This window comes from Typopeltis vanoorti, chromosome 4, assembly GCF_054136105.1.
Source record: "Typopeltis vanoorti isolate ZY-2024b chromosome 4, IOZ_Tvanoo_1.0, whole genome shotgun sequence".
NCBI lineage: Eukaryota > Metazoa > Arthropoda > Arachnida > Uropygi > Thelyphonidae > Typopeltis > Typopeltis vanoorti.
Window position 1 is genome coordinate 23,343,180 of NC_143552.1, and position 909,321 is coordinate 24,252,500.

General features: G+C 36.0%; 2 protein-coding genes across 4 annotated transcripts in view; both read right to left on the reverse strand.

The window, feature by feature from the left end:
* Window positions 1-30,241: 30,241 nt before the first annotated feature.
* Window positions 30,242-694,609, reverse strand: LOC150107164 (PHD finger protein 12). Its single transcript, XM_090391685.1, has 15 exons — window positions 694,265-694,609; window positions 693,894-694,078; window positions 608,976-609,048; window positions 597,932-598,169; window positions 585,670-585,787; window positions 561,895-562,027; window positions 512,031-512,201; window positions 472,955-473,095; window positions 417,650-418,385; window positions 366,334-366,447; window positions 319,907-320,038; window positions 276,820-276,915; window positions 202,473-202,555; window positions 105,226-105,435; window positions 30,242-32,108 (listed from the first exon to the last, which is right to left on the reverse strand). The coding sequence occupies exons 1-15, from the start codon at window positions 694,310-694,312 to the stop codon at window positions 31,896-31,898; spliced, it is 2,691 nt and encodes an 896-aa protein (XP_090247811.1). The 5' UTR covers window positions 694,313-694,609; the 3' UTR covers window positions 30,242-31,895.
* Window positions 694,610-750,970: 56,361 nt separating this feature from the next.
* LOC150107165 (tRNA (uracil-5-)-methyltransferase homolog A-like) overlaps window positions 750,971-909,321 on the reverse strand; it is a 424,227-nt gene continuing 265,876 nt past the window's right edge. For all 3 annotated transcript variants that reach the window (XM_090391689.1, XM_090391688.1, XM_090391687.1), the window contains exons 10-14: window positions 900,914-901,096; window positions 874,120-874,195; window positions 817,404-817,520; window positions 806,945-807,041; window positions 750,971-751,162 (exon numbers count right to left, since the gene is read on the reverse strand). In XM_090391689.1, the coding sequence (XP_090247815.1) occupies window positions 751,000-751,162; window positions 806,945-807,041; window positions 817,404-817,520; window positions 874,120-874,195; window positions 900,914-901,096 (636 nt within the window). In that variant the 3' untranslated portion in view covers window positions 750,971-750,999. The remainder of the gene's footprint in view (window positions 751,163-806,944; window positions 807,042-817,403; window positions 817,521-874,119; window positions 874,196-900,913; window positions 901,097-909,321) is intronic.

The window sequence follows — 909,321 nt, forward strand, 5'->3', positions numbered from 1 at the left end:
GACCTTCTGATCCAGACCCTAAATTAGAAAACATTCACATACCTACCCCTGAAAATCCTAAAAACTGAAAAGCAATATTAACAGATGCAAGCTGCTATTATAAAAGCCTTTACAGATATTGCTATGCTTAAGGGAATCTGAATTGCTTCTAGAAATTGCAGGAAGCCCACCTTTCAACTAGTATCATGTGAATCCTCACTTCCAATTCTTCCAACTACAAGAAAATATACCACTTTCTCATGTCAGTACCTCCAACTTCACCCTTTGCATATTCATCCATATCCCTCTCATCTACAAACGTGCACATGCCACCCAGTTTTCAGTGGGATCTCCCATACAAATCCAAGTGCACCAAACCAGATTCTGACATACAGTGGAGGCTATGGCACAATATCTTGCCAACTCCTACTAAGTTCTACAAATTTCAACTTAGAGAATTGAATCTGTGTCTCTTCTGTGAAGTTTCAGGTACTTTGGAACACATATAATCTAACCTGTCATGCAAACAAAGAGATGATCATCTATGCCCTGAATACTGCCTCTAGAGACTGTAACTCACACAAAACCAAGAAGACCACTGGAATTTAATCCATACAGAAGAGAAAAGACACAAAACATGCAACTTCTTCTTTATCTGCACCAAGATCATCATCATCTACAGCTTCTACCTGAAGCACACAAGAAATAACCAGTACCCATCAATCACCAAATTAGAACAAACTCTCATGTGGAACCCGCATAAGAAACTACAAAGGAATTTCGCTGGAATATGATTACCACAAAGAAACAAATACTGTAGCCAAATTCATTGAGGAGTGGAACACAACTGGTGTCCTGTTATAAATTGCCAACGATGATACACTCCAACTCAAAGATAGCTAAGGGACTGAACTGTAATGTTGACTCTGTTTCCAAAAAGGCAAATCCTCTCTATCACTTGTATATCATTTGCCTTTCTACTGTATATCCAAAAAGAAAATCCTTTTTCTCTATAATAATATATTCTTATAATATGTAAATAGTCCTTTTGTTGCCTATCTTCAAATGTATATTTTATCAAGTTTAAAAAAAAAATCTCTCTCCCTATATATATATAAGCTAGTGTTGTGCGATTTATTTAAAATAAAATATAGTGTTTCTTTTTGATTGTTAATATTTGGTCCTTTTTATATTAAATATGAGACATTTTCTTTGGATTTTATTGGACCATGATTCTTTATAAATATATGTATATAATCGTCTCCCATTCGCCAGCTTGAGTCTGTCTAGATTCTTCAGGACGAGAATGGTTAAACTAACATTAAATGCTAAAACAGAAGAATGCAGTAACAACCTTAAAATCAGTTTAAAAAATTGAAAAGGACACGTGACATTAAGAGCATAAAGTATGGAGACTTAATCATTGTTAGTAGATCGCGTTTTATAGTTTTTCGCTTAATTCCAAATGTCTTAATATCATGCCTTGATTTCTATTGAGATTGTCTCCTGTCCGGAGTACCACTGCAGCTTCTTTAAAGTTTCTACATCTGCGGCATGGAGCTGTTGTCGCAATCAATGGAATGGTTCAAAATTGAGAATGATGGGCTAATCCTGAAGTGTCTGTTCTGTTTGTTGACATCTCCAATATGTTATTTTTTTCGGATTTCTAGGCTTCGTGATGTTTGGCCTATATAATTCAGTCCACAGGAACATGGGATGTTGAATACTCCTGTGTATTTGTAGAAAGCGATGCTGTCTTTAGGAGATCTTAACATGTGTCGTGTAGTTAAAATAGGTTTAAAGGCACCCCTGATGTTGAAAGACTTCATGATTTTTGCTATTCTATTTTGGTGGAGACTGAGCCTGCATAAGATATGACAATGTGTACTGTGTCACTTGAAGTTGTTGCTATGGGATGTTTCTATAGAGAATCTTTTGAATTATATTTTGTGGATAACCATTTTTGGATAGAGTTTTTGATATGAGTGAGAGCTCATCAAGTAGATCTTTTTCTTGTGTGATGATATTTATTGTTCTGTTTTTGAGCATATGTATGATGCTAAGTTTTTGTGCATAATGATGAGTAGATTTAAAATGAAGATAATGCCCAGTGTCTGTAGGTTTGCAGTGGATTGTGAGCTTGATTTGTCCATTATCCTGTTTTTTTTACTAGTACGTCCAAAAAAGGTAATTGATGGTTGTTTTCTAACTCTAATGTGAACTTAATTTTTTGGTGGAAAAAATTTATTTTTTGAAGGAACTCGTGTAAGGCATTTTCTGTGTCTTTCCAAACAACGAACACATCGTCGAGATATCTCTACCAGACTGATGGTTTTGGAGTTATTTTTTGATAGACCTTCAATGCCTAGACCTTTTCAATGATATTTCTAATAACATAGATAATACCACTTGGAATATAACTGACCGCATGATACAGCAAAGTTTTTCGGTCTAGTAAGGAATCTCAAATTAAAAAATTTGATGAACTTTATCAAAGAAAACACAACTCTAGACCATGTCTCCCAGATGATGTTATTTTCAACCTTTTGGACTACAGTCTTTCCAAATAGGAATTGGAGATTTTTAAAAAACGTTTCAACTTCTCAATAGCTCCTAATCACATCCCAAAAATAGATTTCATAAGTAATATTGAAAAAGGTCTTTCTTCATTTCTAGAGACAGTAGCAAATGACAAGATTTAAAAGTACAATCATCCTCTCTATTGCAAAACCACTGAAACATAATATTACACCCACTGAAAAGAAAGCTGCTTAAATTTAAAAAAGAACAAAGACAGTAGCAGACAAAGGCAACTTGACAGTTATTATTATGAATACCAAAGATTACATAGCGAAGATCGGTGTTTTAGTTTCTGACATGTCTACCTATCATATATTAAATGTATATCGAACCATGAAAAACCACAAAGAGACCAATCTCTTAATAAGCAATATGACTAGATGGCCTCGAGAATTACAAAGAAATTTAAAATCTCTACATCCATTACCACCACGCCTATATGGTGTACCAAAAGTCCATAAAGTCAGAGTTCCGCTTCACCCGATCATGGATGGCAAAAATTCTCCTACATACCTACTAGCCAAACACTTAGCCAGTATGTTGAAAGAGAAGATAAAGAAATCAACCTCATTTATAAAGAATTCTCAGCATTTCATTGAAAAACTAAAAAGTATCAATATATCAAATACAGATATACTTGCACGTCTAGACGTAGTGTCTTTATTCATGAATGTACTAGTCGAAGAAGTAATTAAGCTCATAGAAGATCTCTTTCCAAACGACATTGCACAGGTGTTCTGCCATTGCCTAAAATCAAACTATTTTAAAGTAAACAACTTATTGCATCAACAACTGGAAGGCTTAGACATGGGCAGTCCCCTGTCACCACCGTGCGCGGATCTGTTCATGGAAAAACTAGAAAATGACATCCTATCAAAAATAACTTTGAAACCATCAGTCTGGTGGAGATATGTAAACGATGTGTTTATCGTTTGGAAAGACACAGAAAATGCCTTACACAAGTTCCTTCAAAAATTAAATTCTTTCCACCAAAAAATTAAGTTCACATTAGAGTTAGAAAACAACCATGAATTACCTTTTTTGGACGTACTTGTAAAAAAAACAGGATAATGGACAAATCAAGCTCACAATCTACTGCAAACCTACAGACACTGGATGTTATCTTCATTTTAAATCTACTCATCATTATGCACAAAAACAGAGCAATATATATCATCACGGAAGAAAAAGATCTACTTGATGAGCTCTCACTCATATCAAAAACTCTATCCAAAAATGGTTATCCACAAAATATAATTCAAAAGGTTCTCTATAGAAACAGTCCACACCGACAACCTCAAGTGACACAGCACACATCGTCCATCGTCATACCTTATGCAGGCTCAGTCTCCACCAAAATAGCAAAAATTATGAAGTCTTTCAACATCAGGGTTGACTTTAAACCTACATGGCACATGTTAAGATCTCCTAAGGACAGCATTGCTTTCTACAAATATGCAGGAGTATACAACATCCCATGTTCCTGTGGACTGAATTATATAGGCCAAACATCATGAAGCCTAGAAATCCGAAAAAAAGAACATATCGGAAATGTCAACAACAACAACAGAACAGACACCTCAGGATTAGCCCATCATTTCTCAATTTCGAACTATTGGGACAACAGCTCCATGCCGTACATTGAAGAAGATTTTCAGATGTAGAAACTTTAAAGAAGCTGCAGTGGTACTCTGGACAGGAAACAATCTCAATAGAAATCACGGCATGATATTAAAAACCTTTTGAAAAGCTTAATAAATTCACTATGTTTCGCAGAACTCAATTACGCGAAAAACTATAAAACGCGATCTACTAACAATGATTGTCTCCATGCTTTATGCTCTTAATGTCACATGTCCTTTTCAATTTTTTTAAACTGATTTTAAGATCGTTACTGCATTCTTCTGTTTTAGCATTTAATGTTAGTGTAACCATTCTCGTCCTGAAGAAGCCAGACAGACTCAAGCTGGCAAAACTGGTAGACGATTATATACATATATTTATAAAGAATCATGGTCCAATAAAATCCAAAGAAAATGTCTCATATTTAGTATATAGTGTTTCTCTTTTTATCTCTCAACTTCTAGTCATTTAATCTATTTCAAAAAAAAAAAAAAAAAAATATATATATATATATATATATATAGGATCTTAATAGTAGAATAGTTTTTGATCTAGCACTTGTATGCAGAGCCATACTTATGCACAAGCATCAGCTGAGCCCCCCCCCCCAAAAAAAAAAAAATTAGGGCCAACTTAAGGACCCCAAACAATGAGGGAGAGGCCCCAGAGTGCTCTAGTGGCTCAGGAAAAATGCAAGTATGGCCCTGCTTGCGTGACTACACAGAGAAAGTACTAATCTCCATGCACTTACATTGTTGGTTTTGAATTTTTCTGTTACTCTATCACACTGATGATGGTTTAAAAAACTTAAACTTATACTACTATTATAAGCCTGAAGAGAAAAGTTTTTAGCCATTGTATTCTTCCTATATTGGCTGTGAAACATGGTCACTGAACGTAAAGAAATTCAAAAATTAAGAACACAATTTATTAATGAAAGAAGTATGCTTGGTATCACAAGACTGGATAAAATAGCAAAAATCATGAAGTCTTTCAACATCAGGGTTGCCTTTAAACCTATTTTAACTACATGCCACATGTTAAGATCTTCTAAGGACTACGTGGATAAGAAATCAAACCAAAGTCTCTGATATCATAAGAAGAGTGAAACATCTGAAGTGGCAATGGGCTGGTATATTGCTCGAAGATAAGATCGATGATGGACAAAAGAAGTAGTGGATTGGATTCCACAAGAGGAAAAATGACCACGATGCTGACTTAAATCATGGTGAATTGATGATATCACCAGATTTGCAGGAGTGACATGGGAAAGGAGAGCCATGGACAGACAGTTTTGGAATAATCTTGGAAAGGCCTTCATCCAGCAGCGGATTGACAATGGCTGTGGATGATGAATGCATATGTTTAAACTTATTTATGAGTGTATGTTCCCAAAATAATGGACTTAAGCAGCTCTTACTCCATCAAACAATTCTGAAATGACCTTTATATTATGTTTGTTAATTATCTTTATCTTTCTGGGCCAGTGTGCCTAGTGTTCATCAACTTTTATCTCTTCAGATTAAAAGTATTCAACGTATTATCTCAACCTGAATGACATGCTCTCACAAAATGATCACTCAGTACAGTAATCAACCATTTATCTGACCTTCAAAACAATGACCTTTCAATTAGCTGAGCATGTCAAATGACTTCTGGTGCAGCACTATGTAATTGTACTTCAATTATCTGACTCTTTAATTATCAGAATGGCAAATAGCTGTCCTGATTGAATTGCAGTACAATACAATGCAATAAGGCACATTCATCTAATTTTTTGCTGCATATCGAGTCAAGAGGATAAATCAGGTGAGAAATGAATAGTTCAATACCACTTTTCTCAAACATCCCTTGATACGTGTATTTTGTGCTGAAATCCTTCTATTGCATTTGCTGAAACATAGGATTATTCCAAGGTGCTTCTTAAGTCTATCAATCATCTTCTGTTGTTCCACATATACAGCCCTTCTTAAATGAAATCTCAAGATACTTGGCTATCATGCAGGTGAAGACTGCATGATCAAATTGCAGCTCTCCATCACAAGCTGTGTTAGATTATTCTCTCAGTAGCTGCACAAATTTAATTTTTTTCCACTATTTATCCTTTCAGCAATATTCCCATTAAATAAAGTCTCCTATACTTACTTGTTCTGTGCTCATTTACTTACTGATGATGCATTCCATCTATATGTTTTTAGTATACACAGCCTACTATATGTATTGTTTGACTGACTATCTGATACCAGACTACCCAAATACATCGCCTCCAATATTACTGCTCTGCAGTCAAACTTCTATTTATGTTAGTCAAAATTGTTCTGCTATTAATAGCAATAATTTACCCCCGATTCCAGTTCTTACTGTCTTGAAAATACAACACCTCTTATGTTACTACAATTACACAACCCTAACTTCCCTGTTGTGATGTTTTTGTCATTAACAGACACAAACTGCAATATCCTCTTAAGCCTGCTGATATCCTTGCATTCTTTATCATTCTCAATCTCATACTCATCTGTCTTCAGGGCAGGGTTGAAATAAATATCCAAAGAACAAATGCTTTTTGATCCTCAGAAAATTATTCTGCAGTGGAATGATAATATATATATATATATATATATATACACACACACACATTTTTTTTTGTAAATAAATTTCCACCCTACTGAAACAATTGATATTTAGTCTTTCCTTCATGGTTACATAGTGGAATTCATTATAAAAATTATGGAAACAACCACTGTGTTAGAGTAAAACTTCAGTTTAATATAAACCAAAATAATCACTCGACGTTTCAACCTTCACATTAAGGTCATCTGGAGTATACACATATATACAAAGAAACAAGTTGCACTACAATCTACATGATATGCTAAAGTTACATTGATTTAGTCAACCATTAAAACTACTGGCCTGATCTCTGGTGAAAAATAAAACTTACTACATCAGTGCTAGAGTCATTATTATTAACTATTTGGTTACAAAAAATAAATTAAACTAGAGAGTGACATGTTCACCTCTCCAGTTTCACCAATATAAGGTAAATTATAGGTGCAATAGATATGATAAAATTCTAGGGTGAGCCAATGGGGGGGGGGGAGGAGAGGATCCGTAGAGGAGTTGAATAGGTTTTTTTAAATTTTATTGGTGGTTTAAAAGTGGCATTAAGATTATAATCTTAATGCCACTTTAATATTGGTGAACCTGGACGTACAATCCCTATCTGTAAAAATGAACACAAATGACACATTAAATTTAACAGTTTTGGTGAAGCAGGCCTTTCAGATCACGCCCTTAACACCCTACACCAAATCGATTAGAAAAATACCTGTTCATACCAGGTTTTTGTATCAATGCAAATTTAAAGAAGCCTGTGAAATTTTGATTAACCATCCTAATCCTAACAATAATGGTGGCATAAAAATCACAAGAATTTGGATGGACACATTCAGCCCACTTATTCTTCAACTTTTCCAGCAAACCCCGACTTTAGGACTCTAAGCAATTATTTTAGCTTTTATTGGCCACCATCCATACTGTTTTGTTTTAATTTATATGTATATTTATATGAGTAATTATGGGTGAACATGTTGCTCTCTAGCTTAATTTATTTTTTGTAACAAGTTTTTTTTTTTTTTTCACCATCAGGCAAGTAGTTTTAATGGTTGACTAAATCAATGTAACTTTTAGCATACCATGTAGATTGTAGTGCAGCATGTTTCTTTGTGTATATGTGTATACTTCAGATGATGACCTTAATGTGAAGGTTGAAACATTAAGTAATTATTTTGGTTTATATTAAACTGAAGTTTTTAACATGGTAACTACATGAGAACACATGCAATTTACAGACAAAAATACTAGTTGTTGTGGTGGTGGTGGAGGTGGGCGGTAGATGGCGTTGATGGAGTTGATTCATAGTAGAGGTTCCGTGTAGTGGTTGAGACAGCTGTAGGTGTCCTCCCGTGATGAGTCTTCGGACTCCTTGGAGGTATCAGGAATAATAATAATAATAATAATGGTAGTGGTTTCCATAATTTTTATAATGAATTGATGTTTAAGTTCTTTCAGGATTTAATCTGAGGAGCTTTTTTTTTTCTCACTCTGATAGACTGTTCTGGTTTGGAGCACAAAATTTCATTTTGAAAAGCATGCATGTAGGTGCATGCACACAAGATGATCATGAGGTTGAACAAACCAAAAGTTTGAATTTGTACCAATTGTTTCCAAATCGTTATAATCATTCCTTATGCCACTAGATGTCACTATCATATTATTACAAACTATCAGAGATGCTGACTTCACTGTGACATGTACAGCTTGTTCTCAGTGTATTTTGTTCATTGTGGAAGTAAAATATCCTTTCCCCAGCCACAACGAGTTTTCATTTTGAAAGTTATTTCGCTAATCGTTCTTATACATGCATTGCCATGAATTTCGCGAGAAATATCTGGGTACAGCAGTCCCTCAGAAGTCAACAATAAGATTAGTGCAGCATTTTCAGGAAACTGGATCTGTTGCAGACAGAATCACTCTGGAACATCCTCCATTTTGATTGAAGATAAAATGGATGAGGTAAAGAGAGCACTGCATTGGTCCCCCCAAAAAATCCTCAGGAAACTTGCCATGCAATCGTAATGTCATACGGCAGTGTTCAGAAAGCTGCAAGATTGTTACACCTTCATCAATATCGTGTGTGCACTCAGTCCATAAACTTAAGATAAAGGCAAACAAATAATCTTCTGCAGATGGTTACGCTCATTCATTGAAGAACATGGTATAGAGATGCTTGACACAGTTTTCTTCAGTGACGAGGCCTGGTCTCACTTCAGTGGGTATGTGAATAATCAAAACAGTAGGATTTGGTCATGTGAAAATCCACATGCTTTTCATGAAAAAGTTCTGAATTCTCAAAAACTTGGAGTGTGGTGTGCATATCATGCCATTGTATAGTGGGACCCATTTCCTTTGAAACAATGGTGAATAGTTCCATCTACCAAGACATCACTGACATCAAGGAGCCACATAGCTAGTGGCTCCTTGATGTCAGTGAACTCCATTGTTGGTTCCGGCAAGACAGTGCCACGTGCCACACATCATATAGCACTGTACATTCTTTTTTCAAAAATTTTTCACTGACTGCCTGATCTCTAAAGAATTGTGGCTTCCAAGATCACCCGATTTTTTCCTTTGGGGGTATCTGAAAGGTGTTGTTTATCGGAATAATCCTCTCACACTGGATGAACTAAAAACAAACATTTCAACGGCGATTGAAAACATCATTGTGCATGTGCTTCACAAGTTGGCCACTTTCAACATATGTTATAATGAGGTTCTTCTTTTGTTATAAAGGTCTGATTATAACCTGTATTTGTAGTTGTTTCATTTTTCATATACTGTACTTGTAATTAACCTCGAAACAGACATGCTATTTCTCGGTTGCACAAATTGATGATCACCTGTATATATATAAATATTATTAATTTGAATTTATGACAAAACACACACTGCTTATATCTTCTCTATTATAAATAAAACTTTTATTTTATTTCTATTTTGTATTTCAATAAATTTAAATGATCAATATTCTCTTTCCTTGTTAACAATAGCAATAAATGAAGAAATGCTATTTTTGCATAATATATTTTTATCACTATCATAATTATTAAATTAATCCTGGATAGTTAACAAATAAATATAAATATATATAAATATAAATAAAAAATTATTAAAATAAAGAGCCAAAGGCTTCAGTTCAGCAATGCAAAATTATATATGCAAAATGGATAGTATGATGATGCTGGATCTAATATTCACTTTGCTTAAAAAAAGCTTCAAAATCACACCAGTAACCTTTTGAAAACAACCTATAAGTTTAACAGATTAGTTCTGATCTCTTCATTCTCTTTCTCCAGGTCTACATAGGAATCCCAAAATTCATAAAGAAGACACACCTTTTTGTCAAATGGTAGAAGGGATAGATTTCCCAACATACCTTCTTGACAAACATATAGCTAAACTACTTAAGGGCCTGACGGGACAATCACCATTAACAACTCTGAGCATTTTGTTTTCAGCATCAGCAATATTATCATTGATGAACATGACATTTTATAAAGCATTGATATAGTTAATCTGTTTACTAATGTTTACCTATAGATGATCTTCTTGTACTGCTACAAGATAAGTTTTCAAAGAAGGTTATTGCACTCCTTAAACTTTGTATTTCTTCTGGATATTTCAAATATAAAAACACAATATACAAACAGAACTCTGGTCCAGACATAGGCAGTCCTCTTGCAATGATTTTAACAAATCTTTATATGAAACATGAAAAAAAAAAAAGTCCAAGAAGAATGGCATCATAAACCAAAATTATGATTATGGAAAAGACTACCTTCACTTTTATTTTTCCATAAGTACCTGAATCATCAACATCCTAACATAAATTCACCTATGAAATGGAATGTAATAGTTTACTCCCATTTCTGGATCTTCGACTAAATAAGGAATTAGGAAAATTAAAAGTCTCTATATTTAAAAAGCCTACACACATTGACAGATATCTACATGCCTCTTCCCATCATTATAGATCTCAAAAATTGGGTATTATTTCCACACAACTCATTATTCACAAGGATGAACTAGCTATTATTTCAACATTTAAAAAACACTTTCCTTCAAAATGTCTATAATGACCACATTATTTCCAAACTACTCAACCAACATAAGACCAGAGAAGGAAAACAGAGGCATCACCACACTTCCATATAATAGCCCGTTTAAATATCTGGATGTTTATCTGCTATGGTGGGATTACATCACCAGTTGTCTTACTATGGACAGACAGAAAAATCGATTGAACAATGTATTAAAGAACATGTCCAAGATACTGAATACCATAAGAGTGAAGCCTTAGCTTTTTCATCACATGTGCGCTCTTCAGTTGATCCACAAGATGCTTCGGCAATGAGACATCAAGTGTTATGGGTTAAATCTGAACTATTACACTGTTGCTATAACATAACTGAGAGAAAAATCCGGAAATCTTTGGAAATAGCATACGCCTAAATATAAATCCAACTATCAACCTGTCTGAATACATCCAAGCCATCATTAGCCAAACATGTGCATGCGAATACGTAAACACACACACACACACACACAATGTACTGAACAATGCAATGTATAATTAGAAATATTTTTTAAAAAACATCAGTCTTTTCTACAGCTACATAGTGGTTGTCACCTTTGTTAGTCTTTATTATTTTGTTTAGTAGTTTGCATGTTTACACCGAAAGAAATCCTATGCAATTAAGATGAAACATCGTGTTGTTAATTAAAATAATGGTTATCATCTTATTCTGGTGTTTTAACTTATAAACTCTTTTATATATATATATATATATTAGGATAACCAAGTTATTTAATAAACTTGGTTATTTTAACTCCTAATCCCAAGTATGCAAACAATTAAGTTTGCGCCTGAAACAAAGTTCAAGTCTAAAGATGATACAACACCAGGGCAACTCATTGTAAAGGTGGGTAAAGCTCATCTCACTAGAAGATGTATACTGTAATGCATTATGGGTGGGGTCACTACCCAGACTGGTTTCAACCTTTTTTGAGGTCTCCTCAGTGAGTAGCTAGACCCTAAATACCAAGGTTATAGTAATATGGAGCTTTATCAACTTTACCTATAGAAGCTGCAACAAGGTGTTTTTATTTTTAATAAAAATCTCTGGAGGAGATACAGATGTAATAAATTATTACATCTATATCTCCTCCAGAGATTTTTATTAAAAATAAAAACACCTTGTTGCAACTTCTATATCTCCTCCAGAGATTTTTATTAAAAATAAAAACACCTTGTTGCAACTTCTATAGGTAAAGTTGATAAAGCTCCGTATTACTATAACGTTGGTATTTAGGGTCTAGCTACTCACTGAGGAGACCTCAAAAAAGGTTGAAACTGGTCTGGGTAGTGACCCCACCCATAATGCATTGCAGTATACATCTTCTAGTGAGATGTGCTTTACATTATGGGAAAATACTAAGAATAGTGATCAGAGCTTTACCCACCTTTACAATGAGTTGCCCTGGTGTTATATCATCTTTAGACTTGAACTTTGTTTCAGGTGCAAACTTAATTGTTTGCATACTTGGGTTTAGGAGTTAAAATAACCAAGTTTATTAAATAACTTGGTTATCCTAATATACAATATCCCCAAGGTAAAAAATTTATTACATATATATATATTCCACCTTCATACATTCATTCGTACAAGTGAATAAGCATTCTCCCAAGATGGAGTGGGTCACCATGGGAGAAGTAGACCCAACCACTCCCACAATGAAAGAGGCCCTTATCTCAGCAGTGAGGAAAGTTACAAACTGTTGGGGAAAAAAAAAAAAAATATATATATATATATATATATATTATTTTCTGAAAGTGATCTAGACCAGATATATATATCTTCAGAGGAACAAGTAAATTGTTCCAATCCAGATAGATAAAAAATTCACAATAAGAAAATCTGCCCTGGGATTATTAATTCATGTGAATAGAAAAAAAAAAAAAAAAAGTTCCTTTTGAATTGTTCTAAGAGGAACATTTCAAACCCCTGCTCCAGGGTAATAGTTCAATTTCACTGATTCTGCTAATTCATTCTCTTACTCACCAAATACATTTGCCAAAAAAAGATCCATTCGGATGCAGCTATTATTCATATGCAAATTCTTTCACCCACCAATTTCAATCCATACATCTACAAACTGCACAATGTTCCTAATGCACAACCTTACACATCAACTCAATTCCTATTATGTTTGTGTCAATTCAATCCTATACCATCTTTATTACTATTATTATGACACCTCCAGGGAGTCCAAGGACTCATTGTGAGAGGGTCATTAATTCTCCTACTGCAACACCACTACCATCAAACACCATCTACCTCCCATCATCAGCAACAACGGTATTTTTGTCTGTAAATTGCATGTGTTTCAGCAACAGATCAAGGATGTGTTGCTATGGACCTCAATCACCGCTCCAATTCATCCCAAAGGTGTTCAGTGGAGTTGAGGTCAGAACTCTGAGCATGCCAGGGCAGTCGTTTAACACCCATCTCTTCATACCATTCCATAACAGCTGCAGCTTTGTGGCATGGGGCATTGTCGTCTCGATAGTAACACAAGTCCATTCCATAACTCCACAGTGTAGGCATCACCTGATTATCCAGAATATAAAGGTACTGACCTGCCTTCATGGAATCATGGACAACAACCAGTGGTCCCACTCCAAACCAGCTGAATGCACCCCACACCATTACTCCTCCATTACCAAATTTTACTGTGGGCACAACACACTGTGGTAACAAGCGTTCACCAAGCTGCCTCCATCCCTGCACCCTGCCATCAGACTGGAAACAGGTGAACCTTGATTTATCACTCCAGAGTACTGTTTTCCACTGGTCAATTGTCCAGTTCACATGCTCTTTGAATCAGGCCAGACGAGCCACCTTGTTCATTGTTGTGATGTTCCACTTGCGTGCTGCTGCTCTTCTGTGGAAACACAGTAAATGGAGTTCTTTTTGTACAGTATTAGTGCTCACCATGATATTACTGGAGCTCTGGAACTCATCATGGATGGTCTGTGCAGATTGTAGCTGGTTTTTACATGCCACCGATTTTAACACCCTGTCAGTCATTTTTGGCAGCCACCCTGGGTGTTTTCATGCACTAGTGATACCAGAACATCTCCATTTGTTGATCACATTACCAACTGTTGATTTTGGATGCTCCAGTTGAATGGCATCGACATACCACCAATGTAACAGCCCACGATGACACCTCTCTCGAAGTCACTGAGTTTATCTCGTCTTGCCATACCACCTGTATTTGACTGCTACAATGAAATACTGCTTCTTACTTATACACTGGTTTTTATGCTGAAAGTTTATTTTTCACTTGGTTAGAGTATAATAAATTTAGTTTAATCCTTTATCCAAGTGTGAGCAAACAAAGTTTGCACCTGAAAGTATCTTCAGGACTGGGGTAAGGTGGTAAAACACCAGGGCACTCCTTGCAAAGGTGGAGCAAGCTACCAACACTCCTATCTCAGTATCTCCCATAATGCAAAACACATCTCCTTGCGGATATGTCTAATGTTATGCATTAAGGGAAGAGCCACAACCCAGACTAGTTTCGACCTTTATTGAGGTCTCTTCAGTGGGAGCCAGACCCAAGTGGAGATACCAGGCAGAAGCATTAGCAGGTCATCTCTACCTATTGGAATTGCCAAATGGTGTGCCACCCTTTTTTAATAAATTACTCTGGATTTAGAGAAAGATGTTGAAAGTTTATTTTTCACTTGGTTAGAGTATAATAAATATATAGGTAAAAGATAGGTAGAGATGACCTGCTAATGCTTCTGCCTGGTATCTCCATTTGGGCCTGGCTCCCACTGAAGAGACCTCAATAAAGGTCAAAACTAGTCTGGGTTGTGGCCCTTCCCTTAATGCATAACATTAGACATATCTGCAAGGAGATGTGTTTTGCATTATGGGAGATACTGAGATAGGAGTGTTGGTAGCTTGCTCCACCTTTGCAAGGAGTGCCCTGGTGTTGTACCACCTTACCCCAGTCCTGAAGATACTTTCAGGCGCAAACTTTGTTTGCTCACACTTGGATAAAGGATTAAACTAAATTTATTATACTGGTTTTTATGTTATTAACAAACCTGGAATGTTCCAAAACTTCAAATAACAGCGGCTGGACAATTATTGGTAGATAGTGTATATCCTGAGTAGAAATTCAGCAGATACATACCATTATTATCGTTATCCTTTTCTTGAAATATTCCCAAAACATTTCTGTATGCCTGGTGAGATTCATTTCCTACACTTCTGTTTAGATCTGAGTAAGAAATGAATCTTCATATGGGCTTTTTTCAATTGAATAAGTTGATCTCATATGGTGATGATAGCATGTTTTCTTGCAAAACTCAAGTTTTTCATTCCATAGACAACTGCGAACAAATTAATCCGAATAAGCTGAACTTTTGTCAAATTTTCAGTTTGGTTTTTGTTTCAGTTCATAATAATACTGGTTTTAATTCACTATTTTGGTTGAGTGCTGCATATTTTAACTGTCTCTATGATGTTTATTTGTTGTGCATTTTTAATAGTTAACATTCTTAGTATCTTATTCATTTTGTGTAGTTATAAAATGGATACATCTCCAAGAAAGCATTCAAAAATATGTACTCTTTCTCAGCACATATCCATGACTCAAAGACCAATTGCCAATGAGTGTGGTGTTGGTTTGGGTACTTTTAATGTGATTTTAAAGCGGTTTAGGAAGATGGGTACCTTTTCTCCTGACAGAAAAGGAAAACTACACTAACGCAAGATTGTTTACTAGTTAGGAAAAGCAAAATGAATCCAAGATTGTCTGCTGTAGACTTAAATAGAGACTTGACAGTTAGTGGGATTAATGTTTCTGACACGACAGTCTGTCGAAGATTGTTGGAAGCAGGGAGGGCTGCTCACAGATCAAAAAAAAAAAAAAAAAACTGTTGATGAAGACTATGCAGAAAAAGATGCTCCAGTGGGCTAAAGTGTATAAAGATTGGACTGTTGAGAAGTGAAAGAAAGTTATATTCTCAGATGAGAGCCATTTTTTTTGCTCAAAGAGAGTGAGTATCCTATGTGTGCAAATCAGCAGCTAAGAAGACTTCTCTCACTCACCTTCAACAAGCTCCTAAACACCCAGCCAAAAAGATGTTCTGGAGTTGTTTTACACATGATGTTCCAGGATCACTCGTGCTGTTTACTGTATGATTAAAAGTTACCAATATATAAAAATATTGGAGAAAAAGGTGGTCCCACAGATCCAGAAAGATAAAGAACTCATCTTCCAACAGGATCTTGCACCATCTTTAATTTACAATATATCCAAGTGGAAACACTTTCAACATCTATCTCTAATCCAGAGTATTTTAATAATAAGGTGTTAAACCTTTTGTCTACCTATATATGGAAATATGACTTCTGCATTGCTTCAACCTTGGTATCACTTCTGGGTCTGGCTCCCACCAATGAGACCTCAATAAAGGTCGAAACCTGTCTGGGTAGTGGCTCTTCCCATAATGCATAGCATTACACATGTCTGTAAGGAGATGTGCTTTGCATTATGGGATACTAAGGCAATTGATGCAAAGTTATTAGCTTCTATATATGACTTGCTCTTTCATGAAGTTACTTCATGTGCAAACCTTGTTTTTGCTTGCACTTAGATAAAGGATGAAACCAAGAACATAATTTCTTGGCATCTTTAATTTGCTATCGGTGGTGGTAGTGGGCTGTAGATGGCAATGTGTGTAGATGGTGGTAATGTAGTTGTATGTACTTGGTAGTTTAAGTAGGAAAGACGGTGAGTTGTGTGTAGTAGAGGAGCGTACCTTCCCACTATGAGTCCTTGGACTCTCTTGGAAACATAATAATAATATTAGTCATTAAGTTTGTCCTGCATAATATTTCATCTAAGTGCTATTTCTTTTGCTACTGCTACCTTACCATTCTCTTCATCTACTACTCATTTCATTAAGTTTGTCCTGCATAATATTTCATCTAAGTGCTATTTCTTTTGCTACTGCTACCTTACCATTCTCTTCATCTACTACTCATTTTTTAAATCTGCTCTCTCAACATTTTCATTTTCTTTACTTTCATGTTGCTCTTGCAATCGAATACCTATTTTCATGGTTTTCACTATATTTCTATATCCTTTGTGTATCATTTGCAACTTCACTATCTCTCTTTCAGCATGATTCACCCCCATCTGGCACTCTTGGAAATTTTAAGCCTTTTGGCATACCTCACCATGGTTTACTTTCCACCCACAAACCTCATTACTGATAATGATTGCAAGTCCTGTAAGTCGAAGTTCCTAAATAATACCTTAACTGTTACACTGTTATGCCTCAGTGCTGCCACTGTATCACTAGAATTCATTTGTATATATATACTAAAATATATATTACTCACTTGCTCTTTTATTTTTCATACTCATCTAATTGAGCCTAAAGATAAACAATTCAACTTAGAGGTAACAACAACAACAACAAAAAAACTTTACTTTTCATAATACAATTATGCACATGCACCTGCTCAATTATAATTTCAAATACTATTTTTTTTTAAGAAGCATATTATATATTAAAATTATGCAGACACAACAGTTCATTTGCAAAACTCAAGATAACATGCTCAATGCAGATTAATTATATCTTCATCAATTATACTTTTAACTGTATGATTTAACATCAGGATTTAATTTTCAGTGACTGACTCAACTTAATAAGCCATTGTTTTTATTAATGAATATAAGATAAATACCCAACTCAACTGATTCTTGTCCTAAAGATAGCTAGATCCCTGTGGATCCGTGCATTAATTAATCGAAAAAATTGTACATATACATAACACAAATAAAAATAAAACAATAAAATTAAAATAGCAATATTGCCATCATAAAAACATACCTGTCTTATTTGGAAGAAATGACAACTAGATATCCAGGTGGCAGATAATTTTCAGTGCCCAGTAAAACACTAGTATTATACTTACTTGGAATCTAAAGTATAATTATGTTTGGTCCCCAGAGTAAGCCAAGCAGACCACTAGATAATAATCCTGTTGCCACTTACTCAGCTAGATCATGGCTGATGTCTGAGTATGCAAAGGGCATTGCATCATCTAAAGTCCATGTTATGGCCAGGTGAGCTGGTTGGTTACCTGCAAAATGTATGAGCTGATCTAGTAGCTATATCTACAGTCTAATTTCTTTTAATTCCAATATGGATGGGAATCCAGCACAGCTGAATATCAAAATTAAAAATCTTCAATTTGTGCAACATCTATAAAATCTCGCAGAGAACTGGATGTGGATACACAGGAGACGATACTTGCAAATAACTCAATGAGCCTGCAGTGGTCTTTTTTAAAAGTTAAAACCTATTTTTAACTTTTTAAAAAAGCATATGCACAAGTTGAATTGCATGCAACTCTGCTGTATAATTGCTGCAATCAAGTGGGATCTGATTGGATATGACAGTCAGTAAATACAGTAGCATAACTAACAGAGGTCTCAGATCTTGAACTATCAGTATAGATGGGAAGGATATCAGAGTGTTCTGCTCTGTGTGCATTAAATAACTGCATGCAGATGGACGATAGTTTGTCAGATTTGTTTGGTTGGAACAGTGAGAGGCTGCATGATGAAGTGCAAACCGGCCATGGAGGAATACTGTTATGTATGGTGCAGGTAATGTTATCATGATTCATGCCAACAGCTTGCAGCACCAGGAGTTATGGATAACTCCTTAGGTGCTTTGAATCCTATCCCTGATGATGGATAGGATTCAAACATCACAGACCAGCACATTCGTCACTGCATATCATCCACAAAATGTCATCTACATATCTGTACACTGTATCTGTACAGATATGTGGATGATATTTTTGCAATTTGGAATGGCCCTTCCTCTCAGTTACATCAGTTTCTAAATTAAATCTTAGGATCCAAATTGCCTCAGAAGAAGAAGTAAATAAACAATTAGCCTTTTTAGATCTTTTAATTCTTCATCAACCAGATGGCAGCCTACATTTCTCAGTTTTTTGGAAGAAGACTCATACTCACCATTATACCCACACTGAATCTCATCACCAGACTATTCAATAGTGTAACCAGTGCTTTTTTTCCTGTAAGTACACAGTACCAGCACCTTTTTTCTTAAGTTTTTAAAAATTTGCGATTTATTGACAGCAAAATGTATTATAAATATTCCGGTAGATGGTATGTGTTCACGAATTGAATTTTTAGTTTTGATTACTCATAAGTTGGTACCCTGCCTTCCTGTTTCATAAGTTGGTACGCAACCAGAAACAGGAAGTTGTGTTCACTTCCGATTGCTTCCAATATCAGCTTATCAGTTCTATATTCACTCTGCAACAGGCAGGTTTTCACGTGAGTTTTGAATCAATCTAAGTTAAATCAGTGCAATCATTGTTCAAAATGAGTAAAATAAGTAATTACTTTATGCCAATGAGTAAAAAAAGGAAGTCTGAAGAAGCAGAAATTGTTGAATCAACTTGTGATCCTATAAAACAGAAAACTAGCACCGAAAATACACTTGGTGAAGAGGATCACGAAACCAAGACTGAAGATCCACGTGGTCAAAAGGAAGCAGATTCTGATAATCATTGGAAAGCATCTGCTTGAAGAGATGATGCTGATTTGCCTGAATGCGCTAAGATTTTAGATTCCAAGTATTGGCCAGAAAATCCTGGGAAGCATCTGACATTTGGTGAAGCTGAAATTAAAAACTTAGCATTCGAATTTTGCTTAAATGAAAATGAAGCAGTTTGTGGTTTCCGTGAATATCTTCAAGAAAATAAAGTCTCAGACTTACTACTTCCTCTAAAGCACACTTTGGGCACAATTGCAATATCTTCCAGTGAATGTGAAAGGTGTTTCTCTCAGATGAATTTTATAATAACTTCATCTAGGTCATCTCTGCACTGATATTCATCAGGATAGTAGGACCTCTTCTCATTAAGTTCAACCCTAGCAAATATGTGAACTCATGGCTGCTCCGAGGTCGCCATTCTACAGTTGATATCAAAAGCAAGAAGCGATCTAGAGATGACAAGGGTATATCAGAGGATATACCCTTGTATATATATACCCTTTTTTTTTAATACGAGTCTTGCACTTGATCAAGTTCCTAAAGAGTGGAAGAAGGGCAAGATTGTGCCACTTCATAAAGGAGGTGATCGAACTCAAGCATCAAACTATAGGCCTATCTCTCTGTCAGGTGTTGTGGTTAAGTTGTTGGAGAAACTTGTGAGAACTAGGATCCAGAGTTGGGTTGACAACAATGGTATAATCTTTGATGGACAGCATGGATTTGCTAAAGGGAGGTCATGTTTTAGTAATCTATTTATTTATTACAATAAAGTGACTGCTTCCTTGGACAGAGGAGAAGGATACACAGTAATATACTTGGATTTCGCAAAGGCTTTTGATAGAGTACCTCATGATAAGTTGACAGTCAAACTAGAGCAGATGGAGTTGGATATTAGATTGGTGCATTGGATTGGAGACTGGCTATCTGATAGGTATCAACAGGTTGTGTATGGGGGAGCGATATCCAGGAAAAGGAAAGTCACTAGTGGAGTGCCTCAGCGGTCTGTTTTAGGGCCATCACTATTTAACTTGTATATTAATGATACTGGCAAAGATTTGGATGGAGATATTCAGTTATTTGCAGATGATGCAAAGTTGGGACGAACCATAAAGAGTAGTGAAGATGTTGTGGCCTTGCAAGAAGACTTGAATAAATTGGGTGATTGGGCAAGCAAATGGGGATGTGAGTTCAATGTTGCCAAATGTTAAGGTTTTAAAATTTGGAAAACAAAGATGGGATGCAGAATTTATGCTTGGTGAGAATATATTGGTGGAGGTACAGGAAATAAGAGATCTGGGGGTGATAGTGGATAAGGATCTGTAAATTTAGGGGACACATCACCAAAATTGTGAAGACAACACAAAGACTTCTGGGAATGATGCAGAGGACACTGATGTGTAGAAGTAGGGAGATTCTTGTTCCATTGTATAAGGCTTTGATTAGGCCACACATGGACTATTGTGCCCAGATTTGGTCACCTGGTTTTCAGAAGGATGAAGAGATGTTGGAAAGGGTCCAAAGGCGACTGACTAAGGCAGTTTCTGACCTCTGGAATGTTGAGTATGAGGAAAGATTGAGAAGATGTAATTTGCAGAGTTTGGTGGAGAGAAGAAAGAGGAGAGATATGATAGAGACCTACAAGTTGGTAAGGGGTTGTTATAAGATCAATGGTGGAGAAGTTCTACAGAGAATAGTGGGAGATCAGGGGAGAACCAGAGGTCATCCCTGGAAACTGTATAAAGAGGGTGTGAGTAGGGGATTGAGAGGCAGGTTTGTTTCGTGCAGAGTTGTGAAAGATTGGAATGCCTTGCCTTGCCTGAGAGTGTGGTGTATGCAAGGAGTTTGAGTGTGTTTAAGACAAGGTATAATTAGATGTGTGTGTGATAAAAGGACCTCCCAGATGAGTCTTTGACTCCATGAGGTCTTGGGAAATAATAATATGTTAAAAGTGTGGAAGTTGCTGTAATAACATCTTCATGGTGAGTACGGCACCTTTTTTTCCAGAAAAAAGCACTGAGTGTAACTATTAAGACTTTAGTTACATCATGCACATTCTTTATGTTCTTCAGATGAACTTTTATAGAAAGAATTACGACATATTAATTCCATCTTTTTATCTAATGATTTTAAGTATTCTTTCAACAAAAAAGCTTTTAACAGTTATCTCTACCTCTTCAAATACAGAAGAAATAATTCACATTCCTATTCCTTATGTGTATGGTATTATTGAACACAGTGAAAGTTTTAAAACCAGTTATTATTTTTGTTGCCTTTTGCCCCATTAGAAAAATCTCCACCTTTCTTGCTTTTGCGGGTTATCTTAAGACAAACAGGAAGATCTGTTTTTATTTGTCTGGAAGGACACGAGTCTTATATTAAATACCATGGGCCTGAACAGTTCCAGGCTTGTAGAGCATTCTATCGACAGTAAACAAAGTTCACTGGAACAAGACAAGAGTCCTTCATAAAAGTAGTTTCCTCATGGAACATCTTTTATAAAGAAACATGAAACTTTACTTCATTGTCCTAACTTAAACAGATCTGATAGTCTATGTCTATCCCCTTTGTGGGAGATAGTATTTTTTAAATCTTTCCTAATTTTATTTTGTCTATGTACATATTATTGACCTTTTTTAGTTATATAACATTAGCTACTCAGGTGATGCTTTTTAGAATTGTCTGTTATTGTTTAATTGCCATTCTATGATCTTGTATACTGATGATGCCTATGATACCTAGGCAAAAATTCTACGTCAATAGTTTTTTATATGAGCTTTCTTCCATTTTTATAAGTCTAAATCTTCCCTGATAAGCAATACTATAGTATGTCCCATCCTCTTTTCCTTATTTGATCTCTTCTGACAGCATTATAATTATGCACCGTGAACTATAATATCAAAAAAGTGAAACACTGAGCCATGTTTCAAGAATTTCCCCAAACTGCAATTTCTCCAATTAATAATATAAACCAGTACAACTCATTCTCTCATTCTCTGTAAGCTGCATGCATTAATATAAAAGGATGAGATACAATACAAAATACTCTTTAATGTCAACTTTACTTAATGCAAACATCCTTCTTATAATTACTTGGAAAACTCTTCACAGTTACTTTAAAGTCACATGGCATAAATTTCCTTTTTTTTTTTTTTTTTTTTTTAAATGTTACATATCACCGGTTATGAAATGGACCACAATGGTAATCAATCTTTATAGATCTACTATTACCACAAAAATCAATTCTAATTATTAATAAAAATCAAGTTAATAGCTGCCATTTAAGTACAGTCTACTTAGAATCTAATTAGCTGCTACTGTTTTGACTATAGATTCCTCACCGTCAAACCTAAGCATTATATTAATGAAATTAAATGAGTTCTAAAAAATTTCTCTTTAAGTCATTTAAATAACACTATCATTCATCCACTAGTATAACCACCTCAGAATAAATCATTTTTTTCCTTGCAGAAAGCTTTACTTATTCTTAAGTCAAACATCAAGTAATATTTGCATGACCTGACCAACATGATTATTCCCTACTTTTCATATCACAGAACTTCCATAAATTTTAGTGTCAGCTTAAAGTAGAATCTATGTCTAACATACACAGTGTTTATCAGAATTCTTGTCTACTGGATTGATCCACCAAAAAAAGTCTCTGGACTCCCTGGAGGTGTCAAATAATAATAATAAAAAAGCCAACTTAAAAAAAAAATAAATAAAGAAAGAAAAATATAATTAGGTTTATCTGCTTTTGATCTGTTGCTTTAAATCCTGGAGCACTTATCCTCTGCTAAATCACCTTTATTATTATTATTACCACCCTAAGACCTCATGGAGTCAAAGACTCATCTGGGAGGTCCTTTTATCACACACACAGCTCATCATACCGTGTTTTAAACACATTCAAACTCTTTGCAGACACCACATTCTCAGGCAAGGCATTCCAATCATTCACAACTCTGCACAAAAAAAAAACCTGCCTCTCGCTCCCCTACTCACACCCTCTTTATACAGTTTCCAGGGATAACCTCTGGTTCTCCCCTGATCTCCCACTATTCTCTGTAAAACTTCTCCAGCACTGATCCTATAACAACCCCTTACCAACTTGTAAGTCGCTATCGTATCTCCCTTCTTCCTCCTGTCCACCAGACTCTGCAAATTACATCTTCTCAATCTTTCCTCATACTCGACATTCCAGAGGTCAGAAACTACCTTAGTCAGTCTCCTTTGGACCCTTTCCAACATCATCCTTCTGAAGACCCGATGACCAAATCTGGGCACAATAGTCCATGTGTGGCCTAATCAAAGCCTTATACAACAGAACAAGAATCTCCCTACTTCTACACGTTAGTGTCCTCCGCATCATTCCCAGAAGCCTTTGTGTTGTCTTCACAATTTTGGTGATGTGCCCCCTAAATTTTAGATCCTTATCCACTATCACCCCCAGATCTCTTATTTCCTCTACCTCCAACAATATATTCTCACCAAGCTTTTGCCTAATTATTATTATTATTACTATCAGTGGAGTCAAATGATCACTGTGGGTGGCCCACCATCACACACACACACACAGCGACTTAAATGCATTCACTGTTGCCACACTTTCAGGCAATGTATTCCAACCACCTACCACTCTCCACACAAAAAACCTACACTTCACAACCTCCTTATATAGCTTCCAGAGATGGCTTGTTCTCCCCCCCCCCCCCATAATCTCTCTTCATCATACTCAATTCTCATACATTCAAGAGAGCAGAAATCATCTTAGTCAACTGTCTTTGAACTCTTTTCAAATTTCTTCATTTTGAAAACAAGGTGCCCAAATGTGTGCATAGTAATCCATATGTGGTCTAATTAAAGCCTTATATAGTGGTATCATAACATGTTTACTTCTACATTCAGTGACCTCTGCACACTGCGCTGTGCTGTCCTCACAATTTTGGCAAAATATATCCAAATTTCAGATCCTTATCCATCAACTCCCTGAGATCCCTCATTCTCCTCAACGATATGCCCAACAATCTTATAATCTACATCCAACCTGTGCATCCCAAAATTTAAAAACTTACACTTTGCTACATTGAATTGGTAGCACCATTTTCACTCAGTCTATTCAAGTCCACTTGCAAGGCTACAGCATCCTCATCATATTCTTCCCAACTTTGCATCATCTACAAACAACTGTATATCACCATTCAAGCCTTTTCCAATATCATTTACATGCCAATTAAACAACAACAGCCCCAAAAGAACTTTGGGCACACAACTAGTGACATTCCTTTTCTGGGATATCACTTACCCCCATACACAACTTGCTGATACATATCAGACAGTAATCTCCAAGCCAATGCACTAATCTACTATCCATCCCCCATCTGGGCAAATCTAAGACTCATGTTAAAGAGGTAATGTAAACCTTTTGTTAACTCCTCAAAGGTTTAAATTATTTATTTAACATGAGTCTTAGACTTGCTTAGATGGGGTTGGATAACAGATTAGTGCACCGAATCAGAGATTACTGCCAGGGAGTTAACAAAAGGTTTAAATTCCCTGAACACACATGGTGATATAACATCAAGTCAATAAGTCTTACTGACATGAAGTTTACTCAATTCCTCATATACCTCCTACTCTCTCCTATTAATGGCTCTTTTCTTTTGATATTGCTCTCAAGTTCTGTATGATATTATTTTCACAATGATGAAATACCTTTATGAATTGCTCATTCAACATCTCTATTATATCCTCCTCAGTGGTTATCATTCTACCATTTTCTCCAACTAGTGTCATCCTTCCGTAGTCATTCTTTCTTCTACTGGCTACATATTGAAAGAACTCCACAGGATTTCTTTTGGCTTCATTAGCTAACAGTTGCTCATACTGCACTTTTGTACCCTTACTAATGAGTCATCTTTCTTTCTTGCTCTTTGTACTCCTCATGCAACTGACTATTACTGCTCATCTTGCAATGCCTCCACAATGCCCTATAATTGCATGCTTCACTTGTTCATTCATCCATTTTACACCTACCTTATTTGACCTCTTGACTTTGGGAGTGCATTCAGACATTGCCTCTGCCAGACAGTTCCTGAACAGATCCCAAGTGGCACTGATGTCCTGCGCTTGTCATAATTATCAGCCTTATAGTTCCACTTATATCCTTTTCTGACAGAAGTTCTCACATGGCTGGCCACCACCCAAGTAATCACTTCACAGTCACTTTTACCAACTGGAGAGAGAGAGAGATCTGACACCTCATTTACAATAACATTCTCTGATGAGATTATCAACTCCATGATCCTTGATCCCTGAATATCCTCTGTTATGTAATTTGCCTACATATCTTATTCTCAATGCCTTCTTACCAGGTCTATAGCAATACCCAACTAGATATTTTTATCTGTTCACCTTCACCTCACACCATACTGCTTCAAAGTCACTGTCACTATTTACTCCTTTCACCTCCATCTTAGATGGGGATAATTCCTCTGTCACTATCAGCAGCACTCCTTCTCTGCCCTGTCTATATTCACAAAAAGCATCATATCCATCCATTTCTATTCCTGTCAGAATAACATCCTCATGCAACCACGTCTCACTCATTCCAATAATTTTTGGGCAAATATACTCCATTAATGCTGCAATTTAATTTGCTTCATTTCTAATACTTTTGGCATTTGTAAACATACATACTAGCTTATTTCTTTCTATAACAAGTCCCACCAAACTCACTTCTGAGATATGACTCCCCACTGATCTTACTCCTCTCCTCAAACCTGTCTGTTTTCCCTACATCCTTGGTCATCTCAATCCTTTTTTGTAGACTCACGCATCCTCTCCTGTATCCATCATCCTCTTCTCACACAGTGAATCTCTCATTTTACTAGATAACTCAGTTATTATAGCTCTCATCAATGAGCAGTTATCTTAATTTCTACATTATGTGATATGCTATCAGCTAATCTGATGGCCAAGTAACCTATAATGACTTTCTTCTAAAGTTCATGTTTCATATACATTGTGCTATTCTTGGCTTATTTTTTATTACTTGTTTGTATTTCAAAAATGAGCTTAATATTTTCTTACTACTATGAGGTATTACCTTCAGCTGTTGTTGTTCTTTGGAGTTATGGCCAAAGAGCTACTAAGGCTATGGAGCTAATGTATCATATCTATTAACTGCATGTGTTCTTTTAGATGGTTTTCCAATTTTGTAAGATGAAAAACTCTTCTGCTCTGCATGAGAATAGCTAACTTACTTTCAGCTGAAAAGCTTAGAGGTTCATTATGTCCTATATGGGATTCAAACCCAGGTCATTCCAACCAAAGCACATGCTCATTACTGACTGAGCTAGAGAGATTCCTCATATGGTCAACATAATCTGAACATATGACAAATACCAGAATCAGCTAAACCTGCTCATTCTGATTATTTGGTATTAACTGCCTCCATCTTTTCCTTCCCGAGTATGCTAAGAACAAATAAGGATTATGAACTCAAATCTTAATATAAAGACATTATTGACTTAACAAAGTGGAGTGAACAGATGGCATCAATGGCATATCACCTTAAAAAGGAGATATTAGGAAAGAATTCTTACAATCTACTTTACTAACTTTCTCAAATACAGTAATTCAAGAAGCTGCATAATTTATATAATATAACACAACAATTCAAAATTATCAAGCTCAGAGTAATTGCTTCCACAACTATGCTACAGATCTAAAGGTTACATGGTATTTTTTGAAGGTTATAGCAAATTTTCCAGACATATCTTGATCATAAGGGATGGCCTAGTTACTGACATTGATTATGCAGTTTCTTTGATTATAATATAGACTAACAGTTTTTCCTGTTCATCATTACAAAGAAAAGATATATTTTACTGAACTCTTGTTTTTGAGCTATTCTAGTTGAGTAAATTTTTTGGTCGTTTGTTAGGGTTCCAGTGATCTCTGTATTTTGTTTGAGGTGGTGGTATTTGCAGCACATATACAGTGTGCCTGTATGGATAAATTTTTGATACCCTTCAAAAGTTATGTGTTAAATGTACCTATACCTACATCCCATCAGAATGATGGCATGAAATAAGTTAACACGAAACACACAAAATTCATGCTAGACCAGGAGAAAACAAAATACCTGCCCTTGATGGCCTCATTAACCAATATTAGATACGATTACAAAATTATGGAGCGAGAAAAGATTGCTCTGCTGATGAGAAATTCTAATTGTTTGATCAAAGAGAGAGAATCAGCTATGAGAATTAAGGAGTGCTCTGAAATTTGCATGTCAACACAGGATATTAGAGTAATAATAATTTCATCATTCCTGATATGTACCCTCAAGAGGTATACAGGATAATTATGATACTACATGAAAAAGTTACACCATTACTAACTTCCGATCAACAATTTCCCTCCAAATTAATCTGTTATCTGTTTTTCAAGATTAAAATATTATCAGATTGTATATTTCTGTCTTTTAAGGTGCTTTTTACTGTATCAATCCTTTTGCATCTTGGTCTTCCTCTGGGTTTTTCCCTGACAAACAACACTTTTGCTAATCTTTCCTTTCCCATTCTGTTTAAGTGATCATACCACCTGAGATTAGCTCTACTAACACATTCCTGAATGCAATGACAAGTTCTTTCCTAATATTTCCCTTTTTAAGGTGATACTGCCATTGATGCCATCTGTTCACTCCACTAATCTTTCTCAGAACTCTCGTCTTTGATCAAGTGTTTATTTCTTACCCAGCTTTAACTCATTGATCTGAGATCAGTAAGTTGAAATTGATTTGAAGACCGTATTGTTTACAGCTAATTTAGTGTTTTGACTAATTTCTTTCTCATTTAATATAAATTTATTCAGCTGACCTCCTACCACACCAGCTTTACCAATTCTGTTGTCTATTCCCAGCTTTAACTCATTGATCTGAGATCAGTAAGTTGAAATTGATTTGAAGACTGTATTGTTTACAGCTAATTTAGTGTTTTGACTAATTTCTTTCTCATTTAATATAAATTTATTCAGCTGACCTCCTACCACACCAGCTTTACCAATTCTGTTGTCTATTTCCATATTTAATTTACCTTCTTCACTAAAAATTGCCTAAATAGCTGAAATGTTTTATTTGTTCTGTGGGTTCACCATTCAGGATACCGTTGATGTTTTCAATGTTTCTGCCTATTTTCACTGTCTTTGTCTTTTTATTGCTGATTTTCAAACCAAATTTATTACAACAGTTATTCAATTTAGTCCAGGAATCCTGCATACTTGTACTGGATTTATTTAGAAGTATAACATCATCTGCATCAAGTAAAGATCCAAGATTAACATCGCCAATTTTGATATCAGATTTAATACCACTATCCTTCATAATGTGATCCATATAGATAATGAATAACAGTGGAGATAATGTGCACCTTGTCACACACCTGATTTTGCCTTAACCCCACAACCAGCCAGGATGTCTATAGACGTCCAGCAAAATCTGGATACGATTCTGAAACCCCTATTGAATAACATGGATATGAAGTGCAATTCGGTCTCATTATTTATCCACCTCAGCCAGTAGGGGTGTTAAACCATCTTCCTGTACCTCCTTCAAGTCTAACCGCTGACTAATAGCTTAAATAGAGACTATATACTGCTTGATATAATGCCCGATTTACACCATATAACTATAGTGTTTTGAAAAGATTTCCTCTTGGCAATGCCTTTTCCAGATCAACCAAACTTAAATACAAATCCTTGTTATATTCCCAAGATTTCTCAACTATTTGGATTAAAGTGAAAATCTGATCCTGACAACCTCTATTTTGCCTGAATCCAGCTTGTTCTTCACCAAGCTTACCCTCCACAATTTTTCCTAGTTGTTTCTCAAGTATACTTGCATAAATCTTACCAGGGATGCTCAGTAGGGAAATAGCTCTGAAATTCTCTCATTCAGTTTTATTTCCCTTTTTATAGATGGGTACTATGAGAACTCTGCACCAATCATCTGGAATTCGACTGGCTGATCTGTCCTTCTGAATTATGCAATGCAGCCATTGTAAAACATTTATACCTCCATATTTGAGCATTTCTAGCCGAATTTCATTTACTCCAGCTGCCTTTCCACATTTCAGGTTTTTGATCACTTTTTCTACTTCAAGTATGGATATGTATTCCTGATTGCATTCCTGTGGGAGTTTTCTACCATCATGTTGACACTGCTTGTTTCATTTAGCAGTCTTTTAAAGTAATTACTCCAGACATCTATTTATTTTCTATGATATAACCAAAGTCTTCCCATGACTTTTGTTTAGCTAGTTTTAGGATATTAGAGGAATTTCATAATTTTCAAATTTTAACTGTTTGATCAAAGTTTTCTTCTTCCATCATATTCGCATATGGTTCAGAACATGCCAATTTAACCACAAAGACAACTGCTGGACATCCTCCCTCTATACATTTGAATTCATGAAGGATTATCACTCATAAGGGTAATTTATGAGATTAGTAAGATCTAAGCCTTATAAAAAAGGAATATTATAATCTTCATTCCTATTTATTAGCAATCAGGTCTGCAGGGGTCTCCTAAAATTGAACCTTCTGTCCATTATTATATGTTTCGATTCCTTGATCCTTCAAATCTGTTAGAATACTGTCTACCTGCTAAAATAATCAGCTTGCAATCTCTTTAACCCAAAGTCTTACAACACTGGACTGGTATTGCATGAAGCATAATACTATTAACTACATGTTAAACAAATAAAAAAAAAAAAAAAAAAAAATCTTAAAAGATGGACAAAAGTCTTTTGCCTCAATAATAACCTTTATTTTTTATCAACTTTCTCTGTTCAACATAGATACCAAGTTTATAAAAGTAAATTCAGTTACATTTGATCTTAAATGATATCCCTAGGTCCATTCCTCATAACACCTCTGTACTTCCTTTTATTTATATAAAATAATTTTACATATAGCCTCTTCCTTTTCCCATTGAGAAAAAAATAATTAAATGTTTGAAATACCTCAGGAATGCACAGAATAAATTTATTATCAAAAACACATCTATTGTAAGTTCTAACATAGATAATGCTTAATATACAAATTTCATATGCCATCAATTCAACTAAATTTTGACCAATTGAGAACAGTGGAGAAGCTATATGATATTTTATATAAATAAGGGTTAAAACATGAATGCAGGTGTTTTATTTTAAAAACAACACATTCCATCAGAATATATAATATTTCTTTCTGTATATTTCTGTAAGTTAAATTTTCAAAGTTTATCACATAATGGAACTTATTTTAATTAAAAAATATTTTTAGTGTTCAGGTATTTCATATTTTAATTAAATCAGGCTCAAAAGTGGAACTTATAGAAAGCAACTTTTGTTACTTTCCACAAGTACTAACAGCTGCTGATAATTCAGTCAGCTACCTGAGAAAACAGACACTAACTTTATAATCATGCGATTAAATAATCCTTAGAACATGTTATGTGTTGAATACCTGTGTTACTGGTATCTAAATAAATATCACCCAACGATGTAAAAAAGTCTTCAGATTACCTAAAGTAAATTTCAAGAATGGATGAGCAAAAATATAAATTTTTGTAACTATCATGCGAGCATTGAAATAGCAAGATCTATTTCAAAACAAACATAAAATGTTATTTACTGTAAAAATGCTAAAATCATATTTTAAAATTAAAATCCTTCAACAATCAAGAGATAAGAAATCTTTTTTTTTCTTTCTTTCTTTCTTTTTTTTTTTTTTTTTTTAAATAGCAACAGAAAACTCAATAATACTATATTTCAACAGTATCTGTTTTCCTTTTAACAGCCGACAATTACGTACACCATGAGGTTTTCAGTAATCTTGGTATTTGTTATTAATACCCATGATTAAAATCGAAGGTTAAAATGCATTCTATGAACCATGGGTATCATTCATAGAATGTCCATAGAAGAGACAAAAATACAAATTAATGGTCATATACAATGTGTTTCATAAAATGGCAATGTACAAAATGTACACTCTTCTTCTAGCTACTGTATACACAACACTCCAGTTAACAAATTTTGCATCAACTGTCAAATGATTGTGCAGCAAAATGTCCACATTTCGCTTTCAGTGTCATGGAATTTGATGTGTTAGCAGATGAAAAATGATGGTATAAACAAATATATATATATATATATATGTGTGTGTGTGTGTGTGTGTGTGCGTCTGTGTGTGTGCGTGTACACATGTATTATTATATGATATACAACCAAGAAATGAAACAGCTTGGTTCTACATCATTAAATGCATCAACACGAACAAAATGTTATATAAAAAACTGCCAGCTGGAGGTCTAACACCAGGATATCTCCATTTGTGATTTTTCAGCCAAGCAACTGTCACTGTCTTTATTATTATTATTTTTTTTCCTTTAGATACACTCCTTTCAAGTAGTTTAAGTTTTATTCAATAGAGATGGAAGAACTTCATTTTTTTTCTCTGTTGCAATATCTGGTTTTGTTCCACATTCTGCAAAACTGAACACAAATTGAAGGCAACCACACTTGATGTAACTGCCATGATGAAGTACAGCAGTGCCTTCCCAACCAGCTCCACTACCTCCTATTAAACTTGAACTACTTGTTTTGCAGTTACACGATTTCCAGCCCTGCAAAATATTATCTGCTATTAATTTTTTTTAGTTTATTGATGTGTCAAAAAATTATAAAGTTTCAAGCTTCTAGTGTTAGCTTGCAGTTGAAATTTGCATTCTATAAGGTTTGAAATTTTGCACATAGTTTTTTTCTTTAAGAGTTTTAATATACATATAAGCATAGTTTATGGCAATAATAATACATTTTTCTCTAAAATAATAATAATAATAATAATAATAGCAATAATAAGAGATCTCTACAGCTGTCTCCAAAATTATAATTCCAATGGGAAAATCACATGACAAAAATAAAATCCTTAAAGTGAAATGCATAGGTTTCATTTTCCAAGCTGAATATAACAGAAGTATTCTTTTATTAAATACAGTTGCATAATATCCATCCTAGAACTGGTAAGCAAAACTCATAGGATGTCAGCTGCTAATGGAAAGAAAGTGAGGTAATTGTGGAAAATGGATTTGCTTGCATTGGTAACTGATCTGACCTAATTGCTGACATGGGAGAAATGTTAATTTTCCATTGAAAATGCCCAGGAAAAGTGTCACATTTGCTTATGCTGAGCTAGGCAGCCAGTTATGGATGTCTAGTAAGCAATGACCAGTGGAACATATTAAGGAAAATACTGAAAAATATAAAGTTAGTATTGCAAACATCCAGATTATCAGTGTTATTGCAGACAAAAAAAAAAAAAAAAAAGCTTCATAATCAAAATATGAAAGGAAAGTTATACATCAACACAAATTTGTATTTTCAGCTTATTTTAAGGTGGATGATGATACTATGTGATTATATCATATCATAGCAGCTTCAAAATGGCGTTTCATCAGCTGTACCTACCAAGAAAAGGCACAAGAAACTGTGTAGCGCAGAAAAATTCTTCTAAAGAGATGTTCCTGCTGTTGATATAAGTAGCATTATCCATTACATAATGCTATTTCAAACAGAAACTATCAACAAACTAAAATTTAATTTCAAACAACAGCAACAATGGAAAATAAGTGGCAGATTCTATATCACAATGTGAGCTTTTGTGTGAATGCACATGTGGCTGTGAGAAACTGGTATAGTAAACCAGTGATCGTGATCACCTTCCAGGCATTTAGATCACAAGTTCAACATTGTGGAATTTTTGGAATATTAGTGGTAATCAAAAGTTCTATAATGAAGGTGAGTAATTTCTATTACTACATATCAGAGACAATGAGATATGAGTTTACCATTATGATTGTATTGGAATTATTTCTATCTAAAACAAGGCAACAATTTACTGCAGAGGTAGAGGTTCTCAAACTTGTTTCAATGAACATACACTGAACTGCTTCATCACATTTTTCTGGTACTGTAATATGTTGCCACTGCTGGTGAAAAATTCATAGCATGTAGTTTCTAGATGTCTCCAAGATCTATACTACTATTACTCTTGTTTGAATAGTTTACAAGGTTTCATTATCTATAGAATTAACTACTGGCACCCATTTCATTTATCGTATATGGCTAACAAAATTTCGAAGTATCATTATTATTATTATTATTATTATTACAAAAATCATGTCCACAGAATGAAAGATATTTTTTAAAATGCAAGAATTTCAGATTATCTTTAATTTAGTTGAAAGTTTCATGGCATCTGTTTTGCAAATCAATGGTGTAAGAAATGGCAATAAGTTGGCAACTTTTGATATTTTGTTTTGGTATAAAGAGAGAGACCTGCTTTACTAAAACATTCTGAAGCTAAAAAGGCACCAAAGGGTATGCTAGACAAAGAAGAAATTAACCGAAGAAATAGGTATTTGAAGAAAAACTGTTTTGAATAACATGAATAGATGGGATAAATAAAGCAAAATTTATTCTCTCTCTCTTCTTCTCTTTCGCCTTCAAGATGGGTTGAGTCCCATGTGAATAAGAGCCTTTCACCGTTCTCTGTCCAAAGCAAGCTCATTCATATGCCAACAGCTTTCAAAGTCCAATGCAGTTCTAAGGACTTTATGCCATGTTAATCTTGATCTTCCCCTGGGTCTGGTATCCTCCATAATGCCTTCAATTGGTTTTGATTCTGATGAAATGGAAGAATAAAAGCATGTGCATCATGCATGTAGAAAAAGCTTACAGCACAAAAAACTAAACATCTGTGACAGAGACTGATGGTGAGAGATGGTAAATAATGATACTTTTCTGTCCTGGTAGGCCAAATGGTTAGCATATCTGCTCCCGAACCAACAGGCTGTGGGTTCAAATTCCATCATGGGTTCGGATGTTTTATGAATGTCTTTAGGTGGGAGAATGAATTTCATTGTCAAATGTTTCATGTCAAATGTCAAACTTAATGGGCACCTGAAGTAGCTTGAAAAAGTTCTAGGTTTGGTTTCTAGTTCTCGCAGGCTTTCTGAATTATCTTAGCCTACATAGGATTACTGTCTTTCATGGGTGGGATTCACATATAAAAAAAAAGAAAAAAAATTCAATCTGATTGTTCTCTCCTATACAGAGTCAAGAACCTTCAGAAAGACGAAGATTTTGGAATATTTTAGGAGTACTCCAGATGTGAGAACAGTAGTCTATGGTTAGATAGATTTGTAAATAGTTGTGCAAGAATAAAGTACAACTTGGAACAAGAGAAAACTCAATTTTCTTGGATATGTTTATGTCAAGAGAGATATAAGGGTTGCAGAAGAGAGAGACCTAATCTGGTATAGAAATTCAGATATTATAAAGTAATAAGATTAAACCAAAAGTAATGGATAAAAAGACATTTCATTACTATAAATGGCTAACATGAAACAAAAATCATTCCTTGGAATTATTTCTATCAGTCGGATTCATTTTTACTTTACTAAATTTTGAAACTGAAAATCATCTGATTAAAACAAAAACTGAATCATACGGGCAATTCTAAATATTAAATTTTATAAAATTCCAACCAGTCAGAAAAGATATTTGTAATACTTTAATATTAATTTTAATTAATATTAATTAATTTTGCCAGTGCAAATGGTCTAATTGAAACAAAAATTGTGATAGCATGATATATTTTTGTAAGAATTCCAAATAATAAATATGAAAAATCCATCCATATAAAGTTATAAAATGGCTTTGAGTGGATGGAGAAAATGAATGTAATATGTGTATATGCATTTTGCAAAAAAACTGTCCACCATTTCTAGATACCTCAAGGACGATAAAATTCATGCACTTTCTTTCATTCATGTCTATGCAGAGACATCCCTTACTGGCAAAATAATTCTCTAGTGTTTTTCACCTTAATTTACATGCTACATTCATTGGAGTATACCATGATTGAAAGTAAATGCTGAAGTTTTCTCATAATTGAAGTATCTAGAAACAGTGAACAGTTTGCAATTTCAGAAGTGTTTACATAGCCATTTTTAGGTGTATTTTGCAAAATTCATTAGTATATATTACAATAACAGAGCCTCCATAGCTCAGTTGGTTTTGACTATGCCCTTTGGATGGAAAGACCTGGGTTCAGATTCCAGCAAGGATGTGAAGAACCTTTATCAGGGCTTTTTAAGTGAAGATGAGTTAGCCAGTCTCATATGGAGGTGGCACAGTTTTTAACTCCAGGAAATTTTGATTTTTCATTCCAGAAAACAGGCAAACTAGCCAGAACACACACACACACACACATGATAGCAATGTAGAGATAAGATCATCCACTCTATCAGAGCATTAATTAAGTTTTCAATGAAGCCAAGTTACTTGGCCATGACAGGCCATTGAGACTAACATGCAAGAGAAAATGGGATATTACAATCCATTTACATGCACATTATTTCTGGGATCTGGCTGGAAAGATTTTGCTGAAATTTGTTATTTATAATTCTATGTGTAGTCATCAAAAATATCAACAATTAAAAAGATAACTATTTATAACGAACATTATTACCTTGCCATAGATAAAAAGAGTACAGGAATAATGAAAATCTATATAGAAAAATATATAATCGCCAATTACTGCAGAGAGCCAATGACTACTTTTATTATAAACATCATCAGTGCCTGAATTTGATCTGCTGTGATGCTGGTTGTGCAGTTGAATATTATCCATTTTCCACTTTTATTTGTCAAAAATATTGAACACAACACAATAACTTGCAAATATGTGAAGCATTTAATCCAATTAATCAGACCTAGGGCACTCTGAAAATGACAAAATTTTGTTAATTTTGTGCCATTTTTAGCACATTCAACATATGATGATGATGATAATTCCTCTCCAAAACTCAGCTGTAGTAGTTTGACAGATGAGAGAGGGAAATAAAACAGTTTTTCTTGTCATGGAAGACTGATTAGCAGGTAGTGGAACTGAAGTAGCATGTAACATGCTGGAAAAAATATGGACTAGAGGCCAAAATTACAGAGATACATGCCAGCTCATACAAATTATTGCACATAATCTGAATTTAGCTGCTTTAAATTCTATTAAAAATGTTCTCTTTGTTGCTGAAATTGAAATGGTGGTAAGTGTATGTACATATATATACTATAATTCATACCTTGGGCGAGTAAAATTTTTCTTGTGACTAGTAGATTTAAGTGGTGTTCCTTGAACCCTGCTCAAAATGACGTACATGATACTATGATATACAATGTGAATAAATTTGCATTATTACTAAGTTCCTATCAACAAACTTTCCTCTAAATTAGTCTACTGCTTCTCAATGCTCCAATAGTGTCATATTTCTGACTTCTGGGGCACTTCTAACTGCATCAATCCACCTAGAGATCTTCGTCTGGGTTGTTTTTCTGCAGTCTTGGCATCCAACACCTGTTATTATAATGGTTCAGGCCTCCATGGAGTCACAAGACTCATTGTCAGAAGCCCACCCTAGAAAACTGAAAGCCTATCATACCACTCCTTGACTGTTTGTGCTCTCGTCACTATCAGGCAATGCATTCTACAGTTCAACCATCCTCCAAGCAACAAAACCATAACTTCTAGGGACGGCTCCTTGTCCTCGGTTCTTCTCGCTGATCCACAAAACAAAAGAACTCCCCAGCATCAACCCCGTAACTACATCTCAACAGTTTAACAGTCTCAATCACATCACCTCTCTTTCTATTTACCAAACTCTGCAGTCCACATTCCCTCAGGCTATCTTCATAACTAACATTGTATAGTACTGATACCATCTTTGTTATCTGCCTCTGCACTCTTACCACAGTTAATTTATCCCCTTCAAATCCCAGAGCCCCAACTTTGAGTATGATAGTCCAGGTGTGGTCTGATCATTGCATTACAACTCAGTAATGCATTACTGAGTTGTAATGCAATGCATTACATGCATTACTGATTCTCTGCAGGTCAGTAATGCAGCAATCCTATGGGTCACCTTCACCACCTTTGGAATCTTATTATTATTATATGACACCTCCAGGGAGTCCAGAGACTCATCGAGGGAGGGCACTTACTCCACAACTCTCCGTCTCCACCACTCAATCCAACAATTACAATGAACCACAATTACTTTCATCATCGACACCAATGCCATCTACTGCCCACCACCACCACTAGTATTTTCACATACAATCACAAACGTCCATGCCCATGGCGGGATTCGAACTCACAGCCTTTTGGCTGGAGAGCAGATACTCTCCAGCCAAACATATTCCAACCAGGCCAGGCAGGAACATGTTCCCTGAATTTCAGGTTTCTATCAATCATCACCCCCACTTCCTCCAGTACCATTCCTCCAACAGAATATGCAGCCTCCCATCGATGTATTCCAAACTCCAAGACTTTACATTTAGCTGCATTAAACCAAAACCCCCATTCATTTGTCTATCTGTCCAGTTTATTCAAATCCTCTTGCAGGGCTGCCACATCTGCACTATTACTAATAGCTTCACATCTACAAACAACTGAATATCCTCCTGAAATCCATTGACAATGTCATTTATATTCATTCAAAAGCGGTGTCAACAAAGCTGTCAGTTCTTGAGCACATTATAGCAAAATCCCATCCAGTTCCATTGCTTTAGTGACATCCAGATTATTCAGTATTTGAAACATATTCTCTTCTTGCACTTCTAAACAATACAAGTTCCGGTATTGAGCCCTGTGGGACCCACTTGTAACCTGCTTCCTTGATACCGTTCCCTCATACACAACTCTCTGATACCTATCAGAGAGTCAAATCCTGACTCCTGTTCACTAACCTGACATCTAAACCCATATGCCGTTGTAAAAAAAAAAAAAAAAAAAAAAAAAAGAGGCAGAATATGCCTTTCTCTTATCAATCTCGTCACTTTATTATAAAAGGCAATCATATTACTAAAACAAGAGTGTCCCTTAACAAATCCATGCTGACTCTCACAGATAACATTACCCTCATCTGCCCAATGCTGTAAATGATCCCTCACTAATTTCTCCAATTCATAACAACTATTGATGAATTACAAGCACTTCTCGTCTGCTACCATCCCTATGCAATGGCACTATCTTACCTTCCTTCCACTCCTTGGGTACATTTCCCATGGCCAGACTTTCATTCAAAAGCCAGGTGTCAATGAAGATGTCAGTTCTTTAACACCTTCTTTCAAAACCCATGGTGAAATCCCATCCAGTCCCATTGCTTTATTGATATCCAGATTACTCAGTATTTGAAGCACACTCTCTTCTTGTACTTCTAAATGTCGAACCTGCCCTATCCCTCTAGTATTAAAACCTACTTCTCCAGATGAAATACCCATATAAAGTGTTCATTAAACAACTCCACTATGTCTTCTGCATCAGTCACTCTATTCTCATTTTTATCCCACATTGTCATTCTCGAAAGATTGCTGGAATTTGCTTGTGCTAACAGATTAGTTATTATCAATACCTGCTTCCAGAAACATCCTCGACAGACCTATACTTGGAATCTAACACTAATAGGTCAAGGCACCAGATTGATTACATCCTGGCTCTCCAGCAGTGGAAGACAAACATCTCTGATGTGCATACTTGTCCTGGAGCAGATTGTGGCACAGACCATCAGCTAGTAAGAGCCAAAGTAAGACTACGAAACCTTCCAGGTCAGGCACATCCCACTAGATTGAATGTTAGAGTAATTCCTAGTGGATTCACAGAAGAAACATCAACTCCGTTGGATGATTTTTTGGAGACCAATGAGGAGAACTCACCAGAAATGCTTTGGGAAGAAGTCAAGGTGATAATACAGGATACAGTGAAGAAGTATCTTGGCCCAATAAGAAGACCAAGAGACCCATGGATATCAGATTCAACATGAGAACTAATCAAAAGAAGGTGGCTGGAAAAACAAAGAGACACAGGGACTGAAGAGTACAAGAGATTACATAGAGAAGTCAGAAGAGCCATCAAGCAGGACAAAGAAAAGTTTTATACTAATAAATGTGAAGAACAGAGTTCCAGATGAGGAGGCACAATTATAAAAGGTTGTTTTATTTAGTTCATGACTTAAAGCACAAGTTTAAGCCTAAATTGAATGTCATCAAAGACAGGAATGGAGCATTACTAACAGAAGAGTTGGAAATCAAAAACAGATGGAAAGAATACTGTGAGTACAGCAGAGTGGATAAACAAAATGTGGAGCCCACTCATCAGGAAAATTTTGATTTGGAACCTCCTCCACTTAAGCATGCAGTTAAAAGAGCAGTTAAGCAGCTTAACAGCAATAAGGGCCCAGGTGCAGATGAAATCCCAGCAGAGTTAATAAGGCTACAGGGGATGGAGGGATAAGAGTGTTTCATAGATTGATTACAAGGATATGGGAGACAGGATCATGGCCTAAAGACTGGAAGAAGTCAGTTTTCATAGCACTGCATAAGAAAGGTGATATGAAGGCATGCAAAAATTATAGAACTATTAGTTTAATATCTCATGCAAGCAAAATTTTATTGAAGATCATGCTAAATAGAATTGAGGCCGAAGTTGAAGCAAAGATGCCCGAACAACAAGCAGGTTTTAGAAGAGGTAAGGGCACCACAGATGCCCTTAGACAGATTTGCCTTAGACAGATCATACAAAAATATAAAGAATTCGGACTCCCTCTGGCAATGTGTTTCTTAGACTACTCTAAAGCTTTTGACTGTGTTAAGCATGTGAAACTGTGGGAGGTAATGAAAGAATGGGTTTCCCTCAACACTTTATCAGGTTGATAGCCAACTTGTATAGGGAGCAAGAAGCCATGGTAAGAACAGGTGTTGGATTGATTGACTGACTGGCTTCAAGTTGGAAAAGGATTTAGGCAAGGATGTCTGTTTAGTATATATGTGGAGGACATCATGCATGAAGCATTGGATGAGCTCAGGACAGAAATTAGGATTGAAGGTAGATTGATCAGTAATCTGAGGTATGCTGATGATACAGTACTCCTTTGTAATGACATGGAACTAGGACTAATTCTTGACAAAGTTAACAAGACCAGTAATAACAGAGGACTTCAACTCAATCCTAGCAAGACAAAGATTATGGTTCTCAAAGGAAACACAAACAGAGAAGCTCTTGAGAAACAAAAGTAGCTTAATGGAGAAAGAATTGAGGAAGTCAGCAAGTTTGAGCACCTGGGATCCATTATTAATGTGAAGAATTGCTGTTCAGAAGATGTCAGAAAAAGGTTAGGAATGGCTAAAACAACAGTCAGAGACCTGTCTAAAATCTGGACGAATGGATCTATCTCCACAGAACAAAGTTGAGGATTTTGGATGCAGCTGTTTTTCCAACAGAGACTTATGGATGTGAGACTTGGAACCTAAAGAAATGAGAAAGTCAGCAAGTTTGAGCACCTGGGATCCATTATTAATGTGAAGAATTGCTGTTCAGAAGACGTCAGAAAAAGGTTAGGAATGGTTAAACAACAGTCAGAGACCTGTCTAAAATCTGGAAGAATGGATCTATCACCATGGGAACAAAGTTGAGGATTTTGGATGTGAATTCCAACAGACACTTATGGATGTGAGACTTGGAACCTAAAGAAGTTAGATAAGAAACGGATATCTGCTTTTGAGATGTGGTGTTACAGAAGGCTGTTGAGGACATCATATAATGAAAGGCGTACAAATGAATGGGTGTTAGAAAAGATCAGTAGAACTTTAAGATTCCTTAAGGATATTGACAGAAGAAAGTTAAAATACTTTGGACACATAGAAAGGATGGAAGGGGGATTCTCAGAACAGTAATAGAAGGTAAAGTTCCTGGAAAAAGGGGAAGGGGTAGATCATTAATGAGATGGATGGATGGATGGTATGTGTGGAGTGACTGTTCTTCACAGAGCTGAGCCCGCCAGAAAAGCAAACAACAGGACTACACGATGAGGCCTGGTGTGGCACATCACTGAGCATCGGAGTGCCCATACGGCATCTGTAGATGCCCAGTGAACATAGAGAGAGAATGTCATTCTTCCACAATCATTTCTTCTCCTACTGGCCACATACCAAAAAAATCCCTTATGATTCTCTTTGGATTTCAGGACCAATCTCTTGTCATATTCCAGTTTTGCATTCTTTACCATAATAGTCACTCTCCTGGCCTGAGTCTTATATTCTTCATGCACCTGTTCTTCATCCCTCTCCTTATATCTCTTCCATAACCTCTTTTTTACCCGCAGTTCCGATTTGATATTGTTTGTCATCCACATTACACCAAATTGTGTTCTCTTTTTTCACTCGAGATATACAATTTGCCACTGCTACTAGTAAATATTTCTTAACCAGTAAGTTTTTGTGTTCTTGCCTATATTCATAATAAATTTAGTTTAATCCTTTATCCAAGTGTGAGCAAACAAAGTTTGCGCCTGAAAATATCTTCAGGACTGGGGTAAGGTAGTACAACACCGGGCAACTCGTAGCAAAGGTGGACCAAGCTAACATCACTCCTATCTCAGTATCTTCCATAATGCAAAACACATCTCCTTGCAGATATGTATAATGTTATGCATTAAGGGAAGGGCCACTACCCAAACTAGTTTCGACTTTTATTTAGATCTCTTCAGTGGGAGCCAGGCCCAGAAGCAATGGCGAGGTCATCTTTACCTATAGGAGTTGCCAAAAGGTGTGCCACCTTTTTATTAAATTACTCTGGATTTCAAGAAAGATGTTGAAAGTTTATTTTTCACTTGGTTAGACTATAATAAATTTAGTTTAATCCTTTATCCAAGTGTGAGCAAACAATTTCGCTGATTTTCATAGTAAATTTTCTACAGCTGTTATGCAATTTAGTTAAAGAATCCTGGAGCGTTTCTGTTTATTATTTTAGAAGTACATCATCTGCTTAAAGCAAATAATATACTTCAATGTTTGAGATCTTCATTTTTGACATTAGGTTTAATGCTGCTTTCTTTTATGTGATTCACATTAGATAATAAATAACAGTGAAGATGGTATGCTGCCTTGCTTTACACCTGATTTTACATCAAACTACTTTCTTGTATTTCCTTCAATTCTAACTGTTGAATTACAGTTTATATATACTATACATTGATCTGTATAATCTTTGATTTACTCCTTATAACTGTAGTGTCTTAAAAAGCATCTTGCCATTTTTCCAAATCTGCAAACTTCAGTATAGACTGTTGTGATATTCCCATGATTTATCAACTATTTGTTGTAAAGTAAAAATACTGATCTTAATAATCTCTATTTGGACTGAACTTAATTTGTTCTTCACCAAGTTTCTCTTCCACAATTTTTTTAGCCTAAGGTATGCTTGCATAAATTTTAGCTGGAACATACAGCAAGCAATTTTACTGCAGTTCTCTCATTCAGTTTTATTTCCCTTTTTACAGATGGGAACTATGAGGGCTTGAATCTTTTCACCAGGTTTTCTGAATGGTACAGTGCAGAAAACCTGGTGAAAAGAATGGTATTGTAAAACTTTTATGTTGTCATAATTGAACATTTCTTGATATTGTTTGTCATCCACATTACACAAAATTGTGTTATCTTTTTTCAGATGGAAACTATGAATTGATGAATTACAAACACTTCTAGTCTGCTACCACCCTTATGAAATGGCACTATCATCTACTCCAGTCCCTTTCTTCATTTTAAATTTCTGATGGCTTTTTAACTCATGTACTGATATGCATTCCACTTGAATATTTTCTAATACTGTTCTATTACTTCTTTCATTTAGCAATCATTCAAAATAACAGTTTTTAAGGATTGCTAAAATAGCATACATAAATGCAAAATTAAGATATTTTGCCACATTTATGATATTTACTTCCGTATTCTTACCAAAGTCTTCCACTGACTTTTGTTTAGCTACTTTAATATACAGCTTAGCTCTCTTACATTTTATTCTGCACTCACTCAGGGCACCTGCCAACTTACTTGCCAGGAATATTTAACATGCTTTATTCATTTCAACAACTGCCTTTTTAAACTTTTTGTGTCCACCATGGAGTTCTTAAATTTGCTTTCTTTGCAGACAACTTCATCACATGCTTCCCTAGTTCAATCAATGTTTCCTTCATGTTTACCAATATAAACTCCAAAGTTTGGTTCTAATTTTCCAAGTTTCATTTTTTTTTTCTTGAATAATATTTGTACAGCTGAGTCTACATATATTAAAGATGCCAAGAAATTATATTCTTGGTTTATCCAAGTGTAAACAAATAAAGTTTGGGCCTGAAATATCTTCAGGACTGGGCAAATGGTATTATAGAGGCTAACCTTTTGATTACTTGTATATGGAAATATTTAGTCATATTTCCATATGACTTCTGCATTAATTCAACCTTAGTATCACTTCTGGGTCTGGCTCCCACTGATGAAATCTCAATAAAGGTCGAAACCAGTCTGGGTAGTGACCTTTCCATGATGCATAGCATTATACGACTGTAAGGATATGTGCTTTGCATTATGGGATACTAAGGCAAGTGATGCGAAGTCGTTAGCCTCTATATACAAGTTACCCAGTCCTGAAGTTACTTCAGGTGCAAACTTTGTTTGCTTACACTTTGACAAAGGATTAAACCAAGAATATAATTTCTTGGCATCTTTAATTTATGGTATAACCAAGTGGAAAAACTTCCAACAGCTGAGTCTACAGTCCATCTATAACATCTTATTCTTATTATTTGACACCTCCAGGGAGTCCAATGACTCATTGAGGGAGGACACCTACTCTACAACTCTGTCTCAACCACTCAATCACCAACTGACTGCAACTACACCAACAACATCTAATGCTGACCATCACTGGTATTTCCACAGCCATTCTAAAACATCCATTCCTGTTCCCACGGCAGAATTCGAACCCGCATCCTTTTAGCTGGAAAGCGGATACGCTATCCACTCGGCCAACAAGGTCATTTTAACCCTATATTATGTTTGAAGACTGAGGAGGGGGGGAGCAGTTCAATCTCCACCGATAGCCAATTAGAGATAGCTTCCCCAAGACTATCACTAATTATAAATGGCATTCAGTGAAAAGAGGTGTAGATTAATGCCACCATATTGTGGTCTTTAATCTTAATACAGGATATTATTATTATTCAGGCCTCCATGGAGTCAAGAGACTCATCATGGGAGGTCCTTTCTAGGAAACACAAAGTCTATCATACCATTCCTTGAACTTATTGACCGTTCTTGCTCTCACCACTCTATCAGACAACGCATTCCATGCAAAGAAACCACTCCTCACAGCTTCCTTTCGTAACTTCCAGGGATAGCCCCTTGTCATCTTCCCACTGTTCCACCAAGTGAAAGAACTGCCCAGTGTCAACCCTATAACTTTCTCTCAACAGTTCAAATCCCGCCGTGGGCATGGAAGTTTGTGATTATTATCTGGGGAAATACTGGTGGCGTTGGTGTAGTTGCGGTCAGTTGGTGATTGAATCGTGGAGACAGAGTTGTAGAACAGGTGCCCTCCCTCGATGAGTCTTGGACTCCCTGGAGGTGTCAAATAATAATATCACCGCTCCTTCTTCTATCCACCAAACTCTGCAGTCCACATTCCCTCAGCTGATCCTCATAACTAACATTGTACAGTCCTGAAAAACCATCTTTGTTCAGGGTCTTATACAATGAAATGGTAACTCTTTTATCTCTGCAGGTCAGCATCCTTCTCAGTATTGCAACAATCCTCTGGGTTACATTCACCACCTTTGCAATATACTCCCTGAATTTCAGTTTTCTATCAATCATCACTCCCCCTCCCAGATCTCGTCTCCCCTACTTCCTCCAGTACAGCTCCTCCAATCGAGTATGCAGCCTCCCATTGATGTATCCCAAACTTCAAGATTTGTCATTATTTGTCAAATAATGTGAGTTGTACAATTTTTCTTGATTTTATGGGGTGAAAAACACATATTTCCAGGAGAAAAACCCAATTGCTCATACCCAAGATCAACTAACTCAGGTACCGGTTGAAGAATGGGGTTAGAAAAAGTTCCTACAGTCGACGACTAGAGGAACGAAATGCTACTTCCATAGGGCTATACAGGTTGCTTTCCAATATAAGATTAAGTTTTATCTTGCTTAAAACTCCTCTGTATACTCTTCTGTTTGGAACCAACATGAAGACATTGTAAAAATAATCATAATTTACAATTATGAAATCTTTTTACAATAATTTTTCTATGTTAATATGTTAGTTTTGGTTTCGTAACATGTACATCAGCACTTGCAATATGCCCATTATTAATTGTCAAAATGAAATGTAAACCATTTGACATTGATATATTTACTAGATTCTAATAGTTTATATTAATTTGTAATCTTTATTGTCATATAAAATTGTTAAGTGTTGAGGTATTTTTAGTGGTTTGTTTAGACACTGTTTACACTAACGGAGACAATGTGTCAGCCACTATACATAACTTCTAGCTTGCCATTTACATGGAGTGCACATGCTTGGTGAGGAGATTGATGGGTGATTGACAGGTGACAGACAGACAGAGTGTTTGGTATTGGGGTAACGGGGAAAACAATAGAGATCTAATGGAAATTTTGAGAACAGCAACCGGAGAATTCTGTTCTTAGGAAGTTTTTAAGTTTTACGTGACATCAGGAGAATGTTAATAGAAGATTCCAAAAAGGAATCGTAGAATTGCGAGTTTTTAAACTGGAGGAGTTTATAGTCAGTCAATAAAAGAAGATATTGCAATCGATGTTCTGAATGTTCGAGGAAAAGCTGACTGGAAAGTTTCATCTTCTGTCTTAAGGACACTGGATTACTATGGAAAAAGTAATTGGTGAAATATGAAACTGTAAAGCAGCTTAACATGAAGAGCTCAATTTAGATATATTGTTTATGAAGTAGTAGAAGAAACTTCTTTCTCTGGTACAAAAATTTGTAAATTGCACGTCAAATATAATTGCAAGAGGTAAGAATATTTATACGTCAGTGAGACAGGAGGAATAATATTGTATACTACATAAGGGAGATAAAAAAGGATCCCATGGAAAAGAAGAAGAAAATTTTATATTTACAGAAAGGGCCTAGCAAAGAAACTGACTCTGATGAACATTTTTGTAGTGAAAACAACGTGTTTAGTCTAGTAGATGTAATTAAGTATATGTCAAATAATCCAATAATAGAATGAGTCAGAGAATGAATGATTTTAATATTTTTGGATGAGAAAATCTCTAAAGTGTAGATTTATTTTTGAAGGCATTGGATCCAGTTAATTTTGCTGATGTTTATGCAATTTTATTTAAAATGTATATACTGTTTTAGTTTCATTAAATGTATGTGTGTGTGTGTGTATTTATATATACAGTATATATATATATATATATATATTCGGTCTCGAGTCAATAATTTTATGGATTCTAAAAGAAATAGTTAAGTTATTGCACCGATCGGAATTTAACCCCCTCGTGTAATTAATGAACACTCGGAGTATAAAAACCAATTTACCAAGATTAAAAAAAAAAAAAAGATAAACAATGGTGCAGCTGGACAGATTTTTTTTTTTTTAAATAACTGGAACAGCTGATTACAGAAAATAATAATATAACAATATCATTATCAACAACACTAACATAGTCAATAATTTGTGCACATACTGTATTTACTCGAATATAACACACTTTTTTCCCTCAAAATGAAAGTTAAAAAAAATTGTGGTGCGAGATACATGCGGCGATTTTTGGAAACTTAAGTTTTTCAGGAAAAAACTAAATTGATGTTTATAATTAAATTCTCAGTATTCATTATAATTTATAATTGCACACATTATTTATAAAATGAATGCATTTAAATTTTAATTATACATTATTTATGCGATCGGCCACTTAACTTTATCATGCAATATATCTGAATCTTTAGCAGCAATAAATGGCGCTAAAGATTCAAATTAGCGAATGACTAATGAGAAGTGAAAGTGGAGCGCGAAATATACAGCAATGGTAGGCCAGTAGAGATAGCTCAGCTATAAAGACAGGTGTATGATTGGTGCAGTATTAACAAAAGACTGTGCAACTCAATGAGAAAGGCAAGCCGACGATTGTTGAGTTGATATGCTGATTCTCTTCAACCAAATTCCAAACTTTTTGCAACTGCCATAACAAAATTCACTATCTTTCTTAAAGTTAAAATTTTTTTTTGTGTGTGCGAGGTATAAGCGAAACTTTTTAATTTCTTTTTAATTAAAGTAAAAACAGGAGTGCGAGATATATGTGAGGGCAAGTTATATTCGAGTAAATACGGTATTTATGTTGAAACACTGGTGTGCTGAAAAAAAATCTAGCATGCACTTACCATTATTATTAGCTTTGCCACTTCTCCAAATTTTCCCCAAACATTTTTATATGATTGGAATTAATTTCCTGCCCTGCTGTTTAGATCTTCACCAAGGACCAACTTTTCCATTTTTATTATGTTAGCTGTTTTCTGTAAAAATCCTCCACTTCTTCCTTAGTACAACCGTGTGTAGGACAATATGCATAAAAAGTTATGTTGTCTGATTTTCCATTTTGAAATCTGCCCACATGAATATTTGAAACCACCTACCAATCAAGGAGTTTATCTTCATGTTTGGTATCAAATGTTATTATCCTGATCACCATTGCCTGATTATAAAATTCTGTATTTATTATTTAGCAATATATCATCTGTTTTGAACTGGCAGAAGAACTTCTGCTAGTTCAATATCCTTTCTGTTGATATTCCTTATGTTTTTATTTGCCTAAACCCCTCAGCCAGCATGAAATTTCATCATGTTTATTTTAAGTTCAAGCCAATACTGATTTGAATGTCCATGTCCCAAATGCTAGCCTCTTCTCCTTCATTCAGTACATATATATACTAATGGAGCATGCCACATAAGGAAAAGATTAGACACTACTGGGCAGAAGTCCCAGTCACTTCTCCACTTTCCTTCAAGCAATGCAGAGGTCTCCTGTTATCTGGCGTTAACCCTTGAATGATTCCAACAGAAAATACCCCAGCACTGACATGAGTTGTGAATGTGAAATCCAACAAAGATTATCTCGACTTCAGTATTTACACTGCAGAAAATTAAGCACTAGAATTCAGAGAGCAGCAGAATGCAAGAAAATATGACAAGGAAAATCAAATCTAATAAATGCACTTGTGATCGAAGGAAATGCTTCAACCTCGGAAAATGCAAGGGCAATGCATCCTCCAAATATACTGTCAATAATGCAGTTAATTCCCTTAACTATAGTGTAGCGATAAATAATGAAACCATCAGAGCAATAATCTTCACCATCTTTAATTACAATGTATGCATATAAACTGAAAATACACAAGCATAAAGCAGCTGAGGCCATCATCCACAAAATTAATATAAAGAAAAATGATTTCTTGGTGATGAACATCATCATGAGCAGCAAAAGTCATGTTTGGTAGTACTGCACATTTCAGAACTGTATCACTCTGAACATTACTTACTATACATCTGCTGTTTGTCTAATCCCCTTATGTCATTAGCACAAAATATTGAAACATTGGGTTCTAGGTAATTAAGAGTTTATAATTTTATAAAACTTCACAATATATAAGATAATTAATTCTTAGTAATCAGACAGAGGATAATCCTCGCTCTTTCAAGGTTATACGGTAGTCAGTATTCGATGTGTAGAATTTATGGAGACAAACCACACGTTTTTGTCTCCATAAATTCTATACAATAACCCTGTCTTTTCTTTTTTTTTTTCACAAAAGAAACTTAAAACTTTATCCTGATGTTATCAGATCTCTAAACAAGATTTCTCATCCCTGAAATTCAGGTGATGTCTCTTCAGCATCCAAGAAACTAGGTTATTATCTACTACAAGCATCAAGTTTTCAGAACTCTCAAACTGTCTGACCACTATTGCAAAATATTAGATGGTATCTCTAAAAGTTAACTAAGAGTTCTTCACATGCAGAAAAGAAACCTAGATTGATTAAGGGTCTCTCTCTGACACACATAAATTTGCTCTGTTTGATACTTGTTATGCACACATGATTAGTTTCTTCTACATGAACTTTATAAATAGTGCCACAGAATTTTTATTGAACACTGGCATCAGTAATTTTTTCACTTTTCTTTACTGCAATGGTTGTATGTGGTAACCGGTTACCATCTATTCACAGTTCAATTGATAACTTATGGGACAAACTTTTCTTTCATTCATTTCTGTTCTTGAAATAATTTCTTCTAAGACACTTCTTTAAGAAATGCAGTTATTCAAATCAAATTAGAAAAGTTTTTCTCCTCAACTTTCTTCTTATTCATGGTGCTACTATTATAAAACAAACAAAAATATAAAATAAATACTCTAATACCTTTTATTCCTCAAAGATTGTAGCTCCTTTAGCCTTAGCAGCTAGGCTCCAACTTCCAAGCTTTCTATGATAGTGAGCCCAAGTTATCAATAGATAAAGGACCATATCACTCATACTTGCTCTGTCAGTCAATTATTTTAATTTGATACTTTTAATTATGTGCATAAAATACTGAAATAATAATAATTGTTATTAAAATGCATTTAAGTTTATTATTATTAGTGAATTGATGTCTTGAGTTAAATAGGAAAATAAATATCGTTATGAAATGTTTGATTAATGGTCATTAACGTTTTAATAATTTTTAGAGATAAAAATTATGGAGTATGATGAAAAAATAAATATCCAGTAACTTGAGTAAAAAACTATACAAGTTTATACAGATATGAAAGTTACAAATAGGTAATAAATTAGCAGAAGAAGACAGAAATTAAACTTAGACAGGAATGTAGTGTGGGCCACAATGCTATTCAATATATATATGAGTTGTATCCATAGTATATTCCTCTTTTATTCTGATTAAATGTATGCACATAAGACCAAAAATAGAATAGAGGATTAAATAACAGAACAAGTGACACAAATGCTTAAATGAAATGCACAAACTTTGATATTTGAACTTTAGGTGCAATGTTCCCTTTACTTATTCATTTAGCATTTGGCTAAGAAGAATACATGCATATGCCACCACCACACACACAAAAAAAAGAATGTACAAGACAATAAAATGCATAAAAGATGTATAAAAGAATGTGAAGTAACACTGTAGTCATATATAAATATAAAAATATACAAATAATCATAAAATTAAAATTGAATGTGAAAGTTCGACAGCCAATCAACAGCATCTGTAGAAACTGTTATAAAGTCAGTTACAGGTCCCATGTAGGCTCTGTACTCAAACATGATATGTTATATAGGTTGGTTATCCTCACAAAGTCACAAGATGAGTTTGGTCTTATTCCCAGAGTAAACAAGGAAGCTCTTCACCTACCATGGTTGGTGTGAACCCTATTTAGGGAGGTTCATATTTTTCGAGGCAGGTTGAACCCTGATGGAGGACTGTTTGGGTTAAAGACAATCTGCCAGATTACTGGGGCTTGGGCAGTCGATTCCGTCTGCCATGCTATTGTTGCATTATAGTCCTCAGTGATAAGTCGTTGAGCTGTTATAATAGATGGGTGTCTTGATTTAAGCCTCTGTGATGTAACGTTGTCAATATCAGAGTGTATGGGAAATAGTGGGTTCTGGCAAATATATTCCCTTTAAGCTGTGTGCACACCAGTCAAAAAAGGTAGTGCACATGCCTATCAACTGATCGCACAACTATTATTCCTTTCAGAATTTCTACTTTACAGCCAATACTATTTTGGACATACTATAAAAATGAATTATTAATAGCTTTAATGGAACATGTGCACTAGACATTAAAATAACTTTTAATGTCTAGTCAGTTTTTGTTACAGGTTACACATGTAACAAATATTATATATAATTTATTTGAAAACTACAACCAAGTCCAAATGGTTGAAAACATACATCTCTAAGACATTCTGCTTATATCAGAGAAGATCAATCACCCATTCACTGACTCCCACTTTTACCAAACAATGACGGTGACACTACGAACAAAATAAATCTCCCTCTACAACCAGTTCATTCAAGGAAATTTGAATATTCAATGCTGTATTCAAACCAAATACAATCTTCCAAACTTACCAGGATACCCACTAAAAAATCATTGAACTGGCAAACATCATTCCTTCAGTTGCTGTTAGGACTGTAAAACAACAGCAGCAGCTGTCCAATATCGCTCTACAGTACAACTACAAACTCATTGAACCTGCTTTTCCTCTTCCTCACCTATTTCATCTACTTCTGTACTCTGTAACAGCCATTCCCATGATGTGATTCCCAAAAATTTCAACTGATGTGCTATAGGTTCTTGTACCTTTCATGTGTTGGATAAATAAATAAATAAATATATATATATATGCTCAGGACATGGACTGGTTATTACTAACACCATGTTCCAACATAAAAATGTGCACAAATTAACACGAAGAGAAGAGGCAAGGAATAAGAAAAGTCTCATTGACTATGTTATTGCTGATAGTGATGTTTTCTCCATGGTGCAGGACACCACAGTGTACAGAGAATTTGAAATTGGAAGTGATCACTATTTAGTCTTGAGCAGGATAAAATTGAAAATTGAATTTCATTTTGAAAAGAACATGTAAAAAAGTTTTAAAGCGAATAAAAGTTGAGCAGCTCTCAGATGTGAACTGTAGACTAAAATACACAAATATCATTGAAGAAAAAATGAAAGAGTTTGAGAACAGGAACCAAACCTTAGAGATTCAGTGGCAAGCCTTGAAGAAAGCCCTGATTGATTCAGCCAGGAAGCATGTGGTGAGGTTGTCTGCAAGGATAGAAAAATCAGAACTCCATGGTGGACACAAAAGTTAAAGAGGCAGTGAAGGAAAAGAAGAAAGCATATCAAAAGTTCCCAGCAAATAAGTCAGCTAGTGCTCTTAGAGAATACAGAAACAAATGTAAGAAAGCTAAACACTGTGTAAAACTAGCTAAACAAAAGTCATGGGAAGACTTTGGTAAGAACATAGAAAATAAATATCAAGAAGGTGACAAGATATTCTGGAGATTATTGAAGAAGCTCAGAAATGGAGGAAAGAGTGTTGTAAAAAAATTAGAGATGATAATTATTATTATTACAGTATTAGATAATTATATGGGACTGGATGGTATTTCACCAAGAGTTTTGAGAGAATGTGCTAAAGAACTGACAGCTCCTTTGACCTGGCTTTTCAATGAAAGTCTAATAATGGGAAAGGTGCCCAGGGAATGGAAGGAAGGTAAGATAGTGCCATTGCATAAGGGCGGTAGCAGATTGGAAGTGTCTAATTATAGGCCAGTTTGTGTGTCATCAGTAGTTGTCAAGATCTTGGGGAAATTAGTGAGGGACCGTATATAGCATTGAGCAGATGAGGGTAATGTTATCTGTGAGAGTCAACATGGATTTGTGAAGGGGTGCTCTTGTTTTAGTAATATGCTAGCCTTTTATAATAAAGTTACAAGAGCAGTAGATGAGGGAAAGGCATATACTGCCATTTTCTTGGAGTTAGCAAAGGCATTTGACAGGGTGACACATGATAAGCTGATATTTAAGTTGCAATACATGGGTCTGGATGTCAGGCTGGCCAACTGGATTCAGGATTGGCTGTCTGATAGGTATCAGAGAGTTGTATATGGTGGGGCAGTTTCAAGGAGGCAGAGGATTACAGGAAGGGGGACCCACAAGGCTCAGTACTGGACCTATATTGTTTAACCTTTATATGAATGATATTGTCAGTGGATTGCAGGGGGATATTCAGTTGTTTGTGGATGATGTGAAGCTGAGAAGGGTTATTAGTAATAGTGCCGATGAGGTAGCCCTGCAAGAGGATTTCAATAAGCTAGACAGATGGGCAAATGAATGGGGGTGTCGGTTTAATGCAGCAAAATGTAAAGTCTTGAGGTTTGGGACACATCGATGGGACACTGCATACTCTGTTAGAGCAGCTATACATGAGGAAGTATGGGAGACAAAAGATCTGGGGTTGATGATTGATAGAAACCTGAAATTTAGGGGACATATTTCAAAGATGGTAAAGGTAACACAGAGGTTTGTTGCAATAATGAGAAGGACACTGACCTGCAGAGATAAAAGAGTTATCAATTCCGTTGTATAAGACTCTGATCAGACCACACTTAGACTATTGTTCTCAGATTTGTACAGCCCCGAAACAAAGATGGTTTCAGGACTGTACAATGTTAGTTATGAGGATCGGCTGAGGGAATGTGGACTGCAGAGTTTGGTGGATAGAAGGAGGAGAGAGATGATATGATTGAGACTATTAAACTGTTGAGAGGTGATTACAGGGCTGACACTGGGGAGTTCTTTCGCTTGATTGTACAGCAGGAAGGAGTGATGAAAAGGGACCATCCCTGGAAGTTACAAAAGGAAATTTTGAGCAAGAGGGTGAAGAGTGGTTTCTTTGCATGGAGAGTGGTTGAACAATGGAATGCATTGCCTGATAGAGTGGTGAGAGTGAGAACAGTCAAGGAGTTTAAGGAGCGGTCTGATGGACATTGTGTTTCCTAGGAGGGACCTCCCACGATGAGTGTTGATAGACTTTGTGTTTCTTAGGAAAGACCTCCTGCGATGAGTCTTTTGACTCCTTGGAGGCCTGAATAATAATAATAATTGTGACATGAAAACTGCAGAAAAAGATATCCTTGAAGTATGGAGTAATTACTTCGAAAAATTGTTAAATGAAATAAGCAGTGATAAATGCTAAATGATAGCATAGCGATAAAAAACACTCAACAGGCATATAGTCAAGAATACATATCCATACTTGAAGTAGAAAAAAAGCCACCAAAGGCTTGAAATGTGGAAAGGGAGCAGGAGTAGATGGTATTTGACCAGAAATGCTGAAGTATGGATGTATAAAAGTCTTACAGTGGCTGCACTGCACAGTTCAAAAGGCTTGGAGAGAGGGACAAATTCCTGGGTCTCATAGAACTCATATATAAAAAGGGAAATAAAACTGAATGTGAAAATTACAGAGGTATTTCTCTACTGAGTGTTCCTGGTAAGATTTATGTAAGTATACTTGAGAAATGGTTGAGAAGAATTGGGGAAGAACAAGCTGGATTCAGGCCAAGTAGTCTGTCAGGATCAGATCTTCACTTAATGAAAAATAGTCGAGAAATCATGGGAATATAACAAAGATCTGTATTTAAGTTTTGTAGATCTGGAAAAGGCATATAACAAGGTACCAAGAGAGAAGCTATTCAAAACGCTACAGTTATATGGTGTCAATAGGGTGTTATATCAAGCAATACTTTGTCTTTATTCGAGTTGTAAGTCAGCAGTTAGAATTGAAGAATGTAAGATAGTTTAATGTTATTATCTATATGGATCACATTATGAAGAAAAGTGGTATTAAACCTGATATCAAAATTGGAAATCTTAACGTCAGCTCTTTGCTTTATGTGGACGATGTTATACATCTAAATAAAATAAATAGATATGGTATGAAGGTCAGCAATAAAAAGACAAAGACAATGAAAATAAACAGAAGCATTGATACTGTCAACTGCATTGTGAATGGAAAACCTATGGAACAAGTAAAATATTTCAGCTACTTAGGGACGATTTTTACTGAAGATGGTAAATTAAATATGGAAATAGTAAAGACAACAGAATCAACAAAGCTGGCATGGTAGGAAGTCAATTGAATAAATTCATATGGAATAAGAGAGAAATTAGTCGGAACACTAAATTAGCTGTATACAAGACAATGTTCAAACCAGTTTTAACTTATGGATCTGAGAGCTGGATCAGAAGTAAAACACTTGACCAAAGACTAGAGACAGCAGATATGAGTGTCCTGAGAAAGATTAGGGGCATGAACAGATGGCATGAATGGCAATATCATATTAAAAACGAGGATATTAGGAAAGAACTTGACCTTGTCAGCATCCAGGAATGTGTTAGTAGGGCTAATCTCAGGTGGTCTAGTCACTTAAACAGAATGGGAGAGGAAAGATTACCAAAACAAGTGTTCTATGCCAGGTTGGCAGGAAAACGACCCAGAGAAAGACCAAGATATAGGTGGATTGATACAGTAAAAGGTGCCTTAGAAGATAGAAATATAAGATCTGATAATGTTGGAATCTTGACAAGTAACAGACTGATTTGGAGGAAAATTTTAGATAGGAAGTTAGTAATGATGTAAATTTTTCATGTAGTACTATCATATCGTCTACACCAGTGCTTCCCAAACTTCTGGATGTCAGGGTCCCCTTTGCAAAAATTAAATATTTCACAGCCCCCCCTCGAAAAAAAATCGTAATAGAGATATATTATTATAATATTTATTATATTTATATTCAATACAAAACATACACAGCGAATATTGCAAAAATCAAATGCACATATTACATTTTTTGCCTCTTACTGTTTGGTTCTGAAGACGATGCGGGCTGTTCTGGTAAAATATGAAATATAGTCCTTTTTTTTTTTTTTTTGAGTCTGTTTCTGCTTCTTCTGATTGTTCGTGGGATTTTTTTTAATTTTTTATCAGCCACTTATCCATCTTAGGGTTAAATTTTTTAACGTAGAATAGATCAAATAATAGCACCACTTTCTGATACTGTCACACCACAGACTGACAACATGAAATTAGTGAATATTACCCGAATAAGGGAACCCCCGGACCAGGAACACTTTTCTTTTTTTTTTTTTTTTGTGACTTTTCTCCCTTTACGGTAATTAAGCCTAACGCGAAACAGACAGCAAAGGCAGGTTATTAAAACGTGCATATGATTGGTGCGGTATTAACAAAAGACTGCGCAACTGAAAGATAAAAGCATAGCTGACAATTGAGTTGAAATGCTAACTCTCTTCAACCGAATTCCATATGTGAAACTGCCATAACATTCATTATGTATATATTATTTAGTTTTTATCACTTTTACGAATTTTAACACGTTCGGTTGAATTTTATTGCTGTCTTGGGAAATCGAACTCCCACACATCTAATTAATAACAATAGTTTTTAGTTAGATACTGTGTTTGCCAATGCAACATATGGTTTTGTTTCAATCTATATATACAGCATAGCTTCTGTATGAGGAGACATGTGATTCATTAATTAGTGTTTTTATTCCAGTTGTCTCTAATTGCACTATTTGTTGAGAAATATATATATATTACACAGACTGCTCATACCTTATTCACTGGTATAATAAAAGTACTCGTTTTTATTGCCTCTGCAGTATAGTGGCTGTTAAGGAGGGCGTGTTGTTTACCACTGCAAGCGAGTTACTATCTCCACACATGAACTTGTTTAAGCTTTTTTTCATGTGTGAAGTATATGCGAAACTTTTATTGGTAACAGAAAACTAGCTCGGGTGACAGTGATAATATAAAACGAGTTTTGATATGTATATAAAGTCAATATCAACAGTGCCTGAATACGAACGCATGATGAAAGGGACAGGAAGATTTGGAGCTTCCTTGGAGAGCATTCGAAGTAAATACAATTAACCACTGCTTTGAAATGAAACATATGAATAAGCAATATTTACTAATATTCATTAAGCACCGAAATACGCAGGAAGCAAAGTTTGTGAACCAACACCAATGTGTGAATTTTTCCATTAAAATATAAAAAATAACAAAAAAGAAATAATAAATAATAAAAGTTAAATAAGTTTATTTTAAAATAAAAAAAATCTACTTAGTCTTAAAACATTTTAAATTTGTTTTCATTATTTCACGGCCCCCAAGGGGGCCGCGGCCCACAGTTTGGGAAGCGCTGCTCTACACCCCTTGAGGGTACATGGCAGGAATTTCCTAATGATATATATATATATATATATATATATATATACATACACACAGTAAAATCCCTTTTTTACACTTTTTAGGGGACTAATGGAAAAAAGTGCAAATAGCAGGAAATGTAAAAAACATTAAAAAAAAGGATAAAAGTGGATGATCCATGTTACTTACATGGATCATCCACCACCGCAACTTGAAAGCAACTATCACATGCTACATTACATAGCAGAAATTCTGCAATATACCACGTGCCTCTGAATTGCGACTACGAACACCAACACTGCAAGCTAGTGAAGAGATATTTCGCGAGCTGTGGTTTATTTACTGATATCTGATATTCACAATTGTTACTTGGTAGAAGTGTGAATGTGATTTCACAATTTGTGTATGATCCTTGTTCACAATTTCAATACAGCACTGTGAATGTGAAATCACATCACAACACGTTAGGGTGCCACGAGCTACTGACAGTTTAAAATTACTGATATGAAAACTTCGCGGTATCAATTGATACTGTGATTGAAAAATCACGGTATCGCTCATCACCACATCACTACTGCAAATGTGCAAGTCACTGTGATGGCGGGAAACGAAACTACAGCCGAACCCAATGCCATCTGGGAAGAGAAATGCGCAGATTTCCACAGAAATCAATTTGAATGAGAGGAAATCGATTCAAAAATCAGTGTTGCCACCCGAGAAAAAAACACAAATCATGGAAAATAATGTCCACATCAAGTTGTTAATGGTGAGAAAACAATATATTGTAAGAATAGGCCTTAAGACAGGACCAACGGAAAATGACGTAAATGGCCGGAAAACGTAAATTGTGAGAACGTAAAAACGAGGTTTTAGTGTGTGTGTGTGTGTATATATATATATATATATATAAAACAATTGCTTTATACATAACAACTGGTCTACCAGATGTAATGTATAAAGCAATTATTTTAAGAATCGATTTGCATAAAGAATTTAAAAGAATGATATTTGTATGTACTTCAGAGGACCACGACTAATCCAACCCCACAGATAACTGAGCCCTGGATAGCTGCCATCTTACTGTACCTCTTTGGGAGACTGAAATATGAAAGGGGGAGGGGAGACTTGAAATTTCTGATAAACACTTAGAACAAAAATGATATTAAAGCAACTGATATAACCACAAGAAATAACATATGAGGATATAGGAGGAGAAGTTACCTTTATAACTCTTCTACTAGTATATTCTTCTAATAACTGGTATGAGATCTAACACAGAGTCAGGGAAACTAAATTATAAAGGAAGGAATGGTGAGAATGTGAGTGTATGAGTGACAATGTTATATAACTGTGTTAATGACGGGAATGGGCTTTGTCATGGAAAGATGTTGAAAATTTATTTATCACTAGGTTAGACTATAATAGATTTAGTTTAATCCTTTATCCCAGTGAGAGCAAACAAAGTTTGCACCTGAAAAGAGAGAGAGAGAGAGAGACAGAGAGAGAGAGACAGAGAGAGACAGAGAGAGAGAGAGAGAGAGAGAGACAGAGAGAGAGAGAGAGAGAGAGAGAGAGAGAGATCTTACAACACTATATTTAGTCCTGAAGATATTTTCAGGTGCAAACTTTGTTTGCTCTCACTGGGATAAAGGATTAAACTAAATCTATTATTTGTCATGGAAATGTTGACAAGAAGAGAACGATTTCGATTTTGTGTTCATCCGGTTTGGACCCATCAAACATGTGCAAAGATGTCTACATGTATAAGGCACTAGAGAAGAATAGAGATCTGCAAGTTGTCCAACTGTGTCATGAAGCCTGCAGACAACAGTATACAAAAGAACATGAAGGTAAATTATTACGTCTGTACATGAATGCTAGGAGTATCAGAAACAAAGAGGTAGAGTTTGTTGCCTTAGTCAATATGTTGGGACCTCAGATTGTAGGCATTAGTGAGAACTGGCTATCAGAACAGACATACTAAATGGTATCGAGTGTCAAGGTACAGTATTTTTAGGAAGGATAGAGAGGAGGAGGCGTGTTGCTAATGATATCGGATGACTTGAATCCAGTTAGAGTTGAGATATGACTTTAGTACTACTAACAGTATTTCACATGGCGGTGAGTTTGAAGCCATCTGGTGTGAGGTGGAATCTAACAAGATCAATTACGTAGTGAGATTGTTATAGACCTGGTGGATCAGTTGTTAGTGATGAAGAAATGCATCACCAAATAGACAAGATGAGCGTGAAAAGAGCAATTATAATGGAAGACTTTAATTATCCAAATAATGAGTGGGTAGCAGTAGAATCTCGTGAGAAGAATGAAAAAGCATTTATTGAGCTCATCAAAGAGTGTTAGATTTGATTATAGTGTCAGAGGGCGTTTCAGTCAAAGAGATAATAATTCTGCCTCCAGATAGTGACAGTGATCATGCAGTGCTCACTTGGGAAGTGACTAAGTTTATGAATGTTCCATTCAGAAAATGTTACATGCTGAACTACAAAGCAGCAAATTATGATGACCAACTGAGGAGTATACTAAATTCAGTGGAAAGGGATTGGCTGATGGATGGGAAGAACATCGACAGTGCATAGGAAGCATTTAAACAATACTTAAATGATGTGATATCAGAGTGTGTCACGAGAGTTCAAAGAATAAATAGGGTAGGAGTCAAATGGGTGTGTAATCTTATTAAGCAAGAGATTCGTAAGAAAAGGATGATGTGGAAGGAATACCATGTACATAAGGATGATGTGCATTACGAAAATTATAAGCAGCAGGTTAGAATAGTCACAACTGTTGTACGGAAAGCAAAGTCTGAGTATGAAAAGAAACTGGCTCTGCATGCTAAAGACAACCTACAAGAATTCTATCAATAGGCTGCAAGTAAAAGAATGAATGAATAGGAAAGAATAACTCTTCTAAATGAAGATGGTGTGAGAGTTACAGGTGCAGAAGAGGCTATTCAACTGATGAGTGCCTATTTTGTTAAAAGCTATCAACCTGGTGTACACGACATTGAGCTCACTGCTACCTCTTCACTGGGTGAAGAAACTCAGGAGTATAAGGTATTAGAGCTGTTGCACAAACTAAATAAGAATTCATCAATAGGGACTGATGGCATATCAGCATGTGTGCTAAAAGAGTGTTCAGCTGAACTGGCTATTCCTTTGACCAGGCTGTTTAACATGAGTCTTAGAACAGGGAAGATTCTGCAGGAATGCAAAGAATGTTTTCATTGCACAAGGGTGGTGCAAAGACCGATATATCCAACTAATGGACTCAGGAGTGGTGGTGGTGAAGATTTTGGAAAAATTGTTAGGGCTTACATTCAGAAATGGGTTCACAGTGAATCTCTACTTTGCAACGAGCAACATGGGTTTACTAAGAGAAGGTCATGTTTTAGCAACTTGCTCACATTCTATAACAATGTTACCATTGAACTAGACAAGGGAAATGGATACACCATGATATTTTTGGATTTTGCTAAGGTTTTTGAGAGAATGCAGCATGGCAGTCTGTTGCATAAATTGGAGAATATAGGTTTGGAATATAGAATATTAGCAAGGATAAGAGGATGGCTGACTGACAGATATCAAAATGATCTATGAGGGATGTGAATTTGCAAGATTTAAGGAAACCAGTGGTGTACCACAAGGATCAGTGTTTGGTCCACTGTTATTCAATCTATACATTAATGATATTGGGAAGGATTTGACAAGGAACATACAGCTATTTGCTAATGATGCAAAGATAGGTAGGGTAATCAGGAATACTGCTGATATGCAGTACTTGCAGAATGATTTGAATAGGCTGGAATTGTGGGTACGGAAAAATGGATGTCAGTTCAATGCCAGTAAATGTAAAACCATTCACTTTGGCGTGATTAGATATCCAATGTCGTATTATACTGGTGGGATCATGCTTGAAGAAACTGATGAGGCTAGGGATCTTGGAGTGTTAGTAGACAGGAAGTTGAAGTTCAGGGGCCATGTAGCAAAGACTGCAAATACAACTGAAAAGATAATTGCAATGCTGAAAAGAATGTTCACATGTCAAGATAAGAATATCATTTTGCCTTTTTTTACAAGGCCTTGATAAGATCTCACCTGGACTATTGTGCACAAGGCTCTGGTTCTTCCCCTCTCATCTTCTACTCTTTTTATAATTGCATCTGGATTAATCGATTAAACATCTATCCACCTCTTTTCCTGCTATCCACCTAACTCTGCAATCCACATTTCTTCAACCCCTCTCCACAGCCAGCATTCCAGAGTCTTGATATTGTCTTAGTCACTAGTCTCTGGACACTCTCCAATGTTTCCACATCACATTGAAAACCAGGTGATCAAATCTGAGCACAATAGAGTCCAAATATGGTCTAACCAGTGCTTTGTACACTGGCACAACCAGCTCTTTATCTGTACATGCTAGTGTACTTCTTATCATAGCAGCACTATGATGTGCAGTCTTTCCAAGGCATACAATATGCTCCTTAAACTTCAAATTCACAAATTCTGAATTTCATCCACTTCCTGCAGCACAGCACCATCAGTGTAGTACACAGTCTTTATTTCTGCCTTTCAAAATGCAGCACCTTGCACTTGTTAAAACTAAAACCCTACTCCTCTGTCCAAGTCAAAATTCAAATCTTCCTGAAGGGAATTAACACCAGCAGTGCTACTTATAATTCTTCCCAACTTTGCATCATCAGCAAACAAGATAAACAGCAGGGGCTCAAGAACAGACCCCAGGGGGCATGCTACCAGTTACCCTCTTTTCTGAGACATGTTCCATCATGCACAACTTGCTGGTATTGTTCAGAGAGCTGATCACCAATCCATCTATTCCCATCCTATGCAACTTGTACATCGATTTATCATGTAGTAATCTATCAAATGCTTTGGCAAAGTCCAAGAATATTACTGTATATGATTCTCCCTTATCTAACACACCGGTTACCCTATCATAAAATGTAAGTAAATTGCTAAAAGACCTACCCTTTACAAATCCATAATGACCTTCATAAAGAATACTATGCCCTTCAATCCAATCTTATATTCTATTCCTAACCAATCTCTCCAACACCTTGACTACAACTGCAATTATATAGACTAGTGATGTAACAAATAGAACATACAAGATCTGCATGCATCAGGTTTTTTTTATTTTTTTTTTATGAAAGATATCTAAACCTTATGTGGGAACATAATTTGTTTCCTGTTACACTGATATGGAGTTTTAACATTTCCAATGATTCCTTGATGCTCTGTAAAATTGTAATCAATATCATTCTATTCTTTTACAAGTTAAAAAAAAAAAAAAGAAAGAATGCATATGGAAGAGTAACTCAATTGAATGTAAATGGTATGTGGGTAACAGATGCAGAAGAGATTCTTCAACTAATAAGTGTCTATTTTGCTATGAGCTAACAAACTGATGTATGCAAAATTCAGCTCAATGGTACCTCTTCATTGGGTGAAGGAACTCAGGTGCATGAGGAGATACTAGATAAATATGCTGATGCTAAATATCCCCCCCATTTGACAATGGGGGGGATATTTAGCATCAGCATAGATACTAAAAGTATACCAAGGTCACCTGAACACTATGTTCAGGTGACCTTGGTATGCTTCACCAGATTGTATAATCTGAGTCCCCAAACAGTCATAGGGGTGGAATCCCATTGCAGGGTAGTGCAAAGATTGATGTGTCTATTGACTTATCACTAACTATGGAGCAGCAGTTAAGATTTGCAATGATCAGCATGGTTTTACTAAGGGAAGGTCATGTTTAAGTGACTTGCTCACATTTTATAATAATGTTATGGTTGAGCTGAACAAAGGGAATGGATACACTATGATACTTTTTGGCCTTTACAAAGGTTTTGACCAGATACAGTATGGAAGGCTGTTGCATAAGTTGCAGGGTATGGGATTGGATTATAGAATATCAGTTTTAATAGAATGGCTGACTAATTTCTATCAAAATGTGGTGTACAGAGGTTGAGATTCTGCAAAATAAGGTGACCAGTGGTGTGGTATACCTCAGGGATCAGTCGTTAGTCTATTGTTTTAACATAAAAAACACTAGACTGGTAAGGATACAGCTGTTTGATGATGGTGCAAAGAGAGTCAGGATAATTGGAAATGCAGCTTTCAGAACAACTGAAAAACAAAGGCTGGAATTGTTGATGTGAGAATGGCTGCCAATCCATTGTTAGCAAATGTAAATCATGTACTTTGGTATCATGAGATATCCAATGACACATATTGGTGGGATAATGTTAGAAGAAACTAATCTGGCAAGGGATCTTGGAGTTTTAGTAGATAGACGTTGAAGCTCAAGGACCATATATCCATCATCATCAAATTCCTGCCATGTACCCTCAAGGGATGTACAGGACCATATATTCATTATTATTACTGTTATTATCTGAGACCTCATTGAGGGAGGCTATATGTCACTCAAACCAGCTGTCATACCTTCCCATAAACTAAATTACACCAGATGCACTCACCAGTTCGAAAGGCAAAATATTAAACTCACTCATTGCACTGTGAGAGAGAAATCTGGCATTTATCCCTTTCTTTTCTTAACCATGAACAAACTTAACTTTCATGGATGCCCCTGTGTTCTCTTTCCACTTTCCGTGTAACGAAAAATTTTATCAGAAATATCCTATAACAACCATTCAGAAGTTATGACCTCTATCATATCACCTCTCTTGCTCCTATTAACCAGTTTGTAGTCCACATACTCACAATCTGTCCTCAAAATCTAAATTCCATAATCCTAGTAAAATCTTTATAACTCTTCTTTGCACCCTTTCCATAGCTTCTTTATCCCCTTGGAACCTTGGAGACCAAATCTATGCACAATAGTCCAGGTATAGTCTTATCAAGGCCTTGAAAAGAGGCAAAATGATTTCCTTATCCTTACATGTCAAGATTTGCTTCAGCATCACAATTATTCTCTGAGTTGTATTTGCAATTTCTGCTATATGACCTTTGAACTTCAAATTCTAATCCACATTATGCCACGATCCCTAACCTCATCAGTTTTCTGTAGCATAATCCTGCTAATATAATATGCTGCTGGAAATCTCATCATACCAAAGTGCATAACTTTACATTTACTACCATTAAACTGACAGCCATGTTCGTTTGCTCAAATTTCCAGCCTATCCAAATCATTCTATAAGTGCTGGATATCTGTAGTATCCCTGATTGCTCTACCTGTCTTTGCATCACTAGCAAATAATTGCACATCTCCTGTTAGACCCTACCTAATGTCATTAATGTATAAATTGAACAACAGTGACCCAAGGACTGAACCCTGAGGTACACTACTGGTCACCTTAAATCTGGCAGATTCACACCCACCATATACCACTTTTTAATATCTGTTTGTCAACCATCCACTGATCAAATCAAGAGTTTATATTACAATCCCATTTTCTCTAGTTCATGCAAAAGCCTTTCGTGTGGTATTATATCAAATACCTGTGGAATATCCAATATTATCATAGCGCATACATTCCCTTTATCCAATTTGGCCATAACATTGTTATAAAACATGAGCAAATTGCTAAAAACGCGATCTACCTTTAGTAAAAACTGTGCTATTCCTTGCACAGTATCTGTCTACCTGATACCATATTATTATTATCGTTATTATTACGGGCAACTCCAAGGAGTCCTTAGACTTATCAAGGGAGGCCCTAAACATCATGTCAAGCACTATCGAACATTTGCACAGTATTTATCATACTTTGCTTTGAACTCATTCACAGTCATGGCACCCACAACAGACTCTGGCAACCTATTCACCACTCTTCAAGCAAAAAACCTAGTTCTAACACCCTTACTAACTACAGTTTTACCAAGTTTCCATGGATGGCCATGACTTAGTTCTCCGAACACAACACCTATTCTGAAAAATTTCCTCCGAATTAATCTTGTAAAAACTCCTCAGTAATTTCTATATTTCAATAATATAACCTCTTTTCTGCCTATCAACCAGTTTCAGTAACCCATAAATCTTCAATCTGTTCTTGTAAGGTTTGTTCCATAGGCCTGCTACCTACTTGGTCATGGAACTATTTTCCCCTCTTTCCATTCCCTTAGGACAAACCCAGAGCTGAGACTTAAATTAAACAATATGGTCAAAGGCACTGACAGTTCCCTCATCCCTTCATATAAAACTCCAGCTGGTAAACCATTCAATCCAGCAGCGATATTTACATTAAGGTTCTGCAATATGCTATTCACCTCTATTTCATTTATCTCAGTTCCTGTATAAGCCTTTGGCTCTCTCATTACTGCAATATCACTACCTGGATAATATACTCTTGCAAAGTTTTAATTTAGTAATTCTACTATTTCTACTGATTCAGTTACCTCCCTACCATCAGCATTCTTTAAAATCATTCTGCGATATACATTCTTTCTTTTACTTGCAGTGTATTGAAAGAACTGTTTGCAGTTGTATTGAAAGAATTCTCTTTAGCCTGCACTGACTTCCTTTCATAATCTGCTTTCGCCTTTCTTACCACACTAGTTACCCTTCTGGCCTGTGTCTTGTATTGTTCATGTGCCTGCCAATTCACAATTTCTTTCTTTTTTTTTTTTTGCAGCTCCAGCTTGATGATGATGATATTCATCTATTTAACTCCCACTTGAATTACTCTCCTGACTCTAGATATGCAATCTGCCATTAACTCCCTCAAACACTCCTTTACCACTTCCCATGCACTATCATCAACATCTAGTCCTTGCAGTTTTACATGCCATAGCACCGATTCAAGCAATCTCCTAAGCTTGTGATACTTACCAGCTATGCAATTCCACACATACACTGTCTTAACTGAAAATTCCACACATCTGGCCACCTCCCAGATCAAGGCCATATGATCACTGTCAACAACTGGTGGCAACGTGGTCATATTCGTTACAGACAAATTCTCAGATGCAATTACTAGATCGAGCACTCTCAAACTACTAGTATATTCCATTACATGCTGTCTCAGGTAATTATCCCTTAGTAACTGCATAAAATCCATTTCCTTCCTCCCATCTGTCCTCTCCTCTTCCAGTGTATGTTCCCATAGTTGAAACCCCCCATAATAATTACCTGTCCTCCACTCATTGAGTCAATTTGCTGATGCATACTATCACCATCCCTTGGTCTATAACAGCATCCAACTGTATATTTTGTTCTGCTGGTCTCAATCTCACACCAGATAGCCTCAAACGTGCCAGTTTCACTGGCGTGCCGATGAACTTCTACTCTCTTTGGTTGCAACTCATCGGCTATCATCAATAACACTTCTTCCCCCTCCCCTTCTTTTCTCTCTATCCTCCCTGAACACACTATACCCTTCACATTCTACCCAACTATATCATCTTCTGTTGACTTGAGAACATAACGCTTCTACAGACATAGGATACACTGGGTGGCATAGGGTTAACCACCTATAACCTCGTATAATGGTTGCAATTATAAGGAATAGAAACCCTCGACACTGTAAAGGTAATTCTTGTAGCAAGGCTTATACGTTGGTCATACATAACTGGTCCTACTTTGGCCAAACAGGCAGGACAGCGAATATCAGGATTTCAGAACACAAAGACTACATCCGGTTTCACCAGTATAGCCACTCTGGGTTGGCAGACCATGCCTTAGATACCTGCCATAGAATTCGTTGGAAGAAAACTAAAATAATACACCGCAGCAAGTTCAAGTACGTAAGATTATTCATGGAATCATCAGCAGCTCTAAAAACATTCCAAACCTCAACAAATTTGGGTGCATGAAACTACCCCAAATTTGGGAAGCCTACATCATGAGAACTTCAGCCCAACGGCCAAGACAACCCAATTAGGCTGCTAGGGGGCACCATTAGGACTTTAGGAACAATTTTAGTTTCTTGTCTTCTTCCTCATTTGCTTTTGTTAGTACCTGTGTGCACATATCATATTTGTATGTTCCTGACGATGGCAACATGACGTTGCCGAAATATTGAAGGTATTCATTAAAGTTTGCTTTAATTAATATCCGTTATATGCATTGTTAATTCCTTAAGCTAATTACCAGTTACCGTAAAGGTAAAGAGGGAAGATTAAGAAAAAGAAGATCTGTGTATTGTTTATTTAGATTTTCATAATATTTTTATGAAAATATTTTACAGTTAAAGTAATATTTTATTGATCGGTGAGTTCTGTTTCTGTTTCTTCTTAAAAACATAAATATTCTTTCTTACTTTGATACTACAGGTTCTGTAGTTCTTAAATATGGTGCTCTTTCTCCCTAACCATCCTATCCCAGTTTTTTAACAATTAATGTTCCATCTACAGAGCCTGTAGTAAAAAAGAATATTAATAATTTTATACAGAATAAAAAAATTTCACAACGCTAAGTATAATCGAAATAATAAATAATACATAAATTTTTTTTTTTTTTTTTTTCATATATGGGAATGACATTAAATAGGATTTCAAATTTTCTTGCGAAGAATTTTCCATGTGATGAATTTACCCCACGATGAATTGTCTGGACACGCTCCATTGTATCTGCATCACCTTGGAAAACCAGGATGCTAAATCCATGCACAGTAGTACAGATATGTTATGCAACTTAAAAAGCCTTACAAAGAGATAAAACTACTTCTTATCCTTTCATGTCAGTTGTTGTTTCAGCAATGCATTTATCCTCCGAGTTTTGTGTTTGCAATCTTTGCTATATAACACAGGATGGAAAGAATATGATAATTCCATTGTACAAATGGTGTCATGAGATATCAAAGGTGATTCAAAAACCAATGTTTCTAACTACTGACCTACTGTTATCTCTGGTGTGGTGGTGAAGATTTTAGAGAAGTTTGTAAGAACTCAAATATTTTGACAAAATCATGCTTTCCTGGTGTGAAAATTAATGATGTTAGTGAGGCTATTAGAGCACAAAAAGGGTGAAAGAAATGATCGTAGTGGATGGAACAAATGATTTAAAAAGAGAAAAGTATAGCACGAGAGAGAGGATATGAAAGAATTACTGGAAGTAGCAAAAGAAAAGAGTGAGAGAGTTAGTGAGTCTTAACTTTCGAAACAAAGTACTTATCACAGCTACATATAAGCCCCTAGTGTGGTTATGATATGTTTTTGATGTGTTTGCCATTTGGCCCCATGGACAAGACACTCTGGATGTGTTTGTCACCTACCTAAACAGCCAACATCCCAAAATCCACTTCACAGAGAAAAAGAATCTAATAACTGTTAACCTTTTCTTGACACATTAGTCACCTGCCTTTCAGATGGTTCACTATCTTTTTCCATTTACATAAAGCCAACACACACACACACACACACACAAAGGAAGATATCAACATAAACAATCACATCATGATCCAGCTCAACAGTATGACATTTTAAAAACACTTACCACAAAGCCAGAGCCATTTGTTCTAATGATACAGCTCTGTCCAGAGAACTAAAATATTTACATCATACTTTTTGGGCCAATGACTACAATTCCTACAAAACAGTTAAAATACTACATAGTCCCATTACTTCTCCCTCCTCTAATACACAGTAACACATTACCATTTCTATTCCCTAAGTCAAAGGAAATAGAAATGATAGCCAAAGTACTAAGGAAACATGGGCTCGCACCACTTTCAAACCTCATTAAATTAGCAACTCTGATCTGCTCATCTAAGGATAACCTTCACCCTCTAGCACCATGGAGTGTATGAAGTTCCTTGTGACTGTGACCTAGCATACTATGGACAGACAGGAATATCAGGTAGATCTGTTAACAACCGTCTGGAAGAACATAAAAAAAAAAATACATTCGCTAACATTATCATGGTAAGTCAGGATTGGCAGACCATGCTTTGGACATCCGTTCACACAGGATTAGATAGAAGAAAACTAATGTGCTATTTAGAAATCATTACAGATCTGAAAAAGTATTTTTTGAGTCAGCCATGGCTATGAAGAATTCTCCAAACCTGAACATATATGGTTGCATTAATTTGCCAAATATTTGGGAGACTGTTATCTTAAGAGCAACTCTCACATAGCTATACCCCCCCCCCCCCAACATTAGAGGGTGCCAAAATAGGACTTCAGATCTTTTGTTCATTACAACTGTATTGTTTCACTTACTCACTGTCGTGTATACAAGCTGTGTTGTGCTCAGATGATGCTGATTTGAAATGCAGCGAAATATAAGCAAGTTAATAAAGCATCTTTTTATAAAATAGTTCATTTCGTGTTGTTAATACTGTAGAAATAAATCATGAATAATTGGCAACTTTTTCTAAGTGACAGAGCTAGTTCATTTGCTTCAGCATAAACACTTTGAGTGGGCAATGTGTGAACGGCACCAGTAGCTATCCATATACCTGGATGATGGATGAGATCCAATCATTGCAGGTTATTCTGCTTTGCAGAACCATAGACTTGAGACCCATAATCAGCTTTGAATATATAAGGACACAATCCATTTAGCAGAGGATAGTGTGTCAAGGAGATCAATTCTCTCTTGCACTTTTTTCTTAGTTAACAAATGTGTGAAAGGAATGTAAGTTTTCTGTCAAAGTTTAATTCCAAGAACTTGGCTTTTGTTGCTACTGGAATAACAGCTTGTCCCATTTTTAATTCAGGATCTGTATGAAATGTGCATTTTCAACAGATGAAAACTTGAACACATTACCAAGAGCCCATAGAGAAATATAATCAACTGTTTCCTGAAGTTGTCTTTCAATTACCCTCATGTTAGAAGCGACAATAAATTGATGTCATCAACATATAGGGCATTGCTTACAGTGGGAGAAAGCAGTTCTCTGATTGAGGAAAGTTTGATAGCATCACACTTAAGACAGAGCCTTAGGGAATGCCCTGTTCTTGATGATAGAGCTCAGATTGCATACTTTCCACTCTGACTTGAAAAGCTCACCTTTTAATAAATACAGGAAGGTGTCTTCCGAGACCTAAATTATACAGGTCTTTTATATGCCATATCTCCAGGTTGTGTGATAAGCTTTTTCCTTGTCAAAGCACAATGAAATCAGATGCTCTTGCTTAAAGAAAGCTTCTCTATACAAGTTTCTAAATGAACCAAATGGTTCAAAGTTGAACAATGTATATGAAACGCCACATTATATATTGGAGAGGAGATTGTTGCACTTTAAATACCATAGAAGTCTGGCAATAACCATGTTCTCTAATATCTTGCAAAGGTCAGAGCAATAGTTCAATTATTTGCTCAGGTTGGATCCTTTCCTGGTTTTGGGATAGCAATGATGATTGAATTAAAACAGGAATCCAAACATTCTTCCTCTGCAAGTATTCTGTTGTATATTAAAAGAAGGAGATCTGTAGAAGATGAAAGATATTTTATCATCTAACCATGGATGTCATCAGGGCTTACTGCATTTGGGTGAGACTGTAACAGAACTCTTTTAGTTTCTCCTTAACAAATGGCTGATTGTACAGCTCAAACGCATTGGTAGAAAAATTTAGTTGTCTCTTGTTGCTTGTTCAATAGTAAATATTCAGCAGAAAATGAAACTGTTGCTGAGATTCTAGCAAAATTTAATTCCAGATTGTCTTGGAATCAGCAACAGCACATCCATTTTTTTTTTTTTTAATGTTGAGCCCATACACAGGAGATTGGTTGGTCAACCTATAGTACATTAGTACCGTGTATGGGTAGTGGGTTGGGAAAGGAAGAATTTGTTTACATTTGATTTGAATGACTTTAAATTGTATTCCTTGGGAAACACAACAGGTGGGAGACTGTTCCACAGTTCAGCAGTTGTAGGGATGAAGGAGGAGGAAAAGAAACTTGTTCTATTTGTTTCTAGGTGTACTGCGAAGGGATGTTGTGCAGCAGCTGCACATGTTCCAATGAGCTTAGTACTGAGTGGAGGAATTATTGATGTTATTTCAGATGAGCATCTCCCATGGAAATATTTGTAGAATATACATACTGCAGAGACTGTAGGTCTGTGTGAAAGTGGGGGGGGAGAGAATTGGTAAGGGAAGGATCATTGATAAGTCTAATTGCTCTCCTCTGTATTGAGTCGAGCATTTTAAGAGAGCTTTTAGGGGCCCCACCCCATATGTGGGAGCAGTATTCAATAGCTGGACAGATTTGTGATTTGTATAATGTTAATAGCTGTTCGGGGTGAAGTAACGTCTTGAGCGAAATAGAAATCCTAGTTTTTTTTTAGGCTGAGGATGCAATGGTTGTGATATGTTTATGCCAGGAGAGGTTTGATGTGAGGGTGATTGCAAGAAGCGAGATCTCAAACTGTCTGGAAATTTGGGTATCGTCAAAAAGGATACTGGAAAAAAAATGGTTCTTTCTTATGGGAAATAGTACAGAACTGGGTTTTACTGGTGTTGAGATTTATGAGGTTATCCGAACCTCATTGTAAGATCGCTTGGAGATTAGAGTTGAGGGTGGTGGTGGTTGATGTTCTGTAGGTTGAGGTGAGTTGTGTAAGGTAAGGCTTATCAAATGCAAGCAAGGAGTGTAGTGTGCTGTCATCTGCAAAACTGTATATTGGGTTGGAGGTCAATTGCAGTAAGTCATTGATATATAGCAGGAAGAGGGTTGGTGAGAGGACAGAACCCTGTGGGACCCCAGCATTAATTGAATGGTGAGAAGATAGAGAGCCGTCTACCATCACACACAGTGTGTGTTCAGACAGAAAGCTGGCAATTCAACTACAGAAGTCCTGGGTCAGACCGAATGTTGGTAGTTTGCCTGGTAGGAAGTGGTGTGTTGGGACTAGCTCGTGCGAGCCAGTTGTTAAAATTTTTCAAATTTAGCGAGCCAGTTATTAAAATTCTTTATGAAAGGATAGATGATGAATGGTGGTATATACTTTTTCTCATAAATATTTTGAAATTGTATAATAAACACTTACATATATTATTATTATTATCAAAAATAAATGCATAAAGGAGAATTCACAAAACACAAACTCAATTTACGAACGGGAATTTGGAAACGATTTTATTTACTAAACAATGTCTGTATTCATTAAAACACAAACACGTTATCAAAACTCCCGAACTGGGTATTTGAATAAACAATACTGCCTTATTTTTTGGGGAATTTCCAAGAACTTGCAACATTAAGTTCTTGGAAATGCAACATTATTGCACTATTGATAAATACAAAAATTCGTCGTGACGACTACAGTCTCTGGTCATTTGATCGACTACGAGTGGTAATATTAGTGTTACATTTTTTTTTGTTCAGGATTTCATTTGATAATAGGTAAGTTATAGGTAATATAGGAAAATTTTCTTTAATATATGTTTTTATTTCGGTGTTTTCTTGTTTTTTTTTTTGTAATAATTAAAATAATTTTAATCAGGGTTTGCTTGATATAGCAAATGTCAACTGTGTTGTGAACGGGGAACCTGTGGAACAAGTAAAACATTTCAGCTACTTAGGCATGATTTTTAGTGAAGATGGTAAATTAAATATGGAAATAGACAACAGAATCAACAAAGCTGGTATGGTAGGAAGTCAATTGAATAAATTCATATGGAATAAGAGAGAAATTAGTCGGAACACTAAATTAGCTGTATACAAGACAGTGTTCAAACCAGTTTTAACTTATGGATCTGAGAGCTGGGTCAGAAGTAAAACACTTGACCAAAGACTAGAGACTGCAGATATGAGAGTCCTGAGAAAGATTAGAGGCATGAACAGATAGCATCAATGGCAATATCATATTAAAAACGAGGATATTAGGAAAGAACTTGACATTGTCGGCATCCAGCAATGTGTTAGATCCTGAATGCAGAGCTTTACAAGTAAATTCTTTATTCAGGATTTAACATGACAAACTACTACTTATTAAGGAGATATCTGCACATCAGCTAATAATTATAAAGTATTATTTTATGTTTTGTAATAATTGTAGTCCATGTGTGCCTTATAGTGAGAGTTATTGTTAGGTTATTTGTAATTCCCAAGTAAGCTGTCTAGTACTTTGCGAAATTCTGAGAAAAATTTATAATAGTAATCCGGAATAATCGCGTATAATCGGTACGAGTCGAGCATAGTGATGGAGGCTACACCTACGCGGAAATATGATGTCAAAGCGCCTACCTAGAATAATGTAACCGGACAGGTTAGCGAGAGTGTAGGATCACCCAAGGGGCATGAACGATGGGGTTCGTGGGTGAAAACCACATTGAATAGAGGGCGCCCGAATAGGGCGAATAAAAGACGAAGCACACCGTTTTAAGGGACTTTTTTGACCTTTTGATCTTCGAGTGCAGGATTCGAGTTTTAGGGGGAGTTTGTCGGAGGATTCGTGAGAGAGAGCGGTGGGTCGGCTACGGTAATGACGGATGGCAGGTTCTTTTCTTGAGAATGCTCGAAGATTGTTTCTAATCGTTTCCAACTGTTGCGTGCGGTGGACAGCACGCAACAGTTGGAAACGATTAGAAGAAAAAGCGTAGTACATCGCCAGGCGCAAAGACAGCCGAAGAATATGCAGTACAGTAATCCAGACCTACATGAGATGGCGGCATGAAATCTGAAAGGATCCGGTAATGTAAGAGTTTTCGTTCTATGTTAAAAATTTGTTTAGAAGAACAAGAAATTTATGTGTGTTGTAACTAAAGGACACTAGTAGAGAACACTTTTAGTGAGAATTTGACTGAATTGATTAAGCCCTTGTGGAGCAAAGAAGAGTTGTTAATTAGGCAGTGATTTGTGAATGGCTAGACTTGCTTAGATGAAATTTAGAATTAAGGTAATCACTGACAGAATGTTAATGAAAGTGTTCAATAAGTATTCTGTGAGTAACTTGTGAAGGGAAGTATATAGTAGTAGTACTTTGCTTAAAGCTAATCTTATCCTTTCATAATCGAAGGATTTAACTTGCTCCGATTCATTGTGCTTTAGTATTACCCTTAACTTAGAGTGAATTTTGATTCATTGAGTATTTAAACTTACATGACTGTAAATGTTTTATGTTTTTCCAATAAACATGCTCAGTACCTTATACCTGAGTTATGTCTGATTACGAATTCAAACCACCACTTATGAAATTGAACCTTTTGGCGGGAAGGAATTTAGATATAATTGTTTAAGTGAGATTCGGTCTACGACTGCTAACTGAATCTGCACAGCACTAGTGTGAGATAAATTATTGTGTGTATCCTTTTAAATTTTGAATTATTTCCCTGAACAAGAGTCTCTCCTGTTATAGGATATTGGCTGGCGCAGCGAAATATGAATTTTGCCAATATCCGAAGAGGAAATAAATCTGAATTAGTATTTTAGGAGCAAGACAATGGATTAGAAGGAGAGTTATTATAGAGGTAGAATAAGATATAATATAGAGAGATAGCGACATAACAATAGAGTAGCCGGTAGGACTTTGATTGTACAAAGGTTTTGAGTAAGCAAAAGGATAGATTCTAGAGACAGTAAGTTGATGTATGATAGGATTGAACTTATGATTTATGATATAACATTATATGAAAGTAAGGATATAACAATAACACTGCCGACGAAGTACAGATATAACAAATGCATTAGCAGAGCTAATCTCAGGTGGTATGGTACTTAAACAGAATGGGCGAGGAAAGATTAACAAAACAAGTGTTCTCTGCCAGGTTGGCAGGAAAACGACCCAGAGGAAGACCAAGATATAGGTGGATTGATATAGTACAATGTGCCTTAGACGATAGAAATATAAGATCTGATAATGATAATACTGGAGTCTTGACAAGTGACAGACTGATTTGGAGAAAAATTGTAGATAGGAAGTTAGTAATGATGTAAATTTTTCATGTAGTACTATCATATCTGTACACCCCTTGAGGGTACATGTCAGGAATTTGATGATGATGATTAATCAGGGTTAGAGTTTTGCGGTCGAAAAAGCGGATAGCCGTTAGTTGAAAAAATGAAATAGAACGAAACTTCTTAAACATTAAAAGGACAAAATTTTTGAAGAAGCAGAAACAAAGACATCTGAAGATACAATAGAACTTTGTGAAGAATCAAATTTTTCATAAAGCGAGCCAGTTGTTAAAAATTTACCAACACACCACTGCTAGTAGGCCTTTGTGCCAGACCCGGTCAAAGACTTGGGAGATATCTAGTGCAACCACTTGAGATTCGCCAAACCTCTCCATAGCATTTGACCAAAGATGGGTGATGTATATGAGCAGATCGCCTGTTGATCGGCAGTGGCGGAATCCATACTGGTGGTCATTTATTTGGTGAGTGTCTTCAAGATAGTGCAGGAGTTGGGAATTCTTACTCCATTGGGATAAATTCCAATGGAGTAAGAGAGTATATATAGGTGACATAGGATAGGGGTCAGTTCTGGAGCACAAACTTTCAGAACAATTGGAGGAATGCCATCATGGCCAGGTGACTTTTTTGTGTCTAATTTGGACAGTATTTTTCTCATCTCATCGCATTTTTATGATCTCGTCCTGGCAAAAGGATATAGGGGGGCATTGTATGTTGGGTGTCTGGAATGGTTGGGGGACATTTACCATCGTCAGTTATGCATGAATTTGAAGCAAAGTATGAAGCCAGAAGATTGGCTTTTTCTGTGGGTGATGATGCAATAGAGCCATCTGGGTATGATAGGGGTGGGAATAGTGTTGGACAGAAGTTACGGCCAATTGCTTTGGCAAGAGACTCAACTGCTAGTTTCCTGTTTTTTGCTCTTTCAAACTCTGTTTTGGAAGTGTTGATTGTTTTTTTGCATCTATTAAGGGCTTTGGTGTAAGCTTTGAAGGAGGATGAGGTTCTTGATTTCAGCCAGTTGTAGTATGTCTGGTGGTGTTTCATCTCTACAGCCTTGGCTCATCTTTTGGAGAACCAGGGTTTCGTTAGGGAATGGCAGTTCAGAGTGCTGTATGGAATGTATGTATTCATGCCGATGAGGATTACTTTGGTAATAAGCTTGGTGCATATGTTTGGGTTGGAAGGCCAGAAGCAATAGTCCTACCATGGGAATGTGGCATAGAAGTTGCAGGGACTGTCCCACTTGGCACTGTTATAGTGCCAAACTACTCTTGTATGGGAGTGTCTGCATAAACGTTGTTGCATGGGGGAGGAGATGAGCATGAGGTTGTGGTCAGATTGCCCAGGGGACTCGCTACTTTCACTGTGTATTTGGAGGGGTCACTGGTGAGGAAGAGATCTAGGGTGTTTGGGGAGTGGTTTGGGTTATCTGGTATTCTGGTTGGCATCTGGACAAGCTGTGTAAGGTCGTTAGTGATGGCAAATATTTCAGCATCTCTGCCTGCAAGATCTGTACAACTGGAGGAGGAAAGCCAGCTAGTGTTGTGGATGTTAAAATCTCCTAGGAGGATGATTTTGCTGTTGGGAAAGCGGGATTGGAGAAAGTCGATTTTTAGGGAGAGGAAATTAAAGAGCTCAGGGTGGCTGGTTGTGTTGGGGGAGCAATAGAGACAGCAGATGAATTGGACTGAGTGGGGAAGGGATATTTTCAACCAAAGAAGGTCAGAGTTGGGTGTTCTAGGTTGGGTTCTCTCTGCAAGGTATGTCAGAGAGGATGTATTCACAGACACACCACCCTTAGGACGAAAGTTGTTAAAGAGTGAGTAGTTTGGAGGGTTGAGATAAGTGGACCTCAGGGAGGTGAGATTTGAGTTTCTGCTAGGAAGAGTAGGTGGGGTTTGGTAGACTGTAGGTGGTAGTGGACACTATTCAGGTTGGAATTTAGGCCACGGATGTTGGTGAAATGGATGTGTAGGGTTTTGTGAGTCATATTGTTAAATCTGGAATGAACACTTAAATTGTCTTTCAGTGTTTCATTTAGGATTTAACTGAGATGCAACATCTTCCTAAAAAAAAAAAATGACTTGTAAATAGATAATAGTTGAATCTTTGTACATATAGCATTAATAGTCTTTTCATGTAAAATTTTTATGTATAGGATTGTAAATGGTCCTTAAATAACGACAAGAAAATAAGGTATTGTAAAGGAGACTTTGTAATAAGGTCAAAGTTTAGCGTAAACAATCATAATCCGATTAATAACATGACCGCAGCCATGTGTAAACTAACCTCGCGAAGACACAACGAGAAGAGAAGGTGTGATGTGCAAAATTTGGGTGGCGTCTGCAAAATCAATGACGTAATAGGGAGAACAAATGGAGCCTATAAAAGTTTAGCAAAGCTAGTTCGAGGCTTCTTTTTGGTGGTTATTTTTCAACTCGTTCAAGTTTTGAGTGTTGACTGTCCCCTGTGAATTTCCGTGGGTAGTTGCTTCGATGTGATGGGATCGAGTAAGTGTCATTCGGCGGCAATGATGTGGCTAAGTAGTGGGCTTGTCCAAGCATAGCATTTCATATGAAGAGACGAACAGCGAATGCCAATGTTTTGAGTAGCTCCAAATGCACATTTCCATCTGATGGGTTCCTGAGCATAAGGTTAGAAAGAAGCACGTGTCTGAGGAATTATCGACTGGCCAAGACAAGGAACAAAGAATCGAAAGACAAGAAAAAGATTGGAAGTCTAAAGGAACAGAATGAGAGGAATCGTCTAATTGAATTCTTCAGGCCGGTAAAGTACAGTTTATGTCTTAATTGTATAATATCTTGAAGCCAGGGTGAGCAACTGTGTATAAAATTTGTAAATCGGACTCATTAAGGCAGAAGTCAGGACTCTGATACATATTTCTCTAACAAGGATCTTTGGTATTTGAAGTGTAAACTTTAAAGCATTATTGTTAATTTTAGGTCAATGTGTTGTATTGAAGTTAATTAAGGAGGAAGTGAGACTAAATCTACTTATTTGTATTAAGTAATTGGGATATGGGCTGGTTGAAATTTTGTTATATGTCATCTGATGAGAAATACCTATTGTGAACCTTATGTTGTGTGTTAGTTTAGCTTATTTAATTTTGAGGACATTTCAACTAGTTTAAGTTTTGTTTAACATGTATCGTATTTAGTATGAATAAATTTCTTTGTCTTTTAACCCAAAATACATATCTGATCATTTAGGTCAATGCACCACCTGCTAAAATTATAGAACCTGTATGTGTAAGAAGCATGGGAAGTTAAGATAGGAAACAGTTACGACTGCAGTTAAGAGTAAATTAGTAAGGGCTTGAGTAATTCTGATAGTTTTGGAAATCGTGATAATCTGTGAATCATATCTCCGACAAGAAATTCTACCTCGTATAGGAACTAAGATGGCGCAGCTAAACAAATAAATTCTCTTAGTTCCAAAAAGGATTTGATACCAGATTTTCAATCAGGGAGAAATTGGCTCTAGCTTGAGGCATTCTCTTTGTTTGAAGGTTTTGCACACGACTTTTACTGAAAATAGGACCATTGAGGATTCGATATAAAAAGGTGCAGCGAAAGATCTTATTTAGCAAGGAGTATAAGGGAAAGGGGAATAGAACAATTAACAAGATAAAAAAAAATTAACATAAATTTTACAATATGTTGGACCGCATGGGTCTTGCACATTTTCTATGTGGTGCCTGCATGCTCGTCTCCATGGTGGCGGCTAGTGGCATCATTTAGTTTTTTCACCAGTTTATCTTGTCTGTAGTCAATGGTCCAACTGTTGTCACCATTTTGATTTCTTCGAAGCTGGCGTCTTTGTTCCCTTTGTGCAAATGATAAGTCTGGTTGTGCACGTATTCACGATTGGGGACAGGTGTCTTTGAACTTGTTGTTGATCGCTGTTATTATTTTTGATGTGCTTGTTGGCGTGTTGCAAGGCACTTTTACTAGGCACAGAAAGTTCGTTCCATCCTTCCTTTTATTTATAAGCCTGAACTGATGCCACCAGACGATATTCTTAGGATTGATGTTGCATTCTTCAGCTAGTTTGTTGATGTCTTCTTGTAATGATTTTCCATTTTCCGTTGGGAAGTTCAAAATGATGGCGTTGAGTTTTTTGTGTTTAGCCTCCATCAAGTCATTTACCATTGATGCAATCAGATCACGAAGTTCTTTTGCTGGCAAAGTAGAGCTTGCATTGTGCTGGTTTTCAATTTGTTCTAGCTTAGCTTCGACTGCACGTATTTTGGAGGTAAAAGTTTAATTTAAAGCATTGATGTGCTGTTCGAGGTTTTCGACATGTTTACCTATGCTCAGAAGTTGTTTTACTGAAGGGAGGCACAGCGAACAGAAGAACAGCTGGTTAAATTCGATAAGTAGCTTTTGCGCAGCTTTGTCTAGTTTCGTGCAGGAAGCGTGCATCCAGTGGCAACAAAACTCACAGAATATGCCTTTTTTCTGTCTGTGACACCAGTTTGGCAGCTGCGGCACGTAATAGGTTTGTCGGCAGCGATCGACGGCACTGTGCTGGCGAGACACGTGGTGGTCATTCGTCGAGTATGATAGGTAGACAAACAATGTGTACTGTATCTACCTTCAGTTTTCCATATTTTATCCCATACAATTTTTGCACTAGTTGTTTGATTAATTGATGAGTAAATTGGATCCAAGATTGTTTTTGACTCTGATGTCTCACATAACGTGCTTTGGTCCAAGTGATCATTGGACCAAAGACTTTAAAGCTATTAAGTTTGATGTGTTGAAGTATCCACAAAATATACCCCATGCTCTGTATTGATTTTTTTTTTTTTGGATGCCTGGCATTCAGGGTTCCTTCCACCTAGGCTTTGGATAGAATGGAAATCAAGATGATATTTTTGGAATTGAGACTGTAGCTGTCAGGACAATGCAGTCTGTTACATACTTTAATGTTTCATTGATAGGTGTTTGACTGACTGTATCAGCATTGCAAGAAGGGAAAAAGTATTCCAGTCAACCTGTTCCATTTTCCATATGAACATTTGTGTAGGACAACATAGTTGGTGTGAAAACATTGTACAAATAATGGGAAAATGATCACTTCCATGAATATTATTTTCCAGATCCCACATGAGCATGGAAAAAATGGAAGGGGAAGCAGATTGTAAGACTGATTGCATAATATGAGTGAGTAGGCATATGAAAGAAAGTATTGAGTATAATAATCAAAAGGTTGAGGTCATTATTGTCAAGGATTCGTTCAATGATATGACCTTGTCCATTTGTGTTGGCACTATTCCACAGAGCATTCTGCCCATTCAAGTCACCCATAAGATGTATGGGCTCAGGCAATTGCAAGATAAAGTTATCAAGATCGATTTTGTTTAACTCAGCACCCAGTGTTAAATAAATTGAACAAACTGTAATAAGAAATCCCATGGATAGGCAATTCGCTATTACTTCCAGAGCAGTATTAAGCTGGACATGATGGAAAGGAATATGACTGCCAACTAGGATAACTACTCCTCCATGAGCAGGACCACTTCCAGCTCTGCCCTTGCATACAACAGTGAAATTCCTTAAGGTAGGATCCTCATTGGATCCTACCTTAAGGAATTTCACTGTTGTATGCAAGGCCGAGCTGACCAGCAATATGTTTCTTGCAGATAGAAACAGAAAGGTTTGTGTTTTGGCAGCAAAATTTTGATATTATCAATATAGTGGCACAACCCACAACAGTCCCATTAGAAAAAAAATTCCTATTCTTTTAGCTTTAAGGACTTGTCTGGTTTTTGGCAGGTTGAGGAGTTAAGCTTACCTTTCTCAGGTTTATATTTATCAACTGATTTTGGGAAGAATGGACAGTCAGTGTTTATCTCTTCCTCTGGTAAAATATTCAATACATTTGATGTGTCAGTATTAGTTGGCAAGTTTAATTTACTTTTAGTGGATACCAAATTATTCATTCACTCATGGAGGCATTTGGTGGTTTAAGTGATATCTTTGCCATAATTTTATCAGCAAGTTGGTTCTCATCAAATGGAACCATTTTTGGAGTTGTTTCTGGAAGGAGACTGTAAGTCATATGATTGATGAACTCAACAGAGAAGTACTCATGATCATAAAGTTCAGCTATGGTGAAATTATCAGATGGTGGACTAAACATATGTGTTTGAGATGCTGTTGACATTTTCTTAGCTGCCATCTTCTCAGCATAAGAGGATCTCAAAACAGGCGTAGTGGTGGTTATCTTCTTTTATGCATCCTGATATGATATATTTTGTGCTGTTTTAATTTTTTTTTTGCATTTCTTTTTCATCTTTCCACCTCTAACATGCATGGGAGTAAGCTGGATGATCTCCCTGACAGTTGGCACATTCAGATTTCTTTGTAGAGCAAGAAATGTTATTATTGTCTTTATTATCACCTTGGACATAGGAAGAGCCATGACAGACAGTTTGGGCATGCCCATATTTCTGATATTTAAAGCATCTTAGTGGATTAGTGATGTAAAGTCTAACAGGACAGCTGAAATACCCTGCTGTCCTGTTAGAATGTTGGAAACTTAGGTGTATCAAAAGTAGGGATTATGTTCCTCACACCTGTCACTCCCTGATCTTTAAGAAGATCAGGGAGTGACAAGTGTGAACATATCTGATAAGGAACATCAAGGAGAGATCCCATTCTAATATCACTCATCTACAAGAATTGACTGTTTTATGAGGTGTTACTGTGGTTGGTATTCCACCCACTGATGCTGCACTCAGTAGTTTCTTGGAATGTTGCTGAAATGATGTTTCCACAAGGATATCATCAGAACGGAATTTATTAACAGTTTTGGAAGATAATGTCGGTCAATTCTAAATCATTTCGGAGGGGAAAAAAGTGACATTTTCCTGTTGACTTTTCACCTGTTGCATGGATGATCAGAAACACTGGCACATTCATACTGTTATCACATATCTTTTGTTGCTTACTTCTGTTGCCAAATGCTGTATCTACAGTATCAGTATTTGGTTGGGATCTTGTTAGAGTCCCTAAAATATTTGAGGATGAAGAATCTCAAGGAGGTTTTTGGTCTGGCACCAGAGTTCCCCACCCTCCATGGAGCCACACATGGATGCCCACTGACCAGCAAGCAATGGCTGTGCTCAGGAGTGGAATGCCAGGGCTACCTCAGGCACTACACCAGCACCACAGCAGGCCTTGGGTCTTGAACCAGGACCATGGGGTGAGAGACTTATTGCAACACTGTTGATTTATGCAGGCAAGCTGATTGATCTCGGCCAGGCTATCCAGGATCACCTGTCTTGCCAAAGCAGAGGTCAAAATAGTGCAACACTACTAGAATCCCCCTTTTCCAGATGTCCAAAAGAAAGGATTATAAAAAAGACTTAGTAGAGCAAAGAATAAATGTCCATGGTATCTGTTTGTAGGTAAGCCAGGAATTACTGAAGACTTTGATCTAACAATGTTTTAGGCCCTCTCTATCTGTTTGCAACAAATGGCATTCTTTCCTTCATAGTGGAAAGACCTAACCTTTATGCTTGCCAACAACATCAATAGAGTTGACTACAGTCTGCATTCTCATGCTAAATTTTGGAGCCCCAATAGATACCATGCTACTTGTACTTATAGTTCTCTTGAATTTGCAAAATACCATGAAAAAGTCCACTCTTGAAATGTATTGGTTTAAAGAATGAATGCTGAACATGCTAAATGTTTTGTGATATTATGAGTGAAAAACAACTGAGCCTCATCATGAAATATTTACATTTTCCGAATAACAAGGAACATGATCATGCAACACATCCTTGCTCAGACCCAATACAATTTATGATTTTCAGATAAAAATTCATCAGGAATTTAGATCACACTATACATTCCTGAAAAAGAGAGAGAAAGAAAGAGACTTGAGTATCAATCATGACATATTCAAAAAAAAAAAAAAAAAAAAAAAAAAAAAAAAAGTTTCTGTATAAACAGAAGTGCAGAAAAATTATTTCATACTCCTCAGCTTTCTTCCTTCCTTTTCTTGATAGGACAGTAATTCCATTAAATCTACAATTTGTTTCAACATTTAACTGAGTTGTAATTACTACAACCTCTTACTGCAGTTGTAATTTAAGATCTAAAGTTACTGGTTTGAAATCCAGAGAAATATTACTAATTCTGTAAAAGAATCGCTTTTTTTTTGGTGATGTTTATATTGTAAAACACCATTATGAATTAGGGCTCTAGAAATCCACTTACACAGGCAAGTTATCAGAGACAAGAAACAAGTGAATTTTCAGCATCATTCTAAATGCATTCAAAATATATTATTTTCTTCGCATAATTTACAATTTTTTTTTCATTTTAAAACATCATCTCATTCGCTATGAAGTTATGCAATCATTGCAGCCTCCAATGAATGCAATAAAGAAGTTTTATTTTCAACCAGGTGATAGTGTCTTATGTAATTAATTTAATACACTAATTCCTTCATAGACTGTTTTCCCTGCCAAAAAGTAGTTTACAAGATACTCTCAAAGATGCCTCAACTGCTGTTTGCATAATATGAAGTAATTTCAATATAAGACAATAAGCAACACTCTTTATCACTTGCTGTCTGTTATAAACAGTTAACTATCCTTAAACAACATTTTATTTTTCATAACTTGCAACTCATCACCATTCTTATAAAAATTACAGATACTATTGAACGAAAAAATTAATTTAAGAAGACCAATTTTCATTTCTTTCAACTGCCAACTGTAATACAAAATAATATTTCGATTCTTCTAATTCTCACATCACCCTATTTAACTCTAAGAGTTATGCAGTTGTAATATGGTATTGGTGTAAACTTATACTCACAATTCAGGACACAAAGTAGTTCGGTGATTATAGGAGGTGGTATCAAAAAGTTTCGAGACTAGGTTTGTAACACGCCAACAGATGGCAGCACAAAGCTGCATGTACAGCCACAGGGAGCACCTACCTTCATAAGTCAATGTGCCAAAAGACATTGTCCTGTGTACATCAGAAGCTGTGCAACCGCTCTATTCTGACCACCTGCGTTACCACATCTGCGATTTTATCATGGACAGCAAGTTAGAACAAAGAGCAAACGTGAAATTTGAGGATCATTACCGGTGACGAAACTTGGGTGTACGAGTTCGATCCTGCGATGAAGCAACAGTCTTCACAATGGAAGAGCCCATGATCTCCACAACCAAAAAAGGCGAGACAGGTCCGCAGCTCGACCAAGTGCATGCTCATCATCTTTTTTCGTCATTCGCAGCATTGTGCATCGAGAATTCTTCTCAGGGGCCAGACTGTCAATAGCGAGTTCTATTGCCAGGTTTTAAGGCATCTGAGGGAGGACATTCGGTGAAAGCGACCAGATCTGTGGCGTGCGAAAAACTGGATGCTCCATTACGACAATGCACCCTGTCACCGAGTTCTCCTCAAACGTGAGTTTTTCACCAGAAACAACATGATTTCACTTCCGCACCCACCCTACTCACCAGATTTGGCTCCTGCAGACTTCGCCCTCTTCCAGAAGATGAAGATCCAGCTCAAAGGTCACCGTTTTGGCACCACTGCAGAGATCCAGCGCAAATCGCAGAAGGTGCTTAACATGCTTCAAAAAGATGACTTCCAGGACACATTCCAGAAGTGGCAAGAATGCTGGGAGCACTGTATTGATATGTATTGATATTTTGAAGGTGATAGTGTGTAAACATAGATAAATAAAGTAATTTTTCATAAACAGAGCTAGTCTCGAAACTTTTTTGATACCACCTCGTATACTTGAATATGTTATATGATGAAAGATTTTTTAATATTGTTATTTAAAAAACACAGGTGCAAAGATGAGTCAGAAACCTGATTGTATTATTGACATTGTGAAAAGTTGGTATGGCTCCATTGCTAGTGTTGACCATTTTCTGCCATCTTCGTAAACCTCATTATTTTTCTTTCCTACTGAATTCTTAAAGATACTTTATACAAATTCACCTTTCATTATGAACAGCAAATGAAAGGAAATATAAACTACACTTTTCAGTTTTATAAAATTGTAAAAAAAAAAAAATGAAGGTGAAGGTAACCAGAAAGAATTAAAAACACTAGGGAAAATAGTCCTAGTATGTTATCAAAGCATACTAGGACTTCAAGGAATTCAACTGGGATCTGCTTTGAAGATGAAGTCACATTCTCTAATGTATAAAAAAACATCCTAGGTCTACTGACAGAGACTATAGATTACTACAAGATTTTCAAGGCCCTTTTAAAGTAGAAACATTTAGGTTTCATGAGACATCTCATTCTCACAAGAAATGCTGTGACATAGACTTTGCTGGAAATCACCCGAGTAACATTTCTACCTGCTTTCCACAGAAAGTTGGATTCTAAAATACTTGTACATCTGAAGTGCCTTTTTTAATACACCCTACTATAGATTTAAGAAGAAGAAGAATGCACAAAATTTGTTTGCTTACCCTGGATACAGGATTAAACAAGAATATAATTCCTTAGCATCTTTAATTTAATTTGTAATCAAGTGAAAAAACTTTCAGCAACTAGCTCTAATCCAGAGTATTTTAATAATAAGGTATTACATCTTTTCACTATTTCTATGTGGGAAATATATGAATCTACATTGCTTCGACCTTGGTAACTCTTCTGGATCTGGTGTGGTTTACAATAAATGTGGGATCTACTGAAGTGGCCTTTATCAGGGTCCCTTGGTGGACGCTTTGTCCTGGGAGATGAGTGGTTCTGGCTGGTGGATTGTGGAGGTTGATACATGGCTTAGTGGTAGGTTTTTGACTGCCATTGGATGGAGCAGAGGCCTTTACAGATATTGTCTGGTGGAACCATTGCTGAGATTAATGGATTGTAATGAGTTATAAAATACTCATTGAGGTTAGAGTGATGCAAAGGATCACCTAATTTTTAGAGAAGATCCTTTATTTATACAAAGGTTGAAATTCATCTGGGTAGTGGCCCCTTCCCATAATGCATAGCTTATGCACAGCTAAAAGGATGTGTGTGCTTTGCATTATGGAATACTAAGGCAATTAATGTGAAGTCATTAGCCTCTATATATAAGAGTAGCCTAGTTGTGAAGATACTTCACCTGCAAACTCTGTTTGCTTACACTTTGATAAAGGATTAAGCAAGAATATAATTTCTTGGTATCTTTAATTTAATTTTATAGCAGCATAACACAAATGCTAGATCATTTAACAAAATAATTATTTGTACATACACTATATCATTCACATCATATTCTTAAGATGAAATATATAACGTCCATCATATTCTAGTTCTATGTTTAGTTGTTAAGTGAACGAAGATTAAACATGGTTTAATATGAGACCGATTTATTTTGATATGCTAGGTAGAGATGTGCAACATTTAGTTTCCTTGAACTTCCTGATGTAACTACTGCAGGCAACACAAGCCATCTCATCTTGTCACAGTACTTGATGATGGTCATTCCTTGTGTGGGAACCAAAGCTAAGTTTATGTTTTTGTTATTCTTCACATCTTTGATATGTTCTACCATGCAATTTCTTCCGAGTGACCAGTCTGTTCTAAATAACTAAACAAATTGAATACAAACAGTAGTAGATTTTAAAAGTTATGGATTTTTTAGGGATTTTTGTAGAAATGTGGATAGTGGCTGAAGCCTACCTTTATGTCAAATACTATATATTCTAAGCAGTTTGACTAGGAGAACATCACTAATACAGAGAAAGGTTTAGAAACTGTGTGTGTATTCAGATAATGGCTATTTTACTTGACAATAAACAACCACTGGGCAACACATCTAAAGCAAAGTCATCGGAAAGCCCACCTGTAACATGAGCGTTCCAGGAAGTTACTAGTTGGCTGACTTCCAAACACCCAGTGGTACCAAGAATTTATGGTACTTACATGGCTGATGTACATTTATGTCTCATTATGGACGTCAGAGACTTGTTTATTTCTAATATGTACAAAACTTTCCTACATTTCATTATACACTACTTGGAAAGAAGTCAACAGATACCCCTATGGGAAAAATGTATCATGCCATGTAATAGCCATGGAGGAAAATTATGCTTCCAAGGCAGTGTGCAACTGTGTCTGGGTGAAATGGCTGTGAAAAGGCAACTGATGGAGTTTGAAAGAGGTGTTGCTATATGATGCCATGTTGCAGGCCTATTTGCATGGAAAATTGTTGACAAATTGGGCAATCCCAGGTCAACAACAGTGATACCATACTCAGATGGAAGTGCAGGAAGTCAACCCCCAAGTACTACCCGCAGTGGATGACCCACCACACTCACCAAATATGATCATAGGGAGCTACGATGGATAATATATAAAAACTGTCATTCATCAGCTGATATGTTGAATACTGAGTTCTGAACATCAACTGGATCATGAATCTGCATAAAAACATTCAGAACCAAGGCTTACAACATGGCTTTCCATGATAGGACTGCAACATCAGTAAATTGGAGCAGATGGGGATAGATACAGGGTTGGTGAGATGGATAGGAGGGTGGTTGAAGGAGAGATACCAGAGAGTGGTTTATGCAGGAGTGGAGTCTAAAAGACGGCTTGTGACTAGTGGTGTGCCACAGGGCTCTGTTCTTGGATCACTGCTTTTCAATTTGCTCATCAATGATATAGGAAAGGATTTGAGAGGAAGTGTTCACTTGTTTGCTGATGATGCAAAGTTGGGTAGAGCAATTGTGAGTGCACAGGATGTTATAATGTTACAGGATGATTTGGATAGTTTGGAGGACTGGGCTAGGAAAAATGGATATCAATTTAATGTGGCAAAGTATAAGGTTATGCACTTTGGGGTGAAAAGAATAGCAGCAGTATATCGCATTGTTGGAACCGAACTCCAGGAGATTGATGAGGCCAGGGATTTGGGAGTGTTGGTGGATAGGGAATTGAAGTTTAGGGGGCACATTGCAAAAGTGACTAAATCAGCTCATCAAATCACTTGGCTTCTGAAAAATACTTTAACATGCAGAGACAAACAAGTTGTTGTTCCTCTGTATCGAGCCTTGATAAGACCCCATCTGGATTACTGTGCCCAGTTATAGGCACCAGGGTTTCTTCGTGATGGGGAGGAAGTGGAGAGGATCCAGAGACGAGTGACCAAGATGATAGAAGGTCTGTGGAATGAACCTTATGAGAATAGGTTGAAGATTTGTGGGTTGCAGAGATAGGACGATAGGCGAAGGAGGGGTGATATGATTGAGACATTCAAATTACTGAAGGGTTTCTATAAGATTGATCCAGAAGATATTTTTGAAAATATGACTGGTGGTGGGAGGACTAGGGGTCATGCATGGAAGCAAGAGCGTGGTTGACAAGGGTGTTAGAGCTAGGTTTTTTACTTGGAGAGTAGTGAATGAGTGGAATAAGCTTCCAGAGTCTGTTGTGGGTGCTACGACCGTGAATGAATTCAAGGCAAGGTATGATAGATACTGTGTCAATGTCGAATAGTTGTTCTTGACATGATGTTAGGGCCTCCCTCGATGAGTCTGTCGACTCCTTGGAGTTGCTTGGAACAATAATAACATGCTGTGTCGTCTTCACTGGTGCAAAGAGTGTACAGTGGGACATGGGAAGCTTGCAAAGCTGTATTATGGAGCAATGAATCATGTTACACCTTTTACTGAGCAGATGAATGTGTGTGGGTTTAGCAGATGCCCGGTGAATGTCTCTTATCCTGATTATTTGCATAATCTGCATAACTCCAACTATGAAATTCGGAGATGGGGGTGTGATGGTATAGTCCTGTTTTTCTGGTTTGGCCTCAGATCTCTGTTTGTGGTGCCACGAAAACTGAACTCCAAGAAGTATCTGAACATTCGGGACAATGCAATGTTTCTACTTTATGGCATTTCTAGCTCAAGGGATGTCCATCCCACAACAGTGCAGTGCCTCATTACATGCCTACAAGAATAGTTCAAAATTCCCATCAACCACTAATGTGCACTTGTGGAAAGTATGCCCCATAGGAGATTGCTGCAGTCATCGCAGAGAAAGGAGGTCCTACATCTTATTAAGATGGTGCCATGGCAGTTTGTTACTCACACTATGGTGTCTGTTGACTTCTTTCCAAGCAATGTATATATAAAAAACTTTAGAGGCCTTTGACATCATTAACTTAATTGTTATTAATACGTTTGCTACTGGGTATGTCATCAGTTGCTAAAGACAGTTTCTCTCTTGTCATAGAAAATACGGAACAATGTCAGAATGTATTCTGACATTGTGCTGTATTTTCTGTGTTATTAGTGGTGTCTCTTAATCTGTGTCATCTTAAGAACAGCTCTTATTGTGTTGATTCATGTTTTCTAAATTTTGTAATAATGAAATGTTAAGAACAAGAGTATAATCAACTGAATATGATGTGCTAATGCCAATGATGAAATTTGAAAACTTCATAAAATTACAAATTGTATTTTTCAGCTGCTCTAGTAAGAAACCTGACATTAAGTCATTTAGTGAAGCGTTTTTTTTTCCTGCAAAAATGCCCTGCAAATTTTAAAATACTGTATTTTTCTACCTTACTGAGATTCAGAATACTCCAAAGTTTAATAATATCATTAACACAAGCAGATGCCATATGGTCACTCCACATCTTGATGATGCCTCATGAACTCTCACCAGGTAGTCCTATTGCATGCTTTTCTTGAGGCTTCAACTCCCTGAAGACCAATCACACTCCAATACAATGCATTTCATTGAGGATCTAGCACTTCCTCCTTTTTCAGGAACTTTACTCTCTATTACTGTTTTGATAACTTTTCCAATCTACGTGATCAGCTTTCTTCTGTCAATGCTATTAAAGTTCAACTGATTGTTTCTAGAACCTATCCATTTGTCTCCCTTTCAGTGTATGAGATCTTCAACAGCCTTCTGTAACACTACATCTCAAAAGCAGCCATTCCCTATTAGAATTCTTTAGGTTCCAAGTTTCGTATCCATAAGTAGTTACTGAAAACACCACTGTATCCAAAATCCTCAGCTTTCAATTCTGGATATTTAGGTCTAACAATATTTATAACATAAAAATCAAAAATACTATTTGCATAACTATGACATATTTTCAATAGGAATGGATTAGATTTTTAAATCATTCTTTTTATTAATGATATATAAGGGGGACCGGTAAGTAATCAATTTTTTGAACTACATTTTTAATATAAATTTTATTAAAGAACAAATTAACATTATTCAATTCTATAATCGCCATCGTTAATTATAACCTTATTCCAACGATCTACTAAGTTTAGAATTCCTTTTTTGAAAAAAGTTTTTTCTTTGGAGGCAAAAAATGATATCAAACTCCTTTGGACATCATCTTGCGAATGGAAGGTTTTATTTCTTATGCTGTGTTCTAAGGACCTGAATAAGTGATAGTCACTAGGGGCAATATCCAGTGAATATGGAAGATGTGGTAGAAGTTCCCATCCTAATTGCCTAATTTTTTCTTGAGTCATTCTTGCAGAATGTGGTTTTGCATTATCTTGCTGAAAATTACCCCTTTTCGATTGACAAGCGCAGGACGTTTGATTAACAATGCTTGATGTATTCACTCTAATTGTTCACAGTAGATGGCTGCTGTGATAGTCTTACCTTGTTTCATGAGGTCATAATGAATAATTCCATGAATATCCCACGAAACGCACAACAGAACCTTTTGTGGATGAAGTCCATCTTTAGGTGTTGGAATTGGAGTTTGATTTGGAGAAAGCCACTGTTTTTTTGTGTTTAATATTCTTATACAGCACCCATTTTTCGTCACCAGTTACGACTCATTCCAAAAAGGGGTCATTTTGTTGTCTGGTCAACAATGAATTGCAAATCGCCCATCTCTGTGCTTTATTTTTTCTGATAGTTCATGCGGTACCCATACACTCTGTTTAAGAACCTTGCCACTCTTATGTAAGTGCTCTTGGACAGTTGACCATGATGAATTAAGTTTCTCTGCTAATTCTTGTATGGTTTGTTTTGGATCTGATTCAACAAGTCTTAAGAGCATCGTCATCTAGAGTAAGAGATCTTCCAGATCGAGGACGATCAGAGAGATCAAAATTTTTTTCTGCAAATTTCCTAAACCATCACTGACATTTGTTAACCTTCAATACTTCTCCATAAGTTGAGCTAATGATTTTGGTAGCCTCGGTAGCATTCTTTCCTTGGTGAAACAAAAACAGCATACAATGACATAAATGTCTTCAACTTTTAAGTCCGCCATATTTAAAAAAATAATCTAAAATTAAAAAAAAAAACAGATTTTTTTAAATAGAAAAGCAATGCTAATATTTAAATAAAAATTAAATTTAATAATTTATGTGTTATTTAAGAAGAAATAATCACTAAAAGTGACCTATTAAAAATAATTGATTACTTTCCGCCCCCCCCCTTATAGTTATACTTATGTAGGAGCAGATCCATTTAATACATGGCTATTCCTGGCACAAGTAAAAACCTCTTAGCACACAGCAGGCCTACTCACTGTATCTAAATTGTTCAACACAAATCAGTATCATTGTTTATAGCCACACTTTACATACTGCACTGTGATCTAAAAGAATTTGCAAGACTAAAGGTAACCCTTGTATAACACGGATGTTAGGTTCCACAGAAATGACACGTTATGAGAGACTCAGATCACATAGAAAAAGTAGGGTTAGGTTCCGAAATCGTTTTTTTTTTTTTTTAATTATATAAACAAGAATGACATATCCAACAAAAAAAATATTTTTATTTAATTCATGTAAGTTAAGAAAACATATAAACTATGAAACAAAATACATAGCATAAACTTATAAAAATACAAACATTTTCCTCAATGTTGTAGATGCAACTGTACCACACAGTCCACAGGTTCTTCTCTATGTGCCCTATAGTCATCTCTAGGTTGCATCAATGCCATTATGGATATTATGTTTCATTCTAAAACAATGGTGTCCCAATAGTTATTTCAACTTAATATATTTCACCAAGTGCCTCATACTCCATCACTGTGGAAAAGTACAAGGAAGTAAACATTCAAAAGTAACTAGATATAACAGTATGGAAAACCACAACAATACATTTTTAGGAAACTTAACCCTGTATGGAATAAAAAACAGAAACTTTATGTATATAAATAGCATGTTGGAGTAATTACTTAATACTCAATTTTTGTCTCAAGGGCTAATTTTTAGTGCGTATGGGAGTAGCAAACCTAAGGTACCTGATGCTGGACCATGCCTTACTTCATGTAATATTGGGTTGGCAAATAAGTTCGTTCAGTTTTTCAGAGTGGAATGAAACACATTTAATTTAATTTATTTATTTATTCATTCATTCATATGGAGTTTCCTCCCCCGTCCCTATTGAGGTGAGTTGAGACCCCCCCCTCATAGGAGGTTAAGTATTTATGGCTGTAGATCCATGTGTTCACGGAGCCGGTTTGCCTGCTTGCGGGATGAAAAACCCTGCCTTCCCCGCCCAAGACCGGCTAACTTGCTATGGCTGAGGAAGATCCTTAAGCTCCTCACATCGGTGACGGGAATCAAACCCAGGACACTCCTTCTGCAGACATATGGCTGCAAAGCCACTAGGCTAACCATGCAGACATTTTTTATTTAATATGTATAATACATACTAGTCAGTTATATATTGACCCTCTTTATCAATGACCTCTTGCCATCTGTCCACCAACTTCATTATGCCGCGTTCATAAAACTCCCGAGGTTTACTGGTGAATAACTGATCCAGGTGTCTTTTGATAGCCTCTTCATTAGTGAAGGTTTTCCGGTTCAGAGAATTCTGCAACGACCAGAATAAGTGGCGATCGGAAGGTGCCAGGTCCGGTGAATATGGAGGATGCAGCAAAACATCCCAGCCAAGACGCAACAATTTACTCCAGGTTGTTAAGGATGTGTGGGGTCTGGCATTGTCGTGGTGAAAGACACCTCCTTTCTGATTTTCCAATTCAGGACGTTTTGTGTTAATTGCACAGGCCAGTTGCATTAACTGTGAGCAATAGACAGTTGAATCAATCGTTCTGTCTGACGGTAACACCTCGTAGTGGACAACACCTTTATAATCCCACCACACAGAGAGCATGATCGTCTTTGGCTGCAATCCCACTTTCAAGGTTGTTTGCGGCAGTTCGCTCTTGTTTCCCTACGATCTTTTGCATACCACGTTATTGTACATGACCCATTTTTCATCTCCCATAATCATCCGCTACAAAAATGGGTCGTTTTCTTGTCGACGTCGCAGCGAATCACAGATGGATATGCGAGTAGTCATATTGGCCTCAGTCAATTCATGCGGCACTCAAACACTGAGTTTTGCAACATATCCCAGTTTGTGCAAATGGTTTTCAATGCATGTATGGGATACGTTCAGTACTGCAACAATCTCCCGCATTGTTTGCGATGGATTTTTGTCGACGATATCCTTCACAACACTCGAATCAACCTTGGTCGGGCGACCGGCGCAAGGCATCACTGACGTCGAACTCTTCAGAATGGAATTTGGCAATCCACTTTTGGAATACATGTTCTGTTAAGGCACCATCCCCAGATATGCTGCATATTTTTTTATGTACTTCCGCAGCTCATTTGCCTTTTTTGAAATAAAAAAGCAAAATATGCCAGTAATGTGCATTATTTCCTTCCATTTCTAAAAATATGTTACACACATGCAACTGAAGTAGGCTGAAAGAAAATTCACTGAAAGGTTATCTGAAATGTCAGGCGAAGTGGCATAAACTTGTACTAATGCATAAACGGAATGAACTTATTTTCCAACCCAATATATATATATATTATATTATCTGTAGACTGGTCTGGTCCCTTCTCTTCTTTCTCCTTCCAAAATGGTATTAGATTATTTGAGGGCTAGGGATGAATCTTTTCTATTTTACGATATGTTTTCTCCACATGCAGTGGAAGTCTGCCTTCTCTTCCAGGTATTTGCCTTACCTAGTAAGCTGAATCCCAAGACACCTCACTGGTCAAGCATGGGAGGATTAACCAAATACCCTCCTTTAACAAATGGAGTTTATAAGAACTGAAGGCCAAAATGGGCATGTTATTTCAAATGTGATATCTACTTCTGAGACTAATGATAGAATTGACTCAAACCCAAATAGTACCACTGTGAAAAACATCCTGATAGGGAAACTGAACATCTGTACTTATAATGTCAGAACTTTGAAAGGAGAGAAAAAGAAGAGCTGCATGGCAACAATGCATTGGGACATTCTTGGACTTTTTGAAACAAGAACAGAAGAAAAAATCACTGAAACAAGCAATTATATTTTACATAGTGCTGGAGGAGATCATGGTCAAGGAGGAGTTGGAATTATGATCCATAAAAGATGGAAAAATAACATTCTTGAATTTAAACCAGTCTCCCAGAGGAATTACAACTCTTAGATTGAAAATCAATAAGCAGTGTGATTTATGTATAATACGTACATATGCACCCATTTTCAGTCATTCAGATGAAAAAAATTAATAATTTCTATGAGGATCTCTCCAACACTTTCAGAGATGGTACATGTCACAGCAAAATTATATTGGGAGACTAACTGTAAAGTGGGCATGAAAGAACAGGGAGAAAGTGCTTTAGGTATGGGCCAAAGACTGGTTGAACTGCAGAAAGCGAGGGATTGTATATAGGAAACATGTTCTTTAAAAAGCAAACTAAACAAAAATGGATCTGGAGATCAGCAAATTGAGAATTTTTTTTAATGAAATTGATTATATTATGGTAAACAAGATGGAAATACTAGAAAATGAATCTGTTTAACCAGTTTAATTATGATAGTGATCACACGCTAGTAAGAGCAAGGATAAAAATAAACATCAAGAGGGAGAGATTGAAATTGTTAATGAAAAAATCCACACTAGAAGGTGAACATACAATAACGTATGAAGGAATGTTTAAGGGGAAAAAAGTATAAACGAATCAGGCTTATTAATAGAATGGAGGAAACACTGAAGCTCCAACAATAATAGAAGTTACTAAAAGTTTAAGAAAATCATTACCAGCAAATAGAGCTTCTAGAGGAAAAACTTACTTTATGGACACGTGATCTGATCAAAAAAAAAAAAGAAAAGGATTAAGGAAAAGGAGACACAGAATAACAAAAAATAACACAGAATTTGTGGAAATGTGAAAGTTAGTTGGAAAAAGAAATCAAAAAAGACAGAAAATATAATTTAAGAACAATTCAGATCAAATTAGAAAACAAAATACCTCTGAAAATTATCAAACAAGGATTCTTCTCATTATTATTCTCTCCCATCCTCAGGATGGATTGTCCCATGTGGATAAGGACCTTCCATTGTTCTCTGTCCAATGCAGTTGTAAGGACTTTATGCCATGTTAATCTCAGTCTTCTCCTGGGTCTTGTGCCCTCAAATACCAGGGGAGGAAGTATGTCCAGTTCCATTTGCACAATGTGACCAAAACCAACGGAGTTGATGCTTTTTAACTGTGTTAAGAATTGTTAAGTTAGGGATATTCAATCTTGTAGCACTTATGCATTTGTCTTATGTTCTGTTGATTTTCCTGAAGAATTTCATCTTAAAACAAAAGTTTCCTCTCTGTTTCCTTTTTTATGGTTGAAGTTTCTGCTGTTGGTAGTATTATACTTTCATGTAATTTTATTTTTAGAGTTGTAGGAATTTTGTTGTTTTTCCATGCTATGGAGAGTCTGTGTTTTATTGTTGCTATATTATTTAAATTTGAAGTCAAATATGCTCCTAGGTAATTAAAACTATACCTTGTTCCATGGTTTTCCTGATTAAGTGTTATCTGTATATCTTCTGGATGTTTTCTACTTTTCATTAAACAAGGATTACACGGAAGAAAAAAATGGATTCCAAAACTGAAAAATAAGCAAGGAATAGTACAGTACAGTACAATAGAGAAGAAATAATGAAAATATATTGTAAGTTTTATAGGGACCTATACACCAACAAGGAAATAGATACAAATCCTCTGCTATATTTAGATGAGGCAAATACAGAATCATGGAAAGTCCTCAAGTAAGTAAAGAATAATAAAAGCCCTGGAGAAGATGACATATTACCATAATACATAAAATCAGGAGGTTCACAGTTTCATAAGGTCATACTGGATATGTTTAATGATATTTTAATTGCAGAAAGAATTCAAATGCAGTGGCATAAATCCTTGATTATCTTATTACATAAAAAGGACAAAAGAGATGACATCAATAACTATAGGCCAATCAGTTTACTATCACAACTGTCCAAAATGTTTATACTCATTATATTAAATAGGGTCACAAGGTTTTTGGATGATGCACAGCCATATGAAGAAGCAGGATTCAGAGCAAGATTCTCTACAACAGTTCATATCCACACTATTAACCAAGTAATAGAAAGCAAATGAATATAATCTACCTGCATATTTAGTGTTCTTACATTTTGAAAAAGCCTTTGAACAGACCATCCCAACAAAGTATATCCAATTATTAAAAACTGTATATTAAAACTCAAAGCTCAGAACATCAGGGAAAGGAGTAAAGCAAGGAGATTCTATATCATCTAAATTGTTTTCTGCTACATTAGAAGAAGTCTTTAAGAACATCTCATGGGAAAACTATGGAGTTTTCATCAATGGAAAAAATCTTAATCACTTACATTTTGCAGATGACATTGTTCTTTTAGCAACAAATGAAGAAGCTCAGGAAATGCAAAATTACCTTGATAGAGAAAGCAGGAATAAAGATTTAAAGATTAATCTAACTAAAACCAAACTAATGACAAATTCAGATCAAACTGAACTAAAATTTGATGGATAATTGTATTGAAATTGTGGAGGACTACATTTACAATTAGTTAGTTTTAAGGATAAACAAGATAAAGAAATAAGTAGAAGCATCACACAAGGAAACAAATCCATAAAGGAGAATTACCTATTATGCCTAAAATAAAGCTCTTTAATATATGCATTATTCCAGTATAAATACTGGAATAATGCATATATTAAAGATATGTTTAATATATGCATTGCCTGTGTCTCACTTCTATGGATAAATCCATAGAAGTGAGACACAGGCAACAACTAAAAAACAGGAAGACACATTGCGTGCAGCCCAAAGAGCCTTAGAGAAAAGAATGCTGCATATCACAAAAAAAAAAAAAAAAAAGGTAGGATAAGAAATACTGGAATTAGAGAGATAACTAGATAAGAAGATACTGTGAAGTGTTGTAAAGCAGGTAAATGGAGATGGGTTGGAAAAAAGTGCTGGACATATTAGTATGGACAAAATTAAGCAGTGAGCAGATGCCAAGAGAAGGAAAAGTTGCCAAAGAACAAGATGGAGGGATGATCTACAAAGGCTTCAGAACTTTCCTTGAATAAACATTCATATAGGAAGCAACTTCAAATGCAGCAAATCAATATTTCCCCAGATAATTCTATAACTGGCATTTACTCCATGCTGTGCAAGATGAGATTTATCAACTTTCATACCTATGATTAAAATTAGCCAATTATTCCTATCTCCCAAAAATAAACTAATACACATTTCAACATCTAGAGTTCACCAAGTGCTGTAGAAACCTTAGCTGTGGTGATGAAATAATCAAAATAAGTGAAAACTTCTTCTTCTTTAGCCTCTTTCCATCCATTGCTGGATATGCCCCCCCCCCCCCCAATAAGTTCAGTTCTGTCTGTTTTTAGCCAATGTCCACCATCTCCTGTCAAGCTTTTGCAGATTATCCTCCCTCCACCCTGGTCTTTGGAAACTTTTTTCTCTTTTTATCCACTAAGTGCTTATTCAGTGAAAATTAAACTGCATTAAGTAAGTAGTGTAACCTTTTATTTACATATGTGCATGTGTGTATATATACACTGATTGGAAAGAAAGCAACAGACACCATAGTGCGAGGAACAAGCAGCCATGACACACACCTTAATAAGATGTAGGACCTCCTTTCTCTGTGATGACTGCAGCAATCTCCAATGAGGCATACTTTCTACAAGTGTACATTAGTGATCAAAGGGAATTTTGAACCATTCTTCCTGTAGGCATGTAACGAGGTCCTGCATTGTTGTGGGGTGGACATCCCTTGATCTCACCTGATGCTCCAGTTTATCACACCGATGTTCAAGAGGGTTGAGATCACGGCTCTGCAGAGGCCAGTGAAGTGTGGTGGTATCCATGTCCACAAATCACACAGTTACAGCAACAGCCTTACGATACAGGGCATTGTCTTGCTGAAAGAGACAATGATCAGTTCCGTGGAAATGACACAGAGTAGGTGGCGGCCTGTACATAAGCACTGCGACACTGCAGCACCCCCAAGGAAAAAATGAAAAATTTAAATTTTGTTTGTGTTTATAAATAACAACAATGCTTACAACCTTATATAAATGCAATACAACATGTTAAAGTCTATAGTTTATGTTTTGACATTGATTGAATAGTTAATAATTGGAATTGTTCGATTAACGTTTAAGATTACGAAACAAATGCACTGCGATCTAACGCCGATATTTGTCTGTGCTTGTCATTGCACGTTATATCATTCAGACACTGCCCAAACGGCAGTGTATTTTTAGTACCCTACGCACGTTATTTCTGTGAGATATGAAACGTTTATTATCGGTGCATGTGTGTGTGGTGAACTATTTTTTGTCAATATTATTTTATTTTTTTAAAATAACATATAATTATTTATTTATTATAGATACAAGGCTGAATTATGACGAGTGTCACTGTTGAAAATATGAAAAGAATTATATTTTTTCAATTATCGTTACACGAAACAAATGCACTGCGATCTAATGCCGATATTCATTTGCGTTTGTCATTGCTATTGATACGAAACTTTTATTATTGGTGTTTGTTCGTGGTGAGGATGAAATATTTTTAATGAAGCAATTTTTAATATGTAAATTTATTTATTAATAAATTCGTTACTGATTAGAATTTTTTTTTTTTTTTTTTTTGTATATGCAGCATCAGCGCTAATCACTGGCCGCCACTGCAGTAGGCACTATTGCATTGTCCAGAATGGTCAGAAACCTCTTGGACTTCAATGTTTGTGGCACCACCACCACCAGAGATCCAATGCCAAACCAGAAAAAAACAGTACCATACCATCATACTACCACCTCCAAATTTCATAATGGGAGGTTATGCACTCTAGTAAGAGAAGTTCACTGGGCATCTGCCACATTTACCCATCCATCTACCTATTAAAGATACCAAGTAAGTTTATATAAACTTGGTTTTAATCCTATTTCCCAAGTAAGCAAACAGACAAATAAGTCAAGTTTGTGCCTGCACGTAGTGCAAGTCTGAGGCAACTCATAGTAAAGGTGGAGTAAGCTCCGATCACTTTCTTTAGAATTTTCCCCTAATGCAAAGCACATACCCTTGCGGAGATGTATTATGCTATGCATTAAAGGCAAGGGTCACCACCCAGACCGGTTTCGACCTTTATTGAGGTCTCGTTAGTGGGAGCCAGACCTACAAATGCCAAGGTTGAAGTAATACAGAACTTACGAATTTTACCTAAACAAGTTGCCACAAAGTGCTTCGACCTTATTAATTAATATCTTAGAATCCTGAGATATTAACTTGTTTAGGTAAAATTCATAAGCTCTGTATTACTTCAACCTTGGCATTTATAGGTCTGGCTCCCACTGACGAGACCTCAATAAAGGTCGAAACTGGTCTGGGTAGTGACCCTTACCTTTAATGCATAGCATCATACATCTCTGCAAGGGTATGTGCTTTGCATTAGGGGAAAATTCTAAGCAAAGTGATTGGAGCATACTCCACCTTTACCACGAGTTGCCTCAGACTTGCACTATGTGCAGGAGCAAACCTGACTTACTGTCTGTTTGCTTACATGGGGAATAGGATTAAAATCAAGTTTATATAAAATTACTTGGTATCTTTAATACATTATATACCCAAGTGAAAAAACTTTCTACATCCATCTGCCTGGTAGTGGGTGTATCATGATTCATCTCTCCATAACACAGTTTTCCAAGCTTCTATGTCCCACTGTACATGCTCTTTGCACCACTGAATATGATGCTGCATGCTGGTTTGGGTAATGTGGAGATTGTATATTGTGGTCCTACCATGGAAATCCATGTTGTGAGCCTTAGTTCTGAATGTTTTTGTGAAGATTCATGTTCCAGAAGTAAAACACTTGACCAAAGACTAGAGACCGCAGATATGAGAGTCCTGAGAAAGATTAGAGGCGTGAACAGATGGCATCAATGGCAATATCATATTAAAAATGAGGATATTAGGAAAGAACTTGACATTGTCAGCATCCAGGAATGCGTTAGCAGAGCTAATCTCAGATGGTATGGTCACTTAAATAGAATGGGAGAGGAAAGATTAGCAAAACAAGTGTTCTCTGCCAGGTTGGCAGGAAAACGACCCAGAGGAAGACCAAGATATAGGTGGATTGATACGGTACAAAGTGCCTTAGACGATAGAAATATAAGATCTGATAATGTTGGAGTCTTGACAAGTAACAGACTGATTTGGAGGAAAATTGTAGATAGGAAGTTAGTAATGATGTAATTTTTTCATGTAGTACTGTCATATCCTGTACACCCCTTGAGGGTACATGGCAGGAATTTGATGATGATGATGTTCCAGTTGATGCCTGGAACTCGGCATTCAACATATTGGACAATGAATGGTGGTTTCTAGATGTTATCCTTTGTAGCATCCTATGGTCACATTTGGTGAGTATGGTGGGTCAATCACTGCAGGTAGCACTTGCAGTTGACTCCCTGTGCTTCAATCTGAGTATGGCATGGCCTAATTTGTCAAACAGATAAGTCTGTAACATGGCATCCTATCACAATGCCTCTTTCAAAATCCGTCAGTTCCCTTCTTGCATCCATTTCACCCTGACACAATTGCAATGACTTGGGAGCATCATATTCTTCCAATTTAGATCAGCTACAAACACATGACTCATTACATGGCACGATGCACCTTTCTCATCGGAGTGTCCATTGACTTCTTTCCTAGCAGTGCATGCACACGCACACACAAAATACACATATATTTATTTAATTTAAAAAAAAAAAATCACATATAACATTTTCACTACTTTAATCATGTCACGCCTAATAATGTATTGTATTCCCCAGTAAATACATGCTAACATCTAGATGACAGCATTTATTTGAATGCAGTTCTATATTCAATAACTTTTGGATATTCACTTCCTTATTCTTATTACACACACTTTAATGATCTATAAAACTAAATTCCATTCCAATGTAGGTATACATATTTTAATTTCATTACACCCATCTCTTCCTAAACGTCCAGCCATCTGAAGTATTACAGACTGAACAATCCTTAATGTTTAGATCATAAAAAAGAAAATGAAGTAATAAAAATACAGTGATGCTATTTTAGTTTGTTGAGTAATTATGCTTTACAGAAAAAGAGAAGAGCAAACTACTATTCATGCAATGGCTGAATGGACAGCAACCATACATAAAGAAAGAGTGAAAACTTGTGTTTAATGGGAGAATGCATATATTTTCATGGCAGAATGGTTGATATTTCATGCTACATTATATTCTAGGTTTTTGAATATTATCCTTAATTTATACTTACAAAGAAATCATATTCTTGTTTAATCCTTTATCCAAGTGTAAGTAAACAAAGCTTGCACATGAATTATCTTCACGACTAGGCTACTTGTATATAGAGGCTGATGACTTCACATCAATTGCCTCACTATCCTGTAATGCAAAGCACACTTCCTTTTGGAAGTGCAGTTTCAAGTTTCATCAGTGGCAGCCAGATCAAAAAGATACCACAGTTGAATTAAGTATTTCTCATATAAGTAGAAAAAAAAAAGTTATTATTATTAAAATACTCTGGATTAGTGACAGTTCTAAAAAGTTTTTTTCACTTGGTTAGAAAGTAAATTATACTCACCAAGAAATTATATTCTTATTTAGTCCTTTATCCAGTTGTAAGCAAAGAAAGTTTGTGCAAGAAATATCTTATTTCTAATCATTTACTTTCCAACAGTTTAACAAGTTACTTTCTAACCAAGTGAAAAAACTTTCTATAACTTTATTCTTCATGTGGCAATAAGGATAGAAATTACAAGCAATGCCTGATTTGTGTCAACTTATACATTATTAAGTTTTTTATTAACTTTATTAACTTTAATTTTTTTATTAAATGTATTAACTTATACATTTGATTCGTCCCTTCTGGAATTCAAGCACAAGCAAATGTAAACTATACAGCCAAGGCAATTATATTATACAATTTATATGACTGTGAATGAACTCTATAGTATTTAGTTTTCTTTATCTTTTAGAGAATTGTATAGACTTTATTTTCAAAGTACGTTTCATATTTATAATCTTAATATAATAAAAAGCATTAAAAAACAAGGACAATGAAAATAGGCAGGTTGGTCGATTGGTAGAGCCTCTGCTACTAATGGCTCACGCAAAAAGTTAAGCAATTTGAGCACGGTTAGTAGTTGGAAGGGGTTCGTTCGATGCTGTTGGCATACTCTCCCTCAATGAGTCTTTGGACTCCCTGGAGGTATCACATAATAATAATATCACCTGTATTGTGAATGGAGAACCTATATAACAAGTAAAACATTTCAGCTACTTAGGCACAATTTTTAGTGAAGATGGTAAATTAAATATGGAAATAGACAACAGAATCAACAAAGCTGGTATGGTAGGAAGTCAACTAAATAAATTTATATGGAATAAGAGAGAAATTAGCCAAAACACCAAATTAGCTGTATACAAGACTGTTCAAACCAATTTTAACTTATGAATCTGAAAGCTAGGCCAGAAGTAAAACACTTGACCAAAGAATAGAGACCATAGATATCAGTCCTGAGAAAGATTAAAGGGATGAACAGATGGCATCAATGGCAATACCATATTAAAAACGAGGATATTAGGAAAGAACTTGACATTGTCAGCATCCAGGAATGCATTAGCAGAGCTAATCTCAGATGGTATGGTCACTTAAACAGAATGGGAGAGGAAAGATTAACAAAACAAGTGTTCTCTTCTAGGTTGGCAGGAAAAAGACCAAGATATAGGTGGATTGATACAGTAAAAAGTGCCTTAGAAGACAGAAATATAAGATCCGATAATATTGGAGTCTTGACAGGTAACAGACTGATTTGGAGGAAAATTGTAGATAGGAAGTTAGTAATGATGTAAATTTTTCATGTAGCACTATCATATCTTGTACACCCCCTTGAGGGTGTATATCAAGAATTTGATGATAATAATGATATAATAAAAAGTTGCATAAGTAATGTTTCTGGTTATAAAAAAAAGTTGGTGATTTATATTATTATTATTATTAATTCTTCCATGGAGTTGGCAGACTCATTGTGGGAGGTTCATTCAACTGACAACATATTTATCATATAGAATATCAAAATCTTTAACACTCCTTGCATTAACAACACATTCTGGTAATGTGTTCCATTCACTGACAATTTGCCATGTATAAAAAATCTACTCCTCACACTCCTCTTCACCACACTTTTACATAACTTCCAGGGATGACCTCTGGTTTTTCCCCTCTCACCTACTCTTTTTATAATTCCCTCTGGATTAATCTGATAAAATCCTTTCACTAACTTAAATGTCTCTATCATATCAACTCATTTCCTCCTATCCACATTTCTTCAACCTCTCTCTCCATAGCCAGCATTCCAAAGTCCTGACATCGATGGAACATAAATTTGACAGAGTGCATATTTTGAATGAGATTTGAAAGCATGTTATGTTGTTTCTATGCAGTCAACAATAACAAATAAAATATAAATGGAAGTATTTCTTCCATTTCTATTATGCTCTGATTACTATAAATTCAAATTTATGAAGTGGAAGAATAATTTTTCTTTTTATTATATTTACGGCTATTTTGCCTGCTTCTGTTTAAGAGTGCCCCTGTTTAAATGTCATTGGCTTTTTTACTCACGGATTCTTAGGGCATTGTAGATGTATATTTATCAATAAATATATGTAGCATAAAGGAAGAGAAATTTACACATACCTTTTTCTGGGTGTTGTGGCTTTTCTTCTTTCTGCAATGTCCAAACTACTGTGTGTGTGTGTGTGTGTTGGGGGGGTAGGCAATGTGGGAGAATTAAATAGAAATGGAAAAAACCCGGGTTTTTTGAATAATATATATATTATATTATATTATTAGGGATGGGCAGGGCATTTTTTTATATTTATATAGGGTGGGAAAGGGTGAAGGGGTTGAAAACAGCAACTCATTTTTTTCTTTTTTTTATTTTAGTAAACCTATTTTTGGACTAACTATAAGTTTTAATACATAATAGTTATGTTAAATTATGTTGTTGACATGATTTCACATAGTATTTGTAGGCATGTAAAACTTTCTATAAAATTTGAATGAGTGGCAGTGTATCTTTATTCTATTAAGTTTATACTGAAAATATAGTTACCCATAACTGTTATCCATAATCATTGGTAATCCCATTTCCCTAAATTCACTAGGTTTGATTACTTTACATAATCTCATAGGATTTATATATAGTGTGTTTTATTTCTTTTTTAGTATTATAGAAGACAAATATAAGATCTGATAATATTGGAGTCTTGACAGGTAACAGACAGATAAATAATTCTTATAGTTTTCTGTTAGCAAAAACCAGTGCATATTATACTACAATATGTATTATTCAGAGCAACCTTTTAGTGGTGAGGAAATCATCAAGGACAAGCTTAATATTTTCACCATTTCATTTACATAATACACAATGCTACAACAATAAACATGTACAAACAATTACATATATAAAACTAATACATTTCAATGAAAAAAGATAGGAAAGTGGAGGGATGGGTTGGATAGTTTGGAAATGCAACTGAAGCAACTAAAGCTATGAGGCCAATGATTGTGCATGTGTTTTCTGCTTGTTTTGTAGAATGAAAAAACTGAGCACTTCTGAGAGGCGGGGAACCCCTGCCTCTTCCATTTGGTGTGTGTGTGGGGGGGGATATGTATGTATTAAGTTGTATTGAACACAGGTGTACGGATATGCATACATATCCATACTGATGATGCAATTTGTTAATTAACTTACCTCTTTTGCTCTGGAACTCATAGATAACCTTTCAAGGGATGAAGCATCTAATTTCTGTCTTGGTTTGTTAGAAAGTTTTTGTATGGAGGCAGCCAATGGACTATGAGGTACATTACTTTTGTGCTTGTCTGAGAAGTCACAGGAATAAAGAACATTGTCCACTGTAGTCCCATGCTCACTATAGTTCAGTAATTCATAGTGTTTTGTGACCTGTGAGTTAAACCAGAATCTTTTCTTAACTTGTACTTTAAGATCATCATCTAATTTTTTTGTTTATAATTTAATCTTTAAGAAATTGCATTGCACTGCTTATGTATCTTTCATATATGAAACCATAACTGTTTATTTTGACAATCATGCATTACAATATGTATTAGAACTTTGTTAATTTATCTGCACATTTTGCATGAAGATCAAGTAACAAAAACTGGGAAATTCTCATATAATCCATAAGAATTTCCTTGATTTCATAGTAATTTTATAATAATGGATCTCTATGAATTCCTAAGATTCCTATAAACCCTAATGTACCTCTCCAAAAATTTTGACTCATTTTATTTGTATGTTAGGCTCAATAGTCTGTCACAGCAATTTGCTTCTCTGAACCCTAATTAATTAATACTCTGGACAGTTAATCCTATCTGCAGAATGCATTATGCTTGTCAACTGCATGTGTACTTCTGGCTAGTTTTCTAATTTTTGCAGGAGGAAAAACCTTGCAACCTCCATATGAGACTGGCCAGCTTATCTTTAATTGAAATCTACTTGATAAAGTAGATTTCAGTTTGTATCCTAGATGGAATTTGAATCCATCCCAAGTGCAGAGTGGAAACTGAGTTATAGAGGCTCCACACATTATGTAATGTTCAATAAATTCAACATTCTCTACAGCAATACATAATCCTCATTTACCTTCCCAGGGATGTATCCTTGTTCTTCCTCTCTCCTTCATCCTACTATGGTATGAAAAACACTCTTTTGCATTTCTGACTTATGTCTCCATCATCACTTTAATTTTTGATTCCCATTTACTAAACACTGCAACTTTAAATTCACAGTCTATTCCCATGTCACATTAATCCCATTATATAAACAAGGTTTACATAATGGCATAACAGTTTCTTTCATTTCTTTATCCTCATTTTTTTTCAAGTATCTTACTCATTATTTTCATAACTCTAAATCTGAACAACTCCTCCATTTCTTGCAGTTGGGAATAATGAATTAACATCTGTTCTTATTTGACCACACTTCCATTATTCCAGTATATTCAGATTTTCCCGAAGGGAGATAATTCATATTTACCAAGTGTTGCAATTATGCAATGGCAAACAGTTGGACATTCCTGTAAAATAATTTACATTATAATTGTTTTACAAGTAAAGAGCATTTACTTAAGATTAGAAGTGGAGGTCATGCTCACCCGCAGAAATTTATGCCTCCCCTTTTTTTAAAGACACTGTTTTATAAACAATTTTGTTGTCAGACAGCTATCCAAATCACTAGTCTCCATCATTTATTCACATGAAGTTCAATTTATATTGGAACTTTCAAAATTCTCAAAATTTAGGAATAGTTCAAAATATATTAATTATTGGAAGTAAATTAATAAAACAAGATCCCCCCCACACACACACCCCAACTAGAAATGAACTCTGTATAAGGAATGATTCTGACCAGTCTTTTCTACAACCTTATCCACTCTAGAAGTATACATTAAATTTTTATTCTCTTCTGTACACTACAACTATAGTGACAGTATCTCACTTCTTGGGATTTGACCAATTTAAGAATATAATAATGCCATGACAGTTCTTCTATGCACTCTCTTTAAATATGTGAGTGATGTCTCACGTAATCTTCTGCTGGTCTCACTGGACAAGGGAACAGCATAGTCACATTTACCCAATAGGCTATGGATTCAGATTACATTGGATGTGGTTGTTTGTGAATTAAATGATAGATCAATTTCAACACTTCTTTTCAGTGTATTATCTTGTATTAGACTTGTAGGACTGAAGTGACATTAAAAGTTCTATGTTTGGCCTCTAGAGAAGAGTGTCTGGATTACCTAATCCTTTGCCCACCCAAAGTACTAATGTATTATAGAATTAAAACACTTCAAGGGAAGGATTTCGGAAAAAAATCTTTACCCCCTCTTATCAATCAAAAGATAACATTTCTGGATACTCTAGTTTATTGCTTCTATGTATCAAGTACCATATAATTTTAATCAGCATGATATACTTGAACAAAATAATTACTTGAAAATTCACCTATACATTCACTAACTATATGATAATATACAGTGGAGTAGATCAATGGAAGTGAACATGTGCAAAGTAGAAATAATGACAGACAGGGAGTAAAAAAGTGAATGAAAGTAGAAAAAAAATGCTGCTTAATACAAGCAATATATACTAATGCATCGGTCAATAACAAGTATCTTTGGAGAAGCATATATAAATGGAACTGGACAAAAATTAGTTCTGCATGTTCAATAAGTTAAAAAATAAACCCACAAATATACAGAGAGAAGAAAGATATCTGGAATGATAATACACTATATTATTGCAAATGAAAAACTAGCACACTTCAAGAATGAAGTATATAATATCCATAACAAAGAAAGCTAACTGATTACATGAGGAGCTAAAGTAGAGTATAGCATTTGAAACTTGACTTATTCAAGTATGTTGAGATTTTGAGCATGAAACCGACGACTATTTTTCCAAATTACAAAATGATTCTCCATAAAACATTGCACTCTTTTATATATTCAAATAAAATTATTAAAGTGTTTCATTTCTGGCAGAAAAGTTGAGAACCACATATCTACAGAAGTTATGGATATAATAAATTAAAATTATATGGTATATACAAGTGGTTGGAATAATGAATGGCTATATCAGTGTGAGTATTATTTTGTGTTGTAGTGCACTGTTTTTGCTTCATTTTCAGATAAACATTATGTCATCAAGAGTTTTTGTAAATTCACACATACTATTCATATCTGCAATAGCGAAAGAAGTGGAATATATTACAAAATTACATTATACCAAAGTGGGGGAAAAAGTGTATTATGCATATATCTGTATGAATCTTGGGGATGAAGATAAACTAAACAGTTCGTCATATGGGTTGAAAAATTGAGGAAATAGCTTCTATACAATAAGAAGTCTTTTCCATTTGCCATTTTTGTCTAACCAATGTGCGAGGTTATCATGCTAAAAACAGGAAGGACACACAGGCAAAAAATTCTGTTGGTAGTGGTGATGGCACTGATGATAGTTGTGTGTATAAGAAAATTAAGCAGAAGGGGAGACGGTTAGATGTGTGTAGTGAAGTGTACAGTGCCCTTCCGTGATGAGTCCTTGGACTCCTTCAAGGTGTCACATAATAATAATAATTTCCTATGTAAATCGCCTGTGGCCTTTGGCTCAATCTGCATACATCTTCATCAGTAGGATTCCTGAATACATCTGTTTTTGTCTGCCTCAGTGTGGAGTCAATTATGTAACAAAACTTACTCACTTACAATTTAGCCTATTGCAAGTGATAACAGAACTGCCCATTTTGACTTATGCAGCAAAGACATGGAGATTAACAAAAAGAAACATGAATAGAATACAGGTAATGGGAATTAAAGTTTTAAGGACAACGTTGGCAAAAAAAAGAAAAGAAAAAAGACTGAATAAGAAATATGGACATTAGGAATAATTCAGGGCTAAAACATGTGGAAAAAATGCTTATGAACAATGGCTTGAAGTGGTTTGGATATTTAATGAGAGTAAACTTAGAATACCAAGAAGAAAATTGGTGCGTAAGGATCAGAGCTGTATAACTGAGAGGAGACTTCCACCTTTTAAGGAACACAGAGAACCAACTGGGGCTTCTGACCCAATGTCCAATCCTCATGGACATTAGGTCTTCTTGTGGTGCACCCTGTTAGATATCTACCTGTATACTCAGTGAACAAGGATGGAATGGCAATTTGGGAATTTGCCAACCAAACTGTTCTTATTGGATTAAACCACAATGCAAAATAATGGTACAACATGACAGACTTTCATAACAGTTGGGGTGTCACCCACGTAAACAAGTCCTCCTTCCCCCACATTGGGGAACCAGGGCAAAAAGCGCAAAGTCAGCTACCGGAACAAATCCCAGAACTCATCTCAACTCAGTATCAGCAGAGTTCAAGAATGATACTGTCAATGTAAGAAGCAGTGATGAATAAAAAAGGAACTAGCAGAAGAACTGGACAAACACCAGTATTGAATAAGTATTGATATAACAGACATGAAATAGAGAAAAGAAAAACAGGCGTGATCTTTCTTAGCAACAAATACAAAATGTTATATTCAGGCAATAACAATCAGGGAAAAGAAGAATACAGAGATCCGTCTGGGGCTTCTGACCTAATGTTCAATCCTTACCTTCATGTGGTGCATCCCATTAGTAAGTATCACCTTGATACTGAACAAATGAGGATGGGCTAGCAATTTGAGGCTTAGCCAACCAAACTGCACTCTCTATTGGATTAAGCCACAGATAATGTATAATGGTACAACATTATGAGATATCATGCCAGCTGGGGCATTTCCTGGCTAAACAAGGCCCCAACAGCTTTTGTCAGGGAAACAGGCCAAACAATGAAAAGTGAGCTACTGGAACAAACTCAACATCTACAAGAAGAGGAGTAAATCCAATGTCAGAAGAATAAAAGATAAGAACCATCAATATAAGGAGTATCAATGGAAAGGAAATTGAACTTGCAGAAGAACTGGAAAAGTACCATGTGGGAATGATTGGCATTACTGAGACAAAGAAGACAAAAACAGGTCAGATCATACTGAGCATTCAACGCCAAAAATGAAGATAAATTTCTAGATTGGAAGGCAGTTTCAAATAGTTATGTGGACTAACTTCAAAATGAGGAAATGGACAATGAAACTTTATTTGTGCTTACGGTCCACTGATGGTTCGCCTAAGGAAGGAAAAAGTGGTTCTTGTTGAAGATCTAAACAGCAGAATAGGAAGTGAATCCCACCAAGCATACAGAAATATTCTGAGGAAATTTGGAGAGAAGGGCAAAGCAAATAATAATGGTAAGCATCTGATGAATTTCTGCTCAGGATACAGACTAGTCATTACTAACACTATGTTCCAACATAAACATGTCCACAAGTTCATGTGGAGAGAAAGAGGACACAAGAAATAAGAAAACCCTCATTGACTAGGTCATTGTGGATAGTGATATCTTCAATGCTATACATATTATTATTTCAATAACCTTCATGAAGTCAATACTCATTGTGGGAGGTCAACTCAAGCAACATGTCTATCATAATGAACTTTTAAGTTATTTACACTCGATGCATTCACAAAGGCACTCAAGCAATTCTCGACGTAAAAAACCTACTCACACTCTTCTTCACCACATCTTTATTCAACTTCCAGGGATGGCCTCTCGTTCTTTCCATCTTACATCCATTCTTTTTATAATTCATTCTTTATTAATCTGGTGCAATCACTCAACTAAGTTGAAGGTCTATCATATCACCTCTATCTCCTCCTATCCACCAAATACTAGACTTCACATTCCCTCAAATGCTCTTCATAACCAACAGTCGAATCCTGATATCATTTTTGTTATTCGTCTTTGGACCCTCTCTAGTATTTCCACATGACAATGAAAACCAGGTGACCAAATCTGAGCACAATATAGTCCATGTATAGTCAGACCAATATCTTATAGGTACTTTTCATCATAGCAGCAATACAACGTGCAGTCTTTGCAACATGTGCAATAAGCCCTCGGAACTTTAGCCCACTGTCTACCATCACCTCCAAGATGCCGAATCTATCCACTTCTTGAAGTACAGCCCCACCAATACAGAATATAGTCTTATATCTCAGTACCTTGCATTTATTAATATCAAAACCATAACGACATTCATCTGTCCAAGCTAAAAGTCTCAGATCTTCCTGTAGAGAATTAACATCAGCAATACTTCTGATAATTCTATCTAACTTTGCATCATCAGCAAAGATTTGAAGATATCCCCAGTCAATCAACATGAAATATCATTAACAAATAAGTTAAACAGTAAGAGCTCAAGAACCAAACCCTGAAGTATGCCACTGGTCACCTTCCTTTTCTGAGACACAGCTACATGATACACAACTTGCTGGTATCATTAAGAAAGTCAATCTTGAATCCATGTAACCAATCTGTAATCTCATGTAGCCTATCAAATGCTTTTGTAGAGTCCAAGAAAATCACTGTATATGAATCTCCCTTATCCAACACATTCACCACCTTATAAAATCTAAGCAGACTGCTAAAGCAAGACCTGACCTTCGCAAACCCATGCTGACCACCGTAGAGAATTTTACATCCATCAACCCAATCCTGTATTGAATTCCTAACCAATTTTTCCAACATTATGACCACAACTGTAGATATACAGACTGGTCTATAACTGTAAACTCCTGTCTTGAAACCATGCTTGTGGAGAGGTATTATTTTGCCTTCTTTCCATCCCTTAAGAACTTTCCCCAATGTAAGACTTTCATTAAATAGCCAGATCAAGGACATGGCTAACTCTTTTGCACAATTCTTTAAAAATACATGGTGATATGTCATCCATTCCCACAGCCTTATTAACATCTAACACAAGCAACACTTAATAACATCTCTGATTATTTCACCTTTAATTCTCTTAATCCTTGCCTCCCTTCTATGTGTTGCACAGAATCATTCACATCACTATGATATACACTGATGAAGTGTTCATTAAATAATTCCACCATATCATTTGCTATGGTTACTCTGCTACCATAACTATCCACCAGCATCAACCTGCCATAATTTTTCCTCTTGCTTGCCACTTAACAGAAATATTCCCCTATATTAGATTTGACCTGACTGGCCAATCTCCTCTCATATTCTAGTTTTTTATTTTTTGACCATTCATTTTTCTGACATGCAGTTTATATTCTTCATGCATCTGTTCAACTACAAACTGCACCTACTCCACAACAACTTATAGCATAGAAAGACTTAGGTGTCATTAATGATTCATATTAATGTTTTACAGTATAAAGAACACTAAGAGAGAGGAAAACATGTATATTGATTGAAATCACTGATATTGCTGTGATAGGCACACACCACTAAACTACGTCATTGAGGAAAACAAAAAAGGAAAACAATTAGATACACCAGTGCTGGCTTCCTAATGGCTCATTATCCTTCTCCATTTACAGAAAACCCACTCAACAGTTTGGCATTTACATAAACAACCACTCCATCATCCTTCCAAACAGTGCGGCATCCACAAAATACTTACTCACCGAGCCAAGGCTATTTGTTCAAATGACACAGCCCTTAAAACTGAGCTCGCAGACTTTTGCAACACTACCTTTTTAGACAATGATTACAGCCCATATAAAATAAATATTGCTTGTACCCCCAAATCCTTCCAACATATAGCATCACAGCAAACCATTCTCATCCCATATGATAAAGGTACATCAGAAAAAATAGCTAAAGTTCTCTGCAAATATGAACTCCATGCCACTTTCAAATCTTTCATTCAGCTAGCTACCTTCATACGTTCTCCTGAAGATTAGCTGCATCTTGAATATCCACGAGTGTATAAAGTTCCTTGTGCATGCAGTTTGGCCTATTCTGAACACACTGGTAGATCAGTTAACATCTGCCTTATACAACACAAAAACTACATCCACACTCATCTGTATGGCAAGTTGGGACTGGCATACCATGCTCTGGAAACTCCTTCACATAGGATCAGATGGAGGTAAACATCCTTATTAGACGGAAATTGGTGTAGGTCTGAGAGACTATTTTTTAGAATCAGCATTAGCTATGAACCACTCTCATAACCTTAACAAGTATGGTTGCATTAATGTACCAAAGGAGACTGTCATTTTAAGACTTGATAGCCAGACTTCTCTAAATTAACTTTGTAGTTATCCCACTCATAGGGGGTGCCATGTAAGGACACTGGGTCTATTGTCAGTTACAATTTACATGGTTTTTCTCAATTATGTAGTTTAGTGCTTGGTGTGCTTAGTGCTGGGTGTCTATCACAGTTATAAATGTGCTGTGATGATGCTGGTTAGAAAACCGAAATATTAATGACTTTATTGAATATATATATATATATATATTCCTCTCTTGGTGATGTTTATACCATAAAACATTATTATGAATCTTCATACTAGTACAGGATGCAAGAGTGTACAGAGGATTTGAAATTAGAAATTTCAAATTAGTTTTAAGTATATAAGCAAGTTTTCAAGAGAATTAAAGTTTAGCACTTTTACAGATAAACTGTGGACTCAAACTATACATACATTATTGAAATAAAACTGAAACGGTTTGAAAACAAGAACCAAACCTTGCAATCTCAGTAGCAAACTCTGAAGAAAAGTTGATTGATTCAGCCAGAGAGGCATGTGGTGAAGTTGTCTGTAAGGATATAAAAATAAGAACACCATAGTGGATACAAGATGTTAAAGAAGCAGTCCTGGAAAAGAAGAAAGCATACTCAAAGATCCTAGCAAATACGTTGGCATAAGCCATTTCTGACTCCATGAAGGTCAGATGTCAATAATAATAATAATACAGAGAAAAATATAAGAGAGCTAAGTTATGTGTACTAGTAGCTAAACAAAAGTCATGGAAGACTGGTAAGAATATAGAAAGTATAAGGAAGATAGCAAAATGTTCTAGAGGCTATTGAAAAAGCTTAGAGATAGAGGAAAGAATACTATAAAAAGAATCAAAGATGATGGATATCTTAGATGTCTGAAGTAATTACTTTGAAAGACTGTTAAACAAAGCAAGCAGTGACAGAACTATAGTAGAAAATTTTCAAGAGGAAAGCAAACAGGAGTGCATATCAATGCTAGAGATAGAAAAAGGTATCGAAAACTTGAAATGTGGAAAGGCAGCTGGAGCAGATGTTATCTGACAGAAATGCCTAAATATTGAGATATAAATGTTTTGCAGTGGCTACGTTGCATAACTCGGAGGGCATGGTTCTATAAAAAAAAGGGATAATAATAAGTTTAGTTTAATCCTTTATCCAAATGTGAGCAAACAAAGTTTGCGCCTGAAAGTATCTTCAGGACTGGGGTAAGGTGGTACAACACCAGGACACGCCTTGCAAAGGTGGAGCAAGCTACCAACACTCCTATCTGAGTATCTCCCATAATGCAAAACACATCTCCTTGCAGATATGTCTAATGTTATGCATTAAGGGAAGGGCCATAACCCAGACTAGTTTCGACCTTTATTGAGGTCCCTTCAGTGGGAGCCAGGCCCAAGTGGAGATACCAGGCAGAAGCATTAGCAGGTCATCTCTACCTATAGAAGTTGCCAAATGGTGTGCCACCCTTTTTTAATAAATTACTCTGGATTTAGAGAAAGATGTTGAAAGTTTATTTTTCACTTGGTTAGAGTATAACAAGTTTAGTTTAATCCTTTATCCAAGTGTGAGCAAACAAAGTTTGCGCCTGAAAGTATCTTCAGGACTGGGGTAAGGTGGTACAACACCAGGACACTCCTTGCAAAAAAAAGGGAATAAAGCTGAATGTGAGAATAACATAGGAATTTCTCTGCTAGGTGTTCCAGGAAAGATTTATGTAAGCATACTTAAACACAGGCTGAGAAAAATTGCAGAAGGGAAACTTGGAGAAGAACAAGCTGGGTTCAGGACAATTAGTTGAGAAATCATGGAAAAATGTACTTAAGCTTTGTAGATCTGAAAAAGGCATACAACAAGGTACCCAGATGAAAGCTTGGCAAAACACTGCAATTATATAGAACAATATAGAATTGAAGGAGGTACAGGATGATGTAAAGAATAAGAGGAGACAACTTGGAGCAGTGTTTTAGCACAAGAAACTACATGGAATGAATTAGTGTATGGGAAACAGTCAAGGATTGTTTGAGCAAGGCAGAATCAGAGTACACCCAGGTTGAGTAGGATAAGAGAAGTAGGGATAAAGTGGATTATTATTACTAGCAACATAATGGAGCTGCAAAAAAAAAAAAAAAGAAAGAATTGTGGAAGGAATAGGAGGGTGGTCTGAAATGTTCTCGGCTTCGATCATAGATGGCAACACTATCGGCAAGATTTTTTTTCCAAGTTGGTACATCTGTCATAGGCATCCATGTGAAATTGCAAGTCATTCTATCAAGTACAGGTAACTCTCATATAATGTGGTACTTATACAACACGGTCTACAAATTGTAGTAACCCTTTATCTTTTCATATGTTTTTCACGTGTAACTTGAAAATCTAATTTTATCTTTGTTAATTTTGTGTCTGGCAGTATCTCGCATGTAGTTATAAGTAGCAAATTTATATTAGGGGAAATACCCTTTAGCACACATGTACGTCAATTGTTTACCATAAAAAGTGTTTATTTATTGTTGAAAATTGTCTTTGTTTTCTGCCAGGAAAGCGCATTAAAAATCATAAGTGTGTTAATATCAAGTTTAGCACTTTATTTTCTGGTGAGTTACATACAATATGTAATGCCTTTTTATGTAAAAATTTATTTTTATAGTAATGGCCACAAACTGCAACGAAAGGGAAAAACCAATATTGAAAAGAAAATTAATTTCTCTCGAAGAAAAAATTAAATCAGCTGAAAACTGGAGAAAAACCAGAAGTTGTTGCAGGGACTTTGAATTTAAATGAATCAACAATTCCAACAATCAAACAAAATGAACATAACATCCGAGAAAGTGTTTATTGCTGGGTCAACGATAAGTGCAAAGTGCATTGCTCGTGTAAGCTATATTCTAACGGCAAAAATGGAGAAATCTCCAATGATTTGGATAGAATCATTTGGATTGCACTCAAAAGAAAATTCCTTTGGATGGAAATCTTATTAAACGAAAAGCTCTCAAGTTGATAAACATTTATAGTGCAGACAGGTGTTCAATGCGAATGAATTTTTATATTGGAAAAAAAAAATGCAAAAACGCACCTATATTTCGAAAAATGAAAGATCAGATCCTGGATTCAAAGTTTTCAAAAATAGAATTACTCTACGGTTTTGTAGTAATGCACAAGTTAATTACATGACAAAACCAACGTTTATTAACCGATCCTCAAATCCTCGTGCTATGAAAGATTAAAATATGCACTTTATTTTATTCTGCCTAAAATATTTATGCATTATGGGCAATGAAGTGTACGTACAATTTGTAATTTTTATACTATGTATTTGTTCATAGTTTATATGTTTTCTTAACTTACATGAATTACCTGAATTACGTGAATCGCGTAAATAAAAATATATTTTCGTTAGATATATCATTGTTGTTGATATAATTAAAAAAAAAACAATTTCGAAACAACCCTACTTTTTCTATGTGATCTGAGTCTCGCATAACGCGACATTTCTGTGGAACCTAACATCCACATTATATGAGGGTAACCTGTAGTTTGTTTTATACAGCTGTCTGAAGTAAAAGTGTTGTCTGTATCCTTTGAAATGGATAAAATTCTTTGCAAAAGAAGGTTTAATGCCAGAAGAAATTTATTTGAAGTACATAAAAGTTTATGGGAATCTTCTCCTTCATTTTTGACAATTAAGAAATGGGCTGCTGAGTTCAAACTTGGTCGTACCAGCCTTGAAGATGATCCACGTGAAGAACGTCCAAAAAGTGTAACAATACCTGAAATTATAAATTCGTTTTTTCAGACCACCCTCGTATAAACAAGTGCACGATATGGTATTGGATGACCGGCAACTCAAAGTGCGTGAAATTGCTGAGATTATAGGCATTTTAAAAGAATGTGTAGGATATATTTTGCATGAAGAATTGCAAATGAAAAAGCTATGCACAAGATGGTGCTGCATTTGCTCACAGTAGATCAAAAACACAACCCCATGAAAATCTCTGAACAATGCTTGGCGCATTTTAACAAGAAGAAAACTGATTTTGGATATCGATTTATTACTATGGATTAGACTTGGATTCACCATTACGCACCAGAATCCAAACAGCAGTCAAAACAGTTAACAGAAGCTGGTTGTTCAGCGCCAAAGAAGACAAAGTGGGTTCCATCAGCAGGAAAGTTCACGACATCGAAGTTTTGGGATGCTAAAGGCATTTTGTTTATTAATTATCTTGAAAAGGGTAAAGGAGTAACTATGGAATATTATTCCTATCTTTTAACCAGACTAGACGAAAAAATTCGTCAGAAAAGACCCAATTTGCAGAAGAACAAAATCATCTTTCATCAGAACAATGCACCTGCCCACAAAGGTGTTTTGGCAATGGGAAAATTAAGGGATCTGCACTATGAATTGTTGGAACAACCACCCTATTTCCCAGATTTGGCTCCTTCCGATTTATATCTCTTCATAAAACTAAAACTCTTCCTTGCTGGTCAGCGTTTTTCTTCGAATCAAGAGGTGATTGCAGCTGTAGAGGGGTATTTTGCAGATCTTACTGAGAACTACTACAGTAACGGGATAATAGCGCTGGAATAAATGTATTAGTCTTAAGGGAGATTATGTTGAAAATAAAAAATAATTTTGAAATTATAAATTCGTTTTTTCAGACCACCCTCGTATAAACAACAAGGTGGTCAGCATGATTATGAATAGTAAAAAGCACAAGCAAGGAAGTTAACTAGTATGGTAACAATGCTAAATCCAATTAGCTATGCAGGCTACAGTAAACCCAAATGAGGTTTTATTTTATTTTTTTTATTTTTTGTAATGTAACAAGCAAGAGCAACAATGATTATAAAAAGATAACTTTACTCAGGGGGTGCTTAAGGGTCAAAGCTGTATAACTGAGAGGAGACTTCTACAGAGCCTTTAAAGGAATGCGGAGAGCTGACCAGGGCTTATAACCTAATGTCCAATCCTCACCTTCTCGTGTGCACCCTGTTGGATATCTACCTGGATACTGAACGAACGAGGATGGACTGGCAATTTGGCATTTAGCTGACCAAATTGTATTCTTAAGGTACAACGATAGGTACAACTTAAGATACAATAAGGTACAACGTGACAAAATTTCATGCCAGTGGGGCATCGCCCGGTTAAACAAGGCCCCGTTGTATTCGCCAGGGAACCAGGGGAACAGCGAAAAGTAAGCTATTGGAACAAATCTGAAAACAAACACCAACTCAACATCACCAGAGTTAAAGATCGGTACTATCAACGTAAGAAGCCTGAATGGCAAAGAAATGGAGCTAGCTGAGGAATTAGATAAGTAACAGATCGACATAATCAGGGTCACTGAAACAAAAAGACCAAAACTGGTGAGATCTTTCTGAGCAATAAATACAAAATGTTATATTCAGGCAATGACAATCAAGGAAAAGAAATGGTAGCCATAGTATTCAACACAAAATACGAGACTAATATTCTTGAATGGCAGTCAGTATCAAGTAGAGTAATGTGGGCAAATATGAGAATGGGGAACTGGACAATGAGACTTATTTGTGCCTATGGTCCCACAGAAGGTTCTACTAAGGCTCTCAGATGTGAACTGTAGACTAAAATACACAAATATTTATCTATAGCCACTAGAGGGCTACATGGTGTGTAGTGTATGTGGATAGCTCCTGAACAGATAAATGATATTTTGAGTAATAATAGTGAATTTACATAGTATTGTTTACTTTTTGTATTTTAGCGTGTCTGGGTGATTTCTGTGTGTTTTGTGAGTATTTTAATAGTAAATTGATAGATATGATTATCTGTGCACATAGCTCCCATAAAGAGTAATACAAAGATGGCGTCCAGGTCACCATATTTGTCTAAAAATTTTAACTTAAAGGATTTGATACAGTGTTTCGTTTGCGAAGAGTGGTTGGAGTCTGGTTAAACAATGATAGTGGGGTGAATGTGTGCAAAAAGTGTAAAGAATGCGAGGATTTAAAGAGTGTTTCAGGTCATGTGAGCGATATCGTTGTTGAAAGTGGGAATCTAGATAACAGTGATATGCGAGGTATGAATGGTGATATTTGCGAGATAGTACATGATAGCTGTGAGAGTGGCGTTGAAAGTGAGAATGAAGGTAAACATACAGAACGATTGAATGAATCATCGGAGAATAAAAATGATGACACTGAGGCAATGAGTGAGATCGCGCTACTACGCGGAGTGATACATAGGGCAAATCGGCAGCTGAAGCATTGGCAAAAATGTTTACCAAGCATACCGACTAATAATCGGCAAAAGTATGATAGAAAAACTAAGGGTATGATAGTGTAAACAAAATGAAAGAGCGAGTGTTGTTGTATGGAGATTCCTTAGTAAGAGGTGTGTTAGTTGAGAGTTTAACAAAATCGTACCAACCTGGTGCGAACATTAAGAATGTAAGCAAGTCAATTAGAATGAAAAAGCAGCGGGTGAAAGAACTGATAGTGGTAGCAGGTACAAATGATTTGAAAGGAAACAAAATGGCAATGAGTGAGGATGTGAAGGAATTGCTTGAGGTAGCAAAATAGAAGAGTGAGAGAGTTAGGATGGTGAGTCTGTTGCTGCAGTATGACAGTGAAGAGTATAGAAGGAGGGCCATAATTGCTAATGACTTTATCCGTAAATTATGCATGATGAGTGGTGTGGATGTGTGGAATGAGTTTGATGGGCGAAAGGATTTATATAAAATGGACGGTTTACATTTGAATGGATTTGGTGTACGGAGACTTGAAAAGGTGTTGTAGAATGTAATGGAACTGAATGTACAGAATCAGGGAAACTAGAGTTATTAATGGGGGGGGGGGTAAATATGCAGATTTTAGGGTGACGGTTGAGTGTGTGTGAATGTGTGTAATATGCCCAAGAGAGTAGGAAAGACCATGAATCAGAATTGGATAGTTAGTATAAGGCATCAAGATAGAGATGAGACAAATCATCATCACATCATCAAATTCCTGCCATGTACCCTCAAGGAGTGTACAGGATATGATAGTACTACATGAAAAAAATTACATCATTTTTAACTTCCTATCTACAATTTTCCTCCAAATCAGTCTGTCTTGTCAAGACTCCAACATTATCAGATCTTATATTTCTATCATCTGAGGCACTTTGTACCGCATCAATCCACCTATATCTTGGTCTTCCTCTGGGTCATTTTGCTGCCAACTTGGCAGAGAACACTTGTTTTGCTAATCTTTCCTCACCCATTCTGTTTAAGTGACCATACCACCTGAGATTAGCTCTGCTAACGCATTCCTGGATGCTGACAATGTCAAGTTCTTACCTAATATCCACGTTTTTAATATGATATTGCCATTGATGCCATCTGTTCACGCCTCTAATCTTTCTCAGGACTCTCATATCTGCGGTTTCTAGTCTTTGGTCAAGTGTTTTACTTCTGACCAAGCTCTCAGATCCATAAGTTAAAACTGGTTTGAACACAGTCTTGTATACAGCTAATTTAGTGTTCCGACTAATTTCTTTCTTATTCCATATGAATTTATTCAATTGACTTCCCACGATACCAGCTTTGCTGATTCTGTTGTCTATTTCTATATTTAGTTTACCATCTTCAGTAAAAATTGTGCCTAAGTAGCTGAAATGTTTTATTGTTCCACAGGTTCTCTATTCACAACACAGTTGACATTTTCAATGATTCTGCCTATTTTCATTGTCTTTGTCTTTTTATTGCTGACCTTCATACCATATCTATTACAACAGCTATTCAATTTAGTCAGAGAATCTTGCAGACTTGTGAGAGGATTTATTTAGAGGTATAACATCATCCGCATTTAGCAAAGAGCTGACGTTAACATCTCCAATTTTGATATCATGTTTAATACCACTTTCCTTCATAATGTGATCCATATAGATAATGAATAACAGAGGGGATAATGTACATCCGTGTCTCACACCAGATTTAACATTAAACCATCTTCCTGTACTTCCTTCAATTCTAACTGCTGACTTACAACTCAAATAAAGACTAAGTATTGCTTGATATAATGCCCCATTGACACCATATAACTGCAGCGTATTGAATAGCTTCTCTCTTGGCACCTTGTCATATGCCTTTTGCAAATCGACAAAACTTAAATACAGAACTTTGTTATATTCCCATGCTTTCTCGACTATTTGTCGTAAAGTGAAGATCAGATCCTGACAGCCTCTATTTGGCCTGAATCCAGCTTGTTGTTCACCAAGCTTTTCTTCCACAATTCTTCTCAACAGTTTCTCAAGTATACTTGCATAGATCTTGCCAGGAACACTCAGTAGGGAAATACCTCTGTAATTCTCACATTCAGTTTTATTTCCCTTTTTATATATGGGTACTATTAGAGCTCTACTCCAATCATTGGAAATTCGTCCATCTGTTCAGGCTTTCTGAACTATGAGGTGCAGCCACTGTAATACCACCATATTTCAGCATTTCTGGTCGAATATCATCTACTCCTGCTGCCTTTCCACATTTCAAGCCTTTGATGGCTTTTTCTACTTCAAGTATGGATATGTATTCCTGACTGCATGCCTCGTCAGTGTTTTTTACCACTGTTCTGTGATCACTGCTTGTTTCATTTAGCAGTTTTTCCCGGCTTCTGAAATGCATGTATACTAATGCCAGAAGTATTAGGAACAAGAAGGAAGAATTTTTGGCCTTGGTTGGCACTTCCAGACCACAGGTTATTTGCATTAGTGAAACATGGGTGACAGAGGATGACACAGCTAGTGGGATTGAATGTGAGGGGTATGGTATGTTCAGGAGTGACAGGGAGAATAAAATGGGGAGGGGGAGGAGTGTTATTGATGATAGCTGATGCGCTACAGCCACGGAAAATAGAAGTGGAACTGCAGGATAGAGAAAAGAGCAAATTTGAGGCTATTTGGTGTGAGATTGAAACTAGCAGAACAAAATATACAGTTGGGTGCTGCTATAGACCAGGTGATGGAAAAGATGGTGGTGACAGTATGCACAAGCAAATAGAAGAAATGAGTGGAAGGAGGGTGATTATAATGGGAGATTTCAACTATGGTCGCATTGATTGGAGTGAGGAGAGGACACACGGGAGGAAGGAATTGGATTTTATGCGGTTATTAAGGGATAACTATCTGCAACAGCATGTAATGGAAAATACTAGGAGTCAGAGAGTGCTTGACCTAGTAATTACATCTGAGGATTTGGCTGAAACGAATATGACCAAGTTGCCAACAATTGGTGAGAGTGAACATAAGGTCTTGACTTGGGAGGTGGCTAAAGGTGTGGAATTTACAATTAAGACAGGGTACATGTGGAATTATCGGGCTGATAAGTATGACAAGGTTAGGAGTGTGATTGGTTCAGTGCCAGGGCATGTACAACTGCAAGGGCTAGAAGTTGATAGTGCATGGGAGGCGTTTAAGAAGTGTTTACATGAAGCAATGGCTGACAGTACACCTAGAGTCAGAACAATAAATCAAGTAGGGGTTAAATGGATGAATAACATCATTAAGCTTGAGCTGCAAAAAAAGAAACAACTATGGAGGGAATTTATGGAGAAAGGTAACCGCAGGCACATGAACGGTATAAAGTGCAGGCCAGAAGGGTAACGAGTGTGGTAAGAAAAGCAAAAAAGGATTCTGAAAGAACATTGGCCATGCAGGCGAAAGAGAATCCCAAAGTTTTTTCGATATGTTGCAAGTAAAAAAAAAAAATGTATATGGCAGAATGATTTTAAAGAATGTCGATTGCAGGGAGGTAACCTAATCAGTTGATATAGTTGAATTACTGAGCGAGCACTTTGCAAGAATATATCATCCAGGTGGTGACACTGCAGAAATGAATGAACCAATAGATTATACGGGAATTGTGGTGAATGAAGTGGAGGTGAGTAGTCTATTGCAAAACCTGAATGTCAATACATCTGTGGGATTGGATGGTATACCAGCTCGTGTCGTACATGAAGCACCTAAAGAATTGTCAGTACCCGTGACCATTTTGTTTAATTTAAGTCTCGGGTCTGCGTTAGTCCCAAGGGGGTGGAAAGAGGGGAAAATAGTTCCACTGCATAAAGGAGGTTCCAAGACTGCTGTGGTAAATTACCGACCGATTAGCATATCAGGAATCATTGTCAAGGTCTTGGAGAAATTAGTCAAGAGAAGAATACAGGATTGGATAGATGAAAATGGGATACTGTATCGGGGACGTGGTTTTGTGAAGGGTAGCTGATACCTCAGTAACTTGCTCACGTTTTATAACACAGTGATGGCTGAACTGGATAAGGATAATGGGTTTACAATGATTCTACTGGACCTTGCCAAGGCCTTTGACAGGATACCACATGGAACTGTAATCAGTAAACTGGAGAAGATGGGGATGGATAGGAGGGTGGTTGATGGAGAGATATCTCACACAGATACCAAACATCTGTGTGAGAGTGCTTTATTCAGGAGTTGAGTCCAAAAGACGGCTTGTGAGAAGTGGTGTGCCGCAGGGTTCTGTTCTTGGACCACTACTTCTCAATTTGTTCATTAACGATATAGAAAAGGATCTGAGAGTAAGTGTTCACTTGTTTGCTGATGATGCGAAGTTGGGTAGAGCAATTGTGAGTGCACAGGATGTCAAAATTTTGCAAGATGATTTGGATAGTTTGGAGGACTGGGCTAAAGAAAATGGATGTCAATTTAATGTGGCAAAGTGTAAGGTTATGCATTTTGTGGTGAAAAGATTAGCAGCAGTATATCACATTGCTGAAACCGTACTCCAGGAGATTGATGAGGCCAGAGATTTGGGAGTGTTGGTGGATAAGGAGTTGAAGATTAGGGGGGCACATTGCAAAAGTGGCTAAATCAGCTCATCAAATCACTTGGATGCTGAAGAATACTTTGACGAGCAGAGATAAGCAAGTTATTGTTCCTCTGTATTGAGCCTTGATAAGACCCCATCTAGACTATTGTGCCCAGATATGGGTGCCAGGGTTTCTTCTTGATGGGGAGGAGGCGGAGAGGATCCAGAGATAAGTAACCAAGATGATAGCAGGTCTGTGGAATGAACCTTATGAGAACAGGTTGAAAATTTGTGGATTGCAAAAATTGGTCGATAGGCGAAGGAGAGGTGATATGATTGAGACATTCAAATTACTGAAGGGTTTCTATAAGATTAATTCAGAAGATATTTTGATATCTTGATATTTTGATATAATTCAGAAGATATCTTGCCCAGCTTCCATTCATGGAAGCTGGGCAAGAATGTGGTTAGCAGGGGTATAAGAGTTAGGTTTTTTACTTGGAGAGTAGTGAATGAGCGTAATAAGCTGCCAGAGTCTGTTGTGGGTGCTATGACCGAGAATGAGTTCAAGGCGAGGTATGAGAGATACTGTGTGAATGTCGAATAGTTGTTCTTGACATGATGTTAGGGCCTCCCTCGATGAGTCTGTCGACTCCTTGGAGTTGCCCGAAATAATAAAAATTATAATTATTGAAGAAAAAATGAAAGAGTTTGAAAACAGGAACCAAAACTTGAAGAAAACCCTGATTGATTCAGCAAGAGAGGCATGTGGTGAGGTTGTCTGCAAGGATAGAAAAATCAGAACTCCATGGCGGACACAGGAAGTTAAAGAGGCAGTTGAGGAAAAGAAGAAATCATATAAAACGTTCCTGGCAAATAAGTCAGCTTGTACTCTTAGAGAATACAGAGACAAATGTAAGAAAGCTAAATATTGTATAAAACTAGCTAAACAAAAGTCATAAATGGACATTTGCAATAACATAGAAAATAAATTCTCGTGGAAAGGCTTAGACGTTGCTTATGCATTTTTTACTAAATAATTTAAGGAAACTAGGATATACATTAAAATAAATTTTAATATACTTCAATATTTCGGCAACGTCACGTTGCCATTTTCAAGGAAGTTAAGAACAAGACACGTGCAAGCAGGCACAACAAACAGTAAGTGAGGAAGAAGCAGGAAGCTATTATTTCTCTTAAAGTCCTGATAAAAAATGATGGTACAACATGACAAAATTTCATGCCGGCTGGGGCGTCGCCCGGTTAAACAAGGCCCCAGTTGTTTTCGCCACGGAACCATGGCGAACAGCGAAAAGTCAGCTACTGGAACAAATCTGAAAACAAACACCAACTCAACATCACCAGAGTTAAAGATCGGTACAATCAACGTAAGAAGCCTGAATGGCAAAGAAATGGAGCTAGCTGAGGAATTAGATAAGTACCAGATCGACATAATATGGGTGACTGAAACAAAAAAGACCAAAACTGGTGAGATCTTTCTGAGCAATATATACAAAATGTTATATTCAGGCAATGACAATCAAGGAAAAGGAGTAGCCATAGTATTCAACACAAAATACGAGGCTAATCTTCTTGAATGGCAGTCAGTCTCAAGTAATGTGGGAAAATATGAGAATGGGGAACTGGACAATGAGACATATTTGTGCCTATGGTCCCACAGAAGGTTCTAATAAAGTAGAAGTGGAGAAATTTTTTGAGCCTTTAGAAAAAGCAACTGACACAATGAAAAAGGAAAAGTTGGTCCTTGTTGGGGATCTAAATAGCAGAGTAGGAAATGATTGTGAGACATACAAAAATATTTTGGGAAAAGTTGGAGAAAAGAGCAAAGCTAATAATAATAGCAAATATCTGTTGGATTTCTGATCAGGACATGGACTGGTTATTACTAACACCATGTTCCAACATAAAAATGTGCATAAATTCTCATGGAGAGAAGAGGCTAGGAATATGAAAAGTCTTACTGACTATGTTATTGTTGATAGTGATGCTTTCTCCCTGGTGCAGGACACCAGAGTGAACAGAGGATTTGAAATTCGAAGTGATCACTATTTAGTCTTGAGCAGGATAAAATTGAATTTCATATTCAAAAGAATAACATGTAAGAAAGTTTTAAAGCGAATAAAAGTTGAGCAGCTCACAGATGTAAACTGTAGACTAAAATACACAAAGATTATTGAAGAAAAAATGAAAGAGTTTGAGAACAGGAATCAAACCTTGGAGATTCAGTGGCAAGCCTTAAAGAAAACCCTGGTTGATTCAATCAGAAAGGCATGTGGTGAGGTTGTCTGCAAGGATAAAAAAAAGCAGAACTCCCTGGTGGACACAGGAAGTTAAAGAGGTAGTGAAGAAAAAGAAGAAAGCATATCAAAAGTTCCAAACCAAACAAAATTCACGCAAGGACTTTGGCAAGAATATAGAAAATAAATATCAAGGTGGCAAAATATTCTGGAGGTTGTTGAAAAAGCTTAGGAATGGAGGAAAGAGTGCTGTGAAAGGAGTTAGAGATGATAAAGGTGACATGAAAACGGGAGAAAAAGATATCCTTGAAGTATGGAGTAATTACTTTGAAAAACTGCTAAATGAAACAACCACTGATTACAGCACAGTGGTAAAAAACACTGACCAGGCATGCAGTCAGGAATACATATCCATACTTGAAGTAGAAAAAGCCATCAAAGGCTTGAAATGTGGAAAGGCACCAGGAGTAGATGATATTCGACCAGAAATGCTGAAGTATGGTGGTATATGAGTCTTACAGTGGCTGCGCTGCATAGTTCAGAAAGCCTGGACAGAGGGACGAATTCCCGATGATTGGAGTAGAGCTCTCATAGTACCCATATATAAAAAGGAAAATAAAACTGAATGTGAGAATTACAGAGGTATTTCCCTACTGAGTGTTCCTGGCAAGATCTATGCAAGTATACTTCACAAGCTGTTGAGAAGAATTGTGGAAGAAAAGCTTGGTGAAGATCAAGCTGGATTCAGGCCAAATAGAGGCTGTCAGGGTCAGATCTTCACTTTACGACAAATAGTCGAGAAAGCATGGGAACATAACAAAGATCTGTATTTAAGTTTTGTAGATTTGGAAAAGGCATATGACAAGGTGCCAAGAGAGAAGCTATTCAATATGCTGCAGTTATGTGGTGTCAATTGGGCATAATATCAAGCAATACTTAGTCGTTATTTGAGTTGTAAGTCAGCAGTTAGAATTGAAGGAAGTACAGGAAGATGGTTTAATGTTAAATCTGGTGTGAGACAAGGATGTACATTATCCTCTCTGTTATTTATTATGTATATGGATCGTATTATGAAAGAAAGTGGTATTAAACATGATATCTAAATTGGAGATGTTAATGTCAGCTCTTTGCTTTCTGCGGATGATGTTATACTTCTAAATAAATCCACCACAAGTCTGCAAGATTCTCTGACTAAATTGAATAGCTGTTGTAATAGATATGATATGAAAGTCAGCAATAAAAAGACAAAGACAATGAAAATAGGCAGAAGCATTGAAAATGTCAACTGTGTTGTGAATGGAGAACCTGTGGAACAAGTAAAACATTTCAGCTACTTAGGCACGATTTTTACTGAGGATGGTAAATTAAATATAGAAATAGACAACAGAATCAGCAAAACTGGTATGGTGGGAAGTCAATGGAATAAATTTATATGGAATAAGAGAGAAATTAGTCGGAACACTAAATTAGCTGTATACAAGATAGTGATCAAACCAGTTTTAACTTATGGATCTGAGAGCTGGGTCAGAAGTAAAACACTTTACCAAAGACTAGAGACGGCAGATATGAGAGTCCTGAGAAAGATTATAGGCATGAACAGATGGCATCAATATCAATATCATATTAAAAACGAGGATATTAGGAAAGAACTTGACATTGTCAACATCCAGGAATGTGTTAGCAGAGCTAATCTCAGGTGGTATGGTCACTTAAACAGAATGGGCAAAGAAAGATTAGCAAAACAAGTGTTCTCTGCCAGGTTGGCAGCAAAATGACCCAGAGGAAGACCAAGATATAGGTGGATTGATACGGTACAAAGTGGCTTAGATGATAGCAATATAAGATCTGATAATGTTGGAGTCTTGACAAATAACAGACTGATTTGGAGGAAAATTGTAGATAGGAAGTTAGTAATGATGTAATTTTTTTCATGTAGTAATATCATATCCTGTGCACCCCCCGCCCCCTTGAGGGTACATGGGAGGAATTTGATGATGAACTGCTGATGGTGCCCCCTAGCGGCCAATGTTGGTATTCTTGGCCAATTGAGCTGAAGGTCTTCTGATGTAGGTTTCCCAAATTTGAGGTAGTCTCATGCAGCCAAATTTGTTGAGGTTTGGATTGTTTCTTAGAACTGAAGCTGATTTCATGAAAAGCCTTTCATATTTGTATTTACTACAGTGTATTATCGTGGCCTTCTTCCACCGTATTCTATGGCAGGTATCCAGCGCATGATCAGCAAGACCAGAGTGGCTGTATTGGTGAAACCAGATGTAGTCCTTGTGTTCTGAAATTCTGATATTTGCTGTCCTGCCTGTTTGGCCAAAGTAGGACAGCTTACAGCTGCAAGGAACCTGGTATACACCAGGTAGGTAGGTCTAGGGGTGGATGTTGGTCTTTAGTGGAGCGGATAAGGGATGCCAATTTTTTATATGGTCTGTAACAAGAAGTTAAGCCATGTTTTTTTAGGATTTTTGTAATTTTTTCTTCCTCACTTACTGTTTGTTGTGCCTGCGTGCATGTGTCTTGTTCTTAATTTTCTTGAAAATGGCAATGTGATGTTGCCGAAATATTGAAGTATATTAAAATTTATTTTAATGTATTTCCTAGTTGACGTTGTTAATTTCCTTAAATTATTTAGTAAAAAATAGAAAATAAATATCAAGAAGGTGGCAAAATATTCTGGAGGTTGTTGAAGAAGCTTAGAAATGGAGGAAAGAGTGCTGTAAAAGGAGATAGAGATGATAAAGGTGACATCAAAACGGGAGAAAAAGATATCCTTGCAGTATGGAGTAATTACTTCGAAAAATTGCTAAATGAAACAAGCAGTGATGACAGCATAGTGGTAAAAAACACTGACCAGGCATGCAGTCAGGAATACATATCCATACTTGACGTAGAAAACACTATCAAAGGCTTGAAATGTGGAAAGGCAGCAGGAGTAGATGATATTCTAACAGAAATGCTTAAGTATGGTGGTATAAAAGTCTTATAGTGGCTGCACTGCATAGTTCAGAAGGTCTGGACAGAGGGACGAATTGCTGATGATTGGAGTAGAGCTCTCATAGTACCCATATATAAAAAGGGAAATAAAACTGAATGAGAAAATTACAGAGGTATTTTCTTACTGAGTGTTCCTGATAAGATGTATGCAAGTATACTTGAGAAATGGTTGAGAAGAAATGTGGAAGAAAAGCTTGGTGAAGAACAAGCTGGATTCAGGCCAAATAGAGGCTCTCAGGATCAGATCTTCACTTTACAACAGATAGTTGAGAAATCATGGGAATATAACAAAGATCTGTATTTAAGTTTTGTCGATCTGGAAAAGGCATATGACAAGGTGCCAAGAGAGAAGTTATTCAGTACACTACAGCTATATGGTGTCAATGGGGCATTATATCGAGCAATACAGATCTTTATTTGAGTTGTAAGTCAGCAATTAGAATTGAAGGAAGTACAGGAAGATGGTTTAATGTTAAATCTAGTGTGAGACAAGGATGTACATTATTCCCTCTGTTATTCATTATCTATATGGATCACATTATGAAGGAAAGTGGTATTAAACATGATATCAAAATTAGAGATGTTAATGTCAGCACTTTGCTCTATGCAGGTGATGTTATACTTTTAATAAATCCGCTACAAGTCTGCAAGATTCCCTGACTAAATTGAATAACTGTTGTAATAGATATGGTGTGAAGGTCAGCAATAAAATGACAAAGACAATGAAAATATTCATAGAAATTTCTAAAATTGTGAAGAAATTTTTTAGAAATTTCTTAACATTTTTAGAAATTTTTAAAAATGTTACATACACGCAACTGAAGTTGGCTGAACGAAAATTCACTGAAAGGTTATGTGAAATGTCGCCTTTCAACTGCGCAATAGCGTTGCACAGTAATGCAACAATAGCAACAGGTGAAGCGGCATAAACTTGTACTAACGCATAAACCGAACGAACTTATTTGCCAACATAATATATATATATATATGCCAGCCTGATTGACCAAGTGGTTAGCGTATCTGTTATCCAGTGAATTCTGCCACGGGCATGGATGGATGTTCATGATTGTCTGTGAAAATATTAGTGGTATTGGTGGTTGACAGTAGATGGCATTGGTGTAGTTGCAGTTCATTGTAGTTGGTGAATCGAGTGGTAGAGAAAGAGAGTTGTAGAGTAGGTGCCCTCCCTCGATGAGTACTGGGCTCCCTGGAGGTGTCACATAATAATAATAATCCAACATCTGTTTCAACTTCAATTGCTGAAAAAGCATTTGTCCCCTCTTAACAGCTAGTGCTAAGTCCAAATAGTGCTAATGTGATACAGATTTTGAAATCAGGTGTGTGTATGTGTGTGTGTGTGTGTGTGTGTGATTGATATTAAAAAATCATTAAAATTTTTAACACAGTGATTTGTGCTAATTTCATCAGAAACATAAAAGGATTCAGGGATTCATCGAGGGAGGCCATTCATCCATACTTTCTCATGAACTTAATGATACTTCATGTACTCACCACTTCAACAGGCAAACATTTCCACTCACTCACACTGGTATGTGAGGAAAAAAATTCTAGCTCTTACCACATTCTTAACTGCATCCAGTTAAGTCACACATGATCAAACTTAACTTCCATGGGAGTCTCCTTGTCTTTTCTCCTCATTCTATACAATGCAAAATTCCATCAATTTCAAGTTATAGTATCCTATAACAGATTTTTAGAAGTTTACCAGCAGATGTTGGCCACATACTATCAATCTGTCCTCATAATCTATATTCTATAATACCAATATCATCTTTGCACTTTCTCCACAGCTTCATTATCCCCTCAGAGCCCAGGAGACCATATGCACAGTGTCCAGGTGTAGTCATATCAAGGTCTTGCAAAGAGGCAAAAATCACTTCTTTATTCTTAAACATCAATGCCAATTTCAGCATCACACTTATCACCTGAGCTGTTTTTGTTATGTGACCTTTGAATTTCAACTTCTTATCCACCATAACTTCGATTCTGAGCTTCATTTGTTTTTCCGAGCAAAATCCCCTTGATATATTATTGGAAATCTTATCATGCCAAAGTGCATAACTTGACACTTACTAACATTGAATTGACAACCATTATCATTTTCGCAAAATTCAAGCCAGTTCATTTCATTTTGTATGTGCTGCATATCAATAGCATCCCTCTGCATCTTTAGCAAACAGCTGATCATCTCCTGGCAGATCCATATCCCCCCCCCCCATATGCCACTTTCTAATGCATGTCCATCAGACACCCTATTATCCAAGTCAATAAGTTTATATTCTAACCTCATATCCTCCAATTTATGCAATAGCCTTTTGTGTAGTATCCTATTAAATACATTAGCAAAGCCAAAGTATCATAGTGGATCTATTCCCTTTATCGAAAATGGCATAATATTATTATAAAATATGAGAAATGCTCACACATGATCAACCTTAAACTCATGCTGTTCCTTGCAAAATATAGCTTGTGTGTCATCCTATTTCTGTATGCAAGTTCTTATCAACTTCTCTGAAATCTTCACAACCACTCCAGAGTGATACTGATAGGTCAGTAGTTAGGAATCAGTTTTTGCACCATCATGTATAATAGAATCATACATGCTTTCCATTCCTTTAGCATATATGCTGATATCCCACCTGTCCCTACTGCTGAGGTTATACAACAGCTCTAGAACCTCCTCCTCATATACCTATAACTTTTCATTCAAAGTAGCAGTAGAACAGTGTACTATGTTGCATGCATCAGGTTAACAGATTTTAGTTAAGAAAATACTTATTATTTGAACAATCATGTCCCTGTTGACAAAGGGGTACAATCTGCATTTAGTAAAGTTATTCTTCCAGATTCATTCTTTTACTTGCAGCATAATGACAAAATCTTTTGGGTTGCCTTCAGCATAGACAGGCAATTTCTTTTTATACTCCAACTTAGCTTTCCATACAATACTCGCAACTTTGTTGGTCTGTGCTTTATATATTTCATAACTCCTCTCATTCTTACAATGATCCTATCACATCATCTTATGCATATAGATAACCTTGGGTGTTGGTGGTTATTTACAACAGTGCTTTGCAATATAAACAACACCAGGGGAAGAAAATATAATTCATTTCTTCAACATACTAATATTTTGCTTTCTGATTTTCTACCTAGCATTGTCAGAGCAAAAATTACAACTGTAGCAAGCACACAACTGCATAGTTGTAGAAATAATTTGAATCGTAACTGAAAAGATCAAATATCCTAACAAAGCATCCTCTAGGGCAGTGGTCTCCAAAGTGTGGTATGTCAAAAAAAGTTTTATATTGATAGGAAAAAAATTAAGTAATTAATTAAAGATAAAGAATATTACTCTTTCTTTCATCAATTAAACATATATCTAATATAGACAAAGACGTTATAAAGATCCTGTAAACTTAAATTTGCGAGTAGCGCATATTGGGCGACTTTGCACACATAATCGTCCCTGGCAAAGCTGTCGTGTTTTTTAAAACTTACTTCTCATCATTGCCATTGTAGAGCATCCTAGTGTTGACAAGCCCAACTAGAGAAGTAAAATTGCTTAGTTATCCTACTACCTACAGATAACACCACAGTTGTATTAATTATTTGACTATTAGTAGTAAGTTTAACGATTTTTTAGTATATATTGTTTCTGTGCAATTCCAATGCCTTTTTGTGCTTACTTTTACGTTTACACTAGAAATAGTGAATTAATATTATCAAAATTGCTTACATTTTTTAAAAGTGTTTGATATTATCAATAGTAAATGAATTATATTTAAATTTTACAAATTAACCCTCACAAAATGGATAAATGGTTAAAAAAATTTTATTATGATAGTACTTCTACATCAGACGAACAACAAGGAAAAGATAGGATTGATTCTTCTATTCAAACAAGTTCGTTATCAGTCAAATTAAGTGATAAAAACATTAATCTGAAACTTAACAAAACCTTGCCCAAGAAAGTTTGAAATTATCAAGAAGACTACTTGAAATGGGGATTTACATCGATGATAGTCAACAATGAACCTCGTCATACATGTGTATTGTGTCATAAGACGCTATGTAATGGAAGTGTGAAACCATCATTATTAGTAAGACACTTAAAAACTAAACATCCTGAACATGAACACAAATCTTTACAATTCATTGAACAATGTTTGAAGACGTAATTCTCAATCCAACAACTTAAAAAAATTCACTAAAATTAACGATAAATATTTGGAGGCATCTCTTGAGGTTGCATTCTTAATTGCAAAAGACCAAAAGCCACACACCATTGGGGAAACACTTGTACTCCCAACTGCCATAAAAATGGTAGAAATAATCCATGGAAAAGAATATTATTATTATTATTATTATTATTAAACAAGACCTCATGGAGTCAAAGACTCATCTAGGAGGTCCTTTTATCTCACACACATCTCATCATACCGGGTCTTAAACACATTCAAACTCCTTGCAGACACCACACTCTCAGGCAAGGCATTCCAATCATTCACAACTCTGCACGAAAAAAACCTGCCTCTCACTCCCCTACTCACACCCTCTTTATACAGTTTCAAGGGATGACCTCTGGTTCTCCCCTGATCTCCCACTATTCTCTGTAGAACTTCTCCACCATTGATCCTATAACAACCCCTTACCAACTTGTAGGTCTCTATCATATCTCCCCTCTTCCTCTCTCCACTAGACTCTGCAAATTACATCTTTTCGATCTTTCCTCATACTCGACATTCCAGAGGTCAAAAACTGCCTTAGTCAGTCGCCTTTGGACCCTTTCCAACATCTCTTCATCCTTCTGAAAACCAGGTGACCAAATCTGGGCACAATAGTCCATGTGTGGCCTAATCAAAGCCTTATACAATGGAACAAGAATCTCCCTACTTCTACACGTCAGTGTCCTCCTCATCATTCCCAGAAGTCTTTGTGTTGTCTTCACAATTTTGGCGATGTGTCCCCTAAATTTTAGATCCTTATCCACTATCACTCCCAGATCTCTTATTTCCTCTACTTCCAACAATATATTCTCACGAAGCATAAATTCTGCATTCCCTCTTTGTTTTCCAAATTTTAAAACCTTACATTTTGCAACATTGAACTCACATCCCCATTTGCTTGCCCAATCACTCAATTTATTCAAGTCTTCTTACAAGGCCACAACATCTTCACTACTCTTTATGGTTCATCCCAACTTTGCATCATCTGCAAACAACTGAATGTCTCCATCCAAATCTTCGCCAATATCATTAATATACAAGTTAAATAGTAATGGCACTAAAACTAATCCCTGAGGCACTCCACTAGTGACTTTCCTTTTCCTGGATATTGCACCCCCATACACAACTTGTTGATACCTATCAGATAGCCAGTCTCCAATCCAATGCACTAATCTAATATCCAACCCCATCTGCTCTAGTTTGACTGTCAACTTATCATGAGGTACTCTATCAAAAGCTTTTGCGAAATCCAAGTATATTACTGTGTATCCTTCTCCTCTGTCCAAGGAAGCAGTCACTTTATTGTAATAAGTAGATTACTAAAACACGACCTCCCTTTAGCAAATCCATGCTGTCCATCAAAGATTATACCATTGTTGTCAACCCAACTCTGGATCCTAGTTCTCACAACCTTCTCCAACAACTTAACCACAACACCTGACACACAGATAGGCCTATAGTTTGATGCTTGAGTTCGATCACCTCCTTTATGATGTGGCACAATCTTGCCCTCCTTCCACTCTTTAGGGACTTGACCAAGTGCAAGACTCGTATTAAAAAAATATGTCAAGGCAGGTGTCAACTCTCTGGCACATTCCTTCAGAATACGCGGTGATATATTATGAAGTCCCACAGCCTTATTTACATCTAGTTTACTCAACTCCCCAAACACCTCTTGCTCACTTACAGTCAGTCTCTCCTCCCCATCATCAACTGCTCTTAATCTCTCCATGAAGTCACATTCACAAGATTGAAAGATCTTTATGAACTGCTCATTAAGTATCTCCACCACACATTCTGCAACAGCTGTCTTTATACCATTTCCTCCAATCAATGTCATCCTTCCATAATCATTCTTTCTTTTGCTGGCTACATATCGAAAGAACTCCTTAGGATTCATTTTAGCTTCATTAGCTAACTGCTGTTCATACCTCTCTTTAGCTACTCTCACCAACCAAGTTACCCTCCTTGCCTGGTCTTTGTAGACCTCATGAAATTGGTTACTTCCACTTCTCTTATGCTGCCTCCACATTGCCCTTTTTCTCTGTATTGCATGCTTAATCTCTTTATTCATCCATCTCACACCTACCTTATTTAACCTTCTCACCCGTGGTATACATTTAGACATTGCATCCACTAAATATTTTTTGAAAATCCCCCAAGCTGCATTGATCTCTTTTCCAGCTAACTCCTCATTCCATGCTACACCTGCAAGCTGTCTCCTGAGCTCTTCATAATCACCCCCCTTGTAGTTCCACATATACCCTTTTTTCGCAGGGGTCCTTGCACTGCTGGCAACCACCCAAGTAATCACCTCATGGTCACTTTCACCAATTGGTGGATGATTTGATACCTCATTGATAATTACATCCTCCGATGAGATGACCAAATCCAAGACCCTTAATCCTCTTGTGCCCTCTGTGACATACTGTCTGAGGTAGTTATCCCTCAAAAACTCAAGAAACTCATTTTCTTTACTTCCAGTTGCTATCTCTTCATTTCAGTCTATATTGCCATAATTAAAATCACCCATAATGATCACCCTTTTCTTATTTGCTTGGCTTATTTGACTATACATTTCACTATCACCACCATCCACATTACCAGGTCTATAACAACATTCCACCAAGTATTTCATTCTATTCACCTCTATCTCACACCATACTGCCTCAAAACCACTGGCCCCATTTCCCTCTTGCATCTCTACCTTGTATGGACATAACTCTTTCTCTATCATCAATAGCACCCCCCCGTCCCTTTTTACCCCTTCTATCCTCACGAAACACATCATACCTTTCTATCTCTATTCCTGTCAGGATGTCGTCCTCATCTAACCATGTCTCACTTATTCCGACAATCTCTGGGTGCACAGACTCAATTAGTGCAACCATTTCATCCGCCTTGTTTCTTATACTTCTAGCATTGGTATACAAACACAACAACTCATTTCTGGATCTACAGCTAGTTCCACTGATACCACTCACTCGATGTGATCTCTCCATGCTGGACTGGGGCCATTTCCCTTTCTGCTTCTTCATTTTAGAACCCTTTGCAATTCCATCTGTTTCCTTTTGATCCCTGATCATCCCATTACTTTCCTTACACATGCTCTCACCTCCTCTTGGAGCATCCACCTTTCTCACGCTGTGTATCCCTGTCCACCCTGAGCCTCCTCGTTTCCCTGCTCCTCTTGCACACCTATTCTCTCATTTTCTATACTCATACCACTCACTTCCCCATTCATTTCCGCTCCTTCAATCTCTCCTGTCTTACTCTCCTGCTCTTCCACATCACTCCCCTCTAGATCTGATTCATTCTCTCTATTCACTTCTCCACTTTCCAGCAGCAGTCTCTCCAAGCGACTCACACCATAACCACTCAAATGCAGTCCATCGCTCCCATACAGCTCACTTCGTCCCTCAAACTCATTCCACACATTAACAAACTGTACTCCCATCTCCTCACACATTTCAGCCAGAATATCATTCATAATCCTTGCTCTCCGCCTCATTTCACCACAATCATACCTAGGCAACACACTGACCACCCTTCCTGTCACACTATTCTCCTTTATCTTTCCAAGCAGTCTCCTGACATTCATTTTGACATGCTCTTTGTTCTCTCTCAAATCATTTGTACCAATTAATACAATTAACTCTTTTGCTCGTTCCCACCTCATATTCAATGCCTCAATCACTCTACTCATTTTACCGCCTGGAAAACATACCTTGTGCATTTTATCCTCTAGCACACCTTTAATAATGGAGTCGCCATACAACGCCAGCAGATAAACTAAAATGTATTCCCTTATCAGCAAATACTATTGGTAGACGTATAGAAATCATTGCAGATAATTTAAAGAAGCAACGTATCACAGTATCAGAAGCCATCAAACCAGAATTTCAAGGAATTATGAAAGAAATGCAAGGCCATTGTTCACATTAAATATTGTAATAAATATGTTTGTAAGCTGTTAAAAATAAAAATAAAAATAATGCGTAAAAATATCTAGCATTTTTAATTATTATATGATGATACGAGGCATATTTCCTCTTTATAATACTTATTACAGATTTTTGTAATTTTTTGCTCAATCAATTGGGGGTATGCGCTATTTATTTTTTCTGTCTTGGGGGTACGCAATCAAAAAAGTTTGGAGACCACTGCTCTAGGGGACAGATAACAACCATAATGTTTGGAGAAGTCAGGCTATCTCCAAATCTTTTGCAAATTAATGCAGCCACGCTTGTTAAGGTATGGGGAGTGCTTCATGGCCAATGCTGATTCTAAAAATGGTCTCTCAGACCTATTGTGACTACTATGTAGCACTGTCTTCTTCCATTTAACCTAAGTGAAGGAATATCCAGAACAGCGTTTACCAAACTATGTTCCGTGAAAATTAACAAAATTAATATGAGACTGGAATGGTTTTAAATGCTGAGACAAGTTCAAACATGTTTGGAAATCAGGCACTCCTCACTGTGCATGTGGATTGTGCTATTAAGGCCAGCATGTGCTGGCCTTGACTCAGCTGCCAGCGGTTGTTGACACCTCCGAGCACGAGTGAAGTACAAAGGTATCTATTCTAGGAAATGTGCGGTCACAAGCAAGGGCAATGAAATGCGCTGCAGCCCACCATGGCTGTAGCGTGTGCTGTTGCATTTTTGTGATGCCAATACAGCCTGCTGCAGCGATAATGTATGCATAGCTTTACATTGAATATGAGACCGATGATACTCGACTCTAACCAAGGTGTGCTGTTAAAATTTCAGGATTCATGAAGTATTCCGTTGTAAAAAAAGTTTGAGAAACGCTGATCCAGAACATGGTCTGCCAGTCCCAACTTGCCACACAAATGATTGTGGATATAATTTTTGTGTTCTTCTGTGAATGTTAACAGATCTACCAATCTGTTTAATGCAGGTTAAACTGCAGGAAGAAGAACCTAGGAACTTTATACACTTCAGGATGTGCAAGAGAATTAAGTTGTTCTTTAGGAGAATGGATGAAAGTAGCTAGCTGAATGAGTGGTTTGAAAGTGGCATGAAGATTATATTTGTGGAGAAATTTAGGTGTCCATTCCAGTGTACCCTGAATTTAAGTGATGAGGATAATTTTGCTGTGATCTTGTGGGTTGGCTGCAGGAAGAACAGAGAAGGCATGCAATATTTTATCTATTCTATAAGGGTTTTAGCCATTCACTAAAATAAAGTGTTGTGAATGCACATGATTTCAGTTTGAAGGGGGGTCATTAGCTCAGCTCCCCTGTGTCATGCTGTTGGGCTGTGATATAAATGCTTATGTAAATACTTCCTTGTGTGTGTGTGTGTGGGTTTTCCATAAACAGAAATGGATAATGAACCATTTGTAGTTGAGTCACTAGTGCACAAAAGGGAAGATAATCGCTACTTTCTTTTTCTATTGTGAAGCGTATTTTTGGATGTAGCTGTTTAGATACATTAGACGTATATCTTTGTGTGCAAGTCATGAGGCCCAATAATATACATAGCATAGCCAAACTATTGGTTTATGTGTAGTTGTGTTGAATACTTTGTTTTCCAAATGTTCCATACAGAAACTAGCTAGTTTTATTTTAATTCGACTAGAGGGAGAGTTGTCTGTGGAAAGGGGTAGTGATGTGGTAAATGTTTGGTAGGTAGGTTTGTAAGTGAGGCTGTCTAAACTATCAAGTATTAGGTGTGTGTGTGTGTGGGGGGCGATATTTTAGGTTTGTGAATTTCAGGGATCTCACATATCTTAGACGCTTTGACTTAACGTTTCGTAATTTCCCTGGGCCAGATGCAACTTTTTTAAAAAAAGGAAATATTAACACACTACCATATTTACTCGAATATAACTTGCACTTTGTTCCCCCAAAATTAAAGTTAAAAAATCGTGGTGTGAGATATGTGTGGGGATTTTTGGAAAGTAAAGTTTTTCAGGAAAAAACTAATTTGATGTTTATAATTAAATCCTCAGAATTCATTATAATTTATAATTACTGACATTATAAAATGAATGCATTTAAATTTTAATCATGAACATTATTTACGCGATCGGTCACTCACCTTCATCATGCTACATATTTGAATCTTTAGTGAACAATGCTTCTGTAATTAAATTAAAACAAACAGTTTCATTATTGCTTGTCTTTTATCATTTCGGAATCATAAGATCGCAATGATTTAAAAAAAAAAAAAAAACTGAAATGGGTATGACTTACCAAGAATCTACTATTCTGTATCGCTACTTCCAGTGACTTACATATGTTTTTGGTGTTAACAAAAAGGTATTAACAAAAGGTCAGGTGACTCAACAACAAAAGCAAGCAGATGATTGTTAAGTTAAAATGCTGATTCTCTTCAACCGAATTCCAAAATATCTGAAACTGGCATAACAAACATTCACTATATATTTCTTGAAGTTTTAAACTTTTTCTTGTGTGCAAAGTATATGCAAAACTTTTTAATTTCTTTTTCGTAAAGTAAAAATTGGGATGTGAGATATATGTGAGGGAGAGTTATATTCGAGTAAATATGGTATTTTTTCTTTTGAGATTTGGTAGGATCCCAATCTATAATCTGATATGTAGGGAAATATTCTTAAAGACTCATCCACTGAAATGTATGTAGTATGTTGCAAATCAGGCAACTGAAGTTATTTAGAAATAAATTTGCATCTGGCCTATATATACAAACTTGCACCTACTCTAACAAGAGAACATGCTTGCTTGGCAGTGGCAGAATCCAGTAATCATTGATTAGTTGTCCATTTTGACAAAATTATGGAGACCACCAATATGTTAAGATCATCATCTGGAGTATACATGTAATTACCCATATACACACAGACAAGCAACATTACAAGTCAAACAGTGACATTAATTCATATTGTCTTTTAATACAGCAATAGTGGCCTAATTATAAGTGTCTGTTGTATTAAGACTAAGATCCTGGAGTACTACAGTGCTAATTATAATTTATAATGAACCACTGAACAAACGATTCTGTGGGTACCATCCATATTCTTGAGATTTTTAGCCCACTATTATTGCTGAGATTAGGGTGATTGATTAGACTTTCCCAGAACTCCTTAAATTTGTATGCTCAAAATGAATGCTGATTGCTGTGTAACTTTTAGATATGCAGTTTCTAGACAGCTAAGAAGTTGACTGTGCTCTATCACTTTACAATAAAATAATAAAAAATAAAGTGAGTGAATAGAAGAGAAGAAATCTAACAATAAAGTTTTACCACTCTTCTTAGGAACACACTGGTTGTGAGTCTATTTCCATGCTGTGTACAAGTGCAAATGGAAACTGTGAAAAGACAAACACAAGATGTATAATTCTGGACCACTATAATATATGGAAAAGTACTATCAGGACAAATTTTTTTTTGATATTTACACTGGAAAAACTTTTCCTTTAGTGTTACACAATGATCAGTATTTATTTCAGTAAAATTATGGACTCTAGAACAATGTTAGGAATAATTACTTTAATTTCCCAACATTTCAACCTTCATATTGAGGATACCAACTGCACGCACGGATGCGCACACAAGCTAAATTACCTTTCAAACAGTACGCTAAAGTGACAGTGACTGGATCAATTGTTATTCTACTGGCCCTAACCTCTAGCAGAAAAAAAAAACTACATCAAAGTTATTTTATATTTATAACATCATCAGAGAAAAAATACAGATAGATAGTTTTAATACAGAAAAAGTGGTGGCCTAATCCATAATTTAACATGAGTGTTGTAATATCAGATTTAAGATCCTAGATTTCTTACAGTCCTAATAATAATTAACTCTTAGACCAAAAGTTTATGTGGGTAGAATATGTGCCATCCATATTCTTGGGATTTTTAGACCTCCATTAGGGTGGCCTAAAAATTAGGATTAGGGTGGTTGATAAGAATTTCAGAAGCCTCCTTACATTTATGCTCATATCATGTTTTGGTATGATGTAAACAACAGGTGCCTTTCCAGTCAATTCTATGTAGAGTATTCAGGGAATGATCAGAAAGGCTAGATTTACCATAGTTGTTAAATTTAATGTACTGTTTATGTTCCTTTTTTCTGATAAAAATTGTGTGTCCTGTTTCACTTATTATTATTTGACACCTCCAGGGAGTCCAAAGACTCATCAAGGGAGGGTACTAGCTCTACAGCTCTGTCTTCACCACTCAATTCACCAACTGACTGCAACTACACCAAATGCCATCTACTGCCAACCACCACCACTAGTATTTCCACAGACAATCACAATATTATATGGAGCAAATTACAGGTGCAATGAAAATATGGCATACTCCAGGGTGGGCCAGTGGAGGAAGTGGATCCTTGGATGAGTTGAATAAGTTCTTTCATTTTGCTGGAGGTTTAAAGGTTGCATTAAGGTTGTATTTCTGTAGTATTCTGTTTATTTTGTCTGATATCCCTTTAATGTATAGTATGGCTACAGTTTTATTGTAATTTAGTTTATTTTTATGTGGAGTTTTGTGAAGAATTTTGTTGATAGTAGTTTTGCTGTAGCCATTTTTCAGGAAGGTATTGCTGATAATTTTTAATTCATGTTTAAGTGCTTGTTCACTGGAGCAAATTTTCAAAGCCCTGTTTTGAGTTTGTTAAATGACACCTAGTTTTTTTTTTGTGTTGGGTGATGGCAAGAGTTTATGTGTATACATTGTCCAGTATGTGTATGCTTATGGTAAACAGTGAAGAAAAGACTGGAAGGAAGATGTGTGACAAGTGTATCTAGAAAAGGAAGTGTTTTCTGACTTTCAATTTCAATTGTGGATTGTATGCATTTGTGTTGTTTGCTTAGGTGGCTGAAGAAAGTGTCTAATGTCTGGTGACCATAGGACCAGATAATGAAAACATCGTCAACATATCTAAGCCAGATTTGGGTTTCAGAGTATAGGAATCTAGAGCATGTTGCTCAAAAGCTTCTATATAAAAGTTAGCAACTGGGTGGAGGAAGTATTTTGCAGGTAAAAAGTATTTTGCCACACTAAATAGCCAGAACGTGATACATGGGCAAAGAGCACTGTGATATCGGGTAGGAATTTGTCCTGTAAAAGAAGAATTGTGTCATCAATTGGAACATTTGTGAAAGCGCAGAGATGTCAAAACTGACTAATAAATCACTTTTTTCTAGTGCAATGTCTTTAATTCTATTTACAAAATGTTGCATGGTTTTAATATAGGAGGGGGGGAATAACCTACCAACTCCTTGAGTGTTGATGCTAATTTCTTGGCTAGATGATAATTAGGGCTGTTAATACCTTCAGCTATCAGTGAAGCAGTACAATCTGCTTGTGAATCTTGGGTAAGACGTAAATTCTCATGGAACGAGCATAGTGCACAATTTTTAACTATATCCCCAGGCCAGGATGTGACTGATTGAAGTATTTCTTCTGTTTCCTTTTTAATCCGATTGGTTGGGTTATAGTTCACAAGTCAATAGGTGCTGTTGTGACTTGAATTAGAGACTAATTGATTCATTTTTATAGGTAAGTTGTTCAGTTTAAAATAAACGTGGCACTGCCTTTATCAGCTCTAGTGATTGCGATTTCCTGATTTGCTTTTAAAGATTTCACACCTGCCAATTCAGATTTCGATAGATCGCTAGTTATTGTTTTAGTATTATTTAAAATGTTTGAAGTTTCTAATCGTATTTTATCTACTATGGTGGTTGAGAGAAATCTTATGCTTCTTTATGCTACTACAAAACTACTATCAACAAATTCTTCACAACACTCTACATAAAAATAACTAAATTACAATAAAACTGCAGCCATTTCTATACATTAAAGGGATATCAGACAAAATAAACAGACTACTACACAAATACAACCTTAATGCAACCTTTAAACCTCCTGCAAAATTAAAGAACTTATTCAACTCATCCAAGGATCCACTTCCTCTGCTTGCCCACCATGGAGTATGTCATATTCTTTGTACCTGTAATTTGCCCTATGTAGATGAAACAGGACACACAATTCCTATAAGAAAAAAGGAACATAAACAGCACATTTAATTTAACAACTATGGTAAATCTAGCCTTTCTGATCATGACCAGAATACTCTACACAGAATTGACTGGAAAGGCACTTGTTGTTTACATCACACCAAAACATGATATGAGCATAAATGTAAGGAGACTTCTGAAATTCTTATCAACTACCCTAATCTTAACAATAATGGTGGTCTAAAAATCCGAAGAATATGGACGGCACCTATTTTACCCATTTAATCTTCTGGTCTAAGAGTAATTATAATTAGGACTATAAGTAATCCAGGATCTTAAATCTAATATAAAAACACTCATGTTAAATTATGGATTAGGTCACCAGTTTTGCTGTATTAAAAATATCTATATGATTGGAAGTTTTCCCACTTGGTTATACTATAAATTAAAGATACCAAGAAATTATATACGATTTAATCCTTTATCCAAGTATATAATTTCTTGGTATCTTTAATTTATAGTATAACCAAGTGGAAAAACTTCCAACATCTATCTCTAATCCAGGGTATTTTAATAATAAGGTATTAACTAGAGGTTAATAACGGTTGATCAAATCACTGCAACTTTAGCATACTGTTTGAAATATAATTTGCTTGTCTTTTTGTGTGTATATATATATGTGTGTGTGTGTACTTCAGATAACCATAATATGAAGGTCAAAACATCAGGAAATTCAAGTAATTATTCCTGACATGGTTGTAGTCTCCATAATTTTACTGAAATGAATAAAAGCAAAATTGTTGTTTCCTTTAGTATAGAGAGAAAATGAAATGGAAACTTGATGTAAACAAGCTACAGTAGACTTAATTTTTATCCTATCTTGGATAAAAATTAAGCCTCTATAATAAGTGAAAATGTAAACAAGAATAATATTTTCATACCCACAGGAATTTTTTTAGTGATACGTTCAGAAGAGATCTTTACATCTGAAGTCTTGAAAAATAAAACAATCAAGAAAACCAATAAAAGAAGCCACAAAGATTATCTCACTTGGAATGCCAAATTACACAAAAGCAAGAGCAGCTGAGAGTGACTTTATGAGTGCTGCTTCATGGAAAAAATTCAAATAGGTCACACTAAATTATAATTACCTAGAAGATAAACAGCATTCCACAATACACTTAGAGCAGTGGTCTCCAAACTTTTCGCCGTGAGGGCCACATTGGGTACTTCAGCACTGTTCAGCGGGCCGTAGTAATAAAAACTCTAGAACTAGATATATGAGTTTTATTGAAAGCAGATAAAAACTGATTACAGAGTATGTGAGATTAAATTATCGTATATTAATGACAACGAATACTATCAGCAAATTCTCATATTTTTATCACAAATTATAATAAAACCATTACTGTGAATGATGTAACTGTGTTTGTGTTTTTAAAATCTTATTAAACTCAGGTTCAAATTTTGAAGTGCTAATTACAAGTAGCAATTTCAAATGTTCATCAAATAAATTTGCCCTGTATTTTGACTTGATATATTTCATTTAGGAAAAAGTTTGTTCGCAAAGATATGTTGTCCCAAAAATAGAGATAAATTTACAAGCAAATTTTTTCAAATTTGGGAACTGCTCAGAGTTCAAAAATTTATAAAAATCTATCAAGTTTCCTTCCTTGTATTAATCTTTAATATGTTCATTTGTCTGAAGTTCAATAATTTCCATTTGAAGTTGACTTGGGACATCAGTAACAACAGAGTCAAATGGATTTTGAAACAATCTTATTTCCCTAGCATTGGCGTTCAAATCAGCAAATCACTTCTGAAATTGTTGTTTAAGATCTGAAATAACTTAGTTTATTCGGGTGTAACTTTTTTATTTCGTTTTGAATTCTTTAAAATTTTTTTCTTCGTTAGTCCATTTTAACCGACCTTTTACAGTCAGAAAGACCGTAACTTGGATTACGGTTACTTTTTGCTATTTGGGAATATATTTTGAACACAATTTTAATTAATGCATTTAAAATCTATCAACACCCCGTGTTTTTTTTTTTTGCAGATTCTTATTGAAAAATTAATCCAATTGGCGGGCCGGATAAAATCATATTGCAGGCCATAGTTTGGAGACCCCTGACTTAGAGGAATCACTGGTGAGGAAGGGATCAAGTGTTTGAGGAATGGAAAACACCTATTTCAATAGGTATATGAACAATGTGTGCAAGACTGCAGATGCTAGCAAATGCCTTAGCATTTCAAACTGTTCCATCAGTGGCTGGAAAAAAGGAAGATCGTGAACATTAAATCTCTGGGGAAGGCTCTTTGTTATTAGTAAAATATGAATGAAGAAAAGTTCTCCTAGGTAACTAGGATGAGACCAGCATAGTTGATATAGAATGGTGAACTGATTAGGGCTTATGACCTAATCTCCAATTCTATGCTACCAGTGGTGCAACTCACTAATCCAAATACATACTGAACTAATGAGGATGGGGCAGCAATTCTGAACTTAAGTGACAAAATTATAATTTGTACTGGCATAAATTAATCTTTTATACACAAAATTTCAACATTATCAAAATAAAGATATTCTGAATTCAATGCAAGAATTTTTAGAAAATTTATCACCTTTTCAGTCTATATATAAATAAATGAATATAAATAATAAATGTTTTTTCACCCAAACCTTATCAGCACAGGAAGGATAAAACCTTATCCTTCATGTACATTCCATTCAAACCATGGCTATTTTCCATGGTATTCTGATGTGAAACAAATGGAATTCCCATTATGTTTTGATTCCTTCATGGCCGTCTTCTTTCCCAAAGGAATGTCAACTTCTTTACTCTCTGAAGTAGATCTATTTCTAGAAGAAATCTGCTTCTATATTCTACCCATATACAGTAGTAATGTACCACAGGTTGATCAACCAACCTCTTGTGTATGGGCTCAACATAAAACAAACAAACAAAAAAAAAAAAAAAATCTATTTCTCATGAAGCAGCATACTTTAAGATAATATTTTTGAGCTCCAAAAATCAGAATTATAGATAGGCTTTACCTATCTATAATTCTGATTTTTGTTCAAAACCATCCACACAACTATATGGATAAAATATAGCAAAAATATAAGTTTCATATTCATGTTATTTCAATAGTATCCAAATATTATATTAAATTTAATGGACACTTCATATCCACGTAATTATTGATGTGTAAATATGTCAAGGCTGGTTTGGTAGCAAATAAACTATACCTTAAAGCATAGACCAGGGGTTCCCAACCCTATGCCTGTGGGAACCATGGCGCCCGTCGAACAATTTGTGTGTGTCCGCCACTGTTCAACCGTGTGCCGTATAGTTTGAAATAATCACTCAACAATTCATGGCATGCTATATGATGTATGCGTTAATGACACATGACAAGTATTAAATGCATACAATGTAAAGTAGATGGGCATTCAAAGTTGTTCATTCCAGTTTAAGAACTGGAATATCATCATATTCTCCTAATTATGAAGCACTGGCCAATGAAATGCAATGCCAAAGATCACACTAACTTACATATATATATTTAAATTTTTATATAATGTAAACTTTTAAGTAATAAAACATTTTATTATAATGTAAACTTTGTATGTATTCATTTAACAAAAGAATTAAAAAAATTTACTTAAAAAAATAGATGGTGCCCATCAACGGTATTTTAGAATGTGCTTTAGGAAACAAAAAGATTGGGAAACCCTGGCATAGACCATAAACTTTCAGGCTTCCCTTGGGGGGGAGCATGAAACCCCTTGAGGGCACGTCCCCTGGTGGCAGATAAGGAAATGCCTCTTAGATATGAGTGGTAGGAGCAAAATGAAATACCTCCCCATGGACCAACAGGCATCAGCAGCATCTATTTCCCAGATTTCTTCCCAGTAAAAGAAGAAGAGAAGCATTATTAGAAAACAAACAAGTTAATGAGAGAATAATAATAGCAAGATTTGCAGCAAGACACTTAAACATCACAGCAGCTCAGGCATGTTCACTCACTTAGAAAATACTGAAGAAGAAATACAGTTATTTATATCAACTTGGAAATAACCTTGAAATCAGTACCAAAGAAAGATATACTAATTATTGGAAGAGATTGGAATGAAGGATGAGAAAGTGTAATGGGAAAATATGGATATGGAGAAAACAATGATAGAGGAGAAAGAATGCTTGAATTTGCCATGAAGCATGACATCGTAATTTGCTACACACAATTCCAAAAATAAAAGCTTCATATTCATGTTATTTCAATAGTATCCAAATATTATATTAAATTTAATGGACACTTCATTCTTTTATACACACAAAATTTCATCCTTATCAAAACAAAGATATTCTGAATTCAATGCAAGAATCTTTAGAAAATTTATCACTGTTTCAGTCTATATAAATAAATGAATATAAATAATAAATGTTTTTTCACCCAAACCTGGAGTGAAGTGGACAGTGATCACCAGATGAAAAAATAAAAACATACTAGACATGATACTCATAAGCAAGAGATAGGCCACATCAGTTGAGCAGTGTCAAATATTTCAAGGAGCAGACATGGAATCAGATCATAGCTAACTTTTATAAATTCACATTTGATGTCCGTAGATGCCGTATGGTCACTGCCATACCTTACATGGTTTCAGCAATGTCTTCTGCTAGAATAAGTGGTAGGGTCACAGATTCCCTTTCCACACAAAGTTTGTAGGACAATCACAAACATCGATGCCCATGGCAGGATTCGAACCCACGGCCTCTTGGCTGGAGAGCAGACAAGCTAACCACTCGGCCAACCAGGCCAACATAGCTAACTGATTGCCAATATTAAGTTGAAACTCAATCAACAAGTTAATGCACAGTATCAGAGTCAGTGATATATGAGGACACTGAGCGAGAAAATTACAGGGAAAGTTCTCAAGGATGAAATGAAATCTATTATGGAAAAGGAACTGGGGGATAAAAACAACAAAGAAAGCAGTGGAACAAAAAAGCTCCAAAGACAGAAAAGCCAAAGAGGAGGATTATTTCATGGGAGATATTAAATATAATTCAAGAAAAAAGGCCATTAAAGATTATGAGAGAGAGAGATCTCTGTGGAAATGGAAGAACAGTATAGAGCAAAATGCAATGGAGTGAAGAAGCTTCAGGAGAAACAAATCAAAATGGCTGTGGGAACAGTGTACTATGGTGAATATACAACAAGATAAATATATATGATGATCAGAAACATAAACAAGAAATGGAGTCCAAAGCAGGTAATAATAAATAATGAAAATGGTAAAAGCTGTTTTTGTCAGGGAACCAGGGCAAATAGTGAAAAGGCAGCTACTGTAACAAGCTCCAACTCAACATCTAGAAGGAGAAGATTAAACACATCACAAGAAGAACTGAAAAAAAAGGAATCATCAATATAAGGAGTATTCATGAGACGGAAATCAAACTTACAGAAGAAGTGGAAAAGTACCATGTGAACATAATTGGCATTACTGAGACAAAGAAAAAAAAACAAGTGAGACTTAATAAATAATGAGTATAAGATGCTATTTTCAGGCAATAATCATCAAGAAAAGGAAGGAGTAATGACAGCATTCAACACCAAACACGAAGATAAACTTCTTCATTGAAAGCAGTTTCATACAGAGTTATGCAGACAAACTTCAAAATGGGGAAACAGACAATGAAACTTATTTGTGCCTATGGTCCCCACAGAAGGGTCTTCTAAGGAAGAAGTGGAGGAATTTTTTGAGTCACTAGAACATGCAGAGTAGAAAATGAATCCCACCAGGCATATAGAAAAATTCTGGAAAAAGTTGGACAAAAGAACAAAATGAATAATAATGATAAATTTACTATACTTCTTGGAAGTTTATTTTCCACTTGGTTAGACTATAATAAATTTAGTTTAATCCTTTATCCAAGTGTAAGCAAACAAAATTTGCACCTGAAGTATCTTCAGGACAGAGGCAACTCATAGTAAAGGTGGACCAAGCTCTCATCACTCCTTGTCTATGGGAGATACTGAGACAAGGAGTGATGAGAGCTTGGTCTGCCTTTACTATGAGTTGCCTCTGTCCTGAAGATACTTCAGGTACAAATTTTGTTTGCTTACACTTGGATAAAGGATTAAACTAAATTTATTATAGTTTAACCAAGTGGAAAATAAACTTCCAACGTCTTTCTCTAAATCCAGAGTAATTTAATAATAAGGTGGTACACCTTTTGGCAACTCATATAGGTAAATATGACCTCTCCATTGCTTCTGCCTTAGTATCACCACTTCTAGGTCTGGCTCCAACTGATGAGACCTCAATAAAGGTCGAAACTGGTCTGGGTAGTGGCCCTTCCCTTAATGCATAGCATTATACATGTCTGCAAGAAGATGTGCTTTGCATTATGGGAGATACTGAGACAAAGAGTGATGAGAGCTTGGTCCACCTTTACTATGAGTTGCCTCAGTCCTGAAGATACTTCAGGCACAAACTTTGTTTGCTTACACTTGGATAAAGGATTAAACTAAATTATTACTGTACTTCTGCTCAGGACATTGACTAGGAATTACTAACAACATGTTCCAACATAAAGATGTGCACAAGTTCACATGGAGAGAAGAAATATGAAAAGCTTCATTAACTACGTCATTGCTGATATTCATATCATCATGCTGGTTCAGGATAAAAGATGTAGAGGATTTGAAATTGAGTAACTATTACTTAGTACTTATCAGGATAAAAATGGATATCACATTGAAAAGAACAGTATGTACGAAAGTTTTAAAGAGAATTAAATTTAAGCAGATTTCACACGCAAACTGTAGACTCAACGATACAAAGATCAATGAAGAAAAAGAGAACCAAATCTTGCAAGTTTAAATGGCAAACTCTAAAGAAGACACTGACTGATCCAGCAAGGGAGGTATGTAGTGAAGTTGTCTGCAAGGGAAGGAAAATAATAAAGCTATGGTGGACACAAGAAGTTAAGAAGTAGTCCTGAAAAAGAAGAAATCATACCAAAAGGTCCTAGCAAAAAAAAGTTGTATTCTTTTAAGACATCTGCTGATGCCTTAAAAGAATACAGAGAAAAATGTAAAAGAGCTAAGCTATGTGTAAAAGTAACTAAATAAAGGTTGTGGGAAGACTTTGGTAAGATCTGGTATAGAAAATAAATATCAGGACGGTTGCAAAATGTTCTAGAGGCTATTGAAGTAGCTTAGAAATGAAGGAAAGAGTGCGGTTAAAAGGAACCAAAGTTGATAAAGATGACACAAAAACTGAAGATAAGTATATCCTAGATGTCTGGAGTAATTACTTTGAAAGACTGTGAAATAAACCAAGCAGTGACAGAACCATACTAGAAAATTTTCAAGAGAAATACAAAGAGGAGTATATATCAATATTTGAGGTATTAAAAACTTGAAATGTGGAAAGGCAGCTGGAGTACATTGTATTCAACCAGAAATGATTAAGTATGGAAGTATAGAAATTTTGCAGTGGCAACATTGCATAATTCAGAAAGTCTGGTCAGAAGGTCGAATTCCATGATTAGAGCTCTCATAGTATCCATCTATAAAAATGGGGAATAAAGCCGAATGTGAGAATTACATAGAATTTCTCTATTAAGTGTTCCAGGTAAGATTTATGCAAATATACTTGAAAAGAGATCGAGAAAGACTGTGGAAGGGAAACTTGGAGAACAAGCTGGGTTAAGGTCAATAGAGTTTGTCAAGATCAGATTTTCACTTCAAGCCAAATAGTTGTCTTGAAACAATGAAACTTAAGTTTTGTAGATCTAGAAAAGGCATATGACAAGGTGCCTAGAGAAAACTTTTCAAATCACTTCAATTGTATTCAGTGAATGGAACATTATACAGAGCAATACATAGTCTACATTTAAGTTGTCAGTCAGCAGTTAGGATTGAAAGAAATCCAGGAAGATGGTTTGATGTAAAATCAGGAATAAGACAGAGATGCACATTGTCTCCACTCTTATTCATAATCTATATGGATCACATTATGAAAGAAACTGGTATTAAACCTGATATTAGAACTAGAGATATCAAACCTAGCTCTATGCTTTGCATAGATGATGATGTACTCCAAAACACATCCAATGCTAGCTTGCAGGATTATCTAACTAAATTGAAGAACAGCTATAATGAATATGGCATAAAAATCAACAATGAAAAGCCCAAAACTATGAAAATTGACAGGAACACAGAAAACTCAGGCTGCATTCTCAATGGATATCCTATAGAACAAGTGTAAAATATTTCAGCTATTCAGGCACAGTTTTTAGTGAAGATGCAGGTTAAATCTGGAAAGAGAAAACAGAATAAGTAAAGCTGGTATGGTGCTTAACCAGTGAATAAATTTATATGAAATAAGAGGGAAATTAGCTAAACACCAAACTAGCAGTATACAACACAGTGCTCAAACCAGTTTTAAAATATGGATCTGAGAGTTGGGTTAGAAATAAAGCACTTGATCAAAGACTAGAGACCACATATATGAGGGTTCTGAGAAAAATTAGGGGGAGTGAACTGATGGTATCAATAGTGCAGTCATATTAAAAATGAAGATATCAAAAAGGAACTTGACATTATTAACATTCAAGTATATGTCAGCAGAGCTAATCTAAGGTGGTATGACTAGTTTAATAGAATGGGTGAGGAAAGTTAGCAAAATAGGTGTTTGATGTCAAGATGGCAGGAAAGAGACTCAGAGGAAGACCAAGGTCTAGGTGGATTGATTTAGTCAGAAGTGTCTTAGAAGCACAAAATGTTAGATATGACAATATTGGAGTGCTAACAAGTAATAGACCAATTTGGAGGAAATTCGTTGATAAGAGATTAATAATAATGTAAAGTTAATAATATAGTGCTGTCATAATAACCTGAACCCCCCCCCCCCCCCCCTTGGGAGTACATATCAGGAAATTGATGATAATGATAGTAAAATACTGATGAACACAAAGAAATAGGATAGAATGGACAAGATACAGCTTAATGTTATATAAGACACAGGGAGATGTTGAAGTTTAAAAGAAGTTAATTGATGATTTAACGGAAATATCACTGCCAAGCACAAACGAAGAAATAGATATTCTGAGGAATGAAGTTGTAAAGGCAGTAAAGCATCTGAAAAACCATAAAACTCCTGGGCATGATGGGCTCAAAAGCATCTGAAAAACCATAAAACTCCTGGGCATGATGGGCTCACTGGAGATAAGTTGAAGCATGGTGGCAAGGGGATGACAGACGAACTGTACCAGTTGTGTAAAGTGGCATGGGAGGAAGTCAAAACACCAAAAGAATGGTCAAAATCTATCCAAATACCCTCACAAAAAATAAAGGAAAATGGACTGCATAAATTACAGAATAATAGCTCGAGTCATGTGGGAAACATACTTATGATGATATTAATGGAAAGAATAAGGAAGTTAATGGAAGAAAATCTGTAAGATGAGCAAGCAAGATTTAGAAGAGACAGAAGTACTGTGCACCATACATTAATGTTAAGACTGATTGTGGAAAAAGTTCCACATAAAGATAAAAATATTTACAGATGTTTTGTTGACTTTCAGAAAGCAATTGCCAGTACAGATCAGAAAGTGGCATAGGCTGCATCCAAATCTTATGGAGTAGATAGGAACCTGATATTCTTGAAGAACATCAAGGACAATGCAGAGGGTGCTGTGAGAAACAGTAGAGAAATAGGAAGATGGCTCCTGACAACAAGAGACACAAGAGGAACCCGATATCCTCAAGCACCTTTTTATCATGCTTTTGGAAAGAACAATGGATATCGTGAAGGATAATATAAGGGGAATTTCAATTCAAGGTACATAAATAAACTACTTGTGATTTGCTGATGCCACATATAGTCATTATTGAAGAAGATGAAGAACTAGAAAGCACAGTGTTGAAGCTAACTGACGGAAAGAGATACAGGCAGATAATGGACATCGATAAAACAAAAACAATGATATTCAGAGAGAGAAGAGGATGAAAAAGTAAAAAAAGGTCTATGGCTGGAAGAGGTTAGGAACTTCACATATCTAGGTAGCAACATGATGCATGATTTAGACTGTAAAAAAAAGAGATAAGATCTTGGATAACAAAAGCTAAAGTAAACCTACAGGTAATGGACAAGATATGGAAAATGAAATCAACGAGCCTCCACATAAAGCTGACATTGCTGGACACCTGTGAGATAATGGTCAATGGTCAAAGACTTCAGATGAATATGGGACACAACACTGTGGATAATGCCCACATGAATGGATGAGGCCGTATCATTGGGTGGACACTTGGCAATAATGATCTCTCCCTTCTTAACAACAGACTCAAATCTTCTTCCATATGAGCCTACTCACTCATATTCTTCAGTGAATCTTGCAGTCTGCTCCCCTCCATTCTTCTACAGTTCATTTGGAATGTTGAAGAGAACATATATGGAAGTGATAATTTTCCTGTTATTTGCACTGTCCTCACAGAAAATATGTTCTCCAACATGAATGCTCATGTGGAAAATGGATCAGGCTGACTGGAATACTTTTTTCTATTCTCAAAATTTAGTGCTGAAGCTGTCAGTCGAACAATTATCAATAAAGCAGTGACATACACAACAGACTGTATTGTCCAGGAAGCAATTCTAATTCCCAAACCCTCATCTTGATTTTCACTCTATCAAAGCCTTGGTGGTATCCTGAATGCCAAGCAGCCAAAAAAGATAAGGGTAGAAAATGGGCATATTTTATAGATATTCTACCACGTTGAATCTGATAGCTTTTAAGCATATCAGCTATTAATCAAACTACCAGTGCAAAAATTTTATGGGATAAAATCCAGAAAACAATAGTTGGATATAGAACACACTATTTGTCTACTATGGAACATAATGGATGTGTTGTTGTTGAACTGAAAGCTACTGTAGACAATGTGGAAGAAAATTCTGCCAGAATCTCAGCAATTTCATATCCTCTTGAATTTTTTAATATTGTATGAAGAACATGAGAAACAATGGCTAACCTTTAAATTAAAGATACCAAGAAATTATATTCTTGGTTTAATCCTTTATCCAAGCGTAAGCAAACGAAGTTTGCGCATGAAGTATTTTCAGGACTAGGCAACTCGTATATAGAAGCTAAACACTTCACATCACTTGCCTTAGTATCTCATAATGCAAAGCACATATCCTTACAGGCATGTATCATGCTATGCATTATGGAAAGGGTCACTACCCAGACCGGTTTCGGCCTTTATTGAAGTCTCATCAATCGGAGCCAGACCCAAAGGCGATACCAAGGTTGAAGTAATGCCGAAGTCATATTTCCATATATGAGTAGCCAAAAGGCATCACACCTTATTATTAAAAAACTCTGGATTAGAGATAGTTGTTGAAAGTTATTCCACTTAGTTATACTATAAATTAAAGATACCAAGAAATTATATTCCTAGTTTAATCCTTTATCCAAGTGTAAGCAAACAAAGTTTTCACCTGAAGTATTTTCAGGACTGGGCAACTTGTATATAGAAGCTAATGACTTCACATCACTTCTGACATATAAAAATATGACTTCTGCATTACTTCAACCTTGGTATCACCCCTGAGTCTGGCTCCCATTGCTGAGACCTCAATAAAGGTCGAAACTGGTCTGGGTAGTGACCCTTCCCATAATGCAGGGGTGTTCAACCCGTCGATCGCGGAGCAATTTTTGGTCGATCTCTTGTGTATTCCTCCTTACTTACAAATTTAATTAAAACTGAAAACATAATATTTTATTTATCATAATTTTGTATTATTTTTAATTTGCTTTAAGTGTATTGCTATTGTTTATTTATTTTTCGTTAAAATTGTCAAATCAGTAATTTTCTTATAAGTCCAGGTAAATGAATTAATTTGGATCAGTGGAAGTCAAACAGTGAGCCGAGTGAATATGATTATAAGCAAAGTGTAAAAACTCGATTGTAGCTTAAATATTAAATATTCCAAAGCACATTACATCGATTTTTTATTTTGGTTAAGTCCCAAGTGAATATTGTAAAAAAATAAACTTTGTTTGTCTCGGTATAGTTTGTATTAGATGTTTTTGTAAATAACTCTTTTGAAGCTAACTGTATATACTGCTTTAATAAGAATATGTTAGAGTGTTAAAAACAAAGGCAATGTTTTTGTCGCCGAAGCTGTACATGGCAGAATTAGAAAGACTGTTATTGAAATTTGTATGTATGAGAAAGGCTTGCAGGCTCTAAGTGTAAACATCTCCGAAGTCAGTCAGAAAGAGTTCAAACAACTTTCCGATGGCCGGCAACTTACAATTAAAAGAAAGCAGAGGAGAAACAAAGGCATGACGAACTTGAAACTTAAGATGAAAGACTCATACCGATTCTTTGGGGGTTGCCAAACTTCATGCGAGATCTCAGCGGAGGCCTAATAAAAAGGGATTGAAGCAAGCAGAAGGGTTCCCGGTTCCAGAATTGCTGTCAGAGAGGAGGCCACCCAGTCCAGAGTCACCATCAGAGAGACTGCCTGGATCCACGTTGCTTGAGAGAGGAGTTTCCAGCTTCCAGAAAGGAGCTTCTAAGTTCGAAACGTTCGCTAGACAGAGAGACTACTTCTAGGCTGCAGACAAGGTTTCAAATTGCTGAAAGGAAGAGTTCCAATTGCCAGAGAAAAGTTTCCAGGCCAGAGAGGAATCCAGTTAACAGTTGGCGGCAGTTCAAGCTGTTGAAACGGCAGAAAAAGAAGGCAGTGGTCCAAGCATCTTCGGCGAGCCCAAGCAGAGGAGAAAAGGCAAGGCAAATTTCCCGAAGCACCTTCGCTCGTAAGTTTTTCTTTTTGGTGAGGGAGAGTAACCTTTTACTCTCTACATTCCCGATGAGATGCAGCCGAGCCAAAATTTCCTGAAGAAGATCTGAGACTAAAGAATTGCCATAGAACTTTTAGTGAAAGACTTTTGACTGAATGTGAGATACAGAGCCTTTGTAAGTTTAAAACTTTTATATAATTCCTGTCATAGTTGATATAAGAAAGACTTTTAAGATATATGTTTAATAGTTTAAGAAATGTTCATAAGAGAATCAATTGGCATGTTACAGGTTGATATCAAATGTGTAAAGATAACTTAACACAGATTTAGGTAACCTCTTTACGAGTAAACTTAGAGATTAATAAGTAAAAATTTGTAAACTGAGAGTGGGTAACCTTATGTGTTAAAGTATTTAATGTTGAAGAAAGAAGGTTCTAATTTTTGCTAAAGAGTTTTTATAGATGGATAGAGAAAACAATCTCCCTAACGTTAAAATTGTGTATATTTCATAGTAATGTAAATAATTGTCATTTGACTTTCTTGTTAAAAGAGTGCTGCCTGTTTGTTTATTTACAACTGCACTGTTTCTAAAATAAATCGGACTTGTGGAGTGGGAATCTAAGTGAGTTGGACAAAGCGTGAAATTAAGAAAAAGAATAGACCACGGCTGTTTTTGAAAGTTTTAATGTAGGAATTTGTGTTAGAGAAAGAGAGAGAAATCTACCAGTCGTATATTTGAATTCTTTTTGCTAATCAAAGATATTAGTGGTGCAGTCTCAGTTTAAATAAATTTTCTAATATCTTAGGCATAAGACTCGTAATGCAAAAGGTAGATAAACATAGCACGTAATAAGATAAACAAGAGAGATTCTGAGAGAGAGAAAGAACATTCAGAATAGTTTACATTTAAAATCAATAAACACTGAAGTCATTTGGAAGTATGCACATCAAAAATTCCCAGTATTAACTGATATTGCGTGAAAAATTCTGTTGTGTTTCGGATCGACATACTTGTCGGAATCCGTTTTTTCAAATATGACCGTCATAAAAATTTAATTAAGAAACCAAATTACAAATGATCATTTGGATGATTGTCTGTGATTGGCCACTTCTTCATATCAACTTGACTATGAAAATATTGCGAGGTCCAAACAATGCAAAATTTCACATTAACTTTTTTTTTTTTTTTTAATCAACCAGCATTTCCTGTAACTTGTGAGTTTGTAATCAATCTGTTGTTTTTTCTAACTTTGGTTTTCCAAAATAGAGAAGATATATTTTATTCCAATATATTTTTTTTTTGTTGTATTAAAATAATTAAAAGTGATAAATAAATTTTTAAATACACAAATAAAGTTTTTAGTTGTTTATTTATGCGTAATCAGATATCAGGTTGGGGGAACGTGATCTATATAAGAGAGTAGATCGCTGAATAACTTTTTATAGAAAAGTAGCTCGCGTAGTAAAAAAGGATGAACACCACTGCCATAATGCATAGCATGATGCATGTCTGTAAGGATATGTGCTTTGCATTATGGGATACTAAAGCCAGTGATGTGAACTCATAATTTCAGGTGCAAACTTTGTTTGCTTGCACTCTTTTTTGTTGTATTAAAATAATTAAAAGTGATAAATAAATTTTTAAATACACAAATAAAGTTTTAAGTTGTGTATTTTTTTTTTTTTAGTTGTTTATTTGTGCGTAATCAGATATCAGGTTGGGGGAACATGATCTATATAAGAGAGTAGATCGGCGAATAACTTTTTACAAAGGACAAAGGATTAAATCAAGAATATAATTTCTTGGTATCTTTTAATTTATAGTATAACCAAGTGGAAAAACTTCCAATGGCTAAACATTTTTACAAATTGGCTAGTTCTGTACAATTAGCCAATCATTATGAAGAAACTAAAAGGAGCTCTTTTACTCTCTCATGACAGTGCATGGCATCCATTATGAGATGATAAAACATCTTCCATCACATTCTCTGGATCTCATTCTGTTATCATATAACAGAATGCTTACAGAGGAAGAATTTACAGATTCTTGACATAAGTCAATGGGATTTCTGATCCCCAAACCAGAAAAGGACGCAGTACATGCAAACAATTATTCACTTATTGCCCTGACCAGTTGTCTTTGTAAGATAATGGAGAAAATGGCAAATGTCTGACTTCTTTGTTATTTGGAAAGCAATGTTCTTCTCTTCAACACACAATGTGAATTTCACAGGCATACTGGACCATTTGGTCTGTTTAGAAACATGTATATAAGAGACATATTCCTGAAATGAGAGCATCTGATTTCAATGTTTTAACATGGAAAAAGCTTGACACAACTTGGAGATATAAGATTTTAAGAGACCTCTGTAACCTAGGTGTCAGACAGCACCTTTCCATTTTTATTAAAAACATTTTCTGTCCAGTTGCATCTTCCAAGTGGGAAGCACATTATCTCAGCCATATCATCAATAAGTGGGTGCTCCCAATGACACTCTTTGCTGTCATAGTTAACTGAGTCACTGAACTGCTTCCTCCCACAGTAGGCAATGCTCTATATTTTGATGAATTTACACTCTTAACATGAAGGTAACTGAAAGACAACTTCAAGAAGCAACTGACTGTGTGTCTTCATTGGACCTTAGCATGGGACCTGAGGCAAAATTTCATCAAAAAAAAAAAAAGAAAGAAAGAAAAAAAAAGAGAGTCTGTGTAGACTTCTGCCAAAAATGCAATTTTCATCAAGAGACTGAGTTAAGTATTGAACAAAGTATTATTCCAGTAGAGCAGAAGCCCAAGTTCTTACAACTAGCTGTCGATAGAAATCTTACATTCCTTGCGCAAATCTGTCAAGTAAGGGAAAAGTCTATCCTGTAGTGCAGTGCTTCCCAAACTTCTGGATGTCAGGGCCCCCTTTGCAAAAATTAAAATATTTCACAGCCCCCCCTCGAAAAAATATCGTAATAGAGAGATAAATTATTATAATATTTATTGTATTTATATTCAATGCAAAACATACACAGCGAATATTGCAAAAATCAAATGCATATATTACACTTTTTGCCTCTTAACGTTTGGTTTTGAAGACGATGCGGGCTGTTCTGGTAAAATATGAAATACTGTCCTTTTTTTCTGAGTCTGTTTCTGCTTCTTCTGATTGTTTGCGGGAATTTTTTTTAATTTTTTATCAGCCACTTATCCATCTCAGGGTTAAATTTTTTAACGTAGAATAGATCAAATAATATCACCACTTACCGATACTGGCACACCACAGACTGATAACATGAAATTAGTGAATATTACCTGAATAAGGAAATCCCCGGACCAGGAACATTTTTCTCTTTTGTGACTTTTCTCCCTTTATAGTAATTAAGCCTAACGCGAAACAGACAGCAAAGGCAGGTTTATTAAAACGTGCATATGATTGGTGCGGTATTAACAAAAGATCGCACAACCGAAAGATAAAAGCATAGCTGACAATTGAGTTGAAATGCTAACTCTCTTCAACCGAATTCCATATGTGAAACTGCCATAACATTCATTATATATATGTATTACTTAGTTTTAACACTTTTATGAATTTTAACAAGTTCAGTTGAATTTTATTGCTGCCTTGGGAAATCGAACTCGCACACTTCTAATTAATAACAGTAGTTTTTAGTTAGATACTGTTTGCCCATGCAACATATGGTTATGTTTCAGTCTATACAGCATAGTTTCTGTATGCGGGGACATATGATTCATTAATTACTGTGTTTTTATCCCAGTTGTCTCTAATTGCACTATTTGTTGAGAAATATATTACACAGACTCCTCATACCTTATTCAATGGCATAATAAAAGTACTTGTTTTTATTGCCTCTGGAGTATAGTGGCTGTTAAGGAGGGCGTGTTGTTTACCACTGCAAGCGAGTTACTATCTCCCCACATGAACTTGTTTAAGCTTTTTTTCATGTGTGAAGTATATGCGAAACTTTTATTGGTAACAGAAAACTAGCTTGGATGACAGTGATAATATAAAACGAGTTTTGATATGTATATAAAGTCAATATCAACAGTGCCTGAATACGAACGCATGATGAAAGGGACAGGAAGATTTGGAGCTTCCTTGGAGAGCATTCGAAGTAAATACAATTAACCACTGCTTTGAAATGAAACATATGAATAAGCAATATTTACTAATATTCATTAAGCACCGAAATACGCAGGAAGCAAAGTTTGTGAACCAACACCAATGTGTGAATTTTTCCATTAAAATATAAAAAAATAACAAAAAAGAAATAATAAATAATAAAAGTTAAATACGTTTCTTTTAAAATAAAAAAAATCTACTTAGTCTTAAAACATTTTAAATTTGTTTTCATTATTTCACAGCCCCCCCCCAACAAAACCTATGACCCCCAAGGGGGCCGCGGCCCACAGTTTGGGAAGCGCTGCTGTAGTGAATAGGGTGGGATTGATCTTGGTTGCTTCACCGTTATCATGCACTTGTATGGTCAAACCTGGATTATGGGATCCAATCATTGCAGGCTACGCTATCTTGCAGACAGTAACCAATGCTTTTCACATATTGCCTATTCAGAGCCTTTATGTCAAAGCAAACGAACCTGATGTCACTTAAGATGTTGGAAGTTTATTTTTCACTTGGTTAGACTATAATAAATTTAGTTTAATCCTTTATCCAGGTGTAAGGAAACAAAGTTTGCACCTGAAGTATCTTCAGGACTGAAGCAACTCATGGTAAAGGTGGACCAAGCTCTCGTCACTCCTTGTATAAACAAGTGAAAAATAAACTTCCAACATCTTTCTCTAAATCCAGAGTAATTTAATAATAAGGTGGTACACCTTTTGGCAACTTGTATAGGTAAATATGACCTCTCCATTGCTTTGGCTTTAGTATCACCACTTCTAGGTCTGGCTCCCACTGATGAGACCTCAATAAAGGTTAAAACCGGTCTGGATAGTGGCCCTTCCCTTAATGCATAACCTTATACATGTCCGCAAGGAGATGTGCTTTGCATTATAGGAGATACTGAGACAAGGAGTGATGAGAGCTTGGTCCACCTTTATCACGAGTTGCCTCAGTCCTGAAGATACTTAAGGCGCAAACTTTGTTTGAATAAAGGATTAAACTAAATTTATTATAGTCACTTAAGACAGAAACAGTTGTCTCGTAACTATGCCCTAAAAATAAAGTATTTTCCAGAACATTCAACACGAATTAGTGTCTTTTCTCTATGTTAGGCTCAATATTACAAATATCAGACTGCCACACGTTCCTTTGATACAGGAATTAAAAAATTACAAGCCATGAATGTTGACAACATTACTTGCACCAAACATAACAGAATTCATTCATGACAAGTTTTTACTCCATCATCTATCTACGAGGGTGGTCTGAAAAGTTCTCGGTTTCAACCATAGATGGCAACACTATCAGCAAGTTTTTTTTTTTTCTAAGTTGGTACATTTGCCATAACATTCCATGTGAAATTGCAAGTCATTCTATCAAGTAGTTTGTTTTATACAGCTGTCTGAAACAAAAGTGTTGTTTGTATCCCTTGAAATGGATAAAATTGAGTATAATGCAGTTATAAAATTCTTTGTAAAAGAAGGTTTAACGCCAAAAGAAATTCATTCAAAATTTATAAAAGTTTATGTGCACTCTTCTCCTTCGTTTTCAACAATTAAGAAATGGGCAGCCAAGTTTAAATGTGGCCATACCAGCCTTGAAGATGATCCATGTGAAGGACGTTTAAAAAGTGTAACACCACCAGAAATCATTGATCAAGTGCAAGACATGGTATTGGATGATCAGGAAGTCAAAGAGTGAAATTGTGAGTGAAATTGCTGAGACTATAGGCATTTCAAAAGAACATGTATGATATATTTTGGATGAAGAATTGCAAATGAAAAAGCTTTGCACAAGATGGGTGCTGCGCTTGCTTACAGCAGATCAAAAACACACTAGTGTGAAAATCTCTGAACATTGCTTGGAGCGTTTTAACAAGAATAAAACTGATTTTATGTGTCGATTTATTATTACTATGGATGAGACTTGGATTCACCATTACACATCAGAATACAAACAGTGGACAGAAGCCGGTTGTTCAGTGCCAAAGAAGACAAAGTCGGTTCCATCAGCAGGAAAGTTCACGGCACTGGTGTTTTGGAATGATAGAGGCATTTTGTTCATTAATTATCTTGAAAAGTGTAAAACAATAACCGGGGAATATTATAGCGATCTATTAACCAGACTAGATGAAAAAATTCATGAGAGAAGACCTGGTTTGCAGAAGGAAAAAATCATCTTTCATCAGGACAATGCACCTGCCCACAAAGGTGTTTTGGCAATGGAAAAATTAAGGGATCTGCACTATGAATTGTTGGAATATCCACCCTATTCCCCAGATTTAGCTCCCTCTGACTTCTATCTCTTCCCAAAACTAACAATTTTCCTTGCTGGTCAGCTTTTTTCTTCAAATCATGAGGTGAATGCAGCTGTAGAGGGGTATTTTGCAGATCTTACTGAGAACCACTACAGGGACGGGATAATGGCGCTGGAGCATCACTGGAATAAATGTATTAGTCTTAAGGGAGATTATGTTGAAAAATAAAAATAATTTTGATATTATAAATTTGTTTTTCATTGTTAGGCCAAGAACTTTTCAGACCACCCTCTTAGATACACTTACTTATGCACAGAGCAGAGTACTATGATTTTCTTCCCATCTGATATGCTAACTTCCTGACTATCATATCCAATTTGATCCCACTTAATTAAAGTAATTATACAGCAGAGTTGCATGCAATTCAGCTTGTGCATATAAAAGAAAACTGCTACCAAAAGTGTATGATTTGGCTTTTGGTATTGATTTAAACTTTTGTACATGCCATCTCTCCAGTGTACAATCCACATCCAGTGCTTTGCAAGGTTCTAAAACTATTGTACAAAACGAAGACCCTTAAATTTGATGTTTGGCTGTGCTGGATTCCCAGTCACACTCGAATTAAGAGCAATGAGACTGCAGATGATAGATCTGGTCATATTCCCCCCCCCCCCCCCCCCACACACACATACTGTATGTCAGTCACTTATAATGATTACAGACAGTTTATAAGATCAAATTAACTAATGGCGGTCATCATAGAAAGCACTGACAAATTGCATGAGATTAAGCCATATGAAATACTGGCAGTCTAGTCAATACAGAAACAGAAGGGAAAAAGTTCTTGCTAGGCTCTGCAATCTATTGAGAGCAATATGCAGCTCATCATTTTCCACCAGCATTTCACTCAAGGAAGGAAAGAAAGTCTTACTAATCTAGCTGATTACACTCAGGTAGATCTTATCAGACTCAGATAATCTGCATGAAGATTTTAATTTTTTAATAAAAAATTAATTTATACAAACAGGTTTAATTATAAATTCTATTTATGCATAAATACCCCATTGCTCAACTTTATTTTTCTAAAAATAAAGTTGAGCAATTGGTTCGAGGTTACATGGTGAGTGGTCGGTGTAATTTAGCGCTTGTGTAAAATTGGTGATTTTTGGTGTTTTTTGTGTGTGTTTTTCCTTAGAAAATTGGTTTTATAGTATATTAAAACGATTTTCGTGTTTTTAGAGTATTTTGTGTGTCTTTATAACATATTTTATTGGGGCTGTCGCCGTTAGAGGGATTCGTAGTGTGTAGTGTTCGTGAAAGCTTCGGATAAGATAAGTATTATTTTCAGTTATCGTTGATAAATTTATTTAATATTGCGTAGTTTTGTTTACCTTGCATCTCTTAGTGCATCTTTTTGTGTGTTTTTAGTGTGTTATAATTTATAATTTGATAAAATACGTTGCAAGTAAGTATGGCTCCAGTACGAAGGAAAATGGTGGCCAGTAATGATGGTTCACCATCTTTATCAAAGAACGGTAGTATAAAAGAGATGATTCAGTGTACTAGCTGCGAAATGTATGGTTTGCGGAGTGCGGTTAGATGATAATAAAGGAGTGAATGTGTGTAGAAAATGTAGAGAGAATGAGAAATTGAAGAGTATTACGGATCGTGAGTGTGATATTTTTGTCAAACTTCAGAATGAAGAAAACAGGGATATGACAAGAAACGGCGAGGTGTACCAGAGAATTGTGAGAGTGTGAATGTAGAAAGTGTGAATGATAGTATTAGTGGTTTTACTGAGAATAAAAAAGATGAGATAGACCCAACGAGTGAGATCGCGTTGTTGAATGGTGCGATACAAAGGGCAAAACAGCAGCTAGAGCGTATGAGCAAAAGTCAACTGAATGAACCAGCCAATAATAAAAAGTATGACAGGAAAAATAGACGTATGAATGTAAACATGAACAAAATGAAGGATAGAGTGATGTATGGAGACGCGTTAGTACGAGGTGTGATAGTAGAGGATTTGACAAAATCGTACCAACCTGCAAAAGGAAAGGGTGAAAGAAATGATTGTTGTGGCAGGTACGAATGATTTGAAAGGAGACAAAATGGAAATGAGAGAAGACCTGAATGAATCGTTTGCGGTAGCAAAAGAAGTGAGAGAGTTAGAATGATTAGTCTTTTGCCACGGTATGACAGTGAAATGTTTAAAAGGAAGGCCATAATTGTGAATGACTATGCGTGGGTTATGTATGACGAGTGGTGAAGAATTTGTGTAGTGAGTTCGATGGGCGAAAGGATCTATATAAGATGGATGGCTTGCATTTGAATGGTTACGGTGTAAGAAGACTTGAGAAAGTGTTGCTGAATGTGGTGGATGTGCAAATTCAGGGAAACTAGATTTATTAGGGGGGGGGTAGATATACAGTCCTTAGGGAGGCAGTTGAATGTAAGAATGAATATAATATGCCCGAGCAAATAAGGACAACAAATCAGAGTGGGATAGTTAATATAAGGCATCTAGGTAGGGTTGGGGCTAATGGGGGGTCTTAAATTCATGTACACTAATGCTAGGAGTATTAGGAACAAGAAGGAAGAGTTTTTGGCCATGGTTGGCACTTCCAGACCACAGGTTATTGGTATTAGTGAAACATGGCTGACTGTAGATGATATAGCTAGTGGGATTGAATGTGAGGGGTATAGTGTGTTCAGGAATGACAGGGTGAATAAAATGGGGGGAGGAGTATTGTTGATGATAGCTGATGAGCTGCAGGCAAGAAGAATAGAAGCTGAATTGCAGGATAGAGAAAAGAGCACATTTGAGGCCATTTGGTGTGAGATTGTGGCTAGCAGAACTAAATATACAATTGGGTGCTGCAATAGACCAGGTGATGGAAAAGATGGTGGTGACAGTATGCACAAGCAAATAGAAGAAATGAGTGAAAGGAGGGTGATTATGGGAGATTTCAACTATGGTCGCATTGATTGGAGTGAGGAGAGGACACACGGGAGGAAGGAATTGGATTTTATGCAGTTATTAAGGGATAACTATCTGCGACAGCATGTAATGGAAAATACTAGGGGTCAGAGAGTGCTTGACCTAGTAATTACATCTGAGGATTTGGCTGTAACAAATATGACCACATTGCCACCAATCGGCGAGAATGATCATAGGGTCTTGACTTGGGAGGTGGCTAAAGGTGTAGAATTTTCAACTAAGACAGGGTACATGTGGAATTATCGAGCTGGAAAGTATGACAAGCTTAGGAGTTTGATTGGTTCAGCCATGGCATGTACAACTGCAAGGACTAGAAGTCGATAGTACATGGGAGGTAGTTATGAAGTGTTTGCATGAAGCAATGGCTGACTGTATACCTAGAGTCCGAATAATAAATCAACTAGGGGTTAAATGGATGAATAACACCATTAAGCTTGAGCTGCAAAAAAAGAAACAACTATGGAGGGAATTTAAAGAGAACGGTGACCAGCAGGCACACAAACGGTATAAAGCACATGCCAGAAGGGTAACGAGTGTGGTAAGAAAAGCAAAAAAGGATTATGAAAGAACATTGGCCATGCAGGCTAAAGAGAATCCCAAACAGTTTTTTAGATATGTAGCAAGTAAAAGGAAAAATGTATATGGCAGAATGATTTTAAAGAATGCCGATGGTAGGGAGGTAACTGAATCAGTTGATATAGTTGAGTTACTGAGTGAGCACTTTGCAATAATATATCATCCAGGTGGTGCCATTGCAGAAACGAATGTACCAGTAGATTATACGGGAATTGTGGTGAATGAAGTGGAGGTGAGTAGTCTATTGCATAACCTCAACGTCAATACATCTGTAGGATTGGATGGTATACCAGCTCGTGTTGTACGAGAAGCAGCTAAAGAATTGTCAGTACCCTTGACCATTTTGTTTAATTTGAGTCTCGGGTCTGGGTTAGTCCCGAGGGGGTGGAAAGAGGAGAAAATAGTTCCACTGCATAAAGGTGGTTCCAAGACTGCTGTTGTAAATTACCGACCGATTAGCATATCAGGAATCATTGTCAAGGTCTTAGAGAAATTAGTCATGAAAATAATACAGGATTGGATAGATGAAAATGGGATATTGTATGGGGGACAACATGGTTTTGTGAAGGGTAGATCATGCCTCATTAACTTGCTCATGTTTTATAACACAGTGACGGCTGAACTGGATAGGGGTAATGGGTTTACAGTAATACTACTGGACCTCGCCAAGGCTTTTGATAGGATACCACATAGAACCCTAATCAGTAAACTGGAGCAGGAGGGGATAGATATAGGGTTGGTGAGATGGATAGGAGGGTGGTTGAAGGGGAGATACCAGAGAGTGGTTTATTCAGGAGTGGAGTCTAAAAGATGGCTTGTGACTAGTGGAGTGCCACAGGGCTCTGTTCTTGGACCACTGCTTTTCAATTTGTTCATCAATGATATAGGAAACGATTTGAGAGGAAGTGTTCACTTGTTTGCTGATGATGCAAAGTTGGGTAGAGCAATTATGAGTGCACAGGATGTCAAAATTTTACAGGATGATTTGGATATGTTGGAGGACTAGGCTAGGAAAAATGGATGTCAATTTAATGTGGCAAAGTGTAAGGTTATGCACTTTGGGGTGAAAAGAATAGCAGCAGTATATCGCATTGGTGGAACTGTACTCCAGGAGATTGATGAGGCCAGGGATTTGGGAGTGTTGGTGGATAGGAAATTGAAGTTTAGGAGGCACATTGCAAAAGTGACTAAAACAGCTCACCAAATCATTTGGCTTCTGAAAAATACTTTAACATGTAGAGACAAACAAGTTGTTGTTCCTCTGTATAGAGCCTTGATAAGACCCCATGTGGACAACTGTGCCCAGTTATGTACACCAGGGTTTCTTCGTGATTGGGAGGAAGTGGAGAGGATCCAGAGACGAGTGACCAAGATGATAGCAGGTCTGTGGAATGAACCTTATGAGAATAGGTTGAAGATTTGTGGGTTGCAGAAATTGGTCGATAGGCAAAGGAGGGGTGATATGATTGAGACATTCAAATTACTGAAGGGTTTCTATAAGATTAATCCAGAAGATATTTTTGAAAATATGACTGTTGATGGGAGGACTAGGGGCCATGAATGGAAGCTGGGCAAGAGCGTGGTTGACAAGGGTGTTAGAGCTAGGTTTTTTACTTGGAGAGTAGTGAATGAGTGGAATAAGCTTCCAGAGTTTGTTGTGGGTGCTACGACCGTGAATGGGTTCAAGGCAAGGTATGATAGATACTGTGTGAATGTCGAATAGTTGTTCTTGACATGATGTTAGGGCCTCCCTCGATGAGTCTGTCGACTCCTTGGAGTTGCCCAGAAATAATAATAATAATAATAATAAAAGTTGCTTTATGTACATAAAATGTTATTTACTAATTTACGTACCTACCTGTAAAAGGGGCCCACGGCAGTTGAATCACCATACGAAATAAAAAAAAATAAATAAAAAAAATTACCTTGAGTACTGATATATAACCTTTGGCTTGGCACAATATGACTTTTTATGCTTGTAACTATTGAATCAATCGTGCAATTATGCTCAAAAGTAGACGAATACAGTGTGTTCAATATCTACTCTTCATTTTCTGGATTTTATTCCATATCATTTTTGGACTGGCTGTATGACTGACAGATTATGTAAATTGAATGTGTCCTTGTTTTTAACTCTACCATGTAATGTAACATGCTTTAGCCTGTGTATATTTTTTAAAATAAAAGCTATGGATTTGATGTGGTAAGGTTATTCCTAAAAATACTCCATGCTACATATGTGTGCATGTGCATGCATGTGTGTTTGGCTTTTTGACACTCAGGATTCCATCATGGTTTTGGACAGGGTGTAAATCAAGATGATGCTTTTCGAAATGCAGCTGTCACTACCTGGACAATACAACTTGTTACATTTATCAATGGCTGACTAACAGGACTTTGGCTGATTGTTTCAGGAAATTTTGCAAGAGGTGAAAAGACATTCCAGTCAACCTGATGAATTTTCCACCTGTGTGTTGTGGAGCAAAGTTTCTGTAAGGATGTATTGGAGAGCACAAGAAAGTGATTGCTTTCGTATATTGTCCTTGATATCCACATGAACACTGAAAGAATGGCAAGGAAGTAGACTGGCTTTGCCCATTTGTGTTAACACAACACTATAGATCTATTGTAAAATATGTGCAGGAAGGTATATGAAAGATGGTATGGTATCCATTACAGTAATCTACCAATTTTCTGACCTTAAAAACAATGGCCTTTGCACAATCAATTTCTGGTAGAACACCATGTAATTGTACTTCAATTATCTGAACTTGTCATTCTGATAACAGAAGAAGTGGATAAATGTTAGATTACTGTATTAAGATGAGGGGTTATCAGAAACATGTGCTCAACAATCTGGCTTTGCCTATTTGTGTTAACACAATACCATAGAGTAGGTGTCCATTAAAATCACCTGTACGAAGAATAGGTGGAGAAGATTGTAATATCAAGGTCAGTCTGAGTTAGCTCAGAACCTGGTAGTAAATAAGTGAAACATCTCATAGAGTCTGATGGCTACAGCTTCCAGAGTAGTGTTACGTTGGATTTTTTTTTTTTTTAAATAACGAAATTATGTTACGTTGGATTTTGAAAAGGTTGGTTATGTTCTGAAAAGGGATATTGTTGCCCACAAGGATATTAACTCCATCATGATCAGGTCAATCTCCAGTTCTGTCTTCACGAATAATAGTGAAATGCCTTACTTAGAGTCCTCACTGAGTTTTGAATATGTCTCTTGCAGACAGAAACAGGTTTATGTTTCTGCAAAGGACTTTGATATTTTAGCAGAATTCATGAGTAAGAATTTCCCTATTCCTTTGGCTTTGTAGACTTATTCTGATTTCTGAGAAGTTGAGAGCTTTCTCAGGATTATATTTATATGTGTCCTTCTCTTCCTTTTAAAACATCATCTGATGTGTCACGGTCAGTTCTTATGTTGACTTCAGATTAAGTGGAGATGTACCGATTTTTTCCTGTGGTGGTGGTGGTGGGGGTCCAGAGGTTTTTTTCTTTTTGAAAACCTCTGAATATGATTTTAACAACTGGGTTCTCATTTAGCAGATTAATCATTTTAGTTTTTTCCAGAGTAAAGACCATGATAGCTTGGGTGATTAATGTACGCCAAAAGGAAGAACTCAAGATCATAAAGTTCAGATATGCAATTATCAGACGATGGAAATAAACATATCAGTTTCTGCCACCTTCCTCTTTCCATCTTGGTTCTGTTCAAGCTTTATCTTTTATCTCTCTTTTCTTTTGTCCTGTGACCTTTGGCATGAATGGGAGTAAGCTGAATGGTCTCCCTCCCATATGACCTATTCAGGCTTATTTTTAAGATTTATTATAATTGTTACTATATTGTGTACATGCATTGCTACAAGATGTAGTTTGGGCATGCTCTTATTTTTGACATTAAAAGTATAAAGCAGATTAGGGATGCAAAGCCTAACAGGAGTGTTCAGATATCCTGCTTTTATGGACATTGGAGGTTTAGGTGCATCAAAAGTAAGGATGATATTGCTGGTTGGAACCAGGAATATCACCTTTCTGTCATGTTACTGATATCTTTCTGTCAGGCCAGCATCCATACATATCAGGATGTACCTTGTATCTGTCACTCCTTGATCTTTAAACACTACACACATTTCCTCATCTGGAATATCAGTGTTTTCTGAGGTGTTACCTAGGAGGAAGCGGGGGGGGGGGGGGACAAGATTGAGACAATACAAGCTAGTTAGGGGTTATTATCACGTCGACATGGAGGAGATTTTTCATAGAATGGGAGAGGGGGTAGGACAAGAGGTCATAGCTGGAAACTGCATAAGGAGTGTGTGAGCAGACGAGTAGGTTCTTTGCATGAAGAGTGGTCGGTGAGTGGAATGCACTGCCTGAGTGTGTTGTGGGTGTAGACCAGGGCCGGCTTAAGTAAGCAGGAGATGTGTCACATAGGGCACCTTCTTCAAGGGGTGCTGAAGTGAGTAGAAAAAATAAAATAAAAACAGTTTTTAATATTGGCATTTATTAAATGTGGATATGCACTAAATTTATTGTAATAAATACAGTGACTTAACCTCCCTACCAGCTGATGTGGATGAAATAGTGACACCAAATTGCACTTCTTATCCATGTTATTCAATGGGTGTTAGAGCTTCGTATCCAGATTTAGCTGAACGTCATGGTCGGTTGGGGGGTTAATAACATTTAGTAAAAACTTCAAGTTTTTTGCTGTGTGGTGTAGAGCTGACAGAAGCTAAACGAGCTGGGTGCTCACCCAGGGCGTCGTGTTACAGGAGGAGCCTTACACTACTCACATTCTTTTATACATGCAACGTGCATTTGCCAGTTAGGACGTGAGGCATTCTCGTGTATCCGGCTTAACCTCTATTATGAAGTGACATTTGAGCATTTTTTGTGGAACAGACCTCATGTGTTGTTTGTAAATCATCGAACTGTTGATTACTAAACAGTGAATGTGTACTTAATTCACATTGAGGTAAGTTGATCCAAAATTTAATCTCAGCCTTCACAAATTAGCGAAAATTTTATGTATAATAAAATAATAAGCCAAGCCTTTAATTCCCTTATAGGGAGTAGGCAAGGCCTTTAAACCCTATATAGCTTTTGGAGACTGAGTAGGCAGTTCAATCTCCACCAGTAGCCAATAAGAGATAGCTGGCTATTGTCTATCACTAATTATAGGCATCCACCGATGAAGAGACAAACAAGTGCTGCCATCGTTTGGTACCTAACCCTAACAGGATATGTTATTGTCTGAAATAATGTGGGTTCTATGGCTGATTTTTTTGAGTTTCCGGGAGAAAAAACCAGCTTGCCCGTGCCAGAGATTAACCTCAGGAAGCAGTCACAGAAAGGCTTAGAAAAAGTTCCTCCAGTTGGCGACTAGACTCGAACCATAAGTCTATCTTAGTGCGGCCTAGCTCAGAGGATGCAAGGGCCATTTCCAATGAGCTACGCAGGCCTACTAAGTATTTATTTTCATGTTTTTTTCTGATTTAAAAATTTTTTATTCATTAGATTTTTTACTTCAGAATAAATATGGACATAATGGAGATGAAAAAAATTATCTGGAGATACAAATACAGAAAGAAAAGTGGCAAAAGAACTTGGAAAAGAGAAACAGAAATGGCAGCTAACTGAATTTCTCAAAAAGTCTGAAGGTTTATTCATGTGCCTCTTAGATAAATTAAAAGATTTAAATTTAAATATTAAATTTGCAGAGACAAGGATACACGACTGGGCAAACATAAGAGGAAAACACAGCATGGTCAGAGACATATATTGAATATTAACCCTTGGGCACTCTGTCTCCTGCTCAGCACACACATTAAATTTGGTGATCGCTGATGCTGCTAAGGTTAATGCTGAAACAGTGACCTTTTTTTTTTTTAGCACTATACAAGAAATTTATAATTTTTATAGTGCTTTGACTAAACAATCAGATTACTGTAAAAGACACCAAAATTGCACTTAAAACTTTATCTGATACATAATATTCAAACTGATGACAATGGTACAAAATATGAAAAGCAAATGGCACAAAGCAAAAACATTAGCTTAGAAAATTAAAAATTATGGATTTTTGTGTTCACTTATAATCTGGTATGAATTTTGTGCAGGATCAGTGTAATTAGTAAAATGGCCTGGCTGGCTGAGTGGTTAGCGTATCTGCTCTCCAGTCAAAAGGCTGCAGGTTAGAATCCTGCCGTGGGCATGGATATTTGTGATTGTATGTGAAAATACTAGTGGTGGTGGCCAGTAGATGGTATTTGTGTAGACGATGGAAGTTGTGGTTGCTATAGTGTTGTGGATTAAGTGGTGGAAACAGAGAGCTGTGTAGTGGGTGCCCTCCCTCGATGAGTCTTTGGACTCCTTGGAGGTGTCATGTAATAAAAAAAAAAAAAAAAAAAATTCAAACACAAATTTAAATGAATCTACAAACACATTAAATCATGTAATCGATTAAATCATGTAAAGGACAGCATACAGGATAGTTACAGCTTATACCCACTGAAAATATTGCAATATATATACACAAATGATTTGGATAGTTTTTTTATTAATTTAACAATTTTGCTTCGATTCCAGTTTCAGTAGAAAGTGGCAAACGATCATTTTCAAGACTGAAACTAATTAAAGCATATCTATGATCTAGAATTTCACTGGAAAGACTGGCGCACTGTCAATGATCGCAATAGAAGGTGAGATCTGCGAAAAATTAGAACTTTGCTTCCATAAAATCAAGAAAAGTAAACTTTCATGTCATTTAATTTTTTCATACATTGCTTTTTCCATTAAAAATTAAATTATTCTTATGATTGTGGAATTGTCCGCATGGTTAGCCTAGTGGCTGTGCGCTTCGCAACCGTATGACTGGGGAAGGAGTGTCATAGGTTCCATTCCTGTCGAAGACGTGAGGAATTTGAGGATCTTCCTCAGCCATAGCCAAGTTAGCCAGTCTTGGGAGCAGGCAGTAGGGTTTATTCCAGCAGTTTATCTGGCGTTTTTCATCCCGCAAGCAGGCAAACCGGCCCTGTGAACACACATGGATCTACAGCAATAAATACTTAACCCCCCCATGAGGGGGGGCTCAATTTGCCCCAATAGGGATGGGGGGAGGGGAGAAAAAGGAAAGAAACTCCATACGAATAAATAAATAAAATTGTGCAATTTTTCTAGTTTGTACATCTCTAGTTATAATAGCTCATAGCCAATAATTGGAAAACTTATGTATCTGTAATTCTAGTCTATGTGCATTTTTGTATGTTTTGCAATTTTTGCTGTTGTTAATATATGTATTTTTCAAAGTGTACAATTTTACATAAAAATATATGTGTTCTGAGTTTTTAACCTTTAAAATTTAACCACATTTTAAAAAAAGTAAGGATGCTCAACTTAAATTTGCATCGGGGCACCAGGATCCATTAGAGCTGGCACAGACACATTGCATCAGTTTAAGGCAGTGATTTTCAACTTGTGTGCCGTGGCACATTGGTGTGAAGCAAGAGGTCTTCAGGTGTACCGCGAGATTTATAAAACCAAATTAATTGAAAGAAATAATGTCATAATTTGCGCATTTATTTATTAGTGTTTGGTCTTCCCTCTTCTTGTGTGTGTAAATCAATCAAAATTATGCCTATTTTTTGCCAGATCATCAAAAAAATTAAAAGAATATTTTTAGTGTGCCGCAGAATTTTAATAATTAGTCTAGGTGTGCCGTATTATGGAAAAGGTTGAATATCACTGGTTTAAGGCATGGCTGGATGAGCATTGTGTGCAATAGTGTGTACCTCTCATGATGAGTCGCTGACTCCATGGAAGTCAAATGTTAATAATAATAATAATTAACAAGTCACTGTGAAATGCCAGAACACCATTTCCCAACATACTGGACATCAAATCTTAAAAACTCTGTACCAAATTACACACACCCTGTGGCATATGGGTCGAGTTGAATTTTTGCCATTGTGTGGCAAATGCAGAATAATGTCTGCAATCTTTTTTTTTCTAAATCGATATCTGGTAGTAACCAGCAATAAAATCAACATAGTACCCTTTAAAGTAGCAAGCAATTCCTTTAAGTTATTTAAAGGAAAATAAATATAATAGGCTCTGTGACCTTCTTAACTGTCCTCAAATCAAACACAAACCACACCTTATCCATTTGGATTCTCCAAGGATCATATCACTGTTGATTGTGTATATTTAATTAATATCTGCTTCTAAATATTGCTGCAAAAGTTTCTTGAGTTTTCTGTATATTTTAATGTTGATTAACACTGCTTAATAAAAACTGGTTTATCTCTATTTATTTGCTGGGGAGAGGCCAAGTATTCCCTCTGTAAAGCATGTGCTGAACTTTTTAAAACAGCTTTTTCATAAACTAACAATCTTATCTTTTTACAAATTTGCACTTAAGTAATCTAAAACTATTCAGCAAGATTTCACATGAGATTTAGTTTTATCAGCACCACTAGAGGTAATAAGTTCTGAGCACACTTCCCGAAGATCGGAATCAGAAGAAAAGGAATCATGGTTTTGTGAGCAAAGACTTTTAACTAGATTTACAACATTTATTTCATAATAAGAAGAAAATACCTGTAACACAATCAAAGCTATACCAATAATTCACAAGAAAAGGCTCCTAAAACATGAATTTAAAGAAGGAGTGGGAAATTTCTTGAGCAACAAAATATTCATGTGAAAGTTTTAAATTTAAATCAGGAAAATCAACCTCAGCTTTTAAAACTTGCCTTGCAACTAACTCTTGATTTTTTAATCAAGAATTTAACTTGATTTCCTTCTCTAAATGAATTATATCATGCCTTAAGGAATCCTTAATCAAAAGAAACAGGTCAAATGTCACTGCTGAAACAGGTGCTCTTGTGTCAAATAAAGCCTTATGGAAAACAATAGGTTGTTTCCAAGGGTTGTCAAGAATTCAAATTAAGGACTGGCCAAATCATCTTCAATTTGACATCCTTATAATCTGATTGATGACATTACAAGGATTTCTATGATTAGGAAGACTTGTTAACTAAGCAGTGCAGATCCTAGAAATATGCTTCAATTTATCACACCTATAACACTTGATTTGTTCTCTGAATATATAAATCAGGTGATTATAAATAAACTGAGAAGGAAGCTTGAGGAAGTAATTTGGTATGAGCAACTGCATAGCATAGGAATGAATGAATTAGTCAAAGGATGCTAAAGGAAGATATATCTAACTGCACTCTTAGAGCTAGGAAAAAGCAAGAGTTTGCATAAAAGGTATTTTTGATCTGATATCATAAGAATGATGACAAGACTTTATGGTGTTATTAAGAGAATGCTAGCAATGGTGAGAAAGAATAAATTGTGTTCTTGTTTCAATACTTTACCTAAATGAAAGCAATTAAAGAGTATATGTGAAGTATTGTCATAATTAGGCTATAGTTCGCCCACCGATTAGAGATCCTTTGACACTTCTGCGCATCTCAGAAAAAGGAGAATCCATTCCGATAATAGGGTAATCAGTCCGTATTGTGGGATGAGTTGTTTATTATTACCGGTCGGAATATTAATTTCTCTTTTATGATTATTGTAGTTAACTATGTTGCTTGTATAACAGTTGGAAAATTTTACCTATAAAGCACGTGATTTCGCGTGTTAGCGACCAGTTCAAACGTCCTTCATTTCTTTCTCCCCTTCAGCATGAATCGACTATTCTTGGAAAGATGCGAAGCAGGGACCTACAAACGGTGGGCAAACTATACTTGGATATAGAGGGTTATTTCACATCACTTGCTTCAGTGTCTCACAACATACTCCCTTTTGAACATGTGCACTGCTATGCATTATGAGAAAGCTTATCAATCAGGCCAGTTTTGACCTTTACTAATGTCTCATCAATGACATCTAGACCAAAGATGATAATGATGCTAATTAATGCAGAAAGCATATACATTCCACATACAAGTAGTATAATGGTGCATCACCATATTTATAAAAAAACAGTGATATTATTAAAAAAATAACCTAATAAGGAAGATACTTCATGTGAAGATTGTTTGCTTATGATTCAGTTAAAGCACATAATAAGAATATAATTTGCTTTCTAACTATAAAAATAAGTTAGCTTAAGTCCAAAGGAAAATTTATCACTATGTAGCAAGTAAAAGGAAGAATGATCATGAAAGAATAACCTTAGTGAATGCAGAGAGTAAAAAAGTGTCAAATAAACAAGAAACCGCTAAATTATATGGTGGTAAAGTAAGACCCACTAAAACTCTGGATGCCATGGAGGAAGCTGATGAAAGAATACAGGAAGACGAATTAGAATTATTACAGCTGTTATAAGAGCTTGGCTCAAATACAGCAGCTGGGCTGGATGTGATTGAGCCTCACTACATGCAAGATTTCTACTGAGCAGGAGGGCAATTCCATATACTGGAATTGCCCATTAAGGTGGAATTGAGACTCATGCAGTAAATTATAGAACAATTAGCATCTCTAGTATGGTCATCAAGGTACTGGGATAAGGCTAGTTAGAAATCACACACAACAGTAGGCAGACAACATCCAGATCCCCTATAAAAGACAGCATAGTTTTTAACAAAACCATGCTATCTTGCTTTAGAAATCTGCCCATGTTCTGTAACAGTAACAGAAGAGTTGGATAAGAGGAATAAAAACCACAATACTACTGGGTTTTGCCAAGGCATTTGACAGGATTCCACATCAGGGGTTGTTATACACTCTGAAAGGGAGGAGTTTGCAAAATAAATTTATAAACATGGATTGGAGGGTGGCTGAGTGACAAGTGTCAGAAAGTGATGTATCGAGGTGTAGTCTATGAGGAGAAGGGTAACAAATGGCATGCCACAGAGTTCTGTACTTTGATCATTGTTGTTACTTAACATGTACATGAATAGTAGTGCTAAGGGTCTTGAGCATGATATAGTTATTTGTCGATGATGATATGATGGGAATTAAGTATTAGTGTCCAAATGATGTCTTCCCTCAATGGGTTTCTGGACTCACTGGAGGATCATTCAGAATAATGATAATATTGTGAGTAGACTTAAAATGAGATTGCAATGAAACGGATTTTTTTTTTTTTTTTTAAATACAAATTAATGTTGCCCCTGAGAGGATGCAAAACTTCTCATGTAATGTTAATATGAAAATGCAATGGACTCGGAAAATGAATTTCCAGACAGTTATATCTGTGTGTTCTTTGAATGAAAGCATACATGCTTTCATCAAACTTAAAACCATACTGAGTACTATGTACAAAAATAAATAAAACCTTTCAAACTTAAAAACACAACAATTATAATATGCTGGCTACAAATCACAACCAAAGTGAAAGCCCAAGACGGAAAAGGGTAAGGATTTAAAAGTGTATAAAAAAAAAAACAGAAGGCTATATAAATTATTAAATATCCTTACAAATGGAAGAAATGATCACAGTCTCAGATTTGACTAAAATAACAAAAACAGTGGACAAACAAGAGAGAGAGAGAGAGAGAGAGAAAGAAAGAAAGAAAGAAAGAAAGAACTAAACACTTAAATTTCTCTATAGGAGAACTACACATATAAATAATGCTTGGAAAGAAGTTAACAGACACCATAGTGTGAAGAACAAATACCCATGGTGCACACTTTAATAAGATGTAGGACCTCCTTTCACTGCGATAACTGCAGAAATTCTATGGGGCATACTTTCCACAAGCATACGATAGTGATCAATGGGAATTTTGGACCATTCTTCCTCTAGGCATGTAATGAGGTATTGGACCGTTGTGAGCAGATGTCCCTTGACCTTACCCTATACTCTTGTTCATTCCACAGATGTTTAATATGCTTGAGATAGGCTCTGTGGAGGCAAGTCAAGTGTAGTGATATTGACGTCCACAAATCACATTACAGCAGCAGCCTTGTGACAAGGTGCATTGTCTTGCTGAAAGCGATAATGGTCAGTTCCATAGAAATGTCACAAAGTAGGAAGCACTGCATTATCCAGAATGTTCAGATAGCTTTCAGAGTTCAATGTTTGTGGTAGCACAAACAGAGTTTCAAGGCCAAACCAGGAAAAACAGGACCATACCTTCACCTCCAAATTTCATAGTTGGGATTATGCAATCTGGTAAGAAACGTTCACTAGGCATTTGCCACATCCACACTTGTCCATCTGCTCAGTAGAAGATGTAGCATGATTCGTTGCTCCATAGCACAGCTGTCCAAGCTTTCACATCCCACTGTACATGTTCTCTGCACTACTAAAGTTGACATGCCATGTTGGCTCCAGTAATGTGGGGCTTGCATATTGCAGTCCTACCATGGAAACCCATGTTGTGAGCATTAGTTCTGAATATTTGTTGTGCCAAGAACTTTGCATTCAATGTGTTGACCGAAGAATGGCAGTTTTTACACATTATCCTTTGCAGCACCCTATGGTGAGTGTGGTAGGTCATCTACTGCAAATAGCACTTGCAGTTGACTCCCTGTGCTTCTATCTCATTATGGTATCACTGATTGTTGAACTGGGATGACCCAATTTGCCAACAATTTGCTGAACAGATAGACCTGCAACATGGCATCCTATCACAATGATGCCTCTTTCAAACTCCGTCAGTTCCCCTTTTTCATCCATTTCACCCAAACACAGTTGCACTGACTTAGGATCATCATATTCCTCGAATTTATACTGGCTATAAAGACATCACTCATTACAATGCACCTTTCTCATGAGGATGAATATTGACTTCTTTCCAAGGAGTGTATATATATGTTACTTTCTTTTCTGTGTAAGATATTTCTCAACCCTGCTTTGTCTTTTTTTGTTCTATCTTCAAAACTTCGTGAGATGTTGTGAATGGTCGACTGCTGCCATTTACCACTAGATCTTATGTTCTCATGCTCTATAGTCTAACAAATTTATTTGTTTTATGACTGTGCCACTTAGACTATGTATTGAGTGCAAGATTACAAGATTTGAAACTAAAGATAAAACAGATATTGTTAGCATTCCCAGCTTATGTTAATCTTTACATTTAATTAGTCGTAGATTGACTATTGATCACTTAAACTTAATCTTATGCAGGTTTGAAAATTTCAGGAAGGTGCACTGACAGAATCAGTCCAATGTGTTTTCACAAACCATTTCATAAATGAAAAAGGATTATTTACACAGTCTGATCCACATTAACATATATATATACAGTTGCATTCTTCCTAATTCAGACTTAGTTCTACATTTTTTCCCTAAAAGCTAAGTCACAATCTAGAATATCCTGCCAATTATATATACACAAACTGACAATAAAGCATACCTTGAGCAGGCTTAACTGAATATCAATTTATATTATCGTATTGTACCCATATACAGATGCACTTCATGTACATTCTTGCCTGGAATTATCATATATATAAGTACTTACAATTCTTGTTTAGCACTGCCTTTTACATGAATCCTTTGTTCACATAAAACTGCTCCTTTCTGTCTTTCTTTCCTTCTGCTGGCTTATTCTTGGTTTCCTGCTAAATTTCTTCTTTGACGGAGCCATTGAATATTTTATGCCCTTTAGGACCCTTAACATGGAAGCAATGTGCAGCTCTTTCCTAGTGAGATGTCCCAACGATCAACATAATACTTATTGTGGCAACAGACCAAGGTAAGAGATTGAGAAACTTAAGACCTACGATGCTTCTCTTTCAATTACCGACAGCTGGCCTCAGGTGTGGTGGACCCAGGTAAGAGAAGATTGAAAAACCCAAGACAAAGTCCTTCTCAACGCTTTGCCTTATAAAGGCCCAGACTTGCATTGTATGCATGCATGCATCTCTTGAAACTTACATATGGCAATGTATGGACATCTGAACATGATGATGTCATACTTTGCACGTCTTTTGAAATCGTCATATATGGGCAGTTAACAGTGTTACATAATGACATCATGTGCCACATTATTTTAACAAAGGCTCATGATTAAGTTATTACAAATACAAGATTATTACAGAAAAAAAAAATTGACATTTCTTTAAGTGCAATCTCCTTAGAAAAACATGGAAAAGTAAACATGGTAAGTTATATAGTTACATATCATGAGAGATTTTACATATATAAGAAGATAGAATAAAGACAAAGAATGGAAAAGAGAGATAATATACAAAACAAGGAAAACTATTTGAAAATTATAAAACATATTGTCATACTCAGGCACTAGTGGCACAAGGATATGGAGAACTACTGAAGTATTCGAATAAAATATCTTAAGTTTCTTGATAAACTGAAACATAATTAGACAAATTTTAGAAGAAAAAATTAAAACCATATTAAATAAGGTTCCTGTTATTATTCATGTCTAAGAACATCTTCAGCAAAAAACACTGTGAGGAACCAAACTGCCTACAAACGCAATGAATATGAAGCAATTAAAATTTTGAAGAAAACTGGTGAAAGATGGTAACATCATGGTATAAGGATTATACATGACAATGAAAACATTAGTATACATTAGAATCAAAGAATGGGAGAAAAGGAGTTATATTCACAGAGTCAAATAAGTGCAGTCATGACACTTTTAATTATTGAAATCCATCACAGAGAGTGAAGAGATTAGAATTAGAAACTGCAAATCAAATCCTAAAGGCATTCTGACTAACAATCACTATCAGAGATCTGCAAATCAACCAGCATAAATAAAATGCATGTTTTACTTAAAATGAAAAAACCCAAAATTATAAAGTCTCAAGCATAAAAGATCTCAAAATTCATGCTAAATTTAAAATAGTGAGAGTGAGGTTGAATAATATATCAGTGATAAGTATAGAAGACCAGTTGTCTGAAAGCATGTATATTTTGAGAAGTGAAATTGGTTTTTGAAGGTTTGCCTCCTTTTTCACATGTAATCTATTCTTTTGCTTGTTGACTTGTTTACGTTGTGTGTTGAAATATGGAGATAGAATTTACAGCAACTGATTCTTTGGTAAGCCCCCCCCACACACACATGCAGAACTGCATCCAACTCCTTTAGAAATAGTGGCTTTGGCAGCATTTCTCCATCCCTCTCTCCATACCACTACTTGGATTTCCTTCAGATATACGTAACAGAATAATTTTAGCCCTGCAGTGGTCAAGGCTGATCTGACAGATACAAACAAATTGTTTAATATAAATATTCTTACATGTATCCAATGTATAGCTGGGGGGGGTCATGACTAGCTGCGCATGCATATATTACAAGTGATATTCCACACTGTTTATGTGGTCAGTTTTGGTCAGGTGTTATGTAAAGGTTTGTGATATTTGATAGTAAACTATATCTGAGAGATACCACAAACTCTGTTGTCAGTATAGTATTGGTTTAGTTTTTTTTTTCTTTGTTTCTTTGTTCAATAATTCCTAGATTGTAACTGAAAATAAATAAACCATCATGTATTATATTTGCAGTGTTTTTTTTTATTTTTAAGTTTTATCGCATTTTAGCACATACTAGTAATGAATGTATCTCTCAGATACGCGCGACCAATTTTTTACGACCGTGACCTCTGCCGGGTTAAGAGATTATTTGCTAGCATACACTCCTAAAGTTCCATTAGGAAAGGTCCAGTTATCTATATAGTGGCAGGTCTGCAGAATAATCATTTTAGAGCAGCACCTAAAAAAGAAACGAGGAAAAAGTAAACAGCCTTAACACTGGAGTACATATGTTTCTGGCCACTTCGATGATACACTTTGACCTAACTTACACTATTTCATTCCTAGACAGTTTCCTCTGGTTTGACTCTTTGATGCCTGTTGGTGCCTTTGAAATATATCCAAGGCTATTAACAGATCCATCATAAGCAGAGGATCTGGTTGCTACAGATCAATCAGATTTCACTGAAGTTCAGTGTACTCCACATTGTGGTGGCCAGAAAACACTTGTTTCATCAGTTCTGAGAAGAAAATTATCATAAAAATGATGTCTTTAGCCTCCTTTTTAGGCTCATTTTTTCGTTGTTGTTGAAAATGCAAAATTGTGAGAGTTATAAGGAATGCTGTTCTAGTCCATGCAAATCCTCCTGGAGGAAGGGTAAGCATAAACTAGAAGTGTGAGGCAGCTAGTGAGGTTAGCAATTCAATGGTGCCAAGTGTAGTGTTCAAACCAATTTTATCAGGCTCATGACGTTTTACAATTCAAAAGGCTCTCCCTTCAAAATGCAAAACAGCATGAAGACTGCACTTGTGATATACAGAGAGAAGTGAAGAGATATGGGATCGGAAGGTAGTAGAGGATAAGGAGATGAAATTTCCATCTTTCTTTTTCATGTAAGGATCAATGGTATGGCAAAGCCAAGTAACTTGGCATTTTGGAAACCTGACTACTGCCTATTGACAGGGTGATTATTCCTATCCGCACTGTCTTCTATGTCTGTAAACCGCATGTGTCCTTTTAGCAATTATGCTTGTTTCACAAGATGAAAAACCCTGCCACCTCCCTTTCAGCTGAAAAACCCTGATAAAGAGGTTCACATCACAGATGAGATTCAAACTCCGGTCTTTCCAACAAAAGGACATTGTCAGTACTGAACTGAGATATGGAGGTGCTGGAGATGAAAGTTAAGGGTCATATTGTATGTATGTGTGTGTGTGTGTGTGTGTGAGAGAGAGAGAGAGAGAGAAAGATTACTTGATTGTTATGAGGTGAACAAACTCGAAAGAACCTAGAGAATAATGACCAAGGTAATATCTTAACTTGAGAGTGTTGCACATTAGAACAATAGAATGAATGGAATGAATAATTTTCCATTCATTCAGATATTATATTTGTGTCCATTAAGGCATATTTTACTTTAATAAATCCATCTACATAAGACTATTACACTTTTTTTATATAATCTTTGTCAAGTAGCTTTATTTTATCCTCCTACATGTTTCACCAATTTTTCTATTGGCATCCTCAGGGAATATAAACTAGTAAGCTAAAATGAAGGTTACAGACTAGGTTATAACTGATGGTTCTAAATCATACAAAAAATTGGTATTGTGCGTGACAATGTGCGTGTCTCGTTAACGTGATTTATTTGTTATGGCTCATGACGTAATTGTTATGGAAGTTCATTTCTTGGATGTTTAATGATCTGATAAAACTTTTCCAATTTTCTGGTAAAATTAGACCTTGATTCTTGTTTAGGATTTCAGTTTTACGGGCGACTGTAGCTGCTTCTTTAAAGGTTCTTGAATGGTAGTTATCTTTTATGTATGGCATAAGGCTCTTATCCCACTTAATGTGATGGTTAGTAGAGGCAAAGTGGCATGAAAGGCCTGAAATGTCTTGTCTGTTATTTCTGACATATCCTATGTGTTCTTTCTTTCTCGTTTCAAAGCTTCTAGAGGTCTGACCTACGTAAAACGAGAAAGAAAGAACACATAGGATATGTCAGAAATAACAGACAAGACATTTCAGGCCTTTCATGCCACTTTGCCTCTACTAACCATCACATTAAGTGGGATAAGAGCCTTATGCCATACATAAAAGATAACTACCATTCAAGAACCTTTAAAGAAGCAGCTACAGTCGCCCGTAAAACTGAAAACCTAAACAAGAATCAAGGTTTAATTTTACCAGATCATTAAACATCAAAGAAATGAACTTTCATAACAATTACGTCATGAGCCATAACGAATAAATCACGTTAACGAGACACGCACATTGTCACGCACAATATCAAGTTTGTGTATGATTTAGAACCATCAGTTATAACCTAGTCTGTAACCTTCATTTTAGCTTACTAGTTTGTATTCCCTGAGGATGCCAATAGAAAAATTAGCGAAACATGTAGGAGGATAAAATAAAGCTACTTGACAAAGATTATATAAAAAAAGTGTAATAGTCTTATGAATAATTGTCAAGAAAAAATTCAACATAATCCATCTACATTTTGGTCTTCCTCTGGTTTATTCCTGACAACAGGCAAAGAACACTTGATTGCTAATCTTTTCTCTCCCATTTCCTACTAACACATTCATGAATGCTAACAAAGACAAGTTATTTCCTAATATCCTCATTTATAATGTGATATTGCCATTGATGCCATCATATCCGTAGTCTCCAGTCTTTGATCAAGTGTTTTATTTCTAATCCAGCTCACAGACCCATAAGATAAAATTGGTTTGAACACTATCTTGTATACAGCTAGTTTAGTGTTATGATTATTTTCTTTCTTATTCCATATAAATTTATTCAGCTGACTTCCTATCATACCAGCTTTACTAATTCTGTAGCTTGTTTATATATTTAATTTGCCATCTTCACTAAAAACTGAACCTAAACAGCTGAAATGTCTTATTTGTTCTACAAGTTCCCCATTCAGGTACAGTTGATGTTTTCAATGTTTCTGCTTATTTTCACTGTCTTTGTCTTTTTATTGCTGATTTTAAAACCATATTTATTACAACAGTTATTCAATTTGGTCCAGGAATCTTGTAGACTTGTACTGGATTTATTCAGAAGTATAACATCATCTACATAAAGTAAAGACCTAAGATTAACATCACTAATTTTGATATCAGATTTAATACCACTATCCTTCATAATGTGATCCATATAGATAATGAATAGCAGTGGAGATAATGTGCATCCTTATTGCACACCTGAATTTACCTTAAATCATCTTCCTGTACCTCCTTCAAGTCTAAATGCGGGCTTATAGCTTAAATAGAGACTATATACTGTTTGATATAATGTCCCATTTACACAATATAACTGTAGTGTTTTGAAAAGTTTTCCTCTTGGCACCTTATCATATGCCTTTTATTAAAACTTAAATACAATCTTTGTTATATTCCCAAGATTTCTCAACTATTTGTCTTAAAGTGAAAATCTGATCCTGACAAACTATTTGGCCTGAATCCAGTTTGTTCTTCAGCAAGCTTCCTTTCCATAATTTTTCTTAGCTGTTTCTCAAGTATACTTGCATAAATCATACCAGAACACTCAGCAGGGAAATATCTCTGTAATTCTCATATTCAGTTTTATTTCCCTTTTGATAAGAATGGGAAATAAAACAGAGCAAAAATGGAGCAGAGCTCTCAATCATCTGGAATTCAACCTTCTGATCAGGCTTTCTGAATTATGCAATACAGCCAGCGTAAAACTTTTACGCCTCCATAACTGACATTTCTTTGAATTTCATTTACTCCAGCTGCCTTTCCATATTTCAGATTTTAGATGACTTTTTCTACTTCAAGAATTGATAAGCTTTCCTGTTGTGAGTTTTCTTACCAGAGTGCTGATATTGCTTGTTTCTTTTAGCAGTCTTTCAAAGTAATTATTCTGGACACATAGAATATCTCTATCTTCAGTTTTCATGTCATCTTTATCATCTCTGATTCCTCTTACAGTCATTTTCCCTTCATTTTGAAGCTTTTTCAATAGCCTCCTGAATATTTTACTACCTTCCTGATATTTATATTCTATGTACTTATCAAAGCCTTCCCATGACTATTGCACAGTAATTTACTTTCTAATATTTTTCCTCTGCATTCTCTAAGAGCACAAGCTGACTTACTTGCCATGAACTTTTGATATGCTTTCTTCTTTTTCTTCACTGCCTTAACTTCCTGATTCCACCATGGAGTTCTGATTTTTCCATTCTTATAGACAACTGCACCACATGCCTCTAGCTGAATCAATCAATGTTTTCTGCAGGATTTGCCAAGGAATCTCCAATGTTTGGTTCTTGCTGTTCATCATTTTTTCTTCAATGATATTTATGTATATGAGTCTAAAAGTTTACCTCTGATTCATTTTAAATCTTTCTTACACACTCTTCTTTTCAATATAAAATTCAATTTTGTCCTGCTCAAAATGAAATAGATTCCTATTTCAACTCCTCTGCATATTCTTATGTCCTGAACCAGTAGGAAAACATGACTATCAACTATAACAGTGGTGTTCAACCTTTTTTACTACGTGAGCTACTTTTCTATAAAAAGTTATTCGGCGATCTACTCTCTTATATATAAGTTATTTGGTGATCTACTCTTTTATATAGATCACGTTCCCCCAACCTGATATCTGATTACGCACAAATAAACAATTAAAAAAAAAATACACAACTAAAAACTTTACTTGTGTATTGAAAAATTCATTTCTTCTTCTTCTTCTACAGCTTCTCCCACTTAAGTGGGGTCACTGTTTGCTATGAGTCTCCTCCACACCTTCCTGTCTTGGGCTGTCACCACATCCAAGTTCTTCATCTTCAAGTCCTCTTATACCAGCTCCTTCCATCTCTTCTTTGGCCGCCCACGCTTCCGCCTTCCTTGCACATCCATCAGCATGACCTTTCTTCCCACATATTCGTCCTCCCTCCTCATCACATGACCAAACCATCTCAACCTTGCCTCCTGTATTTTTGCTCCTAAGTTCGTAACTTTCACTGTTCCCCTGACATAGTCATTTCTCAGATGATCCTTTCTGGTCACACCACACATCCACCTAAGCATTCTCATCTCTGCTACTTCCATCCTGCTGATGTTATTTTTCCTCAGGGCCACAGTTTCTATAGCATATGTCATAGTTGGCCTCACTACTGTCCTATAAATTTTGCCTTTCATATTGATCGGCACCCTCTTTTTGCATAACACTCCAGCCATCTCCCTCCAGTTCCTCCAACCTGCTTGTATCCTGCATCCCACTTCCTTCTCAGCTCCTCCATCTTCTTCCACTGTTGAACCTAAGTATCTAAAGTCTCTCACCTTCCTGATGACATTTCCTTCCAGCTCCAGATCTGTCTCATGGCCACCGCCCACTGTGCAACACATATACTCTGTCTTACTTCTGCTCAGTCTCATACCGCTCTCTTCCAGTACTTTTCTCCATCTTTCCAGTTTAGTTTCTGCTTCTTCTCTTGAATCTACACACAGCAAGATGTCACCTGCATACAACATTGTCCAAGGTGCATCTTCTCTCACCTCCTCTGTTACTACCTCCATCACAATATTAAACAGAAACAGACTTAATGCTGACCCTTGATGCAAGCCAACTGTTACTTGAAAACTTTCTGTCTGTCCCAAACAGGTCCGAACACTTGTCTTCACATTTCTGTACATTTCCCGCACCAACCTGACATATTTCTCCGGCACCTTCTCCCTCAGACATCTCCAGACTTCTTGCCTTGGCACTCTATCGTATGCTTTCTCCAGATCAATAAATACCAGATGTAGCTCCCTTTATTTCTCTTGATATTTTTCCATCATCTGTCGTAACCCAAAGATAGCATCTGTTGTTGATCTACCAGGCATGAAGCCAAATTGTTCCTTTGCAATCTCCACCTCCTCCCTCAATCTACCATCAAGAACCCTTTCTAGGATCTTCATTGTATGGGACATCAACTTTATTCCTCTGTAATTTTTACAGTCTTGTGCATCCCCTTTACCCTTGTAGATGGGAACAAGAGTACTCTCCCTCCATTCCTCGGGTATATTTTCCTGTTGGCAAACTTTCATGAACAGGCCCCACAGCAGGTCAATTCCCTCTTCCCCCAGTGCCTTCCATGCCTCCACTGGAATTCTGTCGGGGCCCACTGCTTTTCCATTCCTCATCCTCTTCATGGCCTCCGTCACTTCCATTCTACTGATGTTCTGCACCATCCCCTCAGAAGGCTGCCCATCTCCTCTGTGAGTCCTTGCATTTTCCTCATTCAAAAGTCCCTCAAAGTATATTTTCCATCTGTTTCTTATGTCCACATCCCTCCATAATACTCTTCTTTCCACATCTTTGATCTGCCTCACATGTAAGATGTCCTTAGCTGCTTTATTTCTACATTTCGCTAGTTGGTAAATTTTTCTCTGTCCTTCCTTTGTTTCTAATTGATCATACAGATCTTGATATGCCATGGCCTTCGCCTGTGCCACAACTCTCTTGGCTTCTTGCTTTCTCTCTTTGTACACCTCTCTGTCCTCTTCCACTTTTGACTCATCCCACTTCTGCTTTGCCTTCCTCTTAGCTGTCACTGCCACTTGTACATCATTATTCCACCACCAACCCTCCTTCTGCTCTCTAATCTTTCCAGATGTCTCACCAAGCACCTCAATTGCACAGCTCAGGATTACTTTTGAATTATGTTTCCACCAATCGTGTACACTTTCCAGTCCATCTGAAATCCTCTCTAACACTCTCTCCCTAAATTGATTCCTCACACTCTCCTCTTTTAAGCGAAAAATTCATTTATCACTTTTAATTATTTTAATACAAAAAAAAAAAAAAAAAAATATTGCAATAAAATATTTATTTCTCTATTTTGGAAAACCAAAGTTAGAAAAAACAACAGATTGATTACAAACTCACAAGTTACAGGAAATGCTGGTTGATTAAAAAAAAAAAAAAAAAAAGTTAATGTAAAATTTTGCATTGTTTGGACCTCACAATATTTTCACAGTCAAGTTAGGCAGCCTGGCTGGCCGAGTGGTTAGAGTATCTGCTCCCCAGCGAAAAGCCTGCGGGTTCGAATCCAGCCGTGGGCATGTATGTTTGTGATTGTCTGGAAATACTAGTGGTGTTCGGCGATAGATGCCTTTGGTGTAGTTGCGGTGGATTGCGAGTGGTGGAGAGAGAGAGAAAGTTGTAGAGTGGATGCCCTCCCTTGATGAGTCTTTGGGCTCCCTGGAGGTGACAAATAATAATAATAATAATAAAATAAAAAAAAATTAATTGAGTTGAAAGGAGACAAAATGGCTATGAGTGAGGATGTGAAGAAATCGCTTGAGGTAGCAAAAGAGAAGAGTGAGAGAGTTAGGATGGTGAGTCTGTTGCAGCGGTATGACAGTGAAGAGTATAGAAGGTGGGCCATAATTGCAAAAGACTTTATGCGTGAATTATGCAGGACGAGTGGTGTGGAGTTTGTGGATGTGTGGAGTGAGTTCGATGGGCGAAAGGATTTACATAAGATGGATGGTTAAAATTTGAATGGATTTGGTGTACAGAGACCTGAAAAGGTGTTGTCGAACGTAGTGGAAGTGAATGTGCAGAATCAGGGAAACTAGAGTTATTAAGGGGGGGGGGGGAAGGGGAAGTAGATATGCAGACTTTAGGGAGACAGTTGAGTGTATAAATGTGTGTAATATGCCCAAGTGAGTACGAAAGACTACGAATCAGAATGGGATAGTTAGTATAAGGCATAAAAACAGGGAGAGGACAAACGGGCTTCTGCAATTCATGTACACTAATGCCAGAAGTATAAGGAATAAGAAGGAAGAATTTTTGGCCTTGGTTGGCACTTCTAGGCCACAGGTTATTGGCATTAGTGAAACATGGCTGACAGAAGATGATATAGCTAGTAGGATTGAATGTGAGGAGTATGGTGTGTTCAGGAGTGAAAGGGAGAATAAAATGAGGGGAGGAGTGTTACTGATAATCTACAACCAAGGAGAATAGAAGTGGAACTGCAGGATAGAGAAAAGAGCACATTTGAGGCTATTTGGTGTGAGATTGAAACTAGCAGAACAAAATATATAGTTGGGTGCTGCTATCAACCAGGTGATGGAACAGATGGCGGAGATAGTATGCATAAGCAAATACAAGAAATGAGTGGAAGGAGGGTAATTATTATGAGTGATTTCAACTATGGCAACATTGATTGGAAGGAGGAGAGGACACATGGGAGGAAGGAATTGGATTTTATGCGGTTATTAAGGGATAACTATCTGTTATAGCATGTAATGGAAAATACTACAGATCAGAGAGTACTTGACCTAGTAATTGCATCTGAGAATTTGGCTGTAATGAATATGACCACGTTGCCACCAACTGGTGAGAGTGATCATAGGGTCTTGACTTGGGAGGTGGCTAAAGATGAGGAATTTACAATTAAGACAAGCTACATGTGGAATTATTGGGCTGGTAAGTATGACAAGCATAGGAGTTTGATTGGTTCAGTGCCATGGCATGTAAAACTGCAAGGGCAAGACGTAGATCATGCATGGCAGGTGGTTAGGAAGTGTTTGCATGAAGCAATGACTGACTGTATACCTAGAGTCCGAATAATAAATCAAGTAGGGGTTAAATGGATGAATAACACCATTAAACTTGAGCTGCAAAAAAAGAAACAACTATGGAGGGAATTTAAGGAGAAAGGTGAATGGCAGACACATGAATGGTATAAAGCGCAGGCCAGAAGGGTAACAAGTATGGTGAGAAAAGCAAAAACAGATTATGAAAAATTCTTTAGCCATGCAGGCTAAAGTGAATCCCAAACAGTTTTTTCGATATGTTACAAGTAAAAGAAAAAATGTATATGGCAGAATGATTTTAAAGAATGCCGATGGTAAGTAGGTAACCAAATCAGTTGATATAGTTGAATTACTGAGTTAGCAGTTTGCAAGAATATATCATCCAGGTGGTGACATTGCAGAAATGAATGAACCAACAGATTATACAGGAATTGTGGTGAATGAAGTGGAGGTAAGTAGTCTATTACAAAACCTCAATGTCAATACGTCTGTGGGATTGGATGGTATACCAGCTCGTGTCGTACATGAAGCAGCTAAAGAATTGTCAGTACCCTTGACCATTTTGTTTAATTTGTGTCTCGGGTCTGCGTTAGTCCTGAGGGGGGGGGGGGTGGAAAGAGGGGAAAATAGTTCCACTGCATAAAGGAGGTTCCAAGACTGCTGTTGTAAATTACCGACCGATTAGCATATCAGGAATCATTGTCAAGGTCTTGGAGAAATTAGTGAAGAAAAAAATATAGGATTGGATAGATGAAAATGGGATACTGTAGGGGGGGACAACATGGTGTTGTGAAGGGTAGATCATGCCTCATTAACTTGCTCACGTTTTATAACAGAGTGACGGCTGAACTGGATAAGGGTAATGGGTTTACAGAGTTCTACTGGACCTTGCTAAGGCCTTTGACAGGATATCACATGGAATTCTAATCAGTAAACTGCAGCATATGGGGATGGATATACGGTTGGCAAGATAGATAGGAGGGTGGTTGATGGAGAGATATCAGAGAGTGGTTTATTCAGGAGTAGAGTCCAAAAGATGGCTTGTGACTAGTGGTGTGTCACAAGGTTCTGTTCTTGGACCACTACTTCTCAATTTGTTCATTACCGATATAGGAAAGGATCTGAAAGTAAGTGTTCACTTGTTTGCTGATGATGTAAAGTTGGGTAGAGCAATTGTGAGTGCACAGAATGTCAAAATTTTGCAAGATGATTTGGATAGTTTGGAGGACTGGGCTAGGAAAAATGGATGTCAATTTAATGTGGCAAAGTGTAAGGTTATGCATTTTGGGGTGAAAAGATTAGCAGCAGTATATCACATTGGTGGAACTGCACTCCAGGAGATTGATGAGGCCAGGGATTTGGGAGTGTTGGTGGATAGGGAGTTGAAGTTTAGGGGGAACATCGCAAAAGTGGCTAAATCAGCTCATCAAATCACTTGGTTGCTGAAGAATATTTTGACGAACAGAGACAAGCAAGTTATTGTTCCTCTGTATCGAGCCTTGATAAGACCCCATCTCGACTACTGTGTCCAGATATGGGCGTCAGGGTTTCTTCTTGATGGGGAGGAGGTAGAGAGGATCCAGAGGCGACCAAGATGATAGCAGGTCTGTGGAATGAACCTTATGAGAACTGGTTAAAGATTTGTGGATTGCAAAAATTGGTTGACAGGCATAAAAGGCATGATATGTTTGAGACATTCAAATTACTGAAGGGTTTCTATAAGATTAATTCAGAAGATATTTTTGAGAATAGGACTGGTGGTGGGAGTACTAAGGGTCATACATGGAAGCTGGAAAGAAAGTGGTTAGCAAGGGTGTTAGAGCTAGGTTTTTTACTTGGAGAGTGGTGAATGAGTGGAATAAGCTGCTAGAGTCTGTTGTGGGTGCTATGACTGTGAATGAGTTCAAGGCGAGGTATGATAGTACTGTGTGAATGTCGAATAGTTATAGCCACTGTCGATGAGTCTGTCTTGGATTTGCCCAAAATAATAATAATAAGTTGATATGAAGAAGTGGCCAATCGCAGATAATCATACAAATGATCATTTGTAATTTGGTTTCTTAATTGATTTTTTATGACGGTCATATTTGAAAAAGCGAATTCCGACAAGTATGTCGATCCGAAACATGACAGAATTTTTCGCGCAATATCAGTTAATACTGGGAATTTTTGATGTGCATACTTCCAAATGACTTCAGTGTTTATTGATTTTAAATGTAAACTATTCTGAATGTTTATTATTTCAAGTTCTACTTCAGCTTGGTTTATATCAAACAGCCCACTAATTTTATTTGAAATTTCTGTGATGTTCAAGTTTTCTTGAAATCAATCATTGATAAAAGATACAATAATTTCAGTTTTATTAAAATCTTTAAATCTTGAATTTATTTCTTCCTCAACTAATTCTATTTCACGAATAAATTCGTTTAAATCAGCGAAGCATTTCTTGATTTTGTTCAAAAAATTTTAATAAATATGGGAGATGTCTAAATTCGTGGTCATTTATATTTTTCTTTAATAAAAATAAGTATTGTTGGAAAGTTTTTATTGAACTTAACATGTCAATTAAATTTTTATCTCTACCTTGTAACTCTAAATTTAAATTGCTTAATTTCGTACAGAAATCTACTAAAAATGATAAGTGTAACAACCATCTTTTATCACTCAATTGTGGATAAATATCTCCTTTTTCATCAAGAAAATGTTTTATATTGTTAATTAATACAAGAAATCTTTCTAAAAATTGACTTCTGCTGAGCCAGCGAACATTATTGTACAACAGAAGTTCCCTATCATCATCTGCCTGTAATTTAAATAACTGCCGTTGCAGGGCTCTTCCTCGAACAGAATTTACAATTTTAAATGTAATATCCAAAACATCTTTTGTGTTTAATCTTTTACTACACAGTACTTGTTGGTGAATAATACAGTGATACGTTAAAAAATCTGGATATTTGTCATCGTTTTTACATAATAAAATGAAGCCTGATTTATTACCTATCATTGCAGGAGTACCATCAGTAAGTAATAGACACAAGTTTAAAAAGCAGAAGTTTGTGTTGTTTCACAAATTCATCAAATGCCAATAAAATGTCTTCTCCCCTAGTCCTTCCCAATAATGGTATAATTTTCAAAAGTTCTTCTTTACTTCAATAATCTTGAAATACCATGTGAATAAATACCATTAACTGAGCAATATCAGTGAAGTCGTTTGATTCATCAAATCATAACGAAAACAACACACTGGTGAATGTTTGATATTAACCTGGCCTGGAAACTTTTCTCCGGCAATTGGAATCCTTGTCTGCGGCCTATAAGTAGACTCTCTCTCTCTCTCTCTCTAGCGACGTCTCAAACCGAGAAGCTCCTTTCTGGAAGTGGGAAACTCCTCTCTCAAGCAACATAGATCCAGGTAGTCTCTATGATGGCAACTCTGTACTGGGTGGTCTCCTCTCGGACAGCAATTCTGGAACTGGGAGCCCTTCTGCTTGCTTCAGTCCCTTTTTAGGCCTCCTCTGAGACCTCGCATGAAGTTTGGCAACCCCCAAAGAATCGGTATGAGTCTTTCATCTTAAGTTTCAAGTTCGGCACACCTTTTGTTCTCCTCCACTTTCTTCTGATTGTAAGTTGCTGGCCATCGGAAAGTATGAGCCTGCAAGCCTTTCTCATACATACGAATTTCAATAACAATCTTTTTAATGCCGCCATGTACAGCTTCGGTGACAAAAACATTGCCTTTGTTTTTAACACTCTAACATATTCTTATTAAAACTGTATATACTGCTTCAAATAAGCTTCAAAAGACTTTATAATAAATTTAGTTTAATCCTTTATCCCAGTGAGAGCAAACAAAGTTTGCGCCTGAAAATATCTTCAGGACTGAATATAGTGTTGTACTATCTTACCTTGGTAAGTAGTACCAATACTAGGCAACTTGTAGCAAAGGTGGAGCAAGCTACCAACACTCCTATCCCAGTATCTCCCATAATGCAAAACACATCTCCTTGTGGATATGTATACTGTTATGCATTAAGGGAATGGCCACTACCCAGACTAGTTTCGACCTTTATTGAGGTCTCTTCAGTGAGAGCCAGGCCCAGAAAAGGTCGAAACTAGTCTGGGTAGTGGCTAATCCCTTAATGTATAACAGTATACATATCCGCAAGGAGATGTGTTTTGCATTATGGGAGATACTGGGATAGGAGTATTGGTAGCTTGCTCCACCTTTGCTATGAGTTGCCTGGTGTTGTACTACTTACCAAGGTAAGATAGTATACAACACTATATTCAGTCCTGAAGATATTTTCAAGTGCAAACTTTGTTTGCTCTCACTGGAATAAAGGATTAAACTAAATTTATTATATTCTAACCTAGTGAAAAATAAACTTTCAACTTCACAAGACTTATTTACAAAAACATCTAATACAAACTATACCGAGACAAACAAAGTTTATTTTTTTACAATATTCACATGGGACTTAACCAATTAAATTAATTAACTAATTAAATTTGTAAGTAAGGAGAAATACACAAGAGATGACCAAAAATCACTCCGCGATCAATCGACGGGTTGAACACCCCTGAACTATAAGATAGTCAATGAGACTTTTCTTAATAATAATATCATATAATTAATAATGATTGATTACTTTAATTATATACTTAGCATTGAACATATTTAGCATCTTAGCAATGTGTAAAGACGTTTAAGATGCTAAATGTTCGATTTGCATTATTACGATTCTCGTTTTTTGAACTTTCCAACGAAAAATGGAAAATCGCTAAAAGAAGGCATCATCAAATTAGCAGAAGAATGCAATTTTGATTCCAAAAATATTGTCAGGTGCCATCTGTAAAATCTCGTATAGAAAAAAAAATTGAAATATTTTTTATGTTGATTTTACATGGGCAATTAAATTACATAAAATACTTGTAAAAAAAAAATGTATAACTCACTGTACTGTAATAAATCTGGTAACTAATTGTTAGAATATTTAAGTAAGAACCACTAAAATTAATTGAGATAAATCTTGTAACAAAATGTTAAAATATTTTGAATAAGAACCACTAGAATGGTAACTAAAACCGTCCAGTAAATTCAGGGGACTTTTTGGAAGAAGGGCCAAGGTCGGGAGAATGATATAAAAGACAGAGTTTGAGTGGCTAGGGGTCTCTCGTTTCGAAGTTTTGTTCCTGAGCCAAACCTTTCTGAGGATGGGGATTGTGTTTATGCGAGCAGCAGTTCTGCGAAGATGGGAAGTTCACTAGTAGCAGAGATGGCCTTTTCCAGATATCCCACCATGAGATTCTTCGATGATCTACGTGTGTGCTGAATTATCGCAGCTATATCCTAGTGTGTTCGATCGAAAGCAGAACGTGGCTGTAAGCCCTTAGGATATAGGACTGTGTAATGAACTAGCAAATTGTAAGTAGAATGTTTCATGTAATATCATAGATTGTGAAGTTCAAACAACAGATGTTGGTGCTGTTAACTATTAGCATAGAAGGTATTAGAAAGAATCAAAAAGCCGTATTTAACTTGAAAATGAATAGTAGAATACAGAGATCTAAGGATTTGCTCATGTTGTGTAATGCTAAGAATGAATGTGGTTTAAGTTTTGCCTTTTTTGTTTATAACGTGAGTGAAGTTTAAGTGTGTTAAGTTCCTGAAAAGTGTCTGAAATCCAAGTGTCTGAAAAGTTATGTGTATTTATAATTTCTTTGTCTCAAAGCTTAAGCTAAATGCTTACATGATTATGTGGAGAATCAGACACGTGACAAGTATTGTCTCCATTGTACTCTTGTTGTCTTAGAACCAGACACGTGATATGTGCTGTTTGAATGTTGTATATAATTTGTCTTAGTGTGAATAAACATGTTTGTTTTGTTAATAGCTTGCCTGCTCTTGTTTAGCCAATGCACTGTCTGATAAAAATACCGAACCCGTGTGACCTAAGAATAGTAATAGCCACGACTGATTAATTAACAGGAGTTGCTTGAGATTGAGTAAGATTAAGAGTTAATTTTGTGCTTAGCTGAATATTTCTCCTGTATGTAAGAGAAGGAAAAACAATTATTTTACGCGATCCTTAATGGCCCAGTCGATAAAAAAATAATTTTTTAAGGATCAATTCAAGTGAAATACAACAAACTAGATTAAGGACTTGGCTCCAGCCAGAGGCTTTTCCTAAATCTAAAATTCAAGCACGTGTAAAAGCATACTTATGGCCTTATGAGAGGGGAGGAAACAAAGTTAAGGACTAAAGGATTAAAATAAATAGCGAGAATTGTGAGTGAATTAGAAATTGAAGTCTATAGGCAGTTTGAACTAGCTCAAGCAACTACGATATTAACGGACCAAGAAATAAACATACAATTGGTGCAGTTCAACAGAGAGAACAAAATAATAATAATAATAATAACAACAAGTAAAAATAAAAGATATTTACATATTGTTTTGGATCTATAAATGAAGGAGAAGATGGAACAAACTTTTCACGCCTCGTAAAAGTGACTTGTAACATGATGTGTCATGTAAATCTAAACGAATAACAGTGATCAACAAGTTCAAGGACACTTGCCCTCAATTGTGTATATGTGCTCGACCTGACCTAACATTTGCCCAGAGAGAACAATGTTATCATCTACGAAAACAACTAGAAGAAAAATGCCAAAATGGAAAAAAACAATTGTTTTTTTCCATTCCACAAAAAAAAAAAACACATTTCCTAAGCAGGCACTGTTTAGGAAATGTGCAAGACCCTTGTGGTCAAATATATGCCTCACAGAAACTTGCATATCCGCTTTGCCAATATCCATGGTCTCAACTCCAACACTAATAGTGTCCACTACCATCTTCAGTGTACCAAACTCCACCTACTCTTTTTTGGCATTAACTGAAAATCTCACCTCCTCCAGCACTATTCATCTCAACCTTCCAAACTACACACTCTACAAACTCCTTTCAGCCCAAGGGCACCTGCACATACATCCGCTCTGACATACCTTGCCAGAGAGCAGCCAACCTAGAATCACCCAACTTTGATCTTCTTTGGTTAAAAAAGTATCCCTTCCCCCACTCAATTAAATTCATCTGCTGTTCTGTTGCTTCCCTATTGCCATCAACCACTCTGAGCTCTTTAATTTCCTCTCCTTAAAAATTGATTTTCACCAGTCCCACTTTCCCAACAGCAAAATCATCCTCCTAGGAGATTTTAATGACCACAACACCAACTGGCTTTCTCCCTCCAGTTGCACAGATCTTGCAGAAAGATATGCTGAACCATTTGCCGTTACCAACGATCTTACATGACTTACTCACATGCCTACTAGATAACCCGAACCACTCCCCCAAACATTCTAGACCTCTTCCTCATCAACGAGCATTCCAAATACACAGTGAATGTAGTGCCCCCCCCCCCAGGTAATTCTGACCACAATGCAGTGTTCAACTCCCTCCTCCCCCATGCAACAACATTTACACAGCCACTCCCATACAAGGATTATGACATGAGAGATGGCCTCCACGACTTCTCTGCCTCATTCCCATGGTTGGACTATTGTTTCCGGCCTTGCAACCCAAACATATGCACTGAACTTATCACTACCAAAGTAATCTTTACCAGCATGGAAACATACATACATTCCCGACACTACTCTGAACTGCCATTCCCTAACTAAACCCTAGTTCTCCAAAAAATGTGCCAAGGCTGTACAAATGAAAAATCAAACATACCATAACTGGCTCACAACAAGATCTCCATCCGTATTAGAGCTTACGCTCAAGGCTGAAATAGATGCTGAAAAACTATCCATGCTTCCAAAACAGAGTTCAAAAAAGCAAAAAACAGGAAACTAGCAGCCTGTCCGAATGGCAGCCGAACCTTTTGGTTGCTCACCAAAGCAACTGGTCATAACTTCTGTCCAACACTATTCCCACCCCTATCATACGCAGATGACTCTAATGCATCATCACCCACAGAAAAAGCCAAACTCCTGGCTTTGCAGTTTGCTTCCAATGCACATATAACTGACAATGGTAAATGTCCCTCCCCCAATCATTCCAGATGCCTACTATATCCTTTTGCCAGAAAGAGATCAGAAAAATACTGTCCAAATTAGACATAAAAAAGTCTCTTGGCCCTAATGACATTCCTCCAAATGTCCTGAAAGTTTGTGTACCAGAATTGACTCATGTCCTATGTCACCTGTATTTGCTCTCTTACTCCACTGGTATCTATCCCATAGCCTGGAAATTGGCCTATATTCAATTCCCAAGAAGGGTGACAAATCGCTGCCATCTAACTACTGCATTGTCTCACTCACCTCAGTCCTGTCTAAAGTAATGGAAAAAATCATTGAATCTTAACTCCTAAACTATCTTGAAGGCACCCACCTTATAAACTACGATCAATATGGATTCAGTCACTGCTGATCAACAGAAGATCTGCTTACACATGTCACCCATCTCTGGACAAATGCTATGGAGAAGTTTGGTGAATCTCAGTTGTTGGTTGCACTGATATCTCCAAAGCTTTTGACTGGGTCCAGCACAAAGGCTTACTAAGCAAACTTCAATCATTTGGTCTCTCTCAGAACTTCTGCAGTTGGATTGCCGGTGTTCCACAAGGTTCTTTTGTCTCACCAACTGTCTTTCTTCTATGTATCAATGATCTACTTTAGATGAACTGCAACCCGATGCACAGTTTTGCAGATGAAAGCATATTGCACTCCTTCCTTTCATTTGATAAACCTTACTTTACACAACTCACCCGAACCTACAGAACGTCAACCACTACTGCACTCAATTCTGATCTCTAAGCCATCCTCCAATGGGGTTCAGATAACATCATCAATTTCAATGTGAGAAAAACCAAGTTCTGTCTTATTTCTAACAAAAAATAACCATTTTCTCCCAGTATTAATTTTGATAACACTCAGATTTCCAGACAATGAGATTTTTCTTCTTGGAATTACCTTGACATCAAGCCTCTCCTGGCATACACAAATCACAACCGTTGCATCCTCAGCTTCTAAAAAACTAGGATTTCTCTCTTTTGCTCAAGACGTTACTTCATCTCTGAACAGCTGTTAACCTTATACAAATCATAAACCTGCCCAGCTATTGAATGCTGCTTTCTCTCTCACATTTGGAATGGAGTGCCTAAGAGCTCTCTCAAAATGCTTGACTCAATACAGAGGAGAGCAATTAGATTGAATAATGACCCACCTCTTACCAACTTACTCCTCTCACTTTTCCACAGATGACGGGTTTCTGTATTATGTGTATTCTATAAATATTTTCATGCTAAATATTCACCTGAAATAGTATCAATAATTCCCCTACTTAGTACTAAGTCTGCTGGAACATGTGCAGCTGCCACCTAACATCCCTTCACAGTACACCTTGAAACCCACAAAACAGGATTTTTTCCCCACCTCCTGCAATCTTGCTACTGCTGTATTGTGGAACAGTCTTCTTCCTGATGTGTTTCCAAAGGAGTACAATATACAGCCTTTTATATCAAATGTAAACAAGTTCCTCCTTTCCCAATCCACTACCCATATATGATACTAATGTACCATACAAGAGAGGTTGATCAACCAACCTCTCTTGTATGGACCCAACATAAAAAAAATAAATAAATAAAAATAAAATATTATATTTAATGCAGTTTTAGTGGATCGCATATTGAAAAAAATGACTTTTTTCAAGTCATTCTCAGGCCTCTAATATGAATGGTGGTATTCCCACACCGGATAATGAAATTCATCTAATAAAATTTGAATCCACAGTTTACAGACCAGAAAGAAGCAATGTTATCCAATCAGCCAAATGGACTGGAAAATTGGTATCAGCAAGTCAATATAATAATCTGATTAAAAAAAAAAAAATAAAGATCTCATTTTCCTTTCCCCCTCTTTTACCTTGTGGTGTGAACGGTTTTTTTTATTAATCATCGGACCTCAAACCGTTCACAGAATAAGGTGGTCAAGCCCTACATCCCGGTGATTCCTATGTCCGCAGTGGTGTTGAGTTCTCAAGCCGGTTTGCCTGCTTTGCGGGATGAAAAACCCCAGGATAAACTCGGAAAAAACCTTACTGTCCACGCCCAAGACTGGCTAACTTGACTATGGCTGAGGAAGATCCTTAGGCTCCTCATGTCTCTGACAGGAATCGAACCTAGGACATTGCTTCCCCAGGCAATGGTTGCGAAGCGCACAGCCACTAGGCTAACCGCACGGACTTAATAAAGATTGATTACTTTAATCTGTACTTAGCATTGAACATATTTAGCAACTTAGCAATGCGTAAAGATGCTAAATGTTTGATTCTCTTTATTAGATTAATGCAGCTTTAATAGATCACATATTTCATCTGAGTTCACAGAGACATCATCAGAGATGTAATCTTAAAATTGTAAGAGCATGGGTGGCACCTCTATGGGCTAGCCTTAGCTGTTGGGCAGGATGGCCTAAGAATTAACATTTTACAAATCTTGGGAAATTTAACACAACTGTATTTATTAAGATTAATTTGGTTTTGTTGGTTTCTAAAAAAAAAAAGTCATACTTGTTGCAGTGAATCATAGAAGTTTTTGGTATCCAAAAACTTCTATGATTGGTATCCAAGGCTGCAAGGTATCCAAAGTTGTGATCAGCTAGTCCTGATTGATCAATACATATGGTAGCAGATCTCCCAGTTTGACCATAATATGGTAAATTGCAAGAACAAGGAACCCAGTAAACACCTGGAGGGAGTGGATCCTTGGAATAGTGGATAAGGACAGATAACTTCAGATGATGTTTGCAAGCAGTACAATGGAGAGGGATGTGAGGAGATTGGAGAAACAACTAATTTGTTGATCTTTTTGGCATTGTAACTGGTGGACAGGAAATTTGGTGAATAAAGTATATTTCAGCTATGGGGGAAGCCTGGATAGAACAGAGGATGCAGGCGCTGTTGAAAAAGGTTTTTATAACACCAAAGTGTAGAGATGGGGGAGTAATGGAAAAGCTTATGTATCTACCTGTGTGGGGTGGGTTTTCTATAAAAGAAAGAAAGGGTGCCATTGGATAGATATGTTATTAGAGTAACTAGAAAAGGCAGGCTATTATTATTTTCTTTTGCTATAGTAAACTGGATTCTGGAGTGATAGCTGCTGAGGTGGAGGAAGAAAGTCTAATGTGTCTGAGCATATGCCCATATAGAAAACACATCAATATATCTTAGCCATATAGGTTTCAGAATGATAGAATCTAGGGCATGTGTTTCAAAATTTTTCATATAGAAATTAGCTAGAGGGGAAGAGAATGTGACAGCTTATAACTATTGCCTCAATCTGTTTTTTTTTATGGTGTCCCAGTGTAGTAACCATTATGAATGGCAAAACTGAAAAGATCAATAATATCATGGTGAGCGTTGATGCTACAGTATTACTAGTAATATTATTAGTATATAGGGAATTGTACTGCTATCACTATTCCCTATATCTGGGGACCCTCAGGAAAAACAGCCAGAACTCTAAAGAAATATAATCTCTGCACTGCTCTCAAACCTCATCTGAAGCTAGCTATCCTTATCTCCACTCCCTCAGCTCCAGGTGTTTATTAGTTTGTATGTTCTTGCAACTTATCATATTATGGTCAAACTGGGGGATCTGCCTAAAGAACACAAGAAATACATCTGCCATCATAACTATGGTCAGTCAGATCTAGCTGACCATGTCTTGATAATCTGCATAAAATGAAATGGTAAAAAGCTACTGTGCATTATCACAGTAGTTTTTCAAGCATAAACTTGAAAAAACGTTTTTTTTCAAGTTTAATAAATAAACATAGTTATGTTAAACTTCCTAAGATTTGGGGAACGTCAATTCTTAGGCCTCCTACCCAACAACTAAAGCTCTCCAAGAACAGTGATAGAAGGTAGTCCCTCATACGACTTGAAGCATTTAGTCTATTCTTTCCACTAATTGTTTTGTGTGCTTTGCAATTTTAATATTGTATCCCTGATTATGTCTCTGTGACTGAAATGAAATATAGGATCCATTAAACTCATATTTAATTGTATTTAATTTAATTGTATTCCTGACACACTTAATGAGTGGTTAAAATATCTAGTAATACTTCAAATATAGGCAATATATATTTAAACAAACCTATACAAAATAAATAAAGATTTCATATTTCACTCACCTCATCAAAAAAAACACAGGCATGCTTAGCAGAAACATAGTTACAATGGCCATAGTTTGTGAGGCACACATCCATGTCAGCACCTTGTGAATAATAATAATAAACGCAACAAAATACATTTCTATTACATTCAAATGAAAAACAACATTTTAAAGTAAAAACTATTATATACTATCTTTGAGATAATATGAAACCTCCACTGTTTTTGTATTCCTTAAGCCAAGTTTTAGAATAAAAATAATAACGCAGAGCTTTTTATTTTTAAGTTTCATAATTACCTTACACATATCTAATTAATGCTGATATTCCTAAGAAACATAAACTCGTAATTCAAAAATTTCTAAATCATTATGTAAAAGCTTTACATTATGAAACCAAACACGCAATAACAATAGGCAAACCAATCAAGTTGAAAAGGTAAGTGAAGATTAGAATTCCATGTGATATCCTGTCAAAGGCCTTAGCCAGGTCCAGCTGTCACTGTGTTATAAAATCTGAGCAAGCTACTGAGGCATGATCTATCCTTCACAAAACCATGCTGTCCACCATTTTCATCAATCCATTCCTGTATTTTTCCCTTGACTATTTTCTCCAAGACCTTGACAATGACTACTGATACAATCAATAGAATCAATGGCATAACAACAAATGAGATTATATAATACAGTAATGTGCTTAGTTGTTAAAAATTGCGAAAATATATACCAAATAACAGGAGGACAAAATATACCAGCTACAGTAGTTTTTCTTTTTCTTTTAAAAATGGCATAAAAATAGGGAAATATTATGCATAATAAAGATGTTTCTTAACCGTGTGGAAGGGCTATCACACATGTTGATTGGATTTTAACGATATAGATGCAAACACGGAGTGATACGAAAATAACTATTTATTAAGTTAAATGCTAATATTTCGCTGGTATTATATCCAGCATCTTCAGAGCACACAAACAAAGTTTGTTACTGTAGCGAGGCAACCGCAATCCGGTGTAACACTGGGAATAGTATGAGTAATTGTAGCATGCAACACAAACACTAAAGTCCTAATTAGGCACCATCTAAGTTAAAAAATAAAAAAATTAAAAAAAAAAGATAGTAATTTGGTCTTAGGATGACTGTCTCCCAAATCCTTGGTAGATTTATACAGCCATACTTGATGAGGTTTCTGTTGATTCCAGGAACAACCTCTCTGACTTGTAAAAGCTTCTGTGCAGTACTTTTGTTTTTTCCAATTGATCCTGTGTGCAGGTGTATCCAAAGCATGGTCTGCCAGACCTGACTTGCCATAGCGAAAGTGCCAGATATATTTTTTGTGTTCACTGAGGCAGATGTCCACAGTTCTTCCTGTCTGTGATAAAGGAGAGAATCTGTCCTCAGGTGAAAATTTACTAATTAGAACGGATGAGAGTTGCCAATTTCACATAAGGTTTAAATACAGTGCGTAGTTGGTGTTTAATAAGCACCCTAGATATTACCATAACCAAATCAGACAAAGGAAACACAACTGTAGTGATGGATACAACAGAATATGAAAGCAAAATGCATGCACTTCTCCAAGACCAGTCAACATATCAAATTATAGATCGAGATCCCACCAGCACACAAAAGAATAAGGTATGCAAGTTATTATACAAAGTCACTTCCTGGCCAAAAGAAACAGTCAACAAACTCAAACCCCTCCACGTTAAAACACCCAGAATATATGGAGCTCCAAAAATTCACAAACAAAGTACACCTTTACGCCCTATTGTAGATAGTATAAACAGTTCCACATATAAACTTGCTAAACATTTAGCCAAACTACTAGCCACTTGCACAAACAATTCTTCCTCTTTTGTTAAAAATTCTACCCACCTAAAAAGTATTTTAGAAAACCACACCTTAAAAAGTTCAGACTTAATGTTGAGTTTTGATATCACCTCATTATTCACGAATGTACCATTAACTGAAACTCTTAACTTACTAAATTCACAATTTCTCCCTCATACATTTCAGCTATTTAAATTCAGAGTACAGGTAGGTTATTTTACATGGAAAGATAAAATATACAAACAATTAGATGGGACAGCTATGGGTTCCACCCCTTAGACAACATCTGCATAGAACATCTGGAAAAGCTAGCTATCAACACAGCCACTCTCAAACCTAGTCTCTGGCTACGCTATGGTGATGATGTCTTTGCTGTTTGGCCACATGGTCCAGACACATTGAATACATTTTTAGTGCATCTAAATAGCTAGCACCCTAAAATCACTTTACAATGGAACTAGAAGCCAATGACTGTCTGCTCTTCTTGGACACACTTATCACACGTCTTCCAGAAGGTTCCATATCATTCTCGGTTTATAGAAAACCCACACATACAGGGATATATTTACACAAACAATCACCCTTCTCAACAATATGGAATCTTAAAAAACACTAACCCATAGAGCTAGAGCAATTTGTTCCAATGACATTGCTCTCACTGCTGAACTTTCTCACCTGTGTCACATCTTCCTGATCAATGGCTATAACCCCCCATAAGATAGATAAAATATGAAATGCCCCCCCCCCACTATCTACCACAGGAGACTACAAAACTATCACCATCCCATAGATTAAAGGCACATTTGAAAAGATATCTAGGGTGCTTAACAAACACCAACTGTATTTAAACTTATGTGAAATTGGCAACTCTCATCCATTCACCTATGGACAGATTCACTCCTTTATCACATCCAGGAGTCTATGAAGTGCCTTGTTCATGTCATCGAGCCTACTACGGACAGACAGGAAGAACTGTGGACATCCACCTCAGTGAACACAAAAAATATATCCGGCACTTTCGCTATGGCAAGTCGGGTCTGGCAGACCATGCTTTGGATACCCTTGCACACAGGATCAATTGGAAGAAAATAAAAGTACTGCACAGAAGCTTTTCCAAGTCAGAGAGATTGTTCCTGGAATCAACAGGAGCCTTGAAACATACTCCAAACCTCAACAAGTATGGCTGTATAAATCCACCAAAGATTTGGGAGACAGTCATTCTAAGACCAAATTAATATCTTTTTTTTTTTTTTTTTTTTTTAAACTTAGATGGTGCCTAATTAGGACTTTAGTCTTTGTGTTGCATGCTACAATTACTCATACATTCCCACTGTTACACCGGATTGCGGTTGTCTCACTACTGTAACAAACTTTGTTTGTGTGCTCTGAAGATGCTGGATATAATACCAGCAAAATATTAGCATTTAAGTTAATAAATAGTTATTTTCTTATCAATCTGTGTTCGCATCTATACCGTTAAAATTGAATCAACAAAAGATGTTTATTTTTAATAACTCTGGCCTGACCCGCTTCTCTATTTAACCTTGGTTCTTACATCTTTAATTTTTTATGGTAATTTTGGTCTCAATTTTTCATTCTTTCTTTTTCTTTTTTTTGTAAGTTTCTATCACTTCATTATTATCTTGAAAACTGAGCCACTGGCTCTAATAGCCCACACAATAATGAAACTAACAGAGGCCCTTACAAAATATAAAAACTTCAGTATAAAAATTGGAATTAGACAGATTGATTGACCTATGGTAAAGAAAGGGACTAAGACCATTTTTAAATAACTAAACTTGGAAACATGACCAACAGAGTGATTAATGTTCAAAGTTGAGTAAGGAGAAGACCTCCACATAACCTTAAAAGGCTACATTTTAAGGAATGGTGAGAGCTGACCAGAGCTTCTGACCTAATGTCCAATCCTTACTTTCTTGTGGCGCACTGCATTAGTAGGTATCTACTAGGATACTGAATGAATGAGGATGGGCTGGCAATTTGGGATTTAGCCAACCTCACTGTATTCTCACTGGCTTAAATCAATATAACATGATGGTAGATGACAGAATTTCATGCCAGCCAAGATTGCCCATTTACACAAGGTTCCCATTGTTTTCGTAAGGGAAGCAGAGCAAACAGCGAAATCACAGCTCTAGTACAACAAATTACAACCGAACAAACAGAAGCAGAACTCAAGAATGGTATCATTAAAATAAGAAGTATCAATGGAAAAGAAACAGAACTAACAGAAGAACTGAGCAAGTACCAGAATGACATAATAGGTGTTACCAAAAACAAAGAGCACAAACACCAGTAAGATTTTTCTAAGCAACAAATATAAGATGTTATATTCAGGCAATACTGATCAGGGAAAAGAAAGAGCAGTTATAGTGTTCAACACTAAATATCAGGATAATCTTCTTGAATGGCAGGTAATATCAAGTAGAGTGATGTGGGGAGATATCAGAAAGGGAAACTGGACAATGATGTATCTGTGCCTAGGATCCCACAGAAGGTTCTACTAAGGAAGAAGTGAAAGATGTTGAAAGTTTTTCCACTTGGTTATACTATAAATTAAAGATGCCAAGAAATTATATTCTTGGTTTAATCCTTTATCCAAGTGTAAGCAAACAGAGTTTGCATGTGAAGTAACTTCACGACTAAGCTACTTGTATATAGAGGCTGATGACTTCAATCATCAGTTCCCTTAGCCCAGTCGTGAGGTTACTCCACATACATACTTTGCTTGCTTACACTTGGATAAAGGATGAAACCAAAAATATAATTTCTTGGCATCTTTAATTTATAGTATAACCCAGTGGAAAAACTTTCAACATGTATCTCTAATCCAGAGTATTTTAGTAATAAGGTAAGACACCTTTTGTCTACTTGTATATGGAAATATGACTTCAGCATTATTTCAATCTTGGTATCATTTCTGGGTCTGGCTCCCACTGATTGAGACCTCAGTAAAGGATGAAACTGGTCTGGGTAGTGGTCCTTCCTATAATGCATAGCATTATACAAGTCCATAAAGAGATGTGCTTTGCATTATGGAATACTAAGGCAATTGATCAAAAGAATTCAGGAATTTTATACTGAACTCTATGAAGACAAAGACTGAGACATTTAAGATTCATCTATGGATAACTCGAGTGAGGAAGAACACAATGCCCCTGAGATCTTACAAGGTGAAGTGGAAATGGCACTGCAGGAAATGAAGAATGGAAAGGCTCCAGGAGAAGATGGAATTATGATAGACTTCTTAAAACTGGGAAGAAGTTCTGTTATCAAACAGTTGACTAAACTCTTTAATAAACCTAAAACAGAGAAAAATTCCAAAAAATTGGAACAATTCACTTCTAATATTAATTTTTAAAAAGGGGAATAAGGAAGAAATTAAAAACTACAGACTTATAAGCCTACTCCCCACCATATATAGTCTTCACAAAAATTATAAATAATAGAATAAAATCTAAACTAGAGGGAATGCAATCCTATGAACAAGCTGGATTTAGAAAGAATTACAATACTTTGGACCATATTCATGTTTCTACTCTGTCCTAACATACAGAGGAGAAACATGGACTTTAACAGAAGCCCTAAACAAAAAGCTGAGAACAACACAACATCACATGGAGAGAAGTATGCTAAAAATAACATTAAGAGATAGGAAGACAAATACCTGGATAAGATCTCAAACAGGTATCATGGATATTGTAAAATACATTAAACAGGCTAAATGGAGATGGGCTGGCCATATTGCCAGATGCAGTGATGGGAGATGGACTAGAAAAACAAGAGTGGAGACCAATGGATGGAGCAAGACAAAGAGGAAGACCGAGAAGATGGTGGAGGGATGAACTGGAGCAAATTGCAGGAGTGAGATGGATGAGAGAGGCAGAAAACCGAGTGGTCTGGAAAATCATAGGGGGAGACCTTCTTCCAGCAGTGGACAGAACAAAAGGTTGAAGAAGAAGAAGGCAACTGATGTTAAATCATTAGCCTCTATATATAAGTTGCCCAGTTGTAAAGTTACTTCATGTGTAAACTCTGTTTACACCTGGATAAAGGATGAAACCAAGAAGATAATTTCTTGGCATCTTTAATTTAGAGAAATGAAAGAATTTTTTGAGGCTTTAGAGAAGGCAACTGACACACACACAAAAGTTGTGCTGGATATCTAAACAGTAGAGTAGAAAATCAATAACATACAAAGAAATGTTCTGGGAAAATTTAGAGAAAAGAGAAAAATCTAAAAATAATGGTAAGTACCTACTCGATTTCTATTTAAGTCAGTGATGGTGAACCTATGACACGCATGTCAGCACTGACACACCTTGGATGTTGAAAAATATTGGTATTCCGATGAAAAAACTAATTTCAATAATTTCAGTTTATTAAATTAATTGTATAATATGAATTCATAGATTGTATATCAATGTCCTATTAAATAAATAGCCTAATATGATATGTATAAGTCACAATCCATGATTAAGTAGTTAAATTTATAATGCATGTATGCAAGTGGCACATTAACAACGTCAATATTAAAAAAAAAAAAAAAAAAAGATGTTTGACACACCTGGTAAAAAGGTTCGCCATCACTGATTTAAGTCATGGACTAGTTATTACTAACACCATGTTCCAACATAAAGATTTGCACAAATTCACAAGAAAAGAAGATGAAAGAAATAAGCAAAGTTTCATTAATTATGTTATTGTTGAAAGCAATATCATCACACTGGTTCAGGATACACGAGTATCATTTTTTATTTCGATGTGTCTCCCACCCATGAATGGCTTATTTATAAACCTATAATACCTTTGTACCATGGGCAGGCTAAGGATTTTTTTTTTTTTGTATTTTTTATTTTTTTATATAGTCCAGAAACTCTGCTGTAGAGACTAAATATGAAATTTTTTGAAACCCCTTCATGTCTCTAATGAGCAGGGTGATGGTCTTACACTGAGTGATGAAATTGATCTTCCACTTACACAAAGACTATATCCATAGCAGGATTTGAACTTGCTACCTGTTAGTTGGAAGTGGATAATCTAACCAGCGAGCAATCAGTATATAGAAGATTTGAAATTGGAGGCGATTACCATTTACTTTTGAGCAGAATAAAATTGAACATCATACTGAAAAGAAAATGTGTTAGAGAGTTTTAAAATTAATTGAAATTGAGCAGCTTTCAAAGATTATGAATAGACAATGAAAACATCAACTGCATCCTGAATGGAGAACCTTTAGAACAAGTAAAACATTTTAGCTATTTAGGCATTATTTTTAATGAAGTAAATCAAAAATCAACTTCACAATAAAAAACAAAGGAACAATTGGCTCAGTTTTCTAGAATACTAGTGACACAACTACCTAATAACTCATTATCCTTTTCCATTTATAGAAAACTCACATGCACAAGGAAGTATTTACATAAGCAATCACAACACAACTCATTTCAACAGTGCAGAAACTTCAAAACACTGAGAGAGCCAGAGCTATCTGTTCAAATGGACTAGGTATTAGCTTGAAACTGAGCTCAGGTACCTCTGCAACACTTTTTTTTTATTTTTAGCCAATGGTTATAACCCTATAAAATAGATAAGATACTACATGCACCTTTCCCACCTCCCCTACAACCAAACACTTCCATTCCTTATATTCAGGATATATCAGAAAAGATAGCTAAAGCTTTCTATGCCACTTTCAAACTTTCATTTATTCAGCTAGCTATCTTCATCCATTCTCCTAAGAATCAAACTTCATCCTTTTGCACATCGAGTTTAGCATATTTGGACAGACTGGCAGATCTGTCGAAAGTCTGCTAACCACTCAGTCATCTGCCTTGAAGAACACAAAAATTACATCCGTGATCATCTATATGGTAAGATGGGACTAGAAGATCGAATATCCATGCTCAGGATTTAATGGAAGAAGACATCTTTGATAGATAGTAGTTGCTATAGCTATAGGACCTGAGACTATTTTTAGATTTAGCATTAGCTATGAAGCACCTCAACAAAAAATGGCTGTATTAATTTGTCAAAGATTTGTAAATTCAGTTGAGAAATAAGACATCTCCTGAAAATAAGCCCTAATGCATCTTTTGGAGCAAAAATTAATATAAGACCCAGTCTTATTTTCGGGAAAATATGGCATATATATATTATATTTTCATTAGAGGCCATGCCAGTAGAATAACTGTTGATCAAATCATTGTCTCTTTAGCATATTGTGTGAAATGAAACTCAGCTTATCCTTGTATATTTGTGTATACTATAGATGATGACCTTAATATGAAGGTAGAAATGTCGGGAAATTAAAATAGTTATTTATAACACGATTGTAAAGTCCATAATTTCTAAAATGAATGCTGATCACCATGTAACACTAAAAGAAAGGATAATTTTTGTTACATGTGTGAGCCGTGAAAATTATTTAAATATATCTAAAGATAAATCTGACCTACTGGTATCATTCTTCTTATTCAACTCCTGCACACATGATCCAAGGCATCTCTATCTTTATCTACAACTCCTGTGGCTCCTTCCAACTTTATCTTTCTGGATATCAAGAAGGTTTCTAATTTTGAAAGTTTTCAACTTGGTTTAAAGATGCCAAGAAATTATATTCTTGGTTTAATCCTTTATCCAAGTGTAAGCAAACAAAAGTTTGCATTTGAAGTAAATGTAAAATGAATGACTTGACATTTACTAACATTGAAGTAACAGTCATTTTCACATACAATTCCAGCCTGTTCAAATCATTCTGCAAGTACTGCATATCAGCAGCATTCCTGATTACCCTATCTATCTTTGCACATCATCAGAAAATAGCTATATGTCACCTGTCAAATCCTTCCCAATGTCATTAATGTACAGACTGAACCAAGGACTGATCCTTGTGGTACACCACTGGTTATCTTAAATCTTGCAGACTTGCATTCCCCTGTAAACCACTTTTTGATGTCAGTCAGCCATCCTCTTATCCACGCTAATATTTTATAATCCAAATCCACAATCACCAATTTATGCAGAAGTCTTCCATGCTGCATTCTGTCAAAAACCTTAGCAAAATCTAAGTATCATGGTGTTGATTGGATTTTAATGGTATAGATGCGAACACAGATTGATAAGAAAATAACTATTTATTAACTTAAACGCTAATATTTCGCTGGTATTATATCCAGCATCTTCAGAGTAAACAAACAAAGTTTGTTACAGTAGCAAGACAACCGCAATCCGGTGTAACAGTGGACTAGTACGAGTAATTGTAGCATACAACACAAAGACTAAAGTCCTAATTAGGCACCATTCTCTCCTTTATCGCATGCAGGAGTCTATGAAGTGCCCTGTTCATGTCATCGAATCTACTAAGCAAAGAAAAGTTTGCATGTGAAGTAAATGTAAAGTGAATGACTTGACATTTACTAACATTGAAGTGACAGTCATTTTCACATACAATTCCAGCCTGTTCAAATCATTCTGCAAGTACTGCATATCAGTAGCATTCCAGATTACCCTACCTATCTTTGACAGACAGGAAGAACTGCGGATATCCGCCTCGGTGAACACAGAAAATACATCCAGTACTTTTGCTATGGCAAGTCGGGTCTGGCAGACCATGCTCTGGATACCCATGCACACAGGATCAATTGGAAAAAAACAAAAGTACTGCACAGAAGCTTTTACAAGTGAGAGAGGTCATTCCTGGAATCAACAGAAGCTCTGAAACATACTCCAAACCTCAACAAGTATGGCTGTATAAATCTACCAAAAATTTGGGAGACAGTCATCCTAAGACCAAATTAATATCTGTTCTTTTTTTTTTTTAAAACTTAGATGGTGCCTAATTAGGACTTTAGTCTTTGTGTTGCACGCTACAATTACTCATATTAGTCCCACTGTTACACCATATTGTGGTTGTCTAGCTACTGTAATAAACTTTGTTTGTATGCTCTGAAGATGTGGATATAATACTAGCAAAATATTAGTGTCTAAGTTAATAAATAGTTATTTTCTTATCAATCTGTGTTTGCATCTATGCCATTAAAATCCAATCAACAGATATGATGAACACATAAGCATTTCCACACGATTAAGTATCATGGTGTATTCATTCCCCTTATCTAGTTCAATAGTAACATTATTATAGAATGTGAGCAAGTTGCTAAAACATGACCTTCCCTTAGTAAACTCATGTTGTTCATTGCAAGTTGAAGTAAGTTGCATGCAGTTGACACTGCATTACAGATAACATCACGGATCTCCAAAAACTTATTGACAGAGTATACATAGAAAACCAATGAATGGGAATAAATACACACACGTACAAAGAAATTAGCGCACCAAAAAGGAAGTATAGGATTCAATTGAAATTTTGTTGGTGTAATGATACAGGTGAGTGATGCACATGATGGCAAAAACAGAGCTGAAGGATAATTACAAAGGGATCTGTGGACGCAATCCGTCATCATCAATAGCACTGCCTCGTTCGGCGTTACATGCTGCAATATGGTCCGGCATGGTGGCGAACAGAGATGACTGACGCTGGCCTGCGGCAGACTGGCCCACACATGTTGGATGTTGTGCTCCAAATTCCGGATATTGCGGCACGGTGGGAGCTGGCGTTTCAGCTACTCCCAAACATGCTCGATAGGGGACAAGTCCGGGCAGGCCATGGAAGTGTCTGCACATGAGTTAGGCAGGCCTGGGCAACCCGAGCCGTGTGCGGACGGGCATTATCCTGCTAGTATAGCGCTCCTGGTATCCCGGCCAGGAATGGGAGAATGTGGGACCGTAGGATGTTGTCTACATACCGCTGCCCCGTCAATGTGCCACGTACCACTATGAGGGGTGATCGGCTATCATAGGCAATGGCTCCCCAGACCAATGCCTGCAGTGTGGGAGGTGTGGCGCTCGATAGTGAGGTCAGGATTGTGTCCTTGACCAGGGGTCCTCCACACCCGGACACGATGATCATCTGTCCCCAAGACAAAGCGGCACTCATTGCTGAAGACCACACATCGCCAGTCTGTGGCGTTCCACATCGCTCTCGCCTGGCACTACTGCAAATGGAGTCGGCGATGTTGCAGTGTTAATGGGAGCATTTGGATCATAGATTCGCCTCCTCGAGGGTTGGGAAATGGTTCGTGAGCACACAGCAGCCCCTACATCTGCCTATATAGTGGACCGGATCACCGTGGGATCCCTCTGTGCTTACTACATGATAAATTGATCCTCTCTAGCGTTGGTCCTCCTGATCTGACCAGTGCCGCTCTGCCGTGTGGCAGTGCCGGAACGTGTCCACAGCTCCCAACACTCTTGGACGGAATGGTCAGAACGGTTCATGCGCATGCCAACATGGCACGCCAACCTCCCTCCGGTTTTCAGGCCGATGATCATGCCTCTGTCAAAGTCCATAAGTTGCTTAAATTGACGTCTCTGGCGTCTACCTGGCATTATTGTCACTCTGTACTCTGGCTTGCGTCGGTCGGTGCTTTTCGCTTTAATCGGCTATCGACTACACACCGGCTTTATAAGACTGCCGGTTTGTGCTTGCAGAGCCACTGCAGGGATGTGCAATCGCACCAAACTTGGATCATTTGCATACCACCCTGCACTCTAGCTATTTGCTTAGTTTCACCGTTGTACCATGTTTTCTTCCAGGTGCGCTAATTTCTTTGTCCGTGTGTGTATAAACATCAACAAGATGAAATACATGGTCATCAGCAAACATCTAATCTCATCAATGAAACTGACACTTAATGGGTATCCAGACCATGGATACCCATTGAGTGTCAGTTTCATCGATCAAGTGTTAAGGTATAAATATCTTGGTTGCTGGCTTAATGAAAGGTGGGATCCTGAAATAGATATAAAGACAAGGATTGAAGTTGCCGGCAGTCCTTCATGAAAATAAGAACATTATTCTGCAATAAAGATCTAAACATAGAAGTCAGATGCCAAATGCAGAAATGCTACATCTGGTCCATTCTGCTCTATGGAGTTGAAATATGGACAGTGAAGGTGACAACCATGAAGAAAATTAAAGCCATTGGAGATGTGGATCTATTGAAGAATGATAAAGATATCATGGACAGAAAAAAGCAACCAATGAAGATGTCTTAAAATGCATTTCCAAAGCCAAAGATCTCATACAAACAATAAAGAAATGAAAAATAATTTCTTGGCCATATGAGAAACAGCAAATACCAACTTCTACAAACTATTTTGGTAGGAAGAATTGATGGCAAAGGAGCTAGAGGAAGAAAAAGAATATCTTGGTTTGACAACATCAAGATGTGGACAGGAAAGAGCAATGTACAACTGCTCAGATTAATGCAAGAATGCAGTTTGTTCGCAAAGATTGTTGCTGACCTTCGATAGAAGATGGCACCATAAGAAGAAGAATTTCATTGCAAAGTAGAGATTCACTATCAACCCATTTCTGAATGCGAGCCCTAACCAATTTTTCCAAAATCTTCACCACCACTCCTGAGATGCTAATTGGTCAATAGTTGGATACATTGATCTTTGTACCACCCTGGTGCAATGGGATTACCAAACATTCTTTCCACTCCTGCAGAATCTTCCCTGTTCATAGACTGAAATTATACAGCCTGGTCCAAGGAATAGCCAGTTGGTGGGGGTATGTTGGAAAGCACTGGTAGCTACAGCAGATGGGTGGATTTCAGAGTCCCACTAATTGCGCACATAGTTATGTTCAGATGGGAGTCAATTATGTTTGTGTGAGCACTCCTTTCCCAGACTGGTGCACAGCACTTTGCAGCTGAGTAAATAAGGGCCAGACCTGAGATCCTCAGCTCTGCAATTCCAGCTAGTTCCACTTAATCTTGAGATGAGGTTGTTTCTCATTTTTATTGTTTTTACTTTAAATGTGATTTTTGTAGGTCCAACTTCTATCCAGGTTCACTCCCAGGTATTGTGGATGTGGATTATGTTTGAATGGGCTGCCACAGGAAATTAGGTTCAGTTGGTGGTTTGTCTCCTTGTTGTTAAGATGAAACGGTGTGGACACTGTTTTGGTGGGATGTGGCTTTAAGTGCCACTGCTCAAAATATTTCTTGAGAGTCTCCAAATCTGTGTTCAGTTTTGTGTGTTCTGTGTTTCGACTCAAGAGAGTTGAAAGAAGGCTACTCGTGAAGAATCACCATGTCATCTGTGTACATATATTTGCTTGATCTTGTTGAGGGAATGTCTGAGATATAGATGTTAAAAAGAGTTGGAGCCGAAACAGAGTCCTCGGACAAGCCATTCTCTTAAGGAATCTGAGTGTTTTTCCTTCCTCCAATACGGACTTGAATGTTTCTGTTTGTGAGCATGGATTCTAGGAAGTGTAGATTGTTTTGCATTTTATGATGAAACTAAGCATTTAGAGCAAGCCTCTGATCGACACAAAATTAATAACGGAAAAAACTCACGTACAAAGATTATTTAATAGTATAATTTTCGCCTGTGTGTCACAGGCATCTTCAGTACATTAAGCTCAAATTAAACAATAACTGACAATTCCAAAAAGCGCCACCTAAGTAGCTGATGTAAGATAACTAAAAAGGTAAAACAGATTCCAGAGCATTTTTTATATCCATAATTTCTCTATTTAAGAGGCAAGAGATTTTTTAGCTTCGTGTAGCTGATTATTTAAGAGAGACTTACTGGCTTTGAAGTAGATCCAATGAGCTTTTCAGATCTAAAAAGCTCATCAGATCTACTTCAAAGCCAGTAAGTCTCTCTTAAATAATCAGCTACACGAAGCTAAAAAATCTCTTACCCTCTTAAATAGAGAAATTATGGATATAAAAAATGCTCTGGAATCTGTTTTACCTTTTTAGTTATCTTACATCAGCTACTTAGGTGGCGCTTTTTGGAATTGTCAGTTATTGTTTAATTTGAGCTTAATGTACTGAAGATGCCTGTGACACACAGGCGAAAATTATATTATTAAATAATCTTTGTACGTGAGTTTTTTCTGTTATTAATTTTGTATCGATATGTCTACTCACGGTATACCTCTTTTAAAACTCAAGTCAATGAAGACAGCTCCAGATTTTCATTTCTTTTGGAAGCCAGCCTTAATTTGAGTTGTTAAAGCCAAGATTTGATCACAGCAGTTTCTGCCAGGCCTAAAGCCAGCTTAATCTAAAGGAAGAGCTGTCTTGACGAGCAGGCAGATCCTTTTCAGTATGATTCTTTCCAGGAGCTTGTAGGTTGAGCACAGAAGGGCAACTGGTCAAAGGTTTCTAATGGATCCCGGGGTCTTTCCCTGACTTGGGAACTGCAATTATCTTAGATTCTCGCCAGAAGGCTGGTAGTTCTCCAGTAGAGATAATGGTAGAGAACAGGACTGACAGCCATGCCTCTCTGCACTGGCCAAGATGTTTAAGGAAGTCAGGAAGGAAGCCATCAGCTCTAGCAGCCTTGCCATTTTTGGGCTTCCTGGATTTCCTCTGTTGTGATTGGGATACAGAGGTCTGAAGTTTCAGAGCTTCAAGCTAAGTTGACTAAGTGTAGTTTGTATGTCCTTCTTCCTGAAGGATTCATCTTAGACGTCGAAAATAGACAGGATGCAATTTTGTCTGGAACTGCTTTTGTTGTAAGTTCTGATTTTCCAAGTTTTATCCGTAGGGACCAGCTTTTCCGACTAGATTTAGAGAAATCGAGTTCTTCCTTAGCTGATATCCATCTCTCTCTCTCTCTCTCTCTCTCTCTTCTATCATCATCCAGGAGCCTTATTAGTTCTGTAGCCACTAATGGATCACCAGATTTCTCATGAAGGGCTAGCATATCTTCAAGCTCTTTGTTCCAGCATATGGAGCCAGAAACGGGAGATGGTTGCTTTGGCTGCTGTTTTTAATAATTTGACAAACTGAAGATGGTATTGATGGTTTGATCATTTTTTTTGCCAAACTACCTCCAACTGGTTTTCTGTAGGTTCCACCTAGGAATTGCAACAGTTTTAATAAGTGGAAAAGATAAATCGATCTCCAGAAGGAAGGGAAAATGTTGGCTGTTTGGAAACTGCCAAGGATAAGTCAGATTGTGCTCTTAGAGAATACAGAGACAAATGTAAGAAAGCTAAACTCAGAGTAAAACTAGCTAAACAAAAGTCATGGGAAGATTTTGTAAAGAACATAGAAAATAAATATCAAGAAGGAGGCAAAATATTCTTGAGGTTGTTGAAAAAGCTCAGAAATGGAGAAAGAGTGCTGTAAAAGGAATTAGAGATGATAAAGGTGATATGAAAACTGGAGAAAAAAAGATATTCTTGAAGAATGGAGTAATTACTTCAAAAATTTGTTAAATGAAACAAGCAGTGATGAACAGTAGTAAAAAATACTCAACAGATATGCATTCAGGAATATATATCCATACTTGAAGTAGAAAAAGCCATCAAAAGTATGCAATGTGGAAAGGCAGTGGGAGTAGATGATATCAGACCAGAAATGCTCATGTGTGGAGTATAAAAGTCTTACAGTGGCTGAACTACATAGTTCAGAAAGCCTGCACAGAGAGACAAATTCTAGATGATTGGAGTAGAGCTCTCATAGTACTCATATATAAAAAGGGAAATAAAACTGAATGTGAGAATTACAGAGGTATTTCCTACTGAGTGCTCCTGGTAAGATTTATTCAAGTATACTTGGGAAACGGTTGAGAAGGATTGTGGAAGAGAAGCTTGGTGAAGAACAAGCTGGATTCAGGCCAAATACAGGCTGTCAGGATCAAATTTTCACATTACGACAAATAGTTGAGAATTTGTGGGAATACAACAAAGTTCTGTTGATCTTTGTTGTATTCCCACAAATCAAAGTTTTGTAGATCTGCAAAAGGCATATGACAGAGTGCCAAGAGAGAAGCTGTTCAAAGTGCTACAATTGTATGGTGTCAATGGAGCATTATACAGTATTACACAATACTTTGTCTTTGAGTTGTAAGTCAGCATTTAGAATTGAAGGAAGTAAAGGAAGATGGTTTAATGCTAAATCTGGTGTCAGACAAGAAAGATGTACATCATCTCCTCTCAGTGGCAGCTTGTGGCTTGAAATCGTGGGGGTGCTGCAACTTTCGAAATATACATACATACTGTAAGTACAGTGTATGTATATATACGTGTTTGGAAAAAATATCAAAATTATGGTAAAAATTAAAAAAAAAAATTAAACATGAAAAAATATTGTTTATTATCGATAAAATTATATAGTATAAGACTTATTGTTGTTTATGTGACCATAGGTTTTTTTAATTACTATATATGTTCATATAATAACGCCTACCAGTTTCGCTAGCAACTGTCTAGCTTTCTCAAGGCTTGAACGGTAAACACAAAAAAATGATAAATGCACAAACTATAAGGAATACAAAACCGTTAGTAACTATAAGGTAGCTAAGTTGATACATTCACGTGACAATGTCAGCATATATTGCGAATCTTTAGTCCATGTCCTGAACATGTGTTGCATGAGCATGCGTTATATGATTTTTTGCGTACTGTAGTTCCATCAAACTGAGTAAATTGATTAAATTTTTCCAAGTCTCATTCAATATGGCACCTTGATTTCTGTTTAGGTTGCTGCCTGTTCGTAGGATTACTGTTGCTTCTTTGAATAATCGGTGTCTGAAATCATCGTCTATGTAGGGCATAGAACTATTTTCCCAGTCTATAGAATGGTTAGAAGTTGAAAAGTGATGCGCTAAACTGGAGGTGATCGTCCTGTTATGATTGACATCTCCAACATGTTCTTTCTGTCTGATTTCGAGGCTTCTTGAAGTTTGTCCAATGTAGGAAAGGCCACACGTACATGGAATATTATATACACCTGGATATTTGTAAAATGGAACACTATCGTTAGGAGATCTTAACACCTGTTTAATGCTAGTAGTTGGTTTATATACAACTCTGATGTTATGAGCTTTTAACAATCTCGCTATATTGGTGGAAACCGAACCCATACAGGGGATGACGACCGTTGAAACCTGCTGGGAGACTGTTTCTTGTTGTCGGTGGTTATCTTTATACAGGAATTTGTTGATAATGTATAGAGGATATCCATTTTGAGATAGTGTTGTAACAATTTGACACAGTTCTATCTGAACCTCGTGCATGGGTATGAATTGAATGTTAGTGATGTTAATTGCCGGAATTATTTTGACGACATTTCTAATAGTGTAGACTACACTACCTGGAACAACGTAGACCATACGATACAACATAGCTATGAAAAAACTTTCAAGTTAAAAAAGGTTAACCAAATTAAAAAATTTGAAGAACTCTATAAGAAAAAATACCATACACATAACAGCCTCCCAGAGGATAAAGTGATTTCAACATGTTGGATTACTGCCTTTCAAAACATGAATCCGATACCCTAAAGAAAGGTTTCAACTTTTCAATCACTCCCAATCACATCCCAAAACTGGACTTCATTTGTGGAATTGAAAAAGGCCTTCACCCTCTCCAAGAGGCTATAGCTAAAAATATTAGATTTCAAAGCTCAATCATCCTGGCCACAGCTAAACAACCCAAACTTAACACCACTCCTTATGAGAGGAAAGCGATTCGTAACTTGAGAAATAACAAAGAGCCTCCACAGCCTCCAGAATATCAACTTTTACTACCCTAAATTCTGATCTCTAAACTATCCTGAAATGGAGTTTGGACAACCTTGTCAATTTTAATGCTACCAAAATGTAGTCCTGCCTTATTTCTCGCAAAAACTTACTTTTGAAAAACACTTTAAATCTCTTTTCTTGGGATTAACTTGAGACTAACATCAAATTCCTCTTGACAAATATATTACAATTATTGTTTCCTCAGTATCAAGAAATTAGAATTTCTGTTTGTTCAAGGCATTACTTTATTGCAGAATAGATATTATCTTTATACAAATCACAAATCTGGTCAGCCATTTAATTATATTGTTCTTGCAGTGGAGTGCTGCTCTAAAAAACTCAAGAGAAATTAGATTGATTAATGATCCATCTCTCAGCAATTTACTCCATTCGTTCTCACATAGGCATTCAGTTTCCACAAATATTTAGTGGTTAGTGTTCACCTGAACTGACATCAATAATTCTCCTGCTCTCTAACAAATCTGTTGAAATACATGCAACAGCTACTCATTTCACCCCTTCACAGTTCAATTCCAAACTCACAGAACAAAAAATTTTTGTTCTGTGAGTTTGGAATTGTCCATGGTACTGAAGTGCCAAACCTCATATATATATATATATATATATATATATATATATGGAATCATGAAAAAGCAGTACTGATCTAAGATGGTATAGCTTCTTAAACAGAATGAGAGATGTAAGATTAGCAAAACAACTTAAAAGTCCATCAGATGACAATACTGCAAAACCTGATGCAATACGAGACTAGATAAATAGAACAATTTGGAAAACATTTCATCAGAAATTAGTCATGAAATAATGTGTTAATAGCTGGTTATAATATCTGATCCATTTCATGGAAGGAATAAATTCTTCCTGTAGAGCAAAATAGCGTTACAAAACTGGTATGAGATATAGCAGCAGTCCAGGGTGATACCATATTTGGCATTGAGCTAATGCCAGCAGTAAAAACCTGACAGAGCAGGTTTTTGTCACTGATTAGCTTAAAATGGCAAAAAATTATAGAAGCTTGGTTGATATTATTATTATTTGACACCTCCAGGGAGTCCCAGAGTCATCGAGGGAGGTCACTTGCTATACAACTCTCCGTTTTCAACACTCGATCTTCTAACTACATCAAACCACATCATCTACACCAATGCCATCTACTGTCCACCACTACCATTAGTATTTTCACAGACAACCACAAACATCCATGCCCATGGCGGGATTCGAACCCGCAGTCTTTTGGCTGGAGAGCGGATACACTGATCACTTGGCCAATCAGTCTGGCAATAATATAAAAAGATGTTATCACAGGAATGAAATGTAAGGCTTTTTTTCCCTCTCTCTCTCTCTCTTTTCTACGGAGGAAAAGAAGAATAGGACTGAGGGAGGGTTACTACTAATGATAATGGAAGAATTGCAAATAGCAAAAGTAGGAAGACAAAGTTAGGGGAGGTAGCGCATTTGAAGTTATCTGGTGAGAGGTAAAAGCCAACAGGGCAAAACATATAACAGCAACCAATATGCCCAAGGGAGCAACAGTAGATAATGGAGATGACATGCACTGGCAAATTATCTCAATAAAAAGAGAGCAAGTAATCATTATGGTAGATTTCAACCATGGGGAGATTGATTGAAAGAAAGAAAAGGCATATGGTGAAATGGAATTCATGTGATGGAAGATATCCAGGTTTTGAGAGTACTGGATAACATGATATCATTAGAGAAATTATCCATAAACAAGGTACTCACTTCACCTCTTATTGGCAAGAGCAATCATGTGCTCTTGACTTGGGAAGTGGCTAAGCATGTGAAAATTTCAATTAAGAAGGTTTACGAGGTGTGGCTATGAAATAACAAGACTGGTTGCAAAAAGGTGCTTTATTATTACAACTGTATGACTTAATTGTTATTCCCTTCAACATACTCCCCTCCTCTATTTATACACTGTTGCATAAGAATTTTCCATTGTTGAAAGCAGTGCTACAAATCATCAGGTGTTATCTGCTTCAGTAGCGCTGCTGTTTTCTCTTTATGAGAAAACCTCATCTACTGACTGAAAATGGGTGCCCTTCAATGCAGATTTCAACTTTGGAAAAAGGTCACATGGAGCTAAGTCTGCCAAGTAAGGTGGATAGTCCAACACTGGGATCTTCTTATAAGCCAGATACTGCTTTACAGACAGTTCACTGTGGGCTGGAGCGTTATCCTGATGGATAATCCAAACATTGTTCTTCCACAGATGGGTCTCTTCTTCCTCACTCGTTCTCTCAGCTTGGCCAGAGCCTCAAGGTAATAACGTTGGTTAACTGTCTGATCCTCTGGTACCCATTCAACCATTACCACGCCATTGATATAAAAAAAAAGAACGATCAGCATTGCCTTCAGTTTTGACTTGCTCATTCTTGCTTTTTTTCATTCTCGGTAACGTGGGAGATCCCAGTGTTGGACCATCCACCTTACTTGCTGGACTTAGCTCCATGCGACTTTTACCTTATTCCAAAGATGAAATCCGCATTGAAAGGCACCCATTTTCAGCCAGTAGATGAGGTAAAGGAAAAAATGGCAGTGCTACTGAAGCAAATAACACCTGATGACTTGCAGCACTGCTTCCAACAATGGAAAATTCAAATGCAACAGTGTATAGAAAGAGGAGGGGAGTATGTTGAAGGAGATAACTATTAAGTTGTATTAATTGCTCAGTACTTTGGGCCGCTACTGCTGATGAATTTGTAAATTAATATTTTAGGGAATGATGTGTGATGCTAAAATGCAGAGAGCAATAGCTAACAAACAGACCGATCTTATGAGTAAAGGATAACAATGACTGCCAAGAAATGATATTCCTGGTTTAATCCCTTATCCAAGTATAAACAAACAAAGTTTGTGCATGAAGTAACTTCACATCACTTGCCTTAATATCCCACAATACAAAGCACATATCCTTACAGACATGTATAATGCTATGCATTATGAGAAGGGTCACTACCCATACCGGTATTGATCTTTATTGAGGTCTCATCAGTGAGAGAGCCTTCTGCATTACTTTAATCTTGGTAACACTTCTGGGTCTGGCTCCCACTGAAGACCACAATAAAGGTCAAAACCAGTCTGCATAGTGATCCTTCCCATAATGCATGGTATTATACATCTCCTTACGGAACTGTGCTTTGCATTATGAGATAGTAAGGCAAGTGATGGGAAGTCATTAGCCTCTAATGTAAATAACATCTTATGTACAAAAACAATTAAAAAACAATAACTGAATAATGAAGAATATACATATAAAAGACATTTATGATCAGCTGTATTTGTATAAATTATTTTTCTGAAGTTATATTTTTCATTAAGTTAAAAACTTCATGCAGTTTGCCTGATTCTGGTAAGATCTGTAAGGGTATATATGGCTCAGCAAGATTAGAAAAAACTGCATTATTCTCTCTCAAGTAAACCACTGACACTGCATTATAAGATAATGCATAGTCAGGTGAATGTTTCTGTGTTCATACATAGGTGGATCATCCACCACCAGAAGATAAGATTGTGGAGCCTAGCAAGAACAATTTCATCTATTCTGTTATGACTTATGACTGTCTCTATTCTATTTTTATGTAGAGTGGACTGTTAATGCTTAATTTCATGCTAGGATGACTGCCACTGATCAGTTAACAGTGATTTTAATGTAGTCTGTATGGAGAAACTCCAGGCTAACCAGTGGTCTCATTTCCCTCTATTCCATGTGGAATGAAATCCAGTACTACCGAATATCAAAATTAAGAATCTTATATGATACAATAAGTGGGAAATACCACAAAGCATTGGATGTGGTTGTACAGAAGAGAAAAGATGGTCTGTAAAGAACTTGCTCAACCTGTATAAATCATGCATTTTTGGTAGCAGTTTCTTTAATGTGTAGAAGCGCAAGCTGTATGGCAATACAGTTCAGCAGTACAGTTATGCCATTCAAGCAGAATCTCATTTAAAACAATGTGGTAAGGAAAAACAACAGTACAATCACAACCAGGGACTGAGATCGTGAACTGTCAGTATAAGCATGCAGGAAATCAGATTATTCCATTCTGTGCATATTAAATACATAAGCACATAAGAATTTGCATGATGGATAATAACACACCATCTTCATACAAGGGCTTGCATGAAGACAGTGTGTTATGAAGACAAAGGGATGAATTGGCAGTCTGCATAAGGATGGTTAGGAAAAGATTTTAGTTTTATGGTCTAGTTAATTGATAACTGTTTCTGTGATGGGAGGGGTGGAACCAGTTCATTTGCTTTGACATAAAGGCATTATTGAGTGAGGTAGAAAATGAACTGGTAACAATTTGTATTTCCTGATGGCAGATAAAATCCTCCCTTGCAAGGGAGCATAGACATTACAGGTCTATGCTCCCTTGAAGAAGCATAGACCTGTAATGTATAATCAAGCTTTGAGCAAACAGTACAGGATAAAGAAGAAAAGTAAAGAATATTGATCAGCATCATCTCATTCTCCAGAGAATAAAATACAGAAGATATTTAATGCTTTCTTACACTTAATAGATGATGAATGTGTGAAGCAAAGGTAATTTTTTTGGGATCAAAAATGAGTTCTAATAACTTGGCTTCAGCTGCTACTGGGATAATGGATTATCCCATCCCTAAGTGAATTGTTTTTGGCAAAAGCGTAAACAGATGTTTTTTTTTTTTTTTTTTTACTGAAAACCCGAATCCATTACTAAGAAAGAGCCCATGAGTATATATGATCAATGGCTTGCTGAAATTAACTTTCAATAGCTTTCATTTCACAAGAATGACAGAAAACTGTATAGTGATCAACATGCAGTGCACTGCCTACTATGGAAGGAAGTTGTTTAGTGAAGAAATTTACTATAACAGCAAAGGGTATTAGAGTTAGGAGAGTCTTGGGGAATGGTCTCCTCTTGGCAGTATGGCTAGGAAAATGTGCTTCCTGCTTGAACTTAGAAGACATAGCTAAAGTTTTTAATATAGGGGGAAATCACCCCACCCAGGCCATAGATTATAAAAGTCATTTAATATACCATGTTTCCAGGCTTTGAAAGCTTTTCTATGTCAAAGACAACTGAAAGCATATGTTCCCATTTGAGGAATACATCTCTCAGAGATATCAAATAGTCCAACATCTATCAGTGGCTAAAAGAGTACAGGTTAGATGCAAAAAAATGAGGCTAGGAAATTAGAGGTTAATAATGGACAGAGAACTAATGCACTAACATACATGTTTTATGCTAAGAAACACTGTCAAACATGGATATGGAAGTTATTATCCATCTTTATAAGGCCGTGATACAGCCACATGTGGACTATTATGTATAGATTTTGTTGAGTTGCTTTCTTGGGATACGGAAAAGGTGGAAAGGATTCAGAGAAAAGTGACCAAAATAGTGACTAGTTTGTGGATCACAAAGCTTAGCTAAAAGAAAAAAGAAATAATATAAACACATGCACTACTAAAGAAATTTTATATGGTAGATGTTAAAGAAATGTTTCAACATGTGACTAGACAAGAGAGAAAAAGGACAACCTCAGAAGATAAAAATGCATTAAATATAGTAAAAAAAAAATCACTGAAAATAGCACAAATAGTTGTATTGAAGTTAACAGTATATTGTTAGTGTGTGGAACAACAAGCAATTAAAATTACAGCGCCTCCGTAGCGCAATTGGAAGAACGACGGTACATTGCGCCCTTCGATTGGAATAGGCCTAAGTTCGATTCTCGTCGCGACAGGAGGAATCTTTATCTGGTCGTTTCAATCGATGGTGAGTTAGCCGATCTCATACGGAGGTAGCAGGGTTTTTTCTCCCGGAAACTCGGGTTTTTCATCCCGCATACATACAAATCGGCCCTTCAGAACACACGCAATTTACAGACAAAAATTACTAGTTGTGGTAGTGTTGGAGGTGGGCGGTAGATGGCGTTGATTAGTAGTAGAGGTAAGATGTAGAGACAGTTGAAGATGTCCTCCCGCGATGAGTCTTCGGACTCCTTGGAGGTATCAGGAATAATAATAATAATAATAAAAAGAGACATTGTAAAATCTCTCATGATATGTAACTAATGTTTGCTTTTACATGTTTTTCTAAGGAAATTGCACTCAGAGAAATGTCAATTTTAATAAATTTAGTTTAATTCTTTATCCACGTGTAAGCAAACAAAGTTTGCACCTGAAGTATCTTCAGGACTGAGGCAACTCGTGGTAAAGTTGGACAAAGCTCTCATCACTCCTTGTCTTAGTATCTCCCATAATGCAAAGCACATCTCCTTGTGGACATGTATAATGCTATGCATTAAGGGAAGGGCCACTACCCAGACCAGTTTTGATCTTTATTGAGGTCTCCTCAGTGAGAGCCAGACCTAGAGGTGGTGATACAAAGGTGGAAGCAATGGAGAAATCATATTTACCTATACAAGTTGCCAAAAGGTGTCTCACCTTATTATATATATATATATATAATAAGGTGAGACACCTTTTGGCATATTATATCATCATCATCATCATGACCATCATCAAATTCCTGCCATGTACCCTCAAGGAGTGTATAGGATATGATAGTACTACATGAAAAATTTACATCATTACTAACTTCCTATCTACAATTTTCCTCCAAATCAGTCTGTTACTTGTCAAGACTCCAACATTATCAGATCTTATATTTCTATCATCTCAGGCACTTTGTACCGTATCAATCCACCTATATCTTGGTCTTCCTCTGGATCGTTTACCTGCAAACCTGGCAGAGAACACTTGTTTTGCTAATCTTTCCTCGCCCATTCTGTTTAAGTGACCATAGCGCCTCCGTAGCGCAATTGGAAGAACGACGGTACATTGCGCCCTTCGATTGGAATAGGCCTAAGTTCGATTCTCGTCGCGACGGGAGGAATCTTTATCTGGTCGATTTCAATCGAAGGTGAGTTAGCCGATCTCATATGGAGGTAGCAGGGTTTTTTCTCCCGGAAACTCGGGTTTTTCATCCCGCATACATACAAATCGGCCCATCAGAACACACGCAATTTACAGACAAAAATTACTAGTTGTGGTGGTGTTGGAAGTGGGCGGTAGATGGCGTTGATGGGGATGATTCGTAGTAGAGGTTAGGTGTAGAGAGAATTGTAGATGTCCTCCCGCGATGAGTCTTCGGACTCCTTGGAGGTATCAGGAATAATAATAATAATAATAACACCTGAGATTAGCTCTGCTAACGCATTACTGGATGCTGACAATGACAAGTTCTTTCCTAATATCCTCGTTTTTAATATGATATTGCCATTGATGCCATCTGTTCACACCTCTAATCTTTAGAGGACTCTCATATCTGCAGTCTCTAGTGTTCCCACTAGAGACTGCAGATATTAGTGTTCCCACTAATTTCTATCTTATTCCATATGAATTTATTCAGTTCACTTCCCACCATACCAGCTTTGCTGATTCTGTTGTCTATTTCTATATTTAATTTACCATCTTCACTAAAAATCGTGCCTAAGTAGCTGAAATGTTTTACTTGTTCCACAGGTTCTCCATTCACAACACTGTTGACATTTTCAATGATTCTGCCTATTTTCATTGTCTTTGTCTTTTTACTGCTGACCTTCATACCATACCTATTACAACAGTTATTCAATTTGATCAGTGAATTTTGCAGACTTGTAGCGGATTTATTCAGAAGTATAACATCATCCGCATAATGCAAAGAGCTGACATTAACACCGCCAATTTTGATATCATGTTTAATACCACTTTCCTTCATAATGTGATTCATATAGATAATGAATAACAGAGGGGATAATGTACATCCTTGTCTCACACCAGATTTAACAGTAAACCATCTTCCTGTACTTCCTTCAATTCTAACTGCTGACTTACAACTCAAATAAAGACTAAGTATTGCTTGATATAATGCCCCATTGACACCATATAACTGCAGCGTATCTCTCTTGGCACCTTGTCATATGCCTTTTCCAAATCGACAAAAATTAAATACAGATCTTTGTTATATTCCCATGATTTCTCCACTTAAATTTCTCCAATTGCTGTAAAGTGAAGATCTGATCATGACAACCTGTATTTGACCTGAATCCAGCTTGTTCTTCACCAAGCTTTTCTTCCACAATTCTTCTCAACCGTTTCTCAAGTATACTTGCATATATCTTACCAGACACACTCAGTAGGGAAATACCTCTGTAATTCTCACATTCATTTCTATTTCCATTTTTATATATGGGTACTATGAGAGCTCTACTCCAATCATTGGAAATTCGTCCATCTGTTCAGGCTTTCTGAACTATGAGGTGCAGCCACTGTAATACTCTTATACCACCATATTTCAGCATTTCTGGTCGAATATCATCTACTCCTGGTGCCTTTCCACATTTCAAGCCTTTGATGGCTTTTTCTACTTCAAGTATGAATATGTATTCCTGACTGCATGCCTGGTCAATGTTTTTTACCACTGTGCTGTCATCACTGCTTGTTTCATTTAGCAGTTTTTCAAAGTAATTACTCCATACTTCAAGAATATCTTTTTCTCCAGTTTTCATATCACCTTTATCATCTCTAACTCCTTTTACTGCACTCTTTCCTCCATTCCTAAGCTTCTTTAACAACCTCCAGAATATTGTGCCACCTTCTTGATATTTATTTTCTATGTTCCTGCCAAAGTCCTCCCATGACTTTTGTTTAGCTAGTTTTACATAGTGTTTAGCTTTCTTACATTTGTCTCTGTATTCTCTAAGAGCACAAGCTGACTTTTTTGCCAGGAACTTTTGATATGCTGTCTTCTTTTCCTTCACTGCCTCTTTAAGTTCCTGTGTCCACCATGTAGTTCTAATTTTTCTATCCTTGCAGACAACTTCACCACATGCCTCTCTAGCTGAAACAATCAGGGTTTTCTTTAAGGCTTGCCACTGACTCTCCAAAGTTTGGTTCCTGTTCTCAAACTCTTTCATTTTTTCCTCAATGATCTTTGTGTAATTTAGTCTACAGTTCACATCTGAGAACTGCTCAACTTTCATTCGCTTTAAAACTTTCTTACATGTTATTCTTTTTAATATGAAATTCAATTTTATCCTGCTCAAGACTAAATAGTGATCACTTCCAATTTCAAATCCTCTCTACACTGTGGTGTCCTGCACCATGGAGAAAACATCACTATCAACAATAACATAGTCAATGAGACTTTTCTTATTCCTTGCCTCTTCTCTCCATGTGAATTTGTGCACATTTTTATGTTGGAATATGGTGTTAGTAATAACCAGTCCATGTTCTGAACAGAAATCCAACAGATATTTGTCATTATTATTAGCTTTGCTCTTTTCTCCAAATTTTCCCAAAATATTTTTGTATGTCTGACAATCACTTTCTACTCTGCTATTTAGATCCCCAACAAGGACCAACTTTTCCTTTTTCATTGTGTCAGTTGCTTTTTCTAAAGACTCAAAAAATTCCTCCACTTCTACCTTAGTAGAACCTTCTGTGGGACCATTGGCACAAATTAGTCTTATTGTCCAGTTCCGCATTCTCATATTTGCCCACATTACTCTACTTGAGATTGCCGGCCATTCAAGAAAATTAGCCTTGTATTTTGTATTGAATACTATGGCTACACCTTCTTTTCCTTGATTGTCATTGCCTGAATATAACATTTTGTATTTATTCCTCAGAAAGAGCTCACCAGTTTTTGTCTTTTTTGTTCCAGTCATCCCTATTATGTCGGTCTGGTACTTATCTAATTCCTCAGCTAGCTCCATTTCTTTACCATTCAGGATTCTTATGTTGATAGCACTGATCTTTAACTCTGGTGATGTTGCGTTGGGGTGTGTTTTCAGATTTGTTCCAGTAACTGACTTTTCGCTGTTTGCCCTGGTTCCCTCGCGAAAACAACGGGGGCCTTGTTTAACCAGGCGACGCCCTAGCCGGCATGAAATTTTGTCATGTTGTACCATCATTTTTATTTTGGCATATTATATATATATAATAAGGTGAGTCATATATACTATCTATACTAGTTGTCAAAAGGTGTCTCACGTTATTATATATATATATAATAAGGTGAGACACCTTTTGGCAACTCGTATAGCTAAATATGACTTCTCCATTGCTTCCACCTTTGTATCACAACCTGTATGTCTGGCTCTCACTGAGGAGACCTCAATAAAGGTCAAAACTGGTCTGGGTAGTGGCCCTTCCCTTAATGCATAGCATTATACATGTCCGCAAGGAGATGTGCTTTGCATTATGGGAGATACTAAGACAAGGAGTGATGAGAGCTTTGTCCAACTTTACCACGAGTTGCCTCAGTCCTGAAGATACTTCAGGTGCAAACTTTGTTTGCTTACACTTGGATAAAGAATTAAACTAAATTTATTATAGTCTAACCAAGTGGGAAAAAATTTCAAAATGTCAATTTTGTCTGTAATAATTTTGTATTTGTAATAACTTAACCACGAGCCTTTGTTAAAATAATGTGGTGCATGATGTTATCATGTAACACTGTTAACCCATGTCCATATACGGCCATTTCAAAAGGCACGTGAAATATGACATCATGTTTGGATGTCAATACATGAATATATATATGGAAGTTTTGAGAGACGTGCGCATGCATACAACATAACTCCTGGCCTTTATAAGCCGAATCGTCAAGAAGGATTTTGTCTCAGGTTTCTCAATCTTCTCTTACCTGGGTCCATCATCACATGAGGTCTGTTGCTGGTAATTGAAATAGGAGCATCACAAGTCTTAGGCTCTCAATCTTCACTTATCTGGATCAGCCTCCATGGGAAGTATAATGTCAACCATTGGGATGTCTCGTTATGAAAGAGCTGCCATGTTAAGGACCTAAAGGACATAGAATAATCGACAACTCGGACAAAGAAGAAACTTGTCGAGGGATTAAGAATGAGCCAGCAGAAATAAACAAAGAAAACAAAAGGGGCACTTTTGTGTGGACAAAAGATTCATGTAAAAGACAGTGCTGAACGACAATTGTAAGTAATTATATATGTGATATTTCCAAAAAAGAAAGTTCGTCAAGTGTATTTGTGTATAGGTGGAATAAGGTTGTTTAAATAAGATCAAAATAAGCTCACTAGGTGTGTCTTACTCTCAATCGTGTATAGGTAATTATTGCAAGGGTAAGAAGAGTACTGTACTAGATAATATAAATTAATATTGATTTAAGCTTACTCAAGGTATGCATTATTTTCAGTTTGTGTATGTATGACTAGCAGGATATTCTGGATTGTGATTTAACTTTAAGGGAAGAAACATAAAATTAAGTCTGAATCAGGAAGCAGTGAAATTGACAAAGACTTGTAATCAGTGGTGAGCTATGGAAATTTTAACAAAGGGCTCGCATTGATGAGAAAAAAAAAAGCTATATTTCACACAAAAACTTTTATTAATACAGCTTGTGTACAAATGCCAATCAAAAAGCAATCAACCTGTAAAGGCTATCATTTTTAAACAAATATTTCATGATCTAAACATTAAATATTTGCACGCAATCATCTGTGTTATTTATCTTACATTAGAAAAACATTTTTTAACTATCAAAATATAATAAGAATAAAATCTTTTATAATCGCACATATGCAATAATCCGCATTTTTTATAAACAAAATAAATTTGTTTTTTTTGCGATAGAAGCTTTTATGACAAACAATGTATAAATAATTAATAAATATTATCTAAACACAATAATATTGAAATACATTATATTTCTCTTTTGTTTTTATACTTCAAGTGATAATCAACGGTACCAATCAAAGTGCATTATTTTATAGTCTTATTTATTTATATGTGATTACCAAAAGTGAATTCTTATTTGTAAAATGGTAGTAACAGTAACTATATTATTTTATTTAATAAAATCACTTTCGAGACGATGAGACGATTTTACATGAAAAAAAAAACCAAAAAACTCACTCCTTTACAGGTTAACATTTACAAACAATTACTTTAAGGAAATACTTATGACAATAGCTGCCACACCTTATTTCTTTCCTCCTTCACGTCTTGTGTTCTTCTAGGAGGATCTATAGCTGAGCGATGATTTTCTAGAAAAGATTTGACATAGGGATTCGGATTAAATTCATTCAAGGGTTTCCCATTTATACATATTGTCATTAAATCCGAAAAATATGTTTTATAGTGAGAGAAGATCTCTTCATCGTTACGATATTATTCATCACACTAAAAGCTTGTTCGGCTTCAGCGCTGCAATTGTTCCCATAATCGCTTTGGCTTTTATCACCATGCTGCGCATTTCGTTTTGTAACTTTCCAGTCAAAGCCATTTCCACTAAATCTCTAAAATCATTAATTTTAATTTCATATTTCAAAATAAAATTTAAAGATATTATTCTCTTTTCTCCTTCTAACCATGGACACATACCTTCTTTCAAATTCCATGTTTCAAGATAACATACATTTAAAATGTTTTTCAGTTCTTTATCTTCCAAATCCTCATAATTTTCATTTTTAAGTTTAAAATTACTTTGCAGCAGTGATCTATCCTTTAAAGACTCTGATTTTGCTTTCAATTGCTATTCCTTCAAATCATTTCGATTTTAACATTGTATCAATTTTAGATTCATAAGAACCTACAGAATTTTTAAAATCATTAATTACATTAATTGTTCACATGATTAAGGAGTTAGCCCTTATAATACTTATATTGCGACTTTTGTAGCTTCTCACAGATATGATAATTCCTGTAGGATACCAATCATTAATGCTAGATCTTTTAACAATTCCAAATTGAGAAGTTTGTTTAAAAAGCCCTTATATTAATCATTCGGTGCAAAATGCTTGCATAAAGCTTGCATAATTTCTCCACACAGCAAGAGCCATTTGTAAACTGCAAGCTGCCCATCGTGGTCAAAGCACATGGCCGATCTTTAAAATTTCGATACCAAGGTCTTTTGCAATCGTATTTAATCCTCGTTGATTTTTTGGTGATTGATGATAAAAAGCATATAATTTATCCATAAATATTTCAAAATGATTTATTTCTTTAATGTTTTTTATCGAATCGTCTAATGCTAATTGTAAACGATGAGCTACACAATGCTAAATCACAATGTTGGGAAAGTTTTGTAGAAGTTTGATTGCAACACCTGATTTGTTTCCTAACATTACACTAGCTTCATCAGAATAAAATGCAATGAGATGATTTTTTAAACAGTTATCAGAAAATCCATATGAATTTAAAGTAGCAATTATAGTAGCATGTATACATTCTGCAGTGGTATTTTCTAGTTCTACAAGATCTACAAAAATCATACATGGTTCAGTGAGCTCAACTTGTATGTGAATAACTAAAACACTTATTTTCGATAATGTTGTCGATTCGTTTGCTATTATAGAAATTTTGCAATTTTTTTCTATTATTTTGGAGAATATTTCTAATTTTATTTGTTTAGAAATACGTTCAACTATTCTAATTCCTGAGAATCTAGAATGCAATGATAATCCTAGATCAATACCATTTTTAATTTGTAGCTTGATTAAATCTGGTAAATCAGACATTGGTCGGTTTCTCTTCACCAAACTATAAACAGAATTAAACATTTTTGAAGTTAACCAAATTTCTTTTTCATTTAGTTTGTCAATTAAATTTGGTAATATAGATTTGCTACATTCTTCATTTATTTTTATGATTTTATTATGTGCAAATGATTCATTATGTTTGGATAATTTTTACGCAAAGATGTGGTTCTTGAGTCTGTAGTGTTTCCATTGGGTTCTATTTTTATTTCTACCCATTCAACACTTAAGTTTTTATATTTTGAGCAAACATGACATCGTAATTTACCATTTTTAACTTCAAACCACTTATATTGCGTTTTGAAATACGATGTTTGCTTCTCGTTCTAGCAATCAGGTAAATGATTTTCTTTTTCTCCTCCAACTTGTTGCATATTCATTGATTCAGTGTGCGTATTATCTTCAACTTCATTTTCAACTGCAGTAGAATCAGCAAAATCACTTTTCATCATTTTTTCTTTCCCAAAAAAATTTAATAAATTTGACTGTCTTTTCGTGTTTCACGTGCAAAAATACTTTACAATTATAAAAATAAAATTTGCTGAATATAAGTTTTAAATTTATTATTATTTTTAAATTTTAAACACAAACAATTGTTATACACCAATGTACTGACGAACACAGAACTAATGTCCAGTGGAACAACCTGTTGATGACAGTTTTAAGAACATTTGATTGGCTACTGTTTTACCATATGATTGGCTACCAGAAGGGAGAAGGGTTAAGATTGTGCATGCACTTATTTTATTATCAAACTTGGGCGCATTCGTTATAGAGGAGTTGAAACAATAATTCCAAATAATCTATACTTTTTTTTTTTTTTGAAAAAATAAACAAGAACAAGGGGCTCACAAATTTGAGAAAAATTTAACAAAGGGCTCGTGTGAGCCCTTATAGCTCACCACTGCTTGTAATGCAATTGTGTGTGTGTGTTAATGTTTATCATACCGTGCAAATATTTCTTTTTCATTTAATTAAATAGTTTGAGAACAACACGTTGGACTGATTCTATCAATGCACTCTCATGAAAATTTCCGACCTGCATATTTGGTAATATAGATTTGCTACATTCTTCATTTATTTTTATGATTTTATTATGTGCAAATGATCAATAATCAAGCCACGACTAATTAAAGGTAAAGATTAACCTAAGCGAGGAATGAATGCTAATGTCTGCTTTGTCTTTAGTTTAAAATCTCGCACACAATACATAGTCTAACTGGTGCACTAATAAATTTGTTAGATTACTGAGTATGAAAAGATAAGATCTAGTAGAAATAAATAAATGGCAGCAGTTGACCACTCATGACATTTCACGAAGCCTAAGTAAAGAACAACAAAGACAAAGCAGGGTTGAGAAATACATAATAGAAATGCAGAATGTTATAACAACATGAATACAAGGTAAATACAACTGAGTACTGAAATATGTTTATCTCCTGTGATCATAGGGCCATTTAATGATAAGGAGAACTTTTGGAAGTTGTGTAAACGTGTAAGATTATGCACTTCGGGTTGAAAAGATTGCATACAATGTATGTTATTGATGGTACTTGGATTGAAGAAAATTGATGAGACTAGGGACTTGGGGATAATGGTAGACACAGAGTTGAAGTTCAGAGGTATAATGCAAAAGTTGGTAAAATAGGTCAAAGAATTACTTGAATGTTGAAAAACATGCCAACAAGTAAAGATAAGGAAATTATTATCCCTCTTCAATAAGGCCATGATTCTGCCACATCTTGACTACTGTGCACAAATTTGGTCAGCTGGGTTTCTTGGAGACTAGGAGGTGGTAGAGAAGATTCAGAGATGAGTGACTGAGCTGGTGACAGGTTCTGTGGAATGCTCCCTATGAGGATAGGTTGAAGGGTTGTGGGCTACAAAGTTTAGCTGATAAGTGGAGAAGAGGGAACATCACAAAAAGTCATAAGATATTAAATGGGTTTTATAAAATTGATGGAAAGGAAATTTCCCAATATATGACAGTCAGAGAACTAGAGCCATCCATGGAAGCTGTATAATAGTGTGGACCAGATTTTTGCATGATTAAGAGTGGTGAATGAGTGAAATGGACTGCCAGAATTAGTTATGAGTTCCCTGACAGTGAATGAGTTTAAGGAGAGGTATAATAGGTGTGTTCTAATAGTTAGATTGGGCCTGCCATGATGAGTCTCCTGACTCCATGGAGATACCATTTAATAATAATAATTTTAATAGTTAATATTTAATGATAATCTAATTTTCTTTAATTGCTAATTTTATATGTATCAACTTTAGTATACTATACTATAAGCATATGATATCCCAATATTTACCATTATACATCAAGAGGGAAGAAATGAGGACTACTGGAGTTTAGAAGCTAAACCTTAATTACTAACTAAATATATCACTAATACATTTTTTGTGAATCAACACCACCTTGTTCCATGATAAAAAGACATTTAAAATCTCAAACAGGCCTAACATAGCATGCTGGCATCTGAATTTATGAAATTGACATTTCTAGATGAAACACAGCACAAAGATATCTTTTTTGTTTCTGAAATATCAAAATATCTACATACCATTTTGTACTTACAAGTACTAATATTTTAGGCAAAAAAAAAAAAAACGTGGATAAGGCATGACTGGCTAAACCAAACTTATCAGACTTATAGAAGTGGAACATAACCCTGATTTTCATGTTGTATCCATTAGAGATTACTACAGCTTGAATAAAGGACAGCTCTTTATTTAAAAGAGAGTCAATAGAACATAGTTTATGAGTACAATGAACCAAAGTTCATAATGTCATATTTCTGAAAAGGATGAGGAGATATGATAGAGACTTTTTAAGTCAGTGAGGGAATTTTATCAGATCAATACAGAGGGGATTATAAAAAGAATAGAAGGTGAGGGTGTAAAGATATGGGTAGTAGGGGTAACACCTCTGCCTGCTCAGCAGTTGCATCAAAATATTTGGTGGCTGGGTGGAATTGGTCCCCACTGCTCATGCAACTCTCGCTTATGGTCCAAGTAGTTGGTAGAGTGCACTAGCGGCCACACCCTGGACCGTGCCTCGACTGGCATGCAAAACTAAGTGAGGGTATCAGCATTTTATGCTGTAGTGAAGGAGAATGTCTCCTCCTTGTTGCACTTGAAGACTGAAACGGCTGAGTTAGCAGATGACCAAAATTTAATTTGACAATGGTAATGAAGGCATGACAGCAAACTAGGTGACATAGTCCGGGCACACTCCGAGACAAAACAGAGATGTGGCCAGTCACTGTGGAAGAGATGGGAACCTCACCACATAGCCTTCCGTAGTAAACCATGAAACAAGAACTATGTTGGATTTAAGCAATAGAGACAAGGTTAGACCCTCTGCAACTTTTGTCTCTTGGAAACATTACAGGGAAGAAGAGAAAGAAATTTGGGAACGTAAGATGGATACTATGAAAATAGCATATGACGAAGCTACCTTACCCCCCCCCCCCCCCCCGGAGGGTATCTCCTGATCCTTCACATCTGAAAACCAAGAATCTTCTCTTAAGGCTTGCAACTTGGAATTTAAGGACCTTACATGAAGCTGGGAAGTTAGATAACCTTATACAAGAACTTGAAGCAATGAAAATTGACATTGCTGGTATCAGTGAAGTCAAATGGACTAATAGTGGAAAAATAAACAGAAAGAGCCATTGAATTATATACTCATGTGGAGACAGTCATAGGAATGGAGTAGCATTTGTACTAAAAAATAAGATTGCATAATCCTTACTTGGATTTTGGCCCATAAGTGACAGGATAATTGCAGTGCAACCTTCTAATATTTTATTGTCCAAATATATGCACCTACTTCTGATTACTCAGATGAAGATGTAGAATGTTTTTATGAAGGCATTCAAAATGCACTTAACAATGCTAAATCAGATGACATAACTATACTTTATTTAGCCACCCTCCTAGAAGACTTTACACATGGAAAAGTCCGAGAGACAGCTGTAGGAACCAGAATGACTATATAATGGTTAAAAAAAGATTCCGAAATAACATCTTACAAGCCAAAACATACCCAGGGGCTGATATTGGATCAGACAACAATCCTGTGGTCATTAAAGCAGCAATAAAATTAAAGAAAACAATGAAACCTATAAATATAGAAAAACATGATCTTGGCTCCCTTAAAAATCAAGAAATACAAGATAAATTTTTAAAAGAACTGGCACAATCCACTGCTGTTAATGTTCCTGATTCCACCAAGTATCCTTACCCTAAAGATGAGATTGAGGATAGATGGCAGAAATTTAAAGAGGGCATAAAAAAGGCAGTAAAACAAACAATTCCCAAATTTGAGAAGATGAGTAAACCTTGGATGAATGACGAGATACTGAAAATAACGGAGGAAAGAAAGAAACACAAAAATCGTCCTGAATACAAGAACTTAAACAAGGAGATCAGGAAAGAATGTAGGATTGCAAAAGAACTATGGCTCAACAACAAATGCAAGGAAATTGAACTTCTGGATAAAACGCACAAAACCAGAGAACTTCATCAAATCTTGCAAAAGGGTAGGCTCAATTTGCATCGAAGATACATGGAAACATCTTAATGGAGAAAGACAAAATAAGGGATAGATGGATAGAGTATTCAAAGGAACTCTGCAATCATGATAGAATAGATAAGCCAATGCAAGATGATTTGGAGGGGGGCCTAGTATTCTTACCTGGGTAGTAACAAATGCTATTAGGAAACTGAGACCAGGAAAAGCTCCAGGAATGGATGGAATTATGGCAGAATATCTAAAGGCTTTAGATGATAAGGCTATAAGATCACTGACTGACATATGTAACAAAATATACAAAACTGGACACCTGCCAAAAGATTTTAAGCACTCAACATTCCTACCAATACCTAAAAAATCGAAGACAATCAAATGTTAAGAGTACAGAACAATCAGTCTGATCAGTCAGATAGCAAAAGCTATGTTATATATCATCTTAGAAAGAAATAAACATAAAATCAAAATGGAAATTAATGAAACACAATCTGGTTTCCAGGAAAATAAAGGAACTAGAGAAGGACTCTTCAACATTAGAACTATTACAGAAAGATATCTGGAGAAGCAGAAAGAAGTCTGCTTATGTTTTATTGACTACACAAAGGCCTTTGACAATATACAACATAAACAACTAATCAAATGCATCAGAAATTTAGGAGTAGATGGTAAAGATACCAGATTACTGATAAATCTATATTGGGAGCAAACTGCCTCAACAAAAATATCAGGAGAAATCTCAGAGGAATTCCCAGTAAAGAAGGGTGTCAGACAAGGCTGTGCTCTTTCTCGTATATTGTTTAACCTCTATACTGAAAATATCTTCCAGCAATTAGAAGAATTTAAAGGAGTCAGCATAGGAGGCAGGAATATAAACAACTTAAGATATGCAGATGATACAGTACTGCTAGCTGAAAATAAAAAAGATCTTCAAAACCTACTAGAAGAGACGCTGAAGCTAAGTGAAAAATATAGACTTAATTTCAACTTCAAAATTAAAACCATGCTGGTAACAAGAGAAAAAGGGAAAATACCAGATATAAAGATAAAGATCAGAGGAAATACTTTAGATCAAGTAGAGAGTTATATATATTTGAGTCAACTAATTACAGAGAATGGAAAGTGTGATAAGGAAATACTAAGAAGAATAGAAATTGCTAAATCAACCTTCATTAGCATGAAAAACATTCTGACCTCAAGGGAAATTCACACAAAAACAAGAATTAGGCTCTCCAAATGCTACGTATGGTCAACGCTGCTATATAGAGCAGAAACCTGGACAATATCAAAATATCGCAAAAATAAACTAAAAGCCTTTGGGATGTGGATCCTCAGAAGAATTCTTAGAGTCCCATGGACTGCCAAAAAAAACTTTAAAAATTAGATAATTTAGAAATATTAGAGATGAATGGAGAAGATAGAAATCTGCTGAAAACCATTAAGAAAAGGAAAACCACCTACCTTGGTCACATACTAAGGGATGAATCCCTACAAAAAACACTTCTAGAAGAAATGATACAAGGAAAAAAGAAGAAGAGGAAGACAAAGGGCAGATGGGATGGGAAATATTAAGGGCTAGACCTTTTTGTTCTATGAAGAATGCAAAAGAGAAGCACAAAACCCTACATGGTGGAAGCTCATGGTAGTCAGCCTTCTGGAAGGAGATGACATCTGACAAGACAAAACAAGAAGGTGAGATAAGAACCAGAGATGATACTGGAAGTTGTGCGAGAGCGTAGTGAAGAAGAGTGCAAGAAGTAGATTTTTTATATGGAGAATTGTAGGTGAATAGAACACATTACTAGAATATGCTGTGAATATAGGGAGTGAATGTTAAGGATTTCAAAGTTCAGTATAATAAATATGTTGTTAGATCCTTCGATAATAAGCCTGCTGACTCCATGGAAAGTGTGACGATAATAATAGTAATAATAACAGCATACAGTATACGGAATTGAAGCTTTTCTTGAAGCAGTAGGTGAAGATAGTGCCACCTCTTGTGCTATTTCTCTTGGTCAGTCTATTATGTTGATATATTTTCTGACATCAAGTCCTACTCTGAAATATGACTTGTCAATTCCCTTAAAAAAAATTATCTTCATACCCAAAGAAGGAAATCAAGAAATATAAATGACTGGCTTTTAATAGAAAAGGAAAAAGCCAAAAATTTATATTTCTTGATGTTGTATGTTGTTTTTTTTTTTCAACCAAAAAACTAATGTAATAAAAAATAACCAACACTGAATAGGCATGGTGATATGAGGAAGGCCACTATCCTGCATAAAAACTACTGATTCCAGGCGCCTACACTTCAAGTGTTGGAATCACCTGATTGACTAAAAGAGATGAATATTGCTGGCCATTAACAGTGCAGATAACAAGACCAGTGGGACTGGGCTCCTCGAAAAAGAAAGGTCCGATAACGAATTCCATTGTAAAACCACACCGAATGGTGACCTTCAGGGAATGAAGCAGAATCTGTCGCACTTGTGGGTTTGCAGTTGCCGAAATCCCACAGTTGTGCATATTGCAGCACCATCCAGATGGAAGTGAGCTTAGTCAGTTCAGAAAATGTTTCATGGCTAGTTGTTTTCCAGTTCAGTCCAAGCAAGAAACTGCAGGCTAATATTTCTTGTGCACCCCAGTCAGGATTAAGCAATTGCTGAATGTGGGAAATCTTGTAAGGATAACAGCACAGAATTTGTCTTATGACTTTGTGAACTGTGCTTACAGGTTTGTCTAAAGACCATGCAGTGTGCTGTGCACTGCTGCTTCCTATGACATTTGCTATCCTTTCTTCCTCTAACAATGTGGCTACTTCCTCCACTGTCTGCTGTTCGATGGGCTTCTGCCAGGTTTGACCACTATGGAACCTGTCTCTTCAAATTTCTGGATCATTTTGCATAAACCATTTGCAGTCATAAGACCCATTTTTAATGCCTTTAATGTTCTGAACTTTTGTAGTATTTTCAAGGCGCAGCTGTTATTTTGGTAAAACAACTTCACGAGAAGTCACCATCCTTCAATAATGGTGACACGGTGCTTTAACACATTGTCTGCTCACAGGCAATAGACTATTGCATTCCACAGATACCTGCTTTTATAGAAACTTCTTTCGAAGCATATGGCATTGGGGATATTTGTCATTCGCATAAATGGTATAGTGGTTGCCACATTTCGCTGCATACCAGGAGTAACGTATGTAATTCAGATGTATTGCAGCACCATGTGTCGCTCTAGTGACAACTTTTAGAATTAACGTTGGTTTTTGCACAGAGTAAAATTCCATTGCCGCACACATCATGATGTTAAATATTAAATCATTCTTCTGAATAGTTATCCAGTTACAGCTTTTCAAAATGTGAACTTTAATTTTAATCACCCTGTACCTTAAATAGGTGTTCATGTCTGAAACCTCTATGAATTAGCTTGGTATCCAAATGGATTCTATGGATTTTGATACTATATAGACATTCCAGACTTGTATGATTTGATATAAGTGATGTAGTCTGGATACTAACCAGTCTTCCTGTTTTTTGTCCAAAATAAGAGAAGGTCAAATTCACACTGCCCTTGTTATATGAGTATCAACTGAGGAATTTGCTTGTCTTTGGTAAAAGGAAAAAACAGGATAATTTGTAGTAAGGTTTCATGGTAGAGAATTGGAACTTTCTCAATATCCTGAACATTCATTCCTGATATACTTGCATGATATGTAATTCAAACTCCATTTACAGTTATGACAGGTGGAGATAGTGTGTGGTTATCTTGATTCTCGGGATAACTAGTGTTTTTATGTCCAGTGTATTTGTTAAGGATGATTAAGGAAATCCCTGGGACTTTTGTCTGTGGGAACATCTCAAAGACATTGTCTATCATAGACATATAGCCAATTTAGTGAGCCTAAAGACCAGCATTACATGCCATATCCACAACATTTTGAGTAAAACTAAGTACTGTGGTTGAGCATGTGAATTTGCACTTTCAGCATGTTGCCAACAATAGAGGACAGCATATCAAACAAGTTGTTGTGTAACTACACAATGCGCCACGTGTGTACCCTATGTTTTGTGACGTTTTGAATTACCAGCTACAGTATTGCAGCACCGTGTACTGCCCTAGTAGCAACTTTTAGAACTAACATCGGTTTTTGAGCAAAATAACATTCTACTCCAGCACACATCATCTTAAATATTAAATCGCTCCACTGGTAGTCACCTAGTTACAGCTTTTGGAATGTGAACATTAATTATAATCACCCTGCACTTCTTCAACTTGAAACATAAAACCAATTTTGTGTTATGTGCATACACATTTGTAGAGAAACTCACTAAAAAGAATTCCAGTAGCTAGTAGTGTAATCAATCTCTGGCATGCTACTATTGCCATTAACCGTTAGCTACTTGGTGCATGAGTCATGCACCCCCCCATCCAAAAAAAAAAAAATGTATAGCTGTTCGAGTTGAATTTTTATTACATTAAATTTATAGGAACTACTAGAATAGTTTACTATACTGCCTTTTCTTTATAATACTACTGTGTCTATAGCTTCAGCTGGAACTTTTCTGCAGTTTATTACATAAGATGTAATAAACTGCATAATCAGCTGTATTGATACTGAGGATGAAATGAATCATTCCATCCTGAGTATTAGTTTACTGTTTATAGCTGAAAAAAATTTCTGTAAAATTTTCATAAATGAATTAAAAATCAAGATATTAAGTTGTGTGAAAGTTGGTTTTAGAACTTTGGCATATCACATTTTTACGTTAAGGAATATCACTGAACGAAGTACAGAATTTAGAAGAACTTATATGCCAACGTATCTGAGAGTACTGAGAGATATGGATAATTATTAAAAGCTGAATTACTGACAAAATATGTGAGAAAAAATATATAAAGGAAGCAAAAGTTATGTTTGTGCACAGCAAACATTAGAATGGCTTCAGATAAAGAATGGTATGAGGAATGATGATGTGAAAGAGGTGTGTAAAGTCTGGGCAATTTATAACATAGTCACCAAATGATGGGATTATACAAAAAAGATACAGGTATAGGAAGAGGAATTAAATGGAATAAAGCTTCAAGATTTAGATTATGCATATGACAGTTTGATATCAAATAGGTTGTATAAATCAACGCCTCTGATTCTGCAATATCACTGCAAAAGTTGAACTTATATGAATAAACCAAAAGTTCAAAAACTGAACAATAAATGCCATAAAGAAATTAATATTGACCAACACGTAGTAGAAAAAGTTAAGAATTTTACTTAAAAGTGGAAGTTACAAGGATATAATGCAAAGATTAACAAAAGCAATTACAATGCTTTCAGAAAATTAAACACCATTGGAAATCATCCAGATATAATAATAAAACTTGTAACACATGATGAATTATATAAACAGATAAAGCAAAACAGTATCACCAATGAAATTAAAAGACACAGATGAAAATTGATTAGGCAGATACTGAGATGACAGTAGCGAGAATCCAGTGGTGGCTTTGATATGATCCCAGAAACAAAAAGAAAATCAGGATTGCTTAACCCAGAAGAGAATGACAGAAAAAGAAAAAAAGGGTGGCTTGGCTAGCTGGGAGATCTGGAGAGAAGCAGAATTAGTTGTACAAGACAGAGGTAACTGGATACGACAGCATGAAGAGGATAATGTAATACAGGGTGATTCAAAAGTTGCACACATCAAAGTTGAAGCTGAGCTGCATCAAAGTGTTTCAAATTGCCTATAGATGGCACCTTAGGACTATTGGCCACTATCATGTAAACTATCTGCCGTGTGTGAGGTATTGGTCATTCATTGCATAGTTTTGATTATGAGGAAAGCAAAATGGTACTTTCCCAGGAGTAATGAGCTGTTATTTTGCCTGTCATTCTTACACAAATGTAGTGGAGGAATTTCATCTAAAGAATCCTGACTCTGTTCCTCAAAATTCGACAATTACAAGATTTAATCAAACGCTTTCAAGAAACTGGATCAGTTACGGATAAACATTGGTAAATAAGACCTTCCATTTTGCCTGAAGCTAAAGTGACTGTAGTACACGACAAGTTGCTACGTTCACCTTCAAAGAGTCTTTGAAAACTCTCAACATAGACAGGTATGTCACATGGCAGTACTTGGAGAGCCACCAAATAATTACAGCTTTGTCAATACCGTTCACTCAATTTAGGAATTAAAGTCACCTGATATGGAAAAACATGTATACTGTAGGTAGTTTTGATCATTTGTTGAAGAAAATGGAGTTCACAAGCTGGATGATGTTTTCTTCAGTGACGAAGCATGGTTCCACCCAAGTGTATAAGTCAATAGCCAAAATAGCAGAATTTGCTCAAAGGAAAATCCTAATGTTTTCGATGAAATGCCCTTGCATGCTATGCTGTTGATTTGTCGGACACATTTTCTTTGAGACAACATTAAATAGTACACTGTATGATATACCAAGACATCATCCAGTTCATGGCTCCTTGAGAATGAAGAACATGATTGCTTTTTTCAGAAGGGCAGTACCACTTTTCATACATCAAATGAAACAATACAATTTTGCAAGAGTTTTTTGGTGACAGACTGACTTCTAAAGGTCAATGGCCCCCCAAGGCATATCCAGACAATTCATTGTAAGAAAATTTTAAATCCTATTTCATGTCATTCCCATATATGAAAAAAAAAAAAAAAAAGAAATATTTTATGTATTATTTATTATTCCATATAAAGTTATTAATATTCTTTCTTACTACAGGCTCTGTAGATAGAATATTAATTGTTAAAAAACAGGGATAGGATGGTTAGGGAGAAAGAGCACCATATTTAAGAATATTTAAGGATAATAGTTAGAATAGTTATTAAGGAGAACAAAATATTTAAGAATAGTTAGGGAGAAAGGGCACAATATTTAAGAATATTTATTCCTCTAACTGTTCACTATTTTTCTGTTCAGCACATTTAGACATCCATCCACGTGTGATATATTTTTTATCTGAATAATTTAGAAGGTGACGTGTTTCAGTTATTGAATACACATGTATTTTGAAAATCACTGCACTTTTCCTGCAACAATTTTGAGTAATTATATTAAAGAAAATGGTAATAAAATTACATAAATGCTATCATAATGATGTTAATCAGCGTAAGTAAATCTGCTGCTTCAATTCTAGTCTTTACCTTTTCCTCCAATACTAGTATTTTATGACACTAAGAAATTTGAAATTTTATATTTAGTCTTTTTTACTGAAAAAAATATAGATGGATGCTCCCAAAGTGAAATATGTAATTAATTACTTTTCTTATGAACGTTCAAAAGTAAACTGTAATCAGAAATATATCAGATATGAGGTTGTTAGCCAGACTCAACTGGCTAACAACCTCAGCTATGCACACAATATAGTATTAATAGACTCATCTTGAGCCAAGATGCAATAACACAATGACAAACTATGTCAAGCTGCAAAAATATTTGGATAGACAGTTAAATGAAATAAAACTAAAATACTCACAAATATAGTACAAGGTTCTATCATTACAGAACACAACCAACCTTTAAAAAAAGTAGAAAACTTCCAATACTTAGGCTCAAATATAAATTTGAGCCTAATAATTCAAATACTTAGGCTCAAAATTTCATTATAGCTGAAAATGACATATTATTAAGAATATATACAGTTCTCAATCAACACAGAATCTAAGAAATATATCAAAATCGCCCCTCATTACCTTGGAAAAAAAAAACCAGGCTTTACAAAGCAAACTCCCAGACTATCTTCTTATATCAAGGAGAAATATGGAATGTTTCCACCTAAAAAGCAATAAAAACCATTAATAGCTTTAATACAACCTTAAGACTGCTACCCAGTTACTCTTGGAAGGTTCATATTTGTAATTTCACTATTTTAGAAGAGGCAAACAAACAAACAAACAAAAAAAAAAAACCCTTGATTGAAACCCAACGCATACGTCAACTTGATTGGCTTGGACATCAACTGAGACATCCTCCTTCTCCATAATTTGACATCTTATTTTCATACTCCCCCTCAAATGGACAAAGATGGAGAGGAAGGCCAACTAAACAATTCTGGCAGTATAATAACAACCTTATAAGCACAGATACTCTCTCCACGGGAAATAACTCAACTGGCTCAAAACAAAGATGTGTGGAGAGCTACATATAATAATAATCCACTTTTTCTTATTCTTATTTGTTTAGTTCGTTTCACCATGTACAGATTGTAAATAAACCATGACGATGAATAACTGACTAGATAGCGTACCAAACTCCCACCAGCTGTGATTTAGAAACTTGCAATAGGCATGGATGTTTGTGATTATTATTAGGTGAGAGATGTATTTCTTCATCTGAAATACTAGAATTGGAGGAAAAGATCAAGACGTACTACAGCCAGAGATGGCAATTTAACTTATGCTGATTTACATCATCATTATGATAGCATTTAGGTAATTTTGTTATCATTTTCTTTAATATAATTACTCAAAATTGCGCCAATGATCTTAAACTAGCTCTGTCGATGCTAATGTACAGAGATGCTAATGCTTTCCTATGTAGGAAAAGTAGAGTCATTTTCAAAATATACACGTATTCAGTAACTGAAACACCTCATCTTCTGAATTAGTTGAGATAAAATGTGCATATACTGCGCATATATATATATATATATATATATATATATATATGACTACTACTATTAACTCGGGGTCGGGATATGTTCATTTTTAATATAAACTGACTAAAAACCTGAGAATTATAACAAATTGAGATTTATTTGAAAACGCAACATGTTTCGTCAAGATTGACTTGATCAGGCATTAAGAACATAGAAAGATATTAAAAGACACTGAAAAAACATTGAGACACTCTAAAGCTATACAATTATAAAGTTATGATATTCGACTGTAAATTACAGTTATTATGAACTTGTGCTATAGTCCATGTGAAGGTTCTATTGTTGTACATGTGTGCGTGTGTGGAACCACGCGATCTCCAGTATCTGATAGTAGAGCTGAAAGAGTCAGGCAAATTATAGCTGAGATTATTGTTCACATGAAGAGGGTCCAAGGTGATTTCTTTTGACTCTACAATGTGGCGTTCTACCTCATCATGGGAAATGTGTAGGTTTGAAGTTGTTGTCCAATTTACTTCATGTTGGCGGCTTTCGTTGTTTGTGTTTGTTGAAAACAGGACATGGCCTGATAGGGCAGTTGCTCTGGTTCTCTTATAAGCAATGTCTCTCTGGTGTTCCTCGAGGTGTAGGAGGATAGATTTCTCCGTTTGGCCATAGTAAGGTTTTCTGCACTCACATGTGACTTTGTATATACACCTGGAAATTGTAGAAGGTTGTGAGATTGTTTATAGTTGCTAAAACTTGATCTTATTTTTGGAAGAGTCGAGAAGCACATTTGTAAGTTGAATTTCTTTAAGATTCTACTCAGTTTTTTGGATAGTGTGCTGATATATGGCAAGGAGATATAACCTTTGGAGTCGTTCTGTGTTTCTACGTTGCTACGTTGACGGTGGGGTAATTGTTTGTTGATACTTTTTAAAGAGCAGCCATTGCTTTTAAAGGTCCATTTCAGATGTTGTAGTTCTTCTTCATCTGACAGTACAGATCTTGCACAATTCGCAAGAGTTGATATAATACCCAACTTTTGCGCTGGATGGTGATGTGACGACGCATGCAAATATCTGTCAGTGTGTGTTGGCTTTCTAAATATAGAGACTTTTATTGATTCAGGCGTATTGGTGAGTTTAACATCAAGGAAACAGAGGGAACTATTTGCTTCAATCTCCATGGTCAATTTTATATCCTGATGAAGGTTGTTTAAGTGGTTGACAAACCTGTGAAGATTCTCAATAATAAGGTTTTTGGTCATAGTTCTCGACTCTTCCAAAAATAAGATCAAGTTTCAGCAACTATAAACAATCTCACAACCTTCTACAATTTCCAGGTATATACAAAGTCACATGTGAGTGCGGAAAACCTTACTATGGCCAAACGGAGAAATCTATCCTCCTACGTCTCGAGGAACACCAGAGAGACATTGCTTATAAGAGAACCAGAGCAACTGCCCTATCAGGCCATGTCCTGTTTTCAATAAACACGAACAACGAAAGCCGCCAACATGAAGTAAATTGGACAATAACTTCAAACCTACACATTTCCCATGATGAGGTAGAATGCCGCATTGTAGAGTCAAAAGAAATCACCTTGGACCCTCTTCATGTGAACAATAATCTCAGCTATAATTTGCCTGACTCTTTCAGCTCTACTATCAGATACTGGAGACAGCGTGGTTCCACACACGCACAAGTGTACAACAATAGAACTTTAACATAGACTATAGCACAAGTTCATAATAACTGTAATTTACAGTCGAATATCATAACTATATAATTGTATAGCTTTAGAGTGTCTAAATGTTTTTTTCGGTGTCTTTTAATATCTTTCTATGCTCTTAATGCCTGATCAAGTCAATCTCGACGAAACGTGTTGTGTTTTCAAATAAATCTCAATTTGTTATAATTCTCGGGTTTTTAGTCAGTTTATATTAAAAACGAACATATCCCAACCCCGAGTTAATAGTAGTAGTCATCATTTCCCTTCTGACGAGGGTGTGCACTTACGAAAGCATATCAGACGACACTCAGAAGCATTGGAATTAATATCAACAGACTTATCTTCTTGAAAAGATGTAAGTTTTCCTCAATTATTCCAAAATTCCTACAATTTAAAGAAATCATTACTACAGAAAGAGTGCACAGAATTTACATAAAACTAAACTAGATCTTTTAACGGAGAGGATTTGTGATGCAAAACGCAACTTATCTTTGCTTTTCACAGAAAAAACATCATTAGAAAACCAATTAGCAGCTTGCTTAGACCTTGATTTTGGGAATTACATTAAAGAATTAAGTACACACCACGCATTACGATATCAAAACTTAAACAAACACAAGCTAATCAGAAAGTTCAACTTACTGAAGTCAATACAAGAGAGGTCTACTCTAAATAATTGTCATAACAGACTTAAAAATTTGGTGATTAACAAATCGTCTTACGTGCTAAGTCCTGATGAAGAGAAAATTCTCGAAAAAGGTCTAAATTATGTGTTGGCACCAAAATGCATTCCTAAAGAACTACTTTTAACTAAGATGGAGAAAGCAGGTTTGCTACTTCCTACCGCAGACGCGAGTTTACTTCGCATAGAAGCAATTCTTGCAATCAACAACGCAAAACGTCCTTCTGATAATATATCCGCTGGTGAGAGACTTGCAATTAAAAATCTACAGATTAACAAGGATATTGTCATCTTAAAAGCTGATATGGGGAATGCAACTGTAGTTCTAGATAAAACAGACTACCAAGACAAGAAAAAATCTTAACATTGTTAGAGTCAGATAGTTATTCGGAAATTGAGAGGGATCCAACAAGAGAAATACACAATAGAACCAATAATCTCCTACAAAAGACCACAGAAATTCCACGAAATACATGGCTTTCCATCCGTTCCTTACACCCACTCATTCCAAGGCTTTATGGTCTCCCTAAGGTACATAAAGAAAACTATCCACTGAGACCTATAGTAGACAGCACTGATTCCCCACCTACAGATTATCTAAATATCTCGCGTCATCGTTAAAAGCTTATGCGGGAAAATCTCCTTCTTATATTAAAAACTCAACAGATTTTCTCTCTAAAATCAAAGACTTAAAACTCAAATCTTCTGACATCATGGTGAGCTTTGACGTGGTAGCACTCTTTACCAACATTCCGACACAAGAAGTTCTCCATATTTTAAAGAACAAGATTTCAAATAAACCGTTCTCTCTATTATCTCACTGTGTAAACTCTGGCTATTTTGAATTCGAAGGTAAACTAAACAGGTCAAAGGATTAGCTATGGGAAGCCCCCTCTCTCCTATATTAGCCAACATTTTTTTTCGAGGATTTTGAAGAAAAGGCAATCTCCTCTTTTAGTTTAAAACCAAAAATTGGGCATAGATATGTGGACGATATATTCCTCATATGAGAGCATGGTACTGAGAATTTTCACAGGTTTGTCAACCACTTAAACAACCTCCATCAGGATATAAAATTGACCATGGAGATTGAAGAAAATAGTTCCCTCTGTTTCCTTAATGTTAAACTCACCAAGACGCCTGAATCAATAAAAGTCTCTATATTTAGAAGCTAACACACATGAACAGATATTTGCACGCGTCCTCACATTACCATCCAGCACAAAAGTTGGGTATTATATCAACTCTTGCGAATCGTGCAAGATCTGTACTGTCAGATGAAGAAGAACTAAAAAAAGAACTACAACATCTTAAATGGACCTTTAAAAGCAATGGCTACTCTTTAAAAAGTATCAACAAACAATTATCCCACTGTCAACGTAGCAACCTAGAAACACAGAAAGACTCCAAAGGTTATATCTCCTTGCCATATATCAGCACACTATCCAAAAAACTGAGTAGAATCTTAAAGAAATTCAACATACAAATGTGCTTCTCAACTCTTCCAAAAATAAGATCAAGTTTCAGCAACTATAAACAATCTCACAACCTTCTACAATTTCCAGGTGTATACAAAGTCACATGTGAGTGCAGAAAACCTTACTATGGCCAAACGGAGAAATCTATCCTCCTACGTCTCGAGGAACACCAGAGAGACATTGCTTATAAGAGAACCAGAGCAACTGCCCTATCAGGCCATGTCCTGTTTTCAATAAACACGAACAACGAAAGCCGCCAACATGAAGTAAATTGGACAACAACTTCAAACCCACACATTTCCCATGATGAGGTAGAAAGCTGCATTGAAGAGTCAAGAGAAATCACCTTGGACCCTCTTCATGTGAACAATAATCTCAGCTACAATTTGCTTGACTCTTTCAGCTCTACTATCAGATACTGGAGATCGTGTGCTTCCACACACGCACAAGTGTACAACAATAGAACTTTAACACGGACTATAGCACAAGTTCATAATAACTGTAATTTACAGTCGAATATCATAACTTTATAATTGTATAGCTTTAGAGTGTCTCAATGTTTTCTAGAGTGTCTTTTAATATCTTTCTATGTTCTTAATGCCCGATCAAGTCAATCTCGACGAAACATATTGTGTTACCAAATAAATCTCAATTTGTTATAATTCTCAGGTTTTTAGTCAGATTATATTAAAAATGAATATTTTTACCATATATATATATATATATATATATATGGTGCCCTATCTCCCTAAATCACCCTATTCCAGTTTTGTAAATATTAATATTCCATCAACAAAACCTACAGTATCAAAGAAAAAAAGAATATTTATACCTTTTTAAGACAAAACAGAAATTAGGAAACACACTGATCAATAAAATATTACTTTCACTGTATGAGAATAAAAATATTCCGAAAATCTAAATTAAAATCTAAATAAATGATATATATATATATATTATTTATTTAGATCACCAGTTCCCAACTGGTGGTACACGTACTCCCCGGGGGTACGTGCTGGGCTGTTCAGGGGTACATGAAAAATAATCAATAATGGCGGAAACACAAGTAAAGTAAACAAAGTGCACTGAACAAAAGTGTCAGTATTTAAAAACAGCTATTTTAAAAACAAGGGGGTACAATTTATAGAAATGGATTTAAATAAATAATACATATAAAATAAATAAATATATATTATAAGAAACTATAACACATTTTAGGAATGTTAGTCAAGTGGTTAATATTTATTATCCTACTAGTTTCACCGATTTTTGCTATCGGCATCTTCAGGGATACAATTGGTAAGGGATATGAAGCTAACAGACTAGGTTTTAACTGACAATTCTAATTCATACATAATTAGTACAGTGCGAGACAATGTGCATGCCTCAGAAACATGATTTATTTGTTACGAGACATAATGTAATTGGCGTGAAAGTTCATTACTTTGATGTTTAGTGATCCAATTAAAGTTTTCCAAATTTCAGGTAGGATTAGACCTTGATTCTTATTTAGATTTCCTGTAGAACGGGCAACCATAGTAACCTCCTTGAAGGTTCTGGAATGGTAGTTCTCCTCTATATAGGGCATATGACTCTTATCCCACTCAATAAGATGGTTGGTAGAGGCAAAGTGGCAAGAAAAAGTCCTGAAATATCTTGTCTGTTGTTTCTGACATATCCTATGTGCTCCTTCTGTCTCATTTTGAAGCTTCTAGAGGTCTGACCAATGTAACTAACACCACAGGAACAAGGTATATTATATACTCCAGAGTACTTGTAGAATGGATGAGGGTCTTTTGGTGATCTTAAAAATTTCCGAATAGTATTGACCAGCTTGAATCTACTCTAATATTGTGTGGTTTTAGAAGGATAGCCAATTTTTTGGATATGCCGCTGACAAATGGAATAGTTATAGTACTGATGTATTAGGTGTCATCACGTTGTCTTTGTGGTATATCCGAAAAGAGAATCTTGTTGCAGAGTCTTTTAGGATAACCATTTAAGGATAGCTCTCTGGATATTGTAGTTAATTCTTCTTGTAAGCCATCTTGGTCTGTGTTGTACTGTATAGCTTTTTTCTTAGGCATATGGATAATGCTAAGTTTCTGGGATATATGATGTGACGAGTTGAAATGGAGATAACGTCCAGTATTCGTAAGTTCTCTATACACAGAGAGGTTGATACTGTTATTAGTTTGTTTCTTTATTAGGATATCTAGGAATGGAAGTTTTTCATCTTTTTCAATTTCTAATGTGAATTTGATGGTATGGTGAAAACTATGGATTTGTTTGAGATAATCTATTAGTTCTTCTTTCTCATGATTCCAAATGATAAAGATGTCATCTACATATCTGTACCAAGTTTTAGGTTCTAAAAAGTTTTAATCCATGCACCTGTTGACTCCAAGATTGTATGACGTTCCTAAAATACATAAAGAAGGTACACCATTACGTCCAATAGTTGAAGGAATCTATTCTCCAACTTACCAACTGTCTAAATATCTAGCCAAGATTTTACAATATATTCACAACTCGGATACTTATATCAAAAACTCACAACATTTTATTGAGAAATTAAAAAAATCCCTATCTCTCAAGATGATATACTAGCAAGCCTTGACGTCATATCTCTGTTTACAAACATTCCAGTTGTGGAAGTCATCAATTCGTTTGGCAAAAAACCATCTACAAACAACTTACCAGATTAGCCATGGGTAGCCCCCTCTCTCCTTCTTGTGCTGACTTATTCATGGAAGACCTAGAAGATAAAATCTTATCTAAAATTACCCCAAAACCTAAAACTTGGTACAGATATGTAGATGACATCTTTATCATTTCGAATCATAAAAAACAAGAACTAATGGATTATCACAACCAAATCAATAGTTTCCACCATACCATCAAATTCACATTAGAAATTGAAAAAGATGAAAAACTTCCATTCCTAGACATCCTAATAAAGGAACAAACCAATAACAGTCTCAACCTCTCTGTGTATAGAGAACTTACGAATACTGGACGTTAACTCCATTTCAACTTGTCACATTATATATCCCAGAAACTTAGCATTATCCATATGCTGAATAGCTCTTTTCTTGAGCCAACACAGACCAATGTGGCTTACAAAACGAATTAACTACAATATCCAGAGAGCTATCCTTAAATGGTTATCCTAAAAGACTCTGCGACAAGATTTTCTTTTTGGATATATCACAAAGACAACGTGATGACACCCAATACATCAGTACTATAACTATTCCATTTGTCAGCAGGAGTTTCAAAAAATTGGCTATCCTTCTAAAACTACACAATATCAGCGTAGCATTCAAGCCAGTCAATACTATTCGGAAATTTTTAAGATCACCGAAAGAACTTCATCCATTCTACAAGTACTATGGAGTATATAATATACCTTGTTCCTGTGGTGTTAATTACATTGGTCAGACCTCTAGAAGCTTCAAAACAAGACAGAAGGAGCACATAGGATATGTAAGAAACAACAGACAAGATATCTCAGGCCTTTCTTTCCACTTTGCCTCTACCAACCATCTTATTGAGTGGGATAAGAGTCATATGCCCTATATAGAAGAGAACTAGCATTCCAGTACCTTGAAGGAGGCTGCTATGGTCGCCCGTTCAACAGGAAACCTAAATATGAATGAAGGTCTAATCCTAGCGGAAATTTGGAAAACTTTAATTAGATCACGCCAATTACATTATGTCTCATAACAAATAAATCATGTTCCCGAGACACACGCATTGTCTCGCACTGTATTAATTTTGTATGAATTATAACTGTCAGTTAAAACCTAGTCTGTTAGCTTCATATCCCTTACCAATTGTATCCCTGAAGATGCCGATAGCAAAAATCGGTGAAACTAGTAGGATAATAAATACTAACCACTTGACTAACATTCCTAAAATGTGTTATAGTTTCTTATACAAGTAGTCAAGAAAGAAAATCACATATATATATTATATTCTTACTAAATAGCTTAAGGAAATTACAACATACAATAGAATATACATTAAAATAAATTTTAATACACTTCCAATATTTTGGCAACGTCATGTTGCCATTATCATAGGCACTTAAACACAAGAGACGTGCACGCAAGCACAACACACAGTAAATGAGGAACGAAGCAGGAAGCTATTCTTTCTCCTAAAAGTTTGATGGTGCCCCCTAGCAGGCAATGTTGGTATTCTTGGCCGATTGAGCTGAAGGTCTTCTGATGTAGGTTTCCCAAATTTGGGGCAGTCTCATGCAACCAAATTTGTTGAGGTTTGGATTGTTTCTTAGGGCTGAGGCTGATTCCATGAATAGCCTTTCATATTTGAATTTACTACAGTGTATTATCATGGCTTTCTTCCACCGTATTCTATGACAGGTATCCAGCGCATGGTTTGCAAGACCAGAGTGGCAGTATTGGCGGAAACGGATGTAGTCCTTGTGTGCTGAAATTCTGATATTAGCTGTCCTGCCTGTTTGTCCAAAGTAGGATAGCTTACAGTTGCAAGGGACTTGGTATACATCAGGTAGGTCGGGGGGGGGAGGTTCTTTAGTGGAGCGGATAAGGGATACCAATTTTTTATAATGTCTGTAACAAGAAGTTAAATCATGTTTTTTTAGGATTTTTGTAATTTTTTCTGAGGTGCCTCGGATATAAGGAATGGTGATGGATTTAGAGTAATCCTTGTTGTGAAGGGTGGGAGGGGAGTTGTGGTTTATTGGTTTCAATATTTTCTTCCAATATTAATATACACTTCCAATATTTTGGCAACGTCACGTTGCCATTATCACAGGAACTTAAATAGAAGACACATGCATGCAAGCACAACACACAGTAAATGAGGAACGAAGCAGGAAGCTATTCTTTTCCTAAAAGTTCTGGTGGTTCCCCCTAGCGGGCAATGTTGGTATTCTTGGTCAATTGGGCTGAAGGTCTTCTGATGCAGGTTTCCCAAATTTGGGGCAGGTTCAGGCAACCAAATTTGTTGAGGTTTGGATTGAAGCTATCAAGACAACTGAATCGTCTCGCTTTCCTAAAACGCTGCAGGGATAAACAGGTAATCCCAAACTGTGTCAAATTCAAGCACCGTTTCGTTTCCCAAAAGGTTCTCCGTATTTATAACCGTGACAGTCAATCTTTGCTCAGGGATCAAATCGGCGCTACTCATTGTTCACTTATTGATGATAACTTAGCTATCCAGGAACTCGAAGATGAGCTGTCCAGCACCTTAAACCACGAGATTTGGTCTATTTTATATGACATCTCGTGCACTGCTGTGGATAAAGAATCTAAAAAAGTATGGGAACGACACATTAAAAAATTTGAGAATTTAAAAAAGAACTCAAACTCAAAACCACAACTTCCTACTGACACGGTAGTCAATCTTTCGTCAATTAGTTTGAAACCTGAAGCACTCGAGGCACTCTCACGTGGCCACAACTTCACTACTGTGCCCAGAAGAATAGCTGCTGAAGACATGCCGGATACAACACCTTCCAAACCACGTCACCAACGATATTAGACTGGATGTGGCTTGTATTCTGACCAAAGCAAATCCACCAAAAACTAATATGCCCAGTAAAGAAATTAAATCTCTACTAGAACTAAAGAAAAACAAGGAAATAATAATCACCAAAGCGGATAAATGGAACACAACTGTATTACTTAACCAAAAGGATTACACAGGTAAGCTGAATGCTCTATTGTTGGATCGGGCTACTTACCTCCCTATCGAGTGCAATCTTACCAACTCACAAATTAGAAAACTCCACAGGCTCCTCAAGAAGGTCACTTCTTGGCCTGTAGAAGTCACTAACAAATTAAACCATTTAACTCCATCCCCCCGCCCCCCCCATCCCCATATATATGGACTTCCAAAAATACATAAAGAAAATGTGCCATTATGTTCCGCAATGGATGGCATCGATTCCCCGTGCATACTGGCAACACACCTTCACACATAAAAAAAACTCAGTCCACTTCAAAGCCAGCATAAAAAACCTTACAATCAAACACACTGACATAATGGTCAGTTTTGATGTCTCCTCCCTATTCACAAATGTCCTACTCAAAGAATCCTTAGAGCTAATCCAAGCTAAATTTTCTCCTGATATCACAGCCCTATTTCAGTTCACAATGAACTCAGGCTATTTTGTTTGGCAAGGAAAATTCTACAAACAAATAGAGAGGACAGCCATGGGTTCTCCACTCTCCCCACCCTTGGCCAACTTTTATATGGAGACTTTTGAACAGAAAGCCTTAAACTCTGCCCCACAAAAACCAGCCATATGGCTTCGCTATGTTGTGATGTGTTCGCTATTTGGCCACATGGTTCTGATGTACTGCTTCCTAACACATTTAAAGAACCAACACCCCAGAATCAAGTTCACCCTGGAAGAAGAAAAAAACAACTGCCTTCCTTTCTTAGACACACTAGTTACCCGCTAGCCTGATAGAACCTTGGTTTTCTTAGTTTATAGAAAACCCACCCATACAGGCAGATACATCCACCAACCATCCCCCCCCCCCTCAACAATATGGAGTCATTAAGACACTACACAACAGGGCTAAATTTCTCTGTTCCAATAACAATACCCTAACCACAGAACTAAACCACATTCTCAATACTTTCTTAGCCAATGGCTATCCCCTCAAAAAAAATCCAAAAAATATTGAAACCAATAAACCACAACTCCCCTCCCACCCTTTACAACAAGGATCACTCTAAATCCATCACCATTCCCTATATCTGAGGCACCTCAGAAAAAATTGGTATCCCTTATCCGCTCCACTAAAGACCAACCCCCCCCCCCCCCAGACCTACCTGATGTATACCAAGTCCCTTGCAGCTGTAAGCTATCCTACTTTGGACAAACAGGCAGGACAGCTAATATCAGAATTTCAGCACACAAGGACTACATCCGTTTCTGCCAATACTGCCACTCTGGTCTTGCAGACCATGCGCTGGATACCTGCCATAGAATACGGTGGAAGAAAGCCACGATAATACACTGTAGTAAATTCAAATATGAAAGGCTATTCGTGGAATCAGCCTCAGCCCTAAGAAACAATCCAAACCTCAACAAATTTGGTTGCATGAGACTGCCCCAAATTTGGGAAACCTACATCAGAAGACCTTCAGCTCAATCGGCCAAGAATACCAACATTGCCTGCTAGGGGGCACCATCAGACTTTTAGGAGAAAGAATAGCTTCCTGCTTCGTTCCTCATTTACTGTTCCTCATTTACATGCATGCACAACTGTCTTGTTGTGCTTGCATGGACGTGTCTTGTATTTAAGTTGCTGTGATAATGGCAACGTGACGTTGCCGAAATATTGGAAGTGTATTAAAATTTATTTTAATGTATATGTTACCGCTAAAGTGCAGAAATCAGTTATTCTACAGATTATCTAGGTATTGTGCAGATTAACTACAGTGATCCGTTAAAGTGCCGAAAATTGTTTCATTTCTCAAATTACCTAGGTAATCTGCAAATTACCCACTAGGCACTCGTTAAAGTGAAAATAAGATCTTTGCTGGAACAATAGCAACGTTTCTGTATGCTTAAATTAACATAATGTTATTTATTTATTTTTCGATATCTAAAGAATCAAGTTAATACAATCAAACAATCAACAAATTAGTTGATAGAATCAATCATCAATCAATTAAAAAACTATAATACAAAGAATCAAACGGTTTAAAATATTATTACAATTAAGGTAATGAATTTGCAAAACATATGACACTGGCGAAACCAAACTAAAAGTGGAGGGAGAGGGGGGGGGGGGGGGAAGGAGAAAGAAAAGGAAATGAGAGAAACAAACTTTTGAACTTTAACGATAGAGAAGCTGTTAATGTGCACATTACCTAGGTAAAATGCAGAAAACTCTTGATTCTGCACGTTAACGGAGCAAATCAATTAATCTGCAGATTAGCTAGGTAATGTGCACATTAACAGCTTTCGAGCTTTAGCGGTAACATATATTCTATTGTACGTTGTAATTTCCTTAAGCTATTTAGTAAGAATATGTAACCAATGTCTAAGCCTTTCCACGAGAAATATATATTATATATAATAAATACATAGATCTTCTTCTTAATCTTTTCCTCTTTTACCTTTACAGTGTTGATGGTTTCTATTCCTTATAATTGCAACTGTCATACGAGGATAAGGTGGATGGCCCTATGCCTCCTGGTGTATGCTATGTCTGTAGAAGCATTATGTTCTCAAGGCCGGTTTGCCTGCTTGCGGGAAGAAAAACCCCATATAAACTGTTGATAAAAGCCTTGCACTCCATGCCTAAGATCGGCTAACTTGGCAATGTCTGAGAAAGATCCTAAGCTACTCAAAATCAGTGACAGGAATCGAACTCAGGACACTCCTTTCGCAGGCATATGGTTGGGAAGCGCATAGACATTGGCTAACTGTGCAGACTAATACATAGATACATAAAAAATTATATTTTGTAAAATTTATCTTGCACAGCATTTACTTTTCATATATCGGTATCATTGCAATATCATTTCAATTTTCTAGCAAATAATATTTTCACCAAACTTTTTCCACGATCAATAGTTCAGTCGATGAATTTTTCTGTGATGAACTGTCCGTGAACTCCCACTAGGTTAACAGATTTGTCACCTCCAGATTTCCTCTCATGGGGTTACTTGAAAGGTAAGGTGTATAAAAATAATCCTTACACAATTGATGAACTGAAGACAAACATCACTAACGCAGTCAGTAATTCTATGCTTCAAAGAGTTACCTCCAATTTAATTATTTCTAATGATGTTTAAATTTCCTTGAAAAATTCAGCTCAACTGGACTAAAAGTGAATGCAGAGGAGTGTGGTTTCATCCTATTCAGATGCTTCTACAATTCTGGTGATGTTACACTTTTTGGACGTCCTTCACGTGGATCATCTTCAAGGTTGGTATGACCACATTTAAACTCAGCAGCCCATTTCTTAATTGTCGAAAACGAAGCAGGAGAGTGCCCATAAACTTTTATGAATTTTGAATGAATGAATTTCTTTCGGCGTTAAACTTTCTTTTACAAAGAATTTTATAACCGCACGATACTCAATTTTATCCATTTCAAGGGATACAGACAACACTTTTGCTTCAGACAGCTGTATAAAACAAACTACTTTATAGAATGACTTGCAATTTCACATGGATGCTTATGACAGATGTACCAACTTAGAAAAAAAAAATCTTGCCGATAGTGTTGCCATCTATGGTCGAGGCCAAGCACATTTCAGACCACCCTCGAAATTCATCATTTGTTACATGTTGGGGATATGTGGGTAAAACATTTTTAATATTTTATGTTAAACTATTTAATTTAGCTTCTTATTGGTTTGTCAATTTACATATCTCTGATCCACATAATTAATAATAGGATAACACAGCTATTGAAGATCCTTATTTTGATTTTATTACAATATATTTCCTCCGTAGTGCAATTGGAAGAACGATGGTACGTTACGCCTTTCAATTGGAAAAGGCCTAAGTTCGAGTCTCGTCATGACGGGAGGAATCTTATGTGGACTTTTTCAACCGAAGGTGAGTTAGCCGATCTCATACGGAGGTAGCAGGGTTTTTTCTCCTCCTGGAAAATCGGGTTTTTCATCCCGCATACAGACAAATCAGCCCTTCAGAACACATGCAATTTACAGACCAAAAAAAAAACTAGCAGTGGTGATGGGCAGTAGATGGCGCTGATGTAGATGATTGGTAGTAGAGGTTCGGTGTAGAGGTGGAGACGGAGAGCTGTACAATAGGTGTGCTCCCGCGATGAGTCTCCGGACTCCTTGGAGGTGTCACGAAAATAATAATAATATGGATGATTTCGATAAATTATTCAATTTTCTGAAAGTAGTATTTGCTTCTGCCAATCTTTATTATATACTTGTCAGATCCACCTTCAGTATCAACATTAGCTCCCAATTATGTAAAATTGTTATGCCATCTAGTGCATATTTTTCAATTTCAACTGAATTCTTGGTTCAGTTGAAGAACTTAATTTTATTCATGTTTAACTTTGTTCAGCTGTTCTATATATATTGCTTCTGATTTTGTTTGTGATTCAGGGTGCTTTGATTACATTAAAACTATGTCATTTACATAATCTAGATGAAACCTTGTCTCATACATCATTCTGATGTTTTTTTGCTGCAGTAATATAATTTTTATTTTCTTTATATTTTTATTATTCTCTCCCATATTTGTCAGGAATTTCATAGCTTTTAATAATTATCCATGATGTTCTCTATATTATAAATCTCAGACATACTTGTTCTTTAAGAAATACTTATACCATGAGAAATTTCTTGTATTCACATGCAAAATTTCCTTTTCAACACTGAACAGAACTTATTCACTCTCTCTCTAGTGAGGATGCAAATAAAAATAGTTGATGCTCATTATATAGAAATTATTATTATTATTGTTCCGGGCAACTCCAAGGAGTCGACAGACTCATCGAGGGAGGCCCTAACATCATGTCAAGAACAACTAATCGACATTGACACAGTATCTATCATACCTTGCCTTGAACTCATTCACGGTCATAGCGCCCACAACAGACTCTGGAAGCTTATTCCACTCATTCACCACTCTCCAAGTAAAAAACCTAGCTCTAACTCCGTTGTCAACCACGCTCTAGCCCAGCTTCCATGCATGGCCCCTAGTCCTCCCACCACCAGTCATATTTTCAAAAATATCTTCTGGATCAATCTTATAGAAACCCTTCAGTAATTTGAATGTCTCAATCATATCACCCCTCCTTCGCCTATCGTCCAATCTCTGCAACCCACAAATCTTCAACCTATTCTCATAAGGTTCATTCCACAGACCTTCTATCATCTTGGTCACTCGTCTCTGGATCCTCTCCACTTCCTTCCCCATCACGAAGAAACTCTAGTGCCCATAACTGGGCACAGTAGCCCAGATGGGGTCTTATCAAGGCTTGATACAGAGGACAAACAACTTGTTTGTCTCTGCATGTTAAAGTATTTTTCAGAAGCCAAGTGATTTGATCAGCTGATTTAGTCACTTTTGCAATGTGCCCCCCAAACTTCAATTCCCTATCCACCAACACTCCCAAATCTCTGGCCTCATCAATCTCCTGGATTATAGTTCCACCAATGCGATATACTGCTGCTATTCTTTTCACCCCACCTTACACTTTGCCACATTAAATTGACATCCATTTTTCCTAGCCCAGTCCTCCAAACTATCCAAATCATACTGTAAAATTTTGACCTTTTTTTTTTGTAAAATCCTGTGCACTCACAATTGCTCTACCCAACTTTGCATCATCAGCAAACATGTGAACACTTCCTCTCAAATCCTTTCCTATATCACTGATGAACAAATTGAAAAGCAGTGGTCCAAGAACAGAGCCCTGCGGCACACCACTAGTCACTAGCCGTCTTTTAGACTCCACTTCTGCATAAACCACTCTCTGGTATCTCTCCTTCAACCACCCTCCTATCCATCTGACCAACCCTATATCTATCCCCATCTGCTCCAGTTTACTGATTAGGGTTCCATGTGGTATCCTGTCAAAGGCCTTGGCAAGGTCCAGTAGTATCACTGTAAACCCATTACCCTCATCCATTTCAGCCGTCACTCTGTTATAAAACGTGAACAAGTTACTGAGGCATGATCTACCCTTCACAAAACCATGTTCTCCCCCATACAATATCCCATTTTCATCTATCCAATCCTGTATTTTTTTCTCGACTAATTTCTATAAGACCTTGACAATGATTCCTGATATGCTAATCGGTCGGTAATTTACAACAGGAGTCTTGGAACCACCTTTATGCAGTGGAACTATTTTCCCCTCTTTCCACCCCCTCGGGACTAACCCAGACCCGAGACTCAAATTAAACAAAATGGTCAAGGGTACTGACAATTCTTTAGCTGCTTCTCGTACAACACGAGCTGGTATACCATCCAATCCCACGGATGTATTGACATTGAGGTTATGCAATAGACTACTCACCTCCACTTCATTCACCACAATTCTCGTATAATCTACTGGTTTATTCGTTTCTGCAATGTCACCACCTGGATGATATATACTTGCAAAGTGCTCACTCAGTAACTCAACTATATCAACTGATTCAGTTACCTCCCTACCATCAGCATTCTTTAAAATCATTCTGCCATGTACATTTTTCCTTTTACTTGCTACATATCTAAAAAACTGTTTAGGATTCTCTTTAGCCTGCATGGCCAATGTTCTTTCGTAATCCTTTTTTGCTTTTCTTACCACACTCGTTACCCTTCTAGCCTGCGCTTTATACCGTTCATGTGCCTGCCGATCACCTTTCTCCTTAAATTCCCTCCACAATTATTTCTTTTTTTGCAGCTCAAGCTTAATGGTGTTATTCATCCATTTAACCCTTACTTGATTTATTATTATGACTCTAGGTATACGGTCAGCCATTGCTTCATGCAAACACTTCTTAACTGCCTCCCATGCACTATCAAGTTCTAGTCCTTGCAGTTGTACATGCCATGGCACTGAACCAATCAAACTCCTAAGCTTGTCATACTTTCCAGCCCGATAATTCCACATGTACCCTGTCTTAATTGAAAATTCCACACCTTTAGCCACCTCCCAAGTCAAGACCCTATGATCACTCTCACCAATTGGTAGCAATGTGGTCATATTTGTTACAGCCAAATCCTCAGATGTAATTATAGGTCAAGCACTCTCTGACCCCTAGTATTTTCCATTACATGCTGTTGCAGATAGTTATCCCTTAATAACCACATAAAATCCAATTCCTTCCTCCCGTGTGTCCTCTCCTCACTCCAATCAATGCGACCATAGTTGATATCTCCCATAATAATTACCCTCCTTCCACTCATTTCTTCTATTTGCTTGTGCATACCGTCACCACCATCTTTTCCATCACCTGGTCTATAGCAGCACCCAATTGTATATTTAGTTCTGCTAGCCACAATCTCACACCAAATGGCCTCAAATTGGCTCTTTTCTCTATCCTGCAATTCAGCTTCTATTCTTCTTGCCTGCAGCTCATCAGCTATCATCAACAATACTCCTCCCCCCATTTTATTCTCCCTGTCATTTCTGAACACACTATACCCATTACATTCAATCCCACTAGCTATATCATCTACAGTCAGCCATGATTCACTAATACCATAACCTGTGGTCTGGAAGTGCCAACCATGGCCAAAAATTCTTCCTTCTTGTTCCTAATACTCCTAGCATTAGTGTACATGAATTTAAGACCCCCGTAGCCCCAACCCTACCTTGATGCCTTATATTAACTATCCCACTCTGATTTGTTGTTCTTATTCGCTCGGGCATATTATATTCATTCATACATTCAACTGCCTTGCTAAGGACTGTATATCTACCCCTCTCCCCCTTAATAAATCTAGTTTCCCTGAATTTGCACATCCATTACATTCAGCAACACTTTCTCAAGTCTCCTTACACCGTAACCATTCAAATGCAAGCCATCCATCTTATATAGATCCTTTCGCCCATCAAACTCACTCCACACGTACACAAATTTCTCACCACTCGTCATACATAACCCACGCATAAAGTCATTCGCAATTATGGCCCTCCTTTTAAACATTTCACTGTCATACCGTGGCAAAAGACTAATCATTCTAACTCTCTCACTCTTTTCTTTTGCTACCTCAAACAATTCATTCAGGTCTTCTATCATTTCCATTTTATCTCCTTTCAAATCATTCGTACCTGCCACAACAATAATTTCTTTCACCCTTTCCTTTTGCTCTCTAATAGACTCAGTTACATCCTTTATGGTCGTACCAGGTTTGTACGATTTTGTCAAATCCTCTCCTAACACACCTCGTACTAACGAGTCTCCATACAGCACTCTCTCCTTCATTTTGTTCATGTTCACACTCATACGCCTATTTTTCCTGTCATACTTTTTATTATTGGTTGGTTCATTCAGTCGACCTTTGCTCATATGCTCTAGCTGCTGTTTTGCCCTTTGTATCGCACCATTCAACAACGCGATCTCACTTTTTGCATCTATCTCATCTTTTTTATTCTCTGTAAAACCGTTAATACTATCATTCACACTTTCTACATTCACACTCTCACAATTCTCTGGTACAACCTCGCCATTTCTTGTCATATCCCTATTTTCTTCATTCTGAAGTTTGACAAAAATATCACACTCATTCTCCCTACATTTTCTACATACATTCACTCCTTTATTATCATCTAACCACACTCTGACTGCACTCTGCAAAGCGCACATTTCGCAGATAGTACACTGAATCATCTCATTTACATTATCGTTCTTGAAAGAAGATGGCGAACCATCATTACTGGCTGCCATTTTCCTTCGTACTGGAGCCATACTTACTAGTAACGTATTTTATCAAATTATAAATTATAAACACCAAAAACACACAAACAGACGCATTAAGATACGCAAGGCAAACAAAACTACGCAATGTTAAAGTAAATTTATCAACGTTAACTGAAAATAACGCTTATCTTATCTGGAGCTTTCACGAACACTACACACTATGAATCCCTCTAACGGCGACTTCCCGACATAGATTATGTTATAACACACTTTAGTACACTAATTACACTAATAAAACTACAATAATATACTAAAATTACACAATTAAATCTAACAGAATATTAATAAATCAACAAAAATCACAAATCTTTCAGGAGGTCTCCGACAGTATGTCCTTTCACCAGCTAGCCTCGACACCAGTCCAAATAATGGAGGTAGTTGTTCGAATTTAAGTTCAGATGGTGAAATAAGCATGTTTCAGATCATAAGATATTGTAGTCTGTATCTATTCTGTGCTGTATCAAACCAGATTTCTGAGGTTTCTTGTTGCTAATGAATGACTGGTGTTCTTTTATCCTCTTTACTCCTGAGTGTTTAGTTTGTCTGATTATTCTAATCACACATGACTAAAGTTTTAATACAATTAATAAATAATTAATAATACAATTCCTCAGTTATACCACTGCATTGTTTTATGTATACCATCTGTTAAAAAGTTGTTTCTTATTATTATATCTATGTTCTATATTTATTTATCTCTTTATACTTAATTTTAATCTTAATTTTATACCTAAGATTGTTTCCTCTTTGGATACTGGCGAATTTATATTTTGCTGCGCCAGCCAGTATCCTATAGTAGAAAAGATCCTTACTCAGGGAGACAATACTAGATTCTTAACTTTCTTACCCAATATCTTACTTAATTGCCCTATAGATCTAGATTATTGCAGTCGTGACCTAAATCTATATTTATATTCACTCACTAAATCCTTCACGCCAAAATCTGGTTCTATTTTTATAAGTGGTAATTTGGAATCATAATCAGGCATGACTCAGGTTCAGGAAAATATGACATGTTTATTGGAATATCTAAAACACAATACAAAATTCATACACTTAATTATGTTCAATACTAAATAAACTCGAACTAAGAGATTAACACATTCGAACTAATTAAAACTTATAAGGCGTGCTAAACACTGTAATTACACTTTGGGATACAAATCAAATGATAATAAGTTAAGCTAAATTCCTTCTAGCAGTATTGTTGATAGTTTGTTCTTACGAGTAATACTCGTAAGAACAAACTATCAACCATTCTAATGTTACTGAGACTCTAAATTCTACCTTTCATATTGCATCAAGTTAATTCTATCACATACAAGTTACAAAAATCTCTCCTAAACAATTCTTCTCACTCACAAACGAGGTTAACTTTCTAAATAGTGACTCTCCACAGAGTTCCTTATTATAAAGTTCTTAATTTCATAATTGTAAACAATCTTCTTTCTTCTAATGAACATTCACACAAAATTAGAACAATACCACCTTACCGACCTTTTTTTCCACGTCGTTCTGCACCACGTGTTTGTCTGGATATTTCTCATCTATTTTGGCTGTCTATACGCCAATGTAGGAGTTACGCTATCTTCATTCTTTCTGGCGGAAACGGACTCAAAATCCTTGCATTTCAGGAACAACTCGATGGGGCTTTCCAGCGACGGCTTGATTCTGCTAGGATTGGAATTTTCTTCCTTCAGCTTTGCACAGAATCCAGCTTCATTTCTTTACGAACGCTCACTGCCCGACATCACAGAACTTCATCCCCCCCTTTATGCGAAACTGCCCGCCAACTTCCGAACCACCCAACAGGAAAACGATACGACAAGTGATCAAGAAAAAGCCTCCTTGTTCCAGGCTCAACCCCCTTTTATACTCCTATCGAGCGCCCTCTTTTTTAGCCGCTTTTTGCACACGAACCTTACTAATTTCACCCTTTGGCTTATCCTTCATTTCAACGATGCTGATATCTTCGGATTCATGGAATAAATGGTTACGTGATATTCTGAATAAGCTATACCCGCTAGCGTTACGCTGTACGCGTGTAGCTTTAGGCCTTCCAGGAATTAATACTTAACAGCTTTATGATGACTCACAATAGATTTTACATAGCTTAAGTAAGGCTTAAATTTAATTCACATTATCCCTCTTTTTAAAGACATACAAAATGAAATCTTAAATTAATCTCAATAGCTTAATAAGGTGCTTAAATAAAGTATAAAAATTTTTACATAGAGTGAGGAAGTTTCACTTTTAATTACAACTGATGTGCAGGTATTTCTCTATGTTTGCCTTTTTTATATGTTGATTGCTATAAACTACCCTAAATGAATGATTGCTATCCAAGATTCCTTCATTTAGGATCTAACATATCACATAGTTGTTACCATTTCAAATCAATCCATTGTTTGAGATTTACTATCATTGTTATTAACTATCATTGTTAATGATGATGGCCTGTAATATTCAGGCTGAAATATATGGCTTTAAATAAATACACCATCTATCCAAAAAGAAACCGAACTTTTCGAAAATAGAAGAAACTAGTAGTGCCACTTGTTGTATCTTTTTGTTGTCGAAAGTGGCAACCTTCATTAGGGTTGTCTCAACTGCTTATGACATTTGTTTCATTAGAAGCCGAGTTATAGTGTCAAGAGTGACAGTGTGGTTTGACGAACGGTCAGAAAATGAGTTTCAAACAGAGAGCTGCGATTAATTTTTGTGTTAAACTTGGTAAAAGTTTTACCGAAATGCATCAAATGCTTCAAAAAAGTGCCTGATTTCATCAAAGAAAACCTGAAATCATCCGTGAGATTGATTGAAGATGAATTGGGGATTCCAAATTCAACTGTGCACAATATTTTGACCGAGAGTTTAGGCCTTCGTAAATTGAATTCGCGATTTGTTCCCCACAATTTGACTGACGACCAAAAATGTATTGAAATAAACATGGCAAGGACCCCATTAAAACCGCACGCAAGGACTCAAACTTCCTTGAAGTTTGAGTCCTTGAAACGATCGTTATTGGTGACAAAACATGGTGTTTTGAGTATGATCCCGAAACAAAGTGTCAGAGTATTGAGTGGAGACCACCAGAAGTGGGGCATCCGAAAAAAAGTCGCTTGGAGAAGTCAAAAGTAAAGACAATGCTGATTTGTTTCTACGATTCCAAGGGCATTACCACAAAGAATTCATTCTGCCTGGCTAAATGGTCAATGGTGAGTTTTACCTCGGAGTTTTGAAGTGATTGATATCGAGAATTCGTTGCATACGGCATGAATATTGTGATACAAGCAGCTGGTCACTTTTACACGATAATGCACCATCTCATCGTTCGAACATTATGAGACAGTTTTTGAGCAAAAACCAAATTGGTGTGTTGGATCACTCCCCGCATTCACCTGATTTAGCTTCCTGTGACTTATTTCTCTTCCAACTTCATTTGACGATGAAAGTAAAGCGATACGACACCAACGAAAATGTTCAAGCGGCAGTAACCACGACCCTCAACAGTGTCCCAAAAACCGATATAAAAACTCATTTAATGAATTAATTGACCATGCCAAACGCTGTATCAAAGCTGAGGGCGAGTATATTGATTGAAATAAATGATTTGAATAATTATAATTGGCCTGTTTTATTTTCTATCAAAAGTTCGGTTTCATTTTGGACAGAGGGTGTATTATTACTTATTTCCTTGTTTCATGTTTTTCATGTAAATTAATGAAACATCTCATTGACACACATTCTAAAGTTAATCTTAAATATTAATCTTAGGGTAGTAGTTTTGGCCAACAAAGATATAAACCAGCCAACTTTTAGCTAAAAATCTTTCAATAACATCAAGCATCTTTTCATCATAATTAAATTCCTGATATGTTCAATCAAGCAGTGTAGAGGATACTATGATAATACTACACAAAAAGTTTAAATGATTACTAATTTCCAATCAACAATTTCCTTCCAAATTATGCTTACCTGACAGGACTCTAACATTGTCAGATCCTACATTTTGTTCTTCTAAGGCACTTGTAACTACATCAATCCAACCAGATCTACTTGTTTTGTTAATTTTTCCCTCTCTTATTCTGTTTAAGTGATTGAACTATTACTAGAGTATGGTGCAAAAATAACTGTACTGAATAACTACAACGATATATGTTATAGAGTAAACAGGTTTATTAACAAAAATATATATGTTTACACATGATGATATGTACATCCACAACTGTCAGTGGAATGTCGGTCGAATAAAGCATTAACAATGGTCAATTACTAATTACGTGCTTGAAACGGGCAACCTTGTCTTTCAAGACAGGTTTTTTACATTTTATTTTGTTTCATTTTTGTGTTGAACTGTTTCCAAAGCTGAAGCCCTGCATAGATGTCTACAAATCTATCTCCAAAAAGTCACAACAGAGGTAGGACTCAGATCTTGAACCACTGCTACAGGCTAATAAGAAATCAGGATATTCTGCTCTGTATGCCTGTGTTGTCATTCAAGACAGGTTTTGTAGCATATGCGAAGGATCTCTGTCACCTTGGAGAACAAAGGTTGGGACATCTGCTGGATATTATCACGTAATTTTATCCCGTTCATCACAGTTTGAAGTCGGAACATGATGGAATACCCATTCCTTCAACATCAACATAGTGATGCGAAATCAGGAGAATGCAAAGGGTATGGGAATTCTGTGAACCTTGAAATGAGCTTCGCAGGGAAGCGTTCTGATAAGGCACTGGAACCACATGATATGCGACTAAGGTTGCCACCTGTCCCGAATTAGGCGGGACATTCCGAATTTTAAGAAAATTTTCAGTGTCCCGAATTACACGTAAGTGGGACAATTTATATATTTAAAATACAAATATTATTAAATTACTAATTCCGGTATCAATGTATTCAATCTTTTAATTTTTTATAAGGTTAGAATTACATATTCAACTTTGGCTTTTTCATTTTATACATTTAAAGGAGAGGAAGACTTTCATATTTGATAAGTGTGTTCCTCTTTGGACTTACCAAAAGGTGGCAACCTTATATGCAATAGGTTGCTCCATCTTGTTGGAATACCTGTGCACAAAATGAAATATTTTTTGCTAGACACATCCAATGCAAATCCTAGGTGAACAGAACCAACACATTCTTGATGTAGTACTTGCTATTCAAGGTGAAGAGGTTCTCTTGGAAAAATTCAGGTCTTGAGAAACCAAGAAACATGTAGGTTCATCTGTTTACATGACTGCTTAGATGGAAATGCACTTTGTCTAAGAACCAGACATTATGGAGGAAGGACAGATCTTCATTGGCCAGCACACGTACACAGTATTCCTGCTGTGCAGCATAATCCATTGCTATTAAACACTGACCTACCTGAATGACACACAAAAAGCCACCCAGCTCCTTAAGGATTCTCTGTAGTAACAGCCTTGGTATCCCAAATTTTACTGCAGTTCGAGTTGATTGCATTTCAGAGATGAAACACTTGCTCCAGCACATAACCATGATTCTCATTTGTATTAACAGTTTGTGGTCCTCCTAAATGTTTTTTGCATTGTGGCAAAACATTTCTCAGTATGCCGGAACTTCTTGATTAAGGCAATAAAGACCCATTGCTCAGGAAACTACTACAGAAACAACGAGCAACCTGCTCACAAACATGTTGTTGGCTTGGACCATTTGATCTACCAACTTATATGAACAAAAACAATGCTCAGAATCTTTTCTTCCAATATCAACACCATTGCTACAGCTAAAGGTAATGATGTAGACTCTACACGTGCTCTTCTATTAATGTGCACGCAGTCAAAAAAGCATACACCTCAGAGCATGTACTGAAGGAGATATTGAAGTTCAGTACCGCCCCCCCCCCCGCCATACTGTACTTGAGATTACCTCTACTCAATAATTCCTAAATGATGCTAACTATGTCAAGTTCTTTCCTAACAACTTAATTTTTAATAATAATCTATCATCGGCTATTTGTTCAACCCCCTAAGTATGATCGTTTTTTTTTTTTCCTGTATTTTTGTTTTTAGTGCATTGTCTTTTTCTTTGCATGATGATCTCAAAAGTTAATGTGTATACAGATGTATCTGGAGAAGTAGCTCTCGAAAGTACCTATACATACACATTAACATTTGAGATCATGCAGCAAAATCTGACAATATAAAAAATATATTTAAGAATCATATGTCTAAATAGCAAAAGCAGCAGCTTTATTTTATTTTTCCTATCTTCAGTTCCTTTTGGAAGTCAAATTATCTATACAAAAACTTAGCTATGGAAAATGATATATTCCTTTTCTTTCTCAGAGTACTTACGAGGGTGGTCTGAAAGGTTCTCGGCCTTGGTAACAGATGACAACACCATTGGCAAGTTTTTTTTTCCCACGTTGGTACACCTGTCAGATTAGTTTATATGGGAATTGTGATGAATGTAGTAGAGGTGAATAGTCTATTACAGAACCTTAATGTGAATACATCTGTGGGATTGGATGGTATACCGACACGGGTCATGCATGAAGCGGCTAAGGAATTATCAGTGCCCTTGACCATGTTGTTTAATCTGAGTCTCGGGTCTGGTTTAGTTCCGAAGGTGTGGAAAGAGGGGAAAATAGTTTCAATGCATAAAGGAGGATCCAAGACTACGGTCGCAAATTACCGACTGATCAGCATATCAGGAGTCGTCAAGGTCTTGGAGAAAGTAGTCAAGGGAAAAATACAGGAATCGATTGATGAAAATGAGATACTGTATGGGGGACAGCATGGTTTTGTGAAGGGTAGATCATGCCTCAGTAACTTGCTCAAGTTTTATAACAAGGTGACGGCTGAACTGGATAAGGGTAATGGGTTTACAGTGATACTGCTGGACCTGGCAAAGGCATTTGACAGGATACCACATAGAATTCTAATCCGTAAACTACAACATATGGGAATGGATATAGGGTTGGTGAGATGGATAGGAGGGTGGTTGATGGAGAGATCCCAGAGAGTAGTTTATTCAGGAGTAGAGTCCAAAAGACAGCCTGTGACTAGTGGTGTGCCACAGGGTTCTGTTCTTGGACCACTGCTGTTTAATTTGTTCATTAACAATATAGGGAAGGATCTAAGAGGAACGGTTCATTTGTTCGCTGATGATGCTAAGTTGGGTAGGGCGATAGTGAATGCAGAAGATGTCAAAATCATGCAGGACGACTTGGATAGATTGGAGTTCTGGGCTAAGGAGAATGGATGTCAATTTAATGTGACAAAATGTAAGGTTATGCATTTTGGGGTGAAAAGATTAGCAGCAGTTATACCACATTGATGGAACTGTACTCCATGAGATTGATGAGGCCAGGGACTTGGGAGTGTTGGTGGATAGGGAGATGAAGTTTAGGGGGCAGATTGAAAAGTAGCTACATCAGCTCATCAACTCACTTGGTTGTTGAAAAATACCTTGACGAGCAGAGACAAGCAAGTTATTGTACCTCTGTACCAAGCCTTGATAAGACCTCATCTCGACTACTGTGCCCAGATTTGGTTACCTAGGTTCCTTCTTGATGGGGAGGAGGTTGAGAGGATCCAGAGGCGAGTGACTAAGATGATAGCGGGTCTATGGAATGAACCATACAAGAACAGGTTGAAGATTTGTGGGTTGCAGAAATTAGTTGATAGGCAGAAAAGGGGAGATATGATTGAGACATTCAAATTGCTAAAGGGTTTCTATAGGATTAATTCAGAGGATATTTTTGAGATCAGGACTGGTGGTGGGAGAACTAGGGGACACCTATGGAAGCTGGCAAGAGTGTGGTTAGCAGGGGTGTTAGAGCTGGGTTCTTTACATTTAGTGGTAAATGAGTGGAATAAGCTGCCAGAGTCTGTTGTGGGTGCTATGACGGTGAGTGAGTTCAAGGCAAGGTATGATATATGCGAGAATGTCGTATAGTTGTGTGGACATGATGTTTAGGGCCTCCCTCGATGAGTCTAAGGACTCTCTGGAGTCGCCCATAATAATAATAATAATAATCTTACTGAGAACTACTACAGGGACAGGATAATGGTGCTGGTTAGTCTTAAGGGAAATTATATTGAAAAATAAAAATAATTTTGAAATTATAAATTCATTTTTTCGTTGGTAGGCCAAGTTTAAATGACTTTGAGATGTGTATTTTGCAAAATATATAGCTCAAACAGTAGCATAGTTTATTTTATTTTTCATCTGAAACAGCACCAAATAAAACAAATTTTAAATGACTAAACATTGTACAAAATTTTATTTTATTTTTTTCCTCTTGAAGGAAATTTTAAACTAATGACAACACAATAGCAACTGCATTACATGCACTATATGTTAAAATGCAATAGTCAGGTCTTTTTGACATATCCAAAAAGTTTACAAGATGAAAAATCAGTGTTTTGTCCTGCAAAAATTTGAGTTTTTTTCAATCCATAATGATGTGGGTTGGCTGAAGCATCTGACCTCAGATGCTTCATCCATGATTCCATTTAAACCAAACTCACCTGCTATGGTCAAGAGAACCTAATTTTACTTGTGTCATGTACCTGTATTCTATCAATTTTATTTGGTTATTTTCTGTTCTCATTCTCTCTTCTTAGACCATTTTCGAAATATAATCAACTTCTAGAAAACTCTTCTTCCATCATCTCATCAACTCATCTTTTTTTAGTCAAAGACTAAGTTTCCAATGAAAAAAGCGATATTCTTAGAACTGAACAAAGAAGGAAATTAACTACCAAACCCCATTTTCTTTGTTTCATATTAAGAATAGAATATAAATGATAAGAAATTATATAAATAAATTGCTTCAACAATCAAACCACTTTCCCCATATGAAACTGCTTACTGGAGGCCTGAAGTGTGGCTAGAAAAATAGTATGTTGGGCAGCTAGAGCAAGGCAAGTAGATTACTTATCTGTTTGGTTAGCCAAGAAGTTTATGGATAATATTGAATAAGCTTCAGATATATATGAGGGGGTACCCAAAAATAACTGGAATCTGAACTTGTTGCATGTGCATTTTCTAGTTATGGATGATATTGCTAGGCATCGTAAATGTGCAGTTTTCTGCAACAGTCTGGCAAGTGGCATCATCCTGTGTGAACTGGTCATTGGTCTGGCTTCTTTTTTTGTTAGTGCTTACAAGCAAGTTTGGTGATTTTGTGATAGCTGACCTCAAGGAACGGAGTTTGCATGAAATTATGTTTTCTTTTGGGTAAAACTGCAGTTGAAACTATTGTTATGCTTCGGCAAGCCTTTAAGGACGACACTTTAGGTAAAACACAGGAATACAAGTGGTTTTCCCATTTCAAAAATGGAGGCATCTCAGTTGAAGACCAACCATGATCTAGGTGATCTTCAACATGCAGAAATGATGAAAACATCAAAAAGGTTTGCCAGGCAATCAATGAAGCTCATCAAAAGACTATTGAGCAAGGTTCTAGAGAGACAAATTCGTTGTGGAGTTCGTGCCAGTGAATTTAAACAGAAGATTTGTGAATGAAACGTGTCCACCAAATTTGTGCCTTGTTTGCTCACAGAGGATTAAAAAAATAATAATAATAAATAAATAAAATAATAATAATAAAACAAATCATGTGAATGTTTGACGCGATTTGAGCAAGCAGGTTCTTGATGACCAGAACTTTCTTTCAAAAATTGTGACCAGGGATGAGTCTTGGTGCTACAGTTATGATCCAGAAACACATCAAGCCAATAGAAACATGATGAAAACATGACAAGGGTGTTGCCCACCCTCCTTCTTGCCTGATATCTCTCCATGTAACTTTTTTTTTATTCCTACAGATAAAGAAAACCATAGGGCAGTGATTTGTTGATGTGGATGAAATGTTTCTGGAGACTATAAACAGCACTGAACTCACATGGACAGTACACTCTGAAGGAAACGAGAATATGGTATTATAAACTATAATAAGTATTTTTTACAAACATAATTCTGGTTATTTTTGAGTATCCCCTTGTAAATCCAACTGCAGGAATGAATTTTCGTGAATGTGCTTTGGTGGTGAATGAATTCTAATAAGGCATGTATGAGAGTACCAACTTGTTCATCAGTGATTGGGGAGGGAGGGGGGAGATTGGACTTTAAGCTGATTTAGGAGATTATCCAAACAACCACAGTACTAATGCACTACATCTGGCACCTTGTGGATGGCACTGATATAAAAAAGAAACCTTAGCCTACCTACAGTACTAAAGCATTTCCAACAAGCTTTTACAGGCTTTCTGCATTAGCAGTTTTCCAATACAGTTTTTCGAAACATGCCAATAATGTCTTAACCACCTTACTGGCCATTATGGATCAAATACGCATCCTCATACGCTTCGTATCTATAATATATTTCAATGTAATATCAATGGTATTACAATTTTTATATGCACTTTGCATCCATGATAACCTTGACGTCTATAGATGTCTTGGATGGTAGCATGGTTAAACTGGTTCTCTTGAAACCTCTAGTTAACAATTAAAAGAAATTACGTTATTAAACTTTTTGAAACAACTAATCTTTTGGACCTAGGTTTTACAAATTGCAAAATGGATCTAAACATCTAGCAAACCTTTACAACACACATGCAAATCACATACTTTTATATATCTATCAAGAATATCACATCACACACTTAAAAAAAAAAAAGATTTAATGGGTAGAATTTTTATATGCAAAATTTTAAAAATAATTGGAAGTGGTTTAATATAGTCTGATATCAAATATTATCAGAAGAATAAACACATCAAAGACAAGTTCCCGATTACAAAGCGTTCATGTTCAGTCAAAGTCAGGCTTAATTTCTCATAATGAAATGAAAAGCAAAATCATCATCATCATGCATATCAAGGATTTAGGCATAGCATGGCCTGTTCTGGCCTTAGAAGTCATCGTTGAATCGTTTAAGAGGATGTCCTGGTTTTCTTTTTCCTAATGGCTTGTTTTGGTAATCTTTCTGTTTTCATTCTTTGAACGTGTTCCATCCATTTATGTTTATATTTTTTAATTTTTTCTATTACTGGTTCTTGGTTTAATTCTTTCATAATTTCTTCTTTTCTTTTGTGATCAAATAGGGTATACTTTGCAGTTTTTCTTATAAACGTCATTTCTGCTGTTATTAATCTTTGTTTGTCTTTTTGTTTTATTGTCCAGATTTCACTTCCATACATTAAGACTGGTAGGGCTAATGTATTGTATACTTTTAGTCTGGTTTGTTTTTGAACTAGGTTTGGTTTAAATATAGAGTTAATTACACCGTTATTTTTAAATATTTAGCAATTTTACATTTACATCTTTTTCATTTTCATATGTGATCATACATCCTAGGTAGTTAAATGAATTCACCTGTTCTAAGATCTTGTTATCTATTACTATTTTAGTTCTTGCTGGATCTTGTCCTTTAAAGGCCATAATTTTTGATTTTTCTGTTGATATTATCATACCATAATCTTTGGCTATCTCATTTAGATCTAAAATAGCTTTCTGTAAGTTATCTTCAGAATTTGTAATTATTATTTGGTCGTCGGCAAAAAGGAGAGTGTTTAAGTTCACAAGTTAAGAAAACCAAAATAGCTCAACATATTTTAGTAATGATTACCAAATAGTATATGTCATTACCCGTCGCTCAGGTACTAACCAAATTTTACTATCTTTCAAGCTAGGGCAAATCGGATGTGCATTGAGTCAGGTGGGCAACACAGCGATGCTAACAGTATGCTTTCTTATTCTGTCAAAATTCTTTAAAACTTTTTTTATTTTCATTAAATTACTTTATATAGAATAATTAAGAACTACTTACCCAAACCTATGGTTAATGTCCTGTATGGCATTGGCACAACAGGACCCTTCCCTGTTAATGGACAAACAACTGCTCTTGCCCTCACTTCTGTTGGTCCTAAAATTTAAATATAACAAAATTGTGCAAATGAAAAGAATTTCGAGTAAACAATAATACAATCTATCCTAACATCCTTTACATATTATTATGGTCAAGTGAACTTGACTTTTTGTAAACTGAATTTTGGTAACCAGAACTGCTAATGTTATCTCATAGACTTTTATGTTTGCCAATGCATATTATTATTATGTGACACCTCCCGTGAGTCCAAGGACTCATCGTGGGAGTGTACACTACTCTACTTTGCCAAATACATCTCATCCTCTCCACTACTTACTCCAACTACACTACTACCATCTATGCCATCATCACCAACAATAGTATTTTTTGTCTGTAAATTGCATGTATTCTGAAGACCGATTTGTCTGTACCAGGATGGCAGGATGAAAAACCCTGCTACCACCATATGAGATCGGCTAACTCACCTTCAACTGACAAAGCCCATATAAGGATTCCCCTCATCATGGTGAGAATCGAACCCAGATCTATTCCAATCGAAGGGCCCCCATGTTCTGCTGTTCTTCCAACTGAGCTACGGTGGCTAGTTTTCAAGCTTTGTCTAGAGCAGTGGTGTCCAATTTTTTTATTTTTTTTTTATCATATTCAGTACGATAATTTTTGTTATAAAATGTATATGCCAGGTGTAATAAAATATGAAATTTATTTTTTTGAAAGAGACATAATTTTTATATGGTGAACATCAAAGAGAGAATGGTTGTCATCCACTATATATATTGAAAATGGATAATTCCTTTTCAGTTAAAAAGTTTTTATAAATATTTTTGTATTCACAATGGGATTCAAATCCAGGTCATTATTATTATTATGGGCTACTTCAAGGAGTCCTTAGACTCTGTGGGAGGTCCTAAATATCAAGTCAAGAACGATCCAACATTTGTGCAGAATCTCTCATACTTTGCTTTGAACTCATTCTAAGACTGTAGTGGCAAATTATAGGCCAATCAGTATCTTAGAAGTGGTGGTGAAAGTAGTGGAAAAAATTGGTCAAAAATAGAATTCAGGAATGGGTGGATAGGAATATGATACTTTATGAGGGGCAACATAGCTTTATGAAGGGTCGGTCATGCCTTAGTAATTTACTAACATTTTAGTGATAGCTGAGCTGAATAAGGGAAATGGCTTTATGATAATTGTGATAGATTTTGCAAAGGCATCTGATGGTATACCACATGAAACTCTGTTATGCAAATTAGAACAAATGGGGATGGATATGACATTGGTTATGTTAATAAGAGGGTGGCTGCTGGACAGATATAAAAAAGTGGTATACAAAGGAGCAGAATCCAGGCAAAAGCTGGTAATTAGTGGTGTGCTGCAAGATTCAGTGCTGGAACTACTACTGTTTAATTTGTACATAACCTGAAAGGAAATATTTATTTCTTTGCTGATAAAACATTATGTAGAGTAATTGTGAATCAATGTGATGTGGAGAACTTGCAGGACGATTTAAATAGGCTGTCACTATGCACAAAAGATAATAGGTGTTAGTTTGATGTGGAGAAAGGTAAAGTTATGCATTTTGGGATAAATAGATTACAAGCTGTGTACACATTGATAGAACTGCACTCCAGGAAATTGATGAAGCTAGAGGATTTAAGGATGTGGCAGACAGAGAGTTGAAGTTCAGAGGTCATATTGCTAAGGTAGCTCATAAGATTACTTGGCTATTGAAGAACACACTAACAAGTAGAGATAAAGAAGTTATTACATTTTATAGGCTTTTCAGATGCTAGTAACCAAGATGGTAGGTGGACGTTCTCTATGAGGTGGAATGTTCTCTATGAGGATAGGCTATGACGGTGTGTGGAATGCAAAAATTGGTGGATAGACAAAAAAAAAAAAAAAAAACAATACAATAGAAGCATTTACTTAAAGAGTTTTATAGGATTGATGCAGAGGAAATGTTTCAGCACTTAGGTAGAGGGGGACAGAACAAGAGGTCATTCCTGGAAGTTGAGTAATAATAATTTCAATAAGAACATAGAACATCACAATTATTATAATTTTGCCTATGCCCTGTGGCACAATCAAACACAGCTATTATTTATTTATTTTAAACACAGAATTATAGTCTCGCAGCTGGTTTGAAGTTTTTTGACCATAATTATTTAGTTTAGGAGTATTCTGCAAAGCATAAGGTGATTCTCAGAATAAACTGACATTTTTGCACTGTGGTGTTTAGAGTAATAGTCCCTCTCTGTCTAACTGAATATAGAACATCAAGTAAATGGTCTGCTTGATGCAAATGAACCAGTATGGATCATGACTATATAATTCAGATGTTCTCTTCTGCTCTCCTTTCAGCTGCAGATTGGCCAGATGTGTAGACTTAAATAACTACTAAACATTATTGGATTCAAAATAAGAATTTGAAATTTAAAAACAAGAACCAAACTGTGGATCTAAATGGCAAACTCTGAAGGAAACAATGATTGATTCAGCTTGATTGCAAGGTTAGAAAAATCTGAACTATGCAGCAAACTCATGAAGTTCAAGATGCAATCTCTGATAAAGAAGAGGAAAGCATATTGAAATTTACCAGTAAGTCAGATATACACTGAGAAAATATAAAGAGAAACATAAGAAATCTAATCACTATTTAAAAGTAGTGATTAGATTAGAAACAAGATTAGAAACAAGTCATAGAAGGAATTTGGCAAGCATACAGAAGATAAATATAATGAAGGTGGCAAACGTTTTGGGAGGCTGCTGAAAAAAAGCTTGGAAATGGAGAAAAGAGTACTATAAATGGAATCAAATAATAAAGGTTATATAAAAACTGGAGGTGAAGTATTCTGGATTAAAATGTAATGGAAGTTGGATAAATGAACAAGCAGTGACAGAACAGTGGTAGAAAATTATCAAGGGGAATGCAATCAGGAATATGTATCCATACATGAAGTAAAAAAGGTGAAAAGGTAATGGAGTAGATAATTTGACCCAAAATGTTAAAATATGCAGGTATAAAATTTTTATGGTGACTACACTGTGTAATTCTGAAGGTATGGTATAGCCTGATGGCTGAATTACAGAAGAATGAAGCAGAGCTCTCTCACTGCAGCTATCTGTAAAAAAAAGGAGATAAAACTGAATGCAAGAATTACTGAGGAATTTTCCTGGGTGTTTTCCATGTAAGATTTTTCATATCACAGACTGTTGACCTCAGATCATCCAATTTGTCAATAATTTGCTGAACAGATAAGTCTGCAACATGGCATCTTATCACAATGTCTCTTTCAAATTCTGTCAGTTTCTTTCATGCAGCCATTTCACCCAGACACAGTTGCAATGACTTGGGAGAATCATATTCCTCCATCTTATACTGGCTACAAACATGACTGATTACATGACATGATGCACCTTGGCCATGGGGGGGGGGGGGAGGGTGGAATGTCTGTTGACTTCTTTTTGAGCAGTGTAGGATCAAGATACCTTGTCAGAAAACACAATGTGTTGACTGAGACAAAAAAAAAAAAAAAAAAAAAAAAAAAAAAAAAAAAAAAAAAAGCACATCCATCCAAGCAGAAGAAAAAACACAAGCATTACGCACAAGCTACAAAAATTCGGCTATAAAATAAAACAAACAAACAAACGAACAAAAAAAAAAGATTGATTTGTAGAGATGTTTCCACAATAAATTATAATTTATATTTACATATAACCTACAAATATAAATATACTTTATATTTGCAGATTATATGCCAGAAAAGTAAAATATTTCCCCCCCCCCCCCCCGACTGTGTTTGACAACAGTAATTGCAGTTTTCACTATGTTTAATATTTTAACACACCTCACAAAAATAATTTTTCAGGTTCACCCAAGTACAGTTGACATGATCATCTGATAATAAGAAGGAAAAGTATCATGCAAAAGTTCTGAGTTACTAAAATAAATACAAAGTAAGCATTACGTTCGAGTGTTACACACAATATTAGATGCACCAATTCTAATTTGTACTTCCAAGGTATGAAGTAATTCCCATTCAGGTTAATTTTCAGAAATAAATACCCTTAAATGATGTCATTCATAAATAGAGATTAGGATAGTTAATCAAAATTTCACAGGCTTCTTTAAATTTGCATTCATAATCTTAACAATAATGGTGGCATAAAAATCCCAAGAATTTGGACGGCACACATTCAACCCACTTAGTTATTTCAAGTTTTCCAGCAAACCCTGACTTTAGAACTCTAAACAATTATTTCAACTTTTATTGGCCACCATCCACACTGTTTGCTTTAATTTATATGTGTACATATGAGTAAATTTGCTGACATGTTACTCTCTAGCTTTATTTAATTTTGTAACCAAATAGATAATAATATTAACAGGACTCTAGCACTGATGTAGTAAAGTTTTTTTTTTCACCAGAGGTCAGGTCAGTAGTTTTAACGGTTGACCAAATCAATGTAACTTTAGCATACCATGTAGATTGTAGTGCAGCTTGTTTCTTTGTATATATATATATGTGTGTGTGTGTGTGTGTGTGTGTACACTCCAGATGATGACCTTATCTGAAGGTCAAAACGTCAAGTGATTATTTTGGTTTATATTAAAGTGAAGTTTTACTCTAACACGGTAGTTGTTTCCATTATTTTTGTAATGTCATCTTCTAGATGTTGAGTTGGAGCAATATCACGTGTAATATATAAATCAAAATTCCTCCACTATCCTGGAATTCTTCATAATCGGTTCCTGCTCCAAATATACTACAGATATCATTTCTCCTGTTGGTATGTCAGACTATAAATTTTCTGTTTCCTTTTCTCTGAATCAACCTTCATTCAGCCATTTTCTGGTTCAAGCATTCTGCCAGCAATAAATATGATGACGTTAATGATTCTATGCCCCTTTTCAATGATCTGATTACTGTTTCAAGTGTTCGATTGAAATATTTGCTATGACCAAATAATAAAATAATTCTCACAGGAATGATGATCTTAATTCTTTATCATACACAAATACCTCTGCAAACAATACTCAGCATACTGCATCTATAAAACAAAAGCTGTCTTTAAAAGAGCCATCTGCTAAAATAGCACTTGTTGAGCCGCTCCACGACAGCTGCAACTTCTCTGCTCTTCCATATCCAGGCAGTGGAACTGTAATATCATCAAAGCTAGGGTTGCCATCTTGGTTTAGTCTTCTCCCATTCTGGTACAAAAAATCACTTACTACCATACCAAAAGCAGTTCACTGCATGTTTCCTTTCACAATTAATACTAGGAAAATCCTTAATAGTTTGGATACTAACAAGTTTCCTGGTCAGATAGTACCAATTGATTTTGCTCAAACTTTCTCCCAAAATAAATATGCTTATTTTGGGAGAAAGTTTATATGGGAGAAATGTTAAATATGTTTTTACATCTGTAAAGCTATAAATTCTTATCAGACATCTACAAAACTCCATTGAAAGCAAGCCTATATTTATACCATAAAACAAGCTAAAAACTACCAGTAAACTGATTCCATTGTGCTTACCTCAATCCTCTCAAAAAACAATGCACAAATTCCACAAACAGCCAACTTCTTCAATACCTTGAGGCCCACCATACCAACATCAGGACATAAATCATGTAAGGGCTTGGAGAAACTTATCTTGTCATTTTCAGCTTCAGTTTTTATTTTTATTTATTTTTTTAATTCTTGTATAACTTTTTCATTATCATCAACCACCATCATCAAATTCCTGATGTGTATTCACAGAAGATGTAGAGGATATTAGGATAGTACAACATGAAAAGTTTACATAATTTCTAACTTCCTATAAACAATTTTCCTCCATATTAATGTCATCTATGAGAACTCCAGTATTGTCAGATCTTATATTTAGACTGGAAAAAGTGTTGCTGAGTGAAGTGAGAGCGGATGTGTAAAATCAGGGAAACTAGAACAATTAAGGAGGAGAGGAAGTGGATTTGCAGACATTAGTGAAGCAGTTGAGTGTAAGAATGTTTATAATATGCCCGAGCCAGTACGAAGTACAAGAAATCAGAATGGGATAGTTAATATAACACATCAAGATATGGGTGGGACAAATGAACCTCTGCATTTCATGTATACTAATGCCAGAAGTATTAGGAACAAGAAGGAAGACTTTTTGGCATTGGTTGGCTCTTCCTGTTATTAGTGAAACATGGCTGACAGAGGATGATATAGTTAGAGGGATAGAATGTGTAGGTTATAGTGTGTTTAGGAGGGACAAAGAGAATAAAATGGGAGGAGGGGTGTTATTGATGATAGCTGATGAACTGCAGCCAAGGAGAATTGAAGTCGTATCGCAGGATAGTGAAAAGAACTCATCTGAGGCTATTTGGTGTGAGATTGAGACTAACGGAACAAAATCTACAGTTGGGTGCTGCTATAGACCAGGTGATGGAATAGATGGTGGAGATAGTATGCATAAACAAATTGATGAAATGAGTGGCTGGAGGGTAATTATTATGGGGGATTTCAAATATGGTAACATTGACTGGAAGGAGGAGAGGACACATGTGAGGAAGGAACTTGATTTTATCCAATTACTGAGGGATAACTATCTGAGACAGCATGTAATGGAAAATACTAGGGGTTTGAGAGTGCTTGACCTAATAATAGCATCTGAGAATTTGACTGTAATTAATATGACCATGTTGCCACCTATTGGTGAGAGTGATCATAGGGTCTTGACCTGGGAGGTGGCTAAATGTGTGAAATTTTCGATTAAGACAGGGTACATGTAGAATTACCATGCTGGCAAGTATGACAAGCTTAGGAGAATGCTTGGTTCGGTGCCATGGCATGTAAAACTGCAAGGGCTGAATGTTGACAGGGTATGGGAAGTGGTCAGGGAACATTTGCAGGAGGTAATGGCTGACTGTACACCTAGAGACTGAATAGTAAATCAAGCAGGGGTTAAATGGATGAATAACACCATTAAACTTGAGTTACAGAAAAAGAAATAATTGTGGAAGGAATTTAAGGAGAAAGGTGACCTGCAGGCACATGAACGGTATAAAGCGCAGGCCAGAAGGGTAACGAGTGTGGTGAGAAAAGTAAAAACGGATTATGAAAGGAAATTAGCCATGCAAGCTAAAGAGAATCCCAAACAATTCTTTCAATATGCTGCTAGTAAAAGAAAAACTGTACACAGCAGAATGATTTTAAGGAACGCCAATGGTGGGGACGTCACTGAATCAGTCGATATAGTGGAATTACTGAGTGAGCGTTTTGCAAGAGCATATCATCCAGGTGGTGACGTTGAAGGAATGACCATTAGTTTAGATGGAAATTGTGGTGAATGAAGTGGAGGTGAAGAGTCTATTACAGAACCTTAATGTGAATACATCTGTGGGATTAGATGGTATATCAATACAGATCTTACGTGAAGCAGATAAAGAATTGTGAGTGTCCTTGACCTTATTGTTTAATCTGAGTCTCGGGTCTGGTTTAGTCCCGAAGGGATGGAAAGAGGGGAAAATAGTTCCACTGCATAAAGGAGGATCCAAGACTACTGTTGCAAATTACCGACTGACCAGCATATCAGGAGTCGGTGTCAAGGTCTTGGAGCAAGTAGTCAAGGGCAAAATACAGGAATGGATTGATGAAAATGAGATATTATATGGGAGACAGCATGATTTTGTGAAGGGTAGATCATGCCTCAGTAACTTGCTCACGTTTTATAACACAGTGACGTCTGAACTGGATAAGGATAATGGGTTTACAGTTATACTGCTGGACCTGGCTAAGGCCTTTGACAGGATACCACATGGAAGTCTAATCTGTAAACTGCAATATATGGGAATGGATATAGAGTTGGTGAGATGGATAGGAGGGTGGTTGATGGAGAGATCCCAGAGAGTAGTTTACTCAGAAGTAGAGTCCAAAAGATGGCCTGTGACTAGTGGTGTGCCACAGGGTTCTGTTCTTGGACCACTGCTGTTTAATTTGTTCATTAACAATATAGGGAAGGATCTGAGAGGAACGGTTCATTTGTTCGCTGATGATGCTAAGTTGGGTAGGGCAATAGTGAATGCAGAAGATGTCAAAATTTTGCGGGATGATTTAGATAGATTGGAGGTCTTGGCTAAGGAGAATGGATGTCAATTTAATGTGGCAAAATGTAAGGTTATGCATTTTGGAGTGAAAAGATTAGCAGCTGTATATCACATTGGTGGAACTGTACTCCAGGAGAGTGATGAGGCCAGGGACTTGGGAGTGTTGGTGGATAGGGAGTTGAAGTTTAGGGGTACATCGCAAAAGTGGCTAAATCAGCTCATCAAATCACTTGGATGCTGAAGAATACTTTGATGAGAGGAGATAAGCAAGTTATTGTTCCTCTGTATCAAGCCTTGATAAGACCCCATCTTGATTACTGTGCCCAGATCTGGTCACCTAGGTTTCTTCTTGATGGGGAGAAGGTTGAGAGGATCCAGAGGCGAGTGACCAAGATGATAGCAGGTCTATGGAATGAACCTTATGAAAACAGGTTGAAGATTTTTTTGGGTTGCAGAAATTGGTTGATAGGCAGAAAAGGGAAGATATGATTGAGACATTCAAATTGCTGAAGGGTTTCTATAGGATTAATTCAGAGGATATTTTTGAGAACAGGAATGGTGGTGGTGGGAAGACTAGGGGACATCCATGGAAGCTGGGCAAGAGTGTGGTTAGTAAGGGTGTTAGAGCTGGGTTTTTTACTTTTAGAGTGGTGAATGAGTGGAATGAAATGCCTGAGTCTGTTGTGGGTGCTATGACAGTGAATGAGTTCAAGGCAAAGTATGATAGATACTGCGTGAATGTCAAATAGTTGTGATGGACATGATGTTTAGGGCCTCCCTCAATGAGTCTAAGGACTTCTTGGAGTCGCCCATAATAATAATAATATTTCAATCTTCTAAGGCACTTTTTACTGTATCAATCCACATACAAAGTGATCTACCTCTAGGTCTCTTTTTTCCTGCAATCTTGGCAAAAAATACTTGTTTGCTAACCTTTATGCTAGCAATGTCAAGTTCTTTTTAATGATACTGCCATTGATGTCACCTGTTCACTCTCATATTCAACATTTTGTTGATCATTTTCAAACACTCTCATATGTTTGTTCTCTGGTCTTTGATCAATTTTTTTTTTTAACCCCACCTTTCAGATCCATAAGTGAAAACTGGTTTGAAAGCTATCTGCACATAGTGAGTTTAATGTTTTCACTAATTTCTCTCTTATTCCATAAAAATTTATTCAGTTAATTCCCTACCATACCAGTTTTTCTATTTCTGTTATCTATTTCCATCTTCAGTTTGTTATCTTCAATAAGAATTGTGCCTAAAAACCTGAAATACTTTCTTTGTTCTACAGGTTCTTTCAGAATGCAGTTGAAGTTTTTGTCATTTTACTACTCATGTTCATACTGAATTTATTACAGCTATTCTCCAATTTTGTTAGGACATCCTGGAGTTCCATTGGATATGTTTAGAGGATTATGATCTGCATAATAAAGGGCTGAGTTGAATATCTTCAATTTTGATATCAAGTCTAATGCCACTCTCCTTCATAACATGATCCATATAGACATAGACAAATCCAGAGGAGATAATGTGCATCCAGGTATCACACCTGATTTAACACCAAACCAGCTTGCTGTACCTCTTTCAATTCTAACAGCTGGCTTGCAACTCAAACATAGACTATATATAGCTTCATATAATGTACATAATAATATAATGACATAATCTATACTATATAATTGTAGCATTTTGAACAGTTTTCCTCTTGTAGTACCTTGTCATATGTCTTTTCTGCCTTTGTTCCTTGTTATTATTCCAATGATTTCTCAACTATTTGTCTCAAAGTGAAAATCTAAATATAACAACCGCTATTTGGCCTAAATGCAGATTGCACTTTCAATTCCACAATTTCACTTAGCCTCTTCTCATGTATGTTTACAATAAATCTTACTCAGAATATCATTAAGAAATTCCTCCGTAATTCTAACATTCAGTTTTATTTTCCCTTTTTACAGATGAGTAGTATGGGACCTCTATTAGAATCATTTGGAACTGGACCCTCTGACCAAGCTATCTAAATTATGCACCATAGCTACTGTGAACCTTTTATACCTCCATATTTGAGCATTTCTGATTAAATATCATTCACTAAAGCTGCCATTCCACAATTCATGTTTTTACATGTAGTACTGATATGTATTCTGATTGCATTCCTCTTGACTACCTGTCACTTCTTGTTTTTTTTTATCCAGAAATTCTTTCAAATTAATTACTACACACATCTAGAATAACTTTATCTTCAATTTTCATGTCACCTTTATCATCTCTGATTCCTGTTACTCTTTCCTCCATTTCTAAGTTTTTTTCAAAAGCCATAAGAACATTTTGACACCTTCCCAATATTTATTTTCTATATTCTTACCAAAGGCTTCTTCCTATGCTTTTTACATTTTTCTCTCAAAGCAAATGCTAATATGAATGCTGAAAACTTTCTATATGCTTTCTTCTTTTCTATGAATGCCTCTTTAATTCCTAAGTCCTGATTCATGAAGTTCTGATTTCTCTATCTTTGCTAATAACTTCAACCACATGCTTTCCTGGATGAATCCATTAATGCTTTCTTCAGAATTTGAAAATCAATCTCCAAGATTTGATTTTTGTCTTCAAATGCTTTCATTTTTTTCTTGGAGAATATTTGTACATTTGAGTCTACAGATAATATTTTTGAAAAGATGAAGGATAGCACAGATAATTCCTAGCTGTTGCAGAATAAAAGAAATTTTTCGGTTCACCAAGCACAGATCATATTTATTTTAGTAAATCTCTGCTAGCGTTACACCTTAATGAAACTAAGAAATCTTTGTCCTTGTTAAATATAGAAAATGGTTCTCTTAAAGACCTCATTTCACCGGTGTTATCCACCAAGTTTTTAAATATAGTATTACATTATCCTTGGTTTGCTACAAGGAGTCTTTAACCTTAGTCATATCTCTCTTATACAAAAATTTAATTTACTAGTCAAATACTTTGATTCCACTTAGTAATATTACAAACAGTCAGGATAATTTGGTAGTAAATTTATCAGGACATTTCTTACTTGGGAAGAAACTCTGCATTAGCCAAGGTCACAGTTATGCAATCTCTCCCAGCAGGTTACCTATTATAAATTATTTTCATCTTATAGAGATGGGCTTATGGTCAATTCCTTCAGAGACTGCCAACAAAGTCTGTTGACAAGGGTACAGCAGTAGTGATACAAGATAAAAGATAATATTTTAGAAAGATTTCCTTAATACTACATGATTTCTCCACTTATTCCCCCCTCTCATTTGATCAAACTATCAGCCAAATTAATAACATTAATACATTGATTGATAACATCTCCAACTGGGGTGAAGAAAAACATCTTTTATGCTCATCTACCCGATTATATGGTCTTCCCAAGAACCAAAAGTTTCTACAAGTATGTAGAACCTTATCACATTATTATTTTCCTTTACTAGAAAACTGATTCTCGTATCAAGAACGTTTTGGATTTTAAAACAAAAATTTATTATCTTTATTTAGGGTCATCAGATATTACGATTAGTCTTGATATAGTATCTCTATTCATGAACAATCCTTTGAATGATACTATTAATTTACTTAAACTAGCTTTTCCCCTGGACATTATCAAACTCTCTTTGTTATCCACCCTGAGTATTTCAGTGTCCATGACAAATTATATGAGCAGATTGAAGGTATAGCAATGGGCAGTCTTCTCTCTCTCTCTCTCTCCTATGCTTGCTGATTATTACATGGAGCATTTGGAAGGTCTCCTAAATGACATCTCTCCTAAACCTTTAGTAAGGTACAGAAATGTTGATATTTTTGCAATATGGAATGGTTCTCAGTCATTTGAAACTATTCATCTCTAAAATAAATATGAATCGTCCTAGAATTCAATTTACCTTAGAGGAGGAGAAACATAATAAACTAGCCTTCACAGATATATTGATTCTTCATCAGGTCGGATGGTAGTTTACAATGTTCAGTTTCAAAAAAACATTGATTGAATATTTAACGCTACTTCTCATATCATCATCCCAGTTCAAAAGTTGGAACCAATAAGACCATATTACACATACTGGCCACTAAATTAGAAACTTTTATTTAATACTGTGTTGGACCTCCTTTAGCCTGAATTACAGCACATATGCAGTTTGGTATAGATTCCACAAGGTGTTGGATTGCATCTACTTCTACAACATTCCAGGCTTTCAACAAAGAGTCCTTTTACTAGTTCAGATCTGATAGAAAAGAATTTTACTCCCAGAATCCAGATTTTGTGGTGGTCAGGGAAGATGGTGGAAGTCACTCTCATGCTTGCTGACCCACTGTTGAACAATTCTTGAGCAATGGATAGCAGCATGGTCATCCATAAAACAACGATCACCTGCTGGATAAAAAATCAACGTTACAGGATGGTCTTGATTGGCAACAATATTCAGATATTCCTTGGAGGACACCTAAACCTTCCAGCAATATCCTCTGATATTGCTAGAAGGTTCTGTACCACTGAACATGCACTACACCATAACACTACCTCCAGAACCTTGAGTCGTGTTTACAAGGCAAGCTGGGTCAATTGTTTCATTGGGGTTCCTGCCAAATTCTCAGCCTACTATCAGCACAGTATAAGATGTACCATGATTTCTTTTTCAGCCTTCCAGTGTCCAGGCATGGTGTTCCTGACACCAGTTCCTTGCAGAAATCAGTGGTTTCCATATAGGTATGGGACTGTCAATACCGATCCTTTTCAATTCCCTGTGCATAGTTCTATAGATAATGCACAGATGTGAGTTGGGTACTGCCTTCTTTAAATGCTTTGGTCAACTGCCACATGCAGGAAGTACTGTTTGTCTGTATGAGCCTTCTCAGATGATGGCAATCTCATTCCTGATAGACTGTCTTATAACCACAGTTATGTCTCACAAGCAATGTGGGTTATTTTTCCACTGATTAAACACCCAGGATATCCCTCCTTTTGAGAAACCAGTCAGCTTTGCTGTTTTCAAAATCATGGTTCCATCCAGATGGACATCCACAATAAGCCCTTTATCAAACTCTGAAAAATCCTTTGTTTTTCCCATTGTGATCAACACTGTTTGTGATTACTGATCAGCAGCATTCTTAAATAGTTGCCTAGAACATGTGGCAATGACCAAGTGTTTTGCACAATCACTGCATAAGTGATGTTTACATACATCTGTATAAAGGTCTCTAATTCAGTGGCTGGTATGTACTCATAATATATGTCCCATTGAAGACCTCTATATCAAGAACTGAATTATATCAAATCCAATTTTTTCACATTTTAATGAGTCTTTTATCAAGAAAGCTTTCAATAGCTTCTCTCTGTTCTCCTGAAGGTCTCATGGATTCCACTTCTGAACGTTAAAGGAATTTCTGAATGTATTGCAAAAGTTCTAAGACTTCTTAGCATTGTGGTGTCCTTTCCTCCTGTCATATAATATTTCTACCTTCCTTTCTTCACCTAAAGACAACCATCCTCCACTCAGCTTTCCAGATGTCACCAGATCACATGTTCCTATCTTTTGTCTTACTTTGCACAGTTTAGTTAATCTTCAGTGGTCTGTTGTAAGGAATATAAATAATACATCCAGTATCATGGACTGCCAGAAGATGCCATCTTGACTAAATATAGAGTACTTTGGAAGATAACTAAACTCTTAGACCAAAGTAAATTCCTTGTAGAACAATTATACAAAGAGAGCTGTGAAGACTTTCTACACCATCTGAATTTAAACAGATCTGATGTTTTTGGTTATCTCCTTTATGAGAAATATTATTTTTTCAATCTTTTGTAAATTCCTACTTATCTTTTATTAACACCTGTTTTGCATCTTTTCCACTGTTAAATCCTGAATGAAAGAGAATTTATTCTAAATTATTTCATTCAGATCTAACAAGTAACAAAATTCCAGGAACAATATTTGAAATTAGTAAAATTAAAGTTGATTATGAATTATCGATAAGGTTCATAACTTGAATATTTTACTTATGTCTTGTACTGTTATTAGTTCTTGTGAAGTTATCAGAACTTGGAAATATGTAAGGATTATATTAGTGTAAGAAAATCTGAGTCATACTACTAGCGAACTAAGCGGTTTAGGAATGAAGGCATAACGCAGTCACTTACACAAGTACTGAATTCGTGCGGAAGTTAACCATAAACACACTAGGAGGAGTGACGGCACAAGGTGCAAGAAAATTTAGGTGCCGAGAGAAAGAACGTGATGTAAGAGGGAGAACATCGCAACAAAGATATATAGAGTTGGATGACGCAAACGCGAGACATTTTCTCCCATTTTTCCCAATTGTGCTGGTCATCTAGTTCCAGAGTTCCCGAGGGCAGTGGTAGGAGTAAGTATGATCAAAGTGGATGATGTCGGTAGGCACCCCGAGGGTCAAGCAGAAATCCAGTTCGAGTACAGACCTCGGCTCGGTGGAAAATACAGCGTAGACCGAGAAGTTATGAGGGACCATTTGATCTGATCGCGGCAGACCAGATTTGTCTACACTGAAGGAACCTAGTCATGACTGAACCCGCAAGTCCGTTTTACTAGGAAGTGTTATGCAGGTGCAGGATCAACAAGACCCAGACATCCTACAGACGATCAAGGAGAAAGCCAAGGAATTCCAGAATCCCTGGTAAAGTAGTATCTTATTCAATTTACTTGTATACTGAGAGGAGTAATAGGAGTCTGAGAAAAGAAGTGATCAGTTACTAGATTTACAGTGCGTGATAGCACTTTAGAAAACTAGAATCTTAACGGGGAACCGTAAAGTTATAGGACTGAGAATTATAAGGAATTCTGTTAAATGAAATATAGCATGTATAGCCTGTTAGTTCCTAGTTCTGAGAATTGTTGAATGATCAGCTGGAAATGTTAAGCAATTAGAAGGATTTAAACTTAGCTTTATAAGAGGCACAGAATAGTGTAATGAGATGTGAAGAATGACCTGGAGATGTTTTGTTAACTAAATTAGCCTGCTTGATAGATTTAAGTTTTTAATCACATAAATGTTGTTATTTGCAACTTACTTAGTTCAATGAATAAATCCATTTTTATCAATCAAATAGCCTGCCCGATCTTCGTCTCAATGCACTGCTCATGAAAATTTGAATTTTTCCAGAATTAACGTAATTAAGATAGCCACAACTGCAGAAAAATTTAAGATTTGCATGACATTACAGTTTAGAACAGAAAATACAAATTTAAGGAATAGTGTGCATTTCTGATTGCTAGATCCTTGACAATGAAATTTCCTCTTGTCAAGAATTTTGGATTGCACAGCATAATCACATAAATTTTTCCTAAATTTGAAGAAGGATTAGCACCAGAATTGAAACAAAGGAATTGGCTTTTGCGAGAAGCAATCCCTTTGTCAGATAAGTTTGCACACTCTATCAGTAAATTAATGGTTAATAATAATGTTGGAGGTTTAATGGATTTTTTACAACACTCAGAAAGGATTAAAAGGAATTTAATACTTCCTATATTTCGTCGTAGTCACTAGGACATCTAACGGGATTACAAAAATAACTAATGTAACATAACACAAATATCATACAATACTAAGCCAAACCACGTGGGTTACACTAAAGTCCTATCTAGGTGGAGCGCCCTCTAAGGGCGGTTGTAGGTGGCCTGGAATATAAAGTAGGATCTCTGGTGATGAGTGTTTCCCAAATTTTCAGAAGCTTAATGCAACCGTATTTATTAAGATTTGGTTGATTTCTAAGAGCTGCTGCCTCTAAGAATAGTCTCTCTTTCTTGAATTCGCTGTGATGGAGCATGGTGGTTTTCTTCCATGATACTTTGTGGATGGTGTCCAAGACATGGTCAGCCAAGCCTGAATGACCATAGTTTTGTTTGCAGATGTAAGACTTGTGTTCCTCTAGGCGGATGGATGCTGATCTGCCTGTCTGTCCAAAGTACGCCAGCTTACAGGCACAGGGTACTTTGTAAACTCCAGGCAGAGAGAGAGGAGGGAGCTGATCTTTTGTAGAACGGATAAGGGTAGTAAGTTTGCGGTGGGGTTTATATGCTGTGTGTAGGTTGTACTTTTTTAGAATCTTGGCTATTTTTTCGGATGTGCCACGGATGTAGGGTATGGTGATGGCATTTTTAAATTCTTGTTGACGAGAAGGAGCGGGAATGGGAGAGGAACTAATTATTTTTTTGATACTGTGATCGTTGTAGCCATTGGAGAGGAAAGTGTTGTGTATGTAGTTAAGCTCAGTAGTGAGGGCAGTTCCACTGGAACAAAGATTGTGGGCTCTCTTGGTAAGAGTTTTAATAATGCCATATTGTTGAGAGGGGTGGTGGTGTGAGAGTTTGTGAATGTATCTGCCTGTGTGTGTGGGTTTTCTGTATACAGTGAAGGCAAGTATCATTAGTCAGGCGTGTGACTAAGGTGTCTAGGAAGGGTAAACAATTGTTCTTTTCCTTTTCCATAGTAAACTGGATTCTTGGATGTAGGCTATTGAGATGACTGAGGAAGGAGTCTAATATGTCTAGGCCATGAGGCCAAATAGAGAACACATATGCCAACATATCTTAGGCAGATAGAAGGTTTGAGTGGGGCTGAGTCTATGGCTCGTTTTTCAAAATCTTCCATATAGAAATTAGCAAGGGGGGGGGAGAGGGGGAACCCATGGCAATTCCCTCTATCTGTTTGTAGATTTTGTTCTTCCAAGAAAAATACCCAGAGTTAATGGCAAAGGAAAAGAGATTTAAGATGTCAGAAGGGAAAACTTTTTGTAAGAGAGATAAGGTGTCAGTTAAGGAAATATTAGTAAACAAAGAGGAGATATCAAAGCTTACCAATATGTCTGCTTTATTCAAGGTTAGATTTTCTATGAGGGCTTTAAAGTGGGTCGAGTTTTTTATATAGGAAGTGTACCTTCCAGTGAGGGTGGTCAGAGAGAGTTGGCCAGCTGTTTAGACAGTCTGTAGCAAGGTGCTTATTACCCTTATTCGTTCTACAAAAGATCAGCTCCCTCCTCTCTCTCTGCCTGGAGTTTACAAAGTACCCTGTTCCTGTAAGCTGGCGTGCTTTGGACAGACAGGCAGATCAGCATCCATCCGCCTAGAGGAACAGAAGTCTTACATCTGTAAACACAACTATGGTCATTCAGGCTTGGCTGACCATGTCTTGGACACCATCCACAGAGTATCATGGAAGAAAACCACCATGCTCCATCTCAGCAAATTCAAGAAAGAGAGACTATTCTTAGCAGCAGCAGCAGCTCTTAGAAATCAACCAAATCTTAATAAATACGGTTGCATTAAGCTTCTGAAAATTTGGGAAACACTCATCACCAGAGATCCTACTCTATATTCCAGGCCACCTACAACCGCCCTTAGAGGGCGCTCCACCTAGATAGGACTTTAGTGTCACCCACATGGTTGGGCTTAGTATTGTATGATATTTGTGTTATGTTACATTAGTTATTTTTGTAATCCCCGTAGATGTCCTAGTGACTAGGACGAAATATAGGAAGTATTAAATTCTTTTTAATCCTTTCTGAGTGTTGTAAAAAATCCATTAAACCTCCAACATTATGTCTTCACAGCGCTTAAGCCTCTATACACAAATTCTAATCATTCATGGAGAAGATTTAGCACGCAAATCCAAGCAATACGGTAAGTCAAAACTACGACTATCTAAGTAACTAAACAGGCTGGCCTTTTTAAAAAGATGTTGGGATACAAGAGTGATACCAAACTGCGTTAAACTAAAGACCAATTTCCATTCCAAAAAAGCACTCCGGATATATAACCGTGCCAACCTGGCATTACTACGCGAGCAAATCGCTTCTATTAGTGCCACCCTCTCAGTGACGAACGCCGCCATTGGCTCCTTACATTCAGAGCTCTCCAACGTTCTTAACCCTGAACTTTGGTCAATTCTCTCCGGCATTTCGGAAACCTCCGCACAAAAAGAATTTCAAAAAATAAAAAATAAACACGTCAAGAAATATAACAAACTGATTAAAGACAAACCACAACCACAAATTCAACCGCTCCAGACAGTAGTAAACCTCTCTTCCAAAAGGCTCAATGACGATGCCGTCAGCGCACTTAGCCTCGGCCATAATTTTGCCGTCGCTCCGAAGGAAGTGCCGGTGCTTGATGTAATGGTTAACATCGAACATGGGATCGGTCGCTTACCGTCGGAGATAGCCAACAACATCAGACTTGACGTAGCCAATATCCTTGCTCATTCTTCTCCTCCAAAAAGTAATTTATCATATGCCCAACGCACAGCTCTCCTGAAATTACGGAAAGAAAAAAGTATCGTCATCACCAGAGCGGATAAGGGTAATGACACAGTCGTTCTTAATACCAGTGAATACAATCGCAAAATGAATATTATCCTCCGCGATCTCGCTACCTACATCCTGCTAGAACACGACCCCACAAAAACGCAAGTTAAAAAATTAAAAATCTTACTTAAAAAGTATCTTCCTGGCACCCCGACATCACGAAAAAACTTAAACCTTTCCGCTCCCGTCCCCCCCCCCCGAATTTACGGCTTACCAAAAATCCACAAACCTAATTCCCCACTCAGACCTATAGTAGATGCCACCAATGCACCTTGCTACAGACTATCTAAACAGCTGGCCAACTCTCTGCCCCCCCCTCACTGGAAGGTCCACTTCCTATATAAAAAACTCGACCCACTTTAAAGCCCTCATAGAAAATCTAACCTTGAATAAAGCAGACATATTGGTAAGATTTGATATCTCCTCTTTGTTTACTAATATTTCCTTAACTGATACCTTATCTCTCTTACAAAAAGTTTTCCCTTCTGACATCTTTTCCTTTGCCATTAATTCTGGGTATTTTTCTTGGAAGAACAAAATCTACAAGCAGATAGAGGGAACTGCCATGGGTTCCCCCCTTGCTAATTTCTATATGGAAGATTTTGAAAAACGAGCCATAGACTCAGCCCCACTCAAACCTTCTATCTGACTAAGATATGTAGATGATGTGTTCTCTATTTGGCCCCATGGCCCAGACACATTAGACTACTTCCTCAGTTATTTCAATAGCCTACATCCAAGAATCCGGTTTACTATGGAAAAGGAAAAGAACAATTGTTTACCCTTCCTAGACACCTTAGTCACACGCCTGCCTAATGATACACTTGCCTTCACTGTATACAGAAAACCCACACACACAGGCAGATACATTCACAAACTCTCACACCACCACCCCTCTCAACAATATGGCATTATTAAAACTCTTACCAAAAGAGCCCACAATCTTTGTTCCAGTGGAACCGCCCTCACTACTGAGCTTAACTACATACACAACACTTTCCTCTCCAATGGCTACAGCGATCAGAGTATCAAAAAAATAATTAGTTCCTCTCCCATCCCATTCCCGGTCCTTCTCGTCAACAAGAATTTAAAAATGCCATCACCATACCCTACATCCGTGGCACATCGAAAAAATAGCCAAGATTCTAAAAAAGTACAACCTACACACAGCATATAAATCCCACTGCAAACTTACTACCCTTATCCGTTCTACAAAAGATCAGCTCTCTCCTCTCTCTCTCTCTGCCTGGAGTGTACAAAGTACCCTGTTCCTGTAAGCTGGCATGCTTTGGACAGACAGGCAGATCAGCATTCATCTGCCTAGAGGAACACAAGTCTTGCATCTGTAAACACAACTATGGTCATTCAGGCTTGGCTGACCATGTCTTGGACACCACCCACAGAGTATCATGGAAGAAAACCACCATGCTCCATCACAGCGAATTCAAGAAAGAGAGACTATTCTTAGAAGCAGCAGCAGCTCTTAGAAATCAACCAAATCTTAATAAATACGGTTGCATTAAGCTTCTGAAAATTTGGGAAACACTCATCACCAGAGATCCTACTTTATATTCCAGGCCACCTACAACTGCCCTTAGAGGGTGCTCCACCTAGATAGGACTTTAGTGTCACCCACGTGGTTGGGCTTAGTATTGTATGATATTTGTGTTATGTTACATTAGTTATTTTTGTAATCCCCGTAGATGTCCTAGTGACTAGGACGAAATATAGGAAGTATTAAATTCTTTTTAATCCTTTCTGAGTGTTGTAAAAAATCCATTAAACCTCCAACATTATGTCTTCACAGCACTTAAGCCTCTATACACGAAGGAGTAAATTAAGGGGCAGCCAAGAGTTGATTGTGCGACTGAGAAGAAATTAAATAATAGTGGAGAAACGTCATATAGAGGAAAACTATAAGTGAATTAAAGCATAAAGATAAAAGATTTAAATAAATAAATAAATACACATACATATTTTACAATGGCACAGCCAACAGGACTTGGTTCACTAAATTAATCAAAGAGTGTGGCTGAATCAAAGTGAGCAGGTTTTGAGTTAAGATCAGGCAATTTAGGCATTAAAAAATTTAAAACAAAAATTTTCTAGAGAAGAGAGAAACTAATACTGTAAACTGATATACAAATATGGCTCATCCATCAAGTTCGGGAATGAACGATAGTGAGTTCTTTATAACAATTAACCCACAGCAAGTCTTCACAATTTTCTGGGGAGGAATTCGATGACGTTATTGGCCTTTTTCAGCTATGTCGAGGAATTAAGGAGAGTAGGAAGGTGGACTGACTTTCAGCTTCTTATCTTACTATGGAGTAAACTCACAGGGAGAGCAAAGAACTTCCTATATTCCTCTCCAATATTGAAGGAAACTTTAGACTACTACTCAAAATTCAAGGAAGTATTGATTTCTCAGTTTTCGAGACTAAGAAGTTTAGGGCCTAATCTATGGAAGCTGCAAAGGAGTGCTCAGAAGGACAGGGAAAGTGTGACGGAGTTTTACAATTATCTGCTGACCCTGGCCAAGAGTTTAAACATCTCAAGTGAAAATAGACGTCACCTAAACTGGGAGGCGTTCCATCAATTCAGGCAAGGGTTAAAACTATTGCTACAGTGCCATAAAGGAGAAGGAGCAAATGCTTGGAGACATATGTCCCACATCAGCTACAGGCCAAATTAACATGATCAGAGAAACTAATTATCCCTTTAGTAATGATAAAACAGAAAAGGAGATAAACAAGGAAAATGGAACAACTAAAGATCAAAGGAATATTGAGGGAGAGAAATCAGTAAACTACAATCAAGTGACTGACTTCAAGAATAACTCCACAAGAGAAAAGGGACTAGCTAATATGGAAGAAGTGCATTCAATCATAAAGCAAGAAGTTGAACGACTACAGCAGCCAGTGATGGACAGTCTTGATGCTGTACTACAACAACTGGTGGCAGTTACGGTTAAGACTTCAGAATCTTCCATCCCTCAACCCGAGAAGATTAATGAAATTTTCAGGCAAGAGGTCGAACGACTGCAACAGCCTATGTTGAACTGTCTTGATGATATAATGCTACGGTTGGTGGCTGTGACAGAACGAAAATCCGAAGTATCTCGACCTCAATCACAAGACAAGGACGTTATATACAAGGAGACAGAAGGGAGCCTCCTAAATGCTTTAACTGTAATAGAGTTAGGCACTTTGCCCGAAACTGTTTTGCTAACAGGAGACCCTCTTGGAATAGCACTCGAGAATCTAAGTTTGGGCATACACCTCATAAAAATGAAAAGACTTCATGGAAGAAAGGAAATAGGAGCCCTGCGAAACAGAGAGAATCGAGAATGATAATAAAGGGGAACATTCAGGGGTCTTATTGTGACATATTGATAGATACTGGTTGCAATGCCTCTATTATAAATGAAGATTATTTCCAGAGTATCAAATCTAGTCTGCAAAGGCATCACTGAGTTGAGGAGACCAATCAGACTCTCGGGACTCTCAAATTCAATTTTTTATACCTATAAGAAGGTTCGAGTAAGGATATATCTGCCTCAGTTTGGGTTGTGCGTTTGGCAAGAATTATTAGTTCTTCCCGCATCACTTTATTCAAGCACACAGATTATTTTGGGAACCGATTTTTTGGAGAAGCACCAGTTCTCTTGTAACTTCTCCAGAAATGAAGTATCCCTAGTGGGAAGCAAAGGGTTTAGTAGAAGGAACCGCATGTTAGGTAACAGAGTTAAGAAACATTATGAGGAAGGATGTCAAGACACAAATAGTGTAGGGCCATCTGAAAGAGATATGGAGACTGTTGGAAATAATCAAGATGAGTCTCAAAACGCTTCCAATTCAGAAGTGAGTTGTCAACGAGATACCTACCAGATTTTGAGCATAAAGGTAGCTAAAGACCCATGCGAGTCGGAAACAGAGATTGAGAAGAATGGTCCAAGGAAAATTGGGGTAAACTGCATTGAAATAATTTATGTCTATAAGTTTATGTGATAGAACACGACGGAATAGAGGCACATCACATCAAGTGCACCATAGTCACAACAGAAATCTCACATGTGATCAGAAGATGCTGCAACAAGATGTAGAATATGCATTAGGGAGAGCTGAAACATGGAAGACTTTGAACTAAAGGCAATAATGAAACCCAGACAAAGGTAGAAAATACCCCCTAGGAATTGTTCAGGAACGACATTACAAAAAAAAAAATTATTTTTTTGTTGAAACAAAAAGTTTTTCGGTGAAAGGAAAAGCCTTTGTTAAATCCTGAATGAAAGAGAATTTATTCTAAATTATTTCATTCAGATCTAAGTAAAAAAAATTCCAGGAGCAGTATTTGTACATTAGTAAAAAGTCGATTATGAATTATCGATAACTTTCATAACTTAAATATTTTATTTATGCCTTGTACTGTTATTAGTTCTTGTGAAATTATCAGAACTTGAAAATATGTAAGGATTATATTAGTGTGCGAATATCTGAGTCATACTACTAGCGAACTAGGAAGATTAGGAATGAAGGCCCGAGGCAGTCACGTACACAAGGACTGAATTGCGTGCAGAAGTTACACATAAACACGCTAGGAGGAGTGACAGCACTGGGTGCAAGAAAATTTAGGTGCCGAGAGAAAGAACGTGACGTAAGAGGGAGAACATCGCGACAGAGATATATAGAGCAGGGTGACACGAACTAGAGGCATTTCTCCCTTTTTTTCCCCGTTCTGCTGGTCATCTAGTTCCGGAGTTCCCGAGGACAGTGGTAGGAGTAAGTATGATCAAAGTGGATGATGTCGGTAGGCACCCCGAGGGTCAAGCAGAAATCCAGTTTGAGTAGAGACTTCGGCTATGCAGAAAATACAGCATAGACCAAGAAGTTATGTGGGACCACTTGATCCGATCGTGGCAGACCAGATTTGTCTACATCGAAGGAATCGAGTCGTGACCGAACAAGCAAGTCCGTTTTATTAGGAATAGGTATGCAGATGCAGGATCAACGATACCCAGACATCCTACAGACGATCAAGAAGAAAGCCAAGGAATTCCAGAATCCCTGGTAAAGTAGAATCTTATTCAATTTACTTGTGTACTGAGAGGAGTAATAGGAGTCTGAGAAAAGAACTGATTAGTTACTAGATTTACAGTGCGTGATAGGACTTTAGAAAACCAGAATCTTAACGGGGAACCGTAAAGTTATAGGATTGAGAATTGTAAGGAATTCTGTTAAATGAAATATAGCATGTATAGTTTGTTAGTTCCTAGTTCTGAGAATTGTTGAATGATTAGCTGGAAATGTTAAGCAATTAGAAGGATTTAAACTTAGCTTTATAAGAGGCACAGAATAGTGTAATGAGATGTGAAGAATGACCTGGAGATGTTTTGTTAACTAAATTAGCCTGCTTGATAGATTTAAGTTTTTAACCACATAAATGTTGTTATTTGCATCTTACTTAGTTCAATGAATAAATCCATTTTTATCAATCAAATAGCCTGCCTGATCTTCGTCTCAATGCACTGCTCATGAAAATTTGAATTTTTCCAGAATTAATGTAATTAAGATAGCCACAACTGCAGAAAAATTTAAGATTTGCATGACATTAAAGTTTAGAACAGAAAATACAGATTTAAGGAATAGTGTGCATTTCTGATTGCTAGATTCTTGACAATGAAACTTCCTCTTGTCTAGAATTTTGGATGGCACAGCATAATCAAATAAATTTTTCCTAAATTTGAAGAAGGATTAGCACCAGAATTGAAACAAAGGAATTGGCTCTTGCCAGAGGCAATCCCTTTGTCAGCTAAGTTTGCACACTCTATCAGTAAATTAAGTGGCAGCCAAGAGTTGATTGCACGACTGAGAAGAAATTAAATAATAGTTGAGAAACATCATATAGAGGAACTATAAGTGAATTAAAGTATAATGATAAAAGATTTAAATAAATAAATAAATACACATATATATTTTACACTACCATCTATTATACATGGCTGTGTTACGTCATTGTTTTCTTAAATATTTTACCTCTATTGTTCTCCTTTTGCCTACTGAGATCTGGCTTCTAAACTGACTTTCTGGGGCCGTTTCTCTCTTTGAGCTCTGACGAAATTTATTTGTTTATGCAGCGCCAGTCAGAACTCTAGGATAGAAATTCTTATCCAAAGAAACTTACCCAGTATTCAAGTAATACCTTATATAGATTAAGTAGTTAGGTAGATTGAGTTCTCAGTATACGGTCATGGTCTTGACAATCTTAAATTTCCCTTTTTTCCTCTAAACATAGGTTCGATATTTTTGTGAGTGGTAAAATTCAATCTCTTACTGAGACAAACTCAGGTATACACGGGAAAACATATTTATTATTTATCTAAGAACATTACAATTTAAACAACACATATAATCAAGCAAATCAAGGTTAATACTAAAATACAAGTAAAGCAGGGTAATAATAATCAAAAGATAGGCTATTCAAACACACTCATGAGAATCTTATGTTCATCTATATCACAAACATGGATGTCAGTATTAGACTAGATTACTGCTACTAACGACCCATACACATTAAACTTGGTCTAGACAACTTATGAACGTAGACTACCAGTCCAATTCAATTTTTACATAACAGAGGAAACTGTCTCAAAAATCTCTCTCTTCCTTTCTAAACTCTGTCCATTTTACACCTTCGTCACCAATAGATAACACATAAAAGGGAAGATTTGTACACTACCACCTTGTTAGATGTTTTCTCGATCCTTCTGTCTGTTCTTTGTTATAGATTGTCCCTCTGTACGATGGATTGCCGCCACGTGGGAGTCACGTGCTCGTCCCGAATTAGCCACTTGTTTCTTCTGGGCTTATGAACTTTTCTCGCTGCTTCTAACACGATTTACCTTCAAAGGAATTCTTTGCTGCTTTCTCATCCGTTAGCTCCACACCGATGGTCGAAAACTCGAACACTGCCATCACCTCGTGCTATATTCTTTGATTCGCGTCGCTCAGCAAATGGAAACATGCTGCCGCTTTGCCATCTTCACACGTCTAGTGGGATATCAGACATGCTGATCCGCTCGGGAACTTCAAGCAGGAGACCCACGGGGGGGGAGAACGCGACCAGGGAACACCACAGGAACCAGGAGAAAACACGTAAAACGATGTGAATCCATTTTATACCTCATTATAGTGTCCCCTTTCCGCACTCCAAACTTGTCTACGATTCTCTTCCATTTGCTGTCACCGAGTGACATCCCCTCCATGCTGTGCACGCATTGCTTTTTTTGGGAACTCGAATTTCTTGCGCCTTCCACGAATGCCTACTCATCGCTCGTTATGTCATCCTTGGTAGTCAAACTGCAACCTTTGAACTTTCGTTCGCATGATGATACATGACTTTATACATGGCATAGTTTAACACTGATGTTTTTTGACAAATTAAGATTCCATCTATTTTAGACAATAACCTTAAACATAGTAAAATTTAATATTTATTTCTTCCTTCAATTTCATTTTAATTTAAGATTCAACCTCTTCTTTTATATTTTAATTCCTTTTTTAAGCAAAGTTAATAACTGCATCTTCACATATTATGTCTGTTTTGCTAAGAGTACAAGTGTGCTTTTGCTTGATATTGTTCCCTTGTTAAGAATGGAGCGGTTCTATTCTTGATAGAGCCATCATTCAAGATCTAACAGCTGGCACTTATGCCAATGCATGGAAGCAATCTCTTATCAGCTTTACTCCAAATAAAGAGAGATAGAAGTCTACTGTCAAACTATCGAATAATCAGCATCACCTATCCTCCTCAAAATAATGGGGAAAGTCGTCAACAGCCAACTGCTCCACTACTTCAAAGCCCACCAATTAATCAGTGACCACCAGTATGGATTCTACAATTTAAGATCCACAGTTGACCTCTTAGCTTACATCACCCAATGCTGGACACATGCCATGGAAAAGTTCAGAGAAACTTGTGCTGTCACTGTTGACATTTCCAGAGCTTTTGACTGTGTCTGGCATTGAGGCCTGCTAGATAAACTTCCATCCTCTGGTCATTCTCTGCAAGTCATGGTAGATGGCTCTCTCTTTCTCCTGTACATAAATGATCTACTCCATATTATCACTAATCCTATTCACAGCTTTGCAGACGATAATACCCTCCACTCATTTCACAAACCATGCAGTACTCTGACATCCCAACCTCCTAGATCATCTATAACCAGAGCCTTAAATACTAACCTACATACCATCTTTCAATGAGGTGAGGACAATCTGGTAACAGTCAATACCACCAAAATACCGACCTGCCTTTTCTTGCATGAAAGAGATCTCGGCTCACCTACCCTTACTCTCAGTAATACACAAATCACCAGACAAGATTTCTCTGTTCAGACTAATATTTACATCCAGTCTCTCCTGGTATAAACACTTTGCACCAATAGCTTCCTCAGTATCAAAAAAGGCATTCTCTTTTGTTCCAGATGCTATTTTACACCAAATCAACTCTTAACTATATGCAAATCTCAAATTTGCACATGCTTAGAATACTGCTCATATGTTTGGGGTGGTACACCTAAAATTTCCCTAAAAATTCTTGGTTATGTCCAAAGGAGAGCCATTTAGCTCAAAAAGTATACATGCTATCATCAGTACATCAAGCAGAATTGGTAGACCATGTTCTGGATATCCCTTCATACAGGATAAGATAGAAGCAAAACAATGGGCTACACGGAAGATGTTATAAGTTGGTGAGACTATTTTTAGAGTTCCCTGAATCTCAAGTGTGGCTGCATAAATTTGTCTGAACTTTGGGAGACGGTCATTTAAAGATCAACTCTAGACTAATTACTGTAAAAGCTTATATGTATACAACGTTAGCCAAGTTAGGACGTTGTCTTTTGTCTCTTGAAGTTTGAATTGCTTTTACATTCACTGCCACATGGTATTGTGACATGTAGTTGCACTGTGAAAATGCTGGTTTAAAAAAAAATAAATAAAATAAAAAATAAAAATAAAATAAAAAATAGCCAATGATGAATTTCTGTAGACTGTAAGGGACTGACAAACAGTAACTAGAAAAAGTCCAAGCAGACCTAGCAACTTCATCAACAGTCTGGTTTCTTTTCAGACCAATGCAACAAGGGTTTCATGACAAGCAAACATCTAAATTAAGTGCCTTCATTTGATAGATAATTGTAAAAAATAAGAGAGAACTTGAGGTAAATTGCAAACAGGAGAACAGGCACAGGGAATTTCACCTGTGTTTAAATCTTGCATTTTTAATATTTTATTTTGTTTGTAACACCAGTTACAAATAATTATTGAACTGTTTCCAAAGCTGACCGCTGCATAGATGACTACAAATCTATCTCCCCCCCCCCAAAGTCACAACAGAGGACTTAGATCTTGAATCAATGATATAGACTAATAAGAAATCTGGATTTCTACTCTGTATGCACTAAAAAGCTACAGATGGAGACTGATGTTGGAGTAAACAATTTCCTTATCTGATGCACTGACAGGTAGCACAATGGAAGAAAGCCTCTGGGGAGAGGAATCATTATGCTCAGTGCAGGCATCTTGTCGACATTAATGCTGAACATTAATATAATCTCTTTTAAAATGCAAGACAAAAGAAGTAAATGGTAGTCTGATGTGTATCTTTACTTAACCAAGTAAAGATACACATCAGAAGCTGGTACTGATCACCTGCACAAACACAACTGGTAGGAGTAACAGACTGGTAATTGATGATTCATTTTAAATCTTTTGCCTAGTTTCAAGAAAGCAATAAAAATTTCCTTAGTAAGTATTCTGTCATACAGTAAGGCGACGAGAAGATCCAGAAAAGATGGCTGGATGTGTTTTATCTCATAATGGTCACTATTAGGTCCTATAGCAACAGAAGCAATAGGGTGAAAAGAGTGCTCTTTTCAGTTTCTTGTTAGCAAATGGCTGATTATGCTGTGTGTAATCAGTCATTTGCCTCTCTTGAAAATTCAGGAGGATATGACGCTGCTGCTGATATTCTTGCAAAGCTTTCTTCTAGCATCTGTAATGCACACATCCATTATAGGAAAATTTTTCTCTCTGTTATAAAGTATATCGTATTATTATTATTGCATGACACCTCCAAGGAGTTCAAAGACTCATCGAGGGAGGGCACCTACTATACAACTCCCCATCTCTACTACTTAATCCACCACTACCATCATCATCTACATCAGTGTTTCTCAAGCTGTGGAAAACGATGATGGGACAGGTGGTCTGTAGGCAGATTTAAATTAAATAAATAAATATATAAATTTTAATTATCCAAACAAAACAAATTAAAATTGAATAAGTGAAAATTATTGAAATAAAATGGATACTTAAAAAACCAACAAATAGTGGCAGAATGTTCATTCCATACTGAACAAATGAGGTTGGGCTGGCAATTTGGGATTTAGCCAACCAAACTGTATTCTTATTGGCTTAAACCACAATATTAAATGATGATACAACATGACATATTTCATGAAAGCTGGGTTGTCACCGGGTTAAACAAGGCCCCTGCTGTTTTTGCCAGGGAACCAGGGCAAACAGTGAAAAGTCAGCTACTGGAATAAATCCTAAAACACACCCCAACTCAACATCACCGGAGTTGAAGATCAGTTTTATCAACAGAAGAATCCTGAATGGCAAAGAAATGGAGCTAGCTGAGGAATTAGATAAGTACCAGATCGACATAATTGGGGTGACAAACAAAAAAGACAAAAAAGACTGGTGAGATCTTTCAAAGCAATAAATACAAAACTTTATATTAAGGCAGTGATAATCAAGGAAAAGAAGGTGCAGCCATAGTATTCAACACTAAATATGAGGTTAATCTTCTTGAATGGCAGGAAGTCTCAAGTAGAGTGATGTGCAAAAATATCAGAATGGGGGAACTGGACAACGAGACTTATTTGTGCCTATGGTCCCACAAAAGGTTCTACTAAGGTAGAAGTGGAGGAATTTTTTGAGGTTCTAGAGAAAGCTACTGACACAATGAAAAAGGAAAAGTTGGTCCTTTTTGGGAATATAAATTGCAGAGTAGGAAATACTTGTCAACATACAAAAATATTTTGGGAAAATTTGGAGAAAAGAGCAAAGTTAATAATAATGGCAAATACCTGTTGGATTGCTGCTCAGAACATGGACTGGTTATTACTAACACAATGTTCCAAAATTAAAATGTGCACAAATTTGCATGGAGAGAAGAGGCAAGGAATAAGAAAAGTCTCATTGACTATGTTATTGTTGATACTGATGTTTTCTCCCTGGTGCAGGACACCAGTGCACACAGAGGATTTGAAATTGGAAGTGATCACCATCTAGTCTTGAGCAGGATAAAATTGAATTTCATATTGAAAAAAAGAACATTTAAGAAAATTTTAAAGCAAATAAAAGTTGAGCAGCTCTCAGATGTAAACTGTAGACTAAAATACACAAACGTTATTCAAGAAAAAATGAAAGAATTTGAGAACAGGAACCAAACCTTCGAGATTCAGTGGCAAGCCCTGAAGAACACACTGATTGATTCAGCCAGAGAGGCAGGTGGCGAGGGTGTCTGCAATGATAGAAAAATCAGAACATCATTGTGGACACAGGAAGTTAAAACAGGCAGTAAAAGAAAAGTAGAAAACATATCAAAAGTTTCTGGCAAATAAGTCAGCTTATGCTCTTAGAGAATACAGAAACAAATGTAAGAAAGCTAAACACTCTGTAAAACTAGCTAAACAAAAGTCATGGAAGATTTAAGTAAGAACATAGAAAATAAACATCGAGAAGGTGGCAAGATATTCTGGAGGTTGTGGAAGAAGCTTAGAAATGGAGGAAAGAGTACTGTAAAAGGAATTAGAGATGATAAAGGGAACATGAAAACAGGAGAAAAAGATATCCTTGAAGTATGGAGTAATCACTTTGAAAATTGCTAAATAAAACAAGCAGTGATTACGCAGTGGTAAAAAATACTCAACAGGCATGCAATCAGGAATACATATCCATACTAGAAGTAGAAAAAGCCATCAAAAGCCTGAACTGTGGAAAGGCAGCAGGAGTAGATGATATTCAACCAGAAATGCCAAAGTATGGAGGTATAAAAGTTTTACAGTGGCTGCATAGTTCTGAGGGACGAATTCCAGATGATTGGAGTAGAGCTCTCATAGTATCCATATAAAAAAAGGGAAATAAAATTGAGGGTAAAAATTACAGAGGTATTTTTCTACTGAGTGTTCCTGATAAAATTTACGCGAGTATACTGAGAAACTGTTGAGAAGGATTGTGGAAGAAAAGCTCGGTTAAGAACAAGCTGGATTCAGGCCAAATAGAGGCTGTCAGGATCAGATTTTCACTTCATGACAAATAGTTGAGAAATAATGGGAATATAACAAAGATCTGAATTTAAGTTTTGTAGATTTGGAAAAAGTATACGACAAGGTGCCAAGAGAGAAGCTATTCAAAACAGTGCAGTTGCATGGTGTCAGTGGGGCATTATATCAAGCAATACTTAGTCTTTATTTGAGTTGTAAGTCAGCAGTTAGAATTGAAGGAAGTACAGGAAGGTGGTTTAATGTCAAATCTGGTGTCAAACAAGGATGTACATTATTCCTCTGTTATTCATTATCTATATGGATAACATCATGAAGAGAAGTGGTCTTAAACCTGATATCAAAATTAGAGATGCTCTCAGCTCTTTGCTTTATGTGGATAATGTTATACTTCTAAATAAATCCGCTACAAGTCTGCAAGATTCCCTGACTAAATTGAATAAGTGTTGTAATAGATATGGTATGAAAGTCAGCAATAACAAGACAAAGACAATGAAAAACATTATTTCCAGCAGGACATAGTATTTTCTCTCACCCTGTCAGATGGTTAGGGTGATGGCAAGAGGACTATGATTGCCTCGACATGAATGTATTACTGGATTTGCAAATAAGTTCATTCGGTTTATTCATTAGTACAAGTTTACGCCGCTTCACCTGTCGCTATTGTTCCGCTACCACACAACGCTATTGCGCTGTTGAAAGGTGACATTTCACATAACCTTTCAGTGAATTTTCGTTCAAACTACTTCAGTTGCATGTGTGTAATATATTTTTAGAAAAGGAAGGAAATAACGTACATTACCGGCATATTTTGCTTTTTTATTTAAAAAAAAGCAAACGAGCTATGGAGGCCCATAAAAAATATGTAGCATATATGAGGATGGTGCCTTAACAGAACATGTATGCCAAAAGTGGTTTGCCAAATTTCGTTCTGGAGATTTCGACGTTGGTGATGCGCCTTGCGACGGTCACCCGACCGAGGTTGATTCGAGTGTTGTGAAGGATATCGTCGACAAAAATCCGTCACAAACAATGCGGGAGATTGCTGCAGTACTGAATGTATCCCATACAAGATTTGAAAACCATTTGCAGAAGCTGGGATATGTTTCAAAACTCAATGTTTGGGTGCTGCATGAATTGACTGAGGCCAATATGACTGCTTGCATATCCATCTGTGATTCACTGCGACGTCGCCAAGAAAACAACCCATTTTTGAAGTGGATGATTTATGGAGATAAAAAATGGGTCATGTACGATAACGTGGTATGTAAAAGATCATGGGGACACAAGAGCTAACTGCTGCAGAGAACTCAAAAGCGAGATTGCACCCAAAGAAGATCATGCTCTCTGTGTGGTGGGATTATAATGGTGTTGTCCACTACGAGGTGTTACCGTCAGCCAGAATGATTGATTCAACTGTCTATTGCTCACAGTTAATGCAACTGGCCCATGCAATTAGCACAAAACGTCCTGAATTAGCAAATCGGAAAGGAGTTGTCTTTCACCACGACAACACCAGACCCCACACATCGTTAACAACCCGGAGTAAATTGTTATGTCATGGCTGGAATGTTTTGCCACATCGGCCGTATTCACTGGACCTGGCACCTTCTGATTACCACTTATTCCGATCGTTGCAGAATTCTCTGAATGGGAAAACCTTCACTAATGAGGAGGCTGTCAAAAGACACCTGGATCAGTTTTTCGCCAGTAAATAAACCTCAGGAGTTTTATGAACGCAGCATAATGAAGTTGTTGGACAGAGGGCAAGAGGTCACTGATAAAGAGGGTCAATATATAACTGACTAGTATGTATTACATATATTAAATAAAATGTGTTTCATTCTACTCTGAAGAACCGAACGAACTTATTCCGATCGTTGCAGAATTCTCTGAATGGGAAAACCTTCACTAATGAGGAGGCTGTCAAAAGACACCTGGATCAGTTTTTCGCCAGTAAATAAACCTCAGGAGTTTTATGAACGCAGCATAATGAAGTTGGTGGACAGATGGCAAGAGGTCATTGATAAAGAGGGTCAATATATAACTGACTAGTATGTATTACATATATTAAATAAAATGTGTTTCATTCTACTCTGAAGAACCGAACGAACTTATTTGCCAACCCAATAAAATAATTGTGAAATCACAAGAATATTAGAAAAGAACTGTATTTCAGTTTTGCAGATCTGAAAAAGACATATGACAAGGTGTGCTAAGAGAAAAACTTTTCAAAACACAAATTATGTAGTGTAAATGGGACAGTATATTAATATTTAAGCTGCTAGTCAGATTTATAAAATTTTTACACTGACTGCTCTGCATATTCAGTAGGTACAGATTGAAGGCTACATTCCAGATAAACGCAGTGAGAGCTCTTGTATTAGTCATGTATACAAAAGGAAATTAAATCTGAATGTGAGAATTAGAGGAATTTTGCTACTGAGTATTCCGAGTAAGATTAATGCATGCATGCATACATGAGAAGAATAAGTGCAGTCAGACCAAATAAAGAATTTTCAGGATCACATTTCCATTTTCATACAGACAGATCAAAAATCATGGGAATACAATGATATCTCGATTCATTTAAGGTTTCTAGATATGTAAAATACATATAACAAGGTGCTGCCAATAGAAATGCTGTTCAAACTACTACAATAATATGAGATGAAAATGACATTTATTGAGCAAACTATCTATATTTAAATTGTAGTTCAGAAGTTAGAATTGAAGGACGTAAAGGAAGATTGTTTGACATGAATTCAAGTGTAAGACAAGAATGCATCTCCTTCACTATTATTCGTTACCTATAGAGATCACACTATGAAGTAAGGTGGCATTAAACTTGATATCAAAATTGGAGACCTGGCTCTTTACTTTCTGCAGATAGTGTTATAATAATGATAACCCATAGTATGTACAAGCTGTTAAGGTCCACAACCTGTCTAAGTTGGCTTTTGTAACCATATATTTTGGATATAATGGTTTGTCTCATGTATAATTTTGTGTGTGTGAGAGAGAGAGAGAGAGAGAGAGAGAATGAATTACAGGTGTTTTCCTGGTTTGTTTGCCTACTTGTGGAATGAAAAACTCAGTTTCCATGAGGGAAAAACTCTGCCACCTCTATATCAGACTGTCTCACTCACCTTCAATTCAAAACAGCTCTGAATGGATCAAATTAGGAAGAAATGGCATTGCCTGATATCAAAACTGGAGACTAAATCTCAGCTGTCTATGCAGATGATGTCATACTCTTAAAAGTTCTGGAGGATTCTTTAAATAAACTGAATAGCTGCTATAATAAATTTGCAATATTACTGGTTTCATAATTGGTAATAAAAGATAAAAGAGATGATAATAGGCAGGAACATTCATTGAATCCTAAATGGAGAACTTATAGAATAAGAAAAACATTTCAACTATTCAAACACAATCTGCAGTGAATATGGCTAATTAAATAAGAAAATACATAACAGAACAAGCAAGCAGGTACAGCAGGGAGTTAACTATAAAAATGTATATGGAATAAGAGAGAAATTCATCCAACAAAGAAGTAGTTATACAGAAGTCAAGCATTCTAGCCAATTTTAACTTAGGGATCAGAGAGTTTGGTTGGAGATTAAACAAATGAAAGACCCCAAACATGTTAAGTTCTGAAAAAAATTAAGAAAGTGAACAGATGATATTAGCTTATTAAAATATGTTATAACCATATTAAAAATAAAGATATTAGAAAAGAATTTGGCATAATTATCATTTCAGTAATGCATGAGCATAACTAATCTCAGGTGATATGGTCACTTAAACAGCAAAATGGAAAGGTTAGCAAAACAGGTATTTGATGCTAGTAAGGCTGGAAAGAGACCCAGACTAAGACCAAGACGGTTTAATCACATGTACTAAATGAACAGCAGTGGTCAAGAGCATTGATCACATGTCTTCTCTTTGATTCAACTCTGCCATATACTACTTTTTCCTATCTGTCCTTTAGTCACCTCCTTATCCATATCACCAAATGCATGTTCTTCCCATGTGCTCATAGTCAATAGCATTAAGATTAAGGCAAACCCCAAGTAAAGGATTACTGGGTCTGTAGTACTTTATGATATCAAAATTGGAGATGTTAATGTCAGCTCCTTGCTTTATGCGGATGATGTTATACTTCTAAATAAATCTGCTATAAGTCTGCAAGATTCCCTGACTAAATTGAATAACTGTTGTGAAAGATATGGTATGAAGGGCAGCAATAACAAGATAAAGATAATGAAAATAGGCAGAAGCAATGAAAATATTAGCTGCAGTGTGAATGGAGAACCTATAGAACAAGTAAAACATTTCAGCTACTTAGGCATGATTTTTTGTGAAGATGGTAAATTAAATATGGAAATAGACAACAGAATCAACAAAGCTGGTATGGTAGGAAGTCAACTGATTAAATTTATATGGAATAATCGAGAAATTAGTCAAAACACTAAATTTCATTTAAGTTTTCAAACCAATTTTAACTTATGGATCTGAAAGCTGGGTCAGAAGTAAAACATTTGACCAAAAACTAGAGACCATAGACATGAGAGTCCTGAGAAAGATTAGGAGCACGAACAGATGGCATCAATGGCAATACCATATTAAAAACGAGGATATTAGGAAAGAACTTGACATTGTCGGCATCCAGGAATGCATTAGCAGAGCTAACCTCAGGTGGTATGGTCACTTAAACAGAATGAGTGAGGAAAGATTAGCCAAGCAAGTGTTCTCTGCCAGGATTGATATGGTAAAAAGTTCCTTAGAAGATAGATATATATAAATATAAGATCTGACAATGTTATAACTTTGACAGGTAACAGATTGATTTGGCAGAAAATTGTAGGTAGGAAGATAGTAATGATGTAAATTTTTCATGTAGTACTATCATATCCTGTACACCCCTTGAGGATAAATGTCAGGAATTTGATGATGATGTAGTACTTTAGTACAGAAAAGTTAGAGATATTTATTGTCATGATCACTATAACTTGCTAAAATTTGATAAGGAAACAGCTTGAAAGATGATTCAAATGATGTATTTTTCCTATTACTCAATTCTTCTGTAGCAGCTATATCAGTAAGCTTATCTCTCTTTCTCTTTCTTAGGTGAAAATATGCTGAAGCTTGTACATCTGAAAATATAATAAGCTTTCATGAAGGATAGGTTTCTTTTCCTAGAAGACTTTTTTATTCCTATAAAAGCTACTCTGGACTAAAATTACCAAAACTGACAAACATTAAACCGATGACATATATTTTCACTTGCCCAAATTTTAGTCATACTATAGTTCACCCACCGATTAGAGATCCCTCGACACTTCTGCGCATGTCAGAAAAAAGGAGAATCCATTCCAATAATAGGGTAATCAATCCGTCATCTGGGATGAGTTTGTTTATTATTACAGGTAAATTTAGCTTTTCTTTTATGAACATCGCTGTTTTTAAAGTGTAACTATTTTGCTTGTATAACAGTTGGAAAAATGTACGTAGAGTATTAACAAAATTAAAAAAGGTATAGCATAAAACAAAAATGTAACTAAGTTTATTTTTAAGAAAGTTTTCTATAAAATAAAAATAATTATACAGAAAAACAGAAATTTTTTCAAATGAACTTAGATATTCTAAACTTACAGTTGAGAGAACTGAGACACTTTAATGTCCTTATGACTTGTTGTGACTCTTTTAACAAACCCATGCAAAAAAAATGTTGGAAAAAATACCATTGTCAAATCCTTTTAATCTTCAGAGTCATCTGAATCAGTGTCCGAATCACCATCACTTTCACTTAAACTGATCACCAAAGGTTCGCATAATTCGTTAATAATAACGTCTCTCTCTCTCCCAGTACATATTTTCCAATGAGGTGACATGAGAGCAATATTTTCCCCAGTTTTGAATTGTAATACTTTCAATCAACATAAAACAACAAATACTTTCAATCGCCTGTTCTGAAAGCTTAAAAAGTTTCAACATGTCAATATCCCCAGTTATGTTGTGATGGCGAATGAAACTTTTCACTTCTGCCCAAACATACTCAATAGCATTAATATCGCAATGATATGGTGGTAGCCTCAAAGCTAGAAATCATGCTCTTTGAGCAACATGTCGAATTTAAATAGTTTAGTTGTGGGCGAGTTTCTTTTGACCAAATTAAGCAATTCAATTTTTTGCATATCTGGGGAATGAGAAATGTTATTTGCAGAGAGCCAATCCATAAGAACTTGCTTCTTATTAGACCAATTTGGAACTTTGTTTAATAATTGAATAGAGTGATATGAAGCGTTATCAATTATAACAGCATTTTTAGGAAGGTTTGGAATCAGTTTTTCTTCAGCCCACTTTTCAAAGATCGTAGAATTCATTTGCCCATGGTAATTTCCAATAGTTGAATTGGCTTTGTATAGTAAGTTTGAATTCGGTAAAAAAAAAACATTTCTCCACCCACACACAAAATTATTATGCACCGGGAGGCATTTCTGGTTTGTAGCACTCCACATTCTTCTTTAGACTGCCAACATTTTCCATAAGTTAAATTACTATCAATCCAAGTTTCATCTAGATACACAATCGGTCTTTTCTCCTCCCTGAAATGAATTATTGCTCTCAAATACTGCGTTCTAGATAAAACAATGTCACTTCGCTCCATGATAAGTTTCCTTTTATTCTGGGACTTTTAAAACAAAATCCGATTTCATGAAGTATTTTCCTTAAAGTTTCTCTTTTCCAAAGAAAATTAATTTTTTCTTTAAGCACAGGAATCAATTTCTGAACAGTTGGCACTCTTTTCTCGATCAGTAAAATTCGTGAATAGTTCTTCATATAACATCTACATCAAAATCATTCAAAGCTACGGTTTTGATGGTTTTCTTTCTCTGGTGCTTTTTTTTTAGGAGATTTAAATTTTGGCTTACTTTCACCTTTTGATTCCCTACGAATTCTTTTAACAGTCGACCCCCAATATGCCCGCAATTGCACTTGCATGTTTTATGACTTGAGAAAGGGGAACAAGGAGACGGCCTTCTGATGATTCCTTTTCGCAGAATGTCAGCACATTATTCAATATTCTTTTGCAAGAGCTACTGAAACGTCTAACAACAGAACTTGTTGACTATACTGGATCCATCATACAAATTAATAATAAAAAAATAACGCAAAAAAGCGACAACAAAAATCAAGCTAGTACTAGTACAGCGAGAGACAAGAAAGCACGTGATTTCGCATGTTGGCGACCAATTCATACATCCTTCATTTTTTTCTCCTCTCCCCTTCAGCATGAATCGACTATTCTTGGCAAATTCCAAGGATAGACCTATAAATGGTGGGCAAACTATAACTATGACAACATAAATTGCAGCCTATTATTTACTGACTGATCACACGTGGTGCTGATGTGATAATGGTTAGTAATTATTTGTGAATTGGATTAACACACACACACACATTTTATTTTATAATATCAGTGATATCATAATATGATGTTGCTATTTTATCCTGGATTTTTAACATGAGATGCGAGGAAGAAGAAGGTTGTTCAGATCATCACATATTAAGTTTCATCATTAGCAACAAATACATGAATGGACTACACTAATCAAACCAAAGCAGTAACTTTAAGTATATCAACCAACCTAGATACATTCGCAAAAGAATTGAAACGAGAATTTGCAAGCCTAATCTCAGAGCATCAGTTCATTTGCCAGTGAACAACAGCTTAACCTAGACAAGAACTTAGCCATTTGGGTATCAGCACAAGAAGATACAGACTTTTTTGTTTCCAAACTTTCATCATGTTTGAAAAAATCCTGCAACCAAACACTCAGAATGCCTTAAAAGAAACCAAAGATCGATGGAAAAAAATAAGTACCTTGGTGGAATGACGAACTAACAGTCCTAAGAAAACACGTTAATGTACTTAGATGACTCTATCTAAGAACCTACAACAATCACAATTTAAGGCAGAGTAGGTGACAGAATTATTATAAAACCAAATACAGCTATCAATCCAAAATTACAAAAACAAGATCATGGAAGAAAGTTTGTACTGTGGTGACCGCATCAAATCCTTAGAACTATATATGTAAATTAGCAGCAAAAAAAAAATAAAACAACACCCATATTGTGAACTATTAAAAAAACAGATGGCTATTATACTACAAACTTAGCAGAAACTGCAGTTATAATGATAAACAAATTTATTCTTGATGACACCCAATCAACAGATGAAGACATTCACAAACTGTACAGAAAATGAATGGAAACAGATATAGATACTCCTAATGATGATTTATTTACAGCTAATGAAATCGAATCAATATTAAGATCAATGGATCCAAGAAAAAATCTCTGTAGAGGATGGGATAACTAGCAATATAATCCTAAGAACGTTTCTAAAAATCTCCAAATTTATAACAGCAGTTTACAACAAATGCCTCAAAAAAGGATGGTTTCCCTTATTATGGAAATTTATACTGATAATCAGAAGCATCCAATGAAATTAGTAAATACAGGCCTATTAGTCTCATAAATGTTGCTGCCAAAGTACTAGGAAAAACTTCTGATAATCCTTAGAACTGTATATGTAAATTAGCAGCAAGCAAAAATAAAACAACACCTATATTGTGAACTATTAAAAAAAAACAGATGGCTATTATACTACAAACTTAGCCGAATCTCCAAATTTATAACAGCAGTTTACAACAAATGCCTCAAAAAAGGATGGTTTTCCCTTATTGTGGAAATTTATACTGATAATCAGAAGCATCCAATGAAATTACAATAATTCTTTCACTAGCAAAACCAGTCTTAATATATTGATTGCTGCTCAATGTATTAAGCAGCAATCAATATGCATTTAGCCCTCAATCAAGCACAGTAGATGCTATATGAAGGTTTAATTTACTCAAGACAGTCTACAGCAAAAAATGGCACACTATTGATTTCACTTGATGTGCAGGGTGCCTTCGATGCTGCATGGTGGCCAGCCATAATTACTCAATTAAGAGATTTCAAGTATCCAAAAAACCTACTTCACCTTACAAAAATTATTTCACAGACAGAAGAGTAATCATGACATTGAAAACCAGCCACAACTGTAATGAAGGAAGTCAAATGAGGCTACCCACAAGGGTCTTGCTATGAACCAGGATGTTCTAGGTTTCTGGAACATCCAGTATGGCTCATTATTAAGACACTTTCTTTCACTAGCAAAACCAAAGTCATAGCTTTTTGCTGATGATGTGATGAGTATGATTCAGGAATGTGATGGCCAACAGTTAGAAGTAATGGTCAACAAAGAACTTTTTGAAATTGCAGAGTGGGCAGTGAGGAGAAAGTTAGTTGCAATGGCCCAAACCTAAAGTGCTCCATATCTCATGTAAACAATCAAAAATACCTAGGAGTAACAATAGATGAAAAATTTATTCAACAAGAACATCTAATAAATTGCCAAAAAAAAGCTTACAAACAATAAACCTTCTAGCTAAGTTGGCATGGATAAAGTGAGGATTAAGCCAATGAGCAATGAAAACAATACATACTGAAGCTATACCACCACTGATATTTTATGTTGCATCTGCTTGGAAAGATGCACTAAAATCTTAGAAAAAATGACGAAAGTTCAGAGTTGAACGCCTTATAGCCATATGAATAAAGAATACAGGACACTATCTTTTCAGGAAGCTTGTGTTATTGCTAGTCTAACACTGATCTGCCTGAAGATGAAAGAGTTCTGTCTAATATATGAAGTTGCTTCCAGAAGATATGATGGAAATGCTGACATTGATTCAAACCACTGCAAACCACCACTTCACTACAATGTGTCCTCACCAACAAAGAAAACATATATTAAAGAGAAGGAAAGTGCTGAAAGTGACGAATACTACATACATACTGATGGGAGTAAAACAGAACGAAACAGTGGTTGTTGCCTCATAGTATATTACAGACAGTCCATTATACAAAATTGCTGTTTTAGATTCCCTCTGTTCAAACAACCATGCAAAGCAAGCTGACAAGTTCTGTTGGGTGAAGGCACATACTGGGGTAACAAGAAATAAAACAGCCGATCAACTGGATAAAGAAGTGGTTAAACACGAATAGCTAGAAATAAGTTATCAAAAGTACCCAAATTCAGCTATAAGAATACTGGCAGAAAAAATAAACCTAAGTTTTTGTAAGATGAATGGAAAACATCTAAAAAGAGAACTACAACAACAACAAAAACAAAAAAAAAAAAAATTGTTGCCAAGTACCAGAAGCAGACTCTGGCTGCAAGTGCATGCCATCTCTCAAGGTTTAACCACACTAATAATGAGATATAGAAAATTACGACATTATTTAAATAGATTCCATATTCTGGAATCGCCATTTTGCATCTGTTGTTCACACCTTCAACAGACCGTCGATCACTTACTCTATGACTGTCAGCTACTGGACTTCATCTGGATGCAACAACACATCATCACTTCAGGAAATGAGTGACTATTGTCAAAACAGACTTATCCAAAAGCATTAGTCAAAATTATTTAATTTTGCCAATAGGATAAACTTCCAATCATGGTAATTTAATATAACTACTCATAATTAATTTCAGTAAAATTATGGAGACTGCATTAGGAATAATCACTTTATTTTCCAGATGTCTCGATGATACGTCTGGAATATGTGTATACGAGTATACACAAATACAGGCCAGGTGGCGTGTGCGAAATGTGCAATATACACAGGCGCTGCAGAAGAAAAGGCGCCTAAAAGATGTAAAAAAATATGTGATAAGAGCTTAAACAAACAACGAATGGTACATATAATTATGAATGTGTGTCGTCTTCCATTCGGATCCCTTCAGATCTTCCCGGAAACGAACAAATAAATTCTGAAATTGTATCCTGAACCCGATTATATCACTGTAATTTTTGATTCACATTTATGAAAATATACCTAAAATAGTTCTTTATTTTTTGATGTATCATAAATCAACTTATGATTAATTGTTGAGTTCTGTGTAAGGGCTGTATCCTAATTTTAATCGGATCGGATGCAGAAGCAGAAGAACTGCAAATAGAGCTGAAATTATTATCTAGAAAAATTGAAGAAAATAGTATGCCAGAAATGGTTTTGAAGTGGATTTATAACAACAACAACCTTGAAGAACTCTTTGCAAATTCACTGATTGCATTGAGAATACTATTGACTTTGCCCTTTTCAGTTGCTATTCTAAATTACAATTAATAAAGAACTATGTGCGATCAAGCAAGAGTCAAGAAAAACTAAATGGTTTGGCACTAATTTCAATAGAAAATAATATTGCTCAGTCTATGAATACTGATGTACTGCGACAGGATTTCACTAAAATGAAAGCCAGACGAGTCCCTTTTAGCAAAATTAATGTACAGAATATTTGAATAAATCTCTTAACTTTATATTACTATTTTATATTATTTTGAAAATTTATATAACTTGAAAAAATTTGCATAAGCAGGACTAATTCGTAGGTAACATTATACTGTAAAGCGGTTTTCATTTCCTGTTTGTTTTATATACACTTTATAAAAAAAAAACTTTTTATAAAGTGTGAATAAAAAGTGTTTTATAAAGTGTGAATGGAAAGGCGTTGAACATTAATCGCACACACAAGAAAAATACTATGTGCCGGTCCTGAACATATATATATATACAAAGACAAGCTATATTACATTTCAAACAGTATGCCAAAGTGACAATGATTTGATCAGCCATTATTCTACTAGTCTGACCTCTAGTGGAAAAAAAAACACATCAAAGCTATATTTTATTTATAACATCATCAGAGAACAAATTCATATCGACCTTAATATGAAGGTCAAAACATTGGGAAATTAAAGTAATTATTCCTAACATGGTTGTAGTCTCCATAATTTTACTGAAATGAATGCTGATCACCAGGTAACCCTAAAGGAAAGGAAACTACTCAAAAAAAATTGGATTATATGGTATAAAAGATGTAAATATAAAAATATAAATACGAATACTGATACAAAAATATAAATGTAAAACAGTTATTTAGAAGCTACATGTAATATACGCATTGTATGCAATAGGTCATGTAGGAAATAAATTACCTCCTAGTAAGGTTGCTATTGGGACGAACACAGAGAGAGAGAGAGAGAAAGAGAGACTAAAATGAGTAAGCAACAGGTGTGACTGGAAAATAGAGTGTGAAAAATTCATACCTGTAGCTACAATTCCATTAATTCCTTTTACTACATTTGCTGATGGCGAGTTCTTCTGTGGTAAAAGCTGCTGCAGTCTCTGCCATGCTAAAATGCGGATTAACCTTTCATCCAACTTAGTTAATTCCACTTCTGAAGAAAATAAGTCATCAAAATACTTTAGCATTTAAAAACTAAATTCTTACAGATATATTTAAAATTTTATAACTTGCCTATTTTGAATGTCATTATTATATAGAAAGATTAAATTCAATAATTCAAAGTAAACTGCTGAATTCAAGTAAATTTAAAATGAATAAATGAAAAGTGTCAATAAATACCTAAATACCTAATTTCATCAATCAGTCCAGTTACAGTAGTGTTTAATATGCAAACAGATAAGCACATGCAGAAATGGATATGATATTATTATTATTATTATTATATGCAACTGTTTTACTGAATCAAACATTGGAATGGTTCAAGAACTTTTAGTATGTATCTCAAACATTAAATTTTGTCAAGATTCATCCAGGCAGGAATCTATTATATACAGGCAGCCCTCGGTTTACGCCTCAATTCCGTTCCTGAAAAAACGGGCGTAAACCGAATCAGCGCAAAACGAACCCAATTTTAATGGGAGGTACAAAGTTATGTTCCGCACAGTCAAAAAATATGCACATGAAGTATGTGTAACATTATTATATTTAAAGCTTTGATAATACATACAGATATATTTGTTAAAATAAAATTATTAATTATTAATTACCAAAACAAAATTATATACAAAAAATATGAAACTTCGAAAAGACATTACATATTTCTATGTTGAAGTTCCCGGTTTCGGATCACCTGCATTTTTTTTGAAAACAGTATCCAGTGTTAACTGCCTAGATTTTCCTTTTCTTTCTTTAAGGAGTCAGTGTAAGGTCGAATAGATGCGATTACACTCCTTTTTACGTTAGCACTCCGTTCCCAATCGTGGTCCATTTCGCAGAGTTCATCAGTCAATGTCTCTATGCTTGCAAGGTTATGCTGTAAATCGGCCATTTTTATATCTCTCTGAGGACCTTCTTCATTTTCTTTCTCCTCCTTTGGATGTTGACTTAATTGTTCAGCTAATTCTTTTAAGTCTTCATTAGAAAGCAGTTTATCATGGCTCTCTAAGACTTCTGTCACATCTTCAGCTGTAATATCATCCAATCCCACCTCTCACGCAAGCTTGGTAACGTCTTCAATAACATTCTCCTCTTTCTCTAATTCTTCGAAGTCATGCTGGAAGTAGTTTTCGCCATGCTCCTTTTAAACACTTTGCTGACACTTTGTTCCAAGCTGACTTGATGTTGTTAATGCCCTTCAAAATATCGAATGACCACCAATAGTCTTTAATAGTCCAAGACTCTTACCATTTCCATAAATGTTAAACGGAGGTAATAGGCTTTGAAGATTGATATAATCCCCTGATCCATCAGTTGCAAAAGTGATGTTGTGTTTGGGGGCACGTAAACAACCTTGACAATGGTGTTCTTACTTCAGCAAGGTTTTGAGGATGTTCAGGGGAATTATCCAAGAGAAGCAATGTCTTGGCTGGCAAATCATTTTCATTACAGAAGTGAAGCACTGTAGGACAAAAATAATTTGTGTACCAATCTATAAAAACGTCTTGTGTAATCTAAGCTTTCTTGTTCAATTTCCAATAGAATGGAGTATGGCTTTTAGACCCTTGAAGGTGCATGGTGTCTGTGAATGGTACGCCAACATTGGTTTAAGCTTCAAAGTTCCGAAGACATTTGCACCCAACAAAAGAGCAAGTCTATTTTTTGCAGCTTTAAAATGGAGTGAAATGTTCTTCACAGGAAATGAAGGGGCGTGATGGCAATTTTTTCCAGAATAGTCCAGTCTCATCAACATTAAAAATGAGATCAGGAGGATAACTTCCTTTTCTACACAGTCTTGAAATTCTTTAGGAAAAGCAGCCGCTGCCGCAACATCTGCACTTGATGCCTCACCACATAATTTGACACTATGGCATTTACTTACTCGACTTAAATCTCATGAACCAACCTTTGCTTCCTAAAAATGTTTCTTCACCTCCATCTGTCTTTTTACGATCCTCAAAAATTGTTTTTGCTTTCTCAGTTATAACAGCCTGCGTCAAAGGTATGTTTTTCTGATTCAAGTCATCCACCCATAATGATAATAATTTTTCCATTTTTTCATGAAGTTTACCCCTGCTATAACTTACATGTTTTGCATTTAGTACTGCCATAGATTGTTGCACAGACTGTTTTATTCTATCTGCATTTTTTCATAATGGTAGTAACAGTAGATGGAAGTAAGTAATACTTCTACAGACATTAGCATGTGTCTGCCCATCTTCCATTCTTCGAATCACCTCCATCTTCTTTTCAACTTTGATTGATTTCTGCACCTTCTTAACACCAAGTTCTGCTAACTTTGCTGCACTTCTTTTATCAGACATGGTATGGAATTATGTACTTTATCAATTTAAATATGTATGCATGTAAAAAAAATTAAATAGAACAATTAGGTATATTCAACAGTAAAACTAGGTTTGATACATATACGTCGTAGTAGCTCAGTACACTCAAATACTAGAGTGTCTGCAAGCGTCGTTTCTTAGTCAGACCACACTACAGTAAGAAAGCACGCACAGGCATCCGCCGTTATTGTGAATTGGCATAAACTGAACCGTTGTAAACTGAGGACTGCCTGTACTTGCCAACACAGTAACAGATTCTTATGCATTTGGGGGAAAAAAACTACAATGCCATCATATATCACTTGACCATCTAAAATCCAGCAACCCAAATAGGGAAGTAGTTCTCATCCTGTGTGACCTGAATGTCCACAACTCCAACTGGCTCCCTTTTTCCAACACTACAGATAAAGATAGATGTGATGTGGAAGTTTTCACTATAAGCAATGATCTAATGCAAATCGTGCAGCTACCTACTTGAATTTCAGATAATCCCTTCCACACTCCCATTATCCTATATTTAAAATCTAGTTCCTCTGACTACACCCAGTTGGTCATTTCCAGAACACCCCTCCTCTGACCACACACAACCCATGATCTCTGGCATTACAATGTACAAAGTGGGATGAATTTGGGAACTGCCACTCTTCTTTCTCAATGCATGACTATTGCTTCTGCTCTTCTGACTTAGACACCTGCACTGAGCGAGTGACAGAAATCATCCTCAGTGGCTTGAAGGAATTCATCCCTCATTGCATTCAAAATTTCCACCTACTTTCCAAGTCCTGGTTCAACAGAAGATGTGCAAAAGCAGTCGAAGAAAAATCTCGACATACCACAGGTGACTTGCATCAAGAAACCAAGCTTCATACTCAGCCTATGCAGAAGCATGCAATAAATGTAAATCAACAATCTGCAAATCCAAATCCCACTTCATAAAAGCCACTAGTAGAAATCTATTCTCTGATCGAAACGGTAGCAGTGCCTTTTGGTCCCTCGTAAAACCCATCAGACACAACTTCTGCTTCACCTGTGCTCCCACCCCTCTCTCTAATCCAGTGGTTCCATTGTTACATTACCCAAAGAAAAAGCTAACCTCCTAGCATCACTCTTTTCTTCTAACTCCTGCTTGATTTGACAATGAAGACAAATCACTTTTTTCTATACCAGGAACCGAGCACCACATGCCTCTTGTGGCCTTTCGTCAGAGACATAAGAAAATTAAACAACTTGAGCACTACAAAGTCATCTGGTCCTGATTGCATCACTCCTATTGTATTCAAACATTATACTCCACAGCTAACACCTCTCCTCTATTGTCTCTGCAATTTTCTCTACTCAGCTGGCACATATCCCATCTCATCGAAACTAACATATATACAACCCATTCCAAAAAAGGGAGACAAAAGCATACCATCCAACTAATGACCAACTGCCATCACCTCAATCCTCTCCAAAATAATGGAGAAAGTAATCAATGATCAAGTATTTCCCTATCTAGAAAGCTCACCAGTTAATCAGCGACCACTGGTATGGATTCCACCAATTCAGATCCATGGCTGATATCTTAGCCTACATCAATCACCACTGGACACATGCCATGGAAAGGTTCAGAGAAACATGTGCTTTTGTTCTTGACATTTCCAAGGCTTTCAATCGTGTTTGGCATCAAGGCCTGCTCTGCAAACTTTCCTAACTTTGGTCTATCTCTGTAACTGGATAGCCAGCTTTATCTTTGATTGTTCACTGCATGTCATGGTGGATGGCACCCTTTCTTCAAGCTTTACCACCAATGCAGTGGCCAGCCTGGTTGGCTGAGTAGTTAGTGTATCTACTCTCCGGCCAAGAGGGTGCGGATTCAAACCCCACAAAGGGCAATGGATATTTGTGATTGTCTTACTAACCATTTACCACATGTACCACTGTAAACTTCTGTCCTAACACAGTATGACCTTTGATGTCTTTGTGACATAAAAATCAAACCAAAGCAGTAGTACCTCAGGGCTATGTTCTCTCACCTACCCTCTTTCTCTTATACATAAATGTCTTATGCTCAAAGACCGTAAATCCTATCAATAGTTTTGCCGATGATAGCATGCTCTACTCATCCTACTCCTTTGACAAACTATGTAGTTCCCAGACATTCCTTATACCAAGATCATCAGCAACCAGTGCCTTAAACACTGATAATCTCCATACCATCCTTGCTCCACTAGGGGCAAGGATAACCTACTCACTTTCAATGCTGACAAACTGCAGTCCCACCTTTTCTCTCACAAAAGGGATCTCAACTCAACCTTTCCTCATCCTCAGTAATACATACACACACATCACCAGAGAGGATGAACTCTTTCTCCTTGGACTGACATTTAGGTCCAACATCTCTTAGCACAAACACATCACACCAATAGCTTCTAAAAAACTAGACATTCTTTTCTGCTCAAGAATCTATTTTACACCAACCTAGCTACTAACCCTGTACAAATTCCAAATCTTCCTTAGAATATTGTTCACACATTTGGAGTGGTGCACTAAAAACCTCCTTAAATATTCTTGATGCTGTCCAGAGAACAGCAATTCAGTTCATGTATCATCCTTCCCTCAAAGGCTCACTTCAACTGCTATCTCACAGATGCAATGTTTCAGCTTTGTGTCTCTACTACAAGTATTTCCATGGTCACTCCTCCAGTGAATTGGCAAACATCCTCCACTTGCTGCTAGGCCTGTTAAAGAAGGAGCAGCTGCTGTCCAACATCCTTCTACAGTACAACTGCAAACTCATTGAACCGGCTTCTCCTCTTCCTCATTTATTACATCAACCTCTGTCCTCTGGAACAGCCTTCCTCATGATCTATTTCCCAACAATTTCAACCTATAGTTCTTTAAGAAGAATATCAATAGTATTTTTCTTTCTGATGGCATTGATGTGCTCTAGGTTCTTGTACCATTCACGTATGAAATAAATACACTCATGTTCATAGAAACCGCATCATATGCTTTAACCATGTTTTTTTTTGGTAATTAAATTTAAATGCCTATTTGAAAAGGTCTGCATGGTGAAAAGGTTTGCAAAGCGCATAGCCTAGTGGCTATGCGCTTCGCAACCATATGCCTGGGGAAGGAGTGTCCTAGGTTCAATTCCAGTCGATGACATGAGGAGCTCAAGGATCTTCCTCAGCCATAGCCAAGTTAGCCGGTCTTGGGCATGAACAGCAGGGTTTCCCCTCAGTTTATCTGGAGTTTTTCATCCCACAAGCAGGCTGTTAGATCAGAAATGGGCAACCTCATTTACAATGAAGTCACCCATCCAGATTCTAACAGAATATGCCCCACTAAGAGAGCATACTTGTCATTTCAGCAATTAAGTTCATGTCATAGAAGAATTAATATCATGATCGATAAGATGAACGAAATATTTAGTATGTGTTTTGACAGATCTAAATTAGAATTGTAGATGTGAAATAATCAAAGAGTATATGTAAAGATAATTACTAGCAATTTATAACTACGCATGCAAGAGTGTCAGTACACTGCCTAAGAAAGAGCAAAGGTCGCTCAAATACTACCGTAATATTGTAGGCACCCGTGGGTGCTAGTTCGTGGAAAATATCTAGAGGCACGTATTCCCGAAAATGGAAAGCCCTGTATAGCGGTGTGATGAGCACCCAGTCGTGGACGAATCGAAGGGCAGAATATGCGAAATCTAACTCAAAAAGAGGGCACTGGAAAGGGAGAATATATGCAGCAACACGGGTCTGGATCGTCCCCATTTGTTTGTTCCGATTTTCTCTCCGTGTGCTCCTCAGTGGTCAACGATGTCCAACTCCTATGTTCCCGGAGTTAACTACCATAGGACCCGGCAAGGCATCGCAGCAGACTATGGCAGATAAAATTGCGGGTCATTGGCAAGGAAAGTGCACTGATGTAATTCCTGAAGAAGTGAGCACCAGAGTTGAAGAGTACGTGTGATTCCCACGTGGCAGCAGACCATGAACAACAAAGTTTTTCACTACGAAGGAAGGAACCCCGAAAACCTGTGCAATGTAGATAAGTACTTTACATATTTTTTGTCCCTTAAACATTAGGATGATTGTGAACGGAAGAAATTTTGTGTTTCAGAACAAAAAATGAACTTTGAAGATTAAGCAGATTATAGAACATTTTAAATCTCATTAGACTGACTGTCCGAGAACCGTGAATTTGTTAAGAACCAATGTTTTAACCTATACAAGGAGGAAACAAGATGTGTTTGTGTCTAACGAGCACCTGATCAACTGTATGTAGTATTTTAATCATTTGAAGAAAACATTCTATGTAATGAGAAATTGCATATTTAAGGCATGAGAGAGTGAGTGAAACCTTAGATGAGTATTGCTTACATATTGTCTCTGTCTTGTATTACTAGTAGTTCATTAAATATGTCTCATTCTTTCATATGTGCGTGATCTGACCATGTGGACTGACTCTTCTGACTCATAAAAATTACGAACCTGTTAATCTGTATAAGCACGCGGGGATACCCAAAGTAAGTTAAAAAAGAAATGCTACGACTGCAAGATTAGAACACCTACGGCCTCTGATTTAGTTGTAACCACATTAGTGGCATCTAATTTCTGTGACCTTCCCTGAGTTGAGATATACTCTGTACTTATGCTCAGGCTGGCGCAGTATATAAATTCGTCTGAGAAAAAAGGGGGATGCCTCACACAAGTTAGAGAGTAGGTAATCTAAGGGCCCCACGTAGTATTTGATAGACAAAGTTTAGAGAAAAATTTTAGGAAAAGAATTAGAGCAAGGGGCCACGAACAACAACACACGTAGTATAAGAACAAAAAAAAAACAAAGGAGAACACAAAAGAGGGAAATATAACAAGGCAAACCAGTCCCGTGAACACACAGGCTAGTCATAGGATACCTCCAGGAATACGGAGTAACCAACCTATTCCGTAGGATTTCGGTTCTGAATGCTTACATGGTAAAAAGTGAAGGTGTGCGCGTGAGCGTAAATTAGGTAATCAATTTGAAAAGAGATAACAACAGAATAATTGTCACAAATAATGAAGAAGACAATATAACATTTTCATTTTTGATTAATATTTGGTTCTTTTTAGTACAAGATGTGACATAATTAGGAAATGACAAAAAAACATGACAAATTTGCAAATATTTTCAAAATGGATTGGACAGTGATATTTTCACTGAATAAACAAATACCAGTATCATAATTTAGTTCAACTGCACAGTTTTAGTAACATTCAAAGCTAAAAATTAATTTTTTACTGTTTAGTACTTTGTGGGTCATCCTCTTTCCTTTATTACAGCTTGACATCAGCAGGGGCATTAACAAAATTAATTCCTGATGGATGCAACTGTCAATTCATGGTTCCATACTCTTATAATGGGTACTTGGAGCTCCCAAAGTGTTTTTGGCTTCTTCTTGTGTATTTTAGTTTCCATTTGGTACCAAAAATTCTCAATGAGGTTGATATCTGGCCTGTTTCTTGGTCATGATAGTCGCTGAATCGAGAGTTCAGCAAGCCACTTATTAACCTACAACAAAAACTTAAACTTTTTAAAGTACTAAACTCAGTTGGTATATGGTATACATTTTGGTTGTAACAGCATTACACTTTTTTTCTTATGACAAAGGGCAGAGTCATCTTGAAAGATGAAGTTTGTCATTATAGTAAAGTGATCTCTAATAGTAGGTACCAAGTCTTCTAAAATTTTCTGGTATACTTGTGCAATAACTGAACCTTTTCTGAAATGCAAGCGACCAACACCATGATATGATATGGAGCCCAAAATCATCTGACTAGATGAGAATTTGACTGTTGACACTAGACAGTGATGGTCGAATTTTCCCCTGATTGTCTTCGAACTGACTGTCTGCCATTGGCACCGTGCAGGCTAAACTTTTTCTCATCGGAAAACAATTACTCTTTTCCACTGATCAGGGGTCCATTTGGCATGCACCAATTTAACCAAGTCAATCTCAGTTTTTTTGGTTCACAAGGGCTTCTTTTTAGACTGCCTGGTTATCAGTCCCTGTCAAATGAGTCTTCCTGACAGTTACAGAGCTTGCCACAACTCCCGTTGGTTCTTCCCAGTCCTATTTCAGTCATCCAGATGATGCAAAGTGATTTTAAGGCAGAGCTGCTTTAGAACTTGATCTTGGCACGGTGTAGACAGTGGCTTTCTCCCTGCCCACCTTCTTCCTTTCAACAGATCCTGTTTCCTTCACCTTCAGCAGCAGCTGCATCACAGTAGACTGACCACAGGATACCCTTTTAGCATGGGAGGAACATTTTTCTCTATTCAAAGATTGAATCGCACTTTTTCTGTGAGGTGTTAAATGCACATAGCTAGCCATAGCGATCTCAGCATAAGAATGTAAAAAATAGTGGGAATGATAGATGATGTAATACAATGAAATCTCTAATGATAGACCAATGAAAATTACTATTTAACTACTGAAAACTATATTTATGTAAGGTGATGCAGTTTCTACGAATGAGTGTGTGTGTTTATATATTTAATGAAAACGATACAACTAGTTTCAGCCTTTTACAGCCTTCTTCAGGTATCCACTAAAGGTAGAACACAGTAATAAAAATTGAAGTTACAAAAAACTGAGAATTACAGGCAAAAAATGCAATACATAATTGACACAAAAACGTTGTATTTTTCAAGTTGTTCTATGTAACGCGCTATTGTTTGTTGCATGCGAGCTTGCAAGTTCTCGTGAATGCCAGTATTGAACAACTGCAGCATGGCTATCAGGGATGTTATAACTCAAATTGTTGTTCAAATGTTCAGGATTAAGGAGGATTTCCCTGGACTCCACAATTTTCCTTTCAAACTCATCACTGCAGCGAAAAATGTTTTCGGATTTATCCCAGCAAACTGAGTAACTCTGTAGATCATCATGAGGATTGTTTGAGAAAAGAACATGACTGGATAGGGCAGATAGAACAACTTGAAAAATACAACGTTTTTGTGTCAATTATGTATTGCATTTTTTGCCTGTAATTCTCAGTCTTTCTAACATCAATTTTTATTAGTGTTCTACCTTTAGTGGATACCTGAAGAAGGCTGTATAAGGCTGAAATTAGTTGTATCATTTTCATTAAAACTTCATATTTTATCTCGGTTTAAGTCATTAAATATTTATTTTTTAAAATATACCATTACAACCAAGTAGAAGCTCAGGAACACACACACACACACACACACACACACACATATACTGTATTTGTCGGCGTATAAGACGCACTTTTTTTCTTTAGAAATAGGTCTGGAAAACAGTCTTATACACCGAAACTCACAGAACAGAAGATGTTAAAAATCAACTCAAGGAATTGAAAACTTAGTTAGCTGTAATTCCAGGAGGTCTAACTAGTCAGCTTCAACCTTTAGATGTCTGTATTAATAAATTTAAGGGATTTATGAAGGACAAGTGGAAAAGCTGGATGCAGTCTTCAGATTTTGAGGTTATGCCAACAGGAAGAAGGCCTAGCATTTTGCAAGTTTGTGAGTGAGTCAAAACTTCATGTGATGTTGTGAAAACTGAGACAGTGGTTAAATCATTGAAGAAGTGTGGCATTAGTAATGCACTGGATGGTACAGAGGACAATTTGTTGTGTGAGGAATCATATTCTGATTTAGAAGAGGTTTCAAATGTCTCTTCATTTAGCTCTGGAGATGAATTTCTGGGTTTTGACGAAGAAGATTAAAAGGTGGGTACTCTTTCCTAGTTAAATTTGGTATTTGTGGAAAGTAGACCTACTTATTACTTTAGATTTGAAATACTGTAAATTCATTATAATATTTAGTGATAAAGTTTTTTTCCTAAAAAATGTGTATAAAAAAGGAGGTGCGTCTTATACGCCGGCAAATATGGTATATGTGTGTGCATTGATTCAAAGTATCCATTATTTTTCCAAGTGCTGTTACTACGTTTTTTTTTTTGCACTTATAAAACACACAGGCAAAATGCCATGCTATTTATACAGAGTACAAAAGATGAAATGCTTGCCTGGCCTTATTTTCTCAACTTTTTCTTCTATGTTTTTTTTGCATGATTTACCTAATAGTTCATAAAGGCATCTCTTTTAATCAAGACAACAGCATTTAGTAATGTGAAGCTTATTCAAAGAAAATGACATATTTTTTTCCCTGAAAGAAACTGTGACTATTGCTATAAAACATTTGCCATAAAGCAGCAGCATTTGTAGAGAGAATGCAAATCTGCCATGCCTGTTTTGACAACGGATAGTATTTGCTATATCTGAAATAGGTGAAGAAAAGAATTATTGCAATGGCAGAATCAGTGCATAATACCAAATGTTGTTCTGGGACCACGAGTTGCATGCAACTCATCGTCCCAGGACAATAGAACTTTCTCATTTCATAGCATCTTGTATATTTTTCATTCTGCTATTTGGACCCATAGTGTTTTGCTATACTGACTCAACAATGCAATAATAAAACTTCGTTTATTGTTATTACAGAAGTGGGTAGTGACAAATGCAACAGAAAATTCTTTATTAAATATCTTGTCTGCTGACAACATTAATGGGCTCATGATGTACAATATATAACCTCTTTCAGCTAAGTCCTCACATTCCTGTGGTATGGCCTGTGTCAGAAGATATGCTATTAGGACTATACTCACCACCCAAGGTGAGTATTGCCACATTCAAAGCATACCTTCTCTAAACAGAAGAAATGCCAATTAGACCTGTAGGTGATAGCGACATTCACTGTCTGGTGAAACACAACCATCCTACTTACTGGGTGTGAGGTAGCTATTGTCACGTTCTGTCATTAAAGAGGGGTCTCTGATTTTGTTTCCCCCCCTTTCTTCTTACATGCAAAGTAGGGGTAGTAGTATAAGTGCTGTGCACACTCTGAACACCATGATTATTCAACTAGGAAGCCAGTGCCCTCCTCCATTCAAGCGTATAGCAGTAAACCAGTTTCCTAAGATTGGACGATATTCTGTGCACGGGACCAAACCTGCTGGTAACACTTCAGGAAGAACGCTTCACGATCTTGCTGCTGGTCAAGATTATGCTTGCAGGGTATAAGAGTACAACAACTTGCAAGGCACAATCTTGACCAGCAGCAAGATTGCAGAAAGTTCCACCTCAAGTATTACCAGCAGGTTTGGTCATGTGGAAGTCATGTCCATAATTTTCAAATACTCTAATACTATAAGAGACAGCATGAAAAACTATGGTGTCACTGCAGTTAACACAAACCTCCCAACAAAGATAAAAATGCTAAAACACACACAAAAAAAAACAGAGCTCCATGTAAAAAAACATTTCTACATAGATTCTCATGAAAAGGCTTAGACGTTGGTTATGAATTTTTTACTAAATAATTTAAGGAAATTACAACATAAACTAGGATATACATTAAAATAAATTTTAATATACTTCAATATTTCGGCAATGTCACGTTGCCATTTTCAAGGAACTTAACAACAAGACACGTGCACGCAGGCACAACAAACAGTAAGTGAGGAAGAAGCAGGAAGCTATTATTTCTCCTAAAGTCCTGATGGTGCCCCCTGTTGGGTAATGTTGGTATTCTTGGGCGATTGGGCTGAAGGTCTTCTGATGTAGGTTTCCCAAATTTGAGGCAGTCTCATGCAGCCAAATTTGTTGAGGTTTGGATTGTTTCTAAGGGCTGAAGCTGATTCCATGAAAAGCCTTTCATATTTGTATTTACTATGGTGTATTATCATGGCTTTCTTCCACCATATTCTATGGCAGGTATCCAGCGCATAGTCAGCAAGACTACAGTGGCTGTATTGGTGAAACCAGATGTAGTCCTTGTGTTCTGAAATTCTGATATTTGCTGTCCTGCCTGTTTGGCCAAAGTAGGACAGCTTACAGCTGCAAGGAACCTGGTATACACCAGGTAGGTAGGTCTAGGGGTGGATGTTGGTCTTTAGTGGAGCGGATAAGGGATGCCAATTTTTTATATGGTCTGTAACAAGAAGTTAAGTCATGTTTTTTTAGGATTTTTGTAATTTTTTTCAAGGTGCCTCAGATATAGGGTATGGTGATGGATTTAGAGTAATCCTTGGTGTGAGGATGGGATGGGGGTTGTGGTTTACTGGTTTCAATATATTTTGGATTTTTTTCTATTTTATGCATATCTCGTGCACTGCAGCGGAGAAAGAATTTAAACCAGTACGAGATTGACACATCAAAAAATTTGAAAATTTAAAAAAGAACTCGATCTCGAAACCACAACTTCCTACCAAAACGGTAGTCAACCTTTCGTCATTTAGTGTGAAACCTGAAGCACTCGATGCCCTCGCACGTGGGCATAACTTCGTCATTGCACCCAGAAGAATCCCTGCTGAAGATATTATGATACGAATTGAACGTGGATACGATACCTTCCAAACCATGTCAACAACGATATTAGACTGCATGTGGCTAGTGTTCTGAACAAAGCAAAACCACCAAAAGCCAACATGCCCAGTAAGGAAATTAAATCTCTACAAGAATTAGCAAAAAACATGAAAATAATAATCACCAAAGCTGATAAAGGGAACGCCACAGTATTGCTTAACCAAAAGGATTACACAGGTAAGCTGAAAGCTCTATTGTTAGATTGGGCTACTTACTTCCCTATCGAGTACAATCCCACCAATTCACAAATTAGAAAACTCCACAAGCTCCTTAAGAAGGTCACTTCTTGGCCTGTGGAAATCACTAACAAATTAAAACCATTTAACTCCATACCCCCACGTATTTATGGACTCCCAAAAATACATAAGGAAAATTGCCATTATGTCCCATGGTGGATGGCATTGATTCCCCCACATACAAACTAGCTAAACATTTGGCCAAAGCTCTCTCACACTATACTGGCAACACATCTTCACACATAAAAAACTCAGCCCACTTCAAAGCCAGCATAGAAAACCTTACACTCAAAAACACTGACATAATAGTCAGTTTTGATGTCTCCTCCTTATTCACAAATGTCCCATTCAAAGAATCCTTAGGGCTAACTAATCCAAGCTAAATTTCCTCCTGATATCACAGCCCTATTTCAGTTCACAATGAACTCAAGCTATTCTGTTTGGCAAGGAAAATTCTACAAACAAATAGAGGGGACAGCCAAGGGTTCTCCACTCTCCCCACCCTTGGCCAACTTTTATATGGAGACTTTTGAAGAGAAAGCCTTAAACTCTGCCACACAAAAACCAACCATTTGGCTTTGCTATTATTCGTTGATGATGTGTTTGCTATTTGGCCACATGGCTCCAATGCACTCCTCTCCTTTCTAACAGACTTAAACAACCAACACCCCAGAATCAAATTCACCCTGGAAGAGGAAAAAAAACAACTGCCTTCCTTTCTTAGACACACTAGTCACCTGCTAGCCTGATGGACCCTTGGTTTTCTCAGTCTATAGAAAACCCACCCATACAGGCAGATACAATCACCAACAATCCCACCACCCCTCTTTGCAACAATATGGAGTCATTAAGACACTACACAACAGGGCTAAACTTATCTGTTCAAATGACAATGCCCTAACCACAGAACTAAACCACATTCTCAACACTTTCTCGGCCAATGGCTAACCCCCCCCCCCCCAAAAAAAAAAAAAAAAAAAAAAAAATCCAAAAAATATTGAAACCAGTAAACCACAACCCCAATCCCATCCTCACACCAAGGATTACTCTAAATCCATCACCATACCCTAATCCGAGGCACCCCGGAAAAAATTACAAAAATCCTAAAAAAACATAGCCTGTAACAAGATGTTAAGTCATATAAAAAGTTGGCATCCCTTATCTGCTCTACTAAAGAACCCCCCCCCCCCCCAGACTTACCTGGTGTATACCAGGTCCCTTGCAGCTATAAGTTGTCCTACTTTGGCCAAACAGACAGGACAGCAAATATCAGAATTTCAGAACACAAGGACTACATCCGGTTTCACCAATACAGCCACTCTGGTCTTGTTGACCATGCGCTGTATACCTACCATAGAATACGATGGAAGAAAGCCACGATAATACACCGTAGTAAATACAAATATGAAAAGCTTTTCATGGAATTAGCTTCAGCCCTAAGAAACAATCCAAACCTAAACAAATTTGGCTGCATGACTGCATGAGACTGCCTCAAATTTGGGAAACCTACATCAGAAGACCTTCAGCCCAATCGCCCAAGAATACTAACATTGCCCACTAGGGGGGGCACCATCAGGACTTTAGGAGAAATAAGCTTCCTGCTTCTTCCTCACTTACTGTTTGTTGTGCCTGCATGCACTTATCTTGTTGTTAAGTTCCTTGAAAATGGCAACGTGACATTGCCGAAATATTGAAGTATATTAAAATTTATTTTAATGTATATCCTAGTTTATGTTGTAATTTCCTTAAATTATTTAGTAAAAAATTTCTACATAGACTTTACAATATCTGGAGGTTTAATACCAACATCAACAATGTGCACCATCATTTACAGACATCCAATACAATTCATCACTGAACCTCAAACTAGTATCCCCTACAACTACAGCTCACCTAAACTTTCCACAATACATTATGCATGATGTGTTCCATAAGAAGGATGGAATGTGTGCTTTTGTCAGAACTATATCCATGCCAAAGGTTATTAAGATCTCGACTATCCTTATATGTGATTCTTACTGGCTTAAGATTTCCCTGTCTCATTTTTGATTCCATATGCTGCCTTTACTGCTCTCCTAATTTTGATGATTATACTCACTTTTTTTGTTTATCTGCCTCTGAAAGTTGATCACATACAGTTTAATTAGCCATACAGTGAGAAAATGTACCTTGGCAATTTCAATGTGCAAAATTCTGACAGACTCCCCTTTTCTAACTTCACAGACAAAGCTAGAGGAGAAGCTAAATAGTTTGCTGTCAGTAATGATCTAATGCAACCTAACTTAAAGAATTCCACATTCTTCCAACACCAAGGACTTTTACTTAACCAGCTCTCCCTCAAAATACATTGACATTAGCTGCTCTCTTGGCAACTCTGATCATAACCTTGCCATGATCTTTCTAAAGATCGTCCTCCTACCCAATTTCAGCCTTGCTGAGATTGGGTGGGAGGAGGAGGATCCCTAGGATGACAGTAGGATTTCTCAGCCTCTTTTGTACGGTCTGATTATTGCATCACTCTCCTAATCCAAGTCCTCTGTTCTGATCTACACTGGTGTCCAAAAGCTAAGGACAAACTATATTTTTATATGTATATGAAAAGATTTTCGTGACTACAGCCAAATGTGGACATTAATTTATTGCCAGCACCCTAATAAATTATATTACACAAAAAAATGTGTTATAAAAATTTTGTAGAAATTAAATTGCAATACATCTGTATCAAAAGTTTCAAATTTCCTAAGGATATAGTTAAGGAATTAATGTACAGTGCTTACAGAAAACTATACAGAGAGAGACATTTCAGTAGGGAATATGTCCACCCCAAAATGCAATGCAGCTCTCACAACATTGTGCCATGCTTAGCATCAAGTTATTCAGGAGTTCTTGACATCTCAGATCTCAATCCCATAGAACATATTTGGGACACAATAGGGAGATGCACTGCTGCTCAAAATTCTCCTCCAGAAAAGAAACAAGGCCTAGGGAGTGTGCTTCCCACTCGATTCAATTAATATCCTCAGTCTCCAGAAGTATCTCCACTGCTCATGTACAATGTAGTGTGATATTTATTATTATTATGTGACACCTCCAGGGTGTCCAAAGACTCTGAGGGAGGGCACCTACTCTACAGCTCTCCATCTCCACCACTCAAAATCACCAACTACAGCGAACTGCACCGTCTAAATCAATGCTATCTACTGCCCACAGCCACCACTAGTATTTTCACAGACAATCACAAACTTCCATGCTCACGGCAGGATTCGAATGGGCAGCATTTTGGCTGGAGAGTGGATATGCAGACCACTCGGCCAACCAGGCTGGCTGGCATTTCATCCATAAAAATTAATTCTTTGCCTACAGCACCAAGGAACAATTGAACATGGCATTGAAGAATTTCATTGCAATATCAATCACCAATCATAGTCCCTTTTTCCATAATGCCAAGAATAATGCTTCCACATATCTATCCCTTTCAAGAACATTCTCACAATGGTGAGAAGTACCCTTTTATGCTCTGTGGTAGAGTGAGAGTGACCTCTTAGCAAACATCTAGAACACATTCCATGGTTTAAAATGCTGACCAGAGCCTAGATAGAAAGCTATATGAGATTCCAAACTCTCTGGCAATATCTTCTTCAAGATTTCCAATCATTCTTCCTCGGATGAAATCATTCAAGATATCCAAATTTGCAACTTCATTCCTTCATGAAAAAAATTTCCTTCAAACTAAATTCGCTTAGTGTAGCCTTTTGCTTTTTATACTGTTGATGATACCATGTGACCCCTTGGTGCATGATTTGAAAATTTTAATGTATATCCACTTTCTATTCGAAATAATCAGTTATACAAATTGCCACAACCCGATTCACCTAAATTTGCAGATGTAATCTTCAGAAATAGTGTTCATTCTTAGGTTTTGGACACCAGTGTAAAAACTGATACCATTCTTGTGATATGAGCGACTTTATCCCACATTCATTCAAGATCCCCAACCCTAATCCATACCTTGGTTTCAAACAAATGTCTCAATGCAGTCCAAGTTAAAAATGCAGCAAATACTCAATTGTTCAAACTAAAATCACTGAGCTCACACCACAGCTCATTAACGACTGCAAAAATATTCATCAGGAAATCTAAAGCAGACTATATGGGCCAAATACACTAACCTGCCTCCTGCTCAAATTGCAGTTGAGCCTTTTGGTCCACTGTCAAGGCTATAGGGGGAAAACTTTTACCCTATTAAGTTTCCACCTCTTTCTCTCATCCTGATGATAACATCTACTAAAAAAAAGCCAGATCTCTTGGCATTAATCTGCTCCAACTCTTATTTTGATCACAGAGGAAAATATTCTACAATCCCACAAACCACTTACAGTATGGCACCTTTGATTTTTCATCAGAAGGTCATCATAAACATACCAATGGCATTAAAGTCGCATGGTTTAGATGGTATTTGCTCCAGTTGTACTATGAGCTTGTGCTTCAGAACTAATATCAATCCTGTAGTACCTTTACAAACTGTTACACAGATGCTAGATGAATATGACAACTTGCAAAAGCATCAGTCTCATAATGCAACTGGAGCAATACTACCTAGGACAGGAGACATTATTATTATAATACAACCTTAGAATATTGCTCCCATATTCTGGCTGTTGCACAAAAAATCCCTCAGAATGCTTGATTATATCCTGAAGAGAACTATTTGCTTAATGCATTCTATTCCTAAGAAATAAAAGTCAGCCATCAAAAATACTGTCCCTATGCCCTTATCTTAAGACTCTCAAAAGTGATAGAGGAAGGTCATCAATAACCAGCTTCCTCACTACCTACAGATCCACTGATGATCAAAAATATGAATTTTGCCATTCTCTTTCTACTGCAGACCTGAGTGTAATTGGCTACTCTGAATAAAAATGTCCAGGGAATTATTTCTGTTATAACAGAACAATTAACAATATTGGAAGAAAAGATTTCAAGTTACTTTCCTTCCTTAAATACACACAATTATGACGATACGCAATCCATTGGGCACAGTTAATACAATCAGTTGTGAATTTTTGTCACAAGAACGTAACTCTAAAAATGAAATTCTCTGAAATAACTCTTGAAGAATTTTGGATTTTTGTCCAAGCTGGATACCCAGCTCTCTCTCCACAAGAGCACTGAAAATTTTGTTACAGTTTTCAACATCATATTTGTGTGAGCTCGGTTTCTCAATATTAACCCAAATAAGAAACAAAAGCATGAATTTAGGTCTTACTAATATAGACAAAGAGATGAGGGTAGCTATATCACATATTAAACGTGATATTGCTGAAATCTGCAAAAGCCGACAAGCTTAAGTATCGCATTAAAATAAGTTCCATTTTTATAAAAGGCAAGTGCATGCATATGTTTATTGTTAGTTTTATAATCATAATGCTTTTGGTGTTCCCCAAAAGCATTAGGATTATTTGAAAAGGTTAAGAACCACTGCTCTAAACAAATATGCCTCTGCAACTTGCTGACATCAGCATCAGGTTGACCCCACACATCAGAAGTTCTGAAGTAACTAAAACTAATATGCACTAACTAATAAGTGTGTATTCAGTTGAAATGTGTAAGGGTAATACTGGAGTGGAGACACTATAGAAATTACTAAATAAAATAAGTGGCAAGTATAATTTACTATATAATTTTAATGGCATGTTCAAAAATTAACTATACATTAGAAATTATGAAAGTGAAAATCTTGTTTATACAGTTACTAGCCTGTGTGCTTCCCTTTTTGACCAGCACGTGAACACACAAACAGCTTAGAAGGTTCATTGCATGTAATCATTGGCAACAAAAATCATCTCCTACCATCCTGTATTTTTTTTTTTTAATTAATTATGTCTAGTCTGCAACTGCAACATCACTGGATGTGTTGGCACTGTTGAACTGCTGTGTTGCTGCCATTTTGCTTTGTGCAGTAACCATAATAGGCACATGCATGTGGCTAATATTAAACTGAGAGAAAAACTATTGTGAGGATAAGTACTTATGCACTGCATAGAAATATGCAGCCTTTTAGATCCTGTTGTCATGATTTCATTTGGTGGACACTTTCAGGGAAACACTTTCCTTGAAAGTCTTTATATTTATATTTCCAGTTATGCAGTGTGTGCGTCACCTATTCATTGTCAAGTTAATGACAATTATATTCTGCAGTTCTGATGTAAGAATATCAAAGTTTCTCCAGTCCATTGTGAAACTTTGATGCTATTCCATTTCATCCGATGACTAGTTTAATAATGTTAAAGAATTCAATGGGGTAGCAGCAAAGTTTTTGGCCAAGCTGGACTTTTCTGGATGAAGGAAATGAATTGGCTTGATGTTTAGACATTTTTTTTCTAATCAGTATTTATTTTTTATTTTTTTATTTATTTTTACCAGAATACACTATTACATGAATAGTTTGCATGAAAAGCACCTTGTGGAACTGGGATCACATAAAATTTATATATCCTATCCTTAGAGATGAGAGGTAAAAAGTTGAGATCTTGTTCACTTGGTTCAATGAAATTCGTAGCTAGAAATGCTTAAGTATTTTTAAAGTTCACATAGACGCACCTTTAATTCTATCCACTTCATTTTGAAGTAGACAAAACTGCAAACAAATAAAGAGTATGAGTTTTCTCAAGCAAAATTTTAATAACCATCTTTCTGAGAAGAATGTATGATGAGTTATAATGGATGTTACTTCTAATCAAAGTGGGTTTGCCATATGCTGAGAATTTTCTGCTATCATTTCAGCACACTCCTGCCAAGGTTAAAAAGATTTATTCCAGCCCATCCATAATTATATGTTCTACCTATTCTCCCTCCCTTCCCAGAATCATTATGTTATTTCTATGCATATGATATACACTGAAGATGTTATAAGACCTCAAGTTGAACAGATTACATATAATGATATGTAATACATATATTACATATAATAACATGAAGTAGAAATTAACAATGACAACTCAATTCTTGTACTACTGCAATTCAACCAACTTATTCTTCCATAATCATTCTTCTTTGTAATACCTGTATGAAACAGAACTTCCCAGCATTTCTTTTAGTAAAGTTATTCTCATGATCTGAACATGCCTTCCACTGGGAAGGCACATTCATATCATGAGTGTGGAGTGGATAAGCATCCTTATCAACTCCACTAAAGACAAACTCCCCTCCCTCTCAGTTCCAGGTGTATACAGAGTTCCTTGTTCCTGCAAATTGACCTACTATGGATAGACAAGGGGATCAGCTACCATCCAAATGGAAGAACATAAAAAATACATCTGCACTCATGATGGTGGTCAATCTTTAATCAGCCTATTTGAATAAATAGACTTGCATAAAACTTCCCAAAATATGGAAAACACTAATACTTCAAGATCCCAGGTTACATCCTAGGCTGCCGACAGGGTGTCAATAGAGGGCTTCCTGCCTAGTTAGGACTCTAGTCTTTCTTCCAGATGTTTCAGTCAGTTTCGTGTTGCCTTTATGTGTGTGTGGCACAAGTCTCAATTTGTACTCCGTAACAATGTCTCTGTAATTGAGATGAAATACTGAAAGCATTAAATACTATTTTTAATCATTTCCTAGTGCTGTTTCACTCCATTAAATTTTCATCATGAATTCCTTAGCATATTCTCATAATACACAGGCTGATATACCATCTAATCCCACGACTGTGTTCGTATTGAGGTTCTGCAAAATTTTAAGCGTCTCCATTTCTTCATCCTCTATTCTGCTATCAGTCAATGTTACACCCCTGCAAAATGATTACTCGGTAATTCAACTATTTGCTTTCGTTCTGTTGCCTCCCCACCATCAGCACTTTTTAAAGTCGTTCCATAGTCATTCCTCCTTTTACTTGCCACATAGCGAAAGTACTCTTTAGGGTTGATTTTGGCCTCTTCAGCTAACTTTGTCTCATAATTAGCTTTGGTCTTCCTTACCATACTAGTCACCCTTCTTGTCTGCACCTTATACTGTGTACTGTAGTCTGCACCTTAGATTGTAGACATTCACAAACATTCATGTTTGTGAATGTCTACAATCTGAAGACATTCACAAACATTCATGTCTAAAATGACATTTAAACAACAACCTTCTGGTTGGAGAGAGAAGGGGTGCAATCCACTTGACCAACTACGCCAAAATGATCAAGTGATGGGATTAGGAATAATTTAAAGTTAAATAATTATTAAATTATTTAATGGGCATGCTGATCACCTTTTGCTTTATAATCCCTCCACAACCTTTTCTTTGTGTGCACCTCCTGCTTAATAAAGTTATTCATCCATCTAACTCCTACACGATTTATACTTCTGACTCTAGGTATACATTCAGATACTGCATTCTTCAAACACTCCATGTCTACATCCCATGTACCACCACCATTTCTCCCCCTTCAAATTTTTATACCATGGCTAAGCTAAAAGCTGACTCATGAGCTTGTTCCCTGATTTGTAATTCCACATATATCCCTTCTTAATAGAAACTTCTGCATGTCTGGCACTCTCCAATATCAAAACTACATGATCATTTTCTCCAAGCAGAGACAACACAGATAGATTTGTTAGTGTTCTTTGATGCAATGATCAAATCCAGCAATATTGAACTCTGTGTCCCCCCCCCATTACATGTTGTCTCAGATAATTATCTCTCAGCAGTTGTATAAATTCCATTTCCCTCCCTGCCTGTGACCAGTCCTCCTCCCAATCTATGTCCCGATAGTTGAAATCTCTCATAATTACTTGCCCTGTATTCATCATGCTATTTTGTGAGTGCATGTCATCTATGTTCTCCTGTATACCCCTGGATTTTAGCAGCAACCAATTACATATTTAGTCCTGATGGCCTCTATCTCACACCAGATAGTCTCAAATGAACTGTCCTCTGAATCCCTCTCCCCAAGATGCATTTCTATCATTTTGGCTTTAATTCTTCTGTTATTATTAGCAAAACCCTCCATCCATCCTGTTCCTTATGTCCTGTCTGAAAATACTATATTCCTTGCATTCTATTGCTATGACCATATCATCCTCGGTCAACCACGTCTCATTAATAACTATAGCATTTCGTTAATTTGTGCTAACCAATGCCCCAAAATTCTCAACCTTATTTCCAATACTTCTAGCATTAGTATAAACAATCTGCAATATCCCCCTTCCACAACATCCCTTACACTCTGTGTTACTTAGCTCACTAAAGAACCAGACTCTCCCACTTACTAACCTCTAGGTTGCTAGGACCCATGCTCACCTGCACTCCCCCCCCCAAAAAAAAAACATGCTGATTTCCCTGACTTTGTACCTCCAAACTTTCACTGAACAACTTTCTCAAGACTCCTGACACCAAATCCATTTACATACAAGCCATCTACCATATATAAATCCTTTCTTTCTTTCTTTCTTCCATCAAACTCACTCCCAAACTGCACATTGACTCATTTGCAATCATAGCTGTAACAATAGCTCTGATTTATATAGGTTCCCTTTGTTTTGAGCTTGTGGCTGTTTAAAGTGCCCTGTATATAAATTAGGGTTTGGAAATGGGATCACCACTCCTCATCTGCTAATTTACAGTATATATAGATATTTGAACTACATCCCATTCAACTTGCGAAGTCCAAATATAGCATGCAGTTGATATGTTTAGCACTGGTAGCATACCCACCGCACTAAGCTGCTAAAACTTTGTATCTTTTCTTAACAACATCCATCCTAGAGTCAGTTTTACTTTGGAAATGGAAAAAGAAGGGACTTTAGTTCTCCATGACAGAAAATCATTATGAGGCAACTGTCATGATTGGCTTACTATAAATCCATGCATATTGGAATATACTTGCAAGTTAGATCATATGATTATTAGTATTACAGTGTCCAAAAACTAAGTGATTTCACAACACACTTCCGGGCAGAACAAATCTTAGTTCAATGCCAGGAAAAGCATGTTCACTTCAAATTATGCAAAGAAAATAAGTGTTATCACATTCCAGAAAAAGAATAGGCCCTGCTCCCAAAATAACAGATTACAGTGAGTCAGGATGAAATGTGCCTAACATAGGAGCTTACAGCAAGGATCTGAATGAAAAGAAATTTAACTTGAATCAGATACCCAATGGTTACAGCAACATGAAGTACTTGAATTTTAAAACATGCTTATGTAGTCTTCAATGATAACAATAAGAAACATAAGCATGCATAATTCCAATATTGGGTTTATTCAATAACATGCAATTCAGATTTATAAGAGGTGCTCAAAAATTCCACTTTTACTTACCATTCCTGAAGTAACAAAGTGCATGCACTTTGTTACTTCAGGAATGTCCTTGCTTGCAGCATTCAAAGTCCAGCTGAGTGATGAATGCCAGGTTTTTCACTTTGTCTGTACTAACAGTACATCATTACTCACCACCAATAAGACTTCTGATAACAGACCAATGAAATTATCACAGAAAATATAAAGGTGATTTCATGGCCTGTGACAAAGCTTTCTTTCCAAGCCACTTTGATATCATCCATGTTCTGCTACCATATGCATAGAATCCATCTATTACATGGAAACATACCATAAAAGATCTGAATAATCTTCATCAAAAAATTCAATTTGCCAAAGAAATAGGAAACATACTTCTGTTCTGGATATTTTAATCAGTAGAAAAAACAGAAGGAGGAATATCTTCTATAGTAGATCAGCTCACTTTGCCACTCATAAAAAAAAAAAAGTTTTGAATTATCACAACCTTAAGAACCATGGCTTTCAATATCCTAAAATATGATTTTGCAAAAATGATAAATTTAATCTTCTCTTCAAACAAATTTTTCACACTGGTCGCCCAAAAATGCTTCTGAAAAAAAAAAAAAAAAAAAAAAAAAAAAAAAAAAAAAAAAAACTTGTTTTTCTGAGAAAACTGAAAATGCAGCCAAAGAAGTTAGATTTAAAGGTTCCATCTCCTTAACTTATATCAGAGAGCCACTGGACATATAGCTCATCTTTAAAAAAGAAAAAAAGGCAATATCAACTCCTTTTAAACCAGTACAGATCCATGATAATTTCTTACTATAAAAACCATCATTGCCAAAAAAGACTGTGATATATATTACAAGATCTTTTGCACATGCAGCAAGGACTACACATATCGGACTAGAAGAGTTTCTAAAAAAAAAAAAAAAACAATATCAAACATAAAATTATAGTGCTCGTTGATTCTAGCAGCCATTTCAGCCATTCACAATTCTCCAAGCAAAAAATCTAGTCTCCATGCCCCCTACTAACCACACCTTTATTCAACTTCCAGGGATGACACCTTGTTCTGGCCCCTCTAGCCAAGTGTTGTAACATTCATGCTGCATTAATCCAATAAAGCCTTCAAAGCAACTTAAATGTTTCTATCACATCCCCTCTTTTTCTCCTATCAACCAACTTCTGCAATCCACATACCCTCAATCTATCCTCATAGGGAATATTCCACAGACTGCTCACCATTTTGGTCGCTCACTTCTGAATCTTCTCCATTGCTTCTTCATCCTCAAGAAACCAGGAGACCAGACCCTAGCACAATAATCCAGATGTGATTATATCAATGTCATCTAAAGTGGAATAACAGCTTCTTCATCTCTACTTGTTAGTGTGTTCTTCAATAGCCAAGTAATCTTATGAGCTATTTTAGCAACATTAGCAATATGTCCCCAAAATTTAACTCTGTCTACCACCACCTCCAGCTCTCGAGCTTTAGCATTCATCATTTCCTGGCATACAGTTCCATCAACGTGGAACACAGTTTGTAATCTATTTATCCCAAAATGCATACCTTAACATTTCTCTGCATTAAACTGACACCCATTATCTTTTCCCATACTGATACAGCCTATTTAAATCGTTCTGCAAGCTCTCTGCATCACCGTGATTAACTATACTATTATTCTACCTAATTTGCATCATCAGCAAACAACTGAACATTTCCTTTTAGGGTATTTCCTATATCATTTATGTGCAATTAAACAGTAGTTGTCCCAGCTTAAACCTTACAGCACTAGCCACTATTTTCACCTTGATTCTGTCCATCCATATACCACTTTTTGATATCTATCCTGCAGCCACCCTCTTATCTACATAACCAGTGTCATATCCATCCCTATTCATTCTAATTTGCATAACAGAGTTCCATCTGGTATTTGGTCAGATGCCTTTGAAAAATCCAGCAGAATCATCATGTAGCCATTTGCTTATGCAACTCAGTTGTCACTCCATTATAAAAAGTTACTAAGACATGACCAACCCTTCACAAACTCATGTTGCCTCTCTATAATTTGCTACTGCAGTCTTAGAACCTCCCTTACACAAGGAATTCTTTTGCCCTCTTTCCACTGCCTTGGAACTCTACCAGAGCTGAGATTTAAATTAAAGAGCTTCCCTTGCACATTCTTGCAAAACAAGTTGATATCCCATTTTATCCCACAGTTGTATTTACATTGAGATTCTGCAATATTCTAAAAACCTCCAGTTCATCCACCTCTATTCCCACATCAGCGGCTGTCACATATGTCACAGCAGTAAGCCCACTTGGATGATACACTCGGTAACTCAACTATTTTATCTGCTTCTGTCATTTCATGACAATCAGCACACATTAATTTATTCTTCCACAGTAATTCTTCCTCTTACTTGCCACATAGTGAAATAACTCTTTGGGATTTCCCTTGGCCTGCTCACGTAGTTTCTTCTCATAATCTGATTTTGCCTCTGTTAACATACTGGTCACCCTTCTTGCCTGACTCTTCTACTGTTCATTTCATGAGGTATGCTGGTCACCTTTCTTCTTACACAAGATTTTTCTTCTTCTGCAGCTCATGCTTAATGATAACTCCTACCTGATTAATTCTCTTTACCTTAGGGTATACAATTTAATATTGCTTCCTCTAGATGCCCCTTAACTATCTCCCATACCACTATCATCCTTCCCTTGCAGTGCTTTTTGCCACAGCAGAGATTATCATGACTCGATTTGCCATCCATCTCTACATGAAAGACTACCTCCTATTAAGGACTTCCACAAAATCCACTGAAGATATATACTCTCGAAGCAATTTAAGCAGAATTCAAGCCCTTGTCCTGCATGGTATTTAGAGTATCTCAAGCAATTATGTAACATCTTGCCTAAAATATGCTAGCAATCATCTAAAAGCTATCCACACCAATGAACTGCTTACATCTAATATTCTGGATGATTCACATGGTAAATCTGTATTATCATGTTTGAATTGTTTCTAAATAACTATATTTAGGAGATTCTAGAACTTTTCTTACTATATATGTGTTCTCTAGATTTTGACCTCATGAAGAAGCTAACAGTTTTAAATGACTTATAAATTCATTTTAACTTAGGTGTTTGCAATTATTCATGTGATGTTTTGTGGTATAGTTCACAACATCAAATAACAAAATTTTGGTACTTGTTTAAAACCAGTGCTGTTAATTAGAAAACTAATAATACATTAGCAGCTACATAAATTATAATTACAATTTTTTAGTGTTTTTTTTTCTTTCTTGTGCCCATTACAATTTTAAATTGTTCCTATTAATAATGGAGTGTTTCTACTTGTTTAGAGAAAAACAAGTTGTATGCTGAAGATGCTAGCTAGAAAATTAGCAAAATGTTAGCTGTTAAATAAATTTATCTACTTTGTTCTTATGCTATTGCCAACTGTAGTGCAAAATATCAAAATAATTCTCATTAGTTATTAAGTAAGCATAACCCATTTTTGTCAAAGAAACAGTATTAAGAAACAGTAGTTGTTGGTCTTCTGACACTGGAATTTGTAAACAATTCTGACAACTGATATATATACAAGAAAAATCTCTTGTTGCACTCAAAACACTGAAGCATGAAAGTGCATCTACATTATCCAAACAAACTTATTATACTAACCAACATAGTCAAAAATCTCTAATTCACATAGACAAATCTCAACTCAGTTTAACAGAAACATATCTGATTTCATAGCCAAATTATCATAATTAATTTCCTCAGGCTACAAAGACAGCACTACATGATTAAGTTTACATTATTACTAATCTAATAAACAATTTTCCTCCAAATTAGTCTAGTACTTCTCAGCAACTCCAATATTGTTGTATCTAACATTTCCTTCTTTTCAGGCACTTCTGACTGAAGCAATCCACTTAGAACATTGGTGTTCCTCTGGGTTTTTTTTACTGCCATCTTGACATCAAACACCTGTTTTGCTAATCTTTCCATTCCCATTCCATTTAAGTGATTATACCACCACCTTAGATTAGCCCTGCTCACATATACTTGAATGCACATAATATCAAGTTCCTTTCTAATATCTTCTTTAATATGATTCTTCCACTGATGCAATCTGTTAAGGTCCCTAATTTTTCTAAGAACTCTCCAATCTATGGCCTCTAATCTTTGACCAACTGCTTTATTTCTAACTCAACTCTTAGATTCATGACTTAAAACTACTTTGAACACTGTCTTGTATACTGCTAATTTAGTGTTTTAGCTAATATGTCTTTTATTACATATAAATTTATTCAACTGGCTCCTCACCATACCTTTGCTTACTCTGTTGTCTATTTCTAGATTCAACTTTCCATCTTCACTAAAAAAAACAGTGTCTAAATTGCTGAAATATTTTACTACTGTTCTATAGGCTATCCATTGAGAAATGCAGCAGAAGTTTTCTGTATTCCTGCCAATTTTCATAGTTTTCGTCTTTTCATTGCTGATTTTTATGCCAAATTCATTACAGCTGTCATTCAATTTGGTTAGAGAATCCTGGAGACTTGCAATGGCAGTGTTTAGGAGTAAACATCAGCTGTATAAAGCAAAGAGCTGCATTAGATATCTTCAATTCCAATATCAAGTTTAATGAAATTTCTTTCATAATGTGATACATATAGATGATGAACAAGAGTAGTCATACAAGGGTGGTCTGAAAAGCTCTCAGCCTCGACCATAGATGGCAACACTATTGGCAAGATTTTTTTTCCTAAGTTGGTACATTTGTCATAAGCATCCACGTGAAATTGCAAGTCAAGTTGTATAAAACAAGTAGTTTGTTTTTTACAGCTGTCTGAAGCAAAAGTGCTGTCTGTATTCCTTGAAATGGATAAAACTGAGTATCATGCAGTTATAAAATTTATTGTAAAAGAAGGTTTAACGCCAAAAGAAATTCAATCAAAGTTCATAAAAGTTTATAGGCACTCTTCTCTTTCATTTTTGACAATTTAAACATGGCTGTACCAGCCTTGAAGATGATCCACATGAAGGACATCCAAAAAGTGTAACAACAACAGTTATCATTGATCAAGTGCACGATATGGTATTGGATGACTGGTGAGTCAAAGTAAGTAAAATTGCTGAGACTATAGGCATTTCAAGGGAGATTATATTGAAAAATAAAAATAATTTTGAAATTATAAATTCGTTTTTTCATTGTTATGCAGAGAACTTTTCAGACAACCCTCGTACAATGGAACTATCATATATTCCTTCCTCAGCTGAGACTCAAGTTATACAATTATGTGAAAAGCCTAGCTGGTTCAGATGAACATTCCTTTAGCAAAAGTACTGATATTCCATCTGTTCCTATTCGCAAATTCTTATCCAGGTTATGCAGCATCTCTTCAACCTCATTTTCATGCACCTCTAACTCTACATCCAATGTAGCAGTAGCAATGTGCACCATGTTACCTACACCTATTTAATATATATCTTAGCGAAGTGTGCACTCATTAATTTAACAATCTCATTACCTTCTGACAGAGTACTACCTGCATTCAGCAAAATTATTCTTCCATATTCATTCTTTCTTTTTCTTACGGCATAATATAAAATTCTTATGGATTGCCCTTTATTCTGAATAGCCAATTTCTTTTCATACTCCGATTTATCTTTCCGTACAATACTTACTTTTTTGGGCCTGTGCTTTTTTTATTTCAAACTCTTCTCACTCTTATTCTTGTGTTATTTTTTACACATAATCTTCTTATGGATCCCTTGCTTAATAAGGTTGCACACCCATTTTACTGTCAACCCATTTATTCTTTGAACAGTAGGGATATGTTCAGTTACGGCCTCATTTAAGCACTTCAAAGATTAAATAGAATAAAACTGAAAATAGCATTAAAAAGAACAGTATGTAAAAAAAGTTTTAAAAAAGAATTAAAGTTGAGTGGCTTTTACAGGTAAATTTAGACTCAGCTATATAAATATTATTAAAGAATGAACAATACAGCTTGAAAAAATGAATGAAACTTTGCAGTCTCAGTGGCAAACTTTGAAGCGCCAGAACCGGTCTGGGTAGTGGCCCTTCCCTTAATGCAGAGCCTTATACGTGTCCACAGGGAGATGTGCTTTGCATTATGGGAGATTCTGAGACAAGGAGTGATGAGAGCTTGGTCCACCTTTGTTACGAGTTGCCTCAGTCCTAAAGATACTTCAGGTGCAAACTTTGTTTGCTTATGCTTGGATAAAGGATTAAACTAAATTTATTATAGTCTAACCAAATGGAAAATAAACTTCCAACAGCTCCAATTACAAATGGAGTGTCACCAAATCCTCCCCCATTTTAGGACTCTATTTTGTATAACATACTACAGGATTTTGTGGTATGCGGTGTTTGTGGTATATACGTGTCCCGGTAGTTGGATATGTGGTGGGTGAGAGAAGGAGGAATGCATATATGTGCAAAACGTAGGCAATGGGAGGAACTTAGTGAAATAGATATTACAATAACAGACCTCATTGCATCAGGGGCAGGAGAATCTCAACAGTAGAGATAGATGAGCTGAAATGTCTCGGGAATGAGATGAGAAGTATGAATGATGACATAAGGCGAATCAGAGTAGGAGTGAGAGAGTGTTATGGGAATGATAGAAGAGGAGAGAATAGAAACAGTAGAAGAAAGGGAATGAGATAGTTGTGAGAATGATAGAAGATGAGAGAATAGAAACACTAGAAGACAGGGAATGAGAGAGTGTTATGAGAATGATAGAAGAAGAGAGAACAGAAACAGTAGAAGAGAGGGAATGAGAGAGAGAGAGAGAGTTATGGGAATGACAAAAGAGGAGAGAATGGAAACAGTTGGAGAGAGAGAGAGTGAATGAGAAGAATGAAGGAGTGCTGTCCTGGCACCACTCTATCCCTAGATAGAGTGATGCCAGGACAGCAGATAAGTAGAGGAACACAAAGAGAAAGGGTTAGAGAGAGAGAGAGAGAGAGAGAGAGAAAGAGAGTGAGGGATGTGGGTGAAAAACAGAGTGGTAAGAGGTGATGTAAGGAGACTCAATGATTTGCGGTGTGCAAGGGAGGATGCCAGAGGAGTGTTTTCTTGGAGGAACGATAGAAAATGTGGCTATGGCAATTAAGCAAGATGAAAGGGTGGATGAGATGATTGTGATGGTGGGCACGAATGACTTGAGAGGCAGTGTAAATTGGGTAGCAACAGATCTCAGATTCATGCTTGAAGTTCTACAAAAGAAAATGCAGGAAGGAAAGATAGTGTGTGTGTGAATTACCCAGGTATGCTAATGACAAGCTGAGCAGAAGAGGTAATAATGAATAGCATTATAGCCAGAATGTGTCAAAAGAGAGGATTGGAATATGTAGATGCCTGGAGGACATTTGAGGAGAGAAAGGAGCTGTATGTGAGAGACTGCTTGCATTTCAATGAGAAAGGACATAGGCATCTGGAGAGATTTTGTTTTCTGAATGAGTCGGTGTGTCAATGCAGATAAAACTAGAATTCCCAAGGTGGATGGTAGCAGGGGTGGCCTCTTGTGGAAATGGGTGTTTGGGAGAAGGGGAATGACATCAAGTAACACCGAGTCCAGTGGTGTCTGGAGGGGGATAATGATAGGTATAGAAGCAGTGACATTTTTATGCTTTATACTAATGCCAGGAGTATCCAGAATAAAGGAGACAAACTGGTGGGATTGATAGCATCAGCCTTGCCAAAGATTATTGAGATCAATGATATGTGGTTGGGATGCTTAAGGGTCAAAGCTGTATAACTGACAGGAGACCTCCACATAGCCTTTAAAGGAATGTGGAGAACCGACCAGGGCTTCTGACCTAATGTTCAATCTTCACCTTCTAGTGGTGCACCCTGTTGGGTATCTACATTGATACTGAACGAACGAGGATGGGCTGGCAATTTGGGATTTAGCCGACCAAATTGTATTCTTATTGGTTAAACCAAAATAAAAAATGATGGTACAACATGACGAAATTTCATGCTGGCTGGGGCATCGCCTGGTTAAACAAGGCCCCCGTTGTTTTCACCAGGGAACCAAGGCGAACAGCGAAAAGTCAGCTACTGGAACAAATCTGAAAACAAACCCCAACTCAACATCACCAAAGTTAAAGATCAGTACTATCAACAGAAGAAGCCTGAATGGCAAAGAAATGGAGCTAGCTGAGGAATTAGATAAGTACCAGATCGACAAAATAGGGGTGACTGAAACAAAAAAAACCAAAACTGGTGAGATCTTTCTGAGCAATAAATACAAAATGTTATATTCAGGCAATGACAATCAAGGAAAAGAAGAAGTAGCCATAGTATTCAACACAAAATACGAGGCTAATCTTGAATGGCCGTCAGTCTCAAGTAGAGTAATGTGGGCAAATATGAGAATGGGGAACTGGACAATGAGACTTATTTGTGCCTATGGTCCCACAGAAGGTTCTACTAAGGTAGAAGTGGAGGAATTTTTTGATGCTTTAGAAAAAGCAACTGACACAATGAAAAAGGAAAAGTTGGTCCTTGTTGGGGATCTAAATAGCAGAGTAGGAAATGATTGTCAGACATACAAAAATATTTTGGGAAAATTTGGAGAAAAGAGCAAAGCTAATAATAATGGCAAATATCTGTTGGATTTCTGCTCAGGTCACGGAATGGTTATCACTAACACCATGTTCCAACATAAAAATGTGCACAAATTCACATGGAAAGAAGAGGCAAGGAATAAGAAAGTCTCATTGACTATGTTATTGGTGATACTGATGTTTTCTCCCTGGTGCAGGACACTAGAGTGTACAGAGGATTCGAAATTGGAAGTGATCACTATTTAGTCTTGAGCAGGATAAAATTGAATTTCATATTGAAAAGAATAGCATGTAAGAAAAGTTTTAAAGCAAATAAAAGTTGAGCAGTTCTCAGATGTGAACTGTAGACTAAAATACACAAAGATCATTGAAGAAAAAATGAAGGAATTTGAGAACAGGAATCAAACCTTGGAGATTCAGTGGCAAGCCTTGAAGAAAGCCCTGATTGATTCAGCTAGATAGGCATGTGGTGAAGTTGTCTGCAAGGATAGAAAAATTAGACCTCCATGGCAGACACAGGAAGTTAAAGAGGCAGTGAAGGAAAAGAAGAAAGCATATCAAAAGTTCCTGGCAAATAAGTCAGCTTGTGCTCTTAGAGAATACAGAGACAAATGCAAGAATGCTAAACACTGTGTAAAACTAGCTAAACAAAAGTCATGGGAGGACTTTGGCAAGAATATAGAAAATAAATATCAAGAAGGTGGCAAAATATTCTGGAGGTTGTTGAAGAAGCTTAGGAATGGAGGAAAGAGTGCTCTAAAAGGAGTTAGAGATGATAAAGGTGACATGAAAAAGGAAGAAAAAGATATCCTTGTAGTATAGAGTAATTACTTTGAAAAACTGCTAAATGAAACAAGCAGTGATGACAGCACAGTGATAAAAAACACTGACCAGGCATGCAGTCAGGAATACATATCCATACTTGAAGTAGAAAAAGCCATCAAAGGCTTGAAATGTGGAAAGGCAGCAGGAGTAGATGATATTCGACCAGAAATGCTGAAGTATGGTGGTATAAGAGTCTTACAGTGGCTGCACTGCATAGTTCAGAAAGCCTGGACAGAGGGACGAATTCCCGATGATTGGAGTAGAGCTCTCATAGTACCCATATATAAAAAGGGAAATAAAACTGAATGTGAGAATTACAGAGTAATTCCCTACTGAGTGTTCCTGGCAAGATCTACGCAAGTATACTTGCGAAACTACTGAGAAGAATTGTGGAAGAAAAGCTGAGTGAAAACAAGCTGGATTCAGGCCAAAGAGAGGCTGTCAGGATCAGATCTTCACTTTATGACAAATAGTCGAGAAAGCATGGGAATATAACAAAGATCTGTATTTAACTTAAATATAAAGAGCTATATAAAGAGCTAATTCTTGCCGAATATAGTTTACTATATTCGGCAAGAAACTCTCCGATTCCAATCTTTGAGTTTCTTATTCGGTTTTAAAACTATGTGGGATTTAATATCCCCTTAATTTAAGTAATAATCTGTATTTAAGTTTTGTCAATTTAGAAAAGGCATATGACAAGGTGCCAAGAGAGAAGCTATTCAATACGCTACAGTTATATGGTGTCAATGGGGCATTATATCAAGCAATACTTAGTCTTTGTTTGAGTTGTAAGCCAGCAGTTAGAATTGAAGGAAGTACAGGGAGATGGTATAATGTTAAATCTGGTGTGAGACAAGGATGTACATTATCTCCTCTGTTATTCATTTTCTATATGGATCACATTATGAAGGAAAGTGGTATTAAACATGATATCAAAATTGGAGATGTTAATGTCAGCTCTTTGCTTTATGCAGATGATATTATACTTCTAAATAAATCTGCTACAAATCTGCAAGATTCTCTGACTAAATTGAATAACTATTTTAATAGATAAGGTATGAAGGTCAGCAATAAAAAGACAAAGACAATGAAAATAGGCAGAATCATTGAAAATGTCAACTGTGTTGTGAATGGAGAACCTGTGGAATAAGTAAAACATTTCAGCTACTTTGGCACGATTTTTAGTGAAGATGGTAAATTAAATAGAAAACAAAATCAGCAAAGCTGGTATGGTGGGAAGTCAATTGAATAAATTCATATGGAATAAGAGAGAAATTAGTTGGAACACTAAATTAGCTGTATACAAGACAGTGTTCAAACCAGTTTTAATTTATGGATCAGATAGCTGGGTCAGAAGTAAAACACTTGACCAAAGACTAGAGACCGCAGATATGAGAGTCCTGAGAAAGATTAGAGGCATGAACAGATGGCATCAATGGCAATATCATATTAAAAATGAGGATATTAGGAAAGAACTTGACATTGCCAGCATCCAGGAATGCATTAGCAGAGCTAATCTCAGGTGGTTTGGTCACTTGAACAGAATGGGCGAAGAAAGATTAGCAAAACAAGTGTTCTCTGCAAGGTCGGCTGCAAAACGACCCAGAGAAAGACCGAGATATAGGTGGATTGATGCGGTACAAAGTGCCTTAGAGAATAGAAATATAAGATCTGATAATGTTGGAGTCTTGACAAGTAACAGACTGATTTGGAGGAAAATTGTAGAACAAAGTTAGTAATGATGTAATTTTTTTCATGTTAGTACTATCATATCCTGTACACCCCTTGAGGGTACATGGCAGGAATTTGATGATGATGAGATGTGCTTGATGGAAAATGATATAATAACAGTAATAGAAGTAGCAATGTACAGCATTTTTTAGCAGGATTGGAAGGGAAAACACAGTGGTGCAGTACTTCTTATGATAAGTTATGTCCTCTAAGAGTGGAGGCTTTGGAAGGCAGGGACACTAATGGTTTTCAAAGCATATGGTGTGAGGTAAGTGTGAATAAGACAGGACATTTAGTGGGATGTTGCCAAGGAGCACAGAGGGTGGGGAGCAGGATATGTTTAGGCAGTTGAGCTTGGCAAGTGCAAGAAGAATGATTGTTATGGGAGATTTTAACTACAGCAGTATAAGTTGGGAAGAGGAAATATTTCTGGAATTAATGAGGGACAGATGTGTTAGGCAACATGTAATAGAGGGAACAAGAGATTGAAGAGTTTTGGATTTGGTCATAGCATCAGAAGAGATGACATCTCTCCCCCAGTTGGAAAGAGTGACCATGTGGTTTTGACTTGGAAGATGAATAGACATGCAGGGGTATCAAATAAAAGGTAATGCATGTGGAATTATAAGGCAGGTGATTAATAATAGTCTTAGATATCAACTCAGGACAGTTCCATGTAGGGCAGAATTGGAAGGCCAGGATATTATTATTGCTTGGAAAATTGTGAAGGAATATTGGCTAGCAGCAATAGTAAGCTGTATTCCACGAGTGAAGAAGAGCACACAGTTTGGTGTAAAGTGGATGACAAACAACATCAAACAGGAACTGTAAGTGAAAAAGAGGGTATGAAAGAGATATAAGGAGAGGGGGTGGATAGCAGATACATGAAGAATATAAGACTCAGGCCAGGAGAGTGACTAATATTGTAAGGAAGGCAAAACTGGAATATGAGAAGATGATGGAAGTTTTTTCACATGGCTATGCTACCAATTATATATTTGCAACTCGTGGCAAAGGTGGTATAACTTCTCATCACTTGCCTTACTATCCCATGATGCAAAACACATCTCCTTGCAGATATGTATAATGCTATGCATTAAAGGAAAGGGTCACTACCCAGACAGGTATACCACCTTTGCCATGAGTAGCCCCAGTCCTGAAAATACTTGAAGCACAAACTTTGTTTGCTTACACTTGGATAAAGGATTAAGCCAAATATATAACTGGTAGCATAGCTAAGTAAAAAAACTTCCATCAACTTATCTCTAATCCAGAAAATTTTAATAAGGTGTGACACCTTATGGCAACTCGTATATGGAAATAAGACTTCTCCATTACTTCCCCCTTAGTATCACCACCTCTGAGTCTGGAATCCACTGATGAGACCTCAATAAAGTTCGAAACCAGTCTGGGTAATGACCCCTTCCATGAATGCATACCATTATACATGTCTGCAATGAGATATGCTTGGATTACGGGATACCAAGGCAAGTGATGCAGAGTTATGCCACCTTTGCCACGAGTTGCCCCAGTCCTGAAAATACTTCAGGTGCAAACTTTCTTTTCTTACACTTGGATAAAGCCAAACATATAATCAGAATATGAGAAGAGATTGGCACTAAGATCCAAAGATAATCCTAGGAAATTTTTTAGCATGTGGCCAGTAGGAGGAGAAATGATTGTGGAAGAATGACATTGTGGGATAAAAATGGGAATAGAGTGACTGATGTAGAGGACATAGTGGAGTTGTTCAATAAACACTTTATTGAAGTATTTCATCTTGGAGAAGTTAGTTTTAATACTAGAGGGATAGGGCAGGTTTGAGGTTTAGAGGTGCAAGAGAAGAGTGTGTTCCAAATACTGAGTACCTTGGATGTCAGTAAAGCTGTGGGACTGGATGGTATTTAACCACAGGTTTTGAGAGAATGTGCAAAAGAACTGAAAGCTCCACTGACCTGGCATTTCAATGAAAGTCTGATTATGGGAAGGTACCCAAGGAATGGAAGGAAGGTAAGATAGTGCCATTGCATAAGTGCGGTAGCAGACTGGATGTGTCTAATTATAGACCAGTTTGTGTTTCTTCAGTAGTTGTTAAGATCTTGGAGAAATTAGTGAGCACCCATATATAGCATTGGGCAGATGAGGGTAATGTTATCTGTGAGAGTCAACATGGATTTGTCAACATGGGTGCTCTTGCTTTAGTAATATGATTGCCTTTTATAATAAAGTGACAAGAGCAGTTGATGAGGAAAGGTATGTACTGCCATTTTTTTTGGATTTGGCAAAGGCATTTGACAGAGTGCCACATGATAAGCTGATATTTAAGTTGCAGCACATGGGCTTAGATGTCAGGTTAGTCAAATGGATTCAGGATTGGCTTTCTAATAGGTATCAGAGAGATGTGTATGATGGGGCAATGTCAAGGAGGCAGAAGGTTACAAGTGGGGGGTCCCACAGGTCTTAGTACTAAGACCTGAAATGTTTAACTTTTATATCAATGACATTGCCAATGGTTTGCAGGGGGGGGGATATTCAGTTGTTTGCAGATGATGTGAAGCTGGGAAGGGTTATTAGTAACAGTCTAGATGCGGCAGCCTTGCAAGAGGATTTGAATAAACTAGACAGATGGGCGAATGAATGGGGGTGGTTTAATGCAACAAAATATAAAGTCTTGAAGTTTGGGATACTTCGAATTGGAGGAGCTGTACTGGATATATATATCCTAAGCTAAGATATATATCAACCAGATGTATGTAACATGGTGTACACTGCTACTGTTTCATTGGATGAAGAGTTAGACATGCATAAAAATGAGGTTGAAGAGAGGCTGCATAACCTGGATAAGAATTTGTCAATAGGAACAGATGGAACATCAGCATGTTTGTTAAAGGAATGTTCATCTGAACCGGTTAGGCCTTTCACATAATTGTATAACATGAGTCTCAGCTAAGGAATGATACCACAGAATGGAGGGAATTTATGATAGTTCCATTGTGCAAGGGTGGTCTGAAAAGTTCTCTGCCCAACAATGAAAAAACGAATTTATAATTTCAAAATTATTTTTGTTTTTCAATATAATCTCCCATAAGGCTAATACATTTATTCCAGTGATGCTCCAGCACCATTATCCCGTCCCTGTAGTGGTTCTCAGTAAGATCTGCACAATACCCCTGTACAGTTGCAATCACCTCTTGATTTGAAGAAAAAAGCTGACCAGCGAGGAAGCGTTTTAGTTTTGGGAAGAGATAGAAGTCAGAAGGAGCCAAATCTGGGGAATAGGTGGATGTTCCAATAATTCATAGTGCAGATTCCTTAATTTTCCCATTGCCAAAACATCTTTGTGGGCAGGTGCATTGTTCTGATGAAAGATGATTTTTTTCTTCTGCAAACTGGGTCTTTTCTCACAAATTTTTTTGTCTAGTCTGGTTAAAAGATCAGAATAATATTCCCTGGTTATTGTTTTACCCTTTTCAAGATAATTAATAATCAAAATGCCTTTAGCATTCCAAAACTCCGATGCCATGACCTTTCCTGCTGATGGAACCGACTTTGTCTTCTTTGGTGCTGAACAACAGGCTTCTGTCCACTGTTTTGACTGCTGTTTGTATTCAGGTGTGTAATGGTGAATCCAAGTCTCATCCATAGTAATAAATCGTCACACAAAATCAGTTTTATTCTTGTTAAAACACTCCAATCGCTGTTCAGAGATTTTCATGCAAGTGCGTTTTTGATCTGCAGTGAGCATGCGTGGCACCTATCTTGCGCAAAGCTTTTTCATTTGCAATTCTTCATGCAAAATATATCCTACACATTCTTTTGAAATGCCTCTAGTCTCAGCAATTTCACTCACTTTGACTTGCCGGTCATCCAATATCATATCATGCACTTGATCAATGATTTGTGGTGTTGTTATATTTTTTGGACGTCTTTCACGGGGATCATCTTCAAGGCTGGTACGGCGATGTTTAAACTCAGCAGCCCATTTCTTAATTGTTGAAAATGAAGGAGAAGAGTGCCTGTAAACTTTTATGAACTTCAAATGAATTTCTTTTTAATCAAGGTTGGTATGGCGACGTTTAAACTCGGCAGCCCATTTCTTAATTGTTGAAAATGAAGGAGAAGAGTGCCTATAAACTTTTATGAATTTTTGTTAAACTTTCTTTTACATAGAATTTTATAACAGCATGATACTCAGTTTTATCCATTTCAAGGGATATAGACAACACTTTTGCTTCAGACAGCTGTATAAAATAAACTACTTGATAGAATGACTTGCAATCTCACATGGATGCTTATGACAGATATACCAAACTCAGAAAAAAAAAAAAAAATGTTGCCATCTATGGTTGAGGCTGAGAACTTTACAGACTGCCCTCGTACAATGGTGGTGCAAAAACGAATGTGTCTAACTACCAACCTGTCAGTATCTCTGGAGTATTAAGTGAAAATTTTTGAGAAGTTAAAATTTGTATACAGAAATGGGTAGACAAACATGGCATACTCTTCAAGGAGCAGCATGGGTTATTAGTTATTATTATTACGTGACACCTCCAGGGAGTCCAAAGACTCATTGAGGGAGAGTGTGCCAACAGCATCGAACGATTGATCCCTTCCAACTACTAACCACACTTAAACGTGCTTAAGTTTTTGCGAGCCATTAGTAGCAGAGCCGCTGCCAATCGAGCAACCTTTGGAAGGTCACATTTTCACAATTCTCATATTTTATAACAATGTCACAGCTGAGATGGATAAAGGGAATGGATAAACTATGATAATGTTGGATTTTGCTAAGGCATTTGATAGGATACCACATGCAAGGCTGTTTTATAAACTGGAGAATATGGGACTGGAATATAAACTTTTGACTTGGATCAGTGGATAGTTGACAAACACATATCAAAAAGTGGTATACCTGGTTCAGTCCTTGGGCCATTGTTGTTCAATCTATACGTTAATGACATTAGGAAGGGTCTAACAGGAGATGGGGGATTGTATGCTGATGATGTGAAGATAGGCAGAGCAATCAGGGATGCTGCTGATATCCAGCACTTCCAAAATGATTGAATATTTTGGAAATTTTGGCAAACAAAAATGGCTATCAGTTTAATATTAGTAAGTGTAAAGTTGTGCAGTTTGGCATGATGAGATTTCCAGTGGCATATAATATTAGTGGGATTGTGCTAAAAGAAACTGAATGAGGCTAGGGATCTTGATGAAATGGTGATAGGAATTTGAAGTTCAAGGGTCACATAGCAAAAGCTGCAAATACAACTCAGAGGATAACTGCGATGTTGAATAATGAAGTCACATTTTGCCTCTTTATAAGACCACATCTAGATTATTGTGTGCAGATTTGGTTTCTGGGGTTCCAAGGGGATAAAGGAACTATGGAAATGGTGCAAAGAAGAGTAATCCATATAATCACAATCTGTAACAGGAGAAAGAAGTGATACGATAGAGGTCTATAAACTTGTGAATGGATGTTATAGGATATTGTCTGATGAAAATTTTCACTATATGGAAGGTGAGTAGAGAATAGGGGGGGGGGGGGGGAATCCATGAAAGTTAAGTTTGTTCACCGTCAAGAAAGTGGGTAAGAGCTAGGATTTCTTCTCGCAGAGAAGTGAGTGAATGAAATAGTTTGCCTTTAGAGATAATGAGTGAATCTAGAATGAATGAATTTAAAGGAAGGTATGACATCTAGTTTGAATGATGTACAGACTCCTTTGATGAGTCACTGACTCCCTGGAGGATAATAATAATAATTAAAACTAAGTGATAGTCACTTCCAATTTCAAATCTCTGTACACTCTTGTATCCTGAAGTAGCATGAAGATATCGCTATCAATGATAACAAAGTCAATGAAGCTTTTCTTGTTTCTTGTGTCTTCTCTCTCTCTTCACATGAACTTATGCACATCTTTAGGTTGGAAAATGGTGTTAGCAATAACTTATCCATATCGTGAGTAGAAATCCAGCAAACACTTATCATTATTATTAGCCTTGTCTCCACATTTTCCAACATTTCTATATGCCTGGTCAGATTCACTTCCTACTCTGCTGTTTAGATCACCAACAAGTACCACTTTTTTCTATTTTCTTTATGCCAGCTGCCTACTACAGTGAACCAAAAAATTACACTTGACTTCTTCCTTAGGAAAACCTTCTGTAGGAACCATAGGCCCAAAATAAGTTTCATTGTCCATGTCCCCATTTTGAAGTCTGCACATTATTGCATGGGAAGAGGTTAGGAATTGTTTGAGCGAGGCAGTATCAGAGTTCATACCAAGGGCCAGGAGGATAAACCAAGTAAGGATTAAGTGGATGACTACTAATATAAAACATGACATGCAAAAAAAGAAAGCATTTTAGAAGAAATCTAAACAAAATGGTGATTGACATACTCATGAGGAATATATAATTAACAATCAAATAAGGGCAATAACTATGGTACGGAAGACTAAATCTCATTCTGAGAAAAATTAGCTAAGCACACCAAATTAAATCCAAAAAAGTTCTTTCACTAAGTAGCAAGGGATTTTGATTTTTGATTTGATTATTTATGGCTCAAAGACATCAAAGGTCATACTGCACCAGGACACAGGTTTACAGCAGTACATATGGTCAGCTAGTAGGACAATCACAAACATATGTGCCCTTGAAGGGATCCGAACGCACAGCCTCTTGGCTGGAGAGCAGATATGTTAACCACTTGGCCAACCAGGCCAGCAGCAGGTAAGGGAAAGCATGATTATGGAAAGATAACTATTCTAAGCTAATGGTAAGAAAGTAACCTGAGGGGGGCGTCCAGAAACAGAAGAAATATTTCATTTAATAAGTTAACACTTTGCAAGGATATATCATCCAGGTGACTTTGCAATTATTGACATTAGAGACTGACGTGAGCATTGAGATAGATAATCTTGAAGTATTTAGTATTTAAAAATTTCAATGTGAATACAGCATTGGACCTTGCCAGTATGTCAGCATGTGCTACAAGAATGTACAAGTGAACTGGTAGCCTCTGATGAAGTTGATTAATCTAAGTCTCAGTTCTGGCAAAATTCCAAGGGAGTGGAAAGAGGGTAAGACAGTTCTATTACATAAAAGTGGCTCCAAGACATAAATAGTAAATTACAGACCAATTAGTATCTCTCATTTACTTAAGTATAAAGAGCTAATAAGCTTCATTTCGGCAATGAAAACAATATTTAAATTAAGGGGATATTAAATCCCACATAGTTTTAAAACCGAATAAGAAACTCAAAGATTGGAATCAGAGAGTTTCTTGTCAAATATAGTAAACTATAAAGTATCGGCGACACTGGCGTGAGCAAATGCAAGTGACCCTAGCACGTAGTGCAATACCGGAAGTCTCACAGCAAAGTCGGTAAATTCTAATCGCTATTCTTAGGTATTTTCCATAATGTAAAAACACATTTCCTAGGAAATGTATGCTATTATTACATTATGGTAGGGAGGTCACTACCCAGACCGGTTTCAGCCTTTTTTGAGGCTTCATCAGTGAGTAGCTAGACCTAATACCGAAGTGTATAGCGAAAAGAACTTATGTACTCTGCGATGTGAGTTTCCAAACAGGTGCAATCATTAAGTTACTTAAGTATAAAGAGCTAATAAGCTTCCTTTCAGCAATGAAAACAATATTTAAATTAAAGGGATATTAAATCCCACATAGTTTTAAAACCGAATAAGAAACTCAAAGATTGGAATCAGAATAACAGCATACATTTCCTAGGAAATGTGTTTTTACATTATGGAAAATACCTAAGAATAGCGATCAGAATTTACCGACTTTGCTGCGAGACTTCCGGTATTGCACTACGTGCTAGGGTCACTTGCATTTGCTCACGCCAGTGTCGCCGATACTTTATAGTTTACTATATTCGGCAAGAAACTCTCTGATTCCAATCTTTGAGTTTCTTATTCGGTTTTAAAACTATGTGGAATTTAATATCCCCTTAATTTAAGTATCTCTCATGTCACGAACCTAACCATCTGGTGAAGTGAGCAAAATTACCAGCAATTTCGTTCCTGTGGGTTGTCAGACATGCTGTCTTTTGTGACAGCTTCTCCAATTATAACTAATCCTGAATTGTGGGAGCAGGTGAAAAGGAAAGTTCTTTTCAGAATATATTAAAAAAAAATAATTAAAGAGAATGATATTTTTGATTATTAGTTACTATACTTGATTTACACAAATATACTTGATTAGTTACTATACTTGATTTGCATAATCAATTTTACAGTACTTTCAGTACTGTAAAATGAATCATGAATAAATGAGATCTGTGATATTATGTGTGCGCTTGTGTTAGCTATAACAAATATCTGGGTGGAGTGAAGAATACGTGATCCTATAATCTCTAGACTTGCATATTTGCATTTATGATGGGTATAAAAAAAATAGCTTACGAATAGATGGAAAGGGATTTGTTTGCGAAATATAAATCACTAACCAATAAGAAACAGTGACTGTATACATTGCTAACTCAGTAAATAGCTATAGGGTGGGGCTTATCCTACAATCTAATAATGCTGATCAGGTGATTCGTGTGGGTGTGGCAAGAATACATGTGGGTTAATTCAAGAGAAAATCATCTTGTACAATTTATTGTGCTTGTTATGTGTATTTCTTCAGTGTTTTTACATAGTAGTATAATATACATATAAATAATTTTGTTCCTTACACAGACATTTTATTTTAAAAGCTCACAATATCTATTTTGCTTATGCACAGAAAAAATATCATTTATGGATATTATAAAATGACTCTACATTATTAGACTATAAGTAGTAAATGTTTTAAAAGTAGTAGATGAACATCAAAACAAGTTAAATACATGGGAGGCTGCCCATCACAATTCATGCAGTATGTTGTCACCTTTTTAGATTTCTCTACAGAGCTTACGATCCTGTGAGACGGACCTTCCATTTTTCTTAACTTATGAATGTTTTGCCTTTTCATTGTAATCTCTTTAGATATAGTCTCCCTTGTATCTAAAAATTCTTTTGATCATCTCTCTGAATTGGAGAATGGAAATATTTCCTTTAGAACTGAATTTTATGTGAATAATGCACAAGAGCTATTCCATGGCAATTTTTTATACCACTTGACTGTCTTTCTGAGAGTGGAATAATAAGATGCCATCTTATCTGAGAGATTGACACCTTTCTTAGCAGCATTATAGCTGAGCACCGCATCTGGTTTCTGTACTTGCTGCCCTGCCCTATTCTTACAGGCATTCTCTACTAACTTACAATGATGATCTCTGTAAGTTGTCAACATAGTTACTGATCTTTTGTCAGTCCATTTCAGTATTTTAATGTGTTTTTATGAATGGGTATTATGAGAGCAAGAGCCTCCAATGCTTAGTCAGTACAGATGAAGTACTTTGGTCAGAAAGACCTGGGTTTGATTCCTTACAATGATGTGAGGAACCTTTATCTGATCTCTTTCAACTACAGGTGAATTAGTCAGTCTCATACGGAGGTAGAGGGTTGTTTCACATCACACCAAAACGTGATATGAGCATAAATGTAAGGAGCCCTTACATTTATGCTCATATCAACTACCCTAATCTTAACAATAATGGTGGTCTAAAAATCCCAAATGAACAAATGAACTAATAAAGCCCTAGAGAAACAAGGTGTTGAACCCCAGTATATTGAACTTCTAAAACATATCTATAACAATTCTATTGTAACCATAATGCAAGGGAACAAGAAATCTAAATTCAACAAAAAGAAGAGTTAGGCAAGCAGACACTGTTACCAAAACTGTTCAATGCAGTACTAGAAGAAATCTTTAAAAACTTAAACTGGAACAATAACGGTATAAAGATAAATGGGAAATACCGCTCACATAAGATATGTAGATGATATCTTGATAATAGCCAAAGCTAAAGAACTCTCCAAGGTATGATAGACCAACTTAATAAAGAAAGTCTGAAAAAAGGGCTAAAAATAAATACTGGAAAAACTAAAGTAATGTTCAACAAGTCGGCAATAAAATCATTCATCACTTTGGGAAATAATCAATTAGATATTGTAGATCAATTTGTCTATCTAGGTCGACTCTTTGATTTAGAAAAAGGCATTGAATCAGTAATCAATAGACGAATACAGTTGGCATGGACAGTTTTTGGTAAACTAAGTCTGTTCTTAAGAGCAGCATCCCATTGTGCCTACAAATGAAAGTAACTGATCAATGCTCATGGCTATTGGTAGCGAGACCTGGAACCTAACACTGGAAAACAAATTGAAGATTGCTCAAAGAAAATTTGAAAGAAACATCCTAGGGATCTCTTTAAAAGATAAAACAAGAATCTCTTGGATTAGAGATCAAGCCAAGATAAATGACATTCTAACTCATATTAAGACCAGAAAATGGAAGTTCTGAGAAGAGAGAATGGACGCTGGACCAAGGAGCCTATAAATTGGACACCAATCAGAAGAAGAAAGAGAGGAAAGCAAAAGACTAGATGGGATAATGACCTTAGAAACTTTTAAATTGGAAGAAGACTGCCAAAGATAGAAAGAAGTGGTCAAAAAGGGGAGGCCTTCATCCAGCAGTGGACCAAAAGAAGAAGAAAAAGAAAAATCCCAAGAAGATGGATGGCACATATTCTACCACATAACTTTTTGGTCTAAGAGTTAATTATAATTGGGACTGTAAGTAATCTGGGATCTTAACTCTAATACAACACTCATGTTAAATTATGGATTAGGCCATCACTTTTTCTGTATTAAAAATATCTATATGAATTTGTTCTCTGATGATGTTATAAATAGAATATAGCTTTGATGTAGTTTTTTTTTTTTTTCCAATACAGGTCAGGCCAGTAGAATAATGGTTGATCAAATCATTCGTTTTTGTGCGTGCCTCCAGATGATGACCTTAATATGAAAGTCAAAACGTCGGGAAATTAAAGTAATTATTCCTAACATGGCTGTAGTCTCCATAATTTTACTGAAATGAATATCGCCAATGTTTAGGGATATCAGAAAGTAATGTTATGTGCTAAAGAATGGGTAATGCCAAAAAGTATTATTGTGTAAAGCCCTTGAAGTGTGTATGTGTAATTAACCAGAAAATAAAATAACTTTTTGCACATTGTCAGCAATGAAGCTGATATGTCAGTGAATAACTAAAAACAAAATAAATATTTTCTATGAAAGTAAGAAAAAAAAATAATAAAAAAATAAACAAGACTGGGTCTGCATAATATGTTACAACTATAATGCCACTAACTAACAAATTAATTACATTAAAGTGATCAAATTTAATTTCTGTAATTATGATTTCTTAAGGAAATACATTTGTAGTCAGTAAAGTCTCTATAATTTAAATTTACTGAAAACAACTGCATTTCTACAGTCGATACTATGATTATATCACATACAAGGCACACAGCAAGTTTTAAATTTCAGTGTATAAATCCAGTTACAATAACAAATTTAATTTGGCCCTTTTTTATGCAATACTCATCTAATTATGCAATGAGATAACTATTGGCTTTCAGTGGTGGTACAGTGAAATTAATTTATTTTATAGCAAAATAAATTAATTTCAGAGTGTGCAGGTATGCACACATTTTTGTTTTAAATGTTGCTATAACTCACACTGGAGATGTTCAAAGGCAAAAGTGTAATACACTAAAATGTTCTGCTAGATTATTCTTAGAGAAATATGAGAATGAATTTTTAATATTTATTACATGTAGAACAAATAAAAATAATATCTATATTAAAACTTCATTAACATATAACATGAAACACCAAGACAAAGTATTAATGCCATATAGCCATACCTCCAATTCCCTCTATACATGCTTGCAAACTATTATTTAAGTTTAGGATGGCAGGAGAATTGCTTAGACTAGTTGCAATATTTACTTTGGTAGGTCCTGATGCACCTTGTTTCCCTGTAATAAAAATCAACTAAATTTTGATGCCATATAAAGTTTTTCTTGTGTTCCATTGCATTTGCAAAAATTGCAATGTATAAAAGAGACATCTAGACAAGGCTAATTCATTAGTATTTATAGATGTAAAATGCAATAACAAAATCTAAATTTTAGGATTTATACCTTTAATAGGACATGTGCACTAAATATTATAAAGTAACTTTATGGCTTACACATGTAGCAAAAAAATATATAGAATTTTATTTAAAAAGTCCAGCATATTTCATCCATTACGTGGACTTCATCACATACAATTCTATATAATTCTTTGCGGAATGTGTAAGCTACCATAAAGCTACTATATAAAATGCAGGATGTTTGAGAATAGAGAACTTCTGATGTTTCTCATTTTCAGCTTGTACACAATAATTCATGCAGTTTTCTAATTGTGTGTGTGTGGGGGGGGGGGACAGGTATGTAGAAAAAATTATTTTTAAATCTACTGAAACCAAAAAGTAAGAAGAATAAGTAATAGAAGTCATACTTGCAGGATTTACTCACAGATATGCTGCAATATATATATATATATATATTTTTTCCCCCCTGCCTACTGACTAAAAGCTTTGTTAGAAAGAGATGAACATAAAAGATAATACATTAAAAAATTCTACCCAATTAAGGATGGTTGCTAAACATAAAAGGTCTTATACATATTAAAAGACGTCACATGTCATTAAGTATGAAGCCTGTTCTGGCTAAAGGTGCTATATCACTTCAGAGCATTCCTTAAATGTGCTCAAAAAAGAGATTGCCTCATACATAAATGCAGATGACCAATTCGTTTCATTATGTTTTAAGAAAATGTGTGCAGACTAACGTTACCTACAATATATCTAGAGAAATCCCACATTTGTAGTTTTGTTATCCTTAAATCTGTTTTTAAATGTTCTTAATATAAAACAATGTAAAGAATTAAATGACATAAGAAATTAAGTAAAGATTTCTATTAAAGTTAACAGTTAATTTGAGTCACAAATCATATGCAGGATTAACTACAGCAATAGGCATTATAAATATTTGATAGGCACAAAAATATTTGATACATTTCAAATAATCTTAACTGGAGGAAGGAAATAAAAATAGTACCACCCCCAACATTATTTTGTGCATAATGATCGACTGCTTTGTGGAATGCTCTTTAAACAATTAGTTGCACATTCTCTTTAATATTTTATTTTATTTATTTATTTTTTGAAAAAGATTGATTTCTGTTTCTTTTTTTAAAAAAAAAAAAATGGGCCACTTATTTTAACCTTTATAGACTTCAAAAAAGCCTTTGACTCCATGAATCTGACCAACATCAAATCACACCTAATGAAAACTACGTAATGCAGGCATTCTCTTGATTATCCAGTCATGTTGGGAAATCATTTTGCACCAATTAACTAAGGGTGTGTTTAGCTGGATGATATGGAGACCCAATTCAAGGACCAGTTAAATGACTTTCCAGTTATGTGAAAATTAGATAACCAAGAGAGAGAAAGATCACTGCATTGTGATCTTTGAATACAACTTATGTCCAAAGATAAAATGTGTGAAAGCTAGTCAGCTAGGCAGTTCAAAATAATTTTCAAACAACTCAATTATATTATAATAGGCACTATTATTGCTGTGTGATAATGTTATGTACCTATTAAAATTTTCCACACATATTTTAAAAGTTTTGATATGGTTTGAGATGGAAAAAGCATTCTTAATTTTTTAAATTTCATTACATATCCTAAAGTCTTAAGAAACTTGATCATTTTTGGCTTAACAGTGGACCAACAATGATCCAATAAAACAGAAACCAGTATTTGACAGCAGTCCTATGGCCAGAGATGGATTTCATGCAAAGCTGAATGAAGAATACAAAGAACCATGCAGGACTAACAAAGGAAAACAAATGGTCAAAAAGCAGTACAACTTAACATTTTCACTTCAATAGTTTCACTGATTTCTCTAATTTTTGTAGTTGCAGCAGTGTTTCTGCTGCATATGTTAGTACTGGTCTGATTACTCCTTTCATAAATTTTTATTTCTGTTTCTTTGCTTATGTTCTTATTCTTCCAGATGAGGCTGTTGAGACATCCAGATATTCTACTAGCTTTTACTGCTTGTTCATGTAATTCACTTTATGCAATGCTACAGTGGCTTATTTCCATTTCCTAAATAACTACAGAGGTAATACTTTGCTATCAACCACAGTTAAAATCTACTATAGGATGATACTCAATAGAACAGAAACTTACTTAACACCACTTTTAAGAAAAAACAAGCTGCATTTCTAAAAAAACGATGTGCAATAGAACAGATATACATTGCATCAGAAGAACCATAGAAGGTTCACGTGATAAAAACTTGCCACTTATTTTAACTTTTATAGCTTCAAAAAAGCCTTTGACTCCATTAATAGAGAAGCAATGTTTAAAATACTCAGCTACTATGGTCTACCCTCAAAAATCATACAAGCAATCTCAGCACCTTATAAAGATTACAATGTTACAGTAATCTTTAAAACAGAAACATCTGAATCCTTTGCGGTGACAACAGGAGTCCCGCAAGGTGATGTACTAGCACCTTATTTGTTTTTGGTATGTTTGGAATACATCTTCTGAACCATTAACACAGAAGATCTTGGTTTCAACATTAGAACATCCACCCACATCTTGCTAATAACGGATCTTAGTTTGCTGACGATACTGTACTTATTGATAGAGAACCAAAAAATGCACAAAAACATCTCAGTTTACTAGATGCACAAGCTAAACATATTGGTCTGCAGATCAACACCCTAAAGTCCAAAGTATTCTCAAAAAGGTTATGAAAATACTTCATATCAACAATAAACCCTTAGAAAGAGTAAAGGATTTTCAATATATTGGATCATACATTAGCAATACAGAAAATGATATTAGAAAATGTAAACAGCTGGCTCTAGTCTTCCATAACAAACTTCACCCCATCTGGAAAGCATCATTAATATCTAAATATGAGACATTTTCTTTGAATTTTATTGGACTATGATTTTTTTATATAAATATATGTATACAATCGTCATACAGTTTTGCCAGCTTGGGTCTGTCTGGCTTCTTCAGGACGAGAATGGTTACATTAACATTAAATGCTACAACAGAAGAATGCAGTAAAGACCTTAAAATCAGTTTAAAAAATTGAAAAGGATGCGCAACATTAAAAGCATAAAGCATGGAGAATTAATCATTGTTAGCAGATCATGTTTTATAGTTTTTCGTGTAATTCAGTTCTGCTAATCTTTATTAAGCTTTTCCAAATGTATTTTAATATCATGCCTTGATTTCTATTGAGATTGCCTCCTGTATGGAGTACCACTGCAGCTTCTTTAAAGTTTCTACATTTGAAATCTTCTTCAATGTACAGCATGGAGCTGTTCTCCTACATACCTACTAGCCAAACACCCAGCCAGTCTGTTGAAAGAGAAGATAAAGAAATCAACCTCATTCAACCTCACTCAGCACTTTGTTGAAAAACTAAAAAGTATCAATATATCCAATACAGATATACTTGCAAGTCTAGACGTAGTGTCTTTATTCACGAATGTACTGGTCAAAGAAGTAATTAAGATCATAAAAGATCTCTTTCCAAACGACATTATGCAGCTTTTCCGCCATTGCCTAAAATCAAACTATTTTAAAGTAAACAACTTATTGTATCAACAACTGGAAGGCTTAGCCATGGGCAGTCCGCTGTCACCACCGTGCACGGATCTGTTCATGGAAAAATAGAAGAGGACATCCTATCAAAAATAACTCTGAAACCATCAGTCTGGTGGAGATATGTAGACAATGTGTTCATCATTTGGAAAGACACGGAAAATGCCTTACACGAGTTCCTTCAAAAAATAAATTCTTTCCACCAAAAAATTAAGTTGACATTAGAATTAGAAAACAACCATCAATTACCTTTTTTGAACGTATTAGTAAAAAAACAGGATAATGGACAAATCAAGCTCACAATCTACCGCAAACGTACAGACACTGGTATCTTCATTTTAAATCTATTCATCATTATGCACAAAAACTTAGCATCATTCATATGCTCAAAACCAGGGCAATAAATATCATCTCAGAAGTAAAAGATCTATTTGATGAGCTCTCACTCATATCAAAAACTCTATCCAAAAATGGTTAACCACAAAATATAATTCAAAAGATTCTCTATAGAAACAGCGACAACTTCAAGTGACAGTACGCATCGTCATACCTTATGCGGGGCTCAGTCTCCAACAAAATAGCAAAAATCATGAAGTCTTTCAACATCAGGTTGCCTTTAAACCTATTTTAACTACACGGCACATGTTAAGATCTCCTAAGGACAGCATCGCTTTCTACAAATATGCAGGAGTATACAACATCCCATGTTCCTGTGAACTGAACTATGTAGGTCAAACATCACATAGCCTAGAAATCTGAAAAAAATAACATATTGGAGATGTCAACAACAACAACAGAACAGACACCTCAGGATTAGCCCATCATTTCTCAATTTTGAACCATTCCATTGATTGGGACAACAGCTCCATGCTGTATATTGAAGATTTCAAATGTAGAAACTTTAAAGAAGCTGCAGTGGTACTCCGTACAGGAGACAATCACAACAGAAATCAAGAAATGATATTAAAAGACATTTGGAAAAGTTTAATAAATTGACTATGTTTAACAGAACTGAATTACGCGATCTACTAACAATGATTAATTCTCCACGCTTAATGCTCTTAATGTTTCGGGTGCTTTTCAATTTTTTAAACTGATTTTAAGGTCATTACTGCATTCTTCTGTTGTAGCATTTAATGTTAATGTAACCATTCTCATCTTGAAGAAGCCAGACAGACCCAAGCTGGTGAAACTGGTTGCCGATTGTATACATATATTTATATAAAAAATTATAGTCCAATAAAATCCAAAGAAAATGTCTCATATTTAGTAAAAAGGACCAAATATCAACAATAAAAAAAAACATCATTAATATCATTAAAGACTAAACCATGTAACCAGTAGATCCATCTTCTTGTATGGTTCTCAAACCTGGATAATAAGCACCAAAAAAAAACTACAGATCTAATTAACTCCTTTGGAACTACATGTCTCAGCTGATCCTTGGATACACTTGGATGGACAGTGTTACTAACTCTGCTGTACTGAATCTGGCTAAGAAAGAACCACTTGTCAATATAGTCAAAAAACTATAACTCAGATGGCTTGAACATCAATCAGACATTCTGAAGTCTCACCATTTTTTCAAATCCCTCATCCTGTACAAACCAGAAAATGGCAATCGCAATGGAAGACCATGCAAACAATTTTGCAATACATATGTGAAACCATCAATAGGCTAAATTGTAAAACTCCATCTGACATCTACCAGTTAGCTCTAGATAGAGAGACTTGGAAGACCGTAATTTGCAATCTTTTAATGTAAACCTCTTTTAACCTTTTCACATTGTGAATAAACAATGATGATGATGACTAACTTATTCAATTATTTCCCTTTGATTTCTAATTTACATCTTATGAGTTCCTTGGCAACTGCCATTGTTTTTATTATTTCTGTATATATATATATATATATATATATATATATATATATATATATTTTTTTTTTTTTTTTTTTTTTTCCTGTTACATTAATGAATGAATGTATTCAGTAATCCTTGTAGATTATCTTCATTTTCTGATAGCAAGATAACAAAATCAGTGTATCCAATTATTCTTTAATTTTTTTTCATTCTTAATTTGTATTCCACATTTTTCCATTTTGTTTCCTTCTTTTGTTATTGCAGCCATCACTAATTAAAATGCAACAGATAACCTTAATAAATTCCAATTCTCAACTAAAAACAAACAGGTATGGGTACTGTGAGCACTAACACTGGAGAACAGCAAAAAAAGTCTCAACAGATGAATCTTAGTTCCAATTCCAAAGTGATGAGGTGCAAAGCATAGCATCACAAATCAATGGCCCTAGCATGCCGGATAGCAATTGAGAAAGTCTCTTGTTCAACTCTGATGTACAAAGTGTTTTCTTGGCATACATTATGCTGCCTGACACAAGTTTGAAAAACACCTCTTGCAGTGTACTTGATCAATGTTGCTAACCTAGTGCAATCCTTAGATGTTCACAATTTATCCGTTATGGTATTGGTTACTTCCTGTAGGATAATGGACAGGTTGAACTGTTCCAAAATGGTTTCTGGAACAATCCCCCAAATGAGCATCTGTGAGATAAAATGTTTATGATAGAAATCCACTCCTGCCAATCCAAGGCAATTATGTGATGTAATCATATTTGCATGAGCCAGCATCCTGCAGAATGCTTTCAGTACTTCATGGAATCAATAACCCAAGTTCAGGATGTTTTGATTTGTACTCGGTGTCAGATGGATACCAAATAAAGTGGTCACTTATAGTTTTGTAACAAACATAGTTTCATAACAATAGTTCCACATAGTCATATCAGAATGTTCCTTATTAAGCACCAGGTCAAGTATATTCTCTGACCACATGAAATATCTTAAGTTGATACAAGAAGCAGACATCTGATACATCCAGAAATAACCTAATATGAGACAAATATCCATTCAGCATATCCACTGAATGTCAGAAGAACTGATGTTTATAATTAATATTTATTTTTGCCTGTCTACTGTAACTGCCTGAACCCACTGCCTTTTAACTGAACTCATATGTGAAACATCACACCAATTTGAAACAAGATAATTATCATTATGTGCAAATTTCAATATTTTCATTGTTCAATGGCTTAACCTGACTTCCTTGGTTGAGCTATTGAGTCAGTTTATACAGGGCCGGCGGAAGCGGGCGCCGTCGCCGGGGCACCGTTCATAAGTTCATTTTTAAGAAACAAAATTTTTATCATGAAAACAAAAAATTCTTAGAATGATCAATATTAAAATAAATAAGGTCGGATACACCGAATAAAAATTTTAAAAAATTGTATATTGCCACCTCTTTGATCAGCCGGCTGTTTACAATTTTGCAGCAAGAGCAGGCTAAATGGTTGCCTGCAGAATGTTGTGTCCGCTGCAGTCTATCTAAAGTGAAATGGTGAACGGTTTTTATGTGCAGAAACAAATTTTCATACAAAACATTTGTTGCTAGTTAACCAGTCATATGGTACGCATCTCAGTAGGCTACTGAAAGTAGCACAGTGCGGATTATTATTTCGTCTCTGTGTCAGGTTGTGTAATAATTTCTTGTGGGTATAAAATAGAAATGGAATCAAAAATTAAAAAAAAAGTTATCCAGTGAACAAAATCGTAAGCGTCATGCTGCAAAAGAAGCAGATGTTAAGAAACAAACTGGGGCTCTTAATAAATTTGTTAAAATATTAAAATATTCTGATGCAGGTTGTAACCAACTCGATACATCAGAAATCAGTTGAAGAACCATGCACATCATCCAGTTTGCATGAAAGTACTATTGCAACTATTGAACAAGATAACAAGATGCATGATTTAAGTGAAAAACAGTTAGGAGAAGACTTAGTTGAAGTTGACCACGAAACTAACACATTGTTAGTCTATCAATTTAGAAGATCCAGGTGAATGGGGAAATACTGATGAAAAATTACGAGTTGTTTTAATTGAAATGGGGTCTGTTCAAAAGAAAAATATAATATATCCCAGAGATATATATGGTCGTAAATTTGGCGACAAGTATTATAATAGAAAAATGGAAGACGGTGACCTTGTGCCAAGAACATGGCTCATTTATTCCGAAACTTTAAATTCTGTTTTTTGCTTTTGTTGCAAACCTTTCGCACCTACCGAATCAAGTAGTTTTGTAGAAGGTTATAAGGATTGGAGAAATGTAAGTACAACTTTGCATATACATGAGACTAGTTTAACTCACGTGAAAAATTCCTTAAAATGGAAGGAAGTTGATAAAAATTTAAAAAACAAAACTACTATTGATTGAGAGAATCAATGGAAAAGAAACATTGGATGAGTGTTTTAGAACACTTGATTGAAATTATAAAATTCCTTGGTAGCCAAAATTTAGCTTTTCGCGGATCATCTGATAAATTATATGAAAGGAATAATGGCAGTTTTTTAAAATTAGTCGAACTGTTTACGAAGTTTGATCCCGTCATGGAAAATCATGTTGAAAGGACCCTACAACGAAACAATAGAGTACACTATTTGAGTAAAGACAGTCAAAATGAAATATTGGAAACTTTAAGTAACGCAATCAGGGATACAATTTTATTATCAATTCGAAAATCTAAATATTATTCCATAATTTTAGACTGCACACCTGATGTAAGTAAAACAGAACAAATGACCATTATTATTCGCTTTGTTTCCTGTGACAATGGAATTGTCAAGATCAGGGAAAACTTTTTAGGTTTTGAAGATATATCAGATTCCACAGGAGTGGTTTATGTGCAACAATAATGGAACAACTGGAAAAATGGAATATTTCCCATTGAAGACGTGCGAGGTCAAGGGGGCAATTTTATGAAAGGGAAAAAATATGGGCTCCAAAATTTGCTTTTGAATAAAAATCCTCGAGTTTTTTATGTGCAATGTGCTGCTCATACTCGAAATTTAATAATTAACAATGCAGCCAAAGTGAATGCAGATACAATTAGATTCTTTGCAATTATTCAAGAAATATAGAATTTCTTTTCATTCTCTTACAAACGTTGGGCAATCCTTTTAAAGTTTGTAAAAAAATTAACATTGAAACAGCCATCAGATATGCGATGGGAAAGTAAAATAATTGCAATCCGCCCTCTACGATATCAGTTACGAGAACTTTACGATGCACTTTTTGAAATTTTAAATAATGAAAATTTTAATAGAGAAACTCAGCATGAAGCACAAACATTATGTGCTAAAATAAAGGACTACAAATTTATTTGCTCTCTTATAACTGGGGCATGATTTACTTAACAGAATAAAATGTGAGTAAAATGCTTCAAGACAAAATATGAACATTACACTTAAAAATATTCTTACAAGAGTATCGATCAGATAGAAATTTTAAAGAAGTTCTAAAACGGCAAAAGAACCGAGTGAAGAAGTGGACAGAGAACAAGAATTTAAAACTGGTACAGAAGTCCGACGACAAAAGAAGACACGACAATTTGACTACGAGCATCATGATGAAACGCCACAATCGCCAGAAGATAAATTTAGAGTGAATGTGTTTTACACACTTCTAGATCGCAATGTGTTCGTTAATAGAACGTTTTGAACAACTAAACACATATGATAATTTCAATTTCTTGTATAGATTACTACAAATTAATAACGAAGATTTACAAAAAAAATTGTGACGATTTAGAGATTCTCTTGAAGGACGGCAACAGTAAAGACGTAAATGCAACAGAACTATATGGCGAGTTATGTGCTTTCCAGGATATTTTTCGGAAGGATAATTTAAATATTCAAAACCATTTCGATATTCTTAATTTTATTGTATCCAATAATTTATCTTTCCCTAACTTTTCAATTGCTTTAAGGATACTATTAACCTTACCTGTTAGTGTAGCGAGCGGTGAACGTTCCTTTTCCAAGTGGAAATTGATTAAAAGTAGGTTTTAATTTAAAACCTACTTAAGAACAAGTATGTCACAAAAAAGGCTTGTTAGTTTGGCGTTAATATCTATTGAAAATGATATATGTGCAGAATTAGACGTTAAGACCATTATTTCTAATTTTATGAATATGAAATCAAAAATCCTAAAATTTAATTTAAAAAAATTTCCAGTATATTTATGTAATTTAATTTTATTTCCTGTTATTCTGTAAAGATGTTATTTTTTGAATACTTATATTAAATGTTCTAATTATTTCTGAATTCTTTTCTTATTTTCTCATCTATATTGAGTTTCTTTTATTTTCCTAAAAGATAGTTCCACTTATAAAAATTATTAAAAAATTTTACAATTTACTAAGAATTTAGTAATAACTTCTTAGTAATTTGTAAAATTTATTACTTTGGTTATTACTTGTAAAAGTTATTACTGTGGTCTTACTGTGTAAGACCACAGTAATAACTTTTAATTAGTAAAAGTACAGATATTTCATACTAAAACTAATAGTACATCTTCAGTGTCACACAAACAGTTATAGGAATGGAATACAAGTAACGAACATTCGGTGGATCACCTATTAAAATACAATCGTTGTCGCGTGCTAGAAAATAATAATTAATCTGTAACATAATTGGTTTTGTTTAATTTTTTTTATTGATTACATAAAATGAGAAGGAAGGGGAATGCAAGATACAAGCGGGTTGGAGGAACTGGAGAGAGATGGCTGGAGTGCTATACAATAAGAGGGTGCCGATCAATCTGAAAGGCAAAATATATAGGATAGTAGTGAGGCCAGCTATGACGTATACTATGGAAACTGTGGCCCTGAGGAAAAATAACATCAGCAGGATGGAGGTAGCAGGGATGAGAATGCTTAGGTGGATGTGCGATGTGACCAGAAAGGATTGTCTGAGAAATGACTATGTGAGGGGAACAGTGAAAGTTACGAACTTAGGAGCGAAGATACAGGAATCAAAGTTGAGATGGTTTGGTCATGTGATGTGGAGTGGAAGAAGAATATTGGGGAAGGAAGGTCATGCAGATGGATGTCCAAGAAAGAGGAAGGGTAGGCAGCCAAAGAAGAGATGGAGGGAGCTGGTAGAAGAGGACTTGAGGATGAAGAACTTGGATGTGGTGACAGCCCAAGACAGGAGGATGTAGAGGAGACTCATCATTAACAGTGACCCCACTTAAGTGGGACAAGCTGCAGAAGAAGAGGATTGATTACATAAAATAAAAGTCTCCCAGATTTTCGAGAGAGAGAGAGACAATCATTTCGATTTAAATTTGGTCAGTGTAAAATAGCTTCACAACTTTCTTTAAAAGGGCATTCATATTTGAACCTGTATCTATGGTGGAGAATAGCTTTATCCCACTGGATATTATGAGTAGTGTTAATACTGTGTTGTGTTAGACCAGACTTCTGAGGTTTGTTGTATTCAATATAATATTGATGTTCTTTAATTCTTTTTTTCCACAGAACGGTCGGTTTGTCCAAAATAAGAAACCGCATTCACATGGTATTTGGTAAATGCCAGCCAAAGATAGAGATGACAGTTTATCCTTTGTAGAAGACAATAAAGAGGAAATTTTGTTGACAGGAACATACGTGGGAATCAATTGGTACTTTTTCAAAATTCTACCTATAGGTTCTGAGATTCCTGGAATGTAAGCGATTGAAACTGTGGACTACTGAAGAAACCTTAGGTATTGGAACATAAGATTCAATTATCTTTGGATTTGATTAGGGTTGTAATAATCAATTCCATTAAATTTTAATGATGGAAAGTTCTTTGTAAGATTACTGGAGAAGAGCAAACTTTATGTGCTCTATTAATTAAAGATTTAAGAATGCCAAATTTTTGAGACGTGTGGTGAGCACACTTTTATGAATATCTCTACCAGTAAATGTGGGCTTTCGAAAGAAGGTTGTAGATAAGGTACCAGAAGAAGTTCGAGAGGAGGATGTCCAAGAATGGTAAAGTACCAGAATTTTCATTTTCCATGGTGAATTGAATACGTGAGTGAAGGCTATTTATCTGTTGTAGAAATGTGGAAAGCTCATCTTCAGTATGTGACCAAATAACAAAAACATCATCAGCATAACGATACCAAAGAGATGGTTGAGGATGAATGGATGAAAACATAGTAACTTCCAACTGTTTCAAAAAGTAGTTTGCCAAAGGTGGAGACAGAGGGTTACCCATGGCAGTACCTTCAACTTGTTTGTAGATCTTGCTTTTCCAGCTGAATTAACCTAAATGGATAAGAAATTCAAAAAGCTTTGCAATATCTGGAGGGTAATCTTCATATAATAATTTGACTGTGTCGGCTAATGAAATATTGGTAAACAGAGAAACAATGTCGAAACTGACTAACAATTCAGACTCTTTGATTTTTATATCCTTGATTTTTTCAAGAAAATCTGTTGAATTTTTTATGTAGGATCTGGAATGTCCAGTGAGAGCACTTAAAGAACGTGACAAGACTTTTGCAATTCGATAGGAAGGAGAATCAATGTAATTTGGGTCCCAACTGATAACCTCATCAAGTAATTTATTTAATTGCTTAATTTGTAGGATTATGTGTGATCTCTTGGTAGGTAGAGGTGTCTTCTAAAAGGCTGGATACTTTTGTCTCATAGTCAGTCTTATTCATGATTACAATAGTTTTCCTTTATCGGCCTTAGAAATAGATATTTTATTATCACTCTCCTTAAAGAAGTTAGCCCTTTGATTTAAGCATTCGATAAGTTGCATGGAGGTAATTTGCTTTTAAATAATGAAGTCGCAACTTCAAAACGAAGTTTGTTAGCATCCTCGCTAGAAAGTCCTGACAAATTGCATTCTATATTATGTAAAAAATCAAGATACGGAATGCGTGTAGGAATAACTGCAAAATTAAGGCCTTTTGCTAAAGCACTGGTTTTGGTGCCGGATAAAGGGTGATCGGAAATATTAACAATCCATTTATTAGTAGAAGTGATGTCAGAGGGTAAGTTTTTCTTTTGCTGGTGATATAAAGAATTATATTTTTGCATAAGTCTATGAAAATTTCTTTCGTAACGAGTTAAACATTGTTTTGATAAACGAAGAACAATATCTTGTGGTAAATTCTTTTGGCTTGTAGAGATTGAATATGTCCTTTGATTAATAAGATATTGAGGATGATTTAATATTCCCTACACCTTTTGAGGAATGTGAGGTGGTTCAATAACTTGGCCTTTCTGCATTTCTCTTTTTCTAGGCACTGTACTTTATGTTTCATTTGACTATTTAAAGTATTCATGTCATGAAGTATTAAAATATAAGACTTATTATTGTTTATGTGACCATAGGTTTTTTTAATTACTATATATGTTCAAATAATAACGCCTACCAGTTTCGCTAGCAACTGTCTAGCTTTCTCAAGGCTTGAACGGTAAACGCAAAAAAATGAAGTCTGTGATAAGATAAGAAAAAAGCAAAGAGATTATAATCACTAAAGCTGATAAAGGGAAATCCACAGTCATTCTTAACTCAAAGGACTATTTTAAGAAGATAAACAATTTATTATCAGACAGTTTCACGTGTAAAATCACGTGCAAAAGGTGTAGAACAATATCTAGTAATTCATCATTAAGAACAGCTGAAATTTCTTCTTCAAGATCCAAAATAGACTTAATATTACAAGCTAATTCTTTTTTGGCAGTATGAAGTTGGTTACAAATTAAGAAAAAACTTGCATGAATGTAAATAGAGTGGGCTCCAGGAGACCGAATTGTTTCTTTAAACCTAGTAAATGTAGGAATAACTTTCGTGTCACGACATTTTTAGAGGAAGGCAATCCGTGCTCGAAGCTTTCATATTCTTTTAATAATTATACTACAGGTACCTCTAAAAATAAGAATCATCATCCTTCACAGGGAAGAATTTACTAAGCAAACAGGAAAATTAGGAAAACTATCTGGTTTACAAGGTAAGCTTCGAGCACAGATTGCCTTCCTCAAAAAATGTAGTGACACAAAAGTTATTCCTAGTACCTTATCTGCAAGCGTCTTTTGAAAGCCCACATTTACTGGCAGAGACATTCAAAAAAAGTGTGCTCACCACACGTCTCAACAATTTGGCGTTCTTAAATCTTCAATTAATAGAGCACATAAATTTTGCTCTTCTCCAATAATCTTACAACAAGAACTTTCCATCGTTAAAAAAAAAAGTTAATGGAATCGAATAATTACAACCCTAATCAAATCCAACAGATAATTGAATCCTATGTTCCACTACCTAAGGTTTCTTCAATAGTCTGCAGAGTTCCGATCCCTTACATTCCAGGAATCTCAGAACCTACAGGTAGAATTTTGAAAAAGTACCAATTGATTCACACTTATGTTCCTATCAAGAAAATTTCCTCTTTATTGTCTTCTACAAAGGATAAACTGTCATCTCTATCTTTGGCTGGCGTTTATCAAATACCACATGAATGCGATGTTTCTTATTTTGGACAAACTGGCCGTTCTGTGGAAAAAAAGAATTAAAGAACATCAATATTATATTGAATACAACAAACCTCAGAAGTCTTGTCTAGCACAACACAGTATTAACACTACTCATAATATCCAGTGGGATAAAGTTATTCTCCTCCATAGATAAAGGTTCAAATATGGATGCCTTTTTAAAGAAAGTTGAGAAGCTATTTTACACCGATCGAATTTAAATCGAAATGATAGTCTCTCTCTTTCGAAGATCTAGGAGACTTTTATTTTATGTAATCAATAAAAAAAAAAAAAAAAAAAAAAAAATAATCTTAAAGATTAATTATTATTTTCTATCATTTCCTAGCATGCGACAACAATTGTATTTTAATGGGTGATCCACCGAATGTTTGTTACTTGTATTCCATTCCTATAACTGTTTGTGTGACACTGAAGATGTACTATTAGTTTTAGTGTGAAATATTTGTACCTTTATAAATTAAAAGTTAATACTGTGGTCTTACGTGTTCTTTTAATAGTTTATACATTATGAAATTATCATACTGAATTTCTATATCCTGAACATCAGGGTAAGATTATGTTTCATTTGGAGCTAGTAATGATTATTATCATTAGCTGAAACTAACAAATAGGCTGGTCTGGTTGGCTGAGTGGACAGCATATCCACTTTCCAGCGAAGAGATTCGCATTATGTTAATCTCACAAAAAAAAAAAAAAAATTTCACATTTGACATTTGTAGACGTATGGTCACTCCCGTACCTCACTGGGTTTTGAGAGTAAAGCCTTCTGCCAGAAAAAGTGGTAGGACTGACGCCCCCGAGGATTTGACACCACAATGACACCTCCACGGAGTTATTGTGGGAGTGAATACTACCCCACTACACCTCACCGTCTCCCTAACTTAATCCTCCATCTGCTACCACTAGTATATATTGTCTGTAAAGTGTGTGTTCTCATGGACATTTTGTCTGTATGCAGGTTGAAAAACAGGAGCTTCCAGGGGGAAAATGGTTGGTTGGTTTATGGTTTATTTGACACAAAAACTACAAAGGTCATACTGTGCCATACTAAAGGTTACAACATTAGCATTTACAGAAAAATATTTTCACAAAGCAGCATCTCTAGGTAAACAGAACTGCTGCAGAGGACACGGCAACACACAAGGTCAGAGGTTATTACAGTAGTGCAAAAATAGTTAACAATATAAGTTAATACAAAATATATGAAACACTAAGCCAAGGAATGCAGTATCAACATATATTTAAGATTGTAATAGATGCCTTTATAGCAGTACAAAAATAGGCAAAAAGGTATTATTATACAATATGCATTGATGAAAATATTAAATCTAGCAATGTAGTAGAAACAGAATTTAGAATACATATAAACAGAATTACTAGAAAGTGCACAAATAGGTAAGATGTCCTGCAGCACTACATGATTATTTGAAAAATAAAGTAGTAAATAAGATGCATATACAAAATGCATGTTAAGTGATGCAGTATCTAGACATAAACAAAATTACTGCAGAGGTTTCAGCAGTACATAAATAGATAACTTTGGTTAACATATGTATATACAAAACAAGTCAAGGAAAGCAGTGTCTACATCTAGCAAGATTACAACAAACATTATTATACTAATACTTAAAGAGCCAGAAAGGAATTATTATACAGCATTGATGGATAAAATTTAAGTTTAGCATTATGGTATTTACATATTAACAAAATTACAGCAGGGTGATACAAATATACAAGATCAAGGTCTATGGTAATACATAATCGGTCAGATTTAACATAATGAATAATATGTATGTATAAAAGTTAAGTTAAGCAAAAAAGTATTTACATATAAACAAATTTATGGTCAAATGTGTTTGCATAAATTAATTCTTTCTAAAAAATTAAAAACATCATGCAATTTGCCTAAGTTTATATGGCTTGGATAGATAGGTGGAAATTTCATTCCTCTCTCATCTAAACCGTTGACAATCTACCAGAATATGATGAATTGTGAGATGTGTGTTGCATTTTTCACATATGTGAGAGTCATCAGCTCTCAGTAAATGAGAATGCGTAAGGTGACTGTGACATATGCGGAGCCTAGCAAGGACAACCTCCTCCCTTCTCTTTGTACGTTGACTAGAATGCCAGTGTTTAATTTCAAGTTTAATGTTATATAATTTGTTTGTTGATGTTTCTTGCCATGTTAACTCCCACTGAGCAATTAGCTTTGATCTTATAAGTTGTCTGTAGTCTATATATGGAACTGTCAAATAGTATGTGAAGAAGGTATGGACTGATTTAGCAGCTGCATCTGCAGCCTCATTTCCTTTGATTCCGATGTGGCTGGGAATCCAGCAGAACTGAACATCGAAATTAAGGATTTTCATTTTGTGAAGCAGGTGTAGCACTTCATAAAGTACTAGATGAGGATTATACATAGGAGAAGAGATAGCGTGTAAAGAGCTCAATCAGTCTGTATAAATTATACACTTTTGGTAGCAGTTTTCTTTTATATGCACAAGTGCAAGCTGAATGGCATGTAACTCTGCTGTATAATTACTGCAGTCAGGTGGGATCCGATTTGAGATAATGTCAGGAAATACAGCAACACAGTCAACAGAGGTGTTAGATCTTGAACCATCAGTATAGATGGGTAAGAAATCAGCGTGTGCTGCTCTGTGTGCATTAAACAATTACAGGCAGATGGATGATGGGGTATAAGATTTCTGTAGCTGACAAAGTGAGAGGTTGCAGGATGGTGTGCAAACCTGCCATAGAGGAATGCTGTATTGTTTAGGGTAGCTAATTTTGTAAACATTTATACTAACAGCTTGCACAGTTTCTTTAATGGCATGTAACTCTGCTGTATAATTACTGCAGTCAGGTGGGATCCGATTTGAGATAATGTCAGGAAATACAGCAACACAGTCAACAGAGGTGTTAGATCTTGAACCATCAGTATAGATGGGTAAGAAATCAGCGTGTGCTGCTCTGTGTGCATTAAACAATTACAGGCAGATGGATGATGGGGTATAAGATTTCTGTAGCTGACAAAGTGAGAGGTTGCAGGATGGTGTGCAAACCTGCCATAGAGGAATGCTGTATTGTTTAGGGTAGCTAATTTTGTAAACATTTATACTAACAGCTTGCACAGTTTCTTTAATACGCATACCAAAAGGATGTATAGTAGTTTGATGTGTGTGATATTGAGCTTCCCAATGCAGAGAGAAGATATTGGTCCATGTAGGGTAATCTGGGAGAGATTTTATTTTTAGGGCGTAATTAAGAGACAACTGTTTTTGTCGAAGTGATAGAGCTGGTTCATTTGCTTCTACATAGAGCCTTGGACTGGGGTGAGGTGTGAAAGGCACCAGTAGCTATCCGTATACCCTGATGATGGATGGAATCCAACCATCGTAGGTTGCTCTGTCTTGCAGAACCATAGACTTGGGACCCATAATCCAGCTTTGAACGTATAAGTGCACGATAAAGATGGAGCAATGAAGCTCGATCAGCACCCTACCCAGTAGAGGATAGAGTGCTAAGGAGGTTCAAAGTTCTTTTGCACTTTTCTCTTAGTTGATGAATGCATGCTAGAAATGCGAGTTTTCTGTCGAAAATGAGTCTCAAGAACTTGGTTTCTGTAGTTTCTGGAAAAACAGTAGGTCCCATTCTTAGTTCAGGATCTGGGTGATGAGTGCATTTTTGACAGAAGTGTACACAGCCACTTTTTTCTGTTGAAAACCTAAACCCATTATTAAGAGCCCACAGAGAGACATGATCAATTGCTTGCTGAAGTTGTCTTTCAATTACCCTCATGTTATGTGAGTGACAGTAAACTGTGAAGTCATCAACATATAGAGCATTGTCTACAGTTAGATGAAGCTGTTCAATGATTGAGTTGATTTTAATAGCAAAAAGGGTTACACTTAAGACAGAGCCTTGGGGAACACACTGTTCTTGAAGATATGGTCAAGATAGCATACTTCCCACTCTGACTTGGAAAGTTCGCCTGGACAGAAAGTTTTTAATAAATATAGCGAGGTTTCCTATGAGACCTAGGTTAAAGAGATCTTTTAATATGCCATATCTCCAGGTTGTGTCATAAGCTTTTTCCATGTCAAAAAAAACAGAGACAAGATGTTCTCCCTTCAGAAATGCTTCTCTTATAGACGTTTCTAACCGAACCAAGTGGTCTAAAGTTGATCGATGTCAACAGAAACCACATTGTGTATTGGAAAGAAGACTGTTGCTTTCTAAATACCAGAGAAGTCTGGCATTAACCATTTTCTCTAGTATCTTACAAAGACAGCTGGTCAGAGCAATGGGTCGATAATAATTTGCTTGTGTTGGATCTTTTCCTGGTGTGGGATTGCAATGACAATTGACTTATGCCAAGAATTTGGAAACTTTTCTTCTGCAAGTATTCTACTGTATAATAAGAGAAGAAGATCCATAGAAGATGATGGTAGATGTTTTATCATTTCATAATGGATGTCATCAGGTCCTACTGCACTAGGGTGAGATTGTAGGAGAGCTCTTTTTAGTTCCTCCTTGACAAATGGCTGATTATATGGCTGAAGAATGTTGGTAGAAAAATTAAGCCTTTGTTTCTCTTGATGCTCTTTCAGTATTAAAAATTCCAGAGAATATGAAGCTGTTTCTGAGATTTTAGCAAAAGTTTCTCCTAAAGTATCTGCAATAGCTTTGGGATCAGCAAGAACACTTCCATTATAGTCTAAGGTGGACAAACTACATCTGCCTTTCATTTTCCGGATTTTATCCCATACAATTTTTGGACTGGTCATTTGATTAATTGATGTAGTAAATTGGATCCATGATTGTTTTTGACCTCTGGCGTCTTACAAAATGTGCTTTGGCTCGAGCACGCTTGAAAGTTATTAAATTTGATGTTGTGGGGTATCTACGAAATATGCTCCATGCTCTGTGTTGATCTTTTTTGGCTGCCTGACATTCTGGGTTCCACCAAGGCTTTGAATAGACTGGAAATTGAGATGATGTTTTTGGGATGCAGATTGTTGCTGACTGGACAACGCATTCTGTTATATATTTTACCGCTTGATTGGTAGGTGTTTGACTGATGGCATCAGCATTTAAATTTTGCAAGATGAGAGAAAGTCAGCCTCGTCCATTTTCCATATAGGTATCCGTGTGGATGAACATGATTCCTGTGAAGTCATTGTTCAAAGAATAGGAAAGTGATCTTCCACATATATTCTCTTCAACGTCCCACATGAGCAGTGGAAGAATGGAAGGGGAACAGATTGTAAGATCAATTGCAGAATATGAGCGGGTAGGCATATGGAAGAAAGTATTGAGTTTATTATTTAGAAGGGAAAGGTTATTATTATCAAGAATTTTTTCAATGCTTTGATCTCGTCTATTAGTTTTGGCACTACCCCATAGAGTATTGTGACCGTTAAAGTAACCCATCAAAAGTATTGGTTCAGGCAGTTGTGAGATAAGGTTATCAAGATCAATTTCATTTAGCTCAGCATTTGGTGGTAAATAAATTGAGCATACTGTAATAAGGAATCCCACAGAGAAGCAAATCGCTACCGCTTCCAGAGAAGTATTAAGTAGGACCTGATGGAAAGGAGTATGACTGCCCACTAGGATAGCTACTCCTCCATGAGCAGAACCATCTCCAGTTCTATCCTTACGTACAACAGTGAAATACCTAAAGGTAAGATCCTCATTGGGGTCTTAAGTAAGTTTCCTGTAGACAGAAACAGAAAGGTTTGTGTTTCTGCAACAACATCTTGACATCTTCAATATTCTGGCAGATCCCACAACAGTTCCATTGTAAAAATTTTCCTATTGTTTTGATTTTATTGACTTGTCTGGTTTTCGAGAGGTTGAGGGCTTACCTTTGTCAGATTTATATTTATCCACTGTTTTAGGGAAATATGGACGGCCAGTGTCCATCTCTTCCTCTGGTAGAGTGTTCAAAACATCAAATGTGTTAGGGTCAGTTGGTATGCTTAGTTTGCTTTCAGTGGGTATCAAGGTATCCATTTAATCTGTGCGAGTGTCTGGTGGTTTATCTTTGAGTGAAGTCTCCACCATAATATTTTTGACAGATGAGTTTTCATCGAATGGGACCATTTTTGAAGTTGTTTCTGGAGTAAGGCCATAGGTCTTGTGATTAATGCGCTCAACAGAGAAGCACTTACGATCGTAAAGTACAGATATGGTGAAATTATCAAATGCTGGAATAGACATACATGTTTGAGTTGCTGTTGGCACTTTTTTAATTGTTACTTTTTCAGCATAAGAGGATCATAGAATAGGTGTAATGGTGGTCAGCTTTCTTTTTGCATCTTGATATGTTGTTTTTTTCATCTTTCCATTTCTGATATGCATGAGAGTATGCTGGATGATCTCCCTGACAGTTGACACATTTAGCTTTTTTTTTCACAGCAAGATTTATTTTAATGTTCTTTACTACCACATCAAGCACAGGTAGTAGAACCACAACAGCAGTTTGGGCATGTCCATATCTTTGACATTTAAAACATCTCAGCGGGTTAGGGATGTACATTCTAACAGGACAGCTGAGATACCCTGCTTTTACAGATGTTGGAGGCCTAGGTGTATCAAAAGAAAGGATGATGTTCTTGGTTGAGACCAGGCGACCATCCCTGCATATCAGGATGCGGCTCACACCCGTCACTCCTTGATCTTTAAGCTCTGAACATATCTCCTCATCAGAAACCTCAAGGAGATCCCATTCTGATATACTCCTCTACTGGAATTGAGTGTTCTGTGAGGTGTGACTGCAATTTGTATTCCACCCATTTTTGTTGCTCTCAGTAGTTTCTTGGAATGTTGTTTGCACATTATTTCCACAAGGATATCACCAGAACGCAATTTCTTGACAGTTTTTGGAGATCCTGCCAGTCCTTCTAAACCGTTTTGGATAAAGAAGAGTGACATTTTCCCAATTGGTTTTTCACCTGTTGCATGAATGATTAAAAAGGTTGGTACATTTTTAGTATCCGATATCTTTTGTTTCTTACTTCTGTTTCCATATGCTGTGTCTATATTATCAGTACTTGGTTGGGACTTTGTTATTGTCCCTGAAACATTTTAAGATGAAGAATTCATATTTAAGGAATTTTTAATTTGGTGCCAGAGTTCACCACCCACCACAGAGCCACACATGGATCCCCACTACCCGGCAAGCAAAGAATGCACTCAGGAGTGGAACGCCAGGGTTACCTTGGACCCTACTTCAGCACTGCAGCAGGTCTAGGATCCCGACCCCGGACCATGGTGTGAGAGACTTACTGCAACACCGTTGACCCTTACAGGCAAGCCCACTAGCCAATTGATCCTGGGTGGGCCATCCAGGATCACCCGTCTTGCTGAAGCAGAGGCCAAAGTAGTGCAAGACTACCAGGATCCCCCTTTCCGGATGTCCACGGGTCGCACCGCACGGCAAACACGGCGGCAGGGCGTTGGATCCCAGTGATGGAAAAAGGATATTGAAAAAGACTCAGGAGAAGTAGAGCAAAGAATACAGAGAAAAAAAGCAAAGAAAAAGAGATAGAATGAAAAGGGCCAGTACCATCACTGGGAGGTCCCCTCCACCATGAACAGCTACCCCACATGGAGGGGCCAGGAGGAAAAAGCAAAGCACATATAAAGATTCCTCTCGTCATGACAATAATGACAAGAACTCAGTTATTTTCCAATTGAAGGGAGCAATGTACCATCATTCTTCCAAATGCGTTACAGAGGAGCTTAATATTTTAAGAAATAAAATAGTTTCACTTTTGAACAGATATCATAATATCTGTTCAAAAGTATGTTATAATTATCATAAGTTCTTTTTTAACTGCAAAGATGTCGAAAACCATTTAAAAAAAACAGTAATTGTAAAGTATCAGTCGCATCAGTAGATTTGTGAAGCTGAAGGGGGGAATTTTTTCCCTCCAGTTGTGAAATAACATTGCAGCATGCTTTCAACTTTTCCCGTACTTCTCCTAGCAAAAGGGGAAGTTACTGTAAATATTATTTCTGCTCATTTATTTCAAAAATATCAAAAAGTAAATCTGCAGCTTCTCAAGTCTTCCTTAATCCTCTCACTTTCTTCAAAAGGCTTTTTCCCCTCTTGGCTATTATCTGAGACATGTAAAAGGTAAATGCTGTGGATGTGCTTTGGTAATCAACACCCTTTGGTAAACAATTTTATTTTATCAAGGCTGTTTTTGCTGATAAAGACAGTCGATTTTTTTTTAATTTTTTTAGTTCATTTAATTTCTCTTTTCTGAAATAGAATTGAGTGGAAAGTCAGCATCAATTATAAAATGAACAGTTTTTAAAATGTTTCCCAACATTATTTTCCTTGATAGAAGTGATAGCTGCCTTGCCCAATGAACATACTCCCCTCCAGCTCTGTTCCACCCCCTTCCCTTCAAAAAAAAAAAAAAAATCGTTTTCACATTTATTATGAATGGGAACAGAATGTGATACTTTTTTTGTTTTGTTTTTTTGTCTGCACTCATTCTGGTAAACTTTCCATACATAGATTTAAACTGAAAGTTTTACACACAGTCACATGTAGAAAATACATCACCAAATAAAATAAGTTTAACCATGAAATGAAATGAACACAACAGAAGACAAGAAGAAAGAAAATGTGTGAAACACACTCAATATGAATGTGAAAAGCATAGAAGAAAGATGGACACCGCACTCTTCGAATGGAAAAGATCTAAGTCTGATTCTGGTTGTGATGAGAGAATCTCTATATGGACCTTTTCATATGAAGGTGAGCTAGCCAAAAATTTGAGTGTTTTCAATTCTGCATATTGGCAAATCAGTCAGAAAGCACACACACAATTTATAGAAGTGGGGGAGGGATTACTATTAGTGGACAGTAGATAGCAGACAGTGATGTGCATAAATGGAGGTAATGTAGAAGGTTAACTAAAGGGAGTAGAGCACGACCACAAGTTCTGTGACTGCTTAGTGATGTCACATGATGATGATAATAAATGAAGACAACCTCATGCGGAAACATATAGACTACTTATATAAGTCTAAACAACACTACTTTCATCTTAAAGTTGATTTCCTATGTTTTTTTTTTTGTTTTTTTGTTTTTTTGTTCCAATATGAACTGCTTCCTGCAGTTCTATTAGCACAACAAAGCATACTTCAACTGAATTTACAACTACCAGTTATCTTCACTTCAAAGAAAAGATTAATGTTTCTGTCTTATGCAATTCATGAATATTGAATTTTAATAAGCTCATGGATTTTTATTCAGAAAGAAGAAAAAGTGCTTTAATCCATGGGATATCATAGTTTTAAATGTGGGAAGAGGGCTAGTAGAAACTTCCCTTGGCTTAAATATTCCTTTTTTTTACCCTCTTCATCATCTGGAGATTGGTTAAATTACTGCCAGCAAACTGACTGCCTGTCCTTCTCCCTACTTAATGCCAATGTGGGTTGCCCCCCCCCCCCCCTCCCAATTCTTACACAGTTAGTGAATGTGAATTCCCACAGGATTTTGCCGCTTACCAAATACAAACCTTAATTAAAATTTCCTAACATTTTAGAACTATTCCAATTCAAATGCAGCTCATTATTACTGAAGATATCCAGTCATCCAAAAAATAAATTCCATCTTGACAGCAATTCTAATCCATGTTTTAAGTTTGTCTTTTCAGCTGTAAATAAACAGAAAAAGTATAGGTAATTTTTTTTTCTTTGCTGTTGTACTTAAGCAAAATACCAGACAGTTTGACTATAAGACCAAGTCCTAAAAGGTGGGCAGGTAGATGAATGGGAGATTTTAAAATCCCACTACTAGCCACCAGTTATGTTTAGCATAGGTAATGTTGTCAACATTTATACCAACAGCTTGCACAGTTTCTTTAACACGCATTCCAAAAGAATGTATAGCAGTTTTATGTGTGTGTGTGTGATATTGAGCTTCCCAATGCAGAGAGAAGATACTAGTCCATGTAGGATGATCTGGGAGAGATTTTATTTTTAGGAGGTAAATAAGAGATAACTGTTTCCATCGAAATGATAGAGCCGGTTCATTTGCTTCAACACAGAGACTGAGTGGGTGATGTGCAAAAGGCACCAGTAGCTATCCATATACCATAATTTTTTTGACAGGTGAGTGTTTATCGAATGGGACCATTTTTGAAGTTGTCTCTGGAGCAAGGCTATAGGTCTTGTGATTAATGCGCTCAACAGAGAAGCACTTGCGATCATAAAGTTCAGGTATGGTGAAATTATCAGATGGTGGAACTTCATCATCATCATCAAATTCCTGCCATGTACCCACAAGGGGTGTACAGGATATGATAGTACTACATGAAAAAATTATATCATTACTAACTTCCTATCTACAATTTTCCTCCAAATCAGTCTGTTACTTGTCAAGACTCCAACATTATCAGATCTTATATTTCTATTGTCTAAGGCACTTTGTACCGTGTCAACCCACCTATATCTTGGTCTTCCTCTGGGTCGTTTTCCTGCCAACCTGGCAGAGAACACTTGTTTTGCTAATCTTTCCTCGCCCATTCTGTTTAGGTGACCATACCACCTGAGATTAGCTCTGCTAACGCATTCCTGGATGCTGGCAATGTCAAGTTCTTTCCTAATATCCTCGTTTTTAATATGATATTGCCATTGATGCCATCTGTTCACACCTATAATCTTTCTCAGGACTCTCATATCTGCAGTGTCTAGTCTTTGGTCAAGTGTTTTACTTCTGACCCAGCACTCAGATTCATAAGTTAAAACTTGTTTGAACACTGTCTTGTATACAGCTAATTTAGTGTTCTGACTAATTTCTCTCTTATTCCATATGAATTTATTCAATTGAATTCCGACCATACCAGCTTTGATGATTCTGTTGTCTATTTCTATATTTAATTTACCATCTTCACTAAAAATCGTGCCTAAGTAGCTGAAATGTTTTACTTGTTCCACAGGTTCTCCATTCACAACACAGTTGACATTTTCAATGATTCTGCCTATTTTCATTGTCTTTGTCTTTTTATTTCTGACCTTCATACCATATCTATTACAACAGTTATTCAATTTAGTCAGAGAATCTTGCAGACTTGTAGCGGCCTTTCCACATTTCAAGCCTTTGATGGCTTTTTCTACTTCAAGTATGGATATGTATTTATTCCTGACTGCATGCCTGGTCAGTGTTTTTTACCACTGTGCTGTCATCACTGCTTGTTTCATTTAGCAGTTTTTCAAAGTAATTACTCCATACTTCGAGGATATCTTTTTCTCCCATTTTCATGTCACCTTCATCATCTGTAATTCCTTTTACAGCACTCTTTCCTCCATTCCTAAGATTCTTCAACAACCTCCAGAATATTTTGCCACCTTCTTGATATTTATTTTCCATATTCTTGCCAAAGTCCTCCCATGACTTTTGTTTAGCTAGTTTTACACAGTGTTTAGCATTCTTGCATTTGTCTCTGTATTCTCTAAGAGTGCAAGCTGACTTATTTGCCAGGAACTTTTGATATGCTTTCTTCTTTTCCTTCACTGCAATGAAACTCTTTACCTTCCTATGTCCACCAGGGAGTTCTGATTTTTTTTATCCTTGCAGATAACCTCACCACATGCCTCTCTGGCAGAATCAATCAATGTTTTCTTCAGAGTTTTCCACTGAATCTCCAAGGTTTGATTCCTGTTCTCAAGCTCTTTCATTTTTTCTTCAATAATCTTTGTGTATTTTAGTCTACATTTCACATCTGAGAGCTGCTCAACTTTTATTCGCTTTAAAACTTTCTTACAGGTTATTCTTTTCAATATGAAATTAAATTTTATCCTGTTCAAGACTAAATAGTGATCAATTCCAATTTCAAATCCTCTGTACACTCTGGTGTCCTGCACCAGGGAGAAAACATCAGTATCACCAATAACATAGTCAATGAGACTTTTTTATTTCTTGCCTCTTCTCTCCATGTGAATTTGTGCACATTTTTATGTTGGAATGTAGTGTTAGTAATAACCAGTCCATGTCCTGAGCAAAAATCCAACAGATATTTGCCATTATTATTAGCTTTGCTCTTTTCTCCAAATTTTCCCAAAATATTTTTGTATGTCTCACAATCATTTGCTACTCTGCTATTTAGATCCCCAACAAGGACCAACTTTTCCTTTTTCATTGTGTCAGTTGCTTTTTCTAAAGCCTCAAAAAATTCCTCCATTTCTACCTTAGTAGAACCTTCTGTGGGACTATAGGCACAAATAAGTCTCATTGTCCAGTTCCCCCATTCTCATATTTGCCCACATTACTCTACTTGAGACTGACTGCCTTTCAAGAAGATTAGCCTCATATTTTGTGTTGAATACTATGGCTACTCCTTCTTTTCCTTGATTGTCATTGTCAGATGGTGGAACAGACATAGCTATCTGAGTTGCTTTTGGCACTTTTTTAATTGTTACTTTTTCAGCATAACCGGATCGTAGAACAGGTGTAATGGTGGTCAGCTTTCTTTTTCATCCTGATATGTTATGTTTCATTCTGTTTTTATTTTTTGTATCTCTTTTTCATCTTTCCATTTCTGACATGCATGAGAGTAAGCTGGATGATCACTCTGACAGTTGACACATTTAGCTTTTTTTTTCACAGCAAGATTTATTTTCATCTTCTTTACTACCACATTGAGCACAGGTAGTAGAACCAAGACAGGCAGTTTGGACATGTCCATATCTTTAACATTTAAAGCATCTCAGCAGGTTAGGGATGTACATTCTAACAGGACAGCTGAGATACCCTGCTTTAACAGATGTAGCTTAAGTGTATCAAAAGGAGGCTTAAGTATCAAGAGTAAGGATTATGTTCTTGGTTGAGACCGGCGACCATCCCTACGTATCAGGATGCGCCTCACACCCATCACTCTTTCATCTTTAAGCTCTGAACATGTCTCCTTGGTGTTCCTGATGAGGTTTACCAAGCCTCTTGGGGGTGAGGAGGAGAAGGTTGAGTTAAGTGTGTAGTTAGCATGTGTGTCAGGACTAGATATTTTGCTCGGAAAGTGGTAAATGAGTGGAATAGGTTGCCAGAGTGTGTTGTGGGTGACATGGCTGTGAATGAGTTCAAAGCAAAGTATGACAGATACTGCACAAATTTTGTATAGGGCTTGTCATGATGGTTAAGACCTCCCTTGATAATTCTAAGGACTCCGTGGAGTAGCCCATAATAATAGAGATGTATGACAGAAGCATGTAATAACATTTTGTTTATGAAGATAGGAGGAGGGACTAGAATTTGTATAGCAAGATTCAAGGATATGTAATCCTATATACACATGCATTTTGTGTATATAGGATTACTTGATGTAGTATATATGAAAAAACTTATGTTTCTCCCAAAAAGTTTTTTTTTTCATTGCAAAACAGGCAAACTGGTCAGAAGAACACACAAAATTTACAGACTAAAGACTTCATATATGGCCATATATATGGCATCTCCAGATGTAAATATTGGCATAAATGATATTGTTAGTCATAAAATTGAAAGTCAAATGGAAAGTTCCAACCTTTTCACTGATAAGCTTGAACAATTTTAAAATGGATTCCTTAGAACACTTTTGACAAAAAAAAAGTATATATATATATTTAGCAAAAGAATTTGTAAATTGGTGTCCTCCCTCGATGAGTCCTTGGACTCCCTGGAGGTGTCAAATAATAATAATAATAATATTAATAATAATAATAAAATGCATTTGAATTTCTGGGCATGTGGATACATCTGTTGTGAATATAATTTAATTAAATCCAGCACTTCTCTGTCTTCTTATGCAATCTGGAGGAAAATATTTGCATTTTTGTATCTAGTAGAAGAAAAATCTCCTGGCCAATGTATCACATGGTCATTGTATTTTCATGGTAGTAAAAATAGTGGGAAGTGTACATGCTGACCCCCTCCATGTGGGGCACCTGTTCGTGGTGGAGGGAACCTCCCAGTGATGGTACTGGCCCTTTTCATTCTTCCTCTTTTTCTTTGCTTTTCTTCCTGTATTCTTTGCTCTACTACTTCTGAGTCTTTTTCACTGTTCTTTTTCCAGACCACCATCACTGGGATCCAACGTCCTGCAGCTGTGTTTGCCATGCAGTGCGACCCGTGGACATTCGGAAAGGGGAATCCTGGAAGTCTTGCACTACTTTGGTCCCTGCATTGGCAAAACGGGCGGTCCTGGATGGCCCAGCCAGGATCAACTGGCTATGGGCTTGCCTGCAAGGGTCAACAGTGTTGCAGTAAGTCTCTCACCCCATGGTCTGGATCCTAGACCTGCTGCAGTGCTGGTATAGCATCTAGGGCAGCCCTGGCATTCCACTCCTGAGCGCAGTCTTTGCTTGCCGGGTAGTGGGCGCCTATGTTTGGCTCCATGGTGGGTGGGGAGCTCGTGCCGAACTAAAAACTCCTTAAATATGAATCCTTCATCCTCAAATGTTTCAGGGACCCTAACAAAGTCCCAACCAATACTGATAACATAGATACAGCATATGGAAACAGAAACAAGAAACAAAAGATGTCGAATACTCACATAAGTGTACCAACCTTTATAATCATTCATGCAACAGGTGAAAAACCAATTGGGAACATGTCACCCTTCTTTATCCAAAAAGGTTTAGAAGGACTGGCAGGACCTCCCAAAACTGTCAAGAAATTGCGTTCTGGTGATATCCTCATTGAAACACTGTGTAAACAACATTCCTAGAAACTACTGAGAGCAACGACAGTGGGTGGAATATAAATTGCAGTAACACCTCACAGAACACTCAATGCCAGTAGAGAAGTGATATCAGAATGGGATCTCTACCAAGCCTCTAAAAGAGATATAACCTGTATGTCTCTGTTCGGCAGGATATTCTTCAGTAACCAAGTTATCCTATGTGCTGCCTTAGCCACTTTTGTGATATGCCCTGTAAACTTTAACTCCGTATTCACTAACACTCCCCAAATCCTTAGCTTCATCAATTTCCTGGAGTACAGGTCCATCAATGTGGTACACACCTAGTAATCTTTTCATCCCAAAATGCATAACCTTAAACTTCGCCACATTAAACTGGCATATATTCTCCTTTGACTAAACTGCCAGTCTACCCAAATCATATTACAAAATTCCCATTATTCCAAATTCCCATTCATATTACCATCCCATCGCCTTGCTAAGCATCTCACTGAAACTTTTGGAAAAAATGATATACCAGGGTGGTCTGAAAAGTTCTTGGCTTAACAATGAAAAAATCAATTTATAATATCAAATTATTTTTATTTTTCAACATAATCTCCCTTAAGACTAATAAATTTATTCCAGCGATGTTCCAGCACCATTATCCTGTCCCTGTAGTTGTTCTCAGCAAGATCTGCAAAATATCCCTCTACAGCTGCAATACCTCTTGATTTGAAGAAAAATGCTGACCAGCAAGGAAAATTTTTAGTTTTGAGAAGAGATAGAAGTCAGAGGGAGCCAAATATGGGGAATATGGTGGATGTTCTAACAATTCATAGTGCAGATCCCTTAATTATCCCATTGCCAAAACACCTTTGTGGCAAATGCATAATTCTGATGAAAGATGATTTTTTCCCTTCTTCAAAACGGGTTTTTTCTCACAAATTTTTTCATCTAGTCTGGTTAAAAGATCAGAATAATATTCCCCAGTTATTGTACCCTTTTCAAGATAATTAATAAATAAAATGCCTTTAGCATCCCAAAACATCGATGCCATGACCTTTCCTGCTGATGGAACTGACTTTGTCTTCTTTGGCACTGAACAACCGGCTTCTGTCTACTGTTTGGATTCTGGTGTGTAATAGTGAATCCAAGTCTCATCCGTAGTAATAAATCAATGCACAAAACCAGTTTTATTCTTGTTAAAATGCTGCAAGCACTGTTCAGAGATTTTCATACGTTTTTCTGCAGCACCCCTTTTGCGCAAAGCTTTTTCACATGCAAAATATCTCCTACATGTTCTTTTGAAATGCCTATAGTCTCAGCAATTTCATGCACTTTGCCTAGCCAGTCTTCCAATACCATATCTGCACTTGATCAATGATTTGTGGTGTTCTTACACTTTTTGGACGTCCTTCATGTGGATCATCTTCAAGGCTGGTACGGCCACATTTAAACTCGGCATCCCATTTCTTAATTGTCGAAAAAGAAGGAGAAGAGTGCCCATAAACTTTTATGAATTTGGAATGAATTTCTTTTGGCATTAAACCTTCTTTTACAAAGAATTTTATAACCACACAATATACTCCATTTTATCCATTTCAAGGATTACACTTTTGCTTCAGACAGCTGTATAAAACAAACTACTTGATAGAATGACTTGCAATTTCACATGGATGCTTATGACAGACATCCCAACTTAGAAAAAATAATCTTGGCGATAGTGTTGCCATCTATGGTAGAGGCTGAGAAATTTTCAGACCACCCTCATGCAACAGAATTTCTCCAAGTATACATAACAGAACTCCTCAGGAACAGGCTGGCTTCAAACCTGACAGAAGCTGTTCTGATCAAGTACTGGCCTTGACAACCTTCATAGAAAACAGCTTTGAAAAACAATCAAAAACAACAGAGGTATTCGTAGGTCTCTTTGCAGCCTATGACACAGTGTGGAGAGAGGGTCTCATTTTAAAATTCTTAGAAACATCATATTTGTTTCTGGTTTTGTGGTTTATTGACTATGTTTGAAATGTCCGAAACTGCTAGAATCTTCATTTCTTCAGTATTCAGATGAATACCTAATAATGGGATACACCAAGAGAAAGTGACAAATTAGATCAAAAGTTGGGTTGAGTCTGAAACAAGAAACAATATTGTAAATATATAATGATGTAACAAAGCTTATTGGGTGTTGGTGCTACCTTGTTTATCAACACCAAAGCCTATTTATATTTTAAATAAAATTACCTTTAATGTAAAATTTAGATTATATTACCCAGTATGCTGTTTTGGAAAGTAGTGTAATATCTTTGTGTCATTGAAATATCTCTATTCTTTTACTTTTACATGTATTTATTTATTTAATTTTTATCATCAAACTCTCAAACTGTGCCTTTATATTCTTTTCTCTATCAGTCGTACTACTGAGTTTGTAGTCATTGCTTGAGCTAGTTCAATCACTCTTAATTCTCTATGGCTATAATTTACTCCCCCCCCTCTCAAAGTCGCAAGTATGCTAATTTTCACGTGTGCTTAGTCTAGACCAGGGGTCGGCAACCTTTTTGGAGTGAAGAGCCATTTTTAAAATTATATCTGTTAAAAAAAAATTTAGGGAGCCGCATGCAGTGATGAGCAACCAATGGTCTGCAGGCTGCATGCGGCCCTCTCAGGTTTTTTGTGCGGTCCACGGTGTTCGTTTTGTACGGCAGAATTAGTATATTTAATTAAAAATCTATTTTATGAATGTTGATTTTTACATGTGGATTTATTTCTGCAGGTTAAAAAATTAAAATATACCTAAATAATGGAAAATAAATTAATACTTTCTTATCAAAGAAAAAGAAAATATTCTTTATGCGGATCGAACCGAGTATTTGATTTACTATTTAATTGCTCATCACTGCTTTAAATTTAGAAACTACATTGAAAAATATTATAATTAAATTATTTATTCAGTTTTTTTTTTTTACAGTAACACATTATCATACTTGTAAAACACAGGGGTGGCATGTCACATGAAATTATATGATATTTTTAAATATTAAATAATAAAACAAAGATTTGCTCTTCCTTACAAAAACATATGTATAAAATCCAATAACATACCTATTTCTTTAATTTTTTTTTTAATTTAAAATATCTTCTTAGTGTGACTTTTGTTGTTGAACTTCTTGGGATAGTTTCTCAATATGCGGCGAATACACCATAATTTTCATTTTCAAACATCGTGAAAGACTCACATTGTTTAGTTAGTTTGTCAACTTACTTTTAATAAAATTCATATTAGAAAATATTTGCTCGCAGAAATATGTCGATCCGAAAATCGATAGAAGTCCAAATATAAATGTTTTTAACTGAATGTAAGTGTCTGGCAAACAATTCCACGTGTCAAATACAATCTGATCTAGCTTTTTTTTTAAGATCTTCTATTTCAGACCATTTTTTTGTATTGCAAGGATAGATTTTTGTCTTTCCAACTCCTCCAGGTCGAATTCAACAAATCCTTGGTTTTCAGGTCCTCTAACTCAAGTTGAAATGCAGCCTCATCAATTCCAGCAAAAGGTGAAAAATTTAATTCGGCAGGATTAATTTCAAGTGGTTGCAACAAAAATGACATAGTTGCCTTGTTCTTTCTAAATTCCTCAAATCTCCCATTAAATGCAGATCGCATATTTACCACAATATCTTTGAAAAAGGTTAAATTTATGGAAATATTATCAGCTTGTTTTCTTGTTGATATTTCTTCAACGTAGGAAAACGTAATAATTTGCCTTTCTCTAAGTCTGTCGCAAACAAATATAATTTTTGTTTGAATAACTTCTTCTAAAAGCAAAACTGCTGTATTTCCCTTTCCCTGTAGTTTCTTATTTAGTGCATTTAAATGGAAAGTCATATCCACCATAAAGTAGAATTTTTGTAAAATGTAAATAGAATATAAAGAAGGATTATCGCATATGATTTCAAAGAGTTCAAACATGAAAGTATTAAATTTTTTAGCATTGCATGTACTGTTTTCAATTGTAAAATATCCTTGACTTAATGTAAAATGTCCTTGATTAAATGTAAAATGTCTTTAATTTATTGCAAATGCTAAATTTAGGATTTTTAGTTTCTAATTTAATAAATAACATTCGTTTTGCATTATTCAAAAATAGATTGTTTAATAACGAAAAGGGCCGCAATTATTCATTCAAAGAGTCGCATGCGGTTCCGGAGCCGCAGGTTGCCGACCCCTGGTCTAGACTCAGGAAGTGCTTCAGGCTGGAATCAATTCCCTTGTCTATCTTGCTGACTTTCTCTTGCACTGATCTTTAAAAATTTATTTGTTTTTTCGACTGTGCCATTAAAGATCATGTAGAGGAATTGTATGTCTTTCCCATACATGCAAGAGAAACATCCAGCTCAACATGGAAATATCTCTAAAGTTTAATTCTAATTCAAGCAACGTTTAAAACTTAAAATCAGTCAGTCGTGGCTATTCTATCTTCAAGACACACAGGTTCTATGTTTTATGAGACAGTGCATTGGCAAGTCAGAATCAGGCAAGCTATTAACGAACAAAACTGTTTATTCATTCTAAATCAAGATAATTACAAAGATAAAGTCTACACATGTCAAAATATCCATCTTTTGATAGAAAACAATAAACATGCTCATAACAATCAGACACATGGATAGACATATATACACTCTAACATAACTTAACTCAGGCTAAAAGAGAATTAGGCATAACTAAACATTCCTTTTCCTTCTGGTAAAAACCACATTCGGGCACTAGTTCCCAGCAATGATGATACAGCATATTCGGAGATCGTCTAGATACTTTGCGGTGGGACTTCTGGACTAGACCGTCACTACTGTTACAAACCTCCTATCATCGTTGGACTTCTGCTGGCAGGACATGACTCCCCCATCCTTGGAAAGGCTGGAGACAGGAACTTCTTTGAGATGAGACCTGAAGCAAGAGCCAGGAACAGAGCACTTGGCCCTCTTGATTTCTCCCTTTTATCCTACTCTCCCAACCTTGGAACAGCCTCAGATTAAACTGCCCGGATTTTCTCTACCACCCTGCTGTCGCTAAGTTCTGGCAGGAAAACCTGTACTTCATTGACCTACGTGATTTTTGTTAGCCTCAGGTTTACATGTCTAATCCTGTCTGAGCTATTTCTTTGTTTGTACAATTTCAGTGGTTCTTAAATACTTTAACAATTTACTCTAATATTTTATCAGCATACAGCAAAAAAAATTGAGTTAAACGTTAATTCAATTACAAGTACATTGCATAATTAGATATTTCCAAGTAAAACTGGCATAGAAAGATTTTGTTCTAATTTTTCTTCATACCAGATTTTACAGTAAGTATGACAAGATATTTGGAGCTGAACTTGATGAGATGAAGCGTACATTGTGAGAAAGTTGTTAAAATTGAAGCTCAGTTGCGAGAATTTAAATATATAATACAGCCAAAAATAAAAAATGAATAAAAGTAATAAACAAGTCAGATGGTGAACGGCATGGGATAAAGGTTTAGAATTCAAAATTAGGAAAGGTTAAAATTAAAGAATAACAGGAAACAAAAACCAGTTAAGTATACAGAGGACTAGCAATGTGCTGACCATTTCATCGAAGAAAATGCCAGAGAGTGCAAAACTGACTGAATCTGCCATGAGATTTAAGATTAAATTTTCATACTGTAAATGTATATTTATTTTTGACACAGATAAAATTTCAGAAACAGTATTCTTCAGAACATGCAGAAATGTCATGTTATAATGCCAGTCACAACTAAACAGTTAATAATATACATTATACATTACACAAATTTGAGATTTTAAAACAACTTTTCTTGTTGAAGCAATCTGTGATCTTATAATAATGATGAATATTGAATAATCATTGATCTTGTTGAAGTAGATACTGTACACTCACAGATGCGAGACCTTCGACACTTCTGCACATGTCAAATAAGGAGAATCCATTCTGATATTAGAGTAATCAAAGCGTTTCGTGGGATGAGTGTTTATTATTATATGTTGAAAAATTAGCTTTTCTTTTATGAAAATTCTAGTTCTTAAAGTGGTAACTATTTTGCATGTACAACAGTTGGAAAATTTGCATATAAAGCATGTTATTTTGCATGTTGGCCCAATTCATACATCCTTTATTTCTTTCTCCCCTTGAGCACAAATTGACTATTCTTGGCACATTGCTAGACTCGGTTCTATGAAGTGTGGGCATACAATATAACATGTATCACTCAACCAAGAATATTTAATAGCTTTCTCTGGAAAGTAAAAGGAATCTAAATCCTATATAGCAATTATATTTGTAGATTTAGGGACTCAAAAACACACGTGTTGAACAGATTATTTTATTAATACAAATAAAATAAAACTTGACGTTTCGACCTCTATATCGAGGTCATCATCGGAAGAATACAACTGTATACAGAACCAAGCTACATGCTCATGCTTTCTATAACAGTAAACTAAATCTGCGTAGTTAATAAATCTTTTTTCTAGCCTGACCTCTAGTGATAGAAAGGAAAAACAAAAATAAAGAAAGAAATAAAATTATAAAAATTATATAAAAAAAAAAAATAAAAAAAAAAATAATTATAAATAGATAAATGCAACCAATAAACTGTTAGAGTCCTCATGTATTAATATTCTGGATAGTTACAAAATGATTTCTTTCAGTTGCTATTGAATGTTCTAAACACTTCACCAGGTCACCAGGTTGTCTTCTTGTAGTGGGAATTTTTCTAATGCTAGTTTAGGATGTTATACAGGTTGTAGATAGGTCCTCCACATTCTTGAAATGGTGAGGCCATCATTTTTGTTGAGATTTGGGTTGTGTTTGAGCATTTCACAAGACTCTTTAAATTTTCTCTCAAACCAGGTTTTGGTGCGGTGTAGGGACTTGGTATTTTTCCAGTCAATTCTATGGTATGTTTGGAGTGCATCGTCAGAAAGGCCTGTTTTACCGAAGTGGAGGTATTAAATGTGTGATTTGTGTTCGTCTTGTCTGATTGGGATAGTTCGCCCTGCTTCCCCTATGTATGGTATGTTACATGTGCAGTGTATTTTGTATACCCCTGGGTGTGCTAGGTGTGGAAGAGGATCTTTAGAGGAACTGAGTAGGTGTCTTAGCTTATTTGGGGGTTTAAAGGTGGTTTTAATGTTGTATTTGCGAAGTGTTCTGTCTATTTTTTCCGAAATGCCTCTAACATAAGGAATGGCAATGGCATTCTTGAAATCTTTTTTGTTCTTACTGGTATCTTTATGGAGGATCTTGTGAATAGTTTTTTTATTGTATCCATTTTTGATAAATGTTTGGTTGATGATTTTGTATTCTTGGTTTAGAAAGCCTGTTCATTCGAACAAATAGTTAAGGCTCTGTGTTTAAGGGTGCTTATGACACCTAATTTTTGTGTTGGGTGGTGGTAAGAATTTTCGTGTATGTATTGGCCTGTGTGTGTAGGTTTGTGGTAAACTGAGAAGGAGAGACAGCCAGAGGGAAGACGTGTGACAAGTGTGTCTAGGAAAGGAAGAGAGTCGTTTTTTTCCATTTCAATGGTGAATTGGATACGTTTGTGTTGTTTGTTTAGGTGGCTAAGGAATGTATTTAGAGCTTCGCGTCCGTGGGGCCAAATGGCGAAAATATCGTTGACGTATCTGAGCCAAATTTTGGGCTTTAGACATGCTGTCTCTAGAGCACGTTGCTCAAAGTCTTCCATATAAAAGTTAGCTATTGGGGGAGAAAGTGGTGAGCCCATGGCTGTACCTTCTTTTTGAAGGTAAAAATTGTTTTGCCATACGAAATATCCGGAGCGGAGTACGTGGGCAAAAAGGGCCGTGATGTCATGTGGAAATATGTTCTGTAGTAGCAAGATCGTGTCACTGATTGGGACATTGGTGAAAAGGGAAGTTATGTCAAAGCTGACTAATAAATCTTGGTCGGTGAGTGTAATGTTTTTGATTTTACTGATGAAATGTTGTGTATTTTTTTATGTAGGAAGGGGACTGACCTACCAATTCCTTGAGTGTGGCAGCTAATTTTTTTGCTAAGAGATAATTAGGGCTGTCAATTCCTTCAACGATCGGGCGAAGTGGTGTGCCAGGTTTGTGTATTTTTGGCAGGCCATAAATTCTGGGCGCATGGGCATACTGAGGTATTAATTTTTTTGTCGTTTCTTCGGGCCATGTGTGGACGGATTTGATTAATTCAGTTGTTTTCTTTTTGTTACGTTTTGTGGGGTTGTAGTTAACCTTTTGGTAGGTGTTATGGTCTGATATTAACTGGTTCATTTTTTCAATGCATGTCGTACGGTCTAACAGGACGGTGGAATTGCCTTTATCGGCTTTCGTTATTATAATAGCCTGGTTATTTTTTAAGGATTTAAGGGCTAGATTTTCGGTTTTGTTTATGTTGGTGTTTAGTTTTTTGTTAGAATTTAGTATACACGATGTTTCCATTCGTATTTTATCAGCCAGAATGGTGGGGAGGGATCGTAAACCTCTCTCGATATGATACACGATATCAAGCTTGTTCACTGACCTCGGAGCAATGGCGTAGTTCAAACCTTTCTTTAGCAGCGAGAGTTCACCTTCGGTGAGAATGTGGTTTGATAGGTTGATAACTGAGCATTGATCCGATGGTGGTTGGTGGCTCCTAACATTGTTTGTGGGCGATTGGTTGCTCCTTATGAAGTCGGTTTGTGGTTGGCTGTTCCATTCGTAATGGCGTCTTGATGATCTTGTGCTTTTCTGTTGTTGTAGGGCTTGAAATTTCATTATTAGTTTTTCTTTATTTTTCAGTAGTGAGTGCTTGGCCGAGTCGTCAGTGATTCTATCAAGAATCACCCAAATTTCTGGAATAACGTAGTCAGATAATTTAAAGTTAAGTTGTAGAACTTTGTTTTGGGTGGATGCTAGATTTTTACGTGCCTCGTGGATTTGTTCTCATAACAAGGCTTTTTCCAAACGGGCATAAATGCGGAGCGCTTTGGTTGATTTAAACTTCTTCTTTAGTTTAATGCAGTTAGGAATTATGTTGCTGTCTCTACATCTTTTCAAAAAGGCTAGTCGATTCGTTAATAAAGAAATACGTATCTTCAGCTTACCGTAGAGGCTGCACTGTTTGTGGGTCACATCTCCATGGATTATGATGATTCTTTCTTTTAGGGTTACACGGTGATCAGCACTCATATTTGTAGATTTAGGGACTCAAAAACACACGTGTTGAACAGAATATTTTATTAATACAAATAAAATAAAATAAGCTAAGACACCTACTCAGTTCCTCTAAAGATCCTCGTCCACACCTAGCACACCCAGGGGTATACAAAATACACTGCACATGTAACATACCATACATAGGGGAAACAGGGCGAACTATCCCAATCAGACAAGACGAATCTCAAATCTCAACAAAAATGATGGCCTCACCATTTCAAGAATGTGGAGGACCCATCTACAACCTGTATAACATCCTAAACTAGCATTAGAAAAATTCCCACTACAAGAAGACAACCTGGTGACCAAGTGAAGTGTTTAGAACATTCAATAGCAACTGAAAGAAATCATTTTGTAACTATCCAGAATATTAATACATGAGGACTCTAACAGTTTATTGTAGTTGCATTTATCTATTTATAATTTTTTTTAATTTTTTTTTATAATTTTATTTCTTTCTTTCTTTATTTTTGTTTTTCCTTTCTATCACTAGAGGTCAGGCTAGAAAAAAGATTTATTAACTACGTAGATTTAGTTTACTGTTATAGAAAGCATGAGCATGTAGCTTGGTTCTGTATACAGTTGTATTCTTCCGATGATGACCTCGATATAGAGGTCGAAACGTCAAGTTTTATTTTATTTGTATTAATAAAATAATCTGTTCAACACGTGTGTTTTTGAGTCCCTAAATCTACAAATATGAGTGCTGATCACCGTGTAACTCTAAAAGAAAGAACTATATAAGAATTATATCAGGCTATCTAACCACAAATATATTTATCAATGGCTTACTAGCGCAAACATTTAAGAAATATGATTTTGGGATAATTACTAAAAGTCATTATGCAAACAAAGTTAAAGTTACATCAGCTTAAGCTACGTGGTTCATGAGTATATGCCTGCATTCAGTGATCAGCGTATAGAAACTAAACTACTGTTTAGGAATTATATAGGAAACTACTATATAAGAATTATATCAGGCTATCTAACCACAAATATATTTATCAATGGCTTACTAGCACAAACATTTAAGAAATATGATTTTGGGATAATTATTAAAAGTCATTATGTAAACAAAGTTACATCAGCTTAAGCTACATGGTTCATGAGTATATGCCTGCATTCAGTGATCAGCGTACAGAAACTAAACTACTGTTTAGATTATGCTGAAATTTGATGGGAACATTTATCAAATTTCAGTATATTTCGACAAAAGGAACAAATTAATTTAAAAAAAAACAGATTACAGCTGTTATCTTGGTGTTCATTTTTCAGTGATCTAGTATTGGATGTCTCCTTTCTGAATTGTTTCTTATGGATTTTAATGAAGCAATCTCATAATGGAGGATTATTACTAAAATTTATAATGGATGACATACAATCTATAGCTGAAGTGCCAGCATTTTAATGACATGATGATGGTGGTAAAATTCAAAACACTATAAAAACAAAGCATACCATATTATATAAAACAAACATTGCTATAAACATTAAGCTAGGCAAATTACTAGGATTTAATGATATAAAAGCAATGACAAGATATGGTTGATTATAGATTCATTGTGGTTTCAATTGGGAATGATTATCCCAGAAAATGTCTCCTTAAGAAATTTTTTATGACTTATTTAATATTGAACAGTATGTAACTGAGCTGTAGACATCATACTTAATAAGGAGTTGTGGGAAAGAGAATTAAGGCTATGGATGTCCTTAATGCCATAGAAGAAAAAAAAGTAAATAATGCTATGTGGTAGCAAGTTCTGTGACACCTGCATGTTTTTAGGAAAGTTTGTTTATCACGGGTCAAAATTTAAATTTCCAGAATTTTGCCTTGGGATAAAACCAATTAACTCACCTTCAAATGACAATCCATTACATTCACGTTCCATGTGAGGTGGAAATCTAGTCTTCTTGACTAAAGAGTATCTGTAATTCTTCTGACTACACTCCATAATATTTTTTTCACACAGTAAAAAGGTATTTAGAGTAGAGGAACAAAATTCAATTATCAGAACGGCGAGTTCAGAAAACTGAAGGGTTGCATAATTGCAGTTCTATTACATGTGCTATACAGAGAAGGTAGCTGACATGCAAGGGTTGGCTAATTGAAGTGTCACTGTTTTCAAGGTCAGATAAACAATAGATTACTGTATTATTATTATATGGGCAACGCTATGAAGTCCACAGACTAATCAAGGGAGGTCTAAACATTATGCAAACACTATCCAATATCTATCATACTTTGCTTAAAAATCATTCACAGTCACTGCATCCACAACAGACTATGACAAAACATTCCACTCATTCACCATTCTCCAAGCAAAAATTTTAGTCTTCACACATATGCTCAATTTCCAACGATGGTACCTAGTTCACCCACTACCAGACCTGTTCTGAAAAATTTCCTCTGTATCAATCCTGTAAAAACCCTTCAGTAGGTTGTTTGCCTCAATCATATCACCCCTTTTCTGCCTGTGAACTAATTTCTGCAACTCGCAAATCTTCAAACCTATCCTCATTAGATGCATCCCCAAGAAACCCAGGTAACCAGATCTGTGCACGATAATCAAGATAACTCTGAACAAGGCCTTATAAAGAGGTTCGAGGGGAGGGGGGTTCTGATAAAAACCTAGAACAAAAATGATATCAAACAAATGATATAACCACAAGACAACATACGAGGATATAAGACTATAAGAACATGTTACCTTCATAACTCTGCTACTAGTATGTTCTTTCTTGTGGTTATATCAGTTGTTTTTCATATCATTTTTATTCTAGGTGTTTAATAGAAATTTCCAGACCCCCCCCCTCATATAATAATGTTCTTATCTCTGCTCATCAGAGTATTCTTCAGTAACTAAGTAATCCAATGAACTGATTTAGCCACTTTTGCAATATGCCCTCTAAACTTCAACTCCCTATCAATTAACATCCATAAATCCCTGGCTTCATCAATTTCCTGGAGTGCAATTCCATCAATATGGTACAGAGATAGTAATATTTTCACCCCAAAATGCATAACCAAACTTTCCAAAATAAAACTGACATCCATTCTGCTTTTCCCACACCACCGTCAATTTAATTCATCCTAGTACTACATGAAAAACTTACATCATTACTAACCTACTCTCTAGAATATTTTCCACCAAACCAATCTGTTACCTGTCCAACATTATCAGATCTTATTTCTATCTTCTAAGCCAATTTTTACTGTATCAATCCACCTACACCTTGGTCTTCCTCCTGCCAACCTGGCAGAGAACACTTGTTTTGCTAATCTTTACTCACATAAACCGAAAATCTGATCCTGACAGCCTCTATTTGGCCTGAATCAAGCTTGTTCTTTACCAAGCTTCCTTTCCACAATCCTTCTCAACCTTTTTCGCAAGTATACTTGCATAAATCTTTCCAGGAATCATTAGGGAAATACCTCTGTAATTCTCACATTCAGTTTTATTTCCCTTTTTATATATGGATACTATGAGAGCTGTGCTCCAATCATCTGAAATTCGTCCCTCTGCCCAGGCCTTCAGAACTATGCAGTGCAGCCACTGTAAGACTTTTATACCTCCAAACTTGAGCATTTCTGGTCGAATATCATTTACTCCTGTTCCTTTCCACATTTCAGGCTTTTGATGGCTTTTTCTACTTCATGTATGGATATGTATTCCTTATTGCATGCCTGTCGAGTATTTTTTAAAACTGCGTAATCACTGCTTGTTTTATTTAGCAATTTTTGAAGTAACTATTCCATACATATATGTATGGAATAGTTACTTCAAAAGGATATCTTTTCCTCCAGTTTTCATGTCACCTTTATGATCTCTAATTCCATTTACAGCACTCGTTCCTCCATTTCTGAGCTTCTTCAATAACCTCAGTGTATCTTGCCACCTTCTTGATATTTATTTTCTATGTTCTTGTCAAAGTCCTCCATTGAATTTTGTTTAGCCAGTTTTACACAGTGTTTAGCTTTCTTACATTTGTCTCTGTATTCTCTAAGAGCACAAGCTGACTTCTTCAGTAGGAACTTTTGATATGCTTTCTTCTTTTCCTTCACTGCCTCTTTAATTTCCTGTGTCCAGCATGTAGTTCTGATTTTTCTATCCTAGCACACAACTTCACCACATGCTTTTCTGGCTGAATCAATCAGTGTTTTCTTCAGGGCTTGCCCCTGAATCTGCAAGGTTTGGTTCCTTTTTTAAACTCTTTCAATTTTTTTTCAATCATGTTTGTGTATTTTAGTCTATAGTTCACATCTGAGAGCTGCTCAACTTTTATTCGCTTTAAAACGTTCTTATATGTTCTTCTTTTCAATATGAAATTCAATTTTATCCTGCTCAAAACTAAACGGTGATCAGTTCCAATTTCAAATCCTCTATACACTCTCGTGTCCTGCACAATTAAGAACACATCACTATCAACAATAACATAGTCAATGAGACTTTTCTTATTCTTTGCCTCTTCTCTCCATGTGAATTTTTGCACATTTTTATGTTGGAATATTGTGTTAATAATAACCAGTTCATGTCCTGAGCAGAAATCCAACAGGTATTTGCCATTATTATTTGCTTTGCTCTTTTCTCCAAATTTTCCCAAAATATTTTTGTATATCTGCCAATCATTTCCTACTCTGCTATTTAGATCCCTAACAAGGCCAACTTTTCCTTTTTCATTGTGTCAGTTGCTTTCTCTAAAGTCTCAAAAAATACTCCACTTCAACCTTAACAGAACCTTCTGTGGGACCATAGGCACAAATAAGTCTCATTGTCCAGTTCCCCATTCTGATATTTGCCCACATCACTCTACTTGAGACTTCCTGCCATTCAAGAAGATTAGCCTCATATTTAGTGTTGAATACTATGGCTATTTCTTCTTTTCCTTGATTGTCATTGTCTGAATATAACATTTTGTATTTATTGTTCAGAAAGATATCACCAGATACTGTCTTTTTTGTTTCAGTCATCCCTATTATGTCGATTCCTTATTTCAATATGATATTGCCAATAATGCCATCTGTTTCTCCCTTAATCTTTCTCAGAACTCTCATATCCGTGGTCTCCAAGTCTTTGATCAGGTGTTAGAAATAAAGCACTTTATTTCTAATGCAGCTCTAAGATTCCTAAGTTAAAACTGGTTTGAACACGGTCTTGTATATAGCTAATTTACGTTTTCAGCAATTTCTCTCTTATTCCATAGAAATTAACATACATTAAAATACAAATCAGTTAACTTCCTACCATACCAGTTTTGCTAATTCTCTTGTTTATTTCCATATTTAATTAACTATCTTCACTAAAAAAACAGGTAGCTGAAATGCATTAATTATCCTATAAGTTCTACATTCAGAATGCAGTTGATATTTTTTGTATTTCCTCCTTTTTCATCCAAAATTTATTACTATTATTATTACACCTTCCATGGAGTCAGCAGAATTATTGTGGGAGGCTTATTCAACTGACACAATATCTATCACGTTGTCGGTATGTGCCATCCAATCATTTCTGACTCTTGGTGATCTTGTGAACAAGGGTTCTCCATCCCACTCAGCCCCTTGTCTTTTCTTTTGGCAATTATAAGTTCAAGTTATCCATCTAACTCTTTTGCGGTCTTTCTCTTCTCATTCCCTCAATCTTCCCAAACATTTTCCTTTTCTAATGATTCATCTGCTTGCATAGTATGTCCAAAGTACATCAACTTCTGTTTAGCAATCATCACCTCCAAGCAGCATTCTGTCTATATATTCTCTAAAGCTTTATTGGTCATTCTTGCAGATCATGGGATTCTTAATGGTCTCCTCCATGCCAATAATTCAAGTGAATCAATTGGCTTTCTGTCTTTCTTCTTAACATTCCAGCTTTCACATCCATACATCACTAATGGAAATACCATTGCTTTGACAATTCTAACTTTTGTGGCCTTACTCAACACCTATATCTTTCATAATTTTTATCAGGTTTAACATAGCTTTTTTCCCACGACTATTCTTCTTTTAATTTCTTCTTCACACTTATCATAATTGCTGATTCTGGACCCCAGCAAATCACAATTTATGATTTCTATTTAATCTCCCTCTATTCTAAATTCATTAAATTGCAGAAGCCATCACTTTTGTTTTGCTGATGTTTAAACTAAACCCGCTTCAGATCTTTCTTAGTTTCTGCTATGAGGGTTGTATATTTGCATATTTTAAACTGTTTATTTTTCTGCCACAATTCTTAATTCCAGTTGGATCTTTGTCTAAGTTAGCCATTCTCATAATTTATTCACCATAAATATTAAAAATATAGGGTGACAGTATACAACCCTGCCGCATCCCTTTTCCACTCGAAGTCTGTTTCTCCAAAGACTGTTTTAACTGAAGCTTCTTGGTTGTCATACAGTTCTCTTATCAAGATAATTAGATGCTCAGTATTCCCATTGATCTCAATACAATCGCAGTCTGTTGTGATCCATGCAAAAGTTTTCCTATACTCACTAAAACAGATGAATACTTCCTTCTGAAATTCTTTTGTTCGTTCCATAATCCATTCATGTTTTATATCTGGTCTCTAGTTCCTTTACTTCTCCTAAACCATGCCTGTTCTTGTGGCATTTCTCTATTCACATATGGCTCCAACCTATGCTGGATCACTTTTAGTATAACTTTACTTGCATGTGAAATTAAAGTGATGGTTCTATAATTCTCACAATCTTTGGAATTTGATTATTTTATTATATTTATTTATTTTTGGAATTGAAATGAATACTGATGTTTTCCGATCTCTAGATTTGGTTTGGTTTATTTAGATTTATGGCCAAAGAAACTTAGGCTATGAGGCCAGTGAATTATGTATGTCAATTGCATGTGTTCTAATAGCCACTTTGCCCTGTTCTTAAGGACAAAAAACCCAAGTTTCCAGTAGAAAAGAACTCAATACCTCCATATGAGACCAGCTACTCACCTTCTGTTGAAAAGTCCTGATAAAGGTTCTTCATATCCTAGACGGAATTTTAACCGAGGTCGTTCTGACCAAAGGGCACTGTCAAAACCAACTGAGCTATGAAGGCTCCTCCAATCTCTACGCCAATGTATTTTCTTAAAAAATTTTTCTTCTTAGCCCTTAATTTTAATTTAACTTCAACTATCAATAATTCATGATCTGTCCCACAGTCTGCACCAGGTTTTTCCTGTTTGGATAGCATTTCTCCACCTTCTGATGGCAGCAATATAATCTATCTGATTTCTGTATTCACCATTAGGTGAAGTCCATGTGTACAATCTTCTTTTATGTTGTTGAAAGCAAGTGTATGCAATAAAGCAACTGTTTTTGACAAAAAACTAAAACATCCTTGCTCTTCTTTTTCTTCCACTTCTGCATTCCAGTCACCTAATATCAAGAGAAAATCTGTTTTATCAATACTGTACACTACTTGTTGCAATTTACTGTAAAACTCTTCAACCTCATCTTGACTTCAATCTGTACTGGGTGCATACACCTGTATGAGTATAGTACTGCATTCTCTGCACATGCCTTTCTTCTAATCAGGATTATTCTGTCGGACACTGGGTTGCAACGCAAAAGTATTTTTTGTATTCTTTTTTAACTATGAATGCTACTCCACTTCTTCGAAGGTTTCCATTTCCAAAGTAATACATCATGAGATCATCAGTATCAAAGTGACCCATTCCTGTTCACCTCAGTTCACTGATTTCTAAAATCTTAACTTGAGTTCTCTTCATTTCTTTCTTTACCAGTTGAAATTTACCTTCATACATGCATCTTACATTCCATATTCCTATTTAATTTAATTCTGAAAAACAGAGGTGTCTTTGTCTGAGATTAACTTTATCAAAAACTGAACTCCCAGAAGGCTTTGATCCAGCTTCATCTATCTTGTTAACTTCTCTGTTCTTCTCCAGTAGCCATTTTGATGGCTACTGAATTAGGGTGTCCCATCTTCCAGCACCATATCACAATAGCTTAAGCCACTGTTCCTCTATCAGTTCCCTTCTCACATCCATTTCACCCGGACACAATTACATTCACTTGGGAGCATCCTTATCACTCCCTAAATTAACAACTTTACAGTAATGCATTTCTTTCACTGATAATTCTCCATGTAAAAAATCTATTCCTCATAAATCCCCCTCTTCACCACGCTCTTACATAACTTCAAGAGATGGCCCCTTGCCTTCAACGCATTTTATAATCCTCTCTGGACCTAATCAAATAAAATACCCTCACTAACTTATACATCGCAATCATATCACCTCTATTCCTCCTATCCACCAAACTCTGTAATCCATATTTCTCAATCTCACTTCATACCCAACATTCCATAGTCTGGATATTGTCTTATTAACCCTTATCTGAATCCGCTCCAATTTACACATCACACTGAAAAACAGGTGCCCAAATCAGAGCACAAAAGTCCAAGTGTGGTCTGATCGGTGCTTTATACAGTGGGACAACAATCTCCTTATCTCTACATGTTAGCATACTTATCATCATAGGGCACTATGATGTGCAGTCTCTACAACACCTGCAATATACTCTCTATACTTCAGTTTACTGTCAACCATCACTCCCAAATCTCATCCTCTTCCTACAGTACAACACCATCAACACAGTACACATCCTTAAAATTCTGCACTCCAAAATGTAACATCTTCCACTTACGAATATAAAATTACAACCCCACTCCTTTCGCCAAATAAAAAGTCTATTCATATCTTCCTGAAGGGAATTAACATCAGCAGTGCTAATTATAACTCTCTCCAACTTTGCATCATATTTTATTACAAATTATTACAACAGTTATTATTCAATTATTTACTCAGGGAATCTTGCAGACACTTTTACTAGATTTATTTAGGAGTATAACATCATCTGCATAAAGTAAAGAGCTGAGATTAACATCTCCAATTTTGATATCAGGTTTAATACCAATTTCATTCTTAATGTGATCCATATAGATGATAAATAACAGAGGGTATAATGTATATCCTTGTCTCACACCTGATTCAGAATCAAAATATCTTCTTGTATCTGCTTCAATTCTAATCGCTAACTTACAACTCAAAGATTAGGTATTGCTTGACATAATGTCCCATTTACACTATATAACTATAGCAATTTGAAGAGCTATCCTCTTGGCACCATGCCATATGCCTTTTCCAGATCTACAAAACTTAAATACAAATCCTTGCTATATTCCCATGATTTCTCAACTATTTGTTTTAAAGTGAAAATCGGATCCAGACAACTTCTATTTGGCCTGAAACCAGCTTGTTCTTCACCAAGCTTCCTTTCCATAATCCATCTTAGCCATTTCTCAAGTATATTTGCATAAATTTTACCAGGAACACTAAGTAAAGAAATAACTCTAATTCTCACATCCAGTTTTATTTTCCATTTTTATAGATTGGACACTATGAGAGTTCTGGTCCAGTCATCTGGAATTCACCCTTCTAACCAGGTCTTCTGAATTATGCAGTGCAGCCATTGTAAAACCTTTATATCTCGATACTTGAGCATTTCTGATTGAATTTCATCTAATCCAACTGCCATTCCCAATTTCAGGTTTCTGATAGCTTTTTCTACTTCAAGTATGGATATTTAGTATTCCTGTTGGAGGTTATCTACCACCATGCTGTCATTGCTTTAATTTAGCAATCTTTCAAAGTCATTACTCCAAGCAGGAAAGATATATATTTATCTTCAGTTTTCATGTAATCTTTAACATCTCTGTTGAAAGTTTATTTTTCACTTGGTTAGAGTATAATAAATTTAGTTTAATCCTTTATCCGATCTTTCGACCTTTATTGAGGTCTCTTCAGTGGGAGCCAGGCCCAAGTGGAGATACCAGGCAGAAGCATTAGCAGGTCATTTCTACCTATAGGAGTTGCCAAATGGTGTGCCACCCTTTTTTAATAAATTACTCTGGATTTAGAGAAAGATGTTCAAAGTTTATTTTTCACTTGGTTAGAGTATAATAAATTTAGTTTAATCCTTTATCCAAGTGTGAGCAAACAAAGTTTGCGTCCGAAAGTATCTTCAGGACTGGGGTAAGGTGGTACAACATCAGGGCACTCCTTGCAAAGGTGGAGCAAGCTACATTAAGGGAAGGGCCACAACCCAGACTAGTTTCGACCTTTATTGAGGTCTCTTCAGTGGGAGCCAGGCCCATGTGGAGATACCAGGCAGAAGCATTAGCAGGTCATTTCTACCTATATGAGTTGCCAAATGGTGTGCCACCCTTTTTTAATAAATTACTCTGGATTTAGAGAAAGATGTTGAAAGTTTATTTTTCACCTTGGCTAGAGTATAATAAATTTAGTTTAATCCTTTATCCAAGTGTGAGCAAACAAAGTTTGCACCTGAAAGTATCTTCAGGACTGGGGTAAGGTGGTACAACACCAGGGCACTCCTTGCAAAGGTGGAGCAAGCTACCTTAAGGGAAGGGCCACAACCCAGACTAGTTTCGACATTTATTGAGGTCTCTTCAGTGGGAGCCAGGCCCATGTGGAGATACCAGGCAGAAGCATTAGCAGGTCATTTCTACCTATAGGAGTTGCCAAATGGTGTGCCACCCTTTTTTAATAAATTACTCTGGATTTACAGAAAGATGTTGAAAGTTTATTTTTCATCTTGGTTAGAGTATAATAAACTTAGTTTAATCCTTTATCCAAGTGTGAGCAAACAAAGTTTGCACCTGAAAGTATCTTCAGGACTGGGGTAAGGTGGTACAACACCAGGTCACTCCTTGCAAAGGTGGAGAAAGCTACCAACACTCCTATCTCAGTATCTCCCATAATGCAAAACACATCTCCTTGCGGATATGTCTAATGTTATGCATTAAGGGAAGGGCCACAACCCAGACTAGCTTCGACCTTTACTGAGGTCTCTTCAGTGGGAGCCAAGCCCATGTGGAGACACCAGGCAGAAGCATTAGCAGGTCATTTCTACCTATAGGAGTTGGCAAATGGTGTGCCACCCTTTTTTAATAAATTACTCTGGATTTAGAGAAAGATGTTGAAAGTTTATTTTTCACTTGGTTAGAGTATAATAAATTTAGTTTAATCCTTTATCCACCTTTGCAAGGAGTGCCCTGGTGTTGTACCACCTTAACCCAGTCCTGAAGATACTTTCAGGCGCAAACTTTGTTTGCTCACACTTGGATGAAAAACATTCTGACCTCAAGGAAAATTCACACAAAAATAAGAATTAGACTGTCCAAATGATATGTATGGTCAACACTGCTATATGGAGCAGAAACTTGGACAATATCAAAATATTGTGAAAATAAACTAAAAGCCTTTGATATGTGGATTCTCAGAAGAATCCTTAGAGTCCCATGGACTGTCAAACTAGTTTAGAGATTAGAGATGATAGGAGAAGACAGGACTCTGTTGAAAAAGCATTAAGAAAAGGAAAACCACCTACCTTGGTCACATACTAAGGCATGAATCCCTACAAGGAAAAAGAAGAAGAGGAAGACAAAGAACAGATTGGATGGGAAATATTAAGGACTGGATCCTAATGGTAGTCAACCTCTTGGAAGGAGCCGATACCTGACAAGACAAGAGCACACAAAAAATAAGACATTAGTCATTTTGTCCACTACGATTTGAACTTTTTTGTAATAGATTTCACGGTTTGATATGAACACAGATAATTAAGAAAATAACTATTTATTAACTTAAAAGCTAATATTTCGCTGGTATTATATCCAGCATCTTCAGAGCACGCAACACAAAGTTTGTTACAAATGCAATACAACCACAATCTGGTGTAACAGTGGGGCTAGTAAAAGTAATTGCAGCATGCAACACAAGACTAAAGTCCTAATATGGCACCATCTGGGTTTTAAAAAAAAAAAAAAAAAAAAGAAAAAAAAATTCAAAGTTTTGAAATAGTAGTCCAAATGATAGTCTTAGAAAGAAGAAGCCTTAAAACATAATCCAAACCTTAACAAGTATGGCTGTATAAATCTACCAAAGATTTGGGAGACAGTCATCTTAAGACCAAATTAATATTTATTACTTTTATTTTATTTCCTTTTTTCAAACTTTCTAAGACTATCATTTGGACTACTATTTCAAAACTTTGAATTTATTTATTTATTATTAATTTTTTTTTTTAAACCTAGATGGTGCCATATTAGGACTTTAGTCTTGTGTTTCATGCTGCAATTACTTTTACTAGGCCCCACTGTTACACCAGATTGTGGTTGTTTTGCATTTGTAACAAACTTTGTGTTGTGTGCTCTGAAGATGCTGGATATAATACCAGCAAAATATTAGCTTTTAAGTTAATAAATAGTTATTTTCTGAATCATCTGTGTCCATATCAAACCGTGAAATCTATTACAAAAATGTCTGACGAACACATAAGCCTATCCACTTGTACAATTTGAACTGTTCCAATATTACTTGATTGCTATGGTCATATGGTCTTTGTAGTAGTGAAATGTCAGGCACTAAGCTTTGAAGATGCTAGTTTGAAATCCAGTGAAACTAGCAACTTAATAATTATTTATTATGTTATTGTAATGGTGGGGGGTTTGGAAGACAAACGACTGCAATGCTTAAACCTGTCTACAGGTTTCAACAATAAAATAAATTATGTAGAATTAGAATTTGACATTTATAAACAATTGTCAATTTACTAGCAATTACCATTCTCATGCCACTGTGGAGAATTTCTAATTAAGGCCAATGCAAGTGTAAAGCTTTACAATGAAGAAACGCCTACATATATTTTTAATGATGTAAAAGACAAGCATGAATAGTCTTACAACTGTTATTCCAAATATATGATATATTCATTTATACACATTTGTTTTTGTATATCTTAATGCATTTCAGTATTGATTTAATATACATTTTAGATAAACTACTTAAATAATTATTTGTAAATAAGTTTAATGAAGAGAATGGGAGTTGCAATGAAAATATTCTCATGAGAAATGTACTATGAAAATTTAATAAGAAAACTTAAGGTTTGATATATACATACACACAGATATTAATCAATAAATAAGCTCCTGTCAATTATCTCTTATGTCTGTAATTAATGATTTCCTTTCTTATATGGTGATCGACTTGAAATAATTATAAAGTTATATACAAGAAATAATACTTTTCAAGAGTTATTTATTCTCTTACCTACCTGTCTGGACAGTTACTAATCTGGGTGACCCTGGTGTACCACTCTGCATAAGCGATACTTTAGCTCCTGTAGTTACAACAGATCTTAATGTTGCATTAGATGCAGGGGGAAAAGTAGTTCCAGAGGGTAAAGAAACTGCATGATTTGGAGTCTGAGGCCGAGGCTGTAAAATACTTACAGATGTACTATGAGCAACATTGATATTAGGATTTGTTCCACTCCTAGGAGTTGGGGTTGGACTTCGGACCACTCTAGTCACTACTGCGACATTATTTGGCTTTGGTATGTTATTTGCTACGGCACTTTTGTTCTGAGTTACAAACGTTCTTAATTGGGTAGCTGCAGTTGTTACTGCTGAAACAGTTTTTAGAGCACCATTCTGAGAACCATTGGCACTTGCACTTGTGAGGATACTGTTATCATCACATTCTAATTTTATTTTACACATAGATTCTGAGTCCATATCACCATTTGAAGTCACCGAATTAGAATGGTTTAGTATAGGTCCATTCTGAGTAACACAAACAACTTTACTAATACTATGTGTACTACTAGTAAGGACTGGCTTGACATCTGTAGTCAGATTTTCTGATCCTAAACAAGAAGTGCTTACTAATAAAGTAGAAGGTGGCCTGACTTCTTGATTTTCAAAACTTTTGTTGCTGTTTAGAACTAGCTGTCTCTGAGCAAGATGTTTGGCAACACTGGCTTGGAAATATATTACACTAGAAAGCCACTAATAAATAAAGTAAAAAAAAATATATTATAGGAAATTTAAACAAATAAAATTAACATAAACATCAAAATATGCACCTAATTGACAAGAATATTACACATATAGTGTCTCAAATGTCAGATGACTTTAATACTTTTATTGTTAGAAACTATTTCTAGTATACCGAAGAATAACCTTCTTACCCATCTCAGAGGCAAGCATATTTTTGAGTTATACAAGAAGTGGCTCTGATTCCTAAACATCCATTTTAACAAACTGCTAATCATAAAAATGATTAGATATTAGTTATTCCATAAGTAATGTTAACTGTTCACTCACTGTTTAAGGAAATACACAGACAGTGAATCAAATTTTAATTACACATACATATGGTTCTTCACCAAGTTCTTTTGTCAACTTTCGATTATATAAAATTTCAATTCCAACTTTATAAAATTCCTTCACTTTTATATTAAAAAAATGTAACTGCAAGGTCAGACAAATATGGCGGATATGAAACTGCATTTTTTTAAAAAATAAGCTATATAGTTTTAGCACAATCTACCCCCAAACATACACACCTACAATGAAACAACACTGTGAGCAGTTTTGTTTCTTATAGCAGTTCAAAATTAATCACATAATGAATTTTTAAAAAAAATAAACTACACAGTTTTTTCAGCACGTTCGCTCCCCCCCTCCCCCAATCACACCTTGTAAATACCATTAAGCAAATGTTTATTTAGCTCTACGCTGTAGTACAGTGGTTTTGCTGTCATTACTGTGACTAATGATTAACAATAAGATAGATCACAATGACTCTCATACAACAAGGAGACATTTAAAAAACAATGCTTGAAGTTCATAAGATTGTACTGAAGTACAAATGATTATCTGATCTCTTAAAGTGAGTTTCTCATCTGATAACAGCAGATGAGGAATGCATTTTCAAATTTCTTACCCTTTCCCTTGCCAGTGAGTGCAAGTATTTAAGACCAAGGAATATGAATTTCTTGAGTTTCTGAGAACCAATAAGTAGTTGATCCTTTTATTTATTCTTACTTTTAAGAATAAATCATCATCATCATCTAATTCCTGCCATGTACCCTCAAGGGATGTACAGGATATGATAGTACTACATGAAAAAATTACATCATTACTAACTTCCTATCTACAATTTTCCTCCAATCAGTCTGTTACTTGTCAAGACTCCAACATTATCAGATCTTATATTTCTATCGTCTAAGGCACTTTGTACCGTGTCAACCCACCTATATCTTGGTCTTCCTCTGGGTCGTTTTCCTGCCAACCTGGCAGAGAACACTCGTTTTGCTAATCTTTCCTCGCCCATTCTGTTTAGGTGACCATACCACCTGAGATTAGCTCTGCTAACGCATTCCTGGATGCTGGCAAATGTCAAGTTCTTTCCTAATATCCTCGTTTTTAATATGATATTGCCATTGATGCCATCTGTTCACGCCTCTAATCTTTCTCAGGACTCTCATATCTGCGGTCTCTAGTCTTTGGTCAAGTGTTTTACTTCTGACCCAGCTCTCGGATCCATAAGTTAAAACTGGTTTGAACACTGCCTTGTATACAGCTAATTTAGGGTTCCGACTAATTTCTCTCTTATTCCATATGAATTTATTCAATTGACTTCCCACCATACCAGCTTTGCTGATTCTGTTGTCTATTTCTACATTTAATTTACCATCTTCACTAAAAATCGTGCCTAAGTAGCTGAAATGTTTTACTTGTTCCACAAGTTCTCCATTCACAACACAGTTGATATTTTCAACGATTCTGCCTATTTTCATTGTCTTTGTCTTTTTATTGCTGACTTTCATACCATATCTATTACAACAGCTATTCAATTTAGTCAGAGAATCTTGCAGACTTGTAGCGGATTTATTTAGAAGTATAACATCATCCGCATAAAGCAAAGAGCTGACATTAACATCTCCAATTTTGATATCAGGTTTAATACCACTTTCCTTCATAATGTGATCCATATAGATAATGAATAACAGAGAGGATAATGTACTTCCTTATCTGACACCAGATTTTACATTAAACAATCTTCCTGTACTTCCTTCAATTCTAACTACTGACTTACAACTCAAATAAAGACTAAGTGTTGCTTGATATAATGCCCCATTGACACCACATAACTGCAGCGTATTAAATAGCTTCTCTCTTGGCACCTTGTCATATGCCTTTTTCAAATCGACAAAACTTAAATACAGATCTTTGTTATATTCCCATGCTTTCTCGACTATTTGTCGTAAAGTGAAGATCTGATCCTGACAGCCTCTATTTGGCCTGAATCCAGCTTGTTCTTCACCAAGCTTTTCTTCCACAATTCTTCTCAACCGTTTCTCAAGTATACTTGCATAGATCTTGCCAGAAACACTCAGTAGGGAAATACCTCTGTAATTCTCACATTCAGTTTTATTTCCTTTTATATATATGGGTACTATGAGAGCTCTACTCCAATCATCGGGAATTCGTCCCTCTGTCCAGGCTTTCTAAACTATGCAGTGCAGCCACTGTAGGACTTTTACACCACCATACTTCAGCATTTCTGGTCGAACATCATCTACTCCTGCTGCCTTTTCACATTTCAAGCTTTTGATGGCTTTTTCTACTTCAAGTATGGATATGTATTCCCGACTGCATGCCTGGTCAGTGTTTTTTACCATTGTGCTGTCATCACTGCTTGTTTCATTTAGCAGTTTTTCAAAGTAATTACTCCATACTTCAAGGATATCTTTTTCTCCTGTTTTCATGTCACCTTTATCATCTCTAACTCCTTTTACAGCACTCTTTCCTCCATTCCTAAGCTTCTTCAACAACCTCCAGAATATTTTGCCACCTTCTTGATATTTATTTTCTATATTCTTGCCAAAGTCCTCCCATGACTTTTGTTTAGCTAGTTTGACACAGTGTTTAGCATTCTTGTATTTGTCTCTGTATTCTCTAAGAGCACAAGCTGACTTATTTGACAGGAACTTTTGATAATGCTTTCTTCTTTTCCTTCACTGCCAATTTAACTTCCTGTGTCCACCATGGGGTTCTGATTTTTCTATCCTTGCAGACAACTTCACCACATTTGCCTCTCTGGCAGAATCAATCAATGTTTTCTTCAGAGTTGGCCACTGAATCTCCAAGGTTTGATTCCTGTTCTCAAACTCTTTCATTTTCTTTTCAATAATCTTTCTGTATTTTAGTCTACAGTTCACATCTGAGAGCTGCTCAACTTTTATTCGCTTTAAAACTTTCTTACATGTTATTCTTTTGAATATGAAATTCAATTTTATCCTGCTCAAGACTAAATAGTGATCACTTCCAATTTCAAATCCTCTGTACACTCTGGTGTCCTGCACCATGGAGAAAACATCACTATCAACAATAACATAGTCAATGAGACTTTTCTTATTCCTAGCCTCTTCTCTCCATGTGAATTTGTGCACATTTTTATGTTGGAACATGGTGTTAGTAATAACCAGTCCATGTCCTAAGCAGAAATCCAACAGATATTTGCCATTATTATTAGCTTTGCTCTTTTCTCCAAATTTTCCCAAAATATTTTTGTATGTCTCACAATCATTTCCTACTCTGCTATTTAGATCCCCAACAAGGACCAACTTTTCCTTTTTCATTGTGTCAGTTGCTTTTTCTAAAGCGTCAAAAAATTCCTCCACTTCTACCTTAGTAGAACCTTCTGTGGGACCATAGGCACAAATAAGTCTCATTGTCCAGTTCCCCATTCTCATATTTGCCCACATTACTCTACTTGAGACTGACTGCCATTCAAGAAGATTAGCCTCGTATTTTGTTTTGAATACTATGGCTCCTCCTTCTTTTCCTTGATTGTCATTGCCTGAATATAACATTTTGTATTTATTGCTCAGAAAGATCTCACCAGTTTTGGTCTTTTTTGTTTCAGTCACCCCTATTATGTCGATCTGGTACTTATCTAATTCCTCAGCTAGCTCCATTTCTTTGCCATTCAGGCTTCTTACGTTGATAGTACCGATCTTTAACTCTGGTGATGTTGAGTTGGGGTTTGTTTTCAGATTTGTTCCAGTATTTGACTTTTTGCTGTTCGCCCTGGTTCCCTGGCGAAAACAACAGGGGCCTTGTTTAACCGGGCGACGCCCCAGCCGGCATGAAATTTTGTCATGTTGTACCATCATTTTTTATTTTGGTTTAACCAATAAGAATACAATTTGGTCGGCTAAATCCCAAATTGCTAGCCCATCCACGTTCGTTCAGTATCAAAGTAGATGCCCAACAGGGTGCACCACAAAATGGTGAGGATTGGACATTAGGCCAGAAGACCTGGTCGGTTCTCCGCATTCCTTTAAAGGCTATGTGGAGGTCTCCTCTCAGTTCTGCATCAAAGAGAAAGTGAACAGAGAAATTACTTGTGTGGTGACTAACCACACAGGTAATTCTTGGAAACAACAGCATGAGAGAAAGAAACAGAAAGAAAGGAGATCGAGATAAAGGAATATTTGGAAAAAGGAGGCAGTGTAAAGCAGACAACAATTATTTTTTTCAGGAGTGTAACGAGGAAGACAGGAAGGTGACAATTTGTAAGAAAAGAACAAGTAAGAAATGATCTATGTTTAAGTAAGCAGGCCTAGGAAAATTCCAGGAAATTCTTTCGATACGTGGAAAGAGATGACAGAATGAGAGTACAGTAGAAAAAGAATGATGACAGGATTAAGATGTTAGTTAGGTGATATAAATAGCAGGGGAGAAACAACTGCAGAAGTTATAAGTGCAGTACTTAATGAGCAATTCATTAGAATATTTTGTGCCAGTAAATGTGATTTTGCACAAAACCGAAGTAAGGATAAGATTTAAAAGAGGTATACCGTGAGTAGACATATCGATACAAAATTAATAATGGAAAAAACTCACGTACAAAGATTATTTAATAGTATAATTTTCGCCTGTATGTCACAGGCATCTTCAGTACATTAAGCTCAAATTAAACAATAACTGACAATTCCAAAAAGCGCCACCTAAGTAGCTGGTGTAAGATAACTAAAGAGGTCAATAACTTTCCTAAAAATAAAAAAATATATATAAAAAAAAATAATAAAAAAATAAAAAATCAATACAATAAAAATTTGGGAAAGATTAGCTGATTTGTAAAGTAATATCTCCCATAAAGGGGATAGATGTAAGCCGTCGGATCTGTTTAAGTTAGGAGAATGAAGTAGAGTTTCACGTTTCTTTATAAAGGTGTTCCATGAAAAACTGACTTTTGAGAAGAACTATTGTCTTTCTCCAATGAACTCTGTGTCTAGTGAAGATGTCATGTTCTCCAAGTCCGGACTTTTCAGGTTTAAAGTATTCAATATAAGATTGGTGTTCTTCTAGTCGAATAGAGGCAGATCTTTCCATTTGTCCGAAATAAGATAATCCACAAGAGCACGGAATCTGGTAGATACCTGGATGAGTAAGATGTGGAAGCTTGTCCTTAGAAGTGAGAAAGGTGGAGATTTTTCTAAACGGTCGAAAGGCAATAAAAATATTCAGTGGTTTTAAAACTTTTCCTATATGTTCACTGATACCTTTTACATAAGGGATAGTAATGCGCGTTATTCCTCTTCAAACACTTCTGTGTTTGAAGAGGAAGACATATTAAAACTACTCAAAGTTCTTTTAATGAAGCAATTCTTATAACCATTAGATAGAAAGGAAGAATTTATATATTGTAGTTCTTTCTGTAATAGATCGTCTGAAGAACAAAAGGAGTGGGCCCGATGAACCAGTGTTTTAATAATTCCTGCCTTTTGACTGGGATGGTGATGAGATTCTGCATGGATATAATGGCCTGTATGAGTCTTCTTTCTATAAACTGTGAAATGTAGGTCACCATCTGGTTGGTGCAGAATTCTTCTTCTTCTTATTGTGCTATCTTCTATCGAAGGTCAGCGATCATCTTGGCGAACAAACTGCGGTCTTGTGCTATTTGAGCCCGGAGATTCTTCACACCCCTGTCCCATTTAAGGGACGCCGGGAACTTGGGGCCAATTGTAAGGGTTTGCTCGCCATGGTGGTTGTTCTGGAGATAAGGTAGAGCAGTAGTTTCTCCGTTTGCTTTCTGCTCCGCAGTATTACAGATGTATACAATATAATCATATTGCCATCTGCAAATCTCTGATCACAAGCTTTTCCGTCATCATTTGGCTTCAACCTTATGTCAGTACTGACAATGCTGCTTCCCAATGTCAGGGGCAGTGACCCCAGCAGGTGCGTATTTAATGGCGGCACTACTTGCCATGTCACCGAGTTGTCAGTGGGCTTTGTGAGGTTTTAAGTGAGACAGAGTTGCCACTTCTGCTCCCCCACGCCCTGATAGCTCAGTCGCTGTTGGTCCACGGCTGCTTATTCGCCAGATTGCTCTGCTTATATCGCAGCTAGCCTCCATATCTGAAGGCTGTTCCCCGATCCGCCACCTGGGGACGCACCCGGTGGTAGTCAGCTCTGCCCCGGTGCAGAATTAGAAGATCTAAAAAGGCTAACTGCTTATTTGATTCTACTTCTAGGGTAAACTTGTTCCTAGGATGAAATGCGTTTAACTTAGTGAGAAATTGTTGAAGTTCATCCGAAGAGCCATTCCATACAGCAAAAATATCATCGACATATCTGAACCAATGAGTAGGTGTGGGAGAAATGTTGTCAGAGATACATTGTTCAAAATGTTCCATAAAGAAATTGGAGATAGCAGGAGAAAGAAGATTACCCATTGCTGTTCCTTCAATTTGTTGATACAACTTATTTTTAAAGGAAAAATAACCAGAATTTATTACAAAATCAAATACGTTTACAATGTGTGAAGGAAATTGCTGTTGTAGTAATTCAATACTTTCCGAAAGAGGCACATTTGTAAATAAAGAAACACATCTAAACTGATCATGATATCAGAAACGTCCAAATGAAGATCTGAAAATTTTTTGAAATCCAAAGTATTTTTTATATAAGTATCAGTTCTTCTAGTTGAAGAGGAGAGTAAATTTGATAAAAATTTTGAGATTTTGTAAGTGGGGCAACCTATACAATCTACGACTGGTCTTAACGGAATGCTTGGTTTATGAACTTTTGGAAGACCATACAATCTAGGTGGACGACCGAAGAAGGTTTTAAGTTTTTTCTTTTGATCTTCATTCCATGTAGATACATTATCTATAAGAGAATTAAGTCTCTTCAATTGACACCGGGTAGGATCCGATGTAAGAGGCCTATAAGTTGAATAGTCGCGAAGTAAAAGAGACATTTTTCTCTCATATTCCTTCCTATCTTGAATCACTACAGCCTTCCCCTTATCAGCTTTCATAATAATTAAATTATTGTTATTCTTCAGTAATTTTAATGCTGTAAACTCAGAGTAAGAAAGATTAGGACGAGGAGGCTTGGCATGAAAAAGAATTTGTGCACATTCAAAACGTAATCTGTTGGCTGTTTTTTGGGATAAGGATCGAATACTCCTGTCTATGTTATGAAAAAAATCCATAATTGGCACCTTATTCGCCATAACAGCGAAATCATGTCCTTTTGATAAAACAAAACGTTCACAGTCTGTTAGTGAACGTCCAGAAACATTTATAACTACTTTATCTATATCAATAGTATTATTACTGGATCTAGGTATGCTGACCAGTGATTCAAATTTGCGTTTTAGCTTGTCACGAGAATCATTAAAGACCTTTAAGTAAGAACTCGAAGAAATAACGCGCATTACTATCCCTTATGTACAAGGCATCAGTGAATGTATAGCAAAAGTTTTAAAATCACTGAATATTTTTGTTGCCTCTCGACCGTTTAGAAAAATCTCCACCTTTCTCACTTCTCCTAAGGACAAGCTTCCACATCTTAATCATCCAGGTGTCTACCAGATTCCGTACTCTTGTGGATTATCTTATTTCGGACAAATGGGAAGATCTGCCTCTATTCGGCTAGAAGAACACCAATCTTATATTGAATACTTTAAACCTGAAAAGTCTGGACTTGCAGAACATGCCATCTTCACTAGACAAAGAGTTCATTGGAGAAAGACAAGAGTTCTTCACAAAAGTCAGTTTCTCATGGAACACCTTCAGAAAGAAACATGTGAAACTCTACTTCATTCTCCTAACTTAAACAGATCCGAATGCTTACGTCTATCCCCTTTATGGGAGATAGTACTTTACAAATCAGCTAATCTTTCCTAACTTTTTATTGTATTGATTTTTTTATTTTATTTTTAGAAAAGTTATTGACCTTTTTAGTTATCTTACACCAACTACTTAGGTGGCGCTTTTTTGGAATTGTCAGTTTTTGTTTAATTTGAGCTTAATGTACTGAAGATGCCTGTGACACACAGGCGAAAATTATACTATTAAATAATCTTTGTACGTGAGTTTTTTCAGTTATTAATTTTGTATCGAAGTAAGGATGGAATCGTGGTGGAGTGAGTACGCAAGCAATAGTATACAAAAACTGAGAAAACCTGATTACAAGGCCAAAGAATTTGATGAGTGGAAGAGGAGGTGGAATATTCCACTTCGGAAAGGAGAATGATAAGATTTGGCTTCAAATTATATGGCAGTCTGGGCACCCAGAGTGGTAGTTTAAGATATTAGAAAAGTTAGACAGAAGTAAAATTCAGGATTCATTACTAGAATCAGCAATGAATTGTTAAGAATACACCATGTTTTAACAATTTACTTGCCGGTCACCATTAAAACATGGTGACATGCACTAGGCAAGGGGAATGCAAATATAGTGGTGTTTTAACATTTTGTAAAAGGTGTTGATAGACTGCGTATTAGATTAGTGAGTAAATAAGAGGGTGGCTGCCTGATAGGTGTCAGCAAGCTGCATGTGGGGAAAGCAGCAGTACACCAGAAGAGAAAATTCATTAGTGGTTTCATTATTTCAGGGCCATTATTGTTTAGATTATAAGGTAATGATACTGGAAGAGGTTTAAAATGGGAATATGTACAGTTGTTTGTAGATAACACAAAACTGGGGAGAAGCTATGATCTCATGATGTTCTCTGGAAGGATATGAATCAACTGTGTGTTGGCAACATGAGTAGGTTGAGAACTCAAGGCTGTAAAGTGGAAGTTAACAAAATTTGGTGGGGGGGGGAGAGAGAACAACCATACAGAAAAAAATAGATGGTACACTGAATTATGGTAACAATGATATCAACATATAAAAATAAAGTGGTCATAGTACCACTATACAAGTATTCTGATTGTGTATGGTTCCATTGTACATAGCAATTCTCGTGGAAAGGCTTAAACATTGGTTATACATGCTTACTAAATAGCTTAAAGAAATTACAACATACAATAGAATATACATTAAAATAAATTTTAATATACTTCAATATTTCGGCAATGTCACGTTGCCATTTTCAAGGAACTTAACAACAAGACACGTGCATGCAGGCACAACAAACAGTAAGTGATGAAGAAGCAGGAAGCTTATTTCTCCTAAAGTCCTGATGGTGCCCCCTAGTGGGCAATGTTAGTATTCTTGGGCGATTGGGCTGAAGGTCTTCTGATGTAGGTTTCCCAAATTTGAGGCAGTCTCATGCAGCCAAATTTGTTTAGGTTTGGATTGTTTCTAAGGGCTGAAGCCGATTCCATGAAAAGCCTTTCATATTTGTATTTACAACGGTGTATTATCGTGGCTTTCTTCCATCGTATTCTATGGCAGGTATACAGCACATGGTCAGTAAGACCAGAGTGGCTGCATTCGTGAAACCGGATGTAGTCCTTGTGTTCTGAAATTCTGATATTTGCTGTCCTGCCTGTTTGGCCAAAGTAGGACAGCTTACAGCTGCAAGGGACCTGGTATACACCAGGTAGGTAGGTCTAGGGGTGGAGGTTGGTCTTTAGTGGAGTGGATAAGAGATGCCAATTTTTTATATGGTCTGTAACAAGAAGTTAAGTCATGTTTTTTATGGGTTTTTGTAATTTTTTCCAGGGTGCCTTGAATATAGGGTATGGTGATGGATTTAGAGTAATCCTTGTTGTGAGGGGGGAGGGTTACTGGTTTCAATATTTTTTGGATTTTTTTTTTGGGGGGGAGGGGGGGGAGTAGCCTTTGGCTGAGAAAGTGTTGAGAATGTGGTTTAGTTCTGTGGTTAGGGCACTGTCATTTGAACAGATAAGTTTAGCCCTGTTGTGTAGTGTCTTAATGACTCCATATTGTTGCAAGGAGGGGTGGTGGGATTGTTGGTGATTGTATCTGCCTGTATGGGTGGGTTTTCTATAGACTGAGAAAACCAAGGTTCCATCAGGCTGGCAGGTGACTAGTGTGTCTAAGAAAGGAAGGTAGTTGATTTTTTCCTCTTCCAGGGTGAATTTGATTCTGGGGTGTTGGTTGTTTAAGTTTGTTAGAAAGGAGAGGAGTGAATCGGAGCCATGTGGCCAAATAGCAAACACATCATTAACATAGCGAAGCCAAATGGTTGGTTTTTGTGGGGCAGAGTTTAAGGCTTTCTCTTGAAAAAGTCTCCATAAAAAAGTTGGCCAAGGGTGGGGAGAGTGGAGAACCCTTGGTTGTCCCCTCTATTTGTTTGTAGAATTTTCCTTGCCAAACAAAATAGCTTAAGTTCATTGTGAACTGAAATAGGGCTGTGATATCAGGAGGAAATTTAGCTTGGATTAGCTCTAAGGATTCTTTGAATGGGACATTTGTGAATAAGGAGAGACATCAAAACTGACCATTAAGTCAGTGTGTTGGAGTGTAAGGTTTTTTATGCTGGCTTTGAAATGGGCTGAGTTTTTTATGTGTGTAGGTGTGTTGCCAGTATAGTGTGTGAGAGCTTTGACTAAATGTTTAGCTAGTTTGTATGTGGGAGAATCAATGCCATCCACTACGGGATGTAACAGCACATTTTCTTTATGTATTTTTGGGAGTCCACATATACGGGGTTTAAACGGTTTTAATTTGTTAGTGACTTCTACAGGCCAAGAAGTGACCTTCTTAAGGAGCCTGTGGAGTTTTCTAATTTGTGTGTTGGTGGGATTGTACTTGATAGGGAGGTAAGTAGCCCGATCTAACAATAGAGCATGACGCTTACCTGTGTAATCCGTTTGGTTAAGCAATACTGTGGTGTTCCCTTTATCCGCTTTGGTGATTATTATTTCCTTGTTTTTCTTTAATTCTTGCAGAGCTTTGAATTGCTTATTGGGCATGTTGGTTTTTCTTTGGTCAGAACACAAGCCACATCCAGTCTAATATCGTTGCTGATGTGGTTTGGGAGGTGTCGTATCCCGTGTTCAATTTGTATCATAATGTCTTCAGCAAGTATTCTTCTGGGCGCAATGCCAAAGTTGTGGCCACGTGAGAGATATTTTCACCAATATAGCCGCTCTGGTCTTGCAGACCATGTTCTGGATACCCACCATAGAATACGGTGGAAGAAAGCCACAATAATACACTGTAGTAAATTCAAATACGAAAGGCTATTCATGGAATCAGCCTCAGCCCTAAGAAACAATCCAAACTTCAACAAATTTGGTTGCATGAGACTGTCCCAAATTTGGGAAAAAAGAAAGCAGGAAAAAAATAACAAGCCAATCAAGAATTTGTATAAAGGAGGAGGTGTGTAAGGTTGTGATGATTGGATTTTTAACTTGGAGAGTGGAATGCATGGCCTAAGAATGTGGTGAATGTGAAAACATAAATGAGTTTAAAATGTATTTCAATCAACAACAACCACCACCACCATGGGTTCAACGCCTGTACTTGATATGATTCTTCCATTGCATTCACTTTGTGCAAGATGATGCAGTTTGTGTACAGAGTTATCGCACCATTTGACGATGTCATCGCTCCCATTCTCTGTTTGGCCTTCCTCTTTTGTTCTTTCCTTCAATTATCCCAAACCACAGCATTTTTGATTTCCTTTCATTGTTCATTCTACATGTATGGCCAAATAGACGTAATTTCCCTTTGATTATTTTCTAGAACAGATTTTCTTTTGATCGCATTAATCTATATATTTCCTAATTGTTCACTTTCTGGATCCAGTTTATTCTCAAGATCTCTCTATAGCACTTCCTCTCAAATGCTAATATCTTCCTTTCAGATTCTCTCAGGAGTAACCCAAGCCTCACATCCATAGAGCATGCTGCTGAAGATATAGGTTTCCACAATACGCAGTTTAGTGTATATCTTTATAGCTCAGCTCTTCCATATTTTGTCCATGGCTTTTAAGATGCCTGTTGCTCTGGCTATTCTCATTTTTACCTCTTTTTTGGGTCCAAATCATGCATCATGTGGCATTGAAGATATGTGAAGTGAACCACATTTTCCAGTTGAAATCCTTCTATGGTAAATTTGTTCAGTAACTCCTGTTGTCTGAATATCATTGTTTTAGTTTTTTCAAAATTGACATTTAGCCCATATTTTTTTCTTTCTGCATAGAGTCTGCAGTGTCCATTTCAGCCTTGCTGCATTTTCTTCAATCAGTACAATGTCATCTGCAAAGTAGAGGTAGTTGATTCTCATGTGATTTATTGAAATGCCTTCACCTTTTTCTTTAATCTTATCTAGTGTTCTTCCCAGATGTGTGACGAAGATGAATGGTGATATATTGGGTTCCCTTGCCTTGTGCCTTGATGAGCATTTAATCCAATAGAGAGCCCAATGAGTCCTTTGAGGTATGGGAATCAGATAATACATGGTCGAATAGATGTTGATGCTCTTCTTGTAGCTTCTCTTCCTGTAGAGTGACTGCAAGATTCTCTTTAGGTGCAGACACCATTAGGATATTAAACTAAGGTCAGCTTCAGTGTGCTTCATTGGTCAAGCTATACTCACTACACCCGAAGATCTGAAATTTTCACCACATTTATAACTCATTAGAAAGAGTCTGAATACTTTTAATGGCTGCTGCTTGAATTCTTAAAGAAGTAATAAAATGTGTTCTGATATTCTCATCCTTTTCCTGAACATCTAGGCAAATGGCAAACATTCTTATTATTGATGTATACATATTTAGTCCAGCAATATTATTTGTGGTAGTGTGTAAACAATGCGGATATGTGTGGGGATACAGACAAATATTATTACTTACTCAATGACCAGATAATTAGATACTGTGGTGTTCTCATAGAGCATTTCAAGTCATCATCATCATGCGTATCAAGGATTTAGGGCTAGCACAGCCTTAGAAGTCATCATTGAATCGTTTAAGAGGATGTCCTGGTTTTCTTTTTCCTAATGGCTTGTACTTTAAGGCTTGTTTTGGTATTCTTTCTGTTTTCATTCTTTGAACGTGTTCCATCCATTTATGTTTAAATTTTTTACTTTTTTCTATTACTGGTTCTTGGTTTAATTCTTTCATAATTTCTTCGTTTCTTTTGTGATCAGACAGAGTATACTTTGAAGTTTTTCTCATAAACTTAATTTTTGCTGTTATTAATCTTTGTATTTTTGTTTTATTGTCCAGATTTTGCTTCCATACATTAATACTGGTAGTGCTAATGTTTTGTATACTTTTAGTCTGGTTTGTTTTTGAACTAGGTTTGGTTTAAATATAGAGTTAATTACACCTGTTATTTTTAAATATTTTGCAATTTTTACGTTTATATCTTTTTCATATGTGATCATACATCCTAGGTAGTTAAATGAATTCACCTGTTCTAAGATCTTGTTGTCTATTACTATTTTAGTTCTTGCTGGATCTTGTCCTTTAAAGGCCATAGTTTTTGATTTTTCTGTTGATATTATCATACCATAATCTTTGGCTATTTCATTTAGATTTAAAATAGCCTTCTGTAAGTTATCTTCAGAATTTGTAATTATTTGGTGGTCGGCAAAAAGGAGAGTGTTTAAGTTCCCTGTAGGAGAAAGTTTAATTCCGTGATGTAAATTTTTATTCCATTTTATTATTATTTCCTTTAAGTAGATATTAAAAAGAGTTGCTGAGAGGGGACATCCCTGTCGGACCCCTTGGTTTATCTCTTTCGTATATGATAGCTCATGATTTGTTCTTATTTGTATTTCATTATTTTCATATATACTTGTGATAGCTTTTAGGATATTATTTGGTATTTGTCTTTCTTTTAATATGTTAAATAATATGTTTCTTTTAACTTTGTCAAATGCTTTTCCAAAGTCAATAAATGCAATATGTGTTTCTAAATTGTATTCTCTTCTCTTCTCTATTATTAATTTTAGGCAAAAGGCTGGGTCTAAACATGATCGTCCTTTTCTAAATCCATTCTGTACTTCTAAAATAAAGTTTTTGGAATATTTCATTAGTTTGCTATTTAAGATTCTGCTATATATTTTGTAACAGGAATTTAGTATACTGATACCTCTATAGTATTTAGGGTCATCTCTATTATCTTTTTTAAAGATCTTCATAATCATCAAATTCCTGCCATGTACCCTCAAGGGGTGTACAGGATATGATAGTACCACATGAAAAAATTACATCATTACTAACTTCCTATCTACAATTTTCTTCCAAATCAGTCTGTTACTAGTCAAGACTCCAACATTATCAGATCTTATATTTCTATCGTCTAAGGCACTTTGTACCGTATCAATCCACCTATATCTTGGTGTTCCTCTGGGTCGTTTTGCTGCCAACCTGGCAGAGAACACTTGTTTTGTTAATCTTTCCTCTCCCATTCTATTTAAGTTACCATAACACCTGAGATTAGCTCTGCTAATGCATCCATAGATGGTGACAATGTCAAGTTCTTTCCTAATATCCTTGTTTTCAATATGATATTGCCATTGATGCCATCTGTTCATGCCTCTAATCTTTCTCGGGACTCTCATATCTGCGGTTTCTAGTTTTGGTCAAGTGTTTTACTTCTAACTCAGCTCTCAGATCCATAGTTAAAACTGGTTTGAACACTGTCTTGTATACAGCTAATTTAGTGTTCTGACTAATTTCTCTCTTATTCCATATGAATTTATTCAATTGACTTCCCACCATACTAGCATTGCTGATTCTGTTGTCTATTTCTATATTTAATTTACCATCTTCACTAAAAATTGTGCCTAAGTAGCTGAAATGTTTTACTTGTTCCACAGGTTCTCCATTCACAACACAGCTGACATTTTCAATGATTCTGCTTATTTTCATTGTCTTTGTCTATTTATTTCTGACCTTCATACCATATCTATAACAACAGTTATTCAATTTAGTCAGAGAATCTTGCAGACTTGTAGCGGATTTATTTAGTAGTATAACATCATCTGCATAAAGCAAAGAGCTGACATTAACATCTCCAATTTTGATATCATATTTAATACCACTTTCCTTCATAATGTGATCCATATAGATAATGAATAACAGAGGGGATAATGTACATCCTTGTCTCACACCAGATTTAACATTAAACCATCTTCCTGTACTTCCTTCAATTCTAACTGCTGACTTACAACTCAAATAAAGACTAAGTATTGCTTGATATAATGCCCCATTGACACCATATAACTGTAGTATATTGAATAGCTTTTCTCTTGGCACCTTATCATATGCCTTTTCCAGATCTACAAAACTCAAATAGAGATCTTTGTTATATTCCCATGATTTCTCCACTATTTGTCGTAAAGTGAAGATCTGATTCTGACAGCCTCTATTTGGCCGGAATCCAGCTTGTTCTTCACTCAGCTTTTCTTCCACAATTCTTCTCAATCGTTTCTCAAGTATACTTGCATAGATCTTGCCAGGAACACTCAGTAGGGAAATACCTCTGTAATTCTTACATTCAGTTTTATTTCCCGTTTTATATATGGGTACTATGAGAGCTCTACTCCAATCATCGGGAATTTGTCCCTATGTCCAGGCTTTCTGAACAATGCAGTGCAGCCACTGTAAGACTTTTATACCACCATACTTCAGCATTTCTGGTCGAATATCATCTACTCCTGCTGCCTTTCCACATTTTAAGCCTTTGATGGCTTTTTCTACTTCAAGTATGGATATGTATTCCTGGCTGCATGCCTGGTCAGTGTTTTTTACCACTGTGCTGTCATCACTGCTTGTTTCATTTATCAGTTTTTCAAAGTAATTACTCCATACTTCTAGGATATCTTTTTCTTCCATTTTCATGTCACCTTTATCATCTCTAACTCCTTTTACAGCACTCTTTCCTCCATTCCTAAGCTTCTTCAACAACCTCCAGAATATTTTGCCACGTCTTGATATTTATTTTCTATATTCTTGCCAAAGTCCTCCCATGACTTCTGTTTAGCTAGTTTTACACAGTGTTTAGCATTCTTGCATTTGTCTCTGTATTCTCTAAGAGCACAAGCTGACTTATTTGCCAGGAACTTTTGATATGCTTTCTTCTTTTCCTTCACTGCCTGTTTAACTTCCTGTGTCCACCATGGAGTTCTTATTTTTCTATCCTTGCAGACAAACTGTGTGCAAACAAAGTTTGCGCCTGAAAGTATTTTCAGGACTGGGGTAAAGTGGTACAACACCGGGAAACTCCTTGCAAAGGTGGAGCAAGCTACCAACACTCCTACCTCAGTATCTCCCATAATGCAAAACACATCTCCTTGCGGATAGGTATAATGTTATGCATTAAGATAAAGGCCAGAATAGTTTCGACCTTTATTGAGGTGTCTTCAGTGGGAGCCAGGCCCAAGTGGAGATACCAAGGCAGAAGTATTAGCAAAGTCATCTCCTCCTATAGGAGCTGCCAAAGTACTGAGATAGGAGTGTTAGCAGCTTGCTCCACCTTTGCAAGGAGTTGCCCGGTGTTGTACCACTTTACCCCAGTCCTGAAGATACTTTCAGGAGCAAACTTTGTTTGCACACACTTGGATAAAGGATTAAACTAAATTTATTATAGCATGACCAAGTGAAAAATAAACTTTCAACATCTTTCTCTAAATCCAGAGTAATTCAATGAAAAGGTGGCACACCGTTTGGCAGCTCCTATAGGAGGAGATGACTTTGCTAATGCTTCTGCCTTGGTATCTCCACTTGGGCATGGCTCCCACTGAAGAGACCTCAATAAAGGTCGAAACTGGTCTGGGTAGTGGCCTTTCCCTTAATGCATAACATTATACATATCCGCAAGGAGATGTGTTTTGCATTATGGAAGATACTGAGATAGGAGTGTTGGTCGCTTGCTCCACCTTTGCAAGGAGTCGCCCGGTGTTGTACCACTTTACCCCAGTCCTGAAGATACTTTCAGGTGCAAACTTTGTTTGCACACACTTGGATAAAGGATTAAACTAAATTTATTATAGTCTGACTACGTGAAAAATAAACTTTCAACAGTTCTGAACCTAGCTTATCTTCTCCAGGTGATTTTCCATTTCTTGTTTCTTTCAGGCTGATTTTTAATTCTTCTTTAGTTATTTCCTTTTCATTTTCGTTAACTGTTTGCCAGTTGTCTTTTTTTAAATATTCGTCTGTCCACAATTCTGTGTAGTAATTTAGAAATTCTTCTAATTTCAATTCGGTGTTTAATTTTATGTTTTCTTTGGTATTTGTATTTAAGTGTAATCGATGTAATTTCCAGATTATCTTTTCCAGCTAACTACAAATTATAATATAAATCAAATTAATATAAAGATGCCAAGAAATTATATTCTTCATTTAATCCTTTATCCAAGTGTAACTAAACAAAGTTTGCGAGTGAAGTAACTTCACAACTGGGCAACTATATATAGATAATGAGATATTCTCATTTACTATTCGGACCCTAGGTATACTCAGCCATAACCTCCTGTAAATGCTCCCTGACCGATGGCAGATTATGTGCTCAAAATGGGTACCTTGTCTTTCAAGATAAGTAGCACATGCAAAGATTCTCTGTCATCTTGGAGAACAAGGTAACGTTACGACATCTACAGGATATATGTAATTTTATCCCTTAGGTCAGGGTTTCTAAAGCGGGCCCCACAAATCTTATTTACAAACATTCGCTTTTTTTTTATTTTTAATTAATGAATCGATGATATGGTGCTACAAATTATGTCCATCATATCAGACTTTCAAAAACTCTCCAGTTCAAAACAACTGCACTGTAGCCATTAAAACGAACTTCATTTTTTTAAATTTACAGAGCTAAATTGTAAAAATGGTGAGTGTTTATTGATTTCTTCCTTTTTTCATGTTTATTTTAAATATTCAGTTTTATGCAATAGGAGGGTGCCGATCAGTAGCGAGACTAGCTATAATGTATGCTATGGAAAATGTGGCCCTGAGGAAAAATAACATCAGCAGGATGGAGGTAGCGGAGATGAGAATGCTTAGCTGGATGTGCAGTGTGACCAGAAAGGATCGCCTGAGAAATGACTATGTAAGGGGAACGGTGAAAATTATGAACTTAGGAGCAAAGATACAGGAGGCAAGGTCATGCGATGAGGTCAAGGTTTGGTCATGTGATGAGGAGGGAGGAAGAGTATGTGGAAGAAAGGTCATGCAGATGGATGTGCAGGAGAGGAGGAAGCATGGGCTGCCAAAGAAGAGATGGAGGGAGATGGTGAAGGAGGACTTGAGGATGAAGAACTTGGATGTGGCTATAGCCCAAGACAGGAGGTTGTGGAGGAGATTCACTACGTGGGAAAAGCTGCGGAAGAAGAAGAAGATTTTAAAGATTGAGTTGTGAGGGCTCGAAAAAAAAAATTATGCTTGCTTTACGGCTACACTTCTGCAAGAAGTTTGGGAAACCCTGCCTTAGGTCATCAAGGTTTGAAGACACGTCATGGTGGAATACCTATTCCTTCAATAAACCCCAAATGAAGGCATCAAGTGATGTGAGATCAGGAGAACATGAAGAGTATGGGAATTCTGTGAACCTCGAAATGAGCCTCCCAGGGAAGTGTTCTGATAAAATAGGCTCTAGAACTCTAGATGTGAAACAGGGTGCTCAGTCCTGTTGTAATACCTGTGCACAAAATGGAATGTTTTTTACACAACACATCCTATGCAAATCCCAGGTGAACGGAACCAACACATTGTTGATGAAGGATTCACTATTCAAGACCATTTGCTCTATCAACTCCGTATGAATGAAAATAATGCTCAACAATAACCATGTTTTCTTCCAACACCAATATCATTGCCACAGCTAAATGTAATGGCATAGACACTACACACGCTCTTCTATTAATGTGCATGCAGTCGAATGGCATATCTCATAGTATATGTACTGAAGAGGGTGTCTAAGTTCAGTATTGTTATTTTTTTTGCACCATACCATACTATAGGTTTACTGGCACCGTCTACATCTCTAAATTGCTATTGAAGAAATACCAAACAAGGATATTGTAATATTCCCAGTAACTTAACCTTTTAACTGCTGAAATGCTACATAACCAGTATGACCCTCCTTGCTGAGTTATTTTCACAATTATAAAATATTTTATAATAATATGAATAGTTACTATAATGTAATACACATTTTTGCACTGTTCTTGTATAAATTGAAGTCACTGAACAAAACTGTTATATAGGAATTTTATTTGCAAGTTAGGGATGTCCAAAATTTATCTTGAAATTTATTTGTTTATTGCATGTCAAATAATGTCACACACAACTTCAAGTGAGAAACACCTCCCCAAAAATACTTCAATAGTTTAGGAGTGTGTGGTAATTTTGAAAGCAGGGCTGTACACATAAGGCTATGCACACTTGGCACACATATACCGTCTCTCTTTTCTTTTGATTTGCCCCAATGTGGTATTTGAACACACATGACAATGCCTAATGGGATTTGCTTTCTTGGGTGTTAGGAAATGTCTTTCCCTCAGTCTGAGGGGGTTTGTCACCCTGTGATGGTCATCCAGATGTAGTGGTCGGTCTTGGCATGTGGAACTTTTGAAAAATTTATCTGATGAGAGTCAATTGAAAATTAGCATGTGTGATATTTTCATCAGTATGTACATTATACAAAATACATGAACTGAGAACAGTGAGATCCAAGAGATGGAAAAAGAATTTTCTATACCATTTGAAGGCCTTTCGCACACATTCAAGAGAACTGACCATCATGTCTGTCCTGTCCACAGCCCCCATATTCCTATTATAATCCATGACACATTCAGGTTTCATTATTGCTGTGTTTGTTGTCCTGTCAACTTTCCTTGATTGTTTCATAGAGTCTGTGTGGAGCATGGTTAACATACAAACTTCTCGTTTATCAATCCATTTTACCATCATCATATTATCTGTATCTGGATTCTACCTGTCCTTTGTCTAATTTTTTGTTCAGTTTCGCCAACCCTTTCCTGTTTTTCCTAACTGTCCCACATGCATTGGTATCATTTTTATGTAGCCAATCATACAGAAGAGGGCCAGAATACCAATTGTCTAACCACAATGTGTGCCCTTTCTGCAAATACTTTGCCACTACGGTTTGCACCACAGCCCCAGAAATCCCAAATTCACATTCTGAAATAATGTCTGTAGTTGCCCCTGTGTACACTACAAAATCTAACACATATCCAGTCTCACAGTCACACAACACAAAAACTTTGATCCCGAATCTATGTCTTTTCGAAGGAATGGAGGCAGCATTTGAAAAGGGGTAAATACTTCACTGTAGGTTTTCCTCAGATGATCGATAATTGGTTGTAGTTCGTGTAGTCTTTGTCCCGGAACCCAAGTTTCATTGTCATTGAAATGTATAATACGTAAAAGTAAAAGCAATCTGTCCCTGGACCAATATTCTGGTATTGTTAGTTTTCTTACCCAAGCCATAAGCAATTTGATTCCAAAAAATATATATAATTCCTCTGGGGTAGTATTTTCCATTTTTGCAAACAAGATTGGGGTGCTGGTGGTAGTTTCTGAGTCAAAAATACATAATATTTATTAGTTTCATCAGCAATATGTTGCATTATATGAAGGGGGACAAATAGTTTGAAAAAATCAAAAACAATTGAACCATCATCTATAATTGCTGAAATACCTGAATTATCATTATTGAATTGGTAAATCGTTGGACGAAAATTTGTATCGCGCCATTGAAACAATGAAGCGTCAGTACGATTTCTTTTTCATGGATGCACTGGTGCTGGTGGTTTGTTATCTGAACTTTCACTATTTTCTAAAAAATAAATATCATCATTGTCACTGAAATCTGATAAATTGGAAGGTAAAGTTTCTAATACTTCTACTAATTCCACCTCATTAAGAGAACGCTGCTGTCTGCTTGTCAAAGCCGTTTTTACTAACCCTGGAATCACTGCATCATGTGATCGCCTGGCTCCTATTCTCAAGGATGGCTCTGATAACATTGTGCATGGTCTCACAATTTTTTTACAAAGATAGCACCACAAAACAGACAGAAGCTTGAAAATTAGTTCCTTCTAATTCTAAGAGATGGCACTATAAGCTTGCTGAATTCAAATGCTGTCACAAACTAAATTAAATGAGTATTACAAATTGAAAGTTCAAATAGAGTTAACTCAATCGTAGCAAGGTCGCCATTTTTTTTTGCACTCGTGTTAACTCGACCGTAGCAGTTAAAGAGTTAAATGTTAAGGTTGGTTATAGAAAGAAATGAAGGCAGATGAATATATGGGAGGTTTGGACTTAGAAATCTGTTAGAAAGTTTGCACTGAGTTAGAAATCAGAGAGGAAAAAAGAACACATTTTTCCAACAACATAAGAGAAGACTTTATACCTGTAGTTACTCTGGAGAAAAAAATAGAAATCAAATAGAAGATACAAGATTAGAAACAGATGGGAAAAGAATGGAACAAAATTGAATAACTTGTCCTAGAACAGACTGTGGATCAGATCATCAACTGCTGACTGTCGATGTTAGGACCCAAATAAAAACCAAAAAAGAACAAACCTGTAAATAGATATGATTTTATCAGAATCCCAAAAACATGTAAGAACAATAGTGAAGAAAAATTCCATGAATGAAGTCTTAACAACATGCAGATGAATTATGCAACCAGGCCACAATGATCCTTACTGAAACAGAAAAATTATATCCCAATAGCAAGTAGAAGAGAATTAAATTCACGGGGATGCCAATGGAAACAAGAGAAATCATTACAAAGTAATCAGTAAAGCAATACAGAGATATTAAACTATAATTGCATGAACTTTCCCTTTTCAAAAATCAAGGAGAGCTCTAATAATTTTAAGGCAAAAAAAACTACAACATATAAGATAGTAGTGGACACCTCCTAACTCGAAAAAGAGGAATTTTGGAAATATGGAAAGTACACTATGAAGATCCTGAGGAAATTCAGATATATTAGATAACAAATGTTTGCTGCAAACAATGGTGAAACGAACCTCCCATCCTCAGAAAGGAAGTGGAAATTCCCATTCATGTGTCATCTCCTATAATAAATTTAGTTTAATCCTTTATCCAAGTGTGAGTAAACAAAGTTTGCGCCTGAAAGTATCTTCAGGACTGGGGTAAGGTAGTACAACACCGGGCAACTCGTTGCAAAGGTGGAGCAAACTAACATCACTCCTCTCTCAGTATCTCCCATAACGCAAAACACATCTCTTTGCGGATATGTATAATGTTATGCATTAAAGGAAGGGCCACTACCCAGACTAGTTTCGACCTTTATTGAGGTCTCTTCAGTGGGAGCCATGCCCAAGTGGAGATACCAGGCAGAAGCATTAGCAAGGTCATCTCCACCTATAGGAGTTGCCAAACGGTGTGCCACCTTTTTATTAAATTACTCTGGATTTAGAGAAAGATGTTGAAAGTTTATTTTTCACTTGGTTAGACTATAATAAATTTAGTTTAATCCTTTATCCCGAGCCATGCCCAAGTGGAGATACCAGGCAGAAGCATTAGCAAGGTTATCTCCACCTATAGGAGTTGCCAAACGGTGTGCCACCTTTTTTTATTAAATTACTCTGGATTTAGAGAAAGATGTTGAAAGTTTATTTTTCACTTGGTTAGACTATAACAAATTTAGTTTAATCCTTTATCCAAGTGTGAGCAAACAAAGTTTGCGCCTGAAAGTATCTTCAAGACTGGGGTAAAATAATTCATCTGCGTGTTGTTAAGACTCCATTCATGGAATTTTTCTTCACTATTGTTCTTACAACACCGGGCAACTCTTTGCAAAGGTGGAGCAAACTAACATCACTCCTATCTCAGTATCTCCCATAATGCAAAACACATCTTCTTGCGGATATGTATAATGTTATGCATTAAGGGAAGGGCCACTATCCAGACTAGTTTCGACCTTTATTGAGATCTCTTCAGTGGGAGCCAGGCCCAAGTGGAGATACCAGGCATGTGTCATCTCCTATTTAGGAGGTTGGGTACCATGATGTGGCTTGTGGTTGACTATGGGCATAACAACATGTAGGACCCTATCTCTTCCACATATTGTCATAAGTATTCATGGCTGCAATCTGTGTGTGCATTCACAGGGCCAGTTTGCTTGTTCTGAGAGATGAAAAACTCAGTTTTACGGGTGAAAAACCTTCTATCTCTGTATGAGACCGGCTTGCTCACCGTTAGTCAAAAGTGACCAGATAAAGGTTCCTCGAGTCATGGATGGGAATCGAACCTAGGTCTTTCTGACCAAAGGGCTTTGTCTATACTGATGAGCTACAGCCTTACTTAAGCTGTAAGGCAGTTTGAATGGAGATAGAGGAGATTGTGTGATATAAAAAGTGGAAATAGTTATCAAAAAATATGTAAATTGGGAAATCAGTCAATAACGATGGAATTTATACTGGGATGATAAAGAGCACAGGCAGAGCAAGGATTAAAATAATGCTAAGGTAATGCAATCAGATTTGGACTACTGGTGTCTGACCAATGCACTAGACGAAGACAATCTTATCATCATCATTTATTCATGTATGAATACAGAAATATATACATAAATATTCATATAACAAAAATTCATGGAGATAAAGTCTACTGGAAGAAAGTGAGCCAAGTTGCTCTGTTTTTCCAAATGGTAAATGTCAGATGGATCCATGAACCTCATCTTCAAAAAGAAGTTTGCTTATGTATTGTCAGAACTGTTTTCTTGGTCTTACTCTTTCTCTGTGTCTATTAGTTGGCCTGTAGAGAGCAATTTAAGTGAATTTAGGTGAAGTTGCACATCTAAGTTAGTGTCGCAACAATCTCAGTTGACTTTTTTTTAAATTATATTAGGATGACAGTATTAGGAATGTGATCTTGCCATGTCTTATCATATACTGTTCAAAGGCATATTGTCCCAAATGTATTGATTATATTAACTGCTCATTGAGTAGTGATGTTCATGTCTGGGCACCACGTTTTTTTTTTTTCCTTGCCCAGGCAAATTTCAGTATTTGTGGTGATGAGATTGGATTTCTAGATTAGTTAGACTCACAGAACTGAAGACTTTTGTGCTTTCTTTCACTATGTTTGTTAGAGTATCAATGTAGGAACCAATGTATTAAGAATCCTTTCAAGAGACCACTCATGTGGGTTTACTACTGAATCTTCGAGTTATTCTGTACCCATTTCCTGCGAGTCTGAATACATAATCAAGGATAATGATAAAATGATATGGCACCAAAGAGTCTCCCTTAAAAAGTCAAGTGGAAATGGGAAAGATCTTGGTCATCTTTCCATTAACCATTATTCTTGCATGATAATTCTGGTATGGTTCTGCTATTTCTTTGACTTTTCCAAGTCATGCCATAACCGACAGTTTTAAACATCTTTTGTCTATTGATTAAATCAAAGGCTTTTGAGAAATGTATGGTTTAAGACTTTTGGGGGGGGGGGGGGGGGGGGGGGGTATAAGAATCTAAAGAACATCAGTATCGATCTCAAAAGTAAAATATGTTCTACATAATCAAAGAAAGAATAAATAATCAGCTTAAGGCTCAGGTTTCAAATCTTTCAGTGAGAATTCAAAAGTTTCAACAGCCAAGATTACTTATGCATTATTAACTACACCAAAACCGTTGAATGCATAAACTGGAAACTGATGTGGGAAATAGCGTCTAAACCTCACTTCCCCCCCAACATATTATGCAATTAATAAGTCAACGTTACAACAATAACCAAACTGCTGTAAGAACTGATAATGTGATATCATTGTCTTATTCTTTTACAAAAAAAAAGGAATATAGAAAGTTTAATTCTATCTCCTGAAATCTTCATCACTATGGTGAGGACATCATCAAGACATACTGATTGGGCAGCTCAAGAATAACAACTTAAGATATGCTGATAACACAGTGCTAAAAACAGGGAATGAATTTCTTGCAAAAATAGAATGGCACAGCTTGACATATCGAATCAAGATAGAAATAATGAAAACACTTTGGGAAAGCTTATTAAGATAGAAAAAGTCAATTAATGTATCCATCTGAATTCACTGCTCTTTCCTAATGGATGTCATATGGAGGAAGTAAGAAGACAAATTATAATAGGAAGATGAATGACTCAGTTCATAAAGATCTCGGAGGATAGAAAAATACCTTTGGATACACAAAGATTGGGCTAGTCAGATCCTTGGTCTTCTCTGTGGCTCTTTATGGCTCAGTCTTGGACACTGAGAAGAAGATTAATGCATTTGAAATTTAGGACTGGAGAAGGATGTGCGAGTTCCTTTAACAGAGAAAAGAATCAACCTGAACATCAGAGACCAGATAATGGTGAAATGAGTCAATGCAACATGGTGGAGAGAAGAATCCTGAAATATTTTGAGGACAGGGAGAGAATATTGTAAGCTCTTTATGCAAGGTAAGATGCCAGAAGCTAGATCCCATAGCAAATGACTAGATCAAATCCCTGCTTTAACTGGACTAATAGTGGTTGAAATGAAGACAGAGACAAGTGGAGCACACTCAGTCACTGGAGGATTGACTAGGATTTGAGTCTACAATTCGTCACTGAAAGCAGGTCGAGTGCTTGATTCATTTTAAACTTTCATTTACACTTTTCTTTTCAATAAGATATTCAGTTTTATCCTGCTCCCCCCCCCCACCCCCCCCCCCCCCCACCCCCCCCCCCCCCCACCCCCCCCCCCCCCCACCCCCCCCCCCCCCCACCCCCCCCCCCCCCCACCCCCCCCCCCCCCCACCCCCCCCCCCCCCCACCCCCCCCCCCCCCCACCCCCCCCCCCCCCCACCCCCCCCCCCCCCCACCCCCCCCCCCCCCCACCCCCCCCCCCCCCCACCCCCCCCCCCCCCCACCCCCCCCCCCCCCCACCCCCCCCCCCCCCCACCCCCCCCCCCCCCCACCCCCCCCCCCCCCCACCCCCCCCCCCCCCCACCCCCCCCCCCCCCCACCCCCCCCCCCCCCCACCCCCCCCCCCCCCCACCCCCCCCCCCCCCCACCCCCCCCCCCCCCCACCCCCCCCCCCCCCCACCCCCCCCCCCCCCCACCCCCCCCCCCCCCCACCCCCCCCCCCCCCCACCCCCCCCCCCCCCCACCCCCCCCCCCCCCCACCCCCCCCCCCCCCCACCCCCCCCAATATCAGGGCGAGCACCAAAGCAATGGCAGACAGGCATAATAATACCAGTCTTGAAGAAGGGAAACCAGAAAGATTGCAATAACTATCGTGGCATCTCTCTGCTCAGCCTGCCTGGGAAAGTGTATGCCAGGTGCTTGAAAAGATGGTGCAGGGGCATAGTTGAGTCAAAGTTCCAGGAAGAAAATGTGGCTTTCATCCTGGTAGAAACACAAATGACCAAACCTTCACTTTAAGGCAAGTCTTTGAGAAATCTTGGGAATATGCCAAGAATGTCTACACATGTTTTGTGGAGTTGGAGAAGGCATATGGTCGGGTTCCTAAGGATAAGCTTTGGCAAGTAGTAAAGGAGTATGGAGTGGATGGTCAACTATTAGCTGCCGTCAAGTCCCTGTATGAATGCCCAGAGTTTTGTTTGTCAGGGTAAACAGCACAAAGTCTGAACCTTTCACCGTCTCCGTTGGCCTCCGCCAAGGGTGTGTTCTGTCACCCCTCCTTTTCATAATATTTATGGACTGGATTGTGATAGGCACAGCCGAGGCAGTGAGTGTGTCAGAATTGGAAGATGTAGCACTGGATGTCTGTTTTTTGCAGATGACCTAGTTCTGCTTAGCTCTTCCACAGATGACCTCCAGCAGACCCTGGATGGGTTTGGAGGTGTTTGTGCAGAATGCACAAACACCTACAAATGCTGGAATGAAGATCAGTGTGGCCAAAACTGAAACATTTGTGGTCTCAAGACAACCATACCAGTGCACTTTACATGTAAGTGGAGTCCCAATGAGGCAGGTGGGGAAGTTTAAATACCTTGGGTCCATATTCACGAATGATAGAAAATGGGACGTAGAGCTAGATACTCGAATTGGCTTAGCAAGCTCAATATTGCGGGAGCTTGGCCATTCGGTAGTATTGAAGCGGGAGTTAAGACAGAAGACAAAGCTGGCTGTCTTCAATACATGTCCCCATCCTCACCTATGGTCACGAGAGTTGGGTAATGACTGAAAGAATGCGGACACGAATCCAAGCGGCTGAAACGAGGTTCCTTCGAGGGGTTGTGGGGCTGACAAGACTCGACAGAGTCAGAAGCTCTGCAATTCGGGAAACCCTCAATACTCAACCGCTGCTTCTCCATGTTGAGAGATCACAGTTACGTTGGTACGGGCACCTGGTCAGAATGCCACAAGAGAGGCTCCCTCAGCAGGCCCTCTTTGCCAACCCAGAGGGTGGGAGGCTACGTGGAAGGCCAAGGACTCGCTGGATAGATTATATCCAAAACCTTGGGTGGACACGTTTGGGAATCCCACCAGAGCACCTCAGCTTGGTGGCAGAGGATCGTGACCATTGGAAGTTCCTCCTGCAGCTGTTGTCCCCACAACCCAATTAGGAAAGGTGGGCCTTGAAGATGTATGTATGTACTATCATATCCTGTACACCCTTTGAGGGTACATGGCAGGAATTTGATGATGATGAAACACATGTTTTTATCACCAAGAGTTATTTTGTTTGACCTTAAAGTAAGTACTCAAACACTTGTGTCTGAGTAATTACTCAAACACTTAATCATCTGTAGTTGAGTATTTCTGTTTATTAGTGAAGTGTGTTAACATGACAGTTTTTTAAGGGTGATAGGTGAAACGCAAATAATTTTCATATTTGTAGGTTTGCAGTATACTTCATCATTGAATCTAATGAAGGACAAATTCAAGAAGTTTATGGTTTTATTTTCTACATATTCGACAGAGAAATTTACAAATTACAAAATTTGTATATATTAAAACAGAATATAGAATTATGCTTGTTTTCCAGAAATAGATAGCTGTCTACTTTTTCATATGCAATATTCTATATTCTGTTTTTAACTAGACAAATTTTAAAATTTAATTTCTGTAAATTAAAGGTTTTAGTAGTGCTAGGCTATAAAATAATTGAAAATCACAGACTAAATCCTCACCTACTCTTGGTGCACCTCATTAGTAAATATCTACCTGGACACAAAACATACAACGATAAGCTGGAAATTTGGAATATGGCTGAAATGCATTTTTATTGGCTTGAACTCAAACAAAATGATGATATAACATGATGAAATTTCAGTCCAGCTGAGGCATAACTGGTTGAACAAATCCACTAGGACAAACATTGAAAAGTCAGATACCAGAATGAACTAATTTGACATCAGAAGAATTCAAGATAGGCACCAATGTAAGAAGCATCAACAGAAAAGAAGCAGAACAAGCAAAATTAGAAAAGAATTAGAAAGTACCATGTCATATTAATTGGGATTACTGAAACAAAGAGAAGAAAAAGCAGGTGAGCTTCTTCTAAACAACAAATAAAAGATGTTATATTCATGTAATAATGATGGGGGACAGGAAGGAGCAGCTGTAATCTTCAACAATAACTCAAAGATGATTCTTAAGTAGAAGGCAAATATAGAATTTGTAATAGAGATATGAGGGCAAACATAAAAATTGAACTGGGTAATCAGAGGCTTGTGCCTATGGTCCCACAGAACGTTCTACTAAAGGAGAATTACAAGTTCTGGAGTCATGAGAGGAAACAGCTAACAAAAAAAGAAAAGTCCATCCTTGATGTAGATCTAAATGGCTGAGAAAGAAATGAATACTAAACACAGAATTGTTTAGGGAAAATTTGGAAAAAAGATCAAAGTTAATAATAATAATGCTAAGTATTTGCAAGATTTCTGTTCATGACATGGACTAGTCATTGTCAACATGATGTTCCAGCATTAAGATGTGTGGAAATTCACATGAAGATAAGACAATAGAAATAATACGGGAGGTCTGAAAGGTTCTCAGCCTCGATCATAGATGGCAACGCTATCGGCAAGATTTTCTTTTCTTTTCCTAAGTTGGTACATCTTTAATAAGCATCCATGTGAAATTGCAAGTCATTCTATCAAGTAGTTTGTTTTATACATCTGTCTGAAGCAAAAGTGTTGCCTACATCCCTTGAAATGGATAAAATTGAGTATCGTGTGGTTATAAAATTCTTTGTATAAGAATTTAACACCAAAAGAAATTCATTAGAAGTTCATGAAAGTTTATGGGCACTCTTCTCCTCCTTTTTCGACAAATAAGAAATGGGATGCAGAGTTTAAACATGGCCGCCAGCCTTGAAGATGATCCACATGAAGGATGTCCAAAAAAAAGTGTAACACCACCACAAATCATTGATCAAGTGCAGATATGGTACTGGATGACTGGCGAGTCAAAGTGCGTGAAATTGCTGACTATAGGCATTTCAAAAGAACGTGTAGGATATATTTTACATGAAGAATTGCAAATGAAAAAGATTTGCGCAAAATGGGTGCTGCGTTTGCTCACAGGAGATCAAAAACGCACATGCATGAAAACCTCTCAAGAGTGATTGGAGAGTTTTAACAAGAATAAAACTGATTTTGTGCGCTGATTTATTACTATGGATGAGACTTGGATTCACCATTACACAGCAGAATCCAAACAGCTGTCAAAACAGTGGACAGAAGCTGGTTGTTCAGTACCAAAGAAGACAAAGTCGGTTCCATCAGCAGGAAAGGTTGGCATTGGTGTTTTAGGATGCTAAACACTAGTAATTTCGCCGACATAAATGAGTCACTGCTCATAAAACATGTTTGATGAATGATTAGCAAGTGATCACACCAATCATGCTGTAATTGGTTCTTTTGTCACGTAGCATGACTTTCTGCGGCAGTTTTAATGCGTGCTGGCCGATGTTTTAACATGTGCTAAGCCATGTCCAGTAGTGTGCATTTGTTTACTCACGGTGAATGGTTTATGTACATACGCATTTTCTAGACCTAATCAATATAAATTTAAAATTAGATATGTGAATGGTAAAACATATCTTTGAAACCCTAACCTTAAAATATGGACAAATGGAAAAGAGTTAATTTAATGTTAAATCAAAATTTAGAAGTCATACAAAAGTTGGAATCGAGAGTGTCTGTGAAATTAAACTTTACACATAGAAATACATATAGAAAACTTTTTTGTGAAATTAAACTTTTCACAGATAGAGTACTTAATTTTAATTACATAAAAGTTTCTACATAAGTAAAAGCATATAAATAAGCTAATTTTTCAACATACGCATGTGGAAAATCTACTTTATTTTATAATGGACTTTTGGATATAACGGACACCCCCCCCCCTCGCCTGAATTAGTCTGTTATATCGAGGTTTTACTGTATCTTGAAAAGAGTAAAACAATAACCAGGGAATATTATTCTGATCTTTTAACAACACTAGATGGAAAAATTTGTGAGAAAAGACCTGGTTTGCAGAAGAAAAAAAATCATCTTTCATCAGGACAATGCACCTGCCTACAAAGGTGTTTTGGCAATGTGAAAATTAAGGGATCTGCACTATGAATAGTTGGAACATCTACCCTATTCCCCAGATTTCGATCCTTCTGACTTCTATCTCTTCCTAAAACTCTTCCTCTCTGGTCAGCATTTTTCTTCGAATCAAGAGGTGATTGCAGCTGTAGAGGGTTATTTCCAGATCTTACTGACAACCACTACAGGGATGGGATAATGGTGCTGGACCATTGCTGAAATAAATGTATTATTCTTAAGAGAGATTATGTTGAAAAATAAAAATAATTTTGAAATTATTTTTTTCCCTTTTTACTCTTGTAAAAAGTCATCACTGTGACTATATTATAGCTGATAGTGATATGTTTATATCACTGAATCTATTTCCTAGTGTTACAGGAAATAGATATAGTAACCTCCTATGTTTACCTAGGATAAAAGATCACAGTAGAGGGAGGCTGTGAAGAAGAAATTATATGTAGAATTCAACTTGGTTGGATAGCCTTTGGAAAATACTGCGAGGCACTCAAAGGAAATAACCAAACCTGCCTTTAAAGAAAAATATACAACACTTGTATACTTCCAGTCATGACTATTCAAATGAAACATGGACTATGACTAAAAAAACGACCAACAAGTTGGGGATTATCATCATCAAATTTCTACCATGTACCCTCAAGGGGTGTACAGGATACGATAGTACCACATGAAAAATTTACATCATTACTAACTTCTTATCTACAATTTTCCTCCAAATCAGTCTGTTACCTGTCAAATTACAACATTATCAGATCTTACATTTCTTTCTACATATCTTTCTCAGGGTCTTTTTCCTGCCAACCTGGCAGAGAACACATCTTTTGCTAATCTTTCCTCTCCCATTCTGTTTAAGTGACAATACCATCTGGGATAAGCTCTGTTAACGCATTTCTGGATGCTGACAATGTCAAATTCTTTCCTAATATCTTCGTTTTTAATATGATATTGCCATTGATACCATCTGTTCATGCCCCTAATCTTTCTTAGGACTCTCATATCTGTAGTCTCTAATCTTTGGTCAAGTGTTTTACTTCTGACTCAGCTCTCAGATCCATAAGTTAAAACTGGTTTGAACACTGTCTTGTATACAGCTAATTTAGTGTTCTGACTAATTTCTCTCTTATTCCATATAAATTTATTCAGTTGACTTTCTACCATACCAGCTTTGTTGATTCTATTGTCTATTTCCATATTTAATTTACCACCTTCACTAAAAATTGTGCCTAAGTAGCTGAAATGTTTTACTTGTTCCACAGGTTCTCCATTCACAACACAGTTGACATTTTCAATGATTCTGCCTATTTTCATTGTCTTTGTCTTTTTATTGCTGACCTTCATACCATATCTATTACAACAGCTATTCAATTTAGTCAGAGAATCTTGCAGACTTCAAAGTCTGAATATAAAATATTGTGTGATTGTGATATTCCTTATTTTGGGCAGACAGACAAATCTGTCGAATTGTGTATGGAAGAACACATGAGGGACATTACTTACAAGAGACAGCGAGCCAGTGCATTATCTAGTCATATCCTTTTCTAGGCTAATCCTAATGATGAAAACCAAAGTCACAAAGTCTGCTGGGTAAATCTACTAACATCTTCCGTTGCAATGATGAACTAGAGAGAAAAATCATGGAATCTAGAAAAGTCATCTTCAATTCTGTTCATCTAAATAATAACTTGAGCTACAACCTCCCAGATTGTCATTCAGCTGTAATCATGTACTGGCGTTCACGAGATGCTACTATCACGCACTTTCCCAACATTACAACTAATGAAAGAACAGCTTTAAATACAACCACAACGATTTAGTGTCAATTATGTATAGAGACTCTCTATGATGTTCATAGTTTATTTAAGCTTCAGTGTTTTTTCTTTCTTTTATAATGTCACCTGATGAAGGCTGTTAAGCCGAAACCAGTCGTGTTTTTATATTAAAACCTTTTTACTTAAATCTCAGTTCTAGTCATTCAATTCTTTATTAAAAAAAAAAAAATATATATATATATATATATGTAGTGAAGTGTATTGGTGATAATCCAGTTCCTTGAACAAGACCTCTATTGATTTTAATTTTTTCAGTTGTTTCATTTTTAATTTTAATATAGCTTTCTTCTATTATATTTGCTATTGCTTTTGTGGTTTGAGGTGGAGCTTTCAATTCACACAGTATACAACTATCCCTTGATTAACGCGATTAATTAATCCCTCGATGTTACACGTATATCAAAATCGCGTTAATCAAATATAATAATCAATGGCAAAAATTACAATTCGTCCATGATCCATTTCTGTATTAATAATTCGTTTTATATGGTACTCTTTTAGGAAAGATAAAAAATGAATGCAAAGTAAATGTTTAATAAATGCTTCAACCTTCATTAGTTACTGCATTTTTTTTTATCAAAAACAAAAAGTTATAAAGAGTCATTTGAATAGTTTGTTTTTTTCTTATCAGTATAACTTCTATGGTAACAAGCAAAATGACTCTCTAGACCTTGGCAAACAAGCATTCTTCAGGTTTAATACCACTTTCCTTCATAATGTGATCCATAAAAATAATGAATAACAGAGGGGATAATGTACATCTTTGTTTGACACCAGATTTAACATTAAACCATCTTCCTGTACTTCCTTCAATTCTAACTGCTGACTTACAACTCAAATAAAGACTAAGTGTTGCTTGATATAATGCTCCATTGACACCATATAACTACAGCATTTTGAATAGCTTCTCTCTTGGCACCTTGTCATATGTTTTTTCTAGATCTACAAAACTTAAATACAGATCTTTGTTATACTCCCACGATTTCTCAAGAATTTGTCATAAAGCGAAAATCTGATCCTGACAGCCTTATTTGGCCTGAATCCAGCTTGTTCTTCATCAAGCTTTTCTTCCACAATCCTTCTGAACCGTTTCTCAAGTATACTTGTGTAAATCTTACCAGGAACACTCAGTAGAGAAATACCTCTGTAATTCTCACATTGAGTTTTATTTCTCTTTTATATATGGGTACTATGATAGCTCTACTCCAATTATCCAGAATTCATCCCTCTGTCCTGGCCTTCTGAACTATGCAGTGCAGTGCAGTCACTGTAAGATTTTTATGCCTCCATACTTGAGCATTTCTGGTCAAATATCATCTACTCCTGCTGCCTTTCCACATTTCAGGCCTTTGATGGCTTTTTTCTACTTCAAGTATAGATATGTATTCCTGACTGCATTCCTGTTGAATGTTTTTTTTACCAATGTATTGTTACTGCTTGTTTCATGTTTTCTCCAGTTTTCATGTTACCTTTATCATCTCTAATTCCTTTTACAGCTCTCTTTCCTCCATTTTTAAGCTTCAACAACAACAACAACCTCCAGAATATCTCGCCACCTTTTTGATATTTATAGTTGGGGATTACTCAGAAAAAAATGGAAAGATTACTACTCAAGTATTACCATTCTAGATAGAAAGCTCAGCCTGGGGTGAGACACATTATAACAGCCATTAAAAGATCCAAATAGCATTCCACAGTTCGCATTGCAAGAAGTGACATTTAATGGACAAAGCTGATATCAGCATGGTACCCCAGAGATGGAAAGAATTACAGGAAGACCAAAGAGACAGAGGGAGGATGAGAATAAAAGGTGGTTGGAACTCACTGGCACAGAAAAGCTCAAGATAGAACTGAATGGAGGACTTGGAAGGAAGCCTTCATACAGCAGCAGATCGAAAATGGCTGATGAAGAAGATAGTGATATCTTCATGCTGGTTCAGAGCAAAAGAGTATACAGAAGGTGCAAAATAGGGAGAAATCACCACACTGTGTTTTGAGCAAGATAAAACTGAATATCATTTGGAAAAGAAAATACCCAGAGAAAGACCAAGATATAGGTAGACTGATGCAGTAAGAATTGCCTTTGAAGATTGAATTACAAGAATTGACGAAGTTAGAAGTCTGCACAGTTAGCCGAGTAGCTATGCCCTTCGCAACCATATGCCTGGGAAAGGGGTGTCCTGGGTTTGATTCCTATCACTGATGTGAAGAGCTTAGGATCTTTCTCAGACATAGTTAAGGTAGTCAGTCTAGGATGTGGATTGCAGGGCTTTTCTCTCCAGTTTATCAGGGTTTTTTCATCCCTAGAAGCAGGCATGTGAAGGGTTTAGTATTTTCAGGGAAAATAGAAAAGATAGGATATGAGGGGCACTGCTGGTGATAGCAGATGAATTGCAGTCAAAAAGAATAGAAGATAGGTAGGAGGGTGCCTGTTCATTTGAAGCAGTCTGGTGTGAAATCAAAGTCAGTAAGACAATATATATATATATATACATACACATATAGTTGGTTGTTGCTATAGGCCAGGGAGTTATACAGATGATCTGGATAACTATTATTATTATTGAGTGATTATTATTGGAGGACTTCAACTATGGAGATATAGATTGGAAGGAAGAAAGATCACATGGCATGAAGGAAATGGAATTGAAATTGCTGCACCTACTGAGAGATAATTAGTTGAGGCAGCATATGATGGAGGGGACTAGAGGAGTGAGAGTATTGGACCTGGTTACAGGATCAGAAGAGCTATCCATAACGAAGGTGGTCATGTTGCCTCCAATTGGCAAAAGTGATCATGCATCTCTTGACTTGGGAGACTGTAAAACATGAGGAATATTCTCTCATGAAGAGGTATATATGGAACTACAAGGCAGGTAATTATGACAACCTTGGGAGGAAATATAATTTGTGCCATGGCATAAAACACTGCTAGGTAAGGATGTCAATTGTGCATGGAAGATAGTTAAGGGTCATCTATAGAAGCAATATTAAATTGTATACCTAAGGTAAGGAGGGTTAATCAGGTAGGAGTTAGATGGATGAATAATATCATTAAGCACGAGCTGCAGAAGAAGAAAATGCTGTGGAGGGTATATAAAGAGAAAGATGACCAGCATGGCAAGGAAGGCAAAATCAGATTATGAGAAGAATCTAGTTGAGCAGACCAAGGGAAATCCAAGGGTTCTTTTGTTATGTGCTAAGTAAGAGGAAGAATGACCATGAAAGATTAACCTTAATGAGTGATGATCATGGGATGATAGAAGCAGATAAAATAGTTGAGTTACTGAGTGACGACTTTGCAAGGGTATACCATCCAAGTGGGATTGCTGCTTTATCATATGTGTCAGTAATGTGGGAACAGAGGTCGATGACTTAGAGGTTCTTAGGATATTGCAGAATCTCAATGTAAATACAGCTGTGATATTAGATGGGATATCAGCTAGGGTTTTGTGAGAATGTGCATCAGAACTGGCAACAATGCTCTTTAAGTCTCTACTCTGATAAATTTTCAAGGGAGTGGAAAGAGATCAAAATAATTCCCTTGCATAAGGAAGGTTCTAAGACTGCAGTAGCAAATTATAGACCAATTAGTATATAAGGTGTGGTGGTAAATGTACTGGAAAAATTGGTCAAAACGAGAATTCAAGAATGAGTGGATAAAGATATGATACAGTATGAGGGACAACATGGCTTTGTCAAGGTTAAGTCATACCTTAGTAATTTACTAACTTTTTATAGAGTAACAGCTGAGTTGGATAAGGGAAATGTCTATTACATGATGTCTATTACAAAAATCCTCTTACATGATGATTCTGCTGGATTTCACAAAGGCATATGACAGAATACAACAGAGAACTCTGTTATGCAAATTACAACAAATGGAAATGGATATGATACTGGTTATGTGGATAAGAGTGTGGCTGCTGGACTGATATCAAAAAGTAGAGGGGAAGAATCAAGGTGAAAACAGGTGATTAGTAATGTGCCAAAAGGTGCAGTGCTGGGACCACTACTGTTTAATTTGTACTTAAAAGATATAGGAAATAACATGAAAAGAAATATTCAGTTGTTTGCTGATGATATCTGAAATTAGGTAGAGTAACAGTTAATCGATGCAATGTGGAGAGCTTGTAGTGCAATTTAAGTAGGCTGTCAGTATGGACAAAAGATAATGGGTGTCAGTTTAATGTGGAGAAATGTAAAGTTACGCATTTTGGGCTAAATAGGTTACAAGTTGTGTGCCACATTGATAGAACTGTACTCCAGGAAAGAGATGAAGCTAGAGATTTAAGGGTGGTGTAGACAGAGAGAGTTTAGAAAACATATTGTTAAAGTTGCTAAGGTAGCCTAAGCTTACTTGGCTATTGAAGAACACATTAACAAGTAGAGATAAGGAAGTTGTTATTCCTCTTTATAAGGACTTGATATGTTAACACCTGGATTACTGTGTTCAGATTGGGTCTCATGGGTTTCTTGGGGTTGAGAAAGCAGCGGAGGTGATTCAGAAGCAAGTGACCAGGATGGTGAGTGGTCTGTGGAATATTCCCTATGAGGATAGATTGAAGGTGTGTGGAGTGCAGAAGTCTGTTGATAAATTTAAGTTGCTTAAAGGGTTTTATAGGATAGATGCAGGGAAAATGTTACAACACTCGTTTAGAGGGGCCAGAACAAGGGGGATCATCCCTGGAAGTTAAATAAAGATGCAGTTAGTAGGGGCATGGTGACTAGATTTTTTGCATGGAGAGTTGTGAATGAATGGAATAAGTTGCCAGAGTCAGCTGCTAGCAATTTGTATGTTAAAGGGATCAAGTAGAGGTATGATAGATTGTGTGCATAGTTTGAGTCTCCTGTGATGAGCCTTTGGACTATATGGAAGCACCCGTATAATAATAATAATAAAGAATAAGAGTCTGAATTAAAATAAAAAAAGATTATAATAAAAATTCATCCAAGTGACCAAGTTCTCTCACATTCAGAAGATAAAACTGAAAATTTGATTATGAATTACAAGATGGAATAAATACTACAACCATGAGATAAATGCTTATTATAATGTGACATTTTAATGCTAACATTGGAACATTTGAATTAAAATCTTCCATCATAATAATCATTTATCTACTGGGTGTACTATTTATTTCATCTTGGAATTTATGATGATATGTTCAGATATGTTGAGCATCAGGGGCAAGCTTAGCAGAGATAAAAGATTAGTTGTTGCCAATACTATCGTTTTCTACAGACCAGGAATCTAATACACATGGACCTCTACAGACTTCTAAAAGATGTATTGGATTATAGCTTAATAAGGAAAGTATGAAAAAACCTTTAGTAAAGAATGTCAAAACCTTTCAAAGTACTGAAATGGACCCAACTCATCCCACAACTACTTTTAGCTAAGTCACAGATTATATTTAAGCATAAAATAAATATAACTGAGATTAATTCCAAAATTTAACTGTATCAAATCCAGAACTGATTTGAAGACAGAATATTTTCCCAGATTTCTTGGGAAGAAAATCATGATCAAAACTGCCTATGACAAATAAAAAAAAAAGCCAAATAAAAATAATGCATGAGATTTTAGGACTCTGGGAACGAAAAAAGAACAGTGCACAAAATAACTGTGAGCTATAAAACCTGTACCAATCATCATGAAAAACAATGATAACCAAATCACTGGAGACATACAATTAACAGAACACATCAAGTATAAGTTTTTCCAAAAATTATTGGAAACTGTTGCAATTCCACTAAGGATAAAGAAATGGCACCAGAGATATTAGAATAGAAGTAAATTGAGCAATTAACAAAATGAAGCTTAATAAAACACTGGGAATTAATAATATCACTTTTGAAGATTTTCAATACAGTTTTTTTTTTTTTTTAACACTATTATTTAACAAGATCCTTTATTCTGGTAGGATTCCAAATAACTGGCTACGTGGAAAAATGATTTCAGTTCATAAGAAAGGTACAGGAGTACAAAAATTACTGAATAACGATAATGTATATGTGAACTTTTCATGAGAATTCTACAAAACTGAATAAGTGGAATATATGTACAGTGGAGGATAAACTGGGAAAAGATATTCACCTTCTTTGGTGTTTTGTTGATTTCAAACTGATATTTAACTCAGTTAACTGAGAAAAATTACTCCATATCCTATGTAATAAAGGATAAAAAAGCTTAGAATACTATCTCGATATCAGAATATGAAAGTAATGGTGCAACATGGTAATATCAATACACAACTAATCTGTGCAAAGAGAGCAGTAATGCAAGGATGACTCTAAACCCCACTTTTTAACATTGTCAAATGATCTTGTTAATAATAATATCTTCTTCTTCTTGGCTTCCAGTATTAGGCAACTGTTTGCCTGTAATGTTTTCAAGTGTTTAAAAAGTCTTCTGCTCATCTCCTCCTGGGTCTTCCTCTTGATCGGTGTCACTTTGGTTTATATTTCCAGGAGATATTTGGCCATCTTTCCTCATTCATTCTTTCTATGTGGTTTTTTCAGTTCTTTCTATAGTTTGTGATGTCTTCTGTTATGCTAATTATGGATAACTGTTTTCTTATTTCTTCATTTCTTATCTTGTCTATTCTTTTATAGCCTGTAAGCAGTCTTAGGAACTTCATTTCTGCAGCTTCCAGTTGTCTTTTATCTTGTTCTCCCCAAGTCCATGTTTCACTGTCATATTTCCGTATTGGTTTGCCTATTATTTTATATAGTTTTATTTGGGTTGTTCTCGACATCTGTTTACTGAAGTGTCTATTCAAAGTTCCAATGACTGCTATGAATTTTTGCTTTTTATATGCAATGTCAATTTCTCCATTGGGGCTTATGTAATTTCCTAGATATTTAGATTTGTTCACTTGTTCTATTACTTTGTTGTGGATGACTAGTTTGCCTCTTTTAATTTCTTTACCTTGAAATGCAATTGATTTCGTTTTATTTATTGAGATTTTCATGTCATACTGTTCTATTGTTTTGTTTAATAAGTGTCAATTTTTCTGTAACGGGTCTTCGTTTTCAGCAAAAATTACTTGATCATCAGCATACAAAAGGCTGGTTAATTCTTTATTTCCTATATTAATTCCTAGGTTTTTGTTTTTCCTCCATTCTCTTGAATTTTTTTCCATATATATATATATATATATATATATATATATGAAAGAATGATCATTAACTCGGTTAACATACATATTTTTATAAAGAATTGAATGACTAGAACTGAGATTTAAGTAAAAAGGTTTTAATATAAAAACATGAACTAGTTTTGGCTTAACAGCCTTCATCAGGTGACATTATAAAAGAAAGAAAAAACACTAAAACACTGAAGCTTAAATAAACTATGAACATCATAGAGAGTCTCTATACATAATTGACACTAAATCGTTGTGGTTGTATTTAAAGCTGTTCTTTCGTTAGTTGTAATGTTGGGAAAGTGCGTGCTAGTAGCATCTCGTGAACGCCAGTACATGATTACAGCTGAATGACAATCTGGGAGGTTGTAGCTCAAGTTATTATTTAGATGAACAGAATTGAAGATGATTTTTCTAGATTCCATGATTTTTCTCTCTAGTTCATCATTGCAACGGAAGATGTTAGTAGATTTTCCCAACAGACTTTGTGACTTTGGTTTTCATCATTAGGATTAGCCTAGAAAAGGATATGACTAGATAATGCACTGGCTCGCTGTCTCTTGTAAGTAATGTCCCTCATGTGTTCTTCCATACGCAATTCGACAGATTTGTCTGTCTGCCCAAAATAAGGAATATCACAATCACACAATATTTTATATACACCATGGTATTTGAGTTGATGGTGGCTTATTAAGAAACAGATCTTTGGAAGTGGAGTGAACAAGGTTCTGATATTGTATTTTCTTAGAACTTTTGCTAATTTATGTGAAACTGTACTTATGTAAGGAATAGATATATTGCCTTTGAATCTATTTGTTTCTTTTGACTGATTTCTAGGAGGATTGAGGAGGAATTTTTCAATGATTCTCTTGGAATATCCATTAACTTTTGAAAAATTCCTCCTTAATTCTCCTAGACATCACTCAGAAGAAACAAATAGATTCAAAGGAAATATATCTATTCCTTACATAAGTACAGTTTCACATAAATTAGCAAAAGTTCTAAGAAAATACAATATCAAAACCTTGTTCACTCCACTTCCAAAGATCTGTTTCTTAATAAACCACCCAAAACCTTGTCATCATCAACTCAAATACCCTGGTGAATATAAAATATTGTGTGATTGTGATATTCCTTATTTTGGGCAGACAGACAAATCTGTCGAATTGCGTATGGAAGAACACATGAGGGACATTACTTACAAGAGACAGCGAGCCAGTGCATTATCTAGTCATATCCTTTTCTAGGCTAATCCTAATGATGAAAACCAAAGTCACAAAGTCTGCTGGGAAAATCTACTAACATCTTCCGTTGCAATGATGAACTAGAGAGAAAAATCATGGAATCTAGAAAAGTCATCTTCAATTCTGTTCATCTAAATAATAACTTGAGCTACAACCTCCCAGATTGTCATTCAGCTGTAATCATGTACTGGCGTTCACGAGATGCTACTAGCACGCACTTTCCCAACATTACAACTAATGAAAGAACAGCTTTAAATACAACCACAACGATTTAGTGTCAATTATGTATAGAGACTCTCTATGATGTTCATAGTTTATTTAAGCTTCAGTGTTTTTTCTTTCTTTTATAATGTCACCTGATGAAGGCTGTTAAGCCGAAACCAGTCGTGTTTTTATATTAAAACCTTTTTACTTAAATCTCAGTTCTAGTCATTCAATTCTTTATTAAAAAAAAAAAATATATATATATATATATATGTAGTGAAGTGTATTGGTGATAATCCAGTTCCTTGAACAAGACCTCTATTGATTTTAATTTTTTCAGTTGTTTCATTTTTAATTTTAATATAGCTTTCTTCTATTATATTTGCTATTGCTTTTGTGGTTTGAGGTGGAGCTTTCAATTCACACAGTATACAACTATCCCTTGATTAACGCGATTAATTAATCCCTCGATGTTACACGTATATCAAAATCGCGTTAATCAAATATAATAATCAATGGCAAAAATTACAATTCGTCCATGATCCATTTCTGTATTAATAATTCGTTTTATATGGTACTCTTTTAGGAAAGATAAAAAATGAATGCAAAGTAAATGTTTAATAAATGCTTCAACCTTCATTAGTTACTGCATTTTTTTTTATCAAAAACAAAAAGTTATAAAGAGTCATTTGAATAGTTTGTTTTTTTCTTATCAGTATAACTTCTATGGTAACAAGCAAAATGACTCTCTAGACCTTGGCAAACAAGCATTCTTCGATTAAACATCTGGATTCATATCCATTACTTGCTGATTAAGTGATTCTAAACTGCAAAATATTCCATCCAGTTATTTGATTGTTATCTCCTTTGGAACCTCATCTTCACATTCCATTTGTTCGTTGTCTTCCTATGCGCGTTATTGTTCAATTTCAAGAAGAATCGTTGTCACTAAAATCTTCTGAGTTTGAATCCAATAATTCTTTAACATCTTCTGCATCAAAACCAAGGTCTTCACCAATTGCAACTATTTCTTCAACCATGGTGTTTGCAGGATTTTTTAAACCACCTAAGTCGTTAATGCATTCTGCAAAAGGTTTTTTCAAACAGTTCTCATGCAGGCAGAAGACATTTGCTCCCACGAATCATGAATGTTTTCAATTGCATGTTTAATGTTAAAATTTTTCTAAAATTCTTGGAGCGTAATCGCATTTTCTCCCGTTGTTGTTTCTACTGTCTTTGAGAATGTCTTTTTAAGAAAATAGGCTTTCAAAGTTGCAATAATGCCAATGTCCATGGGTTGTAGCGATGATGTCGTATTTGGTGGAATTTTGGTAAATTTAAAGACACGTTAATTAAAACTCTTGCTGCGTATATCAAGGGATTGTCGCAATTAATTTTGCCGCATTAATCAAATCCCGCATTAAGAAAAACAGGTATCCCTTACGTGTTAAGCAAGGGATACCTGTATTGATTAAATTTTGTTCTGTTGATTTGATCATATGCTTTCTCATAATCTAGGAAGGGTATACATGTTGGCAGGTTAAATTCTATTTTTTTTCTATAATTTGTTTGAGTGTAAATGTGGGATCTGTGCAATATCTTCCTTTCCTAAAGTCACACTTCTTCTCCAATAATTTTCTTGGCCCATGGTGTTAATTTACTTTTATTTATATCTAGATATATTTTATAGCATGTATTTAATAAGGATATTGCTCTGTAGTTTTTGCAATCCTTTCTGTTTCCTTTTCGGAATATGTTTATGACTATTGATGTCTTCCATTCTTATGGGATGTTTCCTTCTTTCCATATTCTGTTTCGAAATTTAATTAATCATAATTGAAATGGTTTAGAGCTGTATTTATATAGTTATGAATTTATTCCATTTTCTCCTGTAGCTTTTCTATTTTTTAGTTTTTCCAATATTTTCTTTAGATCATTTAACTGTATTGGTTCTTCACTTGTTTCTTGACTTATTACTTGTTTTATTTCAATCTGATTATTATTGTTTAGAAGCTGGGTGTAGTGATTGGTCCATTCTTTTGTGGAGGGGCCCTTATTAATAATATAACATATGAAAATAGAGAAATAATGATAAGTAATGACATTACTCATATAAAATATGCAGAAGTCTGTCATAAATGCAAATTTTAAACCAAATCAACAGTATGAGATAATAAAATTAAAAGAATATTGTAAAAAACATAACATGTCAATTAATATAAAAAAAACTAAATTGGAAGACAAATAGAAAAAAGTAACATTACTTGAATGTTGAAAATGTTACTTTTTTCTATCTGTCTTCCAATTTACTTTTGTTTATATTAATTGACGTTATGTTTTTTACAATATTCTTTTAATTTTATTATCTCATACTGTTGATTAGGATAAGAAAAGAGTTTTAACTACTTCGGTTTACTGATCACATCTAATTTAAATAATGCTACAATAAGTAAACACAAATCTCAATATGATGCATGATGACTAAATTACAAAAAGTAAAAACTTAATCACTTGAAATTTATACAAGCTCAAGCTGAAAGAAAATTGCTAGCGCTTGAAATGAAATGTCACTGGAAAATTAATAAACCATACTGGACAAATAAACAAATTAGATATGAACTTGACAGACTGCAAACAATTACAAATATTATTATTATCTGAGACCTCCAGCGATCAAGGACTCATCGAGGGAGGCTGTAAATTACCCAACCCATCTATCATACCTTCCCTTAAATTCATTTAACTAGATACACTCACTACCCCTAAGGGCAAATTATTCCACTTACTCACTGCTCTCTGGGAGAAAAACCTAGCTCTTACCCCTTTCTTGATTGAGAACAACCTCAACTTCCATGGATGTCCCCATGTTCTTTTCACACCTTCCATATAACAAAAAATTTCATCATTTGAAATGCTATAACACCCATTCAAAAGTTTATAGACCTGTATCATATCATCCCTCTTTCTCCTGTTAACCAGAGTGTGCAATCTACATACTCGCAATCTGTCCTTATAATCTAAATCCCATAATCCAGATATAATCTTTGTAACTCTTCTTTGCACCCTTTCCACAGCTTCTTTATCCCCTTCGAACCTGGGAGTCCAAATCTGTGCACAGTAATCCAGGCGTGGTCTTATCAAAGCCTTATAAAGAGACAAAATTACTTCCTTATCCTTACATGTCAAGGTTCGCTTCAACATAGCAATTATCCTCTGAGTTGTATTTGCAACTTTTGCTATGTGAACTTTGAACTTTAAATTCTTATCCACCAATAACACCAAGATCCCTTGCCTCTTCAGTTCCTTATCCTTACATGTCAAGTTTCGCTTCAACATAGCAATTATCCTCTGAGTTGTATTTGCAACTTTTGCTATGTGAACTTTGAACTTTAAATTCTTATCCACCAATAACACCAAGATCCCTTGCCTCTTCAGTTTCTTGTAGCATAACCCCTAATATAATATGCTGCTGGAACTCTAATCATGACAAAGTGCATAACTTTACACTTACTAACATTAAACTGACAGCCATTTTCGTTTGCCCAGATTTCCAATCTATTCAAATCATTTTGTAATTGCTGAATATCAAGAGCATCCCTGATTGCCCTGCCTATCTTCGCACCATCAGCAAACAATTGCAAATCTGATGATAGTCCCAGCTTGATGTCGTTAATGTATAGATTGAACAATAATGGCACAAGGACTGAACCCTGAGGTATACCACTGGTTACCTTAAATCTGGCAGATTCATACCCACTGTATATCACTTTTTGATATGTCTATCAACCATACCCTGATCCAAGTCAATAGATTATATTCCAATCCCATATTCTCCAGTTTATGCAACAGCTTATCATGTGGTATCCTATCAAATGCCTTAGAAAAATCCAACTCGACTTTAACATTGTTATAAAATATGAGAAAACTGCTAAAATATGACCTTCCTTTAGTAAACCCATGCTGTTCCCTGCAGAGTATAGAATGCTTGTCTACCCATTTCTGTATGCGAATTCTTATCAACTTCTCTAAAATCTTCACTACCACGCCAAGAGATACTAATAGGTTAGTAGTTAGACAAATCAATTTTTGCACCACCTTTGTGCAACAGAACTATCTTACATTCCTGTGGCATCATTCCTGAGCTGAGACTCAAGTTATACAAATGTGTGAAAGGCCTAGCTAATTCAGTTGAACATTCCTTTAGCAAACGGGCTGATATTCCATCTGTCCCTAATGACAAATTCTTATCCAGGTTATGCAACAGCTCTTCAACCTCATTTTCGTGAATCTCTAACTCTTCATCCAATGTAGCAGTAGCACATACACCTGGTCGATATATCTTAGCAAAGTGAGCACTCATTAATTTAACAATCTCCTTAGCTTCTGACACTCATATGCCATGTGCATTCAATAAAGTTATTCTTCCACATTCATTCTTTCTTTTGCTTGCAGCATAACGATAAAATTCTTTTGGATTGCCTTTAGCTTGAACGGCCAATTTCTTTTCGTACTCCGTTTTAACTTTTCTCAGAATACTCGTTACTTTTCTGGCCTGAGCTTTATATATTTCATAACTCCTTTAACTCTTATTCTCACGATATTCTTTCCACATCATCATCTTCTTGTGGATCTCTTGCTTAATAAGGCTGCACATCCATTTCACTCCCAACATATTCAAATGACATTATATATCAAGTGACAATAGTTAGAATGCATCAACAGATGGTAATGAGAGATCTTACACAAGACAGGAGAAAAGAGCAAATCGCCATCCATGAGATGCTCAATCTGTCCTAGGTCTGAAGAGATAAGAAGGAGACAAAACACAATTTGCTGTTGTGATTAGATGAGCAGCTAATGTATGTGCTCTCCAACTAACAGGCTATGGATTTAAATTCCAATTGTGGACAAAGTGCTTTATTAATCCCTTTGTGGGATATGAATTTCATCTATTGATTTGAGATTACCATCCAGCTCAATGAATATCTGAAGCGGTTTGAGAAAGCATAGTCTAGAGCAGTGTTTGGATGTGATCTAATCCTTAGACCACTCGCACTAATACTACCTTAACACAGGCATAAGTCTTTTGTAATTGGGAGAAATATTTAAAAAAAAAAAAAATTAAATTACTAACAGGTAACCAAAAAGCAATATGGCATTGGGGAGGGGGGGGGGGGGAATAAAATAGAACAGAAGGAAACGTGAAGTTTATTTGCAAAGCAAAAAAGATACGAGAAACTGTCTAAATTATGTCAACAGCTACATAAGTTTCAGCGAATTTTGTGTTTCACACAAAGAAATGATAAAAAAAGCAATAACAAATATTTGTTAATCACATATAGATATACATTTAAAAACTGAAGAAAATTTCAGAAAATACTAATTGAACATACAATTACGCAATGCACAAACCACTATTAGGCTATTCAGTGGAGGAACAGAATGGGCAAAATATCAGTAAAAAGCTAACGATACATACATCTTCAAGGCCCACCTTTCCTAATTGGGTTGTGGGAGCAAAACCTGCAAGAGGAACTTCCAATGGTCACGATCCTCTGGCACCAAGCTCAGGTGTTCCGGTGGGATTCCCAAACGTGCTCACCCAAGGTTTTGGATATAATCTATCCAGCGAGTCCTTGGCCTTCCACGTGGCCTCCCACCCTCTGGCTTCGCAAAGAGGACCTGCTGAGGGAGCCTCTCTTGTGGCATTCTGACCAGGTGCCCGTACCAACGTAACTGTGATCTCTCAACATGGAGAAGCAGCGGTTGAGTATTGAGGGTTTCCCGAATTGCAGAGCTTCTGACTCTGTCAAGTCTTGTCAGCCCCACAACCCCTCGAAGGAACCTCATTTCAGTCGCTTGGATTCGTGTCCGCATTCTTTCGGTCATTACCCAACTCTCGTGACCATAGGTGAGGATGGGGACATGTATTGAAGACAGCCAGCTTTGTCTTCTGTCTTAACTCCTGCTTCAATACTACTGAATGGCCAAGCTCCTGCAATATTGAGCTTGCTAAGCCAATTCGAGTATCTAGCTCTACGTCCCATTTTCTATCATTCGTGAATATGGACCCAAGGTATTTAAACTTCCCCACCTGCCTCGTTGGGACTCCACTTACATGTAGAGTGCACTGGTATGGTTGTCTTGAGATCACAAATGTTTCAGTTTTGGCCACACCGATCTTCATTCCGGCATCTGCACAAACACCTACAAACCTATCCAGGGTCTGCTGGAGGTCATCTGTGAAAGAGCTAAGCAGAACTAGGTCATCTGCAAAAAACAGACGTCCAATGCTACATCTTCCGATTCTGACACACTCACTACCTCGGCTGTGCCTATCACAATCCAGTGCATAAATATTATGAAAAGGAGGGGGTGACAGAACATACCCTTGGTGGAGGCCAATGGAGACTGTGAAAGGTTCAGACTTTGTGCTGTTTACCCTGACAAACAAAACTATGGGCATTCATACAGGGATTTGATGGCAGCTAATAGTTGGCCATCCATTCCATACTCCTGTACTACTTGCCAAAGCTTATCCTGAGGAACCCAGTCATATGCCTTCTCCAAGTCCACAAAAACATGTGTAGACATTCTTGGCATATTCCCAAGATTTCTCAAAGACTTGCCTTAAAGTGAAGATTTGGTCAGTTGTGCTTCTACCAGGATGAAAGCCGCATTGTTCTTCCTGGAACTTTGACTCAACTATGCCCCTGTGATTTTTTTGCTAAATGGACCTCTTCTACTGTGAGACTAGTCATTGCCCCAATCTGCGCCTCTTGAATGTCCACAACTGCTGGGCCACCCGGGTTAAGAAGGCTCTCAAAATATTCCCTCCATCTGTGGAGGGAATACTTTGAGAATTTTTCTTCATGAGAATTCTTCTCAGTTTTTAAAAGTGCACCATCAGAGTCCTTAATTGCCCTTGCTGCGCACGATTTCCTCCCTCAAAGGCAGGGATGGTCTGCCAGAATACTTTGTTTGCATTTGCAAACAAAGTATTCTGATCTTTGGAGAAAGAATCTAATCTTTCTCCAAAGGATTCCCAAGCCTTCTGCTTTGCTGTCTTTACTGCCTCAGCAGCAGCTTTTCATGCCTCAGCATACTGCAAACGCATCTCAGGTAACCTGACCCTAAGCCATGTTAGGTAGGACTCCTTTTTTTACCCAGACAGTTTTTTTGGACTTCTTGGTTCCACCACGGTGTCCTTTTCTCACTGCCCGTTGCCACGCCGAGCTGCTTTCTGCCACAGCATGAGAGTGCAGAGGCAGTGACAGCTGTTCTGAACAGCTTCCACTCCTCTTCAACATCTGCAGTATGCTTGGGAATCTCTTTGAACCTGGAGGAAATGTCATCTGCAAAATTCTTCCTCACGGCCTCATTTTCCAATGCCTCCCATTTCACGCGGTACAGCTGCTTATTCCTACCAGCGTTGATGTAGCATCTGGTTTCTGAAGCCGTAGAATGCACACAACAAGGTGGTGGTCAGTTGATAGTTCTGCCCCTCTTCTCACACGAACGTCCAACACTGAGGAAAATAGGTCTGCTGAGACTATAAAGAAGTCAATCAGAGACCTTTGTTCTAGTATATCCCTGTACCAGGTATACTTATGGACTTCTCAGTGCTAGAAGAAGGTATTCATTATGGACAAGCTGTTAGTACAGCAGAAGTCCAATAATTTCAACCCATTCGCGTTAAGGTCTGGTGCGCCATTCCTCCCAAACACACCCCTGCATGTCTGGTCATCTGTTCCAACATGTGTATTGAAGTCACCCATTAGCAGGACTGATTCCATGTCTGCAACCCTGTCAAAAGCAGCATCCACTTCCACTAGGCAGGCAGAGTATTCTAACTCCAGATTAGGTGCATAGGCTTGCACCACAGCCAAATCATGGTTTTTCATCTGAAGCCTTAACACACATACCCGTCTCCCCAATGGGATCCACTCAGCAACACAGTCTGACAGCTGGGGGCTTGTGAGTATCCCCACACCCGCCTGAGCAGACATTGTCGGGCTCACACCAGAGTAGTAGAGCTTCCACCCCTTATCCAGGTCGACAGTTCCAGAGCCTCTCCTCTTGGTCGAAGAAAGCCCGACTAAGTCTAGCCGGTAGCGCTTGGCTTCCTCAACCAGTTTCAACTCCTTCCCTGTCAGAGAGAAGATGTTCCAGTTGCCTAAAGCCATAGTCTAGTGCCGTTGTCATTTCCATCCTTTTGCAGAATCATTTCTTTGCACTGCCCCTAAACACCTCCCCAAACGGGTAGCAGGCCCACTGATGGAGTTTCCTCTAGCAGAGTGCTGACGAGTGGTGTCTAAGGGAGACTGTAACATATTTTTCAAACAGGTCCCTCTGCCTAAAACCCGAACGCGTCCCTTGGTAACCTGTGCGACGGACGATGCGGTATGAACATTTTTTGATGGCCTGATCATGTTACAGTGTTTGATAATGTCCTGTTAGCACAAGACAAAATGGCACAGCAAAATAGGAAAGATTCCCCTCGAATACTCTAATAGCATTCGGGGGAAGGAGCGAGAAGAAAGAAAGAAGCAAGGGAGGAAGAGAAGGGACCAGTCTACAGATAATATAACAGATGTATATTACATGAAGTAAGGCATGGCCCAGCATCAGGTACGTCGGCTTTGCCATGCCCGTACTCACTAAAGTGAGCCCCTGAGGAAGCTAACGATGCATATCCAAGTTAATTCCATTACAAATTTTTTGAAAACAGGAATGGGATTAGTCAATTTTTATTAATTAAGAAGGAATATGTGCATGTGAACTACTTCTGCATGATAATTTGATAGTGTCCTAGTGAAACACGTGGGTAGTGTCAATCCATACTGCATTCTGATTTGTGCAGTAGTAGTAGTAATAAGCAAATATAACTCTGAAAGTTCTTTTCTGAGAAGAATGGCCAGTGTGACCAAAATATGAACGGTTGTAGTCATGCGGCACTTAGTAAAAGCCCGGGTGATACAAGGGCTATTCAGTCCTTGACAGTAAATTACAACACTTATTAGCAGGTGGTTTCAAGGAAATCCAAATTTTTTTGTATGAACTTTGAATATGCTGCAAAAAGCCATTTTTGCAAAATATTGCTTTACAATATGTTGCAAAAAACCCTACCCAATGAAAAGGTACTATTTAACTTTTCTGATCACAACTTGACATTAGCAGAAGCTAGCATTTTAAGGAAAGGGTTCAATTTTGTGGTTGCGCAAGAGTACATTCCTAAAATAGATATTACTTGCAACATAGAAAAGGCTCTTTACTTTCTACCTCAACCTGATGTAAATGACATTAGATTAAAGACTGTGATTCTTCTCTCATTTTCTTGACTTCCTAAAAAGAATATCAGCTCCTTAGAAAAAAGAACTCTTTTAAATTTAAAGAATAAAAATATTATAGTACTTAAGGCTGCTAAAGCAATTCAACTGTGATCTTGAATACAACTGATTATATGTCCAAAATTTCAATTCTACTTTCTGACATCTCTACTTACACTCCATTAGATTATGACCCGACTTAGACAAAATGAAGAAACCAATAATCTTTTATGCAACATGACTACATGGCCTACAGATCTTAGGAAAAGACTGAAATCCCTGCATCCCTTAACTCCATGTTTACATGAAATGCTCAAAGTACACAAGAATAATATTCCTCTTCGACCGATAATAGACGATTTTAGCTCGCCTACTTATTTGTTATCTAAACATCTTGCTAATCTTCGAAAGGAGGCACATTAGACACATGGATGCCAACATCATCAAAAATACACAACATTTGCAGAAAAATTAGGAGAAATTTCTATCTCAGCAATGGACATTCTAGCTAGTCTGGATATTGTATCGTTATTCACAAATGCTCCTGTGGAACTTATGGATAATCCATTCCCTCAGAACATCTCTCAACTATTTAAACACTCTTCTCAACTCAAATTTTTTCCAATGGAATGAGAAAATTTACAAACAACTTTCAGGCCTTGCAATGAGAAGTCTTCTATCTCCTCCTTATGCAGACTTATTCATGAAAACTTCAAAAAAGGATGTCTTGTTATCTACAAATCCTAAACCGCCACTTTAGTGGAGATATGTAGACAACATATTCATAAAATGGAAATACAGTGTGGCTGAGTTACAAGATTTTCTGTCATCTATTAATTCCTTCCACCATAAAATCAAATTCACTTTAGAACTTGAAAATGAAGGAAAATTACCATTTCTAGACGTTTCAATTAAAAAAAAAAGCAGACTGAGGCATTTCTCTTGGTATGTACCGTGAGCCATCTCATACAGGTCATTATCTACATTTCTCCTCGTTGCATCACATTTAACAAAAATTAGATATTGTACATATGCTGAAAAAGAGGGCGATTGCTATTATAAGAGATAAAGGAACACTAACAGAAGAATTATATTCTATTCTCCAACTACTGATCAGCAATGGATATCCTAAAACATGGCACAAAGAATACTCTTCTCTAATCACTCTCCACAACATATCCAAGTTAATTCCATAGTGGCCTTCAAACCCATTATAACGGTGCAAAATCTGTTACGCTCACCCAAGGACCACAACCCTTTCAACAAGCATTCTGGAATTTACAATATTCCATGTTCTTGTGGCCTTAATTAATTAGATAGGACAAACATCGAGAAGTTTAGAGATAAGACAAAAGGAGCATATTGGAGACAGCAATAACAAGAGAGAAGCAGTTCAGATATGACATTCCATTTCTTCCACACTCACCGCTATGCATGCCATACATAGAAGACAACTTCAGCACCCGCAACATCAAAGAGGCTACAATGTAATCCACTTACAAGGTACTCTCAACAGAAAAACCAAGGAATGATTTTGTGTGACATTTGGAAGTCAATTATCAGATATTTAAACACATTGGACTTTATTTGGTAGTGCCACACCACGGCAACTCGTTGCAAAGGTGGAGCAAGCTCCCTCACTGTTCTTGATATTTTCTCATAATGTAAAACACACAGCTCTTAAGAGATGTAGTACTGTTTCACATTATGAGGAGAGGTCACTACCCAGACCGGTTTCAACCTTTTTTGAGGTCTCATCAGTGAGTAGCTAGACCTAGAATATCAGAGTTTAAGTGAAGAAAACTTACATACCTTTGCTATACGATTGCCCGAAAGGTGTGTCACTATATTATATTATTATAACATAGTATAACTAAGATGAAAAGCCAAACGGCTATTTTTTCTGGCGAGGTTGATAAGTTAAGGGGATAAAAATCCCTTATTGTTTTTCAGCACTTAAACTCTGATATTCTAGGTCTAGCTACTCACTGATGAGACCTCAAAAAAAAGGTTGAAGCCGGTCTGGGTAGTGACCTCTCCTCATAATGTGAAACAGTACTACATCTCTTAAGAGCTGTGTGTTTTACATTATGAGAAAATATCAAGAACAGTGAGGGAGCTTGCTCCACCTTTGCAACGAGTTGCCGTGGTGTGGCACTACCAAGTGGTCACTTACGCTTGGATACGCTGACAGTTCGTCGGCATGAAACGTTACAGATCGTAGTTTTCGATCTTAGTTTCGCTTACTGGCTGAAAAACAATAAGGGATTTTTATCCCCTTAACTTACATTGGACTTTAATTTTTCTGCAAACTGTCAGGCACACATGCTGAACAATGACTGATCACGTGCAGCTTCCACACTCCACGTGTTTCTGTTTTACAGTTTTATTAAATAATTATTACGACCTATAAACCCAAGCATCAGTTATTTTTTATGGCATTAGCCTTTTTCTGATAAATGATAATTTATTTTTTATTGAAAGTCAAATATAATATACTTCCCTTATCTTCATACAAATATACATACCCATACTAAGTGCAGGTTTCTGCAGTTTTTATATTTCACACATACTGTTGTTTGGCCAGAATTTCTGACCAGCAGAGTTACACAAAACAAGTTTAGAAACTGAAATGGCACAGAGCCAATACGAGAAATTTTTAGGACAACATGAAATTATTCCACGCAGAGCATTTCAGCATCACTGTCCTAATTTAAATTAGAATAATGGACTTAATATCCTTAACATTAAAGATACCAAGCAAATTATATAAACTTGGTTTTAATCCTTTTTCCCAAGTAACCAAACAAGCAGATAAGTCAAGTTTGCACCTGAAGTATTTTCAGGTCTGAGGCAACTCGTGGTAAAGGTGGAGTAAACTTTGATCACTTTCCTTAGTATCTCCCTAATGCAAAGCACATCTCCTTGTAGACATGCATGATACTATGTATTAAGGGACGGACCACAACCAGACCAGTTTCAACCTTTATTGAGGTTTCATCAGTGGGAGCCAGACCTTGAGATGCCAAGGTTGAAGTAATGCAGAGCTCATAAATTTTACCTATACAAGTTGCCCCAAGGTGCTTTGACCTTATTAAATAAAAATCTCAGGATGAGAGAAAGACCTTGGCATCTAAGGGTCTGGCTCACACTGATGAGACCTCAATAAAGGTCGAAACCGGTCTGGGTAGTGGCCCTTCCCTTAATGCATAGCATCATACATGTCCGCAAGGAGATGTGCTTTGCATTATGGGAGATATTAAGGAAAATGCTCAGGGCTTACTCCACCTTTACCACGAGTTGCCTCAGACCTGAAAATACCTCAGGTGCAAACTTGACTTACCTGCTTGTTTGCTTACTTGGGAAAAAGGATTAAAACCCAGTTTATATAATTGCTTGGTATCTTTAACGTATAATATACCCAAGGTAAAAAACTTTCTACATCTTAATATCCTTAAATTTTGGGAAACAACTATCTTGAATTGTAGCCAAGATATCTATATCTATATATATATTTTTATTTTTTTTTTCTAATTTTTAGCTATCTCTTAAAGAATCCTAACAATTAACTGTTATAGCATCTAGCACTCAGAATTAGCTATTTGTTAACTCTGCTCAATTTTGAGCTGTTTATTTTGACATGTGGGAGATGTAATTGTGTTATACATTATGAAACATTTATGATTCTGTAATATATAGTTAATTAATTATAAATGTTTGACATAAGATAGTAGATATTACACAAGGACAAACAACTGGAAATTTATGGGAGAGTCATATCCAGCAGTGGATGGAAAGAAACTAAGATATTTATTATTAAAATAATTATATGTTGTTAGTTTTATGTGCACTCATTAATGGCAAAACATCCATGTTTCATTAAACTAAGATACTTAATACATATCTCAAGGGATTGCAAAATGCTGAATAAAATCCGACTATTAGTCAAAATACATGGTGATGCCAAAACAAGCACATTAAGGCAGCTCTGAACTCAAGCTCTCATATCTAAAAAAATTAAAAAATAAAATAACCCCCACCTCATCTTGTTCTTCTGCTGTCAAACCTGCATCTGTCAAGGTAGATACTAATCCAGCATCACTGGGTTGTGGCGGAGCTTCTGTAACACGAGGCAACAATGGCAGAGGATATTTGTATTGTTCTTTTATTGCGTTGGGGACCTAGAAATATTTCAATGTGTAATCAGAATCATACATGTTTACAGAAATAACTTTAATTATAGTAAATTCATGTAAATCAAAGTAATAGTTTGTTATAGTGGAAAAATATGGTGAGGATCTTTATACTGAGTTTTAGGAAACATCTTTAGGATCAATGTGTATCATAACTAAATAAAGCGCAATATTTATATTATTATTATTTTTATATGGGTACACCATGGAGTCAAAAGACTGATTTGATAGACCCACACTATTCATTAACACAATACTTATTATACATCATTAAAACTTATTCACTGCTGGAGCACCCAGAACCACTTCTACCAATCCATTCCACTCATTCAACACTCTCCAAGTAAAGAACCTAGTCTGAATACCTTACTAACCACACTTTTTCACAACTTCTAAGTGTTATAAAATATCCTGTTATAAAATATTTCATAGAGTAAATCATTATCTGTTTATATTTTGTTATTACATCTAAATTACCCATGGAAGACAGAAGTACTTCTTGGAGAAAATCCTACACAGCACAGTTCAAGCTTGAAGTGGTAGAAGTAGCAAAGGAAAAAGGGAATCGTGAAGCTGATAGATTGTTCAGTGTTGGAGAAAGTAATGTTCTGAATGGCGAAAGGCTGAAAGTCCTGAAATGTTTACATATGAGGAAACGTGCTATGAGATTTAGAAGATTCTTGTGACCACCCATAGAGAAAAAACTGTTTGATTGGGTTGTTAGTGAAAGAGCTAAAGGTATGAGAATATCTAATGTCTGTGTGTTGCAGGAATTGAAAAGAATTGAGCAAAACAATAATATAAAGGATTTCAAGGCCTACCCATCTTGGGTTTTTGAATTTATGAAGAGAAACAATTTAAGTGTGCGCCCCCTCCACTAGTGTTGGTCAAAATTTGCCGTGCGACTGGGAAGCGAAAGTAGCTAAATTTCATTTGTTTCTGAGAGAAAACTTGTGTGGGGTTGATGCTTGTCACTTTGGGAATATGGATGAGGTTTCTGTAAGTTTTGACATGCCTAGTTCTGGAACTGTGAATCTGAAGGGAACAAAAGAGGTTTCAGTTGCTACAACATGGCACAAAAGGTCTAACTTTACTGTGGTTCTCTGCATAACTGCAGATGGTTCCAAACTGTTATAAGTATTCCAAATTGGCTCATTCTAGGTGGTTTAACAAATAAAACCCCAACCCCTTGATCTTGCAGTAAATAAATCATTCAAAGATAATTTGCAGGCTATGTGAGAAGACTGGATGTTGAATAGTATCCATGAATATAACAAAACAGGGCAGATGAAAAGAACGTCATATAAAGATAGTTACGTGGATTGTAGAAAGTTGGGCTGCTGTAAGTGAAAACTGTGTTAGAAATGGTTTCATTAAAGCACAAGAGAATGCAGTGGTGTCCGGTGACAATGACTATGAAGCTGAAAAAATACCGTAAAATTGCGTTAAAAACGAAATTTTTAATGCAATTGATTCTTTCAATATTGAGTCTGATGAAGAATTTTTTGGATTTGAATAGTGTAATGTTCAATAAATATTAAGTAATACTTCACCTTAGTTTTGTTATTACATTTGAATTACCTCTCATACCTTTCAAATGTATACTGCACATGTTCATTTTTAACGAATTGAGACTTTTTTGTATATATATTGCGCGCGTCATCTATCGAAAAATACGGTAATTTCCAATCATCATCATTGGAATTATCCACCTTTTCACAAATCTTACATTCATTACTTATCAGAAAGCTCTTCTCTCTTATTAATAATAGATATTTCACATATGCTAGTATTTTGTTGTAGACCAACCACTTCATATAATACATAAAAGCATTTGTTTTTACTACATCTGCTATTTCTGAAGAGTGGGGAAAAAAATTTTCCTAAAAAAGGAAAAAGAAAAAGAAAAAAAATTAGCTTCATTGTATCACTAAGTACAGAGACATTTATAGTTTATGTCCTATATTTAGTGTAATTATAGACAACTGCAATGACACTTTATAATGAAAAATCCTCCCCTCCCACAGACTATGTTGCATGCAAAACAGATTTATTATAACACTAAACACAGCAGCTAACTAAATACATTTGTCCTAACATCCTCTCAAATTTTCAGTTGCAGCAAATATGTATAACAGCTGTTTCTAATACAATCACTGGGTACAGAAACACACAATTTAGGTAACATGAAAAGATGCATATGAGAATATGTTTGCACAGCAAAGTGTAAGAGATGTGGTTGTGGAGAGAGAATGAAGGAACAAGAGAAAGTGTGGATTTGCCCAACCTGCAATATATTGTTGGACCATGAATGTGAAACTGACTGAAAAGATAGATATGGTATACATGAAAGAAATGGAAATGAAACGAAAGCTAGAAAAACTGAGAGAATGAAAGACTGCAAGGATGTAGAAACAAAATTCACAGGGAGACACGGCATAGGGAGAATGGATGTTGAAAGTGGCAGTGAATGTGTGTATGAAGAAGTTACAAAATTATAAAAACTTGAATTGAAACGAAAGCTAGAGAAACTGAGGGAGTGAAAGAATGCAAGGATGTAGAAGCAAAAGTTATGGAAAAAGTGACGAAAAACAGAAATGAAACAAAAGCTAGAGAAACTGAGGAAGTGAAAGAATGCAAAGATGTAGAAGCAACAGTTAGTGATAAGGGAGTGAAAGAAAGTATGAATGAAGAAACTGAAGGTGCAGCAGAACGAGAGGTAGCGAGATAGCGGGAGTGATAGAGCGAAATTGTCAGAATGCAAGATTCTGACATTTAATGAAACAGTTATTGAAAATGAAAAATTAAATGTTAGATGTCTAGTGGAAAGTGTGAAACTAATGAAAGCGTGCAAGAGAACAGAATGAAAGAAAAAAGCGGTGACGAATGATTCCAGGATAGCAGTATATAGAAGACTAGTTATGGAGAGAGTCCATAAAGTCTGCTATCCAGGCGAGAGAATAAGTAGGATAATTAAAGCATTGGATATGAGCCAGAGAGTTAGTCGTGATTGTGGGGACGAATGATGTTAGGTGAATGAAGTGAACATAAAGATGTGAGGACGAATGTCAGGAGACTATTGAGAAGAATTAAAGATAACAGTGTAGTAGGAAAGATTGTCAGTGTGTTGCCGAGGTATCCCGATGATGAGTTGCAACAAAGAGCCAAAATCATGAATGGTATGCTAGCAGAGCTGTGTGAGGAGAAGGGAGTGCAGTTTGTGGATGTGTGGCATGTGTTTGAGGGAAGAATGAAACTACACAAGCATTATGGGTTGCATTTAAATGATTTTGGAGTGAGTGTACTGGAGAAAGTGTTGCTTGATGGAAGTATAGCATGTGACGAGTGCAAGAGATCAAAAGAAAGAGATGAAGAGAAAAATTGGGAGAGCGATATTGAATAGACAGAAGTGCTTGGGCAGTGGAAACAGTAGTGTAGTAGTGTGAGAGATGAAGAGAGAATGGGGATGCAAGAGGAATGGGAAAATGGGGGGAGGGGAGGTTGGGAGACATGGCATAGGGAGAATGGATGTTGAAAGTGGCAGTGAATGTGTGTATGAAGATGAAGTATATTGCAACGTGGCTGGGGAAGATGAGACTGAGCAGATATATGTGGCAAGTGGTGATAACGGTGGTTGGGAAACCATAATCAACTAGTGACTTGGATAGGAATGGTTATTGATCTAAAAATAAACTGCTGTGGTTGTTTACAAATGCCAGAAGTATCAAAAATAAGGGGTATGAAATGGTTTCAGTGATTGAGTTTATTTGCCCCAAAAGCATTAGAATAAGTGAAACAGGGTTGAATGAAGATGATATTGTAATGGGAATAGAAATGGAAGGATATAATATTTTTCGCAAGGAGAGAAAGGACAAGAAGGGGGGGGGGGAATACTGCTGATGAAAGCAGGGGAATTAAGTCCATATAAAGGTAGACATGAAAAGGCAAAATAGTGGCAATGGTATTGAGGCAGTGTAGTGTAACATGGAGGTAAAGAGTAAGGCATACTTAGTTGGATGTTGTTATAGGCCTGGGAATGTGGAGGGTGGTGATGAAGAAATGTATAAACAACTTACATTAATGAACAAAGGAAGGGTAATTTTTTTGGGGGTAATTTTAATTATGGCAGTATAGATTGGAATGAAGAGATAGCATTTGAGAATAAGTAAAATAACTTTCTCAAGTTCTTGAGAGATAACTAACTCAGACAGCAAGTAAAAGAGGGCATGCAAGGATCAAGAGTTCTAGATCTGATCATTTCATCAGAGGATGTAATTGTGAAAGGGGTTTCACACTTTCCTCCAGGTGGTGAAAGTGATGATGAAGTAATCCTCTGGGTTGTGGCTAGTCATATGTATACTTTTGTGAGAAAAGGATATATTTGGAATTATAAGGCTGGTGATTATGACAAGCTTAAGAGACAGCTTGGAGCCATAACATGGAATGAGGAGTTGAGAAGTAAGGAAATAAATACTGCATGGAAACTGACAAAGAAATACATAACAGCATCGATGTGTGAATGTATTCTGAATGCCAAAAGGCTGAATAAAGTAGGTGTAAAATGGATGAATGTGGAGCTTAGGCATGAAATCTGGAAAAAGAAACTATTTTGGAGGAAGTACAAGATGAATAATGGTAATAATCAGTTACATGAAGGGTATAAAGAACAAGCCAGGAGAGTAACTCAATTAGTAAGGAAAACAAAAGTAGAGTATGAGCAGAAATTTGCAAAGAAAAACCCTAGAGAGTTTTTTTTTTTAGATTGGCAAGTAGAAGGAAGAATGATCATGGTAAGATGAAGTTAACGATGAAAGTGGTAGAAGAGTAACTGCTGCAGAAGACTCTGTTGAGGTATTCAGTGATCAATTTATATGGGTGGTTCATCCTGATCAGGGTGGAATCATAAGGAACTTAAGTGTAGAGGACATAGGAGGGGATGGTTTAATTGTGAGTGAGCAGGAGGTATTTGAGGAAATAAATAACCTTGATGTCAATAAGGCAATAGGATTTGATGACATATCACCATACATCTTAAGGGAATGTTCCAGGGAATTGGCAGCAGCATTGGCATGCCTTTTTAATAAAAGTCTTGCAACAGCAGAGGTTGTTCCAAGGGAGTGGAAGGAGGGTAAAATTGTTCCACTACATAAAGGTGGTGATAAGGCTGTAGCTTCAAATTATACACCGGTCTGTATATCTGGAGTTGTAGTGAAAGTACATAAATGGGTTGATAACAGCAGTATTCTCTGTGATTATCAGCATGGTTTTGTTAAGAGAAGATCATGTTTCACTAACTTACTTATGTACTATAACAAGGTGACAAATACTTTGGACAGGGGAGATGCATATACATTTAGTGTACTTGGATTTTGCAAAAACTTTTGATAGACTGCCACACAACAAGCTGTTGAATAAACTGAAACAGATGGGATTGGACAGACTTCTGAGTTCGATCAGTGACTGGCTGTCAGATAGGTATCAGAAAGTTGTATATGAGGGTGCCGTATCCTGAAAGAGAGAGGTCACTAGTGGTGTGATACAGGGGTCAGTTTTGGGAGACCATTGTTGTTCAATTTGTATATTAATGATATTTTGATGGATTTAACTAGAGATATGCAGCTGTTTACAGATGATGCAAAAGTGGGGAGAGCAATGCAGAGTCAAGTAGATGTTATGGCCTTACAAGAGGACTTGAATAGATTGCATGAATGGGCAAGTAAGTGGAACGGTCAGTTCAATGTTGCAAAGTGTAAGGTTTTGAGATTTGGTAAGCGACGATGGGATGCAAAGTATACACTTTGTGGGGGAAACTTTAAAAGGAAGTAGAGGAGATGAGAGATCTAGGAGTAATGGTGGATAAGGACCTGAAATTCAGGGGCTACAGTGCACAAGTTGTGAAGACATCACATCAGATAATGGCAATGATGTGGAGCACCCTGACATACAGAAATAGAGGTTATGATGCCAATGTATAAGACCTTGATCTGGCCTCATATGGATTGTTGTGTGCAGATTTGGTAGCCAGGTTTTCATGGTGACGAGGATATGTTGGAAAGGGTCCAGAGAAGATTCACAAAGGCGGTTAGTGGTCTTTGGAATGTGGAAGACGAGAACAGATTGAGAGAATGTAAGTTGCAGAGCCTAATGAATAGGAGGAAAGGGTAAGGGATATGATTGAGACATATAAGCTTCTGAGGGGCTGTTATCAGGTTGACATGGAAAAGATTTTTCATAGAATGGGAGAGGGAGGTAGAACAAGAGGCCATCGCTAGAAATTGTATAAGGAGGGTGTGAGCAGAGGAGTGAGGAGCAGGTTCATTGCATGGAGAGTTGTTGGCGAGTGGAATGCATTGCCTGAGTGTGTTGTGAATGTAGATACATTGAATCAGTTTAAAGCATGGTTGAATGAGCACTGTGTGCTCATCCAATCGTGATTATGATCTGATATAAAAAAAAAAAAACATAACATTCATGTGAACATAGTGCAAAGATATCTAATTCTGTTCACTGATGTGGGTTTAAGTTTCTTAAAGCAACATCAGCTTGGCAGAGTGGAATTGGAAGGTTCAGAAACAGTGGGGTGGGTGCACGGAGAGTGGTATCTTTTCATCTGTGATCATGAGAGCTGGGTAAATATAATACTATTATGATCTGACATAAGCATGTATGTGTATGTAACTATATTTTAAAATATTTTAAAAAGATTTACAGACAAAAAAAATACTAGTAGTGGTGGTGGGCAGTAGATGGCGTTGGCGTAGATGATGATGGGAGTAGTGGTTCTGTGTAGTTGGTGGATTAAGTGGTGGAGGCAGAGAGTTGTGGAGTAGGTGCCCTCCCTCAATGAGTCTTTGGACTCTTTGGTGGTGTCATGAAATAATAATAATAATAATAATAATAAATATATATATATATATATATATATATATATATATATAAAACCTGAAGTCAGTTTGAATTACACTGAAAATATTTGATATCATGAAGATACTTTACAAATGCTAATTTTACAAATAAAATTCTACCAAAAAAGTTATAAGTCATCATCATCATCATCATCAAATTCCTGCCATGTACCCTCAAGGGGTGTACAGGATATGACAGTACTACATGAAAAAATTACATCATTACTAACTTCCTATCTACAATTTTCCTCCAAATCAGTCTGTTACTTGTCAAGACTCCAACATTATCAGATCTTATATTTCTATCGTCTAAGGCACTTTGTACCGTATCAATCCACCTATATCTTGGTCTTCCTCTGGGTCGTTTTCCTGCCAACCTGGCAGAGAACACTTGTTTTGCTAATCTTTCCTCTCCCATTCTATTTAAGTGACCATACCATCTGAGATTAGCTCTGCTAACGCATTCCTGGATGCTGACAATATCAAGTTCTTTCCTAATATCCTCATTTTTAATATGATATTGCCATTGATGCCATCTGTTCACGCCTCTAATCTTTCTCAGGACTCTCATATCTGCGATCTCTAGTCTTTGGTCAAGTGTTTTACTTCTGACCCAGCTCTCAGATCCATAAGTTAAAATTGGTTTGAACACAGTCTTGTATACAGCTAATTTAGTGTTCTGACTAATTTCTTTCTTATTCCATATGAATTTATTCAATTGACTTCCCACGATACCAGCTTTGCTGATTCTGTTGTCTATTTCTATATTTAGTTTACCATCTTCAGTAAAAATTGTGCCTAAGTAGCTGAAATGTTTTACTTGTTCCACAGGTTCTCCATTCACAATACAGTTGACATTTTCAATGATTCTGCCTATTTTCATTGTCTTTGTCTTTTTATTGCTGACCTTCATACCATATCTATTACAACAGCTATTCAATTTAGTCAGAGAATCTCGCAGACTTGTAGGATTTATTTAGAAGTATAACATCAACCGCATAAAGCAAAGAGCTGACATTAACATCTCCAATTTTGATATCAGGTTTAATACCACATTCCTTCATAATGTGATCCATATAGATAATGAATAACAGAGGGGATAATGTACATCCTTGTCTCACACCAGATTTAACATTAAACCATCTTCCTGTACTTCCTTCAATTCTAACTGCTGACTCACAACTCAAATAAAGACTAAGTATTGCTTTATATAATGCCCCATTGACACCATATAACTGCAGCATGTTGAATAGCTTCTCTCTTGGCACCTTGTCATATGCCTTTTCCAAATCGACAAAACTTAAATACAGATCTTTGTTATATTCCCAGGCTTTCTCGACTATTTGTCGTAAAGTGAAGATCTGACCCTGACAGCCTCTATTTGGCCTGAATCCAGCTTGTTCTTCACCAAGCTTTTCTTCCACAATTCTTCTCAACCGTTTCTCAAGTATACTTGCATAGATCTTGCCAGGAACACTCAGTAGGGAAATACCTCTGTAATTCTCACATTCAGTTTTATTTCCCTTTTTATATATGGGTACTATGAGAGCTCTACTCCAATCATTGGGAATTCGTCCCTCTGTCCAGGCTTTCTGAACTATGCAATGCAGCCACTGTAAGACTCTTATACCACCATACTTCAGCATTTCTGGTCGAATATCATCTACTCCTGCTGCCTTTCCACATTTCAAGCCTTTGATGGCTTTTTCTACTTCCAGTATGGATATGTATTCCTGACTGCATGCTTGGTCAGTGTTTTTTATCACTGTGCTGTCATCACTGCTTGTTTCATTTAGCAGTTTTTCAAAGTAATTACTCCATACTTCAAGGATATCTTTTTCTCCTGTTTTCATTTCACCTTTATTATCTCTAATTCCTTTTACAGCACTCTTTCCTCCATTCCTAAGCTTCTTCAACAACCTCCAGAATATTTTGCCACCTTCTTGATATTTATTTTCTATATTCTTGCCAAAGTCCTCCCATGACTTTTATTTAGCTAGTTTTACACACTGTTTAGCTTTCTTACATTTGTCTCTGTATTCTGTAAGAGTAAAAGCTGACTTATTTGCCAGGAACTTTTGATATGCTTTCTTCTTTTCCTTCACTGCTTCTTTAACTTCCTGTGTCCACTAGGGAGTTCTGATTTTTTTATCCTTGCACACAACCTCACCACATGCCTCTCTGGCAGAATCAATCAATGTTTCCTTCAGAGTTTGCCACTGAATCTCCAAGGTTTGATTCCTGTTCTCAAACTCTTTCATTTTCTTCTCAATAATATTTCTGTATTTTAGTCTACAGTTCACATCTGAGAGCTGCTCAACTTTTATTCGCTTTAAAACTTTCTTACATGTTATTCTTTTCGATATGAAATTCAATTTTATCCTGCTCAAGACTAAATAGTGATCACTTCCAATTTCAAATCCTCTGTACACTCTGGTGTCCTGCACCAGGGAGAAAACATCACTATCAACAATAACATAGTCAATGAGACTTTTCTTATTCCTTGCCTCTTCTCTCCATGTGAATTTGTGCACATTTTTATGTTGGAACATGGTGTTAGTAATAACCAGTCCATGTCCTGAGCAGAAATCCAACAGATATTTGCCATTATTATTAGCTTTGCTCTTTTCTCCAAATTTTCCCAAAATATTTTTGTATGTCTCACAATCATTTCCTACTCTACTATTTAGATCCCCAACAAGGACCAACTTTTCCTTTTTCATTGTGTCAGTTGCTTTTTCTAAAGCCTCAAAAAATTCCTCCACTTCTACCTTAGTAGAACCTTCTGTGGGACCATAGGCACAAATAAGTCTCATTGTCCAGTTCCCCATTCTCATATTTGCCCACATTACTCTACTTGAGACTGACTGCCATTCAAGAAGATTAGCCTCGTATTTTGTGTTGAATACTATGGCTACTCCTTCTTTTCCTTGATTGTCATTGCCTGGATATAACATTTTGTATTTATTGCTCAGAAAGATCTCACCAGTTTTGGTCTTTTTTGTTTCAGTCACCCCTATTATGTCGATCTGGTACTTATCTAATTCCTCAGCTAGCTCCATTTCTTTGTCATTCAGGCTTCTTACGTTGATAGTACCGATCTTTAACTCTGGTGATGTTGAGTTGGGGTTTGTTTTCAGATTTGTTCCAGTAGCTGACTTTTCGCTGTTCGCCCTGGTTCCCTGGCGAAAACAACGGGGGCCTTGTTTAACCGGGCGACGCCCCAGCTGGCATGAAATTTTGTCATGTTGTACCATCATTTTTTATTTTGGTTTAACCAATAAGAATACAATTTGGTCGGCTAAATCCCAAATTGCCAGCCCATCCTCGTTCGTTCAGTATCAAAGTAGATACCCAACAGGGTGCACCACGAGAAGGTGAGGATTGGACATTAGGTCAGAAGCCCTGGTCGGTTCTCCGCATTCCTTTAAAGGCTATGTGGAGGTCTCCTCTCAGTTATACAGCTTTGACGCTTAAGTTATAAGTAACATACCATATAAGCTTTGTGAAAATGCAACCACTTGGCATGGAAGCGGCACACAGACACTAAAGCTAGTTCCCACCAGCGATTTATTCATGTGCAAACACTTCCTGCCAAGAACATGTTCACTAGTATGTTCAAAATATTCAGAAAAGTTTGAATGGAGACATGCAGTTGTTTGAAATTATGGAATCATGCATGGTTGGAAAGAACTGCAAGGAGAAAAACAGATGTGGTTTTACAAGAGCACTTAAGTGAATGAGATTAACAGTTCAATACTGCAAAGTGTAAGGTTTAAAATTGTTAAGTAAAGATAGAATGAGGAGTATGCATTTGGTGGGGATTATAGAGGAGGGAGAGGAGCTATGGAATTGGGATGATGATAGTGAATAAGGATCTATCATTCAGAGCATTTGATGCTTAAATTGTGAGGACAGCAAAATGGATTATGGCAACAATGTGTATGAGGCATGTGTGATGATTCATTATTTACAATTTCTGAGTGACTATTAGTTTCAGAATCATTTGATGGTAGATTCCCAATTGTTTCTAGCATCAAATGATCATCTCTTAATTCATTATACTGACAAATTTAATTTCTGCACTTTTCAAATTTTTCATTTAAATTGCTTGAATCCGAAGTTATAGAATCATTACTATCAGAATTAAATTCTAAGGACAGATTCCTTATCTTATACAACCAAATCGGATGAGCACATTCAAATGTACATTCAAGTATGTTTCCAAAATCATGAAGTTGATCAAATTCCATTAAGTCAAAGTGTTATCGCAATATATGATTTCAACATGTCCCTTTGTGGCAATAAACATTGTTGAACTGAAAATCAGAAGTTCAACAAATTTTTGTAAGTGTTTCAAATAGCAAATCTGAAACCCTTACAAAAAATAATACTTTTGGAGTGGAGTGTTGCATATCACAAATTCTTTTCCATATTAGTTGCCTATAATTAAATACAGGAAGGGTTAGATTTTGCATTTTACATATATGCATATTTTCACTTTTATAGTTTAGAGGATTTTTTTTTTTTTTTTCATTTATGAATAACTGACTGTTCTCTCATCCTTTCTTATATCCATTTATCTGTTTTTAAACTCAAGTGACAAACTGAATTAGAAACTAATCTACATTTTTCCCCACGAAACTGTTATGCAAATTGTTGAGTTACTTCATTCCATTACTGAAAAACAAATGAAAAAATAGTATTAATCTGCAAATCACCAGAATCATTGATACTTTGATTAATTAAAAATACTCTCTCTCTCTCTCTTAAAATAAAAAATAAAAAAAATCAAACCACCTTAGGATTTTTCATGGATCAAAATGTGAGCAACATTCTGCATTATTATACAATTACATACTCCATCATTAATCCCTTCAGGGGAGTTGTGGAGCTATTATTCGAACTGTAGCTGAGCAATTTTTGTGTCCAGAAGATCTCAAGTATACTCTTGTACTTCAAAATTTCTAAGCACTAAAAAATGCCAAAGGTGGAAAAATGTTATACATACTTTTCAAAATGAAAAGATTTTATTTATTTTCTTGTGTGTGTGTGTGTGTGTGTATATATATATATATATTTATGAAGAATTAAATGACTAGAACCGAGATTTAAGTAAAAAGGTTTTAATATAAACACACTACTAGTTTCAGCCTGTAACAGCCTTCTTCAGGTGACATTATAAAAGAAAAAACACTTAAATTAACACGCACTCTCCCAACAATGCAACAAACGAAAGAACAGCTTCAAATACAACTACAACGTTTTCATGCTAATTATGTATAAAGACTGTCTGTGTTGTTCATAGTCTTTTAACCCTCAATGTTTAGTGTTTTTTCTTTTATAATGTCACCTGAAGAAGGCTGTTACAGGCCGAAACTAGTAGTATGTTTATATTAAAACCTTTTTACTTAAATCTCAGTTCTAGTCATTTAATTCTTCATAAAACTATGTATGTTAACCGAGTCAATGATCATTCTGTCATATATATATATATATATACACAGTAATACCCCAACTTACGTGAATCCGGAGTTACGCAGTTTTTTATATGTATGTATTCCCGTACAGTTTCACGCCTCACCACTAGTCGTATCTTTCCTGCACCAGCCGCATTCGCCAGTGTCGCACATGCTGTGAACAAGCATTGATGTGTTTCACACGGTCTCCATTCAAACATGATTTTTATAGTCTATAAACTTTGCGATTGTTTAATCTTATGTTCTTGATAAAAATTTTATCACATGAAAAATAATGTCGTCCAAAAGAAGCAAGTCCAATTCTTCTACAGCTAGCAAGAAAAGAAAAACATTGACTTTGAAAACAAAACTCAACATTATTAAGGATTTTGAAGGCGGAATGAAAATTTGTGAGCTAGCAACAAAGAAGTTCGATCTACAGGAATCCGCAGTAAGAACAATCATAAAAGATAAAGAAAGAATTCTCGCTGCTGTGAAAAATGCCCAATCATTGAATTCAAGCATAATTCGTAAATGTCATGGGATTATTGGTGAGATGGACATGATGCTTAAATTATGGTGTGATAAAAAAATTGTCCAGTTGATCAAACGACAATATGTAGCCAAGCCAAACTGATTTTTGAGAGGCTAAAAGTAGAAGCTGGAGAAGTGGCCAAAGAAGAAAATTTTGTGGCCAGTAATGGTTGGTTCAACCAATTTAAAATTCGCTGTAATTAGCACAGCATTGCGGAGAGGCAGCAAGTGCTGATAAAGAGGCTACATCTTCTTTCCTGACACTTAAGGCTATCATCGAGGAAGGTAGCTATAGCAGCCAAACCATATTTAATGTAGACGAGACCGGCTTGTTCTGGAAAAAGATGCCTAAGAGAACTTTCATTGCACGTGAAGAAAAAACATTTCCTGGCTTTAAGGCTTCCAAAGACCGGTTGACAGTAATGCTTGGTGGAAATGCAGCTGGTGATTGCAAGTTAAAACCTCTCTTAATTTATTGCTTCGAAAATCCAAGAGTTCTAAAAAAAAATTTAAAGCTGGCTTGCCAGTGATTTGGAAGTCAAATTCTAAAGCTTGGGTGACAGCTTCTATTTTTGAAGACTGGTTTGGTCACCACTTTATACCTGAAGTTGAATGTTATTGCCAGTTTCAAAAAATTCTGTTTAAAGTTATGCTCATTATTGATAATGCACCTGGTCACCCTCCTGAAACTTTCACTGACTTTGATCCACGTGTAAAAGTTGTTTTCTTGCCTCCAAATACAACCAGCTTACTTCAACCGATGGACCAAGGAGTTATCAAACCATTCAAAGCGTACTACACACGGCATTCGTTTGCAAGTCTGAATTCTGAATGAAGAGCTATGAGACAAAATGAGCAACTGTCTGTTAGTCAACAGTGAAGATGTCAGTGAGATGAGCTCAAAGAGATGCATGAGCAAAGCGCTACTGAAGAGACTGAAACCTCAGATCCAGTTCTACCAGAAAAGCACATGATAATTGCAAAATTAACAGGTGTCAGCTTAATTAAGAAAGGTTTACAGATTTTGGAGGACATAGATTCTAGCAAGGAACGAATTGTAGGCACAAGGCAAGGAATAAAAAAATCATTGGCTTGCGATGAAGAAATTTTGCGTGACAAGAAAAAGAAATTATGTTGTCAGACGAATCTATTAGATTTTATGAAACCATCGACATCAAAATAACTTTCTTTTTTTTATGTACGAAAAACTACAATTATGATTATATTTCTTAAAAAATATAGGTGTTTTTGTAAAACCTTTGGTCCCAATTAACTAATATTTTGTATGTTTGTATATATAAATTACATGCAAAATTATACCCCGAGTTACGCGGTTTTTGTTGGTCCCACCTACTGCATAACATATATATATATATATATATATATATATATATATATATATATATATATATATATATATATATATATATGGAGACTGAAACTAAATGGCTGGAAAAAAGTTTTGTTTGGTCTTGTCTCAGATTAATATATATATATATATACACACACACACCTAAACCTCTTTATATGCGAATTTCTTTTACGTGATTTTTATTCACTTTTACGTGACCAACCTAAAGTCTAAGTTAGGAAAAAATCCGTAATTCAAGAAAATTCTGAGAATTTTATAGAATTGCATTCTCGTTTCAATTAAGAAAATTCTAAATTCTTATGAATTTCATTTATTGGGAATTCCCCAAATTACATAACTGACTGTGCATAAAAAAGCAGTTCTTAGCAGTTTGAATTTGGTGTTTGAGTAGACAACACAGTTACCGCATTTTTTGCATTTGCATTTTTTTAAGTGAAATCAAAATAAAAATCGCATTATAAAATTAATAATTTTGCCAAGAAATAATAAATGGTAAGCTATATGTAATTTTCAAACTTTCATTTCATTAACCGAAGATTTTAATCCAGCCCTCACATGATGTTGCCGATAACCAAAAAAAAAAAAAAAAAAAAAGAAAAGCCATTTCCTTGGATATAAAAATTCAAATTTTAGATCGTCTTCAAACTGGGGAAGGTGCAACGGCTGTGGGTAAGCATTTTGGAGTCCGTGAATCAACTGTCAGATCTATAAAGAAAAATGAAAAGTTTATTAGAAATGCAGTATGTTCTGGTACAAAATCGAGTGCGAAATTATCATCATACACAAGAGATGTTGTTCTAGAAAAGGCTGAAAAAGCTTTAGTGATGTGGATAGAAGATAATGTATAAAAAAGAATGCCAGTTGATGGAAATTCCATCACGCAATCAGCATTGAGATTTTATGAACAGAATAAAAAACTGCAGCCAGATACTTCATCTCAATCGAGGAAAAAATATGAATTTCATGCAAGCAATGGTTGGCTGGCTAAGTTTATTAAAAGACATGCTCTTCATAATATAAAAATTAAAGGTGAAACGGCTTCTGCTGGTGAAACAGCTGCTACAGCATTTCCACAAAAACTTGCTAAAATAATTGAAGATGGAGGTTACACTCGTGAACAGGTTTGGAATATGGATGAAACCGGCCTTTTCTGGAAAAAAATGCCAAACAGAACTTACGTATCAAAAATGCAAAAACTGTTAGTGGGCTCAAAGCAGCAAAGGATCGCATAACACTCCTATTTTGTTCGAACGCTTTAGGAGATAGGATGTTAAAACCACCGCTCATAAATCAATCATTAAGACCACGGCCAATGAAAGGCATAGATTTTCAAAAATTGCCAGTTCATTGGATGGCCAACAAAAAAAGCTTGGGTGACCATTGATATTTTCACTGAGTGGTTCCACAAAAACATTTTGTGCCAGAGGTTAGATGCTATTTGAATGACAAGGGTCTTGAATTTAAAGTACTTTTGATTCTTGATAATGCATCTGGTCATCCTGCCATAGAACACCCAAATGTGCAATTTTTTTTTCTGCCGCCCAATACCACATCATTGCTACAACCTCTAGATCAGGATATAATTGCGACTTTTAAAACATATTATGTCAGATGAACATTTCAGTACGTTTTGAACAAGCTAAATGATGATGAAACACTGTCAGTTATGGATGTGTGGAAAAAATTTTCAATTATGGATTGAATTGATCAGGTTTGATTATCGTTATCTGAATTGAGACCAGAAACTATGAATGCATGCTGGAAAGCTATTTGGCCCGCATGTGTTAAAGAGAATGCTCCTGTTCCCTTCAATCATACTGCAGAATTCCCCAATATAATAAGTTTGGAATGTGAAATTGGTGGAGAAGGATTCGATGATCTTACTTCGGCAGATATCGAAGAATTGTTAATTGATAAACCTCTTAGCGAAGACGAAATAGTGGAGATTGTTTCTGAGACTCCTGAAAGTGAAGAAGTTAATGATAATGATCAAGATAATCCTACTTTTACTGCTGATATTATTAAAGGAGGTCTTAAACTGGCCAGTAATTTAGGCAATTATTTTGCCCGACATGATCCAAATGAAGAACGTGCTGGGAAGTTTTCACATGAGCTTAAGTTGTTAATGTCTTCATACAGAGAATTATATCGCGACTTATCTAAAGCATCAACACAGCGATTAATAACTGAGTTCATGCGTAAAACTACTGAAACAACCAGTGGTACTTTTGTTCAAGACATGACAAGAAGAATTCCACAAGTTGAGGTGGAAGTCGATGATGATATACCATATCAAATAGTTCTAGTGATATTACAGTCTCAAGAAAATGAAAGCTTTCGCGTTTATTGTCAGAAATTGATAGCGAATAACATCATTTTGTTATGGAATCGTTAGCAAATAATTGAAATGTGTTTTTTTAAATTTATTAAAATTCTTTATATGTATGTGTGTTCTCCATGAAATGTAAATAAAAATCTTATGATCCTAACGAATTTAATGTTTGTTTTTTTCATTATTTTGCTTATATTTCAGGTTTGGAACCAATCTTCACTTTTTCTATGGAGTCAGTAGTTCTTTTTAAGCGAATTCTATTTATGCGTAATTTTTAGGAACGTATCTATCGCGTAAAAAGAGGTTTAGGTGTGTGTGTGTGTGTATATAATTTTTTTTTTTTTAACATTATCTTTACTGTATTATGCATACACAAACAGACTGAAAGGAACATTTGCAAAAAATAAAAATAAAAATAAAATAATAATAAATTAATAAAATAAATAACTTGACACACACACACACACGTGCGCGCGCGCACACACATCCAAATAAAATATACAAGGAAATAAAAAATGTAGGTAAGCTTCAACATCAGCACAGTTAATTCAATATAAACTGAAATTATTTTTGATAAACAGACTTCTCACATCTTATAATTCATCATTCTGTGCAGTGTTCATTCAATGATTTGTAGTTTCATTGAATTGATTTTCTATGATATGCCTTTCAATAAATTATCTTTTTGATGAATTGCCAATCAATAGATTGGCAATTCATCAAAATTCATCATACGAGCAGCTGTCTTTTGATGAATTGCCTTTACAATTAACTGTTGTACACTGAATTGTTTTTCAACTGACTGTTTGTTCAATTAATTCTTGTTCGATAAATTGTTTTTGGTGAATTTCCTGCAAATCCAACACTCACCTAAACTTTTTTTTTTTTACTGCAATGTCCAGGATGCCTTTTTTAAAGATTACAGGACAAATTGTCCACAGTATGCCTCTTATGACCATTTGTCAGGTCTCATATATCCCATGCCAAATTATTGGACCTGAAATACTCTTTATAATCTGCTTTGGCTGAAGATTTTCTTACTTCACTCTGTTGCCTTCAATTGCATTGTCAATGGTTCTCCTAATGAAGCCATTACCAACCTATTTGACTATTTATCTCTGAAAGTAAATCACATACAGTCTAATTACGCTAACAATGAGTTAATCTACATTGGTGATTTTAACATCCACAATTCTGACTGGCTTGACTTCTCTAACTTCACAGACCAAATGAGCAAGAAACTGAACTATTTGTTATCAGTAATGATTTAACAGAAATTGTTAACCAACCCACCAGAATTCCAGATAATGCTTATCATTCTCTCTCCCTCCAAATACACTACTAACGTTAACTCTCCTCTTGACAAGTATGACCGTAAGCTTATTTGTCAAGAGGAGAGTTAACAGTGTTTTCTTTTCTAAAGAAAACTCACTCCTTCTAGTCATTCTTACCACATATCCTGTGACACTACAATGGTGCAAAATTAGGATGAACCCTACGATTTCTGTGTTTTCATAGACTGATTACTGCAGCTGCTCTTCAGATCCTAGAAATATTTCTGGGAATAATTTCTAATCAAAGAAATTATTCTTGCTGAGATGAGTGCTTTTATTCCTCACTCCACTCAAAACTATCAGCCCTTATCCATTCCCTGCTTTTCTAACAATTGCCAAAGCAGTCCAAGCCAAAACCTGGACAATGTCCAATGGTTCAAGTAAAAAAAAAATAAAAATAAAAATAAAAAACTCAGTTTCTCAATCAGCTTACACTACAGCTCATGACAACTGAGCTGTAGTGTAAGCTCAGTTGTCATGGCAACCTTACAGCTTTGCTCAATGACAATACTCTCCACTGCCTTTTTTTTTTTTTTTTTTTTTTTTCTTCTTCAAAAAACCGGCAGAAATCAGACTATTCATGCTTCAAGATCTTTAACCAATGCCTTACACACTGATTTTCTTCATATAGGGATGAGGATAATCTGGTAACTTTTAATGCCACTAAAATGTAATCTTGTATACTTGTTTAATAGGAAAAATAAATAAACATCCAAAGCAGACTTGGTAAGGGCTAAGAGCAATAAGCTTGCTTCCTATTCAAATGGCAGTCAAGCCTTGCTTGACTGCCATTTGAACAGAGAACATAAAGATGAAACTCTCTCATGCTCTTTCCATCTCTGAAGGTACAATGCTAACATCTGAAGATAAAGCCAACCCTCTTGACATCAGTTTTTCCCTCCAACTCTCATAGAGACAACCAAGGCAGACCTCCTCCTACCATTCCACAAATTATCCTCAGTATGCCTTTTTGCCTTTTATGATCTCTTCAAGCTGTCATACTCATCTAGCATATATCGCACAGCTCAAAAGCAAGCTATTATCCCATCACTTCCCAAAACAGAAGATAAAAGTCAAACCATCAAACTACTGTACTACTGCTTTTACTTTCATACTCAAAAATAATGGAAAAGGTCATCTACAGCCAACTTTTTCACTACTTGGAAATCACCAATTACTTAATAAAGACCAACATCAATTCCACCATTCTTTTTACAGTGGATCTCCTAACTAACAACAAACATTCTTGGATACATGCAATGGAAAAGTTTTGAGAAATCCAAGTGGTCACTCTTGATATTTCCAAGGCATCTGATCGAGTCTGGCATTGGGCCTTCATACCAAGCTACAATCATGCTGGTATATACAAGGCTTAATGTTTTTTCTTTTTTTATGGAGAACTCATCTATGAAAGGTCAGTAAACTTATACTACACTAGTACAGTGGATGGGAAAGTGGTTCACATTAATTTGATTTGATAAGAAAGTGGTTCACATTGATTTGAAAAGCTGTGGATTATACTCCTTGGAAAACACGAGATGGCAGAAGGGAAAGGGATGAATGAAGAGGAGGAGAAATTTGTTCTGTGGGTTTGGAGTTGACCTATGACAGGATGCTGATTGGCTGCTGCACACATTTGAATGGATTGGACATAAGGTGGGAGAATTACTGATCCCAATGCTGATGAACAACAGCCAGACTGCAGAAACTGAATGCCTGTGTGAAAATGAGTGGAGTATATTAGTGAATGAGAGGTCAATCAATCAATCTGACTGCCCTTTACTGTTTAGTATCCAGTATTTTTAGGGAGCTCTTAGAGGGGAACCACCAGATGTGAGAGAAGCCTACACTCTTCTTCCTATAGATCTATGATCTCTCTCTCTCTCTGACATCCAGCTTTGCCCAATGACAATACTCCACTGCTTTTTTTTTTTTTTTTTTTTTTTTTAATTTTCAAAAAATGGGCAGCGCTCAGACTATTCATGCCTCAAGATCTTTAACCTCACACACTGATTTCCTTCATATAGGGAATAGGGATGAGGATAATCTGGTAATGACTAATGCCGCTAAAATTTAATCTTGTATACTTTCACAAAAGGAACGTTATACTTCACTGTAACTCACATTTGACAATATTCTGTTCATGAAACTTTCACTTATAACCTACCTTTGGCACAAGCATATCATGTTCATGATCTCATCAGCCTCCAAAATGCTTCACATTTTTTTTGTGTTCTAATCAGTACATCTCTCCTGCTCAACTCATGATGCTTTATGGAGTTCAAATCCACCCAACTTTACAATATTGTTTCCAGATTTGAGCAGAGAACCAATGAACACCCTCAGAATGGTCAATTGCATTCAGAAGAAAGCACTTTGCTTAACTGACGACTTGCTTCCTCTTAGTGACTATCTCCCAGTCACTTTCCCACAGATGCGGATCCACTGAACTGGCCACAATCATTCCACCATTTTCCTCTCATATGTACAAATATGAGCAGCTATTGGTCAAAATCTATATATAGTATTCTGCTCCCAACTTTTCATCCTCTGCACTCATATCCTGCACCTCTGCTCTTTGGAACATCCTCTGCCATACTATTTTCCATGATTACAATCTTCATGTGTCAAAGAACCACAAACAAATTCCTTTCTTCTTTCTAACCACTAGCCCTGAATGGAATGTGTATAAGTAATGTTGTGCCGTAGGTTTTGGAACTTAGTGTGTGTGTGTGTGTGTGTGCACGCACATGCATGCATGCAGGACTAACATGTAAACTTATTTTTTGGTGGGCTGCTGTTAGCTTTACTCATGTTTAACAAGTAATTTGACATTTCTATTCTTGCAAGTATCATGTCAGAATCATAATTGTTTTCTGAATTTTCCTTTACCCTCAAACCAGTGGTGGCTCATGGCTTGAAATCGTGAGAGTGCTGCAACTTTTGAAATATACATACATGCTGTAAGTACAGTGTATATGTGTTTGGATAAAATATCAAAATGATGGTAAAAATTTAAAAAAAAATAAACATGAAAAAATATTGTTTATTATCGATAAAATTGTACAGTTTAGTATAACTCAAAATTACTTAAAAATAAAATCTATTATCATAACCTCAATAATGTTCTAAAATAAAAACTATAACAAATGTTATGTCTTTAATTGTAATGTCCAAATATTTAAAGAGATGGAGTAAACACGATAAGCACTACGAACACTCTACTACTGGTGCAAACTGCTTATAAACAACAGTGGAACTGAGTGATGGACAGTGCCGCATTACGTTAATAGCTCGCATCTGACTATTACATGCATATGCCTGCACGTAATATGACACAGTGGAAAACACAGTGCTGCTAGCGTCCTTCGCCCTCCTAAGTGCTACAAGATGGATTTTTATTATTTTTTAGACAAAATAAGATAATTGTATAAGATTGTTGATAAAAATTAAATATTACAAGCAAATATAAATAAATGAATAAATACATTTATATATCGAGAAAAATTTGGGGTGCTGCAGTGCCTATGCACGAGCCGCCCATGACTCAGACACTTAAAGTTATATCAAATACAATAAGTCATTAGTAAAACAACTAAGACTTCTACATTTAAAATTTCAAAATATATTCCTTTTGAGATCATAAGAAAGACTGATCATCTCTAAAAGGATCTTTACTTAATACAAATGATGTTATACTTCTAAATAAATCCAGTACAAGTCTGCAAGATTCCGACTAAATTAAATAACTGTTGTAACAGATATGGTATGACGATCAGCAATAACAAGACAAAGACGATGAAAATGAGCAGAAAAACATTGAAAATGTTGTGCCATAGGTCAACATTTTATCAACTGCATTGTGAATGGAAAAACCTATAGAACAAGTAAAACATTTCAGCTACTTAGGTATGATTTTCAGTGAAGATGGTAAATTAAATGGTAAATAATGGCAAATAACTGTTGGATTTCTGCTCAGGACATGAACTGGTTATTACTAACACCATGTTCCAACATAAAAATGTGCACACAAATTCACATGGAGAGAAGAGGCTAGGAATAACAAAAGTCTCATTGACTATGTTATTGTTGATAGTGATGTTTTCTCCATGGTGCAGGACACCAGAGTTTACAGAGGATTTGAAATTGGAAGTGATCATTATTTAGTCTTGAGCATGATAAAATTGAATTTCATATTGAAAAGAATGACATGTAAGAAAGTTTTAAAGCGAATAAAGTTGAGCAGCTCTCAGGTGTGGACTGTAGAATAAAATACACAAAGATTATTGAAGGAGAAATGAAAGAGTTTGAGAACAGGAATCAAACCTTGGATATTCAGTGGCAAGCCTTGAAGAAAACCCTGATTGATTCAGCTAGAGAGGCATCTGATGAAGTTGTCTGCAAGGATAGAAAAATTAGAACTCCATGGTGGACACAGGAAGTTAAAGAGGCAGTGAAAGAAAAGAAGAAAGCATATCAAAAATTCCTGGCAAATAAGTCAGCTTGTGCTCTTAGAGAATACAGAGACAAATGTAAGAAAGCTAAACAGTGTGTAAAACTAGCTAAACAAAAGCCATGGGAGGACTTTGGCAAGAACATAGAAAATAAATATCAAGAAGGTGGCAAAATATTCTGGAGGTTGTTGAAGAAGCTTAGGAATGGAGGAAAGAGTGCTGTAAAAGGAGTTAGAGATCATAAAGATGACATGAAAACTGGATAAAAAGATATCCTTGAAGTTTAGAGTAATTACGTTGAAAATTTGCTAAATGAAACAAGCAGTGATGACAGCACAATGGTAAAAAACACTCAACAGGCATACAGATCAGAATACATATCCTTACTTGAAGTAGAAAAAGCCATCATAGGCTTGAAATGTGGAAAGGCAGCATGAGTAGATGATATTCTACCAGAAATGCTGAAGTATGGTGGTATAAAAGTCTTACAGTGGCTGCACTGCATAGTTCAGAATGCCTGGACAGAGGGAAGAATTCCCAATGATTGGAGTAGAGCTTTCAAAGTACCCATTTATAAAAAGGGAAATAAAACTGAATGTGAGAATTACAGCGGTATTTCCCTACTGAGTGTTCCTGGCAAGATCTATGCAAGTATACTTGAGAAACGGTTGAGAAGAATTGTGGAAGAAAAGCTTGGTGAAGAACAAGCTGGATTCAAGCCAAATAGAGGCTGTCAGGATCAGATCTTCATTTTATGACAAATAGTGGCGAAATCATGGGAATATAACAAAGATCTGTATTTAAGTTTTGTCGATTTGGAAAAGGCATATGACAAGGTGCCAAGAGAGAAGCTATTCAATACGCTACAGTTATATGGTGTCAATGGGGCCATTATATCAAGCAATACTTAGTCTTTATTTGAGTTGTAAGTCAGCAGTTAGAATTGAAGGAAGTACACGAAGGTGGTTTAATGTTAAATCTGGTGTGAGACAAGGATGTACATTATCCCCTCTGTTATTCATTATCTATATGGATCACATTATGAAGGAAAGTGGTATTAAACATGATATCAAAATTGGAGATGTTCATGTCAGCTCTTTGCTTTATGCGGATGATGTTATACTTCTAAATAAACCCGCTACAAGTCTGCAAGATTCTCTGACTAAATTGAATAGCTGTTGTAAGAGATATGGTATGAAGGTCAGCAATAAAAAGACAAAGACAATGAAAATAGGCAGAATCATTGAAAATGTCAACTGTGTTGTGAATGGAGAACTTGTGGAACAAGTAAAACATTTCCGCTACTTAGGCACGATTTTTAGTGAAGATGGTAAATTAAATATAGAAATAGACAACAGAATCAACAAAGTTGGTATGGCAGGAAGTCAATTGAATAAATTCATATGGAATAAGAGAGAAATTAGTCAGAGCACTAAATTAGTTGTATTCAAGCCAGTTTTAACTTATGGATCTGAGAGCTGGGTCAGAAGTAAAGCACTTGACCAAAGACTAGAGACCACAGATATGAGAGTCCTGAGAAAGATTAGAAGCATGAACAGATGGCATAAATGGCAATATCATATTAAAAAAGAGAATATTAGGAAAGAACTTGACATTGTCAGCATCTAGGAATGCGTTAGCAGAGCTAATCTAAGGTGGTATGGTCACTTAAACAGAATGGGCGAGGAAATATTAGCCAAACAAGAGTTCTCTGCCAATTTGGCAAGAAAACGACCCAGAGAAAGACCAAGATATAGGTGGATTGATACTCTACAAAGTGTCTTAGATGATAGAAATATAAGATCTGGTAATGTTGGAGTCTTGACAAGTAACAGATTTATTTGGAGTAAAATTGTAGATAGGAAGTTAGTAATGATGTAAATTTTTCATGTAGTACTATCCTATCCTGTACACCCCTTGAGGGTACACGGCAGGAATTTGATGATGATGATGGTAAATTAAATATGGAAATAGGCAACAGAGTCAACAAAGCTGGTATGGTAAGAAGTCAAGTGAATAAATTTATATGGAATAAGAGAGAAATTAGTCAAAACACTAAATTAGCTGTATACAAGACAGTATTCAAGCCAATTTTAACTTATTGATCTGAGAGATGAGTTAGAAATAAAAGACTTGACCAAAGACTAGAGACCACAGATATGAGAGTCCTGAGAAAGATTAGGGAGCATGAACAGATGTCATCAATTAGGAATTATAGACACGTTAACACAAGAATATTTTAATATTTGCCAAATATTTCATTCTGAAACTAACAGACTATCTTCCGTGGCTACAAAGGAACAGTTTTTAACCAGGTGGAATACCAACAACTGATCATTCAAAAGAAGAATTAGCCATGTGATGTTACATTGCTAAGCATTAAAGAGAGGAAAAATTTCCTCAGAGTGATGACTGGTATGGTTAAGGGGTTAATTATAGGTATTAACGTACCAATTAAAAATCAGAAAGCGGTCGTTTTTCTAATTTTTTGGGAAAGTTTTGGGCGAGGGTGATTTGCTGGATCAAATTCATCATTTGAAAAATAATGATGAATTTGTGCAAACGCAAACGAAATAGCCGATACATGCTGTTGGCAACTTTTCTCGGCTGAAAGGAAATAAGCACAAGATTGTCTCGCGTCTATATTCGGTTGTATTTATATGTGAAACCAAAATTCAAAATCAATTTTGGTGCAATAAACAAAAGACATGTCACAGATGTCTTTGTATGTTAAGGGGTTAATTCAAAATTTCATATAATAATCTCAATTTATAAATAACATTATACTAATGTAGGAATTAAAAGTCTCAATTAAAATTTAAAAATAAAAAAATAAAAATTTAACATGCTATCCGGATTAAACGTTCCCATATTTTTGATAATGATATACAGTCATTTCGATTCAAGTTAGGGCGTTGAAATAAGGCCTCAGCACTTTCTTTGAATAGGCATTTGAATTTATAGTGACATCTGTATAGAAGCGAGTCTTGGACCAGAGGATGTTGTGGCTTGTCTCTATTCCGTGCTGAGCCAATCCAGAGTTATTGGATTTGTTGTGCAGAATGTATGATTGATGTTCTTGAATTCTTTTTTCTATAGAGCGTCTTGTTTGTCCAAAGCAGGACAGATTGCAGTTACAACGAACTTGATACACACCAGGCAGAGACATATTTGAGCATTTATCTTTAGAAGAGGGGAAATAGGTGGATATTTTGTTAATAGGTATATAAGTGGCTGTTAAATCATATTTCTTCAGAATTCTTGAAATTGGTTCTGAAATTCCAGAAATATATGAAATTGGAACTCAACGTATTGATTCTTTGTTGTTCTGGATTGCATTGTAGGAATCGAACAGATGTTGTGTATTTTTTTCGGAGAAGCCATTTAGTTTCATGTGATGTTTGATAGTTGCAAGTTCTTTCTGTAATTCATGAGGAGTTGAACAATTAGTACTAGCTCATCAGATTAAACATTTTATGATTCCTGTTTTTTGATAAGGATGATGAGCAGATTGTTTGAGAATATAACATCCAGTGAAAGTGGGTTTTCTGTAAAGTGTTGTTGTTGTTAGAATACCTGAAGGTGAACGGATGAGGAGGATGTCTAAAAAGAATAACTTGTCTTTTTCAATCTCCATGGTAAACTTAATACGAGGATCTAAGGAATGTTTAATCCGACGAGCTAGAACTAATTGTTCAACTCCTCATGAATTATAGAAAGAATTTTCAACTATCAAACATCACATAAAATTAAATGGCTTCTCCAAAAAAAGTACACAACATCTGTTCAATTCCTACAATCCAATCCAGAACAAAAATTCAATATGTCGAGTTCCAATTCCATATATTTCCGGGATTTCAGAACCAATTTCAAGAATTCTGAAGAAATATGATTTAACAGATACTTATATACCTATTAACAAAATATCCACCTATTTCCCCTCTTCTAAAGATAAATGCTCAATTATGTCTCTGGCTGGTGTGTATATCAAGTTCCTGTAACTGCAATCTGTCCTACTTTGGACAACAAACAGGATGCTCTATAGATAAAAGAATTCAAGAACATCAATCATACATTCAGCACAACAAATCTGATAAGTCTGGATTGGCTCAGCACAGAATAGAGACAAGATAAAACATCCTCTGGTCCAAGACTCGCCTTCTACACAGATGTCGCTATAAATTTGAACGCCTATTCAAAGCGAGTGCTGAGGTCTTACTTCAAACGCCCTCACTAGAATCGAAATGACTGCATATATCCTTATCAAAAATATGGGAAAGTTTAATCCGGATAACACATTTATTATTTTTTTTTAAATTCAGACTTTTAATTCCTACATTAGTCTAATGTTATTTATAAATTAAGATTATTATATGAAATTGTGAATTAATACCTATAATTTAGTCATCACTCTGATGAAATTTTTCCTCTCTTTAATGCTTAGCAAAGTAACATCACACGGCTCGTTCTTCTTTTGAATGATCAATTGTTGGTATTCCACCTTCTTAAAAACTGTTCCTATGTAGCCACTGAAGATAGTCTGTTAGTTTCAGATTGAAATATTTAGCAAATATTAAAATGTTCTTGTGTTAAAGTGTCTATAATTCCTAATAATAATGTCACAAGTGTCTCTCAAGAGTAAGATGGCATCAATGGCAATATTAAAAATCAGAATATTAGGAAAGAACTTGACTTGTTAGCATAGGTAACCTCAGCTGGTATGGTCACTTACTTTTGATAATGATAACTTAGATTTGATAATGACGGAGTCTTGATGGGTAATAGATTGATTTGTAGGAAAATTGTAAATAGAAAGTTAGTGGTGATGTAAATTTTTCATGTAGTACTATCATATCCTGTACGCCCCCTTGATGGTACATGTCAGGAATTTGATGATGATGAGTTTGTGTGGGATGGAATCTTTAATTATCTCCTCTCTTTCACTAACAAGTTGATAAATTGATGGAATCTTTAAGTATCTCCTCTCTTTCACTAACAAGTTGATAAATTGATGGAATAGAAAAAATCTATTCTGTTCAGATGAAACACCAAATTTAAGGGCAATATCCAAAAAGTCTGTAGTAATACAAGAAACAGACTGTTACCTTGAATGCTCAAAAATTCTGATATCAGCGAATTATTAAAAGTTATATACTCATCAGGGATTCCTAATTAATTTCCTTCTCAAGTATCTAATTTTGCATGCATATTTGCAAAATTTTACTATTCTTCTATTGCCTAAACAAGAAGTACTACAAAGTTCGTATTTAGGCAATAAAGGAATAGGAAAATTTTGTACTACTCTATCTCCTGTAGTTAAAATGCACATTATTGTAGTGTACAATTAAGATGTAAGTCACAACAAATCCTGTTTGTTGATTGCACAATTTATGTATCTTTGCAAGCATAAATAAAATTATCATTATTATTATTCTCTAAAGAATCAAAATTATCATAATTTAATATTGAGCCTTTTTACAAACTGTTTTATTTTCTTTTACATTAGAATTCTAATTACTAAGTTACATTTTGTAAATTCACCTAATAGGCACATGTCCAGTTACCAACTATTTATTAAAAAATATGTAGTGTTTTAGATTAAATGTATTTTACCAGATATCTGTTAACTAATAATTTCAATGACAATTTTAGTTTGTTGTTTCAAGGATACTTGCGACATAAGACTGAATGATATAATCACGTAATCACAAGAAAGATATTTATTTAACCAAATATTTCGGACTGGAAATAGCAGACCATCGTCAGTGGTATTACAAGAACAGTTTAAAAAATAAGCTAGAATACTAATAATAGATCATTAAAATTAGAACACACCGCGTGATGTTATATCACTAAGTATGAAACAGAATATTTTGAAGTAGAAACATGACTGAATTTGCTATTAAAAAAAAAAAAATTAATTAATGAGTAATCTTGATTAGACTTTCCCAGATTTTTGATATAGATATACAGTCATTACGATTCAGGTTGGGGCGATGGAGCAAGGCCTCCACGCTTTCCTTGAACAAACATTCGAACCTATAACGGGATCTATGTAAGAGGCGAGTCCTGGACCAAAGGATGCTGTGGTCAGTTTCAATCAGTTGGGGCGATGGAGGCCTTGCTCCATCGACCCAACCTGAATCGTAATGACTGTATATCTATATCAAAAATCTGGGAAAGTCTAATCAAGATTACTCATTAATTAATTTTTTTTTTTTTTTTTTTTTTTTTTTTTTTTTTTTTTTTTTTTAATAGCAAATTCAATCATGTTTCTACTTCAAAATATTCCGTTTCATACTTAGTGATATAACATCACGTGCCGTGTTCTAATTTTAACGATCTATTATTAGTATTCTAGCTTGTATTTTTTAAACTGTTCTTGTAATACCACTGACGATGGTCTGCTATTTCCAGACCGAAATATTTGGTTAAATAAATATCTTTCTTGTGATCACATGATTATATCATTCAATGACAATTTTAATTCATAATTTGTTTAGTGCATAGTACTATCTGTTGTTAGTCATAAAGACATTCTCCTTTCACTAAGAACAATATGGCAGATATTATTAACTTGCTTAGTTGAAAAGATGCACACCAAGGATATTGATGGGATTTCTGACAAGTGGATAAGGAAAGTATATCTACCAAGTAGAAGCAAGGGGGGGAAAGCAAGGGCGAGAATGAAAACCAGATTTTGTTTTGGCACTTTTTATTTTAAGTGACATTTAAATGACATTAAAATATAAAATTAAAATTCCAAAATTTTAATTTTATATTTTCTTTTTTATAATTTCATACTCTTCTATTTTCTTCTTTCTTATGTTTGCATTTCTACTTTTCCTGTCATTCTAGATGCTTTATGTATGGTTCCTACCAATCTGTTATGTCCTGTCATTAATGTATGATTTCCTACTATTTCCTTTCCAATTTCTTGTGATTTTCTTTGTTTATATAACAATTCCTGCCACACAAACAGTGTTCTGTCATCAATGCATGATTTTCTGGCACTCCTTCCATTCTTTTCCTTTGTTTTGTTTCGTGGGAATGGAATAGGAGGTGGGGGGGGGGGTCCGATCTTTTTTTCCTTAAATTCACTAGAGCAAACCTTACACTATAACAAATCATTTCTCTAGTCTCCAGCAGTCTATTATATCGAGCATCTACCGTATATTTTTATAAAATAACAACAATGTGGTAATATGTTTTCTTTATTTCAGATTCTCTTATCCCAAGCAAATCTGACACATCCATAGCGTTCTCATCCTACAAAAAACTGTGCTTTTCTGCTCAAATCATTTCAAGATTAACATACTGTTAAACAAACCTAAAATTCATGACACTGTCCAAAAGACGGTAATTTGATAAATGTTATTATTATCTCTTTGTAAAAAGACTGTTACAATTTGCTTATGTGTGCATTGTGTACACACTTGATATATTCTTACAGATGCATCTTACTATTAATATAAGAATCATTGAAATTATTACAAGTATCTGGTAAGTACAATAATATCAAATACTTGACCTCTTTTTTTTTCTTCCACATAAATATCAATTTTAAGAAATTGATATTGGGAAAATTATTACAACTGACAATTATAAATGTTTACAAAACCAAAAATAATAAAATTTTAATGTAGAGAAGAAATAATAAAGATTCAGAATTATAAATTATGATATTTTTACATCAGTTTCATATTTCTTGTAACAATTTTTTTCATTATCTCTAGCATCAAATGATAACAGAATTTAAATCATCTCCCAATTCCTTATATCTATAAATTTCATTTCTATACCTTTAAAAAATTTCACTTAAATTACTTGAATTATGTTCTAAATTTGCAGAATCATCACTATCAGAATCAAATTCTACAAGGCTGAGTTCCTTTGTCTATTTTAAAGAAATTTGAGGTACTTCCACTTTCCTCTGGTTTATTTAATTCTAAGTCAACTAACCTATGATACGCTGCCTATTTCATTCACATTAGATTCTTCATGATTAATATTACTCTGGTGATATACGTTATCTGAATTATGTACTTTTGGATTTGCAGTTTTTTGATTGTTTTGGCTTTGTCATATTAATTCAATTTTCTCCCTTAATGTGTAATCGAATTATGAAGTTTTACACTATTTCCTTTCATGCTATATGACTGTGAACGTTTTGCACAATTATCAGGAAAACCCTTATCTTGAAACTTGAAACCCTTGAATTCATTTGGCATCAGGAGCTTGGAAAAATTACTTATTGGGATGAAACCTAATGCAGAAAGTAAGAAAAACTAAATCGTCAAGGGAGGAATGGGAAAAACGTGTGAAAGTTCAGGTATGGTATGCAAACTTGATAAAGATATGAATGGCTTCAAACATGGTTATGCATCTGACGAAGGGGTGGAAATATATGGTTTCGGACATTTTAGGTATGTCTGGGTAGGAAAATGCTCTAGAAAAAAGGCTAGACAGATTGCATATCTAATTATAACAGTAGGTTATAATTAGATATGCAGAATGAAATTCTGGCTATCAGAATCAGATATGGTAACTGGGGTCGAGTGTAATGGGTATACTATTTGTAGGAATAACAGAGGAGATAGGGGGGGGGGGTTACTACTAATGATATCAGACATATTAAGTCTAGTTATGGTAGATATGCAAGAAAACAATGATGGTAACGATGCTCAATGGCGCAGTGAGTTTGAAGCTATCTGGTGTGAAGTGGATGCTAACAGAATGAAATATATCATGGGGTGTTGCTTCAGACCTCACAGCTCAGCAAGGGGATGAAGAAATGCACTGCCAAATTAGCCCTTATAGGTATCATACGAGTGATCATTATGGGTGACTTTAATTATCCAAACATTGATTTGGTAGAAGAGAAATCTCATGATAAGAATGAAGAGCAATTTGTTGGATTACTGGGAGACAACTTTCTCAAGCAGCATGTGAAAGAAGGAACTCGAGGTCCAAGAGTGTTAGATTTGTTCATAGTCTCTAAAGGAGTCCTCTGTTGTTCATCGGGAACTATCTAATTATATTGATGTTCCCATTAGAACAAGCAATCAAAAAATTAAGGAATAACAAAGCTCCAGGTCCTGATTCAATATCGGCTAAAATGCTGAAAAACCTTGGAGAGAATGCAGTACAACTGGATACATGATTTATGCAACAAAATCTGGAAGATGGCCAAATGACTGGACTAGTTCCATCATTATCCCAATCTACAAAAAAGGCAAACACAACAAATGTGAAATTATTGTGTTTGCTATACTACCGCACCATTGCTCTTATTTATGGGATTGGAATACAAACTCCTGACTTGAATCGAGAGATGGTTGACAGACACACATCAAAAACTGGTATACAGTGGATGTGAATCTGCTAGGTTTAGCATGACCAGTGGTGTACCTCTGGGGAACATAAGGGTCAAAGATGTATAACTGAGAGGAGACCTCCACATAGCCTTTAAAGGAATGCAGAGAACCAACCAGGGCTTCTGACCTAATGTCCAATCCTCACCTTCTCATGGTGCACCCTATTAGGTATCTACCTGGATGCTGAATGAACGACAGTATGGGCTGGCAATTAGAGATTTAGCCGACCAAATTGTATTCTTATTGACTTAAATCAAAATATAAAATGGTAAAACATGACAGAATTTCATGCCAGCTGGGGTGTCACCCAGTTAAACAAGCACCCCCCACCTCCCCCATTGTTTTCACCAGGAAACCAGGACGAATAGTGAAAAGTCAGCTGCTGGAACAAATTGGTTTCTGAAAACGCTCCATTTGTTTCATCAGCAGTGGTTGCTAATTTCATTGACTTCACCATCATGATTGTTCTCCTTTATTTACTCAATGTTTTCCCTATAATTATTTAGAGTCTCAATATTAAACACTTGATAATCATTAATCTCGGTGTCTTATCAAAACAGTGTTCTAGCCCACATAAGGATACTGTACCATCAACAAAATTACATGCAAAATCATGCATTTTAAGAAATATGTTTTATGTTATTTATCAATTCCAAATATTATTCATACATTTGGATCTGAGGATTCTGGAAGAACTATTAATGTATAACAGACAATCAAAGGAAAACAAGGAATTGAAATAAAAGTGTTTATTTGCTTATGAGCTGAAATTTCTGATTCAAAGATGCTCTTTAACATAATTCAATAACTCAAAATTGAAATGTCATCTGGAATCAGAGTTTTAATTTTGTTAAATAAACTATTTTATTGTTAAAATACAGAGACAAGCTATATTACATTTCAAACAGTATGTCAAAGTGATATTGATTTGATTAACTGTTATTGTACTGGCGTGAATAATGTTAAAAAATAAATAAATAATGATAAAAAAAACCACTACATCAAAGCTATATTCTATTTATAATATCATCAGAGAACAAATTCATATTATAATTATTATTATATCACACCTCCAGGGAGTCCAAAGACTCATGGAAGGAGGGCATCAACTCTACAACTCTTCATCTCACTACTTCACCAACCTTCATCATCTAACACCAACTACCACCACTAGTGCTTTCACAGATAATCACAAACATCCACGCCCATGGCGGGATTCGAACCTGCAGCCTTTTGGCTGGAGAGCGGATATGCTAACCACTCGGCCAACCAGGCCGGTTAATTAGCATTAATACAGCAAAACTGGTGGCCTCATCAATAATTTAATATAAGTGTTTGTTATAATGAAGCTAAGATCTTAAATTACTGCAGTCCTAATTATAATTAAATCTCAGACCAAAAGGTTATGTGGGTAGAATATGTGCCATCCATATTTCTGGAATTTTTAGACCACCATTATTGTTAAGATTAGGATGGGTGATATTAATTCCACAGGCCTCCTCCTTAAATTTATGCTAATACCACATTTTGGTGCGATGTAAACAACAGGTCTAATCAATTCTATATAGAGTATTTAGGGCATAATCAGAAAGGCCAGATTTACCATAATTATTAAATTTAATGTGCCATATATGTTCCTTTTTTTCAGATAGGAATTGTGCATCCTGTTTAGGGCATGTTATATAGGGCAAATTATAGGTACCATGAATATGGCATACTCCAAAGGTGGGCAAGTGGAGGAAGTGGATCCATGGATAAGTTCTTTAATTTTTTATTTTATTTTATTTTTGTTTTTAAGTGGAGTCTTGTGAAGAATTTTGTTGATATTATTTTGGCTGTAGCCATTTTTCAGGATGGAATGGCTGATAACTTTTAATTTATGTTTAAATGCTTGCTACTGAAGCAAATCTTTAAAGACCTGTTTTTAGTGTGTTAATGACACCTTTTTTTTTGTGTTGGGTGGTGGTAAGATATATGTGTATATGTTGGCCAGTATATGTATGCTTACAGTAAACAGTGAAGAAAAGACTGCCGGAAGGAAGATGTGTGAGAAGTGTATCTAGAAAAGGAAGTGTGTTCTGACTTTCAATTTCAATTGTATGCATTTGTGTTGTTTGTTTAGGTGGCTGAGGAAAGTGTCTGTCTGGCAGCCATGGGACCAGATAACAAAAACACTGTCAACATATCTAAGCCAAACTTTGAGATGACGAGGGAAATTAAAATCAAAACACCGAGAAATTAAAGTAATTATTCCTAACATGGTTGTAGTCTCCATAATTTACTGAAATAAATGCTGATCACCATGTAACACTAAAGGAAAGGATAGTAAATAGTGCAATTTGTAACAGCATTATTGTAAAGCAAAGTCACTCATCAAAACAATTTACTCATCATCAAATTACTGATATTCACCCTCAGAGGGCATACAGATATTATGATATAATGTAATCCATATGATTGTACTACATGAAAAAAGTTACATCCTTGCTAACATCCGATCAAGAAATTTCCTCCAAATTAATCGGTTATCAGTCAAGTCCCCAATATTATCAGATCTCATATATTCTGTCTTCTAAGGCACTTTTATTGTATTAATCCCCCAGATCATGGTATTCCTCTTGGGTTTTTTCCTGCCATCTTGGTAAAGAATATTTCTTTTGCAAACCTTTCATCTCCCATTCTGTTTAACTGACCATACAACCTGAGATTAACTCTGCTCACACATTCCTGAATTCTAACAGTGTCAAGTTATTTCTCACTATCCTAGTTTTTAATATGATATTGCCATTGATGCCATTTGTTCACTCCCCTATTGTTTCTCATAACTCTCATATCAATTCTCTCCAGCCTTTGATCAAGTTTATTTCTAACCAAACTCTCAGATTCATAATTTAAAATTGGTTTCAACAGAGTCTTGTATAAAGTGAGGTTAGTATTTTGATTAATTTCTCTCTTATTCCATATATATTTATTCAGATGACTTCTTACCATACCAGATTCACTAATTCTGTTGTATATTTCCATATTTAATTTACCATCTTCATTAAAAATTGTGTCAAAATAGTTGAAATGTTTTACTTGTTCTATAAGATTCTCCATTCAGGATACAGTTGATGTTTTCAATATTTCTTCCTATTTTCAATGTCTTTTTAACTGGTATTTTCACACCAAATTTATTAGCAAATATTTAGTTTAGTCAGGGAATCTTGCAGACTTGTGCTGGATTTATTCAGAAGTCTAACATCGTCTGCATAAAATAAAGAGATGGAATTAACATATCCAATTTTCACATCAGGTTTAATGCTGCTTTCCTTAATAACATAATCCATATGTTATCAAGGAAAGTTATCTCCACTGTTATTCATCATAATCTATGATGAATAACAGTGGAGATAATGTAGACCCCTGTCACACACCAGACTTAACATCACCCCATCATCCTGTACTACCTCCTGCAATTTTATTTGCTGACTTACAAATCAAATAGATTAACTATTGCTTGATATAATGTCCCATTCACACCACATAACTGTAGCATATTGAACAGTTTTTCTCGTGGCACCTTGTCATATGCCTTTTCTAGATCTATTAAACTTAAATATAGATCCTTGTTTCCCATGATTTCTCAAATATTTGATTAAAGGAGAAAATCTGATCCTGAAAACCTTTATTTGGCCTGAATCCAGATAGTTCTTCCCCAAACTTCCCTTCCACAATTTTTCTTAGCCATTTCTCAAATACGCTTGCAGAAATCTTACCAGGAATACTCATAGGGAAATTCCTCAGTAATTCTCACAGTTTTATTTCCCTTTTTACATATGGGTACCACGAGAGAGAGAGGGAGAGCTATACCCCAATCACCCAGAATTCAAGCATCTGACCAAGACTTCCAGATTATGCAGTACAGCTAGGGTAAAATGTTTACAGAATGCCTGGTCAGAGGGTTGAATTGAATTTCAGTACAGAAGTATAACCATGTTAGGTTGTACTTCTGTTTCAAAATTATGTATACAGTAAAGAGTATACATAATGTTGTCATGCTAAATTATGCCATTAAAATGGTTCAAGTGAAATAGTTTCAAATTTTTTATATCCCACATATCATATTTCAGTAAATTTCAAGAAAAATTCTCTCTTTAAATCATTTTGCCAATGAAAGCCCAATGTGTGTGTGGGGGGAGAAGGGACATTTAATCATCTGGCCTTGAACCTAAAAACTGAAAATTACTGCACTGTATACATATGATTTAGTATACATTGTATCAATCAGCTCTTAAAAGATAATACCATTTGAAAGTACTTTGATGTTGAAAATTACAACATCAAAGTGAATATTAGATCCAGCATTATTTCAAAGTCAAATGTAGAAATTATGGAAGTTTTGTGAGTTGACCAGAAAGCTTGCAGGAATACACTCTTTGGCATTCACAACTTGCTTTAGTTTGGACTACATAAAAGACATAGGTGCCACCCAAGTGTTTATATATTCACCTTTTATTAGTTCATTTTGATAAAGTTTCACTGGCCACTTTGCTTATGTAATTTTGCATCACTGAACTGAATCCTTTTGGCTCTTTATTTTAGTAATTACTTTTACACACCAACTGAGAGTTCGCTTATGAAAAATACATTTCTTTTATATTTCAAGCTCCTCAGTACAACGAGTTTTTGCTTTCTTAAGGTTTCTGTCTGGTCTCTGAAGAGAAACAACCAGTTCGAAACAGCTGTCAGGCCAGTGAAACCTTATCAAAATGGTCTAATAAAATGTAATATATGAACGCTTGGGCAGTGCCTATGTCTTTTAAGTAGTCCAAACTAGGCAATTCGTGAGTGCTGAAGAATGCATTCCTGAGGCTCTCTGGTCAACTCACAAAACTTTTATAGTTTCTACATTTGGCTTTGAAATAATGCTGAATCTAATATCCACTTTGCCTATGTAATTTCAAAATTTTCGTTTATCAGGAGAACCACAATATAGATCTATTATAGACAGTCTGTAATAAATTTATATTTCCACTTTCATAGTTGTTGCACTGATTCATGTCAAAATTTCTAGAACAGAATGTATGTGAAACTGGAATGAAAAGGAATTAATTAATTAATGAACTAATTATTTACAAGCCTACTTTTCACCAGCTCATACCAGTATTATCAAAAGATCTTTAAAGGTACAGACTTGGCAAAGGCTGAAATGAAATAACCCCAAGAACAAGGATAGTCCATTCATAGAGGGCAGGGTGCCCTTCTGGTAATAGTCGCTTATTTAATAATGCTGTCATGAAGATAGCAGGGTACATTGAAATATGTGCAGGATCAGTTCTAGCAGTTAACCAGCTTCTGCTGAACTTGAACCTTCCAGAAACAAACACAGTGATTTGAATTGGGGTTTATGCATTAATCTGGCTTTATTCCTCCAGATGAAATGGTCCTCACCAAGTCGTATTGTGCTAGTCTGTTTTTTTTTGGCTTGCCTGTGTGGAATATACTTTATGTTCTTTTTTCTAAGCTAGGTAGTCTTGCCCTGTCTGTATGAAATACTAGATTCTTCCATACAAAAAAGGGATATTGTACACACCTGGGAACGAAAAAAGACTCCTGGCAGTCCTTTATCTCTCTCAGAAAGGTGGAAACTTTCTTAATAGATGTGCAGACTGTTTTAATTCTATGCTATTTTAGGAAGTCCAGTATATCTGTTGTACATTTGATGTAAGAAAGAGATATGGTGTATGCACAGGCTGGTTAGGAGGTGGAAGTTTATTGTTCTCTTTTAAGCCGTTTGATGAGGGTCTTCTATTATATCCATTTTAATTGAATAATGTAAGAAAAGCTTGATGTTCCAGATTAGTGCCTGTCCTGAGGACAAAATTCACTCTACCCTGGAAGATACAGATTTGAAAATTCCAATTTTCTGATCAGGTTAGTGATGGTGTAAAGTGGAATGTAGATGTTAATTTTGTGACTTTTTATTATCTGCACAGTCAAGTGCAAAACAGAATAATCTGTTTGACTAAATCAGTCAAGTTTAGATGAATCATTCTAACTTAATGAGTCACATACCTGATAAGTCCAGAAAGTATCAATTTACATAACCAAAATACTGAAATTGCACTTGAAGGTAGTTGCTGTTCATTATACTAAAAGATAACAAATTCTTCTGCAGCAAAAATCCAATAGTCCCCCCCCTTATCAGATTTTATGACTTTAACTGTAAGATACAAGCAACTCCAGAGATATATTATTCAGCCCAGCTAGGTGCACTTTCATAATAAAAAGTTATGTGAAATGAATAAACATCAAGATATGCTCAAATGGTTTCAATAATATTAAAGATGATATCAAGGGAAAATGAAGAATCAGGTACATAGTTAGAACAAGTTTTGAACTGTTACTGTTGCTCAGCTAGGTTATAAAAATTAAGAAATAATATGGATTAACAAGGCACCTATAACTTCAGGTAACTTTTGGTCCCAAAGTTACAAATTTATATGCAACTTTTTAAATTTAAAGCAATCAAACAACACTTGTTAGTGTTGTTTGGCAAAAATAAAAAATAAAAATAAAAAATTTGACAAAAATCAAGTATGAAAAATAGAATGCATTTAAGATACATACCTCATTTTTGGTTTATATACTCTGGGTATAAAATCTGATTTGGTTAATTGTGCTATTACAAATAATTCAACTAAACCAAAATTGAAATTATTAGAAAAAATTTAATATAGCTATATAGAAAATTTCATTAAATTCTATTTGGTGAATGTAAAATAGTTAATATCAATTTAACATTTTGCCTAATTCTTGGCACATTCAAATCTCAATTTTAGCACATTATATTCCATCCAAGAGCAGAATTACTGCAATATATAATTTTTAAACACTGTGCTCCTGCAAATAAACTAATTGAGGCTAAAATCTGAAATGGTGCTTCAACTTCTTTGCCTTTCAATAAAATCCAGTAGATTTTTGTGAAACAAAGGAAGGGAAGTGGCAGGAAAGCCAGCAATTATACAGAACACAAAGCTTTCCTTTATGTGTTTAAGAGATTACATTCTATCAACTGGATGCTGCTCATAACACTTTCTACACTTTCAATCACAATTCTTGCCTTACTGTAATTCATCCAACATATGATGATTGTAACAAAATTCAAACATACCTGTACCCTGTTTCTAGGTGACATTTTGGTTTTATACCTAAATGGGGGATGCTGCCGATGGACCTTTCCTAAAAAATCAATTTTGATGGCATCCTGAGATACTGGGCCTGAAAACTTATCCCACAACTTTACTCTTTCAGTTAAACTTACAGAAGTTAATAGTTTCTGGTCCTAGAGAAGCAAAGAAAGCTTTGTTGAAATAACTGCAATTTATGGAAATAACTATATGTTTTAAATAAACATCCTCATTCTCAAATGTCATTAATCTCCATCCTGTCAGTATATAATTATTAATATCATTTTAGATAGCTTTACTAAATTATTCCAATACAGATGATCCAACTGAATTATTAAAACTGAATAATAATAGCATATTCTTGCACACATCCTTAAGAAAACATGTTCCAGATAGAGCAGATTGCAATAATTCTAACATTCATTTCAATTATTTAATGGCATTAATTCACATCTGCAGCTATTTTGATGGATTGCAAATCAGAATCCTCAGAATACTTGTCAAAAAGAACACCAGAAATTGACAATCAGTACTGTAAAAACACTTCAAAACCGTAATGGACAAAACAACTGACATCCTATGATAGGATATGGGTTATTATTACAATGGACCTCTTCCTGGGAGGAAGGTGATAAGATTCACTAAAGTCATTAGCAAAGGTGTCTGGACTTTATGTAATTAATTTCTTGAGAGAGCAGAGCACAAAGGATGAGCTCAATATACAACTATATTTGTATATTGAGGAACTACCTCAATATACAAATATTGAGGAGTTCCTCTAAATAAGGAACTATACTTCAGCATCAGCTATAAAACACTCCTCACATCAATAAGTAAGACTGCACTAATTTGTACAAGGCATGGATTTCATTGCAAAAATTAAGACAATCGCATTCAGTTCACTTACGAAGAAGAAGATAACTGAGAGTGTTTTTTAGTAGCCTTCACACTTTCATTTTTACAATTAAACCGACACCAGACTTTCCATTCATGTTCTTACACATCATCCTTGTCAAAAATCCAGCACTATAGATTTCTCACCACATCTGTCTTCATCCATAGCAAATAAATCATGTACACAGCACAGCCAGATGACTGATTTGTGTAAAACGGTATTAAATGCTTAGTTTTCTAAACTTCTATAGAGAATTGACTAAAAGGTGGAATATGGATGGGACTCACAGCTGTCTCATCTAACTATTTTGTATATTTTTCCTTTCCATTAAAAATAACTTGAGTGTGTGGTGAATCTGATAACTCCAACATGTCAGAATGAAAATGCCATTTCAAAAGGTTAAGGGATTCTGTACTTCACCACAAGTAATATCAGATAGGATCCTAATGCTCTAATTTTTCAGGTTAAGAATTCTTTTATTATCATTTTAAAATGAAGAGAATTTTTAATCGAGGAGAGAGTTGTCCCCAAGGGGGAGAAAGTGACATTGCCAGTTGAGTGCTAAGTTTGCACATGGGGTGTCTATGTTAGCAACTACAGAATGGATGGAATATAGGACATGGTGAGTTTTTGTGACCCCATATGTTTGGGTGGGCTTAACATGGTTAATGTTTTAGTTTTCTGGTATTTTCTTTGTACAAAGATGTAACTTTTTAAATAATTGATTTAAAATTTGATCATCATCAAATTCCTGCCATGTACCCTCAAGGGGTGTACAGGATATGATAGTACTACATGAAAAATTTACATCATTACTAACTTCCTATCTATAATTTTCCTCCAAATCAATCTGTTACTTATCAAGACTCCAACATTATCAGATCTTATATTTCTATCGTCTAAGGTACTTTTTACCGTATCAATCCACCTATATCTTGATCTTCCTCTGGGTCGTATTCCTGCCAACCTGACAGAAAACGCTTGTTTTGCTAATCTTTCCTCGCCCATTCTGCTTAAGTGACCATACCACCTGAGATTAGCTCTGCTAACACATTCCTGGGCAATTCGTGAGTGCTGAAGAATGCATTCCCAAAGCTCTCTGGTCAACTCACAAATATTTATAGTTTCTACATTCAGCTTTGAAATAATGCTGAATCTAATATCCACTTTGCCTATGTAATTTCAAAATTCTCAAGTTCTTTCCTAATATCCTCATTTTTAACATGATATTGCCATTGATGTCATTTATTCATGCCACTAATCTTTCACAGCATTCTCATATCTGCTGTCTCTAGTCTTTCGTCAAGTGTTTTACTTCTGACCCAGCTCTCAGATCCATAAGTTAAAACTGGTTTGAAAACTGTCTTGTATACAGCTAATTTAGTGTTCCATCTAATTTCTCTCTTATTCCATATGAATATATTCAACTGACTTCCTAACATACCAGCTACGTTGATTCTGTTGTCTATTTCCATATTAAATTTACCATGTTCACTAAAAATCGTGCCTAAGTAGCTGAAATGTTTTACTTCTTCCACAGATTCTCCGTTCACAATGCAGTTGACATTTTCAACAATTCTACCTATTTTCATTGTCTTTGTCTTTTTACTGCTGACCTTCATACCATATCTATTACAACAGTTATTCAATTTAGTCAGGAAATCTTGCACACTTGTAGTGGATTTATTTAGAAGTATAACATCGTCCACATAAAGCAAAGAGCCGACATTAACATCTCCAATTTAGATATCATGTTTAATACCACTTTTCTTCATAATGTGATCAACATAGATAATGAATAACAGAGAGGATAATGTACATCCTAGTCTCACACCAGATTTAACATTAAACCATCTTCCTGTACTTCCTTCAATTCTAACTGCTGACTTACAACTCAAAGACTAAGTATTGCTTGATTTACAACTCAAAGAGTAAGTATTGCTTGATATAATGCCTCAATGACACCACATAACTGTAGCATACTGAATAGCTTCTCTCTTGGCATCTAGTCATATGCCTTTTCCAGATCAACAAAAATTAAATACAAATCTTTGTTATATTCCCATGCTTTCTCGACTATTTATCGTAAAGTGAAGATCTGATCCTGACAGCCTCTATTTGGTCTGAATCCAGCTTGTTCTTCACCAAGCTTTTCTTCCACAATTCTTCTCAACTGTTTCTCAAGTATACTTGCATGAATCTTGCCAGGAACACTCAGTAGGGAAATAGCTCTGTAATTCTCACATTCAGTTTTATTTCCCTTTTTATATATATGGGTGCGATGAGAGCTCTACTCCAATCATCAGGAATTCGTCCCTCTGTCCAGGCTTTCCGAACTATGCAGTGCAGCCGCTGTAAGACTTTTATATCACCATACTTCAGCATTTGTGGTCGAATATCATCTAATCCTGCTGCCTTTCCACATTTCAAGCCTTTGATGGCTTTTTCTACTTCAAGTAAGGATATGTATTCTGATCTGTATGCCTGTTGAGTGTTTTTTTACCACTGTGCTATCACTGCTTGCTTCATTTAGCAACTTTTTTGAAGTAATTACTCCATACTTCAAGGATATCTTTTTCTCCCATTTTCATGTCACCTTTATCATCTCTAACTCTTTTTACAGCACTCTTTCCTCCATTTCTAATCTTCTTCAACAACATCCAGAATATCTTACCAGCTTCTTCATATTTATTTTCTATGTTCTTGCCAAAGTCCTCCCATGACTTTTGTTTAGCTTGTTTTATACATTGTTTGGCTTTCTTACATTTGTCTCTGTATTCTCTAAGAGCACAAGCCGACTTATTTGCCAGAAACTTTTGATATGCATTCTTCTTTTCATTCACTGCCTCTTTAACTTCTTGTGTCCACCCTGGAGTTCTGATTTTCCTATCCTTGCAGACAACTTCACCTCCAGCAGAATCAGTCAGGGTTTTCTTCAAGGCTTGCCACTGAATCTCCAATGCTTGGTTCATGTTCTCAACCTCTTTCATTCTTTCTTCAATAATCTTTGTGTATTTTAGTCTACAGTTCACATCTGAGAGCTGCTCAACTTTTATTCACTTTAAAACTTTCTTATATGTTATTCTTTTCAATATGAAATTCAATTTTATCCTGCTCAAGACTAAATAGTGATCACTTCCAATTTCAAATCTTCTGTACATTCTGGTGTCCTACACCAGGGAGAAAACATCACTATCAACAATAACATAGTCAATGAGACTTTTCTTATTTCTTGCCTCTTGTCTTCATGTGAATTTGTGCATTTTTATGTTGGAACATGGTGTTAGTAATAACCAGTCCATGTCCTGAGCAGAAATCCAACAGGTATTTTCCATTATTATTAGCTTTGCTCTTTTCTCCAAATTTTCCCAAAACATTTTTGTATGTCTAGCAATCATTTCCTACTCTGTTATTTAGATCCCCAACAAGGACCAACTTTTCCTTTTTCACTGTATCAGTGGCTTTCTCTAAAGCCTCAAAAAATTCCTCCACTTCTTCTTTAGTAGAACCTTCTGTGGGACCATAGGCACAAATTAGTCTCATTGTCCAGTTCCCCATTCTCATATTTTCCCACATCACTCTGCTTGAGACTGCCTGCCATTCAAGAAGATTACCCCATATTTAGTGTTGAATACTATGGCTACTCCTTCTTTTTCTTGATTGTCATTGCCTGAATATAACATTTTGTATTTATTGCTAAGAAAGATCTCGCCAGTTTTTGTCTTTTTTGTTTCAATCACCCCTATGTCGATCTGGTACTTATCTAATTCCTCAGTTAGCTCCATTTCTTTGCCATTCAGGCTTCAGAGTTAAAGATCGGTTGATAGTACCGATCTTTAACTCTGATGATGTTGAGCTGGGGTGTTTTCGGACTTTGTTCTAGTAGCTGACTTTTCGCTGTTCGTTCTGGTTCCCTGGCAAAAACAATGGGGGCCTTTTTTAACCAGGCGACACCCCAGCCGGCATGAAATTTTGCCATGTTGTACCATCATTCTGTAGTTTGGTTAAACCAATATGAATACAATTGGTCAGCTAAATCCCAAATTACCAGCCCATCCTCGTTCGTTCAGTATCCAGATCGACACCCATCAGAGTGCACCACGAGAAGGTGAGGATTAGACATTAAGTCAGAAGTCCTGGTCGGTTCTCCGCATTCCTTTAATGGCTATGTGGAGGTCTCCTCTCAGTTATGAAGCTTTGACCCTTAAGCACCATGTTATATTCTGTTTGACCCATTAAGACTCTTGCATTACTCTAATCTACTTTGGTTATATCATTTTGTATTGTTGTTATATAAGATTTTTTAAGTGCAGTTTCTTTAGATGGAATGTTGCTCCTGGGAGATTTATATTTTATAAGAATACTAGCAGTTTTATATGAATACTTTTGATATTTGGGGAGAGACAGAGATTTAGTTGACAGTAAGGCTGAGTGCTTGAGCAGTAATGGTACAACAGTTGGCGAAAGTGGCGATAAGTTAGTGATGTTGATTGGCAAGACATGCATAAACGATGGTGAGTTAGTGGTGGCAAGCAGTACAAGAGCCAGTAGCAAGTTAGCAGTGGTAAGGGTTAAGACAGCAGAAGTGCAAGGTAATGAAAATGCAATATGCTCAAATGGCATTGAAAAGATATGAAGATTCAAGATATGAAAAGCAGAGTTAGCAAAGATGAGGCAAGAGATTAAACATATGAGGAATGAACTCGGGAAAATTATGGATTTGCATGGGAATATGAGGAAGAATGGGACAAAAGATTTGAAAGAAATATTGAATGATTTGAGAGTGGCAATGTATGGAGATTCTATGATAAGGGGTGTGGTGAATGAAAAGGTGAACAAGGTCTGTTTTCCGGAAGGTAGAATAAGCAGGGTGGTTGAAGCATTGGATAAGAGGAGTACACAAGCAAGAGTTGGTATTAGTAGTTGGCACGAATGATCTAACCGGTAACAAGAAGAATGTAAGGAGGGATGTCACGAGGCTGTTAAGGAGAGTGAAAGATAACAATGTGGTAGATAAGGTAGTCAGCATGTTGCCCAGATATGATAACAATGAGTTGAGAACGCCAGTGAAGATTATGAATGGTATGCTAGTAGAGTTGTGTAGGGAGAAAGAGTTCAATTTGTGAATGTGTGGGATGAGTTTGAGGGATGGATTGGGCTACATTTGAATGGATTTGGTGTAAGTCGGTTGGAGACACTGCTGCTGCAAAAGAGAATGACTGAAGTGATTATAAGATCTGAGGAAGCAAGAGGTGTTGTGGAAGAGCAGGGGAGTAACACAGGCAAGTTTGTGAATGGAGACGTGAGTGGCACAAGCAGAGAGAGAGAGCATAAGGGAGAAAAAACACAGAGTGCACAGGGAAACTGGGAGGGGGTCAGTGAGGGACCGTTACATGAATACTGTGGATGATGGTTTCAGGAGTAGATGTGTGAGTGCACAAGAAAGGATTAAGAAAGTCAAGGATGTGGGGGAGGATATTTAGGAATGGGGAGGGGTGTAGTATCAGTGATAATAAGACAGGGATGGATAGGGGAAAGTATAGAGGGGGGGTCATGTCCGAGAAGTGGGATTAGTGAGACTTTTTACAGAAACAGAAATGAGCTAGTGTTTATGTTTACAAATGCTAGCAGTATTTGAAACAAGGGGAATGAAACTGTAGCATTGATAGAGTAAATTTGCCCAAAAACTGTTGGTATAAGTGAGACATGGTTGGACCAGGATGACATTCTAACAGGAATAGAGATAGAGGGATATATAGTCTTTCAAGAAGACCGACAAAGCAAAAAAAGGGAGGAGGAGTGTTATTGATGATGACAGAGGAGATGTGCTCATCCAGAGTGGAGATGCCAGGAGCAAATACTGACAGTGATTTTGAAGCAGTATGGGGTGAAGTGGAGGTGGATAGGATGAAATGTTTAGTAGTGTTGCTATAGCCTGGTAATGTGGAAAGCAGTGAGAAGGAAATGTTTAGACAAATTGGTCTGGCTAATAAGAAAAGGGGGATCATTATGGGCAATTTCAATTATGGTAATATAGACTGGAATGAAGAGACAGCATCAGGAACCAAAGAGAATGAATTTCTTAAGTTTTTAAGGAATAACTACCTTAAGCAGTACATAACAGAAGTGTGGATTGAGAGTCTTGGATTTGATTATCTCAACAGAAGAAGTTGTTGTAAATGAAGTGTCACATAATCCTCCAGTTGGTGAAAATGACTATGAAGTGATAACTTGCATGGTGGCCAGTATGGGCGATTATGTCAGAATGGCAGTTTAATATTACAAAGTGTAAAGTTTTAAAATTTGGAAAGCAAAGGTGAGATGCAAAGTATAGGATTAGTGAGGATATTTTGGAAGACATGAAGAAGATTAAGGATTTGGGAATTGTGGTGGATAGAGACTTGAAATTTCATGGCGATTTTGCTCAAATTGTAAGGACGACGTAGCAGATTATGGGGATGATGTGGAGAACACCGACATGCTGAAGTAAGGTTGTTCTGATTCCACTGTACAAGACTTTGATCAGGCCACATATGAATTACTGTGTAAAGATTTGCTCGCCAGGTTTTTCAGAAGGATGATGAGATGTTGGAGAGTGTCCAGAGATGATTGACTAAGTTAGTATCTGGTCTTTGGAATGTAGAATATGAGAACAGATTGAGAGAATGCAAATTACAGAGCCTAGTGGATAGAAGGAAGAGGGAAGACATGATTGAGACACATCAGTTGGTGAGGAGTAATTACCAAATTAATATGGATGAGATTTTTCATAGAATATCTGAAAATGGGGAGAATGAGAGGCCTTTCCTGGAAGCTGTAAAAGGTGGGTATGAGCAAAAGGAGTGAGTAGATTTTTTGCATGGAAAGTGGCAGGTGGTTGGAATGCATTGCCTGAGATTGTGGTGAGTGCTGGGACAGCAAATGCATTTAAGTCAAGGTACAATCACCTGTGCATGCGAGAGTGGCACCTCCCATGATGAGTCTCTCGATATCATGGAGGTATGTTGATGATAATGATAATATAATAATAATATTGTTAGCCACTGCAAGAGAGAGAGAGAGCCCACATTCAATGCTGGTTATGATTTCAAGAACAGATATATGTCTAGAAGTAATGGTAAAATTACATTATGAACCTTAAATTGGGGGAGTTAACTCTAACTTCTGTAAATGGCTGTGAAGAGAAATTCATTACCGCATGAGCTTGTTGTAGGCTGCTGTGTTGTCTGTAGATGAAAGGCTTTGAATTTTTTATGTAACAGTTTCTGACTTCCTTAATTGTTGCAAATTTTGGATATGTTGTTGAGAACTAACCACAGTTCTAGGTTTAGTATTCTAAGTAGTACTTCTTGTAATGAAGTGCCAGTCACTTGATTTTCTGGAAAGCTATATATGAGAGCTATCAATCTGTTTCTATGTTAATGCTAACCTTGCCCATGTACAGACACATTGAGCTTAATATGAAACATAAAGTTTCATTTAAATTTCCAAGAAATTTTGTTTTCCAAGAAAAGTTGCCACTTGCAACTTATCTAATAATAATAATAATGACAGGCTTAAGTGTTGCTGGATGCTTCGTTGTATAAACAAAACTAGAAGAAACAAAATAAATATTCTTTTGAGTAAGAAATATTTTGCTGAATTTCTTATCAGCTTCATCAGAACACACACACCTCTTATGCCAGAATCATCTACAAGTTTTACTCAATACTATACAAATTGCACATGACATGTCTAATGAGGGCATGTATGACTGCTCATTATGTTTCAGTTAGTAAAATAACTGAAGTGTTTCAGATCTTTTTGTATGTCTCTTGTAGATTTTCCTGAAGATGCTGTGAGCCAAGGAAAGAGAGACAGTGAAACATGTGCAAGATAATATATAAATCAAGTGGATATTAAATCCAGCATTATTTCAAAGCCGAATACAAAAATCATAAAAGTTTCATAGGAAATTTGACCAGAGAGCTTACGGGAATACACTCACCGGCATTTATGAGTTGCCCTATCCAGACCTTATAGAAGACATGATCGCTTCATCCAAGCGTCCATATATTCATATATTCGCCTCCTATTGGTCCATTTTGATAAGGTTTCACTGGCCTGACAGCTGTTTCGAACTAATTGGTTCTCCTCAGAGACCAGGCAGAAACCTTAAGAGAACAAAAACTCTCGTTCAGTACTAAGAAACTCGAAGTGTCAGAGAGGTGTATTTTTTGTAAGTGAACTCTCGGTCGGTGCATAACCTATTTACTAAAATAAACAGCCAAAAGGCTTCATTTCGGTGATGTAAAATTATATATAAATCAGGTGGATATTAAATCCAGCATTATTTCAAAGCCAAATACAAAAACTATAAAAATTCGTATGAAATTTGACCAGAGAGCTTATGGGAATACACGTGCCATCATTACGAGTTGCCCTAGCCCAGTGGTCACCAAAGGGGTTGATATGACATTGTTAGGGGTCGATTCGGGCTCAGGGGTCAATTGGGGATCGACAGAAAAATATAAGACATCATTGTATGGGTAATATTTAATTCGGTTAACTTGGATTACCTCCATGACAAAAGACATGGAGGTAATGACAACGCAATTAAGAGTGAATCGTGGGATCAGTACCTCCATCTTACAGGTCCATGAATAGGACCTGTAAGATGGAGTAAGGTCATGAAAATAGTTACTGAGGACTATCAAGTAGGCCAAAATGACGTATTTACCAATAAACGGATGTTGGTGGTTCCTGCCGGCCGGCGCAGTGGGAGCGAGATTGCAACACGTGCGTGGTTCTTATTTACTGATACTTACAAGTATTCGATCCCAGTCTCATTTTTGCGCATCGACATACAAGTGAGCGTTAATGTTCTAAAATTCATCAACATACATATTATAATTCAATCGTTATTCATTCACGAACTAACTTCTCTATGTTGAAGAGTTGAGCAGCGCTGGTAGTAATACCAGTGATATTAATACCAGTAGTTTATTAATATCACTAGTAATACCAGTGTTATTACTAGTGATAGTAATAGTAGTAGTAATAGTAATATAATAATATATACTATATTATACATACAATAAACACTGTAACTATAAAATAAACAAACTAAAAACTCACATAAGCATCTTTTTTTGCTTGTCCTATTATAATTACATAATAATAAAATATAGGGGGGTCGATAAAAAGTCAAAAAACGCTTGAAGGTGTCGACGGGCAAATGACTTTGGCAACCCCTGCCCTATAGCCAATCGGTTCGAAACAGCTGTCAGGCTAGTGAAACCTTATTAAAATGGACCAATAGGAGGCAAATATATGGACGCTTGGGCAAAGTGATCATGTCTCCTATAAGGTCAGGATAGGGCAACTTGTAAATAAATGCCTGCGAGTGTATTCCTGTAAGCTATCTGGTCAAATTTCGTACAAAACGTTTCTGTATTCAGCTTTGAAATAATGGATTTAATATCCTCTTGATTTATATATAATTTGCATCGTCAAAATGAAGCCTTTTGGCTCTTTATTTTAATAAATGTGCAAGATATATTTAGAGTAAAAATCTGAGTTTAATCTATTCTAATTATTTATATATAATTAGAATAGATAAAATTGATAAAGTTCTCATAGATAAAAATTTGTTGATAGAAGATCAGTAATAATATTGTAATCTTAAGCAGATATATCATAATATCCTGTACACCCCTTGAAGATTCATATCAGGAAATTGATAATGATGAACAGCAACATGAGATCTGCCAAATTAGGAGGTCTGGTGATCAGATGAAGTGTAATGAGAGAAACAGAAACAAAAATTTTATGCTCATCTGGAAGAAATATACTGAGATTAGCAAAACTAAAAAAACAGTACATATCACAACTGGAAATTCTGGAACTGCACAGGATTGCAACTGGAAAGTTGCCAAAGGTAAGCCGAGTACTCAATTAATTAATTACATATCGTTTAACTATACTTAAATGATAGTCTTTTCTCTCTATTAAATATTACAGTAAGAAGATGGAAAATTTGAGAGTGTGTGAAAGAGAAAAATAGGTATAAAGAGAGGGAGAGTTGTGTGGAGATTCTATGATAAAGGAATGGTTGATAAGAACATGACAAAAGCATATTTTCTAAGGGCAGGATTCAAGATGTCAGTAGAGCTGTCAGTATACAGAAGGAGAGAAAATAAAATTATTTTGGTTGGTGGTATGAATGACAAGTGAGTCTGATGGCATGATGTTGATATGAAAGAACTGAAAACAAGGGAATGATTTCTGAATGAATCAGAAGACTGTGCAGGAGGAATGGTATGTAGTTTATAGGCATCTGGAGCAATTTGATGATCAAACACTCAATTTGAATGGTTTGAAAGTGTTTTGGTGAAGGTTCATCATCATCATCATCATCATCATCATCAAATTCCTGCCATGTACCCTCAAGGGGTGTACAGGATATGACAGTACTACATGAAAAAATTACATCATTACTAACTTCCTATCTAAAATTTTCCTCCAAATCAGTCTGTTACTTGTCAAGACTCCAACATTATCAGATCTTATATTTCTATCGTCTAAGGCACTTTGTACCGTATCAATCCACCAATATCTTGGTCTTCCTCTGGGTCGTTTTCCTGCCAACCTGGCAGAGAACACTTGTTTTGCTAATCTTTCCACTCCCATTCTATTTAAGTGACCATACCATCTGAGATTAGCTCTGCTAACGCATTCCTGGATGCTGACAATGTCAAGTTCTTTCCTAATATCCTCATTTTTAATATGATATTGCCATTGATGCCATCTGTTCACGCCTCTAATCTTTCTCAGGACTCTCATATCTGCGGTCTCTAGTCTTTGGTCAAGTGTTTTACTTCTGACCCAGCTCTCAGATCCATAAGTTAAAATTGGTTTGAACACAGTCTTGTATACAGCTAATTTAGTGTTCCGACTAATTTCTTTCTTATTCCATATGAATTTATTCAATTGACTTCCCACGATACCAGCTTTGCTGATTCTGTTGTCTATTTCTATATTTAGTTTACCATCTTCAGTAAAAATTGTGCCTAAGTAGCTGAAATGTTTTACTTGTTCCACAGGTTCTCCATTCACAACACAGTTGACATTTTCAATGATTCTGCCTATTTTCATTGTCTTTGTCTTTTTATTGCTGACCTTCATACCATATCTATTACAACAGCTATTCAATTTAGTCAGAGAATCTTGCAGACTTGTAGCAGATTTATTTAGTAGTATAACATCATCCGCATAAAGCAAAGAGCTGACATTAACATCTCCAATTTTGATATCAGGTTTAATACCACATTCCTTCATAATGTGATCCATATAGATAATGAATAACAGAGGGGATAATGTACATCCTTGTCTCACACCAGATTTAACATTAAATCATCTTCCTGTACTTCCTTCAATTCTAACTGCTGACTCACAACTCAAATAAAGACTAAGTATTGCTTGATATAACGCCCCATTGACACCATATAACTGCAGCGTATTGAATAGCTTCTCTCTTGGCACCTTGTCATATGCCTTTTCCAAATCGACAAAACTTAAATACAGATCTTTGTTATATTCCCATGCTTTCTCGACTATTTGTCGTAAAGTGAAGATCTGATCCTGACAGCCTCTATTTGGCCTGAATCCAGCTTGTTCTTCACCAAGCTTTTCTTCCACAATTCTACTCAATCGTTTCTCAAGTATACTTGCATAGATCTTGCCAGGAACACTCAGTAGGGAAATACCTCTGTAATTCTCACATTCAGTTTTATTTCCCTTTTTATATATGGGTACTATGAGAGCTCTACTCCAATCATCGGGAATTCGTCCCTCTGTCCAGGCTTTCTGAACTATGCAGTGCAGCCACTGTGAGACTCTTATACCACCATACTTCAGCATTTCTGGTCGAATATCATCTACTCCTGCTGCCTTTCCACATTTCAAGCCTTTGATGGCTTTTTCTACTTCAAGTATGAATACGTATTCCTGACTGCATGCCTGGTCAGTGTTTTTTATCACTGTGCTGTCATCACTGCTAGTTTCTTTTAGCAGTTTTTCAAAGTAATTACTCCATACTTCAAGGATATCTTTTTCTCCTGTTTTCATTTCACCTTTATCATCTCTAATTCCTTTTACAGCACTCTTTCCTCCATTCCTAAGCTTCTTCAACAACCTCCAGAATATTTTGCCACCTTCTTGATATTTATTTTCTATATTCTTGCCAAAGTCCTCCCATGACTTTTGTTTAGCTAGTTTTACACACTGTTTAGCTTTCTTACATTTGTCTCTGTATTCTGTAAGAGTAAAAGCTGACTAATTTGCCAGGAACTTTTGATATGCTTTCTTCTTTTCCTTCACTGCCTCTTTAACTTCCTGTGTCCTCCAGGGAGTTCTGATTTTTTTATCTTTGCACACAACCTCACCACATGCCTCTCTGGCAGAATCAATCAATGTTTCCTTCAGAGTTTGCCACTGAATCTCCAAGGTTTGATTCCTGTTCTCAAACTCTTTCATTTTCTTTTCAATAATATTTCTGTATTTTAGTCTACAGTTCACATCTGAGAGCTGCTCAACTTTTATTCGCTTTAAAACTTTCTTACATGTTATTCTTTTCAATTGGTGAAGGTTAGAAGTGCAAAATCAGGGTATATAGAAGTATTAGGAAAGGGGATGCTGCTATTATATTTGAAAATCACTTGATCCAGTTATATTATACTGTTAATTAATTGTAACAATTACGTAATCCCCTGACCTTGTCTACATCCAACTTTTTAGTAATGTCATTAGTCAGTTTAGTTGGTCAGTCATGGAGAGTAAGGTTACAATGTGCATATATTATTTTATTTTAGTTGGTTAGAATGTTTCATTATTCAGTTTAGTTGGTCAGTCATGGAGAGTAAGGTTACAATATGCATATATTATTTTATTTTAGTTGGTTAGAATGTTTCAGATTTGTATCCATAATGGTGGATAGACTTTAAAATCAGCATGTTGTGTTTATCTAAAGAATGAAGTACAAATATATATAAAAAAATTAAAATATTTACTGTAAACATATAAATATTCTGTATATTAGATAATTTACTCTATCTTTCTAAAGGGATCTGACTACTAATGTGCATGTCCATTACCGAGACTCAAAGCGAAACTCTAGAGACAACATGGCTGCCATTACTAGTGCACACTACTATAAACAAATATACAATAATATATATGCAGCATTATTTCTAAGTAAATAAATGAGGATTTCTACATAAGTAAGCAAGTTTACTACTCATTTAAGTCTCCTTTTGTTATACTCCTGCTTATTCTCTTTAGAGAACTTTTCTGATTGTTTTGGATTATTTCCTTCTCGTGTTTTAGATTATGTTGCTATTATTGGCTGGTTTATTTTTAACTCTGTGTTTCATTTAAGGAGCAATCATTCGGGTAATACTATGTAATAATAATATATATATAACATATAAAAAATATATAATTCCGGTAATACTAAGCATATAATTAATTCTTCAGAAAATTTCAGACAACAAAGCCATAATAATTACAAAAGATCATGTAGTTATCTACCTAAGTCTAAACCAAAGTTCTCTAAAGAAAAATTACATAATACAAAAAAGCAACACGACAACAACTCAGATCATGAAAATAATCATACTTTAGATGAATTAATGTCAAAACATTAACTCATCTAAAGTTAATTCAAGCAAACAATTTATATATGTATAATATTAAATAAGATAAGCTAAATCAGTTGATTAAGTTTATCTTATATAACAAAAATATACTCCTCATTAATGAAATTTTTACTCAGTATATATAATACTACAAAAAATGAACATCATAAGTAAATCGATTATGTGATATTTTGACAATAGCCTAGTATTTTGTTTATCAAAACAGGAAAATATTATATATTTTTAATTTTAACAGAATTTCACCTCTAGTTATACTGGATTTGTAGATTATTTTCAGGGGATTATCAAATGTAATTTGTGAGTTATCACTTTCTTGTAAATCAGTTGATAAATCTGAGAAATGCAGATATCTATCACGGATATGAGAAAAATCATATATATTATTTTTATAATCTTTTAACAGTTTATTGAACTCTAATCCACACTAATAATTATCAACTGTTGCCGTGGATTTTTCACTAACACTTTCAGAATACTGATTACCTTGATCAACATTCATGACTTATTTTTCACAGTATTAACAACACCACACACACTTTTATCACAAAGATGTTTGATTAACGCTTATATTTCGCTGATTTTCAGCTCAGCATCATCAGAGCTGAAAATAATCTTTCAGATCTATAATGACTCCTAAATAGCACATTCGTTTTCCTCCATCTAATCCTGTGTGAAGGAATGTCCAAAGCATGGTCTGCCAGTCCCATAGTAATAGTAGCGAATGTATCTTTCATGTTCTTCCTGTTTGTCCATAATAGGCCAAGTCACAGTCACAAGGAACTTCATACACTCCTGGGTGGGCTAAAGGGTGAAGTTTATCCTTAGGCGAGTGGACCAGAGTTGCCAGCTTGACATGAGGTTTGAAAGTGGTTATCTTTTGGCTATCTTTTCTGATGTACCTCTGATATAGGGAATAGAAATGGTCATTTTGTATTCTTGTGTATTAGGTCATTTTGTATTATTGTGTATTTTATCTATTTTGTAGGAATTGTAGCCATTGGCTAAGAACGTATGGCGCAGATAATGGAGTTCAGTGGTCAGAGCTGTATCGTTAGAACAAATGGCTCTGGCTCTGTGTGTAAGTGTTTTTAAAATGCCATACTGTTGGACTGAATGATGGTGTGATTGTTTATGTAGGTATCTTCCTGTGTGTGTAGGCTTTCTGTAAATAGAAAAAGATAGTGCACCATCTAAAAGGCGGGTGACTAATGTGTCAAGAAATGGTAAACAGTTATTTGATTCTTTTTCTACTGTGAAGTGAATTTTGGGGTGTTGGCTGTTTAAGTAGGTGACAAAAGCATCCAAAGTGTCTTGTCCATGAGGCCAGATGGCAAACACATCTCATCTACATAGTGTAACCACACTTGTGGCTTGTATGTAGCTGCGGTAAGTACTTTGTTTTCAAAGTGTTCCATGTAAAAATTTGCTAATGGGGGAGAGAGGGAGGAACCTATAGCAGTACCATTAATCTGTTTGTAGAATTTTCCTCCCCATGTAAAGTAACCTCCATTAATGGTAAATTGAAATAATTCAAAAATATCAGGGGAAAATTTAGACTTGATTAAATCAAGAGTCTATAAGTGGTACATTGGTAAATAAGGAGGTGACATCGAAACTAACCATTATGTCTGAATCTTTTAGGATTAGAATTTTAACCAGTGTTTTGAAATGGACTGAATTTTATTACAAAAGTAGAGGAGTTGCCAGTAAGGGGGGGCAAGTGACTTGGCTAAACGCCGGGCCAGTTTATATGTGGGACTATCTATGCTATTGAATATGGGGCATAGGGGGATATTAGTTTTGTGGATTTTTGGTAATCCATAAATACGGGGTGGTTTAACATGAATTGGTTTTATTTTCCTGATGATTTCTTTGTGCCATGATGTCACTTTTTTCAGTAATTTTCGGACTTTTTTCTTTTGAGACATCGTAGGGTCTCGATGTATATTTGATATGTGGAACTGTCACATATGAGATCTTGCATTTTTCTGTTATACTCTTCTTGATTCATGATAACTGTTGCATTTCCTTTATCGGCTTTTGTAATAATAATATTTTTATTATTATATAACTTTTTTAGGGCAGTTATTTGCTTACATGGCATATTGCTTTTTGGAGGCTTAGCCTTGTTTAGAATACTTGCTACATCTGGTCGCACGTTATTGGCCATTGCTGGCGGAAGATAGTGGTTACCCCATTCTACTTTCATCATAATTTCTAGTTTAGGAATTTGTTTGGGCGTGGTGGCAAAGTTATGTCCTAGACTGAGAGCGTTCTTGGCTTCTTCAGTGAATGTTTCCGACGATAGGTTTCCGACCACGTGGTCTCGTCGAAGTTGGAGTCGGGACTTCGTATATTGGCACTGTTGTATGAGTTCATATTTCTTTAGGTGTTTCCTTTTTCCTTTTGTGAATTTTTTTATTGCTGCAACATCGGAGATGTGATTGATCAACATTATCTAAATTAAATGGTGAAGGTTCTTTTGTATCTTTTAAATCTTCATATACACATTTATGACATTATTCATGACCTGAGTTGTTGTCATGTTGCTTATATGCAACCTTGGTTTAGACTGTGGCAGATAACTACATGATCTTTATCATGTAGTTCTTCTCTGCATTATGGCTTATTATGGTTTGTTATACAAAATTTTTTGAGAATTAGATTGATATCTTGTTTTATTGTTAAAATATTTTAATTTCTTATTATTTAGGATACGAAAACCTTCATCCCTTAATAACGTATTTAAATTTTCACCTAAACACATTATAAGTGTTTAGGTGAAAATGTTAAATCAGAATGCACAATTAGTAGTTTAGTTGGATTCCTTCAATCTTATATTTTACATTTACAGGATATAACTTTTCTAATATCCTGTATGGACCTGAGGCTTTTTCACCTAATTTACTAATTTTTTTAAGACTAATCCTATTATCTAAAAGGACTACATCACCAAATCTAAGGTTCTAATATTTTCTAAATCTATTTATGAATGTTCTTGTTTACTGGTAACCTAGATTACTGGTTTCTACTGTAAGTTAAAGAACAACTGAGTTAATTTATAATATATCTTCAAGATATTCACCAGTATCTGGGAAAGCTGAGTTTGTCATCATCATCAAATTCCTGATATATTGTTACATCCTGAATGAAGACCTTTATTAAAGAAATAATTCATTCAGGAATTAACAAGTCAGAAAAGTCAGCTGAGAGAAAAAACTTGTACTCGAGCAGAAGAACTGAAGTACTAACTGTAAATGGAAATAGAATTACCTCCTTTTAGTAGAATTGTAATACCATGTAAAGAACTTCGTGTATAAATTAGTATTATATGAAATGCATCATGTATATAATGAATGGGTAAATCAGATGTAAACAATAGTCCAAAGGTCATTGGCGGGCCTGAGGCATTGGCAATCTCGGAAAGCAATGCACGTTCGTTTCCCGGAAGACGCTGCTATGATCTCGCAATGTGCCGAAGTTGCCGCGGACGAAGAAAGTAGTGGGTGGGAAAAGATCGCAGAAAGTAGTAAGAGGGCGCTATCGCAGCTAGTAAGAAAGGGGGGAAGGAAGGGAGAATAAAAAGGGTTTGCACCCCTTTCTCAAGGCCTTTTTTGCCTGTTTTGCTGGATGATGATTTGACTTATCTCGTCGACCAGTGGTTCCTGATGGTGTTCCTTGGCAATAGTTCGATATCGAAGGGTGCACCTTTCCCTTCGATGTCAGAATTTCCGCCGGTACGAAAGTGCGAGATGTCGGCATATCTGTCTTCGCTCCTTCGCTGAAAGTTCCGACGGAATAATACTGCGGATGTGTACCATAACCGTCAATAGAAATGACGATGGTCCGAAACAGATCGAGAATAGATGAGGGAAAAAACAGCAGGTGCAGAGCACAGCTTAATCTGATGACCATAGTGACCCACCACATGGACGCAGGCTTATAGAAGTATCGACAAGGTAATTCAAACAAAGGACAGTTCAGACGGACCTGGAAATCCTCCCCCAAGAAATGGTAAAGTACAGATTTTGTTACATAATTAATACACTACCATAATGCAATATGGTAGTGTATTAATTGAGTGATTATTTAGCGGTGGCTGATGTCCATAAGACAAATTGTTAGGAATGATTATAGATAGTTGTGACTAGTTTATTAGGTAAGACTAAAATAGTAGGTAGAAAATTTGGTAGAAGTGTATGTGTGAATTATGTATGTTAAGTCTCTAACTCAAAAGAAGGATTTATTGTTCATGTATTAGAGTATTAATCAGTTTGAAAAGGTTTGATTTAGCATGTCATTGAACTAACTGAAAGTGAGATTGGTCTAAGTGTATATTATGTCTTTAGATTCCAATAAATATGTTTTTTCTTTTATACCTGAGATTTGCCTGTGATAGGAACCAAAACTACCACTCATTAATTTGAACCATAGCGGGGGGGGATTTGAAAAAAGGTATAACATGTTGTTATAGAGGTTACGACTGCAAACCAGAAGTTACTTAGCCATAGTAGGGCATTTGATTTATGAGTATAAGCACTAAATTTATTCTCCTATGTGCACCAAAGGTCTGGAAAAGTATCCCTGAATAAGAGTTCCCTCTATTCTAAGATATTGGCTGGTGCAGCATTAAAAAATAAATTTGTCAATATCTGAAGAGGAGACACCCCCAGGCAGAAATTAGAGGATTCGTTTCTTATAGCAAGGAATAACCTTTAACAGTCAGGGTAAGCACGTGAGTAAAATTTGGAATCAGCAAGAAATACAGAATTTGCTTTCCTTATAGAATGAACACGTAAGAAGTGATACAGATGTTAGAGTCGAGGAAAATTTATAAGTCTTGTAGTTATAGTTGAGAGGTTAAATACATAAGGTAAATAAAAATATATTAAGGCCAAGCAAATATAACAATATGTCCTCAAGGAGTATACAGGATATGATAGTACTACATGGAAAATTTAAATCATTACTAACTTCCTATCTACAATTTTACTCCAAATCAGTCTGTCAGCTGTCAAGCCTACAACATTATCAGATCTTATATTTCTATCTTCTAAGGAACTTTACAAATTGTAAAAATTTATACTGTATAAATTGACCTATATCTTGGTCTTCCACTGGTCTTTTTCCTGCCAACATGGAAGAGAACACTTTTTTGCTAATCTTCCCTTTCCCATTCTGTGTAAGTGACCATACCACCTGAGATTAGCTCTGCTAATGTATTCCTGGATGCTAACAATATCAAGTTCTTTCCTAATATCCTCGCTTTTAATATGATATTGCCATTGATGCCATCTATTCATGCTCCTAATTTTTCTCAGGACATTCATATCTAGTCTCTTAGTTTTAGGTCAAGTGTTTTACTTCTAACCCAGCTCTCAGATCCATAAGTTAAAATTGGTTTGAACACTGTCTTGTATACAGCTAATTTAGTGTTTTGGCTAATTTCTCTTTTATTCCATATAAATTTATTCAGTTGACTTCCTAACATACCCTTTGTTGATTCTGTTGTCTATTTCCTTATTTAATTTACCATCTTCACTAAAAATTGTGCCTAAGTAGCTGAAATGTTTTACTTGTTCTATAAGTCCTCCATTCAAAATGCAGTTGATATTTTCAATGTCTTTGTCTTTCTAATGATGACCTTCATACCATATCTATTACAACAGATATTCAATTTAGTAAGGGAATCTTGCAGACTTCTAGCAGATTTATTCAGAAGTATAACATCGTCTGCATAAAGCAAAAACTGAGATTAACATCTCCAATTTTGATATCATGTTTAATACCACTTTTGTTCATAATGTGATACATATAGATAATGAATAACAGAAGGGATAATGCACATCCTTGTCTCACACCAGATTTAACATTAAACCATCTTCTTGTACTTCCTTCAATTCTAACTGCTGACTTACAACTCAAATAAAGACTAAGTATTGCATGATATAATGCTCCATTGATCTTTGTTATGTTCCCATGATTTCTCAACTATCTGTCGTAAAGTGAAAACCTGATCCTGATAACCTCTATTTGGCTTAGATCCAGCTTGTTCATCATCAAGCTTCCCTTCCACAATCCTTCTCGACCGTTTCTCAAGTATACTTGCATATTAAGATTATTCATATTTGGCCTGTGTATAGATAATAAACACACAACTTATTCTTATATAAGACCATCTATTTAATACAACTATGTACAAGAATGCCTACAGTCTAGCTTTGTCAAGACTAAAAAAGTTGAACATAAAAATAATAAATGCACAAAAAAAAAAAACGAACTAATACAGAACAGTTTACAACAGTTAGTACACCAAATCTAACAGCTCGTGTGATAATGTGTGCATGTAGCTAGATGCTTCATTTATTATTATGAACACGTGTTACATGGTTTTTAACGTACTGTAGTTCCACTATACTTAATGAATTAATCAGATTTTTCCATGAATCTTTTAATACTGCTCCTTGATTTCGGTTGAGGTTGTTTCCTGTTCGTAGGACCACTGCTGCTTCTTTGAATATTCTGGATCTGTAATCATCCTCTATGTATGGCATAGAGCTGTTTTCCCAATCTATCACGTGGCTAGAAGTTCAGAAGTGATGTGCTAAGCCTGAGATATCTGCTCTGTTGTGATTAACATCCCAAACGTGTTTTTTCTGTCTAATTTCCAGGCTTCTTGAAGTTTGGCCTATGTAGGACCACAAGTACATGCAATTCTATAAACACCTGCATATTTGAAAAATGGAACGCTATCTTTAGGTGATCTTAAGGTCAAAGCTGTATAACTGAGAGGAGACCTCCACATAGCCTTTAAAGGAATGCGGAAAACCGACCAGGGCTTCTGACCTAATGTCTAATCCTCACCTTCTCGGGGTGCACCGTGTTGGGTATCTACCTGGATACTGAATGAACAAGGATGGGCTGGCAATTTGGGATTTAGCCTACCAAATTGTATTCCTATTGGTTAAACCAAAATAAAAAATGATGGTACAACATGACAAAATTTCATGCCGGCTGGGGCGTCGCCCCAGTTCAACAAGGGCCCCCATTGTTTTCGCCAGGGAACCAGGGCAAACAGCAAAAAGTCAGCAACTGGAACAAAACTGAAAACACACTCCAACTCAACAACACCAGAGTTAAAGATCGGTACTATCAACATAAGAAGCCAAAATGGCAAAGAAATGCAGCTAGCTGATAAATTAGATAAGTACCAGATCGACATAATAGGGGTGACTGAAACAAAAAAGACAAAAACTGGTGAGATCTTTCTGAGCAATAAATACAAAATGTTATATTCAGGCAATGACAATCAAGGAAAAGGAGTAGCCATAGTATTTAACACGAGGCTAATCTTCTTGAAAGGCAGGCAGTCACAAGTAGAGTGATGTGGGCAAATATGAGAATGGGGAACTGGACAATGAGACTAATTTGTGCCTATGGTCCCACAGAAGGTTCTACTAAGGTAGAAGTGGAGGAATTTTTTGATGCTTTAGAAAAAGCAACTGATACAATGAAAAAGGAAAAGTTGGTCCTTGTTGGGGATCTGAATAGCAGAGTAGGAAATGAATGTCAGACATACAAAAATATTTTGGAAAAATTTGGAGAAAAGAGCAAAGCTAATAATAATGGAAAATACCTGTTGGATTTCTGCTCAGGACATGGACTGGTTATTACTAACACCATGTTCCAACATAAAAATGTGCACAAATTCACATGGAGAGAAGAGGCAAGGAATAAGAAAAGTCTCACTGACTATGTTATTGTTGATAGTGATGTTTTCTCCCTGGTGCAGAACACCAGAGTGTACAGAGGATTTGAAATTGGAAGCGATCTATTTAGTCTTGAGCAGGATAAAATTAAATTTCATACTGAAAAGATCAAAAACTTTCTTACATTAACATGTAAGAAAGTTTTAAAGCGAATCAAAGTCAAGCAGCTCTCAGATGTGAACTGTAAACTAACATATACAAAGATTATTGAAGAAAAAATGAAAGAGTTTGAGAACAGGAACCAAACCTTGGAGATTCAGCGGTAAGCTTTGAAGAAAACTGATAGATTCAGCCAGAGAGGCATGTGATGAGGTTGTCTGCAAGGATAGAAAAATCAGAACTCCATGGTGGACACAAGAAGTTAAAGAGGCAGTGAATGAAAAGAAAAAAGCATATCAAAAGATCCTGGCAAATAAGTCAGCTTTGGCTCTTACAGAATACAGAGACAAATGTAAGAAAGCTAAATAGTGTGTAAAACTAGCTAAACAAAAGTCATGGGAGGACTTTGGCAAGAACATAGAAAATAAATATCAAGAAGGTGGTAAGATATTCTGGAGGTTGTTGAAGAAGCTTAGGAATGGAGGAAAGAGTGCTGCAAAAGGAGTTAGAGATGATAAAGGTGACATGAAAACAGGAGAAAAAGATATCCTTGAAGTATCAAGTAATTACTTCGAAAAATTGCTAAATGAAACAAGCAGTGATAGCACAGTGGTAAAAAACACTCAACAGGCATACAGATCAGAATACATATCCTTACTTGAAGTAGAAAAAGCCATCAAAGGCTTGAAATGTGGAAAGGCAGCAGGATTAGATGATATTCGAGCAGAAATGCTGAAGTATGGTGGTATAAAAGTCTTACTGTGGCTGCACTGCATGGTTCAGAAAGCCTGGATAGAGGGACGAATTCCCGATGATTGGAGTAGAGCTATAATAGTGCCCATATGTAAAAAGGGAAATAAAACTGAATGTGAGAATTACAGAGGTATTTCCCTACTGAGTGTTCCTGGCAAGATCTATGCAAGTATACTTGAGAAACGGTTGAGAAGAATTGTGGAAGAAAAGCTTGGTGAAGAACAAGCTGGATTCAGACCAAATAGAGGCTGTCAGGATCAGATCTTCACTTTACGATAAATAGTCGAGAAAGCATGGGAATATAACAAAGATTTGTATTTAATTTTTGTCGATTTGGAAAAGGAATATGACAAGGTGCCAAGAGAGAAGCTATTCAATATGCTAAAGTTATATGGTATCAATGGGGTATTATATCAAGCAATACTTAGTCTGTATTTGAGTTCTAAATCGGCAGTTAGAATTGAAGGATGTACAGGAAGATTGTTTAATGTTAAATCTGGTGTGAGACAAGGATGTACATTATCCCCTCTGTTATTCATTATCTATATGGATCACATCATGAAGGAAAGTGGTATTAAACATGATATCAGAATTGGAGCTGTTAATGTCAGCTCTTTGCTTTATGCGGATGATGTTATACTTCTGAATAAACCTGTTACAAGTTTGCAAGATTGACTGACTAAATTGAATAACTGTTGTAATAGATGGTATGAAGGTCAACATTAAAAAGACGAAGACAATGAAAATAGGTAGAATTGTTGAAAATGTCAACTGTGTCATGAATGGGGAACCTGTGAACAAGTAAAACATTTCAACTACTTAGGCACGATTTTTAGTGAAGATGGTAAATTAAATATGGAAATAGACAAAAGAATCAACAAAGCTGGTATGGTAGGAAGTCAATTGAATAAATTTATATGAATAAGAGAGAAATTAGTCGGAACACTAAATTAGCTGTATACAAGTGTTCAAACCAGTTTTAATTTATGGATCTGAGAGCTGGGTCAGAAGTAAAGCACTTGACCAAAGACTAGAGACCACAGATATGAGAGTCCTGAGAAAGATTAGAGGCGTGAATAGATGGCATCAATGGCAATATCATATTAAAAACGAGGATATTAGGAAAGAACTTCACATTGTCAGCATCCAGAAATGCATTAGCAGAGCTAATCTCAGGTGGTATGGTCACTTAAATACAATGGGTGAGGAAAGATTAGCAAAACAAGTGTTCTCTGCCAGGTTGGCAGGAAAACGACCCAGAGGAAGACCAAGATATAGGTGGATTGATACTGTACAATGTGCCTTAGACAAGAGAAATATAAGATCTGATAATGATAATATTGGAGTCTTCACAAGTAATAGACTGATTTGGAGGAAAATTGTAGATAGGAAGTTAGTAATTATGTAAATTTTTCATGTAGTACTATCATATCTTGTACATCCCTTGAGGGTACATGTCAGGAATTTGATGATGATGATGATGACAAAAATTGTCTAATGGTTGTCGTCGGTTTGAACACAACTCTGATGTTGTAAGGCTGTAAAATTCTAGCTATTTTGGTGAAGATACATTGATGATGTTTTTATCATTTGTTTTTAGATAAAATCAACTTTTTTCATAACAAAATCAAATTTATTTTGGAATTGAAAAACAATAAACAACTACCTTTTTTAGACATTCTGGTCAAAAGATAAGAGAATGATAATTTTAAACTTACTATATATAAAAAGCCAACAGATACTGGACGGTATCTATTTTACTTCAAATCATCATCATACACAAAAATACAGCATCATCCATATGTTACGGAATAGAGCCCAAAACATAGTCACAGATGAAGAAGATATTCGTACTGAACTTTCTCAGTCGAAAATCGAAATCGAAAATGCTTTCTCAAAATGGTTATCCTTTGAACATAATCAACAAAATGCTGTATAAAAATAACCTTAAACAACACAGAATAGCTACTCAGTACATTTCATCAGTTGTCATCCCCTATGTTAGTTCAGTCTCCACCAAAATAGCTAGAATTTTAAAGCCTTACAACATCAGAGTTGTGTTCAAACCAACTATAACCATTAGACAATTTTTAAGATCACCTACAGATAGCATTCCATTTTTCAAATATGCAGGTGTTTATAGAATTCCATGTACTTGTGGTCTTTCCTAGATAGGCCAAACTTCAATAAGCCTGGAAATTAGACAGAAAGAACATGTTGGGGATGTTAATCACAAAAGAGCAGACACCTCAGGCTTGGTGCATCACTTCTCAACTTCTAATCACGCAATAAATTGGGAAAACAGCTCTATGCCATATATAGAGGATGGTTACAGATCAAGAATATTCAAAGCAGCAGCAGTGGTCCTACGAACAGGAAACAACCTCAACCGAAATCAAGGAGCAGTATTAAAAGATTCGTGGAAAAATCTAATTAATTCATTAAGTATAGCGGAACTACAGTACATTAAAAACCATGTAACGCGTGTTCACAATAATAACTGAAGCATCTCGCTACATGCACACATTGTCACACGAGCTGTTAAATTTGGTGTACTAACTGTTGTAAACTGTTCTGTATTAGTTCGTTTTTTTTTGCATTTATTATTTTTTTGTTCACCTTTTTTAGTCTTGACAAAGCTAGACAGTAGGCTAGCGAAACTAGTAGGCGTTCTTGTACATAGTTGTATTAAATAGATGGTCTTATATAAGAATAAGTTTTGTGTTTATTAAATATACTTGCATATATCTTATCTTTATTAAAAACAATACATAAGTCCACAATAATAACTTTAATTAATAAATAAGGTAGATATTTCATACTAAAACTAATAGTACATCTTCAGTGTTACAAACAAACAGGAATAGAATACATTCCTTTAAAGAGGTGTTCATATTTGAACCTGCATCTATGAAGGAGAATAGCTTTATCCCACTGGATATTATGGGTAGTAGTAATACTGTGTTGTGCTAGACCAGACTTCTGAGGTTTGTTGTAATCAATATAATATTGATGTTCTTTAATTCTTTTTTCCACAGAAGGGCAAGTTTATCCAAAATAAGAAATTTGTGAAGCTTTTTTACACCGACCGAATTTAAATCGAAATGATTGCCTCTCTCTCTCTCGAAGATCTGGGAGACTTTTATTTTATGTAATCATTAAAAAACTAATTATCTTAAATATTAATTATTTATTAATTTCTTTCATTTCCTAGCTCGCGATAACATTGTATTTTAATAGGTGATCCACCGAATGTTCGTTACTTGTATTCTATTCCTATCTGTTTGTAACATTGAAGATGTACTATTAGTTTTAGTATGAAATATCTACCTTATTTATTAATTAAAGTTATTATTGTGGACGTACGTGTTGTTTTTAATAATTATACTATGCCACAGGTCCCTCTAAAAATATATCTTATCAGGAACACTCAGTACAATAAAATTAGTTTAATCCTTTATCCAAGTGTGAGCAAACAAAGTTTGCGCCTGAAAGTATCTTCAGGACTGGGGTAAGGTGGTACAACACCAGGACAACTCGTTGCAAAGGTGGAGCAAGCTACCAACACTCCTATCTCAGTATTTCCTATAATGTAATGCAAAACACATCTCCTTGCGGATATGTCTAATGTTATGCATTAAGGGAAGGGCCACTACCCAGACTAGTTTCGACCTTTATTGAGGTCTCTTCAGGGGGAGCCAGGCCCAAGTGGAGATACCAGGCAAAAGCATTAGCAGGTCATCTCTACCTATAGGAGTTGCCAAATGGTGTGCCACCCTTTTTTAATAAAGTACTCTGGATTTAGAGAAAGATGTTGAAAGTTTATTTTTCACTTGGTTAGAGTATAATAAAATTAGTTTAATCCTTTATCCAAGTGTGTGTTAATGTCAATTAGAAACATTTTAGTTTATGAAATAAGGGGTGCACTTGTAGGGGGGGGGGTGAAGGTATAACTAGAGGTAAAAATATATAGAGCCTAAATATGCAGAAATTAAAGATATGCAAACTAAAAATTTAAAAAGGAGGATAATAAAAAAGAATCAAGTTATAAATATAATAATGGGGTATGGTGTATGAGACATTTTGACTAAGTGTCAACATCTTCAGAGTTCATGGACAGAGCAGATTCCTGCTGTGTCCATGAACATGATTTCCAGTCACATAAGTCTATGGTTTTATATTTGTATCTGATTTTCTGTGTTGCTTTCTATTGGTGGGAATCTTAGCCTAGTTTGCATTTTGTGGAGCTTCCAACTCTGAGATTACACAGGAGTAGTGAATATTTATGGAGTTTTTGTTACATTTAATGGCTATAGTTTCTGATAACTTTAGCATTGTTTCATTATTCTTTATGACGGCTTTTTCAATTTGTAGCGTATGCTTCTGTTCAAGTGTGTGGGTTGCGATTTCTGTTTTCCTAGAATTTGGTTTTTACTTCTTATTTTGGTTTTTACTCTTCTTATTATTTAGATGTTCTAGAATTGGCATATTGCAATCGCTGAACTGTTCCTGTAGTCTTCATAATTAAGTAATCGTGGAACCTGTATAAGTGATATTGCAGGTACGCTGGCAAGGAAATCTGCACACCACATTGTGGTATTCTAATATTTTGTTGTATGAGTGAAATTTGGTAGGTTTTAAGAAAGGAGCTAATTTGTGAGTATTAATAAACACTAATTTATAGTCAGTATGCTTGAATATATACTTAGAAGCTTTGTATGTGTTCTGGATATATGGTAATTTAATGATTTTTTGTGTTGGAAAGTTTTCTTTGATTACTGGACTGGTTAGATGAGTTTTTGCTGTTTGGTTGGCATAATTTATTAGCTGTATGAGGTAATTTTGGATTTTAAATATCTGTGTTAATTTTCTAATCTCCATGTTAAGATAATTATTTGTAGGTGTTTATAAATTGCGAAAGAATAACCGATTTTTTGATAGAATAAGAATTATAAGAGTTAAAATGGAGGTAGTTACCAATATGTGTAGGTTTGTGGAATAGTTTTCTGGCTATTTTGTTCTTAGTTCTAATTAATGTTAAGTTCAGGAAATTTATAGATTTTTCATGTTCTCTTTCTATAGTGAACTTTAGTCTATTGCTGAAGGTGTTAAGGAAAGCTTGTAAAGAGGTAATGCATGCTGGTTCCCCAATGCATAAAACATCGTGAACATATCAGCCGTAAAATGTAATGCCAAGGATAAGAGAAGGGATTGAAAGATTTCTGATACCGTTCCATAAAAAGTTAATCTTGAGGATTCTACAAGGCATGTCAAAAATCATTCCATTTATATTATTTTTCTTTTAATTTTAGGTTTTTAAAGACATATCATCAATGTTTAAATATAATTGGAGTAAAAAAGCCAATGACATAATACAAGGAGCACTCCTTATGAAAATAGACAAAAGCATTAATATCAATTTGAAGGAGTAACATGGAAAATCTCCAGAAAAAATATTTATCCTGATATCAATTTTTATCACTCTCCTTTGCACTCTTTCCACTGTATCAGAATCATAACAGAAACTAGGAGACCAGACTTGAGCACAATAGTTCAAGTGAGGTTTTATCAAGAACTATTAAAGAAGCAAAATGACATCCTTATTTGTACACGTCAAACTTCATTTCAGCATTGCAATTATCTTTTGAATTGTATTTGCAATCTTTGCTACATGGACCCTGAAGTTCAACTTCAAAGCTACTAACACTCCAAGATTCGGCCTGATAAGTTTCTTCTAGCACAATCCTACCAATGTAATACAAAATTGGATATCTAATCACACCAAAGCACATGACTTTACATTTACTGACATCTATTTTTCCATGCCCACAATTCCAGCCTATTTAAATTATTCTGCAAGTACTGCATATCAGCAGGATTTCTTATTACCCTATGTATCTTTGCATCATCAGCAAATATCTGTATGTTGCTATTCAAATCCTTCCCAATGTCATTAATGTACAGACTGAATAACAGTGGCCCAAGGAATGATCCTTGTTGTACACCACTGGTTACTTTAAATCTTGCAGACTCACATCCATCATATACCCTCATACAGGAAAAGTGCAAGAATCCAGTGGTCAAATATATATACCCTAAAGAATCTTGCATATCCATTCACTAATATCCATCTCCTCAACTCCAACTTTAATAGTGTCCACTACCATCTCCAGTCTAGCAAATCCCACCTACTATTTTTGGCAGAAACTCAAATTTCATCTTCCCCAGCACGATTCATCTCAACCTTCCAAATTACACACTCTTTTACTACTTTTGATGCAAGGGTGAATATGGTCTGTGCATATATCTGCTCAGACATACCTTGCCAGAGAGCATCCAACCTAGAATCACTCAACTTTGACCTTCTGTGGTTGAAAATTTCACTTCTCCAAATTCATTTGCTATCTCTATCGTGCCCCTAATGCCATCAACCACTCTGAGCTGTTTAATTTCCTCTCCTTAAAAATTTATTTTCACCAGTCCCACTTCCCTAATATTGAAATCATCCTCCTAGGAGATTTCAATGTCCACGACACCAACTGGCTTTCCTCCTCTAGTTGCACAGATCTAGCAGGCAAAGATGCTGAAACATTTGCCCTCACCAATGACTTACACAAATTGTTCACATGCCAACCCGAATACCAGATTATCCAAATCAATCCCCAACACCCTAGATCTCTTCCTCACCAATGACTCTTCCAAATATACTATTGTTTCCAGCCTTCCAAACCAAACATATGCCCCAAATGTATCATCAAAGTAATCCTCACTGGCATGGAAACATACATTCCCCACACTACTCTTGACTGCCATCCCCTATCTAAACCCTGGTTCTCCAAAAGATGTGGCAAGGCTGTACAAATAAAAATCAAGCATACTACAAGTGGCTCATATCAACAACTCCATCCTTTCTTCTTTAGTGCTTATACTCAAGCCCAAAAAAATGCAAGAAAACTATCAATGCTTCCATCTATTTATAGAGAGATGATCTCTATAACAATTATTTTTAATTTCTGAGTGCTTTTATTGTATTAATTTATTGCACAAGGGTTCACTCCGATTGGTGCAATGACCTCTTTTTTACTATTGCTTTCAGAATCCAAAAAATCACTGACTCAAGACCAAAATACAAAATAACACATTTAATAAAACAAAAACAATATATATACACTTTTTTTTTTCAAAATGACAAAATGTTCATAGCCAGTTTCTTTCTCTGTCAAGGCCCTTTTCCGAAGATATATGACTTTATTGTTTATTTTCATAGGATCCTTTCTCATCACTCATGTAGCACACATTAATTCTTCCTGACTCAATTCTGTCTCCTTTCCAATAGAAATAAGTTAGATCCGGCATCCTTAAGACAGATGAAACTTCCTAATCAGAGTTTTCTCGAACATTCCTTAACATAAATAGCAATTTCTTCTTTTATTCACTAATGCTTATTGATAGTCTTAACTCTTTCACTTTATAAAACTTACAGTTCTATGATTCCCTTTTCGGAACCTACTACTAATCTTCCAATTAGCGTTTCCTCGAATATTCCTTTTAAAACACCTATAGCAATATTTTCTCTTATTTACCAATACTTATTCCACTTTAACTTCATAGTTCGACAATTCCTTTTTCGGAATATACTATTAATTTTCCTCCGACTGTCACATAAAAAAAAATTCAATTTCCTCCGAATCTAAATATCTGCAGCATGTGTTCTAATTTCTTTCCGAACACCCTTCTTGTTTACTCTCCATTACTCTGATACCGAATGCTCTCTTTTGTCAGCTGTCAATCACACATCAAACTTCTCAGCGAGCATGCACACTCCATGAAAGTGGCAAGCGAGAAACTAAATACAATGGCTGACACATAGATTACGTTGGCATAACGAGGATGTCTCTTCAAAACACAACTTAATATTTTAAAATATAATAAAATTTCTATAAGTAATACAAATATCAAATCCAGTAAGTACATCAAATTTTTAACTACTTTACATTTCATTTTAATAAAGTAACATCAATAACGGACACATCACAAGTGCCAACAATGCATGTTATGAAACTAAAACTAATAAACATACTAACATAAACAATATGTAAAAATATTCAGAATTTTAAATTATGATTCTTTTTACACTATCTAACGTAATGAAGAGAACCATCAATTCCCAGCTCTTACACTACTACGAAGGCACCGAGCTAATAAACAACCACAGTATGGATTCAGTCACTGCTGATCAACAGGAGTTCTACTCACATACATCACCCATCTCTGGACAAAAGCCATGGAGCAGTTTGGTGAATCTCAAATGGTTGTACTTGATATCTCGAAAGCTTTTGACGGGTCTGACATAAAGACTTACTAAGTAAATTTCCATCATTTAGTCTGTCTCAGGGCTTCTGCAGCTGGATGCACATTATGTATGATGGTGGTTGGTTTCTTATGCTCTCATCATTCAACTAATGCCAGTGTTCCACATGGTTCTGTTCCCTCACCAACCCTCTTCCTTCTATGTATCAGTGACCTACTTCAGTTGACCTCCAACCCAATACACAGTTTTGTAGATGACAGCACATTGCACTCCTCCCTTCATTTGATAAACCTTACTCTACACAACTCACCTCAACCACCACTGCCTTCAATTCTGATCTCTAAGCCATTCTTCAGATAACCTCATCAATTTTAATGCTGGTAAAACCCAGTTCTGTCTTATTTCTCACAAAAAAAAGAACCATTTTCTCCCAGTATTATTTTTTGACAACACTCAAATTTCCAGAGATTTCTCTTCTTGGAATCACCTTGCTTCTCCATTCATAAAGACATCACAACCATTGCATCCTCAGCTGCTAAAAAACTGGGATTTCTCTTTTGCTCAAGATGTTACTTCACCTCTGAACAACTGTTAACTTTATACAAATCACAAATCCATCCAGCTATTGAATGCAATTTCACATTTGGATTGCCCCCCACCCCACCCCAAAGAGCTTCCTCAAAATACTTGACTCAATACAGAGGAGAGCAATTAGATTGATTAATGACCCATTTCATACCAACTCACCTTCCACTTTCGCACAGACATTTGGTTTCTGCATTATGTGTATTCTATAAATATTTCCATTGTAAATGTTCATCTGAAATAGCATTAATATTTCCTCCAATCAGTACTAAATCCATTCAAACATGACCATACTTCCCTTTAAAGTGCACCTTGAAACCCACAGAACAAGTTTCTTTTCCTCCTCCATCCCTGCTTCTGCTGTATTGTGGAACAGTGTTTATGTGTTTCCCAAGGAATACAATATACAATGGCCCTGGGAAAGGTAGTTCCTGCCTCAATAATTTACTCAACATTTTACCAACAGTGACAGCTGAGTGGAGAAGGGAAATAGCTAGAACATGATAATGGTGGACTTTGCAAAGGTATCTGACAGAACCATTGCATAATGTTGAAGCAAAGAGAAATAGACAGAGGCTAGTGGCATGGATTGGAAAGGGAAGTGGGGGGGGGGGGGTTAACAAATGCTCGCCAGAGAAGAATCCAGGAGGATAAGGGAAACTGGTGGAGTGCTTAAGGACTCTGTATTGGTGCCACTATTGTTTATTTTGTATATTAATGATATAGGAATTGATATGATAAGGAGTGTTCAGTCGCTTGCTGATGATGCAGAAATAAGGAGGGCAATAGTAAAACATCATATAGAGATTTGCAGGATTATTTAAATAAATTAGCAATGTGGACAAAGGATAATGGTTGTCAGATTCATGTGGTAAAACGTAAAGTTTTGTGATTTGGGATGAAAATATTACATCCTGTGTATTACACTAATGGATTGCAAGAAACTAATGAGGCTAGGGATTTGGGTGGGTGGGTGGGTGGGTGTGTGGGGGGGGGGGGAGACACTGCAGTTTGAAGAACATATTGCAGAAGTTGTAAAAATCACTCAAAGGGCTATTTGGATGTTGAAATGCACTAATAAGTTGAGACAAGGAAATTATTATCCTACTTTATAATGCCATGATATAGCTGAATCTTGTCTACTGTGCATAGATTTGGTCACCTGGGTTTTCTTGGAAATAAGAATGTGGTGGAGCAGGTCTACAGATGAGTGATCACGATACTGCCAAGTCTGCAGATTTCCAGTCTGTCTCCCTATGAAGACAGACTGGAAATGTGTGGGTTGCAAAGTTTGGTTGACAGGCAGAAAAGAGAGGACACATCCAAGTTAGAAGCTGCTAAGGAGGTTCTATAATATTGATACAAAAGAAATATTTCAATGCATAATGAGTAAGTAGAATTACAGTTCACTCCTGCAAGCTGTGTAGTGTGATCGATAAAGATAAGAGGACTAGATTTCTTTTTAATCAGGGAATGTGAATAACCAGAATGGATTGCCAGAGGTAGTTATGAGCAAGGTTGCAAAAATCCACTCACCACATAAAATATCAGACAAGTGGTAAGTGAATTATCAACTTCATTCTAAATGCATTTAAAATATATTATTTCCTTTGCATTTAATTTAAACTTTAAAACAGAATCTCATTCACTGTCAAGTTATTTGATCATGAGTGGCTGCCAATGAATTTATTAGAGAAATTCTATTTCGAGAGAGTTGGAAATAAAAACTTGATCTGAAATTCTTAATTCAAACACTACAGCATTTCCTTTTAAAGAATCACAAAAATATTTGAAATTTTAGTTGCCAGTTTTCTCTAAAAGTCATAACGTAAACGAATTGTCTATTTTCCATCTTTTTATTTCATTTAAGATTCAGAACTTTATTTTTCCTTCTATATGAAAGACTAAGAAAAAACAAAGTCATTTGAAAATTCAACTTGCCGTATCTTCTTTCCCCCAACAGTGGTCCTGTCATCATTGTTGTAACATAAAAATTACTAAATTTTAAGTGTTTTCTTTCTATATGAAAGACTTCATAAATATATGCTATTGAATTCCAAAAATCCTTCCCATTTCTATGGGAAGGATTTTTGGAATTTGGAACATGCAGCACTACGTGTCACAACTTCCAAATTTCATTTGTCATGAAGGGAGAAAAATGAGCCACCATAACGTGTTATAGTTATGGTGCTTTCCTTGAAAATCTCACACACTTCAAGTATGTAAGAAACAAGTAAGTTTTTTGCATCACAAATACATTTAAATTAAATAGCAGCTATCATTTCCAAATAATGTGATGTCAGGAATAGAAATGGAAGGATATATAATTTTCTAGAAGGAGAGAATTGTGAAAAGAGGAGCAGGAGTGAGGTTAATGATTGCAGAGGAATTGTGTCCACAAATGCGGAAGTCGATTGTGAATGCATAGATTCAGAATGTGTTGTGAACTTGAAATTAACAGGCTAGTATATCTGTTAGAATGGTGTTATAGGCTAGGGAATGCAGAGAATACTGATTATGAAATGTTTAGGCAAACTGGGTGAGCATGTAGAAAGAAGATGATTCTGATGGGAGAATTTAATTACAGGAATATAGAACGGAAGGAGGAGATAAGCGTATTTTGAACAAGGAGAGGGACTTTGAGTTTCTGAGAGAGAAATATTTTAAACAGCATGTGACTGAAGCAACTAGAGGCTTTAATGTTTTGGATTTGGTAATAACTTCACAAGATGTAGTTGTTAATGAGGTCCTTAATGCATACATATGGAAGTACAAGGGTGATTCCATAAGATTCCATCCTGACTAACTTTTACAGGTGATAGAAAGAAAACAATTTTCAACGTAATCTCCTTTTACTTTAACACAGTTTTCACATCTTTGAATTAACATTTCTATGCCCTGGAAAAAACAGCCTGTACTTTTGTCTGCAAAATGACCTAAAACTGCATCTTTCACCTCATTATCATCTGCAAATATTCTTCCTCAAAGGTCTTCTTCAGTTTCGAGAAGAGGAAGTTGTCACTGGATGCTAGATCTGGGCTGTAGGGTGGATGTTCAATCTCCTGGAAGTCACGGTCCTTCACAACAGTAGCCGTATGGACTGGAGCATTGTCATGAAGCAGGCAAACACCATGACTCAGCATTCCTCATCTCTTCTCCTTTATGGTGTTGTGCAGTTTGTGCAGGAGTGAAGCATAATATTCTGCATTCACTGTGGCATTCCTTTCCGCAAAGTCAATCAAGAGAATTCCTTGGCAATCCTGGCTTTTCTTGGCAGTGCTTCGCTGGTTTGTGCCATTCGATGGATTTCCTTTTGGAAAGAGGATCATAATAAAGGACCATCATCCCGGGCGACAATGGATTCCAGGACTTCTCTCTGATTCCCTTGGCAAAGCTCTAAAAACTTTTGAGAAAATATATTTTCTCACAAGTGACAATGATACTTCTGAAATGAAGAGAGAAATCAGGGCACCCACCTTGCACTGACCTTTGTCGTGAATCTTCTCGTGAATGATGCAAAATGTGGTTGTTATAGAAAGTCCCAACCTTGCTAAGATTTTTCTGAGCTTCAGCCATCTGTCATTGAGTAGATCCTCCTCAACAAGAGATACATTTTCCTCAATCATCACTTCCACAGGTCGATCATCATGAGGATCATTTTCAATGCTCTCTCTCTTCCTAGGTGAAACTTTTCAGCCAATTCCTTCACGGTGGAATGAAGTAGAAGCTTCCCCATAAACATCACCGATTCGCTGATTGATAGCATTTGTTAGTGAAAAACTTTATCACAGCACGATACTCAATTTTTAACATTACAGTCACTTAGTATGCCATGTGTTAGTCAAATGAAAGCCTCCACTTGAATGCTGCAGGTAGAGAGTTGAAACTGGTACATTAAGCTCCCCATAGATGGTGTTATCTGTCACGCACTGAGTTTTAAAATTGGCACAAATTTTGTATGTTAGGCCAGAAACTTTGGAACCTACCTCATATAAAGCAGGTGATTGCAGGAAGATCTGTAGGCAGCATCAGTATACTGGGTAGATTTGCGGAGCAGAAAAGATGGACAATGTATGGAAATTCACAAGACAATATCTGACACAAGCAATGTATACATACCAAGGGTAAAGCAAGTGAATAGAGTAGGAGTGAAAAATGGAGCTGTGTTGGAAGAGAAAATGTTATGGAGGTCGTAAACAATTGGTGGTTATCGGATCCATTAAGAGTATAAAGTGCAGGAAAGTGAAAAGAATGGTAAAGAAAGAAAAGGTGAAATATGAAAGGAAACCAGCTAGTCAGGCCAAGGTTAACTCACGGGAAGCTTTCTGCTATATGTCAAGCAAGAGAAAGAATGATTATGGCAGGTTGATACTAGTAATGGAAGCATAATAACAGGGCTCACCCCTGTTATTCTGGGTGAACGACTTTCACCCAAACTGGCTTCAGGTTGGAAGAGAAGTTAGGCAAGGATGTTTAGCTTCTCCTAACTTGTTTAGTATATATGCAGAAGATATCATGCATGAAGCACTGGATAAGCTCAAGACAGAAATTATAGGAGATAGATTCATCAGTAATATGAGGTATCCTGATGATATAGTACTCTTTTGTAATGACAAGGAAGAGCTAGGACAAATTCTTGACAATATTAACAAGATCAGTAATAACAGAGGTAATAATCCACTATATATATATATATATATATATATATATATATGGTGGGGTGGTCCGAATATATTGAATAAGGACTCATAGACCAACATGGCCATAAGGGGCAATCATCTTGATTGTAAGGGAAGTAGCACTCCCATGGTACCCAGCTGGATCTAGCCTCCTCTTCCTCTACTTTGAGGAAGATCCACTCACTTTAATCTTTCTTATAAGGCCTTATCAGCCAACTTTTCCATTATGACTCTTATGCTAGTACTTGAGGGCCATGGGGTCTTTCCATTTCTGGCCTATATCTATGTCCCCATTATAAACCTCTACTATAATTCTGCTCTATTCTACTATAATCTACTCTTTCCCCTTCAATATACCCTATTCCTCCTATAGGTATAATTTGGAAGCAGACTAGTTCAGAAGCCTTAAGGTAGCACCCCTACCACTGACCTATTCATCACCAGGCTAGTCACCTGACATGGAGAACATTATTCTATTTTTAATTCTAATAATAATAATAATAATAAAAATAAAACTTTCCATCAAGGTATTAAACTTTCTCCTACTGTGAACTTAAACACTCTCCTTTTTGCCGATGACCAAATAATAATTACAAATTCTGAAGATAACTTACAGAAAGATATTTTAAATTGAAATGACATAGCCAAAGATTATGGAATGATAATATCAACAGAAAAATCAAAAATGATGGCCTTTAAAGGACAAGATCCAGTAAGAACTAAAATAGTAATAGATAACAAGATTTTGGAACAGGTGAATTCATTTAACTACCTAGGGTGTATGATTACATATGAAAATGAAAAGATATAAATCTAAATATTGCAAAATATTTAAAAATAACTGGTGTAATTAATTCTATATTTAAACCAAACCTGAAGAAAAAGCATACAAAAAGCCCTACCAGTCCTATTGCATGGAAGTGAAATCTGGGCAATAAAACAAAAAGACAAACAAAGATTAATAACAGCTGAAATGAAGTTTATGAAAAAAAATGCAAAGTATACTCTCTTTGATCACAAAAGAAATGAAGAAATTATGGAAGAATTAAACTAGGAATCCATAATAGAAAAAATTAAAAAATATAAACATAAATGGATGGAACACATTGAAAGAATGAAAACAGAAAGATTACCAAAAAAAAACTTAAATTACAAACCATTAGGAAAAAGAAAACCAGGATGACCTCTTAAGAGATTCAATGATGACTTAAGGCCGGAACAGGCCACTCTAGGCCTAAATCCTTGACAGGCATGATGATGACGATGATGACAAAGTTGAGGATTTTGGATGAAGATGTTTTGCAAACAGCAACTTATGGATGTGAGACTTGGAACCTAAAAAAGTCAGATAAGAAAAGGATAGCTGCTTTTGAGATGTGATATTAGTGAAGGCTGTTGAGGATATCATATACTGAAAGGCATACACATGAATGGGTGTTAGAAAAGATCAGGAACTTTAAGGCTCCTTTAGGATATTGACAGAAGAAAGTCCAAATATTTTGGACACACTGAAAGGATGGAAGGAGGACTTCTCAGAACAGTAACAGAAGGTAAAGTTCCTGGTAAAAGAGGAAGGGGTAAACTGTCAATGAGATGAATGGATGGTATGTGTGGAGTGACTGATCTTTAGAGAGTTGAAACCTCCAGAAAAGCATACAACAGGAGCACATGGCAAGGCATCATTACTGAGCATCATCACTGAACATCACTGAGCATCAGAGTGACCATATGGCATCTGTGGAGATGCCCAGTGAACAGATGACGAATAATGAGCAGGTTGCAGCACTCGTAAAATCTAAAACATGAAGTTAACATTTGTTTTTGTTTTTTTCTCCCTTCCTAGAAGATAAATTAATTAAACGATGTATATCATACTGCTGTAAATGATGCGGTGCAATATATAGAAGGTAGATGTGTATTAGGAAAATTGGAAGTGAAAGAATCAGAGGTGTATCAGGTGTTGATTGTGTTAGAAGTTAATAATGTTATGGCTGTGGGAATGGATGACATATCACCACATATTCTTAAGAAATGTGCACAACAGTTGGCTATGCAATTGACCTGGTTATTTAATGAAAGTCTTGCAGTGGGGAGGGTTCCTAAGGAGCGAAAATAAGGCAAAATAGTACAACTTCACAAGTATGATTCTAGGACAGAAGTTTCAAATTATAGACCAGTCTGTATAACTGCAGTTGTGGTCAAGATGTTGGAGAGATTGGTTACAAATAGAATGCAGGACTGGGCTGAACATAGCATTCTTTATGATGGTCAGCATGGATTTGTAAAGGGCAGGTCCTGTTTTAGCAATTTACTTGAATTTTAATAAGGTAACAAGTGTGACAGATAAGGGAGTATCATATAGAGTGATATTCTTGGACTTTGCAAAATTGTTTGATAGATTACCACATGATAAATTGCTGCAAGCTGCAGAGGATGGAAATAGATAGCAAATTGGTTAGGAGGATTGGAGATTGGCTCTCTGAACGATACCAGCAAGTTGTGTATGATGGAACAGTGTCTCAAAAAAAGAAGGGTAACCAGTGGTGTGCCCTAGGGTTCTGTTCTTGGATCTCTGCTGTTTAACTTGCTTGTAAATGATATATCATGCGGACTGGGGATCTTCAGTTGTCTGCTGATGATGGAAAGTTAGGGAGAATTATAAGTAGCACTGCTGATGATAATTCCCTTCAGGAAGATATGAATAGACTTTTGACTTGGACAAAGGAGTGGAATTGTAGTTTTAATATTAATAATTGCAAGGTGTTGCATTTTGGAGTGCAGAAATATAAGTCTGTGTAGTATATTGACAATGCTGTACTGCAGGAAGTAGATAGGATTTCTAGATTTGGGAGTGATGGTTGAGAGAAGACTGAAGTTTAGAGGGCATATTGCAAGTGTTGCAAAGGCTGCACATTGTAGTGTTGCTATGTACAGTTTATGAAGTGGTTGTGCCAGTGTGTAAAGCACTGGGATTATTGTGCTCAAATTTGGATGCCTAGTTTTCAGCATGATGTGGAAACACTGGAGAGGGTTCAGAGACAAATGACTAAGACAATATCAGGACTTTGGAATGCTGGCTATGGAGAGAAGTTGAAGAAATGTGGATTGCAGATGGTGGATAGGAGGAAAAGAGGTGATATGATAGAGACATTTAAGTTAGTGAGAGGATTTATCAAATGAATCCAAATGGGATTATAGAAAAAGTAGAAGGCGAGAGGGGAAAACCAGAGGACACCTCTGGAAGTTATGTAAGAGTGTGGTGAAAAGGAGTGTGAGGAGTAGATTTTTTACATGAAGTATAGGAACGCATTACCAGAATGTGTTGCTAATGCAAGTAGTGTTAAGAATTTTAAGATTCTTATGATAAATATGTTGTCAGTTGAATGAACCTCCCACAATGAGTCTGCCATCTCCATGGAGAGTGCAATAATAATAATAAATAAATTTTATAATCAAATCAGTGCATTCATTTAGTTCAATATTAACCTTACACATATAGACTCTAAGCATGACATATGAAATAGATAATTATTATTAAAAAAAAAAATTATTGTGCTTTTCTCACAATATAATTTCATTAACAAAATAAACTGATAATTATAAAAACAAAAATTAAAATTGAACCACTTCTTCGAGTACCATCTCCTATCGGAGGTCAGTGACCACCTTGGCAAATTTTGAGTGATCCTCAGCCACTCTGAACAGTTCCTCAGAGCTCATACCAGTCCACTGTCTGATGTCTGCCAGCCAAGATTTTTTTCACCTTCCTTGTACTCTTCTTCCATTTATCTTCTCTTCTATAATCAATTGAAGTAACTTATATTTTCATCACAAAGTAGGCGACCAAGATATGCAGTTTTTCTTCTTTTTATGGTATCTAAAAGTTCACGTGATTTCCCATTTGTTCCAGTACTTGATTGGACGTTTTTGCCGTCTATGGGATTTTAACATTCATCTGTATAACCAGATCTCAAAAGCTTCAAGTTTTTTTTTCTTTCTTTTAAATCGATGTTGTCTTCAAGGTCCAAGTTTCTGCACCGTACAGCAGTACAGACTATATAACATTTAATCATGCATATTCTTATCTCTAAATTTAAATTGCAGTCAACACAGTGTTGATTTCATCAGGAGAAAATTTTTTCTTTCAATTTCAATTCTAACTTTTATTTCTAATTTTTAATTCTAATTTCCATTTCTGGACTGTATTCTTTGTCGAACCAGCATCCGAGATATTTAAATTTTGTCACTCTTTCTATTTGTTTCCCCATTCAAAACAGGTGCTGAATTAAGAATTCGTTTCTTGCTTATGACCATGAATTTAGTTTTGGTAATATTTATTCTTAATCCTATTTTTTGACTCTTTTTGTTCACTAGTTTGAGAAGATTTTGAAGATCCTCAATATTGTCAGCCAGGAGAGCTGTGTCATCAGCATTTTGGATGTTATTGATGATTTCATCATTTGCATTAATCCCTTCCTCTCTTCCTTTTAAGAATTTTTGAAATATGGCTTCAAAGTATATGTTAAAAAGGAGAGGCGACAGCACACATTCTTGCCTTACTCGTCATTTGATGTTAATGACGTTTGTAATAATGTCATCAACTTGAACAGATGCCTTTTGGTTCCAATATAAGTTTTAGATGATCTTGATGTCTTTACCATCTAATCCAGTTCTTTTTAATAATTCAATCATTTTGGTATGTTGGACTTGGTCAAATGCTTTCTCGAAGTCGATGAAGCAAATGAATATTTCACTATATCTTTTCTGAATTATTTTCAGAAACATTGTGAGAACATGACTCAATTAATTAAATGCTGTAGTATATCTATACATCTATGAAAAATGCTTTTTAATACTGTTATTTAAAAAAATACAATTATCTTGCAAAGACAAGTCAAAGATCAGATCAAGTGAGTCTAGCTCCACAATGAGGGATACCTAATTTCTTGTTTTCATGAATTTTATTACTTGTTTTTCCTATTAAATTATTGTTTATGGATAATTTACATAAATTCACCCTTCATTGTGAACAGTAATCGAAAGAAAACACAAACTGAGTTGGATTGAATGGTGCTGTGCTATACATGTTAAATTCACATTAAATTAAAGTATATTTTTGTATTTCTGTGCAATTTTTAGTGAGAATTAAAGAATGTATTACTTTGTTTTGTCACTATACCATTTAGTTTTTTAAAACATTACCTATAAAAATATTTATATAAAGTAGACTAAGACCTTTAGCATGTTAAATTTTTTGTGGCTAGTAAATCTAAGCTGTATTTCTGGAACCCTGGTTATAAGTGCTCTGATAGTGAATGAATTTAAAGAGAAGTGTGACAGGTATTTTGATGATGAGTCTTCAAAATCCATGGCGATACCAATAAGAATAATAATATAAAAGAAATATAATATAAAAATAATAATATAATTTAGCACTATTTCTTTATCAAAATATAAGTTATATGTAAAAAGAAATTATCTGAACTAATTAATTTAGACCTGCTATATAAAGTTTTAATAATTCCATACTGTTGAAAGAGGGGGAGGGGAATGTGACTGTTTGTGAATGCATTTATTGGTATGTGTGGGTTTTCTAATCAGAGAATGTCAGGGATCCATCAGGTTGGTGTATAATTAATGTATCTAGGAAGGGGAGATTATTGTCATTTTGTAATATGAACTGGATCCTGCAATGTTGGTTGTTTAGGTGTGTTAAAAATATATTGAGAACATCCAGGCCTTATGACCAAGTGGGGAAAACATCATCAGCAAAGCATAACCAAACAGTGCACATATATGAGGCAGAGTTTAGAGCTTTCTCTTCAAATGTTTCCATGAAGGGGGGGAGGGGGGAGGAGAGAGTTCATGGCTTTGCAGAATTTATAATTCCCAAATAATTCCCTCACAGGAGAGGAAATTATTTGGCAGGAGAGAGGTCACTTGGTTAGAGTAAAATTAAAATCTTCAAAGTTTGAGAATGTTAATTCTACAGACACAGCATTTGTAGGATAGATACACAGCATACAGAACAGTTTATTAATAATACGTAGAGAAATCCAATAAGGAGGCTGATAATATATTAGATGCTACAAGCAATAACATTATAACTTATGAAGCTGATGGCATATGAAATTGGAAATATATTTAGAAGAATTAACTAGAATGTTGCTCAAGTAAGTTAGCCTAATCAGAGGATGCTGGAGCTAAAACATGGTGATTATTATTATAGATCTCAAATTTTACAGTTACAGTAAAGAATCCAAATATTCAGATCATGGTAACAAACTGGATTTTGAGTACTTATGAGATGCATATTAACAAGGAAAGGAAAGTCAGGCATACCAGCAAGAGCAAGAGCAAAATTTAAAATTACAGTATATAAATTTAAAATTACATGATCCAAAGGATTTATCTTTTTTTTTTAACTATCAAGAGAAGGCTTTTTGGTACTCACTGTAGACGGAAAATCAAAATTAAATAATGCAAATTTCATTATTATTATGCCTCAATTTCACAAAAACATGTTCAGAACAATGCCAGCAAATTGGATTTTGAGTAGATATACATATGACTATAGATTCCTCACTGCATGAAAATGATTTTTTAGGAATAAAGAGGTGGCAGCAGTATATATATCTCAGTACTGATTGATTCACTAACTAAATAATGCCCTAATGGCAAGAATGTTTCTAAGAAAAGAAAAGAAAGAAAGAGAAAGCAAAGAAATTCACAGCAAATGACTTCAAGAAAAGAAAAGTGTGTGTCAACGACTGGCCAAGATGTCTGGGTGAATGGAAAGTATATCAAGAAATTCATGAATATAATTATTAAAAATATGAGCTTTTGTGGTTCAAGTTACATAGAAAGTTAAAAGAAAGTAAAGTATTGATTAAGTAATGATTAAGGCCTTTTTAAGTGCTACTGGCATGAAAACAGTGTCTACAGATTATTAAAATAAAACTTCCCTTCTGATGCTTTTGGTTGGTGCAATTTGTGGTCTACATAAATTATTTCCACTGGAGAGGCTCTTTCTGTAAACAAATGAATTTCATTTGTTTATAGAAAGAGCCTCTCCAGTGGGGAAAATTGGTCAATCATTGCCAAGAATAGAGAAAGGTGGAAAGAACTGGAGGAGGCCAGTACTGGAGGAAAGAACTAGAGGTCCAGCAGTGGACAGAAATTGGCTGAAAAGAAGAAGAAGAATATTTAATATTAATTAAATAATTAATCTCGAAAAAAGTTCCATGTTTGGTCTCTTGAGAAACATCACTCTTATCTAATCCTTACATTCATCCACAATGCTAACATAGATCTACAACTATTCATGAGTAAGATTCATGTTTACTCTAACAATCCCCTTTATTGTCCTTGCACTCTAGTACAATGAAAATATTTGTTGCAAGTCTGCCTCATGTGCCTCTGACCTGCTTGAATTTAAGAAATTTATCCAGAAACCCAGATTCCAGTTCACACAACTGATAATGAAAGTAACACAAATACAACAGGCATGTCTCTCTCTCTCTCTCTTTCCTACTGTTGGATCCTACTTTCTACTCCGTTGTATATTCTAGCTGTTGATTGACTTCACATTCAAACACAGAGAAAATTTATTCTTAATTGCACCACTCTATGTTCTAATTTGCATAAGCAACATTGTGAAATTAATCATCAGTTAGCACCATATGGTTATCAACTTATGGATCCTACTTTCTACTCCGTTGTATATTCTAGCTGTTGATTGACTTCACATTCAAACACAGAGAAAATTTATTCTTAACTGCACCACTCTATGTTCTAATTTGCATAAGCAACATTGTGAAATTAACCATCAGTTAGCACCATATGGTTATCAACTTAATTCAGGCCGAAATTCTCTTTATTATATATAGGGTTCCCACTAAGATTCGAACTATTTTAATGAGCAGTGCAATGAAAGAAATCAGGCAAACACAAGATTCAACTCAAATAAAAATATTTAATGCTTTAACACATAAATTTACATTAAAACAAGGATTCCTAGTAGGGATAATACAATTACGAATGAACAAGTTCTCATTAAGACATTAGTAATTTACTCAGCTGAGTATATCATTTACGATTAGAATTTATGCATATAAATTCCACTCTTCTTATTATCAAGATTCCAAACACAATTTCATTCTAAACAAAGCTATCGTTCAATGTACTTTAAATATTGACTCAGTTTAACTATTCAAAACAATCACAAAGCACTAGTCATCAGACATTCTTTCAGCAACTTTAAAGTTTATCAATCTAACACAATAGTTCTCAGAAAGTTCAGTCTCAATTTTACATAGCGTTCTCACGTGATTATTCACTATAATCACACATTCAAATGTGAATTATTAATCCAGAGATACTTCATATATTACGTTTACAATCACTATATCACACATTCATTCTTGACTGTTAATTTCAGCAATATGAACTATATCATGTTCTCCAGAAACAAGCTTCGCAACTTCACATGAGGCATAGAAAAGATATTCTTACCAGTATAAACAGTATAGCTTCCTCATTATCGAGAATCCTAGAAACATTCCTTGGTTCTTGAATACTTTCACTTTGAGAGCACACAAATATTATAGAATCCTGGGTTTCAGTAACTGATTAGTTAACTTGGGAGAATTTATCTTCTTGCTCGTAATTGCCTAACTTTCAATATTTCTTACTCATTCTTATTATCCTTTCATCCAACACTATCCTTCTGCGAGGCGATAGGAATTTATAAAAGAATAAGAGCTCGAAGAAAGATAAGTCAAAATACAGAGCGGTTCCCAGCCCTTCCTACTCCATTCAACCCCAGGTTATTTCTCTCCCTCTCTTTCCACTGTGTTCTTTTTTTTTTTATGTACTGCTCATGACATCCTACTCTCCTTTCCTGCCAAAATCTGGTTCTAACTGGTTTTGCTGATACCGAATTCACTTCTTGTATACCGTACAGTAACTCGCGCTAAAGCACGCGCTGGCTAAAAATAACATAATTTCTCACAACAACCAATCAAGTCTTATTCTGAAGAATTTCTTGGATACATTACATTTTACTATAAACATAAAAAGATTACACATTTTAGAAATTTTATCTCTGTATCAGTAACATTAATCTCATAATAATAAGAGACATTTAATACATAGTTTTTACAACTGTACTTCATATAAAAATAATAAATGAAAAAATAAATATTAATTAACATAGCCTGAAAGAAATCATATAAATAGCATACTATTAATAAGAGATTATTAGTCTGATGAGCAAATTTGGCTTAGGGAATGGCAGATTATGTTGGACTCTGAATGAAGTATTAATAATTTCCAATTCTCCTCATTCAGAATCCAACACTACTCTCTCACATATACACACATCTGTTTGTAGTAAGCTAATAATAATCTTTTCTGCAAAACTTACTATTCTATCAATTATTTTGATGGGAACTTCATAATGATATGTACTTTTTATTTTTTTTAAATATTAAAATATATTTCCCATTTAAAATGAAAGATTTATTCAGAAAAGTTTATCACCAAAAATCAGAAACATGCAAACAACTACATATGAATCCCCTGATGCTTAAATAGTCAATTTAAAAAAATAAAAAAAAAAGGAGCTGAAATTATAAAAACTCAACCAGAAATCTCTGTGAGCTGAGTTTTTCAAACTTGGTCAAAAATGTTCACCTACCTTCTGTTATCAATTTCCTCAAAGAGAGAAACCTAAATATGAAAGTTTTGGCAGCCTGTTTTATTCAACCAAATGATAAACACTCTTAATTTTCCCAAGAGGTATCTGGTTTGTTTTGCTCATGTTTCTTTCTTTCTTTGTTTATTTATTTTTATTTCTCACAATCTCTTAAGGTTTGCATAGCCTTATGGTAATTTTCATCATGCTCAGTTTTCAACAGAGTATGTTCAATTCTAATTGACAACAGATATTCTTCTAGGTCTCTCTGTAAACAAATTCCAAACAGTTAGTCTGTGGCTCATGCATATAGGATCTTTCTTCCAGAAGAATCTCAGGTTTTTAATCTTTCAATTCAGAACAATCAACAACAAATTACAAAAAGCTACCATATAACCATGAGTAAAGATAATGAACAAAGCCTCAAATCTAGCACACAGGGGAAATGCAATCAACCATGGTGATGGTGAAAGGTTAGACCAGTTCCCTCTGAACAATAATGGGTGATTGTGAATATCTTAAGCTTGTCATTAATTAAATTAATTCATTCATTAATTAAAACTCCCACAACATTAAGTTAAACGGCAGCTTTACTATTCGCCTTATTCCAACTATCTAGTTCATTACTGTGATGGACTTGCTCTTGTTTTAAAAGGACCAACAGAGTGGAGAAATGATGGTTGTTGGCACAGTGAGCATGGAAGTAACTGTAAAAAACACACAATTCTAAATCAGTGCATCTCTCAGATACACTTTGAAGTGAGTATGAAGGAAGGATCATCTATTAACCAAATTACTATCCTGTGGACAATAATGAGAATTTTTAGAAAATTTGGGATTTATATAATTGGTCTAGCCATAAATACTGTTACAACTGGAACAGCGCATAAAACTTTAATCTATCAGTGAATCATTTACAGTTTTCAGCATATACAAGCCACATATATAACATGCATATAGCAGCACTCAATGTTCGAAATGTCCCTCTTTTGCCTTCACACATACGTAAAGTTTCTAAGGACACATATTGATGGCAGCACAAACAACAACCAACAGAAACACTGCCAATGCTCACTCCAATTCCACCTTCAGGTTAGCAATACTGGGGGTGTCATTTTTTTGCAAGCTACTAACTCAAGCTCTGACAAATTTGAAGCCCAATGGATTCATATCATGACTTCCAGACAGCCATCAGATGGTAATATGTGGTTGAGCACATTTGCCTCCAGCCACTGTTGTGTGGTCCTTGCTTTGTGCAATTCTGCAGGCAGCAGAGATCATAACAGTATTTATGGCAAGAATGTGTAGGGTTAGTAGGTGGGAGGGTGGAAAACAGCATCTTGAGTAATGAATGACTAGGTTTTTTTTTGGTTGTTGTTGTTGTTGGGAAGTTATTAATGTGATACTAAGCCAGAAGGGACTGGAGGTAAATGTCAGTCCAAGAAGAGAGAAATAATTCTGCCTGATGATGTGTAGATTATTGAGGACAGGAGAACTGAGATCACTTTTATGAGAAAGAAAAGGAAAGACTGCATTTTGGTGGCACTGAAGGTGGCCAGGTTATCTTCACCCCCACTAAGGGATGTATGGAGAGCAGTGCCTAAGGCAGATGCATATAATCTTGAAGCTTGGTATGTTTGAGCACTGCATGATATGTTGAATGAGTAGGATGAATGGGATGTATTATCATCAGCAAGAAACCTAGGGATAGAATTAGTGGTAATTGAAAGCAGGATGTTTATATAGCAGTGATAGAACACCTACCCTTTCTCCTACACAAGCTTGAAGAGATGAGCCATCCGCCATTAAACACAGTGAATAGTTATGACATAAAGAGAGTAACAAGAGAATCAATTAGAAAATTAATTAGAGAATAACCTCTCTAATTGATTTCTTTCATATCTTCCAGGATTTGGCTCCTGCTAAGGAGACTTCAATAAAGGTTGAAACTTGTCTGGGTAGTGGCCGCTCTCATAATGTTTATTGCATTATGGGATACTGAGGCAGCTAATATGAAGCCAACAGCCTCTATACAATATAAGACACTTGCAAACTTTGTTTGCTTACTATAAATTAAAGATGCCAAGAAATTATATTCTTGGTTTAATCCTTTATCCAAGTGTAAGCAAACAAAGTTTGCACATGAAGTAATTTTACAACTGGGCAACTTGAATATAGATGCTAATGATAATAATGATATAGAGTATTGGATAATACAAAGTACATATCCTTATGGATATGTATATTGCTATGCATTATGGGAAGGGTTACTACCCTTCCCATAATGTGACTGGTTTCGACCTTTATTGAGGTCTCATCGGTGGGAGCGAGACCAGAAGTGATACCAGGGTTGAAGTGATGCAGAAATCATATTTCCATATAAGCGCCAAAAGGTGTTACACCTTATTACTGAAATACTCTGGATTACAAACAGATGTCAAAAGTTTTTCCACTTGGTTATACTATAAATTAAAGATGCCAAGAAATTATATTCTTACACCTTTTGGCTACTTGTATATTGAAATATGACTTCTGCATTACTTCAACCTTGGTATCACTTCTGGGTCTGGATCCCACTGATGGGACCTCAATAAAGGTTGAACCTGATCTGAGTAGTGACCCTTCCCATAATGCATGGCATTATACATGTCCGTAAGGATATGTGCTTTGCATTATGGGATATTAAGGCAAGTGATGTGAAGTTATTAGACTTCTATATACAAGTTGTCCAGTCATAAAGTTACTTCATGTGCAAACTTTGTTTGCTTACACTTGAATAAAGGATTAAACCAAGAATATAATTTCTTGGCATCTTTAATTTATAGTATAGTCAAGTGAAAATACTTTCGACATGATAATTAGTTAAGTATAATACAGATTTAACTTAAGTAAATATTTTACTGGCATAAATTTTTTGCCCTAAATATCAAGGATATCTTCATTATGACTTTTCAATTAAACATCAAGAACAAAAACTAAAAGATTCAACAATGAAATGTATGAGCTGTGCACGCATGTGATGTAAGAGTGTCATGGTCTAAATTCATTAAGGGTCTAGTAAAAATAACTTTACCAAGAAATTGTAAAAAAATAAAAAATAAAAAATATAAAAAATATAATTAAAAATTAATTCGGGAACTTGTGAAGAACTATTTTCCATAATCAACAACTTATATATATATATATATATATATATATATATATATATATAACTGTTGATTACTCAACCTGAGGGGGAGGGGGAACTACAGCAACAGAAGAACATGCTATAAAATCTCTAATATGGTCTAAACATTACCCATTACAATTTTGAAAACTGGGTTAAAAATAAAATTTAAAAAAAAATTAAACATATAAACTTACTAAAATATGCTCAGCATGATTTGGACACATCCACCTTCCTGTAGGCAGTGTAGTAAGTGGAGGATCAAGGCAGTCAGCATGGAAGAGTAAAGGACAATAGTCACACTGTATTAGAGGAGCTTTTCGGCAACTTCTAAAACATAACATAAATAGAGCTCTTAAGTGCAACTGAAATGTCTATTACTGAATAGTGATACTTCACCAATATCTGCTTGGAAATTTATTTTTATTTTTATACTTATTTGGTAATATGTGGTTATTAATTAGTGCTTACAATGTTGGCATTCGTTATACTGAAACATTTCAAACTTAGCATCAATTTGGAACAGTGAGAATAACAATGTTCATTAGCTCAGATAATTTACATTACATAGATACACTATCTACCAATAATTGTCTGGACACCTCTGTTATTTGAAGTTATGGAACATTCCAAGTTTGTTAATAACATAACAATCGGTGTACAGATAGTAGGAAGCAGTATTTCATCATAGCAGTTGAATACAGGTGGAGGGAGGGGCAACATGACATGAACTCACTGACTTCGAAACAGGTATCATTGTGGGTTGTCACATTGGGTGGCATGTCCATATGTGCTATTGTCACTCAACTGGTGCATCCAAAATCAACTGTTTGAAATATGATCAACAAATGGAGACATTCTGGCATCACAAGTGCAGGAAGACAGTCAGGGCAGCCGACGAAAATGACTGACAGGGAGGGTGTTAAAATGGGTGGCTCGCAAAAAAACAGCTACAATCGGGCAGACATCCATGATGAGTTCCAGAGCACCAGTAATACCATGATGAGCACTAATACTGTATGAAAAGAACCCTGTTTATGGTTTCCATGGAAGAGCACTGGAACACAAGCCGAACATCACAACAATAAAAAAGGTGGCTCATCTGGCCTGGTGCAAAGAGCATGTAAATTGGACAATTGATCAGTAGAAAACAGTACTCTGGAGCGGCAAATCAAGGTTAACCTGCTTCCAGCCTGATGGCAGAGTGTGGAGGTAGCTTGGTGAACACTGTTACACAGTGTGCTGTACCCACAGTAAAGTTTGGTGGTGGAGGAGTAATGGTGTAGGGTGCATTCGACTGGTTTGGAGTGAGACCACTGGTCATTGTCCATGGTTCCATGAAGGAAGCTCAGTACCTTGACATTCAGGATAATCAGGTGCTACCTAAACTGTGGAGTTTTTATGGAACAGATCCATATTACTATCGAGACGACAATGCTGCATGCCACAAAGCTGCAGCTGTTATGGAATGGTATGAAGAGATGGGCATTAAATGACTGTCCTAGCATGAGCAGAGTCCTGACCTCAACCCTCAAACACCTGTGGGATGAATTGCAGCAGAGATCGAGGTCCAGAGCAGCACATCCTCAATCTGTTGCTGAACTCAGTGCTGCTTTGATGGAGGAATGGATCCAAATTTCACCTGAATATCTGCTGCACATGGTTGGAAAGCCTCCCTTTAAGGGTGCAGGAAGTAATTAAAGCCAAAAGGTAGACATAGCCAATATTAGGGTTTGCCTGCTGGTATCAAGTGTAATTTGCTAAAGTGTCCAGCAATTATTGGTAGATAGTGTATATAGTCTAAGTCGATGATTAAGCACCCAAACAGACTATGGCTAATGATTCCAGGAAGTGAAATGCTTTCTTTTTCATTTTCCATTAATAAAAATAATGAGACAACCCATTAAATAAGATAAAATTCATGTAAAAATAAATGCAAGAAGATAAACCATTTATTTTGTATATAATAAATCCTCTTAATACAACATTTACATCATTCACACAAATTTTCAAAATACTGTTAGGTTTGGAAGTCATGTTCTTCTAATCTCCACTGAGTCAAACAGGTGTCCTTTGAATTTTGTTTTCAATTTCATAAAAAAAAAACACTAATGCTAAATACGGCAAATATCCGTGGGTGTTAATGTGCTGGGATGGATTATGAAGTGAGAAAAAATGTTAACCATTTGGTTAAGTTAGGCCTAACCAAATAGTTAACTATTTGGCCCTCTAGAACAATTCCAAGAATGCCAAAGAAAACAATCACGTTTTCAGTGAAAGTTGGGAGTACAAAATCAGGGAAACCAGGGATATTAGGAGGGGAGATGAAATCAAGCATGTGTCTGGCCACTCCAGAGACAAATGAGTATGAATGTAGGAATACTCATGAACAGTTTCAGTTTCCTAGGTTTTGAATCTGAATAGGCTGGTAATGACATTATGCAAGGTTAACTAACTGTGGACCTAAGACCATATTGAAATGCATGCATACAAATGTCAAAAGTATCAGAAATAAAGGAGAGCAGCATTTGGCACTGGCCAGCTTAACTTAGTCAAAAATTATTGGCATCAGCAAGACTTGATTAGCATGTTAAGTGGCTCAACACAGTATCTGATATCCTTGTATGTGCCAGAATAGAAAGAACTTACATAAAAAGAAAATAAATTAAAATTAAAAGAAAAAAGAAAAATACAAGCACAATCAGTTGCATTCTGCTTGCTTTTTTTTTAATTTTTATTATTTATATATTTTTTTTAATTATATTCATTTATGATATTAACCAGTATATTTGTATATACATTACAAAAAACATTGGGTCACAGTGCGAAATTATTTCATATGGTGGATTATGATTATAAAAGTTTGAAAAATACTGCTGTAGAGGATAAAGTACAAGATATGTTCAATGATCTCTGGTGCTTTCCTAGTTGACAAATGTCCACAAGGAATGTAAGCTTCTTGTCAAAAACAAGTCAACAGATACAGACTGCATTTTTATCAAAAACTTTATGCAGATACTTTTTTCTGTTGGAAAACTGAACCTATAACTCAGTGCCCATAAAGCCATCAAAATACTTGTTGCAACTACCATTCAATGACTGTCATGAGAAAGAAATAACAGAAAATTTTAGTAACCAACATAAAAGAGAATCTTTTATGTTGGTTACTAAAATGACAGCCAAAGTGTTGCCAGCCCTCCATTCCAAGACTAAAAGTTTTTTTGTTTGTTTGTTTTTTTAGAGAAAAAGCTTTTCTTTTTTATTTCATGTCAAAGTAAACTGAAACCAATCATTCATGTTTGAGAAATGCAACTCTGATATATGTTTCTAAATGGACCAAGAGATCCAATGTTGACTGCTGTCTACAAAAACTGCATCATGGATTATTGAAAAGGCCAATTACTTTCTATATACCACAGAGGACAGGTGCTGACCATTTTTTCTGAGATATTACAAAGATGACTGGTCAGAGTGACAGGATATAACTATTTGCTAGTTTTGATTCCTGGTATGAACACATCAGATGCAACAATTCAATGTTAATGCAATGTGTTTACACTGAGTAATAAGGAAATATCACACATGTTTGTTACTGATTGGTGCAAAGGCACTCAATTCTTTTAAAATCCAAAATGACTGACTCAAGACCAAATATATTTGGTAAGATTAAACTAATAATAATAAATATAAAACTAGTTTGGATCTAAAGCTTTCTGATTACTAATATTTATTAATTAATATTAATTAAATAATATTTAAAGTTAAATTAATATTTAATTACTAATATCTAATATGGAAGATTAATCACTGACACTGACTGAACTGTTTTACAAATTAATGAATATTGTTAGCATATAAATATCATTATCTGCAGGTTCTTTGTAAAACTGAGTATTTAGGCTTAGGTGCTGGTTTACATTTATGTTCGTGCTGCACTTTAATGGAATAATTTGTAGCAAAAAGAGAAATAATTAAAAAAGTTTAATCAATTTCAAATCTCATCTCAGTCAAATTAAAATTGTAATAATACACACACACACACACACACACACACACACACACACACACACACACACACACACACACACACACACACACACACACACACACAAAATAATAATAAGTGGAAGAAATGAGGTAGAATAAATAAAGACTGAAGTCCTGTGAGTGGGGATGCCCTCTATAGGTGCTGTTGGCTAGCCTTAAATATTGGGCAGGAGGCTTAAGAATTAGTTTCTCAAATTTTGGGGTGTTCAATGTAACTATATTTATTAAGATTAGGCTGGTTTTTTAAGTCTGTTGCAGATTCTAAAAAAGAGTCTTTCAAGTTTGTATCTGCTGCAATGGAGCATGATGGTTTTCTTTCATCTTATTCTGTGGAAGGTATCAAAGGCATGGTCTGCTAGACTGATTCACCATAGTTGTGGTGGATGTATATTCTGTGTTCTTCTAGGCAGATGTTAGCAGATCTCCCAATCTATGATAATTGGCAAGAACAAGGAACCTTGTAAATGCCTAGGGTAGAAGGAAGTGGATTCTTAGGAGAGCAGAGAAGGGAAGCCAGCTTCAAATGAGATTCGAAAGCAGTGCAAAAGTTTATATTTCTTCAAAGTTCTGGCTATTTTTCTGAAGTGCCCCAGATATAGAGAATAGTAATGGCATTACTGTAATATTAATGTTTAGAGGGATGTGAGGGGATGGAAGAAACAGATAATTGTAGATTTTTTTTGGCTTGGCATTGTAACCACTGGACAGGAAGGTTTGGCAAATAAAGACAAGTTCTGCTGTAAGGGAAGTTTGGGTGGAACAGAGGTTGGAGGCTATATTGACAAAGGTTTTGATGACACCATGTTGTTGAGAAGAGGGATGGTGAGAAAGTTTATGTATCTCCCTGTGTGGGTAGGTTTTCTGTATAGAGAGAAAGAAAGGGTACCACGGGCAGACATGTCATTAAAGTATCTAAAAAAAGGCAAGCTGTTGTTTTCTTTTGCTTTCCTTTTAGCATTTTTTCAATGTTTTCCATGATGACTGCCATTGGGTAATTAGCTTTCATCTTATGAACTGTCTGTAGTCTGTATATGGTACTGTCAAACAGTACATGGAGAAAGTATGAACTGATCTAGTAGCTGCAGTCTCATTTCCTTTCATTCAAATGTAGCTGGGAATCCAGCACAACCGAACATCACAATTAAGGGTTTTCATTTTGTACATACAACAGGTGTAACACCTCACAGTGCTGGGTGTGGATTATACATAGGAGAGGAAATTGCTTGTAAAGAGATCAATGAGCCTATATAAATTACACACTTTTGGTAGTGGTTTTCTTTTATATACTGAAGTGCAAGTCGAATGACATGCAACTGTGCTATATGATTACCGCAATCAGGTGGGATCTGGTTGGAGATAGCCAGAAAACACAGCAGCACAGCCAACACAGGTGTCAATTGTGAACCATCAGTATAGATGGACAAGAAATCAGAGTTGGCTGCTCTGTGTGCATTAAACAATTGCAGGTTAGACAGATGATGGAGTATGAGACTTCTGTACTTGACAAAGTGAGAGGTTGAAGGATGGACTGCAAAGCTGCCATGGAGGGATGCTGTCATGTTTGATGTAAGCAATGTTGTCAATATTCATGCTAAGAGCTTGCACAGTCTCTTGCATGCATAGCAAAAGGACATATCGCAGTCTGATGTGTGAAATTGAGCTTCCCAATGCTGAGAAAATAGGATGTAGGATGTAGAGTCCATGTAGGATGATCTGGAAGAGACTATCTTTTGGATATAATTAAGAGAAGTGTTTCCATCTAAGTGATAGAGCCAGTTCATTTGCTTCAACATAAAGACTTTGGGTGAAAAAGCACCGGTAGCTATCTATATACTGTAATGATAGATGGGAGCCAACCATCGCAGGTTATTCTGCCATGCAGAGACTTGAGACCCTTATACAAAAAATCACACCGTTATACAGCAACTCTATAAGCATGTGGTTAGAAAGCATGCAAGGTCCAAGTTCCTCTCATAATGTGTGAGTGCATCTTTAGTGAATATTTTAAAGAAAGACAGAACATGTATCAAGGCAATGTATGACCAGGAGGCCTTCTTCAATGGGTCACAGACTTCCTGAAGGAGTCTGCATAATAATAATTCCATTAAACTTGTCTAGCAGAGATAGTATGCTGATAAGAGTAAACTTACTAGAATCTAGTATTTGATTAAATAAAATGAACTCAACCTACCTTGCAAAAACAAACTTTATGGACATCTTTAGGGCAAAACAACGATGTCTTAAATTTCTCATTATCTTCTCCATAATGGATGTTATACTCAACAGAATGGACTATAATTCTTGTAGAAAGGCTTATACGTTGGTAACACATGACTATTAAATTATTTAAGGAATTTACACCATATACTAGAATATTAATTAAAAGAAACTTTAATAAATACTTCCTATATTTCGGCAATGTCACATTGCCATCTTCAATGGCAACATATAACTATGACATGTGCATGCAGGCATTACAAAAAGCAAACGAGGCAGAAGCTTTTTGTAGTGCCTGCGTGCACGTGTCATAGTTGTATGTTCCCAATGAAGATGGCAAGTGACATTGCCAAAATATAGGAAGTATTTATTAAAGGTTCTTTTAATTAATATTCCAGTATATGGTGTAAATTCCTTAAATAATTTAATGGTCATACCAATGTATAAGCCTTTCTAGAAGAATTACGATCATCCACAGAGATTCTATCGCACACAAGGTCCACCAATACGGCAAACTGAAGCTGAAGATTTCGAGGCAACTAAATCGTTTGACCTTCCTATAATGCTGCCAGGATGATGAGGTAATCCCAAATTGTGTAAATTTCAAGCACTGTTTCTCTTCACAGAAGGCTCTCCGGATTTATAACCGCGCTAGCTTCGCCCTACTTCAAGAACAAATTACCGCTGCATGCGTTCTCCTAGCTGACGAAAACAAAGCTATTCGGGGCTAGAGGAGCTTTCCGATACGCTGAACCACGACCTTTGGACGATTCTCTACAACATCTCATGTGCTTCGGCAGCAAAAGAATTTGAAAAGATACGAAGTCAGCACATCAAAAAATTTGAAAACTTGAAAAAGGACTCTACCTCTGAACCGCAACAACGTCTCAACACTGTAGTCAACCTTTCTTCTGTTACTCTGAAGCCTGAGGCACTCAACGCGCTGGCACGTGGCCACAATTTCGCCATATCTCCAAAGAAATAATGATTCAGATAGAATGTGGTATCCACAACCTTCCAAACCATATCGCCAACAATATCAGACTGGATGTAGCCGGTGTTCTCACCAAAGCAATACCACCAAAAACTAACATATCCAAAGATGAATATAAAGCTCTACAAGAAATGAAGAAAAACAAAAAAATAGTAATCACCAAAGCAGATAAGGGAAATGCCACTGTGGTTCTCAACCAAACGGACTACACAGGTAAGCTTAATGCTTTTTTGTTAGATCGAGCTACCTACCTCCCTATTGAGTATAATCCCACCAGTTCCCAAATTAGAACACTCCAAAGGCTCCTTAAGAAGGTCACTTCTTGGCCTGTGGAAGTTACCAACAAACTAAAACCTTTTAACTCTAGACCCCCCCCCCCCCGAATATATGGACTTCCATAAATACATAAACAAAATGTGCCGTTACATCCCATAGTGGATGGCATTGATTCCCCCACATACAAATTAGCCAAACATTTAGCCAAAGTGCTCACACACTATACTGGCAACACACCATCACACATGAAAAACTCAGCCCACTTCAAAGCAGTATAGAAAACTTCTCACTCCAACATACTGACAAAATGGTCAGTTTTGATATCTCCTCCCTATTTACAAATGTCCCACTCAAGGAAACCTTAGAGCTCATCCAAGCCAAATTTCCTCCCGACATCTCAGCCCTATTTCAGTTCACAATTAACTCAGGCTATTTCGTTTGGCAAGGAAAATTCTACAAACAGATAGAGGGGACAGTCATGGGTTCACCACTCTCCCCACCCCTGGCCAACTTCTTTATGGAGACTTTTGAAGAGAAAGCATTAAACTCTGCCCCACAAAAACCCACTGTTTGGCTTCGCTACATTGATGATGTGTTCGCTATTTGGCCACATGGCTCAGATACACACCACTGCTTCTTAACACACTTAAACAACCAACACCCCAGAATCCAGTTCACCTTGGAAAAAGAGGAAAACAACAGTCTCTCTTTCCTAGACACTCTAATCACTCACCAGCCTGATGGATCCTTGGTATTCTCTGTTTACAGAAAAGCCACCCATACAGGCAGATATATTCACCAGCAATCCCTACCCCTCACAACAATATGGGGTTATAAAAACACTATATAACAGGGCAAAATTAATCTGTTCAGATGACAATGCCCTAACCACTGAACTAAACCACATCCTTAATACTTTCTTAGCTAGTGGCTACAACCCCCAAAAAATATTAAAACCAGATACCCCCCCCCACACACACACACATAATAAAGATTACACTAAATCCATCACCATTCCCTATATCCGGGGCACCACGGAAAAATAACCAAAATCTTAAAAAAAAATGACCTAACTTCTTGTTACAAACCATATAAAAAATTGGCATCCCTTATCCGCTCCACCAAAGACAAACCACTTCCCCTAGACCTACCTAGGGTATACCAGGTCCCTTGCAGCTGTAAACTGTCCTACTTTGGCCAAACAGACAGGACAGCAAATGTCAAGATTTCGGAACATAAAGACTACATCCGGTGTCACCAGTACAGCTACTCTGGCTTGCAGACCATGCTCTGGATACCCACCACAGAATACGTTGGAAGAAAGCCACGTTAATACACCGCAGCAAGTTCAATTATGAAAGATTGTTCATAGAATCAGCCTCAGCTCTAAAAAAACTTTCCAAACCTCAACAAATTTGGGAGGAGGCACCATTAGGAGTCTAGGAACAACAGTAGTTTCTCTCTTCTGCTTCATTTGCTTTTTGTAGTGCTTGCGTGCATGTGTCATAGTTGTCTGTTCCCATTGAAGATGACAATGTGACATTGCCGAAATATAGGAAGTATTTATTATAGTTTCTTTTAATTAATATTCCAGTATGCAGTGTAAATTCCTTAAATAATTTAATAGTTAATAGAATGGACTATAGATTTAATGAGATTCAACTTATGCTATATACTTTCTATGGACAAAAGATGGCACATCACAGTTTTCATGTTAACTGACATCTGGATAGGATGAGACCAAAGTAATATAGTCTCCAAAACTGATTTTTTTTTTAAGATTGAAAAAACTATAATGCCTAAGTATGAGGTCTTGAGAGATACGAAAATTAGCAGATTCCATTTTAAGCATAAAGTGAATTCTGTGATGGACAGAGTTCATATCATAACTGACTGAGGTGCTAATTCTGAACTACAAAAACACAGCTATATAGAAGAAATGTGACTGACAGAATCAAGGAAGTTCTTCATGTAATAGTTAGCAAGAATAGAAAGAAACTGAAAAAATGAGGTGCAATTCGTTCATTCTTAATATATACAATAGCTCGATTGTTGTGGTTGATGTGTGCCTGGAGCACGCTGTACTAATCAAAATTAGTATTAAATACAAAACAACGTGATTAGTACTAAGATATTTAAATATATACCAAAATTTTACAACTGCATTTTATAAAAGTATTTATCACTGTAATATTTTCATTATTCAAAAGTTTAATAAGTAAAAAAAAGTTCGTTTTAAAGTAAATAATTTATTTTTTGGAAAAATACTCAGATACTGAAGTTTGAACTATGTTATTTTTCTTATTCTTTTCATATATTTTTCTGCACTAGTTGATACCTTCAAGTTTTCAGGAAAGTTGCATGCTGCATGCGATGTTGGGATGGCCATCCATAATTTGTTTTTTAAGTTTGAAGAGTGCAAAATGTTTCATCATATTCTTTTAGGGTGAACTCATCAGATGGTTCATTTTCATCTGCTTCCCAAATTGTTATCTTCAAATGAATGCTGCTGTTGTTTGAAATTAAACAGGTGGTAATGGCAAAGAAACAGGGAACCATGCTTATACCAGGACAGTCAGAGCCAAGATTACAGTACTGTATTCTGTGCAGAAAACCACACTAAACTAAATTTGGATGAATAATATCTGAAATGTCATTAATTGAGGGGCTCCTATATTTTATCTTGAGATCCGTTGTATGTATCAATGATGGCAAATTCATTTTAAGAATGTTTGAAGAAAAATCACACTCTAGGAATGATTTTTCTTCTCAAATGCTAATTCCGTTATAACTTGGGAATTAAAAATTAATTCCAAAGTATCAATCAGTAGAATATCAGTAAAGCAAAAGAAATGTTTTTGAAATATACGGTATTTTTTTATATGTGAAGAAAAAGTGCCTATATGTTGAATGAAAAATGTAAGTTTCTGGAGAGAAAACCCTACTGCCACTATATGAGATGGAGAGTGAAGAGAAAGCAAGTGAAGCCTACTAAAAATTGTTTAAGTAGTTTATATATTGGACTTCCTCTAAAATCCACAACTGGAGTCAAAGGAATATTTCTGTGGATTTTCAAAAATCCATACATTAGAGAAATTCTGACAAAGTGAATTCTAATTTTATTTGCTAATTCATTGTTTCAAGATGTTACTTCATCTAATAACTTAGATTAGTTGATGATTTCAAACTGTGTCGGGTCTCTTGAGATTCTGTTCTATACAATATGTTTAAATATAAAATGAGTTAAAATGAACAAATACAATTTCTTCAATTTTAACTGATGTAGCCAGTACAGATGATGCCTTTGAATACTGTTTTGAACAAACATACACAAAGCTGTAGTATGTTTTAAATGTTGAGTATGTGTCTTCAACTTATGAATCTTTATACACTGTATAACTCTTCGCTTTGATTAAATCCCAAATCTGGTCTATTCTAGGATCAGAAATTAGGTAGGATAAATTGACAAGCAACTCAGAGATGAACAAGGTGGATTCAGAAAATGAAACTGCATAGACCAAATATTTTCACTGAGGCAGATCCTCAGTGAAAATATTTCCTTCAGAAACATGCAGAATTTCAAAAACCTGCAATCATGTGATTTTTTTTTCAAATTTGCTTCAGCTAATAAATTCAAGTGACAACTTGAATTTATTAGCTTACTAACATCATGACCTTTACGTAACATTCAGGCTTTTGTTAAATTTTATAAATCACATAGTGAATGGTTTAAATGAACAACTGGAGTAAGATTGGGTGTGTCCTGTCTTTACACCATTCGGGAATTAAAGTGGGCTAAGAATCTTACACTATCTGGTCTGGATTATGCTATGGATGATTCGGCCTTATTCAGAAATAATGTGGAAGAAATTAAACCACCACAAATGACAATGCTGAAAGTCAACTAGGTTCCACTAACAATATTAAGAAAACAAAGGTAATGGAAACAGGTGATAATAATGAGTCCTCTGTCTTTCTTAAAGGATATGCTCTGAAGCAAGTCTCTCATGTATGGTAGCAGTGTAACTGATACTGGTGAAGAATATAAGGGATGGCTTCAGGAGTTTTTTAAAAAAATATGTAAGGACAGCAAAATATCGATTTACAATTTTGATCATTGGTGTTTAAGAATATTTTAGGAGTGATGGTTTAACTTTGTGAATAACGATGAGATATGCTGGTATTAAAGAAAAGAGGTGGACCCTGAACGAGATGAATTAACAATATCAAACAAGACCTAAGCAGAATTGGTATTCAGTGGTATGAAGCAGCAGTGTATGTTCAAGACACTTCTGTGGTAGGAAGATATTCAAATCTGGTCTGACTTTCATGACATACTTGTATGTGTATGTAGGTAGATATCACATCATATTGCCATTATGATAAGGAGTATACTGACATGTTGGGAAAAAGAAGTAGTTGTGCCACTTTACAAAGCACTGGTCAGACCACACTTGGACTACTATACTCAGATTTAGTCACTAGTTTTCACCGCGATGTGAAAACATTGGATTAAGTCCAGAGATGAGTGATTAAGACAATATCAGGACTCTGGAATGTTGACCATGGAGAGAGGTTAAAGAAATGTAAATTACAGAGTTTAGTGAATAGGTAGATAAAAGGAAAAGAGGTGATATGATTGAGATGTTTAAGTTTGTGAAGAGATTTTATCCGATTAATACAGAGGGAATTATTTAAAGAGTAGAAGGTGAGAGGGGAAGAACCAGAGGCGATTCCTAGAAATTATGTAAGACTGAGGTGAAGAAGAGTGTGATAAGTAGATTTTTTACATAGAGACTTGTGAATGAATGGAAAAAAATTACCAGAACATGCTGTGAATGTAGGAAGTGTTAAGCATTTAAGCTTCTTTAAATTTTCTTATATAACTGTTGTTTTCTATGTATGACATCATAGTTTTTTGCCAGAGTACATCGTGTCCAGTGGAAGTGGTATGGAAAGCAAGACCCATTTTTTGTTCTCTTTTTGTATTGCACGTCTTTTTGGTGTTCAGCCATGCGTATTTCTCCAGATCTTCCTGTCTGTCCTACGTAGCAAATCCCACAAGAGCAATGGATTTTGTAGACTCCTTTTTTTAAGAAGATGATGAGGTGGTTTTGGTGAATGTAGGAATCTTGAGATTTTTTTCCAGCTAACAACACAATAAAACAGGATTACAAAAACGTTTTTGGCGTTTTTGTAATCCTGTTTTATTGTGTTATTAGCTGGAGGCATTACAAAAACGCAATCTCGCTTCCTTATATCAAAAATGTTACAAACAATCTAGCCAAATTAATGAACAAACAAAACATAAAAGTAGCCTTCCTTCCTATGGAAAAAATCTCCAGATTCCTACATTCACCAAAACCACCTCATCATCCTCTTAAAAAACCAGGAGTCTACAAAATCCATTGCTCTTGCGGGATTTGCTATACAGGACAAACAGGAAGATCTGGAGGAAATATGCATGGCTGAACACCAAAAAGACGTACAATACAAAAAGAGAACAAAAAACAGGTCTTGCTTTCCATACCACTTCCACTGGACACGATGTACTCTGGCAAAAAACGACGATGTCATACATTGAAAACAACAGTTATATAAGAAAATTTAAAGAAGCTGCTAATATGCTAAAAAACTCAACCCAATGCAATAAAAATCAGAGGTTTAATTCTCCATCAAGTGTGGTCGGCTCTAATAAAAAATCTACCTCAATCTGAGCTCGGACAGTATGAACGAGAACAAGCACACGTGACATCGTCCAGTATTGTTCAACGTGAATGACGTTATATATCTGCATTCTGTTATTTGAGTTTTATGAATAGCCAGACGGTTATGATTTGTATTTATTAATTCTCTTGTTTAAACTTTAAGTTATACTATTTACCCCTGAAGATGTAAATCCTACGATTTACGAAACTTGTCGGGAACTATTATTTCACTGTTTTATATCACTGAATAATAAAAAAGTGTGGTGTAATCACCGAAATATGTCTTTTGAACCAATTAGCCACAGAAGTTTATGCCTGCAAATGTCAACTGTGTTGTGAATGAAGAACCTATGGAACAAGAAAAGCATTTCAGTTACTTAGGCACGATTTTTAGTGAAGATGGTAAATTAAATATAAAAATAGACAACAGAATCAGCAAAGCTGGTATGGTGGGAAGTCAATTGAATAAATTCATATGGAATAAGAGAGAAATTAGTCGGAACACTAAATTAGCCGTATACAAGACAGTGTACAAACCAGTTTTAACTTATGGATCTGAGAGCTGGGTCAGATGTAAAACACTTGACCAAAGACTAGAAAATGCAGATATGAGAGTCCTGAGAAAGATTATAGGTGTGAACAGATGGCATCAATGGGCAATATCATATTAAAAACGAGGATATTAGCAAAGAACTTGATATTGTCAGCATCTAGGAATGCGTTAGCAGAGCTAATCTCAGGTGGTATGGTCACTTAAACAGAATGGGCGAGGAAAGATTAGCAAAACAAGCGTTCTCTGCCAAGTTGGCAGCAAAACAACCCAGAGGAAGACCAAGATATAGGTGGATTGATACGGTACAAAGTGCCTTAGACGATAGAAATATAAGATCTGATAATGTTGGAGTCTTGACAAGTAACAGACTGATTTGGAGGAAAATTGTAGATAGGAAGTTAGTAATGATGTAATTTTTTTCATGTAGTACTATCATTTCCTGTACACCCCTTGAGGGTACATGGCAGGAATTTGATGATGATGATGATGAAATTCTGAATTGTCTCTAGCATCAGATGATTCTGAAACTAGTGATTCCGAGAGTGTAAATAATGATCAGCAGGAATCACGTTATTTTTTAAGATCTAGAAATAAGCATTAAAAGTTTTCTTAGATATATGTTAAATATTTAAGATTTTTTTTTTTTAATTTTTGGAGAAAGATGAAAATGATGTAAAAATAATCATAATTTAAAATTCTGAATATTTTTACAAATGGTTTATGTTAGTATGTTTATTAGTTTTGGTTTCATAACACGCACTGTCGGCACTTGCGATGTGCCCATTATTGATGTTATTTTGTCAAAGTGATATGTAAAGAGGTTAAAAAATGTATGTACTTACCGGATTTGAATAGTTGTAATATATTTACGGCTATTTGCCTGCTTCTGTTTAGGAGTGCCCCAGTTTAAATGCCACTGGCTCTTTTCTCACGGATTTTTAGGGCATTGTAGATGTATATTTATCAATAAATATATGTTGCATAGAGGACAAGAAATTTGCACATACCTTTTTCTGGGTGTTGTGGCTCTTCTTCTTTCGCGTTGTCCAAACTACTGTGTGTGTGTGTGAGGGGGGGAGGTTAGCAAGTGGGGGAATTGAAATAACAAATGGAAAAAAAAGGGTTTTTTTCATTTGTTATTTCAATTCCCCCACTTGCCAACCCCACCCCCCCATACACACACAGTGGTGATGCGTGTAGGATTTCCAATGCACAGAATATCGTCCACGTATCTGCATTTATTTGTGTCTGCATTTATCCACCTTAAAAGCATCCCTAAACAGTTATAGCAACAGACTAAAATTCACCATAGAAACCGAACAGAATAAATCCATCAATTTCTTAAACTTGACACTAACCAGAACACACAACAAAATAGCCACGAAAATATACCACAAACCCTCACATATCGAAAACTACCTCCATTTCCACTCATACCATCCATATTCCGTTAAAAAATCTGTCATCTTATCACAATTCATAAATGCGTATACAAATTTTCAACCAATCAGAGTAATCTAAACGCAGAAATAAAACAACTAACACAGATCTTCGAAAATCGTAACTATCCTACACAACTAATAAATTACGCAAACAAGACTGCCAAAACCCGCAAAAACAACCCAAGTACCAAAATAAACTTCCGTACACAAAAAATTATCAAACTACCATTCACCCAAAACACATATAAAGCCTACAAATACATCTTCAAACATACTGACTACAAACTGGTATTCACCACAAACCAAAAATTGGCAAATCTCCTAAAACCCACTAAATCTCAGACACAAAAAGAAATATTTGAACACCACAACGTAGTCTATAAATTTCCCTGCCAAAAAAGACTGTGACATCACCTACAGAGGTTACAACAACAGGTCTTTATGGGCAAGACTGCAAGAACACTTCCGTGATTGTAACATCCCTATTCCAGAACATTTAAATGCTAAAAAACGCAACATCAAAAAGAAAAATCGAATACAAAGCACAGGAAAAATGAAAATAGCTGTCCATGCCCTTGAACAAAAACATACCCCGCAGATCGACAAGGCCATCATAGTAGACAGACAAGACAATGAAACAATGCTTAGAATATCGGAAACAATAGCCATAAAGTGTGACACGAACTCTATCAACGTACACAGGCCCTACATAATCTCCGAGGTTTGGAAGCTACACAACATAAAATTGAGGTCACAACCCCGACCAATAGGCAATAACACAAACCCTTTAAAAGCAGAAGCACCTACCTGACCTGACATAGCATCCACTTCCTCCATGTTATAAAAGAGGTATACCATGAGTAGACATATTGATAAAAATTAATAACGGAAAAAACTCACGTACAAAGATTATTTAATAGTATAATTTTCATCTGTGTGTCACAGGCATCTTCAGTACATTAAGCTCAAATTAAACTTTTGCTATACGTTCAGTGAACGTATAGCAAAAGTTTTAAAACCACTGAATATTTTTGTTGCCTTTCGACCGTTTAGAAAAATCTCCACCTTTCTCACTTCTCCTAAGGACAAGCTTCCACATCTTAATCATCCAGGTGTCTACCAGATTCCGTGCTCTTGTGAATTATCTTATTTCGGACAAATGGGAAGATCTGCCTCTATTTGGCTAGAAGAACACCAATCTTATATTGAATACTTTAAACCTGAAAAGTCTGGACTTGCAGAACATGCCATCTTCACTAGACAAAGAGTTCATTGGAGAAAGACAAGAGTTCTTCACAAAAGTCAGTTTCTCATGGAATGCCTTTAAAAAGAAACATGCGAAACTCTCATTCATTCTCCTAACTTAAACAGATCCGATGGCTTACGTCTATCCCCTTTATGGGAGATAGTACTTTACAAATCAGCTAATCTTTCCTAACTTTTTATTGTATTGATTTTTTTATTTTTTTATTTTTTATTTTTTTAGGAAAGTTATTGACCTTTTTAGTTATCTTACACCAGCCACTTAGGTGGCGCTTTTTGGAATTGTCAGTTATTGTTTAATTTGAGCTTAATGTACCGAAGATGCCACACAGGCAAAAATTATACTAGTAAATAATCTTTGTACGTGAGTTTTTTCCGTTACTTCCTCCATGTGTTCCGACGATGACCACAAATAGTCGAAACGGACCGCACCCCGTCAACCCCCCCTCCAAAAATCAGTTGCTGTTTCACCCTTTCCCACCTCATATAAATATATAAAAAACACTCCGCCCATCCCTTATAATATATATGTATATATATATGTTATTCAAAAAAACCCGGGTTTTTCTATTTGTTATTTCAATTCACCCACTTGCCAACCCCCCCCCACACACACACACAGTAGTTTGGACAATGCGTAAGAAGAAGAGCCACAACACCCAGAAAAAGGTATGTGCAAATTTCTTGTCCTCTATGCAACATATATTTATTGATAAATATACATCTACAATGCCCTAAGAATCCGTGAGAAAAGAGCCATTGGCATTTAAACTGGGGCACTCCTAAACAGAAGCAGGCAAATAGCCGTAAATATATTAGTTTGTTAAGAGGAGTAACATGGGATTTTTCCCAGAAATAATATCCATGAATAGTTGTGTTACTTTAAACAATTTTTATTGTAGTTTAAAAGATTACATTGTATTTTATGAAGACATTCTCTTGTCGCTAACAGAGACGTGTCAGCCATTATATTTAGTTTCTTGCTTGCCACTTTCAAGGAGTGCGCATGCTTGTTGAGAAGTTTGATGTATGATTGACAGCTGACAAGGAGAGCATTCGGTATCGAAGTAACAGGAGTAAACAAGAGAGCGTTCGAAGGGAAATAACAACACAAGCCAGCAGGTATTTAGATTCGGAGGAACTTAAGTTTTTTTTATGTGACAGTTGGAGGAAAATAAATAGTATATTCCGAAAAAGGAATCGTGGAACTATGAAGTTTCAAAGTGAAATAAGTATTGATAAATAAAAGAAAATATTGCTATAGATCGTTTTTAAAGGAATATTCGAGGAAACGCTAATTGGGAGATTTATAGTAGATTCCGAAAAAAGAATCATAGAACTGTGAGTTTTTAAAGTGGAAGAGTCAGTAAAGACTGTCAATAAGCATCAGTGAATAAAAGAAGAAGTTGCTATTTACATTCTAAAGGAAGTTTCGAGAAAACTCTGATTAGGAAGTTTCATCTGTATTAAGGATGCCAAATCTAATTATTATCATCATCATCATCATCATCATCAAATTCCTGCCATGTACCCTCAAGGGGTGTACAGGATATGACAGTACTACATGAAAAAATTACATCATTACTAACTTCCTATCTACAATTTTCCTCCAAATCAGTCTGTTACTTGTCAAGACTCCAACATTATCAGATCTTATATTTCTATCGTCTAAAGCACTTTGTACCGTATCAATTCCACCTATATCTTGGTCTTCCTCTGGGTCGTTTTCCTGCCAACCTGGCAGAGAACACTTGTTTTGCTAATCTTTCCTCTCCCATTCTATTTAAGTGACCATACCATCTGAGATTAGAGCTAATCTCAGATGGTATGTCAGCTCTGCTAACACATTCCTGGATGCTGACAATGTAAAGTTCTTTCCTAATATCCTCATTTTTAATATGATATTGCCATTGATGCCATCTGTTCACGCCTCTAATCTTTCTCAGGGCTCTCGTATCTGCGGTCTCTAGTCTTTGGTCAAGTGTTTTACTTCTGACCCAGCTCTCAGATCCATAAGTTAAAATTGGTTTGAACACAGTCTTGTATACAGCTAATTTAGTGTTCCGACTAATTTCTTTCTTATTCCATATGAATTTATTCAATTGACTTCCCACGATACCAGCTTTGCTGATTCTGTTGTCTATTTCTATATTTAGTTTACCATCTTCAGTAAAAATTGTGCCTAAGTAGCTGAAATGTTTTACTTGTTCCACAGGTTCTCCATTCACAACACAGTTGACATTTTCAATGATTCTGCCTATTTTCATTGTCTTTGTCTTTTTATTGCTGACCTTCATACCATATCTATTACAACAGCAATTGAATTTAGTCAGAGAATCTTGCAGACTTGTAGTGGATTTATTTAGAAGTATAACATCATCCGCATAAAGCAAAGAGCTGACATTAACATCTCCAATTTTGATATCAGGTTTAATACCACATTCCTTCATAATGTGATCCATATAGATAATGAATACCAGAGGGGATAATGTACATCCTTGTCTCACACCAGATTTAACATTAAACCATCTTCCTGTACTTCCTTCAATTCTAACTGCTGACTCACAACTCAAATAAAGACTAAGTATTGCTTGATATAATGCCCCATTGACACCATATAACTGCAGCGTATTGAATAGCTTCTCTCTTGGCACCTTGTCATATGCCTTTTCCAAATCGACAAAACTTAAATACAGATCTTTGTTATATTCCCATGCTTTCTCGACTATTTGTCGTAAAGTGAAGATCTGATCCTGACAGCCTCTATTTGGCCTGAATCCAGCTTGTTCTTCACCAAGCTTTCCTTCCACAATTCTTCTCAACCGTTTCTCAAGTATACTTGCATAGATCTTGCCAGGAACACTCAGTAGGGAAATACCTCTGTAATTCTCACATTCAGTTTTATTTCCCTTTTTATATATGGGTACTATGAGAGATCTACTCCAATCATTGGGAATTCGTCCCTCTGTCCAGGCTTTCTGAACTATGCAGTGCAGCCACTGTAAGACTCTTATACCACCATACTTCAGCATTTCTGGTCGAATATCATCTACTCCTGCTGCCTTTCCACATTTCAAGCCTTTGATGGCTTTTTCTACTTCAAGTATGGATATGTATTCCTGACTGCATGCCTGGTCAGTGTTTTTTATCACTGTGCTGTCATCACTGCTTGTTTCATTTAGCAGTTTTTCAAAGTAATTACTCCATACTTCAAGGATATCTTTTTCTCCTGTTTTCATTTCACCTTTATCATCTCTAATTCCTTTTACAGCACTCTTTCCTCCATTCCTAAGCTTCTTCAACAACCTCCAGAATATTTTGCCACCTTCTTGATATTTATTTTCTATATTCTTGCCAAAGTCCTCCCATGACTTTTGTTTAGCTAGTTTTACACACTGTTTAGCTTTCTTACATTTGTCTCTGTATTCTGTAAGAGTAAAAGCTGACTTATTTGCCAGGAACTTTTGATATGCTTTCTTCTTTTCCTTCACTGCCTCTTTAACTTCCTGTGTCCACCAGGGAGTTCTGATTTTTTTATCTTTGCACACAACCTCACCACATGCCTCTCTGGCAGAATCAATCAATGTTTCCTTCAGAGTTTGCCACTGAATCTCCAAGGTTTGATTCCTGTTCTCAAACTCTTTCATTTTCTTTTCAATAATATTTCTGTATTTTAGTCTACAGTTTACATCTGAGAGCTGCTCAACTTTTATTCGCTTTAAAACTTTCTTACATGTTATTCTTTTCGATATGAAATTCAATTTTATCCTGCTCAAGACTAAATAGTGATCGCTTCCAATTTCAAATCCTCTGTACACTCTGGTGTCCTGCACCAGGGAGAAAACATCACTATCAACAATAACATAGTCAATGAGACTTTTCTTATTCCTAGCCTCTTCTCTCCATGTGAATTTGTGCACATTTTTATGTTGGAACATGGTGTTGGTAATAACCAGTCCATGTCCTGAGCAGAAATCCAAGAGATATTTGCCATTATTATTAGCATTGCTCTTTTCTCCAAATTTTCCCAAAATATTTTTGTATGTCTCACAATCATTTCCTACTCTGCTATTTAGATCCCCAACAAGGACCAACTTTTCCTTTTTCATTGTGTCAGTTGCTTTTTCTAAAGCCTCAAAAAATTCCTCCACTTCTACCTTAGTAGAACCTTCTGTGGGACCATAGGCACAAATAAGTCTCATTGTCCAGTTCCCCATTCTCATATTTGCCCACATTACTCTACTTGAGACTGACTGCCATTCAAGAAGATTAGCCTCGTATTTTGTGTTGAATACTATGGCTACTCCTTCTTTTCCTTGATTGTTATTGCCTGAATATAACATTTTGTATTTATTGCTCAGAAAAATCTCACCAGTTTTGGTCTTTTTTGTTTCAGTCACCCCTATTATGTCGATCTGGTACTTATCTAATTCCTCAGCTAGCTCCATTTCTTTGCCATTCAGGCTTCTTACGTTGATAGTACCGATCTTTAACTCTGGTGATGTTGAGTTGGGGTTTGTTTTCAGATTTGTTCCAGTAGCTGACTTTTCGCTGTTCGCCCTGGTTCCTTGGCGAAAACAACGGGGGCCTTGTTTAACCGGGCGACACCCCAGCCGGCATGAAATTTTGTCATGTTGTACCATCATTTTTTATTTTGGTTTAACTAATAAGAATACAATTTGGTCGGCTAAATCCCAAATTGCCAGCCCATCCTCGTTCGTTCAGTATCAAAGTAGATACCCAACAGGGTGCACCACGAGAAGGTGAGGATTGGACATTAGGTCAGAAGCCCTGGTCGGTTCTCCGCATTCCTTTAAAGGCTATGTGGAGGTCTCCTCTCAGTTATACAGCTTTGACCCTTAAGCACCCCTCTAATTATTATTTCTATTAAAAAGAGACAGAATTGAGTTAGGAAGAATTAATGTGTGCTACATGAATGATGAGAAAGGATCCTATAAAATGAAGAATAAAATTATATATCTTTGGAAAAGGGCCTTAACAGACAGAGAAACTGGCTATGAACATTTTGTCATTTTGAAAACAAAGTGTTTAGTCTAGTCTTAAGTGTAAGTTTATTTTTAAAAGGCCTTGGATCCAATTAAATTTGTAGTTAATTATGTAATATTGATTGAAGTGTATATATATTAAGTGCTTGCATTTTATTAAATGTGTTTATTTTGTATTTTGGTCTTGAGTCAGTGATTTATTTAGATCTGAAAAAAATAGTAAAAAAGAGGTCATTGCAGCAATCGGAGTGAACCCTTGCGCAATCTAATATATAGGTACACTCGGAAATAAAAAAAATAATTGTTAGAAATAAAGAGATTAAATAATAAAAAATCCTTTCTTTTACAATTTGTTTATTGGAGGAGATTTTTAATTAATATTAATCCTGTATATAGAGATGATCTCTGTTCAACAATTATTTTTTTATAGTCATGATAATATCAACTTTTATTCAATCTATCCTGAGTTTTATGAGATCTCTCTATAACAATTATTTCTAATTTTCCAAGTGCTTTTATTTATTTATTGAACAAGGGTTCACTCTGATTGGTGCAATGACCTCTTTTTTACTATTTCTTTCAGAATCCAAAAATCACTGACTCAAGACCAAAATACAAAATAAACACATTTAATAAAACAAAACAATACATATACACTTCAAACAACTTTACATAACTATAACTAACTACAGAAGTAATTGGATCCAAAGCCTTTTTAAAAATAAACTTGCACTTAAGACTAGACTAAACACCTTGTTTGCACAATGACAAATGTTCATAGCCAGTTTCTCTCTCTGTCAAGGCCCTTTTCCGAAGATATATGACTTTATTCTTCATTTTCATAGGATCCTTTCTCATCACACATTAATTCTTCCTGATTCAATTCTGTCTCCTTTCCAATAGAAATAATAATTAGATCCAGCATCCTTAAGACAGATGAAACTTCCTAATCAGAGTTTTTTCGAACATTCCTTTAGAACGTAAATACCAATTTCTTCTTTTATTCACTAATGCTTATTGACAGTCTTAACTCTTCCACTTTAAAAACTCACAGTTCTATGATTCCCTTTTCGGAATCTAGTATAAATCTTCCAATTAGAGTTTCCTTGAATATTCCTTTTAAAACGATCTATAGCAATATTTTCTTTTATTTATCAATACTTATTTCACTTTGAAACTTCATAGTTTTATAAAACCACGATTACTTTTTCGGAATACACTATTAATTTTCCTCCACCTGTCACATAAAAAAAACTTAAGTTCCTCCTAATCTAAATGTCTGACGGCCTGTGTTCTTATTTCTTCCCGAATGTTCTCTTGTTTACTCCCGTTACTCTGATACCGAACGCTCTCCTTGTCAGCTGTCGATCACACATATGGCTGACACGTTGTCTCCGTTAGCGACAAAAGAATGTCTTCATAAAACACAATTTAATATTTTAAACTACAATAAAAATTGTTTAGAGTAACACGACTATTCAAATCTGGTAAGTACATACATTTTTTTAACTTCTTTACATATCACTTTGACAAAATAACATCAATAACGGGCACATCACAAGTGTCGACAATGCGTGTTATGAAACCCAAACTAATAAACATAATAACAAAAAGCATTTGTATAAATATTCAGAATTTTAAATTATGATTATTTTTACACTTGCCATTCTAATTTCAGCTACATCTGTTCTCTTCAACCATCTCCTGGTTATCTGCCAGGTCTCTATGGAGATTCACAGAGACATCTATGGACATGTTGTTAGGTTCAACTGCCCCTTCCATTTTTCTTCTTCCACTTCCATTCTTGTTATGTTAGGAACTGGCCCCATTATTGGATCCTCTATTCTTTTGTATACTCCTAATCACTTCCTTCCTTAATTTCTCAAAATACTCTTCCCTTTCTAGGAGAAAAAAAGCTAAATGTTTCTCTTGCTAAGCAGTATAGCATCTGTTGAGGTTGCAAAGTTTTTTAACAGTATAGAGACATTTTTATTCTAGTCTTCTAAGTTTCTAATAGGCTTCAGCTTTAGATCTTGCTACTGCTCTCTTTACCTTTTTCTTTGCTTCTCTCTATTCTGTTCTGCTATTCTTGTCACCTACTCTATCCCAATTATGCTTGGCCATTTCCTTTTCTCTAATACACTTTTGTACCCTGTCATTCCATCACATTTCCTTGCACCTTGATATTTCCTGTTGTCTGGCCCAACATCTCTTTTCCAATATTATGGATATTTTCCATCGGCTCATTTTCAGTAATCAATGCTTGTACCAACTCTTTATAACATTATTTATATTTCATTTTACAGAGATAATTCAGAACAGTCTCCCTCATAAGTATACTTTTATACTTTGCAAAACAAAGTGTATTTAAACAAAATATTCTACATACATAAAATTTCTTTCCCCAGATACCATCCTACAATCAGATAGAACACAAAAGTATTCAATTTATATTAACAACTTTACCTCCTACATTGGAAGCACAATTTGGCTGGTAAGGAAACTAAACCATTATCTAATTCATGAGCTAGTTTCTTCATATTGCTCCTATTTCCTTCTCTAGGCCTTGGTCTTTTACTAGAACCTGAAACAAAATTAATATTTCTATATCATAAACTTTTTACAAGTCATTCCAAAGTTATATGAACAGTACACAGTGACAGAATTAATAATAATAATAAAAAAAAATTTGAAATAATAATATACATCATCATTTTACGTCATTTTCTTCATTTTAAATTTTGAGAATACTCAAAAATTTTAATTTCAGAAACTACTGTGAACATTTAAAATATTTACAGGAATATCACGCAGTCATATCTTATTTTGTTTTTCAAAATTAACAATTTACTTCATATTTTACTAATCACCACCATTACCCATTTTTCCATAACATGAAACAGTAAGAGAAATTTGAAATATAAAAGAGTGATATCAACAACCAGAAATAGCATGCATTAATTTATACATCAAGTTCTATGCAGCTATACAAAAGTAGTAGAAACAGCATATATACTACATTCAAGCCATATTTGCATTTTAATTCTGTGTTCATCACAATTTGAAATTTTAGGTTCTTTTTTTTTTTTTTTACACAAATTTATATGCAGTATTTTAATTTCTTGATAATATCAAGTACTAGCATATTATGGGACTGAATTATTTAGGGAACACATACAATAGGGCAAAGTATTAATATTAGCAGGAATGAAGATTACTGTACTAGTTGGTTGGTATTCCTTTACCAACCAACTAGTACAGTAACAAAGAATGAATTAAACTTGTCAATTTTAAATAAATGATTGAAGACGAGTACAAAATTTAGTATACGGTCTTCTCTTATTAAAATGTAAGATACCTTAAGAATGTCTGGGGAACTAACCCGATCCTTATCATATCCTCCATGTCAGTAACACACAATTCTGAAATATACCTTCCTGTTATAACTAAAGATATAGCAAGAATAAGTATCTTTATAACTAAAGATTCTTCAGCCCTTACCCAGAAGTCTCATCTAAGTTCTTGGGAATTTTTATATCAAACTGGTTAAGTGAATGTTGCCTTGTATCCAGTTTCTGTTCACTCTTTTCTCTCCTTTATACATACAGTAAAACTCCATTTTTACGTTCCCGCAATTTACGTTTTCCTGCCATTTATGTCATTTTCCGGTGGTCCCATCTTAAGGCCTATTCTTATGATATATTGTTTTCCCGCCATTAACAACTTGATGTGGGCGTTATTTCCCGTGATTTGCATTTTTTCTTGGGTGGCAATACTGATTTTAGAATCTTTTGTGGAAATCTACGCATTTCTGTTCCCAAATGGAGTTGCTTTCGGCTGTAGTTTTGTTTCCGCCATCATAGTGACCTGCACATTTGCAGCAGTAATGTAGTGATGAGCGATACCATGATTTTACAATCACAGTACGAATTGATATTGCAGAATTTCTGCTACATAATTTAGAGTATGAAAGTTGCTTTCAAGTTGCAGTTTCGAAATCAGTGTTACTAACATTATCCATGTTAGTAACACTGATTTCGGTAGAAGAAAAGATGGCAATTCTGCGATGTGTAGATTGGCATGTCGGAACACGTGTGCATTTAGCAAAAGATCTTGGACTCTCCGTGTCCACTTTGAACACGATAGTAAAAAACAGGTCAAGCATTGAACTCAATGCAAAGCAATCTGGTGATATGTCAAAAAAAAAAAAAAAAGCAAAAACAATCAACAATTAAAGATTCTTCATTATCATCATCAAATCCTGCCATGTACCCTCAAGGGGTGTACAGGATATGACAGCACTAATTGAAAAAATTACATCATTACTAACTTCCTATCTACAATTTTCCTCCATATCAGTCTGTTACTTGTCAAGACTCCAACATTACCAGAACTTACATTTCTATCGTCTAAGGCACTTTGTACCGTATCAATCCACCTATATCTTGGTCTTCCTCTGGGTCGTTTTCCTGCCAACCTGGCAGAGAACACTTGTTTTGCTAATCTTGTCTCTCCCATTCTATTTAAGTGACCATACCACCTGAGATTAGCTCTGCTAACGCATTCCTGGATGCTGACAATGTAAAGTTCTTTCCTAATATCCTCATTTTTAATATGATATTGCCATTGATGCCATCTGTTCACGCCTCTAATCTTTCTCAGGACTCTCATATCTGCGGTCTCTAGTCTTTGGTCAAGTGTTTTACTTCTGACCCAGCTCTCAGATCCATAAGTTAAAACTGGTTTGAACACTGTCTTGTATACAGCTAATTTAGTGTTCCGACTAATTTCTTTCTTATTCCATATGAATTTATTTAATTGACTTCCCACCATACCAGCTTTGCTGATTCTGTTGTCTATTTCTATATTTAATTTACCATCTTCAGTAAAAATCGTGCCTAAGTAGCTGAAATGTTTTACTTGTTCCACAAGTTCTCCATTCACAACACAGTTGACATTTTCAATGATTCTGCCTATTTTCATTGTCTTTGTCTTTTTATTGCTGACCTTCATACCATATCTATTACAACAGCTATTCAATTTAGTCAGAGAATCTTGCAGACTTCTAGCGGATTTATTTAGAAGTATAACATCATCCGCATAAAGCAAAGAGCTGACATTAACATCTCCAATTTTGATATCAGGTTTAATACCACATTCCTTCATAATGTGATCCATTTAGATAATGAATGACAGAGGGGATAATGTACATCCTTGTCTCACACCAGATTTAACATTAAACCATCTTCCTCTACTTCCTTCAATTCTAACTGCTGACTTACAACTCAAATAAAGACTAAGTATTGCTTGATATAATGCCTCATTGACGCCATATAACTGCAGCGTATTGAATAGCTTCTCTCTTGGCACCTTGTCATATTCCTTTTCCAAATCGACAAAACTTGAATACAGATCTTTGTTATATTCCCATGCTTTTTCGACTATTTGTCGTAAAGTGAAGATCTGATCCTGACAGCCTCTATTTGGCCTGAATCCAGCTTGTTCTTCACCAAGCTTTTCTTCCACAATTCTTCTCAACCGTTTCTCAAGTATACTTGCATAGATCTTGCCAGGAACACTCAGTAGGGAAATACCTCTGTAATTCTCATATTCGGTTTTATTTCCCTTTTTCTATGAGAGCTCTACTCCAATCATTGGGAATTCGTCACCTCTGTCCAGGCTTTCTGAACTATGCAGTGCAGCCACTGTAAGACTTTTATACCACCATACTTCAGCATTTCTGGTCGAATATCATCTACTCCTGCTGCCTTTCCACATTTCAAGCCTTTGATGGCTTTTTCTACTTCATGTATGGATATGTATTCCTGACTGCATGCCTTGTCAGTGTTTTTTATCACTGTGCTGTCATCACTGCTTGTTTCATTTAGCAGTTTTTCAAAGTAATTACTCCATACTTCAAGGATATCTTTTTCTCCTGTTTTCATGTCACCTTTATCATCTCTAACTCCTTTTACAGCACTCTTTCCTCCATTCCTAAGCTTCGTCAACAACCTCCAGAATATTTTGCCACCTTCTTAATATTTATTTTCTATATTCTTGACAAAGTCCTCCCATGACTTTTGTTTAGCTAGTTTTACACACTGTTTAGCATTCTTACATTTGTCTCTGTATTCTGTAAGAGTAAAAGCTGACTTATTTGCCAGGAACTTTTGATATGCTTTCTTCTTTTCATTCACTGCCTCTTTAACTTCCTGTGTCCACCAGGGAGTTCTGATTTTTTTATCCGTGCACACAACCTCACCACATGCCTCTCTGGCAGAATCAATCAATGTTTTCTTCAGAGTTTACCACTGAATCTCCAAGGTTTGATTCCTGTTCTCAAACACTTTCATTTTCTTTTCAATAATGTTTCTGTATTTTAATCTACAGTTCACATCTGAGAGCTGCTCAACTTTTATTCGCTTTAAAACTTTCTTACATGTTATTCTTTTCAATATGTAATTCAATTTTATCCTGCTCAAGACTAAATAGTGATCACTTCCAATTTCAAATCCTCTGTACACTCTGGTGTCCTGCACCAGGGAGAAAACACCACTATCAACAATAACATAGTCAATGAGACTTTTTTTATTCCTAGCCTCTTCTCTCCATGTGAATTTGTGCACATTTTTATGTTGGAACATGGTGTTAGTAATAACCAGTCCATGTCCTGAGCAGAAATCCCACAGATATTTGCCATTATTATTAGCTTTGCTCTTTTCTCCAAATTTTCTCAAAATATTTTTGTATGTCTCACAATCATTTCCTACTCTGCTATTTAGATCCCCAAGAAGGACCAACTTTTCCTTTTTCATTGTGTCAGTTGCTTTTTCTAAAGCCTCAAAAATTCCTCCACTTCTACCTTAGTAAAACCTTCTGTGGGACCATAGGCACAAATAAGTCTCATTGTCCAGTTCCCCATTCTCATATTTGCCCACATTACTCTACTTGAGACTGACTGCCATTCAAGAAGATTAGCCTCGTATTTTGTGTTGAATACTATGGCTACTCATTCTTTTCCTTGATTGTCATTGCCTGAATATAACATTTTGTATTTATTGCTCAGAAAGATCTCACCAGTTTTGGTCTTTTTTGTTTCAGTCACCCCTATTATGTCGATCTGGTACTTATCTAATTCCTCAGCTAGCTCCATTTCTTTGCCATTCAGGCTTCTTACGTTGATAGTACCGATCTTTAACTCTGGTGATGTTGAGTTGGGGTTTGTTTTCAGATTTGTTCCAGTAGCTGACTTTTCGCTGTTCGCCCTGGTTCCCTGGCGAAAACGACGGGGGCCTTGTTTAACCGGGCGACGCCCCAGCCGGCATGAAATTTTGTCATGTTGTACCATCATTTTTTATTTTGGTTTAACCAATAAGAATACAATTTGGTCAGCTAAATCCCAAATTGCCAGCCCATCCTCGTTCGTTCAGTATCAAAGTAGATACCCAACAGGCTGCACCACGAGAAGGTGAGGATTGGACATTAGGTCAGAAGCCCTGGTCGGTTCTCCGCATTCCTTTAAAGGCTATGTGGAGGTCTCCTCTCAGTTATACAGCTTTGACCCTTAAGAGACCCTTAAAGATTTTTTTTAAATAGATATATATATAAGTAATTGTAAATTCATTTATTTTCAGTTATTAAATTTTGTAATCGAGTATATAGACTAACAAACAAGTAGTAAAGTTATCTTTTAGCCTTTTTTTAATGTTTTTTTACATTTCCTGCTATTTACACTTTTTTCCATCAGTCCCTGAAAAGTGTAAAAAAAGGGGTTTTACTGTATATATATATCAGGGGCAAATATTCCGAATGTGCTAGGTGTGTGGTGCTCATCCACGAAATATCAGTATCACCGATATTTTTGCATTTATTCCCGTTAAAGACTCCCCTAATTGTTTGCAGACTTTGCATGATTCCTAAAATTAAACACAATATATTAATGTTTCATCACAAGGATAATGAAGCATTAACGTATTGTGTCACATTCGTGTTAATAGCCCAGGTGTGCTTTCAAAATGCATTCGCCTTTGCGTCCTCCTAAAAGATGTAAAAAGGGCGCAGCGGGTCAAATTCTTAGGTTTCTAGTATTTTTAAACCACTGATAAGGCAAGGTTGGGTGAGCTCACCCAGCACCTTGCAGATGTGATTGGTTATTGTGTCAACTAATCCAACTGAATGTTGTCACTTGTCATGAGTCGAGTGCTTTCTGTATCCGATGGCTGTATTACAAACAGCTGTTACACGTGTTTTCTGGAACTGAAAATTTGAAAGTGAATGTGCTAGGAGAAAAAAAAAATGTTTCTCTTGCTATGCAGTATAGCATCTGTTGAGGTTGCAAAGTGTTTTAACAGTATACACATTTTTATTCTAGTCTTCGGAAACAACAGACAGTAAAAAAAATCTATTCCTGAATAAAAATGAATATTCTGTGTATTATAAGACGTTGTTGATCTACAAAAAAATACCAGCATATGTGAGATTGATAGACAGGCGAATCGCTGATACTATAAAAAAAACTAATGAATGTAGGATTCCTGAAAGTGTGGATAATTCCGATAATGATCGGATGTTATGTACACTGAGTCTCAGTTAATAAAAGAAAATTCTTGGAAAACAGAGCGAAACATACACAAACCAGAGAAATACACATAACATGGGCAACAAATTTTATGAAATGATTGGCTGCTGCATCAAATCATATTTGTTCCTGCCATATTCTCTGTCTCCTCATTAGTTTTTTTTTTTAATTATGCCATCATAAATTCCCTTATTCATGTCTAGACTTTATAGGCTCGTGCTATTCACCCTACCCAGCAATTTATAGGACACACCTATCACAAATGTTAATTATTAATAATTCGTTTAGCATTAATGAAAGTATTTCTACTCACACTTATTCTTTCCTTTCGTTTCCTATTCTCACATGTCTTATAAATGATGGTTCACATATTTTCATCTTTGACTATTTCAAATATACCAACCAAATATAGCATTCTCCTTCAATGTTGTTTTCTAATAAATCCTGAAACAAACCAATTGTCCCCCCCCCCCCACTGCAGAAGTATTCAAAGTAATCCTGCAATGAATTGCATTGAACCAATTAAGATGAGCGATGATGCGCTATGTACTCTCAAACTTTCATACATACATTGATAAAAATGCAATCATACGGTCATGTGCAGAGAGGATCCCCCGGGATGGAGTAAAACATTCCACAAATTATAATTGTAAAAGTGATTGAGATATCAGATATGTAACCTTACACCCTCAACCATGGGATGCTTTTTCTGTCTTAAATTTTATTATGGGTTGGCCTGTTTTGGCCCATGGCAGGGTAACTATAGAACACGTGTTTTATTGCTGCAATTAAACACGTGTTCCTGTTTTTGGTTCATCTCTTTCTGATTTGTGAAAAAAATGTTCATTACTGTTGTGAACAGCGACCAGTGTTTGTTTGCCCTCTATGTCTAGTGAATTACTGAGTGAAGTGTGAATTGCAAATTTATAGTGAAACAGATTTAAACAGAAAAATACATTTATTATTTTACTTGTTAGTTTTATGATTTTTTTGTTATTAAACTGAAATAATTTAATTTAGGATTTTGAGATTAATTAATTTGTTAATTTTTAATAAAATATGCTGGTCAATTTTTTTATATATGAAATTGTGCTAAAGAATGTATTATTTCTGAATACTTTTTTCCCCCCGAGAATTAAAGATCATTAAAATCGATGTAAAATGAAAATAATGTATTATAGTTTACATCGACAAATAATTACATCAAAAAATGATAAAAGACATTTATTGGTGTAATTACATAATTACATCAATAAAAATTTATTGATGTAATTATTTGTCTCCAAGCTTTGACCCCTCCCCATGGAAAATTTTCTGCGGAAACCCATGCATATGGTCAAATTGGTGTGAAATTTGTAGTGCGGGTTGCATAATCCACACGACAGCACACCCAACCGAAATGGGCAAGCGATGCCACTGATATATATATATATATATATACACAAGGTAGGTAATGGCTATTCTAGGGCATTCCAAACACAGAGTAGGGACCTAGAATCTCATTTCAAGGTACAATAGTAATGAAGTTCCACAGGCTGACTGCTAGATGGTGCATGGGACTGAACACAATAGAAATGATCAACTATTTAGATTCTAGATTTTCAGTCTAATCTTTTCTCCACTTTGTGTTTGTGCAAATTTGTGTGTGTTTTTGCAATTTTAATATTGTTTCCCTGATGATGTTGAAGAAACAGAGATGAAATATAGGAGTTATTAAACATTTATATGTGCTGTATTTATTCCATTATACCCCATCATGAGAAAATAGAAATGAATCGGGATTGCTTACGTTCCTTTTAGTGGACTGCTTGTGTGAGAGTCGCCATCTGTTGCATTTCTGTACTCTTTACATAATTCTCCTCTGTCTTTAACTCTATTTAATTATTTTCCTTATTTCTCCATATGCAGTTGGAAGAACAGCAGGACATGCACACTTTGAAAGAAAAGACCCGAGTTTGAATATTCTCACAATGAAAGAAATCTTTACATGGGCTTTTTTTAATAGGCCAGTTAGATGATCATATATGAATACATGCTATATTCATTGGAACAAGACAAGAGTTCTTCATAAAAAATTATTTCCTGATAGAATAGTTTTATGAAGAAATGTGTGAAATCTTACTTCCCTCCTAACTTAAATAGTTATCTTAGATTAACTACTTAGGTGGGACTTTTTTTGAATTGCCTGTTAATGTTAAATTACCATTCTATGATCTTGTATTGATAATGCATGATACTTAGGTGAAAATTATATGCTAAGAAAGTATTTTACATGAGTTTTCCTCTGGTATTATAATTCCTTTCACTATAGAAGTGGTTCTGAGAAAAATTAAGCTAATGTCATAAATAACAAGGCCATATTAAAAATTAAGATATTTGAAAATAACTTAACATTATTATTTGAGTGTGTGTAAATGGAGTTCATCTAAAATCATATCATTCTTCAGCAGAAAGTAAGATGAAAGATTAACAAATAGTGTTTGGAAAAAAAAAAAAGGGGGGGGGGTAGCAAAACCCAAAACCCAGAAGAAGAAGAAGTTACAGATGAGTTGGTGAAGTTAGGAATGCTTTAGAAGAAAGCAACATAGGAGCCCTGACAATCAACAGACTACTCTGAAAGAGTTTATTGTGAATTCTTAATTGTGTCAGAATGCCATAATACCTGGTATTCCACTTTAGAGGATAAGCCAGAAAATGATAACTATAACAAGCCTGTCTATACAGAATTTCATGCAATAATGCAATCTAAAAGACTATGCTTAAGTCAGTCTCATTTCTAAAACATTCCTCTAACCTCATAAAATACATCTGTATCAAGTCGCTCAAAATTTTGGATATATTAATTTTAACTCCTGATCAAAGGCCTTAACTGCTTAACACATTCAAGTCCTACACAGCATTCTTTAATACCATTGAACTAAAAATAAATCCCTAGCCTATATTCAGTGATGATGCTGAGAGAAAAATAATGCCATGCAGAAAAGTATTTATTTAGAAAAACTGAACACACATAACTAAATTGGCAATACTTTAAATCCTCCACAGGAGAAGTAAGATTATTAAATTACACAAACCAATCACCCTAAATTTTTTTAGAATTTTTGACACTAGGGTGGTGAAAAAAATAATTCAACATATTCCCTGTAATTATCTCTTGCAAACCACCACAGGCAAATTTTAAATTGTTATTTCATATATATCATACAGTTATTTCACATTTTAAAACACATCAAAGAAAACCTAATAAAAAGCCAGTGAATCTCTCTCTCTCTCTCTCTCTCTCACACACACACACACACACACACACACACACACACACACACACACACACACACACACACACACACACACACAGAGAGAGAGAGAGAGAGAGACTGTGTTCTACATACAGAGTGCAGTCTGAAAGTATGTTCCATATAAGGTGACTTTATACTTAGGTTATACGAGATAAAGATCTGAGTATCCTCAATAGAGTGTAGAGTGGTCATGGTCAATGTAGTTATTCCCTCCACAAATAGGGAATGTGGATTTCACTATCATATGATTATGGGTAAGAAAACCAGGCTTTAACATCACCAGTGAGTGCCCATTTAGAGCATTCAGAGGCAATCAAAAAGATTTTCTTACTGCATCTCCTGAGGAAATTCAGTGGCTGCAACATTTAGATCTGAAAATTTGCCTTGTTTCTTATTTTCTAATTTACTTTCTTTTGTAATTCTTGAAAGTTTTGTATGTGTGTATAATGTTTTAAATCATAATTTTTTATGTGATATCATAAGCTAAATAAATGAAATTGGATAAAGAGAGAGAGAAGAGAAGAGAGAAATCATTATGCACGTTGTTTATATTTATAGTATTCCATTTAAACAAGTGTTATAATGAATTCTCAGAAGAGGCCCAATGCTTCCAATGGAGTGAAGAAGAATAAATAAGTATTCTCAAAATACAGTAATACAATATCTTGTTGACAATATTATCACATGATATTTTTCATTATTAAACTATTTTCAAATAGGGGCGTGCTGAAGCAGGAATTCTCTAGAGCACAGAATACTCTGTTTGGCTGAAGCACTGGATATTTGGCCAAAGCATACTGAATTTTATAAACAAATGTTTTTTTAGGGAGGGGGAATACATGCATTAAAAATGTTTATCAATTTCCAATGGGTATTTTTTTGTTCAAAGCATTTGTTTATAAAAGTTAATTCACACTGTTTAAAATTTAATTATGCTTTACCTGAATATTCAGCAATTCAGCCAAATTGCAGAATGAAGAAAGATTAAAAAAAACTTCACCTAATCATATAACTGCATGAACATAAATGAAGAAATAAATAAATAAATAAATATATATATATATATATATATATATAAACTTTGAAAGTTTTGAAAACTGACCAGAGAGAGCTTATGAAAATACAATCTGCAGCATTGAAGTTGATTAGCTTGTCTACTAAAAAGATGCATGTTGTTGAGATGTCTGTATATTCACCTTTTATTCAATCTTTTGATTAAGGTTTCACTGGTCTGACAGATGTTTCAAACCATTACTTCTCATCAGAGACCAGGCGGAAACCATAACATGACAAGAACCCTCATTCAATACCAAAGCAATTTTGTTTCAGAGCAGGGTTTCCCAAACTGTGTTCCACGGAAGATGAATAAGTGTTCCGCGAGTGACACTAAAATGTCAAATTCTCCTGGAATTTGTCGTTTTAGTTTTCTAAGCATTTTTCATGAATAAATATTTTATAGTGGAAATATTCTGAGGAGAATAATATTCGTGAATATGTCGAAAAGCTCAGACCCAGAAAGCCTAATGACATCTGTGTAGCAAATGTTGGTGACCAAGCCGTGTATTTTTAAACATGGAAATATTCATGAATTATCGTTAATTTTCACACATCGAAATCTTTCAACAATCGGGAAAGAGAATACCGCTGTTTATGACCGATTATAAAAATTGCCTGCAAGCTGATTACAACAATGGGCTCTGTATCCTCTGTTCTCAAAACTGAAAGAAATAACATCTGTGTTGCAAATGTTAGTGACCAATCAGCAAGGAAGTATAAAGAAAATTTTTCCACTAAAATAGAAGATCAAGGTCTGGTTCTCAAATCTAGTAATACTGAATATTTTCTTCACAAGTTCGTATTGTAGGGTTAAAGTTTTGAAACCATAGTGCCATGATTTTTTAAAAGTAATAGGCCTGCAGATTTAAATTTTAATATGAATAAGTGACAAGGGACTTTGTTTAATTTTGGTATTAAGAAATCTCTTATTGAAGGTATTTGTGACACAACAGATAGTGAGCAATCCACCAGCAGCCTACAAAGTGATCTCCAGGATGTAAAAAAGGAGGGGGAAACTATCGGCACACAAGAGAAAAAGTCTGCATTCCCTCGTAAGTACTTATAATAATAATATAAATTTTTGGTGATCAAAATTTATATTATTAATGATCGATTATTAATTAATAATAAAAAAATCAGCTAAATTAACAATTAGTTAATACATTACAAAATAATCAAGGCGTTCCGTGAAAATTTCAGGATTTGTGAAGTGTTCCATCGTAGGAAAAGTTTGGGAAACGCTGTTTCAGAGAATTGTATTTTTCATAAGTGAATAGCAGTCAGTGCTTAAGAGTAACTATCAAAGAACAGCCTAAATGTTTACATTTCTGCATTGTAAAATAACAGATCAATCCACATTCATGCACTACTTGATAATTAAGGCTCATGATAATCTCTAAACTCAAGTGGTTTTGAAGAGGTAATCCTGCACTTGACTCAAATTTTATGAACTTAGTTAAACCAAATTCAAAGCTTGGTTGTTCAGGCTAGTGAAACTTACTCAATGCATTAATAAAACAAAAATACATGGGTCATGGGCAACATTCATGTTGTTTAAATAGTGCAAGCCAAAGTAACTCAGATTCCAGTCTTGTTCTCATAAGCTTACTAGTAAATTTTAGAAACCTCAATTCTTTCTACATTACTGAAGCAAAACCAAATATTCAGCACATCCCTAGTTTCAAATATGCATAACATTCCATTACATAAATAAGTTCAGCAATCCCATATAGTTGGCTTTTAAATAAAGATTTGGAATAATAAATAAGCTACTGCACACAAAGTACAATACAATTACCTGGTAGTTGTGTTGTGCATGTTAAATCATTTGGTAGCTGAAACTGTTGAGGATTCATCATAGATGCTGCACGAATGAGTATCTGCAATGGATTGGCACTAGGGTCATCAACATCCATTGATACGGAACCAACAGGGCTATCTCGAGATTTCTCACTTTCCATCTCCACCTTCTGACAACTTTTACTACTGCTATGACGACTATGACAACTGCCAGTAGAAGAACTATCATCTTCAACCTATCAGAAATATTTCATAAACTAAAATACAAAGAGTTACTGTTATTCAAAACTTTTTAAGAAAATAACTAATGTTGTCTTTCTCTATATCGTATTGTTAAGTTCTGAATGAAACTAAAATTGGATTAATTTACGTTTCCTTCAGACTTAACATGGGGTTATATTTTGAATAAATTATTGATATATCAGAATATACTAAACTCTTGTAAATTACTAAAATATTACTAAACTGAGAATCTTTCATTTATTTTGTTATAATATAAAGTATTATGAATTGCTAAATTGCTTAAATCTTACTGCTTAAGTGTAAGTACTTATAAATTGCTGGGAGAAAGAGATAATCCCATTAAATAAAAGGTGGCTGAATCAAAACACATGTAACAAAGAGTACAGGTGCACCCTTTTCGTAAGCAAGTAGTTTCCCCCCCCCCCCCATGCATTCCGAGAATCACGCTAAGGATTCCGTGTGTGGCGCTCAATACTGGGTGACGTGAAGTGACGCTAAAAAACTGGGAGGAGAAATCGATGCCGTAGTGTTAACGTGCGGCACGCAATTTAAAAAGTTGTGCAGCACCAGAAAAAAGGCTTTTTACTCTTAGGCTTGTGTTCTCTTACGCTCTGGGTCTCATACAGTCTTGCTGTGGTGTGTGGAGCCTCCTCATGGCATCCCCTCGTTCCCCGCGGATTCGAGATAATGACTGAGGAACCTCTCCGATGCTTATGGAGATTTAAGCAATCTCCATAATCTTATGGAGATTTCATTACGACGTTGAGCCAGTTCACCAAAGAATAACGTCTACTTATTTTTGGAGGCAGAAGTATGTGCAGATCGAACCCTTGAAGAATGACTCAGAAAAAGCAGAAGGAACGCGAGTCAAAAGTATTTGTCCTGACGAGATATGTGAGGTGGCCAAATAGTTTCCCCAGCAATTGGTAATGTACAGTCTAGTTTTTTTATGTAAATGTGTACTAAAAGGATATTTGTAAATTTTAGGAAGGACTCTAGAGATTGTTTCTTTTAATGATAGAGTATATTATGAGTATTTTGTGAAAGAAATTGTACGAGAGCATGTAGAGCCTAGGAATAGTGTCTTTTAATGATTGAATAAGTTATGAGAATTTTGTGAGAGAAATTGTATGAGAGCACGTGGAGCTACATTAGTAATTCAGTTAACAAATGTCTTTAATATTGATGAATAAGTGTGATCTTTCAAATATAAGTCGTAAATCATAAATGAAGTTCTTTGTCATACATGCTAAGACAGAAATAGAGAATGTGAAATTAGTGATCATTCATTAGCAATTGCAGATTACTTAATCAGAGTGTATTCATAATGTGTAATATGTATCAATTAAATTAAATGCTTTGTTCTTTTTGTTTAACTGATGACTTGCCTGATTTTCTTCTCTGTTGCACTTGCTCATAAAATACGGACCACGGCGGGAGATTAATTTATGGTGAGGCTATGACTGCAAACGTAACCTATAGTAATATAAGATTGTAAGCTAAACTGTTTCTGGTTCCTTGATTCTACATTCTTTGTAAATCTAGGATTCGGGGTGACGCAGTAAAAAATAAATTTTCCCTGAATCCGAAAAAGGAATTAGAACCAGCGTAGAGACAAGGAAGTTGGCATCAACCATTAATATTCCCTTTGTCCCCCAAACCGCTAGCATCATTCTTATATGTAAAGATCGGCCAAGAGAAATATACAAGTTATGAGAATAAAGTCTTACTAGAGAAGGATTTTACTAAGAGCACAGAACAAGTGCAATATAAGTGTAATTAAGATTTAAAGAGAACAATACGTAAGATAAATAAAGGAGAAATTAAATTTTACAATGGCGACATAGAAAAAGGACAAGACAATAGAAATAGACACAAAAGGATAATAAAATTTTACAGTATATAATAATCTTCATAATTTTCTAGCCTTGTTCTCAAGTGCACAGTTTCTACTTTATATCCTGCATGCTGTGAATTCAAATACCACTGCAGCATGTGAATATCTTTAGGATGATTTTCATTATCTACAGAGAACTATAGGATAAAAAAAAAATATATATTTAGAATACTCCAAATATATATATATATATACACGCGCGCGCGAGCGTGTGTGTGTGTGTGTGTGTGTGTGTGTGTGTGTGTGTGTGTGTGTGTGTGGTGTTGGTATAGTTATACAAAGACAATAGCAGATTCTTGGGCATGCCACTCATACAAAGAAAATATACAGGTTGTAAAGACAACACATTCACTATGCAAGCCCAAATGGCTTGCATAGTGAATCACTACTCAAATGCCATCCAAGCATTACCTAGCAGAGTAAGAAATGCAGTCCCTGAATTACCATAAAATTTAATTTTGTATATTAACTATCGGGTGTTAATTAAAATTATAATAACGGAATTAACTCACATAAAATATTATTTTCTCCTTTTTATCTAATGGATATAAGAATTCCTTCATCAAAAGAGCTAGTTTTGATATATCTTCCTCTTCAAATACAGAAGCAATAACTCGTATTCCTATCCCTTATGTGCAAGGCATTAGTGAATGCATAGCAAAAGTTTTAAAACTACTAAATATTTTTGTTGCCTTTTGACCAATCAGAAAATCTCCACCTTTCTCACTTCTCCAAAAGGACAAGCTTCCACATCTCAGTTATCCAGGTGTCTACCAGATTCCTTGCTCATGTGGGTTATCTTATTTCAGACAAACAAGGAGATCTGCTTTTATTCAGCTAGAAGAACACCAGTCTTATATTCAATACCTTGAACCTGAACAGTCTGGACTTGCAGAACATGCCATCAACACTAGACAGAGTTCACTGGAACAAGACAAGAGTCCTTCACAAAAGTCGGTTCCTCATGGAACAGCTTTATAAAGAAACGTGAAACTTTACTTCACTCTTCTAACTTAAACAGATCCAATAGTTTATTTTATAAATCAGCTAATCTTTCCTAAGTTTTTTAATTGTGTGTGTGTGTGTGTGTGTGTGTGTGTGTGTGTGTGTGTGTGTGTGTGTGTGTGTGTGTGTGTGTGTGTTTACCTTTTTTTTTTTTCCAAATAAGTTAGGAAATTTATTGACCTTTTTTAGTTATCTTACATTAGCTACTTGGTGCCTTTTGGAATTGTCAGTTATTGTTTAATTAGCTTTATACATGTACTGAAGATGCCTGTGATACTGGCGAAAATTCTACTAAGAAATAATATTTTACACGAGTTAATTCCATTATTATAATTTTAATTAATATGTCTATTCACAATTCTATTAATATGTATTTCTTACTGAAACAACCATCGGGTATACTCTTGAATAGCAGAGATGCTGCATTTCCACAGTATGTTTGGCATCGAATCGTAAAAGGTCCTCACATAAGAAACAGGTGCTGAAGCCCACACTCTAGAAATGGCATCGGCCACTTCAAATCTCCAATAATAAGTTGTGATGGTGTTTTACCACATATTATGACAGTCTAAGAATTACTATTAGAGGACTATCAACAGCTTTTTTTCCCAAATTTGTCTCCATTGCAGAATCAAAGTATAATAATCGATCACATCTGCAATGTTTTAAAGGAACCTCTAACTACATCAGACCTATAACTTGGTCATTCTCTGTGTCTTCTCCTGCCATTTTTTGTCTAAATTTTATTATGATTATTTTTTGCTAATCTTTCATCTCTCAGCCTGTTGATAATCATCTGGGCAGTGGATGACTCAGCATTCTGATCACATACCACCGTCTTGAGATCAGAAGAGGTCTACTGTTTGGTTCCCACATCAAAACTGCCAGTTTCTATCCCTTTCCTCCTAATCATATGCTTCCTAATCAAAAGATGTCATGCATTGTACATCTTTTGATGCATGCATCATGTATGTTTTGCATGATGCACGCAATAGGGACCCAATCTCCATTTCAAGGGTATAACAGTTCTGCAGGAGAGCCTCAGTATCACAAATGCAAAACATTATGGGAAGAGTCACTAGGAGAGCTAGATCCAGAAGGACACCAAAGCTAAATCAAAACTAGATACAAGATGTAAATTATGGGATAGTGATGTGAAGTAAAAATAATAAAATAAACTTGTACTTGTTCTGCTGTCTATTAACTAACAGCCACTTCGTCTGATAAGTTCTGCTCTTTCCTCCCTCCACCACCACCATCTCTCTAAACATTTATCCAAGCTTCTCAAGATTCATATCAGGCACTCAAACTCCTTCAAGAAAAACTCAACTCATTTTGTAGAGATTATCAGACATTCAAACCAGCCCATCATATACTTTTGTGAGTTTAGATGTGCTGTCATTATTCATAAACACTAAGTGAAGAATCCATCAGTATCCTTGAAGCTCTCAACCCCTCCTGACCTCACAAATCTTTTCCAACCTTCAATCACTTCAAAATCAACAGTGGGGAGCTTACTGCTAAATCATATTTCTAGCAATCAAAGTTTCATTTCTACTCCTGCTGACGATTCATACATGGAAAAATATGAAGTTCATTCCCAAGTTACCTTAAAACCATATGTATAATGATGATAGTTTAACATTTCAATTCCTAAAACTGCCATGTTAAATTTACTCTGGAAACTGAAAAGGATAAGCTTTCATTTTAAAATGTTCTATCAAAAAAAGAGGCAGGCCACATCATTAGAAGTCTATATGAATTCAACACATATATGGAAAGATGTCTCCACACCAGCTCAACAAATGGTTGAGAATTATGATCAAACTAGAAATTTGTAGAAAGTGCAATATTTTGTTAGACTACAAGTTAGCGAATACAAAACAGCTGAGGGAGTGAAAGAATGCAGGAATGAAGAAACCAAAGTGATATGGAAGCAAAATGAAATAGGAATGATGAAACGGAAGTACAGTGCGGCAGAATGAGAGGTAGCAAGGCTATGCAAGAGACAGAGTGAAATTGCTGAAATGTAAGATTTAAAGAAAGAGTTATTCAAAATGAAAAGAGGAATATACAGAGTAATATTAGAAGTTTAGTGGAAACAAATGAAAGAGTGCAAACCAATCAAATGAAAGAAGAAAGAACAAAAAAGAGAGAAAAAGAGGTGATAAATGGTTCAAGAATAGCAATGTAAGGAGCCAATGTTAAAGGATGAGTTAATGAGAGAGCCCATATGGTCTGCTATCCATGCAGAATAATGAGCAAGATAATTCAGGCTTTGGATATGAGAAGGAAACAAGCAAGTTTGTTATTTTTCACTATTCTCAATAAAAAAAACTCCTTATGTCCATTTAAATCATTTGTTCCCACAACCACCACAATAGTGGGAAAGTATGTCAGTGTGTTGCTGAAGTATGACAATGATGAGTTGAGACAGAGGGCTAGAATCATGAATGGTATGCTGACAGAGCTCTGCAAAGGGAGAAGAGTGCAGTTTGTGGAAGTACAAGGCTTTGGAGTGAGTGAATTGGAGAAATTATTGCCACATGGAAGTGCAGCACATGATGTAAGCATGAGATCAGAAGTAAGAGGTGAAGTGAAAGATCAGCAGAGTAGTACAGGAGTAGCACTGAAGTGCTTAGCAATGAAAACAGTAGTAGTGTGAGAGATGAAGAGAAATAGGAATGCAAGAGGAACAAAGAAATGGGGAAGCCCAGGTGGACACAGTATAGTGAGAGTGGATGTTTGAAGTGGTGCTGAATGAATGTATGTATATATGGGGATAATCAGCATAGAAATCGAATAGATCAGGAGGGGGGGGGGGGAGTAGTTCAGACTGAATGGATATGTATTAGGCAAGGATAGATGTTATTATCCTTGTTATTATAATAAAGGATTGATGTCATCACTACCCAAGATTTTGATTGGCAGGTGAGAATTAACTGTAGCACCAGAAACTGAATGGGACAATACACTGGAATGCACACATTCATCTCAATTGATGAAAGGATTGTCATCATCACTACCCAAGATTTTGATTGGAAGGTGAGAATTAGCTGAAGAATCAGAAACTGAAAGAGACAATGACAGATGGCCTTCAGCAACCAGATCAATGCCACTTGAATGTTGATTTAGATGACCATACTCATTTGGCAAGTCTGACTCCTTATCCTTTAATGATACCAAGTCATCTATAACACTGTCACTTGAGTTGTCAAATGTTGTTTTCAAATATTTACCCAATTTATTTTTACTAAGTGGGATAGAAACCATCGTTTCAAGATGTTTAACCTCTGACAACGGCTGCCATACATTACCTATATTGGATGTTTTGGCCATTTGACTCTTTGTAACGTTCAGATCTAAGTCCATCATAGGATGGACTTAGATCTGAACGTTACAAATAAATCGTTCTACAAGTACAAATAAAATCGTTCTACAAGTACTCCATATCAACAACATTCTTGATTACCCCTAACATCTTTGCTTCATCAGCAAATAGCTGTATGTTGCCTGTCAGATCCTTCTCAATATCATTAATGTACAGATTGAATAACAGAGGACCAAGGACTGATCCTTGTGGTACACCATTTGTTACCTTAAATCTTGCAGACTCAGATCCCCCCGTATGCCACTTTTTTTTTTATATCTATCAGTCAGCCATCCTCTTATCCATGCTAATATTTTATAATCCAACCTCATGTTCTCCAATTTATGAAACAGTCTTCCATGCTGTATTCTGTCAAAAGCCTTAGCAAAATTCAAAAGTATAATGGTGTATCTATTTCCCTTGTCTAGTTCATTGGTAACATGATTATAGAATGTGAGAAAGTTGCTAAAACATGATCTTCCCTTAGTAATCCATGCTGTTCATTGCAAAGTAGAGATTAACTGTCAATGCGAGCCCTAACCAATTTTTTTCAAAATCTTCACCACTACTCCTAAGATACTGATTGGTCAATAGTTGGATACATTGGTCTTTGCACTACCCCTTGTATAATTTTATATTAAATTATATAATTATTAACTGTATTTAATATTTAATTATACAATTTTAAATTATTGCCTATTAGTTGTAGTGTGTACTGTGTGTGTGTGTATATATATATATATATATATATATATATATATATATGTGTGTGTGTGTGTGTGTGTGTGTAAGGTTAATATTGAACTAAATTATAAAATTTATTTACTGGAAGTGATAACTGATTTTAATTTATATGTATTCATGATATGAATACATATAAATAAAAATACATATACAGCAATCCCTCGATTAATGCACCTAATGAGTTCTTTAAAACAGGCACATTAATCGAAAACGCGCTAATTGAATATAATAACTTATGAGAAAATGTATAATTCGTTCCTCAGATTTCTTTTTTGATCCTTAATTATTTTATACAAGAATTAGGGTATGTCTCAGGGCCTAGTTAAAGGAAAACAATGAAGCTGAAAGACAATAAAACATATTCAGAATATAAATTTATTATTCTGCTTCTTAACAAAGAATTCAGCTAATGTAGTTTGGCGGGCATTCTGTTTCTTTTTTTCATACAACTGACAGTATGGCACTATTGCCTCTTCTACTACTTCTGCAAATTTTACTGCTTCTCTCTTCATCATTGTCAGCCACTAAGCATTGCTGCTTAAAAACTTCGATTGTACGAAAACTATTTTCAAATTGTTTCTGTCAAACCTCTTGCCAGTGATTAAATTTTCTTCATATTCTTCAGGATCTTTCCGGTCTGATCTAAATTTAGCAGGTCGGAATCACTCAACTTCTCAGAATGAGATTTAATTAACTTAGATTCATTTGAAAAGCCTCTAGAATCATTTGCACAGTGTGGAAGAATATGCTTCCAAATGGCTCGCATGTTGCTAGCAGTAATTTCATTCGACTTTGCGACTTTATAACCAGGCTGAGATTTCTCTGATTTGGCTAGAAAAGTCTTGGAAGGCATTCACTTCCAAAAAAAAAGGCCGGTTTCATCAACAATAAATATTTGCTGATCACAATAGTCCCCTTCTTACACAATTTTCTTCAAAATCTCTGGATATCTCCTTATCTGCACTTGCAGTTTCGTCTGTGATTAGAACATTATGTAGGCTATTTCTCTTTTTGAAACACTCAAATCACCCAGCACTAACATAGAATTCTTCTTCTTTTCCATCATTGATAGCCCTTTCTTTCCAGGTTACAAAGAGACAATGCTTTTGATTTAATAAGGCCAGTGTTTAGCAGGATCCGTTTTTGGTTACAATCTTCGATCCATGTAAAAAGAAGTCTCTCAAATTCAATCATTATAATACTTTGATTTCAAGTGCATGCATGATGAACTTGAAGCATTACCTTTCTCTTTGTATTCAGCAGTTGATTCACCCATTTTTGTGTTCTTGTCCTATCTTTGCTCTGGACTCGCCTTGTTCATTTTTCTTTATTATTTCAAGTTTTTCTTCCAATCAGATTACTTTTCGAATCACACTTCATATTTCTATTTCTTGCTCACTAATTCTTTTACTCATGATTAGGAAAATAATTTAAAATAAAAGTAAGGAAAACAATTGCATGAGATATGATCAGCAAAATACTATGTAAAGCAGACGACATAAATTTTGGCAGTAAATTTGGAATGTAGTGTACATGGAAATAGTGTAGTGTGCCATTACAAAATAACTTTGTAAAATGTTTCAAATTGGTAACTAAATTATTTCATCCTGGTGAGTGATTTTTTAAAATAGTTAGCCATAAAAAATGTATAGATCGAAAATTTTTAAAATCTGTAACATTTATTTTTAAGATGTATATAGGCGCACTAATCGAATTTGGGTATCGAAAAAAAAATGATGCACTAATCGAAAATGCACTACTCGGGGCCGCATTAATTGAGGGATTGCGGTAAATTGATTTCCTTGAAGTGCACAATATTTACTATTTTCATGTAAGTGCTGTAATGATAACACAAAAATGGCAGTTTATTTTTCTTGCATAAATGATTGAAACGAAAACTGGAAATATGATGCATATGGGAGCATTGCATGGAGTGAGATTGAGAGAAATTAGGGGAATTTTTTGGAACTCAACAGTGGAAATTTATGAGGTCTTCCATGGAGAACAAAAAAAAAGTGTAGTTTTTCAATTATCAAATGTTATGTTATGACAATGACAACAGGACAGCTATTTGAGGTGAAAAAGATGCAGCAGGTTGAGTTTTTAATGATTGTTTTTTTATAGTCATATAGAAAGAAAATACAGTTCTGAATCTTAGATAGATAAAAGGACAGAAGAAAGAGAAGATGACTGGTTTAGGCCCTGACTTTTAGAAAAACTCAGGAACTAATTTTTTTTTTTTAAGTGATTCTTTAAAAAGAAATGCAGTAGTGTTCAAATTAAAGATTTCAGATCAAGAAACTTTATTTCCATAGAGTTAGAACTAAAACTTCTTGAATAAATTTGTTGACAGTCACCTATGATCAAATAACTTGACAGTGATGAATGAGATATTTTAAAATGTAAAATGTGTAAATTGTGTGAAGAAAATAATATATTTTGAGTGCATTTAGAATGAGGATGAAAATTCACTCACCACATTTCTGATAACTGTGGCAAGTGGATTTTTCTAGCCCTGGATACACATATAAAAAAATGTTTACAATGGAATTGGTTATACTTGATTTAATGGCTTTTTTAGAGAAATGAAGTGATAGAAAAAGTATTAAACAATTGGCTTGTTCATAGACTTTTCTCTGTTGCCAAAACATGCTCGAAAGCAATTTTGTTACTTTGAGTTTATAGAAGTAATAATTTGTGGCAACAAAAGTAATTGCGTTACTCCTTTTTTGGTGTGTGTGCTTATATGACATTAGTACAATGAAGGAACTTTATTTCAACATCATGGCCTTGATGAAAAGATAAGACAAAAATATCAACCATAAAACAAATTCCTCAGTGATCCAAGAAAATCTATTTTCATGATGGAATGATGAAAATAGAGGCACATAAGACAGTGTTTAAACTGATTTTTATTATATGGAGTCGGGTAGCTGGATTAGAAATAAAATAAATGATGAAAGACTGGGGATCACAGATAGGAGATTTCTGAAAAATATTATGAAGATGAACATATAGCACTGAATGGTAGAATATCCAAGAATGTGTAAACACAACTAATATGAAATGGAATGTTCACAAACAGTTCAAGATACAGATGAAATTATGCAGTAAGAACTGCTTTAGAAGAAAGAATAGCAAGAGCTGATCAAATTAGAAAACTGACAAAAGACCAAATGAAAGAAAATTAATGACAGGAAGCTAGTAATAAAGCTAATTGTGTTGGGCCATCAATATCTGGTTACCCATTAATTGTACACACTGAAAAATTATGGCATTTGCAAAAAAAAGAACTCGAGTCCAATATGCAGCTACTACTTACTGTCTGAATCCCTGGTGTGATTTCTTTTATTGGAGGCATTAGCTTTACTTTATCTTGACCCAATAAATGGGGTATTACGTATTCATATCAGTGAAGATAATTGTTACGAAAGATGATGTAAATATTGCCAACAAAAAAGAAAATTGTATATTTTCAAAATATTTCCTACAGTGTAATCCTGCTTCATATTCACATTGTTCTCTAAGAAAGAAATTCTGTTACTAATGGACCAATCAATGCTCAAGGCAATGTCACTAAAGGCTGGAACACAACAGTGTGACTACTGAAGGCTGAATGTTAAGCCTTCTGATCATTAAATATTCCCAGTAAAAAAATAATTTCATTAAAAACCATTAAATAAAAAAAAAAAAAAAACTCAATTTCACTCTTCATTATATGATTACAAATTTATGAACATGTTAAATTATTTATTTTAACAAATAACAAAAATTAATACATACTTGAGGAGATATTTTACAACGATGACAAAGCCACTCTCCTGATGGAAGATCATCTTCTGATAGGGGAGGATCACTAGAATGAGAAAAAAATTTTAAATAATAATCTAGATAAATTATCCCTTAAAGGCCTTAGTATCATAACAGAGATGTTTAGAAAATGAAAACTGATTATCAGCAATACTACTAAATTAAATGCCAAATTTCATTTAATTAATTTATTTTCCAGGAATGAAAAAAAAAAAAAAAAAAAAAAAAAAAAAACTAAAGTTAACTTTACGTTTTATATTTTATGAGTGCTACAACCTGCTCGTTATTCATCATCTGTTCACTGGGCATCCACAGATGCCAGATGGTCACTCCAATGCTTGGTGATGTGCCACACCAGGCCTCGCCATGTAGTCCTGTTGTAGGCTTTTCTGGAGGTTTCAACTCTCTAAAGATCAGTCACTCTATATATACACACACACACACACACACACACACACACACCATCCATCTCATTGAGGGTTTAACCCTTCCTCTTTTTCCAGGAATATTACCTTCTGTTACTGCTCAGAGAGGTCCTCCTTCCATCCTTTCAATGTGTCCAGAATATTTTGACTTTTTTCTGTCAATATCCTTAAGGAGCCTTAAAGTTCTACTGATCTTTTTTAACACCCATTCATTTGTTCGCCTTTCAGTATATGATATCCACAACAGCCTTCTGTAACGCCACTTCTCAAAAGCAGCTATCCTTATCTTACTTGACTTCTTTAGGTTCCAAGTTTTACATCTGTATGTCACTGTTGGAAAAACAACTGCATCCAAAATCTTCAACTTTGTTTCCATGGAGATAGATCCATCCTTCCAGATTTTAGACAAGTCTCCAACTGTTGTTTTAGCCATTCCTAATTTTCTCCTGATGTCTTTATTATTCAACAACTATAAAAAGGTTCATATTCATAATGCAGATTATTTCCTATGTGACATCAATTGATACAGAATTTTCTGGAAATAATAACAGATGACCCAAAGGGTTTCAGAAATTGATGAAAGAAACTTTAGGCAATACAATCAAATGATAAAATATTTGCAGGCATGTAAATAACTGTGGTAATGAAATTTATTTTGGTGCATTCAATCAAACCAACAATGAGATCATCTAGTCTCTTGCTCCAACATGGGGATCAGTCCACTGCTGCAAAGCAAACCTTGCTGCAGTCGAGTGGATTATTTTGCAAACTTTTCTTTGATCTTCTTGCTTGCCCACTGCTATTTATAGATCTCTATTCTCTTAAGAGTTTAGGCCATCTTGTGTTGTTGTATCTTGTGACTGTCCAGCTCATCTCTATTTTGAATGATGTACTGAATAATACACTGTATACATAGTCAAACATAATATGGATTTAACTTATGTTTATCTAGGCTCAGCTAAAGATAAGCTTCTGCCTTTGCCATACCCTGGAGTGTATCAAATTCCTTGCCAGTCTAGATTATCGTATTTTGGCCAAACAGGTAGATTTGCAGCTGTGCATTGTGATGAACATCGATACTACATTAAGTTCCAAGAGCTAAGAAAATCTATACTTGAGGAACATGGTATCACTAACAGACACTGAATCCTTTGGAAGAAAATTAAGGTAAGGTTCTCCATAAAAGTAATAATCTCTTAGAATGTCTATACAAAGGAAATTGTGAAACTGTACTACACCCTCTGTCCAAAAAGAAACTGAACTTTTTGAAAAATAGAAGAAACCAGCAGCGCCACCTGTTGTATATTTTTCTTGTCAAAAGTGGCAACTTCATTAGTGTTGTGTCAACTGTTTATGACATTTGTTTCATTAGAAGCCGAGTTATAGTGCCAAGAGTGACAGTGTGTGTTTTGACGAACGGTCAGAAAATGAGTTTCAAACAGAGCTGCGATTGACTTTTGTGTTAAACTTGGTAAAAGTTTTACCGAAACACATCAAATGCTTCAAAAAGCATACAGTGATGAATGCTTATCTCATACTCAAGTTTACGAGTGGTTTCAAAGTGGTCGTGAGACGCTTGAGGACGACGAAAAGCCGGGACGTCCAAAAACTTGACTGAGTGAAGTTAACATCCAAAAAGTATAAAACCCGAAATCGGGCGTAAGATTAATTGAAAATGAATTGGGGATTCCAAAATCAACTGTGCACAACATTTTGACTGAGAGTTTGAGCCTTTGTAAATTGAATTTGAGATTTGTTCCCCAAAAGTTGAACAACAACTAAAAAATGTATTGAATTGAACAGGAACTCATTAAAACCTCGTAAGGACTCACTTCCTTGAAACGACCATTACTGGTGATGAAACGTGGTGTTTTGAGTATGAGCCCGAAACAAAGCGTCAGAGTGCTGAGTGGAGACCACCAGAAGAGGGGCATCCGAAAAAAAGTCGCTTGGAGAAGTCAAAAGTAAAGACAATGCTGATTTGCTTCTATGATTCCAAGGGTATTCGTTCTGCCTGGCCAAACAGTCAATGGTGAGTTTTATCTTGAAGTTTTGAGGCGATTGATAGCAAGAATTCATTGCGTGCGGCATGAATATTGTTATGCAGGCAGCTGGTCACTTTTGCACGATAATGCACCATCTCATCGTTCGAACATTGTGAGAATTTTTGAGCAAAAACCAAGTTTGTGTGTTGGATCACTCGCCATATTCACCTGATTTAGCACCCTGTGACTTCTTTCTCTCCCACTTCATTTGCCGATGAAAGGAAAGCGATACGACACCACTGAAAACGTTCAAGCAGCAGTAACCACGACCCTCAAGGCAGGGGGACTGGAAAGTTCTGATAAACACCTAGAACAAAAATGATATTAAAGCAACTGATATAACCACAAGATAAATTATTCTTATTAAAATGCTCCAAGCACTGTTCAGAGATTTTCATGCGAGTGCGTTTTTGATCTGCTGTGAGCAAGCACGGCACCCATCTTGCACAAATAAGTTACCTTCATAACTATGCTACTAGTATGTTCTTTCTTGTGGTTATATCAGTTGTTTTAATATAATTTTTTGTTCTAGGTGTTTATCAGAACTTTTCAGTTCCCTCCCCCCACCCCTCGTACATCTCTTCCTTTGAAAAGTCTTGACTCCATGAAGTGTTTGTATAACAATACATCAAGTAATGGAAAAAAAAAAAAATATATATATATATATATATAATATATTCTATAATATATAAGCTATGGGATAATATATCTATAATATAACATACAATATCCGAGATTATTTAGGAAGGATGTTCGCAATGCATGAGGATATCTGGAGGAAGCAACATCACATTTCATACCCAAGGTCAGGAGGGTAAATTGGTAAAGAAGATAGATATATGCATAATATCATTAAGCACGAGCTGCAAACTCATGACCAGCATGGTAAGGAAGGCAAAATCAGATTATGAAAAGAAATTAGCTCAAGATGTAAAAAAGAATCCCAGAGAGTGTTTCCATTATGTGGCAAGTATGAGGAAGAATAACTATGGAAGGATAACTATAATGAGTGCAGATGAAACAGAGGCAGAAAAAGTTAAGCTACTGAATGACCATTTTGCAAGGGTATATCATCTAAGTGAAGATGCTGTCAGAGGTGACAGAGACTGATGTGAGAACACAGGTTATGAATTAGAAGTACTTAGGGTATTGCAGAATCTGAATGCAAATACAGCTGTGGGATTAGATGGGATATTGGCTATCATTTTAAGATAATGTGCAGGGGAATTGGCAATGCCTTTTACTAGGTTGTTTAATTTAAGTCTCAGCTCTGGAAAAGTCCGAAATGATTGGAAGGAGAGTAAAATAATTTCCTTGCATAAAGGAGGCTCTAAGTCTGTGGTAGCAAATTATAGACCAGTGGTTCTTAACCTTTTCGAAGTCACGGAACAGTTTTAATTATTGGGTACGTGTGGAATTATCTGGCTGGTAAGTATGACAAGCTTAGGAGTTTCAGTGCCATCGCATGTAAAACTGCAAGGACTGGATGTTGATAGTGCATGGGAGGCGGTTAAGAAGTGTTTGCAGGAGGCAATGGCTGACTGTATACTTAGAGTCCGAATAATAAATCAAGTAGGGATTAAATGGATGAATAACACCATTAAGCTTAAGCTGCAAAAAAAGAAACAACTGTGGAGGGAATTTAAGGAGAAAGGTGACCTGTAGGCACATGAACGGTATAAAGCAAAGGCCAGAAGGGTAACAAGTGTGGTAAGAAAAGCAAAAGTGGATTATGAAAGAACATTAGCCATGCAGGCTAAAGAGAATTCCAAACAGTTTTTTCGATATGTTGCAAGTAAAAGAAAAATGTATAAAGAATGCCAATGGCAGGGAGGTAACCGAATCAGTTGATATAGAAGAATTACTGAGTGAGCACGTTGCAAGAGTATATCATCCAGGTGGTGAGATTGCAGAAATGGAAGAACCAACAGCTTATACGGGAATTGTGGTGAATGAAGTGGAGGTGAATACATCTGTGGGATTGGATGGTATACCAGCTCATTTTGTACGAGAAGCGGCTAAAGAATTATCAGTGCCCTTGACCATTTTGTTTAATTTGAGTCTCGGGTCTAGGTTAGTTCCAAGGGGGTGGAAAGAGGGAAAAACAGTTCCACTGCATAAAGGAGGTTCCAAGACTGCTGTTGAAAATTACCAGCCGATCAGCATATCAGGAATTGTTGTCAAAGTCTTGGAGAAAATAGTCAAGAGGAAAATACAAGATTGGATAGATCAAAATGGGATACTGTTTGGGGGACAGCATGATTTTGTGAAGGGTAGATAATGCCTCAGTAAATTGCTCACGTTTTATAACAAAGTGACGGCTGAACTGGATAAGGGTAACGGGTTTACAGTAATTCTAATGGACCTTGCTAAAGCCTTTGATAGGATACCACATGGAATTCTAATCAGTTAACTGCAGCATATGAAAATGGATACAGGGATGGTGAGATGGACAGGAGGGTGGTTGATGGAGAGATATCAGAGAGTGGTTTATTCAGGAGTAGAGTCCAAAAGACAGCCTGTGACTAGTGGTGTGCTGCAGGGTTCTGTTCTTGGATCACTACTGTTTAATTTGTTCATTAACGATATAGGAAAGGATCTGAGAGGACCTGTTCATCTGTTTGCGGATGATGCAAAGTTAGGTAGAGCAATAGTGAATGCTCAGGATGTCAAAATTTTGCAGGATGATTTGAATAGTTTGGAGGACTGGGCTAAGGAGAATGGATGTCAATTTAATGTGGAAAAATGTAAGGTTTTGCATTTTGGGGTGAAAAGATTAGCAGCAGTATATCACATTGGTGGAACTGTACTCCAGGAGATTGACGAGGCCAGGGATTTGGGAGTGTTGGTGGATAGGGAGTTGAAGTTTAGGGGACACATCGGAAAAGTGGCAAAATCAGCTCATCAAATCACTTGGTTGCTGAAAAACACTTTAACGAGCAGAGACAAAAAGGTTATTGTTCCTCTGTATCGAGCCTTGATAAGACCCCCATCTAGACTACCATGCCCAGATATGGGCGCCAGGGTTTCTTCTCAATGGGGAGGTGGAGAGGATCCAGAGACAAGTGACCAAGATAATAGCAGGTCTATGGAATGAACCTTATGAGAACAGGTTGAAGATTTGTGGGCTGCAGAAATTGATTGATAGGCAGAAAAGGGGTGATATGATTGAGACATTCAAATTACTGAAGGGTTTCTATAAGATTAATTCCGAAGATATTTTTGAGAATAGGACTGGTAGTGGGAGGACTAGGGACCATCCATGGAAGCTTGGTAAGAGTGTGGTTAGCAAGGGTGTTAGAGCCAGGTTTTTTACTTGGAGAGTGGTAAATGAGTGGAATAAGCTACCAGAATCTGTTGTGGGTGCTATGACCGTAAATGAGTTCAAGGTGAAGTATGATAGATACTGTGTGAATGCTGAATAGTTGTTCTTGACATGACGTTGGGCCTCCGTCGATGAGTCTAAGGACTCCTTGGAGCTGCCCATAATAATAATAAGAAGAAGAAGAAGAAAAATTTGGGGAACGGCAAAAGCATTAGGATCATAAAACTAACAGTAAAAATATGCATCGACTTGCCTTTTATAAAAATGGAACCTATTTTAATGGGATAATTTTTAAAGCAAATCTTGAAATGTAAGGATAAGGAAGTCATTTTGCCTCTTTATAAGGCTTTGATAAGACCAGACCTGGATTATTGTGCACAGATTTGGTCTCCTGGGTTCTAAGGGGATAAAGAAACTGTGGAGAGGGTGCAAAGAAGAGTTACAAAGATTATATCCGGATTATGGGATTTAGATTATGAGGACAGATTATGAGTATGTGGATTGCAGACTCTGGTTAACAGGAGAAAGAGGGGTGATATGATAATGGTCTATAAACTTTTGAATGGGTGTTATAGCATTTCAAATGATGAAATTTTTCGTCATATGGAAGGTGAAGAGAGAGCACGGGGCATCCATGGAAGATAAGTTTGTTCACAGTCAAGAAAGTGGTAAGAGCTAGGTTTTTCTCACAGAGAGCAGTGACTGAGTGGAATAATTTGCCCTTCGGAGTAACGAGTGCATCTAGTGTGAATGAATTTAATGGAAGGTATCATAGCTGGTTGGGTGATTTATAACCTCCCTCAATGAGTCTTTGACTTCCCAGAGGTCTCAGATAATAATAATAATAATTATAATACTTGAGCTTGTCAGCGTTTGCAGATTTCAGCAATATCAGGTCTAATATATGATACTGTCTATATTAGTAAGTCTTTCACGCTTTTTAGTTTTTATATTGGTTATTAATATTGAGAAACAGAGCTCACACAAATATGATGTTGAAAACTGTAACAAAATTTTCACTGCCCTTGTGGAGAGAGCTGGGTATTCGAATGGCTTGGACAAAAATCCAAAATTCCTCAAGAGTTATTTCAGAGAATTTAATTTTTAGTGTACGATCCATTGACAAGGTTCTTCTTCTTGTAATAAAAATTCTCAATTCAATGTATCAACTGTGCCAAATGGATTTCATATCCAGTCATAATTGTGTGTATTTAAGGAAGGAAAGTAACTTGAAATCTTTTCTTCCAATATTGTTAAATGTTCTGTTATAACGAAAATAATTCCCTCGACATTTTTATTATGGAGAAGGAAACATATCTATTGTATTTTTTCCTGATATGCGGTTTTTCCAGAGAGAGAGTTTTTTTTGAAAAGCTGACAATTTGTCAGTGGATGTCAAAATGTTTTTATTTTTCTCTTGGATACTCGTATTAACGCTATTTAAGTAATTAAAAATATCAGCTAAATATGCCATTTTAGCACACCAAATATCATTCTGAAGACATTTTACAAAAGCATCTGTACCTTCATTTTGAAAAAAGGCCAATAATTCATTCTTAAGTTCTAAAATTTGGAATAGCACTTTACCTCTAGATAACCATCTTATTTCAGTGTGCAAAAGCAAAGATTCATACTTGGCTTCCATAGATATGCAAAGTTTTTTAAAAAGGCGTGCTTTTAAAGGTCTTGACTTAATGTAATTTACCATCTTTACAACTTGGTCTGCTACAGGTTTTAATATTACCGGTAATGTTTTTGAAAGATGCCATATGACATCTTTCACCAGCAGAACTTGTAACCAGTTCGCAGAACACCTGTTAAGAACCACTGTTATAGACCAATCAGTATTTCAGGAGTGTGGTAAAAGTACTGAAAAAGTTAGTCAAAAAGAAAATTCAGGAATGGGCAGATAAGAATATGAAACTCTATGAAGGGAAGGTGATGAATTAGTAATCTATTAACTTTTTATAATAGGGTGACAGCTGGGTTGGATAAAGGGAATGGTAACATGATGATACTACTGGATTTTGCACAGGATACCACATGGAACTATTACACAAACAGCAACAGAGACGGATATGAAACTGGTGATATGAATACAAGGGCAGCTCATGGACAGATACCAAAAAGTAGTATATGGAGGAGCAGAATCAAGGAGAAGGCAGGTTACTACTGGTGTGCCACAGGGCTCTGTGCTTAGACCACTGCTGTTTAATTTGTACATAAATGATATAGGAAATATTTGAAGGGAGATATTCAGTTGTTTGCTGATGATGCAAAGTTGGATAGGGGTAATAGTTAATCAAGGTGTTGTACAGAGCTTGCAGGATGATTTAAATAGGCTTATGTCAGTTTAATGTTATGCATTTTGGGATACAAAGATTACAAAATGTGTACCACATTGAGCAAACCGTATTCCAGGAAATTGATGAAGCCAGGAATTTGGGGTTAGTAATAGATAGAAAGAGTTGAAGTTTAGGGGGAAACAATGCAAAAGTAGCCAGGGTGGCTCACAGTATAACTTGGTTACTGAAGAACACACATTAACAAACAGAGATAAAGGAGTTATCATTCTTCTTTACAAAGCCTTGATATAACCACATCTGGATTACTGTGCTCTAGTCTGGTCATCTGGTTTCTTGGGAATGAGGAAGTGGTGGAGAGGATCCAGAGGCAAGTGACCAAGATGGTGAGCGGTCTGTAGAATGCTCCCTATGAGGATAGACTGAAGATTTGTGGACTGCAAAAGTTGGTTGATAGGCAAAAAAGGGAGAATATGATAGAAACATTTAAGTTACTTAAAGGATTTTATAGGATTGATACAAGGGAAATGTTTCAACACTTGGCAAGAGGAAACAGAACAAGTCATCATCCCTGGAAGTTGGGTAAGAGTGTGGTTAGCGAGGAAGTAAGGACTAGATTTTTTGGTTGGAGTGGTGAATGAATGGAATGGGTTGCCTGAGTCATTTGCAATACTTTGACTGTTAACGGTTTCAAGAAGAGGTATGACAGATATTGTGTTTATAGTTTGGTTCTCTCACAATAAGTCTTAGGACTCCATGGAGGTGCCTGTGCAATAATAATAACATGAGATAAAAAAAAAATATATATATATATATATATAACATAATCACTCAGGGCAGGAAAATTTCCTCAATGAGTGTAAGATCTCCATGGAGTTGCCCATAATAATAATACACCAATTTCTTTGGCTTTCATAGATTATAAAAAAGCTTTTTACTCAACAGACCTATGTAAAAATACTAGAAGCTTTAAAACACATAAGAATAGACAATATTTATATTAACTCATATATATGAGAGAAGTTCAGCAGTAATAAATTTAAATGGAAAAGAAAGAGAAACAAATAAAAAGAGGAGTCACACGGAGAAAATATCTTATTATTAAGAGAGACCTCCAGGGAGTCAGGGACTCATCGAGGGAGACCACGTACTACACGCACCAGCTATCATACTTATTCTTGAATTCATTCACTGCTTGCACTCACAACATCCAATGGTAATCCATTCCAATCACACACCACCTTTTGAAAGAAAAATCTAGCACTCATACCCTTCTTAGTGGCATTCATTCTTAGCTTCCAAGTATGCCCTCCTGTCCTTTCCCCACCCTCTATAAATTGAAAAATTCCATCAACTGAAATCTTGTATGACCCTTTCAGAAGTTTGTAAGTTTCAATCATATCACCTCCTCTTTCTCCTGTGTCTGCAGTCTACAAATTCTCAATCTGCCTTCATAATCAGTATTCCACAATCCTATCATTTTTAACACTCTCTGGAAACCAGGAGAACAGACCTGTGCACAATAGTCCAAGTGACATCTTATCAAGGCCTTGTAAAGAGGCAAAATGACATCTTACCAAATCCAGCTTTTGAATATGCTATAAGAAAACTGAACTGAGAAAAACGAGGAGTGAATGTTGAAGAATACTTAAGTAATGTATGATTTGCTGATGATATCATACCAAGAGCAGCAACATTAAAAAGAATCAGATCACATGATTACTGAATTAAATGACCTAAGTTTGGAGAATGACCTGCAAATAAATATGGACAAAGCAAAAATAATGTACAGTGAAAATACTTCAGAATGAAAACAAATCAAAATAAAAACAGATTGAAATAGCGAGGTTATACAAATATCTACAACAAATCATTACAAATGACATGGAAAGTTTTCATTACAGTGATATATTTAAATGCAATTTATGAAACTGCTTAAAAATAAGGATTGATGACAATTGCATAACAGTGAAACATGGAGCTTGACTAAAAAACAGAGACACTGATAACACAATGAAACATGAAATGGCTTTTTTTAGGAGAAACACAGTTAGATAAAAAGAAAAATAATTGGATAAGGAAGCAAATGAAGGTAATGAACATTACATCAGTAATAAAAGGCAACAAATGGCACTGGGCAGAACATGAGAATGTCTGACATAGATGGACAAAGAAAACAAAATGCATACCAAGAACTGGTATTGGAAACCAGGTAGACCAGCAGTAAGATGCGATGATGAGATAAAAAAATGATGTTATTGACATGTATAGTGGAGAAATGCACAAGAGCAGCCAAAATGGAAGAAGTATGGAAAGGCATTTCCAGCAGTGGACTAAAGAAAACTGTGGATAATGAAGATAACAGAGACAGCTGATGATGCCAAAGTGACACGGGTGGTTCAATTTGCCATGACACAGAGACTATAGATTGGTAAAGTTCAAAATGCTCCAGTTACAATTCATATGGCTTGAGTGAATGGGGCCTAATCATCGCAGTGTTCTCTCTCTCATAGAAGCATAGACTTACTCAATTTCAAACTGATTCGAGCATGCAGTATCTTAGAGTATCTTCTCTTCACAAGATACACCAATGTTTGTTCTGAGTTACCTTAGCTGCTGTGCAATCAGCATTCCACCACTGTTTAGGTGTAAACTGACTAGATGCTTTAGGAAATGTGGTTATGGCAGCTTGTGTATTACACGATTCACTGCATCATTGACCATTACAGAATCGAATTCTGCTAAGGAAGAAAAGGTGAGTCGGTCAGCTTGCTTGATTTTCCATCACAATATCTGTGACATAGTATGTGGTTGCCTATGCAAAAAAGTAAATGTAAATATCAGAGGAAAAGCATCACCTCTGAATACATTGTCATCAGTTTCCCCCACTTAAATAGTGGGAAAATGGAGGATGAGCAGGAGGATATTACTTCCTGTTCAAGAGGAAGAGATTACTGTTGTTGAACATACACTCTACAACTTTTCCTCTGATGTTAATTCAGGCACTATTCTGCAGTGTGGTGTCCATTTAAATCCCCCATTTAAAAGTAAAGGGGATGGTAACTGCAATGCGATATCATCAAGGTCATCCTGAGAGATATCTGCATCAGAAGGTAAGTAAATGCAGCATACTGTTATAAGAGATCTGAATAAGAGTTGGATGACTCCTCTGAGGACAGGTCTATCCTGTACTGATGGCTACATTTCATAATGCCAGATTGTCATTGGGCTTCTGGCATCTTTATTATTTTTGATGGTGTATCTGGCTTCCAATGTTGTGAGATCTTGTTTTTCACTGGCCTTGGAATCTTTCTGTTTAAAGAATGTGGACATCCGGTGTTCATTTCTTCTTCCTCAGAAAAAACAGCCAATAAGGTATATTAATTGTTTTTATCTTCTTGTGCAGGGAAATGGAGATATCCATTCTATTAATGGATCCAGAGGCATGTCTTTGATTCCTTGCAGTTCACGTTCCATTATTTATTCCTCCCCACCTAGAGAATATTCACTTAATGGAAACATTTTTGGTATATCATCAAGAGTGAGCCAATATTAATTTTTCTCTTTGATATACTCCAAAGAGACATTAAATATATCACTGTTCAGGGATGTTATAGTTGTCAGAAGGTGAGACAATCTGGGTTAAAGTCCCAATTGCAACTTTCTTCACAGTTGCCTCCTCAGGGTACTGATGTTGCTTCTTTTGTGGTATATAACCTCTTTAAATCCTGACAGGGAATGCTTAGATCAGTCTTAATTTTTTGTAACTCCTTTTCATCCTTGCATATCTTCTTGTTCTCTTCAAGGATTAGGCATTTGCCTGTAACACTACTGACCTTTGCAGGCAAGTCCACCAGACAGATGATCCTGGCTGAGCCATCTGAAACCACCCATATTGCCAAAGCAAAGGAAAAGTACCGCAAGACAACAAGAATCCCCTTTCTGGATGTCCATGGGTTGTGCTGCACAGCAAACGTGATGGTGAAGTTAGAGCAAAGTGATGTGGTCTGGAAGACAGGAGAGTAAAAAAGACACAGGAGAAGTAGAGAGAAAAATGTGGGAAGAAAAGCATAGAAAATGAATAAGAATGAAAAGGGCAAGTATCATTACTGAGGGTTCCATCCACTATGAACAGGTGTATCACATGAAGGTGTATCATATCAACCAATAAGCAATCTGGTGGTCTCACAATGGGAGAAGAAAGTAATTTATTGCCTAAAGACATTCACAAACATTAATGCAGACTACAAGATTCAAATGCAACATCTGTTGTTTGGAGAGAAGGCATGCTTGTCCACTCAACCAACCTGAAGACTAATCACCAATATTTTAAGGAATCTAACAGTTAATTGTGCCTTTAGTTTGTTGTTTAATGAGTCTTGCAAAAGGATGGGTCCAAAAAGGGATGATAAAACAAAATAGTGAAATATTCAATTATAGACAGGTCTGTATATATTGGAATTTGTGGTTAAATAGTGCACAGTTTGGTTATGAATAGAATACATGACTGGGTTGATAGACACAGGACTTTCTAAAATGGACAGCATAAATTTGTAAAGGTTTGGGCATGCTTTAGCAATTTACCTGCACTTCATTATGTGACTGATGAAGTGGGTGTATGTATTTTTTTTTTTTTTTAATTTATGTGAATGCCACTCAAAATGGTTGTAAACCAATACTGCAACATAACTGTGGGTGGGTTGAGTTTGATAAAGAAACTTTGCTCTGAATGACCAAAGAAAGATGGGGACATTTTCAAGCCACTTCACACCTACAATAATCAGAATGGCAGTCTTATAGTGGGAAATGAAATTCATCTACAACATACTGGCATTCACAAACATCCATGCCTCAGAGTGGACTTCAACCCACACAGCTTGCTCGCTGGAGAACAGAGGCACTATCCATTTAGACAACTAGGTCAGCAGAAACATTCTTGGATGTCATGAAGTCCCTTAAACAATGCTTGGCAAGTTAAGGGATGGGAGTATCCCAGAAAAGGAAGAGGTAATAGTTGCATTGCCACATAATTTTTATCTTGGCCACTACTCATTTATTAATTCAATAAAAATAATTTATCAAAAAAAGGGAAATAAAACATGGATATATTTACACCTAAAATATTTAAAATTAACTTAATGAATGCTCTGCAGAGGACAAATAAAAGAAGGTAACATATAGCATCACTTATGGAATCAAAGCTCAGTAATTAGCAGAAGACTTTTCCATAACTTGAAAGGAATAGAAATCAACTGGGCTTTTGAACTGCTTTCCAATCCTCACCTTTCTAAAATGCACCCTCTTACTTAGTGGCCAGGCAACTAAACCTCAACTCCAACTGTTTCCATCAGGAAACAAATGAAAATTGTGAAATTACTGGAAAATGGTAAGTGAAAGATATTATACAACCTTAAAGAATAAAGAGAAAAATATAAAAAAGCTATGTATAAAAGTAGCTAAGTGCAAATCATAGGAAAACTTCGCTGCCAAACATTCAGCAAGTTTACATGTGATAATTTATATGGGCTACCCAAGGTCCACAAATCTGGTGCCACATTATGCCCCTACATCTTCTTCTTCTCTTCAAGGATTAGGCATTTGCCTGTTCTGGCTTCACTGATCTTCCCATCTTGCAGCTGGTCTTCCTATCTCTCTCTCTCTCTCTCTTTCCCTTTGGTCTATATCTATCCACCTCTTTTGGTAACCAATATCTTTCCATCCTAAATAGATGTTCTTTCCATTTCTCTTTATATTCCTTGATCTTTTCATTTACGTCGTAAATATCTAATTCTTTTCTGATGTCATAATTTCTTATATGGCCCAATTTTGTGCATCTTTTAATTGCTCTTAAAAATCTCACCTCTGCAGCTTGTATTTTACTTTCATTTTTCTTCTTAACGGTTCAAGTTTCTGAACCATATGGTAGAGTGGGAGTGGCCATTACTCTATAAAATTTTAGCTGAGTTCCTCATCTTGTTTTTTTATTCAGTGTCCTTTTAACTGTTCCACAGATTTTCTGAAATTTCTTTATTTTTTCATCTATATCTTTATCTTTTAGATATGTTATTATGCAGCCTTCAAATGCCATGACTTTTGTTTTCTTTTATGAAATTTTAAAATTGTATTGTTGGCCTATTTTATTTAATTAATAAACTGATTTTTGAAGGTCATTTCATTGTGTTGTAATATAATCTGAATGTCTGCATACAGCACTCTATTGATAACAGTTCTTCTGGCTGAGCAGATATCTTGTTTTATTGTTATTTTCCATATTTTAATAATCTGATATTAAAATATCAGATGAATAGAGTTGGAGATAAGTTACGTCCCTGTCTGAGGCCCTGATTGATTTCAATCTCTTCTATTAATTTATTACTTAACTGTATTTTTGTATCTTTTCTTTATGTATTTTACCAAAAGCTTTCTCATAATCTATAAATGTCATATGAGTCTCTAAATTAAATTTTCATCTTTTTTCAATAATTTGTTTTAACACAAATACTGTCTATACATGATCTTCCATGTCTGAAACCATTTTGTTCTTCTGAGAGTAGAAGTCTTTTATCCAGGATTTTACTGTAAATTTTGTAACCTGTATTTAATAAACTTATTCCTTTGTAATTTTCACAATCATCTCTGTCTCCTTTCTTAAATATAGATATAACCTTAACTTTTAACCAATCTGATGGAACCTCACATTTTCTCCAACTGTTATTTATTAATTTCAAGAATATGTGATGTTAATATTCTCCACCATATTTCCAAAGCTCTGTATTTATGCCATTTAATCCACTGATTTCCTATTTTTTTTTTGATACCTTTATTGCTTCTTTTAGTTCTTCCAATTTTATTGGTTCTATAATAGTACTGATTTCTTCATTATTATTTTGTGTTATTAAATTTGGGTCATATCATAAATTCTTATAATGTTCTATTCATTGTTTCTCTTGTAGTATGTTGATTTGTGCTGTATCTCTTTCTTTGTTGTTTAATTTCCTTAATATGCACCTAATGGATGCCACAAATTGCCCATCTCTAATCTTGCTATACATTTAGCATCCAAACTCGATAAGAAAGACATTGTCTTACATAAAAAAAAACTTCACGCACTTTAAAACCACTATACAGTACCATCATCTGGAAGAGAATGATTGCTTAGTTAGCTCTGATGTGTCATCACTTTTCGATAATGTTCCAGTGGATGATAAGTCTTGCTAAACATCTGGCATCTAAACTCAATAAGCACATCAGCAAGACACTGTCTTACATAAAACAAACTCCACATGCTGAAAAACCGCTATACAGTACCTTCAACTGAAGTTGAATGATTGCTTAGCGAGCTCTGATGTGTCATCTCTTTTAAATAATGTTCCAGTGGATGATACACCATAGTTCTTTTCCAAAATATTCCACTCCCTGACTTTTGCAAATGCTTTAAACATCATCTTAAATTGAGGTATTGAATAATCAACTCTTTAAACAACCTGAAGATGTAGCAATGATCTCTGCACTTTCACCCCCCCCCCCACCTATACATAGTTAACTTATACATGCAATCTTTTGAAACTGACACTATTTGGATAAACCCATTTGGATAAAGACCCAAGACCAGATAATGGTTACCAAAAACGGATAAAAGGAAAAATTAGAATTGTCCCCAGCAGATCTAAAGAAGACAAAAGTTGATTTGGCAATAATAACTAAAAAAATAGAAATTAATAGGAACAAAACAATCAGAAGATTATCTCAACACCTTAAGAATAATGAAGTTTTTCAGACATCAAGATGCTGATAAAGATAAGCTGGTTCAAGGCTTGCTGTTATGAAGTTCCTGTAAGACGTAATTTTTTTTGAGTGTTTTCTTAGTGTATTGATTGAATTAATTGGTGTATTGTATAGTATATTGTAGTTTTCAGATTTATTGTATTAGTGCATTTAATAACATAACTGCAGAAATATTGTTTGTTTTTAATAGTCTTTAAAATGGCACTACAACAAGGCAGTGTCTAAAGCACAAGATAATGTAGTTGTCGGTGAGACCTTTGTCCTGATGAGCAAATATGTTGCATCAGTGATAGTTTTAATGCACCCAGGATAATCTGACATGGAAAATATCCCAATTAAAAGAAATTATTAGAAAACTAACCAGAGAAATTGTCAAAGTGGAGAAATGTTTAAAGAAACTTAGAGGACAAGAAAACTTAGTAATAATAATAACAACAACAAGATGAGTCAATTAAAATATAGGGAAAAAGAAGTAATATGGTACAGCGATTCAGTCACAAAATTTGCACTTGCCAATAGTGTCATTACTTCCAGCTTCCTAGAGACAAAAATTAAAAATGTGACAAACATAACAGAACACCAGAAAAGAAAAAGAGATGATTGAAACTAATGATTGAAGTAGCAACAAATATAGCATGAGAGAGGTCTGTTGGAAGAAGAAAGAAAGAAAAGTGAGAGAGTAAAAAATTGTTGATCTGCTACAAAGATACCACAATACTAAGTTAAAGAGGACCATGATAGCAATTGGTTCAATGAGCAGACTGTATAGAAGAAATGGATGTGTATAGCGTGTTTCATGCCAGAAAAGACTTCTATAAGAAGGATGGCCTGTACTTAAATGGATTTGGCATCTGAAGCCTGAAAAAATTATCGACAGGGCGAGACCTAATGCAGAGAATCAAGAAACTAGATTATCATGGGAGGAATAGCGAGAATACGTATGAAGTTCAGCTACGATATGCAACCGTGATAATGATATGAATGGCACTGAGCAGGCTATGTATCTGCCGAAGGGGTAAAAATGTACACTTTTGAATGTATAAGGGGGGGGGGGGGGTTCAGACCTTTTGAATGTATAAGGGGGACTGAAAAGTAATCACTTATTTTTAATAGGTAATTTTTAGCCGATTGTTTTTTCTTAAATAACACAAATTATTAAATTCGATTTTTATTTAAATATTAGCATTACTTTTCTATTTAAAAAATCTGCTTTTTTTTAATTTTAGATTATTTTTTTTAATATGGCAGACTTTAAAGTTGAAGAGCACCATTTACGTCATTGTATGCTGTTTTTGTTTCACCAAGGAAAGAATGCTACCAAAATCATTTGCTCAACTTATGGAGACATATTGAAGGTTAACAAATGTCAGCGATGATTTAGGAGATTTGCAGAAAAAAAATTTTGATCTCTCTGATCGTCCTCGATCTGGAAGACCTCTTACTCTAGATGACGATGCTCTTAAGACTCTCGTTGAATCAGATCCAAAACAAACCATACAAGAATTAACAGAGAAACTTAATTCATCATGGTCAACTGTCCAAGAGCACTTACATAAGAGTGGAAAGGTTCTTAAACAGGGTGTATGGGTACCGCATGAAAACAATAAAGCACAGGGACAGGCGATTTGCAATTCATTGTTGACCAGACAACAAAATGACCCCTTTTTGGAACGAGTTGTAACTGGTGATGAAAAATGGGTGCTGTATAAGAATAATAAACGCAAAAAACAGTGGCTTTCTCCAATTCCAACACCTAAAGATGGACTTCATCCACAAAAGGTTCTGTTGTGTGTTTGGTGGATATTCATGGAATTATTCATTACGAACTCATGGAACAAGGTAAGACTATCACAGCAGCCATCTACTGTGAACAATTAGAGCGACTACATCAAGCATTGTTAATCAAATGTCCTGCGCTTGTCAATCGAAAAGGGGTAATTTTGCAGCAAGATAATGCAAAACCACATTCTGCAAGAATGACTCAAGAAAAAATTAGGCAGTAAGGATGGGAACTTCTAACACATCCTCCATATTCGCCGGATATTTCCCCTAGTGACTATCACTTATTCAGGTCCTTAGAACACAGCATAAGAAATAAAACCTTCCGTTCGCAAGATCCAAAGGAGTTTGATATCATTCTTTGCCTCCAAAGAAAAAACTTTTTTCAAAAAAGGAATTCTAGACTTAGATCGTTGGAATAAGGTTATAATTAAAGATGGCAATTAGAGAATTGAATAATGTTAATTTGTTCTTTAATAAAATTTATATTAAAAATGTAGTTTAAAAAATTGATTACTTTCTGGTCCCCCTTATATGAGAGAAAAAAACCAATTGTCCAATAGGGCAAAGAAGACTTTAAATCTAACAAAAAGCCAGGTAATAAATTATATCTATACACAAATGTCAGGGGCATCAGGAAGAAAGTGGGTGAGGTCATTACTTTATTGAATACATTGTGGCCTAAGATTGTTGACATTAGTGAAACCTGGCTATTAGAGTCATATTTCCAATTTCTTCTGTCATTCTTAAGATATATATCTTTAGAGATATATATATCTTAATATATCTTAAAGAGATATATATTTAAGAATGACAGAAGAAATAGGAGAGGGAGGGATGAAATCCACTAATGATATCAGATAATCTGAGTTCAGTAAGGGTAGAAATGTATGAGGGCAATATCGGTAATAATGTCCCAGTAGTGATTTATGTGAAATGGAGGCTAACAGGATGAAATAGATGGTGGGAATATTGCTAAAGACCTGGAAGTTCAGTTGCTAGGGAAGATTAAATACACTGCCAAATTACCCTGATGGGGACTGATTGAGTAATCATTATGGGTGACTTAAATTATCCAAACATTAACAGAGTAGAAGAGAAACCTCATGACAAGAATGAAGGAAAATTTAATGAGTTGTTGAGGCCTGCCTAAAGGCCCAACAATTAATCAGCTACCATCAGCATAAATTCCACCATTGAAGATGCACTGCTGACCTCTCAACTTACATCATCCACCACTGGGCATGTGCAATGGAAAGGTTCAGCAAAGCTTGTGCTGTTGATCTTGACATTTCCATAATTGGGTGGCTAACTTCCTCTCTAGTTGTTCACTATGTGTCATGACTGATGTTGTCCTCTCTTTGAGCTTCACCATCAATGGAAGAGTACCTCATGGCACTGTCCTATCACCTACCATCTTGGTAGTAAAGAACATGAAAATAAATCTTGCTGTGAAAAAAAAGCTAAATGTGTCAACTGTCAGGGAGATCATCCAGCATACTCTCGTGCATGTCAGAAATGGAAAGATGAAAAAGAGATACAAAAAATAAAAACAGAACAAAACATAACATATCAAGATGCAAAAAGAAAGCTAGCCACCATTACACCTGTTCTACAATCCTCTTATGCTGAAAAAGTAACAATTAAAAAAGTGCAAACAGCAACTCAAACATGTATGTCTATTCCACCATTTGATAATTTCACCATATCTGAACTTTACGATCGTAAGTGCTTCCCTGTTGAACACATTAATCACAAGACCTATGACCTTACTCCAAAGACAACTTCAAAAATGGTCCCATTCATTGAAAACTCATCTGTGAAAAAAATTATGGTGGAGACTTCACTCAAAGATAAACCACCAGACACTCGCACAGAAAAAAATGGATACCTCGATACCCACTGAAAGCAAATTAAGCATACCAACTGACCCTAACAAATTTGATGTTTTGAACACTCTACCAGAGGAAGAGATGGACACTGGCCGTCCATACTTCCCAAAAACAGTGGATAAATATAAATCTGACAAAGGTAAGCCCTCAACCTCTCGAAAACCAGACAAGTCAATAAAATCAAAACAATAGGAAAATTTTTACAATGGAACTGTCGTGGGATCCGCCAGAATATTGACGATATCAAGATGTTGTTGCAGAAACACAAACCTTTCTGTTTCTGTCTACAGGAAACTTACTTAAGAACCAATGAGGACCGTATCTTTAGGAATTTCACTGTTGTACCTAAGGATAGAACTAGAGATGGTCCTGCTCATGGATGAGTAGCTATCCTAGTGGGCAGTCATACTCCTTTCCATCAGGTCCAACTTAATACTCCTCTAGAAGAGGTAGCGATTCGCTTCTCTGTGGGATTCCTTATTACAGTATGTTCAATTTATTTACCACCAAATGCTGAGCTAAATGAAATTGATCTTGATAACCTTATCTCGCAACTGCCTGAACCCATACTTTTGATGGGTGACTTTAACGGTCACAATACTCTATGGGGTAGTGCCAACACTGATAGATGAGGTCGAAGCATTGAAAAAATTCTTGATAATAATAACCTTTCCCTTCTAAATAATAAACTCAATACTTTCTTCCATATGCCTACCCGCTCATATTCTGCAATTGATCTTACAATCTGTTCCCCTTCCATTCTTCCACTGCTCATGTGGGATGTTGAAGAGAACATATATGGAAGTGATCACTTTCCTGTTCTTTGTACAATGTCTTCACAGGAACCATGTTCACCCACATGGATACCTATATGGAAAATGGACCAGGCTGATTGGAACACTTTCTCTCATCTTGCAAAATTTAATGCTGATGCCATCAGTCAAACACCTATCAATGAAGCTGTAAAATATAATATAACAGAATGCATTGTCCAGGCAGCAACAACCTCCATCCCAAAAACATCATCTCGATTTCCAGTCTATCCAAAGCCTTGGTGGAACCCAGAATGTCAGGCAGCCAAAAAAGATCAACACAGAGCATGGAGCATATTTCGTAGATACCCCACCACATCAAATTTAATAACTTTCAAGAGTGCTCGAGCCAGAGCACGTTTTGTAAGACGTCAGAGTCAAAAACAATCATGGATCCAATTTACTACATCAATTAATCAAATGACCAGTCCAAAAATTGTATGGGATAAAATCTGGAAAATGAAAGGCAGATATAATACATATTGTTTGTCCACCTTGGACTATAATGGAAATGTTCTTGCTGATCCCAAAGCTATTGCAGATACTTTAGGAGAAACGTTTGCTAAAATCTCAGCAACAGCTTCATATTCTCCAGAATTTTTAATGCTGAAAGAGCAGCAAGAGAAACAAAGGCTTAATTTTTCTACCAACATTCTTCAACCATATAATCAGCCATTTGTCAAGGAGGAACTAAAAAGAGCTCTCCTACAATCTCACCCTAGTGCAGTAGGTCCTGATGACATCCATTATGAAATGATAAAACATCTACCATCATCTTCTATGGATCTTCTTCTCTTATTATACAATAGAATACTTGCAGAGGAAGAGTTTCCAAATTCTTGGCATAAGTCAATGGTCATTGCTATCCCAAAACCAGGAAAAGATCCAACACAAGCAAATAATTATCGACCCATTGCTCTGACCAGCTGTCTTTGTAAGATAGTAGAGAAAATGGTTAATGCCAGACTTCTCTGGTATTTAGAAAGCAACAGTCTTCTTTCCAATACACAATGTGGTTTCCGTAGACATCAATCAACTTTAGATCATTTAGTTCGGTTAGAAACATGTATAAGAGATGCATTTCTGAAGCGAGAACATCTTGTCTCTGTCTTTTTTGACATGGAAAAAGCTTATGACACAACCTGGAGATATGGCATATTAAAAGACCTCCATAACTTAGGTCTCAAAGGACACCTCCCTATATTTATTAAAAACTTTCTGTCCAGGCGAACTTTCCAAGTCAGAGTGGGAAGTATGCTATCTCAACCATATCTTCAAGAACAAGGTGTTCCCCAAGGCTCTGTCTTAAGTGTAACCCTTTTTGCTATTAAAATTAACTCAATCATTGAAAAGCTTCCTCCCACTGTAGACAATGCTCTGTATGTTGATGACTTCACAATATACTGTCACTCACATAACATGAGAGTAATTGAAAGACAACTTCAACTCATCACCCAGATCCTGAACTGAGAATGGGACCTACTGTTATTCCAGTAACTACAGAAACCAAGTTCTTGGGACTCGTTTTTGACAGAAAACTCACATTTCTAGCACACATTCGTCAACTAAGAGAAAAGTGCAAAAGAACTTTGAACCTCCTTCGCACCCTATCCTCTACTGGGTGGGGTGCTGATCGAGCTTCATTGTTCCATCTTTATCGTGCACTTATGCGTTCAAAGCTGGATTATGGGTCCCAAGTCTATGGTTCGGTAAGACAGAGTAACCTACGATGGTTGGATTCCATCCATCATCACGGATAGCTACTGGTGCCTTTCGCACCTCACCCACTCCAAGTCTCCATGTAGAAGCAAATGAACCAGCTCTATCACTTCGACGAAAACAGTTGTCTCTTAATTATGCCCTAAAAATAAAATCTCTCCCCGATCACCCTACATGGAATAGTATCTTCTCTCTGCGTAGGGAAGCTCAATATCACACACACATCAAACTGCTATACATCCTTTTGGTATGCGTATTAAAGAAACTATGCAAGCTGTTAGTATAAATGTTGACAACATTAGCTACACTAAACATAACAACATCCCTCCATGGCAGGTTTGCACACCATCTTGCAACCTCTCGCTTTGTCAGCTACAGAAATCTTATACCCCATCATCCATCTACCTGCAATTGTTTAATGCACACAGAGCAGCACACGCTGATTTCTTACCCATCTATACTGATGGTTCAAGAACTAACATCTCTGTTGGCTGTGCTGCTGTGTTTCCTGACATTATTATTTCAAATCAGATCCCACCTGACTGCAGTAATTATACAGCAGAGTTACATGCCATTCAGCTTGCACTTGTGCATATAAAAGAAAACTGCTACCAAAGGTGTATAATTTATACAGACCCATTGAGCTCTTTACAAGCTATCTCTTCTCCTATGTATAATCCTCATCCAGTACTTTATGAAGTGCTATACCTGCTTCACAAAATGAAAATCCTTAATTTCGATGTCCAGTTCTGCTGGATTCCCAGCCACATCGGAATCAAAGGAAATGAGGCTGCAGATGCAGCTGCTAAATCAGCCCATACCTTCTCCACATACTATTTGACAGTTCCATATACAGACTACAGACAACTAATAAGATCAAGGCTAATTGCTCAGTGGCAGTTAACATGGCAAGAAACATCAACAAAAAATTATATAACATTAAACCTGAAATTAAACATTGGCTTTCTAGTCAACGTACAAAGAGAAGGGAGGAGGGTGTCCTTGCTAGGCTCCGCATAGGTCACAGTCACCTTACGCATTCTCATTTACTGAGAGCTGATGACCCTCCCATATGTGAAAAATGCAACACACATTTTACTATTCATCATATTCTGATAGATTGTCAAAAATTTACACGAGAGAGGAATGAAATTTTCACCTATCTAACCAAGCCATATACACTCAGGGAAATGCTAGCAGACTCAGGCAAATTGTATGATGTTTTTAATTTTTTAGAAAGAATTAATTTGTACAAACACATTTGACCATACATTTGTTTATATGTAAATACTTTTTTGCTTAACTTAACTTTTATCTTTTATTTGTAATATATCTGACCAATTATGTATTATCATAGGCCTTGATCTTGTATATTTGTATCACTCTGCTGTAATTTTGTTAATATGTAAATACCATAATGCTAAACTTAAATTTTATGCATCAATGCTGTATATAACAATTCCTTTAATTAGTATAAAGAGCCTGTGTAGCTCAGTGGATGTGGCGTTTGCCAACCACGGCGCTTGGCCACACGAAGGAAGACTTGGTTTCGAGTCTAGTCGGCGACTAGAGGAAATTTTTCTAAGCCTTTTTTCGACCGGTTCCCGAGTTAGTCGATCTCTGGCACGGGCAAGCAGGTTTTTCCTCCCGGAAACTCGGGTTTTTCGTCCTGTAAACTCAAGAAAATCGACCGTAGAACCCACATTATTTCAGACATTAAATATATTGTGTTAGGGACCACGAGATGGCGGCACATTTGAGCCGTCTCTCTTCACTGAGTACCACTTAATTAGTGATAGCCTTAGGCCATCTATCTCTGATTGGCACCAGTGGAGATTGAACTGCCCACTCAGTCTCTAAAAGTTAGATAGGGCTAAATGGCCTCGCCTACTCCCCGTATACGGGAATAAAAAGGCGTTAGCTGATTTTTTTTTTTTTATTAGTATAATAATGTTTGTTGTAATCTTCCTAGATGTAGACACTGCTTTCCTTGACTTGTTTTGTATATAATTATCTATTTATGTACTGCTGAAACCTCTGCAGTAATTTTGTTTATATGTAGATATTGTATCACTTAACATGCATTTTGTGTATGCATCTTATTTATTGCTTTATTTTTTGAATAATCATGTAATGCTGTAGGACATCTTACGTATTTGTGTACTTTCTAGTAATTCTGTTTATATATATTCTAAATTCTGTTTCTGCTGCATTACTAAATTTAATTTTCATACATGCATATTGTATAATAATCCCTTTTTGCCTATTTTTGTACTGCTATAAAAGCATCTATTATATTTTTACATATATGTAGATACTGTGTTCCTTGGCTAGTGTTTCATATTTTATGTATTAACTTATATTGTTAACTATTTTTGCACTACTGTAATAACCTCTGATCCTGTGTGTTGCTGTGCCCCCTGCAGCAGTTCTGTTTACCTAGAGATGCTGCTTTATGAAATTATTTTTCTGTAAATGCTTATAACCTTTAGTATGGTACAGTATGACCTTTGTAGTTTTTGTACCAAACAAACTAGAAACCAACTTTCTCATGAACATAAATGACCTCCCTCAATCACCACTAATAATATCCACAACTTTGCAGATGATGGTACTATTCATCCTACTGATTTGACAAACCACACAGTGCACAGATATCCCCCAACCATCACAATCATCCACAATTAGTGCCAGAAACAATGATCTACATACTATCCTTCAATGGGACAAGGACAATCTGGTCACATCCAAAACTACCAAAACATGGTCTTGACTTTTCTCTTGCAAATAGGGTTGTCACCTTTTGGTAAGGCCAAAGAGGGACACACTTATCAAATATGAAAGTCTTCCTCTCCTCTAAATGTATAAAATGAAAAAGCCAAAATTGAATATGTAATTCTAACCTTATAAAAAATTAAAAGATTGAATACATTGGTACCAGTATTAGTGATTTAATAATATTTGTATTTTAAATATATAAGTTGTCCCACTTAGGTGTAATTCAGGACACTGAAAATTTTCTTAAAATTTGGGATGTCCTGCCTAATTCGGGACAGGTGGCAACCCTACTTGCAAAAGAAACTTCAGTTCACATTCCCTTACACTCAGTAATACACAAATCACAAGACAAGATCAGATTTCTCTGCTTGGACTAACATTCACCTCCAGCCTCTCTTGGCACAAGCACATATCAACAATAACTCTCTCAGCATCCAAAAAATTAGGCATTCTCTTTCATTCAAGAAGCTATTTTATGTCTTTCTGCCGAAAGGCCACAGGAGGTATATGATGCTCAGTTGCTGGTATGGAAGGAGGTGATTTGCCTTTTTGTCTATGCAGAAGTTAGAGAAAAATAGCAATGTTAGGTGGCCAGCTTTTTCTTTGGGTAACAGTGGTGCCATCTGAATGGAAGAGAGGTGAGCGCACAGGCAAGCAGAAGTTGTGTCTGATGGCTTTTGCAAGGGACCAGAAGGCACAGCTACTGTTTGGATATAAGACAAGTTTACTGCTAGTAGGTTTTAAAGTTGGATTTGCTGATAGCTGATTTACATTTATTGCATACTTCTGCATAGGCTGAGTATGAAGCTTGAATTCCTGATGCAAGCCACCTGCAGTAAGCTGAATTTTTTTCTACAACTGCTTTGATACATCTTCTGTTGAACCAGGGCTTGGAAAGTCAGTGGGAATTTTTGATGGAATGAGGGATGAATGCCTTCATGCCATTGAGGATAATTTCTGTGGCTTGCTTATAGGTGTCTTGATCAGAAGAGTGGAAGCAATAATCATATCATAGGAAAGAAGAGTTCCGGAGATCATTCCACTTTGTAATGCCAGAGGAGACAAGCTTGGGTATGGTCAGAGGAGGGGCATTCAGTGAGACTGGAAACTTGCACTAAATTGTGGTCTGAGTTGCCAAGAGGAGAGATAACTTCTACAGTGTGTGTCTGCAAGAACTAGTTAAAAAAAGATCCAAGGTATTAGGAGAGTGGAGGAGATTATTCTGGAATTTAAGTAAGTATCTGGATGATTTGTATTAGATCACTGCTTATAGCAAAAATTTCTACATCATGTCTGGCTTGATCTATAGTGGTGGAGAATGGGAGCCAGTTGGAGTTGTGGACATTCAGATTACCTAATATAATGACTTTGCTGTTTGTATAGTTATTGATGGTGTACCCCAGAGTTCATTCCTTGGACCATTCTTTTTCAATCTATACACTAATGACATTAAAAAGGATCTGAAAGAAAATGTTCTGTTGTTTGCTGATAATACAAAGAAAGGCAGGGCAATCAGGAATGCTACTGATATCCAACACTTACAGAATGAATTGAACAGGGTGGAAATTTGGGCAAATGACAATAGTTATCAGTTCAATGTTAGTAAGGATAAGGTTATGAACTTTGGCATGATGAGATGGCATATCATATTAGCAGGGTTATGCTCAGGGCCGGTCCGAGAGTATCTGATGCCCCTCGGCAAAGAAAATTTAGGCACCCCTATATATTGTCTCTCTATATATATTTTGTCATACTCACACAAGCACACCTACACATGTGGATATTTATAAAAATAATATCATTATGAACATTAAAAAAATTTATTAATCAAAACCAATGCAATATTATTAATCAAGTTTTACTAATTTTTTTCAAAGGTTGTAATTTTTCCCCAAACTATGTAGCAAAATCTGGTGCCCCTAGGCGATTGCCTAGGTTCGCCTAATGATAAAACCGGCCCTGGTTATGCTACAAGAAACTGATGAGGCAAGATTAGTGGTATTATAATTAACAGGATTTTTCAAAAATTTGTTGACCGCATGGATTCACGTACTTACCAAAAAGCCAAATTTTTAGCACACCCATTGAAAGCTCAGATTGGGAACGCTTGCTCATTCATAAAAAATTCTTCTGATTTTCTAGATAAAGTGAAAATATGTTTCCTTACAACCCACGGATATAATGCAGCTTTGATACAAAATCTCGCTTCACAAATATTCCTACTGAGGATAACTACATCTACTTTCAGAAGCATTTCCACCGGATATAGTGACTTACTTCAGATATTTTATTTGTCAACATAAGTTTTACAGTCAAGTTAAAGGAACTGCAATGGGAAGTCCAATCCCCCCCCCCCACACACACACACTTGCAAACTTTTATTTAAAACATTCAGAAGACATCCTTTTCTTGTGCATACACCTCAGCCATCCGTCATTTTTGGTTCATTATATAGAGGGCATTTTTGCTATCTGGCCCTAATGAAGATGCCTACTTTTCTTTTTTTATATCTAATATAAACAATCCACATCCACAAATGTAATTTACTATGGATATTTTACTATTGACTATTTACAAAAATAGCATCCAGTGAAATGGTCCCCTCTAACCATATGCTGAAACATTTCTCCTCATTAATCCCATAAAATCCTTTAATAACTTCAATGTTTCTATCATATCCCCCCCCCTTTTTTTTTTGCTTATCAACAAACTTTTGCATTCCACAGATCACTCACCATCTTGGTCACCATCCTGGATCCTTTCCACCACCACTTCCTCATCCCTAAGAAACCCAAGTGACCAGACTTGAACACAGTAATCCAGATGAGGTTGTGTCAAGGCTTTATAAAGAGGAATGATAACTCCCTAATCTCTGTTTGTTAGTGTTCACCAAGTAATCCTGTGAGTTACCCTGGCTACTTTAGCAATGCACCCTCTAAACTTCAACTCTCTATCTACTACTACCCCCAAAAATTCCTGGCTTCATCAATTTCCTGGAATACAGTTCATTCAATGTGGTACACAGCTTGAAATCTTTGTATCCCAAAAGGCATAACTTTACAATTTTCTACATTAAATTTACATCTATTATGTTTTGCTCATACATAAACATATTTAAATCATCCTGCAAGGTGTATGTATACAAACTTTGATTAACTATTACTCTACCAAACTTTGCATCATCCACAAACAACTGAATATCTCCTTTCAGATTATTTCCTATATCATTTATTTAGATATTAAACAGCAGTGGTCCAAGCACGGAGTCCTGCAACACACTACTGGGGTGCCGCAGGGCTCCTGGATGCCTTCTCCTTCATATATTACTTTTTGATACATGTCATTTGTTGCAGTTTACATAACAGAGTTCCTCATGGTATTCTGTCAAATGCCTTTGCAAAATCCAGCAGTATCATCGTATATCCATTCCCTTTATCCAACTCAGCTGCATGTAACCTATGTAGCTTTCAATTTCTCCACTGAGTGAGTTCCAGGTGTAATTATGGTTTTCCCTATGATAAAACATAGAGGAGAACTTTTTTTTAGTAAGACAGTTCATGGAAATGTCAGCTGCTCTCTCCACTGTTAACTGAGATTTGTCACTTAGGACTCCAAAAAGTAAAGCTTGCTACTGGTGCACACATCCAATTTTTGCTATCAGTTTTTCAAATAACACTTTGTCTTACGAAATATGCATAACTGAACCTTCTCTGTACTATACATAATTTGAACAATTTATATACCATGAACAATGCAACATATATTTATCATATACAACATTGCAGAACCTATACCATGAATCATAGACAGTAGATTTGAAAAATCTACTGATGCTTTTTTTTTTTTTTAAAATATCAATCTCACCTGTGAATGGTTGCAAACTTACTGAACATTTAGCACTGTAGTTAAACTTAGATAATCCAATTCCCCTGTCCTGGAGACCAAGTAGGATATATCATGCTGGGTGAAATGCTGTTTCAAAGAACAGATATGGATGTAATGAAAGAGAAGGACAAAAAGTCAGTTCAGTGTGTTTGAGAATGAACTACAAAGTGTGTGTGGGGGGGGGGGGGGACGAATAAATAAAGAAACAATATCTAACATGAGTACTGCTCCAGAAGAAGGAATTAATGAAGCATGGAAGTGTGCCATCCAACTAGTTGGCCTTAAGTTGCATTTTTGTATGAATGTTTTTCGTGCATCGTAGCTCAAGTCACCATTGATTATTAGACACATATTCACAAGAATAAAGAATAATAATTTAATTATTGTAAATATTTCAGCTAGAAACTAATGGACCATCATCAGTATATCAGCATAATTAATCACAAGGTGAAGCTAGAACATCAATTTTATGTGATGTGATGTGATGGTGACATTTGTGATGGCATCACAAGCCGAAGAATGGAACAATTATTCAACATCAGGTTGTGTAAAGAACCATTAGGAAAAAGTCCCAATAAAACACATGAAAGTTATAAATATCTTATGAGGAGGATCTGTTCTGCACAAACGCCTCAATGGTTTATGCATTTTAAATTAGAAGACAAAGAGGAATTTCTGCTACATCCTCTCAGCTTTCTTTAAAATCTCATAAAATTACCATCATCATCAACAAATTCCTGATATGTACCCTCAGGGGGTGTACAAGAGTGTGTAAATTACTTGCAAAAATGCTAGCAAGTTAAATGAATAAGGAAAATAATTACCAGACTTGGGAAAGAAAAATATGTATAAAGTTTGCCCTGCAATGTTTTGATGTGATGAAGAAAAATTTGAGAGATCAGATGCCTGCAGAGATTTTGTTCACACAGCTTGGTTTCCTAAACAACATTTTAATAGAAATGAGAGTTGATGCTTCCAATATGTTTGCTTGCATCCTAAAACCAAAAGACAAGAACAGCAATTATCAAGATTTAAAAATAAAAAAAAAAAATAAAAAAAAAAAATAAAAAAAAAAAACTTGTGCAAAAGACCTACACTCATATAGAAATATTCCATAAGGAATAAATTACTGAAATTACTACTTAAAGGTAATGAAATGTTTGTTGGCAAGAATCAATGAATAAATAGGTCAGACTGAAACAGCCTAGTAAGTGACTATTGCATAACACTGCACCTGCGCACAGAGTAATCAAATCAACACACAAATATTTCTGGCTCACAAACAAGTTGCAGTGCTTAACTACCCTTCTTATTCTGCTGACTTGGCTATAAAGCAGACTTTTTACTGTTTCGAAACTATGAAACTCAGATCGAAAGGTCGCTGATTTGCTAGTATTGTGATATTCAGAAGAATGTGACAGTAGAACTTAATACTATTATAGTAGACAAGTTGTCGAACTGTTTCCGAAAACTGTTTGAACAATATACCTAGTGTATTCCATCCTTCAATCCACTGGTGATTATTGTGAGAGAGAGTAAGAGATCATTTCATTACTTATACTTTAGCTCATTTGAATTCAATCTCATTACAGTTTTAATGCACTGTGTATGAATGAACATTGATCAGCAGCTACTAATGTTTACACAGACTCAAAACAAAGCAGGAGAAGCTAGTTAGGCAGAAGAGGGCCCATAATTCAGTTTCAAAGAAATGCTCTCCAGCCAACAGGCTGTGAATTCAAAATCATATTATTAGACATGGAGGTTTGTGAACACTTTTTTTGTGTTGTGTGAGCAGGAAGGTGAGGTTGTTAGCTTACAATTATGACTAAGGCTATATTGCCACTAATATGTCTGTTAACTATATGTGTTCTTCTGGCCCGTTTGCCCTCGCAATTGTACAAGTTAAAATATTTACTGAATGACAAGAATATTCAAATATGATCATAAGCCTCTATCTTTGATTCTTATTCTTCTTGAAGAATAAGAATCAAATATTAATTCTGTGTTCCTTAACATATCTTGGAATATGATATAGATATATCTTATATTCATGGGAAATATAACTGTTTGGTATATTTTCTGTAAGAAAACTCAAATGATCACATAGAGGATAAATTAGTAATGACCAATTTAACACAAGGTCTTCACATACGTTTTTAGAGATTGTGTAAACTCTTGTAAATTCATTGAGGTTAGAGCGAACATTCCTCTTTTGAAGACAGTATCAATCCAAATGGATGACTGAGTTTTAAGGTAAGTCTTTCAATCATGGAAAAATGATTGACAGTTTACTTTTCTTTTAAATAAACATTATTCATCAATTATTTCAGAATACTATCTAACAGAATAAAGAGACATTCACCATTAAGATGAGTGCCTGTGTAACTCTGTGGAAGGGATTCATGGCACTAGATCACCCAAAGAAAGAGTCGTATTTCAATTCTAGTTGCTGACTAGAGGAACTTTTAACTAAGCCTTTTTTTTTTTTTACCAGTTCCCAAGTCAGTTGATCTCTCGCACAGGCAAGTGCATTTTCTTCTCCCAGAAACTTGGGTTTTTCGTCTAATAAATTAAAGAAAATTGACCAGAGAAGCCACACTATTTTCAGAAAGTAAACATAGGATGAGGGATCAAAAGATGGCAGCACTTTTCAGTCACCTCTCTTCACTGGACACAGGTGTAATTAGTGATAACCTTGGACCAGCTATCTGTGATAAGCTACAGGTGGAGACTGAACTGACTCCTCAGTCTCCAAAAGTTAGAAAGGGCTAAAATGGCTATGCCTACTCCCTATATAGGAATAAAATAGGGGAATAAAAGGCGTTAGCTGATCATTTTTGTTTTCAACATTAAGATAACAGTAAATTCTGAAACTGTAAAATTATATGTCTAGATCCTAACACTCTTCAAATACATCTTTGTTGTTATGAAAAGATCTGACTGATAAAGAGTTTAGAGAAGGAATTATAACAACAGGAATCCTTCTGAATTTTTTTCCCCCTACAAACTAACTTCATAAAATTCAAGATTTTATAATGCCTTTAAAAGGTATTTCATGACATTTTAAACTTATAAGACCTCAGTCAAATGACTTGAGAGAATAAATAAGTCAGTCCAACAGATATCAAATCTGACATTCAATAAGCTTAAGAAATGAATCTTTATTTACCTCAAGCTCAATGTGCTTACCATAATGCAATCCACTCTGTTATGGCCATCCCAGTTTTGCCCTATTTAAACTTTTAAATCTATTTTTCCTTTTGAAATGTAATCTGATAGAACTGCTTTACATGAATAAACGTATTGGTATCTCTAATACTACTATAAAACAAATAAAATAAAACTTTAGCTTTATCTAAAAAGATGTACAAATATAAATGTATATTTCTATTTAGTTTACTGATTCTTCTGGGAAAAAAAAGGGGGTTAATTCAGTTACAAAGCTTCTATTCCTTAAATAACAGAATATTAACTTTAAATTAGTTAATATTTCCCATGAAAGAAACAATGCAAAATCATTACATTGAATGAGAGACGAGAAAAAGTATGGATTTGTAGGAAGTGCGATATATTGTTGGATCACGGTACAAAGAATGCGAAACTGAATGAAAAGACAGATGGTGTACATGAAAGAAATGGAAATGAAAGCTAGAGAAACTTCAGGAGTGAAAGAATGCAGGGATGTAGAAGTGAAAGTTAGAGAAAAAGTTATGAAACTTACGAAAAAGTGAAATTAAAGAAAAGCTAGAGAAACTGAGGGAGTGAAAGAATACAAAGTTGTAGAAGTGAAAGTTAGTGATAAGGGAGCAAAAGAAAGTATGAATGAGAAAACAGAAGTGCAGCAGATTGACTGTAGTGAGACTGCGGGAGTGATAGAGAGTGAAATTGTCGGAATGCAAGATTTAATGAAACAGTTATTGAAAATGAAAAATGAAATGAACAATATGTGGAGTGATGTTTCTAGTGGAAACTAATGAAAGTGTGCAAGAGAAGAGAATGAAAGAAAAAAAGAGTAAAAGAGGTGACAAGTGATTCCAGGACAGCAGTATATGGAGACTCCATAATTAGAGGGCTAGGTTACTGAGAGAGTCCATAAAGTCTGCTATCCAGGTGAGAAAATGAGTAGGATAATTAAGGCATTGGACATGAGGAAGAAACGAGCAAGAGAGTTAGTCGTGATAGTTTGGGACAAATAATCAAGTGGACATAAGAAGGATGTGAGGATGAATATCAGGAGACTGTTGGGAAGAGTAAAAGATAACAGTGTAGTAGGAAAGGTTGTCAGTGTGTTGCTGAGGTATGACGATGATGAGTTGCAATGGAGAGCCAAAATCACAAATGGTATGCTAGCAGAGCAGTGTGAGGAGAAGAGAGTGAAATTTGTGGATGTACAAGTGTTTGAGGAAAGAATGAAATTATACAGGCATGATGGATTGCATTTAAATGGCTTTGGAGTGTACTGGAGAAAGTGTTGCTAGATGAAAGTACACTCTGTGTGCAATGTGCGCAAGAGATCAGAAGAAAGAGATGAAGGGAAAAATAAGGACAGTGGTAGTGAAGAAACAGAAGTGCTTGGCAGTAGTAGTGTGAGAGATGAAGAGAGAATGTGAATGCAAGAGGAACAGGGAAATGGGAGCTCAGGTGGACAGGGAGACATGGCAAAGGGAGAGGGGGTGTTGAAAGTGGCAATGAATATGTGTAGGAAGATGGAGTATAGCGATGTGGGTGGGGAATGTGCGACAGCGCAGATGTGTGGCAAGTGGTAATAAAGGTGATTGGGCAGGTGTGGTGGGTAAATCACAACCAACACATGGCTTGGATAGGACTGGCTATAGACCTAAAAATGAACTGCTGTGTTTGTTTACAAATGCCAGAAATATCAGAAATAAGGAGGATGACGTGATTTCACTGATTGAGTTTATTTGCCCCAAAATCATTGGAATAAGTGAAACATGGCTGAATGAAGATGATATCATAATGGGAGTAAAAATGGAAGGATACGTATTTTTTGCAAGGATAGAAAGAGCAAGAAGGGGGGGGGAGCTGATGATAGCAGGGGAATTAGGTAAGTCCACATAAGGTAGAAATGAAATGGAGAAATAGTGACAATGGTTATGAAGCAGTGCAGTGTAGCGTGGAGGTTGAGAGGAAGACATATTTAGTCAGATGTTGTTATAGGCTTGGAATGTGGAGGGTGGTGATGAAGAAATGTATAAACAACTTGGATTACTGAACAAAGGAAAGGTAATTATTTTGGGTGATTTTAATTATAGCAGCATAGACTGGAATGAAGAGATTGCGATTGGGAATAAGGAAAATAAATTTCTCAAGTTCTTGAGAGATAACTATCTCAAGGCAGCACATAAAGGAGGGCATGCAAGGATCAAGAGTTCTAGATCTGATCATTTCATTAAAGGATGTAATTGTGGGGGGGGGGGGGTTTCACACTTTCCTCCAGTTGGTGAAAGTGATCATGAAGCAATCACCTGTGTTGCGGCTTGTCATATGCAGACTTTTGTGAGGAAAGGATATATGTGGAATTATAAGGTTGGTGATTATGACAAGCTTACGAGACAGCTTGGAGTTATAACATAGAACAAGGAGTTGGGTGGCAAGGAAGTAAATGCTGCATGGGAACTGACAAAGAAATACATAACAGCATCAATGTGTGAATGTATTCTGAAGGCCAAAAGGCTGAATAAAGTAGGTGAGAAATGGATGAATGTAGAGATTAAGCATAAAATCTGGAAAAAGAAAGTACTTTGGAGGAAGTACAAGATAAATAATGGTAATAATCAGTCACGTGAAGAGCATAAAGAAAAAGCCAGGAGAGTGACTCAGTTAGTAAGGAAAACAAAAGTAGAGTATGAGCAAAAATTAACAAATCAGGCAAAGAAAAACCCTAGAGAGTTTTTTTTATATATGTGGCAAGTAGAAGAATTGGCAATAGCATTGGAATGCCTGTTTAATAAAATTCTTAAAACAGCACAGGTTCCAAGGGGGTGGGAAGGAGGATAAAACTGTTCCACTGCATAAGGGGGTGGGAAGGAGGTGCTGGAGTTGTGATGAGGGTACTGGAGAGATTGGTGAGAAGTAGGATAGAGAAATACGCTGATAACAGCAGAATTCTCTGTGGTTATCAACATGGGGTTTGTTAAGGGGAGATCATATTTCACTAACTTACGTACTATAACAAGGTAACAAACACATTGGACATGGAGATACATTTACACATTATAGGTATAAATTCTTTTGAACAAGTTGTTAGTATGACAGAAGGGACACCATCAGATTTCTTTCCAATTTCTTTCTTTCTGGGAAAAGGCTAGGGATCAGTAATACTGAGTAAACAATTCTTAGTAAAGTGGAAGGGGGGGGGGGACTTTGCCTTGGTCATAAATACAGCATTTGGAAGAGAATGAAGACAACAGCTCGTCTTTGGGTGACGTTATTTTAGTACCATCTGGTTTGAAAGCAGTGGAAAAGCAATGAGCAAAAGTGATATCCAATGGCTTTGGCAAGAGACTAGAAGACTATTGTTTGAAGAAAGGAAGCTTGCAGCACTTCACTCTCTCAATACTAGATTGAGATTGATTGATTGTTTTTTGCAGTTGCGGAAAGGTGTGCTGTAGGCTGAAATGCAGTTGCTGAAATTTTGGTATCGAGACCCTCATAATATGATGAATATTTTTCTTGGACTATTAACACACTTTCTGAAGAACCAAAGCTTGAACAGTGGTCAGGAATTTGGGACGAAGGTCTTTATTATTGTAAGAATTATTTCTGTTATTCATTTTGGACAGGTGTTTGGATCAGGATAATAAAAGAAGTAGCTGAACTAAGAAAAGCAGGAGGGATAGAAGTCATTGGGGGACATCCCATTTGACATCTTTGTAATGCCAAAGAACACGACTGACAGCTGTTGGGTAAAGGTTCTGCCAATAATAGTGAAGAGACATTGATGAGGTTGTGTTTCATATAAATATTATTATTATTATTATTATTATTCAGGCCTCCAAGGAGTCAAAAGACTCATCGAGGGAGGTCCTTCCTAAGACATAAAGTCTGTCAAGACTCATCAAGGGGAGGTCCCCCCCCTGAGAAACACAAAGTCTATCATACCACTCTTTAAACTCACTGACCGTTCTCGCTCCCACCACTCCATCAGGCAATGCATTCCACGGCTCAACCACCCTCCACACAAAGAAACCACTCCTTACCCTCTTGCTCACAGTTTCCTTTCATAACTTCCAGGGATGGCCTCTTGTCATCACTCCTTCCCGCTGTTCAACCAAGCGAAAGAACTCTCCAGTGTCAACCCTGTAACCACCTCTCAACAGTTTAAAAGTCTCAATCATATCACCTCTCCTTCTTCTATCCACCAAACTCTGCAGTCCACATTCTCTCAGCCGATCCTCATAACTATCCTTGTACAGTCCTGAAACCATCTTTGTCATCCGTCTTTGTATCCATTCCACAGTTAATTTATCCCCTTCAAATCCTGGGGACCAAATCTGAGAACAATAGTCCAAGTGTGGTCTGATCAGAGACTTATACAACGGAATGATAACCCTCTTATCTCTGCAGGTCAGTGTCCTTCTCATAATAGCAGTAATCCTCTGTGTTACCTTCACCACCTTCGCAATATGTCCCCTAAACTTCAGGTTTCTATCAATCATCAACCCCAGATCTCTTGTCTCCCCTACTTCCTCCAGTATCACTCCTCCCATAGAGTATGCAGCATCCCATCGATGTTTCCCAAACCTCAAGACCTTACATTTTGCTGCATTAAACTGACACCCCCATTCATTTGCCCATCTATCTAGCTTATTTAAATCCTCTTGCAGGGCTACCACATCTGCACTATTACTAATAATCCTTCCCAGCTTCGCATCATCCGCAAACAACTGAATATCCCCCTGCAATCCACTGGCTATGTCATTGATATAAAGGTTAAACAATATAGGTCCTAGTACTGAGCCCTGTGGGACCCCACTTGTAACCCTCTGCCTCCTGGAAACTGCTCCACCATACACATATTATATAAATAATTGCTTATGTAAGCAATTATTTATATAATATCTATATAAAATAATACAAAGAAATAAGGTATAACAAGGAAATAAGACAGAATGGAGATTATATTGAAGGCTTAAATTCACTTTGTTAAACAGTTAGTTTAACAGCAGAGTATAGGGTGCAGAAATTCTGAAATTACTCTTATAGTTGCTCTGTATGTCTTGCATATTTTCTATGATTTAGCTAAGGCATGATTTCAAAATGCAGGGTTCAAGTATATCAACATCTGAATTCTCCATTTGAATGAAGTGACTTGTAGAAAATGCTCTTCTCTCTCTCTCTCTCGGATCTCCTCATGTCTGAGGACTCGTGACCTTCCTGATGATGCTATGCCATTTCTTTCTCCGCTGTGCTTCTCTTATTGTTTAAGTCCAGTGATTCTTGATATTTGGTCAATCCACCTGTTGGGAGGTTTTTCTTTTCCCACACGGTTTACCCTGGATGATAATATTTTCCAGCCAGTTGCCTTCCCTTCTATATGTGTGTCCAAAATATTGCAGTATTCTCTTTTCAATTATGTTTATCAGTCTTGTGTAGATATTCAGTTCTTCTAGAATACTTTTGTTTGTTCACTTTTCTGTCCAAGACACCTTTAACAATCTTCACACACCAGAGCTCGGATGCCTCAATTCTTCTTCTGTCATTGTCCAAGACTCAGAAGCAAGAGAAAGATCAAATAAACTAAGATTTCTACAAGCTTAATTTTCGTCTTTTTCGAGATGTGCCTGTCTTTCCAGATCTTAGTTAAATTAGTCACTGCTTTCTTAGCTAGTGCTATTCTTCTTCTTATCGCTTTGTTACATCCATCTTTATTTGTTATTATCACTCCAAGGTAGTCGAAATGGTCAACAATTTCAATTCCTTGTACACCCTCTGTCCAAAAAGCAACCGAACTTTTCAAAAATAGAAGAAACTAGTGGCACCACCCGTTGTATCTTTTTGTTGTCGAAAGTGGCAACCTTCATTAGTGTTGTGTCAACTGTTTATGACAATTGTTTCATTAAAAGTCGAATTATAGTGCCAAGAGTGACTGTGTGTTTTGATGAACAGTCGGAAAACGAGTTTCAAACAGAGAGCTGCGATTGACTTTTGTGTTAAACTTGGTAAAAGTTTTACTGAAATGCATCAAATGTTTCAAAAAGCATACAGTGATGAATGCTTATCCCATACTCAAGTTTACGAATGGTTTAAACAATTTCGAAGTGGTCATGAGATGCTTGAGGACGACGAAAAGCTGGATCATCCAAAAACTGGAATTGGCAAAGATAACATCCAAAAAGTGTGTGATTTCATCAAAGAAAACCTGAAATCGTCTGTGCGATTGATTGAAGATGAATTGGGGATTCCAAAATCAACTGTGCACAACATTTTGACCAAGAGTTTGGGCCTTCATAAATTGACTTCGCGATTTGTTCCCCACAATTTGACCTACGACCAAAAATGTATCGAATTGAACACCGCAAGGACCTCATTAAAACCACTCTTAAGGACTCAAACTTCCTTGAAACGATCGTTACTGGTGACGAAACATGGTGTTTTGAGTATGAGCCCAAAACAAAGTGCCAGAGTGCTGAGTGGAGACCACCAGAAGAGGGGCATCTGAAAAAAGTCGCTTAGAGAAGTCAAAAGTAAAGACAATGCTGATTTGTTTCTACGATTCCAAGGGCATTATCCACAAAGAATTCGTTCTGCCTGGCCAAACTCAAAGGTGAGTTTATCTTGAAGTTTTGATGTGATTGTTAGTGAGAATTCGTCATACGGCATGAATACTGTAATGCAGGCAGCTGGTCACTTTTGCACGATAATGCACCATCTCATCATTCAAACATTGTGAAACAGTTTTTGAGCAAAAACCAAGTTTGTGTGTTGGATCACTCACCACATTCACCTGATTTAGTACCCTGTGACTTCTTTCTCTTCCCCAACTTCATTTACCGATGAAAGGAAAGCGATATGACACCATTAAAAACGTTCAAGCAGCAGTAACCACGACCCTCAACAGTATCCCAAAAACCAATATAAAAAACTAATTTAACAAATTATTTGACCATGCCAAACGCTGTATCAAAGCTGAGGGAGAGTATATTGATTGAATAAATGATCTGAATAATTATAATTGGCCTGTGTTTTATTTTCTATGAAATGTTCGGTTTCTTTTGGACAGAGGGTGTATATCTATCTCTTGTCCATTGTTTAAAATCATTACTTTGGTTTTATCTTGATTTATTCATAAACCGTGGCTTAAGCTTTCCCATTCTAATTGATTTAGGATGGATTTTAATTCCTGTTCGCTTAAAATCCATCCTAAATCAATGGCAGGAAATGCTCTACTATACTCTATAAATACTGCTTCCATTCAAATGGAAATGTCCGAAACTACAATACAGTCATCCCTCGAATTACGTCCACTCGAAGATATGTCTGTGATCCCATAAGGGAATAAATAACATTTTTTACTATACTTTCAAAGAAGATACAACCTAGCATAAAGTAAAAATGTTTCTATTTAGCAATAATGCATCATGCCCAATGGCAAAAGCATTCAGCGGCAACCTCCCTCAGCAGTTGCCAATCAGCACGTGTCTTCGACAGTTCCTATGTTGATTTTGTGTTTGAGAAATAGGTCATTTGTCTATTTATCATTAAATATTTTGCGATACTTTGTTCAACATGGCCCCTACACCTGCAATCAAAAATCTAGTGAAGAATCACAGATAAAGAAGGTGAGCAATTGATCTTGAAATGAAGTTGCAAATTATAAAGCAACATGAAACTGATAAGCCCATCAATGCGATCGCACATGACTTCGGATGGTTTCATTCTACACTGACGACCATTTTGAAAAATAAGGATAAAATTGTAGAGGCTGTGAAAGAATCTATTTCTATTAAATCGATGATAGTGACAAAACAACAACAACAACAAGGTCCTATCAGCGATATGATGCAATATCGGTGATATTGCATCATTTATAGACGACCTGAACCAAAAGCGCATATCCCTTAGCACTATGACCATAATCGCTAAGGTACTAAGTCTCTTCAACATATTGAAGGAGAAAGCAGGGCCCAGTTATGACTACGAATTCAACGCTTCTTCCGGTTGGTTCATGAGATTCAAGCAGCATTTTGCACTGCATAATATGAAAATGTATAGTGAATCTGCATGTGCCAATGAGAAGGCTGCCAAGGAGTTGGTGGAGTAATGATAAAATTATTACGGAGGAAAATTATTTGCCACAGCAAATATTTAATATGGATAAGACCTCCTTGTTTTGGAAAAAAATGCTCAAACGGATATTCATCCACAAAAAAAAGCTAAAATCTATGCATGGTTTTAAAGTTCTTAAAGACTGTATTACGATCCTGTTAGGGGGTAATATGGCTGGATATAAACTGAAATCATTTGTGATATGGCACAGTGAGAATCTATGCGCCTTCAAAAACATTAAGCATACTCTTCCAGTTTGTTATCAGAGCAATAAGAAGTCGTAGATGACTCAAAAATTGTTTGAGGATGCCCTAACCAACTGTTATGCGAGTGAAATGGACTATTGTGTGAAAGAAAATGTAGAATTTAAAATTTTATTAATTCTAGATAATACTCCAGGTAAACTGCCTTATATCTGTGATCTTCACCAAGTTCAAGGTGATGTTTCTCCCTTCAAATACTACTTCATTAATCCAACCGATGGATCAGGAAGTTCTTGAAGGGTTTAAGGCTTATTATCTAAAGAGAACTTTTTCACAAGTCATTTCTGCCACTGAAGGAAATGAGCAGACTCTCATGCAATTCTGGAAAGCAGTCAATATTTATCATGCTATTAAAAATATTGCTGTGGCTTGGGACCTCTCAATGTATGAGCAGCATATGGAAAAAGAAATTAAAAGGATTTGTATAAGATTTTGGAAGTTTTGAAAAAATAAAGACCTTTGTAAATTGAGTGAAGAAATAGTGGACCTAGCAAACAATCTGAATCTCAAAGTGAATGATAACAATCTAATTCAACTCACAAAAAGTGTCCCTGAAGAGTTGACAAATGAAGAATTGGTCAAACTGGAGGAACAATGTGTTGCAGAAGAGAAAGAACGAGAAAAGGAAGAGGGGAAAAGAGAAACAAGAAGAGGTAGTTAAACAATTCACAGTGAAGGGGCTTGCAGAAATGTTCTCTGCAGTTAGCAATGTTCTCAAAATGGCTGAAGACATGGACCCCAATGCTGAACATTACTTATTAGTAGAAAGGAAAGTAGTACATGATGTGTTTGCTATAAACAAATTTATGATGAAAAGAAGAGCAATAAGCAAAGCACACTGGACATTTTCATCAAAAAAACAAAGATTAATTACACCAGAAGAGCAGCAGCCTGGTCCTTCACATAAAGGATGTGATTGTGGATGAAGATTTCAGTGATTATTCTCCTTTTTCTAGTGGCAGTATAAGGTTTAAAAATTAAAATGACAGTATACTTATTACGGTTAAGTCTCTAACCCCTATAACTCTGTTGATTTAATGTATCGACTTACATCCTGCCTGATGGAACAGAACCCTGACATAAGTTAAGGGATGGCTGTACTATCTAGGTAAGAATATTGTCTTCTCTAGTATATATACAAAACAGAACCAGAAATCAGACACATGCCATCTGCAGAGAACAGATATATTTTAGGCTTATGTGGTCTCAAAACATTAATGTAATATCTTTTAAAGGATAATAAACACAGATTCAAGGCTGCTTAAGAATCAAATAGAAATCTGGGAGAAAACTTCCACAGAACCTATACGAAATGAAGAAAACTTAACAGCTTCTGATCTGATGTCCAATCAAAACCTTTTTGTGGTGAATTCCACTGCATTTGACTCTCGCTATAGCAATCCCCATTATAACTTGATATTTAAGTAGTTTGTAGTGAGTTATATGTACCTACTACTATATGCACAATACTGAAGGAAATTTATTATAGTAAACAATCCACTATAACAAACAATTCCTGTTGGGCCCTAGGAATTCTGCTATAGGAAGTATCAACTATATCAGATATACACCTTGATACTGAACAAATTAGGAAGGAACCTCACATTGTAGGCATTCAAGAAAGTATTAACAGAGATATAAGATGGTATGGTCACTTAAACAGGATGGGGGAAACAAAATGCAAAACAAGTGTTTTGATGCTAGAACAGCAGAAAAAGACCTAAAAGAAGAAAAAGATCAAAGTAGATCCCATTTACTAGTGCCTTAGAAACCTGAAATGCAAAATCTGATGTCATAACAGATCTAAAAAATAACAGACTAAGTTTAAAGAAACTGCAAATAGGAAGCTAATAAATAAAATAAAAAAAACTTAATTGTAGTACTACCATGATATCCTGTATACCTCATCAGAATATCTAATAAGAACTGATGATCATTTAAAACATAGATTCAATTAAATAAAATCTTTTATTAAAGTTGCAGATGCTGGCATCTTTAAGGCACAGCCATTGTACGTTAAAGATGCTGGTGTCTTTAATGTACAATGGCTGTGGAAAATTATTAAGGATAAAAATCAAGTCACAAATTATGCTGGAAGATGTGAAGTCCTCACAGGAAAAAATTCCAGACACATGTATGCACACATATTAGATGCTTATGTGAGAAATGACAGTCATTCTTTGTCAGGCCTTTGTACACCAGCATTGGCTGGTAATTCAAAAAGCTTTGGAAATTTATAATTATGAAGAAGCCTTATTTCTTGCACGTAATACAGATAAGAAATTTGATAATCTCTTTTGCATTGTTTCACAACAGCTCAAAATCTGCCTCAATAAAATGGTATGCTGTTATAGTGGTAGACTTTTGATGACAAGATCTCCGGTTCAAAACCCAAACAGGACACTGCTGTTAGGATGCCAACATCGTCTAAGTGATTACTTGCAGATTCGATGATTCACTGATTCTCGTGGAGTCCTAGTTACCACTAGATTACTTACCTAGTGGGATAAAGAATAATAGTTTTCTGACTTGCGTTGTAATTATGGGCTTAATTTTGTATTTGTATCATGAATAAATGAAAAAATCTTTCCATTTAAATTTGGATTTGAGTTGATTTATTTTCAATTCCATTCAAATTTTGATTTAGTTTTTCAAAAAAAAAAAAAAAAATCAGTTCAAGATTTTTTTTTTTTTTTTTTTAGATTTAAGTCCAAGAAAAATATCAACTGAAATGGAAGAAAATGGGATTAAACATAGATGGCGAATACTTAAATAATCTATGATTTACAAGTGATATACTAATAACATCATCAAAGATAAAAATTAATAAGTGGATAATGAAACAAAATAATGGATATTGCAACAATAATAAAATGCAATAAATGATGCTGGACAGGATAAGCGATGATAGTATCGTGACATCACATGGACAAAAAGAACAAAAGAAGGGACACAAAGAAAACAAAGAGTTACCAGCAGTTAATATAAGATAATGAGATAAAAAGATATGGAGATTTATGACATGGAAATGCACAAGATTGGCTAAAATGGAAGAAACAGAGAGGTATTCATCTAGCAGTGGAATGAAGAAAGTTGTTGATAATGATGACAATATAAATGATATCTCGCTCTATATAATGTCCCACATACAGATTTACGTGTCCCTAACCTTCAAAGCTTAATCCCCCTTGATGACCTAAACCTCAAGGCTTAAACAGAAATTCCTATATTCTGATTTCTCCACTATTTACCATAAAGTAAAATTCTGATTTAAGCCACCCCTATTTAGCATAAATTCAGATTGCTCTTCACTAGTTTTCTGAAATAAGAAATTTTTTTAGCCATTTCTCAAGTATGACTGAAACTTTCCTGGAACATTCAGTAAAAAAACTTTTATAATTCTCATCCAAATTTTAATTCCTCCTGTATAAATTGGTGCAAGGAGTATGTGCTATAAACATGATTACATCACATAACTTCCTTATGATTATAGCATATAATCACAAGGAAGGGACACGATGATGCGATGCCCAGATGATTATAGTAAGTACCTGTGACCACCAGCTGCACCACCTTTTACCAACTTTTACCATCCCAGGTTCGTGATAACATTTTCTACATCAAGTACTGTATCTCCCTGAATGTTCCTTTTGGATATTTGCTATCCCTGTGCTATTATCATATCACGTAAAAAATTTTCAAAATTATACCTATTTTTTCCCTTATCACTTTATGACCTTTGTTTCCTTCTGTGGTACTCTTTTCTATTTCTAAGCTAAACATCATGCCACCTTCATAATACTTATCTCTTATATTCTTCTCATCAAGCATCAAAATCTTTCCATGAATTATTTAGCTCTGCTATTATTACATATAAGTTAGCTTTCTTACAATGTCCTCTGTATTCTCCAAGGGCAGATGGTGACTCACTCCTGAGTCCACATGTATGTTTGCATATAGTTTGTCCCTCATACTATATGCAGACATACATGTATACTGTTTTCAACACAAACTCAGATAAGCTGTAAACAGTTTATCATTAATTATAGAATGCACTGTTTTAAATGAAAATTACTAAAAACATAACAATATATTGTAAAAGTTAATAAGAGTTCTATAGCTTAGCAACAATGCCCTTTGGTAAAAAAAAAACCCTAGACTAGAATTCCATTTAGGAAGTGAAGTATCTTTGTTAGGTAAATAAAGACGAATTGGTCTTTAACCTAACTCTTTACCTAAAGACTAACTCATTTTTAGCCTTTCAACTAAAGACAAGTTAGTCTTACAGAGAAAGAAAGGGTTCCCCCTGCCCCACCTGGAAAACTGATTTTTTTTCCAGAAGAACAGACAAACTTACCAGAGAACACATGTAACTGACAGACTTAAGACTATGGTGTCAGGATCAGTGCAAGCCAAATTGCCTGCGGTGACAGGCAAGGTAACTTTGCCAGTGGGCACAACACATAAAGGAGAATATAACATAGTGTAAAAACTCGATGTAGCTTAAAAATATATAAGCACTTTACATCGATTTTTTTACATAGGTCAAGTCCCATGAGAACTGTAAATAACCTTGTTTGTTTCTATGTATATTTTGCAAAATATTAATGTAGTTGACCCTGTGGGAAGTGAATTTATTTACTGTTTTAACGTCAAAAACAAAGGCAATGCTTTACCAGGGGAACTTTGTATATAGTTAAATGTAAGAGCACAGGAAAAGTTGTTTACTAGCTTTGTATATAAGAGGCTTACAAGCTTTGCGCTAACACCTTTAAAGTTAGTTTTCAAGCGTGCCGCTAGGTTTAGTGAAGTTTCCACGGGCCCGAAAGGAGAAGCAAAGTATCAAAGAGGTCCGCTAGTTTTAGAGACAAGTTTCCGCGCTCGGCAAAATACGATCAAAAGAATGCACGGAGGAGAACAAAAAGCGGGCCAAACTTAAAAGAAGATGAAAGAGTCATGCCGAATTCTTCGGGGTTACTACCCTTAGTGCAAGGCCCGAAATCGCAAAATAAAAAGGGACCGAGCCAAGCATAAGGGGCTTCCCGGTTCCAGTCGTCGCCAGAAAGAGGGGCTTCCAGACGTTGCCGAAGAAGGAAAGGTTTCCAGATGCCAGAGAGGGATCCCGGTTGAGAGTTGGCAGCAGTTTCAGTTTCTTGGAGGCGGTAGTTCGAGCTATTGGAGATGGTAGTCGTCCAGGCATTTTCGGTGAGCCAAAGCAGAGGAGAAAAGGCGATGTAAATTACCTGAGGCAGCTTCGCTTGGAAGTTTTTCTTTTTGCCGTGGTAATCTTTTGCCGGAGCTGTATGAGTTCCGCAGGTCGCAGTCCACAGCCCGTTATTTTCCCAATGAGATATTACTGAAGCCAGACATTCCTGATGAAGCTCAAGGACTGAGATGAAAGAATTGCCTTAGAACTTTTTGTGCAAGACTTTTGACTGAATGTGTGATACAGAGACGTTGTAAGTTCCATACTTTTATACAATTCCTCTTATAGTGTGTTATAGAAAGACTTTTAAGAATTTGGTTAATGGTTAATAACAGTAAGAAGTGTCATTAAGAGAATCGATAGGTATATTGGAAGTTGATATAAAAATTATAAAGATAACTTAACAGAGAATTAACCAACCTCTTTGAAAGTAAACTAGAATTTTAATAAGTTGAATTTGTAAGTGGAGATTAATAAGATTGCGAGTTAAAGAAGTTAATTAATGTTAAAATAAAAAGGTTCTAATTTATGCTAAAGATTTTATAAATGCATAGAGAAAGCAATCTTCCTATTATTTAATTCATATATAATTTGTAAATAAATGTTTTAATTATTTGTTAAAAGAGTGCTGCCTGATCTTTTATTTTACAACTGCACTGTTCTTAAATAAATCGGACTTGTGAGCGGGAAATTTAAGGCAATAAAAACGCAGTTCAGTTACTTACGAACCACGACTGTTAAATTAAACAATGATAAAAGAAACTTCGCTCGTGAGAGAGAGAGGGAAATCTACTGGAAGTTTTATTTAGTCTTCATCATCATCATCATACGTATCAAGGATTTAGGCCTAGTATGGCCTGTTCCGGCCTTAGAAGTCATCGTTGAATCATTTAAGAGGACGTCCTGGTTTTCTTTTTCCTAATGGCTTGTACTTCAAGGCTTGTTTTGGTAATCTTTCTGTTTTCATTCTTTGAACGTGTTCCATCCATCTATGTTTATATTTTTTAATTTTTTCAATTACTGGTTCTTGGTTTAATTCTTTCATAATATCTTCATTTCTTTTGTGATCAAATAGGGTATACTTTGCAGTTTTTCTCATAAACTTCATTTCTGCTGTTGTTAATCTTTGTTTGTCTTTTTGTTTTATTGTCCAGATTTCGCTTCCATACATTAAGACCGGTAGGGCTAATGTATTGTATACTTTTAGCCTGGTTTGTTTTTGAACTAGGTTTGGTTTAAATATAGAGTTAATTACTCCTGTTATTTTTAAATATTTTGCAATTTTTATGTTTATATCTTTTTCATTTTCATAAGTGATCATACATCCTAGGTAGTTAAATGAATTCACCTGTTCTAAGATCTTGTTATCTAATACTATTTTAGTTCTTGCTGGATCTTGTCCTTTAAAGGCCATAGTTTTTGAATGATATAATCACGTAATCACAAGAAAGATATTTATTTAACCAAATATTTCGGTCTGGAAATAGCAGACCATCGTCGGTGGTATTACAAGAACAGTTTAAAAAAATATACAAGCTAGAATACTAACAATAGATCGTTGAAATTAGAACATGCCGCGTGATGTTATATCACTAAGTATGAAACGAAATATTTTGAAGTAGAAACATGATTGAATTTGCTATAAAAAAAAAAAAATAAATAAAAAAAAAAAAATTAATGAGTAATCTTGATTAGGCTTTCCCAGATTTTTGATATAGATATGCAGTCATTACGATTCAGGTTGGGATGATGGAGCAAGGCCTCCACGCTTTCCTTGAACAAACGTTCGAACCTATAACGGGATCTATGTAAGAGGCGAGTTTTGGACCAAAGGATGCTGTGGTCAGTTTCAATCCCGTGTTGAGCCAAACCAGACTTTTCAGGTTTATTGTGAAGAATGGATGATTGATGTTCTTGGATTCTTTTTTCAAGAGAACGTCCAGTCTGTCCAAAGTAAGAGAGATCACAGTTGCAAGGAATTTGATAAACTCCAGGAAGAGATAAAGTTGAGCGTTTGTCTTTAGGAGACAAACGCTCAACTTTATCTCTTCCTGGAGTTTATCAAATTCCTTGCAACTGTGATCTCTCTTACTTTGGACAGACTGGACGTTCTCTTGAAAAAAGAATCCAAGAACATCAATCATCCATTCTTCACAATAAACCTGAAAAGTCTGGTTTGGCTCAACACGGGATTGAAACTGACCACAGCATCCTTTGGTCCAAAACTCGCCTCTTACATAGATCCCGTTATAGGTTCGAACGTTTGTTCAAGGAAAGCGTGGAGGCCTTGCTCCATCATCCCAACCTGAATCGTAATGACTGCATATCTATATCAAAAATCTGGGAAAGCCTAATCAAGATTACTCATTAATTTTTTTTTTTATTTTTTATAGCAAATTCAATCATGTTTCTACTTCAAAATATTTCGTTTCATACTTAGTGATATAACATCACGCGGCATGTTCTAATTTCAACGATCTATTGTTAGTATTCTAGCTTGTATATTTTTTTAAACTGTTCTTGTAATACCACCGACGATGGTCTGCTATTTCCAGACCGAAATATTTGGTTAAATAAATATCTTTCTTGTGATTACGTGATTATATCATTCAGTCTTATGTCGCAAGTATCCTTAAAACAACATAGTTTTTGATTTTTCCGTTGATATTATCATACCATAATCTTTGGATATCTCATTTAGATTTAAAATAGCTTTCTGTAAGTTATCTTCAGAATTTGTAATTATTATTTGGTCGTCTGCAAAGAGGAGAGTGTTTAAGTTAACTGTAGGTGAAAGTTTAATTCCTTGATGTAAATTTTTACTCCATTTTATTATTATTTCATTTAAGTAGATATTAAAAAGAGTTGCTGAGAGGGGACATCCCTGTCGAACCCCTTGGTTTATCTCTCTTGTATATGATAGCTCATGATTTAATCTTATTTGTATTTGATTATTTTCATATATACTTGTGACAGCTTTTAGGATATTATTTGGTATTTGTCTTTCTTTTAATATGTTAAATAATATGTTTCTTTTAACTTTGTCAAATGCTTTTTCAAAGTCAATAAATGCAACATGTGTTTCTAAATTATATTCTCTTCTTTTCTCTATTATTAATTTTAGGCAGAAGGCTGGGTCTATACATGATCGTCCTTTTCTAAATCCATTTTGTACCTCTAGAATAAAGTTTTCGGAATATTTCATTAGTTTGTTATTTAAGATTCTGCTGTATATTTTGTAACATGAATTTAGTATACTGATACCTCTATAGTTTTTAGGGTCATCTCTATTACCTTTCTTAAAGACAGGAATCACAATTGCTTTTTTCCATTCTATTGGGGGGATACCAGTTGAGTAAATTTTATTTAAAAATAATAAGTCTTCCTTTGAATCTTGTTCCTGTGTATTTATATAGTTCTGAACCTAGCTTATCTTCTCCAGGTGATTTTCCGTTTTTTGTTTCTTTCAGGCTGATTTCTAATTCTTCTTCAGTTATTTCCTTTTCATTTTCGTTAATTGTTTGCCAGTTGTCTTTTTTAAAATATTTGTCTATCCACAGTTCTGTGTAGTAATTTAGAAATTCTTCTAATTTCAATTCAGTGTTTAATTTTATGTTTTCTTTGGTATCTGCATTTAGGTGTTTCAAAATCTTATATACATTGGGTTTTATTTTATATAAATCATGTTCTAAATTAGAAACAAATTTATTCCATGATTCTATATGTCTTTTTCTGACTGCTCTTTTAGCTATGGCTCTTATTCTTTTATATTCTATTTCATCTTCTAATCTTTTACTGCTTAACCATTTGTGATAGGCTTCTTTTTTCTTTTTGATTATTTCTTTGATTGTATCATCCCAGATCTTCAGTTTTTTTCTTTTATTGAATTTTTTGGTCTTTCCTAAGCTTTCATTTGCTGCTGCATTTAGTATCGTTTTTATATTAAGCCATTCTATTTCTTCATTTTGTTTTATTTTATCTAGATACTGGTTAATTCTTTGTTCATATAGCCATTGTAGATTTGTGTCATTCAATAGTCTAGTTTTTTATCTCTTTATTTAGTCTTATGCCAATTAAATGATATATTGGTGGTGCTGTCTGACAAATAAATTTCCAGTATTCATAGGCATTCGACTAGTAAATACGGAAGGTGGATAATCATAGTACGCAGTAGAGTAAATGAGAAAGGTTACGAGAGAGAAAGCACACACAGCTCATTAGAGTAAATTTATAAGGAATTAGGAATAGAATAAAAGATAAAAGAGTAAAGAGTAGAGATATTACATATAAGAAAATAAACATTACGTTTACAATGGCCCAGACAATCGAATATATTACAATAGTTCCAAGAAACTATTTTCATTGGTTTTGTTTTAATATTTGACTGACAATTATACTATGCCAGAGCTTCTTAAACTTTTTCCACTAGCGACCCCTTTTTGCCAGAGAAATTTTTACGCGACCCCTTTTTGCCAGAGAAATTTTTACGCAACCCCATTTCGCCTGAGAATTTTTTACATGACCCCAGGTATATACGTATATAAAATAGGTATACAAATCAAACATTTACTGATAATAAATCATAAAGAAATTTATTTTAAAACATTTCTTTGGTATACATATAATTTCATCATTTACATAAAGAATTACAATACAATAGTCTCGAATGTGAGCTGAGGTGTTTCTGGTAGCGTTCGTTGGCGTTGTGTGGCATGATGGCATGAGCAGTGCAAAGTGCGCATGTCGTGTGTTCAGAACCAAGGCTGCAGTGAAGGAGAACGATGCAACATGGACGAGTGCTGCCAAAAACACCTTGGGTTCATTACGCATTTGATTTTGAATTAATTTTTGGTCGTTCAGAAACCTTTTACTGTTGCCAAATTTATCGCGACCCCAAATGGGGTCGCGACTTACAGTTTAAGAAGTTCTGCACAATGCTAACAAAAGTATTTGGACACTTGGTTGTGGTCAAAAAAATGTGTTTTAATTACATTTCTAGTACTGAGTGGGACTACCTTTGGCCTGATGACAGCGACTACCCTTCAGAGCATGCTTTCAACCAACTTCTAATACATCATAAAAGGAATATTCTTCCATTCCTCACACAAAGCAATCTCTATTGCTGATGATGACTGCTGTGGTCTGGAGCAAATTCAGCTCTAATTCATCCCAAAAGATGTTCGATGGGATGGAGGCCTGGATTCTGAGCAGGCCATTCACTTCAACATTCTTTTGTAGAAACCAGTCTCATTGCTGTACCGAAACATGCAAGGGTCACTGCCAAGGTACTTCCACAGCACTGGAAGCATGAACTTGTCCATGGTGTTCAGTTAGCCATCAAGCATCATGGGTTTTTGGCACATCAACCAAGAGACCAAGCCCCATTCAACTGAAACATCCCATACCTTTGCCAAGCTGCAACCAAACTTGATAGTAGAGACAATGCAGCCCTGCTGGAACAATTCACTGGATAATCTACAGATTCAAACTTGACCAAATATGAACATTTGGAAGCGTGATTCATCGCTACACAGAACCCTTTTTCAATCATTCAGTCCAGGAAAGGTGTGAAAGACACCCATCATCCTGTTCAATGGGATGATATGTGAAAGACACATATCATCCCATTGAACACATATGTTCAATGGGATGATACGTGGCTTGTTCACATCAGCTCTGCCATGGTAACCTAAGGCATGCAACTCTCTGTGGACAGTTCTGACATATATCCCTGCAGCATTTTCCAGGTTGAGTGTAAGCACTTCTGATGACGTGCGAAATGCTCAAACATTCCGAGACAGAGCTCATTGATTTCACTCAGTGGCCTCCCAGGGCATTTTCCTGCTCTGGTAACACCATTAACGTTCCATCTACAAATGACATAAGCAACAGTAGATTTTGGTATACTGAGACAGTTGGAAAGATCCATCTCAGTATACCAAACATAAAGACCATGGTGTTGGCACAGCTACCTTCCCACATTGGAAGTCTGTCAGTTCAGTTGAACGTGGTCTCTTGACATTGAGCACAGTGCAAAATATGCAGCATATCCCACCTTCTATTACTAGACTTACACAGACACTCCCTGAATATTTGCATGTGGTAGGATCCAAAATTTGCATGGCACGTAAGGTGTCCAAATACTTTTCTTGACATAATATATTTCACAATATACTTGTTTTAGGAGAGTTGCTAATTTTGGGTTCATGGTAAATACTAGCTTATAGTCCGTGTGTTTGAAAATGTATTTGTAGGCTTCGTATGTGTTTTGAATGTATTTGATAACTTATGTGATTATGTTCTTATATGAAATTAGTTCTGTCCAAGCTTTTAAGAAAATTCTACTGTTTTCTTTTAGTACTTACCCAGATGATGATGGATGGGTAAGTACTTAGTTTGGCTAAGAGGAAAAATTTACGTACAATCTGAGAGCAGAAATTCTTATAAAACTGAAGGATTAGCACTGTAATATTATTTACCTAGTTTTTCCATATGCATGGCTTGGAAAATGGATAAATTATCATATATTTCATAATCCTATACAATTTCAACTTACCTTAAACAGCCAAGTTTAAGGTAACTTATTATTATTATTATTTCGGGCAACTCCAAGGAGTCCTTAGACTCATCGAGGGAGGCCCTAACATCATGTTAAGAACACATTCATACAATATCTATCATACTTCGCCTTGAACTCGTTCACAGTCATGGCACCCACAACAGACTCTGACAGCTTATTCCACTCATTCACCACTCTCCAAGTAAAAAACCTAGCTCTAACACCCTTGCCCAGTTTCCATGGATGGCCGCTAGTCCTCCCACCACCACCAGTCCTGTTCTTAAAAATATCCTCTGAATTAATCTTATAGAAACCCTTCAGTAATTTGAATGTCTCAATCATATCACCCCTTTTCTGCCTATCAACCAATTTCTGCAACCCACAAATCTTCAACCTGTTCTCAAAAGGTTCATTCCATAGACCTGCTATCATCTTGGTCACTCGCCTCTGGATCCTCTCAACCACCTCCCCATCAAGAAGAAATCCTAGTGCCCAAATCTGGGCACAGTAGTCAAGATGGGGTCTTATCAAGGCTCGATACAGAGGAACAATAACTTGCTTGTCTCTGCTCGTCAAAGTATTCTTCAGTAACCAAGTGATTTGATGAGCAGATTTAGCACTTTTGCAATGTGCCCCCTAAACTTCAACTTCCTATCCAGCAACATTCCCAAATCCCTCGCCTCGTCAATCTGCCGGAATACAGTTCACCAATGTGGTATACTGCTGCTAATCTTTTCACCCCAAAATGCATAACCTTACATTTTGCTACATTAAATTGACATCCATTCTCCTTAGCCAAGTCCTCCAAACTATCCAAATCATCCTGCACAATTTTGACATCATGTGCATTCACTATTGCTCTACCTGACTTTGCACCATCAGCACACAAATGAACAGTTCCTCTCAGATCCTTGATCCTTATCTTTATCGTTAATGAACAAATTAAACAGTAGTGGTCCAAGAACAGAACCCTGCAGCACACCACTAGTCGCAGGCCATCTTTTGGACTCTACTCCTGAATAAACTACTCTCTGATATCTCTCCATCAACCACCCTCCTATCCATCTCACCAACCCTATATCCATCCCCATATGCTGCAGTTTACTGATTAGAATTCCATGTGGTATCCTGTCAAAGGCCTTAGCAAGGTTCAGCAGAATCACTGTAAACCCATTACCTTTATCCAGTTCAGCCTGATAATCAAAGCCAAAAATTCTCAAGTTACTGATGCATGATCTACCCTTCACAAAACCATGCTGTCTCCCATTTTTATCTATCCATTAATGTATTTTCCTGTTGACTACCTTCTCCAAGACCTTGACAACAACTCCTGATATGCTGATCAGTTTGTAATTTGCAACAGCAGTCATGGAACCTCCTTTATGCAGTGGAACTATTTTTCCCTCTTTTCAACCCCTCGGAACTAACCCAGACCCGAGACTCAAATTAAACAAAATGGTCAAGGGCACTGACAATTCTTTAGCTGCTTCACGTACGACACGAGCTGGTATACCATCCAATCCCACAGATGTATTCACATTAAGGTTTTTTAATAGACTATTCACCTCCACTTCATTCACCACAATTCCCGTATAAGCTGTTGGTTCCTTCATTCCTGCAATATCACCACCTGGATGATATACTCTTACAAAGTGCTCACTCAGTAATTCCACTATATCAATTGATTCTGTTACCTCCTTATCATCGGCGTTCTTTAAAATGATTCTGCCGTATACATTTTTTTTTCTTTTACTTGCAACATATAGAAAAAACTGTTTGGGATTCTCTTTAGCTTGCATGGCTAATTTTCTTTCATAATCCACTTTTGCTTTTCTTACCACACTCATTACCCTTCTGGCCTGCGCTTTATACCTTTCGTGTGCCTGCAGGTCACCTTTCTCCTTAAATTCCCTCCACAGTTGTTTCTTTTTTTGCAGCTCAAGCTTCATGGTGTTATTCATCCATTTAACCCCTACCTGTTTTACTATTCGGACTCTGGGTATACAGTCAGCCATTACCTCCTGTAAACGCTTCTTAGCCACCTCCCATGCACTATCAACATCCAGCGCTTGCAGTTTTACATGCCATGGCACTGAAACAAGCAATCTCGTAAGCTTGACATATTTACCAGCTCGGTAATTCCACATGTACCCTGTCTTAATTGAAAATTCCACACATTTAGCCACCTCCAGGTCAAGACCCTATGATCACTGTCACCAATTGGTGGCAAGGTAGTCATATTCATTACAGTCAAATTCTCAAATGCAATTACTAGGTCAAGCACTCTCGAAACCCTAGTGTTTTCCATTACATGCTGATGCAGATAGTTATCCCGTAATAACTGCATAAAATTCAATTCCTTCCTCCCATGGAAGGAATTGAATTTTATGTGTTCACTCCTCCTTCCAATCAATGTTACCACAGTTGAAATCCACCATAATAATTACCCTCCTTCCACTCATTGCTTCTATTTGCTTATGCATACTATCTCCACCATCTATTCCATCACCTGGTCTATAGTATCACCCAACTGTACATTTTGTTCTGCTAGTCTCAATCTCAAATCAAATAGCCTCAAATGTGCTCTTTTCTCTATCCTGCAGTTCAACTTCTATTCTCCTTGGCTGCAGTTCATCAGCTATCATCAATAACACTCCTGCCCCATTTTATTCTCTCTGTCCCTCCTGAACACACTATACCCCTCACATTCTATCCCACTAGCTATATCATCTTCTGTCAGCCATGTTTCACTAATGCCAATAACCTGTGGCCAGGAAGGGCCAGCCAAAGCCAAAAATTCTTCCTTCTTGTTCCTAATACGCCTGGCATTAGTATGCATGAAATGCAGAAGCCCATTAGTCCCACCCCTATCTTGATGCCGTATACTAACTATCCCATTCTGATTTATTGTGCTTAGTACCAGCTCGGGCACATTATACACATTCATACTCTCAACTGCCTCCCTGAAGTCTGCATATCAACTCCCCCCCCCCTTAATAAGTCATTTCCCTGAATCTGCACATCCACTTTCACTTCATTCAACAACACTTTTTCCAGTCGCTGCACATCAAATACATTCAGATGCAAACCATCCATCTTATATAAATCTTTTCAGATGTGAACCGTAGACTAAAATGCACAAATATTATTCAAGAAAAAATGAAAGAGTGAAAAAAGGAACCAAACCGTGCAGATTCAGGGGCAAGACCTAAAGAAAACATTGATTGATTCAGTCAGAGAGGCATGTGGTGAGGTTGTCTGCAAGGATAGAAAAATCAGAACTCCATGGTGAACACAGGAAGTTAAAGAGGCAGTGAAGGAAAAGATGAAAGCATATCAAAAGTTGCTGGCAAATAAGACAGATTGTGCTCTTACAGAGACAAATATAAGAAAGCTAAAAACTGTGTAAAACAAGCTAAACAAAAGTCATGGAAAGACTTGGGTAAGAATATAGAAAATAAATATAAAGAAGGTGGCAAGATATTCTGGAGGTTGTTGAAGAAGCTCAGAAATGGAAGAAAGAGTGCTATAAAAAGAATTACAGATGATAAAGGTGATATGAAAACTGGAGAAAAAGATATCCTTGCAGTATGCAGTAATTACTTTGAAAAATTGCTAACTAAAACAAGCAGTGATAGTGCAGTGGCAAAAAAAACACCCAACAGACATGCAGTCAGGAATATATATCCAGACTTGAAGTAGAAAACCAAAGGCCTGAAATGTGGAAAGGCAGAAGGAGTATATGATATTCAACCAGAAATGCTCAAGTACGGAGGTATAAAAGTCTTACAGTGACTGCACTGCATAGTTCACAAGGCCTGGACAGAGGGATGAATTCCAGATGATTAGAGCAGAGCTCTAATAGTACCCATATATAAAAAGGAAAATAAAACTGAATGTGAGAATTACAGAAGTATTTTTCTAATGAGTGTTCCTGGTAAATTTACACAAGTATACTGAGAAACTGTTGAGAAGGACTGTGGAAGAAAAGCTCAGTGAAGAATAAGCTGGATTCAAGCCAAATAGAGGCTGTCAGGATCAGATTTTCACTTTATGACAAATAGTTGAGAAATCAAGGGAATATAACAAACATCTGTATTTAAGTTTTGTAGATCTGGAAAAGGCATATGACATGGTGTCAAGAGAAAAACTATTGAAAACGCTACAGTAATATGGTGTCAATGGGGCATTATATCAAGCAATACTTAGTCTTTATTTGATTTGTAAGTCAGCAGTTAGAATTGAAGGAAGTACAGGAAGATTGTTTAATATAAAATCTGGTGTCAGATAAGGAAGTACATTATCCTCTCTGTTATTCATTATCTATAAGGATCACATTATGAAGGAAAGTAGTATTAAACCTGATATCAAAATTGGATATGTTAATCTCAACCAAAATATAAAATGATTAGTATAAGACAGAATTTCATGCCAGCTGGGGTGTCGCCTGGTTAAACAAGGCCGCCTTGTTTTCGGCAGGGAACCAGGACAAACAGCAAAAACTCAGCTACTGGAACAAATCCTAAAATGCACTCCAACTCAGCATCACCAGAGTTCAAGATTAGTATTATTAACATAAGAAGCCTAAATGGCAAAGAAATGGAGCTAGCTGAAAAACAAAAACTTTATGCGGAATGTTATACTTCTAAATAAATCCACTACAAGTCTGCAAGATTCCCTGACTAAATTAAATAACTGTTGTAATAGATAGGGTATGAAGATCAGCAATAAAAAGACAAAGACAATGAAAATAAGCAGAAGCACTGAACATATCAACTGCATTGTGAATAGAGAACCTACAGAACAAGTAAAACATTTCAGCTACTTAGGCACGATTTTTAGTGAAGATGGTAAATTAAATATGGAAATAGACAACAGAATCAACAAAGCTGGTATGGTAGGAAGTCAGTTGAATAAATTCATATGGAATAAGAGAGAGAAATTAGTCAAAAGACTAAATTAGCTTCATACAAGACAGTGTTCAAACGAATTTTAACTTATGGATCTGAGAGCTGGGTCAGAAGTAAAACACTTGACCAAAGACTAGAGACCGCAGATATGAGAGTACATAGAAAGATTAAGGACATGAACAGATGGCATCAACGGCAACATCATATTAAAAACGAGGATATAAAGAAAGAACTTGAACATTGTCAGCATCCAGGAATATGTTAGCAGAGATAATCTCAGGTGGTATGGTCATTTAAACAGAATGGGCGAGGAAAGATTAGTAAAACAAGTGTTCTCTGCTAGGTTAGCAAGAAAAAGACCCACAGAATGACCAAGATATAGGTGGATTGTTACAGTAAAAAGTGCCTTAGAACAGCATTTTTCAACCTTTCTAAGACCAAGGACCAGTAAAATGCCTAAAACAATTCTACGGACTACTAAGTTAGAGAGGCGTAGCTGGGAGGGGGCGATCCGTCCAGGGGCAGCACTTTTTGGGCATTTAAGAAATCTTGCCATACTGTTTATAAAACAGCAACTGAGTGATGAAATAGACTTCGACAATGTCATCGACGGCTTTGCAAACAGAAAAGCAAAAAAAAATAATCTTTTTGGAATGTTGGAATTAATGTTTTACTTCAAAAATAAACACAGTGTTTTTAATTTATTTCCCTATACTTCATTTTGACTTTTTGTAATTTTTTTTTAAAAACCTATGTAACAATTACCAACATTTCAGAAAAACTGTGCCATTTATAACATAATAAATCTAAAAGCTTTTTTTGAATACATAAGGAAACATACTTAATTCAATTGGAAGTAAACAATTAAAAGTGTATCATCATTGAACAAAGTTTTAATTTTTATTACACAAATCAATAATATGATATAATTATGTTACCTTTTAATGAGATAGTTGAGCTTCTCGGCCCTTGCAGAGTTGCTGGATATATGGCTCAATATTGGTCAACTTTAATCGAAGAACGGCACACACTAAGATGATTTCTGTATTCTGTTTATATTTGAAGGAGTGATGAAAATCCTTTCTCACAAGAATAGGTTGTAGAAAACTGATTGATTTTCAGATAATTCGGGAAATTCACTTCTCACTGAAGGTGAGATCCAAAATCGAGCCAAGCCAAGATCACTGAATTGCATTTTAAGTCCACTGTCACTCAATTAACTGTTCTTTTTTCGATAATGAAAAGGTAATTCTCGTGACTGCAAGCCTGAAATGGATCGCGAACCCATTTTAGGCTTGTAAAAGTCTTTCAGAAAATATGTTTCAAAATTCTGTTTCAGATTTTTGAGATGGTCACAAACCCTTTCCAGAAACTCCAGAATCAACAAAAATATCATTTTCCAGTAAAAAGGATTCCAATGTTGGAAAAGATACAAATTGTCTGTCTTTTACATAATTAATCCATAAATCCAGTTTTTTCTCGAATGCCTTTATTTTGTCGTAGGCATCAAGAACAGTTAAAGAATTTCCCTGAAGGAAGAAATTTAGTTCATTTAATTTTGAAAAAATGTCTGAAAGATAGGATAGTGTTGATAACCATGCTTCGTCAACAAGGAGTGATGCAAAATCAGAATTATGTTCATTTGCAAATCATAAACCTTCGTGCCTTAATTGAAATAACCTTGTTAGTACTCTGCTCCTGGAAAGCCAGCGAATTTCAGAATGAAACAAAAGTTGTATACGTGCACTGCCCATTTCATCGCAGGATACTGAAAATAACCAGTTATTTAACAGTTGAGCTTTAATAAAATTAACTAGATTTACAGCGTTGTATAGCACAGTTTTAAATTCTGGTGACATTCCTTTGAAGGCTATTGCTTCCCTATGTATGAAACAATGTATCCAATTCATATCCTGAGCTACTTCCTTGGCCATAGAAACAACCCCAATATGCCTGCCTGTAAGGGCACGAGCTCCATCTGAACAGAAGCCTATACATTTTCCCCACTGGATCTCTTTGTGTATTATGTAATTATTGAGAGTGTAAATATTTCTTCTCCAGTTGTTCGGGATGGCAAAGTTCTACAAAACAGAATATCGTCATGAATGCCGTTATCATGCGTTTATCTTACGTAGCATATTAAGTGTGCATCACTTGTAACATAAGTAGTCTCGTCTATTTGTAACGCATAATAAGGGCTCTTCTTAACTCTTTCGATTAACTGAGATTCGGCATCACCTGCCATATCATTAATTCTGCGACCGACAGTGTCATTTGAAAGAGGAATCAAATCAACATCTTTTAGTAACTTGTTGCCGAACATAGTTTTTACCATATCTTTTATAGCTGGAAGTAGCAAATTTTCCCCCAATAGAATGAGTTTCCCTGTTTTTGCTATGCGCAAACTTAAGAGATAGGATGCTTACAGTGCCTTGCTACTAAAGGAACCCATGTCCGAAACTATATCTTTTCCATGATTTAATGTCCCTAAGCATCGCTGAAAAAATTCAACTGGCTTATTTTTCACATCATAACGTTCAGTTTCTAAATGTTGGAGTTTCCAGGTTTCATGCACTTGTTCGACAACACTTCATAACACAAAATACATTGAGGTTTCTGTTTACTTTCATCTCCACACCAAGTAAACCCGAATTCCAAATATGAACTGTTATATTTCAACATTTATGCATTTCCAGAAAATATATAAATATATAAATACTGTGGGGGGGGTGGGGAAGCATAAGCTGTATAACTGAGAGGAAACCTCCATGTTGACTTTAAAGGAACGCAGAGAACCGACCAGGGCTTCTGACCTAATGTCCAATCCTCACCTTCTCGTGGTGCACCCTTTTAGGTATCTACCTGGATACTGAACAAACGAGGATGGGCTGGCAATTTGGGATTTAGAAGACCAAATTGTAATTCTTATTGGCTTAAACCAAATTACAAAATGATGGTACAACATGACAAAATTTCATGCCAGCTGCAGCATTGCCTGGTTAAACAAGGCCCCCATTATTTTCACCAGGGAACCAGGGTGAACAGCGAAAAGTCAGCTACTGGAACAAATCTGAAAGCACACCCCAACTCAACATCACCAGAGTTAAAAGATCGTTACTATCAACATAAGAAGCTTGAATGGCAAAGAAATGGAGCTAGCTGAAAAATTAGATAAATACCATCATCATCAAATTCCTGACACGTACCTTCAAGGGGTACAGGATATGATAGTACTACATGAAAAATTTACATCATTATTAACTTCCTATCTACAATTTTCCTCCAAATCAGTCTGTTACTTGTCAAGACTCCAACATTATCAGATCTTATATTTCTATCATCTAAGGCACTTTGTACTGTATTAATCCACCTATATCTTGGTCTTCCTCTGGGTCATTTTCCTGCCAACCTGGCAGAGAACACTTGTTTTGCTAATCTTTCTGCACCCATTTTGTTAAGTGACCATACTACCTGAGATTAGCTCTACTAAGGCATTACTGGATACTGACAATGTCAAGTTCTTTCCTAATATCCTCATTTTTAATATGATATTGCCGTTGATGCCATCTGTTCACACCTCTAATCTTTCTCAGGACTCTCATATCTGCGGCCTCTAGTCTTTGGTCAAGTGTTTTACTTCTGACCCAGCTCTCAGATCCACAGTTAAAAAGTTAAAACTGGTTTGATCACCGTCTTGTATACAGCTAATTTAGTGTTCTGAGTAATTTCTCTCTCTTATTCCATATGAATTTATTCAACTGACTTCCTACCATACCAGCTTTGTTGATTCTGTTGTCTATTTCCATATATAATTTACCATCTTCACTAAAAATCGTACCTAAGTAGCTGAAATGTTTTGCTTGTTCCACACGTTCTCCGTTCAAAACACAGTTGACATTTTCAACTATTCTACCTATTTTCATTGTCTTTGTCTTTTTATTGCTGACCTTCATACCATATCTATTACAACAGTTATTCAATTAAGTCAGAATTAATTGCAAATTAATTATGGAAATACACAACAGAATCAACAAAGCTGGTATGGTAGGAAGTCAACTGAATATATTTATATGGAATAAGAGAGAAATTAGTCAGAACACTAAATTAGCTGTACGCAAGACTAACCAGTTTTCAAACCAGTTTTAACATATGGATCTGAGAGCTGAGTCAGAAGTAAAGCACTTGACCAAAGACTAGAGACCACACATATGAGAGTCCTGAGAAAGATTAGAGGCGTGAACAGATGGCATCAATGGCAATATCCTATTAAAAACGAGGATATTAGGAAAGAACTTCGCATTGTCAGCATCCAGAAATGCGTTAGCAGAGCTAATCTCAGGTGGTATGGTCACCTAAACAAAATGGGTGAGGAAAGATTAGCAAAACAAGTGTTCTCTGCCAGGTTGGCAGGAAAACGACCCAGAGGAAGACCAAGATATAGGTGGATTGATACAATGCAAGGTGCCTTAGACGATAGAGATATAAGATCTGATATTGCTGGAGTCTTGACAAGTAACAGACTGATTTGAAGGAAAATTGTAGATAGGAGATTGGTAATGATGTAAATTTTTCATGTAGTACTATCATATGCTGTACACCCCTTGAGGGTACATGTCAGGAATTTGATGATGATGATGATGATAAATACTAGGGTTAACTCATGACACACTTTGTCCAAGTATCACTTAGCACTTCTGAAGTTATAATGAGCCTTGGTTGAAGGAGGGAAACCTTCAATAATAAAAATCAATAAACAACAAGCAATTGGTTGAAATGTGGATAACACATGTTCACTTCAGGTCTGACAAAACAGCAAGGGAAGGCAGAAGCAATAAAACTATATTGTTGTTCACTTTACCCCTCTTTTATTATTCGTTATTCTGCTGCTAAAAATTTAGCAGCAGAATGACGAATAATAAAAGAGGGGTGAAGTGAACTACAATATAGTTTTATTGCTTCCGTCATTGAACATTCTGATGCTATTTGTTGGGTTTTTTTTAAGACTCCATGTGATTTCAATAATTTTTACTTACTTATTCAATTTTAATTTGTTTTGTTTGGATAATTAAAAATATATATTTATTTAATTAATTTAAGTCTGCCTGCGGACCATCGTCGTGGACCACCTGTGTTCCACGGACCACAGGTTGAGAAACATTGCCTTAGAAGATAGAAATATAAGATCTGATAATGTTGAAATCTTGACAGGTAACAAACTGATTTGGCAGAAAATTGTAGATAGGAAGTTAGTAATGAGGTAAATTTTTCATGAAGTACTATCATATTCTGTACACCCCTTGAGGGTACATTGCAGGAATTTGATGATGATGAAAATTAGCAAATAAAAAAGACAAAGATAATGAAAATAGGCAAGAACACAGAAATTATCAACTGCATTCTGAATGAAAATCTACAGAACAAGTGAAACATTTCAGCTATTTAGGTACAATTTTAAGGAAGATAGCAAACTAAATATGTTAATAGACAAAGCTGAAATGGTCAGGAGTCAAATGAATAAATTTATATGGAATAAGAGAGAAATTAGTCAAAATACTGAACTAGCTCTATACAAGACTGTGTTCAAACCAGTGTTCACTTATGAATCTGAGAGATAGGTTAAAAATAAAACACTTGATCAACGACATGACTAGAGATATGAAGGTTCTGAGGGCAGTGAACAAATGGCAACAATGGCAAAAGCATGTTAAATATGAAAGTATTAGGAAGGAACTTGACATTGTTCACATTCAGAAATGGGTTAGCATAGTTAATCTCAGATGGCTTGGTCACACACAGAAGGGGAGGGAAAGGTTATTATTACATGACACCTCTGAGAACTCATAGTGGGAAAGCACACTACTTCACTAGACACCCACCATGTCCTCTATTTAATCATCCAACTACCCAACAATAGTATTACCATCAATATACAATGCCATCTATAGCCCACAAGAAACAATAGTATCTTCTGTATCTCCATAATTTGCATATGTTCTCATGGCAGATTTGCCTCTATGAAGGATGAAAAATCCGAGTTTCCATGACAGGGGAAACCCTGCTATCTCCATGAGATCAGCTAACTCACCATCAATGGAGAAAAAGCCATATAAAGATTCCTCTCAACATAATAACAACTGAACTCAGTCTTTTCCAAATGAAGGACACAATGTTCCATTGTTCTTCCAATTGCACCATGGAGGTTAGCAAAACAAGCTTGTTACTAGAATGGCAGGAAAAGACCGACCCAGAGGATGACCAACATCTGGATGGATTGATACAGTAAGAAGTGCCTTAAGCGATCTGATGATATTGGAATCCTGACACATAATAGATTTAGAAGAAAACTGTTGATAGGAAGTTGATAATGATGTAAATTTCTCATGCAATACTATCGTAATATCCTGTACATCCCTCTGATGGTAGACATGATCAATGTTATGATGATGCTCTGTATATGTTATGGGGAATGAATCTAAATATCGAAATATAAATGGACGACATGTTATACAGTAACAGAATAACAGTTACATTTTATTTAAAACATTTATTATTTGTAGAATTTCAGCTAGGCTTCCTAGCCATTGTCAATACAGCCAAAAAGAGATAAACACAATAAGAACAACGCTTAAAATTGCAACCTAATGACGATATATGCTATCGACTGCAGTTGGGCAAGTCCAACTACAAATATTAGGATTCAATGAAATAAATTCAAATAATTACATTATTAATAAATGTTAATTGAGAGGAGTCTTACTCCTCTCTGGAGTTTACAGGATCCCTTATTCATGTGGCCTTTGTTATTATGGACAGACAGGTTTGTCTAGAACACATATGGGCAACCCCCAGCCCGGATCCAGCCCTCTACTTCTTTTGATCCGGCCCTAATCTATTTCAGCGAAGTTTGTCTGATTCATAGTGGGAGAAAACATGGTGTGTTCTACTAACTCACATTAAGCTGAAGTCATATGACTTGCGCAAAACACACTATGTTTTCTCCAACCAAGGTCTCTTTCTCACTTTGACTAGTGGCATGTGTGAACGTGTTACAACGTGTCAGTTCGGTACTTACGTTGGTGTTGTGCTTTGTTCAGTGCCTGCATGGATGTTATGTTCTGTTCGGTGCCTGCATTGATGTTGTGTTCTGTTCAGTGCCTGCGGTGTAGAAGACAGTTTTGCTTGACAGTTCTGAATATCGCTTATAAATTTGGGACAATGTCAGAAGTTATTGCAAAAAAAAGAAAAGTAGATGCAGAGAATTGTCAATTTCAAGACAACTGGACAAAGGATTATTATTTTATTCTGAATAAAGATTTACCTGTATGTTTGCTGTGCAACGAATCCATATCCGTCAACAAAGAATACAACTTGAAGAGACACTTTACTTCGAGACATGCGGATCACCCAAAAATTGATGGCCAGCAACGAAAAGATGAAATACAGAAGTTGAAGAAGAACTTAGATACCCAGCAGCAAATGTTCAACAAGCAAAGAACGCACCACCACAGCATTGTCAAAGCCAGCTTTGTGGTAAACGAAAAAATCGCTAAGCATTCTAAGTCATTTGGTGAAGGAGAATTTATCAAAGAATGTCTGCTGGATGTTGCAAGTATAATATGTACTGAAAAGAAAAAAGACTTCGAGAATATTCATTTGTCGAGACGTACTGTTAACTGACGGATAGAAATTATGGCTGATGATATTGAAAAAAGTTTAAAAGAGAAGATTGCTAGATTGGAAGCATTTTCAATTGCTTTGGATGACAGCACTGATGCCTCCGATACAGCACAACTAGCAATATTTATTCGAGGAGTTGATGCGGATTTCAACATCACAGAAGAATTATTGGCGCTTCGGCCGTTAAAAGGAACACCTACCGGTGAAGATATATATGAAACAGTCAACACAGTCTTCGAGAGATTTGGGCTTAAATGGAGTTCACTATCTGGCATATGCACTGATGGAGCACCTGCAATGGTTGGTGCACAGAAGGGATTTATTGGAATAGTTCATGAAAGAGCAATACAACTACAGATCCATCCGGAAAATTTAACAAATTTTCAATGCATTATCCACCAACAAAATCTGTGTGCAAAATTGATTAAATTCACAAATGTTATGGAAGTTGTAGTAGCCAGTATTAACTTTATTAAGTCACATGCACTTAATCACCGCCAATTTAAGGCGTATTTGGCAGACCTATTTTCGGATTATGAAGATGTGTCTTATTATTGTGAAGTGAGGTGGTTGAGTAAAGGTAAAATGTTAAAATGATTTTATGATCTGAGACAAGACATTGCAGATTTTATGGACAAAAGGAAACACAATTAACCAAGTAAAAGATGATGAGTGACTGTGTGATTTAGCATTCCTTGTAGATGTCACCAGATACCTAAACGAACTGAATCTTAAATTGCAAAAACAAGGACAATTGGTTCATGAACTGCATGGACATGTCAAAGCTTTTTGTAATAAACTAAGATTGTTGGAAAGTCAGATAAGAGCTAAAAAATTGTTATCATTTTACTACTCTAGCAACTCATAAAAATATCTCTTATAATTGTTATGGAGATGAACTGAAGGCACCAATAGATCAATTTGATACAAGGTTTGCCGGCTTCAAAAACAAAGACTCCACATTTGCTATATTTGCTCGTCCAATGGATGCTGATGTAAATAATGTGACAGAAAACTTACAGATGGAACTTATTGAGCTTCAGGCAGATTTAGTGCTAAAATCACAATTTAACAACAATGCTTTGACGGATTTTTATAAATTTTATTCGGTGGAAGAAAAATTTACAAATTTAACTGGCCTTTTCAAGAAAAATCATTTGTCTTTTCGGCAGCACGTATATGTGTGAACAGTTTTTTTTTTTTTTTGAGGATACAATAAATACAATAAATCAAAAATTCAGACAAGAATAACAGACAAAAACCTCGAAAATTCTATGCGATTATCCTTAAGTAATATTGACGTCAATATTGATAGTCTTGTAGCGAAGTACAAGGCTAATCTTCACATTAAATTGTTATGTCATTCATTATATTATAAAATTTATGTAGAGCTTTATACCAAAGCATTATATTATAAATAAATGAAATATGAAGTAGCAACTTGTTTTAATTCATTTAATATTAATTTATTTTATTTAATAATTTGGTCCAGCCCTTGACTTGGAGACAGAATGATAATTTGGCCCCCGAACTAGGAAAGGTTGCCCATGCCTGGTCTAGAAGAACATCAAGATCCTCTTAACTTAATTTACGCCACTGGAAAAAAATAGCCTCTTGGCTCTTTATTGTATCAAGATTATATTTTACTTCAAGAATCTGATAAGTCTGATTAAGATAGCCACACTTTATCTACTAGCCATAGAATTCAGTGGAACAAAACTGAAGTCTGATATGAGTTATTTTCTTCTGGAAAGATTATATAAAGGAAGATGTGAAGCTCACATTCACAGTCCAAATCTCAGCAAAAATGATTATCTTAAACTTTCTTAATTTTGGGAAGTCATCCTAAATAACACTCCTCATTTCTGTATTTCTTAATATTGTACTTATTTAAATTTATTTCTCTGAATTTTAATTGTTGTAGATGGAGTTGAACCTCCTGCAGGTGATAGCATTTTAAGCATTATTCTCACTGTGTTTATCTCTTTTCAAACCTAGATAAAAATTCTATAAATACTAAATATTTTTTACTAATATAAGTGTTATTGCATTCTTCTTCTTCACCCATAGTCTATGTAGACCAGGCGTGGCCAACTTCATTCAATATGAGGGCTAATATTTGATGAGTGGTAGCGTCACAATCTGCACACTTTTCGACATAACTTAAATAAAAATAAACTCTGCATTTTTTTCAAGGCAATAGTTATATGTATTGAATTAGTATATTTGTTAAATCATTTTACTACTGGGAAAACAATATAAAATACTTGATTGATTTAAATATAAGTTGTTAAATTAAATTTAATTACATATTTCTGGGATGCTTTCAAACTCACTGGCAATTTTATTTTCCTCAAATGCACGTGCCATTTTCACAGAACAGTGTTTTACATATTCACCATCAGATAATGATTTTTTTGCTTTTGCTATCTCTGCGCTTACAACAAACGATGCCAAGAGTGAGCTTTTTTTTTTTGTATTGATGTTGGTTTAGTAAAAATAGATTTCTGAGCACTAACCTTTCTCTTCAAATTACGTACAATTTTAGTAGGTACTTCTCCAACACATTCTTGGTATTTAGTGGCATGGTGCTGTGTGTATTAGCGTTTGAGGTTATATTCCTTGTGCACAGAATACTTGCAAACACACAAGGCATTATGGTTTGTTGTTATTGTTTATAAACAAAAATTCGTTTTCTCATGAAATGACCTGTTTTCTTCACAGATCTTACGTCTCTTACTCATAGTACACAAAGGCTGATGTAACTGACCAGGGGGACACAAACTGCAACAATAGCACTGTCAAAAATCTATAACTCAGTTTGACTCTGTGAAACTGAGTCTCTGAAACTGACCACTATAACCAGAGCAGAGTAAGTGACTTTCGATGATGCGTTACTCTGGAGCGCATAGAAATCTACCACTCCCACTACTACAACTCGCACAGAGAAGCAGTAGATTTTATAAATTGAGTAATCTTCTTAAAGCAATTTTGATTCCGTGTTGAGAATATAAATTGTTTCCGTCATCAGATATAATGAATATAGCTAGTATATCAATCAGAAAATCTGTGGTCGAAACTAATAGCTAAATTTTGAAAGTTTATTTTTCACTTGGTTAGACTATAATAATAGTTTAATCCTTTATCCAAGTGTGAGCAAACAAAGTTTGCACCTGAAAATATCTTCAGGACTGGGGTAAGGTAGTACAACACCAGGCAACTCATCGCAAAGGTGGCCAAGCTACCATCACTCCTATCTCAGTATCTCCCATAATGCAAAACACATCTCCTGGTTCCCACTGACGAGGCCACAATAAAGGTCGAAACCGATATGGGTAGTGGCCCTTCCCTTAATGCATAACATTAGACATATCTGCAAGGAGATGTGTTTTGCATTATGGAAGATACTGAGATAGGATGATGGTAGCTTGGCCACCTTTGCTACGAGTTGCAAATCCTGAAGATATTTTCAGCCACAAACTTTGTTTGCTCACACTTGGATAAAGGATTAAACTAAATTTATAATAGCTAATTGATAATACATATAATTTAATTTAGTTTTTATCCTGCCACAGGCCACACAAAATCACGTTGTGTGCCGCATGCAGCCCGCAGGCCTGCTGCTGGCCACCTATGATGTAGACCATTGGGGGCACTATTGGTGACAGCCCTAACATCTACAAATATTAGGATTCAATAAAATAAATTCAAATAATTACATTATTAAACCAAAAGTCAAACCCTCTAGTGCTAATTTAGGGAAGCTATCTGATCTAGCTAAGTGGCCCAGACACCAGAGCTGTTTCTGATATTTTAGTGGTGATATTTTCTTGTGTTCTAGAAATGGAGTGGATTGTCTACAATGTTACAAATTATGAAACAATTTATGGTATCTTCAAAAGTTTTCTGTAGCACTTCATCTCAAAGGCCAATAATCTTTTTGCATCTTCCTTTAGCAACGTCCAACTCTCGCATCCATATAATAAGACAGAGTTAACAAGGGTATCGATGAAGTAAAGTCTTATAGCTAGTTATATTTTAATAGAAAGGGGGATAGTAAATCCCATCATGTTTTTATAGCCGGGTACGAAACTCAGATCGAAATCCATAGAGTTTCATGCCGAAAAAACTATCGGTGAGCCCAAGCGTAAATGATCACTTGGGTAGTACAACACCAGGGCAACTCCATGCAAAGGTGGAGCAAGCTCCGTCACTAACTTTAATATTCTCTCATAATGTAAAACCCAGCTCCTAAGAGATGTATATATATATATATATATATTGTTTTACATTATGAGAAGAGGTCACTACCCAGACCAGTTTCAACCTTTTTTGAGGTCTCATCAGTGAGTAGGTAGACATGGAATATCTAGGTTTTAAGTGAACACGAACTTACATACCTCTACTATCGAATTGCCGAAGTGGTGTACTCCTATACTTATTGTTAATTACTAATTTAATAAGCCGAAAGGCTATTTTACTGGTGAATATGTTAATAGAAAAGGGGATAGTAAATCCCCCTATGTTTTTATAGCTGGGTACGAAACTCGGATCGAAATCCATAGAGTTTCATGCTGAAAAAAACTATCAGCAAGCCCAAGTGTAAATGATCACTTGGGTAGTAACAACACCAGGGCAACTCCATGCAAAGGTGGAGCAAGCTCCGTCACTAATTTTAATATTCTCTCATAATGTAAAACCCAGCTCCTAAGAGATGTATATATATATATTGTTTTACATTATGAGAAGAGGTCACTACCCAGACCGGTTTCAACATTTTTTGAGGTCTCATCAGTGAGTAGGTAGACCTGGAATATCAAGGTTTTAAGTGAACACAAAACGGGTCTGGGTAGTGACCTCTTCTCATAATGTAAAACAATATATATATATATACACCTCTTAGGAGCTGGGTTTTACATTATGAGAGAATATTAAAGTTAGTGACCGAGCTTGCTCCACCTTTGCATGGAGTTGCCCTGGTGTTGTACTACCCAAGTGATCATTTACACTTGGGCTCGCCGATAGTTTTTTCGGCATGAAACTCTATGGATTTCGATCTGAGTTTTGTACCCGGCTATAAAAACATAAAGGGATTTACTATCCCCCTTTCTATTAAGATATTCGCCGGTAAAATAGCCTTTTGGCTTATTAAATTACTAGTTATATTTTGTTGTTCTTCAAAAGGGGCTATAATCTCTGAAGGGCAACAGTTGCTTTAGCAATGCATGTTTTAATGTCATGTTTAGACCAGTCATCTCTGTGTTGTATACTTCCCAAGTAGGTGAATCTTTCCACTTCTTCCAATTTTTCATCATTAACTGAAATTTTCATTGGGTTATTTCCTGAAGAGATCGTTTTTGATTTGTGAAAGCTAATCTTTAATCCATTCTTTAATATAGTTATTCCATTAATGTATAATAATTTTATCATTATGTTATTGGGAACATAGTACTAATCATAAGCCTCCATCCAACAACAAGGGCTATTCTTCCTAGAACTGTAGGCTGTAACTTAGTTGCCATATGCATGCAATAAGACACTCTATACTCATGACATATCTTTGATGCTTTCCATATTTCATTTCTGTCATAAACTAATATTTATTTCTTGCCATTATGTATTATTTCTATGAAATCTACATAACAAGTATTTAACGAATCTCTTCTTACATTTAAATCTCTTTGCATCATTTTGTCAAATGCATTAACTCTATTGTGTTACATCTTGAATGAAGCACTTTATTAAAGAAACAATTCATTCAGAATTTAACAAGTTAGAAAAATCAGCTGAGAGAAAAAAACTTGTACTCGAGCAGAAGAAATAAAGTACTAACTGTAAATAGAAATAGAATTACCTCCTTTTAGTAGAATTGTAATACCATGTAAAGAACTTCGTGTATAAATTAGTATTATATGAAATGCATCATGTATACAATGAATGAATAAATTAGATGTAAACATTAGTCCAAAGGTCACAGGCGGACCTAAGGCATTGGCAATCTCGGAAAGCGACGCACGTTCATTTCTCGGAAGACGCTGCTATGATCTCGCGATGTGCCAAGTTGCCGTGGATGAAGAAAGTAGCGGGTGGGAAAAGATCACAGAAAGTAGTAAGAGGGTGCTAAAAAAAGGGGGAGTGAAGAGAGAATAAAAAGGGTTTGCAACTCTTTCTCAAGGCTTTTTTTCGCCTGTTTTGCTGGATGATGATTTGACTTCTCTCATGGACCGGTGGTTCCTGATGGTGTTTCTTGGTGATAATTTGATATCGGAAAGTGTGCCTTTCCCTTCGATGTCTGAATTTCTGCCAGTACTAAAGCGTGAGATGTCGGCACATGCTGCCTTCGCTGAATGTTCCAAAGGAATACTATCGTGGACGTATATTATGAACCGGCAGCTAGAAACGAGGATGACCCAAAACAGATCGAGAATAGATGAGGGAAAAATGCCAGGTGTAGAGCATAGTTTAATCTGATGACCATAGTGACCCACCACGTGGACGCAGGCTTATGGAAGAATCAAAAGGTAATTCAAAAAGAAGGACAGTTCAGACGGACCTGGAGACCCTGCCCCAAGAAATAGTAAAGTACAGATTTTGTTGTATAATTACGCAGCGGAAAAAGGGAAAGATCATTGTAGTTGTATTAATCGAGTATGGACAGTATTTGAGAACTTTAGGTGATTATTTAGCTGTGGCTGAATATCCTTAAGACAAATTGTTAGGAATGATTATAGATGATTGTGACTAGCTTAATATGCAAGACTAAAATAGTAGGTAGAAAATTGAGTAGAAGTGTATAATGTGTATATTATGTGTGTTAAGTCTCTAACTCAAAAGATGGATTTATTGTTCGCGTATTAGAGTATTAATCAGTTTGAAAAAGTTTGATTTAGCATGTCCTTGAACTGATTGAAAGTGAGATTGGTCTAAGTGTATATTATGTCTTTAGATTCCAATAAATATCAAAATCAAAAGACATATTTCGGTGATTACACCACATTTTTTTATTATTCAGTTCTATAAAACACTGAAATAATAGTTCCCGACAAGTTTCGTAAATCGTAGGATTTACATCTTCAGGGGGTAAATAGTATAACTTAAAGTTTAAACAAGAGAATTAATAAATACAAATCATAACCGTCTGGCTATTCATAAAACTCAAATAACAGAATGCAGATATATAACGTTATTCACGCTAAACAATACTGGATGATGTCACGTGTGCTTGTTCTCGTTCATACAGTCCGAGCTGAGATTGAGGTAGATTTTTTATTAGAGCTGACCACACTTGATGGAGAATTAACCTTGATTTTTATTGCATTGGGTTGGGTTTTTTAGCATATTAGCAGCTTCTTTAAATTTTCTTATATAACTGTTGTTTTCTATGTATGACATCGTCGTTTTTTGCCAGAGTACATCGTGTCCAGTGGAAGTGGTATGGAAAGCAAGACCCGTTTTTTGTTCTCTTTTGTATTGTACGTCTTTTTGATGTTCAGCCATGCATATTTCTCCAGATCTTCCTGTCTGTCCTACGTAGCAAATCCCGCAAGAGCAATGGATTTTGTAGACTCCGGGTTTTTTAAGAGGATGATGAGGTGGTTTTGGTGGATGTAGGAATCTTGAGATTTTCTCCATAGGAAGGAAGGCTACTTTTATGTTGTGTTTGTTCATTAATTTGGCTAGCTTGTCTGTAACATTTTTGATATAAGGAAGCGAGATTGCATTTTTGTAATTCCTGTTTTATTGTGTTGTTAGCTAGAGGCATTTTAAGGATTCGCTTGATGGTTTTTGTTTCATATCCATTCTGTTGGAGGATTTGTGTTAAGTATTTTAGTTCTTCATTACATCTTTCTTGTGTGCTGGAGATATTGTATGCTCTGTCTCGAAGAGTTTTAATTAAGCTTATTTTTTTGTGAAGGATGGTGGTGTGAGGTTGCATTTAGAAATCTTCCAGTGTTTGTAGGCTTCCTATATACTGAGAAGGAGAGTTTACTTTCTTCATTAACTTCTAATAGAATATCCAGAAAAGGAAGTTTTTTATTTTTTTCTTGTTCTAAAGTGAATTTTATGGTGTTGTGCAAATTATTGAGATAATCTTTGAAATTGATAAGTTCATCTGTTGTTCCACTGAATATGATGAAAATATCGTCCACATAGCGTAGCCATATTTTTGGTTTTTTTATGGTAATTCTTAAGAGCATTGTTTTCAAATTTTTCCATAAATAGGTTTGCTAATACCGGTGATAATGATGAACCCATGGCCAGCCCTTCTTTTTGTTCCCAGATTCTATCTTTATAGGTGAAAAAAGTATTGTTTATACAATGTTTAAAAAGATTCAAGATGTCTGGAGGGAAGAGGTCTTCCAGGAGATTCAAAATTTCTTGTCTCGGGACGTTTGTAAACAAGCTGATAATGTCGAGACTTGCTAAGATGTCTGTTGGACCAATATGTATATCTTTTACTTTTTCTATGAAATGTTTACTATTTTTTATGAAGGAAGATGTTTTTCCTATATGTTGTGAGATCATGTTGGTGAGGTATTTCGCCAAGTTGGAAGTCGGTGAATCTCTTCCATCTACTATTGGTCTTAAAGGTATATCTGTCTTGTGGATCTTTGGAACACCATATATTCTTGGTATCAAAGGATGTTTTGATTGTAAGCATTTTTTAAGTTCTTCCGTCCAGAGAGGCACTTTTTTTTATTAGATCGTTTGTTTTTTTGTGTGTAGGCCAAGTGGGATCTCTGTCTATGGGTTTTATGTTTTATAGAACTGAATAATAAAAAAATGTGGTATAATCACCGAAATATGTCTTTTGAACCAATTAGCTACAGAAGTTTACGCCTCCAATAAATATGTTTTTTCTTTTATACCTGAGTTTTGCCTGTAATATGAACCAAAACTACCACTCATTAATCTGAACCACCACGGCGGGGAGGAATTGAAAGAAAGGTATAACATGTTATATAACATGTCACGACTGCAAACCAGAATTTACTTAGCCACAAAAAAGCATTTACTTTATGAGTTTAAGCACTAAATTTATTCACCTATGTGCACCAAAGGTCTGGAAAAGTCTCCCTGAATAAGAGTCCATTCTATTCTAAGATATTGGCTGGTGCAGCTTTAAAAAATAAATTTGTTAATATCTGAAGAGGAGACGGCCCCAGAAAGAAATTAGAGGATTCGTTTCTTTTAGCAAGGAATGACCTTTAACAGTCAGGGTAAGCACGTGAGTAAAATTAGGAATCAACTAGAGATAAAGAATTTGCTTTCCTTATAGAATGAACACGTAAGAAGTGATACAGATATTAGAGTCAGGGAAATTTTATAAGTCTTGTAGTTATTGTAGAGAGGAAAATTCATAAAGGGAAGTAAATTAATTTTAGGAAGAGCAACGACATAAAATGGCACACACAGCAATACATAACAATGGTGCAGCTGGTAGGATATAACAATGGCGCAGCCGGTAGGATATAACAATTGCTCTCCTCATGTGACTAACCATGAATATTGTTGATTTCCTTAATTTCTCTCAAATAATATTATTATACAGATATCTTCATGGAGTTAGAAGATTCATCAAGGAAGACCCATTATTCACATAACATCTATCATACCTCTCCTTATGCTCATTCACTGATAAAGCACTCACAAACTCCTCTGGCAACTCATTCCAGCCATTCACCACCCTCTAAGCAAAAAATCTATTATTAACACCCTTGCAAACCACACTCTTAACACAATTTCCATAAGTGATCTCTTGTTCTGTCTCTTCCTGTGATGTAATGGGAAAAAAAAGTCTTCAGTACCAATCCTCTAAAAATCACCTTTAATAACTTATGTACTTCTATCACGTCTTCTCTTTTTTGCCTATCAGCTAATTTTTAAAGCCCACAGACTTTCAATCTATTCTCTTAGTGAGCATTCCAAAGCCCTGCCAAAATCTTTGTCATTTGCATCTGGATCCTCTCCAACAATTCATCATCCCTGTGGAATCCAGGTGATCAGATCTGCAGCAGGAATCCAGATATTGCCTTATTAAATCTTTATAAAGGAGAACAATAACGTCCTTGTCACTGCTTGTCCGTGTGTTCTTCAACAACCATGTAATCTGATGTGCTATTTTAGTTACCTCTACAACATACCCTCTAAACCAACTCTCTATCCACCATCATTCCCCAGTTCCCTGGCTTCATCAGTTTCCTACAGTCCAGTTCCATCAATATAGTACACTCCTTGTGAAGTCTTCTTCCCAAAGTGCATCACTTTACACTTGGCCACATTAAACTGGCAGCCATTTACCTGTGCCATAATTTCTTATATATTATATATACATAATCATTTTCAATATAATTAACATACAAATTAAACAAGAGAGGACAAAGTACTGAGTCTCATGGTACATCACTGGTCACCTGACTTCTCCTGGACTCATCTCCTTCAATAAGACACTCTCTGATATCTGACCATCAGTCCTCCCCCCTCTAATCCAAATCACCAGATTCATATCCATTCCCATTTGTTCCAATTTATGCAACAGAGTTCTATGTGGAATCCTGTCAAAAGCTTTTGCAAAATCCATTGAACCATTTCCTTAATCCAACTCACTTCATCGTTATAAAAAGAAGCAAATTACTAAGGCAAGACCTATCCTTCACAAAACCATGTCTCCCCTTATAAAGTTGTGATATTTCTATTCACCAAATCCTGAATTCTGTCGTTTACAGATTTCTCCAATACTTTAATCACCACTCCTGAGATACTGACTGGTCTATAATTTGCTATCTGTCTTCAAACCTCCTTTATGCAGTGAGACTATCTCATGATCTTACCACTCCATTGGCACTTATCAGTACCGAGGGTTAAATTAAACAGCTTGATCAGAGAAGCCAATAATTTCCCTGCATTTCTTGTAATACATGAGCTGATAGGCTATCTAATCCATGGTCACATTCACATTAAAGTTCTACAATATCCTAAAAACCTCCAATTCTTCAATCTGTATTCTTCCATCAATCAATCAATGTCATTATCAGTCAAATACTTCTTAGATATTTTGCTGTTTACAACTTCAAATGGCTTTATATTGCAAACGCAGTAATCCAGCAGCTACAGATTAAAGCATTTGTCACCACCAATGATTGCACACTAATCAATCAGCAAACACTTCTAATCTCATCACAACCATTGATATATATAACGGAGATTAAAACTTCGTGTTGATTTTTTCTTCAACGAAGAAGCTCACATGGTCCTACTTAATATTATAAATTAATTAATTTACTTTAGAGTAAATGGTAATGGGCAATTATTAATCATTCATTACCATTCATTCATTCTAAAGTGGAAATCAGGTAACAGTCAACTTCTGCATTACCAAGAAAACCCTGTTAACTAATTAATGTTTGCTGGTACAGATGGCATCAATATCAATAAAGAGGTTTCTTGCTTATACCGAGCAACTGTGGTTTTTAATATATCTCTAAAGCATTTCATCAGACTTACCACCAGGCCTATTAAGTACACTCCCATTTTATGGCAAATGTTTGACTTCTGCAAATGTGTTGCCAGCTTATTCAATACACTTATAAAAGCCACATGCAGTTAATCGCCAGGCTTCTGAAGCATAAGTAGCCATTGGGATAATAATTGTTTTATATAATTTTAATTTTAGACTTGTTGGGATTTTTTTATTTTTCCATATTTTGTTTAGTTTATTCATGTTGGTCCAACCTACTTTTTTATATGAAATTATATTCTTGTTTAATTCTTTATTCAAGTGTAAGCAAGCAAAGTTTGCATATGAAATATCTTCACAACTACACTATTTGGTTGGCTGAGTGGTTAGTATACCCACTCTTCAACCAACAGGCTGTGGGTTCAAATTCCACCATGGGCATGGATATTTGTGATTGTCATTAGGTGGAAGATGAATGTCATTGCCTGTGTGAGACAACTGCCCTGCTTATTGAAGGCCTGAAGTGATTTGAAAGAGTTCCATGTTTGGTCTCTAAAGTAGGGTTTCCATACTATGTAAAAATAATAATAAATGAAAAATACAAAAAAAAATATTAAAAATTTGATAGAAATAGAAAAAAAAAAAAATCCTTAGCTCACTGACAGTACAAAATGTACTATAGGTTTACAAAATAACCTTTTGTGGATGGGAGCAACATTAAAAAAAAAACTTATACACATGCACATAAACACAGTTGATCCCTGAACAACGCAGGGAGGGGGGGGGGGGCACCAACCTCCCACGTTGTTCGAAAATTCGCGTATAACTTTTGACTCCCCAAACACTTAACTACTAATTGCCTACTGTTGACGAGAAGTCTTACAAATAACATAAACAGCTGATTAACACATTTTGTATAGTATGTATGTATTATATACTGTATTCTTACAATAAAGTAAGCTAGAGAAAAGAAAATATTATTAAAGAAAATCATAAGGAAGTGAAAATACATTTATAGTACCATACTGTACTTATCAATACCATAAGTTTACATGTTATGGCAAGTTACAAGAAGTGATAGATGCAACACCAAAGTGAGATTTATGGCTACTTATTGGAGATTGGAATGCAAAAGTGGGAGAAACTGAGGAACGAAAAATAACAGGTCATTTTGGTTTAGATATTCGTAATACTGCAGGGAAGAGACTAGTTGTTTTGTGCAGAGAATTCTTTGTTTGTTGCTAAGACCTGCTTTAAACAACACAAATGGGGATTGTACACATGGATATCACCTGATGGACAATACAGAAATCAAAATGAATATACTTGGACAAAGAAGATGGAGAAGTGTAATTCAGTCTGTCAAGACTTTTCCAGGTGCAGACTGTGGAACAGACCATGAATTATCAGTAGCTATGATACATGTGAAATTATGGAAATTGAAAACAACACAAATGTCAATCAGATATAATCTTGGAAACATACTGGCCAAATACAATATTAGTACACAGAACAGATTCAACATGCTCAATTTATGTGAAAGAGAACCAGATGAACTATGGGAAGAGATTAAAGACACAATCAAAACAGAAGCAAAGAAGAAAATTCCAACAGTTTTTAAGAAGTCTAAATGGCTGTCAGAAGATGCCATCCAAATTGCTCAGGAAAGAAGGAAAATGAAGGCCACAGGAAATTTGCAGGAAGTACTGCATTTGAATGCAGTTTCAATGACAAGCCAGAAGTGACAAGGAAAAATACTTTAACCAGGAATGTCAACAAACAGAAGATCAAAACAAGAAAGGAAAAACAAGAGATCTTTTTGAAAAGATCAGGGAACTGATGGAGAAGTTCAGCACCAAGGTGACAATATTGAAAAGTAATCGCAAAGGATATCTTACAGAAGCTGCAGACATCAAAGAAAGATGGAAAGAGTATACAAAAACCCTTTACAGAAAGGACTCCAAAATTACTGTGAAATCTGAATTACAGGATTATACATATGGGCCAGTACCACTCACTGGAGAGTGAAGTAAGGTGGGCAATGCAACAGCTATCCAGTAAGAAAGCACCGACAGGGAATGGAATACCTATTGAGCTACTCAAAGCCTGGAGAAGAGAAATTAAAATTTTAACAGCTCCAGACCAATGAATTTGGATCACAACTACATGGCCTAGGGAATGGGAAAAAATCAGTTTTTATACCTTTATTGAAGAAAGGCGATGCAAGAGAGTGAGAAGATTACAGAACAATAGCACTCATTTCTCATGCAAGTAAAGTCTTACTTAAAATCATTCAGAAAAGACTGGAACCATTCATGAAAAGAGAAATGCCAGACAAACAGGCAGGATTTCGAAAAGGCAGAGGAACAAGAAATCAGATTGCCAATGTGAGATAGATAATAGAAAGAGCACAGGAATATCAAAAGAATGACTTTCTTTGTTTCCCTGACTACAGTAAGGCTTTTGACTCTGTAGATCATGTGAAACTGGAATGTGTTAAGAATAATGGGAGAACCAGAGCATTTTATTAACCTTCTGAGGAATCTTTATTATGAACAAGAAGCTACTGTCCAAACAGATCTTGAAGAAACTGAGTATTTCACAATAGGTAAAGGGGTGCAACAAGGATGTATTTTATCTCCATACCTGTTTAACTTATACAGCAAATACATTTTAAGAATGGCAGAGCTGGAGGAGTCTTCAGTTGAAATTAAAATTGGTAGAAGAAATATTAATAATTTGAGGTATTCAGATGATACCACTTTGCTAGCAGAGTGCAAGGAAGATTTGGAGGAACTTAATATGAAAGTTAAAGAAGAAAGTGCTAAATATGGCCTTAAACTTAACCTCAAAAAGAAAAAAGTTATGGTAACATGTGAACTTAATGATTTTGAAGCAGATGGGGAGAAAATGGAAGTAGTTAACAATTTTGTGCTCCTAGGGTCCCCAATTCATAAAGATAGTCATTCTACGAAAGTATTATATTGAAGAAGTTAGAAGAAGATTATTACTCAGAAAGAAAGCTGACAAATTTAAACAAGATCTTTAAAGATAAAGATATTAGCCTCACAACAAAAATCAGAATCGTGAAAGCAATGGTATTCCTTGTGATACTGTATGGATGTGAAAGTTGGAACTGAAAAAGAGTGAAAGAAAGAAGATAGATGAATTATGGGTTTGGAGACGCTTACTAAAAATACCATGGACTGCAAAGCAAACCAATAAATCAGTGATAGACGGAATAAAGCCAGATCGCTCCCTCAGAGCTATGATCATCAAGCAAAAATGGTCATACTTTGGACATTATGCAAGCAAATGACAGTCTGGAGAAGATGATGATGCTTGCTAAAGTTGATGGAAGCAGGAGAAGAGGAAGACCAAAAATAAGATGGGTGGATGAAGTTAAAGAAGCAACTGGAATGCACCTGGAAATTCTGAAAGATATGGCCAAGGACAGATCTGAATGGAGAGTGTATGTTCGTAGAATCACCAGGAGTTGAAAATGACTCAATGGAACATAACAACAACAAGCCTAGTGCAATCGATATGACTGCTTCATGGTAGCCTATTAACTAATGAATGAATCATTATAAAATTTATTTTATCCTAATGAATTAATTTAACTAATTAATAAAAGTTAATTTTATGCAGGTTTGATTTAATACTGCATCTTTAAGTTTGTTTACATTTCTCTCAACTGCAAATAGCCATGTACAATCTGTAAGTGTTTGCATGCGTAAGTTTTGATAATTTTTAACTTTTTATAATATATTTGTGTTATACTTTATGGTAGTAAATGATAAAATAGACTAGTATCTACATATATTTTATGCATTGATAACATACCTAACTTTTTCTTAATATTTTCGATATTTCTAGGCTATACGATTCGTCTGCAAGTTGTTTTTAAATTGTCACAAATCTCCCAAAATTTTTCCAATATATTTATTAAAAAAAAACTCGTATAAGTGGAACCACGCAGTTCAAAAGGGAGAGAAATATGGAGTAAAATTCTTCTATGGGGACATGACAGAACTGAAAGTAGTTAAGGAGGGGGGGGGTCTATAAGACTACAAAAGAATTTTTTCAATACATGATGAGCAGGGAGAGAACTATAGCACACCTGATGGAATACGACTAAGAATGGGTAACTGGTGCAGTGCTTGAAGGCTCTGTGCTAAGAACACAGTTTAATTTCTATATTAATGATGAAGGGAATGATTTCATGGGAAATATTCAGTTGTTTTCTGATAATGCAAAACTAGAATGGGTAATAGTTAATAAAGGTACTGAAGGTATCTTGCAGAATGATTTAAATCAAAACTGCAGTTAAAGATAACAATTATCAGTTTAACATGGTTAAACTGATAATGTAAGGTTATGTACTTAATTTGGAAAAGATTGTATACTGTGTGTTACACTGACGGTAATGGATGGCAGGAAATTGATGAGGCTAGAGATGTGAGGGTTATGATGAACAAAGAGCTGAAATTCATAATTCATTGCACAAAAGATATAATGTAGAAGTTGGCAAAATAGCTCAAAGGATTACTTGGATTTTGAAGAACACTGACAAGTAGATATAGAAAGGTCATTATCCATTTTATGAAGCTATGATACAACCACATTTTAACTACTGTGTATAGAGCCCTTTTTATAACCCCATTACATTATATAAGCCTTTTTTATAACCATTTATGGTTATAGGCTTTCCCACTTGTTTCCATCATTCTCTGTTGAAGGCTTCCCTATACTATCATTTTTCATATGATTTTGATTTGATTTTTCATGGTGCAAAGACATCAAAGGTCATACTGTGCCAGGACACAGGTTGCAGCAGTACATATGGCAAACGATTCTAGGACAATCACAAACATCTGTGCCATTGGCAGGATTTGAACCTGAAAGCCTCTTGGCTGAAGAGCAGATACACTAACCACTTAACCAACCAGGTCAGCCGCCAGACATCTCCAATTGCATCCTTTCATCTTCTCTCTTGTTGTCCCAGCATTCATCTTCCTTCATATGGATGCCACTGGGTGGATGTCTTTGTTCATCTATCACTTGTCATCTGTGCATTATGTCCTGCCCACATACATTTGAGTTTTAAAATCTCTTTCTCTATCTCCAACACTTTTGTTTCTTTTCATCATCATTCCTTATTTTGTCTTACAGTCTAATGTTTAGCATGCCTCTCTCTCCATTCTATGCTCAATTTTCCTCATCCTCTCTGGTATTTGTTTGTAATGGTTGAAAAGTTTGGCTCTATTTTCTGGTTTTATTTTATTGCACAGGAATCTTTCTGTCAAAAACCACAGAGCCTAGCCAAATTCTTCTGTTTATTTTTCCATGAATGCTTATTTTTCCTAATGTAAAAGTTCTTCCTAGGTATATGTATTCTTGTACTTGCTCTATTTTGTTGTCTATTATTTACTCTGTTATTTAGTTTCCTTCAATATTTGTCATTATTTTAGTTGTTTTCATTGTTTATGTTATAATCCTACTTCATTTAATAATGTATTTACTTCATTCATCATTTCTTCTAGTTCTTTTTTGTTGTTTACTATTACTACAATATCATCAGCATATTGTAAAAGACTTAGTTTTTTACTGTTGATATTGATCCTTCTGTTGCTCCAGTCTAGTTCACTCAGAGCATATATTCTAATAATATGGCATTGAGTCATTTGACTGAGAGAGAGAGAGAGTATCTCCTTGGGGTACTTCTTTATTTATTTGGAATGGTCTACTTCGTTCATATATAAGGATACTAGCAGTTGCATTTTCATATCTTTTGTTTATTAGCTGTATATAATTTTGGCTTATTACATATTTCTTTATTGCTATTAGGAGTACTTGGGTTTCAAATGAATTAAATGCTTTCTCACAGTTTATAAAACCTAAGTAAAATGGTAAGTCGTATTCTAAATATTCTCTACATTTTTCTTTTAGTTAAGTCAATGTCTACAGATGGTTGAATTATATTATTATTATTTTGTTTGTTTGTTATTATTTTTATAAACAAATTATATACTTGTAATAGCAAGCTTATAGGTCTGAAATTTTCTACCTTTTCTTGTCACCCTTTTTGAATGGTATTATGATAGCATTGTTCAAGCTGTTTGATATATCTTTTAGGAATTCATTAAATAGATATTTTAGTTCTTCTGTTAATATTTCTCTTACTGTTTTCAAAATTTTCTAATATAATTCCATCTCTTCCTGGATTTTATTATTTTTCATCTTGTTCTTTTTCGAAATTTGTATTTCTGGAATACTTTCTTCATCCTGTTCTTCTGGATTCCATGAATAACACCACAGTGCTTGTGGTGTTATACAATTCTAAAAAATACTGTCTAGCCCTTTCTACTATGCCTTTTTTATCTTTGATATATCATCCATTTTCATCTTCTAGTATTATATTATTGTTTTTTTTTTCCTATTGTGAGAATAGGCATAGAAAGTGATCACAGAATAGTTATTATTATTACATCACACCTCCAGGGAGTACAAAGACTCATTGAGGGAGGGCATCTACTCTACAACTTTTTGTCTCACTACTAAACCAACCATCATCATCTAACACCACCGACTACTGCACACTGTGTCATCGAGTTCTTCAACTTCATCTTCATAGACGCTGGTTAGTGCATATATTTGTAATATTTTAATGGTTTTCTGTTTTGATGTTTGAAACTATGATATATGCTTTCAGGTCTGATATTCCTGCTTATTTAGTAACCTTGTCTGCTATACTTTTGTTTATAAGGAAACCTACTCCTCTATGTTTGACATTATCTGGTCCTTTCCAGTAAAGAAAATTTCATGATTTTAATATTATTTTTAACATTTTTTACATTTTGAACATTTTTTCCCATTGTTTTATTTATTTCTGTAAGTTCTACTGCATTTCTTTTTCCTTCTCCAATTAGTTGTCTTCTTTTCCCCAGCAATTTTTTTGTTGTCTCTGAGTGGTTTTTATTTTTAACCTTTTTATCCTTTGCAATCATATGTGCACTTTCTATAAGGATTAGTTTACATTTTCCTGTATATTATCCATTTGTGGATTTTAATTTTCAATCATGTTATTTCTTTGATTGTATAATTTTTTTGCAGTTTCTTCTTGATATAATTTTTCATTGGCTACCAATGTGTCATTATTTATCTTTGCATATTTTGTTTTATTCTGTTTCATCTTGTATATTATTTCTTCTATTGTTATCTTCCATCTAACTGCCAGCCTGGTTGGCCGAGTGGCTAGCATATCAGCTCTCCAGCCAAAAGGCTACAGGTTCAAATCCCGCTGTGGGCATGATGTTTGTGATTGTCTGTGAAAGTACAAGTGGTGGAAGTCGGCGGTAGGTGGCACTGCCATTAGATGATGAAGGTTGGTGGAGTAGTGAGACGAAGAGTTGTAGAGTAGATGCCCTCCCTTGATGAGTCTTTGGACTTCTTGGAGGTGTGATGTAATAATAATAATAATAATAATAACTATTCTGTGATCACTTCCTATGCCTATTTGACTGGAATATCTTTAAATCTTCTTATATGAAATGATAAAATAATCTATTTCACTTTTTGTTTGTCCATGTCCATTTTTGGTTTGATCTTTTCATGTAAAATGTGTTCATAGCATTCAACTGGTTACTCAGCATAAAGTAACCAGTTGAATGCTATGGAAATATAACCAGGAAATATAATATTAATCATATTTCCACTTACATTTTGATCTCTTATTTCCTCTTTTCCTATACATTTTGATCTCTTATTTCCTCTTTTCCTATACATTTTTCGCGTTCATTTTTATTTTTTCCTAGTCATGCATTAAATCTCCCAACACTATTGTGTAAGCTGTAAGATCCTACTGTATTATATTGGACACTGTGCCATTGAGTTCTTCAACTTCATAGATGCTGGTTAGTGCATATATCTGTAATATTTTAATGGTTTTCTGTTTTGATGTTTGAACTATGATATATGCTTTCAGGTCTGATATTCCTGCATATTTAGTAACCTTGTTTGCTATACTTTTGTTTATAAGGAAACCTACTCCTCTATGTTTGACATTATCTGGTCCTTTCCAGTAAGCACATTTCCTGATTTTAATATTACGCAATCTTCTGATTTTCTTTTCACTTCATTTAGTCCTATTATATCACATTTCATTTTTGTTATTTCATATTGCAATTCCTTACCTTTTCCACAATAATATTCCTGGAAAATGTTTGTGGACACATGTGGATCAGAAGAGACTGATTGCATCTCTCTAGTTATGAAACACACCTTTCTATATATTAGGTTGGGTTACAAGACCAGCTCAGGGTGCATTTTATCTTTCTCAGCTAACAAATCAGAAACTATTCAGTATTATATTCAAGAAAAGAGTATAAGTAAGAAACACCAATGTATGAAATTCTTAATACATTTGTTTCTGTGATCGTGGCAAATTCCTCTGTTGTCAAAACATGTCAGTACATATTTTGAACTGTTTCATAGAAGTACATACACTGCAAATTGCTTTAATACTTACTGAGAGTTCCTATAGTTTGTTACAAAAACATCTCAGCACTTTAAAGAGCTGAAAGTAGTAAATTTTGTTATTTCAAAAATGGTGATTAATTTTTGGTTAAATGTACTGAATTACCTCAATTTATTTATAATAGGAGAGCAATAGTGTCTAAATATAAATCTACTGTCAATGATCTACTTTTGATTTCAAAACAAATTTTACAAAAAAAAATTTAACTGTTCTTAATATAAACAGATGCTTTATCTTACTGGCACTGTAGATGAAAAGCGGCAGGGCATCGGTCACAACAAATCAAATCCCCACCTTCCTTGCAACTATCACAAGAATCATGGTTGACGGCTCTGCCTAAACGACGGTATCGCTGATCTCGTTCTTTCTTAAGTTTTTTCGTCAATTCTTCGCTGACAGGCGGTGCAATAAGCGCTTGGATTTGCTAGAAAGTTATTGAAAATTCACTCTTAATCGTAGTCACACAATAAAATAATGGTTACGCAATACACAACTCTAAATACTCAGTATTTTAATTTCACATAAACACTGAAATAATCCAAAGTCAAAAGCAGGAGCCATTTTGCTGCTCTTGATATTCAATCTAATAAACATAACTCACAATGCTTACCGGCATTAAACCACCCGAGGTATCCAGATCATATTCCACAGTTGTCATACTTCACTTCCTTTTGATTATACAATTTACTTACAGTCGAATTCTAAATCATTATTATCATATAAAAGCTTAAATCAACCCCACTGATATATCTGCTAGCATGATCTCTTGCGAGCTGAACGCATGGAAAAGTAAAATAAATGCCCTCTAGTGTTTTATTTATATGATTATAACCGCATTTTAATAAGAGATCTGCTTAAGAAACAGCAATAAATTAATTTTCTTGTAAACAAAACTTGAAACTCATCTCAAAGCACAGCTTTAAATATCACAAACACGAAAAGTTTATTAAAGCAAAAGCAAAGGAGCATCACTGCCATCTATCGGACGAAGGTGAAATTATTATTTTAAATTTCATATACAAAGTAAATTATTATTTTAAATTTCATATACAAAGTAAATTATTATTTTAAATTTCATATACAAAGTAAATTATTATTCTAAATTTTCATATACAAAGTATGTTCTATATATATATACAATATATAAATCCGAATTCAAATTTAAGTATTCAGATGCAAGTTTTCAGGAGAAATAATTTAAAACAGATTAGAGAAATAACCGTTACCCAAATATTAAGCCAGAGAGCCAGATAAAAACTGCATCTTTATTAAAATATCATTCAGCTACGATATACACCTCGATTTTATGTTTGCAGGGGAAAAACCAAAAAACCCAAAGAAAGGGAATACCAAAGCTAGTATGAGATGCGCAATTCAATCCAGAAAATAAAAAATTAATAAACTGTGAACCATATGACTAATCACCAGCAATATGGTAAAGCTAACACATTATCAAGAAATTCACCACCCCACATCTACGTTGACTTCATCATCATCATCATCATCAAATACCTAACATGCACCCTCAAGGTGTGTATTATTATTATTATTATTCCTGATACCTCCAAGGAGTCCGAAGACTCATCGTGGGAGGACATCTACAATTCTCTCTACACCTAACCTCTACTACGAATCATCTCCATCAACGCCATCTACCGCCCACTTCCAACACCACCACAACTAGTAATTTTTGTCTGTAAATTGCGTGTGTTCTGATGGGCCGATTTGTATGTATGCGGGATGAAAAACCCGAGTTTCCGGGAGAAAAAACCCTGCTACCTCCATATGAGATCGGCTAACTCACCTTCGATTGAAATAGTACATAGTATGTACAGGATATTATAATAGTACCACATTAAGAACTTACATAATTACTAACTTCAACTCAACAATTTTCCTCCATGTCAATCTGTTGTTATCTGTCAAGAATCAAACATTATCTGATATAATATATATAATATCTTATAAGTAGGGTTATAAGTAGGCTGACCATATGTACCGTTTTGAATGGGACAGTACCATTATTTTCATATTTTCCGGCCGTCCCGTCGTTTTAATAAAAATGTCAATTTTGTCCCGTTTTTAATAAAAACTATAAATATACTTTAATATTGGTCAATCTATTCATAACCTATAATCGTTTGTGGATGAGTGGATCCTCATGAAATCTATAATTGTGAGGCAGATGGATACATGGCATAAAGAAAAAATTCCTGTATCTGATAGAGGGGTACAGATTTTTTCTGAAATCAGAGAAAAAAGCCTAGATTTTCAAGACTTTTGTAATATTGTAGAGTTTATTCTTTGTCTTCCAGGAAGTAAAGCACCTGTTCAGAGAATATTTTCTGTTATGAACAGTATGTGGTCAAAGGAGAAATCTACATTAAGTATTGAGACAACGAGGGCTATGTTAGTTGTAAGACAAAATTGTGTGATGGAGTGTGAGAAATTTTATGATAAGCTGCTGAAAGACCAAAATTTGCTGTGTGAGATAACTTGATCAGAGAAATATTCATGGAACGATGGTGAAATACAGTCCCCCCACTACGTCTACTTAAATTTTTATATGGATTCCGTCACTTAAGAATAATGTTAAGCTCAGTATGTTTATGTAATAAAACTTTTTTGTCGTCTTACTTTTTCATGAATACAAAATATTATTACATAATCCCCGTCCCATTTTTGCCATCCCAATGTCCCGTTTTTGTCTCAAGGAAATATGGTCAGCATACTTATAAGGCACTTTTTACCATAACAATCCACCTATATCTTGGATTTCCACTGAGTCTTTTCCCTGCCAACCTGGCAGAGAACACTTGTTTTGCTAATCTTTCCTCTCCCATTCTGTTTAGGTGACCATACCACCTGAGATAAGTTCTGCTAATGCATTCTTGGATGTTAGCAATGTCAAGTTCTTTCCTTATATCCTCGTTTTAAATATGATATTGTCATTGATGCCATCTGTTCACGCCCCTAATCTTTCTCAGAACTTTCATATCTGTGGTCTCTATTCTTTGTACGAGTGTTTTATTTCTAACCCAGCTCTCAGATCCATAATACAGCTAATTTAATGTTGTAATTTATTCCATATACATTTAGTCAATTTACTTCCTACCATACCCGCTTTGTTGAATCTGTTGTCTATTTCTATATTTAATTTGCATCTTCACTAAAAATTACCTAAATAGCTGAAATATTTTATTTGTTCTGTAGGTTCTCCATGCACAATGCAGTTGATCATTTCATTGTTTCTGATTATTTTCATTGTCTTTGTCCTGTTGTTGCTGATTTCCATACCAAATTTTTTACAACTGTTATTCAAATTTGTCAGAGAATCTTGTACACTTGTACTGGATTTATTTAAAATATAACATTATTTGCATAAAGTAAAGAGCTGATATTAGAGCCACCTGGTTGGCTGAGTGGTCAGCGTATCTGCTCTCCAGCCAAAAGGCTGCAGGTTCGAATCCCGCGTGTGCATGGATGTTGTGATTGTCTGCGGAAATACTAGTGGTTGTAGTATGCGGTAGATAGCGTTGGTGTAAGTTGCAGTTAGTTGTAGTTGGTGGATTTAATGATGGAGACAAAGCGCTGTAGAGTAGGTGCCCTCCCTCGATGAGGATTTGGAATTCCTGGAGGTTATACCTAATAATAATAATTAACATTTCCAATTTTGACATCAGATTTATATTTCTCACATGGGAAAGTGAGTGATCTCAACCTTAAACTGGGGTTTTTAGTCCCATAAACTGAATAAAATCGACCGTAGCACTCACACTATGTGAGATAGTAGCACAACCTGTTAGGGTTATGGATCACGACATGACCGTTCATATTTGCCAGTTGTCTATTCATTGGTTGACATTATAATTAGTGTTGTACTGGGCCAGCTATCTCAGATTAGCTACCTGTGTAGAATGAACTGCCCAATCAATTTTCAAAACTCAGATAGGACTAAAATGGCTTCACCCACTCACTATAAGGACATTAAGCTGATTTTTTTTAAATAATCATAATATAGTGTTCATGTTATGGACCACCATATGGTAGCAGTTCACTGCAATAATCAACTCAAACATACGGTATGAAATCAGTAGTATTCTTCAACCTAATATAATTTCTATGGGTAGAGATGGCTGCTGAACCTGCTCAGCCTATAAATAGTTAATGTAAAACATTCTCAATGTTGGTGGAAACATGGGACTAAATGTTATAGTAACACGTTACATTCAGTGGCGAGTGAATGACGTCAGTGGTCATATGGATTTGCAACATATATTACTTTTATATTTATTGTGTAACGATATTTCATAATTATTAGATTTAGTGTTGCTGTGTGGTATCTGTGATTTAAACATGGTGTTTCATTAAATATTTTAGAAATGCTATTTTAAATTCCTTGCTCCTTGTATGGTGATTTGGAAGAATGGAGGAAGGGGTAAAGATCGTTTCATAGGTCGGTGTGAAAGAGAAATAAAGTGAATGCTAGCGTGGAATTGTCGAGAATGGAATGATGCCGTTAATGTTTGAGAGCCTGTTTAGCTCAGTGAAAGTGGTGTTTGCACTCCTCAGCACTAAACAATAAAGTTTTTTTCTACCGAATTCAGGTTTTTTGTCCCATAAACTCGAGAAAATCGACAGTAGATACTATTTCAGACAATAAGAATGTGGTGCTAAGGTTAGGTACCAAGAGATGGCAGCACTTGTTTGCTGGTATCTTCATCAGTAGCCATCTATAATTAGTGTCTATCACTAATTATAGACGTGTGTGCGTGTGTGTGTGTGTGTGTGTGGGTGGGTGGGTGGGTGGGTGGGTGGGTGGGTGCGTGTGCACGCGTGCATGTGTGTGTGTGTGCATGCCCGCGCGAATTTCTCAATCATAGATTTCGTAGCTTTCCAACACAGCAAACAAACCAATAAATAATAACCAACTGACGTCATCCTCAGATAAGCTTACATATAAGCTTCGAGGATGAAAGCTGAGAAATTACTTCTCATCCAAGATAAAAAAATAATAATAAAATAAAATAAAAATAAATAATTAAAAAGATATGTACCATATGTAACCAAATGTAAGTAATTTTGTATCATATGTAATCAAATCTATGTAATGTATGTAGTAACTGTAACAAATGTATGTAATGTAATTTAAAAAAATGTAATAAAGAATTTACCCTGTAAAAAAAAAGTATTATTATTATTATTATTATTATTATTATTATATTAACAGATCTCCACAGAGACACCATGGGAGGTCCCATTCTCACATGCACAGCTTATCTTACCTCAACTTAAATGCATTTTAAGTTGAGGTAAGATAAGCTGTGCATTCACTGTCCCTGCACTCGCCACATTCTCAGGCAATGTATTCCAATCACTCACCAGTCTCCATGAAAAACAAAATCTACTCCTCATCCTTTGCTCACACCCACCTTATACAGCTTCTTTCCTGTTTCCAGATATTCTATGAAAAATCTCATCCAAGCTAATCTGATAATTACCCCTTACAAACTTATACGTCTCGATCATTTTTTTTCTCAATCACTAGACAATAATTTACATTCTCTCAATCTGTCCTCATATTCTACATTCAGAGACCAAATTAGTCAATCATATCTGAACCTTTTCCTGTATCTCATCACCTTTTGAAAAGCTGGCGAGTAAATCTATGCACAGTAATCCATATACAGCTTGACGAACAAAGGAATCAAAGCAACTTTACTTCTACACGGCAGAAGCCTTCGCCTCATTTTCATAGCCCACTATGTTGTTCTTATAATTTCGAAAATGTCCACGAATTTTCAACTCCCTATGATGCATCACAATCCCCAAGTCCTTCATCTCCAAAAGTTGCTCCAATATATCCCTTCCAATGCAAACACCACATTACATTTGTTTACTATGCATCCCATCTTTGCTTCCCAAATTTTAAAACCTTAGACTTTGCAACATTAAATTAACATCCTCCCCTCCACAGACACACACTCATCCATTCAGACAGTATATTTAGGTGCACTTGCAAAGTTCATCTGCTCTACTTCTTATAACTCTCGCCAACATAGCATCATCTGCAAACAATTGTATATCACCATTTCAGCTCTTTCCAATGTCATGTAATACAAAATAAACAACAATGGTTCAACAAACCCTGTGGCTTGCCACTACTGATATTCCTCTTCAGGGATATCATCTCCCCTTACACAACCTGATAGGTTGAATGATATAATCACGTAATCACAAGAAAGATATTTATTTAACCAAATATTTCGGTCTGGAAATAGCAGACCATCGTCAGTGGTAATACAAGAACAGTTTAAAAAATACAAGCTAGAATACTAACAATAGATCGTTAAAATTATAACACGCCGTGTGATGTTAAATCACTAAGTATGGAACGGGATATTTTGAAGTACAAACATGATTGAATTTGCTATTAAAAATAAATAAATAAATAAAATAAAAATAAAATAAAAATAATTAATAAGTAATCTTGATTAGACTTTCCCAGATTTTTGATATAGATATACAGTCATTACGATTCAGGTTGGGGCGATGGAGCAAGGTCTCCACACTTTCCTTGAACAAACGTTCGAACCTATAACGGGATCTATGTAAGAGGCGAGTCTTGGACCAAAGGATGCTGTGGTTATTTTCAATCCCGTGTTGAGCCAATCCAGACTTTTCAGGTTTGTTGTGAAGAATGGATGATTGATGTTCTTGGATTCTTTTTTCAAGAGAACGTCCAGTCTGTCCAAAATAGGAGAGATCACAGTTGCAAGGAATTTGATAAACTCCAGGAAGAGATAAAGTTGAGCGTTTGTCTTTAGGAGAAGGAAATTGAGAAGACAATTTGTTAATAGGTGAATACGTAGCTGTTAAATCATATTTCTTTAAAATTCTTGCGATAGGTTCTGAAATACCGGATAGATAAGGAATAGGCACTCGACGTGTTGAAACTTTGTTGTTTTGTAGAGGATTATAAGAATTGAGAAGATGTTGAGTACTTTTTTCAGAAAAGCCATTGAGTTTCATGTGTTGTTGGATAGTAGAAAGTTCTTTCTGTAGAAAAGTCTAGGCTACCAGTGGAGACACCTTCAGTCTCCACTGGTAGCCTATCTCTGATTGGCTACCAGTGGAGACTGAACTGCCCACTCAGTCTCCAAAACGCCTATTCCCTATACTGGAACAAAAAGGCGTTAGCTTTTTTTTAATTGGACATCTTTTTATCATTATGCCTCTTCTGGTTAATTATGAAATTCATCCATATAACACGTTCCTCATTTATCCAGCTGCCTGTGTATATGATCTGTTACTGCTATTTTCAAACATATCTTGACCATCTCCTCTGCACTGCCAACATTTTCCTATCCAAAATTATTAAGCTAAGGAAGCCAACTCCTCAACTAGTCATAATCATCTGTTTTGTTGTTCCACATACGCCCATTCTTTACAGAAAATTTTGGATCCCTGGGATCTCCCATGGACAAGAATACGTGAATGATTTATTCATGCAGTGGCACCCTGGCTATATTAGTTACTACTAAGTTCTCCGAAGTTGCGACCAGATCTAGCTCTCTTGAACCTCTTAATCTCTAGATTACATGCTACATGCTAGCTAATTGTCATCTTTTAGCAGTTGCATATATTCAATTTTCTTCCCTCCCTGTGATTCACCTCCCATATATAGTTTATGGCCTCATAGTTGAAAGCCCCAATAATAATTCCTGACCGGTACTGATAACGCTAAGGTGTCAATGAATGCCATCTACATTCTCTGTTATAACTCCTGGCATATTGTGGGATCCTATTGTAAATTTTATTCTGTATGTCACTAATACGCACATCCCACTGCATCGGAAAACCTCCCTTACATCTTGTTGATTTTCCGAATGAAGTCTAGTCCAGGAACCATCAATTAGCACCTCGTGATCATTATCCTACTTTCACTTCGTGGAAAGAAGCCAATGGACACCATAGTTTGAATTTCAAACAGCCATCACGCCCATCGTAATAAGATATAAGACATATGTTCGCTGCGATAACTGCAGAACTTCTAAGGAACATACTTTCCACAAACATACGATAACGATCGATGGGAATTTTAAACTATTCTTCCTGTTGGCGTGTAATACGGTCCTGGACTGTTGTGGGAAAGATGTCCCTTGACCCCCTCCCCAAGGGCTAGTTCATTTCACAGATGTTCAGTAGGATTGAGATCAGGGATCTATGGACGCCAGTCATGTGTGGTGGCGTTTATGTCCACAAACCATGCAGTTACAGCAGCCTTATGACAGTGCATTATCTTCCTGAAAGAGACACTGGCCACACCAAAACGTAGGAAGGCATTGCATTCTTCAGAATGGTCAAATATCTCTCAGCGTTCAGTGTTTGTATCACCACAAACAGAGGTCCGAAGTCAAACCAGGAAAAATAGGACCATACCATCACAGGGCCACCTCTGTATTCCATTCTTGGAGTTATTCACTCTAGTAAGAGATGCTCACCAGGCATCCGCCACACACACACACACACACACACACACACACACACACACACACACACACACACACACACACACACACACACACACACACACACACGTCCATATACTCGACAAATAGAAGAATGTGTGATTATATACTTCATAACCTAACTTTCCATACTTCCACATTCCTCCTTGCACTACACCACTGAACATAACGCTGCATGCTGATTCAGGTAATGTGGGGCTTCCATATTGCAGTTCTTCCATGGAAGCCCATGTTGTAAGCATCGGTTCTGAATGCTTTTATGCATATCATTGTTTCAGTCGATGCACGGACCTCCTCATTCAAGATGTAGGCCTACTATTGGCGGTTTTTACATATTATCCTTCGTAGAACACCACAGTCGCGTTCAGCGTGTGTGTGTGTGGGGGGGGGGGGTCGTTCACAATGGGTAGCACTTGACTCCTTGCACTTCCATCTCAGCATAGTATTACTGATTGTTGAGCAGGGATGGCCTTATTTGTCAGCAATTTGCCGAAAACAATGGCGTACAACATTTCATCCGATCAGAGCTCCATTTTCAATCTTTGCAGTTTCGTACTCGCAGTTATTTCACCCGGACACATTTGTACTGACTTGGAATTATCATATTTCTCTAATTTATACCGGCTTCAAACGCTTTTCTCGTTACCTGGCACAACGTACCTTGTCAATGATGGTATCTGTTGACTTCCTTCCAATCAGTGTATATATACGAGGGAGGTCTGAAAAGCTCTCGCCCTCGAAAATAGGTGGCAACATTATCGGCATGATTTTTTTTTTCAAGGTTGATTCATCTCTCATAAGCATCCATGTGATACTTAACATCCATGGTACTCAATTTTATCCATTTCAAGTCATTATAGCAAGTAGTTTGTTTATACAGCTCTCTGAAGCAAAAGTGTTGTCTGTATCCCTTGAAATGGATAAAATTGAGTATCATGCGGCTATAAAATTATTTGTAAAAGAAGGTTTAATGTAAAAAGAAATTCATTCCAAGTTTATAAACGTTTATGGGCTCGCTTTTCCTTCGTTTTCGACAATTCAGAAATGGGCTGCCTAGTGGCCGTATCAGCCTTTAAAATGATCCAGTGAAGGACGTACAAAAAGTGTAACAACACCAGAAATCATTGATCAAGTGCACGATATGGTATTCGAATATTAGCGAGTCAAAGTGCGTGAAATTGCTGAGACTATAGACATTCAAAAGAACGTGTAGGATATATTTTGCATAAAGAATTGCAAATGAAAACACTTTGCGCAAGATGGGTGCCGTGCTTTCTCATAGCAGATCAAAAACGCACTTGCTCGAAAATCTCTGAATAGTGCTTGGCGCGTTTAAGCAAGAATAAAATTGATTTTTGCGTCGATTTATTAGTATGGATGAGACTAGGATTCACCATTACACACTAGAATCCAAACAGCAGTCAAAACAGTGGACAGAAGCCGTTGTTCTGCGCCAAAGGAAACAAAGTCGGTTCCATCAGCAGGAAAGGTCATGGTATCGGTGTATTGGGAAGCTGAAGGCATTTTGTTTACTAATTATCTTGAAAAGAGTGAAACAGTAACCGAGGAATATTATTCCGATCTTTTAACTAGACTAGATGAAAAAATTCCTGAGAAAAAACCCGGTTTTGCAAAAGAAAATATCATCTTTAATCATGGTAACGCATCTACCTGCAAAAGTGTTTTGGCAATGGTAAAATCATCCACTCTTTTCCTCAGATTTGTCTCCCTCTGACTTCTATCGTCCCAATACTAAAAACTCTTCCTTGCTGGTCAGAATTTTTCTTCGAATGAAGAGGTGATTGTAGCTATAGAGGGGTATTTTGCAGATCTTACTGAGAACCACTACAGGGACCGGATGATGGCACTGGAGCATCGCCGGAATAAATGTATTAGACTCAAGGGAGATTATGTTTGAAAAATATATTTTGCATAAAGAATTGCAAATGAAAACACTTTGCACAAGATGGGTGCCATGCTTTCTCACAGCAGATCAAAAACGCACTATATATATATTAACATTACTTAAGGAGTATTAACATTAAGAGGTATTAACATTACTTAAGGAGTATTAACATTAAGAGGTATTAACATTACTTAAGGACAAATTGTCTAAAAATATATTTGCTTTACTAAAGCATTGTATTCAATCTGGCTACTTCAGATATAGAGACTCCATTTACAAACAAAACCAAGGCCTAGCATTGGGCAACCCTTTATCCCCAGTTCTAACAAACATTTTCCTGGAAGATTTTGAAACAAAAGCCATATCGTACTTCTCATTTAAGCTGAAACTTTGGGGACGTTATGTTGACAACATTTTCATTATATGGAGTCACGGACACACATCTCTCATGGATTTTCTTCAACATCTTAACAACCAGCATCCTAATATAAAATTCACTGCCCAACTAGAACGAAATAACTACGGTCCTTTCCTGGATGTAATTCTTATACGATGCTCTGATAGATTTAAAATCTCTATATACCGAAAACCAACTCATACTAACAGATATCTGCACTCTTAATCTCATCACTTTCCACCACAAAAGCTCCGAACTATTTCTACCTTAGGACACAGAGTACGATCTCTTTTAAATGAATCAGATGAACACCAAAAAGAAATTGAACAACTTTCTCTTATCTTTAAACAAAATGGATATCCTAAAAAAACACTTAAGAAAGTTCTTTTGGATCCTCCTTGGAAGCGTACTATGGAAACTACTGATTTTAAAGGTAGCATCTCAATACCCTACATTAGTTCAGTCTCCAATAAATTGGCTAAAGTCCTTAAAAAATACAACATCAGGACGTTTTTCATTAATAATCCAAACCTGTCGATGTTCGATAATTGTGATGCCAAGTCTATTATGTTCCAAATGCCGATCAGTTTGTATTCTAAAGTCCCAGAGAATTTTTGCTGTTTCGTTTTCCAATACAGTCTCTATTTTATGCTGCCACCAGTTATCAGAAGTAGGAAAGCCATATTTTTTGCATACATGCCAAAGAACTGTTTTGGCCACTTGATCATGGCGGTATTTATAGTCAGTTTGAGCTAATTTGTTGCAGGCACTGTTCTATAGTCTCATCTTTCTAATCGCATAATCTGCATTTGCTGTTATTATTGATGTTGAAAATTTTTGCTTTGATTGCATTAGTTTGTAATGCCTGTTCTTGAGCTGCTAGAATAAATCCTTCTGTATCATTTTTAATGTATCCGTATTGAAGCCATTAACGTCTTGTTCATGTCAATTTTGTCCTCAGTATCTCGAAGAAATTGGCCATGCAAGGGTTTATTTTTCCAGCGCACATATCGGATATTTTGTTGTTTCTTTTTGTAATCGGATTTGCTTTCTGTTGCCTTTAGAAGGCCCTCTTGTGTAATTGCTTGAAGCATTGGCTCAGAGCTATTGTCGATGTAATTTCTTAAACCAATTTCTTCTTCTTCCACAGTCAGTCTTACTTGCAGCACTCTCCGTCCACCTATTCTCCTCGGTAGGTACAACCGGTCAACATCACTTCGTGGATGTAATGCATGATGCATAGTCATTAGTTTTCTAGTTTTGCGGTCTAGCTTGTCTAGGTCTTCTTTTTTCCAAGTTATTATGACAGCTGTGTACCGGATCACTGGTATAGCCCAAGAATTGATTGCTGTAATTGTGTTTAATCCATTTATTTTTGTTTTCAGAATATTTCTAAATCTTTTAATGTATTCTGATGCTGCCTGTAGTTTAACTTTCGAATGGAGAATATCATTGGCTTCTAATATTCAAAGGTATTTATAGTGTTCGTCAGCTGAAATTGCTTTTATATATTTCTCTTGATCTAAATTAAAATTGCTAGTGTCATTAATTTTTCTCGTTTAATAGATAAAATTGCGCATTTATCAAAACCAAATTCCATTTTGATGTCCTGACTGAAAATCCGAACTGTGTATTGTTGAAGAGCAATGGTGACAAGGAATCACCTTGAAAAATTCCACGTTTAATGCTGATATCTCCAAATCGTTCATTATTCATTATTAATGTTGTTTTCCATGATTTCATAGAAGTAGCCAGAAAGGAACATATGTTTTTGCTAATTCCAAATATTTTTAGTGATATTAGGATCCAGGAGTGTGGGAGGGAATCGAATGCTTTCTTGTAGTCTATCCATGCCATGTTTAAATTAGTTTTTCGTCTTTTGGAATTTCTGAGAATCATTTTATTAATAAGGATCTGGTCTTTTGTTCCTGTAGATTTTTGAAAATTGCTATTTTGTTCAATCGGGTAAATCTGATTATCTGATAAGTAGTGGTATATGGAATTTGCTATGATTGCAGTGAACAGCTTAAGCATTTTGGTAGGCATGTTATTGGACGATAGTTACTTGGGTCTGAACCCTTATCCTTATCTTTCATGAAGAGAAAAGTGCGCCCAGATATCATCCAGTCTTCCACAGAGCCTGACTGCAACAAATAATTAAATTGTTCTGCCATTCGATCATGTAGACTGGTTAGATGTTTTAACCAAAATCTATGTAGTTCATCTTAACCAGGTGCACTCCAGTTTTTAAATTTTCTAGCTTGAGAAATGACCATTTCTTTAGTGATAATAACATTTTGCATTTGTTTTTGTTTCATTTCTGATTCTATTTCCTTAATCCATGAAGCATCTTTATTGTGTTCAATAGGATTATCTCAGATTGACTTCCAAAATTTGAGTGTTTCTTCTTTTCCGGGTGAATGATGGTTTGCATTTGTATTTCTCTGGAGACACTGAAAGAACTGACGTTGGTTCTGTCGAAATTGCATATTTTGTACATATTGGTTTATTCTTGCTTCATATCTTTTAATTTTCTGTGCAGTAATTCTTTGTTTTAGCTCTTCGGTAAAATCAGCAATTGTTTTGTTGGCCATATTATATGTGTTAATCAGTTTGTTTTTGATGTTATTATTTTTCAACTGTCCTTCTTTAAAACTCTTTAAGTTGCTTAGATCAGCTCAAAGCCTGTTGACCTTTCGTTCTAACCGGATTTTCCATGGTGCAGATTTTTTCATCCTCGGCTTTTGCTCTTTCGGTCTGCAGCCAAGCTTCACTGAAATGATATAGGCTGTGCTGTACAGGAGCCAATTTGTTTCCTTTATACTGTTGGGTTGTGATGGTTTCAATTACAGCATTTGCGTCTAAGAGGAGCTGTTTTAGCATAGATTGTTGTAAAGCTTTTAATGGTGGTAGTCTTATACGGTCATTTATGAAGTTCATATGTTCAAATATCCCTGACTTCATTTTACACTGCCCTTCTGTCAAAACATTCTGAGGTATGTCGTTAGCTTGATGTTTACTGAGTTGAATTCCAAAGTTTGATGTAGCTTCCTCGTGATGATTTTCTGTTATTGAAGTTGTTGGTTTATTACATAACTCTTGCAGCTCAAGTTCAGTAAATATATTGTTACGGATAATGAAATGCTTTTGGTCCATAAGCCTTTGTTCTGTTATTGCAGATTCTGGGGATTTTTGTTTCCAAATTAAATGCATACGCTTTCTGAAACCTCGTTTTTCTGGTGTTGATCTGTAAAAACATTTCATAATTTCTCTCTTTTCTTCTACAGTCCATTTTTTATGTTTGGTTTCTTCCAGTCGCTTTTCAGCTTCCTGCCCTGATTGCCCAGCAAGGAGAGCTGGGTCCTGTAGCCCACTTGTCGCCTGATCCCCAGGATCTCCAACATCTGACGCAGTCCTTGATGACCCGGGCGTCGACTGATCCGGTATGGATCCCTTCTTCCTTTTCACCATTAATATGGGGGATGGAACACTGTTACTCTGGCTCCTCAGTTGAGACCTCTCTGACAAGGGTGGCCCTGCCAGCAGCTATGCAACCGTCAGAATAGCTCTCAACATCACTGAAGCACACAAGCCCCCACCGCCACGACAAGGTCGTGTTCCTTCGTGGGGGATTATTATTATTATTATTATTATTATTTTATGTGGCTAATTAACTATTAATATAAGCACGCTACTCTCTCTACTGCGTTATCGTCTGATCAATCTCATCATTTTCCCATCTTACATTCTTGCTGTGACGTCGATGTAATAGTGACAGCAAGAATATAGGATGGGAAAATGATGAGATTGATCAGATCAAGAAATACCCTTTCCGCTATCATTTTACTTACTGTCCCCAAACTGTAGTGCTCGTTCTGGACCGCATTTCCAACATACCGGTTCACCAATTTCGTTCTGATTCCACAAATTTGTCATTCTGTGTAACGAATACGTTTCGGACACTTGATTTCGGATTTTAAAATTGTCCGACATTGGAATACGCAACAGCGGCTTAATGTATGTATTACTAAGTATATTGAAACAAATATAAAAGCTTTTAAAACCACACACTCCAGCAAACAATCTTATAAGAAGCAGTAATGATTTATTATGTTTATTCACTAATGCTAGAAGTATTCGAAATAAGGGGAACGAAATTGTTGCTTTGCTCGCGTCTGTTCGCCCCAAAATTGTTGGTATAAGTGAGACGTGGTTAGATGATGATGACATCCTGACAGGAATAGAGATGAACGGATATGATATTTTTCGTGAAGATAGACAGGGAAGAAAGGGAGGAGGAGTACTGTTAATGGTAGCTGATGAGTTGCGCCCATCTAAGGTGGAATTGCAAGGTGCAAATAGTGGTCACGGTTTTGAGGCCGTATGGTGTGAGGTAGAAGTTAACAGGATGAAATATTTATTTGGGTGTTGCTATAGACCTGGTAATATGGAGGATAATGAGAAGGAAATGTATAGGCAAATTGGCCTAGCTAGCAAGAAACGAGTTATCATTATGGGCGACTTTAATTATGGTAATATAGACTGGAAGCAAGAGACTGTATCTGGGGATAAAGAAAATGAATTTTTGGAATTTTTGAAAGATTTGAAAGATTTACGTGCTACCTTAGGCAGCACGTAACGCAGGGTACACGAGAATCAAGAGTATTGGATTTGATCATCTCATCAGATGATGTTATTATAAATGAGGTGTCAAATCTTCCACCAGTTGGTGAGAGTGACCACGAGGTGATCACGTGCAGGGTGACCAGTCATTCGAGGACGTCTGTTAGAAAGGGATATATGTGGAATTATAAGACTGGTAATTACGAAAAGCTCAGGAAACAGCTTGCGATAATAAATTGGAAAGAGGAACTGGATGGAAAGTATATCAATGCTGCTTGGGCCATACTCAAGAACTATTTGGTGGAGGCAATATCAGAGTGTATTCCAAGGGTCAAGAGGGTAAACAGAGTGGGTGTAAAATGGATGAATCAAGAGATAAGGTATGCAATATGGAAGAAGAAGGTATTATGGAAGAAACACAAAATGAGTATATATAACAACTAGTTGCATGAGAAGTAAAAAGAGCAGGCGAGGAAGGTGACTAGCTTGATAAGGGTAGCAAAAATGCAGTATGAGCAGCAGTTAGCTAAAGCGGCCAAAAAAAAATCCTAAGGAGTTTTTTCGATATGTCGCCAGTAGAAGAAAGAATGATTATGGTAGGATGGGATTGATTGGTGAAAACGGAGGAATGATAACCGCTGCGGATGATATAGTTGAGATATTTAATGAGCAATTTCTAAAGGTATTTCATTCTTGTGAATGTGACATCATGCAGAACTTGAAAGCAGTGGGAGAGGAGGAGGAGAACTGTTAGTAAGTGAACAGGAGGTATATGAGGAATTGAATAGACTTGATGTAAATAAGGCTGTCTGACTTGATGCTATTTCACCACGTGTCTTGAGGGAATGTGCCAGAGAGTTAACAACAGCTTTTGTATATCTTTTCAACATGAGTCTCTCACTGGGTCAAGTTCCAAAAGAGTGGAAAGAGGGTAAAATTGTTCCAATTCATAAGGGAGGTGATAAGAGTAAGACTTTGAATTATAGACCAGTCTGTGTGTCTGGAGTTGTGGTCAAGGTATTAGAGAAGTTAGTTAGGAATAAAGTTCAGAATTGGGTTGACAACAGAAAAATACTCTTTGGTGGCCAGCATGGATTTACTAAAGGAAAATCGTGCTTTAGCAACCTGCTTACTTTTTATAATAAAGTGACAAATGCGTTGGATAAGGGTATTGCATATACAGTGGTATATTTAGATTTTGCAAAGGCGTTTGATAAATTGCCACATGACAAGCTGGTAATTAAATTGGAACGGATGGGGCTGAACAGTAGATTGGTTCACTGGATTGGAGATTGGTTGTCTGATAGGTATCAGCGAGTTGTCTATAGAGGAGCGATATCCCAGAAGAGGAAAGTTACTAGTGGTGTACCTAAAGGGTCTGTTTTGGGTCCATTGCTATTTAATTTGTATGTAAATGTTATCTGGAGAGGTCTGAATGGTGATGTACAGTTGTTTGCAGATGATGCAAAGGTGGGCAGAGCTATCAGGAGTAGTGTGGATGCTGTAGCTTTGCAAGAGGACTTTAATACATTGTCTGAATCGGTAAATAAGTGGGGATGTCAATTCAATGTTTCAAAGTGTAAGGTTTTGATATTTGGGAAGCAGAGATGGGACGTAAAGTACACAATCGGTGCGAATATCTTGGAAGAGGTAGAGGAAATGAGAGATCTGGGAGTGATTGTAGACAAGGACCTAAAATTTCAGGGACATGTTACTAAAATAGTGAAGACAACACAGCGGATAATGGGAATGATGCTGAGGACGTTGACTTGTAGAAGTAAGGATGTTATGGTTCCTTTGTATAAGGCTTTGATCAGGCCACATATGGATTACTGTGCACAGATCTGGTCACCTGGTTTTCAAAAAGATGAAATTGCGTTGGAAAAAGTTCAGAGGCGATTGACTAAGGTGGTTTCTGGTCTCTGGAATGTAGAGTATGAAGACAGATTAACAAAATGCAATTTGCAGAAATTGGTGGATAGAAGGAGGAAGGGGGATATGATTGAGACATATAAGCTGTTCAGTGGTTATTACCAGATTAACGTCGGGGAGGTTTTGTACAGAATGGGTGAGGATAGCAGGAGAACAAGAGGTCATTCCTGGAAGTTGTATAAGGAGGGTGTGAGCAAGGGAGTGAGGAGCAGGTTTTTTGCATGGAGAGTGGTGAGTGATTGGAATGCTTTGCCCGAGAGTGTGGTGTGTGCAGAGACAGTGAATATATTTAAATCACAGTATGACAAACTGTGTGTATAACAGTGGAACTCCCATGATGAGTCTTTGACTCCATGGAGGTTTTTATAATAATAATAATAATAATAATAATAATAATAATAATAATAATAATAATAATAATAATAATAATTAATAATAATAAATAATCCAGGAAAAATGAAAAAAAAATTAATCAATTATTATCTAATAAACAAAAATATTTCGGGCCTGAAAATCTCAATATCTAAACTAGCAGAATGCTCAGATATGGTTTAGAAATGTTAAGTATTATTGACAGTAGTTCGTCATTTCACACACACAACAAAAATGCAAGAAAAAAATGTATTTATTCTAACTGATGGAATTTCGCTGCTTTTATACCTAGTGTCTTCAGGGCACAAGCAATTTGTTTGCAATGCAAACATCTATGATTAGGTGATAATGTGAGGAATTTAATATTGAACAACCACAACAAAAAATAAAGTTTGGTAATTAGACGTGATCTATAGGCACGGGCGACTCGTGCATAGGAACAGCGGAACTGCAGCACCCCCAAATTTTCTCGATATATAAATATATTTATTAATTTATTTATATTTGCTTGTAATATTTAAGTTTATCATCAACAATCCTATACAATTCTCTTATTTTGTATAAAAATAATAATAAAAATCCATCTTGTAGCATTTAGGAGGGCGATGGACGCTAGCAGCACTGTGTTTACCACAGTCTCATATTGCTACATTGCTACACGCGCAAGTATATGCACGTCAGAGTGAGATGCGAGCTATTAGCGTGTGCAACACTGCGCAACGGGCAGTATATAAACAATATAATATAAACAACAGTTCTACTAATAATGAAGGGGATACAAATCCTTTGATGTTTATCTGCCAGTAAGTGAAACTCTAAGAACTAGGACTAAGATCTATGAGTTTCATACCGAAAAACAATCGGCAAATCCAAGTGTAAGTAACCACTTGGTAGTACAACACCAAGGCAACTCGTATCAAAGGTGGAGAAAGCACCCTCACTTAGTGTTTACTTACACTTGGATTTGCGGATAGTTTTTCGGTATGAAACTCATAGATCTTAGTCCTAGTTCTTAGAGTTTCACTTACTGGCAGATAAACATCAAAGGATTTGTATCCCCTTCATTATTATTAAGGTTGCCAGAAAAATAGCCTTTTGGCTTTTATTCTATGTTATAATATACAGGAACACCTTTATGGCATTCGTATAGTTAAGGTATATGAGTTCTTTTCACTTAAACCTTGTTATCTTCCAGGTCTACCTACTCACTGATGAGACTTCAAAAAAGGTTGAAACCGGTCTGGGTAGTGACCTTTCCTCATAATGTAATTACAGTATTACATCCCCTAGGGGCTGTGTTTTTACATTATGAAAAAATATGAAAAAAAGATCAAGGATAGTGAGGGAGCTTGCTCCACCTTTGATACGAGTTGCCTTGGTGTTGTACTACCAAGTAGTTACTTACATTTGGATTTGCCGATAGTTTTTCGGTATGAAACTCATAGATCTTAGTCCTAGTTCTTAGAGTTTCGCTTACTGGCAGATAAACATCAAAGGATTTGTATTCCCTTCATTATTATTAAGGTTGCCAGAAAAATAGCCTTTTGGCTTTTATTCTATGTTACAACAGTTCTACTGTTGTTTATATGTGCAGTTTGTGCCAGTATTAGAGTGTTCGTAGTGCTTATCGTGTTTACTCCGTCTCTTTAAATACTTGGACATTACAATGAAAGACATAACATTTGTTATAGTTTTTCTTTTAGAACATGGGGTTATGATAATGGATTTTATTTTTAAGTATTTTTGAATTATACTGATCTGAATTATACTAAACTGTATAATTTTATCGATAATAAACAATATTTTTTCATGTTTAATTTTTTTTTTTTTTTTTTTAATTTTGACCATAATTTTGATATTTTATCCAAACACGTATACACTGTATTTACCCTACAATTTCAAGCCACGAGCCGCCACTGTCTATAGCATATTAGGATTATGATAATGGATTTTATTTTTAAGTAATTTTGAATTATACTGATCTGAATTGTACTAAACTCATCATCATCATCTTCCTTATACCCTCTTTTACCTTGCGGTGTCGAGGGTCCATTGATCATCGGACCTCACTCCGTTTACAGGATAAGGTGGTCAGCCTTATGCCCCGGTGTATCCTATGGCCTGTAGTGTTGAGTTCTCAAGGCCAGTTTTGTCTGCTTTGCGGGATGAAAAACCCCAGAATAAACTGGGGAAAAAACCCTGCTGTCCACGCCCAAGACTGGCTAACTTGGCTATGGCTGAGGAAGATCCTTCAAGCTCCTCACGTCACCGACGGGAATCGAACCTAGGACACTCCTTCCCCAGGTATATGGTTGCGAAGCGCATAGCCACTAGGCTAACTGCGCGTACTAAACTGTATAATTTTAACGATAATACAATATTTTTAATATTTTTTCATGAAACAGAACAAGAATAAAAACGTTTATTTTTAAGTAATTTTGAATTATACTACACTGTATAATTTTATAGATTATTTTGAAATTTTGATTTTATCCAAACACGTATATACTGTATACGTGTTTGGATAAAATACCCTACGATTTCACTTACCCTACGATTTCAAGCCACGAGCCGCCACTGTCTATAGCATAGGTGGCTAACAGCAGGCCCGCGGGCCGCATGCGGCCCATAAAGTGATTTTGTGCTGTCCGCGGCAGGATAAAAACTATATTAAATATAGTTATATATTTAATATAGTTAATTTATATAATTTAATAGCTAAATTGATTATATGCATAATCAATTTAGCTATTAGTTTCGACCGGAGATTTTCTGATTGATATACTAGTTATATTCATTATTTCTGATGACAGAAACCATTTATATTCTCAACACGGAATGAAATTGCTTTAAAAAGATTACTCAATTTATAAAACCTACTGCTTCTCTGGGCGAATCGTAGTAGTGGGAGTGGTAGATCTCATTAAATTGTATTACATGTAAAAAAAAAACAGAAATATGTAATTAAATTTAATTTAACAACTTATATTTAAATCAATCAAGTATTTTATATTGTTCTTCCAGTAGTAAAATGATTTAACAAATATAGTAATTCAATACATATAACTTTTGCCTTGAAAAAATGCAGAGTTTATTTTTATTTAAGTTCTGTCTAAATGTGTGCGGCCCATGACGCTACCACTCATCATATATTGGCCCTCGTATAGAATGAAGTTGGCCACGCCTGGGCTATAGGATAAATATATCACATACAAGTATTAAGCCATTATTAAATTTATTATAAGAGATTTTCGGCAATTCATACAGCCTTACTTGAGTTTCATCGCTGCTGATTCCATAAAACAGTCTCTCCATCTTCAATGTAATACTTTTCCTCCTTTTAATCCTATATAAAGAAGTGTGTAAAAGATGGGCTGCAATTTCTAATTTGCTCAAACAATGGTAGCAAATGTATTATGTTCTCCAGGCATGTGTCAATAGATCTTACAGTCTGCTGACTAAAATATCTACTGAAATCTGTTTAAATAAATTTTTAAAAAAAATTCTACTCAAACTTGGTCTCCTTGTTTATGTTTTAATAAGGCAAGATTTTATTTGCCAAAGCAACTAAGTCTTTGAGGCCGGCGTGATAAGAAATGTTGAGAAGATAAATTAAAAGAAATTTTTAAAAATCGAAGGTTTCCCCCCTCCTTAAGAGTATTTCAAGTAGGTAAGGCTATTTGGTCCTAACTTTTGAAGATTAGTGGCCAGCTATGCTTAAGCCCTATACAATCACACAATAGGCTATCAGTAATTTTATTTAGCCTATTCTCATCCCCAAATGCTAGGGGTTGCAGCTGCAGACTGCTGTGATAGCTAATCCAAACACTATGCATTATTTTCTGAAACAGTGTTATAGAGTCGAGTCGATTTTCTTGTCGAACGATACTGGGAAAAAAAAAAAAAAAAACGAGTTACAAGCGTAAAGCTCGATTAACGCCGGGTCCGGTCCATTGACGATAAAAAAAAATCTTCAAGTCTGTGACTATAACTGAATTTATGGTCTGTTGGGTGGTCTAATAGTATGGATGAACATGTCATTGCAGAGGCTATAACGACATTTATCTGGAGAGGCTGTAAACAAAATAACTAAGACAATACTAGAACTGTGGAAAGCTAGTTATGAAGAATGACTGAAAAAATATAAACTGAAAAAGAGTGGTATGAAAAACTTCGGCAAGAGAATTCCGTGTTAAAGCTTTCTACTTTTGAATCAAAAGCAGAATTATCATTTTAATGGGATATCTAACATCCAACTCATTTCAAGTATGAGAAGTAATAATAGTAATAGCAATAAAATAATGCCTTTTATTCCATTATAGGAAATAGGTAATGCTTTTTCACCCTATCAAGATTTTGAAAATTGAGTGGACAGTTCAATCTCCACCAGTAGCTAATGAGAGATAGCTGGCCCATGGCTATCACTAATTATAAGCGGCAACCAACGGAGAGAGGGGAAAAAAAGTGCTGCCATATCTTGGTACCTAACCCTAACTGGATATGTTACTGTCTGAAAAAGAAAGTGTGTTCTATTGTCGATATTCTTGAGTTTACGGGACGAAAAACCCGAGTTTATGGGAGAAAAGAACTGCTTGCCTCTGCCAGAGATCGACTATCTTGGAAACCGTTCTAAAATAAGCTTATAACTCTAGTCGGAGATTAGAGGAACGTTTGAATAGACTTGAATTTAAGTCTATCTTTGGGCGGTTTAGCTTTGAGGAGTACAAACACCACTTCCACTAAGCTACACAGCCTCGCTATCTGTTTTTGTGCATATTCGTGTTCTAGCTGATGTCCAGAACTTTGCAATCAACAGTGTATCAAAGTTGGACTAACTCAGCAACCAGTCAAAAAAAAATGTAAGAAAAAGTTCCTCCAGTCGGGATTAGACTTGAACTTAAGTCTGTATTCAGGCGACCTAGCGCAGATGAGATGCAAATACTACTTACTGAGCTACACAGGCCTCTAATAAGACATTGAACCACCGAACTGGCCAAGACATATATATATATACAGCATGTCCAGGTTCCTAGGAATGCGAAGAGCATATTAAAATTGTAATTCCATTGATATTACATTGAAATATATGATGGATACGATGTGTAGAGAAGTGATGTATTTATTCATATTGAAGGCGACGTGGTTAAACTGATTTTAGTAATTTTACTAAACGCTTTTCTTTTAGATCTGACACCAGTTGTTGCACCTTGTTCTGGTATAGAATATATATATTTTTTAGAGCAACAGTGCAACTGTGGAGTCATGGGTGGAACGTTTCCTATTTATTAAAACAAGTGTTTCCTATGCTGAGATTCACTTGTATAATTCAATAAAGTAAATAGCCAAACAAAGCGATTTACATGAATCTGTTTCCTTTCACTTCATCTAACTTTTAAAAATGTTTCCAGTTAGAAATCCTTTATCACTTCTTAACTTTAACTTTAGTTATGCTGGTGTAAGCACATCACCTCCATTGCCTAGTTCTCCAGAAAACTAGTTTATATTTTCATTCAAAACGATTTTTCTCCTTCTGAACTCCTAACACTTTATAAGTCATCGTGATCTTAGGTTTTTGCTCTGATATTCAGCCTGGAAACCCAAAAGTTAGTTACCCAGTTACAAAGGGCGTCAGGTAGATTAAACACTGGTAATTTGTTTGGGCCATGATTCCAGACACGATGAAAAGCTCAGGAAATATCAGACCATATTTCTCCAAATCGTACTATACCATGCTAAAAATGATAGGTGATGTAAATCAAGTAAGGAGTCAGCAGTGGGCCTTGAGTGCCGGAATTCATACAGGTAGTCACCTCCATTTCTGTTGTTTTCAGGAGGTGGAGCTGATGGCAATTGATTAGTAGTTCGATAGTAGATTTCTATCTCCCTTATTTGGAATAATCTGGACACCTGATTGCTTTCATGCATTGGGATAAGATCCTGGTAAGAATGGAGGATTGTAGAGGCAGTACAGGACAGGGTTTATTTGTGGACTACTATGATTTACTACAAGTGAAGGGATGCCACGAGAACAGCCATTTTTACGTCCAAAGTATTTAGTATTCTGATATATCATGTAGTGTTTCCACAAAACCACAGGAGACTTGCTGAGATTCTGGTATGGCAGGAGGCAACAGAAGTGAAAACCATAACCAGACGATGGAGAGGCAGGGTAGAAATCCTGGTGGTTGTCTCAGTTATCACATTTGTATGGCTAATGGATATGAGGTCAGAAGAGGGGCTTTCTACTACAGAGACTTGCACAAAATTGTCAGATTTAATTAGAGGCAAGTTACCTTTGTCAAGTATTTGAAGAGGAACTAGTTAAGGATGTTTTGTAAGAGAAGGAATTTCAGAGGTAATGTCTAGACTATCTGGAAGGAAAAATGGTTAAATAGAGATGAAGAGCATTGTGAGAGTGAAGAAGGTTATCAGGAATTCGGATAGGTAAATGTATGACTTGCGCTTGGCTATGGCTCAGCAGACTTCTACATGTGATCCAGCATTGGCGGTGTTGGAAAATGGAGCTAGTTGGATCGTAAACATTAATGTCTCCTATTAAAATGACCTATTTCGACAACTGGGTTGCAGATGGATGAACTTTGAGTGGAAATTAACAAATCAATTTGGAGACTGGTAAATGCAGCTAAATATAACTGAATTGGGAAAGGAAATCTTACCATGCCTTGACCCACTGGATCTCCTCTGGCTTTTCAGCTTTTCAAGCTTTTCATGATCCAGAGGATGTTTTGTAAGAGTTTACTAAACGTAGAGTAAAAGCAACAGGGTATTCTAAATGAACCATTCTTTGGCTAGCAATGTCAGATCTTACAAAAGCGCAGGTGCCACTCTTGAGGATAAAGGAATTGTTATATTTTGTGTGCATTTTGATACTGAAGGTAAAAGTGGTAGATGTAGCTGAAAATTCGGGGTTTCTGTCAAGAATAAGAGGTCTGTTCTAGATAACTGAACATGATGGAGAACATGATTTAAGTTGGTGATTATGATACAGATTTAAGGAAATTGGACATTAAAGTGAGTATTTATTACGGAGATTTTGGAATTTATACGTTTAGCTTGCTGTCTTGCTTTGGTATTGCTTTTGAGGGAGATTTGTTTTGTGTAATGTGTATGTCACTGTTCAATGTTAATTCATTATAGGTTCATTTATTATGGAGTGGAGACATATAGCGAGAAGAGACAGACTCTTTGACATGCCCGTACAGGGTGGCTAGTCTTCTTACATTAGTGACTTCATCAGTCACTTCTGAATACTACTTGGAATTCTTCTCCAGGTATGACCTGGAAGAGTGTGTGGTATCATTATGCACCACTTGATTGAAAAGCCTCATGACTGGGTACGGAGTGGTTCAATCCCTTGTACTATCTGGTAGTTTAATTGAGGTTTTGAGTCTCTAAGTATGTTTGGCATGCCCTTGAAGGGTAACACTCATATGTATGGAGAAGAGGGTGGGCCATACCAGAAGCATTAGAGATTAAATGTATTCATTTCTTCAAGCCTAGAATGAGCCTGTGGTGGTATTTATCTGGTCAATGAAGTAGATCTAGTTGGCATTTCCTCCTATTCAGAGGGTAGCTTTTTGCACTGGAATACTCAGTTTTCCAGAACTTTTTCTGGAAACAGGCATCGCAGGAAGGTCGGATCGATTTTACAGGACGCAGCTGTATATCGTGAACTGCATTGCTCATTAGAGGCTATGAAATGATGATGGATCTTTAATATCATAATTAAGTACTAACAGTAACATTTTTTTCATCAATGATTCAGAAATGAAAGTGTTGGAAAGATCAATAGCATTTAATATCTTTTACATCAGGAATACAATTATCCCTCGATTAACGCGGTTAATTAATCCCTCGATGTTACCGAGTATATCAAAATCGCGTTAATCAAATCTAATAATCAATGGTAAAAAGTACAATTCGTCCCTGATCGATTACTGTATTAATAGTTCGTTTTATATGGTACTTTTCTAGGAAAGATAAAAAATGAATGCAAAGTAAGTGTTTAATAAATACTTCTACCTACATTAGTTACTGCAATTTTTTTTAATCAAAAGAAGTTACATAGAGTCGTTTGAACAGTTTTAGTTTTTTTCTTATCAGCATATATTCTACGATAACAAGCAAAACGACTCTCCAGACCTCAGCAAAAATGCATTCTTCGATTAACATGTGGATCCATATTCATTACTTGCTGCTTAAGCGATTCTAAACTGGGAAATATTGCATCCAGTTCTTTGACTGTTATTTCCTTTGGAACCTCATCTTCACATTCTATTTGTTCGTTGTCTTCATATGTGCGTTGTTCAATTTCAAGAAGATCGTCACTGAAATCTTTTGAATTTGAATCCAATAATTCTTTAACATCTTATATATCACCACCATTAAAACAGAGGTCTTCACCAATTGCAACAATTTCTTCGAACCACGTTGTTCACAGGATTTTGAAAAGAACCTAAGTCATTAGCGCATTCTGGCAGAACGTTTTCCCAAACAGCTTTCATGCAACTAGAAGACACTTGCTCCCACGAGTCACGAATGTTCTCAATTGCGTATTTAATGTTAAATTTTTTTCCAAAATTCGTGGAGCGTAATCGCATTTTCTCCCGTTGTTGTTTCTACTGCATTTGAGAAAGTCTTTTTAAGAAAATAGGCTTTCAAAGTTGCAATGACACCCATGTCCATTGGTTGTAGCAATGATGTCGTATTTGGTGGGAAAAATAAAACTTTCACATTCTCACACAGATCATTAAGAGAATTTGGATGACCACTAGGCTAGCAGCTCGTGGCGTGAGCATCATTTTGCGTGGTAAATTTAAAGGAGTGTTAATCAAAGCTCTTGCTGTGTATATCAAGGGATTGCCGCAATTAATTTGGACGCGATAATCAAATCCGCGTTAAGAAAAACCGCATTAAGCAAGGGATACCTGTATTAGCATTGGGGATATTAGATAAATTAATAAATATATAAATAAATAAAAATAAATATAGCAGTGTGTTTTCTACAGAACCTTGGGTTTTTCATCCCGCATACAGACAAATCGGCCTTCAGAACATGCAAAATTTACAGACAAATATACTGGTGGAGGTGGGCAGTAAATGGCGTTGGTGTAGATGATGATGGTAGTGGTGGTTCAGTGTAGTTGATGGATTAAGTGGTGGAGATGGAGAGTTGTTTAGTAGGTGCCCTCCCTCGATGATTCTTTGGACTCCCTGGAAGTGTCACAAAATAATAATAATAATAATAATAATAATAATAATAATAATAATAATAATAATAATAATAATAAACATAAACATAAAATATAAAAAATAAAAAATAATAAAAATAAATAAAAAATAAATAAATAATAAAAAATAAACAAATAAATAAAAAATAAACAAATAAAAAATAAACATAAAAAAATGGATGGAACACGTTGAAAGAATGAAAACAGAAAGATTACCAAAACAAGCCTTAAATTACAAACCATTAGGAAAACGAAAACCAGTCGAAAGAACAGAAACGAAAAAACGTCCTCTCAACGATGACTTCTCAGGCCAGCAGGCAACTCTAGGCCTAAATCCTTGACAGCGATGATGATGTTGATTTTTAAAAATCAGTGACTAGATAATAATTTCATTGTAATACCTCTTGCCCATCTTTACGTGGAACATTTTGGAAAAATGGCAATAAATTCTTCCCTTCTGATATGTACAATATAACTGTGTTGATACATTCTCCATCTGGTCACATGGCAGTAGATACACTAAAAACATTTTTAGCTTACCTGAATAGCCAACACCTGAGGCTTCGTTTTACCATGGAAAAGAAAAACTTTTCTTTTCCATGGTAAAACGTCTGTCCTTTTTGACACGCTAGTTATCTGGCTACGAAACAGATCCTTATCGTTTTCAGTATACAGAAAACTACCAGCACTGGTAGTTACAACCCACCCCCTGAATAGTGGAATCAAAACTTTAGCAAATAGAACTAGAATCATCAACTCGGGCCATACCAACCTCTCCATTGAAATCAATCATAATTCAGAACACATATTTAGCCAATGCCCTCCCCTTAACAAAAATCAGCATAGCTCTCTACCCTCTACCCAAGCACCGCCAAAAAAAAAAAAGCCACACCTAATGCCATTCCCTACAGGCATCTCATAAAAAATTGCATGCATTCTTAAAAAGTATAACAAACAGCTGTCATTAAGGCCTCGCCAGAAATCAGCTGTCCCTATCCACTCACCTAAAGATCTTCACCATCTGTATCATCCTGAGTCCACCTTGCATGTGCATGCTTAAATAGTTTGGAAGAATACAGAAAATAGGTCGTTCTTATATTACAGTCGTTCTGGGTATCAGAACTATACTATGGATATGGATCACTCGATCTAAGAGAAGAAAACTGCCTTCATATATAGAAAGATTTGAAACAAACAATTTGTGGAATCTTCCACAGCCCTACAGTATGCCTAAAACTTAAACCTGGATGCACCACACTGCCAAAAATTTTGGAGACCATTTTGAGATGTTCAGAATGTGCTCATCACCACACCCATAGAGGGTGCTAGTTAGGACTATAAGGACTCAGCATTACAATCAGTCTGTGTTTACTTTCCTACTGGTATGCCTGAATGGATATGCTCAAAAAATATTTTTGCTCGTCAAGATGCTTTTATGACCAAGGTGAAATACTGGCTGTCAATTAATTAGTAAATAAATTTAGTTAATCATTACCTTTAGATGTTAATTTTATTCCACTAGACATCAACATGTTTAGTGGAATAAGCATGTTGATTCATATCAGATTAGGTCCTTTGCTTTCAAAACTAATCTAACACCTGAAAGCTATCTAAATTAGTGGGAATGACAATTCTGTTTTAAAGTTTATCAGATCATTTTCACCATGAAAATCACTTCCTTTTGTAAAAAAATTCTTCAAGTTATTAGAAATATTGACAAAGTGCCAAGTTGTAACGTTTCATTTGACAATTGTGTACTGTTTTCCTTATGAGTCAAATAAGGCTGCTACACTGTGCTTCAGACTAAGTAAATATAAAGAAATTTGGCAGCAATTATATTTAACAATGCATTTTTTTCTAATTTATTCCTCAACATATTATAAATGACTGAAGCTCCATTCCACTAGAGAAACATCCTAAATTATCTAATAATGCTTCACAAGGGATTCCCTCCACTAAAAAGGTCATTTGAATTAATTTGTCATTATGTCTGAAAGCAAAAAAAAGGTATTTTCAATTAACTTTATTAAATTTAGTGAATGAATTATCTTAAAACTAGTGTATGTGGGCTCTTGCTATGTGAGCTTGAATATTTTCGTCAAACTGAATAATTTAAGCACTAGATTGGGATATCTGTGGCTCAGTAGAAGTGGTCTTTACAGTCCTCAGCGCTAAACCGCTCGAAGAAAGAGCTTCACGAGTTGGATTCTAGTCGCCGACTAGACGAACTTTTTCTGTCTTTTTTCGACCGGTTCCCGAGTTAGTCAATTTCCAGCACGGGCAAGCGGGTTTTTTTATCTCGGAAAGTCGAGTTTTCCCTCCCGTAAACTCAAGAAAATCGACTGTGGAACCCACACTATTTTCAGACATTAAAAATATTGTGTTAGGGTTAGGTGCAAACTAGTGCAAAAATCAAGTGGCGCCACTACTAGCCACCAAAAAAAGACCAGTAAGCAGGAACTGCATAGGAAACGTGCAAGAGCCTTGCGGTCAAAGCCTGCATATCCACTAAATCAACATCCGTGGTCTCAACTTCAACCTTAATATTTTTCACTAACATCTGCAGTCCAGCAAACCCCCACCTACTCTTTTTAACAAAAACTCAAATCTCACCTTCCTCCAGCATTGTTCATATCAGCCATCCAATACACTATTTAACTCCTTTCGATTAATGGGTGGTGTCTGCGCATATATCCACTCTGATATACCCTGCCAGAGAGCACCTAACCTATAATCGCCCAACTTTGATCTTCTTTGGTTGAAAATATCCCTCCCCACTCAGTCAAATTCATCTGCTGTCTCTATCACTCTCCTAATACCACCAACCACTCCGAGCTCTTTAATTTCCTCTCCTTAAAAGTTGATTTTCTCCAGTCCCACTCTCCAAGCAGTGAATCATCCTCATAGGTAATTTTAATGTCTGTAACACCAACTGATTTTCCTCTTCCAGTTGTACAGATCCTGCAGGCAGAGATGCTGAAACATTTGCTATCACTAACGACCTTACACAAATTGTTCACATGCCAACTAGAATACTAGATAACCCAAATCACTCCCCAAATACCCTAGATTTCTTCCTTGCCAATGACACTTCCAAATATGCAGTGAATGTAGTGATCCCCCTGGGTAATTCTGACCACAACCTAGTGCTCATCTCCTACCTCATACAAAAACGCTTACACAGTCACGCAAAAGTAGTTTGTCATTATAACAGTGCCAAATGGAACAGCCTCCTAGAATACTATGCTTCATTTCCATGGTTGCACTATTGTTTCCAGTCTTCCAATCCAAACAGATGCACCGAACGTATCACCAAACTAATCCTCACTGGCATGAATTCATACATTCCCAACACTTCTCTGAATTGCCATTGCCTATCAAAACCTTGGTTCTCCAAAAGATGTGCTAACGCTGTACAAATAAAAACTCAGGCATACCATAACTGGATCAAATCAAGAACCACATTCTCCTTCAATACCTGTACTGAAGCAAACCCGAAACGGATGCAAGAAAATTATCAATGATTCCAAAACAGAATTTGAGCGGGCATAAAGCAGAAAACTTGTAGCCTGTCCTAGCGGCAGCCTTGCTTTTTGGTCTCTTGCCAAAACAATTGGTTGCAACTTCTGCCCTACATTACTTCCACCCCTATCATACCCAGATGGCTCAATTGCAACATCACCGACAGAAAAAGCTAATCTCCTGGCTTTACACTTTGCCTCCAATGCATACGTAACTGGCAATGGAAAACACCTCGAATCATTCCAGCTGCACAACATACAATGCCCCCTGCATCCTTTTACCAGAAAAAATCATAAACCTGTTGTCAAAATTAGACAAAAATAGCTCCTGGCCATGATGGCATTCCTCCAATTGTCTTGAAGGTCTTGCAGCAGAACTGGCTTCTATCCTATGCCATCTGTACATAGTCCCTTACTCCACTGGTATATATCCTAAAGCCAGGAAATTAGACTATATTGAACCCATTCCTAAAAAAGGTGACAAATCGCTGCCATCTAACTATCGCCCTATTTCACTCACCACAGTCCTGGATGGAGTGATGGAGAAAACCATGAATACTCAACTCCAACTCTACCATGAAGGTACCCCGACCAACAATTGATTCCGTCGATGCCGATCAACAGGTGACCTGTTGTCACATATCACCCATCTCTGGACAAATGCCATGGAAAAATTTGGCAAATCCCAAGTAGTTGCACTTGATATCTCTAATAACTTTCACAGGGTCTGGCACAAAGCTTTTAGATGTCCAAATGATGGAAGTTTACTCTTACAGAGTAAACCTCCATCATTTGGACTATTTCAGGTCTTCTGAAGATGGACTGCCAGCTTTCTGTCTGGACACACACTATGTGTGATTGTAGATGGCTCCCTATCTTCTTACCATCCAACTAATGCTGGTTTTCCACAGAGTTCAGTTCTCTCACCGATCCTCTTCCTTCTGTATATCAATGACCTACCTCAGTTGACCTCCACCAGAATACACAGTTTTGCAGATGCCAGCACATTGCACTCCTCCCTTTCATTTGATAAACCTACCTTACCCAACAAAACTTACTTCAACCTACAGAACATCAACCACGACTACCCTTAATTCGGACCTCCAAGCCATCCTTCAATGGGGCACAGATAACCTCGTCAACCACAACGCTAGTAAAATCCAGTCCTGTCTTATTTCCCACAAAAAAAGAACCATTTTGAAGAAATTCGTTCGAAGTTCAAAAACGTTTATGGGCACTCTTCTCCTTTGTTTTCGACAATTAAGAAATGGGCTGCCGAGTTTAAACGTGGCTGTACCAGCCTTGAAGATGATCCACGTGAAGGACGTCTAAAAAGTGTAACACCAGAAATCATTGATCAAGTGCACGATATGCTATTGGATGACCGGCGAGTCAAAGTGCGTAAAATTGCTAGGACTATAGGCATTTCAAAAGAACGTGTAGGATATATTTTGTTTGAAGAATTGCAAATGAAAACGCTTTGCTCAAGATGGGTGCCATGCTTGCTCCCAGCATATCAAAAACGCGCTCGCAAGAAAATCTGTTCTTGCGAGCTTGAAGCGTTTTAACAAGAATAAATCTTATTTTTGCGTCGATTTATTAGTACGGATGAGATTTGGATTCACCATTACACAATAGAATCCAAACAGCAGACAAAACAGTGGATGGAAGCCGGTTGTTATGCGCCAAAGAAGACAAAGTCAGTTCCATCACGGCATTTTGTTTATTAATTATCTTGAAATAGGTAAAAAAAAACCGGTGAACATTATTCCGATCTTTTAACCAGACTAGAAAAAAATTCCTGAGAAAAAACCCGGTGTGCAGAAGAAAAAATTCATCTTTCATCAGGACAATGCACCTTCCCACAAAGGTATTTTGACAATGGGAAAATTAAGGGATCTGCACTATGAATTGTTGGAACATCCACCCTATTTTCCAGATTTGGTTCCCTCTGACTTCTATCTCTTCGCAAAACTAAAACCCTTCCTCGCTGGTCAGCGTTTTCCTTCGAATCAAGAGGTTATTGCAGCTGTAGAGGGGTATTTTGCAGATCTTACTGAGAACCACTACAGGGACGGGATAATGGCGCTCGAGCATCACTGGAATAAATGTATTATTCTTAAGGGAGATTACGTTGAAAAATGAAAATAATTTTGAAATTAAAAATTCGTTTTTTCATTGTTAGACTGAGAACTGTTCAGACCACCCTACAATATATATACAATATATACACTTCTAAATCGAATGTCAACAAGTTTCTCCTTTACCATCCCACTACACATATATACGGTACTAAATTAGTATAGCAGGGGTGGCCAGAACGTGGCTCGCGAGTCACATGCGTCTCGCTTTCATTTGTCATGCGGCTCTTCACGATCTACCAGGAAAAAATAAACAAAAAGATAAGAGGAGACAAAAAAGAGGAACAAAATAAAAATCGGAATTATTTTGGCTCTAAAAAGACGCGTAGTTGGCCATCCATGAACTATAGGTTGACCAGCCATCCTCTCGTGTATGGGCCCAACATAAAAAAAAAAAAGATACCGCAGATGGCGGAACTTGTTAGCTGCCATTTTCTGTTCTAACCGCCACTTCACTGCGTGCGGCTGAAAAGCCTTGGGCCAGCTATCTATGAATACTACATATATGTCCAACATTTAGATAGGACAAAAACGGCCTCTCCTACTACCTAAACGGGGATAAAAGGTATTAGATTTTTTTTCTAGATTGGGACAGCTTCCATTTTTTCATAATTTCTAGCATTGTATTCCAATTCATTATCATTATAACAGTGTTCCTTTTCTTCTACTAAGCCCTTTGTATAACCAGTTTAGTTATTGTATTCCCCCCACTTCTCTTTCTTTTATTGAAAATTTGGCTGTTAAACTGTACTATCCGTTTGGAGTTTTAATTCCCATATTCAATTTAATAGTCACTCACTAGTGACTTTAGGTGAAGATCCTTCAGTTGGTCATGCCAGATTGCTTTCTAGCTCCTAATTACTAGTTTATGATGTTGTGAAACTGCTGCACAATATTTTCTTCTGCTGTGTGAATTCTAGGCTTGTTTAATGCTTAAGAGTAGTTTTAAAAACTGCTAATTTTAGTTAATTTCTACATTTCTGAGCTGATAAACAATAGATTTTTCAACAAAAATTTCTGAGCTTGGCAACATAACTGATTCAATAACAGATATTGATTCTGTAAGTTTGAAGATGGAGAACAAGTGGATATTAAACATTTCTATAAAAAAGTGGAGAAAGGATGGTAGCCAGCTCAGCAGAACACCAGCTATGAAGATTATTATTACTATTACTATTATTACGGGCAACTCCAGGGAGTCATTAGACTCATCGAGGGAGGCCCCAAATCATATTCATCACAACTATTTGACATTCATACAGTATCTATCATACCTCGCCTTAAACTCATTCACTGTCACAGCATCCACCACAGACTCAGGGAGCGCATTCCACTCATTCACTACTCTAAAAGTAAAGAACCCAGCTCTAACACCTTTACTAACCACACTTTTGCCCAGTTTCCATGGATGTCCCCTAGTCCTCTCACAACCAGCCCTGTTCTCAAAAATATCTTCTGAATTAATTTTATAGAAACCCTTCAGTAATTTGAATGTCTCAATCATATCTCCCCTCCTCCGCCTATCAACCAATTTTTGCAACCCACAAATCCTCAACCTGTTCTCATACGGTTCATTCCACAGACATGCTATCATCTTGGTCACTCGCCTCTGGATCCTCTCCACCTCCTCCCCATCAAGAAGAAACCTAGGTGACCAAATCTGAGCACAGTAGTCTAGATGGGGTCTTATCAAGGCTCGATACAGAGGAACAATAACCTGCTTGTCTCTGCTTGTCAACGTATTCTTCAGCAACCAAGTGATTTGATGAGCTGTTTTGGTCACTTTTGCAATGTGTCCCCTAAATTTCAATTCCTTATCTACCAACACTCCTAAATCTCGTGCCTCATCAATTTCCTGGAGCAGGGTTCCACCAATGCAGTAAACTGCCGCCAATCTTTTCACCCCGAAATGCATAACCTTACATTTTGCCACATTAAACTGACATCCATTCTCCTTAGCCCAGACCTCCAATCTATCCAAATCATCCTACAAAATTTTGACGTCATCTGCATTCACTATTGCCCTACCCAACTTCGCATCATCCGCAAACAAATGAACTGTTCCTCTCAGATCATTTCCTATATCATTTATGAACAAATTAAACAGCAGTGGTCCAAGAACAGATCCTTGTGGCACACCACTAGTCACAGGCCGTCTTGTGGACTCTACTCCCGAGTAATATATGAAAGATATATGAACTTTTAAAAGAGGCATATGGCAGGAAGAGAATGTCTGTGAGAAAGTGATTGGAATGGATTTGTGTAAGGATAATCAGATCCTGATCTAACACAATCTTCAGAAAAAAATTACAGAAAAAAATTGACGAATTTTAGGGAGTTTTTTAGTGAAACACCTCCACATGTGAGATCAGTACTGATTGCTATATGAATCTCTAACTGCCTCCAAGAATAGGCAACAACCATGGGTTTAATGCCTGTAGGTGTCTGAAGCCATCTTGATATGATTCTTCCATTGCATTCTATTTTTGTGCAAGACGACTCGGTTTGTGTGCAGTCTCCGCACCATCTGACGATGTCATCGCCCCGTTCTGTTTGGTCTTCTTTTGTTCTTTCCTTCGATCATCCCAAAAAGTAGAGTTTTTAATTTCCTCTCATCGTTCATTCTACATATATGGCCAAATAGACGTCGTTTCCTTTATGATTATTTTCTGAATCAGTTTTTTTTTTTTTTTTGGTTGTATTCGTCTGTAGATTTCCTCATTGTTCATTTTCTGGATCCAGCTTATTTTCAAGATCTTTCTATAGAACATCCTCTCGAATGCTAATATCCTCCTTTCAGATTCTCTCAGGAGTACCCGAGCCTCACATCCATAGAGCATGCTGATGAAGATACAGGTTTCCACAATACATAGTTTAGTATATTGTGGAACGTATATTTTAGTGTATAGCTCAACTCTTCCATATCTTATCGTTGTCTTTTAAGATAGCTGTTGCTCTGAAAATTCTAATTTTCACCTCATTTTTTTTTTTTTTTTGGTGCCAAGTCATGCGTCATTTTTTTATGTTGAACCCATACATGAAAGGTTGGTTGATCAACCTATAGTACATTAGTACCGTATATGCAGTGGCGGCTCGTGGTTTGAAATCATGGGGATGCTGCAACTTTCGAAATATGTAAGTACGGTGTATACGTGTTTGGATAAAATATCAAAATTATGGTAAAAATTAAAAAAAAAAAAATTAAACATGAAACAACATTGTTTATTATCGATAATATTATACAGTTTGGTATAATTCAAAATTAGTTAAAAATAAAATCCATTATCATAACCTCAATAATGTTCTAAAATAAAAACTATAACAAATGTTATGTCTTTAATTGTAATGTCCAAATATTTAAAGAGACGGAGTAAACACGATAAGCACTACGAACACTCTAATACTGGTGCAAACTGCATATAAACAACAGTGGAACTGCGCGACGGGCAGTGCCTCATTACGCTAATAGATCGCATCTCACTATGACGTACATATGCTTGCGCGCATAGCAATATGACACTGTGGTAAACACAGTGCTGCTAGCGTCCTTCACCCTCCTAAGTGCTACAAGAAGGATTTTTATTATCTTTTATACAAAATAAGAGAATTGTATAGGATTGTTGATGATAAAATTAAATATTACAAGCAAATATAAATATATTAATAAATATATTTATAATCGAGAAAAATTGTGGGTGCTGCAGTTCTGCTGTGCCTATGCGAGAGCCGCCCCTGCAAATTCTTTCTTTCCCAACCCACTACTCATATACATCAGAACACACGCAATTTACAGACAAAAATTACTAGTTGTGGTGGTGTTGGAAGTGGGCGGTAGATGGCGTTGATGGAGATGATTCGTAGTAGAGGTTAGGTGTAGAGAGAATTGTAGATGTCCTCCCACGATGAGTCTTCGGACTCCTTGGAGGTATCAGGAATAATAATAATAATAATAATAATAATAATAATAATATACGGTAGTGGGTTGGGAAAGGAAGAACTTGTTTATATTTAATCTGAAAGCCTGTATATGGCATTCCCTGGAAACCACAACAGGGGGAAAACTGTTCCACAATACAGCAATTGCATGGATGAAGGAGGAAGAAATAAATTTGTACTGTTTGTTTCAATGTGCACTGTGAAGTGATGTTAAGCAGTGACAGTAGTAGTAGTATGGGAGGCACTTCGAACCAGATCAAGATCAAGATAAGATAACGAATCGTGACATCATGAGTATGGAATATTTGTAATTTCCCTGGGGGAACCATCTGTGTTTGACGTCATGTCGTGTGTTTTGGTTTATGTATGGAATTGTGGGTGATGGTTAGAGATAAGATCCAGTATGGAATCCTTGGAATTTCTCTGGGGCCCCCCATCTGTCATTGACATCAAGTTTAGAGTCAAGAGATGCCGTCAGCATTTAGACATTTTCTAAATAATTAATTCCTGGGTATCAATGGTGTCACAGAAGATCACGGTCCCGTCTCACGACGAAGACATTCTCGTAGTCACTCTCATAGTATCAGCAGAACTCCTCCTCATGTTAGAAGATGATGATTCAATGTGAAATGGGCCTCCTCTAATGAATAAAGTTTTCTCACACAAGACACAACTGCTCTCTACTTAAACCTCGGTTACAGCTACATTTATCTTGGGAAGTGGTGTGAGAACATGAGCCTTGTCATACTTGTTGCAGCAGGATGATAATTGTCCCTGGCTTGATTATGACAAGTTACTTTTGCTTTATTTTTTTTTAAGGGAAAGACTTAGAAAGCAGGTTGTGCCTTTTATTTTTAAGATCTTAAACTTCATTACTTTTCTAATTAAATGTTATCTTTAATTACAACGTCTAAGCAGAATAACTCAGCAAAACAAACAAATAAATAAATAAATTGTGTGTGAATTTATTGTGATTTTAAAAAATATATATGGTCTTACTTAAACTTGCATAGCACATCAACAACACCAGTTTGTTCATTTAAGTTTACACATTTTATTGGATTGAAATATTATTTGCAATATTGTATTTTCTGAATCTAATATACAGAAATTAAATAAAGTGAAAAATACACTCTATTTTTTGTTCTTTAATCTTCTTATTGTTAATTTTGCGCTGTTGTTCAAAGGGGATGATTTCCCACGGTTGTGGATGCTTTCCCATGGTTGCAGAAGTGACATTCACGTGCTTTTCTGCAATGCGATACTCATCTGCGAATGTTTATTCATTTGTGATCGTGGGAATTTGTTACTGTAGTAAAATTAAGGCTTAGATTTTTATTTTTTTTAAAACCAATACATAAATTTTTGAGTATTGATATAAGCACAAAATCTCTGGTTATGTTTCTTTCCCATATACACAGGACCGGCGGATGCGGGCATTCAGAGAATGCGGTGCATGCGGGCGTCGCTACGAAGGGGGCGCTGCCGCCAGGGCACAGTTCATAAGTTCATTTTTAAGAAACAAAATTTTTATCATAAAACCAAAAAATTCTTAGAATGATCAATATTAAAATAAATAAGGCTGGATACACCGAATAAAAATTAAAAAAAAAATTGTATACTGCCGGCTGGTTACAATTTTGCAGCGCGAGCAGGCTAAATGCTTGCCGGCATAATCTAAAGTGAAACGGTGAACGGTTTTTATGCGCAGAAACGAATTTTTGTACATTTGTTGCTACAGAACCAGTCATATGGTACTGTAAAAATTCGATTGTAGCTTAAATATTCCAAAGCACGTTACATTCGATTGTTTACTTAGGTTAAGTCCCATGTGAATATTGTAAAAATAAACTTTGTTTGTCTCTGTATAGTTTGTTTTAGATGTTATTGTAAATAACACTCTGGAAGTTAACTGTATATTCTGCTTTAATAAGAATATGTTAGTGTTAAAGACAAAGGCGATGTTTTTATCGCCGAAGCTGCATGTAATAGATCCACATGGCGGCATTAGAAAAATTGTTATTAAATTTGTTTGTATGAGAAAAGCTTGCAGGCTCTGAGTGTAAACATCTGTGAATGTGTTTTATACACTTCTAGACGTTGCAATGTGTTCGTTAATAGAAAAACGTTTTGAACAACTAAAAACATATTATGATAATTTCAATTTCTTGTATAGATTACTACAAATTAATAACGAAGATTTACAAAAAAATTGTGACGATTTAGAGATTCTCTTGAAGGACTGTGACAATAAACACGTAAATGCAATAGAACTATATGACGAGATATGTGCTTTCCGGGATATTTTTCGGAAGGATAATTTAAATATTCAAAACCCATTCGATATTCTTAATTTTATTGTGTCCAATAATTTATCTTTCCCTAACTTTTCAATTGCTTTAAGAATACTATTAACCTTACCTGTTAGTGTAGCGAGCGGTGAACGTTCCTTTTCCAAGTTGAAATTGATTAAAACCTACTTAAGAATAAGTATATCACAAAAAAGGTATGTTAGTTTGGTGTTAATAGCTATTGAAAATGATATATGTGCGGAATTAGACGTTAAGACCATTATTTCTAATTTTGTGAATATGAAATCAAGAACCCTAAAATATTAATAAAAAAATATCAAGTATATTTATGTAAATTAATTTATTTTCTGTTATTTTTTGAATACTTATATTAAATGCTCTAATTATTTCTTAATTATTTTCTTATTTTCTCATCTATCTTGAGTTTTTTTATATATTTTCCAAAAAGATAGTTCCACTTATAAAAATTATTAAAATTTTTTTATAAGTTACTAAGAATTTAGTAAAATGCAAGAAATTTTTAAACTTTAGTTCAAATAAATTTTAACTTTAATTAATATTCATTTTAATTTTGTTAGCGATTCAGGTCGGTGAGAAGGCTGTAAAAATATTTATGTAGCTATAAGAAGTCTAAGTATTTTTGCATAAAGTTTACCAAGGTCGAGCCCAGTAAAACCTGTAACTTGTAAATAGTTGTATGTTATATGTAAATAATCCCAATGGGAATTTGTATGTGCTCTATGCCAAATAAGGGAATATTCTAGAAGGTGTAGTATTAAGGCAATACCTTGCCAATAGTAAGCAGTATAATTTTAGAGCTTTGTAAAGACGTCAAACTTTGTGCGTGTTCTACATGGGAAGCTCAAGGTCAGTGGTAGGTGGACTGACAAAAGCTTCAAAAGATTGTCTGCTGCCAGAACGAATAGGATTTAGAGAGTGTAGGAGAAAAACAAAGGAAGGGTCAGTCAAAGAAAAGGATCAAGCGATTTCGCCGATATGTTCGGGGTTCACATATCTCCGCACAAGGATTCAGAAGTGACCGAATAAAAGCCCGTAGGCGAAAAAATCGCATCATCGGTTCGAGAAATTTTCGTCAGTGATCCAGAGGTCGTGATCAAGAAGTCGCCAATGGTTGTCCGGCAGATGTAGGCCATCGAGTACGCGACTTCAGGAGAAATCATGCCCGTGATCTAAAAGAAAGATGACGAGAAGCCGATCCACCAGGCAAAGCTGATAGTTGATGACGAATTGACGAGTCTTCACTGGGAGCTGTTGTCAGAGGGAAGAAATTGTTCCATTAATCCAACGCGCATGCAAGCATTCCACAAGCCGATAATCTTTGCCCGAAGTGCGGCAGGACAGAGTATCCTAGAAACATCAGTAGACCCTATTGCCGGCGTAAAGAGGGATTGAAAAACCTGACACGGAACGGAAGTCCAGTTCGAAGCCAAGTACACAGAGGGTAGCAGCTATAAAGTGAGTTGACCCGTTTGTTAAATTTCCTTGAGCTTTTAAGAGAACACTTAGTAATGGAGTGTAAGTAGAAGCTGATCTAAATAGGTATGTCTAACAGTTAAAGATTATAAAGTGATTAAGTGTCAGGAATTTTTAGTTTGAAATAAGTCATAGTGTAACTGTTTGCTGAAACTTGCCTATAGAATATTCCTAGCATAGAAAGGAAAGAGCAATTGTGTGTAAAAGATATTGTTTATGTGTTCGATGAGTAAGAGTGAACTTTTAAGTAATAAGTACCATTGCTCAGTATAAATGATTTATGTGATATTAAGAAAATTAGTTAAATATGTGATATGATTTGTATGAGAAAATGCAGGATCTTAACTAGTCTATTTATGCAGATTAGAATTGTGATGTTTCTTTTTATTATTGAAAATGCAGTGTAAAATTTGTCTTATGTGAATTAAAATTTTGTTGTTTAAATATTTAAGTGTTGCCTGATATTTTAATTCTTTGATGCACTGTTCTAAAAAAACAACCGAGCTTGTGAGCGGGGAAGATAGATAATTAATACGAGAATTAGATAAAGGGATAGCCACGACTGTATATAAGAGTAAGGAATGATATCTACCGAAGGTATAATATTTAATGCCATAAAAGGATTTCCTGAGGTGCAGTCACTAATTCAAATAAATATCTAGAGATCCTTGTTATAATAAAAATAGGAATACTGGAGGTAGAAATAAGGAACAGGAGGATATAAGTTTAAAGTTAATAGAGGGAAAGAGACAAGTTAAAGTTTGGGAATTGACGATAAGATATATAAGATAGAGAAGAGAGATATAGAAATAGATTAGAGAGATATAAAGAAATAAAATAAAGGGTAACAAATAGTTAATAAAAACACCTCACATTTACAACCTCACAAAATAGTTAATAAAAACACCTCACTTTTATATATTTTCCAAAAAGATAGTTCCATTTATAAAAAATATTAAAAAATTTTTACAAGTTACTAAGAATTTAGTAAAATGCAAGAATTTTTTAAACTTTAGTTCAAATAAATTTTAACTTTAATTAAAATTCATTTTAATTTTGTTAGCGATTCAGGCCAGTGAGAAGGCTATAATCCCTGTTTCATTATATTCAAAGATTAAAGTGAAGCAGCTTTATCAAAATTTGCTTTAACTTTTGAGAATTTTTTGAATATTCTGATTTTTAACGATTATCCTGCCTAGTCAACACCCCCAGTTCGTTTGCTAATATTTAGCAAACCAACCTGTGGCTGTTCAGTCAAAATTTATTTAAAAAATTTCGAATAATTTAAATTTTTATTATCGTAGAAGAACCACACATGCCCGGATCGTTACAGCAGCGCTTAGATAGAAATTGTGCTGGCGGCAAAGACCCTAGTGCCGGCTGCATATATATAACTCATACGAATATTTTGATTTGTCTAAAATTTTAAGATCTTAAAGTTCATTACTTATTTCTAATTAAATGTTATCTTTATTAAAAGTTTTTGGCTATTGGAATTTTTAGTTTAGAGTCAAGAGATGACAACAGCATTTAGACATATTTGTAATAATTATTTACAGGCTATCATTGGAATCCCCTAATCCCCTCAAGCACACACCCTTTTTTGTTTTGTTGCCAAAACCACCTTTTAACCATATATCAGTAACTTAGACATGAAAATTCGCTAATGTAGCCCATGCTGAAAGTCTCTAATGTATGTACCCTATGATTTATCTTGTGAAAAACTATTCAATATTAGATTTAGAATTGCGCTTACTGAAATCATACAAGCAGTGGTCATTTGAAATTACAAATATCATATAAAGTAACTGAACTCAACAAATATTGTTGAGTTCAGTTACATTATATGATATTTTGTTTATTTGTCTGTCTTGGGTGTATATGATAAAAAAATCTCAAATGATGTTAATATTTTCAAATGACCATTGCTATGTTTAAACTACACAAAAGAAACATTAACTTACTTTCTCTCCAGAATGGCTCATCTTGGAACCAACGAACTTCTGAATGCAAATAGATATTCCAAAATAGTTCAATTATAACCATATATTCACATCACAACACACAAAAACACAAGACGATTTGCGGGGTGATAGAACGAATTGCAGTAAATTAACGGAAAATGCACTCGATTATTGTTCCTTATAGGTTTCTGTCCAAAGTGACATCATAGAGTTGAAGTGGAAACACGTTTTTGTTCTGGGTATGTGTGACTTCCTGCGTTTAGAATTCAGGATGGTTAGAGTATGGAATTCTGACAAGTGAAATGAGTTTTTTTTACTTTACGGGATACACAAAACAGTACAGTACAGTACAACACACACACACACACACACACACACACACACACACACACACACACACACACACACACACACACACACACACACACACACACACACACACACACACACACACACACACACACACACACACACACACACAATTTTCTTTCTTTCTTTCTTTCATGTTCACATTTTCTAAAATAATTAACTACTGGAATCTCAGTTAGATTTTCTAAGCAGAATAATTATTCTTAAATATGGAGAACACATCAACGATACCTTCATTGTTCATTTCAGTTTACAAATACAAATTTATTTGACTGAAATATTATTTACAAGTATATTCACAATGAAAATTAGAACATATATTAGAACATAATTAGAACGCAATCTACAGACAAAAAAAAACAACTAATTGTGGTGGTGGGCGGTAGATGGCGCTGATGTAGATTATTGATAGCAGAGGCTCAGTGTAGTGGTGGAGATGGAGAGTTGTACATAGGTGTCCTCCCGCGATGACTTTTCGGCCTCCTTGGAGGTGTCACGAATAATAATAATAATAATAATAATATAATTATCTAGAAATATTTCACAAGATTTGTCTCTCCTGCTATTTTCCTTAAGAAATAAAAATTCCAAAGGTTTCTGGGTTCGCTGATTTTTTTTTTTTTTTTTACTTTACAGGATACACAAAACAGCACAACACACATACACAAGGCCTGAAAGAACGAATTGCCGTAAATAATCTGAAAATGCAGTTGACTCTTGTTCCTTAGCACAAAATCTTTGGTTATGTTTCTTTCCAATAACAATTATAAGAAATTAAATGGTATTTTTTCACATTTTGGGCAACCAATATAATTTAAATCAAGAACAGGTCTGCCTATTCACTTCGTTAATGTTTTTTAATTTTCTCTTCCTTTGGCGAGCAATATTTGATATTTGTATGTTGATTCTATTATCCAATCTCTTAGTTTGTCTAGAGATAGTGAACTATTGTCCCATTTCAGCTGATGATTATATTTAATTAACCATGAATTCTGCTTTTTAAACTTTTTCAGGTAATTCTTTCCAACTACATGGTGTTGTTGTCAATGCATATCTTACAATAAATCCATCAGAAATACAAATTCCTTTAGGAAATAAACTTGAGCGCTCATCCAAAAAAAAAAATTGAGCATGAATAACACCAGTGATATATGAAACACTTGTATTTTTCCCCCACTGTAGATTTATCATTTTTTTCCCTTCATGTTTCTTACGTTACTTCTTTTGCAAGCACAAATAAACAGTTATTTATTTATTATTATTATTTCACTAAATATTAGCTCTGGTAGTATACATTATGTTAACTTTCTGTTACAAAGTCCAAACATTTAGAAATTTACACTATACTGTTATCTTTAATCATGACTCATATCCACTCCTTTGATCTTTATGTGGCGGCAATCTGTAGTTGTAATGACACAATTTTTCTTTCATGTTCACATTTTCTAAAATAATTAACTATTTATTTAGGTTCTTCTATTATAATCTGATGGATACGTCTAATATAGTAACAAAATTTTCACTATTTAATTCATTTTATACTTTATCCACTAAAAAACCCACAATTATATTATTTACTAGGTTCCTTAAAAGTTCCAAACATTCAAAACTTTACACTATAGTGATATGATTAGGTGAGCGTGAAACTTAACATGTCAAATCTTTACTCATATTCTCACTCCCGCGACCCGAAAATTCGCATCTCTTGATGCGGACTTTTGATATGGTTCTACATATATGTGTGTGTATATATATATATATATATATTTTTTTTTTTTTTTTAAACATAGATTTAATGACTTAAAAAACCGAGATAACTTATAAAGATTTTAATGAGAATAATACAACTAGTTTCAGCTTATAACAACCTTCCTGAAGTATTCATAAAGGAAAAGAATAGTAATAAACATTGAAGTATCTAAAAAAAAAACTGGAAATTACAGGTAAAAATTGCCACACATAATTGATACATAAAAAACGTTGTATTTTTTCAAGTTGTTCTAACAGGCTTGCCATTGTTTATTGCAAGTGTGCATGCAGGCTCACGTGAACGCCAATATTGAATAACTGCAGCATAGCTATCTGGGATGTTATAACTCAAATTGTTGTTTAAGTGGACAGGGTTCAGCAGGATTTCCCTTGATTCTACAATTTTTTTCTCAAACCATCATCACAGCGAAAAATATTTTCTGATCTATCCCAGCAAACGGAGTGGCTTTCTTGATCATCATTAGGATTATTTGAAAAAGGAATATGACTGGATAACGCAGTTGCATGAGATCTTTTGTAAGAGATGTCTCTCTTATGCTCTTCTATACGTTGTTCAATAGATTTGTTAGTTTGTCCAAAATAAGGGATATTTCAATCGCACCATAATTTATATACACCTGGATATTTTAGGTTGTGATGAGTAGGCTTTGGATGGCTGATTAGAGAACGGATTTTAGGAAGTGTGGTGAAGAACATCCTGATATTGTATTTTTTAAGGACTTTAGCTAATTGTTTAGAGACTGTGCTAATGTATGGAATGGAGATGCTACCTTTAAAATTAATAGATTCTGTTGTGCACTGCCAAGGAAGATCCAGAAGAAATTTCTTAATCGTTTTCTCAGAGTATCCATTTTGTTTAAAGATAAGAGTGAGGTGATTTTTTTCTTTTTGTAGTTCATCTGGTTCATTCAAGAGAGAGTGTGCTCTGTGTCCTAAGGTAGATATAGTTCCAAGTTTTTGTGGTGAAAAATGATGAGAAAGATTATGCAGATATCTATTGGTATGAGTAGGTTTTCTGTATATAGAGATTTTTAATCTTTCAGAGCATCGTGTAAGCATGACATCCGGGAAAGGTAAGGAGTTATTATTTTCTAGACCAGCAGTAAATTTTATATTAGGATTTTGGATGTTTAGATGAGGAAGAAAATCTATGAGAGATGTGTGCCCGTGATTCCAAATAATGAAAATATCATCAACATATCGTTTCCAAACTTTTGGTTTAAATGAAAAGGAAGATATGGCTTTCGTTTCAAAATCTTCAAGGAAGATGTTAGCTAGAACTGGAGACAAAGGATTGCCCATTGCCAGGCAGGCCTTGTTTTTGTTGGTAAACGGAGTCCTGATATCTGAAGTAACCAGAATGAATGCATTGTTTTAATAAAGCAAACATTTTTTTGGATAATTTGTCCTTTAGTAATGTAAGTACCTCGACTGTATTTTTTTTTTTTTCAATCTGATTGGATTTTTTTCTCTATTTTACTTTTAAAAATTCAAAATAAGCTTTTCAAAATCTAGTTTTTATGTCACCTTCGTTGGCATACACAAACTGCTTTGGCTTGCAAAACTGTGATCAACTGGTTGTTATTCTCTAGCTATTAATTTTACCTTCGATTCCTTGCGCTTCAAACCTACTTCTGTAACTGAAATTTTATTTTATTTTTTTTTCTTTAGCATTTGTAAGTTTAAGTAAAGGAAATTAGGCAAACAAGGATTGGATCTCTCTTATCGATTTCTTATTAGAAACTTCTTTTGCAAGCACAAATAAATAATTATTTCTAATTACTTCAAATGAATATTTGTTCTGTAGTATACTTTGTTAATTTGTTACAAAGTTCCAAACATTTAAAATTAGACTATTGTGATATATTTAGGTGAGCGTAAAACTCAACGTGTCAATTCATGACTCCTATCCTCCCTCCAGCGACCTGAAAATTCGCATCTCTCGATGCAGACATTTGATATGGTTCTATATATATATATATATATATATATATATATATATATATATATATATATATATATATGTGTGTGTGTGTGTGTGTGTGTGTGTGTGTGTGTGTGTTTTCAATCTGATTGGTTGTTTTTTTTCTATTTTACTTCTAAAAATTCACAATATTCTTTTCAAAATCTACTTTTTATGTCTCCTTTTGGCATACACAAACTGCTTTTGCTTGTAAAACTGTGATGAAATGGTTGTCCTTCTCTGGCTATTAATTTTACCTTTGATTCATTGTGCTTCTAACCTACTTCTGTAACTGAAATTTTATTTTATTTTATTTTTTTTCCTTTAGCATTTGTAAGTTTAAATAAAGGAAATGAGACAAACAAGGATTGAACTCTGTGAGCGATTTCTTATTAGAAACTACTTTTTCAAGCACAAATAAATGGTAATTTCTAATTATTTCAAATGAATATTAGTTCTGTAGTATACTTTGTTAATTTCTATCTTACAAAGTCCAAAAATTTTAAATTTTAGACTATAGTGATATGTTTAGGTGAGCTTAAAACTCAACGTGTCTAATCATGACTCGTATCCTCCCGTTTTATGTTTATGCGGAGTTCTTCTGTGTTCTAATGACACCAACATTCTATTTGAGATTAGCAGTTCGGGTTTTCGAGTATGTGAACAAAATGTTTACAGATAACTCAAACAATGTTGATAGATAAAAAAAAAACCAACTAACGCCTTTTATTCCCTAATAGGGAGTAGGCGAGGCCTTTATACCCTATCTAGCTTTTGGAGACTGAGTGGGCAGTTCAATCTCCACCGGTAGCCAATCCGAGATAGCTTGCCCATGTCTATCACTAATTATAGCAGCCGCCGATGAAGAGGCTGGCAAACAAGTGCTGCCACCTCTTGGTACCTAATCCTAACAAGATATGTCACTGTCTGAAATAATGTGGGTACTACGGTCGATTTTCTTGAGTTTACGGGATGAAAAACCCGAGTTTCCGGGAGGAAAAATCCGCTTGCCTGTGCCGCATTTAGTATTTTAGACAATATTCTAAAATAATTAATTAGAGGATTTCAGTTTTCCTGGCTATTTTTTTTCATTCCCAGCATTAATTTCACAGTAGTGATACTTTTTTTTTACAATAAATAAACAAAATTGCATTAAGGCAGCGTTTCTCAACCTTTCTAAGGTCATGGACCAGTAAAACGCTGAAAACAATTCTACAGACCACTAGGTTACAGAGGCGTAGCTGGGGGAAAGGGGATCCTCCCTGGGGGCACTTTCATGGCGTATAAGAAATCTTGCCTTACTGTCTATAAAACAGCATTTGAGTGATGAAATAGACTTCGACAATGTCATCGACGATTTTGCGAACAGAAAAGCAAAAAAAATAATATTTTAGAATGTTGAAATTAATGTTTTACTCAAAAATAAACATAGTGTTTTTAATTTATTTCCCTATATGTCATTTTGACTTTTCGTAATTTTTTTAAAAACCAAAGTAGGAATTATCAACATTTCAGAAAAATTGTGCCACATAATAAATATAAAAGCATGTTTTGAATACATACCGAAACATAATTAATTAAATTGGAAGTAAACGATTAAAAGTGTATCATCATCGAACAAAGTCTTAATTTTTATTAAACAAATAAATAATACTATCTAATTATGTTACTACTTACTTTTAATGAGATGGTTGAGCTTCTCGGCCCTTGCAGTGTTGCTGGATATCTGGCTCAATATTCGTCAAATTCAGTCGAAGATTGGCACACACACACATGAAGAGATTTTTGTATTTTGTATTTAATTGAAGGAGAGATGAAAATCCTTTCTCACAAAGATAGGTTGTACAGGACTGCATTTCGATTTTCAAAGCTTCTTCAGATAATTCGGGAAATTCACTTCTCACTGAATGCGAGAACCAAAAATCGAGCCAAACCAAGATCACGGAATTGCATTTTAAGTCCACTGACATTTGAAAGCTCAATTAACTGTATTTTTTTTTTTTTCGATAACGAAAGGTCGTTCTCGTGACTGCAAGCCTGAAATGGAAACCCACAGAAATTTCTTTTAAAAGTTATTCGGAAAATATGTTTCAAAATTCCATTTCAGATTTTTGAGGTGATCAAAAACCCTTTCCAGAAACTCATAATCAACAAAAATATCATTTTCCACTAAAAATGATTCCAATGTTGGAAAAGGTGCAAATTGTCTGTCTTTTGACTTACTTGACTTATCTAGGCGCAGTCAGCCCTGGGGAACTTTTGGCCTCAAACACCACGTGATGCCACTGGGCATGGTCCTCTGCGACTATCCGCCACGTTTCAGTCTCCAGCCCAACAACCTGCAGGTCCTCCTCCTCCTGATCTGCCCATCTCCTTCTCAGTCTCCCTGAGTGGGGTCGGGCCTCCCACACTTTCTCACAGTCCTTTCGGGACCCATATGAAACAGGTGCCCCAGCCACTGAAGACGCCGGGCTCGCAGCTCCATCAAGACATCTCCTGCGTTGTACAAAGCGTGTATGGCAGCATTAGACCACCTCCTGCAGACTCTGTCTACCATGACCCCTCCATAGATACGCCGTAACATCTTGTTCTCGAATACTCTCAGGTGGTCAGCTTGCCTTACAGTGAGAGTCCATTCTTCAACACCATAGAGGAGAACAGGTCTAATCAGAGTCTTGTATAGTCTCACCTTTATATTCCAAGACAGAAGACGTGGGAAAAAAGGGGACATGCCTGCTAGTAGGCCACATTCGCGGCCTTCACCCAACTCTGGACATCAGCTTCAACTTTGTTATCTTCAGTCACGATAGACCCCAGGTACCTAAATTACGGCACCCTCTCAAACTGAGCAGCATGGCGACTCATGAAAAGGTACTTCATCTTCTCGGCGTTTATCTTCAGGCCAACGTCTTCTGCAGCTTCCTCAATGGCAGTAACCAGTGCCGCCGCATCGTCCTGTTGATGTGCCATGAAGTTCAAGTCGTCCACATAGCCAAGAATCCTGACTTGCATCCCCAAGTCAACTCCATCCACCACTTTCTGTATACTTCTAATTACTTTTTTCAGCACTAAGTTGAAGAGTATCGGAGAAAGACCATCACCCTGCTTCACGCCGGTCTGTACTTGAAACGGGTCCGACAGGTCACCTTCTGCTTTCACTCTTGCTCTCGAGCCAGCCACATACATCTGCACCATTTTTCGAAGATTTCGAGGAATTCCCAGCTCTTCTAACACCTGCCATATTTTTGGGCGTATAATTGAATCATAGGCTTTAGAAAAGTCTATGAAAATATTATGAACTTCCCTGTTATATTCCCAGCACTTTTCAAAAACTTGGCGCAGCGTGAAGAGTTGGTCTATTGCAGAATGGTTCCTCCTGAAGCCTGTCTGGTAATCACCAAGACACTCTTCTGCATATGGTGTAAGGTGCATTAGCATGATGTTAGACAGCACCTTGTAGCCCGTCGTCAGCAGTGAGATACCTCTATAATTGTCGCAGAGACTTATCTCCTTTCTTATATACAGGGATGATCAGCGATTCCTTCCACTCGTCCAGCAGCCGCTCTTCTCACCAGAGCAACAAGATGATCCATTGCAACTGCTCCAGCAGGACGTCCCCACCATTCTCCAGAAGCTCCAACAAAATGCAGTCCCCTCCTGGAGCCTTATTATTTTTCAGCATGCGGACACCACGAGTAATCTCACTAAGCGTCGACTCTTCAATATATGGTTCAGCAGTTTGGTAAGGAATATGGTTCTCCGGTATTGCCATTCTAACATTGACGTTCAGCAAGTTCTCAAAATATCTACGCCATTGAGTGAGGGCATCTTTGGAGTTTATTAAAAGATTTCCACTCTCATCTCTTATGGTTGCCGCTTGTGTCTGGGCGCCTCACATTGCTTTGATCGTCCGATACATTTCCCGCCCATTATTTGTCACTCTATTTTTCTCTATGCTGGCCACCTTCTCATTAAGACACTATCGCTTTTCCCTGCGTAGACATGTATTCACTGCTCTTCTCACCCTCTCATATGCAGTCTTCTTCCTGCTGTCCGCTGGGTAGTTCAATAGTGCTTCTCTTCGTTTCGTTACAGCTTCTTCACACTCTCTATTAAGCCATGCCTTTCTTCTTCTCTTTCTCTTTCCCACAGTTTTCGAGTCAGCTGATACGACCGTATTTTTGATGGTGTTCCATATCCCATCGCGATCACCCTCCTCTTCCTGTAGGTCCTCAAAACGGTCCTGCAGCTCTAACTGGAAAGACCACTTGCCTTCCACTGTTTTCAACTTGTCCAAATCCAATGCAGGTCATGTGGTAGGACATGAAAGCTTCTGAACCGAGATTCTGTGCCTGAAATCGTAGGCTACCATGTAGTGGTCGCTATCTCCGTCTGCTTCTCTGAAACTCCTGACGTCTGAGATGCAGCTGTGGTGACGCCCATACACTAGTACATGGTCTATTTGGTTAGCTGTTCTACCGTCCGGCGATCTCCAGGTCTGCTTGTGGACGTCTTTGTGTGCGAACATAGTGCTCTTTACAAAGCATTCCGTGGCTGAGGCAAAACACGCAATTCTGTTCCGGTTATCGTTGTACTCCTCGTGTAGGCTCTCACTACCCACGAAAGGGCGCCACTCACGCTCTCTCCCCAGCTTCGCGTTGAAATCTCCCACCACTAACTTAACGTCATAAGACGGTAGATCAGCACAAGGACGCTCAAGCACTTCATAAAAATAATCCTTCGCTTCCTCTGAGCTCTCTTCTGTAGGCGCATAACAGTTCACAATAGACACATTTTGAATTTTGAAAACGTCCCTTAACTCTAATAGTGCACAGCCGATTATTCACAGGTTTAAAATCTAAAATATTACACAAAAATTTATCACTAACTAAAAACGAAGTTCTGAGAACTCTTCGTCCTCTGTCGTCACCACTATAGTATAGCGTGTACCTATTATTGCTGGTCGAGCCATGGCCCAGCTAACACGCCTCTTATACAGCACACTGTCCAATTTTATACTGTCGTAAGACATTCGTCACATTAAAAAGGGCACTTTCTTTCATCAAACTGCGTATGTTCCAGGTCCCAAAAGGATTAGTAATCATTGTCGCAAAAGCATCCGAAATACGAGGCTTCTGTGGTGCTTGTTTTATAACCAGAGGTATTTTTACAGGAGGGGGGTGGTTGGCCCCTTGCTAACCCTCCCCATTTCTCCGGGCTTGGGACCGGCTTCAACGGTGTCCTTTCTTGACTCCTTCACCTTGGCTGGGTTGAAAGTGTTGTGTCTTTTACATAATTAATCCATAAAACCATTTTTTTCTCGAATGCCTTTATTTTGTCGTAGGAATCAAGAACAGTTAAAAAATTTCCCTGAAGGGAGAGATTTAGTTCATTTAATTTCGAAAAAAATGTCTGAAAGATGGGACAGTGTTAATAACCATGCTCCATCAAAAAGGAGTGATGCAAAATCAGAATGTTCATTTACAAATAATAAAACTTTGTGCCTTAATTGAAATAACCCCTGGAAAGCCAGCAAATTTGAATGAAGCAAAAGTTATATATGTTCACTGTCCATTTCATCGCATAGTACTGAAAATGACCTGTTTAACGGTCGAGCTTTAATAAAATTAACTAGATTTACAGCGTTGCATAGCACAGTTTTAAATTCTGGTGGTATTCCTTTGAGGCTAACTCTTCCCTATGTATGAAACAATGTACCCAATTCATATCTGGAGCTACTTCCTCCATAGAAACAACCCCACTATGCCTGCATGTAAGGGCACGAGCTCCATCTGAACAGAAGCCTACATATTTTTCCTACTGGATCCCTTTGTGTATTATGTAATTATTGAGTGTGTGAAATATTTCTTCTCCAGTTGTTCGGGATGGCAAAGTTCTACAAAACAGAATATATCATCATGAATGTTGTTATCATGCGTATATCTTACTGATGTTACAAGTGCGCATCACTTGTAACATGAGTAGTCCCGTCTATTTGTAACGCATAATAAGGGCTCTTCTTAATTCTTTTGATTAACTGAGATTCTACGTCACTTGTGATATCATTAATTCTGTGACCGACAGTGCCATTTAAAAGAGGAATCAAATCAACATCTTTTAGCAACTTGTTGCCTAACATCATTTTTACCACACCTTTTATAGCTGGAAGTAGAAAATTTCCCCCGATAGAATGGTTTCCCTGTTTACGCTATGTACAAACTTAAGAGATAGGATGCTTCCATATATACAGCAATCCCTCGAATAGTGCGTCTAATGCATTCTTTAAAACTGGCGCATTAATCGAAAACGCACTAATCGAATATAATAACCTATGGGAAAATGTATAATTCGTTCCTCAGATTTCTTTTTCGATCCTCATTTTATACAAGAATTAGGGTATGTCTCAAGGCCTAGTTAAAGGAAAACTATGAAGCTGAAAGACAATAAAACATATTCAGAATATAAATTTATTATTCTGCTTCTTAACAAAGAATTCAGCTAACGAAGTTTGGCGGGCATTCTGTTTCTTTTTTTCATACAACTAACGGTATGACACTATGGCCTCTTCTACTACTTCTGCAAATTTTACTGCCTCTCTCTTCATCATTGTCAGCCACTAAGCATTGCTGCTTAAAAACTTCGCCTGTACGAAAACTATTTTCAAATTGTTTCTGTCAAACCTCTTGCCAGTGATTAAATTTTCTTCATATTCTTCAGGATCTTTCCGGTCTGATCTAAATTTAGCAGGTCGGAATCACTCAACTTCTCAGAATGAGATTTAATTAACTTAGATTCATTTAAATAGCCTCTAAAATCATTTGTACAATGTGGAAGAATGTGCTTCCAAACGGCTTGCATATTGCTAGCAGTAATTTCATTCGACTTTGCGACTTTATAACCAGGCTGAGATTTCTCTGATTTAGCTAGAAAAGACATGGAAGGCATTCGCTTCCAAAAAAAAAAAAAAAAAAAAAAAAAGACCGGTTTCATCAACATTAAGTATTTGTTGATCACAACAGTCCCCTTCTTACACAAATTTTCTTCAAAATCTCTGGATATATCCTTAGATATCTAAGGAGATATCCAGAAATTAAGGAAAACAGCACTTGCAGCTTCGTCTGTGATTAGAACATTATGTAGGCTAGTTCTCTTTTTGAAAGGCTCAAATCACCCAGCACTAACGTGGAATTCGTCTTCTTTTCTACAATTGATAGCCCTATCTTTCTATGTTACAAAGAGACTTAATGCTTTTGATTTAATAAGGTCAGTGTTTAGCGGGATTTGTTTTTGGTTACAATCTTCGACCCATGTCTCTCTGATTAAATCATTATAATACTTTGATTTCGAGTGCATGCATGATGAACTTGAAGCATTACCTTTCTCTTTGTATTCAACAGTTGATTCACCCATTTTTGTGTTGTTGTCCTATCTTTGCTCTGGACTAGTCTTGTTCATTTTTCTTTATTATTTCAAGTTTTTCTTCCAATCAGATTACTTTTCGAATCACACTTCTATTTTTTGCTCACTAATTCTTTTACTCATGATTAAAGGTTAGGAAAATAATTTAAAATAAAAAAGTAAGGAAAACAATTGCACGAGATATGATTAGTAAAATGCTATGTAAAGCAGATGACATAAATTTTTGCGGTAAATTTGAGACCTAGTGTACATGGAAATAGCGTAGTATGCCATTAAAAAATAACTTTATAAAATGTTTCAAATCGGTAACTAAATTATTTCATCATGGTGAGCGATTTTTTGAAAATAGTTAGCCATAAAAAATGTATAAATCGAAATTTTTTAAAATCTGTAACATTTATTTTTAAGATGCATGTAGGCGCACTAATCGAATTTGGGTATCGAAAAAAAATGACGCACTAATCGGGAGCGCATTAATCGAGGATTGCTGTAGTTCGCTGCAATATCTTCTCCATCTTTAACAACTTCGTTTTTGACTTGATCTTGCTTGCCACTTCCTATTGACATTTCGTATACGTTTATAGACCTTACTAGTTTTGTATTTTCCAAAGTACTGTTCAATGCTTTTGCATAGGTCCTTCTGTTCAAGCCGGCTGTTCTGTGCCAAAGAAGACAAAGTTGATTCCATCAGCAGGAAAGGTCATGGCATCGGTGTTTTGTTTATTAATTATCTTGAAAAGGGTAAAACAATAACGGGTAATATTACTCCGATCTTTTAACCAGACTAGACGAAAAACTTCGTGAAAAAAGATCCGGTTTGCAGAAGAAAAAAATCATCTTTCATCAGGACAATGCACCTCCCACGAAGGTGTTTGACAATGGGAAAATTAAGAATTGCAGAAAATTTCTTCTGCAATTCTTCAAAATTTAACCTAGCCTTCTCACAGATTATTGCCTGAGTTACTGGATCTCCCTTCATTTGTCTTTCTCTAATCAAGGTGATAAGTAGTTTTTCCATCCCTTCATTCATTGAAGATCTATTCTTGTCAGAAATCTTCATTGCACCAGCAAACACCCTAGCACCCATAATGATCTCTCTCTCTCTCTCTCTCTCTCTGTTGCCAAGTTGGCACAGTTTACCTAGGAACACCATACTCTTGAGTTACATCTGTAACTGTTCTATCTTTCTACACTTTATCTACAATTTCTTTCTTCTTCTCTATACTCAACCAAGTGTGCTGCTTTCCTGAATTATTCTTCTATTCACTTCTCTTTATTATTTGTTTGAGTGAAATTTAAGAATGGGTCCATTCTTAAATTTCACTCAAACAAATAATAACTGCAGATGCACAAAATTTTTACTTTCTGAAAAATGCAGAATTGAAAATTAGCACAAACAACATGAACAAACACCAACGCAACCCAACAAGAAATGACATCGCACAATTCCATGCACGTGCCGGCCTGCTAAATTCAGCTGTCAAATTGCGAGGCACACCACTGTACACTGGAATGGTAAAAGCTAAAGGTTTGAAAATTAAAACCAACCAATAATTAAACATTACACATTACATAAAAGTGAATAAAAAATTATAACAACATGAGAGGAATATCTTGTGAAATGATGAAGATGCTATGAATAAATGAAGTATCTCATGGGTTATCTTACAAATTAGTGAAAATGGAGAGATGTTCAATCAGAAATGATATTGGCAGGAAGAAATGATTCTAATCCCTAGCATTTTCAGACATAATCGCATTATTTCTAAAACATTCCCAGCTTTAAAAAAAAACTTGGCAATCTTTTCTGCTCAACATGTTAACATCTGTCTAGTTATTTACTCTGAATGAATTTCAAATCAACCTTGAAATAATATTCTCACATTTGGGGTAGTGCACCTAAAACTTTTCTAAAATTTCTTAATGCTGTTTAGAAGAAAATAGTTCAGTTGAGTGACGTCCATCCTCTGGCAGACACTCTTCTGCCAATGTCTCACAGACAAGTTAGTTTCTTTATAGTGTCCCTTTCAGATTATTTCAATGGGCACTGTTCAGCAGAACTAGCATCCATTATGTCCCCATTTCGTCTAATCCAACAGCAACACGAACAAAAGCTGAATGACATCCTTTTGCAGTTGAGCTGCTGACTCAGTGTCTTTGCTACTCCTGGTCATCTTTCCATCTGCCCGTGTTCAGTGGAACAGCCTTCCCCATGAAATAAAGAACTACAACTGCCATCTCTTCAAGAGTAAAGTAGTCTGTTGATATATATCAACAGACTACTTTGCTCTTGACTCTATATCACACACAGCATTTATTTGCTATAGGCCTTTCAGCCTTTCTGGTGTGGAAGTGATTAAAAAAAATAATAAAAATGTGAAGGAAATGCATTTAAAATTTTAATTTGGTTCAATGATGGGCATGACAAGAAGGTGGATGTGATTGTGCCTGCACAGAATAAGGCTGCGTTATGTTTACCATAGCACATCTAGAATGAAATATGCATGCTAGTATTCAGAATGTTCTATATTTTTGTCCAATTTGCATTGACTATTAACAAAACAGGCTATATGTGTGTGAAAAACTAATAGAGAAATAATTCAACATTGTGTCACTGAAATCCAAAACTATATGATAAAATGTTCTTCTTCCTAACATGGAATTTAGGCCAAGTGTTCCGGTCTCATGCCATCTCTTTCTCGATTCTTCTTTTTCCACTTATTTTGTATCTGTATAATATTTTTGGTAGTCGCAAAATGTTTCCATAATTAATAAAAAAGTACAAATCAAAATAATGATCAACAGAGGTTCAAAGAACTATACAAAGGGATAAAGAATAGAATGCATACTGATATTTTTCAAAGTTCTGAAAAAAAAAAAAAAACATTTTATTAACACTTATGTAGCTGTAAGTACAAGTTTAATTCATAATGTTCTCTGGTGAACCTGGATATAATCATCTGCATATACCTAACTGGAATCAAAAATATTCATGAATGTAAGATGAGGGCCTAATTTTTTAACAGAAATTTGAACAAATTTCTTAGAATCGGAAAAATTTATTCTAAGATTCCATAATCTTTGACTCAAGCATCACTCTATGGTGCCACAAGGTTTAAAAATTGTTCATAAGAAAATAAAAGCAGTATATAGCAATGCTGCTTTTATTTTCTTATGAAGATCGCACAACTGTTGCCAAAGTATTTATAATATGATTATGCATAAAAGGAGTTTTCTTCTATATGTACTGATAGCACATCTGTAAATAAAATAGCTGATATATGATCAAGTTATATTGGATATGCCACTTCAAGAATGGACTATACATGCACATGAATGTCTTAATATACTAACTATTATATTATATTAATATACTAACACACACACACAAACACAAACAGTATGTAAAACCAAATAGGTAGGTATGCAAATTTATTTCTGTGTTTAAGGATCAGCAAAGCATGATAAGTCATCAACAGAATGGGAAACTCTTTCAAATAATACAAGTAATTCGCAATGTGGAGTATGAGGAAAGAGATCAACTGCAACTGCTTTTCTAGGAAAAAATGGATCGCCTTTGTAGTTATTTGAGGTAGGTCGACACAAGCTGAAAATGAAAAAAGAATACGCACATAAATATCATCACAACATAAAGAAAAACAACAGGAATATTCATACTGGTTTCAAATACAGTTGGTTACTTATTACTACAGATCAATTCCACCTCATCTAATTTATTAATGAACTAGCAAGATACCAGATACTAATGTTCTAAATACAGTAGAAATCCTAGCATAATCAACTGAAGTCTGTTCATTTATGAATTAATTTTACATTGTGATATAAAATAATAAATCATTAAACTTTTCAATTAAGTTCAGTTGCCTTTCTGAGAGGTATCATAAAGCATACAGTGAGTGTTTGTTTAGTGAGCAAGTTAATTTGAGAAGTCTCTGTGAATGTCTATCATACCTTAGTCATCAAAGGACAAATAAAAAAAAAATAAGATATTATATTAAGAGCATTTATTTATTTTTTTTATTAAACAATCAACTACTTTTTATTTGAGAAATCTGTAAGTAACATATATTTCCCCATCTAAACCATTTCTTAACAATAAATATTCTACCTTGTAAGTTTCTGGTTAAAGCTCTAATTTTTAACTTTTAAGAGTTGCAGTTATTCCTCTGAAATCAAAAGCAGCTGGTCTTCACCATTAGTTAAAAACCTCAAAAAAAAAGAATCCATAACTCCAATCAAAGACTATATTCAAATTTGACATGGTCTTCCTTCTGCTGATCTAACACATGAGTCTAAGCAGTATGTAAAATTGATCAGCCTCATTCAAGCTGATCTTAAGAGTTTAGCTGCAATGAGGCTTTTGCTTTTTTTTTTTTATGTTGCTAACTCATTTCTCATACTGCTAATCAATTTTTACACTGCAAACGTTATATGAGTTTCGTGAATTTTCCCGTCTGCACGGTTAGCCTAGTGGCTGTGTGCTTCGCAACCATATGACTGGGGAAGGAGTGTCCCAGGTTCGATTCCCGTCGAAGACGTGAGGAACTTAAGGATCTTCCTCAGCCATAGCCAAGTTAGCCAGTCTTGGGGAGGGCAGTAGGGTTTTTTCTGCCAGTTTATCTGGCGTTTTTCATCCCGCAAACCGGCACCGTGAACACACATGGATCTACAGCCATAAATACTTACTCCCCCCCCCCCCATGAGGGGGCTCAACTAGCCCCAATAGGGACAGGGGAGAAAGGGAGCAAACTCCATAAGAATAAATAAATGAATTTTCCCAGCCTTATTCTCTTCTCATTTGACTAGGATTATAATGATGATCACCTGACATTTGTTGACATACTGAACTGGTCATTCTTAATAACCTATAATAATTAAAAACAAATTAACATGCTTTACTGCAAAGAAGCTCAAAAATTTCATAGCAAAAGAAATTAGGACACTAAATATAACATTTACAATTTTATAATAAATAAGCATTTATTTCTCAGCCTATTTCTGGATTTAGTAATAGCAATCTTGAATTGGATGGCTCAAGATTACTGTTCCTGACAAGTCACAATACTGGCATCATTCTCATTAACTTCAAGCAAGCAAAGAACTGAATATTTCCTTTCAAGATATTTACAATATCAATAATACATAAGCTGAATTAACACGTCGCCTCAGTGACAGAGCATATGGAACCTTGTTGAATCATCCAATTTGAGACACTACTCTGCCACATATAAAAAACACTCACCTTCAATGGAATCCAATAAGTGGTTATCTTGACTAGGGATGCACCAAATACCAAATATTTGGTTTGAAATTTGGCCAAAGAATGCAGAATTAAATTTCATAGACAAATATTTTCAAAAAATAAATAAATAATTAATTAATTCTCATGGAAAGGCTTAGACGTTGGTTATACATTCTTACTAAATAGCTTAAGGAAATGACAACTACAATAGAATATACCTTAAAATAAATTTTAATGCACTTCCAATATTTCGGCAATATCACGTTGCCATTATCACAGGAACTTAAATACAAGACACGCGCACGCAAGCAGACAGTAAATGAAGAATGAAGCAGGAAGCTATTCTTTCTCCTGAAAGTCCTGATGGTGCCCCCTAGCGGACAATGTTGGTATTCTTGGGCGATTGGGCTGAAGGTCTTCTGATGTAGGTTTCCCAAATTTGGGGCAGTCTCGTGCAACCAAATTTGTTGAGGTTTGTATCGTTTCTCAGGGCTAAGGCTGATTCCATGAATAGCCTTTCATATTTGAATTTACTACGGTGTATTATCCTGGCTGTCTTCCAACGTATTCTATGGTGGGTATCCAGCACATGGTCTGCAAGACCAGAGGGCTGTATTGGTGAAAACGGATGTAGTCCTTGTGTTCTGAAATTCTGATATTAGCTGTCCTGCCTGTTTGGCCAAAGTAGGACAGCTTACAACAAGCAAGGGACTTGGTATACACCAGGTAGGTCTGGGGGGGGGGGGGAAAGGTTGGTCTTTAGTAGAGCAGATAAGGGATGCCAATTTTCTATATGGTCTGTAACAAGAAGTCATGTCATGTTTTTTCAGGATTTTTGTAATTTTTTCCGAGGTGCTTCGGATATAGGGAATGGTGATGGATTTAGAGTAATCCTTGTTGTGAAGGGGGGGGGGGGTTGTGGTTTATTGGTTTCAATATTTTTTGGATTTTTTTGTGTGTGTGTGTGGGGGGGGTAGCCATTGGCTAAGAAAGTGTTGAAAATGTCATTTAGTTCTGTGGCTAGGGCATTGTCATTTGAACAGATAAGTTGAGCGCTGTTGTGTAGTGTCTTAATGACTCCATATTGTTGTGAGGGGGGGGGGGGGTTGTTGGTACATATATCTGCCTGTATGGGTGGGTTTTCCATAAACTGAGAAAACCAAGGTTCCATCAGGCTGGCAGGTGACTAGTGTGTAAGAAAGGAAGGCAGTTGTTTTTTTCTTCTTCCAGGGTGAACTTGATTCTGGGGGTGTTGGTTGTTTAAGTAGGTTAGGAAGGAGAGGAGTGCATCAAAGCCATTGGTTTTTGTGGGGCAGAGTTTATCCTTTTAGGAGAAAGAATAGCTTCCTGCTTTGTTCCTCATTTACTGTGCTTATGTGCACGTGTCTTGTATTTAAGTTCGTGTGATAATGGGAACGTGATGTTGCCGAAATATTGGAAATGTATTAAAATTTATTTTAATGTATATTCTATTGTACATTGTAATTTCCTTAAGCTATTTAGTAAAAAATAAATAAATAATAATTACACTCATTAAAAATTGAGAAAAATATTTAATGGGTGTATATTTTTTTGTTCAAAACATGTGTAATAATACTTCACCTACACGTGTCCACATGAAAATAAATTAACGAATGAATAAATACATAAACTTTGAAAGTTTTGAAAACTGACCGGAGAGTTCATGAGAATATGATCTTTGGCATCAGAGTTGCTTTAGCTTGCACTACTAAACAACACGCGTGCTGTCTCAACATGCGTAGATTTGCCTTTTATTAGTTCTTTTAAGATTTCACTGGCCTGATAGCTGTTTTGAACTGCTGGTAGTCATCAGAGATCAGGCAGAAAACTTAAAATAACAAGAATTCTTATTCAATACTAAAGTAATTCTTTTTCAGAGAATTGTATAGTATGGTGAGAAAAAAAAAAGTATTGAAGTTCGACATCCCCTTCAGTACATGCCACTATGAGATATGCTTCGATTGTATGCACATTAATAGAAGAGCATGTGTAGTCTATGCCATTACATTTAGTTGCAGCAATGATGTTGACATTGGAAGAAAATGCGTTTATTGTTGAGCATTATTTTCATTCATACAGAGTTGGAAGTGCAAATGGTCCAAGCTTACGACATGTTTGTGAGCAGCTTGCTCGTCGTTTTCGTAATTGTGTCCCAAGCAAAATTGAATATTTCACCATGACCCCACATTCAAACCTTGATGAATTAAGGGATAAAATTACATGATGGAATTTCCTCTTCACATATTAAAAACTCTGCAGATTATGTTTCTAAAATCAAGGATATCAAACTTAAAAAAACAGATTTAATGGCCAGTTTCGATATTGTTTCTCTCTTTACAAATGTACCTGCTCAAAAAGTCCTCGATCTTCTCAAAAACAAATTATCAAAAAAACTCTTTGCTCTTCTCTCCCATTGCATAAAATTAGAATACTTCAAATATGACAATAAGCTCTACTTACAAAACTCAGGTCTGGCCATGGGCAGCCCGCTCTCTCCGATTCTCGCATATATATATTCCTCAACGATTTTGAAGAAAAAGCTATTAACTCCTTCCATCTTAAACCAAAATTCTGGTATCGCTATATTGATGATATTTTCCTCATCTGGGAAGATGGTGTAAACAACCTCAATTTATTTTTAGACCACCTAAACAAGTACCATGAAAAAATCTCTTTTACCTTCGAACTGGATTCTGATGACTGCCTCCCATTTTTAGACCTGAAACTTACCAGATGTGCTGAGAGTATTAAAATCTCAATTTTTAGAAAGCCTACTCATATTGATAGATACCTTCATGCTTACTCCCATCATTATCCCCCACAAAAATTTGGTATTATTTCCACCTTAGCTCACCGAGCCAAATCATTACTTACAGAAGAAACAGAAATTGAAAATGAACTCCTTTTTCTTAAAAAAACTTATTAATAATGGTTTCTCTCCTAAGAAAATTGACAAATTTCTTTCGCCCAGTCACTCAACTGCTTCTGATGATCCCTCTTCCCCAAGAGCCTTCATCTCTTTGCCTTACATCAGCTCTATTTCACCAAAATTGTCAAAGATTCTCAGCAAGTTTAACTTCAAAACTTGCTTCACTACGCTTCCAAAACTTCATTCAATACTTAGCAAACCTAAAGAGAAACATCTTCCAACTCAGTTTCCAGGAGCGTACAAGATTTTATGTGATTGTGGAAAGCCATACTATGGCCAGACTGCTAAATCCATCCTTCTACGTTTGGAAGAACATCGTCGAGACATCTCATATAACAGGACTAGAGCTAGCGCTCTCTCTAGCCACGTTGTCTTTTCAGCTAACTCAGACGAAGGCCGCCAACACATTGTGAACTGGACTCAAACTTCTAACATCCATGTGTGCTATGATGAACTTGAGAGAAAGATTGTCGAATCTAGGGAAATTTCTCTAGATTCCTCTCATATCAACAACAGCCTGAGTTTTAATCTCTCTGATGCACATGTTGCCTCCGTTCAGTACTGGCGCACTCGCAACAGCACGTAGTATATACGTTTCTTTGGAACTCAAGCTCGCATTTTGTTTTCAAACATGTTACTGTCTTTTTGTACTTGTTCTGTTGTTACAATTTTAAGTCTCTGTAATTCTTTATATACTTCTTTGATTGTGATACCTGAAGATGTTGATCAATTCAACAAAACTAGTAAACTAGTAGTATCTTTTCAAATATATCATGTCATCTTTTTATCTCTCGGTATCAGTCATTAAAGCTTTTTCATAATATTCCAACCAAGTAAAAATGAATTCTGAAAAAATATATATGTATATATATATATATGGCTACATATATATTTCAGCCGGAACACGTTCCGGTAAACTTTTCTGAACCATTCCAGCTGAAAAAAAGCCCTGTGTATGTATATATATATATATATCATCATCATCAAATTCCTATGAACCTTCAAGGGGTGTACAGGATATTATAGTACTACATGAAAAAGTTACATAATTATTAACTTCCTATCATAAGTCATCTCTGTCACGCGAAACGTGTAACCATAGCTACTAGTTTGGTTTACAACGTTTTTTATGTTCCTTTTAATTTGCATTTACTAGCTTTCATATCTCCGTAACGCCTTGAAAAAGCCAGACAGTTTGCTGGCGAAACTGGTAGGTTTTAATAAATGTTTTTATTGTAAACTGGTCTGTATTAATAAAATTGTATTTCTATTATAAAACGACCAAAAATGTATAATTTAAACTTCCTATCTACAATTTTCCTCAAAATCAGTCTATTACTTGTCAAGACTCCAATATTATCATTATCAGATCTTATATTTCTATCATCTAAGGCACATTGTACCGTATCAATCCACCTATATCTTGGTCTTCCTCTGGGTCATTTTCCTGCCAACCTGGCAGAGAACACTTATTTTGCTAATCTTTCCTTGCCCATTCTGTTTAAGTGACCATACCACCTGAGATTAGCTCTGCTAATGCATTCCTGGATGCTGACAATGTCAAGTTCTTTCCTAATATCCTCATTTTTAATATGATATTGCCATTGATGCCATCTGTTCATGCCACTAATCTTTCTCAGGACTCTCATATCTGCAGACTCTAGTCTTTGGTCAAGTGTTTTACTTCTGACCCAGCTCTCAGATCCATAAGATTAAATTGGTTTGAACACCGTCTTGTATACAGCTAATTTAGTGTTCCGACTAATTTCTCTCTTATTCCATATAAATTTATTCAGTTGACTTCCTACCATACCAGCTTTGTTGATTCTGTTGTCTATTTCTATATTTAATTTACCATCTTCACTAAATGTGCCTAAGTAGCTGAAATGTTTTACTTGTTCCAGAGTTTCCCCGTTCACAAGTTGACATTTTCAACAATTCTACCTATTTTCATTGTCTTTGTCTTTTTAATGCTGACTTTCATACCATATCTATTACAACAGTTATTCAATTTAGTCAGGGAATCTTGCAAACTTGTAGCAGATTTATTCAGAAGTATAACATCGTCCGCATAAAGCAAAGAGCTGACATTAACACACACACACACACACACACATATATATATATATTTTTTTCTCTCATTTTATTCAGTGTCTGAGGCATAGTCTACTTAGCTTGACTGTCTACAGTCATGACTGCAGATGTATTTTTTTATGTTCTCCAAAGTACTTGTTGCTGATTTTCAAGTCTGCCCACAGCAGGCCAATTTGCAAGAATGAGGAACTCTGTACACACCAGGATATGAGAAAGAGGAAAGAATTCATCTTTAGGGAAAAGATATGAGCAGGTAGTTTCAAGCAGGGCTGGAAGGAAGGCAGTGAATTTTTTTAATTTTTTTTTCCCCAAAAATCTGGCTGTTTTTTTCTAACATAATCTATACATATTGTTACACCCTGATAACTTAAGAATGTAAAAATTTCAGTTATCATGATGTAACAAGAGATGAAATAAAAACCCTGTATAGATAACTAAGTAAGCAAGCTTGTTCCTAAGCAGATATCGTTAAGAGCCTTTGAAAGTAACGAATGCAAAAAAATAAAAAGGAAGAAAAACATGCTTACATCCAAGTGAAAAATATAGCTGAAATTGTTTGTTGAACTAAATAAAAAAAAAAGGAAGGGAATTTTATTACAGTTGTGATAGGATAAAATAAGTAAGTAAAGCAAAGAAGATTAGTCATAGGATTTTGTATGCGAGAGGCTAGTTTTTAAACTTGAAATAAGAGATTAAAGATTCGAGTTAATTCTTAGAAAATTTTGGAAAGGGGGTTAATTTAGTATAGATGACATAGAGGTTAGCTTAAACAAAAACCAAATCTCAAGGTCATAATTCTCGGATTGAGACTTCGTCACGTGTCAGTTGCGTGCACATGGACCGCATCATGTTTTGGCAGAAAAACGGCACTCTAATTGGTCAGTGAAATCGACTCCAGTAAGGGGGGGGGGGAGAAAAGGAATTGAAGAAATTGAAGGGGTCATCTTATAAAAGGGTTAGGAGCCCCTCCCTCACGAGGCTTTTTTACCTGAGAGTTTTTTTTTCACAAGTCTTTGTATAGGTCTCACGTGTTTGTTTTCCTGAGTGACGGGTTAGGAGTTTTCTCCATCTGACACAATAAGGAAACAAAGTGTGTGGGATTTTGATTCCGTGTTCCTATTGTAAGAAATGAGGGATGCCATTTAGTTAAAAAGAGAGAAGATAATGTCAGTGTGTTTCATCGTCCAGTGATCGTAACAAGAGAAAGAAAATTTTATAAAGGAGTCAGTGCCCACGTGGTGAATTTCACAGCCATAGAATAGATGATCCTATGTATGATTGAAGAATGTAAGGTAAAGACTGTGAAAGCTTATCTTAGTGCCAAAAGAACTTAGGAGTGATAAGTTATAGAGGAGTTCGTCCTAGGAAGGTAAAATATCGGAAAAAGGTAGAGACCAGTGTAGAAGACCCAAGTCAAAAGGTACTGTAAAATCTCGTGTCAATTCAAATCATATGTAACTGTAGTATTGTTCAATTACTGAACAGTTGAAAGAATAAATGAGAATTATATTAGGACTTTAGTACTTGTCAAACCAGAATAAAAATGAGCTTGTTATTATTAATTAATACATAATTCATGTGCCTAGAGATTTATGCATGTACATTGTATTTTAATTAAGAGAGTTTTAAAGGTCAAAAGGGTGTATTAGCTCAGTGAAAGGATAAATTTAATCCATATTGTCTTAGTGAGAAAATTAGAGTAACTGAATATATATGTCCTAGAAAATACAGAATTATAGCATGATCAAACCAGTAAGGGGTTAGACAAAAGATCAATTAGTTCTAGGATTATACTTGTTTCTAAGTATAGAATCTGTTATGGCGATATGATCACAATTCTCATGTAGGATCTTAACCTAATACTTGTATTTAGCTAGTAAAAATTTGTATTATATAATTCTTAGTATTGAATTGAGTTTTATTTGATAAAGAATGAATTGTACCATGTTTAAGAGTTCAATAAACTTTTGTTCAATGAAAATACAGTTGTCTGAGATTGCCGCCCAACAATTAACCACTTGTAACAACGCATGAACCTAATCACGCAGGGGGGGGGGAGGATTTGTTTAAGTTACGAGATAAAGGTCACGACTGCATATTAGTTTCATACTCGGACATATTTTGGTAATTGGTCCTTGTTTTTGAATTTTATATCTTAAACTAAATATCCTGAAAGGCAGTATAAAATAAATATTTAGAGACACTAAGGGGAGAAGAAGCTTGGATATTTGTATTTGGGGAATATCTCGTATATAAATAAGATTTGGACAAAGACAAGTAGAGTTTCACATGTAAGGATAGTTGAAAGCTTAATAATCGCAAATTGGGACACAACAATATAGAACAGTTTGATATTTTAAGGATACTTGTGACATAAAGATTGAATAATATAAGCACGTAAACACAAGAAAGATATTTAATTAGCCAAATATTTCAGTCTGAAAATTGCAGACCATCTTCAGTGGCACTACAAGAACATTTTAAAAAAATACAAGGTGGAATACTAACAATAGATCATTTAAAAATAAAATGAGCCACGTGATGTTATATCACTAAGTATTAAAGAGAATATTATTAAGCAGAGACATGATTGAAATAAAGATATTAATTAATAATATTAATTAACATAAAATTAATATGAATTAATGAGTTATCCTGATTAGACTTTCCTACAGATTTTTGATACAATTATACAGTCATTCCGATTCGGTTAGGATGATGGAGTAATGCCTCTATGCTTTCTTTGAATAAACGTTCGAATTTATAGCAGGATCTATGTAAGAGGCGAGTTTTTGACCAAAGGATGTTGTGGTTAGTTTCAATCCCGTGCTGAGTCAATCCAGATTTTTCAGGTTTGTTGTGATGAGTGGAGGATTGATGTTCTTGGATTCTTTTTTCAAGAGCGTGTCTGGTTTGTCCAAAATAGGAGAGATCACAGTTGGACAAACTGGATGCTCTCTTGAAAAAAGAATCCAAGAACATTAACCCTCCACTCATCACAACAAACCTGAAAAATCTGGATTGGCTCAGCATGGGACTGAAACTAACCACAACATCCTTTGGTCAGAAACTCGCCTCTTACATAGATCCCGCATTAAATTTGAACGTTTATTCAAAGAAAGAGTAGAAGCATTACTCCATCGTCCTAACCTGAATCGGAATGACTGTATATCTGTATCAAAAATCTGGGAAAGTCTAATCAGGATAACTCATTAATTCATATTAATTTTGTTATTTAATATTATTAATTAATATCTTTATTTCAATCATGTCTCTGCTTAATAATATTCCCTTTAATATTTAGTGATATAACATCACGCGGCTTGTTCTATTTTTAAATGATCTATTGTTAGTATTCCACCTTGTATTTTTTAAAACTGTTCTTGTAGTGCCACTGAAGATGGTCTGCAATTTTCAGACCGAAATATTTGGCTAATTAAATATATTTCTTGTGTTTATGTGCTCATATTATTCAATATAGAACAGTAATTTCTTACTATAATCTATCCATAAAGAAATTTGAGGACTGGAGGAAAGGTTAAGTATTTTTGTCAATTCTGTGGAAATTTTAGCAATTAGATATGAAGCTGTGCTTTTTCCACTACTGTTCGATTTGTATATAAATGGTATTAAGAAATGATTTGAGGGGAAACATTCAGTTGTTTATGATGATACAAAATTGGGTTGGGTAATAACAGATATTCAAGGTAATGGAGAGAGCTTTCAGGATGATTTAAATAGACTGACATTATGTGTAGAAGAAAACAGATTCAAGTTTAATGTGGAAATGTGTAAAGTTATACATTTTAGGATAAAAAGATTACAAGCTGTGTTCCACACTGATGGAAATGTACTCCAAGAAACTGATGAAGATAAGGTGAGTGGTCTGTGGAATGCTCCATGTGACAACAGATTAAGAATTTGAGTTGTAGAATTTTTTTTTTCAATTTTTTTAAAATATTTATTTATTTAACCCACATGAGAGATATAAGAGCCTGTAGCACATCAGTACCATTTGAGTACAGAAGGTTGAAAGATGACAGAGGATAGGTGTTAGCTCTAAAGCACTATTTGAGTAGAGATACCATTGGGACTAGAAGATTTTTTTTAGTGTCCAAGTCACTTAGGATTTGCCTTGACTTTTGTGTTGAAGAACTACAGAAGGCATGCAGTGCTCAGTTACAACATGGTAGTAGACGTGCCTTTGTCATCCACTGGTGCCATCTAGGTATGTGAAAGAGAGAGAGAGAGCTGGAAGTGCAAGTGAGCAGAAGTTGCATCCAATAGCCTTTATAATGCCATTATAAAGGCTATTGGATTATAATGGACCAGAAAGCACATTTGGACAAGTAAGTTTTCTGTTATTGACCTTTATGAACTTAGATTCATCTATGACTGTTTTGCAGTTATTGTGTGCCTCAGCATAGGATGAGATAAAGTTGGTGTCTTGATTCAAACTACCTGCAGTGAGCAGAGTTCCCCCCCCCCCCCCAATTGTTTTGGTACACTTTCTCCCCATTCGACCCGAAAGAATTTTGGGTTAAATGGGAAATGCAGGCCTTTTTCATGCAAGGATAATTTGTATGACTCACTTAAAGTAGATGTTTGGGTCAGGAATGGAAGCAATATGACCATAGAAAGAAAGAGCAGAAATTCCTGAGGTAATCCTACTTGGCACCAACTACTCCAAAACTAATGACAAAAGACATGAGGTTTGGGAGTACCTGGAGAAGGATATTCATGTGTATTAGCAGAGTGAATAGGGTTATTGGGAATTTGGATAGATAGATAGACATATGATCTGCATTAGGTCACTGCTTATTGAAAAGACTTCCACATCCTGTACAGCCTGGTCAGTGGTGTTGGAAAAGGGGCGCTAGTTGGAAATGTAGACATTAAAATTGCCTATGATGATGACATCACTATTATATTACAGATGGTCAACCATCATAGAGAGAAAAGTTAAGAGATGAAAGTGATTTTAGAAGTTTGGAGACAATGCAGCAGATGAACATTACTAAATGGGGCAAGGAAATCCCAAGCTAGAAGTGATCAAAGGCAAGAGATGCTAAATTAGCAATTCTCTGGCAAGAAAAGTCAGATCTTACAACAGTACAGGTGCCACTCTTAGGACTAAAGGAATTGTGAAGTGAAAAATTTGGACAGTAGTGGATGTAGATGCAATTTGGGTTTCTGTCAAGAGATCTGATCTGGATGACTTAAGTGATGGTGAACATCACTTATGTTGGTGTTTATGCGTCAGATATAAAGTGGAAGTGAAAAGGAATTTTTATTCCGGATATTCTAGTGTGATTTGCATGAGTTGCTTAGTCTGTCTTTTTATGCTGAGATCACTTTTTGAGAGGATTTTCTTTTTGTCTCAGTGTCATTGTCAATGTTTTTATGTTTCATTATAGATTTATTTATGATTAGATGGAAGGAAAGTGGGGACATGCAGTTCAAGTTGGCAGGTAAGTAGGAAAAACGGGATATGATAAAAAAAAAAAAGTGGGGAGGAGATATATAAACATTTAAGTTGCTAAAAGATATTTTATAGGATTCATGAAGAAGAAATATTACAGCACTTGGTTAGAGGACATGCAAAATAATAGTTCATCCCTGGAAACTGAGTAAGAGTGCAATTAGCAAGGGTATGAGGACTAGATTTTTCCCCTGGAGAGGCAAATAAGTGGAATGGGTTGCCATTTTGATGAATGAGTGAAATTGCAACACATTCCACTCATTCACCACAATGATGTTCAATGCGAGATATGATAAATGCTGTGTGGATAGATGGATCCCTCATGATGTCTTCAGAATCCATGGAAGTGCATGTGCAAAGATAACATCCATACTTCTTGATGTAGCTTCCTCAGTGAGAGATGCAGCACCATGTCCTTCCAGTTCTCTCTGTTGGTGGCTTTCCTTTTCGTTTCTGCATAGCCATGTGACTCTGTTCATGATCTTATATCTTCAAGCAATGTCCTTCGTTTTTTGCCTCTTGATCCTTTTCCCATAATTTTTTCCTTCTAAAACTGTTAGTATTCTCTGTCCTGCTGAACCTCTCAGAACATGTCCTGCCAATCTCATCTTTCTCTGGATCATTTCCTGTAATAAAAATCTCTGTATTCTCATTCTCTGTAGGACATCTGTATTTGTCACATGTTCTATGAGATTTTCAGAGCTCTCCTATAGGCACAATTCAAAAGCGATTATTTGTTGTCTTACTCTTTTCTTGAATATCCAGGTCTCACTTCCATATGTGAAAATTAGCCACACTAATGTTCTTATCATTCTTTTCTTTGTCTCGATACCCAAAAACTTCTGAGCAGATCTTCATTTTTCCAGAAAGCATCTATGGCTATTCTTATTTTTTATTTCTTTATCTTGCTTTCCATCTGCAGTAAAGTAGGTGCCTAAATATTTGTATTCTGTTGTATGTTCAATTTTCATATTGTTTATGAATATTTTTGGTTTGGATCTGTTTTCTTTTGAAATTTTTGTAAATTTGGTCTTTTTCTGCATTTATATCTAATCCAAACTCTTTACCTTCTTCAATTAGTAGCTGTAGTAATTTGATTAATTTGTTTCTGTTTTCTGCTATTAGAATATCATCAGCATATCTAAGATTGTTGTATATCATTGATACTAATTCCTATTGTTTTTTTTTTTTTCATCACTGTCTCACTATAGATAATAAATAGATTTGGTGAAAGGATAAAACCTTGTCTAACTCCTCTTTTTATTTTCACTATAAAAGCCTGCCTCATAGTTAAACAGCTGCATTTTCTGTTTGGTGTAAATCATTTTTATAATCTTAAGTACATGATCTTCTATGTCTAATTTATCTAATAATATATTGAACATTTTATTATGTTTTACCTGGTCCAAGGCCTTCTGAAAGTCTATGAAGCATATGTAAATATTCCCATTTCTTTCAAGTGATCATTTTAGTTCCAGGATGGAACTAAAAATACTAATAGAAAGACCAATTCACCGATTAAGGCTCTTTCAATTTCTTTTATGTTAACAATGGTTAAAATAATTTTAGATGTGTGGAATATTAGGCTCACAGTTCTGTAATCCTCGCAATTTTGTGCATTATTTTTCTTTAAATTGGTATGCAGATAGATGTAAAAACTTGAGGTAATTCTATTGTTTTATAGATGTCCTGGAACGGATTCCACTAAATAGTTATCATTGCCAGTCAAAGCTTTCAGCAGCTCAGTCGGGATATTATCGCACCTAGGGAATTTATTATTAAGAAGATTCTTAATTACATGTTCTATCTCCTTTCTTGTTGGTAGAGTGGTATCTGTTGTTACATTTAACTTAAGGTGTCGTGAATCATCTAACATGTTACCATTATCATCATTATAGAGATCTGATAAGTACTCCACCCATCTTCCATTTATCTTTTCCTTATCAATGATTATGTTCCCATCTTTGTCCTTGATGTTATTAGACTGTGCATGTTTTGCTTTTCCATTAAGTTCTTTCACTTTCAGGAATGCTTTCTGGTTTTGTTTCTATTTTGTAATTCTATCTCAGTGCACTGCCTATTTATCCAGTTTTCTTTCAGTCTCCTGCATAACTGTTTGATTCTTTTATTCAATGTTTTATATCTTAATCTTTCTTCTTCATTTGCTCCTCTTTTCCATGTTCTTCTTGCATCGATAAGGTTGATTACTTCTTGTTTATTGATGTGGTTTTTAGCAGATGTTATGATAGCTGCTTGTAGTCTATTCCACTGAGAGGGTTCATTTTCATTTTGCAACCGTACAAACAGCAGTTCTGAAACATTTTCATTAAATTTTGAGTTTACTATTGGATTTTGTACCATTTGCAGATCCCATTTTAGAGGTTGACTTCTATTAATTTTTATTGTTTTCAGGTGAATATTCATCTTCATTAAGACCAGTCTATGATCAGATCCATCCACAGTCAGCACTTGATTTTTGTGTCTTCCATCCGGACTTTCCACGTATCTTGCTGTAGGTTTTTGCTCAAAATAAGTGTTAGTTATGATGAGACTGTGCTTGTTACAGAAATCAATCAGTTTTTGTCCTCTCTCATTCTGAATTCGAAGTCCAAATGGACCCACGTGTGTAGATGTTCTCTCTGATCCAACTTTTGCGTTCCAGTCACCCATAGCACAAATAACTCAATCTTTCTTAAATCCAACTTCCTTTATACACCATTCTATTTCATCATACATGTTATCTATTTCTGCTTCCTCATTCTGTTATGTAGGAGCATATGTTTGAATGATCAGCATATCTCTAGGTTTAGACTTCACTAGAATTGCGATTACTCTGATTTTTTGATGGCATGGATAATGTTTTTATTAGTTTTCTTCTCTATAATGAATGCCACACCTCTCCCTGATATTTCACCACCTGAAGTATATACTTTATATATCTTTCCATTTGGAATTTTCTCAAAATCTGATGATCCTTTCCAAAAGGTTTCACTTATTCTTAGTATACTAATATTCAATCTCTCTCTCTCATCACATAAGCAAATTTCTCACATTTATTCAATCGTCTTACATTCCAAGTAGCAATATTCAAGCAATTTCTTTACATCCATACAGATGATGAATAATATCGGGATAGCAAGCACCAATGTCTTACACCTAATTTAAATTAAAACCATCTTCTTATATTCTCCAATTTGAAATGCCATTTACAACTTATCCGTTTACTCTATATAACTGTAGTTTTTGAAAATCTTTACTTTTGAAACTTATCATAAGTACATCATAAGCCTTTAAAAGTTCTACAAAACTCAAATACAAGTCCTGAGACAAATGGTTCAAGATATATTTCCATGAGTTCTCAATTATATATCTTAAAAGTAATTTTTAAGATATTTAAAATTTTTTTCTTGCCTTTTTTAAAACATGCATAAATTGTAAATCTGGAGCATGCAGAATGGAGAATTCTTCTGCAATTCTTTCATCAGTTTTATTTTTCCCTTTCACAAATAGTTATAATGAGTGCTCTATTCCATCATGTGGAATTTGACATACATTTTGATAAGGTCTTCTGAATTATGTAGCTAACTGTGAAAGGTTGTGACCTTCACATTTGCACATTTCTGATTGAATATCATCTATCTGCTTTTCCACATTTTAGATTTTTCTACTTTTATTCTATCATTTGCCACTCTGGAGATCAAAGTGGTAGCCTACAAGCAGACTCATGATGGTAACTAGCTTGAGAGCATTGTTCTTACTTAAAAGTCTCAAAAGAATAGTTAAAGATTTCTGAGGCTCCAGGTAACTTCATATAGCTGTTTCTTACTAACATGATATTTGGTTGGAAAATCAGAACTGCAAACTGGAATGTTTGGAGTATAACAACAAAAATGAAGAGCTTGACATAGAATTATGTAACACTATCATGTAGAGAATGCTAAACTTTGGTTAAGTTCAGCCTGCTTCAACTAAATCCTCTACTGATGGGCTCCATCAGTAGCTTTGGATCTATCTCCCAATCAACAGGCATGAGACAACTGCTGGAGGAAACCACTTGAGACAGGGAGCATGGCATCCAAAATTCCTGATGATAGGTCAAACCGTGCAATATTCCAGTAACCTTCTTCCTCCCATTTCTTGTAGCATGTAATATGAGTAAATTTTTCAGGATAAGTCAGATATCATGGAGAGATATAACATTTCTTCACGAGGACAGCTGTAAAACATATTCCGCAGACTGCCACTAAATAATACACCGAACCTGATCTAATGGTAATGCTTTTGGAGGATTCCAAGTCAGCTAGTGAATAATCTTGCAGCCACTATTCTACCAATTATGTGCCCAAGTAGTGATATATAGAGGGGAATGGGGAGGGGACACTGCAGAGGCCATGAAATTCTCCATTGCTGTATATTCCATCTTCTTCACAGATTCAAAAGATAAACAATGATGAAAAGTAGAGCAAAGAGTAATACATTACATGCAGATAAAGACAAACCTCTCAAGGCATTCCAGGATCTTTTCAAACTCTCTCTCTCTCACACACACACACACACACACACTTTAAACGTTCAGCTACTTGAAGCACTACTCAACTCAATTTTCCCAATGAAAGGCTGCAAACCTATACTACCTTAGTACAGGTGGTTGGGTAATATATTTTATATAACCCAGAAATCCTGCTCTAGAGACCAAAGATGGAATTTTTCAAGAAATTTTGGGCCTCCAATAAGGAGAACCAAAACTTTGTGCTGCTAAATATCAATGTCCATGGTTGGATTAAAACCTGCTGATTGGAAGTTTATTTTTTCACTTGGTTAGAGTATAATAAAATTAGTTTAATCCTTTATCCAAGTGTGAGCAAACAAAGTTTGCGCCTGAAGTATCTTCAGGACTAGGGTAAAGTGATACAACACCAGGGCAACTCGTTGCAAAGGTGGAGAAAGCTACCAACACTCCTAACTCAGTATCTCCTATAATGCAAAACACATCTCCTTGCGGATATGTCTAATGTTATGCATTAAAGGAAGGGCCACTACCCAGACTAGTTTCGACCTTTATTGAGGTCTCTTCAGTGGGAGCCAGGCCCAAGTGGAGATACCAGGCAGAAGCATTAGCAGGTCATCTCTACCTATAGGAGTTGCCAAATGGTGTGCCACCCTTTTTTAATAAATTACTCTGGATTTAGAGAAAGATGTTGAAAGTTTATTTTTTCACTTGGTTAGAGTATAATAAAATTAGTTTAATCCTTTATCCAAGTGTGAGCAAACAAAGTTTGCGCCTGAAGTATCTTCAGGACTAGGGTAAAGTGATACAACACCAGGGCAACTCGTTGCAAAGGTGGAGAAAGCTACCAACACTCCTAACTCAGTATCTCCTATAATGCAAAACACATCTCCTTGCGGATATGTCTAATGTTATGCATTAAAGGAAGGGCCACTACCCAGACTAGTTTCGACCTTTATTGAGGTCTCTTCAGTGGGAGCCAGGCCCAAGTGGAGATACCAGGCAGAAGCATTAGCAGGTCATCTCTACCTATAGGAGTTGCCAAATGGTGTGCCACCCTTTTTTAATAAATTACTCTGGTCCAGAGTAATTTATTAAAAAAGGGTGGCACACCATTTGGCAACTCCTATAGGTAGAGATGACCTGCTAATGCTTCTGCCTGGTATCTCCACTTGGGCCTGGCTCCCACTGAAGAGACCTCAATAAAGGTCGAAACTAGTCTGGGTAGTGGCCCTTCCTTTAATGCATAACATTAGACATATCCGCAAGGAGATGTGTTTTGCATTATAGGAGATACTGAGTTAGGAGTGTTGGTAGCTTTCTCCACCTTTGCAACGAGTTGCCCTGGTGTTGTATCACTTTACCCTAGTCCTGAAGATACTTCAGGCGCAAACTTTGTTTGCTCACACTTGGATAAAGGATTAAACTAATTTTATTATGCTGATTGGAGAGCAGCCTTCTTTGACTGTTCGGCTCATTTGTTTGCCTGTCTTTGCTCTAATATACCATGTCAGAAAGTTTCCAACTAAGAATTGCCTTTCATTCATTTTCTTTGGCTAAAAATCATTAGATTTGGCATAAACATCTGTTATGAAAGCTTCCATTGTCATGTCTTCTCAATGTAACTGAGTTGCCAGCTTTCTATCTGGATGCACATTATGTGAGATGAAGGATGGAACTTTAAGTTGCAAGTGATGCAATGCTCCAAGAGGCTTTGCTCTTTCACTTACTCCTTTCTATATCTATATATTAACCTTCTCTAGAACTTGGGAATTAACCTTCCCAAGTACTTGCACACTCGGGAAGGTTAATTCCCAAGTACAAAACAGGTGTGTTGCAAATCCAATACACCTGTTTGACTTAAGGATGTTTGACACTTTGTGGAATCTATTCCTAGGCATTTGTGAGCCGTGACTGCACAGAGAGAGAGAGAGAGGTGGACCACTGCATTAGGGGAGTGTTCCTAATGCAAAGCTAACTCAGTGTACAAGTGGTTTGTACGTGCTGTTCCAGTGGTAATAGTATTTATTGCTATACTAGGTAGAACGCTTTCAAAAATAAACACATCAGGGATGCATCCACGAAGAGAAGATAATTGTTGGTTTCTTTTTCTATGGTATTTCAGGATGTTGGTTGTTTAAATGCACTAAAAATGTATATTGTGTGTCTAGGCCATGAGGCCAGGTAGCAAAACTATTGGTTTAAGTGTAGATGTGTTGAGTGCATGGTTTCAAGAAGTTCCATATAGCTGTTTGTGTATTTTTCCTTAACCTAGTGTGCACCCATGTCACACACACACACACACACACACACGTTACTTTATTTATTTTATGGTAATCCTCATCAGAAGTTTATTTATTTTTTATGGTAATCTTATCCATCAAAAGTTGTTAAACCTGCAGGAGAGAAAGGTGAGGAGAAAGAAAAAAAAAATTTTAGCATTGATTTGAAGACCCGTTTTCTTGTATTCTTTAGGAAATACATAAAAAGGAAGACTTTTTTTTAAAAGTCAGCAGCAGAATAAATTTTTTTCATTTTCAATTATTCCTTCTACTGATGACTTTTCAAACAGCAAGTAAGGTAAAGTAAGGCCACTTTAAAATGGCCTTACTTCACTTTGTTAATCAATTTCATCATATATTTTTATGGTTTACTTTCAAGGCATTCACATTCTTTTAACTTTTAATTTTTTTAATTTTGAAATTTTACAAGTTTTATAGTATATTTATGTCCGCGCAGTTAGCCTAGTGGCTGTACACTTTGCAACCATATGCCTGGGGAAGGAGTGTCCTAGGTTTGATTCCCTTCGGTGACGCGAGGAGCTGAAGGATCTTCCTCAGCCACATCCAAGTTAGCCAGTATTGGGCGTGGACAGTAGGGTTTTTCGCCCAGTTTATCCTGGGGTTTTTTCATCCCGCAAAGCAGGCAAACCAGCATCGGGAACACAACACTACAGATGTAGGATACGCCGGGCGTAGGGCTGACCACCTTATCCTGTGAACCGTTTGATGTACGATGATTAATAAACCCTCGACAGCACAAGGTAAAAGAAGGAAAAAGGAAGATGAGATGAGATAGTATATTTACTAATCCTATCTCATTCATTACTGGATTTATTCTCATCTTTTAAGAGTATCCTATTATTTTTATGCTTTTCACTCCTTTATTCTGTTTCAAATTTTAAAACTCAATGGAGCTCCATCTTACTATTTTATCTATTACTAATACCAGTCATTCATCACCATCTGCAATCTCCACTCCAAATTTCAAAGATTGTTATTACCAAAAGTACAACAAAGGTAGGCAGGCAATATATGTGATCGCTTCATTAAATTTTTATTTATTTTTATTATAAAATAGAGTTGCAGTCAAAAAGCACGTTCTGATCTAGGGTGTTCCATAACAAACGTTTTGCATATTCCTTTACATCAATGTCTACAGGTATTATAATTCCAATGATATAGGAAGGTAAATCTTGCACATTCTTTGTGCTGCTAAATGATAAGCTGTTTCCATTGATGACAGAGCCATGACGGCTTAAAGGCCTCACTAGTCAAACTACAGGCACAGCTGCTATATTCTTCTTATAGTAAAATATCTTTTTAACAAATATTTTACCAACATAACTATATTTTATACATCTTTTAGTTCATTTTCAATTACCTAAAATAACAATACTATTTTCCCACAAACAAAATCATGCTGAGATATTGAACTATCTTAACACATGACTACCAAATGGTTCATTATACTTCTCTGTTTATAGAAAACAGACATATACAGGAAGGTATTCTTGTTGAGAGGCTTATACGCTGGTTAGACATAATAACTAATATTTAAGGAATTGACAGCGTATACTGGAAATATAGATTAAATAAACTTTAATATACACTTTCCGATATTTCGGCGAACGTTACGTTGCCATCTTCTTGGGAACTTACTAAAAAGACACGTGCACACAAGTACTAATACAACAAATGAGACTGAGGCTAGGACGCTAGCGTTTTCCTAAAGTCTTGATGGTGCCCCCTGGCGGGCTATATTGGTAGTTCTTGGCCTTTGGGCTGAAGTTCTTTTGATAAAAGTTTCCCAAATTTGGGGCAGTTTCATGCATCCAAATTTGTTGAGGTTTGGCATGTTCCTAAGGGCCGAGGCTGATTCCATGAATAGTCTTTCATACTTGAACTTGCTGCGGTGTATTACTGTGGCTTTCTTCCATCTTATTCTGTGGCGAGTATCCAGAGCGTGGTCTGCAAGCCCAGAGTGGCTGTACTGGTGAAATCGGATGTAATCCTTGTGTTCTGAGATTCTGATATTTGCTGTCCTGCCTGTTTGGCCAAAGCAGGACAGTTTACAGCTGCAAGGGACCTGGTATACACCAGGTAGGTCTAGGGGAAGTGGTTGGTCTTTGGTGGAGCGGATAAGGGATGCCAGTTTTCTATGTGGTCTGTAACAAGTGGTCAAGTCATGTTTTTTTAAGATTTTATTGATTTTTTCTGAGGTGCCTCTGATGTAGGGAATAGTGATGGATTTAGAGTAATCTTTTTTGTGAAGGGAAGGGGGTGGTGGGTTGTGGATAACTGGGTTAAGTATTTTTTGGATTTTTTGGAGGGGGTAGCCGTTGGCTGAGAAAGTGTCACGGATGTGATTTAGTTCAGTGGTTAGGGCTTGATTATTAGAACAGATTATTTTTGCCCTGTTGAATAATGTTTTAATAACTCCATATTGTTGTGAGGGGGGGGGGTGGGATTGTTGGTGAATGTATCTGCCTGTATGGGTGGGTTTTCTATAAACTGAGAAAACCAAGGTTCCATCAGGTTGGCGGGTGACTAGTGTGTCTAGGAAGGGGAGGTTATTGTTTTCCTCTTTTTCCAGGGTGAATTTGATTCTAGGGTGTTGGTTGTTCAAGTGTGTTAGGAAGGAGAGGAGTGAATCCGGGCCATGTGGCCAAATAGCGAAAACATCATCAACATAGCGAAGCCATATGGTAGGTTTTTGTGGGGCTGAGTTTAAGGCTTTCTCTTCAAACATCTCCATGAAGAAGTTGGCCAAGGGTGGGGAAAGTGGTGAACCCATGGCTGTCCCCTCTATCTGTTTGTAGAATTTTTCCTGCCAAACGAAATAGCCTGAGTTCATTGTAAACTGAAATAGGGCTGAGATATCGGGAGGAAATTTAGCTTGGATTAGCTCTAAGGTTTCTTTGAGAGGGACATTCGTGAATAGGGAGGAGACATCAAAACTGACCATTATGTCATTGTGTTGGAGTGTAAGGTTTCCTATACTGGCTTTGAAGTGGGCTGAGTTTTTTATGTGTGATGGTGTATTGCCAGTATAGTGTGAGAGCGCTTTGGCTAAATGCTTGGCTAGTTTGTAAGTGGGGGAATCAATGCCATCCACTATGGGACGTAATGGCACATTTTCTTTGTGTATTTTTGGGAGCCCATATATGCGGGGGGTCTAGAGTTATAGGGTTTTAGTCTGTTAGTAATCTCCACAGGCCAAGAAGTGACCTTCTTAAGGAGCCTATGGAGTTTTCTAATTTGTGAGTTGGTGGGATTGTAATTAATGGGGAGGTAAGTGGAACGATCTAATAATAAAGCTTGGAGCTTACCTGTGTAATCTTTAAGATTAAGTACCACAGTGGCGTTTCCCTTATCCGCTTTGGTGATCACTATATTTTTGTTTCTTTTCAATTCTTGTAGTGCCTTGTATTCACTACTGGATATGTTGGATTTTGGAGGTTTTGCTTTGTTGAGAACACAGGCTACATCCAATCTGATATCGTTGGCGATGTGGTTGGGCAGTTGGCGAATCCCGTGTTCAATTTGAATCATTAATTCCTCGGCCGGTAATTTCCTAGGAGCAATGGCGAAGTTGTGACCACGTGACAGAGCGTGGAGTGCTTCTGGCTTTAAGGTAGCTGACGATAGGTTAACCACAGTGTTGGTTTGTAGTTTGGGCGCCGAGTTCTTTGTTAATTTATCAAACTTGTTGATATGTCGGCTTCGTACTCGTTCAAATTCTTTTTTAGCTGCCGTACACGAGACGTCATGTTCTCAACAAAGCAAAACCTCCAAAATCCAACATATCCAGTAGTGAATACAAGGCACTACAAGAATTGAAAAGAAACAAAAATATAGTGATCACCAAAGCGGATAAGGGAAACGCCACTGTGGTACTTAATCTTAAAGATTACACAGGTAAGCTCCAAGCTTTATTATTAGATCGTTCCACTTACCTCCCCATTAATTACAATCCCACCAACTCACAAATTAGAAAACTCCATAGGCTCCTTAAGAAGGTCACTTCTTGGCCTGTGGAGATTACTAACAGACTAAAACCCTATAACTCTAGACCCCCCCGCATATATGGGCTCCCAAAAATACACAAAGAAAATGTGCCATTACGTCCCATAGTGGATGGCATTGATTCCCCCACTTACAAACTAGCCAAGCATTTAGCCAAAGCGCTCTCACACTATACTGGCAATACACCATCACACATAAAAAACTCAGCCCACTTCAAAGCCAGTATAGGAAACCTTACACTCCAACACAATGACATAATGGTCAGTTTTGATGTCTCCTCCCTATTCACGAATGTCCCTCTCAAAGAAACCTTAGAGCTAATCCAAGCTAAATTTCCTCCCGATATCTCAGCCCTATTTCAGTTTACAATGAACTCAGGCTATTTCGTTTGGCAGGAAAAATTCTACAAACAGATAGAGGGGACAGCCATGGGTTCACCACTTTCCCCACCCTTGGCCAACTTCTTCATGGAGATGTTTGAAGAGAAAGCCTTAAACTCAGCCCCACAAAAACCTACCATATGGCTTCGCTATGTTGATGATGTTTTCGCTATTTGGCCACATGGCCCGGATTCACTCCTCTCCTTCCTAACACACTTGAACAACCAACACCCTAGAATCAAATTCACCCTGGAAAAAGAGGAAAACAATAACCTCCCCTTCCTAGACACACTAGTCACCCGCCAACCTGATGGAACCTTGGTTTTCTCAGTTTATAGAAAACCCACCCATACAGGCAGATACATTCACCAACAATCCCCCCCCCCCCCCCCTCACAACAATATGGAGTTATTAAAACATTATTCAACAGGGCAAAAATAATCTGTTCTAATAATCAAGCCCTAACCACTGAACTAAATCACATCCGTGACACTTTCTCAGCCAACGGCTACCCCCTCCAAAAAATCCAAAAAATACTTAACCCAGTTATCCACAACCCACCACCCCCTTCCCTTCACAAAAAAGATTACTCTAAATCCATCACTATTCCCTACATCAGAGGCACCTCAGAAAAAATCAATAAAATCTTAAAAAAAACATGACTTGACCACTTGTTACAGACCACATAGAAAACTGGCATCCCTTATCCGCTCCACCAAAGACCAACCACTTCCCCTAGACCTACCTGGTGTATACCAGGTCCCTTGCAGCTGTAAACTGTCCTACTTTGGCCAAACAGGCAGGACAGCAAATATCAGAATCTCAGAACACAAGGATTACATCCGATTTCACCAGTACAGCCACTCTGGGCTTGCAGACCACGCTCTGGATACTCGCCACAGAATAAGATGGAAGAAAGCCACAGTAATACACCGCAGCAAGTTCAAGTATGAAAGACTATTCATGGAATCAGCCTCGGCCCTTAGGAACATGCCAAACCTCAACAAATTTGGATGCATGAAACTGCCCCAAATTTGGGAAACTTTTATCAAAAGAACTTCAGCCCAAAGGCCAAGAACTACCAATATAGCCCGCCAGGGGGCACCATCAGGACTTTAGGAAAACGCTAGCGTCCTAGCCTCAGTCTCATTTGTTGTATTAGTACTTGTGTGCACGTGTCTTTTTAGTAAGTTCCCAAGAAGATGGCAACGTAACGTTCGCCGAAATATCGGAAAGTGTATATTAAAGTTTATTTAATCTATATTTCCAGTATACGCTGTCAATTCCTTAAATATTAGTTACAATACAGGAAGGTATTTATATAAGTACTCACACACCAGCATTCTTACCAACAGTATGACATCCTCAAAGCACTTAGAGGTAAGGCTATTTGTTTGAATGACATAGCCCTGGAATTTGAATTTGTTTGCAACATTTTTTGCCAATGCCTACACAATCCCTCCTGTAATGAAACACATAAAATCACAACAAAACTATTCCTATCCCTTAAATTCAAGGGTATATCTGAAAAAATTGCTAAGTGTTCTCTGCTAATATACTCTCCATATCATCTTCAAACCATACATTCTATTAGCTACTTCATCTATTTCTCATCTTGTCAACTTTACACATTCTGACATGTATACAGTTTCCTGTGCTTGAAGCTTAGTCTACTTTGGACAGATTTAAAAAACACAAGATATATATATCTGCTAATATCTATATGGCAAGTTAGGATTGGCAGACCATGGTTCTAGATCAGAGCAAGATTTAAGGTTGCTGTGCCTTCTTGTAAGCTATAACTTTTAAGAGACCCCCCCCCCCCAATGAATAAATTTTAGGTTTAATAGCTTTTCAGAGCTGCTTCTAATGATGTTGAAGTTTGTCTAGCTCATGCATAAATCTGGCCATGCTTTGGACGCTCCTTCACGTATGATTAATTGGAAGAAGACAACTGTGCTACTAAGAAGTCACTACAGGTCTGAGAGACTATTTTCAGAATCAGCTATGAAGCATTCTCTAACCTCAACAAGTATAGCTGCATTGATTTGCAAAACACCTCGGAGAGAGTCATTCTAAGATCACATTAGCGCAAACAGTCCCTAGAATGGTGCCTTGTTAGGACATTAGTTCCTTTTCAGTTACAATTTGAACTGTTTCCACATAACATTCTAATTCAATGCGTGTTACTGTGGTGACACACAGCACTGAATTCTAATTTGTGTTCTGATGATGCTAGATAGAAAACAAGAAAAATATTAGCAAGTTCAATAAAGTAATTCAATAATGTTTCTTCTTTTGGTGTTGTTTACACTATGAAGCACTTTTATGAAGAAGCATCAACACCTAAGCCTTTCTATATGTTAGCTATCAGCTAATTCCTTTTTGTTCCCGTATAGGAAGTATAAATGCCTCTGTAGCACAATTGGAAAGAATGACGGTACTTTGCGCCCTTCGATTGAAAAAGGCTTGAGTTCGATTCTGGTCGTGACAGGAGGAATCTTTATATGGACTTTTTCAATTGAAGGTGAGTTAGCCAATCTCATATGGAGGTAGCAGGGTTTTTTCTCCCGGAAACTCAGGTTTTTCATCCTGCACAAAAAAATAGATACTTGTGGTGGTGGTGGATGGTGCTGATGTAGTTGATTGATAGTAGAGGTTTGGTAGTGGTGGAGACGGAGAGTTGTACACTAGGTGTGCTCCAGCGATGAGTCTTTGGACTCCTTGGAGGTGTCACGAATAATAATAATAATAATAATAGGGAGTAGGCGAGGCCGTTTTTTAGCCCTATCTAACTTTTGGAGACTGAGTGGGCAGTTCAATCTCCACTGGTAGCCAATCAGAAATAGCTGGCCCAAGGCTATCACTAATTAATCGGCATTCGGTGAAGAAGGCTGCTTGTAAGTGCCGCCATCCGGTGGTTCCTAAACTTAACACAATATATTTAATGTCTGAAAATAGCATGGGTTCTACGACCAATTTTCTTGAGTTTACGGAACAAAAAACCCGAGTTTTCCAGGAGGAAAAACCCAGTAGCCCATGCCAGAGATCGACGAACTCTGGAACCGGTCGAGAAAAGGCTTAGAAAAAGTTCCTCTAGTTGGCGGCTAGATTTGAGCGCCTTTCTTTATGTGGTCAAGCGCTGTAGAGTGCATATGCCACTTCTAATGAGCTACAAAAACTCTTTCTATATGTAAATATGGAAATAACAGAATAGGCAAAGCTGGTATTGTGTGGAGCCAACTGATAAATTTGTATAGAATATAAAAGAAATCAGTAAAAACACTAAGCTGTATACAAAACAATGATCAAACCAATTTCAAGTTATGGATCTGAGAGTTGGGTTACAAACAAAACAGAAAGAGTGGTATGGTCACTTAAATAAAATGGGAGAGGAAAAGTCAGGTGTTTAATGGTAGGATGGAAGGAAAGAGTCCCAGAGGAAGACCAATAGATAAGTGAATTGATGTAGTTGAAAGAGTGAAATATAAGCTCTGACAACGCTGCATTCCTAACAGATAAGACTAATTTGGAGGAAAATTGTTCATAAGAAGTTAGTAATACTGTAAACTCTTCATGTAGTAATATCATAATACAATAGAGACAATAGCCTCTATAGCTTAGTCAGTATAGACAAAGCCCTTTGTTCAGAAAGACCTGGGCTTGATTCCCATCTGACATGAGGGACCTTTATCTGGTCTCTTTCAACTAAAGGTAGTTGAATTCGGTGAAGAAGCCAGTCTCATATGGAGGTAGAGGATTTTTTCACCTGGAAACTCAGGTTTTTCATCCCTCAGAACTGGCAAACTAACCTCGTAAACACACACACAGATCTACAGTGATAAAAAAAATATATACTTAATTCCTCATTAGGAGGGCTCAACTGCCATCACAAAGGGAAGGGGGAGAAACTCATATGAATATTATCATCATTATTGTAATCATAATATATCCCTTGAAGGTACATATCAGGAATATATAAACTTTGCCAGTACATGAATATATAGAAACATTCATGTAACTATGACTAGAATAATGTAAACACAAAATAAATTCTAATTATTTATTAAAAATACTACCAATTTTGTCCTAATTACATGGGACTTCTTCAGGTGTGAAAAAATGAGAGAGAGAAAGAGAGAGATTTACAAACAATGCAAGATTAACATATTGACGACGTATATGGTATTATGTTGGATTCTGATAATTGAAATTATTTGTTTACATGTACCTATTTTGTTGATCATGTGAGCATACTTTTATTTGCATTATCTGGTTGATCATAGCTAAGAGACATTCAGACAGGTTAATGCTGGAGTTTATATTCAATTGTACAGGATAACATACAACATAGAAATGACTTTTAATGAACAACTATGTTATACCAACAAGTTTCACCAACTAAGGCTGTTGGCATCTTCAGGGTACATAACTGATGTAAGACACTAAAAAGTAAAAAAACTGTTACAAACTATAATCAACCGATTCCAATTATATTAAACAAAGAACAGAGCGCATACAATACATGCATAGAGTGTGCATGATGTCACTTGTTATTTAGGAACGTTCTATAGTTGGCACTGTAATTCAGTTCTGGCGAGTTGAGAATCACGGGTAAGATTAGTCCTTGGTTCCTGTTAAGGTTTTGTATACAGCGGGCAACTGTTGTGGCCTCTTTGAAAATTCGGGAGCGGAAGTCCTCCTCTATGTAAGGAATTGTGCTTCTATCCCACTCTATGGTATGGTTTGTTCTTGAGAAATGAAAAGCTAAACCCGATTTTTCTTCTCTGTTGTTGTTGACGTCACCTGTGTTCTTTTTGCTTAATTTCAAGGCTCCTTGAAGTTTGGCTGATGTAATTCAAGCTGCATGAGCAGGATATGTTATAAACTCCAGCATATTTGGAGAAAGGATGGCTATCTTTTGGAGATCTTAAGAATTGTCTAATCATTTCTGTAGGTTTAATGGCCACTCTTATTTTATGTGGTCTGAGGAGTCTTGCAATCTTATTGGAAACTGTTCCTAAGTATGGAATGACGATGGTAGAAATATCACGTATATCATCTCGTTGTCTTTGTCAGGGATCAGAGAAAAGTATCTTGTGGACGAGTCTTCGAGGAAATCCATTCATGATAAGGTTGGTAGATATCAGGGATAGTTCTTCCTGGAGGTCTTGTTGATCTGTTGTAAGGAGAGAGGCACGGTTCTTCAGCATATGTACAATACTAACTTTCTGAGAAATGTGGTGGCAGGAAGTGGTAAATAACGTCCTGTATTGGTAGGTTTGTGGTAAACTGAGAGGTTGATACCACCATTCGGAAGCTTCTTAATTAAAGTGTCCAGAAATGATAATTGGTTATCTTTTTCAAGTTCTAGGGTGAATTTGATTGTGTGGTGTAGAGAGCTGATTTTGTTAAGAAAGTCTAACAGGTCCTTTTTTTGTGCGATTCCAAACAATAAAGATATCGTCCACGTATCTCCACCATACTGTGGGTTTAGGGTCTGTTTGAGATAAGATTTTACTTTCAAAATCCTCCATCTTGTGCTGATCTCTTTATGGAGGATTTTGAAAGTAAAATCTTATCTCAAACAGAACCTAAACCCACAGTATGGTGGAGATACGCGGACGATATCTTTATTGTTTGGAACTGCACAAAAAAGGACCTGTTCGACTTTCTTAACAAAATCAACTCTCTACACCACACAATCAAATTCACTCTAGAAAAAGATAACCAATTATCATTTCTGGACACTTTAATTAAGAAGCTTCCGAATGGTAGTATCAACCTCTCAGTTTACCGCAAACCTACCAATACAGGATTTACCACTTCCTGCCACCACATTTCTCAGAAAGTTAGTATTGTACACATGCTGAAGAACCGTGCCTCTCTCCTTACAACAGATCAACAAGACCTCCAGGAAGAACTATCCCTGATATCTACCAACCTTACCATGAATGGATTTCCTCGAAGACTCGTCCACAAGATACTTTTCTCTGATCCCTGACAAAGACAACGAGATGATATACGTGATATTTCTACCATCGTCATTCCATACTTAGGAACAGTTTCCAATAAGATTGCAAGACTCCTCAGACCACATAAAATAAGAGTGGCCATTAAACCTACAGAAACGATTAGACAATTCTTAAGATCTCCAAAAGATAGCCATCCTTTCTCCAAATATGCTGGAGTTTCCCTGCTCATGCAGCTTGAATTACATCAGCCAAACTTCAAGGAGCCTTGAAATTAGGCAAAAAGAACACATAGGTGACATCAATAACAACAGAGAAGAAAAATCGGGTTTAGCTTTTCATTTCTCAAGAACGAACCATACCATAGAGTGGGATAGAAGCACAATTACTTACATGGAGGACTTCCAGTCCCGAATTTTCAAAGAGGTCACAACAGTTGCCCGCTGCATACAAAACCTTAACAGGAACCAAGGACTAATCTTACCCGTGATCTGGTAGACCCTTATTAGATCTCTCAACTCGCCAGAACTGAATTACAGTGCCAACTATAGAATGTTCCGAAATAACAACAAGTGACATCATGCATGCTCTATGCATGTATTGTACGCACTCTGTTCTTTGTTTAATATAATTGGAATCGGTTGATTATAGTTTGTAACAGTTTTTTACTTTTTAGTGCCATACAGTTATGTACCCTGAAGATGCCAACAGCCTTAGGTGGTGAAACTAGTTGGTATAATATAGTTGTTTATTATATGTACTTGATCAATATAATCCATTAAAAGTCATTCCAGAGCTTTTTGGTCAAGAAAAATTAAACATTTTTTAACAACTTAGAACTTATCCATAACATATTATAATATATGTTATAATATTACATGATATATAATATATATCTTATATGTTACATAATGTTATTTTATGATAACATATCAACAGATTCTTAAATTTTTTTTCTGCTCTTGTCATAAGAGCGTAAGATTTTCAATTTATTCTAGAACATGGTATTCACCAGGAAAGACACCCACACACCCATTTGATTTTGAAACAGTAAATGAGAAAAGAGAATTCAACTTACGACATTAGCATTCTGAAATTATAAAAATGCATTTGACAAGAGAGAAAGACAAACCCTTAGGAAAGGTTTGTCTTTCTGTCTCCCCAACCCAAATGCCCTATCTGCACTAAAAAGCTAATAGTACCATTATTCTTGTTTTTGTCCTTTCTAAGTGTGAACAAGCCACTTATATAACTAGGCTATCCATACAGAGAAAGTGGATTTCATTTCAAATTGTCCCAGTATCCTATAATATACTAGAAGCTTCCCTCTAGACCAGTATTTCCCAATGTTTTCTGAATCATGCCCCATTTCAACGCCTCAAAGATTTTGATGTCCCCCCCCCCTCGCTGACAATGGTGAGTGTTTTGAGTATATCAGTGATGAGGTGACGAATGTAACATCATTTTCTAATCCCCCCCCCCGCGTGGGGCATATGCCCCACGTTGAGAAACACTGCTCTAGACATATATTTCAATGCTTATTAATGTGAAAAGTGAAGTAGTGTTCTTCATACACCTAGAGTGGAATAACAGACAAGAGACCTTGATAATATTGTGAAAAGTAAATGACAGGTGAATAATCAAAAGCAGATAAAATGCCTCAACTTCCTTATATCATCATGCAGGCGAAGGCTATACTCGCATGACCAAAAGACCAATGGAACCAAAATCTGGGGATCATATAAAGGCTAAGGTGGTTAGACTTTATTAAGCTAACCCACCATGAGGTGCTATAAGGGTAGATCAGTAGAAGATACTTTTCGTAATATGAAAAAACAATTATCATCATCAAAGATCCCGAGGGAGTCAAAGACTCATTGAAGCAGACCACAGACATAGTCAGCCAGTGTGCCTTTTCTTTAATTCATTCATACTAAATGCACTTACCATTACTTTGTGAGAGAAAAAGCTACATCTTACCTTTTCTTAACTGTACAACAACTCAAACTTCCATGGATGTCTCCATGTACCCTCCCCACCTTTCTTAATATCCTAAAATGAAAAATTTCATCAACCAATATCTCACATCATTACAGAAGTTCAGAGGTTTCTATTACATCACCTCTTTCTGCTGTTTATCAGTGTCTGCAATCTGCATTAAATCAGCAGTATAGTGTATTAAATCAGCTATCTTCCAATTCAAAATCAGCCACGTGTAAGCACTCACAATGCCTACCATAAGCAGCAAATATGACTGCATCAAAAGCCAACGACGAACGAGCACCATGTGTCTTGCCAGAACAGTGCCATCAATCGCCGCCGACAAACCCATAACGTGCTGCAGTTGCAAAACTAGTGTCACAGACAGAAAAAAGGGCATATTCTGTGAGTTCTGTTGCCACTGGCTGCACGCTTCCTGCGCGAAAATAGACTAAGCTGGCAAACCTACTTATCGAATTTAACCAGCCGTTCTCCTGTTCGATGTGCCTCCCTTCAGTAAAACAACTTCTGAACATAGGTAAACGTGTCGAAAACCTTGAACAGCACATCAGTGCTTTAAATGAAACTTTTACCTCCAAAATAAGTGGAGTCGAAGCTAAGCTAGAACAAACTGAAAACTAGCGCAACGCAAGCTCTACTTCACCAACGAAAGAACTTCTCGATCTAATCGCATCAATGGTAAACGACTTGATGGAGACTAAACACAAAAAACTCAATAGCATCATTTTGAACTTCCCAATGGAAAACCATTACAAGAGGACATCAACAAACTAGCTGAAGAATGCAACATCGATCCTAAGAATATCATCAGGTGCCATCACATTTCGGGCCTATAAATCAAAGGAGAGACGGAACAAACTTTCTGCGCCTAGTAAAAGTGACTTGCGATACGCCGACAAGCACATCTAAAATAATAACAGCGATCAACAACAAGTTCAAAGACACCTGTCCCCAACTGCACATATGTGCACAACCAGACATATCATTTGCACAAAGGGAACAAAGACACCAGCTTCGAAGACAACTCGAAGAAAAATGTCAAAATGGTGAAAACAGTTGGACCATCGACTACAGACAAGATAAACTGGTGAAAAAACCAAGTGATGCCACTAGCAGCCAACAGGGAGACCAGCATGCAGGCACCGCATAGGAAATGTGCAAGACCCATGCGGTCCAACATATGACTAACAAAACCCTACACATCCACTTCACCAACATCCGTGGTCTAAACTCCAACCTGAATAGTGTCCACTACCACCTACAGTCTACCAAACCCCACCTACTCTTCCTGGCAGAAACTCAAATCACACCTTCCCACAGCACCACTTATCTCAACCTTCCAAACTACTCACTCTTTAACAACTTTCGTCCTAAGGGTGGTGTCTGCACATACATCCGCTCTGACATAACTTGCCAGAGAGCACCCAACCTAGAATCACCTAACTTTGACCTTCTTTAGTTGAAAATATCCCTTCTCCACTCAGTCCAATTCATCTACTGTCTCTATAGCATCCCCCAACACAACCAACCCCTGAGTTCTTTAATTTCCTCTCCCTAAAAATTGACTTTCTCCAATCCCACTTTCCCAACAGCGAAATCATCCTCCTAGGAGATTTTAACGTCCACAACACTAGCTGGCTTTCCTCCTCCAGTTATACAGATCTTGCAGGCAGAGATGCTGAAATATTTGCCATCACTAACGACCTTACACAATTTGTCAAGATGCCAACCAGAATACCAGATAACCCAAACCACTCCCAAAACACCCTAAATCTCTTCCTCACCACTGACACCTCTAAATACACAGTGAAAGTAGTGAGCCCCCCCTGGGCAATTCTGACCACAATCTAGTGCTCATCTCCTTCCCCCATGCAACAACGTTTACACAGACACCCTCATACAATAGTTTGGCACTATAACAGTGCCAAGTGAAACAGCCTCCGCAACTTCTATGATGCAATCCCATGGTTTGACAATTGCTTCCAGCCTTCCAATCCAAAGATATGCACCGAGCTTATTACCAAAGTAATCCTCACTGGCATGAATACATACATTCCACACAGCACCCTGAACTGCCATTCCCTAACAAAACCCTGGTTCTCCAAAAGATGTGCCAAGGCTGTAGAGATGAAACACCAGACATACCACAACTGGCTGAAATCAAGAACCTCATCCTCCTTCAAAGCTTACACCAAAGCCCGTAATAGATGCAAAAAAAAAAAAAAAAAAAAAAATCAACGCTTCAAAACAGAGTTCGAAAGAGCAAAAAGCATGATGAAACTAGCAGCCTGTCCAAACAGCAGCCAAGCCTTTTGGTCTCTCGCCAAAGCAATTGGCTGTAACTTCTGTCCAACACTATTTCCACCCCCCTATCATACCCAGATGGCTCTACTGCATCATCACCCACAGAAAAAGCCAATCTTCTGGCTTCATACTTTGCTTCAAATGCATGCATAACTGATGATAATAAATGTCCCCCAACCATTCCAAAAAACCCAACATACAATGCCCCTATATCATTTTGCTAGGATGAGATCAGAAAAATATTGTCGAATTTAAACAAAAGTCTCCTGGCACTGATGGCATTCCTCCAATTGTTCTGAAGGCTTGTGCATCAGAACTGACTCCTGTCCTATGTTGCCTGTATGTACTCTCTTACTCCACTGGTTTCTATCCTACAGCCTGGAAATTGGCCTATATTCAACATATTCCCAAAAAGGGCAACAATTCACTGCCATATCTCACTCACTTCAGTCCTATCTAAAATAATGGAGAGAATCATCAATTCCCAGCTCCTACACTACCTTGAAAGCACTTAGGTAATAAATGACTAAGAGTATGGATTCCATTGCTGCCAATCAACAGGAGACCTAACACATATATCACCCATCTCTGAACAAAAGCAACAGAGAAGTTTGGTGAATCTCAAGCGGTTGCACTCGATATCTCCAAAGCTATTGACTAGGTCTAGCACAAAGGCTTACTAAGCAAAATTCCATCATTTGGTCTGTCTCGGAACTTCTGTAGTTGGATTGCCAGCTTTCTGTCTGGATGCACACTGTGTGTGATGGTGGACGGCTCCCTATCAATCTCATCACTCAATTAATGCTGGGGTTTCCACAAGGTTCTGTCCTCTCACCAACCCTCTCCCTGCTATATATCAATGACCTACTGCAATTGACCTCCAACCCAATACACAGTTTTGCAGACAACAGCACACTTCACTCCTTGCTTGCATTCAATAAGCCTTACCCTTCACAACTCACCTCAACCTACAGAACATCAACCACCACCACCCTCAACTCAGATCTCCAAGCCATCCTACAATGGGGTTCGGATAACCTCATAAATTTCAATGCCGATAAAACCCAGTTCTGTATTATTAAGTTGCCAGAAAACTAGCCATTTGGCTTTTCATTTTAATTACAAAATATAAGCACATAAAAAAGAACCACTTTTTCCCAGTATCCTTTTTGACAATACCAATTTCCAGACAGTCTGAGATCTTGCTTCTTGGAAGCACCCTCACATCAAACCTCTCCTGGCATAAACATATCATAACCATTGCATCTCCTCAGCCTCAAAAAAACTAGGATATCTCTTTCACTCAAGAAGTTACGTCACCCCCAAAGAGCTACTAACATTATACAGATCACAAATCTACCCAGCTATTGAATACTGCTCCCGCATATGGGGGTGGGGGTACCTAAAAGCTCTCTCAAAATGCTCGACTCAATACAGAGGAAGAAATTAAACTTATCAATGATCCATCCCTTACCAACTCCCCCCCCCACTTTTACACAGATGTATGGTCTCTGCAGTATGTATATTCTACAAATATTTCCATGGGAACTGCTCATCCGAAATAACATCAATAATTCCTCCGCTCAGTACAAAGCTCATTGAAACATGTGCAGCTGCTGCACAACATTCCTTCACAGTACACCTAGAAACAAACAGAACAAGTTTCTAATTAAAATGAAAAGCCAAACAGCTAGTTTTCTGGCAACTTAATAGAAATTAAGCGGATAAAAATCCTATGTTGTTAGATAGCCAGTAAGTGAAACTCAAGATCGATAACTACGATCCATATGAGTTTCAATGCTGAAAAACTATCGGCGAAGGCAATTCGAAGCAAAGGTGGAGCAAGCGCCCTCAGTTATCGATCTTGAGTTTCACTTACTGGCTATATAACAACATAGGATTTTTATCCGCTTAATTTCTATTAAGTTGCCAGAAAACTAGCCATTTGGCTTTTCACTTTAATTACAAAATATAAGCACACCTTTATGGCATTTGTATACTGAAGGTATGTAAGTTCTTTTCACTAAGTTTTGATATCTTCCAGGTCTACCTACTCACTGATGAGACCTCAAAAAAGGTTGAAACCGGTCTGGGTAGTGACCTCTCTTCATAATGTAATGACAGTATTACATCTCTTAGGAGCTGTGTTTTACATTATGAGAGAATATCAAGAATAGTGAGGGAGCTTGCTCCACCTTTGCTTCGAATTGCCTTTGCCGATAGTTTTTCGGCATTGAAACTCATATAGATCGTAGTTATCGATCTTGAGTTTCACTTACTGGCTATATAACAACATAGGATTTTTATCCGCTTAATTTCTAGAACAAGTTTCTTTTCCTCTTCCTTCACCCCTGCAACTGCTGCACTGTGGAACAGTCTCCCACCAGCTGTGTTTCCCAAGGAATACAATTTAAAGTCATTCAAATCAAATGTAAACAAATTCCTCCTTTCCCAACTTACTACTCATGCACAGTACTAATGTACTATAGGTTGACCAACACCTCCTGTGTATGGGCCCAACATTTAAACAAAAAACAAAAAAAAAAAAAAACTGCATATTCCCAATTTCACCCCATAATAATCCTTGTAACTTCTTTCACCCTTTTCTTCAGCCAACTGGAACCCGAGAGACCAAATCTTCACAAAGTAGTCTAGGTGCAGTGGTTTCAAGACCTTGTAAAGAGACAAAATGACTTCCTTTCCTTATGTGTCACTGTTTTAGCATTGCAGTTATCCTCTGAGTTGCATTAAATAAGATTTGGATGCAGGACTGTTGTTAGGGTATATGCCACCACTAACTTCAAGAAAGTATGTATTTATTTATTTTTTTTTTTTAAAAAAAAGAAGAAGTGTGTGTGTGTGGGTGGGGGGGTGGGGTAATGTTGAGCAAAATCCAGCAATTCTGCTGGAATTTTGTAGCTCTCTTAGCCCACCTCAAGGCATTGTCTTAATGAGTTACAATGGGTCCTGCTTCGATGTGCCTTATGTAAAAGTGGAAAGAACTCTTGGAGTGGAAATGAAGATGAGAATGAAAATTTCTAAGGAATGAGCAAAATGAAGATGTCTATTTTAGTGAAAGTAGACAGCACCAGTTACTATCTTTAGGAAAGAAAACATTAAAACTATGAAGTAACAACATAAATAAATACTTTTTTTTTTTAATTTAAGTTTTCTACTCGTATCCTTTAAATCTTTAATTTTTCCTGCTAGCAGAGAATGAGTACTGGCACTTATTTTCTTTTTACAAAAAAAATTGATCCTACCAATATGCCATTTGGCAACCTTATCTCACCAAAGAGCATAATTTTATCCTTATTAAGATTGAATTGACAGCCATTTGCCTACAGATCCAGCCTATTCAAATAATTTTATAAGTTCTGAATATCAGTATCATCCATGATTGTCCTACCACCTATCTCTGCAACAACAGCAAACAACTGAACATTGCTTGTTGTGTCTTTCCCACTATCATTAATGTATAGAGTGAACAGTAATGGTCCATGGACTGATCCCTAGGGTATTCCACCAATCACCTTAAATCTTGTAAAGTGATGCTAGATTTGCATTCCACTATATACTACTTTCAAATACTTACAAGCCATCTGCTTATCCAAGTCAACAATTTATACTCCAATTTCCATATTCTCCAGTTTATTTATCAGCCTTTCAGGTGGTATCCTATCAAAGGCCTTACCATATTTCAAAACGTATCACAGTATATAACCTTCATCCAACTCACCTGTAACATTATTATAAAATACAAGCGAACTGCTGAGGCATGACCTCCCATTAGTAAACCCAATACTATTCCTAGCAAAGTACAACTCTTGTGTCAATCCATTTCTGTACATACGTACTAATCTCTCTAAAATCTTCACAATGACTCAACAAACACTGATATGATAGATTCAGTGGCAGCTATATACATCAGTTTTTGTATCACCCTTGTATAATGTGACTATCATACATTCTTTCAATTCATGGAAAGAATGTATGATAGTCACATTGGAATATTTCCTAAGTTAAGACTCAAATTATACAACAGGGTCAAGGACCTAACAAGTTTGACTGAACCTAGCACACCCACAATATGTGCCCCCTTGTTTGTAATATGTATGAGTAGTGGGTTGGGAAAGGAGAAACTTGTTACAATAAAATTTAGCAGTAGCAAGGATGAAGGAGGAGGAAAAGAAATGTTCTGTGGGTTTCAAGGTGTACTGTGAAGGAATGTTGGAGGGCAGTTGCATGTGTTCAACGGACTTAGTACTGACTGGTGGGATTATTGATGCTATTTCGGATGAACATTTGCTATGGAAATATTTAAAGAATACATATAATGCAGAAATCAAATGTCTGTGCGAAAGTGGGAGGAGAGAGTTGGTAAGAGATGTGTTATTAATCAATCTAATTGCTCTCCTCTGTATTGAGTCAAGTATTTTTAGGGAGCTCTTAGGGATCCCCTCCCACATACACATCCAAATGTGAGAACAGTATTCAATAGCTGGATGAATTTGTGATTTGCATGAGGTTAGCAAATTTCAGAGGTGAAGTAACGTCTTGAGCAAAAGAAAAATCCCAGTTTTTTAAAGCTGAGGATGCAATGGTTGTGATGTGTTTATGCCAGGAGACACTTGATGTCAGGGTGATTCCAAGAAAAGAAATCTCATCATCTCAAAGTTATCTGAACCCCAGGGGAGGATGCCTTGGAGATTATAATTGAGGGCAGTGGTGGTTGATGTTCTGTAGGTTGAGGTGAGTTGTGTAGAGTAAGTTTATCAAATGAAAGAGAGGAGTGAAATGTGCTGACATCTGCAAAACTGTGTATTGGGTTGCAGGTCAACTGAAGTTTTTTTATTATTACACCCTCCATGGAGTCGAAAAACTCATTGTGGGAGGTCATTCAACTGACAATATATGTATCATATCGAATCTTAAAATTGCTCACATTAACACTATATTCTGGTAATGTGTTCCATTCATTGACAATTCTTCATGTTAAAAATCTAACCTCACATCCCTCTTCACCACTCTTAAATAACTTCTACGGAGGGCCTCTGGTTCTTCCCCTCTTCTTCTACTGTTATTTATAATCCCCTCTGGATTAATCTGATAAAATCCTCTCACTAACTTAAATGTCTCTATTATATCGCCTCTTTTCCTCCTATCCACCAAGGTGGGTGAGAGAACAGAACCTTGTGGAACACTGGCATTAGTTGAATGGTGAGAGCATAAGCAACCATCCATCATCATACATAGTGTGCATCCAGACAAAAATGCTGGCAATCCAACTACAGAAGTTCCGAGACAGACCAAATGATGGAAGTTTGCTTAGTAAGCCTTTGTGCTAGACCTAGTCAACAGCTTTGGAGATATTGAGTGCAACCACTTGAGATTCACCAAACTTCTCTATTGCTTTTATTCAGAGATGGGTGATATATATGTTAGATCTCCTGTTGATTGGCAGCAATGGAATCCATACTCTTAGTCATTTATTACCTAAGTGCTTTCAAGGTAGTGTAGGAGCTGGGAATTGATGATTCTCTCCATTATTTTAGATAGGACTGAAGTGAGTGAGATATGGCAGTGAATTGTTGCCCTTTTTTGGGAATGGGTTGAATATAGGCCAATTTCCAGGCTGTAGGATAGAAAAAAAAGTGGAGTAAGAAAGTACATACAGGCAACATATGACAGGAGTCAGTTCTGATGCACAAGCCTTCAGAACAATTGGAGGAATGTAATCAGGGCAGGAGACTTTTTTGTTTAAATTGGACAATATTTTTCTGATCTCTTTCTGGTGAAAGGATATAAGGACATTGCATATACTGGACATCTGGAATAGTGTTGGAAGGGTATTTACCATTGTTAGTTATGTGTGCATTGGAAGCAAAGTGTGAAGCTATGAGATTGGCTTTTTCTATGGGTGATGATGCAATAGAGCCATCTGGGTATGACAGGGGTGGAAATAGTGTTGGGCAAAAGTTACAACCAACTGCTTTAGCACGAGACCAAAAGGCTCAGCTGCCGTTTGGATAGGCTGAAAGTTTCCTGCTTTTTTACTCTTTCAAATTCTGTTTTGGGAGCTCTGATAGTTTTCTTACAGCTATTTCAGGCTTGAGTAGAAGCACTAAAGAAAGATTGAGTTCTTGATGTGAGCCAGTTGCAGTATGCTTCATTATTTATTTGTACAGCCTTGGCACAGCTTTTGGAGAACCAGGATTTAGTTAGGGGACAGCAGTTCAAGGTAATGTATGTTTCCATGCCAGTGAGGATTACATTAGTGATATGTTCAGTGCATATGTTTGGGTTGGAAGGCCAGAAACAATAGTCCAACCATGAGAATGAGGCACATAAGTCACAGAGGCTGTCCCACTTGGCACTGTTATAATGCCAAACTACTGTTGTACAGGAGTGGGTATGTAAGCATTGTTGCATGGGGGTAGGAGAGGAGCACTAGATTGTAGTCGGAATTACCTCGGGAGGGGGGGGGGAGGGCACTACATTTACTATATATTTGGAAGAGTTGTTGGTGACAAAGAGATCTAGGATGTTTGGGGAGTGGCTCAGGTTATCTGGTATTCTTGTTGGCATGTGAACAATTTGTGTAAGGTCATTAGTGATGGCAAATGTTTCAGCATCTCTGCCTGCAAGATCTGTACAACTGGAGGAGGAAAGCTAGTTGGCGTTGTGGATATAAAAATCTCCTAGGGGGATGATTTCGCTATTAGGGAAGTGCAACTGGAGAAAATAAATTTTTAAGGAGAGGAAATTAAAGGGCTCAGAGTGTTTGGTGGCATTAGGAAAGCGATAGAGACAGCAAATGGATTTGACTGAGTGGGGAAAGGGAGATTTTCAACCATAGAAGGTTAAAGTTGGGTGGATTCTAGGTTGGATGCTTCTTGGTCAGAGTGGATATATGTAGAGACACCACCCTTGGGTTGAAAGAAGTTAAAAAAAAGTGTGTAGTTTGGAAAGCTGGAATGAACAGTACTGAGGGGAGGTAAAATTTGAGATTCTGCCTAAAAGAGTAGGTGATATTGGCCACTAAGGTTGGAGTTGAAGCCATGCTTGTTAGTGAAGTGGATATGCAAAGGCTCTGTAGAGCATATATTTGACTGCAGGGGTCCTGCATATTTCCAATGCAGTCAGTGCCTGCACGATGTCCCCATGGCATCTAGTAGTGTCACTTGGTTTTTGCACTAATTTAACTTATTTGAAGTCAATGACCCAACTGTTGTCTTCAGTGTGGCGTTTTTCTTCAAGTTGTTTTCGAAGTTGATGTCCTTGTTTTCTCTGGGAAAATGTTAGGTCAAGTCAAGTGCATATGCATGACTGGGGGAGAGTGTCCTTGAGCTTGTTATTAATCACTGTCATTAGTTTAGATGTGCTTGTTGATGTTCAGAAATACTAGTGCTAGGAGAGGTGTGTTTAAATTAACACGAAAAACACAAGGAATAAGTAATGCTATTTATTTAAGGCCATATATTTCAGCCTGAATATTAAAGGACATCATCATCAGTGGTGACAACAGTTAATTACAAAGTAACAGCTGTGTGATGTTATACATAAAACAACTCAATGGTATAGATGAGGAAATATTGCAATATTAATTGTTTATTAGCTATTTAAAAAAATTATCAATGTGTGATTAGAATAAAATTTTCCCATATCTTAGATAGAGGCAGTCATCCTGATTTAAGTTTGGATGGTGAAGTAAGGCCTCAGTGCTTTCTTTAAACAAATGTTCAAATTTATACTGACATTGATGAAGTAAGTCTCTTTCAGACTATAGGTGTTGTAGTCTATCTATTCCATGCTGTGCCAAACCAGATTTCTCAGATTTACTCTTGCTAATATAAGATTGGCGTTCTTGTATTCTCTATATTACAGAGCATCCAAAGTAAGAATGATGACAGTCACAATGAACTTGGTAGATACCAGGGAGAACTAGAAGAGACTGTTCATCTTTGGAAGATAGAAACCATGCTGATAATTTGTTGATAAGAAGAAAGGTAGCCACTAAATTGTATTTCTTAAGAATTCTGGAAAGGAGTTTTGAGATACCAGAAATGTATGGGATTGAAATTCGACATACTCGAAGACTTTACTTTTCTTCCTATCAACAAATTTATTGGCAGTTGGAAAAAAGAAGATTGAGAGAGTAAAGATTGTGAGTCTGCTGCGATGATATGACTGAGACAAACTGAGGAGGAATGTGATTGCAATTAATGAGCCAAGTGTAGGTTATAGAAGAGGAATGGTGTGTAGTTTGTAAACCTATGGATTGAATTTAATGGAACTGTACTTGAATGGTGGAGTTAGGTGTCAGAAGAAAGTGATGTTCTCTCAGACTCAATGCAAAGTCAAGCCAAAAAAGATTTCAAAGCTGTTCTAAAATTTCCTCTCCAGGAACATTTGTAAACGGATTTGTGACATTTAGGCTTACTAGAAGGTATGTTGGTTCTATCATTAATTCTTTCATTTTTACAATGAAATGTCAACTGTTTCTTATCAAAGACTCTCTTCCCACTAGATACCATCCAGCTGTTCATATATTGCACAGAAACCAACATGTTCTTCCAGTTTCAAGAAAAATACTATGAACAGCAACAGGGTCTTGCTATAGGCTCACTTCTGTTTTCACTACTAGCCAATTCATTTATAGAATTATTCGCAAAAAAAAAAAAAAAAAAAAGAAAAGAAAAGAAAGAAAGAAAGCCATATAAAATACTGTCATAAACTCAAAATTTGGTTATCATGTGTACAACATATCTGTCATCCTACCAGGTTCAATGGAACTGAAACAATTCATCTACTACAACTGCCCACATCCATTTCACTCTCACATTTGAAAACAACAAGATTCTATTTAGCATTTCTGGACATATTTTTATTGTCTGCTCACCTATAGAGAACAAATTGAATTTTTCTGTATACAAAAAACTACCCACTCTACCCTGAAGATATCGCATCGCATCACACCACCATCCAAGCAAAAAAGAGGAACAACTAAAATAGTATGAGATAGAGTATACAGCATTTCTAGTAATAAAGAGAAAAGGAATCGGGATAAACTTCAGCCACACACTACTTCAAAATGGATATAGTTACAAGATGACCAACAACATTTTGCAACAAAATCTTGCAAAATCTTCATCTCATCAAACAATGAAAAAAAAACAAGAATATACAATAGAATACACAATGTCAAGAATACACAGGTGCAGGAATACTGCACCTGTGTATTCTTGTGCAGAAATGTCATATCAAACAAGTAGCTTTCATCCCACTAAGCAAGATTCAAGATTTTTACTTCCTTTTACTTATATAATCTGGATTAACCTATCATACCATCAATGAAGGTCATTCCATACTATGGCAGAAAACAGAAAGGCCATATGCACTGTTTTGTCAGAAAATTCAAGGAAACTTCTGAAATGCTACACTGACAACTCAATGAAATAAGATCTAAAGCATTTTACATCACGTCTAGTCATCGTTCATCAAAATTCTCATGCACAAAGACCTTGGATATGGTGCACATTATGTTTTGCAACATGATAATTCTAGAACCATTAAGCATCCATTGTTAAAATTTTCAACCTTTGATACAGTAAGTCTCTTAACTAATATATAACAAACTCCCCCGAGGAAATGTACAAAAAAAACTAGTGGAGTCATGAAAATTTTAAGAGAAAACTTTATTAGTTATGTCATTTTTATTAGTTTTCTCATTTTATAAGACTTTTTATTTTATAAGTTCATTTTATAAGTTAAATAACCAGAGAAATATTAACTACAGTAATTACAACTTACCCAATTTTACATTCACTAATACCTTACTTCAGTTAGAAATATACTTATGCTGTGCAAATAAGTACTTCTTGAAACTACTTCAACAAACTTCGTATTGGAAAACAATGTTCCAAAAGAGTAAAATAACAAATGCCATGCCAGGATTCCATTCAGGAACCACTACACTTTGACTAGTATTTTCATGATATTTGTAAATGTCATGAACATGTCCACTAAGTTGTTTGCAACTGATTCAGTGTTGGAGAAGGTTATAAGCCTTTCAGGAGTATTATAGCAGACTGCCAATGTAGAAAGATAAGTGGGGAATGTTATTTCAGTGTTACTACATGCAAAGTGTTGCACTTTTAATGCAAAGAAAGAAAGCAACATACTCTGCTGATGAAGCTGTGCAATTGGATATGGAGTAGAAAAAGGATGTAGACAGTGGACAAATGAGTGAGGGAAAACACACTGCAAGAATGGTAACAACAAGACAGTGAATCACTGCAATGCTAGAGAGGAGTGTGTAGGAGGAGTCAATAACAAAGAGAACAGTAAAATTATTGTTTCTTTATATAAGATCTTGATATAGTGGAATTAGAATTACAATAGAAAACAATGAGCCTAAAAGGAGTGAGAAGAGAGTAATTCATAGGACAAAATAAGTCGATAACCTTTAAAGATGAAAATGGAGTACTAATTAAAGACAAAGAACAGATCATATGAAGAATATAATCCTTTTTACCAAGTTGTATGATGATTCCCAAGACTTAAACCAATATGAAAACAAAAATGCAATATCCCAAATGGAAGAGGAAGAAATAATGCCCTGATGTTTTAAAAGATGAATTTGCAATATTCAATGGGTAGCATGAGTAATGGGAAGACACCAGGTGAAGATGAGTTACCAACAGAAGTTCTGAAAGCAGGTGGTGTATCAGTCATTATTATGTTAAGAAAAATTTATACACATCATGCATAAGACAGAAGAAAATACCAAAGAGATGGAACACTACTATCCTTATTGTGGTTTTTAAAAAGGGATACAGAGAATATATTAAAAATTACTGCCCTATCAGTCTCCTTTCAACAATATACAATTTTGTATACTGTTGAAATGGTCTAGAATTCTGCCTACCTCAAGAACAAGGAGGTAGGCAGAAAAACAAGCACGATTCAGAAAAAAATTACAGCACCATTGATCATATATATGTAATAAGATAAATAACTGAAAACACTAAATGAATGCCAAAAAACACTTGGATCTAGCATTTATTGATTTTGAAAAGCCATTTGATTCAATCTTAACATTAGGTATTTTGGAAGCCTTTAAAAATCAAGAAATTGTAAAAACTTGCATAAAGTCATATATATAAAAATTTAACTGCATCTTTAAAACCAGGAACAGATATGAAATTTCCTATAAAAAAGGGAGATGTCATTTCACCTAAACTATTTACAGTAGCCCTAGAAGAAATTTTTAAAAACCTGGATTGGAAGGGGAAAAAAAAGCCTGATGTGTAAAAAAAAAAGATGAATTATGGTAAATGGGAAAGAACTAAATCACCTATGATTTGCTGATTCTTCCAGGAAATTCTGCAGAAGAACTTCAACAAATGATCACTGAACTGAATGCAGAAAATAAAAAGGATTAAATATAAACAAGGACAAAACAAAAATAATGTATAATACCAATACATTACCAAAAAGCTAGTACAAATGGAACACCAGGAAATTGATACAGTAACCTCCTATGTTTACCTAGGACAAAAGATCACAGTAGAGGGTGACTGTAAAGAAGAAATTACACATAGAATGCAACTTGGTTGGACAGCCTTTGGAAAACACTATGAAGCACTCAAAGGAAACATCCCAATCAGCCTTAAAAAAATATTCAACAGTTGTATACTTCCGGTCATGACATATAGAAGTGAAACACGGACTTTGACTAAAAAATTGACCAACAAGTTGAGGATTACTTAGAGAAAAATGGAAAGATCATTACTCGGTATATTACCGTTCTAGATAGAAAGAGCAATACTTGGATCAGAGCTCAGACTAGGATGAGAAACATTATTACAGCTATTAAAAGATCCAAATGGCAATGGGCAAGTCATATTGCAAGAAGTAACACTCAAAAATGGACCAAGTTGATATCAGAATGTTATCGCCTAGAGATGGAAAGAAAGCTAACAGGAAGACCAAAGAGACAGTAGAAAGATGAGATTAAAGAGATGGCGCGAAGTCAGTGGCATAGAAAGGCTCAAGTTAGGAATGAATGGAGGACTTTGGGAGAGGTCTTCATCCAGCAATAGACAGAAAATGGCTCCTGATGATGATGATGGACCAATAACTCAACTGAACTGCTGCATTCAGATTTAGCATGCTGGCTTACAGAGTGATGAAGAAATTATGGAAGGAGAGACAATATTGGATATCTCGGATGCTTTCTCATATGAGGATCAAGTTTTCTTCATTCATTTTCTATCTAAAGTTGTATCAGTGTGGGGAAGGTGTGTGAAAGGGTCCCTCTGCACTCTTTTCACATTCAGCTTTTCTATTCCACTGAACTCCAGCATCTCTTAACATCACTTTAGTCTTTCCTATATCTCTCTTTCCTTCTTTGGGATATTTTGGCTATTATTCTTATCCATTTCTGAGTTTCCTTATTGCAGTATGTACTGTCCATTGTCATTTAGATCTTTTAATGGTTGTTATGCCTTTCGCCTCGGTCTTCTTCTTCAACCTTTTGGTTCTGTCCACTGCTGGACAAAGGTCCCCCCATGATTTTCCAGATCACTGGGTTTTCTACCTCTCCAATCCATCTCACTCCTGTAATTTGTTCTAGTTCATCCCTTCACCTTCTTCTCGTTCTTCCTCTTTGTCTTGCTCCATCCATTAGTCTCCACTCTGTTGTTTTTCTAGTCCATCTCCCATCTGGCAATATGGCCAGCCCATCTCCACTTAGCCTGTTTAATGTATTTTACAATATCCATGACACCTGTTTGAGATCTTAACCAGATATTTGTCTTCCTATCTCTTAATGTTATTTTTAGCATACTTCTTTCCATGCAATGTTGCGTTGTTCTCAGCTTTTTGTTTAGGGCTTCTGTTAAAGTCCATGTTTCTCCTCTATATGTTAAGACAGGAAGTATGCACTGGTTGAAAGCTATCCTTTTTAGACTCATAGGGATGTCACTTCTGAATATGTCTCTCATTTTCCCATAAGCCATCCATCCAAGGTGAATTCTTCGTTCAATCTCTTTTCTTTGGCACTCCTCAAAGGATAACAATTGGCCCAAATACACATATGAAGTAACTTGTTCTTTTTCATGGTTTTCAACTTTGACAGTTCTATGGTTAATATATTTATTCATCATTATTTTTGTTTTTTCTCTATTTATTTTTCCATCTTTCTCAGTATAGTACTCAGCTTGTCTAAGTCCATGTTTCACTTGTAACTACCAAACTTTTTTTTTAAACTGACTATGAAAAACATTTCATACTTCACTTCATGAAATGTGATTTGATCCAAAAAAAAAAAAAAAAGGAAATAAACTGAGGAAATACAATTAAAAAAAAAAAGAAAGAAGAAAAAATTCATGTGATTCTGATAAGTAAGATGGTCGAAAGATTTCATTGGATTAATACAGATTATAAAACAGTGTTTTAGACAAGGAAGTAAATAGGGAATTTTTTCATGGAGTGCACTGCAATAAAATATTATACATGAAGACTGAATGAGCATTGATTTGCTTGATACATTGTACTTCCAAATATGACAAAATGCACATAACATAACACAAAATGTTGAACATTTGCCATCTAACAAAATGACTTCAAATTAATCGAAAGTCAAAATTTTACTTTTTTTCTTCCTATCATAGATTTTAAGCTGTTCTAGTCTCATTCCATTGCTCACTTGGTTTTCCAATTTTGGCAGCCTGCTACTATCCATTTCATTTAGATATTCTGTCTATTTTTGTTTATATTTACTGATGCAGTCATTTACTGGTTTTATATTCAGCGATTGTAAATCTCCATTTGTTTTAAGGTCTCACATGGTATATCCCGCTGTTTAATCAAGAATTTCATTTTTGCTACTTGAATTTTTTTCTCATCTTTATCATCACTATCAATTCCCTAATATGTATTCTCAAGATTCAGGCAACTGTTACATTACATGAATAAGTTTATGAAAGTTTATTAATAATTTCCAATCAACAATTTTCCTCCAAATCAATCTTTGGGTCTTTTTATTGCTGATTTTAATGCCAAATTTGTTACAGCTATTATGCAATCTAGTCAGAGAACCCTGGAGACTAATACTAGATTTATTTAGGAGTGTGACATCTTCTGCCAAAGCAAAGAACTAAGTTTGATATCTCAAATTCTAATATCAGGTTTAATGCCACTTTCTTTCAAAATGCAATCCATACATATGATGAATAACAGTGAAGATAATGTGCATCCATGTGGTACCCTAGATTTTACATCAGACCAAATTCCTGTATTTACATCAATTCTAACTGCTGACTTAAAACTTAAATATAGACTATGTACTACTTCGTATAATGTTCCATTTTCTCCAGTTATAAGTGTAGTGGTTCAAAAAACTTTTCTCTAAGCATCTCACGTATGCCTTTTTAAAATCTACAAAACTCATCTTACTTCATCATTATCATCATCAAATTCCTGCCATGTACCCTCAAGGGGGTTTACAGATAATGATAGTACTACATGAAAAATTTACATCATTACTAACTTCCTATCTACAATTTCCCTCCAAATCAGTCTGTTACTTGTCTAGACTCCAACATCATCAGATCTTATATTGCTATTGTCTAAGGCACTTTGTACCGTATCAATTCACCTATATCTTGGTCTTCCTCTGGGTCATTTTCCTGCCAACCTGGCAGAGAACACTTGTTTTGCTAATCTTTCCTCACCCATTCAATTTAAGTGACCATACCACCTGAGATTAGCTCTGCTAACGCATTCCTGGATGCTGACAATGAAGTTCTTTCTTAATATCCTCGTTCTTAATATGATATTACCATTGATGCCATCTATTCACGCTTATAATCTTTCTCAGGACTCTTATATCTGCGGTCTCTAGTCTTTGGTCAACTGTTTTACTTCTGACCCAGCTCTCAGATCCATAAGTTAAAATTGGTTTGAACACTGTCTTGTATACAGCTAATTTAGTGATCCGACTAATTTCTCTCTTATTCCATATGAATTTATTCAATTGACTACCTACCTTACCAGCTTTGTTGATTCTGTTGTCTATTTCCATATTTAATTTACCATCTTCAATAAAAATCGTTCCTAAGTAGCAAAAATGTTTTACTTGTTTTCCACAGGTTCTCCGTTCACAACGCAGTTGACATTTTCAATGATTCTGCCTATTTTAATTGTCTTTGTCTTTTTATTGCTGACCTTCATACCATATCAATTACAACAGTTATTCAACTTAGTCAGGGAATCTTGCAGACTTATAGCAGATTTATTTAGAAGTATAACATCATCTGCATAAAGCAAAGAGCTGACATTAACACCTCAAATTTTGATATCATGTTTAATACCACTTTCCTTCATAATGTGATTCATGTAGATAATGAATTACAGAGGGGATAATGTACATCCTTGTCTCACACGAGATTTAACATTATAAACCATCTTCCTGTACTTCCATCAATTCTAATTGCTGACTTACAACTCAAATAAAGACTAAGTATTGCTTGATATAATGCCCCATTGATACCATATAACTGTAGCGTATTGAATAGCTTCTCTCTTGGCACCTTATCATGCCTTTTCCTGATCTACAAAACGCAAATAGAGATCTTTGTTATATCCCATGATTTCTCCACTACTATTTGTCGTAAAGTGAAGATCTGATCCTGACAGCCTCTATTTGCCCTGAATCCAGCTTGTTCTTCAACAAGTTTTTCTTCTACAGTTCCTCTCAACTGTTTCTCAATTATACTTGCATATATCTTACCAGGAACACTCAGTAGTGAAATACCTCTTTAATTCTCACATTCAGTTTTATTTCCCTTTTTATATATGGGTTCTATGAGAGCTCTACTCCAATCATAGTTCAGAACGCCCTACAGTGGCTGCACTCCATAGTTCAGAAAGCCTGGACAGAGGGAATTTGTCCCTCTGTCCAGGCTTTCTGAACTATGGAGTGCAGCCACTGCAAGACTTTTATACCACCATACTTCAGCATTTCTGGTCGAATATCATCTACTCCTGCTGCCTTTCCACATTTCAAGCCTTTTGTGGCTTTTTCTACTTCAAGTATCAATATGTATTCTTGACTGTATGCCTGTTGAGTGTTTTTTACCACTGTGCTATCACTGCTTGTTTGATTTAGCAATTTTTGAATTACTGCATACTTCAAGGATATCCTTTTCTCCCATTTTCATGTCACCTTTATCATCTCTAACTCCTTTTAGGAGTTAGAGATGATAAAGCACTCTTTCCTCCATTCCTAAGCTTCTTCAACAACCTGCAGAATATTTTGCCACCTTCTTGATATTTATTTTCTGTGTTCTTGCAAAAGTCCTCCCATGACTTTTGTTTAGTTAGTTTTACACAGTGTTTAGCTTTCTTACATTTGTCTCTGTATTCTCTAAGAGCACAAGCTGACTTATTTGCCAGTAACTTTTCATATGCTTTCTTCTTTTCCTTCACTGCCTCTTTAACTTTCTGTGTCCACCATGGAGTTCTGATTTTTCTATCCTTGCAGACAACCTCACCACATGCCTCTCTGGCTAAATCAATCAGGGTTTTCTTCAAGGCTTGCCACTGAATCTGGAAAGTTTGGTTCCTGTTCTCAAACCCTTTCATTTTTTCTTCAATAATCTTTGTGTATTTTAGTCTACAGTTCACATCTGAGAGCTGCTCAACTTTTATTCTCTTTAAAACTTTCTTACATGTAATTCTTTTCAATATGAGATTCGATTTTATCCTGCTCAAGACGAAATAGTGATCACTTCCAATTTCAAATCCTCTGTACACTCTGGTGTCCTGGAACAGGGAGAAAACATCACCATCAACAATAACATAGTCAATGGGAATTTTCTTATTCCTTGCCTCTTCTCTCCATGTGAATTTATGCACATTTTTATGTTGGAACATGGTGTTAGTAATAACCAGTCCATGTCCTGAGCAGAAATCCAACAGGTATTTGCCATTATTATTAGCTTTGCTCTTTTCTCATTGCTCATCTTACTTTCTTTTTTCTTTAATTACCCATTTCTTGCTTCCATATAATAGAGCTGGTTTAGACAAAACATTATATAATCTGTTTTTAGTATGTTTTTGTACCATGGATGGCTTAAACATCATTTTTTATTATTATTATGAGAGACCTCCAGGTAGTTAGGGACTCATCGATGGAAGCCACATACTATATGCACCAGCTGTCATACCTGTCCAATTCATTCAAAAACCTAACCCTTACTCCTTTCTTGACAGCATTCATTTGCAACTTCTGGGGATGCCCTTGCATCCTTTCCCCCACCCTCCATAAAATGAAAAATTCCACCTACAGATATCCTATATGACCCTTTAAGAAGTTTGTAAATATCAATCACCCTACTTCCTCCTGTTTGCTAGTGTCTGCAGTCTACAAATTCTCAATCTGTCTTCATAATCAGTATTGCACAAAAGTCCAAGTGAAGTCTTATCAAGGCCTGGTAAAGAGGCCAAATGACTTCCTTCTCTTTACACGTCAAAGTTCGTATCAGCATTGCAATTGTACTCTGAGTTGTATCTGCAATCTTTGGTAATTAGTCCCTGACTAATTACCAAAGATTGCAGATACCCTGAACTTCAACTTCCTTTCCACTAAAGCTCCAAGATCCCTAGCATGATCAGTTTCTTTAGCATAATCCAACCAATATAATATGACATTGGATTTCATGACTTTACATTTATCAACACTGAAATGACAGCCATTTTCACATACCCACAATTCCATCCAGTCTATTCAAATCAATCTCCAAGTACTGTATATCAGCCACATTTCTAACTAACTTACCTATCTTTGCATCATCAACAAACAGCTATGTCATCTAGCAATTAATGTATATACTGAATAACAATGGACCAAGGACTGATCCTTGTGGCACACCAACCCTAAGTCTTGCAGACTAGCATCCCCCCCCCCCCCATATACTACTTTTTGATATCTGTCAGTCAGCCATCCTCTTATCCTTGCCAATATTTTATAATCCAATCCCATATTCTCCAATTTATGTAACACTTTTCCATACTGTATTCTGTCAAATCTTATCAAAATCCAAAAGTATCGTGCCGTATCCATTTCCTTTGTCTAGGTCAACAGTATCATTATTATAGAACGTGACGAAGTTGCTAAAGCACGTCATTCCCTTAGCAAACCTATGCTGTTTACTGCAAAGTAGAGATTCACTGTCAACCCATTTCTGAATGCAACCTTTAACCAACTTTTCCAAAACTTCACCACTACTCCTCAGATACTAATTAGTTAATAGCTAGATGTATCAGTGTTTACGAAGAAGCTTAGGAATGGAGGAAAGAGTGCTGTAAAAGGAGTTAGAGATGATAAAGGTGACATGAAAACGGGAGAAAAAGATATCCTTGAAGTATGGAGTAATTCAAAAAATTGCTAAATGAAACAAGCAGTGATAGCAGAGTGGTAAAAAACACTCAACAGGCATACAGTGAGGAATACATATTCATACTTGAAGTAGAAAAAGCCATCAAAGGCTTGAAATGTGGAAAGGCAGCAGGAGTAGATGATATTTGACCAGAAATGCTGAAGTATGGTGGTATAAAAGTCTTGCAGTGGCTGCACTCCATAGTTCAGAAAGCCTGGACAGAGGGACGAATTCCCGATGATTGGAGTAGAACTCTCATAGTACCCATATATAAAAAGGGAAATAAAACTGAATGTGAGAATTACAGAGGTATTTCACTACTGAGTGTTCCTGGTAAGATATATGCAAGTATACTTGAGAAAAGGTTGAGAAGAATTGTGGAAGAAAAGCTTGGTGAAGAACAAGCTGGATTCAGGACAAATAGAGGCTGTCAGGATCAGATCTTCACTTTACGACAAATAGTAGAGAAATCATGGGAATATAACAAAGATCTGTATTTAAGTTTTGCTGATTTGGAAAAGGCATATGACAAGGTGCCAAGAGAGAAGCTATTCAATACACTACAGTTATATGGTGTCAATGGGGCATTATATCAAGCAGTACTTAGTCTTTATTTGAGTTGTAAGTCAGCAGTTAGAATTGAAGTATAGGAAGATGGTTTAATGTTAAATCTGGTGTGAGACAAGGATGTACATAATCCCCTCTTTTATTCATTATCTATATGAATCACATTATAAACAAAAGTGGTATTAAACATGATATCAAAATTGGAGATGTTAATATCAGCTCTTTGCTTTATGCAGACGATATCATACTTCTAAATAAATCTGCTACAAGTCTGCAAGATTCACTGACTAAATTGAATAATTGTTGTAATAGATATGGTATGAAGGTCAGCAATAAAAAGACAAAGACAATGAAAATAGGCAGTGTCATTGAAAATGTCAGCTGTGTTGTGAATGTTGAACCTGTAGAACAAGTAAAACATTTCAGCTACTTAGGAACGATTTTTAGTGAAGATGGTAAATTAAATATGGAAATAGACAACAGAATCAACAAAGCTGGTAGGAAGTCAACTGAATAAATTCATATGGAATAAGAGAGAAATTAGTCGGAACACTAAATTAGCTGTATACAAGACAGTGTTCAAACCAATTTTAACTTATGAATCTGAGAGCTGGGTCAGAAGTAAAACGCTTGATCATAGACTAGAGGCCGCAGATATGAGAGGCTTGAGAAAGATTATAGGCGTGAACAGATGGCATCAATGGTAATATCATATTAAGAACGAGGATATTAAGAAAGAACTTGATATTGTCAGCATCCAGGAATGTCTTAGCAGAGCTAATCTCAGGTGGTATGGTCACTTAAATTGAATGGGCGAGGAAAGATTAGCAAAACAAGTGTTCTCTGCCAGGTTGGCAGGAAAACGACCCAGAGGAAGACCAAGATATAGGTGGATTGATACAGTACAAGATGCCTTAGATGATAGAAATATAAGATCTGATAATGTTGGAGCCTTGACAAGTAACAGACTGATTTGGAGAGAAATTGTAGATAGGAAGTTAGTAATGATGTAAATTTTTCATGTAGTACTATCATATCCTGTACACCCCTTGAGGGTACATGGCAGGAATTTGATGATGATCGGTGCAAATTATGCTATTTATTTTAACAAAATTTGATGTTTCATTTTGTTTTATTTAGATGATCTTTTTCACATTCAAAGTATGTGAAAGTATTTTCTCATTCTATTATTTTATTATCTATCACCATTTCACTTCTTACTGTTTTTTTTTTTTGAAACCAGTTATTTTTGTTTTTACTTTAGATATTCCCATTTTATACTGTTCTGAGATAACACTTAATGATTTTACTGATCTTCATAAATCATCTTTTGATGTAGCTACTGTAGTTTGAACATTTGCAAATAATAGTATGTCCGTTGACTATGCAAGATCAGCTTTTTTTTTTTTTTTGAACTCATTTTGTTTTCCTAGTAGTTTGTCCTCTACTATATTGTTTAATTCCTCTTTTAATATCCCTGCATATATTTTAGCAGACTAACTCCCCTATAGTTATTGCATCATCTTTAATTCCATTTTTATAAATTGGAATAACCTATTTTTCATTGTATATTTTTAGTTCTGATATTGTAATATTTTATACTGGGTGATTCTTTTGTTTTATTTTACTTCTTTAATATCACCAGTCCAGAGATTTTGACATCATCTTACCAATATTCTAAGTCTTTTTGTATTTTTCTCTTTTATTTTATTCCTTTATTCATATATTTTATTATATTATGTTTTTGGTCTTTGATAAATTCTTTTTTAGTTATGTTTCAAAATTGTTACCCCCCACCCCCTCAATGGTAGTATTTCTTTTGTACTCTATATTTCTGCTTCTGCTGACTTTGAATTTTGACTTTTCTGGTTACCGTCCCCCCCCCCCCCCCACCACCACCATTCCAGTTATGTAGTCCTCTTTTTCTATTCCATTTACTCTATATTCCTAAAATTTCTGTTGTTACTTCTGGCAGAATTTGTTTCATATTTTCCCATTCCTCTTCTGTCATTTTCATGTGATTGTTTATTTTTTTTTTTCATTACTGCATTTTTGATACTTCTGACTGGGAAACATGTAATGAAGAAATTTATATGTTGATAGGCATCATCCATTTTATTTATTTTTAGGCATCTCGTTCAAATGAGATTTTTCACATCACCAAATAATGATGAGAGTTTAATTCAAAACTTTGATATGTTTTTACATCTACATCAACTCAGATAGTTAAAAATTTGCAATAATGTAATCAATAACTGACTTATTTCTTTATGTTCAAGTACTAAGTTCATTATTCCCATATAATTACAAATGACAATCTTGTTACTTGCATTCATTATGATTAGCTTTGATTCCATGATTTATACAATACTTTTCTTCAACATATCAAAATACCTGCCATTGTTTTATACTCTTTTATTTTACTTCACTTATTTGTTTCTTTGGTACATTTTTGCCTTTTCTTTATTTCTATTAATACACATATATATGCTAGCTTCATTTACTTGTTCATCAAGTTTTCATCTTCTTTGTGTAGGATGCTTCTTACATTTCACGTTGCAATTTTGATTATATGTTCCTTCTTCCAACTTTGTTTACCTTTTCCTGATTCTTGATCACATACACTGGGAAAATGTGATATACTGTGAAAGTATATATCACATTTTCCCAGGATGGTCACTAGCCTGTTGCTGGTAAGTCCAATAGTAGGGTTGCTACCTAACAGCACTGGACATGCATCTCTAACAGTATTTTCTCTGTCAGAGATATGAAGGTTATACCACCCAGAAGTAAAAAAAAAAAAAAAAAAAAAAAAAAAAAAAAAAAAAAAACACAATTATTCATGAATTAATGAAATTGGTTAATGATTTATGATTGGTAATATGAATTTAAGTTAAGCAACACCAATTTAACAAGTTTTTACTGCATCTATTTTTAAGTCACAAATACTGAATGAAAGGCAGTAGCAATGAACAAAAAAAACTGTCTTATCTTAGATGACCAAATACAGAATTAGATATGTATGATGAGCAGCTGGATGGATTGGATGAGATGGATAAGTTACTCTTGTGTGTGTGTGTGTGTGTCTATTAACAGATAATGTAATACTTACTCCACAAAATTTGTTATGGCAGCTGTAGCATGGCATGAAACATACACTAGTCTCTTTAGGTGCTGGCTTGCTCTGAGTGCCTTAAGAACTTTAGAATCTGTGAAATTATTAATAAGTCTATATATAAAATGCATATATATCTTTAAAAAAAAACAAAAAACATTCAAACAATTGAAAACAGCATTCCAACGGGAAGCACATTCAACCATTTTATAGAAATTCTGAATATTTTTCTAACAAACAAATATATTAATCGATCAGCACTATTTGAAAACTATCTATTTATAATATACAACACTGTTTTTAAAACTGTCTCAAATATCCTTATAAGAAAATATCTAACCAGAAGTTTTTATGTCAAAAAACTAAACTTATTTTTTATTAGGAAAATTGAGTGAAGATGCCTTTCATTAAAACAGAGAAGAAAGTTGTTGCATAGTTTGTGATAAATTATTAACATCTGCAATAGAATTCCCAAATTGTATATTCAAGAATTTTACAATTTCTGCCACTTGAATATACAGTATTAATTTGTATGCTGATTACAAACTGAGTGTAATGTTATCTGATTATGATTTTTTTTTTTTTTTTTTTACAAAACTTTATATACATAACTTTTTGTAAAAAGAGTTATGTATATCTGAAGTAATTTTGAACAAAGCTTTATTTAAAAGAGCCTCGTATGCAATAAAGAAGTCTGCTGGTTAATGTCAAATGATGGAAACTGAGTGATATCAATAAATTTTTCAAAAGAAGAACATGAAACATGTTTTGTATAATGCCTTGAAAGAATTAATATTATGAAATTATGATATTTTATTTGAATTTTTTTTTTTGGGGGGGAGGGGGGGGATTTCCACTGCTGCCCACTCTCAAAACTACAGTGCTCATATGACTGTAAAAACCCATCTTTGCCAAGTCACAGGATAAGAAAAATGATTGGAGACAACATAGGAAAACAGTTCATTATCTGGATTCCAGAAGCAAAGGCACAGTGAACTTTCTGCAAACATTACTGCAGCATTATTAGTACTATATTAGGAAATACCAAGATAATCAATTTTCACATGAAATTTTACTGCACCAGGCTATTTGTACATGGAGATAGCTGGTTTCATTTGAAGTTGCCCTGGTATCCTAGTGTAAAAAATCTCGCAATCATAAATTACTTATTATCAGTCTTTTACAGAATTATTCATATTATGTACATATTTCATAAACAAGCTTTGAAAATATTTCTGTGTCCTGAGTATATGAATTGAGTACTATTTGAATGTCACATCTTCTATCCATTTTACTTCTTGTAAACAGAAGAATTTCCAAACTTATACCTGTGAAATTCTCAGGTACAAGTTTGGTGTTCTTAGTGAGGACATCAAGCATAGAGTCTAGTTTAATGTCCTTATATTCTGGGTTCCAATGGAAAGAAAAGTTTTATTAAGTGTGTGGAAGAATAATTTGTTTCTACCAGAGACCAGCAAAATCAGCCACCCAATTGCAGCAAAAGTGGTAATAACTTATCTTCCCCTTCAATTAAAGCCATATAAACAAATGTCAATGACACATCATCAGCTGAAGTCTGGGAATGATTTCAGAAGCAGCAGAGTCCATGTAGCTGCAATGACTTCTGCTCCAAAGTCTCTATCTGATGTTAGGTATACTTTGTATCAGTCTACCTGAGTAAGGCAGCCCAAACAGAATTAGGCACTGACTGACCTTTCACAAAGGTCAATCAGTGCAGTGATGCTTATTTCATATCCAAATTCAAAAATAAACTGATAGAGTAAGTTTAAATGGTTAGGTCAAATCCCAGTGAAGTTGACCACTCTTCAGCAGGATGTACTACTAGTACAATAATAGCTGACATGTTTCTGGCAGGTATTCGTCTCTCACCAAGGATCATGGCATACACTGCATCGATGTTTTCAGGTGTGATCACTGTGGCAGGTCTTCCTGACTCAGGAACATCTGTTGTCTCAGGATGCCCAGTTTTAAACTTGGCCACCCCTCTGACAACTGTTCGATATGCTGGGGCACAGTTCCCTAAAGTCTCACACACACAGTTCGGTGAATCACAGCTGCAGACTTTTCTTGCAGCACGAAAAAGTTGATGATGACCGGCATTTCTGTCTTCAAATTTCTTCAAAAACTCTGACATGTCTTCTTATATATCCTAAAAGAAAAATAATACATTATTATAATGTGATGAAACATGGTTGAAGGATTTAAAGATATGTTCTTTCTTGTGGTTATATCAGTTGCTTTAATATCATTTTTGTTCCAGGTATTCATCAGAACTTTGCAGCACTCCTCCCCCTCGTATATGGATCCTTATTCATTTCCCATGATTTGTCCATGCTGTCAAAAAGCAAACATCTCATCCTAACAATTCCTATTTGACCCAAACCCAGTTGTTCTTCTCATAGTTTTTCTCTTTCCCAATTGTTATCAGCCTCTTTAAAATAAGCATGCATAAATCTTACCTGGAGTGCTCAGCAGGAAGAAAAATTTCTCATAATTGTTACATTCAGTTTTATTTCCCTTTTTAATGATGGGTACTAGTTAAGCTCAACTACCGTCATCTTGAAATCAACATTCTGGCCAAGCCTTATTAGGTAGTGCACTATTTCCATACCTAAGCATTTCTTTGCATACTTCTTTTGGATTAGTTTATTGTTAAACATATAATCAGTTATTATGATTCTAAATAAGGTTAACTGCTACACTTGAGAGTATTATAATCTCAGATGGAGGACATGAGAACAGTGTTAAAGATGACAGAGTAGAAATGAAGCAAAGAAATTTTTGTTTAAAAAATGAAGGCAGAAACAATGAAAACATCAACTGAATCCAGAATCTATTTAAGACAAACCTATAGAACAAGTAAAATATTTCAGCTATTTAGGAACATTTTTTAGTGAAGATGGCAAATAAAATTTGGAAATAGGAATTAGCATAGCTGGTTTGGCATTAAGTCAACTGTCTCTCTATGTCACTCCGATGCTCGGTGATGTTCCACACCAGGCCTTGCCATGTAGTCCTGTTGTTTGCTTTTCTGGCAGCCTCAACTCTCTGAAGATCAGTCACTCCACACACACGCCATCCATCTATCTCATTGATGGTCTACCCCTGCCTCTTTTTCCAGGAACTTTACCTTCTATTACTGTTCTGAGAAGTCCTCCTTCCATCCTTTCTATGTGTCCAAAATATTTTAACTTTCTTCTGTCAATATCCTTAAGGAGCCTTAAAGTTCTACTAATCTTTTCTAACACCCATTCATTTGTATGCATTTCAGTATATGATATCATCAACAGCCTTCTGTAACACCACATCTCAAAAGCAGATATCCATTTTTTATCTGACTTCTTTAGGTTCCAAGTCTCGCATCCATAAGTCACTGTTGGAAAAACAACTGCATCTAAAATCCTCAACTTTGTTCCCATGGAGATAGATCCATCCTTCCAGATTTTAGACAGGTCTCTGACTGCTGTTTTAGCCATTCCTAACCTAAGTCAACTGAATAAACTTATATGGAATAAGAGAGAGAGAATACAGCTAGTTTAGTGTCAAAACACTAAAATAGCTTACATACAACAGTTAAACCAATTTTAGCTAATGGATTTGAGATCTAAGTTAGAAATAAAACTCTTCATGACTGGAGACCACAGATATGAGAGTCCTGAGAAAGATTAAGGGGGGGGGGACTGAACAGATACCATCAATGGTGGCAGTATCATATTAAAAAGGAGGATATTAGGAAAGAACTTGACATTGTTATCATTCAGAAATGCATCAGAAGAGCTATCCAGGGAGAGTAAAGAATAGCTAAACAGGTGTCCTTTGCCAGGAAGGCAGGAAAAAGATCTTGAGAAAGAGCAAGATGTAGGTGGATTTGACAGTAAAAAATGCCTTAAAAGAGATAAAGATCTGATAATGGAGGGAAATGGTTGATAGGAAGTTAGTAATGATATAACTTTTTTGTAAGATCCTGTACACTCATATGAGGGTATATGTCAGGAACTTGATGATGAGGAAGAAACTTGGCATAAATAAATACTTCCTGCTAATTCTATCATTTCCTCTATATCATAAATAAAGCTTAATGGTATAACTAACACCAAGAGGAAAAAATACATTTATTAAACTCAATAAGATTTCAGAGGTTTTCTAACCAGCATCATCAGGGCACAATGAAACTGTGAGTGCACAGCACTAAACCAAGTAATTGTAGAAACAATTTAAATTGTAACTGACACCTAATGTGATACCCTCTAAGGGTAAGATAACTATAAAGTTAATTCAGAGAAGTCCAGCTATTACTTCTTAAAGGATATAGTCTCCCAGATTTTTGGTAAACTAATGCAACCATACTTGTGGTTGGGAGAGTGCTTCATAGCTGATGTTGATTCTATGATTCTAAGAATAGCCTCTCAGACTTGTAACGACTTCTATGTAATAAAGATATTGTTTCTCCTTCTGATCCTATTTGAACGAGTATCCAGGGTATTCTCAGCCAATCCCAACTTGCTATTTGTTCCTGACTTCGTATTTGTGGTGTTCCAACAACCTCAACAGATGTTGGAAACACAAATACTATTCTAAACTATTTAAGATTAAAACAGAAGTTTGTGGGTGGTATTCTAAGTAAATCCACATCTCCAACGAATAACATTCCACCAAAAGAAAATTAGCACTTAGAAAGAAATATAAGAATAAAAAAAAATATTGTAACCAAAGCCAATAAGGACAATGCCACTGTCATTATGAACCAAGCAGAGAAAACAGAAAAATGAATCACCTTCTTAAAGACTCCCCCACTTATCAGATCACAGATTAGGATCCTACAAAATCCCAAAAGGAAAAAAAGTGTTCAAATTACTAAAAAAAAAAAAGAAGTTATATCCTGGACTAATTACAAAGAAACTTAAATCTTATCATATCCAACAACCTCAGATATACAGAGTCCCTAAAATTCACAAACGCAATACCTCCCTTTGTCCGATAGTAGATAGCATAGACAGCCGGACCCACAAACTGGCTAAACATTCATCTAAATCGCTTTTCTCCCATATCTATTAAAAATTCTCATCATCATCAAATTCCTGACATATACCCTCAAGGTGTGTACAGGATATTATGATAGTACATCATTACTAAATTCCTTTTCACTTCACAAAAGGCTCTTTGTATTATAAAGTGCCAGCCAAGCTTTGCTCAGGGAACAAATCGCTAAGACTCGCCGTTTCCTGAATGATGCTAACTTAGCTATCCAGGCACTCGAAGATGACCTTTCAAGCACCCCAAGCCACGAAAATTACAAAAATACTTAAAAAACATGACTTAACTTCTTGTTACAGACCATATAAAAAATTGGCATCCCTTATCCGCTCTACTAAAGACCAACCTCTCCCCCCCAGACCTACCTGGAGTATACCAGGTCTCTTGCAGCTGTAAGCTGTCCTACTTTGTCCAAACAGGCAGGACAGCTAATATCAGAATTTCAGAACACAAGGACTACATCTGGTTTCACCAGTACAGCCACTCTGGTCTTGCAGAGCATGCGCTGGATACCCGTCATAGAATACGGTGGAAGAAAGCCAAGATAATGCACCGTAGTAAATTCAATTACGAAAGGCTTTTCATGGAATCAGCCTCAGCCCTAAGAAACAATCCAAACCTCAACAAATTTGGTTGCATGAGACTGCCCAAATTTGGGAAATCTACATCAGAAGACCTTCAGTCCAATCACCCAAGAATACCAACATTGCCTGCTAGGGGGCACCATCAGGACTTTTATGAAAAAGAATAACTTCCTGCTTCGTCTTCATTTACTGTTTGTTGTGCTTGTGTGCACGTGTCTTGTTTTTAAGTTCCTGTGAAAATGGCAATGTGACGTTGCCGAAATATTGGAAGTGTATTAAAATTTATTTTAATGTATATCCTAGTATACGTTGTAATTTCCTTAAGCTATTTAGTAAAAATACTAACTTTCTATCAATTTTATTCCAAATCAATCTGTTATCTGTCAAGACTCCAACGTTATGAAATCTTATATTTCTGTCTTCTAAGGCACTATGAATCCAACTATATTTCGGTCTTTCTCTGGATGTTTTTCCTGCCAACCTGGCAGAGAACACTTGTTTTGCTAATTTTTCCTCTCCCTTTTTGTTTAAGTGAACATATCACCTGAGATTACCTCTGCTAACAATGCCAAGTTCTTTCCTAATATCCTTATTTTTAATATGATATTGCCACTGATGCCATCTACTCACACCTATAATCTTTCTCAGGACTCTCATATCTGTGGTCTCTAGTCTTTGGTCAAGTGTTTTACTTCTGACCCAGCTCTCAGATCCATAAGTTAAAATTGGTTTGAACACTGTCTTGTATACAGCTAATTTAGTGTTCCTTCTCTCTTATTCCATATGAATTTATTCAATTGACTACCTACCATACCAGCTTTGTTGATTCTGTTGTCTATTTCCATATTTAATTTACCACCTGCACAAAAAATTATGCTTAAGTAGCTGAAACATTTTACTCGTTCTATAGGTTCTTCATTCACAATGCAGTTCATATTTTCAATGTTTCTGCCTATTTTCATTGTCTTTGTCTTGTTATTGCTGACATTCACTAATCTATTACAACAGTTATACAATTTAGTCATGGAATCTTGTACTGAATTTATTTAGAACTATAACATCATTCTCTTTACTTTATGTGGATGATGTTATAGTTCTAAATTGGAGATGTTAACTGAGATTAATATCTCCAATTTTGATATCAGGTTTAGTATCACTTTCCTTCATAATGTGATCCATATAAATAATGAATAACAGAAGGGATAATGTACATCATTGTCTACCACCAGATTTAACATCAAACCATCTTCCTGTACTTCCTTCAGTTCTAACTGCTGACTTACAACTCAAATAAAGACGAAGTATTGCTTGATACTTCATCTTTATTCTTCGTCAAAGCTTCAGACAATACTGCGACAAAGGTTGCTCAAGTTTCAAGAAGAATTTCGCATTTGGAAAAGATGGAAAAAATATTAATAGCTTGGATTGACAATCAAGTAAACGAAAAAGGCTCAGTTGTGGATGGTGTTGCTATTTGAAACAAAGCTTTAGATTTGTTTTCGTTCGGTTTAAATAAAGATGGCCAATTGTCAGAGAAAAGTGACTTTCAAGCAAACAAAGGTTGGCTTGAAAACTTTAAGCATCGTTTTAATATGCACAATGTAAAGCTTCAGGGAGAAGCTGGCTCTGCAGATAAAGAAGCAGCAGAGAAATTCAAACCCCAATTTTTGAAATTCATTGAAGAGAGGGGTTACGTTCCGCAACAAGTTTTCAATGCGGATGAGATGGACCTATTTTATAAGCGAATTGGACAACGAACCTACATCACAAAGACACAAAAGGTTGCCCCAGGTTTTAAAGCTTTTAAGGATAGACTCACTTTGCTTTTTTGTGGAAATGCATCAGGCGACTTCAAGTGCAAGCCTCTGCTCATTTATTGATCTAAAACGCCTCGTGCATTGCAGGGAAAAAATTTTGAGCAATTGCCCGTTGTGTGGAAGTGGAATAGAAAAGCTTGGGTAACAAAAATCCCTCTTTATGTTAAAAAACGTTTAATTTTCTTGACCAAAAAGCTCTGGAAAGACTTTTAATGGGATTATATTGATCAAGTGCATATAATAAACAACTATGTTATATGAACTAGTTTCACCAACTAAGGCTGTTGGCATCTTCAGGGTACATAACTGATGTAAGGCACTAAAAAGTAAAAAACTGTTACAAACTATAATCAACCGATTCCAATTATATTAATCTGGAAAGACTTTTAATGGGATTATATTGTTCAAGTGCATATAATAAACAACTATAATTGGAATATAATTGGAATCAGTTGATTATAGTTTGTAACAGTTTTTTACTTTTTTAGTGCCTTACATCAGTTATGTACCCTGAAGATGCTAACAGCCTTAGTTGGTGAAACTAGTTAGTATAACGTAGTTGTTTATTATATGCACTTGATCAATATAATCCCATTAAAAGTCCTTCCAAAAGCCCTCTTTGATAACTGGTTTGAAAATTCATTTGTTAAAGAAGTCAAACATTACTTAGAACAGCAAAATCTGTGCTTCAAAGTTCTAATTCTCGATAATGCTCCAGGGCACAATGCTGAAGCCCTCACAACATTGCATCCAAATGTAGAGGTTTTATTCCTCCCACCTAACACCACTTCTTTAATCCAACCAATGGATCAAGGGATCATAAAAACATTCAAAGCCTATTATGTCAGGCTTTGAATTCTGGTGCTTTATTTACATCTCTGCAAATAAAGCACCAGATGAAGGAAAGCACGACACGCTAATGGCATTTTGGAAGCAAATCAACATAAGCCACTGCATAGAAATGATTAAACTCACATGGGAACAAGTGAATTCAACAACATTGAATGCTTGCTGGCATCAGCTCTGACCAGAAGTTGTCAACAATTTTAAAGGATTTCCATCGATTGAAAATGAAGCCAAAGAAATTGTACAAATTGCAAAAGCAATTGGCGGCGAAGGATTTTCAGATATGGAAGAAGGGGAAGTCAAAGAATTAATCATGAATGACAATCGAGAAATTACGAATGAAGAATTGGATGATCTTGTAACACCAGCCAACAGTGAAAGCAGTGATAGTGAAGAAGAAGATAAAACGCCTTTAACTTACAAGAAGTTAAACGAATTGTTAAAAAAGGCACAGGAACCGTCTGATTTTGCAATGGAGATTGACCCAAATGAAGAACGAAAGAAGAGGACACTTTATGAAAGGCATTGAAAAACTCTGCGCTCCTTACTGCGAAACTTTTAAAGAGTTGCATCAGTCATTGTCCCAAGCAAAAATCACTAGCTTTTTAAAAAAATAATTGTATCATGTACCTACTTATTAAGCAGTAATAAAAATCCTTTCAATATTATACATACATACTTTCTTAATTTGAACTATACCTAACACATTTTTTTCCATAGAAAGTTAACTTTGCGGAACATGATTTTGCCATGCGCGCAATGTATTAATGAAGTAACTCCTGCGTTCGGCAAGGGTTTACTGTATTTGTTCAAATGACACAGACCTTGAAACTGTGCTTAGGGTCCTTCGCAACACCTTTTTAGCCAATGTCTGCAGATCATATAAAATAGTTAAAATATTACATGCAACTCCCCCCCCCCCCCCTCCACCACCCATCCGTCCTATATCCAACACACAGGATCACAACAAAACCATTCCCATTCCATACGTTACAGGTATATCAGAAAAAATAGCCAAAGTTCTTGTAAAATGATCTCCATACCAAGGGCACCAGTAGTGTCCGGCACCTGTGTGCAAAACTTTAGTTGGTGCCCCTATTTCCCTGCCTCCAATAAAAAATCACTTTAAAAAAACGTTTTTTTTTTTTTAAGTATTTCCTCCTCTTTGGCACCTGTGTGCATCACATGCATTACACATGGCCGGCGTGCTCCTGCTCCACACCACTTTCATCCAACTAGCTACTTTTAGATGTTCTGCTAAAGATCAACTATATCCTGTTGTACATCCAGGAGTATATAAAATTCCTTGTGCCTGCAAGTTAGTCTACTTTGGACAGATTGGTAGATTCGTTAACATACACCTTGAAGAACATAAAAATTACATCCAAGACCATCCATATGGCAAGTTAGGATTGGCATGCCTTACATACTCCTTTACATAGGATCAGAAGGATACACAGAAGTCATTACAGGTCTGAAAGGCTGTTCTTAGAATCAGCTATGAAGCACTCTCCCAACCTCCAGAAGTATAGTTGTATTAATTTACGAAAGATCTGGGAGATTATCATTTTAAGACCTAACAGCCAGACTTCTCTGAATTAACTTTGTAGTCATCTGACCCACAGAGGGAACCAAGTAAGGACATTGAGTGTTGGTTACAATTTATAAATTGTTTCTATGATTACTTGGTTTAGTGCTGTGTGCCTGTCACAGTTACATTGTACTCTGATGATGTTGAGTAGAAAACCAGTGAAATATTAGTGAGTTTAATAAATGTATTTTTTTTCTCTTATTGTTAATTATCCCATTAAGCTTTATTATAGATAATGAATACCTAAGCCTTCCTGTACAACTCCATCCATATCTCAGGCTTCTTCCTGGCTTCTCTTTCTTGATATTTTCACTTGCCAATAATTAAAGTAATTAAGGTCTGTAATAAAAATTTTACTTTGTTTACAATGTTTTTTTTTTATATATGTGAACAGGATAACCCATATGTTACATTTGCAATATGTCAAGCAAACGTATTATATTCATTTTTTTTAAGATGATAATATGACATTAACACAAGTGACAACAGAAAATTATCCATATTTTATCTATCAGAAATGTGATCTCATAACATTAAACTTTTATCTTCCTAAAAACACTTACGTAATCCAGCTCTTGGTGGATCAACAACAGCAAGAATATCAGAATCAACAGCATGTTGTATTACCTCATAAATTATGTCCTCTACTTTGCCACATATAAACTCAGCATTGGTAATACCTGAAAAAAATAAATAAATGAAGGAGAGTGTGGAACATCTGAATATTTTTCATCAGAAAAAATAAATGAATCAAAATTTTAATTTGTCATATATGTTGCTTCACAAACTAATATGAAGAAAACTACAATATCATCTCTATTTTGAATAAATTAGTCAAAGATTGAAATTATGGTCACTGTTTTTAAGCAAAAATTAAGAGAATTTCTGAAAAAAAAAAAAAAAAAATTTTTTTTTTTTCATAATACAGTTACACCCCGAGTTACGTAAGTAATGCATTCTGTAAACCTTTACATAACTCGAATTTTACGTAAGTCAAATTTGTAAATTACATACATACAATAAAATGTTCAATGGCTACTCGTACCACTGTCTTACATTAATTTTTTTGCCATTAATCAGATATTTTCCATTTTTAATAGTTTTCATTTTTAGGGTGATGAAAAAAAAAATTCAATTATAAAAAAAATTATCAGTTGTATTTGCATAATATATATACTGTAAATATGAAAAATACATAATATAAAAGAATATAAAAACAAACTGAAATATTCACTTTTCAAATAAAAAAATGTCTTGTGACAGCTAAGTTGGCTGTTCCAAGGAATGATGTTCTGCAGGAAGTTTTACCCCTTTTAATGTTGAATGCTGAGGGTAGTTGGGGTCGTCTGAGTTGTCATCTTGACTTTGTTATGAACGGCATCTCACAAACATGTCTAGAGTAGATTGTGTGGTCACACGCTTCTTGTCCTCGTAGATGGCCTTGCAGCTAGACATATCAGAATAGATACGGCAACTAACATTTTCGAACCACTCAGTGTTCAGATCCATCGATTCTATTTGCTAACAGCATGTCTATCAAGTTAAAAACCTCGACTAGTCGTCCCTTCGTTTTGTAGACCTTTGTTTTTTAGATTTATTACCAGCGCATTCAGTTTTGCATTTGCATTCCACTTTAAGGGTAAAAAACAATGAAACTAGCAGTGATAGCAAGTGACTGAGCTAACCATGCAAGGCATCTACTACTGTACTGCAATAAGGCTGTCAAAGATGCACCTGTGCAAAGCCACAAACATGTTCATACGTGCTAGCAGATTTATTACGTAACTTGGGGTGTAACTGTATATCTAGAATACTTCACTGTTTCAATTTGAAAACAATGAGGTATTACTTTTTTAAGTGTGATACCAGAGTCACTGTTAATTATTTTATGTTATTTGTATATTTTTATCAATGTACTGTCAAATATGATTTCAAGTATACTGCTTTGTATTTTCTAAGACGCCACGATAGGCCACTGAGTCTAACATGAAAACATGGGATGCTGGAATGTTTTGTATTTCATTTACACATAAATCATTAAGTTTTTAAAGAAAATTCCCTGTTCAAAATAAATTTTACTCAACTGGTGTCAACCTCATGTATAATGAGACCTATGGAGTTTTCTTAACTATAAAATCACATGTATATTGCAGTAAAAATGATTTATTGTACAAATATTTCATCTTACATATCGTATGATGAGCTTCTTTAGCTCAGTTGTTATAGATGAAGCTCTTTGGTTGGAAAGACCCGGGTTCAATTCCTATCAGTGATGTCAGCAACCTTTATCTGGTCTCTTTCGACGAAAGGCGAGTTAGCCGATCTCATACAGAGGTGGGGGGGGGTTCATTCCCCCCACCAGAACAGGCAAACCTGACGTGAACACACCGGGAGGCACAGGGACAAACACCTTATCCTTGAGACAGTTGCAGTTGGGAAAAAAAGAGAAAAGAAAAACACCTCGACACTGTAAAAGGTAGAAGAGGAAGGATTAAGAAGCAGAATTGTATGATACCATCTGTATAAGCAAAAAAAAGAAAAAAAAAGTGAGATCTGAAGAAAACAAACAGGGGAATATATGCATTACATTAGAATCTCTCTATACTTGCAGTCATGTCTTCATTAGGATTACTGAGCTGAAAATAAAAATTAAATATAGCCTGTTCAATACATTTGAGAGTTCCTCTAACTTTCAAGATGGCAAGGCAGTCATTACAATTAAGGTATGGTCCATACAGTACAGCTTCAGCACTTTCTAGAATAAATATTCATATTTATCCACTCATCTGTGTATTTTTTAACATAGAATTGAAACTACTAGCCATTTCATGGCTAGTAGTTTCAATTCTATGTTCTATTTGGTCAGATTTATGAGATTTGTTAAGACAAATATAGTTTGACGTTAAATAATGTATTTTTTCAAAATCTTCCTATTTGTCTGTAGTAAGACAAGTTGCACAAACATACTTAGTACCATTATTTGTGAAGGTTTGTCCTTTGGAGAAGTTAGCAGATTATAATTTGGTTGATGTGCTTGAAGGTAGTAATGAGTTTGCATTTTTTTTTTTTTGTTTTCATAATCTTTGCTACATACTCAAAAAAATATTATTTCTGAATATGTAGCATTCAGAATATAAGGTAGAGCCCTGCGGACTTCTTTCTCGCTTGGATGATGTATAGAGGGCTATTAATTATTTTTTGTGCAACTTAGTCAAGCTTTGTTTGACAGTTTCCAGTTTTGTATATGAGTGATCCTTCAGAGGAACAAATTTTGTGTGCTCTAGATTAGCAGTTCCCAACTTATTTTAATTGCAGAACCCTTTGCAACTTGATAAAAAATTTTGGAACCCTGACAATTTTTAATGATTATAAATAAAACAAATCAAAAATTATTTATTAAAAATATAGGTAAAACAGACTAATAATGGATCCACAGCAAATATTATTAATTCAAACTGGTATTAATGTGAAGGATTAAACTTTTAATTTTCTTTCAATATTTTTTCAAACTTTGGTTTAATGGACAACTGAATTCTAATATGTGGCATCCAATTTTCTGTATTTTGTTTTTTGTCACACTGTAGGGCAAAAATCCACTTTCACACAAATATCTGGTACTAAACAGCAACAAACAATAAACTGCCCTTTGGAATAAATTTGGATATTCTTCTAAGTCTCACCAAAATTCATTTAATGAAACTTCATTACATTTAACTTTTATTTGGAAGTTTGATGCCAGGACAATGAAATTTTTTATATCCTGAAATAGATAGTTCCTCTGGTTTTTCTTTAATATTGAAAGGACTGAAAACCCAATAGTTATTCATCTTTTAGTACAGGAAATGTTCATTTAATGCCATATTAATTGATTTTAGATGCCAAATAATTTCTTTTCGAATTTCACAGTTCGATTCCTGTAAAAAGTAATTTAAAGTTGGAAATGGATCTATATTATTATTTTTTCAACAGCCATGGTCCAGTATTGTAACTTTTGTAATAATGATCAAAATTAATCTTTTGTGTTAAAATATTTAAATTTTTTCCTTGAAGGGAGAGAGAAACATAATATTTATAATTTTTGAAACTTTATTTAAATAAATTTTTCATACATATTTTAAACTATTAATTAGAGCTCAAAGACTAATTTTATTGCAGAACCCCAAATTTTATTGGCAGGGTGCTGCTGCTCTAGATACTAAGGATTTTACAATACCATACTTTTGAGATGGACTACGAGCATATGTATTATGAATGCGTGCACACACACACATATATATGTATATATGCATTCTGTAAAAGATAGTATTCAGTAGATGGAAACAGAAAGTGATCCATCATGTTCCCACTTCATGTTTATGTCTAGAAAGGAAATTGCTCTTGATGATTTTTTGTGTAAATTTAATTTGAGGATATAAATTGATTTTGTAGAAATGAATGGAGTTCTGCTTCTGTATGATTCCAAATTGTAAAAACATCATCTATGTGGCCAGGGCTCCAGAAATACAACTTAAATCTATTAGCCAAAGCAAAATTTTACTCACCCGTGGTATCGGTCTACTTTATATAAGTATGGTTATAGGTGATGTTTTAAAACATCATCATCATTGGCTCGGCAGCCCTGTGTGGGCCCTGGTCTTTTTCTGCCAGCCTTCCTTATTCATTGCTAAGTTTCTCCAGTTTTTAACTGCCAAAGTCTTAATATTCTGTATCACTCCATCTTCCCATCTCAATTTAGGTTTTCCAATAATTTTCCTTTTTCCTTCTGGCCTAGCATAGAATATCTTCTTAACTGTTATTATCCATGCATATAATATTTTTTAATTTTTAAACTTTTTTTTATTATCCTATGGTATTATTACACCAGATCATAGAGGTCAAATTCCTTGCAGACCTGATTGAGAAAAAGTGCTGCATAAAATACAGCACCTCTTCTGGGTTGTTATAAAGTTCACATTTAGATATATTCATACAAGTTAGTAAATGCAGTGGTGATGCTACCTCAATGTTACAGATTTTGCAGATAGGGAAGACCTTTTTGCCATTGCTAAGCTTGATTGGTCTTGAGGTGAGAGATCATGGTAGTGTCACAACGATTAAACTTTGTGTTTAAGTTGCTCTTGGTTTATCTGCTGAATACTAGTGGTGAGTCATGTCCTGGAGAATCATTCTTTATACATTTTCTTTTTGAGTAGTTTTAAAAAGATCAAAATCTGTGGTATCACTTGATGTTGCAGCCATTTTTGATACTTCATCTGCAGTTTCATTTCCCTTCAATCCCATATGGGATGGAATCCATTGGAAAATTATTTCGGAATCTTTATGTAGTTTTTTTATGTTTTTTGCTTTGTCTCTAAGTATTTCTTGATGGCTAGGAATGTGCTAAACATCTTCTGAGTGAGGCAGAGAGGAGAGAAAGGAAGGCCTGGATTACTGAGGAAGTGATAGAAAAAAATGGATGAAAGAAGAAAATGGAAAAATAAGAACAACAATGAAGCCCAAGTCAGATATAAAGAGATCAATAAACAAGTAAAAATTCTGGCTAAAATGGAAAAGGAAGACTGGCTCAATCAGGTCTGCAAGGAAATAGAGGAAAATGATACAACAAAGAATATGAAAAAGGTCTATGAAGGCTTGAACTTGATTTTAGGGAAAAAGGGAAGGACAAAAAGTGGTGCTTTGAGAAGATTTTGTTGGAAAAAAATGAGAAAATGATAAGTTGGAAGAAGTATGTAACAGGAATTTATGGAGATGAAGATAATCTGGAATGTGATCAGATAGAAAATGATGATACCCCAGAAATTAAGGAATGGAAAACCGAAACAGCCATTAAAAGAATAAAGGACAGGAAAGTTCCAGGAGTGGATGATATTCAAGGAGAGCTGCTGAAGGCATTGGGAAAGGAAGGAATAAAACTTCTATCCATCATCTTTAATAGAAGTCTGGAGGAGAATAGAATATGTAAAGACTTCATAAGATCTAATTTTATTCCTATTCCCAAGACTACAGGAACGATGGATTGCAATAAGTACAGAACTATCAGTTTGATTAGCCATGTTGCAAAAGTCCTAATCAACATAATATATAGAAGAATGGAACAGATGATACAGAGAGAATTAAATGAAGCACAGTTTGGTTTCAGGAGAAACAGGGGAACCAGGGAAACTATTACAACACTACAGATATTGGGGAGAAGAACGATTGCATGCAATAAAGATTTATATCTATGCTTTGTGGATTAGGAAAAAGCTTTCACTAATATTAATGACTATGTTTTATTTGATATTTTGCATAAAATAGGAATAGATGAAAAATTATCAGGCTGTTGTTCAGAATACATAAAACTCAAGAAGCCAGGGCTAGATTTGAAGGAGAGGATACTGAATGGATCTCCATAAGAAAGGGTGTAGGATGTCACCACTCCTTTTTAATGTCTATAAGTGAATGGATGATGAGGGAGGCTTTGGAAAATCTGCAGATGACATTGTATTGTAATTATGATGAGCAAAACAGAAGAAGGTTTGCAAAGAATTTTGAATAGACTGAACAGGGTTGGAAATGAGAGATATAAAATGAAAATAAATGTTCAGAAGACAAAAGTGATGAAGATTTCAAGGAAAGGAAATGATGGGATGGAAATCACTTTGAATGGACAAAGAATAGAGAATTCTTTAATTCTGTTCTTAATTTCATAATTAGATCTATTGTCATCTGTTATCCAAATCCCAAGTTTTGAATACCTTGGGAGTTGGATAACAGATGACAACAGATTTAATTATGAAATTAAGAACGGAATTAAAAAAGCAGTATTTTTCCAAATATACCACATATTAGGAAACAAAAATCTGAACAACAGTTAAAAGTAAGAATCCTCAAGACAATGATCTGGGGCATGGGAATGTATGGATGTGAATCCTGGATGATCAATAAGGAGATGAGTGACCAAATGAATGTGGTGCTCGAGAAAAATGGATTGTATCAGCTGGACTGAAAGAGTGAGCAATGAAGAGGTTCTTAAAAGATTCAAGATGAAAAGAGAGTATATATGGCTAGTATCCAAAGAAGAAAAATAGCATTTGCAAGACATTTGATGAGGGTTTCTTCTGGAGAGCTTCCCAGAATAGTATTGCAGGGGATGGTGGAAGGAAGGAGAGGAAGACCCCGACTGCAATGGAAAGACAACATCAAAGACTGGATGGCCAAGAGTCTTACCGAAGCAAGATACAGAAGATAGAGAGGCATGGAAGCAGACTGTTCATCAGCTGCAACCCTCTTAAAAGAGGAGGCCATAGGATTGGATTACATTAGTGTAGCAGTTCTCAATAGCTTGAAGGGCTGCTAAGAAATCTGTGAAAATTATAAATTCCTTTGGGTTTTGTTTATCCAAATGTTGCAGTGCTGTGTTAATGGCTATTAATTCTGCATGGTATAAGTTACATCCAATACTGTTAGTTGTTTTTAGCTGTATATTTTAAGAGCTATAGATAAGTACACCACTCCCAGAATTCCATTTGGATTTTTGGAGCCATCTGTGTAGATCTTTATTGAGTCAGGTCCATATTTCATTATTTTTGAAAAAAAAGCTAATGATCTCAAGATTTCAGGGTTTTCTAGGCTTTTTTTCCTCCAGTTTCCCTATTTCAAAATAATAACTATATTTTTCCTGTCATGAGTTGGAGGAAATGCTGGGTAGTTGACTATTTTATTTTCCATGATTTTATGCATTGTCTATGTTTTCTTTATTCTGTTTGTTGGTTGGCATTTTTTAAAAAGTTCACTTGTTCTATGATGTGCAAAGTTGGCTATTTTTTTTTTTTTTTTTTTTTTTTTTTTTTTTTTTTTTTTTTACAAATTTAGTAAGATTTTCTTGCCACCTAATTTTTAAAGGAACAAGGTTCGATTCGAATTCTGCTATTTTTCCAGGAGTTGTATTCCTTAGTCCACATATGATTCTAGTTACATTTTTCTGAATTTTTATAAGCTTGTCTAAACTGGTTTGTGATTTTTTGCATCCAGATGGGCGAAGCATATTCAATTATGGGTCGGATAATAGAGGAGTACTGACTTTTAAGGTTTTAGAATCAGCTCCCCACTCTCTACCAGAGATACTTTTCATGATATTTAGTCTTCTTTTTGCTCTGACTGCAACAGTGTTGATATGTTTATTGAAGCTTAGTGATGAATCCAGAGTAACTCGAAGGTATTTGGGGTTTTCATTAAATGTAATTAGCTTAATCTTTGGTCTCCACTTTCTGAGGTGGTTATTAATGGTAAATACACAAATTTCTGATTTAGTAGAGTTAATTTTGATTTTGTGGTTTTCACAGAGTGTAGATAAACTTTCAATGGCTTTGTTTAAGTGACCTTCTGCTGTTTCTAAGACCAAATCAGCAGCAAACATAGCTATTTTGGTTTCTTTATTTATATTTTTGTCTAACTCATTTAAGTAGATGGAAAAAAGGAGTGGGCTCAAAACGCTACCCTTGAAGGAGTCCCTGTCTTATTTTCACTTTCTTTGAGGAAATGCATATAATATGCCTTGTCTAATTTAATCTATCGATTTTAATGTACTTAATGTCTTGCTCATTAAATAATCTATACAATTCATAATGGTATCTTTTTTCCACATCCCATTCTCTTGTACTGCTCCAAAAAATGTCTGAGAATCCTTCTTTCAAACAGATCTAACAGTCTTTCATCTACCATTGATAATACCCAGTTTTCAGAGGAATAAGTTATTATTATTATTATGGGCAACTCCAAGGAGTCCTTAGACTCATCGAGGGAGGCCCTAACATCATGTCAAGAACAACTATTCGACATTCACACAGTATCTATCATAACTCGCCTTGAACTCATTCACAGTCATGGCACCCACAACAGACTCTGGCAGCTTATTCCACTCATTCGCCACTCTCCAAGTAAAAAACCTAGCTCTAACACCCAGCAACCAAGTGATTTGATGAGCTGATTTAGCCACTTTTGCAATGTGCCCCCTAAACTTCAACTCTCTATCCACCAACACTCCCAAATCCCTGGCCTCATCAATCTCCTGGAGTACGGTTCCACCAATGTGATATACTGCTGCTAATCTTATCACCCCAAAATGCATAACCTTACACTATGCCACATTAAATTGACATTCATTCTCCTTAGCCCAGTCCTCCAAACTATCCAAATCATCTTGCAAAATTTTGACATCTTGTGCACTCACTATTGCTCTACCCAACTTTGCATCATCAGCAAACAAATGAACACTTCTTCTCAAATCCTTTCCTATATCATTAATGAACAGTTAATTCTAGTCTTATATAGACTTTTTAGTCATACATACATTTGAAGAACAAGAAAAAAAATCTGTGACTATGTGTTTACAAAGTCAAAAGAGGCATCTATTTGCAGAAAGAATGCATTTCTGAATCTCAACATTGATGTCATTTTTATAATTAACTTCTGATCCCAGGTATATAAAGCTACACATGGTTTCAAATTTACAGGAATCAAATTTGATTTCAGAACAGTGGTGGCCAGTGTATCTAATGACGTAACGTGCAACAACAGCAAACGAAGATCGCAGTGCATTTGTTTCATGTAACGATAATTGAAAAAATATTATTCTTTTCATATTTTCAACAGTGACACTCGTCGTAATTCAGCCTTGTATCTAAAATAAATAAATAATTATATGTTATTTTAACAAAATAAAATAAGATTTACAAAAAATAGTTCACCACATACATGCACCAATAATAAACATTTCATATCTCACAGAAATAAGGCACGTAAGCATACTAAAAATACACTGCTGCATGAGCAGTTACAGTTAGGAATGACGTAATGTGCAATGACAAGGGTAAACGAATATCGACGTTAGATCACAGTGCATTTGTTTCGTCAAAGCTGTATAACTGAGAGGAGACCTCCACATAGTCTTTAAAGGAATGCGGAGAACCGACCAGGGCTTCTGACCTAATGTCCAATCCTCACCTTCTCGTGGTGCACACCCTGTTGGGTATCTATTTGGATACTGAACGAACGAGGATAGGCTGGTAATTTGGGATTTAGCCGACCAAATTATATTCTTATTGCTTAAACCAAAATAAAAAATGATGCTACAACATGACAAAATTTCATGCCGGATGGGGCTTCGCCCGGTTAAACAAGGCCCCTGTTGTTTTTGCCAGGAACCAGGGCGAACAGCAAAAAGTCAGCTACTGGAACAAATCTGAAAACAAACCCCAACTCAACATCACCTGAGTTAAAGATCGGTACTATCAACGTAAGAAGCCTGAATGGCAAAGAAATCGAGCTAGCTGAGGAATTAGATAAGTACCAGATCGACATAATAGGGGTGACTGAAACAAAAAAGACCAAAACTGGTCTTTTTTGTTTCAGTATCGGCAACTGTTTTAGATCTTTGCTATTTAGAGCACGTGGTCTTAGAGATCGATTTACTAGGATGAGTTTCAACATTCGAACTCCTGATGCAACAACGTTACTTGATCTTTGCTTGCTTTAAACCCACTTGCTTTTTTCTCAGATTTTGCGATTAAAGTTCAACTAGGCATTTTCTTCCAAAACAATCAGTTTCATCAGCATTAAACACTTGATTGGGACAATATCCACCATCTTCAATAATTTTGGCTGAATTTGTCTTGAAAATTTTTTGCTGCTTCTTCATCTGCTGCTGCAACCTCACCTGTAATCTTCATGTTATGAAGTGCATTCCTTTTTAAAACTCGGTTAACCATCCTTTGCTAGCCGAAAATTCTTTATCAGCCTGGGAAGTGGAAGTAGACGGCTCCAACTGCTTCATCTGTTCATAAAACTGTAGAGCTTTTTATTTAATTAAATAACCATTTATAGGAATTCTTATTTCAGTTAATTCTTCAATCCAAATTACGAGTGCTCGTTCCGTTTTTTCTAATAAAGCATCTCTTAAGTACGATGATAATTTGGCACTTAGTTTTTGTGCCAGAAATGACAGATTTTCTTATTGCAACTTCACTCTTTTTAATTGCTTTTATAGTAGATTGGCCTAAATTAAAATGTTTACCAATCGCCATATATCCCTCTCCTTTTGCTAAGTGATCTAAAATTGCAAATTTTCATTTCCAAAGAAATTGCTTTTATTGGTGCTTTTTTCCTCTATTGGGCCAAATTAAATCCTTAAAATAAAAATTAGCAAAATTTAGACTTTCGATAATGAAAAGACAAACACTTACTCACATGCAAAATTAAACTTCATTTGAAGGTATGCACTGCATAACTTCAAATCTGCATAAAAAGAAACCCAAGTGTGTGTGTGTGTGTGTGTGTGTGTGTGTGTGTGTGTGTATATATATATTTTAAATAAGTTAGGAAACTTAATGACCCTTGTTTAGCTATCTTACATGAGCTACTTAGGTGGTGCCCTTTGGAATTATTATTGTTTAATTAGCCTTTTTACATGTACTGATGATGCCTGTGATACTCAGGAGAAAATTCTACTAATAAATAATATTTTACCTGAGTTAATTCTGTTATTATAATTTTAAGTAATATGTCTACTCACAGTATTTCCTTACTGAAATGTTTATTTTTATTTTGAAGATAAGAGTAGAAGAAGAATTTACTAATGTTGTAAATGATAGGATTATATGCACAAAAATAACCTGAGTAAAAATATACTTCCTCACTATATAAATGCAACAGTAGCTGACAGGATTAATATGTGAATGTTACGTAATGAAGAAAATGAATGGTAATTCAAGAATAACAAGTGAAAGTTCCAAATCTTCATTACAAAATGCAGAATTTTCAAAATGTTAAGTCATTATATAGTAAAGTTTAATGATAATTGTAATGAAAATATTGAAGCATTTTTTGAAGTTGAATTCGTTGAATTCGCTCTTGAATTCTCAAAGGGAAGGATCACTGATTCAGTTTGTGTCCAAACAGCTAAATTTGTTAATGCAATTGATGAGTCAATTAAATGCCATGTAAGATTTCCTGTAAATCTAGAGTACCTTCTTATACTAGTTGCACTGACTTGAATTCTCAAAGGCAAAAGCAATTTAAGAAGCTGTTGTTGTAGAGTCCATTGAAGAGCTTTTAGATATGGCTGTGAGTCTGTAGCGTTGGCAATCTGTTTAACTTTGATGGAGTAAAGCTTTTCTCTAGGGTTATTGTTGATTTTCTGTAGAGCAGCAGCAATTGCTGGACAAGAATAGATATTGGCAGGTGTTAGTTCAACTCCCGAACAGTTCTTGCAAATTTCACAGCTTCTAGTACCATCTGGCTGACTTTTCATTCCTTTAAAATGTTCCGTTCTTAATCTGGTGATGATTGTGGTTATTTCTCTATTTTCATTAATTTCACTGGTTTCATGCTTCTTCTTGATAGTTTGTTTTAACAATCTTATTTTTGCAACAGAATTAGCATCAGTTAGTGGCAATGGAAATTGCCATCAATATTTACATAGGCTAGTATCCATTGCAGTGTACAGTTTTTATTTTTCAAATTTAAAGTTGTTAGATTTCATGAATTCCCTGTGTAGCAAAACAAATGTTCTCTGCCAGGTTGGTAGCAAAACGACCCAGAGGAAGACCAAGATATAGGTGGATTGATATGGTACAAAGTGCCTTAGACGATAGAAATATAAGACCTGATAATGTTGGAGTCTTGACAAGTAACAGACTGATTTGGAGGAAAATTGTAGATAGGAAGTTAGTAATGATATAATTTTTTCATGTAGTACTATCATATCCTGTATACCCCTTGTGGGAACATGGAGAGGAATTTGATGATGATGATGATGAAGTATTCAATCAATGTCAAAACATAAGCTGTAACCTTTAACATGTTGTACTGCATTTATATAATGTTGTAAGCATTGTTATTATTTATAAACACAAACAAAATTTAATTTTTTCATTTTTTCCTTGGGGGTGCTGCAGTGTCACAGTGTTTATGTACGGGCCGCCACTGTTTGAGAAGGATCATCACAAGTTTTTCTTGTTACTAGTATATATTGTTTTTACATGGCTAATTTGCAGATGCATTTTCTTTGCTGCCTTTTTTAAACTGATAAAAGTTTCTTTCATTGATTTTTGTATCCTTCTCAAAATATTGATATCACCTACATAAGGCAGAATTTGTATTGACTTGTAGAAGATGGTTCCTCTACCAGCATCTCCGAAAACATTTTCAAGCACTATATATGAAACAATAAACAAGCTGAGGCATCCTCTTGTTGAACACCATTTTTTTTTTATATGTATTGGATCAGACAACATGTTTTGAATTTTAATCTGACGAGTAGTCTGACAATGAACTTTAATCTATAGTCCCTTCACTACAATAAACAAATTACATCTCTCTCTCTCTCTCTCTCTATATATATATATATATATATATAGAGAGAGAGAGAGAATATATAGACAAGTGCTCTAAGTTGATCTGTTTTCTAATTTCATGATCATATTGTTATGTAGAATGATCTCTTTAGTCTAGATTTTCCTGTCCAGGCATTGAAAGTCCTGAGTGAGATGTGATCCTGTTGTTGTTGTCTCCTGATTCTGTTAGTGTCTCTTTGTTGTATTGTAGTTTGCTCACTTTACAGTAACATTTGGCTATGATCAGAATTTGAGAAGCTAAAACATGAATAAGAAAAGGGAACAGATCAGTTGTTAGTTATTTCAAAGATGTAGGATGAAATTTTGAAATAAATTTCAAAACTTTAGTTACAGTTAACATCTTGTGAAAAGGGAAATGGGAGTTATGTTAATGAGAGAAAAAAAAAAAACACCACATGAAAGGCTAACAGATGGAATTAAAATTATTAGATGTTTTAAATTTGGAGAACTAGATCACATTTCTAGACATTGTTCTGGAGATCATCTGCCAAAATCTAAATATTCGAGAGTTCAAAGCAGCTCCTATAAAGGTTATTAGTCTTTCCGTGTTGTGCAAAATATGCCTAGAAGTGAAAAATTTTAAAATATTTACAATCTAAACTTTGTTGCAAGACTTTAATAACTCTGAATATGGTAGATTCAAAACTTTAAACTTAGTGGGTACCAAAATTGCAGGGCTGTCTTGTCAAGTACTGTTGACACTGGAGCACATATTTCAGTGATTACTTGTCAGTTTTTTCACACTTTAAAGGGAAAGGTTAAAGGTTCACATCAAATAACTATGAGATAAGACTGAAAAGTATATTTAATCAGGTGTTACCTGCAGCACAGAAATCTCCATGGAAATATTCTTTCCTGATTTTTCTGTCACAGTTTTGTATGAGTTGCTTATCTCTCAAGCAATTTCTAGTAATATCATTTAAATTGTTTTAGGTGAATTTTTTGGTTCCCCATAGTTATTGTTGCAATTATTCATCTGGAGTTATTTCTTCACATAGAGTTGACTTTCTTAAGCTATTTTACAAATTCTCTGCTGAACTATCCCAGAGTTTGTTTCCTCTGAATAACAAGGTTTGCTTAATGACTGAAAATATTAAGAATACTGAAGAACAAGATCTTAAGATCTTTCTCCTTTTGATACTCTGTCTGGGGAGAATAAATTCTCAAGATGATAAGTATATTATATCTAAATGCTTAAAGTGTTTAGGAAAGAAATTCTGAGTTACTTTTACTGAAGATATACTTGGACTGTCATGTACAGATATGGTAGAACACTCTGTGATAATTACATATAAAAAGGTTTGGGTGTTGACGATTCATAATAATGTTAAAATACCAAGCTATTTTAAACCTGGTTTTACTCCATTTCTCAAGTAAGCAAACAGACAGAGAAATGGAGTAAAAACCAGGTTTAAAATAGCTTGGTATTTTAACATTTATTATACCCAAGGTAAAATACTTTCTATAATTCATAATAATGTTTTACGGTATAAACAAGACCAAGAGAGGAAAATAATATATTTATTAACTGACTAATATTTTGCTGGTTTTCTAACCAGCATCATCAGAGAACAATTACAAGTGTGTGCACAGCACTATGTAATTGAGAAAACAATTTAAATTGCAACTGACAACAGAATTAATATCCTTACATGGCATTCGATGGGTCAGATAACCATGAAGTTAATTCAGAGAAATTCAGCAATCAGGTCTTAAAATGATAGTCTCCCAGATCTTTGGTAAACGAATGCAACCATACTTGTTAAGGTTGGGAGAGCGCTTCATAGCTGATTTTGATTCTGAAAATAGTCTCACAGACCTATAACAATCTCTATGTGATAATGATGCTTCCCCCCCCCCATTTATGGGGTTTTACTGGAATAAATACACATAAATAATGAAACGTGTTTAATCGAATGATAAATGCACGTAAACATAAGAAAGATATTTAATTAACCAAATATTTTGCTTAATGAAATAGCAGACCATCTTCAGTGGTATTACAAGAACAGTTTTAAAAAATACAAGCTAGAATACTAACAATAGATCATTAAAAATAGAACACGCCACGTGATGTTATATCACGCGCATGATCTATTTGGTTAATTAAATATCTTTCTTGTGTTTACGTGCATTTATCATTCAGTCTTATGTCACAAGTATCCTTAAAACAGCAAACGTGTTTAATCATTTCAATATTTCATCTTAGTCAGTGAGACATAGTCAAGGAAACAATATTAAAATTGCAAACACACAAATTTGGACAAATATTAAGTGGAAAAGATTAGACTGAAAGTTTGAAGTCCTATGAAGGACATCCTCTATGGGCACTGTTGGATAACTCAGCTGTGTTGGGCAGGAGGCCTAGAATTAGTTTCCCAGATCTTGGGAAGTTTAATACAACTATATTTATTAAGATTAGGTCGGATTTTTAATTCTGCTGCTGATTAAAAAAAAAAAAAAAAAAAAAGTCTTTCAAATTTCTTTTGGTGAAGCACAGTATTTTTTTCCCCCTATTTGATTCTGTACAAAGTATCAAAGGCATGATCAGCAAATCGTGACTGACCATACTTATGGTGACAGATGTATTTTTTATGTTCATCTAGGTGGATGTTAGCAAATCTCCCAGTTATACAGAACATGGTAGACCATGTTATGTCTATTCCTTCACATAGCATTAAATGGAAGAGGACATCTTTGCTGCATAGAAGTTCATGTAGGTCTGAAGGACTATTTTTGAAATTGACATTAGCTGTGAAACACTCCTAACCTCAACAAATATGTCTGTGTTAATTTACAAGAGATCTGGAAAACAGTCATTTTAATTAGTGTGTTTAGCCTGACTTGTCTGAAGTAACTTAGTTTTTATCTCCCTCTAGAGGACACAGCACTAAAGGACACCTTGACAGAACATTAGTTTCTTCTCAGTTATAATTTGAATTGTTTCTATGACAATCTCATTGGGTGCTTTGAGTTTACCATAGTTATAATTTGTGCTCTGAAAATGCTGGTTAGAAAAAAAGCAAAATATTAGTAAGTTCAATAAATTAATTATTTTCTTCTGGTGGTGTTTATACAGTGTTATGAAGAACCAACAATACCTAAGCCTATTTATACTTATTAGTATATTTGAATCTCTACAATTTGCCCCTGAAAGCTGTTTTGAGTTTGATTATTTTTAAAACTTTCATACACATTTTTCTTTTCAATATAATATTCATTTTTTATCCTACTTAAAGCTAAGTTGTGATTAGTTTCTATTTCAAGTATCCTGAACAGGTATACATGTGACATATTATTGGTTATTCACCAATAACACTGAATCTGGTATTCAATTTGTATTCTAGAGTTTAGATCTAACAAGAATCAGTATTTCCTTTTTCTTTGTCAGCTGCTCTCTCTCTCCAGTGACTTGAAAACTCTTCTGCTTCTTCCTTAATGAAACATTTGTGTACTGTTAAGGAAGAACTCTATTTAAAACTGCCTGCCATCCAAGAAGTTTATATTAAAGTTTAATATTGATCTGCCAAAATCTAAATATTTTTAGATTTTGGCAGATGATCTCCAGAACAATGTCTAGAAATGTGATCTAGTTCTCCAAATTTAAAACATCTATACTTCCTTTCTCTGATCATTATTGCCAGAATATAACATCTCAGAATTAAATATTTAGCAGTATCTCACCTTTTTGTCTTAATTTCAATAACAGAATGTTAGTTGCAACAGAAGTCAAGAATTCTCTTGCAAATTATTGGTACCTATCTTTACTGTTGATAGTGAGTTTGTTCCAGTGGATAACTTTTCACTGCACAGCCCAAACAACATGTTTGCAGACATAGATTTTATCAGAAGATCTGGATCTGGCTCCTACTAATGAGATATCAATGAATGTAGAAACTGGTTTTGGTCTTTGATGTGGCATTTCAGTCCGTCTGTCATTTCATTACATTGTTCCATCATGTTTTGTACGTAGCTTAAGTCAATATAGAATACTTATTGGTTGGCTAAGTCCTAAATTGCTGGCCCATCCTCTTTCAATCAGTATCCAGGTAGATACCTAATAATGAAGCATATATACCACAAGAAGAGTAGGACTGGCATTGAGACAAAAGTCTTGGTGATTTCTTCACATTATTTTTTTACGGTTGTTAGTTAAACAACTAACACGTCGTTTAACATGTTGTATGTCACAAACAATACATTTTTAAAGAAGTTATTTTGTTGAATATCTGAATTTTAATACACAGTTGAGAATAATTACTAAATGTAGCGCTGCAGTTATAAGAATGCTCATCAGTAATTTCACTGTATTCTGGAATTTAGCCATTCCATTTAGAAATTTTAGAATTTTATGTCACCTACTTTATCCTTGAGTAACTTTATTAAACTGTTTCCTGGTAATACAGCACTCTTATCATTATTGTGACTGTCAGAGTGTGCTATAATAAAACTAGAAAATTAATCTCCACAATCTTATATTTAACTAAAAACATTTTTTTCAAAACTATACGGTCAACATGCCTATTCTTAGTTTACCTTTTCTTCTCTTATCATATTCATATTGAAATAAGACCAGGCCACCTATTTTGGACACTTTTTTTTTTCCTCTTCTAAACTGATTTAATGCAAATTCACCAATCTCACATATAGCTTCACTATTCCACTTTGATTTTTTCTCCTTTTCATTCATTTCTTGGAAGGTTTGCATTTGCAGTGATGCCATTGCAAACCTTCAAAGAAATATTTGCAGTGATGCCATTGCAAACGTTTCTTGGAAGGTTTGCAATGGCATCACTCTTGCTGAAAATGAATAGGATCCCCATCATCATTTGTAGTAGCAACATGCATATCAGCTCTTAAAGAGGCAGTCAATCAAATTTTGTGTAGCAGGTAAATACTTCAATGAGCTTCAGAAGTTCAAGAATATGGCTTGAACCTCCAAAGTAGCCCATCTGATAACTGCTTGGTTTTTATCCTTGGTATTATTCAAGAAGAATGTTAGAGATTATGGTCTGACTTCAGTTCTATTTGCTGACCACATAACAAATACTTTAGATTCCTAAGAGAAAAAATTAGGGTCAGTGCTCCCTACTCTATTGCAAAACATTTCTTCTCTGAATTGATAAGTTTCCTACTGTCTTCAATTTATAATCCTCACATTGCTCTATTACAGATGCTGTGCAATATTGTAAAGCAATAATCATAATATAGAACTTAGATCCTAACTTAGGTTAACTCAAAATAGATTGGTTCATCAAAATAACCTTAAGATTATCAAAAGCATTCTGTTGAATTACTCTCCATGAAAGCATTACTCCCTTCTTTATAAGATCAGTAAACTACGTAATTGATACAGTTATACAGAATATAGAGAACATGGTAGGTCATGTTCTGTAATTATGATCAACTTAGGGGAATACTATCATTGATAGCATGGTATCGGTTACTGAATGGGAAAAATTCAGTAATGCATTGGAATCTTTGAAAAAGTGCTTAAACTAGGTGGTATCTGAATGTATCCATAGTATTCGAAGAATAAATATGTTGGGAGTGAAATGGATGTCCAACCTTATTAAGCAAGAAATCCACAAGAAGTTATGAAATATATAAAGCTCAGGCCAGAAAAGTAATGAGTATTGTGAGGAAAACTAAATTGGAATATGAAAAGAAATTGGCCAGGCAATCCAAAAGAATTTTATTGTTATGCTGCAAGTAAAAGAAAGAATGAATGTGGAAGAATAACTTTATTGAATGCAGACGGTATTCGAATGTCGAAAGCTAATGAGATTGTTCAATTAATCAGTACTCACTTTGCTAAGATATTATATCAACCAGGTGTAGCACTGTACATGGTGCACAGTGCTACATTGGATGAAGAATTACAGCTTCATGAAAATGAGGTTGAAGAGCTGTTGCATAATCTAGATAAGAATTTGTCTATAGGGACAGATGGAATATCAGTCCATTTGCTAAAGGAATTTTCAGCCGAATTGGCCATGCCTTTCACATGTTTGTATAACTTGAGTCTCACCTCAGGATTGATACCACAGGAATGGAAGGAATGTATGATAGTTCTATTGTACAAGGATGGTGCAAAAACTGATGTGTCGAACTATCGACCTTTCAGTATCTCTGGTGTGGTAGTGAAGATTTTAGAAAATTTGGTAAGAACTCGCACACAGAAATGGATAGACAAACATGCTATACTCTGCAAGGAACAGCATGGGCTTAATAAAGGAAAGTCATGTTTTAGCAATTTGCTCATATTTAATAACAATGGTATGGCCAAGTTGGATAAAGAGAATGGATACACTATGATTGGATTTTTCTAAGGTATTTGATAGGATACCACATGAAAGGCTGTTGCATAAACTGGAGAACATGAGATTGGAATATAAACTCTTGAATTGGATCATGGAGATGGTTGACAGACAGATATCAAAAAGTGGTATACAGTGAGTGTGAATCTGCCAGATTTAAGGTGACCAGTGGTGTACCTCAGGGTTCAGTCCTTGGGCCACTGAGTAAGGATCTATCAGGAAGGATCTAACATCAGATGTGCAAGTGTTTGCTGATGATGCAAAGATAGGCAGGGCAATCAGGGATGCTACTGATATTCAGCAATTACACAATGATCTGAATAGACTAAAAATTTGGGCAAACGAAATGGCGATCAATTTAATGTTAGTAAGTGTAAAGTTCTGCACTTCAGTGTGATTAGAGTTCCAGCGGCATATTATATTAGCAGGGTTATGCTACAAGAAACTGAGGAGGCAAGAGATCTTGGCATGTTGGTGGATTGGAATTTAAAGTTCAAAGGTCACATAGCAAAAGTTGCAAAAACAACTTCCTTATCCTTACATGTCAGAACCTTGACATGTAGGGATAAGGAAGTCATTTTGCCTCTTTATAAGGCTTTGATAAAACCACACCTGGATTATTGTGCGCAGATTTGGTCTCCTGGAGTTCCAAGAGGATAAAGAAGCTGTGGAAAGAGTGCAAAGAAGAGTTACAAACATTATATCTGGATTATGGATTTAGATTATGAAGACAGATTGCGAGTTTGTGGATTGCAGACTCTGGTTAACAGGAGAAAGAGGGGTGATATGAGAGAGGTCTATAAACTTTTGAATGAGTGTTATAGGAGATCATCTGATGAAATTTTTTGTCATATGAAAGGTGGGGAAAGAAATGGGGACATCCATGGAAGTTAAGTTTACCCACAGTCAAGAAAGGGACAAGAGCAAGTTTTTCTCTCTCAGAAAGCAGTGAGTAGAATAATTTTCCCTTAAGAGGTAGTGAGCTCATCTAGTGTGGATGAATTTAAGGGATGGTATGATAGCTGGTTTGGGTGATTTATAGCCTCCCTCGATGAGTCCTTGACTCCTCAGAGGTCTCAGATAATAATAATAATAATGAAGTGATAAACTAAAACATGAGTAAAACAGTTTTACTCATTTCAGATGTTCAGTGTATACTTCTGCCTCTCTGACAAATCAATGACAACAAATGAGCACTATTTGTTTTTAGAGAAATAAAACCGCCAATTATAATTAGCACTTTTCATTCTAGGATTCAGGATACATTACTGTGAATATTTAAAAATATGCAAATAGAATCGGAGGATTTCCACCACAACTAATTTAACTCATGTCAGAGTTCTCTTACCCTCCTTGTCAAAACAACATCTCAGTTGAAATTCACACATTTCACATACTAATTGGTGTTTAAGTACTGTATACATAAATGAAAGAAAGAGAACTATTCACTGCTAATAACTTTAAGCATAAGGAATGAATTTCACTAAATCTGTTGACACTTATTCACTTCCCTCACTCTCTCTCTCTTTCTCTCTGAAAAACAACAACAGTTGCATAGGAGTTCATTACTGATTATGCAGACATTAATTATTTTATGTTTGCATCTTGTTTCTACTTGATATTCTTTGCAGGACCATGACAAATATGTTCACTTCATTAATTAAAACAGTGTACAGAATTAAAACATTCTGCAGAATATTTTATGCTTAATATATTAAAATAATGAAATACAGAAGAAACAAAGAGAGAATGAACCATGGAAAATATACATTTCAGTCTTCTTCTTTCAGCTTAATGGACCATTTAGATCCGTGTGCTGCCATCACTAGGTTTCTCTGTCAGTTTCTGTGATAAGCTACATCTGGTGTAAAGTGCTCATCCAGCTGTCTGAATTTTTTTATTACCATATCCATTCATCATGTTTGGAGTCGTCGTGTGGGTCTTTTCTTGTCAATTTAATTTGTAAGTACTTGTTGATGTTGATTTACATGGAATATTTCGAAAACAAAATACTTACCACAGCTACATACAAGCACTTAGTATCATTGCGCTTTGTTGATGATGCGTTTGCCATTTGGCCTCATGGACAAGACACTTTGGATTTTTTTGTTACCTACCTAAACAGCCAACACTCCAAAATTCACTTCACAGTATAAAAAGGATCCAATAACTGTTTGCCTTTTCTTGACACATTAGTCACTCACCTTCCAGATGGTTCACTGTCTTTTTCCATTTATAGAAAGTCAACACACACAAGATATCTACATAAACAATTGCATCACCATCCAGCCGAACAGTATGGTATTTTAAAAACACTTACACAAGAGAGCTAGGGCAATTTGTTCCCATGATGCAGCTGTTTCCACAGAACTTAAATATCTTCACCATACTTTCCTTGCCAATGGCTACAGCTCCTACAAAATAAATAAAATTCTACATGGTCTTCTTACTTCCCCCTTCTGAAAAACATAAGAACAAAACACCACTACTCCTATTCCCTATGTCCAAGGTACATCAGAAAAGACAGTCAAAGTAATAAAAAAATATGACCTTCGTACCATATTCAAACCATACGTTTAATTAGCAACTCTGTTCTCCTCTCTTAAAGATGAACTCCAAACCCCCTTAGCATCCTGGAGTGTAAAAAGTTCACTGTAACCTGGCCTACTATGGACAGACAAGATCTGTTAGCATCTACCTTGGAGAAAATAAAAAATACATTCGCCACCATTATTATGGCAAGTCTGGATTGGCAAGCCATGCTTTGGACACCCATTCACACAGGATTACATGAAAGTAAACCAATGTGCTATACAGAAGTTGCTACAGGTCGGAAAGATTATTAGAGTCTGCCATGGCTATAAAGTATTCTCCTAACCTGAAAAAGTATGATTGCATTAATATGTCAACATTTTGAGAGAATGTTATCTTAAGATCAACTCCTACACAACTGTAATACTTCTTTTTTTACAGCATTAGAGGATTCCAAATTAGGACTTTCAATCTTTTGCCCATTACAATTTGAATTGTTTCACTTACTCATTGTCATGTGTAAATTGTAACATGTTATTTTATGTTCCGAAGATGCTGGTTTGAAATCCAATGAAATATATGCCAATTAATAAATATCCTTTATACAATTTAGTTCATTTGGTGTTGTAATACCATTTAAATAGGTTATGAAGAGATTGGTTTGTCACATCACTACTCTCCCATGGTTCTTCCATCATAAACAACTTAGGCATCTCATGCTTCTAATTCATTTCTGAACTAAAACCGACTTGCAGGAAATTTATATCTCATATTTTGAAATCCATGTAATTTATTTTACTTTTCACACAAGTTTGTTTACAAGAAATTTTATATCTCTTTTAAACAAATAAAATAAATACGAAGCAGAACGTTTCTTTTATCCTTGAAATACTGTAAGGTGATGCACATATTTGATACACTTCACTTAAGAGATTAATAAATAGCCAATTAATAAATATCCTTTATACAATTTAGTTCATTTGGTGTTGTAATACCATTTAAATAGGTTATGAAGAGATTGGTTTGTCACATCACTACCCTCTCATGGTTCTTCCCTCATAAACAACTTAGGCATCTCATGCTTCTAATTCATTTCTGAAATAAAACCGACTTGCAGGAAATTTATATCTCATATTTTGAAATCCATATAATTTATTTTACTTTTCACACAAGAAATTTTATATCTCTTGTAAACAAATAAAATAAATACGAAGCAGAACGTTTCTTTTATCCTTGAAATACTGTAAGGTGGTTCACATATTTGATACACTTCACTTAAGAGATTAATGGTCAGATGTATGGTGGGATTACTAAGCATGCTTCATAGAATCACTGTATGTTCTAAGAAACCAGATGGAGTATAGTATATTTTCATAGGAAACATTCCATATTTCAAAGGCACTCTCTAACTGGTTTCATCGAGGAGATTAATGGTCAGATGTACACTGGGCTCAATGGACATTTCATAGGAACCATTGCATGTTTTAAGATGACAGTCAGAGTAGTGTATTTTCATAGGAAATATTTGCATTTTACAAGGTAGTGTTTATTGTAGTAGTATAACAGCATGCATAAAGCATTGAATTTTCGCTTCAACATAGTACTGTTCCACTTTTAATTTCTGATTTTACTGAAAGTAATTCTGAAATTGTGTCTAATTCATCACCAGGCAAGAAGGAAAGAAAATGAGTAATATTAAAGATTCAACAGAAATTCAAAATTATACAAATACAAGGTTGAAGCAGGAGTGCCCTGATCCAGAATCTGCAATGAATACAATACTGGAAAAACTACTGTGGTAGATATTTCAGATATTCTAAGATGCTTAGTAAGCAAAAGTCACAAAGCTTCTTAGACAATGTTTAGAGGAAGCATCTTAGAAGACAAAGCAAAAAAGAAAAAAAAGGAGATTGTTGATTAAGTGCTTATACCAAAAATGGTATAAGCAGCAATGAGAAAGGAAGATTCCAATGCCAAGTTAGCTAATTAGGGAAAAAGGAAAAATACTATCATGAGAAAATGACCATATGCTCATATTGTATGTATAGTGAGGAATGGTTTTACAGATTTAAGCAGCTGCATAGAATCAGGCACATAGTAATTTTGTGGAGAGAAGCAATTGTCAGATTTCAGGACTGCAGAAAACTTAGTAAGTTTTCCAAGAAATTGTTCATGATAAATTATGTGCTGACACAAGTGCATAACACAGGCTTGTTTTGGTGGATGTTGACCACATGAACTATAGCACATGGCAGTGAACAAGACTCATCAGCTGGATATAAGTAAAAGCATTTGCTATTTTGTGTTGTAGCAACACTGCTGGAACTCACAAATGCAAAACACTTGTGATTTAGAAAAACTGTCAGCTGCAAGCACTTGATGGGAAGGAGTATCTCTTCCCATCATTTATAGAGGCCAGTAAAATGCATGGTGATGAAACAGATATTCCCAAAGGGTCACAAATCATTTTGTACCTGAAGTAACCAGACATAACAAAAGAATCAACTTTCCAGCAACCTCTCCTGTGATCTTATTGTTAGAAAATAGTCTGGCACATCCACAAATCGAAACTCTTACCAGCAGAAATGTTTCTACAGTCTCTCTCTCTGCCACCCAACTGTAGTGGCTTTAATTCAGGAATTTTGTGCAACTATAATATGGGCAATAGGAAGCTCATGGAAGAGATTAACAATCTTCACACTAAAGCATGTCTGGAATAAAATTTGGCCTGCAATGGCAATGTTTGATTCAGAAGACAATGATGAGGAATTTGAGGGTCAAAAAAAAAAAAAAAATTCAAAAAACAAAAACAAGAGTAACTCACATTAAAAAGGCATGTGTTCTGGAAATAATACGGTTGCAGCGATCTAGGAATACTGCCAAAGACATACACAACTGGATATGGAATGACAACACTGTACCTAGTGCACAAATTTTTACTGATGAAGAGTTAAGTGAATTTTTAACTAACATTAATCCACTACCAGAGATCCTGAATAAAGGGAACAGCAAAGATCATTAAGATAAATGTTTAACTTGGAAAATAGCACAAAACTATAAAAAAAAAATTAATGACTTTTTCAGGGAAGAAACTCATCTTTAGTCCTCAAGAATTTATCACTCTACAAAAGCTACATTCTTGTTTTATCCAAGCCAAAAGATCCTACGGGAAGCATCAACACTTCTGGAACTTTTATCAAAATCAACCAACTCCAAAACTACTCAAGATTCTCTAGCAAGAGACAGGGACTCTTAATTCTCTGTGACATATAACAAATCATTTTTTATGAAATGTGCAAAATTTGAAATTTGAAATTTATAAAATAATAATAAAATATTTGCTTTATCTTCACCTTTATTTATTTTTTAATAGTGTTAAAAATGATTATCCTGTTTAAATACTTAATAAGTTCTTTACAACTCAAACAAGAAATAAATTTTGTTGTTAATGAGTTGCCAATTTCACAATATGCAGCCAATATTTCTTTAAATACAAGCATTGTGAATTGAGTTTAAAAAACAGAAAAAAATAAAATAAAGGTAAGAGTGATTATGTAATTTGAATTTATAAAAATACAAACCATAAGGTTGAAGTAATGCAGAAGTCATTTTCCCATATAAAAGTAGTGAAAATGTGTATCAGTAGCTTAGTTGTGAAGATACTTCACATGCAAACTTTGTTCACTTACACTTTGATAAAGGATTAAATAAGAATATAATTTCTTGTCAAGTTTAATTTAACTTATAACCAATTGAAAAAGCTTTCAACAATCATACTCGATAACTTTTGTCACTGCTCTAGGAATTCTTTCCAAGAGCAAAATAATCTCCCAGCACAAAAGAACACTCAGTGTCTTCATTTGTGGACTACCATAGATAGAAGCATTGCACTATACCGGTAAATACTACTGATGACTTAAGCATCCTAATATTTTTCCAGAGATAAACATCTCCTTAAAACTTATGTCATGACAACAGGAAAGGGTATATCTCAAATGAAGTAGTCAAAAAGATTTTCTCTTCGACTTTTATTTAATTTTTTTGAATTTTCCACATAAGAAATACAATTTCATTAAGAGTTCAGAAAAATGCTAAATAGAAATATAATCCAGTTACAATAATGGATTATATCCATTAATTACATAATTACTGAAGATTACAACAATACTACCTTTATTTGGATATTTTAAAGATAAAACTTTGTGCTACTGTTCATATTTTTAATTAGATGTGATAATTTTATTATATTACAAGACAAACAGGGGAACCATTCATTTCAAATGTATGAATCATATATACATTTTGAATTTTTAAATGTATAGAGGCCTGTAAATAAATATAAAAAAAAGGAAAGAGCACATACCAACTTATATTTAAAGGATCATTCTGAACAACCAATTAATTATGTGCTACATGAGATAATCTTTACTAAACAGATAATGTATGAAAATATGCCCCAGTTTGCAAACTTCTAAAGTTATTCACTCCACTCCTTAGATCCTTAGAGTCTACAGGTTCCTCATGGAATGTCAACTCTTCTTGCAACACACCTATATTGAATTCATTTATACTCTAATTCCACCTCTCAACAGCTCAAGTGGTGCAACATGTCCTTTGCATTCATACATCTACATATCACAACTACATGGAAAATATTTTAATTTAACAATAACGTAAAAAGCATTCACTGTCCTTAAGAGTGGTGCTTCCCAGCAGTGCATGAAGCATTCCATTAAGTTAACGATCCCTCAAATCGCTGAACAAAAACTCACTCCCAATGAGGTAAATAACTGTATATGATGTAGAAATTAGCAAGCAAAACATTTTGCAACTATGGGTAATCATCACTTTCATATAAATTTAAATATGAGTTTCATTTCTAGCACAGACATACCTGCCAATAATATATTGAAATTTCACCACAAATATAAATCAATTTCATCATGTCAAATTTACAGAGGAATTTTCATACTGGATGTTCAAGATAAGATTTAAGAAAGCATACTTGACAAGCTGGGTTCAGGCCAAACAGCAGATGCCAGGATCAGATTTTCACTTTCACAGAAGCAGTTGAGAAATCATTGTAGTATAGCAAGAATTTGTACTCAAGATTTGTGGAACTAAAAAGGCATAGCACAAGATGCCAAGAAAAAAGCTGTTCAAAAAAATTACAATTATATAGCATAAACATAATATTATATCAAGCAATATGTACATTGGTGTCCCAAACCTAAGGACAACACTATTTCTGAAGATTACAACCACAAATACAGACAAATCAGCGTGTGGCAATTTGTATAAATGTCAATTTTGAGTAGAAAGCAGGTAAACATTTAAATTTGTGTCGCATGCAAAGAGATCATGTGGTAGCACTCAACAGGATAAAAGGAAAAAGGCTGTGCTAAGAAATAATAAATTTAGTTTAATCCTTTATCCAAGTATGAGCAAACAAAGTTTGCACCTGAAGTATCTTCAGGACTGGGGCAACTCGTAGTAAGGGTGGACCAAGCTCTCATCACTCCTTGTCTCAGTATCTCCCATAATGCTTTGCATTATGGGAGATACTCCTTGCGGACATGTACAATGCTATGCATTAAGGGAAGGGCCACTACCTAGACCGGGTCATATTTACTTATATGAGTTGCCAAAAGGTGTAATACCTTATTATTAAATTACTCTGGATTTAGAGAAAGATGTTGGAAGTTTATTTTGCACTTGTTAGACTATAATAAATTTAGTTTAATCCTTTATCCAAGTGTGAGCAAACAAAGTCCGCATCTGAAGTATCTTCAAGACTGAGGCAACTCATAGAAAAGGTGGACCAAGCACTCATCACTCCTTGTCTCAGGCTGTGCTAAGCAAATTGTGTTATTGTGTTTGAAGGAAGCACTTTTCATGAAGGAATAAAATTACTAGCTTGGATATCTTGTAATGTCTCAAAAACATCATCTAGATGATTTCACACAGGAAACATGATTGGAAAGCTTGAAGAAGGCTGTAGAATTACTGATACTGCCAGAGAGTATAGAATCTCACATAGCATTGTATGCAGGCTTTGAGCAGCATTTCAAACCAATGGAATGTGTTCCAGATGTTTCCAAAGAGGTTGTCCTCACTCTACCACAAAGCATGAATGCAGATTTTTGGTTACAACAGCAAAATGTAATCAATGCACCAAGGCAGGTCAGCTTCCAAGTCGACTCCATTCAAGCACAGATACGCAGATATCTCGACAAACTCTTGCAAGATGTCTGCATCTTTTTATCCACAGCTCATTGTAGAGCATGCTTTAAGTGGTGTTGTATGAATAAATATTAGACATGACACCAAGTGGCTAATATGCTCTTTACAGATTATAGTCTTTCCTCAATTCTAGATGACACTTGATATGGCTTGAAAGTGGTACTGCTTACCATCATGGGAATGCTCTTGAAAGGGATAAATACAGCGGTGCTGGGATCATGGTGTGGGGAGAGGCATTATGCTTAATGGGTGCACAGAGTTACAAGTGGAAAAAAGGACTTGACTGTGAAGGTTATTGCAATGAAGTTCTTCAATGCCATGTTTAATTATTCCATGGTACTGTAGGTGAAGAATTCATTTTTATGGATGACAGTGACATGACACAGCACATTGTACACAAGCAGTGAAGATACTTCTGGAGACCAAGGATATTAATCAAATCGAGTGGTCAGCACACTCCCAGATCTCAACCCCATAGGACACATTTGGAATGCAATAAGGGAGATGCATTGCTGTTCAGAATTCTTCTCCAGAAAATAAACAAGGCTTTATTCTTGTTCTGAAGGATGCAATAGGGAGATGCATTGCTATTCAGAATTCTCCTCCAGAAAATAAACAAGGCTTTACTTTTTTGTGAAGGAGGAGTGGGCCAATTTACCTCAAACATGGAACGACATTGTAAGAGCCATATTGCAGTTCAGTATGGACATATTCCATACTGAAATGTCTCTGCATAGTTTTCTGTAAGCACTGTACATTAATTCCTTAACTATGTCCTTAAAAAAATTGTAATTTTTGCCAAAAACATATTGCAATTTAATGTGTATGAAATTTATAACATATTTTGTGTAATATAATTTATTAGTATGCTGACAATAAATTTATGTCCATATCTGGCTGTATTTATGAAAATTTTTTCTTATACAAGTAAAAATGTAGTTCATCCTTAGCTTTTTTCACCAGCGTAGTTTAAGTTGTAATAGTATGAATTGACAGAGATATAGAGACACTCACACTGCTCTTATTCTTCATCTATACGAATCACATCATGAAAGAAATTGGTATTAAATGTGATATCAAAAATTGGATATGTTAACCTCAGTTCTTTACTTTAAGCAGATGGCATTATACATCTAACTAAATCCATAGGTTCAACAGCATTCCCTAACTAAACTAAATAAATGCTTCACCAAATTTGGCCTGAGAAATCAGCAATAAAAATACAAATATGAAAATGGACAGGAACCATGAATGAAGACCTGATAAGAAGTAAAACATTTTAATTAATTATGCACAATTTTAATGAAGATGGCAATCAAATGTGGAAGTTGACAATAGAATAAGTAAAGCTGGTATGGAAGGAAGTCAAATGAATAATTTTATATGGAATAAGAGCATATATGTAGGAAATTAAAAATTAATCTATATATATATATATATATATATATAAAGGAGCTTACATGTAGATAGATAAAAATTAAAGCTTATATATAGAAGTTAGTCAACACTAAACTAGCTATATACAATAATAATAAATTTAGTTTAATCCTTTATCCCAGTGAGAGCAAACAAAGTTTGTGCCTGAAAATATCTTCAGGATTGAATATAGTGTTGTACTATCTTACCTGGGTAAGTAGTGCAACACCAAGGCAACTCGTAGCAAAGGTGGAGCAAGATACCAACACTCCTATCCCAGTATCTCCCATAATGCAAAACACATCTCCTTGTGGATATGTATATTGTTATGCATTAAGGGATTGGCCGCTACCCAGACTAGTTTCGACCTTTATTGAGGTCTCTTCAGTGGGAGCCAGGCCCAGAGTTGGAGATACCAGGCAGAAGCAGTAGCAAGGTCATCTTTACTTATAGGAGTTGCCAAAAGGTTTGCCACTTTTTTTTTTTTTTTCAATAGCTATATACAAGAAAAAGTATATCAACTTTAACTTATGAATCTGAGAGCTAGGTTAGAAGTAAAACAGTTGATTAAAGACTTATACTACACTTGACAAGAAATTATAGTCTTGTCAAGTGTAGGCAAGATATGAGATTTACAAGACAAGTTAGAAGTCTGAGGAAAATTATCAGAATTTTGGAAAAATATATGAGTTCTGAGAAAAATTATGGGAGTGAACAGATGGTATCAATAGCAGAACCACATTAAAAATGAAGATATCAGGAATGGACTTGACATTGCTAGCATTTAGGCATATGTAAGTAGGCTAACATAAGCAGGTATGGTAACTTAAACAGAATGGAACAGGATAGATTAGCAGATAAGATGCGTGATGCCAGGATGACAAGTAGAAGATCCAGGGGAAGACCAAGTTGTAAGTCAATGCAATTAGCTGCATCCACCTAGATCTTGGTCTTCTTAAAATTGCCTTAGATGAATGAAATATAAAAATCTAGCAGTACATTATTTATGTCCTGATAACACTAATTTGGAAGGAAACAGTTGGTAGGAAGTTAGTTATAATATAAACACTAATGTATGCAATTACAGTATACACCCCTTCCTCTGAGGGTACATATGGGGAATTTGATGATAAATTTATTTGCAGGGATTTGAAGTGACTGCACTTGAAAAGTTGATTTAGGAACAAGAATGTTTTTGATTAATTTTTCTAATTAATCTGTTGTTAAAGATTATATGTTGAGTGATAGATATAGTATTTTGAGGAAGATGACAACACAGGAAATAATTAAATAAAAATTCATAATTAAAATAATTTACTCATCATTTCTTATATTTTGCCAAGGTCAGTTTGAAACTATCAGGGAAAAAATTACCTTGATCACCTTGATGGACCTGTGTTTCACTCAGGATTTCTCCATAAGTGCAGGTCACAAAGATGCCTCCAACGATCTCGATCTTGAGCATCTCTCTTCCATGTTATACCCATAGATTTCACTAATGGATCTTCTCATCTTGTAGGTGGTCTTCCTGGTTCTCTCTTTATTCTTGGTTGCTAGTTGAGTATTCTATATGTCCATCTGTTATCCCTGAGTCTGGTTATGTGACCTGCCCATCCCATCATGCTTTCGTGTACTGCAGTTACGTTTTTTATGCCTGATCTCTTTCTTAGTTCCATGCTTCTAACATGTTCCATTTTGCTGATGTTACAAATCCTATGTTCTGTTGCACACCGAGTTATTCTGAGAGTCTCTTCTTTTCTTGTCATGTTCCATGTTTCTGATCCATATGTGAGTGATGGAAGAATGTCACTATTAAATAGTTTTGCCTTTGCAGAGATGTCAAGATTTAGATCAGTAAATGTTTCTTTTAGTCTGTTGAATGTTAGCCATGCAGCTTTCTTCCCTTTTGCTAGTTGTTCAGATAAATCAGTATTAATTTTTATTGTTTGTCCTAAGTAATTGTTCTATAGGGATGTTATTAATACATAGGTGACTGTCACTTGTGTAGATGTTTTTAATCCATTTTGTTTTTTCTAAATTCATTTCTAAGCCTGTCTTACTACTGTTTTTGTATATTTTTTCACCCCCATTTCTTCTAGATCTTTTGGGTTGTGGGATATCAGTACTAGATCATTGGCAGAAATAAGAATTTGTAGTTTTTCACCATCTATGCTTATTCCTCCATTTAGGTCTATTTTTTTTCAGAATGTATTCTAAAGTGCTAGTAAATAGATTTGGGAAGATCACATTGCCTTGGAGGACCCCTCATATCCAGGTCATTTCACAACTAACAGAAACATGCAGAGAATATCGAATCCCCTCTATGTTTCCTCTTTATTAAGTTTAAAAATGCATTTGATATCATAGAACACTGTGTAGTCATCAGTGCCTTACTGGAAATAAATGTGGACCCTACTTACATCCACATGATAAAAGAAATTAACAAAAATCAGAATACACAAATAACCCTATTTGATCAACCTATCAATATAGATATAAAGAAAGGGATCTGCCAAGGGAAAAAATACATAATAAAAATATGTGCATGCAGGCACTACAAAGGTAAGTGAGACTCAAGTTAAAAAACAAGGCCTAATGGCATTTTCCAGATGTGAAGCTGTTTTATACCTCTATATTCATTGAAGCATGGATTGTATTTTCAAGTGAGAGTCAGATTCTTAGGGAAAAGTCTTTTGTACTTGCTTCTGTGAAGTAAGGTGGCCCTCTCCAGCAAACCAGTATCAAAGGAATAGTCTTGCATATCCTGAGAAGTCATAATAGTGGTACTGAACATCTCATGTTCAGAGATTCCAATACAGATTGTCTTGTCTGTCTTTCTTTCTGGACAAAATAGGACAGATTACAGCTGCAGGGCACTTAGTAAGTAAACATCAGATAAATCTAGACAAAAGTATATGGTTTAAGGAGACTGCATAAGGAATGCCAAGTTTTTGTGTATTGCGAAAAATACACGTGTTTCACAATCACGTGTATTTTTTTAGAATTTCTGCCAACTTTTAAAAGGTGTCACCAACATATGGGATGATGATGGATTTACTACAGTGTATATTTGAATGAGCTGGAGTATAGAAGCCCAGGTTTTATTTTTTTTGGATAGAGTTGTATTTATCTAAAATGGCATTGTGCTTGCAGTTAAGTGAGGACATTATCATCAAGGCAAATCAATTTTGTTTTATTAACTAAAGTTTTTATAATGTCACAATGTTGGGATGAGTAGTGGTAGTGTGATTGTTGGCAGATATGGCTGTATGTGTGGGTTTCATGCTGATATTGAAAAAAAAAAAATTATTACTAACATGTGGTTGCATTATCTAGGAACAGCAAACTTGTTTTCTTTCTGGTGAATTGGATCCTTAAATGTTGGCTCTTCATATGTGTAAGGTGGAACTCAAACCTTTATTTTAAAGCATCTCCATAAACAAGTCTGTTTAGGAGGGAGAAAGAGAGGAGCATATGGCTGCATCTTTGCCAAATGAGACATATTCATAGTGAAGTGAAACAGCAATGAGATATCAGAAAATTTTAGCTTGAATTATATCAAAGGTATATGCATTTAAGTGGAAACATTGTGAACAGAGTATATTATGTTGGAAGAACTGATCCTTGTCAGTAATGTGGAAGGTGAGATTTTTCTATATTGGACTTAAAGTGGGCAAAGGTGTGAAGAGATACTGCCAATATTCTGAGAGAGAGAGAGGGCACTCTAAGTGATTGGTTAATTGTGACGTAAGTGAATCAACGTTATCACACAATTTCATGCAATGACACATTTTATTTGTGGATTTAAGGTAACGCATGTCTTAGGAAGGGTTTTCTAAAATTAAACAGTTTTAATTTGCTACTTCTGAAGGCTATGAAGTGATGTTTTAAGAAACTTGCAAGTATGTTTCAATTTGAATGTTTGCAGGATCAAAGTCCAACAGAAGGTAGCTGATCCTTTAGCAGGGTGATTGGCTTATGTGGATAATCAGAGTAGTTTTAGATTACCATACGATTACTCTAACCAGCTATCTCAGCTTTTGTCATCATTGTTTAATTTTATTAATGCCTTAATTCTCTTGGAGACATTGCTTTTATGGAGGTGGATTAAGAAGTCAAGTATATCATGCAAATATTATTAGCAACATGGGTAGGGAGACTGTAGATCCCTTGCTCAATTTGTATCATCCAATTCATTTGGAAGTATATTTCTAGGTGAAAGTGAAGGTAAATTCAGCAGAAAACATTCACTATGCTATGTTCAGTTGGTTATTGAAGTTTGAAAGAAATTTTTTTTCTCTTGGAGTTTGGAAAATTTACAGATGTGCTGACAACAGTAAGCCTTTCTTGTGGCACTCTCATCTCTTATTTAAAATAGCTCTGTATTAGTACAGATGCAGCGTTCTTGCTGTTCTTTGCATATCAAAAACGTGTATGAGCATGCATGTGCACATATACATACATCAATGCTATATGATCTAGCAATAGTAGTGAACAAACTGAAATTTTTTTTAATGTAATTGATTTAATTATGCATGGCAAAACTTCTTTTCACCTATGCAGTTTTATAAACAAGCACAATTACAGGTTCCAAGAATCAGAATTCAAAAATTCTAAGCTATTCCTCAGATGCCTTTTTAATATTTTAACTTTTTTTCCCCAATGCTTTACCTATTACTAGAGAAAAGTATAGTAGCAACAAATGAAGATGTTTTCATACATAACTCACACATCACATCGAAATCAATTGTTTTAAAACTGATGGCACCACAGTCCAAACTTCAAAAGAGACAACAGCACTTTTGAGACAGCTTTTTCCAAATTACATTACCTCACACTCTGCTGTTTTAATTTGGTTTCCATAGTTGCCTATAATAGTGCCCAACATTTTCTTAGGAGTTAACCTAAGGAATTTGTTTATGCAATCAAAGCACAGAGTTTCCAGGATTTAAGAAAAATAACACCAAACAGGAAGAGGAATAGAGAAACTCTTGCTTTTTTGTTGGAAAACACCAACAAAAAAGTTTCTGAACATAGTAGAGGCAATAGAAATTTTGCACTTGGTCACAGAGTAAATTATAATTGATAAGAAATTATGGGGGGGGGGATGGAAAGTTCTGATAGACACCTAGAACAAAAATGATATTAAAGCAACTGATATAACCACAAGAAAGAACATACCAGTAGCAGAGTTATGGAGGTAACTTATGTTCTTATAACAGCTGCTTGAATATCATTTTTTCCCCTAGGTATTTATCAGAACTTTCCAGCCTCCCCCTCGCATAAATGATCTAAAGTTGAGAAGAATATTCTGACCCCTGCCTGTTCTTGAAGTTAGTTGAAATTTAATATATTGTTTATTAAGCAATCTATAGTTTTTGCAAAAAGCTTATAAAGGACCAGTTACAAGAGTTATAGATCTATAATTTTTTGTCAGTTTTATCACCTTTCTTTTACAGAAGTACTAGTTGTGAAGTACCTTCGACCACAGATGAGAGACCAATCGACACTTCTGCACACGGCAGAAGAAGGTGAATTCATTCCAATAATAGGGTAATCAATGATGAGTGTTTATTATTATATGTCAGAAAAATAGCTTTTCTTTCATGAAAATTCTAGTTTTTAAAATGGTAACTATTTTGCTTGTACAACAAATTTGTGCATAGTGTTATTCCTTTCTCCCTTTCGAGATGAATTGACTCTTCTTGTCATTGTGTCAGCCAGAGTAAATTGAACTTTCCAGCCTCCCAGGGTTCTAGTATGTGTGGTCGGACAGTACCTTCACAACTAGACTACTCTTATCTACACGTTGCTAACTTCATATCAATTTCCTCAATAGACTATAATGCAAAGTTCACTTCCTTTCATATGTGTATAGTGGTGTGCATTATGGAAGAGATCGCAACACAAACTGGTTTCAACATTTACTGACATCTCATCGGTGGGAGTCAAGACCAAGTTTGAATCAATACAGAAGCCACGTATTTTCCATATCTAGTTTAATCCTTAACCCAAATGTAAACAAACAAAGTTGGCATGTGAAGCATCTTCATGCTACTTGTATATAGCAGCTAAATTCACATTAGTTACCTTAGATACTTCACATGAAATTTATTTGCTTGCACTTGAGTAAGGATTAAACAAGAATATAAATTACAAGTATAATTTACTTCATAACCAAGCAAAAAGTCATTCTATAACTATATTGGATGTTCCTTCTACAACTATCTCTGACCCAAATAATTTGAATATGATGATGATAACATGCCACTTTACTACTTGTTTATGAAAAATATTATGACTTTTGCACTGATTCAACTCTAGTGTCTTTCTAGGTCTCCCACTAATGAGATCTTCATAAAGGCTGAAACTGGCCTCTGGGTAGTGACTCTTCACAAAATGCACAGCACACTTCCTTTTGTCTATGTGTATACTGCTTTGCAGTCTACGTACAAGTAGCCTAGCTATGAAAATACTTTGTTTGCTGTTTGGATAAAGGATTAAACAAAAATATAATTTCTTATCAAGTATAATAGTGGATGCAGACATTTATTGGATGTTTCTTACATATAATTAAATTTTCATAAATTCAAAAATGTAATCCCATTTTGTCTTTTTATTCCATTATTGTTAGAAAAACCGAAGTTGTTTATGTGGCTCCTACCCACAAAAGGTTATATGAAAAGGTTTATTTTCATTCATTTTATATATATTGTATGTTTTTAAATTTATTTTTACATGGACTGGAAACCCTGCTATAGAGACCAAACATGGAACTTCAAGCCACTTCAGACCACTACTCTGCTTATTTGAGAATAAGCAGAGTAGTGATCTTAAGGCAGCTTTTTCCAAATTACATTACTGCACACTCATCATCATCTAATTCTTGTCATGTACCCTCAAGGGGGGTGTACAAGATATGATAGTACTATATGAAAAATTTACATCATTACTAACTTCCTATCTAAAATTTTCCTCCAGATCAGTCTGTTACTTGTCAAGACTCCAATATTATCAGATCTCATATTTCTGTCGTCTAATGCACTTTGTACCCTACAACCTATATCTTGGTCTTCTTCTGGGTTGTTTTCCTACCAACCTGACAGAGAACACTTGGTTTGCCAATCTTTACTCGCCCATTCTGTTTAAATGACCACACCACCAGATATTAGCCATGTTAACGCATTCCTGGATGCTGACAATGTCCATTTCTTTCCTAATATCCTCATTTTTAATATGATATTGCCATTGATGCCATCTGTTCACTCCTATAATCTTTCTCAGGACTCTCATATCTGTGGTCTCTATTCTTTGGTCAAGTGTTTTATTTCTGACCCAGCTATCAGATCCATAAGTTAAAACTGGTTTGAACACTGTCTTGTATACAACTAATTAAGTGTTCTGACTAATTTCTCTCTTATTCCAAATGAATTTATTTAGTTGACTTCCTACCATACCAGCTTTGCTAATTCTGTTGCTATTTCTATATTTAATTTACTATCTTCAGTAAAAATCGTGCCTAAGTAGCTGAAATGTTTTACTTGTTCCACAGGTTCCCCGTTCACAATGCAATTGACATTTTCAACGATTCTGCCTATTTTCGTTGTCTTTGTCTTTTTTTATTGCTGACCTTCACACCATACCTATTACAATAGTAATTCAATTTAGTAAAGGAATCTTGCAGACTTGTAGTGGATTTATTGATAAGTATAACATCGTCTGCATAAAGCAAAGAGCTGACATTAACATCTCAAATTTTGATATCATGTTTAATACCACTTTCCTTCATAATGTGATCCATGTACATAATGAATTACAGAGGGGATAATGTACATCCTTGTCCCACACAAGATTTAACATTAAAAACCATCTTCCTGTACTTCCATCAATTCTAATTGCTGACTTACAACTCAAATAAAGACTAAGTATTGCTTGATATAATGCTCCATTGACACCATATAACTGTAGTGTATTTAATAGCTTCTCTCTTGGCACTTATCATATGCCTTTTCCAGATCTACAAAACTCAAATAGAGATCATTGTTATATTCCCATGATTTCTCAACTATTTGTCATAAAGTGAAGATCTGATTCTGACAGCCTCTATTTGGCTGGAATTCAGCTTGTTCTTCACCAAGCTTTTCTTCTACAATTCTTCTCAACCGTTTCTCAAGTATACTTGCATATATCTTACCAGGAACACTCAGTAGGGAAATACCTCTGTAATTCTCACATTCAGTTTTATTTCCCTTTTTATATATGGGTACTATGAGAGCTCTACTCCAATCATCGGGAATTCGTCCCTCTGTCCAGGCCTTCTGAACTATGCAGTGTATCCACTGCAAGACTTTTATACCACCATACTAAGGCATTTCTGGTCGAATATCATCTACTCCTGCTGCCTTTCCACATTTTAAGCTTTTGATGGCTTTTTCTACTTCAAGTATGGATATGTATTCCTGACTGTATGCCTGCTGGGTGACTTTTACCACTGTGCTATCACTGCCTGTTTCATTTAGCAATTTCTCAAAGTAATTACTCCATACTTCAAGGATATCTTTTTCTCCCATGTTCATGTCACCTTTATCATCTCTAACTGCTTTTACAGTATTCTTTCCTCTATTTCTAAGCTTCTTCAATTAACCTCCAAAATATTTTGCCACCTTCTTGATGTTTATTTTCTATGTTCTTACCAAAGTCCTCCAATGACTTTTGTTTAGCTAGTTTTACACAATGTTTTGCTTTCTTACATTTGTCTCTGTATTCTCTAAGAGCACAAGCTGACTTATTTGACAGGAACTTTTGATATGCTTTCTTCTTTTCCTTCACTGCCTCTTTAACTTCCTGCCCGCCATGGAGTTCTGATTTTTCTATCCTTGCAGACAACCTCACCACATGCCTCTCTGGCTGAATCAATCAGGGTTTTCTTCAAGGCTTGCAACTGAATCTCGAAAGTTTGGTTCCTGTTCTCAAACCCTTTCATTTTTTCTTCAATAATCTTTGTGTATTTTAGTCTACAGTTCACATCTGAGAGCTGCTCAACTTTTATTCTCTTTAAAACTTTCTTACATGTAATTCTTTTCAATATGAGATTCGATTTTATCCTGCTCAAGACTAAATAGTGATCACTTCCAATTTCAAATCCTCTGTACACTCTGGTGTCCTGGACCAGGGAGAAAACATCACTATCAACAATAACATAGTCAATGAGACTTTTTTTAATTTCTTGCCTCTTCTCTCCATGTGAATTTGTGCACATTTTTATGTTGGAACATGGTGTTAGTAATAACAAGTCCATGTCCTGAGCAGAAATCCAACAGGTATTTGCCATTATTATTAGCTTTGCTCTTTTCTCCAATTTTTCCCAAAATATTTTTGTATGTCTGACAATCATTTCCTACTCTGCTATTTAGATCCCCAACAAGGACCAACTTTTGCATTGTGTCAGATGCTCTCTCTAAAGCATTAAAAAATTCCTCCACTTCTACCTTAATAGAACCGTCTGTGGGACCATAGGCACAAATAAGTCTCATTGTCCAGTTCCCCATTCTCATATTTGCCCACATCACTCTACTTGAGACTGACTGCCATTCAAGAAGATTAGCCTCGTATTTAGTGTTGAATACAATGGCTACTCCTTTTCCTTGATTGTCATTGCCCGAATATAACATTTTGTATTTATTGCTCAGAAAGATCTCACCAGTTTTGGTCTTTTTTGTTTCAGTCGCCCCTATTATGTCGATCTGGTACTTATCTAATTCCTCAGCTAGCTCCATTTCTTTGCCATTCAGGCTTCTTATGTTGATAGAACCGATCTTTAACCCTGGTGATGTGAGTAAGGGTGTTTTTTCAGATTTGTTCCAGTAGCTGACTTTTCACTGTTCACCCTGGTTAAAACAACAGGGGCCCTTGTTTAACCGGGCGATGCCCCCAGCCGGCATGAAATTTTCTCATGTTGTTCCATCATTTTGTACCTCTTATGTTGTACCTCTCACTCTGCTGTTTTAATTTGGCTTCTACAGTTGCCTGTAATAGCACCCAACATTTTCTTAGGAATTAACTTAGGAATGTGCTTATGTAATCAAAGCACAGAGTTTCCAGGAGGTAAAAAAAATAAGCAATGAAATTCATCTCAAACATCCATGTTTGTGATTGTCTGCCATGTGTGCATTAGAATCTTGCACATGGTGGGATTCTAACCTACAGCCTGTTGGTTGGAGAGCAGATATATTAACAACTCAGCCAACAATGTATACATACATATATCTTCAAGGCCCACTCTTCCTAATTGGGTTGTAGGGGCAACAGCTGCAAGAGGAACTTCCAATGGTCATGATCCTCTGCCACCAAGCTCAGGTGTTCTGGTGGGATTCCCAAACGTGTCCACCTAAGGTTTTGGATATAATCTATCCAGCGAGTCCTTGGCCTTCCACGTGGCCTCCCATCCTCTGGCTTGGCAAAGAGGGACTGCTGAGGTAGGCTCTCTTGTGGTATTCTGACCAGGTGCCTGTACCAACGTAACTGTGATCTCTCAACACGGAGAAGCAGCGGGTGAGTATTGAGGGTTTCCCGAAATGCAGAGCTTCTGACTCTGTCGAGTTTTGTCAGCCCCGCAACCCCTCGAAGGAACCTCGTTTCAGCCGCTTGGATTCGTGTCCGCATTCTTTCGGTCATTACCCAACTCTCATGACCATAGCTGAGGATGGGGACATAGACTGTATTGAAGACAGCCAGCTTTGCCTTCTGGCTTAACTCCCGCTTCAATACTACCGAATGGCCAAGCTCCTGCAATATTGAACTTGCTAAGCCAATTCCAGTATCTAGCTCTACGTCCCATTTTCCATCATTCGTAAATATGGACCCAAGGTATTTAAACTTCTCCACCTGCCTCATTGGGACTCCACTTACATTTAGAGTGCACTGGGATGGTTGTCTTGAGACCACAAATGATTCAGCTTTGGCCACACTGATCTTCATTCTGGCGTCTGCACAAACAGCTACAAACCTATCCAGGGTCTGCTGGAGGTCATCTGTGGAAGAGCTAAGCAGAACTAGGTCATCTGCAAAAAGCAGATGTCCAATGCTATATTTTCCAATTCTGACACACTCACTGCCTCGGCTGTGCCTATCAATCCAGTCCATAAATATTATGAAAAGGAGGGGTGACAGAACACACCCTTGACGGAGGCCGACGGAGACTGTGAAAGGTCAGACTTTGTGCTGTTTACTCCGACACAAAACTCTGGGCATTCATGCAGGGACTTGATGGCAGCTAATAGTTGACTATCCACTCCATACTCCTGTACTACTTGCCAAAGCTTATCCCGAGGAACCCGGTCATATGCCTTCTCCAAGTCAACAAATCATGTGTAGACATTCTTGGCATATTCCCAAGATTTCTCAAAGACTTGGATGTTGGACCTATTTTCCTCAGTGTTGGACATTCATGTCGGACACATGAATGTCCAACACTGAAGAAAATAGGTCTGCTGAGACTATAAAGAAGTCCATCAGAGACATTTTTTCTAGTGTATCCCTGTACCAGGTATACTTATGGACTTCTCGGTGCTGGAAGAAGGTATTCGTTATGGACAAGCTGTTAGTACAGCAGAAATCCAATAATTTCAACCCATTCACATTAAGGTCAGGGGCACCGTTCCTCCCAACCACACCCCTCCATGTCTGGTCATCTATTCCAACATGTACATTGAAGTCACCCATTAGCAGGACTGATTCCATGTCTGCCACCCTATCAAAAGCAGCATCCACTTCCTCTAGGAAGGCAGAGTATTCTGACTCCAGATTAGGTGCATAGGCTTGCTCCTCAACACTCTGCTAGAGGAAACTTCATCAATGGGCCCGCTACCCATTTGGGGTGGTGTTTAGGGGCAGTGCAAAGAAATGGTTCTGCAAAAGGACGGAAATGGCAACAACAACGGCACCAGACTATGGCTTTAGGCAACTGGAACATCTTCTCTCTGACAGGGAAGGAGTTGGAACTGGTTGAGGAAGCCAAGCGCTACCGGCTAGACTTAGTCGGGCTTTCTTCAACCAAGAGGAGAGGCTCTGGAACTGTTGACCTGGATAAGGGGTGGAAGCTCTACTACTCTGGTGTGAGCCCGACAATGTCTGCTTAGGTGGGTGTGGGGATACTCACAAGCTTCCAGCTGTCAGACTGTGTTGCTGAGTGGAGCCCATTGGGGGGACGGGTATGTGTGTTAAGGCCAACAATGTATAATGTCTAAAAAACTATCATATACATGGTGGTCATATTAAAAACACTAGGAAAAATGCAAATTTTTCCTAGTGTTTTAATTACATACTACTACTAGTGTTTTGTTGCTTAAGAGTTAAAGCTGGATAAATGGGAGGAGACCTCCAGCCTTTGAAGGAATGCAAAGAATCAAACAGGACTTCTCATCTAATGTCCAATCCTCACCTTATCATGTAAATACCAAACTCTGTTAGGTAGATACATAACAGATGTCAAATTGGGATTTAGTCATCCAAAATGTATTTTTATTGGCTTAAACCATCATTGCAAAATGATGGTACAACATAACAGAATTTCATATCAGCTGGGACACTGCTGTTTAACAAGGCCCCTATTGTTTTCATCAGGAAACCAGGGTGAATAGCAAAACGTCAGCTACTGAAACAAATCCAACTCATCACCAACAGAGGTCAAATCAGCACCATCAACATAAGAAACATCAATGAAAAACAAACGGAACTTAGCAGAAGAATTGGATAAGTACCAGATCTACATAATAAGAGTTACTGAAACAAAGAAGACAAAATCAAGTGAGAATTTTCTAAGCAATAAGTATAAGACGTTGTATGCAGGAAATAACAATGATGGAAAAGGAGTAATAGTATCCAACACTAAATATAAAGATAATCTTCTTTAAGGCAGACACTATCAAGCAGAGTGATGTGGGCAAATATCAGAAAGGGGAACTGGACAATGAGACTTATTTGTGCCTATAGTCCCACAGAAGGGGTTCTGCTAAGGAAGAAGTGGAGGAGTTTTTTGTAACATTAGGGAATGGAGTAGACACAATGAAAAAGGAAAAGTTGGCCCTCATTAGAGATCTAGTTTAGCCAAGTAGAAAATTATTACCAGACATATCTTTATGTCTGGTAATCATATCTAGTGACAATGTTATGTAGCTGTGTTAATAATGGAAATGGCATTATCACGGAAATGAATAAGTAAGGCAGTAGGTGAGAACTGAGATCTGCACATTGTCCAACTGTGGCATGCAAACTCCAGAGAAGAGTAAACAAAAAATCACACTAGGAGTGTCAGAAACAAAGGGATAGTTTTTGTTGCCTTGGTCAATATATTGGGACCTCAGATTTAGGTATTAGCGAGACCTGGATATCAGAAGGTGACATAATAACTGGTAATGAGCATAAAGGATACAGTATTTTTAGGAAGGATAGGACAAGAGAGGAGGGGGGGGGGTGCTCTAATGTAATTGGATGATTTGAATTCAGTCATGGTTGAAACCTGTGAGTGTGATACTAGTAACAGTTTTTCATGTGGCAGTGAGTTTGAAACCATCTGGTGTAGAGTTTAACAAGATCAAATACATAATGGGGGTGTTGTTAGAGACCTAGTGGATCAGTTGCTAATGGCAAAAAAAATGCATTACCAAATAAAGATGGAAGTGAAATGAGCAATCATAATGGGGGTTCTTTAATTATCCAAACATTGACTGGGTAGCAGTGAAATCTCATGAGAAGAATGAAACTGAATTTATACAACTGCTGTGAAACAACTTCCCCAAACAGCATGTAACAGAGGCAAATTGAGATCAAAGAGTGTTAGTTCTGATTACAGTATCAGAGGAAGTTTGTTATAAACATAACTATTCTGCCTCGAGTTGGTGACAGTGATCATGCAGTACTGACTCGGGAAGTATGTTTATGAATGTTCCATTCAGAAAAGTTAAATGCTGAACTACAAAGCAGGAAATTATGACCTACTGAGGAGTATGCTGGATTCTGCACCATGGTATTAGTTGTTAGATGGGAAGAACATGGAAGAATATTATAAGTGGCAGTGAAGAATTGTAAAGAAGGTGAATTCTGAGAATAAGAACCTGGCTCTGCAAGCTAAAGACAAACCAAACAAAATCATTATGCTGTGAGTAAAAGAACGAATAACTCTAAGCAATACAGATGGCATGCAACTGACAGATGTAGAAAGGACTGTTCAACTAATCAGGGCCCATTTTGCTAAAATCTATTAACCTGTTGATTGCAACATTATGCTCACTGTTACCTCTTCACTGGATAAAGAAATGCAGGTGTGTGAGGAGAAGGTATCAGAGCTGCTGCATAAGAATCCTGCAATAGAGACTGCATGGATATCAGAACATACCTAAAAGTGTTCAGCTAAACTGGCTATTCCTTTGACCAGGCTATATAATTCTAATTTCAGAAGATGGTAGAATATTTCACAGCAGTGGAAAGAATGTATCCTTACTGACCTAACAGTGAAGAATCACTGGATAAAGAAATGCAGGTGTGTGAGGAGAAGGTATCAGAGCTGCTGCATAAGAATCCTGCAATAGAGACTGCATGGATATCAGAACATACCTAAAAGTGTTCAGCTAAACTGGCTATTCCTTTGACCAGGCTATATAATTCTAATTTCAGAAGATGGTAGAATATTTCACAGCAGTGGAAAGAATGTATCCTTACTGACCTAACAGTGAAGAAGATTTTGGAAAAGTAGGTTATGTCTCACATAAAGAAATGAGTTGACGGAAAATCAATACTTTCTAAGGCTTTTGACAGAATGCAACATGAAAGGCTGTTCCATAAATTTTGTATATGGGATTGAATGTGTATAAGAGGATGGCTGACTGACAGATATCAAAAAATAGTATATGGCGATGTGCATCTGCAAAAATAAATTTAACTAGTGGTGTACCACAAAGATCAGTCCACTTGGTCCATTGTTATTTAATCTATGAATTAATAACAATGGGAAGGACTTGACAGGAAATATACAGCTGTTTGCTGATGATGGAAAGACAGGTAGAGTAATCAGGAATGTGGCTAACATATGCAGTACTTGCAGAATGATTTGAATAGCCTTGAATTGTGGGCATGTGAAAATGGCTATCAGTTCAATATTAGTAAATGTAAAGTTATGCACTTTGGCATGATTAGATATCCAATGTCATATTATATTGGTGGGATTATGCTAGAAGAAACTGATCAGGCTAGGAATCTTGTAGTTTTAGTAGATATGAAGTTAAAGTGTCATATAGCAAAGAATGAAATGAAACTCAGAGGATAACTGCAACGTTGAAATGAACCATTTAACTCTTTACAAGGCCATGATAAGACCTCACTCGGATTGTTATGCACAGATCTGGCCTCCTGATTTCTGTGATACAGTGGAGAGAACATGCAAAGGAGAGTATTAAAAATGATATCAGGATATAACTAAAAAAAGGATATATAAAAGCCATAATCAAAAATACAAAATATATAAACAAAGGAATAAAATAAAAATGTAAAAAGGCCATTCTGGTTAGCCGAGTGGTTAGCGTATCTGCTCTCCAGCGAAAAGAATGTGGGTTTCAATCCCGTCGTGGGAATGGATGTTTGTGATATTCTGTGGAAATACTAGTGGTGGCAGGTAGTAGATGGCATTGATGTAGTTACGGTTACCTGTAGTTGGTGGATTGAGTGGTGGAGAAAGAGAGTTGTAGAGTAGTGACTTCCCTCAATGAGTCTTTGGACTACCTGGAGAAGTCACGTAACATGAGGAATTGGTAACATGTAAAAATCTCTGGACTGGTAATGATATTATTATTATTATTATTATTATGTGACACCTCCAAGGAGTCCAAAGACTCATCAAGGGAGAGAGTGCCAACAGCACTGAACGATTGATCCCTTCCAACTACTAACTGCACCCAAACTTGCTTAACTTTTTGCTTGAGCCATAAGTAGCAGAGGCTCTACCAATCAACTAACCTTCGCTGGTAAATTATAATAATCATATAGAAATATTCTGTAACAATTTGGAGAAAATAGCAAAGCTAGTAATAAAGGTAGTAGGATTTCATTTTAGGATATGGATGACTTATTACTAACACTATGTTTAAGCACAAAAATTCACAAGGAGAGAAAGAAGTACAAGAAATAAGAAAATTCTCATTGAGTATGTCATTGTTGATAACAATGTTTTCTTAGTGGTTCAGGACCCATGAGTATAGAGAGGATTTCAAATTCAAGTGATCACCATTTAGTTTCGAGTAAGACAGAATTGAATTTGATATTGAAAAGAAGAGTGTGTGAGAAAGTTTTAAAACAAATGAAAAGTGAGCAGCTTTCTGAGGTGAAAGAACGATATTAGACTGGATGTGGCTTGTGTTCTGACCAAAGCTAAACCACCAAAAGCCAACATGCCCAGTAATGAAATTAAATCTCTACTAGAATTAAAGAAAAACAAGAAAATAATAATCACCAAAGCTGATAAAGGGAACGTCACAGTATTGCTTAACCAAAAGGATTACACAGGTAAACTGAAAGCTCTATTGTTAGATCGGGCTACTTACCTCCCTATCGAGTACAACCCACCAACTCACAAATTAGAAAACTCCACAGGCTCCTTAAGAAGGTCACTTCTTGGGCTGTGGAAATCACTAACAAATTAAAACCATTTAACTCCATACCCCCCCATATTTATGGACTCCCAAAAATACATAAAGAAAATGTGCCATTATGTCCCATAATGGATGGCATTGATTCCCCCACATACAAACTAGCTAAACATTTGGTCAAAGCTCTCTCACACGCTATACTGGCAACAGACCTTCACACACAAAAAACTCAGCCCACTTCAAAGCCAGCATAGAAAACCTTACACTCAAACACACTGACATAATGGTCAGTTTTGATGTCTCCTCCTTATTCACAAATGTCCCACTCAAAGAATCCTTAGAGCTAATCCAAGCTAAATTTCCTCCCGATATCACAGCCCTATTTCAGTTCACAATGAACTCAGGCTATTTTGTTTGGCAAGGAAAATTCTACAAACAAATAGAGGGGACAGCCATGGGTTCTCCACTCTCCCCACCCTTGGCCAACTTTTATATGGAGATTTTTGAAGAGAAAGCCTTAAACTCTGCCCCACAAAAACCAACCATTTGGCTTCGCTATGTTGATAATGTGTTCGCTATTTGGCCACATGGCTCTGATGCACTCCTCTCCTTCCTAACACACTTAAACAACCAACACCACAGAATCAAATTCACCCTGGAAGAGGAAAAAAACAACTGCCTTCCTTTCTTAGAAACACTAGTCACCCACCAGATGGAACCTTGGTTTTTCTCAGTCTATAGAAAATCCACCCATACAGGCAGATACATTCACCAACAATCCCACCACTCCTCCTCACAACAATATGGAGTCATTAAGACACTATACAACAGGGCTAAACTTATCTGTTCAAATGACAATGCCCTAACCACAGAACTAAACCACATTCTCAACACTTTCTCTGCCAATGGCTACCCCCCACAAAATATTGAAAATAGTAAACCACAACCCTCCCTCCCCTTCACAAGGATTACTCTAAATCTACCACCATACCCTATATCCAAGGCACCTCGGAAAAAATTACAAAAATCCTTAAAAAACATGACTTTACTTCTTGTTACAGACCATATAAAAAGTTGGCATCCCTTATCCGCTCTACTAAAGAACCCCCCCCCCCCCAGACTTACCTGGTGTATACCAGGTCCCTTGCAGCTATAAGTTGTCCTACTTTGGTCAAACAGACAGGACAGCAAATATCAGAATTTCAGAACACAAGGACTACATTCGGTTTCACCAATACAGCCACTCTGGTCTTGCTGACCATGCGCTGGATACCTGCCATAGAATACAGTGGAAGAAAGCCACGATAATACACCATAGTAAATACAAACATGAATGGCTTTTCATGGAATCAGCTTCAGCCCTAAGAAACAATCCAAACCTCAACAAATTTGGCTACATGAGACCGACTCAAATTTGGGAAACCTACATCAGAAGACCTTCAGCCTAATCGCCCAAGAATACCAACATTGTCCACTAGGGGGCACCATCAGGACTTTAGGAGAAATAATAGCTTCCTGCTTCCTCACTTACTGTTTGTTGTGCCTGCGTGCACGTACCTTGTTCTTAAGTTCCTTGAAAATGGCAACGTCACGTTGCCGAAATATTTAAGTATATTAAAATTTATTTTAATGTATATCCTAGTTTACGTTGTAATTTCCTTAAATTATTTAGTAAAAAATCAATACTTGAAGTAGAAAAAGTCATCAAAAACCTAAAATGCAGAAAAAAAATGACTGGAGTAGATGACATCTGACAAGAAATGTTCAAACATGGAGATAAAAAAGTTATAGTGGTACACTATTCAGAAGGCCGGCTCAGAGAGTAGAATTCAGGATGATTGCACTAGAGCTGTCATAGTATCCAACTATAAAAAGTAAAACTTGAAGAAGAACAATCTAGATTCAGGCCATATAGAGGATGTCAGAATCAGATTTTCATGACAAACAATTGAAAAATCATGGGAATACAACAAGGATCTGTATTTAAGTTTCATAGGCCAGTAAAAGGCATATAACACGGTGCCATGAGGAAAGCCATTCAAAATGCTACAGTTATAGAGTATAAATTGGATGTGAGATTATGTCAAATAATATATAGACTATATTTGAGATGTAAGTGAGCAGTTAGAATTGAAGGATTTATAGGAAGATGGTTTGATGTTAATCAGATATGAGCCAAGGATGTATACATTATATCCACTGTTATTCATCTAAGTGGATCAGATTATGAAGGAAAGTGGTCTTAAACCTGATATCAAAATTGGAGATATTAGTCTCAGCTCTTTACTTTATGCAGGTATGATATTATACTTCTAAATAAATCCAATACAAATCTGCAGGACTTCCTGACTAAACTGAATAACTGCAGTAATGAATGTGCTATGAAAATCAGCAAGAAAAAGAATGAAAACAGACAGAAACAGTGAAAACATCAATTGCATTGTAAATGTGTAAAACACTTCAGAGTAAATATTTTAGTGAAGATGGAAAAGTTATGGAAGTAGACAACAGAATTAGCAAAGATGGTATTGTAGGATGTCAACTGCATAAATTTATATGGAAAAAAAGAGAAATCAGTCAAAACATTGAACTAGTTGTATACAAGAAAGGACAGTGTTCAACCAGTTTTAACTTATAGATCTGCGAGATGGAATAGAAATAGAACACTTAATGAAAGACTAGAGACCAGTGATATGAGAGTTATGAGAAAGATTAAGGGCATGAATAGATGACATTAATGGCAGTATCATATTAAAAAAAGAGAATATTAGGAAAGAATTTGACATTATTAGCATTCAGGAATGTATTCCTGAATGCTAATAATGAGCTGATTTCAGCTGGTATAGTCGCTTAACAAAATAGAAGAACGAAGGTTAGCAAACCAATTGTTCTTTGTAAGGATAGCAGGAAAAAGACCTAGATATATAGGCAGATTGATACAGTAAAAAGTGCTTTAGAAAGGAAATATAAGATCTGATAATATTGGAGTCTTGACAAATTATTATTATGTGACACCTCCAAGGAGTCGAAGGACTCATCAAGGAAGGACACCTACTCTACAACTCTCCATCTCCACCACTCAATCCACCAACTTCAACGAACCACCTCATATAAACCCATGCCATCTAGTGCCCACTATCACCATTATTATTTTCACAGACAATCACAAACATCCATACCCACGGCAGGATTCAAACCTGTAGCCTCTTGGCTGGAGAGCATGGATAAATAACATATTAATTTAGAGAAAAATTGTTGATAGGAAATTGGCAATGATGCCACTTTTTCATATAGTACAAGAGCAGAGAGGAACTTCCAGTGAAGTCAATAAGAATGATGAAGCTGGATCAAATCCTTCTGGAAGTTCAACTTCTGACAGAGTCAATCTCAGAAGAAGAAGATGTCTCTGTGTTAATGATTTACATAAAATAAGAACATGGAATGTAAGAAGCATGCATCAAGGAAAACTGGAACTGGTGAAGAAACAAATGAGAAGAACTTGAGTTAATATGTTAAGAATCAGTGAACTGAGGTGGACAGGAATGGGTCACTTTGATACTAATGATTTCATGATGTATTACTCTGGACATGAAAACCTTCGAAGAAATGGAGTAGCATTCATAGTTAGAAGAGAGTAGTATACAGTATTGATAAAACAGATTTTCTCTTGATATCTCCTGGTGACTGGAATGCAAAAGTGGGTGAAAAAGAAGAATGAGGCATCACTGGAAAATTTGGTTTAGAACTAAGGAATGAAGCAAAAGAAAGGATGTTGGAGTTTTGTATTGAGAATAGTTGCTTTATTTCAAACACTTGCTTCCAACAACATAAAAGAAGATTGTATGCATGGACTTCACCTAATGGAGAATACAGAAATTAGATAGATTATATTGCCAGCAGAAAGTGGAGGAGTATACTATCCAAGAAGCAAAAACATTACCTGGTGCACATTGTGGGACAGATCATGAATTGCTGATAGCTGAAGTTAAATTGAATTAAGGACTAAGAAGAAACAAAAGGACAGTATCAGATATAATTTAAATCCTATAAATGTAAAGTAGAAGTCAGAAAGAAATTATAAAGCTTAGAGAAGACAGGAAGAGAATTAGAAAAACTATGGGAAGAAACAAAATATACAGTCATAGAAGCAGCAAAGAAGACTAATTAAAGCAACAAGAAAGAAAGATTGTAAATGGTTGTCAAAAGAAGTTATTCAAATAGCAGAGGAAAGAAGAAAAATGAAACTTCAGAGAAACAAAGAAAGGGTTAGACAACTGAGTGCAGATTTCCAAAGAGTGACTAAAAAAGATAAGGAAAAACATCTAAACAAAAGTTGCAAGGAAATTGAAGAAAGCAATATTATGGGTAGAACAAGAAATCTGTTCACAAAAAATAAATGATGTTAGAAGAAAGTTTATCCCTAGATTAGGAGTTGTAAAAAGTAATTCACGTAAATGTCTGATGGAAGAAGCAGTGAAAAAAAAGATGGAAAGAGTATGTAGAGAATTTGTACAAGAAAGATAATAACTGACAAGCCTGGCTGGCCGAGTGGTTAGCGTATCCGCTCTCCAGCCAAAAGGCTGCGGGCATGGATGTTTGTGATTGTCTGTGAAAATGGTGGTGGTGCATGGTAGATGCCGTTGTTGTAGTTGCAGTTTGTAGTGGGTGGAGACAGAGAGTTTAGAGTAGATGCCCTCCCTCGATGAGTCTTTGAACTCCCTGGAAGTGTCATGTAATAATAACAATAATATTGAAGGAGAATTTGAAAGGAGAGAATTTGTTGAGGAACCCATGATAATGAAAAGTGATGCGATATTAGCAATGGAACAGGTGCGAAAAGGAAAAGCTCTGGAGCTGATGGTGTGTCAGTGGAATTATTGAGATCAGCTGAAGATGAAGTAGTGAATACATTGACTGAAATTTGTCAACAGGTTTGGAAGAAAATATACTGGCCTAGAAATCGGAAAACATCAGTATTCATCCCAATTCCAAAAAAATCAAATCCCAAATAATGTGAGAATTATAGAACCATCACTTTAATTTCACATGCAAGTTATGCTGAAAGTGATCTAACAAAGGTTGGAGCCATATGTGAACAGAGAAATGCCACAAGAACAGGCAGGCTTCAGGAGAAGTAGAGGAACTGGAGACCAAATAGTAAACATGAGATGGATTAGGAAAGGACAAGAGAATTTCAGAAGGAAGTATTCATCTGGTTTATTGATATAAGTAAGCTTTTGATTGCGTGGATCACAACAGACTGTGGATTGTAATGAGATCAATGAGATGAAGTTTCTAAAGAGTGGAAAGAAGACAAATTAGTACCACAAGCATTGTTCTTGGACAGAAGTTATTAATTATAGACCAGTATATATAACTGCAGTTGAAGTCAAGGTGTTGGAGAGATTGGTTAGAAACAGAGTACAAGATTGGTTCATGGGCATAGTATTTTTTATGATGGTCAGCATGGATTTGAAAATGGTAGTTCATGTTGTACAATTTCTTGCATTTTATGATAAGGTAATGCATGTGTTAGATAAGTGAAAATCATATACATTGATATTCTTGGACTTTGGAAAAGCATTTGATAGATTAACACGATAAGGTGTACAAGCTGCAAAGGATGTGAATAAATAGTGTATTGGTTAGATGGTTTGTGACTGGCTCTCCGAACAATACTAGCAAGTTTTGAGTGATGGAGAAGTGTCTCAAAAAAGGAGAGCAACCAGTGGCACTCCAAGGTCTTGTTCTTGGGCCACTGCTGTTTAACTTGTTTGTAAATGATACATCATGTGGAGTGACTGGGGATCTTCAGTTGTTTGCTGAAGATGAAAAGTTGGGGAGAATTATAAGTGGCACTGTTGATGCTAATTCCCTTCAGGAAGATTTGAATAGACTTTTGACTCAGACAAAACACCGGAGAGGGTCCAGAGACGAGTGACTAAGACAATATCAGGACACTGGAATGTTGGCTATGGAGAGAGAGAGAGAGAGGTTGAAGGAATGTGGATTGCAGAGTTTGGTGGATAGGAAGAAAATATGATGTGCCATTTAAGTTGGTGAGGGAATTTTATCAGATTAATCCAGAAGGGATTATAAAAAGAGTAGAAAGCGAGAGGGAAAGAACCAGATACAATGTGTAAGAGTGTATTGAAGAAGGCTGTAAGGAGTTGATTTTTTACATGAAGAATTGTGAGCAAACGAAACAAATTACTGGAACAAGTTGTTAATGTAGGAAGTATTAAGGATTTTAAGATCTGGTACGATAAATATGTTGTCAGTTGAATGAACCTGCCACAATGAGTCTTCTGACTCCATGGAGGGAGTAGTAGTAGTAATAGTAATAATAATAATGTATTTTTTTTGTAGATTTGAAATAAAAATACAAGGGCCAAGAGAAAATCTGTTGAGAAAGATACAACTGTATTGTATAAATGGTGCATTAAACTGTATAACATGTAGTCTATATTTAAAGTGATAAGTTAGAAATGAAGGGAATAGTAAAGTGGTTTGATACAAAATCAGGTGTAAGATAAGACAAATGTACAGCAATCCCTCGATTAATGCCCCCACGATTAGTGTGACTATATGCACCTTAAAAATAAATGTTACAGATTTTAAAAATTTTCCATCTATAAATTTTTTATGGCTAACTATTTAAAAAAATTTATCACAGGATGAAATAATTTAGTTAACGATTTAAAACATTTTACAAAGTTATTTTTTAATGGCATACTACACTATTTCCAAGTACACTATGTTCCAAATTTACCGCCAAAATTTATGCCGTCTGCTAATTACATAGCATTTTGATGATCATATCTCGTGCCTCCTTTGCAATTTTCCTTACTTTTTTTTTTATTTTAAAGTATTTTCCCAACCTTTCATCATGAGTAAAAAAATTAGTGAGCAAAAAGTGGAAGTGTGAAAATGATTAGAAAAGTGATCTCACTGGAAGAAAGACTTGAAATAATCAAGATAAATGAACAAGGCGAGTCCAGAACAAAGATAGGACAAGAACACAAAAATGGGTGAATCAACTATAACAGCGATTTTAAGCAAAGCTGCTGTGTGAATATGATTATGCATCATTAATAACAATAATAATAAAAAATATATCTTGTATCACTCATAAAATGTATCAATTTCTTTACAGATTGATAAACAAGCTAATATATAAATAGTTAACATATTTGCTTCAACAATGGCAGTTATACAAGTAAAAACGTGCAATAGCATTAAGAAAAGCTTACAATTTGACCAGATCCAGAATTAAACATGTGACTATGATATACATCCAAACTGATATCCCACTAGTAAGACATTTGTCTAACTGATGAGCCAGCACAAAATTTTTCAAGCCCTGTATACAAGGATGTGGTGAAAAGTTGTGATAATTACCATGAAGGAATTGAGGTAGAATCATGTAACTTACACATTATTCTACATATTCCCCCCCACAAACTGTTATACATTTGTTATAATGCTGCTGCATCATTTGGAATCGTCTGAGAGCAGTCTTTCCCAGTCCTCAGCTGCATATATGACTTCGTCATCTGCGGAAAATTTTGTTCCTTTCGAGTGTTTCTTTAAATTTGGGAATACGAAATAGACATATGGAGCCAGGTCTGCCGAACAGGGCAGATGAGGCAGACATTGAAAGCCTGAGTTGTGTATTGAGTTTCATGAGCAGTGTGAGCAGGTGCATTATCCTGCAAAAGCAACAAGCCTCTGCTCAGTTTCCTGCAGTGATTTCCCCTTCGGTATCTCCTTCAATTCCTTCAGAGATGTTGAATAAATTGCTGCGGTGTCACAGTTTCAGGTGTTTCTTTAAATTTGGGAATACGAAATAGACATATGGAGCCAGGTCTGCCGAACAGGGCAGATGAGGCAGACATTGAAAGCCTGAGTTGTGTATTGAGTTTCATGAGCAGTGTGAGCAGGTGCATTATCCTGCAAAAGCAACAAGCCTCTGCTCAGTTTCCTGCAGTGATTTCCCCTTCGGTATCTCCTTCAATTCCTTCAGAGATGTTGAATAAATTGCTGCGGTGTCACAGTTTCACCTTTTTTGAGGCACTTGTTAAGAATTATGCCATCCATATCCCAAAAGACAATGGCAGAAACCTTCCCTGTTGACTTTTGGATTCAGAACTTCTTTGGCTGTAGAGAACCTTTGTGTCTCCACTCCACTAACTGTTGTTTGGTCTCTGGGTAGTAGTGAAGTCATGTTCCATCAACAGTCACAATACAAGTAAAAAAATTTGCACCTGATTTCTCAAAATGACCCAAAATCCCTTGAGATGACAGCACATTTTCTCTCTTTTGGTTGATATTCAAACACTTGGGGGACCTGACCCACTTCACTGAGAACTTCTGCGTGTCCAGATGTTGGTGGATAATGACCCCAACTTGTTCCCTGGAAATTCCCAAGTCTTTGCAATGTTTTTGGTTGGTATTCGTCTATCATTAAAGATCATGGCATGCACTGCATTGATGTTTTCAGGTGTGATCGCTGTGGAAGTCTTACTGACCTGGGGTCATCTGTTGTCTCAGGTCCAGTTTTAAACTTGGCCACCCATCTGGCAACTGTTGGATATGCTGGAGTACAGTCCCCTAAAGTCTCACACAAAGTTCGGTGAATCCCAGTAGCAGACTTTTCTTGCAGCACGAAAAACTTGACGATGGCCAGCACCTTTGTGTCTTTGAATTTCTTCAATACCTCTGACATGTCTTCTTCTATGACGTAAAAGAAAAAGAACACATTAATATGTGATGAAACATGGGGGCTAAAGGGTTTTAAGATATGTTCTTTCTTAAGGTTAAATCAGCTGCTTTGACATCATTTTTGTTCTAGGTATTTATCAGAACTTTTCAGTCCCCCATACCTCATATGTGTAAAAGGAGGGAGAGTGAGAGAGACTAAATGTTTTTTTTCCAAGTCACTTCAGCAATTGACTAAGTAGGGTTCTCTTGTACCATCCTTAAACATCTATATTATAGGTATTATTTCTGGAAAAATTCCCATGTTACTCCTCTAACTATTATTTTTATGGCTATTTAGCCTATTTTTGTTTAGGAGTACCCCCTTTTTTTTTTAATAATGTCATTGGCTTTTTATTCAATTTTTAGGACATTACTGATGTTTTAAAAAAAGATATATGAAGAATTTATAAGAAGAATAATTCGGACATACCTTTCTAACAGCAGATAAATGTATATTGCCATATGGCGGATGCCACTGAATAAGAAGACAACCAGCAACATCCCACAAAGGTAAGTCTGAATTATTCTTCCTATATGTTCTTCATATATCTGTCTTTAAAACATCAGTAATGGCCTAAAAATTGAGTAAAAAACCAATGACATTATACAAAAAAAGGGTACTCCTAAACAAAGTCGGAATTTCTATGGCTAAATAGCCATAAAAATAGTAATCTATGTTATAGCTTAATTTTTACCCACAATCAGCTTGGCAAGTAGAAGTTATTTGGTGAATCAAGTGATTAGAAAAGCTTAACACTATTCAAACAATGAAACTGGACTATTTATTTTTACAATCATAAATTCTGATCCTGAAGCCATTCACTCATAGGGAACTGCTTATCTTATTAACTTCAGTGCTAATAAACCTCAATCTAGTCTTATATTTTGCAAAAAACTGCTTTTCTTCTGATCTTATTAAGAGATTTGAAGAAAAAAATCTTATTTTTCTTCAAATTTCTAGATAAGAGAAGAATTTGAGATAATTCTAACCTCCAATCTTTCTTAGCATAAACCTAACACAGGCACTGCCTCCTCATCATCCACATTATCTTTTTCTTTTTTGTTAGCTCCCAATGTTGCTTTCCTTCAGGAGAGCTATTAATTACATAAAACACAATTCTGTACAGCCACTGAACTATCCAAGAGATAGTTCAGTGGCTGCCACACCCTATCATTGTATTCTGAACTGGCATTCTCACTTTCTAGAGAAACCAAAGTTATTAGAAGAGAAAAGACTTTTTGTTTTCTGGTTGTATAAGTTGCCAATAAAGAGAAACTCTATTACTATTTCTATTTTTAAATTTCTGAGGGAGAGTGAGAGCGTGCGCACACACACACACACATATATATAGATATACACACACCACGAATACAGTTCACAATTAGTTTTGCAAGAAAATTCTACGGGAATAAAAAATAAAACAAACTTGAAATTGGCAAGTAATACTGCCAAATGTGTAAAAATGCACACACCAGCCCAAAGTGAAATAAAATGGATATATTACAAAGTCAAGCAAGCCATCACCAGATGTATAACACATGTGAAACACAGTCTGGCATGAGGTGTTTTAAGAGGTTACATGAAGATTTCCACCCAGTTATATGGATTTGATCCTTGAGACAAGAGTTCTAAGAAAAATTAGAAGGGAATTAGCTGGCCCAAAGGCAAAATTATATCAAAAAAGAAGTTATTAAAAAGGAACTAAAATTTGTTATTATTTATGAATGAATGCACAGATCAAATCTAAGGTGATATGGTCACTTCTTGATCACAAAATGTTTTGAGAATGTTGGGATTTCAGCTTCAGAATAATAATTCAGAAAGACATAAACTAGCACTACTCCCCTTTCCCACACTAATACGATAGCTGCTTCCATTCTAGTGTTTTTTTTTTAACATTAATCTGCAGAACACCGAACAAACATTACAATTTAGACTACATGAATACCTAATAAGATATATATATAAGAACTTACCATTTATTTGTGCATTATTTCTAGCATTCTCAACAGCCTGTGAGCAACATTCTATTCCTATCACCCTTTTAACTCTCTGCAATAAAAGGATATTAATGAATTTAATTATGTGCATTAATAATAATAAATCGTACTTCACTAAAGTTTTACTAAGGTGTGTTTCTTATGTATTCATTTTTTTTTTAACTTTCTCTTAAAAAATAATCAAAATGACCCTTCAATGTCAAATAAGTGAATCAAGAATGACAAGAAACTGTGGCTATAATTATTATACAAATTGATTATATTCCAGTTTAGTTTCATTTCAAGCTCTGAAATTATAATAGAATAATTCTTGTAGATAAACTTATATGTTGATTACACATGGCTAAATTTTTAATGAAATGACAATGTCTACTAAAATATTAATTAAAAAACTTTAATCAATACCTTTCAATATTTCTGCAATGTTACACTGCCATCTTCTGGGAACATAAAACTATGATATGTGCATGCAGGCACTAACAACGAGCAAATGAGGCTGAAGAAGGAATATGGAGTTGATCCTAGATTCTAAAGGTGCTCCCCTATTGGGCTAAATTGGATTGTCTTGGCTGTTGGGCTGACGTTCTTAGGATGTGCTTCCCAAATTTGGGACATTCTCATGCACCCAAATGTGTTGAGATTTGGGAAATTTTTTGGAGCTGAGTCTGATTCCAAGAACAATCTTTCATATTTATATTTGCTATGGTGTAGTAAAGTGGCTTTCTTCCAGCGTATTCTTGTGGTGGGAATCTAGTGCATGGTCTGCAAGTCCTGAGTGGCTGTATTAGTGAAACCGAATGTAGTATTTGTGCTTGGAAATCCTGATATTAGCTGTCCTGCCCGTTTGGCCACAGTAGGACAGTTTAGTTACCTGTAAGGGACCTGGTATACTCCAGGTAGGTCTAGGGAAAGTGGCTGGTCTTTGGTGGGCAGGTAAGGGATGCCAATTTCTTAAGTGGTTTGTAACAGGTAGTCAGGTCAAAATTTTTTAAGATCTTTGTGAGCTTTTCAGACGTGCCCCGGATATACAGAATGGTGATAGATCTAGTATAATCTCTGTTAAGAAGGGGGGGGGGGGGGATATGGTTAACAGCTTTTAATATTTTCTGGATTTTTGGAGGGTTGTAGCCATTGGCTAAGAAGGTGTTAAGGATATGGTTAAGTTCAGTAGTTAGGGCATTGTTGCCTGAGCAGATTAATTTAGTCCTGTTATATAGGATTTTTATAATCCCATATTGTTGTGAAGGGGGGGGGGGCATTGCTGGTGAATGTATCTACCTGTATGGGTCGGTTTTCTGTAAACAGAGAAAGCCAGAGATCCATCAGGTTGGCATGTAATCAGAGTGTCTAGAAAAGGGAGACTGTTGTTGTTTTTCTTTCTAAGGTGAACTGGATTCTGGAGTGTTGATTGTTTAAGTGTGTTAGGAAGTTGTGGAGTGTGTGTGTGTGTCTGAGCCACATGGGCAAATAGCAAACACATCATCCACATAGTGTAGCCAGACAGTGGGTTTTTGTGGGGCTGAGTTTAAGGCTTTTTCTTCAAAAGTCTCCATAAAGAAGTTTGCTTGGGATGGAGAGAGTGCAGAACCCATGGCTGTCCCCTCTATATGTTTGTCGAATTTTCTTTGCCAAATGAAATAGCCTGAGTTCATGGTGAACTGAAATATGAGATATCAGGAGGAAATATGGCTTGGATGAGATCTAAGGTATCTTTGAGTGGGACATTTGTAAATAAAGAGGAGACATCAAAACTGACCATTATGTCAGTGTGTTGGAGTCAGAGGTTCTCTCTATACTGGCTTGAAAGTGGGTTGAGTTTTTAATATGTGTGATGGTTTGTTGCTTGTATAATGTGTGAACACTTTGGCTAAATGTTTGGCTAATTTGTATGTGGGGAATCAATGCCATCCAGAATGGGGCGTAATAGCACTTTCTTATCCAAATTTTGTTTATCCAAAAATATTTATGTATTTTTGGATAAACAAAATGCCTTTAGCATCCCAAAACACCGATGTCACGAGCTTTCCTGCTGATGGAACCAACTGTCTTCTTTGGCACTGAACAACCAGCTTCTGTCCACTGTTTTAACTGCTGTTTGGTTCGTGGTGTGTAATGGTGAATCCAAGTCTCATCCATAGTAATAAATTGACACACAAAATCGGTTTTATTCTTGTTAAAACGCTCCAAGCAGTTTTCAGAGATTTTCATGGGAGTGTGTTTTTGATCTGCTGTGAGCAAGTATGGCACCCATCTTGCACAAAGCTTTATCATTTGCAATTTTTCATGCAAAATATTTCAAAATAATTCTACAAATTCTTTTGAAATGCCTATAGTCTCAGCAATTTCACGCACTTGACTCACGGGGTCATCCAATACCATATTGTGCACCTCATGAATGATTTCTGGTGTTGTTACACTTTTTGGGCATCCTTTGTGTCGATCATCTTCAAGGCTGGTATGGCCACGTTTAAACTCTGCAGCCCATTTCATAATTGTTGGAAACGAAGGAGAAGAGTGCCCAGAATAAACTTTTAAGTTTATTCTGGGTTTTTTTTAAGTGCCCAGAATATAAGAGTAAACTTTTATGAACTTCGAATGAATTTATTTTGGTGTTAAACCAAAAGAAATTTTACAAAGAATTTTATAACCACACGATGCTCAATTTTATCCATTTCAAGGGATACAGATAACATTTTGCTTCAGACAGCTGTATAAAACAAACTACTTGATAGAATGACTTGCTATTTTACATGGTTGCTTATGACAGATGTACCAACTTAGAAAAAAAATCTTGCTGATAGTATTGCCATCTATGGTCGAGGCCAAGAACTTTTCAGACCACCCTTGTATTCCTTGGGAAATACATCAGGAGGAAGACTGTTCCACAGTGCAGCAGTAGCAAGGTTGAAGGAGGAAGAAAAGAAACTTGTTCTGTGGGTTTTAAGGTGTACTGTGAAAGGATGTTGGGTGGCAGCTGTACGTGTTCCAATGGGCTTAGTACAGAGTGGGGGAATTATTGATGCTGTTTCAGATGAACATTTTCCATGGAAATATTTATAGAATATACAAATTTCAGTGGTTGGGAGTAACGGAGACACTGACCTTAACGCGAATGGGTTGAAATTATTGGACTTCTGCTGTACTAGCAGCTTGTCCATAATGAATACCTTCTTCCAGCACTAAGAAGTCCATAAGCATACCTGGTACAGGGATACACTTGGACAAAGGTCTCTGATTGACTTCTTTATAGTCTCAACAGACCTATTTTCCTCAGTGCTGGAAGTTCGTGTGAGGAGAGGGGCAGAACTATCAAATGACCACCACTTTGTTGTCTGCACTCTATGGCTACAGAAACCAAATGCTACCATCAATGCTGGTAGACCTAAGCAGCTATACCACGTTGTAAAATCTAGTATAGAAGGAATTCAGAAAATAATTTCTTCTATACTGATTTTACTTGGGAAATAAAATTAATTTAATATATTTGTAATTTGATTAATACTTAACTCATTTTGCTGTAATAAACCTGAAAAAAAAAATGTTAGAATAAATTGTAATAAGAAAATTGTACAGGCAAAGAAATAACTCAGATGGGATTAAAATGAAAGACCCGAGGTTATCGCAACTCGCAAAGGTCAATGAAGTACGGGGTTTCCTGACTTAATTCAGCGACCGCCGGGTAGCTGAGAAGACCCCCTTCAAGAAAATCCAGGTGATTCAATCTGTAGGGGTTCCAAGGTCGGGAGAGCAGAATAAAAGGGGAAGAATCGAAGGAAGGGGGGGGGGGGCAGGCTTTTGGTTCCTGCTATCATTGCGAGGAGTTTCCTGTGTGTCTTACCGTTCCAAGGACAGGGATCCATGTTCCACCAGCAGAAGCCCAATGATGATAGGAGGTTCGTAATAGCAGTGATGGTCTACTCCAGAGTTCCTACCGCTGAGTTCCTTGACTGTTTCCGCATGTGAAGTATCATCAATGTCGTAAAAAGTGCCCATGTGTGAATTTTACCGGAAAGTAGAAGAAGGTGTCAATGATCTCTAGGATCTTGTATAATGAACTGGATGACCAAGTAGCAAGTAAGACTTTTTGTATAAAACTTTCCTAGATGTAAATTTATGGCAAAGATTGCTAAATTTATAGTTTGTTCACATTAAGAATAGTAGTAAAGTCGGAAGGCCATTTGTTAAAACAATTGTGAAGTAGTTTGCAGAGTTATGAGGAATTAGCTAACATTATTGTATGTGAAAGTTTTAGTATGCTTAATAATACTTATAGTCTGAGTTAAATTAATGTTAAGTATGTACAGGTCTGTTCCCTTGTCAGATCTATATGTATTTATTGCATTAGTCATTTAGCTTAAGCGAGAAATATTTAATTAATCTAGTGGAGAACCAGACAATAAGTTAAATAAGATAAGTGAATAAGGGAAAGAGAAGAAATATTGAATTGTAAAGTACAAACATTATTTAAAGAATACAAAAATACTTTAAATTTTACAGCGTGAAATGGGAGGCATTGGAAAATGAGGCTGTGAGGAAGAAATTTACAGATAACATCTCCTCCAGGTTCAAAGAGATTCCCAGACATACTGCAGATGTTGAGTTGGAGTGGGAGCTGTTCAGAACAGCTGTCACTGCCTCTGCACTTTCATGCTGTGGCAGAAAGCAGCTCAGCGTAGTGACAGGCAGTGAGAAAAGGATACCTCAGTGGAACCAACAGGTCCAAAAAAGGTGTCCGGCCAAAAAAAGGAGGCCTATCAAACATGACTTAGGGTCAGGTCACCCGAGATGCATTTCCAGTACACTGAGGCCTGTAAAGCTGCTGCTGAGGCAGTAAAGACAACAAAGCAGAAGGTTTAGGAATCCTTTGGAGAAAGATTAGACTCATCCTATGCAAATGCAAACAAGGTATTCTGGCAGACCATCCGCTGCCTTCAAGGGAGGAAATCATGCACAGCAAGGGCAATTAAGGCCTCTGATAGCACTTTTAACAACCAAGAAGGATATCCTCCACAAATGGAGGGAATACTTTGAGAGCCTTCTTAACCCGGATGGCCAGGCAGCTGTGACATCCAAGAGGTGCAGATTGGGGCAATGACTAGTCTCACAGCAGAAGAGGTCCATTTAGCAATAAAATTGCTAAAATCAGGGCAGGGCTGCTGGTGATAATGAAATTCGGCCCAAAATGCTAAAAACCTTAAATCGAGACGGTGTTCTCTGGCTGACTCGGGTGTGTCAGGCTGCTTGGATATCTGGGTGAGCACCAAAGCAGTGGCAGACAGGCATAATAATACAAGTCTTCAAGAAGGGAGACCAGAGAGATTGCAGCAACTATCGTGGCATCTCTCTGTTCAGCCTGCCGAGGAAAGTATATGCTAGATGGCATATGGGAGGCATTGGAAGGTGCAGCAGCATAGTTGAGTCAAAGTTCCAAGAAGAACAATGTGGCTTTTGTCCTAGTAGAAGCACAACTGACCAAATCTTCACTTTAAGGCAAGTCTTTGAGAAATCTTGGGAATATGCCAAGAATGTCTACATATGTTTTGTGGACTTGGAGAAGGCACATGACAGGGTTCCTCGGGATAAGTTTCGGCAAGTAGTACAGGAGTATGGAGTGGATGGCCAACTATTAGTTGCCATTAAGTCCCTGTACGAATGCCCAGAGTTTTGTGTCAAGGTAAACAGCACAAAGTCTGAACCTTTCAGTCTCTGTTGGTCTCTGCCAAGGGTATGTTCTGTCACCCCTCCTTTTCATAATATTTATGGACTGGATTGATAGGCACAGCCGAAGCAGTGAGTGTGTCAGAATTGGAAGATGTAGCATTGGACGTCTGCTTACCATCTTTGCCACAAGTTGCCCCAGTCCTGAAAGATACTTCAGGCACAAACTTTGTTTGCTTACACTTGGATAATGGATTAAACCAAGTATATAATTTCTTGGTATCTTTAATTTATAATAAAATTTAAAAAAGTGAAATCAAGTGAAAAACTTTTAACAACAGTCAATTATCTGCTGGATTTAATTAGGGTTGTTACCATTAAATTCCATTAATGTTTTGATAGTGAAAAGTTCTTTGTAAGCTTGAGGGAGAGGAGCACACTTTATGTGCTCTATTAATTAAAGACTTGATAACACCAATTTTTTGAGAGGTGTGATGAGCAGACTTTTGATGAATGTATCTGCCAGTAAAGGTAGGTTTTCGATAAACACTGGTTGATAAATTACCAGAGGCTGTGCATGTAAGAAGGATGTCCAAGAATGGTAAACTACCAGCCTTTTCTTTTTCCTTGGTGAACTGGATGCGTGAAGACTTGATAACACCAATTTTTTTGAGGGCTACCCATGGCAGTACTTCAACTTGTTTATAGATCTTGTTTTCCAGCTGAAATATCCTGAATGTATAACAAATTCAAAAATCTTTGCAATATCGGGAGGAGTAATCATCATACAGTAATTAACAGTGTCGGATAATGGAATATTGGTAAAGAGGGAAACAATATCAAAGCTGACTAACAAGTCCAACCCTTGTACAAAAATAGAGGCAGATCTTCTTGTTTGTCTGAAATAAGATAATCTACAAGAGCACGGAATCTGGTAGACACTTGGATGATTAAGATGTGGAAGCTTGTCCTTAGGAGAAGTGAGAAAGGTAGAGATTTTTCTAAACGGTGCTCTTGTGGATTATCTTATTTCGGACAGACGGGAAGATCTACCTCTATTCGGCTAGAAGAACACCAATCTTATATTGAATGCTTTAAACCTGAAATGTCTGGACTTGCAGACCATGCCATCTTCACTAGACACAGAGTTCATTGGAGAAAGACAAGAGTTCTTCACAAAAGTCAGTTTCTCATGGAACACCTTTATAAAGAAACATGTGAAACTCTACTTCATTCTCCTAACTTAAACAGATCCGACGGCTTACGACTATCCCCTTTATGGGAGATAGTACTTTACAAATCAGCTAATCTTTCCTAACTTTATATTGTATTATTATTTTTATTTATTTTTTTTTTTAAGGAAATTTATTGACCTTTTTAGTTATCTTACACCAGTAACTTAGGTGGTGCTTTTTGGAATTGTCAGTTATTGTTTAATTTGAGCTTAATGTACTGAAGATGCCTGTGACACACAGGCAAAAATTATATAATTAAATTATTATAACAAAACTATTAAATAATCTTTGTACGTGAGTTTTTTTCGTTATTAATTTTGTATCGATATGTCTACTCATGGTATACCTCTTTTAAAACTTAACATAAAGGTAGCAAAATGTTCTAAAGGTTACTGAAAAAAACAACAACTTACAAATGAAGGAAAAAGGAAAGGAAAGGAATCAGAGACAATAAAGGTGACATAAAATGAAAATAAGAATATTCTGGATGACTGTAATAATTACTTTAAAAATTATTAAATATAATAATAAATGACAATAGTAGAAAATTACCAGGAGGAATACTACTTGTGGATACAATTCTGATTTGGGAGGTAGAAAAAGCTGTCAGCTCAGAAACCAGCAATGTGTGGAAAGCAGCTGAAGAAAATGATCAACTAGAAATGCTAAAATATCGAGATATGAGTTTGACAGTGACAATTTAAAGTTTCAGAGAACCTTAGTCAGAAGATCAAATTCCAAGATGGCTGAAGTAGAAATCTCATGGCACCCATCATGCTAAAAAAGAAAGAGTTGGAGAGAATTCCTATTACATAGTTGAGGAGACAACAAAAATTACATGGTGAATAACAAACTGAGGGATTCTGTATGAATGGAGGTTATTATCCTAAAGTAAATATTACCAAATATTTACTTTAGGATAAATAGTTGAGAAATCCAGGGAATATAAGATTTGTGTTTCAGTTTTGTAGATATGGAAAAGGCATGTGATAAGGTGCCAAAGCAAAGCTTTTCAAAAGGCTGCAACTGTATAGCGTAAATGGGATATAGTAATACATAGCCTATACTTAATTCATCATTGAATTAGGAATGTAAAGAATGATGGTTTGACCAGAAGTCAGGTTAAGATAAGGAAACAGTGTGAATTATCTACACTGTAATTCATCATTTATATGAATCACATTAAGAAGGAAAATGGCATTAATCCCGATGTCAATGCTGGAAACATTCAACTCAATTTTTAACTTTATGTAGATGATGTTATATTCCAAAACAAATCCTTCAGGACTCTTAATTAAATTGAATAACTGCTGCAACAAATTTGTAATGAAAATTAGAAATAAAAAGCGAAAAATTGTGAAAATAGGAAAAAAATGAACAAGTTAACTATCTTCTCAATGGAGAATCTACAACTATGAAGAACAAGTGAAATACTTCAAATTAAAAAAAAACAATAAAAATACAATAAAAACAAAATGTGCGTGCGTCTGTAATAAATTTAGTTTAATCCTTTATCCAAGTGTAAGCAAATAAGGTTTGCGCCTGAAGTATCTTCAGGACTGAGGCAACTTGCGGTAAAGGTGGACTAAGCTCTCATCACTCCTTGTCTTAGTATCTCCCATAATGCAAAGCTGCCCTCCACGAGTTGCCTCAGTCCTGAAGATACTTCAGGCGCAAACTTTGTTTGCTTACACTTGGATAAAGGATTAAACTAAATTTATTATAGTCTAACCAAGTGGTTAAAAACTTCCAACATCTTTCTCTAAATCCAGAGTAATTTAATAATAAAGTGAGACACCTTTTGGCAACTCATATAGGTAAATATGACTTCTCCATTGCTTCTGCCTTAGTATCACCACCTCTGGGTCTGGCTCCCACTGACGAGACCTCAACAAAGGTCTTAACCGGTTTGAGTAGTGGCCCTTCCCTTAATGCATAGTATTATAGATGTCCGCAAGGAGATGTGCTTTGCATTATGGGAGATACTAAGACAAGGAGTGATGAGAGCTCGGTCCACCTTTACCATGAGTTGCCCCAGTCCTGAAGATATTTCAGGTGCAAACTTTGTTTGCTTACACTTGGATAAAGGAGTAAACTAAATTTATTATAGTCTAACCAAGTGGGATAAAACTTCCAACACGTGTGTGTACACGCACACATTTAACGACTTATCAGTTACTTAACGATCACCAATACGTATTCTGCTATTCTCACTTCACACCAAATCTTCTAGTGTACCTTATTCATCTTTGTACACAACACAACATATGGAAAAGTTCAGAGAAAATGTAGCAGTTGCTTAATATTTCCGAGACATTTGATGAGTGTGGCATTGTGGTTTTCTTACTAAGCTCTATCTCACAGTATTCTTCCTAGCCTTTGTAGGTGTATCACCAGCTTCCACTCTAGTCATTCATTATCAATCATGTAAATAGTTGCCTTCTAACATATTTTTCAATGAATGTGTGAATACCCCAAGAATCTGTGCTTTCACCAACATCAGTGAACTTCTCTCTCATATCCTACTGGATGAAGAACTCTCCAACCCTATTCATTTCCGAAACCTTATAATGATCACATAATTCAGGCATCAAGATCTATAGATCATGCCTTGAACACTGATCTCCTTGCCATTATTATATCGGAATGTGAGTGGAAGACCTGATGAGTTTAAATGCAACCAAAATGCCATCTTGTCTCATCTCCATGAAGAAAACCTACACTTCACTCATCCATGCTTTTGACAGTCCTGTGAAGTTTTATGCTTGGTTATCAAGTTAATTATAATAAACAAAATTATATCCTTGCTTAATCCTATATCCAAGCATAAGCAAGCAAACTTTGCATGTAAAGTGTCTTCATGATCAGGCTACTTGTATATAGACTGTTGACTTCACATCAATTGCCTTAGTATCCTATAATGCAAAGCACACTTTCTTTCATATGAGTATATTACTATGCATTATGAGATGGTCATTACACGGATTAGTTTCAACTTTTATTAAGATCTCCTAAGTAGGAGCTAGCTCCAGGAAGATAGTGACATTAAACAAGTCATATAAACAAGTAGTGTATCAACACACTTTTTAAATAATCTGGATTAAAGATAGTTATGAAAGTTTATTTTTTCAGTTGGTTATGAAGACAATTATAATAGACAAATTATATTCTTGTTGCATTAAGATAAACAAGTTTTAACCCATACAAAAATACAGCAGAGGTATAAAACAAAGCCTCCTCTTTATGCAAATGCTATAGAACCCTTTCTGGGATAAGTAAACATTTTGCCTAGAGCAACCTATCCTGATCTTTCTTAAAACGCTGCTGACAATATTACTACTATAGCCTTCCAAGAGGAGGATTTCTTCAACACAGAAAGCACATACCAAGCATAATAAGCAGTTTCAGGAGCCACACTAAACAAACATAGTATTATATGATTATAGTGTGGTAAATGGAGAGGCCAAACTGATGCCATGTCAGGTTAATGGTATGCAGAGGGAAACAAATTGGGAATTCATCTAGGAAATATCCTCTTCCTAAATAAGAAATGTGATATACTAATTAAATGCTTTAAGCAACTACTGGAAAACTGGACTGAAATATGAGCCTCTGTCTCCATAAGAGGGAGAGCAGTAATTATCAAATAGCTGCCAATGTCCCTTGGCATATACATTAAAGATTCTCACTTCTCACAGCGCAATTTATTAAGTCAATACAACAGTATATTGATTCGTATGGAGCCAAACTGGCTTTTTTACTCCACACTAAACTGTTCTCTTAAAGGAGGCCAAAACTTAACACTCATTAACCATAGGAGAGCAATGTTTCTTAATCATCACCCAACAAGAGGAAAGAGTATATACACATTCCACGAAATAGACCTTCAGTTCTGTCACCAGAGGTCTCTCTCTCCATAATTTTAAGAATGACGACATTTCATGTCTACATTTCAATAAATCTAACAAATTTCTTTAGAGATGTGGATGAACTTTTATCTGCAGCATATAGCAAACACAGCTTCCCTTCCTGAGATTCATCTTCCACAGCATGATAGGTAAGAAATCACCATCACCAAGAGACAGCTTGTCTTGCCTGCTTGGAGCTGGTGAGGGCACGAGTCTTATGTGACATTCTTTCTCTGGGCTTCATATGGCACTTTCCAAAATTACTCATCAACTTAGAATTTATGATTCAGGCCAAAGAGATAGGCACTGTGAAATCTGTATTTCAGTTTGCTATGGCCGATGTATAACAGAAGAGAGACTCCAATCTATCATGACAGGAGGACAAAGCCTCTCCCTCTTTTTTTGTATATAAAAATATCTAAGGTATGGGTGAAGCTTACACTCTCCAATGTGAAAAAGATTTATTGCACCTTGATACAACAGTACCAGTAAAGACACTTCATCTGATAATCTCTTAATCCCAACAAACATCATTCCACTGGGACATACCCTATTTTAATTCTTGTAGGGTTATACGTCAACAACACGACTATTAAATTCTTTAAGGAATTTACAACGTATACTGGAATATTAATTAAATGAAAATTTAATAAATACTTCCTATATTTTGGCAATGTCACATTGCCATCTTCATGGGAACATACAAATATGTCATGTGCATGCAGGCACTACAAAAAGCAAATGAGGCAGAAGATAAGAAACTACTATTGTTCCTTAAGTCCTAATGGTGCCCTCAAGCGGGCTATATTGGGTTGTCTTGGCCGTTGGGCTGATGTTCTCATGATGTAAGTCTCCCAAATTTGGGGCAGTCTCATGCACCCAAATTTGTTAAGGTTTGGAACGTTTTTTAGAGCTGAGACTGATTCTATGAATAATCTTTCGTGCTTGAACTTGCTGCGGTGTATTACTTTGGCTTTCTTCCAGCGTATCCTGTGGCAGATACCTAGAGCATGATCTGCAAGCCCAGAGTGGCTATACTGGTGAAACAGGATGTAGTCCTTGTGTTCTGAACTCCTGATATTCGCTGTCCTGCCTGTTTGGCCAAAGTAGGTCAATTTACAGCTGCAAGGGACCTGGTATACCCCAGGTAGATCTAGGGGATGTGGTTGGTCTTTGGTAGAGCGGATAAGGGATGCCAACTTTTTATATGATCTGTAACAAGAAGTCAGGTCATATTTTTTAAGGATTTTGGTTATTTTTTCAGAGGGGCATCAGATGTAGGGAATGGTGATAGATTTAGTGTAATCTTTATTGTGAAGGGGGAGGGGAGTTGTGGTTTACTGGTTTTAATATTTTTTGAATTTTTTGGGGGTTGTATCCATTGGCTAAGAAAGTATTAAGGATGTGGTTTAGTTCAGTGGTTAGGGCATTGTCGTCTGAACAGATTAATTTTGCCCTGTTATATAGTGTTTTAATAACCCCATATTATTGTGGGGGGGGGGGGAAAGATTGCTGGTGAACGTATCTGCCTGTATGGGTGGGCTTTCTATAAACAGAGAAAACCAAGGATCCATAAGGTTGGCGAGTGATTAGAGTGTCTAGGAAAGGGAGGCTGTTCTTTTCCTCTTTTTCCAGGGTGAACAGGATTCTGGGGGTGTTGGCTGTTTAAGTGTGTTAAGGAGTGGAGTATATCTGAGCCATGTGGACAAATAGCGAACACATCATCCACCACGTAACAAAGCCAAATAGTGGGTTTTTGTAGGGCAGAGTGTAAGGCTTTTTCTTCAAAAGTCTCCATAAAGAAGTTGGTCAAGGGTGGGGAAAGCGGTGAACCCATGGCTGTCCCCTCTATCTGTTTGTAGAATTTTCCTTGCCAAATGAAATAGCTCGAGTTCATTGTGAACTAAAATAGGGCTGAGATATCGGGAGGAAATTTGGCTTGTATGAGCTCTAAGGTTAGCCTAGTGGATGTGTGCTTCGCAACCATATGCCTGGGGAAGGAGTATCCTAGGTTCGATTTCCGTCAACGACATGAGGAGCTTAATGATCTTCCTCAGCCATAGCCAAGTTAGCCAGTCTTGGGCATTGACAGTAGGGTTTTTTTTCCAGTTTATCTGGGGTTTTTCATTGTGCAAGCAGGCAAACCGGCCTTCAGAAGTCAACACTACGGACACATGATACACCGGGGCATAGGGCTGACCACCTTATCCTGTGAACGGTTTGAGGTCCGATGATTAACTAACCCTTGACACTGCAAGATAAAAGAGGGTAAAAGGAAGATGATATGAGATGAGCTCTAAGGTTTCCTTGAGTGGGACATTTATGAATAGGGAGGAGATGTCAAAACTGACCATTATGTCAGTGTGTTGGAGTGAGAGGTTTTCTATACTGGCTTTGAACCGGGTGGAGTTTTTTTAATGTGTGATGGTGTGTTGCCAGCATAGTTTGTAAGCGCTTCAGCTAAATGTTTGGCTAATTTATATGTGGGGGAATCAATGCCGTCCACTATGGGACGAAATGGCACATTTATTTTATGTATTTTTGGAAGTCCATATAATTGGGGGGGGGGGGGGGGTCTAGAGTTATAAGGTTTTAGTTTGTTGGTCACTTCCACAGGCCAAGAAGTGACCTTCTTAAGGAGCATATGGAGTGTTCTAATTTGAGAGTTTGTAGGATCTAATAAAAAAACATTAACCTTACCTTACCTGTGTATTCCTTTTGGTTGAAAACCACGGTGGCATTTCCTAATGCCATAACCACTGAACTAAACCACATCCTTAATACTTTCTTAGCCAATGAGTACAATCCCCAAAAAATATTAAAACCAGTACCCCCCCCCCCCCCCCCTTCAGAATAAAGATTACACTAAATCTATCACCATTCCCTACATCCGGGGGGCACCTCTGAAAAAATAACCAAAATCCTTAAATAATATGACCTGACTTCTTGTTACAGACCATATAAAAAGTTGGCATCCCTTATCTGCTCTACCAAAGACCAACCACATCCCCTAGATCTACCTGGGGTATACCAGGTCCCTTGCAGCTGTAAACTGTCCTACTTTGCCCAAACAGGCAGGACAGCGAATATCAGGATTTCAGAACACAAGGACTACATCCTGTTTCACCAGTATAGCCATTCTGGGCTTGCAGACCATGCTCTAGATACCCACCACAGGATACGCTGGAAGAAAGCCAAAGTAATACAATGCAGCAAGTTCAAGTACGAAAGATTATTCATTGAATCAGCCTCAGCGCTAAAAAACGTTCCAAACCTCAACAAATTTGAGTGCATGAGACTGCCCCAAATTTGGGAGACTTACATCATGAGAACATCAGCCCAACGGCCAAGACAACCCAATATAGCCCGCTAGAGGGCACCATTAGGACTTTAGGAACAATAGTAGTTTCTTATCTTCTGCATCATTTGCTTTTTGTAGAGGCTGCATGCACGTGCCATATTTGTATGTTCCCATGAAGATGGCAATGTGACATTGCCGAAATGTAGGAAGTATTTATTACATTTTCTTTTAATTAATATTCCAGTATACGCTGTAAATTCCTTAAATAATTTAATAGTCATACCCTATTTTAGTAGAGTCAGCAAACCTGATGCTGATATTCAACAGTGAATATGACAAAATGTCCTTCCTGCTCTTACAATATCATAGTAATTCAAACCAGAATTATCAGAAAAATATCACTTATGTGACCATTCCAGAACTCTTTTGCACATTTGCCTTGAAACCTCTCAATAAAAAATTATCCATTCAACTTGGCAAACTACAAATCACCTGTGACTCTATGCAGAAGATGATGTAAAATGAATACTTTAATCTCATCCTTACATGTTCAGATAACCACTAGATCTACAACCATTAATTCATTACAGCCAAAGCATTATCACTTCATTACAGCTTTGACTTAATAAAGTGATCTGCAATTTCTACTTTAGACATACCAAGATATGATAGCATAAAACCATCCCACTACAAGAAGTGCCCTGTTGCAAGATTATCCCCACAGGGGGAACAGTACACTTGACCTTTTCCACCAACTATGGAATAAAAGAAACCAACTCCTGCTGAGCAGGGAATCAGTATCACATTTCACTTCAGGAATTAATGGCAAAGTTTGGTTCTCAAGCAAAAAAAATCCCACTGTGTATGTAATAGCTTATGTATACAATATAATCAATGATCTGGGACTTGGCTTTGATTTTTTCTTTTTTCCCCATGTTATGTAATCTCAGTGAAAGCGGTGTTTGCACTCCTCAACACTAAACTGTCTGATGAAAGAGTGTTGTCAGTTTGATTCTAGTCACCAACCAGAGGAACTTTTTCTAAGCCTTTTTTCAACCGGTTCCTCAGTTAGTCAATTCTCTGGAATGGGCAAACAGGTTTTTCTATTCCAGATAATGATAATGAAGCATTATCATTATCCCAGAACACCAGGTTTTTTTATTCCAGAAACTCAAGGAAATCGACCATAGAACCCACACTTTTTCAGACATTAAAAAGACATTGTCTCTTCACTGCAGGCCACTTAAATATCCTTGGGTCTGCTATCTCTGATTAGCTATTAGTGTAGATTGAACTTTCTCAATCTCCACTCAGTCTCCAAAAAAGTTAGATAGGGCTAAAAACGGCCTCACACATTGTTGTAATAATTTGATGATGAAATGTACTTAAGAAATGCTCTTCATGAATGTAGACAAATATGTAACAATTAATGACTGATGATCTCTGTATATAAGGTTTTTTAATTTATTAAAATAATATTAAAAGATTAATATTAATATAGAAATTTGATTTATTATCTCTACAATACACCAACAATATCAAGCAGCTAAAGAGACAAACTAAAAACATACACAGAAATACTAGACTGTAGTGTATGACGCATGGAGAGGCAAAACTGACATCCAATGTCTGGCTTTGCAGGAGTAACAAATACTTGGAAACTCACCAGCAAATACCTTATGTAAATAAGACTTAGAATATAATGATTCAAAGCTTTAAGCAAGAATCAGGAAAGTAGGCTACAATATAAGCCTCTGCAGCCATAAGAGGGAGAGTAATAATATCCATCTAATAGCAGCTAAAGGGATATATCTGAAAAGTGACATAGATCACATATTCAATTAGCAAGCTTTATCTGTTCTCTGATGCTTCATGCTCTTGCACATTTTGGAGCATATATAATATTTCTTGTGCCTGCAACTCAGCCCACTTTGGATAGATAAACTCGTAATATCAGCCTTGGACAAAGAAAAAACTATATCAGCAATCACCTGTATGGCAAGTTAGAACTGAAAGACCGAACTCTGGATATTTCTTCACACATGATCAAACAGAAGTCACTATGGGTCTAAGAGACTATTTTTATAATCAGCATAAAACACATCCATAATCTCAACAAGTAGGGTTACATTAATTTGATGATTTTGAAGATGTTCATTCTAAGACCACATTTAGTCTGACTTCTATGAATTAACAATGTTTTTATTGGGTCCCTACAGGGTGCCTTGGTAGGATTAGTTCCTTTTCAGTTACAATTTGAATTGATTCTGTAACAATTTGAGTGCTTCATGTTTTACCAGAATTGTAATTTGTGCTCTGAAGATGTGGGGTAGAAATCCAATGAAATATTAGTGCATTTAATTAATGAATTGCTTATTTCTGGTGATGCTTACTGTGAAGCATTATCATGAATATCCACCAAAAGCTAAGCCAATGGATAAATGTAAAGTGCCCATGAATAAACGACTGGAGGGAATCTGTGAAAGAGTATTCATCTATTAGGTGGACTGCTCTCTTTGGTATACAATCAAGATTTCTTGGGAAGGTTTTGGGTGCATCACCCTAATGTATGAACAATATCCAAGTGCAGACGTATTTGGGATTTATAAAGTGTTATGAGTAGAACAGAAGCAAAGTTGTGTCCTGAGCAAAAAATATATCGAGGAGGTTATATATGTAATTTGCTTATGCCAAGTTAAGCGGATGTGAAAGTCAACTAATGACGTTGTGTTGACTGGAAATCAGAACATTATTAAAAGTCAGAAAGAGAGGAGGAGTAAAACAGGACTGTATTTTGACAGCACTGAGATTCACTAGTTTATCTTTACCTCACATAACAATGGTGAGGAGATCATTGTTTAAGATACTGGTTATGGAAGATCTTGAAGCTTCAATCATTTGAGTACTGTAAGGTTTCTTGAATGAAGACTACAGTGATCAACAAAACTATGAATAGTATTTTTGGGTAAAAAGAGAGAGAAAAACAAGGTCATTCATCAAAAAATAGGATGAATGAGGGTACAGAATTCTGGGGTACTATTCCAGCCATCAATGATGAGATAAGCCATCTACCATGATACATAACCAACAAAAACAGAGAGAAAACAGGTAATCCAATCAAAAAAAGAAAGGGAGAGAGAGACCCATAAGATAGATTTTTGAGAAGGCCTTGATGACAGACATGCCTTGGTCACATAAAGAGTAAACAGTGTCTTGAAATCTTTTCACCAGTTGCGTCGAAAGGTGCATAAGGTTAGTGAGGAGGTCTGACATACAATGAGAATAGCAGAATCTATATTAGTAATCAGCTCATGGATCTCCAAGTAGCAAAGAAGCTGGACGTTGATGATTTTTTTCAACACTTTTGACTGGAATTGAAACAATCTAACAATAGTTTAAAAGCTGATTTTTATCTCTTTTTTTTTTTTTTTAGGGACAAGATGAATAAAGCTTGATTCCATGCTTTTGATTATAATTCAGATGAATATGACAGCTTAGGCAATACAGAATGGATATTAATTCTACAGCAAAAGTTTTGAACCCACTTGAAGGGACACTATCTGAATCATGACACATTATTCAAAACTACAGATTTTTTTGATATCTTTATGGCGAAAGATCAGATTCTGTAGGCAGCACCTGGTATTGTAGGTGATTTCCATTGGTTCTCTGTATAAGAGGCAGAGGAAAACATTTGCAAATAAGTCATCCTCATCTTTAGATATTATCATTGTACCATCAGAGAGAGATTTCTTTATGTTCTTTCAGGCTAGATGAGTAAACCAACAGGTCGTCCTAGAAACACAAGACTCCTTTACCCAGGACGTCACCCAATACGGTGTTCGTGAGGCTCTGAAAACTCATAGCTGAGTTCCTTCCCCCCTGGGGAAGTTGGCACAGTTGGTATTTTTGCCACTTTGTGTAAAAGCAAAATACTGCCTGTCCTCCTTCCTGAGGGGAATTTGAAAGTAGCCAGAGTTCAGATCCAATTTTGAAAACACTCTTGCTCCCTCCAGCCCAACCAGTAACTCTTCTATCATGCATACAAGAAAGTCAATTGGTTTAGTGACTTTATTGTCTTCCCTTAGGTCTAACACGTACCTTAGGTCTCCGTCTGACTTTTCAACCAGAATGAAGGGGCTGTTCCAACGGGAATTTGACCTCTCGATGATTCCCACCTTTTCATATTCCATTAATAATTTCTCCAATTTGTCTAGGTGTTTCCAAGTTGTCTGGTACTGCTTAACATATATTGGATGTCTCTGAAGTGACTTGCACCGTATGCTCAATCACGTTTTTGCAGGGTAAGGAGGTGATTCCCTCAGTGAATACCTGGGGATATCTCTTACACACTAGTTGAAAAAATTCTTGAAACTCCTCCTTAATGGGATCGGAGTCATGCAACTTCAGAGCATTGTGCACAAGTCTCTCTCTCCACCAATCTTGATCTTCCTCCCCCCCCCCCCCATTATCCTTCCCAACTGACCTAGTTACACTTATTTTGCTTACGTTGTCAGGAGCAAGTTTAGATTCGAAAGTTCTCCCACAGAGTAACAGTGATTGGTTAACAAAGTTGCACACAAATTGGTTTCCTCTCAAGAAGTCCAATCCCAGCACAATTTGGTGGTCCGGGCTCGAGATCTCAGGGAGAACTATCAGTCCACGCATAACGCTTATGGGGAAACAAGGCATGGAAATGTTTACATTAATTTTTGTGGTGGAACAAAGTTCAACTCTGGCAATTCTCATGATTTTGTGGGGTTGTTGAAGTTCAACCAAGCTATCATTACTCATGGTGCCTAGTTTTTTGAATAGCGAATGAGGGATGACCGAAATATGTGCTCCAGTGTCTAAGAGGAAATTGCAAGGGACATACTCTATGAAACCTTCAACCAAGGTGAGGTTCTTTTCATCTTGCATCTCTGTGGGGCTCACTCTCTGCATCTTTCCCTCAGTGTTGATTTTTGGAGTGAACTGATGCTTTGATTCGCTTTTGGGGATCCCCTCTCCTGAGACTTCTAATATTAAATTTCTTAGATCAGTGATCTGTGCCATGTCCCCAAATATTCTATCTTTTTCTTTGACTATCTCATAGCATTTATCAGGCTTTCTACTTCCTTCTGGAGTACACTTTCTTGCAATTCATAGGAGAGGCCTGTTTGAAATTGTTGGAGCGCTACCCACTCAAGGTAATCTCGATCCTCTGGTGAGGTTCTCATTTCTCGGGTGAGAGTCAATATTCTATTGAGAAAAGTATCGACTCTCTCCCCTTTTCCATGGAAGCACTTGTAAAGCTTGCCAAGTACTTGAACAATTCCTCCCTTCTTGGAGAATTCAGAGATCAGAATTTCCTTGAATTGTTCATATCTCAGGGTTCTTCTTAGGATGGATTGCGAGCAAAGAATTTTCTTCGCTTTCCCTATTAGCCTTCCACGTATGAGCATGAGGAGTTGTATGTCACTCCATCGGCCCATTCCTCTGAGCTCCTCGACACGTTTAAAGAATGTGTGCACACAATCATCTCCCTCTCCAGAGAATTGTGGGAACACATGTAGGGGATCAATCATTGTAAAAAACTCTGAGTCATCTAAATCTGAGCTTGATGGTTGAGACATACCTTCATTCATCTTATAAACTTAATCATTTACCCTTTTTCACACACTCTGGTATTCCAACAAATGCCTGACTGTCTGTTACGAACCAAGACCAACTTATAGTGATTATTCCCTATTAACCTTAAATTTTAGGGGCCCTAATCACATCCTGCCGGCTGTGGCATTGTTAAATATTTCATCATCATCATTAAATTCCTGCCATGTACCCTCAAGGGGTGTATAGGATATGACAGTACTACATGAAAAAAAAAAATTACATCATTACTAATTTCCTATCCACAATTTTCCTCCAAATCAGTCTGTTACTTGTCAAGACTCCAACATTATCAGATCTTATATTTCTATCGTCTAAGGCACTTTCTACAGTATCAATCCACCTATATCTTGGTCTTCCTCTGGGTCGTTTTGCTGCCAACCTGGCAGAGAACATTTGTTTTGCTAATCTTTCTTCGCCCATTCTGTTTAAGTGACCATACCACCTGAGATTAGTTCTGCTAACGCATTCCTGGATGATGACAATGTCAAGTTCTTTCCTAATATCCTCGTTTTTGATATGATATTGCCATTGGTGCCATCTGTTCAGGCCTATAATCTTTCTCATGACTCTCATATCTGTGGGCTCTAGTCTTTCGCCAAGTGTTTTACTTCTGACCCAGCTCTCAGATCCATAAGTTAAAACAGGTTTGAACACTGTCTTGTATACAGCTAATTTAGTGTCCCGGCTAATTTCTCTCTTATTCCATATGAATTTATTCAATTGACTTCCTACCATACCCGCTTTGCTGATTGTGTTGTCTATTTCTATATTTAATTTACCATCTTCACTAAAAATCGTGCCTAAGTAGCTGAAATGTTTTACTTGTTTCACAGGTTCTCCATTCACAACACAGTTAACATTTTCACCGATTCTGCCTATTTTCATTGTCTTTGTTTTTTTATTGCTGACTTTCATACCATATCTACTACAACAGTTATTCAATTTAGTCGGGGAATCTTGCAGACTTGTAGCGGATTTATTTAGAAGTTTAACATCATCCGCATAAAGCACATTAACATCTCCAATTTTGATATCATGTTTAATACCACTTGACTTCATAATGTGATCCATATAGATAATGAATAACAGAGGGGATAATGTACATCCTTGTCTCACACCAGATTTAACATTAAACCATTTTCCTGTACTTCATTCAATTCTAACTGCTGACTTACAACTCAAATAAAGACTAAGTATTGCTTGATATAATGTCCCATTGATACCATATAACTGTAGCATATTGAATAGCTTCTCTCTTGGCACCCTGTCATATGCCTTTTCCAGATCTACAAAACTTAAATACAGATCTTTGTTATATTCCCATTCTTTCTCAACTATTTGTTGTAAAGTGAAGATCTGATCCTGACAGCCTCTATTTGGCCTGAATTCAGCTTGTCCTTCATCCAGCTTTTCTTCCACAATTCTTCTCAACCGTTTCTCAAGTATAATTGCATAGATCTTGCCAGGAACACTTAGTAGGGAAATACCTCTGTAATTCTCACATTGTTTTATTTCCCTTTTTATATATGGGTACTATGAGAGCTCTACTCCAATCATCAGGAATTCGTCCCTCTGTCCAGGCTTTCTGAACTATGCAGTGCAGCCACTGTAAGACTTTTATATCACCATACTTTAGCATTTCTGGTCGAATATCATCTAATTCTGCTGTCTTTCACATCTCAAGCCTTTGATGGCTTTTTCTACTTGAAGTATGGATATGTATTCCTGACTGCATGCGTGGTCAGTGTTTTTACTACTGTGCTGTCATCACTGCTTGTTTCATTTAGCAATTTTTCAAAGTAATTACTCCATACTTCAAGGATATCTTTTTCTCCCGTTTTTCATGTCACCTTTATCATCTCTAACTCCTTTTACAGCACTCTTTCCTCCATTCCTAAGCTTCTTCAACAACCTCCAGAATATTTTGCCACCTTCTTGATATTTATTTTCTATATTCTTGCCAAAGTCCTCCCATGACTTTTGTTTAGCTAGTTTTACACAATGTTTAGCATTCTTGCATTTGACTCTGTATTCTCTAAGAGCACAAGCTGACTTAATTGCCGGGAACTTCTGATAGGCTTTCTTCTTTTCCTTCACTCCCTCTTTAACTTCCTGTGTCCACCATGGAGTTCTAATTTTTCTATCATTGCAGACAACTTCACCACATGCCTCTCTATCTGAATCAATCAGGGCTTTCTTCAAGGCTTGCCACTGAATCTCAAAGGTTTGATTCCTGTTCTCAAACTCTTTCATTTTTTTTCAATAATCTTTGTGTATTTTAATATACAGTTCACATCTGAGAGCTGCTCAACTTTTATTTGCTTTAAAACTTTCTTACATGTTATTCTTTTCAATATGAAATTCAATTTTATCCTGCTCAGGACTAAATAGTGATCGCTTCCAATTTCAAATCCTCTGTACACTCTGGTGTCCTGCACCAGGGAGAAAACATCACTATCAACAATAACATAGTCAATGAGACTTTTCTTATTCCTTGCCTCTTCTCTCCATGTGAATTTGTGCACATTTGTATGTTGGAACATGGTGTTAGTAATAACCAGTCCATGTCCTGAGCAGAAATCCAACAAATATTTGCCATTTTTATTAGCTTTGCTCTTTTCTCCAAATTTTCCCAAAATATTTTTGTATGTCTTACAATCATTTCCTACTCTGCTATTTAGATCCCCAACAAGGACCAACTTTTCCTTTTTCATTGTGTCAGTTGCTTTTTTTTAAAGCCTCAAAAAATTCTTCCACTTCTACCGTAGTAGAACCTTCTGTTGGACCATAGGCACAAATAAGTCTCATTTTCCAGTTCCCCATTCTCATATTTGCCCACATTACTCTACTTGAGACTGACTGCCATTCAAGAAGATTAGCCTCATATTTTGTGTTTATATGATATATATATATATATATATATATATATTCTATTTAGTTGTTTCTCGATTATGTCCTTTCTTATTCAAAACCTTATTCAATTAAAATCCTACCAGCTGCTCTATTGTTACGTCGTTGCTTTATATCTTCCTTTATATATATATATATCTATTCTATCTTTCTTTCGCTATTTTACTTCTTCAGATATCGGGCCTTTAATATGCTTACATCTATTTATATCTAGGACTGTTTCTTCTTCGGATACTGGCAAATTTTTATGCTGCGCCAGCCAGTATCCTATAGTGGAAAAGGTTCCTACTCAGGGAGACAATACTAGACTTTTAGCCATTCTTACACAATACTTTACTTTAATGCTGCTGTATAGATTCAAACTGCAGTCGTGACCAAAATCTATAATTATATACTCTTTCTAATTTCTTCCCGTCAAAATAGGTTCTATTTTTATAAGTGGTAGCTTGGAATTGTAATCAAGCCTGACTCAGGTTTAGGTAAATGACATGTTTATTGGAATATCTAAACAGAATACAAAATTCATACACTCAATTATGACTCAATACTAATTAAAACTTGAGTTAAGAGGTTAACATATTCTAAATTAATTAAAGGTCAAAAAGCATGCGAAACACAATAACTGCATATTGGGATAGATAGCAAATGATATGAAGTTAAACAAAAATTCCTTTCTGTAATGCTATTCATTAAGATAATATAAACAAACATTCTAATGTTACTCAGTAACTAAAATCCACAATTCTGATCTCATTAAGTTAATTCTATCACATACAATTACTAAAGATCTCTTCCAAACAAGTCTTCTTACTCTCTCAAAGGAGGTTAACTTTCTAATTAGAGACTGTCCACGGAGTTCTTCTAATGAATTTTATACACAAAATAGAGTAATTTCACCTCACCGAACGTTTTCTGCATCTCTCAGCACCACGTGTACGTCTGGTCACTTCTTGTCTATTGGCTGTCCATACGCCAACGTAGGGGATATGCTATCTTCATTATTTCTACCGAAAATGGACTTATATCTTTGCATTTCAGGAACAACTCGATGGGACTTCTCAGTGATGGATTGATTCTGCTAGGACTGGAAATTTTTACCTTCAGCTCTGCATAGAATCCTTCTCCATTTTCAAGAAAGCCTGCTGTCCGACATCTTATCTTAGCACAGACGATTCATCCCCCCTTTACGCAAACTCCTGCTAACTTCTGAGCCACCAAACAGGAAAACGATATGACAAAGAGTGATCCCCTATACGGCTCTCATCCCCTTATATTCTTCGATAGAGCACCCTGTTTTTCGGAGTCCCCTTTGCACACGACCCGTCTCTTTTCTCCCCTTAGGTTCATCCCTTGCTTTCCTGATGCTGTTATGCTCTTGGATTCACGGAATACACGTCAACGTACATTCTGTGTAAGCTACTGCCGCCAGCATTACACTGGACACGTGTACTTATATACTTTCTAAGAATTATTACTCAGTAACTATCTGGTGACTCACAGTTAATCTATACAGCTTAAATGAGGCTTGAAATTAATATTAACAAAATTCTTCCTTTAAAACATTCTCTAATTTAATTCTAGTAGTGATGAAAAGATTAAAGTACATGGAACATAAGATAAAAAATTGCAGATTTATACATAAAGTGAAGAAGTTTCACTTTTGATTTCAGCTGATGTGCAGGTATTTCTCTTTATTAGTAAGTTTAGTATGTTAGATTCTGAATGAATGATTTCTTTGCAAGATTCCTTCATTCAGGATCTAACATTGCAAAGATTTTTGAATTCATTATAGAATCAGGATATTTCAGCTGGAAAAACAAGATCTACAGACAAGTGGAAGGCACAGCCATGGGCAGCCCTCCGTCTCTGGTGTTGATTCTAAATCGTGACTGTCTGGCACAAAGACTTATTAACCAAAGTTCATAAATTATCTCTCTTCTGCCTGGCGTGTTATGTGTGATGATTCAAGTGGTTTTCATCTTCAAGCTCTGCAGAGAATTAACTGACGCTTCTGACTTAACGTCCAATTGTCACCTTCACATGGTGCACCCCATTAGGAAGTGTCCACAAAGTACTGTACAAATAAGGATGGGTGACAATTTTACATTTAGTCAACCAAACAATGCTTTTTACTAGATTAAATGAGAAATAAACATGATGCCAATGAGATTTCATGCAAATAGGGACATTAGCCAGTTAAACAATTATATAGAGTAAATGGAATGTTATAAAGAACAATACAGTCTATATTTAAGTTTAAAATAAGCAGTTAAAATTGAAGAACATTCAGAAAGAAGACCATCTTCCAGGATTCCTTAACTAAACAGAACAGCAGCTATGGCAGATTTGCCAGTCAAGAGTTCCAAACTATGAAAATGGGTAGGTGCGTAATAAAACTTCAGCTGTATTCTTAATGGGAATCTTATAGAACACAAAATATTTCAGGCTATTCAGACACAGATTTCAGTGAAAATGGCAAATTAAATATGTAAATGAACAACAGAATAAGAAACAGGTATAGTGGATAGCCATCCCACTTTGTTTATTCTGTTGCATAAACAGAATCCCTCTTATCTCTATATTTCTAGAGATAAGAGGGGGGGGGGAAAGACCTCTTGATGTTTCTGTAGATATTGTGTAGCATAAACTTTTAAAATAATAATTTAAAAACCAAATGAAACTCAAAATTACAAGCCAAAACAATTTCAGATTGTTCTATTAGACATGAAGATAATTCACATATATTAGTTTTACGTGAAAATTATATATATAAAAAAAAACTTGAAATTAGCATGGAATGTGTTAAAAATTCAACAACAAAAAATGTGCCACCTTACTTGAAGTGCAAGGGACATGTTACAAAAGTCAAGTGAGCTACCGAACAGATGGGCAATGCATGAAACAGAGCCTGGCAAGAATGTATCAAACTAAAAGGGGAATAAAAACTAGAGACCTTACTCTGGAAGACAAATGAAACAGCCATTTTAGCAGGGGCGAAGGACGCTAGCAGCACTGTGTTTACCACAGTGTCATATTGCTATGCGCGCAAGCATATGCATATCATAGTGAGATGCAAGCTATTAACGTAACCCAGCATTGTCCGTCGCACAGTTCCACTATTGTTTATATACAGTTTGCACCAGTAGTGGAGTGTTCGTAGTGCTTATCCTGTTTACTCCGTCTCTTTAAATATTTAAACATTACAATTAAAGACATAACATTTGTTACAGTTTTTATTTTAGAATATTATTAGAATTATGATGATGGCTTTTATTTTTAAGTAATTTTGAATTATGCCAAAACAGTATAATTTTATCGATAATAAACAATATTTTTTCATATTTAATTTCTTTTTAAATTTTTACCATAATTTTGATATTTTATCCAAACACGTATATAGTATGCCAACGCTTTAGAGATCTCCACTTCGAAATTTGCCAAAAATAGTCGATTCATGCTGAAGGGGAGAAAGAAATAAAGGATGTATGAATTGGTTGCCAACACGCGAAATCACGTGCATGGGTAAAATTTTCCAACTGTTATACAAGCAACATAGTTAACTACAATGATCATAAAATAGAAGTTAATTTACCAACATGTAATAATAAACAACTTATCCCACAATAGATTGATTACCCTATTATCAGAGATTCTCCTTTTTGGGACATGCTCAGAAGTGTCGAAGGGTCTCTAATCTGTGGGCGAACTATACACTGTACTTACAGTGTGTATGTATATTTCGAAAGTTGCAGCACCCCCACGATTTCAAGCCATGAGCCGCCACTGCATTTTAGACAACAATGACCCCCCCCCCAGAGATGTTGACTAGTATTTGTAGCAGTCATTCATCAAAGCTGTTTGTGGAAACAGGTCACATTGCAGGAAGTTGGAAATGGCTTAGATGAGAGTGGCTGTTATTTTGTGCAGAATTCAATTAAATGCAGAATATAGTTGAAACATATGCCACTTGAGCTATTATACAGTAAATTAATAAAGCTGCTGTTTTAGAATGGCAGTAAACAAATTTAAAAACAAAAACAAAATAACAGTTTACAACTGGAATTTTCAATTTATGAAAATGGCTTTATTATTAATGAAAAACTTACCTTTGCCAAGCTAAGTCCAATTGTTCCAGTGCCACAACATATATCAAGAAGAATAGTAGGGGACTGAATATCAGCCAATTCACCAATAGCATCATATAGTATTTCAGCAGCAGAAGTGTTCACCTGAAAAAAGGCCTCTGGACTAATACAAAACTTCATGTTCAACAGAGTCTCTTCTATATGCTGAAAATTACAAAATACATGATTTATTTTCAACAAAAAAATTCAATTGAGAAGAAAACAATTTCTTTCCCAACTTTTCCATTCATGTATTTTATAAAATCAAGTTTTCTTCCTTACTAACACCACTATAACAAAATGATATGCTACAAAAAATGTAGAAAAGTCCTAGATGTCCCAGAGAATCAATCCTATTTTAAGCTCACTTCACTGTTGGGAAAAAAAAAAAAAAAAAAACTCAAACCCTCCAATATAGTGACTAAATTACCTAACAAATTAAATTAAAATGTCAAGAAATTATATTCTTATTTAATCTTTATTCAAGTTTAAGGAAACAAACTTTGTGCGTGAAGTTTCTTCATGAGTAGACTACTTGAATATGGAAGCTAATGACTTCAAATTAGTTGCCTTAGTATCCCATAATGCAAAACATATATCCTCTAGGGTGTGTATAGTGGTATAATGCTATGCATTATGGGAAGGGCCATCACCCAGACCAATTTCAACCATTATTGAAGTCTCACCAGTGGGAGCCAGATCCATAAGGGATACCACAGTTGAAGTAATGCAGAAGTCACATCACATATACATACCATATACAAATAGTGAATTTAATTTAATTTATTAAATTATTAATTAATTAATTTAATTAATTTAATTTATAACCAAGTGAAAAACCTTTCTACCACTTACCTAACAAATGAACTATACATAAATAACTGAAAATTTGGAAATCATATACTCATGCCAGGATGCAAAGGACAGGCAAAAACCCAGCATAATGAACCCAAAAAATATGAAAAAGTATAGATAAAAAACAATAAAGGGAGACATTATTAGAAAGAACGATGAGTATGAAATGATAAAAATTAAAATTTAGAATTAATGTTTAAATTCCTACATGTCAGGTTAGCATAAATGCACAGTTGCTATCCACACAAACTCTATAATTTGAAGTTTGCATGGTTGTACATTGGACCATATTTCTTTAATTTACACCACTTTAATTTAAGATAACAGTATAATTTTATGCCAGTTGTCCATAATTGGGTCTCTGTTCAATTAGGAAACTGCCTTTTTATTGTGACAAACAGAATTGCAAGCAGACATAATTAATACAATAACAGAAGACTTATGTGAATGATATTTCTTGTTACTGAAGTTTCAGCAAAGCATCATGAGCATAATCAGCAAAACATTTAAAATAAACAAACATAATTGAAAAAACAGAGACCCAATAATGAGAACAAGTAAATGACATAAAGAGGCATTGTTCTGAGTGCTTTTCAGTGTCCTAATGACGTTTTAAACACAAACTAGATATTAATAAATTAACAATTTTCCATAAGGGGTGATAAATTTAGTCTGTTTCTATTAAGAGAGCAATAAAGTAGGACTTTGTAGCTTTCTTTGTATAATCATACCAAGAGAAAATGGCTTTTCGGTGGAGATGGCCAATTCAGCAATTCCAGATTGATCCAGCTCATAGAAACTAGTACAGTTGAAATATTCATTTGAAAAATGAACAGCTGCAGATCTTCCAGTGAGATAGACCACAAATCCAGGTATCTGAATACCAGGATGGGTTGGGAACAGAAGCTAATCCTTCACAGAATATAATACAATAAAATGAATTTCTGCAACAATTACAACTGTCAAACATATCTAAGTATTCTGGCAATCCTTTCAGAAATATCTTTAATACTTGGGATTGCAACATGTTTGATAACTTCATACTAGACATATAACTCCACAACTACTAATGACCTTGCTAACAAAGGACTAAGTGAAGTTAGATTGGAATGTGGTCTTAATAAAATTTATTGTTGCATCAACAGCACTTTATTAGAGCATAAAGAGTGAGTCTGATGAATGTGAGATTTAATGGTGCCAGATTTTTTACGAAGATGGGAACATAACTGTGCATGGATATAAAGTCCAGTGTATGTGTGTGTGTGTGGGGGGTTTCTTCTGAAAGGCAGAAAACTGAAAACTTCCATCTGACTGGCAGAAAACATGGTGGTCTAAATCAGAAATGCAACAATCCCTTTCCACCTCAAGAGTAAACTGTATTTGAGAACAAAAAGCATTAAAAATTCAAAAGGAAAACCCTGACATACTGAAAAAAAATTGCTGACATATCAGTACCATAGGAACTTAGAATGGATATTACAACCAGTTGCAGTTCATATTGTTCCAGAAAACAGTTCACTAGAGTAGGAGAAAGAGAACTATCTATGGCAGTTCAATAAACTTGTGGAAAAAACTTGTTCTGATATGTGAAGGCAGAATGGGTGATAAAATCAAAGACAGGAAGAATATTTGATGAAATGTTTGGTAGGAGCAACTCTAGTGTTTCAACTAGAGCAACAATATCAAGCTAAGTAAGAGATCACAAGGCAAAGATCATTGCTATTCAAAATAATTTTTAATCAGTTTAAGCTTGCAAAGACTTCTTTCTCCACTTTCTACGCTAACAGGAATTGTTAACAATATTCTTAGGGCAGTGGTTACATTGGGATAAATTTCTACCAGATTTTGGTTATATATATATATACTAGGGAGGCTACAACCCCTGGCACCTACAGCGCCCCCCCCCCCGTGTTCCAGACTGGTAGGGCGGTTCTACTTGAATTCTGATGACTCGAAATGGGGTTCCCCCCTGACGGCTACCCCCCCCCCCAAGTTCCGGACTGGCAGGCCGGTTCTCCTTTAATTTTGAAGACTTGAAAGGGAGTCCCCCCCCCCTCACTACTGACTATAACACTTATGTATGTTTGAAGTTTGAGATCAGTCCATAAGATGTTGGCAGCCTTCATCGGAGTTTATTGAGAAAAGGACGTGGCTGGAGAGAGAGTGCTAGCTCGGGTTTCTGTTGTAGGAAATCTCTCTCTTGTGTTCCTCAACACGGAAAAGGATAGATTTATCAGTCTGACCGTACTAAGGCTTTCGACAATTACAAATAATCTTGTAAACTCCTGGGTACTGAAGAAAGTGATGTTTTTCTTCAGGTCGACTGAGGATGGAACGCAGTTTAGGAAAAGTAGTGAAACATGTTTTGATGTTGAATTTCTTAAGAATTTTAGCCAGTTTGGGAGAGAGGGAACTGATAAAAGGCAAAGAGATATGCGCTCTTGGGGAAGAAGAGTCTTCCATAGTAGGTTGACGATTGCAGAAAAGAAATTTCTCAATATTTTTTAGAGAGAAACCAATGTTCAGAAAGGTCCCTTTTAGAAAATTAGTTTAGTTTGAAGTTCTATCTCGTCGGATAATAATGATCTGGCTCGATGTGCCAGGGTGGAGATAATGCCAAATTTCTGTGGAGGGTAGTGATGGCAGGATGCATGAAGGTATCAGTAGGCTTTCTGAAGATGGAGATTTTGATATTTCAAAGCATCAATCAAAAAAAAAAAAAACAATCAGCTAACGCCTTTTTATTCCCGTAATCGGGAGTAGGCGAGGCCATTTAGCCCTATCTAACTTTTGGAGACTGAGTGGGCAGCTCAATCTCCACTGGTACCCAATCAGAGACAGATGGCCCAAGGCTATCACTAATTAAGCGGTGCGCAGTGAAGAGAGACGGCTCAAACGTGCCGCCATCTCGTGGTCCCTAACCCTAACACAATATATTTAATGTCTGAAATAATGTGGGTTCTACGGTCGATTTTCTTGAGTTTACAGGACGAAAAACCCAAGTTTCCGGGAGGAAAAACCTGCTTGCCCGTGCCAGAGATCGACTAACTCGGGAACCGGTCGAAAAAAGGCTTAGAAAAATTTCCTCTAGTCGCCGACTAGACTCGAAACCAAGTCTTTCTTCGTGCGGCCAAGCACGGCGGTGTGCAAACGCCACATCCGCCGTAAGTTAGACAGTTAGTTTTGTTGGTTTCTAGTTCATAAGTGAATTTAATCTTGTGATGAAAGTTGTTGAGATGATCCAGAAAAATATTAAGGTTATCTAGGCCGTGCTCCCAAACGAGAAAAACATCAACACTAAAATACAGCCAGATCTTAGGTTTTAGTGCAGATGAACTAATCGCTTTTTCTTCAAAGTCTTCAAGAACTATATTTGCTAGAAATGGGGAGCGGGTCTGCCCATAGCTAATCCTGAGTTTTATTTATATATCTTGTCTTCAAATCTAAAGTATCCTTTTACGTATAAAAGCTATATTCACCTGTTCCACAATAGCAGTTGCAACTTGTTCAACTTGTTGGTGATTGATTGGTTTGCGTCCCCTGCCTACCTGCACTGATAGAGTTCCAGTAGTTTAAAATCGCTGAATCAGTTTTCGCAAGTTTGTTACGCTAATCGGTCCTTTACGTAAATTTTTCATAAGCCGAAAATCAGGAAGACAAGCACTGGCATTATTGTTCCGCTGATAATAGAGTTTGACTAACACTTACGTAAGGTGAGAGGCATCGAAAAGCAGTTTGTCTACGAATGATAAGAAATCTCACAAGCTTTTCTTTTATTGCATAATCGCTCACAAGAAACACGATAATGCAAATTAATTTATTTTACTCGGTAAACAGCGCCAAAATTTCCCATGTTGGCAACTTTTGATAGTATTTTTTACACACACACACACACATATATATATTGTTGTAATTAGGATTGACTCGGGATGTATACATTTATAAAATTAAAATTTAACTGACTAGAACCCGAGAAAGTGTAACAAAAACCTATAATAAATCACGACTAGTTTCATCAGTGTTCCGACTTCTTCAGGTGAGTAAGAAATAACATAAGACATAGAAATAACAAGGTAAAATATATGTGTATATATATGCAGGCATAGACTTCTGTGGCTAATTGGTTTAAAAGATATATTTCAGTGATTACACCACATTTTTTATTATTCAGTTATACAAAATACTGAAATAATAGTTCCCGACAAGTTTCGTAATTCTTAGGATTTACATCTTCAGGGGGTAAATAGTATAACTTAAAGTTTAAACATTAAAGTTTAATTAAATTAAAGTATAACTTAAAATTTAAACAACGATACAACAAACAATGGCACGTAAAATAGAACAACTTGAATGTTAACGTTTTTTTATTTCAATTATGTACTGCAATTTATCTGTACTTCTCAGTTTTTTAGAAACTTCAGTTTTTATTATTGTTTCCTCTTCCTAAAAAGAAACCTGATGAAGCCTGTAAAAAGCCGAAACTAGATGTGTTTTTTATCATTAAAGCATTTAATTTCTCGGTTATTAAGTCATTAAATATCTTTCTAAATGTATCAAAGTAACCGAGTCAATGGTAATGAATACACACACACACATATATATATATACAGAAATACACACACACATATATATTATATACAGATATACACAGATACATATACACACACACACACATATATATATATACACAAACACACACACATATATATATATATACACAAACACACACACACACATATATACATACACACACACACACACACACATATATATACAAATATATATACATACACACACACACACACACATACAAATATATATACATACACACACACACACACACATATATATATACACACACACACACACACACACACACACACACACACACACACACACACACACACACACACACACACACACACACATAAATACCTTGCATAACGCGGTTAATTGGTTCCAAGAAGCATCCGCGCTATGCAAAACCGCGCTGTTCGAGGTCTATTTATAAAGGTTTTCAATTTAATTTGTTTATTACAAAAATTTAGGATAATAAAAATGTTTAAAAATGAAAAAGAATTGTTATTTTTATTAACTAAATAACAAATAAAATCCTTTTAAACTGATATAAAAGTTGTAGAAAACAAAAAAAATATTGCTTCAATTTTAGTACACAGTCATTTACTTTTTACTAAAGTAGTATTTTAGTGTTCGTTGAACTATCCTTGCCTTCTTTGTCTCTTCAAGTACTAGATCTCTGTAGCATTTAATAGCATTATTGAGACTTTGTCTCACTTTGATGCTTCTTTCCAAATTCGGGTCGGCATTTATGAGAAAGTCGGAAGCTTCGTCGATTTTTCTCACAAAAGTTGAAAGGTCAGAAAAGAAAATTCTTCAACCATAACATCAGTTGGGTTATCTTCGTCTTCTTCTGCTTCATAGGCTCGTTGTTGTTCCAACTCATCATCCAGATCATTTGAATGAGAATCAATACATTCGTTCACATTGTTACAATCTAAACTTGTAAAACCAAGATCTTTTCCCATCTGCACAATTTCTGTTGAGATTTCCTCTTTCTGTGTTGTAAAGGCAACAAAGTCCTTTGAACAAGGCGGCAAGATATTATGCCATATGGCTCTCATGTTGCTTTGAGACACCTCTTGCCAAGATTCATAAATATTTTGAATAGCATCTTTTATGTTAAATTTCTTCCAAAATTCACTCAAAGTCCAAGAATCTTCTTCTTCTGATGCTTTAATAGCTTGAGCAAAAGTTCGTCTTAAATAGTAAGCCTTGAAAGTGAAGATAACGCCTTGATCCATCGGCTGCAGAATTGATGTTGTGTTTGGAGGGAAAAAATGAATCTTGACATTTTCCTCTAAGTCAGTTAATAGAGTTGGATGGCCTGGCGCATTGTCTAATAAAAGCGAAATTTTGAAAGGAATATCATTCTTTTTACAATAGCTTTTAACTTCAGGGCAAAAAAAAGTTTTAAACCAGTCTTCGAAAATTGAACGAGTCACCCACGCTTTTTTTTATTCGAATGCCAATGAACAAGTAAATTGTTCTTTGTAAAGCCCTTAAGAGCTCTTGGGTTTTCTGCTCTGTACACTAACAGTGGCTTCAATTTTTACTCACCTGATGCACTACCTTCTAGTAAAAGTGTCAATCGGTCTTTTGACACACAAGAGAGATAAACCAAGGGGTCCGACAGGGATGTCCCCTCTCATCAACTCTTTTTAATATCTACTTAAATGAAATAATAATAAAATGGAGTAAAAATTTACATCAAGGAATTAAACTTTCACCTACAGTTAACTTAAACACTCTCCTCTTTGCAGATGAACAAATAATAACTACAAATTCTGAAGATAACTTACAGAAAGCTATTTTAAATCTAAATGAGATATCCAAAGATTATGGTATGATAATATCAACGGAAAAATCAAAAACTATGGCCTTTAAAGGACAAGATCCAGCAAGAACTAAAATAGTATTAGATAACAAGATCTTAGAACAGGTGAATTCATTTAACTACCTAGGATGTATGATCACTTATGAAAATGAAAAAGATATAAACATAAAAATTGCAAAATATTTAAAAATAACAGGAGTAATTAACTCTATATTTAAACCAAACCTAGTTCAAAAACAAACCAGGCTAAAAGTATACAATACATTAGCCCTACCGGTCTTAATGTATGTAAGCGAAATCTGGACAATAAAACAAAAAGACAAACAAAGATTAACAACAGCAGAAATGAAGTTTATGAGAAAAACTGCAAAGTATACCCTATTGGATCACAAAAGAAACGAAGATATTATGAAAGAATTAAACCAAGAACCAGTAATTGAAAAAATTAAAAAATATAAACATAGATGGATGGAACACGTTCAAAGAATGAAAACAGAAAGATTACCAAAACAAGCCTTAAAGTACAAGCCATTAGGAAAAAGAAAACAGTACGTCCTCTTAAACGATGACTTCTAAGGCCGGAACAGGCCATACTAGGCCTAAATCCTTGATACATATGATGATGATGATACCCAGCTTGTGTTTTTTCCTTCTCTGCTAGAAATGTGCATGATGGCATTCTTTTCCAGAACAAGCCAGTCTCGTCAGCGTTAAAAATTTGATCATCTGTGTAGCCTTCCTTCTCAATAAGCTCCATCAATTCACTGGGAAATAATTCTGCAGTTTTAGTGTCAGCACTTGCGTTTTCACCTTGGATTCTTACGTTATGGAGTCCCATACGCTTTTTGAAATTGTAGAACCACCCGCGACTTGCTATAAACGTTTCACTGGTTATACCTCCTTCATTTTCGCTTTCATTTTCGTTTATTTTGTCATATAGACTTGTTGCTTTTGTCTGGATTATCATTTGACTTAAAGAAAATAGTTTTATGATTACAATCTTCAGTCCAGATCATTAGAAGGCGTTCTATATTTTCCACTGTAGAAGAATTCATTTAACTACCTAGGATGTATTAACTACCTAGGATCGATTTCTCGTGATCACTTTTGACATATTAGA

Bases quoted from the DNA above. Each gene is read 5' to 3' on its own strand.
- LOC150107164 (XM_090391685.1), bottom strand. From the start codon at position 694,312: ATGACAACTGTGGAATATGATCTGGATACCTCGGGTGGTTTAATGCCG. The intron at 598,170-608,975 runs GTATGTATTAAT...TATTTCTGATAG, and splicing joins GTTGTAAAATATCTCCTCAA to GTTGAAGATGATAGTTCTTC. The intron at 562,028-585,669 runs GTAAAGTTGTTA...GTTATGTTTTAG, and splicing joins TTGTGCTTCCAATGTAGGAG to AAGTTGCCGAAAAGCTCCTC.